We start from the raw sequence: 1037431 nt of genomic DNA on the forward strand, positions 1-1037431 counted from the left end.
AATTTGTTTTTATTATTTCGTGAAGACGCACTAAAAATCTAAGCAATATTTATTAAAACTCTTTATTTTTATTTTGCGTCTATTAAAGGTGCGAAAAAGTCTGCCCGTTGCGGTCGGCACTATACTGAATGCATTAGCCCGCTTCCTGTTCACGCATTGCTTTGCAGCACCTGCTTCTGGTGCGGTGCTGCTTTTCCAAAGTTGACCAAATTAAGAGCAGCGCGAAATTAAACGAAATGAAGCGTTTGCTACATGCAGGAGTGTGCATTTATGTAAGTGGGCCATTCCATGATGAATCAACCAAACGCTTTGTTTAGATAAAGATACTTGGAGTTAGGCTAGGTAAGGTGGCAATTAAGGATAACTTACATGCATACTTTTATGGTCACATTATCAGAGGGAGATACGTGCTTCCAATTATCTTATATATTATTTCTAATTGGTGTTTTTATGTGCAGGTCCCTTTTTCGCTCTTATTTGGATTCCAAATGTATAAATAAAGTTTTGGTTGTTAAGATCGAAATTCGTGCTATTAGCGAGCTTTGGGCAATTTTGGTCGTAGTGTTTTTGTTTAGCTATATTTTATTAAAATAATTTGTTAAAAATAAATGATTGTGAGCACACAAAGAAATCTGTTTGTACCATGGCACTATTGGAATATTTGTACTGCATTATACGCTAAATGGCAGCGCAAGCTGTAAGTTTTAATTGATTGACAGCTAATTTATGTTGTTATTTGACAAGAGACTTTTATATACATACATACATACATTCGTGCATACAACTTTCATAATTTTGATGGTGACATCGTAAACGCATATAAGCAAATAATAACAGCTGATTTCTGTTGATTTTTGATTTGAAAATTTGAAAGTTAAACCGATTTATTTATTTGAGACGAAGTATCTATGGTTCGTAATGATGCAATTACCATTGTTGACAAACTTTTAAGACATCATGAATGACTTATTTTGTTTTGTTGATTTTCCGACAGGGTGGATAAATGATGTATATTGGAACGATTTTCCGTCATCCCTTGTAGCCCTATATTTTCACTATATTTTCAGACGGGCAATTATATGTAGACTTTTCTAGAGTAAGACGATTTGAGGATATTACCCTTTCAGTGCAAGAAACATTCAAACAAAAAATAACAGATGATTTTATTTTCACGTCTAATATTGTATTCAAAGAAGTATTGTAAAAATATTTAAATATATAGCTGGAATCTTTAATATCAATGTGTAAATAGCTATAATATGAGTATATTGGAAAACTTAATTTGTATATTTTCATAACTCGCAACTACGTTTTGTATTTTGTTGCGCAAGTGCGCACGAGTCCGGCTAGTATAGCATATCGCTGTTTGGCAAAGGTAAAGGAACGGATCGCTTTGATCCTAGTTGTTTTATTCGGAGAAGTATTAAATGTCCAGGTTGAGATTTTAATGCTCGTCCTCGCAAAGGATGGACAGGTAAACATCAAGTGATTGAATTATTCAACCTCGTCATATTCCATAGAACTAACATCGCTGGGTATGTCCAGGATATCAACATTCCAATCTCTACGAATTGATGAACTTTTGTAAACATTAACAAGTCAACCAAGCGGTTCGAGTCAGCACTTCAACGGATAAAGACATCAACGCCAATTGATAGATTGTTCAATATAGTTACTACTTTGCTGACTGATCGATACTCGCTTGTACATGAGCAAAAGAGAAGTGGTCAACGGAATCCCAAAGTTTCTACTAGAAACCATGTTCAATTTGCCGGGCGAAGATATAAACTTGATAGTTGTCAGGAATATTCGCAAGCCCTGGAACTATGATAATTTCAATCAAAGAGATAATTTCAATCAAAGAGTAGTTCGGAACTGTGAGTGAGCCAAGCAATTCTTGACGGCCTCCGAACTCACGGTAGAAGAGCTCAGAGCTTTGATCGCCACTTGACTGGCTGAATAACCTTAAACAGTTAAATCGCATAGCATCCCATTCACCGTATTCGTAATAGCGGCGGTGACTTACGCCTAGAAGACCCTGCAGTGATCGAACAGCCAAAATTTCTGGCTGACAGCGAATTCCTAACAGAATGCTCTCAAACAAAAAACTTCGGTGGCTAGGTGAATGCTACGTCAATTGACAAGAATAACTTCGGCCAATATAGTTTTCCCATCTACATCCGAATGTGGCATTAAATGAAGGTGGAGACGTCCACTGAGTTGAAAGCAATAGGTCAAGGAAGACTTTATCTTGCTGCTCTGCCGTTTATTTATTTATTTATTACACCACTCTTCAAAAAAACTTTGTTCTTTGCCCTAAAGTTTAATTCATAATTTTCTGTTTTATTATATACAAAAACGAAAAGAAAATACCGTTTTTCGGTATAAAGTTTGCTTTCGTAATAGTTCTAGTAACAATACTCATGGCGCTAGAGTGATAACTAAACAACGATGAGGTGTTTTGTACAAATCTAGAATAACCTAAAATGTCGTCGCCAAAGTGTAAATATGAAGCTGATGCTTTTTTTATATATGTGTGGAAACTTAAAGTTCGAGATATAAAATATGAATTAAATATATCTCTCATCCTCTGTGAAGCCTACGAAGCATATTTTGGGGTGTCCTGTTTGGAATCAATACAATACATAGGATCCATATGTTCCTTGTAGTTATTGTAAAAGATGTTTGGAAGGTAAGCAAATTTTATTTAAATAGTAAATTAAATAAAGTAGACATATTGATTTCTCTTTCTATATTTTAGGTTGGTATCGAGGTAAGAAAAGATCTAACATCATTTCGTTACCACTGAAGATTTTAATGATTTGATTAGAGATTTAAGTTTACCAAAAAGTAAGGCAGAGCTTTTAGGCTCCTCTTCGAACAACGTTATCAAGGCCAATATAATGAAAACATGATGAGAGACTATATTTGGGGTGTATTGAGGGAGAGTACCTATGAACATAAGAGAAAAAGTAAAAGTGTAAGCTTTTAAATCATTTTCCACTTTTTTGTAAGTTATTTCGTTATTAAAACTTAATAAAAATATTTTATTTTAATTGTTTCATTTTCAAGTAAAAAGCCGCAGATTTTGAAAAATTTCGTTCAAGCGGCTTCCTAAATAGGAAAGCAAACTTTTTCATGCCATATATGTATTTTTTTCATCAAATTGTGACCTAAATAATTGAAATTTAATGCTTTGAAATCATAGTCAAATTTTGTGTTGCCCCGTGTCATGGCTGTTCAGGGTTTAAACTAACTTACTTGCTTATAAACTTCATACTTACATTTCTTTACTTAATTCTATTGAATTCGGAATCCATATGAAACAGCATAACAGATGGACGAGTCTGACAGCCCCAATTATTATGGAGATCGGAAAGAACGCTTTTTCAATCCTTGCCTTGCTTCGATCAGTACAGCTTAACATATATTGGGTGGTTGAAAATAACGTGATTCTAATCATATCCTGTTACAACTACTGGGCAGATAACTAGTTTGAGTAATAATGCCGTCAGAATGCATGGAGGTTGCAAAGAACATGTTTCCAATCACCCCCTATTTCAACTCTTTGGGACAATTCGTTTTGGTAATAATGCTGACCGATCAGCTCAGCTTACTTAAAATATACTGGGAGGCTGGGAAGAATGTGTTTTCAATAATCCCCTGTATCAGCTCCTGGGTAGACAATTAGTAATAATACTGTCGGTATGCATAGACATTCCAATCAGCACAGTTCAACATATATATATTGGGAGGTTGGAAAGAACGTGCTTCTAATCACCTCCCGTTCCAACTCTTGGGTAGACAACTAGTTCTGATAATAATGCTGTCCGAATGCTTGGAGATTCCGATCAGCACAGCTTAATATGAATTGGAAGGCTGGAAAGAACTTTTTTTAAATCCTGCCATGTTCCTACTTTTTGGTTAGCATCATATTCACTTTTACATCTTATTGTTTTAATGCTGTCGGAATGCAGGTGACTCCAATAGAAAATATTGGCAAAAAGACTAAATTTCTGCTAAATGTGTAGTTAACCCTCCGTTTTGTGATGTGGCATACGCAGGCCATTTCGATTTTTGAAGGGGTATATCTTTTTGTTTCGTAAATTTTTCAAAAAACGGCGCCAATATACCATACAGGTCTGTTAGCTGAAGCTTCTGAAAATTTTGTAACCATTTCTAGCGAAGTGATTATAAAAAAAATATATTTTACACAAAAACTTCATATGCTAGGGTAAATGGCCTGCACAGGCCACCACTGTAATTTTGGTGTAGTCATGTACCGTACTTTTCGACAGTTTTGCTAGATTTAGTAAAAAAAGCAGGAGAACAGGCTCCAGATATCTGCAGTTATGTTAGAATTTAATTTGGTTGCAAATTTTCGTTGTGTATGATTGATTTCGCTTTTTGCAATAATTTTTTTTGTTTTTGAGTGGAGACAAGTTAGTATTTATTTACAATTGAAATAGTGATCTATATTATTCATAAAGTGTTTTCTCTTATGTTGTGCCGGATCAAAAATATCAATTTTAGGCGAAGTAGATAGTGCGCCATCACGAGGAAGTGCTGAGCAAATTTACTGCAGCGGAGGATGAGAAAGATAATCCGTATGTCACCGACGACGATGATGATGAGGATTATGTTCCTGTTGATGACGGAGAGGTGTCTGATATTGAGAATGAACTTGAGGTCAAAAAAGAATTGCCTAAAAAAGAAGACATTTATGACTTTGGATGGGATGAAGTAATCGAAAAAGAGCCTAGTGTTCAAATCTTGCCAGTGGAGTGAATCGATTACTAGGTGAAAAAGGGCAATATAACGAGTGCAAGATTGAAAATATGTTTTGGAAAAAGGAAGCGCCAGCACCTAGAGCACGCCATTGGAACCGGTTTACCAGTACCCGCACCAGACCAGTGGAACTTGCTCATAGATTTCTGCCGATTGCAGTGTCTATTTTTCGTGACATAATGCCACCAGATATAGTGGATATAATTGTCCGTCAGACGAATTGGAAAGCAGTAGAAGTGATCAAGGCCTGGAATAAGGCTAATCCAGCATGTAACCCAAAAGAGTGGAAGCCCACTGACGAAATGGAAATGTATGCTTGGTTATTTGGATTGTTATATTGGATAGCTATTATTTTCCGGTGTGCTCCACTGTAATAATATGCAAGCAATGGGTCTATGGCATTCTCGGCATTTTGATATTTATAATGCAACGTTAGATCGATTCAAAATGTTGCTTCGGTTTGTTCGTTTTGATGGAGCTAACACTCGTACTGAACGTATGCTGTTCAGTAAATCTGCACCAATTGAAGACATTTTGACTATGATGAATCACAATCTTCAAGAAGCATATACCCCTAACGCAGCAATAACAGTAGATGTGCAGCTATTTCCTTACCGTGCGCGAACTAGGTTTACGAAGTATATTCCGCCTGAGCCGGCAAAGTATGAATACAAATTTGGTGGGTATGGGATTCTTCAACAAACTTCTGTTTTTTTTATTAGTATTACACCTATATTGAATCACGTTTTCTCATAGCCGGGCCATTTTAAACAACGAAAGGATATAAAACTTTCACACAACGGACGGTTAAAAAGTTTTCTTTTACAATTCATCCCTATTAAGTTAAGGTTATAGCGATTACTCCTTAAGAGTGTCTTTCTAACATCTAAATATCCGTTGGAGGGCGATGTACAGCATTTTACTGCTTCAGCTATAAAAATACTTCTTTTGCGCTATCCAGTATTGCGTATGCAGTTAAGTGTCAAATATTGATGATGATAATGAAAATAAGTTAAATTCATAAATGAAAAAAGGTTAGCCCGAAATTCAGCTAAATCAAAAGAATCCGCTTATAACCATTGAACCATTCGACATGGAACTACCCACAAGTGTATGTTAATTTTTCTTGGCTGTCTGTTGCCAATAACGGTGACGTTTGTTGTTGCACCCGTTGGTCACTAATTTCGTTAGCATCGAAACAAATTGTTTGTTGTTGCTGTTTGTGGCCAATTTTTTATGATCATTTGTATGTACTTAAAAAAGGTAATTATATATTCATGTAGTTATACTTTTTTTCTTTTAATTTAAATTATTTTTTGTAAGTACACAATTTTATTTTAGGCATTTTTTTTCAAAAGAGCGCTATTTTAATTAGAAATTTCTTTACACCACAGCAAATGTGCCACATAATTAATGCCATTTCAACAGAATTCAAATTAATAAATTTATAGATATATATGAATCTATGTATATTTGTTTGTGCTACACATTGATGTTATTGTAAAATAACAAAAATAAAAACAAAAAAAAGAACAAACAAAAATGCTCATATAAACTCTCCGATTTATTGATTGGTAGTGTTTAACATTATTGCTGAGTGTTAAGAAAAAAAAAATCTAAGCAAAATTATTTACTATTTGTTGTGTCAGAAACAAGTGGGCGGAAATGGCAGATGCTGGCGATAAAATATACCACAGTTGGTTCACATAAATCTGCGTATATCTCTATTACTTCGATTTATGTAATAATCATTATCCGCAGTTCCGCTAACAAAGTAGTCGGATGCTTTTAGATATAATAAATATTCAAATAAAAAAGTCATCATCTAAATTATTGTAATGCTTTACAACAGGTGGCATCATTAACTCAAATACTTCCCCGAACATTTTTTTACATTGCCTTGCTAAGTACCACTACGTCTTTATTAGGTGGCAGCTCTCATTAATATATTTTTACACCAAATTTTTAGACTTATTTCAATAAGTGTAATATTTGGTAAAAAAATTCAAATTCAACTTTCTTCAAATCAATTGAAACTTTTATCAAGTCAGGTTGCATGGATAGATTCTATGCTTAGGAGTAGAGTTGTCAACGCGACTTTAGGGACTAGTTCTATTGGCAAAATGACCACCAGATGCGGCGTGCTATCGCCTCTTCTCTGGATACTGGTGGTTAACGAAATTCTTGAAACCTGTAGGAGAAAAAGAAGAAAGATAGTTGTATACGCCGATGACTTAGTAATTCTAATCACAGGCAAATTCTTGCCAACTATCAGCGAACTCATTGAATCGGCACTTTGCGACATTTCGCGATGGGCAGGGCGAAATGGACTGGGGGCAAACCCAACAAAAACCGAACTAGTCCTGTTCACGACAAAGACAAAGATACCTTCCTGTAACTAACCGAGGCTTAACGGCACTACGTTAAACCTATCTTCGGTAGCGAAATATCTTGGAATTATACTCGATTCCAAGTTAAGCTGGAGAAGGAACATTGAGATGAGAACAAAGAACGTTCTAGTAGCATACTACGCCTGCAAAAGGGCTTTTGGGCGGAACTGGGGACTGGCACCACATGGTATGTACAGCACAGTCATTCGACCGATACTAACATATGGAGCTCTAGTCTGGTGGAAGGCGCTAGACAAAAAGAGTAATCAACAGAGGATCGGGAAGGTACAAAGGCTGGCATGCCTGGGAATGTTAGGCGCCGTGAGCAGCACACCTCAGGAAGCGCTAAATGTAATCTTTCACTTAACGCCTCTACAAGTCTTTTTGCAGGAATTAGCCGCTAGAGGAGCTCTACGACTAAGATAATCCAACATGTGGAAAACAGCTAAGCACGGACACGCGACGATTCTGGACGATATGACGAAGGGGCAATTAAACGGAATAATAACCGATCTAACATCCAAAACAGACCACTTCACTGGGGTTTTGGACTTCCAGGTACAGAACATACGATATCCTTCAAGGGAGGAATGGGAAGTAGGTCTAGGCAACGGCAGGGGCATCACAATATACTCGACACATCTACAGCTAAGCCAATCATACCGACTTCCTGATGCATGCAGTATATTCCAAGCCGAGGTCTATGCCATAGACAGAGCGGCAAAGCTACTCCAAGATAGCGCCGTCTCCAACACCAAAGTAACAATCTTTGTTGACAGCCAAGCAGCCCTAAGGGCATTAGAGTTCAACATGAAAAAATCGGACATCGTGCGGAGGTGTAGAGCCTCTCTGGCTTCTATAAGTCATCTCAATGTCTCCCTTTGCTGCGTCCCTGGACACAGCGGCATTTAAGGGAATGAACTCGCGGATGAGATGGCTAGGAAAGTTTCAGACTTAGACATAAGTGAGGTGGACAGCCGGTCAGACAGCCGCTGAGTTGTATCCTAGGGAGAATCGACGAATATGAGAACGGGCAACGGACTTGCTATGGATCAATAGGGTTGACTGCGAGGTCGATCTACCACTTTCTCTGCCGATGCCCGGCGCTTCAAAGAAGAAGGCTCAGATTTCTGGGCTCACGCTTCTTCGACAGCCCGGCAGAGGTTGGGAAGGTGGATGTCTCGCTTCTTTTTGGGTTCATCAGGGAAAGCAAGTGGTTCGTTGAGGACAGCTAGGAGGTAATGGTGCTAAACGAATTTGCCGCCACCCTGTACTTACTGAGAGCACTCACAATGGACAAAAATGTCTCCGAGTGGAAGTGTGGGTATCACCCACGCACGCCCTCTTAACCTAACCTAACATTTATCAAGTCAAATGAAACTTTATTCAAATCAAAAGGTACTTTTATCAAGGCAAATTAAACTTTTTCAAATAAATGAAACTTTATTCGCCTCAAACGAAACTTTCTTCAAATCAAATGGAGCTTTCCTTGCATCAAATGAAATTTTTTTTTAATTAAATGAAACTTTTTTCATTTCAGATTAAACTTTCCTCATTTCAAATGAAACTATTTTTAAACCGAGTGAAGCTATTTTTTTGGCCAGTTTTGGACCCTGCTTTTACTCTAAAAATCTATTGTGCTATTAGGAGTTCTGTCTTAACTTCATTTGTCTATTGCTAAATGGAATATCACCCACCCTATATCAGCTGCAAAATAGAAAACGCCATAACTCAGAAAACTTTTGAAAAACAAATGACTGCAAATTTTGTTTGAAGAATGCCATCTGACTTTTATTCAAAAAATCCCATCTCAGAACGTTCTTACAAATGTTCATCCTGAGATGGATTCATTTGAAAATAAAAGAGCTTAACTTGAAATGAAATAAGTTTAATCTAATTTGAAAAAAGTTTCGTTTGATTTGAAAATAGTTTCATTCGATTTAATAAAAGTTTCATTTCACTTGAAGCGTAAGCATGCTTCCTCCATTTTCGCCTGAAAGACGATAGAGTAATCTGACAGCCTGAAGGATCGATTTAGTAAACAGCTGACCTGATCTTCTTATTCAATATAGATTTATGAGTTATTTAAGTCATTTCGGAGCATTTCATGTTCGTAAAGGGCATTGAAGACTACGAAAAGAATTTGGTGACGGATCAGCCGCAGGAAGCCACGTGCAGGTTGTGCATAAGACCCATGATTTCATTTCATTGCATAAATAAAATTCTGCATCATCGGCGAACTTGAACTTTGCGTCGAAATGGTTCAGATTCGCATATGTTCTTAATATTGTCAACTCATCAATGACGTAACGAAATATTTATGTCTTGTTCTTGGAAAAATTCTTAATCGAATAATCACTTACGCACGCGAACAGACCGCCTTCGCAAATTGTTAAATTAAATTATTAAATTAACCAATGATAAAATCTACGATTTATAGAAACACGCAGGAATGTGTAAATGTTTTAGAGATGGAAGAGGCTATCAGTTACAATGGGACTCACTGCCGCGATGAGCAGTATCGCGGTATAGTTCTTTAAAACTTCTGAAGAGTAGGTTAGTAGTACGAAATTAGTAGATTAAAATGAATGATGAGACTGCTATTTATGTGTATATATTAGAGCGGGTAAAAATTTTTTCCATCAGGAGTATAGCAAAAACGCAATCTACAGATGAATCTAAGAAAAATTGCTGATGACACCATATCTCTAAGTCCGATTTCGAGTCGAGTTTGCAAAATAGATATTTTGCCATATGAATGTAGGGTTTGGGCCAAAAATCTTCATAGCTTCTGACAAAATTATAGGAAAAAGCATACTGGCATTACTTTAAAGGTATTTTACGTACATTTCAAAATCTGTATTAATATCTATAGTGTTTTTGAATTTTAGTAGAGATATCTGGCTTAAATTATGAGAAATTAGCCTGAAATGAACTTTTAACTACTATATTATCATTTTTAAAAAATTTCTTATGAACATTTTTTTTCTTTAGAGCTCTTTGTATTTAAAATTAAAATGGATGAACCAAATACTTCTACATCATCTGAATCCACTTTATCACATATGTATACTTGAACACGATACTATTGCATTTGGTTCATCAAGTGAATTAAATAATCTGAATTTACCGTCTTGCCGGGCCATTTTAAGATTTTTTTTTAAAAGTGAAATGTATTCGCATAAAAATGTAACTCCTCATGTAATTGATAAATTGATTAAAATTTGAAATAAATTGAATATTGAACTAATTGATCCACGTAGGATTCTAAGAAAAGTAAATATTTTAATTGGAAAATATCACGAAAGCATTAAAGAGAAAAAAAAAGTTCAGGAGTTTACAGCATTCGTACAATCAACAAATGAATTATTTTACATTGGAAAATGTAAATGCAAGTTAAAAATGCTTATGTGGTTTAATACAAAACCGTTTAAAAGACTTTTTGATGGACCAACATACCTAATGATAGAAAATTAACAATACCTGAATATATGGATGACATTGCAAAAGAAACACCTACAACAATGCCAACAGTTAGTGATGATTCAACATACGAACCACTTGGAACATATATGGAAACAGGTGAAGCACAAATTGCAAATGAAACAGTTGCAGAAGTATCTGTTACAACGAAACAGAAATGAAGTGCTTCGTAAACGATACATAGATTCCAACATAACTGCATTTTCTTTCGATGGCAGAAAAAATGATTCATTAACTAGAGAGAAAATTAATGACGAATTTGATACAAATATGGTAAAAGAACCCCATTTAGTTGTTCTAAAATAGCCTAATGCTGAATTACTTGGATATGTTAATTTGGGTGAAGAAGGAAATGCAAAACACAAATTAAAAAAATTAAATGAATTCTTCAATAGCAAAAAACTGTTAATAGATCAATTCATTGGCATATGCAGCGATGGAGAACGAGCTAATACTGGAATAGAAAATGGTGTTATAAGACTTTTTGAAAATAGACCACTGCACTTTATGATGCTTCATTTCAATGAATTACCATTTGGCCATTTATTCAGAGCATTAGATAAAACAATCACGATTGGACCAAGAGCAGCAAGTGGAAAAATATACAAAGATATTCAAGACTGAAACATTTCAGGTATGCATTTGTTAAAATTATTTTATAATATTTTTTCAATCAAATTAAAATATGAAAATTATACAAATTTTAATTGATCTAAAAAATTTATTTTTCAGGTTGTAAGTGGTTTTGAACCAATAGCATTGGAAAATTGCCTTGTATAATCAGTGATGAACAAGAACGAGAATTATCTACAGATATTAAATATTGATATCAAATGGTCAAAGTAATTTCAAATGGTGCTGTTTCAGTTGATTTAGCTAACCTAAAACCAGGACCAGTTGTACATTCTCGATGGCTAACCAAAGCAGGCAGGGTATTACGTCTATATACAACAACTAATACACCATCGGAAAATTTGAAAACTCTAGCAGTTTATATTATTAAAATTTATGTGCCAATATATTTCAATGTAAAATACTATAATTTTGTATACGGCAGTGTACTTTTATCAAAGTTTATTCGTTGGACACGATACCTACCACGTAATTTACTTAATATTGTAGATGGTGTAATCCAAAATAATTCATATTACCCTCATCCAGAAAACATTTTATTAACAATGTTATTTGATGATAGAAAAGCCATACGTGACAGAGCTATCAAAGAAATTTTATACTATCGAGAAAAAATACTTGATCCAACTAAACTCAGAGTTTACAAAAAATATAATATCAATTTTAGTGCTTCAGATTATACTGGTATGACTGATCTGAATGACGATAATTTACTATCTGAACCACCATTCACAAGAAATATTCCATACGATCACTTGGTACAATTCTTAGATTATGATGAGCGAACACTAGATGATCCTAATATTGCAATGCATATACAAGGGACAGAAAGATATGTACAGTTGTTATAACATCTGTTTCCAAACGTGTTATAGAAAAAAAACGTGAAGGTGTTATGGCTGTTACAGCAGAAAGTCCTGAAAAACCACCACGAATGGAGAGCAAAAAAGATTTTAAAAAATAATAACATAACATTACTTTTATTTTGAAAAATACGTTAAAATGGTCAATTCTAATTTAAAAAAATAATTTTTTAAATAAATTACATTAAAGTTATAAAAATTGTGTTTTTTTGCTTATTACTTGAAAATATAGGGGTTTTTTTTTTTAAAGTTTTCCTACTAAAACGAATTCGAAAAAAGAAAAACTATCTGAATGAAAGTTGTTGGAAATGTTCTGAACTTATTTTAGCTGTAAAAAAAAAAAGTGCAATAATACATTTGTTAAAAATGATAATATAGTAGTTAAAAGTTCATTTCAGGCTAATTTCTCATAATTCAAGCCTGATATCTCTACTAAAATTCAAAAACAGTATAGATATTAATACAGATTCTGAAATGTACGTAAAATATCTTTAAAGTAAAGCCAATATGCTATTTTTCCTATAATTTTATCAGAAGCTATGAAGATTTTTTGCCAAACCCTATATTCATATGGCAAAATATCTATTTTGCAAAAGTGGGGGACTCGAAATCGGACTTAGAGCTATGGTGTCTTCAGCAATTTTTCTTACAATCATCTGTAGATCACGTTTTTGCTATACTCCTGATGAAAAGAAATCCATCCATACAATTTGACCGGCTCTAATATATATGTATACATACATATATGTATTTAAGAATGTCTAAAAAAATTAAAACAAAAAAGATTATTAGGATATGAAATTCTTTGTGCGAATAAAAATATATTTTTATATCCATAAATTTCTATATTCTACGCAATTTTGAAGGAATCCAAAAAAATATTTTTCGCCGATATTTCAGCCACCCAGCAAGCACTTGTTTCAAAAGAACTGCATTTGGAGACCAAATGTTCTGGTCATTAATAGAATGTTGTCCAGCTATGGTGGATGATGGAATCATAATCAGTTGGCGATACCCACACAGTGAATTGAAGAGCAGGTTCTTTGCCACCATAATGAAATGAAGAAGCTATTCAATTTTGTGAGAGTTACTATTTGAAAATGGATTTTTATTAAATGTGTATATATCTACATTTGCGGAAAAAAAAAACGCTTATCATCACTTAGATAATATTTAGGAGACCCATCTAACGCCAATTATTGAAGACTCCCTGCGGTGGTTAGTTAACTCGCAGCAAAACGGGTTGTGCTTATATACTGGTCATAGTGTCAGTGGACACTTACATTTTCGGTCATAGATTTGGAGAAAAGTGTAGAGATAAACTGAAGAGACACATTTCAGTTGTAACTGCGTGTAATGCAAAGTGAAATTAAGCAGGACTAATTTTCTCCCCAATCATATCATAACAATATCTTAGATAAAGTTATGAACTTAGCAGTCCAAATAAATTTTAAGAGCATATGAATATACATGTAAAAAAACAGCTTTTGTTTCAGTCAATTTTTCAGTTTGATATATTCAGGTAATATATTTTGGACTACTGGCGAATCAGCAAAAGGACACATATCCACAACCCTTAGGAAGTATACAGATATACCTCAAATCCTGTGCTCCAGACATTTGGCCAGCCGTTTTTGTGCTTTGCATAGTTGGTATGAGCCCCGTACTTATGCTATGCTCTCTGCAGAACAATACATTGCGCAGTTCCACGAGATGTCTCATTATGACAAAGTGAGGCTAAAATGCTCAATAGACCTGAATATCCAAGCAGACAACTGATTGACGTTGCCCTGACTCCCAAGCGTAAGCGATATGATCCGATCTGTCCATACATATCTCAATAGAATAATAGAAACAAATACCAAACATTTGCAGAAGAGAAAATCAGTCTCCCCAGTGAGACACGTGTGGCTCTAGCTCTACTTCGATCTCAATATTGTAACTGTTTAAACTCTGCTTACGCATCTGAAGGATGGTCAAGTGGAACCATCAAGCGTGACAGTCAGCTTTTGACGACGGTCCTTCATTCTGTCACAGTACGCTTCATCTACCGGGTTAGCTGCCTCTCAGCCTCACCTTATTTAACCCCTTTAAAGTTGATAATTTAATTGAGTTGCTTTTGATGACTACTAAAACAACGCTATGGAATAAGCGCGATTTCTGAAGATACAAATATGATCAGACGCGGAAAAATGTGCGACCATGTAATGTTAGAGTTTATGAAGAAGTGTACGTTTAAAAACCATGACTTTTTTTTACTGACTCTGTTTTTACCGTCAAAAATGAATACTGTCTTTCTAGGCTAGGTGAGGTTAAGTTAAGAGAGAATTTCCAACTCCTCCACTGGGGTATGGTTTTGTCCATTGTGAATATCGGAAGGCGGCACATTTGTAAAACCAGATTACTTTCGAGTAGTCCACTACGTACCAATTGCTTTCCCGTTTGGTTCACAGCAAGTCCGTTGCCTTGATCTTTTATTCCTTGATTTTCCTTAAGAAATGAACCAGTGCTGGTTGTTCGTAGCTGTCCGCCTCTCTTATGTCATTTTGGAACTTATCGGGCCCACCTTATCCGCAAATTCATTCGCTTCAATATTGCTGTGCCGAAGAACCCAGCAAAGGGAGACATTGATACGCCTTATGGATGCCAGCTAGGCTCGACATATCTACCCGATATCCGACTTTATCACTTTGGATTTTAAAGCCTTTAAACCGACTGCCTGTCGATTAAGATCCGAATTGAGACCGTACTGTCCTGGAGAAATCTAGCGGCTCTCTCTATGGCATAGACCTCCGCCTGGATGACACTGCATAAGTCAGGAAGTCGGTACGATTGAATTACCTGCAGATGCTTTGAGTCCATTCCAGCTTCAGTCCTCAATTCAAAATTTGAGTCGTTTTTGTAGATTGTAATGCCCCTACCACTGTCTAAGCCTTTCGGTTATCCTTCCCATGCAGGATCTTATGATTACTACCCGGAACTCAACAACCACTGGGCGGTGTCGGGCGCAAGGTCAGCTTTCACCCCACTTTATCGCCCACTTGCCATGTCATCTAACATCGTCACGTTGCCGTCTTTGGTTGATTTCCACATGTTTGATTCTCATAGTTGTATAGACCCTTTCGCGGTTAACCCATTGCACGAACACTTGTAGAGGTATTAAGTGAAAATATACGTTTCATCTTTCTTGTGGTGCGCTGCTCACTGCGCCTCCATTCTAGCCTTTGAAACTTCCCAACCGCCTGTTGATTGTTCTTTTTGTTCTGCTGCTTCCATCAGTCCATCAGACATGAGCTCTATGCGTTAGTATTGTTCAAATGACTCTGTTTTACATGCCATGGATGATATTCGGTGACAGTTCCCAATTCCTCAGGAAAGCTATTTTGTAGGTGTAGTATGTAGCCAGAACTTTCTGTTTCTCTTCCATACTTGGAGTTGATAATCCTGCAAAGGTATTTTACTTTAGAAGTAAGATTTAGCATTGTGGCGTGTAGTCTTGGTAAGTTTAAGTAGGGAATTTTTGTTTTTCTTGTGAACAGGACAAGTACCGTGCCTCAAAGTATTTTTTCCATGAGCTCGCTAACTGCTGGCAGGAATGTACCTGTGCTTAGAATAAGTAAGCCCTCGACCTATGCGACTACCCTCGTTCCTTCTGCCCTGAACATTTGCAGATTTTCATGACTTACCAGTATCCATAGAAGAGATGATAGAACGCCATCTTGAGGGTGCCTGCGATAGCCATTTTACATACTGAGCAAGCTCCTAAAGTTGAGTTGACGACCTCTACTCCTGAGCATGGAATCGCTTCATGCAACTGTAGAGTCTCCATGGCTCCATGTCGTATAAGTGCCCTGTATATGGCCGCCGTTTGAACATATGTAGTGGAAAGCAACCTCAATGGCCGTAGGAAATTACTATATGCGACCTGGAATCATGAAACGACCCTATTGTGCGAAAACAAGTTTTAGAGAAAAACGCGTTTAAAGTTTTTGTTTAGCTTGACTCTGTGTAGCGGCAGGCCGTTGTGAGCGAATTTTGTAATTAAAATTTTATTTTATTTCTTTTATTTGTCTATTTTATATTTTTATTATTTTATATTTTATTATTTTTTTTTTTTTTTCGATAAACTACAAGCATGAAACTTGAATTATAGTTCAGAATGCTATGACAATGCAATAATAAGAAAAAAACCTCCGATAGGTGGCGCATGCATCGAAATATTTAAAAAATTCGATCTGGCTTTAAATGCGATTTGTGTAGAAAACTGTGGGTTATTCCATAGGAAAGAGCGTTAAATTTATATAAGAATCACTCAAAAAGTTAAGAACGGTATTTTCGCAAAATAGGGTAGTTTCCTGATTCCAGGTCACATATTTGCAAAACAAACAAAAAAGAAAGTTGAAGAAAAACAGTAGCTGCAAAAATTCCAATGCGCGCATTTTAAACACAAAAAATTAAAAAAATCTTCTTGAGAAAATTAAAAAGCAAAAACAATGAGAACAAGTAAGGAAGTATCAGTTCGGGTGAAACTGAACATTACATACCCAGCTGTACACTTGAAATGCTGTGGTTGTTTGTTTTGTGTACTTAATATTGTTACAAGGCTGCGCAGTAATACATATGGTTCCATTCTGAACTAATTTTTCTTCGAGTTATGGCTCCCGAAACATAGAAAATTGCTTAGTCATAAAATGGCCCATTCTTTTAAATTTGATGGTTTTCCTATTTATTGTTATAAATCCACTTGGGAAATGAAATACCATTGATATGAAGCTCTTTTAAGCAAAGATGTAGCTTATTATATTCGTCCACGACCCTTTTAAAAATCTTTTATATAAAAGTGGGCGTGGTCCTTACCCGACTTCGTTAATTTTTTTTAAGGCATTCCTTATAGTAGAGGCAACCTCGCTGCCGAATTTTGTTACGATAGGTGTAACGATTTGTGATTTAAGATTAATAATATTTGTAAAATTGATTTTGTCACAAGTGGGCGGTGCATCGCCCAATTTAAAAAGGTTTTTCAAATTTTTATCCAGAGTCTCATTATCAGTCCACGTTTCAAACTTCAACATTCTAGGTGTATTATTTACTAAATAATCAGGCGGACGGACGGACATGGCTCAATCAAATTTTTTTTTCGATACTGATGATTTTGATATATGGAAGTCTATATCTATCTGGATTCCTTTGTACCTGTACAACGAACTGTTATCCAATCAAAGTTATAATACCCTGTGTTCAAGTACAGCTGGGTATAAAAACACATAAACGCATAGACAGCAAACATTTTTTGGGCAACCAAATATGTATTCGTGCTCGAAAATTACTGATTCTAATGCTAGATCGTGTAGATCTCGGGAGAGGTTGGGATGCTAGCAATGGATGATTAACGGCCCGATTCTTAGCGTTACCGGTAAAATAGTACCCAGAACATTATGTAACCGAAAATCGTTACCAGTTGTTTTATTCGCGATTCTGGCCAAAGTGGTAACGCTGTCATCACCGAAAAACTCACCAGTGTATGTGGTGAAATTTAAAAGTTGGTTTTCTTCGCTTTGCCCATGGCGGAACAATACAAAGTGACAGCATGGGACAGCTGAATATAAACTTTTTTTATTTAATTTGATACATCAACTTCCGGCGCAGTACGATTTTGACATTTGTCCATCGAATTTACAAAAACGAAGTTCATGGAATTTTTATTTATGTTTGTAGGCATGTCACCATGCTGCCATCGTGTATGGTTCCGCCACGGCTTTACCGAAAATGTGTCACTCGTAGATACGATGTTAACGAATAAACGGGACGATGTGTATATACATATGTGCATACATGCATACGTTTTTACATAGCTATATTGTAATATATACTGTTAAAGTACATGGAAACAAATATGTATAGCAAGAGGCAACACTTTTTACTATTATGTTTATTTATTTGCGCTCACAATTCTTTATTTTTCAGTATTGCCTTTTTCTAAACAACAGCTTTTGTGTGGTTACATCGATGTTACCACCTATTTTAGTGGGTAAACAATTATCCGGCTACTTTCGTGGGCAGAATACCAAAAGGGTACAAAAGTTACCACATGAAGAAAGTTGCCGTGGTGAAGAAAGTTGTTACCACATTAGAATCAGGCTGTAAGTGGGCAGATATCTTACTAGGTGCAAGTGATGTATGTACATATGGTGTGTATGAAATTATGTACTAAAGGTGGTGAGGGTGTAGCGATTGTGATAGCCAGTGTAGCGCTAAAGATCCACTGCTTGTGGCCGGTGCAATGAAATTCGGTAGAATTTATAGCAGATCAGAGTGGCGTTGTGGCAAATATATCACTCATTTGCTGCAACGTCGTCATAACTCAAAAAACACAGCTTTCCAGGAGAGCCATTCAAAGATTTTAACTGCCATATGTTGCGCATATAAAGGCATATTTTCATTTTTATACCACGTGCTAAATTTTTAACTGATCACGAAGATTTTTTTATACAACATAGATCATGATATTGGGTACGTTTATATGTTATTAACTCAAAAGTCATGTTTTTTGAGTTATGACGACGTTGCAGCAAATGAGCGATATGTACATTGGTGGTATTGCTTGAAGTACCTTTGAGTATGATCAGCACACGTACATATGTACCTATGTATGCATATAAAAATACTTGGACATGTTTGTATGAATGTATGCACATTCTTGGAGTTTAGTGTGCATATGTGTAGTATTTGCCAAATATTTTTTGTATTTTTGTATGGAGACGACGAAGACTGGTTGTTGTCGGTGTTTTGAAAGGATGGTTTGTTGATTGGGTGGCGTATGGATAGATCTTTTGGCTGATTTGCTATTTAGTTCATTTTTGTGGTGGTGGAGGTAGAGGAGATGATATGTTGGGCAAATTTTGGCTGACTTGATATACTACAGTGAGTATATGAATTTTTCTTATTATATACTCAGTCGGTTAATACTGCGGTATAAGTACAAGAGTCGGTTAATACTGCGGTATAAGTACAAGTACGATTACGCACCCACATACATGCATACTGTATCTACACATATACATTCCAACGAAAAATTTCTAGTTGATCACAGATATACATACATACATACATACAATGTTATAAATATTGATTTTGCACATTTAATATTTTAGTTTATCAACGAATCTCATCCACCGTGGAAGTGCGAAAGTGTTGATCACCGTTAAGATCAAGCAATCAAGTAGAAGAATTATCGCAGGAGGGTTGTGTGCGCGTGCGGTTCAATTGTCATCTACCAAAATTTTAATTTTGTTTGGCGGTGATCATATTTAACATATAAAAATGGTAATTTTATGTGAAAATGTGGTTGGATTTAAAAATAAATTTAAATAAAAATTAAAAAAAAAACAATGAAATGTCAAAAGATTATAAAAAAAAATTATAGTAATAATAAGAATATGAGTGTTGAAAATTTATATGGGATGCCAGGATAAGAAAAAAACAGACAGCGATCATAACGCAATTTTAAAACTCCTAAAAACTGAAAACTCACACACACTTCACAAATAAAGATGTACCTTGATATTATTCGCCTGTGGATCCAGAAACAATTAAAGAATTCATTTCAAAAATGTGATACGCGAATTTTCCAAAAGTTACATAACGTCTTTCTAAGTTAAATTGTGATTCAAGATCATTTATGTAATAGTAATAATAATGTGTAACTTATAGACCAAAAATGTTCTAGAAACTACTCCAAACTTTGCTGGGACGAACATAGAGATCTGTTAAGGATCTATAAACGTGAAATCAACAGTTCGAAGAGTGTTTCATGGAAAAATTTCTGTGCGTCAATGTTGTTGTTGTTGTTGTAGCGATATGGACCCTCCCCGAAGACCTTGGGGAGTGTTATCGATGTTAGTGGTTCTTTGGCGGATGCAGATCCGGTAACAAGCACCATTAAAGTACTAGCCCGATTGTCTCGGGAACGATTTAGTATGACCACATGAAACATTTTAGGCCATAACGCCCTCCCACCCCTTAGATCCATTAGGAAATTGGGGTCGCCAGAGCCTCGACTGTTGAAGTAACAGGATTCGACATGGGTAAGTTAGGTTGACAATTTGGTTGGATAACCTATATATTGTGCTGCCAATCTCTTGAAAGGGTTGCGCTACACAACCCCTTAAATCAATTTGTTATTTTAGTCGCCTCTTACGATAGGCATACCTGCCGCGTCTATGCGTACATGGAATGCTCCAGCGAAACGGCGAGACTGAGGAAGGTCCTATCTAAGGAAGAAGCGGTCGAGGCACTGATAAGAAAGGACGACGAAGAATGCTCACTTAGTAGTGAAGAGTCTCTTAAGACAATATTTAACATACACAATATCCATCAGGAGATGATGCGGAAGAGTTATGTAACAACATCTACACTCCTAATATGGAGCGAGAGGAAACAGCTTTAATGACAAGTACCAAAATTGAATGGGCAATAAAAATTTTGGCCAAGCTCAGATGGCCAGATTCAGATGGGAGATTACCTGCTATGCTGCAGATGGTAGGTGAACCATTGTAGAATGGCTGCGAATATTTTTAGAGGGTTGCATAAAACTGCACCACATCCCGCAATCTTGGAAAAGAGCTCGAGCAGTTTTGATACTAACAGCAGGAAAAACCTGTCATCTGCACCTGAAAGACTACGGGCCTATTAGTTTGACAACTTTTCTGCACAAAACCCTAGAGAGATTAATATATGTGTTTACAAACAGCACAACATGCTTACACCTAAGGAAAGTTAGTCGATTCTGCATTGCACAGGGTTGTCATGAATATAGAGAAAGCCAGGAATATCCCCTAAGTGTTTTTTTGGACTTTGCCGGAGCTTGCAACAATGTCTCGAAAAAGAGCAGTCATGTACTGCCCCAACTCTATTGAAGTTCATACGGCCTTAATTGGATCGGCCCATTTTTAGCTGAATATTGATCACTTCGCTATGGGATTTGTGCGAGGCAACGAAACTTGTAAACAGAGGAACGCCACAGGGTGAGGTTTTATCACCAATGCTGTGGATGCTGATTATCACCTAATTGCTTAGGCGGTTCCACGGAGGACCAGTGAAATGTACAGCATATATATATGACGTTTCAACTCCCTAATGGATCTAATGAATCAGGCACTTCGGGATGTACATGCCTGGACATCTGGAGCTGGGATAACCGCCAACGTGGAAAAAATGTACCTAGTATTATTTACTAGGAAATATAAGATCCCTATTTGGACTAAGACTTATCTTGGAGGGGTAACCTTACAATCAAAATGTAGCACAAAATATCTAGGAGTACATTCTAGATAGTAAGTTGTCGTGGAAGCTCCATGTAGAAGAGAGAGTAAAGAAAACCTTCGCGGCACTGTATGCATGCAAAAGTATGCTAGTATGCAGGTGGGGACTATTGCTCAAACTCTCTCACTGGGTTTTACGCCAATTGTCAAACCCATATTTTACTATGGGATCCTTGTTTGGTGGACAGCTACAAAAGAAGTACGTATACTAAAAAACTAGTGGGGGTTTGCGGATGTTAAATGATTAGCATAACGGGAGCCCTAAAAACTAAACCGACAGCAGCTTTGCATGCCATGCTACACATCCCGCCTGCAAATGGAATGGCCAAAAATATTGCGTTAGTCACTGCAAAATGGCTTATGGTCTCGGGCCAGCTTGAGTGCAGACCGTGTGGCCATAGCAAACGGAAAATATCATCCCGCGCCTGAGCTTCGAAAGAGATATTGTGCCGGAGGGTTGGCGCCAGGGTGCAAAAGTGTATATATACCGATGGTTCCAAATTAAAGGAAGGGGTCAAGTCTGCTCTTTACTGTGCCGATCCAGAAATAAGAAGATGCTACAGGCTGCCAGGTTATTGCAACGTCTTTCAGCCAGAAATTATAGCAGTGAAGAAAATAAGAGATTCTGAAGGAAGCGTGCTTATGCTGCAGTCGCGTATATATATAAATGCATCAAGAGAAGTCCTAGAATACAAAGAAGCATTTAAAAAACTTTGCCGAGGCCGGACCATAAATCTGTACTGGCAAAAAGCGATAAAAGGTAACTGAAAGGCCTATGATTTGGCAAAGGGGGATGTAGCACTCGCGCTATCGCCTGTAATCTGTGTGGAAGTAATCAAAAGGAAACAGGAGTTGAATATGATCCATTAAGCAGGAAAGACATATACAGAAAGAGAAAAGAAGACTTAAGGCTCACAATGAGCATACTTGCGGGTCACTGACTTCTGGCCTCACATGCGTATAAGTTGGGCTTCGTCAGTAACAGCAGATCTGTGTTTGTGTCCTGCGCTCGCCAGGTCAAGGCTCCAGCTATTAGGCGCGGCAGAGTTGCCAGGTCTCGTGGCCGCAATTAAACTAGGTCCTAGAAAGGTTCTAGTATTTGCCAAGGAGTTATTTTATAACATAAATCCTGGCAGCTGATTGGTGTGCTTAAGTTTGGTCGTCAAACAAATTCTGGTAACACTATGGAGACATTCAGTCTAAGTGAGGTGTTATTGACCGTCCAGTACTACAGTGTTTTATACCAACTGAATTGTTGTTTAAAATTTTGAGCCTAAATCTGAAATTTTTTGTGCTACATACATATGTATGACCAAATAAAGGAGCACCAAAAAAAAAAAAAAAAAAAAAAATTTCCGGTCTTTCGGTAGGTCTCCTATTCATCGTATATGCTATGTTTTAATCAAATCCTATATTGGAAACCATGAAAAGATCTAAAAACTTAATACTTATTTTTTGAAAACCGGAACTGTCTTCTTTTTTTAGGTGTTTTGAATAACTTATTTTGTTTTGTTGATTTTCCGACAGGTTGGATAAATGATATATATTGGAACGATTTTCCGTCATCCCTTGTCTAATTTCGTTTCGAGGCAAACCGCTTTCGGCGTTGTGTCATCATCAGTGTCGATTTTCTTTCTGATCTGTTGTTGTCGCTTGTCCTGTATTTATAGTTCGTAGGTACATGAACAGTAGGGCGGGTCGATTTAAAAATCGCTCGTTGCTCTGTGAAAATCCTATTCTAGGGATCAAAATAAGAAACTTTGCCGAAGGAACCATACCTCTAAAACGAATTCTGATGCCCACCCCCCCAAACGGGCCTCCAAAGTTAGTGGGGGTCGGTCATACATTTGGACTCGGTTGGAGCACTCTAAATGGGTCAAAGTGGGATTTTTCAAAATTTACCCCTACCCAAAAGTTCGACCCAAATTGGGGGGGGGGGGGGGGGGGGGGGGCATCAGAATTCGTTTTAGAGGTATGGTTCCTTCGGCAAAGTTTCTTATTTTGGTCCCTAGAATACGATTTTCACAGAGCAATGAGCGATTTGTTTGCCTCCCCACAAATCGACCCGCCCTAATGAACAGGTATTGTCAAAATTGATGCTTGTGTATATTTAGTGCTGTGTATGTGCTGTGTGCTCATTCAGAACCGAGGATGGCTTTTACTGATCGTTTTATGTGGCTGACTGAGGCAGGTAAAAGTCCGCAATTTTAGTCGTTTGATCTTCTTTGTGGGTTTGTTGTTTTGGTGCGTTAATTGTTTTGTGTTTATTTGTTGTTGTGTGTTTGTCTGTTGTACCTGTGTGATTACTTTGTTTCATGTAAACAAGTTTTAAAGGCTCGAATATTGTGTCAGAAATTGTGTTTATCTGTTCGTATATTATTGTACCGTTGAATGTTTTCTGTTTGTAGATTTCCATGTTTTCGAGTACGTTGATACGTCGTCATTTTGCTTGTATGTGAACAACCCTAACTGTTTTGTTGATGTTTGCTGGGGAACATTCAGTTTCGACCATGTGATTCGCGTAGTTAGACTCTGGTTTATTGTTTGGATTCCGTGCTATGTAACTATGTTGCCATCCGCAGGTAAGTTTGTATACGCCGTGGCTGCTAAACGGACCCTCTGAGGTAGTGTTTGTTCTTAGTCTCCGCCCTAGATTGCTCGATGTTTTGAGCATTGTGTTAGTGTTGTATTTTTAAAGAAGTTTGCTAATTTATATGTTGTTTTTCCAGTATATGTCATAGTCGTCGAGGTGTTATTATTTTCCTTTTCATTATTTCTTTTTGGTTTTCCATGCGTCTTTCTGAGCTTATCTACTAGTGCTTTTTACATCCGTTGTTTGCAGCAATTTTATATATGACTTCAAGCTCTCTCTTATATGCCTCTTATGTAAGAGGTGCTCTTTCAAGTCTATGTACCAAATGCCTTACTGCTGCATTTTTAAGCTGTTGGGGGTGATTTGAGCTATTATGTATTATTGTGTCGGTGGCCGTTGGCTTTATTTATATATGTCATAGTTAAATCTTTTGCCAACTTTATCAATATTTATCGCGAGGTCTAGATAGTTGATTCCTCCCTCTTTTTCGGTTTCCATTGTAAATTTTATATTTTCGTACTGCTTGTTGAGGTACTCCAGTGCAAGCTCTTCGTTATTAGTAGTTAAAAGGCATATTATGTCAACCACGTATCTAGCATAAAACGACACGCCTAATTTAGACTTCGGCTCCTGTATGTAAGAATGGCTCTAATGTGGGGCTGCCCATTCCAAAACCGTTTATTTGTCGATATATTTTATTGTTGAATTGAAAATAGTTTTAACGTAAAGTGGTTCTTAGCATATTTGTGACTTGCATACTTTTCACTTTGTTTTTTGTATTATGAACTATTGTTGAGCTAACTATGTCCAAAGCCTCCGATAGTGGTATTGATGGGTATACATCTTTTATGTCAAAAAATACCAATTTGCTGTTCTTTGTTAGTTCTACGTTCTCAAGTTTCTCTATTCTCTATATCTGTTGTGTTATTATTGCATATTCGTTCCTTAACTCCAGAGTATCTTTTAATATCGTTTTTAAATATTTGGACAGTTTGTAACATGGTGCCGATTTAAAATTTATGATGGGCCTCATTGGAGTGTCCGGCTTGTGGATTTTTGGTAGCGCAATTGGTGGAGGAACCGAAGGGTTCATTTGGACCAATCTATGTGAAAATTTTCCGATCTCGAACAAAAACGTTTGAAAAATTGCATAAGCCGATAGTTTAAAATTAAGCTCAAGAGTTTTCACCTTTTAGGAAATACAACAAATAGTAATAAAAGTGTTTGAATTGTAAATAAAGCTTTATGAATCATTCTTAAAAATAAAAATAGGTATGTAATAAAAAATGATAACCCAGCAAACATTCGGTGTCAAAAAAGAGTCAGAAAGGAGTATTAATTCGAATCGTTTACTCTCATTATGAGCTAATTTTTGAGTCCGGTATTTCCCTTCTTGTGATGGTCGCCTGATATGAACTTTATTCCTTTTATATCTTATGACTTTGAATAGGAGACATATAGGAAGACTTTTGGCCTTATAAACAGCTCATTTTCCATACTTATCAGACTCTGAATAGACTCTCTTAAGATGGTTTCAGTGCCATATATGACTCTTCGTTACTCACCCCTATTCTGCATTTCGATTACGTTCCCGTTCTACGCTCCGCTTCAATCGAAGTTTGGTATTCTGCATTACGACGGAATCGTAAAGAGAAGAGGAAGAGCAAATGATTTTTCGAAATCAGCTGTTGGTACGGAATGTGTGAACATTGGAACAAAATAAATTAAAGAAAATTTGTAAAAAACACTGAAAAACGTTTATATTTTATTATCCACGCCATTTTGTACAAAAAAAGCAATACAATATATTGCCGCAGTGTTATATTTTTTTGAGTGAAGTGCTTTCATAACTTTAAGTTGTTTTTGTCGTTCTTTTGGCCAATTCCCTGCCGTGGCCACCAAGTTTTGTTAAAACGGATTCCTGCACGAATATAGTTGACATTTTCTGAATTTTAAGGATGCTAATTTTATTGCACTGGCCTAAAATAGTTTATGAAGATTTATTTATTCTTTCCGCAAGGATTGTTTACGTTTTCGCTTCACCTTCCTCAACTCCGGCAGCTTGCTTTGGCATATAGCTGAACCCAACGAACAGTCACAAATTATAGCTGTCTATTATAATGGAATCAATAGCCGCGGCATTATTTGTGGAGTTGGAAAGCAACGCATACGAAAATGGATAGGCGAGAATGGAAAGGCAAATATTGTGAGATTTGTGTAATCCATTTGAGATGAGTGACGAATTGTAAGAAATTGAGCTTAAAATGTGGTAAAGTTTAAAGACTTATTTTCTTATTTAGGTTCAAAAAAACTTTCGACTTAATAAGGATGCTTTCAAGTATGTGTTAGATGCTTTTGCGGGGCAAATACGTCCAAAGACTTCGACATCGACATGTTGATTTTGACCTGGAAACATATAAAAAATAATCATCATCAAGCCTTCTACGTTTCTTAACAAGTTTTACTTACTTTTTTGTTAAATTATGTTATAAATTAATAAAAAAAATAAAAATAAAATATTTTTCCGCCAACTAATTTGCAACTTAGAAAAACGGAACTACGATCGAAATGCAGAATACGCAAAATCGAACGATTCGAAGTTGGATCGAAAGAGATTGGAACACAGAATACCAAATTTGCTAAATCGAAAAAATTCCAATCCAAGTCGAAATGCAGAATAGGGGTGACTGTATATAAATTAAATTTGTTAGACATTGGAATTGCGATTCATTCCCGAACCTGTACCGGAACTATATCCGGCAAAGAACCATCAACATCGTACGTGTGTTTGTGACTGAACTCCTCCAAAACGACTGAGTCGATTTTATTTAAATTTTGTGTGTGTGTTTAAGGGGATACACAATTTGGTCAGGGAAGTCTACCAGGGGCCGACCTATGCCAAAAAACCTAATTTATGGTGCGATTTGCTTGAAATTCGGTACAGGACTACCTCTAGAAACTTTTCTTTCCGGGAAGTGGACCAAATACCGACCTGTTCCGTCTGCTTTAGATTTGGTAAGAGGTATATCTTTGCTTAGCTTCATATATGGGAAACTATTCCTTCCAGGAAGCGGACCAGTGGTCGGCCTATGCGAAAAAATACTATTTATGGCACATTTTCTTGAAATTTGGTAGAGGGGTTCCTCTTGGACTAGTTTAATATTTACATAAAGTGAAGAAGGCAATTCATATTTGGTATAGGGATTCGATATATGAGGATATTGCGGTAAGAGAGGTGCAGGGAATGGGAGTCGTTTTCGAACTAGGAGTGGGACTAGAAGTGGAAGTGATAGTGGGATTATGAGAGGGTGTGAGATTAGAAATGGGAATGGAAGCATTATGGGAATGGAAGTATTAGTGGAAATGGGAATGGAAGTGGGATTGGGAGTTGGAGTGATATAGGATTCGGGGATGGGAGAAAATTAAACACAATTAGAGATGGACAAGAATAAGAAGAACAAGTTCGGGTGTAACCGAACATTACATACTTAGCTGAGAGCTTTGGAGACAAATGTTGGTGTTGAAAGTTGACATAATTTACTTATATTCTGTAAATAGTAAATTTTTTGTTAAAATTTGACTTTTAAAATCTTTTTTAAAAAGTGAGGGTGTTCGTTATCCGATTTTGCTAATTTTTATTTAGAACACATATAGTAATAAGAGTAACGTTCCTGCCAAATTCATCACGCTATCTACAACGACGGCCAAATTACAGCTTGCAAAACTTGTAAACTACCTTCTTTTAAAAGAGGGCGGTGCCACGCCCGTTGTGCAAAATTTTACTAATTTTCTATTCTGCGTCATAAGGTCAACCCACCTACCAAGCTTCATCGCTTTATCCGTCTTTGGTAATGAATTATCGCACTTTTCGGTTTTTCGAAATTTTCGATATCGAAAAGTGGGCGTGGTTATAGTCCGATTTCCTTCATTTTAAATAACGGTCTGAGATGAGTGCCCAGAAACTGGCATACCAAATTTCATTAAGATACCTCAAAATTTACTCAAGTTATCGAGTTTACGGACAGACGGACGGACATGGCTAAATGAATTTCTTTTTTCGCCCAGATCATTTTGATATATAAAAGTCTATATCTATCTCGATTAGTTTATGCCGTTAAGGGGAAACCGTTATGCGAACAAAATTAATACACTCTGTGAGCACTGCTCAGCTGAGTATAAAAATGGAGAAACAAGAAAAATATAATAGGATAGAAATGGGATAGAGAGAGAAGAGGGGAAGCGGGGCTCACTTTTGAATGTGGGCAAACAAATTTTGGGAAGACGAAAGGCTGCTGGGTATTATATTTAACATATAAACTGTGGTCTCGATAATAAACAGTAAAGCAGTTTCACACAGTGGCACCTTACCCCCCAGGCTACTTTGGCCGGTGTGTGTTGCACCGGCTTCGTGATAACTAGCTTCAATTGGAAGTAGTTCTTGTGACGAAAATAGTTCCCATTTCATTCCTTGCGTAAAGGATTTTCAAAACATTTCTGAATTTGATAATTGGTTCCCATTTGTCGTTCATCCCCTGTGTCTCTACAAGTCTGCCACCAGGCATGAAAGTTCTTATCACCATGTACCAGGGACTACCCGCGCCTGTACAAATTTTGTGCGATTTTAACATTGGCATGGTATTGGAAATGGCCTTCTGCCACACATAGCAAATTAAGGAGACTTTGTGGTACACTTTTTCCGAAAATATGTATATACGAAAAGTACGCCAAAGAAGCTAACTCAAATTTTCTCTCTGCAGGAGGATGATGAGAAAATGGACATCATGCGCAAGGCATTCCAAATGTTTGACACCCAAAAGTCCGGTTTCATTGAAACACTCCGCCTCAAAACGATACTCAATAGTATGGGTCAAATGTTCGAGGAGAGCGAATTGCAATCTTTAGTCGATGAGAATGATCCCGAAGATACGGGAAAAGTTAACTTCGATGGATTCTGTAATATTGCGGCGCATTTTCTTGAGGAAGAAGACGCCGAAGCCATACAAAAAGAATTGAAGGAAGCGTTCCGTTTGTACGATCGTGAAGGTAACGGTTATATTACCACATCAACACTGAAAGAAATTCTAGCGGCATTGGATGATAAACTCTCATCAAGTGATTTGGATGGTATTATTGCGGAAATTGATACAGATGGATCGGGCACTGTAGATTTTGATGGTGAGTTGATGCACACACACAGATAAATATGGATGTGTAAAAGATACTCACTTGCATGAATAAATGAAATAATAAAATAAATTAATGTGCATCTAAAATCGTGCAAATTTTTCAAAAGATAATTAAAGAAAATATTTATTGAGTTGTCAGTCAATTCTTCAAGTGGAAATTGCGTATTCGATTCGTGCCACTTTTGATGTATCAATTAAATTTTTATAGTTATAAATGGGTCATTCCATGACTAATCGATTAAGGTTAAGAGATCTTTATATATGTTCTTACTTGTTTCTGATATTTTGGCTCCATATTTTTACGGAAATATTTTTAAAAATCATTTTAAAAAACTTGTTGCTGTAGATTGATCCTAGACGAGAGCGGCAAAGAGGTGAGTGGGACACATTTAAAAAACTGGGTATAGCAGGACCGAAACCAAAACATATCTAGAAATCTAAGTGAGCTTTAAATGGGAGGGCCGGAGCTAGCCCTTAGCACTGACTATATGTCGTCTCCATCACCTTCTTTGTCAAATACCGTTGATCGAACTACTTTGCTGAGCTATTTATATATTTATAACTTCGTTTTTAGACATCTCCGTAAGATCATTTAGAAACGCTTTACCTTCTTCTTCTGCTTAGTGCCCGACATTGGCTTAACAAAAGCTTTTCCCTCGCATCCTCCTTGTTAGTAAAAACTTCAAGGAGTGCGATCCACGGTTTTTCAGGGTTAAAAGTAAATTTGTTATATCCTTTCCCATAATAAGGCCAAGTTTTGTCTGGATTTGTCGCACGTTGTGCCCGTGCACCGATGTAAGACTGAAACTATAGTGATATGCCACTTCCAAAAGTTCTTTAAGTAACAGCGGAAGGCTGTTAGTTTACTCTGGCTATCTGACGAAACATGTATCAGTTTTCTATTCACAAATGCGTAACACAATTTACCGCGCCTAGGTTGCTAATATTTGTGCTTAAAATATGCTGAAATTGTCGTGATGGCAGCAAATAAACGCTCGCTTTCTCTATTCGGGTATTTCCGACTAAGATTGGAGCTAAATGCACCGCTTATGCAGATCTCTTAGATCCTATGCAGTTTTATCAATTCTTTGAGTTACGTCAAAATAGTAAAACTGCTGTTGAGGTTCGATATATCCATTGTTCCACGTTGAGAGGAAACTCTTTAGGAATACCTATTGATAATTTAAAGAAGACGAGTTTTCTTTCATCGCCCGCTCGCCTTTATTACCACTCTAGAGAAGTTTACTAACTAGGATGTCCTCCCAAACTCTTGATTTTGTACCCCCTCTTTACCTAAAAATATCCTCGGTCTAAAGTCGAAATTGTTGCTCTTATTTTCACAATTATCTATTTTTTTTCCAATAGACAAAAACCTTCAAGTTTTACAATTTAACATTCTTCTTTGTCGGCTATCAATCTGGTAAAATTTATATCAGGTATAACTTTGTATAGCTTCAGATACAAGAACTTGGGTTCGCCAGGACTTCGCTTGCGAAATACACGTGCGCACACGTGTAATAAGCAAAATATTCTTGGATATCAAACTCCAATCAATTATAATACATACGTTAATATTTATGTCAAGATTCATCTCGGATAGGTAAGGTGTCAGTTGGATAGTAGAAACTCTATATAATGTACTGAACTATATCCTACTGCCCGACATTCGGAAGACTAAGACAGTACTAAGAAGACATTGCAAACCAAAAATCAGATGGACTAGTCTATGTTAAAAGCCTTCAGATGCTTTCGTAAGTTTGAATGTATATGTAAGTGCCTTCTCGGTTCGATAGGGCTGGAATGTAGCCCCAGTAAGACATTCGTGCCCGAAGAAGAAAATAAACCTTCGTAGTGTGTATGTAGCATGTTTACCTATTACACCGATGGCCCCTGGGAAAATCAAATTCAAAATAGTTAAGAAACGTTTTTCGCGCCACTACTTGGTTCGCCCCAGCAGCTGTGTGGAGGGGACCGAATTAATGTCTTCCATGAAAAGATTCTCAGCGAAAATTTATCTGACTTGCAAATGCCATTCGGAGTCTAAGTAAAACGAGTTTCTTCTAGCTCATTTGTTAAAAAATTAACAGCAGCACGACACAAATTGGAAGAGAATCTCAGCCTTAATCGTGATGGAGGTCAATCGCGTCAAGTATTTTTTTTTATATCAGAACGAGTATGATGATCAACGTGAGAAGACTTTTCACCCAAAAAGTTGTTGTTGTTGTTATATTAACGATAAAGACACTTCCCGGAGGCTTTAGGGAGTATTATCGATGTTGATGGCTCTGATGCGGATATAGATCCGGTACGTTCAGGTAATAAAGCATTATTAAAGTACTATCCCGACCATCTTGGGAACGATTTATATTACCACATTAACCTTCTAGGCCATATCGCTTTCCCCACCCCCTAGTTCCATGAAGATCTTGGGATCGTCAGAGCCTTGCCTGCGAAATATGTGTATGATACATTCATATTTGTAACAGGATTCCCCACGCGTAGGTCAAGTTGGCAATTGGGTTGCGGAAACTTTGAAGCCATAAAGCTTTGTATTGCGCTTATCAACCCCTTTAACCCCACATCAAAAATCCTTAGTCCAAATCGTACTTTTTCTATTACTTTCGCAGTTTATGATGGTTTTTATTTTGATCAAGTCCGTACTATTTCGAGTTTGCTCTGTAAGACTATTTTTCTTGCGGAGCTTTGCAAAAATTAAAGTACTACCATGGATATGAATGCGGTAGACTCAAAGAAAAGTACCGCCAGGAATATTTCGACTTCCAAAGGAAGAAGCCATACAACAACCACTTCGTATTTTCAAATTATCTTCCAACCGTTCACCTCTTACCTTAAGAAACTAAGGGTCGACAGGCCGCACGTATAAGAAAGTGCACGTTTACAATACTCTCCTACTTTATCGCGTTTAAGATGCTCGGACGACCAACAAATCCCATCACTTCTGTTTTTCACTACCTTGAGCTCAGTGCAAATACAAAGGCTCTTAGATCATTCTTCATTTGATTCTTCCAGCTAAGTGGCGATCTTCCTCAGACTTTGTTTCTATAACAGGGTTCCGATAAAAGTAACGTCCGAGTCATCGATATCCGCTTAAAGCTCATTACGGTGCCAAACAATGACGGTGACATATATATTTATGACAGGATTTCCCTCGGAAAAGTGAGGTTGCCACAGAGATCGGAGAAGCTCCATATAGTGTACTTAACAACTCTTAAATCCCCTTTTTGGAGCATCTTCTTATTCACAATGCTGCTTGAAGTCCGGTGTTGTTCAGTTCTTAGAGGATATTTCAGAACAAAAATAAAATCTTTAGATGATCATCCCAAGCAAGAGATCACTGAAGCTTTGGCTTGAACACATATGACCGCTTGGTGATCTATATTACAAATCTATAGGTCATTGATGTGTATGAATGATGAACATATTGTGGCGAATATTAGCATTACTATGATGTTAGTAAATAATTACAACAACAAAAAGCAAGCAGCCACACTCATGTACATGCACACAATAAAGCAAGCAGCCACACTTATATACAAGGCAACGCAGAATATTCCACACACATAACCAGCAGCTCGAAGCGAAGAGATTTTTTCACATACACTTATGTATTAAACAGATAAGAGCAGGAGCTATTACTCGCACATAAACACGTATATAGCTAGAAGAAAAACATAAACTACAGATATCCATGTATATAGCTAAATAACCAAGCATGAGAAACAACTGTTCTAGAAGGCATGTTCGTGAAACATCTAGACTTTAGCAGAATGGGCGAACGAGGTAACCGATAGTATATAAACAGCGCAAGCTGAAGAACCAGTAATCAGTTTGATTTAAAAACGGCACACAAATACAAGTATAATTGTTATTGTGAAGTACTACTCACAAAGTAGTCTAAATAACTCAAATATGCAGTATTGCAATGGTCTGTGATATGTGGTATGTGGCTTCCCGACGGGTTAGTGATTGGCTGAGCACTCGCTAAAATACTTGTTTCCAAAAATCGTAAATTAATCAGACAATTTGTGATGGAATGACTCGTATTAAGTGTGTAGTGATTATTCTTATTTCAGATATTTATATTCTTGTATTCGATTAGTTGTTGCTAATGTTTATTTTCTTTACGCTAATTTCTTTTTCAGAATTCATGGAGATGATGACTGGAGATTAAATCTTTATTACACTTACAAACGCGTATCTAGAAGCGCACTTACAGCTACACACACACATACGTTCACACAGATGCGTTCACACACATGCAGTGCATCGAAAATCAATGTCGAGCTCATCTGCTCCTTGTAGAACAAACAAATCGAATAATTATAAAATTAAAAAATTCACATACATACCGACATACATACACACAAATATACATAAACACATTTTGCTAGCCATTTGTTATAGTTCGATTTTGATGATGTTGTTGTTGTTCTGTTCTATCTATGTAAATGTATATGTATTAAAATGATTATTAATTGAACCTTTTCGGCACACAAATACAAACAAGTACTACATATCTACATATGCATGTACATATGTATGCATATATGCTCGTTAGCTAGGTTTTACATATAATAAAATTGATCCAAAAAAATTGTTTATGCTATGGTTTATTTCAAGAATTTCCGCCTTTGGTGTAATATTTGGAAGACAGGTGGCCAAAGAATTATGCAAAAATGATTTTATTTTAATTGTAAATTGTTTGTGTACTTGATATTATGAAGAGATGAACTTGAAAATTACTACATAGAAACATACACATAGGCAGATCCAAAAAATTAGTATATACTAGCAGACCCGTCAGACATTGTTCTGAATTATATTAAAAATGTCCATCTCATGTATATAAGCTTTCAAATAGAAAAAGCCGTTAAAAATCGGAGCATTCTGTGTGAAGTGATGGGCATACAACGATATTTAGCGACTTTATTTTATATGATTAATAGATATTAAGACAAAATTACCAATTATACAAAATTTTTCATTGGTCTGACAGTGCGTATAATGCATGATTCAATCACAAGAGGTTTGCTCGACAGACAAATTTTATGACAATTGCAGCCATTTTGCTCCCAAATCGAATTGACATCCGTTAAGTGTGTTGTTTCTTTGAGATTTTTCGAAAAATATTAGTAGTAGAAATAGGAAGCAATCAGTTTACAAATACCCGATAAGTACTGAACTGCATAATTCCTTAGTACATTTATTTTAATTTTATTATGAATTTATTAACTATGCCATGATCTATTATTGTGGCTGAACATAGGTTTTATGAAAAGTACGGACACCAAGGAATCGTGCACTTTCGTAAACCTATGAACATACGAATCCTAAACCACTTCGAAATTCATCGTTCAACGTCAAAAACTCGACTAGTAAACTGATTCAAGTAAAAATGATATTAGTAAATAATGAAGATGCCATAACGAAATGTACTCATTAATCATGCTAACTTATTTATTCCGTATGTTCGGAACATTCGTCTCCATTTAAGAATTTGGGGAATCGGTTTGTATTTTGAATATTATGTATATTCGGACCTCGTGAGGTAGTATTAAAGGAACGTATTCCGAATATTCGAAATTAAATACTTAACGTAAAGGAGCTTTTCGAAATTTTCTGTGTAGCAGGACCACATAAAAGCCGAACTCTTCTGTCAAAGTCAAGACCGGAATATAAAGTTCTAAGACAATAAGCCATTTTCTTTTCTTTTATTATTTGCTTTTTATTTGACAGACCATGTCGGATGCCTTTTCAATATCGTCCTATCTCAAAATATTTTTCAAAAACTTCCCATTTCATGATTTGTCACAAAAACGCCCTATATTAGAATTAGATTGAAGAACACCTCAGAATGCTTTAACTCCCTCTTATGTTAAAATGCATTGAACTTATGCTCATATAGGGAGTTTTTGAAACAAATTTTGATATAGTGTATTTTGAATAAAATTCTAAACCAACATAGCTCTTTATCAATTCACGAAATATTTAGTAGAAAATGAATTATTTCCTCCAAAACCTACTAATATACTACTATAGGTACTTTCTACTACAATTTTCCCTAAAGGGGATTGAATTATTACCCGTTTTCCTTACTTCGTAAAAGCAACCCGTCCAGATTTTTCAATTTGGGAGTGTCAAAGCTCTGCCGTCATTGAAGAACAAACCTCTAGTAATTGAATCGTACGTATAATGAACATGTTTTTGTCTACATTAACCCTTGCGTTCCACACGGCACCTATGTGTCCGGCATTTCGTAAGTTAGGCCGGTATTTCTTTATTTATACGATACTTAATAGCAAGCACGTGCATTCATAAGAAAAATTCAAGGTTCGGTCCGTCCCATCAGAACTCATGATTGGCTCAAAGTAAATTACTATTTTTCAAACAGCAGTAGTTCCGATCCAAGAACATCGACACGGATCACTATAATTTTGAAGACAAAATACGCGCCTACCTCTGCGCCGCTAAAAGCATCAAACAAAAAAAACACACACACAAGTCGTAAGGCTGCAATATCAACAGACAGCTAATGATTTCGGAAAACGAGCCTCACACCTGGTTTCTGAGAGCACAAGTGAACGCGAGACGCAATGCAGGAGGAGTGGGAACATATTTCTTCGAGCACTTCGTACCGCCACTGAGGAGAAAGAATTCGTACGATGAAGTGCCGCATCGCAACCCAAAGAACGGATTCTGCTAGAGGAGTATGTTAAAATCGAATGCAACAAGAAGATGTGTGAACGCTACCGTGAATTAAAAAGAAAAGGAAGGAAAAAGCAGGGGCAAAAAGGCGTTAGTGCGAAGAGCTTGAGCTGCTAACCAGCAGTAATAACGCCCGCATATTTTACCAAACTTTTGTAAGAACGAAAACGGAGACTTTCTAACCGATGTCCAGAGAGCACTTAGATTATGGAGGTAACACTTCTCTGCCCTCTTAAACGGAGACAGTGATGTACCGCCCAAGGAAGATGATGAACACGATCTCGTGTTCCTCAACACGACTTTAACACAGTCAGAATAGCAATAACCAGAATAAAGAACCACAAGGGCGTGGACGCTGATGTATTACAAGCGGAGCTATTCAAACACGTCAGTGAGGGTTTGATAAGGCATATGCAACACAATCTCTTGTCAAATGATGGTCGGACGAATGTCGACACATAAACTCTTGACCGATTTTAAAACCACAGCATTAAAAGGAGGTCCATATATACAGCTAAGACTGAGTTTAGGTTAAATTAGGTGATAGCTGCCCGGGTAGGGGAAGCTTACCTGGAAGGCATGAATATCCTTTGTGATACAACATAAAATAACGGAGACGTAGCTAAAGCTACTTAGAGGAGAGATGGGTAGCAACAACATAGTTTCTAATGAGACCGACCTCTACCTGGGATAAATCCTCCGGAGATCCAAGTAAGTGTCGACCGTAATACTTTCGCTTAGTTGTGGCAAACGCTTGACAATAAAGCATAATGTGTCGATGATTCCACCCCAACATCCTCTATACAGCTGCAGCAGGAGAGAGTTTCCAGTATATTGAGACGTCCTATAAAACCCCCAATGACCATTGATAGATGAGCCTTATTGAACCCAGATGGTGTCTACCCAACGCTTGTGAGATGATGTATATTAGAACGATTTTCCGTTATCCCTTGTCAAATTTAGTTTCGAGACAAACCGGTTTTGGCGTTGCGTCATCATCAGTGTCGATTTTTGTTCTGCAGAACGTTCCAAATTTGACAAGGAATGACGGAAAATCGGTCCAATATACATTATTTATCACCCTGTCGGAAAATTAACAAAACCAAATAAATCACTTGTGAGCTGACTCGAGGTCCATCTATGCAGGAGCAGACCAAAGGTTGCCAGCAGAATTCCGAAATCCCTACAGCCATCTTCATCCGGTTCAGTTGTACCGATGCGGGCGAAGAGAAGCGCTTGACAGTTGCCCGGGATATCACTATGGCCCGGGACACAAATAAACCGTATTATAAAATAGTTTCATGCAATCGCAAACGAGGTCAGACACTCCCAGACCACCCGCCGCACTATAGTTGAACTGAAGGCCTTGATACCCGCTTGGATGTCAGAGTAGATATTGAATTCCCTAATCACAGTTGAACCTGATAACATTTCAGCCACAGAATCCTTAGGCGGCCGCTATGGTGTGATGGTAACGTGCTCCGCTTACCACACCGAAGATCCTGGGTTCACGGCACGGGCACAGCAACATCAAAATTTTAGAAACAAGTTTTTTCTACTAGAAGAATATTTTTCTAGGCGGGGTCGCCCCTCGGCAGTGTTTGGCAAGCACTCCGAATGTATTTCTGCCATGAAAAGCTTCTCAGTGAAAAGTCATCTGCCTTGCAGATGCCGCTCGGAGGTGGCATAAAACAAGTCAGCCCGTCCCGCAAATTTGTACGAACAATTAAAAGGAGCTCGACGCAATTTGGAATAGAAGTCCGGTCTAAATCTCTTCGGAGGTTACCGCGCCTTACATGTATGCCCCCATTACGGCTTACAACTCAAAATTAAGACAACTCAACTCCTTTTTCGTATTACGAATTACAACTTATTTCAGTTGAAGTTGATTTGATGTTGCCAACCTAAAAAAATAATTTAAAAAAAATGTGTAAGTTAAACGGTTTTATTGAAAACAATACTTACACGAAGTAATAATAATACTAAAAGCTAGAAAATAATTAGGTAGGTTCTAGGTACTAGTCATCACACTCATCAGTCTAGGGCGTTGGTCATACAATTAAATAAAAACGTTGGGCACGTGAAATATCTAAAAGTGTGAGACGTAGCATCACCTTATTAAGGTTCAGTTGGTCTTATATATGACTATCAATAGAAATTTGACGCGTCCAACGCTTTTATTTAATTGTCTGATCAACGCCCTATATTGATGAGGAGAGTGATGTCTAGTACCTAGGACATGCCTAATTATTTTCTAGCTTTTAGTATTATTATTACTTCCTGTAAGTATTGTTTTCAATAAAACCGTTTAACTTAAAAATTTTTTTTTATTATTTTATTTTCAAGTTTTTAGTCTTTATTTAATCGCCTATTATTTCTCATTCTATTTAGTTCATTTAGTGACTCATTATTATAAGGACTTTTTCCTGACAATTTGTTACAATCTAAGCCCTGAAACCATAATCCTTCCAAAGACTTTACTCGACTCTGCGCCACGTATGCTTGTCCCTCCTCCAACTCCAAAATATTTGGATGTCACTTTTACCGGACTATATGTTATATGTATTTGTTCCAAATATGAGCTAAATCGGAGCACAAATACGATTTTTGTGAATATCTCAATCCTTGCGCCACCTAGCGGCGATTTCATAGGTCACCTTCTATTCTTGTTTGTATTATGTGTTCCAAATATGAGCCAAATCGGACCACAAATACAATTTTTGTGATTGCATTGTCATCGGGTTCTGAACTATGCTCCAAGTTTCAAACCTGTAGCTTATCGGGAAGTTACTAAAATTTCAATTACAAAATTCGTGCTAGTCAACTCAACCTCAAAACCGTTTAAAAATGATGATTTGACGGATAAATGAACAGCTGATCAATTCAAGCATTTGAAAAAGTGATTTTTTATTAAGAGCAAAATGGATATTGATTAAATAATATTAAATTTATTTTTTAACTACGAAAATTTTGGTGACAAAATTGACATGTTAATAAAGAGGTTTTAGGTATTAAGGAGCATATTTGTGCGAAGTGGATTAAGACCCAAACGACTCCAGAGCAAAGCGCTACAAAAATCGCATTTTACACCAAAGCAGAATTCTCAGGAGTAGTGGTTAGTATCGATGAGGCTCACGTTCGCATAATTTCAACGAATGTGGTTGCATCGGAACTGCGCCTTGCCTCGCCCAACTTCGGGATGTCGCTTCAGAAGGTCGAAAAGTTGTTCAATGTAATCCTTGGTTGAAAACTTGTTTTTTTATATTAATGTGTACAAAATTACTGATTATAAAGTTTGTTTAAATTAATTTAAAAAAGGTTTAATTAATTACTCGCTTTCCATTTTTTTTAATTTTTTTCCGGCAACGTTTTACAGATGCCCCATCTAATTTTTTTCAAAAACTGGCAAAGGTGCTATCAAAAGACACGTTCCGACATTCGTTTTAAGAATCAGAAAGCAGAAATTAAAAATTGTATTTTTATCGAAAGATATTTACAAAAACCCGTAAAATGGCCCCGAGAGGGTCCGAAATATGAGGCCCGATCCAATGGTTTTTTTATACAGAATATCTTTATGCGTTGACGGCCTCGGCCGCGATTTGTTAAAATAACCCTGCATTAGTGTGTACAAAAAATGTGGCAAAATACAACAACCATATGAAAATTTTTAATTTTTGCTTTCGGATTCTAAAAGCGGAGGTCGAACCGCGTCTTTTTATACCAACTTTGTTTTTTTTTTTAATTAGGTGATGAACTGTCTTGTAAAACGTTACGTTTTTTTCCAAACAACTGCAAAATTGTATGAGACAAGTGCTCAGTATTGTCAGATTTTGATGTCTTTAACAACTACACCAACACAAGGTTGTAAACGGTAATGCCACAAAAAGTTGTTAGATCAGGCAACTTCAACCGACACTGTTTTTGGCTTTGAGGTTGAGTTGTAATCTGGGGCCCTATTCAGTAATTGTGAGTTTTAAAATGTACACTTTTTCTTCATATAATTTGTATGAAAGAAAATGTACATTTCAAAACTCATAGTTACTGAATATGGCCCCTGTAATACCTAATTGCAAAATTTCAACTGAAAAATATTTGAGTTATAAACTGTAATAGAGGCATTACTTAAACTTAATCGCAGCAACTTCCGCTTGAAAGACACTGTACTGATCAGACCCCACGTCAAGTTGCGCACTATCTGTGTGAATGCCTAGCTCTACCAGGCACTGGGTTCTAACTTAAATATATCAACAGGTTCATTATCCGCAATAATAGTTCGAACGGAGTACCGAATAGCCATACCAAATCAACAGCAATTGGTTCCAGGAGAAATGTGCGCTACGTGCTCTTGGATCGTTAGCGTCAGGGCCGCACAGGCACCAACCAACCTACATATACAGCAAAGGACTACACTCACCGTTCATCCTTTCCTAAACCTTCGAGGAGTGCTTTTGACGTTACAGTAATAAGAGGAAGAAGCTAAGCATATTAATTGACTCAAATGCGTTTTTGTTTGTTTTTAAATAAAAATTTTTTTGTGGTTATTTTTATTGTTTTTTTCTCGAAATAAATGAACTTATGTATGTAATTTTACTACTAAACTTCAAAGTTAAATAAATACAGAATAGTAAATGTATTGTATTTTAATATGAATAGGCGTATTAATCATTTTAAATTTAAATTATTATTTGTATTTATGTTTACATTTATGTATATGAGCTTAAATTATGAATTTATATAAAAAATTTAATTATATATGTAAATATGGCTTATTAACTACAACTAAAAATGCCTACTATATAAGAAACTCAAGTTACGCTTAATTTTGTAGTTTTAGTATTCCATTAGTTATGCGTTATACATACATATATAAGTATGTAAATACCGAAAAATACCGGCACTTTTAGGATTACAAGGACTATTTTGTTAGCTAACTAAAATAGTTTACATTTTAATTGTTTAAACTTTTGTACAGCGTTAACAATAGTTAAAACTAAATGCTAGTATAACTGTAGTTTATTTAATGTCATTATATAGTTTTTTATATACTATGATTATTTAAATTTTTACATGTTTGTTTATTTTGTTTTTTTTTTATACTTTATATCTATGTTTATTTGAAGATAGTAAATTTTTTTTTACTTTTTAGTTTCAAACTTTATCTTTGTAATTTTACTTTAATAATGTTCAAGTTTATAATATACAACTGTAGGCACTATACAACAACAAAAAACGTATTTAAATAGTTTTACATTCATATTTATTTAATTGCATATTTCACTTATTTACTTTTTAATTTGTTGTGTTTTTTTATTATTTTTTTACAGTAATAGTATTTAGTTTTAAAGCGTCATTAAAATATAAACAAAAAATTAAATAGAAAGAAAGAAACTAATTTAAAACTTATACACAATATACTTTTTTTTAGGTTTTTTTTTTGTTTTAATTTATTTACATTTTTTTTTTTAATAAATACAGCAGTGAAGACAGTATTCAATTATTATTTTGATATTTTCGTTATTAAAAAAAAAAACTTCGATAAATTTTGTAACTAAAACTATGCAAATTATTCTCAAAAACTCTTCCTAAAATTTTGAAAACTTGAAAAAATTTTACGAAAATTTCGAACTTTTTATTCGGAGTATTTAGAATTTTTGTGGGTTTGCAAATTTGTATATTTGAAGATAGTAAATTTTTTTTTACTTTTTAGTTTCAAACTTTAACTTTGTAATTTTACTTTTATAATGTTCATAATTATAATATATAACTGTAGGCACTATACAACAACAAAACGTATATACACAGTTTTACATGCATATTTACGTAGTTGCATATTTCACTTATTTAGTTATTAATTTTTTTTATTTTTATTTTTATTTTTATTTTTTTTTTTACTGTTAAAGTATTTAGTTTTTAAAGTCTCATTATAAACAAAAAATTAAATAGCAAGAAAGAAACTAATTTAAAACTCATACAAAATATACTTATTTGTTTTTTTTAAGAATTTTTTTTGTTTGTTTAATTTATGTAAATTTTTTTAATACATACAGCAGCGAATAGAGTAATAGGAGTTGCAGTTTTTATAAAATTTCGCCAGTTCAATTATTCATTTTGTATTTTCGTTATTAAATAAATTTTGTAAATAAAACTATGCAAATTATTCTCAATGACTTCTTCTAAAATTTCGAAAACTCGAAAAAATTTTACGAAAATTTCGAACATTTTATTCGGAGTTCTTAGAATTTGTTTGGGTTTGCAATTTTGTAGCTCAATCAAATTTTAGTCTAACAAAGCGCAAGTTATAGATCTCTCCAAAATTTTCATTTATTTTTAACATTTTTTCTTACATTTTTTTTGATAAGGAAGAAAATCTGCAATAGATACCCTTCGAAAAAAATTGTCAAAAATCATTTCGAGTTTTGAGCTGCGTATAACTTGTGCTATGTCAGACTTAAATTGAGTGGGCTACAAAACTGCGTACTTAAAAATTTCAGAGAGCTTCAAATAAACAGTTCGAAATTTTCGTAAAATTTTTTTTAATTTTCGGATTTTCGGAACACATTGCTTTTTCTCTGCTGGTGCTGTATGTATTAATTTTTTTTATGTAGACAAATAACCCAAATTCAATTTTGCACTCTTAAAAATTATATGTAAAATTTTTTTTAACGTAATTTTAATTTGTAAGGCAACTTTTTCAATTTATACCGCTGTAAATATGAAAATAGTATCAAAAATATTGAAGCAATTTTGCCGGTCTTTTTTTATTCAATTTCAATAATTCTAGAGAAAATTGTAATTGATTGCATATAAAAACTATGTGCACTTGTTTTATAAACGTTTTCGGAAAAATTCGAAACTTCGAGAAGTGTTTAAAAATGGTTTGTAGTACAATAAAATTGTGTCTAACAAAGTACAAAAGCCTCTAAATTCGAATTGAATTAGGAAAACTGGCGTTTTCGAAGTTATATTTCGAAGAAATTGTCAAGAATTATTACTACTATTGAGAGACCTCAAACTTTTAATATGTTTTACTGAGATGTCTAAATAAAACTTTCGAAGTTTTCGTAATGATTTTGAAACACTCCTCAAATTTTCGAATATTTTTGAACTTTTTTTCTAAATCTAGTTGCATAGTTTTCCTTAAACAATTCATTCAAGTTTTTTCTGAAATTAATGAGAATAAAGAAGAAATGAAAGTAACTGTAAAATATGTGTATTAGTTTTTGCTGCTATTTTGTTGCTCCTGATGATCTGCAAATTTTTTTACCGTAACTATGGGCTTGTTTTTTGTTTTGTATATTTATAATCATTTTTGCTGTTTTTCTTTATTTCGAATGAAAAGATTTGTTTTTTGTTCATACAAAATTCACATATCACTTCATTGAAAAAAATTGCCAGCGCTAAAAAGCTATTTTTTTGTTATTTTCATTAACTATTGTCTTTGTTTTTTTTTTAATTTTTGCAAAATAAGGCAGTTTCTCACCAAAGCGCATTTGTAATTTTTTTACTAAATTTTATTTTAAAAGGCATAGCTTAGAATATGTTGGTAAAAGCTTCCGAAAAATTTGTTTCTTATATTTATGCAATCTATATACTACATAAACAATTTATTTTTTGTCAGTTCTGGCACATTTTTCGTTTTTATTAATTCATATTCATACTAACTTCATTATTAACAACAAAAAACCGGGAAGGTTTGAAAATATTGGCTTGCAAAGAAAAAGTTGATAAGCATTCCAATTTTGGTAGTAGATTTTTAAATTTTGTAAAAAAAGGAAATTCGATTTTATTTTTTAAACTTGAAAAACTGCTGATCAAGATGAGTTATTAAAAAAAAAATTATTTTGTACATTGAATTCTAGAAAATTGCACTTCTAATAAGAAATCCAATTCTTTTTAAGTAAAATTTTCCTTCAGTCTAATAAAAATTCAACTCCTTTGCAAGGCTGCATTTTCTAAAAAAAAGTTTACGTTAAGAGCGAAATAAATTTGTACAAGGCGCATAAACTTTATTATGTTGTTTGGGCCAATTTATAAATATTTGGTTTGCTAAAATGAGCATTTATGGCCATAAATTAAAACAGGGTATATTTGTTATTCCCGACGCGTTTCGACGTTACCTACGTCTTCTTCTTTGGGGATCTGTTTAATGTTAAGTATATAAAATTAAATACATTAAACTTTATTTTAGAAAATCTAACAATAAACATAAAACTGGCACATCACTTAACACTTATTTATCTACTTACATTAATATTCACATTAATAATTATTTATTTTAGGTACTAATATAATTTTTGCACAACATTATTAACATAGTAAAATGACATTTGTTTATTTTTTACATTCTCTTGCATCTCTGTATAACAGCTGAGTAGGCGCTGCTTATGTTGTCAAAATCTTCTTTGAAGTTCTAATGAACATAAGAAAGATGCAGAAAAAAACGTCGACCGGTCTAGCACAACACCTTACAAAGAGCAAACACGTAGCGGATTTCTCAAATGTTAAAATTTTAGACATTGAACGGAGAGAGAAAACGAGAATGACGCTGGAAAGTATTCGCATTCAACAGCAACTACAAAACGCGATGAACTTCAAAGAAGATTTTGACAACATAAGCAGCGCCTACTCAGCTGTTATACAGAGATGCAAGAGAATGTAAAAAATAAACAAATGTCATTTTACTATGTTAATAATGTTGTGCAAAAATTATATTAGTACCTAAAATAAATAATTATTAATGTGAATATTAATGTACGTAGCTAAATAAGTGTTAAGTGATGTGCCAGTTTTATGTTTATTGTTAGATATTCTAAAATAAAGTTTAATGTATTTAATTTTATATACTTAACATTAAACAGATCCCCAAAGACGAAGACGTAAGGTAACGTCGAAACGCGTCAGGAATAACAAATATACCCTGTTTTAATTTATGGCCACAAATGCCCATTTTAGCAAACCGCATAAACTTTATCTATCAAAACTGTTTTATATATAAGAATAGTTTTAGTCAAAAACTGAATCGTACTTCAAAAGACGCTCTTAAAATATTTGTAATGCTCGAAATTTTGTATTACCGTATTTGAGAACTTATTCTGTGCTATTCGAATAAATAATTACTCGTGCTATTGCAAATTTGATTTCAAATATCGTTTTTTGTATGACGTAGTTCTATTTTCAACTTTATATTTTATTATTACTTGCATTTTTCTGTAAAAGTTCAAATTTTGATCTTTATAATTCTTAGCTCTAATTTCGAATTACATATTTTACTTTTGAATAGCGAAAATGAGAAGATTCAAAAATGTTTAAAAACTAAACTGTAAAGCTTCGAATTTCTCTTTATATACAGCGTAGTTGTATTTTCGAATTTTTCTATTTCACATTCGAATAGCGAAAAATCATGATCTTATTTAAAAACTCCTTTAAAATTCGAACTTCGTTTTTTATATCGCGATTTTCTTTTTTAGTTTTGAGGCTTCATTCTTAATTTCATATTTTATTTTCGAATATCGAAAATGAGAACAGTCAAGTGCCTTAATATTGAATTCAATTCGAAGGAAATTTCATTTACAATTGAAAAAAAAAGTTAAGTAATGCACCAGCTTTCAATCTCATTTTTATTCAGATCTAGAAACAGAAAGGACGGCTGCTCAAAAACGATTTCGAAAAAATTCGAATTTCCATTTTAATGAAGCGTATATCACTATTTGGGAATTTATTATTGAGCTTTCGAATGACAAAAACGAGACAAATTAAGAACTTCGTCAAAAACTAATCCGTAAAAGTTCAGATATAATTTTTTCAATCTGGGATTCTATATTTTACTTTAGAATAGCAAAATTTCGAATGACAAAAACGAGACAAATTAAGAACTTGTTCAAAAACTCATCTATAAAAGTTCAAATACAATTTTTTCAATCTGGGATTCTATATTTTACTTTAGAATAGCAAAATTTAAAATCAATAATAATTTGTTTAAAAAATCATTGTGTAATAGTTCAAATATCCTTTTTTATGTAGCACAGTTCTATTTTCAAATTTTGTATTTTACTTTCGAAAAAAAGCAAAAAGGAACTATCAAGAACTTGTGCGAAAGCTATTCAGTAAAAAATCGAATAAATTTTCTTATGAGTAGCTCTATTTTCCAATTTGATGTTTTGATTTCGAATTTCCAAAAAAAGGGGGACAGGTTCAAAAATTAGTCAAAAAAATTAAATAAGTTAAAACAATTAAATTCGAATCCAAGTTCCGAAAATTTTCAGACTTTTTTTGAGCTTCATATTTTTCTTTAAAATATCAAAAATGAAACAAATCTAGAACTTGTTCAAAAACTATGCTGCAAAGAATCGTTTTATACGTAAACTGATTTGTATTATAAACAGTCATCGAATAAATTAATGTTTTGCGTCATAAACATAACCTCGCGACAGAAGATGGAAAATTACGAAGCTTTATTTTGTAAGCGAAATTGTTCGAATTTAGTATTCAACCCAAATTTATTTATATGATTCGTTTGGAAGCTGAACTGTGCGAATTCGAATCTTTTTTTAGAATGATTAGCAATATTTTCGAACGAAAAACTTTATTTTCGATTGGCAAAAGTTAGCTATTTCAAGAGATCGATTCCAAATTTTACGTGCTTCGATCCATTCAAGCGAATCTATTACTGTAAAATGGAACCCAATCAAAAGTAGATAGGCTATGATAGAACTTCGTTTCGAAATAATAAGAAATTGCGTTTCTTTTCAAGTTATCCGAATTCGGTATAAAATAAGTTGTTTCTATAAATAAAGCCCTGTATGTGTCTCATCTCAAAGTGTTCGACTTTATATTTTCTTTCCAATTTATCTTCTATATTTTGGATGTTTCAGTTTTATGTTCGAATAGTAAAAACTGGCAAAACTAAGAACTCGGTACTAAATTTTTACGCTAAGCTCTGACAAACTGTATTTGACGTCTAAATTTGATTATATCCATTTTCCTAAGTGCTTTACAGAGCTATACAGCGTGGTTGGATAAATACGAGTTAACTTCGAAATGCAATCGAAGTAAACTCACATTTATTTGCATGTTTTCAAGTATTAGCGCATACTTGGAGATACGCAAAATTAATTTTCGAATTTAAATTAAATTAGCTTTAAAATTCAATCGGAATGAATTATCTAGGCGGACTGCAGAATATGGGCCGTGAGTTATTTTCGACGATAAAAACATTGGTCAATCGATTAGCAAATACATTTTTTATCTCATCTTTCATTTATTTTTGGTTTTATACGCAGAAAGTTTCTTTTGAATATTCGAAGTCCTGATCTGATTTGATTTCACCAAAAACTTATTTATGCAAATTAATTCAAAACCAACCCCAAATTATTATTTTGTTTATGAATAGCAGCCCTATTTACGAATTCCACATTTTTTCTTCGAAAATAAAATTTTTACAGAAAAACTTTTATCGAATATTACACAAAATCTTGTGTTATATTAGAGTTGAGTTCAACACTCGAATGCACAATTTTACAGTGTTTTCGATAAATTCGAGTTAAATTTCGAAATTCGAATATAATAAATTCTTAGTGAATTACAACAAAAACATCCTGGTCTACTTGTTTTAAACGGTCAAAATTGTAGTCAATGAATTCGGACACTAATTTTTAAACTTATATTGGCTTGTGTTCGAAATTCGAATGAGGTGGATAGCATGTAAGGGCCTCTACACTACTTTTAACGTTTGTTAAATCGATTTTTCAATCGCTTTTTATAAAAACTCATTCTATGTTAGTTTCCTCACAAAACATTAAAGCAAAATTTTGAACTTAAATGCTATACAAAATGTACAAAGCGTTTCGACTATAAAACACGACGTTTACATACAAAAACTAATTATAAACTAATTTACAATCTAATCCTTAATGAAATTTTTGAATTAAAACTCTATATATTAACTTACCCTTAAATACTAACTAAAACTGAACTTTAGTATTATAAAACTAAACTGCAACGCATTAGGAAGCCGTTTGTCAAGGATGCTTAGGTTAGCTTCTACTCCAGCAAACGCCCCAGTGTCTTTTTCACGCGTAACGCCGTCAGTCGAACTGTCGGATTTGGATGCCAACATTCTTGCATGATTTTCGACATAGTCGCCAATACATCATCATCCTGCCAACGCGAAGGCACTGGTGGACGGAAGCCCTTCGCACATACCACATCATACATATCCTCAAAGGTGGGATCAGCGGGCACTACATCATGATACGGTAAAGCATAATCTTCGCATGTTGTCGTATTCGAACCAGGCACTTGGGTGTAACAACGTCGACACATTTCCCATAGGACCAAACCAACCGAATACATATCGGCACGTTTGAATTCCTCAAATTGTTGTTGATTCAATGTTTGATTGAGCATTTCTGGTGCCATATAACGTGTGGTGCTGATACGTGAATTTTGTGCAATTTGTATTTCATCCATTTCCGAGGTATACTTAACAGCCAAACCGAAATCGGCTATAGCACATTGACCATTACGTTTGACGAGTATATTATTACTTTTGATATCGCGATGAGCAATAGCCGGCTTACCCGGTGTGCCAACAATTTCATCATGCAAATGTGCCAAACCGGAGGCGAGTGAGTAAGCTAAGATTTGTAGTTTTTGTGGTGTAATCACCGATGTAGCGAGATAATCGTGTAGGCTGCCATTCTCATGGAAATCAGTGATGAGCATCATTTGCGTATGACTGCCCATGTGTTTGATGTCGGCAGCTATGAAACCCAAAATATTTTCGTGTCTGATGAGTACAGTTTGATAGATTTCTGTTTCACGGAACCATGACGACTCTTCAGTCATGAAGAAGATCTTGACAGCAACACGTTCATCACGCCATTTAGCTAAGAACACCTCACCATAACGACCTTTACCCACAGAGCGCGTTATTTGTATTTGTTTAGCGATTGTGCGTTGTACCAAGAGTGGCAAACCCGAACCAGAACCTGTACTTTGTCCGACCAATTGTGATAGCGGTGAAATTTGACTATTGCACATAGAACTAATGAGACGTGCTTGCTTGCCTTGCTTCTCGCGACGACGATACATTACACAGAATATCAATAGCACCACCACAAATATCGTCAAACAGACAATGAGTGATGTGAGCATAAGCAGGTAATGTATAGATTGTGAGCTTACTGGCAATTCAGGCGGGGTTGTCGTACTTTTAGGTGTATATTCAGGATGTATATTGCGATTGCAGAAATCTGCGCCATCACAACAAACGATATTCTTGCCATGCAGGTGTGGTACAGCGGCGACTTTGCACTGTAGGGTGTGATAAGAAAGATAAATTTATGAGTTTGTCTTTGAGTAGGGGAAAGGACTTATGCTGTACTCACCATTAATAGTCCGCCATTTTCTTCTGGCGGCATGCAACCATATGTTCGTTCTTCCTCGTATGTGCCTGTGATTTCATCGTATACTTCTTCGACAGCGCTGAAGCAGGAACCTCCTGGGCGTGTTTCACATGTACCATTTATGACATTGTCCGGGCAGCTACCATCGCAATAACAGCTTAATGTGCGGGCTGTAATGAGAGAGAGAGAAAGAGAGGGCAAATTAATATAGGAAAATCATAAAAAATTGAGTGTACGTAAATCTAAATCAATATTAATTCATCGTAGTGGTAGTGTTTTAGTCGTCCATCAACGAGCAACGAGGTAAGACGTACGCACGCACGTGGTGCTAACATTGAAAAATTAAAGCATTCTGCGCATGAGCAAACAAACGCAAAGTATATTTATGGTATGCGCAGATAAACAATAGCTTGAGTGACCGATTTCAAGAGAAATCCTATATATAGGTCAGGAAACTTCAAGAAAACAACGTTTATATATATACATATGTATATATATTTAAACTACTGTACCTATTGTTAAGTAATGCAATAGTTTTTTTTAATTGTATAAGCCAGGCTCTTAGAGTCGTAATAAATAAAGAAAGAAATTAATTAATGGAGCTCTAGTGTAGATTGAGTATTATCCACATTCAATTAGATCCAAAGCTCGTGGATACGTTTCTGGAACAAGACTGGGCTTGATCGCATTCCAGAGTCTTTGCTGACGATTCCAAAACTGGCTGAAAACATTGGAAGTTAACTTGATTTTTTTCCATAAAGTGCCTTTCCCCTTCCATTCTCCATTACTTTAGAGGGAAGAGGTGACACTGAATGACATTTTCCCCTGTAATATACATTTTGGAAAAGGTAAGATTGAATTACAGCTGCCCTAGATAGGAAAAGTTCACTGACATCGCATAGCTCGGTTGTAGTATCATATAAAATAAGGACGATTTTACAGGTTTCTCAGCCCAAGGGTCAATTTAACCTACGTGCAACGTTATGTCTTACAAATAGATGTGTACATACTTTAGCAGCAACTCAACTTCCGTAGGAAAGGGGTGTATGGGATGACAAAGTCAGTCAGCTAGTCATCGTTCCAGAGACTGTCGGGCTAGTACCTGAAGTTTCTACACCATTTCATATGGAAAGGAGAATAGTCAATTGTAAATGCGAAAGCGTTACTTCAATATGTAAATATGTAGTCACTTGAAAATGAGAAAACGTCAAATGAAATTTCGAAAGCGTCAACTGTAATTAAGAATCGTCACTTTTAAATGAAAATAGTCAATTGAAAATTCGTAGGAGTCATGTGGAAAGGAGAGTAGTCAATTTTAAATTGGAATGCGTCATTTTGATATGAGAAAGCGTCACTTCGATATGAGAAAAGTCACTTGTAAATGAGAAAGAGTCAAATGATATTTCGAAATCGTCAATTGTAGCTAGTCGGTTATAAATGAGAATATTCAATTGTAAGTGGGAAAGCGTCCATTATAAAGCATATCAAGGAACTCAGGCATCCTGCCTATGTTCAATCACTGATAGCGCAATTTTTGTCAAATATACCAGACTCCCTGCAGAAAGTGCAAAATGGCACCGAAAAAGAATAACAGGGTGAACTCTGTGCGTAATATGCGCTCGGTTGCAAACTTGGCATTCGTCTGTTTACACTTTCTTCCCTACATATTTTATCTAAAGTCGAGCCTATATTGTGACCACCTTAGCATTTGGTTTGAAGTTTTTTTTGTCACTTCAAAGCCAGGTAGCACAAACTGAAATGTATGCGCGTATTTTTCCCACTACAAATCCAATATCTTGATACTTCTCTGCCTTTGAGGACAGTCTCTACATTCGCGAGGACATCAATCAGCTAGCTTGCCATGTGGCTGCCTGTTTGGGAGATGAGGAGCAGCGGCAACCACGGCCACATGAACTATGGCGCCCAACGTGGGACCCTATTGATTATGAACAGTTTTTTCAAGTTATTTAGTAATTGATCACATAAAGCGCTATATGAAACTTTGAGCATCCAATCGGAGCTAGCTAATCTAATCTGTTACTCTACTTATTTTAATTTAATTACTTTAAAAATTTTTACTTCAAAACTGCCGAAAGGAAAAATCAACACATTTAGAATAAGAAAAAGTAAAACGTTACCAAAAGTGTGTCGGACGTGCTGCGCTGTGGACAATTGCCTACTTACAACGCCCTCGTTCATATAAATATGTGTGATCGACCCCAGAAGCGGTCAAAATATGTACATATGTAGCTCAAACAGCAATGGCTATGACAACCACAATGCATATTTATTAAAGCGGCTCATAAACGCCGCTAACAAACATTGGCGCCACAGTTTTTTTTTGCTACGCTGTTTGTTGCAGCCATTGATTTGGTGATCGTGGCCAGCCATCAACTAAAGCGCCTGCAGGCCATAATGCTCTCTGAATCCTCTACCTATATGCAATCTGTGTGCGCGTGCCGGTGCATAAAAACAAACAAGAACGTACGTATGTATATATTTATGCGTACAGCGCACAGTGTTTCGTGTAGAGCAAGCTAGCTGGACAAAAACAAAGTTCTTATTCCAAGAAAAGTGTAATGAGAAATGAAAGAAAACAAACAAAATAACGGGATTTCTGCTGTTTTTTGATATTTTTGCTCATATATATTGAGTAATTGAAGTAAGAAGGCAGGAGTGACCGTAAAATGCATTGATTAATTTGCAAAATTCTTGTTGAATATTAAGCTTCATATTTCTTTTAAGTGAACAATTTTATATAATTTTTTTGATGCATTCTAAGCCCGAAGGTAAGTAAAATTTTTTAATAGTAATTCTTTCGCAATTAGAGTATTTTCAATATATTTAACATTCCGTTATTAATAAGAAAAGGTATTTTTTCTCTATATTTTTAACTTTAGAGACAAAAAGTTACATACATCCGCGGACATCCGTGCTAAGTTTTACATATGTTATAGTAAGTATTCTCTAATAGTAGAAAGAAAAAACCATTGCGAATTCTTTGCACATCTATTTTGAATTTTTTTTTTGTAGATTTTGTTATCTCCACATATAAAATAGGATGTATGTACGTACCAGCTCCGACGAGATATCGGATGATCTACAAACGGTAAAACCAATTCTCAGGTACAGGGAACAAACACGTAGCCATAAAACTCACAAAAATAAACGCGCAAGGTCAACCAGAGCACACCAAAAGCAAAACGGCGAAGATCACTGACTTCAACCTGCCACAACCTACCGCACCAGTCACTAAGGCATAAAAACAGGTACATACAAAACAATCCTAATGCAGGTATAACCACACAGGAACGCTACACACAACAACCCCATTTGGTAACATCTACGCCAATACCTGAATGTAATATAAATACTGCACAACTGATAACAAATCAGAACGATCAACGACACTTAAGATGGCAGCACAACAATCATCAGCTATTCACCCTGTCGGAAAATCAACAACACAAAACAGTTTAGTTATAACCGTACCAAGAACGGAGTTTTTTGACATTTGGGTTCAACATTCGAAGGAAACCAGATATAAAGAATTATTGAGTTTTGTTGCACTTAAGTACGATTTAAGCGAAGCAGCGAGTATTTGATAAAATTGTATCAAAAGTGGAACACTTCTGGAAGACATAAGGAGCGATTTTTGAATAAAAACTCGGAGTGGCTTTCAGGTCCAGACTTCACATTTACAAAAACAGTGGATTCAAAGATGCCATCAGACCAACCAACCACTTCTTCAGGTAACCCCGGCCCCGGAAGACGAAAGAAGGACTTTGTTAGTTGCAGTGAAAAAACAAAACGGCGTCGAGTGGATGACCTCTTGCAATCTAGAAGTCCTGATGAGTTACTTTATGCGGCAGAAGTATCAACGTGTATGTCCGGCAACAGAAATGTTGCTAACATTATAAAAAAATCACAAGAGACCACTCAAATATCCGGCAAAAAGATGACATGTGAGCCAGATGCAAGATAATTGATCAATGTAGAAGCTTTAGCATACTACGTAGATAGCAAGTCGACGACTCATGGGTACAAAACGACTTGGAAGTGGAGCATCAAGGCAGGCCATAAGGTTTATCCATCATTTTATAGTCTAAGAAAAGCTAAGGCAGAATGCTATCCAAATGAAATTGATGTGGGTGAAACACGTGCGGAAATTAAAGTCCAGTCCGTATTAGATAAAACTGTTGAGCGTTTAGTTTTAGCAAATCAAGACATTTTTGTTAGTTTATTACCTACAAACTTGACGTATACTTTAATCAGCAAGTGGGGTTGCGATGGAAGCTCTGGCCATAGCACATATAAGCAAAAGTTTACATGCAGTTCTGACACTGATGAGTTTTTGTTTATATTTTCTTTCGTTCCACTTCAATTACAGGATGAAAAAGGTAACATTGTTTGGGAGAATCCTCGACCTTCTTCTACCAATTAAATTTATTTTTTCTAAAGAAATAAAAGATTTTATTCTTTTTGAAACGAACAAAGTTTTAGAGGAGATAAGTGCGTTGTTGCCACAAAGTACATGCTCGAAGAATACAAAGTTTCCGTAAATCACAATATGCTTCTTACAATGATTGACAGAAAAGTTTGCAATGCTTTCACTGAAACTTCTTCCGCACAAAAGTGTTATAATGGTGGTGCCACTCCAAAAGATATGAATAATGAGTTACGGGACTTTGCGCCTAACCTAGATAATCTTGGTTTTGGTTTGTCTACTCTCCATGCATGGATAAGATGTTTTGAATGATTGCTTCACATAAGTTATCGCCTCGAAGTAAAAAAATAGCAGCTTACGAATGAGGCAGATAAAGAGAGTGTAAAGCTACGTTGCAACGAAATCCAGAATGAATTTAAAAGTGTACTTGGATTGATAGTAGATAAACCGAAACCAGATTTCGGCAATACCGATGACGGCAACACTGCTCGTAGGTTGTTCGAAAATTCTGAGGCTAGTGCTGAGAATACGGGATTGGATGTAACGCTCATCAAAAGATTCGACACTCTCCTTCGCGCATTAGCATCTGCGTACAATATAAATATCCAAAGATTTGAAAAATTTGCGGTCGAGACTAAAAAACTATATATAGATCTCTATCCATGGTTTAATATGCCTGTTACAGTTCATAAAATCATAGTGCATAGTACTGATATTATAAAATCAGCAATTTTACCTATTGGTCAACTTTCTGGGGGAGCCCGTAACAAAGATTTGAGACGATTCAGGGACGATAACACACAAAAGCAGTCGCGTGAAGCCACGAATAGAGATCTTATGAATATGTTGCTTATAATATCGGATCCTTTAGTTAACATTTTTTGGGAGATACCTAAGAAAAAATTTAAATGTCTGACTTCAGAAGTCTTAAATTTACTGTTCCCCGATAATGTTGAGGAGTCAAAAAATACCCCAGTTGTTTCAAACTTTCACAGTAGTGTTGCTGATGCTCATGGCTATTCCACAAGTGACTCATCGAATGAAAGTGATGATAGCGAATAATAACATAATTATAAAAGATAGCCTACCCTATAACTTTTTGTTGGATCAGGTTTTATTTAATTTAAATCTATTGTCTTTTCTACTTTGTATGATACTTTACTTTTAAGTTTTTTGTAATAAGTAATTTTCACATAATTAATTTAATTATTTACATTGTTATTATTATTATTGTAATTCACTTTTACATTCCTGACTGGTACTATAAAATAATTTTGTAAAAATTGTAGTGCCAGGATAAATACTCAAATAAATAAAAAATATGTATGTACATATGTACAGTCACTCACATAAATAAGTAGACACCCCTTTTTGGACAATTCTTACAATTTTCGCTTTCGCAAATTTATTTTAACTAATTTCCCATAAGAAAATGTGTCACGATCTATAACAAAAACTAAATTATAATTAAAAAATTCGACGAATTTTCATAAAAAATTTTAATTTTTTTTCGGAATTTTAAAATTTTTTTAGAGTATTGAGATTTTTTGTCCATTCAATTTAAGTACAATAAAGTAATATTCCTAAGTCCTTTAAATTTTTTTGGACCTATGTCACTTATTCACATGAGTTACTGTATATGAAATAAGCAAATGTATGCATATGAAGTAAAACTTTGGAAAAAAATAAAAAAAGAAAATATGGCTGAAAAAAATTACGTAGTTGTAATAAATGACTGCATATGAAACGGAAAATCTCATAAAATAATTTTGTCCATCTAGCTTGTTCTACACGAAACACTGTGCAGCGGCGTGTTTATGGACATACATATCTGAAGACCTACAGTAGCTTATAGGAAAAATGAGATGGTGAATTTTTTTATAAAAAAAAATAAATTGTTTTTTTAGCAGCTTCTTGCACAAAAGTAATAAAATTTCAGCAAATTCTTTCAAAATAGCTGCAAAAAAAAATTATATTTTTTATTGGAATGTCGAGTATAGTTAAAAAAAAAATCAGAATTCTAAAATTTTCAAGTAATTTTTGAGATGTTCTAAAAAAGAGAATAGGAGCAATATTACAAAATTTAAATATACATACCTACAAGTGTTTGGAAATTTTTGTGTTTACAATTTTAAATAGAGCTTACGATTTCTCGAACATGTTCGAGAAGAGATTTCTCGCGGGTCTCGCCTTCTCGCGAGATTCTCGAATTACTCGTAAGGCTCGCGAGCTTCTCAACATTCAACTTAATCGATTCATTGCCTGTTTTATATAGAGCTTACGATTTCTTCTGGAGCACAAGCCAAAATGTCCGCAAAACCACAAGTAAAAAACCCCGAAATGTATAGAAGCGAGCGTGTCATTATTCTGTATTACAAAATTCTGGGTGACAAAATTCTGTAAATTGCAAAAAAATTCTGCTTGAGCAAAATTCTGCTTTTTTAAAATTCTGCTTTTTAAAATTCTGCTTTCTAAAATTCTGCTTTTTCAAAATTCTGCATGTTTAATTCTGGAAGTCAAAATTCCGGAATCATGGCATGGCGTAGCCGGTGTTGGATCGGCTAAGGGTTATTTTTTTAAAGTGCGGCCGAAGGCCGCCTACGCAGAAGGGTATACTACGCAGAAGGACATCACCGTTGCGGTAGCCACGGTTATACCACACACCCGGACTTGGCATGGCGTAGCCCAGGGTTATTTTTTATTACCGCGGCCGAAAGCCGCCTATGCAGAAAGGTGTTCTACGCAGAATTACTGTGTATGGCGCACTTTTTCAAAATAATTACATGACCTCTTTAACATTGTTAACATTATATTTTAATACAGAATTTTGAAAGCAGAATTTTAGAAAGCAGAATTTTAGAAAGCAGAATTTTAAAAAGCAGAATTTGGTTTTTAGAATTTTGTACATACAGAATTTCGACACCAACCCGTATAGAATATTGCCAATGCAGCGACTGAATTGAAAATCGAGAATATGGCAAGTATTACGAGTAATTCGAGATTCAAGAATCTCCCGAGAAGCCGTGTGCTTGATGTCTCGTTGAAAAATAAAATATTGCGAACAAAATTATATGTATAATAAATATCGTCGCCCGCTAGCCAGAAGCACGAATGTGCAATTTTTCCGAATTTGTGTTAGAGGCATCTTTGGATTACCCTTTAGATTATTTAGGTTCTATTTAAATCTTCTATTTTGATAACCAGTTGTACCTGTTTTTTCTGTTTTCTTCTGTTTTGTGTTTCCTAGTCCTGATGATGGTTTAAGAATAAAATCGAAATATCGATGAATATATGTAAAATACAATAGAAAAACATTGTGTTTTATTTTTTCAATAGGCCTTGAGCTCATTAAAGACTTCAAAAATATTTACATATAAGGCTAATAAAATTCATCAAAAAAGTAAACTGGAAAGTGTAGAGTGGAGAGGAAATAAGAGAGGATGAAAAGGGTTAACTAGAGGAGAGGCAGGTGCCTAGATAGAGAAATTCGGAACCATGTCTGTCGGGTGTATTCATACGGCTTTTTAACGTTTCTCTGAACGTTTCCATATGCCACATATTTCTTGTTTGCCATCAATGAATTTCTATCAGCACTGAACATTGAAGCATCGATGCTGTAAAACCCCAGTCGCTTTATATTTTTACGCCATCCACCATTATCTGCTCAATGAACCTATCCTTTAACGCTCCGTTTACATAGACAAATGTTGGGTTTCGGAATCGTGTATCTCCGATCCCCAGCTTTCGTATTGCAAGCCTCGCATATACTCTTCCGCGATTTCATGACATTGATACAGGTCGTCAATCATCGCATTGACGCGAAAAGTCTGTTTCCATATTCCTTAGTTGTCGACAATGGGGTACTGGTAGAGTTGGCAAATATCCGTGTACCTGTGATTTTGTCACAGCTACTGAAATATCACAGTACACTTGAGCGACAGCTTACAAGGAACATTCGTGACTGATTGCCTGTGACAGCATGTATTTCCCGTTGCCAATCACAAACTCAAACATAGCTCTCATCACAGGACAAATCGCATTTATTCTATGAACCAGTACAATGAGCAAGTTGCTTAAGCTGCGACTGAATAACAGTAGATGTCCCAAAAAACTACGCAGAGTTTATTATTCGCAACACAATTAGCAGGGAAAAATATAAAACTGAGGTAATTCTATATGACAGCATGACACTGCTTATACGGGTCCAAAAATATCGAGAGAGGTGTCAAAAGACGCGTATTGACCTCGACAACAATAATCCGAAGGCGGAAAATAAAAATTTTAGCTTGTTCAAAAAATTTTAACGAAAAGCCGGAAAATGAGCCCGGAGTGCTCCGAAACCGGTTTGGAGACCAAAACTATATCCGCGCAAACAATTTTTTTTGTGGGTATCAAAAAATCTTTAAAATTACAACAACTACATGAAAATTTTCATTTTCTTTCGCAAATATCTCTTGACAAATCAAAAATTTTTATTTTCCGCCTTCGGATTATTATTGTCGAGGTCAATGCGCGTCTTTTGACACCTCTCTAGATATTTTTGGACGCATGACACTGTCGTATAGAATCACCAAAACTGATTCCTGTTGACGTGGTATTTGTTTTTTTTTCAGTCACAGTCACGGTTAAAAGCCGCTGTGACTGAGAGGTCACAATCACAGATAACATTGTTCCTCAAAAATCATGGGATCGGCCAACATTAGTACTGTTAAGATAAAGATATTCAGTTGCGTTGACTAAAACACTTCCATTTCTATTTAGGAAAAGAAAACAAACCCTCACACAAAAGGAAATACAGACTGCAGGCGTTCTTTTCCTGCATGATATAAAGGGTTTCAGAAAGGCATTAATGTAGTATTGATTTTATTTTATGCGTTTAGACGGTTAAGCGCCATTTAAGTAAGTAAGTAAGTAAGATTTTATTTTATGATACTGAAAAAATCAATGCTGCAGAGAAGTCAAGAAGCAACACTTGGAACTATGAGGGCGAGTATTTTCAAATGCGACTCCATTTTGTAATAATGAATTCGCCTGACTGGTTTTATTGCGTCATTGGTCTTTCAAAATTGAGCTTTGATTTTTGACCATTTATTTTGTAGGGTGTATCGGATTTTTTTCTAAACAAAACAAAAAAAACAACTATGTGCCCCTGGTATGGAAGAAAATTTAAATCACGCTTAGGCAAACAATAAATTAAACAAAATCAATTCTAACTTTGAGCTTCCTGTAACTTTCACCTTGTTAGACTAAAATTAGTAGGGCTACAAAACTGCACGCTCAAAAAAAAATTTAAAGAGTTCTAAATAAAAAGTTCGAAATTTTGAATTTTTTCGAAGCTCTTTTGTCAGATTGGTTTGCATAGTTTCAGACACAAAATTTATAGACATTTTTTCTAAAACTATAGGACCGGACTGTCTTCGGCTGTACCGAAGACTTCATACCTTTCATGAATGGGGCTGAACAATAATCTTATCCGGTTCGTAATCTCCAAATAATCGGATGTATAAGATAGAAATATATAGTGAAAAGATGTACATACTTAAACGATTTTTAAGATAAATATAAAATAAAAAATGGCAAAAAACCCCCTTATCTGAACGATCGGAATGGGATATATATTATATATAGCTCCGATCGAAATCATTTTTACAGGAAATCTTCTATGATATATTAAGGGAGAAATGGCCAAAAATCTTTCTATCTGAACGATCGGTTGTATGGGATATATACTATATATAGCTCCGATCAAAGTGATTTTATCAGAAAATGTTCTATGATATATTACAATAAATATCACCAAGTTTAACGTTTTTATATTGGAAATTAAGGGAGAAATTGCCAAAAATCTTTCTATCTGAACGATCGGTTGCATGGGATATATATCATATATAACTCCGATCGAAATGATTTTTTCATGAAATCTTCTATGATATATTAGAATAAATATCACCAAGTTTAACGTTTTTATATTGGAAATTAAGGGAGAAATTGCCAAAAATCTTTCTATCTGAACGATCGGTTGCATGGGATATATACTATATATAGCTCTGATCAAAGTGATTTTTTCAGGATATCTTCTATGATATATTAGAATATATATCACCAAGTTTCACGTTTATACTTTCTAAATTAAGTGAGAAATGGCCAAAAATCTTTCTATCTGAACGATCGGTTGTATGGGATATATATCATATATAGCTCCGATCGAAATAATTTTTTCATGAAATCCTCTATGATATATTAGAATAAATATCACCAAGTTTAACGTTTTTTATATTGGAAATTAAGGGAGAAATTTCCAAAAATCTTTCTATCTGAACGATCGGTTGTATGAGATATATACTATATATAGCTCCGATAAAAGTGATTTTTTCAGAAAATGTTCTATGATATATTAGAATATATATCACCGAGTTTCACGTTTATACTTTCTAAATTGCGGCAAGAATGACCAAAATCGCCTTATCTGAACGATCGGTTGTATGGGAGATATATGTTATAGTGGTCCGATCCTACCGGATCCGACAAATGTCTAATATAATACAAAAATACATCCTTGTGCCAAATTTCATTGAGATATCTCAAAATTTGAGGGACTAGTTTGCGTTCAAACAGACAGACGGACATGGCTATATCAACTCAGTTCGTCGCCCGGATCAATTCGGTATACTTAATGGTGAGTCTATCTTCTATATTTCTCAAAGTTAAAAACATCGGACCAAAGTTAATATACCATTTCATGTTCATGAAAGGTATAAAAAAAACTGCACTGCCATTTTCTTGTGCGCTTCTGTAAGTACCAAATTTTTTAAATTTTATATAAAGTTTAAAATGTTAGGTAAGATATACAAACTTTGTAATTTTTTTTTTCTTTTTCTTAAACATGTATGCATAACTTCTTGATCCTCTGTAAAAGCATCCATGATGGTGCTGTTATAGTAAATGTTATGTATGCTTCAAAGCGCCACTGTGCGCGTACAACTGTTTCCTCTTTTTTACTGATTTCCCAAGTTGTTGTTGTTCTTCATCTGTGTTCTTTATAATTTTTTTATAATCAGTTGTTTTCTATTTTTCTGTACAATTTATGCATTCCAAACGCAACAAACTGCACTTACCACAAGCCATTTGAAATACTTTGTCTGCACAGTTGTTGTAGTTGTTGCTCATGATTGCGTTTTTTTCCTCATTCGATTGCTACGAACGCTTTAGGAATTCATAAATGTTGGCACGTATTTTGTGTTCCAACATTTTGTACGAAATTTTTTCCCATCGTTGACTTTTTTTTTCAAATTAAATTGTGTAATTCTTGTTATTAAATAAAATTCATATTTTTATTGGTGCTTGTTATATTTGTTAGCGCACTGACCACTATTAGCCGAGGAGTTGGCTATAAATACAGGAATAACATTTGTTTTGAAGTTTAACAAAAACACAAAATTCCATGTTCATTTCCTTATATGAAATACTTTTTGAATACCTGCGTTGCTATAGCTGTTTTTTCCGTTAGCCTATAATTTTAATTATGAGTTAGCGATAATAAATAAATAAATGAATACCTTTGGGAAGTGTTTTATTAATCACTGGAGTCGATCATCCGCTCTTGAAAAGCTTTTGAAATTTTCAGTCTACTGTTTGAGCGGGTACGACGACGTTAGGAACTTACAATTTATTTATAATTTGGGAAACATTTAAAAAACATGACATCAAGACGGACAATGCTACAGCTGTTTCGATTATACCTTGCAAATCTCTTCAAAGCCTTTTCTCCCGGGAGTGAGATTTGAACCCGCACTCCTACGATGGTTGAAGTGTTACAAACGCATTCAGCCACGTCATTCCTTGCGGAAGAGGAACGCACACTCCCCAGGGAAACGCGATTCACTCTAGCTCAACTTCGATCTGGATACTGTTTAACTCTTACCTATCCAGAATCAACCCGACATACAAAATGTATGCCCTACTTGCAATGTGTCCCCACATGACACCAACCATCTCTTTAATTGTAATGTGGAACCAACGCCTCTAACACCCCTCTCATTATGGTCCACCCCTGTTGAAATTGCCAGTTTCCTTGGACTCCCGTTAGAGGACATTGATGACAATTTGTGATTGGTCGCACCTATTGGATGGGTCGAAGCCCTGCTACAACAACAACAACAACATGCCTTAGTTGTTGTAAACTTTATCCCAATTGCCTTCCTTGCATATTTTATTATTTTTGCACAGTACATACTTTGTATAGTCGTTGGTAAACCGCCTTAGGAACTTACATTTAGGCTACTTGGTTTGGACTCCTTCAGTGGAGTGTTTAGATGACAAAAAGAGTGGAAAAAGACTGGAGTTGTAACAGGTTAAGGCGAATTTTCAGGTAATTTTTTCATGAACTTTCAATTTAGATGAGAAATAGTAATTTGCTTTCTCAGGCGTCGAACCAGTTTCGGCCTTCACACTACGCTACACATTAACAACTTTTGAATAAATGGATCCCATTCAACATTTTCAATCTGAGATGCAACTTTATGATACGTAGTGTCACCTGAGCCAAAAAGGACTAAAAATGTCACTGAAGATGACACAAAGCCGAATACGGTGTGTGAAAAAACGAATTTTATCTGTCGCAAATCCAACAATACAAAATGAATCTCCACTAAAGGTTTTGGAAAAAGCCAGTCCCTTTTCAAACATATTCCGAATGTGAGTGCAAGTTGAGCGGTCTTGTAAGCATTGCTTTGGGTGATTAGCTAGAATAATAGGGATCAATGTCCGGTGAAATGTAAAACACTCTAACTATGAAGTACATCAAAAGCTCTATGAGATGCATGTACTCTCCGGCTTCTGCGCAGTAACCAAGGTGTAAAAGCGAGCCACTGTCGTTACAAAAACCGTTGAAATGCTTGTTTGGTAAAAAAAAAGTCGTGAGTACCAAGTACTCGTAAAGCTCAATGTGCAAACATACATATTTCGGAATTAATATACTTAAATTAAGTAGAGCTCGCCCTTTTAAGTTTTCGGTATTACTTATTGGTCTTCCCCGGCAATCGTATCTGATATTTTCATTATCTGGACGCTTGAGGGATCAGAGAGGGTTTTTGAAGTTTTAGCGGTATTTGTGCAACAAACCGATAAGCGGCCGATGACATTGTTATCGATAACAGTTCGACAATCGAAAAATCGTCGGGAAAAATCGATATCATAATCACAAAACACTCTGATAACAAATCGATAACTTTTCTGTTACAAATCGACAGCTTTTCGACAATAAACCATTATTTTTTCGATAAAAAATCGATAATCCGTCGATTAACTTCCATAACTCGTCTATACCTTATCGATAACATTAGTTTCAAGAACTGCAGTATCCGCCAACCAAAAACTTATATGTTTGGAGTGCCTCTAAGAAGTCGTTCTTGTGATACTTAATTTACTAGATATAACACCGACATCCGATTAAACAGCAACGCGGTTAGTTATCTCGGTGTAGTTTCGGATCGATTGACTTCGACTTAAGATAAGTTTTTCAGTGCATCGATCATACTAAAGCAGAATTGCTTTCACCTCATACGTTCTAGTTTTAGTTATACTCAATACAAGATGCATGGAGAGTTTTTCCACAAAGTTGTGGACACCCATCCAAACAGGGCAGCAATAAATTAAAGCGGTGAATCAGCTTTTGCTTGTATTTCAAGCGGTAAACATCTCATGGGGGAATTCTATGCTTAATCATGGCATTCTCCTTGTACAGGCATATCTACTACTACAAAAAATGTTGCGTTTGTATTCGAAACTCTACTGAGAAGAAAACGCTTTCAGATCCATACAATCTGAATTCTTATCCATACTATGTTTTCTTTTACTTGCATATTCATCTACGTATGCGACTAAGGAAATACGCTCATCAGAAATCACACACACTTACTGTAGTAGTGTATGGGGAAATAGTGGAGAAACCCACTTTTTCGGTCATTCACATACCAAAATTCAGGCATGCTTAACGAACGAAACGATATCATTTCGTTACGATAATCAACGCTAATAAACGAAACGAAGTCACTTCGTTTCGTTTATTAACGTTAAGAACGTCAAATTAACGTTAATTTTACGATCTTAACGTTAATAAACGAAACGAAGTGACTTCGTTCCGTTTATTAGCGTTGATTATCGTAACGAAATGATATCGTTACGTTCGTTAAGCATGCCTGCCAAAATTGAAAGTGGAGAATAGTGGAGACACACACTTTTTAGTAGTAACTTTATGCGCTCCAATTTCATAAGTGCATATAAAGGTATGCACTTAGCAGTCCATATAAAGTTTAAGTGCATATGTATATGCGCGTAAAAAAAAAACAAAGCTACTAAGTATGTTATTACCGTTAGTCGAATTCCATGAATGTTTCGTAGTTAATTACTTATTAAGTTAATTATTTTATTGCAAGTAATTTGAAACTTTCCGTTTAAAAACTTTTTTATATTCTAATTAAATCCGCAAATTGTTTAACAAGTTATTACGGTATAGATAGAAAAATTAGACCTTGCGAAATATGCACAAATGAGACGCTTTTGATTTCGCCCTGCAGAACTTTTTCATTTTCTTCTACTTAATATGGTAGGTGTCACACCCATTTTACAAAGTTTTTTCTAAAGTTATATTTTGCGTCAACAAACCAATCCAATTACCATGTTTCATTTCTTTTTTCATATTTGGTACAGAATTATGGCATTTTTTCATTTTTCGTAATTTTCGATATCGAAAAAGTGGGCGTGGTTGTAGTCCAATTTCGTTCATTTTAAATATCGATTTGAGATGAGCGCCCAGGGACCAACATACCAAATTTCATCAAGATACCTCAAAATTTACTCAAGTTATCGTGTTTACAGACGGACGGACGGACATGGCTAAATTAATTTCTTTTTTTGCCCAGATCATTTTGATATATAGAAGTCTATGTATATCTATCTCGATTAGTTTATGCCGTTACGGATTACCGTTATGCGAACAAAGTTAATATACTCTGTGAGCTCTGCTCAGCTGAGTATAATTAGATGTTGTTTCGAACGGGACTTGAACCTAAGACAAAGAGCAACAGTGTTGACTCCAAAATTGCTTTTGGTATCACTCCGACAAGTGTAATACTGAACAATTAATTACGACCAACTTTTTCACATTGCACTATTTTGGTGCTAGTTTTGATATTACATTGGAATAACTCAATCAGTAAAAAGTTGAAATTAGATCAATCGTTCACTAAAAACTCGAATAGTTTCGAAATATTTTTCTTTTTATTTTGAATTTTGGTAACTTTCGCAAGAAAGTTCATTCAAAATAAATAAGAAATCTGATTTTTAAATTCAAACTATTTTTTTAACGCTAAAACAGATATACAACCATGTTCTAAAGATCGTGCAATTTCAAATAGTTTTTTTTGGCTGTTCTGAAAATCGTTCCCCTTAGGTAATTATACTCAGCTGAGCAGATCTCACAGAGTATATTAATATCAAACTGATCTGGCGGAAAAAAGAAATTCGTTTAGCCATAAATAAAATAAATCAGTAAAATTTTTGACATTGGGCGTGGCACCGCCCACTTTTAAAAGAAGGTAATTTAAAACTTTTGCAAGCTGTAATTTGACAGCTGAGTATGTAATGTTCGGTTACACCCGAACTTAGCCTTCCTTACTTGTTTTTTCTAACTTTCTTTGGATGCTTTATTTTAATTTTTTTCTAAAATATGTGCTATAAAACCACTTCGGTACCCGTCATTTCAGGTGATAAGGATATGTTTGCGCTTATATGGATGGTTTTTAATAAAACAACGTGCTTTTTATTTTATAGTACCTAAACATGGCAAATATTTGTTTGTTGGTTAGAAGCAAATATATTAGGGCACCCGATTCCTTTATATCATTATTCGTTCTCTTTTGCAAACACATAACAAAAGAATGCACCTAAAACAGTAGCAAAAAAACGTCGCATTCTAAGACAATTCATTTTAGGATGCAAAAGCGTACTTTATATGGATTTGGTCGATGCATGCAGTAACACGTAAAAGCATGAATACAAAAAAAAAATTTTATCAAAGCATTTGCTGCAGCAACGAATGAATTTTTAATTCTTTTATTTTTGTTGCATATTTGGATGTACATACCAGCGCCCATTTACAAATATGCACAAAGCTCAATTAAGAGATTGAAAAAAATTTAAATTTTTATTTTTCTTAGATTTATTCATAAATATGTATGTATATGTAAGTATAGATGCATTGCTTTGCCATTTGAAATCCTATTAAATATATGCCATTTTATTGCAATTAAATCATTATCGTAGTTCCATTGAAATTGCTGACATACCAAATAGGCAATACGCCAGCACACAATAATTAGCACTTGGTTGGGTTTTTTTATACTCAGCTGAGCAGAGCTTACAGAGTATATTAACTTTGTTCGCATAACGGCAATCCGTAACGGCATAAACTAATCGAGATAGATATAGACTTCTTAATATCAAGGTGATCTGGGCGAAAAAAGAAATTTATTCAGCCATGTCCGTCCGTCCGTCCGGCCGTCGGTCCTTCAACACGATAACTTGAGTAAATTTTGAGGTATCTTGATGAAATTTGGTTTGTAGGTTCCTGGGCACTCATCTCAGATCCAAAAAGTGCGATATTTCATTACCAAAGACGGATAAAGCGATAAAAATTGGTAGGTGGGTTAACCTTATGACGTAGAATAGAAAATTAGTAAAGTTTTGGACAATGGGCGTGCCACCGCCCACTTTTGAAAAAAGGTAATTTGAAAGTTTTGCAAACCGTAATTTGGCAGTCGTTGAAGATAACATGATGAAATTTGGCAGGAATGTTACTACTATTACTATATATGTGCTAAATAAAAGTTAGCAAAATCGGACGAAGAACACGCTCACTTTTTAATAAAAAATTTTTAAAAGTCAAATTTTAACAAAAAATTGATTATCTTAACAGTATATAAGTAAATTATGTCAACATTCAACCCCAGTAATTACATATATGGTGCACCAAAATACAAAAATAAAAGAAAATTTCAAAATGGGCGTGGCTCCGCCCTTTTTCATTTAATTTGCCCATTTAGACGCCCGAAATGGCGTCCACTATAGAACTATGGCCCACTTCCTTTTAAAATACTCTTTAATACCTTCCATTTGATACCAATGTCATACAAACACATTCCAGGGTTACCCTAGGTTCATTTTCCTACATGGTGATTTTCCTTTAATTTGTCTCCAAAGCTCTCAGCTGAGTATGTAATGTTCGGTTACACCCGAACTTAGCCTTCCTTACTTGTTTTTATAAAAATTGGGGTGGTTGAAAGTTTTTTTTTCTAACGCTCATATGCATTCTAATTTATAAACTTATAGAAGTGGTGCTGTTAACTTGACCTGCGTATGGCAGTGAGGTATAATTTATATGACAAATTATAGAAAAATAAATAAAATTTTTCTTGCGCCTGATTTACAGATCGGTGCTATGGGACAATACGCGATAAAACCCGTAATTACTACAGCAAAAATCATAAATTGCCCAACTGATTGGTTGGTTGAGATTTTTGCATTGCATACTAGATCTGATGTTGCAGCTATGTACAGCAGCGAAGTGAAAAATGGCAGTGAGAATTTCATCAATTTAATTATCGCCCTTTTTTTATTTTCTATGTATTAAGAAAAAAACGTCTATAAATTATGTAACTGAAACAATGTAAACCAATCTTAAAACCATTTTTGAAAAAATTTCGATTTTTTTTTTTTGGATTTTTCTGAACTTTTTCGAGTGCGCAGTTTTGTAGCCCAATCAATTTTAGTCTAATACCGTTTTCACACAGAAACTTAATCGAATCACAATTTTATTTAATGAAATAATTAAGTTTCCTTTTCATACAGGGCATTTTGCTCCATTAAACTCCATTAAATCTGTCAGCAGCCCCAAAAAAGTATTTCGTTTTTACAAAAAAAAGTTAAAATGGAAACCAGCCGTTTTCTTCTTAACTATGAATACAATCAAAATAAAATTCACGCGAAACTATCCATAGATGTTGCACCTAACCAAATATGTGCCTATTTTCGAAAAAGCTATATTATCTTTTGCATTTTTTCGTATTTTTCTATTTTTCGTAAATTATTGAAAAAAAAAATTTATTTTTGATTGTCATTTGTTACATTGTCAGTAAAAATCGAAGCACCAAACAAAGCCGACTGGATTTTTCACTCGATTTGGCATTCAATAAAGTAATAATGAGATAATTAGGAATTAGTATTTTGTATAGAAGATTGAGTTCTATTAGGGCTTTAATGTAGAAAACTTGACTAATTATTTCATTAAGCCTCTGTGTGAAATTGGCATAACAAAGTATGTCATAGGCCTCTCAAAATTCTATTAAATGTTTGATATTTTTTTTTTTTTGCAAATGGTGTTTCAGATTTTCTTCCATATAAAGAAAATTGTTTGTCACACTTTGTATGGAAGAAAATCTAAAGCATCCTTTGAAAAATAATTATCAAATATCAATCCGAGTTCGTAGTGACAAATAACTTTTACTTTGTTGGACTAAAATTGATTGAGGTCCAAAACTGCATACTTAAAAAATTCCAGTGAACTCGAAATAAAAAGTTTGAAATTTAAGTTAATTTTTTTGGGGATTTTTGAATTTTTTCGAAGATTTTTTTTAAATTGGTTTGCATAGTTTTAGCTACGAATTCCATTGAAGTTTTCTCTTTAAATATCGAAAATAAAGAAAAGCAGAATTGAACTGACGAACTTTGTATAAAAATTACTACTGCTATTTTACTGTTCAATGCTGTATGTAAATTGCTGTTGGTGGCACACGTACGTATCAGCATCAGCATCCGGCAATTAATTTTAAAGCGATTAAAAAATTATTATTTGCACAAATATCTACATTCGTGCGGATATGTATCTATCCTGTGTAATACATGTTTTCTTATTGTACATTTAAAAAAAAAATAATAATAATAAGTTTTAAATTAAATATGTTGCTGACACATACTTTTCGATTGTTATTTTATCAGTATTTTCGATCTTCGAACAAACGCAACATGCAAAAATGCATTAGATTGTTGTTGAGCTTTACACTTTTTCTCTTTTATTTCGTTGTGCTATGCTATTACGTTACGTTATGATATTTTTGTATTAGTTTGTTGATATATTTTTATGTTATGTTGTGTTTGTTTAAGCCGTTTCATGTTGATTATGTTACCTTAAAGTACGTATTGCTATTTTATGATTATGCTATGTATGTTATGTTTTTCTTTGTTGTGATATGTTATCTAACGTAGCCAATGTATTGTTATGAGATGTTATTTTTATGCTATCATAAGTATATAATGCATCGTTATGTTATGGTTTGTTCTGCTTATATGTCAACTGCGACGATTTACATTCTCTTCTCGAAGAAGCAACTTGCGCGCCTTGTTGGATGGCCATAATCGTTTGTCGACTGTTGAGTCGACTGTCACTGCTGCTCGGCTGTCGTTTCAAAAACATCATAATTCTCAAAAACGCCTTATTTCATAATTCGGTTTAAGAGCACCCTATCTCAGACTTTGTTTCAAAAACGCCTCATCTTACGACAAAATATATTGTATTTATACCCAGATAGGGCGTTTTTGGAACAAGTTCTGAGAAAGTGCGTTTTAAATAAAATTTCCAAACGGGGATCTATTCAAACAAATTCTGAAATAGGTCGTTTTCCAAAAGTTTTCTATGCTAGAGCATTATTTAAAAGACAGGCAAGTTAGGGCCATAGTCTACTCAGCGATCAATGTATTATTATGGGAAGTTTCAATCTTTTATCTGGCGGCCACCGTGGTGTGATGGTAGCGTGCTCCGCCTGCCACACCGTATGCCCTGGGTTCGCACCACTGGCAAAGCAACATCAAAAGTTTAGGAATACGGTTTTTCAATTAGAAGAAAATTTTTCTAAGCGGGGTCGCCCCTCGGCAGTGTTTGGCAAGCGCTCCGAGTGTATTTCTGCCATGAAAAGCTCTCAGTGAAAACTCATCTGCCTTGTAGATGCCGTTCGGAGTCGGCATAAAACATGTAGGTTCCGTCCGGCCAATTTGTAGGGAAAATCAAGAGGAGCACGACGCAAATTGGAAGAGAAGCTCGGCCTTAGATCTCTTCGGAGGTTATCGCGCCTTACATTTATTTATTTTTATATATAGTAAATAATATTATGAAACTTTACGTTATATTTAACAACGTTTTGTTACGTCATATGAATTTTTTTTTTCATTTCATTCAAGTATTTTCATTTTAGTTAGACTTAAATATTTTTCCAATCGCGGCATAATAGACGGGGTCAAAAAGATTTAAAAGCTAGATCAGCAGCTCTCCAGGCTGCAGAAAACTCACTTCCAGTCGAAGCGCTCATAAAGCTACGAAATCAAGACATAGAAGCACCCAGCGGGATACCATTGCTAAAGAACGTGTGTCTTAATGAGATGATTAAGTAAGTTGAGGAAGTGTCTGACAAACTCAGGGCATATGAAGAACTTTGCAAAGCTCTACGTATGTGGGGGCAGAATTAGTAGAACAAAGTTTCTGACTATCTTCCAGATAGGGCGTATTTAAATGAAAAAGAGCCCACAAGACGCTTAATACAGAATGTAGGACATACATTTTTTGAAACCATGGGCATTAGCGTATTGAAGAAAATGAGCAATCGGATGAGTCAGCGAATTGAAGTGCATTTGAAGATATAGACAACATAATGGGACTCGTGTTGAAAAACAGACCCTTGTTTGGCTTATGTTACTCACAAGCTCCAGTAAAAGAAATTGCTTGCTTTTTATATATATGTATATAATATCTGTTCCCATCCCCTTAAAGGAAATAGCACTAAAGTACAATACGCGCATGATTGAACTACGCTCGGAAAACTATCCGGAGGCAGCACTCTCGCCTTTACGGAACGGCTTGTTTCAAAACAGATACCGATCTGGTAGTTGTTTTTCTAGAGATCGCTAGAATTTCCGTGTAACACAACAGGCGCAAAGTGTCAATGTGACGCCACCGGATTGGCCAGCTAGGACAAGCAATTCTTATCACACATACTTTTTAGTAATTTCATTTTATTTAGTTTATTTTTGTTGAATTTTGAATATTTAATGCATTGTAATCTATTTTGATTTAATTTTTTTAAATTTATTGAACTCAATTTGATTCAATTGAGTTAATTTAATGCAGTTTAGTTTAATCAAGTCCTCTTTAATTATACTGATTTTGGTTTTTTTAGTTGACTGTAATTCAGATTAGTTTGGTTTAGATGAACCTCGGCCTAAATCTCCCAGGAGGTAAATCGCGCCAAGTATTTTTTTTTTATTTTGTTATTGATAATGGAGAAAAATTGCTAAGTTTACAAACGGCGATGGTTACTAGGACATGTTCTAAATTTCACTTCTTCCTCAGCTAGCTTCGCGCGAGCTGAGTATTGAACCCGAAATCTCCAACATTCATACTTTATATTAGCCTTTTAACCACTCAGCCATATGATTTTCTCTAATATCAATAATAAACACAATTGTATAAAGCAATATTAGCATGTCTCGCTAATTAAATACAGATCACAATTTTCTTAATTTAGTTTAGATGAGATTTGGGAAATTTAGTTTATTAAGCTCAATTTAGTTGAGCTCCGTTAAGTCTGTGTAATTTAGTTTAGTTCTGTTTATTTCTGGTTAATTAGTTCGGCTTAGTTTAGTTTAATTCATTTTAGTATAGTTAAGTTTAGTTTCGCTCAGTTCATATCACTTTGGTCTCATTTACTTAATTAATCCATTTACTTAAGTTTAGATTATTTCAGGTAAGTTCAATGATTTTAGTTTACAAACATAAGTCGAATTTAACATCCCTCCATTCAATTTCCAATAATTTTTCAGGTGTCTCGAATGCGGCGAAAAATATTCCACACAATTTGGGATTTAAAAAATATAGTGTAAAGCTTAGACTATTGAACGTAAGTTCAATGAGTTAAGTTTACAAACACTAGTCGAATTTAAAATCCCGCCATTTCTCAACAATTTTCCAGTTCTCTTGAACGGGCCGAAAAATATTCCACACAATTTGGGATTTAAAACATATAGTGTAAATGTGTATAAAAGGAATAGCAGCAAAATGGCAAAAGCTACAGACAAATCACAAAACGAGCAGCTCCGCTGAGTGTGTCTTTCTTAACACCAGTATGAATGCAGGTGTACTCAAGTTCAAAGCTCAGCAATCGAAAAGCTGGCTGATGAAGAAGTGAAATGTAAGAACTAGGACTAGTAAATATCGCCGTGTGCGAATTTTGTAATGTTTCCAAAATATCAATACCAACGATTTCTTAAATTTTTCATTATGAGAAAATTATTTTGATGAAATTTCAACCGAAAATATTATTTAATTATTAAACAATCAATTGCATATAAATACTGTATGTAGATATGTATCTATACACGCATGTGTTTAAAAATAACGTGAGAAATTATGCGTAAAATAACGTTACTTAGCCAAACTGGCAGCAAATCAAGTGCAGGAATTCGATTCTACTTGCAAATTTATTTATGAACACAAAAATAAAAATAAAAATCTAGTGAGTAAACAAACATTAATAAATAATTAGAACATTAGCACGTTTGCGTAGCAAAAGTAAATAAGTAAAGACACGCACTACGCTTGTTTTCGCTTCAATACGCTTGAATTACAACCATAAAGACCCAGCGGGAATAATCGATCATAAGGAAAGTTTGCGAAATAGAGGTACAATTTTGCAGCGTCCTTTTAGACTTAAGCGCGTATGCGGTAGTCCCAAAGTTAAGATAACGTTACAGCTAAATGCAAAGATACAGATAAAGAAAAAGGGCGTGGTCTTTAACCGATTTTGATTATCTTAACTCAGTCTATAGAATTTGGCAAGGATAGTGTCTCTGCCAAATTTCAATTTAATACTTGTAACGGCTTCTCCTAAGTGTGAGTGGTGCCACGCACATATTCCAAATTTTTTTGGAGTTTATGTTTTGCGTCGTAAAACCAATACACCTGCCAAATTTCAGTATTTTGGCGGTATTCGTTTTTAATTATCTCATTTTTTCCATTTTTCTAAATTTTCGATATCGAAGAAGTGGGCGATTTCGCTCCTTTTCAATACCAATCTCTTTTGAGTCCAGATCAGCCCGTATACCGAATTTGGTGAAGATATCTCAATATTTGCTCAAGTAATCGTGTTAGCGGACGGACGGTCATGGCTTAATCAAATTTTTGTTCGACACTGATGATTTTGATAAATGTAAGTTTATATCTATCACGATTCCTTTATACCTGTGCAACCAACCGTTATCCAATCAAAGTTATAATACCCTGTGTACAAGTACAGCTGGGTATAAAAATAAAGATAATTAGAAAGACAAATTGACTTGTATAGATTAAAGTAGAAAAAGAAAGCGGACAGAAACAAAAAGGGAGGAAACTATGGAGACGAAGTGGACGACGGAAATAACAAATCAAGCAGAGAAAGAAAGAGGTCAAAAAAGGCAAAGGAAAAGATGGAGGAGAGCGAGTAGGAAACACCGATGAACACATGAAGAGAATTGGGGAACCGTGAGGAGAGGGAAGAAGGCAATAAAGGAGTGTTATAAGGAAGTAAGAGAGGATATACATATAGGGAGAGACGGAGGGCAGAGTGTGATAAAAAATAAAAGGAAAACAGCTTTAGTATATGAAAAGCCCTAGTGACGCCGAGTAACCGGCTACCAAATAAATAAATCTTTATAATTCCAAAAACAAAAACAGTTCACGACTAATGTAAATAAATTGAGGTTTGGTGCCTGTCGTTTTTGTTTTTTTTCAAAACCAAAGCAAATAAAATCGCGCACAAAACTAAGTAAGAGCACAGAAAAGAAGCAAATAACATATTGAACGAATTCCGCTGATAATAATAATGACTTTATTTTTATGAATGAAAAACGCGTATTGGTAATTTACAACCGGATTTTATTGCACATTGAAGTCGAACACGAACGTGCCAAAGCACCAAGTGTCGAAGAGTCACAAACGATTCAATTACATATTTTGCATGATGAATAATGTGACTTGACTTGGCGAGGAGGCGTTTAATGTAATGCCTTGTCTGCATGCGGGTATTTGTGTGGAAAAAAATATACAGAAAAAGAAATAAAAATTAAATACACACAAATTGAAAAAAATAAAATAAAAATAATTCAAATCAATAAAATATTCCAAGCAAGCAGGCCAGTGTTGTTGTTGCTGCTGCCTCCAGCGCCACACTTTGTGCAACCAACAGAGCTTAGAGAGGCATAGAGCAATTGAAATTGATTTGCTACTATTATTGTTGTTTTTGTTGCAAGTTTTGTTACAGTGACAATAATTAAATTGTATCTCAAAGTATGCATGTCGTTATGTACTTGACTTGTATTCGTATGCAATAAAAATTGTTTGTTTGTTGTTTTGATGGCCAATTTTTATGTTCACTTAAATGTGGCATATGTTACATTATCTAAGTATGCACGTATGTATGTATGCGTGTACAATATAGGAATGCGACCGAGCCACATGAAAATGTATAACAACAAAATCAACTAAATTTTTACTTTGTAGGCATAATAACACTTATTTCTTTGAAATTTTATTGGCTTTTTCGCAAATATTGGCTTTGAGTTGCATCTAACGATTTAAGTTATATATACCGTGTGTCAAAACAAATGAACATACAGTTTTTTACGGAGATTTTTTTCTCGAAAAAAAAATTTTTTTTATTAATTAAAGTAGCAGAAAATTTTAACTAAATATGAAGAAAGTTCGAAAAAACAACCGAAATTAAAAAAATGAAACTATATAATTTTATTTTGAAAATTTTATGTTTAAAAAAATTAGTTCATACCAATTTTTTTTTTAAATTTTTGAAAAACATTTGGGTTAGCGCTAAGGAACCAGTAGTGATATTTTTAAATTTAGTCAAACTTTGTACAAAATTTACAACTAAAAAAAAAAGTTAAGTTAAAAGTTAAGTCCAACAGGAACGAAATGTTTTTAATTTCGAAATTCTGAGGTTTAAAATCAATATTTGTAAGTAGAAATTACTATAAACTTGATTTCAAAATTACTTTATAACAAATTTTATTATCAATATTTCCGAAAAACTTTTGGAAAAGTGATATTTCCAAATGCTAAAAAAATTGGAAGTTAAAGAACTTTCAAAAAATCATTATATTAAATGTTCAAATTTTGTATAAAAAATTGGGTAGGCTCATTCCATTTCAAGATACCCGGTCCGCGTAGGATATGATTTTTGATTTTGATGAAATTTTAATATGTTGTTCTTTGGTCAAAATAATAAAACACGTGTTTTTTTTTTGCCTCATATATTTTTTTTCGGATTTATCGGCAATTGAATTCCCAAAAATGCAGTCGGTATTTTATTCACCTATTTTTTCAACTGTCAATAACTTTGTCAAAAATTAACCGATTCTCATGATTTTTTCTTTGAAATGTTCGTAATTATATTTAATTTTATATAAATTTATAAACAATAGCATATAATATAAAAAAATTTTTTTTTAGTATTAAGTAAAAATTTATGACTTTTTTCAAAAATTAATATCTCAAAAAAGGTAAACTTTTTTTTTGTTTAAACCTTTTCTATATTGAGTGAACAGTTTATATTTCCACTTGGCTAAATGCCTATTAGCCACAATTTGTTGTTTTCGAGATGTAAATTTTTGAATATTAAACATTTTTCCCCCTATATACAATTGCTTTGTCAAAAATTAACCGATTCCCATGATTTTTTCTTTGAAATGTTCGCTATAACTTTTAATTTTATTTAAATTTATTATTATTTCAGCACCTTTCAATTTTAAAGATTACTGGGTTTTGTTTTATTATTTATAGTATCATTGTTAAAATTTAGTAACTTTTTTGCAATACAAAACATGAATATTATTTTGAGAAAGAAAATTGTTTTAAAAATTACAAGTCGGCATTGGGACTGTAAACTATATTGTAGTATATAAAACTTGCAATTACTCTAAAACTTAGTAACGAAATTCAAATTTCATAAAATAAGAAAACAAAATTAACTTTTCCAAAAATATGAAAAATAAAAAATAAAAAAATGTTTAATACTTATATCAAATTTTTATAATTACATAAATTTTTTCAAACATTATTTATATTTATAGAGCCAACTATTTTTTATTTAAATATTACAATTATTTTGGTTAGTAAAGTTCGAAGTTTAAGGTGTTTCAGGCTAAGTTTAAATAAATTTGGCCTCAACGTTCTATAGGTTCTTGCAAAAGGTTTAGACTTTGTTAACACATTTTTTTTTTAAACAAGAGACTTGTGAAATATTATTAATTATTATTATAAACTTTTTAAAGAAACTTTTTGTTAAAAAAACATGATTGAAAATTTTTCGATTTCTTATAAATTTGTATATTTTTATTTTTTAATAACGTACGAAGCAAAATTTGTTTTATTTTTGATAAAAACATTTTAAATTGATATAACAATTTTATTTTTTATATAGTCCTAGCTTATTTAAACTTTTTCAGTACTAGACTAAGAAAACTTTAGATTTTTTCTAAATGGAAAATAAAATAATTTAAATATCCAAAAGAAAAAACTGAACTTTATTACGTTTTATTTTTAATTTTTTGTGCAGTTTTTGTTTTATCAATTATAAATTGCTGTACACTTTTTTGTTTATGTTACATTCTGAACGCAGAATTATATTTTATTTTAAATATTTTACTCAGTTTTGTGAAATTCTAGAAAAAAATGGTGTATGTTTAGTATCAATATTATTTATTTTTTATTTTTTTTTCAAAATTATTTAAGAACTTTTATCTTAATCCATTCGTTTATTGATAGTAATTTCTTAACTCATCTAATTTTTTATCTAATATTTTTTACTGAGAATTTTTTTTAAGTTTATTTGCAAATTTTTTTATATATACACTAGAATTTGGATAGTTTTTTTAAGTAAATCAAATTTTATATAAAATTAACGAAATTTTGAAAACGGGAAAAAGTGTTTTTGACGTTCATTGCTTTGAGCCACTGTATCCTAACTTTAACATTTATTAAGTACATCTCAAGTTTTTATGCTCACTCGTTAGTTTATTTGTTTATTATTCCAGAGCCTTTTTCGCGCGAAGTGTCAATTACATAGAAGCTATAAAAACGACACTTCAGACCCCAAACACCTACGCGACATCACTTGCACATTGCAATAAAAATCATACAACATGTGAGCTAGTACCTAGATCTATAAGTTAGTGCAACACATTTTGCAACAAGCTAATGTTGCAAGATTGCCATTTAAGATAATGTCGCATTAGACTGTTGATAAGCGTACCATAATTAAGTTAGAAACTCGTAAAATTTTTATTAGTTTGCTTAATTTTGGGTTTTTTGATATGCTCTTTTGGCTAGCACACTCTATTCGAATGATTAATACATTGTTTTAATGACTTGTAAAAATATCAATTCAATTTCTGTAATGCACTTCTTTATGAGGCCACAATAACGGTGACTAAGAGATACGAAAGTGCACAAAGTGTTCAGCGCAATTTTAAGATTTAATTGTAGAGCTGAAAGAAGCCATACGTGGATGACTCAAATCTAATGGATATCACACTGAACGGAATCGATAGAGCTCGTGGAAACATACCGCATAGCATTTTTATATACGGACTAGAAGACCCGGCAGACGTTGTTCTGCCCTAAATTTGGCCTATCTGCATACATTTTAATAAGCTTTTTTCATCTGACTCTGCCCTCCCCCTCTTCACTTTTTCCTAATCCTTTTATTCACTCCTCCCTCCGCCTTTTTCGCTTCACCTATCTCCATCTTCGTCTCATTCTATCTCTTTCTTAATCTCCTTCCCTTTTTCTCTTCTCTCAATTTCTTCTCATTCTTCTGCATCCCTTATTGCCTGTCCCAGAGGGTGGTATGTATTTTATTCCAGTCCCAGTCCCACTTCGAGTCTCAGTCCCAGTCCTAGTCCTAATCCCAGTCCGTCTCTGGATAATATATTACTCTGTACTAAAGCACTCACCAACAACTTTCATTTGATATCCATATTGTATAAACACTGTCTAGGCATTCACTGGCCCACGTTTTGGCCTATATCTCGAGACTCTCGTCACCCAGGGGTATGAAAATTACCCTCTACACAACTAAAGACTCTCCTGAAATAATTAAAATGTCATAGTACCTCTAAATCGCGGGCCCCCTCATAAACCCCCTACCCTCTCGACGGGCCTGGTGATGTGCTATACATGATACCATTCGCTATAATATTTTTTATTGATAAGGAGGTTGTTTAATTAAACACCAAGCAATTACACGGGCGGCCGCCGTGGTGTGATGGTAGCGTGCTCCGCCTATCACACCGAAGACCCTGGGAACACACCCCGGGAAAAGCAACATCAAAATTTTAGAAACAAGCTTTTTCAATTAGAAGAAAATTTTTCTAAGCGGAGTCGCCCCTCGGCAGTGTTTGGCAAGCACTCCGAGTGTATATCTGCCATGAAAAGCTCTCAGTGAAAACTCATCTGCCTCGCAGATGCCGTTCGGAGTCGGCATAAAACAAGTAGGTCCCGTCCCGTCAATTTGTAGGAAAAATTAAAAAGGATCACGACGCAAATTGGAAGAGAAGCTCGGCCTTAGATCTCTTCGGAGGTTATCGCGCCTTACGTTTATTATTATTTTTTTTTTAATTACACGGAAGTATATCCGCACCACCTGAAAATATGAGTGCCACTGCGTATATGTAACATTTTATTATTACGTATAAACAAATAAAAAATTTGCAATAAAATAATATTGCGACTATAAACTGATCAAACTACACACGGGGTGCAAAACAAATTCAAAATCGGTTCAGTATTTAGGAGTCCATCGCGCCCAAAAATGTTGTGACACGTGTTTTTTATATATTAAGATGTGGGGAAAGTGCACTAATAAGTTCGAGTTCCAGTAAGATGTTTTCATGGCTATCAACTTTCAAAAGAAAAGGACAGAAGCAAGTTCTTTCAAATTTCGTCAATTTAATCTTTTTCGACAATTTAGGAAAAAACTTCCATGCATTTTGTAACTGAAACCATGCAAATCTATCTTAAAAATATTTTCGAAAAATTCGAAAATCGAGAAAATTTTACGAAAATTTAGAAGTTTTTATTTAGAGTTTTCTGAACTTGCTCGCAGTTTTGTAATGCAATCGATTTTAGTGTAACGAAGTAAAAGTTATGGTCAGGACTGTTCAAAAATGTGTCTGTTGGAGTGAAAATTACAATACATATACAAAATTATATGTACACTGAAACTTTTTGAAACTGAAAAAAACGACATTTTAAATGTTTGAGAATTTTGATGGTCCCTTTAATCAATAAATTTTGAATTACAATTTTTCTCAGTGCTACAATTTTTTGAAAATTTGTTTGTTGTCAATTTGTTAGTGTAAATTTGAATATTATACCGAAGTGCCTTGGCTTCATATGGAAGTGTTTTTTCTTTGCACTTTCATATGAAATCCAGCCACTTTCATATGAATCGGATTCATACGTGAGGAAATATAGGAGTGCTATGAAATTTTTTTTGTGTCCAAAGTGTGAATTTGTAACTGTGCCTATTCTTCAGGGCAAAACAAAAGTGCTACAAGTGTATAGGGTTGAGCAGCTCTGGTTATGGTGGTCTCTCAAAACTCGCATTTAATTTTTGAAATTTTTTTACCGAGGGTGTTGTAAAAAAAAAAAAAATGTCTCACTTTGTATGGAGGAAAAGCTAAAATATAGTTCGCAAAAAAATTATTAAATATCAATGCGAATTTTGAGAGACTTAGAACTTGTAGTTTATTGGACTAAAATTGATTGCGCTACAAAACCGTTTACTTAAAAAAAATTCTAAAAATGTTCATTAAATTTTCATCGAATTTTCGAATTTTTTCGAAAACGTCTTGGTGATTGGTTTGCATACTTGCTGTTAAATATGCATAGAAGTTTTTTTTTTAATTATTGAAAACTGAAAAAGTAGAATTTAATTGAAGAAGTTTGATACAAAAACTGCCACTGCTGTTTTCGTGCTCGCTGCTGTATGTAATAGAATAATTAGCATTTTTTTGTAATATCATTAAAAAAAATTCTCTTTACGTATAAACTGTTCTTGCCACTCTGTGTTTTATAAAAAATTCCACAAAAGAGTTAAGATTCAGCTAAATGTGCTAATTCGTGATTTTTCATACTTATTTAGCAACGAAAAACGTGTTAAATTATTTAGTAAAATTCCATATTTATGTAAACACAAGAACGTGAGTTCCCACCTTTGACAGGCAGGTACAGCACAAAAAACTGTACATAACAACTGTTAAATGATAAAGGTAAATACGGAGAAATAATAAACGACGCAGATAAAATTGAGTAGAAAGAATAAAAATAAAAAAACTGTTAAGCGTTTAAAAAATTTCCAACAATTGCTAATTTGTTTCCACAAATTTCTGTTTTGTGTGCCTTTAATTTATGTTTTTTATCAGTTTTAATTTGTGCTTGTGCCTGAAAGTAAATGTATTTTTTTAATTTTTTTAATTGCACTTGATTTTTTATTCAATAACAATAAAAATGAGTGATACACTAAACAAAAGTGCAAAAAGCTTATCATTCAGTACGACGAAATGGGCGATTCTGGTCTGCTAATATTTGCAACTTAATAACAAAAACCTACAAAAAGTTCATGTTAGATTGATAAATAAATGCTAAATATACATTAAAATTAAATTAAAAATGCAAAAGAAAAATGAAAAAGCGTCAGCAGAAAAATAAAATAAAAAACAATAAGAAAAATTTAAAAAAATAAAAGTTTACGAAAAACTAAAAACAGATAAGAAATCATTCAACTAAACATTGGGCACTTTTTGAACGGTATGCTATAAGGCGGAATCCAGAATTGCAACATCTATATTGTTTGAACCATGAGGAAGCTGAACAGCAGGAATTGTGGAATTATTTCAACGAAGTTGCTGACCATATGCTATGCCATTGCGATGTGGGACGTTTTCACACTGAGGAGGTGTTTGGAAGATATATTACGCCTAATAATTTTGTAGCTAATATGTTGTTGGAATCTAGTAATAAGGAGGCAAAATTATGATTTCAAAAGCATCTACGAACAGTAATGCGAATAGGGCGAGTATTAAGTCTAAATAATAAAAGCAATATTGCTAGTGTTAACATTAACAATACCTTATATTACGCTTATTATATAATGATAAAATAACAACGATGATAAGTCACAAATAAGACTTGACGTGAATGAATAATTGTTCGGATCGGGGATCTAGGCCTATCAAGTCTTCAGTAAGTACCAACGGGCATTACTTCGGAGCGGAAACATGAGTTTCAAGAGATGATGATGATGATACAGCGAAGTTGCGAGTGGGAAACAACGGCAACCATCCATTTCTTTATATGGACGAAAGTAGATGTCTGGGTAGAATCGGAAACCTACAAATTACCAAGTGAGAAAATTCTAATAACTGGTCCCATCCCTCTCGTGTTGAGCGAAATCACGGAAAGAACGTTGACTAAGCTTAGTAGTAGGACACAGTAGGCTTGTGTAAAATTCAGACTATCACCAAATTCAAGGCATATGGGGATAACAATTAATTGGAAATTGGATTGGAAAATTTGGTGGTGCGAAAATTTTATACTATTTCCTACGATACTTGGCAAGAAATATGGTCTCAAGCTGAAGATGGTGCTATGGATGCGCAAGAGGTTGTTCGGACTGGTGCTCACCTGTGACTCTGTAGAGCAGTGAAAAGGTCTTTTGAAGAGCTACAATCTCAACAAAAGGGTTAGCGCATTGCGGAAGCAACTGAAGCTTGCCGTAAAGAGGTTTTCGATTTCGCTTGAAAGCGTCAATAGAATAGTTCTAGACAACCTAGCTAGCTCATAAAGGAAACTTAATTAGCAGGCTGTTGAGCTGGCACGTATGCGATCTAGTGACTAAAGCTCATAAAATTGGGCCAGACAGCGCAATTCATTGGGCTATAGGCACGATGTTCAAAAGTTGGGTGTTCCATACTGCAGAGCTTCTACAGGCATATATACTGCCAGAGATACTGTGGTCTTCGGTCTGCCTACCTATTCACTATATCGTAGAAAAATACATTGTTCAGGGGCATATAGAAAACTTTCGAAAGAAATCATTTTCATTAACGAGTTATAGCTTTTCTTTGCCGAAAAGTAATCGATTTGTTAACAAAAAGTTATCGATTTGCTGTCAAGCTGCTTTAGATTTGTTGTACAAAACGTAGCAGTTTGATATTGGATTGTAACCAATTTGTTATCGAGGTGCATTACATTGGTGTGTTATGAAACAGATACAGATCGATGGCAAGTCAATAAGAAACCAATAAGAATCCAATGAATGGCCGATAATACGATAATAAATTGTAGGCATCGGTTTTATCGATAAGAAGCCAACAAAGCTTTCTTCTCATAAAGCCCGAAATTCTTTGACTTATCTTCCTTTAGCTGTGCGATTAGCAACAACTTTAAGGGACATATTCACTCAAAAGAGTCGTTTGAGTTTGTTTTTGGAATGAACAATTTGCCCAACGCCTGCAAAGGTCTGAGTTATGTACTTTTGGGCGTCTTCCATGCGTGGGCTGATATTAATTATATGTAAGTACGTAAATATGTATTCTTACATACATATATTAGTAAATATTTAGTATGTGGGCTTGTCATATGTTATTTATGTATATGCATTTGTATGTGCACTGATTTATTTTCATGTCCATTTATGCAAAAGTTAAGACGTAAAACCGCAATGCAAACTTCCGCTCAACGAAAAAGGAAACAAACAAACAAAACCAAAAGACCAACAAATAAATTTACAAAATGAATGAAGATTAATAGATATGGAAAATATATTCAGATTTATTTAGAAATATATAAATACATACGCATGTGTATACAACAACAATGCGCATATTAAGTTTCAAACTCAAAATAAGATGATTTACATTTTTCTTTGAAAAAACCAAGGCATTTTGTCTGTAAATATTACTTCATAGATGAACTAAATTGTAGGTATATATGCAAATAGTATGTATGTATACATATGTATATATGTATGTAGATCCGATGACGAAAATCGAGAAGTTTCCCAAATTTGCACTGAGAAAATCTCAATGAATATTTTATTTCAAGAAAAAAAATTTATTGAAAATATCAAACAGAAACATCAACCTAAAAATAAACGTTCAGTTACCCAATAAAAATTTCATTTTCTTAGCCAAAATAAATGAATAATTATAGCAAAATTGTTAAAATGGAACAAAACAGCGCAATGCTAAAGGGGTTAACACACAATAAAGCTAATCTTTATTAAGTAGACAGATAATACAATTCGTATACGAACCTGAGAGGAATCAGTATGAAATAACAAGCCAACTAAAGAGATTCATAAACTTTAACTTTAGTTAATTTTTTTTACAAAAGTGAATATTTACATATTTATTTAACAAAGTTAAAAAGATAGTAATAAATATGTTAGCAAACACTTAATTCGAATTAGCCAGGTTAATGCGCATTAATTCGTCATCTATCTAGGCTATAATTTAAGTAATTAGCAATAGTTAATATATTTTCATTTTTAGAATTTTCCTACATAATTATACATACATATTTATATAGTAAAACTTATTTAGGCTTTTTGTTGTGAAAATTTTACTCCGAAAAATTACGGTTACGGGACTTTCAAATGAAATTAATCACCCGGGCAGAGTAAGCTGCGATGGCAGAGGAGCTCTAGCAGTAATTTTTAGCTCATAAACTATAAGCCAACTTTATTAATTAATTAATTAAATAATTAATTAAAAAATACAATATTACAAATTGAAGAGTTTGAAACGTTTTATTTTTAACGCATTTGTCATTGGGTATTTTAATTGGAATGTTCAGAAGGGCGTTTTCATGATGCAAAGAATCTTCAGGTGTTCTCATCCCGTTGACGTTTTCCCATATTCTGACAAGTTCGGTATGCATATTTAGGGGGTTGCCTGCAATACATAACTGCCTTTGAATTCTACTACGATCGGAGCAGATTAAAGTAACTTTATATTCCCAAAATAGAGAAAAAATTTTGTAGAAAACTTATTCTTTTGAGGAATACGAAATATGAAGAAATCAAAATATATTACTTTTGTAGTACAAGAAAATTCTGGCAAATAGTGCTGCCGAAAAACTGAGGTTATGCTGGTGCTTTTAAAGAATTTATGACAGTAATTTATTGTTCGCTAGTAGAATTTGAAACAAAAAATTTTGTTTTCATATTATGATTTTTTTTGTATTTTCTTTTCCATTTTCAATGTTATGATATTTTATGTTGTGTTGTGCTATGTTATGTTACGTTGATTTATGCTATGTTATGTTGTGTTAGGCTATGGCTTGTTATCTTGTGTTACGTTATAATATACTTAGTTTTCTTGTTATGATATTTATTGAACTTCTCTATTATGTTGTTATGTTATGCTATGTTGTTTTGTACATGTCCTATTGTACATGACAATTTGTGTGGGTTGCACCTTGCAGGAATTTAGATCGGCCGGGATTTTTATTATTAGGCACATTGTCTTATCGTGTATGTAGGGGTTTTATCTTGTCGAGTTTTTCGAATATTGTAAGGGTTATGTCTTGTAGCGTTTTTTTAAAGTTGGGATTATGAGTTGCACTCGTCGTTTTATATCATATTTTTTCATTTTATGTTATGTCATTTTGTCATGTTATTTTATGCTATATACTGTCATATTATGCAGAAGCTCATGATTTTATATTATATTGTTTCAATCAAGTATTGAATTCGTGCCAAAACTTTCTCTTGAGTACAAAGTAGCGGCTTTCCCATTTGGAACGAGGCGGGCTTAACCACGTCTTGCGGAATAAAATGCAATATATATTTTAAGTTAGAACTCCAGCAAAATATCGCTGAAATTGCACTCAGTTCCAAGCAGTCGCTTTTGAGTAATGCAAGTACATTCAGGCAAAGGCACCGACACAAATTCTAGAACTTAAGATTCTTCGAATTTGTTTTGAGAATATATTTTTCGCTAAGCCAATACTCTCGCGAGAGTTTAAAAAACTCTTGTTTTCGTTTTTGTTGCTTTCTTAAAAACTTCCATATTAATGTTGGAACGATTTCCCGTCATCATTGGTAAATTTTCTGTTTGTAAACACCCCGGTTTTGCCAACCTGTCCAAGGTTACATCTGTTTAGAGCGGGTTGGAAGTTGTGGCTAAAAGTTCAATGCCTATTTCTAATTCTCGACTAATATATTGTCCAAGCTGGTGACAGGGTATGCAGATTTTTTTAGGAAAATAGTCTTTTTATGAAAACTAGACGGCTTCTATATTGAAGAAACCTGAGACGACTAGGAACGAAGTCAATCATTTGGTGGATCAGCTAGGCGTATGTATGTAGCAAATTCTTTATCACAAGTAACTCTTACTCAAGTTTCTTTAAACGCCAGAACATACCTCCACATTGAACATACCAAAACATTGCTAAGCAAGTTTATTAGTCAACTAGCTCTTCATCCATCTTGCTTGGGCTGACTACTAAAAAGGTTGGAAAGTTCAGTATCCGGCGGGGCACTTCATCCTGTATGATTTATGAATTCTATCAGGCCGAGCTTCATTCGCAGTTTCAATAAGAATATTGTGATTACTACGGTTCGAAAAAATTAAAAGATCTCTCTGCAGACAGTCAGTCAGAGGAACTTCTTTAAAAAGAAGAAAATTTTACCACATATATCCATGTTAGGTGAGATTTAAGTGCTCTGCTGGAACATGATACGATTTTGAGCGCCCTGGATATGGGTAACCTTAACCTTTTTCCACAAATTGTGAAGACATCCTTCTCTCAGGCAAGAAAAATAACTGAAAAACAGAGTTGCTAGACAGCTCGAAAGATGCAAAGAAATTATGTGGAAGGTCCTGCGGTTTGTGAGACTTTTTTAGGATGAGATGCCCAGTATTTCTTTGCACGTCCGCATAGAAATAGCTTCCTGTCCATCGGTGAACTTAGGTCAGTGATTATTTTCTAAAAACGTTCCAAAGAAGTGAAAAAGATGCTGCTCTTATATTTCTGCACATTAACCGTAAAAACGTCTCACTCCACCTTAGTAATAAATAATACTCTTCATATAAGTCAAAAGCAGTGAATAAGCAAATGGCTATGACGTAAATGCCCTAAAATGGTTTGGAATCCATTTAATATTTATGTACATATATAAGCTCTTATAACAGCAAATGAATATATGAGTATACACATTTTCATCCACATCTAATGCTCCGCTCATACATCCGGCAATTGACTACGTCACTTTACTTTCCGTTCTATGTGGGTGGATGGATGGATGCTGGGGTTGTGAAGTATTTAGGTTTATATATATTTTTATACTCAGCTGAGCAGAGCTCACAGAGTATATTAACTTTGTTCGCATAACGGTAATCCGTAGCGGCATAAACTAATCGAAATAGGTATAGACTTCTATATATCGATCTGGGCGAAAAAAGAAATTTATTTAGCCATGTCCGCCCGCCCGTAAATACGATAACTTGTGTAAATTTTGAGGTATCTTGATGAAATTTGGTCTGTAGGTTCCTGGGCACTCATCTCAGATCGCTATTTAAAATGAACGAAATCGGACTATAACCACGCCCAATTTTTCGATATCGAAAATTTCGAAAAACCGAGAAAGTGCGATAATTAATTACCAAAGACGGATAAAGCAATGAAGCTTGGTAGGTGAGTTGACCTCATGACGCAGAATAGAAAATTATTAAAATCTTGGAAAATGGGCGTGGCGCCGCCCACTTTTAAAAGAAGGTAATTTAAAAGTTTTGCAAGCTGTAATTTGGCAGGAGTTGCAGATATGCAGCCCAATTCTAAACCAAAATTCCGTGCGAGTTTTTTCCCTTCTCCCATTCCTCGTATTCTAAATAAAAATTCCTTGTGAGTTTTTTCACTTCTCCCTTTCCTCCTATTCTGAACAATGTTCGAAAAAGCGGAAACCGGTTATGGGAGAAAAGTAGGTATTATGAATGTGAGGGAGAGGGAGATTTCTCTGCCATTTCATAGGAGTTTTTTCACTAGTTAAATGAAAGGGAATTCATCAAAATAGTTAAAGGAAATTGGTTCTTTTAAGAAAAACACTTATTTGTACAAATTTGTGCTAAAATATGTATGTACATTCTACCACAATATTCTCACTGTTAATTCAACAACAACTACAACCACAATATTCTTTATTTTATGTCGAAAAGTATATCATAAGCAACGGTAGAGCTCTTGGTATACATATTTGATGCAGCCATCCAGAAATTGCGCAAGGATTTTTTAATAAGGCTTAATTAGATTTTGGCATATGGCGAAAGGCGACCTCAACTCGACGTGGCCGCCAGAAAATTGCTTTGCTGAATGAAAGCAGGCAACTCCGGCAGATTTGTGTTATGCGGCCGTCTTCTTCTTATGTTCCGCTGTTGATGTTGCTGTGGCACCAATTCATTACTCATTTCAGTGAATACCACATGAAATGCAATAAATACTGTGCATTGTTTATATTTTATTTCTTAATTTCCAACAAATTTGCAACAATAATTAAACTTTTCAATGTTTTAAACAAAATAAGAAATGTGCAACGAAATTTCAATTGACAAAACAGCTGACTTCGAAAATTCGAAATTCCTATTCCCCAATTATTGTTCTCCCTAGGAGAACAGAATTGGAGGAATTTTTTCGCGGGAATAAAAAAATCCGCGAGAACAAAATTCCGCGAGAATATTTAGAATTGGTCTGATGATGATGAAATTTGGCAGGAACGTTACTCCTATTCCTATATATGTGCTTGATAAAAAATTAGCAAAAGGGGATGACGAACACGCCCACTTTAAAAAAAAAAATTTAAAGTCAAATTTTAACAAAAAATTAAATATCTTTACAGTATATAAGTAAATTATGTCAACATTCAACTGCAGTGATATGGTGAAACAAAATACAAAAATAAAAGATAATTTCAAAATGGGCGTGGCTCCGCCCTTTTTCATTTAATTCGTCTAGAATACTTTTAATGCCATAAGTCGAACAAAAATTCACCAATCCTTGTGAAATTTGGTAGGGGCATAGACTCTATGACGATAACTATTTTCTGTGAAAATGGGCGAAATCGGTTGAAGCCACGCCCAGTCCTTTACACATTCGACCGTCTGTCCGTCCGCTCGGCCCTTAACACGACAACTTGAGCAAAAATCGATATATCTTTACTAAACTTAGTTCACGTACTTATCTGAACTCACTTTATATTGGTATAACAAATGGCCGAAATCCGACTATGACCACGTCCCCTTTTTTGATATCGAAAATTACGAAAAATAAAAAATGCTATAATTCTATACCAAATGTGAAAAAAGTAATGAAACATGGTAATTGGATTGGTTTATTGACGCAAAATATAACTTTAGAAAAAACATTGTAAAATAGGTGTAACACCTGCTATATTAAGAAGACGAAAAAGAAAAATTTCTGCAGGGCGAAATCAAAAGCCCTTGGAATCATGGCAGAAATACTGTTCGTGGTATTACATTTATAAATAAATTAGCGGTACCCGACAAATAATGTTCTGCGTCACCCTGGTCCACATTTTGGTCGATATCACGAAAACGCCTTCACATATACACCTAAGGGCCACTCCCTTTTAAAATACTCATTAACACCTTTCATTTGATACCCATATCGTACATACAAATTATAGTCACCCCTGGTTCACCTTTATGGCGATATCCCGAAATGGCGTCCACCTATAGAACTATGGCCCACTCCCTTTTAAAATACTCTTTAATACCTTCCATTTGATACCCGTGTCATACAAACACATTCCAGGGTTACCCTAGGTTGATTTTCCTCCTTATTTTGTCCCCAAAGCTCTCAGCTGAGTATGTAATGTTCGGTTACACCCGAACTTAGCATTTCTTACTTGTTTTTTTGCTGCCGTCATATAGCCATCTCCATACATACATATGTACATACATATTGAGTATAAATTAGTATTCGCTTGTGCCAGATTGCTTTGGTGGGCGTTTATTTTCATATTCATGCTAATGAATGTGCACCCAGAAACTTAAATCTTTACCCACTATTTTTACACACACCACAAATACATAGAAAATACTAGGAACATTTTATTTTCTTACAATTTCATGATTTCTAATTTTAAGTTCACTTTTGTTGTTATAAATATTGTATTGTGCTATTTTACAGCTTTTTTATACCCAGCTGTACCTGTACACAGGTAAGTTTGATTGGATAACGGTTGATTGTACAGGTATAAAGGAATAGAGATAGATATATATCGAAAAAAATAACATTAAGCCATGTCCGTTCATCCGCCCGTCCGTTAACAAGATAATTTGAGGACATATTGAGATATCTTCACCAAATTCGGTATACACAGAATAGATGGGCGAAATCGGACGATAACGACGCCCACTTTTTCAATATCGAAAGTTTAGAAAAATGGAAAAAAATGAGATAATTCAAAAACGTATACCTCTAAGCTAATGAAATTTCGCAGGTGGATTGGTTTTATGACGCAAAACATAAATTCTAAAAAAAATTGGAATATGGGCTTAGCACCACAATCTTGAAGTAAAAGACAATTTGCAAGTTTAACAAGCCGTAAATCAAAAGCCGTTAAAGATATTCCCTTGAAATTTGGCATAGACACTATACTTGCCAATCTATATAGACTGAGTGAAGATAATGTAATGTGCGTTTTTACCCGAACTTAGACTTTCTTACTTGTTTCCAATATTTTTTTTATGGGTATTTGAAATTCTTGTTTGTTCTAGCTTTTGTTTTTGTGGTTGGTATAGTTAAAATTATGTAGCTATAACTTAATTTTATGTGGAGCATAAATTTAATTTTGAATATTGTTAGTGGGGATAATGATTTATTTTGGCACAATATAATTAATTATGCTTACTTTATGTACGAGCCATTGAATTCGGTGGGAGGGGAGTGTAGAAAGAATAGGAGTCTTGAACAAACATATATAATGATTAATTAGTTAATTAATATTTTTGTATGCATTGATTTTTTTTTTTTTTTTTTAGACTTCCAGAAAATATACTTCGAAGCTTTTTACCTTTCGCCTGTCACAAGGGCTTTCAGCACCAGTAATAAAAAAATTGTTTATTTCAAGAACACTCCCTACCCACATTCTGCAGAGTTTCAACATAATTAGTTATGTTTAGGCGTAAAAACACAGAACTCGGTAACTCTGGAACTATTTAGCTTAAGCTTAATCCCCCTCCAATATAAATATGACTAGATTTTTTTTTTTTGGCACAACTGAATCAGACGCAACAATCGAATTTCGGCAGAATATTCTCTTAGAATTTAGATTTCGAAGTTCTTGCAATTGCTAGAGGACTTTGAATGTTGACGACGAAATAATAGCAAACCCAAAAAGCTGTTGGAACAATAGAATACATATTAAATCAAACGATCTTTCATATAAGTTTGGGAGGTTTACACACGCTTTACGAGCTATGATGCAAAATACTAAAATACATCAAAATCTTGTAACTTAAAACCCAAAATACTGATGTTTCTATGGAAACTAACTCAAAATAGATCTTTATATAATAAGTTCCCTTCTGAGTCAGAGGCGGTCTTTTGCTAGTCCGTGGTCCAAGCTTTCAAAAGCATATTAAAAGCCGTGCAGTAGTGTAGTGCATCATCTCTTAAGCTCTTAATGAAGGATCAAGACTCATATAATACAACCTCAAAACTATTTTGCGTTATTTGATAAACTTTCTTTACTAAACAAGTTTTAAAATTTTGCCTCATTGATTTTTTAATTAGAGACAAGAAGTTTTGAAATAAATATCGGATCGGAATACGCATTTGGATTGTGTTGAGTAAATTTTTACGAAAAATAATATTATTATCTGTATTTAATTAGCGAGACATACTCAATTTGCTTTGTACAATTGTTTTTGTTATTGATATTAGAGAAAAATTACCAAGTTTACAACCAGCGATGGTTACTAGAACATATTTCTGAATTTCACTTCTTCAAAATAATATTGTAAATCAGTTTAATCCCTCTCACGAAAGGCATCTTCAAATATAGGAAGGTATAGATTTCACATAGACTGAATGTATCCATAGTGTTGACAAATAGTAGAAGATTTCTACGGCCTAGCTTTCGGACTTCTTACATTTGCTGTTACTGACGAGGCTAAACTTAAAAGCATGTAACGTCAGAAGATAGCGTTCATCTAGTATGATCATGATGAGCCTTAAGTCTTCCTCTTTAAGGACATGAGCAACTTTATGAGTCTAATGCAGCTTATAGTATAATGGATTTTAAGTATTATCTAAAAAATAATTTTTTAAATTTTTTGAGTTCTGATAAGGAAGTCTTAATAGCCTCCGATCGGGGTCAAATTATATATATTTTGTTTGTATTGCCGTGAGAGTGAAACAAAATAAAATAGTGTTTTAGATGCTTTAATAAGTTATCGGTTTGAAATTATTGAGTAAAGTTCAGATTTCAGAGTTCTCTTTGAGTATAACTGCTTCAAGTATACTTTACAAAAAAAAATTTATATATTAAAATATGTAAGTAAACTCAGAGAAAAAATCGTTCGAACGAAACAAGTTCAAAATTAAGAACATTCGTTGACAAAAGTCTGTTAAGTACGTTTTTCCGTAACTCGTGACCTATGGGCTTGTTTTAAGAACGGTTTTTCCTAGCACACCGTTCGTATTTTATGACCAGTTTGGTATTGATGTGTGAACCTTCTGTGCTCATTTCAAGCACTACTCGGGCTTGATGTAAGATCTTTCGTTCTCGCGCTTTGAAAACGATTTGTGGTTGATTTAACATTTTTCGGCCTTAATTCAAGAACGGTTTGTGCTTTATCTTTGTGGGTGTGGAGGGGGGGGGGGGGGGGGGGGCAAATTTTTTCCTATTAGTACCCATTTATTTATTTTTTTTATTAATAATAATTTTTTTGTCATTAATAAAAATATTAATAACAAAAAAATATTATTAAAGTCCAAAAATTAAAAAAACGCATAACATGCATTTTTTATGGCTTTCTCTTATTGAGAAAATCTTCTTTTTATTGATGTAATCTGAATATACATATACTTAAAACATTTCATAACAAGTTTGAGAATTATCCGTGCATATGTGAATGGAACTGAACGAAAAATATGAGTTAAAAAAATATAACATAAACAACTTTAGAGTTTGACGGTGATCGAACTCGCGCCACACGATCGCAATCGCAACACCATAGCCTCTAGGCCACCACAACTGCTTGATAGATTGTGCCAAATGTTGTATTTAACCTTGTAGTACACACGAAATTTACCGTTTCTTTTTTCTTGTACTTAATTTAAGAACACTGTTCTAATTTGAGAACATTGTTCTCATTAATAGAACATTTGTTCATATTTTAAGACCAGCCGTTCTCTTTTCAAGAAAATGGTTGTCAGTTCAAGAACAAGGTTGTTGTTTTAAGAACAGGTCGTTCGTTTTTCAAGAACAAAAAAGTAAGAACACGAAAAGTTTGAATTGAGTCGGGTGGTGCTGGATTTTAGAACGGCGTGTTATCTGAGTGTAATAAATATAAGTAACTGGCGGCCACCGTGGTGTGATGGTAGCGTGCTCCGCCTACCACACCGAAGATCTTGGGTTCATGCCCCGGGCAAAACAACATCAAAATTGTTGAAATCAGGTTTTTCAATTAGAAGAACATTTTTCTAAGCGGGGTCGCGCCTCAGTGTTTGGCAAGCACTCCGAGTATATTTCTGCCATAAAAAGCTCATCTGCCTTGCAGGTGCCGTTCCGAGTCGGCATAAAACAAGTAGGTCCCGTCCCGTCGTTTTGTAGGAAAAATTAAAAAGTAATACCTTGCACCTTACATTTAGTTTTTTAATAAAGGCCGACAACAACTCACAAAAATGTAGGAATACTAACACTGTTCGTGCAACGAACTTACTATAGATTAACCAGGGTTATTACGAAAGCTTTGGCTATTTTTGGATACCAAGAGAGCTTGCTTTTCAAATGTAATAAATCTGCTATGAGAGTACTACGCGGTGTCAGCTGTTGTCACAATGGGACATACCAACAAGTTTTCTCTGCAGTTGATGTTCATAAGATGTTCAAACCTGCCGACATAGCCACCCAGATATGTCGCGTAACTTTTCCTGATAGTTTATCCGAAGTAAGGGAAGTTAATCTTATGATCTTAATAAAGTTCATATGGAAAAGAAAGTGGCCCAATCGGGATAAGGTAGGAAATATCTGATTGGGCGAAGGCGGCTACACACAAAACTCATTGAGATTAGTCTCAATGTACATAATTAAAGTCAAATCTTGTAAAACGCAAGGAGATACTTTTTCTACCGTGAACCAAAATTCGTATCAGTGAGTGACAGTAAAATTTTGTGCCTTTTCTGGAACTATTCGAAATTATGTACATATTAATTGGTGAGTGTAACTGTGAGTGACTGAGGCGCAAAGTATCACGGCGTCTTATTAAATCTGGTGCTAAATATTTTTCTATGTTAGTGTAGTCGCCAAGTTTTTCCTAAAAAGCATTTCAAATCGCATTTTATAAGCAGTTTAATAAACAAAATTTTGTATTTTGATGCAGTACAACTCTTTTGGCACTCGAAGCTATTTTTTGGATAAAACTTTGTTATTCTGATAGAAAAGGCCTGAATTTTTTCATATGGGCAATAAGGCGTTCTAATGTCCATATATATTAGAATGCAGTTCGTTCTTATCTGGAACAAAATCTTAAAAAAACATTTGCATTAACAAAATATTTGTATGGAATGGCAACATTTATTTCAATCAGCATCCCGCAAAAGCTTTTAAGGAACAGAGATCGTGATTTTGTATTGTATGTATGTATGTGTGTTCCAATGTACGAGGTGTGTGTATAAAATCTGCATCCCATTTAATCGCCATTTATGCAAATGTTTTGAGCACAAACATATGTTTGTAATTATAAATAACAAATTACATATGTGTAGACAAGTAGACATGTAATTGAGTGATTCACGATTTGAATGGCAGCAATCATTTCGAGAATAAGGAAAAAATAAAAACACAATAATAATAATAATAAAAATAAGTACTTAGCAATAATTCATTCATTTTTTTTGAAAAAAACAAAGTAACAGCAAAACAACAACAAAACATACTTTAACTTAATAACACTAAAAGCACTAACAACAATGCATATGTTTGGCAACACCTGCAACTATGCAAATTAAAACATTTACAAATTTATGGCACTATTCATATTACCACTTGCAATTTGCCATAGAAATAAAACTGCAAGCCACACACAGTAGCAAACAGAAAAAAAGCAGTGGCAATTTTTGTTCATTTCGTCAATTAAATTCGTCATTTGTATTTTCGTTATTTTTAAGGAAAATTTTCAATGAATATTGTGACTTATACTAAGTAAACCAATCTCAAAAACGTTTTCGAAAAAACTCGAAAATCGTTACGAAAATTTCGGACTTTCTATTTCAAATTTTCTGAATTTTTTTTAGTGATTTCATTTTTACTAATTTTTTCCGGAAATTGTTTTAGATTTTTCTCCATACAAAGTGTGAGGTTAGGTTAGGTTGAACTGGCCGCTCCAACGACAAAACTGAAAACCCCTATCAAAAACCAGGACCTATGTTATAAAATAACTTCGTCCTCTTGGTAAATACATACAAAGTGTGAATAATGTTTTTTTTTATAAAAATAAAAATAACTTCGCAATAAAAAAAAACGTTTTGAAAATCAATGCGATTTTCGTACTTTGTTGGACAAAAACTGAAAAAGCTATAAAATTACATACTCAAAAAAATTTTGAGAATTCTAAATACAAGTTTGAAATTTCGCAAATTTTTCTCGAATTTTCGACTTTTTTCAAAAACATTATTTAGGTCAGTTTGCATGGCTTCAGTTATAAAACTCATAGACATTTTTTTCTTAATTATCGAAAAAAAAAATATTGAATACTGAGTGTCAAGTGTATTTTGTATCTCATTTTCACGTACTACGGCAGAGAGGTCATCGACGTATTTCGTAAGTATCCTAGGTTTATACCGCAATTTTTCCATACTACTATACATTATTATATCCGCTATGATTGGGGATGTGGGCGCTCCCATCGGCATTCCTTTCAATTGCGTGTATATGGTATTATTAAACTTAAAATATCTGCTCTCTTTTATACAGAACGTTGTTATCTCCATAAACAGCTGTTTGGGTATCTTTGTGAACTCTTTAATCATTATCCACTTTTCTTCTATTGTATCTGGTACCAGCTGTATTGGTATACTCGGAAAAAGTGATAACACGTCGAACGAAATAAGTTTTTCGTCGTCAAATATATAAGTGTTATTTACCCTTTCTTTAAACTCGAGCGTGTTTTTGATGTTATATGTAGAATTTGACGTTATGTTTTTTAATATTTCAGCAATATATTTGCACAAACCATATGAGGGGGATCCAATCGCTGAACAAATTGGCCTTAATGGAGTGCCTTCCTTATGGATCTTAGGGAGGCCGTAGATTCTGGGTGGAAGCGCAGTTGTTGTTGTAAGTCTATTTCTCTCAGACTTCGTGATTAAATCCATTTTAAAAAGCTTATGTACTAGGCAGTTCTTATTCTGCAATCGTGATGTTGGGTTCTGTCTTTGAACCCTATATGTAGTTAAATCCATTAAAATTTCTTCCTTTTTCTTATTGTAATCTTGACTTCCATTGCTACCGTTTTATTACCTTTGTCTGAAGTTAAAATTCGTATGTTACTATTTTGTTTAAGAAATTTCTTTGTTTGCTCCACTGTATCTGCAATTGCACTGTCTATTGCACTTGTCTTGTTTGTTGTTGTGTGACTTTTTATCATCAGAGAGAGTTTTGTGCTTTTATCTGACAAAACTTGAAAAAAAAATTGTCACTGCAATTTTTCTGTTTGCTGCTGTAGTACAACCATCTACACGTTTGAGCAAAAAGAATTAAGCTGGAAAACAAAAAATACATTTAAATAAGAAATAAGCAAATAACTGCCACAATATCTGGCCATATTTTGGTTTTGAGTGGTCAAAAAATAAATTTTTTTGTTTGTCAAATTTTTACGATTGCAATGCGCTCATAAAGTTACGTTAAAAATGCGACTGCTTGTATTAATTGTGCCAAAACATAAATATTTTTGCATAAAACTATGTTTTTTTTTTGTAATAAAAGTAAAAAACGTTCCCCTTAATTAAAATGCAGCAATTAGTGCTGCCAAAACAAATGCATTCAGGTGTATTGAATATATGTTTCTTTTTTTTGTATGGTGTAAAATTAATTTTCGTCAGGAATAAAATATGCGTTTTAATGTGCAATTGGACAACTAACAGTTTTTTTACGACTTAACAACCAAAAAAACAAAAAAAAAACAAAATGTAGCAAGAGGTAAATAAATTCGTCTCACCTACTAAATTCCATGTATTCGATATTTGGACTACAGCCTATTTTTTTTTCTTCAATTTTGTACTTATCAACAAGTTTCTTAGTATATAATAAAAACTAAAGTACGTAATTAAGTTATTCGCAGTTTTCTAAACTTTTTGTACAAAAATATATTTTTGTAAGAAATGAAACTGACCTAGAGTAAAATAATATTAAAAAGTATGTCCAAAACATTTTTAGAGTAAAAGTTCTACGATTTTAAACTTTTCTTCAACAAAATATTTTTTGTTAAGAAAAAAAATTTGTTTTTGATATTTTAGTTCTTTTCCAAAAAAAAGGTTGCAAAAATATGAAAAAATTTTTTTGGACTCTTTAATTTATCTTTATTAAAAAAAAGTTTTGGATCAAAAATAAATTTAAGACGCCCCCGTCAAAAGTAAAAATATGCAAAGAAAACTCTCTGAAAACATTTTTAAAGAAAATGCACTATTTATATTTTGCTCAAATTAAAAGCAATTATTAATTCGAAATACATTTAAGGCGTCGCTAAAGAAATAGAATATATATTAATACTACTTCAAAATATTTGTTAGAGAACAATCATTAAGTAGTTTTAATTTTTATTTTTTAAGAGATTGTTTTTTCTTTTCTTTAAACTAAAATTGAGTGGTCGCTAAAAATTTGAAGCTTTCAATAAAAAGAATAAAAATATATATTTTTAAAGAACAAATTATTCTCTATATTTTATAACAAGCAAATACATAAAAAAAAGTTTTTATAAAACAAAATTCAAGGGTTGCTTAAGGGTTAAAATATTTAACAAATATTCTTCAAAAACAATATCATCATGGGCTACTTTATTTTTTAATACAAAACCAAAAATAGTTTTTTGTAAGAAATAAATTTAACTGAGCGCTAAAAGGTTAAAACATTAAAAAAATTATCGCGCCCCTAAATATTTACTCGTTTTATAATATTTTTCATTAAAAAAACTATTTTTGATAGAAAATAAATTTGAAGACTATGAAATAAAATTAATAGAAAAACATTTTTGAAGAAAAATAATTCTGCACTATTAAATTTTCTTTAATTGCCGATTATTGATATGAAATAAATTTGAGTCACAAAGGTTTGAACAATTTACTCAAAATTCTGAAAAAATATATTTTGAAAAACCCGTTCAGATATCTTAATTAAAAAAATTGTTTTCCACGAAATAAATTTTGGGGATCGCTTAAGAGTTAAAAAAAAAAATTATAAGTAAAAAATTACAAAAAAAATTATTTCTGAGTTATTTTATATTTACTTTCGTTATTCAATATTGATTCAGGCACAAACAAATTTTACACCAAATACTTTTTTGTTGACATTTTGGCAATTGTTCGAAAAAAATTGTCCAAAACTTCAAAAAAAAATTTATTCCAGTCTACCATAAACCCCTTCTCGAATTTTTGCTCTATAAAAATATTGGTTTTCTATACCACTCACATACGGATTAAAATTTATTTTATTTTAATCTAATAAATATGTATATGAAAAGTTTATTCTATCACACTAAATCTAAAAAATCACACTAAAAAAAATTGAAGTCTGCCAAGGGGTTAAAATAAAAATGCTTAAGCAATTTTTTTCAAGGAAAATTATTTTTACACTAACTCTGATTTATACAAAATAGAAAAAAAAAAACATGAGTATAATACTGCAATCTGTGGTGATAGCAATCACAATTGTTAACAAAAATTATAGCCTATATTTATTTTATATTAATTGATTGCATTCACTTTCTTCATTACAATCATTGATTGTATAAAATTTAAAATCTACAATCATTTAGATATAATTTATTGTAACCACGTTTTGGCTCTTTGATTGAACAGAAGTTGGGATTGCAATCAACTTAAAAAAGGCAATCGCTTGAGATATTTTGAAAAACTGATTAATTGACTATTGCCTTTGTAAATTAAATATAATATTGGTTCTGAAATTTGGGGTGTCACTTTATTATGAATTTCAGGGGTCGATTGAAATTATAAAATAAATATAATATTGCAATCTGTGATGACAGCAGTCGAATTTGTTTTAAAAAAATTCCAGGATACATTTATTTCATCGTAATTGAGTGCAATCACTTTCTTAAACTCACACTAAAATGAATTTAAAAGGTCACCAAATAGTTAAAACAAAAGTGCACCAGAAAACTTTTTTAAAGATAAATATTTCTGGACAGTCTAATTAGTTTTTAATGGAAATGCCAGAACACAAATTCATTGCAATCACTAAAAAAAATAGAATATTGTAATCTAGCAATCAAACCTGTTAAAGATAATTAAATAATAGTAATTGATTGAAATCACTTGCTTGAAATAATTTTTTGAAATCATTGATGTTATAAAAATAATAAACTTCAATCATTTAGAAATAATTTACTGTAACCATGTTTCGGCTATAATCATTGACAGTGCATAAGTTGAGCTTGCAATCAACTCAAACAACAATTGCTTGGTCTTCTTTTAGAAAATTCATTAATTATAATAAGCTTTAAAAACGATGTAAATGTATACCCCGTCAAAATGTATACAATAATTGAATTAAATATTCTCAATTACATTTTGTTTTTCATAATAATAAGTTAATACATTTATTTAAAATTATTTATTTTATGAACTACTCGATTATCTAAGGAAATATAATTTGTAAATATTCAGATCAATCTTAATCAAAAGATTTACAAATAATATCATCGATTGCAATTAATGATTATAGGTTTTAATATTTGCTACCATAATTAAATTAATCTATCATAACTTAACAAAATAATTGCAATTTTCATTTCCTCTGCCGTAATCTGAAATCAAGACGTTAGTTTTCTTACTTTGAGTAGTAACATTAGAATTTTTACCAGCAACAATGAAATTTAAACAATTAAAACTTTTTTTTGGTCCGGCATAATTCATTAATCTCCTGGATTTTCAAGGCTTTAAGAGATATTCCAAATTGTTTGAAAACTTTTTTTTTCTTTGCATATTTCAATATATTCTAAATGTTCTTGCGAAGTCTTTAAACGATTTTCGTCGTCCCTGGTTAAATCTCAAGATATTATAAATTGTTCACTTGCTATGAAAAATACGTAAACAAAACTGGCGCCCTTGGTTAATCCTCTGTATATCCAAAAGTCTTAGCTACTCACTCAAGCATTCAACTAAACAAATATTTAAATACAAGAGGCACAGTAGCACCTGCTGCATAACCAAATGCATATTATTTGTGTTCATATTTTTATCAGTTTATTCAGCAGTTTTGTTGTCTCTCAAGGGAGACGAAAAACAAAACTAAGTGTTATTAAATATGCAAATGAAATTGTTTACAAAATGCGTACAACACAAATAATAATGAAATTAAACGCCCCCAATAACTACTCGGGTTAAGCAATAAACGCAAAGAAGCATTAACATTTCACTCTAAATATTTCTTTTTTTATGAGAAATATAAATAAAAGTTATATAAATATCTCCAATTTTGTTTGCTTTTAAATTTTTTCTATGCAGTTGCGTTGTGGGATTACAAAAATAGGTTAAAATATAAAAATTTAATGAAATATTTACCCAGTTGGTAAAATAAGGTTACACAATTTTAACACCCACTGTAAGGGGCGTAAGATTAACAAATATTTGTGGTTTAAGCCAACTGAACAAGTAACCTTTTAACCAGTTTCAATTAAAGTGAGAGAGTTGTAAGATGCGGCGATTTTTGAGAAACAACGTAATTTGTGACTGTGACTTGTTAGTGAAAGAAACGCAATTTCATCTAAACAGCAGAATTACTCTTACCAGCAATCGCAATCATAGACACAATCACAGCTCTTTTAATAGCAGAATAATTAGCAGCGACAATATGAATCAGTGATTCCGTGATATTTGATTCTATGGACTGCTAGATATCGAAGAAAACTGCTAAACGTGATCTAGCAGTGATGTGATACAGTTTGCAGCGACATCCAGTGTTAATTCGTTATTTCTTCTAATGATGTCGCTGCGTTTCACTGTGACTTTTCAGTCGGTTTGACAAAATCATAAATTTTTGCCAACTCGACCATAGATTAGGTAAGGTTGAATTGGCCAATAAAGATCTCACAGACACTTGGCATGTCCCTAGTGTTGACATAATCAGCCCAATTCTAAACGAAAATTCCGTGCGAGTTTTTTCCCTTCTCCCATTCCTCGTATTCTAAATAAAAATTCCTTGAGAGTTTTTTCACTTCTCCCTTTCCTCCTATTCTGAACAATGTTCGAAAAAGAGGAAACCGGTTGTGGGAGAAAAGTAGGTATTATGAATGTGAGGGAGAGGGAGATTTCTTTGCCATTTCATAGGAGTTTTTTCACTAGTTAAATTGAAGGGAATGCATCAAAATAGGTAAAGGAAATTGGTTCTTTTAAGAAAGAACACTTATTTGTACAAATTTGCGCTAAAATATGTATTTACATTCTACCACAATATTCTCACTGTTAATACAACAACAACAGCAACCACAATATTCTTTATTTTAAGTCGAAAAGTATATCATAAGCAACGGAAGAGCTCTTTGTATATTTGATGCAGCCATCCAGAAATTGCGCAAGGATTTTTTAATAAGGCTTAATTAGATTTTGGCATATGGCGAAAGGCGACCTCAACTCGACGTGGCCGCCAGAAAATTGCTTTGCAGAATGAAAGCAGGTAACTCCGGCGGATTTGTGTTAACCCGCCGTCTTCTTCTTATGCTCCTCTGTTGATGTTGCTGTGGCACCAATTCATTACTCATTTCAGCGTATACCACATGAAATGCAATAATATGCATTATTTGTACCTTATTTCTTAATTTCAAACAAATTCGCAACAATAATTAAACTTTTCAATTTTTTAAACAAAATAAGAAATGCGCAACGAAATTTCAATTGACAAAACATCTGACTTCGAAATTTCTAAAATTCCTATTCCCCAGTTTTTCTTCTCCCTAGGAGAAAAGAATTGGAGGAATTTTTCCGCGGGAATAAAAAAATCCGCGAGAACAAAATTCCGCGAGAATATTTAGAATTGGTCTGAATTTGTTTGACGACCAAACGAAAAACCTCCATCAGGTGCTAGGACTTATGTTATAGAGAAACTTCGTGCTCTTGGCAAATACTAAAAATTTTCTACAGCCTAGCTTAATGTTGCCTCGAGATGTTATCTCAGGCGCCCCTAATAGCTGGAGCCTTCACTGGCAAGCGCAAAACACGAAACGTGCTCAACCGTTTCTTCCTGCAGCTCGAACTACCTACATCTGCAGTTGCTGACGAGGCCTAACTTATAAGCATGTGACAACAGAAGGCAGCATCCAGTTAATATGTCCATTGTGGGCCTTAAATTTTCTCTTTTTAGTGATATGAGCCACTTTGAGAATAAAAAGTCGCATTATTTGCACATAGTGCTAGAAATTTGCAGCACCGCGCTTCTGTTCACGCCTTTCCTGCTTGATGGATCATATGCAGCTCCTGTCTTCTTTTGATTTCTCCCAAACGGAGATAGAACTCGACTACATGTATATAGTGTTATTGCGCACGAGACGCAGATGCCTGACATTGGTGATGTAGATGAAGTGAATTACAGTGATTTATTTTAATATGTGTCGCTGCGATTCATGGTGATTTTTCGATTACCACGACAAAATCATGAATGTTTTCGAAATCTTATGTATGCATAATTCGCTACTCTGAAGCAAAGCGAATGGATTTCCGTTCTGAGCGACAGTTTTGAACAAAAAATTGCACTGACGATGGCACAACGCTTTAACCAGTTTATCTCCAAACCAAATATGACAAGAGATAACGGCAAAAAGTTATGAATATTTGCCAGTTCTTATGTATGTACATATATGTTGTTATTGTGAACGAGGCATAGATGCCGTCGCATTCAGTCAGTCGCCGTCATTTCTTCCACAGCTGTCGCTTCGTTTACTGTGATCTTTCAGTCGCTGTAAAAAAACCTTTACTATTTGCTAACGCTAATGTTTATACATACATATATGTGTCCCGGCCTATGAAAAGGTGGCTTATGACTCAAAAAATTAATTGCGAGAAATAGCTGTTAAAGATAAACAATGCATTTCTAAGTAGTAGTAATTTTTTTGAGTCATAAGCCACCTTTTCATAGACCGGGTCACATATTGCAATAATTTTCGCCACTCTAAAACAATGCCAAAGTAATGTGGTGCTGGGCGACTGTTCGAACGAAAAATGGCACTAAAGATGGCACAATTCCGTAACCGGTTTGTTTCCAAATCTAATGTGACAAATATAAGGAAAAATCGTTTCAATATACATCATTATCTTACAACTTTAAACGAGCAATTCTTGTATATTTGTAAGTTTGTATAGCCGAACGCTCTCGGGAACGGCTCAACCGATTTAAATGAAATTTGGGACAGAGATAATGTATCACCTTCTAAGACCTTTTACCTAGGTGTTGCCTCTCAGAATGTTTCACAAGGTTGCCACCAATTCGAAATTAAAAAAAAATTGCATGAGATATTCCGGTATGGGTATCAAACGAAAGGTATTTCACTCCGCATAACAGTAGGGACATTTTTGAGTAGGGTAACCATTTAGGGTTGCCACCTATTCGAAATTTAAAAATAAAATTGCATGAGATATGCCGATATAGGTACCAAACGAAAGGTATTCCACTCCGCATTACAATGGGGACATATTTGAGTAGGATTGCCATTTAGGGTTGCCACCTATTCGATATTTGAAAATAAAATTGCATGAGATATGTCGATATAGGTATCAAACGAAAGGTATTCCACTTCGCATTACAATGGGGACATATTTGAGTGGGATTGCCATTTAGGGTTGACACCTATTCGAAATTAAAAAAATTGCATGAGTATACGAGATGGGTATCAAACGAAAGGTATTACACTCCGCATTACATTTTTGAGTAGGGTTGCCATTTAGAGTTTGGGGTAGTTAGACGAAATAGTACTCTACTTACTCATATTCTATTAAAGCTTTAAAGGAGAACATTAAAGTTAAAAATCTTAGTAAAAAAATCTTACACATGATTCCACTTAATTTTTTTAATTTCACACACGCTAATAAAATTGAAATGCAATATCAGGGCATCATGGCAAATTCTAGCAAAATATATTTAAATGCATATTTTTGGCAAATATGAAATGAATAATTGCAATTTCTCACAGATTACTATTAGAAAGATTTCTCACCATAGCAAAAAGAAATTTCACCATGGTAATTTGCTACCGTTGAACACTAGAGGCATATGTTCAATGTTAAATTTGAAAACGACATCTAATCAATTAACTACTTACCAACAGATGGCGCTTAGGGAAGTAAGTTGACATTTAATTAAACTACCTGATAGTTGTCATTCGTGAAATTTACAAGTTTTTGGAATGTAATAAAATTGTGAGACTTTCATAGTGTATAACTAAAAAAATGTTTGAAATTAATAATTCGGCGCATGGAGATACTCGATCTAAATAACTTAGTTCTCGATTTCACTAATTATCATAACAATCCCTTATACTATAGGCTGGAATTTACCCATTTAAAATTTTTCATTTCAGTTCATTTTGCGGTTAGTGTTTGATTTGTTTTTGAAATCTATTATTAAGAAATCAAATATTGGTAAGTAAAAATATATATTATATGTACATATAGAAAAAGTAGAGTTTGATTAATGATAACATGTAGAACAAAGAATGTTATGCGGCATATTCGAAGATTGCCGAGCAAAGCTCTGTCGCCCAGGTACTATGTTTTAAACTAGCAAAAAAGCGAAAAGTTGTCTAACCTATCTCAACTCACTTATTCTTGCCAGTCGATTTTACAAACACAAATACATATGTAATTTTTTTGTCGGTGATAAGTTTGTACGTAGTACATTTCCCTGATTTCCTACTGATTAACTCAAATGGCCTCTAACCTAGCCAATCGTTGCTTTCTAGTTTGTAAATTTAATTAAAACATTTTTGTGACAACTTTTCAATTAACTAAAATAAAAAAATTATTAAAAAACACAAATAATAACAACATCTAACAGACGACCGGACGTAAACAGGCAAATCAATAGACAAATCATAGCAATTTGCCACAAATGTCAAAAATGCCCCGCACACATTCGACAAGTTGAACTGAATGAATAATCATCAGCCTATGCACTAACTGTGTACGTTGTTATTGTTTATTAAATTTTGTTTTCCAAAATCATTTAACAAGTTGCTCTATGTTCTTTGTTACACTACTACTACTTATTCTTGTCGCACTTAATTAAAATTTCCATTAAAGAATGTCAAGCAAGCTGGACAAGCAATATAATGCTAAAAGTAATACCAGACTCAACAAGACGATTGGTGTGAATGACTGACCTGTTGCATTTATGTATATATTTTGAGGGCTTTGTTGACCGCCTTTCCTACAAAAAAACATTTGTCTTTTTTTACACGAATCGAGTAAGTGGCAGCAGCAAACTGGTTAACTAGTCAAGCAAGCCAATCAAGCAAATTCAAATCACACATTTTGGGACCCCCACTGTGACAGTCATCGGCTATTTGAATTGTAAAAAAATGTTGATCGAATGCCTACGCAAAATCGTTTAGTATATAAAACACATTTTCACATATGTATGAATTTATTTGTGTAGATATGTATTAAATAAGGCTAAGATGACTAAGCAAAACAGCTGAAGTATGATATGTGCTACAGGAATGCAGGGCTTATATCCAAACTCTTGAGACTGGATGTGTCGGATAGGCAGAACAAACTCCGAACATCATCTAGTGAATCCGACCAGAGGTCTGCTTTGAGTACTAATAAAATTTGTGCACTTAGTCATGAGCCAAAAAATTGTGTCTAAATGTGTACTTAGTCAAGTACAGACAAATACTATGAGATATAAAATAGAAAATACATACGAGTGCCCCGCAACACATATGTCCCATACATATATGAGATTGTTGAGTATAAACTGAAATCATAGTCGCGTTAACTCAGTAGCATGTTGGTTTCGTATGTAATACACTGTATACTTCATTTATTATCGGTTTTTCTTTAGCGCTGTATTCAGTTTAGTTTCGTGTACATCGTTGTGTTGCTAGCGTCAGAAGACTAATATGTCTATATTCATTTTATTGTACTGTTAGTCATACTGATTCAAATTAGTGTTTTCGTATAACACAGTTGACTTTCTTGCTCAATAAGACAATTAAGTACTGAACTGCTTCGTGGCTTATGAGCAGTTATTCATTTTACGAAGCATGACTATGTAAATGTGTTTTAGTGGATATAAGTGCTTGATATTCTTTGTTTGTGTACGCACTAATACTAATTTTTTGGTTAGTCCACTAATAACCTTAAAACATGAATAATTGCAGCTCACTGAAGCCGACGAAGAATATGCTAAGAATTCTTTCATGACAATCCGCTGGCGCCCGAGCAGTAGTTCAAAATAATAATTTAAAGCGATATCCATACCTTCAAGGAATCTAAGACCGAGCTTTCCCAATTTGTGGTGTGTAACTTTATAAGTTTTTCCAAGAAAGTGACGGGGCCTACATTTTTTTCATCGACTATGCACGGAAACTGTTAAGGCAAAGGCTTAGAAGTTTTACATAGCTAAAAAAACACTCGGAAGGCTTGATACACCACCACCGTAGAGCGATTCTCTTTTGAAAAATGTTTCGTATGCATTTTTGTTATACTTGTGGCATTATTTGAACATTCAATCATTGGCAGGAGAGGAAAGCGCATGATATCCAAGCTATGGCGGATGTTGGCCTCCGAGAAAGTTTAATAATTATAATAATTTGTGAGTGCTACTTTTAATTTTTTCCCAAAAAATTTACTGGACGTATATTTTTTGTGTCGACTAAGAACGGAAAGTCCCAGGGCAGATGATTTTCCCTGAGAATATTTTTATAGCTGAAATGCAGTCAGAGGCTTGGCAAAGCGCTGCTAGGAGTGCTTCCATTTAGATAAGCTTTTCTAAAGAATGTTTGATATTGCATGTGCCGTGACTTGACCTTAGTATCTTGTGATTGATAGGCTAGCATACTTCTACAATGCCAACGTCCTGTCTATTAAGAAAAAATTTCGAAGGTATTTTGGTTTTGCTTAACACACGATGTGAACCTAAACTTGTCGGCCCGATAGGCAAGCGTATTTTTTCTATGTTACAGCCGTGGTTGGTGGTTGAGCAGGGCTTAGTAGCAACAATTTGTGACATTTTACTTAAAATTTGTTCCTACAATTTTATGGGAAAATATGGCCACTTCAGACAGTATCAGGTAAGTCAAATTTCTTCTAAAAGCTCGTCACGGCAGAAATACACTCGGAAGTGTGGCGAGCCCCTGCGGAGCGTTAGCCCCCGTTCTTTGATAATAAATCGTTTTGATATTACATATGCCATGGCTTGGACCTATAACCTTGTTTATGACATAACAGTACTTTGCTTCTATGCCAATGTCGTAGCTGGCGGCCGAGCAGGGTTCAATAATAATAATAAGAAGGTTAAGGCGGAGCTTCCCCTGTTATTTCTCCTAACACTTTTCAAATTGCAGATTATCTCAATAGTTCTTGATAGGCTAGCTTCGTGTTGTGTTGTTGTTGTTGTTGCTAGCTTCGTCACTAGCGCCTGAGCGGTGTTTAATAATAATACTAACAGTTTTGGGCGACATCTCCTAGAAGATTATCTAAAGCTAAACATTTTTCACAGTTTTTTCCTAAAAGATTTTCATTCATATTTGCGATTTTCTAAAAATTTATTCTATAAGCCGTGTACTGGTCTCTTTGGCATATCGTCTTTTGGCGCCCAAGCATGATTAACCCTTAATTATATTAAGGGGAAATAAATTTCTGATAACATATAACATAAGTTCTGTATTATACCTTACTGGTATGTCATTATTTCTGAAGCACGCCAGATTACTACTCTTCAGGCGTTGTAACTTTTCCGAACTTAGTTTGTAAATTGACAATATGAGAGGCCCATCAATAAGAGAGATAAGATCAAAGATTTACTAATTAATTATATTTAAGGTGAATGAATTTTCTATGCCTTATTAAAAGAGTTCATATCGAATAGTTGTGATAGCAATTATATCTTACTGAGCTGTCGTTTATTAGAAATCGTGATCTACCACTCTCCCAGTATCAAACATTTTCCAGGGTCGCTTTGGTTCTGAGATGTCGTTAATTATAAATCATGCTTTGCTGCCCTCCTGCAATCAAACATTTCTCGGCATGGTTTAGTTTCTTACTTTGTCGTTAATTATAAATCATGTTTCACTACTCTCTCGGAAACGAAAATTTTCCATGATCACTTTGGTTCTATGTTTCAAATTAAAGAAGCATATCACATAGGCGCATAAATAACCAAAGGATCACAATAGCATGCTGAGTTATATTCTGTATATCTCTCTGTCTGTTTGAACTGAAGTTAGTCCCAGTTTTAGAGGTACTTCTCTGGAATTTGATGTGCAGGCAACTCTATATAACGGCTGTTTGGGATTAATGGATACTAGCGCATAAATTATCCAAATAGCAGTTATTCTTTGCACTTTGCGCTTATTAAAAATGTAATAAGTTCACATTTTCTAATTTAATCCAATTACTACATCATAAAGGCTCTACACGAACGACTGTTGAGAGAGTGATATAGGTGGTTACACTCTAAAGCTTCCATGAAGGAGTTAAGATCATAGAATTTCTCACATTTCGAACTTACTGTTAATAGGTTTTGATGAGTGAAAATCGGACAGTTTGAACTGTTATAACGTATAACTTTCTTCCTTACATCCGATTGTTCAAATAAATACTATGCGGCATGGATGTATGAGCACATGTATGAGAAATGTGAATCTGTTTGAGCAGATTGCTGTGATAAATTTTGCAAGAAGCTCATCATTATTCAAAAAGGTTCATCAATGAGCTTTCAATGTTGAGAAATTACCCAAATAATTTTATATTAGTTGATTTATTGAATTACAAACTTTACAGTTTAGTTAAACACTTTAATATGACTTATAAAACTCCCTGATGAAGGTGCAAAATAACACCGAAACGCCTTTCACTATCCAAATAAAGCCAGTTATCAAGCTCTTGTTAACATGAGCCGCTTCGAAGTAAAAACATCTAGAAGGTGTGCTCCGTAACCATTTCTAGAAGATCTCATTTAAATTTTGTGATAATATATTTCATCCTTTTCAAAACCACTTTGAAAGCTCGCCTCTTAAAACCTCACCACAGCTTTTAAAAAAAAGCACTTAACAATTACATGCAATTTTGTTGACGACTTGAAAGGCAATTTTTTAAGTGCAACATTTAAAATCGCTCTAATTACCTACTTAACGATAATTTTTGCATTCACAATTCTGACATTCAAAAAAAAAAAAAAAAAAAAAAAACAAAATAACTCAAAATTATGATATATGTATTACTACAAAAAAATCATGTTTTTACTCAACTTGCTTGTCATTTTTCTTGTGCTTATCTTAATAGAAAACTTTACTGCTTCATTTACTGTTGTCGTCAATATTTATTATTATTATTTTTTTTAATGTATTATCTCTACATAACATTTAAATATTGCTTTTTATTTTAATCTTTTTGCTCTCAATTTAGTTTTTTTCTCCCAAGTTTTGCTTGACAGTTGTCGACTTAACTTATATGTATACGGTTTACTCAGTCGCTCATAAACAAATTCCCTATCTAAAATCGTATACAAAAAAATTTAAAAACAGAAAAGAAAAAAATAATTCAAAGGTGGGTGTTTAGAGCTTTGCATTTTAAATTAAACAACTTCAACTGCGTGTTGTTGTTTTCTAGCTAGCTGTGGTTAGGCGTTTGTTCACGATTTATGTATATACATGGCTTAGACAGACTGTATGTTAATTCGGATTAACTATGAGATGCAGAATTAGATTTAGTATTATTGGTCGGATATCTAGCCAGGTTCGGAAGTTGACTCCCAAGATTTTCGAAAATTTAATTATTCTCCTTCACCCTTATCGCGAGTTTTATTTTCACCCGAAAATATTCACAGTTTTTGTTCACCCTATTGCAGAGGGTGGCGAAAAAATTTTTCGTCTTCGAAAAAGATTTCACCTTATCGGCAACTCTTTGTTCGGGCGAAATGAACAGTGGAGAAACCCAAATTTTTGCACTTATACCGTTCTAAAGTTTATATAGGAATAAGTACGAAGGTCCGCTAGGAAAAAAATTGCCAAAAATCAGGAAGTCACTTTAGCGGTTTAAGATTAGCGCATTGTTGTACTAAAATTGAATGACCCACAAAACTGCATACTCAGAAAAGTTCTGAAAATTCTTGGGGAAAAGTTCAAAACTTTGATGAAAATTTGCCGAATTTTCCTGAATTTTCAGTAAAACTTTGAACTTAAACCTATATTTCCTCTATTATATATTAACATTTTTTTTTCATAAAAAAATTGCGAAAATAATTTAACTTAAGGAAAACTTGCTGAAATTTGCAAAAAATCGGATGCAAAATACTTTTGTGAGTAAGTGTATGTATATTCTCCTCACGCTCAATCAATACCAACCTAAGTGCAATACTAAACATTATTTTGTAAATTTTTTATTTCTATTTTTGTTGTATTTTAAAGAAATATATGCTTGCTTACAAAATTTACACAATTGTAACTAAATTATTTGTTCACTGCCAATTCGCAATAGAGCATCAGCTGTTTCGAAGTGAACTTTTGTTCGCCCGAAATTGCCGATAGGCGGAAAAAGTTCACCCGAACAAAAGAAGTGAAGCGAACACTATTCCGCGTGAACTTCGCGATAAGGGTGCTTGTTTTTTAGAGAATGGGTTAAGTCAAGGATATATTAATAAAAACATTGTTTTTTGAAATTTTTCGTATTTTTGAATTTTTTTTTAAATATTTTTCCCCGTGTTGCTTCACTTAGCAGCATCCTCATTCCTCCATACTACTAAAATCAATTAAAGGCATACTTAATCGGGATTTTCGTTGCCATCTGTCTACACCCTTAGACTTTTTTTACCATGGGTCTTAAGTTGCTTGTCAAATTCATTCAAACATTTTTTTTTTAATATATTTATTTTAAGTGCAAAAGATTCATTTTTCAACTGCTCGTGTTTAGTCTTATCTTTTGAACATTTTTCTTGTATTTTGGTAACCCTATTAAACTTATACATTTTATTAGGCCGTAATGTTGTTATTGTTTTGTATTTATAAATGTTTTTTTTTCTTAATTCCTTGTCTCTTTTGCCTATTTCGTTAACAGTTTTTGCCACGTTTTTTCTTTGCGGTATTTTCCAGACTCCAATATCTGACCGTTTTAACGGTTTCATTGATACTTTTTTTATTTTTAATGACTTGCGAAAAATCGGCTTATACTTAAAGAAATTTTTTATGACACAAAATGTTTATTTGATCGTGATAAGCATGTCTATTCATTGGATTAGTTTTTTAGTTTTTGTAGATTGTATTTGAAAAAGATAACTAGACGGAGTCCCTCATAAGTAATTAGGCGCTGAAAAAATGCAACAAAGGTACATTTTCTCCAAGATCAAGAAACTCCAGCAGAATAAATTTAGCAAACTAGCGCAAGTTGAACTTTCTTCAACTTCGTAAGACGCATGTGAAGCTAATATAAGCGAGTTAAAAATAATTCGGTAACAATGGCTGTACTAGAACTATGAGTTGATGTATGCTGCGTACTTTTAGGCTCTCTAAATATGCATTTTGGTTATATTTTTAATAACAAATGCTTAGTTCCAATTGAGGAACTCTGTAAATATATCTACATACATACCGCTAATATTTGGACATACATAGGTCAGCAATTAACACCAAATTAACTTACCTAAAATAGAAAGAGAAAGTTTTTAAATTAGTTCAGTTGTTTATAAAAAAATACAATAATAATAAAAATACTATACTCCGATCAAGAATTCTAAGTTAAAATTTTATTTTTTTTTTCTGCAATTTCACATGCGCCGCTGGGTGGTGCGACAAATTTTGTATGTCAGCAAAAGTTACTCATACGCCATGTACGTACTTAAGTGCAGCACTTTTGTTTGGTCATAGCATTGAATTCACAAAAAGTTAAAGCTATTAAGTGATTTAAAAGTTTTTATTAAATTTAAGCATTCCAATGTAAAAATTGCTGTCTATATAAGATGATATGCAAAAATTTTGCAGCTAAAATATTTTGTATAAGTTATGAGATTTTGAGAATGAATTGTCTGTGACAAAATAAAATTTGAAAAATAAAGGAAAGAATGATAAATTAGTGGAATGAGGGATCTAAGAAAAAAGGAGGGTGTAGAGGGTGTAAAAAAAGAAGAGGGATAGATAAGGAAATTATGAATGAATGAGAAAAAGTGGGAGATTCATTTTGAAGAAGATCAATAAAATCTTATATACTGATTGCTTGACTTTGAGTAACGGAAAGGAATTAGTTAAAATACACCTTCTTATTTAGATTAGTATCTGCCCAACCCGAGCAACGCCGTGTACCCTGCGATTTTAGAATATAATTTTCAATTAATGCTTCCTTAGACTGGCGTCCCAAGAATTCTCATATATAAAAAAAAAATTTGGTAAGTTTTATCAGTTGGTCAGCGATGGAACCAGCTCTGCTGCTACACTCTGAACCCCGAATATCTACCTTTCAAAATTAAAAATATATCAAGACAATTTAAAACAAAAAAATAACAAGGAATTTTATAAATATATCATGGAATATGGATGGAGCAGAACAGGCAATTAGAAAACACCAGCTGGTATTTGTAATTTAAGTTGAGCCAAAATTGAAGAAAACAAAAACATTTCGGGCGGGTCACTACGGAATTTTAATGCTGTAGTTTTTCAGGGCAACGTTCACCTACGGAGATACTTCAACTTTGTTTCTGTCATGATGAATTTACTTATTTCAGTTGAAATAAAAATGTGGAGTATAAAATCAAGCCCGTTTAGGTCCTGACGTACTCCTGACGTACTTCATAGTACAGAAATTATTATAAAATGTACTCGAAATAATTTCATAATCAATTTCAAGGTGGCCTCTTTATAGTTAACCGATCTTTGCCTTCAAATAATCCTAATAGTCCCAAAGCGATCGAGTTATGTTTTTGACATGAATCCCACAGCAGAGTTTCAAAGTAGTCCGCAAATGCTCTCAAAGTAATTCTGAAATGCTAATGAAATAAATCTGAAAATAATGCTAAATAAGCCCGATGTAACACGATAATTGGTTCAAAGCAATAATTGAAACAATCCCTAAACATACCCAAAATAATCCAAAAAGAGTCTCAAATTAATTAAGAAGAGGTGCCACAAGCAGTCCATGAATTATATAGACGTGAACCGAAAAAAAAAATTTAAATGGCCTTTTCCAAGTTGTCCCAAAATAATCTAGAATGGTGTTTCTGACAAAGCACCAAAAGTCCTGAAATGTTCTCTAATTAACCTCGAAATGGTGTCGAATTATTTCAGAAAGTAATGCCAAACAGTCCAGCAACAATCCTGAAAGTATGTATTACCGAAGACTTTCCTAACAAGAACAATCTTTATGCTGCAGATATCTGAACTACTTGGTACCACCAACATCAACGACCCTTTAAAAAACGATATAGTAATCTCAAATATGTGCAAAATTGTTTCGAAAAGATCTTCCTAAGCGAATTGGCATCAAAATAGCAAATAAATATTTTTTTTTCTAATGCTATTTTGGGCGGTTTGTAGATGGTCATTTGGTCAACATAGATATTATTTTTTCAAAGGTTAACTAAAAGTTATGACATCATCTTAAAAAGTTCTGGTTGCATAAGAGACTTCACAAACAACAAAAGTAGACGAATCACACTATAGCCATCAAATCAAAGCAATAACAATGACCTCAAAATTATTAGAAAAAAAAACAAATATAAAAAACACTAGAAACTACTTAACAATAATGACTGAAATTAGTTACGGATATAACTAACTTGGTAGTGCTAATAAAGTATTGCAAATGAAGAGATTTTAATTAGTCAAAGCCTCTGGCGTTACATGAAGATAAGTGAAGATACATAATAGACGAAGATAGTCTAGATAAAAATGGCTCTAAGCACAAATCAAATAAACAAAAATATTTGTTTTTTTACAAATCTGATAGTTTGTTCGTCGATAGTGTGGTAATCAACCAACTAGCCTTTGTAAATAATATGCAAAAATTTGCTTAACAACTAAAATAAGCAATCATATATTTTGATTAGTTAAGATTGAACCGGGTGATAGGAAAAAACAAATGAATTCTTGCAGAAATAATTATGGCGAACAAATTGCGCATCCGGGTTCATTGGCTTTGTAACGTTTATACCGAAAAAAAACTTAGGCTGAAATCTGGTCTAACTTAAGATGCAAATAAATGTTTTAGCCTAAGTCGAGTTGGTGAAATCGGCCCTAACAGTTGTAGCTATGAAAAAAAATTTGTATGCCAAATTTAATTCGGATTGGGAGATTTTTGTTCAACTTATGACATTAAAAGTATTTGTTAAAGAGTCTCCGCCCTATGCTCCGAGTAGGAGCGATAAGTTGTGCTTTTGGATGGCTATGGTATTGGTTTTAACTTTTGCGATTGTCAACTAGATGATCAATTCTATCTAGGAATATAATAATAACAAAAATGGGGGCGGGTTACGCCCATTTTCAAAATTTGTTTAAGTTTTGTTCTTAGCTCAATCATACCGCTACTGAGGCAGAATATCACTCAAATGTAGTTTAATACCATAAAAGTTAGTGCAAACTTTGTTTTGTATTCCGTCATCCCTTGTCAAATTTGGTTTCGACACAAACTGGCTCCGGCGTTGTGCCATCATCAGTGTCGATTTTCGTTCTAATCTGTTGTAGTCGTTTGTCCTGTATTTATAGTTCGTAGGTACATGAGCAGGTATTGTCAAAATTGATGATTGTGTATATTTAGTTATATGTATGTGCTGTTTGTTCATTCAGAACCGAGGGTGGTTTTTACTGATCGATTTGTGTGGCTCAGTAAAAGTCCATAATTTTAGGCGTTTGACCTTTTTTGTGGGTTTGTTGTTTTGGTGCGTTAATTGTTTTGTGTTTATTTGTTGTTGTGTGTTTGTCTGTTGTACCTGTGTGATTACTTTGTTTCTTGTAAACAAGTTTTAAAGGCTCGAATATTGTGTCAGAAATTGTGTTTATCTGTTCGTTTATTATTCTACCGTCGAATGTTTTCTGTTTGCAGATTTCCATGTTGTCGAGTACGTTGAGGCGTTGGCCTTTTGTTTGTATGTGAAGAACCCTAACTGTTTTATTGATGTTTGCTGGGGAACATTCATTTTCGACCGTGTGCTTCGCGAAGTTAGACTCTGGTATACGGTTTGGATTCCGTTTTTTTTTTTTTGTGTAATCTCTAATGTGCTCTCTGAACCTCGTTCTTATTTGCCGTCCTGTTTGTCCTATGTAACAATGTTGGCATCCGCAGGTAAGCTTGTATACGCCGTGGCTGCTAAACGGATCCTCTGAGTTAGTGTTAGTTCTAAGTTTCCTGGGTCCAGATAAGGCCGTATACCGGATTTGGTAAATATCTCAATATTTGCTCAAGCTATGGCGTTAACAGACGGTTAGGCGGACGGAAATGGCTTAATCGATTTCTTTTTCGATACTGATGATTTTGATAAATGGAGGTCTATATCTATCTCAATTCCTTTATATCTGTACAACCACTCATAATCCAATCAAAGTTATAACACCCAATGTACAAGTAGAACTGGGTATAGAAAGAACATACAATTTTGAAAGCAAAATTAACTGAAACTCAGAAGCGTATAGAAAATAATGAAACTTAAATAGAAGATGGAAATTTTATTAAAAAATAAATAAATTATTAAAAATAAAACTACTAAAATTGTAATTACTATAACTTGAATTGAAATTATATTAAAAAGAAGACAGACATTGTAAGTAGATATTTCAAAGTTTTCATTCTTTCATAGCACAGTCAAGGACCTCCGAACACCACCATTCTCCGAGCATAAAAGCATATTTACATACTTTGAGCTCACAGGGTTGCAAAGATTCAAACTTATATGTATGGTTTATGTGCACTTAAATATCTGTCAGGTTTCTCATAGCATAAATATCAAAACAATCAAAACAACATTAACATAACTAAGCCCCTCTCTTATAATAAAAATTAAAAAATTATGTATGCAAAAATTCTTACCACGTATAATGTATCGTTATATACATACATATGTACACACATTTAATACTTAATCAAAAAATTATTATGCAAACCATTTAACGTCCCTAACACAGTTATGAATAATGTGAGAAGGTGGTGGGCATAGTTCAAGTGATAAGAAAATAAAATGATGGCCTAAAGAATTCTCCCGCCAAAAAAAATGTATATCACATATAGGTTAATTTTTATTGACTTGTCCATCCTCTAATATTGTTTGCGTTTCGATCTGACAAACGTACAAAATATTATTGGTCGGGGTCGAACATACCCAGAGTTGAAAGATTCTGTGGGAGGTCATACCGCGATTATTCTGAAAGATTATTTTTACAAAAACGCTCTGAAATGATCCCAAAAATAAACATAATTCTGAAATGATGGCGACTGATATCTATACGTTCCGGAGATAGTCCCCAAATGATCCCGAGAAATATTGGAAATGGTCTTCGAATATTATAAAAGTGCTCGCGATATTATCTTCAAAACCATACCAGAATGATTCATTGATAGTCTTGAAATGATGATGAAACGGCAGCGCAATGACGCCGGAACATTCCATAAATGATCTAAATATAATTCCTATAGGGATAGACTTGACATTATCCCCAAAGGTTCAAAAACAATCTCGAAATATATTGATGCAGTAGCGATGATCTTACAAATCTTATAGTTATGATCTAACAAATCAGTAGGCTAATAAATAATAAAACAACAACAAAATAGTTAATATATCTCTAGCAGCATTGTCTTAAAAACGAGACCAATGCTCACAATGTTTCTTCGCTACATGCGTAGCACTGGGAAAATCAATCGGCAAGAAGCAGAATAGAAATAGCAATTATAAAGACAAACGAATTACCGCTGTGGTAGCTGAATGGTTAGAACAACGGAACCAATAAATTTCCGATGAATGAGTTAAGGAGTTTCCCAAATGGATCTATACAACGAGCTATGGCAGTTGTTTTAATTTTATTTCGTCTATTAAAATTAAAAAAATGTCAATTAAGAAAAAAATAATAATAATGGGAATAAACTATAGTTAATGCCCGAGCCCGATTCGAGCCCGTAATCTTAGTCTCGAAATTATCCTTAAACAACACCGATATGAAAATGAAATAGTAGCAAACGGGGGGAAAATGTAGTCCTGAAATGATCTCGCAGCGATCCCAAATTATACCAAAAACAATCCAAAACTTATCTCGAACAGAATCCTATGACGTTCCCAAAATTATCGCCAAAAAATCATCCCGAAAGCATTCTTGAAATAATCTTAAATCGGTTCAAAAATATTACCAAAATTACTCCGAAACCATGTCGAATAGTTCGAAACTATCAAAGTTATCTACAAATTAGAAACAAGCACAATCATCTGGACAACCCCACATTCAAGCACACAAGCTTTAGCATTCATAATATAAACAGACTGGAGAAAAAGTCAATAGACGCACGATCAGCAGATCAACTGGAGCCAAAGAGAGATTTCTAGAGTTATTGTTTGTTTTCCTAACTGTATGTTTGTTTCCAAATAATTCAATAAGTCGTCAATGATAGCAGATATAGGAAGAGTGTAGACGGAAACTATCGAGCAAATTGTGTAGTCATGTCCTGTGATTGGCAGGCAAAGATATCAGCTTTTAGGAGTTGCACAGCTTTCAAATCTAGAAGCAGGAAGTAGCATAGAAAGTTTTTCAGTTTGGTTGTTCAGCAAACTTCTGGTAACATTTCGTCTATATAAGGTACTCGCGGACCGGTCAATTCAACCAAACCTAACATAAAACATACAGCGAATAATTAAATGCAATTTGCACTGTGTACTGCTGAACCTCTAATTCAAAGTTTAGGATCAGTTAATAAAACGGTTTATCAAAATGAATTTTGTGCCTGGATTTTGTCTTGTCGGGATTATATGTATACGCTGTTTATGAACTGACGATTGATATAGTGTGATCTTCCACTCAGCCGACTCGGCAAGCAATTACATGGCTTGTTTGTAACTTCTAGGGCTTAAAACAACTAAAATCAACTTTTGTAAGGTATATAATTTCATATATGATATATATAAGAATATCTGTGCGAAATTGTTATTGTTCATACATATAGCAAGGCAACAAGGAAATTGTTAGCATCATTGTCAAGTTTGTTATCCATCGCACATGACAATGTTGAAATTTTTGACATATAAACAGGGTTTAGACATAGATGGACAGACTTTTCAGCTTGGATGGATGGCTAGATGAATGAATGGATTGATAGACAGTTTTATTGTTATTTGGACCGCTAGATACAATAGTATACTTATACATTAAGAGAGAGGCAACCAATTAGTTGAAAGTGTAGATTCTATGCAATAAAATAAATTGCTTAGAAAATGTTGATATAAGGAACGTGTGAAAGTATACTTTTTTTTAAATTAAAGTACGGCCACCGTGGTGTGATGGTAGCGTGCTCCGCCTATCACACCGTATGCCCTGGGTTCAACTCCCGGGCAAAGCAACATCAAAATTTTAGAAATAAGATTTTTCAATTAGATGAAAATTTTTCTAAGCGGGGTCGCCCCTCGGCAGTGTCTGGCAAGCGCTCCGATTGTATTTCTGCCATGAAAAGCTCTCAGTGAAAACTCATCTGCCTTGCAGATGCCGTTTGGAGTCGGCATAAAACATGTAGGTCCCGTCCGGCCAATTTGTAGGGAAAAATCAAGAGGAGCACGACGCAAATTGGAAGAGAAGCTCGGCCTTAGATCTCTTCGGAGGTTATCGCGCCTTACATTTATTTTTTTTTTTAACTTTCGTACATATGATTTTGTTAAAAAATTTGCTGATTGTATCTAAGCTTGTTTGTGAAAATATTTAAAAACACATTTCACTTTCGACCTTGCTTAAATAAGCTGGTACAGTCGCGATAAGTACTTCGTGGAAAAATGAATTATTTTCTTTCAGAGAAATGTAAAGTTCTGCGAATTGGTTATCTAATCAAAATGAATTAATCATATTCGTTTATTGATAATTATATATGAGCAGCCAATTTGCTGTTTTCTTTTAACTTTATTTTATAAATTTATTTTTATTTTTTTTTACAATTTTTTTATTTTTATTTTATCCAATTCTTTATGTTTTCAATATAACTACTTATAGTCTAAAGGTGTTGTTAACAACACTATGAACATGTTGTATACAAATATACATTTGTTTATTTACCGTTTATGACTTCTACGTGTAACTGATAAGCGAGCTATTGCAAACATAGTAAATATACCTAACCACTCATATAAATATATGTACATAAGTGTAATTTATATAATTGTAGAAAAAGTAAAAAAAAAAAATAAAATAAAAGCACAAATCTTGACATCTACCCTTCAAAAAGTACGATACATAATTATGGTAATATTTTATATAGATAACCATTGCATATATTTATACAGTAGCCTCAGGCGAAAGTCGTATTATACAAAATTGTTGCGATCAACAAAACCAATAAATACCCCAACTTGAATTCTCGCATTTGTTGTTGTACACACTTTAAATATCAGTAAACAATTTTTAGTATTTGCACTTCGCGGTTTAATGGGGATTCTAGCATTCATCTTCCAGCTTACAGAAGTAGGCTTCTTCTCATCAATCTGCCTACTCTTGAAAATCGGTGAGATTGACTCTTCTGAGTTGCTAGCTCGGCTTAATTTCGCTGTTCCTGCTGGGACGTCGAGACAGTACGTGTCTTTTCTTTTACCGCTATGTCACCTAAACTTCGCAAAAAGTGACCCTCTATGGATTTGTTGTGCGCACTACAATGACCTGTATAAATCTATAAGTATCGTATGATCGCTTCCTGCATTAAATTGCCCAATACCTTCTAATTTGACCTGATATTTTATAGTTTGATATTCTCTCTGAATCAATTTGAATTGTTAAATGCATAAGTTTACTTTTATTTAATGTTATAAGTTTAATACATTTTGTACAAATTTTATACTTTACCAGTCGACCGTTTCCGTTTTGTGTCGACGTTAAATAAATAAATAAATAAATAAAAATAAAATAAAATGACACATTTACTCATATTTGCTGATTCTCGCGTTATATTTCCAACAAAACAAATCTCTTCGTTCATTTGCTCGAGAGATCAAATCTGAGTAAAATATTCCGTTCATTTGTATGAGACCTAGGGCCGAATCGTAACATACGATCCGTGATCGAATGCTGTTTTTGTTAACACAATAGCTCCGAAATGGTGTATCGGATTATTGAAATATACGACCTAGTGACAACGCGTACTAACTAGTTCCATAACATATTATTTTTTAAATAGTTGGATAGCCTAATTTTTATCGCTTGAGTGAAAATAGTTTCGATCCGTGATCGTATGTTACGATTCCATAGCTGCTGGTTTTCTCAGCACAATTACATTGAACACACGGAAAGGACAAAATATGTTAGCAAGTATTTTTCTAGTATAGTGGGAATATTTATAACAGTGCTTCGAGCCATTTTTTTATGTGAATAGACAAGCCGAAATAAGTTTAAAATTGACTTTTATGAATTTTTTGTTTAATGGTCCGCACTGCTTCATGAGAAAACAATAGTTTGGCCGTATATACATAGATTTCATTTCAATTTTAATATATTTAGAAGGCTTAGTTCAAGGCAGATGAAATCTTTATACATATCTCAAAGCTTCTAAATAAAAGAAACCATACACTTTTCTAACCCATTCAGTTTTAGGCTAACCATTTACTAAATCGAATTTTAGGAATTTTTTTCCTAAGTGCATATATTCCTATATGAAACTGCTGTTCTCTTACCTAGGTGGAGGAAATTTTAGTCTAAGAATTCAAGATGATTTAGCTAATGGACTAAACAACTCTATAATCGGTTTGATTTCGAAACTTTTCTGCTCTTTTAAATAATATAAATAAAACTTAGAACGTACGTATGTACATACATTTCAACTGCTCTGAACTAAGATTTCTGGGACATAAATATTGAAATTGTCAAAGTTCAATGAAATATTCCATACGAGCTATGCTTTGTTGTTGGCGGTTCATTTTAAGAACTGGTTTGCTTTTTTCTATTCATAGAAACTCATTTGTCCATGTTCTAAGAAATCATGTAAGATTTCAGAAATTGTCAAAAATTATTACGCTAATCTTGAAATAATGTAGACCTCTGAATAAAAATAGAAAAAATCTAAGATCTTGATATTTTTGTACAGAATTTTTTGAGTGAATATGGAAAATATACCACGTAAAACTGCTGATTGTGCAGGCATGCTTAACGAACGAAACGATATCATTTCGTTACGATTATCAACGTCAATAAACGAAACGAAGTCACTTCGAAACGAAGTCACACGAAATGACTTCGTTTCGTTTATTAACGTTGATTATCGTAACGAAATGATATCGTTTCGTTCGTTAAGCATGCCTGTGATTGTGCAAAAGCAGCATACACTAAAATAATTTATTAAATTTACCAGATTTAAAATGACCTATGCAGTTCTCGAAAACTATCAATACCATTTTTATACTAATTTATTGAACCATTGATGGAAGTTATGGCTCTCACAAGTTTGTTTTTAATGACTCAGGACTTTTTCGGAAGCAAACAATTTAATTTTTTCAGTTTTTATGACAAAAAATTTAATTTATAAAATTTTTAAATATTTGTTTTTAATGACAAAAAATTTAATTATGAAACTGTCATTATTCGAGTAATGACAGAGAGTCGATTGCATGCTATGTTGAATACTTACCTAATGCACAAGAGATATGATATATATAGCTATATAACACGAATACGTGGGGAAAAGGAACTGCCAATATATAAGACGAAGCTTTTGAGATGTTATACGGGAACTATCCAGATATGTGCAGATATATTTGGATGTAGAGACTGACGCAGTGGTACTCTATAAAAGCGGTGTATATAAGATACACGAGGATCAGTTTGATTTTAACGCGTTTTAAGTGAATTACGAATATATATTGCAGCGTAGAAACTACTAATTGTTAGTGGTGAAGAAGCAACCCAGTGAAGTTGAACGATATTTAAAAAAATAAGCAATCATCAAATTTGTCACAAACTATCGACCATCGAGTGTCGGTAGTTCGAAAACACCATAACGGGCAGTTTTAGAATCGGTTTCAAAAACGTCCTGTCTGCACAGGACTTTTATGAAACAATTTTATCGCGGCTGCCAATTCTAAAACACCCTATCTTAGAAATTTTTTTAAAGAGAACTCTTTGTTTCGGTTGAAGAAGGCACTATTCAACCGACTTCTGAAAGAGGCGTTTTTGAAAAATTTTCTGCGATAGGGCGCTTTCGAAATGGCAACCGAAATAGGCTGGTGTTCCACTCAGAAGCAGATGTGTAAATATATTTTTTTTTAGCAAATAACCAGGTTACAATGAAGACACAATTTCGATTAAATTTGACAGGGTAAAAATCAGACAAACAAAAATTCTTAGATCATCTCAACGTCAATTTGCTTAAGCTTTTATTTTTCAATTCAGTCTAACGTATATACACAAAAATATTAAATGCATCTGATTAACGCAAGTATATCTTTATGCGCCTACATATGTTTATATACACTATTTACCTAACGTAAACATTAAGGTACAAAGCCATAAAAATTTGATTTCCACTTGGGCTTCTTACAGGCATAAATAGTAAGGCATGTTTGTTTGTATGTAATTTTTATGATCAGAACAGGATAAACCATAAAATTTATGTAGGTTTACTTTATCGAGGTTGCGTGGTGATAAAAAAACCTACAAAAAAATTTTATATAGGAGCTTATATAGATATACATATGTATGTTATAAATTTTATAAAAAATTTGTGTTTAACCTTATGATAGCATATTTTTCAAAATTTTTATGTTTTTCTCAATAACTTCCAGCATATATGTATTTTATATGAATATGAATTGGTGATTAGAGGGTTAATTTTAAGCTCCTTTTTACGATAAGTGTTAAGTTATTTTTATTGACAAAAAAACGTTTAAGCAGCAGAAAATTAAGGGAGTGAACGATGGCATAGAATATGAAGCATAAAATAAGAACGTATTTTAACCCATTAAGAGCCGAATAAAACAATAATAATTATAAATAAGCTTCGAAATCAGCATTTAAAGGAGAGACAAACTAGTTAGTAATACAGTGGTACAAAATTTAGTAGGGGAATACCAAGAAAGATTTCAAAACGCCTTCAGAAAAAAACTGCTAAGAAATCACTTCACCTTAAAATTTCATACATACAGCAGCGAACACGAATATTTGCTGTTGCAATTTTTATCGTATATCGTCAATCAAATTCTTTTTTCTTTAATTTCCTGAATTTCGCTGAATTTTATGACTGAAACTATGCAAACCAGTATCAAAATTGTATTCAGAAAAATTCGTGAAAATTTTACGAAAATCGAGCGGTTTTTTTTCAGAGTTTTCTGAATTTTTTTGAATATGCAGTTTTGTAGCCCAATCAATTTGGATCTAACAAAGCACAAGTGAAAGGTGTCTCAAAATTCGCGTTGATTTTAGACAATTTTTTTCTTAATTGTGTTTCATATTTTCTTTCATATAAAAAATAAAGGTGCGCGTAGAAGACACTGTTCGGAAAAAATTCTGAAAAATCTGAGGAGCACGACGCAAATTGGAAGAGAAGCTCGGCCTTAGATCTCTTCGTAGGTTATCGCGCCGTACATTTATTTTTTATTTTTACAACATATTTTGTTCGACTAAAATTGATTGGTCTACAAAACTGCATATTCAAAAAAAATTAGAAAACTCTTTATAAACAGTTTGAAATTTTCGTAAAATATTATTGAATTTTTTCGAATACAATTTTGCTATTGGCTAGCATAGTTTCAGTTACAAAATTCATGCTAGTTTTATCTTTAACTAAATAAAATAAATAATTGACGAAGTTTGATACAAATTTCAACTGCTATTTTCATGCACTCTGCTGTTAATACCCTTATACCCAGGTAGTGTATGCATAATTAAGATTCGTTAACAAATTGCTTCAAATATATCATTACCATATAAATTAAATGCCAACATCACTTCAGTAACAAAATATTAATAAAAAAATGGAATAAAATATCCCTAATGTCAATTCTAAGTCAGGTATTACGCCACAGGAGTAAGCGCGATTTTTAAGTTTTTTTCCTTAGTACACGCCCTTATGGCTCAGCATTTTGACGAAACAGTATCGACAAGCAGAAAAATCAAAAAAAGGCCTGGCAGGCAAAAAAAAAATACAATGAAACTTACAATATACAATATGAAGAACATGAGCAAAGCTGCACACAGTGGCGGAAAAAATATAAGGAAATTATTAACAAACGAATTTTATATATAGACTTTTTTCATGAGAGGAAGAATTTCTGTATCTTAGGTATTGAAAGAAAGAACCCAAAATAAGAGCGACTTCCACGGTTGGTACAGCAAACACTTAACTTGTTTGTGTTGTTGTTGTATTAAGGGTTAAACTGCTTCACTTACATTTTGGTTTTATGATAAAACCAAGTTTTTTAATTTTCTAGGAAATACGTACTTCACTTCATATCTTAAATATCGACGGTTGCAATATTACGTCGTATCTATAGAATATTGTTCAAGAACAGGGTGTTCAAATCAGAATTCGGTTTAGGAACGCCCTCTCTCAGAATTTTTTCAGGAATGCCCATCGATAAAATTTATTTGAATTTATGCTCAAATAGGACGTTTTCGATCAATTCTGGGATAGGGCGTTCTTGAAACGTTTTCTGAGGTAGTCGATTTTGAAACGGTAGCCTATGTAGGGTCAAATTCCACTGAGAACAGTTTTCCTTATTTGATATAAGTAACGAGTCACAAAAATACTCGACGGGGTTAATGAGTCTGTGATTTTATTACACCAAGAGAAAAGTTTTAGTAGATCGTAGCGACATCTACAAAACAAATCGCCGTAACTGACTGACTGTGATAGCATCGACATCTCGCTCGCAATCACGTCTTACAATAATCGCAGTGAGAGACATGAGAATATATCTCATAACAAGAACAATTAGCTGCGACAATAAGAACCAACGAATCTGTGATTCAAAGAAGTCTCCGTGATTTGCTGAATGCGACAGCTACCGCAACTCTATCGCAATCAGCTGTGAGAGAGCTGTGATAAATAAGCATGATTGTTAACTGCGACTTACATTATACCCTTATTCTGTCACAGACACATATAAAAATCGCTGCTATTGAGAAGTCACTTTCAGCACCCAGGGCGGTCCTAAAAAATCCATTCTATTGATGTAAGAAAAAGAACTTTCCGTCATTCTTCTATTTTAATCTCGTCTAATACTGAGGAACTTTGTACCAAAGTAGATGCGCTCATTTATATGCCCACCACTGTACCCTATCTCGTTTGCACACAAGTACTGCAGCATAGTGTCAGTTTCAATTCGTTTGTGTCTGCTTCATTTCCAATGAAAAGGTGGAACTGGTATATAATTTTGGGTGCGAAAGAGGACAACATGCTGAGTGAGCGTTAAATTTGTTTGTACTACATATACAAATGCAATGATTTAAATTTTTAAAACAACAAAAAAATAAACGAATGCATGTACCTTAAATTTGAGTAATCGTGAATTAGTTCAAAAAAAAATTGGGAGTGTATTTTACTGAGAAAGACAAAGTGATCGTGGAATATATAAGGTATTATCTCAAAAAACAATGAAAACTCAAATTTTTTTATAATATTCCTAACAATAAATTTTCAAAGCAGATTTCTTTTAAGGTCGAGAATAAAAATAAAAAGTATTAAGAAGTTGTCTTTCTTTGAATACAGGACGTCACAATTTTTTGTTTTTTTAGAAAAAAAATAAATAAATTATAACAATTTAAAATAACTAAACAACAAATTATAGCATGAAGCATGATAAATTTCTTTAACCTCAAGCAAAAATATTTCATTTGGCAAGCAGAAATCAAAAACAAAATATGGGGCAATAAATAAATGAAATGACGGTTCTGGAAACGCCCACCAATCAATAAATACTAAGTATTAATATGCGCATGAATGGTTTTATTTTGTTTTTTTTATTTTTTTTTATTGTCTCTGCAAATTATTGTAGCTAATAATTAAAAATGTCATGCTTGATTTACGAATATGAATAATATCACCATAGCCCCTATGGATTAATTTTTGATATTCGTTGGCTACAAGTGTGCACAATACATTATTTTCTGGTGATGTAAAAAAAAAATCATATATGTATATTATTTCTAATTGCTATTTTTATGTACGGGTCGGAAAGATGGAGATTCGGGCTATTAGCGAGCTTTCTGCAATTTTGGTCGTAGTGCTTTTGTTTAGCTATATTTTATTAAAATAATTTGTTAAAAATAACCGATTGTGAGCACGCAAAGAAATCTATTTGTACTATTGGCACTATTGCGAATATTTGCACTGCATTACCGGCAGTTGCTACCGTACGCCAGATGCCAGCGCAAGCTGTATTTTAATTGATTAATAGAACAGCTGATTTATGTTGATATTTGATAAGATACTTTTATATTGGTTGTGCAAGATGCGCACGGATCCGATATGTAGCAAAAAAATTGTTAAAAAATGTATAGTAGCAAGAATAAAAATAGAAGAAAGACAGAATAAAAAAATTTAAAAAAAGCTTTGTATCAATAGAATTTTACTTTCTAAATTGAATTATAACATTAAATTAAAAAATACTAAAATTTTTTAAAATGGGTGTGGCTCCGCCCCTTTTATGACTAAGCAATTTTCTATGTTTCGGGAGTCATAACTCGAAGAAAAATTAACATATCGTAATGAAATTGTGTACACATATTTTCCTTATAGCAGAAAATATTTCTAGTAAAAATGGACGGGATCGGGTAAAGACCACGGTAACTTACGATATAAAACACGTTTAAAAGGGTCGTTGACTAGAATAATAAGTTATAACTTAGCAAAAAATTGTTTTGAATCATTGATATTTCACTTATCAAGTTTTATTGTAAGAGGAAATGGGGAGACACTTTTTTTAAACGGGCGGTGTCACGTGTTATGTAGAAAAGTAATTTATCTGAAATGAAATGTACAATTGAAGCTCACGCTGAGTATATAATGTTCGGTTACACCCGAACTTAGACACCTTTACTTGTTTAATTGAAATTCTGTTTCCTTGCTTTTTAATTTTGAGAAAGGTTTATTTTTTAGTTTTTTTAAGACATAATTTTTTAGCAATCAATACTTTTTGCATTTATTTAAAACAAAAATTTTCAAATAATTATTCAGATTTTTTTCTTTTTATACTGGAAGCTTCTTAATTGGTTTTAATTATAATTTTATTTCTCTTTGCTTTGTTGATTTTTTTAGTTTTGAAGATATAAAATTTTTAAATAATCAAATTTTTGCATTTATTTAAAAAAAATTCAAATAACTATTTTGATTTTTTTATCTCGTTATACTAGAAACTTTTTAGAAATTCAAAAATTTAATTTTTTAGCTTTCAGAAAATCTTTTCCCAACTTTTTGGGATTTTTGGGAAAGCTAGCTTTTTTCAATTTTGTTTCAAATACTAAACATTTTTATTCTCGTTATTTTTAAATTTTTAGAAAGTTTTTTTTTTTGAGTTATTGAAGAACTAATTTTTCAAATAATCAAATCTAAATTTAAAACATTGGCCCAACAACAAAAAAAAAACCAAAAAAAATCAACAATCTTTTTTAATTATTGCATTTTTTTAATTTTCTTAAGGAGTTCGTCCGGAATAAACATTTTTTACTGTGCGGAATGTAATAAAATAAAAAAAAACAGAAATAAAAAACAAAACTAAATATCAAAAAGACTTATTTTTTTCAGTTTTTTGTGGGTGTTTTAGATTAAATTTCTTAATTTTTTCTTTTTTTGTTTTTGTCGTCTTTTTTTTATGAAAAATTTAAGAATGCGGCAAGAAATGTTAGAAAAGATTTGAAATAATTTAAACAAAAATTTTAATTTTGGAAAAATATTTTGGATTTTTATTTTTAATTTCTGAAACACTTTCCTGGATAATTACCAAAAAAATTTATAAATTTTGTTTTGAATATAAATTTTTTTCCGATTTTTTATATCAATTCTTAAAACTTAGGTTTATTTACTGTGCTCCAATCTAATCAAATAAAGGCACATTCAAAAATAAAAACTATTTTAAAGGAATTAAAACATAAAAATATTTATACCCATAAATAAAATTGAAAAATCTTTGATCTTGCACAAAAGAAAAATTTTATTTTTTAATGACAGTATTTCTTAAACATTTCAAATATAAATAATTTTTAAATTATCAGAGTATTTTTAAATTTAAACTTTTCTGTCATTTATTATTTTTGACGACAACATGAAAAATTTAGCACTACCAGCAATAATTTTTAATTAAAGGCATGAAGATGAAAAGATTTAAGAGCCAAAGGCTATTCAAAATATTATGCTTTTTTGTGTTTATTATATGTGCGTATTTTTTTAGTTAATAATTTGTGTATGACAAATGTGAGCAGCGTGTACAGAGTGTGAATTTTATGACTCACACCAAAAGTAATTTATGAATACTGAAAAGCAAAGGTAATTATTTATTACATATATACGAAAATATACACAAATGATAATTTTTGGACCAAGTGTATTTATGATTGATAAACTAAAAGAAAGAAAGAAGAAAAGTAATATAAATAATTACACTGATATTGTCATCGCTTACCGATTATATGTTGCGCTTTGTAATTATATAAATTTTTCTAGTTTGTTGCCTGCAATTAGTGTACTGTGTCAACCAGTTTTTGTTAAATTTACTTAGTATTACTTTTTACGATCATCGCAAATTCTTACACTTGACATTTATAAGTTGATGGATCATAAATAAGCGTTTTGATTTAATTATTGAGCTTTAGAATTTGCATAAATTGAAATAACAATTAAGTCTCATTGCAATATTGTTAGGGTATTCGATTTCGAAGGAAAACAGGGAAACAGGTGTTGGCGCACGCTTAAGGCAAATTGATTATATGTGATTTCAAAAAGATGCGTTGTTATCGTGTGGATCTTTAAGCCAAATTATGTGTACACTCTTGGTTTATTGAAACAATCGTTTATATGACGACTAATGCTAAGGCGTACTTATTTTTCTAACTTTTTTAAAAACATTTCGTTAGTTTCTATCTAAATTACGTCATTATGAAGGAAATATCGATGCTTTTGACGTTCGATACTTATACTTTATATTCAAAAGTTTTTGCCGATACTTTTTGGCATCGAGCAACCGCGGTATCGTATCGAATTTTCTTTAAAATTTTGCACCATTCATGCAAGAAGAGAGCTAGTCCGCCTAATTTACAGCTGAATATGTTTTCCCTTCTGGCGCTGAAGAATTTTCAGTTAACTTATTTAAAAAGAAACTGCACAAAGTTGCCAACCATCATTCCTGTACCGGATTCACATAAAATATTTTACCCAGTTATTCGCTTTGGCAGATGACTTAAATGTATAGTTAAGGTACTGTCCTCCTACACAAAGCGTGTGGAAAGTATACCGAACCGAAAAGATAAGTCAAAATTTGCAATATGAATTTTACACATCTAAAGATATATTGAGATCTAGTTTCCAAATGCATTTTTGATCCGCACATTACTTACTTACTTACTTATCCGCACATATGTCTTGTTAATTCAGTATTGATATTTTGAGTATCGAGTCATCTTGATTCGATACAATCGGGTACCCGATACTTGTGAAAGCACCTTTTATAAGTTCTGGTCCTTGTGGTTCTTCAGATATGCCTCTTAAATTCAGGCCCAGCTTGAGTTCAAACAAACGAAAAAATATGATTAAATCGGCTCAGTTAGCCCTTCCAATATATGTATATTTTGATGGATTTATATCTGTTTCGTTTAGTCCCTACTCACAACCATCTATCACGAAACGTAAGTGTCGTAAGATATCGAAGTCGTAGAAAAATATTCTAATGGCTAAATGTGAACAGAAACAAGACCTTATAATAGAGGAGAAGGATTACTAAGTTTATAATTTGGATTCGAACTTAATATTGGGATGACGAGATGTAAGCGGGGCTCATTTCAATTATTGTATTTATTTTTTTTTATTTAATTTTAGTTTTATTTAATTTAAATTTAAATTTTACTTAATTTTATTTCACTCTGTTTTATTTTATTTTACTTTTTTATTTTGTTTTATTATATTTTATTTTATAAAGTCGATGAAGAACACTCATTTGTTCCTGAGCATGGGTTCAGATTGAAACCGAAATATCGACAAATTATATAAATTATAATACCACAAAATAAATGGTGTTTTATTTATTCTTGCAGTCCTGAGCCCAGTAATTAACCAAAAAGTTAAAATGCTCTTATAAGGCTAGTAATAAAACTGAAAAATTTTATATAATTTTATTTTAATTTTATATTTTATTTTACTTACTTTATTTTGCTCTTTCCTTTTATTTTCTTTTTAATAAATTTTATTTTGTTTTATTTTATTTTCTTTTATTTTTTCTTATTATTATTTTATTCTGTTTTATTTCATTAAAGTTTATTTTACTTTATTATATTTTATTTAGTTTAATTTTTTTTTATTTTTTATTCATAATATAATTTATTTTAACTTATTTTCATTTAATTCTATATTTTATTTACTCCATTTTTATACTCAGCTGAGCAGAGCTCACAGAGTATATTAACTTTGTTCGCATAACCGTAATCCGTAACGGCATAAACTAATCGAAATAGATATAGACTTCTATATATCAAAATGATCTGGGTGAAAAAAAAAATTCATTTAACCGTGTCCGTCCGTCTGTAAACATGATAACTTGAGTAAATTTTGAGGTATCTTGATGAAATTTGGTACGTAGGTTCCTGGGCGCTCATCTCAGATCGCTGTTTAAAATTAACAAAATCGGACTACAACCACGCCCACTTTTTCGTTATCGAAAATTTCGAAAAACCGAAAAAGTGTGATAATTCATTACCAAATACGGATAAAGCGATGAAACTTGGTACGTGCGTTAACCTTATGACGCAAAATAAAAAATTAGAAAAATTTTGGACAATGGGCGTGGCACCGCCCACTTTTAAAAGAAGGTAATTTAAAAGTTTTGCAAGCTGTAAAAGCTGTAATTGGGCAGTCGTTGAAGATATCATGATGAAATTTGGTAGGCCGTTACTCATATTACTATATGTGTGCTAAATAAATATTAGCGAAATCGGACGACGAACAAGCTCACTTTTAAACAAAAAAATTTTTTTAAGTCAAATTTTAACAAAATATTTAATATCTTTACAGTATAAAAGTAAATTATGTCAACATTCGACCCCAGTAATGATATGGTGCAACAAAATACCAAGATAAAGGAAATTTTCAAAATGGGCGTAACTCCGCCCTTTTTCATTTAATTCGTCTAGAATACTTTTAATGCCATAAGTCGAACAAAAATTTACCAATCCTTGTGAAATTTGGTAGGGATATAGATTCTATGACGATAACTGTTTTCTGTGAAAATGGGTGAAATCGGTTGAAGTCGACCGTCTGTCCTTCCGCTCGACCGTTAACACGATAACTTGCGCAAAAAACGGTATATCTTAACTAAACTTAGTTCACGTACTTATCTGAAGTCACTTTATCTTGGTATAAAATATGGCCGAAATCCGACTATGACCACGAGATGAAACATGGTAATTGGATTGGTTTATTTACGCAAAATATAACTTTAGAAACAACTTTGTAAATTGGGTGTGACACCTACCATATTAAGTAGAAGAAAATGAAAAAGTTCTGCAGGGCGAAATAAAAAGCCTTTGGAATCTTGGCAGAAATACTGTTCGTGGTATGACATATATAAATAAATTAGCGGTACCCGACAGAAGATGTTCTGGGTCACCCTGGTCCACATTTTGGTCGATATCTCGAAAACGACTTCACATATAGAACTAAGGGCTACTCCCTTTTAAAACCCTCATTAATACTTTTAATTTGATACCCATATCGTACAAACACATTCTAGAGTCACCCCGGGTCCACCCTTATTGCGATATCTCGAAAAGGCGTCCACCTATAGAACTAAGGCCCACTACGTTTTAAATAATCATTAACACCTTTCATTTGATACACATGCCATACAAACACATTCCGGGGTTACCCTAGGTTCATATCGCTAAATGGTGATTTTCCCTTATTTTGTTTCCAAAGCTCTCAGCTGAGTATGTAATGTTCGGTTACACCCGAATTTAGCCTTCCTTACTTGTTTTATTTCTATTTATTTTATTTTTAAATTATTTTATTTTGTTTTATTGTATTTTTAATTATATTATTTTACTTTATTTTGATTTTTTTTTTCTTGGTTTTATTTTATTTAAGTTTATTTTATTTTACTTTATTCTTTTTTCGTATTATTTCTTTTTGTTGTATTTTGTTTTGTATTTTTTACTTTATTTTATTTCATCCTTTTTTAGGTTTTTTTTTTTCTTTTTTAATTTACTTTATTATTTACTTTTTTATTATTTTTAGTTTTTCATCTGTTGTGGTTTTAAGTGGAATGTGTTAAAGCGTTGGTTGACTGGAAACTCGATTCAATGAATGTTATTTGTTGTTTTATTTACATTTGTGCGGATGACAAGGTAAACTAGTTTCAAAGTTATCGCCTTTTTCTACATAAACGATCATAAAAACATGCATGCAAGTGTTTATAATATCTGGTGTATGTAACATTAGACCGCTACAGAATTTTTTTATTTTTTTGTTGCCACATCCTAGGTTCTACCTACTATTGAATTGTAGCGCTATATTTCATGCATTTTCTTGAGAATTGAATGGAAAAAATCACGTTCGCTTCTTATGGCTTTCTAACTTACAAACGAACAAAAAAACAGGAAATGAAATATGGGGGCCTAAGCGTATATGAAACTGTTACTACTTCGGAGTTGTTTCCATGATTCCAGATTTTGCCTTTTACTAAAAAGGATTATCCTAAAGTTGACGTCAGTGTGGTTCTGGTAAAATCAAAAGTAAACGAAGACTCATGATTGACAAGAGAATTCATCACTCGTGAATGGGGCCTTAAAGTCATGGCTCTATAGCGAAAAAATTAGGAAATCATAGATATGCAAGAAAAAATATCTTCGATAGGTTCTTCTGATTTGAAGTGATATGAATTGATTTGCGTGAATATTGCTATTATTACTCTTTAAATAAATGATTTTGAAAAAAGTTAGTGTAGCACCTAAAAGTTCTAGAACGATTGCTGGACGCCTATATTTGACGATCGCCAAATCTAGCACTAATTCCAACAACAAACACGCCTACTCTAAGAGCAAATCCGTAGAGACAGCTCTACATGCTATCATTACTAAGATAGAGAAGGGACTTGCCTATAAAGAATTCACGCTGGGTATCTTTCTCGATATAGAAGGAGCCTTCAACAATGTTCTTCCAGCAGCGGTCACAAAATCTCTACCTTCACTAGGGGTAGAAGAGCCTCTTGTGGAATTCGTCGAGCTCCTTCTAAACAAGAGAAGCATTATTTCTGAACTGGGCAACTCCTCGTTAATAAGGTATACCAACAGAGGAACCCCCCCAGGGGGGCCTTCTTTCACCTGACGGTGAACGCTCTGTTATCTATACTACAGCCCACCGGATGCCAAATCATTGCATATGCCGATGACATAGCCTTGACAGTTACCGCCAAGCACTGCTCTTAATAAAAATACTTGGGCTAGGGAATGCGGAATCAGCATCAGTAGTGAAAAAACTGAGATGGTGCTGTTTACCCGCAAACGCATTACACCGGAATTTACCCACCCGTCCCTAAATGGGAGGGAAATCAAACTCTCTACCGAGGTTAAATATCTCGGAGTTATTCTAGACAGGAAGTTAGACTGGAAGCGGAATGTGGAGGAGCGATCCCGGAAAGCCACAATGGCTCTCTACACTTGCAAGTCGACAATAGGAAAAAGGTGGGGTCTCCAGCCCCGCATCCTCCATTGGATCGACAAGGTAGTGGTGAGACCAATACTCTTCTACGCCGTCACCGTATTCGATATCGAATCTAACAAGAGCAAAGTAACGAGAGTGCAGAGGATGGCGGCAATGCTTTCTTAAAATTGGACCATACAATACCGTCCCCTTGCTGGGACAACAAATTTTCCACAAGAATCCCAGAGAAGAACGAGTGGGCAAACGGCAGGGAGCCGGGATCTCACAAAATCTCCGTTTTTACAGATGGCTCCAAACTGAACAACAGAGTCGGCAGCAGAATATACTCAGAGAAATTCAATCTAAGCGAAAGCTTACACTTACCCGACCACTGCAGTGTTTTTCAGGCTGAACTTATAGCTACCTGGGAAGCAGCCCTCTATCTTGCTAACCTGCAGGTGACCAATTCTATTTTCTCGGACAGTCAGGCTGCCATAAAATCCCTGCAATGCAGCAACACATCGTCACTAGTGACGTTGAAGTGCAGGGAAACCCTCAACAAGCTAGCTGAAAAATGCAACCTGAGCACTATATGGGTTCCTGACCGCTGTGACATTTCAGGAAACTGCGCTGCGGACGAGCTAGCTAGGGAAGGCACCAATCTGCAAACAATAATCGCCGCTGGTTAGGCCAGCCCTCCTCTAAACACCTGCAAGCACTGCTTGCGATCTCTATTCACGCATCAAGCAAACGCCAGATGGGCCATGGAACCTACATGTAGAATATCCAAGCAAATCTGGCCTAAGCTGGATGAAAAGAGATCGCAATCGGTGATAATGTTAATCGTATCTCTATAAGCCCACTAGTGAGCCTTCTCACAGGTCACTGTCTCATGGGCACTCATGGTGCCTATATGGGCCTACAAACAAATGACTTCTGCCGCAGCTGTAGGGACGAGGAGGGGATAGAAAGCGTAGAGCACTATCTGTGCCACTGTCCCGCACTGTCAGAAACCAGGTACCGATGCCTCCACAGACACTCCTTTGAGGGTCTTGCGGAGCTTGAATCTGCACACACAAACGACATCTTGCGTTTCATCAGGCAAACGCGCTGGTTTAGCCTCACTGGGGTCTAAACATTCTTCGAAAGTAGGGAAATAGGAAATAGGGGCTCCCCGCGTGGTAGCACAACGGGCCACAACGGCCTACGTGTAGCAGGCGATGTGTATGCTTCCTTCTGCTGCTCTGTTGGTCTTTGCTTCTAATTAGAAAATTGTATATAGAAGTTTGCTTACCAAATGTTTTCGCAAATTTCTAGGATATACAGAAGAAAGAGATTTGCAGCGTTACCTTCTTATATCAAGTATGAATTTCATACTTTGAGATGACGAGTACCTTAAGAGCGAGCGAACATGACTGCAAACAATAAAACTTATCATATTTGAAGGCATTTCGGATTAATTATGACTCTTAAATGGAAAGGCAATGGCTTCGAAAAGTAACTACTGTAAATTCAGAAAGAATTAAAGCTTAGGCGCAGAAACTTGAATGCAGAAAGAACTAAATTAGTCAAAATTAGTTCTAATATGAAACTGAACTTCACTAAAAAAGACTTTGAAAAGGATATGAGCTCATGAGATTGGGATTAATTTTGGATTCTTTTCAATGACTTTTTAAATATTACTACACAGAATAGGCAGTTATATATTTCATAATTTAGTGAAACGAAATACTGGGTATACCTCCAGCGGGTTATGGGGCTTAGAATATACCCGCGGTAGGTATGCCTCTCGTAAGAGGCGACTAAAATACCAAATTGATTCAAGGAGTTATGTACGGCAAGGGGTTGCCAGCGCAATATATGGCTTCTCTAACCCAATTGTCAACCTCACCTACCCGTTCCGAATCCTGTTTCTTTAACAGCCGAAGCTCTGGCGACCCCAAGTTTCTTATGGATCTAGAGGGTGGGAGGGCGATATGGCCTAGAAGGTTTCATGTCGTCATCCCGTCATTCCCCAGATGGCCGCGCCAGTACCTTAACAGGTTTCCTGTCCCATATAAAAATATCCGTGAAGTGCTCCCCGCTGAACGATTTTTTTCAAGATTCGTAATTACGTTGAAACAAATATTAAATATATAAGATTTTAAAGATAATAGTAAAAAAATATACAAAAACAACAAAAAAAATTTGACGAATTTTTAGGAAGAATTTGAAAATTACCAAATTTTTTTTATGCTTACAGTTTACAAAGTCTATACAGCCACGTCCCATACGAAAAACAGAAATAGTCACTACATTTAAGTAATTTCCATAGAATAAGGTATGTCTAAGGTTGCTCATATCTTATCTTCTTAATATATAAAAAACACGTGTCACAACATTTTCGGCCGCGATGGACTCCTAAGCTACTGAAGCGATTTTGAATTTGTTTTGCACCACGTATGTAGTTTGATCTAACTTGAGAGATAGGATAGGTTATATCTCAGTTTACAGTCGCAATATATTTTATTGCAAATTTTTTTATTTGTTCATACCTAATAATAAAGTGTTACGTATACGCAGTGGCACTCATATTTTCAGGTGGTGCGGATATACTTCCGTGTAATTGCTTGGTGTTTAATTAAACAACCTGCTTATCAATAAAAAATATTATAGCGAATCATATCAAGTATAGCACATCACCAGACCCACCGAGAGGGTGGGGTTTCTGAGGAGGCCCGCGATTTAGAGGTACTATGACACTTTTTTTTAGTTCAGGAGAGTCTTTAGTTGTATAGAGGGTAATTTTCATACCCTGGGTGACTAGGGTCTCGAGATATAGGCCAAAATATGGACCAGTGAATGCCTAGACAGTGTTTATACAATATGGATATCAAATGAAAGCTGTTGATGAGTGCTTTAGTACAGAGTAATATATTATCCAGAGACGGACTGGGACTGGGATTAGGACTAGGACTGTGACTGAGACTCGTAGTGGGACTGGGACTGAAATAAAATACATACCACCCTCTGGGACAGGCAATAAGGGATGCAGAAGAATGAGAGGAAATTGAGAGAAGAGAAAAGAGGGAAGGAGATTGAGAAAGAGATAGAATGAGACGAAGATGGAGATAGGTGAAGCGAAAAAGACGGAGGGAGAAGTGAATAAAAGGATTAGGAAAAAGTGAAGAGGGAGGAGGGCAGATTCAGACGGAAAAATCTTATTAAAATGTATGCAGATAGGCCAAATTTAGGGCACGACAACGTCTGCCGGGTCTTCTAGTAGTATATATATATGATACACGGTCACAGTACAAAATTGCTAACATGAATCATATATGATACATGCGACAGGGAACCTGTTAATGGTGCTTGTTACCGGAACGTACCGAATCTGCATCCGAAAAAGGGCCATTAACATCGATAACACTCCCCAAGGCCTTCGTGGAGTGTCCTTAACGCTACAACAACTACAACAACAACAATTGGGTATAAATCGCTGCGAAACAGGTAGTCGTATACTAATCGATGGCTGATTAATTGATAGGATGCCATACACCTCCACTATCAATCTGCTACTTTGTTTCATGTAAGGTGGCAGATGGAGGTTGACTCTAAACATGGTGTGGAGTACAAATAAGCAAGATGAAACTATCCGCAGTTTGCATAGTCAAACAAATCGTTCTTGCGGCAGTGGATTTAGCTAGCGAGTCCTGTTAATGTATGATTTTGATATTTTCACTTTATATAGACTTTGTATCTTTTCTCAAAAATTAATAACGTGTTTTTTCCTAAACGGTCTAGTGTAAATATACATATATACTTGGTATAGATTAAATAAAAATAAGTATATACGAAAAAATATGCAAAAAGTTGAAATGAAGCGAACGTTTAATTTCGAGTTATTATAAATTGTTGAAATAAAAACACGAACAAAGCGTGAAAAAATCTAAATTATGAATGAATATTGCAGCGTCCATTGCTACTATAATCCCACACATATTATTCACAGATACAAAACAAAGGCTTGTTGGTGATATACAAGCGTATTTTTGTTGTTAATTTTTTGAGCGAAATTTAATTGCAGTATAATTATTGCAGTATTAAATAAATAACTTTTCCCTGCTGCATAGTCATCATAGCAAATATTTGTTACTTTTAATAAAAGCGATTGAAAAAAAGGAAACAAAAAACAATTAAAGAAACCAGATCATTTCTCGCCTATCAACAACTAACAAAAAAAGAAAACAATCCGCAACTAGCAAACGCTACAGCTATTGAAAACTCGTCATGATCACTAAAGTCAGCGATCGCTGACATTTTTTCAATATTTTTTTTATTAAACAATTTGTTTCTTTTACTCTTTATCTCACACGCATCGATCCATCGATTAGCTGCGATTGAATGCTTGAACATTTCATTGAGATTTCTCACAAACATTCCAAATGACGTTGAAGTGTACTTAGTTAAACGCATCCACTCGATAATGGCTGTTTGGTTGGGTTGTTTGGTTTCAAGCTATCGCGATCGCTTGCTTGTTGGATCGTTGTGTAGCATCATTAAAAAGCGATGAGTTTTAGTGCAACTTGTTCTTCTACAAATATGGCTATTTTAAATTATAGTCACATGCCACGTTAGTTTTACATTAGTTAGTTGTACATTTCTATTTGATCTTTGCTTAAGTTACTGCTCGTATGAACGACGTAAAGTCGTTTTAGTAGTTGCAAGTATCTCGATATTTAATGGTTGGCCATAAATGTTTCAACAAATTGGCGTTTTTTTCTTAATAAAGTCATGTATAATTGATTTGGTTACATGCTGAATATTTCTACTTTTCTTTGGCTTTTTTTAATGATACTAGAAGTTTTCGCAATTTTTATTTTTTCCTATTTTTCTCAAGTCACAAATGCCAGCGCTTTGTTTTAATGATGCGAAAATTGTTGAGGTTTTTTTTTTTTGTATTATTTTAAGTAGATTTTTGATATATATGTTTTATAGAGTTAAGTGATGAGTAATCGTGGTGGAAGGTGGCAATGCGGGAATTGTGATTCATAGATTACATGCTATGTGATTTGAACGGTGTCAAGATTAGTTCCTTTGACTACAAAAGGGGTGGCTGAGTCAAAAAGCTTAAACATTTCTTTTGTTTGTCGATAATTTAAAAAATTTATTTTAAAAATGTATACAGTTTGAGGCTAATTTCAAGAAAAATGAAATTGATTGGCGACATTTCCCTCAAAGCAGATTTGTGCCTAGCTTCTCTTTTAATTTGCGTTGTGCCCTTTTGAATTTTTCTTACAAATCGGTGGGACGAGACATATGTGCTTTATGCCGACTACTAACGGCAGCTGCAATGAAGATGAATTCTCCTTGATAACCTTTTTCTAGCAGAAATACACGCATAGTATTTGCCAAATCACTGATGAGGAGCGAACTCGATAAGAAATTATTGATGTTGCTTTGCCCGGAGCTTGAACGCAGGAGCTTTGGTGCGGTAGGCGGATCACACCACGGCGGCCACGATAGTTTTAGCATATTTTACAACTTTAAAGGAAATTCAGTTTATTTTGTTCTTTGTGAACGATATCAGGATCCTATATACATATATTTTATTTTGGAATAACTTCGCAAATTTTTGAGTTGAGGTCGAGGGATCTTATCGTGTTACATTTGCCGCTGTTCTGTAACTGGCTCGGAACCTTTTCACGGTTGTTAGGGACAATTTCAGGATTTTCGGTTCATTTTTAAGAATCGCTACTTTTTTGAACCTTTTGCTGATATTTTAGAAACCGGTAATCTTTTAAGGCCGTAACTTTTTTGAAACGCGGTTACTCAATTTTTGAAAACAGTTCCATTTTCGGAACCGCGTATTATTTTGGAACAGGTTTCATTTATAAGGCCGATTTTCTAGGAAACCCAATCCTATTTGGACTGGGTGAACTTTTGAAACCAGTTTCCTTTATTCATTTTGAAACAGGGTTTAATTTATGAGGCCAGGTTCCTTAGAAAACCCATCAGCCTGTTTAGGCTTGATTATCTCTTTTCAACCAGTTCCCTTTTATAATCCCTTTTTATTTTGAAACAAGGTTACAGTAAAGTAAAGTATATTTACACTTTTTTAGAACATCTTTAACCCTAGAAAGATAACGTTATTTTTTTACCCTAGAAAGATAACGTACGTCTGAGAGACGTGTTCAAGTTTAAGGACCCTAAAGATATAAAAAAAAACTTACATTTTTTTTTGTTTTTTTTTTTTTTTTTTTTTTGAATCATTTATTTGATATATCTTCACTTGTTTTAAATTTTTTTTTAAAGAAAACTATTGTTTTTTTAATATATTAAAAATTAAGTTTCACTTGTCTTGGACTTGTCGTTATAAAAATCAGTCTTTTTCGAAGGACCTCAGTTTATAGCAAAAAAACTAAAATAGAATACATTTTTTTGTACTGCAGTTGAATGAATTAACTGTTTTAAACTATACTTAAAAAATATTACCTAAAATTACCATTTTAGGCAAAAATTACATATAAAATTTGTAGTCACGTAAAAGATAACGATACGTCTCTTAGACGTATTTTTAAAAAACAATCGTATATATTTCAGCAAACAAAAAGGTTACTACTGAAAAACACTCCCCACTGTCAAGCTGGTAATGGTAGCTGAGAAAACTGAGAATTCTAAGATCTATTTACGATTGTGGGAGACTGAGAGCAAAATTAAAACGACGTAGGTACGTCTCATAGACGTACGTTATCTCACTACGGTTAAGTCACTCTTTTAAAACTATGTTTTCATACTCCTGAATTTTTTGTAACCGATTACTTTTTTGAAACTGGTTACTTATTTTTTGAAATCATTTACTTTGGAGCCCTATCTTTTTTCGCAACGCTAATTTTTTGGAACCAGAAAATTTTTTTTTTATCTATTTTTACTTTTTTTAAAACCGTTTACTTGAAAGAAGCCCGTTATTTTTTTTAAACCGCTTAATTTTTTGATAAATCTTCACTTTTTGGAACTGCTTAATTTTTAATTCCTTAACTTTCAAGGTTCCAAAATAATATTTTATAATATTCTTAACGGATCTGGTGAAGTTCTGGAAGTAATTTTTAAAAAATATGAAGAATAAGGACTATAAATGTCTCAAAAATTATCCTATATATTTCTAAACCAGAAGTTGAACCCAAAGTGGTCCCAAGATGTGCTAACACAGCCTTCCTCTAACGTTTATTATTTAATTTTCCTTGACTAGCTATTTACCTAGTCTTACCAATTCTTGAAACCGCCTGACGAGAGAGCACTGATATGAAAATTTATATTCTTACGAAACTAGTCTATTACCTTCTTATTCCATTAAGCTTGCTTAAATTAAAATAATCGTTTCACACAGTTAAATAGATTTTTCTTTGATTTATTTATTTTTTTCATTTCATAACTTCACAGAACATAAGTCCTCGCTCCGGAATTATATTTTAAAATTCGTTGATCATTTTGAATCAAAACAAACACATCCATATCTTTCCCATGTCAATCAAATGATTTTAATCAATCCTCTTTTGAAGACAGAGCCTCTAAATTACAACAAATAAAATTTAAACCTTTCATATCAACCGCAAGAATTTAAACATTTAAAATTTAATCTCATTCAATTTTACATCACAAAGAATTCTTAATTACGCTAAATCCCTCATTGACCTCAATCTATCTTATTAGAGCTCTAAGTCAATGTATGCAAACGACTATTCCTATTCAATAGTATTTAATTAAAATAGCTTGATTGTAAAATGTAAATTTTGTTCAATGTTCTTTACAAAAGTGTAGGTGTTATGGAATGTAGCAACGCAGGGCTTGGCCGGATCTCTTAATTGCCCGCAAAATTGCCGCTTTTTTAAAAGTCAAATGCATATGCCATATTTTTGGTATATACTCGTACAAATATGACAAAAGATAAAAAAAAATGTGTTCTTCTCCCTCTACCACACAGACCGACCTCACTGCTTTGCAACATGACAACCCATCGCATAATTGTTAATTGCAAATGAATGTGAAACAAATGTTCGCTAATTACGTTGATTTCAGCCAATCAAAGAAACTATTGAGTTGAATATTTACAATGATGATATGAGTTTGATAAACAATCTTTTAACACACACACACATGTACGTAGCAATATTAGTCGAAAATTTTAATTATGCTACAGAGCATCATCATGTGTGTTACAGTGAGGAGCGTAATATTGGAAATGTAGTACTTATGTTTATATTGAGAGTGGACAACCCATCTAGCGGGTCAATAGATATCGTTAACTTTGAGGTAAAAACATGTATGTAAAAATCATTACGTACGTGTTGAGATATTTCTTAGATCTTCTTTGAACTTACCTAGAATGAAAATAGAAAAAATTTGTAATTAGTTTGGTTTTTAAATAATTGCATTAATTAAGCAAAATATTAAATAATTATAATAAAAAAAGTTTTATAAAATGTATATCACTTAATTCTAAATAAAAGATTATGATTATAGTAAGACAAATAAAAAGTTAATTAAATAAGCTTTAACTAATTTTATGTAGTGTTAATGGAATTCATTAGTTGACTTTATTTGAAGTGAATTGAACTGAGCTTAATTTAAATGCAATTAAAGGCACTAGCAAACAACTATTCAAATGAATTGAGTACACATTATTTAAATAATTTAACTGATTTCAATTGAATTTGAATAAGATATCAATTAATTAATGTTCTAATTGGTTGTAAGTAACTGTTTAATTAAATTTATATTGAATTAATATGGAATAGAAATCGATTAAGTTCAACTGAAAATAATTGAGTTCAATTGTGAATAAAGTGAAATGAAATTGAATTTTATTGTACTGAACTGTATTTACTAAACGAACCAAAGTATTTAAGTTAACTAATTTTGATTTAACTTGAATGAAATTAAACCGAACTGAACGCATTGCACTGAATTTAAATGAACTGAAATTAACTTAATTCAACGAATTAAATGAAATTTTTTTTTTTTTTTGTATTGATTTACAGATCACTGAACTTGACTTAAGTGAATTGAATTAAATTGATGAAACTTTAAAAACTTTAATTAATCAATTCATTAATTAACTTAATTGAAGTGAATTGAGCTGAGCTGAATTGAATTGCAATTAGCTGGGCTAGCAAAGAATGTGCCAAATGAACTGAGCTGAGTACAAGTCAATTGAATTTGAATTACATTTTACTCAGGTAAAGTTAACTTTCGCTGTAATTAACTGTTTTGATTTGAGTTAAAAAGAATTAAAATGGGTTGAATTAAACTGATTTATATATAGTTTGTTTTGTACTATACTAAACTCAATTGACTAAACCAGCTAAAGTTGAACGGAGTAAAGTTAACTAGCTGATTAAATTTGAATGGAATTAAACTGAAATTAACTGAATTCGATTGAACTAAATTAAATTATTTGTATTGTGCTAAGCTCAGTTGACGAAATGAGCTAAAGTTCAACGTGGTAAAGTATGTTTAAATATGAATTGAATTAAAATGAACTTAACGAATTAAATCAATTGGGTTAAACTAATGAATTGAAATCAATTTTGTTGAATTAATTAATTGCATCAATTGTAATAGAATTGATTTATAATTTAGAAGATGATTAAATTGAATCAAAACTAATTTAATTCCAGTGAATTGAAATGAGTCAGGTGTATAAAATGGCCCTGAATGGATGAATTATTCATAGTTATAATTGGGATTTATTTGAACTGAATTAGAGTAACTTGGCATTAAATTATTAAGAAAGTTAATGTAATTTAAGTGAATTTAGTTCATTTGATTAATTGCGTTCATTTATATGGGATTGATTTAAAGTTATTGAATTGACTTTAAATTAAGTTAGTTGCAATGAATTGACATAAGTCAAATTTATAAAATAACATTGAATTTTTTGATGAATTGGTGATAATTGGAATTGTGATTTATTTGAACTGAATTGAGTGACTTGGCTTTAAATTCAAATGAATTTAATCAAATTTAAACGGATGACATTGGAGTGATTAAATTATATTCATGAGCGGAATATGTTTAAGATAAAATTGATATGATCTCAAATTTATTTCTTAACATCAAGTCGAACTTAAGTCTATAACAACATTTTACGTTGTTAAAAAGATATTCCGAAACCTTGGGGGGATCCATAGTATTTTTGCGCAGATCACCATTCTACGTTGGCGGTCTTCGGTTGCTCTCTTTTACCCTGGCCGGTCCACTAATGGTGTGGGGGCAAACTTATATCTGTGCAAGATCCCTTTGCACACATTTTTCCTGTGTACAACAAAACTACAACAACCACATGAAAATTGCCAACTTCAACTGCAAATATCTCCGGACAGCATTACAATTTTTATTTTCCGCATTGGTATTATTTTGCGCCTTTTGACAACCGTTATTTTTGGATCCATATTAGCAGTCGACCGCTGCTCTAGACTTTTGCTTTAATCTTTTTGAATTGAGTTGAACGGAAATTTATTAATTTTGCTTGCTTATCGAACTGAATTCTTCTAAATTAATTTGAATTGAAATGGATTGTATTGCATTTAGTTGAATATATTAATACAACATTTGAGGTAAATCAAAATGTTATTAGAAATTAGCTCAACTATATATAAGCGAATATTTCTTCAGCATCATATAATTACTAATTTGCAACTGAGCTGAGACAATTTAAATGTATGCAATAAAGATAGAATTAGCTTAAATTATTTTGAGTTATATTAGCGCGAATCGTATCAATTAAAAGATTTGAGGTCAGCTGTTTATTTTTACACTAAACTAAATTATTTTGTATTCAATTGAATTATTTCAACAGTTAGTTAATTCGAATTAGATTAATATAAAACAACTAACTCACCTGATTGAGTTAGAAAATATTTTAAATTGATGTAGTTTTAAATATACAATATATAGTATAAAATTTAAAAAAAATCGCATTTATTCATAACAAATTAAAATTTATAAACAAATTTTTTTTAACAAGTAGCATTGAATTGAATTTTTTTAGTGCAGTGTAAGCAGTATTCTTTCGAAGTTCTTAAAATAACTTATTAAAATGCAAAAACAAAACAGCTATAAAGATAGCGATAAATTTCTACATTTCATCCAATTAAACGTGCAGCTGCTGACTAGAAGATCTCAGCCAAATTAAAGCGGAAAAATTACAAATGATTGCAATCTATTATTAGACTGTCTGGTTGGTTGAATAGCTGACTGCTTTGATGGCGAAAATGTATACATGGTAAGTTGGTATAAATGCATGAATTAAATATACATATGCACAAGTCTATCTCTTTTTCAGCTGAAAATAGTCGGGAAACATAAATGAATAATCCCAAAGGACAGGCAACCAGACAAATTGGCATACTCAGCAAACTGATGCATATACATATGTACAAAGGCATTTTTTTTTTTAAATTAACTCATACGAAAATATTTTTATTTGTGGATTTATATGTTCATATACATATATTCATGTATTGAAATAATTAAATTATTATTTATTTATAACCAAATGTTTGCTTTAATGAAATCACCACCCACACACAACGTAATTTATCATCAGTAGTCTCTACTCGCCTTCATTTGCTTATATCATTTCTAATAGTTAAAATAAATTTTACGTTTTCAACTATATATTAGCACTTTAGCTATAACTCAAATATTTAATATGTTAATATGGTATTATTTATTCTTAATTTACGCTGGAATTGTTTCCGATACTCAATCAATTCGTTAATGCGCTAAAGCCAATCTTCATAAAATTCATTTGGGCTTGGTAGTTCCGGTGTGGTGTACGTGAATTTGTCAACCTAACCATTTCATTGTCACATTCGCACACTTTCGTTCGTTTCTTATTTCATACAAAAATCTAAATTTCAGTTCACAGTTTTTAGCGAAATTCATTAGCAATTCTATGCCTCAAGTGGATCATAAAATCTAATAGGATTGATGAGTGACGGCTTTGAAGCGGATATATTAGAGAAACCGTTTGCTATTAAATTGTTGGCTAACAAAGTGATTGACGGACTGACTGATTGAATGAGTAAGTGATTGACTAAATGTATTATGCAAAGGACTAACCTACTATTATGTGGTGACTGGATGATTCTAGCTATCTCGGGTGGCACGTGTACGACTGAGTTTCAAAATAGAGGTGGAAAAGGCAGATATGATTGGTAGAAATAAGGTGAAAATTGGCTTGTTAGATGGCAAGTATTGTAAGTATGAGCAGGTTTCTAAAAAGTCTTCAAATATTTACCTTGTTAGAAATTTGAAAATAAAAATTATTAATAGTTTCTTACAACAGATTAATATTATTTGTGTGTTGTTTTCAATTATTCAAAACGATTTTATTTATATGATTTTTGTTAAAAATTAAATTATTCAACTGTAATGGCTAAAACTTTAATTGCAATTATTTACAAAATTTTAATCAATTAAAGGGAAATTTCTATTAGTTTCGATTAGAAAATTTCAAAATATGATTCAACTGGTTTATTAAATATTTAAAACTTAATTGCAATTACTTATGTGATTTCATTCAATTAATTAGAGATTTCGATTAGTTTCGATTGCATAATTTAAAAAAGGGAAATGCGTAACTTATGTTGAAAGCAATAGTGAAGCGGGAATATTAAGAATAAATAAGTATATTAGTTGGATTTTGTAAGATTGTGAAACAAGAAAATAGCTTCAATTATTTGTGAGATATTAATAGATTCTTTGGCATCATCGATTAGTCTTTATTGTGAGATTTTAAAAAGCTTTTTTTGAAAGCCATTAATCACCAGGAAATTTTTTTTTTACTAATCGTTTAATTGCAAGCAAATTTCTAATTATTGATTTAAAATCTTTCAGATTATTAAGCAGATTTTTTGTTTCCAATTTTATATATTTTTTTTTTTACTTTTTATTTTAATATACTGATGAACACCTACTATTTATAAGCTTTTTTTATTTACTTCATTATCATAAGTGATTTTGCTAATTCTTTTGAATAATTCATTTTTCTTTTTTCATTTGGAAACAATTGTTCAATTATTTTATCAAATGATTAATAGTGAAACTAAAAAGTTAATTGTAATTATTCACAAGATATTATTCGATTAATCAAAGTATTTTCAAGACAATTAATAACGAAATATATAACTTTTTTTGAAAGCAATTACTAACGAGATGCGGTCAAAAAATCGAAATTTTTGGATTAGTTTTAGTTGAATGATTTTGAATAATAAAACGCGTAACTTATTTTAGAAATTGTATGTGTTACTTTGACCGCAAGTAAAAGGATTAGCGTTTGGATATAAATATTCACACAACAACTAAGGCATGACGTGGTTGAATGCGTTTGTAACCATTTCAACAATCGTAGGAGTGCGGGTTCGAATCCCACTCCCGGGAGAAAAGGCTTTGAAGAGATTTATAAGGTATAATCGAAACACCTGTCGCCTTGTCCGTCCTGATGTCACCTTGTTTAAAATTTTCCCAAATTATGTATATTGGAACGATTTTCCGTCATCCCTTGTCAAATTTGGTTTTGAGACAAACCGGTTTCGGCGTTGTGCCATCATCAGTGTCGATTTTCGTTCTGATCTGTTGTTGTCATTTGTCCTGTATTTATAGTTGGTAGGTATATGAGCAGGTATTGTCAAATTGATGCTTGTGTATATTTAGTTATGTGTATGTGCTGTGTGTTCGTTCAGAACCGAGGGTGGTTTACTAATCGATTTGTGTGGCTGACTGGGGTAGGTAGAAATCTGTGATTTTAGTCGTTTGACCTTCTTTGTCGGTTTTTTGTTTTGGTGTGTTAATTGTTTTGTGTTTATTTGTTGTTGTGCGTTTGTCTGTTGTACCTGTGTGATTAAGTTGTTTCCTGTAAACAAGTTTTAAAGGCTCGAATATTGTGTCAGAAATGGTGTTTATCTGTTCGTTTATTATTCTACCGTCGAATGTTTTCTGTTTGTAGATTTCCATGTTTTCGAGTACGTTGAGACGTCGGCCCTTTTCTTGTATGTGAAGAACCCTAACTGTTTTATTGATGTTTGCTGGGGAACATTCATTTTCGACCATGTGATTCGCGAAGTTAGACTCGGGTATAATGTTTGGATTCCGTATTTTTTTGTTGTAATCTCTAATATGTTCTCTGAACCTCGTTCTTATTTGCCGTCCTGTTTGTCCTATGTAACTATGCTGGCATCCGCAGGTAAGCTTGTATACGCCGTGGCTGCTAAACGGATCCTCTGAGTTAATGTTAGTTCTTAGTTTTCGCCCTAGATTGTTCGATGTTTTGAATGCTGTGTTAATGTTGTATTTTTTAAAGAAATTTGCCAATTTATATGTTGCTTTTCCAGTATATGTCATAGTCGTCCAGCTATTATTTTCTTTTTCATTATTTCTTTTTGGTTCTCAATTATTAAATAAATTATAAAATTAAAAATTGCTTGAAATAAATGTTTTCATACATTTAAAGCAATACGGGCAATCCCCGATTAACTCATATAAACAGACAACATTTGGCTAATTCGTTGTAGTTCTATAAATAGAACAAAAACCGCAACAATACCAAGTTTCTCTGAAACCGCCTTAGAAACATGCATAACTACAAACGAAGTATGTGATGTGTAGAAGATAATATATGCGAAAGAAGGCAATTGGGAAAAACTTTACAACAGCTAAGGCATGACGTAGCTGAATGCGTTTGTAACCATTTCAACTATCGTAGGAGTGCGGGTTCGACTCCCACTCCCGGGAGAAAAGGCTTTGAAGAGATTTACAAGGTATAATCGAAACAGTGGTCGCCTTGTCCGTCCTGATGTCACATTGTTTAAATTTTTCCCAAATTATTAAATTAATTATAAAATTAAAAATTGCTTGAAATAAATGTTTTCACACATTTAAAGCAATACGGGCAATCCCCCATTAATTCATATAAACAGACAACATTTGGTTAAATCGTTGTAGTTCTAAAAATAGAACAAAAACAGTAATAATAGCAAGTTTCTCTGAAACCGCCTTACAAACATGCATAACTTCAACACATAACTACATACGAAGTATGTGATGTGTAGAAGATTTATATATGCAAAAGAAGGCAATTGGGAAAAACTTTACAACAACTAAGGCATGACTTAGCTGAACGCGTTTGTGACCATTTCAACTATCGTAGGAGTGCGGGTTCGAATCCCACTCCCGGGAGAAACGGCTTTAAAGAGATTTACAAGGTATAATCGAAACAGCTGTCACCTTGTCCGTCCTGATGTCACCTTGTTTAAATTTTTCCCAAATTATTAAATAAATTACAAAAATTCATATATTGCACATTGAGCATGAGCATTTGATTTTAAAGACAGTCGCATGTTTATTGATTGAATTCAAATCAAAAACTTTAAGAAATGACTGGGATATTTTGCTCAAAAAAAGGATTAACATTTTTATAAAATTTAAAGTGATATAAAGTATGAATATTGACAAAAAGAAAGCATTTTGAGTGCCAATTTTTTAATCATAGAATTTAAATAGTTTAATAACGGATCTATTAACTAAACTAATAAAAGTAAACGGATGAACGCCACTTAAGTAAGTAACTAAACAGAGCAAAAAGTTCGTTAAGATTTAATCGATTCTGTGAAATAATTACTTTATTTATGCTATTCATTTAATTAATCCATTGCTACATATAAACTATATTTATAGTAGTTAAATCCAAACCTTTTGCTCAGCACTGTCTTATATATTTGGGCAAATGTTTAAAAATAATCAGATATTAAAATATGTATAAAAAATGGTGATCAATTGATTAATAAATAAAAGTATATATAAGTATATTAACTTTGATTGGATAACGGTTGGTTGTACAGGTATAAAGGAATCGAGATAGATATAGACTTCCATATATCAAAATCATCAGTATCGAAAAAAAATTTGATTGAGCCATGTCCGTCCGTCCATCCGTAAATTTTGAGGTATCTTGATGAAATTTGGTATGTAGATTCCTGTGCACTCATCTCAGATCGCTATTTAAAATGAACGATATCGGACTATAACCACGCCCACTTTTTCGATATCGAAAATTTCGAAAAACCGAAAAAATGCGATAATTCATTGCCAAAGGCGGTTAAAGCGATGAAACTTGGTAGATGTGTTGACGATATGACGCAGAATAGAAAATTAGTAAGATTTTGGACAATGGGCGTGGCACCGCCCACTTTTACAAGAAGGTAATTTAAAAGTTTTGCAAGCTGTAATTTGGCAGTCGTTGAAGATATCATAATGAAATTTGGCAGGAACGTTACTACTATTACTATACATATATGTGCTAAATAAAAATTAGCAAAATTGGATGAAGAACACGCCCACTTTTTAAAAAAAATTTTTTTTAAATTCAAATTTTAACAAAAAATTTAATATCTTTACTGTATATAAGTAAATTAAGTCAAAATTCAACTCCAGTAATGATATGATGCAACAAAATACAAAAATAAAAGAAAATTTCAAAATGGGCGTGGCTCAGCCCATTTTCATTTAGTTTGTCTAGAATACTTTTAATGCCATAAATCGAACAAAAATTTACCAATCCTTCTGGTAGGGGCATAGATTCTATGACGGTAACTGTTCTCTGTGAAAATGGGCCAAATCGGTGGAAGCCACGCCCAGTTTTTATACACAGTCCACCGTCTGTCCTTCCGCTCGGCCGTTAACACAATAACTTGAGCAAAAACCGATATATCTTCTCTAAACTTAGCCCACGTACTTATCTGAACTCACTTTATCTTGGTATAAAAAATGGCCGAAATTCGACCATAACCACGCCCACTTTATCGATATCGAAAATTACGAAAAATGAAAAAAATGCCATAATTCTATACCAAATACGAAAAAAGGGATGAAACATGGTAACTGGATTGGTTTATTGACGCAAAATATAACTTTGGAAAAAAACTTTGTAAAATGGGTGGGACACCTACCATATTAAGTAGAAGAAAATGAAAAAGTTCTACAAGGCGAAATCAACAGCCCTTGGAATCTTGGCAGGAATACTGTTAGTGGTATTGCATATATAAATAAATTAGCAGTACCCGACAGATGATTTTCTGGATCACCTGGTCCACATTTTGGTCGATATCGCGAGAACACCTTTACATATACATCTAAGGGCCACTCGCTTTCAAAACCCTCATTAGTACCTTTAATTTGATATCCATATCGTACAAACACATTCTAGAGTCACCCCTGGCCCACCCTAATGGCGATATCTCGAAAAGGCGTCCAACTATAGACCTAATGCCCACTCCCTCTTAAAATGCTCAGTAACACCTTTCGTTTGATACCCATATCGTACAAACATTCTAGAGTCACCCCTGGCCCACCCTAATGGCGATATCTCGAAAAGGCGTCCACCAATAGACCTAATGTCCACTCCCTCTTAAAATGCTCAGTAACACCTTTCGTTTGATACCCATATCGTACAAACATTCTAGAGTCACCCCTGGCCCACCCTAATGGCGATATCTCGAAAAGGCGTCCACCTATAGACCTAATGCCCACTCCCTCTTAAAATGCTCAGTAACACCTTTCGTTTGATACCCATATCGTACAAACATTCTAGAGTCACCCTTGGTCCACCTTTATGGCGATATCTCGAAAAGGCGTCCACCTATAGAACTTTTAAAATACTCATTACCACCTTTCATTTGATACCCATATCGTACAAACACATTCTAGAGTCACCCTGGCCCACCCTAATGGCGATATCTCGAAAAGGCGTCCACCTATAGACCTAACACCCACTCCCTCTTAAAATGCTCAGTAACACCTTTCGTTTGATACCCATATCGTACAAACATTCTAGAGTTACCCCTGGCCCATCCTAATGGCGATATCTCGAAAAAGGCGTCCACCTATAGACCTAATGCACACTCCCTCTTAAAATGCTCAGTAACACCTTTCGTTTGATACCCATATCGTACAAACACATTCTAGAGTCACCCCTGGCCCACCCTAATGACGATATCTCGAAAAGACGTCCACCTATAGACCTCCTGCCCACTCCCTCTTAAAATGCTCAGTAACACCTTTCGTTTGATACCCATATCGTACAAACATTCTAGAGTCACCCTTGGTCCACCTTTATGGCGATATCTCGAAAAGGCGTCCACCTATAGAACTAAGGATTACTCCCTTTTAAAATACTCATTACCATCTTTCATTTGATACCCATATCATACAAACACATTCTAGAGTCACCCCTGGCCCACCCTAATGGCGACATTTCGAAAAGGCGTCCACCTATAGATCTAATGCCCACTCCCTCTTAAAAAGGTCAGTAACACTTTTCGTTTGATTCCCATATCGTACAAACACATTCTAGAGACACCCCTGGTCCACCTTTATGGCGATATCTCGAAACGGCGTCCACCTATGGAACTAAGGATCACTCCCTTTCAAAATACTCATTAACAGCTTTCATTTGATACCCATATCGTACAAACATATTCTAGAGTCACCCCTGGTCCACCTTTATGGCGATATCTCGAAACGGCGTCCACCTATGGAACTAAGGATTACTCCCTTTTAAAATACTCATTACCACCTTTCATTTGATACCCATATCGTACAAACACATTCTAGAGTCACCCCTGGTCCACCTTAATGGCGATATCTCGAAGAGGCGTCCACCGATAGACCTAAGGTCCACTCCCTCTTAAAATGCTCAGTAACACCTTTCATTTGATACCCATATCGTACAAACAAATTCTAGAGTCAGCCCTGGTCCACCTTTATGGCGATATCCCTAAATGGCGTCCATCCATAGAACTATGGCCTATTCTCTCTTAAAATACTCTTTAATACCTTCCATTTGATACACATGTCATACAACCACATTCCAGGGTTACCCTAGGTTCATTTTCCTACATGGTGATTTTCCTTATTTTGTCTCCATAGCTCTCAACTGAGTATGTAATGTTCGGTTACACCCGAACTTAGCCTTCCTTACTTGTTTGTTTCTTATTTTCAATTAAAAGATTGATTTCTTGATTATTTTTTAATGTCACATAAACATTAGCGCATAATGAGTCAAGAAAGTAAGCTACTCAAAATAATCACAATTCAAAAATATTTATTAAGTTATTTAAATTAACCGGATTCGTCTGTAAAACCATTTAAAAATAAATGAATAACTAAAAAAAGCAAATAATATGCAATAATCAATAACTAATCAATATTTAAGTTAATTTTGAATTATTTGATTATTTTAAGTTGTTTAATAAAATAAAAAATAGTTGAAAATAACTCGTTCATTCAAAAATTTGGTTGATTATATTTGATTAGGTGCCGATTTTAAAATATTTTTTGTTTTTATTTATTGTTAGCAATGAAATTGTTGTTTATAAAAATTCCATACTTTATGCACTCATCAATAAAACAAAGCCAGTAACTCTAAACTTCACAGCAAATAATATTTTTTGCTATGTGTTGGCGTATTTGATCAATTGGCTTGCGCTAAAAATGCCCACCCACATACTGTAAAAGGAAATACAGCACAAAAAAAGGCCATCATCAGCAAACAATCGATGAATGAGTTAGTGAATTATTGCTGCAATGGCACAGAGTTGGATGTCATCCAACGCCGTGAAGCATTCACAACATAATGCCTGTCACGCGGTTCGGAGTTTTTGTGCCACATTTGCAATAATGCAAAAATTATGTTTGCTCATGCATGAACGTTTTTTTTACACTTTACTAATACATGCATATGTATGAATTTATGAAAGCATATAAGCAAGAATTATGAGTAAATATAAATAACGAAAAAACAAGTGTGCAAATAATATGCAAAAACCAAACAAGCAAATGGAAAAAGTGCATATTGATTTCAATGAGAAGCTGAGAATAAACTTATGATGTATGTAGAATCTACATTGTAGTTGCTAAAAATATATACAAAACTACTTATATTTGCTTTTAAGAAATTTTTTTGAATATATGTGTGACAAATATTTACAAATTAAAGTTGGCATCACTTTTCAACGTTCTTAGCTATAATGGCTGCAACTCAATTCCGACGATTTTTTGCCGTTAAGACCAGTTCCTTGTACCAAACCTTAGGTGAGCTACTTGAAGCATTTGTTGTATCTCATATTGATTTCTGTTAGTAAATTATCGGTTGAAAACATACATCGTGAATAAAGCCGCGTTAGTGGGACCAACGTTGGGCGCCTCGTACGCAAAGTTTTTAATATACAAAAGTTTTTCATTTCGAAAAGTATTCAACCTCATGTAATTTATCATTGACTTGAAGACTTTGTAATATTACAGTCTTTTATATATACTTATCATATAGTATGAGAATACATATGTTTTTGATAAAAAAGATTAATATCAAAACTTATCGCTAACTGCAAATTTTTGGGTATCATGAAGACTTTTTCCGCTAATTCCTCTAGAAACGCTATTTCTAGTAGTAGTTATCGGTTGAGACCTCACTCCATGATGAAAGCCGCACAAGTGGGCCTAACGTTGGGCTCCACGTACGAAAATTTTTCAAAATACAAAAGTTTACCATTTCGAAAAGTAATCAAACTCATTGATTTATCATTGATTTCAAAATTTTGTGAATATTATAGTATTTTGTATATACATACTAATTAGATAGTATGAGAAAATGTATATATATTTGATAAAAAAGTAAAGCAACGCTGTTTCTGCTAGTAAATTAACGGCGAAGACCTCACGCCATGATGAAAGACATACATAAGTGCTCAACGTTGGGCGCCACGTACGTAAATTCTTGAAGAGACAAAATTAGCAATTTCGAAAAGTATTCAGTTAAACAGGATTGTGTACGTGGGTCTTTGTGAATATTATAATAAGTGTAAGAAAATTGATTTTTTACAACAATAAGCTGGAAATACCAGTATTCATTACGACCAATTATTGTAAATTTTTAGTCATAATCAAGACGTTATCACACTACTTTCAGTAGCAACGCTTTTTACTACAGACACTCATAGGAATTCGTATCACTTCAACTTAGAGCTAGCTGTATATGTCTCTTGTAGCTTCTTCATGTATCTCATTTACTCTTTCATTACATTTGCGTGATTTGCGTGGTCACAAGTTGTGGCCTTCAGATTTAGATAATGCATTACAATACCTACTTTCTGTCGTATGCACAATTATTTTTGGCTCAGAAATTGAACATGCAATTAATGCAATGCGTTTCTTTTTTATTCTTTGGCAATTATTTACTTTTACCTCCACACAACGGATGATGTTGATGGATTTCCTGCTAATCTTCCGTTTTCACAAGTGTACAACAAACTATTCAATATGCAAAGAACATCGATACTTAAGCAACATAATCACATGTGTAGGTGTATTCATTCATATTTTTAGTTCCTTACTATGTTGCATTTATAAGCTGGTCATGCTTGTATGAACGACACGACACTCATCATTGATTAAACGCCTTGTTACAAGTAATAGCTACATATATAAAATGTATATATATTGCTGATTATCATGTAGGTATTATTTAGAACTTTGCAATTATTCTTTAGTTTTTTTTATTGCTTATTATTTCTTGTTCTAAAACCCAGTTTACAGTGGGAGTTGAAACTACAAATACAGTTGAATTAAGCTTTTAATGGTATCACTTCGGAAGTATTCATAAACTAGTATTAGAAATAATCCCGAAAGAGCGCCGAATTAGTTTTTAAAATAATTAATAAATTATTCTGAAATGGTCTCCAAGAGGTTAAAAACGAATAACAAAATACAAAACGAAATGGTCCCACAAGGGATCAGGAAACAAACCTAACATGAAAAAACATATAGCTTGGACCTGAAAGCATAATTGTTATTATTTCCTCAGAAAATTTCAAAAATGATCCCGAAACTTTGACTCGAGAAAGCGATTTAAACCTAGTATTCTAACAAGTATTTTGGGAACAGTGGTCTCGCATTGGACCACAAAATATTGTCTACATTGGTCTGAATATATATATACTTTTTTGTTCAGAACTGACCTAACAAACATTTAGAAATGATCTCCAAATGGTGTCAAAACGTTCACAGAGACAATCGTGATTCTGAAGTGACCTCCAAAAGGTTTAAAACTAATATTTAAAAACAAAAAATACAGAAATGGTCCCCAAAAATTTACAGCATGCAGCAGGAATAATAAGAATATGCAGGCATAGTTGAGCTTAGTTTTATACTTCGTAAAATTTATCTGCCATGATTCCGAAATAGTGACGAAATAATCCCTAAAACATATGTGAAGTGACATTGAAGTGAAATAGTTGTAGTAATTGAACGCTCCTTTTACTTTTTTAATAAAATATTTAAATTTTATTTTATTTTTTTAATATTTAAAATATTAACCACACATAAAATATTTTTTTAATCAATATGAAATTTAAAAAAAAATATAAAAATTAAAAAATTAAAATAAAATTATTGAATACACTAATGAAATTACAAAGTATATAAAGTTAAAGTAAAATTTATAATGTGTTAAATGGAACCCTGCAATGGTCTCTCAAGGGACCATATAACATTTCTCATATTGTCCTAGAAATATATACAACTTAGTCCCGGAATAAGCACTGATTTTTTCACATTTGATTGTGCAACGCTTACGAACTTGTTATTTTTTTAATTTTTCTTAATGTGAAAAATTGTATTTTGTTTTTGGAATAGTAAGTAGAAAATTTTTCAGACAACCTGCCATAGCTGCGCAGATAGATCCATTTCGAAGGGTGCTAAGCCTTCATCATCAGTACGCTTTAGGCATGCTGCGCTAACCATTTAGCTATACAGCGGTGGTTTGTTTGACTGGCAAATTTGCTACTTCTATTCCTTTTTACCAACTATATTTATTCAGTGTTGCGCCATCTGGTGCAAATCACTGATAATGCTGGATTTTTGTTTATTGTCAACTACTTTGTTTGACATTCCCAAGTGCTCATGGTTTATTAACAATTGTTTTTGCTTTTATCGGCATATTGATAAATGATTCAAGGTTCGATTCGAGCTCAAGGCCAGAACAATAATTTTTTTCTAATGATAATTATTGCGGAATTTTTTTTCGTTCGAACTATATGCTATGTATCCATAGATGTGGCACACTGAAATTCTCACAGTCAGCTCGGCAAGTCATGCCGCATTGATAGTTCTCTTATGTCATACACTGTGTAGTCTACATCTCGCTGAATACCCTACTTACCGTCCTACGCGTATCTCCCCCTGTTAAATTTTAATTCTGAGCGCAGTTGTTGCTATTAATTAATATGGAGCTACACTCTTAACTTATTTAACCCTTTTTTAAAATGCGCATAGATTCATCTTGCTCAGAGCTAAAATTTCGATCCAGTAAGTTTTCCTAGTGACAAAAGACGTTGCAAGCGTAATAAGCGTAGACTCCCACTCTATTGATATGAATTCGGCTTGGTGCTTAGTTTTTGTAAGGGAGGAAAAAAATATGACATCACAGCTCAAATTAGTTTATGTAAATGGATTTAACTTTCCCTTACACTGTGACGATGGTTGCGAATTGGTTAAGAGTAAACAATTGCACATGAAATATGTATGAGAAACGATTGAAATTTTAATTGTGTTAAGGGAGATAAGAATTTTTCATTCGTAATTGGGGGGTGTAGTTTTAAAATCAAGCTACGCGTTAAGGGTTGAATTTGATGTGGCACACTTGCTAAGGGTTGCTAACACAGTAGTCTACACGACATGCATGTTCATATAGGGAATCTACTTGCCTGACAGTCATAATTCACTCAAATCAAGTCAAGTGCTCTGGGAGCAGCAAGTTGCCGTCAAAGAAATCTTGCTGTATGAACGCCTGCCAAATTATCTACGCGCACCAGAGCTAATTCACGCGCCAAGGGTTAGGAGACAAAATTTATTTTTAAAGGGGAGGATATACTTTATGTAAAGGATATAATTTATAGCATGCACACTTGTTTACGTCTTTAAGTTATTTTTAATTGTAAATTATGCATAACAATTATTTAAAAATTTTTTTTTTAATTTTTTCTTTTTAAGTTTTTTTTTTAATTTTTCTCAATTTCTTTTTTTTTCGTAGACTAGTTTGAGCAACACGAGCTGTCCTCAAACTGTCCAACGCTGCCAAAAAAATTTACGTAGAAGTGAGTGAATGAACGAGCGCGCGTAAAGAGTGTGTCAGCGAGTAAGCATTTCAGCGAGTGAGTGGCTAGCGCGCCACAAAAGGTAATGTGTCATTTTACACAAAAAAACACACAAATACATAAATTTACAATAGCTATGCAATACATCTTGCTAAATAAATATAGCAAGCAATTTTTTTTTCGGTTTAGGTAAAATTTTCGACAGCAATAAAAATGTCATGAGCGTAATGCGCGCGCTGCAATCAAGCGCTTGGCTTGTTTATAAGCCGCCCAAAAATTAGCAAAAAAAATATTATTTGAAAATTGTTAATAAGAAAAAAAAACGTTTCAAATTGAAAATGTTGAAAAGCTGTCAAGCTGAAAAATTGCCATATACGACTAGAAGTGAATGCGCGCACTATTGCTATTGTTGTTGTTTTCGCTATATATCCACAATTAAATTGAGTAATGTGGTGCACGAGCTACCGATTAAGTATACCGCGCGCACCGCCACTAACACACAACAAATTTGTAGTCGTATCTCATCACAGACAGCGTGACTATGGCGGCAAAGCGGCTAACAGTTAGCGCGCGGCGGCCATATACGCGCAACGATGAGTCAAACTTTTTGGCATTTATGGCAATACAAATTCATGCCTATAAACAAAAACAAAATTACTATACATACATATAAATAAAAATGTATTTATATACGTGTGCGCGTAAAAACAGCCAACGAGTCTGTACAATCAGCGAATTTTTTCTAATTTGTTTATTTACATAGGCATACTCACGCGCGCTTTGCGCTAACCATGTAAGGTGAGGCAGCGGTGCGCTATGACGTGCTTTGCGGCACGCCGGTAAAATTTTTGTGTGCTACTTTGCAAAGCCAAAAAATTAAAAAGAAAAAAACGCACATTTATTCGTTTCAGTTGGTAGCAACGCGTAATATATACGCAAAATAAATTAACTGACTGTGAGTTTGTGCAAATAAACTTTGTAAAGGCGTTGCGCTGAGGAGAGCGCGCGCCCGGTATTCAAGCAGTGTATATAAAATGCGCGCTGAATTAAATGATTTTTTGTGTGGGCGTATAATATGTAATAGCTTTAATAACAGTGTGTGTAACTGTCATTGCATGTTAGTTATTGGCGCAAATAGTAAAAAGCAATTACACATCTACATACATACATACATTTATAGGTGAAAAAAATAATATTTAACATACAAAAAAATGTTTGCTAAAGTAAGGTCAAACGCGGTGAAACGCGTTGCAGCGCGTCGCCATTTGCAGCTCGCATGTCTATATAAAATAGTTCTCTGTAGCAATAATGAAATGTATATAAATTAAAAACCCACAATATACCACAATGGCATGACGCGCATTGTAGTAGCGCTTACCCTTGCATTGCGCGCGCGCTATACCACAGTATTTTTCAACCTCAACGCCAAGCAGTCTGCTACTTCAAAGAAATGCAAAAAAATTAAAAATGAAATAAAATAAAACAATAAAAATGGTGATAAATTAAACAAAAGAAACTGTTGCGCGTGGAAAAAATTAAACATCAACAATGGCGTTCAGAGTAAACAGAGCCGTTGTTGAGGCATTAGAGCAGCGCGCCGCTCAGAATGCGAAAAGAAGGGGTTGTGGCGGTCAGTTGTGTGTAGACACGCGGCATATATGTGGTCGCTTGGGTACGCGAAAACTGGGTGTAACGCGTTGCAGAGTAGTGTGCATGCATGTAGAGGAAAAACCGCGCGCAACACGCAAGCAAACTGTAGACTACTTGTAGTCAATGCGCTGTGCCCTGCGCCCGCTTGTCCACTAAAGAATATTATCTTGGTGGAATTGTACTTTGGGGTGGGAAAAAAACTTAAGCTTCTAAAGTTAAAAGCACAAGCACAATAAAAAATCCAGTAAAACTAACTATCATTAACGTTCTTGTTGTTGTATTTTTTATATTTCCTTGTAAGAACTGTTTTGCATTTTGCATAATGACACGACACACAAAGCGCTTAACTAATACACAGCTGCAGCACCACTTAGCAGCGGTAATAAGAACCTCACACCGCTAACTTAACAAAAGAAACTACTTCTTTACTCTTCTGACAAACTGGAACTTTAATGCGCTCATAAAAAGCGTAAAAAATTAACTACGAGCGTACTCGCGCATTAATGTGCAATGCAGTGTGCTGGGAAAAAACTTTTTTCTGAATGACATAAAAGACGGAAAAGTAATCAATAATTAAAAAACATCTTTCTTTTAATAGTCAAACAAAATAGAGTTGACAAATATTTCTATACCTTTGATTCTTCCGCAGCGGTTGGAATATCACAGCGAATATCGCCGTGATTTACTGCGTCTCATTCGCAATTATTCTAGTCACGGACCCAATTCGACCTCTCGTCACAGAAACAACTAGCTGTGACAGTAAAACTGCGACTGTGACATCTACACACTGCTACTTAATCGTAGTCTAAATTACAAGCTCATTTATTCATACTGTAGCATCTCATTGTTCTGCTGTGGCTGGAGTTGAAATTGTGATTATTTTAAGCGCGATAAGTAATTGAGATTTAGATCATATTACTGCTCTATCATTGTAAAGCAACCAAAACAGAGTTGACAAATATTTCTAAATCTTTGATTATGTCACAGCGACTGTAAAATCACAGTTAGTAATAATGAATTTTTAGTGGAAATCTTCGGAACTGACTAACTACATCTGCATTTAGTTCGCAATCAGGGTCATGAATAATCGGAGTCACAGACCCAATTTAAGTTTCCCTCACAGTGCTATCTACCCACTGCTATTTGGTCACAGCACATATCACAGTTTCTGTAATGCATACTGTCGCAGCTTATTATACTGTTGTAACAGAAGGAGTGATAGAGATTATTGATAACCGTGATTAGGAACTTTTAGTTAGATCATATTACTGCCCTATTATTGTTCACACACAAAATTCGCTGCGATTCTGAAATCACAGTTTTTTTTTTTTCAAAAATGGCACTTTCCATCAACTCTAAAACAGAAAAAAAAAACAAAAAATTAAAAAAGTCAAATAGAGACAGCATTATGACCGAGCGTAACTAAGCGTTTACATCAGCCAGGCGAGTCAAGCCTTTTTGATCTTTGCCCGCCGCGCAATAAAATCTTATGACAACCCATTTACGCGTAAGTAAAGTGCTTAAATGCTTAGCGTAAATGGGAACTGTTCATATGCAAGTACATAATATTAATTGTATTAAATTGCATTTACTGAGATATTGAAATAGCGCACAAGTGGACATGAGTTGAGCGAGAAAACTTAATAATTACGGATTACTCTTTGATCTTGCTAAGAGAATTGGAGCAGGGATTGGTTAGATTGCATGTTTTTCTTCTTCTGCTTTTGGTTTCTTCTTTCCTCTTGTTATTGTTGAATTCTCATCATACACTTTTCTTTTTGTTATCAATTTACTTTTCTTTCGAAGAAACACTCAGTAATCGACTAATATTTTATTAAAGACTTACTTAAATCGAATTAACTAGTTTTTTGAGTACTTAATTATTCATGAAAAAGGCGAAATTTATTCAGTCATATATGATTTTTATTCAGTCATGTAAGTGTATATGGAATATTTATATATTATATATTACGTAGTGACTAAGATTACGAAGAGTGTTTATAATGACTAATCGTTAAAAAATTAATGGACTTTAAAAGCAATATAGAAAATGTAGGAGTTAATTATTAAGAAAAATTTTACGATTCAAATAAGACTAGTTAACTAATCAAAAAGATTACTCACTATTTTGTATTAGTCTGAATATTAAAGATCGAATCATGCTTGAACATTCTCACATTTATGAAAGTTATGAAAAATTAAAATTTAATAGAGAAATCGTATAATTGATTAGAAATGGAATTCAAGCAAGTCAAAAACCAACTAAAATGCAATGAATAATCAAATAATTAAGGTAGTGAGAAATTAGGCAGCTTGATTAGTCGAATATTTAAAATTGTTCACAAATAATGAATGAATAATCAAATCAAATACTCAATTAGCAATCGTTAAACCCAGCGAGAAATTAGCAGGCTTGCTTAGTCAAATATTTAAAATTATTCACCAATAATGACTGAATAATCAAATTAAATAGGCGTTTAACAATTGAAATTAAAGCCTGTGAGAAGAAACGAATAAGCTACTCAATATATTCATTTCATATATATGAAAATTATGACAAATTGAATAAAATTGATTAACAAACGAAAGTCAAACAAGCAAGAAATCGACTAAATGAATAAACGATTTAAACACTTAATTAACAATCAACGAGAAATAAGCAATCTGGATTAGTCGAATATTTTAAACTGTTAACAATGGAATGAATAATCAAATTAAACAGTCGACTAGCAATCGAAATTACAAATATAGATTATATGCTACCAAACGAAAAATATTAAATGTAAGCCACATTCTATACGCTTAACCAGTCGATTATTATTTTAAACATAAAATGTTTACGATGCACCCATATGATTTACAACAAAGTGTAGCACTGTCGTAAATGAATAACAACTTCCATGCAAAATTTATAAAATTTCTTTCCAAAGTAAAATTTCCGTTCAGAAAAAACTACAATTTCGCAGTGAAGCATTTAACCGCATTGAAACGCTTCAAACGCATATCCTGTGAAATTTTCACAGTCCCAAAGCCAAGTGTAGCATTTTAAATGTGCACACATGTGCCGTACATACTACATGCAGATGCACTTAAATGCGCACATATGCAGATACCGTTTCTTACACTTTATTCATCGTTTTTTTTTTGTCTTTCAGTTGTTGAGTTCCTTCATTGGCAAAAACGTAAATCTTCACAGTTTTTGAAGAAATTGTGAAAAGACATAGCGAATGTATGCGCATAATATGTGAAATAAGAAGAAAAAACAATTTTTATGATGAGTGTATTCTTCCACAGATCATTGGCCTGCTGTTTTCGTGTGCTATTTTTTTATCAGATTTTTGCTTTTTCTTTTCTACGCCATTCTTCCAGCAATTCGTCATGCCTTTCATTTTCGGTGCAAAGCCTGTGCAACCTTACTGTAGCTCATAGCGAACGGATCTTAATTCTTAACTGCATTCATGTGCGTGCTAGCTAGGAATGCACAGAATTGGGAAACCGAATGTGAAGCATCGGGTGCTAATTATTTCTGAGATCTAACCAGCGGAGCGTACTCGATTTTCATACTCGTTCAAAGAATGTCACGCCAAAAGCTTTAAGAATTGTATTAGTTGTTGCATGAACAAGAAAGGGGTGCTTGAAGTAATCTACCGTTCCTAGTTTTACAAGTTCCATAAAACTGGTTCAAAGCAACCGAAGTCAGATCAAAAAAAAAAAACCAAAAGGTGTTGCCAATTGCGGTGGTACCGATCAAGGTTGCCAAAAAGTGAAACCAACACTCGATTTCCTGAACAACTTATTAACATTAAAAATCCACGTACAAAAAATTTTGTCAGATAGTTCTTTCTTCCTCAAAACAATGAAAGTTGTTCTACAAGCAACGGTTTCCTCAAGGGAAATTTTCTTTATCATTAAAATATTTGTATATTAATTGAGGAAAAATGTCTATGGTGGAAAATCAATCCCATCTTCCACGTTCTGTGAAAGGTTTTTCGGGTGTGTCTAAACAAGTCAAAGAATTCGACAGCCATCCAAAAAAAACTACAAATAGTTAGTTTTGTTTTACTGATTTGCCGACAAGGTGGATAACTAATGTATATATAACGATTTTCAAAGTTAAAGAAAATGGCGCTGAAGATGGCACATAACCTAAACCGGTTTCCCTCCTAAGCAAACTTGAAAAGCAATAACCAACCAAATCAATCCATTAAATATACACGAGCTGAGAATGGGTTAATAAAAACTTTAAGCCAACTACAAAAGACCCCAAAAACGCTTTCAGAAGAAACGATGATCTATTCCAGGTTTGAAAGCTTAAAACGTTGTTTCTGTTGTAACTTTAAGATTTTGTCCTCAGGCGGATATGCATCGCATGACCTGCGGTCCTAGTCAGTCTGCCACGAAAACAAAAAACAAATGCTTGGAAATGTAAACAAATTAGCTCAGTAGAGAAACAAAATTCGGCTCCGAGAGCACCGAAAGGCGGGTCCGAAGAAACTGAGTCAGATTCTAAGAGGTTGTAGAAGAAGCGGGAACAGTTTCAATATTCTGTTAAAAAAAAGTGATGAACTTTCCAAAACAAATGAAGATGGTTTCTACAACCTGTGGTGGACAAGAATTGACAGCGCCAGTCCCGGGGTGACAAATAACGGTTATAGGGAGTATAAGGCATGTTTTTAGTCCTCTTTCGAACATGTATCTGGTGAAAATAATCGAAATTCGGCTTCAAAAGAACAGAAAGGCTAGACCCAAGAAACTAATACTATGTTCTTAGATAATCGAATGAAGAAACTGACAGTAATACTCGATTTATGAATACAAAAAAAGAAACTTTTAGAAAAAGTCAGACCGGTTCCAAGAGTCTATAAAATATATCTAAAACAAAAGTGGAAAACTTTACAGAACAAACGAAAAAAAGTGTGGGTCAGCCTGTGATGAAAAAAGAAATGGCAGCGCGAGTATTCCCAGGGTGACAAACAAATTGGCTTCGACGAGAATATAACAAACAAATGGTTAGATACCAAGAGTAATTGGTACTTTAGCGAATACCCTGGTTTTACATGAATCGGTTCTTCAAATACTCACAGCCGCACTTCACTAGCACAAGCCCATACTACACACTCGAGCACTTTCTGTCACATTTCTCAAAGGCATTGCATTTTTGGTGATTTTTATTTACTTTTATTTTGTTTTTGTTATTCTTTAAATGCATTCTGTTATTGTTGCTCACTTTTTGTCACACCAATGTCAGCTGAGACTTGGGATTCATCACTTGAAAGTGTTGCCAAAGTCGGGGTGTTGCAGCTGCTGGTGTCATTCAAAAGGCAGCTGGAATTCTTTTGAAGTTACCATGACTTCTTATGTTCACAAATGTTCATATATACTTAGATATACATATAGTTATACATACAAATATATATTCTGCAGCTCTTTTTGTGCCATTCGAAAAATTCGTCTACCCAATAATAGCCATGCAAAAACAACAATTAGAACGGTGAATGCAGTAAAATTGGTTTTAACTTGAAAACAATAAGGAAGGTGAAAGGCAGGTCTTTTTAAAATTCACAATTATAAATGGCTTTTCTGTTACTTTTTGATAAATGCTAGCAATAACATTTTTATATTTTTTTTTTGGCACAGGCATTTGAAATGTGAACAAGTTGCTAGGAAAATCAAAGAACGTACAAAGTTGGAAAGGTGGCAGTGACTTTGTAATTACTTTTAAATTTTTTTAAATCAACCCTTTAATTTGCTTCTTTTATCTACCGCTCTAGAGTATTTTCAACACTTTCGTATATAGTTATCTTAACGGCCAATGAGTTGACGAACTCAGTACTTCGGATGGCGTATCATGGATGCATGAGCCGGAACCCAACTTCAATGGTTTGAGTAAGTGTTCCAAAACAGCCGTGTGATCCCGTTCTGTTTCAGATAGCTCGCCCAAGTAGCTGTTGAAAATCTGATTTGTCATCTGCCGTACTTGTATTGGTATCCAATGCCTAATTTTCGTTACCAAGCATAAATAAGGAGTGATTACCAAGTACTCGTTAAGTTCGATGTGTTAATATACAGGTCTTTGTCTAAAAAAATAAATTTTTTAAATTGGCTAGAGCTCCCACAGGGCTCACAGGTTTAAATTCACCATAACAAAGGTAACTTTTCCAGAAAACACATTTCAAACTTTTTGAGAACAGTTCCGCCGGCTTTTTTATCGTAAGAACTGATACCGACAGGTTATTGTTTGCTGTAACGGCTACTTATCGAACCCGAAACTATCGTCAAGTTGTCGGCTTGCTACCGCCGATTTATCGCAATTATCTATAACCTTTTGATAACAAACCGCTAATATTCGATAATATTCCTATAAAAGGTCGAAACCTTTCCATAGCAAATCGATAACACGCCGATATGAAATTGGTAACACTCCCATTACCATTCAATAACAAAACTATAACTTCTTGATAACACATCGATAGCTTTTCGGATAAAATATAAAAAATCATTAATTCCTCGAAAACAAATCAACACACGACCGTAACTAATTGCCAACACTCTGTAACAAATCGATAACATTTTAATAACACATTAATAACGTTTGGATAAATAAAATATAAATTCCCGAAAGAAAATCGGCAGCACGCTGATTACAAATTGCTGACGCTTTAATCACAAATTAATATATATTTTTGATAACATATCGATATATTTTTTCGTTAAATAATCGACGAATTTTCGAAAACAAGTAGATAATGTTCTGGAATGTTCTGGATCCATTCGGGGACTTAGGACGCAGAGTTCGTGATATTTTTGTACAAATGGGTTGTGACAGGCAGATGTCGCTATTGTGTTTCAGTTAATACATAAAGCCATAAAGCTAAAAGTAAAGTTGCGACATGCCAAACAAAAGACAAGAAATTTACAAATTATCTATCTCACAAATTGAACCAGACGTTGTTGTTGCATTTACATGCAAAATTATTTATCGTGCTCATACATATATACAGCAGCGAACACGAAAATAGTAGTGGCAATTTCGATACAATTTGGTCAATAAAATGCTTTTTTTTTATTTTTGAAAAAATTCTGTAACTCTAGAAAATTTCACAAAAACTACGAACTTTTTATTAGAATTTTTGAATTTGAATTTTTTCGAGCATACAGTTTTGTAGCCCAATCGATTTCAATCTAACAAAGCACATGTATAGGTCTCTCGAAATTCTCATTGATTTTTCAAAATTTTTTTCCGAAGGTAGTTTTATATTTTCTTTCATAACATGTAAGGAAGGCGGAGTTCGGGTGTAACCGAACATTACATACTAAGCTGAGAGCTTTGGAGACAAAATAAGGGAAAATCACCATTTAGGAAAATGAACCTAGGGTAACCCTGGAATGTGCTTGTATGACATGGGTATTAAATGGAAGGTATTAAAGGTATTTTAAAAGGGAGTGGGCCTAGTTCTACACGTGGACGCCATTTCCGGATATCGCCATAAAGGGTGACTCTAGAATGTGTTTTTACGATATGGGTGTCAAATTCAAGGTATTAATGAGGGTTTTAAAAGAGAGTGGGCCCTAGTCGTATATGTGAAGGCGTTTTCGAGATATCGACCAAAATGTGGACCAGGGCGGCCCAGAACATCATCTGTCGGGTACCGCTAATTTATTTATATATACAATACCACGAACAATATTCCTGCCATGATTACAAGGGCTTTTGATTTCGCCCTGCAGAACTTTTACAATTTTCTCTAATTAATATGGTAGGTGTCACACCCATTTTACAAAGTTTTTGCTAAAATTATGTATACTTTGCGTCAAAAAACCAAACCAATCACCATCTTTCTTTCTTTTTTCGTATTTGGTATAGAATTATGGCATTTTTTTCATTTTTAGAAATTTTCGATATCGAAGAAGTGGGCGTGGTCATAGTTGGATTTCGCACATTTTTAATACCAAGATAAAGTGAGTTCATATAAGTACGTGAACTAAGTTTAGTAAAGATATATCGATTTTTGTTCAAGTTATCGTGTTAACGGCCGAGCGGAAGGGCAGACGGTCGACTGTGTATAAAAATTGGGCGTGGCTTCAACCGATTTCGCCCATTTTCACAGAAAACAGTTATCATTATAGAGGAAATGCCCCTACCAAATTTCACATGAATTGGTAAATTTGTGTTCGACTTATGGCATTAAAAGTATTCTAGACAAATTAAATGAAAAAGGGCGGAGTCACGCCCATTTTTAAATTTTCTTTTATTTTTGGATTTTTTGCACCATATCACTGGATGCTGAATTTTAATTTTGACATAATTTACTTATATACTGTAAAGATATTAAATTTTTTGTTAAAATTTTTTGTTAAAAATTTTTTTTTTAAAAAGTGGGCGTGTTCGTCATCCGATTTTGCTAATTTTTATTTAGCACGCATATAGTAACAGAAGTAACGTTCCTGCCACACCTTATCATGATATCTTCAACGACTGCCACATTACGGCTTGCAAAACTATTAAAAGTGGGCGGTACCACGCCCATTGTCCAAAATTTTACTAATTTTGTATTCTGCGTCATAAGGTCAACCCACCTACCAATATTCATCGCTTTATCCATCTTTGGTAATGAATTATCGCACTTTTTCCGTTTTTCGAAATTTTCGATATCGAAAAAGTGGGCGTGGGCGATTTCGTTCATTTTAAATAGCGATCTGAGATGAGTGCCCAGGAACCTACATACCAAATTTCATCAAGATACCTCAAAATTTACTGAAGTTATCGTGTTCACGGAGAGACAGACGGACGGACATGGCTAAATAAATTTCTTTTTTTGCCCAGATCATTTTGATATATAGAAGTCTATATCTATCTCGATTAGTTTATGCCTTTACGGGGCACCGTTATGCGAACAAAGTTAATATAATCTGTGATCTCTGCTCAGCTGAGTACAAAAAAATAGCTATACACCGCGCCCTCCGCATAGAAGAAATTGTAAAACAACTTACGGAAAAAAAATTGTCAAAAGTTAATGCTAATTTTGAGAGATATATTACTTGTACTTATTACACTAAAATTAATTGGGAAAACTCTAAACAAAAAGTTCGAAATATTCGTAAAATTTCCTAGTTTTCAAATTTTCCAAAAAGATTTTTGAGATTGGTGTGAATAGTTTCACTTACAAAACTCATAGAAGTTTTATCTTAAATTATTAAAAATAAAAAATTTTATTGACGAAGTTTTATAAAAATGTTCATTGCTATTTTTACGTTCGCTGCTGTATATTGTTATTAATTGAGTTGATCTAAACATTCGAAGTTCTGAGACAAATAAACAATATTTTATTGCTTGTAGAAAAAGATTAATGTTGCTAGTGTCAAATAAATCCATTTGTCAAGGCTAATTTCTCAAATCAACCCCAACTAGCATCAATCGTGTTTTAAATGTTTACTCAAAACTTTTTTTTTTTCATTTACAATAATGTTTAGGCTAACCAAACTAAATATGCTGTTGTAACATACAGCCTCTCTCTATAATTAATTTACACGTCATTAATTTATGTGAACGAAAAAAAAATGTTTTAGAATAACATATTATAAATTGTATTTATAGTATGCAGTTTTAGTGGGGAGGGCGCACTTAATTTGTTACGAAAATGAAAACAACTTAAAAATAACAATTATGCTGAAATTCGTTGACGATTAATCAAAATAAAAATTCATCAACTTGATAAACAACATCCACGAAAAGAAGAAACTAAAAATAACACAAAAGCATAGTGAGTGAAAAACAAAAACAATTATTGACAGCTGAAAGAGAAAGAAAACAGAAAAATAATATAAAAGAAAGATGAAACAACTTCAACTAAACGCAAAGAAAATAATGGGCGAGACACAATGAAGTTTTTCATATAGTTCAATGCAGTCTTATACATGCTACTAACATCGCCACAATCACCCCAGATGTTCCGTTTATAAATATGAAGGAACTTCACACCTGGCAACTGATGTTAATTTCGCCTTGCCCATTTCCAAACAAAATTTCGCGAAGCACTGTTATAAACATTCACACTATACAAGAAAAATATTTGCTAACATATTTTGTGTTCTATTCATTTGTTAAATTGCAATTTTTAACTGTGAAAAATTTTAGAACGGTACCAAGTGGAAAAAAAATTTCACTTGCAAAGTGTGAAAGCACCCTTAGCCAAATCAAAAGTCAAATTTTTCTTCCTATGCTTTGCTTGCAAAAAAAGTTGGAAGATGGCTACTTTTCCATATCAGATGGCGCCAGTGTCGCTCAATCTACCGTTCTCCATAAAAATACGTGCAATCTACTCATAATGCATATGATTGAGTTAAACGCCTCTAGATGAAAAACTGCATATGTGACTGGGCTTTAATGCGAGACGTAGAGTTAAAAGCTTTCAGTGGAATAACACCTTTGGGAAGAACGCAAAGTATTAAACAAAAGATATTTTATGGCTGTATAATGGGAGAATATCTTAAAGGCGTAGGTAGGAAGGTATGTATTTTGACAAATATACATGAAGATCAGTGGCGACGCAACAACACGAGTGCAACACACTTCGAAAGACAAAAGTTGAACGAAAAAGGGCAACTTTAGCTGGATGCTGGCAAGCAGAATTGTTATACAAACGAGATGAATAATGAGAAGTGAAGTGCTGCAAGGCATATATTTTAACCAAATTTACATAGTATATGCATACGTATATATGTACAGTGGTGATCAGCTAAATAGCATACATTTATATTTTGACAGTATTCGCAACTGCTCTTAACTTTAACTGCACTGTTTCTCTTAAATAAAAATAGAATGCTTTCTTTTTCCGATTCCTTAAGAAGCTCAGTATTTAAAACAAAAAAATTCACAGCAATTTACCGAATTTCAAAAATTTGACATCAAAATTTTCAACTTTTTATTTGGAATTTAATTTATATTTTATACAATGTTCAAACAGAAAAATAAATTGAGGCAATTTCGATTTAAATTGAGTGGTGTTCATACAACTCAATTTAGCTGACACAATAGGTATTTCATAGCTGGTTTGCTTATCTCTACAGCAACAACATACCTTTGTTCAGACTGTCAAAATGTGCGTGTTGGTATTAGGCGAATGGAATAAAATATAAAACTTTGAAATTTTTGTGTGTTGTAAGAAAATGTGTTCAATGTTTTGGTTTCATTTTGAGTTTGCCATCTTCTTTTAACAATCCCTACTACAGTGAAATGAAGAAAATAAAATCAGCTGATGAGATGAGCCAACCACATAATTGAGCCATGCGTAACTGACGTTTAAATCTACTCAATAAACACACTTTAAAAGGTTTTATTTGCAGTTTCAAACAATTTATTACACAATTTTTTTTAAATTGGCAATTTATTATATGATAAATTTCATAATAAATTGTCCAAATGGTATAAATTGACAATTTGGTGTGTGTTTGTACCTAGTATTAAGTACTGAACTTGAGTTCGGTCGGAAAGAAAAAGCATTATAAGAAATAAACAGTTCAAGATAAAATCAATTGCGAGTACATTTTAAACATAAAACTGTGCTATTTAGGTTGCCACCACTGCATATACAATACACATTCATAGTAGAGGACGGGTAAGGCTTGATTAAATGGAGCTCATGCTATATTAGGGGTGTCGATATAAGGTTATTACAAATTCTTACAGTTTTTACTAGAATTTTAGGGGTAAGTAATCTCAAGATGAGTTCAGCCCACTACTGGGTGATGAACATAAAAGTTTCTTCCATCAAAGCTAAGCTGCTAAGAAACATAAGGAGGCTCTTAATTTAATTCACAGTGAGTTCATCATTTTTCGGCCGCGTTACGTCCGGTGCTTCGGCGTAATACTTACACAAGAAGAAAGCAAAATTTACAGGATGATGTGCGATATTTTGACTCAACTTCGAAGTGGGTACTGTTACATACTAAACTCTTACTTTTGGAGATTCACACTTGACAAAAACCATCTTCATTGTAATATGAAATTAACGTCTCTAGCAGCAACTTCCCTGCGGCCCAAACTTGTTGAAACTGACTTATCTTGTTTGGTTGATTTTTCGACAGGGTGGATAAATGATGTATATTGGAACGATTTTCCGTCATCTCTTGTCAAATTTGGTTTTGAGACAAACCGGTTTCGGCGTTGTGCCATCATCAGTGTCGGTTTTCGTTCTGATCTGTTGTTGTCATTTGTCCTGTATTTATAGTTCGTAGGTATATGAGCAGGTATTGTCAAATTGATGCTTGTGTATATTTAGTTATGTGTATGCGCTGTGTGTTCGTTCAGAACCGAGAGTGGTTTACTAATCAATTTGTGTGGCTGACTGGGGTAGGTAGAAATCTGTGATTTTAGTCGTTTGACCTTCTTTGTCGGTTTTTTGTTTTGGTGTGTTAATTGTTTTGTGTTTATTTGTTGTTGTGCATTTGTCTGTTGTGCCTGTGTGATTAAGTTGTTTCCTGTAAACAAGTTTTAAAGGCTCGAATATTGTGTCAGAAATGGTGTTTATCTGTTCGTTTATTATTCTACCGTCGAATGTTTTCGGTTTGTAGATTTCCATGTTTTCGAGTACGTTGAGACGTCGGCCCTTTTCTTGTATGTGAAGAACCCTAACTGTTTTATTGATGTTTGCTGGGGAACATTCATTCTCGACCATGTGATTCGCGAAGTTAGACTCGGGTATAATGTTTGGATTCCGTATTTTTTTGTTGTAATCTCTAATATGTTCTCTGAACCTCGTTCTTATTTGCCGTCCTGTTTGTCCTATGTAACTATGCTGGCATCCGCAGGTAAGCTTGTATACGCCGTGGCTGCTAAACGGATCCTCTGAGTTAATGTTAGTTCTTAGTTTTCGCCCTAGATTGTTCGATGTTTTGAATGCTGTGTTAATGTTGTATTTTTTAAAGAAATTTGCCAATTTATATGTTGCTTTTCCAGTATATGTCATAGTCGTCCAGCTATTATTTTCTTTTTCATTGTTTCTTTTTGGTTCTCCATTTGTCCTTCTGAGCTTATCTACTAGTGCTTTTTTATATCCATTGTTTGCAGCGATATTATATATGACCTCAAGTTCTCTCTTATATGCCTCTTGTGTAAGAGGTGTTCTTTCAAGTCTATGTACCAAGTGCCTTAATGCTGCATTTTTATGATGTTGAGGGTGATTTGAGGTATTGTGTATTATTGTGTCGGTGGCCGTTGACTTTCTGTATATGTCATAGTTAAATCTTTTGGCTTCTTTATCAATATTTATCGTGAGGTCTAGATAGTTGATTCCTCCGTCTTTTTCGGTTTCCATTGTAAATTTTATATTGCCGTGCTGTTTGTTGAGGTACTCCAGTACGAGCTCTTTTCTGTATTAGTAGTTAAAACGCATATTATGTCATCCACGTATCTAGCATAAAATGACACACCTAATTTGGACTTCAGCTCCTGTATGTACTTTTCTTCCAGATTTTGCATGAACACTTCCATAAGAATTGCTGATGTGGGGCTTCCCATTCCAAGACCGTTTGTTTGTCTATATATTTTATTGTTGAATTTAAAATAGTTTTGACGTAAAGTGGTTCTTAGCGTATTTGTGATTTGCATACTTTTCACTTTGTTTTTTGTGTTATGAACTATTGTTGAGCTAACTGTGTCCAAAGTCTCCGATAGTGGTATAGATGGGTATAGATCTTTTATGTCAAAAGATACCAATTTGCTGTTTCTTGTTAGCTCTACGGTCTCGAGTCTCTCTATTAGTTCTGTTGTGTTAGCTATTGCATATTCGTTCCTTAGCTCCAGAGTGTCTATCAATATCGTTTTTAAATATTTGGACAGTTTGTAACATGGTGCCGATTTAAAATTAATGATGGGCCTCATTGGCGTGTCCGGCTTGTGGATTTTTGGTAGCGCAACCAGTGGAGGAGCCGAAGGGTTCATTTGGACCAATCTATGTGCCATGTTAGAATCTACTATATTTGTTGCATTTTTTATAGCAACTTTGATTTGTTTTTGGTATTCATCTGTGGGATCCTCTCTCATTCTACGACATTTCATTTTCTCTATGAGATCCTCGGTTTTGGATATATATTGCTCTTTTTCGATTAGCACAGTTGTGTTTCCTTTGTCCGCTTTCGTTGTGACAATATTGTTTTTCCTTAGTTTATGCCGTAGATTCTTTATTGTTTTCTCCTCTGTATTCGGTTTTTGTCCTTCCTGTGCTTTCACCTCCTTTCTTATGATTTCCCTGCACATGTGTCTTGCGTGCTCCTGTTCTTCCTGTGGTATCAATGATATTGCGATCTCCGCATCTACAATCGCTTGCTCCGTTTTTCTTACTGTATTCTGGTCCATGATATTGTGCTTCAGGCCCTTTTCGAGAAGTTGTGCCTCTTCCTTGGTAATGGCCACTGTTGTGAGGTTAACGAACTTGTCATGAAACTGGTGAGTGTTTTGGTTTTGGTTACCCTCTCGTCGTCCTGCCAGCTTGAGCAATTTTCGGTTCAGCGACCTGTATTTTTGTTGTAGTTCCTGATCGACCTCTGTCTTAATGCGGTCGAAGCATTCCATTAATACAGTCGTAGGTAGTTGTTCTGCCAATCTTAAATGGATAGATAATAACTCTGCATTTATCTTATCCTTCTTCGAGTATAAGCTTTCCAACTCATATTTTAAAAAATCCTTTTCCGCTTTTCTAACTGTTTTCCTGCTAGATTTGGTATTTGCCTTTATTTCGGAGTAACATTCAATTCCAGGCATTGTTTGTTGAACCAAATGCTCGCCTTTGCTTTATATATTTTCAGTAGGCGTCGCTTGTAAATAGTTAGTAGTCCGTTCGCGTTCAAGTTAAAAGCCTGACAAGCAATAACTGACTTATCTTGTTTGGTTGATTTTCCGACAGGGTGGATAAATGATGTATATTGGAACGATTTTCCGTCATCCCTTGTCAAATTTGGTTTTGAGACAAACCGGTTTCGGCGTTGTGCCATCATCAGTGTCGATTTTCGTTCTGATCTGTTGTTGTCATTTGTCCTGTATTTATAGTTCGTAGGTATATGAGCAGGTATTGTCAAATTGATGCTTGTGTATATTTAGTTATGTGTATGCGCTGTGTGTTCGATCAGAACCGAGAGTGGTTTACTAATCGATTTGTGTGGCTGACTGGGGTAGGTAGAAATCTGTGATTTTAGTCGTTTGACCTTCTTTGTCGGTTTTTTGTTTTGGTGTGTTAATTGTTTTGTGTTTATTTGTTGTTGTGCATTTGTCTGTTGTGCCTGTGTGATTAAGTTGTTTCCTGTAAACAAGTTTTAAAGGCTCGAATATTGTGTCAGAAATGGTGTTTATCTGTTCGTTTATTATTCTACCGTCGAATGTTTTCTGTTTGTAGATTTCCATGTTTTCGAGTACGTTGAGACGTCGGCCCTTTTCTTGTATGTGAAGAACCCTAACTGTTTTATTGATGTTTGCTGGGGAACATTCATTCTCGACCATGTGATTTGCGAAGTTAGACTCGGGTATAATGTTTGGATTCCGTATTTTTTTGTTGTAATCTCTAATATGTTCTCTGAACCTCGTTCTTATTTGCCGTCCTGTTTGTCCTATGTAACTATGCTGGCATCCACAGGTAAGCTTGTATACGCCGTGGCTGCTAAACGGATCCTCTGAGTTAATGTTAGTTCTTAGTTTTCGCCCTAGATTGTTCGATATTTTGAATGCTGTGTTAATGTTGTATTTGTTGAAACTGCTAGTTTCCTTCGATTTCCGTTAAAATATTTTTATGACATTATTGTTGTCTGTCATTTCTTGAGAGATCGCACCTATTGCATGGGCTGTCCACTTAAGGAACAGCTCACTTGGAAACTTTCCTGCAGATATTCGAATACGACCAAACCGAGATACTTATGTCCCGTCCTCGCAAGCGCTGGACAGCAGAGTATAAAGTGAGTGAAAGCTTTCACCTCGTCCTCCTCTATATAGCTAACACAGCTAAGGCTGGCCAGTATTTTAAGGCGTGTCGCATACACTCCCAATGGGCAGTGCCCTGATAAGCATTGATCAATTAGTTTTTGCAAACCCTCGCTCCGGCGAGCACTTGGAGTCAACAACGGTACACAGCAAGAGGTGGTGTAAGCCTGAGCTGACTCGAGGCCCCGCATTCGCAAAGTAGAGAACCAAATTCCAAAGTCTTTACTGACAGACACGTCAGCCAAGCGATCATCCAAACATTTGCCATGAATGTCCTTACGCCCTGCCACCCATATAGATATCATCAAAAACTAGATAGATGTCACCGCAAGTGAGGTCAAGTAATCCCTCACAGCTCCCGACCTCACGGCTGCAGCACTTACATCTTTTAAAGCGGAGACCTTCGCCTGGAATACGATGCAGTGGTCGGACAGCTTAATTCCCGCTAGCACTGCACTGAGCCCCACCCTTGCTGTCGTAGAGAAATGCTTGGAATTTTATTTATGATTAAATTACTAAATGGTTCGGTCTCTAGCTGTTGAGCTGTTAATGTCCATTCAGTTTCCGTAGCATATGAGGTTTCCTCTGTAGCTGAGCAGTTTTGGATTTCGACGGTTAACAAACCACTGCCTTACAACGACTCGGCATGAAAAGGATTAGCCTCGTTTCATTGGACCACTTGAGGGCAATGCGCTGTCACAACGGTCTCTACATTTTTTTTCTTCACAAAACTTCACCTGCACTGGGGTAAATAGCTTAAGAACTTCTTAAAATTGATGGTGTTTATAGAGTCAAATTTAGTTTTTGTAAATTCTATCAGTAAATCAATATACAACTGGCAGATGTCCACTTAATCATTCAAAAGTTGTTAAAGCTTTTATTGCTTATAAGTATTTTTTTCCTTTTCGAAATACTTACAACGCGTGTGGTCCATCATAACAAAATCCATATACATATGTACTGAGAGTCTTTGACTGAGTTGAAACAAGTGCACATGAATACACTTTTTATGTAAAATATTGTTTTGACAAAAAATGCCAGCTACTGTCCATCAAGTGCCCGGTTTCAATGACCAATTCAGGCTTTAGCCATTTCTGATCCAAACCGAATGAGGTAGTGATTAAACGCTTTGTGAAGTGTGCCATGCCAGTCACTAACCATTTTTTGCTTTTTTGTTGCATTTGATTTGATGAGTTGCTTTTAAGTAATTTAAGTTTATTTTTCATTACGAGCAGTGTTGGTTTTTGTGTTGTTGTTTTGTTTTTGTATCATATGTTGTTGATATTTCTTCTTCTTCTTCCTGGTCGTATGTGCTTGCAATTAAAATGAAGCTTAGCTTAAATTCAATCGCCGCTTTGGCAAAATGTTCAAATGAATGAATCAAGTAAATTGTCTGACAGATTGACAGTTAAGCGGCCAGCTGTCGCCAGCGTTGTGCACACATAAAACAATATTAGATGAACGCGATGAAGTATTTGATTTCTAATGATTGTTGCGATTTTTTTGTGTTTTGTTGAAGTACCGGCCAATACCGACATCACATTATGTTCGTAAGTATGTATAGGGGCATTCCACGAGGAACTTATCCTACCAATGAATTTCGCATAACCGAATTCCCTGAAATTTTTAGAAGCATGTGCTGTGATATTTTCTAAACTTCTTCCAGCCAAGGTTTTTTTTATTAATTTTCTTCACACAAATTGTGCGTGAAATAATTCCTTACAAAAAAAAATAATTTCTTACACTTTAATAGTTTTTTTTTTTGTTAAATTAAACAAGTTGAAATAAAGAACTTAAAACTTTGTCATTTCAATTAACTTATTCTGATCAATTTTCTAAAAAATAAATGCGTAAAATAAATACTCACAAATTTTATAGTTTTTTTTTTTTTTTCAATAAATTGGTGAAAAATTTTGGGCTAGTGTATTTATAATTTTGATAATTTTTTAAATATGCATAAAATAATTCCCTCCAATCTAAATATTTTTCATTTTAAAGTTAAAAAAGTTTCTTTGAAAATCGAAAATTTTAAATTTTGTTTTTTACTTTTTTAAAAAATGTAGTATGTTATTTCAATGATAAAATCTTTTGAAAATTTCAGAATTTTTTTGGAATATTTTTTTTTTTAAAAACTTGAAAAAATTGCGTGTTTTTTGTATAAATAAAAAAATTAAGAAATTAAAAAGAAAATTTGCAAAAATTGTACTTCCAAAATACAAATTTTCTTTAACTAATATTTTTTTATTCAAGAACCTCAATACATTTTTCTCAAAACTTCCCGAAAAATGAATTGCTTGTTTTTTTAGTTATAAATTTTTCATCCATTTTCTGAAATAAATTGTGTAGTAATATTCATTACAACTTTTTTATTTTACTGCAAAAAAACTTAAAATGTGAAAATATGTTACAAAAAAAAAAATGCGTGAAAATTTCACTACCGATAAATTCTTATAAATCATTTTTTTTCTTTGAAAGTTTTAAATTAATTCATAATACTTTTATATAACTTGTGAAAATTTTGAACCAATCCCGTTACGCTATTAACAGATTAGCCTCAAAACTTTTGATTCCGGTTGTAGTATTTTAGAATTTTAAAAAAATATTAAAATATGTTTGCATCTTAAAATCCAATGCAATGGATTTTTTTCCGAAAACTGATGAAAAAGAGGTAAATTATTAAAGGATGACAATTGACAATATTTCCCTAAATTAAAAAACAAAATTATTAAAAACAAGTAAGGAAGGCTAAGTTCGGGTGTAACCGAACATTACATACTCAGTTGAGAGCTATGGAGACAAAATAAGGGAAAATCACCATGTAGGAAAATGAACCTAGGGTAACCCTGGAATATGTTGAATGTACAATATGGGTGTCAAATTAAATGTATTAATAAGAATTTTAAAAGGGAGTTGTGGTAATTGTATATGTGAAGGCGTTTTCGAGATTTCGACCAAAATGTGGACCAGGGTGACCCAGAACATCATCTGTCGGGTACCGCTAATTTATTTATATATGTAATACCACGAACAGTATTCCTGCCATGATTCCAAGGGCTTTCGATTTCGCCCTGCATAACTTTTTCATTTTCTTCTACTTAATATGGTAGGTAGGTGTCACACCCATTTTACAAAGTTTTTTTCTAAAGTTATATTTTGCGTCAATAAACCAATGCAATTACCATGTTTCAGTATTTGATATAGAAATATGGCATTTTTTTTCATTTTTCGTAATTTTCGAAATCGAAAAAGTGGGCGTGGTCATAGTCGGATTTCGGCCATTTTTTATACCAATACAAAGTGTGTTCAGATAATTATGTGAACTGAGTTTAGTAAATATATATCGATTTTTGCTCAAGTTATCGTGTTAACGGCCGAGCGGAAGGACAGACGATCTACTGTGTATAAAAACAGGGCGTGGCTTCAACCGATTTCGCCCTTTTTCACAGAAAACAGTTATTGTCCTAGAATCTAAGAGCCTAGCAAATTTCACAAGGATTGGTAAATATTTGTTCGACTTATGGCATTAAATGTATCCTAGACAAATCAAATGAAAAAGGGCGGAGCCACGCCCATTTTGAAAATTTCTTTTGTTTTTGTATTTTGTTGCACCATATCATTGCTGGAGTTGAATGTTGACATAATTTACTTATATACTGTAAAGATATTAAATTTTTTGTAAAAATTTCACTTAAAAAATTTTTTTTTTTAAGTGGGCGTGGTCGTTCTCCGATTTTGCTAATTTTTATTAAGCATATATGTAGTAATACAAGTAACCTGCCAAATTTCATCATGATATCTTCAACGACTGCCAAATTACAGCTTGCAAAACTTCTAAATTAAAAAATAAAAAGAATTGGGCGGTGCCTTACTTTACTTATTTTCTATTCTGCGTCATAAGTTCAACCCACCTACCTAGTTTCATCGCTTTATACGTCTTTGGTAATGAATTATCGCACTTTTTCGATTTTTCGAAATATTCGATATCGAAAAAGTGGGCGTGGTTATAGTCCGAAATCGTTCATTTTAAATTGCGAGATGAGTGCCCAGGAACCTACATACCAAATTTCGTCAAGATACCTCAAAATTTACTCAAGTTATCGTGTTAACGGACGGACGGACGGACGGACATGGCTCAATCAAATTTTTTTTTCGATACTGATGATTTTGATATATGAAAGTCTATCTCGATTCCTTTATACCTGTACAACCAACCGTTATCCAATCAAAGTTAATATACTCTGTGAGCTCTGCTCAACTGAGTATAAAAATATTAGTCAAAGTTTCCAAAAATGCATATTTCGCACTTGGCGTGGCAAAAAATCTAAAAGCTTTAGTACCCTTTTTCGAAGCTTACAACAGGATATCCAAATTTCGGCGAAGTACTCTAAACGAAATACATGCGTTGACATGGAATGCCCCCTTCATACTAATGTATACATCTTTTTAAAATGTAACCATATTTGTAATACGATACTTATATAGTGACAAGAAAACGTTAAAGCCAAAAGACAGCTTAATCACTTCTGGAAAAGGCTATGAAGGGGCCTGGATTTCCAATAATACATTTTGTATAATGCTCGACTTTACCTTTATTGTAGTTGTAAATTTCAATTTTTATCTTTTCTACTTGATTTGGCGTGCTTTTCAATCAAATGCCAAATTAGTTTAATGCGAAATCATACATACATACATATATATGTTAATTATGTGTGTATTTAAAGCTAATTTGAAATCTAATTTGATTAGATTTATACGTTTAGCTGTAATTAAGTTGCTGGCAATTAAAATAGGATTGCAAACTATATATGTATATGATTAGTGCCGTGACTCGGTGTTCAGGTCATTAATAAAGGTTTTAAGCTACTGGAAGCTGATTTTAAGACTATTTGGTAATTATTAGTGCATATCACACGTTCGTCGGCACTTGCAGAGGAATAAAATTTCAATACTTTTTGACTTAAGATATATTTCTTTTCTTTTCAACTTCTTGGAACTATCTTACTATCGCCTTCTTTCTGCAATAAGACAATGAGTGACAAAAAAATGACATGTTACCGATTGATTTCGAAAGCAGCGTCCCTACTCGGTCACCTTCAATCTCATGCAATAAGTTACAAAAAAAAAAAAAAAAAACCCGTGGTAGTGATACGTGCCGAAATCCCAGGGATGCGGGATTTCCTCGGTCACCTTCACTTTCATGAAATTCCAAGTTAAGTATTTTTTAATTTGTAAAAAGGAAGAAATTTCAATACTTCTTTGCTTAAAATATATTTATTCGTTTTAACTTTATTATTTAAAAAAATTCTTGAATCATGTTGCTACAGCCTTTTTCTTATTGATATTAGAGAAAAATTGTAAGTTTACAAACGGCGATGGTTACTACGACATGTTTCTGAATTTCACTTCTTCATCAGCTAGCTTTTCGGGAGCTGAGCATTGAACTCGAATCTCCAACATATGAACAATGAATGTCCCGTTGTTCGCTGTACAATTGGTATCTAAGAGTTGCCTTTTTGTTTCTGTTCCTTTTGGTCACCATGTAGGCATATACACTCTGTATGTAGTTTATTCCTAATAGTGTGGATATGATTTTTAAATGCGCTTTTGAAAGCTTAGTAACATTTGTTCGCCTTTTTCTCTTCAAAAAAAAAAAAAAAAAAAAAACAACCATCGCTAAAAAATTCCATTTTATTGATATGTTCCAAAATCAGCGTCCCTACTTGGTCGCCTTCTCACTTATGCAATTTTAATTTATATATTCTTGATCTGAACGAAAGCTCAAATGCAAACCGTCGATGATCTAAGGTCAATGGACTTTAAGCCTCGAGAACTTTAACGTTATACATAAAAAATAGAAGTCTAGAAAAGACCTAGAATAAAACTGCTAACCATCGCAATTTGAAATTTTTAAATTATGGTTATTATATAAAGTTCAATAGCTTTTGACTTAATGTATTTTTTTCACTTTTTAGCTTCATCTGTAAAAAAACTTCTTGAATTATCTATTCAGCATTTTTTTTTCATAAGACTATGACCGCTTTTAAAATTGTAAATACAGCGATTATTTTGCAAAAATGTGCGAAAATCGCTCCGCATAAAGCAAAAACTCAACGAAATACAAACAAAAAAGAAGTTTGGTAAAAAAAAGTCCTACATAGTTCACATGTAAGTGAGTAAATTGCAATTGTACAGCGCACGCTCGATAACGTGAACGCTCTAAAGCGTGAACACCCCAAAACGTGAACAGGCATTTTTGTGCATTGGCTACTCTAAAACGTGAACAAACCCAAAAGCTCTATAATATGAACAATAAACGTTACAATTATTTGAATATAGTTTACATTGATCTCAAGTAATTCTGAAATTGGGGAATCCCCTAATTATAAAATAGGCATTTTATTCGTTATTGCATGTAAGTAGTAAAATATTTCAGTCGCGGTTTTGGTTTTGCAAAGAATGTTTCGTCTTATGTTTTCTGGTGAAAATGAGTTCTACAAAAACCCGTGTGCTTGACATTAAAACAAAAGGCTGAAATTCTCGGCTTTTTAAAAAAAGGCTCATCTGTGACGATTTTAGCAAAGAAATATAATGTTGCTAAATCAACAATTTGTAACATTAAAGCGAAAAAGAATTAAGCGGAAATAGAAAAACTCTGCGTTCTTCAGAGTTGCCCAAAACAGAGAGAGCTCTTTATCGTTGGTTTATCCGAATGCGAGATAAAAACTGGCCAGTAAGTGCTCTAATCTTGAAAGAAAAGGCAAAAACACTGCATGCAAAATTTAAAGAATATGAAGCAAACTTCATGAAGACGTCGATCAAAATGATATGAGTTTCAAGTTTTAGAAAAAACAGAAGATGCAAAAAAAGATGACTGATTTTTTTAAAATAAAACCATCCTATGACTTAATTTCCAATTAATATGTAACGAAAACAAGAATAAAATGTGAATTTAAATATGAAAAAATATATTTACTTAGTCGTTTTGGGCATTCCAAAACGTGAACACATTTGTTAACGTGAACTGCCTTGGTTTGAATTAGTTCACGTTATCGAGCGTGCGCTGTATGTATATTTTTTTTCTTTTTTCGCTTCCTCTTTTATATTATTTTTTCAACTTATTTCAACGTATGCTCACTTACTGCAATTACTGATTAAGCATTAAATACTCACTACAAATTATATGACTTTAAAGCAATAAAACAATTACAGCTAAACAAATTAAAATCCAGAAAGTCAACATAAATTATTGAAATGTTGTCGGCGATCAAATTGCGCGCTTAGCAATTTAACACTAGTTTTGACAAAAAAAAGCAGTCTGGTAAATGGGACTGAATGAAATTTTACTAAAATTGGCAAAAAGCTAAAAAGTGAAAATATGTAATTACGATAGCTGCAATCTTTTGGAATCAGGTTGCAAAAGAACAACGAAGCTGCTACTGCTTAATACCAAACCAGAAACGCGGGATTGCAACCTTAACTATTTCCAAAATACGCGCAGCGCAAGGAGGTTATGCCTTAGCAACGATGCCATAACACAAGATTTACTTGTTTATCGAGGTGTTTCAAGCGTACAACCTTACTATCCAAAACAAAGCATTCCTATTCTAAATATCAATTCTAAGTTTAAAGCTGTACTTCGTGATAAAAGTCAAACTCGGTTGCCCAAAGTTGGGCGCTATTTTTATCTACCATAGACATCTTTGAGGATACAAAGTTTAGGTGTGGTGAAAATGGAAATGGATTGCAGATGATAAATTTCAGTATGAGAAAATGAACATGGCACAAACACTTGGAAAATATAACTTTCGATTAAAAGTTTAAAATTAAAACGAAAAACCATGAGAGGATAAACCAAATTTTTAATATATTCAGGTTTAAATTTTAGTCCAGAAATTTAAAATAGAAGTTTTATGGACTAAAATTTAAGCCAAATTCTTTCAATTCAAAACCAGTCATATTAGCTCGTTTCATTTTAAACTTTGCAAGGTCTGCATTTAAATCCCAAAAATCAAATTTAAACCAAATTTTTCAACAGTGTATTATTTTAAATTTATGTTTAAAAAAATAAATACTTAAATATATTCTTTCTTACTTACTATAGCAACACTGCATCTACGGTTTATACGGAAAATTTCTAATTCAAATTGAGTTGATTCAACGTGGCTTATTTACTTATGTTTTAATTTTACTAGCATTTTTGCAAATCGTTTACGAAAGAATAGAGATTTTCGGCAAAGAAAAACATCTGCTCGCAGCGAAGGAATGGAGGGACTGAAAACGATATATTTTTGATATGATCCTTAAAATAAGCCCATGCCGAAATAGTCCGAAAACGATACCGAAAAAAATGTGTTGATAATCCCGAAATGATCAATGCATGGTCACGAAATGGTTCAAAAAATGCTTCGAAGTCAATCCCGATATGAAAATCATCAAGTCATATGAAAATAGTCCCAAAATGATACCGAAGTGATTCGAAAAATAATATGGAAATTATTAATAATCGTCCTGAAACGATCCCAAATCAACAGAATGATCTTGAAATGATATGATTTACAAAACAGTCACGAAATTATTTTAAAACAAGTAAGGAAGGTTAACTTCGGGTGTAACCGAACATTACATACTCAGTTGAGAGCTATGGTGACAACATAAGGGAAAATAACCATGTAGGAAAATGAACCGAGGCAAACCCTGGCATGTGTTTGTATGACATGTGTATCAAACGAAAGGCAATAAAGAGTATTTTATGAGGGAGTGGGCCATAGTTCTATAGGTGGACGCCATTTAGGGATATAGCCATAAAGGTGGATCAGGGTTGACTCTAGAATGCGTTTGTACGATATGGGTATCAAATTAAAGGTGTTAATGAGTATTTTAAAAGGGAGTAATCCTTAGTTCCATAGGTGAGCGCCGTTTCGAGATATCGCCACAAAGGTGGAACAGGGGTGACTCTAGAATGTGTTTTTACGATATGGGTATCAAATTAAAGGTATTAATGAGTGTTTTAAAAGGGAGTGGTGGTTGTTGTATAGGTGGTCGCATTTTCGAAATATCGCCATAAAGGTGGACCAGGTGTGACTCTAGAATTTGTTTGTACAATATGGGTATCATAAGAAAGGTGTTAATGAGTATTTTAAAAGGGAGTAATCCTTAGTTCCATAGGTGGACGCCGTTTCGAGATATCGCCATAAAGGTGGGCCAGGGGTGACTCTAGAATTCGTTTGTGCAATATGGGTATCAAACGAAAGGAATTAATGAGTATTTTAAAAGGGAGTGGGCCTTAGTTCTATAGGTGGACGCCTTTTCGAGGTATCGCAATAAAGGTGGACCAGGGGTGACTCTAGACTTTGTTAGTGCGATATGGGTATCAAACGAAAGGAGTTAATGAGTATTTTAAAAGGGAGTGGGCCTTAGTTCTATAGGTGGACGCCTTTTCGAGGTATCGCAATAAAGGTGTGACCAGGGGTGACTCTAGACTTTGTTAGTACGATATGGGTATCAATTGAAAGGTGTTAATGAGTATTTTTAAAAGGGAGTGGGCCTTCGTTCTATAGGTGTTCGCCTTTTCGAGATATCGCCATAAAGGTGGACCAGGGGTGACTTTAGAATATGTTTGTACGATATGGGTATCAAATGAAAGGTGTTAATGAGTATTTTAAAAGGGAGTAATCCTTAGTTCCATAGGTGGACGCCGTTTCGAGATATCGCCATAAAGGTGGGCCAGGGGTGACTCTAGAATTCGTTTGTGCAATATGGGTATCAAACGAAAAGAGTTAATGAGTATTTTAAAAGGGAATGGTGGTTGTTGTATAGGTGGTCGCATTTTCGAAATATCGCCATAAAGGTGGGCCAGGGGTGACTCTAGAATTTGTTTGTACAATATGGGTATCAAAAGAAAGGTGTTAATGAGTATTTTAAAAGGGAGTAATCCTTAGTCCCATAGGTGGACGCCGTTTCGAGATATCGCCATAAAGGTGGGCCAGGGGTGACTCTAGAATTCGTTTGTGCAATATGGGTATCAAACGAAAGGAATTAATGAGTATTTTAAAAGGGAGTGGGCCTTAGTTCTATAGGTGGACGCCTTTTCGAGGTATCGCAATAAAGGTGGACCAGGGGTGACTCTAGACTTTGTTAGTGCGATATGGGTATCAAATGAAAGGTGTTAATGAGTATTTTTAAAAGGGAGTGGGCCTTCGTTCTATAGGTGTTCGCCTTTTCGAGATATCGCCATAAAGGTGGACCAGGGGTGACTTTAGAATATGTTTGTACGATATGGGTATCAAACGAAAGGAGTTAATGAGTATTTTAAAAGGGAGTGGGCCTTAGTTCTATAGGTGGACGCCTTTTCGAGATATCGCCATAAAGGTGGACCAGGGGTGACTATAGAATGAGTTTGTACGATATGGGTATCAAATTAAAGGTATTAATGAGAGTTTTAAAAGGGAGTGGTGGTAGTTGTATATGTGAAGACGTTTTCCAGATATCGACCAAAATGTGGACCAGGGTGACCCAGAACATCATCTGTTGGATACCGCTAATTTATTTATATATGTAATACCACGAACAGTATTCCTTCCAAGATTCCAAGGGCTTTTGATTTCGCCCTGTAAAACTTTTTCATTTTCTTCTACTTAATATGGTAGGTGTCACACCCATTTTACAAAGTTTTTCTCTAAAGTTATATTTTGCGTCAATAGACCAATACTATTACCATGTTTCATCCCTTTTTTCGTATTTGGTATATAATTATGGCATTTTTTTCATTTTTCGTAATTTTCGATATCGAAAAAGTGGGCGTGGTCATAGTCGGATTTCGGCCATTTTTTACACCAATACAAAGTGAGTTCAGATAAGTACGTCAACTGAGTTTAGTAAAGATATATCGATTTTTGCTCAAGTTATTGTGTTAACGGCCATGCGGAAGGACAGACGGACGACTGTGTATAAAAACTGGGCGTGGCATCAACCGATTTCGCCCATTTTCACAGAAAAGAGTTATCGTCATAAAATCTATGCCCCTACCAAATTTCAAAAGGATTGGTTAATTTTTGTTCGACTTATGGCGTTAAAAGTATCCTAGACAAATTAAATGAAAAAGGGCGGAGCCACGCCCATTTTGAAATTTTCTTTTATTTTTGTATTTGGTTGCACTATATCATTACTGGAGTTGAATGTTGACATAATTTACTTATATACTGTAAAGATATTAAATTTTTTGTTAAAATTTTACTTTAAAAAAAAAAATTTTTTTTTAATAGTGGGTGTGGTCCTTCTCGGATTATGCTAATTTTTATTAAGCGTACATATAGTAATAGGTGTAACGTTCCTGCCAAATTTCATCATGATATCTTCAAAAACTGCCAAATTACAGCTTGCAAAAGTTTTAAATTACCTTCTTTTAAAAGTGGGCGGTGCCACGCCCATTGTCCAAAATTTTACTAATTTTCTATTCTGCGTCATAGGTTCAACTCATCTACCAAGTTTCATCGCTTTATCTCTCTTTTGTAATGAATTATCGCAATTTTTCGGTTTTTCGAAATTTTCGATATCGAAAAAGTGGGCGTGGTTATAGTCCGATATCGTTCATTTTAAATAGCGATCTGAGATGGGTGCTCAGGAACCTACATACCAAATTTCATCAAGATACCTCAAAATTTACTCAAGTTATCGTGTTAACGGACGGACGGACGGACATGGCTCAATCAAATTTTTTTTCGATCCTGATTATTTTGATATATGGAAGTCTATATCTATCTCGATTCCTTTATATATGTACAACCAACCGTTATCCAATCAAACTTAATATACTCTGTGAGCTCTGCTCAACTGAGTATAATTATTACAGAATAGCTCCAAAAGTGGTTTCAAGGTCGGAGATAGTTTAGAAATCATTTCGAAAATAATCCTTAATGATCCTGAAATAGCACCGATATGTATGATCCACTTTTCCGAAATTACCAGACTTCGTCATATTTATGTATGTGAGTCATAGAGTATAATTGGTCTAGTTTATAAGACCCATACATTCAATAATATTTGTCAAGGTAAGTTATAAATAATGACTAACGAATTTTAAAACATAAGTGTTTCGGTCCACTTTGTTGAAACGAATATAACTATTCTATTTTTTCAGACTAATATATGCTAAATTTCATCCAAATTAGTCCAGCTCGGTGCTTGAGCCACATTTAAGATTATAAAATTATTTACGAGTAACTGCTCCCAGGGGGTGTAGTGTGTGTGCCAAACTTTTTATAAATCTGCTCAGTCTCTCTAGCTTGAGACACAAGGACAAACCACTAAACTTCCAGAATTCTATACATCCTAACATTACAATTTGTGATATTAATGATACGTAAACCATTTTATATAAAAAATGTCTTCATCTCTGTCTTTGTTCGTCGCCATCTCTTTTTATCACTCTTCCCCTAACTCTGTTTACTCCTTGAATATCAGCATCTGCATTTCCCTTAAAAGCTCTTATCTGCCTATAACTGAACATTTTCTTCTCTCCTTCTCTTCACCTTATCTACCCCTCTTTATCTATCTCTCTCTCTCTCTCTCTCTCTCTCTCTCTCTCTATCACCTTACCTGACTTGTTTTGTACCTTTTTGCTCTCCACTTTACTAAATTCCATCAAATGTGATGTGTAGACAGAATCTCGCAGACAACATAAACACAATTGGAACGAAAATCAAGCTTATCAGGCGAGACCGCGCGTACTTTTTAGTATCGCTGGCGAGAATCGCAAGCAGGTGCGTACAATGCATATAAAAATTTATTTATGTATTATATATTATTAAAACATATTTTGCTACAGCTCATTTATTTACATTTTGATAAGATTAGACGCGCACGAGCTTATCAAAATGAAAAATATGTAAGGCAATAAACAGAAATATCGTGAGAAAGCCCTCTAAAGTATATTAGGGTGAGGCATGAAACGAATATATTTAGTTGATATTATGCAAAGCTTTTATTTATGAACAGAGTTATATTTGAGGCCAAATTACGAGCTGAAAGTAATATTTTTCGGTTAGGAAAAATAGTGTTCAACAACTTAGCATATAAGAATTTTTAAGAAACATATTATAGCAAGTCTTTTTCTTCTTTCCACTTTTTCCCGTCCTCCTCCTCTTACATTCTACTATTTTCTACTTCTACTCTTAGTCATTTTCCTACAAAGCAAAATTTTATGTTCATTTGATTGAATTTCGAGTCGTCAGTCAATAAGACATAAACTGAAAACAGTGAACTGGCAGTCTTGCCGATAAGTGGCTTTATCAAATAACGTGAAAAATAAAATAGCGCAATGAAAATAAAAAATTACTGATAAAAGTTAACAATAAATGCTTTAATTGCACGAAGGTAAAATTCAAACAAAAAAGTTTCTATTATTTCAGCACAAATTAACTAATCAATACCACAAATCATAATATAGTCTCGAGCAATTGAAAAAAGCGAGCGAAGGTTGGCAAACAAATTGAAGTCAAGATAACGTTTAATTTCTTAATTGCGCTAAAGTTTTATATGGTTAAATAGTAACTAATTAGATTAGTCAATATTGAAGCTGTCATGAATTTCTCAAACGAGTTGTACGCAGGGTTGCCGCTAATTTAAATTTTTAGTAACCAGAATTTTCCAAAAAAGTAACCAAAAGTGGAAAATGGTAACCAAACCGAAAAAGTTTGCGTTTTTGCTGGCAGCATTGATATTTATTTTATTTTATTATGAATTCGTTTTCACATAAAATTTTATAAAACAAAAACATAAAATAATGTTATTACACATGCTGTGTGTATGAGTAGGAAAAATAATTATTTTACATTAGATGTATTTGCATACACTGAAAGAAATGGTGCTAGTAAAATCAACAAATCGGTTCTGTTGTTCTTGACTTAACGGAGATCCGGTGAAATTGATCGAATTATGGTTAATTCGACCGAGTTCTTTGTCAAGCGAAAAAATTAGTTTGGTCATTTCAACAGAAGAGAAATTTTCGCTCTTAAGTTAACAAAATTCTGTAAAATTGACAGATTCCTAATCAATCCAACTGATTTTTTTGTTAACACAACTGATCTCACTGGTCACTTGTCAATACATGAGCAAATTTGAAAGAGAATTTTACGCTCACTGCGCTCTCTACTCTCTTGTACTTATGAATGCTGTGTACTATATGAATGCACATATTTACGTATGTATATAGCGGCCGCCGTGGCGTGATGGTAGCGTGCTCCGCCTACCACACCGAAGACCCTGGGTTCACACCCCGGGCAAAGCAACATAAAAATTTTAGACATACGGTTTTTCAATTAGAAGAAAATTTTCCTAAGCGCGGTCGCCCCTCGGCACTATTCGGCAAGCACTCCGAGTGTATTTCTGCCATGGAAAGATCTCAGTGAAAACTCATCTGCCTTGCAAATGCCGCAACATAATAGGTACTTTCGTACAAAGCTGTCGCAACAACTTTTTTTGTTCATTTGACCACTAAAACGGTCAACTACGAATCGAAGATTTGTGCGCAGTTGATTCAACATCTTGTTGCGATGGATAAAAATTGACAGAAATTTCGGTTGAATTGACGCGTAATTCGGTTGATTTTACCAGTCTTTTTTTTTCAGTGTACCTAAATGTGTAATGAGATTAAAAGTAAATGCAATTACAAATAATAAGAAATACATTCTATTAAAAATAATTTTTAGCCGACCATACGTAATACTTTTCATTTTCTTTTGGACACAACTCTTTTGATAGCATTATGCTGTTTTAGTTTTAAAATCTATATTATATCTTAGCTTCGTTTTAATTAAAGCTAAGTCGGAAAACTTTCTTTCTGCCGCCGCTGAACTATGTGGCAATGACAATACCTTCATTACAAATGTCGTAAGATTCTTAAAGCAGGTCTCTCCCAACCCATTCTTGTAACATAATACTTTTTTCCAAAACTCTGTAATATCCATGTCACTATTAAGTTCAAGATTTGAAAATCTGAGCAGTTTCCACTCGTTGATTACTGTTTCTGTATCACAATTATTCAAATAAGAAAAATTATTTAACAAATTACTTATACATACATCGGACTTAGACATAACTATATTTGGTGTTATAGAAGATAAGTTCTTTAAGTCAGCTCTCGTTAAGGCGAACCGTTTTTGCATTTGCTTCAAAAGTTGTAAGTAAAACTTTATTAATTCTTATCTCTTTTTTATTATAATCTGACAATAGACTATTATGCAAATAAGAATTTGCCTCATTCCCAATAAAGATATCCGAAATAGGCAAATAATTGTCATCGTTACACAAATCCAGTGTATCTAACAAACACAAAGTTTTAACGTATTCGTTTTTAATAAAATTACTCAATATCAATTTAAAGTTAGTTTCAATGTGTACATAAAGGTATGGCAAGCGGACTTGCTCAGACTGAAATTCTTTGTTCAGATTGTTAATGACTTTAAGTATACAAGTTATTGGGGTATTGACAGGGCACTGTTCCATGGGTCCCCATGCGGTACGTCTCAATATACTGGAAGCTCCATCCTGCTGCAGCTGTATGGACGATGATGAGGTGGAATCACCAAATCACTTTATGCTTTATTGCCCAGCTTTTGCCAGAACTAGGCGAAAGTACTTCGATCGCGACTCACTTGGATCTCCCGAGGATTTATCCAAAGCTGAGATCGGTATCATTCGGAGCTTTAGCGTTGCTACCCAACGATTCTCTAAGTAGCTAGATCTAAGCCACCGTTATTTTTGGTGTATGTGGTATCACAACGGACCTTCGCGTTGTCCAAGTGAGCTATCCTTATCAGGGCAGCTACCACCTAACCTAACCTAAGTATATAGGATAGAAACAGAAAATAAGATTTTAATAACGGGTCACCCATTAGTTCTGCCAATTTAACCACCTTCACTTCATTAGTTTCTAAATAGCTAGATACAAAATAAAGATGCAGCGAGTTCCATTGCTCGACTATACGATTTATTACACTTAATTTATAAAAAGATGGATTGCAAGATTTTATTACATCGCCTGTAAAATATTTTTTATTTTCTAATCCATAATTAAAAATCCACCATTGAATTTAGCTACAAATACATAAAAACATATTTCTTTGAATTTCGCTTTAATTACGTATACGAAAAAAAACCAGTGATGACAAGAATTTGGCAAAGATCGATACTTAGATGTGCGACAACGAATATCTATAGACGGCAGTGTCGCCGTTTTACAGAGAGACTACACCATCGAATTTTAAATCAAATTTCCTTTAATATATCAAAATCACTCTACATGTTACTTGTTGCGAAATAAAGTTCGAAAATATAATCTATAGGTATCAAAGTGGACAGTTTAAATGGTAACCAAAACAGGCAAACGGTAACCACGTAACCAAATGAAATTTCGGTAACAAAATTTGGTTACAAGTAACCAAAAACGGCAACACTGGTTGTACGTCAAGCTTCTTCTTCTTCTTCTTGCGTCATAAAAGCTGCGTATTAGGCGCTAAAGTAATTAAATAAGCGCCTGAGATGTTACTAATATGAAGTATTTAAATGTGAAATATATTTAGGGACGAATTATGTGTAACGCAGCGAGTCATTTTTACTCGTGTGAATCAAAACTCTTATCAGATAAGAGCATTGGTTCACTTCAGTGAGTAACAGTAAACCTGAATGCCTTTATCAATTTTTTGGTATAATGTATGTAGTGGTGACTGTGAATCTGAGTGACTACGACGGAAAGTGTCACGGCGTCATACATAATCTAGCCCTTTATTTGACAGAAAATTATTGATGAGTTCAGCTAACGCAAATAAAATGTGTAATACTTAGTAAATTTAAAGACACTAGCGCATGTCCAACCAAAATTTACAAAGGGCTATTTCTCGATAGTAACTTTAATAAAAGAATTTTTTAATAAAGTGTTTAATATTCCCAGCAAAAAGTGTAACCGTAAATTGTTTGGTAAAATGGCCCTATCTGTGACGATGAAACACGTAAAATCTTCAGTAGCATTTTTTCAGAGCATCGGCAACTTTTGTGACCATTCCACTCCGTATCGTTGCTATTTCTCTGATTGTCCATATTGCTCACACATATAGGGCAAACGTACACAAACTATAGGCCTGTACTGTCCGTGCAACCTTTTCGGGGAACAAGGTGGGATTTTTTGTTGTTGGTCGACAATTTGGGTCCTACATTCTTACTAGATTCTTACACTGTGAGGAAAATAACAGGCATAGTAAAAGTAACATCAAAAAGGTTGCGTGGCGGGGTTACCCAATTTATTTCGACATGGGTTTTGGGGACTAATTAAGGAATTTGTGCTTGAGCATTAAGGGGCACTTCGAAACTTTACATTCGATTTTCTTGGAAGTTTACACTAATAGTACCTAATTCCTTGACGTTTTTATAGACAAATCTTTTTTCCATACAGTGGGTTAGATACCGATCTATTAAAAAAAGAAGTTATTTATGACGCGACTCGCTTGATATGTTGTGCTTATGTAGCCTTTGGCCAGGCTATTATTTGGGCTGCCTTTTCTCAGGGAAATGAGCCAGGGACACTCTTCCGATAAAATATTCTTTAAAATGCGGTCTGCTTTTTTTCCCAAATTAATATTGGAAAAACATAGATCAGAGATATACCTATTTGAAAAAATAGTGTACGGTTACTGAGGGAGAGCGGTAGGAGCAGTGGTAAATGGAGCGGAATAAGGAGAGAGAGTTGAAGGGAAAGAAAATTTCAAAGGGTGGGAGGCAGATAGGGACGCGGATAGGGGCATAGAGCGGCCCAGGTATACTGATATAGTGGAGAGAAGGCATATTAATAGGAAGGAGACGTGGGAGAGGAAAATAAAAAGTTAAAGGTCCAGATACTTCCCTCTGTAAGAGAACAGGGGTCGTCATTGCATAGCAAAATTTACGCGGAGTGCTTTGTTGAACAAGATGATTATTACATTATTGTTTATTTACGTATTTCAAATAAGCCCATTTTGCAAATAAAAGTTCAAGCGTAAAATTTTAAAACAAATTTAAAAGCAAGTTTACTATGGAAAGGTATAAGTATATTACTATGAGAAAGGGTTTCAGTTTTTCTAGGACAAATTTCTAGTATCCGTAGCAAAAATTTTCAAATGACTAACCTATAGAGAAATATACTAGAAATTTGTCTAGAAAAGCTAGACATTTATGAAAACCTTTTTGTTTCATTTGGATGAGCCATTCAATAGGACCGAATTTTATTTGTCCTGAAAAAATAAAAAAAACTGATTTAACTTTTATTTTCGGACTTATAAAATAAAAGTCCGGATTTTACTTTTATGTGTGGACTATTTTGAAAAAGGTCTGAAAAATAAAAAGGACGCATCATTCGTTATGAGAACGCTATGGGTATCCCCGGTACCCCGTAAACTTTCATTTAGGACAATTTTTTTGACCCGAACCTTTTCGAATAAAAAAAAAACTATTAAAATAAATCCCTGAAAATAATAGATTCATAGCACATTTCATAAATAACAATGCGTGCATACGACTAAACCACTACCGCAACAATCACAGTACTCTTACCAACACAGTCGCAGTTTCAATTCAGTTTTGAAGAGCCCTGATTTAGAATAACTAAGGGAAGTGGGAAAAAAAGTTGCGAAAAAGGGAGTGGGAGAAAGGAGAGTGGATTAGAGTGTTGCACAATAATTTCTTTATTCAATTATTTTATTAAATCCAAGATCGAAAATATTCAACATAAGCAAACGCATATCTAAAAAAAATACCAATTTCTGAAATTAGTTTTTCTGCGGAGCAACGAGTTAAGGCCCGAACACATGCGACTTTGGCGGAGTTTTAGCGCTGGCGTCACTTTGACTTAGAGCGCACGTTGAAAGTTTTCCTGCCACAATGATTTTAAGTTGAAGGAAAATTTAAATTTTGATTTTTCATCATTCAAAAAATGTAAATAACAAATTGTTTAGTTCAAGCAAGAAACTATTTAAAAGTATTGAATAAAATTAATTGAAAACCAAATAAATTTAAGCAAAATTGAAGAGCTGCAATGAAATGAATTGACAACGCTAGCATAACGTAAGTTTTTGAATTTATTTTACGTTAGTTTGACGTGGCCATTGCGTCGCCTGTAGATTAGGAACATAGCGATAAAGACGTGTGTATTCAAAGTCAGCTGTTGACGCAACGAAAGCGCCAAAACGACGCAAAAGTCGAATGGGCTTGGGCCTTTAGTAATAAAATGGTTTCGCGTTTAAAAGTTATTTGTGGTATTAATTTTTTAAATTTATGTAACATAAAATATATCATAGGTAAAATAAAAAAAATTATTTAATGTGTCAAAAACAAGCCATAAGCCATCTATAAAAATCTACAAAAAGAAGTGTGTTTTTTCTAAACAAAGCAGGTTCTCCATTGTACACTCACTGCCAATACCCAACAATTTGACGTTAAAATATCATAGTTTCCCTTCGCTTAAAATAAGATAAAAAAAACATAAAAATAAAAAAACATCATAAATTAAAGTAAGCCACACATAAATGTCAACGGAGACAATTCGGAACAAAGTTTTACTACGTATGTAAGATTTTTTTATTACATTACTATTACAACTGCAAAACTATATTGTAAAACAACCAATATCAAATTGTAAACAATATAAAAGTCACACAATTTTGTAGGTGTATTCTCGTACACAGCTGTCAGATGTATGAAATTTTGTAGATTGCCTGTGGTGACCGACCAGATGATGTCAAGAAAGAAAAGAGCATACAAAAGAATCCCAACATACGCCGCGGTGCATCTTTACAGGCCACCTGTGGTGCATTTATGACACAATTGGAAACACCTTTGGTTTCGGTAGAGCATTGGTTGCCATGAGTATAGGCTAAATTAATTAGAGCTGTAGGAATATGATTCAAGGTATGTATTGGGTGCTCTATTGTGAACACTAGTCTGTTTTTAATGTTATGTTATTTTAGAAATATGATTTTAGTAACAGCTAAAACAAGTTCACCACATTAATTGGAACAGCAGGTTACTGCGTTCTAGATTGTATGTGAATCCTTACACGTATGCGAGTTGTTTATAAATATTTTTGAATTTATTACGCACAAGTTGCTTCGTTTAAAGTATGACACGTGAAATTTAAAACAGGTTTGGGCCCTGCGTGTCACAGGAATTTAATAGAATTTACTACTAGACAGCATTAGAATCTCATAAAAATAAGTTTAAAACTAAATGTTATAAAGTTGTTATACAAATTTTTAAGTCTTACTTACAACTTCAGCGATTTAATGGTTGTTTCATACTTTTTAATGTAAATTTTGTAATTTGAACTTACCTAAAAAGAAAAGAATATAAATAATATAATTAGGAACGTGTTTTCAAACTTATTTAGTCAATATTTAAGTTCAAAAGCATATTATAAAAGTATTTATAAATATTATATGGTCGGTCCCATGGAAGACTAAGATTTTGCTGTTCGTCGCATGGAAAACTAACACAACGCACTGGCAGACTGGAATAGTTCGTCGTTCACGTGGAAAACTACGAACAAATGAAACGTGCTAGTTTTCCATGCGAACGCGCTAGTCCACTATGGGACCGACGATATATTCATCTCATTTAGATAAAAGTTTTGGCGTGAAAACAATCCCTAATATCACAGAATTAATGAAGAACTGTGGATACTCTCAATCGGAGTAAACTCGAAGCAAGCTAATTATTTTACTCAAAACAATAAAAAACTGAAAAATAAAAAAAGCTGATGCTAAATGAGGAATGCCTTAGTGCAAATTCAATTCAAGCAAGTTTTATGTGGGTTCGAGGCTCAAAGTTGAAGTATTAGGACAATAAAAATATAATAAATAGCGGGTACGCATCTTAATTTGTTCGGAATAGTACAATTATTTTCACTTTAAATCAGTGGTCACCAAAAACCAAAACTGGCTGCATTTGTAAGAGCAGAATCATGCAAGTGGTAGTGGTTTAGTCGTTGATTAACAAACAATGAGGCAATTCGTACGCACGCATGTTCGTTAATTACTCAAAAAATACAAAATATATTGCTAACGTTTGTAACTAAATTATAAGCCCCATTAAATTTTGCTACTCCGCCTGTTCAACGGCTGCCAAACGAATTAGGAAAATAATCTGTGTGAAGTGAGCACGATCTTAAAGTAGCCTTATTTCAAGATCACTCGTTTCAGGAAATTCACCCAAAAATTGAAGTGGCGGATGGCAATGAGGAATTTGGTTAATGATCGACTTATCTCACCAAACTTTTGAAAAATCTTCTATATGAAAATTTCTTTAATTAACTACTAAGATAAGTAGTTTTTAAAAAAATCAATCTCAGAATTTTTTCTAATAACGCCCTATTTAAAAACTCTCGTTGAAGGAAGACCTATCTCAAAATTTGCAAAAAGCCTATCTCAGCAGAATTCAATAACTTTTGAGCTTAGATAGAGGTCTTATGAAATGAAGAGCGCTCTTCAATCAAATTTTGAAATACGACACACATCCCGGAGTATTAAACCATGCTTCGAAAAGCTTAAATTACTATGTCCCACGTTTATAGGTTACATCATAAAACTTCGATGTTTCAGTTTTTGAACAAATATTTTCCAGCTTTGACATGAGTCTTGGTTAATAAATTTGTTGCGAGTTTCCTGTAAATTGCATATTAAACTTTAAACAACACGACTATACATATGTTACTCAAAGTTCTGACCGTATTCTGTTTTAAGATTCTTAATCGAATGACATTTTTTAAATCAGCATAGCACCGAGACGGCGTATCGGAATTATGAAACAAAAGAACTATAGTCAACGTATACTCATTATATCCATATGCTATTACTAATTTTATAAATTGTTTGATAGTCTCATTTGGAGCTCGAGTGACGACCCTTGATCGTAAGTGACGATACGTTCGCTGGCGAAAGACTGAAAGGTGTTTACTTTGGACGAGACCATGTACATGAAACAGTTTTATAAGCGGCCTTGAGTTCTGTTGCAGTTGGAAACCCACATTTGTTGCAATGATGGTATGATCGTTTTTGATGGGGCGATCAAGAATGATCATCAAAGTTTTGCTAGCTTATACAACATAATATCTTTCACAATACAATTTCTGGAATTCAAACTACAGAACATTGTAAACAAGGACCATATATCGCTTATCAGCGATAGAGGGGGTTTGGAGGCTTAGAATATACACGCATACCTGCCGCGTAGGGCAAATAAACTACCAAATTGTTTCAAGGCGTTATGAGGCGCAACCCTTTTAGAGGTCGCCAGCGCAATTTATGGCTTCTCCAACACAATGGCCAACCTCACCTACCCATGTCGAATCCTGTTTCGTTAGAAGCCGAGGCTCTGGCGACCCCAAGTTCCTCATGGATCTAGGAAGTGGGAGGGCGGTATGACATAGAAGGTTTCATATGGTCATACAAAATCGTTCCCGAGATGGTCGAGCTAGTACTTTAATGATGCTGTTTACCAGAACATACCGGATCTATATCCGTCAAAGGACGATCAACATTAATAAAACTTCCCAAAATCTTCGGGGAGTGTCCTTATCGCTACAATAATAACAAATACATACATAATGCTTATGGGGGAAAAATGCCCACACGATCACTGAAGCGACTATCGATCAATTTAGCCATATATTTCAGTACATGTAAATATAGAACAGTAGAAAAAGAAATAACCAACAAAAAAAAAACAACCTGAGTTAAATTTAAATGTTCAACACAAAATTGAAAATTCTCCACACATCATCAAAATATTTAAAACATAAAAAAAATCTTAAATAAATGCTACCACTCTTTCACCACAACAGGTTCGTATATCTCAGAAAAAAAAAAATCATATCTTTCATCGATGAACTTTGTCTTACCAAAACCACAGTGTACGCATGCTAAGTGAAAATATCAAATCAATTTCACATCAAAATTTTTTTAAGGAAAATAGGTAAAACATATATTCTTGAAATTCCAACAAAGAGCTCTAGATTAATCCTGATGCATAAACAAGAAAAGCATATCTAATAGTAAATTAGAAACTCTAAATGTATATCGAGTACCACATAAATACATGAGTATAGCTAATATATAATATAATGCGTATGAGCTCCAAGATCAGGATGTGTTCTGTTATAACAAAACACGCATTTCAATTTATCAAATCGCAAAATCTCGTAAGCCAAGCTAAGCCAAGCTATGTGCTCTGGCAAGCTGCCTATCTAGCGAACGCACGAATGATCAACGAGCGTGTGTGTAACATGAGTACCATACAAATAAGTACAAGAAATGACACTTTTGTGAAGCGAAAATAATAAAGTGAATGTTGGGAAAGGACCAAGAATTTTATGAGCAAAAGAAAAAAACAATAAGGCAGTAAAACAAAGTAATGGGAAAGAATTGTTAAAATGTATGGGCAATACAAATGTAGCTACGATACATTGCTTTTTTTTTAGTGTATAGTGAGGTGTCAAATGACACACTCTTTTTGGGTTTCGGGAATCGATGAAATCTTCTGCGTGACACAAAATGTAATTGATAGTGATTCAATGTAGCTTCTTTTTTTTTAATCGGCTCATATTACTATACGGCAAGCCAAAACAAAAAACTTATAAAAATATGTATTGAGTAAAAGAGAAAAGAAAAACATTAAAAAAAATAATAATATTGCAATATAGTATTAATAATAAATAAGTAAACTTCACTCTCAAACTAAAACTAACTCCTTTCATTCAACTATTTCACTATCCTACCCTCTTTTGTTCATGCCTTAACAATAACTGCCTTTTGAGTAAAAAAAAAATCCGAAAGGAAAACCAAAAAAGTTTCTGATCCTTTTAACAATTGGCAACAGCTCAAACTTAAGCAGTAAACAATTTCAAAGCATTAATGCCCAAACCCGCTTCTCTGCATGACCATAGCAAATCGAGATTAAGTATGCATGAGACTTCAAAGTTTGAATCGAATTAAGGCCTGCCTGTCAGTTTAAATGTTCATGTATTCTCCTTTTGTTATTTTTGTTTTATTTACCTCAAAAACCCCTTTTTTCTTTTCTGATTTTTGTGGATATACTTATGTATGTACGATTTTTTCTTAATTTTTTCATTTAACACGCTTGTAGCAAATCATGTAGAAAATAAGTTTATTGTTAGGCTTGTTTTTTTCACGCTCTTATGGTTTTTTGCTTATTTGGGCTTTTGTGAAATTAACAAAGGATTTAAGATTTACTTTTTCAATACTTAAGGCTTAACCCTTTTAAATGCAATCAAATTCGTTTTTCTGAAGCGGAAACGGACAGCTCCAAGCGAAAAGCGCTGCGAATAATATCTATCAGGCGTCATATGGCGTATTTATGTTAAAATTATAAACATTTAGAAAAATGATGATTCCTGTATAAAATGAATCGTGGAAACACTTTGCAGCCGGAAGATTGTATTTGGGAAAGTGTATGGGAAACTTTTGTTCTAAACTATGAAATCGCTTCCATATCAGATCAAAGGGCATAATGCATGAAATGCGAGCATTTGCTAGGAATCGAGTTTCTGAATACGTTGTTTCCTTCCCTTCGGAACAAATTGTTATAGCTTAGCTCAACGTAGATACCACTCGGCCTAGTGTGTGCTTGAGAAATCAAACATTATAATGAAAGTAACTTCAACGTTTATAGGGTTATTGAGCTAACAAAGTCCATCCGAACAGAAAGATCTTTGGATATTCCTGTGGCGATTTCTTAAATTGGACTTGTGGTGCGAAAGCATTGGAACTATTTAACCGCCACTAAAAAAGTGCAGTTTAAAAAGAAAACGTTCTATAATTCAAAGGGAATGATGTGATATCTAGTGAGCTTAGTTAAGGTCTCACTAAAATTTGTGAAAAAAGCCCGTTGCTTCAAACGATTTAAAAAATCTGGGAAAGTATCGTGTTATACGATCACATATCGAAAAGCAATGTCACACAAACGATAAATATGAATCTGTCAAAACATTCTTAAAAACGATGGCATTTAATACATCTAATGAGTACTGGTAGTCACTATTTCCCATATTTCTCTACTTCAGTTTACCATGTCAGAGTTATCGGAATTTATTTGAACTACAGAATTGAGCAATTCAAAAGCAATTCATGTACAGATTTGAGAATAGAATATACGGCGAATAGAAGATCTTGTGAATTGCTAAAAGTGTTATATATTAATTCACTAGTTCTGTAAATTTAAATGTCTTCTAACATAAAAGATTTTATAAATTTGTAGATGAAATAAATAAGTAAATGTTAGGTGTGTGCGACCCGTGACAAAAAAAACAAAAGTTGATACTAAAGATAATTTTTAGGAGACCCATCTGGCGGGAGTTATTGAAAACCCGCAGCAGTGGTTAAAAAAGGGGCTATGCTTAATAGCGGTGACCCGAACTTCTGACCAATACCTGAATCGGTTGCGATGAATCGTAGACACACACACTTTTCGGTTATATAAGTGGAGAATAGTGTAGAGATAAAATGGAGAGACACATTTCAGTTGCAACAGAGTATAATGCATGAAACTTAGCCGTTCTAATTCTCTGCGCAAAAATTTCTACACTTAGATAAAATTATGCATTTACCATATAAACTTTAAGTGCATAAGTATATTTATTAGACTGGGTCGATTTATTAACCGATATCGCGCCATTTTTCGATAGGATTTGGGCTCAGGAAAAAAAGTTCCAGTACGCATACTCAATTAAATTATTTTCGAGCCTGCGAAATTTCATTTTTTTTGCCTTTTTCGACTTTGATTTTTTTTCATCACCTACTAAAAAAATTTTCATTTGATTTTAAATTTTCATGTATACCCTGTATGACCCAAAAATGTCCGCTAAAAACGTTTGGCGATAACAGTATTTTTTTTTTTCAACAAACTATTATCGACAACATTTTTTTAGTAGGTCATGAAAAAAAACCTTAAAAGTCAAAGTCGAAAAAGTAAAAAAATTTAATTTCGCAAGCTCGAAAATTATTTTTTTGGGTATGCGTAGTGGAACTTTCTTTTCCAGAGCCCAAATCCTATCGAAAAATCGATGGCGCGATATCGGTTAGGTTTCATCCATACAAATCGATAAAAAGGATAGATGTGGGCATTGTGGCAAAACCTTTTGATAATATTACGAAATTGCCTGTTGATGATTATGTGGCGGTTTTCGAAAGGTACCATCGCAATATGCCTAAATGTTTCTTTCTTTTCAGTTACTCTTAAATAAACATAATAACTGAATATTTAATTGTTATAAGCCAGTGTAAATTGAACACACCATTAAACAATCAAACATAAATTGTGGCAAAACTTCAAAACCGAATTGTCTCTAAAATAAATTTTGTCGGAAACTCAACAAAACAAAATAAATCAATAAAGTAAAAAAAAACTGTTTTCTTACCAATATGAATTGGAAGTTTAAGGGCCGTGAACTATGCAATTTATCTGTCATAAAAAGACACATTTTTTTACAAAAAATTTCTTTACCGGATAGAAAACAGCTCCAAATGTGTAATAAGAGTATGAGGAATGTGAGCTGCTGTTCACGACAATTTTTTCTTAAAAATTTTGGAGTCAACTTTTTACTCACATCTACTATAGGACAACTCTAATAGAAAACGAAATAGTTTCCAGCAAGCTAGAACAGCTTAACAAACCGATTTTGTGAAAAACTTGAGATATATAAAATCAGGGCTCGTATCGTGTTATACGATCCATCATCGAATTAAATTTTTTAAATCGCAATAGCACTCAAAGTACTTATAAGATTCATAATGTATTATCATTTTTATGAAAAGTTTGACAGATTAATATTTATCATTTTAGTGAAACTGGTTTTTCATCAAGGTCCCAAATTGGATCAGGTCTAAGTTAGGAAGGGTGACCCTACAGGAGAAACCTTGAACAAAATATCTAGGAATCATCCTAGACAGTAAGCTGTAATGGAAGCTCAACGTTGAGGAGAGGGTGAAGAAGGCTTCAACGGCACTTTATGCTGTAAAAGAATGCTGGGGTGTACGTAGGGCTTATCGCCCTCTCTTTCTCATGGGGTTTTTACAGCGATTGTAAGCCCTATCCTATACTATGGAGTTCTTGTTTGGTGGAAAGCCACACAAAAAGCAACCTACCTCAAAAAATTAGAGGGGGTATGCGGACTATCAATGCTTAGCATTACGCGAGCCCTGAAAACAACCCCGACATCTGCACTGCAACTAACATAGCGTTAACAACTGCAACCAGGCTCGTTGCCTCGGGGCAGTTTGTGCGCCGACCATACGGCCATAGTAGTATAGCGTTCTCAATCACAAGACGAACAGACCACCTGATTCCCTATCTGCGCTTCGAGGGCGATCTTAAGGCCACAATAGAGGTGGGCGGTTGGCGCAAGGGTGCTCAAATGACAGTCAAGCAGCAATTAAGGTAATAATCTTGCATAGCACAGCATCTAAATGCGTGTGAGAGTGTAAGCAGTCCCTGGAGAGAATCGGGACAGGGAGAAGCATACATCTATATTGGACATATGGGAATAGATGGGAATGAAAAAGCGGATGAACTAGCTAAAAAGGGCGCATCCCTTGAAGCTTGCTCCATAGACGTCCCAATTAGACTGGGCGAAATTAAGCGAAGGCGAGAGGTCCACATGATCGACCAAGCAGGAAAGGCGTGGATTCAAGCGCGGGGCTGTAAAGTGTCGAAGATTATGTGCAGGTCTTACAACCTTAGACTAACAAAGTTGCTCCTATCATTAAAAAGAGAGGACTGTATACTCATGACGGGTATTCTGACTGGACACTGCCTTCTGGCGTCACATGCCTTTAAATTAGGCTTGGTCAGTGATAGCAGATGTAGGAAGTGCGGGCTGGAGGAGGAAACGATCGAGCACGTTCTGTGCTCTTGCCCTTCACTTTCCAGGCTAATACTCCAGCTATTAGAAGTGATACAGCTGTCAGATCTAGAAGCAGCAAGTGGCTTAAATCCTAGGAAGCTTCTAGTATTTGCTAAGACGACGGAGATATTTTATAACATAGGTCCTGGTTTTTGATAGGATTTTTCGGTTTTGTCGTTAAAACAAACTTCTGGTAACACTACGGACTTATTCAGTCTATGTGAGGTCTTCATGGACCGGCCAGTTCAACCTAACCTAACCTGATCCATGATCGTATAACCCGACACGACAAGAATATTTTTGGTTGCTCTATTTTATGTATATTTCATTAAAAGTATTCCTTAAACTTCGAAATTCTTTAAACTTCGAGTAGTATCGTTCCTCGACCTCTTCTGCACCAACTGCAAGCACACTTTTTGTACTTCGGCAGCAATACATCAAAATGATTATTTCAAATATTTACGAACGTGGTAAAAACCAGTCAAATCATTATGAGCCAACGCAAAATGTCAAAAGTCTTAGTTTTTATGATTGAATGCAAACAAAAAAATATTTGCAATATTTTCATGTAGCCTTTGAGGAATCTCATAATTATAAATGAAATATGAAATGACAAGCAAAAAAACAACAATTATGAAGTAGAAGCAACTGAAAAACATAACAAACTTAGGTACAAAAGAGTAAGTAAGAACGCAAAATCAGTAAAAATAACAAATAAACACACGTATAAAGCTGGGAGAAACCTAAACATTTAACGAAGGTAAGAATTGAAATAAAAGGAAGAAAACCCCGAAAAAAATTGAACTGTAAGCGCATAAAAACAGATTAAAATTTATTATTTTTGCTTTTTTATTTGTATTTACCATGTGCCTTCTTCTTTCTGGATTTCGGCGCCATGACTGTCGAATGTACGGCGGCGGCAACGGCGACTGCTACTTTTCTACTGTCTACGCTTAAGGCTTCTTTTGTTTTTGTTATTGTTTCTGCTATTATTGTTGCTACACGTATGTATGTATGCAATGTGATCGCCTACGAACAGGCAAACATGCCACAAAAGATTTTTAAGATATTTTCAAGAACACGCAGATCCTCTACCTAGTCTCACTAATTTTCCTTTTATGCTTATACGCTTTGTTTTCGTTATTATTTTTGCTTTTTCGTAACTGCTAAGCTGCTGCTGCACCTTCGCAGAATACACCAACACTATATATGCACTCCAGAAGGAATAACAACAACAACAACAACACAAATGCTCGAAAGGCTCGCAAACACAAATCTTAACAATCACCACACAACTGGTTGCTTGCCCAATAACACTTACGTTGCAGCGTTGGTTGTTGTATTTTTTTACTTGATTGTTGTTTTTAAGATCGTCGCCAGAGAGCTGCGCTCATAAATAAATGTATGTTCGACTCAAAGTACGTTGAGATACACATTTAGTTAGGTTAAAGGCAGTTTGTGAACTTCAGTGTATCCAAATGAAGGACGAAGAGAGTAGTTGTGGAAGAGGACTATAAAGACATTGGCGACGTTCTAGTCAACGTAGTATAACACACACATACACAAAAACAACAATAGCTGTAAGCATACACCTTAAAGTGATCAACAATAGGCAGTTAGTTGCAAAATAATAATCTTCAAGAACTCTGGGCTGTGATCAGGTTGGCGACAACGATGAACGATTATTGACGTTGTTGTTGCTGTATTTGAATGGACTTCAAGTATGAAGTAAGAATAAGGAACGAGCCCAGGCTATTATTGCCCAAAAGGCGAGTAGAGATCGCACGTTTAAATGAGCCAAGCAAGAAAGGTCGTCGTCGTTTGCTTCAAGTGGTTGCGTCGGCGTATGGGGTGACGCATAAGATAATGTTGAAGATATAGCAGAAGTATAAAGCGCGCTGTTGGAAGGTTGCCGATTGTATGGCGTCGACGAAATTATGGACTCTCTATTTTGGTGTTTTTTATTTGCGCGCGCATCTCTACTATCTTTTATCCTTATCCTTATCCGATTTTTCACTTTATAGCTTTTTTGTATGCTTTCTTGCCACAAGCGCAAGGGTAGCCTTTTCCGCTATGACAACAAAATTTGCGCTTTTTTTATTATTTTGCGCTCTTTACTCTTTGTTTTTGCGAGCTATTATTTCACAGATTTTGTATACAATTTAAAGAGTTTGACGGATGCGCAGCAATGATGGATAAATGTTGCGCGCAAAGGATGATGTCCAAAGATTTTTTTCCTGTTTATAATCGTTTTTTATTTCTTATACTTCTCCGCTATGTAGCGTAGTGTGAGCCCGTGATCACGTTGAGTTTAATTATAGGCGAAAGGTGGCGATACAAATCAGGTGAAATTTAATCCCCAATGTGCAGACTACGCGTTGTGGACAAAACTCGTGCCGCTGCGCAGTAAGTGTGTTTGTTGTAGTTTTGTTTTTTGTTGTGTTAACTCTTAAGCCACAAATCAGAAAATGTATTTCCTTTTTCACGCTCTCGATTACAGCACGTCAAAGAATTTTTGTTGTAGATTTGTATTTTGATATATGAGCTCGGACTCGTTGATATTTAATTCTTTTCCGTATTTAAATATGAAAAAATATGTATTTTATAGTTATGCGTAGGCATCGTCGCGCTTCGGTAAATTGGCATAAATAATAATTTTTTTTTGCTGTTTTATAAAAAAAATGTCAGCTCACGATATTTAAAATTTTTTTGTTAAAAATATTTTTTTTTACTTGAATACAATAAAAAATTATTACTGTTATTTGAAGTTTTTTCCACACTTTTGGCGTACATTTTTATTTTTTTCGAAAAAAAATTTTGAATTACTTTTGCAATTAAAACAAATATTTATTAAAAAAAATTCTCAGCACGAATTTTTCAATGCTTATTTCAACTCACGAAATTCAACTGTATATTTGTATATATTAATTTTTATAAAATTTTTTTCATCACAAAAAAATTTCTCACTTTTCATAAAATGCTCAAAAAACACTTTCTATCATTAACAACATAAAATGTTTAAATTTTATAGCTTAAACGCGCAACGCTTTTGGCTTCCACCAAAAAATTTTAAAAACAACCGACTGATACGTCACATCAAACGTACAACATATCAGGTACTGAATGCAACAGGCACCAATCTCATCATAACAAACTCGCTAACGAAATTCTCAATGCGCTGAGCATAGCACAAATTCAACAAACATTTTTTTTATTTGCTTTAACACTACCTCACTTACTCACATAAGCAAAAACAACATTGACTTATGATAAATTGTTTTTGTACATGAAACGAGTAGTTGACTAGGCCGGGTTGGTTCATTGCGCCTCATTCGGTTATTCATAACCGCTGTGCGAAGGAGGTAGAGAGCGTTTGAATAAATAGATTTTGAGTACAAAGAGTAATTTATAGAAATGAAATTCTCTCTGAGAATAATGTGGGAGGTTTGGGGGGCAACGAAAAATAAAAGGCTACACTGTAAAAAAGTTTTTTTTGTGAAAGTAAGATTTTTAGTTTATTTTTTTTTTAAACGGAACCCGCCTATGGAAGCAGAAGCAGAGGTAGAGGGCGGCCCCCACTCCGTTGGAAGGACCAGGTGGAAAACGATTTAAACTTCCTTGGTGTGACCGATTGGCGCCGGTTGGCAGAGAGAGGAGCGCCAATTAAGTAAGTAAGTAAATATTTTTTTACTTTTTTGTGAAAAGAAGAAACACCCGTTTTGGTGCAAAATTCACGTTCACCATTTCCAATGTAACATTTACCTGACATTGATTTTGTTAACACAAAACTATAGTTGCCTATCATTTACATTTTGGGAGACATTTCGTACAAGAAATGTGATTTCCATATTAGGTGTCACGACACCTTTTTAAATTAATCTAATTTTTTGTCTACGAGTATGGTATTGATATCGTATATACCCTTAGCAAGCAACAGGCACCCCTTACATCAATTCAAAGTTACGGCCTTTGCCGAAGATCTTCCCATCGTATATGGGCCGACTAATTCTATATATCTGCTGATGTCACTTCCGATGTATATTTATTAAGATCTTTGTCCGCAATCTATAATTGATAAGCTGCAAAATTAAGGTAATGTATTTCAGTATTTGTGAAAGGGAACAACCAAGAACTGAAGTAATGTTTCAATGCGTCTAACTGTATGCGCCACAACTCTGCTCAAATAATTGTACTCAGCGTAACTCTACCGTCACTTAAAATCACAATACGGGCTCAGTTTTTGGGGAGGTGCCTACAACAATAGAGCTCGATCCATTTTAAAACTACAAAAGTGTTTTATGCAAAGATTATTTAACTCTGGTCATCTAAAGCATTATATGGATCATTTTAGAATTAAGATACTTTAATAGAATCTTTTGGTAATTTTTACACCACCATATCATGTAAAATATTTAGTAAACTTTCTGCGGAGTCACAAATGATCAAATGACTAGAAGGCTAACAGTATTCCTTCTTCTTGGGTTCAATCAAATTTTAGTTTGTACCCTTGTTGTTTACATTTCCTACAATCCGATACGTTTTTGGCGATTAAAATAAGCTTCTTTTCAAGATAAGATTTTGGTGCCTTTTTTTTATTAAAAAGAAATGCAACTTAAAAATAGTAGTCAAGTTCGCAAATTTGAATAGTTTGCGAAGTTTTATCAAAAGCCTTGCTAAACTCTGCGTGAATTACATCATTTTGCACGATATTTCTAAAGTTTTTAGATGCTTACTTCGCAACAATAGACTCCAAAAGATTTGTAATGTATTTTATGTATGGATGTTTAGATGATACTAATTGTGTGGATATCTATATATATAAAAAGAAGTGTACATTTTGATTGTCAGTCCATAACTCGAGAACGGCTCGACAGATTGCCATGAAATTTTTAGGAAAGATACAGGAAGGAGAGATGATAGTTGAAATCCCAAATCGGTTTAGCCATTCTTGAGTTATGATTTTTTTTAGAAAAAATTCAAAATTTGAAAAAAAGAGTTTACATTTCGGTCCGACCTAACGAAAAAAATCGATCCAACCTATTACAAGTTAATTTCATTGACAAATGTTAAACAGATGAACCTGTCCAAATGCAAATGTTTATCAATCACTTTCTTCTGATGGTAACTATTGTCGCCTGCCTTTCCAACATATCTTCGTTAAGTTAATAATTTGCATATATACAAACACACACTCCCACTCATCGCACGCATTCATGCTTTTGTGCATTGATAGTGATTTAAGATATGTGCATTACGATTGCAAATAAAGGATTAGGGCAATTAGGTTTGTCACCACCCAATCGTCCAATGCATAATTTATTTGATCGAGAATTGCAACGTGACCAACAGTATGATCCCAAAGAATTGCAAACATTTGTGAATTTGAATGTTCCTAAATTAAATGACCATCAAAAACATGTCTATGATACCATCATCCAAGCGGTACAAAATGAAGTCTGTGGATTATATTTTTTGGATGCGCCTGGTGGTACGGGAAAAACATTTGTTATATCACTCATTTTGGCAGCCATTCGATCGCAACGAAAAATTGCATTGGTACTTGCTTCCTCGGGAATCGCTGCTACTCTATTGGATGGTGGACGAACAGTGCACTCTGCTTTAAAATTGCCGTTGAATGTGCAGGTATGCTTATATTTATTGATTGATCACTTTAAAATTTAATCGATATTAATTAAAATGTAATTATTTTCAAATAGGTCATTGAACATCCCACGTGCAATATTTCAAGAAATTCTGCGATGGCAAAGTTTTGCAACAAGCAGCAATTATTCTATTGGATGAATGTACAATGATGCATAAAAAATCGCTGGAAGCATTACACCGTACAATGCAAGATCTACGTCAGAATCAAGAAATTTTTGGTGGTGCATTAATATTATTGTCAGGGGATTTTCGACAAATATTGCCTGTGGTTCCACGATCAACACCGGCGGATGAGATCAACGCATGTTTAAAGTCTTCTCTTCTGTGGCGACATGTGCAAAAATTCACATTGAACATAAATATGCGCGTTCAATTCCACAACGACCAATCTGCAGATCGGTTCTCGAAGCAATTGTTAGATACTGGCAATGGAAAATTTCGAGCCGATAATACAAATGGATTGATTACATTGCCGAACAATTTCTGTACCATTCTCCAATCAACAGAAGAGTTGATTGAAAGTGTGTTTCCAAATATTGTTAAAAATTACAGGAATCACAATTGGTTGAGAGAACGCGCAATACTGGCACCAAAAAATTTACACGTCAATGCCATCAATTATCAGATTCAGGAAAAATTGCCAGGTGCAGTGACATCATATAAATTTGTTGATAGCGCAATGAATGCAGATGATGCAGTGAATTATCCAATTGAATTTTTGAATTCATTGGAACCACCTGGTATGCCACCGCATTATTTGAATTTAAAGGTTTGCTCATCAATTATTTTACTGCGGAATTTAAATGCACCAAAACTGTGCAATGGCCCAAGATTAGTAGTAAAAAAATTGATGCCGAATTTATTGCTACGAAGTGCAACGGGGTCCGCTAGTTTTTGTATAAAAATGATTGTTTTCTTCTACACAATCCCGACAAATAAAATCTTTTTTCCGAACGCACAGACACTTTGTTATTATTTTCCTTTTTTATGCGTTTTTTTTTAAACTTAAACATTATGTGGGTTTGAAAACGAACTTTCGCCTTCTGGAAAGTGAGAAAAGCACTAATCTACTGTTGCACTAATCTACTGGAGCAATATTCTAACTACAAATCAATTCTACATTTCTATGTTGATAAAGCGAAAAACTGCGAGTTCGTTACTTAAGTCTTTTGTTCTCGATCGTTCTATGAATTCGTGCTCAGCAAACAAAAACAAAAAAACGTTGTTAAAATTATACATTCTTTGAATTAGAAACTGCATAATAATGTCAGATATATGTATATGTTTTTGTTAATAAATTAAATCACCGTCTACGAAATATACTTAAAATACAAAAAAGACTAATCATAAAAATCTATGAAAAATACGTATTTATTTCTTTACCAAATCTTTCTAAGCAAAGTTCAAAAAAAAAAAAAAAACCTTTAAAATTCATATTTTTTCCATGTACCCAAAAACCTCAACACTTCAAATAATTAGTGAGCTGCCTTTTTCATGAGCAAGAGATAAAAATGTATATGCTCTCAATGGCAAACTTGTTTTAAGCAGAATAATAAACAAAACACTAAAAAACAAGAACAACAAAAACAAACGAGAAATGGAACGCATGAGCTGGGAGCAAATTCTCCATGGCACAACCGATTAACAAGAATTGATAAGTGAGATGAGCGTATGTTGAATATGTCTCTGAGTACTAAACGTTATATATATTTTTATGCGCAAATGTATAAATATGTTTGTAATTATACTCAGCGTGCTTTGCACACAGAGTATATTAACTTTGATTGGATAACGGTTGGTTGTACAGGTATAAAGGAATCGAGATATATAGACTTCTATATATCAAAATCATTAGCGTCGAAAAAAATTTGATTCGAGCCATGTCCGTCCGTCCGTACGTCCGTCCGTTTGTCCGTTAACACGATAACTTGAGAAAATATTGAGATATCTTCACCAAATTTTGTACACGAGTTTATCTGGACCCAGAATAGATTGGTATAGAAAATGAGCGAAATCGGATGATAACCACGCCCACTTTTTATATATAAAACATTTTGGAAGACACAAAAAGCCTGATTATTTAGGAAATAATACACCTAGAATGTTGAAATTGAGACTTCTGATAAAATTTTGAAAACAATTTTTAAAATGGGCGTGGCACCGCCCACTTGTGATAAAATCAATTTTAAAAATGTTATTAATCATAAGTCCAAAATCGTTAAACCTATCGTAACAAAATTCGGCAGAGGTTGCCTTTAATATAAGGAATACTTTGAAGAAAAATTAACGAAATCGGTTAAGGACCACGCCCACTTTTATATAAAAGATTTTTAAAAGGGTCGTGGACGAATAAACTAAGCTATATCTTTGCAAAAAAGATGGTATTTTATTTCCCAAGTGGATTTATAACAATAAATAGGAAAAAATTCAAATTTTAAAAAATTGGCGTGGCACCGCCTTTTTTATGACTAAGCAATTTTCTATGTTTCGGGAGCCATAACTCGAAGAAAAATTAACGGATCGTAATAAAATTGGTTACACAGATTTTCCCTATAGCAGGAAATATTTCTAGAGAAAATGAACGATATCGGCTGTAGACCACGCCCACTTTTATATAAAAGATTTTTAAAAGGGTCCTAGACTAGAATAATAAGCTATAACTTAGCAAAAAATAGTTTTGAATCAATGATATTTCACTTATCAAGTTTTATTGTAAGAGGAAATGGGGAGACACTTTTTTAAACGGGCGGTGCCACGTGTTATGTAGAAAAGTACTTAATCTGAAATGAAATGTACAATTGAAGCTCACGCTGAGTATATAATGTTCGGTTACACCCGAACTTAGACACCTTTACTTGTTTTATATTTCATGTTGATTTGTATGTAACATGTCAATATGTAGCCCGTATTGTTTTGCTGTTAATAAATTGTTTTTCAACTTGAATGGAGCATAAGGCAACAAAGAAAGTACGTATGTTTGTGTGTTTCTTCCTTCTTATATGTATTCACTTGTGGGTAGAATCCATGGTTGCCACACGAGAATGATGAAATTAAAAATTGCTACCGCCAAATGCTGTTTTAAAAACAATATTATAAAAATAAGTACGTTTTTAATAAAACCAATCAATTACTCATAAAATATCCATGACACCTGAGCGCAGGGGCATCGGTGAGTAGACGTAACATTTTTGTTATTATTTAGTATAAAAGTTACATACATATAAACACTAGCGTTGCCAAATGTCCCGTATTGGCCGGGACATCCCGTATTTTTCACAAATTTTAAAGTGTCCCGCCGGGAAATGGTATGTCCCGGCATTTTCACAATATCAAAATTAATGAATTATAATCAAAATTAATAAATATAAATCTGTATAAGAACCATGACCATATTTGCGGCTTCGATTGTATTCAGCTCATTAGCATTTTGCATGCAACTCGGTAAAGAAGAAAAATTCATCCCTACTGTGGTTATGAATATTGTCAATGTTTGACATTTCGCACACCTAAATATTCATTTTGCATGGCAAGTATTGTGTTTTAAAATAACGTTTCGAAAATGAATCCCTAGAATATTGAATTCGCATTAAACACAGTGAACGTATTAATTATTAGCCTGTTTAATAAAAATATTTGTTATAAATAAATGAGTTTAAAAAGTTTAATTCTATCTAAAAATGATTTCGCCGAATGAGCAACCCATACAAATACAATATAGGTGTTTCTTATTTTTCAAATGTCTCGGGAAATTTTAAAAAATCCCGGGAATTTGGCTCAAATTTGAGGTTTGTCCCAGGAACCCGAAATAAAAATCTGGCAACCCTAATAACACATAAGTGAAGCTAATGAAAACGTGGTAAAAAAGCAGTCCTGATGAGAAAGGAATTAACTTGCATCCCAGTAGATTTTACCATTACTTGGAGGAAGTACAGTTTTAATATATTTATGATGCTTATATTTCGGTTAACTTTCGACCATACAAATCGACCCACCCTAATATACATACTTGCGTATTTTTTGTTGAGATTTTCGGCTCGTTTTTTGAAGCAAAAAACACGGAAGTTATTACTTCGTTCGGGTACGTATTTCGGACACCTCTTCAAATATCGACACCAATACACGGGACTGAAATAATTTAACAGATGAGTCTTACAGCCTCATTCTGTTTGGCGAACGAGACGCCTAACGAACGAAACCTGCTTTGCCGATATCGTCGTTTCAATAATACTATGAGGCTTACCTACGTTGCGATTTATCGTCTATGTTTATGTTATTTGTCAACTGCATGTATGCAACAGTCAAATTTGTTTCTGACACTTTGTTTTCGCTTCCACACAGCTGTTCGTGACATAGAATGCTGAAATAACTCAAGAGTCGACTGTTATCTTTTTGGATACGATAGCATCAATGGTAATGAGGCTGTTAATTAAAACATAGCAAATCTAAACATATTGGATGCGCTGGAGGTACCCACGGATACATTGAATGACAACTAAACATTGCGCATACCTACATGCTCTTTATAGTTTGAAAGAATATGGTTTTATAAATCCAGTCATCCAACTTTTTGATGATGGCAGAAAACTGGGATAATTTTTTATTTCTATGTTGCTTTCTAGACATTGCTAAGTAAGGTAAATGCTCGATTCTTACAGCAGTTCCTAATGCAAAGAAAAAGGGGCAGACAGGTGAGTTCAGATCAAAAAATATGAATTTGAAACACATTTGTCTACCTCATATATTAAGCATAACGCAATCCTGCTCCGCGAGGTTAAAAATTACAGTTATCACCTTGGCACTTCAGACTGAAAACAATTTTTCCCCGACTTTTCAAAAATAATTATCCGGATCCCAAGAAAGTTTTTATTCAATAACAACAAGAAAAAGACACATACGACAGACAATTGGAGAAGCTTTCAGCTACGATAGATTCCACCTTCTCACTTGTTACGAAAAAAACTGTCGTTATAATCTAATCGGGTATCTAATAAAAGTTTGGACTTTAGTCACATTAGAGCTAAACTTGATAACAGCATATTTCAAAAATCTCAAGTGTTGCTTCTCAACAGTGGCTTAACTTGCTAATCATTATTATTATGCGGCAAAATATGCCGTTTCTCAAGTTGGGTAAAAAATGTGCTCACAAAAGATAGTGGACACAAATGAGATATTCCAATACTGCAGTAAAAACCGCCAAATTTATCGAAAAATTCATCCAAGTGGCAACCGTGAGTAGAATTGTGAGTGGGGCACACACGTAAGTAAATTCACGCCAAGATAACACCTTTTATGCAATATACTGGCTGAGGGGAAAAATAATGCACGAGAATGCTCTGACTTGGATTTCGTTTTTGTGTTTGCATCGGCTTTGCTTTTTATTTTAACTTTTTACTTTGATTTTTTTGTTTTATTTTTTACTTCTTTTTCATTTTTACACTCAGCTGAGCAGAGCTCACAGAGTATATTAATTTTGTTCGCATAGCGTTACCCCGTAACGGCATAAACTAATCGAGATAGATATAGACTTCTATATATCAAAATGATCTGGGCGAAAAAAGAAACTCATTTAGCCATGTCCATCCGTCCGTCCGTCTGTCCGTGAACACGATAACTTGAGTAAATTTTGAGGTATATTAATGAAGTTAGGTATGCAAGTTCCTGTGCACTCATCTCAGATTGATATTTAAAATGAACGAAATCGGACTATAACCACGCCCACTTTTTCGATATCGAAAAACCGAAAAAGTGCGATAATTCATTACCAAAGACGGATAAAGCGATGAAACTTGATAGCTGGGGTCACCTTATGACGCAGAATAGAAAATTACTAAAATTTTGGACAATGGGCGTGGCACCGCCCACTTTTAAAAGAAGGTAATTTAAAAGTTTTGCAAGCTGTAATTTGGCAGCTGAGTATGTAATGCTCGTATACACCCGAACTTAGCCTTCCTTACTTGTTACTCTTATTCTTTTAATGCTTTTTTATTTATTAAGTTTTTTCTTTATTCGTACATATATTGGAGAGCACAATTGTGGCTGGATATACGAAAACAACAAATATAATAACGAATTTGTTTGTATATTTGATTGTTCATTGTACCTGCAATTGTTGGCATGACTGGCATATCTTATTATTATATCTGATAGTTTGGACAGTTTTTTGTAGCGAATGTGTTTGCTTCTGGGCTGCTGCTCAGCTGCCTTTATCTGGTCTGCCTTGCTTATTGCACTGTGATCTCGAAACGTTTGCACAGTGGGTAAAGCAACCGTTTTAGCGAGGAAAAAGTTCAAATTTGTAATTGTGGTTAAAGGAAAAAAATCTTGTTTGACCCAGCGATTATTATACCCACATGTAGGATAATGTGACTACTTCTTGGCGAAGTACTTCAGATCAATTAGTCTAACTGGAACTGGAGAGGAACAATGGAGATGTGGAGTGAATACCCGTACTTCCCGATTAGGATGCCTTTACTACAGACAGGGCGATACTACCTTGTACCAACTGAAACCGAAATCCAGAATGCCTTCTTATAATATCGCCGTGCCTACGTAAACTAGCACTCCCCAAAATTTTTTATGAAGGAGTTCAGTGTAAAAAAGTGGCTCGACGATATATAAAGGAAGCCTCAAATAACACATCTCAAAATAATATTAGCGCAGTGTTTCAGATAGAAATTAAGTTGACTTTTGGAGTGTGGGTAGACACATTATTTCGCGAAACGACACTCAAAACCTTAGCCAGACACGGCACATTAAAACTTAGACTGACAAAATTCTGTCTGCAGGGGGTTTTTTGATGAAGAATGTGATGGAAATATTATCAATTCGTGATACATAAGGATATCATATGGCATTTGTACTATAGAAAGGTGTCCAAATGCCGTGTGATATTTCTTTTAATGCTCTGTGACATTGAAAGGCATCATGCGACATTTGAACAGTCTAAAGATGCCATGTGGCAGAAAGATTTTCCACAACAAAAGATATATGGCATTGAAAGACATCCTGTAATACAGGCCAAAAGCCTGTGGCATTTGTAATTTCTAAAGTGGTCCTGTGACTTAAAAATATAACGCGTGGCATTTGTGTAGTCACAGACGACTCAGCACTATTCAAAAAAACTTTTCGACTGAAGAAGGCATGTGACATTATGATATTAAAAGTGATTGTGTGACTCCCGAGTATAGATATCATGTGAGAGGTCCTGTGACTTAAAAATATCCCGTGCCATTTGCATAGACAAATAATAGTACACGGTGATATACAAAGAGGCGTTATGAGATTTTAATATTAAAAAATATCATGTGACTTCCAAATATGTTACGTGAAAAGGCCTGCATTTTAAAGCTATCCTGTGACATTTGTATAGCCAAATAAGACACGTTGATATCCAAAGTTACTTTGTGATATGTTGCGTTACCCAAGAAACGCTGTGTATAAAAAGTGATATTATGGCTTTCAAATATATGGCGTGAGAGGACCTGTGACTTAAAATTATCCCGTGACATTTGTATAGTCAAAGACGAGACGATGATATTCAAAAATACTTTGTGCCTGTCGTCTTTTGCTGCCGAAGCTGTCATGTGGCATTATGATATAAAAGTGATGATTTGACTTCGATATATATCACGTGAGAGGTGATGTGACTAAAAGATATAACCGGTGACGTTTGCTTAGTCTTAAAAGACATTATCCCTGCAAAAATCGTTGGACCATGTGGTCCACTGGAGTACTTACCATTATACTCCACTGTAATGCAACAACCCTGCAAAAATCGCGAGTACTCCATGCATGCATGTATGGAGTACTCGCTATGGACCAAGCGAGTGCTCCAAAATTAACCACAATTCATACAAAAAATATGGTCCAATTAACATTGCGATGTCCTAGGACCGGACCATATACTCCAGCTCCGCATTACATCAGAGTAATCCATGGAGTACCCCCAGTCCAATAAACATCGTGTAGTGTTTACAATCGTTAAAAACGAGCAATGATCGGCTTATAACATGTTCGTGTAGAAACATGAGTTGGTCCATCGCTGCATTACAGTGGAGTAGAATAGTAAGTACTCCAGTGGACCACATGGTCTACGATTTTTGCAGGGAATGGACCAACTCATGTTTCTAGACGAACATATTGTAAGCCGAGCATTGCTCGTTTTTAACGATTGTAATCACTACACGATGTTTATTGGACTGTAGGTACTCCATGGATTACTCTGATGTAATGCGGAGCTGAAGTACATGGTCCGGTCCTAGGACATCGCAATGTTAATTGGACCATATTTTTTGTATGAATTGTGGTTAATTTTGGAGCACTCGCTTGGTCCATAGCGATTACTCCATACATGCATGCATGGAGTACTCGCGATTTTTGCAGGTATGTTACTTAAGATACTTTGTGACGTCTTTACGTGAAGATAAGCTGCGATATGATATTAAAACAGATCATGTAACTTCCCATATATCAAGTGACATTTTTTCGTTATCAAAAGAGGCTCTTAGAATGATATTGAAGAAAGCACTATATAAATATCGTGTAACATCCTACGATGTTAAAAATGAAGAGAATTTCAAGAAAGATTCCGTCTCTTATAATGAAAAATGTATCGCGTGATACTTTATACTACCAAAAGAGATCTAAAGACAGTATAGCATTACTGAATCAGAATTATCCCATTTCAGTCCATTCAATAAGTACATCGTCAGAATATGGTACTCCCACACTTAATAGAACGCATCTATCTATACTACAGCTTTAATGAGCCGGAGATCCTTATCGAGCTGGCATCAATTGGAAGAGTATTAGCTCTGCTTTCTCATCTACAGAGTTACCAAGTGCATCATCTTTATCATCACCCTTGGTCACATACCAAGCGTTGGAGTATATTGATTGATTTCTGCTTGTTCTAAAAGCAAACGCTCAATGCGCGATAATGGGTGTAAGCATAATTGTGTCCGCTTAAAGATTTTGGCTTAGCCGGCAGTTACATACCCCAGTCCACATACCTCGGATTAAAAATCAAAGGTGACTGCCGGCTACTTTGATTTTTTAGAACGTTACCGGGTTTCCTTTGAAAACAAAGTAATTCATAACGTATATTTTTGCATATCACGGAATATCTTTTTGAGCTTCTTTTTTAATAATACAAATATTACAGAATATATTATATCACAGGACCTTGCTTAATGACATCCGAAATCTTTTAAAGTTATAGACCAGCTGTAAAAAATACGAATGTCACCGCATTGATTTCCAAATCACAAGCCTTTGTGTTAGCATAGGACGCCACAAAAAATCGTCGAAACGTTTAATCACACTCTAATTTTAAATTTCACAGAGTTTCCATTGACAGTACAAATGTCACGGTATATCTTTTTGATAGCATGGGAAATCAGGCGATCTGAGGATATCATTTTACTGAGTGTCTTTTGATAGCCTAAAATCATACAGTGATAACAGATAATGTGAAAGGGTACATTTGGATGCCAGACGGTCTGTGTCGATATCAAAATTAGTCTGATAGTATATTTTGAAACGAAGCTTGGAATATAACAGCATGTCTTTTGGAACTAAAAATATGACAGGATATATTATTATGTCGCAGGGACTCTTGTTATATCCTAACATTTGACATTAGGCAACTGCCTTAAAACCAGAATAAATTCACCACGAACCCGAAAAGCTAAGGCAGTTAAATTCAGAAACATGTCCTAGTAACCGATAGTGGTGATATTAAACTGCGGTTGCAAGCGCAATTTTTAACTTATTCAACCCAATTGTCAGTCTCACTTACGCGTGGCGAAATCTGATTTTTCACAGCCGAGACTAAACCCAAGTTCCTCATGCATCTAGGGAATGTGAGGCCGGTATGGCCTAGAAAGTTTCATGTGGTCATAACAAATCGTTTCCGAGCTGGTCGGGCTGGTACCTTAATTGTGCTTGTTACTGGAACGTACCGGATCTGCATCCGGCAAAGGACCAAAACCTTGGAGGAGTGTCATCGCTACAACAAAAACAACATTATTTTTGTATCCCATTTAACACATTTTATTAACTCAATTGACCATTTTGCCCACTTTGCGTTTGGAAAATGCGAAATACTCAAAACACGGCTCTCAGAGTGTTTGTTGTTGTTGTAAAACGTGCTGAATAGTGCAATCAACAGATCGCCAACTATTTTCTTTGCGGTGATTATTCGAATTTTTTAAAATTTTATTTATTTTCTTTTTTTTATTATTAAGTCAGCCAATAAGCATTTCTCGCCATTTCTCCGTTGCTTAACGCCCAAGCGTTACTTTGTTGCAAAGTAAAATATCTTTTTAGCAATAAGCATGCAACAATTACATGTTTTAGATATTTTGTTGCCAACTATTTGTTGCTGCAACAACATACTCGTACTTACATGAATATAAATAAAATGTTATTAGTAACGCCTTTTTTGCTCGCTTTAAATGTAATTTAAGTCCACATTAATGTTTGGAGTGTTCATGTTTTTCCTAGTTTTTATACCTTTCATGAAAATGAAATGGTATATTAATTTCGTCACGAAACCGAAAATTGTAAGTCCTTAAAGGAAAATAGATAGACCCACCATTAAGTATACCGAAATAATCAGGTTGAAGAGCTGAGTTGATTTAGCCATGTCCGTCTGTCCGTCTGTCCGTCTGTCCGTCTGTCCGTCTGTCCGTCTGTCTGTTTGTATGCAAACTAGTCCCTCAATTTTTGAGATATCTTGATAAAATTTGGTGAGCAGGTGTATTTGGGTGTCCGATTAGACATTTGTCGGAACCGACCGGATCGGACCACTATAGCATATATCCTCCATACAACCGATTTTTCAGAAAAAGAGGATTTTTGTAATATCTTACCCAATTTAACAGATTGAAGCTTCAAACTTCACCATATACTTTCGTATATTGCACATATTGTTGCCTGAAAAAATTTATGAGATCGGTCGTATATATAGTATATATCCCCCACAACCGATTGTTCAGATAAGGAACTTTTCGTAATTACTGCCCTATTTTAAGAGCTAGAGGCTTCAAATTTCAGCGAATGCTTACGTATATAGCATATATTGTTGTCTGAAAAAATCATAAAGATCGGTGGTATATATAGTATATATATGGTGGTATATATAGTATATATATATAGTATACATATATATATTTTCGCAAATTTTAGCCCCATTTTTACAGCTAGAAGCTTCAAATTTCACCGAATATTTACTTATATAGCATATATTGTTGTCTGAAAAAATCATAGAGATCGGTTGTATATATAGTATATATCTCATACAACCGATTGTTCAGATAAGAAACTTTTCGCAATTTCTACCCCATTTTAACAGCTATAAGCTTCAAATTTCACCGATTGGTTACGTATATAGCATATATTGTTCCCTGAAAAAATCATAGAGATCGGTTGTATATATAGTATATATCTCATACAACCGATTGTTCAGATAAGAAACTTTTCGCAATTTCTACCCCATTTTAACAGCTATAAGCTTCAAATTTCACTGATTGCTTACGTATATAGCATATATTGTTGTCTGAAAAAATCATAGAGATCGGTTGTATATATAGTATATATCTCATACAACCGATTGTTCAGATAAGAAACTTTTCGCAATTTCTACCCCATTTTAACAGCTAGAAGCTTCAAATTTCATCAACTGCTTACGTGTATAGCATATATTGATGTCTGAAAAAATCATTGAGATCGGTGCTATACATAGTATATATCTCATACAACCGATTGTTCAGATAAGAAACTTTGCGCAATTTCTGCCCCGTTTTAACAGTTAGAAGCTTCAAATTTCACAAAATGCTTTCGTATATAGCATATATTGTTGTCTGAAAAAATCATAGAGATCGGTGGTATATATATTATATACTTCATATAAACTGTCATATTGACCCCTTTTTTACGGCTAGAAGCTTCAAGATTCATCAAATTTCATCAAATAGTTACGTTTACGTCATATATTTTTGAAATACGTGATTCGTAGCCATAGTTTTTACATGCAGACCACAAAAAACGTGAAGCTTTGCATCCTCACACAGATTACCTACCTATTTTTTATTTTATATTTATCTTAAAAATCGTTTAGATATGTTCAAATTTCACCAAATGCTTACGTGTATAGCATATATTGTTGTCTGACAAAATCATAGATACCGGTGGTATATATAGTATATATCCCATACAACCGATTGTTCAGATAAGAAACTTTGCGCAATTTCTGCCCCGTTTTAACAGTTAGAAGCTTCAAATTTCACAAAATGCTTATATTGTTGTCTGAAAAAATCATAGAGATCGGTCGTATATATATTATATACTTCATAAAAACTGTCATTTTGACCCCTTTTTTATGGCTAGAATCTTCAAAATTCATCAAATTTCATCAAATAGTTACGTTTTCGTCATATATTTTTGAAATACGTGATTCGTAGTCGTAGTTTTTACACGCAGACCACAAAAAACCTGAAACTTTGCATCCTCACACGAAGTACCTACCTGTTTTTTATTTTATATTTATCTTAAAAATCGTTAAGGTATGTAGATCTGTTCACTATATATTTCTTATCTTATACATCCGATTATTCGGAGATTACAAACGGGATAAGATTATTGTTCAGCCCCATTCATGAAAGGTATGAAGTCTTCGGCACAGCCGAAGACAGTCCCGTTCTTACTTGTTTCTTTTTCATTTATATTTATATTTTTGCACTCATTTCTTTTTAGGCATTGATTAGTGTTGTTGCTGTCTCGACACGTTATAGAGCATAACGATCACGTTATATTCCATGTCTAATAGCCACTAGGCGTGCATTTGAAGTTTTTACTGCACTTGAGTAGCGGTAAAACAAAAGTAACGGTATTTTGCAAAAAGCTTAATTGATTTTTTTTTTATGGGCAGCAGGCCAGAGGGATTGAAAATGTTGATCATTGGAGATCGAATTTCGAAATGATTTAATCTAAATAATAGCTTAGCCGGAAAAAAATATGTCTAACCTGTTGAACAGACTCAAGAGATGTTGACTAGCCTAAACTCAGGTTTCCATAAAAAACAATCTAAAAAAAAACTCCACAGTGTTTCCATATCTCCCCTATTCTTCTGCCTATCCTGACCAATCTCTTCTCCTTCCTCTTTGTCTCGCACTTTGTACAACACTTCTACGTTTCTCTCTCCATCTCCTTTCTACACGCGCCTCCCTTTCTTTTATCTACTTCTCTATTTCTAGATTTGCCTCTACCTCTATTTTTACCTCTCCCTCTATCCATAACTCTACCAACCTTTACCCTTAATTCCACCTCTTCCTCAACTTCTTTTTTCTTTTTTTTTTGGATTTGGGGCAGCTCACTGCCCTCAAGTCGCCCAATGAAACCAGGCTAATCCTGTTCATGTGTGCACATCCCGTGGGACCGCCGTTAGGCATATCGTCAAGGGTGGAAAGGCGATTTAGTCGCCACTGTTTCGCATGTGCATTTCCCTACGCTCCCTATCAGCTTGCATCAATCGCGTCATAACTAGACATCTTGCTCACAGCAGTCCAACAATGTATTTGTCTGCATATTTGGGGCACTACATTTCTTACGAAAGCTTCCTCTCCAAAAATTCTGTGTACAGAGAGTCTTCCGCTGAGAAAACTAACACATTGAAACATAACGTGTTCTGCGTTTTCCAATTCGGTGGCACAGTGTGGGCAGAAAGGGTCCTCCTCTATTCTACACTTATATAAAAACTCCATGAAAGCGCCAAGCCCACACAATATATGTGTGAGGTGGTAGTTTATTTTGTCGTGCTTCCGCTCATACCATTCCTCTATATTCCGAACTAACGCGAAGGTCCAGCACCCTTTCATCGATCCTTTCCAGCGTTCTTGTCACCTAACTATTGTTCAAGACCTTGCGCTTTTATTAGCAACTTCAGTTGGTCGCCCGGTTCCAATGTCATATAGATCGGCCATTTCCCTTGACAGCAAGGATTTTCCGATAAATAAAACAAGGATCGCGTCGTCGGACACCGTCTGATAAGCACATGCTGTTCGTATAGCAGTAATACGGTAGCTGCTAGTATATCTTTTTGGTGTGTCATTTCAGATCCGTTCCATACTGGAGCTGCATATAATATTATCGAGCTAACTCTAGAAACCTTCTCTCCCAGCGCCCTGAAGTGCTCCTTAGAAGTTAGTTTTGAGTCAATATCTACTCCTAAATATTTCAAGGAAGGCTTTGACTATATTTTATAATCTCCTAAGGTTAGGACTAAGTCATCCACAGTCCGCTTTGAGATCACCATAACCTAGCCATCTCCACCCCAATGTTCGTCAGTTTCACCTCTACCCATACCTCCACCTCTACCCCAACTTCTTCCTCGACCTCAATCTTCACCTCTATCTCTACTTCGTTTTGTCTTATACTTAAAAAATATACAATAATGGATCAACTTCCATAAACCTTCGCGGAATGTTTTACAGTTACAACAACAACAACATCAATAGCTTGCTTTGGTTGCCAGTGTTAGCACAAATTTCATTATAGTTTCCACTAAAGAATTTCTACAGAGCTTATGGCACACCACACTGACGAGCATTCGTCTCGGACTTTTCACCGTATCATACAAATAGTTCATCACCTTCGATAGAGACCCGACCGTTTGACAATGTTCGCGCGACAACACCAAAAAGTAACCAAGACTTCCTTAGCTCTGCCCTCTATAATAAGCGTCCATTATATTTTGCTGTAAAATATGATACCGAAGTACCTGTCAGATAGTACAAACGGTACTAAGTTGGTTTGAAGAGAGCGATCTAATTATTAATTTAGTAGGTTCACAGTTAGGTTTAGGACCACTCAAAAATGTTCCCCTTAAAACGATTTCCAGGTCCTTCGCACACATATGGCAGCCCTGTCTTTTACGACCATGAGCCATAGATGGAGAAAATAGCTCCCTCAAGGGGTAGTTCATCGCAATCCATAGCTTCTCCAACACAACTGTCAATCTCAATTACCCCAGGCAAAGTTATGGGGACTTTATTGACCTATAAGGTTCAGTGTGGTCATATCAAATCGTTCCCCAGGTGGTCTCGCTCGTACGTTAATTTTTTTTGTCTTCCGGAACATACAGAATAAATATCCGACAAAGCTACGCAAACATCGGTGGGATTCCCGAAAATCTTCTGAGTCTCCTTATCGCTACAAGAAGAAGAAGAACACCTTTATGCGGTGCACATTTCTCGCCTCCCTCGGGAAGACTGCCTCCTTGAACTCCGCATCGATACTCTTTCCGAGCAGCAGTTTGTTAATAAAATATACAAAGTCGATTCGACTCCCAACGCTAGAAATCGCAGTCCGAATGGAGCATCATTGCTACTAGAGCTCCAAGTTTCGCAGAGGTTTTACAAAGAGTTTCGCAAGCCTCTGCTAACTTTGGATTTTTAAATAGCCAAACCAATACCCGGTCCGTGGACAGTTTACTCCTCCAGGCCTTCTTGACACACTGCTTAAGGCCATCTTTTTGTCCGCTGTGGGTTTTCCGCTTAAGATTTTGAGAACATAGCTGGAATAACAGTCAGAGTCCGGAAATTAATCTGTTTTTTGTAATATTGACCACGATAGCATGAAGACGTCTAAGGCCAATATTTTTATAAATTTCGTTAAGGAAAGAACAAATGCGTCATCTTGCGTTCCTTCGTAAATAACGACAAGACTTTCTAATCACGAAAATGTCGCATTAGTGTCGAGACAATTGCAAGTTCAACATACATAAATAGATAATTTCCCTATCTACATAAAAAATAATTAAACTAAATCTCAATGACTCCAAAATTTGCTGCACAAACATACATACGAAGCAGAACAGCTGCTTTCTAAATACACCAACAAAACAATTGTACAAAAATAAATTATTTCGAGCCTTGATAGTCCATACCCACACGCTACCACTTCAATACATTCTAGTCTTACGACAGACACACAAACTGAAAGTCTGCTAATCATCAAACAGAAGTGATTGTCAGTCAAAAAGGAGATAAACGTTCGTCGAGATAAGCGGCAGTAAAAAAAATAAATGGATGGAATAAATTAAAGAAATAGAGGGGAAAAAGTTGTGAAATATTAAACCCTTTGGCATAACTAAGAAAATGCAGACACTCCAAATTTGTGAAAGAAGTAAAATATATATTAGTGAAGCTCAAAACTGTGGACGACTATGCAACGAAGGTGTGCGGCATGCTACTCCCAATGGAACAAAAGCAAACGCGAAACACAGCAAAGTATTTTGAGTGGGTATACGGATTTGCGAGCTGGGGTTGTCCGCTTTGTTTGTGAGTATGGAAGTGCAGGGGTTGACAAACTTTCTTTTAATTGCCGAGACAGGTTAGGTTGAACTGGCCGGTCAATAAAGACCTCACATAGATTGAATGTGTCCATAGTGTTACCAGAATTTGTTTGACAACTAAACGGAAGAACCCCAAAAAGGCTCCAGGACTTAGGTTATAGAATAACTCCGTCCTCTTGACAAATACAAGAACTTTTCTAGGATCTAGCTTCATTTCTGCCCCTCCAGGATTTCTACTGCCTTATTCACGGCTATAATTTCCGCCTGAAAAACGTTGCAGTAATTTGGCAGCCTGTAGTATCTACTAATTTCTTGATCGACACAGTAAATAGCAGACCCGAGTTGCAGAGGCAAGGCTTGTCAAAATTGTGGATGTGGATTTGTGGTTCAACGTAACTTTCCCAAATGAGATGTTGAAACTGATTGTTTTATAGAGTAGACGGAGTCTAGATTTAGACGATATCTTAACTTCAACGCTTTAGCGGCTAGCAAATGCGACTACTAAATCAGTAATCAGCTATAAATGGCCTCCTAACTTTGGAATGCTTAAAATTCCCTACAATATATACGAGACAGCCCACTGGTAGTTTCTTAATGGAAACGTTCCCTGTAGAAAAAATGGAAGGCAGTCACGCAACGTAACAGTTTCGCACTAAAAGTTTGCTACCTTCGAACTGATGCTGATCGGATGCACAATGGAAGAGTTGGTAGCCACACTTGTGCCAAAAGAGATTATTTTAGAACCCCATTTGCCTGAACCAGTTACGAACGCGTTCTAAGGATCCGCAAGAGGGGGTAATTTATAGAACATCACAAAGTTAAAAGTGTCAGCTGAAACCACTGCAAGGGAAAGAATAATAACGAGTACCGTCTTAGAGTGCGTTTCGCGTAAGGATCATTTCAGTTGGCGCACTGCTAGTTCCCCCACTTGACGTAGAGCCGAAAAAAGTAGATCCAGAGCATATGCTTCTTATGCCACTTAGCACTCATTTTTCTTACATGAAAACGGTTATGGCATTCCTTTTTATAGGTAAATGATAGAAAAACTGTGTGGAATGGAGCGTAATTCGAATAAAACCAACTGATCAGTAACTTGCACATAGACGAACCCGTATCTTTACTGTCAACAGATGATGGACTGAACCGATGTTAGCAACTCAAATACCCAGATTTCTAGGACGCTGTAGCCATAACAGATATCATTCACGATTCGTTCAGACGCGCCTAAGTTATCCTTTTTTGCTCGTAAAGCAATAAAGAATTTCAGTGTACACACAGTCTCTTTATACCCAAGTAAGACTTTGATACTTGAAAAGGTAGTTAAAGTTGTAAAAGGTATAGCCTTTAGAATGCCGGCATAAAAATTAACTCTTCATCTTAGTTTAAGAACCACTGCTGTAATAAGAAGTAGCTATAAAAGAGAAGAATGAACGAAACGAACGAAATGTGTCTACGCGCGCTGCATGACTCCTACACTTTGTAGCAGATCACACCTTTGACTGGGGCAGCAGCGACGAGAAATGCGTGTTTCAAAGGCAGAGCACATGAAGTGAAATTCACAACTGCACTATGGATTAGTTTGTTGCAGTGAGTACTGCACTGAATGCTGCTGCATATAAATTTTTTCACTGCTCTCATTCCCAATTGGATTTGGTATGTGTGTGTACCAGTGTTGCCATTTTAGTTTTTTTTCAAGCTAGATTTAGCTTTTTTTCTCCGTTTAGCTTGAAAAATTGTGATTTAGCTTTAAGATTTTTTGAGAAATTTTTCAGTTCTTTTTAGCGTTTTTTTTTTTTCAAAATTTTAGAAAATCAAGTTGCACAATTTGGTGTAGATTACATTTTAAGAACATTGAATGAAATGAGGCTGGATGTTATAACACATAATTCTAACATTATGCTAGGCAGAAATCGAGGAATAATAACTATATTAAAGCAACATTAACCTAATAGCGTTTAAGTTCCGTGTGTTTACCATTCGATTCAATTGGAGGTTGTATCTGCTTCAAAACTTCTTCCGAGCGAAATTAAAATTTTTGATTTCAGAAAAATTTAACTGGTTTTCTAAGTTCGCAAGTAGCAAAAGAGCTTTACAATGCCATTTGCTGCCAGTAAGGACGAATGGAACCATTTCGAATTACATCGACACGAATGAGATAAAATTTTTCTAAAGTCCAAAATTAAAAAATTTGTGTTCCGAGTAGCTGTTATTCTGAAGTTCTTAAAAACGAAAAATCTACTCAAAATACCATTTTTTAGGAACTCCAGAGCTATCGAAAACCCACTATAACATTTTTTTTTTTTTAATTTTCAAAATTTTTAAATATTTCGATTTTCGGAAAAATGTGAATGTTGGCCAAAATTTGGCAGAACTTCTTTTGTCCTTTTAAGCAACTCCAGATAAAAAAAGCTACCCAAAACACCATTTTTTTTATAAATTTTTTTTTAGAAATTTTTGACTTTTGAAAAATTTGTATAGTTGCGCGTAATTTTGCAGAACTTTTCCTCCTTTTCAAGAACATCAGAACTATTGAAAAACTGCTCAGATTACCAATTTTTATACTCAGTTGAGCAGAGCTCACAGAGTATATTAAGTTTGATTGGATAACGGTTGGTTGTACATATATAAAGGAATCGAGATAGATATAGACTTCCATATATCAAAATAATCAGGATCGAAAAAAAATTTGATTGAGCCATCTCCGTCCGTCCGTCCGTCCGTCCGTTAACACGATAACTTGAGTAAATTTTGAGGTATCTTGATGAAATTTGGTATGTAGGTTCCTGAGCACTCATCTCAGATCGCTATTTAAAATGAACGATATCGGACTATAACCACGCCCACTTTTTCGATATCGAAAATTTCGAAAAACCGAAAAAGTGCGATAATTCATTACAAAAGATGGATAAAGCGACGAAACTTGGTAGATGAGTTGGAATTATGACGCAGAATAGAAAACTAGTAAAATTTTGGACCATGGGCGTGGCACCGCCCACTTTTAAAAGAAGATAATTTAGAAGTTTTGCAAGCTGTAATTTGGCAGCCGTTGAAGATATCATGATGAAATTTGGCAGGAACGTTACTCCTATTACTATATGTACGCTTAATAAAAATTAGCAAAATCAGAGAAGGACCACACCCACTTTAAAAAAAAAATTTGTTTTTAAGTAAAATTTTAACAAAAAATTTAATATCTACAGTATTTAAGTAAATTATGTCAACATTCAACTCCAGTAATGATATGGTGCAACAAAATACAAAAATAAAAGAAAATTTCAAAATGGGCGTGGCTCCGCCCTTTTTCATTTAATTTGTCTAGGATACTTTTAACACCATAAGTCGAAAACAATTAACCAATCCTTTTGAAATTTGGTAGGGGCATAGATTTTATGACGTTAACTGTTTTCTGTGAAAATGGGCGAAATCGGTTGATGCCACGCCCAGTTTTTATACACAGTCGTCCGTCTGTCCTTCCGCATGGCCGTTAACACGATAACTTGAGCAAAAATCGACATATCTTTAATGAACTTAGTTCACGTGCTTACTTGAACTCACTTTATCTTGGTATGAAAAATGAACGAAATCCGACTATGACCACGCCCACTTTTCGATATCGAAAATTACGAAAAATGAAAAAATGCCATAATTCTATACCAAATACGAAAAAAGGGATGAAACATGGTAAGGTAATTGGATTGTTTTATTGACGCGAAATATAACTTTAGAAAATACTTTGTAAAATGGGTGTGACACCTACCATATTAAGTAGAAGAAAATGAAAAAGTTCTGCAGGGCAAAATAAAAAACCCTTCAAATCTTGGCAGGTATTATATATATAGATAAATTAGCGGTATCCAACAGATGATGTTCTGGGTCACCCTGGTCCACATTTTGGTCGATATCTGGAAAACGCCTTCAGATATACAACCACCACCACTCCCTTTTAAAACTCTCATTAATACCTTTAATTTGATACGCATATCGTACAAACTCATTCTAGAGTCACCCCTGGTCCACCTTTATGGCGATATCTCGAAAAGGCGTCCACCTATAGAACTAAGATCCACGCCCTTTTAAAATACTCATTAACACTTTTCATTTGATACCCATATCGTACATATTCTAAAGTCACCCTGGTCCACCTTTATGGCGATATCTCCGAAAGGCGAACACCTATAGAACGAAGGCCCCTCGCTTTTAAAAATACTCATTAACACCTTTCATTTGATACCCATATCGTACAAACAAAGTCTAGAGTCACCTCTGGTCCACCTTTATTGCGATACCTCGAAAAGGCGTCCACCTATAGAACCAAGGCCCACTCCCTTTTAAAATACTCATTAACTCCTTTCGTTTGATACCCATATTGCACAAACGAATTCTAGAGTCACCCCTGCCCCACCTTTATGGCGATATCTCGAAACGGCGTCCACCTATGGAACTAAGGATTACTCCCTTTTAAAATACTCATTAACACCTTTCTTTTGATACCCATATTGTACAAACAAATTCTAGGCTCACCCCTGGTCCGCCTTTATGGCGATATCTCGAAACGGCGTCCAACTATAGAACGAAGGCCCACTCCCTTTTAAAAATACTCATTAACACCTTTCGTTTGATGCCCATATTGTACAAACAAATTCTAGGGTCACCCCTGGTCCACCTTTATGGCGATATCTCGAAACGGCGTCCACCTTAGGAACTAAGGATTACTCCCTTTTAAAATACTCATTAACACCTTTCTTTCGATACCCATATTGTACAAACAAATTCTAGGGTCACCCCTGGTCCACCTTTATGGCGATATCTCGAAACGGTGTCCACCTATGGAACTAAGGATTACTCCCTTTTAAAATACTCATTAACACCTTTGTTTTGATACCCATATTGTACAAACAAATTCTAGGGTCACCCCTGGTCACCTTTATGGCGATATCTCGAAACGGCGTCCACCTATGGAATTAAGGATTACCCCCTTTTAAAATACTCATTAACACCTTTCATTTGATACCCATATCGTACAAACGCATTCTAGAGTCAACCCTGATCCACCTTTATGGCTATATCCCTAAATGGCGTCCACCTATAGAACTATGGCCCACTCCCTCATAAAATACTCTTTAATGCCTTTCATTTGATACACATGTCATACAAACACATTCCAGGGTTTCCCTCGGTTCATTTTCCTACATGGTTATTTTCCCTTATGTTGTCACCATAGCTCTCAACTGAGTATGTAATGTTCGGTTACACCCGAACTTAACCTTCCTTACTTGTTTTGTTTGATTTTAAACTTTGGGAATAATGTGAATATTGCGCTTGAAATTCCAGACCTTTTTTCTACTTTTCAGGAACTCCAGAACTATTTGAAACCTCCTAAGAACAGTTTTTGTTTTGCGAGATTGTGTATTCAACTTCACAGGTACGAGGTGTATTGAAAAAGTTTCGCGAATTTTGAATTTTCGCGGGTTACGTATATTCGAATTTCGTGTTGGGCTTGTCTTCGATTTTTACCTATTCAAAAAAAAGAAAAAAAAAAAAATGGATCAAAGAACCTGTATCAAATGTTGTGTGAAAAACGAAATTAATTGCGAGGATGCATTCCGAATGTTGACTGTGGCATACGGAGAAGCTACCTTGGACCGAAGCAACGTTTATCGTCTTCTCAGAAGGCGGAGAAGATGTGAACGACGAAGAGCGTACCGGACGCCCGAGCACTTCAACAACAGACGAAAAAATTGATGAAGTGAAGAAAATAGTATTGGCCAATCGTCGAATTACCGTTAGAGAAGTTGCTGAGAACCTAGACATATCAATGATTTGGGCATGACACACTAATGATGCCGCAGACACCGTATTCCCCAGATCTGACCCCCTGTGACTTTTTCTTGTTCCCTATACTTAAAAGGTACATAAAAGGACGACGCTACGCTACGATTGAAGAGATAAAGACGGCATCGACGGAGGAACTGAACAAGATAATAAAAATGATTTTTTGCAGTGCTTCGAAGATTGGAAAACCCGCTGGCACAAGTGTATAATATCTCAAGGGGATTACGTTGAAGGGGACAAAATAGATATTCATGAATAAATAAATAATTTATGAAAAAACACAAAATTCGCGATACTTTTTGAACACACCTCGTATGCTGTCGTAGTAATCTTAGAGAACGCAAATGCATCACTTACAACAAATTTTTAAAAAACACAAATTGCAACTAAAAATTGTTTGATTTATTTTTTATGAAATTTTAGTACAGACTTATTTTAGTTTTTTACTTTAGAAAAACGAAATGTTTATACGATATGTTTTTATAAATAAAATGAACCAAACCTCCGAAAAGATGTCTTAAACTTTTAGCTTGTTTTTAAGCCTTGATAAATGCTAGCCTTTTTTCTGAAATTTTGGCATCACTGGTGTCTATCACCGGCAAATCACACAAATAACAAATTATTGCTTTTGTGTTGCCTTTGCAGAGCAATTTTTTCGCTTTTTTTTGTGAATTCTTTTTTTCTTTTTATCCTTTTACCTCTTCGTCTGTATTGTCGTAATTTGCAACATTCCCTTTTTAATTTGCATTAAATTTCCTTTAGTTTTTGATGCATTTTGATGCTAATCTTACACACAAAAATAATAGCACAAAAACTGGCACACACGTGTTAAGAAATGTGCAGGCGTTGCGCAAATTTCTTGCAGTCTACAAAAAAAATATGTACGAAGGAGTTTTTTGCAATTTCCTACATGAAGACCCGCATTCATATTTGCACTCGTGACTGCACTGCATTGCCGCATTGAGTAAATGCGCGCTTTTGTGGGTTGCCACACGCGCCCGCAATGCTAAGCACGTTGTTGAGTGCTGCGTTAATTTTCTTGCATTTTTTTTTTTTGGAATATTTTTACCGTTTAAATTAATTGGTATTTATTATGTTGCAGTCTTCGGCGATTGTTAAAGCTAAAAAATAATTTGATTGCTATGTGCAAATATTTTATCAGCTATTTTTATATTGAATTTGCAGTTAACGTGGTATGTGCTTGAGTTAACACTGTGAACTTTGAACTTTTTCGCACTGAAAACTTATGAGTTTTTCTCAAGAAATTATTGCATTTCAGAGACCATCCAATTGTGATGCCTTAAGTAGAAAGCTACACTACGCTGGTATGTATTACAATAGCTTAACGTAATATTGGAAAAGCTTCAGATGGAAATAGAGTAAGGTGCGTGCGTAGCTACACTTGAAGGACTATACCAAATACGGACGTTTGTATCCTCATAAACTCAAGGGAAGGTCTTCCTTTTCCTCTCCTACCGAATAAGCGTGTCGATAGAAATACTTTCCGCGTCAGTGCGCCTTAGTTCAATCACGTCACAAGTCCAAGACAGTGACGACTTCGTTTCCTTTATTCCTTCACCTATGCTATTCCTCTACATAGCTCATACAACTCAAAGGGACTTCCCCGAGTTTTCAGTGTGCGTTTAAACTCCAGTTAAAGTTGACTAAAGTTAACCTGTTCGATAAAATATTGCCCAAATGGCACTGTTAAATTCTAGTCGACTTTAACTGGAGTATAAAATCGCACTGGAAACCAGGGCATAAGTTATACAAGACAGATATGCCGAGATTCTAATAGAGCGTGAGTTTTGTTCGTCGATAGAAGAATTTGGTTTTCAATTGCCTACTTAGTCCAAAATAGCACTTGTTGATAAGAGAGAAGCTTCATCAGATTTCCAGGCCGATATTTTCGCTGTAAATGCTTGTTTCCAATAAGGCGAAGACCTTCTCAGTTTTGAATATGTATCTAGAAACACTACCAAGCCGAGGGATCAACTATCAATGGCTCATGTCGAGGGATCAACGGTTGGATCTTAAATTGCTGATAACGTAGGGTCCTCTCCGCTGTGCGGGCAAAGTCTGTTTTAAAAGTGTTTTCTCAGCACAAAGCGGCTCTGGGAACGAGGTCAACCATTTCCGACAGAATTGTTTGAGTAAACTTAAACAAAAACAACACGGTGAAGACGACGACTAAGACCCCTACTGGAGTTAGTTGCCTGATGTGATGGAGTCTCGCTTCAGATACAATAATAAGCACTTATTACAAGTACCAACCATAGTATACTAAAACCACAAGCAGCTATAACAACAGAAAAATTCGCGCAGCAGAGAACAATAGAGAGTAACCAAAGGACCAACATCCAATGTCAAGGCAAACGGTAGCGCCAATCACAGATCAACAACGCCTTAATTAGTCTATGAACGGAATAAGGAAAATGAAGGCCAGACAAAGTGGAATAGCTACCAACGGGTGCTGTTTATGCGAACCAATATAAAGACCAAGGACGCAGCATGCAGTACCAAAAACTCGGAATACTATCAGACGGCAATAGAGGAGTGTGAAAACTTTCAAAGGGAGCGTCTGATCATTTACGTAACCAGTAGGCCACGGACAAACATTCAAAGGGACTGAGTGGAGATTGAGGTAAGGCTGTTTGAGCTTGCTAATGAAATACGGTTAGTCTCTTGTCCTCCGAGAGCCTTCTGAAAGACAGGGTCGTCAAATGCATTAATCAGGCTATGATAGATTGGGACACATTGGCGAGTATGGCAACGACGCTACAGGAAGTCGTTAAGTTCAATCGATAAAGTTAAGAGAGCACTGACTTCATCATTCTGCAAAAGCTGCATGAGACAGTGAGTGTTCTAAAGAAAAAATCACAGCCTCCAGAGTGACTATTGGAATCTTTGGTAGACGTATACGAACAATATCACCGGTGGCGTATCTTAGGAACATCTCGTAGAGCCAACGTTATGGAGTGTGATATATGACGATGTGCTACAAACAGACCTTCTCGTAGGCATGCAAACTATCGGCTATGCAGATGATACTATCGTCGTTGCAGTGGCCAAGAAAATGGTTCTGTTCCAAACAGGAATGAAGGAATGAATGACGAATATGGGGCTGGAGGTGGTATGGACGAGTGAGGTACCGCGATTTCAACTGACTTACCAAAAAGTTATACTAGAAGCCTACTGACTTATTGCTATACGAAGAGCAAGTGCTTATCGGACGGTGTACGACGACGAGATCCTTGTTTTATCTCGGGAAATCCCTGGCGATTGGAATTACCGATTTGTATGACATTGAAATCGAGCAATCATTTGAATACGCCAAAAAGGTACAATAACTAAATGGCAATAACGGTAGGAGGGATCGAGAGAAAGGGCGCTAGACCTTCACGCTAGTACAGTATATAGCGAAATGATAAGAGCGGAAGCACGATGAACTAAACTAACGCCACCCGTAGATATTGAGTGGGCATAGCAAATTCACTGACCCACCGAACTTGAAAACGCAGAGCACGTAATGTTTCAATGCCCACAGAGGTTTTAGGAGGAACCTTCCACGATAAATTTATTAGTTCCCCTTATGTGCAGGGACATGATTGTCGTTTATAGTTATGACACGATTGATGCGGATTCAAGTCGTTTATAAGCGCAATACAAAGCTTTATGGCTTCAAAACTTCCGCAACCCAATTGTCAACCTCACCTACGCGAGGGGAATCCTGTTACAAATATGAATGTATCATACACACATTTAGTAGGCAAGCTCTGGCGACCACAAGTTCCACATGGATCTAATACATATGCAAGGTAGTGGCGAGTAATCGCCTTTACCCATCGTAAAGTGATCTCTAATCCTGAGGGACTTTGACACATGCACAGCATAGCCTGGCTTTATTGCAACAATTTAGGGCAGTGCGATGCCACATTGTCCAAGAAAAAAACTGGATAGTATCCCAGATATTAGGTTAGGTTAGGTTAAGAGGGCGTGCGTGAGTGTTACCCACACTTCCACTCGGAGAAATTTTTTGTCCATTGTGAGTGCCCTCAGTAAGTACAACCTAGCGGCAAATTCGTGTAGCCCCCTTTCCACCTAGTGGTCCTCAACGAATCACTTGCTTTCCCTGATGAACACAAGAAGAAGCGAGACGTCCACCTTCCCAACCTCTGCCAGACTTTTTCTTTGAAGCGCCGGACATCGGCAGAGAAAGTGGTAGATCGACTCCTCTTCCTCGTCGTCCTGACAGCTGCTGCATAGGGAGCTTGTTGGTATTCGCAGCATTGGTGCGATAGCACAGTGACCTGTGATGACATCCGTAAGTACCCTCACCGCAGATTTGTTCAGTTTAAGAAGGAAGCTGGTGCTTTTCCTATCCAAGCATGGCCATAAGGACCTTGAGACTTCGCAGTCAACCCTATTGGTCCACAGCAAGTCCGGACGGAGCTGTCCACCTCACTTATGTCTAAGTCGGAACCTTTCCTAGCCATATGATCCGTGAGTTCATTCCCTGCAATGGGGCTGTGCCCAGGGACCCAGCACAGGGAGACATTGAGATGACTTATAGAAGCCAGAGAGGCTCTACACCTCCGCACGATGTCAGATTTTATCATGTTGGACTCTAATGCCTTTAAGGCGGCTTGGCTGTCAACAAAGATTGTTACGTCGTTGTTGGAGAACGCACTATCTTGGAGCAGTTTGCCGCTCTGTCTATGGCATAGAGCTTGGCTTGGAATACTCTGCATGCGTCAGGAAGTCGGAATGATTGACTTAACTGTAGATGTGTTGTGTACATCCCATTCCAGTTCCCTTTTCCATTTTCGAGCCGTCGGTGTATATTGTGATCCCAGATATTAGACTATGCATTCCCATTTTAAATTGATATGGAAATTTAAAAAAATAAAAAAATTTAAAAAAATCAAATTTAGTCCCCAATTTTCGTTCTTATCTTTATCTTAAAATCTAAAATTGTTAGCTCACAACATGTATTCGGTTCTTGTGTGGGTTTACCCAGCTACCGCTAAGCAACTGCATACTTGTAACAACAACAACTTGTCTACCTTGTTGCTTTCATCTTTGACTCCCCAACAACTCATATATTATTATTATTATAAGGTATTTTTTTGTTTTTGGTTTTTTTTTTCTCCCTGTTTTCGTGATTTAATAATAAATTGTTTCTGTTGCGGCTTATCGATTGTGACCAGGCATGTCTGTCTACCGGCTTTCTAATACCTCCTTAATTATAGGTTGCACCATTTTTATAGTCGCTACTGTGTTGCCAGCGCTGTAGAAAACAACGGCTTAAACGCTTTGCGATTATAATTTAACAAACATTTTCAAACCTACACTTTGATGCCATGACTTGCTGGAAGATTAGGCTGGATGGAGTTGATTAGCTGTTTAGCCAGTGTATTTGTCGCATGTTGTTAAAAGCGCCTGAGGTGATAATAATAATATTTACTTGTTGCTGCAAAATATATAACTAAATTATTTGTATTTGTTTATTTACGATTTTTGTGTTATCAGAAGGGTGTTCACCAAGTGTTAAGCCAAGTTTTGCTAAAGTAGTTAATACGACTAAGGCCCGGTTTTTCATAGTTGGTTAAGCTAAGCTTAAACCAAGTTTGCTTAAACACAAGTCAAATTTAAACTCCAGTTAAAATACAGAGTAGTTTTTCAGTCACAGCTTAAGGCCGCCTTTGGGTAATGCTTTGTTGTGCGGCAACATTGTTTTTTTTATTATCTAGATAATTTGTAGATACGGCAACAGCTGGATTTTGTTTACCCAACAAACATGGAAAAAATTCTCCAGCGATATATATATCTAGGTCCGGAAGTGATTTCCAACATCATTATTTAATTATTCTTAAGCCAGATAATTCTCGAGTTGATATCCAACTTCATTCTCCAATCACCATCTAACTTTTGAAAAATTTTGTAAATTAAAAGTTTTCTAGTTGATCTCCATTATTAATACTTTCCAATTATTATCCTAGTTTCGAGATATCAATGAGAAATGTATAGTTCTCAAATTAATATTCAACACATTTCTCGAATTGATAACCAACATTGCAAATCGAGTTGAGTTGGAGTTGAAAAAAATCTCCAAGGTGGTACCACCAAAACCAACAGCTGTTTATTGTGAGAAATAAACACCTGGTTGATAGCGGTAATGAAGTGTAATTAATCAGAAATAAATTACATAGGCGGCCGCCGTGGTATGATGGTAGCGAGCTCCGCCTACCACTCCGAAGATCCCGGGTTCACGCCTCAGGCAAAGCAGCATCCAAAGTTTAGAAAAAAGGTTTTTCAATTACTAGAAAAATTTTCTAAGCGGGTTCGCCCATGAAAAGCTCTCAGTGAAAAGTTATCTGTCTTGCAGATGCAGTTCGGAGTCGGAATAAAACAATTAGGTCCCGTCCCGCCAATTTGTAGGAAAAATTAAAAGGAGCACAACGCAAATTGGAAGAGAACTTACTTACTTACTTAATTGGCGCTTAACCGTCTAAACGGTTATGGCCGTCCAACAAGGCGCGCCAGTCGCTCCTTCGCTCCGCCAACAGGCGCCAATTGGTCACACCAAGGGAGTTTAAATCGTTTTCCACCTGGTCCTTCCAACGGAGTGGGGGCCGCCCTCTACCTCTGCTTCCATAGGCGGGTTCCGATAGAAACACTTTCTTGGCCGGAGCATCATCATTCATTCGCATAACATGGCCTAGCCAGCGCAGCCGCTGCGTTTTAATTCGCTGTACTATGTTGATGTCTGCGTATAGCTCGTACAGTTCATCATTAAATCTTCTTCGTCACTCGCCATCGCCAACGCGTAGAGGAAGAGAAGCTCAGCCTAAAATCTCTTCGGAGGTTATCGCGCCTCACTTTTATCTATTTTTTAAATTATATATACATATTTCATTTTATTTTCGTGAAAATACTGTAGTATGGAGTCTTACATTTGAGTTCAGTTAAAGAACCACAAGTTGTTAATTACATTTTTTTCAACTTAAGTAATAGCATTTATTGCTTTATAAAAAATTCCCTCTTTTCCTGAGTACGCTATGATTCTCGAGTTGAACCACTGTTTCGAGACAACTCTTGAAATTTTAGAAATATGGGACTCAAGCCCAAATGCTTGTTGGGTATATTCGACGCCATTTCGAACGACCGCAAATAACTTAGAGTTTAACTAGAGTTTAACCCTGCCAGATCGGCCGCTTAAGTTCAGTTTAAACTTCAGTTAAAGTAGACTGAAAAACTGCAGAATATGTTTAAGCGTAGTTTAACTAACAAACTTAGTTGAACTTGTACTGAAAAACCGGGCCTAAGACTATAGCGTAAGTTGTAAAAACGCTCGGTAGAGTACTGAAACGATTTAAAACATTAACAGGTGAGGCTAGGTTATATCTAGTAGTTTCCAGGAAGGGTGTTACGATAAACTGAGACGTAATGCATTGGCACCCATTGAACAGTGACCGTTGACCAGTCAGAACCGCATCCAGTGTGGATAAATAAACCATAGTGAGTCAGACCGTCTTCCATCCATTTCCGACCAAAAGCAAAAAAAAAAGTAGCATCTGCCCAGCGACAACACGATCAGATTGCAGATGGCCAACGGAAATCCGAATTCTCCACAGCCTGCTTCGGTCGATTTAATTGTACACATGGGGGATAAAGAATTCGCGTGACAGCTGCTTCCCTTCCCCTATCTAACTATAATGTCTACATTGTGTAGTATAGACTTAGAAAAGCGTTTACTAGATGGAAAGAATCGGTCAATGATCTAGCTCTAAAGTTGCAGACCTAGGAAGTTGTTTGCCCTCTCCGATGTTTATCGAAGTCTGGGCCCACTTAGTATATACCAACTTTTCCAGGTCAACCGCTGGTGGAATGAGGTTGAGACGATATGTTCATAACCATCTTAAAAAAGTGTCACCATTGATAGGAAGGAATTGCGGCTCCTTAGCAGTTTTCACTGAGCCCTGTCAATCAACTCGAATGGAATTTGAAAGCGGATCAATTCAAATTCTGTATGGTTTAAAATCCTTGCAAAGGTTCAGGGTTTTGAGGAAATGGAATTTTAATTTTGCGTTTGCGGTCTTTATAACTTCTTATTTATTCCGAAGCCACCACTACCTTCTGAAACACATCAGTCACCCTGTAGCATGTACTACATCCGCTAAGCAAAAAAAAATAAATAAATACAGTCTGCATAAATGAGTAAAAAATTAACGCTTAAACATTTATCAAATGGTGTTAATTAATAGCCTTCAACTTAACTGCACGAAATGCACCGGTGGGCTGCATCATATACACATTACCCCACTGTCATTGCGACGCGACTCGTACCAAAAGCGGCTATGCAATCAGCCACGCATTTCGAACGCGCCAGCGATCGTTCATTTCATTATAGCTGAGCGAGAAATGATGATTTAGGTTTGAAAGTTGGTTTGCCCAACTGAGTGCGACGAACGGTGCACGAGTTAATGTTGTTGGAAGTTCGCATTATTGAATGTAGCACGCTCAAAGATTCGCCCAATGACGCGCCGCAGCAGCGCGAACGCATCAACGAACACAATGACGAAATAACGCGAAGATTCCATTCATACATTACAGTTCTGTATTTATACGGGGTTTGGATGTATGTGTGTGCGTTTTTATAAAACACATTTCCTCGTGTTCATACCTCGGCACAAAAGGTGAGAATCTGTGCATAATTGCCTTTCACACATGGCACACATGTCTCCCCGCTGTTTCCAACCCCTACCAGTTCGAAATGCGACTGATGAATAGGCGACTTAAGCTATTGATGGCTTTCAGCTGAAAGATGCGCGCTCAGCTCTTAGTGTTGTTGATTTGTTGGGTTTTAGGTTTGGATTTTTTTGTTTGTTTGAACGTTAATTTTGCTGAGTGTGAACTTTCACACTTTGATGTTTAGAAAACAAAGCAGCACAGAGTACATCAAAAGCCAAGAAATGTTGAAAGGAGCCGTTATTTGACTTTTATTATAGTTAAACAAAACTTCATTAGTTAAGTAACGAATGTGGTTGGTCTTCAAACCTAAGCGTCGAACTTCTATACTCGATTAGCATTAGATACACTTTTTAAATAAGATGAATTTCCATTTTGAGACTTTTCCAAGTGATTTTTGGTGTTGGTTGAAAGAAATACTATAGTAATATTTGTCAATTTTTCAAAAACTTGAAGGCTGCGGACATCGGTGACTGTATAAAAACATATTTTTCTTAATGTTGATGCTTCCGATAGGGTGAGAGTTGAAACTATTTTGATTTGGAGACAAACCCGTTTTGGCATTGTGCCATCTTCAGTGTCCTTTTTTGTGCGTTTCATACATAAATAAGTACTTTTTGGACCGAGGCTAACATAGTCTTCACACACGAATGAGGAAGGGCTACGCACAAAAAGCCGAATGACCTCAGGCCTATCAGCCTTAGGAACATTTTCCACAAACCCTTAGTGAGACTACTGAAAGTGCACATGAGAAATAATCTGCCATTTCACTACCTTCTCAGTTATTAGTACGCCTATTCTGAGCGAAAATCCATGAAGACATCTCTCTACGCTATCACAAAAAGTTTAGAGAAGAGTGTTGCTTTAAGAGTTCATTTTGGTCGTATTTCTGATAGAGTGAGTGTTTACCAACGTCTATCCGCGTGTTATGATCGACTTCTTACTGAAGTTGGCGCTACACGGCCACTTGTGATATTCGTGAAGTAGCTTGTAATGAAGAGAAGGATCATTCAATCTACTATGTAGGACTGCCCTTTAACACGATAAGCACTTATGTGCACACAAATGGTATTCCCCTTCTTCATCATCAAGAAGACGCTACTAATGAAACTAAAAAGAACTGGATACTGCTCATACGCCGATGACACATGTATATAGCTATAACGGCAACCGTGAGGCATTCTCAAGCACAAACAAAAGCAGGAAGACTCTAACTGCTGTTCACCGCGGTCGGAAAACCCATCTCTTTCTAAGGCATCACGTTCTGGTGGTTGGTCTTCCCGAGAAACAGCATAGCCTGCAGGTTTACAAAAGTGCAGCGGTGAGCCACAATGCTTATGTCCGAGATACTTCCCTCAATACCCTAAAAGGCTCAGGAAGTTATGCTCAATCTTCTTCAGTAATAAATAAATAAACTGAATGCAGTCTTGCGCAGGTGCGATATTAAAATATTGGCAAGCCAATATTCTACTGACTATTTCCGAAAAATTACGTCTTCTAGATTATGACTCCCCCGTCCTCTCTCTAGAAAACAATTCCCCCTTTAAAATATTAGGATGTCACAAAACGGCACAATATATCTACTTTAGACTAAGACCACCACTCCACGGTTGTCCTCACGGATTTCTCCAAGCTTTATTTCAATGTAGTGGTATCTACTCATACGATTTTTCACTTGCTCGTAAGTATAGCGCTGACGAAACATTGTAGCGTCCCCAGGCTGATGTAACACCCATAAACGAATTTAATCAAATCCTCTATTGCAGGAACACTCTTTCCAAGGTAGCATTAGACTGCAGACGGTCGCTAAATGAAATAAGTTCTCGGTGCATTGCAGCTGTGATATCGGAACTTTACTGTCGACGAACAAGCAAGGAAGACCACTGAAGTTGAAGAGCAGGACAAACCCCATTTAACGACCGCAAAGCGACGCAGAACGTATTATTTCTGTCGGAGTTGTAGGGACGAATGGAAAATATAAAGTGTACAAACAGAATGGCGCGCAATGGGCTAGCCGGTTTTAGTGTGCACCTCTATTTCCTGGGGGACAACCATTCTAACCGAACATAGGGTGATCTTCTACTCAGCCGTGAAGGTTTTTATAATGCGCATTAGATACTGCTTTCATCACTTGACATTGTTGGAAAAATGCCAGACCCATTGCTGTACTACACTTCGAGCCATGGGCTATAAACTTAAGCATTACAACTAGCTGCGATTTTACCTGAGCAAAACCGATTATAGGGTTCTGCCTCGGTTTCTTGCCTTACCACTCATATATCGTCGAGAGAAGAGTAGGAAGGGAGCTCATCTGGAGCAGGAGTCAAGTATAATAGGTTTCAACTGGATCCAAGCAAAATGGTAGCGCTACAAGGAAGTATTTTGTCAAGAGCTCGGGGTTAGCCGGAAATCTGTCTACGGTATCTGGGTGTATATGCAGATATTTTCTCTAGGGTTGATATCTCCCTTACAGCCATTGGTGTGATGGTAGCGTGCTCCTAGGTTCAAGTCCCGTGCAAAGATTTAGGAATAAGTTTTTCTTTTTTTCAATTAGAAAACAGTTTTTTTTTAATAGGGTCGTCCCTAGGCAGTGATTTGGCAAACACTCCGAGTGTATTTTAGCCATCAAAAGCTTCTCAGTGAAAACTCATCTGCCTCGCAAATATAGGTCCCTTGAGGGCAATAATCCAGAGTTCGAATAATATCTCGTCCAGTGTGACAAACCACAGCAGTAGAGAGAGACCACCCTTCTGGAATGTGCCCCTTCTTACAGCGCAGGTTACTGCCACCAAGTCCATGTAATTGTAATTGTATTATTATATTATCCAACACTGATTGCATGCTTTGCAGCCAGCAGACCATTCGATCACCTCAATTCTGGAACATCACCGAAGTAATGCCATCATGCCCATGTGACTTGCATGGAGAAAAGTCGTTGATTTCAGGAGTTGTCTTTACGCGATGAGAGGATATCTTTTTGTCTCGTTTCAGGTCGTATATGCCCAAGGAGCGAGGTCTGCATTTGCTCAGATAGCCAAACAGCGGACATGGCGTCAGCAGCTCGCGTCAAGCCGCAAACATAAACCTCATTGGGATTCCTGGTCACAGGAATATCGAGGGCAACGAGAAGGCAAGGGCAGTGGCACTGCTGGATGCTACAGAGGCGGTCGAAATGCATTGTCCACTTACATCAATCAATAGAAACATACACAGAAGATTCAAGGAGTTAGCAGTCTCCAACTGGTACCCTTGGACATCTGCATTACGAAGCAAAACAACAGACAGTAAAAGAACAGAAAACCTACTAAACAGGCCAAGGAAAGAAATTTTTATAATCACTGCCACAATCACCTTCCACTGTCCGCTTGGCCTGCATGGGAGTCCCTTTAAACATCAGTTGCCGGAGCTGCGGCGAGGAGGGCAGCAAAAAAACAGTCGCACACTACCTGTGTGAATGTCCAGCTCCAGCGCACACTAGGTTGCTAACTATGGGAAGTTATATATTGCTAGAACTTAAGGAAGCAGCTAAATGCTCTGTAAAGGATATCAGCAGGTTCATAGTTCGAACGGAGTACCGACTATCCAAACGATATCAGCAGCAATTGGTTCAAAATGGTGCCACCGTGCGCTACTTGGGCTCGGATCTTTGATATCCGGGCAGCACAGCAACCAACCAATCAAGCCCTGCGTTTTTTTCAAAAATATTTGATATAGAGCGTTTTCGGACCGGAAATGTTTCTCTCATGCGACACTTTACTTTGTCATACATTAGAACAAAGCTCGCCAACCTCTCGCGACGCTCGGAAACCTAGTAAATCTCTCAAACTTATATGAAAAATTTGTTTGCTTGCGAGGTTTTCATGGTTACGAGGCACTAGCGAATTTGAATGAGAATTTTTATTATGTCATGCTTGTAGAGGAAAAATCGTCTCACTTTAAGACCAGTCATTGCTAAGAACGCCCTGGAAACTTACTGCGTTTCGACTAAAATTGAAAATGCATTCGCCTACGTGAACACATTTTACTCGTCAAAGAATGAAATAAAAAGAAATAAACTTAAAAAATGTCAAAAGAGTAAAGACAAGTGTTTGAGCTTAGCGGCTTAAGAAATGCAAATGAAAAAAAAAACAAATTTCCATAACATAAAAAACGATCAACATAAAACCTTAAAAAAATTATAAAAACTAAAGTATACTTGAAAATGTGTACGCGTAAATCCCACAGCAACAATTCAACATTTTTTTGAAAGACAGCGACACGTTGCATCATCAGATTTGTGTCTCCGTTTTTATGTTGATTGCACTTTGGATTCAAAGCACCCCTTTTTCGTATATTTCCTTATTAAGTAAATTCAAATCCTTTTATTTTTTTATACCATTTTATTTTATTTTAATAGTGTGTGCATTATGTTTGCCATTTGTGTTCCTTTTCAATTTTTTTTTTTTTTTTTTTTGTTCTTCAGTTGTTTAGCTAGACATTGATTTAAATGCAACAACACTTCAAGTGACATTTTTCGGTGTTTATGTGTTGTTTGTTTGAATATCTTGTTGCTTTTTTACTTCATTATTATTTGGGTCTAACTTCATTTTGATATCGGTCTGTTGTTATTTTGTTAATAATGACTTTTTTATTTTTAGTATTTTGGGTTTTTTATTTTATCCAACTCATTTTATTTAATTTGGTAGACATGTCTCGTCGTTCAATAGTTTTTTCTTTGTCATTGCCATTTACTACTTTGCATTTCTTCTTCAAATAAGTTTTTATTGCTTAGAAGGCATAAAATTATCGTAAGAACATTTATAGAATATTTTGGGTTTTCTATAATGAATTGGGATTTTTTTCAACTTTTTTATTTTGAGTTGTTTTCTTCATTGAACTGCCAACAATTATTATACTCGATATCTGCAAGAACGCTTTTGAACCTTTTCAAGTCTATTGTACAATTTAATTACGCTTGATCACTAGATATACAGTGATGGCCTTATAATTAGAATTAGTTGTTGGTACTTAAGGTCTTCAAAAATACTATATGTGTTCATAGTGCTATCGAAAGTTTTGAAAAATGATATCAAGAACCAGGGGCCGAATCGTAACATACGATCCGTGATCGAATGCAATTTTCAAAATCACAATAACTCCAAAATGGTGTATCAGATTAATGAAATATGTGAACTAGGGACAATGCGTACTCACTAGTTCCATAATATATTATTGTTTTTGTTTAATATTTGGATAGCCTAACTTTTATCGCTTGAGTAAAAACAGTTTTCGATCCGTGATTGTATGTTACGATTCCATAGCAGGAAAATAAAAATACTCGATGTTTCTACACTTTTTCCAGTTTAAGTTCGGAAATTTTCAATTCTAGTTTAGAAAATTGCAATTCAAGTTCAGAAAATTACAACTAAAGTTCAGAATTTCCAATTTAAGTTCAGAAATTCCAATTCAAGTTCAGAGTTTCCAACTTTAATTAAGAACATTACAATTCAAGTTCAGAATATTACAATTCAAGTTCAGAAAATTACAATTCAAGTTCAGAAATCTCATTTCAAGTTCAGAGAATTACAATTGAAGTTCAGAAAATTACAGTTCAAATTCAAAAATTTATAAGAAGGGTGTTATTTCTCAAAAGTTATTCGAATTCATGCTACATAATGTAAAACATATATTTTACTTGCGGAAGTGTTGATGCATCGTTGACAACGTTGCCTAAATGTTGGATTGGGTGTACTCTACCCCAAGTTTCCTTTAAAGAGTGTACATCCCGAGCCCACATAGAAATCAAACGGAGGATAACTCTTTCAAACAAGTGCATGAAGACGCTCCGTCCAAGAAAGTATTTCAGTCGAAACCGCGGTTTGGGTGCAGTGTGAGGGAGATACCTCCACAGAGTTGCGAGAGCTAGGTGTAGGAAGATTTGACCACCCATCGTGCTCCCAAACGCCGACAGTTACCACGAAACAGGGAAAACTGGCGTGATTTGTTACGAAATGCCCAAAATCGCGTAGGCCGTTAAGCGCCAATTCATGATGAATGATGATGACGGATAATTTTCTTAACCTGAGTTGGAAATTCTGAACTTGAGTTGTAAATTTCTGAACTCGAATTGTAAATTTCTGAATTTAAATTTGAAATTCTGAACTTGAATTGTAATTTTCTGAACTTAAACTGGAAAAGGTGTAGTACTTACCCAGTATCTTACATTGATATGATCTCTGTGGCCTTAATGTGGGAGCGCAGGACACGAATATAATAAATGCATCTCTCATCACTGACGAGGCCTAATTCATAAGCATACTAGTCCACAATCTCACATGTTCTCTTCTTCTCGCAATTATTACCACTTATTTTCCTGTCACCTGTGGATTGCGCAATCTGCATTCAATTCAATCGAGATAAGTACATGTTGATGGATGGTTCTAATCAAATATGCATACCCCATTGTGAAAATCATTCGAAAGTAGTGGGGCACCGAAAACGGGTTTGTCTAAAACCCAAAAGAATCCCAGTAAAATTCCAACTCGTTTCTTGGTGAAATCAGATGAAATTCTATATGCGAAGTCCATTCTGATAATCGATGCACTTATTTACCACTGCAAACAAATTTATTTGTATAGTTTGCCACCGACCCAACATTTTCTAGGTTGGAGAGTTGCTTGTATGAGATTTAAGGCAGGAAACTAAACCGGCCACCCATTCACTTAAAACCATTATCCACAAATCAGAGCTGGATCAGAAGACTTAAGTCTTGCGAGTAGTAGTGCTATTGCAAAACCAATTTGAATAGCATTTTCTTTTCAGCTGAGGGCTGGGTAGCATTTCCGTTTTAGTATATGGCCCATACACTGGTATGATACCTAGTTTAAATTATGTGTTTCATAACGTAGGCGACTCGAATAATATATTTTACGTATAGTTAACATTACATGGGGATTACATTTCCATAAAAGATATTTTCAACCTATCCGCCGACTCAAACAATTTTTTCTTTCCACTTATATAATTTTAGATGAAATCAGGCCTATGTGACACCTGCAAAAATTCTGGTGATAAATCAATCGCTGGCATGTTTTACTATTTAAAATCATATCTTGCACAATTTAACGTCTTTCGCGACCGTAGTGATACTGAAGTTCATAAAAACATGTTTTTTTTTTCTTTTTATGACCATACAGGCACTTAGAAGAACACAAACAGTCATTTCTTGTTGAAAAAAATCCTTTATTTTGGTCTAAAATAAATTCTCAGCACAGAGGTAAAAAATACCCTAGAGATCATGATTTAAAAAAGAATGTATAACTTCATTGCTTAAAATGCTTAATAAATCATGTGCAGCATTTAACAATTTCATGCAACTATTTCAGTGATCACAGCTGTATGCATACAAACCCAACAAAAAAAGCGATTAAACATTGTGAAATGAGCTCGAAGACAACGCTGCTTGCTCCTTTAGCTTACTTTATTACAATTAGTACTATAATAATTGCATTATTAGAAGTGCTTTGTTTTACACTAAACAAAATGCGACCCAACTGCTCTGTATAGCCCAAAAAAACTTGGAAGCACTGATTTTATAAACACCTAACGACCGATCGTTAAAAAGATCAAAAAATTCTTCAAAGCTACCTTCAGAATACGTCGAAGTGATCGTTTAGAACTGTTTCGGTGCATACAAATTTAATTTGAGGTTTTTATTTCGTAAATCATATACGTTTTAATTCAGATTGATGGAATTGAATTTTACTATGGATACGAAGCGGTAAGTTTTTGTTAAATTTCTAGTAGTAGAAATGTATTTTTTGCACATAATTTATAAATTCATAACCCGCCTAAATAACCAGTGAAGCAAAGTTTGATGTTTTATAAATTTTTTTTAAACAAAATTATTTATTTATTTTTTTATTTATTTATTTATTTGAGTCTTTAAATTTACAAATTTTTACAGACTAGCATAATATTAAGAGTAGAAAGATCTTAAATGACTAATTAGGGTTACATACGAAGAAGTGCAGTCAACACCTGAAGAACTGAAAAACAAATTGAGATCCGCACAAGCCCTCGCAAAAGGCGCGTTTACCGCATAGTTGGTCCTTGCAAAACTAATTTTAAAGGTCTCAAAGTGCCGCAAGTTTCTGCAGGGAACATTGAACTGAATTTTTTCCAGGAGCGATGGACAATCAACAGCTCCAGAAATTAAGCCAATGATAAACGAGCACGATAAGATGGTTCGTCTATTTACAAGCGTACTCAGTTCAATTAAAAGACATCTCGATTCATATGACGGCAAAGGATCAGAAAAATTCAAAGAACGGAGAGCAAAACGTAAAAAAACTTTTTGAACTCTCTCGATACGGTTAGAGGGACTAGTATGGTATGGTCTCCAAATTATAGCAGCATACTCCAGTCTCGATCTGACAAAAGAACAATAAAGAGACTTGAGGGTGTGAGGGTTGGTGAAAGCTGAACAATTTCTACGAATGAACGCTAGCATGGCATAAGACCGAGTAATAACGTAGTTAACTTGGTTAGCGAAACCAAATTTCGCGTCAAAAAATACACCCAGGTCTTTAATTTCCTCAACGGATTCCAGGGCACAGCCCGCAATACTATATGAAGTCCGTAGAACATTAGCCGATTTAGAAAAAGTCACGTGAAAACACTTTTTGATGTTAAGAGTAAGGCGATTTAAACAACACCAGTTTTCAACATTGAGGATGTCCGATTGCAGCCTTTCAGAGTCACGAGAACTCGTTATGGTGGCGAAAATTTTCAAATCGTCTGCATACAACAAGTATTCCGCAAAAGCGAAGCATGAGCCGATATCATTTATAAATAATATAAAAAATAGAGGCCCTAGAATACTTCCTTGAGGGACCCCAGAGGAAGCAATGAAGGGCTGGGACGTGGCGTTGTCTATTTCAACAACGCATTGTCTATTTGAAAGATACGACGCAATCCACTTCAAAAATGTGGAATGAAAACCCAAAGCCATAAGCTTAGCCAAGAGTATCTGGTGCGAAACCTTGTCGAAAGCCTTTGAAAAGTCAGTGTATATTGTATCAACTTGCAATCTATTACGAAAAGCGGAAAAGCAGTATTCAGAAAAAATAGATAAGTTAGAAACAGTGGACCGTTTTGAAACAAATCCGTGCTGATTATTCGAAATTAGGCCCTTAACTGCAAAGTATAATTTATCATTTACTATAATCTCAAAAAGTTTGGAAACACATGAGAGCTTCGAAATAGGTCTGTAATTACGAACATCATTTTTGTTACCACTCTTGAATATCGGAGAAATTGAAGTTAGCTTCCAGTCATCCACAAATGTCCCAGTGGCCAGAGAGTTGTTGAAGATAATTGAAAGAGGATCAGCCAAACACAAGCAGTTTTTCAACAATATGACAGAAAGACCATCTGAGTCCGTCTTAGTAGACAGCTTAAGCTTCCCAATACCATTAACCACATCCGTAACGGAAACACGCAAAGATCCAAAATTGAGCGCTGAGTTGCTCATGGAAGGCAAACTCGAGTGGACGCGAGTGTCTGGTTCGAAATTAGAACAAAAAAAATTGGCAAATAGATTCGCATCATCAACTGCATTGATTGCAGATTTGTCATTGAAAAACACATTACTAGGGACAGATGAGCAGGCCTTCTTGATCGCTAAAAAGATCGGTAGTAATATGGGGATGTATTTGTACTTCAAGGCACAGTAAATCATTGATGAATTGGAGAAATTAGATGATGATAGTCCATTTCCAAGAAATGTAACCATCTTTCCACGGGACAACGCCAATACTGAACTTACCGGTAAAGATTCCGGTGATGAGAAGCTAGTAACATTGAACAATCTTCCAGGTTTGATATAGATCTTATATAAATGTTTGAGCTTTTATTGTGTAAAATATTATTTTATATACCTAACATCGTTATTTTTATGTATGTAGGTTCTCAACTAAGAGCTCCGGCAGAGATTGAATGCATGTCCTCTGACAGTGATGATGACGACGTACCTTTGTCTTTTTTGGCTAAAAGGGGTCGAATCACCGAGGAACCAAGGTGAATCAGAGCTTTCTCTACATAGTTCAACTACAACAGCCATTCCTTTCGTTGATACAAAAGTATCGAACAAAGATAAATATACTTGGAGAAATCGCCACAATCTCTGCGGCCAATTAGAATGGGGAGAAATTCAGGGGGCACGGTACCCTCAAAGTCCTTTATGTTATTTTGATTGTATGTTTGGCGATGGCGTAATAGATCTTTTGGTTACATACACCAATATTTAAGCCACTCAAAAAAACAAAGTTGGTAATGTAACGAACAGAGAGATGAAGTGCTCTCTGGGAGTTCTCCTTAATAGTGGATATGTTGTAGTTCCAAGAAGATACATGTATTGGGAAAAATCATCGGGCACTGATTTCGATATTGTATATAACACCATTTCAAGGGATATATTCACATTTATCATGACTCACCTTCACTTTTGCGACAACACTCAAATAGCTACCGAAAGCAACAAATTTGCCAAGCTGAACGAAATATTTCTCGATATGGCTCCTTTTGAAGAAGTTTACAGTGTTGACGAGGCTATGGTGCCTTACTACGGAGGACATAGCTGTAAACAATTTATCCGGGAAAGCCAATTAAATGGGGGTATAAGTTTTGGGTTAGAGCGACTAGATTAGGATATGTATTATGGTTTGATCCATACCAAGGCCACGCAGCAGTTATTCCATCGGCTTATAGACAGTTAGGTTTAGGGGTTGCTGTTGTTTTACGTTTTTCTGATTGTTTACAATTTTGTTACCCAGATGTGCTTTTTCACCTATTCTTTGACAACTTCTTTTCCTCTATACCTCTCTTTCACGAATTAGGTGAAAGAGGACTCAAAGCCACAGGAAAAATTCGCGAAGACCGTACAAAAAACTGTCTTTACCGTGCAATAAAGATTTCAAGAAAAGAGAAAGGGGCACATTCAAGTACAAGTCAAGTCAACCTGGAGATATTTTGGTTTGTAAGTGGAATGACAATAGTGTGGTGACTGTGGCATCAAATTCGGAAACAATAGAACCTTTACATAAAGCAAAACGATTTTCCCAGCAGCACAAGAAATATATAATGATTGATCAGCCAGCAATTATAAAAAGTTACAACCAAAATATGGGTGGGGTCGATAGGTCTGATCAAAACATTGGACTCTATCGTACATCTGTTCGTGGTAAAAAATGGTATTTTTCATTATTTTCTCACTGCTTGGACATGGCCACACACAATGCATGGCAACTTTGCAAAAGTAATGGAGGAGAGTGCGATCATCTCTTATTTCGGAGAACTGTCGCCAGAGGTATCTTGGAAACACATAAAAAGAGTGAAAAACGCGGTCCCTGTCCCACTCCTAGAACTTATAGGGAAACTTCACGTTACGACAAGATCGATCATTTAATACAGTACAATGACTCTCAGCTTCGATGTTGGATTTGCAAAAGAAATACAAACTTTACTTGCCAAAAGTGTAAAATCCATTTGCACACTAAATCATGTTTTGTAACCTACCATACTCCTAAATAGATAAACTGGTGACTTTTTTTTTTTTTTAATAAATTAAAAATTAAGTGAATTGAAATAAAAATGAAATAAAAGAAACCATTTTCAGTAAAATAAGTTGTTCCTTTGGTTGGAATAGGGTAAGATCGACTAACTTGTACTTGTATGGGCAGGTACCTACCTGCTTATTACTACTGATCGTTATAAAGATCCTAATTTTCAAAGCTTTTCAGAAAACCCAGATTTTTTTACTATTTTTCCTTGTTTACTAGATGCATTATGGTAATAATATTAAAAAATCACGTTGTAACTAGACAAAAAATAGTTTCAGTAAGAACGTAAACAAAAAACACAGCTATTAATTTAAAGTCATATATGGTTTTCACATTGCGCCATAAACTCGAGTTTATAAGCCATTTTAAAGTTTAAAAGTACTGTTAAACTCTTAAATGAGCCTTAAACTTGAGTTGATAACGCAATGTGAATGCTATATTAGCCGTTATATGAGCCTCACATCACAGAGTCAATAAGGCTGTACATAATTGGATCTGTGAGAGAGTGACAGTAGACGTAATTTATATAAGGAATGTTTTCCTCGCAATTAAACTTCGTACAATTTTCACTTTTTGTATTGTAAGACCTTTAATGAAAATACATATATAAGGTGAACATTTTTTTATGGCAGTCTACCCTAATCCTATACTTTGAGTATGTATAAGTACTTGTTGGATATTTCTAAATGACCTGCCGGTATAGATTTTTGATGCTGATAGGATTGTGGGATTTTGTCTTTAACATCTACCTTACACAAGGTGATACAAAAGGTTTTAAACGCCTACGCCTTTTTTACCTCAATAATGAGAAAACGGAATTTTATATGTTTGAGCAAACATAATTTTATGCTGCTCACAAACAGATTACCACGTTTTAAACAAAGTTTTTTTTCACTTGCAATCATAAATGCCACTAGCAAATTGTTAGCCTTCGGCTTATATTTAAATGTTGGTAAATAAAAACTGAAAAATTAAAAGAAAACTTGAAAAATATTTAAATAATTTTCAATTGTCAATAATAAAACTTTAACATATAAAGGGATACTCTAAGTTTTAATTTGATAATGTAGTGAATGTTTCATATTACTTCCTTTATAATAGCTGTGTTGTTTTGTTTTACATGTATATTAGGGTCATACTGAGTAATATTGTCCATGGGGCCATAGGTCTGAAATGAATTTCGAGCCTCCCTAATATTGTTAGAAAATTTTATATCCCAATCCGAATAGCGGCTCTCACAAATAAAATACATGAAAATAAATGTCAAATTCGGATTCGGGGTGGGATATACAATTTTATAACAAAATTTAGGAGACTCGAAATTCATTTCAGACCTATGGTCCCATGGACTATATTACTCAGTATGACCCATAGATTCAGAAACTGGATGTGCACCTGAAGTTTTTCCCCCCATTTTCCCCATAAAATTTGACCCGCCCAAATGTATATACATATGCACTCAAGCTTTATATGGACTGCTAAGTGTGTAACTTTATTTACACTTATGAAATAGATGCACAGAAAATTAGTACTGTTAAATTTCAGTATACATTATACTCAGTTGCAGGTGATATGTGTCTCTCCATTTTATCTCTACACTATTCTCCACTTCTATGACCGAAAATGATGTGAGTCTACTATTCATCGCAGCCGATTCAGCTATAGGTTATGCACTATGACCAACAGTGGTGCGTGTCTCCGCTATACAGCACAACTTGTTTTGTAGCGAGCTATTTAACACTGCTGCGAGTCTTCAATAATTGCTGCTAGATAGGTCTCCTAAACATTATCTGAGTGATAATAAGTGTTTTTTTTTACCCGCGAATGCAGTTGTATATACATGTAATAAAACACGGCTATGATGACGTTTTCAGGTTTGTCCACAAAGTTCAGTACAAAGTTGAGAAATATTGTGATCGATTTGTACAACATGATGGAAAAAAAACTTTCGCTCGTTGGCGCAGGGATCGTGATATTAAAAACAATCTCACACTCGAGTTTTAACTAACTTCTCTAAGAGACCTGAACTTTTGAATATTGCTTGAAGTTATATTAAAATGCAATACCACTGAAAAAATTTATACTAGAGAGAGCTCCAAGTATTTAGAAAATCCATGCAGAGCAAATAAAAACTTGAAACCTAACATTTAGTTCAGGCCAATCAGACATTTCAAACAAATAAAAAAATCTCCGCCAGGTGGCGCATGGGTCGGGACAATTCAAAAATGCATACGAGATTTTGAATCACTCGATAAGTTTTGCAAATTTTTTGCCACTTTTCACAAGTCAAAGCAAGTGCAAGATCTATCACAAAATGTTCCGATAGGGGGCGCTACAAACTTTAAAATTCACACATAATTAAGAAATAATGCAACAAAAGAGGAAAAAGGATAAGCTAGATAGCACGCATGCTGAAAAAGTTCATACGAGACCTAGAGTTTTGGGACCGACTTTTTTAATTTCTAAAATATTTTCTCAAACGTTTTGGTGTGTTTATTTCACAAAGAATTTTTGTTTGACTAAGTAAGAGAATACCGAATACTTCAAATCTCTAACTTAGGTAACTTCTAATGAGAATCAATATAATACTTTCGGGTCCATCAAAAGAAATGCATTTAACATATTTTACCATCTTCGAGAGGCAGCTACTCATTCTACTTTTTTAAGAATATCCATATGGTATATACATATACGCTCAGACGATTTTCAGACACATATCCATGTTGAAGACTTCTACAATCGTTACAACTTGCGTACAATCAGTTTTTACATCACCCTGTTATTCACCTTTAACTTCTTGGAAGACACACCACACCAAATACCTGAAGAACAACAAAAATACAAATAACTCTAATTCCTACAGAAAAAAAATGTTATTGTATAAAATCCCTTTTATATTCTTCATTTACTCCATTGACTTTAACATTTTATATATTTTTTTTTTCATGCTCAGTCTACACAAATAATTTTTAATGTTTTTCGATTTAGGCGACCAACCGTAGCCTGCATTTCTCATACACAAATCTTTGGCTAAAGAAACTCTGTCGTTATTTCGATTATATGTTTTGTTCTTAAAATTGCTGTTCCTTTTGTATATTCTTCGCACTGCTGGCTTTTTACTTTGAGAGTGTGTATCTGTTTTATGGTTTTTTTCTTTGTTTACTATTTGATACAGTTTCATGTTGTAATTGTGTCTAATGGGAACTGCCAGAATGTCTGGCGTGTCTGTTTCGACTTGGCGGGATACCCTTTGGCTATAAATATACCTATACAAATTTTAAAGAATACAAATATGTATGTAGAAAAATACATGTGGATACATTGTGCAGAAGTGCTTAAGTATTTAGAGTATATAAAATTGCTATCATAGCATTATTCATATCTAAAAATACAACTGTAACAGTTCAATAGGCACTTCACATATAAAGACATTCTTGGAATCAGAGTCACATTTCAAAGTTAATACCGCAAATAATATAAAGTATAATGAATTCATTCTATCAACTAATGAACGTTATTATCTATGTGAGCAATAACCGTCTAAGTCCTATGAAATAGAATGTAGTGAACTTGGGTTGTCATTGCACGTGATCATAGCACTATGGCCGAAATTGCGATTTTAGCGGCAAAAAATACTTCCCGACAAGCTAGCTTCACCAAATTTGGTGTGTAGATTTCTAATGATAAAAAAATCGATTTGAGAAAAAAATGGGCGGGCCACGCCCCCTTTTTTCAAAGTAGTGGCAAAACGTACTTCCTTTTTTTTAATTCATAAATTTATAATTTTAAAGAAGTTGTAAATGCTTATGGATTAATCTGAAAATAACAAAAACAACATACATATTCTCGAAAGATATAGGGCTTAATTATTCATGGTCTGTTTCTTCGTTTTCAGCCGCTTCTAACTCCAATGAATAATTATTTATCGACTCTAAGCTTACATCAGAATCATAACTATAATTGCAGCTGGAGGCTTCTTGAGATGTTGAAGGTAATAAAAGTTCTGGTGGCAATTCAGGCATTTTAAAAAGATCAATGACTTCTCGAGGAAAAGGAAGTTTTTTTGAACTATTTGTACGTTCTTGCAAACATAAACTTGAAATATATGGGTCAGAGCTATCCATAGCTCTATGATACATGTCAAGTATGTTGTGCACTCTTGAATCCTTTCGAGCGTGACCAGTTCGATCTTTTTTATAATATTTGTTTCGCGCCTCAGATGCATTTTCTGCCAGGACACCTACGGGTACTACTGAAGCCTCAATTATTTGTAACGAATGTACAAATATTTTGTGTATTGTGGCAGACATAGAGTACCATTCGTAGTTTTGGAAAAATATTTCACTAGTTTTAATGCAATGATCACGAAACCTTTGAGCATCAATTTCAAATTCAGAGGAGAGAGCAATTAAGATTATGTGTAAATGTTTCAAAAAATCAATATTTATACCAGTAATAGATGCTAAAAGGTCCGAGCGAGAAAATGCTCTTCTAGCTGTGTTGCCATCGTTGGTGTTGCCGCTGCCATTTGCTTTCGGCTTATCGACATGAAGCCCCATTTGAAGCAAAAACTCTTTTTGAATTTTTTGTTTCTTTTCTGCCAGGATTCTCTTCTCTTCTGTTCCACGAACTAGCCATTTTTTCAAATATAGCTTGTATGAAAGATTTAAAACAAACTCGAAACTACGAATCCACGCATGCAAAGGGCTTAATCCATATTTCAAAGATTCGGTCTTCGGTTCAAAATTAGGAGAATCAAAGTTTCTTATAGTTCGAAATTCCTTTGGACCGGTATGACAGATGGGACATTGCTGTGCACTTTTAGTCTCTGTCAACACATTTAAGACTTTCCCATCTATTGATGTCATATATAAATTATATTTTACTTTAATTTTTTTCCCATTACTTAGTGTGTATTGTAGTGGTTTCAACTCCTCAATCTGTTTCTTTATGTTGTGGTTTTCAGTTAAAATGTGCTCTTTTGTTTCTTTAACAAACTCCACTTTTAAAGGTCTACAAAAGCGTACTGACTGAGGTGTACGGTTTAGCCAAATGTTATACCCTGCTGATGAAATTATTTTTATTGGAATGACTGATGTCACAAAAAGGGAATGATCGAAACTTTCCGAAGTATTTTCCACAAATTTTTGTTTAAGCAAGCTGTGACCGGTAGGACCATCAAACCCGTAGCTCGAAATTAGGATCGATTCTTCAACATCCATTGTACACAATACTTCATCTTGATATTCAAGAATTATTTTAGCTGTGTGGTCTAACAAATTTTGCAACGACACTTCGACAGAGCTTTCATTCGCTTTGATTTCATCCGGTCTACATTTCAATTTGCTTTTATAAACTTTATCATAAGTCGGATAAATACTACAATTGTGTTTTATGTTTAATTGCCGCATATTTGAGTACACCTTTTTAGTTAATCCGTTTTCTAACACAAACATTAGAGCTTCATCAGGTGATACTGGCGTAAATTCTTTATGGCTAGTATTAAGAACTTCTCGAATTTTGGATGGCCGATTTGGAGATATAGCAACTTGTTGTAGGACAAATTTAAAATCCTTTGCGTGGGATTTTTTGGCGGATATAGAGGCAGCATGAGCTAATAATTGCACATTGTCTCCTTGCTGGAAAGCTAATTCGCAGCTATCATCATACGTCAGTTTTGGTCGCCCAATTGTATTAATCTTTTTCGGTATTACAAAAATTGTTTCTCGACTCAACCATTTATTATTATACTTTCTAAATGCATTCTCATTTCTGGTTTGTTTATTCCATTTAAGTTTAATAAAATTAGATAAGTTCCGAGCTTTAGTACATATCAATTTACTTAATTCACTGTCAATTTCGTATGAAATCTTTCCTTTTATGTAATTCGAAACATTCCTGTTGTTTCTCAACCAAAACTGAAATATTTCAGAATTTTTGAACCTGAGTGTTTCTAAAAAAGTATTAAAAATTCGTTCATTAGCAGTCAAATGCATACACTTTTACCATGACATAAAACTTGAGTTTTCTACAAACAATCTCATGTAAATAGTTCCAATGACACTTCAAAACATTTTTAGTTTTACTCCACGAAAAACGATAAAACTCTTCAGAATTTCACAATAAGATACATACAAAAAACCACCAAAATAAGTACGAAATAAAAACATTTAGCAAACTATATTTGTATATAGTAAAATTACTCACCTCGAGTAATAGAACTCATATTTACAAAGTTTTTTTACAAGAATATATTATTAAAAAACAGTTTTTAATTTTATAAAAATTTTGCTGCTTCACTTGTATTAACACGTACTAAAAAATTTGTAAACATTACCAGCTGTTTGTACATAAACAGGGTTGCCAACAGTAAATTTTTTTTTAGTTTTTTCTTATCAATATGTTGGGTATTGAACACCATCAAAATAATTGCAAAAATTTAAATTTGAAAAATTAACTTTTTGCCGCTAAAATCGCAGTTTCGGCTATAGTGCATAGGTATAAACTGGTGGCAGGCGTTGTTCTGCTCGAAACAATTTTCTTACATTATTATATTATTACAAATTAATATGTATTATCTATAAAATACAGATCCAAATTAAAGACTTTCACCATAAAACTTGCGCCATTCCGTTTCTCCTAATAAAATTGTAAACAATCGCAATGATGTAACCCTTAACTTACAGTAAGCTTTAGAACTGAAGATAAAATGTGAAACATTAATCAAGTGCGAAAAAAATTTGAATAAAAACAAAATATATTAAAAATCTTATTTAATGGCAACCACTCATATGAAGCAGTCGGCTGAAATTCAATTATAAACAAAATTCCACTTAAATATATATTTTTATATCGGTTGGCAGATAATAAAAATAAAAGATAACAAAATATTAACCGGAATATTAAAAAGGTTAAAAAGTTAAAAACAAAAAATATTGTGACGAATATTAGTATCACTAAGCGATACTACAACAGTTTAGCGATTCGAAAATTTGCAGAAGATGTAAAATAAACGGAGTTTCTCTAAATTCGTTACAATATATATATTTTTTAGATAAATATTGAACGGTATAAATATAATTTGCGATCAATTTTACGTAATCATTTTTCGCATACAGCTTTTCAATACACCTTCTTTACTCGCCGTCGGTGTCACGTACAGTAGCATAAATCATCCGAAGAACTTTTCTCCGAGCACTACAAAGTATATCTAATTTTCTCCCGGCGCCGTCTATGCTTCCTAGTCATACAGCAGAACAGGTATGATGAGCAGCGACTTGCAGAGAGAGCATTATTTTTGTTTGTCGATAGAGAGTTCTGTACTTCTATATACTTCAGAGCTGAAAATATTTCATCGACTAAATTAATCCTTTTTGTTTCCGTTTGGTCAAAAATATGTCAAACTAACGTAGTCTAGCTAAGGCCAATGAAAACTGTAACTAAACTTTTTATTTAAATTTCTTCCCAGCTTTGTATGATGTAATTCACAGCAGTTTCATAAGAGTGTTCTTCTCTGAAACCAGATTGGTTCCAGATAAGGAATTAATTTTTTATTTATTTCATTGTTTAATACTAAGTATTCGATAAGTAACTTATCGGTCTTCCAAGAGCAGAGCTGCTCAACTCATATACACTTATAGCACTTGTGTTTTTGTTTTACCCTTCAGAAACTAGGCACGTATACAAATTCACACTTTGAATATAAAAAAAATGTCACAGCACTTCCATATGCCCTCAGATATGTATAAATTCGATTAATATGATAGTGCCTGAATTTCATATGAAAGAAAAAGCACTTTCATATGAAGCCAAGGCGCTTCGGTTGATATTCAAATTTACACTAACAAATTGACAACAAAATATTTTAAAAAAATATTGTAGCACTGAGAAAATGTTTAATTCAAAATTTATTCATTAAGGGGACCATCAAAATTCTTTACAGATTTAGAATATTTTGTTTTTTAAGTTTTAGTGTACATATAATTTTGTATATGTATATACTGAAAGAAATGGTGCTAGTAAAATCAGCAAATCGGTTCTGTTGTTCTTGACTTAACGGAGATTCGGTGAAATTGATCGAATTATGGTTAATTCGACCGAGTTCTTTGTCAAGCGAACAAATTAGTTTAGTCATTTCAATAGCAGAGAATTTGTCGCTCTTAAGTTAACAAAATTCTGTTAAATTGACAGATTTTTAACCAATCTAACTGATTTTTTTGTTAACACAACTGATCTCACTGGTCATTTCAACAGCGGTCAACAGTCAATACATGAGCAAATTTCAAAGAGAATTTTACGCTTGCTGCGCTCTCTACTTTGTACTTATATATGTTGTGTACTATATGTATGCACATATTTACGTATGTATATAGCGGCCGCCGTGGTGTGATGGTAGCGTGCTCCGCCTACCACACCGAAGTCCCTGGGTTCTCACACCCCGGGCAAAGCAACATAAAAATTTTAGAAATAAGGTTTTTCAATTAGAAGAAAATTTTCCTAAGCGGGGTCGCCCCTCGGCACTGTTCGGCAAGCACTTCGAGTGTATTTCTGCCATGAAAAGATTTCAGTGAAAACTCATCTGCCATGCAAATGCCGCAACATAATAGGTACTTTCGTACAAAGCTGTCGCAACAACTTTTATTGTTCATTTGACTACTAAAACGGTCAATTACGAATCAATAATTTGTGCGCAGTTGATTCAACATCTTGCTGCGATGGATAAAAATTTACAGAAATTTCGGTTGAATTGACCCGTAATTCGGTTGATTTTACCAATCTATTTCTTTCAGTGTATTGTGATTTGCACTTTAATATACAAAATTGTGAACAGCTCTGTCCAAGAGTATCGATTTTTATTCTTCTGTTTTGGTTCAACAATTTGCATCATTCCATAAAAGCCCCAGATAACTATTTCATTTTTTTTTTCGTTTTTGTTTTCATTAGAAATAACTTTAATCAAAAAACTCTCATCAAACTCACCATTCATGTGTTTATCCTCAACTTTTGTAGCATCAACGACGGTGGTGTCAGTAGCCATTACTAGTTTACCTTTAAATAATTAAAAACGACATAAATTTATAATATTTATGGATTTTTTTTTTGTTTTAATATCATAATTAAATTTTTCAATAATGAATACATACTTATCTAAAATATTACAAAAACAAATGTGTAAGTCAGTAGGAAACTATATTTTAATTAAATCGGATAAGCGAAAAAAACAAAAAATATTATTGAAATAATCTAAAAATTATGCATCACAATAAATACAAAAGATAACTAATTATGTTGGCGCCAGACTGGTATAATGTTGTAATAAAAATATTTCTGATGTTAAATTAAAGCCAGAAAACAAATTGTATGCTTTAATTAATTATAAAAAATAAAGCGAAACAAATGTACAATAGGTATGCGGGATGAAATTCCTTTAAATTTGTAACGCGATGTTTAAAAAAACAAGTGGGATTGATTTTTGTGAAAAAATTTCAAGGCGATAATTCCTCGGGCCTGCGTATTCACAAATGGCTGATAAAGTGTGAACTTAAACCGAAGGAACTTACGCTATTAAAATCGGGTTTTTTGATCTTGAATTATAAAACACTTGGTCAAATCGACGGTAATATGGTTAATTCAACCGACTTTTTTGTCAGGATAACAAATTTGTCCTGTTAATTCAACAGTAGACAAATTGTTGCTCTCTATTTAACAATATTCTGTAAAGATGATAGATTTTCAATCAATCTAACTGATTTTTCTGTTAAAATAACTGATTTCATTGGTAATTTCAATATTATGCAAATGCATCAGCTAATGCTCAGTATTTTGTTTTTATCATGCTGTCGCACAAACCTCTTTCATATCGACAGCCTTCACTATTATTCTAATGTCGACGAAAATCTGTTATTTTAAGAGTTTTTATTTGTCTTCCCATGGTGACAGTAATAATTGTTAAGTTAACAGAACTATGGCTTATTATTTGTTGATTTGACTGTTGAAATTGTCCATTCACAATCTACAAAGTTAGTTTAACAGCCATTTGATATGGATAAAAATTTACAGAAGGTTCGGGTCAATTGACCATTAGTACGGTTATTGCTTTAAGTTTTACAAGGGTAGATATGAAACTATACGGGCTTAACTGTAAAACTAGGCCGTTTTTTCTCACTTCCTCTTTCTCTGTTTTTGTTCATTCCCCACGTTCTCATCTTCACACCGGTAGGTTTCTTATGTCGGTTGGAATGCAAATGCCTAATCCACCATCATAATTGCTACTCTCTTAGCAACCGTGTGCATGTGGACTTAGAAAGATTCCTTTTCGAACCGTCGTCTGCATCACCGTACACGCATTTAGGATCTTCGGCTTTTTTTTAATCTGTACAGGTATTCTTTGAAGTACCCATGAAGCTAATCTTAGAGCAGCTGCTCGCTGTACAGATGCTAGAAGTTTACAACGGTTCTTCTGCTGAAGTGTGTTTGCCCACAGTTCGTAGCCATACAGTAACGCGGATAGGGTGATGTCCATTAGCAGCTTCCCTTTACATTCTGTTGGTCCACAATGTTTGCCTTCAGGCTGCTTAACAACGATACCTTTCCGGATCTAAGATTTCTAATGACAAATATGCAGCTAATCTTAATCGCCTTTCTCCAGATCCAATGTTTGTTATGTTAACGAGGATCAGAATTCCAAAAATTTAAGGCAGGTGTTGGCTGACCAGGAAGGTTTAACGTAGTCATATGAAATCTTTCCGTGATGGTTGGGCTGATACCTTAATTATGCTATTTTCCGGAGCGTATCGTCTTAATAACCGACAGAGGACCATCAAGACCGTTAAAAGTCTACAAAACTTTCGGGGAGTCTCTTTATCGCTACAAGAAGAAAAAGAACAGCCAGAGTGCTGAATATGTTCTACTCAATGTCCTGTAATGTATTGTTAGAGCAAATACTTCAACTATTGTATAACACAGATGGGTTCTGCTGAAACCGAGGACACATTGCGCCATATTAGATAGGTGTACTCTTGTCTTGAAGCTTCTATGGGAACGATACGGTTGCGACAAGTCTTTCAATAGCACGCCTCGTTTGTATGAAGGATGTCTCGCACTATGAATGAACTTCATATCAGAGAAAAGGAAATATACTTTTCATACATATCTTCGTTCATGATGATCTTAATGATCTCACGAAGCGTTTCCATAAGCTTCGAATTGGTATTAACATACTATTGTAGATGAACACTTTTCGCACACCGCAAAACTCTTTCATCTATATTCAGAACACGAAAAATAAAGATTACACCGATAAGATTTTATAACTTGTCGATAGCAAATCGATAACACGCCGAACACAATCCGATAACAAATCCACAATAGGGCGCTTAACTATTAATGACAATTCGGTAACACGCCTATACTAAATCAATGTGTTTTCGATAGCAAACCGATAACGCATCGCTACAAATTGATAACCATTCAATAAAAAACGGACAATTTATCGATAACGATTTTTTTAAATTTAACTTCGATAACAACTTGCTACACCTCGTCGCTATGTTAACATACATATATATTTTAATTTCACTGTTTGACATTGACTCACACAGTACAGAGCGTGAAAGAGAGTGAGCTTTTAGGAGCATGTGACTTTTCTCAAGCAGAGCCATTTTTGAGTCATGGTAAAACTCTCGACGGACTGTATGGAGAGAGAAGTACCTCCCAGATATTAGACCAAAGATCACCCATCTTCGGGTTTTAATCAATATTGATTGTTAGATAAACAAACAAAAACACAATTTCTTATACCCCCAGCGGGTTAGTGGATCAGAATATACCCGCGGTAGGTATGCCTGTCGTAAGAGGCGACTAAAATACCAGATTCAAGGGGCTGTGTAGCGCAACCCTTCAGGTTACCAGCGCAATATATAGCTTCTCCAAACCCAATTGTCAACCTCACCTATCCGCGGCGAATCCTGTTTCACTAACAGACGAGGCTCTGGCGACCCCAAGCTCCTCATGGAACTTGGGGGTGGGGAGGAAGGGAATGGCCTGAAGGTTTAATGTGGCCACATAAGTCGTTCACGAGATGGTCGGGCTAGCATGGTGATGTGGTACCGGAGCGTACCGGATCTGTATCCGGCAAAGGACCATCACATCGATAACACTCCCCAAAGCCTTCGAGGAGCAACCTTAACGCTACAACAACAACAACAACAATTTCTTATGATCAACGTTGCAAATTATTCGCCATCCATTTAATGGCGGGAGGGACTGGGCGGAGGGGAATCATTCGAATAAGAAATTGTTAATTATCAGAATGAATATGCTTGTAAGTGAATAAATTGTAAGATTGTGTTACATATGTATCTAAGAGACTATTTAAATTTTAAATACGTTCGTTTGTAAAGCAATTGCCTTTTATTTGAGTTGCTGTGAAGCCCTGCAGGAAACCGATTTTTTTAATGTATTCGAAATAAACCTGGTTTGACATCTAACATAAAAGTCGCTTCCTTTTTTCAATATCAGATCATATGGGCAACCTTATTCTTAAAAACCTAAAACCTTAAAAAAAATAATGAATTGTGTATGAAATTAAGCAAACCAATCTCAAAAACATTTTCAAAAAATTTCGAAAATTCGAAATCTTTTATTTTTTTATTTTTAATTTTTAAAATTTTAGCCCAGTAAATTTTAGTCTAACTAAGTACAAGTACTAAGTCTTTCGGAATTTATATTGATTTTCGATTAATTTTTTCCCGAAGCGTATTTAGACCTTTTTGTGGCATATTTAAACAAAATTATGCGCCCTTCGTGTGGAAGAAAATCTCAACCATCTTTCGGAAAACAATTTTTCAAAAAACTATGCAAATTCTGAAAGAGCTTGTACCTTTTGCAAACTAAAAAATTATTTCAAATTCTTCATACTTACGTTTTTGAAATTGGTCTGGTTAGTCTCATACATAAAATTGTAATGAAATTTCTTTAAGATTCGCGATTTTTAAGGATAAGATTTGATAACACTACGGACTCATTCAGTCTATGTGAGGTCCATACGGGCTGGTCAGTTCAACCTAACCTAATGATAAGATTGTCGATATGATATCATATTGAAAATAGGAAGCCACTCTTATACAAGATGTTAAACCTTATGTGGGTTTATTTTGAATTCATTAAAATATATTCTGTTTTCTAGTCTTTGGGATTGGTTGGCTTAGGTTAGGTTGAATTGGCCAGTCAATAAATACCTCACATAGACTGAATGTGTCCGTTACCAGAATTTGTTTGACGAGCAATCGCGAAAACCCCAATCAGGTACCAGGACTCACGTAAAACAACTAGAATAGAATAATATGACCGGACATGAACACAGAACGTGCTCAACCGTTTCTTCCTGCAGGACGCACTTCCAACACTTGCTGTTATTGATGAGACCTAACTTACAACCATGTGACGCCAGAAGGCAGTGTCCAGTTAGTATGCCCATCGTGAGACTTAAGTATTCTCTCTTTAGAGTCTAATATCCTAGGCTTTGCACATGATCTTAGAAATGTTGCAGCCCCGCGCTTCTGTCCACGCCTTTCCTGCCCGACGGTTCATATGCAGCTCCTATCTTCTTTCAATTTCTGCCAAACGGATTGGGACGTTTATTGTCGTTTCACCGAGTGTTGCACCCTCCTTTCCAAACGCATCGGCATTTTTGTTAAGCGAGGTTTAATGTATACCATACATATATGTGCATATATCTACATCCTCCCTCAACCTCTTACATCACAAATCAACTGGCCGGGTTGATTATTACTTGAAAATAATGTGATCATTTGATCATTATTACAATAAATCAATTTATTTCCAAAACATATGAGTGGCATGTAATTGTACTTACTTGAAGTATTGTTGCTGCTAAATAATAAACAACAAATCAAATTGTTTCAAGCGTTTTCTCATCAATGCAAAACGTCAGCGGCGCGAAAAACACTCCAAAGAAATTTATTTGTTAAACAAGTAAGGAAGGCTAAGTTCGGGTGTAACCGAACATTACATACTCAGTTGGGAGCTGTGGAGACAAAATAAGGGAAAATCACCATGTAGTAAAAAGAACCTAGGGTAACCCTGGAATGTGTTTGTATGACATGTGTATCAAATGGAAGGTATTAAAGAGTATTTTAAAAGCGAGTGGGCCTTAGTTCTATAGGTGGACGCCTTTTCGAGATATCGCCATAAAGGTGGACCAGGGGTGACTCTAGAATTTGTTTGTACGATATGGGTATCAAATGAAAGGTGTTAATGAGTATTTTAAAAGGGAGTGGGCCATAGTTCTATAGGTGGACGCCTTTTCGAGATATCGCCATAAAGGTGGGCCAGGGGTGACTCTAGAATTTTTTTGTACGATATGGGTATCAAATGAAAGGTGTTAATGAGTATTTTAAAAGGGAGTGGGCCTTAGTTCTATAGGTGGACGCCTTTTCGAGATATCGCCATAAAGGTGGACCAGGGGTGACTCTAGAATTTGTTTGTACGATATGGGTATCAAATGAAAGGTGTTAATGAGTATTTTAAAAGGGAGTGGGCCATAGTTCTATAGGTGGACGCCTTTTCTGTCGGGTACCGCTAATTTATTTATATATGTAATACCATGAACAATATTCCTTCCAAGATTCCAAGGGCTTTTGATTTCGCCCTGCAAAACTTTTTCATTTTCGTCTACTTAATATGGTAGGTATCACACCCATTTTGCCAAGTTTTTTTCTAAAGTTATATTTTGCGTCAATAGACCAATACAATTACCATTATTCGTCCCTTTTTTCGTATTTGGTATATAATTATGGAATTTTTTTCATTTTTCGTAATTTTCGATATCGAAAAAGTGGGCGTGGTCATAGTCGGATTTCGGCCATTTTTTACGCCAATACAAAGTGAGTTCAGATAAGTACGTGAACTGAGTTTAGTAAAGATATATAGATTTTTGCTCAAGTTATCGTGTTAACGGCCGAGCGGAAGGACAGACGGCCGACTGTGTATAAAAACTGGGATGGCTTCAACCGATTTCGCCCCTTTTTCACAGAAAACAGTTATCGTCCTAGAATCTAAGCCTCTACCAAATTTCACAAGGATTGGTAAATTTTTGTTCGACTTATGGCATTAAAAGTATCCTAGACAAATTAAATGAAAAAGGGCGTATCCACGCCCATTTTGAAATTTTCTTTTATTTTTGTATTTTGTTGCACCATATCATTACTGGAGTTGAATGTTGACATAATTTACTTATATACTGTAAAGATATTAACTTTTCTTTTAAAATATGACTTAAAAAAAAATTTTTTTTAAAAGTGGGCGTGGTCATTCTCCGATTTTGCTAATTTTTATTAAGCATACATATACATATGGTGATAAGAGTAACGTTCCTGCCAAATTTCGTCATGATATCTTCAACGACTGCCAAATTACAGCTCGCAAAACTTCTAAATTATCTTCTTTTAAAAGTGGGCGGTGCCACGCCCATTGTCCAAAATTTTACTAGTTTTCTATTCTGCGTCATAAGTTCAACTCACCTACCAAGTTTCATCGCTTAATCCGTATTTGGTAATGAATTATCGCACTTTTTCGATTTTTCGAAATTTTCGATATCGAAAAAGTGGGCGTGGCTGTAGTCCGATTTCTTTCATTTTAAATAGCGATCTGAGATGAGTGCCCAGGAACCTACATACCAAATTTCATCAAGATACCTCAAAATTTATTCAAGTTATCGTGTTAACGGACAGACGGACGGACGGACGGACATGGCTCAATCAAATTTTTTTCGATCCTGATGATTTTGATATATGGAAGTCTATATCTATCTCGATTCCTTTATACCTGTACAACCAACCGTTATCAAATCAAAGTTAATATACTCTGTGAGCTCTGCTCAACTGAGTATAAAGAAGGCAAGGAAAAGTGTTTATCGATCGCGCTAGGCTCGGACACTCAATATTGTTTTCTTCGTTATAATAGAAAATTTTGTTTAGATTTTTAAATAAACTTTTCACTTGACGAGTGTACGTATGCCTGCAGCAATTTTTGTAAAAGCTTAGTTCTTTATGCATTTTTTTATTTTTCTTTTTTTTTCTTTTTAATTTTTAAGTGCAGATTTTGTTTCAATGTGTGTGGCGCCTTATACATACTTTAACTATTTATTTATGTATGAAAGAAACACTTGACGCTTGTTCGCTAGCGCCAATCTCATGTCAATTAATAATTAGTTCAGTAATTACGGTTCATTTAATTTATGACAAGACGGCAGGGGAAATTTGATATACGAACATATCACACTTTATGCTGACATATGAAACGTGTTCTTATATAAAAAAATAAAAACCAAATCAAAAAATAAGTATCAGTTAACGCAGTAGTGCATAAGAGCCTTGCATATAGAAATATATATCTGCGAGCACAAAAATTGCAACGAAAACAAATTTTATTAATTTTTTCTTCCACTAATTTAAAACTTTGTTTACTTATTCCGTAACAAAAATTATGCAAACCAATTTCGAAAACGTTTTCAAAATATCCGAATTTTTTGAGTTAAAAATACATATATACTTTTAATTTTCAAAAGCTTTCAGAGCATGTAATTATATAGCTAATTAGCCCGTTCAATTTTAGTTTAAAATGTACAATTTTGAAGTCTCTCAGATCTTGAAATAATTTCTAATTTATTTCCGAATTGTGCATTTTTCTCACATGTAAAATTTTACTAAATATAGAAGCATATACGAAACACACTTGGAAAAATATTATATACTTTATTAAAAATATTTTAATTTTTTTGAAAACGTTTTTGAAATCGGTCTACATAGTTTTCCTTAAAGAATTCATACACAAAAATTATAAAATTAACAAAATTTAAAGTTTTAAAAAATCTTCATAAAAATTTCAAAGTTTATACTACGAACTTACAAACACTTTTTGAGTATGTATGTAATTCGATGAATCTAGACCGAAAGTTTTAATCTTAAGTGTAAAACTTTGAAGTCTCTCAGATTTGTATTGACTTCGAATTTTTTTTTCGAAATTGTGTTATTTTTATTGCATTCGAAAGGTGTACAATTTAATAAATAATTTTATATTTGGAGAAAACCTGAAAAAGATTTCAAAAAACTGTATATTTTTTAATAATATTCTAATATTCGAACTTTTTCGAAACCGCTTTTGAAATTGGTTTACATGGTTTTCGCAAAGGAACTCATTAACCAATTTTTATAACATTAACAGGATTTCGATTTTCAAAAAATCTTCATGAAAATTTTAATATGTATGCTTCGAATTTAAAAAAACCTTTTTTAGTATATAATCCAATCAATGTTTTCTGATCAAATATAGTCTGTATACCTCAGAAATTGTTTTGATTTTGAATTTTTTTTTTTCAGAATTGTGTTTTTTGTTGCATACCAAGGGTATACAATTTAATGTAATTAGGAAGAAAATCTGAAAAACATTTTTAAAAAACTCAAATATATGTATTCTAAATGAAGATTTCAAAATTTTTAATTCGATTTTTTTCCGGAACAGTTAAATATATAAGGTAGAAAATCTGAAAAACAATCCGAAAAACTAACTAAATACTGTTTTCAGTGTGTAATTCGATCAACGTATTCGTAATGACCTCGAATTTTTATACTCAGTTGAGCAGAGCTCACAGAGTATATTAAGTTTGATTGGATAACGGTTGGTTGTACATATATAAAGGAATCGAGATAGATATAGACTTCTATATATCAAAATAATCAGGATCGAAAAAAAATTTGATTGAGCCATGTCCGTCCGTCCGTCCGTCCGTCCGTTAACACGATAACTTGAGTAAATTTTGAGGTATCTTGATGAAATTTGGTATGCAGGTTCCTGGGTACACATCTCAGATCGCTATTTAAAATTAACGATATCGGACTATAACCACGCCCACTTTTTCGATATCGAAAATTTCGAAAAACCGAAAAAGTGCGATAATTCATTACAAAAGACAGCTAAAGCGACGAAACTTGGTAGATGAGTTGAACTTATGACGCAGAATAGAAAATTAGTAAAATTTTGGACAATGGGCGTGGCACCGCCCACTTTTAAAAGAAGGTAATTTAAAAGTTTTGCAAGCTGTAATTTGGCAGTCGTTGAAGATATCTTGATGAAATTTGGCAGGAACGTTACTTCTATTACTATATGTACGCCTAATAAAAATTAGCAAAATCGGAGAAGGACCACGCCCACTTTAAAAAAAAAAATTTTTTTTAAGTAAAATTTTAACAAAAAATTTAATATCTTTACAGTATATAAGTAAATTATGTCAACATTCAACTCCAGTAATGATATGGTGCAACAAAATACAAAAATAAAAGAAAATTTCAAAATGGGCGTGGCTCCGCCCTTTTTCATTTAATTTGTCTAGGATACTTTTAACGCCATAAGTCGAACAAAAATTAACCAATCCTTTTGAAATTTGGTAGGGGCATAGATTTTATGACATTAACTGTTTTCTGTGAAAATGGGCGAAATCGGTTGATGCCACGCCCAGTTTTTATACACAGGCGTCCGTCTGTCCTTCCGCATGGCCGTTAACACGATAACTTGGGCAAAAATCGACATATCTTTAATGAACTTAGTTCACGTGCTTACTTGAACTCACTTTATCTTGGTATGAAAAATGAACGAAATCCGACTATGACCACGCCCACTTTTTCGATATCGAAAATTACGAAAAATGAAAAAATGCCATAATTCTATACCAAATACGAAAAAAGCATGAAACATGGTAAGGTAATTGGATTGTTTTATTGACGCGAAATATAACTTTAGAAAAAACTTTATAAAATGGTTGTGACACCTACCATATTAAGTAGAAGAAAATGAAAAAGTTCTACAGGGCGAAATAAAAAACCCTTAAAATCTTGGCAGGTATTACATATATAAATAAATTAGCTGTATCCAACAGATGATGTTCTGGGTCACCCTGGTCCACATTTTGGTCGATATCTGGAAAACGCCTTCACACCACTCCCTTTTAAAACTCTCATTAATACCTTTAATTTGATACCCATATCGTACAAACTCATTCTAGAGTCACCCCTGGTCCACCTTTATGGCGATATCTCAAAAAGGCGTCCACCTATAGAACTAAGCCCCACGCCCTTTTAAAATACTCATTAACACCTTTCATTTGATACCCATATCGTAAAAACATATTCTAAAGTCACCCCTGGTCCACCTTTATGGCGATATCTCGAAAAGGCGAACACCTATAGAACGAAGGCCCACTCCCTTTTAAAATACTCATTAACACCTTTCTTTTTATACCCATATTGTACAAACAAATTCTAGGGTCACCCCTGCTCCACCTTTAAGGCGATATCTCGAAACGGCGTCCACATATGGAACTAAGGATTACTCCCTTTTAAAATACTCATAAACACCTTTCTTTTGATACCCATATTGTACAAACAAATTCTAGGGTTACCCCTGGTCCACCTTTATGGCGATATATCGAAACCGCGTCCACCTATGGAACTAAGGATTACTCCCTTTTAAAATACTCATTAGCACCTTTCATTTGATACCCATATCGTGCAAACGCGTTCTATAGTCACCCCTGGTCCACCTTTATGGCGATATCTCGAAAAGGCGACCACCTATACAACAACCACCACTCCCTTTTAAAACCCTTATTAATACCTTTAATTTGATACCCATATCGTACAAACATATTCTAGAGTCACCCCTGGTCCACCTTTAGGGCGATATTTCGAAACGGCGTCCACCTATAGAACTAAAGCCCACTCCCTTTTAAAATACTCATTAACACCTTTCGTTTGATGCCCATATTGTACAAACAAATTCTAGGGTCACCCCTGGTCCACCTTATGGCGATATCTCGAAACGGCGTCCACCTATGGAACTAAGGATTACTCCCTTTTAAAATACTCATTAACACCTTTTTTTTGATACCCATATTGTACAAACAAATTCTAGGGTCACCCCTGGTCCACCTTTGTGGCGATATCTCGAAATGGCGTCCACCTATGGAACTAAGGATTACTCCCTTTTAAAATACTCATTAACACCTTTCATTTGAAACCCATATCGTACAAACGCATTCTAGAGTCAACCCTGATCCACCTTTATGGCTATATCCCTAAATGGCATCCACCTATAGAACTATGGCCCACTCCCTCATAAAATACTCTTTAACGCCTTTCATTTGATACACATTCCAGGGTTTCCCTCGGTTCATTTTCCTACATGGTTATTTTCCTTTATGTTGTCACCATAGCTCTCAACTGAGTATGTAATGTTCGGTTACACCCGAACTTAACCTTCCTTACTTGTTTTTTTTAATTTTTAATTCTGAAGTATACTTCGAAAACGAATTTTTTCGAAAATGTTTTTCACACTGACTTACATCTCAAGGAAATTTCATAATTTATAATTTTTCTTCAGTTGTAATGCTTTTAATATAGTCTGATTAATTTAAGCGTAATATGCACAAGTTGGAAGTCTATCGGAATATGTATTGATTTCGACATTTTTTCGGAATTCCAAGTTTGAAAGAATTTAAATGAAAGTAATTGTACGAGTTTGAGGTCTTTCGAAATTTGTATTTATATCGCGACTTTTTTTCGGAATTTAAAGTTTGAAAAATTTTAAATGGAAAATTCAAAATTTATACTAAAAGTCTTGGAAATCTCCTTGAGTATGTAATTCAATCAATTTTAGCCTTAAGTGTATGAGTTTGAAGTTGCTTAGAATTTTTATTGATTTCGAAATTTTTTTTTGTAATTTTGTTTTTATTGCATTACAAGTTAATTTTTAATGGGAAAAATCTGAAAAAGACTTCAAAAAACTGTTTATATTTTGACAATATTCGAATATTCGAATTTTTTCGAAAACATTTTGGAAATTGGTTTACATTGCTTTCGTAAGGAAACTCCCCAAAAAATTCTAAAAAAAAAATTTCCAGTTTCAAAATCCTTCATGGCAATTTTAAAATTTATACTTCGAATTTTAAAAAACTTAGTGCGTTTGTCACTCGACCAATGTAGTTCCATCAATTATAGCCTGCATTAATTTGAAGCCTCTCAAAATTTGTATTGATTCGAAAATTTTTATTTTGCAATTTTGTTTTTCTCTGGCATACCAAGTGTGTCCAATTAAACTTGAAAACCATTTCGAATCAAACTATATTTTTTAAAGATAATCGTATATTCGCTTTTTTCAAAAACATTTTTGAAATTGATCAGAAGGTCTTCACGAAAGAATTCATTGCAAAAATCTATAAAATTAACCAATTTTTCGAGTTTTAAAAATTTAAATGAAAATATCAAAGTTAATAATTCGAATATTAAAAATTTTTTATAGTTAGTAATTCGAGCAATTTCAGTCTAAAAACTTTTTTAACTTTTTTGAAAACATTTTTGAAATTGATTTGCAGAGTTTTCCTTAAAGAATTCACTGACAATTTTTCTTTTAACAAAACGAAAAAAATTTAAAAGTTTGTGGGACATTCAAGTTGCAAATATAGTTTTTAAGATTTTCATAGCCATTTTCTTAAAACTTCAAATTTCCGATACAGATTTACTTACAAAATTTTTGAAAAAATAACTGAAAAAAAAAATCATTAATAAACTTGTTTTTATAATTTTTGTTGCTATTTTTGTGCTCACAGTTGTATACACATTTCATAAGATAAAAAATGCTAAGTTACCAGCTACGACACAATTTTGAAAAATTTTGGTTGTTGAGAACATTGCAGACCAAACTCTCGTCGAAATTCAGAACAAAGCGACGTTTTGCAACCCATCCTCCATATGCGCCTATGCCCCCGAAAGGGAGTAGAAGGATTAGACAAAAAACAGATCCTAAAACTCGGAAAGCCTAGAAAAGACATACCAGTGCTGCACCCGCCACATGCTCCAAATTTAAGCCCTGCGATTTTAAACCGAAATTGATTACAGAGCCTTTTTAGATTCAAAAGACGAAACATTCAAGAGGCAACATGTGGTAGTTGATGAGATTTTGCAGCAGCCTGGTTGAGGATCATCTATAGTATTAAGTTCCAGCATAAAAATATAAACAAATTTTGTCAGATTGTGATCAACGGGCTGGTGAGTTATCCACCTCTGTAAGCGCTTCTTATTGCCTTCTGCTACTTTTCTTACAGAAACCCGGAGAATACTTCTTTTCTTCTATTTTACTGGATCGATTCCGAACTCGAATAATGCTTCCACGAGGCTCTTTTGGACCTATCGGAGGAGGGAAAGGTAAAATTAGGAGAAGGAGGTAGTGGTAGAAGGAAAACAAAGGGAGAATTTAGTTTGAGTAGTTCGAAGTGGACCAGAAACCCATCTTTTTGAAAAAATTGTCTTTATAATGCGACTTGATTGCAACTTTGGGATGTTGAGATATCGGGGGAGGGAGGGAAGCAGAAAGAGAGAGACAGAGAGAATTTAAAGAAAGAGAGAGTGAAGTGAGAGGAGGAAGAGTGAGAGATACAAACTTCTTTAAAACTTTTTAAAATTATGCAGCGAAACCAAAGTTTGGGCAGAATAAAATCTGCCGGCTCCAGTAGTAAACAATAAACTTTGAATCCATAAGTTATTAATCATTTGTTACAACAGGTAATTATAATTTGAATTTCTTCTACCAAATGCAAAACTCCTGCTGCCTAAAGGAACAAAACTACGATGACTTCATGTTTCCAATCCTTTATACCAACTTCTGCTGCAAAACACCGCTGTCCAAATATGTAGAAGCGCATAATAAATTGAGTGTTTCCTCTTTTAAAAATGTGCCCCACCATATCCCCTCCCATTCCTTAACACACCACTCATTCCTTTTTTGGGTAAATTTGTATTTTTTTGTTTGGCGCTCATTTGACCATTACCTTTTTGCGCAATTCTTTGACAGCTAAAATATTATTTGTGTCTCATAAATTTACATTTCACACCTGAGTTGCATTTAATAATAACGCGCAGTTTTTTTATTCACACGGGATGAGAAAAAAAAGGTGAAAAAAACAAAAACTGAAGAGAGAATGCCATATATTTGATTGACTTTGCAACGGACTTGCTGACTCTGACTCCAGTTCGTTGATGTAAGCAAATTAAACTTAACGCGAAAAGGAAAATGAAAAATAAGAATCACTAACCATTTTTAATTTTTATTAGTATGAGATTTCGTATTTGGTGCAGACAGCAGGGCACGAGCGGAGACTCTTTTGCTAGCTTCCTTTTGCAAACAGTTTCATCTGCTATAATTAGTTTCGAGTAACTCGGGTACAAAATCGTTTGACCTAGAAGTTAGCCATACAAATCTCTGCGTTAATAAATTCCTCTGAATATTCGAAGATCACACTAGATGGCTGATCTGCTTAGCTCGGAGCTTTAGTTGTCCGTTGAATGGCTGAATATATATTAATTTTCCTAGCCCCTGTCCAGTTTATACCGACTCGCAAACAATTTCAGCAAAAAACTCAGGTATCTTCACCTCTGGCGAGTATGTAGTAGGCATGCTACGGAAGAGTTTCCCAGAACGAAAAATCGAAATAAGATTTTATAAATGTAGTTTATCCGATCGGAATCAGAAACGAAATCGGAAGTCGAAGCAGGGTAGAAGTCACACATATCAAGTTAGATTTAAGAAGGTGGAATACACTCTGCCTCGACTTCCGATTTCCGTTCTGATTTCTATTCCGATAAAACAAATTTGTAAAATCCTGTTCCGGTTTCTGCGCTGGTAAGCTAAAATATACTAGCTGCCTTTGCATAAGATGATTATCTTTTCAAATTTAGTTATTACTCCGATGTCTAAATTAAGGGGAAATTACGATGTTTTAAAGCTACGTAACACATTGATATGTAGCAAATGGAAGCAGTTAAAGGAAGTTCAATTCAGAATCGAACTGAACTATTGTTGTTGTTTTGTAGCATGTAAGCAGTTAAAGGAAGTTCAATTCAGAATCGAACTGAACTATTGTTGTTGTTTTGTAGCGATAAGAACACTCCCCGAAGGCCTTGGGGAGTGTTATCGATGTTGATGGTCCTTTGCCTGATGCAGATCCGTTACGTTCCGGTAACAAGCACCATTAAGCTACTAGCCCGATCATCTCGGAAACGACATGAAACCTTCTAGGCCATACCGTCCTCCCACTCCCTAGATCCATGAGGAACTTGGTGTCGCAAGAGCCTCGGCTGTTAAAGAAACAGAATTCGCCATGGGTAGACGAGGTAGACAAATGGGCTGGAGAAGCTATATATTACGCTGGCAACCCCTTGAAAGGGTTGCGCTGCACAACCTCTTGAATCAATTTGGTATTTTAGTCACCTTTTACGACAGGCATACCTGCCGCGGGTTTCTTCTAAGCCCCTTAACCCGCTGGGATAGGTGTGAAAACTTCCATTTGTATAGGTTGACCACATCCTTTAATTGTGGCAACAAACGGGTTTTAAAAGAAACTAATTGAAATTTTAGCGATTTATATAAACTGAAACAAGTAGCACTATAAAGCGGTTAAGCCTTTGCCTAAATCTATGCTCCAAACCTTCTACCTGTACAATATCAATGCGAGATAATTCACTCTTAAACTTTAGGTAAGGTTAGGTCAGGTTGAACTGGCCGACCCGTAAGGACCTCACATAGACTAAATGAGTCCGTAGTGTTACCAGAAGTTTGATTAACGAGCGAACTGAAGAACCCTATCAAAAACCAGGACCTATATTATAAAAAAAACTCCGTCCTCTTGGCAAATACTAGTAGATTTCGAGGACATATACCACTTGCTGCTTCAAGATCTGACAGCTGTGTCGCTCCCTATAGCTGGTTTCTTAGACTGGCAAGCGCAGGGCCCGACCACAAAACATGCTCGATCGTTTCCTCCTCGAACCAGCACTTCCTACATATGCATAACTGATCAAGCCCAAAGTAAAGGCATGTAGTGTCCAGTCAGAATACCCAACATGAGCATACAGTCCTCTCTTTTTAATGACAGAAGTAACTTTGTTTGTAAAGTTGTAAGACCTTCCCATGATCTTCGACTTGCCCTGGGGCCCAATATAGCTGTACGCTGTTTCATATCCCAGTTCCTACCAATGATTGATTACTCTTAACCCTTAATCTTGTGAAATCATACCGGCGTTACTCTTTCAACCATACGTCGTGCCTCGTTCCTCGTTACTGAAAGACTATTCCAATGATGTTTTTACTCTTACCAACACAGCCACATTTTCAATTTTGGTAACCTCAGTTCTAGAGCACGCGTGCTTACGAAACTTATGGGAGCCGTACGAGCCGTTCCATTACTTTGGCAGATAAAAGGACAGTCGATTTCCCGAATTAGACGTTTTATACAGTATGTTCAAAATAATGATGGGCTCCAGCGGGTTGCGGATCTTATAATAAGTATTAATACATCTTGATCACCAGGTGCTTTCGATTTACCGGCGTGTGTGCGGATTTTCACTATATGGTGTCTGTCCGAGTCCATGTCTTTTGAAAGGAGTGACAGACTGAAGAGGAACCCTGAACTTGTATTTCCTTCTGGGTCTCTGAATGTGCTCTGGCTGGCCGCTTAGGGTGCTCCTATCCTGGGAGATTCTATGTGGAAGTCAGCCGGGTACGGACACGCAACGATATTAGATGGCATGGGAAATGACGATCTAACGATGTCAATTCTGACCTAACATCTGACTGGACTATACTATACCAAGTGTTGACTTCCAGGTACAGAACATATGGCATTCTCTGAAGGGAGGTTAAGAGAAGGGGCTGACGATAGTGGTGAGGATATCAAAGTTGCGCAGATGGGTCAAATATGTAAAAGGAAATAAGGATGGGCTTTACTCAAAGCAACTGTGGGTCAATCACTCTTACCGACTTCTTAGAGTGTCTTCCAGAAGTAAGTTTATGGTAAAGGGAGATCATCTAGACTACTTCAGGACAGCACAGTATCAGGCTGCCTCAAATGCCATAGAAACCGGTTAGAGTTCAGAGGTGCGAGTTTCAATGGAGTCCATAGAACATCTCAATGTTTCTTTTTGTTGGCTCCCCGGGCACAGCAATATTAAATAGATTGAATTTTCTAATAAGGTGGCAAAAAAGTGACAAAACGAGGCGGATCAGCTCCGTACGACCACATGAGGGCAATCGAGGAATGTACTTTAAGGGAAACACAATTACTTTGAACCAGCTGCAATGATTGTTTAGTCTCAAAGTTTTTAGGGCCATATTTGAATCGGAGAGGAACGAACGAACTCGTTCTGAAACTAAACAAGGCTGCAGTGAGAACACTTACAGTCGCCATACCAGGTCACTGTGCCATCGTGACGATGTTTCAACGTTCGTGTATAGCAACAAAGCATCTCTTCAGATGAATGAAGAGGATTCGTTTCGACACTTTATCTGACTAGGTTCCGGAATGCAGATTTCAAGGCGAACGGTTTTTTGACGAAGGTAAGATAGCTGGTTCTTTCGCGCCTACTTAAGTTCAAATGGGGAGGCAAATATTGAGTTAAATATTAGGAAGTATCTGGTAGAGCGAATATTGGGTAAAGCTCATATTTCGAAGCTTTTAACAAGCCACCTTCAATTAGCATCCTCCTACCGCTTAATGACGGTATTTGTTATAAACTTCATTACCTCTAAGGGGTAGTGTGGAAAATCACGCCGAATATTACAATATAAAAATAATAGCGCGACTAAGCGCTAAGTTCCAGTTTCCCCAATAGTTAACCTCGCGCAGTTTATCGATAAATAATATTCACTGATAAATTAGTCCAATCATAGATCATTTAGATATTAGATTTAGATATGGACACCATTTTCTACAGCTTTACTAAATCTATTGCAGGGGACACCTCTTGATGTGTGGCCCACGTTTGTCACTCTACACGCATGCGTGCCACTGCAGTTGCCCCTATGTGTCTCTCTCTGTGCTTGTTTGTGTGAGTATACACCCAACCGGGCGCGAGTGTCATAAATGTCAGTTGAAAGCATGAAAAGTATAAATTATTCATAATCCAAGGGGGAAAACCATGCACAGCTCCTTTTTTCATTGATAGCCTATTTTTAAGTTAGTCGCTTTCTTATCTCGCTGGTGATATTTTCAATTAACTAGCTGGTAATTTTTTTTTCACCAACTGCTGCTCTTAATATTATTTCATATTTATATCAAATTGTCTATGGATAAAGGTAAATGGCAAAAGTGGTTAGTTAGACGGTTGAATTGCGAGCTTAACTAAAATGTTTATCAAATTAGTTGCTCATTAATTTTCATTAAAAAAAAAAAAACAAACAAACAAAGAGAGAGTTCGAGAGAAGGGGACAAGGTTCGCCAAGCAATGAACGGTTTTAAAAATGTGTAGAGGAAAAAATTGGAAGGTAACATAATTAGCGAAGCTAAACATGTTAAAAATATTAAACTGGATATTTAACAAGACTATATTTTATACCCAGTTACTAGTTTTAGAATATAGCATAAACAGATCATTTCATTTCAAATTTTTTTTATTTCAAATTAAACTTTTTCAAGCCAAATGAAACTTTTCGAATCAAATGTAACTTTTTCTCAAATAAATTGAAACGTTTTTCTAGTCAAATTAAAGTATTTTCAAATAAACTGAAATCTTTTTCAAGTCAAATTAAACTTTTTTCCATTCAAAAGAAAATTATTTCAAGTCAAATGAATATTTCTTTCAAAACAAAAAATTTTTTTTATTAAATTAAACTTTTTTCAAAATCCAACTAAACTTTTTTGAAGTCAATGAAATTTTTCAAACAAACTTTTTTCAAGCGAAATTAAACCTTTTCCAAATAAAATGAGACATTTTTAAGTCAAACTAAACTTTTTTTTAAATAAAATTAAACTTTGTTCAAGTCAAAGGAAACTGTTTTCATATCAAATGAAAATCTTTTTCAAATCAAGTAAAACTTTTTCCAAAAATATTAAACTTTTTTCAAATAATATGAAACTTTTTTCAAGCCAAAGAAAACTTGTTCCAAATATAATGAAAGTTTTTTTCAAACCAAATGAAACTTTTTTTAAATCAAGTGCCATTCTTTTCAAATGAAATGAAACTTTTTTCAGATTAAATTTTATTTATTTCAAATCTAGTGAATCTTTTTTGAAGTTAAATTAAACTTTTTTCAAGTCAAGTGAAAGTTTTCAAACCAAATGAAACTTTTTTTAAATCAAGTGAACTTTTTTCAAATCAAATGAAACTTTTCTCAAAGCAAATTAAACTTTTTTAAAATCAAGAGAAACTTTTTTCAAATTAAATAAATCTTTTGTTAAGTCAAATGAAACTTTTCCAATTAAAATAAAGCTTTTTCCAAATCAAATTATTTTTTTCCAAGTGAAATGAAACGCCTTTCAAATGAAATGAAACAAAAGTTTTAAGTTAAATTAAACTCTTTTTAAGTTAAATGAAACTTTTTTTATGTCAAATAAAACTTTTTACAATAAAATTAAACTTTTTTTCAAATCAAGAGAATTTTTTTCCCAAATCCAAGGAAACTTTTTCCTAGTCAAATCAAGTCAAACTTCAAAATCAAGCCAAAATGTTTTCAAATCCAATAAAATGTTTTCAAGTCAAATAAAACTTTTTCAAATCAAATGCAACTTTTTTGAAGTTAAATAAAACTTTTTTTAAAGTCAAATGATATTTTTTTCAAATCAAATTAAACTTTTTTATGTAAAATGAAACCTTTTTTTAATTTCAATGAAACTTTTTTAAAATCAATTAAATTTTTTTTTTTAAATCAAATGAAAATTTTTCAAATCAAATGAAGCGGTTTTCAAATGAATTACAACTTTTCTTGAATCAAACGGAACATTTTTAAAGTTAAATGAAACTTTTTATTTCAAATGAAACTTTTGTCTTCGACGTCTACATCAGTTATGAAGAAGTCCATGAGAATGTGCTTCATTAAACTCTCGGACTCGGTTTTGCGCACCTATATCGTCCGTCTTGAGCTGACCCCGAATCGCCCCTAGGATCTTCCTCCTAGTAAGTTTTTTCCCTAAGGTCTTGGGCAGATGGCTTCTTGACTAGTCGGGACCAGGATTTTGGTGTCCTATACATTAGCTTGTGTCAAGCAGGCGCAGATTGAGATTCGGAACTAATCCAAACCTTCGTATTTTATCGGCCCTATCCGCAACCCTTGCCTTTCTGTTGGGTTCGCGAAGAGGCAACACAACTTAATGTTTCTTCAAGAAGTCATGCCGGTCCTTATGTTCATCGACATAGTCATCTATCTGACTGCAGCGTTCTTCCGGTCGCGTAGCAAATATTGCTTCAAACGCCAGCCTTTACTCTTTCCTATGGAGCAAACAGCATCCGCTATGCCGCCAGTTGCAGCGGGTGTTTTGCCATCAGTGGTGAATTTTATGTCTATCCGGTGATTTGCGTAGGCATAATAGGCGTGGCTGGTCTTGGGGTTTTTAATCAGTACGTGTTGATTGTAACATGGGATTTATTGTGCCCAAAGTGGGTATTTCACCTTACCGGTGTGGCAAATCCGCACTTTATAAGTGGGATCAATCTTTGATCGATTTCAAAATGGCAATGTGGGTTCCATTAAGATTCTAAAACTTAATAAATTAATAAAATTCCTCTTTTCAAGTTTTCAACATGGAAAACGATTAAGCGCAGTTGGAAAAAAACTAAACGCAATTCGAAAAACTCTTTCCAGGTTCAACATACCTCGTATTTTTGAAACTCCGACATTAGACAAAAGTCGGAAACGGTAAACGAATGTTTTATTTGATAAAATGGGCGAAGCTTTTGAAAGATTTCAAAATGAAGAGTCAAAAATTCGATATCAAAAAAGTGAGTACAGATGGCGGCTGATCCCGCAATTTCTCTTTTTTAGTTCGTAATTAATTTCGCTTTTTTTTGTTTTTTTTTTTTTTAAGTTGGAAAAGTTGGCGCAGTTATTTGCCTGTTTCGAAAAAGCAACCGTAAAACCTTGATTTTTATGACTCCAAAAATAGAAATTTTTGTGAATCAAAGTTTACTTTCGCAAACGTTCAAAATTGTCGATATCGAAAACTTGAGTACACATACGAAGCGAACACAATTTCGAGTGAACTCCCTACTCCTTATTTCTCACTATTATTTCAAAATTTACTTTGTATTTTTGAAATTTTCGAAAGTTGGTATTGTCTATTTGGAAACGCTACAAAGAGCGTCCCTCATTAAGCCCTACTTGCTTTTCGAAATATCGGTTTATAGTTGTTGTTGTTGTAGCAGTGCTTCGCCTCATCCAATAGGTGCGACCGATCACAAATTGTCATCAAAATCGTCTAACGGGAGTCCAAGGCAACTTGCTGTTTCAACAGGGGTGGACCATAATGAGAGGGGTGTTAGAAGCGTTGGTTCCACATTACAATTAAAGAGACGGTTGGTGTCATGTGGGGACACATTGCAAGCAGGGCATACATTTTGTATGTCGGGGTTGATTCTGGATAGATAAGAGTTAAACCTGTTACAGTATCCAGATCAAATTTGAGCTAGAGTGACTCGCGTTTTCCTAGGGAGTGTGCGTTCCTCTTCCGCAAGTTTTGGGTACTGTTCTTTGAGCACTGGATTCACTAGGCAATTGCTGGCATAAAGGTCAAACGCCTGTTTGTGGAGTTCACTGCGGACCTGCTTGTGTTTTTTGGCTTCATACGGCTGAGTTCTCAGGTTCCGTATTTCCTCATAATGCTTACGGAGATGACTCCTTAAACCCCTGGGCGGTGTTGTATCATCAATCAGATGTCTGTTGGGATGCCCAGGTTTCTGGGTATTCAACAGGAAATGTTTGGTTAGCATCTCATTTCTCTCCCTGATGGAGAGTATTTTCGCCTCATTATGTGTTCTGTAGATCCTGATCAAACGTCACACCCAAGATTTTGGGGGGTGTAGGATAGTCGGTAGCATAGTGCCATCGACGTGGATGTTCATGTTGAAAATAAGGTCGCGGAGGATTTAGTCGGTGATAATGCCAAGTTTCGCGAGGCGAAAAAACTGGAGAGATCAGGGAGGTAGCCGTTTATTCTGTAGCAAAGCTCATCGATCTGTGGGCTTGAGCCTGTGGCCATTATTGTGCAGTCATCGGCGTAGGAAACAATAGTGACTCCTTCTGGTAGCGAAGGTAGCTTTGATATGTAGAAGTCAAACAAAAGTGGCACCTGTGGCACCTGTGGCACCCCTTGTTTAATTCTGCTTGGTTTTGATGTTTCGTTTCTAAATTGCACCGATGCCTGCCGACAACCCAGATAATTTGCGGTCCACCTTTTAAGACACAGGGGAAGGGTAGACCCTTACAGGTCTTGCAGTAACGTACCATGGTTTACCGTATCAAAAGCTTTTGATATGTCTAGCGCAACGAGTACGTTTCTATGGTGGGGGTTTTGATTTAAAACACAATTTATCTGGGTGCTAATGACATTTAGCGCGGTGGTTTATAGTCACGGAGATTGTTGTGAATCAGTCTACCTTGTTTTCGATAAATATCTCTTTAATGCAATTTCCAATATTGACAAACAGGGCGTGGATATTGGAAAATTTTGCAAAGGCTATCCTAGTTTTGAATGAAAAGATCTGTTTTGAAAAACTTGCTAGCCCACGTTGTTCGAAATTTTCAATATCGAAAAATGGGCGTTGTTCTTAAGCAAGTTTACTCAATTTTAAAATATTTTTTGAGAAAGGGATCGTAAGAGGCAAGTGAAAACACATGGCTGAGTTTAAGAATATTCCATATTGCAAGCGAAATGCAACTGGGTATAAAAATACAAATTTTTTAACATTAAAACAACCTAAAAAGTAAAGAGATATTAGCAGTATGAAATTAACCGGGTCTAGAGCCCGCTTTTTTTTATAAATGAGCTAGTTAGTTGCACTACTTACTGTTGTTGTTATTGTTGTTATTGTCGTTATTGTTTTTATGGTGAGCATGTTGGCATAAAGCGTCGATATTAGTTTATAAACACATTAATAAATAACCTAATCTGCGTGGCATAATTTATTAAGCGATAAACGATCGCGCGAGCCTCTTAAATGACTGGCTCCACACTATCCGCGCACGGGTGCAGAGTTGGGGGATATGTTAGTATGTTGAGCAAAACCGACTTGCGAATAATGGATGGATTGCATGAAGTCATATAACCGCAACATTTAATTATTATTTGCAACAAAGCAACAACAACCCGCATCGTATGCATCACAAGCTCAAATGCAAAGTAACAATGAAGGCGCAGGAAGTCAAGAGAAACGTGTTGGCTGAAGATGAAGAAGAAGAAAATTGCAGATGAGGCGCAAACGACACTGATGTGACAGGAAGCGCGTAGGCAGGTCTAGCACTGTTGCATATTAAAAAAACGCACAACAACCAACAGCAGCGAAAATAAGTGTATTGATCTCGAAAAAGATTGTGGGCGACTACATAAAGGGAGGCAGGAGGAACGACAGTGACTAAGGTGTACCGTTAAACAAATTTGCGCTGAATTGCCAATGCTTGATGCATGACGGTTTACGTGTTGGTGTAACTTAGCTGCAGAATTGAGGCCGTGAAAACTAAAGATAACTCATAAAATTGTGCATCTTTTTCGATTCTAATATTTAAGAATTGAAATTGCAAGGTTTCTAGGGTAAATGCCAAGATTTTTGTGACACCATTAGTAATTTATCGGTTTAGGGATGAACTGACGTAAGCAATATTCATTCATAAGATGAATGACCGGCGGAGACTCTCCAAGATATCAAGCCTATATCAGGAAGCCCATTTCAATTTGTCTAATGAAATTTCCCCTTAGGAGTAAATCGCATGTTACTTCTCAAAACGCAACTACTAATTGTTCCACAAAAACCTGGATTAGGATTAATTGCTTTAGGTCCTCCAAAGGCCCTGCTTCTTTCAATCGGAAGGGTTGTCTCTATCAAATCTAAGCTTTGGTGGTTCGGAGGGCGAATAGTTATTTTTTTTTTTTTTTTTTTTTTTAATAAAAATGTTTCTTTGTAATTATAGTGGACTTTATGTTATTTTATTTGCTTGCCAAGCGCCGGCCACACCTTTTAAAAATTTATTGGGTGCGAACATTCGGGCTTTGAGGTACTGTCTGTGTGTTCAGCCACGTCATTTTACTATGAGAACCCACGATTTAAGATACAAATTTTAAACTCTGTCTTTAGAATATTTCACTAGCTAGTTAAGATGTGTACTCAATGGTTAATGAAACAAACGAAAGAAAAATGTTGATAGTTTAAGTCACTTGAGCCCGCTGAGATGATGAATATTTTATACTATAAAAGAAAACGACAACAAAGCGTGATGCTAGTCTACAGTGTCCTTATCCCTTCACTCTTACCATTTTTCCACTTCCTCTCTCTTTATTCACTTACTCCCTTCGATCACTTCCATCCTCTCTATATATCTTACTTATTCTCTATATATCTTACTTACTCACTTTCTACCCCTCTCCCTCTTCATCTTGTACACTTATTTATCTATATTTTCCTCTCATTCTTCCTTCTTTTCTCTCTCTTGTCCTATATTTTTCTATATACTAAATCTTTTTCCTTCACTCCCCCTGTCCTATCTTTCTATCTCTCACTATTTAAATGTCTCTCAGGCACCCATGTGTTGTTGCTTTTTTGCCATCATAGGCCATGCTTGTCGTCCTACAATACATATTTCCAACCTTTCAAGGTACAATAAGATTGGAGAACATTTGCAATCCCACTTCTGCCAATGTCCATATGACATGCGACCTCTATGGTGCGTCATCTCTTCAAAACTCACTGCAAAGATGCTTCGCAACTTCCATAACAGCGGGAACTTCGACCTGAACAATGCTACAGTAATCTCGTCTTTTAAAAACAGGACAGTTGTGGAATCAAAATTTCTGGGTCATCAAAGTCCTTTAGTTCCTTCCTAGGAAGCTTGATGCCTAAAGCAAAAGCAAAAGGGAGTCATTTTATTTGCAGTTCTGGACCTCGACAAAAGAAAAGGGGAATCGAATCATCTTTCTCTACATTCTGAAAATTTCTGTAGTGGAAATTTGTTGCTATAACCCGTATTTGGAGCCATAACACTTTGTTTAGTGAAGACCTACGTAAGAATCCTGAGTTAGAATTTGTTTAATTGGAGAAGAAACCATGATACTTTCCAATCATCTCGGTTGGTCCATAACGAGTTGGCGGCCTTTACAATTCATTCTATGCGATATACCTGAGGAGATTGAATTATCTCTTTATTCAACTGATTCTGTAATGGTCGCCAAGCCTAAAGGTAACTCACTGGAAGAAAGTACAGGCCTGCCAAAATACTTCCCTCAGAACCTACACAATGAGGTGAGCTGAACAATGCTGAACAAACAATTTCTGTTCAATACCCAGACACCTGGGCATCCCAACAGACATCTGATTGATGAGGCCACACCAGGCCAGGGAATTAAGGGGTCATCTTCGTAAGCATTATCAGGAAATACAGCACCTGACAACAAGCCGGTCCTCAGTGATATCCACAAAGAGGCGTCGGATCTCTATGCCAAGAATTCAGGCGAATCCAGTTCTTAAAGAAAAATACCGAGAGCTCGCAGAAGAGGATCGCACTCTTCCTAGGGGAATGCGCGCCACTCTAGCTCAACTTCGATCTGGGTAATGTAACAGGTTAAACTCTTACCTATCCAGAATCAACCCTGACATACAAAATGTATGTCCTCTTTGCAATGTGTCCCCACATGACACCAACCATCTCTTAAATTTTAATGTGGAACCAACGCCACTAACACCGCTCTCACTATGTTGAAACTGCAAGTTTCCTTGTACTCCTGTTAGAGGATATTGATGACAATTTGTGATCGGTCGCGCCTATTGGATGGGGCAAAGCAATGCTACAACAACAACAACAACAACCAAAAGATTTTTGTATAAAGATTTCCTACGCGCTTACATTGGTTTAGGATACCTCTTTAGCCATTTAAGCAGTGCTCTCGCATCCTTTGATGAGTTTAAAAGGGTGCGAAAACCTTTCCTTTTAGCTTAGAGGCTTCGGTACAAATGGAGACGCTTTCAGTTGTCACTGCTGCGATATCTGCTGAAAAAAAAAAAAAAAAAGTGGGTAAAATTTATGTACTTAAATAACAGTTGTACTCGTAGTAAATGCATAAAAAAACTAGTAGAATAGAGGAGAGGGTGATGAATATGAAGTGAGGAAGACTTTAGTCGCGCTTTATATTTCAAATTGGCTGCAGTTGGATTGTAAAACAAATAATAAGAGCTTGAAATAATGATACGTCACTTTGTGTACCACACAAGGCGCTCCGGTTGTAGATCATTTCCTTTCGCGTACTATGCTCAGGGTATTCGAGAACACGAAGCTCTAAGTCGATAGTCCCGAAACCTACACATGAGTTCAAAAAGCTTTCACAGGCAAAGTAATTGATCGAGAAAATAATTGACTATACAAGCACACTCACACTCAATCTTTGTGAATGAACAAAGAAGCTCTAAGCACATTCTAATCGTTCCAATTACTTTCACAACAAAAGTAGAATGCGCGTACTACGCAATTTAAAATACTAAACACAAACCGCAAGACAGCCAGACTACGGTAGTAGTATGTCATTTTCTAAGCAACCCAAAAGTGGTGGCTCTTAAACTCATCTGTCAGAAATGACAGAGAACATCCGTGACGCAGCTATACCTCAGCTGCAACTCAACAACTGACCGCCCATTAGAGACGCGCGCGCACAAACAATAATGCAACGCAACCCATTTTAAAAGCGCATTTGATTTAACGAAGAACACGCTTCGTTTGGAGCTTGGCAATATTGGGTGTTGGATGCTGGATGTTGGTAGTAGGCTTAGTAGCGCGTACAAATTATTAAACATTTTGTCTAAGTTATGGCACACGTTTGTGATTTTTCGCCAGGCGCAAACAATAATGACAACAAGCGCTTCCACTGCGTAAGCGTAAGAAATACGGTCCCTTTTGCTGATTTCAAAAGTTGTTGGCGTTCGTTGGCAATTACTACTTTGTAACAAAGTCCTTGGGTTTCCTCTCAGTACGTTGGTTGGTAGCTTTGCCATATTACATTGCTTGCGGTTTTGCCAACTTCATTCATCAACGCACTTGTGATGACATGTCTACTCTGAGGCGTGGTAGTTGCTTATTATACTCAGTTGAGCAGAGCTCACAGAGTATATTAAGTTTGATTGGATAACGGTTGGTTGTACAGGTATAAAGGAATCGGGAGAGATATAGACCTCCATATATCAAAATCATCAGTATCGAAAAAAAATTTGATTGAGCCATGTCCGTCCGTCCGTCCGTCCGTTAACACGATAACTTGAGTAAATTTTTAGGTATCTTGATGAAATTTGGTATGTAGGTTCCTTGGCACTCATCTCAGATCGCTATTTAAAATGAACGATGTCGGACTATAACCACGCCCACTTCGATATCGAAATAATTCATTACCAAAGACGGATAAAGCGATGGAACTTGGTAAGTGAGGTGAACTTATGACGCAGAATAGAAAATTTGTAAAATTTTGGACAATGGGTGTGGCACCGCCCACTTTTAAAAGAAGGTAATTTAGAAGTTTTGCAAGCTGTAATTTGCCAGTCGTTGAAGATATCATGATGCAATTTGGCAGGAACGTTACTGATATTACTATATATATGCCTAATAAAAACAAGTAAGAACGGGACTGTCTTCGGCTGTGCCGAAGACTTCATACCTTTCATGAATGGGGCTGAACAATAATCTTATCCCGTTCGTAATCTCCGAATAATCGGATGTATAAGATAAGAAATATATAGTGAACAGATCTACATACCTTAACGATTTTTAAGATAAATATAAAATAAACAAGTAAGGAAGGTTAAGTTCGGGTGTAACCGAACATTACATACTCAGTTGAGAGCTATGGTGACAACATAAGGGAAAATAACCATGTAGGAAAATGAACCGAGGGAAACCCTGGAATGTGTATCAAATGAAAGGCGTTAAAGAGTATTTTATGAGGGAGTGGGCCATAGTTCTATAGGTGGATGCCATTTAGGGATATAGCCATAAAGGTGGATCAGGGTTGACTCTAGAATGCGTTTGTACGATATGGGTTTCAAATGAAAGGTGTTAATGAGTATTTTAAAAGGGAGTAATCCTTAGTTCCATAGGTGGACGCCATTTCGAGATATCGCCACAAAGGTGGACCAGGCGTGACCCTAGAATTTGTTTGTACAATATGGGTATCAAAAAAAAGGTGTTAATGAGTATTTTAAAAGGGAGTAATCCTTAGTTCCATAGGTGGACGCCGTTTCGAGATATCGCCATAAGGTGGACCAGGGGTGACCCTAGAATTTGTTTGTACAATATGGGCATCAAACGAAAGGTGTTAATGAGTATTTTAAAAGGGAGTGGGCTTTAGTTCTATAGGTGGACGCCGTTTCGAAATATCGCCCTAAAGGTGGACCAGGGGTGACTCTAGAATATGTTTGTACGATATGGGTATCAAATTAAAGGTATTAATAAGGGTTTTAAAAGGGAGTGGTGGTTGTTGTATAGGTGGTCGCCTTTTCGAGATATCGCCATAAAGGTGGACCAGGGGTGACTATAGAACGCGTTTGCACGATATGGGTATCAAATGAAAGGTGCTAATGAGTATTTTAAAAGGGAGTAATCCTTAGTTCCATAGGTGGACGCGGTTTCGATATATCGCCATAAAGGTGGACCAGGGGTAACCCTAGAATTTGTTTGTACAATATGGGTATCAAAAGAAAGGTGTTTATGAGTATTTTAAAAGGGAGTAATCCTTAGTTCCATATGTGGACGCCGTTTCGAGATATCGCCATAAAGGTGGAGCAGGGGTGACCCTAGAATTTGTTTGTACAATATGGGTATCAAAAGAAAGGTGTTAATGAGTATTTTAAAAGGGAGTGGGCCTTCGTTCTATAGGTGTTCGCCTTTTCGAGATATCGCCATAAAGGTGGACCAGGGGTGACTTTAGAATATGTTTTTACGATATGGGTATCAAATGAAAGGTGTTAATGAGTATTTTAAAAGGGCGTGGGGCTTAGTTCTATAGGTGGACGCCTTTTCGAGATATCGCCATAAAGGTGGACCAGGGGTGACTCTAGAATGAGTTTGTACGATATGGGTAACAAATTAAAAATTGCCCAAGTTATCGTGTTAACGGCCATGCGGAAGGACAGACGGACGCCTGTGTATAAAAACTGGGCGTGGCATCAACCGATTTCGCCCATTTTCACAGAAAACAGTTAATGTCATAAAATCTATGCCCCTACCAAATTTCAAAAGGATTGGTTAATTTTTGTTCGACTTATGGCGTTAAAAGTATCCTAGACAAATTAAATGAAAAAGGGCGGAGCCACGCCCATTTTGAAATTTTCTTTTATTTTTGTATTTTGTTGCACCATATCATTACTGGAGTTGAATGTTGACATAATTTACTTATATACTGTAAAGATATTAAATTTTTGGTTGAAATTTTACTTAAAAAAAAATTTTTTTTTAAAAGTGGGCGTGGTCCTTCTCCGATTTTGCTAATTTTTATTAGGCGTACATATAGTAATAGAAGTAACGTTCCTGCCAAATTTCATCAAGATATCTTCAACGACTGCCAAATTACAGCTTGCAAAACTTTTAAATTACCTTCTTTTAAAAGTGGGCGGTGCCACGCCCATTGTCCAAAATTTTACTAATTTTCTATTCTGCGTCATAAGTTCAACTCATCTACCAAGTTTCGTCGCTTTAGCTGTCTTTTGTAATGAATTATCGCACTTTTTCGGTTTTTCGAAATTTTCGATATCGAAAAAGTGGGCGTGGTTATAGTCCGATATCGTTCATTTTAAATAGCGATCTGAGATGTGTACCCAGGAACCTGCATACCAAATTTCATCAAGATACCTCAAAATTTACTCAAGTTATCGTGTTAACGGACGGACGGACGGACGGACGGACATGGCTCAATCAAATTTTTTTTCGATCCTGATTATTTTGATATATAGAAGTCTATATCTATCTCGATTCCTTTATATATGTACAACCAACCGTTATCCAATCAAACTTAATATACTCTGTGAGCTCTGCTCAACTGAGTATAAAAACAGGTAGGTACTTTGTGTGAGGATGCAAAGTTTCAGGTTTTTTGTGGTCTGCGTGTAAAAACTATGACTACGAATCACGTATTTCAAAAATATATGACGAAAACGTAACTATTTAATGAAATTTGATGAATTTTGAAGATTCTAGCCGTAAAAAAGGGGTCAAAATGACCGTTTATATGAAGTATATAATATATATACGACCGATCTCTATGATTTTTTCAGACAACAATATATGCTATATACGAAAGCATTTTGTGAAATTTGAAGCTTCTAACTGTTAAAACGGGGCAGAAATTGCGCAAAGTTTCTTATCTGAACAATCGGTTGTATGAGATATATACTATGTGTACCACCGATCTCAATGATTTTTTCAGACATCAATATATGCTATACACGTAAGCATTTGGTGAAATTTGAACATATTTAAACGATTTTTAAGATGAATATAAAATAAAAAATAGGTAGGTAATCTGTGTGAGGATGCAAAGCTTCACGTTTTTTGTGGTCTGCATGTAAAAACTATGGCTACGAATCACGTGTTTCAAAAATATATGACGAAAACGTAACTATTTAATGAAATTTGATGAATTTTGAAGATTCTAGCCGTAAAAAAGGGGTCAAAATGACTGTTTATATGAAGTATATAATATATATACGACCGATCTCTATGATTTTTTCAGACAACAATATATGCTATATACGAAAGCATTTTGTGAAATTTGAAGCTTCTAACTGTTAAAACGGGGCAGAAATTGCGCAAAGTTTCTTATCTGAACAATCGGTTGTATGAGATATATACTATGTATACCACCGATCTCAATGATTTTTTCAGACATCAATATATGCTATACACGTAAGCAGTTGGTGAAATTTGAAGCTTCTAGCTGTTAAAATGGGGTAGAAATTGCGAAAAGTTTCTTATCTGAACAATCGGTTGTATGAGATATATACTATATATACAACCGATCTCTATGATTTTTTCAGACAACAATATATGCTATATACGTAAGCAATCAGTGAAATTTGAAGCTTATAGCTGTTAAAAGGGGGAAGAAATTGCGAAAAGTTTCTTATCTGAACAATCGGTTGTATGAGATATATACTATATATACAACCGATCTCTATGTTTTTTTCAGACAACAATATATGCTATATAAGTAAATATTCGGTGAAATTTGAAGCTTCTAGCTGTTAAAATGGGGCTAATATATATATAATATATACCACCATATATATACTATATATACCACCGATCTTTATGATTTTTTCAGACAACAACATATGCTATATACGTAAGCATTCGCTGAAATTTGAAGCCTCTAGCTCTTAAAATAGGGCAGTAATTACGAAAAGTTCCTTATTTGAACAATCGGTTGTGGGGGATATATACTATATATACGACCGATCTCATAAATTTTTTCAGGCAACAATATGTGCAATATACGAAAGTATATGGTGAAGTTTGAAGCTTCAATCTGTTAAATTGGGTAAGATATTACAAAAATCCTCTTTTTCTGAAAAATCGGTTGTATGGAGGATATATGCTATAGTGGTCCGATCCGGTCGGTTCCGACAAATGTCTAATCGGACACCCAAATACACCTGCTCACCAAATTTTATCAAGATATCTCAAAAATTGAGGGACTAGTTTGCATACAAACAGACAGACGGACAGACGGACATGGCTAAATCAACTCAGCTCTTCAACCTGATTATTTCGGTATACTTAATGGTGGGTCTATCTATTTTCCTTTAAGGACTTACAATTTTCGGTTTCGTGACGAAATTAATATACCATTTCATTTTCATGAAAGGTATAATTAGCAAAATCGGAGAACTACCACGCCCACTTAAAAAAAATTTTTAAGTCAAATTAAAAAAAAAAAGTTAATATCTTTACAGTATATAAGTAAATTATATCAACATTCAACTCCAGTAATGATATGGTGCAACAAAATACAAAAATAAAAGAAATTTTCAAAATGGGCGTGGCTCCGCCCTTTTTCATTTAATTTGTCTAGGATACTTTTAATGCCCGTCTGTCCTTCCGCTCGGCCGTTAACACGATAACTTGAGCAAAAATCGATAAATCTTTACTAAACTAAGTTCACGTAATTATCTGAAATCACTTTGTATTGGTATAAAAAATGGCCGAAATCAGCCTATGACCACGCCCACTTTTTCGACATCGAAAATTAGGAAAAATGAAAAAAAATGCCATAATTCTATACCAAATACGAAAAAAGGGATGAAACATGGTATTTGGATTGGTTTATTGACGCAAAATATAACTTTAGAAAAAAACGTTGTAAAATGGGTGTGACACCTTCCATATTAAGTAAAATAAAATGAAAAAGTTCTGCAGGGCGAGATCAAAAGCCCTTGGAATCTTGGCAGGAATACTGTTCGTGGTATTACATATATAAATAAATTAACGGTACCCGACAGATGATGGTCTGGGTCACCCTGGTCCACATTTTGGTCGATATCTAGAAAACGCCTTCACATATACAACTACCATCACTCCCTTTTAAAACCCTCATTAATACCTTTAATTTGATACCCATATCGTACAAACACATTATAGAGTCACCCATGGTCCACCTTTATGGCAATATTTCAAAAACGCGTTCACTTATAGAACTAAGGCCCACTCGCTTTTAAAATACTCATTATCACCTTTCGTTGATACCTATATTGTACCAACGCATTCTAGAGTCAACCGTGGTCCACCTTTATAACGATATCCCAAAAAGGCATCCACCTATAGAACAAAGGCCCACTCCCTTTTAAAATTCTCATTAACACCTTTCATTTGATACCCATATTGTACAAACGCATTGCAGAGTTATCCCTGGTCCACCTTTATGGCGATATCTCGAAAAGGTGTCCACCTATAGAACTAAGGCCCACTCCCTTTTAAAATTCTCATTAACACCTTGCATTGTAGAGTTATCCCTGGTCCACCTTTATGGCGATATCTCGAAAAGGCCTCTAGAACTAAGGCCCACGCCCTTTTAAAATACTCATTAATACCTTCCATTTGATACCCATGTAATACAAACAAACACATTCCAGGGTTACCCTAGGTTCATTTTCCTGTGATTTTCCCTTATTTTGTCTCCATAGCTCTCAGCTGAGTATTAAATGTTCGGTTACACCCGAACTTAGCCTTCCTTATTTTTTTTTTTTTTTTTTTTTGTTTTAATTTACATTTATTAAATCAAGTCACTGTAAAAAACCGCAATATAAACCCACACACGGTACTTCTTATTTACAATTTTCTCTTACTTTTATTGCACATTTAAGTTGTTTGTATGTAGAAGAAATGTGGTTTTCTCTTATGAAACCTGAAGCTTGAATCACTTGAGCTGTTGATTTTTTTTGGTGTTGCCGGAGAAGGGATAAAGGTAACCAGGAGATAAAGCTAGCCGTAAGTACTGAAATAACCATCATAGCCGTAACTATAACCATAACCGTAAAGCCATTAGGGTCAACTTAATTTTCATCGGAACAGTAATCCTGACCGTAATCGCCACCAATCGTAGAGTCCTAATCATATTCGTACCCCTAGCCATAGCCATAACCGTAACCATATCTTTAACTGAAACCATAACAACCATGATCGTAATCGCTATCATAACTGCAACTTTTATTATAGTCATAACAATGAACGTAACAGCAGCCAACGAAGCTCTTACCATAACCGTAACAGTACGCTTAAAACCTCCCATAACAGTACCGGAGTGCTTAACTAAAACTGTTAACTTAAACGTAAGACTAGCGAAAAACGTAAGAGCACTTAATAGATATTTAACGGTATTCTTACAGTTGAGAAGTTGGTTTGTGGGGACACTTTGCTGGCCAAATGTACGAGATCAATATCCGGCAAAGGCACATCAACTTCGATAACAGTCCCCAAGACCTTCGGGGAGTGCCTTATTCGCGACAAAGAAAAGAACATTACGAATGCTGATATTGGCTCTGAAATAATGATATTTTTACCTCTTACTGTATCCAGATCGAAGTTGGGACACAGTGGCGCCCATCTGGGTAATATGCTTTGTTCTTTACAATGATTCGGTTTTGGTGTCTGATTACGAAGTTTAGTGGACGTGATCAGCAAAGAAATTTATCGATTCTATGTGGATTGGGCTCAGGGCCTCCACTTTTTATGGCTTCAAGTAGCGCGCCAAAATATTTTCGTAGGTCATGTGACATATCAAACAGCGGATTTGGGGATAAACCAAGAATCTTTCTAATAAATCGTTGTAGCCATCTCCATTTGCGTCATTTCTTTATGATCTCCACCATTATTAGCGTGATTATGACATATTTTGCTTCTCCTTTCTCTTCTACCATCGTCTCTTATTTTAGAATCTTTCTAATAAATCGTTGTAGCCATCTCCATTTGCGTCATTTCTTTATGATCTCCACCATTATTAGCGTGATTATGACATATTTTGCTTCTTCTTTCTCTTCTACCATCGTCTCTTCTTAGTTTTCCATCTTATTTTGCCTGTGTTTTAAATTTCCATTTTCCTGCACTTCCTCTTCTCGTTTTCTTATCCCTATTTTTATTCTTCGTATTCGTCATTCTGATGTGGTTTATGTCGATTCCCTGAGTCTTTCTCTTGTGATGCTTAATTGCGCTCAAATCAACTCCTTCACGTTATTCAACACATTTCTTACGTAACTCGTTACTCGCCACTTACTAATCATACCGTGCGGAAAAATGTTTTCACATAAATAAAAGAACACCACTTGTATACCTTCAAAAGGTTAACAACTTAAATTCACAGACACGAAGGTTCAAGGGGTAAAAAAAATAGTTCCCGAAGTAGTCAAGCTAGTACCACAAAGTGCTAGTACCAGATTCATATGCGGCAAAAGACTTCCCACATCTGTAAAACTTCCCTGACCTAACAAGAATGCTGATACATAATATGGTTCCTTGGTTTGGTCGTCATTCAAACAAATTCCCGTAACAAATCAAACAAATCCCCGACAAATTCAGTTTAGCGAGGTCTTTCCACTATGTGCGGGTTAAAAAAATGTTTTATTTTGTCAATTCTACATGGCTATCACCCGATCGAAAGACATACAACGAGATCGTCCATGTTTCGACAGGCAGATGGCGTGCCTAGAGTGTTTTCGATGTTCGCACGATTCGAGGTCCTTTCATAGAGTCGGATCACTATATCGCCGAAGTTCTCTGAGAGGCGTTACGGGCTGACTGCGAGGAATTCGAGCATCTGGGACGGTAATGAACGCTGGAAAAAAGGACACTGTATACACACCACGATGATATCAAAGAGGGGAGTGTATGTTGCCGTAAGTTGAAGAAGAAAGCGCGGGGTCTATTCAAAAAGAAAAAAATACACGCAAAAAGACGTAGCCACTAGCCAACAGAACAGCGTCCAATTTTACCAGCACAGGGTAAATTCCCAAAGAAAATTGTGACTTGGTATCGCATTTCTAGATAGTGCTTAGATTATGGAGGGACCACGCTTCCCACTTAACCGAAGGCAGCAATGAAGCACCCAGGGAAGAAGCTAATCGCAAGGCTACAATTTGATGAGACATTGCCTGCGGACATACTCAAATATGGCAGCAAACTGCGTTAAAAGTCGCGTAATAAGCCTTCCAACTGATTTGATATGCTTTGTGCGGCATAAGAACTGGTAAATTCGCCATGCAGCAAATTGTCGGAAAAGGACTGTGAACAAAAACGGCGCACATCATCACGTTGTCGATTTTAAAGCTGCCTTCAATAGCACGAAAATTTGTTGCCTAAGTACATATGTGCCGCTTAGTCTAAACCTGGTTTCCACGCAAAACTTATACGGCTTTGCAGAATGACGTTGAGCAACAACGCCAGCTTAGTAAGTATTGGGAGGGATCCTTCAAGCCGTTCGAAATTGCATGAGAATAATATTAGAAATAAAGCGGAGAGTTACGCTGGGTAACAAATTCTACTTTAGAAAAGGTGCACAATTCAGAAAAAAACCATGCACTCGTAAACGAAAATCTGACTCAAAAAGGCACTTTTTCCCTTCCCCTACAAGGTGCGGCGGCTTCTGGGAGTATTCAAAAGAAAAATCCTAAGGGAGATTGGTGGACATTTGCGCGTTTGTAGCAGAGAGTAAGTTGCATGAGCTTTTTAAAGATATCAACAGAGTTCTGCAAATTAAGACACAGCGACTACACTGACTAGGCTATCCCATAAATATATTTTATTCATACAGATGAAGAGGAACACGAAAACACTGAAATTTTATCCGATTAAGAAACAAGCACTGATCTTGCTTACGCATTTTTGTGCCTAACGAGGAGTTTATAGGGCCTGTGTTGTAACGCCTTATCATTCCGCAACGTCGCACGCTGGGGTATTTGATCAATCTAGCTGGCCAAAATTAAAACAGCAGTTATTTCTGTTCAAAAAGTGGTTGTCTCACTTCATTGTTATGAAAGGAAATATTTGACATTAAATTCACAGTGTTCCGCGCAGAATTAGCATGGGGTAATTTTTATACTCAGTTGAGCAGAACTCACAGAGTATATTAACTTTGATTGGATAACGGTTGGTTGTACAGGTATAATGGAATCGAGATAGATATAGAATTCCATATATCAAAATCATCAGTATCGAAAAAAAATTTGATTGAGCTATGTCCGTCCGTCCGTCCGTCTGTCCGTTAACACGATAACTTGAGTAAATTTAGAGGTATCTTGACGAAATTGGGTATGTAAATTCCTGGGCACTCATCTCAGATCGCTATTTAAAATGAACGATATCGGACTATAACCACGCCCACTTTCGAAAAACCGAAAAAGTGCGATAATTCATTACCAAAGACGGATAAAACGATGAAACTTGGTAGGTGAGTTGAACTTATGACGCAGAATAGAAAACTAGTAAAATTTTGGACAACGGGCGTGGCACCGCCCAGTTTTAAAAGAAGGTAATTTAGAAGTTTTGCAAGCTGTAATTTGGCAGTCGTTGAAGATATCATGATGAAATTTGGCAGGAACGTTACTCTTATTACTATATGTCCGCTTCATAAAAATTAGCAAAATCGGAGAACGACCACGCCCACTTTTAAAAAAAAAATTTTTTAAGTCAAATTTTAAAATAAAAGTTAATATCTTTACAGTATATAAGTAAATTATGTCAACATTTAGCTCCAGTAATGATATGTTGCAATAAAATACAAAAATAAAAGAAATTTTCAAAATGGGCGTGGCTCCGCCTTTTTTCATTTAATTTGTCAAGGATACTTTTAATGCCATAAGTCGAACAAAAATTTACCAATCCTTGTGAAATTTGGTAGAGGCTTGGATTCCAGGACGATAACTGTTTTCTGTGAAAAAGAGCGCAATCGTTTGAAGGCACGCCCAGTTTTTATACACAGTCGACCGTCTGTCCTTCCGCTCGGCCGTTAACACGATAACTTGAGCAAAAATTGATATATCTTTACTAAACTCAGTTCACGTACTTATCTGAACTCACTTTGTATTGGTGTAAAAAATGGCCGAAATCCGACTATGACCACGCCCACTTTTTCGATATCGAAAATTACGAAAAATGAAAAAAATTCCATAATTATATACCAAATACCAAAAAAGGGATGAAACATGGTAATTGGATTGGTCTATTGACGCAAAATATAACTTTATAAAAAAAACTTTGTAAAATTGGTGTGACTCCTACCATATTAAGTAGAAGAAAATGAAAACGTTTTGCAGGGCGAAATCAAAAGCCCTTGGAATCTTGGAAGGAATACTATTCGTGGTATTAAATATATAAATAAATTAGCGGTACCCGACAGATGATGTTCTGGATCACCCTGGTCCACATTTTGGTCGATATCTCGAAAACGCCTTCACATATACAACTAAGGGCTACTCCCTTTTAAAACCCTCATTAATACTTTTAATTTGATACCCATATCGTACAAACACATTCTAGAGTCACCCCTGGTCCACCTTTGTGGCGATATCTCGAAAACGCGTCCACCTATAGAACAAAGGCCCACTCCCTTTTAAAATACTCATTATCACCTTTCATTTGACACCCATATCGTACAAACAAATTCTAGAGTCAGCCCTGGTCCACCTTTATGGCGATATCCCTAAACGGCGTCCACCTACAGAACTATGGGCCACTCCCTCTTAAAATACTCTTTAATACCTTCCATTTGATACACATGTCATACAGACACATTCCAGGGTTACCCTAGCTTAATTTAAATTGATCACCACTCAAAAAATAGTGGGTATGCGCAGTCGTGTTTGCTATTTAACTTTGAAACAAACACAAGCTTATGTATTTCCAAAAAATTACTGACATGATATGCCATGAAAAAAAGATATATCTTTTCGTTTGCAAGGTTTTAAAAAAAAATTAATACTGAAAAGTAGTAGTATTACAAGTAGAATAACTCAGTTAAAACATGCGGTATAAAAAATAGAACATATGAATTACAAACACATATACCTGTCCTAAAAGAAAATGTAACTAGATTTGATTAAGGCTAAACAAGTGAACAAGCATTTAGGGTAGAAGGGTATATTGCCAAAAATACAACGAACTACACACAATTTTTATACAACTTTAGATGTGCGCGGTTAGCGCCGTTGATGCTGCAGATGGGTTTTGGGGTATGTATACTATTCAGTGGACATCTAGGAACGCCAGGGAGTATATTAAAAAAAAATGGAATAATGGAAAAATCGACTTTTGGCCGGCTAGATTGATCAAATACCCCACCTTGCGTCGGGAAAGAAAAGTAAAATACAGCTTTCTATTTTAATAAAAATTACGCATAATAAAATTATTTAAATTAAATATAGCAACATTTTTTATGTAAAAAAAAAAAAAGATCTACAAAAAGAATGAAGCCCGCCCGAGCAGGGACTTGAACCCTGGACCCTTGGATTAAAAGTCCAATGCTCTACCGACTGAGCTACCCGGGCACATATGAAATTATTGCCAAATGGCGTATACAAGCGAAAGCAAAGACACGTAATGTTATCAAGAAATTTTCATTACTTTTTATGTGCGCTTATTCGCCTTTCAATTGAAAACCTTTCGTTTGCTTGGAGCGTGTTTTGAGGGATGAAAAAGTATAAATATGTAGATGGCGGAATAAATATGAGCGAATATAATGATAAAGCAATGAGTGTATGAATGTTTATAAGGAGAAAGATATTAATTGTATATACGCATACTTTCGTATGCATATTGGTCGATATATTACTACAGCCAATAACATGCAAAAATTATATAGCTTGTCTATGAGTAAACGATATTTTATTAAAAAAAAAAATATTTAATATTTAATAAAAAAAAAATATTTAAAAATTAATAAATAAAATTTTTTTTTTAATTTTGGTTTTTCAATTTCAAAAAATAGGTTAACCGAAGGTAACTCTCCCAAGGTTCCACCGAGATTTGAACTCGGGTCGCAGGATTCAGAGTCCTGAGTGCTAACCACTACACCATGGAACCGCTGACCATTAATCTGCCAAAAGGCGTTTATAAGCGATTAACATATAATTTATATACATACCTTTGTTTGAATGTGTATGCAATACACACCAGACGACTTTGCATGTGCCAGTCGAACAAGTGTATCTACTGTCGTCATTGGAGGTACAATGGTGCTAAAGGCAACACTTTTTATATGCAAGAGTAAAGTATTCAGTACGCAGGTCACATTTACAGTAAGGTGCCACGAGAGAGCGTACACAGAGAAAAATAAATACAAGGTTTTAATAAAAAACCTGCAAGGACGGGACTGTCTTCGGGTGTGCCGAAGACTTTATACCTTTCATGAGCTGAACAATAATCTTATCCCGTTCGTAATCTCCAAATAATAATACTATACGATTTTTAAGATAAATATAAAATGGCAAAAAACCGCCTTATCTGAACGATCGGTTGTATGGGATATATATTATATATAGCTCCGATCGAAATGATTTTTACAGGAAATCTTCTATAATACATATATTAGAATATATATCACCAAGTTTCACGTTTTTATTTTGGAAATTAAGGGAGAAAATGCCAAAAATCTTTTATCTGAACGATCGGTTGTATTGGATATATACTATATATAGCTCCGATCAGAGTGATTTTTTCAGAAAATCTTCTATGATATATTAAAATATATATCACCGAGTTTCACGTTTAAAAATAAAAAAATTCACGTTTATACTTTCTAAATTAAGGGAGAAATGGTCAAAAATCTTTCTATCTGAACGATCGGTTGTATGGGATATAACTATATATAGCTTCGATCAAAGTGATTTTTTCAGGATATCTTCTATGATATATTAGAATATATATCACCGAGTTTCACGTTTATACTTTCTAAATTGCGGCAGGAGTGACCAAAATCGTCTTATCTGAACGATCGGTTGTATGGGAGATATATGTTATAGTGGTCCGATCCTACCGGATCCGGCAAATGTCTAATATAATACAAAAATACATCCTTGTGCCAAATTTCATTGAGATATCTCAAAATTTGAGGGACTAGTTTGCGTTCAAACAGACAGACGGACGGACAGACGGCCATGGCTATATCAACTCAGTTCGTCACCCTGATCAATTCGGTATACTTAATGGTCTATCTTCTATATTTCTCAACGTTACAAACATTGGACCAAAGTTAATATACCATTTCATGTTCATGAAAGGTGTCAAAATTTATTGATCCAACTATAGAGTGTCTACAAATAACCTATTTGAATGGTCATTATCGAAGGTAATAATTGGAAGAGGCATTGCTTTTTAACGATTTTGGAGTTGTTAGTGAGCTTTTTGAGTGTTGGTGGAGTCACGAACGTATAATTTAAGGTAAATTGCATGACGACCGCTGTGGTGTGGTGGTAGCGTGATCCGCCTACCATACCGAGAATGCTGGCTTCACGCCCCAGGTAGAGCAACATCAAAATACTAGAAACAAGTTCTTTCAATTAGAAGAAAGCTCCTCGGCACTGATTTGGCAAGCACTCCGAGTATTTTTGTGTCATGAAAAGTTTCTCAGTAAAATCTCATCTGCTTTGCAGATGCCGTTCGGGTCGGAGTAAAGCATGCAGGTACCGTCCCAATTATTCGTAGAAAAAAATAAAAAGGAGCAAATTGGAAGGAAAGCTCGGCCTCAAATCTCTTCTCTCTTTGCATTTATTTACTTAAATTGCTTTCAGTTGGTAAAAGCCTAAAATTTCAAATAGATGAGATATAGAAAGATATATATAGTATTTGAAACCTTTTACACAGTTGATAAAATTTATTCCACAATTTGGCTGTTATCAGAACTGCTCAGCCCCTATACACGTCAAGCACTTTTATTTTTGTTTTGTCCTGAATCATTGGCATGGTTACAAATTAACAATTCAAATAAAAAAAAAAAAATTCAAAGCACTTCTGTATGCCCTCCCATATAAATAAAATTCATATGGAAGTTTTTTATTTTCACATGTAAGTGCAAAGCAAAAGCACTTCATATGATGAACGAGCACTTCAGTTAAAAAAAACAAATTAACACTGACAAATTGACAACTAAATATTATTCAAAAATGTTATGGTACTAAAAAAAATTTGTATTCAAAATTAATTCATTAAGAAAATTGAATTTACTCCAGCCATTTAAGGCTTCCACCTCGGAATTTGGGATAAGAGATATGAGATAAGGAACATGCTTACGCCTTTTTTTGACATGACGTTAATGGTATTAAAAGTCATGATAAGTCGCATGTGCTCGTTTTGAGTTGTTCGAGACGCAAAATTTAGTACTTGGCAATTATCTCGCTTCCTATGTCTTGCTCAAGTTTCGCGCTCAGTTCGAAGTTGAACGTCATCAAATTCTTTACAGCCTGAAGTACTTCTTCGTGATCTCAACCATTTCTGAGTTAACGCTCGAGAAATTGCTGAAGCTTTGCATCGACCTAGATTAGATATTAATGAAGAGAACTCATTCAAATATTGTATTTGGACTGACATTTGGATCGCCAGCAACATCGATTCAAAATTTTAAAAAGTGGGCCTGGCTTCGCCTTTTTTATACTCAGTTTTTCAACGCAACACCGAAGCAATAACTCCGGTAATAGTTCGTGTACCGTAAACAATTTGTTGGAAATGATCTGAACGCCATATAAATGGCAATAACAATTGAAATAAACATCAACCGGTGCGGAGTAAAGTTGTTGTGCTGGATTATGAGAATAAAGTTTAATTGCTCTTGAGTATTGTGATGATATAGCGATTTACGGATTGTTTTAAGCAATCGATGTTAAAACTTTTAAGATTTTTGAACATTTAAAAATTTTATTTTTATTTTTTATATACAAAATGTTTCAGTTTATAGACAATTTTGTACATGGATTGCGTTTTGCACTTCAATATAAAAAATTTTGGGCAATACTGCTTTTATATTCAGCTAGACTACAGAAGCTTTATTTCTGTACTTAACCCATTAACACCCAAATAGAAGATGTTTGTTTTCATTTACGTACATATTCATACCATAAGAAAAATTCAAATATATTTACTACCACCAATGAGTCTACTTATATCGCTTTAATAGTAGAATTTATTGAAGTAGGCTGCTTTATGCCAAAAATATATTTATATCATTATATTTACCAAGTTTTGATAATTTTTACAAAAAAAAAAAAAAAAAATGTTTGCAAACAAATCATAATTCCAATAAGAACTGCCATTAACACATAATAATAAAACACAACTATAATAATAATCAAGCCACTCAGACACAAATAAAATCAATATTTAGCATTTGAAGTGGGGTTCTAAGCGTTCCCCAATGCTATCTACATACCGGCAATATATATTCTTGGTTTTATTACGTACAGCTAATGACGATTCTAAGAAATTGGCCATTTGTGCGAAAGTAAGAGAATAATAAAATCAAATGTGCATAGAATACTCAATAATAAATTTTTTTTTCATTGTTTTTTTTTTTTTTGCGAAATTTTACAACTTGTAGTGCATGCAGAGCTGTCGCAATCAACTGCGCAAACGCAAGTACAGTGAAATTCCCCATTACGGACAGTCCTTATAACCGGACAGCTCCAATAACCGGACATATTTTGGGCACACAGGTTTTTCATTAATTTTTTCATACAAATTTCATCCTAATAAATGGACTCTCTAATAACCGGACGAGGGCAAAGTATTTCAAACCATTTTCATAAAAAAATGTCTCATAACCGGACAAAATTCAAAAATATCACAAGCAAACTTTGTTGTTCATTATAAAAATGGAATAGGTGATTCACCTTTTAACATGAATGCACACATTCAAGCCGTGTGTTTCAAATTAAGGGTAGTTTTCCATTTGTTACGTCAGTTGCATGCGAATGGTTGCTATTAAAGAAAAAATGGAAATTATTAATGTTTTCGATAAAGATAAATTATCAATACGTGGAGTTGCAAAAAGGTAAAGTATCGTGAGCCCAAAAATTTAATGGTAGTAGGTACACGTTTCTTTTGCTTCGAAAGGTTCAATATTGGCAAAACATAAGCTGTTGAAATCAATAAAAATAAAGAAAAAATTCCTTATAAATGGGAATCTGAAAATAATGTTCATCAAAAGCGAAGTTTTCTTAAAGAAGGCGGCTCTGAAATAGATAAGATGTGTTTTAATTGGCTCGCTAAGGCTAGAAGTCAAAACATTCCGATTTCTGGTCCCATTTTGAAAGCAAAGGCAATGGAAATTGCAGGCAAACTGGGTGTACCTAATTTTAATGCTTCAGATGGATGGTTAAACAAGCGGCGAATTAGGAATAATGTTGCTTTCAAATGCGTATCTGGTGAAGCTGCAGATGTAAACCAGGATGGTGTCGAACAGTTTAGGACAAAACTACTATCTCTGTTGACCGTTACAAGCCTCAAGACATTTACAAAGCAGACGAAAGTGGCTTTCTCTTTCGTGCCTTATCTGACAAAACCCTCGCTCTTAAATCCGAAAAATGCGTGGGCGGTAAACTACCAAAAGAAATATTCACAATTTTGTTCTGTGTTAGCATGGCTGGAATAAGGAGTGCAATGTACAATGTACTTAATCGATATATGTATATGTATTTATATGTAATAATAAAGTATGCAAATATTCGTTACTTCCAAAAATTTCTTAGATAAACTAGGTGCAATATAATTTACATATATGTGTGGTATATATTTTGTGACTTCATCCCTTATAAGCGAACATCTCCCACAGCCGGACAAAAACCCTGCGGCGGTGAGTGTCCGGTTATAAGGAATTTCACTGTAATTTGCACAGTAATTTGCCTAAGCCATTGCGAATAATGCAGTTGGGGCACTTGCAAACGTAAGTACAAGGCACTTGACCATGCGCATGCGTAGTGTAAATTATGCAGCAACAAGAGGTAAACAACAAATATTCTCAACAGAAAATTGATAAGCGTAATAGCGAGGGGATTGAGTTTGATACTACCGTAATTTCTAGCCCCAACGATTTGTTTATATTCGCACTAAGTCTATGCATATGTGTATGTATGTTTGTACATATAGAATTATATAGGCACGTTTCGACAGCTAAATATTTAATATGCACCATGTAGTCTGCCATGAGAGACACCAACAAACAGCAAATTGGAGCACGTGCAAATTACAAATTGCAAATTGTTTATTACATTTATAAGACACTAGAGAGCTTAACATAAAAAATAACAACAAAAACATTGTATAAATGCAATAAATTCAATGCGCAAACGAAATTTGTGTGCTTTTCTTTATTGCATTTTAAATGTTATTGCTTGTTGAATTGGCAATAAAAACAATTCGCGATTGGAATGCATAAATTTAAATGAGACGTGGATGGGAATACAATTAAAAGAAGTACCTGAGTAAAAATTGTAGATATAAATAAATAAACAAATAATGTTCTTAATTATTCTTAGTAAACACAACTCACTTGAAATATAATTTGAAACATTACTTAATCCATATTTTAACTTACCTGAAAGGAGAAGAAATGAAATTTGTTAGTTTTATTGTTTAAATATAATTATTATTAAATTAACAAATTATTTTACAAATGTCATAGCTCTGCCCACGCTGGCAATATTTTTTTATGGGCATTGTGGCGAATAATAGCAGTTCTATACATCACTTCTGATGCTACTAAATAAATGCACAACAACAATAAAGCAAGCAGCCACACTTATGTACATGAACACATCAAAGCAAGCAGCCACACATACACATAACCAGCAGCTTGAAACAAAGAGATTATTTCACAGACACATATGTATGTAGTCAGCAGATAAGAGGGAAGAAGAAAGAAAAACAATCACACATCACTTATAATCAGCTAAGAGCAGAAGTTGTTATTCGCCAATACACACGCATATAGCTAAATGATACACAAACCAGCGTTGCCATATATTTTTTTCCAAGCCGCCCAAAAAATCGTCAAAAATCGTCATATCTATGGCAACAACCAAAGTCGATTTAGGATGAAATTGGGTTATTACCAGGTGCCGTACGATGAGATCGCCGGTTTCATTCAACAATATTACCTTTAAAAGCGCTTTACTGAAAATTGCCTTTGTCGTTGTTATTTCTTGTTGCCACATATAACATATAAAAGCTTTTTAATTTATTTCGTTTTATTTTATAAATGACAAAAACATCTTAAAAGATAAATTTTACTTACTTACTTAATTGGCGCTTAACCGTCTAAACGGTTATGGCCGTCCAACAAGGCGCGCCAGTCGCTCCTTCGCTCCGCCAACCGGCGCCAATTGGTCACACCAAGGGAGTTTAAATCGTTTTCCACCTGGTCCTTCCAACGGAGTGGGGGCCGCCCTCTACCTCTGCTTCCATAGGCGGGTTCCGATAGAAACACTTTCTTGGCCGGAGCATCATCTTTCATTCGCATAACATGGCCTAGCCAGCGCAGCCGCTGCGTTTTAATTCGCTGGACTATGTTGATGTCTGCGTATAGCTCGCACAGCTCATCATTAAATCTTCTTCGGTACTCGCCATCGCCAACGCGTAGAGGTCCATAAATCTTTCGAAGAACTTTTCTCTCAAACACTCCCAAAGCCGCTTCATCTGCTGTTGTCATGGTCCATGCTTCTGCCCCATATAGCAGGACGGGTACGATAAGTGACTTGTAGAGTATGATTTTCGTTCGCCGAGAGAGGACTTTACTTTTCAATTGCCTACCTAGTCCAAAGTAGCATTTATTGGCAAGATTGATTCTTCGCTGGATTTCAGTGCTGATGGTGTTGCTAGTGTTGATGCTGGTTCCCAAATAAACGAAGTATTTTACTATTTCGAAATTATGGCTGCCAACAGTAGCGTGGTTGCCAAGGCGCATATGCGCTGACTCTTTGCTCGATGACAGCAGGTACTTCGTTTTGTCCTCATTCACCATCAAACCCATCTTTACCGCTTCTTTTTCCAGCTTGGAGTAAGCAGAACTAACAGCGCGGGTGTTTAGGCCGATGATATCAATGTCATCAGCATATGCCAGTAATTGCACGCTTTTATAGTATATTGTTCCAGTGCGGTTAAGTTCTGCAGCTAGTATAATTTTCTCCAGCATCAAATTAAAGAAATCGCACGATAGGGGGTCACCCTGTCTGAAACCTCGTTTAGTTTCGAACGGCTCGGAGAGGTCCTTCCCAATTCTGACTGAGCTGATGGTGTTGCTCAACGTCATTTTGCACAGCCGTATAAGTTTTGTGGGGAAACCAAATTCAGACATAGCGGCATATAGGCAGCTCCTTTTCGTGCTGTCGAAGGCGGCTTTAAAGTCGACGAAGAGGTGATGTGTGTCGATTCTCTTTTCACGGGTTTTTTCCAAGATTTGGCGCATTGTGAAAATCTGGTCGATGGTAGATTTACCAGGTCTGAAGCCGCACTGATAAGGTCCAATCAGCCGGTTCACGGTGGGCTTCAATCTTTCGCACAATACACTTGAAAGGACCTTATATGCGATATTAAGAAGGCTGATTCCACGATAGTTGGTGCATTTTGCAGTATCCCCCTTCTTGTGGACTGGGCAAAGAACACTTAGATTCCAACCGTCGGGCATGCTTTCGTCCGCCCATATTTTGCTAAGAAGCTGCTGCATGCGCCTTACCAACTCCTCGCCGCCGAACTTGAATAGCTCCGCAGGCAATCCATCAGCGCCCACGGCCTTGTTGTTTTTCAATCTGGTTATTGCTATTCTAACTTCGTCATAATCGGGCGGGGGGACATATATTCCATCATCATCGATTGCGGGATCGGGTTCTTCATCTCTGCGCGATGAATTGCTGCCTCCATTTAGGAGAGCAGAGAAGTGTTCCCTCCATAATCTAAGCACTCTCTGGACATCAGTTACAAGGTCGCCGTTTTCATTCCTACAAATTTTGTATTACATATAAAAGGTACTTGTTTTCAGTCTATTTCATTTCTTAGTTAAACATTTTCACGCTAATTTTTTAGCATATTTATTTGCGGTTCAATATTATGACAGGAAAAGTTATTTAATTTTAAATAATCTTGAGCTCCAGGCCTAACAATAATTGTTTTGTCTTATTATTGTTATGATGAATTTTTATACTCAGTTGAGCAGAGCTCACAGAGTATATTAAGTTTGATTGGATAACGGTTGGTTGTACATATATAAAGGAATCGAGATAGATATAGACTTCCATATATCAAAATAATCAGGATCGAAAAAAAATTTGATTGAGCCATGTCCGTCCGTCCGTCCGTCCGTTAACACGATAACTTGAGTAAATTTTGAGGTATCTTGATGAAATTTGGTATGTAGGTTCCTGAGCACTCATCTCAGATCGCTATTTAAAATGAACGATATCGGACTATAACCACGCCCACTTTTTCGATATCGAAAATTTCGAAAAACCGAAAAAGTGCGATAATTCATTACAAAAGACAGATAAAGCGACGAAACTTGGTAGATGAGTTGAACTTATGACGCAAAATAGAAAATTAGTAAAATTTTGGACAATGGGCGTGGCACCGCCCACTTTTAAAAGAAGGTAATTTAAAATTTTGCAAGCTGTAATTTGGCAGTCGTTGAAGATATCATGGTGAAATTTGGCAGGAACGTTACTCTTATTACTATATGTACGCTTAATAAAAATTAGCAAAATCGGAGAAGGACCACGCCCACTTTTAAAAAAAATTTTTTTTAAAGTAAAATTTTAACAAAAAATTTAATATCTTTACAGTATATAAGTAAATTATGTCAAGATTCAACTCCAGTAATGATATGGTGCAACAAAATACAAAAATAAAAGAAAATTTAAAAATGGGCGTGGCTCCGCCCTTTTTCATTTAATTTGTCTAGGATACTTTTAACGCCATAAGTCGAACAAAAATTAACCAATCCTTTTGAAATTTGGTAGGGGCATAGATTTTATGGCGTTAACTGTTTTCTGTGAAAATGGGCGAAATCGGTTGATGTCACGCCCAGTTTTTATACACAGTCGTCCGTCTGTCCTTCCGCATGGCCGTTAACACGATAACTTGAGCAAAAATCGATATATCTTTACTAAACTCAGTTCACGTACTTATCTGAACTCACTTTATCTTGGTATGAAAAATGAACGAAATCCGACTATGACCACGCCCACTTTTTCGATATCGAAAATTACGAAAAATGAAAAAAATGCCATAATTCTATACCAAATACGAAAAAAGGGATGAAATATGGTAAGGTAATTGGATTGTTTTATTGACGCGAAATATAACTTTAGAAAAAACTTTATAAAATGGTTGTGACACCTACCATATTAAGTAGAAGAAAATGAAAAAGTTCTGCAGGACGAAATAAAAAACCCTTAAAATCTTGGCAGGTATTACATGTATAAATAAAGTAGCGGTATCCAACAGATGATGTTCTGGGTCACCCTGGTCCACATTTTGGTCGATATCTGGAAAACGCCTTCACATATACAACTACCACCACTCCCTTTTAAAACTCTCATTAATACCTTTAATTTGATACCCATATCGTACAAACTCATTCTAGAGTCACCCCTGGTCCACCTTTATGGCGATATTTCGAAAAGGCGAACACCTATAGAACGAAGGCCCACTCCCTTTTAAAAATACTCATTAACACCTTTCATTTGATACCCATATCGTACAAACAAAGTCTAGAGTCACCCCTGGTCCAGAAAGGCCCACTCCCTCTTAAAATATTCATTAACTCCTTTCGTTTGATACCCATATTGCACAAACGAATTCTAGAGTCACCCCCGGCCCACCTTTATGGCGATATCTCGAAACGGCGTCCACCTATGGAACTAAGGATTACTCCCTTTTAAAATACTCATTAACACCTTTCATTTGATACCCATATTGCACAAACGAATTCTAGAGTCACCCCTGGTCCACCTTTATGGCGATATCTCGAAAAGGGGTCCACCTATAGAACTAAGCCCCGCGCCCTTTTAAAACAATCATTAACACCTTTCATTTGATACCCATATCATACAAACAAATTCTAAAGTCACCCCTGGTCCACCTTTATGGCGATATCTCGAAAAGGCGAACACCTATAAAACGAAGGCCCACTCCCTTTTAAAAATACTCATTAACACCTTTGATTTGATACCCATATCGTACAAACAAAGTCTAGAGTCACCCCTGGTCCACCTTTATTGCGATACCTCGAAAATACGTCCACCTATAGAACTAAGGCCCACTCCCTCTTAAAATACTCATTAACTCCTTTCGTTTGATACCCATATTGCACAAACGAATTCTAGAGTCACCCCTGGCCCACCTTTATGGCGATATCTCGAAACGGCGTCCACCTATAGAACTAAGGCCCACTCCCTTTTAAAATACTCATTAACACCTTTCGTTTGATGCCCATATTGTGCAAACAAATTCTAGGGTCACCCCTGATCCACCTTTATGGCTATATCCCTAAATGGCGTCCACCTATAGAACGAAGGCCCACTCCCTTTTAAAAATACTCATTAACACCTTTCATTTGATACCCATATCGTACAAACAAAGTCTAGAGTCACCCCTGGTCCAGAAAGGCCCACTCCCTCTTAAAATATTCATTAACTCCTTTCGTTTGATACCCATATTGCACAAACGAATTCTAGAGTCACCCCTGGCCCACCTTTATGGCGATATCTCGAAACGGCGTCCACCTATGGAACTAAGGATTACTCCCTTTTAAAATACTCATTAACACCTTTCATTTGATACCCATATTGCACAAACGAATTCTAGAGTCACCCCTGGCCCACCTTTATGGCGATATCTCGAAACGGCGTCCACCTATGGAACTAAGGATTACTCCCTTTTAAAATGCTCATTAACATCTTTCATTTGATACCCATATCGTACAAACGCATTCTAGAGTTAACCCTGATCCACCTTTATGGCTATATCCCTAAATGGCGTTCACCTATAGAACTATGGCCCATTCCCTCATAAAATACTCTTTAATGCCTTTCATTTGATACACATGTCATACAAACACATTCCAGGGTTTCCCTCGGTTCATTTTCCTACATGGTTATTTTCCCTTATGTTGTCACCATAGCTCTCAACTGAGTATGTAATGTTCGGTTACACCCGAACTTAACCTTCCTTACTTGTTTTTATTTATTCTATTATAATTTAATTTACAATTTTTTTTTCATTTAAGAAAAAGTTTACCATAACAATAATAAGATAAAATAAATATTGTTGGGCCTTGAGCTCGATTCGAACAAGCGACCTTACAAGTCAGTAGGCCGATATAACAACAAAAATTGTAATGTTGAGCCAGCAATATTCCTTTTAATGTATCAGTTTCCAGATGGTTTCTGATTTTTATTTTGTTTAAATTTATTTTAGAAAAATTCGTTTACATTCGCTGATGAGTATGACAAGCACATTACATCTGCAACGAATGCAGCTTATGTCGAGACAGCTCTTTTAGTAGTAGAAATAGTTTTCCAAAAAACTTCTGGGGGAACCTTAGAAATGTCTTCAAAATATGTCTTAAATTCTAAAAACTTCAATTACCTATACTCGCTATCAATATCCTGAACAATTTTCTGATTTATTGTGTGTGAAGAATGTTGCAAGACCAGATGCAAAGAACAACTTCTTTTGGATCCATGAAACTTAAGTTTTGTAGTACAACATTGTTAAAAAAAAAACGCTTTTTAATTTGATCATACAGTTTACTATAAAAATAACACAATCTTGTTTAAATTTTTCTTGCTCGGAAATGTTAGAGGCAGTCTTAAGTCGTAATTTTTCTTTACAAAATCGTCCAAGCGTCATCCTAGTTGAAAATCGTAAATGACGACAACGTCGTCAATCTGTCAACGCTGGATACAACTGTTCTAGAAGGCATGTTCGTGAAAAGCCTATATTTTACGGGAAATATGCGAACGAGGTAATATAGAGTATAAAAGCAGCGCAAGCTCAAGAATAATGAATTAGTTTGATATTACACGCTTTAGTGAACTCCGCGATAATTGTGAAGTACCACTCCCAAAGTAGTCTTAATAAAGAACGTTTTGTTATACTGAATATTTGAGTAATTTAGTCGACAATTCAGAGATTCGAACGTTAACAGAAGCTGCAAAATAATCAGAAACTTCTCAAAACTCTATACAGTATATCAGTTCAACACAGCATAAATCCGCGCCCAATGCCTACTTTGAAAACTAGAAAAACGCCTCGAAATAAATGTATATTTACACCTTTTATGAATATGAAATCTTACCGACAAAGAGATAGACCCACCAAGAAGCATACCGAAATAATCAGGATGACGATCTGAGTTGATTTACCCATATTCTTATGTCTGTTAGAACGCAAACTAATCCCTAAATTTTTGAGCTCTTTTGATGAAATTTTATTAAGCTTGTACATTTGGGTGTCCAATTGATCATTTGTCGGAACAGCCTGTATCACACCACTATATCATATATCCCCCATACAAACGATTTTTTCCAAAAAAGGGGGTTTGTCATTTATTCTTCATTTTAAAAGCTATAAGATTGAAGTTTCCCGTGATGATTACATATAAAGCATACATTGTTGTCTGAAAAAATTGTCAAGATCGATCATATACATACTATATATCCCATACAACCGATTGTTGAGATAAGATGTTTAACGTAATTCCTTCCTCATTTTAACCGCTAGAGCTTAAAATTTTTCCAGATGTTAACAAATATGGCATATATTATTATAGCCTAGGCAATGGTATTTTGAGCAAACTTACATTATTTCACATCATCTCAAAATATTTCAAATCTGTGCCACAGGTGTTGCAGTAAATTATGTGAGCGAGTAGGAAAAAAATACTGTTTCTGTCAATATGCAATTAATTAATTATGGGTAACATGAAATCGACAAACAACGGTACACCCCCGTAAATGCAGCGTTTAACGATTAAGTATCCACTTAAATGCCATAGATAGCAAGTACAAGTAGTTTAAAAAGAATGATAATAATGGAAAACATGAAAACATTAAACAAGTTGGCAAATTGGTAAAAAAAAAAAGTTTGAGGACAATGAATACAAATTAGAAACATACATTTATTGATGTTTAAAACTAAGTAAAATTATAAATTACATACTAATTTTTTATTAAAACTAGAGTTTGCCAAGTAGTTGAAATTCAACCACTGCAGTAGTCACTATGTTTAAAACACAGAACTATTAACATCATAACCTAAGGCTTTCATCCCTTCTTACCTTTCCTTTCTGTTCTTTTTTTACTTTATTTCTCTTAATTCCTTTACTTTCTTATCATTCCTTCCATTTTTTTTTTTATACTCAGATGAGCAGAGCTCACAGGAAATTCATCTCAGATCGCTATTTAAAATGAACGAAATTGGACTATAACCATACCCACTTTTCGATACCGAAAATTTCGAAAAACCGAAAAAGTGGGATAATTAATTACCAAAGACGGATAAAGCGATGAAACTTGGTAAGTGGGTTGATCTTATAACGCAGAATAGAAAATCAGCAAAATTTTGGACAATGGGCGTGCCACCGCACACTTTTAAAAGAAGGTAATTTAAAAGTTTTGCAAGCTGTAATTTGACAGTCGTTGAAGATATCATGATGAAATTTGGCAGAAACGTTACTCCTATTAATATATGCTTTTATTGTGCTTTCTATCAGCACAAGGTAGCTCGAAAAAAGAATGGGCAGCAGTAAATGGAATAATGAAGCGAAACTATAACAAAAAGTCCGACTCGTTTGTGTTAAGTGTGGATGGCGTGGATATATCGGAGACTCTGGTAGTAGCTAATGTACTTAATAATTTTTTTGTAAATCCAAACTGGAAAAAGAAGCGGTAAAGATGGGTTTGATGGTGAATGAGGACAAAACGAAATACCTGCTGTCATCGAGCAAAGAGTCAGCGCATACGCGCCTTGGCAACCACGCTACTGTTGGCAGCCATAATTTCGAAATAGTAAAAGACTACGTTTATTTGTGAACCAGCATCAACACTAGCAACAACATCAGCACTGAAATCCAGCGAGGAATCAATATTGCCAATAAATGCTACTTTTGACTAGGTACGCAATTGAAAAGTAAAGTCCTCTCTCGGCGAACGAAAATCATACTCTACAAGTCACTTATCGTACCCGTCCTGCTATATGGGGCAGAAGCATGGACCATGACAACAGCAGATGAAGCGGCTTTGGGAGTGTTCGAGAGAAAAGTTCTTCGAAAGATTTATGGACCTCTACGCGTTGGCGATGGCGAGTACCGAAGAAGATTTAATGATGAGCTATACGAGCTATACGCAGACATCAACATAGTCCAGCGAATTAAAACGCAGCGGCTGCGCTGGCTAGGCCATGTTATGCGAATGAATGATGATGCTCCGGCCAAGAAAGTGTTTCTACCGGAACCCGCCTATGGAAGCAGAGGTAGAGGGCGGCCCCACTCCGTTAGAAGGACCAGGTGGAAAACGATTTAAACTCCCTTGGTGTGACCAATTGGCGCCGGTTGGCGGAGCGAAGGAGCGACTGGCGCGCCTTGTTGGAAGGCCATAACCGTTCAACGGTTAAGCGCTAATTAAGTAAGTCAGTAAATGTAGGAGCAGCTTCTAATAAAATTCCAAACATTACAGAATTCCGAACTCCTAGTAATAGTTTTTTGTTTGATCCAATTACAGGTTCAGAAATTCTTAAAATAATTCAAACTTTGAGCAAGTCTGATTCAAGTGGCAGTGACAACATTTCAAATAGGACCTTAAAAGCATAGCTTTTAATATCGTTGATATTTAAAAGCATATATTTAATTTAAGTATGACCTCCGGAGTTTTTCCAGAAGATTTAAAATGTGCTACCGTGATACCGTTGTTCAAAAAGGGAGATAAAAAAGACAAGAATAATTACAGGCCTATATCCTTGCTATTATCGTCAATCTCAAAAATCTTTGAAAAGGCATTTAAGGCTAGGGTGTTAACGTATCTCAACAAAATTAAATTTTTTTGTCCAAAGGAATTTGGTTTTATGTCAGGGCTCTCAACTGAATATGCTCTTTTAAACTTTTCTTCCTTTATACATAAGGCGATTGACGAAAAAATGTGTTGCGCTAGTCTGTTTGTAGATATTACTAAAGCATTTGATATGGTGAACCATAATATTCTACTGAGTAAGCTTAGCTCCGCTGGTTTTCGTGGCAACGTTTTTAGTTGGTTTAACTCATACTTAACGAATAGAATTCAAAAAGTTAAGTCGTAGATAATCAAAGTGAACCCAGACCTATTATTTTAGGGGTGTCACAAGGCTCGGTTTTTGGATCAATCTTGTTTCTAATATACATTAACTCACTATTCTCGTTGTCATTTGTTGGTAAGGTAACGGCTTTTTCAGATGACCTTGCCATTGAATATGGATCTACAAATGAATTTAATCTTTTTGCTGATATCAATCACGATATTTTTATGCTGAGGTCTTGGTTTGCTAGCCACAAACTCGTGGTAAGCAACAAGACAAAGTTGATGTATTTTAACCAATGCGGGAAGGAGTTACCTAGAAACGATATTTTCTTTCACGGCTCTAACTGTCTGCGGTTTCGTATGTGTTCAAGTAATTGTACTCATCAAAACTCTGCCAACACCTTTGACGAGACAATAAGTTGTGACAGTAATTGCTTTAAAATTGATGTAGTCCCTAATTTTAAATATTTGGTAGTTATATTCGACCAAGACCTAAGTTGGACATCACATATTTTTGCTTTTAAATCATGTTATCAGCGGTTCGTTCCTTCTTTAACCTAAAAAGGCTGTGCTCAAATCGAGTGTTAGCATTAATATATCATGGGCTAGTCCACTCAAAATTACAATATGGAATCAGTTTCTGGGGTGGAGCGTATGCCAGTAAGTTTAATGCGCTTTTAATCCTACATAAGTGCTTTACCCGAAAAATGTGTTACGGATACCGTCTATCAAACTCTATGGACCTTTTCAAAAAAATAAACATACCTCCCATTCGACACTTGTACTATTTCAAAGTTTTGACAATCTTTTTTATAAGGAGTGGGTATTCACAAAGCCTAAGAAGTAGATCGTTATCAAGTGTAAAAATTCCTCGTTTTCGGACCAAACTTTTCCGTAAGTCTTACACAATCGTGTCATGTAAACTGTATAATAAATCACCTGCTGAAATATTACTCATTAGAAAACTTTCTAAGTTTATGAGGAAAGTGAAACGGTGGCTACTTGGTTTCAATCATGAGGGTGTAGAAATTCTGTTGCGACCCATCGTATAAGTTCCGTTATGTAATATTTATGAAGTTTTTTGCTTTATATGTAAGGACTTTGTCATTTATAGTATTTCTTTTTATTTAATATAGTATTTGTTATATAAAATAGTTATTCTCTGATCTTTACTTTAACTAGGGATTGTAGCAATTATATATTGTGATTATTATGCGCCCCACAAGCATTTATAATTATATTTAAAGGAAATGACATTTCCACTGCTTTTATAATTAGCATTTAATGTCATTAACTATTTTCTTATTTGAATTTGTTATTTTTTATATTGTACTACTTGGAAAATTGTACGTATTTATAAGTAAATAAAGAATATACAATACAATACAATACAATATGTGTTCTAAATAAAAATTAGCAAAATAGGACGACGAAAACGCCCTCTTTTAAAAAATAAAATTTTTAAAGTAAAATTTTAACAAAAAATTGAATATCTTAACAGTATATAAGTAAATTATGTCAACATTCAACTCCAACATTTGCCTCCAAAGCTCTCAGCTCAGTATGTAATGTTCGGTTACACCCGAACTTAGCCTTCCTTACTTGTTTTAATTTTATTTCATTAACTAGAAAAGTAGTACACAACATTGTTGCAATGAATAAAATGAGTAAATACGTAAATACTACAAATTGAATATTCTCCTTTGTTTTCGGTAAATACATTGAATATTAGCATCAAATTTTATGTTCGTATTATTCATATGAATACAGCTGGTTCGTCGAGGTGTTTGTAAGCTACACCTTATACACCATCAGCATCAAATTTACTCACAGTTGCTAACTCTCCCACTAAACTTCCAATACAAACTGTAATATGGCAGTCGTTAAAGATACCATGCTGAAATTTGGCAGGAACATTACTCCTATTACTATATGTGTGCTAAATAAAAATTAACAAAATCGGAAAACGAACACGCTCACTTTTTACAAAAAATAATTTTAAAAGTCTAATTTTAACAAAAAAATTTAATATCTTTACAGTATATAAGTAAATTATTCAACATTCAACTCCAGTAATGATATGGTGCAAAAAAATACAAAAATTAAAGAAAATTTCAAAATCGGCGTGGCTCCGCCCTTTTTTAATTAATTCGGCTAGAATACTTTTAATGCCATAAGTCGAACAAAAATTTACCAATCCTTGTGAAATTTGGTAAGGGCATAGATTCTATGACGATAACTGTTTTCTGTGAAAATGCGCGAAATTGATAGAAGCCAGACCCAGTTTTTATACACAGTAGATCGTCTGTCCTTCCGCTCGGCCGTTAACACGATAACTTGACCAAAAGCGATATATCTTTACTAAACTTAGTTCACGTACTTATCTGAACTCACTTTATCTTGGTATTAAAAATGGGCGAAATCCGACTATGATCACGCCCACTTTTTCGATATCGAAACTTTCGAAAAATGAAAAAAATGCCATAATTCTATACCAAATACGAAAAAAGGGATGAAACATGGTGATTAGATTGGTTTTTTGACGCAAAATATAACTTTAGAAAAAACTTTGTAAAATGGGTGTGACATCTACCATATTAAGCAGAAGAAAATGAAAAAGTTCTGCAGGGCGAAATCAAAAGCCCTTTGGAATCTTGGCAGGAATACAGTTCGTGGTATTACATATATAAATAAATAAATAAACCCCTGGTCCACGTTTATGGCGATTTCTCGAAAAGCCGTCCACCTATAGAACTATGGCCCACTTACTTTTAAAATACTCTTTAATACCTTCCATTTGATAGCCATGTCATACAAACACTTTCCAGGGTTACCCTTGGTTCATTTTCCTACATGGTGATTTTCTCTTATTTTGTCTCCAAAGCTCTCGGCTGAGTATGTAATGTTCGGATACACCCGAACTTAGCCTTCCTTACTTGTTCCACTCTAACTTAATCGGCCCACTCAATTCTACCATCCCTTACATTTTTTCGTAAATCTTCCATCATTTCCTCTTGTTCTTCGTCATCATGCCCATATCTAAGTCTAGCTCTTTTTATTACTCTTTATCTAATCTTAATGTAATTTTTTGTTTCTTCCTGGTAGTCTCTTATATCTCGTTTTTCTAAAAACATTACCCTTACTCTTACTTTTACTATCACTCTCCCTCTTCCTCTTGTTCTCTTCACTTCTCCTACTTCCTCTACTTTTACCCGAAGGTTTTGGGTAGTGTTATCGATGCTGATGGTCCTTTGCTGGTTATTGATCCGGTACGTTCCGATAACAGCCACCATTAAGGTACTAGCCCGGCCATCTCGGCAACGATTTAATATGACAATATTGAAACTTCTCTTTTGTTTTGGGGTTCAAGATTAATGATCATGCTCACAATCACATAGCAAAACAAAATCATTACTCATTTGGGTGAATGCAGTGAATTGGTAGAATTGCAATCAATGAAACAAATACATTCATGGATACAAATTAACCTTAAGCTCACAATCAACCTGTAATTCAACTCCACTAGCTAAATTGGTGTTGTTTTTGTTGTCTGATCATTAGAACGCTTGAACAAACTTTATGGTATTTCTTGTTGTTGTGTTTTTTTTTTTTTGATTCTGAAAAACGATCAACAAACTAAAATATGATCTAAAAATAAACAATTGCAAGAAGGCAAGCAGCTAATGAGTCAAAAGATTTCTAAAAACAAAGTTTTGAATTGAACTAAAAAAGGAAAAACATTATTGTTGGTTGTGACGATCATTTGAAGGGGAAGCCACGAGCACTTCAACAGATGACTTGTATCTTTCTCACTATAATTTTTTTTTTATCGCGCTGTACATAAAAAGCACGTGTTCGACACTGAGATGACAGCAAATGATGATTAATGAAAAGATGTTTATGGAGAAACTGAAAAATTTATAATTGTAATTGTAATGATTACAATGTTGCTTTATTCTTAGTTGGAATAATTGGATTGCCGTGTTTAAATGTCTCGTCTATAAAAGTAGTACCAAAATACTTGGCCCTTAATTCCAGTATTTGAGTGATTTAAAGTATCGAAAGCTTTACGTTTTGGCAGCCAAAAGCGGCCTTAACGTAAACCCTAGTAAAACTGAGCTGATACTATTTACTAACAAGTCCCCAGTTTCGACTGCCCTTTCTAAATGGTACTAGATGCAGCATGAACACAGCACTATCTTAACCCAATGGGTTATAGGGCTTAGAATATACCCGCGGCAGGTATGCCTGTCGTAAGAGGCGACTAAAATACCAAATTGTTTTAAAAGGTTGCCAGCGCAATTTATAACTTCTCCAATCCTGTTTCTTTAACAGCCGAGGCTCTGGAGACCCCAAGTTCCGCATGGATCTAGGGGGTGGGAGGGCGGTATGGCGTAGAAGGTTTCTTGTGGTCGTACCAAATCATTCCCGAGATGGTCGGCCTGGTACCTTATCTATATCGATAACATCTAAGGCCTTCGAGGAGTGTCCTTATCGCTGCAACAACAACAACAGTAGTATCAAAACCAAAACCGGAAAGAACTCGATATAACTTTGAAAATCAAAATCAAAGTCGACCTTGAAATAATTTTGAATAACGAAACCAAAGCCGAAATAATTGTATACAAACCAAAATCGAAACAAGTTGAAAAGCAAAAATAAACCAGATATCAAATAATAATGGAGAAACGCAATCAAAAAAGAAAAAAAAATTGTTTAAAAACAAAAAACCGAAATAATCCGAAATAATTTTGAAGAACAAAACTAATACACTTTGCAACCCCGAGTTTGAAATAATTTTGAAGAACTAAGCTGAAGCAAAGCCGGAGCAATTTTAATGACCCAAACTAAAACCGGAACGATTTGGAAATTCGAAACTAGCACGAGTCCGAAAAATGTTTTAGAGCCAAACCTCAGCCGCAATAACTTGGAGGAACGGAATTAAGACCGAAGTTGAGATGATACTGAAAAAATTTGGAAGCAATCAAAGCCGACACCGGAATGCAAACAGTTTGGTACCGAGAGGTAAATAGCCAACATAAACCGAGATTCGAATTACTTGTAAATTAAGAGGAAACTGCTATTTAAGCCCAATCATTTCCTGTTATAGAAGATATGCAAGAGACCTGCGCACGATAATATGATCAAAGTATCGAAATAGATCGGTCTTTAAACGACAAAGAATTCTTTTCAATGGTTGGATGGACCAATACTTTTTACTTTTGGGTTGTTATAAGAGCTATTTGCCCGGTGGAGGTAAAGAAAAAACGGAGCTTTCCTTTATCCTGATACGCGTTTCGGTATTTTGTATCATCCTCAGGGAGATATTACATTTAGTTTTATCTACACAAAATCATTTAAAATAATTAAGCTATTTCTAAAAATAGCTTGCAATCTGACTGACTGTCATTCCTGTCCAACCCGAGCAAGGCAGTGCGACAACAACAACAATAAGCTCCGCTACGTAAGTTAAGCTAAACCAAATTTTGTTCACCCTGCCTCAACCCTGTGGAAAGTACATGTTTTCTGAACCTACTCTTATATGATCTCGATGGTATCTGCTGTTGTTGTTGTGCCAGTGCTTCCCCCCATATAATAGGTGCGACCGAACCCGAATTGTCATCAATGTCCTCTAACGGGACTCCAAGGAAACTTGCAGTTTCAACAGGGGTGGACCATAGTGAGAGGGATGTTAGCGGCCTTGGATACACATTGCAATCAGGACATAAATTTTGTATGTCGGGGTGGATTCTGGATAGCTAAGAGTTTAACCTGTTACAGTACCCAGATCGAAGTTGAGCTAGACTGACGCGCGTTTCCCTTGGGAGAGTGCGTTCCTTTTCTGCGAGTTCTGGATATTTTTCTTTAAGAACTGGATTCGTCGTGACTGGATGTGTCGACTTAGCAATGTTAAACACAGTTCCTACAATCTAAAATCTCATCCACACATAATCTGCATTATCCTATAAGACGCAGTGAGTTGTATAAAAAAAGTGCTAAACTTTGTATTACTTAAGTGCGAAGTAATATGTTCCATCAATTACATCAATTAGGCGAACTAGCAACACCGAACCAAGAGTCACCAACTTGGGGAGCAAGAAACGAAGATGGAAATTAAGATGAAGAAGAATTTAAATGCAACAGATACAAATGTATCTAATAAATATTTTGTGCTTGACTTGAGCCTAGAATTGCTCAAAATGTTGTGGCATTAATCAAAACTATAGACAGACAACTATGGCGAGGTTGGTAGGTGTTAAGAGAGGATATATAAACGTAAACTCAACGACGACGTTAATGCAGTTAACAAATGTACGAGAAATCAAAACAACAACAACAAACTACTAACTGAAAACAAATGCTGTTGGCGGCAGTCGATAGTTCACCAACAACAATAGCATCCAATAGAATTAGACAAATTGCAAGATATAAGAAACAGCAATCAGCAGCAGCAGCCACAAAAACAGCAACGATCTATCAGATAAAAAAATAACAAACAACAACAAACTAGTATGCGAACCGAGATGAACGCTGGCGGTTGTAAGTCAAGTGTCTGTGGCTGCATTGTGGTGGTTGCTGACGTTGTTGCAATTGTAATTAGTTACAGACGGAATGCATTTTTCAATCGCGTTGAATGGAATGATCAACAACAATATTAACATGGCAACAGTACTTAGAAACATTGTCAGCAACAACTGTTATAGACAGGGGTGCAAATGGCGGTGTCACCCTCTCCACCCCTTAGATTCAATAGATGTTTATAATCAACGTCTCTCTTATAATTTAAAGTTCAAGCTTTTAAATTAGTTCAAAGAGTGCTTGGCGCCGAGCTAGTGGACAAGCAGGATACTATGCGAACTCTATTTTGGGAAGAATTTGGAAAATCTTTTTGAGGCATAAGTAAAGGGCTTTCGAGGTTTCCAAACGGTAGCCTATTTGTTTAACCCGGCTGTACTTTTTTATCTCTTCCAGCTCGTACTTGTGATAAGCTGTCTCAATGTACACTCTTGTGGCGTGACTGCTCTGCTCCCTGGTCAACTGAAATATTCTTGATAACTAAACAAGGAACAGCCAAACGATTCAAGAGGTTCTCATCGCAATTTTTAGCTGCTCCAACCCAATTGTCAGCTCCACCTACCTGTGGCGAATCCTGTTTTTTTAGCATCAGAGGCTCTGCTCCTGATTTCTTAATCGAACTAGGTTGTAGTGGCGGGACAATCTAGTAGGTTAAATGTGGTTGTATTAAGTCGTTCACGAGATGGTCGAGCTTGTACCTTAATAGTGCTTGTTATCGGAACGTATCGGATTCTTATCCGGCAAAGGACCATCCACATCGATAACACTCATAGGAGAGTGTCTTTATCGCTACAACATGACAACAACGGGGTTTCTCATTCAAAACTTACTCAATCTACGAAAAAAAAGAGCTTATAAATAAACCCCTCACCCCACTCTTGATCTAAACTCAACTACGCCCCTTTGTATGTTTTTGTATATTGCGCACATGTTGTCATTGTAGACACATCAAACAAATTTTAGCTTTTGCTGCTTGGCGAATCAATTAACTACGGTTGCCGTTGCTTTTTGATGATTTTGCTTTGTTGTTGTTATATTCGTTGATTTGTGGATGTTGGCGATTAAAATTTATTTAGTGAATGATATAAATAATACAAAATTTGGAAAATGCAGCCAACGTACCTGGAAAAGGGGCTAGCTGATATGAAATGCTAAAAATTGCACGATTAAGCTTTTAATTGATTCATTTAAGAATAAATGATACAAAGTCATGGGTACGACCACCATTTCTTGATGACGACTATGGTAAACGTACTGAGGATTTTGAATTGGGGCCATATAGCTTGACTGTTCGTGTCATGGATAGTGAAGATCTTGGTACCTAAGCGGGAGCCTTCAACATATAGCTAATATTCGTCTACAAACAGCCGTTGGAGTGTGATAATGCAATTAATTGTCACTTCTTTGAACTGCCTGTTCCAGAATTCTAGCATACGATTCGAAAAGCTACATGGTTGTCTTCTGTCGGGAAACTTAGACAGCAAATTGCAAAGGGATAATAAATCGCAGCATCAAGTGGATCTCGATGATGTAAAAAATACGGGTCCAAGATCGCATGATATGTTTGCCGCCATGAAGTTGGTCACCCAGCAGACAACTGATGCATTTTATACTAAGATCTCACAACTGCCCTTAAGAGCAATCTTCGATCGAACAACATATCCAAATAGCGGGAGACGATATCAAACGCTCCTTGGTACAAGTAGCCAATCGGCCTTTGGAGTTTGCAACAGAAACAAAAACTTAGTAAATAGCACTTTTTCCATCGGTGGTAGCATAGGAAGGGCGAGGCCAAACTATGTTGAAAGGGGTGGTCTCAGAATTAAACGTTTTATTGGAGTCAGCTGGAAAGAGAGGCCTTTGTTTTTGATTTTTAGAAATCTTTAATAAATCTGTTATACGAGTAACATCCGACATGAGACGTCAATCACTTAAGGAAGTAATAACGGCTTCGCAGAAATTGATGCGCAGAACTTATTTGCGATTAATGGATTGGCTCTTTGAGAGCTCACCCCGCTGGGTGAGATGAGCAACTTCATCCGGTTTTTCCATTATGTTAGAGGGAAACTAAACATTTTGGATATGTGAGATCCTGACGGACCAACCAGTTCAACCCAGCAGCGTAAGTGAACCCCTCCGATTCCACAAAGATCCAGTTTTACTTACCTAAGAGATTCGGATTAGTGTCACCTTCAGGAAAACTAGTAAGCAAGCTTATCTAGCTCGCCGAGTACATATTCTGTAGGAACTATACTCATATTGATTCAATTCGAGTGTTCGGTTAGTAGAGATCTTTAGTTCTCTTTGACCAAAAGAGCTCTAAAGCGTCACGTTTAATGCAAAACGTACAACACACGAGTTCGGAGCCAACAAATACGTCCAAAGAAAAGAACGATTTTAACTGTAAATTTGTACACTAGTTCGGAGCAATCGAAATAGTGTCAATAAAGAACTAGTTCCAAAGTGGTTTGTCTGGTTCGGAACTAGTGAAAATGTAGTGCAGCAGGGACAACTTCTCCATCGCCTAAGATATCGCCATGGTATATTCGCTAGTTAAAAGAATGTAAACGAGAAAGATGGCGAACTAGTAATGATTTCGGATGCACTAGAAGTGCACTAGTTTTGAACTAGAGATTTTCCCTACAGGGTTAGCACAAATGTATGTATATCCTAAACGTTCGGGATTTTCTAGCTATAGAGGTTCTAAGCTGGACTTATTTACTGAAGGTCCCCGACTAAAACACCCGACATCGAAATACTTGCGACAATTTTTCCAAAAAGTCGTGGAAGTTTCATATAGCTTTGTAGCTCATCGACGAGTATATAGCATGAGTCGGGGCCCTTCGACACTCCTACTAAACTGAAACCATATTGAACTCCTGAAGGAGCTAACTGAAGTTCTTGTGAAATGTGGTGCTATAGTTACAGTGAAGTGAATCAAAATAATGAATTATAACTGTGTTAATTTTATAAGTAGGTAAAATGAAACACAATGTTTAAAATTGCATTGGTTTTTGATTTGTCGATATTTCGGCATCAAACTGAAGACATCTTCAGCACTGTTGGTAAAAGCCCCGACACATAAGCAGTTTTTCATACAGATTAGTTTAACACAAGCTTATGCATTATGAGCAGATTGCACGTATTTTTATGGAGAACGGTAGAATGAGCGACACTGGCGCCATCTGATATTAAAAAGTAGCCATCTCCCAAATTTTGTTCCAAGCAAACCATAAGAAGAAGAATTTGACATTTGCTTTGGCTAAGGGTGTTGGCACACTTTGCAAGTTAAATTATTTTTCCCACTGGTTGGTAAATTTTCTAACATTTTTCGCATATAAAAACTGCAATATAACAATCGAATACGACACAAAATATGTTAGCAAGTATTTTTGTTGTATAGGGAGAATGATTACAAGAGTGCTTCGCGAAATTTTGTATGTGAATGGGCAAGGCGTAATAATCTTCACTTGCCACGTCTTAAGTTCCTTCATATTTATAAACGCAACATCTTGGTTGATTGTGGCGATGTTATTGGAATGCATAAGCTTGTGTTAAACGCATCTATATGAAAAATGTCATTGTGTCACGGCCTTAAACAAATATATAAAGAGGAACATTAGTTTTGGATATATAGAAGAAAAATATGTCGTCATATAACATTATGATTTAGTGATCTTAAATATGTTGCTAGCGGAATAATTGCTGAACGCTGCTTTCGTTCATGTGCGCCGTGCGACTTGCATTTTGTGTTGTTGTTGCTTAAGCAATAAATTGCGATATGGCGCATTGGTCTGTTTCACTTTTATAATTAATTATCTTATCGTTAGGCGTGTTCAGAATGTGGAGCATTTCCACGGTGAAGCGCTTATTATATTGTTTCTCTATGTCCAATATAGTAACATTTTGGAGATCGGGATAGTGGCCCCTATCTTTACAGTGGGCCGTTAAGGCCATTTTATTTTCCGAAGCGATGTTGATAACTTTAATATTGGACTTATAGTCGGAAATCCTTGTCTTTAATTTTAATTTGGTTTTCTCCACATATAACTTCTCGCATAAGTGAGACACGTGACCGTTACTTGGGATTCTGTATATTACGTTGGATATCTCATAATTTGGAATTCTGTCCTTTGTATTGCTTTAAATATGTCTCAATGTATTGTTGTACGTGAACACTATTTTGACCTTTTCTTTGTCATATAAATCCGATTTCTTGATCCTTCATGCAATTCTTGGTACACAGGTTATTGCTTTGTATATTTTGTTATTAGCTTCTTCGGTTTCTTGTTCATTGCGTGCTCTGGTATAGACATTTCGGACCGGTTTATTGACCAATCTACTTGGAAACTCATTTTCCTCTAGAGGTTTTTTGATGATAGTAATATTCTTCTTGTGATACATTCTGTCGCTTGTTGAAAGTACCCGTCTTGTTTTTGCGGTTTTTAATATTGTACTTCTTTCATGTTCTGAATAAAAGTTTTTAGCCTTCCCGAAGCTGTTCGTTTTTTGTACCAGTCAATATATAATTTTTGTTTCTTCTGTTTATTAACGTCCAAGTACGGTAGTTGGCAGTCTTTCTCCGCCTGTATTGTAAATTTAATGCTTCTGGTGTAGCTGTTGAGTTGAGTTAGAACGTTATCAACTTCTTCCGCTTTTACACCGGCAAATAAGTCTTCTACATAATTTGTAAGTTGGCGTGGTTTGCTAGTATTTTCCGGCTCGAATCTTGTTTGCACACTTAAACACATTAAATGAAAATCGGTTCGGATGTATTCATTCAGATAAGATTAAGTTACAACGAAAAAAACTAGTAAACTATTGCCAGCCTTCTTGCTATACAAGGAAGTATTTTTGGAACACCTGTGTTCCATATGTGCGAAAGGGTTAAAAATACGGTCATAATATACACGTATCACTAAACTTATGTGAACTTAATACCACAATTCAACTGTACAAATATAGAAACGAGCAATTAAATTTTCCTTTGGAAAGGAATAGAATATATGTGTTAACTTCATTTTGCTGGAATAAACATAATAACCTTGAATTTGTTATTTTGGTAGAACAAAAGCTATTTGTTTAACTGATTTAGAATTTGTATTACGCTTGACGCATTAAGCACAAAAAATAAAAAAAAATAATAATTAATGCTTGGCGCGATTTATCTCCAAGAAGATTTATACCGAACTTCTCTTCGAGTTTGCGTCTTGCTCTCTTTTGATTTTCCCTTTTATGTGTCAGAAGAGAATCTGTCGTCCGTGTTCATCACCATGCTCGTCGCCTCTGCACATGACGCCTAAAGGTGTCGATGAATGTAGACCTTGTCGCGACTATAGGAAAGCAAATGCAATAACAACTCCAGACAGATATCCTATTCGCCATATTCAAGACATTTCAAATTTTCTTGAAGGGTGTATAACTTTCTCAAAGATAGATATTTGTCGTTCCTATAGCAGAAGAGGACATTCATAAAACAGCAATCATAACCCCCTTCGGCTTGTTCGAATTTCCGACTATGCCTTTTGGTCTGCGAAATTCGGCACAAACATTCCAGCGCTTTATGCACCAAGTAGTTAGAGGTTTTGACTTTGTGTATGTTTATCTTGATGATATTTTGATCTTCAGCAAATATCATGAGGAACACAAGACACATCTTTGTAGTCATTTTAAGCGATTAGTTGAATATGACTTCAGTGTTAAGGCTTCTAAGTCTATTTTTGGAGTTCAAGAACTAATTTTTCTTGGTCATAAAATTACCGTTAATGGTATTAGACCTACTAAAGAAAAAGTGCAAGCTATTACAGAGTTTCCAGCTCCTACATCAATCAAGCAGCTACAAAATTTTTTAGGTATGGTTAATTTCTATCATCGTTTCATTCCAAATATTGCAAGAATTTTGTCTCCCTTATATACACATGTTACAAATTTACAGAAGCTAGGTACAAAGGGTAAGGAGTTTAAATGGTCCCAAGAGTGTGAAACTGCATTCAAATCTGTAAAGTTATCATTGTCAAATGCAACATTATTGGCATTTCCAAAAGCAGACGCCCCAGTTTCTATTAGCACTGATGCTTCAAACACAGCATTAGGGGATGTTTTACAGCAATATGTTAATAACCAGTGGCAGCCTTTGTCATTTTTTACCAAAAAACTGAACCCAGCTCAAATAAAGTATTCCACTTTCGACAAAGAAGTTTTAGCTATGTACGAAGCAATTACACAGTTTCAATATTTTGGTGAGGGCCGAGATTTTTTTGTTCTTACAGAACAAACAACAGCTCTTTTCACATAAACTGAACGATTTCCCAGGCAAGCTCGCCAATTGGGTTTCATTTCGCAATTCACTGGAGATATTCGATACATTAAAGGCTGTGATAATATTGTTGAAGGATCATTATCGGTACCAGGATTAGATTCGGTTAAATTGGATATTCCTTACTTTGAAACTTTAGCTAAAGAGCAAGAACTCGATGAATAGCTTAAACACTTAACAGCCAATCAATCGGAAAGTTCATCTTATCAATTAAGACAAATAGAATTTTCCCCTGGCAAGCTCCTTTGGTGTAATTTGTCTACTAGCATATGCCGACCTTACGTCCCTTCCACTGTTCGAAAGAAAATATTTAATTTAATTTATGATGTTTCCCACCCTAGTATTAGATCAACTCGGAAGAAAGTCACTCATTTATATTTTTGGCCTAAAATTAATAAAGATGTAAATGAATGATCTAAGCAATGTTTACAATGCCAAAAATGTAAAGTTGGCAGACACACGAAATTTCAGTTAGAAAAGATTCCCATACCCCCTGGTCATTTCGAACATATACGTATAGACTTGGTTGGACCTTTACCACCACCCAATGAGTACCGATACATTTTGTCATTAATTGATCGTTTTTCAAGGTAGCCAGAAGCTTATCCTTTAAAGCACATTGAGTCTAAAACTGTTGCTCAATGTTTGGTAAGGGAATATGTCTCTAGATTTGGTGTGCCAACTTGTATCACAACAGATCAAGGCTCTCAGTTTGAGTCCAAGTTGTTTCGCGAACTCTGTAATTTTCTAGGTACAACAAGAACTAGGACATAACCCTACCATCCCCAACAAATGGGATTAGAGGGATTTCATAGGACACCAAAGACTTCCATAAGATGTTCTAACAATTATGTTAAGTGGACAGAACAATTACCGTAAATTTTGCTAAGTCTTAGAACCACGTTCAAAGAGGAAATTTGTGCTACTCCAGCTGAAATAATGTATGGTGAGAATATTAAAGTGCCAGGAGCAAATCGTCCAACCAATCATGGCACCACAAACAGTGATCCATTAAATTTTGTTAACAAAATTCGTGATTATTTTGAAAATATTCGTTCCGAAGAAAAATAACCTATTAAAATTACGGCGTATATTCCTACTGATTTGAAGTCCTGCTCACACGTTTTTATTAGAATAGACATGACGAAAAATGATTGGAACCAACATATGAAAGTCCATTTCCTGTGATTAGACACTTTCGAAAAACATTCTTGGTGCGGAAAAACTATAGTAATATAAATATTTCAATCGATAGGCTAAAGCCAGCTTATATTTTTTCGGAAAACAAAAAGAAGGTTGTAGATTTTAATTTATAAGGTTTTCACTTAAATTTTTTTTTTTTTTGGGCGAGGGGGAGGGGGCGGGGAGCTTTACTCACTTTGTTTGTTAAAACTTTGTTGATTTATTGATATTTGAAATATATAAAAAGTGAGCAAATAGGTGTTAAAAAATATGTTAAAAAAAATTTGTAAAACGAAAATTATTCTACAAGATTTTCTCAACTTTAAAAGTTCAGTTAAATAAATATTTTAAAACAACTAACAAAATTGGTGACTATTTCAATAGCCATCACCAGCAGCCGAACAAGCAACGGCCATCCAGCCATACCACCCCAAAGCGGCGACCACCGAGAGGCTCCCGAGGCAACCAGTGGTCCTTTGACGCCGTTAACAAGCCAGCGCAACACATCTGCACAAAAAAGTATAAGTATCCAAAACAGGCAAAACCGTAAGTAGAAAACAACCCCTCACAGAAAAGTGATAAATTTCATAATTAAAAGTCTCAAAAAAAAAAAAGAAAAATTTTCCCGCCAAAACTTTAAGAAAACTCGCCAAAAATCATACTTCTCAGCTGCAGTATATGTATATTCATAATACACCCCGGCATACAAGAGAAAAACGGTAGATATCCTATATCAAAAAAATAAGTGTTTCGTTGGGAAAAAGTTTGCGTTTGATTTGTGTGTACAACAATCTTCCCTCCTCCCTCTGCACATTCAATTGCTGTGCACACCCATCACATAAATACAGTCCACTACTCCTACTTATTATTTATCAATTTATACATTAAAAATCAATTTACACATACATACCCCTACTGTACTCCGCGGTACGGTTATTCGCAAAATACATACAGTATAGAGTACCAAAAAGAACTTCAGTTGGCACAGTGGGCACGCTTCCCAAATTCTCCACATAAAATATTTTATATAGCCGAAGTCAAACCAACTAACCGTGTTTAGCTGGTCTAATCCTAAAACTTACCGATAATAATACTCCCTCGAAAGATAGTATTAACGAAAAAAAAATATAAATAAATGTAATCAGCTCTCTCTCCCCTTGGTCAAACAAAATTCTCCCTATAAAGAAAAGCAATTCCTTTATTAAAATGTACAGTTCCGTCCAAAATAAGTTCATCTCCTTTTTTTCACTGACTACTTCACTCGGTTCGCTCAACACCCCTACAGGAAAATACCAAGTCAGCACTAGCAGTAAAGGACAAAAACATCGACCTCTTTTGGGCGAGAGTCCAGAGCGCCTATGATGCGAACGATGACCGTCGCAAGATCTCAAATCTTCTGCCTTCGGGAAACAGAGGGCATGCTTAATAGCATATGAGGACACCAAGAGTCAAATCGATGATGAAATGCAGCTCAAGATAATGAGTAATCCCGTCCCCGCTACAATCACCACTCCACAAGGGAGTTCCGGGATGCACCTCAAAGTACCCGCCTGTGACACCGAAGTCTTCTACGCGAGTTATGATCAATGGCCGTCCTTCCCTGACATGTTCACTGCGGTCTATATCAACCACCCAAAACTCTAGAGCGCCTAAAAACTATACCATCTCAGGTACAAGACCCAAGGCAAAGCCGGCCAGATAGTAAAACAATTCCCACTTAGCGATGACAATTTTGCACTGGCATGGGAAGCCCTGAAATCCCGATATGAAAATAAAAGAGTCTTCGTCGCTAATCAGATAAAAATCCTCATGAATCTCAAGGCCATCCAAACTGAAAACAGCGAAGATATCCACCGATTGCAATCTTCAGTGAACAACTGCCTGCAAATTTTAGCAACTCAACAAGTCTCAACTGAGAATTGGGACCCCATACTAATTTATTTGGTAACCTCCAAGCTCCCAAAAAATACTGTTGCGCTTTGGGAACAATCGTTAAGCTCGCGAAGAGACCTCCCGAACTGGCCAAATGAACCAGTTTCTGACCACTCGGTATGAAATAGTGGAACGGGTGGATCAATGGCGTCCAACCAAACCCCAATACAATCCCCCCTCCGCAAGTTTCTCAAGGGCACCTCCCAATCAAAATAAGCCCTCTTTCAGACCAGGTCAGCCCCAGAGCAATAACAGTAACTCCCTCACGCACACAAATTCCCACGCGGCAGAGCAACAAAAGATTTATGTTTGCAAACTGTGCGAACATTCTTCGCACACGCTTCAGAGCTGTTTGCGCTACAAAAAACTGTTGATCCCAGAGCAGAAAATTTGTAAAAGAAAACAATCTGTGCGAGAATTGCTTATCCCAGACGCACCTTCTCCAGGATTGTTCAAGCACAAGAACGTGCCTTCACTGCAAAGGGCGACACAACTCCACCCTTCATGATACCGCAGCCCCTCATCGTACCACTGGACCGAGAAGATTGACATCCAAGTTAACAACCATAGGATCTAGCAGTACCAGCCAACAGGGCATCAAGGAAGCAGCATCTACGGAGGAACTTCCCTCTACCTCAAACGCAGCCCATATCCAGTCATTCCACTCCGAGCAGGACAACAAGATAATACTCCCCACAGCGGTTGTTTCCGTAGAACACAGAGGCGACCTCTTCAAACTTAGGGCATTAATCGACCAAAGCTTCGAACGAAGTTTCGTCTCATCCAAGGCTCAGGCAAAGCTGAGGCGCCCTTACAAACATTCCCTCTATGAAATTTCGGGAATGGGAAGCGGAGTCGTGCAAACCTCCAATAAGCTCTGCTTCCTAACTTTGGTCTCAAGTGATAACAAAGTCAAAATCAAAGCCCAAGCCATAGTGTTACCAAAGCTAACAAGGTTGCTCCCCACTCCAAAATTAAATTACCAACAGAGTTGTAAATGGTCGCATCTAAAATTAGCAGACCAAGATTGTCAAAACCCTTCTCAAATTCATCTCGTATTAAGCAGCTACCTCGTCCCCCAAATAATGCTAGATAGCATCGAGAAAATCTCTCCCACGTTGCTAGCACAAAACACCATATTTGGCTGGATTTTAAGCGGCCAAATCCCCGAAATGGTGGCATCACACTCTACCCAAGCCTGTGAGGTGACTGATGCCCTAGACCAACAGCTCAGACAGTTTTGGGAAATAGAAGAAAGAAGAATGGCCGCCCTGCGACCACATGGAAGAAACTAGTCCGACTGAAGTAGAACGCAAGGGCAAATACTGTAGTGTAAACAGCCAACAATTTCAATGCCAAACGGGTAAACCACTTAATGTGCTACCCTGTGACAAAATGAGTCTAAGCTTTAATCAACACAAAGTGGTGCATTTACTAATTGTTGCTGATAGCGCAATTCCAACGATTTAATACAGATATATGTGCACCGCGCGACCAAACCAAATTCGCACTTAAACCTCAAAACGCACATTTTATATGGCGATCCTGCCTTTGATACTGCTGGCTCCTTTTCAGCCTAAGTTCATTACTGGCAAGGATACTACTGGCTGATTATTCAGCCTAAGCCTTATAAGGAAACGAATTTACCAAACACAATAGTTTTTCTAAATTTACTCATGGATTATTATGAATAAAAATAAACGGAACAGTGCGAGCAGCAGTAGACCGAAAGGAAGAAAGTGAAAGGCCAGGCGGAGAACAACCAGCGGCACCAGCAATATTCCAGCCAAAGGCATTATCTACATAACAACATAATAACGTTTGAATTGGTATACAAAAGGAGTAACAGCAAAGGAAGTTGGTGCTAAACACAAATCTACGTCTTTAGCCAGCCAGAAATGTCCAATGGTGATAAGGTGCTAAATAATTGGGAAGAAATTATTGAAGTCGGTCAGAGCATAAAAAGGGTAGAATTAACAACATGACTGGCAGCATAATACGTATAATTATAATAAGTATAATTAGCTTAATTCTGAAGTCGGCTTGACAATTTAGGCATTATTTTTAAGTAAGAAAATATTAGGGCAACCTAACGGCTGCCTATTGACAAGCAAAAATTTTATATTTTTGCAGTAAAATAAATATATTTTTTCCCCTCTAAATTATTTTCCCAGAAGAGGACATAGAAAACAAAAAAAAAACATTTTTGTTTTTTTTAATAAAAATTAATAAAGAACAAGTAAGGAAGGTTAAGTTCGGGTGTAACCGAACATTACATACTCAGTTGAGAGCTATGGTGACACATAAGGGAAAATAACCATGTAGGAAAATGAACCGAGGGAAACCCTGGAATGTGTATCAAATGAAAGGCATTAAAGAGTATTTTATGAGGGAGTGGGCCATAGTTCTATAGGTGGACGCCATTTAGGGATATAGCTATAAAGGTGGATCAGGGTTGACTCTAGAATGCGTTTGTACGATATGGGTATCAAATGAAAGGTGTTAATGAGTATTTTAAAAGGGAGTAATCCTTAGTTCCATAGGTGGACGCCGTTTCGAGATATCGCCACAAAGGTGGACCAGGGGTGACCCCAGAATTTGTTTGTACAATATGGGCATCAAACGAATGGTGTTAATGAGTATTTTAAAAGGGAGTGGGCCTTAGTTCTATAGGTAGACGCCGTTTCGAAATATCGCCATAAAGGTGGACCAGGGGTGACTCTAGAATGTGTTTGTACGATATGGGTATCAAATTAAAGGTATTAATGAGGGTTTTAAAAGGGAGTGGTGGTTGTTGTATAGGTGGTCGCCTTTTCGAGATATCGCCATAAAGGTGGACCAGGGGTGACTCTAGAATGCGTTTGTACGATATGGGTATCAAATGAAAGGTGTTAATGAGCATTTTAAAAGGGAGTAATCCTTAGTTCCATAGGTGGACGCCGTTTCGAGATATCGCCATAAAGGTGTACCAGGGGTGGCCCTAGAATTTGTTTGTACAATATGGGCATCAAATGAAAGGTGTTAATGCGTATTTTAAAAAGGAGTGGGCCTTAGTTTTATAGGTGGACGCCGTTTCGAAATATCGCCATAAAGGTGGACCAAGGGTGACTCTAGAATATGTTTGTACGATATGGGTATCAAATTAAAGGTATTAATGAGGGTTTTAAAAGGGAGTGGTGGTTGTTGTATAGGTGGTCGCATTTTCGAGATATCGCCATAAAGGTGGACCAGGGGTGACCCTAGAATTTGTTTGTACAATATGGGTATCAAAAGAAAGGTGATAATGAGTATTTTAAAAGGGAGTAATCCTCAGTTCCATAGGTGGACGCCGTTTCGAGATATCGGCATAAAGGTGGAGCAGGGGTGACCCTAGAATTTTTGTACAATATGGGTATCAAAAGAAAGGTGTTAATGAGTATTTTAAAAGGGAGTAATCCTTAGTTCCATATGTGGACGTCGTTTCGAGATATCGCCATAAAGGTGCAGCAGGGGTGACCCTAGAATTTGTTTGCACGATATGGGTATCAAATGAAAGGGGTTAATGAGCATTTTAAAAGGGAGTGGGGCTTAGTTCTATAGGTGGACTTTCGAGATATCGCCATAAAGGTGGACCAGGGGTGACTCTAGAATGAGTTTGTACGATATGGGTATCAAATTAAAAGTATTAATGAGAGTTTTAAAAGGGAGTGGTGTGAAGGCGTTTTCCAGATATCGACCAAAATGTGGACCAGGGTGACCCAGAACATCATCTGTTGGATACCGCTAATTTATTTATATATGTAATACTTGCCAAGATTTTAAGGGTTTTTTATTTCGCCCTGCAGAACTTTTTCATTTTCTTCTACTTAATATGGTAGGTGTCACAACCATTTTATAAAGTTTTTTCTAAAGTTATATTTCGCGTCAATAAAACAATCCAATTACCTTATCATGTTTCAACCCTTTTTTCGTATTTGGTATAGAATTATGGCATTTTTTCATTTTTCGTAATTTTCGATATCGAAAAAGTGGGCGTGGTCATAGTCGGATTTCGTTCATTTTTCATACCAAGATAAAGTGAGTTCAAGTAAGTACGTGAACTAAGTTCATTAAAGATATGTCGATTTTTGCTCAAGTTATCGTGTTAACGGTCACGGGGAAGGACAGACGGACGACTGTGTATAAAAACTGGGCGTGGCATTAACCGATTTCGCCCATTTTCACAGAAAACATTTAATGTCATAAAATCTATGCCCCTACCAAATTTCAAAAGGATTGGTTAATTTTTGTTCGACTTATGGCGTTAAAAGTATCCTAGACAAATTAAATGAAAAAGGGCGGAGCCACGCCCATTTTAAAATTTTCTTTTATTTTTGTATTTTGTTGCACCATATCATTGCTGGGGTTCAGTGTTGACATAATTTACTTATATACTGTAAAGATATTAAATTTTTTGTTAAAATTTAACTTTAAAAAAATTTTTTTTTAAAAGTGGGCGTGGTCCTTCTCCGATTTTGCTGATTTTTATTAAGCGTACATATAGTAATAGGAGTAACGTTCCTGCCAAATTTCATCATAATATCTTCAACGACTGCCAAATTACAGCTTGCAAAATTTTAAATTACCTTCTTTTAAAAGTGGGCGGTGCCACGCCCATTGTCCAAAATTTTACTAATTTTCTATTTCGCGTCATAAGTTCAACTCATCTACCAAGTTTCGTCGCTTTAGCTGTCTTTTGTAATGAATTATCGCACTTTTTCGGTTTTTCGAAATTTTCGATATCGAAAAAGTGGGCGTGGTTATAGTCCGATATCGTTCATTTTAAATAGCGATCTGAGATGAGTACTCAGGAACCTACATACCAAATTTCATCAATATACCTCAAAATTTACTCAAGTTATCGTGTTAACGGACGGACGGACATGGCTCAATCAAATTTTTTTTCGATCCTGATTATTTTGATATATGGAAGTCTATATCTATCTCGATTCCTTTATATATGTACAACCAACCATTATCCAATCAAACTTAATATACTCTGTGAGCTCTGCTCAACTGAGTATAAAAAATTTAAATAAAAGTAACTAACTACGATGAAAAATAGAATAGAACAAAGGCAGATTAAAAAAAAATGAAAAACAGGTTTAAAGCACAAAATACATAAAAAACAAGTAAGGAAGGCTAAGTTCGGGTGTAACCGAACATAACATACTCAGTTGAGAGCTATGGAGACAAAATAAGGAAAATCAATCTGGGGTAACCCTGGAATGTGGTTGTATAACATGTGTATCAAATGAAAGGTATTAAAGAGTATTTTAAGAGAGAATAGGCCATAGTTCTATGGATGAACGCCATTTAGGGATATCGCCATAAAGGTAGACCAGGGCTGACTCTAGAATTTGTTTGTACGATATGGGTATCAAATGAAAGGTGTTACTGAGCATTTTAAGAGGGAGTGGGCCTTAGGTCTATCGGTGGACGCCTTTTCGAGATGTCCCCATTAAGGTGGACCAGGGGTGATTCTATAATGTGTTTGTACGATATGGGTATCAAATGAAAGCTGTTAATGAGTATTTTGAAAAGGAGTGATCCTTAGTTCCATAGGTGGACGCCGTTTCGAGATATCGCCATAAAGGTGGACCAGGGGTGTCTCTAGAATGTGTTTGTACGATATGGGAATCAAATGAAAGGTGTTACTGAGCATTTTAAGAGGGAGTGGGCATTAGGTCTATAGGTGGACGCCCTTTCGAGATATCGCCATTAGGGTGGGCCAGGGGTGACTCTAGAATGTTTGTACGATATGGGTATCAAACGAAAGGTGTTACTGAGCATTTTAAGAGGGAGTGGGCATTAGGTCTATAGGTGGACGCCTTTTCGAGATATCGCCATTAGGGTGGGCCAGGGGTGACTCTAGAATGTGTTTGTACGATATGGGTATCAAATGAAAGGTGGTAAGGAGTATTTTAAAAGGGAGTAATCCTTAGTTCTATAGGTGGACGCCTTTTCGAGATATCGCCATAAAGGTGGACCAAGGGTGACTCTAGAATGTTTGTACGATATGGGTATCAAACGAAAGGTGTTACTGAGCATTTTAAGAGGGAGTGGGCATTAGGTATATAGGTGGACGCTTTTTCGAGATATCGCCATTAGGGTGGGCCAGGGTGACTCTAGAATGTGTTTGTACGATATGGGTATCAAATGAAAGGTGGTAATGAGTATTTTAAAAGGGAGTAATCCTTAGTTCTATAGGTGGACGCCTTTTCGAGATATCGCCATAAAGCTGGACCAAGGGTGACTCTAGAATGTTTGTACGGTATGGGTATCAAACGAAAGGTGTTACTGAGCATTTTAAGAGGGAGTGGGCATTAGGTCTATAGGTGGACGCCTTTTCGAGATATTGCCATTAGGGTGGGCCAGGGGTGACTCTAGAATGTTTGTACGATATTGGTATCAAACGAAAGGTGTTGCTGAGCATTTTAAGAGGGAGTGGACACTAGGTCTATAGGTGGACGCCTTTTCGAGATATCGCCATTAGGGTGGGCCAGGGGTTACTCTAGAATGTTTGTACGATATGGGTATCAAACGAAAGGTGTTACTGAGCATTTTAAGAGAGAGGGGGCATTAGTTCTATAGGTGGACGCCTTTTCGAGATATCGCCATTAGGGTGGGACAGGGGTGACTCTGGTATGTTTTTGTACGATATGGATATCAAATTAAAGGTATTAATGAGGGTTTTAAAAGCGAGTGGCCCTTAGATGTATATGTGAAGGCGTTCTCGTGATATCCACCAAAATGTGGACCAGGTGATCCAGAAAATCATCTGTCGGGTACTGCTAATTTATTTATATATGCAATACCACTAACAGTATTCCTGCCAAGATTCCAAGGGCTGTTGATTTCGCCTTGTAGAACTTTTTCATTTTCTTCTACTTAATATGGTAGGTGTCACACCCATTTTACAAAGATTTTTCCAAAGTTATATTTTGCGTCAACAAACCAATCCAGTTACCATGTTTCATCCCTTTTTTCGTATTTGGTATAGAATTATGGCATTTTTTTCATTTTTCGTAATTTTCGATATCGATAAAGTGGGCGTGGTTATGGTCAGATTTCGCCCATTTTTTATACCAAGAAAAAGTGAGCTCAGGTAAGTACGTGGGCTAAGTTTAGTAAAGATATATCGGATTTTGCTCAAGTTATTGTGTTAATGGCCGAGCGGAAGGACAGACGGTGGACTGTGTATAAAAACTGGGCGTGGCTTCCACAGATTTCGCCCATTTTCACAGAGAACAGTTACCGTCATACAATCTATGCTCCTACCAAATTTGAGAAGGATTGGTAAATTTTTGTTCGACTTATGGCAATAAAAGTATTCTAGACAAACTAAATGAAAATGGGCGGAGCCACGCCCATTTTGAAATTTTCTTTTATTTTTGTATTTTGTTGCATCATATCATTACTGGAGTTGAATTTTGACTTAATTTACTTATATACAGTAAAGATATTAAATTTTTTGTTAAAATTTGAATTAAAAAAAATTTTTTTTTAAAAAGTGGGCGTGTTCTTAATCCAATTTTGCTAATTTTTATTTAGCACATATAGAGTAATAGTAGTAACGTTCCTGCCAAATTTCATCATGATATCTTCAACGACTGCCAAATTACAGCTTGCAAAACTTTTAAATTACCTTCTTGTAAAAGTGGGCGGGGCCACGCCCATTGTCCAAAATCTTACTAATTTTCTATTCTGCGTCATAACGTCAACCCATCTACCAAGTTTCGTCGCTTTATCTGTCTTTTGTAATGAGTTATCGCACTTTTTCGGTTTTTCGAAATTTTCGATATCGAAAAAGTGGGCGTGGTTATAGTCCGATATCGTTCATTTTAAATAGCGATCTGAGATGAGTGCTTAGGAGCCTACATACCAAATTTCATCAAGATACCTCAAAATTTACTCAAGTTATCGTGTTAACGGACGGACGGACGGACGGACGGACGGACATGGCTCAATCAAATTTTTTTTCGATCCTGATTATTTTGATATATGGAAGTCTATATCTATCTCGATTCCTTTATATATGTACAACCAACCGTTATCCAATCAAACTTAATATACTCTGTGAGCTCTGCTCAACTGAGTATAAAAATTGCATAGAAATTATTTTAAACTAGAAGACCCGGCAGACGTTGTCCTGCCCTAAATTTGGCCTATCTGCATACATTTTAATAAGCTTTTTCCGTCTATCTATATCTTCGTCTCATTCTATCTCTTCCTCAATATCCTTTTCTCTTTTCTCTTCTCTCAATTCCTTCTCATTCTTCTGCATCCCTTATTGCCTGTCCCAGAGCGTGGTATGTATTTTATTCCAGTCCCACTCCGAGTCTCAGTCCCAGTCCAAATCCCAGTCCCAGTCCGTCTCTGAATAATATATTACTCTGTACTAAAGCACTCAGCAACAGCTTTCATTGATATCCATATTGTATAAACACTGTCTAGGCATTCACTGGCCCACGTTTTGGCCAATATCTCGAGACCTTAGTCACCCAGGGCTATGAAAATTACCCTCTGCACAACTAAAGACTCTCTTGAATTAAAAAAAATGTCATAGTACCTCTAAATCGCGGGCTGAGAGCTTTAAAGTAATTTTCATTGTGATATTCGATTTAGTTGCATCAACCTGGCAAAACTGATAAATATGCATGCGACGCCGAAATAAAGACATGAATTAATAATACCCACATACCTATTTACATACGGCCCATTCGATTTGCCTTAAATTTGGTATAAAAATTTGCCTATATTAGTATTTATGATGCTTTTTTCCGGGAGGTAGACCAGAGACGGACGGGGACTGGTATTAGGACTATGACTGGGACTGAGACTGAGACTCGGAGTGGGACTGGGACTGAGACTTGGAATGGGACTGGAACAAAACACATACCACCCTCTGGGACTGGCAATAAGATATGAAGAAGAATGAGAAAAACTTGAGAGAAGAGAAAAGAGCGAAGGAGAAGGAGACTGAGTAAGAGATAGAATTAGACGAAGATGGAGATAGATGAAGCGAAAAAGACGGAGGGAGGAGTGAATAAAATGATTAGGAAAAAGTGTAGAGGGGCAAGGGCAGAGTAAGACGGAAAATACTTATTAAAATGTATACAGATAGACCAAATTTAGGGCAGAATAATTCTTATATGAACAGGAAATTTCTTGCTTTCACATTACGATAGCCATAGCTGGTTATGAGATAGGAAAAGAAAACTCAGGAAATTCGGAAATCAAGGTATCAGAGAACCGAATAATTAAACATGAGCCACCAGTTGAAGAAGAAACCAATAACATCCAAAACATCCCCGACGTTTGGTTAATCGTTTTATTTTTCGCATTCATACTATTGATCATTGCAATAGCTATGATGCTCAAAAATTATTTAGACAGCTAAAAAGCATTCAAGAGCGTGTTTAAAAACAAAAACCTTATTACCTTAATATTAGAAACCCATTTCCAAACAATAACCCTCAAAATGCTTCAATTAACAGTATATTTTCTTGAGACAGCTTTATCAGCACCGTCTAAGTTCGATAGCAAACCAAAAATTTGAATAATCTTTTTGGATGCTCATGACATCTTTGCAAAAGTTTTGATGGACAATTTTTTAAAAATGCATGTACTTAATCTAGTATATAAAATTCTTCTGCCACGGTTTTAGAGGCTGAACTCCTCCGAAACGGCTGATCCGATTCTCATTAAATTTTGTGAGCATATTAGGTAGGTCTGAGAATCGGCCAACGTCTACCTTTTTTTTCGCTACGCGCATAGGGTCTTGAGATTAAAACGTGAACCCGGGTACCCCTAGAATGTGTTTATACAATATGGATATCAAATGAAAGCTGTTGATGAGTGCTATAGTACAGGATAATTTTCATACAACTGGAGGATAGGGTTTCCAGATATAGGCCAAAACGTCGACCCGGGTACCCCTAGAATGTGTTTATACAATATGGATATCAAATGAAAACTGTTGATGAGTGCTATAGTACAGGATAATTTTCATACAACTGGGAGGCTAGGGTCTCGAGATATAGCCCAAAACGTGGACCCGGGTACCCCTAGAATGTGTTTATACAAATGAAAGCTGTTGATGAGTGCTATCGTACAGGATAATTTTCATACAACTGGGAGGCTAGGGTCTCGAGATATAGCCCAAAACGTGGACCCGGGTACCCCTAGAATGTGTTTATACAAATGAAAGCTGTTGATGAGTGCTATCGTACAGGATAATTTTCATACAACTAGGAGGCTACGGTCTCGAGATATAGCCCAAAACGTGGACCCGGGTACCCCTAGAATGTGTTTATATAAATGAAAGCTGTTGATGAGTGCTATAGTACAGGATAATTTTCATACAACTGGGAGGATAGGGTCTCGAGATATAGCCCAAAACGTGTACCCGGGTACCCCTAGAATGTGTTTATACAGTATGGATATCAAATGAAAGCTGTTGATGAGTGCTATCGTACAGGATAATTTTCATAAAACTGGGAGGATAGGGTCTCGAGATATAGCCCAAAACGTGGACCAGGGTACCCCTAGAATGTGTTTATACAATATGGATATCAAATGAAAGCTGTTGAGGAGTGCTATAGTACAGGATAATTTTCATAAAACTGGGAGGATAGGGTCTCGAGATATAGCCCAAAACGTGGACCAGGGTACCCCTAGAATGTGTTTATACAATATGGATATCAAATGAAAGCTGTTGAGGAGTGCTATAGTACAGGATAATTTTCATAAAACTGGGAGGATAGGGTCTCGAGATATAGCCCAAAACGTGGACCAGGGTACCCCTAGAATGTGTTTATACAATATGGATATCAAATGAAAACTGTTGATGAGTGCTATAGTACAGGATAATTTTCATACAACTGGGAGGCTAGGGTCTCGAGATATAGCCCAAAACGTGGACCCGGGTACCCCTAGAATGTGTTTATACAAATGAAAGCTGTTGATGAGTGCTATCGTACAGGATAATTTTCATACAACTAGGAAGCTAGGGTCTCGAGATATAGCCCAAAACGTGGACCCGGGTACCCCTAGAATATGTTTATACAATATGGGCATCAAATGAAAGCTGTTGATGAGTGCTATAGTACAGGATAATTTTCATACAACTGGGAGGCTAGGGTCTCGATATATAGCCCAAAACGTGGACCCGGGTACCCCTAGAATGTATTTATACAATATGGATATCAAATGAAAACTGTTGATGAGTGCTATAGTACAGGATAATTTTCATACAACTGGGAGGATAGGGTCTCGAGATATAGCCCAAAACGTGGACCCGGGTACCCCTAGAATGTGTTTATATAATATGGATATCAAATGAAAGCTGTTGAGGAGTGCTATAGTACAAGATAATTTTCATACAACTGGGAGGCTGGGGTCTCGAGATATAGCCCAAAACGTGTACCCGGGTACCCCTATAATGTGTTTATACAGTATGGATATCAAATGAAAGCTGTTGATGAGTGCTATAGTACAGGATAATTTTCATACAACTGGGAGGATAGGGTCTCGAGATATAGCCCAAAACGTGGACCAGGGTACCCCTAGAATGTGTTTATACAATATGGATATCAAATGAAAACTGTTGATGAGTGCTATAGTACAGGATAATTTTCATACAACTGGGAGGATAGGGTCTCGAGATATAGCCCAAAACGTGGACCCGGGTACCCCTAGAATGTATTTATACAATATGGATATCAAATGAAAACTGTTGATGAGTGCTATAGTACAGGATAATTTTCATATAACTGGGAGGCTGGGGTCTCGAGATATAGCCCAAAACGTGTACCCGGGTACCCCTAGAATGTGTTTATACAGTATGGATATCAAATGAAAGCTGTTGATGAGTGCTATAGTACAGGATAATTTTCATAAAACTGGGAGGATAGGGTCTCGAGATATAGCCCAAAACGTCGACCAGGGTACCCCTAGAATGTGTTTATACAATATGGATATCAAATGAAAACTATTGATGAGTGCTATAGTACAGGATAATTTTCATACAACTGGGAGGCTAGGGTCTCGAGATATAGCCCAAAACGTGGACCCGTGTACCCCTAGAATGTGTTTATACAAATGAAAGCTGTTGATGAGTGCTATCGTACAGGATAATTTTCATAAAACTAGGAAGCTAGGGTCTCGAGATATAGCCCAAAACGTGGACCCGGGTACCCCTAGAATATGTTTATACAATATGGACATCAAATGAAAGCTGTTGATGAGTGCTATAGTACAGGGTAATTTTCGTACAACTGGGAGGCTAGGGTCTCGAGATATAGCCCAAAACGTGGACCCGGGTACCCCTAGAATGTATTTATACAATATGGATATCAAATGAAAACTGTTGATGAGTGCTATAGTACAGGCAGGATAATTTTCATACAACAGGGAGGCTAGGGTCTCGAGATATAGAAACGTGGACCCGGGTACCCCTAGAATGTGTTTATACAATATGGATATCAAATGAAAGCTGTTGATGAGTGCTATAGTACAGGATAATTTTCATACCCCTGGGTGTCTAGGGTCTCGAGATATAGCCCAAAACGTGGACCAGGGTACCCCAAGAATGTGTTTATATAATATGGATAACAAATGAAAGCTGTTGATGAGTGATTTAGTAGAGGATAATTTTCATACCCCTGGGTGAGTAGGGTCTGGAGGTATAGGCCAAACGTGGGCCCGTGAACGCCTAGACAATGTTTTTACATTTATATACGGGTATCAAATTGAAGCTGTTGATGAGTGCTTTAGTACAGAGTAAGTTTTATGCCGCCCGGTGACTAGGGTCTCGAGATGTAGGCCAAAACGTGGATCAGGGTAGCAGTAGGATGTGTTTTTACATTATGGGTATCAAATTGAAGCTGTTGATGTGTGCTTTAGTACAGAGTAAGTTTTATGCCGCCGGGTGACTAGGGTCTCGAGATGTAGGCCAAAACGTGGACCCGGATACACCTAGAATGTGTTTTTACATTATGGGTATCAAATTGAAGCTGTTGATGTATGCTTTATTACAGAGTAAGTTTTACACCGCTGGGCGACTACGGTCTCGAGATATAGGCCAAAACATGGACCCGGATACACCTAGATTGTGTTTTTATACTCAGTTGAGCATAGTTCACAGAGTATATTAACTTTGATTGGATAACGGTTGTTTGTACATATATAAAGGAATCGAGATAGATATAGACTTCTATATATCAAAATTTGATTGAGCCATGTCCGTCCGTCCGTCCGTCTGTTCGTTAACACGATAACTTGAGTAAATTTTGAAGTATCTTGATGAAATTTGGTATGTAGGTTCCTGGACACTCGCCTCAGATCGCTATTTAAAATGAACGATATCGCACTATAACCGCGCCCACTTTTTCGATATCGAAAATTTCGAAAAACCGAAAAAGTGCGATAATTCATTACCAAAGGCGGAGAAAGCGATGAAACTTCGTAGGTGAGTTGAACTTATGACGCACAATAGAAAATTAGTAAAATCTTGGACAATGGGCGTGGCACCGCCCACTTTTAAAAGAAGGTAATTTAAAGGTTTAGCAAGCTGTAATTTGGCAGTCGTTGAAGATACCATGATGAAATTTGGCAAGAACGTTACTCCTATTACCATATGAATGCCTAATAAAAATTAGCAACATCGGAGACCGACCACGCCCACTTAAAAAAAAAAATTTTTTTTAAGTCTAATTTTAACAAAAAATTGAATATCTTTACAGTATATAAGTAAATTATGTCAACATTCAACTCCAGTAATGATATGGTGCAACAAAGTACAAAAATAAAAGAAAATTTCAAAATCGGCGTGGCTTCGCCCTTTTTCATTTAATTTGTCTAGTGTTGTTCTGTGAAAAAGGGCGAAATCGGTTGAAGCCACGCCCAGTTTTTAAACATAGTCCACCGTCTGTCCTTTCGCTCGGCCGTTAACACGATAACTTGAGCAAAAATCGATATACCTTTACTAAACTCAGTTCACGTACTTATCTGAACTCACTTTGTATTGGTATAAAAAATGGTCGAAATCCGATATCGAAAATTAAGAAAAATTTAAAAAATGCTATAATTCTATACCAAATACGAAAAAAGGGATGAAACATGGTAATTGGATTGGGTTATTGACGCAAAATATAACTTTAGAAAAAAACTTTGTAAAATGGGTGTCACACCTACCATATTAAGTAGAAGAAAATGAAAAAGTTATGCAGGGCGAAATCAAACCCCTTGGAATCTTCGCAGGAATACTGTTCGTGGTATTACATATATAAATAAATGGGCGGTATCCGACAGATGATGTTCTGGGTCGCCCTGGTCCACATCTTGGTCGATATCTCGAAAACGCCGTCACATATACAACTAGGGCCACTCCCTTTTAAAACCCTCATTAATACCTTTAATTTGATACCCATATCGTACAATCAAATTCTAGAGTCACCCCTGGTCCACCTTTATGGCGATATCTCGAAAAGGCGTCCACCTATAGAATTAAGGCCCACTCCCTTTTCAAAAACTCATTAACACCTTTCATTTGATACCCATATCGTACAAACAAATTCTAGAGTCACCCCTGGTCCACCTTTATGGCGATATCTCGAAAAGACGTCCACCTATAGAACTAAGGCCCAAGCCCTTTTAAAATGCTCATAAACACCTTTCATTTGATACCCATATCTTACAACCAAATTCTAGAGTCACTCCTGGTCCACCTTTATGGCCCTTTTAAAATGCTCATAAACACTTTTAATTTGATATCCATATCGTACAATCAAATTCTAGAGTCACCCCAGGTCCACCTTTATGGCGATATCTCGAAAAGGCGTCCACCTATAGAATTAAGGCCCACTCCCTTTTCAAAAACTCATTAACGCCTTTCATTTGATACCCATATCGTACAAACAAATTCTAGAGTAACCCCTGGTCCACCTTTATGGCGATATCTCGAAAAGGCGTCCACCTATAGAAATAAGGTCATTCCCTTTTAAAATACTCATTAACACCTTTCATTTGATACCCATATCGTACAAATAAATTCCAGAGTCACCCCTGGTCCACCTTTATGGACATATCTCGAAAAGGCGTCCACCTATAGAACTAAAGCCCACTCCCTTTTAAAATACTCATTAACACCTTTCATTTGATACCCATATCGTACAAACGCATTCTAGAGTCATCCCTGGTCCACCTTTATGGCGATATCTCGAAAAGGCGTCCACCCATAGAACTAAGGCCCACTCCATTTTAAAATACTCATTAACACCTTTCGTTTGATACCCACATTGTACAAACGCATTCTAGAGTCACCCTGGTCCACCTTTATGGCGATATGTCGAAAAGACGTCCACCTATAGCCCTAATGCCCACTCCCTCTTAAAATGCTCAGTAACACCTTTCGTTTGATAGCCATATCGTACAAGCACATTCCAGGGTTACCCTAGGTTCATTTTCCTACATGGTGATTTTCCCTAATTTTGTCTCCATAGGTCTCAGCTGAGTATGTAATGTTCGGTTAACTAATTGTTATATTATGGGTATCAAATTGAAGCTGTTGATGTGTGCTATAATACAGAGTAAATTTTACACCGCTGAGTGACTAGGGTCTCGAGATATAGGCCAAAACATGGACCCGGGTACACCTAGAATGTGTGTGTATTATGGATATCAAATGAAAGCTGTTGCTGAGAGCTCTAAAGTTCATTGTGATATTCGATTTAGTGGCATCAACCTGGCAAAACTGATAAATATGCATAAGAAGCCGAAATAAAGACAAAAATTAATAATACCCACATACCTATTTACATACGGCCTATTCGATTTGCCTGAAATTTCGTATATAAATTTGCCTATATTAGTATTTACGATTTTTCCGGGAAGTATACCAGAGACGGACTGGGACTGGGATTAGGACTAGGACTGGGACTGGGACTGAGACTCGGAATGGGACTGGAACAAAATACATACCACTCTCTGGGACTGGCAGTAACAGACGAAGAAGAAGGAGAAAAACTTGAGAGAAGAGAAAAGAGAGAAGGAGACTGAGAAAGAGATAGAATGAGACGAAGATGGAGATGAAACGAAAAAGACGGAGGGAGGAATGAATAAAAAGATTAGGAAAAAGTGTAGAGGGGTATGGCAGAGTTAGATGGAAAAAGCTTATTAAAATGTATGCAGATAGACCAAATTTAGGGCAGAACAATGTCTGCCGGGTCTGCTAGTATTCTTCTAAATAATTACATACCCATTATAAAAATAAGGAATTTGAAATAAGTATCACAATAAATGCTTCAAAGAGTACATAGCTAGAAAGGAAAATGTCAGTGGAAGCATGCAAAACTCTAAAAGAAAAAAAAAACTAGCCAATAACATTATTACCAACAGTAATGAAGAAACTAAGAGTCACAAAGAAACCCTTATTATAAATAAAGCGCTTAATAAATAAATAAATTTGCAATTAGACATGTCGCGCTCATTTTCATCCAAAAGGATAGAAAATTTTAGCATAATAAATACAAGCAACCGGGTTGTTGAGGAAGTTATAGACTTAGGATAATATTCGACCAGGCTGAAAAGTGCCGGCAATCTAGGACTTGTAAAATAAAAACACAGTTGTCCTTAGGGTCAAAGTTATTGTTAATGAATAGTAATACTCGAGTAAGCAAGTTTAAATAATATAAAATAGGTACCCAAGTTCTCTAAGATCTAATATTTGCATTAACCCCAAAAGTTATGCATGTGACAAATGTCGACAAAAATGAAAGAAATTCTTCAAAAATATCATGATGATCCCATCTGGGAAGGCCACCCAAAAACCGCATGACACATAAGATCTAATAAAAATATTGCTGGAAAATATGAAAAATGGTATAAGAAAAGATATGAAAAATTTTTGCATCCACTGTACCCATTGGTATAACCACTTATCACTATATAACTACTCCTTGCTCTAGCAGCAACTGAATCTACCCAATCTACTGTATATCATACATGTTAAATTCCAATTAGAATTAGCAATTGATGCAATTGGTTTATATTCTCTAATTCATTAAACATTTAGAAATAGTTCAACTAATTCCCATTAAATCACTGAAACTTTTATTCTAATTGTAAATCTAATTGCAATTATTTGCCATTAGCAAAAAAAATTGGGTTGCCTCTAAAATTAGAAATCTAATTGACTTCTGCTAATGCAATTAGATCTTCAATTAGCTCGAATTAGAATCAATTATTTATATTTATTTACATCATTATTCGTTCACTTCAATAATTCTTTGAAAAAAATTTATTTTTATCAAAATAATTGATTCTAATTCGAGCTAATTGAATATCTAATTGCATTAGCAGAAGTCAATTAGATTTCTAATTTTAAAGGTAAACCAATTTTTTTTGCTAATGGCAACTAATTGCAATTAGATTTACCATTAGAATAAAAATTTCAATTATCTAATGGGACTTAGTTGAATTAATTCTAATTATTTAATGAATTAGAGAATTTCGCAAATGAAGGTCAATTAGCAATCATTAGCGTTATCTAATCATTACTTAACATCTATGCTGTATATAATACGCTCGGAGAACCCGTTTTAGAACAATGTCAATTTTCAACATATATTCTATACATTTTAATTTGAAATGAACTACCAATACAAAAGCTTTGTTTGACTTTTTTCATCTAGAAAAACCTTGCCTTTTAGAGAGGTCATAATTTTAGATAACAGGATTCTTTGTATCCAGTTAATTTAGAGAGTATATAAGTTAACACAAGCTAATGCTTCTCAATAATTCTGTCCGCGCATGGCCTGTGTCAGCGAATATCCATTCTCACGCTGACGGATAAACCACAACGATTGCGTAACATGAGCAGTGCTATGAAACAACAATTTGCGCGCATGGCCTGTATCAGCGAATACCAGTTAACACAAGCGAATGCTTCTCAATAATTCTGTCCGCGCATGGCCTGTGTCAGCGAATATCCATTCTCACGCTGACGGATAAGCCACAACGATTGCATAACATGAGCAGTACTATGAAACAGCAATTTGGCCTGTGTCAGCGAATATCCATTCTCACGCTAGCAGGTGCAGCTCAACGCTGGCAGCGATTAAGAACGCAAGCGTCTGTGTCGCTTTGGCTGCCTTCAAGACTAAGGTGCAGGGTTTTTAAGTAGGCACTTTAGAATGTAAGTTCAGTTAGTTTTTGGCATGACAATGAATAAAACGTATTATTGTAATAAACTCTAAATTGCAAATGACTTTTAATGGATTACCATGAAACGGTAAAACTGGCGCTCAACAACGGGAGAAAAAACGGATAACACCAAGCAGCAGTATCAACAAACATTTTTATCATTTTTATTTTAAATTAAGTGGAGCAGAAAACAAAACCAAGCATAAGATGAAGAGAGTATTACCAATAGTTGTAAAACAGATGTAAGTAGGTAGAGTGTTGCCAAACAACGAAATATGTGTCAATGTTTATAGTGTTATCAATGTTTATAAACAAAAAACTTGTGTTTATTAAAATTTTTTTTTAAAAACGACCCTCTAAAAAAAAAAAAAAAAAATTAAATTTTCTTTTAAAGCATCAAATTATCTGTAAATCTTTGCACGGGTTGAGTAGAATTAGATGTGTTGTGCACCAAATTTATTGGAATAAAATCAGGTAACCTGTTTCAGTTGTGCTGCAGGCCTATGAGTGACCAAGAATTAGATCGGCTATTTGAGAACATAGTGGTAAACAGAAGACAGCGTAACAGTGGTCAGGATAATTGGTGGACGAATAATAGGGTAACGACTAAGGAACGAAAAATGGCTATAGAAGCAGATCAATTGAAAGCTCTTGTCGACACTGCAGTGGCTCATGCACTTTCAGTGCAAAGAGAAAGTTTCGAACAGAGACTGGTGACCATAAACCAGCGTCTAAACGACGTTAGCATTAGTGCACCCACAATAGAAACATATTCTGAAGCACAAATTGTCCCAGGTATCAAATGTGAGGAACCCCTTGACATCGTTAAATCTCTACCAGATTTCGATGGTAAACAAGAAAACTACGTATCATGGAGACAGGCAGCACACACCGCCTACAAAGTTTTTCAGGAATACGAAGGCAGCAGCAAACATTTCCAAGCTGTCGCCATCATTAGAAATAAAGTAAAGGGTCCAGCCGACATGGTTTTGTTCTCATTTAACACCGTTTTGAACTTCAAAGCGATAATTAACCGCCTTGACTTTAGTTATTCCGATAAACGACCAATTTACTTGATCGAGCAAGAAATGTCAACCCTCCGCCAGGGAAATTTATCTCTTCTCCAATACTACGACGAAGTAGAGAAGAAATTGACGCTTCTGACCAACAAAACCATAATGACTTACGAAAAGTCAATAGCTGCTTCACTTAATGAGAAATACATATTGGACGCATTGCGCGTATTTATATCAGGGACCCAGAAACCGCTTAGCGATGTACTATTCTCAGCCCGGCCTAAAGATCTGCCTTCGGCCTTAGCACTGGCACAGGAGGTTGAATCGAACCATGAGAGATACCGATTCGCAAGCACCTATGCCAGGAGCCTAGAAGATAAGACCCAAAAGCTAGACTCAAAACCACAATCTGGGGAGAAAGTTACAGGGGGAAGATACCAAACAAACGATATGTATCACTCAAAAAACCCTTACTTTAACAGAACTCGGGACTTCAACAACAAGAGTCCCCAGAAACTGGATAAGGTAGAACCGATGGATGTCGACACGTCACAACGCTTCCGTCAACCTACTGCAAGGCAGGAAAACACTGGCTCTTATCGATACCAAAGTAATCCAAATCAAAAATATCCGCAGGCAGTGAAAAGGCCAAACAATGGCTCTGGAAAATTTACAGGACCAAAGCAACAACGAATAAACTGCCTTTCAAGCGGAAATTCCACTTCTAATCTGGAAGATTCCACCTATAGCGATGTGGCAAACGCGGAAACATCAGCAATCGAGGGCGACCTTAACGATCCCGACCAGATAAATTTTTTAGACAGAACTCCCTGCTACCGTTCATTGAAAGAATAGTTGCAGGGAAGAAAATAAAATTACTAATAGATACGGGTGCATCTAAAAATTATATAAAACCCTTAAAATTCCTTAGGCACATTACACCGGTCGAAAAGTCTTTCTTGGTAAAATCAATTCATGGTTTTACTAACATTAAAGAAAAATGCGCGATAAACCTTTTTAACATAAATAGTACCTTCTTTATTCTTCCTTCTCTTTCAACGTTCGACGGAATAATAGGTCTGGATTTGCTTACGCAGGCAGACACGACTATAGATTTAAAGTCAAAAAAAATAATAACCAATGTTGGTTCAGAGGGTATAAAATTTTTAAAGTGTGCTAATGTAAATTTCACACGAGTAGAGGACATAGAGGTTCCTGAAATTGTGAGGGTGAAATTTCAAAGAATGGTAAAAAATTTATTGAAAGTTTTCTCTGACCCCAACGAGGCACTCCCATTTAACACAAACATAGTCGCCACTATTCGCACCGAGAGTGACGATCCGGTTTATTCCAAGCTATACCCCTATCCTATGGGCGTAGCAGAATTCGTGAATACTGAAATTCGCGATTTACTGAAGAACGGTATCATCAGACCGTCTCGGTCACCATATAACAACCCAATCTGGGTTGTTGATAAAAAAGGAACGGACGCACAAGGAAATGTAAAAAAACGACTTGTCATAGACTTCAGAAAACTGAACAAAAAAACTATCGACGACAAATATCCCATCCCGAACGTAACGGTTATACTATCAAATCTAGGAAAGGCCAGGTATTTTACAACGCTTGACCTAAAATCAGGATTTCATCAAATAACGTTGGCGGAATCCGATAGGGAAAAGACCGCTTTCTCAGTAAGTAATGGGAAATATGAGTTCTGCAGGCTTCCCTTCGGTCTGAAGAATGCACCCAGCATTTTTCAAAGGGCGATCGACGACGTACTAAGGGAACAAATAGGGAAATACTGCTACGTTTAAGTCGATGACGTTATTATATTTTCAGAAACCGAAGAGGAGCATGTCGAACATATTGAGTGGGTCTTAAAAAGGTTACTTGAGGCTAATATAAGGGTTTCTCGCGAAAAATCGCAATTTTTTAAAGAGGACGTTGAATACTTGGGCTTCGTAGTATCTAGAGGAGGCATTAAAACAAGCCCTAGCAAGATAGATGCTATTCACAAATATGAGAAACCCTCCACTCTTTTCAACGTTAGATCATTTCTGGGTCTGGCAAGCTATTACCGTTGCTTTATAAAGGATTTTGCTTCAATAGCGAAACCACTAACGGATATGCTGAAAGGAGACAATGGCAAGGTTAGTGCCACTCAATCAAAAAAAATAAAAGTGGAATTAGACGAAAAACAATCACAAGCTTTTAATAAATTAAAAGAGGTCCTTACATCAGAGGACGTCATGTTACTCTACCCAGATTTCAGGAGGCCATTTGATCTAACGACGGATGCCTCGTCTTTGGGTTTGGGGGCAGTGCTCTCACAGGACGGTAAGCCAATTACCTTTATTTACCGAACTCTGAAAGATCGTGAACAAAACTTCGCAACTAACGAGCGCGAGCTACTCGCGATAGTCTGGGCCTTAAAAAGTCTTAGAAATTATCTCTATGGCGTAAAGAATTTAAATATTTTTACAGATCATCAGCCACTGACATTTGCGGTTTCAGACCGAAACCCAAATGCGAAAATTAAACGATGGAAAGCGTTTATCGACGAGCACAACGCTCAAATCTTTTACAAACCCGGTAGAGAAAACCATGTTGCCGATGCTCTGTCACGACAGAACATCCACACTCTAGAAGAGGAAGGTCAATCAGATTTAGCTACAGTTCATAGCGAAATATCGCTATCTTATACGGTGGAAGCATCCGAAAAACCGCTAAATTGTTTCCGAAACCAAATTGTTTTGGAGGAAGCCAACTTGAACCTAAAACGGAATTTTATATATTTCGGCGAGAAAACTCGTCATGTTATTCAATTCATAAATAAAGATAATCTCATTGAAGAAATTAAAACAGCTGTGAACCCAAATGTGGTAAACGCCATACATTGCGCTTTGCCAATACTGGCCAGCATACAACATGAACTTATAAGGTGCTTTCCGGCAACAAAGTTCTGGCACTGTAAAAATATGGTGACCGACATTGTAAATAAAGACGAACAGAGGGAGATTGTTCTTGCCGAACATAATCGAGCTCACAGAGCTGCCCAGGAGAATGTCAAGCAAATCCTTCGTGATTATTACTTCCCAAAAATTACCAAACTGGCAAACGAAGTGGTCGCGAATTGTAAGATCTGCAGTAAGGCCAAATACGATAGGCACCCACGAAAGCAGGAGTATGGTGTAACACCGGTCCCATCCTATACCGGAGAAATTTTGCACATTGACATATTCTCAACAGATAAAAATACTTTTTGACATGTCTCGACAAGTTTTCGAAATTTGCTGTGGTACAGCCTATACCATCTCGAACAATCTCAGATATAAAATACCCAATTATTCAACTAATGAATATATTCCCAGGGACAAAGACTGTTTATTGTGATAACGAGGCCTCTTTAAATTCTGAAACGATAACCTCGTTACTAAAAAATAGCTTCAATGTTGACATCGTCAACGCGCCACCTCTTCATAGCACCTCGAATGGGCAGGTTGAACGCCTCCATAGTACACTTTTGGAGATAGCCAGATGTCTGATATTGGACAGAAAAATCTGCGAGACGACAGACCTTATATTACTGGCAACAATTGAATACAACCGAACGATTCATTCGGTGACCAATGAAAAACCGATTAATATAGTTCACGCTACACCAACCGACATGAAAAATGAGATAACCATGAAAATAACGAAAGCACAACAAGCACAATTGGAAAGAAATAATCCTTCCAGACAGAATAGGGTGTTCGACGTAGGGGAACGCGTACTAGTAAAGACGAATAGACGACTGGGAAATAAACTGTCCCCTTTATATGTCGAAGAAAGGGTTGAGGCAGATCTAGGAAGCACGGTTCTCATAAAAGGGAGGGTGGTCCATAAGGACAACCTGAGATGAAAACCGTGGAATATCTTTCAATATTATAAGGTAAATTAAAAGAAGGTTATTTTCCCCCATCTTTCAGGATCCCCATTATGATGCTCTCCATCCAAACGGCAATAGCAAAATTGACGGACTACTCGACTTCCGATTATATACCGATCCAGGATGGCGACGTAATAGTTTGGACACACTTCGGCTATCTTAAGCATAGCACCAATCTTACGGTATATAAAGAAATAGCATAAGAAACGAAAGGACTAACAACGCATTTCCCCTTATCCCATATGAGAATGCTACTCGACTCAGACATTTCACACATAAAAGTTCTTTTAACAACACTGGACATTCACCATAGACAGGCTAGGAGTATTAACATTTTAGGTACTGCTCTAAAGGTGATTGCAGGAACACCCGACTTCGAAGACTTTGAAAACTTAAAATTTCGGCAGCAAGAGCTAATAGAATCAGAGGGACATCAGATAGAAATAAACACAAGGATACAGGAAAAATTAAACCAGCTAACGGAAACAGTTAACAAAATTATTAAAAACGCAAAGGCTGTACAGATCGATACTCATCATTTGTACGAGACGCTGCTTGCGCGAAATAGAATCCTTGTAACCGAAATCGAGACTTTAATTTCAACCATAACCCTTGCAAAGATAGGAATCATAAATCCCCTGATGCTAAACTCGGAAGATGTAAAAAATATTTTTGAGGCACGCTCTACAAATACAACAATTACTGACCTAATGGAGGTATCATATATCAAAGCCCTTTTAGATGGGAGCCTTCTGCATTTCATAATAAAGTATCCTAAACCTACATTAGTTTGTAAGAAAATTAGTATTTTCCCTGTTCAACACAATGGAACTATCCTGCACCTTGGGAACAACAACAACGTTGCTGACTGTGGGAATCAAAATTTGGCGATTGGGAACTGCAACACAACATTCACAACAACTTTTTGCAAAAGATTGCAGCATCCCACATACGCACAACAGCTGTATTCGAATAATGTTGCTCACTGCAGTACTTGCCCTAGCAACCTTGAACCTATTACTGTGGTTGACGATGGCATTATCATTATAAACGATAACACCGCTTTGATCAAAACTGGCGAAGACTCCGAAAAAACAATAAGGGGAACTTATTTACTTTCCTTCGACGATGAAGTTTACGTTAACGGATCTAACTTTGTAAACCGAAACGGCATGTTAAAGAAATTACCAGGGCCAGCGGCGACCGTTCTCCTTAATATCACCAACCATCAAGAAGTATTGAGTCTTCCATACCTTCACAGGATAAGTATGGAAAATCTGCGCTTTATCGCAAAAATTGAATCAAGAACTATGACGGGGCCAACAATATCAGGCTTCGCTAGCATTATATTGATTATCGTTTGTTACACTCTAGTTAAAATATGGCAGAGGAGAAGGAAAAGCCGCTAATGCCAAGACCTTCAGCATGTCATTGATAACTTTAAGAAGTCCGTGGACGGCCTTCACTTAGAAGGGGAGGAGTTAACACAAGCTAATGCTTCTCAATAATTCTGCCCGCGCATGGCCTGTGTCAGCGAATATCCATTCTCACGCTGACGGATAAACCACAACGATTGCGTAACATGAGCAGTGCTATGAAACAACAATTTGCGCGCATGGCCTGTATCAGCGAATACCAGTTAACACAAGCGAATGCTTCTCAATAATTCTGTCCGCGCATGGCCTGTGTCAGCGAATATCCATTCTCACGCTGACGGATAAGCCACAACGATTGCATAACATGAGCAGTACTATGAAACAGCAATTTGGCCTGTGTCAGCGAATATCCATTCTCACGCTAGCAGGTGCAGCTCAACGCTGGCAGCGATTAAGAGCGCAAGCGTCTGTGTCGCTTTGGCTGCCTTCAAGACTAAGGTGCAGGGTTTTTAAGTAGGCACTTTAGAATGTAAGTTCAGTTAGTTTTTGGCATGACAATGAATAAAACGTATTATTGTAATAAACTCTAAATTGCAAATGACTTTTAATGGATTACCATGAAACGGTAAAACTTATATGGGATCCCGCAAAGTAGACAAAGTTGATAAGAAAATTAATCTTACATTAATTCCTTTTAGACTACAAAACATTGATAGGAAAAAATTAGTTAACATAGCAATGTAAGCCTTTAAAGTAGTAATTATCAATAAAAAAATATTTTTACATTTAATCCTTATAAATTAGCACATATGGATAAGGAAAATATTTTCAATTTAACCCCGTAGAGAAAAATATAAATAAGAAAAATAATCTTACATTAATTCCCCTTAGAATAGAAAAATCGATAGGAAAAGTAACTACACATAACTAACGTAACGTAACTACACATACTATAAATTTAAATATTAAAATAATTTCAAAAACCTAATTACAATAGCACACTCTTAAATAAATAAAAGCATTCCACTTTACTCATACTCTCCATTAAATACTCACAAATATGTAAAAAAAACAAAAGCAAATGTAAAAGAAATCACAAAACGCAAAAGAGAAAAACAAATGTAAACTATATTTTGAAATCGAGTTAAAATTATGTCATAAAATACAAAATATAGAATTAATTTATTTAACTAAATAAAAATATAATGCTCATGCATTCGCCAAATGCACAATCATTCTGAAAAAAGGGAGATGTAGTGTAAACAGCCAACAATTTCAATGCCAAACGGGTAAACCACTTAATGTGCTACGCTGTGACAAAATGAGTCTAAGCTTTAATCAACACAAAGCGGTGTATTTACTAATTGTTGCTGATAGCGCAATTCCCACGATTTAATACAGATGTGTGCGCACCGCGCGACCAAACCATATTCGCACTTAAACTTCAAAACGCACATTTTATAATACTACTCCTTTTACCTCCCACACCACGCGGTCGTTAAGCCCGAAAAGAAAACAACAAATAACGGTCCACTCAAGGACTTCAAGTTAAAAACGGGCAACTACGCGCCCTTCTTGGCCATCAGAACTCTGCACGAGCTCGCTAAAGATGTTGCCAACTCCCACCCAAGCGCAGCCGCCATACTGAAAACCGAAACTTATGTTGGCGATATCCTATCAGGTAGTCATGATCTTCAGTTAGCCGAGCAGTCCCTTTCTGAAGTAATATTTTGCTCTCAACTCTACCGGCTTCCCCTTAAAAAAGATAACGGCAAATCATCCCGACATCCTCCAAAAAATACCGAAAACTGATTCGCTTGAAACCAACTTTCTCGAGTTCGAAAAGACTAGTACCGCCAAGACCCTGGGCATCCAGTGGAACGCCCTAACGGATACATTATCTTATACAGTCGACTCAGATCAGTCATCAACTGCAGCCACGAAGCGGCAAATCCTCCGCCATTGCAAAACTTTTCGACCCCGCAAGGTGGCTGACGTCCATTATGATCCAAGCAAAAATCTTGATGCAAGGGCTATGCCTAGACGGGACTGACTGGGATGAGCCAGTGAAATCCCTCCATTTTATTAAGTGGGCGCAGTTCGCCGAATATCTCCCAACGATCTCGGAGATTCAAATACCACGTTGAATAAATTACCATCCCGATCAACCAGTGGAGCTCCATGGCTTCTGCGACGCCTCGGAAAAGGCATATTGCGCGACCCTCTATGTAAGAACCACCATAGGCACACAAGTCTTCACTCACCTGTTAGTCTCTAAAGGGAAAGTGGCCCCCCACAAAACAATAAGTTTGCCTCACAGTGTTTCGACTGTATGGAGTTAGGTGGAAAAAAGTGAAAACCATTATAGTTGTGCTCCTATATTAACTTAACCACTGAAATTGGATTATACAGAAGCCTTACGATTCTAACACTAAAAATTTGAGAGTGTATGTGTGTGTCTACATATACATTAGGGTGCTTAAAAATTTTTTTTTTCCCAACTCTTACCCTTTTAAATCCTTTTTATTGTAAAGATAATTATACTTTGTTCCGGATTTGCTCAGCAGTCGTTTGTTTAATAAAAATACAACTACAACATACTTCTATATAAGGTTATTATTGACTTACGTATTTACTGTAAATAAATATTTCAAAACTATTAATCGTCTCTGACTTTTTTACACAGATAACACCTTTAATATTTAACACATACAGTTGTGTTCAAGAAAATAGTAGAAAAATTCTTTTTTTATTTTATTTTATTTTATTTAAATAATTTTTGATTCAAGGTACTTACTATTCCAAAAACAAAATACAAATTTTCAAATTTAGAAAAATTAAAAAATAACAATAATTATCATTAGAAAAAAATTATTGTTCTGGCCTTGAGCTCGATTCGAACATTGAATGATTTATCAATAGGCCGATAAAAACAAAAACAATTGTAAATAATTTCTGTTCAAAATATAGTGGAATCGTAAATAGAAACCACATAATAAAAACTTTTAAAGTTCTAGAAACTTAATCGAGCTTCAAAAAAATGTCAACAAAATTTTCAACTTTTTTCGGAGTTTTTAGAAAATTTTCGAATGCAGTTTTGTGCCCCATCCAATTTTAGACAGTGTAATGTAAGTTTCACATATGTAGAGTTGCATTCACTTCTACCACAAATAGTTATATTTAGCTTGAAAAAGTTCCTCGAACAACAAAAGCGGTATTTGTATATACATATATTTTTTAACACACGTTTTAATCTGTAGACATATCCTGTGTTTCCGTTGAATCAGGACAATGGACATCCCCGCTACTTATCATACCTGAATGGTGATCCCCAGAAGATAGTGATGGCGGGTCGGGTGAAACTAGTAAGTTCCTAACTTCAGGCGAAAGTGGTTTAGTTCTAGTTTCAATGTTGTTTCTGTATTGATTGATCTTTGGATCAGATGAGATCAGCAGCATTGTAAGCAAGTCTGTATTCGTGGCGTAGTGGGAACAATAACACCAAGTATTGAATTCGCGAAATTTTCGACAATCTTTATTCCGGGCTTCTTGCGCTTCCTCTGACAAATTCCATATAATACCACGAATAAAGATTGAGATATAACGCTGCTGTTTCCTCCGCAAAGATTTTAAATTGGTCTGTTTTAATTTGATACCCAGACGCCAGCGCGGTAAATAATATATGAAATTTGTGTATTAGATTTTCATCAAGGCCAGTAATTACAGCCGTTTTTTCATAGTTGTCGAAACCCCTTCTGGCAGTATTGCCATCATTGGTTGTACCGAACCCAGGTTTAACTCCATCTAGGTTAATTCCTAGCAAAGGGAAACATAGTCCAGGGACTAATAAAGAAAGAGAACGGGGAATGGTCACGTAATAGTGAGGAATCCCTTGAGGTGCTTCTCGATACACATTTCCCATCGGGAGACGGTTTAGAAGAGCCAACAGACATCACTCACACTTCGATCACGAAGCTAGTAGTGCCGGGCTTGGTGACCGATACCAAGATCGAGTGGGCAGTGAAGACGTTTTCTAAGTTTAAATCGCCGGGCCCAGATGGTATATTCCCGGCCATGCTACAAGTCTCAAGTAGGGCGGTCGTGGAATGGCTGAAAATAATATTCGATCAGTGCATAAGACTGAATCATGTACCGCACTCTTGGAGAACTGCTCGTTTAGCTTTTCTACCAAAGGTGGGGAAGATCGGTCACGTGTATCCCAAAGACTATAGACCCATTAGCTTAACATCATTTCTGCTCAAAACCTTTGAGAGGCTGATAGATGTGTACATAAAGTCCAACGTGGATGAAAAGCTGCCCTCCACAACACAGCATGCGTACACCAAAGGCAAGTCGGTAGACACCGCATTGCATAGGGTGGTAATAAGCATAGAGAAATCCCTGGAATATAAGGAGTATGCTCTAGGAGTATTCTTGGACATTGCCGGGGCTTTCAATAATGTTGCAAAATGGGCGATTATGGATGGTCTTAATTACATTAAAGTACATCCTGCCTTAATCAGATGGATCGGCTGCATGTTAAATTGCAGAAAGATTACATCACAATGGGGATTGTACGCGGCCACGAAATCAGTGGACAGGGCCACGCCGCAGGGAGGGGTTCTATCACCTCTGCTGTGGACGCTGGTCATCAACCAACTGCTCAGGCAATTCGCTGAGGAACCCGTAAAACCTGCGGCTTACGCAGATGACGTTGCAAATGCCATAAGTGGAAAGTGCCTTCCAACGATTAGTTCTTTGATGGATCGGGCGCTACGGGATATTCATACCTGGGCATCTAATGTCGGGTTGAAAGTCAATGCGGAGAAGACGGATATGGTCTTGTTTACAAAGAGGTACAAGGTCTCAAATTGATCAGGCCCAAGTTAGGAGGGGTGACCTTACAGGAGCAACCTTGCACAAAATATCTAGGAATCATCCTAGACAGTAAGCTGTCATGGAAGCTCAAGGTGGAGGAGAGGGTCAAGAAGGCCTCAACGGCACTCTATGCCTGTAAAAGAATGCCTAATGGGGCCTATCGCCCTCTCTTTCTCATTGGGTTTTTACAGCGATTGTAAGCCCTATTCTATGTTAAGGCCTAGTTCAGATATAAACTTTTGCTTGATTTTTTGGCTTTTTCTTTCATTAAAAATGCTTTGGTTTTTTCCTCGTATTTGCCAAACTTTTAGGGGCAATCTATATATGTAATAAACATACGAATGTTTTTATCAGCGCATGGAGTATAGACAACCCATAATCATAATTTTCAGTCTTTGCAATGTAAGAAGCAACTGGTATGTTCATTTGACTAGGTTTGGCACCGCAAATGTAACAATTTTGGTTACCCTTCCTCCCTGAGAGTATGTTACATATTTTTCCATCAAGAGGAGAGTATGTTTCACTACGAAATTTTTACAATCAGTTGGCCTCAATTGATTAATTTGAGCCTTTATACTATCTGTTTCGCGTTTCACTAAATCTGGTGTTTCTTTTTGAAAAATAAACTTGATTGGACGACAATATCGTGTTGATGAGGGCTTGGAATTTATCCAAATTGGAGTATCGTGGTCATCATTTAACACAAGCTTTAAAGGCGTGAAACAAATTAAAAATAAGTACGCGTCAGTTGCAGCAGCATTTTCAAACTTTCGCTTGTACAGGCTATGCCCTGAACTCCCATCTAATACTATTTTCGCACACACGGCTTATTGAATAATAAAGGCAGTTTTCTACATTACATCAATCTTCCATACAAGATTCGATCTATAATTATTTCATTAGTGACTAATCGAATGCCTAATGAAATCAAAAGCCCACTGCAACTCTGTTGGGAGCATTCAGTTTCTTAGTTTTTGGTGTGTTCAGTGCTTAAAAATGTCATTTGTCAAAGTAAATATCATTGTCTGTCACATAGCATTGTCATTTTATTCGCTTGACATTTCCTCCTTCATACTAATCGAGCAGTTACTGCTGTGTGAAAGCAAAAATTGACGATTTCATTAGAAGGTGAAATGAGATCATTAAGTTTCTGTGTGAAAACAGTATAAGCCCCATTTTCAAATAAGTGTTGCTGATTGGACTTTGTCAGCTCCAGAAAGGGGCAAAGTGTCTAAGACGCGCTTAGTGATTATGTCTAGCAAAGACTGCAATGTAAAACTAGCAGAAATCTCATCCACATGACTGCATGGAAAGCATATTTTCTTAGATTTCGTTAAACTATAGAACGATAGAAAGACATCGTGCTCTACACCCAGAGCTGTATTTCTCAATAATTTATAGCTACTGGTAGTTAATTCCAACCATTGCTCATACTTAGCAGAGAACCGCTCAATCAGTTTACCAGCGAAATTCCACTTCTTATCAATTTTCAATATCAACAATTTTATGTTTCTTTTTAGTTCATCTTTTGCATTATCGGATATACAAAGGTTAATCTTTGTAAGTATGTTACTATATATTTTTTCAAGTCTTTCAATTTTAGGGTAGCTTTGCCACAATTGGAAAAATTCTTTTCGTGAAATTATATAAAATGAAACTGAAAATCGAAAAATTTAAAAAATAAAAAATTACACATTTTTGCCAGACCGTGCGCTAAAATCGGCTTAATGAGCAGAAACTAGATAAAATTCCCTACAGTATGAATCTTCCTTGTTGCTTGTTTTAGAAAAAAAAACACCAAAATCCAAAATTAGTGATAAATATTTTACCTGGTTTATCCATGACTCGTACTGAATAGATATCGTTTAAAAAATTACGGTTTATATTAATTTTATTACCTCTAAACGCACTTAAACCGATTAACCAATATCACCCGGATTTCACAAATTCCCACACAAAAGCACCGTTTGTTGAAGATCGGCGGCAGCTAATTACCCGAAATTTTGCGTACACGACTTTTAGTAATTGTCCTCTAACATAAACACATTTTCGCATTTATATGTCACTATGACATTTTTCCACCTGCCGCCTTATAGTCGAAACACTGTGCGCCGCTGTGCTGTCTTACTAGCAAAGTTAGTCGCAGTAGTCCAACCCCATCTCGGCCTCGATAAACGCAAACTAACTCTGTGGTCCGACGACGAAATTGTTTTGGCCTGGCTTGAGAAGTCACCTCATTCCTGGAAAACCTATGTCTCCAATCCAACTGCGCAGTTCATCGACCTCATCGGCAGTACCACTTGGCGACATGTGGGCAGCAAGGATAACCCGGCAGACATGGACACCAGAGGATACACCCCGCTGGATCTAGCCAGGTCATCGCTGGTGGACGGGCCTGAGTGGCTTTCAAGACTCCCAGAGGATTGCCCAAAATCCCACACGCCCCACACGCCGTCGACGAAACGGATGCTATATTAGACCGATTCTCCTCTTATCCCCGTGCTATATGTGTAATAGAGTATGTGTTAAAGTTTATCAATAGACCAAAGGCCGCAATAAGTGGCAACCGTGCCCCAAACGATTCCATATTGTCGCATGCTGACCTAACTTGCGCTAAACACCGCCTGATTATCTTGACGCAAACTAGAAATTTCGCCTCAGAAAGAGCTTGTTTAGAGAATTCGAAACCAATCGGGAGGCGGAGTCCCTTGCTGGTAACTCATCCCTTCCTGGACCAAAGCGGTGTTCTTCGTGTCAATGGGCGTGTCTCGGCTCTCCCTCCTGTGTCTACGTCGTTTTCTTCATGTTGTTGCTTCATGCGGACGTCCGCCTCATGCAACAAGTTATAAGGCAAGAATTCTACATTGCCTTTTGAAACCCCTGCTCAAGAAGTGCATCTCTCAATGAAAAATCTGCACGATTCACAAGCAGAACACCCGTTCCCAAATAATGGCAGCCTTACCTCCCGAACGCTGCACCTTCTCACCCCCTTTACTATCACTGGCGTGGACTCCGCTGGCCCGTTCCAACTAAAAGCCTCTGGCCGTCTTTGTCTGCTTCGCCACTAAAGCCGTCCATCTAGAACTATGCTCCGATCTCACCAGCAAAGTATTTCTCACTGCCTTTGCCCACTTCGTGTGCCGTGCTACTAAAGAGTTCATGACATTCCAGAAGGAAGCCTCATCGGACGTCGTCCAGAAACATGCACCGCAAGGCATCAATTGGAAGTTCATGCGGCACCATGCGCTATCGACGTGCCCATTGTTTACGGCCATGCAACCCCAACAACGTGCCTTGATTGCCAGGGCGCATAACTACTGCACGAATTGCCTGGCATAGTCACACCACACACGCGTGTGAACATCCCGCGAGCGCTGTCACGTCTGTGGGTTTCATCAACACACACTACTGCATCGTGACACCGTGATTCGCCAACCCCAGTATGTAGCATCACAGCCGGTGCGCCACCGTCGTTAGTCGCGCCGCCGCGAACCGCCAAATCGCAGCACTATGCATGGTGAGCCATACCAACAACCACCGGCAGCAGGAGTGTCCATCGCACCATCCGATGCACCGCCACCGGTTTGCGCACCGCCACCTATAAGGGCAAAATTGGAAGGCTCCTCATCGAGGAAGCCCAACGAGCTCTGCGGGAGCTGCGACAAACGATATTATTGGCAAGTGCTCACTATCATGTCGCCTAGATGGGCAAAATTCTGCCACACCCGCATATCAGGGACGCATCCAGCGCAACACCAGAGGAACCACTGCTCAAAACGATGCCATCACCAGCAGCCGAACAAGCAACGGCCATCCAGCCATACCACCCCAAAGCGGCGATCACCGAGAGGCTCCCGAGGTAACCAGTGTGAAAGGGGTAAAAATACGGTCATAATGTACACGTATCACTTAACCTATGTGAACTTAATATCACAATTTAACTGTGCAAATATAGAAACGAGCAATTAAGTACAAATATATTTTCCTTTGGAAAAGAATAGCATATACGTGTCAATTTCATTTTGCTGGAATAAACATAATAACCTTGAATTTGTTATTTTGGTAGAACAAAAGCTACTTGTTTAAATGATTTAGAATTTGTATTACGCTTGACGCATTAACCATAAAAAATAAAAGAAAATATAATTAATGCTTGCTCCAAGAAGATTTGGGCCGAACTTCTCTTAGAATTTGCGTCTTGCTGCCTTTTGATTTTCGCTACAAATTGGTAGATGGGACATATACATATGTTTTATGCCCATTCCAAACGGAAGCTGGTGCAAGGAAGTTGCGTTTTCACTGAAAAGCTTTTCATAGTAGAAATACGCTTGGAGTGTACTCGTATGCCAAATCACTGCCGAGAGGCGACCGCGCCAATTTCCAATTGAAAAACTTGTTCTGAATTTTTCATGTTGCTTTGACCAGCACTTGAACTCAGGACCTTCGGTGTCGTATGTGAAGCACGCTCCCACCACACGATGGCGCCGCTTTTTATCAATAAGTGGTTTGAGATTTTGGCAAGCACACGGTAAAAATTTTTAGCCTAAATCTGAAACATTTTGGACATATGTTCAAACCAAATTTTGTTTAAATATAGATTATAACGGTCTTCGTGAAAGTGAATGCATAGAACTGGGTTTCAATTTGAAACTGGAGAAATCTACACTTAAATTTATAAAAAAAAAAATAGTGGGCGGTTCCCTGAAATCTTTCAGTCAGTAACTAGTGATAAACATTTCTGGTTCGGAACTAGACCTAAATTGCCAAATAAGTACCTACTAGTTCGGTACTAACAAGATTATACCCATTTATAAAATCGACAGCTTGGGTTCTTATTTTTCATATTTAATTTGAGAAATATGTTATCTACAAAAAACTGCTACCAGCTTTAATTAACTCGACTATGAGTATGATTTCTTTTTCCAAACTTTCCCACTGGCCGGAGGTACCGATAAATGCTTTAATATCGTACCAGAAGCAGCATTTAGAATTTCTCTTCAGTTCGGAACCAACGAAATAGTAACAAGAAAACTAGTAAGCTGTCATTTTAACACTAGTTTGGAACTACCGAAATAGCTCCAATAAACCAACTAGTTCCAAAGTGGAAATAAGTATCTAGTTCGGAACTATTAAAAAGTTAATGCAACTCAAACAAAGTAGGACATCGCCATGTTAAATTTGTCAGTTGGAAGCATGTAAAAGTTATATAGGGCGAGCTAATAGAGGTTCCGAATGTACTAAACGCACCAGTTTTGAACTAGAGATTTTTCCTACAGCGTTGCTCTACCCAGTGTATAAGAAATCATTTCATAACACCTTATATGTATAAAAAAATTTGTTTAAAAAGATTCGGTAAATTTGTTATTTTTGAATTTTCAGCACCAAATTTAAATTCGTAAGGCAGGTTTTAAAACAAGACGTTTCTATTCCAGTTTCCATTTTTAGGTCTTTGAAACCTTTTACTTTTGTTTCAAGTCCAGAAGTGAATACAAGTTTGTATTTTTAGATTTTTTGAAACTTTTTTGGTTTTGTTTTAAAACAGTCTTAATATTTTTAACTTATTGTTTAAACAAGTTTTAAATTGAAATTGATTGAAAATAAAAAAGGCAATATTAAATTGAGAGGTTTCCAATGAAATGTTTCAAAATGTGTTTAAAGCGATTAATGGTTAAAAAATTAGGTTCAGATTTCTAACCGTGCATTTGCACCCGAAAATTCAAAAAAAAAAATTTAAATAAAAAATAAAGCTCCACTACTGTATATAAATAGCGCCCCCAAAACTTTTCTGGCTTTAGTTTCTTTATACTAAACTAGCAGCGCAAAACGTCAGGAACTAGTAAAATGAATTTCCACAAACATATCGCGATCTTGGTTATAGTACTAAGCGGACTTTTTACCCGTATAAATTCGGAAAATGGCGAATATTTGGTAAATATATTTTATGCGGGAGGGTATGTATGCGGGAGGGTATGTATGCGGGGGTTCATTGGTCTCTTGGCAAATTGTGGTCACAGCTGCGGCATGCCTGGACAGCTCAGATTCAAATTTCATATACGTTTCACTTAGTCCAAAAGCTTTTTGCGGACCAGCTCGCAAAATGAGGAGTTTATGTCATCAAAATATTTGTTCAGAATGCAGAAATGGCGTTAATGATATTGCTGGAATTGTACTGCATGCACCCTTTGAAAGGTCTGATGGAGCGGAACCAATACCACTTTGCACAACTGGTCTTTCGGTGGGCAACACGATGGAAATTAGAGAATGGACTCAACCTACAACAGAACGTGATGAATCTCTAGTGACATATGAGGTAACTATAGTAGCAACAGGTGGATGTAGGAATTACCCCGTAGGCAAAAATATGTATTGTGCAGAAGTTAACGGATATTTGTGGGATGGATAAGCTGGAGCACCGGGCGTCGTGGATCGACGACTTTGTGCGGTGGGAATATATTCGGAGTGCGAAGAAAATCCGAGACGTTATATAAATGTAACTGATCCACAAATTCAGAGTTTCATAACAGATTTGATTATGGGTGAATTATTACTCCATCTCGGCTGAACTCTCCACTTCAGATTTATTTCATAAACGTCTCAGCTCACGTTAAAATATATTGAATTTAAACTGATATAGGGCATTTTGGAATAAAATCTGAAGGGAGGTTCCATGAGAAAGTGAACTGTGGTGCGAGTAAAATGTATCTTGTATACAAAAAAAATAAATTTAACCTTTAAACAATTTTCAACTTCTTTTCTTCTTTTAAAATAGAACGTGGATTTAACTTTTTCAATAGCGTTGAAATAGTATGTTCTTTCATACGATTTGTTGTGTTTTTTTCTGGGATCGTTTGATGTACCACCAGTTGGTCCAATTATTATATTTGCGTTTGATGGTTTGCTACACCTTATGGGTGTTTCCATTCTTTTGGTGTGCTCTCCGTTTCAAAAATTTTAGTAATTTTTATTGCCTTATAATTTTATGTTGCGTTAATTTTATGACGCGTTAAAGGCCGTAGGTAAAATAAAACACAATGTTTAAAATTGCATTGGTTTTTAATTTGTCGATATTTCGGCATCAATTTGAAGCCATTTTCAGGACTGTTGTAAAAAAATATATAAAGAGGAACGTTAGTTTTGGATATATAGAAGAAAAGTATGTCGTCATATAACATTATGACTTGGTGATCTTAAATATGCTGCTAGCGGAATAATTGCTGAACGCTGCTTTCTTTCATGTGGGCCGTGCGACTTGCATTTTGTGTTGTTGCTACTTAAGCAATAAGTTGCAATATCCATATGCGCATCGGTCTGTGTCACTTCTAAAATTAATTCTCTTATCGTTAGGCGTATTCAGAATGTGGAGCATTTCCATGGTGAAGCGCTTATTATATTGTTTCTCTATGTCCAATATAGTAACATCTTGGAGATCGGGATAGTGGCCCGTATCTTTACAGTGGGTCGTTAAGGCCGTTTTATTTTCCGAAGCGTTGTTGCTAAGTTTAATATTGGACTTATAGCCGGAAATCCTTGTCTTTAATTTTAATTTGGTTGTCCCCTTCTCACATGAGAGTGACCCTTCACCGTTGCATGGGATTCTGTATATTACGTTGGATTATCATCCTTTGGAACTCTGTCCTTTGTATTGTTTTAAATATGCCTCAATGTATTGTTGTACGTGAACGCTATTTTGACCTTTTCCTTTCCATATAAATCCGATCTCTTGATCCTCTTTGCAATTCTTGGGACATAGGTTATCGCTTTTTATATTTTTTTATACTCAGTTGAGCAGAGCTCACAGAGTATATTAAGTTTGATTGGATAACGGTTGGGTGTACATATATAAAGGAATCGAGATAGATATAGACTTCCATATATCAAAATAATCAGGATCGAAACAAAATTTGATTGAGCCATGTCCGTCCGTCCGTCCGTTAACACGATAACTTGAGTAAATTTTGAGGTATCTTGATGAAATTTGGTATGTAGGTTCCTGAGCGCTCATCTCAGATCGCTATTTAAAATGAACGATATCGGACTATAACCAGGCCCACTTTTTCAATATCGAAAATTTCGAAAAACCGAAAAAGTGCGATAATTCATTACAAAAGACAGCTAAAGCGAGGAAACTTGGTAGATGAGTTGAACTTATGACGCAGAATGGAAAATTAGTAAAATTTTGACAATGGGCGTGGCACCGCCCACTTTTAAAAGAAGGTAATTTAAAACTTTTGCAAGCTGTAATTTGGCAGTCGTTGAAGATATCATGATGAAATTTGGCAGGAACGTTACTCCTGTTACTATATGTACGCTTAATAAAAATTAGCAAAATCGGAGAAGGACCACGCCCACTTTAAAAAAAAAATTTTTTAAAGTAAAATTTTAACAAAAAATTTAATATCTTTACAGTATATAAGTAAATTATGTCAACATTCAACTCCAGTAATGATATGGCGCAACAAAATACAAAAATAAAAGAAAATTTCAAAATGGGCGTGGCTCCGCCCTTTTTCATTTAATTTGTCTAGGATACTTTTAGCGCCATAAGTCGAACAAAAATTAAACAATCCTTTTGAAATTTGGTAGGGGCATACATTTTATGACGTTAACTGTTTTCTGTGAAAATGGGCGAAATAGGTTGATGCCACGCCCAGTTTTTATACACAGTCGTCCGTCTGTCCTTCCGCATGGCCGTTAACATGATAACTTGAGCAAAAATCGACGTATCTTTAATGAACTTAGTTCACGTGCCTACCTGAACTCACTTTATCTTGGTATGAAAAATGAACGAAATCCGACGTGGTCATAGTCCACTTTTTCGATATCGAAAATTACGAAAAATGAAAAAATGCCATAATTTTATACCAAATACGAAAAAAGGGATGAAAAATGGTAAGGTAATTGGATTGTTTTATTGACGCGAAATATAACTTTAGAAAAAACTTTATAAAATGGTTGTGACACCTACCATATTAAGTAGAAGAAAATGAAAAAGTTCTGCAGGGCGAAATAAAAAACCCTTAAAATCTTGGCAGCTATTACATATATAAATAAATTAGCGGTACCCAACAGATGATGTTCTGGGTCACCCTGGTCCACATTTTGGTCGATATCTGGAAAACGCCTTCACACCACTCCCTTTTAAAACTCTCATTAATACCTTTAATTTGATACCCATATCGTACAAACTCATTCTAGAGTCACCCCTGGTCCACCTTTATGGAGATATCTCGAAAAGACGTCCACCTATAGAACTAAGACCCACGCCATTTTAAAATACTCATTAACGCCTTTCATTTGACACCCATATCGTACAAACTCATTCTAGAGTCACCCCTGGTCCACCTTTATAGCGATATCTCGAAAAGGCGTCCACCTATAGAACGAAGGTCCACTCCCTTTTAAAATGACTCATTAACACCTTTCATTTGATACCCATATCGTACAAACAAAGCCTAGAGTCACCCCTGGTCCACCTTTATTGCGATACCTCGAAAAACGTCCACCTATAGAACTAAGGCCCACTCCCTTTTAAAATACTCATTAACTCCTTTCGTTTGATGCCCATATTGTACAAACAAATTCTAGGGTCACCCCTGGTCCACCTTTATGGCGATATCTCGAAACGGCGTCCACCTATGGAACTAAGGATTACTCCCTTTTAAAATACTCATTAACACCTTTCATTTGATACCCATATCGTACAAACGCTTTCTAGAGTCACCCCTGGTCAACCTTTATGGCGATATCTCGAAAAGGCGACCACCTATACAACAACCACCATTCCCTTTTAAAACCCTCATTAATACCTTTAATTTGATACCTATATCGTACAAACGCTTTCTAGAGTCACCCCTGGTCCACCTTTATGGCGATATTTCGAAACGCCATCCACTTATAGAACTAAGGCCCACTCCCTTTTAAAATACTCATTAACACCATTCGTTTGATGCCCATATTGTACAAACAAATTCTAGGGTCACCCCTGGTCCACCTTTGTGGCGATATCTCGTAACGGCGTCCACCTATGGAACTAAGGATTACTCCCTTTTAAAATACTCATTAACACCTTTCATTTGATACCCATATCGTTCAAACGCATTCTAGAGTCAACCCTGATCCACCTTTATGGCTATATCCCTAAATGGCGTCCACCTATAGAACTATGGCCCACTCCCTCATAAAATACTCTTTAAGGCCTTTCATTTGATACACGTTCCAGGGTTTCCCTCTGTTCATTTTCCTACATGGTTATTTTCCCTTATGTTGTCACCATAGCTCTCAACTGAGTACGTAATGTTCGGTTACACCCGAACTTAACCTTCCTTACTTGTTTTTATTTGGTTTTTCGGTTTCTCCTTCATTACGTGCTCTGGTATAGAAATTTTGGACCAGTTTATTGACCAATATTTGGTAATTTTCTTTTTGTGATACATTCTGTCGCTTATTGTAAGTATCCGTCTTATGAAGCCTTTGGCGGTATTAAATATTGTACTTTTTTTAATTTTTTGAATAAAAGTTAATTTCTCTTTCCGAAGCTGTAGGTTTTCTTTTTTTTAACAGTCAATGTATAATTTATTGTTTCTCCTGTTGATTAACGTCCAAATACGGTAGTTGACAGTCTTTCTCCACCTCTATTGTAAATTTAGTGCTTCTACTGTAGCTGTTGATTTGAGTGAGAACGTTTTAAATTTCTTCCATTTTTCCAATGGTAAATAAGTCACCTACATACTTTGTAAGTAGGCGTGGTTTGCTGATAGCGTCCGTCTCGAATCTAGTTAGCAGCTCCTCCATGACATTGTCAGCTATGACCTGGGGGGGGGGGGGGGGGGGGGGGCTGGTGAGCCCATGGGTCTTCCTGTACGCTGTTCATATATCCTTTTATTGTATTTAAAATATCGATTCTCCTTTATGCAAAAAAATCACCATACAATAAAAAAAAAAGTTGCTAATGTCCGCCCCTAAATTTAAAGATTATGAATACAGTCAGACTCTGACTTCTGACTTTTCACCTCGTATAACAGCTGTTATACTAAATTTCTCAAAAAAAGAATCCAGCCCTTCTAATAAGGGAAAAGGGCGGACCACGCCCACATTTTTACTTTTTCAATTTGCTGAACGCGTTAACAAAAATATAAAATAAAATTTCGAAATGTAGAATTTCGAACTTCAAACTTCGTAAACCGATATCTATTTTTTGGAGGCTAAGTTCCAAAAACGGTACTTTGTTTACTTAAGCCTCAATCTCTACGAAAAGGTGGGTTTTGTCCAATACCTACCCAGAAAAAAAGTTGATTTTGTCGCATAGTGTTATTATTATAAATACGAAACAACAGGTTTGACTCACTTATTTACTTTGACTTCCCCTATTCATGATATTTGGCATATCTGTATTAACTTTTCAATGCAAACCCTGCAATTTTTCCTCGAAAAATATCATGAGTTTCAGGTCTAAGCATAGCAGTTGCAATAAGTATTGAAAGTGCTATAACTTCTTTGTTTATTATTTTAGTAATATCGTTTCAAAGCAATATTTTCTTGAATTTTTAAGTACTTTCGTTTGGTAAGGAAAAAAGGAAACATTAGGGGTGGGGGTAAAATTTTGTTAGCTGATCTAATCCTGTTAAAACGACTTCACAGCTTAAAAGGACATTAAACGGAAATGTGAAGCTTCTCAAGGCCAAAATAATGACATATCAATTTTAAAAATCGGAAGTCAAATAACCAAGTTACAAGGAAAAAACCTTTTCGGCTGTATTTCGAAGGATCAAATAAAATTAAAAAAAATTTTCCGAAACTCTCTCAACATAATCTTTAAATTTAGGGACGGACATTAGCAACTTTTTTTTTTTCCACCTAATGTATATTATTTTATGTCATCCCACTTCGCAGATATGATTTCAATGGATAAATCAACCGGGATGCTTGGAAACAAGGAGACTACGTAAAATGAAACAAGGCTTTCGTCATCATAAATATATGCGCCATTGGCCTTTCTCTTAAATTCTGTTGAGTCCTTGACGTTGTATTTAGAAGAAATAGTGATATTTTTGAGTATTCTCACGACATATTTACATTATTTATTGTCCGTAATGTTTATACCAGAGCACGTAATGAACGAGAAAGAAGAAGCTAATAACAAAATATACAAAGCGATAATCTATGTCCCAAGAATAGCAGAGAGGATCAAGAGATCGGATTTATATGACAAAGAAAAGGTTAAAATAGCGTTTACATACAACAATACATTGAGACATATTTACAGCAATGCAAAGGACAGAATCCCAAACAACGGTCACGGGTCTCACTTATGCGAGAAGGTATATGTGGGGACAACCAAATTAAAATTAAAGACAAGGATTTCCGGCTATAAGTCCAATATTAAATTTACCAACAGCGCTTCGGAAAATAAAATGGCCTTAACGGCCCAATGTAAAGATACGTGCCACTATCCCGATTTCCAAAATTTTACTATATTGGACATAGAGAAACAATATAATAAGCACTTACCATGGAAATGCTCCACATTATGAACACGCCTAACGGTAAGAGAATTACTTTTAAAAGTGACACTGACCAATGCGCATACATATATATATCGCAATTTATTGCTTAAGCAACAACCACACACAATGCCTTCAGAAATTATTCCGCTAGCAGCATATTGTAACCAATTTACTGCAATTTCCCTTATTTGCAGCCTTCTGCCAACGTTCGAATCACTAAACTGTTGAATAAATAACTCCACTATTCAATAATGCAAAATGGTCTTTATTAAAGTACTTCAGAATAACACTACTATTGATCGACAGATATCGTCTTAAATCAAACTGATTGTCGTGCCTCTACTGTTGCTGCCTTTTATATTGTCTGTTTTCCTCGTTGCATATTTCTAGGCGTTTCTATTTCCAGAACTTACTAATTAGTTATCAGCTATAAAATTACTCAGCTGTAACTACAGATGCATTAGTTTTATAGCTTCTCTCAAACCTCATGCGCTTGTATGTGTGAGCGACGCTTGCACAACCATTGCATACTTTCGGGAGTATCTCAGATTTATGCATGTGGTTGTGCGTTGCTTCTCCGCTGCGTGTACGTACATATGTGTAGACATAATGATTGAATTATTGATGTGCATACAAGTCACTGCTTAGCATCGGCTTAGAGATGATACTATCCCTTAGTGCTGATAATATTCGTCACACTGCCCTCCACTTAAGTCTGATCGTCCCGATCAGAAACATCTCTCTATCTAAACGCTGCCAGCCTTTCCAAATGAACCACTTTCATTTTGGTTCGTGGTTTGCCAATGGTTTGTATACGGTAAACTACATCGTTGATCCGTTTTACAACTTTGTATGGGCCTTCCCAATTACACTGCAATTTCTGGGACAAACCTTTTTTTCGTTGTGGGTTGTATAATAGCACCAAATCTCCTTCCTGAAACCCTTCCGAATTAATTGCTTTATCGTATATGGCTTTCACCTTGTACTCATAATCTTTGCTCGTTGCCTTACTAGATCGTGTACCTCTCTCAGCTCTTCTTCCAAGACACCAGTGAATTTCTTGTCATTTCTCTCCGCATCGGCATCTATCCCATACTTCAAATCAGCTGGCAGTCGAAGGTCATTGCCAAAAATTACCTTTGCAGGAGTTTGGCCCGTTGTCTCGTGTACTGCCGATCGGTAAGCCATGAAGAATAATGATAAGTGTTTATCCCACTCCTTATGGTACTTGTCTACTACTTTCCTTAAAAGCTCCTCCGATGTTCTATTGGAACGTTCCAACATGAGGATGCAATGCCGATGTCCGTATTTATCGAATGCCCAACTTCCTACACATTTCTTGGAACACAGCCGATTCAAAATTCCTGCCTTGGTCAGAAAGTAACTCCATTGGTACACCATACCTTGCAACGTTTGTTACCACTTCTGCTACTGTTTCCGCTTCTTGATTTGGGATTGAGTATACCTCTGGCCATTTACTGAAATAATCCATAACCACCAGTACGTATTTGTTTCCGCGGTTGCACCCGAAATATACTGCTTCATTTGCCCATGACTTTGTGTTTTGGGCTCTTTCGCTATGTTGCAAACCTCGCAGTTGGTAATCCACTCGGTGACCGACTGACGGCAACCAACCCAATAGAATCTCTGTTTAATTTTCTCGAGCGTCTTAGTGATTCCAAGATGACCTCCACTTGGACCATTATGCAGCTCGCTGAGCACCTCAGGAATCCTCCTTCTGGGAACAACTATCAGTTTCTTCTTGCATTGACCATCCTCACTCTCCCATACTCGATGAAGGCAACCGGATATCAATTCTAAACTGTTCCACTGTGCCCAATATGTCTTCGCAATGGGACTCTGCTGACATCTCCTCTCTGTTTGGTCTTTCGTTTTGTTCGAGCCCTTGCATAACATGTGACAGATCTGTATCTTCTAGCTGACGCTTCCTTAGCTGTTCCTTGCCCCATTCATATGTACATGTTATAGTCATTAGCCGGACATATATAATGTCTTCTTTAGCCTCGGCCTTTGAACAGTGCTTGCATTCCAAACTACATGGTTTTCGTGACATTGCATCAGCATTTCCATGGGTACTACCTTTTCGATGCTCAATGGAAAAGTCAAAGCTTTGTAGTCGCTCGATCCACCGAGCCAATTGTCCTTCCGGATTACGGAACTGCAGAAGCCATTTCAACGCTGCGTGATTTGTCCTGACGCGGAATCGCTGGCCGTAGAGGTATTTGTGAAAATTTTTGATGCACTCTACCAATGCCAACAGATCTCTCCGTGTAACGCAATAGTTCCTCTCTGGTTTTCCAATCGAACGGATTTAATATGCAACTACCTTCTCCTGTCCATCGACCAGTTGTGATAAAACGCCTCCTATAGCATATCCGCACGCATCTGTATCTAGAATAATCGTTGCTCCTGGAATCGGATATGCTAAATTTGGGGCAGTGCACAAACGCTCTTCCAATGTTTGGAAATCTACTTCTTGCTCCTTCTCAATTCATGCATATTCTGTGGTCTTGGCCAATCCTTCACTGGTTCTATCTTTTCATTCGCGGTGCAGATGCCCTCCGTCGTTACTTTATGACCCAAGTAACTAACTTGCTTCTTGAACAGAGAACAATTTTTGGGACTAAGTTTCATACCAGCACCAGCTATTCTTTGGAAAACCTCCTCCAAGTTCTTCAGATGTTCTTCGAAGTTCTTTCCCAATACGATGATGTCGTCTAGGTACACTAAGCAAGTTTTCCAATGTAGTCCTTTCAGTTCCGGATCCATGAGTCTTTCAAAAGTAGCTGGTGCATTACGTAGTCTAAAAGGCATCACTGTAAATTGCCAAAGACCATCAACGACACTGAAGGCTGTTTTCTCTTTGTCTTCCTCCTTCACTTCCACTTGCCAGTAGCCGCTTTTCAAGTCCAGTGTGGAAACCCATTTCGTACCAGAGAGCGAGTAAAGAGTGTCGTCAATTCTTGGCAATGGGTAGCTATTCTTTTTCGTAACGTCATTCAACTTCCGGTAGTCCACGCCAAACCTCATTTTTCCAACCTTCTTCTTTACAAGTACTACCGGTGAGCTCCATGGACTAGCTGATGGTTCGATGATGTCGCTGTCACTCATTTCTTGTATGATTTGACTCACAACTTCCCGCTTCGCCAGTGGAACACTACATGGAGCTTGACGGATCGGCCTCGCATCTCAAGTGTAGATTTGATGCTTCACAGCGTTGGTGAGGCCTGGTTTGGAGCCATCTTGGTCAAATATGTTCCCGTACTTTAGAAGCAGTTGTTTTGCCTTACTCTGATAGTCTTCCTCTAGTCCCTCCGTCCATGCCATGATGTCATCTGAAAGATCAATATTGCTAGTTGAAACCTCTTCCTGAAGCTGTTCACAATTGATTATTACTTCAGCCTCTTGGCATCTTCCCAAAATAGCTCCTCTGGTCAGTTTGAGTGGTGACTTGAACTCATTGAGTACTCTTACCGGGATACGTCCATCGTGTTTTGTTATAGCCAGGGTTTTCCTACAAGTATTTTTGGTGTTGATTTGTTTGCTGCCTCGACAACCCACAATTTGTTTGTCCCACAATCTCCATCAACCTTTGCCCAGATGACTGCTTCGGATTTTGGTGGTATTTGCTGACTTTCTTCCACCAGCACTCGTTTACTGCTGTACCCTCTCTCGTAGCCGAAATTAAGTGGCACATCCATGTTCTTATATCGCATCGTCTTTCTTTGCATATCGATCTTGATGCCTTGGTCGATTAAGAAGTCCACTCCAATTATGATTTCATCAACAATCTCTTCCACTATAAAATTGTGTAGTACCGTGACGTTCCCAATTGCTACTTCACATGCTACTTCTCCAATTACCTGGGTGTCCTCTCCCGTGGCTGTACGTAATTTTGCTCCAAGCAAAGGCCTTATCTTCTTGTTGACTAAATCTGATCGAATGATGGAATGAGAATCACCCGTATCTACAGTCAGTAAACGTTCCTTTCCATCCACATGTCCTCCGACAGTAAGATTGCTTGTCCTTCTTCCAATTTGCGAGATAGAGATTATGGGGCATTCAATTGAAGGAGCCAGCTGTCGCCCCTTGCGGCTGACTCGCTTTAGTTTAACGATTGGGTGTATTTAGAGATTTGCTCAGCTCCAAATCGGATGACCAACACGCCCAATTTAAAAAAAAATTTTAGAAGTAAAATTTTAATAAAAAATTTAATATCTTTACCATGATACAAAAAATGGAGGTAGTTCCATTCAGTGTGACATTAGCCACTTGACTTTTGCGGGGACAATGACAATTTCAGCAAAAACAAGCTACCAGATTGAAAAATGTGACGAATTTTTATAATGTTGATGGATTTCATATTAACGAATACGACTAAATTACTTTCATAGTTATTTTGAATAAAAAAACAATTATATCAGCCTGAAAATTGTTTTGGTGGAAGAAACATGTATCGAAATATAATAAGCAAGGGAATATAGCCCGTAAGTTTGCTTAGAATATTTTGACAAAACATACACGTTTATCAATTGCTTGCTCAAAGGAGGTCCTTATAAACCGACACCGCAATTTCTTGATAAATTGGCTACAGTTCCACATTTTATTTTTTTGTATTTATTGTATAATTCAAGCGTAGCCCTTGAGGAAGGAATTGTTGAACCATTTTTTAAGGAGTTACGAGTGTTTTTGCCCGTTGTACCAGGGGTCACCTTGGGGCAGCCCCGCCTATACACATTCTGTACCCTTTTAGCATTGACATAGATGTGCAGACTTTGTAGGTACACTTTTTCTCAACATGCCTTGAGAAATGTTCACTGTAGGGGCATGATAATAGGGCCATGCTAGAACGGCAGGATTTTTCGTGTATTTTTTTCTTTCTAGGGGTAAAGCTGCCATAAAGATATGAGTGATTATACACTATTTTTCAATAAAATTACATGTTTTACTGTATTCTCAATCGATATGTATGCACATAAATCGTGCTAAAGCATATTATTATTGTCTCAATTGCCCATTGCGTTTTCATCCTAAAGAAAATTTCTTTCCTAAAAAACCGCAATTTCGCCTTAAACAGTAACGATATGGCAACGCTTCTGGCAAAACAACAAACATTATGAACTTCAAAAATCCCCAAATACGTCAAAAAATTTTGAGTGGAACTACCTTCTTTTTTGTATCATGATCTTTACAGTATATAAGTAAATTATGTCAACATTCAACGCCAGTAATGATATGGTGCAACAAAATACAAAAATAAAATAAAATTTTAAAATGGGCGTCGTCCCGCCCTTTTTCATTTAATTTGTCTAGAATACTTAAGTCGAACAAAAATTCACCAATCCTTGTGAAATTTGGTGAGGGCATAGCTTCTATGACGATAACTGTGTTCTGTGAAAATAGGTGAAATCGGTTGAAGCCAAGCCCAGTTTTTATACACAGTCGACCGTCTATCCCTCCGCTCGGCCGCTAACACAATAAATTGAGCAAAATTCGATATATCCTTACTAAACTTAGTTCACGTATTTACCTGAACTCACTTTATCTTGGTATTAAAATTGGGCAAAATCCGGCGTGGTCATGCCTGTGGCGGTTTACTAACTAGCCTTTTTACAATAGTCAATGAGAGTCATTTTACTTCGCGACACGATTCACATGTCATTCAATGATAAATGTCAAAATGAGTTTTATACTCTTTCTTACTTTGTTCTTTGTTCGAGCGGCCGTGACAAGCGCACGCATTCATCATAAATTTGTAAAAACTAAATCGCAAACACTGTGGTTCATCCGCGAATAAAATCAAGAAATATTTATATAAAGTTATACAGTGTGTTTCCTTGATTCGGCAGCGATAAAGCGTTTCATTAGAAACCATCATTTGTTGGAATAATTCTGCCGACAAAGAAGCCCACATGCCCACTAATTAGAAGAAAATGAAAAAGTTCTGCAGGCCAAATCAGAAGCCCTTGGAATCATGGCAGGAATACTGTTCGTGGTATTACATATATAAATAAATTAGCGGTACACGACAGATGATGATCTGGGTCACCCTGGTCCACATTTTGGTCGATATCTCGAAAACGCCTTCACATATACAACTAAGGGACACTCCCTTTTAAAACCCTCATTAATACCTTTAATTTGCTACCCATATCGTACAAACACATTCTAGAGTCACCCCTGGTCCAGCTTTATGGCGATATCTCGAAAAGGCGTCCACCTATAGAACTATGGCCTACTCCCTTTTAAAATAATCTTACATAGAGAAACAATATAATAAGCACTTCACCATGGAAATGCTCCACATTCTGAACACGCCTAACCATAAGAGAATTAATTTTAGAAGTAACACAGACCGATGCGCATATGGATATTGCAATTTATTGCTTAAGCAACAACAACACAAAATGCAAGTCGCACGGCGCACATGAAAGAAAGCAGCGTTCAGCAATTATTCCGCTAGCAGCATATTTAAGATCACCGAATCAAAATGTTGGAGGGTGGAGCCGTGTGTAGAAGTCCACGAAAGTGGGAAAAGCTTCTGACCGCCATTCACCTGGGAATGGGCAGAGCGATTCTTTTGCATGCGGTTCAAGCAGCTCACTACTGCCGGTCGCTTGCGGCCAAGTATCCTCTGACGGCGACAACCTGGCTAGGGCACTCTGACATAATCGGTTTAAGGGCTAGCCGGGGAAGATCTCATCGGCAGCGTCTGTACACCTCTAGGTGTGGCTGCAAGCGGGCGTCTGTCTTGGAGCAAGCGGCTCGCTATATAAACGTGCCAAGTAATATTTTCACCCCCGCTGAGCGGGTTGTGCGCTGGGCTTGGGACCCGCCACGTAAAATCATACTCCAATGAAATATAACAACAAGCCTCGGATAAATACACTCTCTATTGATGACGACGGCCACCGTGGTGTGATGGTAGCGTGCTCCGCCTACCACACCGTATGCCCTGGGTTCGCACCCCGGACAAAGCAACATCAAAATTTTAGAAATAAGGTTTTTAAATTAGAAGAAAATTTTTCTAAGCCGGGTCGCCCTCGGCAGTGATTGGCAAGCGCTCCGGGTGTATTTCTGCCATGAAAAGCTCTCAGTGAAAACTCATCTGCCTTGCAGATGCCGTTCAGAGTCGGCATAAAACATGTAGGTCCTGTCCGGCCAATTTGTAGGGAAAATCAAGAGGAGCACGACGCAAATTGGAAGAGAAGCTTGGCCTTAGATCTCTTCGGAGGTTATCGCGCCTTACATTTTTTTTTTTCTATTGATGACGACCAAGGCAAACGTTTGAAAGACAATGAATTGAGGGCATGCACCTGAAACGTCCGATCCCTGAATGGGATTGGTGCAGATGCCCGGCTGGTTGATGTCCTCATCAAAGCAAAATCTGACATCACCGCCATCCAACAAATGCGTTGGACGAAGCAAGGAAGAAAGAAGATCAAAAATTGAGACATCTATTGGAGTGGCCATACGAATAAGCGCAGTTTCGGCGTCGGATTTGTGGTGGGAGAGAGACTTTGTCGCCAAGTTCTGGCGTTCACACCTGTGGACGAACGTCTCGCCGCTATCCGAATAAAAGCAAAATTTTTTAATATATCATTCATTTGCGCCCATGCGCCGACAGAGGGGAAAGACGATGAGATGAAGGACACTTTTTAAGAACAATTAGAACGCACATACGAGCGCTGCCCCCGTCACGATATAAAAGTCGTGCTTGGTGACTTTAACGCCAGGGTGGGCAAAGAAGGTGTTTTTGGCCCTACAGTCGGATAGTTCAGCCTACACAATGAAACTTCTCCTAACGGACTGAGGCTGATTGACTTTGCCGGTGCTCGAAACATTGTCATATCCAGCACGAGGTTCATGTATAAAGGATACATCAAGCTACATGGCTGTCTCCTGATCGAAATACTCGCAATCAGATCGATCACGTTGTGATAGACGGACGGCATGCCTCCAGTGTTTTAGATGTGCGCACGATCCGAGGACCTAACATCGACTCGGACCATTATTCGTTGCACCCAAAATACGCACCGGCCTCAACGCGGCTAAAACCAAGGAACAAAAAACACAAGGAAAGCTAGACGTCGAAAAGCTTCAATCACAACAGACTGCCAATGATTTCGCAACTCGACTCTCACAGCTGCGCTCTGAGAGCACAACTCATCCTGAAGGAATACAGAAGAGGGGGAGCATATTTCCAAAGCACTTCGTACTGCCGCCGAGGAAAAAATTTGTTAACGGCGACCACGAAAAAACAACTGGTACGATGAAGAATGCCGCGTTGCAACTGAAAGAAAAGACGCCGCCTACAGGACTACGTTAAAAGCGAGCGCGACAAGAGGAATGTGTGAACGCTATCGTGAGTTGAAAAAGGAAGCGAGACGCCTTTTCAGGAAGAAAAAAGGCAGAAGCAGAAAGGCGTGAGTGCGAGGAGCTTGAGCTGCTAGCCACCAGGAATAACGCCCGAAAATTTTACCAAAAAATACGGCGACAGACGGAAGGTTTTAAGACCGGGGCAAACTCCTGTAGGAACGAAAACGGCGACCTTGTAACTGATGTCCAGAGAGTGCTTAGATTGTGGATGGAACACTTATCTGTTCTTCTAAATGGAGGCAGCAATTCACCGCGCAGAGATGAAGAACCCGATCCCGCAATCGATGATGATGGAATATATGCCCCCGTCCGATTATGACGAAGTTAGAATAGCAATAACCAGATTGAAAAACAACAAGGCCTTGGGCGCTGATGGATTGCCTGCGGAGCTATTCAAGTACGGCGGCGAGAAGTTGGTAAGGCGCATGCAACAGCTTCTTAGCAAAATATGGGCGGAAGAGTGCATGCCCGACGGTTGGATTCTAAGTGTTCTTTGCCCAGTCCACAAGAAGGGGGATACTGCAAAATGCACCAACTATCGTGGAATCAGCCTTCTTAATATCGCATATAAGGTCCTTTCAAGTGTATTGTGCGAAAGATTGAAGCCCACCGTGAACCGGCTGATTGGACCTTATCAGTGCGGCTCCAGACCTGATAAATCTACCATCGACCAGATTTTCACAATGCGCCAAATCTTGGAAAAAACCCGTGAAAAAAGAATCGACACACATCACCGTCGACTTTAAAGCCGCCTTCGACAGCACGAAAAGGAACTGCCTATATGCCGCTATGTCTGAATTTGGTTTCCCCGCAAAACTTATACGGCTGTGCAAAATGACGTTGAGCAACGCCATCAGCTCAGTCAGAATTGGGAAGGACCTCTCCGAGACGTTCGAAACTAAACGAGGTTTCAGACAGGGTGACCCCCTATCGTGCGATTTCTTTAATTTAATGCTGGAGAAAATTATACTAGCTGCAGAACTTAACCGCACTGGAAAAATATACTATAAAAGCACGCAATTACTGGCATATGCTGATGACATTGATATCTAAACACCCGCGCTGTTAGTTCTGCTTACTCCAAACTGGAAAAAGAAGCGGTAAAGATGGGTTCGGTGGTGAATGAGGACAAAACGAAGTACCTGCTGTCATTGAGCAAAGAGTCAGCGCATATGCGCCTTGGCAACCACGCTACTGTTGGCAGCCATAATTTCGAAATAGTAAAAGACTTCGTTTATTTGGGAACCAGCATCAACACTAGCAACAACATCAGCACTGAAATACAGCGAAGAATCAATCTTGCAAATAAAAGCTACTTTGGATAGGTAGGCAATTGAAAAGTAAAGTCCTCTCTCGGCGAACGAAAATCATACTCTACAAGTCACTTATCGTACCCGTCCTGCTATATGGGACAAAAGCATGGACCATGACAACAGCAGATGGAGCGGCTTTGGGAGTGTTCGAGAGAAATGTTCTTCGAAAGATTTATGGACCTCTACGCGTTGGCGATGGCGAGTACCGAAGAAGATTTAATGATGAGCTGTACGAGCTATACGCAGACATCAACATAGTCCAGCGAATTAAAACGCAGCGGCTGCGCTGGCTAGGCCATGTTATGCGAATGAAAGATGATGCTCCGGCCAAGAAAGTGTTTCTATCGGAACCCGCCTATGGAAGCAGAGGTAGAGGGCGGCCCCCACTCCGTTGGAAGGACCAGGTGGAAAAGCATTTAAACTCCCTTGGCCTGACCAATTGGCGCCGGTTGGCGGAGGGAAGGAGCGACTGGCGCGCCTTGTTGGACGGCCATAACCGTTTAGACGGTTAAGCGCCAATTAAGTAAGTAAATCATAATGTTATATGACAACATATTTTTCTTCTATATATCCAAAACAAATCTTCGTCTTTATATATTTGTTTACAAAAGTCCTGAAGATGGCTTCAAATTGATGCCGAAATATCGACAAATTAAAAACCAATGCAATTTTAAACATTGTGTTTTATTTTACCTACGACCGTTAGCGCGTCATAAAATTAACGCAACATAAAATTATAAGGCAATAAAAATTACTAAAATTTTTGAAACGGAGAGCACACCAAAAGAATGGAAACACCCATAAGGTGTAGCAAACCATCAAACGCAAATATAATAATTGGACCAACTGGTACATCAAATGATCCCAGCAAAAAGCACAACAAATCGTATGAAAGAACATAATATTTCAACCCTATTGAAAAAGTTAAATCCACATTCTATTTTAAAAGAAGAAAAGAAGTTGAAAATTGTTTAAAGGTTAAATTTATTTTTTTGTATACAAGATACATTTTACTCGCACCACAGTTCACTTTCTCATGGAACCTCCCTTCAAATTTTATTCCAAAATGCCCTATATCAGTTTAAATTCAATATATTTTAACGTGAGCTGAGACGTTTATGAAATAAATCTGAAGTGGAGAGTTCAGCCGAGATGGAGTAACAATTCACCCATAATCAAATCTGTTATGAAACTCTGAATTTGTGGATCAGTTACATTTATATAACGTCTCGGATTTTCTTCGCACTCCGAATATATTCCCACCGCACAAAGTCGTCGATCCACTACGCCCGGTGCTCCAGCATATCCATCCCACAAATATCCGTTAACTTCTGCACAATACATATTTGTTCCTACGGGGTAATTCCTACATCCACCTGTTGCTACTATAGTTACCTCATATGTTACTAGAGATTCATCACGTTCTGTTGTAGGTTGAGTCCATTCTCTAATTTTCATCGTGTTGCCCACCGAAAGTCCAGTTGTGCAAAGTGGTATTGGTTCCGCTCCATCAGAACTTTCAAAGGGTGCATGCAGTAAAATTCCAGCAATATCATTAACGCCATTTCTGCATTCTGAACCAATATTTTGATGATATACACTCCTCATTTTGCGAGCTCGTCCGGTAAAAGCTTTTGGATTAAGTGAAACGTATATTAAATTTGAATCTGACTTGTCCAGGCATGCCGCAGCTGTGACCACAATTTGCCAAGAGACCAATGAACCCCCGCATACATACCCTGCCGCATAAAATATATGTACCAAATATTCGCCATTTTGCGAATTTATACGGGTCAAAAGACCGCTAAGTACTATAACCAAGATCACGATATGTTTGTGGAAATTCATTTTACTAGTTCCTGACGTTTTGCGCAGCTCGTTAATTATAAAGTAACTAAAGCAAGTTTTGTGGGCGCTATTTATATACAGTGGTGGAGTTATATATATATATATATATTTTTTTTTTTTTTTTGAATTTTCGGGTGCAAATGCACGGTTAGAAATCTGAACCTAATTTTTTAACCATTAATCGCTTTAAACACATTTTGAAACATTTCATTGGAAACCTCTCAATTTAATATTACCTTTTTTAATTTCATTCAATTTCAATTTAAAACTTTTTTAAACAATAAGTTAAAAATATTAAGACTGTTTTAAAACAGAACCAAAAAATCTTCAAAAAATCTAAAAATACAAACTTGTATTCACTTCTGGCCTTGAAATAAAATTAAAAGGTTTCAAAGACCTAAAAATGGAAACTGGAATAGAAACGTCTTGTTTTAAAACCTGCCTTACGAATTTAAATTTGGTGCTGAAAATTCAAAAATAACAAATTTACCGAATCTTTTTAAACAAATTTTTTTATACATATAAGGTGTTATGAAATGATTTCTTATACACTGGGTAGAGCAACGCTGTAGGAAAAATCTCTAGTTCAAAACTGGTGCGTTTCTAGTACATTCGGAACCTCTATTAGCTCGCCCTATATATCTTTTACATGCTTCCAACTGGCGAATTTAACATGGCGATGATCTACTTTGTTTGAATTGCATTAACCTTTCAATAGTTCCGAACTAGATACTTATCTCCACTTTGGAACTAGTTCTTTTTTTGGAGCTATTTCCGTAGTTCCAAACTAGTGTTAAAATTACAGCTTACTAGTTTTCTGGGTACTATTTCGTTGGTTCCGAACCGAAGAGAAATTCTAAATGCTGCTTCTTGTACGATATTAAAGCATTTATCGGTACCTCCGAGCCAGTGGGAAAGTTTGGGAAAAGAAATCATACTCATAGTCGAGTTAATTAAAGCTGGTAGCAGTTTTTTGGTAGATGACATATTTCTCAAGTTAAATATGAAAAATAAGAACCCAAGCTGTCGATTTTATAACTGAGTATAATCTTGTTAGTACCGAACTAGTAGGTACTTATTTGGCAATTTAGGTCTAGTTCCGAACCAGAAATGTGTATCACTAGTTGCTGACTGAAAGGATGTCAGGGAACCGCCCACTATTTTTTTTTAAGTTTAAGTGTAGACTTCTCCAGTTTCAAATTGAAACCCAGTTCTATGCATTCACTTTCAGGAAGACCGTTATAATCTATATTTAAACAAAATTTGGTTTGAACATACGTCCAAAATGTTTCAGATTTAGGCTCAAAATTTTTACCGTGTGCTTGCCAAAATCTCAAACCACTTATTGATAAAAAGCCGCCGCCGTCGTGTGGTGGGAGCGTGCTTCGCATACCGCACCGAAGGTCCTGAGTTCAAGTGCCGGCCAAAGCAACATGAACAAGAAAGGAAGGTTAAGTTCGGGTGTAACCGAACATTACATACTCAGTTGAGAGCTATGGTGACAACATAAGGGAATATAATCATGTAGGAAAATGAACCGAGGGAAACCCTGGAATGTGTTTGTATGACATGTGTATCAAGTGAAAGGCATTAAAGAGTATTTTATGAGGGAGTGGGCCATAGTTATACAGGTGGACGCCATTTAGGGATATCGCCATAAAGGTGGATCAGGGTTGACTCTAGAATTTGTTTGTACGATATGGGTATCAAATGAAAGGTGTTAATGGGTATTTTAAAAGGGAGTAATCCTTAGTTCCATAGGTGGACGCCGTTTCGAGATATCTCCATAAAGGTGGAACAGGGGTGACCCTAGAATTTGCTTGTACAATATGGGTATCAAAAAAAAGGTGCTAATGAGTATTTTAAAAGGGAGTGATCCTTAGTTCCATAGGTGGACGCCGTTTCGAGATATCGCCATAAAGGTGGACCAGGAGTGACCCTAGAATTTGTTTGTACGATATGGGTATCAAATTAAAGGTATTAATGAGGGTTTTAAAAGGGAGTGGTGGTAGTTGTATAGGTGGTCGCTTTTTCGAGATATCGCCATAAAGGTGGACCAGGGGTGACTCTAGAATGCGTTTGTACAATATGGGTATCAAACGAAAGGTGTTAATGAATATTTTAAAAGAGAGTGGGCCTTAGTTCTATAGGTGGACGCCTTTTCGAGACATCGCCATAAAGGTAGACTAGGGGTGACTCTAGAATATGTTTGTACGATATGGGTATCAAATGAAAGGTGTGAATGAGTATTTTAAAAGGGCGTGGGGCTTAGTTCTATAGGTGGACGCCTTTTCGAGATATCGCCATAAAGGTGGACCAGGGGTGACTCTAGAATGTGTTTGTACGATATTGGTATCAAATGAAAGGTGTTAATGAGTACTTTTAAATGAGAGTGGGCCTTCGTTCTATAGGTGGTCGCCTTTTCGAGATATCGCCATAAAGGTGGACTAGGGGTGACTCTAGAATATGTTTGTACGATATGGGTATCAAATGAAAGGTGTGAATGAGTATTTTAAAAGGGCGTGGGGCTTAGTTCTATAGGTGGACGCCTTTTCGAGATATCGCCATAAAGGTGGACCAGGGGTGACTCTAGAATGTGTTTGTACGATATTGGTATCAAATTAAAGGTATTGATGAGAGTTTTAAAAGGGAGTAGTGGTAGTTGTATATGCGAAGGCGTTTACCAGATATCGACCAAAATGTGGACCAGGGTGACCCAGAACATCATCTGTTGGATACCGTTAATTTATTTATATATGTAATACCTGCAAAGATTTCAAGGGTTTTTTATTTCGCCCTGCAGAACTTTTTCATTTTCTTCTACTTAATATGGTAGGTGTCACAACCATTTTACAGAGTTTTTTCTAAAGTTATATTTCGCGTCAATAAACCAATCCAATTACCATTTTTCATCCCTTTTTTCGTATTTGGTATAGAATTATGGCATTTTTTTCATTTTTCGTAATTTTCGATATCGAAAAAGTGGGCGTGGTCATAGTCTGATTTCGTAAATTTTTTATACCAAGATAAAGTGAGTTCAGATAAGTACGTGAACTAAGTGCAGTAAAGATATGTCGATTTTTGCTCAAGTTATCGTGTTAACGGCCATGCGGAAGGGCAGACGGACGACTGTGTATAAAAACTGGGCGTGGCTTCAACCGATTTCGCCCATTTTCACAGAAAACAGTTAGCGTCATAAAATCTATGCCCCTACCAAATTTCAAAAGGATTGGTAAATTTTTGTTCGACTTATGGCATTAAAAGTATCCTAGACAAATTAATTGAAAAAGGGCGGAGCCACGCCCATTTTGAAATTTTCTTTTATTTTTGTATTTTGTTGCACCATATCATTACTGGAGTTGAATGTTGACATAATTTACTTATATAATGTAAATATATTAAATTTTTTGTTAAAATTTTACTTTAAAAAAATTTTTTTTTAAAAGTGGGCGTGGTCCTTCTCCTATTTTGCTAATTTTTATTAAGCCTACATATAGTAATAGGAGTAACGTTCCTGCCAAATTTCATCATGATATCTTCAACGACTGCCAAATTACAGCTTGCAAAAATTTTAAATTACCTTTCTTTAAAAGTGGGCGGTGCTACGCCCATTGTCCAAAATTTTACTAATTTTCTATTCTGCGTCATAAGTTCAACCCACGTACCAAGTTTCATCGCTGTATCCGTCTTTGGTAATTAATTATGGCATTTTTTCGATTTTTCGAAATTTTCGATATCGAAAAAGTGGGCGTGGTTATATTCCGATATCGTTCATTTTAAATAGCGATCTGAGATGAGTGCTCAGGAACCTACATACCAAATTTCATCAAGATACCTCAAAATTTACTCAAGTTATCGTGTTAACGGACGGACGGACGGACGGACATGGCTCAATCAAATTTTTTTCGATCCTGATGATTTTGATATATGGAAGTCTATATCTATCTCGATTCCTTTATACCTGTACAACCAACCGTTATGCAATCAAACTTAATATACTCTGTGAGCTCTGCTCAACTGAGTATAAAAATTCAGAACTAGTTTTTCAATTGGAAATTGGCGCGGTCGCTTCTCGGCAGTGATTTGGCATACGAGTACACTCCAAGCGTATTTCGACTATGAAAAGCTTTTCAGTGAAAACGCAACTTCCTTGCATCAGCATCCGTTTGGAATGGGCATAAAACATATATGTGGCCCAAATCTTCTTGGAGATAAATCGCACCATGCATTAATTACACTGGTCAACAACATTTTTGTACATGGGTCGTGCGTACATTTTTTTGATTGCTTTTGCACCCAGAAATAAGAATATGAATATAAAAAAGTTTGTTGATTTGGCTTTGTTCGAAAAAAATGAGAAAAACGAAAAACATGAAAATTCATCAAAATTTGACATAGGTAGATTTGATTTATTCTAGTATAGTAAAAATCAATTTAAGATTTATTCTTATAAATTTAGTTTTAGAATACAGTTTAATTGTTTAAAAATGCTTTTTCCTGCTTTTCCTGCCATATTCGGTAACATTTTCTCTTATTAATGTCCAAATATAGTCCCCCATCATGCTTTCCGTATACTGGCCTTGGTAGCGTTTCTCAAACTCCATTATATCTTGATGGAATCGCTCCCCGTGTTCTTCTGAATAAGCTCCCATATTATCTTTGAATTTATCCAGATGTGAATGTAACATGTGCATCTATAGCGACATTCTACATCCGATGGCGGAAAAATTCGTAATCATGCCAGTTATCAGCTCATCATAATTTTCATCCCTATGATTTCCAAGAAAGCCATGAACTACTGCCTTAAAACTGTTCCACGCTAGTTTCTCCTCATTGCTAAGTAGGTCCGGGAAAATATCGCAGTTCATAATTTTTTTTATTTGAGGGCCAACAAAGACTCCAGCTTTATTTTTCGCCTCTGACAGCTTTGGAAAAGTGTCTGCAAATATTTGAAAGCTTTAGACTCAATTTTAAGAGCCTCACAAATTGTTTAATAAGGCCCAATTTAATATGCAATGGCGGCATCAATATATTTTTAGGATCGACAATTGCTTCATGTTTAATATTAAATCTTCCCACTCCATACTCAGTACGTTCAGGCCAATGTTTTTGGCGATAGTGGGCGGCATCATTTCTGCCATAGGCAAAGATAACAGGAGTGTTTGGTATATCCACCTTGCATTCCAGTAAAAAAACAAACCATCTTGAAGTCTCCAATAACTTCCCACTTGTATTCCGTATATTAGATTGCAGTTAATAGCATTTTAATACTGTCATAATTTTCTTTGAGATGTATGGAATGTGCCAGTGGAATAGATGGAAATTTGTTCCCATTGTGTAGTAGAACTGCTTTTAGACTTTTTGTTGAGCTGTCGATAAAGAGGCGCCATTCATTTGTATTACAAGGAATACCAACTGCTTCAAATAAACCTTTCACGTCATAGCAAAAACAGAGTACATCTTCCTTACTGTAGAAACAAGAAAATTCTTCAAGACGCTTTCTTTGCCGAGATATTCGAACATCAGAAGTAAGTAAATTTCGTTGTTTAAGCCGCGATGCTAATAACTCTGCTTTGTCTTTTGATAGATTTAAGTCTCTTATTAAGTCATTGAGATCTTCAGAGTTGATGAGATGTGGTATTCCTGGTTCATATTGAGAAACAAATTCGGAATGTACGGATGCAGATGAACTCGGTGTTTGATAGCTGTCTTGAGGGAATAGTTGCTTTTCCAACACAGGTGGATCAGGTACAGGACTTTGTTCCGAATGTGGTACTGGAGCGGATGTCGATGGTAGTTCCGGATGTATTGTTTTCCTTAAACGTTTCCCTTTCAGTGGTTTCACTACACAAAAATAGCAATCCGTGTCATGATAACTCGGTTCCATCCAAATCCTCGGCACTGCGAACTTCATGGCTCTATTCTCACCCTGGTACCAAACTATAGTAAAACGTAAAGCATTTCATAACAATTTCAGTTATTATTATTCAATTATATATATGTAGATATATGTATATATGTATATATATGAAACATTTAGTACAGTAAAAAAGAGAAAATATACTTACGCTCCAGAATGCTTCTGCAAGAGTTACATGAAACATGTGGAGCCCATTTTTTGTACTAGTTTTTAACAGGTAGACCGAAGTAGGCTAGGTAGGTCTCGCAAATCCTTGTGTTTTTAGTTAAATCAAACTTTTTTTGTCTTCTTTTAATACATTCGCCACATATATAGCAAAACGAAGTAGCCGCTCGTTTACAACTTCTCGAAGACATCATTCCTCTGTGATATGCAAAAACATTGTGTCGGCCACAACGAGTGACCCAAGAAACTACAGCTTCTTAAAAAATTTTATTTACTTACAAAAACGCTATCAGGTAGCTGGCATGCTCTATTGCTAGGCCTGCCAATCCGTCAGTAAAAGTTTCGATGAGTTTCTTTATATGTACTTAACGAAATGCCAAATCTACCTAAAATCATGTGTATCTGGGACCTTTTATCTCCTTTTTACTGTTTCTCAGCCACATTTTTTTGGTTTTTTTTAAGATGAGTATGTTGTGCTTTAAGTAGACCTTTTCTCGATGCATCGCTGCATCAGGTAGCTACCCGCCGCCTTCTATCGACCGAAATAGCGCGAAAGGACCTACATTAGCCTGTTGCAAAAATGCAAAATTTTCAAATCGCTATAACTTCTACAAAACCAAATATTTTTGATTCGTAATTGCATTTTTTTTTTTAAAGAATTGAACATAGAATCCGAATATATAGGGCAAAACCCATGCACAAAAAAAAAATTTTTTTTTTGTTGACCTGTGTTATTATTATTTTTATTTTATATGGTTAATGAGCCAAGGGTAATACAAATTCTAAATCAGTTGAACAAATATCTTTTGTTCTACCAAAATAACAAATTCAAGGTTATTATGTTTATTCCAGCAATATGAAATTAACACGTATATTCTATTCTTTTGCAAAGGAAAATATATTTGTACTTAATTGCTCGTTTCTATATTTGCACAGTTGAATTGTTTATTAAGTTAACATGAGTTAAGTGATACGTGTTCATTATGACCGTATTTTTAACCCTTTCACACTGGTTACCCCGGAAGCCTCTTGGTGGTCGCCACTTTAGGGTGACATGGCTGGATGGTCGTTGCTTGTTCGGCTGCTGGTGATGGCCTCGCTTTGAGCAGTGGTTCCTCTGGTGTTGCGCCGGATGAGTCCCTGATATGCGGGTATGGCAGAATTTTGCCCGTCTAGGCGACGTCATAGTCAGCACTTGCCAATAATATCGTCACAAACCGATCTACTCTTTAAGTTCGCGCTCAGTATCACGGACTTTACCTTCAAACTGTTACTTTATATTCTTACCGATTGAATAAATTCCGAACGATTTTCAAAGATACGTATTAACATTTTTATTGGCGCAGAAAAAAGAAAGGATTTGGTGGTTTGTACAATTGGTATAATCAAAGAAATATCTTGTGGTTGTTGGCCTTGTCACTTGTGATGCCAAGGAGAGGGGCGGTTTTTCATCTGCGAACGAGACAGGAAAAATAAAAGACTTTAGTCACTCATCATGTTCGGAATGGAGTGTTAGTAAGGTGTTCGCGGGATTTGTGTCGATTCTTCCATAGCGTGTATGTAGTGGACTGTAGTAATTTTGAGGGGGGGGGGGGGTGTTAGTGAGCCGCGAGGGCTCAAATCAGGTTCAGGATTCGGCAGAAAACATAGTTTTGTGATTGGCCTGGTGAGGACGCCACTCTTGGTGCTTACGGCGACTACTTGGATGTGTCCGTCTTTCCCGAGATGTGTGTCTTCCACGCGTCCGAGCCGCCACCCGGTAGGTCTTCTTTGATGATTACCAGGTCGCCCTTTCGAGGCGGAGTTTGGCTCATCTTCCATCGATATCGCTTTTGGAGATCCATGAGATAGTCGTCATTCCAGTGTTTGCTGAACTGGTGGTGCACCGGTAAGGAAATGACCCGGCGTGATGGCAGTGAGGTCGTTGGGATCTTGAGACAGCTGGGAGATGTGGCGAGTATTTAAGATGACTTCTATTCGGATTAGGAGAGTCGAGAATTTTTCGAAGGTAAATATATGGGTCCCAGCAACCATTTTGAAGTGGGTTGCAAAACTTTTCACCGCGGACTCCCACAAGCAGCCGATGTGCATAGCGCTGTGAGGGGGAGGGGGGAGGTATGAACTTCTAATTGATGCCTTGCGGTGCATGTTTCTGGACGACGTCCGATGAGACTTCTTTCAGGAATGTCATGAACTCCTTCTCAGTAGCACGTTTGGCTCCCACAAAGGTTGGATCGTTGTCGCTCATCATTTGGCTGGGTTATCCTCACGGCCCACGAAGCGGGCAAAGGCAGCGAGAAATGCTTTGCTGGTGAGATCGGAGCATAGTTCCTGTTGGACGGCTTTAGTGGCGAAGCAGACAAAGACGGCCACGTAGCCTTTCACCAGCGTGGGGGATCGGAGCATGGAGGCTTTTAGTTGGAACGGGCCAGCGAAGTCCACGCCAGTGATAGTAAAGGGAGGTGAGAAGGTACAGCGTTCGGGGGGTAAGGCTGCCATTATTTGGGAACGGGTGATCTGCTTGGGAATTGTGCCGGTTTTACATTGAGAGATGCACTTCTTGAACAGGGGTTTCAGACGGGCAATGTAGAATTCTTGCCTTTTAACTTGTTGCATGAGACGGACGTACGCATAAAACAACAACTCATGAAGAAAGCGTAGACACAGGAGGGAGAGCCGAGATTTCTCAGGGAGAATGATGGGGTGACGTTCCTTATAGGGGATATTGGCGTGTGCAAGTCGCCCATTGACACGAAGAACACCGCTTTGGTCCAGGAAGGGGTGAAGTACCAGCAAGGGACTCCGCCCCCCGATTGGTTTCGAATTCTCTAAACAAGCTCTTTCTGAGGCGAATTTGCGGTGTTTAGCACAAGTTAGGTCAGCATGCGAAAATGTGGGATCGTTTGGGGCACGGTTGCCGCTTATTACGGCCTTTAGTCTATTGAAAAGAGGATAAGAGTACAATCGGTACCCAGCGGGATAGGGGGTCAGAATATACCCGCGGTAGGTATGCCTGTCGTAAGAAGCGACTAAAATACCAGATTCAAGGGGCTGTGTAGCGCAACCGTTCAGGTTGCCAGCGCAATATACAGCTTCTCCAAACCCAATTGTCAACCTCACCTATCCGCGGCGAATCCTGTGGGGAGGGAGGGGATGGCCTGAAGGTTTAATTTGGCCACATAAATCGTTCCCGGGATGGTCGGGCTAGCACCTTAATGGTGCTGTGGTACCGGAGCGTACCGGATCTGTATCCGGCAAATAACCATCACATCGATAACATTCCCCAAAGCCTTCGGGGAGCAACCTTATCGCAACAACAACAACAACAACTCGAAGAGAAGTTCGGCCTAAATCTTCTTGAAGATAAATCTCACCTAGCACTATTATTATTTTTTTCTTTTAAATATTTTATGGTTAACGCGTCAAGCGTAATACAAATTTTAAATCAGTTAAACAAATAGCTTTTGTTCTACGAAAACAACAAATTCAAGTTTGTTATCTTTATTCCAGCAAAATGAAATTAGTGCGTAGATTCTATTATTTTTCAAAGAAAAATTTAAGTGCTCGTTTCTATATTTGTACAGTTGAATTGTGGTATTAAATTCACATAGGTTAAGTCATACGTGTACAATATGACCGTATTTTTAATCCTTTCACGCATATGGGTTACAGGTGTTCCAAAAATATTTCCTTCTATAGCAAGAAGGTTAGTAATATTTTATTAGTTTTTTCGTTGTAAGTTACTTAATCTTATATGGATGTATACATCCGAACCGATTTTCATTTATCGTGTCTAGCTTTTCAATGAAACTGCATCTTCTTTGCATCAGCTTCCGTTTCGAATCGGCATAAAACATATATGTCCCATCTGCCAATTTGTAGGAAAAATCAAAAGGGAGCAAACGCGAACTCGAAGAGAACTTTGGCCTAAATCTTCTTGGAGATAAATCGCGCCAAGCACTAATAATAATTTTTTTGTTTTCAATTTTTTATGGTTAATGCGTCAAGCGTAATACAAATTTTAAATTAGTTAAACAAATAGCTTTTGTTCTACCAAAACAACAAATTCAAGTTTGTTATCTTTATTCCAGCAAAGTGAAATTAGTGCGTAGATTCTATTATTTTTCAAATGAAAATTTAAGTGCTCGTTTCTATATTTGTACAGTTGAATTGTGGTATTAAATTCACATAGGTTAAGTGATACGTGTACAATATGACCGTATTTTTAACCCTTGCACGCATATGGGACACAGGTGTTCAAAAATACTTCCTTGTATAGCGAGAAGGCTAGCAATGTTTTACTAATTTTTTCGTTGTTACTTAATGTTATCTGGATTTATACATCCGAACCGATTTTCATTTATCGTGCCTATTTGTGTGTATTTCTACTATAAAAAGCTTTTCAATGAAAATGCATCTTCTTTGCAACAGCTTCCGTTTCGAATCGGCATAAAACATGTATGTCCCATCTGCCAATTTGTAGGAAAAATCAAAAGGGAACAACACGCAAACTCGAAGAGAAGTTCGGCCTAACTCTTCTTGGAGATAAATCGCGCCAATCATTAATTACTATTTTTAACACGCTTTTATTAGCTTGGCTTGTAGCTATGTATGTAACGGAATATTTGAGGTTAATTTTCACCGGTTTCTAGAAGTCTGATTAATTTGAAACTTTGCATACGTATCAAGGACCGATGACAACGCATTAATGTCAACAGCCATAAGGCCAATTGGCCTTATTACCACTTTGAATGGCCATAAGTTTAATTGAAAATTTGCACACGTATCAAGGCTCGATGACGATGCATTAATGTGATGGTGCGGTGACATAAGGTCAACGGCCATAAGATAAATTGGCCTTATTACCACTTTGAATGGCCATAAATGTGATTGAAACTTTGCACACGTATCACGGCTCGATGACAATGCATTAATGTGATGGTGTGGTGACATAAGTCAAGGGCCATAAGGTCAATTGGCCTTATTACCACTTTGAATGGCCATACGTTTAATTGAAACTTTGCACACTTATCAGGGCTCGATGACAATGCATTAATATGATGGTGCGGTGACATAAGGTCAACGCCCATAACGTCAATTGGCCTTATTAACACTTTGAATGGCCATAAGTTTGATTGAAACTTTGCACACGTATCAAGGCTCGATGACAGTGCATTAATGTGATGGTGTGGTGACATAAGGTCAACGGCCATAAGGTCAATTGGCTTTTTACCACTTTGAATGGCCATAAGGTTGATTGAAACTTTGCACACGTATCAAGGCTCGATGATAATGCAATAACGTGATGGTGGGGTGACATAAGGTTAACGGACATAAGGTCAATTGAACTTATGACCACCCCAAATAGCCATAGATTTGAAACCTTGCACATAATGCGAAAAACGCATTCCTTTGTTAATGATGGAAGTGGGTGCATGGCACATCTACGAAAGAGCATACTGGAGCCCTTTTTAACACGCTTTTATTAGCTTCGCCTGCATCTATATATGTATCTATGTATCCATGTATGTATGTAACGGAATCTGGAGTGGAGCCGAGAGCCCCGGTAATGCAGAGCTCCGAACTCCGTTGCACCTTTTGAGGCATTTTGAGATAGGTACTTTTAGCTAGTGCAGGCCACCAGACCAAGGCACCATAAAGAAGAATCGGGCGCACAATGGCTGTGTAAATCCAGTAGGTCACCTTAGGGGAGAATCCCCAGGAGGTGCCAATTGCTCTCTTGCAGGTGAACAGCTCTGCTGCTGCCTTCTTGGATCGCTCCACTATATGGTCACTCCATAATAGCTTCCTATCCAGAATGACTCCCAAATACTTGACTTGATCGCTAAACGCTAAGAACGTACCCCCAATTCTTGGCGGTGTAAGATTTGGTACTTTATACCTCCTCGTGAAGAGGACAAGCTCGGTTTTATCCGGGTTGACTTCCAAACCTGTGGCGGTTTGTACTCCTGGAGCACCTCCTGGATATCAGCTGGGTCCGTTGGCGTCACTGGAACCCAGGCTCTAGCCCTTGGTCGTGAGGGGATATCACGCGCCTCCACTACTGTGAGGCGCGCGCCCGGATATACCACCCCTATCAGCGTGACGGTGGCCCTATAGAGGTTTACAGACCTGGCGTCGTCACAGGCAATTAGCTTGAAATTGCCCTGGAACCACCCTGCATCGGTGTAAGATGGCGTGGACCAGGGTTGTCTTTCTTAACCTTAACGGCCACCGTACAGAGCGCGGACTCGATCCACTTCCACTGTTGTTTCGGGATCCTGCCATCTTTGCTGCTCGCGTCTATAATGTCAATGATCTGCCGACCCTTGGCAATTTCGGCGAAAGACCGCGTCCAGCCTCCCTGCGTCTTGGCCCTTTTCGGTGCCGTGGGGTTGGATTCATCCATGGACCGCTGGCGTTTCGAGGTTTCATCACTCTCGACTAAAACTTTTAAAATTACTTGAACTAAAAAATTAAAAATAAATAATAGTTTAAAAAAACTAAAAAAACGCGCTTTTATAGCTAACCGAACTAAAAAATAGAAAACAATTTTCAATTAAAAAGAGTTTATATAACAGTAGTAGAAGGTCAAACAATCATTTATAGTTAATCACCTCAAAATAAAAGTATAATTTAATTCACAGTAAAAAGCGTGGGGTGCTTGATATTGAATGTTACAATCATTCTATTGGCAACTATCTGAGAGGAAAGATATGAAATGTAGTCAAATGCACCCCACGCTTTTTACTCTGAACTAAATTATTCTGTTAATAAATTAAATTGTATTATAATTTTATTTTGAGGTGATTAACTATAAACGATTGTTTGACCTTCTACTACTGTTTTAATTGAAAATTATTTCCTATTTTTTAGTTCGGTTAGCTATAAAAGCGTGTTTTTTTTTAGTTTTTTAAACTATTATTTATTTTCTTTTTAATTTTTTATGGTTAACTAGCTGTACCCTGACACGCTTTGCTGTGGCCCACTCCCTACTATATGCTTTCGAAATGAAAAACGACACAAAGTTTACTTTTAAAATAAATTTAATTGTGCAATACTTGTGTGTACACAATATATTTGGTTTGTCCATTTTCTGTGAACACATAAAGATTATCAGGTTTACCGACGCGGGAACACGCAACATACACTTGCCCATGTGAGAAGCACCCCCCTTACAAGGATTGTCCCTGGGCTTTGTTTATCGTCATTGCGAACGCCAGTCGAATTGGAAATTGCAATCTTTTAAATTTGCATATAGCTTCTGTGGCAATGATTGAAATTCGGGGGATCAGAACATCTTTACCTTTGAAAGGCCCCGTTAAAATTGTTGCTTCTATGACGTTCATACTCAATTTCTTAACTGCTAGTCGCGTTCCATTGCAAAGCTTTGGCTGATTAATATTCCGCAGCATAATTATTGGAACACCAGTTTTCAACTTCAATATATGTGGAGGCATTCCTGGTAGATCAAGCGAGTTCAAAACTTCCGTTGGATAATGAACTGCTTCATCTCTGTAACAGTGTTTATGGACATGTATGTTATTTCCTCGGCAGTGTCTGGCAAGCGCTCCGATTGTATTTCTGCCATGAAAGGCTCTCAGTGAAAACTCATCTGCCTTGCAGATGCCGTTCGGAGTCGGCATAAAACATGTAGGTCCCGTCCGGCCAATTTGTAGGGAAAAATCAAGAGGAGCACGACGCAAATTGGAAGAGAAGCTCGGCCTTAGATCTCTTCGGAGGTTATCGCGCCTTACATTTATTTTTTTTTTTTATGTTATTTCCTCACAATCAATTTTGGATTGAATAAAATTATTAAGTTGATACTCATCTTTATTCTTAGCCGCAAGAATAGCTAGTTCACTGCGCCAATCGTGATTTTTTTAAATTTATTGGTACATTTGGAAACACTTTTTCAATTAATTCTTCTTTTGATGTTACTAAGTTACAACAATCATCCGGAAATGATATTCGTTTAGAATCTTGATCGACTGCAATCTTACGATTCCCAATTGCTTAAAAACTCTCTAGTGCTTTAGGTTTTTTGTATATTTACTTAGGTAGCAATTTAGGCAAACTCGTACACAGCCTAAAGCTTGCATTCCTTATTATTAAATTTGAAGTATGATATTGTCACGAATATTAGCAGCACTAAGGGATTCTATCATCTCTAAGCCGATGATAAGCAGTGATTCAAGTCACATCAATAATTCAATCATTATGACTACACATATGTACGTATACGCAGGGAGAAGCAACGCACAAACACCTGCAGATATCTTATCTGAGATATGCAATATAATTGTGGAAGTGTCGCTCACAAACACACGCGCATATGATAGCTATACCTGTACATCTGTAGTTACAATATTTACTTGCTCGCATTATTTTTATACTCAGCTGAGCAGAGCTCACAAAGTATATTAACTTTGTTCGCATAACGGTAATCCGTAACGGCATAACCCTTTCGCCCCTACTGGGACAATACGACCCAGCATACTTCAAACATCTGTATAACATTTAATTTTTATCCAATTACGCATTGAAATGCGCCCAGTAAAACCTTGAAGCCTTTTTTGATGATCAGTAACCGCATTCCGTTATTATTGACATCAATTTCCCGTTACGCAATATTTTGCACAAACATGTCGCGAATTTTCATCAGTAACGCGTTGTATTTCAGTGTGAAACATCTATCTGGTACCGTTTTCATTCGTAATATACCGCTTGCTGCAAAATTTGGGTGTGAATAAATATTATTCCTTCGAAATTGGAAAGAAATTGTAATGAAAAAAGTTGGTTTTTTATATTTATAACTGCATTGCGACATATAATCCCAATAATGCATTTGTTTGGGATAATAATATCCCAATATTTGTTTATACCTTCGAATGTGTAAAATTTTTTGACCCTTTTGGTATTATTGGGACTTATGCATCCCACCTATAAATGTTATTGGGATTATATATCCCAGGATAACGGTAAGGATTCAGGTATGCCCAACGTCTTATATTTTAGCCATATTACAATATTTGCTGTCGTAATGATGAAAACCCCGCCTGATTTCGAAAAAAAATCAGGGGTGAAAGGGATAAACTAATCGAGATAGATATAGACTTCTATATATCAAAATGATCTGGGTGAAAAAAGAAATTCATTTAGCCATGTCCGTCCGTCTGTCCGTGCGTCTGTAAACACGTAAACTTGAGTAAATTTTGAGGTATCGTGATGAAATTTGGTACGTAGGTTCCTGGGCGCTCATCTCAGATCGCTATTTAAAATGAACGAAATCGGAATACAACCACGCCCACTTTTTCGATATCGAAAATTTCGAAATTCCGAAAAAGTGCGATAATTCATTACCAAAGCCCGATAAAGCGATGAAACTTGGTAGGTGCGTTGACCTTATGACGCAAAATAGAAAATTAGAAAAACTTTGGACAATGGGCGTGGCACCGCCCACTTTTAAAAGTTTTGCAATCTGTAATTTGGCAGTCGTTGAAGATATCATGATGAAATTTGATAGGCACGTTACTCCTATTACTATATGTGTGCTAAATAAAAATTTGCGAAATCGGATGACGAACACGCCCACGTTAAAAAAAATTTTTTTTTTAAGTCAAATTTTAACAAAAAATGTAAGTATAAAAGTAAATGATGTCAACATTCGACTCCAGTAATGATATGCTTTTAATGCCGTAAGTCGAACAAAAATTTACAAATACTTGTGAAATTTGGTAGGGACATAGTTTTCTGTGAAAATGGGCGAAATCGATTGAAGCCACGCCTAGTTTTTATACACAGTCGACCGCCTGTCTTTCCGCTCGGCCGTTAACACAATAACTTGCGCAAAAAACGATATATCTTAACTAAACTTAGTTCACGTGCTTATCTGAAGTCACTTTATCTTGATATAAAATATGGCCGAAATCCGACTATGACCACGCCCACTTTTCCGATATCGAAAATTACGAAAAATGAAAAAATGCCATAATTCTGTACCAAATATGAAAAAAGAGATGAAACATGGTTATTGGATTGGTTTATTGACGCAAAATATAACTTTAGAAAAAACTTTACAAAATGGGTGTGACAGCTACCATATTAAGTAGAAGAAAATGAAAAAGTTCTGCAGGGCGAAATCAAAAGCCCTTGAAATCTTGGCAGGAATACTGTTCGTGGTATTACATATATAAATAAATTAGCGATACACGACAGATGATGATCTGGGTCACCCTGGTCCACATTTTGGTCGATATCTCGAAAACGCCTTCCCATATACAACTAAGGGCCACTCCCTTTTAAAACCCTCATTAAAAACTTTAATTTGATACCCATATCGTACAAACACATTATAGAGTCACCCCTGGTCCACCTTTATGGCGATATCTCGAAAAGGCGTCCACCTATAGAACTAAGGCCCACTCCGTTTTAAAATAATCTTTAACACCTTCCATTTGATACCCATGTCATACAAACACATTCCAAGGTTACCCTAGGGTCATTTTCCTACATTTTCCCTTATTTTGTCTCTAAAGCGCTCAGCTGAGTGTGTGTAATTTTCGGTTACACCCGAACTTAGTCTTCCTTACTTGTTTTAATTTTGTTTTATTTTATTATATTATACTAGCAGACCCCGAAGATGTCCTAACTTTGATCTATCTGCTCTCTTACTCTCCCTTCCCCTCTTTCCCCCTTTTCCTTTTGTTCACTCCTTCTGCCTTCCGTCCGTCCGTCTGTCCGTTAACACGATAACTTGAATAAATTTTGAGGTATCTTGATGAAATTTGGTATGTAGGTTCCTGGGCACTCTTCTCAGATCGCTATTTAAAATGAACGATATCAGACTATAACCACGCCCACTTTTTCGATATCGAAAATTTCGAAAACCAGAAAAAATGCGATAATTCATTGCCAAAGACAGACAAGGCGATGAAACTTGGTAGATGTGTTAACCTTATGACGCAGAATAGAAAATTAGTAAAATTTTGGACAATGGGCGTGGCACCGCCCACTTTTAAAGAAGGTTATTTAAATGTTTTGCAAGCTGTAATTTGGCAGTCGTTGAAGATATCATGATTAAATTTGGCAGGAACGTTACTCCTATTATTATATGTATGCTTAATAAAAACAAGTAAGGACGGGACTGTCTTCGGCTATGCCGAAGACTTCATACCTTTCATGAATGGGGCTGAACAATAATCTTATCCCGCTCGTAATCTCCGAATAATCGGATGTATAAGATAAGAAATATCTAGTGAACAGATCTACATACCTAAACGATTTTTAAGATAAATATAAAATAAAAAATATGTAGGTACTTTGTGTGAGGATGCAAAGTTTCAGGTTTTTTGTGGTCTGCGTGTAAAAACTATGACTACGAATCACGTATTTCAACAATATATGACGTAAACGTAACTATTTGATGAAATGTTTTGAATTTTGAAGCTTCTAGCCGTAAAAAAGGGGCAAAAAAATACAGTTTATATGGGGTATATAATATATGTACCACCGAACTCTATGATTTTTTCAGACAACAAATCGCAAAAAAAAAATATATATATACTATATATACCATCATATATATATTATATATATCACCGATCTCTATGATTTTTTGACACAACAATATATACTATATACGTAAGCAATCGGTGAAATTTGAAGCTTATAGCTGTTAAAATGGGGTAGAAATTGCGAAAAGTTTCTTATCTGAACAATCGGTTGTATGAGATATATACTATATATACAACCGATTTCTATGATTTTTTCAGACAACAATATATGCCATATACGTAAGCGTTCGGTGAAATTTGAAGCTTCTAACTGTTAAAATGGGGCTAAAATTGCGAAAATATATATATACTATATATATATACTATATATATACTATATATACTATATATATATACTATATATACCACCATATATATACTATATATACCACCGATCTGTATGATTTTTTCAGACAACAATATATGCTATATACGTAAGCATTCGTTGAAATTTGAAGCCTCTAGCTCTTAAAATAGGGCAGTAATTACGAAAAGTTTCTTATCTGAACAATCGGTTGTGGGGGATATATACTATATATACGACCGATCTCATCAATTTTTTCAGGCAACAATATGTGTAATATACGAAAGTATACGGTGAAGTTTGAAGCTTCAATCTGTTAAATTGAGTAAGATATTACAAAAATCCTCTTTTTTCTGAAAAATCGGTTGTATGGAGGATAATGCTATAGTGGTCCGATCTGGCTGGTTCCGACAAATGTCTAATCGGACACCCAAATACACCTGCTCACCAAATTTTATCAAGATATCTCAAAAATTGAGGGATTGTTTGCATACAAACAGACAGACAGACAGACGAACAGACGGACAGACAGACAGACGGACATGGCTAAATCAACTCAGCTCTTCATTCTGATTATTTCGGTATACTTAATGTTGGGTCTATCTATTTGCCTTTAAGGACGTACAATTTTGGATTTCGTGACGAAATTAATATACCATTTCCTTTTCATGAAAGGTATAATTAGCGATATCGGAGAAAGACCACGCCACTTTAAAAAAAATTTTTTTTAAGTCAAATTTTAACAAAAAATTCAATATCTTTACAGTATATAGGAAATTATGCCAACATTCGACTCTAGTAATGATATTGTGCAATAAAATACAAAAATAAAAGAAAATTTCAAAATGGGCGTGGCTCCGCCCTTTTTCATTTAATTTGTCTAGGATACTTTTATTTTTTTGACCTGAGGTAGAAAAAACACTTAATGCATTAAATTTGTTTGACAATAATATTAAATTTACAATAGAACTTCAAAACGATGAAAGATTACCGTATTTAGACGCCATCGTGCTAAAACGCGGAAATCAATTAAAAACAAAGTGGTATCAAAAACCAACATCATCAGGACGAATCATTAACTTCAATTCAAAACACCCGAAGTCTATGATAATTAATACAGCGAAAGGCTGCATACGAAGAATGTTGGATATATCAGATAAAAGTTACCACAAGGAAACCAAAAAAGAAATTTTCACGTTATTGAAGAAAAATGATTTTCCCGAAAATCTTATATAGACATTAATAAGAAATATAGATAACAGCAATCAACAAAACGAAACAAAAAAACCTACAAATTTCAAGTCTGTAACCTACGTTTCCAATCTTTCATAGCGTTTAGCAAAGTCTGACTGCTACAATAAAAATACATATAAAATAGCTCATAAACCGAAAAATACATTAAGACATATTTTTAACAATACGAAAGCTAAAATACCTCACACGGAAAAGAGCAATGTGGTGTATGAAATACCATGTAATGGCAAGGACGGTGAATCATGTGATCGCGTCTATGTAGGGACGACGAAGTCAAAATTAAAAACAAGACTAGCACAGCACAAGTCAGACTTTAAATAAAATCCACAGGCAAATACTTATAAAACAGCTTTAATGGCCCATTGTGCGAGTAGCGTTCACTCTCCCAATTTAAACAATGCAACTATTCTCCAGCAAGCGTCAAACTATAGCAAGCGCCTCACATTGGAAATGCTGCATATAATTAACACACCACTTAACATACGACTAAATTACAAAACAGATGTTGACGGCTCCGCCTACATATTTAGACAATTATTAACTAACAAATCGACAGTAGAAAGCTCCGCGTCAAAGAGAACGGACGTGTAAAACAAAATGTATGTTATTATTTTATTGTCAATAGTATAAGTTATATTATGTCATATTTGTTATAGTTCCCTTGAAGATGATTACGGAAGGTTGTAATCGAAATATATTGGAACACAAAACTAAAACTTTGTTGTTTTTATTATAAAATCCACATTCGACCTCGAGCCGGCAAAACCATCTCTGAGTTATTAAATAAAGGTCGCCAAAATAATTATTATGTCGGAAAATATCTTTTCTATTTTTTCCTTATCATATAACATTAATGATCGCCATTCGCTGTTATGAATTTCAATGGAATTCTTGTGAAATGGAAAAGTTTTAAGTAAGGGAACAATCGTTGTCATTTGACTAGATTGAATATTTTTTGCATCAAAATATTCCAAAATGTGTAATTTTTCGTCTTCGAAATGGAATCGTTTCTTAATTTCCTTACAAAGGCAAATGTGGGTAGATTTTTGGGCTTTGGTGTTAGAAGTGGTAGAAAATGAAAATGGGCTAAAAAGTTGGTAGATCTACCAAGAAAGTGGTAAAGTCCGTGCACTGTTCCTAGCCCAGTGCCAGTGTCAGTCCCAGTCCCAGTTCCAGTCCCAATTCCAATTCCAGTCCAAGTCCAAGTCTCAGTCAAGTATAGACAGAATGCAAAAACTCCAAAATAAAGCTATGCGATCTATTCTTAAATGTAGTGTAATGACATCGATTTCAACGCTTCTTGAAACGTTGAAATGGATGTCTGTAAATCAGCGTGTTATTCTTAGCGCGTTATGCTTTATGTTTAAAATTAAATATAATATTTTGCCAAGATATTTAACGTCCGAGGTATACTATGTAGTTGATATACAACCATATCCCCTTATGAACAATATTGATCTTGGAAGACCACCTCTAATGTCAAGTGCGACACAAAATAGTTTGTTTTATAGAGGAACTAGCTTATTTAATTCATTGCCGATGGAAATAAAGTCTGAATCTAATATGTATATACTATGTAGCTGATATACAACCATATCCCCTTATGAACAATATTGATCTTGGAAGACCACCTCTAATGTCAAGTGCGACACAAAATAGTTTGTTTTATACAGGAACTAGCTTATTTAATTCATTGCCGATGGAAATAAAGTCTGAATCTAATATGTATATATTTAAGAGAAAAGTGATTGAAATTGTTAAAGTTAATTATGATTAAGATTTGAAACGTAATTATGAATTACTACATTTAATTTATTTAAATAAACTCTACTACTACTACTACAATAAATGATTCAAATGCGGGAAGCCAGGTCACATCGCACGTCATTGCGATCTTGGTCCTAGTGGTTTCAACAGCATGGGTGGTTTTCAGAACAAAGTTGGAGGAGGTGAGCAAGAGCGAGTCATATGTAAAGATCGAGAGCTAGCTCCAGCTACTGAATGTCCTGTGATATCTGTATCGCAAATCGGAAGGAAATCGAGCAGTCTTACCGCCAAAGGATATGTGGATGGCAAGGAGCGTGTACTGACTGTAGATACGGGCGCATCTCATTCCTTAATCCGATCTGACTTGCTCAACAGGAGAGTAAAACCGTTACCTGGAGCAAGATTGCGTACGGTCACTGGCAAGTATAAGCAAGTCCAAGGAGAGGTGGTTTGTGAGGTCTTAATCGGAAATGTCACGGTTCTACACAAATTCATTGTGGCAGAGATCGTTGATGAAGTCATATTGGGAGTGAACTTCTTAGTTGACTATGACATCAGGATCGACATGCAAAGAAGGTATATGCGCTATAAGAACCAGGTGGTATATCACTTAACTTCAGTTTGGAGAAATGGTTCAGCAGTAAGCGAGTGCTGGTGGAGGAGATTCAACAGAGACCATAAGAGTCAAAGAAAGTAAATCGGGCAAAGGTTGATGGAATGAATGGGCTAAACAAATCAAAACCGAAGGTACCCGCAAGAAAAACACTGGCATTGAAAACCCCTAATGGATGCACTAAAACGAACGAAAGTATGCAAGGGTGGTTTCAAGTCAGCTACTGTTGTGAAGCGTCGGAACGATACTGATTATGCGAAGCCAATCCGTCAAGCGCAAGCTCTACGAAGTAGTTCATTAGCCAAACAACGGAGTGTGAGGGAACGTTCCAGGATAATGAGTAGTAGGATGAAACACAGGTAGGACAAGAACAGTAATTCGGAAGGTTTCCTGGAGGGAGATTTGGTACTGCTATACAACCCTCACCGACGGAAAGGTGTTCAATGTGTGTTTTGGTGCAGTTGGGAAGCCCCGTACAGAGTTGTGAAGAGGATCAGTGATATCATCTACCGCATACAAACAATTGGGAAACCACGAAATAGAAGGGTGGCTCATTTGGAGAGGCTAGCCGCGGTTAGATGAAGAGATTTGTCTGATCGGGACGATCAGACTTAGGTGGAGGGCAGTGTGACGAATATTACCATCTCTAAGCTGTTACTAAGTAACTGCACAAAAACAAAGACATTAAAGCAAGCTACATAAACACATTAGTCATCATTTACACATGCATATACAGGGTAGCAGAGAGATACCATCAGCCAAAGTAGTGCTCACATATACACACGCATAAGGCTAAGCGAGAGACTATAAACTATAAATATACATCTTTATAACTTTAAACGTGCATTTCTTGATTGTTTGTATAGCCGAACAACCTAGGGAACGGCTTCACCGATTTAAATGAAATTTGGCACAGAAATGATGTATCACCTTCTAAGACATTCTACCTAGGTGTTGCCACTCAGAATTTTTCATAAGGTTGCCACCTATTCGAAATTTAAAAAAAATTGCATGAGGTATGCCGATATGCGTATCAAACGAAAGGTATTTCACTCCGCATTACAATAGGGACATTTTTGAGTAGGGTTGCCATTTAGAGTTGCCAACTAAAATATATATATATATAATAAAAAAAAATTGCTTGAGATATGCCGATATGGGTATCAAACGAAAGGTATAGGGTTGCCACCTATTCGAAATTAAAAAAATGCATGGGATATGCCGATATGGGTACTAAACGAAAGGTATTTCACTCCGCATTACAATAGGGATATTTTTGAGTAGGGTTGCCATTTCGGGTTGCCATTTTGGGTTGCCACCTATTCGAAATAAAAAAAAATTGCATAAGATATGCCGATATGGGTATCAAACAAAAGGTATAGGGTTACCACCTATTCGAAATTAAAAAAAAAAATGCATGGGATATGCCCATATGTTTTATATATATTTTTTTTTTCTTTTTACAAGGAGATATAAGATACCCGACTTCAGAACTCCTTCGATTGGAGGGGTACCGTTGGTACTTACTGACAGGGTTAAAATTTGGAAATTGTTCTGGACAAGAAGCTGTCCTGGAGGCCCAATGTGGAAGATAGGGCCAGCAAGGCTGCGGTTGCCTTGTACTGCTGCAGGGGGGCTATCGAAAAGAGATGGGGGATCTCGCCAGGAGTAGTACACTGGCTTTATGAGATGGTGGTCAAACCGATTCTGCTATATGGGGTACTGGTCTGGTGGATAGCACTGGACACGGTGAGAACCTCCAAAATGTTAGTCTCAGTGCAACGGACGGCGCTTATTGGTATCAGCGGCGCTCTGAGAACAACACCTACCTTGGCACTGAATGTCATGCTGAATATACATCCAGTAGATATTGCGGGAAAGGCAGCTGCGGCCCGGTCGTTGGTCAGGCTTCGTGATATGGGTTATATGTTTTCTTATTTCGGACATTCTAGCCTTCTTACTAGTTTCGATTTTATCCCGGACAGGACGGACTATTGCATGCCGATAGCCGCTCCCTATGCAACCTTCACCCCAGTCATTCCCCCGAGCGAGGAGTGGGGAAGAGGAATTATCTGGGGCATGGGACCAGTTAACTTGTTCACGGATGAAGATGGCTGTAGGTCCATATCTGGGCCTCGAGTCAGCTCAGCAAACGTTGGGCGGACACTACGTCTTGCAGGGTAGCAAGATCTTTCTGGCCGAAAGTGGATGGCAGGAGGTCTGCTGAAATAATTGGGTTCACTAAGGCTCACCTATCAATGGTCATTGGGGTTTTGAAAGGGCACTGTCCCATGGGTACCCATGCGGTACGTCTCAATATATTGGAAACTCCATCCTGCTGCAGCTGTATGGAGGATGATGAGGTGGAATCACCAAATCCCTATATGCTTGATTGCCCAGCTTTTTCCAGAACTAGGCGAAAGTACTTCGGTCGTGACTCACTTGGATCTCCCGAGGAGCTATCCAAGGTTGAGATCAGGATCATTCGGAACTTTACCGTTGCTACCCACTGACTCTCTAAGTAGTTATATCTACGCCACCGTTAGTTTAGTTTATTATATGTGGTACCACAACGGACCGTCATGTTGTCCAAGTGAGCTTCCTCTATCAGGGAAGCTACCACCCAACCTAACCTAACCTATGCCGATATGGGTACTAAGCGAAAGGTATTTCACTCCGCATTACAATAGGGACATTTTTGAGTAGGGTTGCCATTTAAAGTTGCCACCTATTCGAAATTAAAAAAAAGAAACGTTGCCAGCACAACGAAACGTTGCCGAGCAAAGCTCGGTCGCTCAGGTACTGTATATTTATGGCTCGCAACCAAACATGAAATTCGCGAAGTGACTAGACCTTAGGAGAAATGGATGAACGAGAAAACAGAGAGTATAAAAACAGCATAAGCTGAGTAATCAGTAATCAGTTTGATTAAAGCACGCTATAGGTTGTGAAGTATAAGTGTTATTGTGAATTACATTCAAAGTAGTCTAATAAAGGCCATTTTGCATTATTGAATATTAGAGTTATTTATTCAACAGTTTAGCAATTCGAACGGTAGCAGAAGGTTGCAAGTAAGCAGAATTTCCCTAAATTCGTTACAATATTTTCCCATTTCTAAGTCTAAGTCTATGTCGCTTACCAACCTAACGTTGTGAACTTAGTTTTGCTCACAAAGCTCTTAGTTCCAGCATTATGTTTTTGATTGCAATGAAATAAAATGTTAGTGCAGTTAGATTTTAGTAAGGAACGGTTAAAAAATTTGCGTTCTGGAGTTGCTGAACTATGTGGAAAACTAAGCAATTTTGTTAGTGCTATTTTTATAGATGCTTACTTTTTCTCGTTCGTTTAAACTTTATATCATAGCCTAGATTCAGTATGTGTGAGTTGGGTTGCCAGCACCTACGGTGATAATTTTTTTAAATTTATTTATCAGAAGATTATAACAATAAAATGAAATGTATTTTAAATGACTTGACAACATACAGAATCCAAAGAGAAGATCCGACATCGCGATTACAAACCAAAAACAACACTTTAGTCGAAAAACTCTTTAAAATGGAAATTATCACAAAAGCGGAGAAAAAGAAACTTAGCACAAACACGGCATTGCCCCCTAGAATCTATGGTCTCCCTAAAATACATAAGGAAGGAACACCACTGAGACCAATTTGTTCTGCTGTCGGATCACCTGCGTATGGATTATGCAAATCAATTGTGTAAGTGGTATTATGTTTAGGGTTTGAAAATTGTTTACATGTTAACTAATTGTTGTTTTTGTCCACAGTTCCTGAGGATGATCTCAGAATGAGATCGAAATATCGACCAAATAAAATTGAAATATAAACATTTAAACTGTGTTTCAATTTTTTAAACTGCCTCGAGCTCATCAAAATTTAATAAATTATAATATTTGAAGGCAAATAAAAATATTTTTAAAATATTGCAGAAATATTGAAAAACACAACGGCGGCTTCAGTATATAACGTAAAAAACACATTAGAGTTTAAAGAACGAGTAAACGACACAAACATATTTGATAATGAAACGTTAATTTCCTTTGATGTGGTTTCATTATTTCCCAGTATACCGATACAACTAGCACTTGACGTAATACAAGAAAAATGGACAACGATAAAAGAATTTACGAAGATACCCAAATTATTATTTATGGAAATTGTTCAATTTTGTATTAAAGATACCAGATATTTTAAGTTTAATGACAATGTATATATGCAGTTAAAAGGACTGCCAATGGGATCGCCTACCTCCCCAGTGATAGCGGATATAGTCATGGAAAAATTATTGGAAAAAAATATGGATAAATTGGAGCACAAACCAAGATTACTTACGAAGTATGTTGATGATTTATTTGCTATCGTAGAAGAAAATGAGGTTGAAAATGTACTTAACACATTGAAGTCTTTCGACAAAAATTTAAAATTTACAGTGGAACTCGAAAAGGATGGAAAATTGGCTTATTTAGATGCAATAGTAAATAGATTAAACAATAAATTAAAGTTAAAGTGGTATAAAAAACCAACATTATTGGGGAGAATTATTAATTATAATTCAAAGCATCTAAAATCAATGATATTAAATACAGCAATGGGCTGTATAAAGCGGATGTTACACACTTCGGATCAAATTTACCACAATGAAATCAAGAAAGAAATATTTTCAACTTTAAAGAACAACGATTTTCCAACACACACAATTAAAAAATTATTAAGTAGAGTAAACCATGCTATTAGTCAACAAAAACCACAAAAGTCAGTCATTTTCAAATCTCTCACGTACGTACCTCAACTCTCCGAGGAAAAAATAAAAATTGCCCATAGACCGACTAATACTTTAAAATATTTATTTAATAATACAAAGTCAAAAATACCACAAAACGAAAAAAGCAATGTTGTGTACCAAATTCCGTGTAAAGGAAGTGACAGAGAGCCGTGCAAGAGTGCCTATGTAGGTACATCAAAATTAAAATTTAAATCCAGACTTTCAAAACATAAATCGGATTTCAAATATTGTCATACAACTGATAACCCAAAAATAGCACTAATGGCCCACTGTTCATCTAGTGGGCAGAACAAAATTACAATAAGAGATTTACATTGGAGATGTTACATATAGTAAACACATCGTCGGATATAAGACTGAATCTTAAGAGTAATAGCTCCGACTGCGCGCATATAAGTTAAGCAAGTCATATTGCTTATTCCAAATAAAACACAAACTTTATTTTATATTAGTTAATCACTTTTATTTAATAAATTAAATTGGTTGCTTTGCAACCTTACTTTACTTCCAAAGAAGAACTGCCTTTGAAGGGCGATGATACCGCCTTAAATACCCTTGTTATCAGCGGTATTCACCTGTTGATGTTGTTGTGCAGAAAAAGGTCGTTATGATGCTATTGCTAGCAACCTAGCAACAGAATTGTATTGTTTCGGACGTGCATCAGTCATATCAAGGCATAACCTGTTGTACCGCTGGCCTACCTACCAAGCTCGTCAACCAAACGTTGCTTGCTATGCAGCGGCTGGTAAAGCGGGCAATGCTTATGTGCTGTATGCCCATCATGTTGTTATGCAGAATAGGTCGCTTTGATGTTATTGCTAGCGACCTAGCGACCTAGAAGCACATTACTTCATATCGCGGCATAGGCTGCTGGCCTACCTGACAAGCTTGTCAACCAAGCTTTGCTTGCTATGCAGTGGGTGGTAAAGCAGGCAATGCTTATGTGCTGCATGCCCAGCCTGCTGTTGCTAAGATAAGTGCAAGCGGAGATCACCCTTTGTTGTGATAATAAACGAGCTCACGCATATGATGTTGCTATGCTGATTATAATATCATATCTGGTTTGTTAGGCAAAGGCAGGTAGCGGGTTGTGGGTTGCTGTTGGGCTGCGTACCCAACTCGTGCAATTGTTGTTGCTATACTGTGATGTCAGGCATTTAGGCAAGTTATGTTTCTAATGTAGTTGGATTGTTGGTAAGCTGCATCAACTGACTATTGTCACTTTAGTTTTCTGGTCCCTGGTATTGCCTATTTCTGCAGCAGGTTATATGCAAGGAAATGCCTTTGTTATGTAGGTGGTGGTATCATACCTTAACTCCTCCCCTTCTTAAGTTCGGAGCGTCCCTGATACGATGAAATTATAAATACATACAGCTTAATCTAAAACTTATAACTATATCTTAATTGATTTTTTTGCAAGTGAATAAGTTTACTAATGACTTGTGGAAATGAATATTTTGGTATCAGATCGAAGTATTTTAAATCTTTTGGTTTGACATTTTGAGCAATATTAAGCTTAATATTTTAGCTTTTGTTACTAAATTAAATAATAAACATATCTTTACAACAATTGTAATTAGTATTTTTAAGGAAAATTTCAGATTTTAGGTTTTTTTTTTTTAATTACAATATTCGGAGTTTTTTTTTTTTTTTTTTTGTTACTAAATCAAAAATAAAAGCATACGAATATTCCTGTAAAAAAAATTGTTTTCTTTTATAGTTAGCCTTTTAAGTACAATTAAAAATGAGTGTTTTATTTATATTCTTCATAGTAAACATTTAAGTAAAAAAAATTCATTTTTTATAATTAGCGTTTTTTAAGGACAATTCTAAACTTGTTTTTTAATTACATTATTTATAATTTTTTTTTTACTAAATTACACATAAGTACATATAAACATATCTGTGCGAAAATTTTATTGAGAAAAAGAAGTGTAGTTGTTTGGTTTTTATATTAGCGTTTTTAATGACAATTCAAAAGTTGTGTTTTAATCTATGTTTAATATCTAATAATATCGAATTATCAAAAAAAAAATTGTTTTTATAACTATATATTTATAGTTTTTTTTCACTTAATTAAATATATAGAGAAAAAAAATTAGTTGTTTAGTTTTTATAATTATAATTCAAAATTTGTTTTGTAATTATTTTATTAATTCTTGAATTAAATATAATTGTAAAAAATTTTAATTAGCGTTTTTGAGAACAATTCAAAATTTGTTTGTTTTTTTTTTATTATTTATAGTTTTGTTACTACCTTAAATATATGAACGTACGAAAATTTCAATAAAAGAAATGTATTTTTTATAATTAGCTTTTTAAGGACTACTCAGAATTTGGTTTTTAATTATATTACCAGAGCTTACACGTTCGCGTTGTTCTTGTACTTATTAAATATGACAACGGCAAAAGCCACGCTTGAACAAAAATGTATTAAGTGAAAATGTTTAACTTTTCATATATTTTTTTTTTACAAAGCTATTTATATTCGGCCAACAATATTCTGCCGTAATTTGCTTTAATTAGCATATTTAACACATTTTTGGGTCACTTAGGATATGTTAACAAAATTATACGTGTCGTATGCATATGTACGATTTTTTTGGCTAATAAATACTTTTAATTAATAATTTAATAATAATGATTTGTAAAAATCCGGTGCTTAGTAAAAATCTCTTTTTTTCATTTTTTTAATAATGAATAAATTTTGGGCAATAAAAGAGATTTTTAAATATGATTTATTAAATTAATTGCATGGTTTCTAAATTTTATTAATCAATGTTAGGGAAATTAAAGTGCCGTGTGCACACGTACGTTTGTTTATATAATAATTTTCTCCCCTATTAAAAAAATGTGATTTTTCAAACTTTTCAAATTATTCTAGCATAAATCTCAATTACTAGTAAAAAAATGTTATGGCAAAATTATAATGAAATATGTTTAAATCGAAATTGATTAACACGAGCTTTAGTGCGAACAGTAGAAGTCGTTGGAAAAAATTTTGTTTTTAACAGTTGGCATTTTGTGATAAAATTTTACCTTAAATTATCTTTATGGACTTGTTTGACATTTATTAGGACAGTTGTACCCAAATCTTTTTGAACTGTATTTTCAACGTACACCTTATTTAACTTATTCCCTAAACGTTTATTGCGGCGAACATATACTTTTTCACCTTCTTGGAATATTTTCTGATAGTGACTTCCTTTTTTAACGATATTATCTTGGGCAGTAGTAAGTGCTGCTTTAACTAAGTCAAGGTGATCTTTGGTGAAATCATTAATAATATCAATTGGTTTTGAATTTACAGTAGAATGTATGGAATTGTTATATTTATATGTTGCAAGTAAGATTACTTCTTTAATATCTGTTATATTTTGTTCGGCTTTTATGCATCGAGCGATTTCTGTTTGCGTTGAATGCACTCTTTCGATGTGGCCATTACTTTTACTGTGTAAGGGTGGTATGAAAAATTTTTCAATATTGAAATGATATTTTAACATATTAGATATTGTATTCGAATGAAGAGATTTTTCATTATCGGACACGATTGTTTTGGTTTTTTTGGACTTATTCAATATTATTAATAAAGCCGTTTTAATATCAGTCGTTGATCTGGTTTCAATGGGAATCGTAATTGCAAATTTGGAAAATTTATCTATGCAGGTAAAGAAGTGAAATTTCTCAACAGAGAAAATATCTATTGGGTGTCTATTATATTTATTTTCCAGGCATGTTTTACAGTTTTTAGCTATTGTTAATAAAGTTTTCTTTATATCTGGGAAAAAATATTCAGATATCAATTGTTTATAGTTTTCTTGGATTGAGCGATGTGCTCTGTTGTGCTCCATAGTAGCAGCTTCGATTTGGTCTTCCTTTTTTGTTAGGTCTATTACCAATTTATCTGTGTGGATGAATCTTACACCTGGGAAGTTTGACAGGAGTAACGACTGGACTCTTGCTAAGGTTTCGAGATCGCAACAGATTCCGTTTACTACATTTGGGTTAACTTTTTCCCGTATTGTTTGTAGAAGATATTCCGCAGTTTTAAAGTGTATGGTGTGTCTAAGGAGTTTTTGGAAAAAAATTTTGGTGGACTTGCTGTTAACCTCGGATGGTAACAGCACCAATTGGGCTCTAAATTGATTGACAGGGTTTTTGATTGATTTAATTGTATGAGAAAGGGAAATTTCACTATGAACTGTATCATCTGTGTCGTCAAGGTTATGAATATATTGACGCGAAAGTGCATCAGCTACTTTGTTGTCTTTTCCGGGCTTATAAAAATATTTCGGCGCGAATGAGTTTATGAATGCAGTCCATCTTTTGATTTTGGAATTTGGATTTTTATCCGACATGGCAAATGTGAGGGGCTCATGATCAGTGAAGATATGTATATTTTTAATACCGTATAGGTAATGCCTTAACTTTTGGAATGCCCAAACTATAGCTAAAGGTTCGCGTTCGTTTGTAGCATAATTCTCCTCAGCCTTAGACAGTGTACGAGATATCATCGTAATAGGTTTGCCGCTTTGTGAAAGTACAGCTCCTAGGGCTACAGATGAGGCATCGGTTGTTATCTCAAATGGCTTAGAGTAGTCTGGGTGCTGAAGAAGGACGTCTTCCGAGGCCGGAATAGTTTTTAATTTATTGAAGGCCTTGACTGCTTCGTCATCAAAGGAGATGTTAACTTTTTTAGACTGTCGACTGCTAACGTGGCCATTATCTCCTCTTAAATATTTTGTGAGGGGTTTTGATATATGCGCATAGTCTTTTATAAATCTGCGGTAATAGCCGGAAAGACCCAAAAGGACCGCTCAACGACTTTGGCTGTTGGTAATTAAGGATGGCATCTACTTTGATAGGACATGTTTGGATTCCTCTGTGTAAGACTGTGAAACCCAAAAACTCGACTTCACTTTTAAAAAATTTAGATTTTTCTAACGATACCCGCATTCCCGCTTGTTCAATTTTTTTCAATATGGTATTGACATGCTTGTAATGAGAGCTTTCATCGGGTGAAAAAATGATGATATCATCAACGTAAACGTGACATATTTTCCCGATGTCATCGCGCAAAATGTCGTCAATTGTCCTTTGAAATATGCTCACTGCATTTTTTAAACCAAAGGGCAAACGACAAAACTCATATTTGCCGTTGTTTACGCTGAATGCAGTTTTGCACCTGTCTTTCTCTGAAAGAAAAATCTGGTGAAATCCAGACTTAAGGTCCAGTGTTGTAAATAGTTTTGACTTGCCCAGATTTGAAAGTATTACTGTAGTATCGGGAATAGGATATTTGTCAGATGTAGTGTATTCATTTAGTTTCCGGAAATCGATAACCATTCTTAAATTTAGATTTCCGTCGTCGTCTAAACCTTTCTTTGAAACTACATGGACAGGGGAATTATAGGGTGAATAGGATTTTCTTATTATGCCGTCTTTAAGCAGAGATTCAATTTCATTGTTAACAAAATTTCCTACCGAGATTGGGTAAGGGTAGCTTCTTGAATAAATTGGCTTATCAGTTAAAGTGTCTATTGTTGCAATAACATTTGTGTTATATGGGAGAGCTCTATTGGGATTCGCAAACGCATTCGAATTACGCTGCTTCAATATTTTGATACTACAGGGTTCGTCAAGAGTTTTAGTTTGGGCCATGTTTACTTCTTGGCATTGAAAAAAGTTAAGTTTCTCTTTTCCGTTTTTTTGGAAAATGAGACCAACTTTAGAGTTAATATTTAGAGTTAATATTTGCCTCGATATCTTTTAACAAATCATACCCAATGATTCCATCAAAAGTATCTAATTGGGGAAGTATAAAAAATATTGCAGTCGATCCCAGGATATTTACTTTACATTTCTCAGAAATTTTATTTACGCCATTAATAGATCTCAATTGAAAGGGATAATTTATTGGGGTTATACCTTTCAAGAAGTTATATCTTTTTATGTAATTTTTCGCTATTCCCGTATCTACTAAAATGTTAAGAACTTGTCCATTTGGAAACGTTCGGGCAATGAAGGGCAAGTTGAACCTTAGCCTAAAAAATTGATCTCATCTGGTGATTGGGTGTCTCCTATTTCGGAGCAGTAGGGTTCATCCAGAAATGGGTCTTCATATTCGTCCAATTCGGGAGAATATGGCTCGTTTCCCATAGCGTTGATACGCTGAAGTTTTTGGGCAGGAACCTGAGTGGAGGTCCTATTAGTATAAGGTCTCTTACACTGTTGTTGTGGTTGAGCGAAGTTGTTGGCTTGTTGCCGTTGCAAGGATGCCTGATTGGATATGTTATTAGCATAAGGTCTCCTATGCTGTTGTTGTGATGGGGAAGTGTTGGCTTGTTGACGCGACCGCTGTTGATAAGAATTTTTATAATTTAAACTATTTCCCTGGTGGAATGCTCGTTGATGGTTGAATGGCTCAGAGTTATTAGTTCTTGTTTAAGGATTTTGCCTGAAACAAGAGGATCCCTGATCTATTTCCATCGGGGCAGGATATTGTACTGAATTGTTTGATCGATTCGGTTGGGGCCAAGTGTTAGACAATGGAGCCCTTTGATACAATTGTGGTAATCTTCCCGAGGCATATGTATGTGCGAACTCATATCGTTCACGATTATGTTGCAACTCTTTCGCTGCGGCAAGTGCACTGGGAAGGTCAGGTGGGTTTGCAGAAAAAAGGGTATCGCAAAGTGGGCGCTTGAGACCAGAAATAAAAACCCTTAAAGCATTTTCCCTTGCCTTTACATTAAATGCATGAGCGAGTTGCTAATTGCTGCTATAGGTCATTATATTTTTATTCAAAATCAATGTCAGTTGTCTATCAACTGCATCATAATATTCACTAATAGACATTTTACCCTGCCTCAAGGTGTTGAGTAGATTCTCTAATATGTGGAGTGGTCTTTTATCCGCATATAACTGGTCCAACTTTGTTATGATAGCTTTAAAATTTAGTGGGGTGTTAAAGGCGCTAAGATTTTCATTAGCAGCTGAAGTTATTTTGTTACGCAAAATACCCACGGCAATATAATAAGGCTCCGAGCCCTCAGTATAATAACTTATCGCGAATCTAGCTGCTTCTCTCTATGCTGGGTATTCAGAAATTTTTCCCCTAAATTCCGGTAGAGACTTAACTAAATTAAGGTCCGTGTGGGTAGTTCGCACACCTTGGACAATAGTTACGGGCCTGAGCACTTCTATTTGTTGGGGCAAAATACTCTGAAATTCCCGTTTTAATTCTGCCAACTGTTCCCTAAAATTCTGTTCAACTACTTCTACTATCGATTCTAATAAACTAGTCACTGCACTTCTATCCATTTTTAATTTTTAGTTATTACAGTTTTTATTTTTAGAAACCAAAATATAAATCTTTTAGTTAATTTTTAATCGCCTAGTTACTCTAAATATTTTTCTGCAATACACTTAAAAAAATGATTTTTAAACATAAATTTTTTCTTACATATGTACATATGCTGCTAGAATTTCTGGTTCTTTCCTCTCTCGTTCGATAAATTTGGGTTTGGCCGCTTCCACATCCCATTGTTAGTTTAATATAGTTAATATTGCTTAGGTTTTCATCACTTGTGTATAATTTTCAAAATTTTGCTTTGTTTTTAGTTGTTTTTAACGCAAATGTTTCTATTGGGTACACATTTATTTTTGTGTCGAACACTTCGCAATTCGTTTTTCTTATGATCCTCTTAAAAGGATTTAAAATTTTCTTAACGAATTTTTTGCAGTCACAATTTAATTCCTTATTCTTTTACGACTTGTATCTTTAATTAAATTCTATTCAATTTATCGAATTCGAAAATAAAAATTCTAACTTCCATAAGGATATTTTTCAAATATGCTTCCGCACACATTCACTATTTTATCCTTTTATTCGAAAGGATATTTTTTAGCTAGTTATTGTTAATTTATTATTTTTGTTACACTTTTCCACTTTTCAAAATTTAATAGTTTTTCCTCTTTATAAGGATAATTTATGAATAGTTACGTTTTTAATTTTTTACACTTCCTTTTGTAAGGATATCAAATTTTATTTTCTGTTAAGTCACTATCTTTTTTTAAGGACATTTATTTTTTCACAGGACACTTGGTTCTTTTCCTAGTTGGGCGCCAGTTAAGCAAGTCATATTGCTTATTCCAAATAAAACACAAACTTTATTTTATATTAGTTAATCACTTGTATTTAATAAATTAAATTGGTTGCTTTGCAACCTTACTTTACTTCCAAAGAAGAACTGCCTTTGAAGGGCGATGATACCGCCTTAAATACCCTTGTTATCAGCGGTATTCACTTGTTGATGTTGTTGTGCGGAAAAAGGTCGTTATGATGCTATTGCTAGCAACCTAGCAACAGAATTGTATTGTTTCGGGCGTGCATCAGTCATATCAAGGCATAACCTGTTGTACCGCTGGCCTACCTACCAAGCTCGTCAACCAAACGTTGCTTGCTATGCAGTGGGTGGTAAAGCGGGCAATGCTTATGTGCTGTATGCCCATCATATTGTTATGCAGAATAGGTCGCTTTGATGTTATTGCTAGCGACCTAGCAACAGAGTTGTGCTGATCAGACGCACATTACTTCATATCGCGGCGTAGGCTGCTGGCCTACCTGACAAGCTTGTCAACCAAGCTTTGCTTGCTATGCAGTGGGTGGTAAAGCAGGCAATGCTTATGTGCTGCATGCCCAGCCTGCTGTTGCTAAGATAAGTGCAAGCGGCGATCACCCTTTGTTGTGATAATAAACGAGCTCACGCATATGATGTTGCTATGCTGATTATAATATCATATCTGGTTTGTTAGGCAAAGGCAGGTAGCGGGTTGTGGGTTGCTGTTGGGCTGCGTACCCAAGTCGTGCAATTGTTGTTGCTATACTGTGATGTCACGCATTTAGGCAAGTTATGTTTCTAATGTAGTTGGATTGTTGGTAAGCTGCATCAACTGACTATTGACGCTTTAGTTTTCTGGGTCCCTGGTATTGCCTATTTCTGCAGCAGGTTATATGCAAGGAAATGCCTTTGTTATGTAGGTGGTGGTATCATACCTTAACTTACATAAGCACTTATTAACTAATAAACAGTACCAAACTCCGCGTCACACAGGGTAGACGTGAAAATTATGGTATGTGGAAAAATAATGTATTTTTATACTCAGTTTAGCAGAGCTCACATACTATATTAACTTTGATTGGATAACGGTTGGTTCTACAGGTATAAAGGAATCGAGATAGATATAGACTTCCATATATCAAAATCATCAGAATCGAAAAAAAATTTGATTGAGCCATGTCCGTCCGTCTGTCCGTCTGTCCGTTAACACGATAACTTGAGTAAATATTGAGATATCTTGATGAAATTTAGTACGTAGATCACTCATCTCAGAGCACTATTTAAAATGAACAATATCGGAATATAACCACGCCCACTTTTTCGATATCGAAAATTTCGAAAAACCGAAAAAGTGCGATAATTCATTACAAAAGACAGATAAAGCGACGAAACTTGGTAGGTGAGTTGAACTGATGACGCTGTATAGAAAATTAGTAAAATTTTGGACAATGGGCGTGGCACCGCCCACTTTTAAAAGAAGGTAATTAGAACTTTTGCAAGCTGTAATTTGGCAGTCGTTGAAGATATCATGATGAAATTTGGCAGGAACGTTACTCCTATTACTGTATGCTTAATAAAAATTAGCAAAATCGGAGAACGAACACGCCCACTTTGAAAAAAAAATTTTTTTAAAGTCAAATTTTAACAAAAAATTTAATATCTTTACAATATATAAGTAAATTATGTCAACATTCAACTCCAGTAATGACATGGCGCAACAAAATGCAAAAATAAAAGAAAATTTCAAAATGGGCGTGGCTCCTCCCTTTTTCATTTAATTTGTCTAGGATACTTTTAATACCATAAGTCGAACAAAAATCTAGCAATCCTTGTGAAATTTGGTAGGGGCTTAGATTCTGGGACAATAACTTATTTCTGTGAAAAAGGGCGAAATCGGTTGAAGCCACGCCCAGTTTTTATACACAGTCGACCGTCTGTCCTTCCGCTCGGCCGTTAGCACGATAGCTTGAGCAAAAATCGATATATCTTTACTAAACTCAGTTCACGTACTTATCTGAACTCACTTTGTATTGGTATAAAAAATGGCCGAAATCCGACTATGACCACGCCCACTTTTTCGATATCGAAAATTACCAAAAACGAAAAAAATGCCATAATTCTATATCAAATACGAAAAAAGGGATAAAACATGGTATTTGGATTAGTTTATTGATGCAAAATATAACTTTAGACAAAAACTTTGTAAAATGGGTGTATTAAGTAGAATGAAATGAAAAGGTTCTGCAGGGCGAAATAAAAAACCCTTGAAATCTTGGCAGGAATACTGTTCGTGGTATTATATATATAAATAAATTAGCGGTATCCAACAGATGAGGTTCTGGGTCACCCTGGTCCACATTTCGGTCGATATCTGGAAAATGCCTTCACATATATAACTACCACCACTCCCTTTTAAAAGCCTCATTAATACCTTTAATTTGATACCCATATCGTACAAACACATTCTAGAGTCACCCCTGGTCCACCTTTATGGCGAAATATCGAAAAGGCGACCACCTATAAAACTAAGGCCCACTCCCTTTTAAAAAGACTCATTAACACCTTTCATTTGATACCCATATCGTACAAACAAAGTCTAGAGCCACCCCTGGTCCACCTTTATGGTGATATCTCGAAAAGGCGACCACCTATACAACTACCACCACTCCCTTTTAAAACCCTCATTAATGCCTTTAATTTGATATCATTATCGAAACACATTCTAGAGTCACCCCTGGTCCACCTTTATGGCAATATCTCGAAAAGGCTTCCACCTATAGAACTAAGCCCCACGCTCTTTTGAAATACTCATTAACAACTCTCGTTTGATACCCATATTGTACAAACGCATTCTAGAGTCACCCCTGGTCCACCTTTATGGCGATATTTCGAAAAGGCGTCCACGTGTAGAACTAAGGCCCACTCCCTTTTAAAATACTCATTAACCCTTTCATTTGATGCCCATATCGTACAAACAAATTCTAGGGTCAACCGTGGTCCACCTTTATGGCGATATCTCGAAACGGCGTCCAACTATGGAACTAAGGATCACTCCCTTTTAAAATACTCATTAACACCTTTCATTTGATACCCATATCGTACAAACAAATTCTAGAGTCATCCCTGGTCCACCTTTATGCCGATATCTCGAAAGGCGACCACCTATACAACTACCACCACTCCCTTTTAAAACCCTCACTAATACCTTTAATTTGATACCCATATCGTACAAACACATTCTAGACTCACCCCTGGTCCACCTTTATGGCGATATCTCGAAAAGGCGTCCACCTATAGAACTAAGCCCCACGCCCTTTTAAAATACTCATTAACACCTGGTGCACCTTTATGCCGAAATCTCGAAAAGGCGACCACCTATACAACTACAACCACCCCCTTTTAAAACCCTCATTAATACCTTTAATTTGATACCCATATGGTACAAACACATTCTAGAGTCACCCCTGGTCCACCTTTATGCCGATATCTCGAAAAGGCGACCACCTATACAACTACCACCACTCCCTTTTAAAACACTCATTAATACCCTTAATTTGATACCCATATCGTAAGCACACATCCTAGAGTCACCGCTGGTCCACCTTTATGGCGATATCTCGAAAAGGCGTCCACCTATAGAACTAAGACCCACGCCCTTTTAAAATGCTCATTAACACCTTTCGTTTGATAACCATATTGTACAAACGCATTCTAGAGTCACCCCTGGTCCACCTTTATGCCGATATCTCGAAAAGGCGACCACCTATACAACTACCACCACTCCCTTTTAAAACCATCATTAATACCTTTAATTTGATACCCATATCGTACAAACACATTCTAGAGTCACCCCTGGTCCACCTTAATGGCGATATCTCGAAAAGGCGTCCACCTATAGAACTAAACCCCACGCCCTTTTGAAATACTCATTAACACCTTTCGTTTGATACCCATATTGTACCAACGCATTCTAGAGTCACCCCTGGTCCACCTTTATGGCGATATCTCGAAAAGGCGTCCACCTATAAAACTAATTTCTTGTAAAAATTTTGAAAGTATTAGGCTAACGGCAGAGTGCTCGCTATTAGCTAAGCTAGGCGGGAAGCAACTTTTATTTTCATTTTACAAGCTGGAAACGTTTCTGGCACTGTCACAGAGTCACTTTTACAATTTTCCGTAAAAATTCATTTTAATAGCTTTATATATTTATATTACAGCAAAGCTTATCGCTTCCACACTGTCGCCAGCCTTAATTTTTGTTTGGCACGTTGATATAGTTATTGCTTCACAAACTCTCAATATCTCTCGGTATGCTTGAATTAAGTCAGTGGCAAGTAAACTTAATATAAAACAAATTAGATTCATTCTTTTACTTAGTTTTCAATTCATTAAACTCCACGCTTCATCAGTGGCAAACCCTGTAAAATTTCTTAGAGGCGCACGTGCATTTGAAGTACATATGTACTTTTAGCTCGAATCGTGACAAAAGCTCTTCACTAAGTTTTTAATAACCAATCGAAATATCCAGCCATTATTATTTTAAAACCAGAGTTTTTTTTATAAGTCGGTTGTTTCATCAACAATTAACGACAGTGTGGTTGCCAACACTTTTCTTTTTAATGCCTCGCCTAAATTATTTCCTAGATTAAATGTCACTGGTCTAGTATATTTCATTGACTGAGCAATTTTTTGTGGTGAGAAATCCATTGAAGTAAATTCAAAATTATATGTGGGTTAACGAATGTGCTGCAAATTTTTTCAGCAATATTTTTAATTTTCACCTGATTGAAAAAGAAAGAAAAGTACCAAAATCGCGCCAATTGCCCAAAAAGAACAAAATTGTAGAAAAGGGATTAGCGGACCAAATGAGGTTGCAAGGGACCATTTTTGGCCCAAATGGACGAAAGTGGCGACCATGAATATTAGCATCAAATTTACTCACAGTTGCTCTCCCACTAAAATTCCAACAAAACAACTATGTACCTACACACTCTTCGTACATTTGCTCACGAGATCAAATCGGAGTTCGTTTGCATGGCCTACTAGTTTTCTCAACACAACAACATCCAACACAAGCGTTAAGGGTTAAACTGATTAAGCACAAATGAATGGTGTAAAAACGTATCACGTCAGACGTTTTACAGTGACGATACTTCAAAAAATCAGAGCATTTAGATTTAGCTTAAAAAAAAGTAAAAAAAAAAGTATGTGGCTTATCAGATCTTTATTTCAAACAGCTATGTCTAACCCTGTTAACCTTTAGAACAACATGAAATACTCCGTGCATTATGATCAAACTTTTTCTATCTATCTACTTTCCTCTCATCTGTCTCACATTCTTCCGTAAATCTTCCATCATTTCCTCTTCCTCAGCATGCCCATGTCTAAGTCTAGCTCTTTTTATTACTCTTTATCTTATCTTAATGTTATTTTTGCTGTTCCTGGTTATCTCTTATTTCTCCTTTTTCTAAAACCATTCCCTCATTCCTACTTTTACTATCTATCACTCTCCCTCTTCCTCTTGTTCTTCTCCTATGATTTTGCTTGTCCATTTTCTTGTTGCTTTTGTTATAGCCATAAAGGAATAACCCGAATGTTTTGGGTAGTGTTATCGATGTTGATGGTCCTTTGCTGGATATATATCCGGTACGTTCCGATAACAACCACAATTAAGGTACTAGCCCGACCTTCTCGGTAACGATTTAATGTGACCACTTTGAAACTTCTCTTTTGTTTTAGGGGTTCAAGATTAATGATCATGCTCACAATCACACAGCAAAACAAGTAAGGAAGTCTAAGTTCGGGTGAAACCGAACATTACATACCCGTTGCTGTACACTTGAAATGCTGTTGTTGTTTGTTTTGTTAGCTTAATAGTGTTACAAGGCTGCGCAATAATACATACTACATATGGTTCTATTCTGAACTAACTTTTCTTCGAGTTATGGCTCCTGAAGCGTAGAAAAGTGCTTAGTAATAAAAGGGGCGGTGCCACGCCCATTTTTTAAATTTTAAGTTTTTCCTATTTGTTGTTATAAATCCACTTGGGAAATGAAATACCATTGATATAAAGCTCTTTTTTGCAAACATATATCTTATTTTATTCGTCCACGACCATTTTAAAAATCTTTTATAAAAAAGTGGACGTGGCCCTTAACCGATTTCGTAAATTTTTCTTCAAAGCATTCCTTATAGTAAAGGCAACCCCTCTGCCGAATTTTGTTACGATAGGTTTAACGATTTTTATTTATGATTAATAATATTTGTAAAATTGATTTAATCACAAGTGGGCGGTGCCACACCCTTTTAAAAATTCTTTTTTGAAATTTTTATTTAGAGTCTCAATATCAGTCCACACGTCTAATTTCAACATTCTAGGTGTATTATTTACAAAATAATCAGGTTTTTTGTGTTTTTCAAAATGTTATATATGTATATAAAAAGTGGGCGTGGTTATCATCCGATTTCGCTAATTTTCAGTACCAATCTATTATGGATCCAGATAAGCTCGTGCACCAAATTTGGTGAAGATATCTCAATATTTACTCAAGTTATCGTGTTAACGGGCAGACGAACGGGGTTATAATACCCTGTGTACAAGTACAGCTGGGTATAAAAAAGAATCATTACTAATTTGGGTGAATACAGTGCATTAGTAGAATTGCTATCAATGAAACAAATACATTCATGGATACAAATTAACTTTAAGCTCACAATCAACCTGTACTTCAACTGCACTTGCTAAATTGGTTTTGTTTTTGTTGCATGATCATTAGAACGCTTGTACAAACTTTATGGTATTTTTTGTTGTTGTTTTTTTTTTGGATTTTGACAAACGATGAACAAACTGAAAAATGATCTAATCATAAACAGTTGCACGAAGGCAAGCAGCTAATGAGTCAAAAGATTTCTAAAAACAAAGTTTTGAATTGAACTAAAAAATGAAAAAAACAAGTAAAGGTGTAACTGAACATTATATCGGGTGTAACCGAACATTATATACTCAGCGTGAGCTTCAATTGTACATTTCATTTCAGGTAAATTACTTTTCTACATAACACGTGGCACCGCCCGTTTAAAAAAAATGCCTCCCCATTTCTTTTTACAATTAGAGCTTACGATTTCTTCTCGAACACAAGCGACATTTCGAGACCCGAGAAATCGAGAATTCTCGCGAGCTTCTCGACATTCTTACCTAATCGCTGTATGACAGTATTTATACACTTCGTTTTTTATACTTGTGACTTTTTTGTTGATTATATTGCTTCAATGACATTTAACTGAAAACATTTCTATTATACATATTGTAACGAATTTACTTGCAAATCCTCTTATTTGTAACCCTCTGCTAAGTTCGAATCACTAAACTGTTGAATAAATAACTCCAATATTGAATAATGGAAAAAATGGCCTTTATTAAAGTACTTCACAATAACACTTATACTTTGCAACTAGCTTGCTTAACAACCAAACTGACTGATAGCTCAAATGAAACTCACTCTTCGCCACTACTGTCCTGCCTTTTATACTTTTTGATTTCTCATTGCCTACTTCCAGGCTTTTCCATTCCAGAACTTACTAGTTAGTTTCAGCTACAAAATCGCCAGCCACAACTACGTTTATAACTTCTCATTTGAGTAATACTTGCACAAATTATTGTCCTCTCTTGTGAGCAATTCAGATAAAATATATGCAGGTGTTTGTGCATTGATTCTCCGCTGCTCGTATACGTACATGGTACATATGTGCAGACGCAATTATTGTTTCGTTTATGTAGATACATAATGATTGATCTATGGATGTGCATGATATCACTGCTTAGCATCGGCTTAGAGATAGCAGTACCCCTTAGTTTTGCTAATATTCGTAACAATATCATTTTGTTCGCAATATTCTATTTTTCAACGAGACATCAAGAACACGGCTTCTCGCGAGATTCTCGAATCTCAAATTACTCGTAATACTCGCGATCTTCTCGACTTTCAATTCAGTCGCTGCATTGGCAATATTCTATACATTTCGGGATTTTTTACTTGTGGTTTTGCGGATATTTTGGCTTGTGCTCAAGAAGAAATCGTAAGCTCTATATAAAACAGCCAATGAATCGATTAAGTTGAATGTCGGGAAGATCTCGAGCCTTACCAGTATTCGAGATTCGAGAATCTCACGAGCCTTACGAGTAATTCGAGATTCGAAAATCTCGCGAGAAGGCAAGACTCGCGAGAAATCTCTTCTCGAACATGTTCGAGAGATCGTAAGCTCTACTTACAATAAAACTTTATAAGTGAAATATCATTGATGCAAAACTACTTCTTGCTAAGTTATAGCTTATTATTATAGCCTACGATTCTTTTAAACTTGTTTTATATCTAAGTCGCCGTGGTCTTTAACCAATCCCGTCCCGTACTAGAAATATAATATGTGTACACAATTTCATTACGATATGTTAATTTTTCTTCGAGTTATGTCCCCCGAAACATAGACAATTGCTTAGTCATAAAAGGGGCGGTGCCACGCCCATTTTCTAAAATTTGAAGTTTTTCCTATTTGTTGTTATAAATCTACTAGGGAAATGAAATACCATTGTTATAAAGCTCTTTTTTGCAAAGATATAGCCTATTTTATTCGTCCACGACCCTTTTAAAAATCTTGTATATAAAAGTGGGTGTGTTCCTTAATCGATTTCGTTAATTTTTCTTCAATGCATTCCTTATGGTAAAGGCAACCTCCCTGCCGAATTTTGTTACGATGGGTTTAACGATTTTTGATTTATGATTAATAATATTTGTAAAATTAATTTTATCACAAGTGTGGTTATCATCCGATAAGCTCGTCTACCAAATTTGGTTAAGATATCTCAATATTTACTCAAGTTATCGTGTTAACGGACAGACGGACGGATGGACATGACTCAATCAAATTTTTTGCGTTACTGATGATTTTGATATATGGAAGTCTATATCTATCTCGATTTCTTTATACCTATACAACCAACCGTTATCCAATCAAAGTTAATATACTCTGTGTTCAAAGCACGCTGAGTATAACTATTGAGGGTTGTGACGCGCATTTGAAGGGGAAGCCACGAGCACTTCAACAGAAGATTTGTATCTTTCCCACTATAATTTTTTTTTGTATCGCGCTGCACATAAAAAGCACGTGTTCGACACTGAGATGACAGCAAATGATGACTAATGAAAAGATGTTTATTGAGAAACTGAAAAAAAAATAATGTAATTGTAATGATTACAATGTTGTTTTATTCTTAGTTGGAATAATTGAATTGCAGTGTCTAAATGCCTCGGCTATAAAATTAGTACCAAAATACATGGCTCTTAATTCCAATAGTTCATTAATTTAAAGTATCGAAGGCTTTACGTTTGGACAATCAAAGACGGCCTTAACGTAAACCCTAGCTAAACAAAATAAATTTACTAACAAGACCACTGTTTCGACTGCCCTTTCTAAATGGTACTGCCCGCACCCTGTCTACGAGATTCAAGTATCTGTGCGTCGAGATAGACAGCAAGCATAGCTGGAAATCGAACGTAGGGTCGAAAAGGCTTACATAACCTTTATTCGTATAAAAGAATCGTCAGCAGAAACTTTGATCTAAACCCCTTAACACGCGATGTGTCCTACATCAGACCTACTAACATATGAAGCCATAGCATTAGAAATCCACGGACAAACAGTACAACACTTAAAGGTTGAATAGAGTACAGCGGACAACCCTCGGAAGGGTAGGAGGAGCACTAAGATCGCGTCCAAATGACGCACTAAATGTACTTCTACACCAGCTATCTTTGGACCTTCACATACGTGAATCTGCTACATTTTCGGCAGTAAGACTTCGTGAGTCTAACTGTTGAAGCTTGAGGCAGCATAAATACAGTAGTAACCTAACTCAGTAGTAACTCACGCATTAAGTTATTCATTCATTTGTACAAACATATATTTCAATCCGTTTTGGAATGTCTTAAAATATATTGACTCTTACATACATATTCATACAATTGTACATACGTATATTTTGGCTCGCTTTGGTACGGCATGAGATTCTATTGACACATTCATTCATTTGTACAAAGATATATTTTGTACACCGTGCATCATGTGGTAACCTGAGCCTTGGTATGACACTGTTTAGAGCTTGCTCGCGACAAGCCTTTACCTGTAGACAAATTATTAACATGATTCATTTATGCTTGCGTTGCACATTCCACAGCCAATTTTAATTATGCTTAGAATGCAGTTCCCAGGGAACTGAATTGAATGTATATGTGTGTTATACTTAGTTTTTAAGTATTAGTGTAAGTAAGTATTTTAGCTCATTGTTTAAGCGACTTAAACTATGAGTTTTTTTCTTTCGTTTGTTTCATAAGCCCTGAAATTCTCATCCGGCTTACGAAATATTCTAAAGACATAGTTTTAGTTTTTAATTTAAAATGGAGGTTCTTCGAGTCTCCAAATAGAAGATGAGGTGGCTCATTAGAGTGAAACCACCGAGTTCCCTATGCTCGCCCCAAATTAAATAAATAAAGGTGTACCAGTGCTTTTTGCATCCTCCCATGTCTTAAGTACACCATAAATAAAATTAAAAATAATAAACTTAATAAATTGAATACATTAAAATAAAGATATTATAAAGGTGTATCGATGCTTTGCATCGTCCCGTGTTTTAAATACACCATAAACTAAATACGTAAAGGTGTACCAGTACTTTGCACCATCCCGTTGTTTAGGTACACCATAAACTAAATGAAAATAAAATACAGTCTTTATAAAATTAAATACATTAAAATAAAAAAAATAATAAATTTAAAAAAAATGCTTGGTGGCAGTGGGCTTTGGGCCCGCAACCCCAAACGTTTGAGTCGGGTACGTCATCCACTGTGCCACGACTCATACGCCTACAACCACATCAAATTACTCCCTTATAACTCACATTAAACTGCTCGCCCTTAACTGCCCCACGCTTAGCTACTCATAGAAATTTTGTATAAAAGAAAACAACTTTTGAATAAAGAACAGAATTCAACCTGGTGCCGTTTCAATTGGCAGTAAATTCTATCTGGTGCCGCTAACTGGGCACTGCAACCTAGACTTCGATTTTCTCTTATCCGCAAACATTACAATACACGCGACAGGTATGCCTTTCCTAAGAGGCGACTAAAATACCAAATTGTTTCAAGGGGTTGTATAGCGCAACCTTATCAAGGGGTTGTTAGCGCAATTTATAGCTTCTCCAACCAATTTGTCAAACTTACCTACCAGTGGCCAATCCTGTTTTTTTTAACAGCTGAGGCTCTGGCGACTCCAAGTTCCTCATGGATGTAGGGGGTGGGAGGGTGGTATGGCGTAGAAGATTTCATGTGGTCGTACCAAATCGTTCCCGAGATGGTCGGCTAGTACCTTATTGGTGCTTGTTACCGGAACGTACCGGATCAGCATCCGAAAAAGGGCGACCTATATAGATAACACTTCCTAAAGCCTTCGGGGAGTGTCCCTATCGATGCAACAACAACAACTGTAGTATCAAAACCACAACCGGAAAGAACTCGATATAGCTTTGAAAATCGAAATTGAAAACGACCTTGAAATAATTTTGAATAACGAAAGAAAAGCCCAAATAATTTTATACAAACCAAAATCGAAACAACTTGAAAAGCAAAAATAAACCAGATATCAAATAATAATTGAGAAACGCAGACAAAACAGAACACAATTTTTTTAAAACCAAACCCGAAATAATTTTGAAGAACAAAACTAACACAATTTGCAAAAGCGAGTTTGAAATATTTTGAAAAACGAAACCGAAGCAAAGCCGAAGCAATTTTAAGGACCCAAACCAAAGCCGTACCGATTTTAAAAATCGAAACTAGTACGAGTCCGAAAAATGTTTTGAGCCAAACGTAAGCCGCAATAACCGGAGGGACGGAATTAAGGCCGAAGTTGAGACGATGCTGAAAAAATTTGGAAGCAATCAAAGCCGACACCGGCACGCAAACAGCGAGAGATAAATAGCCAACATTAATCGAGACTATTTTTGAATTACTTGTACGTTAAGAAGAAACTGCTGTCTAAGCCCAATCATTTCCTGTTATAGAAGATATGCCCGAGACCTGCGCACGATAATATGTCCCAAGCAACGAAATAGGTCGGGTTTTAAACGACAAATACTTCTTTTCAATGGTTTGATGGACCAATGTTTTTTACCTTTGGGTTGTTATAAGAGTTATTTGGCTGGTGGTGGTAAAGAAAAAATGGAGTTTTCCTTTATCCTCCTACGCGTTTCGGTACATTTTGTATCGTCCTCAGGGAGATATTACATTTAGTTTTATATACACAAAATCATTTAAAATAATTAAGCTCTTCCTAAAAATAGCCTGCGTCCTGACTGACTATCGTTTCTGTCTAACCCGAGCAAGGCAGTGCGACAACAACAATACGCTCGGCTACGTAAGTTAAGCTCAGCCAAATTTTGTTCATCCTGCTTCAACCCCCGTGGCATCTGCTATTGTTGTTGTGCCAGTGCTTCCCCCCATACAATAGGTGCGACCGTTCACAAATTGTCATCAATGTCCTCTAACGGGATTCCAAGGAAACTTGCAGTTTCAACAGGGGTGGACCATAGTGAGAGGGGTGTTAAAGGCGTTGGATAAACATTGCAAGCAGGACATACATTTTGTATGTCGGGGTTGGTTCTGGATAGGAAAGAGTTTAACCTGTTACAGTACTCAGATCGAAGTTGGGCTAGACTGACGCGCGTTTCCCTTGGGAGAGTGCGTTCCTCTTCTGCGAGTTATGGGTATTTTGCTTTAAGAACTGGATTCGTCATGACTGGATCTGTCGACTTAGCAATGTTAAACACAGTTCCTACAATCTAAAATCTCATCAACACATATCTGCATTATCCTATAAGACGCAGTGAGTTGTGTAAAAAAATTGCTAAATTTTTATACTCAGTTGAGCAGAGCTCACAGAGTATATTAACTTTGATTGCATAACGGTTGGTTGTACAGGTATAAAATAATCGAGATAGATATAGACTTCCATATATCAAAATCATCAGTATCGAAAAAAAATTCGATTGAGCCATGTCCGTCCGTCCGTCCATCCGTCTGTCCGTTAACACGATAACTTGAGTAGATTTTGAGGTATCTTGATGAAATTTGGTATGCGGGTTCCTGGGCACTCATCTCAGATCGGTATTTAAAATGAACGATATCGGACAATAACCACGCCCACTTTTTCGATATAGAAAATTTCGAAAAATCGAAAAAGTGCGATAATTCATTACCAAATACGCATTAAGCGATGAAACTCGGTAGGTGATTTAAGCGTATGACGCAGAATAGAAAACTAGTACAATTTTGGACAATGGGCGTGGCACCGCCCACTTTTAAATGAAGGTAATTTAGAAGTTTTGCAAGCTGTAATTTGGCAGTCGTTGAAGATATCATGATGAAATTTGGCAGGAACGTTACTCTTATTACTTTGTGTCTGCTTAATAAAAATTAGCAAAATCGGAGAACGACCACGCCCACTTTTTAAAAAAATTTTTTTTTTAATTCAAATTTTAAAAAAATGCTTTGCATGTCGATCTTGATGCCTTGGTCGATTAAGAAGTCCACTCCAATTATGATATCATCAACAATCTCTGCCACTATAAAATTGTGTATTACCGTGACGTTCCCAACTGCGACTTCACATGATACTTCTCCTAGAACCGTGGTGTCTTCCCCAGTGGGGAATGCAATGGTCTTATTTTCTTCTTTTCAATCCAAAATTGATTGTGAGGAAATAACATACATGTCCATAAACACTGTTACAGAGGTGAAGCAGTTCATTATCCAACGGAAGTTTTGAACTCGCTTGATCTACCAGGAATGCCTCCACATATATTGAAGTTGACAACTGGTGTTCCAATTATTATGCTGCGGAATTATTAGCCAAAGCTTTGCAACGGAACGCGACTAGCAGTTAAGAAATTGAGTATGAATGTTATCGAAGCAACAATTTTAACGGGGCCTTTCAAAGGTGAATATGTTCTCATCCCTCAAATTTCAATCATTGGCACAGAAGCTATATGCAAATTTAAAAGATTGCAATTTCCCATTCGACTGGCGTTCGCAATGACGATAAACAAAGCCCAGGGGCAATCCTTGCAAGAGGAGTGCTTCTCACATGGGCAACTGTATGTTGCGTGTTCCCGCGTCGGTAAACCTGATAATCTTTATGTGTTCACAGAAAATGGACAAACCAAATATATTGTGTACACACAAGTATTGCACAATCAAATTTATTTTAAAAGTAAACTTTGTGTCGTTTTTCATTACGAAAGCATATAGTAGAGAGTGGGCCACAGCAAAGCGCGTCAGGGTACAGCTACCCACTCAGCATTTAGATGATTAAATTTTCAATTTCCCTACATATAAATACAATTTGATTACTCTTTCTGACTAAATAATGAGTTATCATACAATTGAACAAAAGAAATAATCAAATATGAATACTTTTGATGATCAAAAACTGAAAAGCATTTTTCGATCACTTTTTGGAATCAATTTTGAAGTCCTTTGATGATTAAATTTTAATATTTCATTAAAACCAACAAAAAAATAATCAAATATGCTTACCTTTGATGATCAAAAACTGAATATAGTTTTTCAATCACATTTTGGAATCATATTTGAATCAAAGGTGTTTACTTTAGGTGATCAAAAATTTATAATCATTTTTAATTTACCTTTCTGAATCTTTTCTGACTATATTTGTTGACTGAATAATGAGTTTTATACTTGTTAAAATTTTACTTTTTATTGAAAATCTTATTTTTTTTCACATACACACATTTTTCAATCATGAAGTTCAGAAAAAATATGTATATAAAATTTTTATTATTAAGACATTCTTCAAGACAATGCAATGCAAATGCTGCTCGTGCCCGAAGATTTCCCCAACCATTTCTTCACATTCGGCTTCCCAGAAAATACATAATAGTTGGAAAATATAAAAGTTGTGAGCTTTTATAACATTACCATTACATTTACATTGATGTATTAAGTGCAATTTGTCCTATAAAAAGGATTATTATGTGACTTCTATGTATGTATATACAACTGCAAATCTCGAGTTATGTAAATCAACTAGGAGTATGTGTTAACATACATATTTACATACTTATATATACATGAACTAATATACATACATTACATTAAGGCCATCCTCCCATACAACCCCCAAAACTAGTTCGCCCCGCAAACACACCTTCGTTGCGACCGACAGCTGTATTTACGGGGCGAAGAAATTTCAAAGGCTATACGAGAGAAAGGCCCCATATTTGCTTAGGATCTAAGAGGCAAGTCTAAGGGGTGCAGTCTTTGCAGCCGTCGTGTTTCTTCGCCGTTGTCTAGCAAGTTAATGGCTTGTGGGTTTGGATGGTTGTGTAGCCTCTCGATATATCGTGTGCTATATCTTTTTATTTCGTCTATAACCATTTGAGCTATTTGACCAGGTAAGTGAAACTCTCTTGAGATATGTACCTGGATATGTCTTCAAAATCCCGTACCGTATCGTGTTTTAAGATGTTGACGATCATAGCTGATGCTGGATGTTGTAGTCGCAGGTGTATATCGATCAAGTTTATTTGCGAGTGACCTGTGGTTGAAATAGCTCACTTCCGCATGCTTTCTTCCCCTGATGAAATAAAAGTATTATGTAGTATCTTATTTTGAATGAGATATGAAGAATAAATGCATCATAATCGCATTCAAAAATGATTCAAATATCTCAACCAAAACGATTATTCAAGAATGATCATATTTATGGTACATTTTTCTCCCGACGTTACGTAAATTTTCGAACAGAAAATGCTTTTAAATTTGAACGTTTTTAATCATCTTGGGTATGATATTTAAATATTTTTTGATCAAAATTTTCAAAAAATGCTGGCTGGGTAGTTAACCATAAAAAATTAAAAAGAAAATAAATAATAGTTTAAAAAAAACTAAAAACAAGTAAGGAAGGTTAAGTTCGGGTGTACCCGAACATTACATACTCAGTTGAGAGCTATGGTGACAACATAAGGGAAAATAACCATGTAGGAAAATGAACCGAGGGAAACCCTGGAATGTGTTTGTATGACATGTGTATCAAATGAAAGGCATTAAAGAGTATTTTATGAGGGAGTGGGCCATAGTTCTATAGGTGGACGCCATTTAGGGATATCGCCATAAAGGTGGATCAGAGTTGACTCTAGAATTTGTTTGTACGATATGGGTATCAAATGAAAGGTGTTAATGAGTATATTAAAAGGGAGTAATCCTTAGTTCCATAGGTGGATGCCGTTTCGAGATATCTCCATAAAGGTGGACCAGGGTGACCCTAGAATTTGTTTGTACAATATGGGTATCAAACGAAAGGTGTTAATGAGTATTTTAAAAGGGAGTGGGCCTTAGTTCTATAGGTGGACGCCGTCTCGAAATATCGCCATAAAGGTGCACCAGGGGTGACTATAGAATGTGTTTGTACGATATGGGTATCAAATTTAAGGTATTAATGAGGGATTTAAAAGTGAGCGGGCCTTAGTTCTATAGGTGGATGCCTTTTCGAGGCATCGCCATTAAGGTGGACCAGGGGTGACTCTAGAATACGTTTGTATAATATGGGTATCTAACGAAAGGTGTTAATGAGTCTTTTAAAAGGGAGTGGGCCTTAGTTCTATAGGTGGACGCCTTTTCGAGGTATCGCAATAAAGGTGGACCAGGGGTGACTCTAGACTTTGTTTGTACGATATGGGTATCAAACGAAAGGTCTTAATGAGTATTTTTAAAAGGGAGTGGGCCCTCGTTTTATAGGTGGTCGCCTTTTCGAGATATCGCCATAAAGGTGGACCAGGGGTGACCCTAGAATTTGTTTGTTCAATATAAGTATTAAAAGAAAGGTGTTAATAAGTATTTTAAAAGGGAGTAATCCTTAGTCCCATAGGTTGGCGCCGTTTCGAGATATCGCCATTAGGGTGGACCAGGGGTGACTCTAGAATTTGTTTGTACAATATGGGTATCGAAGGAAAGGTGTTAATGAGTATTTTAAAAGGGAGTAATCCTTAGTTCCATAGGTGGACGCCGTTTCGAGATATCGTCATAAAGGTGGGCCAGGGGTGACTCTAGAATTCGTTTGTGCAATATGGGTATCAAAAGAAAGGTGTTAATGAGTATTTTAAAAGGGAGTAATCCTCAGTTCCATAGGTGGACGCCGTTTCGAGATATCGCCATAAAGGTGGGCCAGAGGTGACTCTAGAATTCGTTTGTGCAATATGGGTATCAAACGAAAGGAGTTAATGAGTATTTTAAGAGGGAGTGGCCTTAGTTCTATAGGTGGACGCCTTTTCGAGATATCGCCATAAAGGTGGACCAGGGGTGACTCTAGAATGAGTTTGTACGATATGGGTATCAAATTAAAGGTATTAATGAGAGTTTTAAAAGGGAGTGGTGGTAGTTGTATATGTGAAGGCGTTTTCCAGATATCGACCAAAATGTGGACCAGGGTGACCCAGAACATCATCTGTTGGATACCGCTACTTTATTTATATATGTAATACCTGCCAAGATTTTAAGGGTTTTTTATTTCGCCCTGCAGAACTTTTTCATTTTCTTCTACTTAATATGGTAGGTGTCACAACCATTTTATAAAGTTTTTTCTAAAGTTATATTTCGCTTCAATAAAACAATCCAATTACCTTAGCATGTTTCATCCCTTTTTACGTATTTGGTATAGAATTATGGCATTTTTTTCATTTTTCATAATTTTCGATATCGAAAAAGTGGGCGTGGTCATAGTCGGATTTCGTTCATTTTTCATACCAAGATAAAGTGAGTTCAAGTAAGCACGTGAACTAAGTTCTTTAAAGATATGTCGATTTTTGCTCAAGTTATCGTGTTAACGGCCATGCGGAAGGACAGACGGACGACTGTGTATAAAAACTGGGCGTGGCATCAACCGATTTCGCCCATTTTCACAGAAAAGAGTTAACGTCATAAAATCTATGCCCCTACCAAATTTCAAAAGGATTGGTTAATTTTTGTTCGACTTATGGCGTTAAAAGTATCCTAGACAAATTAAATGAAAAAGGGCGGAGCCACGCCCATTTTGAAATTTTATTTTATTTTTGTATTTTGTTGCACTATATCATTACTGGAGTTGAATGTTGACATAATTTACTTATATACTGTAAAGATATTAAATTTTTTGTTAAAATTTTACTTTAAAAAAATTTTTTTTTTTTTAAAGTGGGCGTGGTCCTTCTCCGATTTTGCTAATTTTTATTAAGCGTATATATAGTAATAGGTGTAATGTTCCTGCCAAATTTCATCATGATATCTTCAACGACTGCCAAATTACAGCTTGCAAAATTTTAAATTACCTTCTTTTAAAAGTGGGCGGTGCCACGCCCGTTGTCCAAAATTTTACTAATTTTCTATCCTGCGTTATAAGTTCAACTCATCTACCAAGTTTCGTCGCTTTATCTCTCTTTTGTAATGAATTATCGCAATATTTCGGTTTTTCGAAATTTTCGATATCGAAAAAGTGGGCGTGGTTATAGTCCGATATCGTTCATTTTAAATAGCGATCTGAGATGAGTGCCCAGGAACCTACATACCAAATTTCATCAAGATACCTCAAAATTTACTCAAGTTATCGTGTTAACGGACGGACGGACGGACGGGCATGGCTCAATCAAATTTTTTTTCGATCCTCATTATTTTGATATATGGAAGTCTATATCTATCTCGATTCCTTTATATATGTACAACCAACCGTTATCCAATCAAAGTTAATATACTCTGTGAGCTCTGCTCAACTGAGTATAAAAACACGCTTTTATAGCTAACCGAACTAAAAAATAGAAAATAATTTTCAATTAAAAAGATTTTATATAACAGTAGTAGAAGGTCAAACAATCATTTATAGTTAATCACCTCAAAATAAAATTATAATAAAATTTAAGTTATTAACAGAATAATTTAATTCAGATTAAAAAGCGTTTTTTTAGTTTTTTTAAACTATTATTTATTTTTAATTTTTTAGTTCAAGTAATTTTACAAGTTTTAGTCGAGAGTGATGAAACCTCGAAACGCCAGCGGTCCATGGATGAATCCAACCCCACGGCACCGAAAAGGGCCAAGACGCAGGGAGGCTGGACGCGGCCTTCGCCGAAATTGCCAAGGGTCGGCAGATCATTGACATTATAGACGAGAGCAGCAAAGATGGCAGGATCAAGAAACAACAGTGGAAGTGAATCGAGGTCGCGCTCGCTACGGTGGCCGTTAAGGTTAATAAAGACAGCCCTGGTCCACCGCCATCTTACACCGATACAGGGTGGTTTCAGGGCAATGTCAAGCTAATTGCCTGTGACGACGCCAGGTCGGTAAACCTCTATAGGGCCGCCGTCACGCTGATAGGGGTGGTATATCCGGGCGCGCGCCTCAAGGTAGTCGAGGCGCGTGATATCCCCTCACGACCAAGGGCTAGAGCTTGGGTTCCAGTGACGCCAACGGACCCAGCTGACATCCTGGAGCTGCCGCAGGAGTACAAACCGCCACAGGTTTGGAAGTCAACCCGGATAAAACCGAGCTTGTCCTCTTCACGAGGAGGTACAAAGTACCAAATCTTACACCGCCAAGAATTGGGGGTACGTTCTTAGCGTTTAGCGATCAAGTCAAGTATTTGGGAGTCATTCTGGATAGGAAGCTATTATGGAGTGACCATATAGTGGAGCGATCCAAGAAGGCATCAGCAGAGCTGTTCACCTGCAAGAGGGCAATTGGCACCACAGCCATTGCGCGCCCGACTCTTATTTATGGTGCCTTGGTCTGGTCGCCAGCACTAGCTAAAAGTACCTATCTTAAAATGCTTCAAAAGGTGCAACGGAGTTCGGAGCTCTGCATTACTGGGGCTCTTGGCTCCACTCCAGATTCCGTTACATACATACATGGATACATAGATAGATACAAGCCAAGCTAATAAAAGCGTGTTAAAAAGGGCTCCAGTATGCTCTTTCGTAGATGTGCCATGCATCCACTTCGATCATTAATAAAGGAATTCGCTTTTCGCATTATGTGCAAGGTTTCAAATCTATGGCCATTTGGGTTGGTCATAAGTTCAATTGACCTTATGTCCGTTAACCTTATGTCACCCCACCATCATCTTTCGTAGATGTGCCATGCATCCACTTCTATCATTAATAAAGGAATGTCTTTTTCGCATTATGTGCAAGGTTTCAAATCTATGGCCATTTGGGGTGGTCATAAGTTCAATTGGCCTTATGTCCGTTAACCTTATGTCACCCCACCATCACGTTATTGCATTATCATCGAGCCTTGATACGTGTGCAAAGTTTCAATCAAACTTATGGTCATTCAAAGTGGTAATAAGGCCAATTGACCTTATGGCCGTTGACCTTATGTCACCACACCATCGCATTCATGCACTGTCATTGAGCCTTGATACGTGTGCAAAGTTTCAAACAAACTTATGGCCATTCAAAGTGTTAATAAGGCCAATTGACCTTATGGCCGTTGACTTTATGTCACCGCACCATCACATTAATGCATTGTCATCGAGCCTTGATACGTGTGCAAAGTTTCAATCAAACTTATGACCATTCAAAGTGGTAATAAGGCCAATTGACCTTATGGCCGTTGACCTTATGTCACCATACCATCACATTAATGCATTGTCTACGAGCCTTGATACGTGTGCAAAGTTTCAATCACACTTATGGCCATTCAAAGTGGTAATAAGGCCAATTGACCTTATGGCCGTTGACCTTATGTCACCACACCATCACATTAATGCATTGTCATCGAGCCATGATCCGTGTGCAAAGTTTCAATCACACTTATGGCCATTCAAAGTGGTAATAAGGCCAATTTATCTTATGGCCGTTGACCTTATGTCACCGCACCATCACATTAATGCATCGTCATCGAGCCTTGATACGTGTGCAAATTTTCAATTAAACTTATGGTCATTCAAAGTGGTAATAAGGCCAATTGGCCTTATGGCTGTTGACATTAATGCGTTGTCATCGGTCCTTGATACGTATGCAAAGTTTCAAATTAATCAGACTTCTAGAAACCGGTGAAAATTAAGCTCAAATATTCCGTTACATACATAGCTACAAGCCAAGCTAATAAAAGCGTGTTAAAAATAGTAATTAATGATTGGCGCGATTTATCTCCAAGAAGAGTTAGGCCGAACTTCTCTTCGAGTTTGCGTGTTGTTCCCTTTTGATTTTTCCTACAAATTGGCAGATGGGACATACATGTTTTATGCCGATTCGAAACGGAAGCTGATGCAAAGAAGATGCATTTTCATTGAAAAGCTTTTTATAGTAGAAATACACACAAATAGGCACGATAAATGAAAATCGGTTCGGATGTATAAATCCAGATAACATTAAGTAACAACGAAAAAATTAGTAAAACATTGCTAGCCTTCTCGCTATACAAGGAAGTATTTTTGAACACCTGTGTCCCATATGCGTGCAAGGGTTAAAAATACGGTCATATTGTACACGTATCACTTAACCTATGTGAATTTAATACCACAATTCAACTGTACAAATATAGAAACGAGCACTTAAATTTTTCTTTGAAAAATAATAGAATCTACGCACTAATTTCATTTTGTTAGAATAAACCTAACAACCTTGAATTTGTTGTTTTGGTAGAACAAAACCTATTTGTTTAACATATTTAGAATTTGTATTACGCTTGACGCATTAACCGTAAAAAATTTAAAAGAAAAAAATAATAATTAGTGCTTGGCGAGATTTATCTTCAAGAAGATTTAGGCCGAACTGCTCTTCGTGTTTGCTTTAATTTTTCCTTTTTTTTGTTTTGATTTTTCCTTTTTTTCTTTCATTTCTCTAGGGTAGCTTTGCCACAATTGGAAAAATTCTTTTCGTGAAATTATATAAGGTGAAATTGAAAATCGAAAAATTTAAAAAATTAAAAATTACACATTTTTGCAAAACCGTGCGCTAAAATCGGCTTATATGAGCAGATACTAGATAAAATTCTCTACAATATGAATCTACTTTTATTGAGTTACTAAGGGGTACTCACTTTTTTTTTGCTACTAATCTAAAAAATTTACAATTCCTTGTTGTTTTTTAAGAAAAAACATGTAAGGACGGGACTGTCTTCGGCTATGCCGAAGACTTCATACCTTTCATGAATGGGTCTGAACAATAATCTTATCCCGTTCGTAATCTCCGAATAATCGGATGTATAAGATAAGAAATATATAGTGAACAAATCTACATACCTAAACGATTTTTAAGATAAATATAAAATAAAAAATAGGTAGGTACTTTGTGTGAGGATGCATAGTTTCAGGTCTTTTGTGGTCTGCGTGTAAAAAATATGACTACGAATCACGTATTTCAACAATATATGACGTAAACGTAACTATTTGATGAAATGTTATGAATTTTGAAGCTTCTAGCCGTAAAAAAGGGGCAAAAATATACAGTTTATATGGGGTATATAATATATATACCACCGATCTCTATGATTTTTTCAGACAACAATATATGCTATATACGTAAGCATTTGGTGAAATTTGAAGCTTCTAGCTGTTAAAACGGGGCAGAAATTGCACAAAGTTTCTTATCTGAACAATCGGTTGTATGAGATATATACTATATATACCACCGATCTCAATGATTTTTTTCAGACAACAATATATACTATACACGTAAGCATTTGGTGAAATTTGAACATATCTAAACGATTTTAAGATAAATATAAAATAAAAAATTGGTAGGTACTTTGTGTGAGGATGCAAATTTTCAGGTCTTTTGTGGTCTGCGTGTAAAAACTATGACTACGAATCACGAATTTCAAAAATATATGAAGTAAACGTAACTATTTGATGAAATTTGATGAATTTTGAAGCTTCTATCCATACAAAAGGGGCAAAAATTACCGTTTATATGAAGTATAAAATATATATATCACCGATCTCAATGATTTTTTCAGACATCAATATATGCTATATACGTAAGCATTCGTTGAAATTTGAAGCCTGTAGCTCTTAAAATAGGGCAGTAATTACGAAAAGTTTCTTATCTGAACAATCGGTTGTGGGTGATATATACTATATATACGACCGATCTCATCAATTTTTTCAGGCAACAATATGTGCAATATACGAAAGTATATTGTGAAGTTTGAAGCTTCAATCTGTTAAATTGAGTAAGATATTACAAAAATTCTCTTTTTCTGAAAAATCGGTTGTATGGAGGATATATGCTATAGTGGTCCGATCCGGCCGATTCCGACAAATGTCTAATCGGGCACCCAAATACACCCACTCACCAAATTTTATCAAGATATCTCAAAAATTGAGGGACTAGTTTACATACAAACAGACAGACGGACAGACGGACATGGCTAAATCAACTCAGCTCTTCAACCTGATTTTGGGTTTCGTGACGAAATTAATATACCATTTCATTTTCATGAAAGGTATAAAAAACACCAAAATCCAAAATTAATGATAAATGTTTTACCTGGATTATCCATAACTCGTACTGAATAGATATCGTTTACAAAATTACGGTTTATATTAAATTTATTACCTCTAAACGCACTTAAACCGATTAACCAATATCACCCGGATTTCGAAAATTTCCACACAAATGCACCGTTTGTTGAAAATTGGCGGCAGCTAATTACCCGAAATTTTGCGTACACGACTTTTAGTAATTGCCCTCTAACATAAACACATTTTCGCATTTTCTGTCACTATGACTTTTTTCTACCTGCTGCCTTATAGTCGAAACACTGTGCGCCTGGAGCTGTGCGGTGCTGTCTTACTAGCAAAGTTAGTCGCAGTAGTCCAACCCCATCTCGGCCTCGATAAACGCAAACTAACTCTGTGGTCCGACTCTGAAATTGTTTTAGCCTGGCTTGGGAAGCCCCCTCATTCCTGGAAAACCTATGTCTCCAATCGAACTGCGCAGTTCATCGACCTCATCGGCAGTACCACCTGGCGACATGTGCGCAGCAAGGATAACCCGGCAGACATGGGCACCAGAGGATGCATCCCCTGGATCTAGCTAGGTCATCGCTAGTGGAACGGGCCTGAGTGGCTTTCCAGACCCCCCAAGGATTTGACAAAATCCACGGTCAGAAGCGTCGAACTCCCGAGCTACGACGAGTCGAAGCCCTACACGCCGTCGACGAAACGGATGCTATATTAGACCGATTCTCCTGTTGTTGTTGTTGTAGCGATAAGGTTGCTCCCCGAAGGCTTTGGGGAGTGTTATCGATGGGATGGTCCTTTGCCGGATACATATCCGGTACACTCCGGTGCCACAGCACCATTAAGGTGCTAGCCCGACCATCTCGCGAACAATTTATATGGCCACACTAAACCTTCAGGCCATCTCCTCCCTCCCCACCCCCAAGTTCCATGAGGAGCTTGGGCACCAGAGCCTCGTCTGTTAGTGAAACAAGATTCGCCGCGGATAGGCGAGGTTGACAATTGGGTTTGGAGAAGCTGTATATTGAGCTGGCAACCTGAAGGATTGCGCTACACAGCCCCTTGAATCTGGTATTTTAGTCGCCTCTTACGACAGGCATACCTACCGCGGGTATATTCTGACCCCCTAACCGGCTGGGGTGCCGATTCTCCTCTTATCCTCTTATCAATAGACTAAAGGCCGTAATAAGCGGCAACCGTGCCCCAAACGATCCCACATTGTCGCATGCTGACCTAACTTGTGCTAAACACCGCCTGATTATCTTGACGCAAACTAAAATTTTCGCCTCAGAAAGAGATTGTTTAGAGAATTCGAAACTAATCGGGAGGCGGAGTCCCTTGCTGGTACTTCATCCCTTCCTGGACCAACGCGGTGTTCTTCGTGTCAATGGGCTACTTGCATACGCCAATATCCCCTATAAGGAACGTCACCCCATCATTCTCCCCGAGAAATCTCGGCTCTCCATCCTGTGTCTACGTTTTCTTCATGAGTTGTTGCTTCATGCGGGCGTCCGCCTCATGCAACAAGTTATAAGGCAAGAATTCTACATTGCCCGTCTGAAACCCCTGTTCAAGAAGTGCATCTCTCAATGTAAAACCAGCACAATTCCCAAGCAGAGCACCCGTTCCCAAATAATGGCAGCCTTACCCCCCGAACGCTGTACATTCTCACCCCCTTTTACTATCACTGGCGTGGACTTCGCTTGCCCGTTCCAACTAAAAGCGTCCATGCTCCGATCCCCCACGCTGGTGAAAGGCTACGTGGCCGTCTTTGTCTGCTTCGCCACTAAAGCCGTCCATCAGGAACTATGCTCCGATCTCACCAGCAAAGCATTCCTCGCTGCCTCTTCCCGATTCGTGGGCCGTGAGGATACCCTAGCCAAATGATGAGCGACAACGATCCAACCTTTGTGGGAGCCAAACGTGCTACTGAGAAGGAGTTCATGACATTCCTGAAAGAAGTCTCATCGGACGTCGTCCAGAAACATGCACCGCAAGGCATCAATTAGAAGTTCATACCTCCCCCCCTCCCCCTCACAGCGCTATGCACATCGGCTGCTTGTGGGAGTCCGCGGTGAAAAGTTTTGCAACCCACTTCAAAATGGTTGCTGGGACCCATATATTTACCTTCGAAAAATTCTCGACTCTCCTAATCCGAATAGAAGTCATCTTAAATACTCGCCACATCTCCCAGCTGTCTCAAGATCCCAACGACCTCACTGCCATCACGCCGGGTCATTTCCTTACCGGTGCACCACCAGTTCAGCAAACACTGGAATGACGACTATCTCATGGATCTCCAAAAGCGATATCGATGGAAGATGAGCCAAACTCCGCCTCGAAAGGGCGACCTGGTAATCATCAAAGAAGACCTACCGGGTGGCGGCTCGGACGCGTGGAAGACACACATCTCGGGAAAGACGGACACATCCAAGTAGTCGCCGTAAGCACCAAGAGTGGCGTCCTCACCAGGCCAATCACAAAACTATGTTTTCTGCCGAATCCTGAACCTGATTTGAGCCCTCGCGGCTCACTAACACCCCCCCCTAAATTACTACAGTCCACTACATACACGCTATGGAAGAATCGACACAAATCCCGCGAACACCTTACTAACACTCCATTCCGAACATGATGAGTGACTAAAGTCTTTTATTTTTCCTGTCTCGTTCGCAGATGAAAAACCGCCCCTCTCCTTGGCATCACAAGTGACAAGGCCAACAACCACAAGATATTTCTTTGATTATACCAATTGTACAAACCACCAAATCCTTTCTTTTTTCTGCGCCAATAAAAATGTTAATACGTATCTTTGAAAATCGTTCGGAATTTATTCAATCGGTAAGAATATAAAGTAACAGTTTGAAGGTAAAGTCCGTGATACTGAGCGCGAACTTAAAGAGTAGATCGGTTTGTGACGATATTATTGGCAAGTGCTGACTATCACGTCGCCTAGACGGGCAAAATTCTGCCATACCCGCATATCAGGGACTCATCCGGCGCAACACCAGAGGAACCACTGCTCATCCAGCCATGTCACCCTAAAGTGGCGACCACCAAGAGGCTTCCGGGGTAACCAGTGTGAAAGGGTTAAAAATACGGTCATAATGAACACGTATCACTTAACTCATGTTAACTTAATAAACAATTCAACTGTGCAAATATAGAAACGAGCAATTAAGTACAAATATATTTTCCTTTGCAAAAGAATAGAATATACGTGTTAATTTCATATTGCTGGAATAAACATAATAACCTTGAATTTGTTATTTTGGTAGAACAAAAGATATTTGTTCAACTGATTTAGAATTTGTATTACCCTTGGCTCATTAACCATATAAAATAAAAATAATAATAACACAGGTCAACAAAAAAAAAGTTTTTTTTTTGTGCATGGGTTTTGCCCTATATATTCGGATTCTATGTTCAATTCTTTAAAAAAAAAAATGCAATTACGAATCAAAAATATTTGGTTTTGTAGAAGTTATAGCGATTTGAAAATTTTGCATTTTTGCAACAGGCTAATGTAGGTCCTTTCGCGCTATTTCGGTCGATAGAAGGCGGCGGGTAGCTACCTGATGCAGCGATGCATCGAGAAAAGGTCTACTTAAAGCACAACATACTCATCTTAAAAAAAACCAAAAAAATGTGGCTGAGAAACAGTAAAAAGGAGATAAAAGGTCCCAGATACACATGATTTTAGGTAGATTTGGCATTTCGTTAAGTACATATAAAGAAACTCATCGAAACTTTTACTGACGGATTGGCAGGCCTAGCAATAGAGCATGCCAGCTACCTGATAGCGTTTTTGTAAGTAAATAAAATTTTTTAAGAAGCTGTAGTTTCTTGGGTCACTCGTTGTGGCCGACACAATGTTTTTGCATATCACAGAGGAATGATGTCTTCGAGAAGTTGTAAACGAGCGGCTACTTCGTTTTGCTATATATGTGGCGAATGTATTAAAAGAAGACAAAAAAAGTTTGATTTAACTAAAAACACAAGGATTTGCGAGACCTACCTAGCCTACTTCGGTCTACCTGTTAAAAACCAGTACAAAAAATGGGCTCCACATGTTTCATGTAACTCTTGCAGAAGCATTCTGGAGCGTAAGTATATTTTCTCTTTTTTACTGTACTAAATGTTTCATATATACATATATACATATATCTACATATATATAATTGTATTATTCAATAACTGAAATTGTTATGAAATGCTTTACGTTTTACTATAGTTTGGTACCAGGGTGAGAATAGAGCCATGAAGTTCGCAGTGCCGAGGATTTGGAGGGAACCGAGTTATCATGACACGGATTGCTATTTTTGTGTAGTGAAACCACTGAAAGGGAAACGTTTAAGGAAAACAATACATCCGGAACTACCATCGACATCCGCTCCAGTACCACATTCGGAACAAAGTCCTGTACCTGATCCACCTGTGTTGGAAAAGCAACTATTCCCTCAAGACAGCTATCAAACACCGAGTTCATCTGCATCCGTACATTCCGAATTTGTTTCTCAATATGAACCAGGAATACCACATCTCATCAACTCTGAAGATCTCAATGACTTAATAAGAGACTTAAATCTATCAAAAGACAAAGCAGAGTTATTAGCATCGCGGCTTAAACAACGAAATTTACTTACTTCTGATGTTCGAATATCTCGGCAAAGAAAGCGTCTTGAAGAATTTTCTTGTTTCTACAGTAAGGAAGATGTACTCTGTTTTTGCTATGACGTGAAAGGTTTATTTGAAGCAGTTGGTATTCCTTGTAATACAAATGAATGGCGCCTCTTTATCGACAGCTCAACAAAAAGTCTAAAAGCAGTTCTACTACACAATGGGAACAAATTTCCATCTATTCCACTGGCACATTCCATACATCTCAAAGAAAATTATGACAGTATTAAAATGCTATTAACTGCAATCTAATATACGGAATACAAGTGGGAAGTTATTGGAGACTTCAAGATGGTTTGTTTTTTTACTGGAATGCAAGGTGGATATACCAAACACTCCTGTTATCTTTGCCTATGGCAGAAATGATGCCGCCCACTATCGCCAAAAACATTGGCCTGAACGTACTGAGTATGGAGTGGGAAGATTTAATATTAAACATGAAGCAATTGTCAATCCTAAAAATATATTGATGCCGCCATTGCATATTAAATTGGGCCTTATTAAACAATTTGTGAGGCTCTTAAAATTGAGTCTAAAGCTTTCAAATATTTGCAGACACTTTTCCAAAGCTGTCAGAGGCGAAAAATAAAGCTGGAGTCTTTGTTGGCCCTCAAATAAAAAAAATTATGAACTGCGATATTTTCCCGGACCTACTTAGCAATGAGGAGAAACTAGCGTGGAACAGTTTTAAGGCAGTAGTTCATGGCTTTCTTGGAAATCATAGGGATGAAAATTATGATGAGCTGATAACTGGCATGATTACGAATTTTTCCGCCATCGGATGTAGAATGTCGCTATAGGTGCACATGTTACATTCACATCTGGATAAATTCAAAGATAATATGGGAGCTTATTCAGAAGAACACGGGGAGCGATTCCATCAAGATATAATGGAGTTTGAGAAACGCTACCAAGGCCAGTATACGGAAAGCATGATGGGGGACTATATTTGGACATTAATAAGAGAAAATGTTACCGAATATGGCAGGAAAAGCAGGAAAAAGCATTTTTAAACAATTAAACTGTATTCTAAAACTAAATTTATAAGAATAAATCTTAAATTGATTTTTACTATACTAGAATAAATCAAATCTACCTATGTCAAATTTTGATGAATTTTCATGTTTTTCGTTTTTCTCATTTTTTTCGAACAAAACCAAATCAACAAACTTTTTTATATTCATATTCTTATTTCTGGGTGCAAAAGCAATCAAAAAAATGTACGCACGACCCATGTACAAAAATGTTGTTGACCAGTGTAATTAATGCATGGTGCGATTTATCTCCAAGAAGATTTGGGCCGGACTTCTCTTAGAATTTGCGTCTTGCTGCCTTTTGATTTTCGCTACAAATTGGCAGATGGGACATATATGTTTTATGCCCATTCCAAACGGATGCTGATGCAAGGAAGTTGCGTTTTCACTGAAAAGCTTTTCATAGTCGAAATACGCTTGGAGTGTACTCGTATGCCAAATCACTGCCGAGAAGCGACCGCGCCAATTTCCAATTGAAAAACTAGTTCTGAATTTTTATACTCAGTTGAGCAGAGCTCACAGAGTATATTAAGTTTGATTGCATAACGGTTGGTTGTACAGGTATAAAGGAATCGAGATAGATATAGACTTCCATATATCAAAATCATCAGGATCGAAAAAAATTTGATTGAGCCATGTCCGTCCGTCCGTCCGTCCGTTAACACGATAACTTGAGTAAATTTTGAGGTATCTTGATGAAATTTGGTATGTAGGTTCCTGAGCACTCATCTCAGATCGCTATTTAAAATGAACGATATCGGAATATAACCACGCCCACTTTTTCGATATCGAAAATTTCGAAAAATCGAAAAAATGCCATAATTAATTACCAAAGACGGATACAGCGATGAAACTTGGTACGTGGGTTGAACTTATGACGCAGAATAGAAAATTAGTAAAATTTTGGACAATGGGCGTAGCACCGCCCACTTTTAAAGAAAGGTAATTTAAAATTTTTGCAAGCTGTAATTTGGCAGTCGTTGAAGATATCATGATGAAATTTGGCAGGAACGTTACTCCTATTACTATATGTAGGCTTAATAAAAATTAGCAAAATAGGAGAAGGACCACGCCCACTTTTAAAAAAAAAATTTTTTTAAAGTAAAATTTTAACAAAAAATTTAATATATTTACATTATATAAGTAAATTATGTCAACATTCAACTCCAGTAATGATATGGTGCAACAAAATACAAAAATAAAAGAAAATTTCAAAATGGGCGTGGCTCCGCCCTTTTTCAATTAATTTGTCTAGGATACTTTTAATGCCATAAGTCGAACAAAAATTTACCAATCCTTTTGAAATTTGGTAGGGGCATAGATTTTATGACGCTAACTGTTTTCTGTGAAAATGGGCGAAATCGGTTGAAGCCACGCCCAGTTTTTATACACAGTCGTCCGTCTGCCCTTCCGCATGGCCGTTAACACGATAACTTGAGCAAAAATCGACATATCTTTACTGCACTTAGTTCACGTACTTATCTGAACTCACTTTATCTTGGTATAAAAAATTAACGAAATCAGACTATGACCACGCCCACTTTTTCGATATCGAAAATTACGAAAAATGAAAAAAATGCCATAATTCTATACCAAATACGAAAAAAGGGATGAAAAATGGTAATTGGATTGGTTTATTGACGCGAAATATAACTTTAGAAAAAACTCTGTAAAATGGTTGTGACACCTACCATATTAAGTAGAAGAAAATGAAAAAGTTCTGCAGGGCGAAATAAAAAACCCTTGAAATCTTTGCAGGTATTACATATATAAATAAATTAACGGTATCCAACAGATGATGTTCTGGGTCACCCTGGTCCACATTTTGGTCGATATCTGGTAAACGCCTTCGCATATACAACTACCACTACTCCCTTTTAAAACTCTCATTAATACCTTTAATTTGATACCAATATCGTACAAACACATTCTAGAGTCACCCCTGGTCCACCTTTATGGCGATATCTCGAAAAGGCGTCCACCTATAGAACTAAGCCCCACGCCCTTTTAAAATACTCATTCACACCTTTCATTTGATACCCATATCGTACAAACATATTCTAGAGTCACCCCTAGTCCACCTTTATGGCGATATCTCGAAAAGGCGACCACCTATAGAACGAAGGCCCACTCTCATTTAAAAGTACTCATTAACACCTTTCATTTGATACCAATATCGTACAAACACATTCTAGAGTCACCCCTGGTCCACCTTTATGGCGATATCTCGAAAAGGCGTCCACCTATAGAACTAAGCCCCACGCCCTTTTAAAATACTCATTCACACCTTTCATTTGATACCCATATCGTACAAACATATTCTAGAGTCACCCCTAGTCTACCTTTATGGCGATGTCTCGAAAAGGCGTCCACCTATAGAACTAAGGCCCACTCTCTTTTAAAATACTCATTAGCACCTTTCGTTTGATACCCATATTGTACAAACGCATTCTAGAGTCACCCCTGGTCCACCTTTATGGCGATATCTCGAAAAAGCGACCACCTATACAACTACCACCACTCCCTTTTAAAACCCTCATTAATACCTTTAATTTGATACCCATATCGTACAAACAAATTCTAGGGTCACTCCTGGTCCACCTTTATGGCGATATCTCGAAACGGCGTCCACCTATGGAACTAAGGATCACTCCCTTTTAAAATACTCATTAGCACCTTTTTTTTGATACCCATATTGTACAAGCAAATTCTAGGGTCACCCCTGGTCCACCTTTATGGAGATATCTCGAAACGGCGTCCACCTATGGAACTAAGGATTACTCCCTTTTAAAATACCCATTAACACCTTTCATTTGATACCCATATCGTACAAACAAATTCTAGAGTCAACCCTGATCCACCTTTATGGCGATATCCCTAAATGGCGTCCACCTGTATAACTATGGCCCACTCCCTCATAAAATACTCTTTAATGCCTTTCACTTGATACACATGTCATACAAACACATTCCAGGGTTTCCCTCGGTTCATTTTCCTACATGATTATTTTCCCTTATGTTGTCACCATAGCTCTCAACTGAGTATGTAATGTTCGGTTACACCCGAACTTAACCTTCCTTTCTTGTTCATGTTGCTTTGGCCGGCACTTGAACTCAGGACCTTCGGTGCGGTATGCGAAGCACGCTCCCACCACACGACGGCGGCGGCTTTTTATCAATAAGTGGTTTGAGATTTTGGCAAGCACACGGTAAACATTTTGAGCCTAAATCTGAAACATTTTGGACGTATGTTCAAACCAAATTTTGTTTAAATATAGATTATAACGGTCTTCCTGAAAGTGAATGCATAGAACTGGGTTTCAATTTGAAACTGGAGAAGTCTACACTTAAACTTAAAAAAAAATAGTGGGCGGTTCCCTGACATCCTTTCAGTCAGCAACTAGTGATACACATTTCTGGTTCGGAACTAGACCTAAATTGCCAAATAAATACCTACTAGTTCGGTACTAACAAGATTATACCCAGTTATAAAATCGACAGCTTGGGTTCTTATTTTTCATATTTAATTTGAGAAATATGTCATCTACAAAGAAACTGCTACCAGCTTTAATTAACTCGACTATGAGTATGATTTCTTTTCCCAATCTTTCCCACTGGCTCGGAGGTACTGATAAATGCTTTAATATCGTACAAGAAGCAGCATTTAGAATTTCTCTTCGGTTCGGAACCAACGAAATAGTACCCAGAAAACTAGTAAGCTGTAATTTTAACACTAGTTTGGAACTACGGAAATAGCTCCAAAAAAAGAACTAGTTCCAAAGTGGAGATAAGTATCTAGTTCGGAACTATTGAAAGGTTAATGCAATTCAAACAAAGTAGATCATCGCCATGTTAAATTCGCCAGTTGGAAGCATGTAAAAGATATATAGGGCGAGCTAATAGAGGTTCCGAATGTACTAGAAACGCACCAGTTTTGAACTAGAGATTTTTCCTACAGCGTTGCTCTACCCAGTGTATAAGAAATCATTTCATAACACCTTATTATACAAAATTTGTTTAAAAAGATTCGGTAAATTTGTTATTTTTGAATTTTCAACACCAAATTTAAATTCTTAAGGCAAGTTTTAAAGCCAGACGTTTCTATTCCAGTTTCCATTTGTAGGTCTTTGAAACCTTTTGTTTCAAGCCCAGAAGTGACTACAAGTTTGTATTCTTAGATTTATTGAAACTTTTTTGCTTTTGTTTTAAAACAGTCTTAATATTTTTAACTTATTGTTTAAACAAGTTTTCAAATGAAATTTAATGAAATTAAAAAAGACAATATTAAATTGAGAGGTTTCCACTGAAATGTTTCAAAATGTGTTTAAAGCGAAAAATGGCTAAAAAAATTAGGTTCAGATTTCTGCATTTGCACCCGAAAATTCAAAAAAAAAAAAAAAAAAAAAAAATACAAATAAAAAATAAAGCTCCACCGCTGTATATAAATAGCGAACACAAAACTTTCCTTGCTTTAGTTACTTTATACTTAAATACTTAACGAGCAGCGCAAAACGTCAGGAACTAGTAAAATGAATTTCCACAAACATATCGTGATCTTGGTTATAGTACTTAGCGGTCTTTTGACCAGTATAAATTCCCAAAATGGCGATTATTTGGTACATTTGTTTAGACACTCATCGTATTTATGCGGGGGTTCATTGGTCTCTTGGCAAATAGTGGTCACAGCTGCGGCATGCGTGGACGATACAAGTTCACCTTTCATGTTCGTTGCACGTGATCCAAAACCTTATTGCGGACCAGCTCGCCACATGAGGAGTGTATCTCATCAAACTATTGGTTCAGAATGCAGAAATGGTCCTAATGATATAGCTGGAATTGTACTGCAGACACCCTTTGAAAGTTCTGATGGAGTGGAACCAATACCACTTTGCACAACTGGACTTTCGGTGGGCAAAACGATGGAGATTAGAGAAATGACTCAAAATATGGTAGGACAACAAGAATGTACAGTCGTAACATATGAGGTAACTATAGTAGCACCAGGTGGATGTAGGAATTACCCCATAGGAAAAAATATGTATTGTGCAAAAGTTTACGGATATTTGTGGCAAGGATATGGTGGATCACCGGGCGTCGATAATGGACAACTTTGTGCGGTGGGAATATTTTCGGGGTACGAAAGAAATCCGAAACTTTATATAAATGTAACTGATCCACCAATTCACGATTTCATAAAAGATCTGATTAAAGAGTATAATGAGTGAATTATTACTCTATCTCGGCTGAACGCTCCATTTCAGATTTATTTCATAAACATCTCAGCTCACGTTAAAATATATTGAATTTAAACTAATATAGGGCATTTTGGTATAAAATCTGAAGGGAGGTTCCATGAGAAAGTGAACTGTGGTGCGAGTAAAATGTATCTTATATAAAAATAATAAATTTAACCTTTAAACAATTTTCAATTTCTTTTATTCTTTTTAAAATAAAATGTGGATTTAACTTTTTCAATAGGGTTGAAATAGTATGTTCTATCATACGATATGTTGTGTTTTTTGCTGGTATCGTTTGATGTACTTGTTGGTCCAATTATTATATTTGCGTTTGATGGTTTGCTACACCTTATGGGTGTTTCCATTCTTTTGGTGTGCTCTCCGTTTCAAAAATTTTAGTAATTGTTTAAAATTGCATTGGTTTTTAATTTGTCGCTATTTCGGCATCAATCTAAAGCAATCTTCAGGAACATTAATTTTGGATATATGGTCATTAAAAATTATTTATGCAACTAGGTATACATATAAACCAAACACAACTAGCATATGTGATAATGCTAGATCGACTAACCATATTGTCTAAAACAAAAGTAAAATAAACATCAATAAAAATAAAACAATTTTAAGCAATTCCTTTATATAAATGGACAAAAATTAGTGAAAAATTTCTCCTTGCATAAAGAAATATTCTTGCTAAACTTTGATTTTTAAATTTTGACATAGAAATTGCAAAAATATTTATGAGAAGTAAAAATATAAAAGTGGAGCGCACATTACTTGGATTGGAAAGGAGATATTATTAGACAATCAATTGCGCTCCACCTTTCTATTTTTACTTCTCATAAATATTTTTGCAATTTCTATGTCAAAATTTAAAAATTAAAATTTAGCAAGAATATGTCTATATATAAGGAGAAATTTTTAGCTAATTTTTGTCCATTTATATCAGGCATGCTTAACCAACGAACCGATATCATTTCGTTACGATAATTAACGTTAATAAACGAAACAAAGTCATTTCGTTTCGTTTATTAACGTTAAGAACGTCAAATTAACGAAATGATTTTGTTTCGTTTTCTGCCATATCAAAACGAAATCAAATCGTTTATGTTGATTATTAATTTCAAACTATGCTGGCAAAGCTGATTGATGGCGGAGTCATTAAAGGTGAAAGCATTAGCCCAGCTGATTGCAACTTTTCTCATGAATCTTGACAATACGAACATTTCTCAGAGTATTTTTGACATTACCACCACACAAACAAATTACATGGAATTTGTGTGTGTATGTCCGCTCGCTGTTACCACCTTACGGCTGCACCATGGCTATAGCATTGCCAGCACAATTCAAACATAAAGTATCACGTTTTTGTTAACGTTTTTAACGTTAACGAAGGCTTTTCGTTTCGGTTAAAAACGAGATACAATTTATCTTGATAATTTCTTTATCGATAATATTTCGAAGTGTTTCAACGGAAACGGTGGAAATTTTTTGATAAACGATTAGCTTAACGTTAAGGTGCATCCCTGATTTATATAAAGCAAGTGCTTATAATTTTTTTTTTTTATTTTTTTTTTCTCCTTTTCTTACATTTTCTCGGCGTATTATCTTATCTGTGAAGTTTTACAGTTGTAGCTCAATGAGAATTTACATAAAAATCAATCCCAAAATTCCCTCCGTTTCGCACGATTATTCTAAATATGTCATCCCGTGCACCCCCTAATGAATCTTTTTGTATCGTTTCATCGGCTGTCATCGACCTCTGAAGTAAGTTCGAAATTTCAAGTCTCTAGCTCATCGAGAAGTTACTTAAAAGCTGGTTTGAAAAGTTTCAAATTCTTATCTAATTATTTCAATACGTGCGCCACCTAACGGATTTTTTTCCAGTTGTTGCATTGTCACGGTGTTATAACCTATGTGTAAAGTTTCACGTTTGTAGCTCAATGAGAAGTTACTTAAAAATCGATTGCAAGATTTGTATGAAAAGCGGACAAACATCGGATCGAAATATATAAAAAAATCGTATTTGTGGTCCGATTTGGTCCATATTTGGAACACATAATGCATACATGAATAGAAGGCGACCTATGATGCCCAATTTGGAACAAATATTACATACAGCCCGATAGAAATGACATCAAAATATCTGGAGTTGGAGGAGGGACAAGCATACGTGGCGCAGAGTCGAGTAAAGGAAGGAAGGATTATGTATTGAGCAATTAGATTGTAACAAATTGTCAGGAAAGTCCTTGCAGTAATGAGTCACTAAATGAACTAAATAGATTGAGAAATAATAGGCAATGAAATAAATACTAAAAACTTGAAAATAAAATAATTTAAAAAAATTGTTAAGTTAGACGGTTTTATTGAAAACAACACTTATATGAAGTAATAATAATACTAAAAGCTAGAAAATAATTAGGTAGGTGCTGGGTACTAGTCATCACGCTCCTCATCAATCTAGGGCGTTGATCAGACAATTAAATAAAAGCTTTGGGTGCGTGAAATTTCTAAAAATGTGAGGCGTATCATAACCTTATTAAGGTTCAGTTGGCCTTATATATGACTATCAATAGAAATTTGACGCGTCCAACTCTTTTATTTAATTGTCTGATCAACACCCTAGATTGATGAGGAGTGTGATGACCAGTACCTAGGACCTATTATTTTCTAGCTTTTGGTATTATTATTACTTCATGTAAGTATTGCTTTCAATAAAACCATTTAGCTTAAACATTTTTTTTAAATTATTTTATTTACATCTATACACGTTTACGCTTAAACTTTATATGGACTGCTAAGCGTCAAACTTTAAATACCCCTCTGAAATTGCTGCGCATAAAATTTGTACTGTCTACTAAATTTCAATACGCATTATAATCAGATGTAACTGAAATATGTGTCTACGTTCACCTATACACTAATTCTATGTATCACCTCTTAAAATGCTGCGTGTCCACTATTCATCGCAACTGATTCAGCTATATGTTATACATTATGGCCACCAGAGGTTTGTGTCTCCGATTATATGTACACTCTGTTCTGTAGCTAGTTATTTAACCACTGCTGCTTGATGGGTATCCTAAGCATTATCTAAGCGAGGATAAGCGTTTTTTTACGCACAAACGTAAAGTTATGCGCTTCTAAAAAAACACGACTAATGTTGGATGACCACATATTTTAGTTCTTTTGTTCCTATCCTATATATTTGTTTGTGCATATTTTTGTTTACAATGGTGGTACCTTAAATTGTATACATTTTTTATGTTTATTGTACTCAGCTGAGCAGAGCTCACAGAGTATATCAATTTTATTCGCATGATCTGGGCGTAAAAAAAAATTCATTTAGCCATGTCCGTCCGTCCTTGATATAACTTGAGTAAATTTTGAGGTATCTTAATGAAATTTGGCACGCAAGTTCCTGGACACTCATCTCAGATCGCTGTTTAAAATGAACGAAATCGGACTATAACCACGCCCACTTTTTCGATATCGAAATTTTCGAAAAACCGAAAAAATGCGATAATTCCTTACCAAAACGGCTAAAGCGATGAAACTTGGTAGGTTGGTTGAACTTATGACGCAGAATAGAAAATATGTACAATTTTGGACAATGGACGTGGCACCGCCCACTTTTAATAGAAGGTAATTTAAAAGTTTTGCAAGCTGTAATCTGCCAGTCGTTGAAGATATCATGATGAAATTTGACAAGAACGTTACTCCTGTTACTATATATGTTTTAAATAAGATTTAGCAAAATCGGATAACGAAGACTCTCACATAAAAAAAAAAATTTAAGTCACATCTTACCAAAAAATAGAATATCTTTACAGTATATAAGTAAATTATGTCAACATTCAACTCCAGTAATGATCTGGTGCAAAAAAATCCAAAAAAAAAAAAAAATTTCAAAATGGGCGTGGCTCCGCCCTTTTTCACTTAATTTGTCTATAATACTTTTAATGCCACGAATCGAACAAAAATTTACCAATCCTTGTGAAATTTGGTAGGGGCGTAGCTTCTATGGCGATAATGGGCGAAATCGGTTGAAGCCACGCCCAGTTTTTATACACAGTCGACCGGCTGTCCTACCGCTTGGCCTTTAACATGATAACTTCAGCAAAAATCGATATATCTTTACTAAACTTAGTTCACGTACTTATCTGAACTCACTTTATCTTGGTATGAAAAATGGCCGAAATCCGACTATGATCGCGCCCACTTTTTCGATATCGACAAATGAGAAAAATGCCATAATTCTATACCAAATAAGAAGAAAGGGATGAATAATGGCGATTGGATTGGTTTTTGACGCAAAATATAACTTCAGAAAAAACTTTGTAAAATGGGTGTGACATCTACCATATTAAGTAGAAGAAAATGAATGGTTATAGCAGCGGCGCCTAAACGTTGCCGATGAAGGAATTTAGCAGTTCCCGAAATGGATCTATACAACGAGCTTTGGCAGTTGTCTAAATTTTTTCTTTCTTCTATTCTAATTTAAAAATTTTTTCAATTAAGAAAAAATGTATCATAACAATAATAATGATAAAAAATTATTGTTAGGCCTTGAGCTCGATTCGAACCCGCGATCTTAAAATCAGTAGGCCGATATAACAACAAAAATTGTTAATACATCCCAGAGCACGGGGAAAAAGTGTCAATAAAATATGACACTATGGCGGCATTGCCAACAAACAAGTCCAATTTTCACAGCCATCCTGCAACAGATGTCGCAGTGTTGTGAATATCAATTGGCACGAAACAGAATAGAAGTAGGATTAATGAAGACAAACAAAAAACCGCTGTGATGGCTGAATGGTTATAGCAGCGGCGCCTAAACGTTGCCGATGAAGGAATTTAGCAGTTCCCGAAATGGATCTATACAACGAGCTTTGGCAGTTGTCTAAATTTTTTCTTTCTTCTATTCTAATTTAAAAATTTTTTCAATTAAGAAAAAATGTATCATAACAATAATAATGATAAAAAATTATTGTTAGGCCTTGAGCTCGATTCGAACCCGCGATCGTAGAAGAAAATGAAAAAGCTCTGCAAGGCGACATCAAAAGCCCTTGAAATCTTGGCAGGAATACTGTTCGTGGTATTACATATATAAATAGCGGTACCCGATAGATGATGTCCTGGGTCACCCTGTTCCCCATTTTGGTCGATATCTCGAAAACGCCTCACATATAAAACTAAGGTCTACTCCCTCTTAAAACCTTTCATTTGATACCCATGTCATACAAACACACTTCAGGGTTACCCTAGATTCATTTTCCTACATGGTGATTTTCCCTTATTTGACAAAGGATGAAGGAAAATCGTTCCAAAAACGGCACCCTTGATCTACAATTTGGTCGATATTTCCCAAACGTATGTGATATGGAATTAAAAACCACTTATAAACCATCTACGAAATCAACGCAGCTATAATTATACTCAGATGAGCAGAGCTCACAGGGTATATTATGACGAATATTAGCAACGCTAAGGGATACTTTCATCTCTAAGCCAATACTAAGCAGTAACTTGTATGCACATCAACAAATCAATCATTATGTCTATACAAATGTCCATACAGTCAGCTGGTAAACGAGTAGTAAATTCTAGAAATAGAAACGCCTAGAAGTATGCGAACGAGATATTACAGAATATAAAAGGAGCTAAAGCGGAGTAAGCAGTAATAAGTTTAATTTAAGCACGCTATCTGTTGGGAAGTAGAAGTGTTATTGTGAAGTACTTTAATAAAGGCCATTTTGCAATATTGAATATTGGAGTTATTTATTCAACAGTTTAGTGATTCGAATGTTAGCAGAAGGTTGCAAATAAGCGAAATTGCCCTAAATTCGTTACAATATAAATTTTGTTAAAGAAAATAATTAAGAGCGCTTCGAAAATATTTCAGGGGTGATAAAGAAATGCCAAATTTTCATATTTAAAAAAAAAATATTCAAATAAAACGAATTGATAGCTGAAGAAGGATAGCAAAGGCAACTTGCTTCACTTTTTATACCTTTCATGAAAATGAATTGGTTATTAACTTCGTCACGAATCCCAAAATCGTAAGTTGTTAAGTATACGGAAATAATCAGGATGAAGAGCTGAGTTGATTTAGCCTTGTCCGTCTGTCTGTTTGTATGCAAACTAGTCCCTCAATTTTTGAGATATCTTCATAAAATTTTGTGAGCGAGTGTATTTAGGTGTCCGATTAGACATTTGTCGGAATGGGCCGGATCGGACCACTATAGCATATATCTTCCATACATGCAATTTTTCCTCAATTTATCAGAATGAAGCTTCAAACTTCACCATATGCTTTCGTATATTGCACATATTGTTGTCTGAAAAATTGCCTGAGATCGGTCGTATATATAGCATAATCCCCCACAACTGATTGGTCAGATAAGAAACCTTTCGTAACTACTGCCCTATTTTAGGAGCTAGAGGCTTCAAATTTCACCAATTGCTTACGAATATAGCATATATTGTTGTCTGAAAAAATCATAGAGATCGATATATATCTATACCCCATATAAACTGTAATTTTTGCCCCTTTTTTACGGCTAGAAGCTTCAAATTTCATCAAATACTTACGTTTACGTCATATATTGTCAAAAAACGTGAAATTTGGCATCCTCACACAAAGTACCTACCTATTTTTTATACTCGGTTGAGCAGAGCTCACAGAGTATATTAACTTTGATTGGATAACTGTTGGTTGTACAGGTATAAAGGAATCGAGATAGATATAGACTTCCATATATCAAAATCATCAGTATCGAAAAAAAATTTGATTGAGCCATGTCCTTCCGTCTGTCCGTTAACACGATAACTTGAGTAAATTTTGAGGTATCTTGATGAAATTTGGTATGTAGGTTCCTGGGCACTCATCACAGATCGCTATTTAAAATGAACAAATAAACGAAATAGAACCATAACCACGCCCACTTTTTCGATATCGAAAATTTCGAAAAACCGAAAAAGTGCGATAATTCATTACCAAAGACGGATAAAGGGACGAAGCTTGGTAGGTGGGTTGAATTTATGACGCTGAATAGAAAATTAGTAAAATTTTGGACAATGGGTGTGGCACCGCCCACTTTTAAAAGAAGGTAATTTCAAAGTTTTGCAAGCTGTAATTTGGCGTCGTTGAAGATATCATGAAGAAATTTGGCAGGAACGTTACTCCTATTACTTTATGTGTACTAAATAAAAATTAGCAAAATTGGTGTACGAACACGCCCACTTTAAAAAAAAAAAATTGTTTTAAAAGTCAAATTTTAACAAAAAATTTAATATCTTTACAGTATATAAGTAAATTATGTCAACATTCAACTCCAGTAATGATATGGTTCAACAAAATAAAAATATAAAAGAAAATTTCAAAATGGGCGTGGCTCCGTCTTTTTTCATTTAATTTGTCTAGAATACTTTTAATGCCATAAGTCGAACAAAAATTTACCAATCCTTCTGAAATTTGGTAGGGGCATAGATTCTATGACGATAACTGTTTTCTACGAAAATGGGCGAAATCGGTTCAAGCCACGCCCAGTTTTTATACACAGTCGACCGTCTGTCCTTAGGCTCGGCCACTGATACGATAACTTGAGCAAAAATCGATATATCTATACTAAGCTTAGTACACGTACTTATCTGAACTCGCTTTATCTTGGTATAAAAAATGACCGAAATCCGACTATGACCACGCCCAATTTTTCGATATGGAAAATTACGAAAAATGAAAAAAATACCATAATTCTCTACCAAATATGAAAAAGGGATGAAACATGGTAATTGGATTGGTTTACTGACGCAAAAGATAACTTTAGAAAAAACTTTGTAAAATGTGTGTGACACCTACCATATTAAGTAGAAGAAAATGAAAAAGTTCTGCAGGGCGAAATCAAAAGCCCTCGGAATCTTGGTAGGAATACTGTTCGTGGTATTATATATATAAATAAATTAGCGGTACCCGACAGATGCTGTTCTGGGTCACTCTGGTCCACATTTCCGTCGATATCTCGAAAACGCCTTCACATATAAACTTAAGGACCATTTCCTTTTAAAACCCTCATTAGCACCTTTCATACCCATATCGTACAAACGAAATCTAGAGTCACCCCTGGTCCACCTTTATGGCGATATCTCGAAAAGGCGTCCACCTATAGAACTAAGACCCACTCCCTTTTAAAATACTCATTAGCACCTTTCATTTGATACCCATATCGTACAAACACATTCTAGAGTCACCCCTGGTCCACCTCTATGGCGATATCTTGAAAAGGCGTCCACCTATACAACTAAGGCCCACTCCTTTTAAAAGACTCATTAACACCTTTCATTTTCTACCCATATCGTAAAAACACATTCTAGAGTCACCCCTGGTCCACCTTTATGGCGATATAGGTGGAACAGGGGCGTCCACCTTTAAAACTAAGTCCCACACCCTTTTAAATAATCATTAACCCACTTTATTTGATACCCATATCGTACAAACGCATTCTACAGTCATCCTTTGTCCACCTTTATGGCGATATCTCGAAAAGACGTCCACCTATAGAACTAAGGATCCGTCCCTTTTAAAATACACATTACCACCTTTCATTTGATACCCATATCGTATAAACACATTCTAGAGTCACGCCTGGTCCACCTTTGTGGAGATATCCCGAAATGGCGTCCACCTATAGATTTATGGCCCACTCACTTTTAAAATACTCTTTAATACCTTCCATTTGATACCCATGTCATACAAACATATTCCAGGGTTACCCTAGGTTCACTTTCCTACATGGTGATTTTCCCTTTTTTGTCTCCATAGCTATCAACTGAGTATGTAATGTTCGGTTACACCCGAACTTAGCCTTCCATACTTATTTTACCTCTATATTAAGTCGCTTTCATGTTTTCATTTCCATACGAATTTTTGACCCACGTAAAAGTCTTTTTCGGTAACTTCCCGTTGAGCTAGACACTTGATACTTAGAACATAGTTCAGATCTGAGAGACATTACAATGCAAGTGAAAAAAATCCGCTAGGTGGCGCACGGATCGAGATATAAAGAAAATTTATTTTAAAATGGAAATTTTGCGATCGACTTTTAACTAACTTCTCGGTTACCTAGAGACTTGAAACTTGGCACACAGTTCGAGGCTTGGTGACAATACAATTTACAGAAAACAAAATTCCGCTAAATGGCGCGCTAAGTGAGATAACTAAAAATCCTTGAAAAACGAGGGGAATTTTGCAATCGATTTTTGAGTAACTTCCCGGTGAGCTGGAGATATGAAACTTGAGCCGTAAGTTAGACCCGGTGACAATGCAACATTTGATAAAAAAAATTCCGCTAGGTGGCGCATGGATCGAGATATTAGGAAAATTAATTTTAATTTGGGAATCTTTCAATCCATTTTTAACTAACTTCCCGGTTACCTAGAAACTTGTAACTTAACACATTGTTCGAGACCCGGTGGTAATACAATTTATAGAAAACAAAGTTCCGCTAGGTTGCGTGCTAATTGAGATAACTACAAATCACTGAAAAACGAGGGGAATCTTGCGATCGATTTTTGAGTAACTTGCCGGTGAGCTAGAGACTTGAAACTTGCGCCGTTGGTCAGAACCCGGTGACAATGCAACATTTGATCAAAAAAAAATTCGCTAGGTGGCACGCGGATCGAGATATTAAGAAAACAAATTTTAATTTGGGAATCTTTCAATCCATTTTTAACTAACTTCCCGGTTATGTAAAGTCTTGAAACTTGGCACTGAGAGGCCTGGTGAAAATACAACTTATAGAAAACAAAGTTCCGCTAGGTGGCGCGCTAGTCAAGATAACTGCAAATCCTTTAAAAACGGTGGGAATCTTGCGGCCGATTTTCGAATAACTTCCCGATGAGCTAGAGACATGAAACTTGGGCCGTAAGTCAGAACCCTGTAGCAATGCATTACTTTATCAAAAAAATTCCGCTAGGTGGCGCACGGATCGAAATATTGAGAAAACTAGTTTTAAATTAGGAATCCTGCAATCGACTTTTAACTAACTTACTGGATAACTAGAGACTTGGAACCTGAAATATAGTTTAAAACTCGGTGACAGTGCAATGTTTGATCAAAAAATTTGAGCTACGTAACGCACAAGTTGAGCTATGTATTTAGAAGATTAGGCCATACCTTCATGGCTAGCCTCCTGAGTGTTGCAGGCGTTGTAGAATTCCACCTCGTTGAAGGCACAACTCAATGCACGTCCTTGCATACTTTTAGGCGTACGCGACTTTCACCACGATTCTTTTAGACTTTCAGGCGTATGCGAATTACACCACGATTTTCACTGTGCAAATTAAGTAGCTGACAAACGACTTGGAATCAGGGATGCACCTTAACGTTAAGCTAATCGTTTATCAAAAAATTTCTACCGTTTCCGTTGAAACACTTCGAAATATTATCGATAAAGAAATTATCAAGATAAATTGTATCTCGTTTTTAACCGAAACGAAAAGCCTTCGTTAACGTTAAAAACGTTAACAAAAACGTGATACTTTATGTTTGAATTGTGCTGGCAATGCTATAGCCATGGTGCAGCCGTAAGGTGGTAACAGCGAGCGGACATACACACACAAATTCCATGTAATTTGTTTGTGTGGTGGTAATGTCAAAAATGCTTTGAGAAATGTTCGTATTGTCAAGATTCATGAGAAAAGTTGCAATCAGCTGGGCTAATGCTTTCACCTTTAATGACTCCGCCATCAATCAGCTTTGCCAGCATAGTTTGAAATTAATAATCAACATAAACGATTTGATTTCGTTTTGATATGGCAGAAAACGAAACAAAATCATTTCGTTAATTTGACGTTCTTAACGTTAATAAACGAAACGAAATGACTTTGTTTCGTTTATTAACGTTAATTATCGTAACGAAATGATATCGGTTCGTTGGTTAAGCATGCCTGCTTGGAATTCTCTTGTTATGTTGCGAGGTGGAATTCTGTTGTTTTCGCTAGTGTTGTCAGCGAAAATACCACTAATTTTGTTAAATCTTGCTATTTTGAACAAATAAGAATTTTCACTTAGGAATTACTTAAATTACTAATCAAAGTTGCAATTCTCTTTTTGTAGGTAGTACAAAAAAATTCAAAAAAATATGATAAAAAAAATTTTAAGGACTACCTTTATATAAATGGAAGAAAAAATAGAAGGAAATTTTTCCTTTAATACAGACATAGTCTTGTTGAATTCTGACTAAAAAACTTTAACAGTAGCTCTTGCAAAAGAATTTTGGTATTTAAAATTATAAAGGTGGAGTGCGTGATTAAATTTTAAATAATCAATTAGTTAATCCCAAGTACATGGTTTGCCTTAAATTGAAAGATTGCGCTCCACCTTTATAGTTTAAATCCCAAAATTCTTACAAGAGCTATTGTTAAAGTTTTTTAGTCAAAATTCAACAAGACTATGTCTGTATTAAAGTAAAAATTGCCTTCTATTTTTTGGTCCATTTATATAAAGGTAGTCCTTAAAATTTTTTTATCATCTTTTTATTTTATTTTATATTTATCCTAAAAATCGTTTAGGTATGTATGTGCATCTGTTCACTATTTATTTTTTATCTTATACATCCTATTATTTGGAGATTACGAATGGGATAAGATTATTGTTCAGCCACATTCATGAAAGGTATGAAGACAGTCCCGTCCTTACTTGTCTTTATATTTTATTTTACCCATTTCATCGCTATTTTTAATTGCTTCTTTAGATTGGCTACATTTATTAGTGCCATTTGTACCCACTCTCTGTAGGGAGTAATTTTTTTGCAGGATCCTATGTGGATGTGACTTCCAACTCTTCTATGAAGCTTTCTTCAAAGACTGTCCGTTTGGAGATGACGTCACTCGGAACTTGAAAGTTTGAGATGCTTTTCTCAGTATATCCGTGTACCCCCGCATAAGTGGAGGATTGTCTCCAAAGTCTACATGTTGCACTTGCACCTGGTCCCTGTTATGCAGAAACACGCCAGAATTTGAGGATAAGGAGATATCTCTTAAGGTCTTAGAAGTGTCAGTGCATCCACGGAAGCTAGGATCTAAGTTTTCTTTCGTAGGACTCAGACTCGATTTTGAAAAGTTTTTGTAGAGAATGACCACTTTCATCGATTTGCTCCAAATTTTCTTCAAAATGCACAGAGTTCACATCGTGTCATCATGTATGTATTTGATAAATTTCAAACCATAAAAAAATTATTTTTAAATTGGATTAGATTTTCAACTTCACGCAACAATAATTGATTTGTGCATCGAAATAATGATGCGTTGATTTAACGAAATGCACAAAAACTCTGCCACACAAAAGTAAGCATAATTAGGTTTCCAAAAATAATGCACTTCAAATTGAATAAGATTATAAATTTTTTAGTATTTGCGGCTAACCAATTCGAAAGACGGAGAGGCGTGAAATCGGACACTGTGGCGAACTCTTCATTATTGGAATGGAATTCTTGTTGATTGAATGGTGACACGGTGCTGGTGGTGGCGGTGCAACAGAAAAAAATTGGTTCTATACTTGCAACAGACGTGTAAACACTTACTACATACATCTGCGCATCATCATTTGAGCGTGGAAGAGGTATGCAGCAAGGCAAAAGCACGCAGCAGCACTGCACGATCTCTACTGTACTCAATCGAACACTTGGTCGGCATCCTGTGGAGCGGTGGCTGTAGCGGAGACTGCAGCTGTGTTAGGAGCACCCTACTATCGCACTTTATGAGCGTCGAGCTTATCGGTGCGGGTGTTGATGGAAATACAACATGCGTGCCACACAAGCTCTACTACAATTTCATTATATTGCAATGTAGCAGTTGTAAGTAGAACAGCAGACGTGCTGCAATATTTCAAAATTTGTTCAACGTTGCTCATAATAGGGATGATACAAATCGTATCGATGCATTTTGGTGTTTAGTGGGTCAACGTGAAAGACCCCGCAAACCTGTGATCCCGCACAATTGTATCTATTCGAGTTTTCTTCCCGAAGTTTATCCCATCATTGGATGTAGAATTCTATTATGGTGATCTCTAGGATAGAGACCACAGATTAACGCCATGTAGGAATTGGCAATTGATCTCTCATTTCTAGTATCCAACATACATCATCGCGTTTCGTGTTGACGGAAAGCCTCGGAACCAGACGGTATTCCAGCAGCAGCCATTAAGTAATATCGGACATTATGAATGCTTGATACAGCATGACAATTTTTTTAAAGGCTCTTCGAAACTTGTATTGTAGCCGTCATGTAACAAGCAAATAACTTTCATTCAGGTAGTGCGGCCTTAGACCTTGAAAATGCAATTTAGTCGAAATCGAACTTTTTTCACTAGCGTGGATTTAACTTAGCGAGGTAAGTTTTCGTCCTACTTCTTCTTGTAGCGGTAAAAATACTTCCGAAAGGTCGATCGCAACGATTTGATATGACGACGAGAACATTTAAGATCTGTGTATTTAAGTTGCCTCTTACGGCAGGGATGCCGACAGCGGGAATATTCTAAACTCCTTAATCTCCTGCGAGCAGTTCTCCGCCTCAAAGGCATAGCTAGACGAAACATTTTTAATAGCGCGAAATGAACAGAAATGCCACCTACTTGGAGCAACGATTCCAAATCTTAGTATATAACCAACACCACGTTACCAGAAGCTATCTTACAGATCGCATCATCATATACGAAACCTAAAAGAACCCAAGGATTATAAAATTAAGATGTAAATCAGGTCGAGAAACAATTCTCGGGTATAAGCTATGGAACGTCAGCAACAATAAAGTCTTCAGTTCTGAAATACTGGATGATAAATTCTGATCCGGATGCACAGGCGATATTGCCGCTAATTTTACCTTCCATCACCCTCTTATCGGCACAGGTTTGGTCACCGGGGAAGCCCCTTCGGCATCTGGACATATCGGTGTGCGAAAACTAAAACAATGCGCTATTTAAATCAATGCGCTAACACAAAGCACTAGCATAATCTTTATTTTGCGCCAATGTATTAGCGCATAAAAATATTGCGCCATTACCCAGGGCAACACCACGAACGATATCTTATTTACGTATATACAGCTGCTAACAGGAAAATAGTACTGCTCATTTTTTTTGCGAATTTCATCAGTTATACATATATCCTTTTTTTATTTTCAATGAATGAATTGTGGAACTGAAACTAAGTCAAACAAAAGTTTTCGAAAATTTTCGAAAAATCATGAAGTTTTCATCAAATTTTGCAAAAAAGTGCATGAAAAACGTTATCGGAGATTTTCGAAAATTCGGAAAATTTTCGTGAAAATTTCGAATAATCTTTCTCGAATTTTTAGTTGAATTATCAGCAGAACTAAAACACCCTTCGGAAAAAAAAGATTTCCAAAGCAATGGGAATTTTAAGGAACTTATAATTTGACCTGGTTGGAGTAAAATTGATTGTGCTACAAAACTGCATACTCAAAAAAATTGCGAAAATTCTAAATAGAAAATTCGAAACTTTCACGAATTTCCGAAACTTTCTGCAAACGTTTTAAAGGTTGGCTTGCAAAGTTCCCAGTAACAAAATTCAACAGCCTTTTTGGAAATTCCAAATTTTTATGAAAACTTCTACAATTTTGGAATTGTTTTGAAAATTTTTTTGAGATTGGTTTGCATAAGTTTTGCTACACAATTCATGTTATATTTTTGAAATTCGAAATTTTGATGAAAACTTCTTGAATTTTCGAATTAAGTTTTTGAGATTGGCTTGCATAGTTGCAGTTACACAATTCATGAAATTTTGTCGAAGTTCGAAATGCTTGTTGAAACCTCTCGAATTTGCGAAAATTTTCCAAAACGTTTTTGAGATTAATTTACATAGTTGCAGTTACATGATACATGAAATTTTTTCGATGTTCGAAATGCTTATGGAAACTTATCGAATTTTAGAAAATTTTCGTTTTTTAGATTTGTTAGCATATTTTAAGTTAGAATTAAAAAAAGAATACAACCGAAGAAAGTTGCCAAAAACTGTCACTGCTATTTTCGTGTTCGCAACTGTAGATAAAAAATAGTTCAAATTTAAGTACTTATCAATTTTCACGCATTTCAACCGAACCGGTGGTGGCGAAGTGCATGCATCATTGGAAATACAGTTGTGCCGTGCAGTGAAAAAATTAAGAAAACCTCAATTTTCCTTTGATCTAAACATTTTAGTTGCGGCTTTTCGTGTGGCCGCATGAAAATTCCTACAAAACTTTTAGAATTTTTTTTTTGTAGTTTTCTTGCCAAAAATACTTAAGGAAAAGTGAAGTAAATGTGCCGTGACATGGAGAACGGTGATAGTTGAGCAGGCGCAGGAGGGTGTAGTGCATACCGTAATAGAGGCGGCAAAGCGCGCAATTATTTAACAAGGGTGACTGAACTTATTTTCACTTTCATTCAATGAATTTCGCATTGCCTTGGCTGGTGCGCACTATTAAAGTTCAATGTTGTTGTTGTTCGTGTGTCTGATGATGCTGTAGTGCGGTAGTAAAATTGGTTGCTATTATAGATACGTACTCGTAAGTGCACTTAAAGTGCTTTTAAGTTGGCACAAGTTATAAAAATAAATTAGCTACTGCCAAATAGCTTTTCGAAATTTTTTCAGTTCGAAAATATTCAATAAACAAAGTGTTGCATTGATCTTTCTTTTATTTTTATTTTTCAATTAGAAAATGAACTCGCGACGAAATGTCAAACTGCAAATATTTAACTAAATGTGGCCAAGTCAGAAAAAAATTTATCAAGCATAAATTATTTTCCCAGTAAAACATGATTCAATCACAAGAGGTTTGTTCCTCAATGATTACAGATCTTTGACACTCCCAAATTGAAAAATGTGGACGGGTTGCTTTTATGAAATAAGGAAAACGGGGAATAATTCAATCCCCTTCAGTGAAATTGTAGTAGAAAAGTATCTTTGGTAGTATATTAGTAGTCATAATAAATTTGTAAATGCCAAAAGTTTTTGGGGAAATAATTCATTTTCTACTAAATATTTCGTGAATTGATAAAGTTATAATTTTATTCAAAAATGCACTATCTCAAAATTTGTTTCCAAAACTCCCTACATGAGCATACGTTCAATGCATTTTGTCATAAGAGGGAGTTAATGAAAATCATTCTGAGATGAAGCGTTCTTCAATCTAACTCTAATATAGGGCCAAATCCTGAATTGGGAAATTTTTAAAAAATATAGATGGCATGATTTTGAACAGGCAGCCAACATGGGGTGATACTCTACTCAGCAATGAGCTGACAAAAAAAAAAAAAATACAAGAAAATGGCTTATTGTCTTAGAGCTTTATATTCCGGCCTTGACTTTGACAGAAGATTTAAGCTTTCGTGCGGTCCTGCTACACAGGGAGTATGCACCTTTTTATTCTGAAATTTCGGAAAGCTCTTTTTCGTAAAGTATTCATGAAAGCGTTCCGGATAAACCGTTAATTTAGATTATTCGGAATACGTTCATTTGATACTACCTCACGAGGTCCGAATATGCATAATATTCCAAATATAAACCGATTCTCCAAATTCTTAAATGGAGACGAATGTTCCGAACATACGGAATTAATAGAAGGTCGACTTTTAATACGTGCCCAAAAATATTGAGAGAAGTGTCAAAAGACGCAATAACAATAATTCGAAGGCGCAAATAAAAATTTTAGCTCGTTCAAAAGATATTGACGAAAAACCGAAAATTACCCCGGGTTGCGATGGCGGCCTTCAGCCGAGCTTATAAAAAATTATCCTGGCCGGTCCACCAATGAAGTGGGATCAAAATTAAATGCGTGCAAAATCCATTTGTACACAAAGTCTTTTTCAGTGCACAAAACCATTACAACAACCACATGAAAATTGCCCACTTCAACTGCAAATATCTCCGGACAGAGATACAATTTTTCTTTTCCGCTTTAGGATTATTGTTTTCGAGGTCACCTCTCTCGATATTTTTGGACGCGTATTAGCAGTAGACTCCTGTTCTAGACTTTTACCTAAATAAGTTAACATGCCCAATGGGTACATTTCGTTATGGCACCTCCATTATTTACTAATGACATTTTTACGTGAATCGATGTAATAGTGGAGGTTTTGACGTTGAACAATGAATTTTGAATTGGTTTAAGTTTCGTATGTTCATAGGTTTACGAAAGTGCACGATTCCTTGGTGTCCGTACTTTTCATAAAACCTATGTTCAGCCACACTAATAGATCATGGCACAGTTAATAAATTCATCATAAAATTAAAACAAATATTCTAAGGATTTATGCAGTTAAGTACTTATCGGGTATTTGTTAACTGATTGCTTCCTATTTCTACTACTAATATTTTTCAAAAATTCGCAAAGGAACAACACAGTTAACGGACGTCAATTCGATTAGGGAGCAAAATGGTTGTAATTGTCAAAAAATTTGTCTCTCGAGCAAACCTCTTGTGATTAAATTATGCCAGTAAAACGCATTTTGAATTTTTTTCGAAGCCGAGCTTATGGTTCTAATTTTAGCTTACGGCAAAAGAAAGATTCAGTATGTATACATAAGCCATAGCAATATAAAAGTTTAGCGAGTGTACATAAACCAAATTAAAACAAAAACCGAGAAATAAGCGCACAAGATAGAGAAGGCGAACAGGAAGTAGGAGGAGGCGAACAGAAACAACAGCATTCGAATGAAGTAAATTGAGTGAAAACAGCAACCCCCAGCGGTTTAAGGGGCTTAGAATATACCCGCGGCAAGTATGCCTGTCGTAAGAGGCGACTAAAATACCAAATTGATTCAAGGGAATCCGTAGCGCAACTTTTTAAAGGTGTTGATGGCACAATATATAGCTTCTCCAACCCGATTGTCACCTCATCTAACCGTGACGAATCCTGTTTCTTTGACAGCCGAGGCTCTGGCGACCCCAAGTTCGTCATGGATGTAGAGAGTGGGTGGGCGGGATGGCTTAGAAGTTTTCATGTGGTCATATTAAATCGTTTGTTGTTTGGTGCTTGTTACCGGAACGTACCCGATCTGCATCCGGCAAAAAACCATCATCATCGATTACACTCCCCAAGGCCATCGAGGAGTGTCGTTATCGCAACAACAACAGGGAAAACTGCAAAATTAAAAAAAAAAAAACAAGTAAGGAAGGCTAAGTTCGGGTGTAACCGAACATTACCTACTCAGCTGAGAGCTTTGGAGACAAAAAAAGGGAAAATCACCATATAGGAAAGTGAACCTAGGGTAACCCTTGAATGTGTTTGTATGACATGGGTATTAAATGGAAGGTATTAAAGAGTATTTTAAAATGGAGTGGGCCATAGTTCTATAGGTGGACGCCATTTCGGGATATCGCCATAAAGGTGGACCAGGGGTGACTCTATAATGTGCTTGTACGATATGGGTATCAAATGAAAGGTGTTAACGAGTATTTTAAAAGGGAGTAGCCCTAAGTTGTATATGTGAAGGCGTTTTCGAGATATCGCCCAAAATGTGGACCAAGGTGACCCAGAACATCATCTGTCGGGTACCGCTAATTTATTTATATATGTAATACCACGAACAGTATTCCTGCCAAGATTCCAAGGGCTTCTGATTTCGCCATGCAGAACTTTTTCATTTTCTTCTACTTAAAATGGTAGGTGTCCACCTATTTTACAAAGTTGTTTTCTGAAGTTATATTTTGCGTCAATAAACCAATCCAATCACCATGTTTCATCCCTTTTTTCATATTTGGTATAGGAATATGGCATTTTTTTCATTTTTCATAATTTTCGATATCGGAAAAGTGGGCGTGGTCATAGTCGGATTGCGGTCATTTCTTATACCAAGACAAAGTGAGTTCAGATAAGTACGTGAACTAAGTTTCGTAAATATATATCGATTTTTGCTCAAGTAATCGTGTTAAAGGCCGAGCGGAAGGACAGCCGGTCGGCTGTGTATAAAAACTGTGCTTGGATTCAACCGATTTCGCCCAGAAAACGTTTATCGTCGTATATTCTATGCTCCTACCAAATTTCACAAGGATTGGTAAATTTTTGTTCGACTTATGGCATTAAAAGTATTCTAGACAAATTGAATGAAAAAGGGGAGCCACGCCCATTGTGAAATTTTCTTTTATTTTTGTATTTTGTTGTACCATATCATTACTGGGGTTGAATGTTGACATAATTAATTTATACATATACTTTAAACATAAAAAAAATTTTGTTAAAATTTGACTTAAAAAGATTTTTTTTTTAAAAGTGGGCAAGGTCGTCATCCGATTTTGGTAATTTTTATTGAACACACATATAGTAATAGGAGTAACGTTCCTGCCAAATGTCATCATGATATCTTCAACGACTGCCAAAACTGGAAACCTGGAAAACTTTTAAATTACCTTCTTTTAAAAGTGGGCGGGGTTATAGTCCGATTTCATTCATTTTAAATAGCAGTCTGAGATGAGTGCCCAGGAACCTACATACCATATTTCATCAAGATACGTCAAAATTTATTCAAGTTATCGTGTTAACGGACAGACGGACGGACGGACGGACATGGCTCAATCAAATTTTGTTCGGTACCGATGATTTTGATATATGGAAGTCTATATATATCTCGATTCCTTTATACCTGTACAACCAACCGTTATCCAATCAAAGTTAATATACTCTGTGTGCAAAGCACGCTGAGTATAAAAACCGAGACAAGTTTAGGAAATTTGTATATTGCATTTTCTGAACGACATTTTTTATAGGACAAAACTGCTTTTAGCAGCCTGATTCTAATGTGGTAACAACTTTCTTCATGTGGTAACTTTTGTACCCTTTTGGTATTCTGCCCACGAAAGTAGCCGGATAATTGTTTACCCACTAAAATAGGTGGTAACATCGATGTAACCACACAAAAGCTGTTGTTTAGAAAAAGGCAATACTGAAAAATAAAGAATTGTGAGCCCAAATAAGTAAACATAATAGTAAAAAAGTGTTGCCTCTTGCTATACATATTTGTTTCCATGTACATTCACAGTATATATTACAATATAGCTATGTAAAAACGTATGCATGTATGCACATATGTATATACACATCGTCCCGTTTATTCGTTAACATCGTATCTACGAGTGACACATTTTCGGTAAAGCCATGACGGAACCATACACGGTGGCAGCAAGGTGACATACCTACAAACAAATAAAAATTCCATGTACTTCGTTTTTGTAATTTCGATGGACAAATGTCAAAATCGTACAGCGCCGGAAGTTGATGTATCAAATTAAATAAAAAAAGTTTATATTCAGCTGTCCCATGCTGCCACCTTGTATCGTTCCGCCATGGGTAAAGCGAAGAAAACCAACTTTTAAATTTCACCACAGACACTGGTGAGTTTTTCGGTGATGGCAGCGTTACCACTTTGGCCAGAATCGCGAATAAAACAACTGGTAACGATTTTCGGTTACATAATGTTCTGGGTACTATTTTACCGGTAACGCTAAGAATCGGGCCGTAAGAGACAAGAGGTCAGCGCAAAGGACCGTGAGGCAGAATAACTGCAACGAAGGGACATTCATCTGTAAAGCTGCTGGACAAAGGGAGGCGGAACTCGCAGTATTGTGAAGCAAGAAGACGACAGAGTTAGTAACTGAATGCCAATAAAGAGGGAGAGAGAGTAAAAGTTTGGAGTGGCTGAAAGTCAAAAGCAGTGAGCATTGAGGGTACAGCCTTCCCCGAAACGCATCAAACGTGACAAAACAGTATCCGAATGTAGCGCTTATCAATTTCAGCAAATCATTTGGGTATGTGGAGATCTGAAGAAAGGAAGCTGCTTAGTGCAATGAACGGCATGATGCCAAACGAACCGAGTAAGTATACTGACTTCATTCTTCAATTAAGCGGAGTAATACATGGGATTGTGTTGATAAGGTGCATCAATATTGCAACCTAACGATTGTTGGAGGGAGTTGTTCTAAAAGCAATGCAGAAACGCACAGCTTAAGGTGGTGTATTGAGCGCCGATCCTCACAATACCAAATAAATTAAATAAATTCAAAAAACGCTGCTTCGGTTACAACGTCGAAGCCGGAAAATTTCCACACGGCTTTGGAAGTCACTTTGTCTACCACGGCGCAAGGAGGGTCAGCACTCCTTCTTCTGAACAAACTAGAAGGCGGTGGCATGGGTAGTATTTATTTGGGGAGACACAATGTCGAAAATCAAGATCCAGACACACCAAAATACAGACAAAATTCAAAATTTCCGATAAGTCAAAATACAAACAAATCAAAATACAGACTAATCATAATACGGAAATTCCTAGACTCTCCATTCAAAAATAAATGTAATTTCTTGAAAAAGTACATACTTTAAAGGACTATGGATTTGTATTTCAATTAATATTTTGTAACTTTGTAAATGAAGATAAACCTCAGCGAGGGGATCGCGTAGCCGGTGTTGGAACAGCTAAGGGGTAAGGCCGCTTACGCAGAAAAATGTTCTGCGCACAAATACTGTGGATCGCGTAGCCGGTGTCGGATCGGCGAAGGGTTATTTTTTTGAAGCGTGGCCCAAGGCCGCCTACGCGGAAAGTTGGTCTGCCCACAAATTCTGTGGATCGCGTAGTCGGTGTCGGATCGGGAAAGGGTTATTTTCTTGAAGCGCGTCGGAAGGCCGCCTACGCAGACACGAGTTCTGCACACAAATACTGTGGATCGCGTAGCCGGTGTCGGATCGGCTAAGGGTTATTTTTTTGGAGAACGATTCATCATAGGCGCGAAGGCGAGTACTCAACGCAACGCGTGGTGGTGGCGATACAATCGATGGGCTAGCTCATTTTACGCATATATATTACTACAGGACCTCGGTCTGAGAATAAAAGTCTGAATAAAAAAAATCCAATGGTACAAAAGAAAAAAACAATAAGCCCAGATTGCTTTGAATTTTATTTATTTCCATTTAATGATATTCATTTCATCTTCTTTTCTTACGTGCTCCCTCTCCTTTGGGCTTTCTCTCCCTCTGTCTGGCAAAAATTTCACACTTTGTGTGGAGGAAATTCATGAGAAACCCTCCAGAAAAAAATTCTCCAATATCAGCGCGAATTTTGAGAGACCTTTAACTTGTACTTTGTTAGACTAAAATTGATTGATTGATTGAAAATTTCAGGGAACTCTAAATAGAAAGTTCGAAATTTTCGTACATCTTTCGGACATGGTGCAGATTCGTCTCGAAGATAGTTCTCTAAAATCCTATTGCATTTCCGGTACTTAGATCAGAGATTTTTTTTGAAATCAGGTAACCAGCTTTTAAACCTTCATTTCAACTCCCATTCAAAACAATCAGAACCCAACTTGAAAGCAGAAGTTGAAATCAGGCGAATGTTTTGACCTTTTGCAACGCGAGGTAAACGACTGTAAGACGTCAACTTTGGGTATCTTCGCTTTCCTGCGCCAGACAAAGGTAAACTGTCTTGTTAGTTCCTGTATCTTACTAATTTCCACCAAATTCAGAGTGCATATTTGGAGATTACTGCCGTCTTGTAGGCGACTGAAAAGCTACTATTTATAGGGTGTTTCAAAATAAATGAAGTTGTTTCCATATGGAATGGAATTTGCATCAACCCTAAAAATAATCGAAATCAAAAAGAATTTGCAAAGGAAAATGAAGATAAAGCGTTAGATAGTGAAGTTAAAGAGAAAGTGAGTGAAAGTAAAAAAAGAGAGGATGGGGTAGCGTGAGTTGAAGTAGTTGGTAGTTAGGAGGGAGAATGAAGAAATCGGGATGAGGGAGGATAGCAATATGGGATTGCTTTATGCTTAATCCAAGTGTCGCCGGATATACTAGCAGTATATCTCTATATTTATGACGATAATTATTATACATAAGTCTCATATCACGTTGTTGTATGCAGTGGACTCTGAAACTAGTTATCCGATTCGCTTGAAATTTCGTAATTACAGCTGCGGGCGGAAAAATAGCACTTTCGATTTTTATTAAATTTTAATTAATTTTTCTTTTTTTTTATAATTTAAATTTGAATTTTCTAACTAAGACTAGGCAAGCCAATCTCACAAACGTTTTCGATAAAATTCACAAATTTGAGAAAATTTTGCACTTTTTATATGAATTTTTCTTCAACAAAGAACAGGTTCTAGGTCTCTAAGAATTCGAATAGATTTTTGACAATTTTTTCCCCGAAGGATGTTTAGATTTTCTTCCATAAAAAAAAAGACAAGTAAGCAAGTCTAAGCTCGGGTGAAAACGAACATTATACCTAGCTGTTCACTTTAAACGCTGTTATGGGCGTGGTCTTTAATCGAGTTTGATTATCTTCACTCAGCCTATATATTTTGGCAAGGATAGTGTCTCTGCCAAATTTCAATGTAATATCTTCAACGGCTTGTTAAACTTCCAAATTTTATTCTTCTAAATGTGGGTAATGCCACTCCCATATTGCAAATTTTTTTGGAATTTATGTTTTGCGTCATGAAACTAGTCCACCTATCAAATTTCATTAGTTCTGCAGTATTCATTTTTTAATCATCTAATTTTTCCATTTTAAAAAATTTTTCAAATCGAAAAAGTGATCGTGGTTATCGTCCGATTTCCCTCAATTTCAATACCAATCTATTCTGGGTCCATATAAGCCTAGCGAATTCGGTGAAGATATTTCAATATTTTCTTAAGTTGTCGGGCGGACAGACGGACGGAGGGGCATGGCTTAATCAAATTTTTTCTCGATACTAATGATTTTGATATATGGAAGTCTATATCTCTTTCGATTCCTTCACACCTTTGCAACCAACCGTTATCCAATCAAAGTTATAATACCCTGTGTAAAAGTACATCCGGGTATAAAAATACATACTTTGTATGAAGGAAAATCAAGAACAGCTTAAAAAAAAATTCAAATACTAATACGAATTTTGATGGATCTATAACTTGCTTATTCTGTTTTGTTGATTTTCCGACAGGGTGGTTAAATAATGTATATTGGAACGCTTTTCCGTCATCCCTTGTAAAATTTGGTTTTGAGACAAACCGGTTTCGGGGTTGTGCCATCATCAGTGTCGATTTTCGTTCTAACCTGTTGTTGTCGTTTGTACTGTATTTATAGTTCGTAGGTACATGAGCAGGTATTGTCAAAATTGGTGTTTGCGTATATTTAGTTATGTGTACCGAAGGTGGTTTTTACTGATCGATCTGTGTGGCTGACTGGGGCAGGTAAAAATCTGTAATTTTATTCGTTTGACCTTTTTTGTGGGTTTGTTGTTTTGGTGCGTTAATTGTTTTGTGTTTATTTGTTGTTGTGTGTTTGTCTGTTGTACCTGTGTGATTACTTTGTTTCTTGTAAACAAGCTTTAAAGACTCGAATATTGTGTCAGAAATTCTGTTTATCTGTTCGTTTATTATTCGACCGTCGAATGTTTTCTGTTTGTAGATTTCCATGTTTGCGAGTACGTTGAGACGTCGGCCTTTTGCTTGTGTGTGAAGAACCCTAACTGTTTTATTGATGTTTGCTGGGGAACATTCATTCTCGACCATGTGTCCTGTTTGTCCTATGTAACTATGCTGGCATCCGCAGGTAAGCTTGTGTACGCCGTGGCTCCGAGTTAGTGTTAGTTCTTAGTTTTCGCCCTATATTGTTCGATGTTTTGAATGCTGTGTTAATGTTGTATTTTTTAAAGAAGTTTGCCAATTTATATGTTGCTTTTACAGTATATGTCATAGTCGTCCAGCTATTATTTTCCTTTTCATTATTTTATTTTGGTTCTCCATTTGTCCTTCTGAGCTTATCTACCAGTGCTTTTTTATATCTGTTGTTTGCAGCGATGTATATATGACCTCAAGTTCGCTCCTATATTCCTCTTGTGTAAGAGATGTTCTTTCAAGTCTATGTACCAAGTGCCTTAATGCTGCATTTTTATGCTGTTGGGGGTGATTGGAGGTATTATATATTATTGTGTCGGTGGCCGTTGGCTTTCTATATATGTCATAGCTAAATCTTTTGGCAACTTTATCGATATTTATCCCGATGTCTAGATAGTTGATTCAAGTCTCTTTATTAGTTCTGTTGTGTTAGCTATTGCATATTCGTTCCTTAGCTCCAGAGTATCTTTCAATATCGTTTTTAAATATTTGGACAGTTTGTAACATGGTCCGATTTATAATTAATGATGGGCCTCATTGGCGTGTCCGGCTTGTGGATTTTTGGTAGCGCAATCAGTGGAGGAGCCGAAGGGTTCATTTGGACCTATCTATGTGCCATGTTAGAATCTACTATACTTGCTGCATTTTTTATAGCAACTTTGATTTGTTTTTGGTATTCATCTGTGAGATCCTCTCTCATTCTACGACAGTTCATTTCCTCTATGATATCTTCGGTTTTGGATATATATTTCTCTTTTTCGATTAGCACAGTGGTGTTTTCTTTGTCCGCTTTCGTTGTGACAATATTGTTTTTGTTTATGCCGTAGATTATTTATTGTTTTCACCTCTGTATTAGATTTTTGTCTTTCCTGTGCTTTCACCTCCTTTTTTATGATTTCCCTGCACATGTATCTTGCGTGCTCCTGTTCTTCCTGTGGTATCAATGATATTGCGATCTCCGCATCTACAATCGCCTGCTCCGTTTTTCTTACTGCATTTTTTTAAAGCTTGTTTACAAGAAACAAAGTAATTACAGAGGGACAACAGACAAACACACAACAACAAATAAACACAAAACAATTAACGCACCAAAACAACAAACCCACAAAAAAGGTCAAACGAATAAAATTACGGGTTTTTACCTGCCCCAGTCAGCCACACAGATCGATCAGTAAAAACCACCCTCGGTACACATAACTAAATATACATAAGCACCAATTTTGACAATACCTGGTCATGTACCTACGAACTATAAATACAGGACAAACGACAACAACAGATCAGAACGAAAATCGACACTGATGATGACACAACGCCGAAACCGGTTTGTCACAAAACCAAATTTGACAAGGATGACGGAAAATCGTTCCAATATTGATCTATAACTTATACTTTGTAAGACTAAAATTGATTGTGCTTCAATATTGCATACTCTAAAAAATTCAAAGAACTCTAAATAAAAATTTCGAAAACATTTTTGAAATTGGTTTCCATAATTTCAGTTTCAAAATTCATAGACGTTTTTGTTTAAAATATCAAAAATAAAAAAGAATTTGTTGAAAAAATTTGATAAAATATTGACATTGCTATTTTTCTGTTCGCTGCTGTCTGGCTAGCTTACTATAAAGATCATATGTTAGGATACTTTTATAAAGCGCGCTAAAATGCGTAAAATGTTGAAACACCCTTTGACTGGCTGGACTGATTACTTTTGGTTATTAAACACTTTTCCTTTTTCATATTTTTCCGCTGTCTATCGATTATTAATTATGTTATGAAATATTTGTGTATGCGCCAATTAATTCCGATAATAACTTGCTTTAGTGTAGTAAAACCATTTTTTGTTGAAATCAAAATTTTTGTAGGAAATTTCATTAGAAAATGATATTTACACAAACAATGTTTATCATATTTTTGGTCCGACCCAATTTAGGAATCTGGCTTTAAGTAATCGCATTAGCGGTGATAGTTGAATGTACAAAACGAAAAAAATATACAGAAAATACTATAAACAAAAAATATTGCAAAAATGTATTGCTTTGGTATCTGAAAATTAAGCCGACAAAAGAAAATAAGCTTCAATGATGAAATCTCTGCTTTTTTTATTTGTATAAGGCATTTGATTATGTGGTTTTTGCGGCGATTGATTGAAAGTGTGTGTGTATATATGCAAGGATTTGTGTGTACACATGCTGCTAATAAGACCACAGAGCATAATTTAACATAACATGTGTATGTAGCATAGCATTGACATGGAAACTACACGGAATAAACACATTTTGCAACATTAAAAGTAGCGTTCGCACGAATTCGAGTTTTTATGTTGAAACCGAAACTTTTAACCCGAAAATAATGCTCTGTTTTTTCTTAAGATGCAAACGGAACAGAATAGAACGGAAAATATAACAAGGAAGGCTAAGTTCGGGTGTAACCGAACATTACATACTCAGCTGAGAGCTTTTGGAGACAAAAAAGGAAAAATAACCATGTATGAAAATGAACCTAGGGCAACCCTGGAATGTGTTTGTATGACATGGGTATCAAATGAAAGGTGTTAGAGAGTATTTTATAAGGGAGTGTGCAATAGTTCTATAGGTGGCGGCCTTTTCGGCATATCGCCATAAAGGTGGACCAGGGGTGACTCTAGAATGTGTTTGTACGATATGGGTATCAAATGAAAGGTGTTAATGAGTATTTTAAAAGGGAGTAGCCCTAAGTTGTATATGTGAAGGCGTTTTCGAGATATCGACCAAAATCTGGACCAGGGTGACCCAGACCATCATCTGTCGGGTACCGCTACTTTATTTATATATGTAATACCACGAACAGTGTGATGATTCCAAGGGCTTTTGATTTCGCCCTGCAGAACTTTTTCATTTTCTTCTACTTAATATGGTAGGTGTCACACCAATTTTTCTAAAGTTATATTTTGCGTCAATAAACCAATCCAATTACCATGTTTCATCTCTTTTTTCGTATTTGGTATACAATTACCGCATTTTTCGAAATTTTCGATATCGAAGAGTGGGCGTGGTCATAGTCGGATTTCGCCCATTTTTAATAGCAAGATAAAGTGAGTTCAGATAATACGTGAACTAATTTTAGTAAAGATATATCGATTTTTGCGCAAGTTATCGTGTCAACGGCCAAGCGGAAGGACAGACGGTCGACTGTGTATAAATGGCTTCAACCGATTTCGCCCATTTTCACAGAAAACTGTTACCGGCATAGAAGCCTAATTTCACAAGGATTGGTAAATCTTTTTTCGACTTATGGCATTAAAAGTATTCTAGACAAATTTAATGAAAAAATTTTGAAATTTTCTTTTATTTTTGTAGTTTTTTACACCGTTAAATGTTGACAAAATTTACTTATATACTGTAAAGAAATTCAATTTTTATTAAAATTTTAATTAAAAAAAATTTTTTTTAAAGAGTGGGCGCGTTCGTTATCCGATTTTGCTAATTCTTATTTAGAACACATATAATAATCGGAGCAACATTCCTGCCAAATTTCATTATGATATCTTCAACGACTGCCAAATTACAGCTTGCAAAACTTTTTAATTACCTTCTTTTAAAAGAGGGCGTTGCCACGCCCATTGTCTAAAATTTTGCTAATGTTCTATTCTGCGTCAGAAGGTCAACCCACCTACCAAGTTTCATCGCTTTATCCGTCTTTGGTAATGAATTATCACACTTTTTCGGTTTTTCGAAATTTTCGATATCGAAAAAGTTGGCGTGGTTATAGTCCGATTTCGATCATTTTAAATAGCTATATTAGTGCCCAGGAACTTACATACCAAAATTCATCGAGATACCTCAAAATTTACTCAAATTACCGTGTTTACGGACGGAACGACGGACGGACATGGCTAAACGAATTTCTTTTTTCGCCCAGATCATTTTGATATATAAAGTCTATGTCTATCTCGATTAGTTTATGCCGTTACAGAGTAACGTTTTGCGAACAAAATTAATATACTCTGTGAGCTCTGCTCAGCTGAGTATAAAAATTTACGTAATCGGTTAAGGACCACGCCCACATTTATAAAAGAATGGTAGACTGGAATAATAAGCTATATCTTAGCGGAAAATAGTTTTGCATAAATTACATTTCGCTCACCATATTTTAATGTAAGAGAAAATTGGGAGAAATTTTATTTTTTTAGTGCGTGGTGCCACGCCCCTATTCCGGTCAAGCAAAAAATAATAATTCACGCGTAACAAAAACGAAAAAATAATTTATGTGAAATGAACTTCACAATTAAAACTCACGCTGAGTATATAATATTCGGTTTCACCCGAACTTAGAGACCCACAGAAAAAAGTTCTCTTTTTTTGTTTACAACTACCAAAAACAGGATTAGCAACAAAAGTAAGCAATTATTTGTGCGGTCTCTATATTTAATACAAATTGTTGCTGTTGCATGAAAAATATTTTATTTTAGCGCTTGTTTTGTGGCATTTGACGAGCGTTGTTTTTAAATTGATTGAATGTTGAAATTGTGCGGTTTATTTGAAATTTTAATGTGAAGGCAACAGCAATAACAAGTAAATTATAAATAGTTTTTCATTTGAATGAAATTTTTAGGTGGTCCGTTGTGGTGCCTGCGTTTGTTGGCTCGTCGGTGCATTTTTCCCATATTTCCTTTTGTATTTGCACCATTTTACTCTTCCTCTTTCTTGTTTAAGTCAATATTTAACAAGCAAACAAATTTTAATAAATGAAAGCATATAAACTTTGACGGATATTTGATTATACTGTCATTTGCATTGTTTATATTTGTTTAGTTAAAAAATTTAAATTTCAAAAGAAACATTGTTTTCTTTTTTTGTGCGAAACTGCGAAATTTTCGTTATTCTTTTTTATGAGAAATGTACATATTGTAACGAATTTCAGGGAATTCCGACTATTATGCACCTTCTGCTAACGTTCTAATCGCTAAACTCTTGAATAAATCACTCCAATATTCAGTATTCCAAACTGGTCTCTATTTACATTACTTTGGGTACTTTGGGAGTAGTACAATTATATTTTACAACTGCACTCCGCAACTAATAGCGCGTTTAAATCAAACTGATCCTGATACTTAGCTTGCGCTGCTTTTATACTCTCTGTTGCTTCGTCCGCATATTTCTCCAAATGCCTAGACGCTTCACCTTCTAGAACTCTTGTAGCTCATGCTTGGTTACCAGCTATATACCTGTATATTTGTAGTTTATAGCCATATGCGTGTGTATGTGTGAGTAACTACTTTGGCTGATAACGACATGTGTGTGTGGGTGAGATATCTCTACGTCGCCTTCTACATAAGTGTTGCTAGCTTTAACGTGTACATTAAGCTGGACATATTTTGTATGAAAAAATTTAAAGTTTAAGAAAAAGCTGTACCGCTTTAAAGACTAATTTGATGATGTGCAATTCACGATTGACCGACTTGTTCAACTGTTTGGAAAGATCAACACTGTCATGAACATCTTTAACCTCTTCTCTTCTTTGCCCTCGTATTTTCGTGGCTTTTGGGAGACTGTCCAATGGTCCTGGCATTAAATCACATCCGTTATTATATTCTGAAACTGAAAACCTCAGTTAACTCATCGCTAAAGGGATACACGAAGAGAACAGCAGACTTGGAGTGTTTAATAATAAAATCAGGCATGATTGTCGACCTTATTAGGATCATTAATTACAAGCAATGATGGCAAAATTCATAGGTGGGGTGAAAAATTCATTTGAAAGGCAGGTTGAGTAAAAAGGTGCACCATGAGGATGTCATCCGTTAATTCAACTGAGTTGATGGCTTCAACAAGATAGTCTTCTGAAGGGATATTGAAACCTCAGATCCACAACATGAATATATAAGAATATTAGGAGTGTTTTGTATAATATGTGTCCTCCGCATGCCAGTCAGGGGCTTCAGCTACTAGTTATGATACTGTCAGCAGCTCTCGAAGCAGCAAAGAGGGTAGGCGGTAGAAACTTCTAGTATTTGCAGATGTGTTTTTGCGGCGGATGGAGCACAGTTTGTCTCCTAAAGCTATTTTAGGTAAGTTTAGTTAAATTAAGAAACCACTGCCAGAGAGATTTAAGCTTATCGAGTTTTATAAATATGAATGGATATTGAGGAAAAATTACAGAGTTCTCTTAGGAGAAAGATAGAGGGAAGAAAGGGATATGGGAGGGGGGGGAAGTGAAAAATGGAGTGGCAGTAAGTGCGGTAGTTGGAGTGTATGTGGGAGTTTAAGTAGGGGTGGAAGCATGTGTTACGTTGGGAGTGTGAGAAAGAAAGAAAGAGAAATTAATAAGGGCGAGGTAGAGTTATGAAAAGGAAGTGGAAGTGTTAGCGATAGAGGGAAAGGAATAGAAGTCATAAATGTAAGGTGGATGGAGAGAAGAACGTGTACAAGTTAATTTTCGTTATGAATATCTAAAAGTGCTCTGCCATTATAGTAATTTTGCATAAGTCGCTATTGTTCATCACTTTATCGTTTTTCGTTTGGTTTTTTTTTTTTTTGTTTTTGCTTTATAGCTGCTGGCTTTCTACCTTTTTTTTCAAATTTTTATGTCTCACAGTCAATCTAATATTGACTTTTCTCCGTTCACTTCTGCATAATTCAAGCATCAAAATGCTCAATATTTGCCTAAACATTTTTTCTTTGTTTTATTGCTTTATTTCTAAGCGAATAAACAATGAAAATATTGAAGGAGAAGGCTATAGGCAGCAAAGTTTTTAAAAGCATTTGCATAGCGACATACTTTGTGTACGTTTAGTATGCAAATAAACAGTGATGGGCGAAGATATTGGGATTGGAATACCCATCTAGCTGGTGTGACTCTTAATCCTCCCGTGATATGGAGTAAAAGTCATAAAAGATACATTAAAAAGCCTTCACATACTGGTTGGAATAGCATAACAAATCAAAATAAATTACGCAGTTCATTGGGGCTTAGTAATACTAATACATATTTGCTGATCAAAAAAAAAAAAAAAAAACAAAAAAAGCAAACAACTCTTATTATCAGTGCAAAAAATAAAAAATCCTAAAATAACTCATCATCTAAGAAAAACGTGAATAAAAAACATTATTTTGTTTCCAAAAATATAAAAATTTATATATATAATTAAGATCGGAGAATCACGCCTAAACCACACCACCGAATAACGCAAAAATATACACAGTTCTATATTTTGCCCTCAGAACGGTAATAGGCATGATTTTTTTCACAACAAATTACAAGTGGACCAGAGGTCAACCTATTCCAAATAATTCTAGTTATGGTGCGATTCGCTTGAAATTCTGTATAGGATCCCTTCTTTGGCAAAGATAATATTTGAGAAACTTTTCATTCTGGGAAGTGGACCAGGGGCCGACCTACTCTAAATAAAGTAGTGTATATTGCGATTTGCGAAAGTCAGGTATAGGGTTACTTCCATGACTGGCTTATTATTTGAAAAACTTTTCTTTCCGAGAATTGGACGACGCTCAACCTATCGAATAATTCGTATTCATGTAGTGATTTGCTTAGGATTCCGTACAGGAGTACTTCTTTGTCTAGCTTAATATATGAAAAACTTTTCTTTTCGGGAAATGGACCAGGGACCGACCTATTTACAAAAAATCGTACTTTTGGTGCGATTTGCTTGAAATTTAATACAGGAGTTCCTCTTCGACAAGATATATTCTTGGAAACAAGTGGACCAGGGGCCTACCTTTTCCAAAAAATCTTAGTTTTGGCACAATTTATTTAAAAAAAATAGTATTTAGGTAGCCTTTTGAAAAAGAAAACAAGTAATCGGAATGGAAAGAAAGATGGTTAGGGAGAAGAGAGAAAGTGAGTGGAATAAATTTATAAAAATGAAGAAAGTGTGGGGAAGATGGGAAGAAAAGAAAGCATGTGCAAGGAAGGAGATGAAGAAGAAAAGAAGAAGGTTGAGGGAAGAAAGTGGGAGAAGAAGAAAGTGGGAGAAGAAGAGAGAAAAATCGATAATGTAAAAGGGAGAAGATAAGGAGGATAGACAGATATGGAGAAAAGTAGGGAGAGACAAGATCAAAATTTTTTTAGCAGAAGCTAAAATATGGCAAATGCCTCATTTTACTGGTAGAGTAATAACATCGCAGGGAGGAATATTATCGACCAGGGGAACGGGTCAATAATCTATCTATATCTTATTTTTAAAAATGAAAACCATTTTAAAAATTATGTTAGTTTCGTAAAGATTTATACAAACAAAGATATTAAAATCGGTCGGGCAGGTGAAGCAGGTATTCGATATTTGGTATAGAGATTCCATATATGAGGAAATGGGGCGAGAGAGGAAGAGGGAATGTGAGTGGGAGTGGGACTAGGACTGGAAGTGGGAGTGGGACTAGGACGGGAAGTGGGAATGGGAATGTAAAGTTTAACGGAAGTAGGAGTGGGTGTGGGAGTAGGATTGGGATTGGGAATGGAGGTGGGATTGGAGAGTAAAAGTAGGAGTAGGACGGATACAAATGGAATAGGGAATGGACAAGAATTATAAGAAAAATTGAAGATACAGTAAAGAGTATGGATCAGATAGTGAAGAGAGGAAGCGAGGCTAATTTTTTAAATTTAGGCAAACCAATTTTCGGACAGAATATAAGCTTCGGGATACTCTTGTTATAAATAATTACTAAAAGCAAATTTTTGTATTTAAATCTCTATCCGCTCGGGAAAATCAGTACAAAGCTTTTCGGTTTTTTATTTTTGTTTTTATTTATTTTTTTTTTCTGTACTTTATTCTGGGCAGTAAAACTTTTTTCCTACGAATAGCCACTTCCTAAACCATTAGCTGTTTCGATTCGTGCTCTTTATACAGTTACTCACAAAAATAAGTACACACTTGGTTTATGCTGAAAAAAACTCAAATTCAGTGGCTCACAGCTTAATTGATAATTTTCATCTAAAATATCGCAAATTCCCTAAACGAAACTACATTCAAAAAATGTCAAAGGTTATTCAAAGTAAGGAGAGTTAATCAAAATGTCAAAAATGACCATCAGTATTTTCAAATTTGTTTCAGAATTTCTAGAAAATTTTTGAGTATGCAGTTTTGTAGCCCAATAAATTTCACTATACTAGTGAACAGGGGTGTTGAGCAATTTCTTCCATACATCGCATGAACAAAAATACATTTTGTATGTGGGAAATTGCTCAACACCCACGCCGAAAAAATTCTGCTGTGAGCCACTGCATTTGAGTTTTTTTCAGCATAAACCAAGTGTTTACTTATTTTTGTGAGTAACATTATATATTTAAAATGGAATCAAAAATGTTGTTTCTACCCATCCAAACATAAATGTCCACCACTGTAGATCTACACGGTATTTGTCCACTTCAATGCTGACTGTGTGATGAATGTGTTTACCATTAAATCTGCATGAAAGTTGCATTTGTTGCTGTTGCTATTTACTTTTTCCATTAGACAAAAAACAAACGAGCTTCAAGGCAGCGGAAAATGGCATATATCAAGTAGAAAGGTAAATATAAAATAAGTAAAAAATTTAGAAATAAAAAGATGATAAAAAAAGATGTTAAAAAATTTAAGGACTACCTTTATATAAATTGACCAAAAAATAGAAAGTAATTTTTCCTTTAATATAGACATAGTCTTGTTGAATTTTGACTAAAAAACCTTAACAATAGCTCGTGTAAAAGAATTTTGGCATTTAAAACTATAAAGGTGGAGTGCAATCTTTCAATTTAAGGCAAACCATGTACTTGAGATTAACTAATTGATTATTTAAAATTTAAACACGCGCTATACCTTTACAATTTTAAATCCCAAAATTCTCTTACAAGAGCTATTGTTAAATATTTTTAATCAAAATTCAACAAGACTATGTCTATATTAAAGGAAAAATTGCCTTCTATTTTTGGTCCATTTATATAAAGGTAGTCGTTAAAATTTTTTTATCATCTTTTTATTTTCAATTTTTTAGTACTGCCTACAAAGAGACAATTGCAACATTCATTAGTAATTTGAGTAATTCCTAAGTAATTCCTAACGCCGTTCTTTGGCGTTGCTCGGACGCACTACGTCTATATCTTTATTCGGCTTAGGTGACTGTAGAAAGATGTATGTGTGCTACATATAAATCGGTGAATTATTATAGCTGTTCGATGTTCTTCATATTAGTGGAGCGGGTGAGTTGGACAAAGAGAATGAATGTGGTGAATGATTCTTGTTGGCGATTATTCTCATAACTGGCGAAGCCGGATAGTGCAAAGCAATCGTTTTTGGTGAATATGATCACAATTGTTGAGGAAGTAATTTGTGATGATGATGATTTGATGATGTGGTGAATTTTCACTGCTGGCGAATGTGCATCATAACAAGAGAATTCCACCTCGTTTGTCAGCTACTTAATTTGCACAGCTAAAAATCGTGATGAAATTCGCATACGCCTGAAAATCTAAAAGAAGCGTGGTGAAAGTCGCGTACGCCTAAAAGTATACAAGGACGTGCATTGAGTTGGGATTTCAACGAGGTGGAATACTACAACGCGTGCAACACTCAGGAGACTAACCATGAAGGTATGGCCTAATCTTCTAAATAGTTCGATTTGTGCGTTATGTAGCTCACATTTTTTAATCAAGCATTGCACTGTCACCGAGTTTTAAACTATATTTCAGGTTTCAAGTCTCTACATATCCAGGAAGTTAGTTAAAAACCAATTGCAAGATTCCCAATTTAAAATTAGTTTTCTCAATATCTCGATCCATGAGCCACCTAGCGAATCTTTTTTGATCAAATGTTGCATTGTCACCGGGTTCTGACCCACGGCCCAAGTTACAAGTCTCTAGCTCACCGGAAATTTATTTAAAAATCGATCTCAAGATACCCCTCGTTTTTCAGGGATTTGTAGTTATCTCAATTAGCGCGCCACCTAGCGGAACTTTGTTTTGTGCTAAGTTATAAGTCTCTAGGTAACCGGGAAGTTAGTTAAAAATGGATTAAAAGATGCCCAAATTAAAATTAATTTTCCTAATATCTCGATACATTCGCCACCTAGCGGAATTTTTTTTGATACAATATTGCATTGTCACCAGGTTCTGACTTACGGCTCGAGTTTCATATCTCCAGCTCACCGGGAAGTTACTCGAAAATCGATTGCAAAATTCCCCTCGTTTTTCAAGGATTTGTAGTTATCTCACTTAGCGCGCCACCTAGCGGAATTTTGTTTTCAGCAAATTGCATTGTCACCAAGCCTCGAAATGTGTGCCAAGTTTCAAGTCTCTAAATCACCGAGAAGTTAGTTAAAAATGGATTGAAAGATTCCAAAATCAAAACAAATTTTCTTAATATCTCGATCCATGCGCCACCTAGCGTAATTGTTTGGTCAAATGTTGCATAAAAATCGATCGCAAGATTCCCTGCGTTTTTTCAGGGATTTTCGTGTATCTCGATTCGTCTGCCACCAGGCGGCATTTTGTTTTCCACGAATTGTAGTGCCATCGACTCGCAAACTATGTGCTAAGTTTCAAGTCTCTGGATCACCGAGAAGTTAGTTAAAAATTTCCATTTTAAAATTAATTTTCTATATATCTCGATCCGTGCGCCACCTAGCGGATTTTTATACTCATATATCGAAAATTTCGAAAAACCGAAAAAGTGCAATAATTCATTACCAAAGACAGATAAAGCGATGAAATTTAGTAGGTGAGTTGAACTTATGACGCAGAATAGAAAATTAGTAAAATTTTGAACAATGGGCGTGGCACCGCCCACTTTTAAAAGAAGGTAATTTAAAACTTTTGCAAGCTGTAATGTGGCAGTCGTTGAAGATATCATGATGAAATTTGGCAAGAAGGTTACTCCTATTACTATATGTGCGCTTAATAAAAATTAGCAAAATCGGAGAAGGACCACGCCCACTTTAAAAAAAAAAATTTTTTTAAAGTAAAATTTTAATAAAAAATTTAATATCTTTACAGTATATAAGTAAATTATGTCAACATTCAACTCCAGTAATGATATGGTGCAACAAAATACAAAAATAAAAGAAAATTTCAAAATGGGCGTGGCTCCGCCCTTTTTCATTTAATTTGTCTAGGATACTTTTAATGCCATAAGTCGAACAAAAATTTACCAATCCTTTTTAAATTTGGTAGGGGCATAAATTTTATGACGTTAACTGTTTTCTGTGAAAATTGGCGAAATCGGTTGAAGCCACGCCCAGTTTTTATACACAGTCGTCCGTCTGTCCTTCCGCATGGCCGTTAACACGATAACTAGAGCAAAAATCGACATATCTTTACTGAACTTAGTTCACGTACTTATCTGAACGCACTTTATCTTGGTATAAAAAATGAACGAAATCCGACTATGACCGCGCCCACTTTTTCGATATCGAAAATTGCGAAAAATGAAAAAATGCCATAATTCTATACCAAATACGAAAAAAGGGATGAAACATGGTAATTGGATTGGTTTATTGACGCGAAATATAACTTTGGAAAAAACTTTGTAAAATGGTTGTGACACCTACCATATTAAGTAGAAGAAAATGAAAAAGTTCTGCAGGGCGAAATAAAAAACCCTTGAAATCTTTGCAGGTATTACATATATAAATAAATTAACGGTATCCAACAGATGATGTTCTGGGTCACCCTGGTCCACATTTTGGTCGATATCTGGAAAACGCCTTCACATATACAACTACCACCACTCCCTTTTAAAGCTCTCATTAATACCTTTAATTTGATACCAATATCGTACAAACATATTCTAGAGTCACCCCTGGTCCACCTTTATGGCGATATCTCGAAAAGGCGACCACCTATACAACTACCACCACTCCCTTTTAAAACCCTCATTAATACCTTTAATTTGATACCCATATCGTACAAACAAATTATAGAGTCAACCCTGATCCACCTTTATGGCGATATCTCTAAAAGGATTCCACCTATAGAACTATGGCTCACTCCCTCATAAAATACTCTTTGATGCCTTTCATTTGATACACATGTCATAGAAACACATTCCATGGTTATTTTCCCTTATGTTGTCACCATAGCTCTCAACTGACTATGTAATGTTCGGTTACACCCGAACTTAACCTTCCTTACTTGTTTTACTTGCATTGTAATGTCTGAACTACATATTTTCTAAGTATCAAGTGTCTAGCTCAACGAGAAGTTACCGAAAAATACTTTTCCGTGGGTCAAAAATTCGTATGGAAATGAGGGGACAAACATGAAAGCGACTTAATATAAAAGTAAAAAAAAGTGACTTCATGTATACAAAAATAAAACAAACTGCGCAAATATGTAAATATTCACAGAAAAAGGTAATTTGCTTGCATACATACCTACATAGTACATACATATATGCCTTTCGAAACAAACGTGCATATCTAAGCTGAGAGTTGTATAACTTTATAAAGTGTTTTTATTTTTTAAGATTATGTTTTTGTAATACGAGTATGTAAGAGCCAACCAATCGCAAATTGCATAAACTGCAAAAAAAATTCAACAACCACAAATTGCCTAAAACCTACGCAACCGAAGTAACCAAACACTCAATTTGTATTATGAACCACCTTTCTATGAAACAATTTGCAGCAGTATTGCCTGTGCTTGTGCTTTTGAGTACGAATGTGTATGTGTATTTGTGATTATACTCCCACAACTCTATTATCGCAAAAAGCACAAACACACACATTACTTCCGCTGCAGCAACCAAATGATGGTTACTGTAAGCTGGTGCCACCTACAAATGGCTCGCGAGCCACGCAAATAACCGCATGCGAAAATGTGATAAGTACACAAGTGGTGGGCACCCACAAAACTAATAGAAATCGCCTGCAAGCAATTATCGGTTAACATTTCAATATATGGCGAGTGTGCAAATAAGTGCGATCGACCCTGTGAGGAAGCAAAAAGAGAAATAAGGATCAGGAAATTTTAGAGAGGACAAAAATTATGGTAGTTTTAACGACCTTTTATCTACAGATATTCGTTTTATGCTTTTATTTTTATTTCGTTATATTTTTATAACGCGTCGGTAACCGTCTTCAAGAGACTATAGGAGAAAAATGTGAACAAGCTTTTAAACAAAGATAAGCCCATTGAGAGCTGAAAGCAGTACAAGAAACTTCTTTCATGAAGCCGAATGAAGGCCTGCAAGGCGTCGAAGATCATAACTTAGGACATAACACTAACGTTGTGGGTTTAGACTTATGAGGCTATCCGCCCGAGCAGCAGCAAGTATGATTAGTTCTAGAAAGTATTTGCCAAGAGGATCAAGTTCTTTTATTATGGCGAACAATCGGATCGGCAGTCCTAATTAAGCTTAGATTCCTTTCATCAGCTGAGATCCAAAATTAAATCAGAGGTCTTAAAAAATGCCGTAAAAAGCCCTTTTCTGAGAATGCAGGATAAGCGCCAAGTCTCCCAGGCCAATAATTCTAAACTCTCTTCTTTTAAAAGCACCTAGTTAGGAAAATAAAAAAATATAAATGTAAGGCGAGATAACCTCCGAAGAGATTTAAGGCCGAGCTTTTCTTCTAATTTGCGTCGTGTTCCTTTTAATTTTTCCTACAAATTGTCAGGACGGGACCTATATGTTTTATGCCGACTCCGAATGTCATCTGCAAGGCAGATGAGTTTTCACTAGCAGAAATACCCTCGGAGTGCTCTTCACTGCCGAGGGGTGACCGCGCTAAGAAAAACTTTTTTCTAATATAAAAAAATTGTTTCTAAAATTGTGATGTTACTTTGTTTGGGGCGTGAACCCAGGATCTTCGCTGTGGTAGGCGGAGTACGCTACCATCACAGCACGGCGGCCGCCACCGTAAATAAAAAAAATAGAAAGAGAGCTTTGCTGTTTCATTATCCATACAGAGCGGGCAGAACTACTGATACAGCTTTTTAGTCCTTTGTGGAAACATAAAAGTGGCATACTAAAACTCTCTTCCAAGCGTATCTTGGGCACGAAGGGGAGAAGGAGTTTAGAAACCTCTTTGTGTGTGCTTGGAATCTTTGCCGCGAAGAAGAAAGGAAGTGTTTTGAACAACCAGACCAAAGGTCAAAGGTACAATTTACGTGATAAGTAACGGGGTCGTCTTCTGCAGTCTTTTCGCGAAATCTTCGAGTGTATTTCTCCTAAACGAGGCTTCTCAGCTAGATATACGATACTTGATGAAAGCAAATGCAAATAGGTCCTCATTTGCTCCAGGGACAGCACGATCATATGCACGCCGAGGTAAATTATAGCCATGAACGTGATTAAAAGTTTATCCCTATTACTCTAAAGGCTTTTTTGGGTCCCTACGTTCCTAGTAGGAAAGATAATTCCATAGTTCCTATTCAAAAGTGTCATAGGTCAGATGAAGATATTTCTAAAACTTTCTCGACAGTGGCACCACAAGAATGTCAAATATAGAACGGACTTGATCACACTTGGTGTATTAACGGAAAGAGGAAATTGAGCGAAAGCTGCATTGCACTCGGTTAAATACGTCTGACAGCTTAAAGGAGCAGACACATTTCATCGTAAATTTTCAGCCAACGGCTTTGTCTACTGATCTAAGCATCGATTACGGAAAATAAAAGCAAAAAGGAAACAAAAGCGAATATGGAGGCGACTAATTGCATTGCTCTTCAACGGATTACTCGCCATAAGATATGAGTATAATAGAGGGGTTTATAAAAATGTCGCACGCAACAAGCACTGCGCATCATAGAAAGGTGATGTGATACCAAAGGGCTGTATGTCAATCCTAACAAAACTGAACTAGTCTATGCCAGAACCTTATTTGGGTGTCACTAAAATCCGATTTTCCATGGAAGCAAAATACATACATAGTGGTTACACTGGATAGAACTTTCAGGTGGAAGTAGCATCTACATTCTCATCACGCTATGGCAAAGCATTGAGGCTATATCTCAAAATGGTATACTGAACTTTTAATAATGTTGTGTAGCCAAAAGTCACCTATACTTTCTTAGTTTGGGGGCCGAAAAGGTCCCTACGCTCAGAATCTAAATGAACTTTGAAGAGTTCATTGTGGACAGAATCATTTAGGAAACAGGAGGCCTAGTTCAGGGATAGATCGAAATTTGATGGCGGAAAAACGGGAGTTTGTATCTGTGGACCGAGCTTCTAGAAATCAATACCAATGCGAAGCCACGATATTTCAGACAGAAATTCATGCAGTAGGAGTTTGCGTTAGAGAAAGCACACAAGGAGACTTATCCTCGAGGATTATCTTCATTATTTCAGGCATCCAGGCTGTATTGCGTAACTTGACGTCTTAAACAAGCACTTCTAGGTTAGTGATTAATGAAACGCCGGTTCACCTTCTCTGCGAATGTGTCGCTCTGGCAAGACAGAGACTCTACCATCTAGGTGGCATGACTCTTAATACCAGTGTTGCCATTTTGATGCTTTTGGAGCCAGATCTAGTCCTTTTTTATGGTTAGCTCCAAAAATTCCGATTTGGCCCCTAGCTCTTTTTTTGGCCCTCTTTAAAATGTTTGCCCCTTTTTGGCTCCATATCTATATCGCCAATACGTATTATGAAATTCGTAATGTGTTTTATGTGTGTCGAAGTTTTATTTTATTTTTTTCGTTATGTATGATGTTGCAATACGGTACTCAACTAATAACAAAAACTTTCATCGATAAACTGTTTCATGAGGTTGTATATTTGCTTTCCAGCTTGTGCAACAGCATAGTATCACCTTTTAAGAGTTTCGACCCTTTAATTTCAGATTATAATAAATTTTTGTCTCCCGTACCTTATTTTCATTATACCTTTGAAGAATATATACGAATTAGAAAAGAAGATAAATGTATAGACGAAAGAAAGATACGTAATATATGTGGCGAAATCATAATTAAATTAATAGAGCAATTATGGCAACGATTGCCGCACAATATAGAAACGCTTAGCAAAAGAAATTTATTGTCGGTTGAAAACACATTAAGAATTGTAAAACCTCAAAGATTTTCATATTTCAAAAATGAAAAAATGAAAAAAACAGGCTAAGTTCAGGTGTAACCGAACATTACAAACTCAGTTGAGAGCTTTGTAGACAAAATAAGGGAAAATTACCATGTAGGAAAATGAACCTAGGGTAACCCTAGAATGTGTTTGTATGACATGTGTATCAAATGGAAGGTATTAAAGAGTATTTTAAGACGGAGTGGGCCATAGTTCTATAGATGGACGCCATTTAGGGATATCGCCATAAAGGTGGACCAGGGCTGACTCTAGAATTTGCTTGTACGATATGGGTATCAAATGAAAGGTGTTAATGAGTATTTTTAAAAGGGCGTGGGCCTTAGTTCTATAGGTGGACGCCTTTTCGAGATATCGTCATAAAGGTGGACCAGGGGTGACTCTAGAATTTATTTGTACGATATGGGTATCAAATGAAAGGTGTTAATGAGTATTTTAAAAGGGAGTGGGCCTTAGTTCTATAGGTGGACGCCTTTTCGAGATATCGCCATTAAGCGGGACCAGGGGTGACTCTAGAATTTATTTGTATGATATGGGTATCAAATGAAAGGTGTTAATGAGTATTTTAAAAGGGAGTGGGCCTTAGTTCTATAGGTGGACGCCTTTTCGAGATATAGCCACAAAGGTGCACCAGGGGTGACTCTAGAATGCGTTTGTACAATATGGGTACCAAACGAAAGGTGTTAATGAGTATTTTAAAAGGCAGTGGGCCTTAGTTCTATGGGTGGACGCCTTTTCGAGATATCGCCATAAATGTGGACCAGGGGTGACTCTAGAATGCGTTTGTACAATATGGGTACCAAACGAAAGGTGTTAATGAGTATTTTTAAAAGGGCGTGGGCCTTAGTTCTATAGGTGGACGCCTTTTCGAGATATCGTCATAAAGGTGGACCAGGGGTGACTCTAGAATTTATTTGTACGATATGGGTATCAAATGAAAGGTGTTAATGAGTATTTTAAAAGGGAGTGGGCCTTAGTTCTATAGGTGGACGCCTTTTCGAGATATCGCCATTAAGCGGGACCAGGGGTGACTCTAGAATTTATTTGTATGATATGGGTATCAAATGAAAGGTGTTAATGAGTATTTTAAAAGGGAGTGGGCCTTAGTTCTATAGGTGGACGCCTTTTCGAGATATAGCCACAAAGGTGCACCAGGGGTGACTCTAGAATGCGTTTGTACAATATGGGTACCAAACGAAAGCTGTTAATGAGTATTTTAAAAGGGCGTGGGCCTTAGTTCTATAGGTGGACGCCTTTTCGAGATATCGTCATAAAGGTGGACCAGGGGTGACTCTAGAATTTATTTGTACGATATGGGTATCAAATGAAAGGTGTTAGTGAGTATTTTTAAAAGGGCGTGGGCCTTAGTTCTATAGGTGGACGCCTTTTCGAGATATCGTCATAAAGGTGGACCAGGGGTGACTCTAGAATTTATTTGTACGATATGGGTATCAAATGGAAGGTGTTAATGAGTATTTTTAAAAGGCGTGGGCCTTAGTTCTATAGGTGGACGCCTTTTCGAGATATCGTCATAAAGGTGGGCCAGGGGTAACTAGAATTTGTTTGTACGATATGGGTATCAAATGAAAGGTGTTAATGATTATTTTAAAAGGAAGTGGGCCTTAGTTCTATAGGTGGACGCCTTTTCGAGATATCGCCATAAATGTGGACCAGGGGTGACTCTAGAATGCGTTTGTACAATATGGGTACCAAACGAAAGGTGTTAATGAGTATTTTAAAAGGCAGTGGGCCTTAGTTGTATGGGTGGACGCCTTTTCGAGATATCGCCATAAAGGTGGGCCAGGGGTGACTAGAATTTGTTTGTACGATATGGGTATCAAATGAAAGGTGTTAATGATTATTTTAAAAGGAAGTGGGCCTTAGTTCTATAGGTGGACGCCTTTCCGAGATATCGCCATAAAGGTGGACCAGGGGTGACTCTAGAATTTGTTTGTACGATATGGGTATCCAATGAAAGGTGTTAATGATTATTTTAAAAGGGAGTGGGCCTTAGTTCTATGGGTGGACGCCTTTTCGAGATATCGCCATAAAGGTGGGCCAGGGGTGACCCTAGAATTTGTTTGTACAATATGGGTATCAAATGAAAGGTGTTAATGATTATTTTAAAAGGAAGTGGGCCTTAGTTCTATAGGTGGACGCCTTTTCGAGATATCGCCATAAAGGTGGGCCAGGGGTGACTCTAGAATTTGTTTGTACGATATGGGTATCAAATGAAAGGTGTTAATGATTATTTTAAAAGGAAGTGGGCCTTAGTTCTATAGGTGGACGCCTTTTCGAGATATCGCCATAAAGGTGGGCCAGGGGTGACTCTAGAATTTGTTTGTACGATATGGGTATCAAATGAAAGGTGTTAATGATTATTTTAAAAGGAAGTGGGCCTTAGTTCTATAGGTGGACGCCTTTTCGAGATATCGCCATAAATGTGGACCAGGGGTGACTCTAGAATGCGTTTGTACAATATGGGTATCAAACGAAAGGTGTTAATGAGTATTTTAAAAGAGAGTGGGCCTCAGTTCTATGGGTGGACGCATTTTCGAGATATCGCCATAAAGGTGGGCCAGGGGTGACTCTAGAATGTGTTTGTACGATATGGGTATCAAATTAAAAGTATTAATGAGGGTTTTAAAAGGGAGTGGCCCTTAGTTCTATATGTGAAGGCGTTTTCGACATATCGACCAAAATGTGGACCAGGGTGACCCAAACCATCATCTGTCGGGTACCGCTAATTTATTTATATATGTAATACCACGAAAAGTATTTCTGCCAAGATTCCAAGGGCTCTTGATTTCGCCCTGCAGAACTTTTTCATTTTCTTCTACTTAATATGGTAGGTTTCACACCTATTTTACAAAGTTTTTTTCCAAAGTAATATTTTGCGCCAATAAACCAATCCAATTACCATGTTTCATCCCTTTTTTCGTATTTGGTATAGAATTATGGCATTTTTTTTTTATTTTTCGTAATTTTCGATATCGAAAAAGTGGGCGTGGTCATAGTCCGATTTCGGCCATTTTTTATACCAATACAAAGTGAGTTCAGATAAGTACGTGACCTGAGTTTAGTAAAGATATATCGATCTTTGCTCAAGTTATCGTGTTAAAGGCCGAGCGGAAGGACAGACGGTCGACTGTGTATAAAAACTGGGCGTGGCTTAAACCGATTTCGCCCTTTTTCACAGAAAACAGTTATTGTCCTAGAGTCTAAGCCCCTACCAAATTTCAAAAGGATTGGTAAATTTTTGTTCGACTTATGGCATTAAAAGTATCCTAGACAAATTAAATGAAAAAGAGCGGAGCCACGCCCATTTTGAAATTTTATTTTATTTTTGTATTTTGTTGCACCTTATCATTACTGGAATTGAATGTTGACATAATTTACTTATATACTGTAAAGATATACAGACCAATTCTAAATATTCTCGCGGAATTTTGTTCTCGCGGATTTTTTTATTCCCGCGGAAAAATTCCTCCAATTCTGTTCTCCTAGGGAGAACAATAATTGGGGAATAGGAATTTCGAATTTTCGAAGTCAGCTGTTTTGTCAATTGAAATTTCGTTGCACATTTCTTATTTTGTTTAAAAAATTGAAAAGTTTAATTATTGTTGCAAATTTGTTGGAAATTAAGAAATAAGGTATAAACAATGCATATTATTGCATTTCATGTGGTATTCACTGAAATGAGTAATGAATTGGTGCCACAGCAACATCAACAGCGGAACATAAGAAGAAGACGGCCGCACACAAATCTGCCGGAGTTGCCTGCTTTCATTCAGCAAAGCAATTTTCTGGCGGCCAAGTTGAGTTGAATTCGTCCTTCATCATATGCCAAAATCTATTTAAGCCTTATTAAAAAATCCTTTCGCAATTTCTGGATGGTTGCATCAAATTTGTTTACCAAGAGGTCTACCGTTGCTTATGATATACTTTTCGACTTAAAATAAAGAATATTGTGGTTGTTGTTGTATTAACAGTGAGAATATTGTGGTAGAATATAAATACATCTTTTAGCACAAATTTTTACAAATAAGTGTTCTTTCTTAAAATAACCAATTTCCTTTAACTATTTTGATGCATTCCCTTTAATTTAACAAGTGAAAAAACTCCTATGAAATGGCAGAGAAATCTCCCTCTCCCTCACATTCATAATACCTACTTTTCTCCCATAACCGGTTTCCGCTTTTTCGAACATTGTTCAGAATAGGAGGAAAGGGAGAAGTGAAAAAACTCACAAGGAATTTTTATTTAGAATACGAGGAATGGGAGAAGGGAGAAAACTCGCACGGAATTTTCGTTTAGAATTGGTCTGATTAACTTTTTTTTTAAATTGACTTAAAACAAATTTTTTTAAAAGTGGGCATGGTCGTTCTCCGATTTTGCAAATGTTTATTAAGCATACATATAGTAATAGGTGTAACGTTCCTGCCAAATTTCATCATGATATCTTCAACGACTGCCAAATTACAGCTTGCAAAACTTCTAAATTACCTTCTTTTAAAAGTGGGCGGTGGCACGCCCATTGTCCAAGATTTTACTAATTTTCTATTCTGCGTCAAAAGTTCAACTCACCTACCAAGTTTCATGGCTTTATCCGTCTTTGGTAATGAATTATCGCACTTTTTCGAATTTTCGAAATATTCGATATCGAAAAAGTGGGCGTGGTTATATATAGTCCGATATCTTTCATTTTAAATAGGGATCTGAGATGAGTACCCAGGAAGCCACATACCAAATTTCATCAAGATACCTCAAAATTTACTCAAGTTATCGTGTTAACGGATGGACGGACGGACGGACGGACATGGCTCAATCAAATTTTTTTTCGATACTGATGATTTTAATATATGGAAGTCTATATCTATCTCGATTCCTTTATACCTGTACAACCAACCGTTATCCAATCAAAGTCAATATACTCTGTGAGCTCTGCTCAACTGAGTATAAAAACAAGTATAGCACTGATGAAATAACGGGATCACAAATGCAGTGGAAAAATATCTACATATCTCCAAAATTGGAAAAATGTGACTTCAATATTAAGTTTTTGGTTTGATGTTAAACAGTATAATTCCAAAAGCTTGTCGATATTGTGCTGCCACTAAGTAATTCTGAAGTAGCAAGAACGTTTTCAAACATGAATTTGATTAAAAGCAAACACAGAGACAAAATGAGTTTAGTTATGATGAATTCGCTTCTGACAATAAGAAGTGGTCTTAAACGGCTGAATAAATGCTGTCATGACTTTGAAATAAACAACGATCTCTTAAAATTAATGACACCAAAAAATATTTATGAGTGTAGCAAAAATGATAATTCATCTTCTGAGAATGAAATCATAGATTTTGAAGTTTAAGGCCCTGCATAAACTCCCAACATAAACTTGAATAACGCACACGTGTAAGGTGTCAGGTCATTTTCGAACTTATTCGGGATCATTTTGGGGCCATTCCGGCATCATTTCTGGATAGCTTTCGGGATCCGTCGGGGTTATTTCGGGACTATTTCGGGATAATTTGGGGACCCTACAGGGAATTTTTCTGGGCGGTTTGCGGAATCCCGTCGGGGTCATTTCGTGACTTCTTCTGGATTATTTCGGGATCATTTGGAGAGTTTGCCAGCATCAGTTCTTCATGGCTTTCGGGATAATTTGGGGACTCTCATATCTGGATAATTTCTGGGATCCGTCCGGAATATTTCGGAATAATTTGGGGATGGTTTTCGGAATCCGTCCGGGATCTCGACGGGGTCATTTCGTAACTTTTTCTGGACTACTTCAAGATCATTTGTGGACCCTTGTGAGATCATTTCAGGATCCGTCCGGGATCCCGTCAGGGTCATTTCGGAACATTTTTGGCACTATTCCCGGATCATTTGAGGATCATTTCTGGATAGCTTTCGGGCTCCCGTCGGGGTTATTTCGGCACTTTTTCGGGATCATTTAGGGTTCTTTCGGTATCATTTCTGGATGGTTTTCGGGATCCAGTCAGAGTAATTTCGGGAAGTTTGCGAGACTATTTCAGGATAATTTGACGACCCGTGTGGCATCATTTCTGGATGGTTCTCGAGATCTGTCCAGGATCCGTACAGAGTCATTTCAGGACTTTTTTGGTAACAAATATAACTTAATAAGTGGGGTATGTGTGCTTTTCCGTATTTAATCTGGTTTTATGGCAGTATACAATAGATCACATAATTAGTTTATAATTTATTTATAATTTATTTGGATTATAGTGTTGCATATTAAAATAGACGCGCGATATGTTATTTTATTTATTTATTTATTTGAGTTTTTTTTTTGTACAAGTAAGACATAGTCTTTTAGATAGTACATCAATCAGATTAAATTATCAGAAATAAAAGTATAGTAATAATATAATTTAATATAATATAATGTAAATACAAGAGTTAAAAGGATAACAATCTTTTTCTTTAACAATTAAACAACCTCAGTTCAAATTTTCGTGACAAGGATGAAGATATATAATTAAAAGGTAAGTTAAGGTTTGAGAAAAGATAATACTGCTTGCTTAAAACATCCTACTTTCCTAACTTTACTGGCGTCTGGGAGTGAGTTCCACAGACGGATTGTGCTGACAAAGAACATTCTAGATGACGTAGTGTACTTAAAATTCGGGACTAATAGATTCACAGTCCGGGTAGATTGGCAGGAACTCAGTTTGTTAAATACGTACGGCGGCTTTTGTGAGTGTATTAGCTTATGCAAAAAACAGAGATTTCGCATTTTTAGGAAATTATAAATATCGCATCCGAGAATCTGCATTGCAAATGAAGATATGTGATCGAATTTCTTTTTAGAAAAAACAAATCGGGCAACACTGTTAAAAGCCAGCTGCAATTTGTTGAGGGAAATTGAGTCCAGGTTACCGTATATTAGTTCACCATAAGAGACTTGAGGTATTATTAGAGCTTTGACCAGATTCAACTTGGCTTCTCGTGGTAACAAATAGGCAGTTCTGTATAAATTACGCAAGGTATTATATATCTTGCTTACCACAAGGTTGATATGGTCAACACAAGTCAATTTAGAGTTGATTGTATAACCTAAATTAGTTACCACATCATGAAAAATTATGTTGTCTCCATTGAGAATAATGCATTGAGAGATTGTTTATTTAGGTAAGCCCAGTTTTCTATACGTCTTAAATCTTCATTCAGCCTAGCAAATAAGTCTTCGGAAAGACCGATAGGTCGAGACATGTATATTTGGGTATCGTCTGCATATAAATGTATGGAGACATTGCGGCAACAAGTAACTATGTCATTGATGAAGAGTGTAAACAATATTGGGCCTAGGATCGACCCCTGTGGTGATTGGTTTTAAACTAGAGACTTGGCTATCACATTGAACCTGTTGAAATCGCCCGGACAGATACTTACTTACTTAATTGGCGCTAAACCGTTGCGCGCCAGTCGCTCCTTCGCTCCGCCAACCGGCGCCAATTGGTCACACCAAGGGAGTTTAAATCGTTTTCCACCTGGTCCTTCCAACGGAGTGGGGGCCGCCCTCTACCTCTGCTTCCATAGGCGGGTTCCGATAGATACACTTTCTTGGCCGGAGCATCATCATTCATTCGCATAACATGGCCTAGCCAGCGCAGCCGCTGCGTTTTAATTCGCTGGACTATGTTGATGTCTGCGTATAGCTCGTACAGCTCATCATTAAATCTTCTTCGGTACTCGCCATCGCCAACGCGTAGAGGTCCATAAATCTTTCGAAGAACTTTTCTCTCGAACACTCCCAAAGCCGCTTCATCTGCTGTTGTCATGGTCCATGCTTCTGCCCCATATAGCAGGACGGGTACGATAAGTGACTTGTAGAGTATGATTTTCGTTCGCCGAGAGAGAACTTTACTTTTCAATTGCCTAACTAGTCCAAAGTAGCTTTTATTTGCAAGATTGATTCTTCGCTGTATTTCAGTTGATGCTGGTTCCCAAATAAACGAAGTCTTTTACTATTTCGAAATTATGGCTGCCAACAGTATCGTGGTTGCCAAGGCGCGTATGCGCTGACTCTTTGCTGGATGACAGCAGGTACTTCGTTTTGTCCTCATTCACCATCAAACCCATCTTTACCGCTTCTTTTTCCAGTTTGGAGTAAGCAGAACTAACAGCGCGGGTCTTTAGGCCGATTATATCAATATCATCAGCATATGCCAGTAATTGCACGCTTTTATAGTATATTGTTCCAGTGCGGTTAAGTTCTGCAGCTAGTATAATTTTCTCCAGCACAAATTAAAGAAATCGCACGATAGGGGGTCACCCTGTCTGAAACCTCGTTTAGTTTCGAACGGCTCGGAGAGGTCCTTCCCAATTCTGACTGGGCTGATGGTGTTGCTCAACGTCATTTTGCACAGCCGTATAAGTTTTGCGGGGAAACCAAATTCAGGCATAGATGTTTCCGAAGTGGGGTGTGTGCTTTTCTGTATTTAATCTGGTTTTATGGCAGTATACAATAGATCACATAATTTGTTTGCGAACAAATATCACTTAATAAGTGGTGTATGTGTGCTTTTCCGTATTTAATCAGGTTTTATGGCTGTATACAATAGATCACGTAATTAGTTTGCGAAAAAATATAACTTAATAAGTGGGGTATGTGTGATTTTCCGAATTTAATCAGGTTTTATGGCAGTATACAATAGATCACATAATTTGTTTGCGAACAAATATTACTTAATAAGTGGGGTATGTGTGCTTTTCCGTATTTAATCTGGTCTTATGGCAGTATACAATAGATCACATAATTTGTTTGCGAACAAATATAACTTAGTGAGTGGGGTATGTGTGCTTTTCCGTATTTAATCAGGTTTTATGGCGGTATACAATAATTATTTTGCGAACAAATATAACTTAATGAGTGGCGTGTGTGCTTTTCCATATTTAATCAGTTTTTATGGCGGTATACAATAGATCACATAATTTGTTTGCGAACAAATATTACTTAATAAGTGGGGTATGTGTGCTTTTCCGTATTTAATCAGGTTTTATGGCGGTATACAATAATTAGTTTGCGAACAAATATAACTTAATGAGTGGGGTATGTGTGCTTTTCCGTATTTAATCTGGTTTTATGGCAGTATACAATAATTATTTTGCGAACAAATATAACTTAATGAGTGGCGTATGTGTGCTTTTCCGTATTTAATCGGGATTTATGGCGGTATATAATAGATCATATAATTAGTTTGCGAACAAATATAACTTAATGAGTGGGGTATGTGTGCTTTTCCGTATTTAATCTGGTTTTATGGCAGTATACAATAGATCACGTAATTAGTTTGCGAACAAATATAACTTAATAAGTGGGGTATGTGTGCTTTTCCGAATTTAATCAGGTTTTATGGCAGTATAAAATAGATCGTATAACTAGTTTGGGAACAAATATAACTTAATAAGTGGGGTATGGGTGCTTTTCCGCATTTAATCTGGTTTTATGGCAGTATACATACAATAGACCACATAATTTGTTTGCGAACAAATATTACTTAATAAGTGGGGTATGTGTGCTTTTCCGTATTTAATCTGGTCTTATGGCAGTATACAATAGATCACATAATTAGTTTGCGAACAAATATAAATTAATAAGTGGGGTATGTGTGCTTTTCCGCATTTAATCTGGTTTTATGGCAGTATACAATAGATCACATAATTTGTTTGCGAACAAATATTACTTAATAAGTGGGGTATGTGTGCTTTTCCGTATTTAATCTGGTCTTATGGCAGTATACAATAGATCACATAATTAGTTTGCAAACAAATATTACTTAATAAGTGGGGTATGTGTGCTTTTCCGTATTTAATCTGGTCTTATGGCAGTATACAATAGATCACATAATTAGTTTGCGAACAAATATAAATTAATAAGTGGGGTATGTGTGCTTTTCCGAATTTAATCTGGTTTTATGGCAGTATACAATAGATCACATAATTAGTTTGCAAACAAATATTACTTAATAAGTGGGGTATGTGTGCTTTTCCGTATTTAATCTGGTCTTATGGCAGTATACAATAGATCACATAATTAGTTTGCAAACAAATATTACTTAATAAGTGGGGTATGTGTGCTTTTCCGTATTTAATCTGGTCTTATGGCAGTATACAATAGATCACATAATTAGTTTGCGAACAAATATAAATTAATAAGTGGGGTATGTGTGCTTTTCCGAATTTAATCAGGTTTTATGGCAGTATACAATAGATCACATAATTTGTTTGCGAACAAATATTACTTAATAAGTGGGGTATGTGTGCTTTTCCGTATTTAATCTGGTCTTATGGCAGTATACAATAGATCACATAATTAGTTTGCGAACAAATATAAATTAATAAGTGGGGTATGTGTGCTTTTCCGAATTTAATCTGGTTTTATGGCAGTATACAATAGATCACATAATTAGTTTGCGAACAAATATAAATTAATAAGTGGGGTATGTGTGCTTTTCCGAATTTAATCTGGTTTTATGGCAGTATACAATAGATCACATAATTTGTTTGCGAACAAATATTACTTAATAAGTGGGGTATGTGTGCTTTTCCGTATTTAATCTGGTCTTATGGCAGTATACAATAGATCACATAATTAGTTTGCGAACAAATATAAATTAATAAGTGGGGTATGTGTGCTTTTCCGAATTTAATCAGGTTTTATGGCAGTATACAATAGATCACATAATTTGTTTGCGAACAAATATTACTTAATAAGTGGGGTATGTGTGCTTCTCCGTATTTAATCTGGTCTTATGGCAGTATACAATAGATCACATAATTAGTTTGCAAACAAATATTACTTAATAAGTGGGGTATGTGTGCTTTTCCGTATTTAATCTGGTCTTATGGCAGTATACAATAGATCACATAATTAGTTTGCGAACAAATATAAATTAATAAGTGGGGTATGTGTGCTTTTCCGAATTTAATCTGGTTTTATGGCAGTATACAATAGATCACATAATTTGTTTGCGAACAAATATTACTTAATAAGTGGGGTATGTGTGCTTTTCCGTATTTAATCTGGTCTTATGGCAGTATACAATAGATCACATAATTAGTTTGCGAACAAATATAAATTAATAAGTGGGGTATGTGTGCTTTTCCGAATTTAATCAGGTTTTATGGCAGTATACAATAGATCACATAATTTGTTTGCGAACAAATATTACTTAATAAGTGGGGTATGTGTGCTTCTCCGTATTTAATCTGGTCTTATGGCAGTATACAATAGATCACATAATTAGTTTGCAAACAAATATTACTTAATAAGTGGGGTATGTGTGCTTTTCCGTATTTAATCTGGTCTTATGGCAGTATACAATAGATCACATAATTAGTTTGCGAACAAATATAAATTAATAAGTGGGGTATGTGTGCTTTTCCGAATTTAATCTGGTTTTATGGCAGTATACAATAGATCACATAATTAGTTTGCAAACAAATATTACTTAATAAGTGGGGTATGTGTGCTTTTCCGTATTTAATCTGGTCTTATGGCAGTATACAATAGATCACATAATTAGTTTGCGAACAAATATAAATTAATAAGTGGGGTATGTGTGCTTTTCCGAATTTAATCAGGTTTTATGGCAGTATACAATAGATCACATAATTTGTTTGCGAACAAATATTACTTAATAAGTGGGGTATGTGTGCTTTTCCGTATTTAATCTGGTCTTATGGCAGTATACAATAGATCACATAATTAGTTTGCAAACAAATATTACTTAATAAGTGGGGTATGTGTGCTTTTCCGTATTTAATCTGGTCTTATGGCAGTATACAATAGATCACATAATTTGTTTGCGAACAAATATTACTTAATAAGTGGGGTATGTGTGCTTTTCCGAATTTAATCAGGTTTTATGGCAGTATACAATAGATCACATAATTTGTTTGCGAACAAATATTACTTAATAAGTGGGGTATGTGTGCTTTTCCGTATTTAATCTGGTCTTATGGCAGTATACAATAGATCACATAATTAGTTTGCAAACAAATATTACTTAATAAGTGGGGTATGTGTGCTTTTCCGTATTTAATCTGGTCTTATGGCAGTATACAATAGATCACATAATTTGTTTGCGAACAAATATTACTTAATAAGTGGGGTATGTGTGCTTTTCCGAATTTAATCAGGTTTTATGGCAGTATACAATAGATCACATAATTTGTTTGCAAACAAATATTACTTAATAAGTGGGGTATGTGTGCTTTTCCGTATTTAATCTGGTCTTATGGCAGTATACAATAGATCACATAATTAGTTTGCGAACAAATATAAATTAATATGTGGGGTATGTGTGCTTTTCCGAATTTAATCTGGTTTTATGGCAGTATACAATAGATCACATAATTTGTTTGCGAACAAATATTACTTAATAAGTGGGGTATGTGTGCTTTTCCGTATTTAATCTGGTCTTATGGCAGTATACAATAGATCACATAATTAGTTTGCGAACAAATATAAATTAATAAGTGGGGTATGTGTGCTTTTCCGAATTTAATCAGGTTTTATGGCAATATACAATAGATCACATAATTTGTTTGCGAACAAATATTACTTAATAAGTGGGGTATGTGTGCTTTTCCGTATTTAATCTGGTCTTATGGCAGTATACAATAGATCACATAATTAGTTTGCAAACAAATATTACTTAATAAGTGGGGTATGTGTGCTTTTCCGTATTTAATCTGGTCTTATGGCAGTATACAATAGATCACATAATTAGTTTGCGAACAAATATAAATTAATAAGTGGGGTATGTGTGCTTTTCCGAATTTAATCTGGTTTTATGGCAGTATACAATAGATCACATAATTAGTTTGCAAACAAATATTACTTAATAAGTGGGGTATGTGTGCTTTTCCGTATTTAATCTGGTCTTATGGCAGTATACAATAGATCACATAATTAGTTTGCGAACAAATATAAATTAATAAGTGGGGTATGTGTGCTTTTCCGAATTTAATCAGGTTTTATGGCAGTATACAATAGATCACATAATTTGTTTGCGAACAAATATTACTTAATAAGTGGGGTATGTGTGCTTTTCCGTATTTAATCTGGTCTTATGGCAGTATACAATAGATCACATAATTAGTTTGCAAACAAATATTACTTAATAAGTGGGGTATGTGTGCTTTTCCGTATTTAATCTGGTCTTATGGCAGTATACAATAGATCACATAATTAGTTTGCGAACAAATATAACTTAATAAGTGGGGTATGTGTGCTTTTCCGCATTTAATCTGGTTTTATGGCAGTATACAATAGATCACATAATTTGTTTGCGAACAAATATTACTTAATAAGTGGGGTATGTGTGCTTTTCCGTATTTAATCTGGTCTTATGGCAGTATACAATAGATCACATAATTAGTTTGCAAACAAATATTACTTAATAAGTGGGGTATGTGTGCTTTTCCGTATTTAATCTGGTCTTATGGCAGTATACAATAGATCACATAATTAGTTTGCGAACAAATATAAATTAATAAGTGGGGTATGTGTGCTTTTCCGAATTTAATCAGGTTTTATGGCAGTATACAATAGATCATATAACTAGTTTGGGAACAAATTGTAACGTAACGTTACAATAACGTAACTCCCCCTGTATTTCCTTATTCACCTAAACCTGAACCTCCCTGTACTTATTTTGCTATAGCATAGCCAACAACCACTTCTTTTATAGCATATTCAACAACCAACTAAATTGCGAACCAATGAAAATCACAATAATGGTGCGTTGAATTCTCAACCAGTTTGCGTCACCACCCATATAAACACTGAATTTGCATTTTCGCAATTCAGTCCTCGCAGGTGAGCCAGCGGGAGTGGATGTCTTTTTAAAGACATATTTTTCCCTCCTGCTAGCTGGCTGAGTGGAAGGGGCGCCGTCACGGCGCGAGTCACCCTTCACTTAGGTAAGGACGACGGGGAGGATGCCTTGTGCTACTTTGCCCCCCGCGCCCTCCTAGGTGTTGAGTGGCCCGACGCCCTCATGGCCATTTAACCCCTCCCCCTCAGTTCTAGCTTAGGCTGGCTGAGTGGAAGGGGCGCTGTCATGGCGCGGGTCGCCCTTCACTTAGGTAAGGACGACGGGGAGGATGCCTTGTGCTACTTTGCCCCCCGCGCCCTCCTAGGTATTGTGTGGCCCGATGCCTTAATGACCATACAACCCCTCCCCCTCAGTCCTAGCTTAGGCTGGCTGAGTGGTAGGGGCGCCGTCATGGCGCGGGTCACCCTTCACTTAGGTAAGGACGACGGGGAGGATGCCTTGTGCTACTTTGCCCCCCCGCGCCCTCCTAGGTGTTGAGCGGCCCGATGCCTTCATGACATTTCACCCCTTCCCCTCAGCTCTGGTTTCGGCCGTGAGCCGATGCGTGCGCACAGGGGCTACCGCTGTGCCGTTAAGGTGCACTTCCCCTCCGCCCACGGGTCGACCCACGGTGTATCGGCTGGTACAACCCCGCCCCCCTTACGCACCTTCTACTAGTGTGCAAGTAGGGAGGCGGGGGTGTCCAGCGGTGAAACCAGCACTAACGAGTCCTCGCAGTCTCTTCCGCAGGTGACTGACCCCGCGACTACCACAGCTGCCGAAGAAGAGCGACTAGAGATCCCGTTGCAGCCGACCGACCAATACCAGCCCGTTGGTACGATTTTCGTTCGCCGAGAGAGAACTTTACTTTTCAATTGCCTAACTAGTCCAAAGTAGCTTTTATTTGCAAGATTGATTCTTCGCTGTATTTCAGTTGATGCTGGTTCCCAAATAAACGAAGTCTTTTACTATTTCGAAATTATGGCTGCCAACAGTATCGTGGTTGCCAAGGCGCGTATGCGCTGACTCTTTGCTGGATGACAGCAGGTACTTCGTTTTGTCCTCATTCACCATCAAACCCATCTTTACCGCTTCTTTTTCCAGTTTGGAGTAAGCAGAACTAACAGCGCGGGTCTTTAGGCCGATTATATCAATATCATCAGCATATGCCAGTAATTGCACGCTTTTATAGTATATTGTTCCAGTGCGGTTAAGTTCTGCAGCTAGTATAATTTTCTCCAGCACAAATTAAAGAAATCGCACGATAGGGGGTCACCCTGTCTGAAACCTCGTTTAGTTTCGAACGGCTCGGAGAGGTCCTTCCCAATTCTGACTGGGCTGATGGTGTTGCTCAACGTCATTTTGCACAGCCGTATAAGTTTTGCGGGGAAACCAAATTCAGGCATAGATGTTTCCGAAGTGGGGTGTGTGCTTTTCTGTATTTAATCTGGTTTTATGGCAGTATACAATAGATCACATAATTTGTTTGCGAACAAATATCACTTAATAAGTGGTGTATGTGTGCTTTTCCGTATTTAATCAGGTTTTATGGCTGTATACAATAGATCACGTAATTAGTTTGCGAAAAAATATAACTTAATAAGTGGGGTATGTGTGATTTTCCGAATTTAATCAGGTTTTATGGCAGTATACAATAGATCACATAATTTGTTTGCGAACAAATATTACTTAATAAGTGGGGTATGTGTGCTTTTCCGTATTTAATCTGGTCTTATGGCAGTATACAATAGATCACATAATTTGTTTGCGAACAAATATAACTTAGTGAGTGGGGTATGTGTGCTTTTCCGTATTTAATCAGGTTTTATGGCGGTATACAATAATTATTTTGCGAACAAATATAACTTAATGAGTGGCGTGTGTGCTTTTCCATATTTAATCAGTTTTTATGGCGGTATACAGTAGATCACATAATTAGTTTGCGAACAAATATAACTTAATGAGTGGGGTATGTGTGCTTTTCCGTATTTAATCTGGTTTTATGGCAGTATACAATAATTATTTTGCGAACAAATATAACTTAATGAGTGGCGTATGTGTGCTTTTCCGTATTTAATCGGGATTTATGGCGGTATATAATAGATCATATAATTAGTTTGCGAACAAATATAACTTAATGAGTGGGGTATGTGTGCTTTTCCGTATTTAATCTGGTTTTATGGCAGTATACAATAGATCACGTAATTAGTTTGCGAACAAATATAACTTAATAAGTGGGGTATGTGTGCTTTTCCGAATTTAATCAGGTTTTATGGCAGTATAAAATAGATCGTATAACTAGTTTGGGAACAAATATAACTTAATAAGTGGGGTATGGGTGCTTTTCCGCATTTAATCTGGTTTTATGGCAGTATACATACAATAGACCACATAATTTGTTTGCGAACAAATATTACTTAATAAGTGGGGTATGTGTGCTTTTCCGTATTTAATCTGGTCTTATGGCAGTATACAATAGATCACATAATTAGTTTGCGAACAAATATAACTTAATAAGTGGGGTATGTGTGCTTTTCCGCATTTAATCTGGTTTTATGGCAGTATACAATAGATCACATAATTTGTTTGCGAACAAATATTACTTAATAAGTGGGGTATGTGTGCTTTTCCGTATTTAATCTGGTCTTATGGCAGTATACAATAGATCACATAATTAGTTTGCAAACAAATATTACTTAATAAGTGGGGTATGTGTGCTTTTCCGTATTTAATCTGGTCTTATGGCAGTATACAATAGATCACATAATTAGTTTGCGAACAAATATAAATTAATAAGTGGGGTATGTGTGCTTTTCCGAATTTAATCTGGTTTTATGGCAGTATACAATAGATCACATAATTAGTTTGCAAACAAATATTACTTAATAAGTGGGGTATGTGTGCTTTTCCGTATTTAATCTGGTCTTATGGCAGTATACAATAGATCACATAATTAGTTTGCAAACAAATATTACTTAATAAGTGGGGTATGTGTGCTTTTCCGTATTTAATCTGGTCTTATGGCAGTATACAATAGATCACATAATTAGTTTGCGAACAAATATAAATTAATAAGTGGGGTATGTGTGCTTTTCCGAATTTAATCAGGTTTTATGGCAGTATACAATAGATCACATAATTTGTTTGCGAACAAATATTACTTAATAAGTGGGGTATGTGTGCTTTTCCGTATTTAATCTGGTCTTATGGCAGTATACAATAGATCACATAATTAGTTTGCGAACAAATATAAATTAATAAGTGGGGTATGTGTGCTTTTCCGAATTTAATCTGGTTTTATGGCAGTATACAATAGATCACATAATTAGTTTGCGAACAAATATAAATTAATAAGTGGGGTATGTGTGCTTTTCCGAATTTAATCTGGTTTTATGGCAGTATACAATAGATCACATAATTTGTTTGCGAACAAATATTACTTAATAAGTGGGGTATGTGTGCTTTTCCGTATTTAATCTGGTCTTATGGCAGTATACAATAGATCACATAATTAGTTTGCGAACAAATATAAATTAATAAGTGGGGTATGTGTGCTTTTCCGAATTTAATCAGGTTTTATGGCAGTATACAATAGATCACATAATTTGTTTGCGAACAAATATTACTTAATAAGTGGGGTATGTGTGCTTCTCCGTATTTAATCTGGTCTTATGGCAGTATACAATAGATCACATAATTAGTTTGCAAACAAATATTACTTAATAAGTGGGGTATGTGTGCTTTTCCGTATTTAATCTGGTCTTATGGCAGTATACAATAGATCACATAATTAGTTTGCGAACAAATATAAATTAATAAGTGGGGTATGTGTGCTTTTCCGAATTTAATCTGGTTTTATGGCAGTATACAATAGATCACATAATTTGTTTGCGAACAAATATTACTTAATAAGTGGGGTATGTGTGCTTTTCCGTATTTAATCTGGTCTTATGGCAGTATACAATAGATCACATAATTAGTTTGCAAACAAATATTACTTAATAAGTGGGGTATGTGTGCTTTTCCGTATTTAATCTGGTCTTATGGCAGTATACAATAGATCACATAATTAGTTTGCGAACAAATATAAATTAATAAGTGGGGTATGTGTGCTTTTCCGAATTTAATCTGGTTTTATGGCAGTATACAATAGATCACATAATTAGTTTGCAAACAAATATTACTTAATAAGTGGGGTATGTGTGCTTTTCCGTATTTAATCTGGTCTTATGGCAGTATACAATAGATCACATAATTAGTTTGCGAACAAATATAAATTAATAAGTGGGGTATGTGTGCTTTTCCGAATTTAATCAGGTTTTATGGCAGTATACAATAGATCACATAATTTGTTTGCGAACAAATATTACTTAATAAGTGGGGTATGTGTGCTTTTCCGTATTTAATCTGGTCTTATGGCAGTATACAATAGATCACATAATTAGTTTGCAAACAAATATTACTTAATAAGTGGGGTATGTGTGCTTTTCCGTATTTAATCTGGTCTTATGGCAGTATACAATAGATCACATAATTTGTTTGCGAACAAATATTACTTAATAAGTGGGGTATGTGTGCTTTTCCGAATTTAATCAGGTTTTATGGCAGTATACAATAGATCACATAATTTGTTTGCGAACAAATATTACTTAATAAGTGGGGTATGTGTGCTTTTCCGTATTTAATCTGGTCTTATGGCAGTATACAATAGATCACATAATTAGTTTGCAAACAAATATTACTTAATAAGTGGGGTATGTGTGCTTTTCCGTATTTAATCTGGTCTTATGGCAGTATACAATAGATCACATAATTTGTTTGCGAACAAATATTACTTAATAAGTGGGGTATGTGTGCTTTTCCGAATTTAATCAGGTTTTATGGCAGTATACAATAGATCACATAATTTGTTTGCAAACAAATATTACTTAATAAGTGGGGTATGTGTGCTTTTCCGTATTTAATCTGGTCTTATGGCAGTATACAATAGATCACATAATTAGTTTGCGAACAAATATAAATTAATATGTGGGGTATGTGTGCTTTTCCGAATTTAATCTGGTTTTATGGCAGTATACAATAGATCACATAATTTGTTTGCGAACAAATATTACTTAATAAGTGGGGTATGTGTGCTTTTCCGTATTTAATCTGGTCTTATGGCAGTATACAATAGATCACATAATTAGTTTGCGAACAAATATAAATTAATAAGTGGGGTATGTGTGCTTTTCCGAATTTAATCAGGTTTTATGGCAATATACAATAGATCACATAATTTGTTTGCGAACAAATATTACTTAATAAGTGGGGTATGTGTGCTTTTCCGTATTTAATCTGGTCTTATGGCAGTATACAATAGATCACATAATTAGTTTGCAAACAAATATTACTTAATAAGTGGGGTATGTGTGCTTTTCCGTATTTAATCTGGTCTTATGGCAGTATACAATAGATCACATAATTAGTTTGCGAACAAATATAAATTAATAAGTGGGGTATGTGTGCTTTTCCGAATTTAATCTGGTTTTATGGCAGTATACAATAGATCACATAATTAGTTTGCAAACAAATATTACTTAATAAGTGGGGTATGTGTGCTTTTCCGTATTTAATCTGGTCTTATGGCAGTATACAATAGATCACATAATTAGTTTGCGAACAAATATAAATTAATAAGTGGGGTATGTGTGCTTTTCCGAATTTAATCAGGTTTTATGGCAGTATACAATAGATCACATAATTTGTTTGCGAACAAATATTACTTAATAAGTGGGGTATGTGTGCTTTTCCGTATTTAATCTGGTCTTATGGCAGTATACAATAGATCACATAATTAGTTTGCAAACAAATATTACTTAATAAGTGGGGTATGTGTGCTTTTCCGTATTTAATCTGGTCTTATGGCAGTATACAATAGATCACATAATTAGTTTGCGAACAAATATAACTTAATAAGTGGGGTATGTGTGCTTTTCCGCATTTAATCTGGTTTTATGGCAGTATACAATAGATCACATAATTTGTTTGCGAACAAATATTACTTAATAAGTGGGGTATGTGTGCTTTTCCGTATTTAATCTGGTCTTATGGCAGTATACAATAGATCACATAATTAGTTTGCAAACAAATATTACTTAATAAGTGGGGTATGTGTGCTTTTCCGTATTTAATCTGGTCTTATGGCAGTATACAATAGATCACATAATTAGTTTGCGAACAAATATAAATTAATAAGTGGGGTATGTGTGCTTTTCCGAATTTAATCAGGTTTTATGGCAGTATACAATAGATCATATAACTAGTTTGGGAACAAATTGTAACGTAACGTTACAATAACGTAACTCCCCCTGTATTTCCTTATTCACCTAAACCTGAACCTCCCTGTACTTATTTTGCTATAGCATAGCCAACAACCACTTCTTTTATAGCATATTCAACAACCAACTAAATTGCGAACCAATGAAAATCACAATAATGGTGCGTTGAATTCTCAACCAGTTTGCGTCACCACCCATATAAACACTGAATTTGCATTTTCGCAATTCAGTCCTCGCAGGTGAGCCAGCGGGAGTGGATGTCTTTTTAAAGACATATTTTTCCCTCCTGCTAGCTGGCTGAGTGGAAGGGGCGCCGTCACGGCGCGAGTCACCCTTCACTTAGGTAAGGACGACGGGGAGGATGCCTTGTGCTACTTTGCCCCCCGCGCCCTCCTAGGTGTTGAGTGGCCCGACGCCCTCATGGCCATTTAACCCCTCCCCCTCAGTTCTAGCTTAGGCTGGCTGAGTGGAAGGGGCGCTGTCATGGCGCGGGTCGCCCTTCACTTAGGTAAGGACGACGGGGAGGATGCCTTGTGCTACTTTGCCCCCCGCGCCCTCCTAGGTATTGTGTGGCCCGATGCCTTAATGACCATACAACCCCTCCCCCTCAGTCCTAGCTTAGGCTGGCTGAGTGGTAGGGGCGCCGTCATGGCGCGGGTCACCCTTCACTTAGGTAAGGACGACGGGGAGGATGCCTTGTGCTACTTTGCCCCCCCGCGCCCTCCTAGGTGTTGAGCGGCCCGATGCCTTCATGACATTTCACCCCTTCCCCTCAGCTCTGGTTTCGGCCGTGAGCCGATGCGTGCGCACAGGGGCTACCGCTGTGCCGTTAAGGTGCACTTCCCCTCCGCCCACGGGTCGACCCACGGTGTATCGGCTGGTACAACCCCGCCCCCCTTACGCACCTTCTACTAGTGTGCAAGTAGGGAGGCGGGGGTGTCCAGCGGTGAAACCAGCACTAACGAGTCCTCGCAGTCTCTTCCGCAGGTGACTGACCCCGCGACTACCACAGCTGCCGAAGAAGAGCGACTAGAGATCCCGTTGCAGCCGACCGACCAATACCAGCCCGTTGGTACGCCTATCCGACCCCGCCCGGAACACGCAGCCGCTGTCCAGGTAAACCCCGTCGCCGGCCTATTTTCTCTCTCTCTCTCTGCCCTGGTACGCGCTCCGTAGCCCACCGCCGCTGCCGTCGCACCGTCGCCCCTCTGGTGCCACCGCTGCTACGACGACCGTTGGCCGTTCGCCATCCTACCGCCGTTAAGCCGCTGTATCCGTCCCGCCGCTGCTACGACGACCGTTGGCCGTTCGCCATCCTACCGCTGTTAAGCCGCTGCATCCGTCACGCCGCTGCTACGACGACCGTTGGCTGTTCGCCATCCTACCGCCGTTGAGCCGCTGTATCCGTCCCGCCGCTGCTACGACGACCGTTGGCCGTTCGCCATCCTACCGCCGTTGAGCCGCTGTATCCGTCCCGCCGCTGCTACGACGACCGTTGGCCGTTCGCCATCCTACCGCCGTTGAGCCGCTGCATCCGTCACGCCGCTGCTACGACTACCGTTGGCCGCACGCCATCCTACCGCCGTTAAGCCGCTGCACCCGTCACGTCGCTGCTACAACGACCGTTGGCCGCTCGCCATCCTACCGCCGTTAAGCCGCTGCATCACCGTCCATCCAGTTCGCTGGTGCCGTCACTTCGTCTATACCGCTACACCCATCCGTCCGCTAATACTGTCCGCCGTCCAGCCACTGCGCTCATACTACTGTACCAATACGTCCGCTAATACTGTCCGCCGTCCGGCCGCCGCGCTGATCCCGCCGCTGCTCCCGGACAACCGTACCATCCCGCCCGCTACTGCACCGCCGCTAAACCACCGTACCGACCCCTCCGCTACTACTACGCCTATTAGCCACCGCCTCCATCTTTGCACGGAAAGCTGCTGTCCGCCTAATATCCCCAGCCGTGTGTGCGTGCGTTCGTAACACATAAATATCGTGTATTTATTCAGTAGGGGTTTGTGGGACCTTTACTCGACTCTGGATTGACTGAGTGTTACCCCAGCCTTAGACAAAACCCACCTCATAAATGGCGCCCGAGCAGTGACCCTCCTCCGCAGATGACCGTGGAAAAACAACTACAACCACCACCAACACTGCCGGGGCGGGTTCGACGAACGCACCGCTAGAAACAACACACACACAGGCTCCGGAAGGCACGCTGCTGAACACCGACTCGCTCAATTGGATCTACCTACTTAGGAAGAAGAAGCTGATCGAGGAGTGTAAGGAACACCGAATCGACGTGGAAGGCCAAACCGTAGCCGAGCTGCGCCGCGCACTGAGTACTTACGTGCGAGCGAAACGCGCCAGGAAATCCAGTGAAGACCTGTTGAAAGAGCTGGAACGAGAAGTGAACGAGGAAGAGGGGAAGTTCGCTACGCTTCCCCAGCCAACAACAAAGCCGATCCCTTCAATCCAGATCCACAGCCCACAGCCGCACGGAGGAAAGGGAGAGAACGCATTACCAAAACGAGACGAAATGAGCGACGGTGAACTTATGAATACCGTTCGCCGCTGGGACTTGCACTTTTCGGGGGAGGAGTCACTGCACGAATTTCTTGATAGGATAGAGGAGCTTGCCGAATGCTACCGCATCCCCGTCGACCGACTCCTCCCAACACTGCCGGAGCTTCTACGTGGGAAAGCACTGCAATGGTACCGCGTCCGTAAGCAACACATACACCGCTGGAGCGATCTGCGGAGGGAGGTGCAAAATTTTTTTCTACCTAAGCGACACATACTACATTTGGAAGAGGCCATACGACAACGCAAACAGCAAGGCCGAGAGAAGGCCAAGGACTACATCCTCGCACTGGAAACGCTGATCCGCCAACACCCGACGATGTGCGAAGAGAATCACCTCGAACGGATCTATGATGGTCTACGCGTGGAATACCGCCTTTTTGTCAAACGCAGCGAGTTTAGGACGATCGAGGAGCTCCTGGAGCTAACGGAAGAGTATGAGCTGTTAAGAGGCGAGGAAGCGAAACAGGGAAAAATGGTGGCCCACAGCCTATACCACCTACCCATGGAATACGACAGCAAAGAGTGCTGTTGGCGCTGCAAGGAACGTGGACACCACCGCTTCCAATGTAAGGGCCCCTGGAGGAAGTTCTGCTCCCGGTGTGGCCAAGACAACATCCTCTCCAGGGACTGCCCATGCCCTCCGACTAGCCCAACTACCGAGAACGCACCCCGAACGCCGTCCAACGCTATTAAAGGAAGCCGCCAAGCACCGTACGTCCGACCAGAGAAGCCGAAGGAACCACCCGCCAGCAAATCGACCGCAAAACCACAAGTAGATGGCCGATTCTATATACCAGTGCTCATCGAGGACATGAGCGTGCGCGCACTAGTGGACACCGGCGCCACCCTATCCTATGTAGATGACACCGTACGGAAACACCTAGAAAAGAACAACATCAAGGCGCGCCCCAACAAGCGAAGCATCCAGCTGGCAGACCAAACGTGCGTCTTTACCTCGAATTCCTACCCGGCAAGGATTGTGTATCAAGGACGAGCCACAGACGCGATGCTGTCCGTTATCCCAAACTTGGCCGAACAGGTAATCCTCGGAATGGACTTCCTAAGAAAGAGGGGAATCATCCTCACGCTGGATGGCCAGCCGCTAGAGGCCACCGTGACCAAGAGAGCACCCGAACTGGATACGCTATGTACATTGACGAGCCGAGAACACCTGAGCGACGAACAAAACACGGAACTGGAAAACTTCCTGGCGCATCACCAAAAGCGGTTTGGCGAAATCATCGGACCAAGTACTGCAGCCGAGCATACGATTCGTCTCAAACACAACCGACCGCTGAAGCAACGATACTACCCCCGCAACCCGGCCATGCAACAAGTAATCAACGAAGACGTAGACGAGTTATTAGCCGGAGGAAGAATAGAACCATCACGAAGCGCGTACAGCTCGCCAATCGTGCTAGTCCGCAAAAAACAGGGCACGTGGAGGATGTGCATAGATTACCGTCAGCTCAACGCCGCCAACGAACCAGACGCTTACCCGTTGCCGCAAATTGGAGCCATTCTCGACCAGCTGAAAGAGGCGAAATTCATCTCGACCATTGACTTGAAGAACGGCTACTGGCAAATCCCGCTCGCCAGAGCATCCCGACCATACACCGCATTTACAGTTCCTGGCAGAGGGTTGTTCCAGTGGAAAGTCGTGCCATTTGGCCTACACTCTGCTCCGGCTACCTTTCAACGCGCTCTGGATTCGATACTTGGACCCGAACTCCAACCAAAAGTTTTCGCCTACCTGGACGATATCATCGTATTGGGAGATACCTTCGCAGAACACTTGGCGATCTTGAGGGAAGTGTTCGAGGGCCTACAAAGACACAGGATGCAAGTAAACTTCGAAAAATGCAGCTTCGTCCAGCAACAACTCCATTACCTAGGACATATCATCAGTTCGAAAGGAATTCACACCGATCCAGCAAAAGTATCCGCTGTACAGGAGATGCCCGCACCGAAAACGCTCAAAGAGCTCCGCCGTTTTCTTGGACTCGCGTCATGGTACCGCCGCTTCGTGGCAGACTTCTCTACGCTCGCCGCGCCGCTTAACCAACTGCTGAAAAAGGGACAAGTCTGGAAATGGGAGGCGCAACAAAATCACGCTTTCAAAGCTCTCAAGGATAAGCTCTCCAGCGCGCCAATACTTTGTTGTCCGGACTTCTCTCGACCGTTTTTGCTCCAGACCGACGCGAGCGGAGAGGGCCTGGGCGTCGTGCTCTATCAACGCCATTCCGACCACGAGAATGTAGTAGCCTACGCCAGCCGAAGCCTAACCCAGCTGGAAAAGCGATACTCGGCCACCGAACAAGAATGCCTCGCCGTGCTATGGGGTATCCGTAAGATGAGACCGTACCTGGAGGGGTATCACTTCACCGTCATCACCGACCACCACTCACTAAAATGGCTGCACTCACTCCAAAACCCCTCTGGACGTCTGGCAAGATGGGCACTGGAATTGCAACAATATAATTTCGAGATAGAATACCGAAAAGGAGCACAGAACGTGGTAGCCGACGCACTCTCCCGCTGCCCGCTACGACACGCCGATGACGACATTTTGTACACCATAACCAACGGAACAAACGACTGGCACGAGAGGAAAGCAAGACAGGTGCGGGAAAAACCCCAAGCACATCCAGATTACCAGATCGTCGATAACCGACTCTTCCGCCACATTTCCCCGAGAAATCAACTTTCGCGGTCACCGCAATGGAAGCTGTGCATCCCAGCCGACCGACGAAAGGACGTACTACAGGAAGTCCACGACGCCGCCGCCGCCGGACATCTCGGGGTGAAGAAGACGCTTAAGAGAGCACAACAGAACTATTACTGGCCCGGGATGTTCCGCGATGTCCTCAAACACGTACGGAAGTGTATCAGATGCGCAGAATACAAAGTCGAGCAAAGACGCCCAGCAGGATTGATGGCAACCATGCAATCATCACGACCGTGGGAAATAGTAACCGCTGACTTCGTAGGGCCACTACCCCGTTCCAAGCAAGGAAATACTTGCCTCCTCGTAATGGTGGACAAATTCTCCAAGTGGGTGGAGTTGATCCCAGTGCGCCAAGCGACAACGGCAAGCGTAATCAAAGCACTCCAAGAAAGAGTCATATACCGATTTGGTTGCCCGAAAACCTTCCTCACAGAAAATGGCAAACAATTCGTCGGGAAGGCATTAGCAACGTTTTTGAACGACCACCGCATCGATCACAAGTTTACGGCAGCCTACGCCCCGCACGAAAACCCCACCGAGCGAACCAACCGAGTCGTGAAAACCATGATGGCTCAGCGATGCAAGGACGACCACCGCACCTGGGACCAGGAGATACCGCAAATAGCATTCGCGATAAACACGGCCAGCCACGAATCTACAACAGCATCAGCAGCAGAAATCAACTTCGGTAGAGACCTTACAGCACCGCAGCAAGTGCGCACGGAGGGAGCAGTACCAGCAGAGCCACCAACCGTACCACCGTCCATCACCAAGTTGTGGGACGAGATAAAAGGGCATCTAGCCAAAGCTTCAAAGCAACAGAAAAAACACTACGACCTACGCAGACGGCAATGGAAGCCACGTATAGGTGAGCAGGTGATGAAAAGGGACCACCCACTCTCATCCGCGGCAGACAAATTCGCCCAGAAGTTAGCACCAAAATTTTCCGGCCCGTACTTGGTGATGGAATACGTTTCGACGAACACGGTAAAATTAGGCCACCCGGAGCAACCAAAGCGGCAACACGCACACGCACACTTGCAAGACTTAAAGCCGTACGAATCATAAACAACCCGTTTATCTCTCCATTCCAGGAACCAGACCATCCAACATGAGTCAAAAACACCGGCAACCCATACCACCGGACTCACCAAAAACAATACGGCCGTGGCACCCACCGTTTGAGGCAACATTATGGCCGGCAAACAAACCAAGGATACAACGCATACAAATTTTTCATGGGCCGCCAATAAACCACCTAATGGCCATCCGGGAGAAGGAGTCGGCGACAGAGCCGCAAGAACGGCGCGCCCCCGAAACCAACGAAACAACAAAAACAGCGAAAAAAAAAATTACCGGATCCCGAGGAATTTTTTAGAGAACTAAGGCTAAAACGCCCGGCCAACCAATCCAAGAAAACCTGGACATTCCGGTGGAAAGCACAGCGGGTGAGGGTAGAAGTGATAGATGACAAACACGCAAAGGTGTCACTCATGGGAACGAAACGAATCGTACCAATCGAATAAGGCACTGAAGAAGGAAGACGAGACCAATCAAAATTTTATATTTTTATATATATATGCACCCTCTGTTAATTTTAAGAGAAAATGAAATGTGAATTATTTTTCAAATTACAAAAAAAAAAAAAAATTAATTTTCATATATACATCTACATAACATCAAAAGGGAACGAGAGAAGTATGACAACGGATACAGTTCAGTACAACTCCACCCCCGACAAAAAAAAAAAAAAAAAAAAAAAATTTTTTTTTTTAATTAATTAGAATGATGTTTTTTGCAATTGAACCTGAAATAGTAACATTAACTCTGTTAGACTTAAGTAGAATGACTCTGTATATTTTTGGAAAAAATATTTTTTTTTTTAATAAAGTGCTTCGCCCACACGCACACCGGCATAATACCTAGGCCATGCCTGGAGATCCACCTTTCCCCCACCGCAGCTTTCCGTCAACCGAAGTGGGAGGGGGACTGTAACGTAACGTAACAATAACGTAACTCCCCCTCTATTTCCTTATTCACCTAAACCTGAACCTCCCTGTACTTATTTTGCTATAGCATAGCCAACAACCACTTCTTTTATAGCATATTCAACAACCAACTAAATTGCGAACCAATGAAAATCACAATAATGGTGCGTTGAATTCTCAACCAGTTTGCGTCACCACCCATATAAACACTGAATTTGCATTTTCGCAATTCAGTCCTCGCAGGTGAGCCAGCGGGAGTGGATGTCTTTTTAAAGACATATTTTTCCCTCCTGCTAGCTGGCTGAGTGGAAGGGGCGCCGTCATGGCGCGAGTCACCCTTCACTTAGGTAAGGACGACGGGGAGGATGCCTTGTGCTACTTTGCCCCCCGCGCCCTCCTAGGTGTTGAGTGGCCCGACGCCCTCATGGCCATTTAACCCCTCCTCCTCAGTTCTAGCTTAGGCTGGCTGAGTGGAAGGGGCGCTGTCATGGCGCGGGTCGCCCTCCACTTAGGTAAGGACGACGGGGAGGATGCCTTGTGCTACTTTGCCCCCCGCGCCCTCCTAGGTATTGTGTGGCCCGATGCCTTAATGACCATACAACCCCTCCCCCTCAGTCCTAGCTTTGGCTGGCTGAGTGGTAGGGGCGCCGTCATGGCGCGGGTCACCCTTCACTTAGGTAAGGACGACGGGGAGGATGCCTTGTGCTACTTTGCCCACCGCGCCCTCCTAGGTGTTGAGCGGCCCGATGCCTTCATGACATTTCACCCCTTCCCCTCAGCTCTGGTTTCGGCCGTGAGCCGATGCGTGCGCACAGGGGCTACCGCTGTGCCGTTAAGGTGCACTTCCCCTCCGCCCACGGGTCGACCCACGGTGTATCGGCTGGTACAACCCCGCCCCCCCTTACGCACCTTCTACTAGTGTGCAAGTAGGGAGGCGGGGGTGTCCAGCGGTGAAACCAGCACTAACGAGTCCTCGCAGTCTCTTCCGCAGGTGACTGACCCCGCGACTACCACAGCTGCCGAAGAAGAGCGACTAGAGATCCCGTTGCAGCCGACCGACCAATACCAGCCCGTTGGTACGCCTATCCGACCCCGCCCGGAACACGCAGCCGCTGTCCAGGTAAACCCCGTCGCCGGCCTATTTTCTCTCTCTCTCTCTGCCCTGGTACGCGCTCCGTAGCCCACCGCCGCTGCCGTCGCACCGTCGCCCCTCTGGTGCCACCGCTGCTACGACGACCGTTGGCCGTTCGCCATCCTACCGCCGTTAAGCCGCTGTATCCGTCCCGCCGCTGCTACGACGACCGTTGGCCGTTCGCCATCCTATCGCCGTTAAGCCGCTGCATCCGTCACGCCGCTGCTACGACGACCGTTGGCTGTTCGCCATCCTACCGCCGTTGAGCCGCTGTATCCGTCCCGCCGCTGCTACGACGACCGTTGGCCGTTCGCCATCCTACCGCCGTTGAGCCGCTGTATCCGTCCCGCCGCTGCTACGACGACCGTTGGCCGTTCGCCATCCTACCGCCGTTGAGCCGCTGCATCCGTCACGCCGCTGCTACGACGACCGTTGGCCGCACGCCATCCTACCGCCGTTAAGCCGCTGCACCCGTCACGTCGCTGCTACAACGACCGCTGGCCGCTCGCCATCCTACCGCCGTTAAGCCGCTGCATCACCGTCCATCCAGTTCGCTGGTACCGTCACTTCGTCTATACCGCTACACCCATCCGTCCGCTAATACTGTCCGCCGTCCAGCCACTGCGCTCATACTACTGTACCAATCCGTCCGCTAATACTGTCCGCCGTCCGGCCGCCGCGCTGATCCCGCCGCTGCTCCCGGACAACCGTACCATCCCGCCCGCTACTGCACCGCCGCTAAACCACCGTACCGACCCCTCCGCTACTACTACGCCTATTAGCCACCGCCTCCATCTTTGCACGGAAAGCTGCTGTCCGCCTAATATCCCCAGCCGTGTGTGCGTGCGTTCGTAACACATAAATATCGTGTATTTATTCAGTAGGGGTTTGTGGGACCTTTACTCGACTCTGGATTGACTGAGTGTTACCCCAGCCTTAGACAAAACCCACCTCATAAAATATAACTTAATAAGCGGGGTATGTGTGCGTTTCCGAATTTAATCTGGTTTTACGGAAGTATACAATAGATCACGTAATTAGTTTGCGAACAAATATTACTTAATAGGTGGGGTATGTGTGCTTTTCCGTATTTAATCTGGTCTTATGGCAGTATACAATAGATCACAAATATAACTTAATAAGTGGGGTAAGTGTGGTTTTCGGTATTTAATCAGGTTTTATGGCAGTATACAATAGATCACATAATTAGTTTGCGAACAAATATAACTTAATAAGTGGAGTATGTGTGCGTTTCCGTATTTAATCTGGTTTTATGGCAGTATACAATAGATCACGTAATTAGTTTGCGAACAAATATAAGTAAAGCTATCTAAATTCGGGTGTAATCGAACATTATATACTCAGCGTGAACTTTAATTGTACATTTCATTTCAGATAAATTACTTTTCTACATAACACGTGGCACCGCCCGTTTAAAAAATATTTATCCCCATTTCCTCTTACAATAAAACTTGATAAGTGAAATATCATTGATTAAAAACTACTTTTTGCTAAGTTATAGCTTATTATTCTAGTCTACGACCTTTTAAACTTGTTTTATATCTAAAGTTGCCATGGTCTTTAACCGATCCCGCCCATTTTTGCTAGAAATATTTTCTGTTATAAGGAAAATATGTGTACAAAATTTCATTACGATAAGTTAATTTTTCTTCGAGTTATGGCTCTCGAAACATAGAAAATTGCTTAATCATAAAAGGGGCGGTGCCACGCCCATGTTTTTCCTATTTATTGTTATAAATCCACTCGGGAAATGAAATACCATTGTTATAAAGCTCTTTTTTGCAAAGAAATATAGCTTATTTTATTCGTCCACGAACCTTTTAAAAATCTTCTATATAAAAGTGGGCGTGGTCCTTAACCGATTTCGTTAACTTTTCTTCAAAGCACTCCTTATAGTAAAGGCAACCTCTCTGCCGAATTTTGTTACGATAGGTTTAACAATTTTTTGTTTAATTGATTTTATCACAAGTGGGCGGTGCCACGCCCATTTTCAATTTTTTATCAAGAGTCTCAATATCAGTCCACATGTCACATTTCAGCATTGTAGGTGTATTATTTACTAAATAATCATGTTTTATGTGTTTTCCAAAATGTTATATATATAAAAAGTAGGCGTGGTTATCATCCGATTTCGCTCATTTTCAATACCATGAATTATCGCACTTTTTGTGTTTTTCGAAATTTTCGATATCGAAAAAGTGGGCGTGGTTATGGTCCGATATCGTTCATTTTAAATAGCGATCTGAGATGAATGCCCAGGAACCTACATACCAAATTTCATCAAGATACCTCAAAATTTACTCAAGTTATCGTGTTAACGGACAGACGGACGGACGGACGGACATGGCTCAATCAAATTTTTTTTCGATACTGATGATTTTGATATATGGAAGTCTATATCTATCGCGATTCCTTTATACCTGTACAACCAACCGTCATCCAATCAAAGTTAATATACTCTGTGAGCTCTGCTCAAGTGACTATAAAAATAAAGCTCCACCGCTGTATATAAATAGCGCCCACAAAACTTGTCTCGCTTTAGTTACTTTATAATTAACGAGCAGCGCAAAACGTCAGGAACTAGTAAAATGAATTTCCACAAACATATCGTGATCTTGGTTATAGTACTTAGCGGTCTTTTGATCCGTATAAATTCGCAAATTAGCGATTATTTGGTACATATATATTTTACAGGATCGTATTCAGGCACGGGTTCATTGGTCTCTTGGCAAATAGTGGTCACAGCTGCCGGATGCGTGGACGAATCAAGTAAACATTTAATGTTCGTTACACGTGATGTACATTTATGCAAAGCAGTTCGCCTCATTAAGCATGTATCTCATCACACTATTGGTTCAGAAAGCAGAAATGCCTATACTATAACTGGAATTGTACTACTGACACCCTTTACAAGTATTGATCGTGTGGAACCAATACCACTTTGCACAACTGGACTTTCGGTGGGCAAAACGATGAAAATTAGAGAAATTACTCAAAATATAGTAGGACAACAAGAACTTAAACTCGTAACATATGACGTAACTATAGTAGCATCACATAGATGTAAAGATTACCCCGAAAAAAAATATAGGTATTGTGCAGAAGTTAACGGATATTTGTGGTATGGATATCCTGGAGCACCGGGCGTCGTGAATGGACGACTCTGTGCGGTGGGACTAATTTCGGGGAACGAGGAAAATCCGAGACTTTATGTAAATGTAACTGATCCACAAATTGAGAGTTTCATAACAGATTTGATTAATAAATATCCTGTGTGAATTATTACTCTATCTCGGCTGAACGCTCCATTTCAGATTTATTTCATAAACGTCTCAGCTCACGTTAAAATATATTTAATTTAAACTGATATAAGGCGTTTTGGAATAAAATACTGAAGGGAGGTTGCATGAGAAAGTGAACTGTGGTGCGAGTAAAATGTATCTTATATACAAAAAAATAAATTTAACCTTTAAACAATTTTCAATTTCTTTTATTCTTTTAAAATAAAATGTGGATTTAACTTTTACAATAGGGTTGAAATAGTATGTTCTATCATATGATTTGTTGTTTTTTTGCTGATATCGTTTGATATACTTGTTGGTCCATTTATTATATTTATGTTTTATGGTTTGGTACACCTTATGATGTGCTCTCCGTTTCAAAAATTTTAGTAATTTTTATAGCCTTATACTTTCATGTTGCGTTAATTTTATGAGCTTAACGCCCGTAGGTAAAATAAAATATACTGTTTAAAATTGCATTGGTTTTTAATTTGTCGATATTTCGGCATCAATCTGAAGCAATCTTCAGGAACATTAATTTTGGATATATGGTCATTAAAAATTATTTATTCAACTAGGTATACATATAAACCAAACACAACAAGCATATGTGATAATGCTTGATCGACTAAGCATATTTTCTAAAACAAAAGTAAAATAAACATCAATAAAAATAAAATAAAACAATTTTAAGCAATTCCTTTATATAAATGGACAACAATTAGTGAAAAATGTCTCCTTGCATAAAGAAATATTCTTGCTAAACTTTAATTTTAAATTTTGACAAAATATTTATGAGAAGTAAAAATATAAAAGTGGAGCGCACATTACTTGGATTGGAAAGTTGGTAGGAAAGGAGATATTATTAGACAATCAATTGCGCTCCACCTTTCTATTTTTACTTCTCATAAATATTTTTGCAATTTCTATGTAAAAATTTAAAATTCAAAATTTAGCAAGAATATGTCTTTATATAAGGATAATTTTTTCGCTAATTTTTGTCCATTTATATAAAGGAAGTGCTTATAATTTTTATTTTATTTTTATTTTCTCCTTTTCTTACATTTTCTAGGCGTCTTATCCTATCTGTGTAGTTTTACAGTTGTAGCTCAATGAGAACTTACATAAAAATCAATCCCAAAATTCCCTCCGTTTCGTACGATTTTTCTAAATATCTCATCCCGTGCGCCCCCTAGGGAATCTCTTTGTATCGTGTCATCGGCTGTCATCGACCTCTGAAGTAAGTTCGAGATTTTAAGTCTCTAGCTCATCGAAAAGTTACTTAAAAGCTGGTTTGAATAGTTTCAAATTCTTATCTTATTATTTCAATACGTGCGCCACCTAACGGAATTTTTTCCAGTTGTTGCATTGTTGCATTTTCTAACCCATGTGTAAAGTTTCACGTTTGTAGCTCAATGAGAAGTTACTTAAAAATCAATTGCAATATTTGTAGGAAAAGCGGACAAACATTCAACCGACCTAATATAAAGGAAGTAAAAATGTATACAATTGAAGGTACCGAGAGTGTAAACAAAAATACATATGCCCAAAGAAATATAGAAATAGGCATACGAACGATAACTGTGTTTTTTTTTTAATCTATAGACATCTATTTACGCTTAAATTTTATATGGACTGCTAAGCGTCAAACTTTAAATACACCTTTGAAATTGCTGCGCATAAAATTTGTACTACCAAATTTCAATACGTATTATACTCAGATGTAACTGAAATATGTGTCTATGTTTCACCAGAGGTTTGTGTCTCCGATTATAGGTACACTCTGTTCTGTATCTAGTTATTTAACCACTGCTGCTAGATGGGTCTCCTAAGCATTATCTAAGCGAGAATAAGCGTTTTTTACGCGCAAACGTCTACGTATACGCATGTAAAAAAAACACGGCTAATACAACAAAAATATGTCGTCATATAACATTATTATTTGGTGATCTCAAATATGCTGCTAGCGGAATAATTGCTGAACGCTGCTTTCTTTCATGTACGCCGTGCGACTTGCATTTTGTGTTGTTGTTGCTTAAGCAATAAATTGCAATGTCCATATGCGCATTGGTCTGTGTCACTTCTAAAATTAATTCTCTTATGGTTAGGCGTGTTCAGAATGTGGAGCATTTCCATGGTGAAGCGCTTATTATATTGTTTCTCTATGTCCAATACAGTAACATCTTGGAGATCGGGATAGTGGCCCGTATCTTTACAGTGGGCCGTTAAGGCCATTTTATTTTCCGAAGCGTTGTTGCTAAGTTTAATATTGGACTTATAGCCGGAAATCCTTGTCTTTAATTTTAATTTGGTTGTTCCCTTCTCGCATAAGTGAGACCCGTCACGGAATTCTGTCCTTAATATTGCTTTAAATATGTCTCGATGTATTGTTGTATGTAAACGTTATTTTGACCTTTTCTTGTCATATAAATCCGATCTGTTTATCCGCTCTTCTATTCTTGGAACATAGGTTATCGCTCTGTATATTTTGTTACACTGAAAGAAATGGTGCTAGTAAAATCAACAAATCGGTTCTGTTGTTCTTGACTTAACGGAGATTCGGTGAAATTGATCGAATTATGGTTAATTCGACAGAGTTCTTTGTCAAGCGGAGAAGAGAAATTGTCGCTCTTAAGCTCTTAATTCTGTAAAATTGACAGATTCCTAATAAATCTAAACGATTTTTCTGTTAGCACAACTGATCTCACTGGTCATTTCAACAGTCAATACATGAGCAAAGGCGGCCACCGTGGTGTGATGGTAGCGTGCTCCGCCTATCACACCGTATGCCCTGGGTTCAACTCCCGGGCAAAGCAACATCAAAATTTTAGAAATAAGATTTTTCAATTAGAAGAAAATTTTTCTAAGCGGGGTCGCCCCTCGGCAGTGTCTGGCAAGCGCTCCGATTGTATTTCTGCCATGAAAAGCTCTCAGTGAAAACTCATCTGCCTTGCAGATGCCGTTCGGAGTCGGCATAAAACATGTAGGTCCCGTCCGGCCAATTTGTAGGGAAAAATCAAGAGGAGCACGACGCAAATTGGAAGAGAAGCTCGGCCTTAGATCTCTTCGGAGGTTATCGCGCCTTACATTTATTTTTTTTTTTACATGAGCAAATTTCAAAGAGAATTTTATGCTCACTGCGCTCTCTACTTTGTACTTATGACGATGGTGCCACTTGTTAAAAAAAACACCAAAATAAGAAAACCACCAAATCCCCACACAAAATGGGAAAACAACAAAAAACTAGTTTTTCAGTTATCAATACAAAACGAAAAACCCTTTTTTGAATTTACTGTGCAAAAAATTATGACATACCGGGACACCTATTTATCGGGTACAATTTTGCAACTACCCCTACAAGCGAAATGCAAAATTGCGCCCTCCTGTTGCAAAAGTTGTATTTGAACGAAGAGGATTTTTCCAAAATTAGGAACATTTTGTTCAAGTTTTTACGAATTTTCACTCACGCGAACGAATCTAATAAGATAATAAAAAACCCCCTTGTTGATGTTTCCTACAACATAAAAGTTTGAGTTGTTTTGGAATCCTTTCAACTTAAAGTGTTACGAAAATTAAACTTGCCGAATTTCATGTAAAGTTACTCTAGTGGTGAATTACTTTCCTGCGATTTGATTCTTTACTTTTCTATAACTTATAAGTTCTCTTTTTAAAATGTTATGTCAAATAATTATACTACAAGTTTTGTTCGAAACAATCAAGTGTGGCAACTACATGCGAGAGAAGAAATTAGGAATGAGCTGGGCTGCAACTGAGAGAATTGAGAATCAGTTTTGTGACTACTATTTTCATTTCTATTTCCAAAGCGAAGTTCAAAACTATAAATTACATAAATTATAAAATATAAAATTTGGTGAAAGTGCGTTTAATAAAACAAAATAATAAAGTGTATAATGTTTAATGTGTGCCAGCATATTTGATGTACGCCCAATTGAAGTTCCTTTAGTAAGTCCGTACATATGTATATATGTATATGTATTCACATATTTACGTATGAATGTATATGGCAACATAGGTGCTTTCGTACAAAGCTGTCGCAACAACTTTTTTTGTTCGTTTGACTACTAAAACGGTCAATTACGAATCAATGATTTGTGCGCAGTTGATTCAACATATTGTTGCGATGGATAAAAATTGCCATAAATTTCGGTTGAATTGACCTGTATTTTCATTTTACCAGTCTTTTTCTTTCAGCGTATTAGCTTCTTCGGTTTTTCGTTCATTACGTGCTCTGGTATAGACATTTCGGACCAGTCTACTTGGAAACTCCTTTTCCTCTAGTTTTTTTTGATGATACAAATATTCTTCTTGTGATACATTCTGCCGCTTATTGTAAGTACCCGTCTCATGAAGCATTTGGCGGTTTTTAATATTCTACGTTTTTCATGTTTTGAATAAAAGTTAATTAGCCTTCCCGAAGCTGTGGGTTTTCTGTACCAGTCAATATCTAATTTGTTGTTTCTCCTGTTGATTAACGTCCAAGTACGGTAGTTGATAGTCTTTCTCCACCTCTATTGTAAATTTAATTCTTCTTCGACAGCTACACTGTTGAGTTGAGTGAGTACGTTTTCAATTTCTTCCGTTTTTACATCTGCAAATAAGTCAGCTACATACTTTGAAATAGCAGGCATGCTTAACCAACGAACCGATATCATTTCGTTACGATAATTAACGTTAATAAACGAAACAAAGTCATTTCGTTTCGTTTATTAACGTTAAGAACATCAAATTAACGAAATGATTTTGTTTCGTTTTCTGCCCTATCAAAACGAAATCAAATCGTTTATGTTGATTATTAATTTCAAATTATGCTGGAAAAGCTGATTGATGGCGGAGTCATTAAAGGTGAAAGCATTAGCCAAGCTGATTGCAACTTTTCTCATGAATTTTGACAGTACGAACATTTCTCAGAGTATTTTTGACATTACCACCAACGAATTACACAAACAAATTACATGGAGTTTGTGTGTGTATGTCCGCTCGCTGTTACCACCTTACGGCTTCACCATGGCTATAGCATTGCCAGCACAATTCAAACATAAAGTATCACGTTTTTGTTAACGTTTTTAATGTTAACGAAAGATTTTCGTTTCGGTTAAAAACGAGATACAATTTATCTTGATAATTTCTTTATCGATAATATTTCGAAGTGTTTCAACAGAAACGGTGGAAATTTTTTGATAAACGATTAGCTTAACGTTAAGGTGCATCCCTGTCAAATAGGCATGATTTGCTAGTAGCTTACGTCTCGAATCTAGTTAGCAGCTCCTCCATGACATTGTTAGCTATGACCGGGGAGGCTGGTGAGCCCACGGGTATTCCTGTAAGCTGTTCATATATTTTTTTTTTGTTGTATTTAAAATATCGATTCTCTATTATGCAGAATTTCACCATTGTGATAAATAGTTCCTTTATTAAGTATGTATATTCTTTTATGTCTTCCTACATCGCAGATATGATTTCCATGGCTAAATCAATCGGGATACTTGTAAACAAGGGGACTACTTCCAGAGAAACAAGGCTTTCGTCATCATAAATATATGCGCCATTGACCTTTCTCTTAAATTCTGTTGAGTCCTTGACGTTGTATTTAGAAGAAGTAGTAATGTTTTTGAGTATTATCACGACATATTTACAGAGGTTATATGACGGCGAATCAATAAATGGAGTGGTATTCTTTATGAATTTTTGGTAATCCATAGATTTAGCGTGTAATAGCGTTTTTACACATTAGGCTGTTCTTATTTGATGTGTTTCAGAACAGTTTTGTCTCTTCAAGGGTTTTGCGTGTGAATTTGTCTCGTTTGGAAATCGTATTGTTCTTTAGATGATCGTGTATCAGTGTCGTAAAGTTGTTTCTTGCTACTTCTTGTGATTCCTTATCTTTCACAGTTTGTTTTCCCCGTCTGCTATAAACATTTCTTGTTGTCGGACGATAGGGCATATCTCGGGCCCTGGGATAACAGCCATTGTATATCATATCAGTTTCTGTGGTATTTCGAAACCCCGTCATATAACCTCTGTAAATATGTCGCGAGAATACTCAAAAATATCACAATTTCTTCTAAATCCAACGTCAAGGACAACAGAATTTAAGAGAAAAGTCAATGGAGCATATATTTATGATGACGAAAGCCTTGCTTCCTTTTACGTAGCCTCCTTGTTCCCAAGCATCCCGGTTGATTTAGCCATTGAAATCATATCTGCGAAGTGGGATGACATAAGAGAATATACATCCTTAATAAAAGAACTATTTATCACAATGGTGATGTTTTTTCATAAAGGTTAATCGATATTTTAAATACAATGAAAAGATATATGATCAGCGTACAGGAATGCCCATGGGCTCACCAGCCTCTAGAGGAAAAGGAGTTTCCAAGTAGACTGGTCCAAAATGTCTATACAAGAGCACGTAATGAACCAAAAACCGAAGAAGCTAATAACAAAATATACAAAGCGATAACCTATGTCCCAAGAATAGCAGAGAGGATAAAGAGATCGGATTTATATGACAAAGAAAAGGTCAAAATAACGTTTGCTTACAACAATACATTGAGACATATTTACAGCAATGCAAGGGACAAAATTCCAAAGGATGAGAAATCCAACGTAATATACAGAATTTCAAGCAACAGTCACTGGGAGACTTATGCGAAAAGGTATATGTGGGGACAACCAAATTAAAACTAAAGACAAAGATTTCCGGCTGTAAGTCCAATATTAAACTTAGCAACAGCGCTTCGGAAAATAAAATGGCCTTAACGGCCCACTGTGAAGATACGGACTACTATCCCGATTTCCAAAATTTTACTATATTGGACATAGAGAAATAATATAATAAGCTCTTCACCATGGAAATGCTCCACATTATGAACACGCCTAACTATAAGAGAATTAATTTTAAAAGTGACTCTGACCAATGCGCATATATATCGGGCATGTGCTACAATTCGCTTTCGCATGAAATTGTCATCGATAACGTGCTGATATGTGCTGAACTTCACTGTTCCGATTTCATTTTCGAACATCAAATCGCAATGATCTGGCATGTGCCAAAAATCGAAATCGCAAATTTTTTTCGATTTTCAATTCGTGAAGCTATCAGTACGTGGAATTCATAAAAATTTGCCAAAAAAACAATAGAAATGTAAGTATTTTTAATTTCTATTTACTAAAATATTAAGGTGCATGGTTATTTGCAGGGGAAAACATAAAACGCTGAAACAGGAAGAAACATTTTTAAACTTTATGGAGCAGCATCTTGATGTTGCAAAAAACTACAGCAAGGGCGATCGAGTGGCAGTGGAGGCTCTGTGGGCACACCTTGCCAAAGAATTAAACAGCCATGGGCCGCCGCAAAAAGATGTAAATGGGTGGAAAAAGGTAGATAAAATCTTTGAAGTAATGTAACAAAGGTACTTAACCCTCAAACCAGCAAACTTTAAATAATGATCGGAAACGGTTGGGAATTTTTTTCTAGCTTAACTAGGACATAACAAATTTAATTTCGTCAACAAAAAGTCAATATGTCGTTTCGTTTGTCTGCCAGGTGAGAAATAAGAAACAGTGCCTCCAGGCACTCTTGTCGGTTAGAGCAACACAAATTAACACTTACAATTTTTAGTAAGGAACAATGTTTTTATTGAAATAAGTTTTAATAAACAATGAATAATAACACAAATAGATTATTTCTTTGCATGATATTCCCCGAAACAATTTTTCGTGACGGAGCAGCATAAAAGTAAATTACATACTTCGCAGACACATTGAATTTGGGAGTTTTTACAAAGTGTACACCATTTTTTACCATCTTTTTTCTCAAGCCATTTCTGAAGATGGGTATTACCGTTGAAGCGAACATCATCAACAGGATATGCAGCTTTTCTGCCTACACTCAGAGAATCAGGTAAAGTAGTTGGTTGGCTTGTTGAAGATGGACGACCCGCCTGATTGTAGCTCACAAGAGCAGCAGCGATTTGTTCTCTGAATTCAGGCAGCTGTAAAATCTTTTCTCCTTCGTCAGAAATATTACTGGAATCATTTATCTTCTCTATATTTATTCGCTTATAAAGAAGGTAAGCGTTCGTTGCAGCCATATCAATAAAATGATAAAAAAAGGCGCGTCATTACATCACGTGTCTTGGCTTTCACGTGATATCGTCCCATCAAACCATCCATAAAGTCGACGCCTCCCATATGGCTGTTGTATTCCCTAATTATTTGTGGGCAATCGACTTCAATGTTTTGCTTCTTCTTCCTGTCATATCGTTTAGCCTTAGCTACTTGCTCATTCGGATTGCTTCGATCGAATGGCTCAACACCTACATAAGTCGAAGCCAGCCTGACCGCTTGATTGTCCTTCCACAGAACAGTACTAATATCGATTCCATATGCAGAGCTCACGTACTCTGTTGAAAACCCACGATCTTTCTTTGCTATAGCACTGTCCGGTGGCAATTTGCAATTTGGGATGCGATTCACTCGAATTGTGCCAAGGCCAAATATGCCACGAGCTCGCAAATAAACCAACAGAGGTAACGACGTATAGAAATTGTCGAAGTAAATTATATGGTACATGAAGTCATTCACAGTTTGGGATAAACGAAACGCAACATTTGCTGAGCTGCCTAGATCGGGACAATTTGGTAGAATAATATTGTCTCCTGCGCCATTGCAGATTTCAAACCTATATGCGTAACCATACGAATCGCATAATACGAACAATTTGACACCCCAATTGTGGGGTTTGTTTGGCATATATTATCTTAGATGGTGTTTCATTTTCGTTGAGCACATTTGCTCATCGACACTATTAAAGAAAAGAAATAAAACCTGATAATTTCTGCGAGTTAACAAATAGCAGAAGCTTACCAAAGTCGACCATGTTTTGGGATTAAATCGAAGCGTTCGTTGAGAAGATCCGAGAAATTACGTATCCGAAATAACGGGTCATAACCTGGTTGCCCCTTTTTTTACCCTTTCTTCCTCATCTCGGAATGATAATAATCTTTTTATAGCTTCAAATCGTTTCAATGGCATTGTTTTGCGAATGGGTTCGAAAGGGTTCTTTCCCCAATAGCTTTCTAAATTCGGGTATCGATATATTGACATATATAAATGAATTCCGATGTATTGACATATTTCATCGGCATTCACATTGAATTTTGAGTTGATGTCCCCACTTAGAGCACACCAGTTAGTCTCCTGAACAATCATATCAATTATTTCTTTAGACAAAAAATAGAGATATAATTGGTAGGGAGTTGAAAGCTCTTTTATGTTGTCAGGTAAACGTGTGGATCCACGGAATGCGACCTCATTTACATGAAGTTTAAGAGCTGTATTGCGCCACATCAATTTGCCAAACTCAGCGGAATATTTGGAAATTGATTTAGTGTCTGAAATAACGGTAAAATAAATATAAAGCAAGATCGCCATGGGCAAAGATGGGGGAGATATACTTACTTCCTACAAAACCAGCATTGGTTGGCACTACGGCTGGACCGGTGTCTTCGGGTCTTGGTAACGGCGAACGAGCTCTCTTCCTTTGAATTGGAGTTGAAGTCGATGCCGTGTAGGTTGCTGTAATCGCATCTGCTGATGGAATGTCAGCTTCATCGGCAGTAGCAGTATATCTGACTGAAGATGTTGTGAGTAATTAACTGCTTCGTTGAAAAAATTTGCACTCGTATCCATACCTCGAAGGCATTGGGATATCAAGTGTTCGTCCTCTGGACTTATTTCCTCTGGCTCGTGGTTCAGAGAACCAGAGTCTATTCCACTGTTTGAATCTTCTTCATCACTTGTCACTACCGATTCCATGATTTATGGATTTCTTCGTCTGATAACTTCGAAAATTTCACACGCGACATCGTACAGCGGTTTAAAAACAGTATATTTGTATTCACTTTATGAAAACAAGTTATGAAATAAAAGTAAACCCGAATATATAGAGCACTTATTAATAAAATCAATGTGTAGAAAAGTTCGCGCTGAACGACAACAGTGCCCTGAGGCACCCTTTAGTTTTTGCACTGCCGGGCAGAAAATTCCACTTATTTTAAAACTTTAGATATTAAATCAGCAAGTTAATGAGAAAAAAAAAATTATCAAGCTCCGCGCACTTCTCAAAAATAAAAAGTTTTGATATTGAAAATAATAAATTTCTTTATCCAAAAAAACGACCGTTCTCTCCACCTGTTGCACAAAACTGAGTATAGAAGACAAACCCTCCACCCGATTTTATTTCAATTTGAGAAAGAACTTTCACTAGAAATATGGGCGAGAGAGTTAAATTCATTTTCTTAAGAAAAAATATTTTTTTCACACGGAAATCTTGATATTTGTGATGCATGCCCTGAGGCACTCTTACTGGTTAGAGGGTTAAGACTTTCCTTTAGCAGGTTTGGTCGGGCTGGAAGGGCTATATTCGTAAAAAAATTATCGCATGATCGAAATGAAGCAAGAGCTACAGATGGAGGTCCCTTCAATCAATTTATGTTGAGCTGGCGGCCACCGTGGTGTGATGGTAGCGTACTCCGCCTATCACACCGTATGCCCTGGGTTCAACTCCCGGGCAAAGCAAAATCAAAATTTTAGAAATAAGGTTTTTCAATTAGAAGAAAATTATTCTAAGCGGGGTCGCCCCTCGGCAGTGTTTGGCAAGCGCTCCGGGTGTATTTATGCCATGAAAAGCTCTCAGTGAAAACTCATCTGCCTTGCAGATGCCGTTCGGAGTCGCAATAAAACATGTAGGTCCCGTCCGGCCAATTTGTAGGGAAAATCAAGAGGAGCACGACGCAAATTGGAAGAGAAGCTCGGCTTTAGATCTCTTCGAAGGTTATCGCGCCTTACATTTATTTTTATGTACGGAGGAAAAAATTGCACAGCTATGTGGCCTCTACACTAGTGTCGAAGATATTGCCCAACCAAATATGGATTTGTCGTATGACGATAATCCTACACTAAGTACAGCAGCGAGTGCAATTAAGCGACGACAGAGCAAGACTGCATTAAGCAGCATATGGAAACAGAAGGGCCTGCAGTTGAAAATAACTGTGGTAGTTTGAATGACCTCATTCAAAGTATTGATGAAATAAATAATACCTTTGAAGAGAGCAATTGTACAGGAACCAAATTAGTGGAGCTGATTTCAAAACAGAACGAACTAAATTTCGATCAAAATGAAAACTTTCGTCAGCACCAGCGTTGCCATATATTTTTTTTACCAAGTCGTCAAACGCCGCCCAAAAAATCGTCATATCTATGGCAACAACCAAACTCGATTTACGACGATTGGGTTATTACCAGGTGCCTTACGATGAGATTGGCGGTTTCATTCAACAATATTCAATAAATTGTGCGCATATTGGGTAGGTCTGAGAATCGGCCAACGTCTACCTTTTTTTCGCTACGTGCCTAGGGTCTTGAGACCAAACGTGGACCCGGGTACCCCTAGAATGTGTTTATACAATATGGATATCAAATAAAAGCTGTTGATGAGTGCTATAGTACAGGATAATTTTCATACCCCTGTGTGACTAGGGTCTCGATATATAGGCCAAAACGTGGACCCGGGTACCCCTAGAATGTGTTTATACAATATGGATATCAAATGAAAGCTGTTGATGAAAGCTATAGCTCAGGATAATTTTCATACAACGGGGAGGCTAGGGTCTCGAGATATAGCCCAAAACGTGAACTCGGGTACCCCTAGAATGTGTTTGTACAATATGGATATCAAATGAAAGCTGTTGCTGAGTGCTATAGTACAAGATAATTTTCATAAACTGGGAGGCTAGGGTCTTGAGATATAGCCCAAAACGTGGACCCGGGTACCCCTAGAATGTATTTATACAATATGGATATCAAATGAAAACTGTTGATGAGTGCTATAGTACAGGATAATTGTTGATGAAAGCTATAGCCCAGGATAATTTTCATACAACTGGGAGGCTAGAGTCTCGAGATATAGCCCAAAACATGGACCCGGATACACCTAGGATGTGCTTTTACATTATGGATATCAAATTGAAGCTTTTGATGTATGCTTTGGTACAGAGTAAGTTTTAAACCGCTGGGTGACTACGGTCTCGAGATATAGGCCAAAACATAGACCTGGATATACCTAGAATGTGTTTTTGTATTATGAGTATCAAATTGAAGCTGTTGATGTGTACTATAATGCAGAGTAAGTTTTACACCGCTGAGTGACTAGGGTCTCGAGACATAGGCCAAAACATGGACCCGGATACAACTAGAATGTGTGTGTATTATGGATATCAAATGAAAGCTGTTGCTGAGACCTCTAAAGTTCATTGTGATATTCGATTTAGTCGCATCAACCTGGCACAACTGATAAATATGCATGCGAAGCCGAAATAAAGACAAGAATTAATAATACCCACATATCTATTTACATACGTCCTATTCGATTTGCCTGACATTTCGTATATAAATTTGCCTATATTAGTATTTACGATGCTTTTTTCTGGGAAGTATACCAAAGACGCACTGGGACTGGGATTAGGACTAGGACTGGGACTGAGACTGAGACTCCGAGTGGGACTGGAACAAAATACATACCACCCTCTGAGACTGGCAATAAGAGATGAAGAAGAAGGAGAAAAACTTGAGAGAAGAGAAAAGAGAGAAGGAGACTGAGAAAGAGATAGAATGAGACGAAGGTGGAGATGAAGCGAAAAAGACGGAGGGAGGAGTGAATAAAAAGATTAGGAAAAAGTGTAGAGGGGTAGGGCAGAGTTAGACGGAAAAAGCGTATTAAAATGTATGCAGATAGGCCAAATTTAGGGCAGAACAACATCTGCCGGGTCTGCTAGTAATGTAATAAACTTTAGCACGAATTGCTCTGATTTATCTAATTTGTTCATTCCATATATTCCTCTGCGTGGTCTTCGGCAAACAGATTATTTATCGAAATAACTCATAAAACGAATTATGCTATGAATGAACCTATTCCTGAAAATTGTCTTTGGTTGTTATTCCTTGTTGCCAGATATAACATATAGAAGCTCTTTTAATTTATTTCGTCTTATAAGATAAATTTTGTATTACATATAAAAGGTACTTGTTTTCAGTCTATTTCATTTCTTAGTTAAACATTTTCACGCAAATTTTTTTAGCACATTTATTTGCGGTTCAATATTAAAAAAGTTATTTAATTTTAAGTAATTTTGAGCTCCAGGCCTAACAATAATTAATAATTGTTTTGTCTTATTATTGTTATGATGAATTGTTTTTCTTTATTCTACTATAATTTAATTTAAAATTTTTTTTTTCATTTAAGAAAACACATACATAACAACAAAAATTGTAATCTTGAGCCAGCAATATTCCTTTTAATGTATCAGTTTCCAGACGGTTTCTATTTTGTTTAAATTTATTTTAGAAAAATTCGTTCTACATTCGCTGATGAGTATGACAAGCACATTACATCTGCAACGAATGCAGCGTATGTAGAGTCAGCACTTTTGGTAGTAGAAATAGTTTTCCAAAAAACTTCTGGGAGAACCTTAGAAATGTCTTCAAAATATGTCTTAAATTCTAAAAACTTCAATCACTTATACTCGCTATCAATATCCTGAACAATTTTCTGATGAAACTTAAGTTTTGTAGTACAACATTGTTAAAATCAAAACGCTTTTTAATTTGATGATACAGTTCACTATAAAATTAACACAACCTTGTTTAAATTGGACTTTTTCTTGATCGGAAATGTTAGAGGCAGTCTTAAATCGTCATTTTTCATTACAAAATCGTCCAAGCGTCATTCTAGTTGAAAATCGTCAAAACGACGACGGCGTCGTTAATCTGTCAACGCGGTCGGCACTACGCAAAAATGGAGAAGATATGCGAAGCCAAAAATTCAATAAAAGCACGTATGTTGCAGATTGAGGAAGAGAAATGGGAGTGGACCAAACATGCATCAAATAAATAATTTTTATATGATTGAGTTGGGCCAAATATTTGCTTAGTTATTTAATATGAATTTGGAGCTTTTAGGCCGATTTAATTAAATAAAACAAGTTTATTTTTTATTTCCGACGCGTTTCGACACATTTTCGTGTCTTCCTCAGAGAATCTATTTATTAAATACGAAAAACATATATGTTACAAATACAATAATTCCCTGAGGAAGAGTAAATCTATTTATTTAATACGAAAAATATATATGTTACAAATACAATAATTGGTATTGTTGCATTTAAATAAATATATCGTAATAGATCTATTTTATATACCTACTACTAATAATATTTACACTACCTAGTTCTAAGGACGGCAACCCTGTAAGCTTTACATGTATTAAATAAAAGCAGTTGATTCTAACTACAACATGGTGTCAGGTGTGTATTGTGCAGTGTAAGTCAAGTCGCAAGTCAAAAAATAAAATAAAACCAATTGTAGCCGAAAAATAAGTGGTTAACAATTTGTAAAAAAACCTGCCGCGCCTTTTATAACAAAATTTGTGAAAGAAAGAAAAAATAATGAGTACTGTAGGCTTAGACCAGAAAACAGTCAGTGTCGACGTAACGTGGTCGTCAAATCCGCAAAGTCAGGTTATGTCTATCGCGACCACCATTACGCCCTTGGACTTAAAGTCATCAAACCAATCAGCCGCGTGGAAAAACTGGAAAAAACAGTTTTCCATCTTCATACGTGCTTCGGGTCACGAAGAACAGTCAGATCAACGTAAAGTAGCATTACTTCTACATAATCTCGGTACGGAGTGTCTTTCAATATTTAATTCTTTTAACGAAGACTTAGATAGTGTAAAATATAATGATTTATTAAAAAAGTTTGACAATTATTTTATACCAAAGGCAAACATAGCCATGGAAAGACACAAATTTTTTTCAAAGAAACAAGCGAGTGACGAAAGCATTGACGAGTTCATAACGCATTTAAAAAATCTCAGTATGTCATGCGATTTCGGTGACATTCGTGAAGATCTCGTGAGAGACATTTTCGTTTGCGGCCTTTCGTCTAGTAATATTCAAATAAAAGAAAGACTCCTCACAGAAGGTGCTATAAAATTGCAAAAAGCAATAGACATTGCAAAAAGTATAGAGACCGCGAAAGCAAATTCGAATCAATTAAAAAATTCAAATGAAAATTCAGACAATTATGTAGCAGCAGTGGTTAACAAAGCCTTTGACAAAAAGCTTTGCAAAAAGTGTGGTCAAATTCACAAACATAAATGTCCAGCGCAAGGTGCTACTTGCTATGTATGTAATAAAAAAGACCATTTTGCAAAAATGTGTTACAAAAAGACTACGCAAACAAAAAATAAATCACGTAAATTTGACAAACAAAAACAAAAAGGCCAAACAAAACAAAATCAGAACAAAAGCTATATGAACAAAATATACAAGTCATGCGAGGAAGAAGAGAGCGAAAGCGAGCTTTTCGTAGGCACAATTAACACAGAACCAAAGGCTGTGATGCATTCGATAATGCAGTTCGATAAAAGAGGTAAACGTATGGTGAAAACAATTGAAACGAGTGAAGAAGGTGTAAAGGTCACGGCAAAAGACAACCAAAATCAAAACAAAAATGGAAATAAGGTAAAACAATGGACAGTACGAGTGAAAATCAACAACATAGATGTGCAGTGCGTTACCGATACAGGCGCTCAAACTAATATATTATCATATAAAATGGCAGCCGAATTAAATATAAATAGATTTATTAAACATTCAAATTCACGTTTATTAACTTTTAGTGGTGAGCAACTACCTTTAATGGGTATTATTACTATAAATTTAATGTATCAAAATAAGGTTTTTAAGTGCGCTTTTCATATCGTTAAGATGAATTGTAAAAATGTAATTGGTCTAACAACAGCAATAGATATGAAATTAGTTAAAACGATTAACAATATTGCATGTAAAAACTTAACTGATTACGAAGACGTTTTTGAAGGGTTAGTGCTATTAAATGAAAAGTGTAGTTTAAAATTAAAACCAGATTTTACGCCAGTTGTTCACCCACCAAGAAAAATTCCATATTTGTTGTATAAAGAGCTAAAATCTGAATTGGAAAGAATGGTCGAGTTAAAAGTCATTGTGCGTGAAAATGAACCTACAGAGTGGGTGAATTAGATAGTTTTGTTGAAAAAGCCAAATGGCAAATTAAGATTGTGCCTTGATCCAAGAGATTTAAATAAGGCTATACTGAGACCACACTTTCCATTTCCGAATATCGACGAATGTAAAGCAAAACTAGCAGGCTCTAAGTTTTTCAGTTCTTTGGATGCTAACTGTGGTTTCTGGATGATACCACTTGATGAAAACTCATCGAAATTATGTACGTTTAATACACCTTTTGGTCGATTTCGTTTTTTGAGACTTCCTTTTGGCATTAATTCAGCACCTGAAATATTTCATTCACAAATGGTGAAGCTCTTTGGAGATATAAACGGCCTTATAATTTATATTGACGATTTTCTAATATATGCTTCCACTCTTAAGGAACATAACGCAATTTTAACTAACGTTCTACAGAGAGCAAGATGCGTGGGTGTAAAATTTAATAAACAAAAGTCAAAAATTTGTCAAGACAAAATAAACTTTATTGGTCATATGTCCATAAGTCCATTTACAAGATTCCAACACCAACCTCGGTAAGTGAATTACAGCGGTTCTTAGGTATGGTCAATTATTTAGGGTCTTTCATCGAAAATCTATCAACAAAAAATAAAAATTTAAGAGATTTATGGAAAAACCACGTACCATGGCATTGGGGTCCAATTCAAGAAAAGGAGTTTAGTAATTTAAAAAAAGAGTTGACAGAAGCTCCAGCCCTTGCTTACTTCGACCCGAATAAGCAACTTACACTTTCCGTTGATGCCTCCAAGTATGCAGTTGGAGCCACAATATTGCATGGAAAAAATCCAATTGCTTACGCATCAGCTTCATTAACTGAAACGCAGACTAACTACGCGCAGATTGAGAAAGAACTATTTGCGATCCTATTTGGATGTACTCGCTTTCACCAGTACATCTATGGTCAAAGAATTTTGGTGGAAACGGACCACAAACCGTTAGTCTCAATATTTAAAAAACCTCTTAACAAAATCCCAGCTAGGTTACAACGATTTATGCTGAGGCTACAGCTGTATCAGTTGCTGGTAGAGTATAACCAGGCAAGCATTTGTTTATAGCTGATACGCTGTCAAGAGCCTCATTAAATGAGAGTGCTTTGGAGGAGCTAGACAAAGATTTAACACTCCACTGTGATATGCTGATGGAAGAAGTTAATGTTTCAAGTGTTGAGCTCGATAGAATAAAGCAATATTCAAAGTCAGACGATACATTTCAAATTTTATATAAATATATACGAGATGGTTGGCCAAATGAAAGAAAATTGGTAAATGAAAAAATTAAACCATATTACAAAATCAAAGATGAGCTAAGCGTTGTTTGATGAAATAATTTTTAAAAATAAGCAAATAGTCATATCTTATATTCTTCGAAAGGGTATTTTAAAAAATCTACATGAGGGTCATATGGGAATTCAGAGTACTCAAAGTCTAGCGAGACAGTCGATTTATTGGCCTAATATGTATAATGATATTCATGATATGGTTGCAAATTGCGAAACGTGCATGAGATATCAAAACGCAAACGCTAAAGAGGACTTGTTGCCTCACGATATCATAGAGATCCCATGGTTTAAAGTTGGTTGTGACATATTTGAATTCAATAAAAAGAAATATCTCTTACTTGTCGATTATTATTCAAAATATGTTGAGATTGATTTGTTGAGTGGTGGATTTACTAGTATAGAAGTAAAGACAAAATTAAAATCCATTTTTGCTCGACATGGCATACCACAAATTTTTGTATTAGATAATGGTCCGCCTTTTAATTCGAAAGAATTTTTAGAATTTTGTCGTGAGTGGAACATAGACCATCGCACATCAAGTCCATATTTGCCCAGGTCAAACGGTTTAGCAGAACGAACCATACAGACTGTAAAGAAAATGTTAATAAAATTTCAAGAAAGTAAATCAGATCCATATTTAGCTTTACTTAATTATCGGAATACTCCAAAAGAAAACATTCCTAGTCCTGCTGAGCTATTAATGTCCAGGAAACTCAAAACTAAAATACCATCAATTCTAAAAAATCTCAGACCCTATGTTGTTGACAACAAACAATATAAAGAACAACGTAAAATCAACAAGTAAGGAAGGCTAAGCTCGGGTGAACCGAACATTACATACTCAGTTGAGAGCTATGGAGACAAAATAAGGAAAATCACCATGTAGGAAAATGAACTTAGGGTAACCCTGGAATGTGTTGTTTGTACGATATGGGTATCAAATGAAAGGTGTTAATGAGTATTTTAAAAGGGAGTGGGCCTTAGCTCTATAGGTGGACGCCTTTTCGGGATATCGTTATAAAGGTGGACCAGGGGTGACTCTAGAATGCGTTTGTACAATATGGGTGTCAAACGAAAGGTGTTAATGAGTGTTTTAAAAGGGAGTGGGCCTTAGTTCTATGGGTGGACGCCTTTTCGAGATATCGCCATAAAGGTTGACCAGGGGTGACTCTAGAATTTGTTTGTACGATATGGGTATCAAATGAAAGGTGTTAATGAGTATTTTAAAAGGGAGTGGGCCTTAGTTCTATAGGTGGACGCCTTTTCGAGATATCGCCATAAAGGTTGACCAGGGGTGACTCTAGAATTTGTTTGTACGATATGGGTTTCACATGAAAGGTGTTAATGAATATTTTAAAAGGGAGTGGGCCTTAGTTTTGTAGGTGGACGCCTTTTCGAGATATCGCCATAAAGGTGGACCAGGGGTCACACTAGAATTTGTTTATACGATATGGGTATCAAATGAAAGGTGTTAATGAGTATTTTAAAATGGAGTGGGTCTTAGTTCTATAGGTGGACGCCATTTCGAGATATCGCCATAAAGGTGGACCAGGGGTCACACTAGAATTTGTTTGTACGATATGGGTATCAAATGAAAGGTGTTAATGAGTATTTTAAAAGGGAGTGGGTCTTTGTTCTATAGGTGGAAGCCTTTTCGAGATATCGCCATAAAGGTGGACCAGGGGTCACACTAGAATTTGTTTGTACGATATGGGTATCAAATGAAAGGTGTTAGTGAGTATTTTAAAAGGGAGTGGGCCTTAGTTCTATGGGTGGACGCCTTTTCGAGATATCGCCATAAAGGTGGACCAGGGGTGACTCTAGAATTTGTTTGTACGATATGGGTATCAAATTAAAGGTGTTAATGAGTATTTTAAAAGGTAGTGGGGCTTAGTTCTGTAGGTGGACGCCTTTTCGAGATATCGCCATAAAGGTGGACCAGGGGTCACACTAGAATTTGTTTGTACGATATGGGTATCAAATGAAAGGTGTTAATGAGTATTTTAAAAGGAAGTGGGTCTTAGTTCTATAGGTGGACGCCTTTTCGAAATATCGCCATAAAGGTGGACCAGGGGTCACACTAGAATTTGTTTGTACGATATGGGTATCAAATGAAAGGTGTTAATGAGTATTTTAAAAGGGAGTGGGTCTTAGTTCTATAGGTGAACGCCTTTTCGTGATATCGCCATAAGGGTGGACCAGGGATCACACTAGAATTTGTTTGTACGATATGGGTATCAAATGAAAGGTGCTAATGAGTATTTTAAAAGGGAGTGGGCCTTAGTTCTATGGGTGGCCGCCTTTTCGAGATATCGCCATAAAGGTGGACCAGGGGTGACTCTAGAATTTGTTTGTACGATATGGGCATCAAATGAAAGGTGTTAATGAGTATTTTAAAAGGGAGTGGGCCTTAGTTTTATAGGTGGACACCTTTTCGAGATATCGCCATAAAGGTGGACCAGGGATGACTCTAGAATGCGTTTAAAATATGGGTATCAAACGAAAGGTGTTAATGAGTATTTTAAAAGGGAGTGGGCCCTAGTTCTATGGGTGGACGCCTTTTCGAAATATCGATATAAAGGTGGACCAGGGGTGACTCTAGAATTTGTTTGTACGATGTGGATATCAAATGAAAGGTGTTAATGAGTATTTTAAAAGGGAGTGGGCCTTAGTTCTATAGGTGGACGCCTTTTCGAGATATCGCCATAAAGGTGGACCAGGGGTGACTATAATGTGTTTGTACAATATGGGTGTCAAATTAAAGGTATTAATAAGAACTTTAAAAGGGAGTTGTGGTAGTTGTATATGTGAGGGCGTTTTCGACATTTCGACCAAAATGTGGACAAGGATGACCCAGAACATCATCTGTCTGGTACCGCTAATTTATTTATATATGTAATACCACGAACAGTTATCCTGCCATGATTCCAAGGGCTTTCGATTTCACCCTGCAGAACTTTTTCATTTTCTTCTACTTAATATGGTAGGTGTTACACCCATTTTACAAAGTTTTTTTCTAAAGTTATATTTTGCGTCAACAAACCAATGCAATTACCATGTTACATCCCTTTTTTCGTATTTGGTATAGAATTATGGCATTTTTTTCAGTTTTCTTAATTTTCGAAATCGAAAAAGTGTGCGCGGTCATAGTTCTGGATTTCGGCCATTTTTTATACCAATTCAAAATGTGTTCAGATAAATATGTGAACGGAGTTTAGTAAAGATATATCGATTTTTGCTCAAGTTATCGTGTTAACGGCCGAGCGGAAGGACAGACGATCTACTGTGTATAAAAACTGGGCGTGGCTTCAACCGATTTCGCCCTTTTTCACAGAAAACAGTTATCGTCATAGAATCTAAGCGCCTACCAAATTTCACAAGGATTGGTAAATATTTGTTCGATTTATGGCATTAAATGTATCCTAGGCAAATCAAATGAAAAAGGGCGGAGCCACGCCCATTTTGAAATTTTCTTTTGTTTTTGTATTTGGTTGCACCATATCATTACTGGAGTTGAATGTTGACATAATTTACTTATATACTGTAAAGATATTAAATTTTTTGTAAAATTTTCACTTTAAAAAAAATTTTTTTTTAAGTAGGCGTGGTCGTTCTCCGATTTTGCTAATTTTTATTAAACATACATATAGTAATACAAGTAACGTTCCTGCCAAATTTCATCATGATATCTTCAACGACTGCCAAATTACAGCTTGCAAAACTTCTAAATTACCTTCTTTTAAAAGTGGGCGGTGCCACGCCCGTTGTCCAAAATTTTACTTATTTTCTATTCTGCGTCATAAGTACAACCCACCTACCAAGTTTCATCGCTTTATCCGTCTTTGGTAATGAATTATCGCACTTTTTCGATTTTTGGAAATTTTCGATATCGAAAAAGTGGGCGTGGTTATAGTCCGATATCGTTCATTTTAAATAGCGATCTGAGATGAGTGTCCAGGAACCTACGTACCAAATTTCGTCAAGATACCTCAAAATTTACTCAAGTTATCGTGTTAACGGACGGACGGACGGACATGGCTCAATCAAATTTTTTTTCGATACTGATGATTTTGATATATGGAAGTCTATATCTATCTCGATTCCTTTATACCTGTACAACCAACCGTTATCCAATCAAAGTTAATATACTCTGTGAGCTCTGCTCAACTGAGTATAAAAATATGCGAGTAAAAATCACTACAATAATCAAGCAAAGTACTTAAAGCCTGTAAATATAGGAGAGAAAGTAATGTTTAAAAGAAATCCAACTTCTTTTGGTATCCTGGAAAAATTTTGAAAAATTGTAATGAACCTCGTTCATATATTATAAAAGGTTCTGATGGTGTAACTTATCGTAGAAATAGGCAGCATATATGCAATATTCCAGTGATGGTAGCGTGCTCCGCCTATCACACCGTATGCCCTGGGTTCAACTCCCGGGCAAAGCAACATCAAAATTTTAGAAAAAAAAGGTTTTTCAATTAGAAGACAATTTTTCTAAGCGGGGTCGCCCTTCGGCAGTGTTTGACAAGCGCTCCGGGTGTATTTCTGCCATGAAAAGCTCTCAGTGAAAACTCATCTGCCTTGCAGATGCCGTTCGGAGTCGGCATAAAACATGGGACCTACATGGGCCAATTTGTAGGGAAAATCAAGAGGAGCACGACGCAAATTGGAAGAGAAGCTCGGCCTTAGATCTCTTCGGAGGTTATCGCACCTTACATTTATTTTTTTATTTTTTTAAAAATGTTAATGAATCGGAAAAAAGTCCTATGTTAATCGATGATAACAAAAAAGAGAATGCAAATGAAGAAAAAATTGAAAATGAAATTGTTGATGAAATTAAGAATCAAAATGAAATTGATAATATGAATGTAAACAAAAATAATGATTCGAATAAAAATAATGATTATGTAACAAAAAAAGGTAGAAAAGTGATTACACCTTCACGTTTACAATATTGATTTTAACACGTAATTTAATTTGAATTTAATTATTGAAATTGAGATTTGGCATTGCCAATTATACATTATTAATTCGAGCTAACAAAATAAGAAAAGGAAGATGTTGCATTTAAATAAATATATCGTAATAGATCTATTTTATATACCTACTACTAATAATATATACACTACCTAGTTCTAAGTACGGCAACCCTGTAACCTTTACATGTATTAAATAAAAGCAGTTGATTCTAACTACAACAGGTATTAATACCAATTATTGTATTTGTAATATATATGTTTTTCGTATTTAATAAATAGATTCCCTGAGGAAGACACGAAAATGTGTCGAAACGCGTCGGAAATAAAAAAATAAACTTGTTTTATTTAATTAAATCGGCCTAAAAGCTCCAATTTCATATTAAATAAATAATTTTTATTTATTTCAACGATTCAAAATAAAAGTAAATTTATCAATTAATTTATTGAATGTCGCAAATACACCAAATATATTCTCAATGAGTTTTTTTTTTTTTTTCTATGTCTGATCTTTTTTAAGCCACATATATATGTAACATGTTGAGGTTTTATTTAATAAAACACTTAAACACTTAAACCTACTTTTTAGCACTCCAATTAATCATTCAATCATGGTACGGGCTTTTGCATGTTGTATATTAAATGCATGTTGCAAGGTTCCAACAATTGGATCGCGATAGGGTGTGAGCAGAAATGGTTCCAATACATAGCCGGAATCCCGTAGCAACCAAGAGCTGTGGTCTCCACTTTCATAGCTGGATAACAGAGAACGTTTTGCACTGGATAAATTCAAAACAAAATAGTCACGGCCTGATCCTGGATGCACGCATCTACAGCTTTTATAACCATTTTATAGTCACATATCTGCAGAACAATCAATGTTCATTTTTAAAAAATTAGTATCAAAGCACGTATTTAACTTACTATCATGGCTTTGACGCCATGTTTAAATACAAATGTTCATCCACGTGAGGTTTGACTAATTTGACGTGAGTCCAATCGATGCAGCCAATCACTCCAGGGATACTAAATTTGTTGTAAAATTGTAAATTAGCCTCACGGTTTTCGTATTAAGTTCTTTAGAACTTGATCTACTTGGAACACTGTGTCCGCTCTAAAATATTTAGCATTTCTTTTAAAATTTTTGACACCGTCGTCCTATCAAGCGCAATGTGTGAATCCTTTCCGATTGACAGTTGAAATCCTCCTTCTCCAAGAAATCTTAACGTCGCTGCTAGTTTCAGTTCCACCGGTATGGACGATGGCTTTACTAAAGGCTTGATATCGTTAATAATATCATGAAAAGCCTCTTTTTTCATCCTGTATTATGAGACAAAGCAAAAAGATTTAGTATGTCAATACTGAGCGATTACTGTAGAGTAATCTCTTAATAGCCGTCGCCTAACTTTCTCAATACTTTTCCAATTGTTTTGATGCACTAAAAAAACAGAAAGTGCAAAAGCGCTCATTTTAACACAAATCTTAGATTTTCAGTTAAATAAAATTGCTGATATCAAAGAATCTGCTGATTCGAAGTTAACTTCGAACCGGATTGAAATTGCATGAATTGCATCACAACTTAAACTAATTCACACGATTTGTCATTTCGGTTTCGGAAAGAAATCGCGGGATTGCCAGCACATGCCCGTATATAGCAATTTTTGCTTAAGCAACAACAACACAGAATGCAAGTCGCACGGCGCACATGAAAGAAAGCAGCGTTCAGAAATTATTCCGCTAGCAGCATATTTAAGATCACCAAATCATAATGTTGCATGACGACTTATTATACTCAGCTGAGCAGAGCTCACAGAGTATATTAATTTTGTTCGCATTATGGTACCCCGTAACGGCATAAACTAATCGAGATAGATATAGACTTCTATATATCAAAATGATCTGGGCGAAAAAAGAGATTCATTTAGCTATGTCCGAACGTCCTTCCGTCTGTCCGTAACAGTGAGCTACAATTATTCATCTTTTAAGGTTATTAGTGGACTAACCAAAAAATGAGTATTAGTGCTTATGTAAACAAAGAATATCAAGCACTTATATCTACTATAACATAGGTCCTGGTTTTTGATAGGCTTTTTCAGTTTGGTCGTTAAAACAAACTTCTGGTAACACTACGGACTCAATCAGTCTATGTGAGGCCCTCCTGGACCGGCCAGTTCAACCTAACCTAACCTATATCCACTAACACACATTTACATAGCCATGCTTCGTAAAATGAATAACCGCTCATAAGCCACGAACCAGTTCAGTACTCAATTGTCTTATTGAGCAAGAAAGTCAACTGTGTTATACGAAAACACTAATTGGAATAAGTAAGAATAACAGTGCAATAAAATGAATAAAGTCATATCAGTCTTTTGACGCTAGCAACACAACGATGTTCACGAAACTAAACTGAGTACAACGCCAAAGTAAAACCGATGATAAACAAAGTATACAGTGTATTACACACGAAATCAACGTGCTACTGAGTTAAAGCGACTATGACATCAGTTTATACTTAGCAATGTAATATACATATGTATGAGACATATGTGTTACGGGGCACTCGTATGTGTTTTGTATTTTATGTGCTAATAACTCATATTATTTGTCTGTACTTGACTAAGTACACATTTAGACACAATTTTTTGGCTCATGACTAAGTGCAAAGTACTCAAAGCAGATCTGTGGTCCGTAAACACGATAACTTGAGTAAATTTTTAGGTAACTTAATGAAATTTGTCATGTAAGTTCCTGGACACTCATCTCAGATCGCTGTTTTAAATGAACGAAATCGGACTGCAACCACGCCCACTTTTTCCATATCGAAATTTTCGAAAAACTGAAAAAGTGCGATAGTTCATTACCGAAGACGGATAAAGCGATGAAACTTGGTAGGTGGGTTGATCTTATGACGGAGAATACAAAATTAGTAAAATTTTGGATAATGGGCGTGGCACCGCCCACTTTTAAAAGAAGGTAATTTAAAAGTTTTGAAAGCTGTAATTTGGCAGGCGTTGAAGTTATGATGAAATTTGGTAGCACGTTACCCCTATTACTATATGTGTTCTAAATAAAAAGTAGCAAAATCGGATGATAAAAACGCTCACTAAAAAAATCAAATTTTAACAAAAAATTTAATATCTTTACAGTATATAAGTAATGATGTGTTGCAGCAAAATACAAAAATTTAAGAAAATTTTAAATGGGCATGGCTCCGCCCTTGTTTATTTAATTTGTATAGAATACTCTTAATGCCATAAGTCGAACAAACATTTACCAATCCTTGTGAAATTTGGTTAGAGCATAGCCTCTATGACGATAACTGTTATCTGTGAAAATGGGCAAAATCGGTTGAAGCCTCGCCCAGTTTTTATACACAGTCGATCGTCTGTCCTTCCGCTCGCCCATTAACACGATAACTTGAGCAAAAATCGATATATCTTTACTAAATTTAGTTCACGTACTTATCTGAACTCACTTTATCTTCATATGAAAAATGGGCGAAATCCGGCTATGATCGCGCCCACTTTTTCGATATCGAAAATTTCGAAAAATGAAAACGATGCCATAATTCTATACCAAATAAGAAATAAGGGATGAAACATGGTGATTGGATTGGTTTTTAGACGCAAAATATAACTTTAGAAACAACCTTGTAAAATTGACACCTACGATATTAATTAGAAGAAAATGAAAAAGTTCTGCAAGGCGAAATCAAAAGCCCTTGGAATCATGGCAGGAATACTGTTTGTGGTATTGCATATATAAATAAATTAGCGGTACCCGACAGATGATGATCTGGTTCACCCTGGTCCACATTTTGGTCGATATCTCGAAAACGCCTTCACATATACAACTAAGGGCCACTCCCTTTAAAACCCCTCATTAATACCTTTAATTTGCTACCCATATCGTACAAACACATTCTAGAGTCACCCCTGGTCCACCTTTATGGCGATATCTCGAAAAGGCGTCCACCTATAGAACTATGGCCCGGTCCCTTTTAAAATACTCCTTCCATTTGATACACATGTCATACAAACGCATTCCAGGGTTATCCTAGGGTCATTTTCCTACATGGTGATTTTCCCTTATTTTGTCTCTAAAGCGCTCGGCTGAGTATGTAATGTTCGGTTACACCCGAACTTAGCCTTCCTTACTTGTTTTAATTTTGTTTTATTTTATTATATTATACCAGCAGACCCGGCAGACGTTGTTTCGTCCTAACTTTGGTCTATCTGCATAAGTTTTAAAATGTTTTTACCTCCTACTCTCCCTTCCCCTCTTTCCGCCTTTTCCTTTTATTCACTCTTTCTGCCTTTCTCTTTCTCCCTCTCCATATTTTCCCTCAATGCTTTCCGCATCATCTATCCCTATCTCTCTATCTTCGTCAAACCCTATCTCTTTTTCCTTCTCATTTTTCTCTTCCCTCAAATTTTGTTTATTCTTCTCCATCCCTTATTCCTAGCACAGTGCCAGTATCAGTCCCAGTCCCAGTTCCAGTCCAAATTCCAATTCCAGTCCCAGCCCAAGTCTCAATCCCAGCCCTAGTCCCAGTCTCAGTCCCAGCACCAGTCTCATTCCCAGTCCTAGTCCCCGAAAATACCAATCCATTCAAAGGGTTACTATATATCAAATTTCAGGCAAAAGAAGCATGAATAGAATTTGTTCTATTAGCCTGCAAATTGGAATAAAATCGGCGGTTTCGGAATCCATAGGCTGCATACAAACTAACATCCTTCTTTATATATATAAATGTTTAAAAACGAAATGTTTAAACATTTTTTAAGAAAAAGTTTATTTCAAGAGATGTACGGTTTCGTAACCAAAAGCTTGTCTTAAGATCGATCCATCCATTTTTTGAGTTATACCTGCGTTAATAAAAATGTTATGATTTTTTACTACGTTTTAGAAATTTGCCAGACCCCTTTAATTTATACCTTCAAATTGTATTGAAATCCATTGACGTAACTAAGCTTTCAAGTGCAAAAAACCATCTACAAATCGGTTCATTCTGTGTGAAGTGATGGGCGTACAACGATAGTTAACGGCTTTACTTTAAATTACCTTCTTTTAAAAGTGCGCGGTGCCACGCCAATTGTCCAAAATTTTACTAATTTTCTATTCTACGTCTTTGGTAATGAATTATTGCACTTTTTCGGTTTTCGAAATTTTCGATTATAATCCGATTTCGTTCATTTTAAATAGCGATCTGAGATGAGTGTCCAGGAACTTAGATACCAAATTTCATCAAGATACATCAAAATGTACTCAAGTTATCGTGTTTACGGACAGACGGAAGGACGGACGGACATGGCTAAATGAATTTCTTTTTTTCGGCCAGATCATTTTGATATATAGAAGTGTATATCTATCTCGATTAGTTTATGCCGTTACGGGGTACCGTTATGCAAACGAAATTAATATACTCTGTGAGCTCTGCTCAGCTGAGTATAATAAAATGTAGTTCATGGTATTATATTTTCCCATTTCTAGGATAAGTCAATGCATTTTACCAACCTAACGTTGTGAACTTAGTTTTGCTCACAAAGTTCTTAGTTCCAGCATTATGTTTTTGATTGCAATGAAATAAAATGTTAGTGCGGTTAGGTTTTAGTAAGGAACGGTTCAAAAATTTGCGTTCTGGAGTTAGTGTTATTGTTAGTGCTATATTATTATAGTGCTATTTTTATAGATGCTTACTTTTTCTCTTATCGTTTAGACTTTATATCCATAGCCTAGATTTAGTAAGTGTGAGTTTTGATGCCAGCACCTACGGTGATAATTTTTTTTATTTATTTATTTATATATATTTAGTCTATGGTATTACAAACCTGACAGACTAGATAACAATGTCTTATACAGTACAATAATATTTCTTACAAAATCAAATCTCTTTTGTATTTGCTTCAAAAGCTGAATATAAAAATAAAAATTTTTAATTGCATTCTTTGTACATTTATAAAGTTATCGTCTTCAAGAAGTATTTCTGCCTTCCAGCGAAAATATTTCTTGTGCCAAGATACTTAGTTTTAAAGCACCTTGCATGGCTGGTCCTGGAATTCCTTGAACTCATAGATAGAGCTGGGTGAGGAAGGTGTAAATATCGACGTGTCAAACGGGAAGTAATGCATAGATTTCTTTGTAAAAATTTTGAAAACGTTAGGCTCACGGCAGAGTGCTCGCTATAAGCAAAAATTTTTGAAGATAAAGATGTTGCATGCGCGAACTTCAGTGGAAAGCAGCGGAGCGTAACAAAATTCTAGTAGGTCACTTCCACCACACCACAAATTTTAACACGATTTTTAACATAATTTAAGCACACAAAATACACCGATAGTTTTGGAGTGTAAAAATGTGAATTCTGTACACATTAGCTGAATAAAAAGTGTACAAATATTTGTTAAATAATAAATATAGACAGTTGTAGTTTAACAAATTCTGCAGTGGTAAGTGGTGAATGTGACCTACTAGAGGTTTTGTGAAGCTGGCTTCACACTATTTTTCGTCCCTGCAATGTCTCTATGTTAATATTGTTTCTGCTATAAGCTATGCTAGGCGTGAAGCAACTTTTATTTTCATTTTACATTTAATTCATTTAACAGCTTTATTTATATCTTTATATTATAGCAACGCTTATCGCTTCCACACTGTCGTTTGGCACGTTGATATCAAAGAAATAATTTCAATTTGTTTGGTTGTACACACTCTTCGTACATTTGCTCACGAGATCAAATCGAAGTTCGTTTGCATGGCCTATTGGTTTTCTCAACACAAGGACATCCAACACAAGCGTTAAGGGTTAAACTGATTAAGCACAAATGAATGGTGTAAAAATGTATCACGTCAGACGTTTTACAGTGACGATACTTCAAAAAACCAGAGCATATAGATTTAGCTTAAAAAAAAGTATGTGGCTTATCAGATTTTTATTTCAAACAGCTCTGCCTAACCCAGTTAACCTTTAGAACAACACGAAGTACGCCGGGCCTTATGAGCAAACTTTTTCTATCTATCTACATTCCTCTCATCTGTATCATACTCTTCTCCTACCTCTGCGTTTTCCACTCTAACTTAATCGGCCCACTCAATTCCATCATCACTTACATTCTTCCGTAAATCTTCCATCATTTCCTCTTGCTCTTCCTCACCATGCCCATATCTAAGTCTAGCTCTTTTTATTACTCTTTATCTTATCATAATGTGAATTTTGCTGTTCCTGGTTATCTCTTATTTCTCCTTTTTATAAAACCGTTATCCTTATTCCTACTTTTACTATCACTCTCTCTCTTCCTCTTGTTCTCTTCACTCTCCTACTTCCTCTGCTTTTGCTTGTCCATTTTCTTGTTGCTTTTGTTATAGGTGGTAAAGGAAATACCCGAAGGAATAACCCGAAGGTTTTGGGTAGTGTTATCGATGTTGATGATCCTTTGCTGGATATATATCCGGTACGTTCCGATAACAACCACAATTAAGGTACTAGCCCGACCTTCTCTGTAACGATTTAATGTGACCACTTTGAAACTTCTCTTTTGTTTTAGGGGCTCAAGATTAATGATCATACTCAGTGCGCAGTAATATATACTACATATGGTTCTATTCTGAACTGATTTTTCTTCGAATTATGGCTCCCGAAGCATAGAAAAGTGCTTATTCATAAAAGGGCGGTGCCACGCCCATTTTTTAAAATTTGAAGTTTTTCCTATTTGTTATTATAAATCCACTTGGGAAGTGAAATACCATTGATATAAAGCTCCTTTTCGCAAACATATAGATTATTTTATTCGTCCACGACCCTGGGCGTGTCCATAACCGATTTCGTTAATTTTTCTTCAAATCATTCCTTATAGTAAAGGCAACCTCTCTGCCGAATTTTGTTACGATAGGTTTAACGATTTTTGATTAATAATATTTTTGTAAAATTGATTTTATCACAAGTGAGCCGTGCCACGCCCATTTTAAAAATTGTTTTCAAATTTGTATCAAGAGTCTCAATATCAGTCCACAGGTCAAATTTCAACATTCTAGGTATATTATTTACTAAATAATCAGGTTTTTTGTGTTTTCCAAAATGTTATATATATAAAAAGTGGGCGTGGTTATCATCCGATTTCGCTCATTTTCAATACCAATATATTCTGTGTCCATATAAGCTCGAGTACCAAATTTGGCGAAAATATCTCAATATTTACTCAAGTTATCGTGTTAACGGACTGATGATTTTGATATATGGAAGTCTATATCTATCGCGATTTCTTTATACCTGTACAACCAACCGTTATCCAATCAAATGTAATATAATCTGTGTACAAAGCACGCTGAATATAAAAATTGGAAAACATTTAAATTAATTTTCATCGGCCAACATTTTGGCAAGTCGTAGTAGTGTGAAAAATACTTCTTACTTTTTAACGATACCTTACCGCCAAATGGCAAAACAAAAGTTAAAAAAAAATGTATTTTTGTTATACAAGAATATCAAATAAAGTATAAAAACAGTGTTATTTATGTACCTCTCTTGTACCTTATTATTATTTTTTTTTTTTGTTAGTTTACTGTACCTTTTTTATAACTTGTTTAAGTTTGATTTGAAATAAATGTGAAAACTTACATTAAAAACATACATACATATACCTTTAGCTCTTTTTGCAACGAGTTTTGGATTTTCTTGAAGAAATTTAGCTCTTTTTTCTAGATTCTAGCCCCAAAGAAATTTTTTTCTGGCAACACTGCTTAATACCCTCGCTAAATACACTAAAAGCCAAACACAAAATATCTAAACAAAGGTCACAGTGCATCGAGGCCTAATAATAATAATAACTAAGAAATGTGCTCCGAGGGCCGAAAAGAGTAAAAACATAGCAAACTTGCTATACGGTTCCTAATGGGCTCCTAATAAATGACCTAATAGCCACAAAACGTGGGTGGCAGCTTTAGCTTACTTTTTCTCACCATCAACAAATTGTCAATAAAGTTTGCAGATGATCAACGTTTTCTTTTAACGATAAAGTTGCAGTCAACGAATAAATGCTAAAAGCAATAAAAACTGTAGAGGATGAAGAATACCTACGCAACAACAAATATAAGCACATGTGTAGGTGGCAAAAGTAGACGCGATAAAACTAAAACAAACATCAAACACCTACAAAAACCGAACAAATCCAACCACGACTGCGGTAAAGAGATAACAACAAAGTTAACACTGAATGGAAGCAGATAAATTTTGTAATAACCAAAAAAAAAAATCATTGAAACGCGTGGCGACCATCGAACAAAAGATGTGAATAAGAAAATTCAAATTGGTAAATGAATACAAAATTTGTTTGAAGCACATGCGACGCAGCGCAACAAAGTAACAAAGTAGGCTTACGGTTCCATTTCCGGTGTCGTAAGCGACGTGCTGCCGCCTTTAATCCAATCAGTCAATAATCATATTACGGTATATCCAGCACCTACTCTTGGCGTGTCACTCGAATGGGTTGATGTGCTTATTTACAATTTTTGCAACGCAGCTGCAGAGCTGTCCACTCCTCGATGCTATAGGGTGTCTGGGTGTATGGCACCCAAAAATTCTAGCGACAGCTGTCAAGTGGTCTTGGACGCTGTGTATGTGCGGACGCCAATGGCTATCGATTGCGTTGATAAGCCATTTAGCTGGGTTGAGACGTCAATAAAAGTACGCATCAATCTTGTGAAGTATAAGTGATGTGCAAAATATGTGCAGTCTTTGCAAAGTGGTGATATTAAGAGTATTCTAACTTGAATATTCTCACATCAAAGTCAAAACTGGAATATTACCCTACATCAAAGACACAGGTTAAGACTAACGCAAATTCTCTGAGACTTTAGAAGAACATATGGTTGTCTGAAGAGAAACCGAAAGATTTTGCTGGACAACTGCTTGAAAAGAGCTATTTCTTGGTCAAATAATGTGAAATGCTCCAAAGCACAGTGGGCCAGGAAGGGGTCAAAAACGGCCAAAAGTCCATGTTGGAATTTTAAGCTTTCGTTTTATTAGCCAAAATATATAATAACTAAGGCAACTGTTCGTAAAATATTATAGCAATTGCTTAATTATTAAGGTCACAATTGCAATCTGATTAAGAGCGTTGGATTTAAAATTTACAGGTGGGGTGTATATTGAAACTGATTTTTTCATTGCCTAAAATAGGAAATATTTAATGTTTCTCTTCTTTTTCTTATTAACACTGTTCATTACGATAAAAAATAGTAAAAAGCGATTTAAAAAGTCCATATTTATAAATTTTAGCGTATTTTATTGATTAAAATGTTCATTTTTTATGAGGCGTGCTCCATATCGTTTGCCTGTGCTCCTACGTACCACCTCCTATCACAAACGCTTAACATAAAATATATTCTACATTTAATATACTTTACGATGATTGTGCTCATTTTTGTTCATTTTTTTTTTTTAACTGGCGCTACTCCCGTCTGAGCAATTTTGGTCGAGTCGATTCAAATTCACATTCATTATTTCCTTGAAATACATTATTGCCGTGGGTTTGTCTAAAATTGATGGTCAAATTTTAGTTTACCGAACTGCAGTAATAATTAAATTAATATCAAGTATACATTTCATTGAACTCAGCTTTTTTAGCATATTTTTTTAAATATTCGTGATTTTGTTTCTTTCGATTAAGTACATTTACGTAAATATGGCAGAATTTACTAAAAGCGAAATTCTTCAGCAGTCAGAAAAAAAATATAGATATTTCCAAAGTGGACAATAAGTTTCTTTCTAGACTGAAACTATCAATTAACTCTCTAAATGGTAAGCGGAATGTGAAATATAGCGCTGAATATAGAATAAAATCTCGATTCGAACAAAAGCATGCAGAATGGTTGAATTGCAATTTTAATATCCCTGAACTGGAAATTGAAGATTGTGTAATACAAGAGCAGGGTTCTCGCCCTCGCCCTGGACGTCCGAGTCTTAAATTTGATGACAAATCTTCTCGATCTAAATGACGTGAAGTTTCAAAAATTAACTCGCATCAAAAACATAGCCCAGAATCGTTGTTAATAGCATATCACCAGTCAGCAAGTAGAAGTGGAAACAAAGATTTTTATTCAGTCATAAGTTTTGTTTTAAAAAATATTGAGCAACCAAAAGTTTGAAAATTGTTTGAAAGTTCAATCCAAGCAAAAACCACTGAATAAGCTTTAGCCTTTTTGTTGAAAAATAATCTTACTAAGAGCGTATACACAAATATGCGTTTAGAATCCAAATCAAGTGGTGCAGATATCTGGCCACCATATAATGATGTAAGGGAAATGAAGTCTCAATGTAGACCATCTAAAGAATACATCTCTATTTCTGAGAACAGAATTGAGGTGTCACTACAAGCTTTGTTAAACCACACAGCAAAGAGAATTGTTGAATTGCAGAAGGATGTTATTTTACATGATATAATTGCAAACGGCGCTATGGAATCGACTGCTGTTTTAATATGTTCATGGGGATTTGATGGCAGTTCTGGTCATTCAGCTTATAAACAACATTATAAATAAATTCCTGATGAAAACGTTTCGAAGCCAACTGACCAAAATTGGTTTGCAACTGCGCTCATTCCACAACGAATGTTAACCGTAAATAATAATGTTTTGTGAAATAACAGATCACCACAATCAGCCAGATTTTGTCGATCTATATCTTTGGAAAATGTTTCTGATTCAGCGGAAGTCATCCTAAGGCAAAAGTTGAATATAGAGGATCAAATCGACAAGTTAGAAAGGATGATGATCGGAAAATTTCAATACATTTCTCTTTGTTCCTGACTCTAATAGATGGCAAGGTGCTCAATATCATTACGGGTACTAAAAGTATGCAAACATGTCCTGTCTGTCATGCCACACAAATTATTTAAAGATCTTTCGAATAAGCTAAAAGGAGTTTTTTTACCTAACCCAAAATCGCTTGTCTATGGAATTAGCCCATTACATGCGTGGATTAACGTTTTCGGCTGTTTTTTAAAAATCTCATATAGGCTGGATCCCAAGATATGGCAAATACGTACCTCTGATCAAAAATCAATATTTGCTGAAAGAAAGAAACACATCCAAGAAAAGTTTAGATATAAATTAGGACTTATTGTGGATAAGCCAAAATTAGAAGGTTCTGGAAATACCACTGACGGTAACACTGCCCGGAAACCTTTTGAAAATCTAGATATACTAAGTCAATGTCTTGGAATTGACTTTGAGTTATTGAAAGAGATAAAGACAATTTTGATCGCGATTTCAATTCATCTTCCAGTATATCCTATGAAATTTCAAAGCGTTTGTGACTCTGCTGCTCAGAAATATGTAAACCTCTATCCTTGGTACCCTATGCCATCAACATTGCATAAACTGCTTCTGCATGGTGCTGATATTATTAGTACAAGTATACTAACTGTTGGTGTTTTAGGGGAAGAAGCTTCTGAAGCCCGAAATAAGGACTACAAGAATTTCAGATGAGCTCATAGCAGGAAGCATAACAGAGAATCTAATATTGGGGATGTTTTTAACAGAGCAATGGACACATCTGATATAATAATATCAAGTATTGGTCTCAAAATGCGTTTAAAACATAAGCAATGTTTGTCAATTCCAACAGAAGTGCGAAATTTGCTCAGTATGCCAGAATTTCAATCCAAATCATATATATAATTAAAAAAAATTACAAACAAATAAAATTTTTTTACTCAAAATTTAAAAAAATTTTAATCAAAAAATTAAAAAATTGTTATTAAAAAAAAATAACAAAAAAAAATTTTTTTTCCAAAATTTTAGAATATTAAAACCAAAAAATGAAAAATCTAAAGTTAGCAATTTGTAAGCTATTTCGATAAGATTTTGAATTATGGCCACTTTTGACCCCTTCGTGGCCCACTGTGCAAAGCATTAAGATGAGACCAAGCCATGCAGGCCATCATCATCATCATTAATTGGCGCTTAACCGCCTATGCGATTTTGGTCGTTTCGTAACAAGTCACGCCACTTATTCCTGTTTCGCAATAACTGACGCCAACTGGGAGCACCAAAGGAGGTTAAGTCTTTCTCCACCTATCTCTCACAACTCAGTGAAGGTCTTTCCCTTCCAGCCAGAGCAGTCTTGCGATGCAGGTCACATGCGATGCAGACATCCGCAATCAAAACTCAAACACGCTTTATAGAAGTAGGAATAAACCTAACTAAACATTATGGGGTTACTTTGGCTCAACTTCTACGTTGATAGTGTAATAAGTTAAGGTCTAACCTATCCAGACTAAACTCTGAAATGTCCAATGTATGTTCACGGCCGACAAAAAAAGAAATTCACTATCGAAGGATATGGTCTCATTCAGTCTAACCTTATGAACCGGCCAGTTCAACCTATGCTTTGCAGGACTGAGCCGCTAAATGGCCTCTAAGAGGTAGAGAACTAAACATGGGCAAATCAGCCGGCCACGGGCACGCAACGAAATTAAGTGACATGACAAAGAGATGATTACGTTGTGTTAAGCTGACTCAAACATATGATGCGGAATATGAAAAGTGCTTGGGTAGTGGTGGGACCATTACTTTATATACGGAAGGGTCAGTCAGATTTATTGGTTTATTGAATTATGCAATATCTTCCCAGCGGAGGTTTTAGCCTCGGAGAGAAAGCTGCCAGACTGCTCCAGAAGAGTACAACCTTAGAGAGGAGGCTGCCTTTAAGGCATTAAAACCCAGCTTAAATATATATAATGTCGAGCTCCGGTCGCGTTCATACAGCACGTCAATATCTTCATTTGCTGTGCTCTCGGGCACAGCAATATTGAAGAAAATGAGTTTGCTGTTGATATGGCCAGATAAGGTTCCGAAATGAACGAGGCGTAGAGTTCTGTACAAGATGATGTAGAAGCCTCAACTTGGTCATAACAAATAGATGGTAGAGCTTGTACTTTAATGCTGAGATATTCCTTGACTTACGGGATCAATATCCTGCGAAGGATCGATAAAATACACCAAAACCCTCGGGAAGTCTTCTTATCGCTTCAAGAAAAAGAAATGGAAAGAAGGAGATGCTCAGCGTTTCAGACAGAATGATGCAGATTTTTGAGGTGCATGTTTTGCTCCTACTTAGGTTGAACCTGCCCATTAATAATGACTTCAGAGACTGGGTATGCCCATAGTGTTTTGCTCCTACTTAAGCTCATGTAAAAAGCAAGCAGTATAATGAAGACTAATTACTAAAAATACGCCGTCATCTCTGACTCGTAGTGCAAGTTTTTTAAGCGACTTAAACTATGAGTTTTTTTCTTTCGTTTGTTTCATAAGCGCTGAAATTCTCATCCGGCTTATGAAATATTCTAAAGACATAGTTTTAGTTTTTAATTTATAAAAGAGGTTCTTCGAGTAGAAGATGGGGTGCCAATACCTCAGAGCCCAGTGCTCGCCTCCACATCACATTTTTAAAGGGGTCTTCAAATAGAAGATGAAGTGGCTCATTAGAGCGAAACCTCAGAGTTCCCTATGCTCGCCCCAAATTAAATAAATAAAGGGAGGTTCTTCGAGTAGAAGATGGGGTGCCAATACCTCAGAGCCCAGTGCTCGCCTCCACATCACATTTTAAAGGGGTCTTCAAATAGAATATGATGTGGCTCATTAGAGCGAAACCTCAGAGTTCCCTATGCTCGCCCTAAATTAAATAAATAAAGGGAGGTTCTTCGAGTAGAAGATGGGGTGCCAATACCTCACAGCCCAGTGCTCGCCTCCACATCACATTTTTTAAGGGGTCTTCAAATAGAAGATGAGGTGGCTCATTAGAGCGAAACCTCAGAGTTCCCAATGCTCGCCCCAAATTAAATATATAAAAGAGGTTCTTCGAGTAGAAGATGGGATGCCAATAACTCAGAGCCCAGTGCTCGCCTCGACATCAAATTTTTTAAGGGGTCTTCAAATAGAAGATGAAGTGGCTCATTAGAGCGAAAACCTCAGAGTTCCCTATGCTCGCCCCAAATTAAATAAATAAAAGTGTACCGATGCTTTGCATCGTCCAGTGTTTTAAATACACCATAAATAAAATTAAAAATAACAAACTTAATAAATTTAATACATTAAAATAAAGATAAATTAAATAAATAAAGGTGTACCAATGCTTTGCATCGTCCCGTGTTTGAAATTCACCATAAATAACATTAAAAATAGCAAACTTAATAAAATACAGTCCATTAAAATAATAATTTATAAAATTATAAATTTAAAAAAATGCTTGGTTGCAATGGGCTTTGAACCCGCAACCCCAAACGTTTGAGTCGGGTACCTCATCCACTGTACCACGACTCATACGCCTACAAGGACATCAAGTTACTCCCTTATAACTCACATTAAACTGCTCGCCCTTAACTGCCCCACGCTTAGCTACAAGTGTCGGAAGTTGCTATGCACTCCTTCTCAACCTTATCCCTTTTAAGACAAGTCTTAAATAATAAATAAATGTAAGGCGCGATAAACTCCGAAGAGGTCTAAGGCCGAGCCGCTCTTCCAATTTGCGTCGTGCTCCTCCTGATTTTCCCTACAAATTGGCCGGACGGGACCTACATGTTTTATTGCGACTCCGAACGGCATCTGCAAGGCAGATGAGTTTTGACTGAGAGCTTTTCATGGCAGAAATACACCCGGAGCGCTTGCCAAACACTTCCGAGGAGCGACCCCGCTTAGAAAAATTTTCTTCTAATTGAAAAACCTTATTTCTAAAATTTTGATGTTGCTTTGCCCGGGGTGCGAACCCAGGGCATACGGTGTGATAGGCGGAGCACGCTACCATCACACCACGGTGGCCGCTATACCATAACCATAAGTATCTACAATAAAAACAGGATTCCGTAATGAGCTTCGTTATGGTGAATAAAGTATCTTCAATTATTGAAAGGTAAACTTTCCTACAAGCTCAATTAACAGAACGACAAAATCTGATAAGTTGCCTAAGCTCGTGTGGTATCCTTTTCGAAGTGACATGTTTTAAAGTTGTAAGTTTTTTGCAGGAGGGAACGACCGAACACGTATAGTGCGCGTTTCTTGCTCTGGATTCTAAGATTCCAGCCATTAGAAGAGTTATCAGATCTAGAAACAGGAAGTAATATGGGTGCTAGAAAGTTTCTAGCATTTACCAAGTATACTGCCTAATGCTTCGGTGAAAACATAGTAAGTGAGATTAAGCGAAAAATGGCACTGAATATGGCACAACGTCCAAGCCGGTTTCTCTCCAAACCCAATTGAAAAAGGGGAAGCGGAAAATCGTACCAATATGCATAAACTAATTACAAGGGACGCTGAGTTGGTAATGTCAAGTGACGAAGGACTAATCTACGAGAGTGCTATCTTGACCGGCTAGTTGATACGTTTCAAGAAAGCGCAGTTTTCTTATCCCCAAAGTTAGTCGCTGAGGTAACTTCGTAGACAGCTCGGGAGTCTGTTTTGCACCCTACTGTACATAGAGTATTCACTTAAGGGCATTACAGCTATCTTTGTGCTCAGATACACATAGCAGAAATGAGATAAATATCTTATCACACTAAACTCACACCAAATACGATGAGCAAATTACAATAAAACTTTAATTAAGTTTACAGAATTTGATGAAGATTCATGGTGTGTAATGATGGAAGACTGATGTGATTGCCAACTGCGAGCAAGTACGTTTGCTGTGCAATTGAAATATAATGGAATCTCATCAGCGCGCTCCATTGACCATCATCAGCAACACCAACAATGTTTTCATTTTCTTTTTTCGTGCAGCCAACATCTCACACTTTTGTTGTGTCAGCGCTTATTGCCATGCAATAACAATAACAATAAACGCAATCGTAATAATAATAATTTAACTCTACAGTAATTTCTTTAGAGGTTTATACATTTTTCTTTATGGCCGAGTTCGTGGTTTAAGTGAAGGAACCATGAGGAATCGCTCACAATCAAGTCACCATTCATTTGCACCGCACCGCACTCATGCACACACATTCATCAATTCCGTTCATTCATACAACTACAACCAATTCATCTTCATCTTGAGCGCTATTGTCGAGAGGAACCGACAGCAATGGAAATAGCAAGAGGGTACTAGCACAACAACAACGTATTCAAAGCCAGAGCTCAAAGCACAGCGCAACGTGCGTTCGTTGATTGCAGTGAACATCGCTATGGGGGTTCGGCCTCTTTTCCGCACCTCTTGCGATATTCAGAGGAAATATCTTCAATTTACAAATCTTCTCACTTTACGAAGATTATTGTTTTTGTTTTGTTAAATTTGTTCAAGTCAGTGGTGTAGAGAGTGGTGGCAGAGGACTTCAATAGCGAAGGTATAAAAGATACGAGCCGGACCCGTGCGCATCTTGCGCAACCAATATAAAAGTTTCTTATCAAATATCAACAGAAATCAGCTGTTCTATCAATGAATTAAAACTTACAGCTTGCGCTACCGTCTAGCGTATGATAGTAACTGCCAGTAATGCAGTGGAAATATTCACAATAATGCCATAGTACAAATAGATTTCTTTGTGTGCTTACAATCGTTTATTTTTAAGAAATTATTTTAATAAAATATAGCTAAGCAAAAGCACTACGGCCAAAATTTCCCAAAGCTCGCTAATAGCCCGAATCTCCATCTTTACAACCAAAACTTTATTTATAGATTTGGATTCCAAATAAAAGCGAAAAAGAGGCCCGTACATAAAAACAGCAGTTAGAAATAATATATATGATTGGAACCGCTAACCGTTTCATTTCTCAAAATCAAAAATCCATTTAAAAACGTTTTATTTTCTCAAACCCTTCAATTCATTTAAAACTGTGTCATTTTTTCAAAACCGAAATTCCATATTAAACCGTTTCAGTTTTGAAAATCAAAGAGCGCGTACAAACCACTTTTGTGTTTTCAAAACCTAATATGCAACCGCCTAAAGCTGCTTGGTTTCTAAAATCGTTTCATTTTCAAAACCAAAATAATAACCGCGACCTCAACCTACTAATTATCATAACCGCCTAAACGCCGTTTCGTTATTCAAATCAGTAACCATATATTTTTCAAAACCGTTTCAAAACCCAGTTTCGTTATTCAAATCAGTAACCATATATTTTTCAAAACCGAAATTGAAGCCGTAAACGTAATCGTCTCATTATCGAATCCCAAATCGAACCACCCGTTACATTTGTCCACACAGAAATCTTGGCTGTAATACTAATCGTTTAACTTAACAAAATCGAAAATTGAAGCCGTAGCACTGGCACTGGTTCCAATCGGGTTTTCAGGCTCCTGAATCGGAATGAGTAGACTCGTAATGTGCTTAATTCTGTCAAACCTCTTACCATGAGGAATGTTTATTAGTTTTGGAAGTACGATTGACCCCTTAAGGAGAACTAACGTTAGCTGACCTGAGGCCTATTAGATTTGGCAGTTCGCACCGTTTTAGAACAATGGCGTGATTTGTGACTACGCCTTCTCAGTCGCAGCGATTTGTATTCTAAACGCGAGCTGAACAGTGATAAAAGTGCAATACGATAAAAATCGCATTTCTCAATCACGTCCACCAATTTAAAGCAATCACAGCTATCATCACAGTACATCAAATAGCTGTGATAATATAAATCAATGAATTTGTGATTTGTTCTGTGATCTATTGATATGTGTTGCAAGGGCCTTAAACTGCGCCGCAACAAAAATCACTTGTTCATTCGTGGAAATTATCGCAGCTTATTGCTCCGGTGACAAAAGCTGTGATTGTATATGTGATTTTCATTATTGTCGAGCGTGACTAGAAACACCACGCAGATGCCGTCATACCATTTTTTCGAAGCTTTCGTCGCGATTTCTTTCAGTAGCTTTTGCAAAATCACATGTTCTTGAATATTTGCCAACTCTAAGGCCGCCGCGGTGTAGACTTTGTGTCCTGTCCTTACTAAGCAAAGCATCCCAAATCAAGTGATGGTTCAAGTAAAATCGAAATACATAAAAATAATCGAAAATTCGGCGAGGGACGACCGGTTGGTTGGTTGTTGTACCGATAAAGACAATCTCCGAAGGTTTGCAATGTTGAAAAAAATTAAAAGCTTCTCTGTACAAATCGGAAGAAAGCTCGGCCTTAACCTGGTAGGTAAAATATTATCAATTTTTTCATTAGACCTTAGCAGGTGACCATAAAGTGAATTTTGGCCACAGGAAAGTCAAAATCCTGCCTATCCATTCAAATATTTCGTACTGCTGTTGGTGTACTGCACATAGATAAGATGGACTAAATTTATAACTAGCCGCTAATACTTTACAGAGCACACTCCTCAATCTATATATCAGAGTACACTCCTCCACTACTTTGGATGAGATATTTCACAACGCTCTCTTAGAAGAAATCAATTTAAACAGCGAAGATACCAAATGGTTAGAGACAGCCAAACAGTTTGCATACAATAGCTCGGAGCTTATTGTTAAATAGAAATGATGCAGGTTTGCTTACAAAGACTACTAGGCAAATATCTAGCATGGTATTAATGCCGATGAAGATATCGGCACTCTTTAATTTGGATGCGCAGCTATCATAGCATACAGGGCTACGAAATGGTCGATGAAATAACCCAGGTTTTGTTCGACTCTTATTGGTGCGAAAGATGTTCTTCCGCAACTGGGAATTACCAAGATTCATATCTTTTACCAAAAGAAGTATGAGGCCTTCATACAAGGTAATGAGGTATTCAGCGAAAGAGAAGATCTAACTACTGTGTTATTCTCCAGTATAATGCTGTAGAGTATTGAAATCCTCCAGAACGTCGCCTCAGCGCGAATTAAAGGATATACTTCACTAATCAACCTAAAAACCAGGTGTAATTCAAACATATCTGCATATTTCAACAGTCACACTATTAGCGCGTTTTCCAGCTCTTTTGTTGTTTTAATCTGATAATATGCAGTGTTGCCTAAGTGAGCCGAAAGCAGTATAAGGTGTTCATCGCTTTCTTACCACTTTCCCTTCCCAGGAGAGCTTTGTTACCAGTTATGAAGCACTCCTCCAACTGCGCACAGCTACCCTCCAGGCGGGAGACGAACAAACACACCCAACGCACTTGTGCATAACTGGTTCAAGTACGGAAAAGCTCAGTTATACAATTTATTTATGTGCAAAACTTTATATGTTTGCTATTATTTTTGTTGTTGTCTGTCCGTTGTCGTCGACAGAATTAAATTAATTTAATACTAAAGTCACAACAATACAACGGAAGTTGATACTTATGAACTTATATGTAAATATATTTCTTTGAATGTGTGTGTGAAGGAATTTTTTAGATTTTGCAATTGAGGCAATTTAGGGCGATTATTTAGGAGAATAAACAAATTTTTTATTGGAAAGAATTATGTTGAAAACCGCAATTTTTAATGAAAAGTGAGATAATGTCGCGGTTTTTTTTTTATTTTTTATTTTTTTTTTGAAAGAATGGGAAGGAAGTGCTTAGTTGTGAAAAATATGTGAGTATGGATGGAAAAAAGGGCGTATCCCTCGAAGCTTGCTCCGTAGATCGACCAAGCGGAAAAGGCGCGAACCCTAGAGCAGGGCTGTGTCGAAGATCATGTGTAGGTTTTACAACCTTAGACTAACAAAGTTACACCTATCATAAAAACGAGACGACTGTAGACGCATGACGGGTATTATGACTGGACACTGGCTTCTGGCGTCACATGCCGCTAAACTAGGCTTGGTCAGTGATAGCAGATGAAGGTGGAAACGATCGAGTACGCTCGTTAATGCTCGTGCTCCAGCTATTACGAGGGGCAGATCTAGCAGCAGCAAGTGGCATAGGTCCTTCTGGTATTTTCCAAGGGGACGGAGTTATTTTATAACAAAGGTCCTGGTTTTTGGTAGGGATTTTCAGTTTGGTCGTTAAATAAACTTCTGGTAACACTACGGACTCAGTCAGTCTATGTGAGGTTCTCATGGACCGGCCAGTTTAACCTAACTTAACTTAATCGAATCAAAAGTCAGCTAGACAAATAGTTGTCTGTCAGGAAGATAAAATAATAAAAAAAATTACAGGAATCTAAATGCGAGACCTCTGGCCCTTCTTTTGTAACAAGGGTTAGGATAAATATTTATTAAACAAAAATGGGAGTTTTAACATAAACTTGCCGTAGTTTTGCTACTACTTTTATCTGAAGATTTTTTAGCTTTAATAAGAGAACTCACCACTTCTGGCAAACAAGTTTGCAAATCTATCTACTTTTTTTGTTTTAAGTTTTTTTGCATAAACTTAAGCTGTTTCACAATAAATACAAAATAATGCGAGCGGAGATGTGAACTCTTTTCATTTGGTATTTAAGGAAATTGCCGAGAACTGACTCTGACAAAGGCTTCAGCTGTAGGCCCAAGAGTACAAACTGTTTACAACAGTGAATCTATCAGAAAGTATATTTAGAAAATATATTCCTACAGAGAGGATGAACCTGTCTAGGAACACAATAATGCTCCTATGGAAGGCGCTTCAGTCTATAGGTATAAGCTAAAGGCAAAAGGACCTTTTTGAGCGACTCACCCCCAAAGTATATATTTTCTTGAGCATCTTTCGAGCTGAAAAGTCAATAGTTTCGGAAGTTGCGCGATATCTTAGAGCTGCAAATAAATCATGTCTTCCTTTTCGATCACTCTAACCTTTAGGTAGACTGATGCCGTTGTCTACAGAAGGACCAACAAAACGGGTTTGCTTAACTGAGGTCGCATTGATCTCGAGAGAATCGGCGTCCATTATGAATTTCAAAAAACAAATTTTTATAGACACGCCAATTAAGGAGACAACCTCAAGCTAGTTTAAAGGAAGGAGCCTATTTGTAGTTTTGTTGAAAAAGCTGATGGGGCAACAATAAATGTGTCCTTCGCAATTGCCCCGTTTTGGGGGTAGCAAACCATGTTATTCGCTAACTATTCTAAACGAAGGAATACATGGTTTTAAAAGAACATGTAAACGGATAACTCTCTCTCCCTCTCTCTTGAGGAGTTGCGGCGCGAAATGAAGGAAATGCCAGAATCCAATCTGGATGTTATGCTAAAACAATTCAGCGCTCGCGGGGTAGATTAGTTCCTATTTTGGGATAACAGAACGTCTCTGGTGTTGAAGTTAGGCTTAGACTGAATAATTTCACTACAATTAGCTTCGCTGAAAGTCAACAAAAGAACCACGTTTGAACAGCTAACCCAATAATAATCATTCCGCCGAAGGAAGCTGATTGTTACCTAAAAAGCATATCTTTGTAGGATTGATCTTTGTGCACTGTATGTAACCATTATGAATTCCGAATAAATAAATTACAATCTGCATAAGGTGCGTTTTATTAAATATTGAAAAAGTGCTTCCATCTTACACATCCTGCGAATATCTAAGACTTCTCATCAGGCAAGTGCTGAAGGCAGCAGGTTAATAGAAGCTGTCTTGATTGCTTAGTATATGTTGTGGCGTATAGGCTGAAGTTATAGTTCAAGAGTTCTGAAACTATAAACTGCACAAATTTCTTTATTACGTCGTCTTTAACTCTGTTCGGAGTTTGCTAAGCAGATATCTTCCAGCGAGTGTTTTTCGGCGCTTATAAGTTAAAATTTCATTGTTCTATAGACGCAATTTTCCACTTACCTGAAAGAGAAGAAAGAAAAAAGTTAGTTGGACCAACTTGTTTGAAATTTTAAAATTATAGTTATATTTCTACTACAATATTATTAAACATAAAAAAATAATACCGCCTAAACGATTTTGGCCGTTTCGTAACAAGTCACACCAGCTGATTCGCGATAGCTAACGCCGTTTGAGAGCACCAAAGGGGGTCAAGTCTTCCTCCACCTGCCTCTCCCAACTCAGTGTAGGTCTCCCCCTTCCACTGCTTTCAAACTGCGGTGCCAACTGAAATACTTTCTTGGCCAGAGCGTCTTCGTCCATTCTCATAACATGACCTAGCCAACAAGGCCTTTGGGTTTTTATTCGCTGCACTATCGTCATATTTGCGTGAAGCTCATATAGCTCATCATTATACCTCTTTCAATACCCGCCGTAGGCATCACGGACAGGACCATTAACCTTTCGAAGAACTTTCTCTCACACACTAGAAGAGTCATCTCATCTTCTTTAGACCGTCCCATATTCCGAGCCATACAACGGGACAGGTATGATAAGTGAATTGTAGAGCATGATTTGTGTTCGTCGAAAGAGCACTTTACTTTCGGAAAGCAGCACATGTTGGCAAGAGTTATTATCCGTTTGATTTCCAAGTTAACATTGTTTTCGCTGTTATTGCTGCTTTCCCAAATAGACGAAAACAGTATCGATGAATTCATAATCGTCAACAGTAACGTGGCTATCAAGGCATTAATTCAAAAAATACCGTGCCTTAAAAAACTCAAACCGCCGATGTGGCGAGAAAAGGATCACTTGCTTTATTCAAATTATGTAAATATAAATAAGTTTGATTTTGGTAGATGCTTTAATTTCAAATCTTTTAAAATAAGGGAGTCAGGCACAATCCACATTAGAACGAACATTCAGAGACAACGCGTCGCGACAGGCCGCCGAAAGTGAGTAAGCCCGTCGCCTCTTGATAAGGCAAACAAAGTATGTTGTGAACGTTTGAATCAAATTATTGCACGACAGCTATAGATCATCGATCAGATGCCACGCTTGCGTTTAGATATTGTTTTTCAATCTTAGTATGTCTATTAATGATGAAACCACTACTCAATTAATATTCGGACAGAGCGTCTTAATAACACAAATAAAATTTGTGCAGAGCGAATAAACCAAATTAACATCTTCGACAAATATGGATATCCTATCAGAAGTTTTCTTGCATACACACTTAGATACCTACATATCATTTTTCTTAACAACTTCTTTAAATCTGAGCGGCAAATATCAGTGATCTAAAGAACTCTTCGGGCGCCATATCAGATGCTTACCGCTTCGTTTACATAACATTCGGACATTCTTTTTACCATCTTAATATGCATCATTCCTTTCGAAATACTACATTTAAGGACATCGCTGGCCGACCCCAGCGGGTTAGGGGATCAGAATATACCCGCGGTAGGTATGCCTGTCGTAAGAGGCGACTAAAATACCAGATTCAAGGGGCTGTGTACCGCAACCTTTCAGGTTGCCAGCGCAATATATAGCTTCTCCAAACCCAATTGTCAACCTCACCTATCCGCGGCGAATCCTGTTTCACTAACAGACGAGGCTCTGGCGACCCCAAGCTCCTCATGGAACTTGGGGGTAAGGAGGGAGGGAATGGCCTGAAGGTTTAATGTGGCCACATAAATCGTTCCCGAGATGGTCGGGCTAGCACCTTAATGGTGCTATGGTACCGGAGCGTACCGGATTTGTATCCGGCAAAGGACCATCACATCGATAACACTCCCCAAAGCCTTCGGGGAGCAACCTTATCGCTACAACAACAACAACACAACAACATCGCTGGCCGTCTACAAATTCAAAATGAGCGTTAAATATTTATCATCGAAGGCACTACTCGGGCGCCATATCAGATGCTTTACTCTTTTATTCACATAATAAAGGCAAAAAGTGTGATAAAAGTAGTCTGCTTTTAAGTCCCCACTACGATTTCTAGTAATCAAATTATAAATTGCACCCTTCGTATGTTAACTGTTCTTTTGTGCTACCTTGTGAATCGCATATGGTGCAACATCTCACGCTAAATTAAGAACGACCAAAGCTGCTGTAGACCCAACAAATTGAAGATTTCCTGTAGAGACAACAAATTGTGACAAAATTTAATTGAATTAAGAAGAAAAGTATCTCCCATGAGACAACGCTGAGCACTCTAACATATTATCCTATTAGTACTACGTAACCTACATACTTAGTAGCAATAAAGAACACGCACAGCACAGATAGCGAACTTGTGAAATGAGACAACGGAATATTTTTAACATAATACTCAATAGAATTAGAGATGAAGCAATCTATTCAATTGAGGCTGACAGCCTCTGTACTTACGCCCATAAACAATTTAATGGATGAATAGAAGATTTGTGTATATATCAAGAAAAATCTTAAGAAATGAAATTTATTTTAATGGATGAATAGAAGATTTGTGTATATATCAAGAAAAATCTTAAGAAATGAAATTGGCTAACTGAAAAGTGACTTAAGAATGTGAAATACGAGCACGATCAACGAAATGACTTTTGCTTTTATCTAGAAGCAAACCTCGAGCTTTACTAAGCCACTAAATTATTTGTAATATAATACCTTTAACACATAGTTTTTTAGATCGGAAGACCATTCTGAAGAGAATAAATTGATTGCGAAATATAAACGCCTAGTGAATTGAAGAATGGAAGCCTCTTTTGTAATCGTTTCCCGGTGAAAACAAGTTAGCGTGGCGACTAATTTTCTGAGTCCCTTTATTGACAAAAACTCAGACTGTGTTGAGTTGGTTTTTACGAGTGTTAAAAAAACCGCTCTCGGTTGGTAAACTTTCTACAGCGACTGCAAACGGCGGGTGGACGTCCATACTACCCTTGTTGTAGGCAGTGATTTAGGCGGGGTGATTTATCTGCGGGTGATTTTGGTACCCGGGCAAGGTTGGTTGTATGACTGCCTTCTCTACGGATACCTGCCCTGAGGACGAGCGACCAACCTATTTCCGGCCTTCGCTTGAAATATTAGAACGAAAAAAGACATTCCGAAGCGGACATGAACACTTCTAGATGAATGCGAGAATGTCGACGAGTTTAAAGATGAAGACTGCAAAGACGGCGACAACCTATAGACTTCAATGGATGACATAATGAAATCAGAATAAGCACAAATATCTCCAGCAGATTGCATTCAAAAAGGCACCACACAACACACCCAGTGTTCACCAACAATCAAGTTGGTCAAACAGACCAAATGAAGAGGAAGATGAAGATAGTGGTCGATAAGCTAAATGGACATAACAGGAGCAATCCGGCTTTCGCGGTGATTCTAACTATCGCTGCTACCCTGTTGCGTTGCTGGCTTTTGGATGGGATTATGGATGAGTTAGGTAAACGATAACGCGACTTTGAAATGGGTAAAGGAAACTTCAGAGATGCGAAGACGAAGCATAGAGCGGTGATCCCATTCGTAACGAAATACAAGGTATTTAGCGTTTGTTTAGTTTAGTCATACAACGCTTCGCGCATTTCGACCTACGTAATAGAAAGCGGAAAAATTATGTCGCCAGAGCTTAAGTAGTGTCCTGAGGCAAGGGCAGTATTTATCACCGCCTCAGAAAGAGAAGTCCTAAGAACAACAATAATAATATGCCACAAAAAAATGGTTAGACTATGAAAACCTGAGATTAGCGGCCAAAATGAATACTTAGGCACAGTCGCAGAGGTTTTGAGGGGAGCAAACTGCTCAAAAATTCGGTGAGTATGACAGTGAAGCCTCCAACATAAAATGGTGCATGGCCAACTTCAATTCTTCCGGACCAGTTCAACCTAGACTCTCGAAATATGCTCTATATTTAGCATCTGTTTGCGGATGTACAAAATTAAATTTAAATATACACAGATGGTTCAAAAATATAAGTATATTGAAAGATGATCGGACGTCCAGGACCAGCTCCAGGTTTGAAGATACAAAATATATAATGATATCATAGAGCTCAAAGATATTAGGTAAAATCTGCGCAGGGATGACATAAGGTCAACAACCATGACGCCAATTGATGTTATGACCACTTCAAATGACCAGAAATTCAATTGAAGTTATGATCATATGAAATGGTCAGAACGCCAAAATTTTAAATGGTTACAATGTCAACGATATTGACATTATGAGCATCCTACTTTTCGGACATGGTCATAAACTCAACTCTTAATTTCTTAAGTGGTCATAAGGTCAATTATTTTGTTTCGCAGTTTTTATACTCAGTTGAGCAGAGCTCACAGAGTATATTAACTTTGATTGGATAACGGTTGGTTGTACAGGTATAAAGGAATCGAGATAGATGTAGACTTCCATATATCAAAATCATCAGTATCGAAAAAAAATTCGATTGAGCCATGTCCGTCCGTCCGTCCGTCTATCCGTTAACACGATAACAATAATAAAAAAAATAACCACGCCCACTTTTTCGATATCGAAAATTTCGAAAAATCGAAAAAGTGCGATAATTCATTACCAAATACAGTCTAAGCGATGAAACTTGGTAGATGAGTTGATCTTATGACGCAGAATAGAAAACTAGTAAAATTTTGCACAGTGGGCGTGGCACCGCCCACTTTTAAAAGAAGGTAATTTAGAAGTTTTTCAAGCTGTAATTTGGCAGTCGTTGAAGATATCATGATGAAATTTGGCAGGAACATTACTCTTATTACTATATGTATGCTTAATAAAAATTAGCAAAATCGGAAAACGACCACGCCCACTTTAAAAAAAAAATTAGCTTAAAGTCAAATTTTAAAAGAAAAGTTAATATCTTTACAGTATATAAGTAAATTATGTCAAAATTCAACTCCAGTAATGATATGGTGCAACAAAATGCAAAAATAAAAGAAAATTTCAAAATGGGCGTGGCTCCACCCTTTTTCATTTAATTTGTTTAGGATACTTTTAATGCCATAAGTCGAACAAAAATTTACCAATCCTTGTTAAATTTGGTAGAGGCTTAGACTCTAGGACGAGAACTGTTTTCTGTAAAAAAGGGCGAAATCGGTTGAAGCCACGCCCAGTTTTTATACACAGTCGACCGTCTGTCCTTCCGCTCGGCCGTTAACACGATAACTTGAGCAAAAATCGATATATCTTTACTAAACTCAGTTCACGTACTTCTCTGAACGCACTTTGTATTGGTGTAAAAAATGGCCGAAATCCGACTATGACCACGCCCTCTTTTTCGATATCGAAAATTACGAAAAATGAAAATAATGCCATAGTTATATACCAAATACGAAAAAAGGGATGAAACATGGTAGTTGTATTGGTCTATTCACGCAAAATATAACTCTAGAAAAAAATATATCATAATATATATATAAAAAGATATCGAAAATTACGAAAAATGAAAATAATGCCATAGTTATATACCAAATACGAAAAAAGGGATGAAACATGGTAGTTGTATTGGTCTATTCACGCAAAATATAACTTTAGAAAAAAACTTCGTAAAATGGGTGTGACACCTACCATATTAAGTAGAAGAAAATTAAAAAGTTTTGCAGGGCGAAATCAAAAGCCCTTGCAATCTTGGAAGGAATACTGTTCGTGGTATTACATATATAAATAAATTAGCGGTACCCGACAGATGATGTTCTGGGTCACCCTGGTCCACATTTTGGTCGATATCGGGAAAACGCCTTCACATATACAACTACCACCACTCCCTTTAAAACCCCCATTAATACCTTTAATTTAATACCCATATCATACAAAAAAATTCTAGAGTCACCCCTGGCCCACCTTTATGGCGATATCTCGAAAAGGCGTCCACCTATAGAACTAAGGCCCACTCCCTTTTAAAATACTCATTAACACCTTTCATTTGATACCCATATCGTACAAACAAATTCTAGAGTCACCCCTGGCCCACCTTTATGGCGATATCTCGAAAAGGCGTCCACCTATAGAACTAAGGCCCACTCCCTTTTAAAATACTCATTAACACCTTTCATTTGATACCCATATCGTACAAACAAATTCTAGAGTCACCCCTGGCCCACCTTTATGGCGATATCTCGAAAAGGCGTTAACCTATAGAACTAAGGCCCACTCCCTTTTAAAATACTCTTTAACACCTTTCATTTGATACCCATATCGTACAAAAAAATTCTAGAGTCACCTCTGGTCCACCTTTATGGCGATATCTCGAAAAGGCGTCCACCTATAGAACTAAGGCCCACTCCCTTTTAAAATACTCATTAACACCTTTCATTTGATACCCATATCGTACAAACAAATTCTAGAGTCACCCCTGGTCCACCTTTATGGCAATATCTCGAAAAGGCGTCCACCTATAGAACTAAGGCCCACTCCCTTTTAAAATACTCATTAACACCTTTCTTTTGATACCCATATCGTACAAACGCATTCTAGAGTCAATCCTGGTCCACCTTTATAACGATATTCCGAAAAGGCGTCCACCTATAGAACTAAGGCCCACTCCCTTTTAAAATACTCATTAACACCTTTCATTTGATACCCATATAGTACAAACAAATTCTAGAGTCACCCTTGGTCCATCTTTATGGCGATATCTCGAAAAGGCGTGCACCAATAGATAGAACTAAGGCCCACTCTCTTTTAAAATACTCATTAACACCTTTCATTTGATACCCATATCGTACAAACAAATCCTAGAGTCACCCCTGGCCCACCTTTATGGCGATATCTCGAAAAGGCGTCCACCTATAGAACTAAGGCCCACTCCCTTTTAAAATACTCATTAACACCTTTCATTTGATACCCATATCGTACAAAAAAATTCTAGAGTCACCTATGGTCCACCTTTATGGCGATATATCGAAAAGGCGTCCACCTATAGAACTAAGGCCCACGCCCTTTTAAAATACTCATTAACACCTTTCTTTTGATATCCATATCGTACAAACAAATTCTAGGGTCACCCCTGGTCCGCCTTTATGGCGATATCTCGAAAAGGCGTCCACCTATAGAATTAAGGCCCACGCCCTTTTAAAATACTCATTAATACCTTTCATTTGATACCCATATCGTACAAACCCATTCTAGAGTTACCTCTGGTCCACCTTTATGGCGATATCCCTAAATGGCGTTCATCCATAGAACTATGGCCCACTCCCTCTTAAAATACTCTTTATACCTTCCATTTGAAGCACATGTCATACAAACAAATTCCAGGGTTACCTTAGGTTCTTTTTACTACATGGTGATTTTCCCTTATTTTGTCTCCACAGTTCTCAACTGAGTATGTAATGTTCGGTTACACCCGAACTTAGCCTTCCTTACTTGTTAGTTTTGTGCTGATCTTAAATTTATGTATATGGTTATGGTCTTTACCCGAAATGGTCATAAGGTCAAACGAAAATTTTCTAATTATTTCAAATAAAAAAGTCATAAAGTCAATTGGACTTATGACCATTTAAATTGGTCACAAACCATTTGATATTAATATAGCCATAACGTCAATTGACCTTTTGGCGGTTGACCTTATGTCAAGCCACCAAAATTTCCTATGATATAACTTCATCTTAACTTTCTGCTGTATCGAGCCTCGGAATTACAGCAGATCAGACGAGCACCGAGACAGAGTAGATAAAACGGAAAAGTAGGTCTCTCCCTGTTAGGTCTTTTCTGTATCACCCTGTATCTTGATACGTGCGTAAAGTAAAAAGGAAATGCTCTAGCAGAAGTGTCAAACTTATTTAGTGATCAGCAAAAAAAACCTGCCGAAGTAATTTCATTCCAACACTTAAGTTAAGACAACGAAAATTGAAATTAAAACAAAAACCACTAAAGTAGAAGGGTTGAAGTACATTGAAGACTTGTGGAACAATATGCTCACATTCCCCTCCTCAGCCTTGCTGTATAGCATACAATCAACTCAAACCCACATCAAAAAAGCAACACATTCAAGTGACAGCAAAATAGTGTTAGTAATGACGCGCAGGCGGTGAGAATGACAATGCTGAAGTGATCGCTAAAATGTACTAAATCCAAACTCAAGACGATCATGACATGACAGCATAAGCAATCACAGTGATTGTCATGAGATGATAATGATATGGAATAAGATAAAACCAAATTTTAAATGCAGAATATTTTATTTGAAAGCCTTCAAAAAGAGCTCTAAGTGTTATGTGTTAATGAAGAAAAATGAGAAAAAAGATTGAATAAATTTAAAAAACGCAAAAGCTGCCATAAGTACTTTATGAGGAGCTGTGATCGCGGAGCTCTTGGGTATTGCCTCTCAAAAGCTTTGATTTAAAAAATCATAACATAAAATACGAAAATGTAAACAGAAAAATTTACTGAAACTGACACCTTTTTACCGCGTTTGAACATATTTGCCCTAAACATAAAATAAGATAAAAAAATCAGCGCTCAACCTAAGATCTTGACGATCACTTTCAGTTGCGTTGCAGAAGTGACAAAATTTAAAAGGGATTTTAAAAATTTAAAGCACGGCGTTATTTGATCTTTTCTGCACAGAAAAAAAAATACAAAATTATTTGGAAACAAAATCGACAGATAAACAAGTAAGGAAGGTTAAGTTCGGGTGTAACCGAACATTACATACTCAGTTGAGAGCTACGGTGACAACATAAGGAAAAATAACCATGTAGGAAAATGAACCGAGGGAAACCCTGGAATGTGTTTATATGACATGTGTATCAAATGAAAGGCACTAATGAGTATTTTATGAGGGATTGGTCCATAGTTCTATAGGTGGACGCCATTTAGGGATATAGCCATAAAGGTGGATCAGGGTTGACTCTAGAATGCGTTTGTACGATATGGGTATCAAATGAAAGGTGTTAATGAGTATTTTAAAAGGGAGTTATCCTTAGTTCCATAGGTGGACGCCGTTTCGAGATATTGCCACAAAGGTGGACCAGGGGTGACCCTAGAATTTGTTTGTACGATATGGGTATCAAATGAAAGGTGTTAATGAGTATTTTAAAAGGGAGTGGGCCTTAGTTCTATAGGTGAATGCCGTTTCGAAATATCGCCATAAAGGTGGACCATGGGTGACTCTAGAATGTGTTTGTACGATATGGGTATCAAATTAAAGGTATTAATGAGGGTTTTAAAAGGGAGTGGTGGTTGTTGTATAGGTGGTCGCCTTTTCGAGATATCGCCATAAAGGTGGACCAGGGGTGACTCTAGAATTTGTTTGTACGATATGGGTATCAAATGAAAGGTGCTAATGAGTATTTTAAGAGGGAGTAATCCTTAGTTCCATAGGTGGACGCCGTTTCGAGATATCGCCATAAAGGTGGGCCAGGGGTGACTCTAGAATTCGTTTGTGCAATATGGGTATCAAACGAAAGGAGTTAATGAGTATTTTAAAAAGGAGTGGGCCTTAGTTCTATCTATTGGTGCACGCCTTTTCGAGATATCGCCATAAAGGTGGACCAGGGGTGACTTTAGAATATGTTTGTACGATATGGGTATCAAATGAAAGGTGTTAATGAGTATTTTAAAAGGGCGTGGGGCTTAGTTCTATAGGTGGACGCCTTTTCGAGATATCGCCATAAAGGTGGACCAGGGGTGACTCTAGAATGAGTTTGTACGATATGGGTATCAAATTAAAGGTATTAATGAGAGTTTTAAAAGGGAGTGGTGGTAGTTGTATATGTGAAGGCGTTTTCCAGATATCGGCCAAAATGTGGACCAGGGTGACCCAGAACATCATCTGTTGGATACCGCTAATTTATTTATATATGTAATATCTGCCAAGATTTTAAGGGTTTTTTATTTCGCCCTGCAGAACTTTTTCATTTTCTTCTACTTAATATGGTAGGTGTCACACCTATTTTACAAAGTTGTTTTCTGAAGTTATATTTCGCGTCAATAAAACAGTCCAATTACCTTACCATGTTTCATCCCTTTTTTCGTATTGGGTATAGAATTATGGCATTTTTTTCATTTTTCGTAATTTTCGGTATCGAAAAAGTGGGCGTGGTCACAGTCGGATTTCGTTCATTTTTCATACCAAGATAAAGTGAGTTCAAGTAAGCACGTGAACTAAGTTCATTAAAGATATGTCGATTTTTGCTTAAGTTATCGTGTTAACGGCCATGCGGAAGGACAGACGAACGACTGTGTATAAAAACTGGGCGTGGCATCAACCGATTTCGCCCATTTTCACAGAAAACAGTTAGCGTCATAAAATCTATGCCCTTACCAAATTTCAAAAGGATTGGTTAATTTTTGTTCGACTTATGGCGTTAAAAGTATCCTAGACAAATTAAATGAAAAAGGGCGGAGCCACGCCCATTTTGAAATTTTCTTTTATTTTTGTATTTTGTTGCACCATATCATTACTGGAGTTGAATGTTGACATAATTTACTTATATACTGTAAAGATATTAAATTTTTTGTAAAAATTTTACTTTAAAAAAAATTTTTTTTTAAAAGTGAGCGTGGTCCTACTCCGATTTTGCTAATTTTTATTAAGCGTACATATAGTAATAGGAGTAACGTTCCTGCCAAATTTCATCATGATATCTTCAACGACTGCCAAATTACAGCTTGCAAAAGTTTTAAATTACCTTCTTTTAAAAGTGGGCGGTGCCACGCCCGTTGTCCAAAATTTTACCAATTTTCTATTCTGCGTCATAAGTTCAACCCATCTACCAAGTTTCGTCGCTTTATCTGTCTTTTGTAATGAATTATCGCACTTTTTCGGTTTTTCGGAATTTTGGATATCGAAAAAGTGGGCGTGGTTATAGTCCGATATCGTTCATTTTAAATAGCGATCTGAGATGAGTGCTCAGGAACCTACATACCATACATACCAATTTCATCAAGATACCTCAAAATTTACTCAAGTTATCGTGTTAACGGACGGACGGACGGACATGGCTCGATGCTGATTATTTTGATATATGGAAGTCTATATCTATCTCGATTCCTTTATATATGTACAACCAAGCGTTATCCAATCAAACTTAATATACTCTGTGAGCTCTGCTCAACTGAGTATAAAAATGCTTCTTACGGCAAAATACCACAAGGAAACCATTCCCACATAAACTGGGAAGCTTTTGAAACAAGGAATATTTAACCACCAAAGCGTTGAAATATTTGACGTGATATCAAATGGCGCGGGGTTTATGCATATCAAATATGTGCTTAACTGTGTGTTTGCTTGTCTGAGAGTTTGTTTGAAATTTGCGATAATAGAAGCGACGAGAGCTGTAAGCGGATACGGGATGTGGAAGACCACCTTCGAGAAGCACAAAACAAATCAAACTCTTTTTAAACCTGATGTATTTTGGAACGATGTCTTCATCATCGGTTTAGTTAGAACACAAACCGGTTAAGGCGTTGTGCCATCCCCGGAGCCCTAAATGCCTTGACGTGGATCGGACGGCGGATCATTCACAGTACTTTCGCCCCCGCCCATACTCGTAACAGGCATGCGTCTTTGGGTCAGTAGTGTAACTTTTAGTTTTACTGCTATTTTTCGTCGGAAAATGGTACTGAGGTAGGTAGGTAGGTAGGTATAATGGCTGCGACCCTGGTCGCCCAAGTAGCTAATGAAAAGCCGTTTCGATGCCATAAAACTCGTCTGAACCTACTGAATACTACATCGATATGTTTTACAACCATCCTGAGTTGTTTATAAAATCAAGAATGTTTGCCATCCCTATTTCCGCTAATCTTCCTAGATCTTTCAAAAGAGGGCTCCCGAATGATCTTAAACGGGTTCTAGCTAGAGCCGGGCATTTACACAGAAAGTGCCCGACAGTCTTTTTCATCTATGTCCTTACAACTTCTGCAGTGGTCATTGTGCGGAATACCCATCTTTTCCGCACGCGTGCCTTAAGCCCATTGACCAGTGCAGACCGCTATAAGTGTATGGGTGTCGGCCCTGGATCTCCCCACCAGATACCTTGTTTTCCTTTCGTTGTAGTCCGGCCAAATGGCTTTTGAAATCGCACAACCCGCGGTGCTTTTCCATTTATGTTGGGCTTAGTTCACATAAAAATGGCACTGAAGATGGCACACAAATAAAACCGGGTTTTCACCAACCCAGATTTGAAAGGTGCTGACGGAAAAAAGTTATCATACACTCATTATTTATCCAGCATGTCAAACCAAAAAAGCAAAAATATTAATTTTAAGGCTTCCAAAAGGGAGGTTGGATTCGATATTTTATAGAGCTAGGGGATTGAACACTCTAGTCATAATCGTGTCAAAGTGTCGTTTTTTTACAAAGTTAAAGCAGGTATGCCACCGCAATAGCTCTTTTAGCTCCGTATGGCTCTCAACAACATCACGGCTGGTTACTTACAGCAACCAAATTGATTTCGTTAGAATAACGCGAAAAATAACGTCAGAAGTGTAAGTGAGGTTTTAACTATATTTCCTGCTCTGTGGCGTTTGCCTCGCTCTTGCAAGGAATAGTGTACGATTTTGGATTAGCGGTGTAACTTTTTACTTTACCGTTCCTCCCGCCATAAGGAAGATGGGACAGTGGTGCATTTTTGGTAAATATCTACGTACGCAGTGTAACTTCTGGCTTAACTGTACTTACTTCCTTACCTTCAAGGCGATAAAAGCGCAGTGCATTTGGCGCTGCCTTCACTCCTGGTGAGACTTTGGCCCAGCAGTGTAACTTCTATGCTTGGTATAAGACTTTGGGTTGGCTGTGCAACTAATAGGTTTACTGACACTCCTGCTTTGCGGATAGTGAGACAGCGTTGCATTTTCTGTGCGGCTAATTTTCTGTCTTGAGGGGGGCCAGTGCAATTTTAGACTTTTGAGACGGTTGTGTTACGAAACTATATTCAGGAATATGCTTTAATAAAAAAAAAACAGATCCATTCAAATAACGTGAAACGGAACATAAAGGCAGTACAACGAACGTTATGTTGTCTGAGTGCTGTGAAGATCTTACCGGCAGTAAACTTAGGACCTCTCAGTCAGCTTATATCAGCTGCTTAATGATGGGCTGGTACCAGATTAATATTCGGCAGAGGACTGATTACGACAATAACACTCAGTAAGCCGCTTCCTGGCTATTAAGAAGAAGAAGTGCTGCCTACATTCTCCCTGAAACGGAAAGTATAATTTGCACCCCAGAAGTTGAAGGAAAGCAATCTGTACCTCCCATCAATCGCCAAGCCAACGGAAGATGACTACAAACTTGGGAGTGTGATCAAACAGGTTCTGTGCTCGTGCCCTGCGCTCACCAGGCTTAGGCTCCAGATATTAGCAGTGATACAGCTATCAGATCTAGAAGCAGCAAGTGGTATAGGTCCAAGAAAGTTTCTAGTATTTAACAAGAGGATGCAGTTATTTTATAACATAGCTCCAGGTTTTTGATAGGGTTTTTCAGTTTGGCCGTTAACTTCTGGTAACATTATGCACACATTCCGTCTATGGGAGGTCCTCATCGATCGGCAAGTTCAAGCTTACCTAACTTAACCAGAATGTGGGATATTTAGGCAAACGTAGTAAAAATTGGATCTTAAAGTGTTCCCCTGACGTCTACGCCATATGTAGGCATACAATTTTCACATAACTGAGTAGTGCCCTATTGGAAGACATGCAAACATTTTAAGAAAGGCCTATGGCTGTTGCAAAAATTACAAGGAGGAAGTACCGGTGGATGACCTCATCTGCAACAGCACGGCGCTAAGTAACGATGCCTAGAAGCTTCTTTCCTGGATAATCTACACCAGGTCGCGAAGTGTGGCATCAAATACTTGGTGGCTTTTATCAGCTCGCCAAAACGGTTCGAAAGAGAGGGGTAATATTGCATTTGCATGGTATCAATCTGACAATGGGGTCAGGGTTCCTTCACAGCAGCCACTTAAAACAAACCTAAACTAGTAGCCTCGTAGCGACCCTTCACATTCGGAGGTGGTTGTATCACTTACACATTCAGCTTTAGGACTCACACTAGTCAGTAGAACTTCGTTTGAGCTCAAACTCTGTCCCGGCAAGTATCGCTACCCATTGGCAATAGCTGGGAAAAAAGATGCTCTGCCTACAGAAACATATTGAAATACTTGGCAGAAATGTCTTATCTATTGGAATTCATTTTAGTTAACAAGAACAAAGACATAACTAGACCACTTTGTTTCGGCAACAAACACTTAGTCTCTCAACCCTTAATCATGAAGTGAAAATAATCATTTAATACGCACATCATTAATAAAATTACTTGATAATTTAGAGCAATAAATTCCCATCTAATTTGCGCTCATTACGGAAAATTTCAGCGGCTTTTGCAACTTCGTACAACCAGACATGTCGGGAACTTTGCGGCCTTATGCTTTGTGACTAAAACATTATTTTAACTGACTTTTACAAAAAGTGGAATTTAAAGTTCAAAGTCATTTAGGAGTGTTGGAATAAAAACACAAAAACAAAAGCGACGCTAATTTATATTAAACACTAGATTTTCCAATCATTACAATTACCGCCCGTGCAGTGAGCATTCTTTTTTTTTTTCTTGAACTGGATGCTGCAGCTGCAGCAAAAATTCACACCAAAAGCGATTTTCAATATGCCTGCATGATAGCGACACGAAATTCCAATTTTATGGGAAGCTTAAAAAAATTATAGAAATAAGATAGCAACAACAACGAAAAGTGGGGGCAGTAGTTGCAGTAATAGGAGCAATGAATACTAACGGGAGGGCACAGTGAACTATTTTGATATAAATATCGACAGAAAATAAAAACTTCAACGCCAAAATATCTCACAGCACAGGGATAAATATAGGGGCAGGGTGAAGGTAGAGGTACGGATAGGGATAAGGATAGGGAAAGCGATGGAAATAGGGATAGGGATCGAGATAGGGATATGGATAGGGAGAGAGGGAGAGGGATAATAATAAGGATAGGGATAGGCATTTTTTCCTTTGTCTCTACACGCTAACCGCGCTTTGCGAGATAGGGATAGGATAGGAATAAATGTAGTGACTATAACTGCCACTAAACTTGAGGTGTCCATATGAGGTCTAAATTCAAGTTTGAGCTCATCTGGCTTCATTACCATATTTGCATACAATAAATTATCACTGCCGTCGTTTTTTATTTTCAAAATGGAAAACGTTTCACACATTATTGGATTAGGCTTTCTTTTCCCTGCTCATATCATTAGAACGATTAATAAGGTTTGTCCATTAAATAATCACACATCTACTCGTATGCACTCTCTTACTGAGAAAGCCTTTACTGAGCTCATAGCACGTTTGGCTGGTCCCCTTGTCTAATGACTTTCACAGGACTAGAGATAGGTATGGTGAATAAGTCAATAAGCCTCGATTCCCCAGTTGCTCTCGAAGGTACAGGTATCTTTTCATGTCTACGTTCAGGTCTTTTTCCAAAGTAGAAGAAAGAGTAAACGCTATGGGCAGCGGGGTCTCTGCGCATCAACTAGGGTGCAATCAATCCATTAGCCTACCCGATCATTGCAGCCTCTTTCAGGCGGAGGTGGCTGCTATAAATGAGGCTGTTGATCACCTGAAAAATGTTGTTCACGGCTATAATAAAATTTGTATTTACTCTGATAGCCAGGCTGCGCTAAAAGTGCTTGGATCAGTCAGATGTAAGTCCAGGACAGTAGAGGAGTGCCGCAAATCTCTTAACGAGATCGATGAACAAACTTCCCTCAGTCTGGTATGGGTGCCTGGACACTCGGATATACCGGGCAATGAGATGGCTGACGAACTTGCAAGAGGGGCACATCCGTTCCGCTTTCGTTGTCTTGGAAGGGATTGAGCATGCCGCTCGCTACATGTAAGCTCACTTTGAAAGGGATTTTCCTTAGGGAAACGGATGTAAGATGGAGCGATCTCTAGTCCTGCTACCACACTAAGTAAGCTCACTTTGAAAGGGATTTTCCTTAGGGAAACCGGTGCGAGATGGAGCGATCTCGAGTCCTGCTACCACACTAAGCTCGTGTGGCCTGAATGGGACACGAGACGTACAGGAAGACTCCTTCTTCTTGGAAGGGGGGACATATCTCTAGTGGTTGGTCTTATAACCGGCCACATAGCAATCGGGAAGCATGCACACCGGCTGGGTGCTCCTTATAATGATTAGTGCAGGAGCTGCAAAGACGAAGAGGAGATATAAACAGTCAAGCATTTTCTGTGCGATTGTCCTACGCTTTGGCGCAAGAGGAAGAAATCTCTGGGATCTTCCTTCTTTGACAATCTTTGTGATCTGGCTAAGTTGGAACCTAAGAAATTCCTGACATTTGCTGAAACGACCTGTTGGTTTGAGTAGGGGAGAGATCCACGTGGTATCACAATGGGACCTTTTTGTGCCTAAGTGCACTGGTGCTCGCACCGGTGGCCACTCTAACCTAACCTACTTCAGTTCCGGAAAAGGTCAAAAGGATCTGGAAAAGGCTGTATGTTTACTATGCCTTCTTCTTATAATAAATAGAAGTTCTGGCGGGCGCATCATTTGACATTTTCCCCTCTTAAACTTCTTAGCCCCATCGGCCTTGCCACTGTGAGCTCTTCCAAACTAAAATGTATAGCCATTACAGTGACAAACCCTAATATCCATGAGAAGGGAGAGCACATGACATAACTCCTCGGCAAATAAAAATTCACTGTGCGACTACTTATGAGCAGCTACAGCATTTATCACCAATAGTAGCTACAAAAATATTCATGCGGCCCCCGAACTCGCTGAGTAATTTTCACGCCGGCACATACTGTTTGTGTGAAGGGGCTTTGTGGGCATGTGCGCGAGGGTGGACGGCAACCCGCTGTCAAAACAACTGGACCAGGCAATTGCCAGTATGCGACTCAACACTCACCCGCTCAGCGCACTAATTCATACTTTAAATGGTTGAGGCTTTTACTGGCAAGAAACATAAGTCACGACGAGCTTTAACTTGTTGATATAAATGGGTGAGCCGGACGGTAGGTTGAGCTGCCTGCCGACACCGTTGGACTCTGTGTGGATAACCCGCGGTGAAGTTGACTGCATTTGCAAATGTCGAATTGTTGTTTTGGATCATAATCGTGTGGCAACATGCAGTGCTTAAGCTTAGCTTAAAGTTACAGAAAACTTTGTATATTATTGTTGTTGGTAAATGATGATAGGATTTTTCCTCCCTCTGAAAGAGCTAGTAAGAAAATAAATGTTGCAAAAATATGAATTTCTAAACTTTGACTCCTTTTATCATTGTTGTTGGAGATTTGAGTTTCCATTAGCTATTTCGGAGTTTGTTATGATATTTGTTAGTAAGCAAAAAAAGATCGAAAATATTGAAATTCATACAAAAAGGAATATGGGTGGTGGGAGCTAACGGTTTCGTTGCACTGAGTTGGAGGTGTTTGGATGTCCACATTCGTTCAGAATATTCAGGACATAAAAATTCCGGAGGAATTGCCATTTCTTAGTTGTTTACCTACTTTCCTATAATTGTCATCTGAAGAGGTAAGTTTTTTTTATAAAAATCGTTTTTAATTAATTGTTTTTTTAGTTTAATTTTTCGCTTAAAAAATATGAAATTTTTAATTTTTGATTTTTTTTTCGATTTTTATTAATTAATTTTTATTTTAGTTTTTTATTTCACTCGAAAAATTAGTAGCAATTTTTGAATTTTTGTATTTCGCTCGAAAAAAACTCCAAAAATTATTTTTTTTCTGAACGAAATAAAAAATTTAAAAAATAATTTTTTCCTGAGCATAATAAAAATCTCAAAAAATTATTATAAATTACTTAGCGAAATAAGAAACTCAAAAAATAATTGGCATTTTCTGAGAGAAACAAAAAAAACTCATAAATTAATTGTTTCCGGCTGAAGTAAAAAGCTCCAAAAATCACTTTTATATAACTTCCTGAGTAAAATAAAAAATTCAAAAAATAAGTGAAATTTTCCGAAGAAAAATTACTCAAAAAATGACTAAATAATCCCTATTTTCTGTGCGAAAAAAGCTTAAAAAATTTGTAAAAAATCATATGAAAATGAAATAAAAAAACTCTACATATTGTTATTTCCCGTGCAAAAAAATAAATATATGGTATTTTTCCAGAAAAAGAAAAAACCTCAAAATTTTTTCCGGAAGGAGTAAAACTCAAAAAATAATTATTACTTCCTGAGTGATACAAAAAACTCAAAAAATAATTGGCATTTTTCGAGAGAAATGAAAAGACTCAAAAAATAGTTATTAGTTTCCGGCAGGAGTAAAAATATAAAAAAAAAACTCTTACTTCCTGAGTGAGATAAAAAAACTCAAAAAATAATTGGTATTTTTCGAGAGAAAAGATAAAACTCAAAAATAGTAATTACTTTTCGGCCGAAGGAAAAAACTCAAAAAATTATTATTTTCGGTAAGAAAAAAACCTCAAAAAATAATGTATTACTTCCTGAGTGAAATAAAAAAATAAATAAATACATAGATACTTGGTATTATTCCAGAGAAAAATAAAAAACTCAAAAAGTACTTATTAGTTTTCGGCAGGAGTAAAAAACTCAAAAAATCATTATTTCCTGTGCGAAAAAAACTCGAAAAATAATTATTACTTCCTTAGAGAAATAAAGAACTCAAAAAATAATTGGCACTTGGAAAAAACTCAAAAAGTAGTTAATAGTTTCCGGCAGGAGTAAAAATCTCAAAAAATAACTCGTTATATCTGAGTGAAATAAAAACTCAAAAAATAGCTCGTTATTTCTGAGTGAAATAAAAACTAAAAAAATAATTGGTAATTTTCGAGAGAAGAAATAAAACTCAAAAAATTATTATTTTCTGTACGAAAAGAGACACAAAAAATAATGTATTACTTCCCGAGTGAAATAAAAAAATAAATAAACAATTGGTATTTTCCTAGAAAAATAAAAAACTCAAAAATAAGTTATTAGTTCCCGCAGAAGTAAAAAACTCAAATAATATAATTCCTACTCCCTGAGTGAAATAAAAATCTCAAAAATTAATTGGTATTTTTCGTGAGAAATGATAAAACTTAAAAATTAGTTTTTAATTTCCAGCATAAGTAAAAAACGTAAAAACAAATTATTTCCTGTAAGTAAAAAAACTAAAAAATAATTATAACTTCTTGAGTGAAATAAAAAAATAATTGGTAATTTCCCAGAAAAAGAAAAAACTCAAATAATAGTTATTAGTTTCCGGCAGAAATAAAAAGCTCAAATAATATAATTTTTACTTCCCGAGTGAAATAAAGAACTCCAAAAATAGGTATTTTTTCCGGCAGGAGTAAAAAAAAACCAAAAAAAAAAAACAATATTTTTCGTGCGAAAAAAATCTCACAAAATAATTATTATTTCCAGAGTGAAGTAAAAAAAATAAATAAATAATTGGTACTTTCCCAGAAAAACAAAAAACTTAAAAATATTAGTAGTTATTATTAGAGCTGAAAAAATAGTTATTCGGGCCTGTTCTGGATTTCGATTCCGACCAATTTATTCGGAATCGAAATGGATTGGTGTTCTGAATATCGATTCCGACCAGACTTGGTCGATTTGAAAAGTTTTGCCTCTGAGCAGTCGGAATGGAAATTATTTGATTCAGATCAGATTATACACAAATGTCGCGAAATTTGTCTTTCAAATAATTTTTTTTAAATTCTTCATTTTATTTGGAAGAGTTGTGTGTATTTTTTGTTTAAATTTGAGTTAAATTGGCATAATAAATCTTTCTTTAAAAACTTCTATCAAGAAATCTATTAGGCAAACAAATCGATGCTGATCGAAATGAAGTCGACCTGTTCTGAATTCCGATCCAGCGCATTTTTACGATTCGCACGCACAATAGCACGTATTATTGCGTCTGCGCATCAAAAACCATATCTGCAGGCATTTTTTAATTAAAATAAAATTTTATGATACTTAAACCAAAACACATAAAAAAAAAACAGCTGATTAAAATGGTTACCGAATCGGAATGAAAACGATTCGAAATCGACTTCGAATCGATTTTTTACAATCGGAATTGAGAACACCAAATAGAAACCGAGTCGAAATCAATGTCGTTTTACTTTTCATTCCGAGTCGGAATTCAGAACAGGCCTGATTATTTTCCGAGCGCAATAAAATCTTAATTTTTTTTTATTATTTACAGGGCGAAATTAAAACCCCTAAAAATCATTTTCCGGGCTAAATAAAAATAAGATCTCCAAAAATAATTATAAATTTTCTAGCAAAAGAGAAAACCTATAAAATAGCTATTATTCCCCTGGCGACCTTTCATGCTTTAAATATTAATAGATGACAGTTATTGGCAATCCCTGCTATTTTCATATCTGAGAAAATGTATCAGCTAAAACAAACAAAAAAGAAAAATTAACTAAAACATCAAAATAATAATATATGACCTCATATAACACCCACCCACAGCGAGATGTCCCCATAAAGCAATCAAAAGCAAAAAAAATTTGAATTACAAAAATTCTTTATTATTCTCAAAGTTTAGAAAAGTGCAAAAACTACCGACGCGACGGCAACCCGCTGGGTCTTTGGTCTCTTCCTTGGAATGCCGCAATTACATATACAACATGCTGCTGAGTAAGCAAATACAATTTTTTTGCCGAGACAACACAACACAATATCATATAGCACATAAGAAAACAAACAAATATGTCATCAATGCAGTGAAGAAATCTGCAACAATATGGGCGTTTTTGAGGGTTGATCAAAAAAGTCTTAAAGAAAATGAAAACTTAGCGCGCAAGCCTCTCTCAAAGACATAAAGAGGAGTGAGTTATAACGAAACAACATAAGATTCGAGAGCTGTGTAGAGACTTCTACGGTATCCACGGTAAAACTGCCAGACTATAAAAGGCGGCGTACCAATGAGTGAGAGCTGAGATCAATTTAAAGCATTGTAAGCGAATTACGGTGAAGTTACATAAAGTGTAAATGCATGGATATGTGTGCATGGGATTCAATCAGCTCAGTACTTCCACTCGCTTATGGCCAAGTATACTCTAAACATCTATTTATTGTTAAGCTTATGTGAGAAGGCGTCAACCTGTCTATGCCATTCCAACATCATCAGTTTAAGGGCAAGCTGGGTGATCACCATCGGCAGCGTGTGATCACCATAACGTACGGCTTGAATTATGCTGTTCGCTTTACAAACGTCTCTTGATATACTTTCTTCCTCAGCTGTGCGGGTTTTGCGTTGGGTTGGGGGCCGCCAATTAGAACCACACTTCAATAAGAAACAACAACAAAAATCAGCGAAAAATGAGACAACTCTTTATCGATGATGACAGTTGCAAACGTTTGAAGGCTTATGATTTCAGGGCAAACATCTGGAATGTCCAATTAGTCTACTTTATGTCTCACGATGGCAAAAGGCTGCCATCACTGCCATCGAGGAGAAGCGATTGGCTTATCAAGGAGAGAAGAACATCCAAAATTTTGTAATTTACCGAAGCAATCATGTAAATAAGCGTAGTGTCGGTGCGTAGTCGTCACTAAGTACTGACGTTCACTTATTTGGTGTCAGTGATGTTGATAAAGTAAACCACATTGATCAATTTCCTTTGGCAGGTGTTTCAGATCATGAATTGATATTTTTATGTTACGATATTATGTTTAATAAGGCGCGTCAAATGACCAACTTGACTTTTCGTGATTTTAAGAATATAAATATGCCTGCCTTAGTAAGTGTAGCTAGTACAACGGATTGGACTTTCTGCTGGTTCCTCCTAAGTGTTGATGAAAAAATAAGTTATTTCACAACAATGGTTACAAGCTTATTCGAAAAATATGTACCTACTCGGTGTATAAGAATCACCGATAGCAGAAATCCGTGGTTCACTAAACCCATTTTAAAACTTATTAAGGATCGAGAAAAATCGTACAAGTACTGGAAGCGTAATCCTACTCGGGAACGGTGGAGCACATATAGTAGTTTGCGAAACAAGACAACGACGAAAATTCGCCAAGCTAAATCGTTATATTTTAAGAACAAATTTGCTGATGGTATTTCCACTGAAAACTTATGGAAAAACCTTAAGTCACTAGGAGTTGGCGTAAAAGACAGAGTAACATGTACGATTGACACAGACGATATGAACTGTTACTTTATCGGGATGAATAGGGCGCATGGACACGAGTCATTGTATGAAATAAATGAAGATCTTGTATCGTTCTGTAGAGTTGACTTTTAATTCAGTAACCGAAGAGGATGTAGTTAGGTGCCTTTACGCCTTCAAATCGAACGCTGTTGGCGTGGACGGTATTAATCTACGCTTTTTAAAGCTAATTCTGCCTTGTGCGCTTTCCTCATTTACGCATATTTTTAATTTTATTTAAGCGTCATCTACCTTTCCTTCACAGTGGAAAGTATCAAATGTCACTCCGACCGCAAAAGGAAATGCGTATGACTCCCCAGGAAATTACAGACCTATCAGTATCTTGTCATCACTGTCGAAAGTCTTTGAAAAGTTAATCTAATGCCAAGTAGTGTTGCACCTAAAGAAGTATAGCCTTTTATCTGAGTACCAATCTGGCTTTAGGTCTGGGCACAGCTGCTCCACTGCACTACTTAAAGTAACAGATGATATCCGTCCTGCTTTTGAAAATAAAATGGTAACGATCTTAGCCCTCTTAGATTTTTCGCAAGCGTTCGACACTGTCAACCATAAGATTTTATTACTTAAATTACAACATTATTTTGGATTCGACACAACGTCTACAAAATGAATTAGGAGTTATCTTTCAGATAGGTTACGGCAGACTGTGTGTGGCAATAACATCTCGCAACGGAGCGTAGTATCTTCTGGTGTGCCTCAAGGTTCTATCCTAGGCCCAATTTTATTTACTATTTTTATAAATGACATTGTCAGCTGTTGCCAAAATACATCTATACACTTTTATGCGGATGACACTCAGATCTGCTTTTCGCGTCCTATTGGTCTATGCGAAGATTTAGTATGTAGAATGAATGATGACCTAAAAGCTATATCAAATTGGGCCAAGGTGAATGGACTTAGCCTAAATCCTGCAAAAACACAAGTCCTGCCAATATCCTTCAACTCCTATGACTTAAATGAATTGCTATCTATAGTACTGGATGAAACCAAAATACCTTTTCTTCCGGCTGTGACTAATCTTGGATTTAGGATGAACTCCCGGCTTACTTGCATAAACCACATTAATTTTGCTGTCTCGAAAATATATTATGTTCTTAGGAGGTTGTGGCTTGGCTGTTAACACAAAAATTAAACTAGTAAAGGCTCTCGTTGTCCCACAAATCACCTATTTCGAACTTGTATATGGATATCTTGACTCAGAAACCAATAGCAAATTAAACCTAGCTCTGAATAATGCTGTGAGGTTTATATACGGTAAGAGAAAGTTTGATCAAATCTCCATCTACACAAAAAATATTCTTGGAAGGAGCTTGGAAAATTACTTTCAGACTAGGAACGTAATTTTTTTATTTAAAATTATTAGGTACCAGAAACCCGGCTATCTTTATGAAAAACTCAGCTTTGTAACATCTTCGCGTACTAATAATATTGTAGTACCACGATTTGTATCTCTACCGGGGTCTAGATTGTTCTTTGTTAGTGCTGTGCGACTATGGAACTCATTGCCAATGTCAATTAAATGTATTAAATCAGATAGATGCTTTAAGGCGGCAGTTGCAAATCATTTTTCATAGGGATGTCTCTTACATCCCGCTCTGCCTCGTTCGTGAGGTTTCGTCTAATTTAAGTTATATTCTAATATCAGTAAACTCTGTAATTTATATGTAAAACGTACAAAAAAAGACTCAGCGTCTTAATGTGCTAAGGGAGTAAACAAACAAATAAATATGAAATATGAAATAAAGCTGTTGACTAATGTAAGTTCAGGACTGTGGAAGACCTTGTCCATATCAGCATTAACATCGAGAATAAGTGCAATCCAGAAATTAAACGGAGAACATTGATAAATTAAAACTCTAGCAAAAATCACATCCTATAAGTCTCTCAAATAACTGTGTTGATGTATGGATCGGAATCACATCATGAAGATGGGTTGGCCTTTGGAGTATAGAGTTGGATGGGGGAAATCATCTTATACCTCTATCGCCTCCTTCAGATCTCTCTATTCTCCCCCCGCCCTCCCCCTCCCACCCCTCCTCTTCTCGGGCGGTCGCCGTGGTGTAGTGGTAGCTTGTTCCGCCTACCACACCGAAGGTCCTGGCTTCAACTCCCGGGCAAAGTAACATCGAAATTTTAAAAACAAGTTTTTCAATTAGAAAAAAAGTTTTCTAATCGGCGGTAGTTTTTTAGCAAACACTCCGGGTATATTTCTCTAATCAAAAGCTTCTCAGTGAAAATTCATCTGCCTTGCAGATGCCGTTCGGAGTTGGGATAAGACATGTAGGTATGGTCCCACCAATTTTCAGGGAGCATTTAAAAGCGGCGCAACGGAAATTGGAAGGGAAGCACGGCCTAAATCCGCTCGGAGGTTTCCCTTGCCTCCTTCCGACCACTCTTCCTTCTCCCCTATATCTGTTTGTACCTTCGCCTCCCTTTCCTAATTCCACTCAATTATCTCTCTCTCTCTCTCTCTCTCTCTATATGTTTTATATAAAATTACTATTAAACAATTAAAGGTGTCTAAGTTCGGGTGTCACCGAACATTATATACTCAGCGTGAGCTTCAATTGTACATTTCATTTCAGATAAATTACTTTTCTACATAACACGTGGCACCGCCCGTTTAAAAAAATATCTCCCCATTTCCTCTTACAATAAAACTTAATAAGTGAAATATCATTGATTCAAAACTATTTTTTGCTAAGTTATAGCTTATTATTCTAGCCTGCGACCCTTTTAAATTTGTTTTATATCTAAGTTGTCGTGGTCTTTAATCGATCCCGTCCATTTTTACTAGAAATATTTTCTGCTATAGGGAACATTTGTGTACCCAATTTTATTACGATCCGTTAATTTTTCTTCGAGTTATGGCTCCCGAAACATAGAAAATTGCTTAGTCATAAAAGGGGCGGTGCCACGCCCATTTTTTTAAATTTGAAGTTTTCCCTATTTATTTTTATAAATCCGCTTGGGAAATTAAATACCATTGATATAAAGCTCTTTTGTGTAAAGATACAGCTTATTTTATTCGTCCACGACCGTTTTAAAAATCTTTCATATAAAAGTGGGCGTGGTCCTAAACGATTTCGTAAATTTTTCTTCAAAGCATTCCTTATATAAAGGCAACCTCTCTGCCGAATTTTGGTATGATAGGTTTAACGACTTTTGATTTATGATTAATAATATTTGTAAAATTGATTTTATCACAAGAGGGCGGGGCCACGCCCATTTAAAAAAATTTTTCAAATTTTTATCAAGAGTCTCAATATCAGTCCACACGTCAAATTTCAACATTCTAGGTGTATTATTGTGTTTTCCAAAATGTTATATATATAAAAAGTGGGCGTGGTTATCATCCGATTTCGCTCATTTTCAATAGCAATCTATTCTGGGTCCAGATATGCTCGTGTATCAAATTTGGTGAAGATATGTCAATATTTACTCAAGTTATCGAGTTAACGGACAGACGGACGGACGACATGGCTCAATCAAATTTTTTTTCGATACTGATGATTTTGATATATGGAAGTCTATATCTATCTCGATTCCTTTATACCTGTACAACCAACCGTTACCCTTTGCTGTGTGCGAGGCCCTCTGAGAATATAAAAACTGCTTTGTAAGTCTGGGGCTGTGTATGTCATTTTAAACTTGAATTAGGAAAATCGGCCCAGTAGGTCGTCTGTTTTGCTCTAAGAATTTCAGACGTTTCAATTTTATATATAGCAAAGATAAAGATATCATGCCAGTTTCTGATGCTTGAACCCTCTTACAATTCTATTAATCTAACAAAAAAATCTTCCTCGATGAATAGTGCGTAGTTTTTCAATCTCGCATTCAATAATCTTTGCTGACTTTTTGACCTCCCCACTCCAGCATGCTTGCATATTTATGATTTATTTTGCTAAAACAACATTATTTTCCATAATTTAAATGTTAAATTTTGTTTCTTCACATTTATGTTATTTCCTTGAACTGTGAAGTTTATAATTACTGAGGTAAATAAATTGCTTTGACTTTTGTACTTAGTATGTCTGGAATCCTGCATGTGTCCCCGCTCTATCAGCTCAAGTTTATTATTTATTAGTTTAACACCACGCACACATTGCGGCTTTGGAATTTGTTTGGGGCTTTTTGAGATGCGTGCAATAGCTATTTAGCACATTGACAAAGTGATAGAAATCGTTTACTAGATATATGCGCATGAGGGTGATCCTTATTAATCGAATAAACGATTATTTCCCATCTCACCCATTCAAATGTTAATAACGAGATCATGAATGTGAAAATGGTTCCTATTTGAGATGGTTAAGGGGTCTCCCGCAGGGGTCAAAGTTAAGATTTATCTATGGGGAGGAAAAAATCGGTAGTTTCATTTTGTAATGACCATCGTAATGTACATAACATACGTCAAAATCCTTTCCATGATTATATCTAGAGCAACGTTCTTAGGTAAGGTTGAACTGGCCGGTCAATAAAGACCTCACATAGACTGAATGTATCCATAGTTATACGTTTTATCGCATAAAAATTGCATCATAATAAATTTTGAATGAAAATTGAAAAATTTTTAATCAATAATAATTATACCCAGCTGTACTTGTACACAGGGTATTATAACTTTGATTGGATAACGGTTGGTTGTACAGGTATAATGGAATCGAGTTATATATAAACTTCTATATATCAAAATCATCAGTATCGAAAACAAATTTGATTAAGCCATGTCCGTCCGTCCGTCTGTCTGCCTGTCTGTCCGTTAACACAATAACTTCAGCAAATATTGAGATATCTTCACCAAATTCGGTATACGAGCTTATCTGGACCCATAATAGATTGGTATTGAAAATGAGCGAAATCGGACGATAAACGCGCCCACTTTTTCGATATCGAAAATTTAGAAATATGGAAAAATTTAGATAATTCAAAAACGAATACCGCTAAACTAATGAAATTTGGTAGGTGGATTGGCTTTATGTCGCAAAACATTCAATATTGAAAAAATCTATATATATTAAAATCAAATTCTGTGTGTGTGTGTGTTCGCTATGGAAACGTATTTCCCACACTTCAGTCATCACCAAATTTTGGCTATAGGTTCCTTCGATCAACACGAAGGTTTTAGGCTAAAAATAATTTCGATATATAAAAGGGTCGTGGCAACTCCCAATTATGAGGTCAATCCCTAACACCACCAAGAAAATGTGGAATTAGGAAAAAGGGGCGCTGCACCTCCCATACAAATGGAACATATCATACTGCATATGTCTGGATGTAGTATTGTTAGGATAATGAAAATTGGTAAGGAGCTATATGACGTTAAGTCCTAACACCTCCAGTAAAATGTAATTGGGAAAAAAGGGGCGTGACACCTTCCCTACATATGGGATTTTTCAGAACTATGGCTGCCGTACAAACTTAGGTTATTTCAGCACCTAATCTCCCGCCGTTAAATATTTGTTAGCTTCAGTCTATCTACATCTTCTATAAAAATCAAATTCTGTGTGTGTGTTACCTATGGAAACATATTTTCCACACTTTTTTCGATCAATACGAAGGTTTTTCATATTTCAGAGTTAAGAGTTTTAAATAATTTTTTTTTTTGGCTATGCGAACGAGCAATCTTAGCTCCCAAAAATGATCATGTTAACAAAATCAATGAACGCATTCAAAACCAAATTCCTGGCGAAGTGACGAAATATAAATCAAGCGACACAGTTCCAGATGAAGATCAAATTGTGAAATATCCAATTGAATTTCTAAACTCTTTAGAGCCACCTGGATTGCCTGCGCATATATTAACTTTGAAAATTGGCTCACCAATCATGCTTCTTCGGAATTTAGACCCACCAAAATTGTGCAATGGAACCAGATTGCGTTAAGAAATTAATGCCGAATGTAATCGAAGCAACCAGCGGTAAAATACTAATAGCATGGATCCCAATGATTCCTACAGATTTGCCATTCAATTTTAAGGTATTACAGTTTCCTGTAAGGACAATCGCTTACTGTTGCAGGATTAAATTTAGAGAGTCCGTGCTTTTCCCATGGCCAGCTATATGTTGCTTGATCTAGAGTTGAAACGCCAAAAAATTTGTTTACCTTTGCACCTTTGCACTGGACGAAAAACCCAAAATAATGTGTACCCACATTCATAACAATAAGATACAATAATAAAATGTTTTAAACGAAAATTTCACCAAATATGCGTACAAAACTCAATTCAATTTACAGAACAATAAACTAAATTATCAACAAACAAAACAGAAAAAATAACGCAACATTCATTCGATCTCGGGCGTTACAACGGGTAAAGCTAGTTAATACATAAACGGTAAAATGGCGGGGTTTTCACAGCGAAATGAAGAAACTTTTCACTCAGAGCACAAGTGCTCACCCCAATTAAATACATTCAAAAGTGCATAGCGACCTCTGTTCAGGAACTAACAAATAAAATAAACACATAAAATAACATAAAGTTTAATAAAATAATAAACAATATGTTGAAATTCAATTATTATAAGCTGGTGTTAAGCTCATGAATTCTTAAATATAGGTATAAACTGAACACACCATTAAACAAATATACATAAATAATAAATAATATAATTATGAGACAATTATTCGCCCTACGAATGACCAAAGCTTAAATACTTTGCTTCATAGCCTTTCGTCTACAATGCTGGTAGAGACGACTTTGTCCGTCCCAACAAAGCACGAAAACAACCTCTTCCTATAAATAGCAGACGCTTAAACCGTAATAGCCCTGAAACCAAGTTTTTAATAACCTGGTTATCCCAATGCAGTGGAGGCGCCCACCAAAGTTTACCAACACTACGTATCCAGCGAAGCCGTTACATGCTTTGTTTTACACAATTTAAAATATATCGGTTTATAAGTGACTCGATTTCCGGCGAGATGATGGCGAAGGCTCTAAAAGGTTTTGATTTTGAAAAAAATCTGGCCGAATGAGTTCATTTACGGTTGGGTTCAATAAGTTTGGCTATCCGATATCTTGTATTGATAATCACGTTAATATTGGTGGCCATAATTTCGAAATAGTAATGTAATTTTTCAGGTAACTGGACTAAATAGGCATGGTCCATAAATCTTTCGAAGAACTTTTCTCTCCCACACACTGCCAGAGCCGCTTAATCTGATGTTGTCATGGTCCATGCTTCTGCACCATATAGCAGGACGGGTACGATAAGTGACTTGTAGAGCATAATTTTCGTTTGCCGAGAGGAGGACTTTACTTTTCAATTGCCTACATAGTCCAAAGTAGCATTTATTGGCAAGAGTGATTATTCGCGGGATTTCAGAGTTGATGTTGTTGCTAGTGTTAATGCTGCTTCCCAAATAAACGAAGACTTTTATTATCTCGAAATTATGGCTGCCAACAGTAGCGTGGATTGCTTGAAAATCATTACAAAACAATGGTTTTGATAAGTTTTAGAATTCGGGCAATGTTTTTATACTCAGTTGAGCAGAGCTCACAGAGTATATTAACTTTGATTGGATAACGGTTGGTTGTACAGGTATAAAGGAATCGAGATAGATATAGACTTCCATATATCAAAATCATCAGTATCGAAAAAAAATTTGATTGAGCCATGTCCGTCCATCTGTCCGTTAACACAATAACTTGAGTAGCTTTTTAGGTATCTTGATTAAATTCGGTATGTAGGTTCCTGGGCACTCATCTCAGATCGCTATTTAAAATGAACGAAATCGGACTATAACCATGCCCACTTTTTCGATATCGAAAATTTCGAAAAACCGAAAAAGTGCGATTCATTGCCAAAGACGGATAAAGCGATGAAACTTGGTAGTTGAGTTGAACTTATGATGCAGAATAGAAAATTAGTAAAAGTTTGGACAATGGGCGTGGCACCGCCCACTTTTAGAAGAAGGTAATTTAAAAGTTTTACAAGCTATAGTTTGGCAGTCGTTGAAGATATCACGATGAAATTTGGCAGGAACGTTACTCCGATTACCATATGTATGCTTAAAAAAATTGGCAAAATCGGTTGAAGCCACGCCCAGTTTTTCTACACAGTCGACCGTCTGTCCTTCCGCTCGGCCGTTAAAACGATAACTTGAGCAAAAATCGATATATCTTTACTAAACTCAGTTCACTCACTTTGTATTGGTGTGAAAAATGGCCGAAATCCGAATATGACCACGCCCACTTTTTCGATATCGAGAGTTACGAAAAATTAAAAAATTGCCATAATTCTATACCAAATAAGAAAAAAGGGATGAAACATGGTGATTGGATTTGTTTTTTGACGCAAAACATAACTTTAGAAAAAACATTGTAAAATGGGTGTGACATCTACCATATTAAGTAGAAGAAAATGAAAAAGTTCTGCAGGGCGAAAGCAAAAGCCCTTAGAATCTTGGCAGGAATACTGTTCGTGGTATTACATATATAAATAAATTAGCGGTACCCGACAGATGATATTCTGGGTCACCCTGGTCCACATTTTGGTCAATATCTCAAAAACGCCTTCACATATACAACTACCACCACTCCCTTTTAAAATACTAATTAAAACCTTTCATTTGATACCCATATCGTACAAACAAATTCTAGAGTCACCCTGGTCCACCTTTATGGCGATATCTCGAAAAGGCGTCCACCTGTAGAACTAAGGCCCACTCCATTTTAAAATACTCATTAACACCTTTCATTTGATACCCATATCGTACAAACAATTTCTAGGGACACCCCTGGTCCACATTTATGGCGATATCTCGAAAACGCGTCCACCTATAGAACTAAGGCCCACTCCCTTTTAAAATACTCATTAGCACTTTTCATTTGATACCCATATCGTACAAACAAATTCTAGAGTCACCCCTAGTCCACCTTTATGGCGATATCCCTAAATGGCGCCCACCCATCGAACTATGACCTACTCCCTCTTAAAATACTCTTTAATACCTTCCATTTGATACACATGTCATACAAACACATTCCAGGGTTACCCTAGGTTCATTTTCCTACATGGTGATTTTCCCTTATTTTTTATAATTAATGTTGGTCTCTCATCCATAGTGTTACCAAAATTTGTTCGACGACCAAACGGAAGCACCCCCGTTAGGTGCTAGGACTTATGTCATAGAATAACTCCGTATTCTTGCCAAATACTAGAAGTTTTCGCGAACTTTGTTAATTGCTGCCTCGAGATCTTGCAACTCTGCCGCCCTAACAACTGGAACCTTAAGCTAGCAAGTGCAGTAGACAAATACAGAACGTATTGTTACTAAAGAGGCCTAACTTGTAAGCATGTAACGCTAAAAGGCAGTATCCAGTTAGTATGCCCATCATGAACCCTAAGTCTTCTCTCATGCTTGCTATGTAGAGCGCTCCAGCCTTGCAATTCGAAAATTCTTATCTCTCGTGTACAAATTAAATTCGACATCCCGAGATCCAAACACATCACACCCAGCAACAAGAAGAAGCACGAAACGATAACGTAGCCTGAACGATTTGATATTGTCCACACCGAAAACGCAAAGCCGAAACAACAACAAGTGGAATACACCCAAAAACATGTTGTTCAACACTACAATTTGTGTTGTGGCAGCGCGTTGCATGTAAGTTTGTTTATTGTTGTTGTTGTGCAACATTGTAAGCGCATTGCTGTTGATTTATTTTTGTTGTTATATTGTTGGTGCTCCTGCATTTGGCCCCTATGTATCCAGCAACAAACATATGTACAGACAAATAAGTAAATTTGGTTTTGTTTCTCTTTTTTTTTGGGTTGCATTTAAAAGTTTTGGTGTCAAAACTGGCCTTTGAGTGGCTTGTTTTACTGATCTGTGTGCTTTGTGACAAAATAAACAAAAATATATAAATTATTTATGTATGAGCAATTGCCTCTGTCGATTTATTTTCATTGCTTTTTGCATATAATTTTGGCAATCGCCAGTTTCGTATATGCGATCCCAGTTAGTTAGTGCTGAAATCGAAGCGACTGGTTAACTATGTTGTACCCTTTTCAAATCGTTCATTATTGCTGTTGTTGTGTTTGTACGTACTTGGCTTTATTGTTGTACGCGCATGCATGCATCCTTGCGCTGTCTTGCGGATTTTCGCCAACACTTTTATGGTTTTATTGTTGCTGCCAAATGCAATCAATTGTTGCATCTCTCTAGTGGCGTGAATATGCGGCCAACGTTGAACGAAGCCGAAGCCATTTAAATATTCGATTTCATGTCGCCAATCGTTTGTGCCGATCACGGATGCTAACAGTGTTCGGACTTGAAAGTTTCAATTCGCGAAAGGTAGGGTGAGTAACTGCCAAGCAGGAAAAGCTTTTTAAAGAGCCGTAGAACTCGTCGAAACTTATGGTGTTTTCTTTTCTACACGAAAATGTCGCCTTCACGGCAACCCTTCAAAAAGTTGTGTTCTGTTGTAAAATCAGCTTAGCCTCAATAGAGGGCATCATTATCTTTTCTCAACAACCTACACCTAAAAATGGCCAAAAATGCAACATTACTTGCCCTCGCTGCCATTGACGGTGCTGAAAACAGCCCTGTCAATTAGCTGATGAATCACATCCCTGTCAATTAGCTGATGAATCACATGAAGCTGAAGCGAATGCTATGAATACGAAGCTGAAGCGAATGCTATATATGTACGTATGTGTCGCATCATGCCTCACTCAAAAGCAATTTGCGATCACAGTTAACAGCGAACAACCACACGAACTGCATTTTTTTGTAGAAATTGTTACAATTTTTGTTCTTTTCAAGTCATGCAGGGTGGTACTGAACATTTTAAGTGGCTAGAATTTCACAGGGCGAAGTGAGAATCTTATAAATGCTTGCCGTTGAAAGTGGCGACATTTTGGTGTAGAAAAGAAATCACCATTACTGAATATTGAACCGATGCATGCAACAGCAACCCATTGAACTACCTACATATTCATAAAATTATGATCATTTGGTTCTTTATCTCAGCCAAGATTCCACTGATCTCAAATATTCATGCATCTGTGCTTTTTTCGCCGCGCTTGAAAGCGATACAGTAAATTACAGCGACAGTTTTTTTAGAAATCGCCAGTAATGACTGACTATGGCGGCATCTGTGCCTCATTCGTAATCACGCTTTCCAATAATGGCGATCACAGCTGTCATTACATGAACAATTACCTGCGATAATAGGAGCTAATGAGCCTGTGATTTGTGCTGCAAATAAATATTAGTATATATCGAAGAAAACAGCAACTTCACCGTATATTGATACATATTGGGCCATGCATACGCTCTCGTACTTAGCTACCTGCGATATCTTACAATAAAAATCACAGATCGATGCTCATTGCAGTGACAGGAACTGTGATTGGGCTTTGATTGTGAATATTGTTAAGCATGATTGTTGATGTGATTTAGATCATATTGCTCTACCGGCAAAAGTTCAGTCACGAATAAAAATCGCAGCGACTGGGAAGTCACAGCCGCAAATCAACTTGTTTCTCAAAAAACGCGGAATCTGTCAATTGGGGATTCAAAATTTAATTTGGACATGGTCTGCCAACAGCCAGCCTTTCAAACTTAAAATGTATCTTTACAGACTGCTTAAATTTTAGCAACTTGGCTCTTCCTTAGGTTAAGGTAATGTCGCTAATTATTCCTTCATTTACTTCTGCTAAGCATCTACTTGCGAGCTACCAGGCTAATTGTCGCTACAGATGATTTTTTTGTGGCACAATATAATGAATGCTTGCCAAACTGCGAGGATTGCTACTTGAACCCCTCAATAGGAGAGTTTAAATGACGTAGACATATTCAAGGACGACGATTCCATCTCATTTTGGAACCAAACATGAAGATTTAAAATGGGTTTAAAGGCACGTAACATACTTAGTACTAACAAGATTCCCCCTTTAATTAAGATTTACACATCATCAGCGTGACAATCCTAACCCCGGACTGTAATTAATAGAGATAAGCCAAAGAAAATGTGAGAGCATTCCACTTTGTGGGACGAGTTCAAATGCCTTATTTTTCCTTAAGCCCCACCCTACTGAGAGCAGATTACAAAGCGTTGTGCCTCACATTTGTTGAAAGCGCCTTTCGCGAACACAAATGAGGTGAATTGTTTAGTTGGAAGAAACATCTCAACTAGTCGTGTCGCAAAGACTCTGTGAATTTACGACTTATACATATATGAATGCTGCGCCGTGGATGAGGACTTGCGCACTACTTTCTCCTCTTATGCTTTAATGACTGGGTTAAGGCCGTTTTCGTAACTCACTAATGTGTTCAGCACATTTTTAAATTGAAATCTCCAACGTTCAATGGACTATCGAGGAGGCCAATTTAGACCAAGGAAGCGTGAGAACACAATATAGAGGATAGATCTATGGAAACCTTGGTACCTTTGAACTGAAGGCCCTCTCTAAGGGTTGTGCGCTGGGTTTCTGATTTGATGGTCAAGCCGATGCTCTTCTATGGAATCGATCCTCTTGCGCAACGCACTAGAGAAGTTTTCTAATGAAAAAAATCACTAACGAGCAGTACTGAATAGAATCCGTGGAGAACGCCATAAAACATAAAATTTGGCTTTTAAAGTGATGGTAAATATGTATTCGGAGGACAATGTTTGGGGAGCGGTAGCGGTTCAGTTAATGGCAGCTTTGATTTCATTCCTAGCTTCATGACTCATATATCCTTGAGGGAAAACTAGGGTGGAAAACACATCTGAGGCATCTAGTTAACATATTTAGGGATAACTCGAATCTGTCCGCTCCTTGCAGCCGTGGCTATTATTGATGCTAGTTTCACATCTACTCGGGCAGTCAAGTGGCTATTAAATCTCTGGGTTTCAAAACTTTATGCTCGAGGGAGATCCGTGAACTACTATTCGATATATATAACCTGGGTATCAGAGCATAGCGATCACGCGAATCTCGTAACACGAACTGAAAAAAGGACTAACGAAAACTGCTGACCACATGCCGTCTACTTTTATAAAATTGGTCTTGGACCGACACCACCTCATAGCAAGTTTCAAGAAACTTCTGTCCATTTGTTGATCCCAAGCACTCGACGGAGCTACCAGGTTCACTAAAGCTCATATCATAGTGATTGGAGCATTGTTGAACTACTTCCGGATGGGATGCGATGTTTTTATCGTTAAACTGGGTCTATGTCCCAACTCAGATTTCATATTTGAGAAAAAGTGTAGTAGATGTACCACATAAGTGGTAGAAATCTGAACACAGGATACAAACCAAATCGAGAAAATAAAACGTTTATGTTGCATGCAACAATGCGACTACAATCAAATTCGTTTGAAATCACAACTGAATATTTGGAAGCGTATGCCCTTCTTGCCACACTACCTTGCAAAACTTAAGCCGCCGGGCAACGCACAAATTTGCTTGATGGTTACCATAGCAACGGGTAGTTGTGTGCTTATCGGGCGATGTCGTGCTCACACGTATTTGCTGTCGGCTTCGCGTTGATGAAAATCAAAATTTTTAGATTTTCTCGTTTGACAGCTGGTCTATTTGATCGTGGCCGACGTGGTTGACAAGCATGAATATGTTAGTTTTGTGAGAACGTGCGGTTTATTGAAACCTACGAATGCAAAGGTCGGATGGAAACAAAAAATTGCCAAAAATCAGGTAATTTTCTTAGTGGCTTAAGATTAGCATCTTATTATATTAAAATTGAATAAGCTACAAAACTTCATACTCGAAAAAATTCTTAGAAAAAAGTTCAAATATGTTTATGAAAATTCGCAAAATTTATAAGCAATAAAAAATCGTCATCCGATGACATGTATATGTCCGCACGCTACGAATTTTCAATGCAAATGGAGCTTGATGCTTTATGCTTGTGTGGTGGCCGGGCAAACGACAATCACCCGATACGCACACAACTACCCATTGCTATGGTAACCATCAAGCAAATTTTTGCATTGCCCGGCAGCTTTAAGCTGGAGACATTGGTGCTTTATCGGTAACCGTATCGGTAAACTTTTAACAGCTGATTCGACCAACCTTATGAGAATCAATGCAATCGATTATTGGTGCCGCTAGGGATACGGATACAGCGATACGACATACGGCACCAATGACTCCGGCTTTACAGTCGCTGGCTTTGCTTGTTGATCGGCTCTCCAATTGTCGCTCATCTGTTGTTCTTTCGTATCCTCATGCATATTTTTATTTCTGGTTTGTTGCTTTCATTGTTTTTATCAACGCTATTCAGCTGGCGTAGCGTGTGCGGAGGTGATATTCCCTAATCTGTTGTGTAATTTCATGTTGCTTCTGTGACTTTTTTCACCTTCCAGCATCAGCTTTTTTTGCAATTTGTTTATTTTAACTGCGAAAATGATTTTTTTTATACTCAGAGTGCTTTGCACACAGAGTATATTAACTTTGATTGGTTAACGGTTGGTTGTACAGGTATAAAGGAGTCGAGATAGATATAGACTTCCATATATCAAAATCATCAGTATCGAAAAAAAATTTGATTGAGCCATGTCCGTCCGTCCGTCCGTTTGTCCGTTAACACGATAACTTGAGTAAATATTGAGATATCTTCACCAAATTTGGTACACGAGCATACCAGAATAGATTGGTATGGAAAATGAGCGAAATCGGATGATAACCACGCCCACTTTTTATATATAAAACATTTTGGAAAACACAAAAAACCCTGATTATTTAGTAAATAATACACCTAGAATGTTGAAATTTGACGTGTGGACTGATATTGAGACTCTTGATTCAAAATTTGAAAAATTTTTTTTAAATGGGAGTGGCACCGCCCACTTGGGATAAAATCAATTTTACAAATATTATTAATCATAAATCAAAAATCGTGAAACCTATCGTAACAAAATTCGTAAGAGAGGTTGCCTTTACTATAGGGAATGCTTTGAAGAAATATTAACGACATCGGTTAAGGACCACGCCCACTTTTATATGAAAGATTTTTAAAAGGGTCGTGGACGCATAAAATAAGCTATATCTTTGCCAAAAACAGCTTTATATCAATGGTATTTCATTTCCCAAGTGTATTTATAACAATAAATAGGAAAAACTTCAAATTTTAAAAAATGGGCGTGGCAGCGCCCCTTTTATGACTAAGCAATTTTCTATGTTTCGGGAGCCATAACTCGAAGAAAAATTAACATATCGTAATGAAATTGTGTACATATATTCCTTATAGCAGAAAACATTTCTAGTAAAAATGGACGGGATCGGTTAAAGACAACTTAGATATAAAACAACGGCAACTTAGATATAAAACAAGTTTAAAAGGGTCGTAGACTAGAATAATACGCTATAACTTAGCAAAAAGTAGTTTTGAATCAATGCTATTTCCATTATCAAATTTTATTGTATAGGAAATGGGGAGATATTTTTTAAATGTGTTATGTAGAAAAGTAATTTATCTGAAATGAAATGTACAATTGAAGCTCACGCTGAGTATACAATGTTCGGTTACACCCGAACTTAGACACCTTTTTCTTGTCTGAGTTTTGGTCCGCGATTTCTTTGCACTTTTTGAGAATTGTTTTGTTTGGGGTTTATTTAATTTCAATTTAATTTCTCTTTTAGTTAATACTGTTTTCACACAGAAACTTAATGATCTCATTTCACCTGCTAATGAAATCGTAAATTTTTTGCTTTCACACAGAAGTAACTGCTCGATTAGTATGAAGGATGAGACAGACAATCATGGCGGAACGATACAAGGTGCGAGCATGTTGACATACCTACAAATGTCAAAATCGTACTGCGCCGGTAGTTGATGTATCAAATCAAATAAAAAAGGTTATAATTAGCTGTTCGATGCGGCCACCTTGTATCGTTCCGCCATGCATACAATGACATTTGCTTTGAAAACTAAGAAACGGAAACGGAAGCGGAACGCTGCCAACAGAGTTGCATTGTGCTTTTGACTTCATTAGGCATTCGATTAGCTACTAATGAAATAATAATAGACTCGAATTTTGTAGGGAAGATTGAGCTCAATAAGCGTCTTAATGTAGAAAACTGCCTTTATTATTCAATAAGCCGTCTGTGTGAAAACAGTATAACACAATTTGTGTGATATTTTTCATTTCATTTCTTTTGGGTTTTTTCTTTTTTAGTTCGTATTATTCATGGCTCAATTATATGATGGGTTCATCTCATCAGCTGATTTTATTTTTGTCATTGCATGGTCGATCGGATTGTCAAAAGGAGATGGCAAACTCCTTAATGAAACCAACACATTGGCAACATTGTCTTACATACAAAAACTGCTAAGTTTTATGTTTTCATTCCATTCCATTCGCATAACACCAACACGCAGATTTTGATCATCTGGGGCCCTATTCAGTAACTGTGAGTTTTAAAATGTACACTTTTTCTTCATATAATTTGTATGAAAGAAAAATGTACATCTCAAAACTCATAGTTACTGAATAGGGCCCCTGAACTAACATATTTTGTTTTTGTACAGATGAGCCAACCGTATAGTTGGTATTAGTCTCAACTTTTTTGACAGCCTGTCGAATATGTCAACCGTTCCGTGTGAATTCAGTGATGCCACTGTACGAATTTCGAATTTTCTTATTACTTTCGGAGACGTTCGGAAACACGGTCGAATTGTATGATAGCAATTTCGTAACTTTCCCGAAAAAATAGTCTACGATGGATTGCGTGATTGGGCTGAATATCTTTACAGTATAAAAGTAAATTATGTCAGCATTCGACTCCAGTAATGATATGGTGCAACAAAATACAAAGATAAAAGAAAATTTCAAAATGGGCGTAACTCCGCCCTTTTTCATTTAATTCGTCTAGAATACTTTTAATGCCATAAGTCGAACAAATATTTACCAATCCTTGTGAAATTTGGTAGGGACATAGATTCTATGACAGTAAATGTTTTCTGTCTAAGGGCCACTCCCTCTTAAAACCCTCATTAATACTTTTAATTTGATACCCATATCGTACAAACACATTCTAGAGTCAACCTGGTCCATCCTTATTGCGATATCTCGAAAAGGCGTCCACCTATAGAACTAAGGCCCACTTTGTTTTAAGTAATCGTTAACACCTTTCATTTGATACACATGTTATACAAAATCATTCTAGGGTTACCCTCGGTTCATTTTCATACATGGTGATTTTCCCTTATTTTGTCTCCATAGCTCTCAACTGAGTATGTAATGTTCGGTTACACCCGAACTTAGCCTTCCTTACTTGTTGTTTAATCTTGTTGTTGTCTTTTCTTAACTTAATTTTATTTATTTCGATCGATAATTATTACTATTTGTTTTGTATGATTTTTTTCTTGCCCTCCACTTTACATTATTTTTAGTTCAAATTCCTTTCATTTGCCTTATTTTTACTCGTCATTTGTTCATTTCATTTCAGTTTTGGATTTTTTGCTTGTTAACTTGGCATTTTTGGTGCGTGGACAAAATTTAATTTAGTTTTATTTTTTTATTATTCTACGTTATCCATGCCATGCCAACTCATTACCTTACTACATATGCCGTGTTGTTTTGGTCTTGACCATTTGTGGCATGAAGTTTCTTGCTGCTGCTCGTTGTTGTTTGCTCTTTGCCTGTCGGTTAACGTTCGCTTATTTTGGTTTGATCAACCAGCCAAAAACTCGTGCAAAATATTTTTGCAATTGATTTGTGCGTCCACTCAAATGTTTAAATCATTTAATTCTTTCGCATTTTTAGGCCTTTGCATTGAAGCGTTTTTGCTTCGAAAAAATCGTAAATAATTGACACCAGTTTTTTTTTTTTTTTTGTTCGAGCGGAGTCGTGCAATTTTTACATAGCCTCATAATCGCTGCTTAATTTCATAGCGCTCTATATTAGGCAGCTTATTAAAGTATGCGCGCATATTGGGTAAGAAAATTAAATTAAATATGCTATGAAAATATTAAGAGAGTTCAGGATTTTTTGCAAAGGGCCTAGAGCAGCGATGGGCAAAACGGCTCATATGAGCCTTTTGCTCATACGGGCACGCTTTGCACATTTAAGTGCTTGGAGAGGGACGATCAAGTGCAGCTATGTGGGGCGAAGAACACAGGAAGAGAATAATAATACACAAATACACATAAGATTGATAAAGAGAGAGTATTTGGCCTTATACATATGTGGCAAATAGAGCTGCCACCGCTCTTAAGCGCCAAATACACGACACGAACATTTCCGCGAACATTCCCGTTATGTCATGTTTCTGCGTCCTTTTCTGTCGTGTATGGTGGTGTTTGCCAGTTCGTGCAAATGTTCGCCAAAAATCAAAATATTTTAAATGAATTTATTGAAATGTATAAATCTTTGCCATCATTGTGGCAAGTAAAAAGCAAATATTATTGTAATAGAATTAAAAATAATAATGATTATGCGACTTTAATCGAAAAATTAAAAGAAGTAGATCCTGATGCCACAAAGGATACAGTTATAAACAAGTAAGGAAGGCTAAGTTCGGGTGTAACCGAACATTACATACTCAGTTGAGAGCTGTGGAGACAAAGTAAGGGAAAATCACCATGTTGTAAAAGGAACCTAGGGTAACCCTGGAATGTGTTTGTATGACATGTGTATCAAATGGAAGGTATTAAAGACTATTTTAAGAGGAAGTGGGCTATAGTTCTATAGATGGACGCCATTTAGGTATATCGCCATAAAGGTGGACCAGGCCTGACTCTAGAATATGTTTGTACGATATGGGTATCAAATGAAAGGTATTAATGAGTATTTTAAAAGGGCGTGGGCCTAAGTTCTATAGATGGACGCCTTTTCGAGATACCGCTATAAAGATGGATCAGGGGTGACTCTAGAATTTGTTTGTACGATATGAGTATAAAATGAAAGGTGTTAATGAGTATTTTAAGAGGGCGTTGGCCTTAGTTCTATATGTGGACGCCTTTTCGAGATATCGCCATAAAGGTGGACCAGGGGTGACTCTGGAATTTGTTTGTACTATATGGGTATCAAATGACAGGTGTTAATGAGTATTTTAAAAGGGAGTGGGCCTTAGTTCTATAGGTGGACGCCTTTTCGAGATATCGCCATAAAGGTGGACCAGGGGTGACTCTAGAATTTGTTTGTACGATATGGGTATCAAATGAAAGGTGTTAATGAGTATTTTAAAAGACCGTCGGCCTGAGTTCTATAGGTGGACGCCTTTTCGAGATATCGCCATAAAGGTGGGCCAGGGGTGACTCTAGAATTTGTTTGTACGATATGGGTATCAAATGAAAGGTGTTAATGAGTATTTTAAAAAGGAGTGGGCCTTAGTTCTATATGTGGACGCCTTTTCGAGATATCGCCATAAACGTGGACCTGGGGTGACTCTAGAATGTGTTTGTACGATATGGGTATCAAATTAAATGTATTAATGAGGGTTTTAAAAGGGAGTACCCCTTAGTTGTATATGTGAAGGCGTTTTCGAGTTATCGACCAAAATGTGGACCAGGGTGATCCAGAACTGCATCTGTCGGGTACCGCTAATTTATTTATATATGTAATACCACGAACAGTATTCCTTCCAAGATTCCAAGGGTTTTGATTTCGCCCTGCAAAACTTTTTCATTTTCTTCTACTTAATATGGTAGGTGTGACACCCATTTTACCAAGTTTTTTTCTAAAGTTATATTTTGCGTCAATAAACCAATCCAAATACCATGTTTCATCCCTTTTTTCGTATTTGGTATATAATTATGGCATTTTCTTCATTTTTCGTAATTTTCGAAATCGAAAAAGTGGGCGTGGTCATAGTCGGATTTCGGCCATTTTTTACACCAATACAAAGTGAGTTCAGATAAGTACGTGAACTGAGTTTAGTAGAGATATATCGATTTTTGCTCAAGTTATGGTGTTAACGGCCGAGCGGAAGGACAGACGGTCGACTGTGTATAAAAACTGGGCGTGGCTTCAACCGATTTCGCCCTTTTTCACAGAAAACAGTTATCGTCCTAGAATCTAAGCCTCTACCAAATTTCACAAGGATTGGTAAATTTTTGTTCGACTTATGGCATTAAAAGTATCCTAGACAAATTAAATGAAAAAGGGCGGAGCCACGCCCATTTTGAAATTGTCTTTTATTTTTGTATTTTGTTGCACCATATCATTACTAGAGTTGAATGTTGACATAATTTATATAATTTATATTAAATTTTTTGTTAAAATTTTACTTTAAAAATTTTTTTTTTAAAAGTGGGCGTGGTCCTTCTCCGATTTTGCTAATTTTTATTAAGCGCACATATAGTAATAGGAGTAACGTTCCTGCCAAATTTCATCACGATATCTTTAACGACTGCCAAATTACAGCTTGCAAAAGTTTTAAATTACCTTCTTTTAAAAGTGGGCGGTGCCACGACCATTGTCCAAAATTTTACTAATTTTCGATTCTGCGTCATAAATTCAACTCACCTACCAATTTTCATCGCTTTATCTATCTTTGGTAATGAATTATTGCACTTTTTCGGTTTTTCGAAATTTTCGATATCGAAAAAGTGGGCGTGGTTATAGTCCGATATCGTTCATTTTAAATAGCGATCTGAAATGAGTGCTCAGGAACCTACATACCAAATTTCATCAAGATACCTCAAAATTTACTCAAGTTATCGTGTTAACGGACGGACGGACATGGCTCAATCAAATTTTTTTTCGATCCTGATGTTTTGATATATGGAAGTCTATATATATCTCGATTCCTTTATACCTGTACAACCAACCGTTATGCAATCAAACTTAATATAATCTGTGAGCTCTGCTCAACTGAGTATGAAAAAAATAAGTAGTTTGGGGCGCAATTGCTGTCAAAAATTTTAAGTCTGCAAAGCTATTGCCACTAGCTAGAAAGCGCAAAGTTAAAGCAAGGCGGTGATGAGGGGGAATCTCTTCTCTCATTATTGTATCCCGTTTCGTTATGAGTGGCAAAATTTTTTGTAAAAGTTGGTCAAATGTTGCCTTGCTCATACGAACGTATTTTTTAAAATGATTTTGTGACGTGAATTCCAGTTCTTTAATAAGCTCACTTTGTCCAAGAACTGCTCGTTTTTTAAACCATTCTTTGCACCAAATTCTTTTTTTGCGATCTTCTCTCTTTTTTTTACGCTTAATTGCCACAGCGAGCAATATTGTTGCAGCACAATTGTTGTCCGTATTCATCGCTGTCTGAAAGAGAACTAATGTTCGGCCAAAAGTTCGTATGGTGTATGGCCAAAGCTGCGAACAAGATTGCGGAATGTTCGCGGAAATGTTGGTGTCGTGTATTTGGCGCTTTATTATGTTCAAATTATTAAGCGTGTTAGGATAAAGTAGCCTTTACCGGCGGCTTCGCTCGCACTAAAGGCCACAAATATGTAATGTCGCTTTTGTGAATCACAACTCGAACTGAATTTTCAGTTGTAATTTTGAATGTTCCTTTATGATTCAAATCATAAACAAAGCAAGTTTTAAAATTAGAAAAATGGTTGCCGTAAATTAAACACACATGCAACAAATGCTCCAAAAATTTTTGCAGTGTGGATTAAACGATGTATGTATGTGAGCTGAAGAAATTTGAAAATTCCTCCTTAATTTGAAATTTATAAATTAAAGCAGTTATGTTCATAATAAAACTGGTAAAATTAGTCGTTGTTTATGCGATTGGTACCTTTTTTTTATATGTAAACTGATATGTACATTTCTTTCTAGGCTCACGGCAACACTGCCAACAAGTCTGAAAAGGGTTTCGTTTTCCCACGATTGTATACGAAACGCGCATTAGTACCTTTTTTTTTCTACTACTACTTCCGCTACTACTTTAAACATACATTTTGAAATACTTTTATGTATATATTGCAAAATGAATCGGCATGCATATAATTAAATTTATGTGAAGGCGAAATGAATGTCAATAATGTGCTGCTTAAGTCGAATTCAGTCTATGGTTATTCCGTTTTTCGTATTTCTTACCAAAAAAGGGATGTTTTTATTTTCGTACTATTGCAACATAGTTTGGGAATTGGTTTTCGAGGTTGAGAGAGAATATTTTTATTTCAGTTTTTCAGTGTTTCCTCAACCTTCTTGCGATGAATATCGTTTGATGCGGAGCGTACTTCCAATATATTTTTTTACTCCCCTAACACCCTAAAACACACAAACGTCCCACCAAGCACTCGTTGGCACGGAAACTGATTTAGGAACTGAAAATGGGCCCATCCCTGGCCTAGAGCATCAATGCATAGGCAATTTGTGTAGCGTTTTTTTTTTGCAATACACTTACAAAATACACATCTATGCATTTGCTACGTCATGGCAAATACGCAACATCAAAGCCGTAGTTTATTTTTTCAATATTGAATAGCAAATCTACAACTGTCAAAACAAAACAAAACAAAATATGCAAAGAGAAAATTGAGAATAAAAAAAATTGTTCACGACCTTTAGCTTTCATTTGCTATAGCAACGTTTCTAAAATCAAATATACAAAATTCTGAATACCCTTATTATATTATTGCTTAAGTCTAAATATTGGGTTTGGGCTCAAATCGTGGGCAAAACAAAACATTTTTAAATACATAAGTTTTTTCAATTGAAAAAAAAAAAATGTTAAGCGGCTTCGTCACAAACACTCCAAGTATACTTCTGCCATGAAACGCTTCTCAGTTTCAACATATCTGCTGCAGCCGCCGTTTGGAGTCGGCATACAACAATTTTTTTTTTTTCTGAAATAATTGTCTTTAAAAAAGGAGAATTGGAGATGATCACAGTAGTAGACAATCCATAATTCCCAATTACGGAGCGGCTGATTAAAACCAAAATCGAATTAGCAGTACCTACAGATTTCTTTAGTTCAAATCGTGCATTGGCTGAAGCCCTTCAAAGTCGACCCTGGCTCAGAAAAAAGAACGAGGCAAAGTTTTTAGTCTCACAAAATCTGTGAAGAAATAATACACAAATATACACGAAGATTAAACTTTTATTATTATTATTCTTTATTATTATTCCATTTCATCAGGAACATAAACTCTACGTCGCACCATTACCATACCGGGCTCTTCTTCCGACCTGTTTTTATGCGGCATTGCATATCTCAACTTTTGACAAAATCTTGAATCGTTCATATCTAAATATGTGTTAAATCTTAAATATGCCTGCAACTCTTTATCCAAGCGTTCAAAGTTCGGCAGTTCGCCATACTTTATGACAATAATGCGCGCACGTCCCTCATCCAGCGCGATCTGGTACGCTATGCGAAACTCTAAACGAGCCCAATTTGATTCGATAAAATCTTGTGAAACAACGAAAATCGTGTGACGCGATTGCTCTACGGACTTCACAATTTGATCGGGTATACAAGCGCCAGCAAGCCAGTTGCGCTCATGAACACACAGACGAAAGGAGGGTTGTCACTGCTCAAAACCCGGCAGCAATACATCGCATACATATTGACTTTGTTCATGAGAATACGAAATGAAGGCATCAACATCGTTTATTTATATGAATTATTTCAGGCTTGGCTGATCCATTTATTTTGGTGCAAATGAAAGAATTCAATTCACCATTCTGCCCAACGTTTCGCTGACAAATTTCAGCATCATCAGGGGCAACTCTGTTTATTTTTAAAAAACAAAAGACATATATCAATTATACATTCGCACAAACAGAAGAAATAAATGCACTTGCATTTTCGCAATACTCACTACAATATTAAACAATTATATTAGAGCTTAAAACTAGTACCATCAGTACCACTTCTTGTGGTAGTCTTGTCTAAACTAAATTGCTGTTCATTTTCTTATGCATAACAAATAAGCTGAAGCTATATTATCGGTGTCCTCTTTTTTGTTTATCGTCTCCTTCCTTCTTTGTAATATTCTTAGACTCTCTAATGTGTATCGCGTTATTTCTCTCTTTTCTTTGTCGATGATTCTGGTGTTGGTAAAGTCAGCTGCGTGGCCACTACTTAAAATGTGTTGAGCTAAGGCTGTGCTTTGTTTTTGCTTCTTTATATCCGATTCATGTTCGGCTAAGCGGACGCCTAATGCTCTTTTTGTTGTTCCGATATACACTTTATCACAGCGTTCGTCGTCGTTGCCTTTGCATTTTATTTCATAAACAACGTTGCTTTGTTGTTGTTTTTCTATTGGGCTTTTCATTTTCGTATAAATGCTGGATATTGTTGCATTCGATTTGTATGCAAGCGTAATATTTTGTTGCTTTAATATTTTCTGATCAAAGTTCTCGCTGAGTTTTGGTATGTATGTGACGCTATAATATTTTTTTGACACATTAGATGTTTCTGGGTTTTGTTGCTTCGTTTTCTGTTCTCCTGTTATTATTTTCTCTTGTGTGATCAGTTCGCGTATCAATTGCACTGGGTAGTTGTTGCTTTTTAATATGTTGTATATTTTTTCTATGTTAGTTTCGTGGAATTTTCTATGGCTTATTGTCAATATTTTACTAATTAAATTTTTCGCTGTGTTGATTTTATATTTCCTAGGTTGGGAAGAGAAATAGTTGATCAGACGTCCAGAGGAGGTGGGTTTAGAGTACCAGTTCAGAATTATATTGTTTTTGTCTCTATGTATACGGACATCAATAAAGGGGATGCTTTCGTTTTCCTCCATTTCTATTGTAAACTTGAGTTTTGGATGATATTTGTTAAGTGTCTCTAGAATCTTGTTCGTGTCGCTTCGTTTTGTTATTGCAAAAATGTCGTCTACATATTTGTTGATAAATTTGATGTCAATATTGTAGTGTTGTTTCAGCTCCGAGATGGTGTTGTCAAGTAGTTCGTCCATAACAATGTCCGCAATGGTTGGGGAGAGGGGATTGCCCATTGGCATTCCAAATGTTTGGAAGTATAATTTGTTATTGCACTTAAAATAATTGTTGTCTTTGAGACAAAAGTCCAGGATTTCTTGAAATCTTTTCTTTGGAATTTTTGTTGTTTCTTGTATTCTGTCCCATTTGTTTATTTTTATCCAACTCTTCTTCATTGATACATGATACAAATATATTATGCGCATACAACCAAACTTTTACTTCGATGTTATATTTGTAATAGAGTGTAGTTGAAAGGAGTAGTAAGAGTGCAATCAGTGCGAGAAAAAGTAACATTAATAAAACATTAGGAGGTTCACGACATATAGCAATTGGATCAACGCTCATGAGCGGCTCGGGGGATTAGCGCAAAAAAGTTGTTCAAAATCCGGTATGCGGGTGCGATGCACTCTTAGAGTAAGCAGAAAAGGCATAGACTGACAATTACTCAGCCACGGATTACGGGAGAAATAGAGTGCTTGCAAATGTGAGCTCTCATTCAAATACTTGGTGAGAAAATCAACACTGAAGAGTTCCAAATTATTACCACGCAAATCCAATAACAATAAAGTGGGTGGCAGATGTGAGACGCTTATGGTAGTGATATTATTGTCTAGAGCATATAGACGAGTCACATTCGGATAACCGATGGATGTGTTTAGCGGAAGCTCTGCTAGATTGTAGCGTTCAATATAGAGCGTAGTTTGTGTGAGTCTCACTTGCTCGGGACGCGGCACCTGCATTGAGCCAGCGTTCATATCTGTGTTTGTGCAATTAATGACAAGCGCGGCGGAGTCGTCGACATTATTGGCAGCGGGCGCACAAGTACACATCGTAGGGCAAAAAACCGGATCCCATAGGCATATTTCTGTACTGGTTAGCTCGCCCACATAAGCTCCTTTCATATCAATAGGTGAGTGGCAAGACAAATTTTGTGCAACTATTTTTGTTCTATAAATCCAAGCTAATTGGCAATCGCAGTGAAATAGATTTCAACTTAGATCTAATTCTGGCGTACACTGTTGCGGAACAAAGTTGCGATTTCTTAGCGCGTGAAAGTGATTAAGTCTATTATTGTTGAGGTAAATTTGTAAATTGCAAATAGGCTTTTCTGTTGGTATCCAATCGAAATTAAAGTACGATAAATTATTATGGGAGAGATCGAGTCTTGACAATGGATAATACCCATCATTTAACTCCTTCCAATAATCCTCGTATTGTTCGTAAATGCTATTATTCAAGTTCTTGATGCACGCTATTAGCGTCTCAGTGCCATGCGTTACGCTCGCAAATTGATTACGTCTTAAACGAAGCATGAATAGATTATCTAAAGGCTTCAGAGCTGTCAACATATTTCCCACCTCATATAATCGATTATTATCGAGCAGCAATTCACTAAGTAGCGGCGTGTTCGCGAACAATTCAGTTGGCAAAAATTCCAGCAGATTTTCACCCAAATCCAAATGAACGAGTTTTCTCTGCGCTACAAACAAATAAGAAGCTAGACCTCGCAAGCTATTTCTGCGCAATTTCAAGAAATCCATTTCATGCAGCGCGTGGAAGAGATCGGAATCAAGCTCCATCATATCATTATAATTCAAATTCAGGTATTTGAATTTGGTCAAGTTTTGTAAATGTCTGCTGGTTAAATTGCACAATTTTTTTCTATTAAATAATTTTATATGCAGTTGTTGTAGTTTATTAAGCGTGCGAAAGCTATTGATTGGTAATATGACCCTGCTTTCTATGATGTCCAGATTCAACTTGAGGCCCCTCAAATCACTTAGAGAGCGAAATAGTACCTCGAACAATTTTTCATTTGCAGAATATGCTTTATATAAATTTCAAGTGCGGTAGAATTGGCTGCGTGGTTAATGTTAATTTGTTTAGTGAATGTCTCCTGAAAATTTTTCATATCTTTCGGTTGCACTCTGCATGTTATAAAGAATGAAGCATTGTACTCGTGTTCTGTTAAATATTTTTCAATACGGCTCTCATTAGAGTACTTTGCGATTAACCAATATATATAGTCGTATCTGAAGTCTATCGATTTATTTCTATATTGGCAATTATCATTGTGACTTCCATTTTTTGAAGAGAGCGGTGTGATTCCGCTTGTTTGTTGTAGTTCCGTAGATGCGTTTATATATTGCATGAGAGCACAAAGCGCCAAGGAGTACACCAATCGACCCAGTGAGTTTTCCTTATTATCCTTTCCCACTTCCGCTGGCATCTTTGTAACCAGGAAGAATTTTTATTCCTATAGGCAAATATAGACACATACATACAAAATATTATAATTAGCGTAAAGACTTGTTCACTTTAAAAGGACTTAGAAAATTACCAAACAAGCGAAAAGTTGATGCAAAAATGCTATTCAAAAAGCGATATATCGGTTTTTTTTATACTATACTCAGTTGAGCAGAGCTCACAGAGTATATTAACTTTGATTGGATAACGGTTGGTTGTACAGGTATAAAGGAATCGAGATAGATATAGAATTCCATATATCAAAATCATCAGTATCGAAAAAAAATTTGATTAAGCCATGTCCTTCCGTCCGTCCGTCCGTCCGTCCGTCTGTCCGTTAACACGATAACTTGAGTAAATTTTGAGGTATCTTGATGAAATTTAGTATGTAGATTCCTGGGCACTCATCTCAGATCGCTATTTAAAATGAACGATATCGGACTATAACCACGCCCACTTTTTCGATATCGAAAATTTCGAAAAATCGAAAAAATGCGATAATTCATTGCCAAAGGCGGTTAAAGCGATGAAACTTGGTAGATGGGTTGACGTTATGACGCAGAATAGAAAATTAGTAAGATTTTGGACAATGGGCGTGGCACTGCCCACTTTTACAAGAAGGTAATTTAAAAGTTTTGCAAGCTGTAATTTGGCAGTCGTTGAAGATATCATGATGAAATTTGGCAGGAACGTTACTACTATTACTATATATGTGCTAAATAAAAATTAGCAAAATTGGATGAACACGCCCACTTTTTAAAAAAAAATTTTTTTAATTCAAATTTTAACAAAAAATTTAATATCTTTACTGTATATAAGTAAATTAAGTCAAAATTCAACTCCAGTAATGATATGATGCAACAAAATACAAAAATAAAAGAAAATTTCAAAATGGTCGTGGATCCCTGTGAAAATGGGCGAAATCGGTGGAAGCCACGCCCAGTTTTTATACACAGTCCACCATCTGTCCTTCCGCTCGGCCGTTAACACAATAACTTGAGCAAAAACCGATATATCTTTACTAAACTTAGCCCACGTACTTATCTGAACTCACTTTATCTTAGTATAAAAAATGGCCGAAATTCGACCATAACCACGCCTACTTTATCGATATCGAAAATTACGAAAAATGAAAAAAATGCCATAACTCTATACCAAATACGAAAAAAGGGATGAAACATGGTAACTGGATTGGTTTATTGACGCAAAATATGACTTTGGAAAAAACTTTGTAAAATGGGTGTGACACCTACCATATTAAGTAGAAGAAAATGAAAAAGTTCTACAAGGCGAAATCAACAGCCCTTGGAATCTTGGCAGGAATACTGTTAGTGGTATTGCATATATAAATAAATTAGCAGTACCCGACAGATGATTTTCTGGATCACCTGGTCCACATTTTAGTCGATATCGCGAGAACGCCTTCACATATACATCTAAGGGCCACTCGCTTTTAAAACCCTCATTAATACCTTTAATTTGATATCCATATCGTACAAACACATTCTAGAGTCACCCCTGGCCCACCCTAATGGCGATATCTCGAAAAGGCGTCCACCTATAGACCTAATACCCACTCCCTCTTGAAATGCTCAGTAACACCTTTCGTTTGATACCCATATCGTACAAACATTCTAGAGTCACCCCTGGCCCACCCTAATGGCGATATCTCGAAAAGGCGTCCACCTATAGACCTAATGTCCACTCCCTCTTAAAATGCTTAGTAACACCTTTCGTTTGATACCCATATCGTACAAATATTCTAGAGTCACCCTGGCCCACCCTAATGGCGATATCTCGAAAAGGCGTCCACCTATAGACCTAATGCCCACTCCCTCTTAAAATGCTCAGTAACACCTTTCGTTTGATACCCATATCGTACAAATATTCTATAGTCACCCCTGGCCCACCCTAATGGCGATATCTCGAAAAGGCGTCCACCTATAGAACTAAGTATTACTCCCTTTTAAAATACTCATTACCACCTTTCATTTGATACCCATATCGTACAAACGCATTCTAGAGTCACCCCTGGCCCACCCTAATGGCGATATCTCGAAAAGGCGTCCACCTATAGACCTAATGCCCACTCCCTCTTAAAATGCTCAGTAACACTTTTCGTTTGATACCCATATCGTACAAACATTCTAGAGTCACCCTTGGTCCACCTTTATGGCGATATCTCGAAAAGGCGTCCACCTATAGAACTAAGGATTACTCCCTTTTAAAATACTCATTACCACCTTTCATTTGATACCCATATCGTACAAACACATTCTAGAGTCACCCTGGCCCACCCTAATGGCGATATCTCGAAAAGGCGTCCACCTATAGACCTAATGCCCACTCCCTCTTAAAATGCTTAGTAACACCTTTCGTTTGATACCCATATCGTACAAATATTCTAGAGTCACCCCTGGCCCACCCTAATGGCGATATCTCGAAAAGGCATCCACCTATAGACCTAATGCCCACTCCCTCCTAAAATGCTCAGTAACACCTTTCGTTTGATACCCATATCGTACAAATATTCTAGAGTCACCCCTGGTCCACCCTAATGGCGATATCTCGAAAAGGCGTCCACCTATAGACCTAATGCCCACTCCCTCTTAAAATGCTCAGTAACACCTTTCGTTTGATACCCATATCGTACAAACATTCTAGAGTCACCCCTGGCCCACCCTAATGGCGATATCTCGAAACGGCGTCCACCTATAGAGCTAATGCCCACTCCCTCTTAAAATGCTCAGTAACACCTTTCGTTTGATACCCATATCGTACAAACACATCCTAGAGTCACCCCTGGCCCACCCTAATGACGATATCTCGAAAAGGCGTCCACCTATAGACCTAATGCCCACTCCCTCTTAAAATGCTTAGTAACACCTTTCGTTTGATACCCATATCGTAAAAATATTCTAGAGTCACCCCTGGCCCACCCTAATGGCGATATCTCGAAAAGGCGTCCACCTATAGACCTAATGCCCACTCCCTCTTAAAATGCTCAGTAGCACCTTTCGTTTGATACCCATATCGTACAAACACATCCTAGAGTCACCCCTGGCCCACCCTAATGACGATATCTTGAAAAGGCGTCCACCTATAGACCTCATGCCCACTCCCTCTTAAAATGCTCAGTAACACCTTTCGTTTGATACCCATATCGTACAAACAAATTCTAGAGTCAGCCCTGGTCCACCTTTATGGCGATATCCCTAAATGGCGTCCATCCATAGAACTATGGCCTACTCTCTCTTAAAATACTCTTTAATACCTTCCATTTGATACACATGTCATACAACCACATTCCAGGGTTACCCTAGGTTCATTTTCCTACATGGTGATTTTCCTTTTGTCTCCATAGCTCTCAACTGAGTATGTAATGTTCGGTTACACCCGAACTTAGCCTTCCTTACTTGTTTTTTTTGGTATAGGACATATGCAAATCCACCAAACCTTTAACTCTGCTAACCCTGCAACATATGTGTATTTATTTTGTATCATTGACAATCGGACCGGATGCTTTTTCCAGTGCAAATTTTCACTTCCTTGTTATTTAGTCTGCGAAACTTTAAGGCACTGAGGTGCAGCTATGAAATTCGAACAGGGTGTAGTTTTGACAACGGAAATTCCCCATGTGTGCATAAATTTAATGTGAGTCTTATCTAAATTATGAGCACCTAAAGTAGCGTAGCTCATTTTTGACTCATTAGAAATATTTGCACTTTGTTCGAACGTGTGTTTTTTTGTTGGCACCGTACAAATTTTATTTCTTTCAGTTCAGAACCTTTTCAAATCTCGTCATCCCACCATAATATACTATTATTAAAGGTAAGGTGTAGTAAGCAGCGAACATTATTGAAAGTGACAACATATGCCGCTTTTTCAAGAAATACTAAATTTCGCGGAAGAGTGTACAAAAATAATATTTTAAAACTAACGTTCTTATCGTTTTTGATATCCATATTGTAGACAAAAAAATATTGACGGTTAACCGGTTTTATATCTTCATCGATGGCTGAGCGACTATTACAGTCACCAACAGCCAACTGCATCAACATATTCTAATTAAAAAACAAAACTTGAATTTTACCTGAATTTTTTTATATTGAATTTGAACATGTACCTTATTTATAACTAATGTAACTAAGTTACATATATAGATATATATATATATGTAAATTGAACCTTTTTATACATTACCATTTGATGTATAGCTATTATATTTAAGACTCATGAATTACGTTAAATCCATAAATTATATCTATGGCCCCTATTATGAGACAAATTCGATCTTCGACTGTGGTCGAACGAGTTCATCGAACGAATTTTCATTTGGTATTATGACGCGCGTTCGATGAAGACTAGCGTCATTGTGAATTTCGTTCGTTTCAATTATTCACAATAGCTTATTTCTATCAGCTGTGAAACAAAAATAATAAACAAGCAAAAGTGCAAAAAAGTAAAGAAAATATAAATAAACCTAAAAATTAACACAAAAAAAAAGCCTTGACATATAAAAACATGACTTCAACGGAATTTTGGTTCGATGATTCGTCAGATGAGGAGGAAAGCATATTGGAATTAGCCAGAAGTAGAAAACTATTGAGGGATGCTTCCAATCCTTTAGAAATGAATTCCGCAGCGTAAGTAGCGTTTTAAACAAGTCATTGAATGTGTAATAGTGAAAGTTTTGTTTATAGATTTATCAAAAACTTCAGGCTGTCTAAGGAAGCTTTCATGGACTTGCTGTCCAGTACAGACAATATTCTGCAGCAATGCTCAAGAGCTAAATCTATACCAACCATTCTAAAATTGGCCACATTTCTCAGATTTTGTGCTCAGGGATCCTACCAATTGAGCATTGGGAACGAGAATACACTCGGACTGGCACAACCCACGGTGTCTGTGGTGCTATCAGAGGTGTTAAATGTATTGGAAAACTCTCTTTGTCAACGATGGATAAAGTTCAATTACGACGAAGCTGAACTGCAACAAGCTAAATTGTATTTCTTTAACATTAGCAGAATTCCAGGGATTATTGGCTGTGTTGACGGTACGCATATTAAAATTGTTGCTCCCAAAAAAGAACTACAACATTTGTGCTACAACAGAAAAGGATTCTACAGCATTAATGCCATGATTGTAAGTATACCAATGTGATATTAATTACAGGTTGTAAATGCATAAATATTTATCTTTATATGTTTTAAGGTTTGCGACCATTCCATGAGTATACGGTACATAAATGCAAAATATCCGGGAGCAACACATGATTCTATGTTGTTCAGTATGTCGGCATTGAAATCACATTTGGAACAGCAACATCAAGATGGTACTCGCAACACCTGGCTTCTTGGTATATGCTTTTTTTACATATAGATTAAATGTATTCATATAAAACATAAATTTGCCCTTGCAGGTGATGCTGGATATGCATTAAAGCCATACTTACTGACGCCGTTCAGAAATACTGAAGATGGATCTGCACAACGTATTTACAACACACAGCATGCGAAAGGTAGAAATATCATAGAGCGAACAATTGGAGTCTTAAAAAATAGGTTTGGGTGCTTGTTGCAGGCAAGAGCCCTTCACTACACACCAGAAAAAGCAACAAAAATTATAAACGTGTGTGCAGCTTTGCACAATATTTGCAAGTTTTACAAAGTATACATTTCTGTAGAAGAACTTTCAGATGAGGAGCACGACCATGATATCACACTCGCCGAAATCGAAGCAACCATGAACTCAGAAGCAGAAGAAATCAGAAATCAAATATTAAAAACTTTGTAGTCAATCAGTTTTATTGAAATATAAAACTATTATTCCTATAAATATATTTTTATGTATATGCACTTATATTCTTCGTTTTCAATTCATGTGTGTATATACATACTTAGACTAAAAAAATATTTGGTAAATTCATTTATAATACTTAAAAGCTAAGCTTAATTCTATTCTAAACTAGGTAAAAAAATATCACTTCAGTTTCAATTTATTCGTTAACACAAAACATAATTCAGGTCATATTACAGATATAGCGCGGAGTGGAATTCTATTTTTGCATTTGAAGCTTGTACAATTCAAGCTTCTCTTTTTTTAATTTTAACATTTGTTTCTTATAATAATATTTCAACGCATATGTCCTTTCCGCATATTTTTCAGTCTCCATTGCACTTTTTTTATCTCTTTTAGAGTTTCGAGCATTTCTTTATGGAACCTTTTTTGATCACTGGTTTGCTCTTCCAATAACTTTAACCGTTCCGTTCTGCTACATCTTCTTCTGGTATTTCTCCATGGCCTTTCCTCGACAACAGCAACACTATGCTCGCTTACCTCCAAATCTTCAATAGGTTCTGTATTATCATCATCCAATCGCTCCTCATTCATGCTAACTTCACACTCGACGACCTCATTTGCATTTAGCCCATGCTCTTCTCCAGGTGGATCTACGCTGGTGTGAAGCTGTAGTAAGCCCATTATAGCCTCTTCTGCGTGCGTATATGCATTCAGTCTGTTTGGCCCACCACCAGTTGCGCGATATTCCACCATGTTCTCCGACATTTTCTTTTTCGACTTCATGTCAGCCCACACCTAAAACGACAAAAAAAAAAACATTTTTTTTTATGCTGAAAGGACATCTATGGTTCCTTAGTTTACCTTCATCCACTTCTTTGTCTCTCTTACGGGTGGTCCCAGGCAGTTAAGCACCGCTGTTATCTCTTCCCACCTTTTTGTAGATTGGACTTTTGTGCAAATTCCTTTTGCTATCACGGGATTTTCCTCCATTAATGAAATCAGTCTTTCCAGCTGTTGTTTTGTACTCACCACTTTCGACCTATACAAAATTGATAAAAATAGTATAAAGTTACTATTGGGTACCAAAAAAGTAGAAACAAAATACAAAAAACTTACATTTTAAACAATTTTCATTCAATTCGTTCGGCGTCGTCAACAAAACCTTGTTCGATTGAAGTTTAGATACACAACGAAAATTTCGACAGATGTGAAGTGTCATAATACCGATTTCAATTTCGATTTTCGATGTTCGATAGCCAGCGAAGATCGAAGATCGAAAAATGCTCATAATAGGGGCCTATATTTATATCTACTATAGTATAACAGTTCACACTTCGCCGCTCTGGCAACCCCATCCGTGAGTTGACAGATCGGGTTTGTGTGTCCTTTTATATTAGCCGTATTTCGTTGCAAACTATTACAATTAAAACACTAGCTAGCTTACCGAATTGCATGGAAAGAAACAATAAAAAGTAATCGATTGAGTTGGCAACTGAAACCGCTTAGGTAATTGTCGACCTGATTGATAGTGTTGTATAGTGTTGCATATTCAAAAATAGGGCACTATTGTGAACGAGCGAATGAAATGAACATAAGAATGGGCAGATAAACAAAAATAACAAAAGAACAGTGCGGCGGCAGGGTGACATACATACAAACAAACACGCATTTCATGTATTTTGTTTTTGTAATTCTCTGGTTGAGTGTCAAAAACATACTGCGCTAGAAGTAGATATGTCAAAGCAGCTAAAAAAAGTAACCATCTGTATGGTTTTGCAATAATGAATTTGTTTAGCTATTTGGCGCGTTTTTTTCGAGCTCGCGTTATAAAAAAAACCCTTATTATTACTCGAAATTTATCCATACCTGTGTGACATTAAAATTGCTAAATCCCTCTGAAAATTTGTGAAACCCTTGGAATAAAAGAAAACAAGTAAGAACGGGACTGTCTTGGGCTGTGCCGAAGAATTCATACCTTTCATGAATAGGGCTGAAGAATAATCTTATCCCGTTCGTAATCTCCGAATAATCGGATGTATAAGATAAGAAATATATAGTGAACAGATCTACATATCTATACGATTTTTAAGATAAATATAAAATAAAAAATAGGTAGGTACTTTGTGTGAGGACGTAAAGTTTCAGGTTTTTTGTTGTCTGCGTGTAAAAACTATGACGAATCCCGTATTTCGACAATATATGACGTAAACGTAACTATTTGATGAAATCTGATGAATTTTGAAGCTTCTAGCCGTAAAAAAGGGGCAAAAATTACAGTTTATATGGGGTATATAATATATATACCACCGATCTCTATGATTTTTTCAGACAAAAAAATATGCTGTACACGTAAAATTTGAACATATCTAAACGATTTTTAAGATAGATCTAATATATAAAATTCTTCTGTCACGGTTTTAGAGGCTGAACTCCTCCGAAACGGCTGAACCGATTCTCATCAAATTTTGTGATCATATTGGGTAGGTCTGAGAATCGGCCAACGTCTACCTTTTTTTCGATACGTGCCTAGGGTCTTGAGATCAAAACGTGGACCCGGGTACTCCTAGAGTGTGTTTATACAATATGGATATCAAATGAAAGCTGTTCATGAGTGCTATAGTACAGGATAATTTTCATACAACTGGGAGGCTAGGGTCTCGATATATAGCCCAAAACGTGGACCCGGGTACCCCTAGAATGTGTTTATACAATATGTATATCAAATGAAAGCTGTTGATGAGTGCTATAGTACAGGCTAATTTTCATACAACTGGGAGGCTAGGGTATCCAGATAAAGCCCAAAACGTGGACCCGGGTACCCCTAGAATGTGGTTATACAATATGGATATCAAATAAAAGCTGTTGCTGAGTGCTAGGGTACAGGATAATTTTCATACAGCTGGGAGGCTAGGGTCTCGAGATATAGCCCAAAACGTGGACCCGGGTACCCCTAGAATGTGTTTATACAATATGGATAACAAATGAAAGCTGCTGATGAGTGATTTAGTAGAGGATTGTTTCCATACCCCTGGGTGACTAGGGTCTGGAGATATAGGCCAAAACGTGGATCAGCGTAACACTAGGATGTGTTTTTACATTATGGGTATAAAATTGAAGCTCTTGATGTGTGTTTAGTACAGAGTAAGTTTTATGCCGCTGGGTGACTAGGGTCTCGAGATGTAGGCCAAAACTTTGACCCGGATACACCTAGATGGTGTATTTACATTATGGGTATCAAATTGAAGCTGTTGATGTATGCTTTAGTATAGAGTAAGTTTAACACCGCTGGGTGACTACGGTCTCGATATATAGGCCAAAACTTGGACCCGGATACCCCTAGAATATGTGTGTATTATGGATATCAAAAGAAAGCTGTTGCTGAGAGATTTAAAGTAATTTTCATTGTGATATTCGATTTAGTCGCATCAACCTGGGAAAACTGATAAATATGCATGCGAAGCCGAAATAAAGACAAGAATTAATAATACCCACACACCTATTTACATACGTCCTATTCGATTTGCCTGAAATTTCGTATATAAATTTGGCTATATTAGCGTTTACGATGCTTTTTTCCGGGAAGTATACCAGAGACGGACTGGGACTGGGATTAGGACTAGGACTGAGACTGAGACTCGGAGTGGGACTGGGACTGAGACTCGGAATGGGACTGGAACAAAATACATACCACCCTCTGGGACTGGCAAAAAGAGATGAAGAAGAATGAAAAAAAATTGAGGGAAGAGAAAAGAGAGAAGGAGACTGAGAAAGAGATAGAATGAGACGAAGCTGGAGACAGATGAAGCGAAAAAGACGGAGGGTGGAGTGAATAAAAAATTAGGAAAAAGTGTAGAGGGGTAGGGCAGAGTTAGACGGAAAAAGCTTATTAAAATGTATACAGATAGACCAAATTTAGGGCAGAACAACGTCTGCCGGGTCTGCTAGTATACAATAAAAAATATGTAGGTACTTTGTGTGAGGATGCAAAGCTTCACGTTTTTTGTGGTCTGCATGTAAAAACTATGACTACGAATCACGTATTTCAACAATATATGACGTAAACGTAACTATTTGATGAAATCTGATGAATTTTAAAGCTTCTAGCCATAAAAAAGGGGCAAAAATTACAGTTTATATGGGGTATATAATATATCGATGGCCCCGAGCAGCTTTGTACCAACTCGTTGCGAACATTTTGTTCTATCTTATCTCGCGCTCAGTTCAGTAAACTGTCCCAACTCGCGTTCTCCGTTTCATTTTGTACTAACTCGTGAGTTACGTTCGTTTCATCTCATCTCGAATGCTGCGATGTAAACTAAATCAACTCAATCGCGTCTTTTCATAATGTCTCAACTACTGGCGTTGCTTATATACTATCTCAACTCATTTTTTTGCCATTTTTATTTTTTTATTTTTCAAATAAATATTTCCATTGTGATTTATCTGAGAAAATCCCAAAGCAATCAAAAATATATTTATATATTTAAATATGTTTAAACAAAATAGCTCAACTTAGTTTGAGAAAAATGTTCCGTTCTATTTTATCTCAACTCGCGTATACATGCCATGTAGGGGAATCAGTAACTATTGAGACAAATTCCTGGTTCAGAACTAGATCTTAAGTGCCAAAAAAGAACTAGTCCGACAGTAACTAGATTTTCTCTAGTTCAAAAATCTACAATTGACATCACCATGTTAAATTCCTCAGTCGAAAGCATGCAAAAGAGATTTAGGGCGAACTAGTAGTGGTTCCGTATGCACTACACCTTTTTCAGTTTAAATTCAGAAAGTTACAATTCATATTCAGAAAATTAAAATTCAAGTTCAGAAAATTACAATTCAAGTTCAGAAAATTTCAATAAAGCGTATGTAGGGTCTTTATTAAATTGTTTATTTTATTTATATTAATACTTTTACTTGTTTCTTACTTGTGATTTTTCAATTGTTTTAAAATAATTAAGTTACCTTTTTTTAAATGAAAATTTTTTAAGTTATCAAAATAAGAAAATATTGGAGTTTATATATGTAAATAAAAATAGGTATACTAATTTTAAAATATGTTTGTAACGGTATATCTCTGTAACCTGTAAAGCGATATGAATAAAATTCTAACATCAGTATCGTGTAGGGGTGTCAAATGATATAGGAAAAAACCTTTGGAAAGTGGGCGTAATCGGTGTGTAGCCACGCCCCTTTTTATTTAAAATAAATATCATACAAAATTAATCCTTCGATTACTCGATACCTAAGAGAGCTATGATCTTCAAATTTGGTATGTGGGTTGCCTGGAGGCTAGTCAACGCCATAAAAAAGTTGTTTTTCTGGGCGTGACATCGTCCACTTTTTACAAAATCTCTCAAGATGGAGTAATCGAAGGATTAATTTTGTATGACATTTATTTTATATAAAAAGGGGCTTGGCTATACAACTATTACGCCCACTTTTTGTATAAACCTCTGTCCCGATCAAAGGGAATTGTGTGCCAAATTTCAATAAAATACCTATGTATATTCAAATACAAATTATAGCAAAATGGCTGGATGGAACCGTACGGCAAATTTATCGCAGATATATCGCAATTATATTTTCAACTATTTGTAGATGCTAGAGAGGCTGATGAGTACGGACAAGCAGCTAGACTTGTCCCTTTGCAGAATATGATTTTGGTTGCACAAGAGTCAAATACAACGAACTTGATGCAAAATGAAAGTTGCCTGGTGGAGTCCAATGAAGAGAGAGAATTAAGTATAGCGCACTTTTTGGAAACTGAAAATAGTTCCACTGAGCCTAATCAAGGACGCGAGGCAGAAAACATTGAACGGGGACAAGAGTTGACTGTGGCTGAAAATACTGGACAAGACTTGACTTTGCCTGAAAATTCTGAGGTTGTACATAGACTCGTTAAAAAGCGGCAGCGAAATCCTAATAACTGGAAAAAAAAATCAAAAAGCGCAAGACAAGCTGGGAAAACGTATATTAATGTAAGCGGAAAAATCAAAGAAGCTCGCGCACTCAAGGAAGAATGTTCTGCAAATTGTAGAATCAAATGCAGATCACGTCTAAGTGAAGAAACTAGAAAAACTCTCTTCAGCGAATTTTGGAGCCTAATTTCGCATGAGAAAAAGTATGAATATCTCACAAAAAGAGTCTCATCTCAGCCTATCAAAACAAAAACCACTAGTTGCGATTCGAAAAGAAAAGAATCTCGAAATTAGAGTTTACGTATCGACGGAAAACCATAAAGGTATACAAAAATGTGTACATCATTAATATGACCATTTTTTCATTTGCAAAACCATTTCAGGTTTGCAAAACAATGTTCTTAAATACCTTGGATATCAACGATGCTTGGGTTAGGACATCATTACAGAAGCAAGGAAGCAGCAGCGGCTTGCAGCCCGATTCACGTGGAAAAAATGGGAAATCCACATTGAAACCACAATTAGTTTCCAGCGTTAAGAGCATATTTCAGCTTTTCCAAAGGTTCCCTCCCATTACTGTCGCAAGGACAGCAATCGTGAATATCTCGATGAAAACCTTGATATAAGAAAATTGTACCGATTTAACGTGACATGGATGGCTGAAAATTATCCCACTCAATCAACGATTGCCTCCGAGCGACAGTACAGGAATATTTTCAATAATGATTTCAATCTCCACTTTTTCAAACCGAAAGAAGACCAATGTGATGTTTGTTTCACTTGGGATCATTCAACTCCTGAAGAGAAAACGAAAACCCAAGAGGACCACGATAAACACATCAATGCGAAAAATCTGGCCAGAAGTATGAAAGATGAGGACAAAAGAACTGCTCGGGGAGATGAAACTGCATGTGTTGCTTGCTTTGACCTTCAAAAAGTTGTGCCATGTCCTCGTGCTGAATCTTCCGCTTTCTATTACAAACGGCATCTGTCAATTTATAATTTTACTGTCTATGACTGTACGAGAAATGAGGGGTTCTGCTATTTGTGGAATGAAACGATTGGTAAAAAGGGGGCCAATGAAATCGCAAGCTTTCTTTTCGATTTTATCGGAAAAAATCCAACGGAGGTATGAAAAAATTCGTTTTTTACTCGGACAACTGTGCGGGACAAAATCGTAACCGTTTCGTTTTTTCAATGTTTCATCTCGCATCTCTTAAGTATAAAGTCGATATTGTTCATTATTTTTTGGAAGTAGGCCACACACAGAATGAAGGAGACTCTATGCATGCATTAATAGAAAGTAAAAGTAAGGGCGTGACCATTTATACTCCAGATGATTAGATCAATATCCTGAAAACTGCAAAAACTGGTAAAAAACCTTACGTAGTATCTGAAATCGAGCGCGAAAACATTTTTGATTTCAAATATCTGGCAAATAAACAAAATTGGGAGAAAGATTTGGAAGTAAATAAAATTTATTTGTCTAAAATTCGCGAAATCAGTATCAAAGGAGACGATGATAATAAAATAACTTTTCGATACGCCTTCGACGCAGAGTACAAAGAACTATGTTTTAACAAAAAAAGCAAAGGCCGTCCTTTAAGTTTTCTCAACTACAATCTCAAATATGCCTATCAAACTGCATTATCGATTGATCATTTGAAATTGAAAGATTTATTAACATTGTGCAATTCTGGGGCAATTCCTTCTACTCGACACGCGTTTTTTTATTATTTATTATTTTATTTATTAATTTTCTACCTTAATAAGTACCTACAAGTAATCGTATTATATTTCGTTGTCAGAAAAAAACAGGAACATAATAATTATAAGTTCTGTTATTTTTGAAATAAATTTTATTTTTCTTTCATAATAGTTATTCCGTTGTTGTTCTTTTGTTTTAACAGTAAGCAAGTGTTTGGGATAGACGTTGGAAAGTAGTTATTATTTGAGGGAGGGAGCTAAAAAGCACCTATTATTTCCAAAAAATAAACCAAACGTTGACAAGAAAATATTATTGAAAAAAAAAAATAAAATTGTCTTTCGTTTTATAAATTTTACAAAGCAAAGTTTTGAAAATCGGTTTTTAAATTCGGGCAAAGTGTTCAATGTATAAATTTCAAATAATAGGTTTTTTTATTCTGAAGCTTCATGCAGTCAAGACAAAAAATACAAAGTGTCAAAATACGAAATTTTCCATGAAATTCAAAGGAATAAACGCCGCTTAGCTAAGCACCTTAAATTATAGGTGCTTAGAATTTCACTCCCTTGTAAGATTTTTTGTTTACTTTTCCCCTACAAGTATTTCTATTCATTGAAAATACTGAAAATTCTTTTGTTTAAATTGAAAATATGAGTTAAGTTGTATTTTGTATAGTCAAGTTGAAGGATATTACGTTTCTACATTATTTTCATTACTTTTATGTTGTAAGGACTCGATTTGGATTTTTATTTTTACCTTAAACATTAAAGTAGCTCGTTCTCGAAATTGTACGAATCAGAGTTGAGATAGTATATAAGCAAAGCCGGGAGTTGAGACATTATGAAAAGACGCGATTGAGTTGAGATAGTTTACATCGCAGCATTCGAGATGAGATGAAACGAACGTAACTCACGAGTTAGTACAAAATGAAACGGAGAACGCGAGTTGAGACAGTTTACTGAACTGAGCGCGAGATAAGATAAAACAAAATGTTCGCAACGAGTTGGTACAAAGCTGCTCGGGGCCATCGATATATACCACCGATCCTTATGATTTTTTCAGACAACAATATATGCTATTTACGTAAGCATTTGGTGAAATTTGAAGCTTCTAGCTGTTAAAACGGGGCAGAAATTACGCAAAGTTTCTTATCTGAACAATCGGTTGTATGAGATATATACTATGTATACCACCGATCTCAATGATTTTTTCAGACATCAATGTATGCTATACACGTAAGCATTTGGTGAAATTTGAAGCTTCTAGCTGTTAAAACGGGGCAGAAATTGCGCAAAGTTTCTTATCTGAACAATCGGTTGTATGAGATATATACTATGTATACCACCGATCTCAATGATTTTTTCAGACATCAATGTATGCTATACACGTAAGCATTTGGTGAAATTTGAAGCTTCTAGCTGTTAAAACGGGGCAGAAATTGCGCAAAGTTTCTTATCTGAACAATCGGTTGTATGAGATATATACTGTGTATACCACCGATCTCAATGATTTTTTCAGACATCAATATATGCTATACACGTAAGCATTTGGTGAAATTTGAGGCTTCTAGCTCTTAAAATGGGGAAGAAATTGCGCAAAGTTTCTTATCTGAACAATCGGTTGTATGAGATATATACTATATATACCACCGGTCTCTATGATTTTTTCAGACAACAATATATGCTATTTACGTAAGCATTTAGTGAAATTTGAAGCTTCTAGCTGTTAAAATGGGGCCGAAATCGCAAAAAAAATATATATATACTATATATACCATCATATATATATTATATATATCACCGATCTCTATGATTTTTTGACACAACAATATATACTATATACGTAAGCAATCGGTGAAATTTGAAGCTTATAGCTGTTAGAATGGGGTAGAAATGGTGAAAAGTTTCTTATCTAAACAATCGGTTGTATGAGATATATACTATATATACAACCGATCGCTGTGATTTTTTCAGACAACAATATATGCTATATACGTAAGCATTCGGTGAAATTTGAAGCTTCTAGCTGTTAAAATGGGGCTAACATTGCGAAAATATATATATATACTAGGTGGGGAGGCAAAAAAATCGCCCATTGCTCTGTGAAAATCATATTCTAGGGATCAAAATAAGAAAATTTGCCGAAGGAACCATACCTCTAAAACGAATTCTGATGTCCCCCCCATTGGGTCGTAGGGGCAAATTTTGAAAAATCCCACTTTGAAATGCCTATGTTTTTTCTTTTTGGAGTTTATTTTTCTCTTTAGAAATTTATTTAGTCAGAACATATGTAAATGAAAAAAAGAATTTAACTTAGTAATAGAAAAGAAATTTAAAAAAATTATTAGAAATTAGCGTTTTTGCAACCCCCTTTTAAAACCAAGGCATCACTGTGATGCATTTGCATGTCGTAAACATAGTTGTGTGGGTTTTTTATTCAACCGTTTTAAAAAATGAAGGTATCACTGTGACACAATTGCAGATCGTAAAATTGTTTGTGTTGTTTTTTTTAAGCCACCACAAGACACAGCAGGTAGAATTGAAATTGCCCCTACCGAAAAGTTCGACCCAAAGGGGGGACATCAGAATTCGTTTTAGAGGTATGGTTCCTTCGGCAAAGTTTCTTATTTTGATCCCTACAATACGATTTTTACAGAGCAATGAGCGATTTTTTAATCGACCCGCCCTAATATATACTATATATATATACTATATATACCACCGATCTTTATGATATCTATTATATTTAAGACTCATGAATTACATTAAATCCATAAATTATATCTATATTTATATCTATTATAGTATAACAGTTCACACTTCGCCGCTCTGGCAACCCCATCCGTGAGTTGACAGATCGGGTTTGTGTGTCCTTTTATATTATTACTCGAAATTTCTCCATACCTGTGTGACATTAAAATTGCTAAAACCCTCTGAAATTTTGTGAAAACCCCTCTGAAATTTTGTGAAACCCTTGGAATAAAAGAAAACAAGTAAGAACGGGACTGTCTTGGGCTGTGCCGAAGAATTCATACCTTTCATGAATAGGGCTGAAGAATAATCTTATCCCGTTCGTAATCTCCAAATAATCGGATGTATAAGATAAGAAATATATAGTGAACAGATCTACATACCTAAACGATTTTTAAGATAAATATAAAATAATAAACAGATAGCTACTTTGTGTGAGGATGCAAATCAAGATACGAATCAAGTATTTCAACAATATATGACGTAAACGTAACTATTTGATGAAATTTGATGAATTTTGAAGCTTCTAGCCGTAAAAAAGGGGCGAAACTGACAGTTTATATGAAGTATATAATATATATACAACCGATCTCTATGATTTTTTCAGACAACAATATATGCTATATACGTAAGCATTTGGTGAAATTTGAGGCTTCTAGCTGTTAAAATGGGGAAGAAATTACGCAAAGTTTTTTATCTGAACAATCGGTTGTATGAGATATATACTATATATACCACCGATCTCTATGATTTTTTCAGACAACAATATATGCTATACACGTAAGCAGTTGGTGAAATTTGAACATATCTAAACGATTTTAACAAAATTAAAAAATAAAAAATAGGTAGGTACTTTGTGTGAGGATGCAAAGCTTCACGTTTTTTGTGGTCTGCATGTAAAAACTATGACTACGAATCACGTATTTCAAAAATATATGACGTAAACGTAACTATTTGATGAAATTTGATGAATTTTGAAGCTTCTAGCCGTAAAAAAGGGGCAAAAATGACAGTTTATATGAAGTATATAATATATATACCACCGATCTCTATGATTTTTTCAGACAACAATGTATGCTATATGCGTAAGCATTCGTTGAAATTTGAAGCCTCTAGCTCTTAAAATAGGGCAGTAATTACGAAAAGTTTCTTATCTGAACAATCGGTTGTGGGGGATATATACTATATATACGACCGATCTCATCTATTTTTCAGGCAACAATATGTGCAATATACGAAAGTATATGGTGAAGTTTGAAGCTTCAATCTGTTAAATTGAGTAAGATATTACAAAATCCTCTTTTTCTGAAAAATCGGTTGTATGGAGGATATATGCTTTAGTGGTCCGATCCGGCTGGTTCCGACAAATGTCTAATCGGACGTCCAAATACACCTGCTTACCAAATTTTATCACGATATCTCAAAAATTGAGGGACTAGTTTGCATACAAACAGACAGGCGGACATGGCTAAATCAACTCAGCTCTTCATCCTGATTATTTCGGTATACTTAATGGTGGGTCTATCTATTTTCCTTTAAGGACTTACAATTTTGGGTTTCGTGACGAAGTTAATATGCCATTTCGTTTTCATGAAAGGTATAATAATAGTAACGAACTGAAATTTTGTGAAGAAGTGTATTTTCATTCGAAAAGTTCCGTGTAAACTACTATTTATATCGCTTGCAAATATCTACAGCAGCACTGGATCAGATTGAGCTCGGACACCACCACTCCGCAGAAGTAGATAAGCTTTCTAGTATCCACCAAAGGGTCTGCTACTGCCGCCACCACCATTTACAACCACACCGCCGCAATAGCGCCACCCTACATCGCCATCACCGCAACAGCCGTGTTCGCAGCAGCCACATACACCAAACAGTAAGGTAAATTTTTACTCAAACCCCCTAAACAATGGATATCTCCAATACCGGCTTCCGGGTATCGAGAAAAAGTATTTACTAGGAGTGACAATTTTTATCAAGTTTCGCCAGTAAAATTCTTCTTTTTTTATCTATATATATAAAAGATACTGGTGTTAGTTACACTACGCATAACTCAAGAACGGATAAACCGATTTGGCTGAAAATTGGTGGAGAGGTAGCTTAGAACCAGGGGACACAGGATACTTTTTATCCCGTTCTGGCTAGGGTCTTGAGATCAAAACGTGGACCTGGGTAATCCTGGGATGTATTTGTACAATATGGGTATCAAATGGAGGTTGTTTTTGAGTACTTTGATACTGGGTATTTTTCGTACCCCTGGGTGACTAGGGTCTCGAGATATAGGCCAAAACGTGGACCCGGCCACCCAAGAATGTGTTTATACATTATGGATATCAAATGAAAGCTGTTGATGAGTGCTTTAGAACAGGGTAGTTTTCATACAAATTGGTGACTAGGGTCTCCAGATATAGACCAAAACGTGGACCCGGGTACCCCTAGAATATGTTTATAGAATATGGATAACAAATGAAAGCTGTTGATGAGTACTTTAGTAGAGGATAATTTTCATACCTCTGGGTGACTAGGGTCTCGATATATAGGCCAAAACGTGGGCCCTGAACGTCTAGATAGTGTTTTTACATTATGGGTATTAAATTGAAGCTGTTGATGAGTGCTTTAGTACAGGGCATACCTATTGATGACTAGGGTCTCGAGATATAGGCCAAAACGTGAATGTGCTTTAGTACAGAGTAAGTTTTATGCCGCTTGGTGACTAGTACTTACTTTCTTAATTGGCGCTTAACCGTCTAAACGGTTATGGCCGTCCAACAAGGCGCGCCAGTCGCTCCTTCGCTCCGCCAACCGGCGCCAATTGGTCGCACCAAGGGAGTTTAAATCGTTTTCCACCTGGTCCTTCCAACGGAGTGAGGGCCGCCCTCTACCTCTGCTTCCATAGGCGGGTTCCGATAGAAACACTTTCTTGGCCGGAGCATCATCATTCATTCGCATAACATGGCCTAGCCAGCGCAGCCGCTGCGTTTTAATTCGCTGGACTATGTTGATGTCTGCGTATAGCTCGTACAGCTCATCATTAAATCTTCTTCGGTACTCGCCATCGCCAACGCGTAGAGGTCCATAAATCTTTCGAAGAACTTTTCTCTCGAACACTCCCAAAGCCGTTTCATCTGCTGTTGTCATGGTACATGCTTCTGACCCATATAGCAGGACGGGTACGATAAGTGACTTGTAGAGTATGATTTTCGTTCGCCGAGAGAGGACTTTACTTTTCAATAGTCCAAAGTAGCATTTATTGGCAAAGGAGATTCTTCGCTGGATTTCAGTGCTGATGTTGTTGCTAGTGTTGATGCTGGTTCTCAAATAAACGAAGTCTTTTACTATTTTGAAATTATGGCTGCCAACATTAGCGTGGTTGCCAAGGCGCGTATGCGCTGACTCTTTGCTGGATGACAGCAGGTACTTCGTTTTGTCCTCATTCACCATCAAACCCATCTTTACCGCTTCTTTTTCCAGTTTGGAGTAAGCAGAACTAACAGCGCGGTTGTTTAGGCCGATGATATCAATGTCATCAGCATATGCCTGTAATTGCACGCTTTTATAGTATATTGTTCCAGTGCGGTTAAGTTCTGCAGCTAGTATAATTTTCTCCAGCATCAAATTAAAGAAATCGCACGATAGCGGGTCACCCTGTCTGAAACCTCGTTTAGTTTCGAACGGCTCGGAGAGGTCCTTCCCAATTCTGACTGAGCTGATGGTGTTGCTCAACGTCATTTTGCACAGCCGTATAAGTTTTGCGGGTAAACCAAATTCAGACATAGCGGCATATAGGCAGCTCCTTTTCGTGCTGTCGAAGGCGGCTTTAAAGTCGACGAAGAGGTGATGTGTGTCGATTCTCTTTTCACGGGTTTTTTCCAAGATTTGGCGCATTGTGAAAATCTGGTCGATGGTAGATTTACCAGGTCTGAACCCGCACTGATAAGGTCCAATCAGCCGGTTCACGGTGGGCTTCAATCTTTCGCACAATACACTTGAAAGGACCTTATATGCGATATTAAGAAGGCTGATTCCACGATAGTTGGTGCATTTTGCAGTATCCCCCTTCTTGTGGACTGGGCAAAGAACACTTAGATTCCAACCGTCGGGCATGCACTCGTCCGCCCATATTTTGCTAAGAAGCTGCTGCATGAGCCTTACCATCTCCTCGCCGCCGTACTTGAATAGCTCCGCAGGCAATCCATCAGCGCCCACGGCCTTGTTGTTTTTCAATCTGGTTATTGCTATTCTAACTTCGTCATAATCGGGCGAGGGGACATATATTCCATCCTCATCGATTGCGGGATCGGGTTCTTCATCTCTGCGCGGCGAATTGCTGCCTCCATTTAGGAGAGCAGAGAAGCCTTCATAATCTAAGCACTCTCTGGACATCAGTTACAAGGTCGCCGTTTTCATTCCTACAGGAGTTTGCCCCGGTCTTAAAACCTTCCGTCTGTCGCCGTATTTTTTGGTAGAATTTTCGGGCGTTATTCCTGGTGGCTAGCAGCCCAAGCTCCTCGCACTCACGTCTTTCTGCTTCTGCTTTTTTCTTCCTGAAAAGGCGCCTCGCTTCCCCTTTCAACTCACGATAGCGTTCTCACACTCCTCTTGTCGCGCTCGTTTTTAACGTAGCCCTGTAGGCAGCGTCTTTTCTTTCGGTTGCAACGCGGCATTCTTCATCGTACCAGTTGTTTTTTCGTGGCCGCCGGTAACCAATTTTTTCCTCGGCGGCAGTACGAAGTGCTTTGGAGATATACTCCCACTGCTCCTGTATTCCTTCAGGATGAGTTGTGCTCTCAGTGAGCAGGTGTGAGATTCGAGTTGGGAAATCATTGGCAGTCTGTTGTGATTGAAGCTTTTCGACGTCTAGCTTTCCTTGTGTTTTTTGTTCCTTGTTTTTAGCCGCGTTGAGGCGGGTGCGTATTTTGGCTGCAACGAGATAATGGTCCGAGTCGATGTTAGGTCCTCGGATCGCGCGCACATCTAAAACACTGGAGACATGCCGTCCGTCTATCACAACGTGATCGATCTGATTGCGAGTATTTCGATAAGAAGACAGACATGTAGCTTGATGTATCTTTTTATGCATGAACCTCGTGCTGGATATGACCATGTTTCGAGCACCGGCGAAATCAATCAGCCTCAGTCCGTTAGGAGAAGTTTCATTGTGTAGGCTGAACTTTCCGACTGTAGGGCCAAAAACACCTTCTTTGCCCACCCTGGCGTTAAGGTCGCCAAGCACGACTTTTATATCATGACGGGGGCAGCGCTCGTACGTGCGTTCTAATTGTTCATAAAAAGTGTCTTTCACCTCATCGTTTTTCTCCTCTGTCTGCGCATGGGCGCAAAGTCTCCCTCCCACCACGAACCCGACGCCGAAACTGCGCTTATTCGTATGGCCACTCCAATAGATGTCACAATTTTTGATCTTCTTTCTTCCTTGCTTCGTCCAACGCATTTCTTGGATGGCGGCGATGTCAGATTTTGCTTTGACGAGGACATCAACCAGCCGGGCATCTGCACCAATCCCATTCAGGGAGCGGACGTTCCAGGTGCGTGCTCTCAATTCATTGTCCTTCAAACGTTTGCCATGTTCTTCATCAACAGAGAGTGTATTTATCTGGGTGACTAGGGTCTCGAGATATAGGCCAAAACATGGGCGCAGATACCCCTAGAATGTGTGTGTACTATGGATATAAAATGAAAGCTGTTGCTGAGAGCTTTAAAGTAATTTTCATTGTGATATTCGATTTTGTCGCATCAACCTGGCAAAACTGATAAATATGCATGCGAAGCCGAAATAAAGACATGAATTAATAATACCCACATACCTATTTACATAGGTCCTATTCGATTTGCCTGAAATTTGGTATATAAATTTGCTTATATTAGTATTTACGATACTTTTTTCCGGGAAGTAGACCAGAGACGGACTGACTGTGATTAGGACTAGGACTGGGACTGAGACTGATATTCGGATTGGGACTGGGACTGAGACTCGGAATGGGACCGGAACAAAATACATACCACCCTCTGGGACTGACAATAAAATATGAAGAAGAATGAGAAAAACTTGAGAGAAGAGAAAAGAGAGAAGGACTGAGAAAGAGATAGAATGAGACGAAGATGGTGATAGATGAAGCGAAAAATACGGAGGGAGGAGTGAATACAAAGATTAGGAAAAACTGTAGAGGGGCGAGGGCAGAGTTAGACGGAAAAAGCTTATTAAAATGTATGCAGGTAGACCAAATTTAGGGCAGAACAGCGTCTGCCGGGTCTGCTAGTTTTCGATATTTTAAGAAAATACCCCAACGAATTTCGCAACTGAAATATTACAAACTAATATCAAATCATTTTCGCAAAAAAACTACAAAATTCGAGAAAGTTTTCTTAAAATTTCGAGTTCTCCGAATTTTTTGAGTACGAGTATTAGGGTGGAGTGATACCCTCTGGATTTTTTTTTTTTTTTTGTAATGGCCTAGCAATGAAAAGTTATCTTTATAAGAGTTAACCAAAACCACCAAATATTATTTTCGGAGGATGGCGTTTTGAGGTGCCCCCAGCCCCAAGAAGTTGAACAAAATAATCGCGATTTTACAAAGCTCATTATTTACGTATTTATTTTATTTCTTTTTAAATATACATAACTTTAGTAAAGTTACATATGTGACCCGGTCTATGAAAAGGTGGCTTATGACCTAAAAAAGAAATTGCGAGAAACAGCTGTTAACAGCTGTTTTTTTTTTTTTGTCATAAGCCACCTTTTCATAGACCGGGTCACATATTATAACTAAAAACGACAAATTTTAAATGGTGTTTTACAGTTTTTTGTTGATAATAGTATGTTCCTAATCAAGTGTATAAGTAAGAGTTTTACAAGCACATAGTAGGCCATGAAAATCAGTAGGCTTTGAAATCAATGAGCACAATAACAACAAGCGTAAGTAAATCAATAACAAAACAACAAAAAAAAACTAAGACAAAGTACCTACCGTCTTTTTCTAAGTTTAGTTGCGTTGGGGAACCTCTAACATACGATGAGTGAAATTAAAATTTTCAACCTTATTTCTGGTCTAGAAAGGCAACTTTCTGGAGGTCAGCCAAAAGCGATTTCCAAAAAAAATAAATTCACTCCACCCTAACGAGTATGTGGTTTTGTAGCACAATCAAAGCAGCTTAGTATTAAGTTTTTGATTACAGACTAGCGTTTACCAACCCATACTTTCACTTAATATTACGAGTAGATATATAGTTTAGTATTATACGATTCGAGTTTAGAACTAAAACATGACATGATCTCGGAAGTGCGAATTAGTTGTTGTTGTTGTAGCAGTGCTGCGCCCCATCCAATAGGTGTGACCGATCACAAATTGTCATCAATGTCCTCTAACGGGAATCCAAGGAAACTTGCTGTTTCAACAGGGGTGGACCATGGGGGGAGCAGTTTTAGAGGCGTTGGTTCCACATTACAATTGAAGCAAGCAGGGCATACATTTTGTATATAGGTTTTATTCAGGATAGGTAAGAGTTTAAACTGTTACAGTACCCAGATCGAAGATGAGCTAGAGTGACGCGCGTTTCCCTAGGGAGAGTGCGTTCCTCTTCTGCTAGTTCGGGGTATTTTTCCTTAAGTACAGGATTCGCCGGCAATTCCTGGTCCGCCGCCTGTTTGTGGATGTCACTGAGGACCCGGTTGTACTTTTTTGCCTCACACGGCTGTGTTCTCAGGTGCAGTATTTCCTCATAATGCTTACGGAGATGACCCCTTCAGCCCCTGGGAGGTGTAACCTCATCAATCAGATGCCTGTTGGGATGCCCAGTTTTCTGGGTATTCAACAGAAACTGTTTGCTCGGCATTTCATTTCTCTCATTTTTTACACTCGTCTCATTGTGTAGGTGGTGTTCTGGGGACACAAGAAAACAGACCGTTAGCGGTTCTGAGGGCAGTATTCTGCCAGTGAGTAACCTTTAGGTTTGGCGACCATATCGGGGACGCGTAGCATATAATCGGCCGTCCAATAGCTTTGTAAATGGTAAAGAGCGTTTCTTTGACTTTACCCCAAGTGCTGCCGGCAAGAGATTTGATGATTTTGTTACGGCTTTGGATTTTAGGAACAACTGCGGTTGCATGCTCTCCAAAATGTAGATCCTGATCGAACGTCACACCCAGGACTTTTGGGTGTAAGACAGTCAGTAGCGTAATGCCATCGACGTGAATGTTCAATATGGTCGGCATTTGGCGCGTCCATGTTGTTAATAAGGTCGCCGATGATTTGGTCGGCGATAATGTCAGGTTTCTCGAGGCGAAGAAACTGGAGAGATCAGGGAGATAGCTGTTTATTTTGTTACAAAGCTCATCGATATGTGAGCCTGGGCCTGTGGCCATAATTGTGCAGTCATCGGCGTAGGAAACGATAGTGACTCCTTCTGGTGGTGAAGGTAGCTCCGATATGTAGAAGTTAACCAGAAGTGGGTATAGGACGCCACCCCGTGGCACCCCTTGTTTAATTCTTCTAGGTTTGGATGTTATGTTCCTGAATTGCACCGATGCTTGCCGACCAGACAGATAATTTGTGCTTCACCTTTTAACACTTGGGAGAAGTAAAGACCCTTCCAGTACTGGAAGTGGCGTGCAGTGGTTGACCGTATCAAAAGGTTTTGACAGGTCTAACGCAACGAGTGCGCTGCTATGATGGGGTTTGATTTAATACGCAATTTATTTATGTTTTAATGGCGTTTAGCGCGTTGGTAGTGCTATGTAATTTTCGAAAGCCATGCTGATGATTTGCAAGACGCAAATTTGCATTGAGATAGGGAAAGTGCGAAGTCTAGACCAATAGTGGAACAAATCTTGTTTAATTTGCAAGAGCTGAGAAAATAGGGACATAATTATATTGGTAACCTATGTATACTTTGCTTTCAAATTGATATTGCGCACGAAGAGCTCTGCATGGGGCGTTGAATCAGGTAACAAATTACATCGTAGACGAATATGGATAGAACGTCTAGACGCAAGTGACTCCATGCTTATGATGGCACAACAAGCACTTTAAGATGCTATGGTTTCAGAAAAATAAATAAAAAAATAAATGATAAGTGTACACACTTTTTATTGAGGAAGTTCCAAAACACTTTTCGACAAAAAAATTGCCACTTATAACCTCAATCTAGGAGTATTCTTGGACATTGCCGGGGCTTTCAATAATGTTTCAAAATGGGCGATTATGGATGGTCTTAATTACATTAAAGTACATCCTGCCTTAATCAGATGGATCGGCTGCATGTTAAATTGCAGAAAGATTACATTACAATGGGGATTGTACGAGGCCACGAAATCAGTGGACAGGGCACGTCGCAGGGAGGGGTGCTATCACCTCTGCTGTGGACGCTGGTCATCAACCAACTGCTCAGGCGATTCGATGAGGGACCCGTAAAACTTACGGCTTGCGCAGATGACGTTGCAATTGTCATAAGTGGAAAGCGCCTTCCAACGATTAGCTCTTTTATGGATCGGGCACTTCGGGATATTCATACCTTGGCATCAAATGTCGGGTTGAAAGTTAACGCGGATAAGACGGATATGGTCTTGTTTACAAAGAGTACAAGGTCCCAAATTGGATCAGGCCTAAGTTAGTGTGATCCTACAGGAGAAACCTTGCACAAAGTATCTAGGAATCATCCTAGACAGTAAGCTGTCATAGAAGCTCAACGTTGAGGAGAGGGTGAAGAAGGCTTCAACGGCACTTTATGCTGTAAAAGAATGCTGGGGTGTACGTAGGGCTTATCGCCCTCTCTTTCTCATGGGGTTTTTACAGCGATTGTAAGCCCTATCCTATACTATGGAGTTCTTGTTTGGTGGAAAGCCACACAAAAAAGAACATACCACAAAAAATTAGAGGGGGTATGCAGACTATCGATGCTTAGCATTACGGGAGCCCTGAAAACAACCCCGACGGCTGCACTGTATGCCATTCTGCACATTCCACCTGTAGACCTGGTAGCAAAGAACATGGCACTAACAACCGCAACCAGGCTCGGTGCCTCGGGGCAGCTTGAGCGCCGACCATATGGCCATAGTAGTATAGCGTCATCAATCACAAGACGAACAGACCACCTGATTCCCTATATGCGTATCGAGGGAAATCTTAACGCCACAATATAGGTGGACGGTGGGCGCAAGGGTGCGCAAATTGCGGACGAAGCGATACATGTGTACACAGATGGTTCCAAAGTAGTGGAAGGAGTAGGGTCTGCGGTATACTGTGCTGATCCGGAAATAAGCAGATCCTACAGGCTGCCGGATTACTGTAGCGCTTTCCAAGCGGAAATATTAGCCGTATCCAAAGCAGTAGAAACCCTGGAAGAGAATAGCTTAAGCTGCAACCGTGTTAACTTTTATATTGACAGCCAAGCAGCAATTAAGGAGGAGGAAACGATCGAGCTCGTTCTGTGCTCATGCCCTGCACTTGCCAGGCTAAGACTCCAGCTATTAGGAGTGATACAGCTGACAGATCCAGAAGCAGCAAGTGGCTTAAGTCCTAGGAAGCTTCTAGTATTTGCCAAGTGGACGGAGTTATTTTATAACATAGGTCCTGGTTTTGATAGGGTTTTTCAGTTTGTCCGTTAAAACAAACTTCTGGTAACACTACGGAGTCAATCAGTCTATGTGAGGTCCTCATGGACCGGCCAGTTCAACCTAACCTAACCTCAATTTTGTTATGCTTGGTTTTCATTAAGTCAAATTTGGCCATATCAGTGAAAACGGCTTGCCATAAAACGTCAAGTGCGTTTGCCGCCCTTTTTGATTGCAAAGAGACATTTAATTTGACCAAGAAGTGAAAACTGGAATTGTCCAACGGTATGGCAAATTTGACATTCAAATTTTATTTACTAACATGTTGGCAATTTATTTACATTTGCCAACTGGCGTCCCAACAATAAAACAAAAATATCACAGCATGTGAAACAACGGAAAATAGTGAAACGGGTTGCGAAAAACATGAACATAAAAATTTAACGTGGGTTTTGGCCGCGCACTGCTTTATCGACTTCGAGCCAGTAATGTGATATAATGAAAACGTTTTTGACCCCAACCGACCAGCGGGTCAGCTAGAGGCAGTTTTTGATGTCAGTCATTTTGCCTTAATGAAGACAAAGCATTAGGCTAAAATTTATTTGGACTGCATACCCAAAAAATATCCAAGAATTCTGCCTAAAAAGCTCGAAAATTTTGTATTGTCGATTTTGGATATATCTCTTACTCACAAATCAATAAGTGAAGAGTGTTCGTTATAAATAAGATTTTGTTAGTGTTTTGATTGGGGGTTAAGATACTTGTCAGTCTTAGACCGGCCATAGTGACGAACTGTCACACGTGATTAGTTATCACGTCCTGCACGAGGTGCCCCTGCTTCTACTGATAATGGCGGATATACGGCGGAAAACTAGATAAAACCCGCACCCCTGAGTCATTGTGCCGAGCTCAGGGGAGGGAGGAGCCTGTTTAGGGTCAAGATCGTTACACAACGGTGACGAACTGCATTGTTCGGGACTTTGATTTTGACTATGTTTAGGAATTAATGACTTTGGGCTGGTAGGTGCGGTATTCTGCCACCTTAGTAGGTCGGGGTGAAACCCTATCGAAATGGCTGGTAGGCTAATGCTGCACCTGCCCACGTCCCGTTAAAACCGTGGCGGGCCTCAAGGTACGTTCCGCCTCCGTCGCCGTTAAGTTGGTGGTGTAGGTGCGGTTGAAGATTTTCCCGCTTTGCGTCCGGACTGGCTCTGAACGCATTACCCATAAGGTAATGCGTCAACCCTCGCGTGGCCTCCCTGCGCAGCAAAGATAACCACGGGACCGTTGAAGGGCGACTACACAATCGGCTCCGGATAGCGGCCTTGAGGGGGGGACTTCTTACAATGGACACGAATACAAACAAAAAGGATGATATTAGTGACGGCGAAGGTCGTCATGGTGCGAGGGACGCGACAGGTGTGGAGAGCGCTCCGAAGCATGTCGCTGGCAGCCGGGAAAGCTCCCGGTGGGTCAAAAGGGCTGATCACACGGATCAGCGCAGGGGTTTGGCTTCAAACTCCGTAGGTACGGGTATTTCGGGTAATGGAGGGGTGTCGAAACCGACACCCAATGCAGGCCCATATGGGGCTGTGACGGGGAAAGGTAGAGGTACGGAGAATGCGACGGACCGGCCCAGTACCAGTAAGGAAGCCCTTTTGCGAGGAGCTTTCCTAACGGGAGCCCTGGGGTCGAAGCCTGCCAGGAAAGGTAGGCGATCGACGCCGCGTAGGAAAGCTCTGGGTGATCGGCGCCTAGCTGAGAAGCATACCCGGACGCTGGAGTGGGCCGGGAGCATCGTAGCTTGGGACGACCACACACCGGTGTCGAACGATGCGGGTGAGCAGCAGGGCTTGGGGGCTAGGAAGCGGCAGAGGTCGGATGAGCGGAATGCCTCAACGACAAAAAGGGCCCGAGGAGGTGGGGACGCAATTGCGTTTAGCGAAATCGCTGAACGAGCGGGCTCCATCACCCTCGGGGTCCTGGATAGGAGTAAGGAGGATGGTGCCACCTACCGAGAGGAGTGGCCGTGGGTCGCCAGCGCCATATCAGCGGCATATATGACCACTGTTATGGAGAGCCCAGGTCCTCGGCCATGCTTCGATTACTCGGGGTGGTATCATGGATTTAGACTGATTACTTGTGCTGACGAGCGGTCGGCCTGTATCTTTAAGAAAATAATTTCTCTGGTTGGGGAGGTCTGGAGGGGAGCCAGACTCGAGGCCGTGGAACGGAGGGATCTCCCCCTTCGACCGAGGGCTCGAGTGTGGTTGTCTGCCGGGCCCTCTCAGCCGGAGAAAATACTAGAGTTAATGCGTTATTGCAACCTGAACCTTTCGACGCATAACTGGAGGGTCCTCAGAGTAGAGGAGGCTGTTGGGCCACGTCGGCAAGTGCTGATTCTGCTAAACGCAGAGTCCAGCGGTTCTCTCTCTGACACGAGGGGGGTTATTTCCTATGACCTCGAGCGTGTGGTTCTTAAAATCTACCACGCCGATTCCAAGGGAGATGGTTCCTCTCCCCCAGAGACTGTTCGGGAGGTGGAGGCGTCCGCAGGGGAGCCAGTACCCATGGTTGTGGATGCTTACCCCGCTAATTTGGACAGCGAAAGCACTGTTGAAGTCCCGTCAATAGCGGGATCTTTCATCAATGCTAGTCGTCTGGCGGATAGGGCAGAGGAGGAGCTCCTAGCCTCCGAGGGCGAATCATCGATGGCGGGATCCGTCATCAGTGTAAATCGTCTGTTTGGGGGGGAGAAGGATCTCCTAGTCTCCGAGGGCGAAGCCGCCAAGGATGGGGTGCAGAAGAAGAAGAGTGGTGTTGATGGAAATCCGTCAGATCAATCTTCAGCATTCTAAGGCGGCTTCCGCAAACTTGTTGCTCTGTCTTGAGAAAGGCGGAGTGGATATAGTCCTTGTCCAGGAGCCGTGGCTGAGTAGTAACGGCTGAACAATTTCTGGATTAAGGACGGGAAAATTCAACACTTTGGTGCATGGGGAGGCAGGTAGGCCTAGATCCTATATGCTTATTAAAAAGGAATTTAAAGCTTTTATTCTCTCTAATTTCAGCAATGCTGACGTAACCACGGTCTGCCTAGAGCGAGGCAGTAACGAATTGTGGGTGGTCACAGCGTATATACCCCATGGGGATGCAACGGGGCCACCACCTGTGATACTGGGCGAAATGGGACTTGTATTGTAGGAAGTTGGGAGAGCTATTGCCTGAGGCGTCTATCGTTGGTTCGGACCTGTCCGAATCTGAAATAGACGGTCTGGTGGAAAACTTCACCTCGGCAAGCAATAGCGCCTTTCAGCTGTCCTGCCCACTGAAAACTTACAGGGGGAAGGGCAAGCCGCCCTGGTGGTCTGATTCTCTTGACGACCTAAGAGCGTCCAGTAGGCGGCTCTTTAACAGAGCCAGGAGAAGTAAATTACCCTCGGACTGGGAGCTCTATAAGGTGAGTCTGGGGATTTATAAATATGAAATAAGGATAGCCAAGCGAGATTCATGGCGAAGCTTCTGCGAAAACGTAGAAGGCTGAAATGAATTCGCGAGGCTTAGAAAAATACTCTCTAGGAATCCCACCCATCGGGGGTATCTGAGAGATGATGGTGGGGACTGGGCGATGAGTAGCGAGGAGTCCCTAGAACTTTTACTGGACAATCATTTCCCCGATGTCCCAGTTGCGCAGGGATCTTCGCTTGCATGGTCGGCGGTTGCTGGCCATGCAGAAATGCCTGCCATTCCACTACGGGAAAGTCAAATATCCTGGGTTATAAGTTCGTTCAAGCCCTATAAGTCACCAGGCCCGGATGGCATCATTCCTGCGCAACTTCAAAAGTCTTTAGGGATTTCCTGCCGCTGGTTGACCATCATCTACACTAACTGCCTCAGGCTTAACTATATCCCTAAGTCGTGGCACACGGTTACCGGGGGCAATCGAAAGAGCTCTGGTGGGTTTAGGAGACGAAGCGGCTCTGGTTGAATTTATTAGCAAATTTCTATGTGGCAGAATTGTCGCAGCGGAGTGGGGAGGGGCCATAATTAAGAGGAAGGCGTGCAGGGGCACGCCACAGGGAGGTGTCCTATCTCCTCTGCTCTGGGTTGTGGTAGTCAACGAGCTTCTTGTGGAGCTGGAAGCCAATGGTTGTCGGGTGGTTGCCTATGCATATGACCTCGCTATCCTAGTCAGAGGCAAATTTCTGGGCACCCTGCGCGATGTTCTGCAGGGCTACCTGGATACTGTGGCTAGGTGGGCTGAATCATGTGGATTGGCGGTCAACCCGGGAAAAACAGAATTGGTTCTTTTTACAAGGAGATATAAGATACCCGACTTCAGAACTCCTTCGATTGGAGGTTTACCGTTGGTACTTACTGACAGGGTTAAATATTTGGGAATTGTTCTAGACAAGAAGCTGTCCTGGAGGCCCAATGTGGAAGATAGGGCCAGGAAGGCCGCGGTTGCCTTGTACTGCTGCAGGGGGCTATCGGAAAGAGTTGGGGCTCTCGCCAGGAGTTGTACACTGGCTTTATGAGATGGTGGTCAAACCGATTCTGCTCTATGGGGTGCTGGTCTGGTGGAAAGCACTGGACACGGCGAGCACCTCCAAAATGTTAGTGTCAGTGCAACGGACGGCGCTTATTGGTATCAGTGGCGCTCTGAGAACAACACCTACCTTGGCACTGAGTGTCATGCTGCATACGTATCCAGTAGATATTGCGGGAAAGGCAGCCGCGGCCCGGTCGTTGGTCAGGCTTCGTGATATGGGTTATATGCTTTCTGATTTCGGACACTCTAGCCTTCTAACTAGTTTCGACTTTATCCCGGACAGGACGGACTATTACATGCCAATGGCCGCTCCCTATGCAACCTTCACCCCAGTCATTCCCCCGAGGGAGGAGTGGGGAAGAGGAATTATCTGGGACATGGGACCGGTTAACTTGTTCGCGGAACCAAATCACTTTATGCTTGATTGCCCAGCTTTTGCCAGAATTGGGCGAAAGTATTTCGGTCGCGACTCACTTGGATCTCCCGAGGAGCTATCCAAGGTTGAGATCGGGATCATTCGGAACTTTATCGTTGCTACCCAACGATTTTCTAAGTAGTTATATCTACGTCACCGTTATTTTAGTTTATTATATGTGGTATCACAACGGACCTTCATGTTGTCCAAGTGAACTTCCCCTATCAGGGAAGCTACCACCCAACCTGACCCGACCTAGTGTTTTGATTTTCAATGGAAGATATTTCTCTGCAATTTTAGTCAACTTCCGCTGGCAACGCTGGCTGAAGCCCATATTCTAACTGCGCTTATCTGTCATCGCCGTAGTACTACGCCTACCACGACCTGGGTCCAAGGCTCGGGAAAAGATCCACGAAATTATTAGAATAAAGTTGTTTCTGTTAGAAAAAAGCTTCTAAGGGGGGCGACCTCGCTGTGGCTGTGGTTTGGCAGACACTCAGAGTGTACTTCTGCCATCAAAAGCTTCTCAGTGGAAATTGCCTTGCAGCTGACGTTCAGTGTTGACATAAGACACGTAGGTCCCCTCCAGCTAAACTGTAGGAAAAATAAGAAGGAGCACGACGCAAATTGTTAAAGAAGCTTGGCCTAAATCTCCCCGAGGTATTTCGCGCCTAGTATTTATTTATTATCTGTTAAAGCCGTAGGTCAAGGCAAAGCTTTCTTTTTACGTACATACATCCGGCTTAAGCATGTACCAAGTTATCACCTTTCCATCGTTGTGGTATAACTTAGAGCGATTTCAAATATATAATCCTTATCAAAATTGTTGGACACATTTAAAATTTTACTGTTGAGCTTTGCTAAATCGTTGCTGTAAACATTATGATGATAACAAAACTGAAGAAAGGTTTTTGGAATTTCAATTATATGTACAGTAAAGGCACAAACACATTCGACTTTTGCGACATTTTTGCGCTGATGTCACTTGAACGATGTCACCTTGAAAGTTTCGCTGAACGCAAAAGGAAAAGTTACATTTTAATTTTATGTGATGATGATGAAAATTTAAAAACAACACATTTTTTAACAGGAATACAAAATTATGTTCAAAATTAAATTGAATGCCGATGGAAATTCGAAGATTTTTGATCAATTGCAAGAAATTTCAAGAACTAGTTGACAAAGCCAGTAAAACGTAAGTTTTGAATTTCTTTTGGTATTACTTTGACGTTACTGTATCGTTGCTGTCAGCAATGCAACGTAGGCGCAAATATTAAGCAATACACTAATGTATTTGGGCCTTAAGCCGTATAGCTCTAAATGGAGAAAAATATATGTATTTAGTGTGTACTTGAATTTTTATGCCTACAAAAAATATTATGCACCCTACACATTTTTTTACATCCGTTTAACTAGATTTTATGCTATAACTTTGTTATTTGATGTCCGATTTGTGAAATCTTCATGTCACCTAAAAGGCCTTTAATTGGCTCTTGAGTCACTTTGGCCGTAAAGGCACGTTTAGTGTATACATTTACAAATTTTGAATGTAAATGTGCATGATTGTGGAGTGAAATAAGGTCAATGATCACAACTTCAATTGACCTTATGAACACTTCACATTGCTATAATGTCAATTGACTTTATGACCTCTTTAATATTGACTTAATGCCCATTTAAGAAAATTTGACTTTATGGCCATTGACAAAAGGCCATCATAATCCGATTCCTCAATGAAATGGAACCAGAATATATGACGTTTTCTTTGCAATAAAACAAATATTCAATTATAAACCTATGAAAATTTGTAAAAAAAAATCGTGTCTTTAAGCAGATTCTTTACTGAAATGAAAGTAAAACAAGTAAAGGTGTCTAAGTTCGGGTGTAACCAAACATTATATACTCAGCGTGAGCTTCAATTGTACATTTCATTTCAGATAAATTACTTTTCTACATAACACGTGGCACCGCCCGTTTAAACAAAAATGGCCCGTTTAAACAAAAATGTCTCCCCATTTCCTCCTACAATAAAACTTGATAAGTGAAATATCATTGATTCAAACCTACTTTTTGCTAAGTTATAGCTTATTATTCTAGTCTACGACCCTTTTAAATTTGTTTTCTATCTCATTTGCCGTGGTCTTTAACCGATCCCGTCCATTTTAACTAGAAATATTCTGCTATAAGGAAAATAAATGTACACAATTTCATTACGATATGTTAATTTTTCTTCGAGTTATGGCTCCCGAAACATAAAAAATTGCTTAGTCATAAAAGGGGCGGTGCCACACCCATTTCAAAAATTTTACTGTTTTACAATTTAATGTTATAATTCAATTTAGAAAGTAAAATTCTATTGATACTAAGCTCTTTCCGCTAAGATATAGCTTATCATTTTCGTCAACGACGTGGTCTTTTACCGATCTCTACCATTTTTTCTAGAAATATTTCTTGCTATAGGGAAAATTTGTGTACCCAATTTTATTACGATCCGTTAATTTTTCTTCGAGTTATGGCTCCCGAAACATAGAAAATTGCTTAGTCATAAAAGGGGCGGTACCACGCCCATTTTTTAAAATTTGAAGTTTTTCCTATTTATTGATATAATTCCACTTGGGAAATGAAATACCATTGATATAGAGCTCTTGTTTGCAGAGATATAGCTTATTTTATTCGCCCTTTTAAAAATCTTTTATATAAAAGTGGGCGTGGTCCTTAACCGATTTCGTCAATTTTTTTTCAAAGCATTATTTATAGTAAGGGTAACCTCTCTGCAGAATTTTGTTACGATAGGTTTAACGATTTTTGATTTATGATTAATAATATTTGTAAAATTGGTTTTATCACAAGTGGGTGGTGCCACGCCCATTTTAAAAAAATTTTTCAAATTTTTATCAAGAGTCTTAATATCAGTCCACATGTCAAATTTCAACATTCTTGGTATATTATTTACTAAATAATCAGGTTTTTTGTGTTTTCCAAAATGTTATATATATATAAAGTGGGCGTGGTTATCACCCGATTGCGTTTAGTTTTCCATACCAATCTATTCTGGGTCCAGATATGCTGGTGTACCAAATTTGGTGAAGATATCTCAATATTTACTCAAGTTATCGTGTTAACGGATAGAAGACGGACATGGTTCAATCAAATTATGGAAGTCTATATCTATCTCGATTCCTTTATACATGTACAACCAACCGTTATCCAATCAATGTTAATATACTCTGTTTGCAAAGCACGCTGAGTATAAATATAGGAAATGCAGCGCTGTAGGCAGACATTTCGAATAAAAACTCCCATGGTTAACATTGTAATACGTGGAGGTGCGAAAAAAATAATTGACCCTATGACCACAGAATAGCCACAATGTCAATATAATTAACATTAGACCCATTTGAAATTTGACGTTGTGACCATTTCATAGGATCATAACTTCAATTGACCTTGTGCTCTTTTGTAGTGTTCATAAGGTCAATTCACATTATGGCTGTTGACCTTATATCATCCCTGCGTGCATACTTTTAAAGACCTCAAAAATTACGGGAATTTTGTCAAAGAAATGTTTACTGCTTTTACATTGTACTACATTCACATGGCGCCATAAAGTCGAGTTTATGGGTCTTTGACGAGTTAAACAGTACTGGTAAACACCATAGTGGCCTATAAGCTCGAGGTTATGGCGCAATGTGAATGTTGTGTTAGGTCGCTTTCACTTTTGTCCGCAGTTTTCAGTACAAAATTGGGTTATTTTACGATCCCTATTTGAAACTTGAAACATACTTCAGAACCCGATGACAATGCAACATGAGGGGAAAAAACTATGGCGAGGTTGAATGTCTTTTATTTAAAAGATCTGTCAGAATTCGGAAATTTTTCGGTCAAGTTTAAAAAAGTTTCCCAGTGAGCTAGAGACTTGAAATTTTGAACATGTCCTAAATTCCCGTCACATAAGATTTTTGATGCAGCGTCATGCGCTAACAGATGAGTAGATTGCATGTATTTGCATGGGGAGCGACAAATAGCGCATCACAGCTCTTAACTTTTGTTGCAAGCAAAGCATAAGAAGAAGAATTTGATATTTTTTGGCTATGGCTGCTTTCAAACTTTGTAAGTTTAATTATTTTTTCCACTCGTTGGTTAGGTTGAATGGCTGGTCACTAAACACCTCACATAGACTGAATAAGTCCATAGTGTTTTCTCATACTTTAGGTAACTTCACATCGAGGAAGAAACCTAAACCTTACTGTTATTTCGGGGCACCACAAATTGTAACAGAAGGAGACAAAATTTCCGCTAGGTGGCGAATAGGTTGAGATAGAAAAAAATTTCATACGAGATGGGTATTTAAGTAGCTTTTCGATGAGCCAGAGACTTGAAATTTCAAAAATAGCTTAAAAAACTAGTAAAATTCAATATATAGGATAAAAAATTGTATAGATGGGGCAGCAAACGAGATATTTAGAGTTATTAGGAAAATCCATGGAACTCATGGAGGGATGGCCTGAAGGTTCAATGTGGCCACATAAATCGTTCCCGAGATGGTCGGGCCAGCACCTTAATGGTGCTGTGTTACCGGAGCGTATCGGATCTGTATCCGACAAAGGACCATCACATCGATAACACTCCCCAAAGCCTTCGGGGAGTAACCTAATCGCTACAACAACAACAACAACGAAAATCCATATAGAACAGGTGGAATCTTGCGAACAATATTTAAATCACATCACATTGAGCTAGAAACTTCAAATCATACATTTATGACGTTTACTTTTCTGAAAATAATGTCCACCTGCTTGTTATTCTCAGCTCTCTAATAACCTTGTGTGTTCGTTTCCCAAAACCTACAAGTTCGGCCTTTTTTGCAGGACACCAGCTGACCTAGCTCAAAAGTTAGAATTTAGAAGTGCAACATGGGGGTATCATTTTTTTTTGGAGAAAAGAAAACGCGATTAGTTCAGGGCAACAATGTACACAATTTTCGCTTGGTGGCGCAAGAGCCAGGATAACAAAAAAAAAACCTCATACGAGATTAGGAATCTTGAGATCGGTTTTAAAGTAGCTTCCTGATAACTTAAGGACCTAAAGATTTGGACATAGCAGAGAGCCCTATTAAAATACAATATTTTGGATAAAAAATTCTACTAGGTGGGGCAGCGATCTAGATTTAAGAAAAATAATATAGCGAAGGACGAATTTTTCGAAAAATTTTTAAATAACTTCTCATTGAGTTAGAAACACGTTTGGACGTTTCGTGAGGTGTCGCACGAATCGAGGTATTTAAAAACATAGTACTCAAGGGAGGAAAGAATTCCGCTGCATGAAGCCGACAAAGCATGAAAACGTAATGTAGCTAAGCGTACAGCAATGTTGGTCGCTAGGCGTACGTACGTTTGGCAAAAAGGAGGAAGAAGACGTTGGAACTACATAGAAATCGTTTTTTTTTTCGCTTATCCGCGGTGGTGTTTAGTTGCCTTTCATAATTTATAAAGGCAACTTCATCATTTTTTCAATAACTCTTTACTTTTGAAGCGACGCTTTAAATGAGCTTTGTGTACAGATCTTGAGGCGTAGAGGAATCCTAGCTACTTGTCATATCCTGTACACGTCTATGAAGCTACGCCCTTTTGTACCTTAAAGAAAAAGAATTTTAAAATAATATTAACACTTTTTAACACAAAATTTAGTTTACATTTCATCTTATTCTCAGTTGCACTTTTTTTTTTTTTTGTCAGTATAATCGTGTAGCCCCGAATAGCGGTTACATGAACTGGCAGCAATTTTCGGTTACATAATACTCCGATAACATATTTACTGGTAACGTTCGGAATAGGGCCATCAATCTCTTCAACCTAGAGCCGGCAAAATTACCTCATATAAACCTAAAACTAACAAGTTCACTGACAATTTCGATATTAAAAACAAAAATATTTTCCCATAAAAAAAAATTAAAAAGTTGAGCGTTTTCTTATGACCGCGTAACCACGCTTTTAAAAAAAAAGTCAGTAATTTTTTTAATAAATTTCTTCACTTTTACTTTTTTTAATCGAGCTGCTAATCCGCCCTGCCCAATTTGACACTCACGAATGGACTGCATTTGTTATCAACTTTAATACACAATATTAATCACAATATTAATTTTATTTATAAATACAGCCGCGTACACGAAAATAGTACTGCCAGTTTTTAAAAAATTTCGGCAATTCGATATTTTAAGAAAGAAATTCTATGAATTTTGTAACCTAAACTTCTTAAAGCAATCCCAAAACGTTTTCGAGAATATTAGAGAATAATAGAAAAATTTTACGAAAGTTTCGAGTTTTTTTATTTGTAGTGTGTATTTTCAAAATTTTTTTTTTGTTTATACAGTTTTGTAACACAAAAAATTTTAGTAAAACGAAATACAAGGTATAGGTCACTCAAAATATGCATTTAATTTGACGATTTTTTCTAAAGAATGTTTTAGATTTTCCGCCATACCATGTGTACATTTTTTTATATGGAAGATAAACTGAAACACGTTTTGGAAAAAAATTCAAAAAGCAATACGAATTTTTAGAAACTTATAATAAAAACTTTGCAGGACTAAAATTTATTAGGCTAAAAAACTGAGTTCTCAACAAAAAAAATCTGAAAACTTTAAAAAAAACCGAAATTTTCGGAAAATTTTTTCGAATTTTCGATTTTTTTTTAAATTTGGTGAGATTAGTTTGCATAGTATTGCTAACAAAATTAATAGAATTTTTTTTTTAAATTAAACAAATTTGGTAAAAACTGCCAGTGCTATTTTCGTGTTCGCAACTGTACATACATACTACTAAGGAGAAAATTGTTCTGTACGTGAAACACTAGGTTTAAAAAAACATACTAATTTTATACAACAAGATGTTGCCATATTTTTGCGAAACTTAAGCTGTCTCTGCAATGTGGTGTATGTACTAGTGCCAAACCAGTCAATCAAATAAATATATAAACAAGTAAAGGTGTCTAAGTTCGGGTGTAACCGAACATTATATACTCAGCGTGAGCTTCAATTGCACATTTCATTTCAGATATATTACTTTTCTACATAACACGTGGCACCTCCCGTTTAAAAAAAATGTGTCCCCATTTCCTCTTACAATAAAACTTGATAAGTGAAATATCATTGATTCAAAACTATTTTTTGCTAAGTTGTAGCTTATTATTTTCGTCTACGACCCTTTTAAAAATCTTTTATATAAAAGTGGGCGTGGTCTTTAACCGATCTTGTTCATTTTTTCTAGAAATATTTCCTGTTATAAGGAAAATCTGTATACCCAATTTTATTACGATCCGTTAATTTTTCTTGGCGTTATGGCTCCCGAAACATAGAAAATTGCTTAGTCATAAAAGGGGCAGTGCCACGCCCATTTTTTTTAATTTGAAGTTTTTCCTATTTATTGTTATAAATCCACTTGGGAAATGAAATACCATTGATATAAAGCTCTTTTTTGCAAAGATATAGCTTGTTTTATTCATCCACGACCCTTTTAAAAATCTTTTATATAAAAGTGGGCGTGGTCCTTAGCCGATATCTCGTTAATTGTTCTTCGAAGCATTCCTTAAACGCAACCTCCCTGCCGAATTTTGTTACGATAGGTTTCACGATTTTTGATGTATGATTAATAATATTTGTAAGATTGATTTTATCACAAGTGGGCGGTGCCACGCCCATTTTAAAATTTTTTGTCAAATTTTTATCAAAAGTCTCAATATCAGTCCACACGTCAAATTTCAACATTCTGAGTGTATTATTTACTTAATAATCAGGTTTTTTGTGTTTTCTAAAATCTTATATATATAAAAAGTGGGCGTGGTTATCATCCAATTTCGATCATTTTCAATACCAATCTATTCTGGGTCCAGATAAGCTCGTGTCCCAATTGGTGAAGATATCTCAATATTTACTCAAGTTATAGTGTTAACGGGCAGACGGACGGACGGACGAACATGGCTCAATCAAATTTTTTTTCGACGCTGATGATTTTGATATATGGAAATCTATATCTATCTCGATTCCTTTATAGCTGTACAACCAACCGTTATCCAATCAAAGTTAATAAACACTGAAAGAAATGGTGCTAGTAAAATCAACAAATCGGTTCTGTTGTTCTTGACTTAACGGAGATTCGGTGAAACTGATCGAATTATGGTTATTTCGACCGAGTTCTTTGGCAAGCGAACAAATTAGTTTAGTAATTTCAACAGAAGAGAAATTGTCGCTCTTAAGTTAACAAAATTCTGTAAAATTGACAGATTCCTAATCAATCTAACTGATTTTTCTGTTAACACAACTGATCTTACAGGTCAAATTTCAAAGAGAATTTTACGCCCACTGCGCTCTCTACTTTGTACTTATGACGATGGTGCCACTTGTTAAAAAAAAAACCAAAATAAGAAAACCACCAAATCGAAAAAACACACAAAATGCGAAAACAACAAAAAAATAGTTTTTCAGTTATCAATACAAAAACTGGGACACCTATTTATCGGGTACAATTTTGCAACTTCTCCTCCAAGCGAAATGCAAAATTGCGCCCTCTTGTTGCCAAAGTTTTGTTTGAACGAACAGGATTTTTCCAAAGTTAATAACATTTTGTTCAAGTTTTTACGAATTTTCACTCACGCGAACGAATCTAATAAGATAAAAAAAAAACATCCTTTTTTAATGTTGATGCTTCCGACAACATAAAAGTTTGAGTTGTTTTGGAATCGTTTCAACTTAAAGTGTTTCAAAATTAAACTTGCCGAATTACATGTAAAGTTACCTACCTGCGATTTGATTCTTTACTTTTCTATAACTTACAAGTTTTCTCTCAGTTATGTCAAACATGTATACTACAAGTTTTGTTCGAAACAATCAAGTGTGCCAACTACATGCGAGAGAAGAAATTGAGAATGAGCTGAGTCGCAACTGAAAGAATTGAGAATCAGTTTTGTGACTACTATTTTCGTTTCTATTTACAAAGCGAAGTTCAAAACTGTAAATTAATTAAATTATAAAATATAAAATTTGGTGAAAGTGCGTTTAATAAAACAAAATAATAAAGTGTATAATGTTTAATGTGTGCCAGCATATTTGATGTACGCCCAATTGAAGTTCGGTTAGTAAGTGCGTACATATGTATGTACATGTAGCAAGCATGCGTATTTATGTATTCACATATTTACGTATGAATATATATGGCAACATAGGTACTTTCGTACAAAGGTATCGCAACAACCTTTTTGTTCATTTGACTACTAACACGTCAATTACGAATCAACAATTTGTACGCAGTTCATTCAACATCTTGTTGCGATGGATAAAAATTTACAAAAATTTCGGTTGAATTGGCCCGTATTTCGGTTGATTTTACCAATCTTTTTCTTTCAGTGTACTCTGTGTGCAAAGAACTCTGAGTATAATAAATAAGATAAATAAGTTCCTAGCCTATCCTTTATCATCAGAGCTGTATTTTTTTTAGTGCTACAATATTATTGAAAAATTTATTGGTGTCAATTTGTTAGTGTAAATTTGAATATCATGCCGAAGTGCCCTTGCTTCGTATATGGAAGTGCTTTTTCTTTGCACTTTCACATGTAATTCAAACACTTTCATACGAATCGGATTTTTATGTGATGGCATATGGGAGTGCCATGAAATTTTTTTTTATATTCAAAGTATGAATTTATTTATCTGTGCCTATTCTTCAGAGCAAAAAAAAACAAAGTGCCATAAGTGTATAGGGGTTGAGCAGCTCTGCTCATCATTACCTGGCATCTAAACGCCTATGTGATACTGACTTGTCACTACAATTATATATACATATTTATATGCTTTTAACGCGAGTACCTGCCTCTTTAGGCTCAACCTCATGGGATGTGCATCTCAACCTTTTCTATGACCTTCCGCGGAAGAATCTTTGAAGAATTTATGCTTAGACAGAATATATAAAGAGGCTACATACCCTTCCTTGTGGCAAGCCTCTCCAAGTTCTCTCCTAATTTATTGCAAGACTTTTCAACGAAGAAGACCGCATTACTCCCAAGAGAATCTTTATTGCTAACTTTTCAACGAAGAAGACCGCATTACTCCCAAGAGAATCTTTATTGCCAACTTTTCAACGAAGAAGACCGCATTACTCCCAAGAGAATCTTTATTTCCAACTTTTCAACGAAGAATACCGCATTACTCCGAATATAATGCTTTATCGCCACCTTCGGCGAGAAGAGAATGCAAAGCTTCGTTAAGTAAGCTTTATTGTCAACTTCCCCAAAAGTGAACTCCCTCGCATGTTAGTAAAAAACCAACCATGCGAGATTAAGCCACAGCTTACCGTGAATCTTCTGTATCCCAAGGACATTGAATCAGATCTGATACAAGAACCAAGCGATACATTATATATGGTCATATACTGGATTTTCCTGCTCACCACGGTACGGTATTTATTGAATATCATAGGTTCGCGCAGGTGCTACACGTATCCACATTGCTCCCTTTCGAGTTAACACCACTCAGGCTTGGATAACCCATTTGTATTTTGCTCGCATTTTACGATCGGTATACCTACCACGGGTATATTCTAAACCCCTCACCCGCAGGGAGAATTTTGTCGCTTCAGTCATCCCTGTTTCGATATAACTAACACTTATTGGAAGCACCAAGTGAGATCAAGTGTTTCTTCCACCTGTCTCTCCCAACTTAGCGGAGGTCCCTCTACCAGGGCCGTAGAGAGAACATCCGGGCCCGGGACTAAACAATTTACGGGCCCCCTATAAAAAAATCACTAACACATTTGATTACCTTGAATTAATGACGTCTCTTTCATGAATCATTATTGATGGATTACATCAAAAAAATTGTTTGCCACATCAACTAATAGATTTTTGGACTAAAAGCTAACAATAAAATTAACACAGAATATTTACTAGTCATACTATTTTATACAATACGTAGAAATAAAATTCTCTTTTAACAGCCACATATTGTTTCAAATTTGTTATTATTGTTTTCTAGTTATTTGGTAACATTTTAGTACCTTTCTGATAAATTTAATGATGATTATAAATTTTAATTATTCAATATAGAAAGTTCGGATATCAAAGAGTAGATTTACTTGCTTTTTTCGCTGCAAAATTTTTATAATAATATCAAAATTTAACTGTCTTGCCAAAACGGATTCAACACACAGCGTGGCAAGTCCTGAAACTCGCTCTTGAGATGAACACGATCTATGAAAGTTTTTGATTCTTGAAAGGACGCTGAAGGAACGTTCTGCACTAGCTACAGTGGCAGGTATAACACAAATGTGGGGGAAAATTGTATACATATTTTGAACACATGTAGATGGCATTTAGCAATTCCAATGGTGATAAAGCTTTATCAAAATTTGCTTCGTAAATGTGTTTCAAGTGAATTATTTCGTATTCTAAAGTTTGAGAAATGTCCGACTTGTATTTTTCGACGAACTTTGCTGCGCTCGCCCGAACCGTAGTTTCATCCATGTTTTCAAATTGCCACAAAAAGGAAAACGTCTCGCTCAAATTTCTCATAGCTGCAAATCGTTCACTAATGCCAGTGATTACCGAATCAACGATCACCAGGAATGTATTGTTTTTAAAATCAGACTCTGAATCATCCGTAATCATCTCATTTAAATTATCTTCAGAACGTCTTTTGGGTTTTCTCTTTCGAATGTACGGAAACTTTGGCGAGATTTTCAATTGAATAGCAACTGTTTTGCATTCGTTTAAAATTGTTTGCCATTGGTTCCTGATCAACTTCAAATCAGCTAATAAGGCATCTAGATGTCGGACCTCAACATCTATGGTGGCGTCTCTAGCTTGGAGGACCACGTTTCTTTTATTAAGGTAGTCAGTATTGTGAACCAAATTGAGGACAGCAAGATACATTCGAACTTGATGATGTACTTGAAAATGCCGGTAACATCTCCGTATGCTTGCGCAGTCAAATTTGGTTTTTGGCTGAAAGACTATGAAGACAGCTCTGTACATTTTTTTCGAGGATGTCCCATCGTTGTGGAGTGCTGCTGAAAATAGTAAAAGATTTTTGTACAACTCCGAAGAAAGTAATTTCAGCCGTACAACATTCTGCAGCATCAACACCACATAAATTGAGACTGTGGGTTGCACAAGGCGAGTAATCAGCATTCGAGTTTTTGTCGAGAATGTGACGTAGGGCTCCGTTGTAAGCTCCTTTCATATTGGCGCCGTTATCGTACCCTTGTGCACGACAATCTTTTAATGGGATTTCATGTTTACCTAGAGTATGGCAAATTAGATCAGCGATTTCCTGACCATTTTTTTGGTTACAATTCACGAAAGCCAAAAACCGTTCTTGAATTGTAAAATTTGTTGCTTTCGAATTGAAATGGAGTTAGCGCAAAATGAACGTAGTCAACGTGACTAGCATCAAGGCATAGCATCAACGAAAATAGAAAAATGCTTGGCTTTCTTGCCTTAATCTAATATAGTTTCCCTCACGTGCTTTGCACAAATTTCTATAAACGCGTTCTGAATGTCTGGGGAAAGATAGTGAAATTGGAAACGTTTGTGCTGCTGTTGCGAAATCCAAACTTTCTCCAAATGATCTCTAAGTATCGGATCACAATGGCTTATGAAATCTTAGATGCCCAAAAAATGTCCTTCGTTTCGTTCACCAAGATGTATACTTTCGCCTTTGGAAGCTAGGCCTCTTTCACCCAAAAATAAAATAGTGCCCAAAATTTTATATTTCTTTCCACTTTTGAGTTTCATTGATTAGCTCTTCATTGATAAGTGTATCAATTGTAGCCTCCTTTTGAATTAGATTTTGTAAAGATGGCCATTGAATGTAACATTTAATGTGATCTTGCGTATTTTCGTGTGACGGCTGTTTATCGTATAGCTTCTTCCATACCTGGAATTTCGAATATCCTCACAACAAATTTTAGGACGACTTAAAGTATTGGTGCTTAATAAACGACATGGTAGGCAATAAGAAGCATTGCTACTGGCACTCCACACTAACCAGTCACGCTCCACTTTCTCTCCAGAGATTCAAGATTCTGTTTAACAACGAGGTAGGAAATGCCTCGTCAAGATGATCACGTGGAAAAATAACAGGACACTTTTGATGGCATCGACGAATTATTTCATTGACTTCTTCAGATGGCAAAAACTCATTATTCACGGTACCGATGCCGAAGTCGTTTAAATAATGTGAACTTTGATACAGAGTTGGTGGTATTGTTGGAAGACTTTTTGAAGATGAACCTTCATCAGTGTCACCACGAAAACTTTACGATTTCGGATTCATGTAAACATACATTTTTGTTTGATGTTTTTATTGTCTCCTCAGGCCCAGGCAAAAAAACATTATCAATATTCCGTGCTTTTGAAATTCGGCTTAAAATTTGCACATGGAACAACTGAAGACTCCCCTGAATTAAAAAAAAAATGTCTTAGTATCTCTAAATCCCGGGTCCCCTGAGAAATCCCGGGCTCGGGGGAATCCCCCACCCCCCTCCCCCTCGTCGGGCCTGCCCACTACCCCTCTTCCGCTTGCAATAAATTTCTAAAAGTACGCAGAACTCTTTTTGACGTCGAAGCAAAGAAACAAGAAACACGACAAAGCGTGTATATTAGACTGGGTCGATTTAATAACGATATCGCGCCATCGATTTTGCGATAGGATTTGGGCTCAGGAAAAAAAGTTCCACTACGCATAGCCTTTCGCCATTTTTTTTGCAGGCTCGAAAATTATTTTTTTGGGTATGCGTAGTGGAACTTTTTTCTCCTGTGCCCAAGTCCTATCGAAAAATCGATGACGCGATATCTGCTTTTAGGATACTCTTAGCGGCAAGTTATCTTTATAGAGCAATTCAAACCTAGCAAATAGGCAAAAAAATGTCGCTGGCCGTTGCGTTACTTAATGTCACGCATCTTAAGGAGCACTTTGTTTAGTGAGGAGTTTCATGTCAATATCCAGCTCCGTTGCAGACCTAATGGCAAAAACACATCGCGTTAGCAACTGCAACAAGGCTTAAGGCCTGGGTGCAGGTTGAGTGCGGGCCTTATGACCATAGCAGTACAGTGCCATCGAATATCGGGTCAACGGAATATATGGTCCCATGCCTGAGCTTCGAAAGAGATCTTGGGGCCACAGCTGAGCCGGAGGATTGGTGACCGGGTGCAGAAATGGCAGAAAATACTATACGCAAACCGATAAGTCGTTAATAACATATCAATAACATGACGATATAACATAGACTGAATGAGTTCGTGGTTTGTTTGTTTAACGACCAAAATGAAAAAAGTCCTATCAAAAACCAGTACCTATGTTATAAAATACCTCCGTTCTCTTGGTAAATACCAGAAGCTTTCTAGGAGCACTTGCTACTTCTACATCTGACAGCTGTTTCACTTCTAATAGCTGGAGTGTTAGCCTGGCATGAGCAGGGCACGACCAGAGAACGTGCTTGACCGTTTCCTCCTGCAGTCCGCCTTCCTACATCTGCCATCACTGCCGAAGCCATATTTAAAGGCATGTGACGCCAGTGTCCAGTCGGAATACCCGTCATGAGTCTACAGTCCTCTCCTTTGAATGATAGCAGTAACTTTCTTAGTATAAGGTTGTAGGCCTACACATGATCTTCCACACTTTACAGTCCTGTGCTTTGGTCCACGCCTTTCCCGCTTGGTCGATCATGTGCAACACTCGCTTTCTCCTAATCTCGCCCTATCTAATTCGGTCATACATCTCTCAAGAGATGTCTATGCATAAATACGATGAAAAAAATATCAGACGAAGGGAAACGCAGTGCATTCTCAAACAGCCTAATTAAAATCTTGAATACAAATTTGCTCCTTCAACTTTCTTTATAGAGTTTGGAATGTGGCAATTGGATGCCAACTCCATCTATGGCTAGATCAGCACATCAAAATACAAATTAATGCTTCGAAAACGGAAAAGATAAAAAAAATAAAAACGTTCTCTCCAATTGCAGATGTTTCGCTTAATTTCAGCTCATACCAACACATGGAAAAAATTCTAAAAATGCGCCAAGCACCACACCGGACAATGATTGCCACAAAAAGTGGATGGCGTGCAAATCAGCACCACCAAGAAAACCATATCGAATGCATGATTGGAAATAACGACGACGACAAAAATAATAAAGCACTTCCTTGACAAAACTTGCAACAAACAAGCGGATTGAATTGCATGAGATTGTGGATCCCGATGAACGAATTGGGAACGATATTTATTTATGCGTGAACGCGCATGGCGTGAGCAAAAGCGGACGACAGCAATTCTGAGCGCAAACAGTAAGACAACTTGAGAAAAAAGTGGAAGTGCCACAAGAGGAAACGAATGCCTACGTCTAAAACGATGATTTGGACGTGAAAGGAGACATAACAATGGACACATAAAATATTTCACAAAATACTGCAAATCTCTAGAGAACAAAAGCTTAAAAGACGAGGAAGAAGCAACAGGGGCGGAAGTCAAAGCAGCGCGTCAGCGTGTGGTGTACGCGTTGATTGAAGGCCGGCGTATGCTGGATAGCTGAAAGCCTGTGCGGCATACATATGTGGCAGTGAACGTAAGCTTTTTTTGAGTAGCCGACGTCTCAGCCGTTAAAGGTTGCCCAAAAATTGCATGCAAGGCGTAGGCCACTTTGGACTCAACATTTTTGACGTGTGAAAAGTCGAAGTGTTGCAAGTCGCACCCATATGTGAGATCTGCTTTGTTTTTGTGTTTCATGTACATATGTGAGCGTGTTTGCGAATAAAATTTCAATTATGCCTTGCGGAGAAATCTTCGTTATTTCTTAGTGTTTTTTTTTTTTTGTTTTTTTTTTTTTTTTTTGTTAACGAAATTGGCATAAGATCGAAATAAGATAAATGAAAAGCTTGGAGGGCATTTGTGTATAGTTAACCTCCCTATTTTGTAGAATATGTATATATATTTTCAACTAAAAATCCAACTAATGTCGGCTTCCTTAAACTCTTTAATAACCAATTTTCACGCCTCTCAACCTTTAATAATTTTCTGCCTCATTAAGTTTTTCTTTTTAGCTCTTCGTTTAAGTCATGGTCTGCAATTTGGTGAAATAATCAGCAACATCAGTAATTTTGTTATGCTTTAGACATTTATAGTGAGTTGCATACTTATTTGATCGTACGTGATATGTGGTAGACGCAGAATTATACATTAGGGTAACCCTGTGTTTATGAAACAAAAAGCGAACAACTTCTTTCAAAGGCCGTCGAAAAGCGCTTATCATAAACAAAAAACTTAAATCGGAGCACTTTGCTTTACAAAACTTCAAAAATGTATTGAACATTTTTTCCGACACCTTGTAAAACAGCCACATTTGTTTCGTTATAATTTGCTTAAGGATCTATTAACCTATGATTTCAGACACAGCTTTTAAGGATTTCAATAATGAGGCACCCTGCAGTAGAACGTCTTTCTCCTACCTTTCTTTTGATGAGCAACACCCTGTGTTCAAGTGAAGTTTTTTCCCTCCAAGCATCGTTATACGCCCTACTACACAGAAGAGCTTGAATCGGAGCACTTGGCTTTACAAAGCTTCAAAAATGTATTGAACATTTTTTCCGACACTTTGTAAAACAGCCAAATTTTTTTTCTTATAACTTGCTTATGATTCTATTTACCTATGATTTCAGACACAGTTTGAATACATTTTTTCTCTTCATGCATTTTTAGTTAGTTAAACCCTTATGTAATCGCACATGATATGTGCTAGAAGTAAGACTATACTCCAGGATAACCCTGTGTTTGTCAAACAAAAACCCACCGAACCGAGCATTCCTATAAAATATCGTAGCAAATAATAAAATATATGTTACCAATATTAGGGGGACTCATGAAAGCATATAAACTTATAAGGTGTAAAATTATATCCATTTACACACGCTGTTATATGAACGCACCTAGTAATACTCTTGATATACTTGATTGTTTATCAGCTGTATTATTGCCAAACAAATTTTTTTTCATTCCCTGCAAAAATCGTTGGATCATGTGGTCCACTGGAGTACTTACATTTATACTCCACAGTAATGCGGCAATGGACCAACTCACGTTTCTACACGAACATATTGTAAGCCGATCATTGCTCGTTTTTAACGATTGTAATCACTACACGATGTTTATTGGACTGTGGGTACTCCATGGATTACTCCGATGTAATGCGAAGCTGGAGTATATGGTCCAGTCCTAGGACATCGCAATGTTAATTGAACCATATTTTTTGTATGAATTGTGGTTAATTTTGGAGTACTCGGTTGGTCCATAGCGAGTATTCCATACATGCATGCATGGAGTACTCGCGATTTTTGCAGGGTTGTTATACTAATTAAAGAATGCCAAGATTAAGTGAAAAATCAAAACTAAAACTCCTTTACTGAAAATGCCTGGTAATATCTGCAAGGTTGCATTCCTTTGAGTTTACCGCGTTTACACAATCAAATGTGCGCTTAAATTTATACAAATTGTGTAAATGATTTTTCATACAAAATTTGACAGCTCGTTTACACACTAGATAAATTTATACGTTTACACACTTTATAAGGCATTTATACGGTTACATGAGTCCCCCTATTATCCCGAACTTGAGCACTCAGCTATAGAGGATTTCCAAAATGAGGTACCCTGTAAAGTGCAAAATTCATTTTTCTCTACAACTTCTTTATTAGGTCTTGAATTTTAATAAGTGATATGATGTAGCTGCGGCCGTAGATCAAAACCGATTTTGCCTGTGGAAGTCAGTGACGTATTATGTTGACTTTAAGAAAAATATTTCTAACAAAAGTAACACCCTGTGTTCAAGTGACAGTAGTAGCATAGTCCCACAAAACAGCTTGTCATAAAAATTAAAGCGCTTGGCTGTAAAACAGCTACATCCTTATAATTTCTTTAATTGGCATTCGATTTTTTTTCAAATGTATTAACCAGTAGCAGTCCATGGATTTTATTCGCCTACCCTGTCAAAACAAAATTTCTTATTGACTTCACTTCATTTTTTACAGAGAATTTCCTTCTAAAGGCAACACCCCACAATCAGGTGACATATCCATATCCCGTTATCTGCTATAACAATTTTTAACACTTTTGGCTTGTGTGGGGGAAAAAATCTAACACAGGGTGTTTGCGATTATCCATATAATTTCTTTGTTTGACATAAAATTTTTGTGACAGACTTGTTTTTGTAAACGTATTAACCAAAGGCGGTTTTGTAAAGAGAATGCAAAACTTATAGGCAAGAGTTTTTGATCACTCTGTGTTCTATTAACCTAAGATGTCAAACACAGCTTGTTATCATGTGAATTTTCTTCCGGCGCCCTATAAAAAAACTCCTTTTTTCACTTCACTTGACATTCTCCTCAATAGTCCAAGTCACCATTAACGTATCATGCTAGCATCAGTATTTATAAATTTTTTCTTATAGGAACACCCTGTATTTAAGCCGCATTTAAATGTATCGATTTTCCCAAATTTCCATGAATCGTCATACGTTATAATAAAACAATTTGAATACTTTTGGTTTTAAACCATTTCAAAATTGTGGAAAAATTCTTAGGACACCCTGTCTTTGAGCCTTGCCTTATAATTTCAATCAAATCATTAATTCATCGTTTTTTAATTTTTTGAAATCAATTAATTTTATTATTCACTTAAGCTTTGCCAAAGCACACTTGGTCCAAGAAGCCATTAACGTGTTCCTTCAACTTTAGTATTTATCAACTTATAGCAACACCCTACATGCATCGTTTTACGTAATAATAAGACTTTAAAACTTTTGGCATGTGACCAATTCAAAAATGTGTATACTTTTTTCGGTCACCCTGTGTATTTCATTATAATATGCTTATTAGACATTCGATTTTTATAAGTGGCATACTTTTATAAACGTATTAACTATACGCAGATTTTGCCTAAAGACCTTTTATGAGAATGCAAAACGTATAGCAAGGATTTTTATTAGTAACACCCTGTACCCAAAACACATTATTTAAAGTTTTTTTCTGTGTAAAATTGAGATATTATGTTTTACCAAAAGATACTGTATACCAAATGTGACCAGTCTCGCGGCTCGGTGCCATGACCTAACTAAAAGCCCAAACTAGATTGCACAAAAATCTACTAATGTCCACTCATATTTCCCAGCAACTTCTCATATGAATTGGCCATTCATTCATTATCGGTATGGACGAATTTGATCGAGTCCAACGAAACATGTCAGACAATTACTTTCGCGACATCTCCTTCCGACTATAAAACATCTACGATGGTTTTGCTTTTCACACTGCCAATGCGATAGAAATACATAGTTTGTTGGACTTTCTATATAAATCGTTTCTAACCGATTTAGTTCTTCCGCTCGATCTGTAATTTCCTGCACTGGTTCCCTAATCTCGACGATGTTGAAGGTCTTGCTTAACTTTATTTGGACTAAAATATATATTTTGCAAACGGGTGTCACCGATGTGAGTACTCCTTGCCTTACCAGCTGGACTGGCGGGCAATGATTTGTTTCGAATCTTCGGGTATATCCACCTTGAAACAAGTGAAAGGCATTATATCCGAAGTCATAAAGGTGCAAATAATTTTCGGCTACTTCGCCTTTCGTCCGTATGCGACTTCACACAGTAGGCAAAGACCTTCTTTTCGAAACAGCAAGGCATTCCTCATCGTATCTATAGTTCTCAGGACCTCACTGGACAGTCATAATACTCTTAGCGGCCGGAAACGACTGAATGAGAAATATTGTACTCATGTCTGGTCGAAGATTACTCTCAAAGAACAGTAGAAAAAGCCTTCGGCATAATTTTTCAGTCATTTGTTGTTTGAGCAGCTTCTCGAAGGCAAGCTTTCTTAGGAAATATGGTAGAACACAAAGTTGGATCGATAAACACAAGGTTGTATACCGACTCGATGATCAGACTTAAGATAGTATGTTTATTATTAGGAGCAAGGACCTTGATACTACAGATAGCCCTATTAAGGGTTACTCCCATTGAGGGATCCTTTATGATAGGCACTAAATTAGTGCCATGACGGACGGAGCTGTCCTAATGGTAGTTTTAACTGCTCGTTGAAGAAATGTTGCTGTTGTTGAAGATTTAGGAACGTGTTACTAATATAAGCGAAGAAGCCCTTGGTTTTAATGTCCGACTCCGCTGTTGACGATCATTTGCATCAATATATAACAGTAATTGCCTCTCTGGCAAAACTTCTATACTGTAAGAGGTGTTTGAACCACCTCTGCACATTCAGGTTCGATGTGGCCATTTGAAATCGTTCACGTGATGGTAGGACTGTTACCTTATCAATGCTAGTTTCAGATACTTACCAGTTTAATATCAGGCAAAGGACCCTCAACATCGATCATACACCCCTAAACCTTCTGGGAGCGTATTCACCGCCACAAGAGAGTCTCATCAAGAAGGTATCATTATCACATGAAGCTGAGTACACTCCTATACAGGGTTCTTAAAAACTGGCATACAAAGTCTAAAAGGGAGCCCCTGTAACGAGTCCGTTGCAATGTCATACCTCAAACTCAAAAAAAGCTTTTATAATCGCTGTCGTTTCACTGCTTCATGGCCTGCATGAATTTCAAGTAAGGAAATGGAAAATTGGATACAATAGCTCATGATTTCAGTATGGGCATGCATACTAAATAAGCACATGTGTTTGTGTGAGTGCAGTATTTTTGTGCCGCTTGCAAGTGTGAACTAATGATTCCTGAGGATCGATAAGAAGCCGACCCAACCAACTGCATGCTGCATGCTGACTATGCTAAATGCTAAATGCTGCTTGTTGCTCGACGTCAATAGTTAGCAATTGTAATGGGATAGATTGGATATGAATGAATGTTTGTATGTATGTAAGTAATCACACAGGTAAGCTCAATATTCGTGTTACCAGCATAAAAAGGATAATAATCATAATGATGGTACGACTGCTGGCAGCTGGCGGCTGAGTGTCGAAGGAGCTACAGAAATCAAGAAAGACAATAATAACAAAGCAAAAGCTTAATAAGATGAAAAAAGTGGAAAACCAAAAAAAAAAAAAAAAAACATTAAAAACAGAAAATTTATGCGACTGCAACGAATGGAATGGAAATCTTGAAATGTGCACCTTTGTTGAAAGTTTTCGTTCGGTTTCTGTCTCGTTTTTTGTTTCTTTTGCTAGAATTGGATATGGATGCATGGTTAGTTGAATGGATGGATGGATGGATAAGCATGAAATCGAATAGTACTCTATAGTTGAACTATCTACGTTTATATGTAAAGTGGTATTGCGAGTTGTTCGATGGCGCGGTGTGGATGGGCTCTGGTTAATGCTATTGTTTTGTGGTGCAAGTGCTGCAAATTTCTTTTAATAAGATGCTTGACGCCTTAAATAGCCCACAGCGGCAAAGGCAGCGTAGAATCATGTGAACAGTGAGTAGATGCTGCCCTAATGAATTAGCATTAGGGTGGTACTTATTAAGTTCACTTTTCACAAAACACATTTTATGAAGACAACCCCGTTTCGGCATTGTGCCATCTTCAGTGAAATTTTTGTTCTTGTCGCATTTTTAATCGCATAAACACTCCGCGAGAGCTGAGCGGAATGTGACGGAATTGACGGTCCTTTGGACGGAATTCAATTCGATACGATCCGCTACTCTTAAATTTTGGATTTTATAAAAAATGTAAATTTTATGAAAATTAAAAATTTTTAAATTATCTAATATATAAAATTCTTCTGTCACGGTTTTAGAAGCTGAACTCCTCCGAAACGGCTGAACCGATTCTCATGAAATTTTGTGAGCATATTGGGTAGGTCTGAGAATCGGGCAACGTCTACCTTTTTTTCGCTACGTGTCTAGGGTCTTGAGATCAAAACGTGGACCCGGGTACCCCTAGAATGTGTGTATACAATATGGATATCAAATGAAAGCTGTTGATGAGTGCTATAAATACAGGATAATTTTCATACAACTGGGCGGCTAGGGTCTCGATATATAGCCCAAAACGTGGACCCGGGTACCCCTAGAATGTGTTTATACAATATGGATATCAAATGAAAGCTGTTGATGAGTGCTATAGTACAGGATAATTTTCATACAACTGGGAGGCTAGGGTCTCGAGATATAGCCCAAAAAGTGGACCCGGGCACCCCTAGAATGTGTTTATACAATATGGATATCAAATGAAAGCTGTTGATGAGTGCTATAGTACAGGATAATTTTCATACAACTGGGAGGCTAGGGTCTCGATATATAGCCCAAAACGTGGACCCGGGTACCCCTAGAATGTGTTTATACAATATGGATATCAAATGAAAGCTGTTGATGAGTGCTATAGTACAGGATAATTTTCATACAACTGGGAGGCTAGGGTCTCGAGATATAGCCCAAAAAGTGGACCCGGGCACCCCTAGAATGTGTTTATACAATATGGATATCAAATGAAAGCTGTTGATGAGTGCTATAGTATAGGATAATTTTCATACCACTGGGAGGCTGGGGTCTCGAGATATAGCCCAAAACGTGGGCCCGGGTACCCCTAGAATGTGTTTATACAATATGGATATCAAATGAAAGCTGTTGATGAGTGCTATAGTAAAGGATAATTTTCATACAACTGGGAGGATAGGGTCTCGAGATATAGCCCAAAACGTGGGCCTGGATACACCTAGAATGTTTTTTTTACATTATGGATATCAAATTGAAGCTGTTGATGTGTGCTATAATACAGATTAAGTTTTACACCGCTGAGTGACTAGGGTCTCGAGATATAATCCAAAACATGGACCGGGATACCCCTAGAATGTATGTGTATTATGGATATCAAATGAAAGCTGTTGCTGAGAGCTCTAAAGTTCATTGTGATATTCGATTTCGTCACAACAACCTGGCAAAACTGATAAATATGCATGCGCAGCCGAAATAAAGACATGAATTAATAATACCCACATACTGACTTGCATACGTCCTATTCGATTTGCCTGAAATTTCGTATATAAATTTGCCTATATTAATATTTACGATGTTTTTTGCCGGGAAGTATAATAGAGACGGACTGGGACTGGGATTAGGACTAGAACTGGGACTGAGACTGAGAGTCGGAGTGGGACTGGGACTGAGACTCGGAATGGGACTGGAACAAAATACATACCACCCTCTGGGACTGACAATAAGAGATGAAGAAGAAAGAGAAAAACTTGAGAGAAGAGAAAAGAGAGAAGGAGACTGAGAAATAGATAGAATAAGACGAAGATGGAGATGAAGCGAAAAAGACGGAGGGAGGAGTGAATAAAGAGATTAGGAAAAAGGGTAGAGGGGTAGAGCAGAGTTAGACGGAAAAAGCTTATTAAAATGTATGCAGATAGGCCGAATTTAGGGCAGAACAACGTCTGCCGGGTCTGCTAGTTTATTTATAAATTTTTAATTTTTATTAATTATTAAATCTAATTTTTTTATTGCAAAAAATTTCGAAATTCTGCTATTAGCAGAATTGCCTCGGTAACAGTTTTATTGCCCTAACTAAACTAACTAACTAAAGCTTCGTATCTGTGGAATTTGTTTGCCTTTTAGGACAGGCACGGCATGCCGTGAGAAGAGGGAATAACGGCAAAACTCGTCTGTCTCCAATCTACCTAGCTAGAAGGAATATACATCAACTCCGCCAGAAGGCCAACTATATAAGGCAATATAATTAACTTGCGTCGATTTGTAGAACCGACGAAGGCGGTTGGAGCGGACTAGAGCTCTAACCTCTTGTTTGCTATTATCTGCCGCTAAGAATGCGTGATGTTTAACACAGTTTTCTTGCTGAAGGATAGTAATAGAGTGGACGGGTTGTTTACTCTTCCTAGATATTGGCCCAAGATCCGCCCAAGATCACGAAAAACACTTCTGCATGGTGTTGTTGCTACTTTGTAGTTAGTCAAGCTGAAGAGCAGGCTAAGTAGTTCTGCCCGAATTATTAAATATAAGGCTATGGAGCCACCGTACGTTTAATATCCAACATACGTCTTAATTTAGCCCTCAAATTCAAAAAACTCTTTAAAGCTCTTTAGGGTAGGAATACTTCAACGTGAGTAGTAATTGAATCCTTTCAAGTGTATATTGCGAAAGATTGAAGCCCACCGTGAACCGGCTGATTGGACCTTATCAGTGCGGCTTCAGACCTGGTAAATCTACCATCGACCAGATTTTCACAATGCGCCAAATCTTGGAAAAAACCCGTGAAAAGAGAATCGACACACATCACCTCTTCGTCGACTTTAAAGCCGCCTTCTACAGCACGAAAAGGAGCTGCCTATATGCCGCTATATCTGAATTTGGTTTCCCCGCAAAACTTATACGGCTGTGCAAAATGACGTTGAGCAACACCATCATCTCAGTCAGAATTGGGAAGGACCTCTCCCAGGCGTTGAAAACTAAACGAGGTTTCAGACAGGGTGACCCCCTATCGTGCGATTTCTTTAATTTGATGCTGGAGAAAATTATACTAGCTGCAGAACTTAACCGCACTGGAACAATATACTATAAAAGCGTGCAATTACTAGCATATGCTGATGACATTGATATCATCGGCCTAAACACCCGCGCTGTTAGTTCTGCTCACTCCAAACTGGAAAAAGAAGCGGTAAAGATGGGTTTGATTGTGAATGAGGACAAAACGAAGTACCTGCTGTCATCGAGCAAAGAGTCAGCGCATACGCGCCTTGGCAATCACGCTACTCTTGGCAGCCATAATTTCGAAATAGTAAAAGACTTCGTTTATTTGGAACCAGCATGAACACTAGCAACAACATCAGCACTGAAATCCAGCGAAGAATCAATCTTGCCAATAAATGCTACTTTGGACTAGGTAGGCAATTGAAAAGTAAAGTCCTCTCTCGGCGAATGAAAATCATACTCTACAAGTCCCTTATCGTACCCGTCCTGCTATATGGGGCAGAAGCATGGACCATGACAACAGCAGATGGAGCGGCTTTGGGAGTGTTCGAGAGAAAAGTTCTTCGAAAGATTTATGGACCTCTACGCGTTGGCGATGGCAAGTACCGAAGAAGATTTAATGATGAGCTGTACGAGCAATACGTAGACATCAACATAGTCCAGCGAATTAAAACGCAGCGGCTGCGCTGGCTAGGCCATGTTATGCGAATGAAAGATGATGCTCCGACCAAGAAAGTGTTTCTATCGGAACCCGCCTATGGAAGCAGAGGTAGAGGGCGGCCCCCACTCCGTTGGAAGGACCAGGTGGAAAACGATTTAAACTCCCTTGGTGTGACCAATTGGCGCCGGTTGGCGGAGCTAAGGAGCGACTGGCGCGCCTTTTTGGACGCCCATAACCGTTTAGACGGTTAAGCGCCAATTAAGTAAGTAAGTAAGTAGCAATTGAATGCAGACAGTAGCTTAGGCGTTACTGCTATTGCAGCCTCGATAAAAATACTTCCCGAAGGTTTTGGAAGGAGTTATCGTTACTCTCCAGAAAAATCACTTTAAGGTGAAGGCTCGATTATCTCGCGAACGACTTGATATGAACACGGCGAGCCTTCCGCGTCAACCCACCCCTCGATGCGTAAGAAAAGGAGCCCGCATGGCTGTGGCACTATAAGCTATGTATTGCAACCCCACAAATTCTCACCTTTACTATGCAACACAGCAGTGGTTTGGTTTGTTCTTGATGTAGTCGCACCCAAAAATTTATCGATTGGCGCCGTCGACGAACTCTTTCTGACCACTGTTCAGACCATGATAAGGCAGTCGAGGGACAACATGCATCAGAGAGAGCAAAAAAAGTCCCTTATATAGACAAAGGTGAGGGTGTTAATGGGCAAAGGTGAGGGTGTTAATAAATCACTATCGGAATGCAGAATAGAATGTGCTTAGCATTCGCTTTGCAGAACCCGTGTTTTGACCAAGGCCCTTATAGAATGTCTAAATAAATACATTATCGGCTGGTTTTCAGACTTACGCTCTGCTGGAAACAAGCATATTCTGTGCTAAATTAGACTAATGAATGGCTCAGTGTCTTGAACATCTAAGCCTCAATTGTACCACAATGGATCAACCGGTCTAAGTGTGACTCTCTACCACCCAAACCAAACCCCTTTTTTGGAGAATATTTAATAAGCCTTACGTCCAGTTTCTTATTGTAGACAAGAAATGAGTTTTATTTTCTTCAACGCGTTTTGGTGCTGTTTTACACCTTCTTCCGGGGAGTCTTGTACATTTGACAAACCATAAAACTATTTGTGGAAGACATCAGCGTTGCCATGTACCCTCTCAGAAAGCTTTTCTTGTTATTGAGATTCTATTAATGAAAATACTTTGTGACAAAATTATTAAGCTTTAAAGGCTTAAAACTGTGTGATATAGCATACTCGAAGGTATAGAAGTTTTCTACATTAGGCTGAGTCGATTTTCTTGGAAGCATAATAGCGACAATCGAAATCGACTGTTCCAACGAAAGCCGGAAGTTAGTATGAGACCGCCTCGCGTTCAGAATCGGTCAAAGCCTTTAATCCATGTTTTCGTTAATTTCCGACTTAGATTTGCAGCTTGTGTATAAATTTTATCCGTCCCCCTATAATGTTGCAACAAAGAGTTTAAGATATCCGCTTTTGAAGGTTTTCACATCGCCCTCGATTCCAGTACACAGAACTACTTTGAAGAAGCTCCTACGCTTCTTCGAACTCCGAATAATCTAAAACAAAACATGGAAAGATAGGGTCATTATGGAAAGGGTGTTCTCCTTTAAATAAACGTTTAACTTTGATCTCTCTACAAAGCCAAATTAGATACTTTTAAATTCCTTGGTATGTTACAAGATTATTACAATTTTTCCTTTTTGTAGGCCCTTGAGAAGTAATAGCAGCTGAAGGAAAAGGCATGTCAGGAAGATAAGTCTGTACCCAAGAGATCACGACCTAGGCAGTGGGAAACCCGAACATTAGATGGATAGTTTTCAAATCTCACGAGCTTTTTCGCAAGTCCACCAAAAGGCCGCGACGTGGCCAATGGACATTCTTTCTTCCAGTCGGAGCGCGGATTACAAAAAGTTTGCTTTAAATCATACAATTTATATTACGGGGAACTAACAGTTCACCAAGCGACACCGACTTGAGTAAAGCAATCCAAGTCTGTTTATGTAAGTCTGAATTAAATTATGACCACAAAGTTCGAAAAGATGACTTGGGTTAATCGACTTAAAGTTACAGATCTAGAAGATTCGTCGCGGTCATTTCAAATCCTTCTAGAGATGATCAGACTAGTACCTTGATGGTGCTAATATCCGGAACGTATCAGTTCAACTTCCAGCAAGGGACCAAAAATACTCTCCAAAACCGTCGGGGAGTATCTTCATCACCACAATAAGAAGAAGATAGCTTGAGTTAGGTTAGGATGAGCGGCGGCTGACCTTAGACAAGAGCAACTCACTTGAACAAGAAAGAGGGGCAGTTTTGAATCCAGACAAGTTTTCAAGTATCTTGTTTTGTACCTCTGGGCTCATACTACAAAGTACTGTGCCAAAATACCAACCACTTTGGGTAACTGAATGCTAGTAGGCTCAATGAGTACGATAAAGCGTCTGCGCTAACCAAAGGGATATCGGCCTTTTTGTAATACATAGTATTTGTCCACCGTTTGCTCACTTCACTCGATGCGCAGTCTTGCAAGAGCGGACCGCAAGTGATCCACGGAAGTTTGAATTCCCTATTTCCTGCTAAGTTCGTTTCACAAAGTTCTATTCGGGATGCGAAATGTTTTGTTATACCCGAGAGGAAGATTATATTTTTCCAAAACACTTCGATTCGGCTGAGAGCAACGTTAGACAATTTTAGATAATCTACGACCGCACCACTTAGATTTCATCGCATCCACCGCAATCCTTATTGTTCCATTTGGAAGACACTACAGTAGTTAGGTAACATAGACATGCAACTTACCTGGAACCCCTAAGGAACTGTATCGGTGGCAGTACGAGCCCACTGTACAACTTCATAGCACCAGCGCCCAACATCAACACAGCTGCACAACTGCAGCAGCAGTCGAAACAGTCATACCTCAAAGGTCAGTCAGCTAAATGGAATGGCATCCTCTAGCAAGCCCCGCAACCTCTTCCACACGTTGAACTAGTTCGACTATAGGATTTGTGGGGCATCAAAATAGAACCACAAACAAAAGCGCCAAAAAGATGGCCAAAACAACGCAAAAGGTAAAAAACAGCAAACATAAACGAACGTACGTACGAGCCATACAGCCAACCAAGTACGCCGTAAAGATCATATCTAATTGTAGTATCGGCAAGGCAACACTACCCAAATGGCTCAATGGGTTTTGTAGCTTAAATGCGAATAAACTTTAGCTACAAGCGTGCTATAGACTTACTCGAAGCGTACCATAAGTCGCTAACTGAGGCCGGCGATGGGCTAAGAAGCGATGAGTAAAATACGATAAACGAAAATGTAATATTTCTACGAATGCTACGAGCCCTTAGCGAATACCAACGATGACACAAACAGCTTGTTGTACTTTACCTAGAAATGGATATTGAAGTTAAGATCATCAGGAGGATAGACAAAGGTTGAAAGAATGGCTTGAACTGCTATTTGAAGAGCTTAACAAACTAAAGTAGTGGTGAGGACGGGAATTAGTTGTTAGTTAGAATTACAACAATAATATTAGACATTTTTCGCAATTTGTTGTGGCGCAACAAAACGTAAATAAGCGCGTAAAAACGCTTAGAATCAAAAAACAGCTCGGTCAGATCAGCACCAGTTTTTTGTTATGATTTAACTGAGCTGAGGAATACAAACACACAGCACAACTATCACGAGCTGGACTTGACTAGCTGTAGGGCATGGGTATGTGGTCTGAATTGATGTTCTAACTTACTCTCATGCTCAAACGTACTGGTGCAAACTAGGATGCAAATACAGGAGCCGCTGAATATCTCATTCTCTTTAAACCTTTGTAACGGAATCCACAAGATTAGGGAGGTTAGGTTAGGTTGAACTGGCCGGTCTATAAATACCTCACATAGACTGAATGTGTCCATAGTGCTACCAGAATTTGTTTGCGAACCAAATCAGGTACCAGGACTTATGTTATGGAATAACTCCGTCCTCTTGGCAAATACTAGACGTTTTCTAGGACCTAGCTTAATTCTTGCCTCGAGATCTGGTAACTCTGCCGTCACTAATAGCTGGAGCCTTGACCTGGCGAGCGCAGAGCACGTACACAGAACAGCACAATCGTTTGTTCCTGCAGCTCGTACTTCCTACACCCGCTGTTACTGACGAGACCTAACTTATAAGCATGTGATGCCAGAAGGTAGTGTCCAGTTAGTATGCCCTTCGTGAGCCTTAAGTCTTCTCTCTTCAGAGATATGAGTCACTTTGTCAGTCTAAAATCGTAGGCTTTGCACATGATCTTAGAAATTTTGCAGCCCCGTGCTTTTGTCCACGCCTTTTCTGCTCGATGGATCATATGCAGCTCCTGTTAATTTCTCCCAAAAATTGGGACGTTTATTGTCGTTTCAGCGAGTGTTGTACAATCCTTTGGCCTCTGCGTTACCTTCTATCCCTTTATGACCGGATACCCAGTATAGATGTATGGTTCGGCCTGAGCGAAGTTCTTCCAATGCTTCTTTGCATGTCGGAACACTTCTTGATGAAGTATTGTGAGAGATTATTTCCTTAATTTCCGCCTAACATATATATTTAAGCGACTGCAGCTTAAACACGCTTCCTCCGGAACTTCTACTTGCTTTCTTCATGGCTATAATTTCTGCCTGAAAGACGCTGCAGTAATCTGACAGCCTGTATGATCTACTTATTTCTGGATCGACGTAGTAAACAGCAGACCCGACCCTTCCATTAATTTGAAACCATCCGTATACACATATCTAGTATATTCTGTAATTTCTGCACCCTGGCACCAACCCTCCGGCTTAATTGTGCCCCCAAGATCTCTTTCGAAGCTCAGGCACGGGACCGTAGATTCCGTTGGCCCGATATTAGATGGCGCTATACTGCTATGGCCATACGGCCTGCACTCAAGCTGCGCGGAGGCCTTAAGCCTTGTTGCAGTTGCTAACGCAATGTTTTTGGTCATTAGGTCTGCAGGCGGGATGTGTGGAATGGCGTGCAATGCTGCTGTCGGGGTAGTTTTTAAGTCTCCTGTTGTGCTAATCATTGATACTCTGCATACCTCCACAATTTTTTTGCTATACTTACTTTTTTGTGTGGCTGTCCACCAAACAAGAACTGCATAGTAAAGTATTGGGTTCACAATTACCGTAAATACCCAATGACAGAGTTTGGGTGACAGGCTCCATGTGAATCTTAGCATCCTCTTGTATGCATACTGCGCCGCGGAGGCTTTCTTCACTCTGGTGGTCATGTCTTAACTTTTCTGATTTCTCCCATTTTTTAGGATGACTTTCTTGTTATGATAAGTCTTAATTTTATGAAAGCATCACCTGAGCGAACTACTTCGTTCAGACGAGCTTTGATCGCTGGAGCGTAGGTTAAACCCTTTATTTCCTTCCTTAAAGAAGTTGCGATCGTGGCCTCTACAAAACACCACCTAAGAACCGCTTAGATCAACCATGCCATCTTTGAAAAATGGAGGGGTGTAATAAGGCCTTTAAGGCCTTATATCGCTATCGATTGAGAAATAAAGCCTTTATTAAGAATAAGGTCTTATTTCACATTTAAAACGCAATTAGGTCTTTTTTGATATGTGCAATAACCCCTTTATTTATTTACGCGAGAACTTATGAGAATTCCAAAGAGCTAAGAGTTTATTGTTATGTTAGCCGATCCAACACCGGCTACGCTATGCACAGTAATTCTGCGTAGAACACCTTTCTGCATAGGCGGCCTTTGGCCGCGTTTATAAAAAATAACCCTGGACTACGCCATGCAAAGTCCGGGTGTGACGTCCTTCTGCGTAGTACACCCTTTTGCGCCGAAGGCCGCCTTTGCAGAAAGTTGGTATGGATTATTAGCCTTTTTTGGTCGTTGTCCCCTATGCCAGGCACTTGCCACAAAGTGAAATAAAGCCTTTAGAACCTTATTACACCCCTCCTTGAAAAATATCTTAAAAACGGAAGTATTAAGTCATATCGGTGAACTTATGGCGGACCTTGTACTCTACATTAGCATACGAGTATATGTCTGGCCACGCACAAGCACACACACGACAGCAGCTGATCCTATGCATCGCACTGAGATGCATTTATTGTCGGCCTTTGTCGTTCATTGGCTCACACGACTCAAAATTTAGTTGTGCGTGCGCATCATTTCTACTATAGCTGTATTGTTGTTGTTCTTGGCTGCATCAATGTGGTCGATGTTACATACTGACGCGTCTCGTTAACTCTACGCAATGTTGAATGACAGAAAACATCGATTGCAATAAATTATCGATTAGACTTAAGGTTGGTTGACTGTATTGGTGAAAAAAAAAACCGCCGAACGCCGGGCATACCCAGCAAATGTCCAACCAGTCGACTAGACGCAAGGAGATAGGAAATTTACGCTAAGCTGCCTAGCTGCAGAATAACAACGTCAAGGTAAAGTAATAAGTGCCGCAAGCACGTAGATATGTAAGGTTACGTGAAGGTGTTTAGCTGGGCAAGTCTTTAAGATTATGACATGACGTATATGTTTCTTTTGAACTAAGAGATTATCTGGAGTTCCAGGTAAATTGTGAAGTTGGTATTCTTTCATTTGGAAATTTTAATATGTGATGGTCCTTTTTTTACTTACATGAGGGCTTATTACATTTATCTAAACTGATTTAAAATAGGCCGTAGATGGACTTATTGTATATGATGAACTAGCCGTCGTTAAAGCTATCGGATTCACTCTATATCTACTAAACATAATAGGCTTCATTACAAACGAAGGGAAAATGTTGCCATTCCAGTTTTAGCCACACGGGAAAACAAAGCGCCTCCCACCACCGAACTCGCGGCTCTCGAAATGCAGCATTATGTCTTTCAATTAAAAATATGCCAAGGACCTTAAGGTATCTAGGAAAAACTTCTGCGGCGTCCTCAGCAGGATGAAACGCAACTTCTTAATCGAATGCAGAGCCATATTATACTTGTGACGAATGAATCGGGGCGTCACAGCCAAAGGGACGACAGAGAAAAGTTTTTCAACTTTTTAAAAGAGATACCAAATAGGACCTCAGATTAAAGGGAACGCCCTTGAAACAATCTTGCGATCAGAATGAATGCTTTTCGGGCAAAAGGTGGGCCATAGACTTAGACATTATGCTGGTCTATTTTAACTTTAATAGTCTTTAAACTGACTGCGGCCTCTGCACAGCCCAATACGGAAATGAACATATATACGCTTTATGATGATCACATCATCGAGAGCATCATGGCACAGACCAACAAAACTTTTCGTTCCTTCTTTCCATGTCAGTTAAAAACACTAAGGGTAGTCAGGGGAAGAGACTGCGTATTTAATCGCTACCATCGTAGGGGAATAGATAAGAAAATTTCCATTATGTAGCATTGCCAATCATTTCATGTCCTTGTCACCGTAGCCTGTAGTATTCACCGGAGAAGTACTCCCCTCAGTGGCGTTCACCAAAAAAGATTTTCGATTCTGGAGAATCTTTATTTGTTTCATGTCATATTCACGGTACCTTGTGGTAATCGCCGGAGAAGTACTCCCTGGGTGGTGTTCTAAAAGTCCTAATCGGACATTTTTTAGTGTGGCTTCAGTCTTCAGCATCATTAATTGGCCCTTCTCCAAACTTAGTGGCGGACCCCCTTCCTCTGCCCACAAACTGCGGTGTTGACTGAAATACTTTCTTTAGAAGCCCTTCTTGGATCATAGCAAGCACTTTATCTTGTAGTCATTTACCGCAATATCACTTTATTGCCTCTTTATCTAATCCAGAGATGGCAGAACCCACGACGCCTTTGTTAAGACCAATGTTGTTGTTGTTGTAGCAGTGCTTCTCTCCAATAGGCGAGACCGATCACAAATTGTTATCAATATCCTCTAACGGGAGTACAAGGAAACTTCCTCTAACGGGAGTACAAGGAAACTTGCTGTTTCCACAGGGGTGGACCATAGTGAGAGGGGTGTTAGAGGCGTGGGTTCACAGTATAATTGAAGAGATGGTTAGTGTCATGTGGGGACACATTGCAGCAGGACATACATTTTTTATGCTGAGGTTGATTCTGGATAGGTAAGAACCTGTTACAGTACCCAGATCGAATTTGAGGTAGAGTAACGCGCGTTTGCCTAGGGAGAGTGTGTTCCTCTTCTGCGAGTTCTGGGTATTTTTCTTCAAGAACTGGATTCGCCAGGCAATTCCTGGCATAGAGGTCCGACGCCTGTTTGTGGATATCACTGAGGACCTGCTTGTGCTTTTTTGCTTCATACGGCTGTGTTCTGAGGTGCCGCATTTCCTCATAATGCTTGCGGAGATGGCCCCTTAAGCCACTGGGAGGTGTGGCCTCATCAATCAGATGTCTGTTGGGATGCCCAGGTTTCTGGGTATTCAACAGAAACTGTTTGTTCAGCATTTCATTTCTCTCCCTAATGGGGAGCCTCATTGTATCGTGTAGGTGGTATTTTGGGGACATAAGAAGACAGCCCGCAGCGTTTCTGAGGGCAGTGTTTTGGCAGGCCTGTATTTTCTTCCAGTGAATAAACTTTAGGCTTGGCGACCATATCGGGGACGCGTCGCATGCAATTGGCCGGCCAATTGCTTTGTAAGTGGTAATGAGCGTTTCTTTGTCTTTACCCCAAGTGCTGCCGGCAAGAGATTTGAATATTTTATTACGGCTCTGGGTTTTAGGTACAATTTCGGTTGCATGCTCTCCAAAATATAGATCCTGATCGAACGTCACACCCAAATGGAAGGGATTTGATATCACCACATGGAACCTTCTTGGTAATTAAACCCCGTCCTTCCGTGAGGTTGACAATTTGGTTGGAGAATCCATAAATTGCGCTAGCTACCCTTTGAAAAAGTTGAACTACACAACACCTAGAATCCGCGCTCTAGGAGTGCGAAGAGTACGCTTGCTACCTTGAATGATAACAATCCGGGCACAGCCATGTACTGGAGTTCTGTGTAGCTTCTCACTTTATTTTAAATGCCCAACTGAGCTTTCGTACAATGTCATACGCTCGTGGTACTTCCTGTTCAAATCGTTATTGACGTTAATTGTTGACACACAATATTTACTGCTCCAATTCTCAGCTGATTTATTCAGTAGCTCGTTTTTTAATCATATCTTCGCATAACACACAAATCCCGCAACTCCCTAATCAACAAGTCATAAAAAAATAGCTCGAAAGTTTATATTAAATATATTCTTGAATTCATATAATCTTGAAGTAGCAACACAAACTTGTAATTTTGAAAATTTACTCGTATCATCTTCGTCAAGCACACATCACACCATTGCAGCTACGGCTACCACTGCTGCGCATGCGTATAATTTAAAAAAAAAATTCGTTTTATAATCTTCATCACCTCGGGGCGTCAATATAATTACGATTATTATTATTATTAAGTGCTGGTTTATTTTACATACGCAGCACACTTGACGTTTAAGGTCTGATAAATGAAAAAAAAGAGAGAAGCGCTTTAATAATATCTTTTGTCATAATCACACCAGGAGCTGCAAAAGCTGAAGCTTACACATGCATTACATTGGCATGGCATGGCATAGCATCATCATCCAAAGTGCGTTGGCATCTGTTTGACGAGGTGTTTTTAAACGAGCGATCTTATCATCGACGGTCCGTTCTAAACAAGCGATCTTGATAATAATGAGAGCCATATTTTATTATTGCACATCTGTTGTTGTCGTGTTGTGGTTTGGTTGTAGTTATTAATGTTTTTGATGATGTTGTTTGTTTCAGATATTTCTTAATTTTGTTTTTACTTTTGGAGTCTACGTTGCTTAAAGATTATGGAGTATTTCTACCCAGCTGTATTTGTACACAGGGTATTATAATTTTGGTTGAATAACGGTTGGTTGTACAGCTATAAAGGAGTCGAGATAGATATAGATGAGTTTTCGCTAAGAGCTTTTCATGGCAGAAATACACTCTGAGTGCTTGCCAAAAACTACCGAGAGGTCATCCCGTTTTGAAAAATGTTCTTCTAGTTGAAAAAAACTCTTCTAAAATTTTGATGTTGCTTTTCCTGGGGCGAGAACCCAGGATCTTCGCTGTGGTAGGCGGAGCACGCTACCATCACACCACGGCGGTGAGATATCTTCACCACATTTTCGATATCGTAATTTTAGAAAAATGGAAAAAATGAGATAATTCAAAAACGAATAACGCTAAGTTAATGAAATTCGCTTATGACGCAAAACATAAATTCCAAACAATTTTGGAACATGGGCGTGGCACCACCCACATTTAAAAGAAGAAAATAAAAATAAAAAAGAAATAAATGTAAGGCGCGATAACCTCCGAAGAGATCTAAGGCCGAGCTTCTCTTCCAATTTGCGTCGTGCTCCTATTGATTTTCCCTACAAATCGACCGGACGGGACCTACATGTTTTATGCCGACTCCCAACGGCATCTGCAAGTTTAACAAGCCGCAAATAAAAAGCCATTAACGATATTACATAGAAAATTTGGCAGACACTATCCTTGCCAAATTATATAGACTGAGTGGAGATAATCAAAATCGGTTAAAGACCACGCCCACTTTTCCTAAAGTTCTAACCTTAACAAAGTTTGCAATAACCCGATGGTATTTAACTACATTTGACTGATATTCTACCTCAGTAGTGATATGGTTGAACTAAGAACAAAACATAAACAAATTTTGAAAATGGACGTGACCAGCCCCTTTTTTGTAACTTTTTCCAAAATACTTTCAATGCTATAAGACGAACAAAAATATCCCAATTCGAACAAAATTTGGCATACAGAGTGTACCTATTAACTTTGGTAGCACAGCAGTTGATCGTAACGGCATACACGAATCCAGATTAATATAGACTTCCATGTATCAAAATGCTCAGGATGAAAAAAGGTAGTGCCATGTCCGTCCGTCCGTCTGTCCTTCCGACCGCCTGTGCACGCGATAACTAGTGTAAATATTGAGTTATCTTATTGAAACCTGGTATATGGGATCCTTGGCACTCATCTCCCATCTCTATTTTAAATGAGCGAAATCGGATGAAAACCACGCCCACATTTTACATATATAACATTTTGGAAACACACAAAAACCTTTTATTAAGTAAATAATACATCTAGAATGTTGAAATTTGACGCTTGGACTGATATTGAGTTGAAAATTTGAAAACCTTTTTGAAAATGGGCGTGGCACCGCCCACTTGTGATAAAATCAATTTTACAAAATTTTGTAATCAAAAATCATAAACCGTCAAACCTATCATAACAAAATTCTACACAGAGGTTGCCTTTACTATAAAAATGCATTGAAGAAAAATTTAAGAAATCGGTTAAGAACGACGTCCAATTTATATAAAAAAATTTGAAAAAGATAAAATAAGCTATATCTTTGCAAAAAAGAGCTTTATTTCAATGGTATTTCATTTCCCAAGTAGAATTATAACAAGAAAAAGCTAAAATTAACCACGCCCACTTTTATATATAAAGGATGTTTAAAATGGTCGTAGACTAGAACAGGGATCGCCACAAGCTTCTTATGGAAGCGTGACCACACCTACTTTGAAATCCAGAAAGTAACTGTAAAAACTTCGAAAATTAATAAAATGATATTATTTTATTTAGAAAGAAAATTATATATTTTGTAATCCTGATAAAATAAAATTATTTTATATTTTTTGGCTTTTTATTTTAATTTTTTTTTTTTTTTTTGTTTAGAAACAAAATAATATATTTTCTAACTTTTATTAAATAAAAATTCATTCATTCATTTTATTTAATCTTTTATTTTTTTTTTTGTTTGTTTTATTTTTACATTTTTTTATTTAATAGTATTTAGGAAAGAAGGATTAAAGTTAGGATGAAGAATAATAAAAAGACTAATAAAGTAAAAAAAAAACGGAGAAACTGGAAATATGAACCTACTTTAAATTGTCCGCAACTAATTTGTCTATATCTATTTTGATGTTTGTGATTGATAATTTAAGAAGCGCTTCTAAATGCTGATTTGTAACTCTATTAATATTTTTAAATATATTAATATATTAGTATTTAAAATTTTTTTTTAAATAACTGCCAATAAAATTTATATTTTGAAATAACATACAAAGTAAAATACTTCAAAAATAATTTACAAAAATAAAGTATCTATATTTAACTCAAGTAGATAACCCTACAGCAATAATAAGAAAAAAATCGCCGCCAGTTGACGTAAGGATCAAAATATTTAAAAAAAAATGGTATATGTGTTGCAGCCAAAAAGGGCTCCTACGCATTATCTAAGTGAGGATTTAAATGAGCCAAAGCAGACCACAGATACAAGTTTTTCGAGTTTTTCTTCTAGCGGGAGTTTTTTTCACAAAGCGATTTCTATTCCCGTATGTAATATGTGTTCCAAATATGAGCCAAATGGGACCACATATACGATTTTTTTAAATATTTCGGTCCATGCGCCACCTATCGGACTTTTTTTTTTAATATTGCATTGTCATCGGGTTCTGAACTATATTCCAGGTTTCAAGCTTGTGGCTTATCGGGAAGTTACTTAAATTTCGATAACAAAATTCTGTTCGCTGCACAGAGTCAAGCTAAATAAAACCGTTTAAAAAACACGGCTATTAATTATTATATTCTATTAGATAAATGAGTGATAATCTTAAATTATCTTATCCGGTCAATAGTGGTGAAACAAAGCATGCAGGTACTTCAAACTTATCACTAATATATATATTCCACATTCAATTTTTAAGTTCAAGTGAGACGAAATAAATTTTTGTCAGTGAACGTCTATTCATCATTTTGTTTTGTAAAAAATAGCTACAACCATTCAGCGAGCAAAAATGGCGCTGGCACGTACACAAACCCAGTCGGACTTGGTAGCTTTCAAAGTTAACATATCGCATTGTTTTCTTGAATGCATTTAAAAATACTTCTACATGCGTTCAATTCAAATTTAATTTAATTTAAATTTTAATTATATCAAGAAGAATTTCCGAGCTCTAGGCCACACATATATATTATACCATATACATATGTTGTATTTATTTATTTTGTCGATATTTCGATTTCAATTAGAAATCATCTTCAGGGCTGTAAAAAATATACTTTTCTATAAAAACTATAAATGCACAAACATAATCTAACACTTACACTTGTGAATGCACCTTGTCGACTAATTTAAAATTTCAGCGCAGAACACAGAATATCATAAATAGAAAACAAAGATGTATACAAATAATAATACAAATAAAAATAAAAACAACATCAATTAAATTTTAATTATTAAATAAATGAAATAAAGCTTCGTTGTTTTCGTACAGGTGAAACAAAAATATACCCAAAAATATTACTTCAAATTTCATTTTACACGAAATTATAGCAGTTAGTTCCTAATGGGTACAGCAGAATACATTCGGTTGTGGGCGAGAGGATAGAATGCGTGCTCGCGGGGATGTGTGGTGCGCTTGCCTATGCTGTGCGCTTGCCTGAGTGTTTTACAAAAACAATTGCGTGAAAGCGCTTATGGGCTGGCGATCCCTGGACTAGAATAATAAGCTATATCTTAGCGAAAAATAGTTGTGTATCAATGATATTTCACTTACCAATTTTTGTTGGAAGAGTAAATTTGGAGACATTTTTTTAATAAGCCACGCCCCTATTCCGAACAAGCATTACACAACATTTCTAGAGCCCAAAAAAAATCCCTTTACAAATTTGGGAAAAGTAATTTACCTGAAATTAACTGTACAATTGAAACTCACGTTGAGTATATAGTGTTCGGTTACACCCGAACTTATACTCCCTTACTTGTTTATTTTTCAATCCGGTGCTTAGTTCCGCGCTGATAAGAAGACATCTGAAACACTCTTGGTTAAAGAGGTATTGGAATAAGTTAGGTTAGGTTAAGAGGCGAGCATGTTGGAACATTTCACATTTTCACCCGGATTCATTTTTGTCGACTATCACTGCCATCAATAAGTGCCGGGAGCGGGCACACTTGCTCAACCAGATACTCCTTAATTTCAAGAAAGATCGTTCCTGGTCATAAGGACCTTGAAATCTCACAATCACTCAACTGCTTCAGAGAAAGGATTTATATTGTCGCGAATGTTGACATCACTAGGCTGTTAGTAAATAATCACGCAACAACAAAAACATTAAAGCGAGCCACACCGGAGTACATGAACACATAAATCAGCATTTATACACATACATAGAGGAAGACGAAGAGATATCTCACACACACACACATGTAGTCATCAGCCGAATTAGTTACTCACACATACACACGCATATGTCTATGAGAAACGCATAAACTACAAATATAGCTGTATATCGCTGGTGACCAAGGAGGAGATTCTAGAAGGTGAAACGTCTAGACCTTTGGAGAAATATGCTGACGAGGCAACAGAGAGTATAAAAGCAGCGCAAGCTGAGGAATGACTAATCAGTTGATTTAAACACGCCATCAGTTGCGAAGTTAAGTATAATTGTACTACTCCCAAAGTAGGCTAATAAAGACCATTTTGCAATACAGAATATTGGAGTGATTTATTCAGCAGTTTAGCGATTCGAACGTTAGCAGAAGATGTCAAATAAGCGGAATTTCCCTAAATTCGTTACAATATTATAAACCTCAAATTTCCTTATGAGATAACCTAGTGGTGATCTTACGGAGCTTTCCACTTAGTTTACATCCATTGCGGTACCTTTGCTGATCATTCCATCAGCAAATTCAATATTGCTCTAAGGCCCTCCCTAATGCCTACCTGGACGTCAAACACTATTAAAAGTAAAATATGGGCCGCTTCAGACAATAGGTCAGTGATGACTAGGAGTTTTTTTTCGGCCTAACCGTACTTAACACATGTAGTGGTACCAAGTGGAAGATGATGTTCTACCCTTCCTCTCGAATGCCCTCTTGGCACGACCCCAACAAATTGACTACCACCTTTTGAAGTGGCAATACGGCCGTTGAAGACACAATGCAGGAGTTTTGATGCATCGGCGAACTCGCTGAAGAATTTCCCTCCACCCAACCAGCTGATGGACGAAGAACATATGCGAAACAATGTGGACGTTCTGTTTGGTTTCGGCAATTTACACAAGAAGACCACAACTGGAATTATTCTATTAGCTCCTCTAAGCTCAAGCAGCATTGCGTAGCATAAAACCTAAGAAAGTTCCAGAACCTCATGGAATATCCGCGGATGTAATTAGAATAACTGCAAATAATTTCCTTGAACTTTTATTCCACATGTATGTATCACAAATTTATCGCAGAAAGGTTCTTCCCAAGCAGACGGATGGCAGCAATTACTAGGACACATTGCAAAAGGCAAAGAGATCTCAACGGTTCGTCGTCTTCACGCCCACTGTACATGCTGGACACTACAGGAAAAACGATACAAGAGCCTTCTAAGGCCACACTTCACGACAGCATTAGAGGTTGTGGGAGGGCGGCATTGCTCTCGGAGGAGAGAAGTATAGACGCCAGCTGAGAAAGGGGAGCGTGTATAGAGCAAGACTGATAGTCTTAATGGTTACGCTGATGGCCAGGTATGATTTTAATTCAGTCAGTTGGTATGTCACATGCATCAGGTACTACTCCGCTCTTTCAAGGTAACACAATTTCTGCTTGATATCTTGAGGGATTTCTGAGAGACCAAAATATAATGTGCAAAAGGCCTCGCGTTCAAAAAAAGTGAAAATAACATGCGAAGCAGCTCATAGTTCGGTGTTGGGCTCCAATCTTTGGAATATTACTTATGACAATATACCATGAAGCTGGCAATAGGAGTGTGGCAGAAGTACTGCAGAAAATTGGAACACGAAGTTTTTTCGCGAACAGAGGTCGAATTCTACCTTATTCCATTTTCTAACCAGACACGATAACTTTCCTCATAATGGGAAAAATCGCAAACCTGAACTGCCTATACATAGGAAAAGTAAACGGCATATGCCACAACTTCAACGTTACCATTATGTGCAGAAGCTATACGGTCAGCAGATATGTTAGAGACATACGTAAAAAGAATACCATTGTTAATCCCATTAGCGTGAGAGTAACCATAGAGCTCACGTAGGTACCTCCGGCCTGCAAGGTGAGATACGTTGTTAGTTCCAGCATCAACCCCGACATACAAAATGTATGTCCTGCTTGCAATGTGTCCCCACATGAAACCAACCATCTATTCAATTGTAATGTGGAACCAACAACTCTAACACTCCTTCACTATGGTCCACCCCTGTTGAAACTGCAAGCTTCCGTGGACTCCCGTTAGAGGATATTGATGACAATTGTAATCGGCCGTGCCTATTGGATGGGGCGAAGATCTGCTACAACAACAACAACATGCGGTGTTAGTTGGTAGCTTTTGAAAAAACGAAGGGAGGCTTTCACTCAGTTGTCTAACGGTGAGCCTTGAAAATTCCGGTCAGTGCATAAAGCATCTTCCCCTTCCACGAAACCAAAAAATTGCCGAATACCTCATACGATTGCACTTAACCACGGAAAGGTTAGAAGCAAGGGAATAGGCAAGGCAAGCATATTGTGACGAATATTATCATCACTAAGCTGATACTAAATAAATAATCACGCAACAATAAAAAAACATGAAGCAGCCACTGGTATATATGTACATGAACACATGAATTTCATTTACACACATATATAAAGGCAACGAAGAGATAGCTCACACAGATGGAGTCATCAGCCGAAGTTTTTACTCACACATACACACGTATATATGTAGCTCAATTACCAAGCAGGAAATGCAGCAGTTCCAGAAGGAGAAACGTCTAGACTTTAGTAGAAAAATGCGAATGAAGCAATGGAGAGTATAAAAGCAGCGCAAGCTGAGTAGTCGTGTATTATACACAATCTTTAACCTCCAGCTGTAATAAATATGAGTATTACGTAAAGAAAAATCATCGCCCTTCTGACAGCTCATTTCAGACAAACTCATATTACTTTCCAATACCAAAATTTGTAATAGTCAGGTACATGTTTCTACTTTAAGAATGTAGTTAGAGCAACAGAGCCGTACCTTTGAAATCCTATTAATTAATTTATTTGTTTTAAATTAAATGACATGTCCAAAGTTCGATGACATAGTTGTGCCAGTGCTAGCCTACAACCTAAGTGCCTAACCAACAACCGCACATAAAGCATGATCAAAGAATTCTACCGCACAACTAACCAACCGGCATCCAATAATATAAAAGGGTCTGATGCGCATCTGCTTGCTTGGTTTGATTGTTGTAGATATTCGACAAGATCGCGGCTGATTTTGTCGCTGATAAGAGCGCTTGTGAGCAGTGGAAGGGTATACCATTTTTTCTTCGTTCTTGTGAGATTTGTGTTGTCTGCGTGTACAATTCTTTGAGTTATTTGATTTGATTTTATGTTTTTTTTCTTTTTTCATTTTGAATGTTTCTCTTCCATGTTTGCCGTATGAGAAAATAATAATAATTTATTAAACTCTAAGTCGGTACAAGAACTTGGGTGCGATCAGCGTATGAATGTTGCAAGAATTTTATTTATTTCGTTATCTGTTGATTTCACCGGCTTGTTTTGTTGATTGGAGAGTCGCTGCTATTGACTCAGGTGAGTCGGAACAGGAGTTCTTTAACTAAAACACACTCAAGTTGGACGAGCTTTAGGTTGAGTTGCTATTTCATATTTTGGTGTGATAGTTCCCAGTTGGGGATAGGAAGGTCAGTTGAAAGAGTGCTTAGCGAGGTCTGTGGGGATCTGTATAATTTTTTTGGGTCCCAAGGTAACTTTCTCGAAGTAGAAGATGACTTCAACAATTGCAAAACGAAGGCCAAATGTAGGCTATTTAAGCGACATATAGAGCTCTGGTTCTTCAAGCATAAGGACTACAAGTAGATTCCCAAAAGGTGGTATCTAAACTTTCAGGGATATAAGGAACATAAGGCAACCGTTTGGAGGTGGCGCACTCCAAGGTGGATGTTTGGCAGGTGAGAGCAACCTAACCTACATGGTTAGTTTACAGGGAGAACGATATTAACGTGTGGAGCCCTCGGTTAGTTGAAGGAGCTTAACAGGTTGGGTAGTTATAAGGAAAATATATTGATTAGATAACCCTGGTAGTAGGTGTCAAATCAAACATATCCGCATGTCATGGTCTTCTTTAACCATAGAGCTATAACATTTAGTGAACCACTAATATTCTATTGAACGACCTGAGCTCAAACACGAATACGAATGATGATGCCAGCCCAGCGCTTGATTATCTTATCCGAGACCGCTCTATCCAAAAGAAAACTACAGGTGGTAAGCGGAATTTCAAAGGCTTTACTGAAAGCTACATCCGGTTCTCATATGCCCTCTCGGGCCAACATATCCGCGTGATAATAACAATGCTACGACATGCAGATGATTAAAAAGTAGCTCGATGCAACCACTATAGAGGTCAGCTTCAGCACTTTAATTGTCGTTTGGATATCCAAGAAACTATATTAGGCTTCCTAATATTTAAATCCCCTGGTAGTATGTCGCCCACAGCGTAGTTAATGGCAACGACAACCCATAGAAAGACGCTGCAGTAATAGAACAGCCTAAATTTCCACCTGACTTAACATATTCTTGAGCTTCCCATTCAGAGTGAATTCTTCAGTAAACAAGTTTATCAGACTCCTGCTCCAGATAAGGCCAAATATCGAACTTATAGACTAATCTGATTTGCAAGAAATAAGAAAGGAGGTAGTAAAAGTTTCGGAGTACCCATGGTTGGCGAGTTCGTTAAAGGCGTCGTCTTAAATAAAATGCGAGCTGCGGCTGACTAGCTACACTTAAGACTATGATATGGAAAGAGAAGCTAGAGGTGGCCTATTATCGATGCGAATGTATGTCAGACAATTGAATCGTATATAAACCGTCAGGAATAAGTCCACGGTGACGAATCCGCAGCCTACGTTCCGGGAATCGTTTATATGTATGTATACTATAAACTCCCGACGAAGGTTACCTCCTCCCAAGTAGAGAATCTCAAATAAAATCTCCAAGCATAAAAATACCAAAGGAACAATATCACTGATAAGATAACCAAAGAAGACTCGGAAATAAATAGAAGGGGGGCAAGCAACTTTATTTGACCGCCGTCATTCCCACAGCACTCCGTTCAACGTACCGCAATGACTCGAGATTGAGCCAATCCAGGGCTGTTATTTAAGTGTAATTCTAGCCCCAACCATGAATGAATATCTCGATTAAGCAGAGCGAATCATCTTAATATGAGCAACAACATAAAACAGTCTTTATATGTTAACTTAAGAAACACTGAAGGCTGCTCAATAAGGTCAGCCACCATGCTATGGACTAACACCGATATTAAAGGCGAGGTATTTCACTTCGAAAATATCACCATTAAAGTATTAGTCCGGCCATCTTGGGCACGACTTGATATGACTTTGAACATTCTAGGTTATCACGCCTTTTCATTCCGTATGGAAACAGGGGTCGCCAGAGCCTCTCCTACTGAGAAAACAGCATTCTACACGGGTAGGTCAGCTTAGAAATGCAGTTGGAGAAACTATATAATGCGCTAGCAACCACTTAAAAGGGTTGTGCTCTACAGCCCTTGAATACCTTTCAGCTTTTGTAGTTTGCTGAATATTTTCCGTCTTTTTTCGCAATAGCATCACATTCAAAAGGGATATGCTCCGCAGTTTCATCCACGCTGATGAAGAATATACAGGGGTTTTAGACCAGCTACGTAGTTGTTGCCTGAAGGGTGGACAGTGGTGGAGCCTTTCAGCAGCTACTTTCTGGCCAGCCTATCCGTACGTACGTTACCCGTCAAACGGATGGTTTTACTAAACGCTAAGCGCTTGAGTGGCGCCACGTACTCAAGGATAATTCAGAATCTAAACACCCCTGAAGATGTGGCTTTAAGTGCTGCCTGACCGTCATTAAGTATAAGGAAGCTCCGTTTTGGGTAGCCTCGTTACAAATTTATTTCCACGTTCTGAGTTATGGCAAAACCTTAAGCCTGATAGATTTATGGAACCATTTCAGTACACAGACTTATTCGTCATGGGACCGAAGACTTTCGCTCACATGCCCTCTGGTGTCTTCTGGCTGGAATTCTTTAAATCTGGAATTGTCCCTTGTGGCTTTGTGTCCCTATTAAATTTTTATTTACTTTTTATTTATTTTCGAATATAATGAGATTTCAAATGCGCCTGGGATCTTGAGATGTCTGAGGAACTCTATGGCTATTTATAATAATAATAATAATAATACCCAACGGATTAATACCCTCCAAAGCCCGCCCGACCGGGGCGAGGGGCGCATCCGCATGACGCACGGATTTGTTATTGCCGAGTTGTTGATAGGCGGAGGTTTGTTAAGCGTCGAGATCTAAAACTGCTAAGCTACAGAATAAAAATCATCAGCTGAGTACTATACATAACAGTTAGAACTTATACATATACATACTACATTGTTAAATAAGTGAACATTTTTAATTTATTTGATTGTTTTTTTTTTGTTAGGAGTTAAGATAGGATAAGACAGTTTTCTTTATAGTAAAAAGAGAATCCGTTATATCAAATGAATTAGAATGAGTGTTAAAATCATGACACAAACACCGAAAAGGTTCATTTAATTCGAAATTAGTTCTACACTGTCTCAAAAGAAGAGGTTTGTAATGTCTTGATACCCGTGATGGGACGTTAAAATTTACTTCGTTCAAAAGAATTGGACTAGAAATCAGTCCAATCAGGAGTTTAGCCATAAATATAACGCCTAGCATTTCTCTACGACTTGCAAGATTTGGAAGATTGATAAGCTTCAACCGACTAGTATAAGGTGGAAGATTATACGCAGAGACCCACTGAAAATTCGTTAAAGAGAAAAGTAGAAATTGCTTTTGTATTGATTCAAGTCTATATGCATGAACTCGATATTGTGGATTCCAGACTATTGATCCGTATTCTAGTAACGGTCTAACTAAAGTGATGAAAAGAGCTTTAGTTACATAAGGGTCACTAAATTCTTTGAACCACCATTTCACGAATGAAAGAACACCTCTAGCCTTATTGACAGTAGCATTAATATGAAGGTTGAAACTAAGTTTAGCATCTATCGTGACTCCCAAGTCCTCAAAATAGTTTACTGACAGAAGACAAAAATTATTAATTACGTAAGAGGCTGCTGGCAAAGATCTTCGAGATAGGCACATGAATTTGCATTTATTGAGGTTCAGCGGCATTGAATTTACGTTGCACCAAGTAACTAGGCAGTTTAAATCCGCTTGAAGCAATGGACGTTCTTCGATAGACACATAAGACTTAAAAAGTTTTACATCATCAGCATACATTAAGATTTTGGAATATTTCATAGTGGTACAGATATCATTAATAAATAGCAAGAACAGAATTGGACCAAGGTGGCGGCTGCCTTGTGGGACGCCAGAGGGAACATCGATGACATTTGAAAAAGTATTTTTAAAAATAACTTTTTGCGTTCGACCGCAGAGATACGACGAGATTCACTGGGTGATACCAGGTTGGAAGCCAAGCAGATCCAGCTTGTAGATAAGTAAGGAGTGGGATACTTTGTCAAATGCTTTACTAAAACCAGTATAAATAACATCTGTGTGAAGATTTTCTCTAAATCCCTTAGAAACATGAGTTGTGAATTCAAGTAGATTAGTAATGGTAGATTTGCCTTTACAGAATCCGTGTTGCGGTTCTGCAATCAAAGTAGAAATGGAAAATGTTAGCTGATTGGTAACGATATCTTCAAACAGCTTTGGGAAATAGGGGAAAATGATTACATTTCTTTTCATATTAAAGAAGTCTGCTCCATGGACACTGTGCTATGGTTAAAATGTTTCGAGGATGGCTTGAGCCAAAAATCTCTGTCAAAGAATCTGTCAGTCAATTTATCACGAAGTGACTCAGATATTGATGGGTATGTTTTCTCCTAAAGTCTGACTGGGAGGAACGATGTTGTACTTTTCAATATCATATGGGAAATCAAATGGTGATAGATCAATACCTTGCAATCCATCAATATGGGCATGAGCGACCTCTCAGCCAAGCCTAATCTTTCTTATCAATGTAGCGATCATGCTGGATTTACTGAGAATTGCTTGTAAGAAAAATAAAAAGCCAGAATTTTCATGACCTCAAAATCGCGCACGAATTCTCTTATACCGCGTCTTGCACACCTCACTCGAGTGTTATGAGCAATCCAACAAATGGCAATCGCTTTACCACAGAGCTCTTTGATTCCTTTTACCTATGTATTCGTTTTTAAATTGGAATTTTATTTTATTTACAGCTGTGTTGCATTTCAGCATTTAATTAAGAATTTATCGTAAATATTTGTAAGTCATATGCACCGTTATTTATGTTATTAAATTTTTAATTAAAAAACAAAACAAGTAAGGATGTCTAAGCCCGGGTGTAACGTAACATTATGTAACCAGCGTGAGTTTCAATTGTACAATTCATTTCAGATAAATTACTGATAAAAGTGGACGTATTTTATATAAAAGTGGGCGTGCTCCTTAACCGATCCCGTCCATTTTTAACTTGAAATATTTCCTGGTATAAAGAAATTATATCCCATTTTTATTACGATATGTTAATTTTTCCTCAGGTTATGCTGCCGAAGCATAGAAAATTGCTTTGTCAAATAAGGGGTTGTGCCACGCCCATTTTCAAAAACTATAATATTTTCTAGCTTTCTGTTATAATTCCATTTAAGAAGGAAAAAACCATTGATATTAGGCTCTTTTTTGCAAAGATGGTCTACCACCCATTTAAATGTGGGCGTGGTCCTTAACCGATCACGTCCAGTTTTTCTAGAAATATTTCCTGCACCCAATCATATTACGATCCGTTAATTTTTCTTAGAGTTATAGCTCCCAAAACATAGAAAAATCCTTAGTCATAAAAGGGGCGATACCACGACCATTTTAAAAAATTAACATTTTTTTCTATTTCTTGTTATAATTTCACTTAAGAAAAGTAATACCATTAATATAAAGCTCTTTTTTGCTAAGATATAGCTTATTTGATTCGTCCACGACCCTTTTAAAAATCTTTTATATAAAAGTGGGCATGGTCCTTAACCGATTTCGCTAATTTTTCTTCGAAGCATTCCTTACAGTAAATATTGGTTTTTGATTTATAATTAATAATATTTGTAAAATATATTTTATCACAAGTGGGCGGCACCACGCCCATTTAAAAAAAATCTAACTTTTATGAAGAGTCTCAATATCAGTCCACACATCAAATTTCAATATTCTATGTGTATTATTTACTAACTAATCAGGTTTTTGTGTTTTCCAAAATGTTATATATATAAAAAGTGGGCGTGGTTATCATCCGATTTCGCTCATTTAAAATAGCGATGGGAGTTGAGTGCCCAGGAACCCATATATCAAATTTCAATGAGAATTATAGTGATCACAGACAGACGGACGGACGGACATGGCTAAATTAATTCCTTTTTTCATCCGATTGGTTTCTGCCGTTACGTTCAACCTTTATGTTACCAAAGTTAACATACTCTGTGAGCAAAGCACGCTGAGTATAAGTACACAAACCCTAGTGTTCCTCTTTTCCTTTTTCATTCAGTCCATAAGCCACGAAGTGTCTGCAATTGCTGCTTTTTATCCTCTTCAAATGCTTCACAGTTGTCTTCTTAAGCTCGCCACATAATCTACTTAGCTCGGACGTTTTTTTTTATTTTTCCTAAGTATGTACTCTTCTCTTGTTGTTGGTTTCCTACAACTCCTTTTCTCACTTTAATATCTGATTCTTCCATCTTAACTTAAGTGTAATCTTCTTTACTTTTTATGGCTAGTTTTTGATATGCTTAGTTGTACTGTCAGCTTATATTCTAAATTTATTCCGTTTCAGCTTATGGCTGAGGGTTATGAGTATTGCGAGCAAATGTGAAATGACAGTTCCTTCAATGTACGTAAACTTATTTTTTTTCTTTTAATTTCCTCTTCTTCCTATTTGGACTAACGCAAGCGGACTACTGTAGGATTTATTAGCGGTCCACAAGACCAATCAGTTGTGGTATCAGCTTTTCGACAGTAGTTACATATATGCTAAAGAAAATTGTTCAAGTCCAAACACTGATTTGAATCCTTAAAAATCACTTGCATACCTCAGAAGGTCAGAATCACTACGAACTATCAAACGAGACTCATCGACACAAAAAAATGTATTCAAATTTGCAAAGCACAGATCTTGCCATAACAAGTTCGTTTATCTGAAATTGCCATTTCGCATTTTTATATGAAAATTACGTGATTGCGTTTGATCATATCGTCTCGACGCTCCCACATGCAGCCATGAACTTGGAAGTTACGGGAGCACGCATATGGTTAACGATCAACTGACAGTAGCAAGTAATTGGTTAGTCTCCTTACATTTTAGCCTCTTTGTCTCTCTTTCTATCCCTTTCACTCACATGTACTCAGTAATCTGTCAAAATATGCCTAATAAATCAAATGTCACGTAAACATTTTTATTATTATTGTTATTATTTCTAGTGACCCAAAAGCGTCCAGCGAAATATGTAGGGAAAAGGTTGACGCTTGGTTGTGAATTTTTACAACAAATAAAAAAAATCAGCCGTGACAATCATCATCATACTGCTACCTTTTAAGGCTGTGTAACTCGGTGCGGTGTTGAGTTATTGAGTTGACACCATGGGTACACTCGTGATATCGTGGCGCAATATGGCGCCAGTAGCACCAGATTAATACAAACTCTTTTTGAGCTGACAACACTTGAACTCACTTCACTTGCGACTGCTTAAATTTTAAGAAAGCGAACGAAATCTGTTAACAGCTTTCTTTGATCTCTTGGCCGTGCCACAATGAAGTTTTTCACATAGATGCGTTCAACGCAATTTGATGCATGCCAGTAACATCGTCACAATCAACTAAGATGTTGCGCATGTAAATATAAAGGAACTTCAAGCTTGGCAATTGAAGTTTATTTCGCCTTGCCCATTCACATACAAATATATACTGTTATAAAAATTCTCACTATACAAGAAAAATACTTGCTAACATATTTTGTGTTCTATTCATTTGTTAAATTGCAGTTTTTAATTGTGAAAAATTTTAGAAAAGTACCAACAAGTGGAAAAAATAATTTCACTTGCGAAATATGAAAGCACCCTTAGCCAAATCAAATTTCAAATTCTTCTTCTTATGCTTTGCTTGCAACAAAATTTGGAAGATGGCTACTTTTTCATGTCAGATGGCGCTAGTGTCGCTCGATCTGCCGTTCTCCGTAAAAATACGTGAAATCTACTTATAATGCGTAAGATTGTGCTTAACGCATCTATATGAAACACTGCTTTTGTGACGGGGCTTTCCGAGTCGTATCTGATACACAAATATCAGTCGACTCAATAGCGCAAGTAACACCACCAACTCACTACTGAGCAGCGCCAGGCATTCGCTTGGTGTCATTGCGCTGAGTTAGCGCCAGCCTTGGTGTTAGTGTCATGGTGGTGTCAGCACTACAAGAAATGCGCTAATAGCCAGACTTAATATCTTTACTCTGGTATTTTATGTATGCATTTGCTGTTGTCATGCCATCCAAAGGCATCATTTTGTGCTATAGTGGTATCATACAACCTTATCTCAATAACAACCGCAGGTTATTTAGTTACGAGCAAACGCCAGTAGCTGTCTCAGCCGCAATAGGCTAACGTATGATGATCATGTTGTGATGTAGTGACATTGATGCACACACCACGCTAGCATTTTTACATTTACTTAGCTCATCTTGTACCTCTCAATTGCCCGCCACTTCATCCTCTGCCCCTCTCCTCCCTCTTCTCATCTTCTTTCTATGAACTTTTGTCTTCCTATCCCCATCCTTACATCTTCCTTCCTTCTCCATATGCCTCTGTCTTTCTTTGCGCCTGTCTGTCTTCGTCCCTTACCATTTGCCTCTCCCGTAACTTTATATGTTCATTTCTCTTAGCCTCTCCGTCTCTAAGTCACTGTGCCGCTTCCTTTACTTCTACATCTTCTATTTCCTATCGCTCACATTCTCCATATCGAAGTACGAATATGATTTATTTACAAAGGTCCAGCTTCGCCCACTTCCCCAAAAAGGTACAAAATATTAGCCGGTTATTTACCAAATTTTATGCAAAGAATAAGAATTCTCGTTTGGTGGGTAGTCACACTAAAAACAACCTACCTCAAAAAATTAGAGGGGATATGCAGGCTATCAATGCTTAGCATTGCGGTAGCTCTGAAAACTACCCCACGCCTGCACTGTAAGTCATTCTACACATTCCGCCTGTCGACCTCGGGGCAAAGAATATAACGTTAACAACTGCAATAAGGCTCAGTTCCTTGGGTCAGCTTGAGCGCAGACCATACGGCCATAATGGTAACAAATACAGAACAAACAGAATACCTGATTACGTATCTGCGCTTCGCAGGTGCTCTTAGAGCTATAATAGAGGTGGATGACTTCCACAAGTGTGCCCAAATGGCGAACGAGGCGATAAAAGTGTACACCGAAGGCTCCAAAGTAATTAAAAGAGTAGGGTCTGCGGTGTACGGATCAGGAAAAGCATATCCTACAAGCTGTCAGATCACTGCAGCTTTTTTCAGGAGGAAGTGGTAGCCGTTAACAAAGGAGTAAAACAGTTGTAGAAAATAGCTTAAGCTGCAGCAGCGTCAACTTTTATATTGATAGCCCAGCTTGCTGCAGGCAATAATCTCGCATAGCAGATCATCTTAAAGTGTGTTAAAGTGTAAGCAATTTCTGGAAAGAATCTGGATTGGGAGAATAATACATCCATATTGGGTCCCAGGTCATATGGGAATAGCTGGGGAATGAAAAAATGGATGAGCCAGCTTAAAAGGCCGCACGTCTCGAAGTTTGATCCGTAGACGGCCCAGTTAGATTGGACGAGATTAAGAGAAGGCGAGAGTCGAAGATCAACTAGACTAACAAAGTTACTTCTATTATTAAAAAATAGGACTGTAGACACGTGACGGGTATTCTGACTGGACACTGCTTTCTGGCGTCACATGCCTTTAAATTAAGATTGGTCAGTGATAGCAGATGATGTATAAAGTGCGGGTTGGAGAAGGAAACGATAGAGCAAGTTTTGTGCTCGAGCCATGCGCTTGCCAGCCTAAGAAACCAGCTATTAAGAGTGATACAGTCATATCTAGAAGCAGAGAGTGGCATAGGTCCTAGAAAGCTTATAGTATTTGCCAAGAGGACGAAGTTATTTTATAACATAGGTACTGGTTTTTGATACTGTTTTTCATTTTGGTCGTTAAACAAACTTCTGGTAACACTACGGAATCATTCAGTCTATGCGAGGTCCTCATGGACCGGCAAATTCAACCTAACCTAACCTAGGAAACTGATATAGCTTGGTCTTCCACTCAACCGCTGATATCTTTAATACATACTTTTTCCAGCCCATTTAGCGACAGTTCGTTTGCTCCGTACACGATCGGTAGATATGAACCAAGCGCTCGTTACAGCTCACGTGTGCATAGCTGGTTTTTATGAAAAGCATGGGTCCACATGATATTACCTAGCCTTATTTAAATATAAATAACTGGGTTTTTTCTTTACTTTCTTGCATTATGCATAGACACACATGTATGTGTATATGTATGTGTGCAAGTACATATGTTTGAAGTGTTGACACGTGGTGTTTTTTGCAGGAAGAACAGAAACCTTATGCATTTTTAACCGCAAGTAAACACAACAGAGGGGAGTGAACAATTGTGGTGCGTCGCAACTCGGCACGGGAGTGGAGGCAACACAATTGTGTTTGGATTAGGTTTTAAATAAACAAAAGAAAGAAACGTGAGAGATATTTCTCGTTATAATATTTCTTTATTAAAGTGAAAATTATGATCAAAACAATAACTTATCTGTGTATAAAATTAGGATGGGGGGGGGGGGGGGGGGGCTTCTCGGTGGCTGCTGTGGCTGTTGATTGCTCGACAATCGCTGGAAAAGTAGACGGGTGCCTTGTCGAGGGCAACCGTTGAACCGCGGAAAAAGTCTCCGGTTTTGAGGGAAGCTTCCCCACACAGTTGTACCGGCATGTATGTATATGTGTACGGATAACATAACCCTATCTATGTACACATATGCATGCATGTGGGCGAACTAGTGGTCGATAAAGTGGTGCTATGAGGGTGGCGTGAGTTAATATGAATTTAGGCTTCGGGCCTAAACAGGGAGCGAATTCGAAAATTTGAATTTTGTGAAAACTGATCTTTTTACTTAGTACTTATTTATACCCAGCAGAAGTTTAAACAGGTAAAAAGCTTTTATATTTTTCTTAATATTTTTAATTCGCCGAAAGACCATCGGTCCAAATAAGAGTCCAGTAAAGGAACGAAGCGCCTTACCATCATATTCGAAATTATAAGCAAATAACATGTAGAAGATCCAAAAGTGGCACTACAGATGGCACATCTCCAAAACCGGGTTCTTTGCCTATCAAATTCGAAAAGAGATGACGGAAGCAACAGTAGGGGTCTCTCAAGATGGTTTGTTATAATACTTCCTGCCTAAGCTCTAAAACTACTCCTAATATCATGATATATTGATGATGAATTGTTAAATGATCGAAGCTCAAGCGAAACAATAACTCTTAAATTTTACTCTTCTCTATAGTGCGAATGAACCTGCATCTTACAAATTCACTGTCCGTCTTATAACTATATATATTTATAAAGGACATTAGAATTTTCATCAATATCGGCCCGCCTCATAGGACGCAAGCAAGAGAAGGTAACAGCGATGAGTCGGACTTGAAGAGCGAAGGAAGGGAAGGGAAAGGAGCTCAGTAAGGAAGCGGCAGCCGATTCTGAACAGAGAAGAAGAATGGAGGGGGTACAATGCAGGGGAAGGGTACAGAGGCAGATAGCCGGTGAACAAAAACTGCCAGCCACCTAAGCTAGGATGCTGTACAGACTGATACCGGCCACCTCGGAAGGTAAGGGTGGAAGGTTTTTTTTTCGTAGTAATACCATCAAGATGAATTCTACAGATACTTTTAATAATAAGTTAGCGCAGATAAAAGCGATGAGTCCGACTTGAAAAGCGAAAAGAGGGACAGAAAATGAGCGAGGAAGCGGCAGTCGATTCCAAACAGAGAAGAAGAGTACAAAGCAAAGAGAGAGTAAGAAAACTCTCTCACGAAGAATCGCAGAACTTATGGAGAATTGTCGAGCGTCTCAAAGACGGAGTCGAACCAATCTACCGGGAGAGTTACGTCTTGGCATGGGCGCACGAAACCGTAGAAGCCGGCCGCTGAAAAGAACTTTGCTTAAAGAAACTTGAGAAACCTTCGCTTATGTAACCAGTATGCATGAATAGATAGCGATCGGTTGAAACGCTAATTTTCAGTGGTAAAAAATTACCCTTACGGCCTCGCGGAAGGGTAGACGGCTGTATACTACATCCCTTCAAAAAAACGCGAGTAAAAATAAAACAAGTAAATGTAAGGCGCGATAACCTCCGAAGAGATCTAAGGCCGAGCTTTTCTTCCAATTTGCGTCGTTCTCCTCGTGATTTTCCCTACAAATTGGCCGGACGGGACCTACATGTTTTATGCCGACTCCGAGCGGCATCTGCAAGGCAGATGAGTTTTCACTGAGAGCTTTTCATGGCAGAAATACACCCGGAGCGCTTGCCAGACACTGCCGAGGGGCGACCCCGCTTAGAAAAATTTTCTTCTAATTGAAAAACCATATTTCTATAATTTTGATGTTGCTTTGCCCGGGGTTTGAACCCAGGGCATACGGTGTGGTAGGCGGAGCACGCTACCATCACACCACGGTGGCCACCGCGAGTACTCCATAAATAATGTAAGGAATACTCCTTTGGGAGTATAGGAGTATTCCAAAACTAATCTGTATTCATACAAAAAATGTGCTCCAATTAACATTGCGATGTCCTAGGAGAGGAGTAAGTGATCCCACTCTCGTTTTGTTTGTGAGTATTCCATAGAGTACATACGTGAGAGTACTTTCCAAAGTACTTTCACTGTAGTACTCCATGGAGCACCCACAGAGGATCATATGCCAAAGTACTAAAGAGGAATTGTGTCGGAAATAATTATCGGAGTGAATTTAATTTAAAATGAAAGTAAATGAAGAGGGGCAATACAACTTTTATATTTTTTACTACGTATATTCGTATGTTATTTAGCATTTGCGGGAATAAAGAAACTAATATTTATCTACATACTATAGTAATGTATACATAAAACCAGTGCGCGGTTGCATTTTATCAGAGTTGCCATAGTAAAATTTTATTATCAATTATTTCTATGCAATATTTTACTTTTGGCAACTCTGTTCGATCGTCATCGTGTCGTGAACACGGTCGTTAACAAACGAGCAATGATCGGCTGATGGTGGTCCGCAAACGCATTGCAAAGGAGTATTGTTAGAGTACTCCAACATGAAGAAAATGGAACACGTAATCCAACAATTTTTGCAGGGATGTAGACCTACAGGAGGAGGAGAAAAGTGGAGTTCTGTCAACGATAGGATCCCTACGATACCAAAGGTGAAATATTTCATTTGTATTCCAGTCGGAATAAATACTACAGCGTCTGGATCCGAATATACCGACACAGGACGGCGAGGTACTTTACGTAATCGAATCGTGAAGCATTTTCATTAACTTCCTTTGAGCCAGAACATAAAGTTTGAAATATATTGGTTCGTCTCAAATATGGGATATGGCATATGTTGCACAACCCTTAACTATTAAAAATAATATCAATCATTGCATTTATGTATCATAAACTGTTATCGATCGATTGCCACTTAACCTCAAAAAAATCGTGTTTTAACTATTAGCTCCTAATCGACTATCGAAAAGATAAGAGGAAGCAGTAAGGGTAAGGAAAAAAAGCATAAAAATGTGCCACACATGCGGCCTACCAATGAGAAGTGGAAATTTTATTGTTCCAACCAAAGCTCTCGAATAACTCTTAAGCAATTGAAGTAGTTCCAAGAATAACTGTTATTGAATGAGAGATAAAAATTTTAGTCAGCAAACAACAGTTAACTCTTTTAGCACGTATTCCGGTTTTCCTCAGTGAGAGCACTAAAGGTATCTCTCATACAAGGAATAATATGCGCTAGTGATAAAAATATGAATCATTGATATCGAGAATAAATACATAAATAAATAAATTTTAAAGTAAGAAAAAAATGGATATCCAAACAAACAGCGGAAGTTGTTTTTTTTAATACAGCGTTTTAACTGATGAGTTCTGAACTATGGACCAAACTTCTTGATGACAATATATCATTGATTTCGAATGAGTTTTTTGCATTGTTATTTGCTTGTAGTCTTTAGCTTGACGGCTCAAATCAAGGCAAGATTCTGAATTTTCTTCAAATCAAAAAAGAAAAATCACATTGCTCTGACTCATATTTCGAGTGTTTAGCTCTATTTGAAGGTACTCAAAAACTGATTGCAAGAATTCTCACTTTTTTATAGAAAATGGACGGACACCAAAAAGTAGTAAAAAAGAAATCAAACGGTGTCAGCGCAATTTATAGCCTCTACAACGGAATTGTTAACCTCAACTACCCGTGGAGACTGCTATTTATTTAGCAGGCGAGGCCGTGACGCCTCCAAGTTCCTCACGAAAGAAGGTGGTTGGGTGACCTCAAAGGTGGTAATATCAACTTTTTCCCGCCATCGGGCAAACGACTGTCAACATCTATAAAACTCCCCAAAAATGTCGGGGAGTCCTCCTATCGCTACAAAAAAAAGTTGTCGGCAACAATACTTCCTCAGCAGGAGCGCCTGCATCCATACGCATAGCACCACCGTGCAAGTGTAGCCTTTGGGATTTTATTCGCAACAATCAGTTCATATCTGCCTAAAGCTCATGATTAAACTTTCTCCGATGTACGCCGCAGACATCACGGAAAAGACCATAAATTATACGGACAATCTTTCGCACCCTGCAAGCGTCATCTCATCTTTTCACGCTACTCGGGCTGAATCTATTCGAAGGTATGAATGTACTATTGATACGTATCAGAGATAAACCTTTATTTCTCTAAAATAAAGATTATTCTAAGTAAGAATTTTGTACTACCTAATAAAAACTTGCTCAAGGGGGAACCTTAACTTATCTTTGTCTTTAAAAATATCACCGAAGAGATTTAGGCCGAGCTTCTCTTCCAAATTGGCAGAACAGGACCTAAATGTTTTACGCCGACTCCGAACGACATTTGCAAGCAGAAACTTTTTTCTAATTGATATTAGAGAAAAATTGCAAAGTTTACAAACGGCGATGGATACTACGACGTGTTTCTGAATTTCACTTCTTAATCAGCCACCTTCTCGGAAGCTGAGTATTGAAATCGAAATCTCCAACATTTATACTTTATACTAGTGTAAAGGCAGATGTCTTTAACCACTCAGCCATATGAACTCCCCGCTGCTCGCTTTGCAATTGGTTTCTAAGTATTTCCTTTTTGTTGCTATTCCTTTATTCACCATTTAGGTCCATACTAATTCTATATGCTTTTTAATCCTAAGTGTGTGGAATAATTATAGGCGCGCTCTAAGAGCTTAGTAACATTGGGTTTATAGCATTGCTTAATAAGCAATATTTCCGCTGTTCACTATTATATCAATATTATTATCTGTATTTAGTTAGCGAGATATGCTCATATTGCTGATTGAGTGCATAAACGCATCTGCCTTTACATTAGTATAAAGTATGAACGTTGGAGATTTCGAGTTCAAAACTCAGCTCCCGAGAAGCTAGCTGATGTAGAAGTGAAATTGTCCTAGTAACCATAGCCGTAAGGAAGGTTAAGTTCGGGTGTAACCGAACATAACATACTCAGTTGAGAGCTATGATGACAACATAAGGGAAAATAACCATGTAGGAAAATGAACCGAGAGAAACCCTGGAATGTGTATCAAATGAAAGGCATTAAAGAGTATTTTATGAGGGAGTGGGCCATAGTTCTATAGGTGGACGCCATTTAGGGATATAGCCATAAAGGTGGATCAGGGTTGACTCTAGAATGCGTTTGTACGATATGGGTATCAAAAGAAAGGTGTTAATTAGTATTTTAAAAGGGAGTAATCCTTAGTTCCATAGGTGGACGCCGTTTCGAGATATCGCCATAAAGGTGGAGCAGGGGTGACCCTACAATTTGTTTGTACAATATGGGTATCAAAAGAAAGGTGTTAATGAGTATTTTAAAAGGGAGTAATCCTTAGTTCCATAGGTGGTCGCAGTTTCGAGATATCGCCATAAAGGTGGACCAGGGGTGACTTTAGAATATGTTTTTACGATATGGGTATCAAATGAATGGTGTTAAGGAGTATTTTAAAAGGACGTGGGGCTTAGTTCTATAGGTGGACGCCTTTTCGAGATATCGCCATAAAGGTGGACCAGGGGTGACTCTAGAATGAGTTTGTACGATATGGCTATCAAATTAAAGGTATTAATGAGAGTTTTAAAAGGGAGTCGTGTGAAGGCGTTTTCCAGATATCGACCAAAATGTGGACCAGGGTGACCCAGAACATCATCTGTTGGATACCGCTAACTTATTTATATATGTTATACCTGCCAAGATTTTAAGGGTTTTTTATTTCACCCTGCAGAACTTTTTCATTTTCTTCTACTTAATATGGTAGGCGTCACAACCATTTTATAAAGTTTTTTCTAAAGTTATATTTCGCGTCAATAAAACAATCCAATTACCTTACCATGTTTCATCCCTTTTTTCGTATTTGGTATAGAATTATGGCATTTTTTCGTTTTTCATAATTTTCGATATCGAAAAAGTGGGCGTGGTCATAGTCGGATTTCGTTCATTTTTCATACCAAGATAAAGTGAGTTCAAGTAAGCACGTGAACTAAGTTCATTAAAGATATGTCGATTTTTGCTCAAGTTATCGTGTTAACAGCCATGCGGAAGGACAGACGGACGACTGTGTATAAAAACTGGGCGTGGCATCAACCATTTTCACAGAAAACAGTTAACGTCATAAAATCTATGCCCTACCGAATTTCAAAAGGATTGGTTAATTTTTGTTCGACTTATGGCGTTAACAGTATCCTAGACAAATTAAATGAAAAAGGGCGGAGCCACGCCCATTTTGAAATTTTCTTTTATTTTTGTATTTTGTTGCACCACATCATTACTGGAGTTGAATGTTGACATAATTTACTTATATACTGTAAAGATATTAAATTTTTTGTTAAAATTTTACTGTAAAAAAAATTTTTTTCTAAAAGTGGGCGTGGTCCTTCTCCGATTTTGCTAATTTTTATTAAGCGTACATATAGTAATAGGAGTAACGTTCCTGCCAAATTTCATCATGATATCTTTAACGACTGCCAAATTACAGCTTGCAAAATTGTTAAATTACCTTCTTTTAAAAGTGGGCGGTGCCACGCCCATTGTCCAAAATTTTACTAATTTTCTATTCTGCGTCATAATTTCAACTCATCTACCAGGTTTCGTCGCTTTAGCTGTCTTTTGTAATGAATTATCGCACTTTTTCGGTTTTTCGAAATTTTCGATATCGAAAAAGTGGGCGTGGTTATAGTCCGATATCGTTCATTTTAAATAGCGATCTGAGATGAGTACTCAGGAACCTACATACCAAATTTCATAAGGATACCTCAAAATTTACTCAAGTTATCGTGTTAACGGACGGACGGACGGACGGACGGACATGGCTCAATCAAATTTTTTTTCGATCCTGATTATTTTGATATATGGAAGTCTATATCTATCTCGATTCCTTTATATATGTACAACCAACCGTTATCCAATCAAACTTAATATACTCTGTGAGCTCTGCTCAACTGAGTATAAAAACAATTGTATAAAGCAATATGAGCATGTCTCGCTAATTAAATACAGATAATAACTTTTTTCTAATTGAAAAAAATTGTTTCTAAATTTTTGATACTGCTTTGCGCGGGTCTTCAGCACAGGATCTTCGGTATGGTAGGCGCAGCACGCTACCATCACACCACGGCGACTGCATCTTTGTCTTTACTATAAAAAAAATTTATGACCCTAACTTTCTTAGAGCAAAACAGCCGATTTTTCTAATACAAGTCTTAAGATGGCATATGTCTGCCCAGATTAACATATACATAGATATTTTTGCAATAGTAATAACTCTAATATAAGCGTGTTCTTAGTTTTTTATAAGCTGCTCTGATCTATTAATTTCCATGGTGCAAATTTCCTTGGCGAAACGTCGGGCTGAAGGTGGAATAATCGTGTTTTATTTGCATCATGGAAATTAATAGATCAGATCAGCTTATAAAAACTAAGAATTTACCAACAAACTGACCGGAGAAAGCTATATATAAGCGTGTTAAATCAAATTAAATTATTTAACTTTAAAAAAAGGGCCAAGCATTCCCTAAACTGCTTACCATGCAATCACTGCAGAAATTAAACAAACGACATATTACTCTCTAAACTTCTCTTTTTAACAAGTTGCGGCTGAATGGGCAAATAATGAGTGGGAGGGGAGGGGAGAGCAAGGAGGCGGGGAGAGGAAAATAGAGAGTTGAAGGAGAAGAGGGAAGTATAGGGATAGATTTAGAAGAGAAAACGAAATAGGAGAGAGGTAGTGAGAAATGTTAACATTCAACATAAGTAACAATACAAAATAGTAAAAAAATAAAAATTTCTGGAAATGCTTATTCTGCGGCAGTTGTAAACTAAAACATTTGTATAAGAAAGAAAAGAGTAACGTTTTACTTAAGTCTTATTTTGGGACCGTGAATGCAACATTTTCTACGATCGACTGTGTGAACACGGTGAGGCAAGGTGTGTGTGCAACAGCCAGGCTTTTTGTTTGCCTATGAAGTGCATACAAAAAAATGTGGACCTTTATTTTGACAATTTTTTTGTTTACTTTATTGAAACCAAATTAAAAGATAACGTCATAAATGTGACAAGCGATAAAGATCGGAGTGATATGTTCAAGTGGGTATACAATGCATGTATGAAATGACAAAAAAAAAAAAAACAAAAAAAAACACTCAGGTAAAATTTTTAATTAGAAATGCCACGGAAAGAGATTGCCACGGAAATAAATTCTTCGAAAAAGAATAAATAAAAATAATATAAATTTACCATTAAATTGAGTGTACCAACATAACCAGCGAACATTTCTTAAAAATTTGGTCTTTATATTTTATTTAAAACTTTTTATTTAATAAATAAAACATTGAAATATTTTTAAATTATAAAGTAATAAACTGAAGCAGTAATATTTTTGTATTTAATTAGCGAGACATGCTCATGTTGCTTTATGCAATTGTTTTTGTTATTGATATTAGAGAAAAATTACATAGTTTACCAACGGCGATGGTTACTGGGACATTCCGTTTCTGAACTTCACTTCTTCATCAGCTAGCTTTTCGGGAGCTGAGTATTAAACTGGAAATCTCCAACACTCATATTTTATACTAGTGTAAGGTAGGTATTTTTGTTTTTATACTCAGCGTGCTTTTCACACAGAGTATATTAACCTTGTTTGGTTGTACAGGTATAAAGGAATCGAGATAGATATAGACTTCCATATATCAAAATCATCAGTGTCGAAAACAAATTTGATTGAGCCATGTCCGTCCGTCCGCCCGTCCATCTGTCCGTTAACACGATAACTTAAGTAAATATTGAGATATCTTCAACAAATTTGGTACACGACCTTATCTGGACACAGAATGGATTGGTATTGAAAATGAGCGAAATCGGATAATAACCACGCCCACTTTTTACATATATAACATTTTGAAAAACACAAAAACCTGATTATTTAGAAAATAATACACCTATAAATAAATAACCTCCGAAACGATAACCTCCGAAGAGATCTAAGGCCGAGCTTCTCTTCCAATTTGCGTCGTGCTCCTCTTGATTTTCCCTACAAATTGGCCGGACGGGACCTGCATGTTTGATGCCGACTCCGAACGGCATCTGCAAGACAGATGAGTTTTTACTGAGAGCTTTTCATGGCAGAAATACACCCGGAGCGCTTGCCAAACACTGCCGAGAGGCGACCCCGCTTAGAAAAATGTTCTTCTAATTGAAAAACCTTATTTCTAAAATTTTGATGTTGCTTTGCCCGGGGTGCGAACCCAGGGCATACGGGGTGATAGGCGGAGCACGCTACCATCACACCACGGTGGCCGCTACCTAGAATGTTGAAATTTGACGTGTGGACTGATATTGAGACTTTTGATAAAAATTAAAATTTTTTTTTTAAATGGGCGTGGCACCACCCACTTGTGATAAAATCAATTTTACAAATATTATTAATCATAAATCAAAAGTCGTTAAACCTATCGTAACAAAATTCGGCAGAGACGTTGCCTTTACTATAAGGAATGCTTTGAAGAAAAATTAAGGAAATCGGTTAAGGACCATGCCCACTTTTATATAAAAGATTTTTAAAAGGGTCGTGGACGAAAATAATAAGCTACAACTTAGCAAAAAATAGTTTTGAATCAATAATATTTCACTTATCAAATTTTATTGCAAGAGGAAATGGGGAGGTGCCACGTGTTATGTAGAAAAGTAATTTATCTGAAATGTACAATTGAAGCTCACCCTGAGTATATATTGTTCGGTTACACCCGATCTTAGACACCTTTACTTGTTAGTTACTAATATTTATGTTTGAAGTTACGACTTACGAGTACGTGTACTCAACAAATGGGTTGCAGGCAGTCAATTGCATTGTTGTGTTTTATTTAACAACAAAAAACATAAAAATATATAACGAGCCATTTCATTTACTCAATTTGTTTGCTTACAATAAAGATATTCCACTTCGATAGCCAATAAAGCATTAAGCAATAAGACCTAAATCTATATTTATTTTCATATATCACACCAGCAATATAATTCGAACACCAATGGATAAATATTATTTTTTATTGTTATTATTGATTATGTGTACTAAATGTGCGATAAGATAGAGTAATTTATATATTGAGAAAAAAATTAAAATGAGGAAATTAAAAAAAGTTTTAAACGTGAAGCTCTTAGCGCTTATGTGGGCAACATTAGTATATGTTGAGCAACATGTTGACGAAACATTTATGTTTCTGATGAATGTTTATTGCCAACGTTGTGGCCAATGACAGGGCTCTTCAGTGGATTCATGGGGTTGATAAGTGCAATACAAAGCTTTATAGCTTTAAAGCTTCTGCAATCCAATTGTCAATCTCACCTACGCGAGGGGAATGCTGTTACAGATATGAATGTATCATACACGTGTTTAGCAGGCAAGGCTCTGGCGACCCCAAGTTCCTCACGGAACTAGGGGATGTTGAGAGCGGGATGGCCTAGAAGGTTTAATGTGGTCATATTAATCGTTCCCGAGATGGTCGGGCTAGTAATTTGTGCTTTGTTACCGGAAAGTACCAGATCTACATATATCCGGCAAAGGACCATCAACATCGATAACACTCCCCAAAGCCTTCGGGGAGTGTCTTTATCGTTAATACAACAACAACAACAACACAGGGCTCTTCAAAACAGAAACTCTGACTGCGTTAGTAAGAGTATCGTAGTGGTAGTAGTTTAGTCGTTGATCAACAAGCAAGACAAATGCACTGTTTGCTAACATTCAAAATATATACCGTATATGCTCAGAGAAGATGAGGAGGGCAGTACGAAAGAATTGTTAAAAAATAAAAGAAGATACACAAAGAAGTAGTAGATTGAGGGAAAGAGAAAGAGGAAAATTAAAAAAGCAGGGATGGATATAAATTTAGGAAATTTCCCTATAACTACACGCCTAACAGTTTTCAAGGAAGTTTAAATAGTTCCCCACTTGATGATCCAAACAGTGTGGTGGCCAGCCTCATCTCTTGCTTCCGTAATCCAGTTCCGATTAGAATACCCTCTGACTGGAAGTAGCTCTTCTCAAAACATGGCCTTGCTTATGAAGCCTTTGGCTCTTGGTTCGTTGAATCATGTCTGCGTAAAGCTGGCACAGCTCACCGTTAAAACTTCTACGGTAATAACCCTCGCCAACACATAGAAGTTCTTTGGAATAACTTCTCTATAGAACACTCCCAAAACCGTCTTATCTGATGATAAGCAGGTCCGGAAAGTTGGCCCATTTGCTGGCAAGTCCGGAAAGCTCACTACTTCCGGACGTACCGTCCAATACTTTAGAAAACTTTTTTTCTTAACGGGATCACCCTTACCTTAAAAAGCTAAGGCTAAAACTAATTAGTTGTCTTTTAGAGTCGGCATAAAATGTGTGCATAGGTCTCGCGACATTGTAGGAAGAAAATAAAAGTACAAACTAGAAAAGAAGCTCGCTCTTAATGTCCTGGTAAGTATATTGCAGTAGGATATTTTTCATTATTGCCAAACACTCACTAAATGCCTATCCACACAAACTATTTAGTTGTGTAAATACGCCTACTGATGTCTTTTAAGGAGTTTTATGATACAGCTTTAGGGTCAGAGAGCAAAAAACTACCTTTCGTTCTTTTCCTGATATTCGCTAGGGCTGAAAACTCGCAGAGGATGTGGATTTTCGTTTCTTTACAGTCTTTCCATGAGTCATGGAAGGGGATTGCCATTCTCTTAGTTGCCTAAGTGAATTCATACTTTAAGAGCACTTTTGGGTCCCTATAGGAAAACAAACTCTAAGCAAAGAGGATAAATACAATAAGAGCCGTCACTCGTTATTTTGTGGCGAGTATTTCGCTGGAAATTGAAAAAATTGATGCCGAATGTTTTCTGAGAGGGACATTTTTAATTGTCTCGCATTTATCCATGTCGTGTAGGCCCCTTGTGAAACTGTGATTTTTGGAAAGAAAATTAAATAAGTTAATTAAATACAGTCTGAAAAATAAACAGAAATACCCCACGAAAATGTATAGAAGATATTTATAAACAACTCGCCCAAAAAAAAAGTAGCAACTACCTCTCAGTATACATCGAGTAAATGCCTAAAAAATAACGAGTGACGGCTCTTATTGTATTTATCCTCTTTGCTCTAAGTACGAATTAACTATAAGTTTGACACCAACAAGTCACATAAAGTAGTGCTCATTATTAATTTACCCAATTTCTTTTGGGTTCACGCCCCGGGCAAAGTAATATCAAGATATTAGAAACAAGTTTTTTCAATTAGAAGAAAATTTTTCTAAGTGGGGTCGCTCCTCGGCAGTGTTTGGCAAGCACTCCGAGTGTATTTCTGCCATGAAATGCTCTCAGCGAAAACTCATCTGCCTTGCAGATGCCGTTCGGAGTCGGCATAAAACAAGTAGGTCCCGTCCGGCCACTTTGCAGGAAAGATTAAAAGGAGCACGACGCAAATCGGGAGAAAAGCTCGGCCTTAATCTCTTCGGAGGTTATCGCGCCTTTCATTTATATATATATTTTTTAATTTCTTTGAAAAGCGCTGACTATTTTTCTATGGTAATGGCCGAAAAATGTCAGAGTTACCCTTGCATTACATGACAATTAAAAAATAGTGAGCGGTGGTTACTTCTCTGGCAACGTTGCATCACTTCACACCTAGTTTAACAGCTAACTTTTTTAAAGTTACCTAAAACTGAGTTATGTTTGGAAGAGCCTGCTTAGAGATGACTCTCTAGTGGCCTATATAGTATATTGTCAAAGTTTAATGTGGACGAAAGGTTCTCTGTTTTCGCTTACATGCAGGGAAATCAGTTTACGCTGAAAGAAAAAGACTGATAAAATCGACCGAAATATGGGTCAATTCAACCGAAATTTCAGTCAATTTTTACCCTTCGCAACAAGATGTTGAATCACCTGCGCACAAATCGTTGATTCGTAATTGACCGTTTTAGTAGTCAAATAAAAAAAGTTGTTTCATTATACTTTACCCATAGTTTTGTTAAATTAACAATTATTACTGCCACTCTAAGAATACCAATCAAAACTGTTAATATGAAAGGGATTTTTGTTCTTTTGAAATTACCAGTGCAAACTGTTAAATTAACAGATTTAATGTTAAGATGAGGCTAACAGCGAAAGCCGTAAGAATGACAGGGATTTGTGTTCATTCGAAATAAATGGCGTAAACTGTTAAATTAACAGAGTTTATTGTCTATATGACACTACCAGTGAATTCTATTGAAATAACAAATATTTCTGCTTTTTCTAGATTAATAGCGTAAAATTTTACATCAACAGAGTTTTCCATTCATATGACATTAATACCTGTGGAAAAAATAAAAGCCGGATAAATATATATTTAAACTTACGTAGTTTTTTTTTATTTGTATAAATTACACATAAGTACATTTCATTTCTAATGATTTTATTGCTATATTTAGTAATATTTAAAATAATAATAACTGAAATCTGAATTCAAATAAGCAAAACTTGTTCCAAATTACCATCGACAGCTGTGTACGAAAGTATGTTGCCATATATGTAAATATGTGAATACATATGTAAAACGCATGCTTGCTACATATATATTTGCTACATATTCAGACACACGTTAGTGTCAATGATTATTTGCTAAAACTGTGCAAATGTATGTTCTGCGCATGCGCGGACTTTGTTAGTGTTAGTGAATTGTAGTAAAAAGAGTATAAAAGGGGTTCACCGGGTCACTATCCCCTTTACCCAACTTCTGCATACTAATTGTTATAAAATCGCAGTTTAATCGATTAAACAATGAAAAGGCCAACAAATACAATACAAGGCTTGATGTATTTATTATTTAAGCATAGGCTGCAGCCATACAAAGTACATTATTTACATAAATAGTAAAGAAAAAAACGAGGCGAAGAATTCATATTTTTGAAATGAAAAAAAAATTCAAATAAAAAATAAATAAATAAATTTAAGGCGTGATAACCTCCGAAGAGATCTAAGGCCGAGCTTCTCTTCCAATTTGCGTCGTGCTCCTCTTGATTTTCCCTACAAATTGGCCGGACGGGACCTACATGTTTTATGCCGACTCCGAACGGCATCTGCAAGGCAGATGAGTTTTCACTGAGAGCTTTTCATGGCAGAAATACGCCCGGAGCGCTTGCCAAACACTGCCGAGGGGCGACCCCGCTTAGAAAAATTTTCTTCTAATTGAAAAACCTTATTTCTAAAATTTTGATGTTGCTTTGCCCGGGGTGCGAACCCAGGGCATACGGTGTGGTAGGCGGGGCACGCTACCATCACACCACGGTGGCCGCCAAAAATTCAAATATACATGTATAACAATATACTTATACATGCATCCCAACAAGCATTTCTTTAAATGTTTTTAAAAATAATTTAAAGTGAATTAGCTTGAACAAACGATATATAAACGTTTTCAAAATTTTACTTATTTTGAGTTTTCTAATGAAGTAAATTTTTGATGAAGTAAACAAAATATGAGTAGGTACTGGGATGGCTGCTATTGGTGTTGAAATAATATACTGTAATGTTTGACAGGTTGCACAGGTTGCACAGTTCAGTAGTAGCGATAAAGAAGTATTACATATATAAAAAAAAAATAAATGTAAGGCGCGATAACCTCCGAAGAGATCTAAGGCCGAGCTTCTCTTCCAATTTGCGTCGTGCTCCTCTTGATTTTCCCTACAAATTGGCCGGACGGGACCTACATGTTTTATGCCGACTCCGAACGGCATCTGCAAAGCAGATGAGTTTTCACTGAGAGCTTTTCATGGCAGAAATACACCCGGAGTGCTTGCCAAACACTGCCGAGGGGCGACCCCGCTTAGAAAAATTTTCTTCTAATTGAAAAATCTTATTTCTAAAATTTTGATGTTGCTTTGCCCGGGAGTTGAACCCAGGGCATACGGTGTGATAGGCGGAGCACGCTACCCATCACATATATTACATATATGGTTTAACTTTATTTCAACTATTTCTTCAAAAATTTTCACCATATGGTTATATTATAATTATATTTATATTTGTGTACGCACATTTGATACAAAATGTATCCAAAAGTCGGACAAATAAGTACATATGTATGTACTTACTAACCGAACTTCAATTGGGCGTACACCAAATATGCTGGCACACATTAAACATTATACACCTTATTACTTTGTTTTTTTAAACTTCCACCAAATTTTGTTTTTTATAATTTATTTAATTTATAGTTTTGAACTTCGCTTTTCAAATAGAAATAAAAATAGTAGTCACGAAACTGATTCCGACCTTAAACATCACCTACATATCGAGACTAAAGAGCTCAACATTAAAGAGCACAACGAAATGTTGAACAGACAGTTTTTGCTTAATTAGCAAACAACTTCACTATGATGAGATCCGGCAGCTGAAAACACAGCCGTTTGATCCAGACGAGCATGAGAAGGCACTTGGCCAAATCCACACAGAATCGGTAAACGCTTTTGACGCAACCGGTCAACCCCGTTGTTAATAAGAAATATACTAGTTTTGCAGAAGAAGAAAGCATGCTACCAAGGGAGACACAAGTCACCCTGACCCAACTTTGTGGTAGATACTGCAGCAGGTTGTCCAGAATCAACTCCTCCTCCCTAGGCCTCTAATAACGACCTCCCTATGGTCCACTCCTGTAGAAACTGCTAGTTTCCTTGGTTTCCGTTAGAGGACTTTTTCGACACCCATTGAATGAGGCGAAGCACTTTTACCACAACAACAACAATCAGTTCAATAAGAAATGAGAAGAATCTATTGGAGCCGTTCAAAGCCAAATGAGGTTTCACATGGGGTGACCCATTATGTGGAAAATGGCAATATGGGTGTCAGACGAAAAAAACATTCTAACTGTCGTTGGCGTCTGGGCACTTTATGAAGACTTATTTTTTAAATACTCGATCTAAGACATGGTAATGTGCATATAAAACTAGAGGTTAGGTTAAACTGGCCGGCCCATGAGGACCTCACATACACTGAATGAGTCCGTAGTGTTTAAAACTAGGGGTATTTTACGCCGTTTTTCAATAGAAATATACTTAATATAATACTTAGGCAACCCCACGCCTTATTTTCCTTCATTTATTCCGAATTTACATACAGTTCCCATCTACTTGGAAATTTTCAAAAATTATTAATAATATAAGCTCATGAAACATTAACGTATAAGGCTATAAAAATTACCAAAAATGTTCAAACGGAGAGCACACCAAAAGAACCGAAACATCTATAAGGTGCACCAAACCGTTAAACGCAAATATAATACACAGACAAACAAGTACATCAAACGATACCAGCAAAAAACACAACAAATAGATAGAACATACTATTGCAACCTTATTGAAAAAGTTAAATCCAAATTTTATTTTAAAAAGAATAAAAGAAATTGAAAATTGTTTGAAGATTAAATTAATTTTTTTGTATAGGTACATACTATCCCCAGTTTTATAACATAAATTTTTCTCGCACCAAAGTTCACTTTCTCATGGAACTTCCCTTCAGTATTTTATTCCACAACGCCACATATAAGTTTAGATTCATAATATTTTGACTTATCATACTTGTCAATCAATTCTATTATGAAACTCTGAATTTGTGGATCAGTTACATTTATATAAAGATTCGGATTTTCTTCGTACCCCGGACGTATTCCCACCGCATAGAGTTGTCTATTAACGCCGCCCGGTGCTCCAGCATATCCCTTCGACAATTCTTCGTCAATGTTTGCGCAATACATATTTTTTCCTTCGGGGTAATCCCTACAGTTCTTTGGTTCTACTATAGTTACTTCATGTGTTACGAGTTTAAAATAATCTGGGTTTGGTGGTTGTGAAACCCATTCTATAATTGTCATCTTTGCGCCCACCGAAAGTGGTATTGGTTCCACTCCATCATAACTTTGAAAGGGTTTCTCCAGTACAATTCCAGCTATATCATTAACGCCGACGTCGGCCGCGCCCTGACAGTAATAAACCGCACCGTAGCGACGAGACCGCACCAACGCCACCGAGACGCCGACGGAAGACCGCAGCAGGAAGAGACGCCGATGTAGGCGTGGCAAAGCACCGCCCAGCAATACAAGTAGACGCCGACGCAAGGCGCGACAGAGCATCGCCTCAGTAATACAAGTAGACGCCGGCGAAGGCACGACAGAGCACCGCAGCAGGAAAGGCCGCCGACGCAAGGCGCGACAGAGCCCCAGAGAGGCGTGGCAGAGCATCGCCCAGAATACAAGTAGACGCCGAGTCAAGGCGCGGCAGAGCATCGCCTCAGCGATACAGGTAGACGCCGACGTAAGGCACGACATAGCACCGCAGCAGAGAGAGACGCCACCATAAGGCGCGACAGAGCCTAGACGCCACATACTAACGGGATCCGTCTAACGGAATGCGGCCGGACCGTTAAGGCCCGCCACCACAGTCGAGGATACCGCAAGATAATCTAAGTGAATTTGCAAATGAAGTATACAAACACGTTTTCTTTTATATTATAGTATTTAAGCAATCAATCAATAAATTGAAGTATTATATTAAATCGATTTGCAAGGTGCCCCTTAAATACAAATTTATTGTAAACGAACCCCGGACACGGAGAGTATACCCCAGTAATTATTAAAGAAGCAACGGGGCCACGGAAAAGCTTCGTTACAACTTGATTGTTTCGAACAAAACTTGTAGTATAAATGTTTGACATAACATTTTAAATACAGAATTTGTAAGTTATAGGCAAGTAAAGAATAAAATCGCGGGAAGGTAATTCACCACTGGAGTAACTTTACGTGTAATTCGGCAAGTTTAATTTTCGTAAGACTTTATTTCGAAACGATTCAAAAACAACTCAAACTTTTATGTTGTCGGAAACATCAAAATTAAAAAGGGATGCTGAGCAGAGCTCACAGAGTAAATTAATTTTGTTCGCATAACGGTAATCCATAATGGCATAAGCTAATCGAGACAGATATAGACTTCTATATATCAAAATGATCTGGGCGAAAAAAGAAATTCATTTAGACATGCCCATCCGTCCGTCCGTAAACACGATAACTGGAGTAAATTTTGAGGTATCTTGATGAAATTTGGTATGTAGGTTCCTGGGCACTCATCTCAGATCACCATTTAAAATATCGGACATAACCACGCCCACTTTTTCGATATCGAAAATTTAGAAAATCGAAAAAGTGCGATAATTCATTACCAAAGGCGGATAAAGCGATGAAACTTGGTATGTGGGTTGACCTTATGACGCAGAATAGAAAATTGGTAAAATTTTCGACAATGGGCGTGGCACCGCCTACTTTTAAAAAATGTATAAGTTAATTATGTCAAAATTCAACTCCAATAATGATATGGTGCAACAAAATACAAAAATAAAAGAAAATTTCAAAATGGGCGTGGCTCCGCCATTTTTCATTTAATTTGTCTAGAATACTTTTAATGTCATAAGTCGAACAAAAATTTACATATCCTTTTGAAATTTGGTAGTGGCATAGATTCTATGACGATAATGGACGAAATCGGTTGAAGGCACGCCCAGTTTTTATACACAGTCGACCGTCTTTCCTTCCGCTCGGCCGTTAACACGATAACTTGACCAAAAATCGATATATCTTTACTAAACTTAGTTCTCGTACTTACCTGAACTCACTTTATCTTGGTATAAAAAATGGCCGAAATACGACTATGACCACGCCCACTTTTTCGATATCGAAAATTAAAAAAATGCCATAATTCTATACCAAATATGAAAAAAGAGATGAAACATGGTAATTGGATAGGTATATTGACGCAAAATATATCTTTAGAAAAAACTTTGTAAAATGGGTGTGACACCTACCATATTAAGTAGAAGAAAATGAAAAAGTTGATGTTCTGGTCACCGTGGTCCACATTTTGGTTGATATCTCGAAAACGCCTTCACATATATAACTAAGGGCCACTTCCTCATTAATATCTTTAATACAAATATCGTACAAACACATTATAGAGTCACCCCTGGTCCACCTTTATGGCAATATCTCGAAAAGGCGTCCTCCTATAGAACTAAGGCCCACTCCCTTTTAAATAATCATTAACACCTTTCAGTTGATGCCCATATCGTACAAACACATTCTAGAGTCACTCTGAGTTCATTTTCCTACATGGTGATTTTCCCTTTCCGATTTGTTGATTTTACTAGCATCATTTCTTTCAGTGTAGGAGACCGCTGAAGGGGGCTTGTGATTTTCTACAGTTATACGTCGAATTTGAAAGGTTTTGAGGTATTATGAATCAAAACTTTGGGATGATCCCTGCATATCGCACGCGGCTCACCTCGTCTCCCACGGATCCTGTGAGGCAAATATTTTGAGTACCAAGTCACCAATATATCTATGTATATGTGTGATTACTACAAAATTGGATTTTTCACTGCAAAATGGAGAAGCTTTTCCATCAGAGCCACAAGAGCTCATCCCCACTTGAATACAATCCAAGATGCAACAGATACTTAGCACCCCCTGTTCTTCCAAGAGCACAAATAAAATAATATACTGTCCACACAAATGACAAATAATAAGATTTAAAAAAAAGTTTACTTTTGGCCCTCCGAACCAACAAAGGTTAGATATTGTGGCGAATGTTGACATCACTATGCTGTTAGTAAATAATTACGCAACAACAAAAACATTAAATCAAGCCACACTTGTGTACATGAACACTTCTATCATCATTTACACACATACATGGAAGGCGACGAGAACCCTGCAAAAATCGCGAGTACTCCATGCATGCATGTATGGAGTACTCGATATGGACCCAGCGAGTGCTCCAAAATTAATCACAATTCATACAAAAAATATGGTCCAATTAACATTGCGATGTCCTAGGACTGAACCTTATACTCCAGCTCCGCATTACATCAGAGTAATCCATGGAGTGCCCACAGTCCAATAAACATCGTGTAGTGATTACAATCGTTAAAAACGAGCAATGATCGGCTTACAATATGTTCGTGTAGAAACGTGAGTTGGTCCATTGCCGCATTACTGTGGAGTATAAATGTAAGTACTCCAGTGGGCCAGTGGCAGGGAAGTGCATGCACACACATAACCAGCAGCTCGAAGTGAAGAGGTATCTCACACACACACATGTAGTCATGAGCCGCAGTTCTTACTCACACATACACACGCATATAACCAAATTACCAAGCAGGAGATACGTCAGTTCTAAAAGGTGAAACGTCTAGAACTTTGGAGAAATATGCGGACAAGGCAAGAGAGAGTCTAAAAGTAGCGCAAGCTGGGCAATAACGATTCAGTTTTGATTTAAGCATGCTATTGGCTGTGAGGTATAATTATGAAGTCCTACTCGTAAAGTAATCTAAATAAAGACCAGTTTGCAATACTGAATATTGGAGTTATTTATTCGACAGTTCAGCGATTCGAACGTTAGTAGAAGGTGTAAAATAATCATGAATCCCACAAAATTCGTTACAATATAGTTGCGTTGCCTTTGGGCTTCCGTATTTCCCCGATATTGGATTTCCAGCTAAGCTTACTCTGCATCTCGACGCCCAGATACTGACTCTCGAAGTAAGGATGACGACAGTATCATTAAGAGAGGGCATTAGAAACTGTGGTATTTTGCTAGCGTACTAGGGTAAGCGTTGAGGCCGCTTTTGGTTGAACAGACGTTAAAGGCTTCACGTTAAAGGCAAGCGCCCGTTCTAGAATTTCAAGAGGGGAACAGACAAATGTCTGGGCCCTTTCTTCTTTACGCGCAAGGTCGATTGTCTGTCTAGATATGAGAACAGAATTAATAAGAAAGTTTCATATTCGTAAATCAAATATAGCACTTTAAAACTTGCTAACTCTTATATTTTCTATCCTTCTACGCGAACTTCCAACTCCAATTTATATATTTATTGTTTACATTTCTCTAGTCTCCTCTCTTGTATGTTTTACAATTCCGTTCGTTAAATACATATACTATGTAGGTATTCAAAACAAAAACGGAATGCAGCATATAATAAGTTTCATCAGTTGCGGAGATCTTGCAATGACTGCCTTCCTGGCTGCGGCTTACCGTCCTTAGCAAGCGCGCCATGCAATATATTTAGCATTTAAGCGGCAATTACCCACCGACGTGTGCCGTACGTACGGACGTTTGTCGTACGAAACACGTTTGAGCGAACCCTCAAGCCCGTAGGAATCAACGTGTGCGTCTGTTTACATGTAAATAACATATTTGTGTGTGTATTGTTTACAGATAAGCACTGTTGCCATTGACCATTTTGCATGCATGCTTATGGAAAATCAACTTTTTCCAATTTAATTTTTGATGTTGTAAAAGGCTGGAATTAATATTAAATAAATATAAATAGATCACATATTTATAATCTGCACTTCTACATATTTATTTCGATTTATTTTCACAATTTTTCAAACTTTAATTAGGTGTTTTTGCATAAAACTGCAAACGGTCCAAAATTAGCGCACAAAAGTTTCCTAGGCAACTCTGCCTAGTGAGAGAGCGATCAGCTGACACGTTCTTACGGAAAAAATCAAAATTGTTTTGATTTCTACGTTCCGGGCTACGTACGTAGGGGCGTTGCACGTCGGTGAGTTTTCGTTTACATTGCACACTCATAAGATAGGTCGTGTCAGCTGACACGTTTTTGGTACGTACGTTCATGAGTAACTGCTGCATTAGCCATGCAACGGAATTGGCATCAGCAATGGGCATCAACATCGATGCGCCTACCATTCGTGGCTTGAATCAGACTAAACCAGAATCAGCTTAACTAGCAGGCAGTAAGTTTTTGAGCCAACGAGCAACCACTGCCGCTTGGACATTGTAAAATTGACAGCACTGGCGACGTAAAGTCGCGTCTGTTGCGCAATTTGCCATTTTTGTTGTGCTGTTACTCGCATTGCGTTTACCTTCGTTTTACCCTCAATTTATTCCATTTGTTGTATTGTTGCCTTGGAGGATGTGTGCGACGATGCTACAAAACTTAGTATTTCTTTCTTTCCTCCTTTTAGGCCTTTTTGTTGTTAAAGCGGAATTGAAAAGATTTTAAGATTCATTCTTGTGATGCTGCAAGGAGTTGGGGAGCAAAGGATGTGAAAAGGCTTGTGTATACAATGATGTTGCTGTTGTTGTGTTTACTGTGTGAAGGTTGTGGCAAAATACTCACCAGAAGGTATTAAAAGTTTGCTGTTTAAGTTGGTAGTTATTGCTGCCGTTCGTTTCTCTTGGGTTGAATAGTTGGCGCGCATGCGCAATGTTATTACGCTGCTTTTTCAGCGCGTATTTTAGTGCAAACTTGTGTATGGCTTTGCATATACAAAGTGCATTTTTTGTAATTATGTATGGCAAATAAGCATATTCTGTATGCCTGTGGAGCATGGTACGCCATAAACTTTGTCGTGGACGGCTACCGTCTCAGCAAGCGCAACAGCGCATAATATGTACAATATTTTGATCGGTAGGCGTCGAAGTAGACAGTGTGAAATGTGCCACATGCCTCACAAACGGGTATCTCTGCAAATGCAGCAACAAATCAAAGCAACAATGCGATTACGCAAGTTTGCGATGTTTTGTTTTGAGAGGGTCATCGAAGTTTTAAAAATTTTGAAGCATGCCAAAATCCCTTATAATCACACTGGCGAGGGCTTAGACTTTCTACTTTCTCTAAAAGGTCCATGTTTTTGTTGCTTTAACAGCCTAAGGGAATCCTATCAATAATTGTCATAAGAATCATGAAATAGTAGTTCCAGGGAACTTTGTGTCTCAATATCTTTGGGTCATGAACCATTCGCTAAGTATACTATTAGTGAAACAAAATGATTATAAAGGACGCAGCATTCGAACTACAGACTGTGAAGGAATTTGTCTAGCAAGAACTTTGTCTAACCAGCATACCTGCTTCGATGTATGGCTCGACGTAGAATAAAAATTGGATTGCAATTGGCTTCAGGTATCGCAAAGCCAGAATGATTGACGTGACTTGCTACGCAACGGGCAAAATCGCCTAAGCAGTTAACGACCTTTTTTTCATGTATTTAAAATCTGTCAGTCAAAAGTTCGATTTGGGCCGTAAGTTTGAGTTGCGGAGTACTCCTAGTCACCTGTGGTCTACTCCTCTATAGATGGGCCTCGAGTCAGCTAAGCAAACACTAGACGGACATTATTTCTCGCAGCGTAGCGAGATCTTTTTGGTCGGAAGGCTAATTTATCAATGGCTGGTTATTTGGGGTTTTCATTGATCAATGCCTAATGGAAGTCCATGCGGTATATCTGAACATACTGGAAACCCCCACTTGCAGCAGCTACATGGGGAAAGACGTAGTGGAATGATCAGCGATACACCTCATGCTTGACTGTCCAACTTTTTCCAGAACTAGTCGAATGTATTTCGGTATCGGCTCACTAGAATCTACGAAGGATTTATCCTGGGTTGAGATTGGTCTTATTCGAAACTACATCATTGCCACGCGAGGGTTCTCTAAATAGCTATAGCCACTTTTATCTTATGTGGTATCATAAAAAACGCACTTGCAGTCCAATTAAGCTTTTTCTACCGGGTTGGCTACCATTCAGCCTAACATTACCTAACCTCTCCCCTTCCTGCTCTTCCATTAATTCTCAATCACCATCTCCCACACTCCGTCTTTATGACATTTCACACTTCTACCATGTTTGGAAGGTTTGCAGCGAGTGATATACATTTTGATCTTAGAATGTCAGGAACTAATATTGCCAAAAGAAGCTGGTTTTAATACAAATTATTTTTAAAGTTACTGACGGCCTTGACAGATATGCTAATAGGAGTTACGCCACTTCCCCTCGCCGTACTCAGTACTTCCACTCGGAACATACTAGCCGAGTCTGAAAGACGAACTAACAGCGAATCCTTTACTTGTTCGAATAAACAATTTTGTATACGCCTTCTTGCACAGTCTGTCTTTCCTCGCTAATGTTGCCCACTATATCTTATTAAGCTTTCTAACAATTTATTGTTCGCATGAATCTAATTAGAGCCGTATGGGGCCTGTAGGCAAGCCTGCAACGTGATAGAGGCGGAGCGTACTAGATTTCTATCTGGCACAAACACCTGGCAGCCCAACTGACTCCCCGATACCTTTGGGTAGATTATCTCTTGCTACTGAAATAAACAAAAGAGCTTCACATAGTCCAGGGTCTCGTGCGGGACATGTAATTGCAAGGTTCGTCGGGAGGAAGTTCATTTCATGTTAAGTCGTTATCTGTTGTATCGTGTGTATCGCCTTCTTCGGCATGACAACCGCAAAGGAAGTGATTGCCTGGCTTTAGCCTTATTTTGAAGTAAATCCACTTTTTTCGATCTTACGGAGAAACCAACTCCATGATGAAATTGGTACGTCACTGCAAGACGCAAAACAGCTGTTTTATCCGCCGATGTACAGATATGCTATTAGCGACGTTCATCCACTGAATGCCGTTTTTCAACCCTAATGACCATTTTTCGTAGGGAAAGAAGATAGCGATTGGACCTAGCCTCGGTTCCCCTATGTAGCGGTTTTTGGCCGATATAACAAAATTAGAGATACGCGTTACTTTGAGCAACTCCTTGTGGGAGTGTATAACAGATTCATATTCTACTTAACTAAATTGAGCTCCGACATACCCAATTCATGTCAGCAAAGTAAAGTCATCTAACACCATCTTCGATTAGGGTTATGAGGTTGTAATCACATTTCATTTAGCGCGGAGCCCGTTTTAATCAGTTTCTATGATATCTTAGTTGCGGGTGAAGCTGAGAGAGTGTCTGCTTTCGTAAAAAAAGACTCGACACCTACTAAGCAGAATATATCAGGAGAAATATATTCTACCTGCGGATTTCATCCAGCAAGTCTTCCATCGCTTACAGTTTTTCGCTTTTGACATTATTGGGCGAAGAGTGTTTGGTCAGTCGACGAAGCAACAAACGAATGGGTCTGCCTTAGCAGGTTAAGGGACTTAGAATATGTACTCGATAAGACTTTCCTTTTCTTAGACGCCATTCAAATCCACAGAACGGAGTGTGCGAGTGGTAAAAAATTCGTTTCCGCGGCAGTCGGGCTAGTACCCGAAGGTGCTTGTACCGAAATTTTCCGGATTCATATCGGATAAAGAATTCTCAACATCCGTATCACTTCCTTAAACCTTTGGGAACATTTTTGTGGTTACAATAAAAATTAATTTTAGTCATAGCTTTTAGTTATCACATTCCTAATAAATTCATTCATATCATAAATAACGAGACTAATGTCCTCTTTTCAATAAAATCATAAGATGTTAAGCACCTTAAGCTGATTTCCTGGAACTTATAAACGAAGGTGCGATATAAATTTTCAAAAATTTCTGAGCTCAAACTACACGCAACTTCTAAGAGCAAGTTTCAAACTTTGCATAGCAAATACGATGCTTCTAGTTCCTAAACCGAAAGCTATTTACTCGCATAAATCTTACATAAAACCCTCACAAATCAACCACAACAATTTGGAGACTGCAAGCTGAATGGTACACAGCCAGCAGAAGGGAGACTAAGAATTCTGAAAATTAATAGGAAAAAAATGGTCAGTGCACAATGCGGCTTCACCTTCAAAGAAGACTTTCAAAGTGTGATGAAATAAATTATTTGCCGCCATAAAAATACTTCAAAGAAACAACAACAACAGCAAAAAAAAACAACAAAATTGTTAAATGAGGAAGACGCTGTGAGGGAAGAGGTTAGGACAACGAAAGCCCAAAAGCAACGCAATGACAAATAAGAGGAAACAGAATGCGAAGGTAGAAAACAAGTAGCGCAATAAATTGGCATCCTTGCCATAAATATCACATCCTACACATTGACCAAACTAAGAAAGTGGGGAGATGAAGGAAGCACAGGGCAGCGGAGAGCAAAAGCTACGCGCGTAAAAATCCGTGCAGTCGCTGCTCGTTTCCTGGATGAGCCTGCTTAACTTAACTTGAGATTTCCACGCAGAGATTGTGTCAATTGCAAGCCAACCTTTAACGCTTCAACTCCACTCATTGTATAAACTCTGATTCGGCACAGCCGCATTTTGCACGTTTAAATGAAGGTGGCAAATGCATTGCGTACCTAAATTCACAACCTCTTTGTGCTGGGCTCTCTGCCTGCAGCGGACCATCATTCAACGGACACAACAATGATGTGGGCTTCCAATGTCTTATCAAAAAATCGCATATATAATTTTTCGACTTTTGTAGGATCGTATAAAGTATGGACAAGACCAGCAAAGGCGGGTGGGAGCTATTAAGATGCCAAAACATAATATAAATCATAATGCAAATGTGAGCTGGCATAGCTTCATAATCGTACTCACATACAAGCATGCATGCTGATACTAGAAGTGAAATTGCTAGATCCCCAGGCAACTCAGCGCTGCTGTCATAAATAGAACGTACTTGGGTTACAGCGCAACCAAGCCGCCATTTCACGTCCAATGTTGGTCGGTCTGTAGTTCATTCATACCGATCTAGACGATCGATCGTGGCTTTGGCGTTTTGGATGTGCGTGCTCAATCAGAGATTACTCAGCTTAAAAAATACATATATGTGTATGCAAAGATCTGGGTTCATACAAGAACATAAAGTTAAACTTAAGTGCTGTGCTGTAAGGATCAAATAGAATCTAATTTATATACCCCGTAACAGCGAACAATTTGCATTTTCTTCTCACGTTTCAAAAAACGGAAGAAAGAAAGTCGTTGGTTTAACCTTACCAGTGCTGGAACGACATCAGAATATGCTTGTGCCGGAGCGTACAGGATTCATATCCAGCGAGAGACTGCCCTCAAAGGTAGCACTCGCCTAAATCTTCGAGGAGTCAAAGTAGAGTTCGGCTTGTCTTTTATAGTAAAGTCTGTTATACAGCGGCTGACGTATTTTAAGTGAAGAGTGGTCTACGGCCATGACGAGCGTCTGACGAGTTTAAAGTGAAGACTGGTCTACGAGTATGACGAGTTTGTCACTATGCTTTTCCTGCTTTACTTCGCTAGCTGGCTCTGTAAACTTCACACTTTTTTGGAGCAATGTGGGACAAACGGAAGGTTGAGTTGGTGCTAGTTTCAAATCCGACAAAGGAGTGGCCGCATCGGTAGCACTCCCATGAACAAATGATCAATGATATATCCCATATAGCCATTGGCCTAACCTCATAAGGTTCCAAAGCCAACAGTCTAAAAATTTTTGACCAACTCCTAAAGTGAGAGCAGTTCGGAACTCAATTACGGTGTGCATTAGAAGAGACAATCATACGGAAATTCAAGTCGTACCTATTGATCTGCAACTCCAGGTAATAAACGGCTTTCTCTCATTTGTCTATCAACTAAAGCTGAAGGCTAGCTCCTAAGGGATAATTTTTTTCCAAAGAGCAAGTTAGCGCAAACTCGAAGGTTCATCGCTTTTTGTGGTATCGCTATTCGTTGAGTTACCATCCAATCGGTTCCGTTGGCTTAGTGGGGATGTTGAAAAGAAAATACTCTCAAATCTCAATGTGAGTAAGACTAAGCGCCCACAAATGAAATGTATCGCCTATAGAGTGCCACGCGTTCGTTAAAGTTGTTATCCCAACGGATCTCGCTACTTTCTTGTCATACATGCCTCCAAAAGCTTTTGGTTTTCTTGGAGCAGATAGACCTAGAATCAGTACTGTGCCGATGGCGTTTCTTACAAACAGTGGAGAGATACTCCTGGCATTATGTTGATAAAGAGACACGCTCAAAACAACTACGTAGGCTTACTTAAGGGATTTTACAGATGATTATGAACTAGGTTCAACAAAACAAAAGTGCCGCGGCCTTAGAACCTACGAGTTTGAGGATGAGCTATATCATTTAAATAAAGTAAAGGGGACTAGAGAGGCTAGTTAGTTCAGCGCAATCTGCGATTTGATGAACTTAAATTCCAACGCCTTTAAGTTTCAACTAAGATCGTTCTTTTGGTCGCTGAAGTTGCACTTTTCTTCAACAATCTAGTGTCTATCTTTAACATTGGCCTCAGCTTCAAACACTGCTGGAGTCAAAAAGCCGATAAGATTACGAGACATGCAGATCCTTCGAATAAAGCCCTCGAACTCTTTGAAAGTAAATTTAAAGTCAGCATGTCTTTGAGGAGTTTTATTGATACCACAAGATTAAGACCGTTTGGAGCTCCTCTGTACTATTATGGCTAGCTATGTCCAGGTTTTTTTGCACCAGCAATTCCTTAATTCTTCCTACAGTATCATTAAAGATATATTAATATAGCCAACATTTGTTGTGTTATCTGGTAAGTCGATCTAAAGAACACTGTCAGACATTGCCTTCAATATAGCTGCGCCGAGAACTAATCCTTGACGAACGCGTCCCCCGATATTGCGCTCTCCTGCGTTTGTAGAGAGTAGTAAAATAGCTTGAGGTTATCCTGCGCTAAAACATAACACACTGGAACTCTATACCCAGCGGGTTAGGGGGCGTAGAATATATCCGCAGCAGGTATGCCTGTCGTAGGAGGCGACTAAAATACCAAATTGATTCAAGGGCAACGCAACCCTATTAAGGGGTTGCCAGCGCAAGTTATAGCTTCTCCAACCCAATTGTCAACCTCACCTACCCGCGGCGAATCCTGTTTCTTCAGTAGCCGATGCTCTGGCGCCCCAATTTCCCCGTGGATCTAGGGGTTGGGAGGTCGGTATGGCCTTGGAGGTTTCATATGGTCATACTAAGTCGTTCCCGAGATGGTCGGGCTAGTACCTTAATTAAGCTTGTTACCGGATCTGCATCCGGCAAAGGACCATCAACATCGATAACACTCCCCAAAACCTTCGTTGAGTGTCCTTATCGCTACAACAACAACAATAACAACACTGGATCTCTAACTTGCCTAAACTGGTTAAACTAAGACCGGCTATAGAGCCAGCATAGCACTACTGGGTATAATAAAACAAATCGCATTTCTTTAACTCAAGTGTGGCGAAAGCGCATCAGTTAAGCTATTAAAAAGAGTTGGCGTAAGAAGAAAACGAGGAAGAAAAAGAACAGTGCTCAATACGTAAATTCCAAAAACGATTGGTTCTACGTGATGATTGCGTGTCAAATTGGATTTGTTGCCTATCACAACAATGTACAAAACGTCCATCTCACTCAAGCGTTGGGCACAAACTTGCTGAGTAGAAAAATTTTCGAAATTGGCTATTCAAAACGTGGTTGCATGCATTTTAGCTTATCCACCAACTTAAAAATTAAATCTTTACAAAGCCCATTTTTTTCGTCATGCGCCTTTAAAGATTTTCTACTCATAACAGTGCTAAAGTCTTCTTCCATTCTTTCACAGATTTTCGCGCTGCATAAAGATTACTACGTCAAGTACACATATGCCTACACCCTATCCTATGCTATGGAGTTCTTGTTTGGTGGACAGTCACACTAAAAAGAACCTACCTCAAAAAATTAGAGGAGTTGTGCAGGCTATGAATGCTAAGCATTACTGAAAACCACCCCGACTGCTGCACTATCATGCAATTCTGCACATTCCACCTGTAGACCTCGTAGCAAAGAACATAGCGTCAACAACTGCAACGAGGCTCAGTACCTCGGGGCAGCTTGAGCGCAGATCATACGGCCATAGTAGTATAGCGTCATCAATTACAGGAGACGAACATCCTACCTGATTCCCTATCTGCGCTTCGAGAGGGCTCTATAGGGCCACAATAGAGAGGGTTGGTTGGCGCAAGAGTGCTACAATGGCGGATGAGGCGCTACATGTATGCACAGACGGTTCCAAAGTAGTGGACGGAGTAGGGTCTGCGATATACTATGCTGATCCGGAAATAAACAGATCCTACAAGCTGCCAGATTACTGTAGAAGCAGTAGAAACATTGGAAGAGAATAGCTTAAACTCCAGCCGTGTTAACTTTTATATTGACAGCCAAGCAGCAATTAAGGCAAAAATCTCGCACCTAAATACGTGTTAGAGTGTAAGCAGTCTCTGGAGAGAATCGGGACAGAGAGAAGCATACATCTATATTGGGTTCCAGGGCATATGGAAATAGATGGCAATGAAAAAGCAGATGAACTGGCTAAAAGGGCGCATCCCTTGAAGTTTGCTCCGTAGACGTGCCAATTAGATTAGGCTAGATTAAGCGAAGGCGAGAGGTGCACATGATCGACGGGAAAGAGGTGGGTCCAAGCGCGGTGCTGTCGAAGATTATGTGTAGTTCTTACAACCTTAGCCTAACAAAGTTGTTTCTATCATTAAAAAGAGAGGACTGTAAACTCATGACGGATGTTCTGACTGGACAATGCCTTCTGGCGTCACATGCCTTCAAATTGGGCTGCGTCTGTGATATCAGATGTAGGAAGTGCGGGTTGCGGGAGGAAACGATCATAGCTGTCATATCTAGGAGCAGCAAGTGCCATAGGTCCTACAAAGCTTCTAGTATTTGCCAAGAAGACGGAGTTATTTTATAATATCGGTCCTGGTTTTTATGGGGTTTACCAGTTTGGTCGTTAAACAAACTTCTGGTAACACTACGAATTCATTCAGTCTATGTGAGGTCCTCATGGGCCGTCCAGTTCAATCTAACCAAACTCATATGCCTCACTGGATGCGCCTCAACTTCATTATATGTGGTTGGCCTTTTTTTGGTGGGTTCTTTTGTTTCCGTTCAGACTTCACGCGCATGCGCAACCAATCGCTTGATTGGATTTTATTGTGAACGCTGCTGCTACTGCGCCTTGGCAATGAATCAACCAGCAACGAATTGGCAACCAATTGTTGATTGCTTCGTTCGTTGGTTCCTCTGTTGGTTTCTTTCAACTTTTTCGCTTAAACTTCTTTTTAACTTACGATTTTAATATTTATACTTCAATATCAGTTTAGTTCTTGAGAAACGGTATAGTAGCGTGATAAATGGTGTCAGAATTAATCACAGCATTGTGCAGCCAAGGAATGAATAAAAATGTTTTCGAGGGCCAAAGGGAGCCGCATAAGAAGTTGAAAGGAAATAAGCGTAATAAATTCGATTTATTGTGAAAATTTAATATAAACTCTAAATGATATTTTTTCTGCTTCTTCTTCTTAGTTGTTTCTTTATCGCAGTAGAAAATAAATTAACTTTGCTTTGGAGGGTTTCTTTAATTCGATTAGCGTTGAGTTAATTATGAACACAGGAAGATTAAAGATTAAAAATTAGCTGGGCATTCATTAATTAAAGGAAGGCATAAATTTGTATGTTGTTTCAAGAAGAATAAGGCCAAAATGAAACTCATAAAACAAATTAGGAGCTAAAGCTAAAGGAACATTCCAAACCATTCCCACGACGGAGCCAATTTTCAGCCAGGGAGAGTCATTTTACCAGCACTCCACAAAATTTCAGAGCATTTTTGTTGTTTTGATTTTCAAATCCACTTCGCTCATGTTTTAAATAGCGTTACGGATATGGACAATTCTTTGTCTGATATGAATTCGGTACTCTCTGAGAGTTATGATGACGACTTCAAGGAACCAAGAACCTCCGGGTTTGCGGATTCAAGTCGCCTTTTACAACAGGCAAGCCTTACAGCGGATATTTATCCCGGATAGGGGTTATTGGTTGAGGGAGCCGGCGGACCTGAGCGATAGGCTGCATATATATACTGACGGATCCAAACTGGATAAAAAGGTGGGCAGTGGGGTCTTTGGACCTCAATTAGGGTGGAATCTATCCTTTAGCCTACCCCATCATTGCAGCGCCTTTCAGGCGGAGGTGGCTGATATAAATGAGGCCGTTGATAACCTGAGAAATGGTACTCAAGGTTATAATAAAATTTGTATTTATTCTGACAGCCAGGTTGCACTAAAAGCGCTTGGATCGGTCACATGTAAGTCCAGGACAGTAGAGAAGTGCCGCAAATCTCTTAACGAGATCGCTGAGCAAACTTTCCTCAGTCTGATATGGGTGCCTGGACACTCCGATATACCGAGCAATGAGAGGGCTGACGAACTTGCACGAGGGGGCACATCCGTTCCGCTTTCGCCGTCCTGGAAGGAATTGAGCATGCCGCTCGCTACCTGTAAGCTCACTTTGAAAGAGATTTTCCTTAGGGAAGTGGGTGTGAGATGGAGCCATCTCGAATCCTGCTACCACCAAGCTCGTGTAGCCTGAATAGACGCGAGACGCACAGGAAGTATCCTTCTTCTTGGAAGGGGGGATATATATCTGGTGGTTGGACTTATAACCGCCCACATAGAAATCGGGAAGCATGCACAACGGCTGGGTGCTCCCTATAATGATTACTGCACGAGCTGCTAAGACGAAGAGGAGATAGAAACAGTCAAGCATTTTCTGTGCGATTGTCCTGCGCTTTGGCGCAAGAGGAAGAAATCTCTTGGATCTCCCTTCTTTGACGATCTTTGCGATCTGGCTAAGTTGGAACCTAAGAAATTCATGAGATCCTCGTGGTATCACAATGGGACTTTTTTGGGCCTAAGTGCACTGGTGCTCGCACCGGTGGCCACTCTAACATAACCTAACCTACAGCGGATATATTCTCAATCCCTTAACACGTTATAATATGCAATGAACCAAAAACTTGTGTAACTCTAGCAAAAAGTTTCCTAATCCAGACTAAGTATTTAAAAAGCTAAAAGACTACATGGTGCGATTTGCATCCGAGGAGATTTAGACCGAGCTTCTATTCCAATTTGCGTCATACTACTTTTTAAATTTTTACTACAATTTGGCAGGTCCCGTCCTACATGCTTTATGGCGACTCCGAGCGGCAGCTGCAAGACAAGATGAATTTTCACTGACAAAATTTTGATGGCACAAATACACACGGAGTGTTTGCCAAACCACTGCCGAGGGGCGACCCCGCTTAAAAGAACCGTTTTTCTAATTGAAAAAACTGCCTTCTAAATTTTGATGCCACTTTACCCGGGACTTAAATCCAGGACCCTTACTATAGTAGGCGGGGCACGCTACCACCACGCCGGCTGTCAGTAGGCACGCAAATTATAAAGTTGGTTGCTCTCATGCGTATCAAGTCTAGTTGCCATAGTGAAGCCATCCCTATAGCACAAATGGCAGCAAGGGTAACTGATTTCCCACTCCGATGAAACCTTTCGCTACTACCTTTTTGCTTTTATTTCAAGTCTGGTGACACTTAAAGCTCTTAAACATTTATTACGGGAGCAGATCAGGTAAGGTGAGACGACCTTGAAATGGTTGTCAAAATGACAGCAGTACCAAACACCTGTGTGAACTATAACAACCACAGCCTTAACATATATTATTGTTCCTTCGAACGGCACACCTATCAACTCAGGTTTTGTAGATTTTCCATACTTAAGGCTTAGCATTTTATTATATAAATCAAACGGCCTTCTGTTCAACAGCCGACAAATTCAGCCTCCTCTCAGTGACATCTACCATCATCATTATCATTAATTGGCGCTTAACCGCGTAACCGATTTGGGCTATTTCGTAACAAATTCGCACCAGCACTTCCCATTTCGCGATAACTGACGCCAATTGAGAGCACCAACTGAGGTCAAGTCTTTCTCCACATACCTCCGTCTTCCTTTGCTTCTGAACTACGGTGTCGATTGAAATACTTTCTTGGCCGGCGCGTCTTCTCCTATTCACATAACAGTACATAGCCAGCGAAGCCTTTAGGCTTTTATTTGGTTCACCATCTTAATACCTGGATAAGGCTCATACATCTCATCACTATCGCCGTTGGCATGACGGACAGGACCATAAATCTACCAGAGAACTTTTCTCTCGAACACCACAAAAGCCATTTCCTCTCGACACCACCCATGACTCCGATCTATACATCATGACAGATATGATTAGCGACTTGTAGAGTGTGATTTTTGTCCGTCGAGACGATTTACTCTTCAATTCCCTACTCAGTCCAAATTAGCACTTTGACACGAGTTATTCTTTTGTCAAGAGATAAATGTAAGCCGCAAGCTTAAGTTGGCTGATCACTGCAGCTACGGTTAGGGAATTTAACATCTACTCTGATAGACAAGCGGCTATCAAGGCCTTGAGTTCAACTACAGTTCGATCGAGGGTGGTCTGGGAGTGCCTGACCTCGCTTGCGATTGCATCGAACTATTTTATAATTAAGATTATCTGGGTCCCCGGCCATATTGATATCCCGGGTAACTGTCAAGCGGATCTCTTAGCCCGCAGCGGTACAACTGAACCGGATGAAGATGGCTGTAGGGATTTCGCGATTCCGCTGGCCACCTGTGGTTGGTTTGCTCCTCCATAGCTTGGCTTCGAATCAGCAAACGTTGGGCGGCCACCACCTCTTGTAGGGTAGCAAAATCTTTCTGGCCGAAAGTGGATGGCAGGAGGTCTGCCGAAATAATTGGATTCACTAAGGCTCACCTATCAATGGTCATTGGGGTTTTGACAGGACACTGTCCCATGGGTATCCATGTGGTAGGTCTCAATATACTGGAAACTCCATCCTACTGTAGCTGTATGGAGGATTATGAGGTGGAATCGCCAAATTAATTTATGCTTGATTGCCCAGATTTTGCTAGAACTAGGCAAAAGTACTTAGGTCGCGACTTACTTGAATATCCCGAGGATTTATCCAAGATTGAGATCGGTATCATGCGGAACTTTATCTTTGCTACCCACCGATTCTCTAAGTAGTTAGATTTACGTCACCGTTATTTTTGTTGTATGTGATATCACAACGGACCTTCGTGTTCTCCAAGTGAGCTTTCCTTATCAGGGCAGCTACCACCTAACCTAAGATGAGTAGGCTATTGCTTGTGGGAGTATTATTATTGAATCTTGTTGGTCGCAAATTTGCTGGTAATTAGTCTATGTTACAGACATTAAATTGCTGGAGTGCTCCAAAATGAAGTATTAAAAGAACAGTTTTGTGGCGTGAGACTCTATGAGCCTAAACTTATTGAGTTCCTAATGATGCTATTGTGATCATCTGCATGTCTCTATTTAATGTTTTCACGCGTTTCGTATTTATCAGCTAATTATCTCCATGAGCTTAATAGCCGCTGCTAGCTGGACAAGTTTTAAAATAAAACTAATAAATTTTTCTCAATCAAACTCTATGCAATCGACAACTTTTTTTTTACTAAAATCTTTTTTTTTTTTATAAAAAGATTTATGTTCTAATCTTATTATACGGTTTAACAAGTAAAGGTGTCTAAGTTCGGGTGTAACCGAACATTATATACTCAGCGTGAGCTTCAATTGTACATTTCATTTCAGATAAATTACTTTTCTACATAACACGTAGCACCGCCCGTTAAAAAAGATGTCAGCCCATTTCCTCTTACAATAAAACTTGATAAGTGAAATATCATTGATTCAAAACTAGTTTTTGCTAAGTTATAGCTTATTATTCTAGTCTACGACCCTTTTAAACTTGTTTAATATCTAAGTTGCAGTGGTCTTTAACCGAGCCCGTCCATTTTTATTAGAAATACTTTCTTCTATAAGGAAAATATGGGTACACAATTTCATTACGATATGTTAATTTTTCTTCGAGTTATGGCTCCCGAAAAATAGAAAATTGCTTAGTCATAAAAGGGGCGGCGTCAAGCCCATTTTTTTAAATTTGAAGTTTTTCCTATTTATTGTTATAAATCCACTTGGGAAATGAAATACCATTGATATAAAGCTCTTTTGCAAAGATATAGCAAAGATATAGCTAATTTAATTCGTCCACAACCCTTTTAAAAATCTTTTATATAAAAGTGGGCATGGTCCTTAACCGATTTCGTTAATTTTTCTTCAAAGCATTCCTTATAGAAAAGGAAACCTCTCTGCTGAATAGTGTTACGATGGGTTTAACGATTTTTGATTTATGATTAATAATATTTCTAAATATGTTATCATCATAAGTGGGCGGTGCCACACCCATTTAAAAAAATTTTTTTCAAGAATCTCAATATCAGTCCACACGTCATATTTCAACAATCTAGGTGTATTATTTACAAAATAATCAGGGTTTTTGTGTTTTTCAAAATGTTATATATATAAAAAGTGGGCGTGGTTATCATCCGATTTCGCTAATTTTCAGTACCAATCTATTCTGGGTCCAGATAAGCTCGTGTACCAAATTTGGTGAAGATATCTCAACATTTACTCAAGTTATCATGTTAAAGGACAGACAGACGGACGGACGGGCGGACATGCCTCAACCAAATTTTTTTTCGATACTGATGATTTTGATATATGGAAGTCTATATCTATCTCGATTCCTTTATACCTGTACAACCAACCGTTATTCAATCAAAGTTAATATACTCTGTGTGCAAAGCCCGCTGAGTATAAAAATTTATTAACTGCATCAATATACATAACAACAAACTCCATTTGCGCTTTCCCAGAAAATTTTAATTTTGGAATACTTCTACAATTAAATTATATTTTTATATAATTTATATTTTTATATACGAGCCGAACCCGTGCGCATCTTGCGCCACCAATATAAAAGCCTCCTATCAAATATCAACAAAAATCAGCTGTTCTATCAATCAGTTAAAACTTACAGCTTGCGCTGCCATCTAGCGAATGATAGCAACTGCCAGTAATGGAGTGCAAATATTCACAATAGTGCCATAGTACAAATATAAATCTTTGTGTGCTCACAATCGCATATTTTTAATAAATTATTTTGATAATATATAGCTAAACAAAAGCTCTACGACCAAAATTGCAAAAGCTCGCTAATAGCCCGAATTTCCATCTTTACAACCAAAACTTTATTTATAGATTTGGATTCCAAATAAGAGCGAAAAAGGGACCCGTACATAAAAACAGCAATTAGAAATAATATATATGATGTTTTAGGCTATCGTAGCTATGCGCAGATCCTAATCTAATGCAACAAGGTTTAAGGCATGAGGGCAGCTTGAGTTCAGGCCGTATGGCCATAGCAGTATAGCGCCATCTAATACATATCGGGCAAACGGAATATATGGTTCCGTGCCTGAACTTCGAAACAGTTCTGGGGGCCACAATTGAGCCGACAGAACATACAATTCAAATGTATAAAGATGGATCCAAGTAGTCGGGTCTGCTGTTTACGGTGTCGATCAAGAAAAAAGTAGATCCTATAGGCTGCCAAATTACTGCAGCGCCTTGCAGGCAAAAATTATAGACGTGAAGAAATAGCACAAATTTTGGAGGAAGCGTGCTTAAGCTGCAGTCGCGTCAATATATATGCATGATATTGACAGTCATTGGAAAGTCTTCGCTCAGGCCGAAACATACATTTATACTGGGTTTCCGAACATAAAGGGATATAAGGTAACGAAAATGCTGGATATGTTGGCAAAGGAGGGTGCAACACTCGCTGAAATGACAAAATGACGTCCCAATCCGTTTGAGAGAAATCAAAACGAGACAGAAGTATGATCCATCAAGCAGGAAAATAAAAAAAAAATAAATGTAAGGCGCGATAACCTCCGAAGAGATCTAAGGCCGAGCTTCTCTTCCAATTTGCGTCGTGCTCCTCTTGATTTTCCCTACAAATTGGCCGGACGGGACCTACATATTTTATGCCGACTCCGAACGGCATCTGCAAAGCAGATGAGTTTTCACTGAGAGCTTTTCATGGCAGAAATACACCCGGAGTGCTTGCCAAACACTGCCGAGGGGCGACCCCGCTTAGAAAAATTTTCTTCTAATTGAAAAATCTTATTTCTAAAATTTTGATGTTGCTTTGCCCGGGAGTTGAACCCAGGGCATACGGTGTGATAGGCGGAGCACGCTACCCATCACACCACGGTGGCCGCAGGAAAGACGTGGACAAAAGGGCGAGGCTTCAAAATTTCTACGATCACCAAAGCCTATGATATAAGACTCAATAGAGTTTAAGAAATTTTACCACAAGTAAAAAACGCCGCAACGCATAGAATACTGCCAATGCAGCAGCTAAATGGAATGTCGAGAAGCTCGCGAGATTTACGAGTATATCAAGATTCGAGAATATCGCGAGAAGCTCGATGAAAAATTAGAATATAATGAACGAAATTATATTAATATGTATTGAGTGAAGTATTATTGAAAAGCCGATATACTTAATTTACCAAAAAATCACAAGTAGAAACAACTAAGGACTGGACTGTCTTTATCACATTCCTTATATTTAAATTATCGGCTGTATAAGATATGTAATATATAGAGAACAGATGTACATACCTAAACGACTTTTTAAATAAATATAAGATAAAAACAAATGTAGGTACTTTGTGTGGGATACAAAGTTTCACTTTTTTGTGGTCTGCATGAGATGGCTATGACCATGAATCACTTATCTTAATAATATAAGACGTAAACGTAAGTATTTGATGAAATTTGTAGCTTCTAGCCGGTCAAATGGGTTAGAAATTACGAAAATTTTTTTTTTTTTCTGAAAAATCGGTTGTGCGGGGGATATATGCGACTAAATTTCATATCGAAAAGCTCGCAAGATTTGACGAGTGTTTCGAGAATCTTGCGATAAGCCGAGCTCCCGATTTCTCGTGTCACGAAATTCTCGATTGGATTGAAGAAATGGTAAGCTCTACTATGAAATGAAGACTAGCATTATGTACTTAAATTTTAATTTAATTTTGTTAAATAAAGTGTAGTTTTAAAAAATTATCATCGGTTGCACGCTCACATGTGCCTAGGCATTAAGGCTTCCAATAGTTTATATTAATACACTACATTTTAAGTTAATATAACTTTCACAGTTCCAACAAGCATCTTTGGTTCAATGGTGGAATGCTCGCCTGCCACGCCGGTGGCAGGGGTTTGATTCCAGGCCAATTCAGCATTACTTTTTCCTTTAAATTTTCAAATTAATCAAAGCACAATTTCTAATATATATTTTCACTTCACTGATTTCAGCTTTCACAAAAACGCTTTATCTGGCACAATTCTGATCTCCACAGTCTTATCGGCAACCCATTTTATTACTTGCACACAATCCATTCACTTGAAAAATCTTGTCCAGTAAACGACTTACCTAAAAAGAGAGAAGAGAGGAATAAAAAAGAGTTAAAATGATTAATTGCAAGCAATTTAAACATTATTTAAAAATAATTGAAAATACTAAAAACAACCACACATAAATACAAATTTAAACTTAATACATTCTATAGTCCAGACAAACACTTTAAAATACTTTTAAAGAAATTATCTAATTAAATTAAAGACCTTTTGACATTAATCCCAAATGTATTTAAATGTGAAGCTTGTGTCTGTGAGACATGGCGGGCGATTAGCAGCACTTCACAGTAAAAAAAAAAATACTTCCACCCAGTGACTTGCGGGCAGGCAGTCGTTTAAGCTTTTATGACGCTGCATGCGAGCGAAGTAGGAGAAGTATTAAAATAATGTATCCACCCGATCGGAAATCAACAAAACAAAATAAGTCAGAAATACTTGATCAGGGCAAAAGTATTAAAAAAAAAGTAAGGAAGGCTAAGTTCGGGTGTAACCGAACATTACATACTCAGCTGCCAAATTAAAGCTTGCAAAACTTTTAAATTACCTTCTTTTAAAAGTGGGCGGAGTCAGGCCCATTGTTCAAAATTTTACTAATTTTCTATTCTGCGTGATAAGGTCAACCCCCCCCCCCCCCCCCCCCCTTTTCCAAGTATCGTAGCTTTATCCGTCTTTGGCAATGAATGATCGCACTTTTTCGGTTTTTCGAAATTTTCGATATCGAAAAAGTGAGCGTCCGATTTCGTTCATTTTAAATAGCGATCTGAGATGAGTGCCCAGGTACATACCATACATACCAAATTTCATTAAGATACCTCAAAATTTACTTATGTTATCGTGTTTACGGACAGGCGGACGGACATGGCTAAATTAATATCTTTTTTCGCCCAGATCATTTAGATATATATAGAAGTCTATATCTATCTCAATTAGTTTATGCCGATACGGGGTACCTTTATGCGAACAAAATTAATATACTCTGTGAGCTCTGCTCAGTTGAGTATAATAAACCAAACTTTAAAGGGATCGTGAAAGTCTTAAATTTTTTATATATAAACCCCGATTTTCAACATTTATTGTTACTGATTCTCATTATGCTCACAAAGTAACAGTTATTTATGGAGTTTTTTAAATCGCTCCAAACATAACAGTTATTTTATGAGTTTTTTGTTTCGCTCGGATTACAACAGTTATTTTTTAAGTTTTTTTTATCTCGCTCTGAACGCAACAGTTATTTAAAGATTCTTTTTTTTACGCGCTTATATTAGCTTCACCTGTATGTTTATAACTATCTAGGGTAGGCGCGCAAAGAGACCTATCTAGCGGAAATTATTGAAGGATTGCTCAAATGAGAGTTGGACCCATCTAGCGGCAATTATTGAAGAAGGCAGTGGTTAAATAACTCGCTACAAAACGAGTTGTGCTTAATAGCGGAGACACGAAACTCTGTGCTACGGCGTGTTGTTTAGTTTTTTTAAATTATATTTATGCTATTTGCCCGAAAACTCTTATTTTCATAAGCAAGGCCTGTGAAACACTTGGCCTCATCGAGCCGCCTTTTAAGTTTTGACGTAGTTGGACTGACGTAGAGCTCTTGAAGTTGTTTAGAACCTTCGACTCGTAGCGCATTCAGCGAGCTCTGGAGAGAGCTTTGTATACTGAATAAAAAGTCTTTCAGTGCGAGGAGGCTTATAAGTCTTTAAAGTAGCTTGGAACCTTACCGCTCCAGTGCCAGGTAAAGGAAACCTCTAGAAAGCGCAAGCACAAGGATGAAAAGTTTGTTATAAGACACATTTCAATAGTTTTAATTACAATAGCGTCACGCACTCAACAACAGTAGCATTTGCTGAAAGTAAAGTATTGGTTTCGATCACTAAAATTTCACCGTCAACTTCAAGAACATGAAGTGCAACCATTTAACCTAACTAGTAGTTATGGTGTAATAACTGCGACATAACCACTCCCAGGGATCTTGTAGGTGTCGCTGCAAACGAATCGGTCGCTAATGATACTTCAGTCGACGACGTGGATCATTATATAACATCACGACTGAAGTGTAAATTCAAATTTACAGAAGCAAGAAGAAGCAGTGATCTTTCAAATTAGTTTTCTTGGAAGAAATCTTTGAAAAAATTGTGGCGAAACCTTATTAGCTGAATGGAGCTCACGTTCATAAATTTGTTCGGCAACAAACTCGTAATGTTGCCCTTATTCCTGATAGAATTTCTGATATACATAGAAATCTTTTAAAACATTTATGACTCTGTAGAATATAAAATAGGTGAATTAAACTAATTAGTGTTCTACTAAACGGAGTTGAACCAAATAACCCTTGAACCCAAGGCGTGCTTTCATTCGGAAGGCTTACGTCATTTGCATTCCACTGACGTTGTTAGCCTCAATGGGGAAATGTATGCAGTAAAGGTTTTAGACAATCTGACGGACCCCCCATAGGGTTAGGGGGCTTAGAATATACCCACGGCAGGTATGTCTGTCCTAAGAGGCGACTAAAATACCAAATTGATTCATGGGCTCATATATGTAATACTCCTATATTGCTAATAGGAAATGCTCGCAATGTGGTTTGAATTCGAAATCAAAACAAGATAGCCTATAAAATTTTTGTGATTGTAGCAGCGTAAGTGTGACAAGAAAAAATTTAAAGTTAGGTACATTCGATTATTGAATACAAAAACAATATCGTTTAAACAGCAATATATCGGCACTCTGATGTTTGGGAATGTACCTAGCCTTTTGTAGCAATATAGGAGTATTACATATATACATGGGGTTGTGTAACGCAACCCTTTCTAGGGGTTGTCAGCGCAATTTATAGCTTCTTCAACGCAATTGTCAATCTCACCTACCCGTGGCAAATCCTGTTTCTTTAACAGCCAAGGCTCTGGCGTTCCCAATTTCCGCATGGATCTAGGAGGTGGGAGGCCGGTATGGCCTAGAAGGTTTTATGTGGTCATACTAAATCGTTCCTGAGATGGTCGGGCTAGTACCTTAATGGTGTTTTTTACCTGAACGTACCGGATCTGCATCCGACAAAGGACCGTCAACATCGATAACACTCCCCAAAACCTTCAGGGAGTGTTTTTATCGCTTCAACAAATATTCCACAGAATTAAGAATTCATAGTTCCAAAATATTAATATAAAGTCTACTAAGGTAGAGCTGAAAGTTTATCACGGAATCGACACATTAGCCTCGATCGAGTGATGCAATATAGCGCTTTGACTTATAAACTAATATACTGCACTGGAAGCTTTAGAGAATGATGAATTAATGTCAATCGAACGTTGCACCACTTGGTTTGAATGTGCGCTTTGGCAATTCATGCAAAGCATGCTTTGATAAGTTCCTATGTTTTGTCCCTGCGCGTTAGCTATATATAGAAATTAGTGCAATAACAATGGTTTGAGTATACTTCCCTACCCAGCTTTCCTACATTACTTGGTTCTTGAGACCATTATTACCAGTACCCAATGAGCAACAATTTCAAAACATTTTTACGCAGCTCTATATAACAAGGTCTGTGCGTGAAATAAAACCTATTAATGGCCTCGTGGTACTTTGCTTCCCGAATCTCTTATAGTATGTGGATCGAAGGAGCCTAATTTTGGAAAACTTAAATCCTTACAGAAAGATATATGGCTTCTCCGGCATCACTAAAGGCACCCAGTACTTGGTCGGACCGCGTCTAACTCCCATAGAAATAACTCGGGTTTTGGCCGACCAATGTTTGTTTTAAAGTGCAACGCTCTTTAAGATAATGAGGAATGGCACGCTTTTCCCATAACAGTCCGTACTGGATCGACCCGGGTTCATATAGCATACTGAGCCGTCCTAATTGACTTCTACAGCACTCCTCAAATATAGAGAAGTATTTCAGTCGTTAAAAACAACAACATAATATATATATGAGATTGTCCCTAAAGTTTCGTACCGTTATCTCACTACAGATTTTTCCTTAGATGTGGTTTTGGGGGGTTGGGTGAGACTAAGTGGTTGCTACCCCGATCGGAGAAGCTCACTTAGACTACATGAGTAGAATTTCAACAGCTTTAGTTACTTAGAGATTCTCAGTGTAGCGCCAATTTAGTTCCGAATATAACTGATCTCGAGATCCGAATAAACCGAGGTTGAAATTACTTTGCCTACTCCTGCCAAAAGCTGGAAAGCCAAGCTAAAAGTGACTCGATGTCTCAAGCAAAAAGGAACTCGATATCTCCAACTCCAGACAACTGCATTGGGATGGGGTTTCCGGTATGTTGAGATATACCGCATGGACTTAGTTTAGAAAGTTCCACATCAGAGCGCTGAGCACTATTCATAAAAGTGATGTAATGAATCCGAATATTTCGGCACACCGCTTGCTATCTACTTCCAGTCAAAAATATATAGTAACGATGACAGGAAGTTTCTTCCTAGCGTTTACTTAGCTAACTCGATTCCCATCTGTACAAGAACAGCCCATAGAAGGCCAGCGAAACTCCGAATTCCCTGCAACTATAAAGAAAGGGCCAATTTGTGCTAAGATATCTGCGTGATTGCTGCCTGGGATATTATAATGCCCTGGAATCATAATTTAAGTATGTTTCGAGGCAATCGCGAGCGAGGTCCGGTGCCACAGTCGAATTCAGAGCCTTGTTTGCCGCTTGGCTATGCGAGTCGATATTACATTTTCTAACTTCAGTAGTAATGTTTAGCATCCACACCCACCGCATCCTCAATCGCCCATCCTTTTCTTGTAGCGATATGGAAACTCCGCCAGGGCTTTGGGAAACGATTTAATGTGACCAAATTGAACCTTATAGGTTACTAGCCCCCTCCTTCCGTGAGGAACTGCGCACCCTTAATTGCAGCGACTTTCGTTTAGAAGGATGCTACATTAATTGGTCAGCTGCAAACATCGATCTCGTGGCCGAAACCGCACCACCAACCTTCCCATCCAACTGCGACACATCACTGCACAAGCCGGGTTTCTCATCGCATTACTCTCTCAAACGAAAAAGTTTGTTTACTTGGTCCCCATTGCCAGACTCTCCTTGTACTAGTTGTTAGTACGATGAACAGGCTACAGGGATCTATCTACTCCTTATTTTGTTATACGTGAAGCCAAAATTTAAAAGCGGATCCAAGTCAGTAGATTCGCAAAGTATGTACCATCGACCAGACCAAGTATTGCGATACACGCAACTCATGCGAGGCGAGGAACCTGTTCACTTGTCTTGATATGTCTTACCACATGTATTTGCCACACTCCCGTACATCACAAACACTTTGATTACAACACAAAAGGATGCTGTGAAGCCACTCAAACCAAGAAATGCTCTGCACAACTTTAAGCGCCACCTGAATTAATTGTAAGCACGGTAGAAAACAAGTGCAAGAAAATTGCAAAAATAAAATTCAACAAGTAAGGAAGGTTAAGTTCGGGTGTAACCGAACATTACATACTCAGTTGAGAGCTATGGTGACAACATAAGGGAAAATAACCATGTAGGAAAATGGACCGAGGGAAACCCTGGAATGTGTTTGTATGACATGTGTATCAAATGAAAGGCATTAAAGAGTATTTTATGAGGGAGTGGGCCATAGTCCTATAGGTGGACGCCATTTAGGGATATCGCCATAAAGGTGGATCAGGGTTGACTCTAGAATTTGTTTGTACGATATTGGTATCAAATTAGACGTATTAATGAGAGTTTTAAAAGGGAGTGGTGGTAGTTGTATATGTGATGTTGTTTTCCAGATATCGACCAAAATGTGGACCAGGGTGACCCAGAACATCATCTGTTGGATACCGCTAATTTATTTATATATGTAATACCACGAACAGTATCCTTTCCAAGATTTCAAGGGTTTTTTATTTCGCCCTGCAGATCTTTTTCATTTTCTTCTACTTAATATGGTAGGTGTCACACCCATTTTACAAAGTTTTTTTCTAAAGTTAGATTTTGCGTCAGTAAACTAATCCAAATACCATGTTTCATCCCTTTTTTCGTATTTGGTATAGAATTATGGCATTTTTTCGTCTTTCGTAATTTTCGATATCGAAAAAGTGGGCGTGGTCATAGTCCGATATCGGCCATTTTTTATACCAATACAAAGTGAGTTCAGATAAGTACGTGAACTGAGTTTAGTAAAGATATATCGATTTTTGCTCAAGTTATCGTGTTAATTGCCGAGCGGAAGGACAGACGGTCGACTGTGTATAAAAACTGGGCGTGGCTTCAACCGATTTCGCCCATTTTGACAGAAAACAGTAACCGTCATAGAGTCTATTCCTCTACCAAATTTCAGAAGGATTGGTAAATTTTTGTTCGACTTATGGCATTAAAAGTATTCTAGAAAAACTAAATGAAAAAGGGCGGAACCACGCCCATTTTGAAATTTTCTTTTATTTTTGCATTTTGTTTCACCATATCATTACTGAAGTTGAGTGTTGACATAATTTACTTATATACTGTATAGATATTAAATTTTTTGTTAAAATTTGACATTAAAAAAATTTTTCTTTCAAAGTGGGCGTGGTCGTTCTCCGATTTTGCTAATTTTTATTAAGCATACATATAGTAATAGGAGTAACGTTCCTGCCAAATTTCATAATGATATCTTCAACGACTGCCATATTACAGCTTGTAAAACTTTTAAATTACCTTCTTTTAAAAGTGGGCTGTGCCACGCCCATTGTCCAAAATTTTACTAATTTTCTATTCTGCGTCATAAATTCAACTCACCTACCAAGTTTCATCGCTTTATTCGTCTTTGGTAATGAATTATCGCACTTTTTCGATTTTTCGAAACTTTCGATATCGAAAAAATGGGCGCAGTTATTGTCCTTAACGTTCATTTTAAATAGCGGTCTGAGATGAGTATCCAAGAACCTACATACCAAATTTCATCAAGATACCTCAAAATTTACTCAAGTTATCGTGTTAACGGACAGACGGACGGACGGACGGACATGGCTTAATCGAATTTTTTTTCGATACTGATGATTTTGATATGTGGAAGTCTATATCTATCTCGATTCCTTTATACCTGTACAACCAACCGTTATCCAATCAAAGTTAATATACTCTGTGAGCTCTGCTCAACTGAGTATAAAAAAAGTATATTACAATGAACGAGAAGAATAAGTCTTGGAAACCAAAAACAAAGCCACCAAACCCCACTACGCCGCCGAACACGGCAAAGTCAAGACGAACGCAAGACAAACGATTCAATTGTAGCAATCATGAAACCTAAGGAGGAGGAGGAGGCATAGATATAAACAATACAGTACGAGCTCATCTCATTGAAGTCGAGAATCCTGGGCACTGTGCCACATTTTCGAAGATCGTTTGTCTTCACAAGAGTTCCTATAGTTATTGTTTTTTCGGTTTGCTGATGTTGTTTAAACAGGTTTCGCATACAGTCAGTCGGTCAGTCAGTTTGAGCTGATTGGTAGGGACGAGTGTTGACGAGTTTTATAACGTAAACGGGATTCAGGGAAGTGAAACATAAAATGCAGACGTACAACGTGTCGCCACTTCGTCGCCTGTCTGGGGCGCGTTCCTTGCCAACACATAGTAAAAAGGTAAGTGGCAAACCCCAAGGCGGAATAATTTGTGGTGCACATGATTGCATACATTGAAGACGATCTAGATATTTGTTAGTGAGTGTTGTTGGTGTATGTTGTATGCCCATGTGTGGATCGTGTACGGTTGGAAGTGCTCATCAGGTATGCTGACCACAACCTTGGGGAGACAGCGGAGTTCTGAGTGAGAGTTTGTGTAAATTTACGCGCGTCGCCTTAATTAAAAACAGAAGAAAGCTACATGTTAGTGTTAAAATTGTGTGACTTTTAATTAAAATGCTGTCGAATTTTGGACTTCCGTCACGCTAAAGCAGCTGAACCGTTTGTAGGAGAAAGATGTAAGGAATTACTTGGTTGCAGCACTTGTTTAAGTGTATATACCGAGCTGCAGTGTGCGTGACAAATTATTTGTACTTTCTCAGATTATAAGTTCTGTATAAGGAATGGGTTCAAGATGACACCGCTCAAGTGGGAGCATATTCTTTCGAGGAACGATAGACTTTCGTGTTTGATACATTCGTTTATATAGGCAAAGAGGAGAGATCACAATCTCATGATTATCAAGTAATATTTCCTACATCCTCCTAAAGTGACGAGTCTGGCCGAAACTTTCACTGCAGCATAAATACAAAGTTTGAATTTCTTTTGGTCTAGCCAATCAATCCAATGTCAACTGCACTATTTAGTTTCCCAATTACCGGAATACTTTATCTGTGCCTGAGTTAACCTTATTCAAAGTCCTGTATTATAAAATATCCTTGGCTTTAAGACCAGAAGTTCTCTATTCTCTGGATGAGGGAAATGTCGAAGCACGTTTGTTCAGCATTGTCAATGCAACCTCAAGGACTTTAAAGAGGGGCAGACTTTACATGTCCCGCCACTCAGCAGTCCGAACAAGAAATTCTCATTCAATATTTCCCATCCTTCGCTAAACTTGCAATTTCGCTGTAATTATACCGCTTTTTGTCACGGTACTGAGGCTGCTTGAGCTAAAATGCAAGTGAATCAGAGAAAGTTGGCTTTTAGGACTCTCCTTTATTTAATTTAAATTTAAATATAGATTTTTTTTACATTTTTGTCCGTTTGATTTTAGTTTTATTTTTCTATTTTTCATAATTTTTTTTTTATTTATTTCTTTACTTGTTTTATTTTTTTTTTATTTCTTTTTCTTATGCTTTCTATTTATGCTTTTTATTTTTTTTCCGTATATTTTTTATTTTTTTTTTAAGTATAGTTCTTATATTTTTATTATATGTTTTGTTTTATATTTTTGTTATTATTTGTATTTTCTTGCTTATTATTCCTATTTATTTATTCTTTGCTTATTATTTCTTTTTATAATTTTCGAATTTCCTTACTTTTTTACTGTGCTTTTGCTTCCTCATTCTTTTAATTGTGTTAGGATAACTGATTTTATTTATATATTTTATTTTTTTTTTTCATTTTAATTTAATTCCTTTTTTTTAATTTTTACTATCTGTTTTCATTTTTTTAATAATATTTTAATTTTAATAAGTTTTTTTAGTACATATTACTTTTTTGTACATACTTTAATTCATTTATAAAAGTTTTTGATCCATTTCTTTTCATTTTTATGTTTGTATTAATTTTTGTTATGTTTACCTAATTATTTTATTTTTATTTTTTCATTAAAAAAAAAAATAAACTACTATTTTCATCCATATTTGTTATTCTAATGATTTATAAATGTTGACATTTTTGTATCTTTATGTATTTAATTGGTTTATATAAAAATTCTGTTTCGCTTTTTTCCTTCTAATTCATTTTCTCTTGTGTCTTCTATTCATCATTTTTCTAATTTTTTTATGGTTTATTTTTTTTATTAATAATTTCTATTTTATTATTTTTTATATTTTGTATTTTTTTTTTTTTTTTGTAGAACATGTATATGTATTAATACTTGTAAATGCTTTTATTTATTTTTAAATTTTTGCCCAATTGCTTTATTTTAAATTTGCTATTTTTGTTTTATTTTTTTTGTTTTATCCTTCCTGGTAGCATTTCCAATACTATTGTTTAATTAATTTTTTTTTTTTATTATTTATTGAAAGTAATTTGATTATTTTTATTTTTTGCGACATTTTTCTTTTTTTTCGGTGTTTTTTATTTATTAATTGTTAAAAAGTTAACAGTTAATAAAGTTCTGTGATTTTTTTTTCATTACTCGTTTAGTCTTTTTACTATTTTTTACATTTTGTAATTGTTCCTAATTTTCACTATTATTTTTATTTGTTGTAAACTTTTCTAATATTTTCTCTTCATGTTTTATTTATCTTACTTTCATCTATTTACTATTTTTTATTTATTTCTTTCTGTGTGGTTTTAGTTCCGGTTTTTCATTTTTCCTTAATTTTTTTCTTGTTTAACTTTCTATTATTGCTTTACTTTTTCTATTATTTTTATGTTTTTTTATACTTGCTATATATTATATATATATTGTATTCTCATTTGAATTTTTTTAATTTCCTTATTGTTTTAATTTTATTCTTTTTTAATGTATTAATATTTTAAATTTTTTTTTCCATTTTTTAGCACAACCGGGTATTAAAAGTGAAGGGCGATTGCTATCGCACAGCAGTTACTTGTGAGGACATAGTTTTAAAAGACGGCCGAAGTTGTACGACCAACAAGTAGAAAAAACAACAGTATCTAATAAAAATTTCAACACATCACCTCCAACGTTTTCAGACTAATCTTAAAACTATCACCCATCAAAAATTTAACCGCATTGACCCATTGAACTTTACCGAAAAAGACACGAGACTGTACGAAGGCAAGAAAAGAAAATAAATCTAAAACAAAAACAAAAACAAAACGCGTAAAGTCACATTCACCTAAGTACGTCATAAATAAAATATTTTCATTTATATCAGCGCATAAAAATCGATTTTATTACAATTTTATTGCCAACATTCAAGATAAAGATACGAAAATGGAACCGAGACAACGGAGACAACAGCAAACGATTTTACCGCAATCCATAAATACAAGCTGTAAACAAGAACCGCACATTAATAAAAAAAAAACAATTTGGAGAGAAAAACGTAAAGTGACAAAGCGTAGGTTAGTTGTCGAAGGGGGGAGTAAGTGAAGTAGAGCTGTGAATAATCAACAGGCACTACAACCGAACTTTGTGTCGACAAATTAAAACTTTGTATGCATTTTTGGTTATCAGTGTAAAAGACAATTACATACAGTGCATCACAAAATTATGCGCCTAATATTATAAATTTTATTTCAAGAAAGAATAATAGTGTCATATTTCAAACAAAATCTTCGATCATTGCTTTGTCATCCTATCTTCCTCCAAACTCTTCGATTCTGAGCGCAATATTTATCAGCGTGATGCCCATCCTTATTTCCAAAGATCGCATACCATTATGGTACCATTTCTAAAGCTATCATTTGCAGCAACAACGGAAGAGGCTACTGTTTATTTGCGCATTTCAAAAAAACATATTTTCCAAGCAAACGCTCATGCGCAGAATGTTGTAATTGTTTAATGTTGGCAATATATTTTGTTTTAATTTTTTGTTAGACTCACGCAATAAAATTATATTTTTATACACTGAAAGGAATGGTGCTAGTAAAATCAACAAGTCGGTTCTGTTGTTCTTGACTTAACGGAGATTCGGTGAAATTCATCGAATTATGGTTAATTCGACGGAGCTCTTTGTCAAGCGAGGGATTAGTTTTGTAATTTCAACAGAAGAGAAATTGTTGCCCTTAAGTTAACAAAATTCTGTAAAATTGACAGATTCCTAATCAATCTAACTGATTTTTCTGTTAACATAACTGATTTCACTGGCCATTCCTACAGCGATAAACAGTCAATGCATGAGCAAATTTCAGGGAGAATTTTACGCTCACTGCGCTCTCTACTTTGTACTTATGACGAAAAACATCAAAATAAGAAAACCACCAAATCGAAAAAACACACAAATTGGGAAAACAACAAAAAACTAGTTTTTCAGTTATCAATCCAAAACGAAAAAGCCTTTTTTGAGTTTACTGTGCATAACACTGCAAAAAATTATGCGATACCGGGACACCTATTTATCAGGTACAATTTTGCTACTTCTCCTCCAAGCGAAATGCAAAATTGCGCCGTCTTGTTGCAAAAATTTTATTTGAACGAACAGGATTTTTTCAAAGTTAGTAACATTTTGTTCAAGTTTTTAGGAATTTTCACTCACGCGAACGAATCTAATAAGATAATAAAAGACATCCTTTTTTAATGTTGATGTTTCCGACAACATAAAAGTTTGAGTTGTTTTGGAATCGTTTCAAAATAAAGTGTTACGAAAATTAGACTTGCCGAATTACATGTAAAGTTACTCCAGTGGTGAATTACCTTCCCGCGATTTGATTTTTTACTTGTCTATAACTTACAACAGCAACATCAAAATTTTAAGAAATAAGGTTTTTCAATTAGAAGAAAATTTTTCTAAGCGGGGTCGCCCCTCGGCAGTGTTTGGCTAGCGCTCCGAGTGTATTTCGGCCATGAAAAGCTCTGAGTGAAAACTCATCTGCCTTGCAGATGCCGTTCGGGGTCGGCATAAAACATATAGGTCCCGTCCGGCCAATTTGTAGGAAAATCAAGAGGAGCACGAAGCAAATTGGAAGATAAGCTCGGCCTTAGATCTCTTTGGAGGTTATCGCGCCTTAAATTTTTTTTTCTTTTTATAACTTACAAGTTCTGCATTTAAAATGTTATGTCAAACATTATACTACAAGTTTTGTTCGAAACAACCAAGTGTGGCAACTCTAAAATACGGTCTTATTGTACACGTATCACTTAACCTATGTGAATAAGCAATTAAGTACAAATAAATTTTACTTTGAAAAAGAATAGAATATACGTGTTAATTTCATTTTGCTAGAATAAACATAACAACCTTGAATTTGTTATTTTGGTAGAACAAAAGCTATTTGTTCAACTGATTTAGAATTTGTATTATGCTTGACGCATTAACCATAAAAAATTAAAAAGAAAAAAAATAATAACTAATGCTTGGCGCGATTTATCTCCAAGAATATTTAGGCTGAACTTCTCTTATAATTTGCGTCTTGCTCCATTTTGATTTTACCTACAAATTGGCAGATCGGACATATATGTTTTATGCCGATTCGAAACGGAAGCTGTTTAAAAAAACGGAAGAAAATTAAAAAGAAAAAAATAATAATTAGTGCTTGGCGCGATTTATCTCCAAGAAGATTTAGGCCGATCTTCTCTTCGAGGTTGCGTCTTGTTCCATTTTGATTTTCCCTACAAATTAGCAGATGGGACATGTATGATTTATGCCGATTCGAAATGGAAGCTGATGCAAGGAAGATGCATTTTCACTGAAAAGCTTTAGTAAAGTATTGTGACGAATATTAGTGACACTAAGTGATACTCACATCACTAATCTGAAACTAAGTAAATAAAGCCACAACAACAATAAAGCAAGCTGCCACACCTGTATGTATGTAAACAAATTAATCATTATGTCTACACAAATGTACGTACACGCAGCGGAGAGAAACGCACAAAAAAGTATGCACTCATTTGTGCAAGTATCACTGACATATACACGTGCATATGAGAAGCTTAAGCGTGCATCTGAAGTTATAATTTTATAGCTGGTAACTAAGTAAATTCTAGAAACGTCTAGAAATATGCGAACGATGAAATCGAAGAGTATAAAAGAGCGCAAGCTGAGCAATCATGAATCAGTTTGATTTAAGCACGCTATCTGTTGAGCAGTAGAAGTGTTATTGTGAAAGTAGTATAATAAAGACCATTTTGCATTATTGAATATTGGAGTTATTTATTCAACAGTTTAGTGGTTCGAACGTTAGCAGAAGGTTGCAAATAAGCGGAATTGCACTAAATTCGTTACAATTGGTGTCAGAAGAGGAATTGTTGAATAAATTCCGAAGATTTTGAATACAACTTGGACATGGCAAAGTTGAGTGAATTAAAGATCCAGCAACTGAAAAAGGAGTTGGAGTTGGAGAACCGTGGATTGAAACCGGCAATAAGATCGAACTTCCAGCACGGCTACGAGAGGTAATGGAGTCGCAAGGAATTGATGTGGATGAGTATGTCTTTTAGCCTGATGTGGAAAAATCAACAACAAAAATTTACGAGAAAAACGAAACATCACAGACAGTTACGAGCACAGACTTGAACACTATTTTGGCTGCAATATCTGCTCAAACATCGACAGTGTCATCTCAACTGGCAGAACAGAATACGTATATGGTATCCCATCTGGAATTCCAGGAGACACGTATAACATCCAAGTTTGAAGCACAAGAAACGCGTCGTCGCAAATATCATCCCAACTGGAATCACAGGAGACACGTATCTCAGAGATGTCGTCAGAAATAACATCTAAAATTGAAGCACAAGTGGCACTTATATCAGAAATGTCGGCACAAATTTCAGCACATGTATTATCGCAGATCTTTGCACAACTGGAAGTCCGTATGGACGAAAAAATAATGCAGTTTGAGAACAAAATCGAGGCTGAGGTAGATGCTTTAAAAGGTCATATACAGGAGCTGCAACTAATTCGCCCAGTTGTTTCAGCAATACGAATGTAAAAACTCCATCTGTTGACGGCTCTGTTCCTTTCCAGGTGTTTAAGATTCAGTTTGAAAAGACCGCAGCAGTGAACAACTGGAGTGCTGAAAATAAAGCTGCTGCACTATTCGTGGCATTGAAAGGATCTGCTGCTGAAATCCTACAGACTATTCCCGAGGGAGAGCGGAACAACTACGAAACATTGATGAACGCTCTAGAGAGGCGATACGGAAGCGAACACAGGAAGCAGATATACCAAATAGAGTTGCAAAACGGCTACCAAAGAGCTAACGAGACTTTGCAGGAGCTTGCGTCAGATGTCGAAAGGCGTGCACATTTGGCGAATGCCGACGCACCCGTGGAATGCACCGAAAGGGTAAAAATTCAGAGCTTTATAAATGGCATACGGGACGTCGACACGATGCGATGCACATATGCAAACCCAAAGCCAACATTTGCAGAAACGGTATCATATGCATTGACTCACGAAACTGCCTCACTATTGAGTAAACCAGCATACAAAGCTCATCGTGTGGAAGTGGAAAGGCCAGATTGGGTAGACACAATTTTGGAAGCACTGAAGGGATCACAACAGAAAAATGCCGGAGTTATGAAATGTTTAAAGTGCGGCAACCCAGGTCACATTGCACGACCTTGCAACACTGGTCGTGGTAGTTCCAACTTGGCTGGTCGTAAACGTAAAGCTGGAGGAGATAAACAAGAGCGAGTCAGAAGTAGAGATCGAGAGCTAGCTCCAGCTATTGAATGCCCTGTGATATCTGTGTCGCAAATTGGAAGGAAATCAAGCAGTCTTACCGTCAGAGGGAATGTGGATGGCAAAGAACCTGTACGGACTATAGATACGGGCGCCTCTCATTCGTTGATCCGAACTGATTTGGTCAACAGGAGAGTAAAGCCACTACCTGGAGCAAGGTTGCGCGCGGTCACAGGCGAGTATAACCAATTCCTGGGAGAAGTGATCTGTGAAGTCTTAATTGGGAAGGTCATGGTTCTACACAAATTCGTTGTGGCGGAGATTATTGATGAAATCATATTTGGAGTGGACTTCTTAGTTGACTATGACATCAGGATCGATATGCAGAGAAGGATTATGCGCTATAAGAACCAAGATATACCACTTAACTTCACAACAATATAAAATTGATACACCTTAAAGTCGTTTAAACAATATATTTATTGTTTTTGTCTTTATTAAAATTAAAATAAAAAAGTAAAACAATTGTTTCGACACATACGTAGTGTCTTCATCAGTTGCTACGATCAAATAACCAAATAAAAATAAAAACAAGTAAAGAAGGTTAAGTTCGGGTGTAACTGCACATTACATACTCAGTTGAGAGCTATGGTGACAACATAAGGGAAAATAACCATGGAGGAAAATGAACCGAGGGAAACCCTGGAATGTGTTTGTATGACATGTCTATCAAATGAAAGGCACTAAAGAGTATTTTATGAGGGAGTGTTCTATAGGTGGACGCCATTTAGGGATATCGCCATAAAGGTGGATCAGGGTTGACTCTAGAATATGTTTGCACGATATGGGTATCAAATGAAAGGTGTAAATGAGTATTTTAAAATTGAGTAATCCTTAGTTCCATAGGTGGACGCCGTTTCGAGATATCGCCATAAAGGTGGACCAGGGGTGACCCTAAAATTTGTTTGTACGATATGGGTATCAAATTAAAGGTATTAATGAGGGTTTTAAAAGGGAGTTAATGAGTTTTAATGAGTATTTTAAAAGGGCGAGGGGCTTAGTTCTATAGGTGGACGCCTTTTCGAGATATCGCCATAAAGGTGGACCAGAGGTGACTCTAGAATGCGTTTGTACAATATGGGTATCAAAAGAAAGGTGTTAATGAGTATTTTAAAAGGGAGTGGGTCTTCGTTCTATAGGTGGTCACTTTTTCGAGATATCGCTATAAAGGTGGACCAGAAGGAGGACAGACGGACGACTGTGTATAAAAACTGGGCGTGGCTTCAACCGATTTCGCTCATTTTCACAGAAAACAGTTAACGTCATAAAATCTATGCCACGCCCATTTTGAAATTTTCTTTTATTTTTGTATTTTGTTGCACCATATCATTACTGGAGTTGAATGTTGACATAATTTACTTATATACTGTAAAGATATAAAATTTTTTGTTGCTAATTTTTATTAAGCGTACATATAGTAATAGGAGTAACGTTCCTGCCAAATTTCATCATGGTATATTCAACGACTGCCAAATAACAGCTTGCAAAACTTTTAAATTACCTTCTTTTAAAAGTGGGCGGTGCCACACCTATTGTCCAAAATTTTACTAATTTTCTATTCTGCGTCATAAGTTCAACCCACCTACCAAGTTTCATCGCTTTACCTGTCTTTGGTAATGCATTATCGCACTTTTTCGGTTTTTCGAAATTTTCGATATCGAAAAAGTGGGCGTGCTTATAGTCCGATATCGTTCATTTTAAATAGCGATCTGAGATGAGTGCTCAGGAACATACATACCAAATTTCATCAAGATACCTCAAAATTTACTCAAGTTATCGTGTTAACGGACGGACGGACGGACGGACATGGCTCAATCAAATTTTTTTTCGATCCTGATGATTTTGATATATAGAAGTCTATATCTATCTCGATTTCTTTATACCTGTACAACCAACCGTTATCCAATCAAACTTAATATACTCTGTGAGTATAATAAACAAAGTAAGCCTAACTAATTCAAACAAAAGAAAAAGCTAATACAATATAACAAGTTAAAGAGAGTTACAAGAACAAAAAACAAAGTAATTATATATGTATGTATGTATAACAATAAACGGAACCATCAAACATTACTGAAGAGCTGCGAATAGACTCGAATACAGTGGGCTTGTATCACAATTTACCGAGTCACTTTTCTTTACATATATATGTGAAGATTCTAGTATATTTAATCTGCTATTATTTGTTTCTGCTTTTATTAATTGGCAATCGTTTCGCTTATTCGGTGCCTATTCGATAAAGCATGTTCAGCGATTGCACTTCTCGGGTCAATATTCTTTATATATTTTAAATGCTCATTTAACCGAATTCGCACAGTGCGGGACGACTGACCAATGTACTGTGCGCCGCATATATTCCCATCGTCGTTTTTCTGCGAGCACGTTATTGAATATACGCCCGGCTTGTCCAAATTTTCACATCTGTCCTTCGTTGTTTTCAATAGTGATTTCAACTTTGTTATTGTTTTTGGGGCCAACATTACATTTACTTGCCTATAAAGTTTTTGTAAGTCATTAAAGCTGTTTGTATCATAAGTCATGCTACACCAAGTCTTATCATCCACGCCCACTGTGTCAAAAAATGAACTACTTTCCCTTCGTCCCTTTTTGTTGTGGTCCTATTTAATTATTTGCAATATAATGCTGGAGCTATAACCATTTGTTTTCGCGATGCTCACGATTTTTTCCTTTTCTTTTTTGTATGCCGAATCACTGAGCGGCACATTTACTAGCCGGTGGGCCATGGAATTGAAAGCGGCTAATTTGTGGGAAAGGTGGTGATTGGACTCAATCGGAATAAATCGATCAGTCGAAGTGGGCTTCCGATATATATCGAATTCGATATTTCCATCGATATCGCGTTTTATTTTTAGGTCCAAAAACGGAAGCACATTATTGGATTCATATTCACATGTGAACTGTATTGCATTATTTTTTTAATTGAATAGAGTCAGGGTTTCTTCGATTTTTTCCCTCTCCATAATAACAAAGCAATCGTCAACGTATCTGCAATAGCAGCGTGGGAATAGAGAGCTTTGAACAAGTTGCTCTTCAAAACTGTTCATGAAGAAATTGCATAGAAACGGACGTATGCTTAAAACCATTGGTAAGCCCTTTGTTTGTTCGTAGAAAACTCCTCTAAACTGGAAAAATGATAGGTTTATACACGTAGAGGTTAAATTAAATAAAGTGTTGGCGATGAACGAGTTGATATTTTGTTTATCCAGCCAAACTTTCAAGGCATCCAAAGCACCATTTTTCGGTACCTTAGGAAAATACGAAGTTATGTCAAAGGAAGTAAAGCATTCATTCGGATGTATCTGTATATTTGTGACCTTTTCGATTAGTTCAACAGAGTTTTTATAGAAAAGTTATCGAAACTCTTGAGTTCTTTAAAGTAACTGCTCAACCATGATGCTATATTTGCTATAGGTGAGGTATACCCGGCGATAATGGGTCGAAATTTGTTGCCAGGCTTATGAGCTTTATATAAACCATATAAGAAGGCACACGGACGTATGACTTATGCATAGTTTTGTCCCAACGACGACCGAATAGTTCCACATACTTTTTTCTGCACTCGATCACCTGCTTTTTCATCTTCGGAGAGGAGTATAAAAGAGCGCAAGCTGAGCAATCATGAATCAGTTTGATTTAAGCACGCTATCTGTTGAGAAGTAGAAGTGTTATTGTTAAAGTAGTCTAATAAAGACCATTTTGCATTATTGAATATTGGAGTTATTTATTGAACAGTTTAGTGATTCGAACGTTAGCAGAAGGTTGCAAATAAGCGAAATTGCACTAAATTCGTTACAGTATCAATACGCTTGAATTGTATGACAAATCACTGCCGAGGGGCGACTGCGCTTGGACATATTTTTTTCCAAGTGAAAAACTTGTTCTGAGCTTTTGATGTTGCTTTCGCCGGCACTTGAACTCAGGGCCTTCGGTGTGGTATGCGAAGAACGCTCATACCATAACACGGCGGCTATTTTTTTATCAATAAGTGGTTTGAGATTTTGGCAGGCACACGGTAAAAAGTTTGAGCCTAAATGTGAAATGTTTTGGTCATATGATCAAACCAAATTTTCTTTAAATACACTGGTTTACAGCCAAAATGCACCAGAGACGCCATTATGAAATTCCTATGTCAAATCACCCCCCGATTCCGAAAATCAAGGTTATTTATAATTCCATGGTAAGGTTTTTGAGATATTTACGAATTACCGTTTTTTCGAAAAAAAGAAACACAAAATATTGGGTCCACTTAATCATATATATCTCAAGAGCGAATTGAGCAATTCCAAAACGATTTGAACCTTTTAAAAGAAAAAAATTAGCTATAAACTGTGCAGATTCAAAGATAACGAACAAACCCTTCGCCATTGTTCGTCACTTTCGTCGCCAAGATTTTGCGGGAAAAAATTTAAATGGGAGTGTAGAAAATGAATATTTAAAGACATATTTACTCCTGAAAGAAAATAAAAAAGTATATTAGATAAATACATAAGTGACACATTAGTATATAATTTTCTTAGGCTGGATTTATCTTTCAATTCAGAACAAATTTTTTGTTTACATTTTTCTCGTTCTTGTTTGTTCGGAATTGGACGATGAATTCAGATTTAGGGCTATATATTCTCATGTAAATTTAAAAATTTTCATACAAATTGTTTGTTTATCGGGCATAAGGGTTTTAAAGTTAACTGAGAAAACGGTCTTAAATATGTTTTTTATTTACCCATTTCCGCATAGTTTTTGATTAAGTCGTTCACTATCATCTCGTAGTTAGGACTTTTGTGTTTGCCTAAAAAAGAAGTAACGACTTTTTCTAAAGAATCCCACACTGCTGCCTCCACTGGTAACAATAGTTCTTTGAAATGGTTACTGGTCATCATTTTCCATATTTGCGGTCCCACAAAAATCCCTTCCTTTATTTCTGCTTCTGAAATCTCTGGAAAGATTGTCTTCAAATGATGAAAAGCTTCGCCTTCTTTGTCCAAAGCCTTGACAAAGTTTTTGATAAGTCCGAGCTTGATGTTGAGCGGAAGTAGAATTAGAATTTTTCCTTCTTTATAAGTGGGGAGAATTTTATGTTATCCATCCCAACTTGAAACTCGGCCAATCCTTTATGATGTAGTGGTCTTGACGAGCTCGGCTATCCCATTTGCATAGAAAGCAACAGTATTTTGTATATCCACTTTGTAGACTACATAGAATTCCAACGACTTTAAGATCGGCACATATTTTCCAATCATGTTCTTCGTATTTGATTAATTTGAGCAATTTTTGCAATATCTCATACGTTTCCTTCGTATTTACTGCATGCGCGATCGGGATAGATGGCTTTTGGTTGCCAATATGCAATAATACGGCCTTTAAACTTAATTATTGCCGTCTATGAAGAATCGCCACTCTTTTGAATCATATGGTTCACCAAACTGTTTGAATAGACCAGCAACGCCTTTGCAGTAACAAACACTGTCCTCCTTCGTATAGTACTTGGAAAATTGTTCGTGACGAGTTCTATAATATGTTACCTTAACATCGGATGAAACAAATTTAAATTGTTACATGCGAGAGACAATTCCAAATCCCTTATCCAATCATTGAGTTGTGCTTGTGACAAAGAGTTTCTTTCGTTTTCCGTTTCAAATCCAGTACAACATGATGCCGCGTAATCAGATACTGCTGTTGACAATGAAATTGGAGCCGGAACTAAAGTTAAATTTTGTTCAATGCAATATTGAACTTTACTAATATGAATGTTATATTATCACTTACGTGGATGGCAGGAACAAAGTCCGTGTGAGGTTATCCGGCAAATACGGGAGCACCCTACCGTTTAGTGGCAATTGGAGTTGTCTGTGTCTCAATTCACAGGAGCAAACTGGCACGGCCGCTGAAATATGATTACCTTCTGTTTTCCATGAAATTGATGAAAACTCAGCTGTGTTGGTTTTTTGATTAGTATTAGATTAATAATTACTTTAAAACTTTAGTTTATAATTTCATTTACAAAGTTTAGAATGGTTTGAGAAAATTTTTAGGTGTATATCACGTGAAAAATGTAGAGATGAGTGTTTTATAAGTTGCGAACGTGAAGTCAGCTGCATAGCCAAAACGTTGCAAAGCTGTGTTCCATTGGTGCTAACGAATTGGATCCTTGCCCATCCGATTCGTTTTACCCATCAGATCATTTTTACTCCATACTAATAAGTGTTATAAATCGGTTGTTTTTTTTTTTTTGGTTGATGATTTGATAATGCGTCAAACATACTCCCCGCGTTGCACGAAGTGAAGGGGCAAATGCATAGTTGCTAAAAAGGCGAAATTAAGTTGTGTGTCGTTTTTCTTTAGGCTCTTCTTCTGTTTGATTCACAGGATTAGGAAGTAAGCATAGTTTATTTATAGGACGATCCAGAGTTGTGATTGCGGTTTTGACGGTAACTACTCGGGTTAACCCATCGCGACCGGGATGTAGTTTTATGACCTTCCCTAATGGCCATTTCGATGGAGAGTATCTTTCGTCGATGAGAAGGACAATTGAACCAACTTCAATGGAAGTTGTGGGCAGTTGCCATTTGTAACGCGATTGTAGTTGCTGGAAGTATTCCTTTTGCCATCTTTCCCAGAATTGTTCAGTTAGCCGCTTTGTTAGTTGCCAATGTGAAAGGCGAGATTGAGGCACCTGAGTTAAACTCGGCTCAGGTAAACTGGAAATGGGTCCACCAACGAAAAAATTACCTGGTGTTAGGTAGTTCATATCATCAGGATCATCCGTAATTCTGCACAGGGGTCGAGAGTTGAGTACAGCTTGAATTTGTCGTAAGGCTGTTGTAAACTCTTCAAATGAAAATAAATAGCTCTTCATGACGCGTTTCAAGTGATGTTTCATTGACTTCACTCCGTCTTCCGCCGAAGTTTGAAGCAGATGGTGGATTAAAACGCCCTTGGGTTCCATCCTTTGATAATAAATGAGATAGGCGAGACATCTCGCTTGATGCTGAACTGAAAAGTTGTTTAAGTTGTTTTTCAGGGCCAATAAAGTTCGTTCCTTGATCACTAGTTAGTGTTTTGCTTACACCGTAGATTCCGGAAAACCGTTTTTAGGCTGCAATGAAAGCTTCAGCTGTATAATCAGTCACTAGTTCCAGATGTATGTATGAGGTCGCCGAACAAATAAAAAGAGCAACATATGCCTTATATGTAGTGCGAGTGCGACTGCGACGTTCTTTTAAAGCGAATGGACCGGCATAGTCCACCCCGGCATGCTGGAACAAACGAGCGCTATTGACTCTGGCGTTCAGCACGATATCGAGCACATACGATGCAGCGAAGGATTGATTCTCGTACCGCTGCGCGGCCGCCCAAAATCCAGAAACGTTGTCGGAGTAAGGCGAGCGTGGAACTTGTGCCTCCATGGAGCGTGCGAAGATGGGTGTCTAGAATAATCAGCTTAGCTAAGTTAGACTTTCGTGGTAAAATATATGGATGTTTCGCGTCATATGGTAATGCGGAGTTTTCGAGGCGTCCCCCAACTTGAAGAAAGCCGTCAGAGTCCACAAATGGATTGAGGTTACGAATGGAACTAGAAGTTTTTGCAACCGTGGTTTTGGTTTTAGCTAGAAGCTTTATTTCTTCCTTGAAAGCAATCTGCTGGACGAATTTTATCCAAAATTGTAAAGAATCCTGTATTTCTGCAACTGATAGCCATTTGTCATCGTTGATCATTGGGAATCGGCGTGTCTTGTTCGCGAAATGAAAACACCATGATGTGACGCGTAATAATTTGGTTAAGTCCGAATAGTAGTCGAGTAATACTGATTCGGAATCATCTGTTTTGGTGTGAAATGTGGATTTGTCTCTCCTTTTCCTTGCTTCTGTTTCTGCTTGTTGGGATTGAGTGAATTTATTCGTCGGTCAAACCGAGCTATCCAACTTAAGCCACTGGGGACCGTGCCACCAGAGTTCGTATGAATGCAATTGACGAGGCGTCATACCACGTGATGCACAATCCGCGGGATTTTCCTTACCCGGAACAAACCTCCAACTTGCCGTTGGTAGCCTTTCTTGAACGAAGCTCACTCGATTTGCTACAAAGTCCTTCCATTTTGAGGGATGATTCGTGAGCCAAGTGAGGGTAACTGATGAATCAGTCCAAAGCCAGACAGAGGCCGATGATAGATTGAACGCATCAATAACGTTATGTGTTAGTCGAGTGAGCAGGACTGCTGCGGTGAGCTCAAGACGAGGAATTCACATTCTGGAAATAGGAGTTAGTTTAGGCTTTTTGCTTGAACCAAACTCACTGTAATGTTGTCCTCATGTAAAACTTTAAGATAGACGACTGCGCTCATGGCTGCTAGAGATGCGTCAGAAAAGCCATGAATTTCGACTAAAGCAGATTTAGCAAGACCTAGATGCCGAGGAATTGTGAGAATGTACAAGTCTTGGAGGCTAGACTCAAAATCCTTCCAAGAGTTTTGTAACGAATCAGGGAGTTGTTGATCCCATTCAAGCTTGTGAATCCAGAGATTTTGCATGAGAATTTTTGCAGTGACGACTATCGGAGAAATCAATCCGAGAGGACCAAATATTTGCGCAATCTTAGATAAGACGTTACGTTTTGTAATGGTCTTAATAGGAATAAAGTTGTTATAAAAATGAAAGCTGTCAGACTCGGGATTCCAGCTTAAGCCGAGGGTTGGAATAATTTTTGTTGAATCAAACTTGATGTTGGTTTCAGTAGCCAAGAGGTTGGGCTCCAGATGTGTGAGGATCGTCGGTTGATTGGTACTCCATTTCTGAAGGTGAAATTGACCAGCGTTGCAAAGTTGTATAACTTGGTTGACCAATTCAATGCACTCCTGTATAGTGTCAGCTCCACCGAATTCGTCGTCTACGTATCGACCGAGTGATAGCATTGGAGTCGCTAGTGGAAATCGATGTCCTTCGTCAATAACAAGCTGCTTAAATGCTCTTAGGGTTAAGAAGGGTGCACATGATTGACCATAAGTTACGGTGCGGAGATGGTATTCGACTAACTTCCCATTTGACAACCATAGTATTCTCTGTAAATCCCAATCATCCTGGTGAACCAAGACGCGACGATACATTTGTTTAACATCAGCCGAGACCACGTATTTGTAACTACGAAAATAATGTAAAACATCGGTAAGATCAGTTTGGAGTTTTTCCCCGGTGTAAACTATGTCGTTGAGTGACTTGCCGCTCATTGTTCGAGCTGAACCATTAAAAACAACTCGTAGTTTAGTAGTCGTACTAGATGGTCGGAGCACACCATGATGAGGCAAATAATATATGATTGATTTAGGTACGTAGCCATCAGGGACTTTGGACATGTGAAGACTGGTTTCGTAGTCGTTCAAAAATTCGGTATATATTCGGGCGTATTCCGGGTTGGCGTTCAGTCGTCGATTTAAGGAAAATAGGATACGAACTGCGTTTGATCGTAAATCCCCTAATGCTGAAACGGATTGTTTCAGAGGTAATCGGGCAACGTACTGTCCAGTTTCGGTGCGTGTGTGCGTTCTTTGGAAATGCGTTTCGCACGCCTCCTCTTCTGGAGTCAACTTAGATCTTAGGGTGGTAACCTCCTCCTGTTGCCAAAACCTTCGAATGAGATTATTTATTTCGTCATCATGCAAGCAATAATGAACACGGGCTGAAGGCATTGCTGGATTTTCTGCGATTGATCCAGAAAGAATCCAGCCAAAAACTGTAGCCTGTGCGAGCGGAGTATGTATTGGACCTTTTCGAAGACCGTTTTGTAAGATTTCGGAGTAGACGTCAGCGCCTAAAATCATATCAATTTTGCCAGGAGTGTTAAATGTTGGGTCACCAAGTTGTAACCCCTTAAGGTGAGTCCATTCTGTGGATTTAGATTCTCTCGACGGTAAAAATGCAGTAAGCTTAGGTAAAATGAATGCAGTAACAGCGCACGCGTATCGTTTTGTCGCTAATGAATTTAAGTTGACAGATACTCCGCGAGTGGTGGAAACATGGGAAGGGCCTACGCCAAGAAGGCTAATTGCGGCCGCTGTACGCTTCAATCGAAGAAGCTGAACCATTCTTTCACTGATAAATGACAGTTCGGAACCTGGATCAATCAATGCGCGCGCTATGTGACGCACGTGCTCAACTTGAATTTCTACGAGTGCAGTTGCTAACAAGACATTGGAGCGTTTAAAAGCTCCTGCGGTGGCGTGGTTGACGACAGCAGCTTCCTCACTACTGTTTGACTGCAAATCACTCGATTGAACGGTTGATGATTGTAAGTCATCAGAATCTGCTGTCACGTGGTTGACAGTCGATTTGGTAGGTTTTGATAAAACGATGTGTAACAACGTATTGTGGCGTTGTTTACACTTACGGCAGGTTCCTTTTGACGAGCAATCCTTTAACACGTGAGGGCCTAAGCAATTAAAACATAGTTGCTTCGATTTAACGAAATCTCTGCGTTCGGTACGAGATTTTCGTTCAAAGGTTGGGCATTGAATTAACTTATGGTTCTCGGAGCACAAACAACATCGCGATGATGAAGTTGAGGAGGTTGTGGCATGACTTTTCGCCTTGTTACTATTTTGCGACTTAACGGAGTCATGACGATCGATGGTTTCAAGTGCAGCAGCACGAACTTCGATGAACTTGGTGAGAGCTGAAAGGTCAGTTGGGGTTGCGGATGCACCTTGGTCAAGCGCCCATGCTTGACGTGTGGTTAAGTCGAGGCACCGAGTCACAAGGTGGACAATCATGATGTCACAAGAGTCGGCAGGAGCTCAAAGAGCTTTCAGAGCGGACAGGGCGTCGGAGACAGTTGAGATCAACCCTTGTAACCCCTTTGCAGACGGCTGCGTGAGCTTTTTAATCGTAAATAAGGCTTCGAGTTGAGTTTCAATAAGAACGCGTTTGTTCTCATAGCGTGCAACTTATTTATTCCATGCGGGAACGAAGTTATCAGAAGTGATTGCGAAGGTGGCTAGCAGACGCGCTGCTTCCCCGGATAAACTTCGCTTAAGATACTGTAACTTTGTGACATTGTCGAGAATCGTACTCGACCCGACAAGTGAAGTATACATATCGCTGAAAGATCTCCAATTTCTGAAGTTTCCATCGAACGTGGGAAGAACCAATTCAGGTAATCTTGCTCTGGTCGATAAGGCAGGGGCTACTAAGGAAGTTTCGGCGAGGACAGATCCGTCGTGTGGATTTGCTGCGTTGAAATCAGCAAGCTTTTCTAATAAAAATACCTTTTGTTGATCGTAAACTTCGTACATACTAGCGAACACGTTGTTGGTTATGTAATCGCTATCTTTTATAACCTCAAATTTTAATGCGTATACTGATTCGTGTTCACGCTCAATTCTTTCCCAAGTTTTTTCCAGGTGGTCAAGGCGCGATTGAATTTTAATTTTGGTTAACTGCGCTACAGAGGCCTTTAATATAGGCTCAGCGGCGATTTTTAATAATTCAAAACGATTTTGTTGTAATTAGACTTTGGACTCGAGGGACCTGACTTCGGCCATGTTGGGGGAACTAATTTATCAACAGGAACCGCTGCTTCTATTAGATTAGCCAGATCAGGATATCCGGCTCGAAGGACCAGCTTGTTCAATGCAATATTGAACTTTACTAATATGAATGTTATATTATCACTTACGTGGATGGCAGGAATAAAGTCCGTGTGAGGTTATCCGGCAAATACGGGAGCACCCTACCGTTTTGTGGCAAATAGAGTTGTCTGTGTCTCAATTCACAGGAGCAAACTGGCACGGCCGCTGAAATGTGATTACCTTCTGTTTTCCATGAAATTGATGAAAACTCAGCTGTGTTGGTTTTTTGATTAGTATTAGTTTAATAATTACTTTAAAACTTTAGTTAATAATTTCATTTACAAAGTTTAGAATGGTTTGAGAAAATTTGTAGGTGTATATCACGTGAAAAATGTAGAGATGAGTGTTTTATAAGTTGCGAACGTGAAGTCAGCTGCATAGCCAAAACGTTGCAAAGCTGTGTTCCATTGGTGCTAACGAATTGGATCCTTGCCCATCCGATTCGTTTTACCCATCAGATCATTTTTACTCCATACTGATAAGTGTTATAAATTGGTTGTTTTTTTTTTTGGTTGATGATTTGATAATGCGTCAAACAAATTTGATTCTGGCAATGTAACTTCCGTTGAATTTAGTTCTGGTAATGACACTGTAGATACGCTCACATAGGTTACTTTTCTTGATTTACCCCAAGTACTTTTGTAGTACAAATATAGAAGTCCGTTGAATGGCAAGTTGGTTCCCTCCACTTCATTGGTGTAATAAATTTCATATGTCGCCTAAATAGAAAGTTTCAGAAAATAGTCAGCTATGCATTAAAAGGAAGCAAACTCCAAATTTTTCCAACGCACCTTTTTGTTCCGGTTTCCGAAAAAATCAATTCGACTCGACATGTGGTGCACACAGTATTCGGTGTCCATGGTTTTTCATTGTTTTTAGACTCAATTCCAAAATACTTATAGTATGTAACTTTCAAAGGATTTGAAAACACACGTCGCATCCTTTTAACGATAAATTCACCGCAGATGAAACAGAACATATCTGGATCATTTGTACACTCAAACTCTTGCGCCCTTCTATTCATATTATATTTTTAAGTAAATGACGGGTTATAAACTGCAATTATAAACTGAACAGTATCCGGCGAGCCTTGCTGATATTACGAAGGAACAGGGCGCATGTACTATTATTTATACTTAGATCAAGTAAAAATTCAAGCCTACCTAGAAAAAAGGTTCCCCAGTTCTACAAAGAAAACACTACCTGCCTTAAAAATATGCTCTTGCTTGAAAAGTACCGGGGTTTGAGAAAACGACACTAACAGTTTGTTGTATCTAATAACCCTTCGAAAATCTACCTGCTAACTGATATACGAATACTAACACATACTATGTACCAGTAGGGTACTTAAGTATCAAATGGATATATTTACTTGAATGCTTATAACTTTTGTATTAGTCCTTGGTTTTTTTTTTTTTTTTTTTTTTTTTTTTTTTGAATGAAAGCTTTTTTTTGTAATAAAACAGAGCTTAGAGAGAAAAAAACTTAAAAAAAAAAAATAAAAAGTTTTCGAGATCCTTCCTCGCAAAGTAAAAATTTTTTTATAATTTTACAAAAAAAATTTAAAAAATCCGCAATGATTCTTCGTTATCTTTGAATCTGCATTTCACGCGCCCAACGCTTTTATTTAATTGTCTGATCAACGCCCTAGGTTGATGAGGAGTGTGATGACTAGTACCTAGGACCTACCTAATTATTTTATAGCTTTTAGTATTACTATTACTTCATGTAAGTATTGTTTTCAATAAAACCGTTTAACTTTAAAATTTGTTTTTATTTTTTTTTTTATTGTAACGAATTTACTGCAATTCCCCTTATTTGCAACCTTCTGCTACCTTTCGAATCACTAAACTGTTGAATAAATAACTCCACTATTCAATAATGCAAAATGGCCTTTATTAAAGTACTTCACAATAACACTTCTATTTCTCGCCAGATAGCGTCTTAAATCAAACTGATTGTCGTGCCTCTACTGTAGCTGCCTTTATACTGTCTGGTTTCCTCGTTGCATATTTCTAGGATTTTCTATTCTAGAATTTACTAGTTAGTTATCAGCTATAAAATTACCAGCTATAACTACGTTTATAGCTTCTCATATGCGCGTGTATATATGAGTGATACTTGCACAAATTATTGCCTTCTTTTGTGAGCATCTCAGATAATATATATGCATGTGTTTGTGCGTCTCTTCTCCTCTGCTCGTATGGACATATGGGTAGACATAATGATTGATTTGTTGATGTGCATACGAGTCACTGCTTAGTATCGGCTTAGAGATCATAGTACCCCTTAGCGTTGCTAGTGTTCGTCACAATATTTAATTTGAGAAATATGTTATCTACAAAAAACTTCTACCAGCTTTAACTAACTCGACGATGAGTATGATTTCTTTTCCCCAACTTTCCACTGGTTCGGAGGTATCGATAAATGCTCTAATATCGTACTAGAAGCAGCATTTAGAATTTCTTTTCGGTTTGGAACCGAGGAAATAATACAAAGAAAACAAGTAAGCTGTACTTTTAATACGAGTTCCAATAAACTATTTCCAAACTGGAAATATGTATCTAGTTAGGAGCTATTGAAAAGTTAATGCAACTCAAACAAAGTGGGACATTGCCATGTTAAACTCGACAGTTGGAATCATGTAAAACATATAGAGGGCGAACTAGTAGAGGTTCCGAATGTACTAGAAACGCACCAGTTTTTAACTAGACATTTTTTGTACAGCGTTGCTCTACTCAGTGTGTAAGAAATCATTTCAAAACACCTGGGTCGATTTGTATGGACGAAAGTTGACCGATATCGCGCCATCGATTTTTCGATACGATTTGGGCTCAGGAAGAAAAGTTCCACTACGCATTACCAAAAAAATAATTTGCGAGCCTACGAAAAAAAAATGGCGGTCAATTTTTCAACAAAAACACTCACCAAAATAAACAAAAAATATTTTTTTTTCAAAAAACTGTTGTAAAAACGTTAACAGTTTAAAAAAAAAATATTTTTTGGGTTTTGGGGAGTGTTTTGGTCGAAAAATTTACCCTTTCGCCATTTTTTTTCGCATGCTCCAAAATTATTTTTTTGGGTATGCGTAGTGGTACTTTTTTTTCCTGAGCCCAAATCCCATCGAAAAATCAATGGAGCGATATCGGTTAATAAATCGACCCAGTCTAATGTGTAACAAAATTTTTTGACAAAGATTCGCTAACTTGTAGCACTTTTCACATTTAAAATTTGTTATTTTTAAATTTCTAGCACCAAATTTAAACTCGTAGGATACGTTTTGAAACCAAACATTTCTATTCCAGTTTCTATTTTTAGATTTTTGAAACCGTTTGCTTTAGTTACAAACCCAGAAGTGACTACAAGTTTGTATTTTTGGATTTTTTGAAACTTTTTTGGTTTTATTTTAAAACTATTTTTATATTTTAAACTTATTGTTTAACCAAATTTTAAATTGAAATTGAATGAAATTAAAAAAGACAATATTAAATTGAGAGCTTTCCAGGGAAATATTTCAAAATGTGTTTAAAGCGATTTATGGTTAAAAAATTAGGTTCAAATTTCTAACCGTGCATTTGCACCCAAAAATTCAAAAGAAAATATATATATATACATATATAGCTCCACCACTGTATATAAATAGCGCCCACAAAACTTTTCTTGCTTTAGTTACTTTATATTTAACGAGCATCGCAAAACGTTTAAAATGAATTTCCACAAACATATCGTGATCTTGGTTATAGTACTTAGCGGTCTTTTGACCCGTATAAATTCAGACCTCGACCATTATTTGGTACATTTATTTTATAGAACATCATATCATTGCGGCGGTGCATTAGTCAGTATGCAAATAGTAATCACAGCTGCCGCATGCACGAAAAGTCGAGATGAAACTTTAATGCACGTTACACGTAATAGTATATATTTTTTCGAACCACGTCACAAAGTGTGGCGTGTATCTTATCAAACTATTAATTCAGAATGCAGAAATGGCGTTAATGATATAGCCGGAATTAAACTGGAGGAACCCTTTGAAAATCGTAATTTAATGAAGCCAGTACAACTTTGCGCAAACGAACTTTCGGTGGGCACAAAGTTGACAATTAGAGAATGGACTGCACAATTTAATAAAAAACCAAAGGATTATGAACTCGTAACACATGACGTAACTATAGGAGAATCAAAGGACTGTGGGGATTACCCCGAAGAAAAAAATTTGTTATGTGCAAAAGACGACAGAGAATTCTATTTTAGATTTGCTGGAGCACCGGGCTTCGTGAATGAACGACTTTGTGCGGTGGCAATATATTCGAAGGCCAAAGAAAATCCGAAACTTTATATAAATGTAACTGATCCACAAATTCAGGATTTCATAAGAGATTTGATTAATAAGTGCTAAGTGAATGATTACTCTATCTTGACTGAACGCTCCATTTCAGATTAATTTCATAAACGTCTCACCTCACGTCAAAATATATTGAATTTAAACTGATATGGGGCGTTGTGAAATAAAATACTGAAGGGATGCCCCATGAGGAAGTGAACTTTGGTGCGAGAAAAATGTATCTTATAAAACTGGGGATAGTATGTACCTATACAAAAAAATAAATTTAACCTTTAAACAATTTTCAATTTCTTTTATTCTCTTTAAAATAAAATATGGATTTAACTTTTTCAATAAGGTTAAAATAGGATGTTCCATCATACGATTTGTTGTGTCTTTTGCTGGTATCGTTTAAATGTACTTGTTTGTTCATGTATTATATTTGCGTTTCATGGTTTGGTGCACCTTATAGATGTTTCGGTTCTTTTTGTGTGCTCTCCGTTTGAACATTTTTGGTAATTTTTATAGCCTTATACGTTAATGTTGTGTTAATTTTATGAGCTTAAAGACCGTAGGCAAAATAAAACACAATGTTTAAAATTACATTATTTTGTTTTGTTGATTTTCCAACAGTGTGGATAAATGATGTATATTGGAACGATTTTCCGTCATCCTTTGTCAAATTTGGTTTCGAGACAAACCGATTTCGGCGTTGTGCCATCATCATGTCGAGAACGAAAATCGTTCCAATATACATCAGATTGAAGCGGAAATATCGATAAATTAGAAACCAATGCAATTTTAAACATTGTTTTTTATTTTACCTTTTAAGCTCATAAAATTAACACAACATTTCATTTAATTATTCATTTAATAATTTTTGAAAACTTCCAAGTAGATGGGAACTGTATCTAAATTCGTAATAAACAAAGGAAAATAAGGCAACCCCACTTAAATATATTTCTATTGAAAAACGGCATAAAATACCTGTAGTTTTAAACACTACGGACTCATTCAGTCTATGTGAGGTCCTCACGGGCCGGCCAGGTTAACTTAGCCTCTAGTTTTATATGCACATTACCATGTTTTATATCGAATATTTAAAAAATAAATCTTCATGAAGTGCCCATACGCCAACGACAATTAGAATGTTTTTTGCCATTTTCCATATAATGGGTCACCCCATGTGAAACCTCATTAAGCTTTGAACGGCTCTAATAGATTCTACTCATTTCTTATTGAACTGGTTGTTGTTGTTGTGTTAACAGTTCTTCGCCTCATTCAATGGGTGTCGAAAAAATCCTCTAAAGGAAACCAAGGAAACCAAGGAAACTAGCAGTTTCAACAGGGGTGGACCATAGGGAGGTTGGTATTAGAGGCCTAGGTTGGAGGAGGAGTTGATTCTGGACAACCTGCTACAGTATCTACAACAAAGTTGGGTCAGGGTGGCTCGTGTCTCCCTTGGTAGTGTGCTTTCTTCTTCTGCAAAACTAGTATATTTCTTATTAACAACGGGGTTGACCGGTCGCGTCAAAAGCGTTTACCGATTCTGTGTGGATTTGACCAAGTGCCTTCCCATGCTCGTCTGGATCAAACGGCTGTGTTCTCAGCTGCCGGATCTCATCATAGTGAAGTTGTTTGCTAATTAAGCAAAAACTGTCTGTTCAACATTTCGTTGTGGTCTTTAATGTTGAGCTCTTCAGTATTGCTATGTAGGTGATGTTCAACGGTCATAAGGAGACATCCCGTGGCAGTTCTCCTGTTGCAGCATTTTTACAGGCCTGCAGCCCTTTTTGGTATGTGTTTTTAGGACCAGGCATAAGCGGACGGCCAATTGCTTTGTACCTGGTTAGCAACGTTTATTTATCTTTTCCCCGAGGGCTGCCAATTTCGGTGGCAAGTGCCTTGAAGGAACGTAACTCCCAAGATCTTTGAACGTCCAATATTTGCGTCATCTATACCTTCCAAGTCGTAAACAGAGTGGCCGTGTATTTGTTCGGTGATAGTGCCAGGTCGCGTGAGGTGAAGAAACTTGAAAAACTGAGGAGATATCTGTTTATTGTAGAAACTAGTGCGTCTATTGGAGGGCCAGGTCCCGTTGCCATTATCGTGCCACCGTTGGGGTAGGAAATGATAGCAACTCTTTCTGGTAGGGAAGAGAGCTTTGATATGTAGAACTGAAACACAGTTGGAGACAAGACTCCAGTCTGTGGTACCCCCTATTTAATTCTCCTAGGCTTTAAGATTTCGTTACTGCATTGAACCGACGCTTGCCGACCATTGAGATAAATTGCGGTCCATTTTTTTTGACAAGGGCGAAGGGATGAGTAGCGTGCCGTGGTTGACTGCGTCAAAAGCTTTCGAACGATCAAGTGCCACGAGCACCGTCCGACCGAGTTTTCCTATATTAATCCGTTATTTATCTGAGTGTTTATGGCGTTTAGCGCGGTGGTAGTGCTATGCATTATGCGGAAGCCATATTAATGGACGGTTGTGCAAAGATTCGCAGTGAAATGAGGGAGCAAGACTGTTATGATATGATATGATTCGCCTTAGTTAGGTTGTTTCCCAGACTTTAGTAGCGGAATTATCCTTGCAATTCTCTATTGTTCGGAATGACATAGAACATCAACGACAGGTTGAAAACTTTTGTTGGGTAATTTATTCAATCAGCGCCAAGGTTTTTTGGCATTGGCATGGCTATTCCATCTGGGTTTATTGAGCTAGAGGGCTTGGCCTTTTTGATGGCTTCTTCCACCTCTGTAGGGGCGATGGTAATGTGCGACCAGTCGCGTTTGTATTTATGTGCCCGTCTGTTTACATGACGTGTGGCCTTGTCTACTGAAGCATACATTACACCCTATTTAATTTGTTACTGAACTGGTGGCTCAACGTTATTGGGTAGTTAATTTGCATAGCCGCACACGGATTTCTTCATAGTGCTTGCGGGGCGGGGTCTCATGTGATTGTTGTAGCAGTGCTTCGCCCAACCTAATAGCTGCAACCGATCACAAATTGTTATCAATATCCTCTAACGGGAGTCCAAGGAAACTTGCTGTTTCATCAGGGGTGGACCATAATGAAAGGGGTGTTACAGGCGTTGGTTCCACATTACAATTAAAGAGATGGTTGGTGTCATGTGGGGACATATTGCAAGCGGGGCATACATTTTGTATGTCGGGGTTGATTCTGGATAGGTAAGAGTTTAACCTGTTACAGTATTCAGAACGAAGTTGAGCCAGAGTGACTCGCGTTTCCCCGGGGAGTATACGTCCCTCTTCCGCAAGTTTTGGGTACTGTTCTTTGAGTACTGGATTCACCAGGCAATTCCTGGCATAAAGGTCCGACGCCTGTTTGTGGAGTTCACCAAGGACCTGCTTGTGTTTTTTTGCTTCATACGGCTGAGTTCTCCGGCGCCGTATTTCCTCAAAATTCCCTAGGCGGTGTTAGCTCATCAATCAGATGAACTGTTTGGGTTAGCATCTCATTTCTCTCCTTGATGGGGAGTATTCTCACCTCATTATGTAGATGGTGTTCTGGGGACATAAGAAGACAGCCCGTGGCGGTTTTGAGAGCAGTATTTTGGCAGGCCTGTAGCTTCCTCCATTGGGTAATTTTTAGGTTTGGCGACCATATACGGGACGCGTAGCACGCAATCGGCTGGCCAATTGCTTTGTATGTGGTAATGAGCGTTTCTTTGTCTTTTCCCCAAATACTGCCAGCAAGAGATTTGAGGATTTTATTACGGCTCTGGATTTTCGGTACAATTGCGGCCGCGTGCTCACCAAAACGTAGATCCTGATCAAACGTCACACCCAAGATTTTAGGGTGTAGGACAGTCGGTAGCGTAGTGCCATCGACGTGGATATTCAAAATGGTCGACATTTGGGACGTCCATGTTGTAAATAAGGTCGCGGAGGCTTAGTCGGTGATAATGCCAGGTTTCGCGAGGCGAAAAAACTGGAGAGATCAGGGAGATAGCCGTTTATTCTGTTGCAAAGTTTATCGATCTATGGGCCTGGGCCTGTGGCCATTATTGTGCAGCCATCGGCGTAGGAAACGATAGTAACTCCTTCTGGTAGGGAAGGTAGCTTTGATATGTAGAAATTAAACAAAAGTGGGGATAGGACAACACCCTGTGACACCCCCTGGTCAATTCTTCTTGGTTTTGATGTTTCATTTTCATTTCACCGATGCCTGCCGACCACCCAGATAATTTGCGGTCCACCGATTAAGGCATGGGGAAGGGGAGACCCTTCCAGGTCTTGCAGTAACGTGCCATGGTTGACCGTATCAAAAGCTTTTGATAGGTCTAGCGCAACGAGTACTGTTCTATGGTGGGGGTTTTGATTTAAACCGCAATTTATCTGGGTGCTGATGGCATTTAGCGCGGTGGAGGTGCTATGGAGTTTTCTGAAGCCATGCTTATGACAGGCTAGCTGCAAATTTGCTTTGAAGTAGGGGAGCAAAATGGCTTCAAGCGTCTTGGCTACTGGCGATAGGAGAGATATAGGGCGATATGACCTATGTTAGCTGGTTTCCCAGGCTTTAGTAGCGGGACTACCTTGGCCATTTACCATTTTTCGGGTATGACAAAGGTGAAAAGAGACAGGTTGAAGACATGTGCTAAATATTTGAAAACCTCTTTCTTAGGCTTTTAAGCATCGGCATGGCTATGCCGTCTGGGCCCACTGCTTTGGATGGTTTAGCATGACCGATGGCATCCTCAACCTCCTTGGCGGTGATGGTAATTGGTGACGCGCTGAATTTATGTTTATGTGCGTGTCTGTTGGCTCTCCGTCTATCTTTGTTGACCGTAGAATGCATTATATATTGCGGCAGAAAGCGCTCGCGCATTTTTTCGCATCCGGCAGCACTTTATCGCCAAAGGCGATGGAAACTTTGTCGTTGTGCCTAGACGGATTCGATAGGGACTTTACGGTGGACCAAAGTTTACCTACACCGGCAGAGAGGTTACAACCGCTTAGGTGCTCCTCTCATATCGCCCGCTTGTGCTCATCCACAAGCAATCTGATGCGTTGGTTTATATCCCTTATTTAGGGGTCGCTGGGATCGAGCTGTCTTATAAGGCCACGTTCTCTCGCTAAACTTGCGGCCTCCGCCAGGAATTGGGGCCGAATTTCGGAAATTCTACCGGCGGGAATGAAACGAGCCTAGGCGGATTCAATGACCTTGTGGAAAGCACGCCCCCTTTGGCGGGCATCAGTCGGGATAGGGAGGGCAGCAAAGCGGTTGTCTGTAAAGGATTTGTATTCGCCCCACTTTCCTTTTTTAAAGTTAATGAAAGTGCGTTTTTCTGTGACGATGAAGTCGGCGGAACGCTCGAGCGAAATAAGTATAGGCAGGTGGTCGGATGCGAATGTTACCATCGGCTGCCAGTTGACGCAATTTACGAGTTCTGCGCTCACGATTGAAATATCCGGCGAACTGTGACAGCTTCCTACCATACGTGTGGGGGCGTCTCCGTTTATTGTGCAGAACGTCGTTTCTTCAATTTGATCCGCCAACATCTCACCCCTACTGTCCACCCGCAAGTTTGAATGCCATAGATCGTGATGTGCATTGAAATCGCCTAAGATAATGCGATTGTTGGCAGTGAGTAAGGCGCTGACTAAGGCGCAGACTACGGAACGTCCTAGGGCGTGAACAGCAAGGAGCCACAAAAGATTTATAGAAGTTACGTGGACGTCTAGTTTTGGGATCTAGCCCAGAACAACCTGTCCGATGCAACCATCCCTTACACGAGACACACTGACAAGAGTATGACCGTCCTAAAAAGATTATTTTCCGGCAGATGCAGGAAAACCATTTCTCAGGACCGGGGCCAGGAGACGGACCCGGATTGGGTTCGATACCTTCCCGGAGCAAGAGAATATGGAGCAGTCCCGCTGCAAGGAGCTGCTGGGAGGATGACAATTTGTTGCAGGGACGCAACAAATTAAATGGGGTTACACTGAAATGGCAGTCCTTGATCGGGAAAGATCCCAAGTCGCTCCGGTACATAGAACCGACGGCCTATGGAAGCGCGGGGTCTCATCAGACAGTTGTATGTTAGGATTCCCAGGTTTCTGCATATTTAACAGAAACTGCTTGTTCAGCATTTCATTTCTCTAAGGCATACATAACATTTGTTCTTTTAAATCGCTGACCATATCGAAGTTGCGCATCATACAAGGAGCTGAGGAATTTCTTTATAGCTAGCTATGAGTGTTTATTTATCTCTGTCCCAATGGCTGCCACCGATAGACTTGAAGATTTTGAACTGTAGGTACAAATGCGGCTTCATGCTCGCCAAAAAGCAGATCAATATCGAACGCCAGTCCCCTTGGATGTCCAATAATACCGACATTAATTTTGTCCACATATTGAATGAGGACTTGATCGGTGATGGCACCAACTTAGGTTGAGTGGCTGCCGCCCCGACATTGGGAGATTACTTGGACAACAAGAAGGCCCGTTGTGATTCTAGCTATAGCTATTTAGAGGACCCTTGCGGTGTAAGTAGTTTCGAATGAGACCAGTGTCCACCCTGAATAGGTCCTTCGGAGATTCTAGTGAGCCGAGACTGAAATAATTTCGCCAAGCTGTAGCAAAAGCTAAATAATCAGGCATGAAATGTCTAGATGATTCCACCTCGTCATCCTCCATACAGTTGCATCATGGAAGGGCTCCCAGTATATATAGCTGCATCGCACAGAGTGCTGTTGAACAGTTACCCGGATGCTATACACTGCTGGTCAATGGATTCGTTACCTTTTACCCGGCCAGCGCTTGTTAGCTGAGCCGTGCCCATCTGTACGGCCGTACAATGTAACTCGCTTGGAAGAAAATTTTGTTCGGATTTGAGAAAAAATGTATGCAATTTGACAGCCTTCGAATGGCACTTCCTTTCGAATCGAGTTACATAATATGATCCCTAAATCCAGATCAAAGAGCAGAATTGTGTTGAGTTCATATTATAAAGCCAGTACACAACCCTTCGCGAAATTCTCGAGCTCTTGACGATGACCATCTGTAACAGTCTAGGCAACCCAAACCTGCCTTTCACATTGGATAAATGATAAGATTTATGCTAAAATAGTTTGCAGCGATGGAGAGCGGGATAACCATCAGAGCATTCCAATCATTACATTCATAACCGTTGCTACCCCTTTTAGAGGACAGTACATAGAAGAACTAGTGGCTTATGATGGTACAAAGCTATTTAACTTCATCTTTACTAGTTGGCAGCTACGGTAGTAGCCTGTTTTGCAAACGGGTAAATTCGAAGCTGTTAAGAATGCTTTAGTGCCCTTGGTTCATATGCGTAGGACTCATATCACGAAGTCTGTATACTGCCCACTATGCTTATCGTGTTTGTATTCAGCTTTTTGTTTAAAGCCTAACCTGACGTCATGAATCATCCAAGAACATCACAACCCTTTTTAGCCCCAATCAATCCCATCTATCAGACTACGATTTTCCGTCATCCTTTGTCAAATTTGGTTTCGAGACAAACCGGTTTCGGCGTTGTGCCATCATCATGTCGAGAACGTTCCAATATACATCAGATTGAAGCGGAAATATCGACAAATTAAAAACCAATGCAATTTTAAACATTGTGTTTTATTTTACCTTTTAAGCTCATAAAATTAACACAATATTTCATTTAATTATTCATATAATAATTTTTGAAAACTTCCAAGTAGATGGGAACTGTATCTAAATTCGTAATAAACGAAGGAAAATAAGGCAACCCCACTTAAGTATATTTCTATTGAAAAACGGCGTAAAATACCTGTAGTTTTAAACACTACGGACTCATGCAGTCTATGCGAGGTCCTCATGGGCCGGCCAGGTTAGCCTAACCTCTAGTTTTATATGCACATTACCATGTCTTATATCGAATATTTAAAAAATAAGTCTTCATAAAGTGCCCAGACGCCAACGACAGTTAGAATGTTTTTTTCGTCTGACAGCCATATTTCCGTCACCCCATGTAAAACCTCATTTGGCTTTGAACGGCTCGAATAGATTCTTCTCATTTCTTATTGAACTGGTTGTTGTTGTTGTGTTAAAAGTGTTTCGCCTCATTCAATGGGTGTCGAAAAAATCCTTTAACGGAAACCAAAGAAACTAGCAGTTTCAACAGGGGTGGACCATATGGAGGTTGGTATTAGAGGCCTAGGTTGGAGGGGGAGTTGATTCTGGACAACCTGCTACAGTATCTACAACAAAGTTGGGTCAGGGTGACTCGTGTCTCCCTTTGTAGTGCGATTTCTTCTTCTGCAAAACTAGTATATGTTTTATTAACAACGGGGTTGACCGGTCACGTCAAAAGCGTTTACCGATTCTGTGTGGATTTGGCCAAGTGCCTTCTCATGCTCGTCTGGATCAAACGGCTGTGTTGCCAGCTGCCGGATCTCATCATAGTGAAGTTGTTTGCTAATTAAGCAAAAACTGTCTCTTCAACATTTCGTTGTGCTCTTTAATGTTGAGCTCTTTAGTCTCGCTATAAAGTGATGTTCAAGGTCAGAATCAGTTTCGTGACTACTATTTTCATTTCTATTTGAAAAGCGAAGTTCGAAACCACAGTTTCTCTTAGAAAACATAATAATTGAAATTCAATTATTATAAGCTGGTGTTAAGCTCATGAATTATTAAATATAAGTATAAACTGAACACACCATTAAACAAACATACATAAATACTATAAATTAAATAATCTATAAAAAATTGTATTTGGTGAAAGTACGTTTTATAAAACAAAGCAATAAAGTGTATAATGTTTAATGTGTGCCAGCATATTTGATGTACGCCCAATTGAAGTTCGGTTAGTAAGTACGTATATACGTATGTACTAGAGATATACGCCACCGATAAACGCCGCCGCCGCCGATTTTGGTCGTTTTTCGCACGCCGCCGCCTAATCTCAAAAATATCGGCGCGGCGGCGTCGGCGGTGTCCGGCGCGCTAATATATTTTCTACTCGTTTAAGACTGTTTAGGACATTTATTGTGCATGTCGAAAACTGTTCGGATATGGTCGAAAGTGGTATCAATGGATGCGCATCACTGCCAGTTATAAGAAACTAATTTCGAAATTTAACTCTTTCTAACTGTTCAAAAGTTATTTAAAAAAAACAGGCGTTTTCGATGACAGCTTAACACGGACTTTGCATCACCCAATTCATCAAGTTATTAAAACAAAACACTAAAAGAAAAGTTATATAATAAATTTATATGCTCACTTTGCATATTTTTTTCAAAAAATTAATAATCAACAATAAATTCAAATAAGGCGTTTCAAATTGTCCTTAAGTTGTTAAAAAAAAAGAAGCAAAATACCCAAAAAAGGTGCCGATTTTTAAGCTATTGCATAGATTTTATTGCGGGCTTGGCGACTAAATCAAAAAAAAACCGTAACGGATATTTGTCAAAAAAGGTTCGAAAAACGTTCGGTGTTAGCAACAGGCCAAATACATAAAATTGGATCTCTATCATGAAGTTAAAGTTAAAGTTAAAGTGAAAGTTAAAGTTAAAAACAAAGTTAAAGTTAAAAACAAAGTTAAAGTTAAATTTTAAGACAAAACATGGATTAATATCAAAGAAAACAAAATGTTGCATAAATATTATAATTGCATAAGTTGATAATATGCAATAGCTTTACCGCGGCAGTCCCCGAGTGCCACACGTCCTTTTTATACTCAGTTGAGCAGAGCTCCCAGAGTATATTAAGTTTGATTGGATAACGGTTGGTTGTACAGGTATAAAGGAATCGAGATAGATATAGACTTCCATATATCAAAATCATCAGGATCGAAAAAAAATTTGATTGAGCCATGTCCGTCCGTCCGTCCGTTAACACGATAACTTGAGTAAATTTTGAGGTATCTTGATGAAATTTGGTATGTAGGTTCCTGGGCACTCATCTCAGATTGATATTTAAAATGCACGATATCGGACTATAACCACGCCCACTTTTTCGATATCGAAAATTTCGAAAAACCGAAAAAAATGCGATAATTCATTGCCAAAGACGGATAAAGCGATGAAACTAGGTAGGTGGGTTGAACTTATGACGCAGAATAGAAAATTAGTAAAATTTTGGACAATGGGCGTGGCACCGCCCACTTTTGAAAGAAGGTAATTTAAAACTTTTGCAAGCTGTAATTTGGCAGTCGTTGAAGATATCATGATGAAATTTGGAAGGAACGTTACTCCTATTACTATATGTACGCTTAATAAAAATTAGCAAAATCGGAGAAGGACCACGCCCACTTTAAAAAAAAAATTTTTTTAAGTAAAATTTTAACAAAAAATTTAATATCTTTACAGTATATAAGTAATTCAACTCCAGTAATGATATGATGCAACAAAATACAAAAGTAAAAGAAAATTTCAAAATGGGCGTGGCTCCGCCCTTTTTCATTTAATTTGTCTAGGATACTTTTAATGCCATAAGTCGAACAAAAATTTACCAATCCTTTTGAAATTTGGTAGGGGCATAGATTTTATGACGTTAACTCTTTTCTGTGAAAATGCGCGAAATTGGTTGAAGCCACGCCCAGTTTTTATACACAGTCTTCCGTCTGTCCTTCCGCATGGCCCTTAACACGATAACTTGAGCAAAAATCGACATATCTTTACTGAACTTAGTTCACGTACTTATCTGAACTCATTTTATCTTGGTATAAAAAATGAACGAAATCCGACTATGGCCACGCTTACTTTTTCGATATCGAAAATTACGAAAAATGCCATAATTCTATACCAAATACGAGAAAAGGGATGAAACATGGTAATTGGATTGGTTTATTGACGCGAAATATAACTTAAGAAAAAACTTTGTAAAATGGTTGTGACACCTACCATATTAAGTAGAAGAAAATTAAAAAGTTCTGCAGTGCGAAATAAAAAACCCTTAAAATCTTGGTAGGTATTACATATATAAATAAATTAGCGGTATCCAACAGATGTTCTGGGTCACCCTGGTCCACATTTTGGTCGATATCTGGAAAACGCCTTCACATATACAACTACCACCACTCCCTTTTAAAACTCTCATAAATACCTTTAATTTGATACCCATATCGTCCAAACAAATTCCAGTGTCACCCCTGGTCCACCTTTATGGCGATATCTCGAAACGGCTTCCATCTATAGAACTAAGGCCCACTCCCTTTTAAAATACTCATTAACACCTTTCGTTTGATACCCATATTGTACAAACTCATTCACCCCTGGTCCACCTTTATTGCGATATCTCGAAACGGCTTCCACTTATAGAACTAAGGCCTACTCCCTTTTAAAATACTCATTAACACCTTTCGTTTGATACCCATATTGGTCCACCTTTATGGCGATATCTCTGAAAAGGCGACCACCTATACAACTACCACCACTACCTTTTAAAACCCTCACTAATACCTTCAATTTGATACCCATATCGTACAAACAAATTCCAGGGTCACCCCTGGTCCACCTTTATGGCGATATCTCGAAACGGCTTCCATCTATAGAACTAAGGCCCACTCCCTTTTAAAATACTCATTAACACCTTTCGTTTGATACCCATATTGTACAAACTCATTCTAGAGTCATCCCTGGTCCACCTTTATGGCGATATCTCTGAAAAGGCGACCACCTATACAACTACCACCACTCCCTTTTAAAACCCTCATTAATACCTTTAATTTGATACCCATATCGTACAAACACATTCTAGAGTCACCCATGGTCTACCTTTATGGCGATATATCGAAACGGCTTCCATCTATGGAACTAAGGCCCACTCCCTTTTAAAATACTCATTAACACCTTTCATTTGATACCCATATTGCACAAACGCCTTCTAGAGTCACCCCTGGTCCACGTTTATGGCGATATCCCGAAAAGGCGTCCACCCATAGAACTAAGGCCCACGCCCTTTTAAAATACTCATTAACACCTTTCATTTGATACCCATATTGTACAAACGCCTTCTAGAGTCACCCCTGGTCCACGTTTATGGCGATATCCCGAAAAGGCGTCCACCCATAGAACTAAGGCCCACGCCCTTTTAAAATACTCATTAACACCTTTCATTTGATACCCATATTGTACAAACGCATTCTAGAGTTACCCCTGGTCCACCTTTATGGCGATATCTCGAAAAGGCGTCCACCTATAGAACTTAGGCCCACTCCCTTTTAAAATTATCATTAACACATTTCATTTGATACCCATACCGTACAAACAAATTCTAGAGTCAGGCCTGGTCCACCTTTATGGCGATATCCCTAAATGGCGTCCATCTATAGAACTATGGCCCACTTCCTCTTAAAATACTCTTTAATACCTTCCATTTGATACACATGTCATACAAACACATTCCAGGGTTACCCTAGGTTCTTTTTACAACATGGTGATTTTCCCTTACTTTGTCTCCACAGCTCTCAACTGAGTATGTAATGTTCGGTTACACTCGAACTTAGCCTTCCTTACTTGTTTTATTAATTTTATATTGAGATTGGCTGAAAGAATAAAAGAAATCAGTGATGCCAAATCCTTTAGTAGGTTGTAGGGGCCTAAACACTCTTTTGAAATGATTATTACCTCATACATAAGTTGAAGATATATTTACGTATGAGAAGGGTTTGAAAAATCACTTGCGCTTACATTCAAACATCTGTTGTTTATTTGCGAAACTATACAATAGCGTCTGAAATGTAAATTTTGGTTTTCACACCTCATCCTTCAACACCCAAGTCTCCTGGTTTGACGTTTCCTAAAGTTGGCGGCCCTATGCAAAACTAGTCCCTTGGATTTAATCACATTGATTATAGCCTATCAACCAAGTTTAAATATACGTAGGCACATATATTTACCAGGTGCAGCTTTGTCCTTCGCAAGAACACTCAAAAGCTTTCCCAAGACGAACAAATGACCGCGTGTGTTACTACCCTAACATAGTGGACAGTCGAACTAGTTTGAAAACTGAAGCTACGCGGTCATCCATAATGAGCTCTTATGTCATAAGGCCAGAACACAGCAGTTAACATCTTTCAACTTAAAATCGGTCGACTTTTATTCTAAAATATCGTTTTGATTTAATGAACACTATTGAAATCAATGTTGTGAACACAAACGTTTGCAAACTTTGGGCTGCATTTTAAAAAAATTATCCAGGGTCCTTGTAAAATTTTAATTATGTAGATGCGCCGAGGATTATACGATTTTCACCCATTACGCAATGACATCATCCACTTAGACTGCTTATGATTTCGGGGGCGGCATCTTTGGCCGAATAGTCACTCCATAACGTTTCAAGGTGTTTCTCGGCAGCATAGCGCGACAAAACATCCGTTGGAAAGTCTTCGGAGCTACACCTAGCGCCTCTAGGAAAGTGACGTCGACGAAGGTATGAGTTCGAAGTCGCAGTCCTATAGCTTCTGTGCTGGCATATGGTGTGAGGGTCAGGAGGCGTGGTAGCGACTGGTGGTCGGGATTGCTACTATTCTTAAAAACAGCCGAAACAACTAGAGGCGCCCTGTGCCTCATGAGTATCAAAAGACCATTAATAGCAACCGTAAGTCGCCTTTGTGCGTGACTGCCAAGAAACCACAAATGATTTAAAGAAATTTGTTCGCGACGATTATTAGGAGTTAACCCTAGGTGAAACTACGCTGTGGACGAGATATACAGACAAAAGTGTGACTATTTTATGTATCTCTATTTATTTTCAGCAGACGCAGCAGTGCCAATTCCAAAGACCGGGGTTAGGTTCGAAGCCTCTCTGAAGTAAGCAAACGAGGGACAAAATCTCGGATCTCCGAAATGGCCAACACGTTGATTTCCTTAAATACATACAAACAAAACCTTTCCTAAATATTATTTTTTTTAAATAGAAAAACCAAGCTTTGTAAAGTAAGAACACCGGCGTAAGCCGGTATATAATAGAGCCTACGACGCCGCCGCCGATAAAGTGATCGGCGTAAACCTCTAGTATGTACATACATATGTACTTATTTGTCCAATTTTTGTTTTAAATTTAAGGAAAATGGAAACATTTTATATCAAATGTGCGTTTACAAATATAAATATAATTATAGTATAACAATATGCTGAAAAGTTTGGAAGAAAAAGTTGAAATAACGTTCATGAAATTGACGCCAATGTGGTTTAACAAACGGTGCAGTGCCGTTATTTTCGCTAGAGCATGTACTAACGCGTGTGTGAATATGTATGTAGCAAATATATATGTAGCAAGCATGCGTATTTATGTATTCACATATTTACGTATATATATTGCAACATACTTTCGTACAAAGCTGTCGATGGTAATTCGGAACAAGTTTTGTTTATTTGAATTCAGATTTATGTAAGTTAATATTATTTTAATTAATATTACTAAATATAGCAATAAAATCATTAGAAATGAAATGTACTTAGGTGTAATTTATACAAATAAAAAAAAACTACGTAAGTTTAAATATATATTTATCCGGCTTTTATTATTTCCACAGGTATTAATGTCATATGAACAGAAAACTCTGTTGATGTAAAAGTTTACGATATTAATCTAGAAAAAACAGAAATAACTGTTTTGTTTATTTGACTACTAAAACGGTCAATTACGAATCAACGATTTGTGCGTAGTTGATTCAACATCTTGTTGCGACGAATAAAAATTGACAGAAATTTCGGTTGAATTGACCCGTATTTCGCTTGACTTTACCAGTCTTTTTCTTTCAGTTTAGCATATTTACGAATTCTTTCGTGAGTGTTAACAAACGCGCGTGCATACATCCTGCCTCGTTGCTCGCCAATCTACGACGACGATGATTTGACTCTTACCAACATAGCCACAGTTTCAATTTTCATTACCACTGCTCTAAGATTCAGGCGTTGGCTATTCAAAGCGCACGTGTGCCAAATTTTTCTTTTGAATCCCAGCAGACTGTAAAAATTTTAAATTGGTGAAGAAATTTTTGTATATTACACTAAAGGACCAGAAAAGACTTCAGTCCAGCCACTTATTAAGGTTCCGATATGATTCCAATAAAGCTCCCGAAATTCTTTAAAAGGAGTAAAAAAAACTCCAAATTCATTGGATTCCGAGTCATCTCGTATTTCCTATTTTAAGTTGTCCAGCACATTGATAGATGCATTTGTTTTGCTTTCAAAGCAGTTGAGGAAACATTTGCAAGAAAATTTTTTAAACGCAGTTAAGAAAGAAGTATTTCTGTTCAGACTTTATTTTATAAATATTTTACGTTTTGGTCTAATATTTGTGAGTGTGTAAAACAACAATCAGAATTTTTGTAAAAAAATACCAAACTATGTTCCAAGAGGATGGTTTGCGAATATTCGAAATAGCTCGACTTCAGCGTCAGCTACAGGAATATTTTTTTCTTTTTATGGATCTCCTGTTTTTACCTGGCCAATATATCAGGTAGATCTAAACTGCGATCATCAAAACATTAAACGATTACACAAATCGGTCAAGTTTTTTTGTTAATTATTGTTTTTTTTTTTTTATCGCAAATAATGGCAGCATTGTTTTTGTATACGGCAAGAAGAACCTTGAGCGAGGAGATGCTGGTATTAGTAGAACTATGCCGATCCGGTTTCAAGGGTTGCAAAAAGTTTCAGTTCTAAAAAAAATTAAATGGCTTCAACGAATTTTCTAATTTTCTAGTTCTAAAAAGTGACGAGTTTTAAAAGATTAAAATATTTCAAAGAGTCCCCAGTCGTAAGAGAGGTAACACGTTTTAAACAGGAAGAGGTTTCAAAACAGTGAGCAGTTCTAAAAAAGATTTCTATGCAACCAGTTTTAAAAAAACTAATAGGTCCAAAAAAGTTGCCATGTCTAAAAAAAGGTAAAGGAATACCAGTTCTATAAAAGAACAAGTAAGAACGGGACTGTCTTCGGCTGTGCCGAAGACTTCATACCTTTCATGAATAGGGCTGAACAATAATCTTATCCCGTTCGTAATCTCCGAATAATCGGATGTATAAGATAAGAAATATATAGTGAACAGATCTACACACCTTAACGATTTTTAAGATAAATATAAAATAAAAAACAGGTAGGTACTTTGTGTGAGGATGCAAAGTTTCAGGTTTTTTGTGGTCTGCGTGTAAAAACTATGACTACGAATCACGTTTTTCAACAACATATGACGTAAACGTAACTATTTGATGAAATTTGATGAATTTTGAAGCTTCTAGCCGTAAAAAGGGGGCAAAAATTAGAGTTTATATCGGGTATATAATATATATATATACCACCGATCTCTATGATTTTTTCAGACAACAATATATGCTATATACGTAAGCATTTGGTGAAATTTGAAGCTTCTAGCTGTTAAAATGGGGAAGAAATTGCGCAAAGTTTCTTATCTGAACAATCGGTTGTATGGGATATATACTATATATACCACCGGTATCTATGATTTTCTCAGACAACAATATATGCTATACACGTAAGCATTTGGTGAAATTTGAAGCTTCTAGCTGTTAAAACGGGGCAGAAATTGCGCAAAGTTTCTTATCTGAACAATCGGTTGTATGAGATATATACTATGTATACCACCGACCTCAATGATTTTTTCAGACATCAATATATGCTATACACGTAAGCATTTGGTGAAATTTGAAGCTTCTAGATGTTAAAATGGGGCCGAAATCGCAAAAAAAATATATATATACTATATATATATACCATCATATATATATTATATATATCACCGATCTCTATGATTTTTTGACACAACAATACATACTATATACGTAAGCAATCGGTAAAATTTGAAGCTTAAAGCTGTTAAAATGGGGTAGAAATTGCGAAAAGTTTCTTATCTGAACAATCGGTTGTATGAGATATATACTATATATACAACCGATCTATATGATTTTTTCAGACAACAATATATGCTATATACGTAAGCAATCGGTGAAATTTGAAGCTTATAGCTGTTAAAATGGGGTAGAAATTGCGAAAAGTTTCTTATCTGAACAATCGGTTGTATGAGATATATACTATATATACAAACGATTTCTATGATTTTTTCAGACAACAATATATGCTATATACGTAAGCAATCGGTGAAATTTGCAGCTTACAGCGTTTAAAATGGGGTAGAAATTGCGAAAAGTTTCTTATCTGAACAATCGGTTGTATGAGATATATACTATATATACAACCGATCTCTATGATTTTTTCAGACAACAATATATGCTATATACGTAAGCAATCGGTGAAATTTGAAACTTATAGCTGTTAAAATGGGGTAGAAATTGCGAAAAGTTTCTTATCTGAACAATCGGTTGTATGAGATATATACTACATATACCACCGATCTCTATGATTTTTTTAGACAACAATATATGCTATATACGTAAGTATTCGGTGAAATTTGAAGCTTCTAGCTGTTAAAATGGGGCTAAAATTTGCGAAAATATATATATATACTATATATACCACCATATATACACTATATATACCACCGATCTTTATGATTTTTTCAGACAACAATATATGCTATATACGTAAGCATTCGTTGAAATTTGAAGCCTCTAGCTCTTAAAATAGGGCATTAATTACGAAAAGTTCCTTATCTAAACAATCGGTTGTGGGGGATATATACTATATATACGACCGATCTCATCAATTTTTTCAGGAAACAATATGTGGAATATACGAAAGTATATGGTGAAGTTTGAAGCTTCAATCTGTTAAATTGGGTAAGATATTACAAAAATCCTCTTTTTCTGAAAAATCGGTTGTATGGAGGATATATGCTATAGTGGTCCGATACGGTCGGTTCCGACAAATGTCTAATCGGACACCCAAATACACCCGCTCACCAAATTTTATCAAGATATCTCAAAAATTGAGGGACTACTTTGCATACAAACAGACAGACGGACAGACGGACATGGCTAAATCAACTCAGCTCTTCAACCTGATTATTTCGGTATACTTAATGGTGGGTCTATCTATCTTCCTTTAAGGACTTACAATTTTCGGTTTCGTGACGAAATTAATATACCATTTCGTTTTCATTAAAGAGTATTTTAAAAGGGAAGTGAACCATTTCTATAGGTCGACACCTTTTCGAGATATCGCCATAAAGGTGGACCAGGGGTGCCTCTATAATGTGCTTATTTTTATTTAGCACACATATAGTAATAGGAGTAACGTTCCTGCCAAATTTCGTGATGTTATCTTCAACGACGGCCAAATTACAACTTGCAAAACTTGTAAATTAACTGCTATTCAAAGTGGGCGGTGCCACGCCCATTGCCCAAAATTTTACTAATTTTCTATTCTACGTCATAAGGTCAACCCACCTGCCAAGTTTCATCGCTTTATTCGTATTTGGCACTTTTTCGGTTTTTCGAAATTTTCAATTTCGAAATAGTGGGCCTCGTTATTGTCCGATTTAGTTCATTATACTCAGTTGAGCAGAGCTCAAAGAGTATATTAACTTTGATTGGATAACGGTTGGTTGTACAGGTATAAAGGAATCGAGATAGATATAGACTTCCATATATCAAAATCATCAGTATCGAAAAAAAATTGATTTAGCCATTTCCGTCCGTCCGTCCGTCCGTAAACACGATAACTTGAGTAAATTTTGAGTTATCTTGATGAAATTTGGTATGTAGGTTCCTGGGCACTCATCTCAGATCGCTATTTAAAATGAACGATATCGGACTATAACCACGCCCACTTTTTCGATATCGAAAATTTCGAAAAATCGAAAAAGTGCGATAATTCATTACCAAAGACGGATAAAGCGATGAAACTTGGTAGGTGGGTTGACCATATGACGCGGAATAGAAAACTATGAAAATTGTGTACAATGGGCGTGCCACCACCCACTTTTAAAAGAAGGTAATTTAAAAGTTTTGCAAGCTGAAATTTGGCAGTGTTGAAGATATCATGATGAAATTTGGCAGGAACGTTACTACTATTACTATATGTACGCTTAATAAAAATTTGCAAAATCGGATAAAGAACACGCCCACTTTTCAAAAAAAATTTTTTTAAAAGTCAAATTTTAACAAAAAGATTAATATCTTTGCTGTATATAAGTAAATTAAGTCAGCATTCAACTCCAGTAATATGATGCAACAAAATACAAAAATAAAAGAAAATTTCAAAATGGGCGTGGCTCCGCCCATTTTCATTTAGTTTGTCTAGAATACTTTTAATGCCTTAAGTCGAACAAAAATTTACCAATCCTTCTTAAATTTGGTAGGGGAATACATTCTATGACGGTAGCTGTTTTCTGTGAAAATGGGCGAAATCGGTTGAAGCCACGCCCATTTTTTATACACAGTTCACCGTCTGTCCTTCCGCTCGGCCGTTGACACGATAACTTGAGCAAAAACCGATATATCTTTACTAAACTTAGTCCACTCACTTTATCTTGGTATAAAAAATGGCCGAAATCCGACTATAACCACGCCCACTTTTTCGATATCGAGAATTACGAAAAATGAAAAAATTGCCATAATTCTATACCAAATACGAAAAAAGGGATGAAACATGGTAATTTGATTGTTTTATTGACGCAAGATAGATCTTTAGAAAAAACTATGTAAAATAGGTGTGACACCTACCATATTAAGTAGAAGAAAATGAAAAAGTTCTACAGGGCGAAATCAACAGCCCTTGGAATCTTGGCAGGAATACTGTTCGTGGTATTGCATATATAAATAAATTAGCGGTACCCGACAGATGATTTTCTGGATCACCCTGGTCCACATTTTGGTCGATATCGCGAAAACGCCTTCACATATACATCTAAGGGCCACTCGCTTTTAAAACCCTCATTACCACTTTTCATTTGATACCCATATCGTACAAACACATTCTAGAGTCACCCTGGCCCACCTTAATGGCGATATCTCGAAAAGGCGTCCACCTATACACCGAAGCCCACTCGCTTTTAAAATGCTCATTAACACCTTTCATTTGATTCCCATATCGTACAAACACATTCTAGAGTCACCTCTGGTCCACCTTTATGGCGATATCTCGAAACGGCGTCAACCTATGGAACTAAGGATCACTCCTTTTTAAAATACTCATTAGCGCCTTTCATTTGATACCCATATCGTAAAAAAATATTCTAGAGTCACCCCTGGTCCACCTCTATGGCGATATCTCGAAAAGGAGTTCACCTATAGAACTAAGCCCCATTCTCTTTTAAAATACTCACTAACACCTTTCATTTGATACCCATATCGTACAAGCACATTCTAGAGTCACGCCTGGCCCCCCTTTATGGCGATATCTCGAAAAGGCGTCCACCTATAGAATTGAGGATCACTCCCTTTTAAAATACTCATTACCACTTTTCATTTGATACCCGTATCGTACAAACACATTTTAGAGTCACCCCTGGTCCACCTTTATGGCGATATCTCGAAAAGGCGTTCACCTATAGAACTAAGGCCCATTCTCTTTTAAAATACTCACTAACACCTTTCATTTGATACCCATATCGTACAAACACATTCTAGAGTCACCCCTGTTCCACCTTTATGCCCATATCTCGAAAAGGCGTTCACCTATAGAACTAAGGCCCATTCTCTCATAAAATACTCACTAACACCTTTCATTTGATACCCATATCGTATAAACACATTCTAGAGTCACCCCTGTTCCACCTTTATGGCCATATCTCGAAAAAGCGTTCACCTATAGAACTAAAGCCCATTACCTTTTAAAATACTCATTAACACCTATCATTTGATGCCCATATCGTACAAACACATTCTAGAGTCACCCCTGTTCCACCTTTATGGCCATATCTCGAAAAGGCGTTCACCTATAGAACTAAGGCCCATTCTCTTTTAAAATACTCACTAACACCTTTCATTTGATACCCATATCGTACAAGCACATTCTAGAGTCACGCCTGGCCCCCCTTTATGGCGATATCTCGAAAAGGCGTCCACCTATAGAATTGAGGATCACTCCCTTTTAAAATACTCATTACCACTTTTCATTTGATACCCGTATCGTACAAACACATTCTAGAGTCACCCCTGGTCCACCTTTATGGCGATATCTCGAAAAGGCGTCCACCTATAGAATTGAGGATCACTCCCTTTTAAAATACTCATTACCACTTTTCATTTGATACCCGTATCGTACAAACACATTCTAGAGTCACCCCTGGTCCACCTTTATGGCGATATCTCGAAAAGGCGTTCACCTATAGAACTAAAGCCCATTCCCTTTTAAAATACTCATTAACACCTTTCATTTGATGCCCATATCGTACAAACACATTCTAGAGTCACCCCTGTTCCACCTTTATGGCCATATCTCGAAAAGGCGTTCACCTATAGAACTAAGGCCCATTCTCTCATAAAATACTCACTAACACCTTTCATTTGATACCCATATCGTACAAACACATTCTAGAGTCACCCCTGTTCCACCTTTATGGCCATATCTCGAAAAGGCGTTCACCTATAGAACTAAAGCCCATTCCCTTTTAAAATACTCATTAACACCTTTCATTTGATGCCCATATCGTACAAACACATTCTAGAGTCACCCCTGTTCCACCTTTATGGCCATATCTCGAAAAGGCGTTCACCTATAGAACTAAGGCCCATTCTCTTTTAAAATACTCACTAACACCTTTCATTTGATACCCATATCGTACAAGCACATTCTAGAGTCACGCCTGGCCCCCCTTTATGGCGATATCTCGAAAAGGCGTCCACCTATAGAATTGAGGATCACTCCCTTTTAAAATACTCATTACCACTTTTCATTTGATACCCATATCGTACAAGCACATTCTAGAGTCACGCCTGGCCCCCCTTTATGGCGATATCTCGAAAAGGCGTCCACCTATAGAATTGAGGATCACTCCCTTTTAAAATACTCATTACCACTTTTCATTTGATACCCGTATCGTACAAACACATTCTAGAGTCACCCCTGGTCCACCTTTATGGCGATATCTCGAAAACGCCTTCACATATACAACTAAGGCACACTCCCTCTTAAAATACTCATTAACACCTTTCATTTGATACCCGTATCGTACAAACAAATTCTAGAGTCACCCCTGTTCCACCTTTATGGCCATATCTCGAAAAGGCGTTCACCTATAGAACTAAAGCCCATTCCCTTTTAAAATACTCATTAACACCTTTCATTTGATGCCCATATCGTACAAACACATTCTAGAGTCACCCCTGTTCCACCTTTATGGCCATATCTCGAAAAGGCGTTCACCTATAGAACTAAGGCCCATTCTCTTTTAAAATACTCACTAACACCTTTCATTTGATACCCATATCGTACAAGCACATTCTAGAGTCACGCCTGGCCCCCCTTTATGGCGATATCTCGAAAAGGCGTCCACCTATAGAATTGAGGATCACTCCCTTTTAAAATACTCATTACCACTTTTCATTTGATACCCATATCGTACAAGCACATTCTAGAGTCACGCCTGGCCCCCCTTTATGGCGATATCTCGAAAAGGCGTCCACCTATAGAATTGAGGATCACTCCCTTTTAAAATACTCATTACCACTTTTCATTTGATACCCGTATCGTACAAACACATTCTAGAGTCACCCCTGGTCCACCTTTATGGCGATATCTCGAAAACGCCTTCACATATACAACTAAGGCACACTCCCTCTTAAAATACTCATTACCACTTTTCATTTGATACCCGTATCGTACAAACAAATTCTAGAGTCAGCCCTGGTCCACCTTTATGGCGATATCCCTAAATGGCGTCCATCCATAGAACTATGGCCTACTCTCTCTTAAAATACTCTTTATTACCTTCCATTTGATACACATGTCATACAACCGCATTCCAGGGTTACTAGGTTCATTTTCCTACATGGTGATTTTCCATGATTTTGTCTCCATAGCTCTCAACTGAGTATGTAATGTTCGGTTACACCCGAACTTAGCCTTCCTTACTCGTTTTAAATAGCGATTTGAGATGAGTGCCCAGGAACTTAAAAAAAAATAATAAATGTAAGGCGCGATAACCTCCGAAGAGATCTAAGGCCGAGCTTCTCTTCCAATTTGCGTCGTGCTCCTCTTGATTTTCCCTACAAATTGGCCGGACGGGACCTACATGTTTTATGCCGACTCCGAACGGCATCTGCAACGCAGATGAGTTTTCACTGAGAGCTTTTCATGGCAGAAATACACTCGGAGCGCTTGCCAAACACTGCCGAGAGCGATCCCGCTTAGAAAAATTTTCTTCTAATTGAAAAACCTTATCTATAAAATTGTGATGTTGCTTTACCCGGGGTATGAACCCAGGGCATACGGCGTGCTAGGCGGAGCACGCTACCATCACACCACGGTGGCCGCCACCCAGGAACTTACATACTCAAGTTATCGTGTTTACGGACGCACGGACGGACGGACATGGCTAAATGAATTTCTTTTTTCGCCCAGATCATTTTGATATATTGCCGTTATGCAACCAACATTAATATACTCTGTGAGCTCTGCTCAGCTGAGTATAAAACAAGTTGGAGAGAAAAACGTAAAGTGACAAAGCGTTGGTTAGTTGTCGAGGGGGTAAGTAAGGCCGAGCTGTGAATAACCAGCAGGCACTTGAAGCGGAATAAACAGCAGGCACTGCAACCGAACTTTGTGTCGACATATTAAAACTTTGTATGCCTTTTTGGTTATCAGTGTCAAAGACAATTACGTACAGTGCATCACAAATTATGCGCCTAATATTATATATTTTATTTCAAGAAAGAATAATAGTGTCATATTTCAAACAATATCTTCGATCATTGCTTTGTCATCCTATCTTCCTCCAAACTCTTCGATTCTGAGCGTTGGCGTATTTATCAGCGTGATGTCCATCCTTATTTCCAAAGATCGCATACCATTATAGTACCGTTTTTTTAAAGCTATCATTTCCAGCAACAACGCAAGAGACTACTGTTTATTTGCACATTTCAAAAAAACATATTTTCCAAGCAAACGCCCATGCGCAGAATGTTGTAATTGTTTAATGTTGGCAATATATTTTGTTTTAATTTTTTGTTAGACTCACGCAATAAAATTATATTTTTATACACTGAAAGAAATGGTGCTAGTAAAATCAAAGAATCGGTTCTGTTGTTCTTGAATTAACGGTGATTCGGTGAAATTGATCGAATTATGGTTAATTCGACCGAGTTCTTTGTCAAGCGAACAAATTGGTTTAGTAATTTCAACAGAAGAGAAATTGTCGCTCTTAAGTTAACAAAATTAAATATAAAATTGACAGATTCCTAATCAATCTAACTGATTTTTCTGTTAACACAACTGATCTCACTGGTCATTTCAACAGCGATAAACAGTCAATGCATGAGCAAATTTCAAGGAGAATTTTACGCTCACTGCGCTCTCTACTTTGTACTTATGACGAAAGAAAACCACCAAATCGAAAAAACACTCAAATTGGGAAAACAACAACAAACTAGTTTTTCAGTTATCAATACAAAACGAAAAAACCATTTTTGAGTTTACTGTGCATAACACTGCAAAAAATTATGCGATACCGGGAGAACTATTCATCGGGTACAATTTTGTAACTTCTCCTCCAAGCGAAATGCAAAATTGTGCCCTCTTGTTGCAAGTTTTGTTTGAACGAACAGGATTTTTCCAAAGTTAGTGACATTTTGTTCAAGTTTTTAGGAATTTTCACTCACGCGAATGAATCTAATCTTAATATTGTAACGAATTTACTTGCAAATCCTCTTATATGCAACCTTCTGCTAAGTTCGAATCACTAAACTGTTGAATAAGTAACTCCAATATTTAATAATGCAAAATGGCCTTTATTAAAGTACTTCACAATAAATAACTCTACTAGGCCCGACAGATTGCGTGCTTAATCAAAACTGACTCTCGCGCCTCTACCGTTGGTGCTTTTATACTCTGTGGTTTCCTCGTTGCATCTTCTAGGCGCTTCCAGAATTTACTTAGTTACTGCCATATAATCATAACTACAGATGCACGTTTATAGCTTCTCATATGCGCGTGTATTTGTGAGCGACACTTCCACAATTACAATTGCATACTTTTGGGAGCATCTCAGATAAGATATCTGCATGTGTTTGTGCATCTCTTCTCCGCTGCGTGTACGTACATATGAGTAGACATAATGATTGATTCGTTTATGTAGATACATAATGATTGATTTATGGATGTGCATATAAGTCACTCTTAGCATCGGCTTAGAGATGGCAATAAACCATAGTGTTGCTAATATTCGTAACACTGCCCTCCACCTAAGTCTGATCGTCCCGCCCAGACAAATCTCTCGATCTAAACGCTGCCAGCCTTTCCAAATGAACCACTTTCACTCCTTATAGTACTTGTCTACTACTTTCCTTAAATGCTCCTCCAATGTTCCATTGAATCGTTCCACCATACCATCGGACTGAGGATGCAATGCAGTTGTCCGTGTTTTTCGAATTCCCAATGATTTACACATTTCCCGGAACACAGCTGATTCGAAATTCCTGCCTTGGTCCGAATGTAACTCCATCGGTACACCATACCTTGCAACCCAATTGTTTATAAACACTTCTGCTACTGTTTCCGCTTCTTGATTTGGGATTGGGTATACCTCTGGCCATTTACTGAAATAATCCATAACCACCAGTACATATTTGTTTCCGCAGTTGCTAGTAGGAAATGGACCTGCGACATCCATAGCGATCCTTTCAAATTGCGCACCTGAGTTATATTGCTTCATCTGGCCATGACTTCGGGTTTTGAGCCCTTTCGCTCTGCTGCAAACATCGCAGTTCGCAACCCACTCAGTGACCGACTGACGGCAACCAACCCAATAGAATCTCTGTTTAATCTTCTCGAGCGTCTTCGTGATTCCAAGATGACCTCCGCTTGGACCATTATGCAGCTCGCTGAGCACGTCAGGAATCCTCTTTCTGGGAACAACTATCAGTTTCTTCTTGCATTGACCATCCTCATTCTCCCATACTCGATGAAGACAACCGGATATCAATTCTAAACTGTTCCACTGGGCCCAATATGACTTCGCAATGGGACTCTTTGCTGACATCTCTGTATCGTCTAGCTGACACTTTCTTAGTTGTTCCTTGTCCCATTCAGCCGTACAGGTTATAGCAATTGGCCAGTCATCTATAATGTCTTCTTTAGCCTCGGCCTTTGAACAGTGTTGGATTCCAAACTATATGGTCTTCATGACATTGCATCGGCATTCCCATGGGTACTACCTTTCCGATGCTCAATGGAAAAATCATAGCTTTGTAGCCGCTCGATCCACCGTGCCAATTTTCCTTCTGGACTACGGAACTGTAGAAGCCATTTCAACGCTGCGTGTGGCGCGGAATCGCTGGCCGTAGAGGTATTTGTGAAAATGTTTAATGCACTCTACCAATGCCAACAGCTCTCTCCGTGTAACGCAATAGTTCCTCTCTGGTTTTCTAATCGAATGGTTGTAGTATGCAACTACCTTCTCCTGTCCATCGACCAGTTGTGATAAAACGCCTCCTATAGCATATCCACTCGCATCTGTATCTAGAATAAAGGTTGCTCCTGGAATCGGATATGCCTACATTGGGGCAGTGCACAAACGCTCTTTCAATCTTTGGAAAGCCACTTCTTGCTCCTTCTTCCATTCAAAAGCTTTATTTTTTCTTGTAAGCTCATGGAGGCTATGGGCTACGCTGGAAAAGTTTGGTACAAATCGTCGGTAATATATGCACAGCCCAAGGAAACTTCTTAATTCATGCAAGTTCTGTGGTCTTGGCCAATCCTTTACTGCTCCTATCTTTTCCTTCGCTGTACGGATACCTTCTGTCGTTACCTTGTGACCCAAATAATTTACTTCCTTTTTAAACAACGCACACTTTTTGGGACTTAGTTTCAGACCAGCGCCAGCTATTCTCTGGAAAAATTCCTCCAAGTTTTTAAGATGTTCATCGAAGTTCTTGCCCAATACGATGATGTCGTCCAGGTATACCAAGCATGTTTTCCAATGCAGTTCTTTCAATACCTGATCCATGAGTCTCTCAAAAGTAGCCGGTGCATTACAAATGCCAAAAGGCATTACTGTAAATTGCCAAAGACCATCTCCGACGCTCAAGGCTGTTTTTTCTTTGTCTTCCTCCTTCACCTCCACTTGCCAGTAGCCACTTTTCAAGTCCAGTGTGGAAAACCATTTCGTACCAGAGAGCGTGTCCAGAGTGTCGTCAATTCTTGGCAATGGGTAGCTATCCTTTTTCGTGACGTCGTTCAACTTACACAAAACCTCATTTTCCCATCCTTCTTCTTCACAAGTACCACAGGTAAGCTTCATGGACTAGCTGATGGTTCGATAATGCCGCTGTCGCTCATTTCTTGTATGATTTGACTCACAACCGCTTCCGCTTCGCCAGTGGGACACTACGTGGAGCTTGACGGATCGGCCTCGCATCTCCAGTGTCAATTTCATGTTTCTCAACGTTGGTGCGGCCTGGTTTGGAGCCATCTTGGTCAAATATATTCCCGTACTTTAGGAGCAGTGGCTTTGTCTTACTCTGATAGTCTTCCTCTAGTCCATCTGTCCATGCCATGATGTCATCTGAAAGATCAATATTGCTAGTTGACTCCTCTTCCTGGAGCTGTTCACAATTGCTTACTAATTCAGCTTCTTGGCATCTTCCCAAAATAGCTCCTCTAATCAGTTTAAGTGGCGACTTGAACTCATTGAGTACTCTTACCGGGATACGTCCATCCTGTTTTGTTATAGCCAAGGTTTTTCGTACAAGTATGTTCGGTGTTGATTTGTTTGCTGCCTCGACAACCCACAATTTGTTTGTCCCACAATCTCCATCAACCTTTGCCCAGATGACTGCTTCGGATTTTGGTGGTATTTGCTGACTCTCTTCCACCAGCACTCGTTTACTGCTGTAGCCTCTCTCGTAGCCGAAATTAAGTGGCACATCCATTTTCTTATATCGCATCCTCTTGCTTTGCATATCAATCTTGATGCCTTGGTCGATTAAGAAGTCCACTCCAATTATGATTTCATCAACAATCTCTGCCACTATAAAATTGTGTAGTACCATGACGTTCCCAATTGCTATTTCACATGCTACTTCTCCAATTACCTGGGTGTCCTCTGCCGTGGCTATACGTAATCTTGCTCCAAGCAAAGGTCTTATCTTCTTGTTGACTAAATCTGATCGAATGATGGAATGAGATGCACCCGTATCTACAGTCAGTAAACGTTCCTTTCCATCCACATGTCCTCCGACAGTAAGATTGTTTGACCTTCTTCCAATTTGCGAGATAGAGATTATGGGGCATTCAATTGCGGGAGCCAGCTGTCGCCCCTTGCGGCTGACTCGCTTTAGTTTAACGATTGAGTGGACTTGGAGATTTGCTCATCTCCTTCAGCTCTGTGTTTACGGCCACCCACATTGTTGGAGCTATTAGGACCCGTGCTGCAATGTCGTGCAATATGACCTGCGTTGCCGCACTTGAAAAATTTAATAACTCCGGCATTTTTCTGTTGTAATCCCTTCAGTGCTTCCAAAATTGTGTCTACCCAATCTGGTTTTTCCACTTCCACACGATGAGCTTTGTGTGCTGGTTTACTCAATAGTGAGGCAGTTTCCTGAGTCAATGCATGTGATACCGTTTCTGCAAATGTTGGCTTTGGGTTTGCATATGTGCATCGCTTCGTTTCGACGTCCCGTATGCCATTTATAAAACTCTGAATTTGTATCCTTTCGGTGCATTCCACGGGTGCGTCGGCATTCGCCAAATGTGCACGCCTTTCGACATCTGACGCAAACTCCTGCAAAGTCTTATTGGCTTTTTGGTAGCGGTTTTGCAACTCTATTTGGTGTATCTGCTTCCTGTGTTCGCTTCCGTATCGCCTCTCTAGAGCGCTCATCAATGTTTCGTAGTTGTTCCGCTCTCCCTCGGGAATAGTCTGTAGGATTTCAGCAGCAAATCCTTTCAATGCCACGAATAGTGCAGCAACTTTATCTTCAGCACTCCAGTTGTTCACTGCTGCGGTCTTCTCAAACTGAATCTTAAACACCTGAAAAGGAACAGAGCCGTCAAAAGATGGAGTTTTTACCTTCGTATTGCTTGCTGAAACAGATGGCCAATTTAGTTGCAACTCCTGTATACGACTTCTCAAAGCATCCTCAAACTGCGTTATTTTCTCGTCCATGCGCGCTTCGAGTTTTGCTGATATACGCGCCTCTTACGCTTCAAGTTGTACTGTTATGCGTGTCTCTTGTTCTTTCAGTTGTGCTTCCATCTTTGAAGTAATCTGTGTCGACATTTCTGAAATACGCGCCTCCTGTGCTTCCATCTTGGATGTTAAACGTGTCTCCTGCGATTCCAGGTGAGATGCCACTGTCGATGTTTGAGCAGTTATTGCAGCCAATATCATGTTCAAGTCTGTGCTCGTAACTGTCTGCGATGTTTCGTTTTTCTCTTCAATTTGTGTTGTTGTCTCGTCGACATCAAGATGAAAGACATACTCTTCCACGTTAATTCCTTCTGCTTCAATTGCCTCTCGTAGTCGTGCCTGAAGTTCGAGTTTAATGCCGGTTGTATTCAATCCACGGCTCTCCAACTCCTTTTCAGTTGCTGGATCTTCAATTCACTGAACTTTGCCATGTCCTTTTTGTCCTCTGGAATTTATTCAACAATTCCTCTTCTGACACCAATTTTACTTGCAAATCCTCTTATATGCAACCTTCTGCTAAGTTCGAATCACTAAACTGGTGAATAAATAGCTCCAGTATTTAATAATGCAAAATGGCCTTTATTAAAGTACCCACAATAAATAGCTCTACTATTGCTCGACAGATAGCGTGCTTAATCAAGACTGACTCTCGCGCCTCTACCGTTGGTGCTTTTATACTCTGTGATTTCCTCGTTGCGTCTTCTAGGCGCTTCCAGAATTTACTTAGTTACTGCCATATAATCATAACTACAGATGCACGTTTATAGCTTCTCATATGCGCGTGTATTTGTGAGCGACACTTCCGCAATTACAATTGCATACTTTTGGGAGCACCTCAGATAAGATATCTGCATGTGTTTGTGCATCTCTTCTCCGCTGCGTGTACGTACATATGTATGTGTAGACATAATGATTGATTCGTTTATGTAGATACACAATGATTGATTTATGGACGTGCATACAAGTCATTCTTAGCATGGGCTTAGAGATGACAATACCCCATAGTGTTGCTAATATTCGTAAAAATATATAAAAAAAAAACACGTGTCACAAGTTTTAGGCCAATGGACTCCTAAACTACTGAACCAATTTTGAATTTTTGGGTTTCTGAGGGGGCCCGCGATTTAGAGGTACTATGACATTTTTTTTAATACAGGAGAGTCTTTAGTTGTTCCATGTGCAATTTTTAAGCCGAATTTGAAAAGCAACGAAAATCTGCATTTCGTTTTAATATTATAGTGAAGTGTGAAAAATAAAAATATATATATATAAAAAGAAAGGCTAAAATGTGTGTTAGTTGGTCGCCGGTGTTTGAAGAGATGCGTCGGTCGATTTTGTTCAAACTTTCACACAAGTTGCGTAAACCTCACGCGGTGGTTACCAATGGTACAGGGTCTCGAGATATAGGACAAAACGTGGGCCAGTGAATGCCTAGACATTGTTTATACAATATGGATATCAAATGAAAGCTGTTGATGAGTGCTTTGGTACAGAGTAATATATTATCCAGAGACGGACTAGGACTCGGAGTGGGACTGGAATAAAATACATACCACCCTCTGGGACAGGCAATAAGGGATGCAGAAGAATGAGAAGGAATTGAGAGAAGAGAAAAGAGAGAAGGAGATTGAGAAAGAGATAGAATGAGACGAAGATGGAGATAAATGAAGCAAAAAAGACGGAGGGAGGAGTGAATAAAAGGATTAGGAAAAAGTGAAGAGGGGGAAGGGCAGATAGGCCAAATTTAGGGCAGGACAACGTATGCCGGGTCTTCTAGTAAGATAATAAAAAATAATTTTAAAAAAATGTTTAAGTTAAACGCTTTTATTGAAAACAATACTTACATGAAATAATAATAATACTAAAAGCTAGAAAATAATTAGCTAGGTCCTAGGTACTAGTCATCACACTCCTCATTAATCTAGGGCGTTGATCAGACAATTAAATAAAAGCATTGGGCGCGTAAAATTTCTAAAAATGTGGAGCGTAGCATAACCTGATTAAGGTTCAGTTGGTCTTCCTTATGACTATCAATAGAAATTTACGCGTCCAACGCTTTTATTTAATTGTCTGATCAACGCCCTAGATTGATGACGAGTGTGATTACTAGTCCTAGGACCTACCTAATTATTTTCTAGCTCTTAGTATTATTATTATTTCATGTAAGTATTGTTTTTAATAAAACCGTTTAACTAAAAAAAATTTTTTTAATTATTTTATTTTCAAGTGTTTAGTCTTTATTTAATTGCCTATTATTTCTCATTCTATTTAGTTCATTTAGTGACTCATTATTACAATCCTTGCACAGACTTTAGCCGACTCTGCGCCACGTATGCTTGTCTCTCCTCGAACTCCAAAATATTTTGATGTCACTTCTACCGGACTGTATGTAATATTTGTTTCAAATATGAGCCAAATCGGACCACAAATACGATTTTTTAAAATATTTCGACCCATGTGCCACCTATCGGAGATTTTTTTTCGTATTATTGCATTGCCATCAGGTTCTGAACTATATTCCAAGTTTCAAGCTTGTAGATTATCGGGAAGTTAATTAAATTTACAACGGCCGGCCGTGCAGCCTGTCAAGTCAACCTAAATAAAACCGTTTAAAACATCATTTTTAAAGTTGATGTTTCCGACAACATAAAGTAAACGAATTACATGTAAAGTTACTCCAGTGGTGAATTACCTTCCCGCCATTTGATTCTTTACTTGTCTATAACTTACGGGTTCTCTATTTAAAATGTTATGTCAAACATTTATACTAAAAGTTTTGTTCGAAACAACCAAGTGTGGCAACTCTAAAATACGGTCTTATTGTACACGTATCACTTAACCTATGTGAACTTAATACCACAATTCAACTGTACAAATATAAAAACGAGCAATTCAATTTTCCCTTCAAAAAGAATAGAGTATACGTGTTAATTTCATTTCGCTAGAATAAACATAACAACCTTGAATTTGTTGTTTTGGTAGAACAAAAGCTATTTGTTCAACTGATTTAGAATTTGTATTACGCTTGACGCATTAACCATAAAAAATAATAATGCTTGGCGCGATTTATATCCAAGAAGATTTGTTCCGAACTTCTCTTAGAATTTGCGTCTTGCTCCCTCTTGATTTTCGCTACAAATTGGCAGATGGGGCATATATGTTTTATGCCGATTCCAAACGGAGCTGACCCAAGGAAGTTGCGTTTTCACTGAAAAGTTTTTCATAGTAGAAATACGCTTGGAGTGTACTCGTATGCCAAATCACTGCCGAGGGGCGACCGCGCTTGGACATATTGTTTTCCAATTGAAACTTGAACTCAGGACCTTCGGTGTGGTATGCGAAGCACGCTCCCACCACACGACGGCGGCCACTTTTTATCAATAAGTGGTTTGAGATTTTGGCAGGCACACTGTAAAAAGTTTAAGCCTAAATCTGAAACGTGTTGCTCGTATGATCGAACCAAATTTTCTTTAAATATAGATTATAATGGTCTTCCTGAAAGTCAGTATATAGCACTGGGTTTCAATTTGAAACTGGAGACGTCTACACTTAACGTTATAAAAAAAAATAGTGGGCGGTTCCCTGAAATTCTTTCAGTCAGTAACTAGTGATAACATTTCTGGTTCGGAACTAGACCTAAATTGCCAAATAAGTACCTACAAGTTCGGTATTAAAAAGATTTTACCCAGTTATAAAATCGGCAGCTTGGGATCTTATTTTTCACATTTAATTTGAGAAATTTGTCATCTACAAAAAAACTGCTACCAGCTTTAATTAACTCGACTATGAGTATGGTTTCTTTTCCCAAACTTTCCCACTGGCTCGGAGGTATCGATAAATGCTCTAATATCGTACTAGAAGCAGCATTTAGAATTTCTTTTCGGTTTGGAACCGAGGAAATAATACAAAGAAAACAAGTAAGCTGTACTTTTAATACGAGTTCCAATAAACTATTTCCAAACTGGAAATATGTATCTAGTTAGGAGCTATTGAAAAGTTAATGCAACTCAAACAAAGTGGGACATTGCCATGTTAAACTCGACAGTTGGAAGCATGTAAAACATATAGAGGGTGAACTAGTAGAGGTTCCGAATGTACTAGAAATGCACCAGTTTTTAACTAGACATTTTTTGTACAGCGTTGCTCTACCCAGTGTGTAAAAAATCATTTCAAAACCCCTGGGTCGATTTGTATGGACGAAAGTTGACTGATATCGCGCCATCGATTTTTCGATAGGATTTGGGCTCAGGAAAAAAAGTTCCACTACGCGTACCCAAAAAAATAATTTTCGAGCCCGAGAAAAAAAAATGGCGAAAGGGTAAATTTTTCGACAAAAACACTCACCAAAACCCAAAAAATATATTTTTTTTTCAGAAAACTGTTGTAAAAACTTTGGCGATAACAGTTTAAAAAAAAAAATATCGATGGCGCGATATTGACAAAGATTCGCTAACTTGTAGCACTTTTCACAAATAAAATTTGTTATTTTTAAATTTCCAGCACCAAATTTAAACTCTTAGGATATGTTTTGAAACCAGACGTTTCTATTCCAGTTTCTGTTTTTAGATTTTTGAAATCGTTTGCTTTTGTTACAAACCCCTAAGTGACTACAAGTTTGTATTTTTGGATTTTTTGAAACTTTTTTGGTTTTGTTTTAAAACTATTTTTATATTTTAAACTTATTGTTTAAACAAGTTTTAAATTGAAATTGAATAAAATTAAAAAAAAAGAACAATATTAAATTGAGAGGTTTCCATTTTCGTGGCGAAGTGATTCAAAAAGTGTTTAAACCGATGAATGGTTAAAAATTTAGGCTCAGATTTCTAACCGTGCATTTGCACCCGAAAATTCAACAAAAATAATATATATATATATATATATATATAGCGCCACCACTGTATATAAATAGCGCGCACAAAACTTTTCTTGCTTAAGTTACTTTATACTAAACGAGCAGCGTAAAACGTCAGGAACTAGTAAAATGAATTTCCACAATCATATCGTGATCTTGGTTATAGTACTTAGCGGTCTTTTTACCCGTATAAATTCGGACATCGACAATTATTTGGTACACTTATTTTATGGACAAGCATATCATTGCGGCGGTGCATTAGTCAGTTGGCAAATAGTAATCACAGCTGCGGCATGCACGAAAAATCGAGATGAAACTTTCATGGACGTTTCACATAGTACATATTTTCTCGAACCACGTCGCAAAGTATGGCGTGTATATTATCAAACTACTAATTCAGGATGCAGAGATGACGTTAATGATATAGCTGGAATTAAACTGGAGGAACCCTTTGAAAATAGTAATTTTATGGAGCCAGTAAAACTTTGCGCAAATGAACTTTCGGTGGGCACAAAGTTGACAATTAGAGAATGGATTGCACAATCTAAAAGCAAACCAAATAATTTTAAACTCGTAACACATGACGTAACTATAGGAGAACCAAAGGACTGTAGTGATTACCCCGAAGAAAAAAATTTGTTATGTGCAAAAGACGACAGAGAATTCTATTTTAGATTTGATGGAGCACCGGGCTTCCTAAATGACCGACTTTGTGCGGTGGGAACATATTCGACGGCCTACGAAAATCCGAAACTTTATGTAAATGTAACTGATCCACAAATTCAGGATTTCATAATAGATTTGATTAACAAGTGTTAAGTCAATTATTACTCTATCTTGGCTAAACGCTCCATTTCAGATTTATTTCATAGACGTCTCAGCTCACTTCAAAATATGTGACCCGATCTATGAAAAGGTGGCTTATGACTCAAAAAATAAATTGCGAGAAACAGCTGTTAAAGATAAACAATGCATTTCTTCAGGACGCTTGTGCTCTTCTTTTTTTTTTTTTTGTTTGAGTCATAAGCCACCTTTTCATAGACCGGGTCACATATATTGAATTTAAACTGATATGGGGCGTTGTGAAATAAAATACTGAAGGGAGGCCCCATGAGGAAGTGAACTTTGGTGCGAGAAAAATGTATCTTATAAAACTGGGGATAGTATGTACCTATACAAAAAATAAATTTTATCTTCAAACAATTTTGAATTTCTTTTTTTCTTTTTAAAATAAAATGTGGATTTAACTTTTTCAATAAGGTTAAAATAGTATGTTCTATCATACGATTTGTTGTTTTTTGCTGGTATTGTTTGATGTGCTTGTATTATATTTGCGTTTCATGGTTTGGTACACCTTATAGGTGTTTCGGTTCTTTTGGTGTGCTCTTCGTTTGAACATTTTTGGTAATTTTTATAGCCTTTTTCGTAAATGTTGTGCTATAATTTTATGAGCTTAAAGACCGTAGGCAAAATAAAACACAATGTTTAAAATTGCCTTATTTTGTTTTATTGATTTTCCGACAGAGTGGATAAGTGATGTATATTGGAACGATTTTCCGTCATCCTTTGTCAAATTTGGTTTCGAGACAAACCGGTTTCGGCGTTGTGCCATCATCATGTCGAGAACGAAAATCGTTCCAATATACATGAGATTGAAGCCGAAATCTCGACAAATTAAAAATCAATGGAATTTTAAACATTGTGTTTTATTTTACCTTTTAAGCTCATAAAATTAACACAATATTTCATTTAATTATTCATTTAATAATTTTCGAAAACTTCCAAGTAGATGGGAACTGTATCTAAATCCGTAATAATCGAAGGAAAATAAGGCAACCCCACTTAAGTATATTTCTATTCAAGAACGGCGTAAAATACCTGTAGTTTTAAACACTACGGACTCATTCAGTCTATGTGAGGTCCTCACGTGCCGGCCAGGTTAACCTAACCTCTAGTTTTATATGCACATTACCATGTCTTATATCGAATATTTAAAAAATAAATCTTCATAAAGACGCCAACGACAGTTAGAATGTTTTTTTCGTCTGACACCCATATCGCCATTTTCCATATAATGGGTCACCCCATGTGAAAACTCATTTGGCTTTGAACGGCTCTAATAGACTCTTCTCATTTCTTATTGAACTGGTTGTTGTTGTTGTGTTAAAAGTGTTTCGCCTCATTCAATGGGTGTCGAAAAAACCCTCTAACGGAAACCAAGGAAACTAGCAGTTTCAACAGGGGTGGACCATAGGGAGATTGGTATTAGAGGCCTAGGTTGCAGGAGGAGTTGATTCTGGACAACCTGCTACAGTATCTACAACAAAGTTGGGTCAGGGTGACTCGTGTCTCCCTTGGTAGTGTGCTTTCTTCTTCTGCAAAACTAGTATATTTCTTATTAACAACGGGGTTGACCGGTCGCGTCAAAAGCGTTTACCGATTCTGTGTGGTTTTGACCAAGTGCCTTCCCATGCTCGTCTGGATCAAACGGCTGTGTTCTCAGCTGCCGGATCTCATCATAGTGAAGTTGTTTGCTAATTAAGCAAAAACTGTCTGTTCAACATTTCGTTGTGCGCTTTAATGTTGAGCTCTTCAGTCTCGCTATGTAGGTGATGTTCAAGGGTCATAAGGAGACATCCCGTGGCAGTTCTCCTGTTGCAGCATTTTTACAGGCCTGCATCCCTTTTTGGTATGTGTTTTTAGGAACAGGCATAAGCGGCCGGCCAATTGCTTTGTACGTGGTTAGCAACGTTTATTTATCTTTTCCCCAAGCTCTGCCAATTTCGGTGGCAAGCGCCTTGAAGGTGAGTGTATTATCGAACGTAACTCCCAAGATCTTTGAACGTCCAATATTTGCATCATCTATTCCTTCCGTGGCCGTGTATTTGTTCGATGATAGTGCCAGGTCGCGTGAGGTGAAGAAACTTGAAAAACTGAGGATATATCTGTTTATTGTAGAAACTAGTGCGTCTGTTGGAGGACCAGGTCCCGTTGCCATTATCATGCCACCGTTGGGTAGGAAATGGTAGCAACTCTTTCTGGTAGGGAAGAGGGCTTTGATATGTAGAACTGAAACAGAGTTGGAGATAAGACACCACCCTGTGGTACCCCCTATTTAATTCTCCTAGGCTTTAAGATTTCTTTCCTGCATTGAACCGACGCTTGCCGACCATTCAGATAAATTGCGGTCCATTTTTTTGACAAGGGCGAAGGGATGAGTAGCGTGCCGTGGTTGACTGCGTCAAAAGCTTTCGAACTATCAAGTGCCACGAGCACCGTCCGACCGGGTTTTCCTAAATTAATCCGTAATTTATCTGAGTGTTTATGACGTTTAGCGCGGTGGTAGTCGTACGCATTATGCGGAAGCCATATTAGTGGACGCCTGTGCAAAGATTCGCAGTGAAATGAGGGAGCAAGGCTGTTATGATATGATATGATTCGCCTCAGTTAGGTTGTTTCCCAGACTTTAGTAGCGGAATTATCCTTGCCATTTTCTATTGTTCGGGAATGACATAGAACATCAACGACAGGTTGAAAACTTTTGTTGGGTAGTTTATTCAATCAGCGCCAAGGTTTTTTGGCATTGGCATGGCTATTCCATCTGGGTTTATTGTATTAGAGGGCTTGGCCTTTTTCATGGCTTCTTCCACCTCTGTAGGGGCGATGGTAATGTGCGACTAGTCGCGTTTGTATTTATGTGCCAGTCTGTTTACATGACGTGTGACCTTGTCTACTGAAGCATACATTACACCCTATTTAATTATTGGGTAGTTAATTTGCATAGCCGCACACGGATTCCAAATACCTGCGACCGATCACAAATTGTTATCAATATCCTCTAACGGGAGTCCAAGGAAACTTGCTGTTTCATCAGGGGTGGACCATAATGAAAGGGGTGTTACAGGCGTTGGTTCCACATTACAATTAAATAGATGGTTGGTGTCATGTGGGGAAATATTGCAAGCGGGGCATACATTTTGTCTGTCGGGGCTGATTCTGGATAGGTAAGAGTTTAACCTGTTACAGTATCCAGAACGAAGTTGAGCCAGAGTGACTCGCGTTTCCCTGGCGAGTATGCGTTCCTCTTCCGCAAGTTTTGGGTACTGTTCTTTGAGTACTGGATTCACCGGGCAATTCCCGGCATAAAGGTCCGACGCCTGTTTGTGGAGTTCAAAGGACCTTCTTGTGTTTTTTTGCTTCATACGGCTGAGTTCTCAGGTGCCGTATTTCCTCAAAATTCCCTAGGCGGTGTTCGCTCATCAATCAGATGTCTGTTGGGATGCCCAGGTTTCTGGGTATTCAACAGGAACTGTTTGGTTAGCATCTCATTTCTCTCCTTGATGGGGAGTATTCTCCCCTCATTATGTAGATGTATTCTGGGGACATAAGACAGCCCGTGGCGGTTCTGAGAGCAGTATTTTGGCAGTTCTGTAGCTTCTTCCAGTGGTTAATTTTTAGGCTTGGCGACCATATACGGGACGCGAAGCACGCAATCGGCTGGCCAATTGCTTTGTATGTGGTAATGAGCGTTTCTTTGTCTTTTCCCCAAGTACTGCCGGCAAGGGATTTGAGGATTTTATTACGGCTATGGATTTTCGATACAATTGCGGCCGCGTGCTCACCAAAATGTAGATCCTGATCAAACGTCACACCCAAGATTTTAGGGTGTAGGACAGTCAGTAGCGTAGTGCCATGGCGTGGATGTTCAAAATGGTCGACATTTGGGACGTCCATGTTGTAAAGAAGGTCGCGGTGGATTTAGTCGGTGATAGTGCCAGGTTTCGCGAGGCGAAAAAACTGGAGAGATCAGGGAGGTAGCCGTTTATTCTGTTGCAAAGCTTATCGATCTGTGGGCCTGGGCCTGTGGCCATTATTGTGCAGCCATTGGCGTAGGAAACGATAGTAATTCCTTCTGGTGACGAAGGTAGCTTAGATATGTAGAAATTAAACAAAAGTGGGGATAGGACACCACCCTGTGACACCCCCTGTTTAATTCTTCTTGGTTTTGATGTTTCATTTTCATTGCACCGATGCCTGCCGACCACCCAGATAATCTGCGGTCGACCTTTTAAGACATGGGGAAGGGTAGACCCTTCCAGCTCTTGCAGTAACGTGCCATGGTTGACCGTATCAAAAGCTTTTAATAGGTCTAGCGCAACGAGTACTGTTCTATGGTGGGGGTTTAGATTTAAACCGCAATTTATCTGGGTGCTGATGGCATTTAGCGCGGTGGTGGTGCTATGGAGTTTTCTGAAGCCATGCTGATGACAGGCTAGCTGCAAATTTGCTTTGAAGTAGGGGAGCAAAATGGCTTCAAGCGTCTTGGCTACTGGTGAAAGGAGAGATATCGGGCGATATGACTCTCCTATGTTAGCTGGTTTCCCAGGCTTTAGTAGTGGGACCACCTTGGCCATTTTCCATTTTTCGGGTATGACAAAGGTGGAAAGAGACAGGTTGAAGACATGTGCTAAATATTTGAAACCCTCTTTCCCTAGGCTTTTAAGCATCGGCATGGCTTTGCCGTCTGGGCCCACTTCTTTGGATGTTTTGACCGATGGCATCCTCAACCTCTTTGGCGGTGATGGTAATTGGTGACGCGCTGAATTTGTGTTTATGTGCGTGTCTATTGGCTCTCCTTCTATCTTTGTCGACCGTAGGATGCATTATATATTGTCGGCAGAAAGCGCTCGCGCATTTTTTCGCGTCCGACAGCACTTTGTCGCCAAAGGCGATGGACACTTTGTCTTTGTGCTTAGTCGGATTCGATAGGGACTTTACGGTGGACCAAAGTTTACCCACACCGGTAGAGAGGTTACAACCTCTTAGGTGCTCCTCCCATTTCGCCCGCTTGTGTTCATCTACAAGCAATCTGATGCGTTGGTTTATATCCCTTATTTGGGGGTCGCCTGGGTCAAGCTGTCTTATAAGGTCACATTCTCTCGCTAAGTTTGCGGCCTCCGCCGGGAAGTGGGGCCGGATTTCGGGAATTCTCCCGGCGGGAATGAAATGTGCCGAGGCGGATTTAATGACCTTACGGAAGGCACGCTCCCCTTGGCGGGCATCAGTCGGGATAGGGAGGGCAGCTAGGCGGCTGTCTGTAAAGGATTTATATTCTTCCCACTTTCCTTTTTTGAAGTTTATGAAAGTGCGTTTTTCAGTGACGATGAAGTCGGCGTTACGCTCAAGCGAAATAAGTATGGGCAGGTGGTCGGATGCCAATGTTACCATCGGCTGGCAGTTGACGCAGTTTACGAGTCCTGCGCTCACGATTCATATATCCGGCAAACTGTGACAGCTTCCTACCATACGTGTGGGGGAGTCTCCGTTTATTGTGCAGCACGTCTGTTCTTCTATTTGATCCGCCAACATCACACCCCTACTGTCTGCCTGCAAGTTTGGATGCCATAGATCGTGATGGGCATTGAAATCGCCTAAGATAATGCGATTATTGCCAGTGAGTAAAGCGCTGATATTAGGGCGGTATCCACTGGAGTAACAAGTGGCAGGAGGGTTGTAGATGTTGATAATTTCTAGGTTTGCATCGCCTGACCGGGCAGATAAGCCTTGACGTTCTAAGACACTGTCCCTGCGGCCGATGTCGGGATCAAATATATGATATTGCACAGAGTGGTGTATGATAAACGCGAGACCGCCTCCATTTCCGCTCTCACGATCTTTTCTGTGGACCTTATACCCAGAACAGGTCTGCAGTGCATTTTTGCTGTGAGTTTAGTCTCTTGAATAGCAGCAATGCGGATGTTGTGCCGCTTCATGAAATCGACTATCTCCGTGATCTTCCCAGTTAATCCATTACAGTTTAACTGCAGAATTCTGAAGTGCATAGGGGGAGACGTCGTCACTCTGGGAGTAAGTGACGGGTGACTACGCCTAGGTTGTGGAAAGCCAGGACGCTTCTGCTGTTGTGGCCCTGGGACTGGACATCCTTGGGTAAGCATTGGGGTACCGGTGTATTTGGGTATACGGTCTGGCGCAGATTACGTGACGGCCTAGGGCGTGAACAGCAAGGAGCCACAAAAGATTTATAGAAGTTACGTGGACGTCTGGTTTTGGGATCTAGCCCAGAGCAACCTGTCCGATGCAACCATCCCTTACACGAGACACACTGACAAGAGTATGACCGTCCTAAAAAGATTCTTTTCCGGCAGATGCAGCAAAACCATTTCTCAGGACCGGGGTCAGGACACGGACCCGGATTGGGTTCGATACCTTCCCGGAGCAAGAGAATATGGAGCAGTCCCACTGCAAGGAGCTGCTGGGAGGATGACAATTTGTGGGAGGGACGCAACAAGTTAAATGGGGTTACACTGAAATGACAGTCCTTGGTTGGGAAAAATCCCGAGTCACTCTGGTACATAGAACCGACGGCCTATGGAAGCGCGGGGTCTCATCAGACAGTTGTATGTTAGGATGCCCAGGTTTCTGAATATTTAACAGAAACTGCTTGTTCATCATTTCATTTCTCTCAGGCATACATAACATTTGTTCTTTTAAATCGCTGACCATATCGAAGTTGCGCAGCATACAAGGAGCTGATAAATTTCTTTATAGGTAGCTATGAGTGTTTATTTATCTCTATCCCAATGGCTGCCACCGATGGACTTGAAGATTTCGAACTGTAGGTACAAATGCGGCTGCATGCTCGCCAAAATGCAGACCAATATCGAACGCCAGTCCCCTTGGATGTCCAATAATAAAAAAAAAAAAATGTAAGGCGCGATAACCTCCGAAGAGATCTAAGGCCGAGCTTCTCTTCCAATTTGCGTCGTGCTCCTCTTGATTTTTCCCTACAAATTGGTCGGACGGGACCTACATGTTTTATGCCGACTCCGAACGGCATCTGCAAGGCAGATGAGTTTTCACTGAGAGCTTTTCATGGCAGAAATACAATCGGAGCGCTTGCCAGACACTGCCGAGGGGCGACCCCGCTTAGAAAAATTTTCTTCGAATTGAAAAATCTTATTTCTAAAATTTTGATGTTGCTTTGCCCGGGAGTTGAACCCAGGGCATACGGTGTGATAGGCGGAGCACGCTACCATCACACCACGGTGGCCGCAATGTCCAATAATACCGACATTAATTTTGTCCACATATTGAATGTGGACTTGATCGATCTTGGCACCAACTTAGGTTGAGTGGCTGCCGCCCCGACATTGGGAGATTACTTGGACAACAAGAAGGCCCGTTGTGATTCTAGCTATAGCTATTTAGAGGACCGTTGCAGGGCACGTAGTTTCGAATGAGACCAATGTCCACCCTGAATAGGTCTTTCGGAGATTCTAGTGGGCCGAGACTGAAATAATTTCGCCTAGCTCTGGCAAAAGCTAAATAATCAGGCATGAAATGTCTAGATGATTCCACCTCGTCATCCTCCATACAGTTGCATCATGGAAGGGCTCGCAGTATATATAGCTTCATCGCACAGAGTGCTGTTGAACAGTTACCCAAAAATTTCAGCAAACCGGATGCTATAAACTGCTGTCAATGGATTCGTTACCTTTTACCCGGCCAGCGCTTGTTAGCTGAGCCGTACCCATCTGTACGGCCGTACTATGTAACTCGCTTGGAAGAAAATTTTATTCGGATTTGAGAAAAAATTTATGCAATTAGACAGCCTTCGAATGGCACTCGAGTTACATAATATGATCCCTAAGTCCAGATCAAAGAGCAGAATTGTGTTGAGTTCATATTATAAAGCCAGTACACAGCCCTTCGCGAAAGTCTCGAGCTCTTGACGATGACCATCTGTAACAGTTCAAGGCAACCCAAACCTGCCTTTCACATTGGATAAATGATAAGATAGCCCGTCAGAGCATTCCAATCATTACATTCCTAACCGTTGCTACCCCTTTTAGCGGACACTACAGCGAAGAACTAGTGGCTTATGATGGTACAAAGTTATTTAACTTCATCTTTACTAGTTAGCAGCTCCGGTAGTAGCCTGTTTTGCAAAGGGTAAATTCGAAGCTGCTAAGAATGCTTGAGTGCCCTTGGTTCATAGGGGTAGAACTCATATCACGAAGTCTGTATACTGTCCACTATGCTTATCGTGTTTGTATTCAGCTTTTTGTTTAACGCCTAACCCGACGTCATGGATAATCCAAGAACATCACAACCCTTTTTAGGCCCAATCAATCCCATCTATCAGACTATGTAAACAGAGCTCTCTTAATCGGTATTCAAGGGATGGTTATCACAAAACAAAGCGGTATAGCTTCAGAGCTTCCCCATTCCAATTGTCAACCTCACCTACTGGATGCATATCGATGTATATTAGAACGATTTCCCGTCACCCTTTGTCAAATTTGGTTTCGAGACAAACCGGTTTCGGCGTTGAAATGTTTAGAAAATGAAAGATGTTAAGCCTTCAGTGGTCAAACATTAATTCTTGTTTATTAAATAAATTCTTTCTCTTTTATAGTAATTTACTTAACCTATACATTCATAAATATCTTAATACTAATAACTAAAAATATGTACATTGGAAATGGGGTATGCATACATGTAAGTTTGTATACAGTCTTTGTATACATGTAGTTTTGTATGCCTGACTCCATACATGTAGATTTGTATACGTTGTTAGCAACGTCAGCAGATCAATGGAAGTACTTTGGTTAATACTATGCATACATGTAAGTTTGTATGCCTTTTCGCAACGTCGGCAGATTGATGCGAGTATTTTGGTTAGTTCCCATAATTGGTTGTATGTAATAAGCAAAATTTATTAGCTGTGAACGGACAAGGGTTTCATATTCGGCATTCCATTTATGTTAGCTAACCGCTGGGTTAGTTCAATAATTTATGTTGGATAATATTGTAATATGATTATTACTAAAATGTATTTGGCATAGAAGTTCATGATGCGTAATGCCGCAAGTGTATTACATAGATGGGTATGACGTATAATGCTACACCATCCGCTTTAGAAAACGAGGGTTATACAATTGTTTTGTGAACAATTGTATAAGACTCTTTGTCGTATTTTCAATGATTTTGATATTATACTGTTACTTGATATTGTAGTAAAAGAGGTTGTGTACTTTGTTTCTGATTTGCTGACCTTAATATATTTATTGTTTACATTTTATGCATATCCCTTTTTTGAAATTTTAAATTTAATAATTATTTTACTTATTTTACTTATTTATATATTTTATTTATTTTATAGCCGGATTTTAAATGTGTGCACTCACTTAAAATCCGCTTGCATTTGGAAATTTTTATTAACTAACCGAGTAAATTTGAATACTATGGTTGAAATAGATTTTTTTTTTTTTTGTATTGATATTCCCGTTACCATTTTCTAGTCAATTGAAGTAAGAATATTTCTTTCTACTATTCAATTCTATTTAGCGTAAAAGATATTTCCTATTACTATTTCCTATTCTATTTTACCGGAGTTAAAGTAAAAATACTTTTCCTAAAATTATGATATCTATAAAAGCGAGTTTTTATAGCTTAAACACCTCATACTTATATATATTTCTTTAATTATTTTTATTAAATAACACCTTTTCCTAGTTATTATCAAATTGTATAGCTACTTATTCAGAAAATTTAGTAGCTGTAGTTGGTGGAAGAGCGAGGTAATTTATATTAGTTGTAGTAGTTTAGCTGATTAGTGGAAGGTACAGTGGGTGCAAAGAAAAATGTTTCGTATTTTTTAAATGTTATTTTTATATTTTCGATAATTTCCCTATTTTCCAGCAACATCTTTGATCTTATGTGTCATGCGATTTCTGCGGCGGCCACCAAGACAGAATCGTCATGACTTTTATGAAGAATTATTTTTATTTCTATACCGGGATTGTCACATGCATAACCTCTTTGGTTAGTGCAATTATTTGATCTTTGAGAACTTGGGTACCATTTATTATTTTATAAATTCGCCTACTGCAGTAAATATTCAATTATTTTCACCAATTTGTCCCTCAGGACAACCGTATTTTCCTTATAAATTTCAAGTCCTGGATTGCCGGCATTTCTTTTATGCCTGGTCGAATATTCAATCTGGTTGCTTGAAAATTTTTCTACGCTGCCATTTTTCTATCCTAAGATGAAAACGAGCGCGACTAGTCTTTTCTTGCAAATTTATATAGCGCTTTAATATATACATATATATAGGTTCTCGTTGTGACTTTTTCTTCATGCTTGTTGTTATGGGCTGGTTGTAAAATATTTGTATTTTTTTTTTTTCTTTAGGTCTTGCTTACTTCCGTCAGGAACATTCAACGGAATTATGCAAGTTTTTTATTTGCTATTGATTTTAGGCAGAACTCTCGAAGCTGCGTTTGCTGTCGATTTCTACATTTTGAAATTTATGTGAAGTATTTATTGCCCTTCCTCGGCTTTGGAAATATGGGTAGAATGAAAAAAAAATTTATACGCGTTGTTGCACGTTATTCGTTTGCCTATATTTAAATTTCATATATGTTTTAAGTATAGCGGCTATCGCTATGATCAATAGCACTATCGTGCATATTAAAGCACCTAGCCAAATGTCTGTAGGTTTTGTGTCCACTTGGGCTTGTGGCTCATATTTTATCAATTTGTTGTCAACTACTTCGTCTTCAGAGGTTTCTTTGCCGAATTCATAGCCAGCTATTGCTATAATTATGCCTTGGGCTATTTTTGTCCACCAAGACATTTTGAAATATAATTATCTTCCTGCTTCTATGAGTAATGAACTAAATTAAATTTTTAATAAAATTTTTTGATTTTATTCTTTTATCCTATGCATTCCATTTTACTTTTGATATTCATTGATTTTTAATAAATTTACTATATTTAATTAATTGACATTTTAACAATTTACTTCTAAAATTGTAATTTTTGTTTTACTTTAGAATTTTTCATTTCTGATTTAGGATTTCGGTATTTTAAATTTAAAAAAATTTTCTAATTTTTGTTTTCTTTTGTTTAATTCATTTTACAAAGTAACTAATATTTTTCTTTAGATTTTAGAAATAGTAATTTTTTTTTTTTTTTTAATATACAAAATATTTTAAGAATTAATTTTTATGACATTTTGCTGATTTATTTTTCTTTATTTAATTAACATTATAGAAAAATTTGTTTCTAAAGTTTTTGATTTCCTTAAAAAAAATTTTAAATTTAATATTTTTGACATTTCTTAAAATTGAAAAAGTTTTTTTTTTTTTCAAAGTATTGTTTATTTTTTTTTTTCTACGCCACATTGGGCTTCAATCTTTTTCCCTATATTTTTATTTTTTTTTTTTAGTTTGTGTCATTTTCAAAGCTGACATCAAACTTTTGTAAAAAAAAATTTGTTTATCCTACCATATTTAAAAAAAAAATGCCTAAGCAAAAACTTTCGTTTTTGCTAATGGTTTAGCGTCCATAAAGGCCGCCCAATTTATTTCTAAAAATTAATGTTAATTTTATATACTTATATTATTCTGCTTTCCGCCAATCATGTCTAAATTCAGTGAAGTCATGTCCAAGTTTCATGAATTATTACCAAATCCTTTCCATTGTATACTGATCTTTATGCCACTTCTTCTTATGCTCGCTGGTCATCAATGCCAATATTTAGTGTTCATGAATTATTACCAAATCCTTTCCGTTGTATACTGATCTTTATGCCACTTCTTCTTATGCTCGCTTCTATCTCTTTATTAATTGGTCCTCTGGTGAAAAAAATCCTTGCGAACAGTGGTACCCTGTTTAAATTTCAATTTCTGTTTGTGTTGTCCTTTATCCAGTAACAGCTCTCTTTTTTTTTTTAAATGGTCAGGCTCTCTGAGCAGTCAGATCTTTTTTAGCAGTTGTGCCAATTTTGATCTGAACTGTCAGGATTTTCCTCCAGCAAGATCTAGCGAATTTTGCTTAAAAGCGAATTTTTCAGCTAATCATTCTTTCTCTTTTATAGTAATTTACTTAACCTATACATTCATAAATATCTTAATACTAATAACTAAAAATATGTACATTGGAAATGGGGTATGCATACATGTAAGTTTGTATACAGTCTTTGTATACATGTAGTTTTGTATGCCTGACTTCATACATGTAGATTTGTATACGTTGTTAGCAACGTCAGCAGATCAATGGAAGTATTTTGGTTAATACTATGCATACATGTAAGTTTGTATGCCTGTTCGCAACGTCGGCAGATCGATGCGAGTATTTTGGTTAGCTCCCATAATTGGTTGTATGTAATAAGCAAAATTTATTAGCTGTGAGCGGACAAGGGTTTCATATTCGGCATTCCATTGATGTTAGCTAACCGCTGGGTTAGTTCAATAATTTATGTTCGATAATATTGTAATATGATTATTACTAAAATGTATTTGGCATAGAAGTTCATGATGCGTAATGCCGCAAGTGTATTACATAGATGGGTATGACGTATAATGCTACAGCGTTGTGCCATCATCATGTCGAGAACGAAAATCGTTCCAATATACATCAGATTGAAGCCGAAATATCGGCAAATTAAAAACCAATGCAATTTTAAACATTGTGTTTTATTTTACCTTTTAAGCTCATAAAATTAACACAACATTTTATTTAATTAGGGGGACTCATGATAGCATATAAACTTATAAGGTGTAAAATTATATCCATTTACACACGCTGTTATATGAACGCACCTAGTAATACTCTTGATAAACTTGATTGTTTATCAGCTGTATTATTGCCGAACAACATTTTTTGATTGTTATACAAATTAAAAAATGCCAAGACTAAGTGAAAAATCAAAACTAAAACGCCTTTACTTGCTGATGTTGGAGATTTTTGATGAAAATGCCTGCTGTAATGTCTGCAAGGTTGCATTCCTTTGAGTTTACCGCGTCTACACAATGAAATGTGCGCGTAAATTTAACAAATTGTGTAAATGATTTTTCATACAAACTTTGACAGCTCGTGCGTAAACTAGATAAATTTATACGTTTACACACTTTATAAGGCATTTATACGGTTACATGAGTCCCCCTATTATTCATTTAATAATTATTGAAAACTTCCAAGTAGATGGGAACTGTATCTAAATTCGTAATAAACGAAGGAAAATAAGGCAACCCCACTTAAGTATATTTCTATTGAAAAACGGAGTAAAATACCTCTAGCTTTAAACACTACGGACTCATTCAGTCTATGTGAGGTCCTCATGGGCCGGTCAGTTTAACCTAACCTCTAGTTTTATATGCACATTACCATATCTTATATCGAATATTTAAAAAATAAGTCTTCATAAAGTGCCCAGACGCCAACGACAGTTAGAATGTTTTTTTCGTCTGACAGCCATATTGCCATTTTCCATATAATGGGTCACCCCATGTAAAACCTCATTTAGCTTTGAACGGCTCGAATAGCTTCTTCTCATTTCTTATTGAACTGGTTGTTGTTGTTGTGTTAAAAGTGCTTCGCCTCATTCAATGGGTGTCGTAAAAATTCTCTAACGGAAACCAAAGAAACTAGCAGTTTCAACAGGGGTGGACCATAGGGAGGTTGGAATTAGACCCCTAGGTTGGAGGGGGAGTTTATTCTGGACAACCTGCTACAGTATCTACAACAAAGTTGGGTCAGGGTGACTCGTGTCTCCCTTGGTAGTGCGATTTCTTCTTCTGCAAAACTAGTATATTTTTTATTACCAACGGGGTTGACCGGTCGCGTCAAAAGCGTTTACCGATTCTGTGTGGATTTGGCCAAGTGCTCTCTCATGCTCGTCTGGATCAAACGGCTGTGTTGCCAGTTGCCGGATCTCATCATAGTGAAGTTGTTTGGTAATTAAGCAAAACCTGTGAGTTCAACGATTCGTTGCGCTCTTTAATGTTGAGCTCTTTAGTCTCGCTATAAAGGTGATGTTCAAGGTCAGAATCAGTTTCGTGACTACTATTTTCATTTCTATTTGAAAAGCGAAGTTCAAAACTATAAATTAAATAATCTATAAAAAATTGTATTTGGTGAAAGTGCGTTTAATAAAACAAAGTAATAAAGTATATAATGTTTAATGTCTGCCAGCATATTTGATGTACGCCCAATTGAGGTTCGGTTAGTAAGTACGTATATATGTATGTATGTATATATGGCCCATTTGCTGCAACGTCGTCATAACTCAAAAAACATGACTTTAGAGTTAATAACATAAACGTACCCAATATCATGATCTATGTATGTTGTATAAAAAAAATCTTCGTGATCACTTAAAAATTTAGCACGTGTTATAAAAATGAAAATATGCCTTTATATGCGCAACATATGGCAGTTAAAATCTTTTAATGGCTCTCCTGGAAAATTGTGTTTTTTTAGTTATGACGACGTTGCAGCAAATGAGCGATATGTATTTATTTTCCCAATTTTTGTTTTAAATTCAAAGAAAATGGAAACATTTTACATCAAATGTGCGTATTCAAATATAAATATAATTATAATTAACAATATGCTGAAAAGTTTGGAAGAAAAAGTTAAAATAAAGTTCTTGAAACCGACGCCAATATGATTTAACAAACGGTGCAGTGCCATTATTTTCGCTAGAGCATGTACTAACGCGTGTGTGAATATGTATGTAGGAAATATATATGTAGCAAGCATGTGTATTTATGTGCTCACATATTTACGTATATATAAGGCAACATACTTTCGTACAAAGCTCTCCAGGGCAATTCGGAACAAGTTTTGTTTATTTGAATTCAGATTTAAGTTATTATTATTTTAATTAATATTACTAAATATAGCAATAAAATCATTAGAAATGAAATGTACTTTTGTGTAATTTATACAAACAAAGAAAAAACTACGTAAGTTTAAATATATATTTATCCGGCTATTATTATTTCCACAGGTATTTATGTCATATGAACAGAAAACCGTTGTTGTTGTAAAAGTTTACGATATTACTCTAGAAAAAAACAGAAATTCAATAGAATTCACTGGTAGTGTCATATCGCCAATAAACTCTGTTAATTTAACAGTTTGCACTGGTAATTTCAAAATAACAGAAATCCCTTTCATATTAACAGTTTTGATTGGTATTCTTAGGGTGACAGTAATAATTGTTAATTTAACAAAACTATGGGTAAAGTATAATGAAACAACTTTTTTTGTTTATTTGACTACGAAAACGGTCAATTACGAATCAACGATTTGTGCGCAGTTGATTCAACATCTTCTTGCGATGAATACAAATTGACAGAAATTTCGGTTGAATTGACCCGTATTTCGCTTGACTTTACCAGTGTTTTTCTTTCCAGACCACTTATTAAGGTTCCGATATGATTCCAATAAAGCTCCCGAAATTCTTTGAAAGGAGTAAAAAAACTCCAAATTCATTGGATTCCGAGTCATCTCGGATTTCCTATTTATTATCCAGCGCATTCATCGATGCATTTGTTTGGCTTTCAAAGCCGTTGAGGAAACATTTGCAAGAACAATTTCTAAACGCAGTTAAGAAAGAAGTATTTCTGTTCAGAATTTATTTTATAAATATTTTACGTTTTGGTGTAATATTTGTGAGTGTGTAAAAAAACAATCAGAATTGATGTAAAAAAATACCAAACTATGTTACAAGAGGATGGTTTGCGAATATTCGATATAGCTCGACTTCAGCGTTAGCTACCGGAATATTTTTTTCTTTTTATGGATCTCCTGTTTTTACCTGGCCAGTATATCAGCTAGATCTAAACGGCGATCAACAAAACATGAAACGATTACACAGTTCGGTCAAGCTTTTTTTGTTAATTATTGTTTTTTTTTTTATCGCAAATAATGGCAGCATTGTTTTTGTATATGGCAAGAAGAACCTTGAGCGAGGAGATGCTGGTATTAGTAGAACTATGCCGATCCGGTTTCAAGGGTTGCAAAAAGTTTCAGTTCTAAAAAAAATTAAATAGCTTCAAAGAATTTTCTAATTTTCTATTTCTAAAAAGTAACGAGTTTTAAAAGATTAAAATGTTTCAAAGAGCCCCAGTCGTTCTATAAAAGAAAAAGATTTGAGAAAAGTACAGTTCTAACAAGTAAGGAAGGCCAAGTTCGGGCGTAACCGAACATTATATACTCAGCTGAAAGCTTTGGAGACAAAATAAGGGCAAATCAACCTAACCTAACCCTGGAATGTCTTTGTATGACATGGCTATCAAATGGAATGTATTAAAGAGTATTTTAAAAGGGAGTGGGCCATAGTTCTATAGGTGGACGCCTTTTCGAGATATCGCCATAAAGGTGGACTAGGGGTGACTCTAGAATGTGTTTGTACGATATGGGTATCAAACGGAAGGTATTAAAGAGTATTTTAAAAGGGAGTGGGCCATAGTTCTATAGGTGGACGCCTTTTCGAGATATCGCCATAAAGGTGGACCAGGGGTGCCTCTATAATGTGCTAATTTTTATTTAGCACACATATAGCAATAGGAGTAACGTTCCTGCCAAATTTCGTCATGCTATCTTCAACGACTTCTTGGCGGCCACCGTGGTGTGATGGTAGCGTGCTCCGCCTATCACACCGTATGCCCTGGGTTCAACTCCCGGGCAAATCAACATCAAAATTTTAGAAATAAGATTTTTCAATTAGAAGAAAATTTTTCTAAGCGGGGTCGCCCCTCGGCAGTGTCTGGCAAGCGCTCCGATTGTATTTCTGCCATGAAAAGCTCTCAGTGAAAACTCATCTGCCTTGCAGATGCCGTTCGGAGTCGGCATAAAACATGTAGGTCCCGTCCGGCCAATTTGTAGGGAAAAATCAAGAGGAGCACGACGCAAATTGGAAGAGAAGCTCGGCCTTAGATCTCTTCGGAGGTTATCGCGCCTTACATTTATTTATTTTTTTTATCTTCAACGACTGCCAAATTACTGCTTGCTAAACTTGTAAATTAACTCCTATTAAAAGTGGGCGGTGCCACGCCCATTCTCCGAAATTTTACTAATTTTCTATTCTGCGTCATAAGGTCAACCCACCTGCCAAGTTTCATTGCTTTATCCGAGTTTGGTAATGAATTATCGCACTTTTTCGGTTTTTAGAAATTTTCGATTTCGAAAAAGTGGGCGTGGTTATAGTCCGATTTCCTTCATTTTAAACAGAGATCTGAGATGAGTGCCCAGGAACTTACATACCAAATTTTATTAAGATACCTCAAAATTTACTTAAGTTTTCGTGTTTACGGACGGACGGTCGGACATGGCTAAATGCATTTTTTTTTTTCGCCCAGATCATTTTGATATATAGAAGTCTATATCTATCTCGGTTAGTTTATGCCGTTACGGGGTACCGTTATACGAACAAAATTTATATACACTGTGAGCTCTGCTCAGCTGAGTATAAAACAAGTTGGAGAGAAAAACGTAAAGTGACAAAGCGTAGGTTAGTTGTCGAGGGGGGAGTAAGTGAAGTCGAGCTGTGAATAACCAGCAGGCACTACAACCGAACTTTGTGTCGACAAATTAAAACTTTGTATGCATTTTTGGTTATTGTTATGTATTTATACATTACATAAGTTCTTATTTATATTATACTTCATACATATATCATAGTACCGAAATATCTAACTATACAACACTAATGTAATACGCATCACTAAGTAGCATAATATGTACTTTAACGTTATGTTTGTACTTGGTATGCATAAAAAGAGTATTACTTAAATATTTGCAAAGATGGAACTACTCACTTCGAATAGAGCGACATAAGAATAAAGAGCTAAATTAAAACGCGCGTTCGTCTTTCATTTCGACTCAAGGTCATAATATTTTTGGCGACGAAAAAATTGGAAGTAAAAAATTTTTAACAAATTAAAACAGTGAAAGTACTTAAAGTACATTAATAATTCTTAATAAAAGAAATTAAAAATCGTAATAGTAAATGTCGGAAGACGAAGTCGCAAATAATTCGCAAGTCAAATCTTTTATAATAAGAACAACAAAAATGATTGGTCACATGGATCCGTACGTAATGGGAAACGACTTTGCAGATTACGAGATGAGGCTTCAACAATTTTTCATCGTAAGTGATGTGGAAAGTACAAAGAAAGTGGCGTTTTTCATCACATACATCGGAGCAGATGCTTATTCCGTACTAAGAAAGTTGTTTTCCCCGGAAGATCGCAGCAGTAAAACATACGAGCAGCTCGTGGATGCGCTAAAAAAAGTACTTCGAGCCTCCTGTAAATGAAATAGCGGAATCATACAAGTTTTACAAAGCGGAACAAGGGTCAAAAGCTATAAGAAAATTCATAGTAGAACTGAAACACATGGCGGAAAAATGTAAGTTTGAAGGCTTCCTCGATAGGGCATTACGTGACAAATTTGTATGTGGTATAAAAGACAATCAACTACGATCAAGGCCTCTGAAGGAATCTGGCTTAACATTTAAAAAAGCCTGCGAAATTTCTTTAAATTGGGAAATGGCTGCAGGGGAGACCAAGCAAATGAGCACCAAAGAAGAGCAGTTTAATAAGACGTGTGCAGTACGTCAAGGTCGTAGTAGGTCACGCGGTCGTAGCGAAGAGCATTCAGCAGAAAACTCAAACACGAAAAGCAAGTTATGTAGTCGATGCGGTAAAACAGGACACAATGCCGAAAAATGTATTTGCAAGAATTGGGTGTGTTTTAAGTGCAACAAAAAAGGGCACATTGCAAATCGCTGCTTATCAAAGCGGACGGACGAAAGAAGAAAAATACCCACCTCAGAAGTGTGAATGAAATGGTAGAAGCTGCAAGCATTACAAGCATTTCCAATGAGGAAAATGTTGCCATAAAGGGTGTTTCTACTAGCAGCCCAGAGTACGTAAATCTGATAGTTGGTGATAAAAATATGGAATTGGAAGTCGACACTGGCGCTTGTGTTACTATTATATCGGAAGCTAAGTATTTAGAAAATTATAATAAATTCGAGTGTATAGTAGTGCCAAATAGATTTGTCTCAGTAACAGGTAGCTATCTTAAATGTTCTGGAAAAATTGAAGTGAATGTAAGCAAGCCACATCGTAGTGAACAGCACAAATTAGAGTTAATTGTAATCAAATCAGAAAAATATTTTAAACCTCTGCTCGGTAGAAATTGGTTAAATGTTTTATACCCAAAATGGAGACATGGCTTCAATTCTATTAATGCCATTATGAATAGAAGCGAGTGTGACGTTTTAAAAGAAATACAACAAAATTTTCCTCGTGTATTTAATAATATACCTAATGAATGCATTGATCATTTTAGTGCGGAAATTGTTCTAAAACCCGAAGCAAAACCTATATTCAGGAAAGCGTATGATGTGCCGTATAAACTTAGGGACCAAGTAGAAGAGGAATTATCTAGATTAGTGTAGGCATATTAATTCCCGTAACTTTTAGTGAATATGCCTCACCAATAGTAATTGTTTCCAAGCCAGGGAAGAAAATAAGAATTTGTATTGACTGTAAAGTAACGATCAATAGATTTGTTGAGATCCCGACATTATCCTCTACCGAGAATCGATGATATTTTTGCTAAGTTGGCAAATTGTAGATATTTTTGCGTCATTGATTTATCAGGAGCATATCAACAGTTAAAAATTTCGGAAATTTCGAAGAAATATGTTACAATTAATACACATAAGGGTTCGTATCAATATACAAGATTACCCTTTGGCGTGGCGAGTGCGCCATCAATTTTTCAATCCATAATGGATCAAGTTCTTTTAGGTATACCGGGAACTTCGTGTTATTTAGACGATATTCAGATCGGAGGATCTACGTTTGAAGAATGCAAAATTCGGCTTTTGCAAGTACTTGAAAAACTTAATCAATTCAATATAAAGATAAATTCGGAAAAATGTGTCATTTTTTAAGAAAGAAATTAATATTTGGGTCACACAATTTCTGAAAATGGATTGGAGCCTAACAACGAGAAAGTGGAAGCAATAGTTAAAGCACCAAGTCCAAAAAATTTAACAGAGCTGCAATCGTATTTAGGAATGTTAAATTATTATAGCAGTTTTATTCCAAACTTATCAAGCGAATTGAAAGAGCTTTATGGTCTGTTACGCAAAGACGTAAAGTTTAGTTGGAGTAAAAATATAGAAAACTGTTTTATAAGGTCAAAAAAATTACTTTTGAGCAATAAGCTGTTGGAATTATATGATCCTCAAAAACCAATAATAGTATCGTGTGATGCTAGTCCATATGGCGTAGGGGCAGTATTGGCTCATCTTGTCAATGGTGTAGAAAAACCTGTTTTATTTGCTTCAAGTACCTTAAGCCCGTCTGAGCGTAATTACTTACAAATACATAGAGAGGGACTTGCTACATTAGAAGACAAATATCACCCCTTGTTACCGGATAAATTACCTCAAGAGGTCGAGTCTGAAAAAAATGATTCTGTAATATCAAAAAAGAAAAAATATATAAATATACGTCGTAGACCTACTAACCTTAGCAGATTTACGCGTAAAAAACAAAAACCCAACAAACTTTGTTATGATAGAAAATAGAAACTAAAATTAACTGAAATGTATAATAAATTTAGGTGAATCCAATTGGAAAATATTAAATTATCATATCTATGAAATATCTTAACAATATACATTGTAAAATTACTGAGCATTGAAATAAATGAAATTACAATTTATATATTAATGAAAACAATAAAAAAAGGGGAAAATGTTATGTATTTATACATTATATAAATTCGTATTTATATTATACTTCATACATATATCATAGTACCGAAATATCTAACTATACAACACTAATGTAATGCGCATCACTAAGTAGCATAATATGTACTCTAACGTTATGTATGTACTTGGTATGCATAAAAAGAGTGTTACTTAAATATTTGCAAAGATGGAACTGCTCACTTCGAATAGAGCGACATAAAAATAAAGAGCTAAATTAAAACGCGCGTTCGTCTTTCATTTCGACTCAAGGTCATAATAGTTATCAAAGACAATTACATACACTGCATCACAAAATTATGCGCCTAATATTATACATTTTATTTCAAGAAAGAATAATAGTGTCATATTTCAAACAATATCTTCGATCATTGCTTTGTCATCCTATCTTCCTCCAAACTCTTCGATTCTGAGCGTTTGCGTATTTATCAGCGTGATGTCCATCCTTATTTCCAAAGATCGCATAGTACCTTTTCTAGAGCTATCATTTCCAGCAACATCGCAAGAGGCTACTGTTTATTTGCGCATTTCAAAAAAACATATTTTCCAAGCAAACGCTCATGCGCAGAATGTTGTAATTGTTTAATGTTGGCAATATATTTTGTTTTAATTTTTTGTTAGACTCACGCAATAAAATTATATTTTTATACACTGAAAGAAATGGTGCTAGTAAAATCAACAAATCGGTTCTGTTGTTATTGAATTAACGGAGATTCGGTGAAATTGATCGAATTATAGTTAATTCGACCGAGTTCTTTTTCAAGCGAACACATTGGTTTAGTAATTTCAACAGAAGAGAAATTGTCGCTCTTAGGTTAACAAAATTCCTTAAAATTGACAGATTCCTAATCAATCTAACTGATTTTTTTGTTAACACAACTGATCTCACTGGTCATTTCAACAGCGATAAACAGTCAATGCATGAGCAAATTTCAAAGAGAATTGTACGCTCACTACGCTCTCTACTTTGTACTTATGACGAAAAACATCAAAATAAGAAAACCACCAAATCGAAAAACACACAAATTGGGAAAACAACAACAAACTAGTTTTTCAGTTATCAATACAAAACGAAAAAAGCATTTTTGAGTTTACTGTGCATAACACTGCAAAAAATTATGCGATACCGGGAGAACTATTCATCGGGTTAAATTTTGTAACTTCTCCTCCAAGCGAAATGCAAAATTGCGCCCTCTTGTTGCAAAAGTTTTGTTTGAACGAACAGGATTTTTCAAAAGTTAGTAACATTTTGTTCAAGTTTTTACGAAGTTTTACTCACGCGAATGAATCTAATCTTAATATTGTAACGAATTTACTTGCAAATCCTCTTATATGCAACCTTCTACTAAGTTCGAATCACTAAACTGTTGAATAAATAACTCCAATATTTAATAATGCAAAATGGCCTTTATTAAAGTACTTCACAATAAATAACTCTACTATTGCCCGACAGATTGCGTGCTTAATCAAAATTGACTCTCGCACCTCTACCGTTGGTGCTTTTATACTCTGTGATTTCCGAGTTGCATCTTCTAGGCGCTTCCAGAATTTACTTAGTTACTGCCATATAATTATAACTACAGATGCACGTGTATAGCTTCTCATATGCGCGTGTATTTGTGAGCGACACTTCCACAATTACAATTGCATACTTTTGGGAGCATCTCAGATAAGATATCTGCATGTGTTTGTGCATCTCTTCTCCACTGCGTGTGCGTACATATGTGTAGACATAATGATTGATTCGTTTATGTAGATACATAATGATTGATTTATGGATGTGCGTACAAGTCACTCTTAGCATCGGCTTAGAGGTGACAATACCCCATAGTGTTGCTAATATTCGTAACACTGCCCTCCACCTAAGTCTGATCGTCCCGATCAGACAAATCTCTCGATCTAAACGCTGTCAGCCTTTCCAAATGAACCACTTTCATTTTGGTTCGTGGTTTGCCAATGGTTTGTATGCAGTACACTACATCGTTGATCCGTTTTACAACTTTGTATGGGCCTTCCCAATTACACTGCAATTTCGGGACAAACCTTTTTTTCGTGGTGGGTTGTATAACAGCACCAAATCTCCCTCCTGAAACCCTTCCGAATTAATTGCTTTATCGTACCTCGATTTCATCTTGTCACTCATAATCTTTGATCGTTGCCTTACAAGATCGTGTATCTCTCTAAGCTCTTCTTCCAAGACACCAGTGGATTTCTGGACATTTATTCCTGCATCGGCAACTATCCCAAACTTCAAATCAGCTGGCAGTCGAAGGTCATTGCCAAAAATTACCTTTGCGGGAGTTGTCTCATGCACTGCCGATCAGTAAGCCATCAAGAATAATGATATATGTGTATCCCACTCCTTATGGTACTTGTCTACTACTTTCCTTAAATGCTCCTCCAATGTTCTATTGTATCGTTTCACCATGCCATCGGACTGAGGATGCAATGCAGTTGTCCGTATTTTTCGAATTCCCAATGATTTACACATTTCCCGGAACACAGCTGATTCGAAATTCCTGCCTTGGTCAGAATGTAACCCCATTGGTACACCATACCTTGCAACTCAATTGTTTATATACGCTTCTGCTACTGTTTCCGCTTCTAAATTTGGGATTGGGTATACCTCTGGCCATTTGCTGAAATAATCCATAACCACCAGTACATATTTGTTTCCGCAGTTTCTAGTAGGAAATGGACCTGCGACATCCATAGCGATCCTTTCAAATGGCGCACCTGAGTTATATTGCTTCATCTGGCCATGACTTCGGGTTTTGGGCCCTTTCGCTCTGCTGCAAACCTCGCAGTTCGCAACCCACTCGGTGACCGACTGACGGCAACCAACCCAATAGAATCTCTGTTTAATCTTCTCGAGCGTCTTCGTGATTCCAAGATGACCTCCGCTTGGACCATTATGCAGCTCGCTGAGCACGTCAGGAATCCTCTTTCTGGGAACAACTATCAGTTTCTTCTTGAATTGACCATCCTCACTCTCCCATACGCGATGAAGACAACCGGATATCAATTCTAAACTGTTCCACTGTGCCCAATATGACTTCGAAATGGGACTCTGCTGAAATCTCTTCCCTGTTTGGTCTTTTGTTTCGTTCGAGCCCTTGCATAACATGTGACATATCTGTATCTTCTAGCTGACACTTTCTTAGTGGTTCCTTGTCCCATTCATCCGTACACGTTATAGCCATTAGCCGGACATCTATAATGTCTTCTTTAGCCTCGGCCTTTGAACAGTGCTTGCATTCCAAACTACATGGTCTTCGTGACATTGCATCGGCATTCCCATGGGTACTACCTTTCCGATGCTCAATGGAAAAGTCATAGCTTTGTAGCCGCTCGATCCACCGTGCCAATTGTCCTTCTGGATTACGGAACTGTAGAAGCCATTTCAGCGCTGCGTGGTCTGTCCTGACACGGAATCGCTGGCCGTAGAGGTATTTTTGAAAGTGTTTAATGCACTGTACCAATGCCAACAGCTCTCTCCGTGTAACGCAATAGTTCCTCTCTGGTTTTCTAATCGAACGGCCGTAGTATGCAACTACCTTCTCCTGTCCATCGACCAGTTGTGATAAAACGCCTCCTATAGCATATCCACTCGCATCTGTATCTAGAATAAAGGTTGCTCCTGGAATCGGATATGCCAACATTGGGGCTGTGCACAAACGCTTCACTGTTTGGAAAGCCACTTCTTGCTCCTTCTTCCATTCAAAGCTTTTTTTCTTGTAAGCTCATGGAGGCTATGGGCAACGCTGGGAAAACTTGGTACAAATCGCCGGTAATATATGCACAGCCCAAGGAAACTTCTTAATTCATGCGAGTTCTGTGGTCTTGGCCAATCCTTTACTGCTCATATCTTTTTCTTCGCTGTACGGATACCTTCTGTCGTTACCTTGTGACCCAAATAATTTACTTCCTTTTTAAACAGCGCACACTTTTTGGGACTCTGTTTAAGACCAGCGCCAGCTATTCTCTGGAAAACTTCCTCCAAGTTTTTAAGATGTTCATCGAAGTTCGATGATGTCGTCCAGGTATACCAAGCATATTTTCCAATGCAGTCCTTTCAATACCTGATCCTTGATTCTCTCAAAAGTAGCTGGTGCATTACAAAGTCCAAAAGGCATTACTGTAAATTGCCAAAGACTATCTCCGACGCTAAAGGCTGTTTTTTCTTTGTCTTACTCCTTCACTTCCACTTGCCAGTAGCCACTTCTCAAGTCCCGTGTGGAAAACCATTTCGTACCAGAGAGCGAGTCCAGAGTGTCGTCAATTCTTGGCAATGGGTGGCTATCCTTTTTCGCGACGTCGTCCAACTTACGCAAAACCTTATTTTCCCATCCTTCTTCTTCACAAGTACCACAGGTGAACTCCATAGACTAGCTGACGGTTCGATGACGCCGCTGTCGCTCATTTCTTGTACGATTTGACTCACAACTTCCCGTTTCGCCAGTGGAATACTACGAGGAGCTTGAGGTATCGGCCTCGCGTCTCCAGTGTCAATTTGATGTTTAACAACGTTGGTGCGGCCTGGTTTCGAGCCATCTTGGTCAAATATGTTCCCGTACTTTAGGAGCAGTGGCTTTGTCTTACTCTGATAGTCTTCCTCTAGTCCATCTGTCCAAGCCATGATGTCATCTGAAAGATCAATATTGATAGTTGAAACCTCTTCCTGGAGCTGTTCACAATTGATTATTGCTTCAGCCTCTTGGCATCTTCCCAAAATAGCTCCTCTGATCAGTTTGAGTGGTGACTTGAACTCATTGAGTACTCTTACTACGTCCATCCTGTTTTGTCATAGCCAAGGTTTTGCGTACAAGTATTTTCGGTGTTGATTTGTTTGCTGCTTCGACAACCCACAATTTGTTTGTCCCACAATCTCCATCAACCTTTGTCCAGACGACTGCTTCGGATTTTGGTGGTATTTGCTGACTCTCTTCCACCAGCACTCGTTTGCTGCTGTAGCCTCTCTCGTAGCCGAAATTAAGTGGCACATCCATGTTCTTATATCGCATTCTCTTGCTTTGCATATCGATCTTGATGGCTTGGTCGATTAAGAAGTGCACTCCAATCATGATTTCATCAACAATCTCTGCCACTATAAAATTGTGTACTACCGTGACGTTCCCAAGTGCGACTCCACATGCTACTTCTCCAATTACCTGGGTGTCCTCTGCCGTGGCTATACGTAATCTTGCTCCAAGCAATGGTCTTATCTTCTTGTTGACTAAATCTGATCGAATGATGGAATGAGATGCACCCGTATCTACAGTCAGTAAACGTTTCTTTCCATCCACATGTCCTCCGACAGTAAGATTGTTTGACCTTCTTCCAATTTGCGAGATAGAGATTATGGGGCATTCAATTGAGGGAGCCAGCTGTCGCCCCTTGCGGCTGACTCGCTTTAGTTTAACCATTGAGTGGACTTGGAGATTTGCTCATCTGCTTCAGCTCTGTGTTTACGGCCACCCACATTGTTGGAGCTATTAGGACCCGTGCTGCAATGTCGTGTAATATGACCTGGGTTGCCGCACTTGAAACATTTAATAACTCCGACATTTTTCTGTTGTGATCCCTTCAGTGCTTCCAAAATTGTGTCTACCCAATCTGGTCTTTCCACTTCCACACGATGAGCTTTGTATGCTGGTTTACTCAATAGTGAGGCAGTTTCCTGAGTCAATGCATGTGATACCGTTTCTGCAAATGTTGTCTTTGGGTTTGCATATGTGCATCGCTTCGTTTCGACGTCCCGTATGCCATTTATAAAGCTCTGAATTTTTACCCTTTCGGTGCATTCCACGGGTGCGTCGGCATTCGCCAAATATGCACGCCTTTCGACATCTGACGCAAACTCCTGCAAAGTCTTATTAGCTTTTTGGTAGCGGTTTTGCAACTCTATTTGGTGTATCTCCTTCCTGTGTTCGCTTCCGTATCGCCTCTCTAGAGCGTTCAGCAGCAATGAACCTATCTACCGCCATGTTCAACGATGAAGAACTAGATCTATTAAATAGAGGTCTAAATTTTACTCCCCACACAATGTCCGGGAATGTAGAAGATGCCATCGTAGATATTGAATCCGCCATTCAGTTCAAACCGTTAAGTACACAAAAGACAGTTCGTGAAACAGCAATGAAAGCAATAACAAATTCTAAACTCAAACATAAAAAACGTCAGAAACCAGAAGTAATCAAGACGGTTAAACACTTAAAAGAGAAGGACGTCTACCATATGAAGTTCGATAAAGGTAATAAAGTCGTTATTATGGACAAAAAAGACTACGACCGCCGAATGCATCTCTCTATCGAAGAAGATGGTTTCCACCTTTTAAAACGATCCCCGCTTAATCGTATGGTTAATGACGCCAAATTAATCATCAACAAAAGTTGCGAAGTTTTTAAGACCTATAAATACGCCTTTTGGTGCCAAATCCTAGTGTACCCAAAATGTACGGTTTGCCAAAGGTCCACAAGGAAGGAGAAAAGGTGCGGAAAATAGTCTCCAATACATCATCACCGTTGGTTCGCGTCGCAAAATGGTTGGTAAATGAGTTGAGCAAATATGGAAATTTTGAGGGTGCCAGCATACAAAACACCTTCGAATTTGTTAACAGGACCAAAGATATAGAAATCCATGAAGGTGAAATTTTTGCATCCTTCGACGTAACAGCATTGTTTCCGAGCATCCCAGTTGATATTGCTATAGAGTCTCTTCGAAAACACCTGGAAAACAAACAGGCCAACCCGGCTGAAATAAAAGTTTTAATTGAAGCATCCCAGATTTGTATGTCCCACAATTGTGTTGCCTTCAGAGATAAGTTTTATTCTAATGACTTCGGTACCAGCATGGGCAACCCACTGTCACCACTAATTGCAGAAGTATTCATGACCAAATTCGAAAACGATTTGAAAGCAGAAGGCGTCTTACCTCGAATTTGGATCAGATACGTCGACGATGTGTTTTGCATAATTAAAAAACAAGAACTTCAACACACATTGGACACAATAAACAACAAATACGACAGCATAAAATTCACAGTTGAAGTGGAAGATGAACAAAACTCCATAAATTTCTTAGACTTGAAATGCACAAGAGTGAACAATAAAATTGACTATGCGGTATATCGAAAACCCACCTCAACTAACCGTTTAATCACAAGTGATTCTTTCTGTCCCTATCAAACCAAAATAGCTGCATTTCATTCATTGGTTTATCGCCTTGTGAATTTACCACTCTCCGTAATTAATTATAACAACGAGTATACAAAAATTATTGATCTCGCAACTACCAATGGCTTTGACAAGAAACTCATCGATAAACTAATAAAAAAACATTCCAACTTACAGTACAAAAACAATTTAACTACTCTCTTCGCTCAAAATAAAGAAATTAAAACAAACAAATTAGCACGCATACCATTTAATTATTTTCCTGCTATCACCAATAATTTAACGAACATATTTGAAAAGAATGAAATGAAAATCGTATATACAAACAACAACAAATTGAACAAGTAAGGAAGGCTAAGTTCGGGTGTAACCGAACATTACATACTCAGTTGAGAGTTATGGAGACAAAATAAGGAAAATCACCAGGTAGGAAAATGAACCTAGGGTAACCCTGGAATGTGGTTGTATGGCATGTGTATCAAATGGAAGGTATTAAAGAGTATTTTAAGAGAGAGTAGGCCATAGTTCTATGGATGGACGCCATTTAGGGATATCGCCATAAAGGTGGACCAGGGCTGACTCTAGAATGTGTTTGTACGATATGGGTATCAAATGAAAGGTGATAATGAGTATTTTAAAAGGGAATGGGCTTTAGTTCTATAGGTGAACGCCTTTTCGAGAAATCGCCATAAAGGTGGACCAGGGGTGACTCTAGAATATGTTTGTACGATATGGGTATCAAATGAAAGCTGATAATGAGTATTTTGAAAAGGAGTGATCCTTAGTTCCATAGGTGGACGCCGTTTCGAGATATCGCCATAAAGGTGGACCAGGGGTGTCTCTAGTTGTACGATATGGGAATCAAATGAAAGGTGTTACTGAGCATTTTAAGAGGGAGTGGGCATTAGGTCTATAGGTGGACGCCTTTTCGAGATATCGCCATTAGGGTGGGCCAGGGGTGACTCTAGAATGTTTTTGTACGATATGGGTATCAACTGAAAGGTGGTAATGAGTATTATAAAAGGGAGTAATCCTTAGTTCTATAGGTGGACGCCTTTTCGAGATATCGCCATAAAGGTGGACCAAGGGTGACTCTAGAATGTTTGTACGATATGGGTATCAAACGAAAGGTGTTACTGAGCATTTTAAGAGGGAGTGGGCATTAGGTCTATAGGTGGACGCCTTTTCGAGATATCGCCATTAGGGTGGACCAAGGGTGACTCTAGAATGTTTGTACGATATGGGTATCAAACGAAAGGCGTTACTGAGCATTTTAAGAGGGAGTGGGCATTAGGTCTATAGGTGGACGCCTTTTCGAGATATCGCCATTAGGGTGGGCCAGGGTGACTCTAGAATGTGTTTGTACGATATGGGTATCAAATGAAAGGTGATAATGAGTATTTTAAAAGGGAGTAATCCTTAGCTCTATAGGTGGACGCCTTTTCGAGATATCGCCATAAAGGTGGACCAAGGGTGACTCTAGAATGTTTGTACGATATGGGTATCAAACGAAAGGTGTTACTGAGCATTTTAAGAGGGAGTGGGCATAAGGTCTATAGGTGGACGCCTTTTCGAGATATCGCCATTAGGGTGGGCCAGGGGTGACTCTAGAATGTTTGTACGATATGGGTATCAAACGAAAGGTGTTACTGAGCATTTTAAGAGGGCGTGGGCATTAGGTCTATAGGTGGACGCCTTTTCGAGATATCGCCATTAGGGTGGGCCAGGGGTGACTCTAGAATGTTTGTACGATATGGGTATCAAACGAAAGGTGTTACTGAGCATTTTAAGAGGGAGTGGACATTAGGTATATAGGTGGACGCCTTTCCGAGATATCGCCATTAGGGAGGGCCAGGGGTGACTGTAGAATGTTTGTACGATATGGGTATCAAACGAAAAGTGTTACTGCGCATTTTAAGAGGGAGTGGGCATTAGGTCTATAGGTGGACGCCTTTTCGAGATATCGCCATTAGGGTGGGCCAGGGTGACTCTAGAATGTGTTTGTACGATATGGATATCAAATTAAAAGTATTAATGAGGGTTTTAAAAGCGAGTGGCCGTTAGATGTATATGTGAAGGCGTTCTCGCGATATCGACCAAAATGTGGACCAGGTGATCCAGAAAATCATCTGTCGGGTACTGCTAATTTATTTATATATGCAATACCACTAACAGTATTCCTGCCAAGATTCCAAGGGCTGTTGATTTCGCCTTGTAGAACTTTTTCATTTTCTTCTACTTAATATGGTAGGTGTCACACCCATTTTACAAAGTTTTTTCCAAAGTTATATTTTGCGTCAATAAACCAATCCAGTTACCATGTTTCATCCCTTTTTTCGTAGTTGGTATAGAATTATGGCATTTTTTTCATTTTTCGTAATTTTCGATATCGATAAAGTGGGCGTGGTTATGGTCGGATTTCGGCCATTTTTTATAACAAGATAAAGTGAGTTCAGATAAGTACGTGGGCTAAGTTTAGTAAAGATATATCGGTTTTTGCTCAAGTTATTGTGTTAACGGCCGAGCGGAAGGACAGACGGTGGACTGTGTATAAAAACTGGGCGTGGCTTCCACCGATTTCGCCCATTTTCACAGAGAACAGTTACCGTCACAGAATCTAGGCTCCTACCAAATTTGAGAAGGATTGGTAAATTTTTGTTCGACTTATGGCATTAAAAGTATTCTAGACAAACTAAATGAAAATGGGCGGAGCCACGCACATTTTGAAATTTTCTTTTATTTTTGTATTTTGTTGCATCATATCATTACTGGAGTTGAATTTTGACTTAATTTACTTATATATAGTAAAGATATTAAATTTTTTGTTAAAATTTGAATTTAAAAAAATTTTTTTTAAAAAGTGGGCGTGTTCTTCATCCAATTTTGCTAATTTTTATTTAGCACATATATAGTAATAGTGGTAACGTTCCTGCCAAATTTCATCATGATATATTCAACGACTGCCAAATTACAGCTTGCAAAACTTTTAAATTACCTTCTTGTAAAAGTGGGAGGTGCCACGCCCATTGTCCAAAATCTTACTAATTTTCTATTCTGCGTCATAACGTCAACCCATCTACCAAGTTTCATCGCTTTAACCGCCTTTGGCAATGAATTATCGCATTTTTTCGGTTTTTCGAAATTTTCGATATCGAAAAAGTGGGCGTGGTTATAGTCCGATATCGTTCATTTTAAATAGCGATCTGAGATGAGTGCTCAGGAACCTACATACCAAATTTCATCAAGATACCTCAAAATTTACTCAAGTTATCGTGTTAACGGACGGACGGACGGACGGACGGACATGGCTCAATCAAATTTTTTTTCGATCCTGATTATTTTGATATATGGAAGTCTATATCTATCTCGATTCCTTTATATATGTACAACCAACCGTTATCCAATCAAACTTAATATACTCTGTGAGCTCTGCTCAACTGAGTATAAAAACATTTTGGGCTCCACAAAAGATACTGTCCCAATGCTTGAGCGTAGCGGCATTTACCAAATTAGCTGCCTGGGTTGCGATGCAAAATATGTTTGACAAACTAGAAGGCAAATCTCTGTTCGTTTCAAAGAACACGAAAAGCACGCCAACAATAAACAAATTCATCGGTCTGCAGTAGCAGCGCACATTCACACGACAAATGACGACAGCTCAACAAAGCATAGCATCGGCACTGTAGAAGAGAGTCTTCATTTAATAAAAGCGGTGCACAACAACAGAAAGTTAGACCCTTACGAATCTCTCTACATCACAAAAACCAAGATTGCCATGAATGCTGACAACGGGAACATAAATTCCCCTCTTTTTTCTTTAGTTTAATACATACATATGTACGTTGTTTTGTAATTGCTATAATATTGCTAATATTTTATATTTTGATTATATTCTTGACTCCTTTGTTTTAGTAGCGCGTCGCTGATGATGGACAGCAGGTCTGTCCGAAATGCATTTGTTGTGCCAAATAAAAAATATATGTTGTTAGTGTATCAGTGTGTTTTTTATTTGACAAACTTATTTTGTAGTCAATAAAGGAAATTGGAGAAAAATCATTTTACGTGTTGTCAGACTACAAACCTTAGGTTCGGCTATTTTAATAAATAAATAGTTCTCACACAGTTTATCTCCAACTCCTTCTTCAGTTGCTGGTTCTTCAATTCACTGAACTTTGCCATGTCCTTTTTGTCCTCTGGAATTTATTCAACAATTCCTCTTCTGACACCAATTGTAACGATTTTACTTGCAAATCCTCTTATATGCAACCTTCTGCTAAGTTCGAATCACTAAACTGTTGAATAAATAGCTCCAATATTTAATAATGCAAAATGGCCTTTATTAAAGTACTTCACAATAAATAGATCTACTATTGCTCGACAGATTGCGTGCTTAATCAAGACTGACTCTCGCGCCTCTACCGTTGGTGCTTTTATACTCTGTGATTTCCTCGTTGCATCTTCTAGTCGCTTCCAGAATTTAATTAGTTACTGCCATATAATTATAACTACAGATGCACGTGTATAGCTTCTCATATGCGAGTGTTTTGTGAGCGACACTTCCACAATTACAATTGCATACTTTTGTGAGCAGCTCAGATAAGATATCTGCATGTGTTTGTGCATAATGATTGATTCGTTTATGTAGATACAAAATGATTGATTTATGGATGTGCATACAAGTCACTCTTAGCATCGGCTTAGAGATGACAATACCCTATAGTGTTGCTAATATTCGTAAAAATATATAAAAAACACGTGTCACAAGTTTGAGGCCAATGTACTCCTAAACTACTGAACCAATTTTGAATTTTTGGGTTTCTGAGGGGCCCGCGATTTAGAGGTACTATGACATTTTTTTTAATACAGGAGGGTCTTTAGTTGTTCCATGTGCAATTTTTAAGCCGAATTTGAAAAGCAACGAAAATCTGCATTTCGTTTTAATATTATAGTGAAGTGTGAAAAATAAAAATCTATATATATAAAAAGAAAGGTTAAAATGTGTGTTAGTTGGTCGCCGGTGTTTGAAGAGATGCGTCGGTCGATTTTGTTCAAACTTTCACACAAGTTGCGTAAACCTCACGCGGTGGTTACCAATGGTACAGGGTCTCGAGATATAGGCCAAAACGTGGTCCAGTGAATGCCTAGGCAGTGTTTATACAATATGGATATCAAATGAAAGCTGTTGATGAGTGCTTTGGTACAGAGTAATATATTATCCAGAGACGGACTAGGACTCGGAGTGGGACTGGAATAAAATACATACCACCCTCTGGGACAGGCAATAAGGGATACAGAAGAATGAGAAGGAATTGAGAGAAGAGAAAAGAGAGAAGGAGATTGAGAAAGAGATAGAATGAGACGAAGATGGAGATAAATGAAGCAAAAAAGACGGAGGGAGGAGTGAATAAAAGGATTAGGAAAAAGTGAAGAGGGGGAAGGGCAGAGTCAGACGGAAAAAGCTTATTAAAATGTATGCAGATAGGCCAAATTTAGGGCAGGACAACGTATGCCGGGTCTTCTAGTAAGATAATAAAAAATAATTTACAAAAAATTTTTAAGTTAAACGCTTTTATTGAAAACAATACTTACATGAAATAATAATAATACTAAAAGCCAGAATAAATTAGGTAGGTCCTAGGACTAGTCATCACACTCCTCATTAATCTAGGGCGTTGATCAGACAATTAAATAAAAGCATTGGGAGCGTAAAATTTCTAAAAATAAGGAGCGTAGCATAACCTGATTAAAGTTCAGTTGGTCTTACTTATGACTATCAATAGAAATTTACACGTCCAACGCTTTTATTTAATTGTGTGATCAACGCCCTAGATTGATGACGAGTGTGATTACTAGTACTTAGGACCTACCTAATTATTTTCTAGCTCTTAGTATTATTATTATTTCATGTAAGTATTGTTTTCAATAAAACCGTTTAACTAAAAAAAAATTTTTAATTATTTTATTTTCCAGTTTTTAGTCTTTATTTAATTGCCTATTATTTCTCATTCTATTTAGTTCATTTAGTGACTCATTATTACAATCCTTGCACAGACTTTAGCCGACTCTGCGCCACGTATGCTTGTCCCTCCTCGAACTCCAAAATATTTTGATGTCACTTCTACCGGACTGTATGTAATATTTGTTTCAAATATGAGCCAAATCGGACCACACATGGAATATAGTTCAGAACCCGATGACAATGCAATAATAAGAAAAAAATCGCCGCTAGGTGGCGCAAGGATCGAGATATTCGCAAAATTCGCATTTGTGGTCCGATTTGGCTCATATTGGGAACACGTAATACATACAAGAATAGAAATCGACCTGTGAAAAAAAATCGCTGCTAGGTGGCGCATGGATTGAGATATTCGCAAAATACGCATTTGTGGTCCGATTTGGCTCATATTTGGAACACATAATACATGCAAGAATAAAAAGCGACTTATGAAAAAAAAATCGCCGCTAGGTGGCGCATGGATCGAGATACTCACAAAAATCGTATTTGTGGTCCGATTTGGCTCATATTTGGAACACATAATACATACAAGAATAGAAAGCGACCTATCAAAAAAAAGCACCGCTAGGTGGCGTAAGGATCGAGATATTCACAAAAATCGTATTTGTGGTCCGATTTGATTTGGTCCATATTTGGAACACATAATACATACATGAATAGAAAGCGACCTATGAAGCCCGATTTGGCTCATATTTGCAACAAATATTACATACAGTCCGGTAGAATTGACATAAAAATATTTTGGAGTTGGAGGAGGGACAAGCATACGTAGCGCAGAGTCGAGTAAAGTCTTTGAAAGGATTATGTATTGAGGACTTAGGTTGTAACAAATTGTCAGGAAAGAGTCCTTGTAATAATGAGTCACTAAATGAACTAAATAGGATGAGAAATAATAGGCATTTAAATAAAGACTAAAAACTTGAAAATAAAATAATTTAAAAAAAATTTTTAATTTAAACGGTTTTATTGAAAACAATACTTACATGAAGTAATAATAATACTAAAAGCTAGAAAATAATTAGGTAGGTCCTAGGTACTAGTCATCACACTCCTCATCAATCTAGGGCGTTGATCAGACAATTAAATAAGGCCTTAGACGCGTCAAATTTCTATTGATAGTCATAAGTAAAACCAACTGAACCTTAATCAGGTTATGCTACGCCTCACATTTTCAGAAATTTCACGCGCCCAACGCTTTTATTTAATTGTCTGATCAACGCCCTAGATTGATAAGGAGTGTGATGACTAGTACTAGGACCTGCCTAATTATTTTCTATCTTTTCGTATTATTATTACTTCATGTAAGTATTGTTTTCAATAAAACCGTTTAACTTAAACATTTTTTTAAATGATTTTTAATAATCGGGGATTGCCCATATTGCTTTTTTTTTTTAAATGTATGAAAACATTTATTTGAAGCAATTTTTTAATTTTATAATTTATTTAATAATTTGGGAAAAATTTAAACAACGTGACATCAGGACGGACAAGGCGACAGCTGTTTCGATTATACCTTGTAAATCTCTTCAAAGCCTTTTCTCCCGGGAGTGGGAGTCGAACTCGCACCCCTACGATAGTTGAAATGGTTGTAAACGCATTCAGCTACGTCATGCCTGTTATGAAGTCTTTCCCAATTGCCTTCTTTTTGCATATTTTAATCTTTTACACATTGCATACTTCGTATGCAATTATGTGTTAAAGCTATGCTTGGTACGGCGGTTTTCAAAGAAACTTTGGTTTTTGTTGCTGTTTTCGTTCTATTTATAGAACTACAACGAATTAACCAATTTTGTCTGTTTGTATGATTTTTAATAATCGGGGATTGCCCATATTGCTTTTTTTTAAATGTATGAAAACATTTATTTGAAGCAATTTTTTAATTTTATAATTTATTTAATAATTTGGGAAAAATTTAAACAACGTGACATCAGGACGGACAAGGCGACAGCTGTTTCGATTATACCTTGTAAATCTCTTCAAAGCCTTTTCTCCCGGGAGTGGGAGTCGAACTCGCACCCCTACGATAGTTGAAATGGTTGTAAACGCATTCAGCTACGTCATGCCTGTTATGAAGTCTTTCCCAATTGCCTTCTTTTTGCATATTTTAATCTTTTACACATTGCATACTTCGTATGCAATTATGTGTTAAAGCTATGCTTGGTACGGCGGTTTTCAAAGAAACTTTGGTTTTTGTTGCTGTTTTCGTTCTATTTATAGAACTACAACGAATTAACCAATTTTGTCTGTTTGTATGATTTTTAATAATCGGGGATTGCCCATATTGCTTTTTTTTAAATGTATGAAAACATTTATTTGAAGCAATTTTTTAATTTTATAATTTATTTAATAATTTGGGAAAAATTTAAACAACGTGACATCAGGACGGACAAGGCGACAGCTGTTTCGATTATACCTTGTAAATCTCTTCAAAGCCTTTTCTCCCGGGAGTGGGAGTCGAAAAAAAAGCAATATGGGCAATCCCCGATTATTAAAAATCATACAAACAGACAAAATTGGTTAATTCGTTGTAGTTCTATAAATAGAACGAAAACAGCAACAAAAACCAAAGTTTCTTTGAAAACCGCCGTACCAAGCATAGCTTTAACACATAATTGCATACGAAGTATGCAATGTGTAAAAGATTAAAATATGCAAAAAGAAGGCAATTGGGAAAGACTTCATAACAGGCATGACGTAGCTGAATGCGTTTACAACCATTTCAACTATCGTAGGGGTGCGAGTTCGACTCCCACTCCCGGGAGAAAAGGCTTTGAAGAGATTTACAAGGTATAATCGAAACAGCTGTCGCCTTGTCCGTCCTGATGTCACGTTGTTTAAATTTTTCCCAAATTATTAAATAAATTATAAAATTAAAAAATTGCTTCAAATAAATGTTTTCATACATTTAAAAAAAAGCAATATGGGCAATCCCCGATTATTAAAAATCATACAAACAGACAAAATTGGTTAATTCGTTGTAGTTCTATAAATAGAACGAAAACAGCAACAAAAACCAAAGTTTCTTTGAAAACCGCCGTACCAAGCATAGCTTTAACACATAATTGCATACGAAGTATGCAATGTGTAAAAGATTAAAATATGCAAAAAGAAGGCAATTGGGAAAGACTTCATAACAGGCATGACGTAGCTGAATGCGTTTACAACCATTTCAACTATCGTAGGGGTGCGAGTTCGACTCCCACTCCCGGGAGAAAAGGCTTTGAAGAGATTTACAAGGTATAATCGAAACAGCTGTCGCCTTGTCCGTCCTGATGTCACGTTGTTTAAATTTTTCCCAAATTATTAAATAAATTATAAAATTAAAAAATTGCTTCAAATAAATGTTTTCATACATTTAAAAAAAAGCAATATGGGCAATCCCCGATTATTAAAAATCATACAAACAGACAAAATTGGTTAATTCGTTGTAGTTCTATAAATAGAACGAAAACAGCAACAAAAACCAAAGTTTCTTTGAAAACCGCCGTACCAAGCATAGCTTTAACACATAATTGCATACGAAGTATGCAATGTGTAAAAGATTAAAATATGCAAAAAGAAGGCAATTGGGAAAGACTTCATAACAGGCATGACGTAGCTGAATGCGTTTACAACCATTTCAACTATCGTAGGGGTGCGAGTTCGACTCCCACTCCCGGGAGAAAAGGCTTTGAAGAGATTTACAAGGTATAATCGAAACAGCTGTCGCCTTGTCCGTCCTGATGTCACGTTGTTTAAATTTTTCCCAAATTATTAAATAAATTATAAAATTAAAAAATTGCTTCAAATAAATGTTTTCATACATTTAAAAAAAAGCAATATGGGCAATCCCCGATTATTAAAAATCATACAAACAGACAAAATTGGTTAATTCGTTGTAGTTCTATAAATAGAACGAAAACAGCAACAAAAACCAAAGTTTCTTTGAAAACCGCCGTACCAAGCATAGCTTTAACACATAATTGCATACGAAGTATGCAATGTGTAAAAGATTAAAATATGCAAAAAGAAGGCAATTGGGAAAGACTTCATAACAGGCATGACGTAGCTGAATGCGTTTACAACCATTTCAACTATCGTAGGGGTGCGAGTTCGACTCCCACTCCCGGGAGAAAAGGCTTTGAAGAGATTTACAAGGTATAATCGAAACAGCTGTCGCCTTGTCCGTCCTGATGTCACGTTGTTTAAATTTTTCCCATTTTTTTAAATTATTTTATTACCAATAAGTGGTTTGAGATTTTGGCAGGCACACGGTAAAAAGTTTGAGCATAAATCTGAAACATTTTGGTCGTATGATCAAACCATATTTTCTTTAAATATAGATTATATAATGGTCTTCCTGAAAGTGAATGCATAGAACTGGGCTCCAATTTAAAACTGGAGAAGTCTACACTTAACGTTATAAATAAAAATAGTGGGCGGCTCCCTAAAATCCTTTCAGTCAGTAACTAGTGATACACATTTCTGGTTTGGAACTAGACCTAAATTGCCAAATAAGTACCTACAAGTTCGGTTATTAAATCGACAGCTTGGGTTCTTATTTTTTATATTTAATTTGAGAAATATGTTATCTACAAAAAACTGATACCAACTTTAATTAACTCGACTATGAGTATGATTTCTTTTCCCAAACTTTCCCACGGGCTCTAATATCGTATTAGAAGCAGCATTTAGGATTTCTTTTCGGTTCGGAACCAAGGAAATAATACCAAGAAAACAAGTAAGCTGTAATTTTAATACGAGTTTGGAACTACCGAAATAGCTCCAACAAACCAACCAGCTCCAAAGTGGAAATAAGTATTTAGTTCGGAACTATTGAAGGGTTAATGCAACTCAAACAAAGTAGGGCGTTGCCATGTTAAATTCGCCAGTTGGAAGCATTTAAAAGATATAGAGCATCCTCTAGTAGAGGTTCCGACTGTACTAGAAACGCACCAGTTTTGATCTAGAGATTTTTCGTACAGCGTTGCTCTACCTACTGTTTAAGAAATCATTTCATAACGCCTTATATGTATAATAACCTCGGTCGATTTGTATGGACGAAAGTTAACCGATATCGCGCCATCGATTTTTCGATAAGATTTGGGCTCAGTAAAAAAGTTCCACTACGCATACCCAAAAAAACAATTTTCGAGCCTGCGAAAAAAAAAATTGCGAAAGAGTAAATTTTTCGACAAAAACACTCAACAAAACGCAACAAATATTTTTTTTTCAAAAAACTGTTGTAAAAACGTTGGCGATAACAGTTTAAAAAAAAAATATCGATGGCGCGATATCGGTTAATAATTTCACCCAGTCGAATGTCGAACAAAATTTTTTGACAAAGATTTGCTAACTTGTAGCACTTTTCACAAATAAAATTTGTTATTTTTAAATTTCCAGTACCAAATTTTAACTCTTAGGAAAGTTTTAAAACCAGACGTTTCTATTCCAGTTTCCATGTTTAGGTCTTTGAAACCTTTTGCTTTTGTTACAAACCCAGAAGTGGCTACAAGTTTGTATTTTTGTATTTTTTGAAACTTTTTGGTTTTGTTTTAAAGCTCATACCTCTAAAACGAATTCTGATGTCGGCCAATTTGGATCGAACTTTTGGGTAGGGGCAAATTTTGAAAAATCCCACTTTGGCCCATTTAGAGTGCTCCAATCGAGTTCAAATGCATGACCGACCCCCACTAATTTTGGAGGCCCGACCCACCGATGCCAGTGGCCCTTGGGGTTTACCATACAAACATTTCAAAAAATCGCCGGTTATGCACTTTACATGAAAAAATCAGCGAAATTCTTATGTTTTTTCTTTTTGGAGTTTATTTTATTCTTTAGAAATTTATTTAGTCAGAACATATGTAAATGAAACAAGTAAGGAAGGTTAAGTTCGGGTGTAACCGAACATTACATACTCAGTTGAGAGCTATGGTGACAACATAAGGGAAAATAACCATGTAGGAAAATGAACCGAGGGAAACCCTGGAATGTGTTTGTATGACATGCGTATCAAATGAAAGGCATTAAAGAGTATTTTATGAGGGAGTGGGCCATAGTTCTATAGGTGGACGCCATTTAGGGATATAGCCATAAAGGTGGATCAGGCTTGACTCTAGAATGCGTTTGTACGATATGGGTATCAAATGAAAGGTTTTAATGAGCATTTTAAAAGGGAGTAATCCTTAGTTCCATAGGTGGACGCCGTTTCGAGATATCGCCATAAAGGTGGACCAGGGGTGACTCTAGAATGCGTTTGTACGATATGGGTATCAAATGAAAGGTTTTAATGAGCATTTTAAAAGGGAGTAATCCTTAGTTCCATAGGTGGACGCCGTTTCGAGATATCGCCATAAAGGTGGACCAGGGGTGACCCTAGAATTTGTTTGCACAATATGGGCATCAAACGAAAGGTGTTAATGAGTATTTTAAAAGGGAGTGGGCCTTAGTTCTATAGGTGGACGCCGTTTCGAGATATCGCCATAAAGGTGGGCCAGGGTGACTCTAAAATTCGTTTGTGCAATATGGGTATCAAACGAAAGGAGTTAATGAGTATTTTAAGAAGGAGTGGGCCTTAGTTCTATAGGTGGACGCATTTTCGAAGTATCGCAATAAAGGTGGACCAGGGGTGACTCTAGACTTTGTTTGTACGATATGGGTATCAAATGAAAGGTGTTAATGAGTATTTTTAAAAGGGAGTGGGCCTTCGTTTTATATTTGTTCGCCTTTTCGAGATATCGCCATAAAGGTGGACCAGGGGTGACTTTAGAATTTGTTTGTATGATATGGGTATCAAATGAAAGGTGTTAATGATTATTTTAAAAGGGCGTGGGGCTTAGTTCTATAGGTGGACCCCTTTTCGAGATATCGCCATAAAGGTGTACCAGGGGTGACTCTAGAATTCGTTTGTGCAATATGGGTATCAAACGAAAGGAGTTAATGAGTATTTTAAGAGGGAGTGGGCCTTAGTTCTATAGGTGGACGCCTTTTCGAGATATCGCCATAAAGATGGACCAGGTGTGACTCTAGAATGCGTTTGTACGATATGGGTATCAAATGAAAGGTGTTAATGAGTATTTTAAAAGGGAGTAATCCTTAGTTCCATAGGTGGACGCCGTTTCGAGATATCGCCATAAAGGTGGACCAGGGGTGACCCTAGAATTCGTTTGTGCAATATGGGTATCAAACGAAAGGAGTTAATGAGTATTTTAAGAGGGAGTGGGCCTTTCTGGACCAGGGGTGACTCTAGACTTTGTTTGTACGATATGGGTATCAAATGAAAGGTGTTAATGAGTATTTTTAAAAGGGAGTGGGCCTTCGTTGAATAGGTGTTCGCCTTTTCGAAATATCGCCATAAAGGTGGACCAGGGGTGACTGTAGAATGAGTTTGTACGATATGGGTATCAAATTAAAGGTATTAATGAGAGTTTTAAAAGGGAGTGGTGGTAGTTGTATATGTGAAGGCGTTTTCCAGATATCGACCAAAATGTGGACCAGGGTGACCCAGAACATCATCTGTTGGACACCGCTAATTTATTTATATATGTAATACCTGCCAAGATTTTAAGGGTTTTTTATTTCGCCCTGCACAACTTTTTCATTTTCTTCTACTTAATATGGTAGGTGTCACAACTATTTTATAAAGTTTTTTCTAAAGTTATATTTCGCGTCAATAAAACAATCCAATTACCTTACGATATTTCATCCCTTTTTTCGTATTTGGTATAGAATTATGGCATTTTTTTCATTTTTCGTAATTTTCGATATGGAAAAAGTGGGCGTGGTCATAGTCGGATTTCGTTCATTTTTCATACCAAGATAAAGTGAGTTCAGATAAGTACGTGAACTGAGTTTAGTAAAGATATATCGATTTTTGCTAAAGTTATCGTGTTAACGGCCATTCGGAAGGACAGACGGACGACTGTGTATAAAAACTGGGCGTGGCATCAACCGATTTCGCCCATTTTCACAGAAAACAGTTAACACCGTAAAATCTATGCCCCTACCAAATTTCAAAAGGATTGGTTAATTTTTGTTCGACTTATGGCATTAAAAGTGTCCTAGACAAATTAAATGAAAAAGGGCGGAGCCACGCCCATTTTTAAATTTTCTTTTATTTTTGTATTTTGTTGCACCATATCATTACTGGAGTTGAATCTTGACATAATTTACTTATATACTGTAAAGATATTAAATTTTTTGTTAAAATTTTACTTTTAAAAAAAAATTTTTTTAAAAGTGGGCGTGGTCCTTCTCCGATTTTGCTAATTTTTATTAAGCGTACATATAGTAATAAGAGTAACGTTCCTGCCAAATTTCATCATGATATCTTCAACGACTGCCAAATTACAGCTTGCAAAACTTTTAAATTACCTTCTTTTAAAAGTGGGCGGTGCCACGCCCATTGTCCAAAATTTTACTAATTTTCTATTTTGTGTCATAAGTTCAACTCATCTACCAAGTTTCGTCGCTTTATCGGTCTTTTGTAATGAATTATCGCACTTTTTCGGTTTTTCGAAATTTTCGATATCGAAAAAGTGGGCGTGGTTATAGTCCGATATCGTTCATTTTAAATAGCGATCTGAGATGAGTGCTCAGGAACCTACATACCAAATTTCATCAAGATACCATAAAATTTACTCAAGTTATCGTGTTAACGGACGGACGGACGGACGGACATGGCTCAATCAAATTTTTTTTCGATCCTGATTATTTTGATATATGGAAGTCTATATCTATCTCGATTCCTTTATATATGTACAACCAACCGTTATCCAATCAAACTTAAAATACTCTGTGAGCTCTGCTCAACTGAGTATAAAAATGAATTTAACTTAGTAATAGAAAATAAATTAAAAAAAAATTATTAGAAATTAGCGTTTTTACAACCCCCTTTTAAAACCAAGGCATCACTGTGATGCATTTGCATGTCGTAAACATAGTTGTGTGGTTTTTTTATTCAACCGTTTTAAAAAATGAAGGTATCACTGTGACACAATTGCAGATCGTAAAATTGCTTGTGTTGTTTTTTTAAGCCACCACAAGACACAGCAGGTAGAATTGAAATTACCGTTTCATTCTTATTACCTCGTCTCGTAGACCATATATAACGCAACAGTTTTTGTGAGTGCATTAAGTCGTTGTGAAGAACTCAAAGTGTGAAGTGCTAATTTCAGATAAAAAAATATTTAAAAAATAATAATAAGTGAAGTGACCATTCCAAATCAAAAAGTTTAAAATGAATCCACCATCCTCTACACCGCAAGATGAAGCAACTACATCAACAACTATCGAAAACCCAATGAGTCATATACCCAAGCATGATGTTACTGTTTTTGGTGTGTCTACTGATTTAACTGATCTTAATTTACCAACCCATCTGGATATCTTGAGATATTATTTTTACTTAAGCGAACGTGCTAAAACAGAACAAAAAAAGTTTTCCCATAAATCATTATTCACTATTCAAGTACAAGATAAGTTGATTGGAATTTGGGAAAAACTTGGTATGGAAATAATGCTGAAAAAAGTGTATTTAATAAATTGAATAAATTGCTTGACAAGTATCAAGAGCAAATCAAGAGAAGAAACAACACCCAACAATTTACAGAGTATGTAAAATCTCTGGAAACAATTTTTTACTTGTGAAACTATTCCGGTAAGTTATTGCTATCACTCATTTATTATAATTGTCAACCATTTTTAATTATTTTATTATTATATATTTTCAGGTGGTGGACGGCTTCCAGAAAATTGAGTTGCAAAATATGCCCCCTGCTCCAGAAAAAATTGAATTTTCCACCGATTCGGAGTACTTATACGACATGGCCCATGCAATTTCTAGCGGCGTGGTTCCGGTGGATCTGGCTAACGTCAAACCAGGGAAAATTGTACATTCTCGGTGGCTCACCAAGGCCGCTAGATTATTGCGATTATATGTGACAACGGAAAATCCAGATGCAAATTTAAGAATTCTGGTTGAATTTATAATTAAATGTTATGTGCCAATGTACTTCGATATCAAGTATTACAGCTCTGTCGTGTACGGCAGTGCATTATTTTTCAAGTTCATTGGTTGGTCACGATTTCTAGAACCTCGTTTACGCAAAATTGTCAATCAAGTAATTAAAGATAATTCATATTATGCGCATTCGGAAAATATCTTGTTATCAATGTTGTTTGATGATAGCAAAGAAAAGCGCGAATGTGCCATCAAGAAAATTCTACGCTATCGAAGCGATGTTGACGAGCCAATGGAACTTAAGCGGCAATTACCCACCGACGTGTGCCGTACGTACGGACGTTTGTCGTACGAAATACGTTTGACCGAACCCTCAAGCCCGTAGGAATCAATGTGTGCGTTTGTGTACATGTACATAACATATTTGTGTGTGTATTGTTTACAGATAAGCACTGTTGCCATTGACCATTTTGCATGCATGCTTATGGAAACATCAACTTTTTCCAATTTAATTTTTGATTTTGTAAAAGGCAGGAATTAATATTAAATAATTATAAATAGATTACATATTTATAATCTGCACTTTTACATAATTTTTTCGAATTATTTTCACAATTTTTCAAAATTTAATTAGGTGTTTTTGCATAAAACTGCAAACGGTCAAAAATTAGCGCACAAAAGTTTACTAGGCAACTCTGTCTAGTGAGGGAGCGATCAGCTGACACGTTCTTACGGAAAAAATCAAAATTTTTTTGATTTCTACGTTCCGGGCTACGTACGTACGGGCGTTGCACGTCGGTGAGTTTTCGTTTACATTGCGCACTCATAAGATAGGTCGTGTCAGCTGACACGTTTTTGGTACGTACGTTCGTGGGTAACTGCCGCATTGGAGTTTATAAAAAAACAGATATAAACTTTAATTGCACAAGTTATACGGAAATGGTCAATTTGAATGATATAAATATCGTATTTGAACCACCATTCACGCGAAGCATTCCGTACGATATATTGAAAGAATATTTAAATCAAGATGATCCACCGTTTAATGATCCAAAAATTCCATCACACATACAAGGAACGGAACGACATGTTCAATTGCTACCTAGCGTTTCGAAACGGGTTATACCGGAAAATGTAGAGGCTGTTATGGCGACGACATTAGAGAGCCGTGCGAAATTGCCCATACTTGAGAGTAAAAAAGACTTCAAACAATAATTTTTTTTAGTGTCTTTTCTATAACTCACTTAAATTAATTTTTCATTTACATATGTTCTGACTAAATAAATTTCTTAAGAGAAAAAATAGATATTATTATAAATAAATAAATAAAAATAAAGAAAAAACATAGCCATTTAGCTGATTTTTTCATGTAAAGTGCAAAACCGGCGATTTTTTGAAATGTTTGTATGGTGAACCCCCAGGGGGGTTCCAGGGGGTGTGCCACTGGCATCGGTGGGTCGGGCCTCCAAAGTTAGTGGGGGTCGGTCATACATTTGGACTCGTTTGGAGCACTCTAAATGGGTCAAAGTGGGATTTTTCAAAATTTGCCCCTACCCAAAAGTTCGACCCAAGTTGGGGGACATCAGAATTCGTTTTAGAGGTATGGTTCCTTCGGCAAAGTTTCTTATTTTGATCCCTAGAATACGATTTTCACAGAGCAATGAGCGATTTTTAAATCGACCCGCCCTAATGTATATATAGCTCCACCACTGTACATAAATAGCACCCACAAAACTTTTCTTGCTTTAGTTACTTTATACTTAAGGAGCAGCGCAAATCGTTTAAAATGAATTTCCACAATCATATCGTGATCCTGGTTATCGTAATTAGCGGTCTTTTAATCCAAATAAATTCGCAACATGACGTTTATTTGGTACATTTTTTTATAGAAGAGAATATCATTGCGGTGGTGCATTAGTCAGTATGCAAATAGTAATCACAGCTGCGGCATGTACGAAAAGACGAGATGAAAGTTTCATGGACGTTTCACGTAGTGCATATTGTCTCGAACCACGTCGCAATGTGAGGCGTGTATGTTATCAAACTACTAATTCAGAATGCAGAGATGGCGTTAACGATATAGCTGGAATTGTACTGGAGACACCCTTTCAAAGTGTTGATGGAGTGGAACCAATACCACTTTGCAAAAATGAACTTACGGTGGGCGCAAAGATGACAATTATAGAATGGGCTTCACAACCACCAAACCCAGATTATTTTCAAATCGTAACACATGAAGTAACTATGGTAGAACCAAAGAACTGTAGGGATTACCCCGAAGGAAAAAATATGTATTGCGCAAACGTTGACGAAGAATTGTCGAAGGGATATGCTGGAGCACCGGGCGCCGTGAATAGACAACTCTATGCGGTGGGAATACGTCCGGGGTACGAAGAAAATCCGAATCTTTATATAAATGTAACTGATCCACAAATTCAGAGTTTCATACTAGAATTGATTGATAAGTATGATAAGTCAAAATATTATGAATCTAAACTGATATGTGGCGTTGTGGAATAAAATACTGAAGGGAAGTTCCATGAGAAAGTGAACTTTAGTGCGAGAAAAATGTATCTTATATAACTGGGGATAGTATGTACCTATACAAAAATATAAATTTAACCTTAAAACAATTTTCAATTCCTTTTATTCTTTTTAAAATAAAATTTGGATTTAACTTTTTCAATAAGGTTGAAATAGTATGTTCTATCATACGATTTGTTGTGTTTCTTGCTGGTATCGTGTGATGTACTTGTTTGTCCGTGTATTATATTTGCGTTTCATGGTTTGGTACAACTTATAGGTGTTTAGGTTCTTTTGGTGTGCTCTCCGTTTGAACATTTTTGGTAATTTTAATGTTTAATGTTGTGTTAATTTTATGAGCTTAAAAGGCAAAATAAAACACGATGTTTAAAATTTCCTTATTTTTTTATGTTGATTTTCCGACAGGGTGGATAAATGATGTATATTGGAACGATTTTCTGTCATCCTTTGTCAAATTTGGTTTCGAGGCAAACCGGTTTCGGCGTTGTGCCATAATCATGTCGAGAACGAAAATCGTTCCAATATATATCAGACTGAAGCCGAAATCTCGACAAATTAAAAATAAATGCAACTTTAAACATTGTGTTTTATTTTACCTTTTAAGCTCATAAAATTAACACAATATTTCATTTAATTATTCATTTAATAATTTTCGAAAACTTCCAAGTAGATGGGAACTGTATCTAAATTCGTAATAATCGAAGGAAAATAAGGCAATCCTACTTAAGTATATTTCTATTGAAAAACGGCGTAAAATACCTTTAGTTTTAAACACTACGGACTCATTCAGTATATGTAAGGTCCTAATGGGCCGGCCAGTTTAACCTAACCTCTAGTTTTATATGCACATTACCATATCTTATATCGAATATTTAAAAAAAAAAAAATTTTCATAAAGTGCCCAGACGCCAACGACAATTAGAATTTTTTTCGTTTGACACTCATATTGCTAATTTCTATATAATGGGTCACCCATGTGAAACCTCATTTGGCTTTGAACGGCTCGAATAGATTCTTCTCATTTGTTATTGAACTGGTTGTTGTTGTTGTGTTAAAAGTGCTTCGCCTCATTCAATGGGTGTCGAAAAAATCCTCTAACGGAATCCAAGGAAACTAACAGTTTCAACAGGGGTGGACCATAGGGAGGTCGTTATTAGAGGCCTAGGTTGGAGGAGGAGTTGATTCTGGACAACCTACTACAGTATCAACGACAAAGTTGGGGCAGGGTGACTTGTGTCTCCCTTGGTAGCATGCTTTCTCCTTCGGAGTTTTAAAAGGGAGTTGTGGTAGTTGTATATGTGAAGGCGTTTTCGAGATATCGACCAAAATCTGGACCAGTGTGACCCAGAACATCATCTGTTGGATACCGCTAATTTATTTATATATGTAATACCTGCCAAGATTTCAAGGGCTTTTGATTTCGCCCTGTATAACTTTTTCATTTTCTTCTACTTAATATGGTGGGTGTCACACCGATTTTACAAAGTTTTTTCTAAAGTTTTATTTTGCGTCAATAAACCTATCCAATTACCATGTTTCATCCCTTTTTTCATATTTGGTATAGAATTATGGCATTTTTGAAAAAGTGGGCGCGGTTATAGTCGGATTTCGGTCATTTTTTTTACCAAGATAAAGTGAGTTCAGATAAGTACGCGAACTGAGTTTAGTAAAGATATATCGGTTTTTGCTCAAGTTATCGTTTTAACGGCCGAGCGGAAGGAAAGACGGCCGACTGTGTATAAAAACTGGGCGTGGCTTTAACCGATTTCGCCCATTTTCACAGAAAACAGTTATCGTCATAGAATCTATGCATATACCAAATTTCACAAGGATTGGTAAATTTTTGTTCGACTTATGGCATTAAAAGTATTCTAGACGAATTAAATGAAAAAGGGTGGTTCCACACCCATTTTGAAATTTTCTTTTATTTTTGTATTTTGATTCACCATATCATTACTGGAGTTGAATGTTGACATAATTTACTTATATACTGTAAAGATATTCAATTTTTTGTTAAAATTTGACTTAAAAAGAAAATTTTTTAAAAGTGGGCGTGTTCGTCATTAGTTAGCGCACATATAGTAACAGGAGTAACGTTCCTGCCAAATTTCATCACGATATCTTCAACGACGGCCAAATTACAGCTTGCAAAACTTTTTAAGTACTTTCTTTTAAAAGTGGGCGGTGCCACCCCCATTGTGCAAAATTTTACTAATTTTCTATTCTGCGTCATAAGGTCAACCCATCTACCAAGTTTCATCGCTTTATACGTCTTGGGTAATGAATTATCGCACTTTTCGGTTTTTCGAAATTTTCGATATCGATAAAGTGGGCGTGGTTATAGTCCGATATCGTTCATTTTAAATAGCGATCTGAGATGCTAGGAACCTACATACCAAATTTGATCAAGATACCTCAAAATTTACTCCAGTTATCGTGTTTACGGACGGACATGGCTAAATGAATTTCTTTTTTCGCCCAGATCATTTTGATATATAGAAGTCTATATCTATATCGATTAGCTTATGCCGCTGCGGATTACCGTTATGCGAACAAAGTTAATTTACTCTGTGAGCTCTGCTCAGCATCCCTTTGTAATATTGAGGTTTCCAATAACATAAAGGTTTGAGTTGTTTTGGAATCGTTTCAAAATAAACTGTTACGAGAATTAAACTTGCCGAATTACATGTAAAGTTACTCCAGTGGTGAATTACCTTCCCGCATTTGATTCTTTACTTGTCTATAACTTACGGGTTCTCTATTTAAAATGTTATGTCAAACATTTATACTAAAAGTTTTGTTCGAAACAACCAAGTGTGGCAACTCTAAAATACGGTCTTATTGTACACGTATCACTTAACCTATGTGAACTTAATACCACAATTCAACTGTACAAATATAAAAACGAGCAATTCAATTTTCCCTTCAAAAAGAATAGAGTATACGTGTTAATTTCATTTCGCTAGAATAAACATAACAACCTTGAATTTGTTGTTTTGGTAGAACAAAAGCTATTTGTTCAACTGATTTAGAATTTGTATTACGCTTGACGCATTAACCATAAAAAATAATAATGCTTGGCGCGATCTATCTCCAAGAAGATTTGGGCCGAACTTCTCTTAGAATTTGCGTCTTGCTGCCTCTTGATTTTCGCTACAAATTGGCAGATGGGGCATATATGTTTTATGCCGATTCCAAACGGAGCTGACCCAAGGAAGTTGCGTTTTCACTGAAAAGTTTTTCATAGTAGAAATACGCTTGGAGTGTACTCGTATGCCAAATCACTGCCGAGGGGCGACCGCGCTTGGACATATTGTTTTCCAATTGAAAAACTTGTTCTGAATTTTTCATGTTGCTTTGGCCGGCACTTGAACTCAGGACCTTCGGTGTGGTATGCGAAGCACGCTCCCACCACACGACGGCGGCCACTTTTTATCAATAAGTGGTTTGAGATTTTGGCAGGCACACGGTAAAAAGTTTAAGCCTAAATCTGAAACGTTTTGCTCGTATTATCAAACCAAATTTTGTTTAAATATAGATTATAACGGTCTTCCTGAAAGTGAATGCATAGAACTGGGTTTCAATTTGAAACTGGAGAAATCTACACTTAAAGTTATAAAAAAAAATAGTGGGCGGTTCCCTGAAATTCTTTCATTCAGTAACTAGTGATAACATTTCTGGTTCGGAACTAGACCTAAATTGCCAAATAAGTACCTACAAGTTCGGTACTAAAAAGATTTTACCCAGTTATAAAATCGGCAGCTTGGGATCTTATTTTTCACATTTAATTTGAGAAATAAGTCATCTACAAAAAAGCTGCTACCAGCTTTAATTAACTCGACTAAGAGATGGTTTCTTTTCCCAAGCTCTCCCACTGGCTCGGAGGTATCGATAAATGCTCTAATATCGTACTGGAAGCAGCATTTAGAATTTCTTTTCGGTTTGGAACCAAGGAAATAATACAAAGAAAACAAGTAAGCTGTACTTTTAATACGAGTTTGTAGCTACCGTAATAGTTCCAATAAACTATTTCCAAACTGGAAATATGTATCTAGTTCGGAGCTATTGAAAAGTTAATGCAACTCAAACAAAGTGGGACATTGCCATGTTAAACTCGACAGTTGGAAGCATGCAAAACATATAGAGGGCGAACTAGTAGAGGTTGCGAATGTACTAGAAACGCACCAGTTTAGAACAAGACATATTTTGTACAGCGTTGCTCTACACAGTGTGTAAGAAATCATTTCAAAACACCTGGGTCCATTTGTATGGACGAAAGTTGACCGATATCGCGCCGTCGATTTTTCGATAGGATTTGGGCTCAGGAAAAAAAGTTCCACTACACGTACCCAAAAAAAAAAATTTGGAGCCTGCGAAAAAAAAATGGCGAAAGGGTAAATTTTTCGACAAAAACACTCACCAAAACCCAAAAAATATATATATATATATATTTTTTTTTTCAGAAAACTGTTGTATAAACTTTGGCGATAACAGTTTAAAAAAAAATCGATGGCGCGATATTGGTTAATAAATCGACCCAATCTGATGTATAACAAAATTGTCTGACAAAGATTCGCTAACTTGTAGCACTTTTCACAAATAAGATTCTCGAAAAGAAATCGATTCCAAAAAAGTAATCGGTTTTAACAGAGCTATCAGTTCTAAAGAAGTAAGAGATTTCGGAAAACCAGTAACCAATTCAAAGTAACCGGTTCTAAAAAAGTTATAGATTCCCAAAAGTAGCCGCTTCCAAAGTGTTAACCCTTTCCAAAACAAATAGTTGGTTCCAAAGAGGCAGCCGGTTTCAAAACAGTGGCCGGTGCCAATAAACTAACCGGAGGTAACCGATTTAAAAAAGGAACCGAAACTTTTTAAGACCCCGGTTCATTAAAAGTAACCGATTCCAAAAATATATACGTTCACTGGATCGAAATTTTAAAAAGCCCGAAAAATAAGTAAGCGTTTACTTTAATTCTGTTACAAAAAAATTTTACAGCCGAAAAAAACTTATTAAAAGTAATCGGTTCCAAAAATATATCGGTTCGCTGGATCGAAATTTTAAAAAGCCTAAAAAATAAGTAAGCGTTTACTTTAAAAAAATTATTCTTAAGATTTTTATAATGAAAGTCAGAACAGAATGGATCTCTCAAAAAGACTCTCTTATTGGATCTCCAATAAACAACGAAAAAGTATTGCTTGGAGAAATGTATAATTCTCAAGTTGATATCCAACATCATTCTCAAATTATTCTCCAGCCTTAGAAAAGTGTATAGTTCTCCAAACTATATCCAGCATATTTCTTCAGTTGATGGAATGGGATATTCTGAATATTGAATATCGAGCTGAGGTGATACTCAAGTTGAGCTACTGTTGAGAAACAACACTTATAAGTTTAGAAGTATGCTAGTTTTCAACTTGACCTTAAATCTTACTCAAGCTTAAATGTTTATTGGATTCATTAGGGGTGATAACGAACACTGAACACTGGCATTTTAAATTCTTTATCGAACTCTGAGCCTTACTGGAAGTCGACATTTTTTATGTAATAAATTAAAGTAGAGTAGTCATCTTTTTTTGTTTGTGTCGCTATGTCAACATATTCCAGCAAAGGGTTAAAAGTGACAGAATGTTACAATTTAATACCCATGTTTTGGGTCTAGAGATTATTATTTCAAAATATGTTTTGACATATGAACTTGGAGTAATAGATTAATTTTCAATACTTTCCGCTAGAAGACAACACCCTGTCAGCAAAAGAAACATTTTTTTTTTTTCAAATCACATAAACTGTGATAACGACTATCAGATGCGCTGGTGTCCAATGGCACACAATCAACACCGAAAGATATAGAAAGATTGTTTCTGAGAAAGTACAGTGTAAACTAATAAATTTCGAAAGTTAATGCTTTTGAGAGCATTTGGCAAGTGAGATTGTTATATAACGATTTTTTTTTTTTGTTTGTTATTTTTTAAGAAAACCAAACATTGCATACGCCAACAAGAGCACCACAAAAATGATAATTTATTTTCAGTATTTAAGAAAGACATAAAAATGGCACCTTTAGCTGCGCAGTAGGGTTTCACATTAAACCCACATTTAATTGAATGCCCTGACATCAGATATTTTACATGGTTACCGCAAAAATTGTTGTAAAATTAACGATTTTATTGGCAGTTGCTGTATACCAAAGAAGAAGAATGAAAATAAAATTGTACGAAGGGTTGAATATAAAGGAAAATACACACAAGATCCGTCGTATGTGGACGAATATTGGACATCGCAGTTGGACCTAACAGTCATGAACTTCGGTTTATTAAACATCCAACATTCAGGAGCCCAGGCTGAAAAGAAAAAGCGCCATGGCTCCTGAAACAAGAGTGAAAAGTGCTTGAATACTTTACTGGCAGCGATCACCAATATATCTCTTTCCTAGTAAGGTCACAAGAAGTACCAAAGATTGATACCAGCAGAGACCGACGCAGATGGAATGCGCTGAAGCTAAACACTGAATCCGCCATCAACACATACTCGCTCCTAGAATATGTTTTCCATATATACCGAACTGGTTGTTTAAGCTACCATGCTCGATATCAAATAGATATTTTATAAAGCCAAACCAATTCCACGAAATAGACAACCCATAAAGAGCGGTAACTGGTGGAAAAAAAAAAATTTCAGAGACAGGGCATAAGACGAGTATATAGAAGAGGTGTATTAGAGAAGCCAACATCAAAGCAGAGGCATACAAAAGAGAAGAAAAATAGTTAAATGGCGCTTTCAAGGAAGAACTTACTTACTAATTGGCGCTTAACCGCTTAAACGGTTATGGACGTCCAACAAGGTGCGCCAGTCGCTTCTTCTCTCTGCCAACCGGCGCCAATTGGTCACACCAAGGGAGTTTGAATCGTTTTCCACCTGTTCCTTCCAGCCCTCTACCTCTGCTTCCATAGTCGGGTTCGGATAGAAACACTTTCTTGGCCGGAGCGTCATCTTTCATTCGCATAACATGGCCTAGCCAGCGCAGCCGCTGCGTTTTAAGTTGCTGGACTATGTTGATGTCTGCGTAGAGCTCGTACAGCTCATCGATAAATCTTCTTCGGTACTCGCCATCGCCAACGCGTGAAGGTCCAAAAAATCTTTCGTAGAACTTTTCTCTCGAACACTCCCAGTGCTGCTTCATCTGATGTTGTCATGTTTTATGCTTCTGCACCATATAGCAGGACGGGTACGATAACTGACTTGTAGAGTGTGGTTTCCGTTTGCCGAAAGAGGGCTTTACTTTTCAATTGCCTACCTAGTCCAAAGTAGCAAGGAAGTCAAGGAAGAACATAACACGAAAAAAGAGAAGAGGTCAACAGGGTTCTGGGCGACTGGATAGTACTAAAAAAGATTAGGCTCAGGATGACACTAACACACCCTTCTATACTAACTAAATTAAGGATGATAGAAAAGACCAGACTAGCGCACATGAAGGGGCTTACACACAGAGGAGTTACAATTTGAAGCGGGAAGCCTGAATTAAAGAAACTGCAAACATGCGCCCAGGAGTCCTGCTGCATATGGTAAATTGATTCCCATGAAAAAAAAAAAAAACAAGAACATACAGGCCTTTACGCGTAATCGATAAAGCTGGAAAACTTTTGCTGACCGTCTTAGAACAATGATAACCAATAGCATTCTACCTACAGAAGCGGTCGTTCGAGACCGCATCCCTTTACAACATACGGCATACGACCCGCAGACCATGAAAGTCAAATACGGTGCAGCACCATTATAAATTTTTGGGTCGTTGTTGTTGTAGCAATAAAGATACTCCCCGAAGGTTTTGGGACGTTGATGGTTCTTTGCCGGATGCAGATCCGATGCATTCCGGTAACAAGCACCATTAAGGTCGGCAGAACATCGGCTGTTAAAGAAACAGGATTCGCCACGGGTAGGTGAAGTTGAAATTTGGGTTGGAGAAGCTATACATTAAATGAGCTGACAACCCCTTGAAAGGGTTGCGCTACACAACTCCTTGATTTGGTATTGATATTTTAGTCACCTCCTACGACAGGAATACTTGCCGCGGGTACATTCTAAGCCCCCTAACCCGATGAGGAGGTCAATTTCGGGGTCTGCCGTAATCATTACTCGCGGAATACAGGACATTGGTTATACTTACTTACTTAATTGGCGCTTAACCGTTTAGTCGCATTCTCGCTCTGCCAACTGGCGCTTATTAGTCACACCAAGGGAGTTTAAGTCATCTTCCACATTTCTGAAGAGGTCGAAATTAGTTTATAACATAAGTGCTGGTACTTAATCATATAAGGGTTGTCAGTCTTGTCGTCAAACAAAATTTAGTAGCACTAAGAACACATTTAGTATATGTGTGATCTTTATTACGTCATGCGACGGAGAAAGTATTCAATCGGAAGACTAACAGAAAACAAAAGGAAGCTATTGATAGCAGTTGACATTGCCCTACATTTTATTAGACAAGAAAGCAAAACGTGTATTAAAAACGAGCCCAGAAAAACACAAAACCAGTACCCCAAATGTTCAAATGTACCAATGACTTCAAGCAGGCAAAACTTAGAACAAAATCTTTAAGATGAAAGGCCTACAAAAAGTTTATACTGTTCAAATAATAGTTCCGAATTCATTCGAAACCAAACCTGAAAATATATCCCGAACACATTAAAAAATAGTGCAGAAATCCACAAAATAATCCCGAATTAAGAAATAATAGTAGAAATTGATCTAATCGCCAGTCCGAAATTATTTTCAAAACAGTCCGGGATGATGCCGAAAAATACCCTCCAGCGGGTAAGGGTGTTTAGAATATACCCGCGGTAGGTATGCCTGTCGTAAGAGGCGACTAAAATACCAAATTGATTCAAGGGGTTGTGTAGCGCAACCCTCTCAAAGGGCTTGCCAGCGAAATATACGTATAGCTTCTCCAACCCAATTGTCAACCTCACCTACCTGTGGAGAATCCTGTTTCATTAACAGCCAAGGCTCTGGCGACTTCGAACTCCTTATGGATGTAGAGGTGGGAGGGCGGGATGGTCTAGGTTTCGTGTGGTCATACCAAATCGTTCCCGAGATGGTCTGGCTAGTACCTTTATGGTGCTTGTTACCAGAACGTACCGGATCTGCAGCAAAGGCCATCAACATCGATAACACTCCCAAAGGCCTTCGGGGAGTGTCCGTATCAACAGCAACAACAACATGCCGAAAAATAATTTAAAAAGAGTCAGTGATTTGTCCTTTTTTTCAGCAACAAAATACATACATCGTTGGCGTAAAGCTTGCTAAGTCAAATTACATCAGGACCCTTGGTTTAGATGACTGTTTTAAGCCGCCAATCTTGCTGAACCGACGCTGCAAGCCTTAGCCAATATTTGAAATGACTCATCGTCAAACCCGGATTAGTTATTCCAACCTTTCTGATATTGCCCGAAAATCACTGCCAATTACAGTCCCTAGTTTCACTTTTAATTTTCTATCTGGCAATATCGGTACTGAATACAATCAAAGTCCTCCGTTTAACATGAACCGCACTTTATAGGTCCTCAACCAATTTGTCAGCTGTGCAGACTTTGCTAGGATGAGGCGTGAAAATCTCGGTCGGGATATATTCGACTGTTCGGAAGCTTCAAGATCGATATGTCTTATTCGTAGCTTTATCGTTGCCACGCACCGATATGGATATGCTTAATAACTAACTAGATGCAAGTTTCACCGTTACAGTATGTCGTAACACAACATACCAACGTAAAAGTGTCCAAATGAAGTGTTCCTTAACTTGACAGCTGCCACCCAACCTAACCCATACTTATTTCTCGAAAGAGGGATTAATCGTGCAATGTTCTTATTGCAACTGTCGGCACTTCAGTTTTACTAGAGCTTATCCCACAAATTTTCTCTCTAAAAAAAAAAAAAATTATTTGCATCGGCCGGGAATCGAACCCGGGCCGCCCGCGTGGCAGGCGAGCATTCTACCACTGAACCACCGATGCGTTGCGGTTATTAGTGATTCAATTTTTAATTTATAAATTGCGCTCTCAACTAGTCAACACTAAGCGCAAGCATAGCTCAAAACTGTGAGAGTTCGCTTGGCGGCTTCATGTGCCATCTGTGCCTTTCTCTTTACAAATTTGCTTTATGACGCGATCGTACAACGAAATAGCGCTGTTTATCTGCTACAAGCGCTTGTAGTCTGCAATCAATCTGTACCCCTGCCTTCCGACTCATTTTGTATGGCAGCCCACCTGGGGCGTTTGCGGTGTCGCCAAGTGTCATGGCAATTCAAAAGTCATAATTGCGCACGCCGCCAAAGACCAAGACTAAGTTCAAGCTGGTGATGGCCACGCTTGAAGATGAAGTTGTGGCGAATGCTTCTGGTTTTCAATTTGATATGTTTTTAAATAGAAAATTGAGATAAAGCGCCTTGTGCAACAAATGTAGACAAAAGGTATGTTAAGTTAAATTGAGTAGCCAGTCGCTCTATTGTTGTAACTTAATTTTATATGGTTTTAATTGCTTTTCAAATTGGCTTATAATTTTTAATTTTATGATGAATTAAGAGAATCTGAGAGTCCATTGACCTCATGGAAGCTCTCACGAATTCAGAAAACTCTCTTAGAAAAATTTTTAACAAACAATTTCCTGCATCGGCCGGGAATGGAATCCGGGCCACACGCGTGGCAGGCGAGGAGTCTACAACTCAACCACCGACGCTTCTGAAAATAGAACTATGGTTCCTTCATTAGCATGTGACTCTGTTTCAAATCAGTCGATTACTTTTTGGAGCAGAATTTACGTGATTTATATTTATAAGTCTTTAAGTAGAAAAGCCTCGGAATTTGTACAGTAGCTTTTGCGGAAACGTGGAAGCTTCTCGTGAATATTATTTGTTTTTGAAATTCTGATCTGGCGATGGCGACTACCGAAGAAGGTTTAACGATGACCTGTACGAGCTCTACGCAGACATCAACATCCAGCGAATTAAAACGCAGCGGCTGGGCTGACTAGGCGTATGAAATATGACGCTCCGGCCAAAATGTTTCTATCGGAACCCGCCTATGGATGCAGAGGTAAAGGGAGATATTTGGAGATTTCCTACATCAGGCTTACAACTATTTTATCAGATTTCTTTTACTAGGGTTACTTCTAGAAATGGTTATCTCAAGAATAGAACAAATTCGCTCTGGCCGACTTTCAGGATATAAAAAGAGCGTGCAACAATTCTCTGTCGGGCTCTATCGAAAAACCTGGGCTGGTTTAGGAAACAAAGGCGCTTCGGTTAACCTAACTCATAAACTAGTCACCGGCACAGCTTTCCCAGCTTAATTTGCTCTGGGAGCTTTTCATGACAAAAAAAAAACAGTCTGTATCATTCTGTCGCGCTCTATCGAAACCCCTTGCTGGTTTCAGAATTTAGGGGGTTTATATTAAATTTATTTATAAACCAATGACCGGCTAAACTACTCCCAGCTTAGTTTGCCCTGCGTGCCTTTCAGGACATAAAGAAAGCTTGTAACAACGTCCTACCGAGCTATTTCAAAAAGGTTTGGCTGGTTTCGGTTAACTTTATCTATTGATTTTCTTTGGGCGCCTTTCAGGACATAAGAAAATGTTGTAACAATGTCGAGGGAGCTTCGGTTAACTTTATTTATAGACTACTGACCGGACAACTTTTCGAGCTTTTTTTTCCCTCGGAGCCTTTCCTGACATAAAAAAAGTTTGTAACATCCTACCGGGCGCTATCTAAAAGCATTGGCTGATACAACTTACGCAGCTTTACTTGCTCTGGGCAATTTTCAGGACAATAAAATAGCTTGTAAAAATGTCTTCTTAAGTGGTTCAGCTTTTCTCGGTTAAAGTTTCCACTTTGCAGATATTGATTCACGATTATGTTTCCAGAGGCATAGAAATGTTAGCGCTAAGACCGCAGTCATAGACAACCGTTAACTCCAATCCATCAGTATACTACATGATTTGAGAAAAGCGGTATAAACTATTTTATGTCGTCCTTCGATAGTTGAGAGATTTGGATAGTATCTTACAGTCGATCCTTGTTGAGTAATGATTCCTATGCCAAAGCTCTTATTTGCAGTGGGTTCCCTGGTTCTTAGGTGTTTTAGGGCCAGGAATAGTAGATCTCACAGACTAGCATAGCAAAGGAGCATCAAATCTTACAGACTAGCCTAGTCGTTATTTGAAAAAGTTTCTTTTGATATGCTCAACACTTCCCCCCATTGATTAATTAGCAATTTTTCGCATTTATTTATAGCCAGGCGAAACATGAAAGTTGCATTAGCCGACCTGGTGGCCGGACAGAGCATAACAAGTGCAAAAATATTTCCACAATACCTTAACAAGTATTAACAATATTACAACAAGGTGAAGCCGTGAGTGCAGAAGAACATTGAATCAGAAGGAATATCAGCGCAAACCGACTGAAGAGGATGCATATGGCTCCAAATTTCATACCGCAGTAAAGCTCCACTACATACATTCCGTTGTGTATTACACATGTGCAATGTAATAAATAAAAGCAAAAACTTGTGAACCCGAGCGCAACCGCTTTATGAAAAATCAATTTAAAAATGTATACCAAAAACAACGTTTTGCAACAAAAAATATTTAACATAAAAAACAAAAACATGCGCACAAGCGCGAACCTTACATTGATCATCAAAGGAAGCCGCCGCCGTTAGTGCCTTTTCGCGGTTCGCCGCCACCACAAAATCTTTCAACCGCCCAATGCAACAAGTACCTTAGCTCGTAACACACAAATAATCCCTATATAATCCGATGCTTAAGCCGTTTGTGAACGAGTTCAAGCGTTACAGTGCGGCTGACCAAGTCAATACAATTTCTCAACACACACACACAGACCAGCGGGTCAACCTACACAGTAATTGAGTGTGACAGAGGTACGAAAGGTGTATTTACTACCTACATATCATGTATTGTGAACAGTGTTGCCAATAAACACACTCAGAAGAAACTTGAATGAAATGGCACTTAAGAAATTTTTTCCTCTTCGCATGGCCAAAATTTCTTCAAAATGAGCAAAGATTTCTCCATTTGAAGAATTTTTCCTCATTTTGAAGAAATTTGGCCATGAGAATTAGGAAACAATTTCTTAAGTGCCATTTCATTTCCATTTTTCTTCAATCGGGAGAAATTCTTTTCTGGGTGCAAAATGGGTTAAAGTTTTAAGTTATATTGAGCTGGGCTGTTTTTAAAGTCCTCACTTAAACTGCACTTGTCCACAATCTGTTTGACGACCAAGCGGCGAAACCCCAATTAAGCACCAGGACTACAGTAAGAAACTAATTCTGTTTTTTTTTTTTTGCAAATAACAGAAGTTTTCTAGGACAAACCCTAAACCCCACAAATTGGAAGATAAGGCATTAATATTCTCGGAGGTAGACCTCGTCAAAATGCCATTATAATATACTAGTCCCCCAGTGGGTTAGGAGGCTTAGAATATACCCAAATGATTCAAGGAGTTGTGTAGCGCAACCCTTTAATGAGGTTTATAGCTACTTCAACCCAATTTTCAACCTCGCCTACCCGTGGAAAATCCTGGTCCTTTAGCCGCCGATGTAACCCCAAATTCATCATGGAACTAGGGGGTGTGAGGCGGGGTGGCCTAGAAGGTTCAATGTGGTTATATTAAATCATTTCCGATATGGCCGGGCTTGTACCTTAATGCCACTTGTTACCGAAACGTACCAAATCTTTATCCGGCAAATGTCCATCAACATCGATAACACTCCCCAAAATATTCGGGAAGTGTTACTATCGCTACAACAACAACAACAAGAGCACAATTTATACTCAACTGTCTCTTCCATCACTTTGCAGTTCCAACATATGTTGTCACCAACAGGACCAGGTCAGGTTAAGTCGCTAGAGGAACCTTTAGGTGAATGTCAGTGGGCCCATTGTGATGCCATGGAAAGAAACCATTACCTCTACTATTCGAACCACTGAGGAACTGACTAAGGCTACCAATTCCTTGATGTTGTTCTCTACGACCTTTCGTAGATTATCCAAAAAGGGAGCTGCTACAGGTGTGGAAATTTTATCCCTACTTAGGGCCCAAACGTGTCAGTAGTATCTCAAGTTTGCTTTTATGCCGAAACCCTGGAGTTTGTAGTCATCGTTGGTTGACTTGTACTTTTTAAGCACAAGCATGCATGTGGCAAAGCGTTCTTTGTCAGGCTGAATCTGCTCGGACGTACTCTGCTTAGCCACTTCGTCAGCAATATAGTTTCCTTCAATGTCCCTCTGTCTCGGGTGCCATGTGAGGTGTGCAAGGAACAAGGGAAGACACTCGGCGATGGTGATCAAATTAATGAAGAGAGATAATTTTTTATCCCTAATTTTGCCCATCACCCATGAGGAATGAATGCATAGGTATCATATATTTCCACAATTATATCTTAAAGAAGATATCGCATCTAATAACCGCAACGATCCCCAAACGAAACTGAACAGGTGCTGTAAAGAGGTTTTCAGTTAATGGTTTGTTCTTATTTGGTCAATTCTTAAGAAAGGTAAGGCCAAGCGCATGTTTTTCAGAGCCTTGAAAGCTAAAAATTTTATCAACAGATCGAAGCTACCTCGCTCCTTCTCTGGGACTAATCTGGGTATAAATTAGTCCATATGAGCTTTCTTTGAGTCGGTTTTGATGTACCAAGTTTATTAGGAACCGACATTTTTATTTCCTGACAATATAACGTCGATAAAGTCCAACAGACAACTCAAAGGACAGGTTGGACGAGGTATTTGAGTTTACGACACTAGAACATTAAATCAGGTGCTGATAGACCCGTAGGTCTCGCAGTACTTATTGTTCAAACGATTATATATATAGGAAAAGCTAGTATCTGTCGCCTAACTGAAGGAACGTCGAAGTGATAGTAAACTGTCTTCAAGCATCATGGATAACACAGCCCCACAGAAAAAAAGTGGGATGTTCAACGGAGGACACAGGTCAATTCTTATGGATTTTTGGTCGCTGAACACGAATCAGTCAAAAGTTAGCTCTTGTTTTTTTTCTAACCTCAAAAAACTCCCGTTTTTCGAGTTTTTGAGACGTCTCCTCCGTTGAACATCCCACTTTTTTTTCTGTGGGGCTGTGTAATGATTGAGTCTGTAAGATGGTAAATTCCGCGTTGACTAAGGACCACTATCTCAATGTTGAAGTTACCGGTTTTTTTGTTCAAATTCATAAATATTTATTTCGTTTGGAGATCTGTCTTCGTTTTTGAAGAAAATTTCACCAGCATCATTCCGGTGACTAGAAAGCTCTAGTGGTTTAACCAAAAAAATTATGAAGGATGAAGTTCGACGACTTTGAATGACGTCGAAAAAATACTTTAGGAGTTTTAGCTGGAACTCGAAAGCTTAGAAACTGTGACTTCCATGAAACATAAGACAACATATTCGCTCTATTTGAGAGTTCAAATAAATACAAACTGACGTTTGTAATTACGCCATTTAAAAAAGAAAAAAACCAAATGAATCCGAAACTGCAACCCTGGCTCCCACAATGGGAATAACTCTCATTTGTTCCACATAAGTACATATATACATATGTATGTATGAATGCCCCGGTCAAACCGATGTGGTAGAAATGTAGCACAAACCTCATTATGAACAAAATATGTTAACTGCGTTTTGTAAGATGTATAAACGATGAACTGACTCAGTATTGATTTAGTTAGTAATAAATTTTGGTCTTAATGCTGCCATAAGTAACTTTGTGGTACGGCATTTGGGACAGTAAACTTGGCGGATATTGTAGAACGGTAAGCAATGAATTGTAAAGTTAAAAATAAACGGTAAAAATATATATTATATATATATATATATATATATATCGCTAGCTGCTTTGGAAGTGTGAAGTAAACTCGGACACTAATTCAGAACTCTTAATTCCAAGAGTATACTGATGACTTCTGTAAAAGTGTTTAGCAGCTGAAGATAGAGAGACATAATTTAAATGATTTGTTACACTCTCTACTCGTACTCGGGTGAGTCTATCAGTTGTCTGTCAAAGGTAGACCGATTGCATATTTGAAAACATGTTTCGCACTTCTGATTTTGTTTATAGCAGAAGATTTCATCTACCTGACCTTGCACTTCGATGGCGATCTTATAGCAACAACCCGCGAGGGTACTAGAATATCGGCCGACAGCTCCGGCCAAAGCAGTATAAACTGCAGTCGCATCAATTTTTTCGTTAACAGCTAAAGAACCATTAACGCGATAGCATTAAACACCTGAAAGGTGAACCCGAACATTATATACTCAGCTGCCAATTTACAGCTTGCAAAACTTTTAAATTACCTTCTTTTAGAAGTGGGCGATGACACGCCCATTGTCCAAAATTTTACTAGTTTTCTATGCTGCGTGATAAGGTCAACCCACCTACCAAGCTTCATCGCTTTATCCGTCTTTGGTAATGAATTATCGCACTTTTTCGCTTTTTCGAAATTCTCGATATCGAAAAAGTGGGCGTGGTTATAGTCCGATTTCGTTCATTTTAAATAGCGATCTGAGATGAGTCTCCAGGAACTTACATACCAAATTTCATTAAGATACCTTAAAATTTACTCAAGTTATCATGTTTACAGACAGACGGACGGACGGACAGGGCTATATGAATTTCTTTTTTTGCCCAGATCATTTTGATATATAGATGTCTATATCTATCTCGATTTGTTTATGCCGTTACGGGGTATCGTTATGCAAACAAAACTAATATACTCTGTGAGCTATGCTCCGCTGGGTATAATGAGCCGTGAATTTACATTATGAATCAAGCTGGAAAGGCGTGGAATGAAGCGCCGAGCTACAATGTTTCGAAGATCATGCGAAACTCTGATGACATCATACTAACAAAGTTCTTCTTCATCTGCTAAGAAGTAAAGTATCATCAGTGACAGCAGTTGTAGGATGTGTAGGTTGCAGAAGTAAACAAGTTACTCGAAATCTTATAATACCAAAGAGTTTGAGATAACTCATTAAATAAATAAACAAATGTAAGGTGCGATTCCGAAGAGAATTTAGGCCGAGCTTCTCTTCCAAATTGCGTCATGCTTCCCTTGATTTTTCCTACAAATTGAGTTTTCACTGAGAAGTTTTTCATGGCAGAAATACACTCGGAGTGCTTGCCAAACACTGCTGAGGGGCGACCCCGCTTAGTAAAAATTTTCTTATAATTATAAAAACTTGTTTCTATAATTTGGATGTTGCTTTGCCCGGGGCGTGAACCCGGGATTTTCGGTGTGGATGGCGGAGTACGCTAGCATCACACCACGGCGGGCGCCATCCGTTAGATCTCACATAATAATGCCAGCTTGGCGCGATATGCCTTCGAGAAGATTCAAACCAAACTTGCGTTCTAATTTGCGTCGTGCTACTTTTTAATTTTAGTCTACAAATTGACGGCACTGGCACTACGTATTTAACTCCGAACGGCATATGATAGGGTTTCGCAGATTTTCTTGGCATAAATGCAATCACAATATTAGTCAAACCACTGCCAATATCCGGCCTCGGTTAGAATCTTCAGTCACAGAACTAAAATGGAAATCATCCAAAACTGGCAATATCACACTTCTGATTTTCTTCACGACATTGAACATTCCTTCTTCCATTATCGGCCGATGCTTTAATTTCATTTTGAATGTCCAAACTACAAGAAACCGTAAAACACCAAATAGATGCAGTTCATAGCTAAAAAGAAGGCTTAGGTTAATAGTAAAAAGATAGTTTAGTTTATGTTTACCTTTTTTCAATTTCTTAAACTTTTTGTTCCTTTACTTTTCTTGTTACCGGAATGATCTAGTTTTGACGCTTTCATCTCCCATAGGCGGTCCGTGTTTTTTGAGATAAAAAGAATCGTCTATTTTCTATTTCTAATCATAAACCCTGTTTGGTATTCACAGTTTTTACATTCAAAAACTTCCAATATTTTAAACTATTCAAAGTAAAAAAATTATTTTGAAAACCACATTGTTTAGATAATTTATTTATATCATATATGTATATATATATACATATATGATTTATATGATTTTATTCATTCACCTTAATCTAGGACCGTTAAAACGCAAAATCAAATAACCAGATGAAACAGGAAGAAGCAATAAATTTAACTCTTATTGCTTATTTATGTAAAAATTCAGATTTTTTTAGCAACCCGTCTTAGTTTTTAATATTAAAAATTTAAATAAAGCAATAAATTGTCGCATTAAAAAGCAAAACAATTTTACGAAATCCGCCCCAACAATTTTTTTATTTGTTGTCGGTAGACGTGAAATCCGCTTATTCCGCAATGAACCAATAACAATGAACCATTGATATTAATTTTTATATTTATGATTAAAAGGAAATGTCACGGCAGTAAAAATTTTAAATCATAAAATTTTTGGGCACGTTGCATGTAGGTCGGTGTACATACTTAGGTTTGTGTATGAAATCTTGAAATTTATTTTTTTTTAATCTTAAGCTGATTTGTAGTTTTTTGCTTTGCATTTAAACAGTTCTTGTTCCCTTTTGCACGATATTAATAAAATCTCTTTTTAATGAAAAGTCATAAATTTAGTGTAATAAAAATTTAACGCATAATTTTAATTTAAGCATAAGGAACTTGTCATACATAGAAAAGTTTTCAATCGTGTTGGCATAAATTATAATTGGTATCCCATATTAAATTTTCGAATGTAAATTATTGCTTCTTAGCACTACGGGTTATGATAGCCAAGCTGCCATAAAATCCCTGCAATGTAGTGATACAGCGTCACTAGTATCGTTAAAGTGCAGGGAAGCTCTAAACAAGCTAGCAGATAAGTCCAACCTCCTCCTTTGAATGGTTAGGTTAGGTTAGGTTGAAAGGGCTGAGCTGGACAAGATGGTAACAGCTCACTACTTAGGCCACCAATGGGCCCATTGTAATACCCTATACGGTCTCAAAGAGGACCCCTACCCGGCCTAAAGCGGGTCTAACCACCTCGTGGAAATAATAAATTTTGCTAGAGCCTTTACTTCATAGCTAGAGACCTCAGCGAGGTCATGTAAAAAAGGTTTACCAAGGATGGCCAACCTACGCCTAATAAGCGCTGAATAATGACAGAGAAGGTGCTGGACACTCTCTTCCTCTTCTGTACATCTGCAGCTGCGACAATAGTCGAAGGTCGTTACCCCCATTCTAGCACCATGTGTGCCTATTAAGCAATGTCCTGTTAGAATATAACCCTTATCAGGGACGATAGAACTGATTTGTTTAAAATCAGAAGCGCTTCTGTGCGCCCCTTGTCATATGAGGGCCAGGTTTGCCTGGATGTCTCACACGATTATATGGCTGACCATAGTCCATTTGCGATTCTTATAGTGCTTGTGTTCACACGAAGCCTGAAAGTGGCCATGGGTATACCTACCGAATCATTTCCCGGAAGGATATGGTCGGTGGTGCCTCTTCTGGCCAGCTCGTCTGCTATGCAATTGCCTTCAATATTCCTGTGCCCAGGTACCCATATAAGGCTGATACTGAAGTGCTGAGCCATCTCGTTAAGAGATCTGCGGCATTCAGTGACCGACTTTGCGTTGTCGACGAATTAGTCCAGGGCCTGTAATGCGGCCTGGCTGTCTGAGAAAATAAACACCCGTTTACCATCCTTAGGCATAGACCCGAGATGGTTCACAGCCCTGTGCAATTTCTTCTTTGAATACTGGCTGCCATCTCAGTTCACGGAACAAGCTAACACGAGATGGGCCATGGAACCAACATGTAGGTCGTCCAGGCAAATCTGGCACAAGCTGGACGAAAAGTCGCAATCGGTCATATTTCAGAATCGCCTCTCTATTAGCCCATTAGTGGGTATTCTAACAGGTCACTGTCACGCACGCCCATGGGGCTCATATGAGCCTGCAAAGAAATTACTTCTGCCGCAGTTGTAGGGACGAGGAAGAGATAGAAAGATGAGCTGGACAAGCCTTACGCAGGCATGTACAAAATAAAAACATAGATAGGTACAATGCGTTATATACCTTCGAGGAGATTTAGACCGAGACTCTTCCAACTTGCGACGTGCTCCTTTTTAATTTTTTCATAGACGGTCACGCTACTGCCACTAGTTGCATACCGTTCATTTATCTGATTTAAAGATCGAACCCAATTGGAACTGCTTCTAATATTTCCCATACTATACATTGAAGCATAGTCTTGGATAAGCAAAAAAGTAATCTGACTTTGAAACACAATAAACTTCCCAGTGTCAGCTGCAAAATATAAATGATATCCTATGCTTTACGATGAAAAGGCAAAGTCCTGGACTTATCACTGTGACTACAGCCGAAGAGCTTCATGCCGAGGTAAAAAAGGGTGCTGCGCTTTTAGAATTGTGATATTTCTTGATTATAAGTTTTTTATAAGTTGAGTTTTTCCTTAAATTTGTCATCTTGCGGGTTTATAACAATTTCATCTATTTTGGGTATATTACTGTTTTAAAATATTCAAATCTAATAAGAATTATATGTATGTATGTCTTCTTCATTTAACTGTACTCAACTAGCAATACATATAACGTGACTGCAGATTTGTAATAAAAGAGACAATAAAGTTAATTAAGCCAATGTTTACTTCGTGAGTATAACTATATATTGCAAAAAATTTGTTGTGCAAAGCACGGCGGTCTGCTAAATATAGAATTCACTACCACCTAACGCTCTTGGCTCTTCTCTTTGAATAAATAGCGGAAAAATAAATATAGATAAGTTGCCAACAAAACAACAGCAGGAGCATGCCGTTACTGTTGCTTTCGCTTACTTCAACTATTGTGACTGGCTATCCCCCTCCCATTTTTTCTGTATAGCTATTTTGCATAACTGTGTACGTAAGCATCGGTGGTTCAGTGGTAGAATGCTCGCCTGCCACGCGGGCGGCCCGGGTTCGATTCCCGGCCGATGCAGTAAGATTTTTTTTTGAATTTTGCATTACTTCTTTTTTTTTTATTTAAAGCAAATTAGAACAAGTTTTATATTTATAAAGAAAAACAAGTAAAGGTGTCGAAGTTCGGGTGTAACCGAACATTATATACTCAGCGTGAGCTTAAATTGTACATTTCAGATAAATTACTTTTCTACATAACACGTGGCACCGCCCATTTAAAAAAACATTTCTCCCCATTTCCTATTACAATAAAACTTGATAAGTGAAATATCATTGATTCAAAGCTATTTCTTTCTAAGTTATAGCTTATTATTCTAGTCTGCGACTCTTTTAAATTTGTTTTATATATAAGTTGCCCTGGTCTTTAACGGATCCCGTCCATTTTTACTAGAAATATTTTCTGCTATAAGGAAAATATATGTACACAATTTCATTACGATACGTTAATTTTTCTTCGAGTTATGTCTCCCGAAACATAGTAAATTGCTTAGTCATAAAAGGGGCGGTGCTACACCCATTTTCAAAAATTCTTTTTATTTCCAATTTATTGTTATAATTCAATTTATAAAGTAATATTCTATTGATACAAAGCTCTTTTTCGCTAAGATATAGCTTATTATTTTCGTCTACGATCCTTTTAATAATCTTTTATATAAAAGTGGGCCTGGTCTTTAACCGATCTCGTGCATTTTCTCTAGAAATGTTTCCTGCTATAGGGAAAATTTGTGTACCAAATTTTATTACGATCCGTTAATTTTTCTTCGAGTTATGGCTCCCGAAACAGACAATTGCTTAGTCATGAAAGGGGCGGTGCCAAGCCCATTTTTTACAATTTGAAGTTTTTCCTATTTACTTTTATAAATCCACTTGGGAAATGAAATATCATTGATATAAAGCTCTTTTTTGCAAAGATATAGCTTATTTTATTCGTCCACGACCCTTTTAAAAATCTTTTATATAAAAGTGGGCGTGGTCCTTCACCGATTTCGTTAATTTTTCTTCAAAGCATTCCTTATAGTAAAGGCAAACTCTCTACCGAATTTTGTTACGATAGATTTAACGATTTTTGAGTTATGATTAATAATATTTGTAAAATTGATTTAACCACAAGTGGGCGGTGCATTTTTAAAAAATTTTTTATCAAGAGTCTCAATATCAGTCCACATGTCAAATTTCAACATTCTAGGTGTATTATTAAATAAATTATCAGGTTTTTTTGTGTTTTCCAAAATTTTATATACATAAAAAGTGGGCGGGGTTATCATCCGATTTCGCTTATTTTCAATACCAATCTATTCTGGGTCCAGGTATGCTCGTGTACCAAATTTGGTGAAGATATCTCAATATTTACTCAAGTTATCGTGCTAACGGACGGACGGACGGACATGGCTCAATCAATTTTTTTTCGATACTGATAATTTAGATATATGGAAATCTATATCTATCTCGATTCCTTTATAGGTACCTGTACAACCAACCGTTATCCAATGAAAGTTAATATACTCTGTGTGCAAAGCACGCTGAGTATAAAAACACCTCAACACAAGCACCGCAAGTAATTTAATACCTTTTTTTACATGTTAATTAATATTTTGCATTTTATGTAGTACTTCCCCTTATGCGTCCAACTAACTCAACACTTGTTCAACATAGCGCGCTTATTTTTGAAAAATGACAACAAAATGTCATGTACGATCATCAATGAAAATTGATCAAATTAACATTGATTATGTTCGTAAATCATTGTCAGTTTATATGCAAACCACAACAGCAAAACAGAAAATAGAAAACAGCTAAAACCACTTTGCCAAGTGACAAGTATGACCAACATGTAACTATGTAATTGGCTGACCGGCAGCCTGGCCGTCCATTAGTAGTACCAACAACAAGTAGATCAACTCACGAACCATGTAAGGTAAGTACAAAAACAAACATAAATGAACCATCTAACCACTTGGTAAGTTAAATGAGTGAGCACTTAAATGACTTCGCTAACCAGCGCATTTTCTCACTACGTGCAATTGTGGTGGCAATCGTTGTAGGTAGAGGCAGGCGATTGGGTTTGTTGATGTTGGCAAGCATGATAAAGACGCTGTTAATGCAGTGCAGACTAAGGATGTTACGAATATTTGCAATGGCAAACGGATAACCGGAGCGTCAACGAACATATATATTGACAAGTCAGGAGGCGATCAAGGCAATAAAATCAAGCAATACTTCATCAAGAAGTGTATGCAATGTCTGCAATAAAGTAAAGCAAAGAACATAGCGTTAACAGCTGTAACCAGGCTCGGTGACTCGAGGCAGTTTGAGCGCCGACCATAGTAGTATAGCGTCATCAATCACAAGACGAATAGACTATCTGATTCCCTATCTGCGCTTCGAGGGAGATCTTAAGGCCACAATAGAGGTGGACGGTTGGCGGGTGAAGGGTGCTCAAATGGCGGTACATGTGTACACAGATGGTTCCAACGTAGTGGAAGGAGTAGGGTCTACGGTATACTATGCTAATCCGGAAATAAACAGGTCATACAGGCTGCCGGATTACTGTAGCGTTTTCCAAGCGGAAATATTAGCAGAAACCAAAGCAGTAGAAACATTGGAAGAGAATAGCTTAAGCTGCAACCGTGTTAACTTTTATATTGACAGTCAATCAGCAATTAAAGCAATAATCTCGCATAGCACAGCATCTAAATGCGTCTTAGAGTGTAAGCAGTCTCTGGAGAGAATCAGGACAGGTAGGGGCATACATCTATATTGAGTCCCAGGGCATATGGGAATAGATGGGAATGAAAAAGCAAATGATCTAGCTAAAAAGGGTGCATCCCTTGAAGCTTGCTCCGTAGACATCCCAATTAGACTGGGCGAGATTAAGCGAAGGCGAGAGGTGCACACGATCGACCCAGCGCGAAAGGCGTGTGTTCAAGCGCGGGGCTGTAAAGTGTCGAAGATTATGTGTAGGTCTTACAACCTTAGATTAACAAAGTTGCCACTATCATTAAAATGAGAGGACACTGCCTTCTGACGGTTGCAGCTTGGTCAGTGATAGCGGATGTAGGAAGTGCGGGTTGGAGGAGGAAACGATCGAGCACGTTCTGTGCTCGTGCCCTGCGCTTGCCAGGCTAAGACTCCACCTATTAGGAGTGATACAGCTGTCAGATCTAGAAGCAGCAAGTGGCCTAAGTCCTAGGAAGCTTCTAGTATTTGCCAAGAGGACCAAGTTATTTTATAACATATTTAGATCACGGTTTTTGATAGGTTTTTCAGTTTGTTCGTTAAAACAAACTTTTGGTAACACTACGGACTCATTCAGTCTATGTGAGGTCCTCGTGGACCGGCCAGTTCAACCTAACCTAACCTGCAATAAAGTTTGCATGACTTTTCTTTTACGATACCTAACTAAGTTTTCAAACCCCTAAGTATATTTAATGCCGTTGAAATGAGGAAACTGTGAGAAAGAAGTATTTTTCAATTCGCGGTGAATTTGAGAAGTGTTTATACGATCGTTCTAACCGTCTGGAGATATGAACTACCGAATTGAAAACGAAGCCGTATTTTCAAGGCGATATGAAAAACTGTTTATACATGTGTTTTGACCGTTAGCGCAATGTATCAAAGCGACATTTGCGTAAGTATAAATACAGAATGTGTAAAATTTCATCGAAATATGTTTTGCAGTTCTGGTGTGATTAGGTTACAAAAGGATTGAAAAGTTACACGGAAGTCACTCTTGTTATGGGGCGCAGGAGCACCACTTTTTGGAAAAAACCCAGTAGGATCCTTTTAGCCGTTCGAACGTGATCGAGCAACAAAGACAAACGCCGGGACATCTGGACAAACATTCAAATTTTCGCACTTACAATATTCATAAGCGGATGTCTAAAATTATGTATATTAGAGATGTAACAGAAGTGACTTCACCAGATCCGAAATTGCAATCGGAACTTAAAAATTTGCCTTGTCGGAACCGAAATCGGATGTGTAAGGAAGTAATTTTTGAAATTTTTAATGTTTGTTCTAGAATGGCTGGTGCCAAAAGTTGTTGCAATTCGTTAACATGCTAAAATAAGCCAGAGCACTTAGTGAGCTTATAATTATGAAACGGTCGATTGGTACAGGCACAGTTTTGAGGTAAGAAAACACTACCGCATGGTGTAATAAAAATAAAATTGCAACAGAATTGCGCTCATAGCAGTGGTGCACTCGAGAGCTTCGAGACACTATTCGGCGTTCATCTGCATGTCGTGTGCACGGCAGTTTTGCCACTTCGTTCAGTATCAAACCTTCGTTCCAAACTCCGTTGACACTTTAGTCGATTTCAAACGGCAGTGTGTTAGAAAGAGAAGGAAACAAACATAACTTACTTGTAAACGGATACAATGAGCGCACCAACAAAGATGAGTTCGGTAATGAGCTCAGCAGATACAATCCGTCACCGTCACGACCTACGCCATTTCAGTAAGACACGTAACTACTGACGTAGATACTTTTAGTTAGCAATAAAATTGTAGATTCCATTATCAGAATAATAATAGTTTGCCAAACAACCAATTTTATGAAGACGCGCACTATAAATGGTAAATAAAATAATTTAAACAAAATTTTTTAGTTAAACGGTTTCATTGAAAACAATACTTACATGAAGTAATAATAATACTAAAAGCTAAAAAATAATTAGCTAGGTCCTAGGTACTAGTCATCACACTCCTCATCAATATAGGGCGTTGATCAGACAATTAAATAAAAGCGTTGGGCGCGTGAAATTTCTAAAAATGTCAGGCCTAGCATGACCTTATTAAGGTTCAGTTGGTCTTATATATGATTATCAATAGAAATTTTACACGTCCAACGCTTTTATTTAATTGTCTGATCAACGCCCTAGATTGATGAGGAGTGTGATGACTAGTACCTAGGACCTAGCTAATTATTTTTTAGCTTTTAGTATTATTATTACTTCATGTAAGTATTGTTTTCAATAAAACCGTTTAACTAAAAAAAATGTTTAAATTATTTTAATTTCAAGTTTTTAGCCTTTAACTATCTTATTTAGCTGGCTCGAGGTCTGTGTTGTAAAATAAAACACCGTCGATGATTTTTTCTTTTTTCTCAACCAATATATTTCGACTGCTCTGCGGCAATCGTCATCAGGGTTACAAAACTAATAAAAACAAAAATAATAATAAATAAACAATTAACAAATTATCACATTAAACACACAATAAGAAGATTAATCAAAAAAGCTAAATTGTCAAATAACACACAAAAACCCGGAAAACCATTAAATTTTAAGTCGCTGGCCTATGTACCTCAATTATCAGAACGTTTGGCTAAATCTGATTGTTACAACAAGGTTAACACAAAAATAGCACATAAGCCGTCTAATACTTTAAAACAATTTTTCAATAAAACGAAGTCAACTATTCCAAATATGGACAAAAGCAACGTTGTGTATACAATTCCCTGTAAAGGCAAGGTTGAGGAAGCTTGCAATAGTATTTATGTCGGTACAACTAAGTCCAAACTAAAAACAAGTAAGGTAGGCTAAGTTCGGGTGTAACCGAACATTACATACTCAGTTGAGAGCTATGGAGACAAAAGAAGGGAAAATCACCATGTAGGAAAATGAACCTAGGGTAACCCTGGAATCTGGTTGTATGACATGTGTATCAAATGGAACGTATTAAAGAGTATTTTAAGAGAGAGTAGGCCATAGTTCTATGGATGGACGCCATTTAGGGATATCGCCATAAAGGTGGACCAGGGCTGACTCGAGAATTTGTTTGTACGATATGGGTATCAAATGAAAGGTGTTACTGAGCATTTTAAGAGGGAGTGGACCTTAGGTCTATAGGTGGACGCCTTTTCGAGATATCGTCATTAAGGTGGGCCAGGGGTGACTCTAGAATGTGTTTGTACGATATCGGTATCAAATGAAAGGTGGTAATGAGTATTTTAAAAGGGAATGGGCTTTAGTTCTATAGGTGAACGCCTTTTCGAGATATCGCCATAAAGGTGGGCCAGGGGTGACTCTAGAATGTGTTTGTACGATATGGATATCAAATTAAAGGTATTAATGACGGTTTTAAAAGCGAGTGGCCATTAGATGTATATGTGAAGGCGTTTTCGCGATATCGACCAAAATGTGGACCAGGGTGATCCAGAAAATAATCTGTCGGGTACTGCTAATTTATTTATATATGCAATACCACGAACAGTATTCCTGCCAAGATTCCAAGGGCTGTTGATTTCGCCCTGTAGAACTTTTTCATTTTCTTCTACTGAATATGGTAGGTGTCACACCCATTTTACAAAGTTTTTTCTAAAGATATATTTTGCGTCAATAAACCAATCAAATTACCATGTTTCATCCCTTTCTCGTATTTGGTATAGAATTGTGGCATTTTTTTCATTTTTCGTAATTTTCGATATCGAAAAAGTGGGCGTGGTTATATTCGGATTTCGACCATTTTTTATACCAAGATAAAGTGAGTTCAGATAAGTAAGTGGATTAAGTTTAGTAAAGATATATCGGTTTTTGCTCAAGTTATCTTGTTATCGGTTTCGATTCGATTTCGCCCATTTTCACAGAAAACAGTTACCGTCATTAAATCTATGCCCCTACCAAATTTAAAAAGGATTGGTAAATTTTTGTTCGCCTTATGGCATTAAAAGTATTCTAGACAAACTAAATGAAAATGGGCGGAGCCACGCCGATTTTGAAATTTTCTTTTATTTTTGTATTTTGTTGCATCATATCATTACTGGAGTTGAATGTTGACTTAATTTACTTATATACAGTAAAGATATTAAATTTTTTGTTAAAATTTGACTTTTAAAAAATTTTTTTTTAAAAAGTGGCCGTGTTCTTCATTCGATTTTGCTAATATTTATTTAGCACATATATAGTAATAGTAGTAACGTTCCTGCCGAATTTCATCATGATATCTGTAACGACTGCCAAATTACAGCTTGCAAAACTTTTAAATTACCTTCTTTTAAAAGTGGGCGGTGCCACGCCCATTGTCCAAAATCTTACTATTCTTCTATTCTGCGTCATAAGGTCAACCCACCTACCAAGTTTCATCGATTTATCCGTCTTTGGCAATGAATTATCGCATTATTTCGGTTTTTCGAAATTTTCGATATCGAAAAAGTGGGCGTGGTTATAGTCCGATATCGTGCATTTTAAATAGCAATCTGAGATGAGTGCCCAGGAACCTACATACCAAATTTCATCAAGATACCTCAAAATTTACTCAAGTTATCGTGTTAACGGACGGACGGACGGACATGTCTCAATCAAATTTTTTTTTCGATACTGATGATTTTGATATATGGAAGTCTATATCTATTTCGATTTCTTTATACCTGTACAACCAACCGTTATCCAATCAAAGTTAATATACTCTGTGAGCTCTGCTCAACTGAGTATAACAACACTATCACAACACAAATCCGATCTAAAACAATGCCATCAACAAAATAACCAGAAAACAGCACTCATGGCACACTGTGCAGCTAGCGGGCACATACCTAACTTTGACGAGACCAAAATACTGCAACAAGAACAACACTACAGTAAACGATTCACTCTTGAAATGTTACACATTATCAACGTACCGACTAACATACGACTCAACTTTAAGAGCGACGTGGACAATTCCGCGCATATATACAAACACTTGCTTAGAGGAAGACAGTAGTGGTGGGTAATGACACTATTTTTTGAGTGTTAACACAGTAGCACAGGCACACTTTGCAGTGTTAACACATGTTGACACAATTGTGTTATAACTGATTATCGAAAGTCGATATGAGTGTAGGCACAATATCAGAGCACAGTACTGTGTTACTTACCTCTAACGCCACGTTTGACGCCATTTAGAAGAGTAAATCATGGCAACATTTATCTTCTTTCATACTCCAATTTTTCAAAGTCATATTATCTGATCAAGAGGATAGTAAGTGCCCCTGTGGACACCATTTTTTTATGAAAAAATCAAAATAAAATAAAAATTATGGGAGCGCAGTGAAAATTTTAAAATATTTTTAAATGTCATTATCCTCTCACCGGTTTTATCTTGTAATTTTTGAGTGAAGTGTCATTGGAAAGCAATACAATCAACACGCAAGCACAATGGACTATGTATGTATGTGCACTTACCATCTCAATGTCATTCTCTGTGCCAGTTTGAGCGGCATTGCACAGTCAGCTTTGTGCCATCGAGTGTGCCACTGTGTTATAAATTAATCGATAAGTGTGCGTGTGCGTGCCGCACATTACTGAGTGTTAACACAATAACACAGCACAGTGCTGTGTTACTCAGCCTTAGAAGACAGTAGTACCATACTCTACGTCACACAGGGCAAACGTGCTAAGAAACGTATGTGCAGATGTAAAATGATAAATTTTTTGTGATAATTTGTTAATTGTTTATTTATTATTAGTTTTGTAACCCTGATGACGATTGCCGCAGAGCAGTCGAAATATATTGGTTGATAAAAAAGAAAAAATCATCAACGGTGTTTTATTTTACAACACAGCCCTCGAGCCAGCTAAATAAGATAGTTATTTGGAGAATAAGGTCGCCAAAAAATACAAGTTTTTAGTCTTTATTTAATTGCCTATTATTTCTCTTTCTATTTGGTTCATTTAGTGACTTATTATTACAAGGACGGTTTCCTGACAATTTGTTACAATCTAAGTCCTCAATACACAATCCTTCCAAAGACTTTACTCGACTCTGCGCCACGTATGCTTGTCCCTCTCCAACTCCAAAATATTTTTATGTCACTTCTACCGGACTGTATGTAATACTTGTTCGAAATATGAGCCAAATCCGGCATCATAGGTGGCTTTCTATTCATGTATGTATTATGTGTTCCAAATATGAACCAAATCGGACCACAAATACGATTTTTTGCAATATTTCGATCCATGTGCCACCTATCGGATTGTTTTTTTTCTTATTATTGCATTGCGGGTTCTAAACTATATATCGGGAAGTTACTTAAATTTCAATTACAAAATTCGTGCCGGCCAACCAGCCAGCCAGCCAGCCTGTTAAGTTAAGATAAATAAAACCGTTTAAAAATAGAGTGAAACATATGTTACGTCAGACTACCCGACCACTTCAGTGCATTCCAGGCAGAAGTTGCAGCCATAATGGAAGCCGCAGCTAGGATAGGGACATACTTTGTCGGCAAAGAAATTTTTATCTTCAGCGACAGCCAAGCTGCCATAAAATCTCTGGGCTCCCACTCGTTCAATTCTGAACTAGCAATAAACTGTCGCCGATCTCTTCAAGAGATGGCTCAACAGAACCGTGTACACCTAACATGGGTCCCTGGACATAGGGATATCGAGGGAAACTGCATTGCAGATGTACTCGCTAGGCAGGGTACAACCAAGCAGGTTCTTCCTGGACAAGAACGCTTAGGTATGCCCCTGTCCACATGCAAGCTAATGCTAAAAGAGCACATCTACCGTCAAGCCGACGAAAGATGGCTACAAACACCGGGGTGTCGAACATCGAAAGAAACCTGGCCTAAATGGGATCCTAAAAGGTCCCGTCACGTGTACAACCTAAGAAGGGATACAATTTCCACACTTGTGGGAGCACTAACGGGTCATTGCCTCATAGGTAGGCATGCAGAAAGGTTAGGAGCGCCTTATCGTCGTTGCTGTAGGAGTTGTAAAGAGGATGAGGAGGAGGAAACGGTGGTTCACCTCATTTGCAACTGCCCAGCACTAAGCGGAGCACGGCAGCGCTTTCTGGGAGCTCCATTTCTTGATACTATGAGTCAGGTTGTGGAGCATGACGTCAAGGACCTGGTAGCTTTCATCCGGTCCTCAAAATGGTTCGAAGAGGAAAGGTAACGGTGTTTTTCGTGGTATCACAACGGGCCTAGTACTACTGGCCTAAGTGTGCCCTCGGGCAGCCACCCTAACCTAACCTATGTTACGTGGGAATAGTAGGGAATAAAAAGGCAGATGAGCTAGCTAAAAAGGGCGCATCCCTTGAGGCTTGCTCCGTAGACGTCCCAATTAGACTGGGCGAAATTAAGCGAAGGCGAGAGGTGCACATGATCGATCAAGCGGGAAAGGCGTGGGTTTAAGGTTCAACCTTAGACTAACAAAGTTGCTTCTATCATTAAAAATAGAGGACTGTAGACTCATAACGGGTATTCTGACTGGACACTGCCTTCTGGCGTCACATGCCTTTAAATTAGGTTTGGTCAGTGATAGCATATGTTGGAAGTACGGGTTGGAGGAGGAAACGATCGAGCACGTTCTCTGCTCGTGCCCTGTGCTTGCCAGGCTAAGACTCCAGCTATTAGGAATGATACAGCTGTCAGATCTAGAAGCAGCAAGTGGCTTAAGTCCTAGAAAGCTTCTAGTATTTTCCACGAGGACGGAGTTATTTTATAACATAGGTCCTGGTTTTTAATAGGGTTTTTTAGTTTGGTCGTTAAAACAAAGTTCTGGTAACACTACGGACTCATTCAGTCTATATGATGTCCTCATGGACCGGCCAGTTCAACCTAACCTAACCTATGTGACGTGGCTGACGTACATATGCCAAAAGTAAAAAATTGTTGATGCGACGACTTAGCGGTTGCTTATCTGGCGTTTACCATTATAATAAACACAGCCAAAGGGCCAACTCTGCTGTCAGTTTTTTCCCTTTCCGCCAAGTAATTGACGTATTGGGTCTGTTTAGGCCATAAAGCAAGCAGTCAACCAGTTTTAGCTTGTATTTCAAGCAGTAAACATCTCATGCGTGAATTCTATGATCAAACTTTCTTCATGTAAACACATACAACTACAAGAATAACTGCGTTTGCATTCGAAGCTCTACCGGCGTTGTGCATCACTGGCTTATACGTACCATGTATGGTTAGAAGTATGTATGTATGCATTTAAGTATATACTTAACACTTAAATGATCGTTGTATAAATACTATGTAGTGAATTGGATTTTTCCTATTTTCTGTTTGTTTTTTGTTGTTCATCTGACTTATGGCTAATAAATTATAATTCGCAAATACAAACTAAACTTAAACAACATAACTTTTAAAGTGCGAAAAATTAATTTTTTAAAATGGAAATGACTAGAATGTAAAATCCGAATTAGTATGTACGACTACTTTTATGTAGCTTCCCAAGGCCGTCGGTTCTATGTACCGGAGCGACTCGGAGTTTTTCCCGACCAAGGACTGCCATTTCAGTGTAACCCCACTTAATTTGTTGCGTCCCTCCCACAAATTGTCATCCTCCCAACAGCTCCTTGAAGAGGGACTGCTCTATGTTCTTTTGCTCCGGGAAGGTATCGAACCCAATCCGGGTCCGTCTTCTGACCCCGGTCCTGAGAAATGGTTTTGCTGCATCTGCCGGAAAATAATCTTTTTAGGACGGTCATACTCTTGTCAGTGTGTCTCGTGTAAGGGATGGTTGCATCGGGCAGGTTGCTCTGGGCTAGATCCCAAAAGCAGACGTCCACGTAACTTCTATAAATGTTTTGTGGCCCCTAGGACGTCCCGTAGTCTGCGCCTTAGCGCCCCCACTACCTTCCAGCAGCCCCGCTGCTCAGCAAGCCACAACAAGTACCCGCTGCTGGTCGCGCCCCACGGCGCCACCAACTCATACGGCTGCTCCCACTCATACCTACAATCTCAGTAGTAGAGTCCGAAACAATGCCGAGCATCAGCCCCTGCCTCGTCTTCTCCCCCCTCTTTTCCGGCAGCAATTGTGTAGGTCAGGGAAACAGACTCTTAGTCCCTACCTCTCTTTGCACCGTTTGCCAGCACAGAATATATATGTTTACGACATCCGCACAATGCAGCTCCTGCCATGGACGGTGACTAAACTCACAGCAAGATCTGCACTGCAGACCTGTTATGGGTATAATGTCCACCGAAAAGATCGCTAGAGCGGAAATGGAGGCGGCCTCGCGTTTATCATACACCACTCTGTGCAATATCATATATTTTATCCCGGCATCGACCGCAGGAACAGTGTCTTAGAACAAGGCTTATCTGTCCGGTCAGGCGATGCAAACCTATAAATCATCAACATCTACATCCTTCCTCCCACCTGTTGCCCCAGTTGATACCGCCCTAATATCAGCGCCTTACTCACTGGCAACAATCGCATTATCTTAGGCGATTTCAATGCCCATCACATTCAAACTTGGGGGGCGGACAGTAGGGGTGAGATGTTGGCGGATCAAATAGAAGAAACGACGTTCTGCGTAATATACGGAGACGCCCCACACGTATGGTAGGAAGCTGTCACAGTTCTCCGGATATTTCAATCGTGAGCGCAGAACTCGTAAACTGCGTCAACTGGTAGCCGATGGTAACATTGGCATCCCGCCTATACTTATTTCGCTCGAGCGTACTGCCGACTTCATCGTCACAGAAAAACGCACCTTCATAAACTTTAAAAAAAGGAAAGTGGCACGAATATAAATCCTTTACAGACAACCACTTTGCTGCCCTCCCTATCCCGACTGATGCCCGCCAAGGGGAGCGTGCTTTCCGCAAGGTCATTGAATCCGCCTCGGCACGTTTCATTCCCGCCGGTAGAATTCCCGAAATTCGGCCCCACTTTCCGGCGGAGACCGCAAATTTAGCGAGAGAACGTGACCTTATAAGACAGCTCGATCCCGGCGACCCCCAAATAAGGGATCAAACCAACGCATCAGATTGCTTGTGGATGAACACAAGCGGGCGAAATGGGAGGAGCACCTAAGCGGTTGTAACTTCTCTGCCGGTGCAGGTAAACTTTGGTCCACCGTAAAGTCCCTATCGAATCCGTCTAGGCACAATGACAAAGTTTCCATCGCCTTTGACGATAAAGTGCTGTCGGATGCGAAAAAATGCGTCAGCGCGTTCTGACGACAATATATAATGCATTCTACGGTCGACAAAGATAGACGGAGGGCCAACAGACACGCACATAAACATAAATTCAGCGCGTCACCAATTACCATCACCGCCAAAGAGGTTGAGGATGCCATCGGTCATGCTAAACCATCCAAAGCAGTGGGCCCAGAGAGTTTCAAATATTTGACATGTCTTCAACCTGTCTCTTTCCACCTTTGTCATTCCCGAAAAATGGAAAATCACCAAGGTGGTCCCGCTACTAAAGCCTGGGAAACCAGCTAACATGGAGAGTCGTATTGCCCGATATCTCTCCTATCGCCAGTAGCAAAGACGCTTGAAGCCATTTTGCTCCCTACTTCAAAGCAAATTTGCAGCTAGCCTGTCATCAACATGGCTTCAGAAAACTCCATAGCACCAACACCGCGCTAAATGCCATCAGCACCCAGATAAATTGCGTTTTAAATTAAAACCCCCACCATAGAACAGTACTCGTTGCGCTAGACCTATCAAAAGCTTTTGATACGGTCAACCATGGCACGTTACTGCAAAGGGTCTACCCTTCCCCCATGTCTTAAAAGGTGGACCGCAAATTATCTGGGTGGTCGGCAGGCATCGGTGCAATTAAGAAATGAAACATCAAAACCAAGAAGAATTAAAGAATTTTTGTTTAATTTCTATATATCTAAGCTACCTTCGCCACCAGAAGGAGTTACTATCGTTTCCTACGCCGATGACTGCACAATAATGGCCACAGGCCCAGGCCCACAGATCGATGAGCTTTGCAACAGAATAAACGGCTACCTCCCTGATATCTCCAGTTTTTTCGCCTCGCGAAAACTGGCGTTATTACCGACTAAATCCTCCGCGACCTTATTTACAACATGGACGTCCAAATGTCGACCATTTTGAACATCCACGTCGATGGCACTACGCTACCGATTGTCCTACACCCCAAAATCTTGGGTGTGACGTTTGATCAGGATCTACATTTTGGTGAGCACACAGCCGCAATTGTACCGAAAATCCAGAGCCGTAATAAAATCCTCAAATTCCTTGCTGGCAGTACTTGGGGAAAAGACAAAGAAACGCTCATTACCACATACAAAGCAATTGGCCAGCCGACTGCGTGCTACGCGTACCCTATATGGTCGCCAAGCCTAAAAATTACCTACTGGAAGAAGCTACAGGCCTGCCAAAATACTGCTCTCAGAATCGCCACGGGCTGTCTTCTTATGTCCCCAGAACACCATCTACATAATGAGGCGAGAATACTCCCCATCAGGGAGAGAAATGAGATGCTAACAAACAGTTCCTGTTGAATACCCAGAAACCTAGGCACCCCAACAGACATCTGATTGATGAGCCAACACCGCCTAGGGGCTTAAGGAGTCATTTTGAGGAAATACGGCACCTGAGAACTCAGCCGTTTGAAGCAAAAAAACACAAGCAGGTCCTTGGTGTACTCCACAAACAGGCGTCGGACCTTTATGCCAGGAATTGCCCGATGAATCCAGTACTAAAAGAACAGTACCCAAAACTTGCGGAAGAAGAACGCATAGTCCCCAGGGAAACGCGAGTCACAGGTTAAACTCTTACCTATCCAGAATCAACCCCGACATACGAAATGTATGTCCCTCTTGCCATGTGTCCCCACATGACACCAACCATCTCTTTAATTGTAATGTGGAACCAACGCCTCTAACACCCCTTTCATTATGGTCCACCCCTGTTGAAACAGCAAGTTTCCTTGGACTCCCGTTAGAGGATTTTGATGACAATTTGTGATCGGTCGTAGCTGCTAGGTGGGGCGAAGTTCTGCTACAACTACAACAACAACTACTTTTATGTGGATAATGGATGGATATTGATTTTTCAAGGATTAATAAATTGCATAAACAACCAAGAAAAATACAAGAAGAAGTGTGCCAAAAGCAAAATAGCATGGCTGATATGGTGGTGTTTGTGTGCCAAAATGGAAAAGTTGAATAAATCCGGGTATATATTTATTGATCTTAGCTAGTAAACTAGTTTCCCGCTGAAAGACATAGGGGTTTTCGTCACTTTTATTGAGAAGCGATAAAAAGTTTTCGGATGTAATGAAGGGGGCATACTGCGTTCCTGTTGTTGTTGTTGTGTTAAGAATTATCCGCCTAATTCAATAGGTGCGACCACTCACAAATTGTCATCAAAGCCCTCTAAAAGGAGAACGAAAAATAGACACTGATGATGGCACAATGCCGAAACCGGTTTGTCTCAAAACCAAATTTGACAAGGGATGACGGAAAATCGTTCCAATATACATCGGAGTCCAAGGAAACTGGCAGTTTCAACAAAGTTGGACCATAGGGATGCTACTGTTAGAGGCGTAGGTTGCACATTACAATTGAAAAGATGGTTGTTGTCATGTGGCGCATATCACCCTACTCATGAAAATGGATGTGATTCTGGACAAGTAGGTTAGGTTAGGTGGTAGCTGCCCAGGTAGGGAAAGCTAACGTGGGCAACATGAAGGTCCGTTGTGATACCACATAAAATAAAATAACGATGACGTAGCTATAGCTACTTAGAGCAACGTTGCGTACCAACGATATATTTTCCGATGGTACCGATAACAACTTTGGATAAATCTCACGGAGATCCAAGTGAGTCGCGACTGAAATACTTTTGCCTAGTTCTGGTAAAAGCTGGGCAATCAAGCATACAATGGATTCGATGATTCCACCTCATCAAGCTCTATACAACTACAGAAGGATTGGGTTTCCAGTATATTGAGACGTACCGCATGGACTCCTACTGGACAGCGAGCTGTCAAAACCCCAATTACCATTGAAAGATGATTCGAGGATCTTGATGCGGCTTTTTACTTTTAGTAAAATTTCTGCGGAATGTTCCTTGAAGGTAAGGGTGCTGCCTAAGATCTTTTGGTGACTGACAGTCGGCAACGTAACGTCATCAACGTGAATGTCAAACAGTTGCGTCATCTGACTCTTTTACGTCGTAAACAGAGTTGACTTGGTCGGTGATAGTGTCTGATCACACAAGGTAAATAAATCATAGAGAGTTCATCTTTTGAGAGGCCTGGACCAGTTGCTCTTATAGTGCAATCGCCGACATAGGAAATGATATTAACCCCTTGTGGTGGGGAAGGTAACTTTGATAAGTAGAAATTAAACAGAAGTGGGAATAGGACACCACTCTGCGGCTCCCCCTATTTGATTCTCCTAAGCTTTGTGGGTTCGTTCTTAAATTGAACTTACGATTGCTGGCCATTCCAATAATTTGCCGTCCATCCTTTTAGATAAGGAAAAAGGAGTGAGCCTTCGATCTCTTGTAGTAGTGTCTCGTAGTTGACTGTGTCAAAAGCTTTTGATAGGTCAAGTGTCAAGAGCACCATCCTCTTCAGTTCGTAATTTATCTGGGTTATTATGGCTTTTGGGAGCAGAACGGTTTCCAACGTCTTTGCTACTGGCGAAAGCGGTGATTACTCCCAATTTATGGCTATACTGATGGATTGATTTCGGGATCAACTTCTTATAATGATACCTCAAATTATTCCTATATGATATCTCAAATAGTCCCGAAGTGATCCTGTAACATCTCTTAAATGGTTTCGAAATATACTCGAAATGATCCAAATGTTGTCTCGAAATGATACCTAAAATAGTCGCGTAGTGATCCTGTAAAAGCCGTTAAATGGTTTCTAAATGGTCTATAAATACTTCTAAAAATAAACCCGAAAAGGTCCTAAAATGATCCTGTAACTGTTCCGAACAGAGTTCGAAATAGTCTCCAAATAATCCAGTAGATGTCCCGAAATGCTACCTAAAATAGTCCCGAAGTGATCCTGAAATTATTCCAACTTGGTCCGAAATAGTCCCGAAATTATTTTGTGTATAGTCCCGAATTGATCCCTAAACAGTTCTCAAATGATTTCGAAGAAGTATCGAAAATATCCTAAAATAGTCCCGATGGTATCCCTTAACGATGCTAAAATAGTTTGGAAATGTCCTGAAATTATTGCGAACGGGTTTGAAATAGTCGCGAAATTATCCCCAAAATAGTCCCGAAGTTATCCTTTAACTGTTCCAGAATGTTTTAGAAATGATCCCAAAATAGTCCCGAAGTGATCATTCATCTGTTCTAAAATGGTTTCTAAATAGTATCAAAATGATCCTAAAATAATACCGATGTGATCCTGAAATTGTTCCAAATGGTCCCGCAATAGTCTCGAAATTATACCTAAACTCAGCCTGAAGTGATTCTGTCATTGTTGCAAATTGGTCCGCAATAGTCTCGAAATGATTCCGAAAATAATCCCGAAGTGATCCGTAGCGCCGTGCGCGTGCTCCAACTAACGCACCGAAGGCCCAGAGTTCAAGTCCCGTGCAAAGCAGCATCAAAAATTTAGAAAAAAGTTTTTGCAATTACAATTGCCATCAAAAGCTTCTCAGTGAAAATTCAGCAGCTGTCGTTCGAAGTCGTCCGAAAACCTGTAGTTATCGTCCCGGCAATTTGTAGGAAAAATGAAAAGGAGGAACGACACAAATTGTAAGAGAAGCTCGGCCTGAATATCCTCAGATAAATCGCGCCATGTATTTTTTTGTATTATCTCAGGCTTATTTTCGTTTTGGTATGAAAAAAAGGGTCCTGCAGTGTAACATACCGTTACAACAATACAACCCCCAACGTGATTCATCCGCGCCTAAAAGCAGACTATGCTATAGCAACGCAAGGAGATCAGCTGCCTTCACACAGCCAATGGCAAGGCCCTAATATACCAAATAAGCATTGTGATTCGCAGTCGCGTCATATAAATCGTCATTTATAAGGCGCAGATTCCTTGAGGCTAGGTATTCCCTCCGACGCCGGCTTAAATGTGTCGGTTCGTATGAGTGCGGAGGCATAACATACCGTGGCCTAGCTGCAGCCAGTCTGTCCTTTTCGCTACAACGACGACCATTGGTCGCCCACTATGATGTGTCCAACATATAACGACACGATCCTCCCAGCTGCTGATCGCCTGCTCGGCTTCACACACAAATGTTACTTCACTGTTGCTGGCAAGCGATCATCCGAACTCAACTACTCTGTTCATCACATACTACTAAGTTCGCCTTCTTCACTGCTCACTCTATTGTTACGGAAACTTTCTGTACTCCTTACCTACGGCTTCCCAGCTCTGATCCTCACGAGTTTTCAATCAATATTCACCCCGCGCCAATGTAGGGATTTTAGTCAAATTGCAGAAAAATCGCGCAATCTCGGCACAGTTAAGCTCGTGTCATATTAATATTTATAGCTTCAAAGGAGTACCACCAACATCAACAGACTATCATTTTCAAACTGGAACTTCCATTTATTTGAATGGATTCATGTTTTGCTTATACGATAACGATTTTATCAAACTTGTTACTGCTTGCAAGTAATGAATTTGTGAAATGACTTCACGTCGCCTACAAATGTGATTCTCATTAAAACGCCAATAACAAAATGCTTCCTATGAAAAATTTGTACAAAAACAACTTCATCCAAGTGAGAAAATCACTTTTTTAATGGAGTGAAATGAAAATAACAATATCGGGGAAGTGATCGTGGTACAATGTAAATGTTATAGCGCCATATAAAATTCAAAAAGCGCTTGCAAGATCGCCTGAGACTGAAAAGCCCCTCTGATCGATTGCTTGCTCAATAGATTGATCCATTGGCTTTCAGTGTGAGTATGTGCTAGATTTGGTATTTGGATAGTTTTAACAATTTGCTCGCTTTTATATTGAGCGCATAAATTTGCTCATAAATCATATTAGATAAAATATGCAAATTTATGGCTTATGACTAGGCAAAGGCTTATGGGGCAGTTACAAAAGCCCAAAAAAAAGTGTAATAAATCTACGAGCACAGCAGGCACCACGCTTGGTGGTACTTGCATTGCAAACTATAAAAACAGCATAATTTTCAAAGCAGAAAAGGGTTGCTTAATTGGGGGCAGACAGTTGTTAAAAATATGATTGTGTCGTTTTCGAGCCACAGCGGACCCCAGGGGCTTACAATATTCCAGCGGTAAGGTATGCCTGTGCTTAGAGTCGCGGAAGACCAACTTGACAGCAGATTTAAAACACAAAAGATAACCATGGGTTCGAGCCCTGCATAGCACTTATTGTGTCTCGAGGCGTGGAGACAGGAAATAAATCGCTCGCTACCCAGATAAAAGACATTCACTGGCATCAAATTATGTATGTAGTGAATCGCTGTATGTCAATACGATAATGTTACGAATAAGATATTTACGCCCTATCCTCGCAAAGGCTGAACAGCTGAGATGAAACAACTTGAACTCACCGTCCTCCGTGCAGCTAACACAGCTAGGAACGTGCAGGATATTAAGCCGCACCGTATCGGCTGCGATTGGGCTGTGCCTCTATAACATTCTTATTACCATGGATAAATTAAGCTTAAAAAATCAAAAAGTTCCGCTGAGCGCTTGAAGTTGACAACTGACCAGAAATACTTCAAGGGTTTGTGTAGCGCAACCCTTTCTAAGGGTTAATTTATGGCATCTACAGCCCAATTGTCAACCACACCTACCTGTAGCGTATAGTGTATTTTATTTAGCAGGCGAGGTTCTAGCTTTCTCGCGTTCCTGCGATGGTTGGGCTATTTTCCGAAACGTACCGTATCTTTATCCGGCATAACACCATCAACATCGATAAAACTCCCAAAAACCTTCAGGAAGTTTTTTTAAAGTTACAAGAAGCAAGACGTGACACCTGGCAAGATGTGGTGTCAGCCCAACAACTCCCTAACTGACTGGAGGCTCACCTATCCAAAAGCGAAGAGTGAATATCCAGGGTTCTCTACTAGAACTCAAGTGCAGTTTTCAATTGCCCGTTCGGACGAAGACATCAGTGCGAAAGTTGCTAGAAATAATCCTATGCCCTGGCACTCAGATCTTCAATTGATCGAAAGGGACTTTGATGCCAGTTCCAGTGAGGTAAAGCAATCCCTGCCAGCACTAGACCTAGTGTTTCTATAGCCACTTGACTATCTGAGTACATATTCAATTCCTTAATAGCTAAAGCGGCGGGTGGCGTCCCGTCTACCGCATCCTCAATAGCGACGACAACCAGCTGAAAGATGATGCAGTGATCGAGCATCATAAATTTGCGTTTGATACCGAACTCATGGCAAAACAAAGCAACCGAGGCCATCCTGACCGTGCTCTTTACATCAAGCTGTCCAGCAGCACCAGCGATATTCTTCAAATTGAGTTCCGAGCTGGGGTTCCGATTTGCTTGGGTTGACAGCCAATCCGTATGATTCACACCATCTGGTCATGGTCACTCTATCAGTTGTCGTGACCAAGATATTTAGGCCAAGTTCGAATAGGACGCATTCATTGCCGGCTGGCAAGTCATTACTGGAGGTCCAATATCAAGCATGGCCCCCAGCACAAGCTACTTGTTCTCCAGTGAGCCATCTAGCAATTTGGTAACTGAATGAAAAACTATTTCTGTAAACGTGCCTTCACAAGCTGAGATGTCGAAAACCGCTCTCGCGGAATTCGGCTTCTTACGTAAAGACAAATCAGGAGTTCCAGCGTTTTTAATAGGAATGTAGACGGGCTAATTGGTATAAAGACTTTGAGAAAAATACACTGAGAGAGTCGTGGCAGCTTTTCGCCACATTTAAAATGAATCGGACTTGGCCACATTTTACGACTTGGGGGCATAGCCCGACCTCAGCCCCCAGGGGGTTTAAGCAGAAGTTTGGTACTGTGCCAAAAAAAATATGATAGCAAAACATAGTCCCTTAGTTTATCCAAATGAAACCATCTCCTCCAGTTTTGCAAGCAGAAGAATGCGGCACGGCGAACTCATATTCCAGCTGCCAAAGGTCCATAGTGCGCGTCAGGAAAAGGTGGGAACGAGATGAGCCCTGAAAAATTTATAATTTCGGGCCTTTTGAAAAGAGCTTCGTCTGCTTAACTTTAAGAACCGATACCGACAAGTTATTGCTTATTTATTATCGACTTATAGAATAGGAAATTATCGCCTAGATGTCTGTTTGTTATCGCCGAGTCATTGGCTTCTTATCGGCTTGATTTAAAAAAATAAATAAATAAATGTAAGGCGCGATAACCTCCGAAGAGATCTAAGGCCGAGCTTCTCTTCCAATTTGCGTCGTGCTCCTCTTGCTTTTCCCTACAAATTGGCCGGACGGCACCTACATGTTTTATGCCGACTCCGACATGCATCTGCAAGGCAGATGAGTTTTCACTGAGAGCTTTTCATGGCAGAAATACACCCGGAGCGCTTGCCAAACACTGCCGAGGGGCGTGAAAAATTTTCTTCTAATTGAAAAACCTTATTTCTAAAATTTTGATGTTGCTTTGTCCGGGGTGTGAACCCAGGGCATACGGTGTGGTAGGCGGAGCACGCTACCATCACATCACGGTGGCGGCTCGATTTATCGGCTTTTATATTGAATTTGTTTCGGTATCTGTTCCATAACAAGTCGTTCCATGATGATGATGATTCGTCGATAATAAATCGATTATTTTTCGAAGTCAAATTGATTTTTCGATAACACGCTGATAACATATTTGTAGCACTCCGCTTACACATCGATACATTTTTGATGAGTAAATAGATATCTTTTCCATAACAAATCGATGCTTTCGAAAGAAAATCAATAGTAAATCAATAACACGCTGATATCATATTGGGACCACTTCAATAACAAGTCTCGATAGCAAATCTGTAATCTTTTGATAACATTTCAATAAATTATGACAGACTGATAAAAAATTATAACTTCTCGATAATAAATCGATAGCAAATCCATAACTTTTCGATCACACGCCGATAACAAATTGGGTGCACTTCGATAAAAGAGAGCTCTCAATAACAAACCGATAACTTTTTGAAAACATATGGAAAATGTTTCGATAAATCATCGACAAATTTGTTACACTCCGATAAAAAATGATAACTTTTCGGTAGCAAATCGATAACTTTTCGATAATAAATAGATATATTTTCGAAAATAAATCGATAACACGCCCACAAAATATATCAATAACTTTTCGATAGTAAATCGATAACAAATTGGTAATATACCTATAACATTTCGATAACGAATCGCTAACTTTTCCAGCATACCACTTTTCCAGCATTCCCTCATACCGTGAGCAACAACAAAACATCAAAAAAATAAAACCATACATCACATAGCTCATCTTTCGTCTTTCTTATAGCCCACCGCCATATTTTTCAATCCCTTATACGACATCAACATCTAATGAATCACAAATCGTTATTATTTATCAAAACAAACTTATTAAGGAAATCCACTTAATTGGCAAATGCTGTTTAAAATAAATAACCTTTCCAACAACTACAGCGACATAGCTAAGCTCCATGAGCTCCACTTAACATTTTAACCATAAGGCATTCCTTCTAACATAACTTCAACTAAATATGGTTATGGTACGTAGAGAACTTGCGAGCTTCATATATGTGTGTATGTATATGCGTTGGTAGGTTTGCGCGTATGTGTGCCATTTATGGCCACTTTGCGTTATTATGACCATATTACGCCCATGCGGCAAAAAGTCACAATTGCCACTGTCACACGGCTGCGGTTGCCAAATGCAGCTGTGAAAGAGCTAAAAAAAACCACAAGCTTTAAGTTCATTTAATAGCGATGCCAACAACAACAAACACTACGGCAAAATGGCAACTACAATGCCTACATACTTTGATTAGAACGTGTAGGTACGCATGCGCAGAAAGTTGGAAAATTTAAAAGAACTCCAAGAAACAGTGCAGCTTCTTCTTCAGCAATGTAATAACTATTTCAACGGCATTACAGCGCATGTATAAGCATGTGTATGTGTGTGTGTGTATGTGTGCATGCTGGGCTTGTGCATCATTGAAAAGGCGAACTCATTTTATTAGCAATACGAGTCATGGGAAGATAAGAAGAGTTGTAGCAGACAATTTGATGAAGATGATTTGGAAGGCCAAAGACGGCCTTTCGGCCCATATAAAGACACAGGCGCGTTAAGTGTATTGTGCAGTAGCAAAAGGCAGGAAGTAATTTGCTATGAGATAACGTAATGCTACCGGAATTGTTTTGCTGGCGACATGCAGTTATGTGAAAGAACATACAAGCCGTTGCTTTTTTTGTGTTAGCTCTCTATGGAACGGGGGAGGTTGTGTAGGTATGCACATTTGAAGAAATTAGATATAAGTTGAAATGTCCCGAGTTCATATTCTAGAGCCCCAAGGCCTGAAACCTCATAATAGCGTAGGTAGGGCGGATGGACAGAATATAATCAGCTATTTCATAATTTTTTTTTTTTTTTTTTTTTTTTTAAAGCAGGGAGGGCATATACATATCATATCCCCGTCCGTGACCTGTCAGCAATCCCACACAAGCTATCTGCAGGATTGTATGCTCGATACAGATATCTAATCAGACCTTCTGAGATTGAATGTTACTTCGATTCTGGAGGAAGGGAGTGATATAACTAGTTACGACCTTGTCAAAGCCTAACGAAAAAAGTTAAAACAAGATATATCTCTCTAACTCTCATAAACTTATGTGTAAATCGAGATTTTAGTAAGCGGCTTATGTTTGTTCACCTAATTGAGCCACGCCTTACATTAAAGAAGCACTATTAAAGTATTTAGAGGCATAGTTAACATCTTTAGGGCAGTTTAGATTTCACTTAAGGCGAGTAAACGCCTGCCGCCACCTCTTCCCAATAACATAATTCATGTCCTTGAGGGTTTTCTCTTAAACTCGTTAACCACCACCATAGGGGTCTTACCCTCATAAGAAGTTTTCTAGCCAACGTGAGCTCCTTAAATGTAGGTAGAACGAGCCTATCCTTTGGGGTAGCACTTAATCCATGCAGATTCGCGATCAGATCCCACTTTCTTTAGGAAGTGAAACCGAAACACACACACCCTCGCGCGGATGGTTGTAACTAGTCGCCGAATAAAGGTAAATGGAGGCTCGTTTTGGTAACATTAAGTAGGTGAACGGTGCTAAACCGGCTAGTCGAATCGTAGAACGGTGAATGGGTGAAAAGATGGCTCCAAAATCAACCAGTTTAATGGGTTAAGACAGAATCGGCTGCCAATATCAAAAATTACAGGTGGAACCGAAAGAGGTGATCCGATGACTGATATCAACATCAACCAGTGTAATGAGCTAACGGAAAATTGGTTGACGGATACCCAGTACTACCGTCTTGGTTGTTGTTATTGGAGCGATAAAGACACTCCTGAAGGTTTTGGGGAGTTTTACCGATGTTGTTCATCCTTTGCGGGTATAAACTCCGTAGAAAACACCATTAAGATACAAACCAGACCATCTCGGGAACGATTTATAATATGGACCACATTAAACCTTCTACGCCATCCCGCCCTCACCCTAGCTCCAGAGCCTCACCTGTTAAAGAAACAGGATTCGCCACGGGAAGTTGAGTTTGACATTTGGGTTGGAGAAGCTGTAAATTGCGCTAAAAACCCCCTTACGCTACACAATCCCATGGATCCCCATCCTGGTAGAAACGGTAATAGTGAGCATTCGGATGTTAGGTGATGCACGATGAGCCGTCGACTGGTGGTTGGTTAATGGTGAATGGCCATTCGGTGCCAAAGTTACTAGTAGATTGGCTGAATTGATGACCGGTTGATGATGAATGGTGGATGCTTGGAGGGTCGGCCGTGCCTTGGAAACAGATCGGTGACAGATGAGTCACATTTTTTGCGGTGGTCATTATTTTAATCTGCGGTGACATGTGACACACCAGCACCCTACGACGAGGATGTAGTGTATGAAATAAGGTTATCGCGCGATATTGCACGAATTCCTTTAAATTTAAATTCTCTCCATCGAAACTCAAGGCCTGACCGACCGATTGCGAAATGCTGCATACTGGCATCCCACGCTGGATATCGAATAAGCTAAACAAGCGCTAAGAAGACTTATACTATACTTTACGCAGCTTGTTAACATCATGTACTTAGCTGGATTGCTAGGTTTCATCAAGGCTTATCTCTTTATGATGATTGGAATACGAACATACAACTGTCCAAAAGGAGTCCAAGTCCATGAAAAGAAGCGCAAACAGGGCGAAGATGGCGGGTCAGTGTTCATCATATACAGAACTGTGGAGTATTGTCATTCAGCACCGACATTAACGGCAAGTACTGCACCTATGAATGTCCAGGCATGGTTCTCAGGTCAGACGATATCGCGCTGGAGATTGTTATTGTATCTAGGTTATACCTCTGGGACTGCACGAATTAATATTAACCCGATCCTACATTGGTGTGCATTATAGAGTGAGAACTTCGTTTGTACCACCCCACCAAATCAAAGGTTTCTTTCTACAGTTCTCCACTTTTGAGTAGTAATTTGTCCGAAATTGCCACGCCACTCATCCTCTCTATAACTTCCGTGGTTGGCACATTGCCACTTTTAACGTCTTCTCTCTGACTTGCAGCTTTCGAGGTTGTTGCTTTCGAGGTAGTTGCTACTTCGTTACTGGGGCCCATTTGTCCTACAGCTTTATACCCACTTGTCTTGACTATGCGGCTGCCCTAGCAGCAGGCTTGACGCCTTCCGTCGAACCTTGTATGTTCATTCTGCCGCTGAAGCTTCTTCCTCCTCGTACTGGTTGCAGTACCGAGGGTTTCTCGCAGTAAACCTGTTGAACTGCCTTCGACCTACTGCTATCGCCTCACGGGACCACTCCAAGCGCTCGCTCTCCGGTTCTGTTGGGTCGACCACTGCTTCCAAGAGTTGATAATAATTTTGCTGACATTCATGTTTTACACGCAGTCTACCAAGGCAAGAAACTCGGATATTGGGTCATACTAACTTTTGAATGAATGCTCCGTCGTGAATAGTAGAAAAAACAGCAACAACCAAAACAAGAACAAATTAGTGTTTAGTGCCTCTACTCATAAATGCAAAGCAGTAATTTCGAGGCTTTTAACTGCTATCGTAATTTTTTAACACCTTTGGCCAGAAAAATAAAACAAATAAATGAAATTCTTTTATAGGCACTTAAGGCGTTTGTATGTACGTTATAACAACAACAAATAAATTTAGTAAGTTTGCAACTTTGTATGTATTTAAGTGGCTGACAGCTAAGCTGATGAGGAATTTTACGTAAAAGTGTTATTAAGAGATGTGGGCCCTAAAGGTTGATTGGTTGGTTGGTAAGTAAAAGCCGCGCATCCGCAATAGTCAAAACGTATTATGAAAGACGAAATATTGCTTATATTGTAAGTAAAGGCATGTACCCAGCAAGCAAACCCCAATGGAAATGTGTCGCTTATTTCTATTTGCAAGAAGTGTGAAGTCTACCGAAAGCGCATCCTTACGAATCTAAAGATAAGAGTGGATATGAACAGAAAATCTTTAACTAAAGCAGACGGGAAACTTATCGTACCTCCGGTGGGTAGGCACCGATATGTTAAAGAGAGCATTTGGCGATATCGCTATAGGGCCCAATTACATATCTCGAGGTGTGGTGAATAGAAGAGACTAGGGTCATTTCCAATGCTAAGAATTCTTCTAGAAACTTCCAAGGGCCGTAGTCGTCGAACTGGCCAGTGGTCGGCACTCTTATTTAGTAATGATATGTTTGGAAGGGAAAAGATTAACTTGCTGCCCACTGAACCGCCGAAACCAGACAGAATCCTTGAGCAGAACAGCATCCAGCACCTTCCTTTTCACAAAAGGGTACACTTTTAGTAGAACAGCCCATTAGTTAGCGTCGAAAACACTGCAGTCAAAACTATTGGTATACTAGAAGAGGGGCCAGGGCCTGTTGCCAGTATTATGCAGTCGTCGGCATAGGAAATGTTGGTAGTTCGTATTTGTGGTGAGGGGATATGTATAAATTAAATAGAATCGGGGATAGGACACCATCCTATGTCACCCCTTGTTTAAATCTCCTAGCTTTGGAGCTTTTCTCTTAAATTGAACCTACGCTTGGCGACTACTCAGATAATTTGCAGCCCATCTTATTAGACAAGGGGTGAACCTTCTATGTCTGGGAGTAAAGCGCGGTCCTATGATGGAGTTTTGGGTGGCTCAGTCCGCAGTTTATCTCGGTGTTAATGGAAGCCATGCTAATGGATGGCTAACCGAATATTTACGTCAAAATGAGGGAAGCAGAACGTTTTCAACGGTTCTCTACGGGCTAAATGAATGATATCGGTAGATAAAACTCAGCATTGTTAGATGAGTTTCCAGATTTTCATACTGGGATCATCCTTGCTATTCATAATTATTATGGAATGACAAAGGCTAAAACGACAAGTAAAAAACATGCGTTAGGTCGCTGATGTCCTTATGCCCAAAGTATCTTAACATCGGCCTAGCTATTCCGTCTGGCCGTGAAGTCCACAGGGGAACCAAGACCTCGCACAAAGCAGCTGGGAAGAGCCTGCTTGCCTCGAATGTGAAGGCTGTGTGGAGGGAGGAGGCTTCCGTCAATATTTTTCTAGGCCCCGAGCCAAGCGGGGGGATATTGTGCTGATCCAGAAGCAGGAATGGCAATACGAGCTTTACGCTATCTAGGAGCAAAAGCGGCGATCAAGTGTTTCTCTAACTCCTATTGACGACTTAGTAGAGGCACCTGCCTTCATCTGCTGCCAAATTCGAATGTCGACAGAAATATCTTGGGGGCCGGAGCGCAAGGTTCATAAATCTCCCACTATTTCTTTCGAATACTTCCGACCGCCAACGCGCAACTGCACCGATTTTGTGTTTGGTGACTACAAATGCTTCGCATTATCCTCTTGCGTCACTCTCCTCTTTATTCAGAGTAGATAGATGGTACAGAAGACAGATGGTACCTTTCCGGCAGTGTCAAGTCGCATACAGGGAGTCACTTTGTCGGAAGTCTCTTTTGATTTCGATGGTGCGAAGAAGTTCATTTCAACTCTTTTGGAGCTTCTTTTGTTGAAAGTCATTTGACATAGCCAAGTTCTAGACAGGCTGTCTTATAGGCATTATAATTCAAATTTATAAAATCGGTTACCGTAAGAAGATGGAAAGCCTCATTGGCGTCTACAGGGCTGTCATATGTCTTCCTTTGCTGGATCCCGGTGTACAGCAATATTTAAGGAAAATTATTTTGCTGATGCGATAACGAAATAAGGTTCCGAAATGAATATAAACGAGGCGGACAGCTCAGTACGATCACTGCTGCGTGATCGCCTCAAGAAGATAGTGGAATTGTGTATTGCACAATGCACCGCGCTTGCTGTACACCAATTTGGCTGTCCTTAAGACCAGGTTTTTAGAAGTAGGTAACAAATTTCCTCCTCAAACTTAGTAAATTGCAGTGAGAATTATTACTGCCGTTATTGCAACGTTGCTTCGATGATGACATACATGTGCCACCAATCTACCTCTGCACAAGCTGGCGGGATTAGGAGGAAGAGGAGTATATTGTTGTTGTTTTAACCGCAAGAATATTTCCCAAAAGTGTAGGGAGTGCTGGTACTTCCGGAACTCTTTTCCGACAACCCGAACCTTCGGGCTTGTGGTGTTAAGAGGAGTATATTACTGAATATTTCTGCCGATGGCTCGAAGAAGTCAGATTTCTAGCTTCAAGGGTTTTTGACACTCTGCGGGAGGTAAAGAAAGATGGTTTTTTCGCACGTACTTAAGTTCATATTGGAAAGCAAGTAATTTACTGGACTTATTTGGATGTATTCGGTTCGATCGTGCCCCATCCGGCACTCTCCGTCCAACACGATTCTGCTACCCTGCAAGAAATAGTGTCCGTCTAGCATTTGGTAACCTAACTTTAGAGCCAGCCATTGGTTTCAGTTATACACATGCGCGGCATGTCCCGGGACCTAGATAATATTAATATTCAAATAGTTCGACGCAACCGCGAGTGTGGTCAGAGTCATTGCCATTCCACCCTCGATGCCAGCATAGTTGAACTTAAGGCTTTGATAGCCGCTTAGCTATTGGAGTAGATGTGGAATTCTTTAACCGTTGAAGCACTGGACTGCATCCCAACCATCGCATCTTTAATTGCGGCAAACTCCGCCTGATAGAAGCCGCAGTGATCAGGAAAATCAAACTTGCGTCCTGCATCGAGCACCTGAACAAAAACCCTCTTCCAACCTTTCCCTCCAACTTCGACAAATCCATGAACTAGTTGGCTAGTCTTGTAGTAAGGGGCAGTTGTTGGATGAATTCAAGGTTGATAAGAATACTGAAATGCCTTAGATGAGAAAGCCAATGGCCCATGTCACGATGCTAGATCAGTGACCCGAGTCACAGCCACCTTGCCCGCAATATCCACCGAATTTTTGTTCAGCATGATATTCAACGACATGGTAGGCGTTGTTTTAAGAGCTTGGTGGTATCAGCTGTACGCTTTACGTTGTACTGACACCAATATTTTGGTAATACTAGGCGCTTTAAGTGCATTCCCACCAAACCAGTACCCAAAGATCGAGATCGGATTGACTTCCATTCCTATCCCTATCCTCTTCACTTGCTCTCCTCGAAAGCTACCTTTACAATATAATGACCAAATACTTTATTTTATCAGAAAGCACTAACGATGTTCCCTCAACCGAATGTTTTTTCAAAGCGGGGATCTTGTATCTCCCCGTAAAATATACAAGCTCCGTCTTCCAGGGTGTTGTCTGTAGGCGTCGCCTTTATATTGTGATGGTCAGACAATTCTTCTGTATCTGAACATCGCAACCTTATTATCTTTGAGACAGTATACTTCCATTCTCACTTTGCCATAGTCGGGTATGTTGCATCGTCAGGGATTGATTGTTGGATCGAGTGGATCTACATTCTCGCTACATCTAACGTCGATCACGACGATCGAAAGTGGATAGCCAAGTACTTAGGTAGTTGGTTTTTATGCTGGAACCTAGTATAATTGACATATGATTATATTTCGAGCTACGATGTAGTCAATCGACTTCCTTCTTCTCCCTCTTCTCCACGAAGGTTTTGGGAGTTTTATCGATGTCAATGGTCCTTTGACAGATACAGATGCGGTATTTTCCGGAAAATAGCCCCATTAAGACATCAGATCATCTCGAGAACGATTTGATATGACCAAGTTGAACCTGATAGGCCACCCAACCCCCTCCTTCCATGAGGAACTTATGCTGGCAACCTCTTGAAAAGGTTACGCTGCACAACCCCTTAAATCCCTTTCGACTTGCTTCCATCGGGATATTTTGCAACATAGGAGGATGTAGTAATCTGCTGGTTGTGGGACTAGTTGCGTTTTAGCCCGAAACGAAGACTGAAACTTAAAAATTTACTAAATAAAATGCCGTAAAGAAGCAATAAAACAACAAAAAAGACCACATAAACAACAATGGCATACAAAATGGGCATTCAAAAAAAAAAAAATTCAGAGGTTAACAAAATCCTTAAAAGAATTATTACACCGAAGGCGCCCAAGGTCTGCTTATACGAATCTGTCAAAAGTATGTAACACGCTAACTCGCAAGTCCAAAATATCGATTGCTTTCATTCCAAACACGCACACACACTTACAATCTTACACAAGATGCTTGTTCTTACTTTGTTTTTACTACCAATTCTACGCAGACAAAATTAATGATGAACTTCAAGAACCTTCAGGCACTGTTAGGGCACCTTTAGCTTAGGTCTGCAATCACAGCAATCAAAAGCAATCAGCCAACAAGCACCTAGTGTGCCAACTAAGCCACTTGATATTGGTGTGTTTTATTGCCAATTGTTGAAAGGCTTCTTAGGTTAATTGGAAAGAACGCAAGAGATGTGTGAGAGTTGCAGTAGCCCACCTTGTGAGTTCTAAGCGGACAAACTTTTGCAAGTAGAAAATTTGTTGCCGCAATGAGATACAAAAGTTGCATTTGTTGTTGCACATACAGGCACACACTCACATAGACACTACTCTAATCATAGATTAGCAATCAACCAAGCTACCAGCTTCCTAAGTGATCTTTGAACTTCCTATGCAATTCATTCCTTGGGCGTGAGTGAGTGGTATTATTATTTGCTACCGCTCTTTGGTGTCATAAATATGAATATAAAATGTAATTATCTATGGAATGATTTGCGGAGCTAGAGGATAAGTCTAGCTGTTGGGCAGGTAGGTCATTTCTACAACGTTAGCCATACATCACTTATAGTTGTACTGGTTTTTCACTTCGAAAATAATCCACAAAGTCTTTGGTAAGTGCTCCCGGAGCCTGCAGTTTGTGATGGAATACGAGTGTACTCGCTCCGGTGCACAACTGTTCCCTGAAAAGGCTTAACATCATATCTGTGGTGAATACCTTCATAGAATCACGATTATATTATGCAGTTAAAGTTAAGATAAGCGGAATTTCATGGGAACTTCCTACACTTCCATTCGGTGAAATTTTTGTGCAGTAAGAATGCTCTTAATGAGTGCCAGCTAGAGTCATATTCATCCCACCAGCTACTTCCTAATTAGTATTCCATAAAACACGTGCTTTCCGCTGTATATTGGAAAGATTTTCCGTCATCTCTTCTCAAATTTTGTTTGGAGACAAACCGATTTCAGCGTTATGCCATCTTCAATATAATTTAACGTTCTACTTTCCCACATGAACTTAATTAAGAGCTTAAGGTTCACATTATTTATTTCCGCCAGACTTTAGCAAAAAACTTGCGCCCAAAAATCTGATTAGTCTTGTCTGCACTCTAGGACATCGTCAGATAAAGTGATGAAACCGAATGCTCTTCGCCATCTTGCTTACAGCTTCAGCAGAGAGAGATCGTTGGTATACGGCTACGTTAAAGTATCAGTGCGATAAACGGATTCTTGGAAGTACTCTTACTTTCATTTCAAAGCCCGTTCATTTTCTATCTAAACATTTGGCATTAACGGCCTTGTGACCTCACAATCATCCCAGTTGGTTTACAGGTTCTTTGATTTAATAAGATATTCCGAGATTATCCGCAGGATATGAACTAGTTAAGGTCGTACGGACTTATCCGCCTTGTTTACATCCATTTCGGAATCATTCTTGTGCTTCGATAGCAGCCCGGGCCCTGTTCCAGTTTGAGTTTTCGGGCCGTCTGTGTACACTGTAGTGTCCCCACCACTGCAGCACCCTCCCTATATTCTTCGCTCTTGAAGGCTACCCTGTAGCAGTAAGTCAACAACTGCCATAATTAGTATATGTCAGATGTTAGGTCAGTTTTGACACTTTTAACCGTCCTCATGCCTTCAGATGCGGTTTTTCAATATATTGCACTCTTTCAGACCAAAAGCCCGTTTATGAGGGTGGCACGTTTCATAAAGGTATTCGGATTCAAAAGTAAATAGTTTCAACAAAGTAGACGGTTTAAAAAATGTAACCCGTTTCTAAAAAATATTCGGTTTCAAAAAGTAAACCGTTTCCAAAAAGTAACCGATTTCAAAAAAGAGCCTATTTCAAAAAATTGTCCGGTTCCAAAAGTTTACCCATTTAGAAAAAGTGTCCGGTTTGAACAAGTACCCCGTCACAAAGAGATTATGCTTCACAAAGGAAAAGAGTTTCAAAAAAAATCCGGTTTCAAAATAATAAAACGATTTCAAAAAAAGCTACCCTTCTCAGAGAAAGGCCCATTTCAAAAAAAGTAACCGGTTTCAAAAAAAGTATCCGGTTCCAAAAGTTAACCCGTTTAAAAAAAGTGCCCGGTTTCAAAAAGGAATCCGTCACAAAGGCATCATGTTCCACAAAAGTACGGGTTTCAAAAATATATCCGGTTTCAAAAATATAACAAGTTTCAAAAAAGAGTAAGGTTTTAAAGTAGTAACTAGATTTCAAAAAAGTAACCCTTCTTAGAGTAAAACCCGATTTCAAAAAAAGAAACACTTCTCAGATAAAGACCCAATTTCAAAGAAAGTAATGGGTTTCAAAAACCAATCGACCCATTTATTATACTCAGCTGAGCAGAGCTCACAGGTACCCCGTAACGGCATAAACTAATCGAGACAGATATAGGCTTCTATATATCAAAATGATCTTGGCGAAAAAAAGATATTCATTTAGCCATGTCTGTCTGTCCGTAAACACGATAACTTGAGTAAATTTTGAGGTATCTTATTAAAATTTGGTATGTACGTTCCTGGGCACTCATCTCAGATCGCTATTTAAAATGAACGAAATCGGACTATGACCACGCCCACTTTTTCGATATCAACAATTTCGAAAAACCGAAAAAGTGCGATAATTCATTACCAAAGACGGATAAAGCGATGAAAGGGTAGGTGGGTTGACCTTATGACGCAGAATAGAAAATTAATAAAATTTTGGACAATGGGTGCGGCACCGCCCACTTTTAAAAGAAGGTAATGTAAAAGTTTTCAAGCTGTACTTTGGCAGCTGAGTATGTAATGTTCGGTTACACCCGAACTTAGCCTTTCTTACTTGTTTTTGATAGACAAATATTTGGTTTGGTTTAACTGATATTATCACTATAAAACAATAAGTCAGGGCCTAGTGTAATTTTGTCAAAAAAATGTTAAGGTTCCCAGCCCTTTTTTAATTGATTTATCTTACCTAGAACCACAGAATATGAGGATGTAGAGCAAACTAAGCTCTGAAGAAAATTGAAAAACAATTACAAATTTCTAACTAAATATGTATATATTTCAATTTATGATAGACCACACATAAAGAATTCTGTAAAAAGCGCTGGCCGAGTAAATTTATAAAATGAATAATAAAAGGTATGAAGAGAAAACTTGATATTTAAATATCAAAATATCAAACAATGAATATCGAATGGCTATGCGACAAAGAGCCAAGTTATAGAATGACAATGGCATTACGACAAGAGTAATGCAACATAGGCATTACTATAACAATAATAACAAAAACAATAAATTATAAATTAAAAAAAATTACAAAAGTAGAAAAAACCAGTAAATGCGTAAACAACTGCTTTTGTATTAAGGAAAACAAATTTACAATATTAATAACATACGCTTTTGTAATGCCAACAAGAAATAAATGCATGTTTGTTGAAGAATAATAACAAACGGCAACATAGGCGCATCTATGTGGGGGTTGAGGAGAGGGCTCTTGCCTCTTAAGTTCAAACTGTCACTCTATGGAAGAACCCGACCTGACAATTGGAAATGTTTAATAAAGGCTGCTAAATTCAGTTAATATATCTACATACCCCTAGTTCTTGAAAATCATACATTTGTATGCCGAAAATTGACTTCGAAAATGACGTCATGGAACTTACCTGAAAAAAGAGAAAACATTTTTCAAATTAGTTGAATTGTTTATGAAATAATGCAATAAGAATACAATATAAGAAGACATCGCGGGGTATGCACAAAATTAACAAGTAAAGGTGTCTAAGCTCGGGTGTAACCGAACATTATATACTCAGCGTGAGCTTCAATTGTACATTTCATTTCAGATAAATTACTTTTCTACATAACACGTGGCACAGCTAATTTAAAAGAAAAACGTCTCCCCATTTCCTCTTACAATAAAACTTGATAAGTGAAATATCATTGATTCAAAACTATTTTTTGCTAAGTTATAGCTTATTATTCTAGTCTACGACCCTTTTAAACTTGTTTTATATAAAAGTGGGTGTGGTCTTTAACCGATCCCGTCCATTTTACTAGAAATAATTTCTGCTATAAGGAAAATATGTGTACCCAATTTCATTACGATATGTTAATTTTTCTTCGAGTTATGGCTCCCGAAATATAGAATATTGCTTAGTCATAAGAGCGGCGGTACCACACCCATTTTCAAAAATTTTAGTGTTTTCCAATTTAATGTTATATTTCAATTTAGAAAGTAAAATATATAGCTTATTATTTTCGTCTACGACCCTTTTAAAAATCTTTTATATAAAAGTGGACGGGGTCCTTAACCGATTTCGTTAATTTTTCTTTAGAGCATTCCTTATAGTAAAGGCAACCTCTTTGACACGTCCAACGCTTTTATTTAATTGTCTGATCAACACCCTAGATTGATGAGGAGTGTTATGACTAGTACCTAGGACCTGCCTAGTTATTTTCTAGCTTTTAGTATTATTATTATTTCATGTAAGTATTGTTTTCAATAAAACCGTTTAACTAAACAATTTTTTTTAATTATTTTATTTTCAAGTTTTTAATCTTTACTTAATTGTCCATTATTTCTCATTCTATTTAGTTAATTTAGTGACTCATTATTACAAGTACTCTTTTCTGACAATTTGTTACAATCTAAGTCCTCAATACATAATCCTTCCAAAGACTTTACTCGACTCTGCGCCACATATGCTTGTCCCTCCTCGCACTCCAACATATTTTGATGTCACTTCTACCTGTATGTAATATTTCCTGTAACATTTCCTTTATATAAATGGACCAGAAGAAACGGAAAATGTTTCTTTAAACAAAGGCATACTCTTGTTGAACTTTGATATTGAAATTTTAACATAACCATTGTAAAGATTTTTATGATGAACAGTATTCGAGCGTAAAGTTCAAACTCAAGCTGTATGTGATTCCCCATACGATTTGTATGAAAAACTAAAGTCGTGATGAGGCACCTCTAGGAAAACACATTAATTTCAGCTACCCCAATATACGCTACAGTTTTCGACCAAAAGAGGACCCCGTCGTGCCAAACGCTTCACAGCCGCCAAAAAACACAAACAGATAATGTGTCATTATGCTTCGTCTTGTTAGATTTCTCTTTTACTGTGCTCCACAATTTCTCATCCCACGTGCTCCTCTTTCCCTCAATTTAATCAATAACTCTGTACATTTTTGCTCACTGTCCCCACTGTAGGTCTATTCCTTGTTTGGGTGTTGCATGCCACAATTCCACATGTTCAGTTCATTGCTGATTGTTGTTGTTGCATATTTCTTCTTCTTTTGTTTATATAATGCTTTGACCTCAGCTTTTCTCATGCACTCTCTATCCGGTCGGCTGGCCGCTCGTTAAGCGTTTGTTGTCACTTTGCTCGCATTAAGTAAATGCGGCAAGCAACAAGTCACCGTTCGTTCATTGTGAATGCAAAAGGCGTTATTCACCGTTTTTAGAATTACTAATTGAAGCGACGCGTTACAATGAAACTTGTTGCTTTTGTTTTTCATGGGCGTAGTCGGGATAAGATATAGAGGGGCGTGTGCTACAAGAGCAACAATTGCATGTAGTTGCAAAGAGATGATTCTTGATCCCATACAAAATCTTAGAGTTGTAGCTGATCTTGATTCCGAATTCGGATACGAATAGATCAAAACTGGCTGGTGTGTATGGGTCGGACTTTTATTGGTAAAAGAAAATGATAAGGAATTGAGAAAGATAGGGACCGGCACCGACCTCGATCGAGTTGTAGGGCTAATATTCTAATGCCTTGAGGGCGAAGACGAATTTTAACAGTAATAAATTATAAATAAAAACTTCAAACCAACAAAAGGATGAAATAAGACAAGGACGCAGTTGGACATAACGGATTCTTCGGATATAAGCGACTTTGACGGTAACGATGTTGCTGATGTGACGTAATATGCAGAGGAGATGAGCGCCATTTAGAAAAGGATTTTAAGAATCTGGAAGTACCATTTAGAACTCTAACAGCACAAGCAGAAGTTCAAACAGCAAAAGCCGTCCAGCGGAGTACCAATCAAAGTACTCCAGGACAAACGTCTAACCCCAAGGAGTCGAATCACAATTATAAGAAGAAAAGTGAAGAGACGGCCAATGTTTATGCTGAACAAACTCAAAAATGGCGACGCTGCATGCGGATCAAAAGACGCGGGATACAAAGAGAAGAACATGACAGCATCCTACAGGAGCGTCCGATACTTAGCGTAACCAAATAGAAGCGTAACCAAACGAAAATAGATTGTAACGCTTCCCAATATAGGAAGCCCAAAACAATGCCTTGTCTCGTTTATCAAAAAATGTCCACCGTTTCCGTTGAAACACACGAAATATTATCGATAAAGAAATTATCAAGATAAATTGTATCTCGTTTTTAACCGAAACGAAAAGCTTTCGTTAACGTTAAAAGCGTTAACAAAAACGTGATACTTTATGTTTGAATTGTGCTGGCAATGCTATAGCCATGGTGAAGCCGTAAGGTGGTAACTGCGAGCGGACGTACACACAAACTCCATGTAATTTGTTTGTGTAATTCGTTGGTGGTAATGTCAAAAATACTCTGAGAAATGTACTGTCAAAATTCATGAGAAAAGTTGTAATCAGCTTGGCTAATGCTTTCACCTTTAATGACTCCGCCATCAATCAGCTTTGCCAGCATAGTTTCAAATTAATAATCAACATAAACTATTTGATTTTGTTTCGTTTTCTGCCATATCAAAAAAAAAACGTGGGATGAGAAATTGTGGAGCACAGTAAAAGAGAAATCTAACAAGACAAGCATAATGACACATTATCTGTTTGTGTTTTTTGGCGGCTGTGAAGCGTTTGACACGACGGGGTCCTCTTTTGGTCGAAAACTCGTTCTTCAACTCTCGGCAGACAAGACCATCCGACAGCCCAGCAGACAAATAATAAGGCAAAACCTATTTTAACTAAGTAATCGATTAGACACGACGCTGTCTCTATGATAGTTCTTAACGAAGATATTTCCCGTTTTGGTCTACTGTCTGCATCCCTGAGATATGAAAAGTTTCAAGAGCAGTCGTCTCTATACTTTCAAAGCAGAACAACCGGTATACATAAGAGGGCCGTATTCCAATAAAGGCTTTGTTTAGTGCAATCTAATCTTTAAGCCAGTACGCGCGTCACTCCGTTTTTAACTATTATTTATAGCAGATGATTCTATGACCAAGAAGTGGCCAGGGCTGTTAAACTGTCACCCCTCTAGGTAATATATCAGCTAGCTGTTTCCCTATACCCTGATATAAAGGCTACTCGCAACTTATAATGGAAAATTGAAGTTTGTGGTACATATGTGTTTGCTCGGGCGCCAAATATTCCTGCTTCGATCTCATCAGGAGTCTTCGGACCGTCCGTACACTACACGAGGGCGTGGTTTTGGCGGAAACTTCCAGCTTCAATCTAGTTTTAACTTCCAATTCCATTCAAAACCTCTTTATAAAGCCAATAGTCCTAGTGACGTCCTCGTCATCACTAATTGTCGCGTAACCGCCAATTATTTCGCGATAACTAACGCCAATTGGGAGCATCACCTGAGTAAAATCTTCCTCCACCTGCCTCTGCGGTGTCGATTGAAATACTTTCATGGCAGGGGCGTTTTCGCCCATCCACAAAGCCTTTAGGATTTTATTCCCTGCACTATCTTCATATCTGTGTAAAGTACAAATATTTCTCGGATGATAGCAAGTACTTCGTCTTGTGTAGTGATGTCGGGGAAATTGAGAGTTTGATAGATCACAGCTTCATAATTTTTGCGCTATTTTCGTTAGTAATACAAGTTTCTGTTGTTGGTTTTGTAGCTCGAAAGTTTAGGAAAGTGTTTTGGATATGGTCAGTCCTTTACCAAATATGAATTTGGTTCCCCCTGTTACTAGCTCGACTGCCTCTGAACAATTTTTTTTTTACATTTCCAATCTTCGGGTGGGGGCAGTTTAGCGACCCTTACGATAGGCTGTGGATTTCCTGTTGCTTTCTTCTTATCTATAGGTCTAGCTAGGTGCTTATCTTAGGTCTTGAAATAAGCATTTCGGTTGACCCGCGGTATGAACGTGTTTACTCGGGCGCCAGGAACGCCTTTTGTTAAGCCACCAGGAGCCATTGAGCCAGCCGTAAACTGTTCCGCCGGAAATTTCTTGCGTCTATCTTGTTTTTCCATTCCGTTTTACACCTTTTTCAAAGCTAATGATATTAATGACCTCATCCCTGGGTAATTGATAGATGCATATTTCTCATATAGATCTTAAAATAAACAATTGGGTATCGGAGGCCTCAATGCCCTCTAATTTACCAAAGGGTTAAGGTAAATCAGTTTGTGATTTGCTTCAGTAACATTGTAAGTAATGGTAACTGTCTGCAATAGAGTTTTAGTGGGAATATCAATATTACTATTAACGCTACTTCTGCTCTACCACGATCTGATTATTGTTCTTAGAGCTGATCATTGCTTCTGATGGTGACTACCATCTACCAACTTTGTGGTAAGTATGTGCCGTCTCGAGAGCTTTCAATATTCAGTTGGCTGATAAATTGATTGCACCAGACGTATGAAGAAAAGCCAACGACCGCGGTAAATAAATATAAAAAAACAGACAGAAGCTGATATCAAGTTTGAGATGAATTAATTTTCCGTCCAGCTTTAATGAGCTATTGACGAATAAGCGCCACAAGCAAACAAAAAAAAAAAAAACAAGTAAGGAAGGCTAAGTTCGGGTGTAACCGAACATTACATACTCAGCTGAGAGCTTTGGGGACAAAATAAGGGAAAATCACCATTTAGCAAAATGAACCTAGGGTAGCTCTGGAATGTGTTTGTATGGGTTTCAAATGGTAGGTATTAAAGAGTATTTTAAAAGGGAGTGGGCCATAGTTCTATAGGTGGACGCCATTTCGGGATATCGCCATAAAGGTGGACCAGAGGTCACTCTAGAATGTGTTTGTACGATATGGGTATCAAATGAAAGGTGTTAATGATTATTTAAAACGTAGTGGGCTTTAGTTCTATAGGTGAACGCCTTTTCGAGATATCGCCATAAGGGTGGACCAGGGGTGACTCTGGAATGTGTTTGTACGATATGGGTATCAAATTAAAGGTATTAATGAGAGTTTTAAAAGGGAGTGGCCCTTAGTTGTATATGTGAAGGCGTTTTCGAGATATCGATGAAAATGTGGACCAGGGTGACCCAGAACATCATCTGTCGTGTACCGCTAATTTATTTATATATGTAATACCACGAACAGTATTCCGGCCAAGATTCCAAGGGCTTTAGATTTCGCTCTGCAGAACTTTTTCATTTTCTTCTACTTAATATGGTAGGTGTGGCACCCATTTTACAAAGTTTTATTCAAAGTTATGTTTTACTTCAATAAACCAATCCAATTACCATGTTTCATCCCTTTTTTTCATATTTCGTATAGAATTATGGGATTTTTTGAATTTTTCGTAATTTTCGATATCGAAAAAGTGGGCGTGGTCATAGTCGGATTTCGGCCATTTTTTATACCAAGATAAAGTGAGTTCAGATAAGTACGTGAACTAAGTTTAGTAAAGATATATCGATTTTTGCCCAAGTTATCGTGTTAACGGCCGAGCGGACGGACAGAAAGTCGACTGTGTATAAAAACTGGGCATGGCTTCAACCGATTTCGCCCATTTTCACAGAAAACAGTTATCGTCATAGAATCTATTATGCCCCTACCAAATTCCACAAGGATTGGTAAATTTTTGTTCGACTTGGCATTAAAAGTATTCTAGACGAATTAAATGAAAAAGGGCGGAGCCACGCCCATTTTGAAATTTTCTTTTATTTTTGTATTTTGTTGCACCATATCATTACTGGAGTTGAATGTTGACATAATTTACTTATATACTGTAAAGATATTAAATTTTTTGTTAAATTTTGACTTAAATTTTTTTTTTAAGTGGACGTGTTCGTCATCCGATTTTGCTAATTTTTATTAAGCACGCATATAGTAAAAGGAGTAACGTGCCTGCTAAATTTCATCACGATATCTTCAATGACTGCCAAATTACAGCTTACAAAACTTTTAAATTACCTTCTTTTAAAAGTGGGCGGTGCCACGCCCATTGTCCAAAATTTTACTAATTTTCTATTTTGCGTCAAAGGTCAACACACCCACCAAGTTTCATCGCTTTATCCGTCTTTAGTAATGAATTATCGCACTTTTTCGGTTTTTCGAAATTTTCGATATCGAAAAAGTGGGCGTGGTTGTAGTCCGATTTCTTTCATTTTAAATAGCGATCTGAGATGAGCGCCCAGGAACCTACGTACCAAATTTCATCAAGATACCTCAAAATTTACTCAAGTTATTGTATTAACGGACGGACGGACGGACGGACGAACATGGCTAAATGAATTTCTTTTTTCGCCCAGATCAAGTCTATATCTATCTCGATTAGTTTATGCCGTTACGGATTACCGTTATGCGAACAAAGTTAATATACTCTGCTCAGCTGAGTATAACAAGCAAGCCAAATAAACAAGAATTGCGACGCAAGCTAAAAAAATATGTGGAAAAATGCGTAATGACGCTTTTTATGCACGTCATCCAGCATCGATGGGAAAATCATTAAATTGCAACTGACTGAACCACACCGATCTTGCCGTAACACGCTCAACCAAACTCAACTCGATCATGACAAGCCTGCCAAGTATGTATTAAATATACCGCACATGATTGCTTGCGTGAACAAACGTGGACGAGCATAGAAATAGAAATAGACTTGTTTGTTCAACGATACTCTGCACAATTGTCAACGATCATAACGATCTTGCCACCGATCAACGATCATCGATCGCCGTTTACCAATTGCCAACTGTCTGTCAATCAAATAATCAACGAATTGTGATCAACGCACAGTTGATCGGTCATTTCAATTGTTGCTTGTTCAGAAACTAACTAATTTTCTTTTTGGAAAAACTGTCCATAGGTTCTATGGATGCAGCTTCTTTGTTGCTCAAATAAAATTTGTTGTATAGACGAGAGTTCATGCATTAGCCATTGGCAGTCAGTAACAATTATCATCATTTATGACAGGCAACAAATATCGTATGTGGATATTTTTTTATTAGAGTTGTTGTTGTAATTGTTGTTGCTCATGCTTTGTTATATAAATGGTCAGTGTGCCCATAATTCTTCTGCGCTTTGGTAGCTTGTCAAAAAGTTTAAAGCGGCGTGAAGAAACCAGAAGAACTAGATAGAGTTTTAGGTGAGGGGACATTAGGTAAGCGGCCAAAAGGTCAAATGACGTTATCACCACTTCAAATGGCCATAGAATCAATTGACTGTATGAACCCTTCAAAAGCTTAATTGACTTTATGATCCTAATTAATTTGACTGCATGGCCATTTAGGAAATTTCGGGTTGACTTTAAGACCATTTTGGTAAAAATACCATACCAATATACAGCACTTAAGGTCAGCATAAAAGCATAAAGACTTCCGCCGGATGGGTGGACGTTTAGTAGAATATATTTAAATATTGTGAAAGGATAAAATAAAACTGTAATTCAACAGTGGTTAAAATAATGTATGGCCAATTGGGAAAAAAGGGTTGACCATATGTCGATATCGTAGTAAAAATTTTAAATTTGACGTTGTGACAATTGCATATGGTCATAACTTCAACTGACCTTGGAGCCAATAGAAGTGGCCATAAGTTTAATGGACGTTATGGCCGTTGACCTCAAATGACCCTTCCGAGTTTTTCACTTACTGCTACGGTGCGCTGGTAACTGATGAAATTTCAGAAATACTAATGCTTTAAAAATACATAATACAAAGACAGTCAAGCTCTGTACAATCCTTCGTAATGCCGTGTGAGTGTTGGCGTAGGGTTGAGAGAGGCGAACCGAATGTGTTGTGTGCTAAGTGCAATGACCTCTATCATCTGAAGTGTGTCAACTTGTCAGTCGACGATCTTGATTTTCTCACCGCATCAAATAAATCGTTCTTTTGTAAAGTATGTTCGGTTGTGCGTCGCACGTCTATTCGAACTCCGCCACCAATGGCTCTCGCCGCTACCGTTGCCGATAATATGGAGTGCAATGATAATCTAAGCGACATCATTAAAAGCATTGCCGATCTACGCAGTGAAAACAGCCGTATACTCTCAGCAGTTGATGCTCTCAACTACGAGAACTCTCAAATTTCACAAAAGTGTGATTCTTTATCATCCGAAAGTGTAACTATTGATGATAAGAACGATGCAATTTCTATGCTGAGTGCTGAACTGAAGGATCTGCACAGTGTTGTTGCAGCCTTTACTAATGAACTCAAATCAACTCTCGCAAATGCTGTGGACAGTAATAAACAAAAAAGTAATAAAACAGGCAGCCCCTCTTAATGAAGAAATGTCATCAAGCAAGCCTAGTTCCATCGATGACACGGCTCTAATAACTATAACGCCAACAGATGATATTGGGAATAAAAGCCCGACTGTATCATCTATTCAGTGTGCTACTGTGGATTTGTCTACATTTAGTTCATGTAATGATGCATCGGAATCACTTTTTTCAACAAAAATGAATTCCATTAACGTTCCGACCGCGGACCCGAGCCTGCTGCCGACGTCTGGGAATGCTCCTGCTGAATCAACTAGTATAGCTAGCAACAATTCTGTTACACCTGGTACTAACATACCTATGTATTCCGATATTGCACGTTCTGGCCATCAGGTATCAGTCGCTACAAAATCTAGTGACAATAATAAAAATATTCGTAGTAAATCGCCCACTATTGTGGTAGGTAGTAACTCTAATGCTAACCTTAATTTAGCTGTTCGTCTGAAATGGTTGCATTTGTCGTCGTTTAAACCAACCGTAAACGCAAGTGATATTGTTGACTACGTCTCGAAAAATGCAAACATTTCACCCTCATTAATTCACTGTTTCAAATTGGTTAAGAAAGACGCTGATCCCAAATTGTTATCTAGATGTAATTTCAAACTTGGCGTTTCGGCTTCTATATATAATAAGCTGCTGGACTCCTCGTTATGGCCATCAGATGTCAAAATTAAACATTTTCGTTTTTTTCAAAAAGCAAAGGGCTCAACTGCCAAGCCTTAGCTAAGTGTGACAATCGCATAGTTAATAAAAGTATAACCATTTATTATCAAAATATATCGGGATTGAGAACGAAGTCTAAAGAAGTAATTTTAGCCACTTTAGGGTGTGATTATGATGTCTACGTTATTGCCGAGACTTGGCTCAATGATGACTTTTCAGACTCAGAATTTTTTGATCAAAGGTTGTTCCACACCTATCGTAAGGATAGAGATCCCATCAAAACGGGACGTCTTAGAGGTGGTGGAGTATTAATTGCTGTAAGGCGTCCCCTTCTCTCTTTCCTTGTTCCGTTCTCTAATAGTCACTCTCTTTTGGATCAGCTCTGTGTTTGTATTACGGGGTTGTCTGGCAAGTTATTTATTTGTGTCTCTTACATTTATTCCGCCTTGCAGCGCAGATTCGCTGTACTGTGCTCATGTCAATAACATATTTGACCTTTACGAAAACAATGTTGATAGTCGTTTCTGCGTTTTGGGTGATTTCAATCTAAGTAAGGTTGTATGGTCCAAAATTATTAATGATAACGTCCTACCGCCTACTAATATCAATCATCCTCATGAGATCAATTTCTTGGACACCCTTTTTGGGGCTAACTTAATTCAGATTAACCACTTCGTTAACCAGTTAAATAATATCCTGGACCTTATTTTTGTTGATGAGAATCTAATTACTCACTTGACCGAATGTACGTTTCCTATTTATAAGTCTGATATGCATCATGTACCATTATCGTTATCTATAGAATTCTTCGACCTGGTGCCGAATAACAACATTAATAATACTGTCCGCTCCTATAATTTCAAGGATGCAAATTATGATACTCTTAACTCACTCATATCTGAAACTGATTGGAACTCTACTTTCTTTGCTAAAAACCCTGCTGAATGCTTCGATGCCTTCTTGCTTGTGTTGTCAGACATCTTCAGTACGAATCTCGCTTTACTTCCGGTTAAAGTTCACAAGCTACCCTGGTACACTACTAGGTTAAAAAAACTGAAAAATCAAAGAAATAAGTACCATAACTTATATAAAGCGATTCTCGACATTTCTTTTAAAGATCAGTATACCTATTATATGACTCAGTTCAATGTTCTGGATAAGTTCTTATACAGTAAATACATTTCCCGATTTGAGGATGAGTTAAAAGCAAATCCTAAATCTTTTTGGAACTATGTTCGGTCTAAGAAAGGTTGTACCAATATCCCAACCTGTGTGAAATTTTACGATACCAGTTCAGAGAGCCTGCCTGTTACAGTAAACCTTTTTGCTGATTTTTTCAAATCTACATTTGTTGTTGATGCGGATGATACTAACAACAGGTATTCCTTTGATACACCAAAGCCTTTAAACTCTGGGTCCCTGTCTGTATCTGAAATGGACATTATTAAGGGTATCTCCTCTTTACAGTCCTCACTGAAAATCGATATAGATGGTTTGTCCTGTTCTTTATTTAAAAAGTGTAGTAGTTCCCTTTGTGTTCCATTGCGCCATATTTTCAATACTTCTCTTTCGACCGGAGTTTTTATTGATCGCTGGAAGCTGGCGTCCATCACCCCAATCTTGAAGTCAGGCAATAAAAATTATGTAAAGAATTATAGGCCAATATCTAAATTGTCGACCTGTTCCAAACTTTTTGAAAAGGTAGTTAAGGACAAGTTATCATTCGCTATCAATAAAATAATCGATCCATGTCAGCATGGTTTTATTGCAGGGCGTTCGACTGTCACAAATCTAGCGGTTTTTTCCCAGTTTTGTGTCTCAGCGTTCATGGATGGATGTCAAGTTGACACCATATATACAGATTTTTCCAAGGCCTTTGCCACAGTTTCGCATAAACTACTTTTATGGAAACTTGAAAACATGGGCTTTCATTCAAGTTTTCTGTTGTGGCTGAAGTCTTACCTAGAAAATAGGATATATTTTGTTGAAATCGAGAAAACTAAGTCCTACAAATTCTTAGCAACTTCCGGTGTACCACAAGGTAGCATCCTTGGTCCTATTTTATTCATAATTTTTATTAATGATGTTGGCTCTTGCCTAAAATATTCTAATTATTTACTTTATGCAGACGATTTAAAACTCTTCCGTAAGATCACTAGTATTTCTGATGCTTTTCGTCTGCAGGAAGATCTGAATGCTATCAACGATTGGGCTTCACAAAATAACCTGCGACTCAACATTAGCAAATGCTGTCACATAACGTTTACTAAGTCAATGAATATCCCTTCGTCTGTGTATTCGATCTCAAACGTAACGCTTGCATCAGTTGATGAGTTTCGTGATCTTGGCGTAATTCTTGATTCGTCTTTTACCTTTGCTAATCATGTTAACTTTCTTATACCAAAAGCTTATGCCAACTTAGCTTTCTTACGACGATATGCGAAGGATTTCAAAGACTCGTATACCAGAAAGATTTTGTATAATTCCTTAGTACGTTCAAAGTTAGAATATGCCTCAGTCATTTGGAATGCGATATACTCTTCACACTCTTTGAGAATTGAACGAGTTCAGCGGAAATTCATGCGGTTTGCTCTTCAACCTCTACACTTCGATAATCCCATGCCGCCCTACAATGCGAGATGCATGCTTATAAATGTCTTGCCACTTGAAGTCAGGCGTTCTGTTCAAGGCTTAATGTTTATTTTTGATATAATATCTGGTGCTATTGATTGTTCCGAACTTCTGGGTCAGGTAACTTTCAATGTCCCTAACAGAGCCCTCCGCTTTCACAATACATTCCGTATTGAAGTGTTGCGTTCCAATTACTTCAGCTTTGCTCCTCTTCTAAGAGGACTTCTAGAATTCAATCACCTATCTAGGAGTCTAGATCTTGACTTTGCCATGTCTAGGTCTCTCTTCAAGGCATGCATTGAATCTTACTATCTATCACATTTAAGTCATACTTAAATTAATAATTTAGTTCTAAGTACACCTGTAATCTAGTCAGTAAGGTATGTTACCATTGACTCAATAAAGAAATGAAATGAAATGAAATGCGTAACTGTGGGCTGATGTAAGGATGTGGAATCCTTTATCTTTCATCGTTGATATTCTAACTTCTTTAAATTAGGTGGCACTGTTAACTTCATAAAGAACTTTTGGAGAGCAGCAAGGTTAGACAAACCGAAGCCTCAAGGAGGTCGAGCAAATTGTTTCCGCGCCAGTCGAGTTAGTACCAGAAAGTGCTAGGGCGGTACTGTAACGAATAATCGATAGAAATAACTTCCAGAACGCCATAATTCATTCGCATATGATGACCAACTTAGCCAACGAAGTCATTGTTCTCTTTTTTTTTAGTTACTTGGGAGGAGGAAATGCTTTATGCACTGACCGCGATATTTTAAGCCTCACTGAATATATTTGAGGAAGTAACCGTTTCCAGTTAGAAATTGGGTAAAGTAAAAGTCGACATCTCCATGTGATCGGATCAAGGATGAGTTCAACTTAGGAATCAGTTTCCTAGTCCACTTTCCTGCGGTGCTGCTACTCCACTGTTGTTTGCAGCGTTGGATCGATTCTTCTCGCGCCTGTATAAAAACAGCACCTTTGTTCCCTTCCGGTCCGTATATTGCTTTTCTTTCTTCAGTGAGAAGATATATCGGTATGGTTCCCGCAACGACTAGGACAGCTTTTGCCGATACCGTGCGGTAAGCCGAAGCTATTCACTCCCCTCTGCGTTGGACAGAGATAAGGATGGTTCGGTGCTTCAGGTGTTTCATTGCGTCCGCCGTGATTTTTGCACCATATAAGAATATAGATTCCGAGGCTGATATAAGCAGCTTCCTTGCACATGAATTTGGAGCGCCTGTGTTTGGCATCACTCTTCACAGCGAATCTGAGCGAATTGTGTGCGCAGTCTTTTCGCGCAGCCTTCTACGAGAAGATGAGCTTACTATATAGCCTCACCCCCAGATATTTCGTAGCAGTGAGTCTTTATATTTGCTGGTCCCCAATCGTCATATACCTGATAGTGGGAATCTGCCTCTTTGTGAGAATAGCGATCTCCGTTTTTGCTGACGAATGTGCTTTCTGGCATGTCCAATCGAATAACATTGCCGTAAGTAGTATTGCAGAGAAGCTCGTACAGTTTATCTGGTCGATATGGGGCTATGTGGCTAAAGTTCAATTAGCTCGTTGATAGTGTGAATTAGTATTTAGCGCAGTGGGCTATATAGGGCTTAATACGCGATATGAAGGAGACTGATGGCCAGTTTTTGGCGCTTTATTTTGTTTAAGAGCTAGAGTCTACACATTCGTGTTTGCACAGCTAGGCACTTAATCCAACATTTTGCGGAGCTGGCGGATTTTAAGCAGAACTTCCAAAAGTAGAAATGGTGTCCTGCTTATAGTATGTATATATACGACGGTACGTCATTGTAAAGAGAAGTGCGAGCTATCGTCCTAAATATTCGCTTAAGTTTTAATCATAGAAATACATTCCTAGTCGTACTTTAAATGTACCTTATAACGAACTATATAAATCTTGCAAAATAGGCGTGGCACTACTCGTACATCAAAAGCAAGTCGTAAGTCAAAATCCATGCAAGATATTGTGGTTAATGTTGACATCACTAGGCTGTTATTAAATAATCACGCAACAACAAAAACATGAAACAGCCACTCTTATATACATGTCCACGTTAAAGCTAGCAACACTTATGTAGCGGGCGTCGAGGAGATATCTCATTTCACACACACATGTCGGCATAGTCATCAGCCGATGTAGTTACTGACACATACACACGCATATGGCTACAAGCTACAAATATACATGTACATATATAGCTGGTAAACAAGCATGAAGTTCGCGAAGTTATTAGACTTTAAGAGAAGAGGGTGAACGAGGAAACCGAGAGTATAAAAGCAGCGCAAGCTGAGTAATAAGTAATCAGTTTGATTTAAACATGCTATTAGTTGCGAAGTGAAGTATAATTGTACTACTCCCAAAGTAGGCTAATAAAAACCATTTTGCAATACAGATTATTGGAGTTATTTATTCGACAGTTCAGCGATCGAACGTTAGCAGAAGGTGCAGAATAAACCAGGATTTCGCCTAAATTCGTTACAATATCATGCTTAGCTTCCTTGCTATTTTATATACACCTTGTGAAAATTAGCAACTTAGCGACCACGCCCACTAAAAAAACAATGCTTTTTAAAGACTGATGATAACAAACTATTAAGCACCTTGTGATTTATGATTAAGTTATACCGATATTTCAACTTATGGTATCAGGATATAATTTTAACATTTATAAGTAATAATTTTACGACAAAAACTGTTTCTTTAAAAATGGATATAGCCCACAGACGCTTTTTATACCGTACGTCTTTTCTTCCATCCGTCCGTTAACACGATGAGCAAAATTTAGATATATTCACCAAATTAAGAAAACGCGCTTATATGAACTCAAAATATATTTCTATTTAAAATGGTCGAAATCAGATAATATCGACTCCCAATGTTTCGAAAAACAATCTTAAAACGCTCCGCTTCGTTTGTCTCTCTTTTTTTAATATCAAGTCGAACAAAACGCATCAAAATGTAACAAGATTTGGTAAGAACATTGTTTCTATGGCATTAACTGTTTTATAGCTGCTTACGTGAGACGATATTTGCATATGTATTAGTAGTATGTTTCAGCTTTCATATCACTTTATGTTCGTGACATTTACCTTTAAGTGTATTTTAATATCTTGTGTCGAATGTTAGCAGTTTCGATGCGTCACTACGCCGCTGAAAGAGAAAACAACTACGCACACATTTACACAGCAAAAAACATCGCATATTACTCAGCCTTATAAACACATATGCATAGAAAGCATAGAAAGCAACAGTGAGAGCACATAGAGAACATACTTTATTACATATACATGCATGTAAACCAGGGCTATTCATTTCATAGCACAATTGTGCCCTCTCAATTCACAGGCATATGATTCGCTCTGTCGTCGTTAATTGAGTTAGTCGTCGCTTGGCACTTGGCGTAGCAACATCGGTGGTGGATATCGGCTGATCGGTATCAAAATATGTATGAAAAATTATGCGCGATACATATGCTTGCTAGTAACCGACTAAATGAAAAATCAATTCACCCGCACGATCATCGCTACGATTGCGCTCTCACTAATACAGGTGCACTCTCAGTTTTGAATAGCCCTTATGTAAACAAACGCTAAATAAAAGCGCACATTCATCACTCACCACAGCAAAATGTGTTAACTGCAAATGTGTGTATTTATTATTTAACAATTATTTGTACATTTTTTATGCAGCTAATCCGTTCAGAATTTTAAATTTTACTCTCTAAAAATCCAACCAGTGTATTTTTCGAGTTTAAATTATATTAAAAATTGAGCAAAATTTTGTGATGTGGTGCAAGTTTTTTACTAGATTTCTGTTAGATTCCGCTGCCTTACACTCACTTTCGCTCCAGCAATATATTTATGTTCTAAAGTCTTTGTTATTATTCACATATATATACATATACCTAGAAGACAACAGTGAATATGAGATACAGAAATGAGAAATAAATAAGCAACTATTCGAGTAAGCTTTTCACGAAAATCTGGACCCTGGGGAAATAGACGAACGAGGCAACTGAGAGTCTAAAATCAGCGCAAGCTAAGGAAAGGTCAATCAGTTAGATTTTAACACGATATAAGTGAAGTACGCGAGTAATTTAAATTATTAAAATTGAAGTACTACTAACATAGTAGTTTTGTAAATAAAGAACATTTTACTATACTGAATATTTGAGTTATTTATTCGATAATTCAGCGAACGGTAAGGTGCAGAACAAACAAGAATTTCCTAAAAATCGTTACAATATTGTAATGAATTTAGGGTAATTCCGCTTATTTGAAACCTTCTGCTAACGTTCGAATCGCTAAACTGTTGAGTAAATCACTCCAATATTCAGTATTGCAAACTGGTCTTTATTTGGATTACTTTGGGAATAGTACTTCACAATTATACTTCACAACCAATAGCGTGTTTAAATCAAAACTGATTCGTTATTACTTAGCTTGTGCTGCTTTTATACTCTCGGTTTCCTCGTTCACTTATTTTTCCTAAAGTCTTGTAAGCCATTCCGCCAGAATTCTACGATGTCTTGGTCTCAAATTTAGTTCACATATTTGAAAAGTATCATTTTCGATGAAAAGTTTAAAATTAAAACCAAAAGGTTTTAACCGTACTGCGCCGTTTTTAAACGCAATTTTTAATACTTTTCGCTATAATTTTTAGTACAGAAATTGAAAAAATATTATTTAAATTCTTACATTCTAAACTAGCAGGGACTAATTTTTGTCATATTTTGGGTTAAAATTTTATACCAATGAGTGGTTCAATATTAAAACCAAAAAGTTCTACTGTTATTCCCGTTATTACCTAAACTCTAAACAAGTTTCTTATACATAAACCAAATGTTTTATATCTATGGTTTTTTTTTTAGATATAAATTTAAACCGAAAAGTTTTAACTGCAGACTGTGGTTTAAAATATTGTGACGAATATGAGTATCAATAACTAATACTCACATCACTAAGCGTTATTAAATAAAGGCACAACAACTATAAAGCAAGCTGCCGGTCTTGTGTGCATCAAATCAATCATCATTTACCCACATACATACAAGGCAACGAAGAAAAAACCCACACACAGATGTAGTCAAGGCGAATCTATACTAGGTGGTGGCAAAGCGAATTCAACCAATTCGCCGTGCGGAAGAATGTCAAGTCAAAAGAAAATTTTCATTGATTTCGATTAACTGACATGTTGTAGTACAAGGCGCTGTATGGAAAATTATCAAGAAGAAGCAATCAACTGATGGGATAACACCACCTGTAATGAATTCGCCTTGGATGTAGTCATCAGCCGAAGTGTTACTCACCCATACATACGCATATGGAGAACCATTATAAACTAAAAATAGGTATACATATATTAAGCTCTGTTACCACAGGAGATACAGAATTTCTAGAAAGCGAAACGTGTAGAATTTAGTAGAAATATGCGAATGAAGCAACGGAAAGTACAAAAGCAGCGCAAGCTGAGTAGTCAGTAATCAGTTTGATTTAAACACGCAATTAGTTGTGAAGTATAAGTGTTATTGTGAAACACCTCAAAGTAGTCTAATAAAGGCCATTTTGCATTACTGAATATCGGAATTATTTATTCGACAATTTAGCGATTCGAACGTTCGAACTAAATTCGTTACAATGTGGATCATTTCTTGTCTAAAATTTGTAATGTAATGTTTTATTTAAAGTATTTGAAGGTTTCAAATATACATTGAAGGGGTAAAAAGAAAGCAGAAATGTTTTGGTTCCAGTATTTTTTGCTTTCACATTTAAACAATTAAGTTTTCAATCTAAACCGGAAGGTTTAGTGTTTCTTGGTTTGAGATATGACTGAACTAAAATTTAAGTCAAAATGTTTGAATTCAAAACCAGTCATATAAGCTCAAAGCACAAAATAGTTTTAAGCAATTTCTAAATTTTAGTACTGAAATTGGAAAAATATTCTTTCCAATGAGTGGTTTGAATTTTAAACTTAAAAGTCTTACATCCTAAACTAGCAGGGACTAACTTTTAATATATTTGGGTTAAAATTTTATACTAATGAGTGGTTCTACCTTATTCCCGTTTTTACCTAAACTCTAAACAAGTTTTTTAAACATAAATCAAAATGTTTTAAATCTATGGTTCTTTTATACATATAAATTCAAACCGAAAAGTTTTAACTGCAGATTCTTTGGTTTAAAAAATGAACCATTTTTGGTTTAAAATTTTAACGGCACTGTTTTAATTCTAATTTTTGAGGGTTTCAAATATACACCCAAAGGTTTAAAATGCAAACAGAAATGTTTTAGTTCTAGAATTTTTTGGTTTCACATTAAAACAATTAAGTTTTGAATCTAAGCCGGAAGGTTTAGTGTTTCTTGGTTTGAGAAATGTAAATTTTCTGGACTAAAATTTAAATCTAAATGTTCGAAATCAACCAGTGATATGAGCTCTTTCTTTTTAAACTTTGCAAGCTCTGCATTTAAAACCGAAAAAGTTTAAGATTTAAACCAAAATTTCCAACCGTGTTGTGTTTTGAGTTGTATTGTCAATTTAACAAATGACAGATAAAAATAAATTATTTTCACTTTTTAAAAATTGGGTACATATTTGATTAGATGCAACCTCTAAGAACAGTTGCGGTGACATTTTAATTTGATTAGCTTCAAAGTTATAGAGAAAACGGATGCCTTCCATTTTAGCTTTTTTTCTTGGTGCATCCGACGGATGTTCATTAATGAAGCAAGAGGACCTGTGTGAAAAGGAAATATTAATTATTTTATTACACAACATTGTGACCACATTAAGCTTCTGTGTGAAATTGATGTAACTTGAAGGTTTATTAAAAAAAAAATTAAAAAAACAAGTAGGGAAGGCTAAGTTCGGGTGCAACCGAACATTACATACTCAGTTGAGAGCTATGGAGACAAAATAAGGAAAATCACCATGTAGGAAAATGAACCTAGGGAACCCTGGAATGTGGTTGTATGACATGTGTATCAAATGGAAGGTATTAAAGAGTATTTTAAGAGAGAGTAGGCCATAGTTCTATGGATGGACGCCATTTAGGGATATCGCCATAAAGGTGGACCAGGGCTGACTCTAGAATTTGTTTGTACGATATGGGTATCAACCGAAAAGTGTTACTGAGCATTTTAAGAGGGAGTGGGCAATAGGTCTATAGGTGGACGCCTTTTCTAAATGTCGCCATTAGGGTGGGCCAGGGGTGACTCTAGAATGTGTTTGTATGATATGGGTATCAAATGAAAGATGGTAATGAGTATTTTAAAAGGGAGTAATCCTTAGTTCTATAGGTGGACGCCTTTTCGAGATATCGCCATAAAGGTGGACCAAGGGTGACTCTAGAATGTTTGTACGATATGGGTATCAAACGAAAGGTGTTACTGAGCATTTTAAGAGGGAGTGGGCATTAGGTCTATAAGTGGACGCCTTTTCGTGATATCGTCATTAGGGTGGGCCAGGGGTGACTCTAGAATGTGTTTGTACGATATGGGTATCAAACGAAAGGTGTTACTGAGCATTTTAAGAGGGAGTGGGCATTAGGTCTATTGGTGGACGTCTTTTCGAGATATCGCCATTAGGGTGGGCCAGGGGTGATTCTAGAATGTTTGTACGATATGGGTATCAAACGAAAGGTGTTACTGAGCATTTTAAGAGTGAGTGGGCATTAGGTCTATAGGTGGACGCCTTTTCGAGATATCGCCATTTGGGTGGGCCAGGGGTGACTCTAGAATGTGTTTGTACGATATGGGTATCAAATGAAAGGTGGTAATGAGTATTTTAAAAGGGAGTAATCCTTAGTTCTATATGTGGACGCCTTTTCGAGATATCGCCATAAAGGTGTACCAAGGGTGACTCTAGAATGTTTGTACGATATGGGTATCAAACGAAAGGTGTTACTGGGCATTTTAAGAGGGAGTGGGCATTAGGTCTATAGGTGGACGCCTTTTAGAGATATCGCCATTAGGGTGGGCCAGGGTGACTCTAGAATGTGTTTGTACGATATGGGTATTAAATGAAAGGTGGTAATGAGTATATTAAAAGGGAGTAATCCTTAGTTCTATAGGTGGACGCCTTTTCGAGATATCGCCATAAAGGTGGACCAAGGGTGACTCTAGAATGTTTGTACGATATGGGTATCAAACGAAAGGTGTTACTGAGCATTTTAAGAGGGAGTGGGCATTAGGTCTATAGGTGGACGCCTTTTCGAGATATCGCCATTAGGGTGGGCCAGGGGTGACTCTAGAATGTTTGTACGATATGGGTATCAAACGAAATGTGTTACTGAGCATTTTAAGAGGGAGTGGGCATTAGGTCTATAGGTGGAGGCCTTTTCGAGACATCGCCAATAGGGTGGGCCAGGGGTGACTCTAGAATGTTTGTACGATATGGGTATCAAACGAAATGTGTTACTGAGCATTTTAAGAGGGAGTGGACATTAGGTCTATAGGTGGACGCCTTTTCGAGATATCGCCATTAGGGTGGGCCAGAGGTGACTCTAGAATGTTTGTACGATATGGGTATCAAACGAAAGGTGTTACTGAGCATTTTAAGAGGGAGTGGGCATTAGGTCTATAGGTGGACGCCTTTTCGAGATATCGCCATTAGGGTGGGCCAGGGGTGACTCTAGAATGTGTTTGTACGATATGGATATCAAATTAAAGGTATTAATGAGGGTTTTAAAAGCGAGTGGCCCTTAGATGTATATGTGAAGGTGTTCTCGCGATATCGACCAAAATGTGGACCAGGTGATCCAGAAAATCATCTGTCGGGTACTGCTAATTTATTTATATATGCAATACCACTAACAGTATTCCTGTCAAGATTCCAAGGGCTGTTGATTTCGCCTTGTAGAACTTTTTCATTTTCTTCTACTTAATATGGTAGGTGTCACACCCATTTTACAAAGTTTTTTCCAAAGTTATATTTTGCGTCAATAAACCAATCCAGTTACCATGTTTCCTCCCTTTTTTCGTATTTGGTATAGAATTATGGCCTTTTTTTTCATTTTTCGTAATTTTCGATATCGATAAAGTGGGCGTGGTTATGGTCGGATTTCGGCCGTTTTTTGTACCAAGATAAAGTGAGTTCAGATAAGTAGGTGGGCTAAGTTTAGTAAAGATATATCGTTGTTTGCTCAAGTTATTGTGTTAACGGCCGAGCGGAAGGACAGACGGTGGACTGTGTATAAAAACTGGGCGTGGCTTACACCGATTTCGCCCATTTTCACAGAGAACAGTTACCGTCATAGAATCTATGTCCCTACCAAATTTGAGAAGGATTGGTAAATTTTTGTTCGACTTATGGCATTAAAAGTATTCTAGACAAACTAAATGAAACTGGGCGGAGCCACGCCCATTTTGAAATTTTCTTTTATTTTTGTATTTTGTTGCATCATATCATTACAGGAGTTAAATTTTGACTTAATTTACTTATATACAGTAAAGATATTAAATTTTTTGTTAAAATTTGAATTTAAAAAAAAATTTTTTAAAAAGTGGGCGTGTTCTTCATCCAATTTTGCTAATTTTTATTTAGCACATATATAGTAATAGTAGTAGCGTTCCTGCCAAATTTCATCATGATATCTTCAACGACTGCCAAATTACAGCTTGCAAAACTTTTAAATTACCTTCTTGTAAAAGTGGGCGGTGGCACGCCCATTGTCCAAAATCTTACTAATTTTCTATTCTGTCATAACGTCAACCCATCTGCCAAGTTTCATCGCTTTAACCGCTTTTGCCAATGAATTATCGCATTTTTTCCGTTTTTCGAAATTTTCGATATCGAAAAAGTGGGCGTGGTTATAGTCCGATATCGTTCATTTTAAATAGCGATCTGAGATGAGTGCCCAGGAATCTACATACCAAATTTCATCAAGATACCTCAAAATTTACTCAAGTTATCGTGTTAACGGACGGACGGACGGACGGACGGACGGACGGACATGGCTCAATCAAATTTTTTTTCGATCCTGATTATTTTGATATATGGAAGTCTATATCTATCTCGAATCCTTTATATATGTACAACCAACCGTTATCCAATCAAACTTAATATACTCTGTGAGCTCTGCTCAACTGAGTATAAAAATTGTTTGTAAACAAACATATTGTGACGTCTGTTCCGTTCAGAAATGCTACGATTATGAGCTATTTCGCCATACACGCACGAACATTTGCGCGAACTGGCAAACACCACCATACACGACAGAAAAGGTCGCAGAAACATGACATAACGGGAATGTTCGCGGAAATGTTCGTGTCGTGTATTTGGCGCTTAACACTCGAAGGGTTACGCATACAACAAAAAATAGAGAAGACGGTAAACTTCAAAGAAGACGTAAATAATATAAACGGCGCATACACAACTGCCATCAAATGCATGGACGCAGTCGAAAATTTTAATTGTGCTAGTTTGTATATGTATGTATGTTGTTGAATGAACGTTTTTGTTAATAAATGTTACATGTAAAGAGGAATATTAGCTTCACTAAGTTGACACTAAGTAAATAAAGGCACAACAACAATAAAGCAAGCTGCCATTCTTAACAAATCAATCATCATTTACACACATATATAAAAAGCAACGAAGAGATACTCACAAACACATGTCATCATCAGCCGAAGTAGTACTCACATATACACACGCACATGACTACAAACGACAAATATACATGTATGTGGCTGGTAACCAAGCATGAAATTCGCGAAATTACTAGACCTTAGCAGAAATGGGTGAACGAGGAAACCGAGAGTATAAAAGCAGCGCAATCTGAAGCATGACTAATCAGTTTGATTTAAACACGCTATTGGTTGTGAAGTAAGAGTTACTGTGAAGTACTCTAATAAAGACCATTTTGCATTACTGAATATTGGAGTTATTTATTCAACAGTTTAGAGATACGAACGTTAGTGAAAGGTTTCAAATAAGAGGAATTTCCCAAAATTCGTTACAATATGTTTAAGGGGCAGGTAAATTTTGAAGTTCAAATAAGAAAACGGTCCTTATTAAAGTATTACTTTTCAAATCGTATACTTCACAAGTACTTAGTACAATGATTCTCACATCTTTTTTATCTTCGGAAATTGGTTTCAATATTTTAAGTACCCGGTATTTTTTCTTTCGACAATTTTGAGAACCCGATATTTTCAGCGTGATTCCTACAATGATTCATTATCGCATGCCTAATACTCAGTGAAATCTTATCACAATTGGAATATTCATTTCAAACAACCCACAAAGTAGCGAAGCCGCAAAATAGATAACCTTTTACAGCAAAGTAGTCTCGTTGTTTGGGGTCATCACTATCTTATGTTAAATGTGTTATCAGTAACAGAAGCTTTTGGCTCATTAATCCTTATAAAACCAGTACACCCCTAATAAAAAAAAAAATAATTTTAAGGCGCGATAACCTCCGAAGAGATCTAAGGCCGAGCTTCTCTTCCAATTTGCGTCGTGCTCCTCTTGATTTTCCCTACAAATTGGCCGGACGGGACCTACATGTTTTATGCAGACTCCGAACGGCATCTGCAAGGCAGATGTGTTTTCACTGAGAGCTTTTCATGACAGAAATACATCCGGAGTGCTTGCCAAACACTGCCGAGGGGCGACCCCGCTTAGAAAAATTTTCTTCTAATTTAAAAACCTTATTTCTAAAATTTTGATGTTGCTTTGCCCGAGGTGCGAACCCAGGGCATACGGTGTGGTAGGCGGAGCACGCTACCATCACACCACGGTGGCCGCCAGTACACCCCTAATAGTGTTTTTTTTTAACATAATTACTATTAATAAAATATTTAATCGGTTAATAAATGGTTTAACTTTTTTTTTTCGAGAGAACCAAAACGATTACAGATTCAGTAATATTTTATTTAGCTGAGTTGCGATTTTGTTTCAACTCGGGCGCTTTACAAATCAGTCTAAGTTAAACACGACAATGTCAATTTTAATATTTACAATAATACTTTCTACATTTATATTGGCGCTTGGATTGTATTTGAAAAGGCTTAATCAAGATTATTATGTACTCGCATTTTGTAGGCGTTTAAAAACGGCGGACGGTAGTAAATTATCTGATAAAGTTTATACTGTGCCGGGAAAAACAATTTTTGGCAACAATTTCGATGTATTGGGTTCAACTCCGGGTAAGTGAACTTTTAAATGACGCATGACTGTGGGAGGTTGCATATGCACATATGTTCTTATATATTTAGATAAGTGAATACTAGGGTGAAATAAAAGAATTTGGAACCGGTATACTCAAGGGTTAGCCGATTTCGTGTTCAACTATGCTTCTGACATAGCTGAGGTATTAAGTTATATTGCAGCGTTTTTCAGGCGGAAGTAGTAGCCGTAACCAAAGCCAAACACTGGAAGCAAATAGCTTAAACTGCAGCCGCGTCACCTAAAGCCAAGCAGCAATTAAGGCAATAATATAGCATAGAACAGCATCTAAAAGTGTGTTAGAGTGTAAGCAATCCCTGAAAAGAATACGGACAGGGACAAGCATACATCTATATTGGGTCCCAGAGCATTTGGGAATAGATGGGAATAAAAATGCGGATGAACTCGCTAAAAAGGTACGCATCCCTCGAAGCTTGCTCCGTAGACATCCCAATTGGGCGAGATTAAGAGATGGCGGGAGCGGCACATTATCGACCAAGCGGGAAAGGCGTAGACCCAATCTCGGGGCTGCAAAGTGTCGTAGATCTTACAACCTTAGACTAACAAAGTTAAAAACCTCCGATAACCTCCGAGGAAATTTGAGGCTGAGCTTCGCTTTCAATTTGCCGTGCGTGATTTGGCAAACACTCCGAGTGTATTTCTGCCATGAAAAGCTAGTGAAAACTCATCTGCCTTGCAGATGCCGTTCGGAGACGGCACAAAAACATGTATGTCTCGCCCCTTCAATTTGTAGGAAAAATTAACAGGAGCACGGTGCGAATTGAAAGGGAAGCTCAGCCCCCGCCTTGAAAAACTTTTGTTTTTAATTGAAAAAACTGTTGTCTAAAGTTTCGATGCTGCTTTGCTCGGGGCGTGAAGCAAGGGTCTTCGGTGTGATAAGCGTAGCACGCTACCACCAAACCATGCCGGTCGCTACTAACAAAGCTACTCCTATCATTAATAAGAGATGACTCTCGACTCATGGCGTGTATTCTGACTGGACGCTGACTTCTGGCGTCACATGCATTTAAATTAGGCTTGGTCAGTGATAGCAGATGTAAGCAGTGCTGGTTGGACGAGGAAACGATCGAACAAGTTTTAGGCTTGTGCCCTGCTCTTGCAAGGCTAAGGCTCTAGCTATTAGGCGTGATACAGCTGTCTGATCCACAAGCTGCACGTGATACAGAAAGTTTCCAATATTTGCCAAATGGACGGAATTATTTTATAACATACTTCCTGGTTTTTGATATGGTTTTTTAGTTTGGTCGTTAAACAAACTTCTGGTAATACTACAGACTCATTCAGTCTATGTGAGGTACTCATGGCCCAGCCTTAACTAAGCTATTGAAAGCTCTAATGGACGAACAAAGAAATTATGGGAATGCAAACCTTATTAGAGAGCTGGATTAGTAACTCTTTGGCTGGAAGAAACAGTGGGTCATTCGTAAAGTAACGAATTGAGAGCATAGACTAACCCAGCGGGGTGAATAATGAGGAACTGGCGGATTGAAGCTGTCCTTTTGTGTTTTTTACATTCTTATATATTTTCCGCCTGTAATACTCTTAACTTAGACTTTCTGAACTAAATAATATTTAAGGCCAGTATTATTTTAACGGAACCAATTTTTTGGTCACCTTACTAATTGCACTGCAGTGAGAGTACTTGCGGTTGTCATCACAGGTCATACCAACAAACTCCATTTGAATGAAAACTCATCTTTAAGAATTCATGAGCTTAACACCGGCTTATAATAATTGAATTTCAATTATTATGTTTTCTAAGAGAAACTGAAAAGAAAGAAACATTTACTGGCATATTGCGATGGACCCAGAGACTCATCGACGACTCGACTCATCACTATCTCTGATTAAGATTTCTGGGCGTAGGCTTTTTCGATAGCCTGGTAGAGATTGAGAATGTGGATCTTTCACTCCTACTTAAGTTCATCAGAGAAAGCAAGTGGTTCGTTGAGGACCACTAGGAAGTAATGTGGTTGGGCGAATGCGCCGCACTCACTGAGGGCATTCACAATGGATAAAAATGTCTCCGAGTGGAAGTGTGGGAAATTCAAACGCACGTCATCTTAACCTAACCTACTAATGACCCAAATTTTCTATTTTTTCCAAAAGGGTCGAGTATAGCAGTGTGGCACAGTATATAAGTTTTCGGAAAGATTTATGGTCCTGCGGTTAAACACCAATTAATAATAATAACTCGATGCTTATCTACCCTTAACACCTAGTACTTATGTAGGTGTGCTACTTGATTGATTCCACGTAGTTTATACTATTGCAACGAATTTTGGGGAATTCCGCTTATTTCAAAGCTTCTGCTAACGTTCGAATCGCTATACTGTTTAATAAATAACTCCAATATTCAATAACGCAAAATTGTCTTTATTAGACTACTTTGAGAGTACTTCACAATAACACTTATACTTCACAACCAATAGCGTGTTTAAATCAACACTGATTAGTCATGCCTCAGCTTGCGCTGCTTTTATACTCTCAGTTTCCTCGTTCACCCATTTCGCCCAAGTTCTAGTAATTTCGCGAACTTCATGCTTGTTACCAGCCATATACATGTATATTTGTAGTTTGTAGCCACATGCGTGTGTATATGTGAGAACTACTGCGGCTGATGATTACATGTTTGTGAGTATCTCTCCGTTGCCTTGTATGTATGTGTTTTAATGATGATTGATTTGTTTACGTACACAAGAGTGGCAGCTTGCTTTATTGTTGTTGTACCTTTATTTAATAACAACTTAGTGATGTTAAAATTCGCCACACTGCGCTCCACCTAAGTCTGCTCATCCCGATCAGACAACTCTCTCGATCTAACTGCTGCTAGCATCTCCAAATGAACTACCCTTCTATTTCGTGGTTTCCCAATAGTTTGTATCATCTTCACAACTTTGTACGGGCCTTCCCAACTGCACCAAAATTTGGATGGAACACCTTTCCGCCGGTGAGGGTTGTATAGCAGTACCAAAGCTCCCTCCATGAAATCTTCCGAAATATTGTTCTTGTCGTACCTGTGTTTCATCCTACTACTCATTATCCTGGACAGTTCCCTCACACTCTGTTGTTTGGCCAATGAACTACTTCGCAGAGCTTGATTTTGACGGATTGACTTTGCATCATCAGTATAGTCTTGACGGTTCACAACAGTAGTGCGCCCTTGAAACCACCTTTGCATTCTTTCTGCGAAATTCTTTCCTTCATTTTAGTTCGTCTATTTCGGTTTGTAAATGCAAGTGTTTTTCCGGCAGTTACCTTCGGTATTGATTTGTGTGTTCCATTCGTTCCACTAATCTTTGCCCGGCCTCATTGCTTTGACTTTCGTGGTATTTGTCGAGTCTCCTCCACCAGTACTCGCTTACTGCTGAACCCGTTCTCAAAACTGTAATTAAGGGGTACATCCTTGTTCTTATATTGCATAATCCTTCTTTGCATGTCGATCTTGATGCCATGGTCAACCAAGAAGTCCACTCCCAATATCACTTCATCGACAATCTCCGCCACAACGAATTTGTGTAGAACCGTGACCTTTCCAATTAAGACTTTACATATCACTTCTCCCTGGACTTGGTTATACTCGCCAGTGACCGTACGCAATCTTGCTCCAGGTAATGGTGGCTACAGCCCCTTAGCCCTGTTTATAGTATTTGTGCTGGATATGTGGTAATTTGTCATCAATATTCCTGTGTTGAGGTAGCCAGATATAAGACTGATACTGAAGTATTGGGCCATCTCATTGCAATATCTGTAGCATTTAGTGATCGACTTTGTGTTGGTGATACATCAGTTCAAGGCCTTTGGTGCGGCCTGGTTGTCTGAGAAAATAAACACATGTTTCGCACCTTCAGGCAGAAGTGCCAAATGTATTGCTGTACTGCAGATTGCTTACATTTTCGGTTAATATACGCTAGAATGGTCGGGAAGGGAGAAAGATAGAAAAAATACATCGCATCAAACTTAGAGTCATCGGTGAATATGTTGGTGGCACACTGAACAGTTTGTTGTCTAGTGGTTCAATCAGTGTCTTCATTAGAGTACAGTGCTCCGAGCTCCTTGGTATCTAAAAAGTTTATGTATGTTTGGGACGGTAATTTCTGTTTGGATTGGACGCTGTGATATGGAGGATCTACCACCATAGCGAAAGTAACAGGTTCATATACTGAAAAAGGTAACATTAAACATGAAAGTGGTTCAGAAAAAGTTTTTCAAAACGGGATCGCCGGTGGTTTGTTAATACTCCGAGTGTATTTCTGTTCTTTGACGGAGTCGGTATAAAAAAACTTTGCTCTATCAGTTATAGAACCGGTTGTTGGTTTTGTTGGAACTTTCACATCAGCCCCATTTAACTTGAATTGACCCAATATTACAACGATATTGCTCACTTATGTATATTCAAGCTTTCGTAGCATAATCTGTCAAGGCGAAGCAAAAAATATATCGTTACACGAATGTTCCTTGGCCCGCAATCTAACTGACTCCGAGTGAAAGTCTTGCTAATACCATGGAAATAGCCTTAACCTATCATCAAAGCTCTGCAGGATCTGTAGCTGTCTCTTTCCAGTTTATAACGTTAAAAGCACTCCACCGGTACCTCTATTCGACAATTGTCACCGAAATCATCTAACGAAAGCTTCAGGCAACATGTTGCTTTAGCTAGATTAGACCACAGGGATGTTGATACCCGAAGGAGGTCAATTAGGTGTTCTACATGTCTCTCCCAACTCAGTGGAGGTCTGCCATTTTCTCTGATTTCAAACTGCGATGTCTAATATCATGAACAAGTCCTGCGAAGAAACGAAATTTGGTTTTCTGTATAAAGGGAGAAGGCTTTAGGCACCTGAGGGGCGTACTTATAACCACAGGTTTATCAAAGACAGCAGTTGTAAGTGCTGGTTTCAGGAAGAAACGGTTGTGCATATTCTTTGCTTGTGGTCTGCGCTCTTCAGGAATAAACCTCAAGTAATACTATGAACACTTTCCGGTATCTCCCTCTCTCTCTTAAATTTCAAATTTTTCTCTATTCTCATTACAGAGGATATATTCTATTGGTGTCGCGAGCTCTATCAACACACAAAGGGTAAACCGTATCTTTTAAATTTCTACAAAACTTGCATCTACTCCATAACGAGTCCAGAAGATGTGGAAGAAGTTTTCCAGAGTCAAACTTTAATAAAAAAGGGAGTAATTTATGAATTGGTACGTCCATTTTTGGGCGATGGACTATTGGTGAGTTCAGGTAAGTGGGAAGTGAAAATCCATTTCAACGAATTAAGTGCTTGGTTATTATATCGCACTTACCTTTTTAAACGGTTTTTCTCCTTCTTAGATCAACTTTGGCATAATAGACGCAAATTGCTAACACCAGCTTTTCACTTTAATATTTTACAAAGTTTTATAGAGGTTTTTAAGTAAGTTTAATTTAAGCAAATTAACTGTAAAATATTTTTAAATATTTTTTGGATTTTATAGAAATGAAAGCTCTAAGCTCGTACGATTGTTGCACTCTCAGCTAGAACAAAATGTGAATTTAAACGATGTAATACCGCCATTCACTTTGAATTCGGTTTGTGGTAAGATACATACATACTATTCGTCGTGTAAGTAAGGAGGGTCACTCTGTTTTGGCTGTGGGTTCAAAAACACACGATTTTAGAAGTTGTTTTCAGAATGCACTTTCTCAAATTTGTTTGCAACAGAAACGGAAAAACATTGTACATGTAGTCAAACTAAAAGGAAAAGTGAAGAAAATGGCAGAAGTAGCGAACAGAACCGCATGAATATGACTGTGTTCGAAAATACAAAGATTTCCGCTCCTACTCCACAGCTTATTTAAGAAGTCATCAATTTATCATTAGTTGGCGTTTAAACGTCTAATAGATTTTGGCCGTTTTGTAACAAGTCACGCCAACTATCTCTGCTTCACGATAGCTGATGCCGATTGGGAGCACACCAAGAGAAGTCAAGTCTTCCTCCACCTTCCTCTCCCATCCCAGTGGAAGTCCCCCTCATCGTCTGCTCCCAAAAGCGGATACAGATTGAAATACTTTCTTATTCGGAGCGCCTTTGTCAATTCGCAACACATGCCCTAGCCAGTGGCGCCTTTCGAGTTTTATTCGTTGCACTATCATTATATCTGAGTAAAGCTCATACAGCTCATATATATATACCGTTTTAGATACTCGCCGTCATCATCACGGCCAAGACAATAAATATTCCAAGAGCCGTCTCATCTTCTCTCAACACCTTCTATGTTGAGCGACTTGATGGCGGGTACGACTTTTTACTCAAAGGCTTTTCCGAATCACTTTTAAGAAGCAATTTAGTTTAAAAGAACCATTTCTAAAGCATTTCCATTTGAGTTGTTACTTGGCCCAGGATTAAAAGCTCGGCTCTTTGGTAGGGTAGAAAAGTACTGTGCAAGTAAACAATCTTTCCGATCCTTCCTAATATATGTAATCACCTCTGTGATCGCACCACAAGTAGCTCATTCAAATTTACATAGTATGTTATTAATGTAGCTCACTCCGATTTCCTTTCACCGTACCGGTGTTCCGTAGGATAATATCAGTCGAATAATCGCTTAGTATATTTATGACGTTGCCTAATATTGTTGTTATTATCTTTATTGTTTGGATTGTACGCTCTGTATTTAGCATCTAGTTTAACTTAGACGTCGAGACGACCTCTATGTTGAACTGGCCGGTCAATAAAGTTCTCACATAGACCGAATGTGTCCATAGTGCTACCAGTGTTAGCAGACTTTGTGTGACGACTAAATGGAAAACCCCCAATTATACGCCAGGACTTATGTCATAGAATAACTAGATGCTTGAGCCTTGACCTCGCACTTCCTACATCTACTGTTACTAACGAGGCGTAACTTATAAGCATGTGGTGCCAGAAGGCAGTGTCCTGTTAGTATGTTTTTTCGTGAGCCTTAAGTCTACACTCGATTCATCGAGTGCTGCATCCTCCTTTGCCAACCCATCGGTCTTTTCGTTATCGATGTTGATGGCCCTTTACCGGATGCAGATCCGGTACGTTCCGGTACCAAGCCCGACCATATCGGGAACGATTTGTTATGACCACATGCGACCTTCTTGGCCATACAGCCCTCCCACCCCCTTGATCAATGACGAGTTCGGGGTCGCCAGAGCGTCGGCTGTTAATGAAACAGGATTCGCCACGAATAGGTGAGGTTGACAATTGTGTTTGAAGAAGCTACATATATATTGCGCTGGCAACCTGAAAGTCGCCTCTTACGACAGGCATACCTACCGCGGGTATATTCTGAGCCCCTAACCCGCTGGGGGTGAGCGAAGTCCCTACAATGCTTCTTTGCACTCCACGACACTTCTTGGCGAAGTACTGTTTGCGATTATAATAAAAGAAAGTAAGTTAAATCTTAAGACATTTGTACGGCTGTTGAAGCGCACTAACTCTACATTGTTGGGATTTACGCTGAGCCTCGTAGTCTCCGCCCATCTATTGTCCTTTCTCTCTGCATGATAACGTTGATGTAGTTTGGGCACAACTCCCAACTTCAACCCGAATTTCGTTAAGTTCACATAGTATGCTGTCAATAACACAAGGCCAGAGAAATGTGGAGAGGTCGCCTCTCCCAGTTTGACGCTTATTATTGTGGAACGACTCTATGACGTTTGCAATAGGTAAAGTTATACTAAGGGCGGTAAATGGCTTGCTTTCAAGGAATGTCTCTACCCTGTGAAAGATTTCACGTAACACATCTTGACATACACATAAAGGGACCGTTAATTTCCCAATCATTAGAAAAAGGGACGATCAACATTGAATGGGAACTTTCTCCGTTTCCCATATATGCGGGACCAATTTTTACTTATGAAAAAAACACGAGCCAGTCACTCAACTAATTTAAAACGGTCTGTTCAGTAGCCTTCCTCGCGAGCATAATTCCCAGTTCGCTGTTTTCCTGACATAGGAAATGGCCACGGAAAATATGACGCTGAAATGACTCTGCATAGGCAGAGTATAAGATCTTCCAAGTACATACAACTACCTACATTGCCAATAAGTTTGAAGCCATTCATGAAGACAACCGTGGGCTTTAGATCTTATGAGGAGACTTTGCTCATTCGTGGATTTCTAGAGAGGGTGGGTATAGCATCATCTTGTCGACGTAAGTTTTCAGAATAGGTCCGTTGAATACTGGTATGATCAAATCTATTGTCGCTCCAGGGAAGAACTGAATTCAACCCAGCTTCATTATTGCCCTTGCCTGAAGTTTACCAAAGAGGTATTTATACTAACTTAAGTGCTCCTGATATAAGCATTTCGGCTGACCTCTACTGCTGCTTCATCAGTTATAGTCTCTCTGCTGCTGACCTCTACATATTTGTTTCAGGTGACTTATCTGTCTAGGATAACCCAGAAGATTTTAGCCTCCAGTGAAAATTAAAGCCTAAATCTATTCAAGAGTGGTGATATTTTGTTGCGCTTGGTGTATATAACCGTTTCAGTCTTACGTGAATTTAGTATAAGGCAGCTTTCATGTGACCAGTGTCCCAGGAGGTTCCATGCAATCTACAACAGCTCGCCTAGAGGTTGAAGATGTTTTCCAGTTGCTTTTGATTCTAGTTTAAATATAACGGTGTTCGATGTTAGGTAGAGACCTAGCAAACATTGAAGATAAAGATTACAGGAAGATTGCATAACTAGCCCTATTCTCTAATGTTAGAGGAGACACAAACAAAGACCTAAATATCAAATTGGGATAAATTATAGTTCTCCAATTGAACTGAAATGTGTTTCTTCTAATGGGATCGAAATATGAATTGAATTTGCATTAGTTCTCTTATCATTACAGATTCGATGACTTGTGTAGTTTCCTAATAATTTTCTCGAATCGAGATAACACAAGTTATCTAACGTGCCTACATACAAATTCTCTGGCGCTATAGAACGTGTTAGCTGGGTATAACACTCCTCCTTGGAGGGACCCCTGCTACACCAACCGAATAATAGAGGAGTCTCTATGACTTGATTGGATAATCCTTCGCGAATTCCACAGGTGACCGATCCAGCTGCAAATCTTATAACTTTAAACGAGCAATTCTTGTATATTTGTATAGCCGAACGTTCTCGGGAACGGCTCAACCGATTTAAATGAAATTTGGTACAGAGATAATGTATCACCTTCTAAGTCTTTCTACCTATGTGTTGCCTTTCAGAATGTTTCACAAGGTTGCCACCTATTGGAAAAAAATTGCATGAGATATGCCGATATGGGTATCAAACGAAAGGTATTTCACTCCGCATTACAATAGGGATATTTTTGAGTAGGGTTGCCATTTAGGGTTGCCACCTATTCGAAATTAAAAAACAATTGCATGAGATATGCCGATATGGGTATCAAACTAAAGGTATTTCACTCCGCATTACAATAGGGACGTTTTTTAGTAGGGTTGCCATTTAGGGTTGCCACCTTTTCGAAATTAAAAAAAAAATGCATGAGATATGCCGATATGGGTATCAAACGAAAGGTATTTCATTCCGCATTACAATAAGGACATTTTTGAGTAGGGTTGCCTTTTAGGGTTGGGGTAGTTAGACGAAATAGTACTCTACTTACTCAAATTCTATTAAAGCTTTAAAGGAGAACATTAAAGTTAAAAATCTTCGTAAAAAATCTTACACATGATTCGACTTAATTTTCTTAACTTCACACACGCTAATAAAATGGAAATGCAATATCAAGGCACCGTGGCAAATTCTAGCATAATATATTTAAATGTATTTTTTTGGCAAATATGAAATGAATAATTGCAATTTCTCACAGATTACTATTAGAAAGATTTCTCACCATAGCAAAAAAATATCTCGTCATGGTAATTTGCTACTGTCTACCGTGGAACACTAGAGGCATATGTTCAATTTGAAAACGACATCTAACCATTTAACTACTTAGCAACAGATGGCGCTTAGGGAAGTAAGTTGACATTTAATTAAATTAACTGATAGTTGTCATTCGTGAAATTTACAAGTTTTTGGAATGTAATAAAATTGTGAGACTTATAGTATATAAGTAAAAAAATTTTTGAAATTAATAATTCGACGCATGAAGATACTCGACCTAAATAACTTAGTTCTCGATTTTACCAATTATCATAACAATCCCTTATACCAAGGCTGGAATTACCCATTTCAAATGTTTCATTCCAGTTCATTTTGCGGTTAGTGTTTGATATGTTTTTGAAATATATTTTTAAGGAAATCAAATATTAGTAAGTAAAAATATATAATATATGTACATATAAAAAAGTAGAGTTTGATTAATGATGATATGTAGAACAAAGTATGTTATGCGGCATACTCGAAGATTGCTGAGCAAAGCTCGCTTGCGAATAGAATTTGTTAGTCTTTATATCGTTCTATGTCAAAATTCCAAGCTATCTCCACAAAACTGCCGTTAGAATACGAAGAGAACTTGAAAGGTTTTGTTCCACATGTAGAGTATATTCTGGATTTTGAAAAATTTCCATTCCATTAAAAGGAGATTCATAAATATTCAAATTTTAACGCTTCTTTTTTCTCTGCAAAACAGTTATTTCATAACCCATCTCATTGCAGAAACCGCGCTTGGCGTATCCTTGGATGACATACCTGGCAGCATGGAATACCGTAAGGTCATACACAACTTAGAGTTGGTGATGGTGCAACGTCTCTGCAATCCTTTAATGTATTATGAACTAATTTTCCGGTTGTTCGGCAAACATACGCAATTTTATAAAGATCTTAAGATAGCACACGACTTCAGTAGTAAAATAATCAAAAAGAAACGTGAAGAGTTTCGTACTAAACAAATTTCAACTAAAGTTGAGTAAGTACAAATTTTCAGTTTAACATTTAGGAGAGTTTTCACCACCTTCAGTTAGTCACTTATCTGTAAGGTATTGAAATTCTCGTCTTCTTCATACCAACTGAGGTGTCTGTTAAGTGTAAGGCAAAAGTGTAAACAAAAGTTAGCTGTTTTGTTGATTTTCGTGTATTCATAATATGATTTTGCGATTTGTACTACAAAATATTCACAATTATCGATATAAACGAAGCTATATGAAGGATTGCTATCCAACAGTAAAATTCTAACTTAACTAGAGATGATGAAAATGGTTTTTAGAGCGGTAAAATTATATTAACAAACATTCTCCATTTCATCCTAGCAATGAAACAGGCAAACGTCAGCGGCACGCTATGTTGGATACACTGTTGGACGCCGAGTCTAAGGGTGTTATCGATTTTCAGGATATTTGTGATGAGGTGAACACATTTATGTTTGAAGGTTATGATACAACATCAACTTGTCTCATTTTCACGTTACTCAATTTGGCCATACATCAAGATATACAAGAGAAATGCTATCAGGAGTTGGAAAACTTTGGTGAGTAGTGTGTTGGTTGGTGTGTGCGAAACGGTTCCCAAATAGTCCTTCAGTAATCTAGAAATAGTCCAGAAAAGATTTCGAACACAGACCCCGACCGGTCCCGAAGTAATCCTCAAATAATCTAAAATACCTTCCGAAATGATTCCGACCACAGTCTCGAACTGGCGCAAATAGTTCCGAAATAATCTCGATATGATTTTAAAAACATATTAAAAAGTATTTCGAAATGGTCCAAAAATTATCCCAAATAGTATCGTTGCAATCCGGAAATAGCCCTAAAACGACCCCGTAACAACCACCCGCTGAAAGCTGGAAATGGTACCGGAAGGATTCCGAAACTATTGTGTAAGTAACGAGTAAAATATTTTCCGCAATTATTTAGACCAAAATTTATATGAACCATGAACCCTGTATACATACATATATTACGATATATGGATGTTTCGATGTCGAAATGATCAGATGTTGCCTTTCTGACTCAACATATATCGATGAAACTTGGCTCACAGATAGCTAACACTCAAGAAGAATCTAGGTAGTGTATTTAAGTTAGCCCGAAATAGCACCGACATTATCCCGAAAACAATCCCATAAATATCCGGAGATCCGAAATGATCGTAATCATCTTGAAGTAGACCTGAATCGTTTAAGATCACAATACAAAATTATGATAAGAAGAATAATCCCCAAATTGTATCCAAGAAGTCAAACAAAGATTTTTAAACAATCACGAAATAGTTTTGTGCAAACCAGCATGGATTTGTGGCAGCACGCTCGACAGTTACCAATCCTTCAGTCTTTACTGAGGATTGCCATTCTTGTTTTCGTAATGGCCTTCAGCTTGATAAGATTTTAAGTTTCTCACGTAATCCTCATTGAGAAACTTTCATTCACGGGTTTTCATACCAGTATCTTCAAATGGATAAAATCATATTTACATAACAGGAGTTGCATGGTTGATATAGATGGTGAATTCTCGGGTCCATTCACTGCTACATCGGGTGTGCCACAAGGTAGCATATTAGGTCCTTTATTATTTATCTTGTTTATTAATGATATTTCTTTTTGTTTCAACTTGTCTAGATTTCTCTTATATGCCGATGATCTTAAAATATATTCTGAAATAAGAGACCCGCGTGATTCATCGGCGCTTCAAAGTGAACTTAATAAATTCTTTGATTATTGTGTTATGAACAGACTTTATATAAATTATTAACAAGTGTTTCAAAGTGACTTACTCTAAAATGGTCAAACCTTTGGATACTTGCTATTGTTTGGCGGACTCGTGCCTTTCTGAGGTTAAAGAAATTAAAGATCTAGGAGTGTATTTTGATAGTAAACTAAATTTTACTACTCATTTAAACTAAATAATTACTAATTCTTTTGGAACACTTGCCTTCGTGAAAAGCCACTCCTCTAATTTTTCAGACCCATATACCTATAAGCTTTTGTATTCGGCCTTTATCCGTTCCAAGCTGGAATACGCAGCTGTCATTTGGAGATCATACCATTCAGTCCATAGCAATCGTCTGGAGAAAGTCCAAAAGTGCTTGTTCGTTTTGGTTTACGCTCTCTTAACTTTACTGAACCAATTCCGTCGTACGTTGCTCGTTGTCGATTAATTAGTTTGGTATCGTTATCCGATAGGAGCATGCTGTTATCGGTTACATTTATTACTGATCTTTTCTCTGGCAGGATAGATTGTCCTTCCTTACTTCAGCTAGTTAACTTTAATGTGCCCTGCCGAAATTTTTACGGAATTTTGTTGTTTTTCGTGTTGGAGTTAAACAGTCTATGGCGCTAACGCTTCCTTGGATAGAACTATGTCTGATTACAACTATTTCTCAAATTTTCTGGATTTAGATTTAACGTATACCAAATCGGTTATACAGTCCAAACTAAAAACTTTTTTTAAGTAATACTTAATTTACATTAGTTGTACTATATTCTTCAGTGTCTGCTGTATATTAGACATATAAGTATGTAAATAAATAAAGCTTACTTGATCCCGAAACGGTTTCAAATTAGTCCCGAAATGACTCCCGGAGTCAATCACGAAATAGTCGTCGACGCAGTTCCAAAATTATACCGAAAACCATCCCGAAATAGAACAGACCAACGAAATTTCCGTTGTGATCCTAAAAACAGTCACGCAATTATCCCAAATTAGCCCCTAAATTATCGTAAAATCATCCTGGATGTGACACTGTCCACTTTTACACATTTGTTTAGGCCTCAATTTAAGTGACCTAGATACCAAAAATTGCTAAACTACGATGAGTGTAACCCTTTTACCAAATACATATTATTCATCATCTGCAAACATTTCCGAAATTACTTTATCTGTTTAAATCCAGTACACCTGATATCACTCTTCAAATCAAGTTATAACGCCTGTAATTTATTAAAAAGTTACTGTTCCGAAGGGTTGTAGAGCCCTACACCCTATTTTCAAAGAAATAAAGCCAGAAGACATTATCTATATCCTTGTGAAATTTGATACAAAACGATACAAAAGTAAACGCTCTCAGGGGAGGCGTGGGACCACACCTCTTCCAAAGAAGAGTAGTCTGTAGTCAGATTATTGGCTATCTGCGTGCAAAATCCAAACATTCACGTTCATAATATTGTAGCGAATATTAAGAAATTCATCAGTAATTGGCGCTTAACCGGTTAAGCGATTTTGGCCGTTTCGTAAAGTCACGCCAGATATCTCTTTTTCGCAATAACTGACGCTAATTGGGAGCACCTTAGGCGGTCAAGTCTTTCTCCTCATGCCTCTCCCAACTCAGTGGAAATCTTCTACTTCCTCTGCTACCAAACTGCGGTGTCGACTGAAATACTTTCTTGGCCGGAGCGTCTTCGTCCATTCGCATAACATAACCTAGCCAGCGACGCCTTTGGGTTTTCTATTCGCTGCACTGTCGTCTTATCTGGGGAAAGCTCATAGAACTTCACAATTGAAATTATACGCCTACTTCACTTACACCGTTTTAAAATCAAACTGCTTGAATCTTCCTTAGATTGCGCTGCTATTATACTCTCAGTTGCCTCTTTCGCCTATTTCTCCCAGCCTTCTCGATTAGTTGCTTATTTTCTTCTCTCATCCATCTGCATCTCATATTCCATGTATACATGTATATCTGCAGTTTATGTAAGGTCATATGGGCTCTTTATTGGTCTGTACATGCGTGTGCAATGTCGTCTGCTCTCTTAGCTGCTGTGTAGATTTATGTGTGACTGTTTTCTATTTCATATATATGTTTAGAAGCAATCCATGTTTATGACACCATAATTACAATGGTTTTTTGGTTTTTTAAATGTAAACAAACATTTGTGCGTTTTCTAAGACAGATTATAAAACCAGTAAATATATGTATATCTATTTCCAGATCTTCAAACACTTTGCATTTACGACTTTAATCAGCTACAATATTTAGAGCGTGTAATAAAGGAGTCACTACGTCTTTATCCCTCCGTACCCTTTATAGGACGTCGCGTTATACAGCCAACAGAGCTCAATGGCGTTATATTGCCCATAGACACAGAGATAAATATACATATTTATGATATAATGCGTGATGAGCGTCATTTTCCGGATCCCTCGAAATTTGATCCAGATCGATTCTTACCCGAAAATACAGTTAGTCGACATCCATTTGCATTTGTACCTTTCAGTGCGGGTTCGAGGAATTGTATAGGTAAGTGCTGTATATGAAAGATATTGAAACTAAGCAAATAATTTTGTTGATCACTAATACTTCACTTGCAGGGCAAAAATTCGCAATGCTTGAGATCAAGTCTATACTTTTGGGTGTTTTGCAGCACTTCCAACTCTTGCCTGTGACGACTTTAGAAGATATACGCTATGAAAATGGTCTGGTGTTAAGAACTAAAGAGAATATTTTTATTAAATTGGTTAAAAGAAATAAATAAGAATTTAAATTATTTGTACTTCGAAAAGTCTTACGATTCTTTAGGTGTGGCGAGATATTCGCTTTATGATAAGGTTCCTCGGTGGTCTATAGGAAAGATACAGACTGATAATGACCTAGTTTGGAAGAGATAATTTGCATCGTGTGCAGGTTCCCCTTATGCTAAATGGGAATTAACAGATTCCGCGATTTTTGAGGGATTCTTAATCATACACTGAACGAAAAATTACAATGTAAATTCAACATTTCGCCACGTTAATTGCAATGTAAGTCAAAAATTATCAATTTTCGTGGGAATAATGCTTAATTAACGTGTTAAATTTGCAGCAGAAATGTCGAATTAACAATGTCATGTTTTACATTATAATATCAATTTTCAACGTTAAAACTACATTAAAACTTATACATTCGAAATGACATTTTTGTTGTAAATTTCTCATTGGACCATGTTACTTTAACATCAAAAAATGTTAATAAAAGTAAATTTCTATTTTCGTTGTCATTTCCACATCCTTTCATGTTGTTTTAACGTTAAAAAATGTTAACAAATTCAAATTTCCAATTTCTTTATCATTTCCACATCGTGTCATGTTGTTTTAACGTTAAAAAATTTTAATAAATTAAAATTTTCATTTTCGATGTCAATTCGTCATCGTGTTTTAACGTTAAAAAAATGTTAAGGTCTCACATCTGTAAAAGTACATATGTATATCAATTCGGCGTGTAAAGAGCAAAATAATATAAGAAAATAAAGTAAAAATGGAAAATATATTTGTGCTGGCTGAAACAAATTACACACTGCCATCGTCGGAGTCAATTTTGGAATTCGTGCAAGAGGATTGCGGCGATATCATCACTGAAACTGCTGAAGAGCAAATGTACGATGGCGAAGCAAATATGAAGGAGTTGCTCGAATCGCTCAACTTGGGAGATACCTTCAAGGTGTTTATTGGTAAGTATTCGACATTACTCGAAATTAAACTAGCTTAATGTTCAATTTTGCGAAAACAGATTGCGGTTTCACATACGAAAGACTGAAGTTTATAAATGAGGAGGATTTAAAAGCAGTTTTTCCGGGACAAGCAAACATTGGCCTAAGGGGTGAATTACGTGAAAAAATTTTTATGTGGAAATCGAAACCTCCTGGAACCAATTATGTGTTGGTTGATGTACCGTGCGTGTTGTTTACTCAAACCACTTGGTTAAAACTATAAACTTACTGATGTTCTTGATGTGGCAGTTTGACAACGCCCTTAAGTCGGGAAACACATAGTTGCCTAGAGTTCGGGACCGAAAGTAGGCGAGGGCTGGGCACTCGCAGAGGAAGTGGGTAACCGATTCCTCGGCACCCTCCTGTCTACAGCTCCTACACCTCTCATTGTAGGGGATACCCATTCTACTCGCGTGCGGGCCAAACGGCCAGTGCCCTGTAATAGTGGCCGTGATTCTGTGTATTTCCTGCCTAGACCTATTTAGTAGATCATCGGTTCTTTTCTGGTTGTACTATGGCCAGATTACTTTGGTGGTTCTCCAGGTTTCCGTAGAGTACCAATCACGGATTGCTATTTTCCTAAGATAGGTGAGAATGTCTCTTTAATTGATGTGAGTGGTCGATGCACCGCGACTGCTTCTGTGATGTCTAACGATGCTCCCGCCTTTGCTATTTCATCCGCTTTTTCGTTGCCGTCAATGTTCCTGTGGCCGGGTACCCAGCTGAGTGTGATAGCTGCCTGGTTAGATGCTTCACGTAGCACCTCTTACAGTTGTCGACGGCTTTTGAAGATGTGTACGGTGATTCTAGCACTTTTAGCGCCGCTTGACTGTCGGAGTATATGACTACCTCACCGTCTATCCGGTTCTGCAGCAGGAGGATGCAGGCCCTCTCTATTCCTTGCAGCTCTGCTTGGAAGATGCTGGCTGTGTTTGGAAGGCGGATGGGGATTGCGACATTTAGTTGGTTGGAGAAGACACCTGCGCCGACGCCGCAGTCCATTTTGGATCCGTCAGTGTAGAGTGAGGTGACCCCCTCCCTGCCAACTTTGTCGGCCGACCAATCCGTTCTAGAGGGTATCTGCACCTTGTAATTTCTGTCGAAGATCAGTGTTGTTGAGTTTCAGTGTTTATCAGTATGTACTATAAAACGTTTTCAGTTGCGGGAGACACCACAAACGATTGTACCAGCAAAGTCTAACACACTGACCTGGATCAATTCCCAGGAGATTTCCCATAGTTCATCTTCATCGCCATTGTCACCTCAAAGTGGACCGGTATGTGAGTTTAAAGAAATATATATTTGCAGGCTTACAGCCTCATTAGTTATAATGTAAAGACTCACTTTCAACCAAGTGAAACCAAATTCCGATCATATAATCTATTATCTTATGTTTTTTCTTACATACATAATGTGGGCCTTAGTTTCTAATTTGTGAACAACATCATTTCCCAGAATATCATGGATATACCCAAATCGTCAAGTTTTGGAAATTGTCTGCTGAACGTATACGCTAAGAAAAAATCTCTTTGTCACGACGATAGAAAAAAATTACTCAATTTAATAACAGAATATTATTAGCTACCAAAGGAAAACAAATATAATAGCTGAAGAAATTACTGAGATTTTTCCAACGGAGAGTAAACCCATATACTACATATCAAGATCGGACGCACGAAAACCAAATCCAAGTGGCATGTTATGTAATAGGTTCAACAACTTAAATCGTAAAAGATTGAAGACGGATAAATTAGCAACGACGACGTCAGAAGTTGATTTAAAAAAAATAGACATTCATCCAAACATACTTTGTCAACAAAATAAAATGAGGTTTATGAGTGGCGATGAAAACGATTCAATGGATATGTGGATATCGACTCACGAGTTCCGCTGTAGTGACAATAAAGCTGCAACAGGTTTAAGTGATGTTTTAAATAGATTGCCCTTTTATAAACAGGCCTCCGGGGTGAAATATGTACGCCTAACATAAAGCTACATTTAGATATGTATATGCTCAATTTTTCTTGTTTTTTTGTATGTAGACTGAATATGACAAATTCAATTTGATGAACAAATGGGAAAGAATGAAAGAAAAACTTAACAAAATTTATAAAGATAATATTAAAGATAAGTACTATGCAGAACTATTTCTATCGTTGGAGCCATCTACGGACGAAAGTAAGTAGGGGAATACATAATTAGAAGTTGTAAATGCATGTTCTGTTTCCTTAAAGGTTCAAGGGATTGCATATTAATAATGCTGCTGAACACTGTCTTGAAGCCGACTGCACGAAATATATCAATAGTTGGAGGTAAAACTATTATTAACAAAGTAACAATAGGTTACGCAATTTTAAGCAGCATTGTTCAAGTAAAATGTACTAATGATTTGCAACGAGTACAAGAAGAACGCGTGAAAAATTCATTACAAAGAAAAACCACGATACAACCATATGTTATAGTTATTGGTACCGCTATCAAAACCTTAAAAGAATTTTATACATGTTTCGATAAATGTTTGCTAAACTTAGGTCCTTCATCACTGCTTTAGATACGTGTTTCAAAATTTTTCACGTGTTTCATTTAAATTATCCAAACGAATCGATTTTAGTATGGCATTTTTTACAATATCACGTGTATGAAATTTCAACACCACATGACATTAAGAGTTCTGCATTAACTGAATTTCTAAGTTATTTCAAAGACTAAAATAAGTAAATATGAGTTCTGTAATTTTTTGTTTTATATGCAAAGCCAATTTTGATGAGCTTACAGTTCTTACTCGTCATTTTAAATTGATGCACGGACTCGGCCTTAATGATAAATTTCAATGCTCATATGGTACTTGTCATCAAATTTCAAATTCAAACTTATCCGCATTCCAAAAACACTTTCGAAAGCATTTACATAATAATTATGCAGATCAATATTTAGATATCCCCGGTACTATGGAAAATAGTGAATTTAAAAAATTAAGAAGTGATGCATTTCAAAATGGGAATGGTTGTACAACAATGACTAAAAACTGTAATTTCGAAAATTGTGAGCAAAATACCAACTTTAATGTAAACAAAACAAATATTTGAAATTTGAAGAATTTTCAACTGGGTTACACGCGAAAATTAATATGACTAGGAAAGATATTTTATCCATACAGGAAGGAGTTTCGGCTATAACTTCAAGTATAACAGAGCCAATTAAAAATACAGGTTGCAAAGACCTGTCGGAATCGGAAAAGGAAACATTTCTTGCTTTAGTTAACTTTTGCGAAAATCCTTTTGCGAATATAAAATCAGAATATAAGCTATTTAAATCCATGTCGGAATCGGACTGTTTTGCTAAACCAAAATGTTTCAATGTCAATAATGAAATATCAGAAGTTATAGTAAAAGGTAGATGTACATTAGATGAAAGCAAAGTGCAAGGTTGTATAATGCCGATACATTTTCAGATTCGCAAATTCTTCGAGCTTCCTTCTGTTTTAGATACTGTCTTAAGAAATATGGAAATACTTTCTAAGGAATATAACATAACTCATTTCATTAATTCCACTAGCTTTAAAGAAAAGGTTCAATTCTATAATGGCAAAATTATTGTTACGTTTTTTATTTATTTGGAGAGCTTTGAAATAAATAACCCTTTAGGCAGCCATGCTGACGTAGATTAAATATGTGGAGTATATTATTCATTTCCGGTTTCACCACAACATCTCTTATCGAATTTAAGCTACATATTTGCAGCTGCTTATTTCAAAAGCAACGATCAAAAGGTTTTTAGCAATGAAACCATTAATTGAAGAATTTCGAGATCTTGAGGAAAATGGAATGTTAATAAAAACTAAATCTGGTTTCAATCAAGTTCATTTCGTAATGTGTAACGTACTAGGCGACAATTTGGGTCTTAACGATATACTCGGGTTTACGACTTCATTCTCTTCAAATTATTATTGTCGTTTCTGTAATACATATCGGGGCGAGATGATGCGTGACCTTGTGGAACATCCAGAAAATATGAGAACGGAAGATAATTATAACGCTGCATTAATGAAAAACGATGCTAAGTTAACCGGGATAAAATCCAATTGCTTATTTAATGAGCTAGCGACTTTTCATGTAACAAAAAAATTGTCTGTAGATATTGTTCATGACTTGTATGAGGGGCTTTGCAGATACGATATATGTGAAATCTTAAAATACTTTTTTCCGAAAAACAATTTTTTTCGATTGAAACCTTCAATTACTGAAAACAAATGTTTAACTATGGAGAAAGTGAAATCGGTAATATGTCCCCTCCTTTGGACCTCCTCCAAATTACAAGCAACAAAATAAAAATGTCAGCTCGTGAAATGATGACATTCATTCATTTTTTCCCTCTTATTATAGGTGATCTTGTTCCCAGAGAGGATTGTGTTTGGGGTTTTTTTATAACTCTTTTAAAAATAGTCGATATTTTGTTACTAAGTAGCTTTGATGATCAACTACTCGATGAACTGAAAAATTTTGTTAAAAATTACAACGAGGATTATATGAAATTATTTAAAAAACCACTTAAGCCAAAGTTTCACTTTATGACCCATTACATAAGAATAATCAAAGCTTCAGGCCCTCTCAAGTGTTAATGGAGCTATAGATAAGCATAAGGAAGCAAAATTATATGCGAAAAATATAACATCTCGTAAAAATATATCATATATTTTGAGTATAAAAGCTTCATTAAAATTTAGTGCTTTCCTTAGACAACATAAAGATGGTCTGCCAAAACTAATCGAATGTAAAAAGAAAATGTATTTAATATTGAAAGTTCCAATTACTTCAACTCTTTAAAAAATAATGAAGAATTAAAATCTTTTTTAAAAAATTGTTTAACAACAAACCATGTAACCTATAAAGGAAGTAATTATAAAAGAGGCTACTTTGTAGTTAAAACAATAAATACAAATCATATAAATGTATATGAAATTTTAGATATAATAATCAGCCAAAATACTAATATTTACGTTAGTGTTAATGAGTACAATGTATTGCATTTTTCTAAACATTATCAGTCCTATACTGTGGGTACTAAGTGTGAATTATTTGATGTTATGAAAATTGAAGTTTTTACAGGTCCACCTTTTCATTTATATTTTTTACCTGATGGTAGTAAAATGGTTAGAAATAAGGTATTTTAGGTAAATATATTGCGATAAAATGCAATAAATATAAATGATAATAAATAAGTAATGAATTCAAAAGTAAATTTCTCACTGTGTTTTATTTAACATTTTATCTTATTCGTTTTACATTAACCTCATATCATATTAACATTAAAACATGTCAAGCTAACATTATTTTTCATATCAATCTTACGTTGAAAAAATGTTAATATGACATTTTTCATATCAATAGTACCTTATTCTATAATCATTTTCCTACATTTTTATTATCTTATCTACATTATAGCAATGTTGACTCTACGTTTTGCACTTATCACATCATAATGTAAAATTAACATTGTCAAAATATCAAAAGTAACATTTTGTAACGTTGGACGACTTTTGTGACCGAAAAATGTTAATTTTACGGCGGTTTCACGTACGTTTTTCGTTCGGTGTAGCGATTTTCATTAGTGACTTTGGCTAGACAATTCGAAATACAATTTAAATTGCAGTCACGCTTACAAATAATAGCAATCACAGCTCTTCTTACGACAGAACAACTTCCCCCAGCGGGTTATGGGGTCAGAATATACCCGCGGTAGGTATGCCTGTCGTAAAACGCGACTAAAATACCAGATTCAAGGGGCTGTGTAGCGCAACCCTTCAGGTTGCCAGTGCAATATATAGCTTCTCCAAACCCAATTGTCAACCTCACCTATCCGCGGCGAATCCTGTTTCACTAACAGACGAGGCTCTGGCGACCCCAAGCTCCTCATGGAACTTGGGGTGGGAAGGGAGGGATGGCCTGAAGGTTTAACGTGACCATATAAATCGTTCCCGAGATGGTCGGGCTAGCACCTTAATGGTGCTGTGTTACCGGAGCGTACCGGATCTGTATCCGGCAAAGGACCATAAGATGGAGGAATCAACTATCTAGACCTCACGATAAATATTGATAAAGAAGCCAAAAGATTTAACTATGACATATATGGAAAGCCCCCGGCCACCGACACAATTATACACAATACCTCAAATCACCCCCAACAGCATAAAAACGCAGCATTAACACACTTGGTACATAGACTTAAAAGAACACCTCTTACACAAGAGGCATATAAGAGAGAACTTGAGGTCATTATATATGACCGCTGCAAACAACGGATATAAAAAAAGCACTAGTAGATAAGCTCAGAAGGACAAATGAAGAACCAAAAAGAAATAATGAAAAGGAAAATAATAACTGGACGATTATGACATATACTGGAAAAGCAACCTTCGGATGCCAGCATAGCTACATAGGACAAACAGGACGGCAAATAAGAACGAGGTTCAGGGAACATATTAGAGATTACAACAAAAAAATACGGAATCCAAACATTATACCCGAGTCTAACTTCGCGAATCACATGGTCGAGAATGAATGTTCCCCAGCAAACATCAATAAAACAGTTAGGGTTCTTCACATACAAGCAAAAGGCCGACGTCTCAACGTACTCGAAAACATGGAAATCTACAAACAGAAAACATTCGATGGTAGAATAATAAACGAACAGATAAACACAATTTCTGACACAATATTCGAGCCTTTAAAACTTGTTTACAAGAAAAAAAGTAATCACACAGGTACAACCACCAAAAACACACAACAACAAATAAATACAAAACAATTAACCCACCAAAACAACAACCCCACAAAGAAGTTCAAACGACTAAAATCACGGATTTTTACCTACCCCAGTCAGCCACACAAATCGATTAGTAAACCATCCTCGGTTCTGAATGAATACACAGCATATACACATAACTAAATATACACAAGCATCAATTTTGACAATACCTGCTCATGTACCTACGAACTATAAATACAGGACAAATGACAACAACAGATCAGAACGAAAATCGACACTGATGATGGCACAACCCCGACACCGGTTTGTCTCAAAACCAAATTTGACAAGGGATGGCGGAAAATCGTTCCAATATAGACCATAACATCGATAACACTCCCCAAATCCTTCGGGGAGCAACCTTATCGCTACAACAACAACAACAACAGAACAGCTAGCTACGTAGCAGTTTACTTCGACGACCATTGTCACTTAGACGCAACACAAATAAAACTCTCTGTGGTTCATACAATAACATCTAATTGTTCCTGTGACGATGGCAGTGATTGGGTCTGTCATTGCGATTATTTGTAAGAGTGATTGCGAACCAGTTTCCGATACCGGCAGAACCAGTCACTTCTATTTTCTCGCAGCTGTCACTACGAATTACTGTGGTTTTTCACTCATTGTGACCAAATCACAGGTATAGGAATAAGTTTTCAACTTTATTGTTAACCTAACATGCATATATGCATAAGATTTCAACCTTATATTCGGAGCTTAGTTTTACCAGAATAAAAATTAATCATATCGGAAAATCACATTCCTCTTCTACTTTGAATTGCGATTGGCTTCCAATAACGTTATTATCTCTAAAAGTCATTGACGGCACACCAGTGGGTTAAGGGGCTAATAATATTCCCGTGGAATGTATGTCTGTCGAAGAGTCTACTAAAATACACAGACCAAAAGGGTCGAGGGTTCAAAAAAATTTTTCCCGGATAATGAATATAAGACCGGAGTGTTTTGGTACTGTTGTTGTTGTTGTAGCAGTGCTTCGCCCCATCCAATAGGTGTGACTGGTCACAAATTGTCATCAATATCCTCTAACGGGAGTCCAAGGAAACTTGCTGTTTCAACAGGGGTGGACCATAATGAGAGGGGTGTTAGAGGCGTTGGTTCCACATTACAATTGAAGAGATGGTTGGTGTCATGTGGAACACATTGCAAGCGGGGCATACATTTTGTATGTTGGGGTTGATTCTGGATAGGTAAGAGTTTAACCTGTTACAGTATCCGCATCGAAGTTGAGCTAGAGTGAAGGGTATTGGTCTTTCAGTACAGGGTTCACCAGGCAATTCCTGACATAAAGATCAGACGCCTGTTTGTGGAGTTCACAGAGGACCTGCTTGTGTTTTTTGGCTTCATACGGCTGTGTTCTCATGAGATGACTCCTTAAGCCCCTGGGCGGTGTTGGCTCATTAATCATATGTCTGTTGGGATGCCCAGATTTCTGGGTATTCAACAGGAACTGTTTGGTTAGCATTTTATTTCTCTCCCTGATTGGGGGTATTCTCGCCTTATTATGTAGATGGTGTTCTGGGGACATAAGACAACACGTGGCGGTTCTGAGGGCAGTATTTTGACAGGCCTGTAGCTTCTTCCAGTGAGTAGTCTATAGGCTTGGCGACCATATCGGGGACGCGTAGCATGCAATCGGCTGGCCAATTGCTTTGTAAGTGATAACGAGCGTTTCTTTATCTTTTCCCCAAGTACTGCTAGCAAGAGATTTCAGGATTTTATTACGGCTCTGGATTTTCGGTACAATTACGGCTGCATGCTCACCAAAATGTAGATCCTGATCGAACGTCACACCCAAGATTTGGGGTGTAAGACAGTGTTTTGGTACTAGCACCTTCTGATAGTAGTCCGAAAGGCAATTTATTTTTATACAGTGATTAAATAATCTTGGGACGCAACAACGATAAACTTCAAGAGGAGATTAATGTCGACCCTCTCTTCCAATATGTGTTGTCCTCTTTCTTAAAACGGCTTCTACTAAGTCAGACACTTTTTTCTGAGAAAAAATCAAACCACAGCAGAAGGTGGACCCCGTTTACAAAAAAATCAGATGAAACCTCTCATGTGGTAAGAGCGTACTACCTCTGATAACGACAGCTACCGTAAACGATAAGTTTATGTAGAAGCAATTAAGTTTAGGGATTCAAGGAGGCAAATTACCATTAAAACTCCCCAAAGCCTTTAAAAGTGTCTTTATAGCTACAAAAACAACAACGATACGTTTAAAATAAAATAGTTGATTTTGCGGTTTCATTATTTGAATTTAAACGCCCCGCCACTTTATAGCGCCATCTATTGTTCGATAGTCAAAGCAAATTATATCTATCCTCTTTGCTGTGAGCGGAATTCCAATTGGCAGCATGAGAATGAGCATGTGAAATGAAATCCAAGAAAAATATGCAGGGCATCAGGGTTGTCAGGAATTTTTTTTTCGGACCCAAAATTCATTATACAAAATAACCAAAAATGGAAAATAACCAAACCTTCAAAATATTATTTAAATGTAGGGATTTTGATGGACGTGGCAATACTTTTGCTGGGGCAATATTGCGTAAACCAAAATCTTATATGTATATAAAAATAAAGGCTAAAATGTGTGTTAGTTGGTAGCCGGTGTTTGAAGAGATGCGCCGGTCGATCTTGTTCAAACTTTCACATAAGTTGCGTATACCCCACGCGGTGGTTTGCACATAGGTTTGGTTGCGATCGACGCACAAGGTCTCGAGATATAGGCCAAAAGGTGGACCCGGTTAGCCCTAGAATGTATTTCTAGAATATGGATATCAAATGAAAGTTGTTGAGTGCTTTAGTAGAGGGTAATTTTCATACCCCTTGGTGATTAGGGTCTCGAGATATAGGCCAAAACGTGGACCCGGGTGCCCCTAGAATGTGTTTAAAGAATATGGATAACAAATGAAAGCTGTTGATGAGTGCTTTAGTACAGGGTAGTTTTCATACTTATTGGTGACTAGGGTCTCGAGATATAGGCCAAAACCTGGATCAGGGTAGCACTAGGATATATTTTTACATTATGGGTATCAAATTGAAGCTGTTGATGAGTGATTTAGTACAGAGTAAGTTTTATACTGCTGGGTAACTAGGAACTCCAGATATAGGCCAAAACATGGACCCGGATACCCCTAGAATGTGTGTAATATGGATATCAAATGAAAGTTGTTGCTGAGAGATTTAAAGTAATTTTCATTGTGGTATTCGATTTAGTCGCATCAGCCTGGCAAAACTGATATATATGCATGTGAAGCCGAAATAAAGACATGAATTAATAATACCCACATACCTATTTACATACGTCCTATTCGATTTGCCTGAAATTTGGTATATAAATTTGCCTATATAAGTATTTACGATGCTTTTTTCCGGGAAGTAGACCAGAGACGGACTGCGACTGGGATTAGGATTGGGACTGGGACTCGGAATGGGACTGGAACAAAATACATACCACCCTCTGGGACTGCCAATAAGGGATGAAGAAGAATGAGAAGAACTTGAGAGAAGAGAAAGAGAGAAGGAGACTGAGAGAAAGATAGAATGAGATGAAGATGGGAGATAGATGAAGCGAAAAAGACGGAGGGAGGAGTGAATAAAAGGATTAGGAAGAAGTGAAGAGGGGGAAGGGCACAGTTAGACGGAAAAAGCTTATTAAAATGTATACAGATATACCAAATTTAGGGCAGAACAACGTCTTCCGGGTCTGCTAGTTTATTATAAAAAAGTAAAAGAATTCAAAAATCCAAAAATCCAAATTATTCAAATTTCGAACATGGATAAAAACTATGTACATCCACCTTCACCTTAAAGTTCAGTATTGTAAAGAAAACCATCAAAAGTATATTTAGTTGTCTATCTTTTGAGTGAAAAAGAAGTAGCCAAAAATAATTAGTATTTCCTTTATCTATCTGCTCTCTATGAAGCGGCGTCGTAAGACACAAAAATCAGACTCAGCAATGCATTAGAAGAAAATGTGTCAAAATGCGCTTAAGTAAAAGAGAATACACTCAACAAGAGAAAAAGCACACTTGTGTTTAAGTAGAATTGCAAATTATATTCAAAATCTAATAAATACAGCCACCGGTACCCTTGGTATTTAACCGACTTTTTTCTTACAGGGTAGTTGCTCAAGGACCCTGTGCACGTTTGTAAAATCTTTAGAAAAAGATTGCCACTTAAAAACAAAATTTTCATGAGTGTTTTTTTATATGGACTTTTCGTTGTCCTTTGATGTGGATACCGCGCTTAATCAAAAATACGATAGGCGAAAAAAGTAAAAGTATTTTACATTTTTCCTTCTAGCTCCCCACCTTAATTTCCTCACATTTGGCACCCATATAACAAATATAGAGTATATTCTTCAAATAATTGCGGAGACAAACGAATGTAAGATTTTACTAATAAGAGGCGTACCACCTCCCTCTTTTAAAAAATTCGATATAGATTAATATATACAGTACAATGTATACTCAATTATCAATAGAATGAACCAAACCGAAATGGATTTTTGGCAAGATTAAATTTAATTTAATTGGAGCGTAGCCTCGCCCACCCTACTCAAATATTTTGTGAATCAAAACCATTCTCGAACCCCCTTGGACACAAAAAAACTTCATTAAAATCTGATAATCAGTCCAGTCGCTCAGTAGTTCAGTGACTTCCGCACCCATCCAAGAGGTCAAGGGGCGACAGTGGTCACTTGCACTCAAATTAAATAATATTTTATTTTTAAAATTAAGTTTTTTTAATTCCGAAATCGGTCAAGGCGTTTTTGTGTTTTAGCGAGACTAACGTACAGTAAATCATTTGTAGAAACACTTTATGTAACAATGTTCAACAGGGATCGACCGCTAATGCACGTCCAAAAATTTAGATATATAGGTCAAATTACTAGTCTTGACCTCAGTATCACAAAATCGAAGGTGAAGTTACAATACCTTTAAGGGATATTTTAAAAAAAAAAAAGGTTGAAAATTTTCATGTTGTTGAAATTTTAGTGATTTTATTGTACGCTCTCACACACTTATGTAGAAACGTGTTCTGCGCGGAAATAAATTAAGTCCTCAAAACAGTTAGACCCACCCTAGGTTATTTTTTTAAGCGCGGTCGAAGTCCGCCTATACAGAAAGATTTTCTACGCCAAAATACTATGGATCTCATCAGCGGCTTAAAAGTGGGCCTTGGCTTTAGTACTTATAAAACGCTTATAACTTTTAATTTCTTCAAAAATATTTTCATATTGGTCGTTTTTGGACTGGCTGTCGAGATAGGGTCGTAAAAGAGCTCTTGGTAATCGACTATTCGAATATATAATATATTAGTCAGCTAGCAAAAGTTTTTTAAGTAGAAAATTTATTATCATTAATCGACCAGTTGCACAGTGGTCGGTTCCATAGGCCAAAAATAAAAAAATCAAAGTGAAAAGTTTTTCACCAAATGTGTCGTTAATATCTCTTATTAGAACAGCCTTTTAAAAGTATAATTGTTTTTGTTGTGTTCGAACTTTATTGTTGTTGTTGTTGTAGCGATAAGGTTGCTCCCCGATGGCTTTGGGGAGTGTTATCGATGTCATGGTCCTTTGCCGGATACAGATCCGGTACGCTCGGTTACCACAGCACCATTAAGGTGCTAACCCTACCATCTCGGGAACGATTTATGTGGCGACATTAAGCCTTCAGGCCATCCCCTCCCTCCCCACCCCCAAATTCCATGAGGAGCTTGGGGTCGACAGAGCCTCGTCTGTTAGTGAAACAGGATTCGCCGCGGATAGGTGAGGTTGACAATTGGGTTTGGAGAAGCTATATATTGCGCTGGCAACCTGAAGGGTTGCGCTACACAGCCCCTTGAATCTGGTATTTTAGTCGCCTCTTACGTCAGGCATACCTACCGCATGTATATTCAGACCCCATAACCCGTTGGGGAATCGAACTTTACTCTTTAAGAATAGCTTCTAAAGTGAGGTTATGGTATTAGTTGGTTTTTGCAGCGTGAGCAAGTTAAAAATAAAGTGCAAGCTTAAGCTATTTAAAAATACATAAAATATCATTGTATTGAAATAAATAAAAATGAATATTGAAGCAAAGGTATTTACTTCATTTTGAAATAAGTCTAGTGTCTTTAGCATGTTGCTTTTTTTATTATTTAAAAATTCACCAGTGCCTTTATTAGTTTTATTTGCACAAATATTTCAATTACAGCTAAAGTTTTACTTGGGTTTCTCACCGATCCTCACGTTGGGACTTATATCTTATTATTACTCAAAGTTTTAAGATTCTAAAGTGTTAATATCAGCTACTACTTTCTGCCACTATGTTTTCCGACAATTTTCTGATAGCGTCACCCTGATAAATTATTGTCGTGTGTTATATGTGCTCACATGTAACATACGACATTATTTGATCCAGTCGACTTTAGTTTCTTTATATAATCATATTTTTAAATCCTAAATTTAAAAAGAATAAACGATTTCATTCTTTTTTTTTTTTTGTATGCATGGGTGGTTGTTGGTCGGTATGAAGGCATCATCCGCACCAATTTTATGAAAAAATACTTTTCACATATTTGTAAAGCCTGACCATATTTTCACGTTGATATCTCTACTGGAAGTATTTTTGGCCACCAACTCCATATAAGACCGATGTGTGAGCTGTTTGCATTCGGATAGTAACAAATTCGACTATTCGAACAGTTTTCTCTGTAGTTTTCAATGAGTTCTGCAGATTGTCAAGTCATTGTAAGTTATTATCATTTCACACATTTGGAGTTTACTTCTTTGGCATCTTCGGAACTAGAATAGAAATTGCATACGCAACTAAGTTTTCAGAAACATACTTTTTTAGGAAACAATACATTTTTTTGTTGTATATTATTACGAAGAATTGAATTTAGGAAACCGTTTTCGAATAACAGTCTACTTCCAATCATTTCAAAAGTTGCTACTCGATTAATCGACTTATTAGCCAAATAATCGGCTGTAAACAAGAGGCCTAGATGATACTTTGTGCTACCTACGGTAAGCCTCCTTATCGCTAAAAATATCGTTTGTTAGAAGTTAAGGGCCAATTAAACTTCCTTAACCCTAACTCCATAGTCGTAACCATACCCATATCCATAACCATCTCCAATGTGATCGATTAATGGTGCCTTAACCTAAAAATCGTGAAAATTTCATAAAAATTTAGAAAACGCAAAAAATTACAAACATATTGCACAAAAAATAAGTCTCTTAGTCATAACGTATCCAAAACAATGAATAAAATCTACAAAAAGTTATTAAATTCACCAACCCAAATATTTTTAGGTTATGGATATGGCGAGAAAAGGAAAACCAATTGGTTTGCTATGGTATGGTTATGGCGTTAGCGTTATGGTATGCCACCATTAATCGATTACATTGATTTCCATAAGGTAGGTTCGATCAGCTTTTTTATCTGGTTATGGTTTTATGGTTATGTCACCATTAATTGGCCCTCTAATCAGAAATAGAGAAAACTTAACAAATTTTCGAATAATCGTGAACATATAAAAAAAGACCGTTTTTCGTGCAAACAAAGACTGGTGGCAACCACAAATAAGCAAACAACCACACACACACACACAAATGCAAGTACACGGAATGCCTGCATTTCGATATAAAAATCACTGAAGCCTCATCTATTCACTTGGCACATTTGTGTCATTTTCGTGCGAATTTTCATTACACTTTGTAATTTAGGATTTATTGAAGCCACTTACCACATTCAGATTCCAATAAGAATACGAGGAAGAGCACAACAAAACTAAAAACAGAAGCGCTACTGCGTCCGCGATACAACAACACTTCGGCCATTTTTAATTGAAAATGAAACTGGTTAAAAATCAAAACATAGACGATAAAACAGTGTGCAAATGTCAGCCATGAAGAATCGCAAACAAATTCAGGCATGGTTGCATTTCGCAACAATAGCCATCATCCGGTGGAAAAAGCCGGGATAGAACACCACCCTGAGGTAGCCCTTGTTTAATTCTTCTTGCCTTTGATATTTCGTTTCTAAATTGCACCGATGCCTGCCGACCACCCAGATAATTTGCGGTCCACCTTTTTAGACACGGGGAAAGGGTAAACCCTTCCAAGTCTTGCAGCAACGTGCCATGGTTGACCGTATCAAAAGCTTTTGATAGGTCTAGTGCTACGAGTACTGTTCTATGGTGGGGCTTCTGATTTAAACCACAATTTATCTGGGTGCTAATGGCATTTAGCGCGGTGGTGGTGCTATGGAGTTTTCTAAAGCCATGCTGATGACAGGCTAACTGCAAATTTGCTTTGAAGTGGGGGAGCAAAATGGCTTCAAGCGTATTGGCTACTGGCGATAGGAGATATCGGGCGATATGATTCTCCTATGTTAGCTCGTTTCCCAGGCTTTAGTAGCGGGACAACCATGGCCATTTTCCATTTTTCGGGTATGACAAAGGTGGAAAGAGACAGGTTGAGGACATGTGCTAAATATTTGAAACCCTCTTTCCCAGCACTTTGTCGCCAAAGGCGATGGAAACTTTGTCATTGTGCCTAGACGGATTCGATAGGGACCTTACAGTGGACCAAAGTTTACCTACACCGGCAGAGAGGTTACAACCGCTTAGGTGCTCCTCCCATTTCTCCCGCTTGTGTTCATCCACAAGCAATCTGATGCTTTGGTTTATATCCCTTATTTGGGGGTCGCCGGGTTCGAGCTGTCTTATAAGGTCACGTTCTCTCGCTAAACTTGCGGTCTCTGTCGGGAAGTGGGGCCGAATTTCGGGAATTCTACCGGCGGAATGAAACGAGCCGGGGATTCAATGACCTTGCGGAAAGCACGCTCCCCTTGGCGGGCATCAGTTGGGATAGGGAGGGCAGCAAAGCGGCTGTCTGTAAAGGATTTGTATTCGTCCCACTTTCCTTTTTTAAAGTTAATGAAAGTGCGTTTTTCTGCGACGATGAAGTCGGCGCTTCCCAAGGCAGTCGGTTCTATGTACCGGAGCGACTCGGGATTTTTCCCGACCAAGGACTGTCATTTCAGTGTGACCCCATTTAATTTGTTTCGTCCCTCTCACAAATTGTCATCCTCCCAGCAGCTCCTTGCAGCAGGACTGCTACATATTCTCTTACTCCGGGAAGGTATCGAACCCAATCCGGGTCCGTCTCCTGACCCCGGTCCTGAGAAATGGTTTTGCTGCATTTGCCAGAAAAGAATCTTTTTAGGACGGTCATACTCTGTTCAGTGTGTCTCGTGCAAGGGATGGTTGCATCGGACAGGTTGTTCTGGGCTTGATACCAAAACCCGACGTCCACGTAACTTTTATAAATCTTTTGTGGCTCCTTGCTGCTCACGCCCAAGGGCGTCCCGTAGTCTACGCCTGGGCCCCCCCCCACTACCTTCCAGCAGCCTCGCTGCTCAGCAAGCCACAACAAGTACCCGCTGCTGCTCGCGCCCCACGGCGCCAACAACTCAAACAGCTGATACCACTCATAACTACTACCTTCGTAGTAGAGCTGGTAGCAATGCTGAGCATCAGCCCCTGCCCCCGTCTTCTTCTCCCCCCCTCTTTTCTGGCAGCAATCGTGCAGGTCAGGGAAACAGACTCTTAGTCCCTACCTCCGTTTGCACCGTCTGCCAGCACAGAATATATAGGTTTGCGACATCCGCTCAATGCAGCTCCTGCCTTGGGTGGTGCCACTTTCCTAGATGTTCTGGTCTCCGCGACGGCAACCCTTCGACGGGTTTCATCGCGCCATGTTGCCAGATCGCAAACCCAAATCATCCGGGTACCCCAATGCTTGCCCAAGGGCGCCAAGTCCCAAGGCCACAACAGCAATTGCGTCCTGGCCTTCCACAACCTAGGCGTAGTCACCCGTCACTTACCCCTAGAGTGGCGGCGTCACCCCTCATGCACTTCAGAATTCTGCAGTTAAACTGTAATGGACTAACTGGGAAGATTACGGAGATAGTCGATTTCATGAAGCGGCACAACATCCGCATTGCTGCGATTCAAGAGACTAAACTCACAGCAAGATCTGCACTGCAGACCTGCTCTGGGTATAATGTCCACAGGAAAGACCGCGAGAGCGGAAATGGAGGCGGCCTCGCGTTTATTATACACCACTCTGTGCAATATCATATATTTGATCCTGGCATCGACCGCAGGGACAATGTCTTAGAACGTCAAGGCCTATCTGTCCGGTCAGGCGATGCAAATCTAGAAATCATCAACATCTACATCCCTCCTGTCACCTGTTGCCCCAGTGGATACCGCCCTAATATCGAGGCCTTACTAACTGGCAACAATCGCATTATCTTAGGCGATTTCAATGCCCATCACGACCTATGGCATTCAAACTTGCGGGCGGACAGTAGGGGTGGGATGTTGGCGGATCAAATAGAAGAAACGACGTTCTGCAAAATAAACGGAGACGCCCCCACACGTATGGCAGCCGATGGTAACATTGGCATCCGACCACCTGCCCATACTTATTTCGTTCGAGCGTACCGCCGACTTCATCGTCACCGAAAAACGCACTTTCATAAATTTCAAAAAAGGAAAGTGGGAAGAATATAAATCTGCAACAGACAGCAGCTTTGCTGCCCTCCCCATCCCGACTGATGCCCGCCAAGGGGAGCGTGCCTTCCGTAAGGTCATTGAATCCGCCTCGGCACATTTCATTCCCGCCGGGAGAATTCCCGAAATCCGGCCCACTTCCCGGCGGAGGCCGCGAGCTTAGCAAGGGAACGCGACCTTATAAGATAGCTAAATCCAAGCGACCCCCAAATAAGGGATATAAACCAACGCATCAGGTTGCTTGTGGACGAACACAAGCGGGCGAAATGGGAACAGTACCTAAGAGGTTGTAACCTCTCTACCGGTGTAGGTAAACTTTGGTCCACCGTAAAGTCCCTATCGATTCCGACTAAGCACAAAGACAAAGTTTATTTTATTTTATTTTTTTTTTTTTTATTTATTTATTATTATGGTCTTTAAGACCTAGTTTAGGTTAAAATAAGAAATTAAACATAACTACTCATGTCACATTTAGTGACGTACAATATAAAAACAATTTTTCTTTGAACTTACTAATATTTTCACAGTCTTTCAAATCAGAAGGTAACTCATTATACATTTTATACCCTAAATATTCAAGAGACCTTTTGGCGAACTCAGTTCTTATTCTAGGCAGTCTTATATTATTGCAATTTCTTGTTCCATAATTGTGGATTTCATGATTATAATGTATTTTACTACTCAGGTAATTCGGTAACATTCCTAACCTAAGTTGGTGTATAAATTTCAATGTGAAATAACTAACTGACTGTTTAATACTAAGCCAGTTTAATCTATTGAGCATTACAATTTTTGGCGTTCTTGGAGGACATTTTAAAATAAATCGCATTGCCTTGTTTTGCTGTATTTGAAGTTTCTTAATATATATATCATTACTTAATAGCAGAATAGTAGGACAATAAATAAAGTGTGGTTCAATAATTGAACGATATACCAATATTTTATGACTTTGACTGATATGTTTACATGTTCTATACATGAAGCCTATTTTCTGTGCAATTTTCCTTTCCAGATAAGTTACATGCTCTCCAAAATTTAGATTATCATCAATCAAAACTCCTAAATACTTAATTTTGTCTACTCTTTGGATTTCCATGTTTTTTACCTTCAGCGTAATATTATTTAAACTATTGTTACTTATGATATTGGTGTTTTTACAAAATATCATGAACTTAGTTTTTTCGACATTTAATTTCAGTTTTCTAAGGCATAACCATTTGTATAGCGAGTCCAGGTCTTCTTGTACTTTCAGCATGGCACATTCTGCATATTTTTCACTTATGATAAGCAATGCATCATCCGCAAATAGTCGTATTTTACAATATTTTAAGCATCTTTTGATATCATTGATATACAATGTAAACAATATTGGCGCCAAGACCGAGCCTTGTGGTAAACCAATGTTAACATCCACCACTGATGAAACCTCCTTTCCAATTATCGTTCTCTGTTTTCTGTCACCCAAATAACTCCGGAACCATTCCAAAGCCTTTCCTCTTATACCAATTTTAAACATAACGTCCAATAGCTCAGATCTATCGACAGTTTCAAAAGCCCGTTTTAAATCCAAGAAGACAGACACCGTAAATTTTTTGTCCGCCATGTCTTCTTTCCAATCTGCAATTACCATATTCAACGCTGTTTCACAAGAATGACTCTTCCTGAATCCCGATTGTTCTGGGATAATCACATTGTGCTTCTCTAAGTATGCCACAAGTTGATCCTTCACCACTGTCTCCATAATTTTTTCATCTGTAGGTAACGTGTTAATTGGACGTAGTTCCTCAGGTTTCATTGTATTTTTTACTTTTTCAACAGGTATTATTGTTGAAATTTTCCAGTAACTAGGTACAATACCGCTGTTTAAGGATTCGTTAATTATGTCTTTGTAGAAATTAGCAGTATATGTCATGGCATCTTTAACGACACCCTCCGATAAAAGCTTGTCGCCGCCATATTTGTTTTTAAGTGATTTTGTGATAATAATAATATCGTCCACTACAATGTCAGTAAATTTAAATGTTTCAAATGGATTACTATGATTTGCGCTTATTTCATCCCCATTTACAATTTCTTCGATGCTATCATTAATTTCAACAATACTTTGTATAAAAAAGTTATTTAGGGCATTAGCTATATCATATTCATTTTCCAGGCATTCACCGTTAATTACAATTTTAGTGATATGTTTTTTAACATCATTAAGCTCGACGAGGTCTTTTAGACACTTCCACATACGTTTCATATCGCCATTGTTATGATTTACTCTATCTTCCATGTATTTCTTTTTTTTATAAATTATGGTTCTTTTATATATTTTCTTAATGACGTTATATTCGTCCCAAAATCCAGTATTTCGAGCAGTTTTATAAGATTCTATTTTTCTTTTATGCAGGTTTGTTAATTCTCGGTCGTACCACTTATTTCTTATCTGTATTTGGGTCCTCTTTATATAAGTCAGTGCTTGCATAGCCACAGTTACAACTTCGTTTAGGGCTTTAGTTTTAGTTTCTACTCCGGAAATTGACATAAAGCTGAAATCGCATGTTCGTAGCAAAGTTAAAAGATTTTCAGCACTATAGTACTCCCAACATGTAACAGTAGCATACCTTCTCATTTTACAAAGCTTTGTTGTTGGCACTTCGAAGTGGATTGTCTCATGGTCAGAAATGCGATGTTCACCTATATTTACTGCTTTAACTTTATCATTGTTACTGAATAGCAAATCAATTCCTGTAGACGAGTACTCTGTTATCCTTGTGTCGAAGTTTATCCTTTGTATCATTGCCATTTGTGCAAATAAACTTGTTAGCTGGTTTGAGTATGTTGACGATACATTTACATTGATATTAAAATCTCCAATTATTAAATTATTATCCGCCTCCTTGAGATGTTCAGTGATGATTTCATTTAGATAAGTAATAAAGGTGGAGTCACTGCTACTTGGTGAGTGATATAGTACACCGATTTTCCATTTTAACGCGCATTTGTTTATTTTTACAATAATGCACCACACATTCATGTTGATAGCTTTATTACAAACTATGCTAAATTGTATATTTTCATTCACATACATGACAACACCGCCAGTGTGCCTACTTTGAGAGTCGCAACGAATGCATTTGTATGTCGGAATACTAAGTTCAGAATCCAAGATATGTTCTGTTGTACACGTTTCCGTACATAACACAATACTTGGTCTTCTTATTTCAATAAGACGTTCCAGCTCGATTTTATTAGCTATGATACTACTAATATTAAGATAAATGCATTCCAAGTTGTATATATTGCTATCTCGATTTAAATAATATTTTGACTTTTGCGCTGCTGTAAGGATTTTCTTTGGTTGCTAATAAACAACTTTCCTTTTCCTTGCATCTAGTTTTTGTTGGTATACGGGACAAGTTCTATCCAGAGTATCATGGTTTTCGTCAAGTCCTAGATTCAGCTCCTTGTTTGCTCGTATGCAGTTAATGCACTTGTTTACTGCATCCTTTATGCATTGTGTATGTTTATGCTCACCCAAGCATTTTGTGCATACTTCCTTTTCCTTGCAGTCAGCCGCTTTGTGATTGAAGCCTTTGCATTTAAAACAACACAATACCTGCACTGCATCATATATTCGGCAACGTTCCCAACCTACATTAAGCCTCTCTCCAGCTAGTACATTTGTGAACGCTTCAACATTCATTTCTATCACAGCATTATAATAGTTTTTCGCGTTCTTTTTCACTTCATATTGCTTAACAATTTTGATGTCCGTTTCACTTAAACAAATGTTTTGTCGTTTAATTCTTTGCACCAGTTCCTCGTCGCTATATTTAAAATTTATACCAGTCACCATGACTGCTGGTTTCACTTTTTTGGGAATCTTAACCTCATAGTTATTTCCCAGATTGTTCTCAATGGCATTTTTTATTTTGTCACGCTCATGGTCATTTTCGCTTTCAACAATAACAACTCCGCTTTGCCTTGCTACTATATTAGTTATTTGCAGCCCTTTAGGATCAACTTTCGAGTTTAGGTCAGTTTTGGTTATTTCTATATTTTGCTTTTTATTCGGCTTGACAATTAGGGGATGATTCTTTCTAATGTCTGGTAACACTTCTTTTTTTTGTCCATCATTTTTTGTTATCGCTGCGTATGACACTTTGGCTTCAACACTATTAACATTTTTCTTTATTTCATTGCACATTTTTTTATTCTCTTTACTTATTTCTTCAATCATTTTCTTATTGTCATCCTTGTTTGTTTTCAACTCATCACAGACCTGCTCGCTGCTTCGCTTGAAGCCTTCAGCAATTTCCCGTATTTTGTTTACTTCTACAACACTCTTTTCGCATGATTCTTGCGCTTTTTGCATTGCCTTAATTCTGTCGCTAAATGCAACTTCCACTGCTTTTAAAACTTGCTTTATTTCTTTTTCATGTTTCTTGAGAGCATTATCAAATTCATTCCTGTACTCAGATAGTTGTTTGCCATTTTTGCTCACTACCATCTGCATGTCTTTTAGAATGTCATCTACGTTATGCACATACTGCACACAATCATTACACATAAATCTAAGCATCCAACATCCATCGCCTTTGGCGAAAAGGTGCTGTCGGATGCGAAAAAATGCGCGAGCGCTTTCTGCCGACAATATATAATGCATCCTATGGTTGACAAAGATAGACGGAGAGCCAGTAGACACGCACATAAACACAAATCCAGCGCGTCACCAATCACCATCACCGCTAGAGAGGTTGAGGACGCCATTGGTCGCGCTAAACCATCCAAAGCAGTGGGCCCAGACGGCATAGCCATGCCGATGCTTAAAAACCTAGGGAAAGAGGGTTTCAAATATTTAGCGCATGTCTTCAACCTGTCTCTTTCCACCTTTGTCATACCCGAGAAATGGAAAATGGCCAAGGTGGTCCCGCTACTAAAGCCTGGGAAACCAGCTAACGTAGGTGAGTCATATCGTCCGATATCTCTCCTATCGCCAGTGGCAAAGACGCTTGAAGACATTTTGCTCCCTTATTTCCAAGCACATTTGCAGCTAGCTTCTCATCAGCATGGCTTCAGAAAACTCCATAGCACTACCTCCGCGCTAAATGTCATTAGCACCCAGATAAATTGCGGTTTGAATCAATACCCCCACCATAGAACAGTACTCGTAGCGCTTGACCTATCAAAAGCCTTTGATACGGTCAACCATGGCTCGTTACTGCCAGACCTGGAAGGGTCTACCCTTCCCCCATGTCTTAAAAGGTGGACCGCAAATTATCTGGGTGGTCGGCAGGCATCGGTGCAATTCAGAAACGAAACATCAAAACCAAGGAGAATTCAACAAGGGGTGCCACAGGGTGGTGTCCTATCCCCACTTTTGTTTAATTTCTACATATCTAAGCTACCTTCACCACCGGAAGGAGTCACAATCGTTTCCTACGCCAATGACTGCACAATAATGGCCACAGGCCCAGGCCCAGAGATCGATGAGCTATGCAATAAAATAAACGGCTATCTCCCTGATCTCTCCAGTTTTTCGCCTCGCGTTGTCACCGACTAAATTTTCCGCGACCTTATTTACAACACGGACGCCCCAAATGTCGACCATATTGAACATCCACGTCGATGGCACTACGCTACCGACTGTCCTACACCCCAAAATCTTGGGTGTAACGTTTGATCAGGATCTACATTTTGGTGTGCACGCCACCGCAATTGTTCCGAGAATTCAGAGCCGTAATAAAATCCTCAAATCCCTTGCTGGCAGTACCTGGGGAAAAGATAAAGAAACGCTCATGACCACATACAAAGCAATTAGCCAGCCGATTACGTGCTACGCGTCACCCATATGGTCGCCAAGCCTAAAAACTACCAACTGGAAGAAACTACAGGCCTGCCAAAATACTGCCCTCAGAATCGCCACGGGCTGTCTTCTTATGTCCCCAGAACACCATCTGCATAATGAGGCGAGAATACTCCCCATCAGGGAGAGAAATGAGATGCTGACCAAACAGTTTCTGTTGAATACCCAGAAACCTGGGCATCCCAACGGACATCTGATTGACGAACCAGCACCGCCTAGGGGCCTAAGGAGTCATCTCCGTAAGCATTTTGAGGAAATACGGCACCTGAGAACCCAGCCGTATGAAGCGAAAAAACACAAGCAGGTCCTTGGTGAACTCCATAGACAGGCGTCGGACCTTTATGTCGGGAATTGCACGGTGAATCCAGTACTTGAAGAAAAATATCCAGAACTCGCGGAAGAGGAACGCATACTCCCCAGGTAAACGCGTGTCACTCTTGCTCAACTTCGTTCTGGATACTGTAACAGGTTAAACTCTTACCTATCCAGAATCAACCACGACATACAAAATGTATGCCCCGCTTGCAATGTGTCCCCCACATGACACCAACCATCTGTAATGTGGAACCAACGCCTCTAACACCCTTTTCCTTATGGTCCACCCCTGTTGAAACGGCAAGTTTCCTTGGACTCCCGTTAGAGGATATTGATGACAATTTGTGATCGGTCGCGGCTATTAGGTGGGGCGAGCATTGCTACAACAACAACAACAACAACAACGATGAAGTCGGCGGGACGCTCAAACGAAATAAGTATAGGCAGGTGGTCGGATGCCAATGTTACCATCGGCTGCCAGTTGACGCAGTTTACGAGTTCTGCGCTCACGATTGAAATATCCGGCGTTTATAGTGCAGAACGTCGTTTCTTCTATTCTAAGTTTGAATGCCATAGATCGTGATGGGCATTGAAATCGCCTAAGATAATGCGATTGTTTACAGTGAGTACGCCGCTGATATCAGGGCGGTATCCACTGGGGCAACAGGTGGCAGGGGGGATGTAGATGTTGATGATTTCTAGATTTGCATCGCCCGACCGGACAGATAAGCCTTGTTCTAAGACACTGTCCCTGCGGTCGATTTCGGGATCAAATATATGATATTGCACAGTGTGGTGTATGATAAACGCGAGGCCGACTCCATTTCCGCTATCACGATCTTTTCTGTGGACATTATACCCAGAACAGGTCTGCATTGCAGATCTTGCTGTGAGTTTAGTCTCTTGAATTTCAGGAATGCGGATGTTGTGCCGCTTCATGAAGTCGACTATCTCCGTGATCTTCCCGGTTAATCCATTACAGTTTAACTGCAGAATTCTGAAGTGCATAGGGGGAGACGTCGTCACTCTGGGAGTAAGTGACGGGTGACTACGCCTGGGTTGTGGAACGGCAGAACGCGATTGCTGTTGAGGCCCTGGGACTAGGCGTCCTTGGGTAGGCATTGGGGTACCCGGCGTATTTGGGTATGCGGCCTGGCAACATGGCGCAATGAAACCCGTCGGGGGGTTGCCGTCACGGAGACCAGAACATCTAGGAAAGTGGCACCGTCCATGGCAGGAGCTGCATTGGGCGGATGTCGCAACGTATATATTCCGTCCTGGCAAACGGTGCAAAGGGAGGTAGGGACTAAGAGTCTGTTTCCCTGAACTACACAATTGCTGCCAGAAGGGGAAGAAGACGGGGGCAAGGGGCTGCCCCAGCGGGTTAGGGGATCAGAATATACCCGCGGTAGGTATGCCTGTCGTAAGAGGCGACTAAACTACCAGATTCAAGGGGTTGTGTAACGCAACCCTTCAGGATGCCAGCGCAATATATAGCTTCTCCGAACCCAATTGTCAACCTCACCTATCCGCGGCGAATCCTGTTTCACTAACAGACGAGGCTCTGGCGACCAAAATCTCCTCATGGAACTTGGGGGTGGGGAGGGGGGAATGGCCTGAAGGTTTAATGTGGGCACATAAATCGTTCCCGAGATGGTCGGGCTAGCACCTTAATGGTGCTGTGGTACCGGAGCGTACCGGATCTTTATCCGGCAAAGGACCATGACATCGATAACACTCCCCAAAGCCTTCGGGGAGCAACCTTATAGCTACAACAACAACAACAACGGGGGCAGGGGCTGATGCTCGGCATTGCTCCCGACTCTACTACGGAGATTGTAGGTATGAGTGGGAGCAGCCGTAAGAGTTGTTGGTGCCGTGGGGCGCGAGCAACAGCGGGCACTTGCTGTGGCTTGCTGAGCAGCGGGGCTTCTGAAAGATAGCGGGGGGGGGCTAAGGCGCACACTACGGGACGTCCTAGGACGTGAACAGTAAGGAGCCTCAAAAGATTTATAGAAGTTACGTGGACGTCTGGTTTTGGGGTCTAGCCCAGAACAACCTGTCCGATGCAACCATCCCTTACACCAGACACACTGACAAGAGTATGACCGTCCTAAAAAGATTCTTTTCCGGCAGATGCAGAAAAACCATTTCTCAGGACCGGGGTCAGGAGACGGACCCGGATTGGGTTCGATACCTTCCCGGAGCAAGAGAATATGGAGCAGTCCCGCTGCAACAAATTAAATGGGGTTACACTGAGATGGCAGTCCTTGGTCGGGAAAAATCCCGAGTCGCTCCGGTACATAGAACCGACGGCCTTGGGAAGCGAAAAATTTCTTTTCGGAGATATTTGCAAACAAAATCGAAAATTTTCATGTGGTTGTTGTAGTTGATTTGATTTTGTAGTACCCACACGAAAACTGTGGGTAAAAGTGTTTTGCGCGGATATAGTTTTGGTCTCCAAACCGGTGTTAGACCCACCCAGGGTAATTTTTTATAAGCGCGGCCGAAGGACGCCAATGCAGTTGTTCTGCGCAAAAATACTGTGGATCCCACCACCGGTTTCGGAGCGCTCCTGGGCCATTTTTTGAAAGTATCCTTTCACAGAAATAAAATTCTTATTTTCCGCTTTCGTATTCGTTATCCTGGGTCCAAAGCGCGTCTTTTGACACCTCTCCCGATATTTGTGGACGAGTTTAGTAGTCGTACCCTAAAGGAAACAATTACCGTTCCAGAACAATATCCGGCAAAGGGCCGTTCAAAACCTTTGTTGTTGTTGTTGTAGCGATAAAGACACTCCCCGAAGGCCTTGGGGAGTGTTATCGAGTTGATGGTCCTTTGCCGGATGCAGATCCAAGCCCGACCATCGCGGGAACGATTTGTTATGACCACATGCGACCTTCTAGGCCATCGCGTTGGATTAGCGCAAATGGTCAAATCGAAATTAGTGCAAGTTCACATAGGTAGCCAGCGTTCTATTTAGATCTTAGCAACTCTATATATAGATGTAGTGCAATTTTGTTCCTTCGGGGCAAACCGTCGTGTTGTATTGCGGGATCCCATCAAAGTGCTCTCTGATATGTAGCTTTTTTGCCGAAGGTGGAGCTGTATCAATCAGTTGACTTCTGCGCTAACCGCATTTGTCACAGATCAACAAGACTGCCTGCTGGCTATTTCAGTGTATCCCAACTTTCCTGTTTTTTTTTTTTTTCTAAATAATGGACCAAACTAATTAAGAGGCTTAAAACATTTCCATCTCAAAAAACTCCTACAGTAATAAGTAGCACAAATCCGTTAGTCTTCCACAAGTCTTCGGGGAGTATTACTGCTGCTGAATCTTCAAGAAACTGCTAGTTACGTTCAGTAACCGTTAGATTTGATTTATTCAGTGATGTAACCTATTGATATTGAGCGGGGCCAAGGCAAATTTGTTTAAATTACTGAATAGACCCCGGACGTATTCATGCACAAGAGGAGCGTTATTGTTTTTTTTTATACTTCTTTTACTATACAAATAAAAAAGTTTTAAATAAAAAAAAAAATAAAAGCGTTTTTATTGTTTTTGCAAAAACCATCCATTATACCTTCTGAATGCTACGTACAAATTGTTTTACACCAATTCTTTCACTTCACTTTTAAAATTATTTATCTGCAGCCCTTCCCCTTCTTATCCTTTGTCTATTATTTACTTTTTAGATTTGCCAGTGGATTTTTGGGCAGGTTTCTTCGCCGCCGATTTACCTCCCGCTGTTTTACCAGGTTGCGCCTTGGTTGGTTTTTTCTCTGCGACGGGTTTTACGGGTTTCACCAACAATTCACGTTGGCTCTTGAGCGCTTTAACGATCTTTTGTTCCTCAATAAGGAAAGCACGAACAATACGTTCACGCAAACATCTGTGGCACAACACTCCTCCATAAGTACGAGCTACGGTTTTTTGACGTTTCGATAGGCGGGAACGTTCACATGGACGTGTGGGGCGAATACCCTTTAGTTTTTCTTTACATTGACCACACTTCGGCACGGTCTTGTTTTTCTTTACATATTGGTATACTAGGCGCCCACCAGGTGTACGAACACTGTAATTATAAGGTAATGGTTTAGTGAAAATATAGTAGGAAAAATAGGATTTGAGCAACGAGTTGGAGATGTATTTATCCAAAAGTACATCAATAAGGATTTCGTTTACAAACAAGTAGTTATAAACTTAAATTAATTTTTAATTACATTTGTGAATGTTTTTCAAAACAATCTCTTTGACAGCGTTGTCAAATATTGCAACTCGTTACCACCGGCACAATTCCATGCGAAAAATTTCATTTTACAAATGTTTACTTACATACGCCTCCGGTTGGACTTCGTATTATACGACAGACGTCTCCTCAAAGTCAAACGTTGAACCATTTTGTCCGCTGTAGCAATACACGTATTTATTTATTCATACATTTTAGTTGCACAGGTACGGTGATAATTAACCAATTCGAGCACGAAAATATAGCAGATAAAAAAGAAAAATTAACATAAGTAACATTGTCAGTTGAAAAAGAAATGTTTATTAATGATTTCGACTCATCCAATTCTATGAATTTCATTCCATTTATCTGATGCTTATGGATATCTTGGTTTATTCAAGAAATTTAAGTACACATACCTCAAAGAAATAAACTAGAAAGGAAGTCGTCGGTTAGGCAGTCTAAGTACGTAGGCTTAGCTGCGGTTGCACTGAGCTGTCACTAATGTCAAACTGTTGTCAGCCGATGAAATAAAACCCCGCAAGAACGCCTTCTAGAGAAGAGCTGTAAAAAGATTGAATCGAGTGTGCATTCTTTCAAAAATTTGTGATTTTTTGGTTGCATATTATAAATCTCCATTCCTGAATGGCTTAAAATACTTTAACTCAAAGCTAAAGTCTGTGTTATTGAATGGTCAAATATAATTCAATATAGAGTGTGAATGTAGGAACCATTCCCAATCTTTAATGAATGTAAACTTGAAATGAATGTACACTTCTTTTCCCATTCAATACTAAATACTGTAATAATTGAAATAATTGAATTTGGTGTAGTGCCAATTTCGCGGCACCAGACGGAATCGACTGCCATTGAAGCGGCAGCCGATTGAATTCTTTCTTAAAAAGTTGTTTCTTTTTATTCAAATTTTCTATAAGCTAAAATACCTACTTACACTAATACTTACAAACTAAGTTTATTACATACATATACCTTCGGTTCCCCGCTTCCCAAGGCAGTCGGTTCTATGTACCGGAGCGACTCGGGATTTTTCCCGACCAAGGACTGTCATTTCAGTGTAACCCCATTTAATTTGTTTCGTCCCTCCCACAAATTGTCATCCTCCCAGCAGCTCCTTGCAGCAGGACTGCTCCATATTCTCTTGCTCCGGGAAGGTATCGAATCCAATCCGGGTCCGTCTCCTGACCCCGGTCCTGAGAAATGGTTTTGCTGCATCTGCCGGAAAAGAATCTTTTTAGGACGGTCATACTCTGTTCAGTGTGTCTCGTGTAAGGGATGGTTGCATCGGACAGGTTGTTCTGGGCTTGATCCCAAAACCCGACGTCCACGTAACTTTTATAAATCTTTTGTGGCTCCTTGCTGTTCACGCCCAAGGGCGCCTCGTAGTCTACGTATAAGCGCCCCCCCATTACCTTCCAGCAGCCCCGCTGCTCAGCAAGCCACAACAAGTACCCGCTGCTGCTCGCGCCTTACGGCGCCAACAACTCAAACAGCTGCTACCACTCATAACTACAATCTTCGTAGTAGAGTCGGAAGCAATGCTGAGCAACAGCCCCTGCCCCCGTCTTCTCCCCCCCTCTTTTCCGGCAGCAATCGTGTAGGTCAGGGAACCAGACTCTTAGTCCCTACCTCCGTTTGCACCGTTTGCCAGCACAGAATATATATGTTTGCGACATCCGCCCAATGCAGCTCCTGCCTTGGGTGGTGCCACTTTCCTAGATGTTCTGGTCTTCGCGACGGCAACCCCTCGACGGGTTTCATCGCGCCATGTTGCCAGGTCGCAAACCCAAATCATCCGGGTACCCCAATGCTTGCCCAAGGACGCCCAGTCCCAGGGCCACAACAGCAATTGCGTCCTGGCCTTCCTCAACCCAGGCGTAGTCACCCGTCACTTACCCCCAGAGTGGCGACGTCTCCCCTCATGCACTTCAGAATTCTGCAGTTAAACTGTAATGGACTAACTGGGAAGATTACGGAGATAGTCAATTTCATGAAGCGGCACAACATCCGCATTGCTGCGATTCAAGAGACTAAACTCACAGCACGATCTGCATTGCAGACCTGCTCTGGGTATAATGTCCACAGAAAAGATCGCGAGAGCGGAAATGGAGGCGGCCTCGCGTTTATAATACACCACTCTGTGCAATATCACATATTTGATCCTGGCATCGACCGCAGGGACAACGTCTTAGAACGTCAAGGCCTATCTGTCCGGTCAGGCGATGCAAACCTAGAAATCATCAACATCTACATCCCCCCTGCCACCTGTTGCCCCGGTGGATACCGCCCTAATATCAGAGCCTTACTCACTGGAAACAATCGCATTATTTTAGGCGACTTCAATGCCCATCATGATCTATGGCATTCAAATTTGCGGGCGGACAGTAGGGGCGAGATGTTGGAGGATCAAATAGAAGAAACGACGTTCTGCACAATAAACGGAGACGCCCCCACACGTATGGTAGGAAGCTGTCACAGTTCGCCAGATATCTCAATCGTGAGCGCAGAACTCGTAAACCGCGTCAACTGGCAGCCGATGGTATCATTGGCATCCGACCACCTGCCTATACTTGTTTCGCTCGAGCGTACCGCCGACTTCATCGTCACCGAAAAACGCACTTTCATAAACTTTAAAAAAGGAAAGTGGGAAGAATATAAATCCTTTACAGACAACCTCTTTGCTGCCCTCCCTATCCCGACTGATGCCCGCCAAGGGGAGCGTGCCTTCCGCAAGGTCATTGAATCCGCCTCGGCACGTTTCATTCCCGCCGGGAGAATTCCCGAAATCCGGCCCCACTTCCCGGCGGAGGCCGCAAACTTAGCGAGAGAACGTGACCTTATAAGGCAGCTTGATCCAGGCGACCCCCAAATAAGGGATATAAACCAACGCATCAGATTGCTTGTGGATGAACACAAGCGGGCGAAATGGGAGGAGCACCTAAGAGGTTGTAACCTCTCTACCGGTGTGGGTAAACTTTGGTCTACCGTAAAGTCCCTATCGAATCCGACTAAGCACAAAGACAAATTTTCCATCGCCTTTGGCGACAAAGTGCTGTCGGATGCGAAAAAATGCGCGAGCGCTTTCTGCCGACAATATATAATGCATTCTACGGTCGACAAAGTTAGACGGAGGGCCAACAGACACGCACATAAACACAAATTCAGCGCGTCACCAATCACCATCACCGCTAAAGAGGTTGAGGACGCCATTGGTCGCGCTAAACCATCCAAAGCAGTGGGCCCAGACGGCATAGCCATGCCGATGCTTAAAAGCCTAGGGAAAGAGGGTTTCAAATATTTAGCGCAGGTCTTCAACCTGTCTCTTTCCACCTTTGTCATACCCGAGAAATGGAGAATGGCCAAGGTGGTCCCGCTACTAAAGCCTGGTAAACCAGCTAACATAGGAGAGTCGTATCGTCCGATATCTCTCCTATCGCCAGTAGCAAAGACGCTTGAAGCCATTTTACTCCCTTATTTCCAAGCAAATTTGCAACTAGCCTCCCATCAGCATGGCTTCAGAAAACTCCATAGCACTACCTCCGCGCTAAATGCCATCAGCACCCAGATAAATTGCGGTTTAAATCAAAACCCCCACCATAGAACAGTACTCGTAGCGCTAGACCTATCAAAAGCTTTTGATACGGTCAACCATGGCTGGTTACTGCAAGACCTGGAAGGGTCTACCCTTCCCCCATGTCTTAAAAGGTGGACCGCAAATTATCTGGGTGGTCGGCAGGCATCGGTGCTATTTAGAAACGAAACATCAAAGCCAAGGAGAATTAAACAAGGGGTGCCACAGGGTGGTGTCCTATCCCCACTTTTGTTTAATTTCTACATATCTAAGCTACCTTCACCACCGGAAGGAGTCACAATCGTTTCCTACGCCGATGACTGCACAGTAATGGCCACAGGCCCAGGCCCACAGATCGATGAGCTATGCAATAAAATAAACGGCTACCTCCCTGATCTCTCCAGTTTTTTCGCCTCGCGAAACCTGGCATTATCACCGACTAAATCTTCCGCGACCTTATTTACAACATGGACGTCCCAAATGTCGACCATTTTGAACATCCACGTCGATGGCTCTACGCTACCGACTGTCCTACACCCCAAAATCTTGGGTGTGACGTTTGATCAGGATCTACATTTTGGTGAGCACGCAGCCGCAATTGTTCCGAGAATTCAGAGCCGTAACAAAATCCTCAAATCCCTTGCTGGCAGTACCTGGGGAAAAGATAAAGAAACGCTCATGACTACATACAAAGCAATTAGCCAGCCGATTACGTGCTACGCGTCACCCATATGGTCGCCAAGCCTAAAAATTACCCACTGGAAGAAGCTACAGGCCTGCCAAAATACTGCTCTCAGAATTGCCACGGGCTGTCTTCTTATGTCCCCAGAACACCATCTACATAATGAGGCGAGAATACTCCCCATCAGGGAAAGAAACGAGATGCTGACCAAACAGTTCCTGTTGAATACCCAGAAACCTGGGCATCCCAACAGACATCTGATTGACGAGCCAGCACCGTCTAGGGGCTTAAGGAGTCATCTCCGTAAGCATTTTGAGGAAATACGGCATCTGAGAACTCAGCCGTATGAAGCGAAAAAACATAAGCAGGTCCTTGGTGAACTCCACAAACAGGCGTCGGACCTTTATGCCGGGAATTGCCCGGTGAACCCAGTACTCAAAGTAAAGTATCCAAAACTTGCGGAAGAGGAACGCATACTCCCCAGGGAAAAGCGTGTCACTCTGGCTCAACTTCGTTCTGGATACTGTAACAGGTTAAACTCTTACCTATCCAGAATCAACCCCGACATACAAAATGTATGCCCCGCTTGCAATGTGTCCCCACATGACACCAACCATCTCTTTAATTGTAATGTGGAACCAACGCCTCTAACACCCCTTTCCCTATGGTCCACCCCTGTTGAAACAGCAAGTTTCCTTGGACTCCCGTTAGAGGATATTGATGACAGTTTGTGATCGGTCGCGCCTGTTAGGTGGGGCGAAGCACTGCTACAATAACAACAACAACAACAACCTTCGGTTCCCTGGAAATGGGTTTTTAATAGTAAGGTAATAAGGTAAAAAAGGACTAAGAATATGAAAAAGGACTAATTTAGGCTTAATAAAATTATTGATTTTGTTCGTAAAATTTTATTTTACAACTTTCTTGCTTGTAAAAAAATTTCTGTTTAAAAATATTTTTTTTTTTTTTCAAAATATCATAATTTATTTTTTCTTACTTAACAAACTTTACAGAATATTGGCATTTGCAAATTTATTTCTCTACTATTTTTACTTTTATTTCGTTTTCTATGCCACTTTGGGCTTCATATTTTTTTTTCTTTTTCTTCATGTTCATTGATCTGCCTAAGTTTTATTAGTTAAAAAAATTTTTTTTAAATTTTACTTAAATTAAAATTTTTTTCTTTGTTACTTAACTGTTGTTTCTTCTTCTTCTATTAATCTACTACAACGCAAAAATACTGCGTCAAATTCTTCCTGGCTACTTATATCGTTCATTTAAAAATTTAGGTGGGAAAAAAAATTCTTAATTCTATTGGCAAAAATCTGCTTTTTGCCCATAAACTGGCAGCCGCTAGGTTGCAAATGCTTCTAAAAATATTTAAATAAAAAAATAACTTCTTCCTCGTGGTTGCAGCTGTAAGGCAGGATGCCGGATCGCCATGTAATAATTGAAATAATTGAATTTGGTGTAATGCCAATTTGTGGCACCAGACGGAATTGACCGCCATTGAAGCGGCAGCCGATTGAATTCTTTATTAAAAAGTTTTTCCTTTATACAAAATTTCTATAAGCTAAAATACCTACTTACACTAATACTTACAAACTAAGTGTATTATATACATATACCTTCGGTTCCCCGGGAACTGCATTCTAAGCATAAATAAAATTAGCCGTCGAATTCGCAACGCAAGCATAATTAAATCATGTTAATAATTTGTATACAGGAAAAGGCTTGTGGCGAGCAAGCTTTAAACAGTAACATACCAAGGTTCAAGTTACCAGACGGTGCACGGCGTAGTTACCGTGGCGTGTAGAAAATATATGTTTGTACAAATGAATGAATGTGTCAATGAATCTCAGGCCGTACCAAAGCGAGCCAAAATATATGTATGTATGTACAAATTTATTAATATGTATGTAAGAGTCAATGCATTTTAAGACATTCCAAAACGGGTCGAAATATGTGTTTGTACAAATGAATGAATAACTTAATGTGTGAATGCTGCAATACTTTTTCCCCAAGGTTATTTTTTTTTATACTTTCATTGCCATCAAATATGTTAAATCAATTTAGGAGTTGGGGTACAAAAAAGGGGTAAAATTGGTCAGTAGCGAAAATAGCCCCTTCTGCTTATTCAAGTAGTTTAATATTTAAGAATTATGGCTTAACACCGGCTTATAATTATTGAATATGGATTATTATGTTTGTTTAAGAGCAACTGAAAAGAAAGAAGCATTTCCTGGTATATTGCGACGGCACCATTTCGAAAACAAACAAACAAGTAGTTAATTATAAACCAGGAAAGTCTTAAATCATCTTCATGGTGTCCGAACATAAGACATAGAAGAAATAGTACTTCATAGCAGGTTTTGTATACTTCGTAATTGGGTTGATTTTTTTTATGTTAGGCTCTTGTGAGTTGATTGGTTTCCTTTTGTAGGTAAATCTCGCGGATAACTCGCTTACATAAAACCATAGGGCTCTTGATTATATAAAGTATTCAAAAGACATAAAGATATAGTCGAATTTGGCTGAAACTTCGTAAAGACTATCTATTACTTTCTTGCTATATGTTAAAATGTTACTACTTATTTTGCTATTGTTGTAAAATGGATTTTGTAAATGAACACATTGTGTATTGACCAAATAGAGTAAATTGTGGATATTTTTTGTCGATAATATAACAAAAAACAGATGCTTTAGTTTAAGTCATTTAAATACATCAAAGTGCATAAGTCCATCGGCAATTTCGTTGGGGCTTCCTAATTCCGAGAATTTCGATAAACATATGTATATTTCCCTGGCATCGTCCTACGGTGATTCACGCTTTTTCTATTCACCTGATTCACCTTCCCCGTTTTTCTTCATCTGTGCCACAAAAAAAAGTGTTCCATTGGGAGAAACTCTTCAGAGGTTATTGGCTGGGTCCATCGGACTACAGTTTTTTTACAGCTGATATTTTAACAGTGTTTGACGGAATATAAATATAGGACCCTAGTGGTTGAGAATAGTCTCTCTGCCTATTTGCACGGCATTGGTAAAATATTGAAATTGTTTTGGTTGAATTCTATCTTACTTGAGCAGATTTGTATTCAAAGTTAATTTCCTTGCTATCAAAAAAGCTACAACTACCTATAGAGCCTACTTTAAATGGCTGTAATTACAAACTATCGTGTTTAGAAGAATATTTATCTTAGAAAATAGGATATCGCTATTGCAATTTGCAAACTCACAAACCAGTATAGATACAGTATTTGACCATATACCGCTAGGAAGAATATATGGAGGAATTTAAGAGCTTTTATAATGTGTTGCCTTTTCTTCAACTGTTTAATCACCAATTGAGAACGTGAAAATGTAGGCTAGTACTTTTTAATGGAAGCCTTTCCGCCCGTTAACACGATAACTTCAGTAAATTTTGAGCTATCTTGATGAAATTTGGTATGTAGGTTCCTGGGCACTCATCTGAGATCGCTATTTAAAATGAACGATATCGGACTATAACCACGCCCACTTTTTCGATATCGACAATTTCGAAAAACCGAAAAAGTGCGATAATTCATTACCAAAGACGGATAAAGCAATGAAACTTGGTAGGTGAGTTGAACTTATAACGCAGAATAGAAAATAAGTAAAATTTTGGACAATGGGCGTGGCACCACCCACTTTTAAAAGAAGGTAATTTCAAAGTTTTGCAAGCTGTAATTTGGGAATCGGTGAAGATATCATGATGAAATTTGGCAGGAACGTTACTCCTATTACTATATGTGTGCCTAATAAAAATTAGCAAAATCGGATAACGACCACGCCCACTTAAAAAAAAAATTTGTTTAAGTCAAAGTTAAAAAAAAAAAGTTAATATCTTTACAGTAGCCGTGTTTTTTAACACGCGCGTATACGTTTCGTTTGCGCGTGTTAAAAAACGCCTATCTTCGCTTAGATAATGCTTAGGAGACCCATCTAGCGGCTGTGGTAAAACAACTAGCTACAGCAACAGGGTGTACCGAAAAGCGGAGACGCAACGCTCTGATGGCCATAGGGTATAACATATAGCTGAATCAGTTGCGATGAATTGTGGACACACATATAATACATAGAATTAGTGTACAGGGTGAAACAAAGACACATATTTCAGTTACATCTGAGTATAATGCGTATTGAAATTTAGTAGGACAAAATTTATGCGCAGCAATTTCAGAGGTGTATTTATAGTTTGTCTCTTAGCAGTCCATATAAAGTTGAAGCGTAAACGGATATACGCGTGTTAAAAAACACGGCTAGTATATAAGTAAATTATGTCAACATTCAACTCCAGTAATGATATGGTGCAACAAAATACAAAAATAAAAGAAAAATGGCGTGGCTCCGCCCTTTTTCATTTAATTTGTCTAGGATACTTTTAACGCCATAAGTCGAACAAAAATTTACCAATCCTTGTGAAATTTGGTAGGGGCTTAGATTCTAGGACGATAACTGTTTTCTGTGAAAAAAGGTGAAATCGGCTGAAGCAATGCCCAGTTTTTATACACAGTCGACCGTCTTTCCTTCCGCTCGGCCGTTAACACGATAACTTGAGCAAAAATCGATATATCTTTACTAAACTCAGTTCGCGTAATTATCTGAACTCACTTTGTATTGGTATAAAAAATGGTTGAAATCCGACTATGACCACGCCCAGTTTTTCTACATCGAAAATTACGAAAAATTAAAAAAATGCCATAATTCTATACCAAATACGAAAAAAGGGATGAAGCATGGTAATTGGATTGGTTTAATGACGCAAAATATAACTTTAGAAAAAAACTTGGTAAAATGGGCGTGACACCTACCATATTAAGTAGAAGAAAATGAAAAGGTTCTGCATGGCGAAATCAAAAGCCCTTGGAATCTTGGCAGGAATACTGTTCGTCGTATTATATATATAAATAAATTAGCGGTACCCGGCAGATGATGGTGTGGGTCACCCTGGTCCAAATATTGGTCGATATCTCGAAAACTTCACATATGCAACTACCACCACTCCCTTTTAAAACCCTCATTAATACCTTTAATTTGATACCCATATCGTACAAACATATTCTAGAGTCGCCCCTGGTCCACCTTTATGGCGATATATCGAAAAGGCGTTCACCTATAGAACTAAGCCCACACCCTTTTAAAATACTCATTGACACCTTTCATTTGATAGCCATATCGTACAAACAAATTCCAGAGTCAGCCCTGGTCCACCTTTATGGCGATATCCCTAAATGGCGTCAACTTATAGAACTATGGCCCACTCCCTTTTAAAATACTCTTTAATACCTTCCATTTGAGACCCATGTAATACAAACATATTCCAGGGTTACCCAAGGTTCATTTTCCTACATGTTGATTTTCCCTTATTTTGTCTCCATAGCTCTCAACTGAGTATGTAATGTTCGGTTACACCCGAACTTAGCCCTCCTTACTTGTTCATAATTGAATGCTACTAGAAAAGTGTGTGCACACTCAGCAAAGGCTGCATTCATTTGAATTCTTATTCTGTGTTGAAAAATGTTTGTGTTTCATTCAATTACTTCATTCTTTCTTGGAATGAGTTAAGGAGTGCATTCTTTTTTTCCACTACTGAATGAAGAATGGGTTGACTTTTAAGTCACATTCCTTAGCAAGGAATGAAAGAATGAAGAGAAAGCATTCTTAAATCAATGATTTAAAATTTCAAATCATTGCACAGTTTTACAGCTCTGGGAATATAATTCAGAGCCCGATGACAATGCAATAGTAAGAAAAAAATCTCCGCTAGGTGGCGCAAGGATCGAGATATTCGCAAAAATCGTATTTGTGGCCCGATTTGGCTCATATTTGGAACACATAAAACATACAAGAATAGAAAGCGATCTATGAAAAAAAATCGCCGCTGGGTGGAGCAAGGATCGATATATTCACAAAAATCGTATTTGTGGTCCGATTCGGCTCATATTTGGAACACATAAAACATACAAGAATAGAAAGCGACCTATGAAAAAAAATCGCCGCTAGGTGGCGCAAGGATCGAGACATTCACAAAAATCGTATTTGTGGTCCGATTTGGTCCATATTTGGAACACATAATACATACATATAGAAAGTGACATATGATGCCCGATTTGGCTCATATTTGGAATAACTGTTGCATACAGTGCGGTAGAAGAGACATCAAATTATTTTGGAGTTGGAGGAGGGACAAGCATACTAATGAACTAAATAGAATGAGAAATAATAGGCAATTAAATAAAGACTAAAAACTTGAAAATAAAATATTAAAAAAAAAAATTTTAAGTTAAACGGTTTTATTGAAAACAATACTTACATGAAGTAATAATAGCCGTGTTTTTTAACACGCGTATATCCGTTTACGCTTAAACTTTATATGGACTGCTAAGCGACAAATCTTAAATACACCTCGGAAATTGCTGCGCATAAATTTAGTCCTACTAAATTTCAATACGCATTATACTCAAATGTAACTGAAATATCTGTCTTTGTTTCACCCTCTACACTAATTCTATGTATTCTATGTGTGTCCACAATTCATCGCAACTGATTCAGCTATATGTTATACCCTATGGCCATCAGAGCGTTGTGTCTCCGCTTTTCGGTACACCCTGTTGCTGTAGCTAGTTGTTTAACCACAGCCGCTAGATGGGTCTCCTAAGCATTATCTAAGCGAGGATAGGCGTTTTCTTTCACGCGCAAACGAAACGTATACGCGTGTAAAAAAAACACGGCTAATAATACTAAAAGCTAGAAAATAATTAGGTAGGTCCTAGGTACTAGCCATCACACTCCTTATCAATCTAGGGCGTTGATCAGACGATTAAATAAAAGCGTTGGACGCGTCAAATTTCTATTGATAGTCATAAGTAAAACCAAATGAACCTTAATCAGGTTACGCTACGCCTCACATTTTTAGAAATTTCACGCACTCAACGCTTTTATTTAATTGTCTGATCACCGCCCTAGATTGATAAGGAGTGTTATGACTAGTACCTAGGACCTACCTAATTATTTTCAAGCTTTTCGTATTATTATTGTCAATGTGTCTATGTTTTACCTAAACACTACCCTGCAAAAATTGTTGGATTATGTGTTCCATTTTCTTCATGTTGGAGTACTCTAACAATACTCCTTTGCATTGCGTTTGCGGACCACCATCAGCCGATCATTGCTCGTTTTTTAACGACCGTCATCATGACACGATGACGATCGAACAGAGTTGCCAAAAGTAAAATATTGCATACAAATAACTGATAATAAAATTTTACAATGGCAACTCTGATAAAATGCGCCCTGGTTTTATGTATACATACTATAGTATAGAGAAATTTAACTTCCTTTATTCACGCAAATGCTAAATAATATAAGAATATTCGTAGTAAAAAATATAAAAGTTGTATTGCCCCTCTTCATTTACTTTCATTTTAAATTAAATTCACTCCGATAATTCTTTCCGACACAATTCCTCTTTAGTACTTTGGCATATGATCCTCTGTGGGTGCTCCATGGAGTACAACAGTGAAAGTACTTTGGAAAGTACTCTCACGTATGTACTCTATGGAATACTCACAAACAAAGCGAGAGTGGGATCACCTAATCCTCTCCTAGGACATCGCAATGTTAATTGGAGCACATTTTTTGTATGAATACAGATTAGTTTTGGAACACTCCTATACTCCCAAAGGAGTATTCCTTACATTATTTATGGAGTACTCGCGTTTTTTGAAGGGAAGTCCCCGTTCATACAAATATTTCATGAAGTGTATAAAAGAGATTAAATGACTGATTTTTTTTTGTTTTTAATTACAAGTGACGCCAAATATATCTGGGTCTTTAGACTTGGTCAAAGATTGGTTGCCTGTGTAATTCCTAAGTTAATACTTCTAGGCAGTATCCGTTACCAGTTTTATAAAATTTGTTTTTTTGATTGAAAAATAAAAGAATTATAGAAATATATATCAGTCGTCTTATTGTAAATAGATGTAACTCAAAATTTAAGTTTTTTGGGAGAATGCAATTCAAGTTTTGTCATATTATATGGTTGAATTCTCCTGCTAATTGAAGCGGGTTGCTAGTATGCAGCCAAATACAAATTTCACAATAAATTCATACGGAGTATTTCTGAATACATCGATGTATTATTTCGGGTTGATTCATCTTACATTTAAAAATCAAAGCATTTTCAATTAACAAAATTAATAAAACAAAGATGCATAGACATCTATTTCCGCTAGTTTCAGCTCTCGTATTACAACGAGATTGAACATAATGTCGTCAGCCAGTTAATAATATTGCATCATAATAACTCAGAAAATTAGAATTTCACATTACATCAGTTTACAATAAAAGGTACATATTTTTTTTCTTTTTATTCCAATTTTAGTTCATATATTCTGTATACTAAACTAAGGCTGGGTGCGAGTTTGCCTAAATTTTAGTTAACTAAACTAATATTCCATTGGAATTTTCCAGCACTGCTCAAATTTGGGAAAAAAATTTAACATTTGTGCGAGTTAATTTGACAGCCTAAATTATTTTGTGCAAAGTAAAAAACAAAAATTATCTTTAAATGATATATTTTCACATTTCGCAATATTTATTCATGCTGTGGACGACCCTTCCTAAACGGATTAACGGAAGATATTGCGAGATAACTGAAATAGAAAATGCAGTGACTCAAGGTTGCTGTGGCCTGTGGAAGAGCTCATTTATTAGGATTTCAAAAATGTAGGACGATCCACGGATATGATCAACATTCGGCGTAGCCCGTGTAACATATTTTGAGCCATTGGATGTAGTTAACTGTATGAGTACTATGCCCTACACTGTACAACATTGAGCCAAGTCCTTCAAGACCACAATTAGTTCGGAGCGATTTGGAAGACCGGAGGAATCTTCACACCGTCGAATTCACAGTTCCACAACAGGCACTTCACTAGCCAAGACATGCATTCACTAATCCGAATTTTTGGTACCGAACGTGCATTTTATTTGTATTTACTAAAATAAAAAGAAGAAAATTTGATATTTGCTTTTTATATTTGACGTTTGAATTTAGGCTGAAAAGTATGCTGAAAAAAAGGTAAATTTTTTATATGTATTTAATTAGCGAGCTTTGCTCATATTGCTTTATACAATGGTTTTTATAATTGATATTAGAGAAAAATTGTAAGTTTACAAACGGCGATGGTTACTAGGACATGTTTCTGAATTTCACTCCTTCACCAGCTAGCTTTTCGGGAGCTGAGCGTTGAACTCGAATCTCCAACATTCATATCAGTGCAAGCCTTTTAGCTGCTAAGCCATATGAATGTCCCGTTGTTCGCTGTACAATTGGTCTCTAAGAGTTGCCTTTTTGTTTATATTCCTTTTGATCACCATGTAGGCACATACACTCTGTATGTAGTTTATTCCTAATGGTGTGGATATGATTTTTAGGCGCGCTTTTGAAAGCTTAGTAACATTTGTTCGGATTTTTACAGTATTTGTTTTTAATACTTCCGCTGTTACTATTATATCAATATGATCATATGTATTTAATTAGCGAGCTTTGCTCATATTGCTTTATATAATGGTTTTTGTAATTGATATTAGAGAAAAATTGTAAGTTTACAAACGGCGATGGTTACTAGGACATGTTTCTGAATTTCACTTCTTCATCAGCTAGCTTTTCGGGAGCTGAGCGTTGAACTCGAATCTCCAACATTCATATCAGTGCAAGCCTTTTAGCTGCTAAGCCATATGAATGTCCCGTTGTTCGCTGCACAATTGGTCTCTAAGAGTTGCCTTTTTGTTTATATCCCTTTTGATCACCATGTAGGCACATACACTCTGTATGTAGTTTATTCCTAATGGTGTGGGTAAGATTTTTAGGCGCGCTTTTGAAAGCTTAGTAACATTTGTTCGGATTTTTACAGTATTTGTTTTTAATACTTCCGCTGTTACTATTATATCAATATGATCATATGTATTTAATTAGCGAGCTTTGCTCATATTGCTTTATACAATGGTTTTGTAATTGATATTAGAGAAAAATTGTAAGTTTACAAACGGCGATGGTTACTAGGACATGTTTCTGAATTTCACTTCTTCGTCAGCTAGATTTTCGGGAGCTGAGCGTTGAACTCGAATCTCCAACATTCATATCAGTGCAAGCCTTTTAGCTGCTACATGGTGATCAAAAGGAATATAAACAAAAAGGCAACTCTTAGAGACCAATTGTACAGCGAACAACTGGACATTCATATGGCTTAGCAGCTAAAAGGCTTGCACTGATATGAATGTTGGAGATTCGAGTTCAATGCTCAGCTCCCGAAAATCTAGCTGATGAAGAAGTGAAATTCAGAAACATGTCCTAGTAACCATCGCCGTAGGTAAATTTTTTAGTTCGACTGCTTTACCGACATTTTCCAGTGTTTTAGGTTTTTTCTTAATTTAGGCAGCAATTTAGGCAAACTCGCAACCTAAATTAATGTATAACATTCAATCTACTTCGGTATACAAACTTAAACATTCCTTTTTATATCCATGTATACAAATTGCACATTCGCTTATTAAAAATAAATTGAAGCGATCGCTATAGCTACAAAAAATAGCTATAAAAATAGTTGCGCTTCAAAAATATCCATCACTATTCTCACTGATACTTCATAATCGCTGTATCGGCCATCACTAATGCAAGATATTGAAAAAGTCAGCCCATAACCGATAATTTATTGCAGTCGAACACCAACACTAAAGTGCTCTGCATTACCGTATTTACCTTCTCGAATTCGAAACTTCAGAATCACCTGAGGCCTGTGGTATTTTCTTCTGCATATATATAAGTATACTTATTAAATCAATTAATGACTGTAAACTAATTTTTAAGTTGTTGGGTCAAAAATGACTTTGTATCATTTTGGTAATTGTGTAGCACTGGTTTATGTGCCTTATTATCTTACATATAAATATTCTGGACTGTAAGTAATAAAATTGTGATGGTCTAAACCAGAATATAACTTAGATTAGTTAACATTCAATGCAAATGCACCTGAATTATTTTTACACCTTATTGTAGTTCCGAGTATGGAGCATTTTGGAAATGCATACAAGCCGGTGGCATTTACATTTTCACACAACTATGTAAAATGCTAGTGCTAGCGACTTTCTTCGACTCTGATACGCTCAATGACTCTGGTGAAGGTTTCAGTTTCTTTGCGGTGTGTACCTAGTATAAGATCTTCTTGGTAATAGTCTAGTTGAGGGGTCGACTGCTAATACGCTACCAAAAATATCGAGTGAGGTGTTAAAAGACGCGTATTAACCTCGAGAACAATAATCCGAAGGCGGAAAAGAAAAATAGTATCTGTCCGGATATATTTGCAGTTGAAGTTGGCGATTTCCATGTGGTTGTTGTTGTGTTTGTACCCACAAAAAAAACTGTGCATCACCGTGGCGGTAGCCACGGTTATACCACACACCCGGACTTGGCATGGCGTAGCCCAGGGTTATTTTTTATAAGCGCGGCCGAAGGCCGCCAACGCAGAAAGGTGTTCTGCGCAAAAATACTATGGATCCGACCCTCGGTTTCGAAGGTACCCGCGGGTCTTTTTTCGGTTTTTCGTTAATATCTTTTGAACGCGTTAACATTTTTTTTTCCGCCTTCGGATTATTAATACTGACGACGCGTCGTTTGACACCTCTCTCGATATTTTTGGTAGCGTATTAGCAGTCGACCACTCAACTAGACTATTACCATCTTCTTGAGTTAAAAAGTGATTGCTTTATTTTCCATTCTTTAGGATTTTCTTAAATGCAGCGTTAATGTTGCTGATCTACTTGGATTCGCTTTAATACTATCACGTATACCCGGCAAAGGGCATAACAAATTGATCACTACCGGCTTAGGCTGGGCAGCAGCAGAAGTTCTATTATCGCGAGGCATAATGCTTTGGGTGGGTGCACGTGGCACTGAATTTAGTTGGATTTATATTTTAAAATGTTTAGAATCGAATGTTTTATTGGTAAGTACCTCAAAGCACTAATAATAGGTCATGTTAATTTATTTTCTTTTTCCCATTAAGGTTCAACACATTACAACAGCTACGTTGATGTGGCTATTCTCACGACATGATCTTAACAGAACACTTAAACCTTTAGTAACAATTTTATTGGCGCTTACTATTTTCAAAGGCGTTTGGCTTGAAGGTCTATTGACGGTACTCACAATTGGTCCATGGTCAACTATTGCTGTTAAGGCATTCATTGCTTCCATTATGGGCTTTATGTCACTACATATTTATACTGGATTGGCACAGCAAATAGGTATTTAGGTTAATTAAAGGTATAAACTAATTTGTTTAATTTAGTAGATTTGTAATATATTTAAAGATTATATTTTGCGTAAAATTTATGTAGCGAAATGCATACACCTGTGGTGATACAAAACAAATTTGAATATCATGCTTTCCTTAAATGAGTAAGGAGAAGAACAAGAATAACTATAGAGAAGAGGGAAGGAGAAAGAGGAAGAGTGAGACGTAGATATAGAGATATACAGGCCTGTTCTGAATTCCGACTCGGAATGAAAAGTAAAACGACATTCAGGCCTGTTCTGGATTCCGATTCCGATCAATTTTTTCGGAATCGAAATGGATTGGTGTTCTCAATTTCGATTCCGACCAAAAATTGTCGGTTTGAAAAGTATTGCCTCTGAGCAGTCGGAATAAAAATTAATTGGCAGATTATACACAAATGTTGCGATATTTGTCTTTCAAATAATTTTTTTTTAAATTCTTCATTTTATTTGGAAGAGTTGTGTGTATTTTTTGTTTAAATTTGAGTTAAATTGGCATAATAAATCTTTCTTTAAAAACTTCTATCGATGCTGATCGAAATGAAGTCGACCTGTTCTGAATTCCGATCCAGCGCATTTTTACGATTCGCACGCACAATAGCACGTCTTCTTGCGTCTGCGCATCCAAAAACCATATCTGCAGGCATTTTTTAATTAAAATAAAATTTTATGATCATTGTAAATTTTACCAAGTAGCGCAACTAACAGCTGATCGTTGAAAATTCGCACATTCACACGCACAGTTCTCGACTCAGTTTCAAAACAAAACTTTAGATTATTTAATTCAAATTTTAAAGTGAGATAATCCTTACAAATTTATGTATACAGAATATATATGGCGTTTTTGTTGTTATTAAAACAATAGTTTTATTTATATTAAAGCTTTTATAATTTTTTTTTTCAACTTTGCAAAATCTCCGAACACCATTCCTTCATTATATGACATTCGACTGCCTAGTCCACTGCCTTCCACTCTATTCGCAACATAACCTCTACTTAAGCTGCCAAACTATATAGTAAACAATGTTTATGATACTTAAAACAAAGCACATAAACAAAAACAGCTGATTAAACTGGTTACCGAATCGGAATGAAAACGATTCGAAATCGACTTCGAATCGATTTTTTACAATCGGAATTGAGAACACCAAATAGAAACCGAGTCGAAATCAATGTCGTTTTACTTTTCATTCCGAGTCGGAATTCAGAACAGGCCTGATTATGTCAATTTAACTCAAATTTAAACAAAAAAATACACACAACTCTTCCAAATAAAATGAGGAATTAAAAAAAAATTAAGAAAAAACATAATAATTGAAATTCAATTATTATAAGCCGGTGTTAAGCTCATGAATTCTTAAAAATATAAGTATAAACTGAACACACCATTAAACAAACATACATAAATATGTACAACTGAGCCCGAGTTGACAAAGCTTCTCATTCGCAACGAAGAAGAACTTTACAAAAACAAATCTACATGGCACACAAATCAATTTAGAGACAGAATGTCTCAATTGTGTTGTTAGTGTAGAAATGAGAAAACCTGAATTAAGCATGAAAACAAATACCAACAGGATGGTCTAGTGGTTAAAGGCTACTGCAGTTTCACCATGTGATTCACGGTTCGAATCCCGGTGAAACCTTTGATAACATTACAAAATTGCCTGATGATGATTACGTTGGCGGTTTTCGAAATGGTCCATCGCAATATGCCAGTAAATGTTTCTTTCTTTTCAGGTTCTCTTAGAAAAAACATAATAATTGAAATTCAATTATTATAAGCCGGTGTTAAGCTCATGAATTCTTAAAAATATAAGTATAAACTGAACACACCATTAAACAAACATACATAAATATGTACAACTGAGCCCGAGTTGACAAAGCTTCTCATTCGCAACGAAGAAGAACTTTACAAAAACAAATCTACATGGCACACAAATCAATTTAGAGACAGAATGTCTCAATTGTGTTGTTAGTGTAGAAATGAGAAAACCTGAATTAAGCATGAAAACAAATACCAGCAGGATGGTCTAGTGGTTAAAGGCTACTGCAGTTTCACCATGTGATTCACGGTTCGAATCCCGGTGAAACCTTTGATAACATTACAAAATTGCCTGATGATGATTACGTTGGCGGTTTTCGAAATGGTCCATCGCAATATGCCAGTAAATGTTTCTTTCTTTTCAGGTTCTCTTAGAAAAAACATAATAATTGAAATTCAATTATTATAAGCCGGTGTTAAGCTCATGAATTCTTAAAAATATAAGTATAAACTGAACACACCATTAAACAAACATACATAAATATGTACAACTGAGCCCGAGTTGACAAAGCTTCTCATTCGCAACGAAGAAGAACTTTACAAAAACAAATCTACATGGCACACAAATCAATTTAGAGACAGAATGTCTCAATTGTGTTGTTAGTGTAGAAATGAGAAAACCTGAATTAAGCATGAAAACAAATACCAGCAGGATGGTCTAGTGGTTAAAGGCTACTGCAGTTTCACCATGTGATTCACGGTTCGAATCCCGGTGAAACCTTTGATAACATTACAAAATTGCCTGATGATGATTACGTTGGCGGTTTTCGAAATGGTCCATCGCAATATGCCAGTAAATGTTTCTTTCTTTTCAGATTCTCTTAGAAAAAACATAATAATTGAAATTCAATTATTATAAGCCGGTGTTAAGCTCATGAATTCTTAAAAATATAAGTATAAGCTGAACACACCATTAAACAAACATACATAAAAAAAAATTATTTGAAAGACAAATGTCGCAACATTTGTGTATAATCTGCCAATTAATTTCCATTCCGACTGCTCAGAGGCAATACTTTTCAAACCGATAATTTTTGGTCGGAATCAAAATTGAGAACACCAATCCATTTCGATTCCGAAAAAATTGATCGGAATCGGAATTCAGAACAGGCCTGATGGTTTTTGGATGCGCAGACGCAAGAAGACGTGCTATTGTGCGTGCGAATCGTAAAAATGCGCTGGATCGGAATTCAGAACAGGTTGACTTCATTTCGATCAGCATCGATTTGTTTGCCTAATAGATTTCTTGATAGAAGTTTTTAAAGAAAGATTTATTATGCCAATTTACCTCAAATTTAAATAAAAAAATACATACAACTCTTCCAAATAAAATGAAGAATTAAAAAAAAATTATTTGAAAGACAAATATCGCAACATTTGTGTATAATCTGCCAATTAATTTTCATTCCGACTGCTCAGAGGCAATACTTTTCAAACCGATAATTTTTGGTCGGAATCGAAATTGAGAACACCAACCCATTTCGATTCCGAAAAAATTGATCGGAATCGGAATTCAGAACAGGCCTGATAGATAGAGCGGAAAAGATGGAGGGAGAACCCAGCGGGTTAGGGGGCTTAGAATATACCCGCGGTAGGTATGCTTGTCGAAAGGGCGACTAAAATACCAAATTTATGCAGGAGGTTGTGTAGCGCCACCCTCTCAAGGGCTTGCCAGCGCAATATATAGCTTCTCCAACCCAATTGGTAACCACACCTACCCGCGGCGAATCCTGTTTCATTAACAGCCGAGGCTCTGGCTACCCCGAACTCCTGGTGGATCTACGGGGTGTGAGGGCGGTATGGCCTAGAAGGTTTCGTGTGGCCATACCAAATTATTCCAGTGATGGTCGGCCTAGTACCTAGTATGGTGCTTTTTACCGGAACGTACCGGATTTGCATCCGGCAAAGGACCATCAACATTGATAACACTCCCCAAGGCCTTCGGGGAGTGTCCTTATCGCTACCGTGTCTGCTAGTCATGATACTTATCGAGGGATCGAAGTTTGGGGAAACAACTTAAGCCATTTACATGTTTCACACTTTCATTGCATACAATATTCACCCGTATTCTGTATTTCGATTACGTTCCCGTTCTACGCTCCGCTTTAATCGAAGTTTGTTATTCTGCATTACGACGGAATCGTAAAGAGAAGAGGAAGAGCAAATGATTTTTCGAAATCAGCTGTTGGTACGGAATGTGTGAACATTGGAACAAAATAAATTAAAGAAAATTTGTAAAAAAAACACTGAAAAACGTTTATATTTTATTGTCCACGCCATTTTGTACAAAAAAAAGCAATAGAATATATTGCCGCAGTTTTATATTTTTTTGAGTGAAGTGCTTTCATAATTGTAAGTGTGTTTTTGTCTTTCTTTTGGCCAATTCCCTGCCGTGGCCACCGAGTTTTGTTAAAACGGATTCCTGCACGAATATAGTTGACATTTTCTGAATTTTAAGGATGCTAATTTCATTACACTGGCCTAAATTACTTTATAAAGGTTTATTTATTCTTTCCGCAAGGATTGTTTGCGTTTTCGCTTCACCTTGTTGTTGTTGTTGTAGCAATGCTCGCCCCACCTAATAGCCGCGACCGATCACAAATTGTCATCAATATCCACTAACGGGAGTCCAAGGAAACTTGCCGTTTCAACAGGGGTGGACCATAAGGAAAGGGGTGTTAGATGCGTTGGTTCCACATTACAATTAAAGAGATGGTTGGTGTCATGTGGGGACACATTGCAAGCGGGGCATACATTTTGTATGTCGGGGTTGATTCTGGATAGGTAAGAGTTGTAACATGTTACAGTATCCAGAACGAAGTTGAGCAAGAGTGACACGCGTTTCCCTGGGGAGTATGCGTTCCTCTTCTGCGAGTTCTGGATATTTTTCTTCAAGTACTGGATTCTCCGGGCAATTCCCGACATAAAGGTCCGACGCCTGTCTATGGAGTTCACCAAGGACCTGCTTGTGTTTTTTCGCTTCATACGGCTGGGTTCTCAGGTGCCGTATTTCCTCAAAATGCTTACGGAGATTACGCTTCCCAAGGCAGTCGGTTCTATGTACCGGAGCGACTCGGGATTTTTCCCGACCAAGGACTGTCATTTCAGTGTGACCCCATTTAATTTGTTTCGTCCCTCCCACAAATTGTCATCCTCCCAGCAGCTCCTTGCAGCAGGACTGCTACATATTCTCTTACTCCGGGAAGGTATCGAACCCAATCCGGGTCCGTCTCCTGACCCCGGTCCTGAGAAATGGTTTTGCTGCATTTGCCAGAAAAGAATCTTTTTAGGACGGTCATACTCTGTTCAGTGTGTCTCGTGCAAGGGATGGTTGCATGGGACAGGTTGTTCTGGGCTTGATCCCAAAACCCGACGTCCACGTAACTTTTATAAATCTTTTGTGGCTCCTTGCTGCTCACGCCCAAGGGCGTCCCGTAGTCGACGCCTAAGCGCCCCTCCACTACCTTCCACCAGCCTCGCTGCTCAGCAAGCCACAACAAGTACCCGCTGCTGCTCGCGCCCCACGGCGCCAACAACTCAAACAGCTGATACCACTCATAACTACTACCTTCGTAGTAGAGCTGGTAGCAATGCTGAGCATCAGCCCCTGCCCCCGTCTTCTTCTCCCCCCTCTTACTCCCTACCTCCGTTTGCACCGTCTGCCAGCACAGAATATATAGGTTTGCGACATCCGCTCAATGCAGCTCCTGCCTTGGGTGGTGACACTTTCCTAGATGTTCTGGTCTCCGCGACGGCAACCCCTCGACGGGTTTCATCGCGCCATGTTGCCAGGTCGCAAACCCAAATCATCCGGGTACCCCAATGCTTGCCCAAGGGCGCCCAGTCCCAAGGCCACAACAGCAATTGCGTCCTTCCACAACCTAGGCGTAGTCACCCGTCACTTACCCCTAGAGTGGCGGCGTCACCCCTCATGCACTTCAGAATTCTGCAGTTAAACTGTAATGGACTAACTGGGAAGATTACGGAGATAGTCGATTTCATGAAGCGGCACAACATCCGCATTGCTGCGATTCAAGAGACTAAACTCACAGCAAGATCTGCATTGCAGACCTGCTCTAGGTATAATGTCCACAGGAAGGACCGCGAGAGCGGAAATGGAGGCGGCCTCGCGTTTATTATACACCACTCTGTGCAATATCATATATTTGATCCTGGCATCGACCGCAGGGACAATGTCTTAGAACGTCAAGGCATATCTGTCCGGTCAGGCGATGCAAATCTAGAAATCATCATCTACATCCCTCCTGTCACCTGTTGCCCCAGTGGATACCGCCCTAAAATCGAGGCCTTACTCACTGGCAACAATCGCATTATCTTAGGCGATTTCAATGCCCATCACGACCTATGGCATTCAAACTTGCGGGCGAAAAGTAGGGGTGAGATTTTGGCGGATCAAATAGAAGAAACGACGTTCTGCACAATAAACGGAGACGCCCCCACACGTATGGTAGGAAGCTGTCATAGCTCGCCAGATATCTCAATCGTGAGCGCAGAACTCGTAAACTGCGTCAACTGGCAGCTGATGGTAACATTGGCATCCGACCACCTGCCCATACTTATTTCGTTCGAGCGTACCGCCGACTTCATCGTCACCGAAAAACGCACTTTCATAAACTTCAAAAAAGGAAAGTGGGAAGAATATAAATCTGCAACAGACAGCAGCTTTGCTGCCCTTCCTATCCCGACTGATGCCCGCCAAGGGGAGCGTGCCTTCCGTACGGTCATTGAATCCGCCTCGGCACATTTCATTCCCGCCGGGAGAATTCCCGAAATCCGGCCCCACTTCCCGGCGGAGGCCGCGAGCTTAGCGAGGGAACGCGACCTTATAAGACAGCTTGATCCAGGCGACCCCCAAATAAGGGATATAAACCAACGCATCAGATTGCTTGTGGACGAACACAAGCGGGCGAAATGGGAAGAGCACCTAAGAGGTTGTAACCTCTCTACCCGTGTAGGTAAACTTTGGTCCACCGTAAAGTCCCTATCGAATCCGACTAAGCACAAAGACAAAGTTTCCATCGCCTTTGGCGATAAGGTGCTGTCGGATGCGGAAAAATGCGCGAGCGCTTTCTGCCGACAATATATAATGCATCCTACGGTCGACAAAGATAGACGGAGAGCCAATAGACACGCACATAAACACAAATTCAGCGCGTCACCAATCACCATCACCGCTAGAGAGGTTGAGGACGCCATTGGTCGCGCTAAACCATCCAAAGCAGTGGGCCCAGACGGCATAGCCATGCCGATGCTTAAAAACCTAGGGAAAGAGGGTTTCAAATATTTAGCGCATGTCTTCAACCTGTCTCTCTCCACCTTTGCCATACCCGAGAAATGGAAAATGACCAAAGTGGTCCCGCTACTAAAGCCTGGGAAACCAGCTAACGTAGGTGAGTAATATCGTCCGATATCTCTCCTATAACCAGTGGCAAAGACGCTTGAAGCCATTCTGCTCCCTTATTTCCAAGCACATTTGCAGCTAGCCCCTCATCAGCATGGCTTCAGAAAACTCTATAGCACTACCTCCGCGCTAAATGTCATTAGCACCCAGATAAATTGCGGTTTGAATCAATACCCCCACCATAGAACAGTACTCGTAGCGCTAGACCTATCAAAAGCCTTTGATACGGTCAACCATGGCTCATTACTGCAAGACCTGGAAGGGTCTACCCTTCCCCCATGTCTTAAAAGGTGGACCGCAAATTATCTGGGTGGTCGGCAGGCATCGGTGCAATTCAGAAACGAAACATCAAAACCAAGGAGAATTAAACAAGGGGTGCCACAGGGTGGTGTCCTATCCCCACTTTTGTTTAATTTCTACATATCTAAGCTACCTTCACCACCGGAAGGAGTCACAATCGTTTCCTACGCCGATGACTGCACAATAATGGCCACAGGCCCAGGCCCAGAGATCGATGAGCTATGCAATAAAATAAACGGCTATCTCCCTGATCTCTCCAGTTTTTTCGCCTCGCGAAACCTGGCATTGTCACCGACTAAATCTTCCGCGACCTTATTTACAACATGGACGCCCCAAATGTCGACCATATTGAACATCCACGTCGATGGCACTACGCTACCGACTGTCCTGCACCCCAAAATCTTGGGTGTGACGTTTGATCAGGATCTACATTTTGGTGCGCACGCAACCGCAATTGTTCCGAGAATTCAGAGCCGTAATAAAATCCTCAAATCCCTTGCTGGCAGTACCTGGGGAAAAGATAAAGAAACGCTCATGACCACATACAAAGCAATTAGCCAGCCGATTACGTGCTACGCGTCACCCATATGGTCGCCAAGCCTAAAAACTACCCACTGGAAGAAACTTCGCTTCACCTTCCTCTACGTCGGCAGCTTGCTTTGACATATAACTGGACCCAACGAACAGACACAAATTATAGCTGTCTATTATAATGGAATCAATGGCCGCGGCGTTATTTGTGGAGTTGGAAAGCAACGCATACAAAAATGGCCAGGCGAGAATGGAAAGGCAAATACTGCGAGATTTGTGTAATCTATTTGAGATGAGTGACGAATTGTAAGAAATTGAACTTAAAAGTGGTAAAGTTTAATGACATATTTTCTTATCTAGGTTCAAAAAAAACTTTCGACTTAACAAGGATGCTTTCAAGTATGTGTTAGATACTACCCGGGCAAATACGTCCAAGGACTTCGACATCGACATGTTGTTTTTGACCTGGAAACATATAAAAAACAATCATCATCAAGCCTTCTACGTTTCTTAACAAGTTTTACTTACATTTTTGTTAAAATTCTGTTATAAATTAATAAAAAAATAAAAAGAAAATATTTTTCCGCCAACTAATTTGCAACTTCGAAAAACGGAACTACGATCGAAATGCAGAATACAAAAAATCGAACGATTCGAAGTTGGATCGAAAGAGATTGGAACACAGAATACCAAAATTGCCAAATCGAAAAAATTCCAATCCAAGTCGAAATGCAGAATAGGGCTGATTAAATACTTATTTACTCAAAATCATAATAATTTATTTGTACAAGAAAAAGAAAAAAATATCGCCATTTCGTCTGCTGAGCGGAATATCACCATATCTCAACTGCTGTTTCGAAAACGCCTTATCTCAAAATGTTTCTAAATTCTGCGTTCAGTCGAGTTAGGGTGATATTCCACTCAACAGTCAATTTATAAAAACACCCTTCAGTTACATATAGGTTGTTATAAAGTCTCGAACTCTTACACTTGTTACATCAGTATATTTATCCGGCAAATTAGAGTCCGTACAACCACCTTGTACCACCCCACAAAGTTGTCCATTCCGAACAGCTGCTGCTCCAGAATCTCCAAGCCACACACCACCACATCTAGTATAAATAATGGTTTCTGCTAAATTGCCCCTATAGACACACCGAAATGCAGCCTTACATTGTTGCGTGTCTACTATGAGCACACTTTTAGTTTTGAGATGATTGGAATAAACCGCACTAGTTTTAGATATCCAACCCCATCGACATGCCCGGTACTAATCGACCATCGCAAAGTGATATTGATTTTACTGCATTCTTCTCGTCAAAGGGTTTATCCACTTTAACCACAGCTATATCCATATATTTTGTTTCTGGATTATATTCACGATAGAAAGCAAATAGTTATATTTAATAACTGTAGGTCAGAAGCTATAAATGTTACTTCTGCTGTTCCTCAAGGCAGCCACGTTGGTCCAGTGCTGTTTCTGCTGTTCATTAACAACCTTCCAAATGTTTTGAAGTACTGCAAGCCGCTAATGTACGCTGATGATGTCAAACTTCTTATGCCTATCCGCTCACCTGTGGATAGATCAAATCTACAATCGGATGTGAATAGTCCAATCGAATGGTGTAGTGTAAATATAAGGTCACTACACCTGCCGTGCAAATTCATGTGCTTTACAAGGAAATGATACCAATCCTACGAGTATATTATTGATGATTATACAATTAACCAAGTCATTAGTTTTGTAGACCTTGGGGTTACGATGGACCCTAAACTCGACTTTAAATTGCACATAGAAGGTTGCGTGAACAGAGCCAAGGGGACTTTGGCGTTCGTCAAATGATGGTCTAAAGAATTCGATGATCCATATATTACTAAAACTATATTTTTGGTGCGATCAATATTAGAATACGCTTCGATAATCTGGAACCCTCGTTACCAGACGCACTGCAACAAATTTGAGTCGGTTCAAAAGCAATTCCTGATTTTTGCGCTAAGCGACTTACCATGGGACCCCTCAATGATTCATTCTTTCTCCCTAATACTGCCGTTTAAATCTTATTCAGCTCCCTACGTTACGGAGTCGTAGGGAGATGGTAGGTGTGTTATTTGTAATAAAACTTATTAGAGGGATGGTAAATAGCCCTTTTCTGCCCGGTGAAATTTTATTTAATGTTCCCTTTAGACCATCTAGACATTTTCAACCGCTTCATATAAGCACATGCAGATCGAATTTTGAAATGCACGAACCTCTTCGTTGTCTGTGCACTGACTTCAATAAGCACTGCAAAAACATTTATACGTGTGACTCACTCTACGTAATAAAAAAATAAAAAGATGATAAAAATGTTTTAAGGTCTACCTTTATATGAATGGACCAAAAAATAGAAGGCAATTTTTCCTTTAATACAGACATAGTCTTGTTGAATTTTGACAAAAAAACTTTAACAATAGCTCTTGTAAAAGAATTTTGGGATTTAAAACTATAAAGGTGGAGCGCAATCTTTCAATTTAAGGCAACCATGTACTTGGGATTAACTAATTGATTATTTAAAATTTAAACACGCGCTCTACCTTTATAATTTTAAAACCCAAAATTCTTTTACAAGTGCTATTGTTAAAGTTTTTTAGTCAAAATTCAACAAGACTATGTCTGTATTAAAGGAAAAATTGCCTTCTATTTTTTGGTCCATTCATATAAAGGTAGACCTTAAAACATTTTTATCATCTTTTTATTTTAAATTTTTTAGTACTGCCTACAAAAAGACAATTGCAGCTTTGATTAGTAATTTAAGTAATTCCTAAGTGAAAATTCTTATGTTTATTTATTTGTTCAAATTAGCAAGATTTAATAGAATTAGTGGAATTTTCGCTGACAACACTGGCGAAAACAACAGAATTCCACATCGCATCATAACAAGAAATTCCACCGTTTGTCAGCTACTTAATTTGTACAGCTGAAAATCTTGGTGAAATTCGCATACTGAAAGTCTAAAAGAATCGTGGCGAAAGTCGCGTACGCCTAAAAGTATGCAAGAACGTGCATTGAATTGGCCTTCAACGGGGTGGAATTCTACAACGCCTGCAACACTCCGGAGGTATGTCCTAATTTTCTAAATAGTTCGATTTGTGCGTTACGAATTTAGCGATTTTTTTTTATCAAATGTTGTATTGTTACCGGGTTCTGACCCACGTCCCAAGACTCAAGTCTCTAGCTCACCGGCAAGTTACTCAAAAATCGACCGCGAAATTCCCCTCGTTTTTCAGGGATTTTTAGTTATCTCAATAAGCACGCCACCTAGCGGAACTTTGTTTTCTATAAATTGTATTGTTACCGGGTCTCGAACTATGTGCTAAGTTACAAGTCTCTAAGTAACCGGGAAGTTAGTTAAAAATGGATTGAAAGATTCCCAAATTAAAATTAATTTTCCTAATATCTCGATCCATGCGCCACCTAGCGGAATTTTTTGGATAAAATATTGCATTTTCACCGGGTTCTGACTTACGACTCAAGTTTCATATCTCCAGGTCACCGGGAAGTTACTCAAAAATCGTTTGCAGATTCCCCTCGTTTTTCAGGGATTTGTAGTTATCTCCCCCTAGCGGAAATTTGTTTTCTGTAGATTGTATTGTCACCGGGTCTCGAACTATGTGCTAAGTTACAAGTTTCTAGGTAACCGGGAAGTTAGTTAAAAATGGTTTGAAAGATTCCCAAATTAAAATTAATTTTCCTAATATCTCGATCCATGCGCCACCTAGCGGAATTTTTTTTGATAAAATATTGCCTTTTCACCGGGTTCTGACTTACGGCTCAAGTTTCATATCTCCAGCTCACCGGGAAGTTACTCAAAAATCGATTGCAAGATTCCCCTTGATTTTCAAGGATCTGTAGTTATCTCACTTAGCGCGCCACCTAGCGGAAATTTGTTTTCTGTAGATTGTATTGTCACCGGGTCTCGAACTTTGTGCTAAGTTACAAGTCTCTAGGTAACCGGGAAGTTAGTTGGAAATGGATTGAAAAATTCCCAAATTAAAATTAATTTTCCTAATATCTCGATCCATGCGCCACCTAGCGGAATTTTTTTGATAAAATATTGCATTGTCACCGGGTTCTGACTTACGGCTCAAGTTGTCGGGAAGTTACTCAAAAATCGATTGCAAGATTCCCCTTGTTTTTCAAGGATTGGTAGTTATCTCACTTAGCGCGCCACCCAGCGGAAATTTGTTTTCTGTAGATTGTATTGTCACCGGGTCTCGAACTGTGTGCTAAGTTACAAGTCTCTAGGTAACCGGGAAGTTAGTTAAAAATGGATTGAAAGAATCCCAAATTAAAATTAATTTTCCTAATATCGATCCATTCGCCACCCAGCGGAATTTTTTAAATAAAATATTGCATTGTCACCGGGTTCGGACTCACGGCCCAAGTTTCAAGTCTCTAGTTCACCGGCAAATTACTCAAAAATCAATCGAAAGTTTCCCCTCGTTTTTCAGGGATTTGTAGTCATCTCAATTAGCACGCCACCTAGCGGAACTTTGTTTTGTATAAATTGTATTGTCACCGGGGCTCTAACTATGTGCTAAGTTACAAGTCTCTACATAGGTAATCGGGAAGTTAGTTAAAAATGGATTGTTAGATTCGCAAATTAAAACTAATTTTCCTAATATCGGGAAGTTACTCAAAAATCGATTGCAAGATTCCCTGCGTTTTTTCAGGGATTTGCAGCCATTTTCGTTTATCTCGATTCGTCTGCCACTTGGCGGCATTTTGTTTTCCACGAATTGTAGTGCCATCGACTCGCAAACTATGTGCTAAGTTTCAAGTCTCTGGATCACCGAGAAGATAGTTAAAAGTCGATCGCAAAATTTCCATTTTAAAATTAATTTTCTGTATATCTCGATCTGTGCGCCACCTAGCGGAGTTTTTGTTCACTTGCATTGTAATGTCTCCCAGATCTGAACTATGTTCTATGTATCAAGTGTTGTTACGGTCTGCTGCTACGGTCTACGGCTACGATCCACTTGGGAGCGTATTCGCGCGAACACACCTAGTGATGGGGCGAAAGTTACGATAAAAAGTATCGAACAACAAGAAAAAAAAAACAGACCGGCCATCACTAGCGAAAACTGCCATGAGTTTCCGGCAAGATAAAAAAGTGGAAGGGTGGAAAAATTTGGTGATCACAAAACATCCTCGCCGGCTGTGCACATACGCAGGTAATTGTCCAGAAACTAGGAAAGAGTCGATAGCGCAAAGCACCGAAACCGTTCTTTCCGACAAATCTCGTTTCTACGCGTCTATTTTGGGTGGTAATAAACTCTGCACCGGTTGTGTTGTGTGGACACAAGGTCGAGTTGAAGTAGGTCGGCGTTCGCAGTCACACTTAGTGAGATAAACCTCTTCCTCTACGTTTACGAAGGACACTACCACCTGCGGAAAAACCTTCGACACCACCTCCGCCTCCAGGGCCAGCAGTACGCTGCCGCGTTATACAATCAACGTCAAAGAGCCAAGTCATCCGGCTCGTACAGGGTAGCGCGAAGCTTTATCGCCACCCGGTTCACTCGGTTACCTCGACCCAAAGCGCTGACCACCACCAACGGCGCCTACTATTATCACGGGCATCACCATCAGTAGTACCTCCCCCAACCCTTCCATTAGCGCCAACCACGAGTGCAACAACCACCAGACGTACCGCCACCACCAGCTTCAACGCACACAGCGGGACCGCGAACATAGACCTGCGGCCACTAATGTTAACACCTACAACAGGCGGTACCACCGACAACAATACTAGCCACATCTTTATCAGCTACGTCCATACCGGCTATAACAATACTAGCGCATCTTTATCAGCTACGTCCATACCGGCTATAACAATACTAGCCGCATCTTTATCAGCTACGACCATAACGGCTACAACAATACTAGCCGCATCTTTATCAGCTACGTCCATACCGGCTATAACAATACTAGCGCATCTTTATCAGCTACGTCCATACCGGCTACAACAATACTAGCCGCATCTTTATCAGCTACGACCATAACGGCTACAACAATACTAGCCGCATCTTTATCAGCTACGTCCATACCGGCTATAACAATACTAGCGCATCTTTATCAGCTACGACCGTACGGGCTACAACAATACCAGCTACAATAACAACCACAGGGCAGCGAACATAGGCCTGCGGCCATCCAATTGCGACAACGAATATCAGCGGTTAAAGCGGTGAGTTCATTCCAATACTGAACTAAATATACGTATTTGTAGTCTCAACCTTGTTCTTTAATTTTTTTTTTTTTTGCATCTGCAACAACATATATTGTTAATATACAGACATATTCAAATTCAAGGCTATCACCCTAGTATAGAATCTTAACACGTAATACATACATACATGCATATACCTAAGTTAAAGAGAGCAAGCTGCATCCACTTGTAGTAAAGTTAACTTATTATACCATGCAAAAAAAAAAAGTAGACGTAACGTAAAGTTAAGTAGATAGGTTTAATTAACTTAGAAGCAAGAAAAAAAAAAAAACAAAACAATACCAGCACTGACTGGTAAATGCAAAACAGTTTACGTTTTACCTGAACATGTAAAACGATTCCGTTAATTTTCCTATAAATTTAAAAGTTATGTTTTACTTGAATATGTGAAACAATTTCTTCGAGGAGTATGATTTCATCATCATCATCATCATTTATTTAAGAGTTCGTTATTAGTACAGTAAGATAACATAACCTTTTATCGTACAACACAAAATTATTACAAGTCAAGTGAATCGTATTCATTTATAAATATACATACATATAATTAATTTAACAAATTTTAAACAGAATAAATAGCTTAAGTATAAAAAGCATAGAAAAAGGAAGGTAAGAAGTCAGTAGAGCATTATGCTGATAGTTGGTTTATGCTTTATTAGAAAAAAAAAACTATAAAGAACACGTCTATAGTTGTTTTGGTTTAAAGAGTTTCTCACAGTAGACGGTATTGAGTTCCAGAGACGTATGGTGTTGACGAAGAACAGCCTAGCCGATGCCACATAATTAAAACTGGGTATATTCAGAGTACATGACCTGGTGGACCTATTAAACGCAAGTTTGTCATACAAGTATGGGGGAGACATCGTTAAGATTAGTCTGAATAAAAATATGCAACACCTTGCCCTTTGATACTCAGTTATGTGGCAACCTAATAGACGAAATCTCCATGCAGATACATGGTCAAATTTGTGCAAGCCATATACATACCGAGTGACGTGGTTGAAAGCAACCTCCATTTTATGGGCAGAGCTCGAGTCTAATGCATTGTATACCAACTCTGAGTATGTTATGATTGGCATAATGAGCTGTATGGCAAGCTTTCTCCTAATTTGAAAGGGAGTGTAGGGCGCGGACTGCCTCAGATTACGCAAAGTGCCATAAACTTTACCCATCACGGCGTTAATATGGTCGCTGCCATTAAGACTGGAATTAATCACTATACCAAGATTCTTTACTTTATTGACGGTCTTAACGTTAGAGTTGCCAATAATTATTGCAGGTATTTGAAGGCTCGATATGTTTTTCTTAGCAATAGGTAACATGTATGATTTTGAAACATTAAGACATAGGCCATTGTCATTCGCCCAACATAATATGGATGACAAATCCCTATTTACTCGACAACATAAGTCACATATATCAGTAAACTCACTAGACAAATACAACTGAATATCGTCAGCGTACGCATGCACATTAACAAATTTACACACATCAAACACATCGTTTATAAAGAGGCTAAATAGCAAAGGACCAAGTATAGACCCTTGAGGAACACCAGCTGTTAACTCCTTTGGCTGCGATACATCAGCACCGTTGCTCACGAATTGTGACCGGCCGAATAGGTAACTTTTTATCAAGTTGTGAGCGTTGTTACCGAATCTAAAGTATCGTTGCAACTTGTAATGGTGACGTTTTGCTCGACCAAATTTGTGTTTGCATTAATGGTTCTGATTCACAAGGCTCCCTATATCTCCTTGCATCATTCGTGCCACCAGGCAGTTCATTTGAATTATACAAGGCACACGCTGACAACATAGTTTCGCTAGTTATTAATAACCTAAGTGATAATCATCTCTGCGTGCTTGGTGAATTCAACTTATGCAATATTGACTGGTCAACTAATGTTTGTAATTTTGGTCTTACACCTAATAATCTCTCTGCAAATCACGAATTATATTTCATTGACAATTTACTTAGTCTTAATTTATTGCAAATCAACAAATGTGTTAATACTTTAAATAGATTACTCGATCTCATATTTATTAGTGATAATATTAATTGTGAAATCAGTGAATGTACAAATCCCATCACTCACAAGGACAGGCATCACCTACCCTTGGTTATTAATTTTAGTTTTATAGTTTTGCACAGGATACTTCTGAAAGCAGATTTACTTTTAACTTTAATTCGTTTGATTTTCCCAGTTTTAATAGTTTTTTATCTGAAATAGACTGGGAAGTGGTACTTGAAGGACTGGATACTTCTAATAGTTTCCAAACTTTCAAATCTATTCTATTAAATCACTGCCTGCATAAAATTCCTATGAGACGAATGAGGCCTTACAAACTTCCGTGGTATACGAAAGAGTTGAAAAAATTGAGGAATCTCAGAAATAAATATATGCGTAAGTTTAAACATACGAAGAACCATTTGTTCTTCATTAAATATAAGCAATACTTGAAGAAATTTAATAATTTGGATAAGCATGTACACCAACTATATTCATACAATCGAGTCTAACGAAAACATTTTGGAGCTATATCAAGTCCAAAAAAGGTTGCTCCAGTATACCGTCTGGAGTGTTCCTTGATGGCCACTCAGCGCGAGCACCGGGTGATACAGCCAACTTATTTGCGGAGTTTTTTAAATAAAATTTTTCTGCCGACGATAGTTATCAATCGTTTGATGCCTCCTCGAATCTTGACACTGCTCTAAACTTTGGTGCCCTCTGTCTCTCTTCTGATGATATTAGTAATGCTATTATCAAACTTAAATCTTCGTCTCAAACAGACGTTGATGGGTTCTCTTCAGTCCTGTTAAAAAACTGCCCGACTCTAGTTCTTCCTTTAAGAATAATCTTTAATAAATCTCTTTCGTGCGGTACGTTCACTGACGAGTGGAAGCTCACCTCCATTACCCCCGTCTTTAAAAGTGGTAACAAAAATGATGTGCGTAATTACAGACCTATTTCAAAGCTTTCTACCATTTCCAAAATTTTCGAGCATGCTGTTAATGCCAAGTTGAGTTTTGCGGTTAAGTCTTTAATATCTCCCTTCCAGCATGGTTTTGTCGATCAACAGTTTCAAATCTTGCTGTTTTTAGTGAATATTGTATTGAATCTTTTTCTGCAGGTTATCAGGTTGATTGCATTTATACGGACTTTTCAAAAGCTTTTGACAAAATCCATCATAGTGTTTTAATTAAAAAATTAGGTTGCCTTGGTTTCCACTCTTCGTTTCTTTTATGGGTAAAGTCTTATTTAAGTAACAGACAGTGTGTTGTTTCCATTGATGGACAATCGTCTAGTCCGTTTGTAGCCACTTCTGGGGTTCCCCAAGGGAGTATATTAGGTCCACTTTTATTTATCTTATTTATTAATGACGTAAGTAGTTGTTTTTCATTCGCGAAGTGTTTGCTATACGCCGATGACTTAAAGCTATTTTCTGCCATTAAGACGCCAGATGATGCCTTAATGTTGCAGAATGATATTAATAAATTGCACCAATGGTGCCTGAATTCCGGTATCTCTTTGAATCCGTCCAAATGCTTTCAAATGACCTACTCGAAGTCAATTAATCTTCTAGCTACAAATTATAGTATCTCTAATTATGAGCTTCAATGTGTTAATGAGATTAAGGACCTTGGTGTTGTCTTTGACAATAAGTTTTCTTTTAGTAAGCACATAAATTTCATAACCTCTAAATCATATTCTATGCTTGGCTTTGTAAGGCGCAATGCTACCAAATTCTCTGATCCCTACACGTTTAAGCTACTTTACGCGTCTTTTGTTAGATCTAATCTGGAATATGGCGTATTTATTTGGAGACCAAGTAGTCAAACTGCTATTACCAGAATTGAAAGAATACAAAAAATTTTTCTTAAATATGCCCTTCGTCCATTAAACTTCTCTGATCCTATACCCGCCTACTCTGCGCGACTTATGCTTTTAAGCCTTAAGTCTTTAGATAATCGCAGATCAATACTCTGCTTGTCATTTACGTATGATATTATTAATGGGTTCGTTGACTGTCCATATTTATTGGATAGGATTCGATTTAATATTCCTCGGAGGTGTCTTCGCAGTTTTTATACATTTTATTGTGACAACTTTAAAACCCACTATTCCAGTAATGCTCCAATTGCTCGTGCTCTCCGTGAGTTTAACTCTATCAGTACTGTTGTAAATCTAGACTTTTCTTCTCCAAAAGCGAAACTGCTAAATATGTTAAAATCTGCTTTCTAAGTACTATGTATTATTTTTCAAATAACTATCTCTTAACTTTAGTTTGTATCATAGTCTGTAAGGATTTAAGTCCATTGACTAAGTGAAATAAAGAATTAAAGAAAGAAATAAAGAAACATAACAATGAGTGGTTAACAGAGTCGAATGCCTTGGAAAAGTCGAGTAAGCATAGAAGCGTTAGTTGGCCTTTGTCAAAGGGCACACGTATGTCATCCAAAATTTTTATTAGGGCAGTTGAGCAGCTATGTCCAGCTCTGAATCCGGACTGACACGGAGATAATAAGTTATGTTTAAGTATGTGTGTGCCAATTTGCTCCGCTAGTAAATCTTCGAATGCTTTTGACAAAATTGGTAAAATGCTTATAGGTCTAAAGTCTCCCGGAGAGTTTGCCTTCCTATTTTTAGGATGAGGTAGAACCTTGGCCACTTTCCATACATCCGGAAAGCATGAGGTTGTAATAGAGTGATTGATGATATGAGTTATTGTCCCTATTACGAACGGAAGAATAATTTTCAAAAATTTGATAGGGATTTCACCCACTCCTATAGCCTTGGTTTTCATTTTGAGGATGCACCTTATGACATCAACTTCTGTCACCGCAGAGAACTCAAGCCTCTCCCCCGAATTACATGCAGGTACACAATACAGGGAATTCACAGGACTTAAACTACACATAGGACCACTAAGAAATGCATTATTAAGGACATCTGAATTCAAGAAGCATTCGGAAATGGCCTTACCACAAACACGCAAACTTTTTAAATTTCGCCACAAAACACTGGGTGGAAGATCTGAACCCAAACGTGACGAGTAGAACTTGCACTTTTCCATTTTAATAATCTTTGTGGCTGTATTTCGCGTATATTTATAAAAGTCCCAGTCTGATTCCCGCCTTTTCTTTTTCCAAATGGAATAGGCCTTATTCCTCGTTTTAATTGCATCTATCACTTTCCTGTTAAACCAGGGGCATGTTAAGGACTTAACCTCTCGAGTGCGCATGGGGACATGATTCTCAAGTGCATCAGTTATTTTGTTGTTAAGAAACCCCAGCTTCTCATTTACGGTTGGAAGATGCCAACATTCACACCAATCGACACTAGACAAATGGGAGAAAAGAGCGTTTTGGTCAAGTGAGCGGTAATCTCTATAACTACATGTAGTTCCTATGCTAGGTGGGTCAAATTTGAGGTCAAGTGAACAAAATATAAAATCATGGTCTGAAATAAACGATAACTGGTAAAATTTTAGGACAATTGTAGGGTCAGCGATAATAAAATAGTCCAACAGACCAGGACTACAGTTATGAGCATATCTAGTAGGTACACTTGTGTTAACGACAGAGAGACCTGCTCCAGCTACGTTATCAAGGACCCTAACACTGAAACACTCGCGAACAAGAAGGTTGACATTTAGATCTCCACATATAAGCAAATAATTATAGTCGACTACATATGAAGCCAAAGACGAAAATAGTGCGTCAAGGCTTATCGACTTGTGGGGATTGTACACACATGAGACAAACATTTTAACAGAATTACTATACAATTCGACAAACAAATACTCTACCCCTGGACCCTCAGACATCTTTATACATTTCATTTTGATACTATTTTTGCAATATATCGCAACGCCTCCACCTTTTTTATCCTTTCTGTCATTTCGGATTAGGCTATAGCCATCGATGGTAGCGTGAGTGTCATCCAACTCTGGCGTAAACCAAGTTTCTGAAACACAGATTACATCCACAGCAGAAGATTCAAACACATACCTGGCGTAATCCATCTTTTCATTGCATAGACTTCTAGCATTGAAGTGGACAATGTTGAATGCCGTTTGTTGTTTACACAGCAAGTTTACCATCGCAAGGCTGTTATCGACAGCACCACTTACGCCTCTGCTAGGAGACATAAACAAAAAACAGACAAACCAAAACAACTATAACACTGAATCTCAAAACATAGATATTGAGTATCCCACTTAAACTGACCATGCCAGCACTTGATATTAAATGTCGAAGCTTAAGAGGAGAATAGGAGAAAGGAAAGGAAGAGCATAAAAATAAACTTATAAAATAGAGTGAAGAATGCTCAAACATAATAATTTTAGTAAAAGCCATGCAGATCGTCAAGCGCAGATATCTTTACTGTCTGAGAGTCTCTGCTTTCTCGTATGTGAACTTCCCCTCTAATAGTGAATGCTGATTTGATTTTACCAGCTCTTCGAAGTTGAACCGCTGCTTGCAGAATTTTCCTATTCTCCAGAGTTAAACTTTCAAATATTCCGAAGACACCCGCGAGACCAACAACAGACAGTGATATCACAGACTTAGTGCGCTTACGATACTCACCAAAAGCACGCAGCACCCGATTTCGATCGTATGGGCTGTGGAATTTTATTATTATCACGCTGTTTGATTTGTTTACTGCTCGCGCTGGCCGAAAAATATCACGTATTTGTGGGGAGAGAAAATCAATGGAGACGCAAATTTGGTTGAAAATGCTCTTTAGATTTTCCCCCTCTACATACGGAACTCCAACAATAATCGCGTCAGCAGCAATATAAGACGTTGGTTTCTCAGCTTTTATTTTGGTTACTTCGCTCTGTAGTTTATCCAACTTAATTTTAAGATCAGCGGCCTCTGCTTCCAATACATGCATACGCTGCTCAGTTTCGCTGGCTTTGCTAACTAAGGCAGCTACCTCTACATTAATTTCACTCACCAGCCTGTTCTCCAGCGCAGTTATTTTATCAGATAAGCCATCAAATATCGACTGCAGCTTATCAGACTGTTGTTGTAGTCTCTCCTCTAACTCACGAAGCGTCGTAACAACTGAAGATAAGATTGCACTCTCATCCAGTTTGGCAGTTTTTGCCTGAGGGGAACCTTTGCTGTGCCGACGTTTAAGAGAAGGTGGAAGGGATGGTGTCATCACTTATATTATGTGTATGTATGTATGCAGGTTTGAACTGTATATTGTTGACAAACAAACGAGGTGAAGATTTGTTTATAATTTTCTCTAATTTCTTTTGATTTGAATTTTTTTTTTTTTTTTAATTATTTTCGCCCGTAGTTGAAGTTATTAAGCAAATTCTTGATGCAATTATGATCCGATAATATATTTTAGATAGTGAACTTTATGACACAAATTTATAAAGCGTATGCAATAGACTTTTGTATATAAAAATAAGGAGCGAGAAAATACACATCCGCACTCGGCGACCGCACGATAATAAGAGACCAAATTTAATCTTAATTGCGTTTATAACAAATTTTCTTAGTACATATTACATATTAGTGTCATTATACTATGCGTTATACCGAATTGATATCTTGTTAAACTCAAAAATAAGTTCTACTACAACAACATATTAATTTTGTAAGGGGGCCCAATTATCGGAATTTGTATCCAAACTGTATAGCCCTAGAATAGGTTTGTGAATGAAACGAAAACGGGCATTTAACCAAATGTTTACTTTGTATGTAATATATCTACTCTTCATAAGCACGTTTATTTAAAATTTTTTTTTTTTCACACCAAGCGCTTATAACCCTTGTCAAGAAAAAAGGGGGTGACATAAATATAGGTATAGCTTTAAATATTTCTTTTATAGCATACATACGTTAGTAAAAATGAAATTTGAATAAACTTGCAAATAATATGGGAATGCTGGCGTCGCCATTTATTTAGAAGGCACGTAGGGTTACCAGGTAAGGGGCCACCGAAATTTAGGTGCGTCGGTGGCCATGGTTTTTTTTTGAGGGTGGGACATAGCACCGGGCGTCGCAACACCACCCGCGGCGCCCCTATGTATATTCGGCCCGTTTATTTTCATTTTTGTTTTCTTGTAATTTTCAGCGGTTATTTTGATTTCAGAGTAGTAACCGGCCATGTCCGGTTCGGTAAATTTTCTTGCGTCAGTCTTTTTTTTTTGAATTTTGAGTTTAAATTTTGAATCTTTTAACGGTCTGTCCGTGACATCCGGTTCGACCGGATGTTGCTTTAGTCCATTTGAGCGTTTTGAATTAGTTCTGCGCTTTTGTCAGTTTTTTTAAAGGCATGATATGACCTTTTTTTCTGATTATGGCGCAGGAACAGTAAGGTTGGCAAGGACCCGCCCCAGCGACAATGACTAGCCACTGTGCACCACAACATCATGCCGACCGCCTTCCTTACTGCTTCCACTGTAAATGCGTATCCATAACAGTGTCTTGCTCAACGGGCAGTTATCGAAAGACTTTTCCGTGGGTCAAAAAATCTTATGGAAATGAGGGGACAAACATGAAAGCGACTTAATATAAAGGTAAAAAAAAAAAATCTGCTGACTACCTTAAATACGCAATGATTTAGGTGGGCTGGCTTGGAATCACGTCCTTTCCAACCTCCCACTCTTATCACCAGCTCCAGTAACTTTGGGCGGGTGGCTTGGAATCACGTCCTTTCCAACCTCCCACACATCGCAGCCCTACTTGTGTGTCAAATATACAACAGCTGCTCGAAATCACGCCCATCCCGACAACTGATTTAATAATATATATACATATTTTATAATATAATTTTGTTCAATTTGTGTGCTTCTGTAATTAATCTGTAATCCGTAACTATATTTAGTCTGATTAATAAATAAATAAATCCTGTTTTATATACTGCATATTGCGACGTTGCCCACCTCCTATAGGTATTTGACGTAAATCGACAACACCAGCTACAACGACGAGTTTATCCTACCCCAGCGGGTTAGAGGCAAAGGACCATCACATCGATAACACTCCCCAAAGCCTTCGGGGAGCAACCTTATCGCTGCAACAACAACAACAACGAGTTTATCCTGTTTTTCCTTTATTACGCAATGCGCAGCTGTAACCACAGACTAAATATTGACTAAGGAACCAACGCAACGATATATGGCTTCACGTAATATTGCTATAGAGTGTGGGCTTTGCTCCATTCCTATGTCTTGACCATTTAAAATGCGAAATTGCGCATTCGTATAGGACAAATAGCAGCCAAGCAGGACAAATAGCAGCGCGAAATTATTGCGTAGATCCATTTTAATTTACAACTTTTTCTACCACTTTTTAAGTATAAAGTAACCCGAGATTAATTTTGTGGGCGCTATTTATACCTAATTGAGTCATGTGAATAAAAAAAAAAACTAAGAACTTTTTATTCAAGATTTCAGGAATTTGATATAACAAAAGTACATCTAAATTTAAGTTAAAGCTATACAAGTTCAGCCTCGTTATACTCAGCGTTCTTTGCACACAGAGTATATTATTCAGCCCAATTCTAAACAAAAATTCCGTGCGAGTTTTTTCCTTTTTCCCATTCCTCGTATTCTAAATAAAAATTCCTTGTGAGTTTTTTCACTTCTCCCTTTCCTCCTATTCTGAACAATGTTCGAAAAAGCGGAAACCGATTATGGGAGAAAGGAAGGTATTCAGACCAATTCTAAATATTCTCGCGGAATTTTGTTCTCGCGGATTTTTTTATTCCCGCGGAAAAATTCCTCCAATTCTGTTCTCCTAGGGAGAACAATAATTGGGGAATAGGAATTTCGAATTTTCGAAGTCAGCTGTTTTGTCAATTGAAATTTCGTTGCACATTTCTTATTTTGTTTAAAAAATTGAAAAGTTTAATTATTGTTGCAAATTTGTTGGAAATTAAGAAATAAAATATAAACATTGCACAGTATTTATTGCATTTCATGTGGTATTCACTGAAATGAGTAATGGATTGGTGCCACAGCAACATCAACAGCGGAACATAAGAAGAAGACGGCCGCATAACACAAATCTGCCGGAGTTGCCTGCTTTCATTCAGCAAGCAATTTTCTGGCGGCCAAGTTGAGTTGAATTCGTCCTTCATCATATGCCAAAATCTATTTAAGCCTTATTAAAAAATCCTTGCGCAATTTCTGGATGGCTGCATCAAATTTGTATACCAAGAGCTCTACCGTTGCTTATGATATACTTTTCAACTTAAAATAAAGAATATTGTGGTTGTAGTTGTTGTTGTATTAGAAGTGAGAATATTGTGGTAGAATATAAATACATCTTTTAGCACAAATTTGTACAAATGAGTGTTCTTTCTTAAAATAATCAATTTCCTTTAACTATTTTGATGCATTCCCTTTAATTTAACTAGTTAAAAAACTCCTATGAAATGGCAGAGAAATCTCCCTCTCCCTCACATTCATAATACCTACTTTTCTCCCATAACCGGTTTCCGCTTTTTCGAACATTGTTCAGAATAGGAGGAAAGGGAGAAGTGAAAAAACTCACAAGGAATTTTTATTTAGAATACGAGGAATGGGAGAAGGGAGAAAACTCGCACGGAATTTTCGTTTAGAATTGGGCTGAATATCTTTACTGTATATAAGTAAATTAAGTCAAAACTCAACTGCAGTAATGATATGACGCAAAAAAATACAAAAATAAAAGAAAATTTCAAAATGGGCGTGGCTCCGCCCATTTTCATTTAGTTTTTCTAGAATACTTTTAATGCCATAAGTCGAACAAAAATTTACCAATCCTTCTTAAATTTGGTAGGGGCATAGATTCTATGACGGTAACTGTTTTCTGTGAAAATGGGCGTAATCGGTGGAAGCCACGCCCAGTTTTTATACACAGTCCACCGTCTGTCCTTCCTCTCGGCCTTTAACACGATAACTTGAGCAAAAACCGATATATCTTTACTAAACTTAGTCCACGTACTTATCTGAACTCACCTTATCTTGGTATAAAAAATGGCCGAAATCCGACCATAACCACGCCCATTTTATCGATATCGAAAATTACGAAAAATGAAAAAAATGCCATAATTCTATACCAAATACGAAAAAAGGGATGAAACATGGTAATTGGATTGGTTTATTGACGCAAAATATAACTTTAGAAAAAACTTTGTAAAATGGGTGTGACACCTACCATATTAAGTAGAAGAAAATGAAAAAGTTCTACAAGGCGAAATCAACAGCCCTTGGAATCTTGGCAGGAATACTGTTAGTGGTATTGCATATATAAATAAGTTAGCAGTACGCGACAGATGATTTTCTGGATCACCTGGTCCACATTTTGGTCGATATCGCGAAAACGCCTTCACATATACATCTAAGGGCCACTCGCTTTTAAAACCCTCATTAATACCTTTAATTTGATATCCATATCGTACAAACACATTCTTCTAAGGATTACTCCCTTTTAAAATACTCATTACCACCTTTGATTTGATACCCATATCGTACAAACACATTCTAGAGTCACCCCTGGCCCACCCTAATGGCGATATTTCGAAAAGGCGTCCACCTATAGACCTAATGCCCACTCCCTCTTAAAATGCTCAGTAACACCTTTCGTTTGATACCCATATCGTACAAACATTCTAGAGTCACCCCTGGCCCACCCTAATGGCGATATCTCGAAAAGGCGTCCACCTATAGACCTAATGCCCACTCCCTCTTAAAATGCTCAGTAACACCTTTCGTTTGATACCCATATCGTACAAACACATTCTAGAGTCACTCCTGGCCCACGCTAATGGCGATATTTCGAAAAGTCGTCCACCTATAGACCCAATGCCCACTCCCTCTTAAAATGCTCAGTAACACCTTTCGTTTGATATCCATATCGTACAAACATTGTAGAGCCACCCCTGGCCCAGCCTAATGGCGATATTTCGAAAAGGCGTCCACCTATAGACCTAATGCCCACTCCCTCTTAAAATGCTCAGTAACACCTTTCGTTTGATACCCATATCGTACAAACATTCTAGAGTCACCCCTGGCCCACCCTAATGGCGATATCTCGAAAAGACGTCCACCTATAGACCTAATGCCCACTCCCTCTTAAAATGCTCAGTAACACCTTTCATTTGATTCCCATATCGTACAAACACATTCTAGAGTCACCCCTGGGCCACCTTAATGGCGATATCTCGAAAAGGCGTCCACCGATAGACCTAAGGCCCGCTCCCTCTTAAAATGCTCAGTAACACCTTTCGTTTGATACCCATATCGTACAAACATTCTAGAGTCACCCCTGGCCCACCCTAATGGCGATATCTCGAAAAGACGTCCACCTATAGACCTAATGCCCACTCCCTCTTAAAATGCTCAGTAACACCTTTCATTTGATACACATATCGTACAAACAAATTCTAGAGTCAGCCCTGGTCCACCTTTATGGCGATATCCCTAAATGGCGTCCATCTCTCTTAAAATACTTTTTAATACCTTCCATTTGATACACATGTCATACAACCACATTCCAGGGTTACCCTAGGTTCATTTTCCTACCTGGTGATTTTCCTTATTTTGTCTCCATAGATCTCAACTGAGTATGTAATGTTCGGTTATACCCGAACTTAGCCTTCCTTACTTGTTTCCTTATACTTATTAACTAAATTCTTATCCTTTTTTGTACAGTGTTTAATTCGGCTTATTTAATTATATTCTATGGTTCAATAACCTATATTATTATTTTAATTTAGATAACATGCATTAAATACATTATAAGAAGCTTCAAAAACGAACTTTTTACCATTTAAAGTGCAAAAATATTAACAAAAATTTGTTCTCCCTATTTTTTTTCCAAACCAAATGGTTCAGTTTTTAAACAGTTTTATTTAGCTTGACTTGACAGGCCGGCTGCACGGCCGTTGTGAACGAATTTTGTAATTGAAATTTAAGTAACTTCCCGATAAGCTACAAGCTTGAAACTAGGAATATAGTTCAGAACAATGCAATAATAAGAAAAAAACTCTGATAGCTGGCGCGTGGATCGAAATATTCAAAAAAGTCATATTTGTGGTCCGATTTGGCTCATTTTTGGAACACACATACAAGAATGGAAAGCGACCTATGTAAAAGAATCGCCGCTAGGTGGAGCAAGGATCGAGATATTAAAAAAATCGTATTGGTGGCCCGTTTTGGCTCATATATGGAACAAATATTACATACAGTCCGGTAGAAGTGACATCAAAATATTTTGAAGTTCGAGGAGGGACAAGCATACGTGGCGCAGAGGCGAGTAAAGTCTTTAGAAGGATTATGTATTGAGGACTTAGATTGTAACAAATTGTCAGGAAAGAGTCCTTGAAATAATAAGTCATTATATGAACTAAATAGAATGAGAAATAATTGTCAATTAAATAAAGACTAAACTCTTGAAATAAAATAATAAAAAAAAATTTAAGTTAAACGGTTTTATTGAAAACAATACTTACATGAATTAATAATAATACTAAAAGCTAGAAAATAATTAGGTAGGTCCTAGGTACTAGTCACCACACTCCTCACCAATCTAGGGCGTTGACCAGACAATTAAATAAAAGCGTTGGACGTGTAAAATTTATATTGATAGTCATAAGTAAGACCAACTGAACCCTAATAAGGTTATGCTACGCCTCACATTTTTAGAAATTTCACACGCCCAACGCTTTTATTTAATTGTCTGGTCAACGCCCTAGATTGGTGAGGAGTGTGAGTACTAGTACCTAGGACCTACCTAATTATATTCTAGATTTTAGTATTATTATTACGTCATGTAAATATTGTTTTCAATAAAACCGTTTAACTTAAACATTTTTTAAAATTATTTTATTCGCAAACTGGCAAACTGGCGGAATACAATTTATTGCAAAAGAATAACCTTTAACTGTTATTGTTATAGGGTGCAACATGCTAAGGAACACATTGAAGTACTGCTGATATAATGGATTTGATATTTGTCCGTATTATTTTTCCATCACTGTAAAATGTATTGATTGATATTTGCTATACTCTTTAAAAACAAAATTTGCTTGCAGTTGTTTGTTTATACACGTACGTGGGCCAATCCCAAATCATTGTGTACCATACCAAGTGTGTCAACTAAACGATAAACGTCAAATTTGGAAACAGCCTGGCTCACCTGATGCAAACCTCAGGTCTAGAGGTGCAGTTTTGGTTTAACGGATCGTAATAAGATTGGGTACACATATTTTCCTTATAGCAGGAAATATTTCTATTAAAAATGGACGGAATCGTTTAGGATCACGCCCACCTTTATATAAAAGATGTTTAAAAGGGTCTTAGCCTAGAATAATAAGTTCTATTTTAGCGAAAAATAGTTTATTTCAATGATATTTCACTTAACAAGTTTTATTGTAAGAGGAAATTAAGATACATTTTTTTTAATAGGCGATGCCACACCTCTATTCCGATCAAGCAATACAAAACATTTCTAGAGTTAAAAAAAAATAAATCCCTCGTAACAAAATTCGAAAAAGTAATTTATCTGAAATGAACTGTACAATTCAAACTCACGCTTTGTATATAATATTCGGTTACACCTAAACTTCGACACCCTTGCTTGTTTTTGTGTTTTCAATCAGCTGAACAAACAGATTTCGCTCCATCAAAACAACAAATTCAAATGTATTGATAGATATTTGCTATACTTTTTCAAAAGAAAATTTCCTTGCAATTGTTTGTTTACACGTGGGCCAACCCCAAATAAGGTTCATCACGAGCCGAAAATCAAAAGTGGACAGACTTTATTTATATATTTTGGAATTAAAGGTCAATATATTGTAACGAATTTAGGGAAATTCCGCTTATTTGCAACCTTCTACTAACGTTCGTATTGCTAAACTGTTGAATAAATAACTCCAATATTCAATAATGCAAAATTGTCTATATTAGACTACTTTGAATAACATCTTATACTTCGCAACCAATAGCGTGCTTAAATCAAACTGATTGCTGCTTACTCAGCTTTCGCTCCTTTTATACTCACTGCTGTCTCGTTCGCATACTTCTAGGCGTTTCTTCTTCTAGAATTTACTACTTAGTTACTAGCTATAAACTTACTAGCCATAAACTACAGATGCACGTTTATAGCCTCTCTCATAGCCATATGCGCGTGTATATGTGAGTAATATTCCACCGATGATTGCATACTTTTGTGAGTATCTCAGATATATGCATGTGTCTGTGCGTATCTCACCGCTGCTTGTATGTACATATGTGTAGACATAATGATTGATTTCTTTATGTAGATACAAGTGACTGATTAGTATCGGCTTAGAGATGATAGTATAGGTCTGTTTACTAAAATTTTTCCAGAAAGTTCGGGTAAAATTTTTTATTGGTGTCTAAAATTTGTCAATTCCATTACCTCTCTTCCACTAGTTGATCCATATATTGGCCTATAACTTTATTTCTGTTTAGCCAACGAACAAACCTTATATGTATGTTGTCAGAAAGAGGGCATTTTGCGCTTTCAGCAGTGTATACCAGGGATGAGAAATGAATTTTTCCATTTTGTACCAAACAATGAAAAAAAAAAATGTACCAAATCATCCAAAAATGTGCCAAAGTCTTCGCATGTGAATTTGAACCAAACTAGAGCTATATTCTGCTTCTTTATCCAAAAACTGTTTCTAGTCAGGAAACTTTCTAACACAAATTAAAGGTAGTGTAACGAATTTACTGCAGTTCCCCTTATTTGCAATCTTCTGCTAACGTTCGTATCGATAAATTGTTGAATAAAAAACAGCACTATTCAATAATGCAAAATGGCCTTTATTAAAGTACTTTCAAAAAATAACACTGCTACTGCTCGCTAGATAGCGTCTTAAATCCAACTGATTCTCGCGCCTCTACTGTTGCTGCCTTTTATACTCTCTGATTTCCTCGTTCGCATCTTCTAGGCGCTTCCATTTCCAAAATCTACTAGTTGGCCATCAGCTATAAAATTTCTCAGATGTAACTACAGATGCACGATTTTATAGCTTCTCTCATTGCATACTTTCGGGAGTATCTCAGATATATGCATGTGGTTGTGCGTTGCTTCTCCGCTGCGTGTACGTACATATGTGTAGACATAATGATTGATTCGTGTATGTATATACAAGCGACTGTCTGCTTTATTGTTGTTGTGACTTCATTTACTTAGCATCAGACTAGGGATGTGAGTATCACTTAGTGTCACGTCGTCACACTGCCCTCCACCTAAGTCTGATCGTCCCGATCAGACAAAAATCTCGATCTAAACGCCGCTAGCATCTCCAAATGTACCACTTTTCTACTTCGTGGTTTTCCAATGGTTTGTATGCGGTAAATAGTGTCACTGATCTTCTTCCCAACTTTGTACGGGCCTTCCCAACTGCACCGAAATTTGGATGGAACACCTTTCCGCCGATGAGGGTTGTCTAACAGTACCAAATCTCCCTCCAAGAAACCTTCCGAATTATTGTTCTCATCGTACCTGCGTTTCATCTTACTACTCATTATCCTGGATCGTTCCCTCGCACTCTGTTGTTTGATCAATGAAGAACTACTTCGCAGAGCTTGATCTTGACGGATTAACTTTGCATCATAAGTATCGTCTTGACGTTTCACAACAGTAGTGCGCGCTGTCTCGAAACCACCCTTGCATCTTTCTGGAAAATTCTTTCAGTCGTTTTAGTGCGTCCATTAGGGTTTGTCAATGCCAGTGTTTCTCTCGCAGGTATCTTTGATTTTGCTTTGTTTGGCCCATTCGTTCCATCAACCTTTACCTTTGACTTTCATGGTCTTTGTCGACTCTTCTCCACCAGTACTCGATTACTGCTGAACCCTTTTTCCAAACTGAAGTTAAGTGGCACATCCGGGTTCTTATAAGGCATAATCCTTTTCTGCATGTCGATCCTGATGTCATCGTCAACTAAGAAGTTCACTCCCAATATGACTTCATCAATAATCTCCGCTACAACGAATTTGTGTAGAACCATGACCTCCCCAGTTAAGACTTCACATACCACTTCTCCCTGGACTTGGTTACACTCGCCAGTAATCGTACGCAATCTTGCTCCAGGTAATGGCTTTACTCTCCTGTTGACAAAATCAGATCGGATCAAGGAATGAGATGCGCCCGTATCGACTGTCAGTACACGTTCTTTGCCATCCACATTTCCTCCGACGTTAAGACTGCTGATTTCCTTCCAGTTTGTGAGATAGGTATCACGACATTCAATAGCTGGGGCAAGTTCTCGATCTTTATATTTAACTCGCTCTTGCTTATCTCCTCCAGCTTTGCGTTTACGACCAGACAAGTTGGAACTACCATGACCGGTGCAGCAATGACGTGCAATGTGACTTGGGTTACCGCACTTGAAACACTTCATAACTCCGACATTTTTTTGTTGTAATCCCTTCAGTGCTTCCAAAATTGTGTCTACCCAATCTGGCCTTTCCACTTCCACGCGATGGGCTTTGTATGCGGGCTTACTCAAAAGTGACGCTGTTTCCTGAGTCAGTGCATGGGATGCCGTTTCAGCAAATGTTGGCTTAGGGTTCGCATATGTAGCTCGTTTCGTTTTGGCATCCCGTATTCCATTTATTAAGCTCTGAATTTTAACCCTCTCGGTGTATTCCACGGGTGCATCTGCATTTGCGAGATGAGCCAATCTTTCAACATCCGACGCAAACTCCTGCAAAGTCTCATTCGCCTTTTGGTAACGATTTTGCAACTCAATTTGATATATCTGTTTCCTATGCTCGCTTCCGTAACGTCTCTCTAGAGGGCTCATCAATGTTTCATATTTGTTCCGTTCGTACTCTGGAATTGTCTGTAAGATTTCAGCTGCAGGCCCTTTCAATGCCACGAACAGTGCAGCAACTTTATCTTCAGCATTCCAGTTGTTCACTGCAGACGTCTTCTCAAATTGAAGGTTGAATACCTCGAAAGGAACAGAGCCGTCAAAAGATGGAGTTTATCGGATTGCTCGCTGGAACAGCTGGGCGGTTTAGTTGTAACTGTTGCATAAGACCTTTCAACGCTTCTATCTCGACATCAATTTTGTCCTCGAGTTGTAAAATTTTAGCATCCTGCTCTTCCAGTTTCGCAAAGAGCTGCGATGATACCTGTTCCGAAATTTTTGTCGACATTCCAGATATATGTGCCTCTTGCGTTTCCAGTTGAGATGACAATATGTCTTCTGTTCTTCCAATTGTGATGACATTTGCGACGCCATTTCTGAAATGCGTGCCTCCTGTGACTCCAGCTGAGATGCCATTGTCGATGTTTGTGCAGATATTGTGCTCGTCACTGTTTGCGGTGTTTCGTTTTTTTTTTCTTCCATTTTTGTTGTTGTTTTGTCGCTATCATAATGAAAGACATACTTCTCAGCATTGATTCCTTCAAATACCATAGCTACACTTAGTCGTCTTTGTAGCTGGGATTTATCGCCAAAAGTAGCCAATCCAAGGACTTCCAACTCCTCCTTCAGTTGCTGGATCGTCAATTCAATCAACTTTGCCATGTCCAAGTTGAATTCGAAGTCTTCGGAATTTATTCAATAATTCCTCTTCTGACACCAATTGTAAAGAATTTATTGCAATTCACCTTATTTGCAATCTTCTGCTAACGTTCGTATCGCTAAACTGTTGAATAAATAACACCACTATTCAATAATGCAAAATGGCCTTTATTAAAGTAATTTCCAAATTAACACTGCCACTGCTCGCTAGATAGCGTCTTAAATCCAACTGATTCTCCGCCTCTACTGTTGCTGCCTTTTATGCTCTCTGCTTTCCTCGTTCGCATCTTCTAGGCGCTTCCATTTCCAGAATCTACTAGTTGGCCATCAGCTATAAAATTTCTCAGATGTAACTACAGATATACGATTTTATAGCTTCTCGCATTGCATACTTTCGGGATTATCTCAGATATATGCATATGGTTGTGCGTTGCTTCTCCGCTGCGTGTACGTACATATGGGTAGACATAATGATTGATTCGTTTATGTAGATACAAGCGACTGTCTGCTTTATTGTTGTTGTGACTTCATTTACTTAGCATCAGACTAAGGATGTGAGTATCACTTAATGTCACGTCGTCACACTAAGTCTGATCGTCTCGATCAGACAAATCTATAGATCTAAACGCCGCTAGCATCTCCAAATGTACCACTTTTCTACTTAGTGGTTTTCCAATGGTTTGTATGCGGTAAATAGTGTCACTGATCTTCTTCCCAACTTTGTACGGGCCTTCCCAACTGCACCGAAATTTGGATGGAACACCTTTCCGCCGGTGAGGGTTGTATAACAGTACCAAATCTCCCTCCAAGAAACCTTCCGAATTATTGTTCTCATCGTACCTGCGTTTCATCTTACTACTCATTATCCTGGATCGTTCCCTCGCATTCTGTTGTTTGATCAATGAAGAAAGAAGTCGTTTTAGTGCGTCCATTAGGGTTTGTCAATGCCAGTGTTTCTCTCGCAGGTATCTTTGATTTTGCTTTGTTTGGCCCATTCGTTCCATCAACCTTTACCTTTGACTTTCATGGTCTTTGTCGACTCTTCTCCACCAGTACTCGATTACTGCTGAATCCTTTTTCCAAACTGAAGTTAAGTGGCACATCCTGGTTCTTATAACGCATAATCCTTTTCTGCATGTCGATCCTGATGTCATGGTCAACTAAGAAGTTCACTCCCAATATGACTTCATCAATAATCTCCGCTACAATGAATTTGTGTAGAACCATGACCTCCCCAGTTAAGACTCACATACCACTTCTCCCTGGACTTGGTTACACTCGCCAGTAATCGTACGCAATCTTGCTCCAGGTAATGGCTTTACTCTCCTGTTGACCAAATCAAATCGGATCAAGGATTTGAGATCCATTGATGATGCGAATAAGTTTCAGTATCATTCGGCAACGGCCAAAAAGTTAAAGCTTAAATTTTGCAGCATGCATGTTCCTAAGATGGCAAAATAAATATTTAACTGGAGTACCGAAAACTAGCTTGTCTGCATTTAAAAAGTGAGCCTCCTTTCCCCTTCTCACTCTCTCTATGTATGTATATCCCAACATTTTCTACTTAGTCTTCCATTTTCTTCTTATTCATGAAAAATGAGCGTCTGTAAAAAAATGTTTATATCATCTTGCCCCACCCTCCTCCTCTCCATGTTTGATCACTGCCTTTCCTTCGTAATTTTGTCCTTTAATTTTCTCGATTTTTTTCTCTTCAACTCCCATTTTATTTCCTTTCCCTCAAACTCCATTTTTTTACTATCCTTCCCTTTTTTTGCCTCCTCACCTTCCTACCTTTCCCTCGCACTCTCTTATTTTTTTCCTATTTCATACTCCTATGTACATTCTTTCCTCTACCTCACTTTCTTTTCCTCCTCTCATCTTTCTCTATCTCCCGCTCTCCAATTCCCACTTTTTTCACTTAGTTGTCTTGTTAAAACTCTCATTAACATATCCCATATTGTAAAAACACATTCTGGGGCAACCTGGTCTACATTTTGGCTTATATCGCAAAATCGACTGTCAGTACACGTTCTTTGCCATCCACATTTCCTTCGACGTTAAGACTGCTCGATTTCCTTCCAGTTAGCGAGATAGGTATCACACGACATTCAATAGCTGGGGCAAGTTCTCGATCTTTATATTTGACTCGCTCTTGCTTATCTCCTCCAGCTTTGCGTTTACGGCCACCCACATTGTTGGAACTACTAGGATCAAGATCGCAATGACGTGCAATGTGACCGGGCTTCCCGCATTTGAAGCATTTGATAACTTTTTCACTCCGCTTTTGCGATCCTTTCAGCGCCTCCAATATTGCGTCTACCCAGTCTGGCCTTTCCACTTCCACGCGATGAGCTTTGTATGCTGGCTTACTCAAAAGTGAGGCTGTTTCCTGAGTCAGTGCATGCGATACCGTTTTTGCGAATGTGGGTTTTGGGTTTGCATATGTCGCTCGCTTCGTTTCAACGTCCCTTATGCCATTTATAAAACTCTGGATTTTTACCCTCTCGGTGTACTCCACGGGTGCGTCCGCATTTGGCAAATGTGCCAACCTTTCAACATCCGAGGCAAGTTCCTGCAAAGACTCATTCGCCTTTTGGTAACGATTTTGCAACTCAATTTGATATATCTGTTTCCTATGCTCGCTTCCGTAACGTCTCTCTAGAGCGCCCATCAATGTTTCATAGTTGTTCCGTTCGTACTCTGGAATTGTCTGTAAGATTTGAGGTGCAGGCCATTTCAATGCCACGAACAGTGCAGCAACTTTATCTTCAGCGTTCCAGTTGTTCACTGCAGACGTCTTCTCAAATTGAAGCTTGAATACCTTGAAAGGAACAGAGCCGTCAAAAGATGGAGTTTTTACCTTCGGATTGCTCACTGGAACAGCTGGGCGGTTTAGTTGTAACTGTAGCATAAGACCTTCCAACGCTTCTATCTCGGCATCAATTTTGTCCTCGAGTTGTAAAATTTTTGCATCCTGCTCTTCCAGTTTCGCAAAGAGCTGCGATGATACCTGTTCCGAAATTTTTGTCGACATTCCAGATATACGTGCCTCTTGTGCTTCCAATTGAGATGACATATATGTCTTCTGTTCTTCCAATTGAGATGAAATTTGCGACGCCATTTCTGAAATGCGTGCCTCCTGTGACTCCAGCTCAGATGCCATTGTCGATGTTTGTGCAGATGTTGTGGTCGTCTCTGTCTGCGGTGTTTCGTTTTTTTTTTCTTCCATTTTTGTTGTTGTTTTGTCGCTATCATAATGAAAGACATACTCCTCAGCATTGATTCCTTCAAATACCATAGCTACACTTAGTCGTCTTTGTAGCTGGGATTTATCAACAAAAGTAGCCAATCCACGGATGGATCGTCAATTCACTCAACTTTGCCATGTCCAAGTTGAATTCGAAGTCTTCGGAATTTATTCAATAATTCCTGTTCTGACACCAATTGTAACGAATTAACTGCAATTTCCCTTATTTGCAATCTTCTGCTAACGTTCGTATCGCTAAACTGTTGAATAAATAACACCACTATTCAATAATGCAAAATGGCCTTTATTAAAGTACTTTAAAAAAATAACACTGCTACTGCTCGCTAGATAGCGTCTTAAATCCAACTGATTCTCGCGCCTCTATTGTTGCTGCCTTTTATACTCTCTGATTTCCTCGTTCGCATCTTCTAGGCGCTTGACATAATGATTGATTCGTTTATGTAGATACAAGCGACTGTCTGCTTTATTGTTGTTGTGACTTCATTTACTTAGCATCAGACTAAGGATGTGAGTATCACTTAATGTCACGTCGTCACAGTAGTATAGCAGGGAAATATGATTGGTGAAGAAATACTTTTCCAGTAAAAATAATAAGAGAAGTTTATCGATTGAAGCGTACTGTAGTATTATACGTCATGCACACCTATGCAATACATTTGCGGCATTACGCATCATGAACTTCTATGCCAATACATTTTTGTAATAGCATAATCATATTACAATATTATGCGACATAAATTACATTGACCTAACACAGCAGTAAGCCAACATCAATGGAATGCCGAATATGAAACCCTTGTCAGTTCACACATTACAAATTTTGCTTAGTCACTCACCCCGGTCAATACACTTGCCGATCGTCAATGTTAGTTTGCCACCAAAATATTTACATACAACCAATTATATGAATTAACCAAATATTCACATACAAACATTTTACATGAATAGCAATCTGCTGACTTTGCATATAAATCTACATGTATGCATACCGTTTATACAAATCTGCATATATGCGTACTATTAATACAAACCCACTCAGCATTTAGGTGAATTAATTTTGAATTTCCCTACATATCAATACAGTTTGATTACTCTTTCTGACTAATTAATGAGTTATCGTACAATTGAACAAAAGAAATAATCAAATATGAACACTTTTGTTGATCAAAAAGTGAAAATAATTTTTCGATCACTTTTTGGAATCATTTTTGAAGCCCTTTGATGATTAAATTTTAATATTTCATAAAAATCAACAAAAAGAATATTCAAATATGCTTACCTTTCGATGAACGAAAACTGAATATAATTTTTCAATCGCGTTTTGGAATCATATTTGAAACAAATGTATTTGCTTTAGGTGATCAAACATTTATAGTCATTTTTAATTCAGCTTTTTGAATCTTTTATGAATATATTTGTTGTCTGAATAATGAATTTTATACTTGTTTATATTTTACTTTTCAATAAAAGTCTTGTTTTTTTACATACACATATTTTTTCAATCATGAAGCTATGGAAAAATATATAAAAATTTTATTATTTTTATAAAAGATATTCTTCAAGATGTAAATAATGTAAATGCGACCAAAGATTTCCCCAACCATTTCTCCACCTTCGGCTTCCCAGAAAATACATAGTGGTTGGACAATACAAAGGTTGTGAGCTATCTGAACCCCAGGTAAGTGAAACTATCTTGACATAACTGGATACGGCTTCAACATCCGGTGTCGTATACGTATTCTAAGATGTAGATGATAATAGCTGATGTTGGATGTTGTAGTCGCAGGTGTATATCAGTTAAGTTTGTTTGCGAGTTAGTGGTTCGTGAAGCTCACTTCCGCATGCTTTATTCCCCTGATGAAATAAGATTATTATGTAGTATCTTATTTTGAATGAGATATGAAGAATAAATGCATGATAATCGCATTTAAAAATGATTCAAAAATCTCAACCCAAATATGTTCACGAATATGATCAGAAAATGACTGCCAAAAGCAGTCAAATATTACACTAAAACAATTAAAGCTCAATTTTACAATGATATCAAATATGAATAAAAAGCGTTTCGAAATAGGAATTATAAATGATGATACAAGAATAGTCACAGTTAAGGTACATTTTTCTCCCGACGATACCTTAATTTTCGAACAGAAAATGCTTTTAAATTTGAACGTTTTTAATCACCTTGTGGTATGATATTTAAATATTTTTTGATCAAAATTTTCAAAAAATGCTGGCTGGGAATCTACATATCTTTAGTTCGTAAGTATTAGAATAATTATGAATGTATAGGTTAAGAAATTATGTATAAAAGGGAAAGAATTTCTTTTAATAAAAACAATCACTATCTGACATTCAAAGTCTCCTAATCTTTTATTTGAACATTTCAGTACAATTATGTACATATATAAAAACATTTCTTTATTGAGTACCAGTAAGGAAGATAAAATTAATATTTAAAAAAAAAATAACAGCTGCATTCAATGCAAAAATAAATAAAAAATAAATGTAAGGCGCGATAACCTCCGAAGAGATCTAAGGCCGAGCTTCTCTTCCAATTTGCGTCGTGCTCCTCTTGCTTTTCCCTACAAATTGGCCGGACGGGACCTATATGTTTTATGCCGACTCCGGACGGCATCTGCAAAGCAGATGAGTTTTCACTGAGAGCTTTTCATGGCAGAAATACACCCGGAGCGCTTGCCAAACACCGCCGAGGGGCGACCCCGCTTAGAAAAATTTTCTTCTAATTGAAAAACCTTATTTCTAAAATTTTGATGTTGCCGAGGGCATACGGTGTGGTAGGCGGAGCACGCTACTATCACACCACGGTGGCCGCCGATGCAAAAACATTTTAGTTACAAAAAAATTAGATTCAGGTATAAAAGTTGATAAATTGCCGCCTACATCTATACTAATAACTCATGTTTCAATCACTACATTAACAGTTCTTCTTCTTTGAGTTCTTTAAATGCCTCAGTTGACAAAAAGCTTTTTTTCGTATCTATATTATGACAGCTACTGTTAGTTGATTTCATCAAGTCTTTAGTCTTTATTAAATTCGAAACTTTGTTTATTTGAAGTCTATTTATACACTTAGTTTTAATTAAATTTTGTGTAGAAAATATCCTTTCTACGTTTGTGGATGAATGTGAAATCGACAATATGCCTTGAACTATTCTATAAATATTGGAAAACATTTGCGCATTTAACTTAT

General features: G+C 37.2%; 8 protein-coding genes, 4 non-coding genes and 1 pseudogene across 13 annotated transcripts; 5 read left to right on the forward strand and 8 right to left on the reverse strand.

The window, feature by feature from the left end:
• The first annotated feature begins 19308 nt into the window (after window positions 1-19308).
• Window positions 19309-33823, forward strand: TpnC25D (Troponin C at 25D). The gene is made up of 3 exons (XM_067767351.1): window positions 19309-19480; window positions 28828-29245; window positions 33420-33823. The coding sequence occupies exons 1-3, from the start codon at window positions 19478-19480 to the stop codon at window positions 33446-33448; spliced, it is 450 nt and encodes a 149-aa protein (XP_067623452.1). The 5' UTR covers window positions 19309-19477; the 3' UTR covers window positions 33449-33823.
• A 4998-nt stretch (window positions 33824-38821) lies between these two features.
• Window positions 38822-968297, reverse strand: tkv (thickveins). 2 transcript variants are annotated; one of them, XM_067767354.1, is made up of 5 exons: window positions 968209-968297; window positions 435012-435165; window positions 260577-260645; window positions 49371-49558; window positions 38822-49296 (listed from the first exon to the last, which is right to left on the reverse strand). In XM_067767354.1, the coding sequence occupies exons 3-5, from the start codon at window positions 260632-260634 to the stop codon at window positions 48022-48024; spliced, it is 1521 nt and encodes a 506-aa protein (XP_067623455.1). In that variant the 5' UTR covers window positions 260635-260645; window positions 435012-435165; window positions 968209-968297; the 3' UTR covers window positions 38822-48021. The 2 variants fall into 2 exon arrangements, with proteins under 2 accessions (XP_067623455.1, XP_067623456.1); XM_067767355.1 differs by lacking the exons at window positions 260577-260645; window positions 435012-435165; window positions 968209-968297 and adding an exon at window positions 204260-206489 and having other exon boundaries at window positions 38823-49296.
• On the reverse strand, window positions 255402-257823 carry LOC137242676 (uncharacterized). Its single transcript, XM_067769936.1, has 3 exons — window positions 257805-257823; window positions 256814-257550; window positions 255402-255413 (listed from the first exon to the last, which is right to left on the reverse strand). Exons 1-3 carry the CDS (start codon window positions 257821-257823, stop codon window positions 255402-255404), a joined length of 768 nt encoding a protein of 255 aa, XP_067626037.1.
• On the reverse strand, window positions 299629-299701 carry TRNAK-UUU (transfer RNA lysine (anticodon UUU)). Its single transcript has one exon. It is a non-coding gene; the product is annotated as a tRNA-Lys (tRNA).
• Window positions 300165-300236, reverse strand: TRNAQ-CUG (transfer RNA glutamine (anticodon CUG)). Its single transcript has one exon. It is a non-coding gene; the product is annotated as a tRNA-Gln (tRNA).
• LOC137241827 (protein toll-like) lies at window positions 617645-621667 on the reverse strand (annotated as a pseudogene).
• Window positions 627617-628722, reverse strand: LOC137242677 (uncharacterized). Its single transcript, XM_067769937.1, has 3 exons — window positions 628638-628722; window positions 628383-628560; window positions 627617-628316 (listed from the first exon to the last, which is right to left on the reverse strand). Coding segments are annotated over exons 1-3 (642 nt in total). The 5' UTR covers window positions 628640-628722; the 3' UTR covers window positions 627617-627854.
• On the reverse strand, window positions 867830-867900 carry TRNAG-GCC (transfer RNA glycine (anticodon GCC)). Its single transcript has one exon. It is a non-coding gene; the product is annotated as a tRNA-Gly (tRNA).
• TRNAG-GCC (transfer RNA glycine (anticodon GCC)) lies at window positions 878810-878880 on the forward strand. The gene has a single exon. It is a non-coding gene; the product is annotated as a tRNA-Gly (tRNA).
• LOC137240727 (probable cytochrome P450 4ac1) lies at window positions 937000-952668 on the forward strand. The gene is made up of 8 exons (XM_067767352.1): window positions 937000-937252; window positions 942328-942531; window positions 942622-942703; window positions 942765-942865; window positions 947904-948153; window positions 948494-948711; window positions 952107-952415; window positions 952487-952668. Exons 1-8 carry the CDS (start codon window positions 937045-937047, stop codon window positions 952648-952650), a joined length of 1536 nt encoding a protein of 511 aa, XP_067623453.1. The 5' UTR covers window positions 937000-937044; the 3' UTR covers window positions 952651-952668.
• On the forward strand, window positions 953594-958737 carry LOC137240728 (uncharacterized). Its single transcript, XM_067767353.1, has 3 exons — window positions 953594-955615; window positions 955683-955818; window positions 955875-958737. The coding sequence occupies exons 1-3, from the start codon at window positions 955337-955339 to the stop codon at window positions 956189-956191; spliced, it is 732 nt and encodes a 243-aa protein (XP_067623454.1). The 5' UTR covers window positions 953594-955336; the 3' UTR covers window positions 956192-958737.
• A 12441-nt stretch (window positions 968298-980738) lies between the features above and the next one.
• RpL34a (Ribosomal protein L34a) lies at window positions 980739-981888 on the reverse strand. The gene is made up of 3 exons (XM_067769939.1): window positions 981864-981888; window positions 981552-981624; window positions 980739-981291 (listed from the first exon to the last, which is right to left on the reverse strand). The coding sequence occupies exons 2-3, from the start codon at window positions 981614-981616 to the stop codon at window positions 980901-980903; spliced, it is 456 nt and encodes a 151-aa protein (XP_067626040.1). The 5' UTR covers window positions 981617-981624; window positions 981864-981888; the 3' UTR covers window positions 980739-980900.
• A 14576-nt stretch (window positions 981889-996464) lies between these two features.
• On the forward strand, window positions 996465-998169 carry LOC137242679 (BOS complex subunit TMEM147). The gene is made up of 4 exons (XM_067769940.1): window positions 996465-996697; window positions 996796-996937; window positions 997520-997741; window positions 997802-998169. Exons 1-4 carry the CDS (start codon window positions 996621-996623, stop codon window positions 998048-998050), a joined length of 690 nt encoding a protein of 229 aa, XP_067626041.1. The 5' UTR covers window positions 996465-996620; the 3' UTR covers window positions 998051-998169.
• The last annotated feature ends 39262 nt before the right edge of the window (window positions 998170-1037431 follow it).

Source organism: Eurosta solidaginis, chromosome 2 (genome assembly GCF_040869045.1).
Source record: "Eurosta solidaginis isolate ZX-2024a chromosome 2, ASM4086904v1, whole genome shotgun sequence".
Classification (NCBI taxonomy): domain Eukaryota; kingdom Metazoa; phylum Arthropoda; class Insecta; order Diptera; family Tephritidae; genus Eurosta; species Eurosta solidaginis.

Coding starts and splice junctions, on each gene's coding strand:
- TpnC25D (XM_067767351.1), top strand. Junction 29,246..33,419: donor GGGCACTGTAGATTTTGATG/GTGAGTTGATGC, acceptor TTTCTTTTTCAG/AATTCATGGAGATGATGACT.
- tkv (XM_067767354.1), bottom strand. CDS start 260,634: ATGGCTACTGACACCACCGTCGTTGATGCTACAAAAGTTGAGGATAAA. Junction 49,559..260,576: donor TGAGGATAAACACATGAATG/GTGAGTTTGATG, acceptor CTCTCATTACAG/CCCGCACATTAAGCTGTTAT. Junction 49,297..49,370: donor AAAATGGCGGACTATTAATG/GTGAGTACAGCA, acceptor CACACCCTACAG/TGCAAAGTCGCCGCTGTACC.
- LOC137242677 (XM_067769937.1), bottom strand. Junction 628,317..628,382: donor AGACAAAGAAGTGGATGAAG/GTAAACTAAGGA, acceptor TTGTCGTTTTAG/GTGTGGGCTGACATGAAGTC.
- LOC137240727 (XM_067767352.1), top strand. CDS start 937,045: ATGTCAATTTTAATATTTACAATAATACTTTCTACATTTATATTGGCG. Junction 937,253..942,327: donor TGTATTGGGTTCAACTCCGG/GTAAGTGAACTT, acceptor TTCTCATTACAG/AGGATATATTCTATTGGTGT. Junction 942,866..947,903: donor CACTTTGAATTCGGTTTGTG/GTAAGATACATA, acceptor ATCTCATTGCAG/AAACCGCGCTTGGCGTATCC.
- LOC137240728 (XM_067767353.1), top strand. CDS start 955,337: ATGTTATGTAATAGGTTCAACAACTTAAATCGTAAAAGATTGAAGACG. Junction 955,616..955,682: donor AGGCCTCCGGGGTGAAATAT/GTACGCCTAACA, acceptor TTTTGTATGTAG/ACTGAATATGACAAATTCAA. Junction 955,819..955,874: donor GGAGCCATCTACGGACGAAA/GTAAGTAGGGGA, acceptor GTTTCCTTAAAG/GTTCAAGGGATTGCATATTA.
- RpL34a (XM_067769939.1), bottom strand. CDS start 981,616: ATGGTTCAACGTTTGACTTTGAGGAGACGTCTGTCGTATAATACGAAG. Junction 981,292..981,551: donor AAGTCCAACCGGAGGCGTAT/GTAAGTAAACAT, acceptor TTATAATTACAG/TGTTCGTACACCTGGTGGGC.
- LOC137242679 (XM_067769940.1), top strand. CDS start 996,621: ATGACTTTGTATCATTTTGGTAATTGTGTAGCACTGGTTTATGTGCCT. Junction 996,698..996,795: donor ACATATAAATATTCTGGACT/GTAAGTAATAAA, acceptor ACCTTATTGTAG/TTCCGAGTATGGAGCATTTT. Junction 997,742..997,801: donor TAGAATCGAATGTTTTATTG/GTAAGTACCTCA, acceptor TTTCCCATTAAG/GTTCAACACATTACAACAGC.